Genomic DNA, 943,594 nt, shown 5'->3' on the forward strand with positions numbered 1-943,594 from the left:
TTGGATTTCCTTCAAGGGCCTCCGTAAGCTTTGTCCAATTTTCTCCATCTATGGCTTTCTCCGTTCGCTTCCTGATGACGCTTCTATATCTTTTATGCACATCTTCTCCTTCTTCCCCTTCGTTCCTTGCTTATAGTTGTCTTTGAAGTTTATCTTTTATCTGTGCTTGCTATATGCCCCGCCCATTTCCCTTCTGTTTTAGGGTATCATGCAAGCTGTAAATTTTTGTTTTTCGTGTTATTTTTTCGCTTTTCGTATTATACTTATATTCAAATTAAGCGCGTTTCATTCACGGCTGTGATATAATAGGTTTTCACAAATCAGAAAAAATATTCTAGAAAAGCGAACAGTCTCTACAGAACCATAGCAAATTGTAACATATGTTGGGAGGTAGTAAAAGATATTAAGGCGAAACGAAGTTGGTGGGAGCAGCTTATCTAAGTATATACAAATATATCTCTCGGTAGAATTATGTATGTCAATGAATGAAAACTTAATTGAGAACCGTTGTGAAGTTAAATAAACACATACTGCGGTAAGTGACTTTGTTTCACATGTAGACATTCATAGTTGCAAGATACACTGCATGAGACCCAAAACCATTTATCTTAGTTTAATTATCCTGCAGCTAATTACGAATCTAAACTTTACTATTAACTCAAGTGGTAGGGCCTCAAACCCGCGACCGCAAAAGGGATTGTCGATTGCGACACACATGCGGATAGTTCTGGGCACATATTGTGTTAGAATACCAATGCGCGACCTCGCGTTGTACACTTGTTCTCAGACCTAACCCGTCCTTTGGTTTTCGCGCCCGTTCAGTTGCGGGAAAATAAAAGATCAGAATTATGATTTATAGAAACTTAATTTACACTGATGTATCAGCGATTCATTATTATCTATCGTGAATTTTTAAATAAGTCTTGATTTTCTTTTCGAACATAGTTCACCACAGCTTTATAGTGATTAAACAACCAGAGACGAAACGTAGACTATTGATCTTAAGATCTTCAAGAGATTCTTTGTTCAAAGTCTTTTTCATAAGTTTACATGTAAGTTACCTAAACTCATCCTTAGCTACTTTTAAATAATATACGTGGGTAAAAGACATTATTGAATACGATTACACCAATACATTAATCCCCGCCAAACGCACTCCCCTGTCGGTATTCCGATAGCGAATTATATATTCTATCTTATTTTGGCCATAAAATGCGCAGAGGCAATGAGAACTTGGAGAAACTGCTTGTGGTTGGTAAAACAGAAGGTAAGGCGACCGATCAAGTCAATGACTTATCGTCGTCAAAATTATACACTGTTATAAGAGAGGCGCTGAACAGAAACCGGTGTAAACAAATTGTCCACTTCAGATGTTTCCTGGCTGACCACGACGTTCAGACATCAGCTGCTTAAAAGAGAGAGATAGCAGGATTCTAATGGTGATAGAACTATTGCAATCACTTCTGTAGTTTTGGAGCTAATTTAATGCAATCAAATACACAAAAAAGCTATTTTTTTCTCTTTATCATATTAGTGTATGTTTAAGAGTAAAAACTCTTTGTATTGACGAACGAGACGAGAGAGTGATTTATTTGGATATGTAAAGATAATGGAATACGGGGACGATGTCATTTATATTATTAGAATGGCCACCACGTAATACTATAGACATCTTACAGCTTATAAACTATCAGTGTCAATACGTCATCTGTCAGTGGTGCGTTGCAATGATCGTTGAGTATCAATTGCAATCAGCGACTTATTTTAAATCAACATAACGAACGACGCTGATAACCACTTGGCTAAGAAAAATTTCATTAGAATTTGCGACATATACAGGAGTAACTCCTGTGCGGTCTGTATCTCGCCAAACTTTCCAGCAGTATGTATAGTTCACAAAGAAATAATCGTATTAATGTAATTGCGATGCAAGGCGGAAAGTTTGTCCATTAGAGCATTATTGATGGGTTTTAAATTGCACCCGGCCCGTGGGACGTCATGTTGACATGGGGCGACCATCATTACTATCATATCGATTTTGAACAGGTACTGAGTATAGATTCTACATAAAATGAGTCCAATAGAACTCTAGCGACTTAGATCATATTGTGAAACGGTGAAAAGATATTTCTATGGTATTTTTTTAGTAAAGTAATTTATACGTAACACACGGGGTCAATTGTCTTACTGCTTAAACTTGCCCCGATGACCACTTGCAAGAAATTTGTCTAACGAATTATATCTTTTTTTATGTAATATGAGGAAAACGGGCACCAGGCTTATCTGATGTTAAGTGATACCAACGTTCAAAAATGGACTAATAGGATATCATACAAATAACACTTTATAAATTTAATTTTAAATTATAAGTAATGGTATTTAATACATTTCGTTAATGTTTCAGTCGGTTATATTTTTAGCTTTAGCTTCAGCGTGCGTCTCTAATCCTTCATGGGTTTTCTGTCTATGTATGAATTAAACAGATGTTTTCCATCTTGAGGAAACCGGCATACCTTAGAACTGAAAATTCGAAAAAGATTTTTCTTTATATCTAGAATATTTTGTCCCTGTCACACTCTTCAGTGTCAAGAAACGTGACAAATCGTTCTTCAACAATTTGCAATTTGGGGCTTACGTTCAATATAGAATTTAGTTATTAGCTTATAAAGAAAATGTCAAAAATATGTGGGAAATGAAATCAAAGTGGTGATCTATAACACAATCGACCAAATTCAAATCCTTCTGAAAAGATGACATGACAGGCCATGATTATTTATTTATTTAATTATTAGTAATCTTACAGCTAATATACATATTATACAACAAAACACTTAAACAATAGAGAAAGTCAAAACAGATTACATAGATTAATAATAAATATGTAATAGAAAACAAGTAAGTACATTTATGGACAAAATATATTAAAAAAAAATTAAAGACAAAAAGCAATTTAACATTTAAAACAACAAATAATAGTTAATGTTTTAACTAAAAATGAAGTCTTTCTAGTATAGTGGTATATAAAAGTAACCTTCAATATTTTAATGATTTATTGGTTTTTCTTAATTATTGTGTCGCATTGGTACCTAGCCGCAGCCTCTTGTCCTAGATTCCTGATTGTGGACCTTGGCAACGATTCAACTGATGATACGGCCTCACTATTCTGGGGTAATTTAATTTCAAATGCAAGTACAAAATATGTTTCAAACGGCCAAGGAAAGAGTCAGTATTCTATCAAAACACGCCTACTTAAATATTGGAAACACATAAACCTTGATAATATCTCAATCTTCCTCATTAATCATTTTAGATATTAGTGAAAACCGCAGTGATTTCCATGAAGTAGTTTTGAGTTTATCGCGAAATGTCAAACAGACTGGAGCGGCGGAGGACTTGTTTTTATATAACATACAAGTATATGCCATCTCAGACTAGCACGCATTATCAGGTTCTACAACTCTCTATATCTCTCATCGTTAAAGTAGCATTCGTTAGAAACGTTTTCGTTCGACCATTTCTTCCCCGATTTACTATGCAAATGTTCTATTTTTCGGAGTAGTAGGATATAACACTCACATAACGTTACATTAAACCATATTTATTGGTAAGAAAGAAAATCATTTCAGTAGATCCGGGGATTACTTCCAGCATCCTCACCAACTTTGCCTCTTTATTATATAAGTGTAAGCATGCAAGCATGAAATTTAAAAGAAAGTTTGACTTTTATTACGAGGCAAATCATACATCTAAAGAGTGAATGGATAATACTTTGGCGTTTATAATATCAGAGATAGTAAGGAAATAATATATCTATGACATATCTTAGTATTTTTAAAAGAGGAACACTTTGTGTTAATAACAACTTGAAATTAATATTGCAGTTTGCAAGTAGAAACATTTTTACGAATTTTTTCAGAAAAATACTTATACATAGAATCTTTTTTCTGTTATTAAAATTAAAATATAGAGAACTTAAGTACCTAAATACTTAACCTCCTTGTACCGACTATCAACCCATATATAACAATAAAAAACAACATACATACAATGAAACAATAGTAAATATTATATTTTTATTTTTTATTTTGTTTATTGAGAAAGATTTACAGCTTATTACTAACTTACTACATATAATGTTATTTTTACGCCATTAAATAAATCTTTTCATAATTAAGTACTAATAATAATTACTGGATTGGTAACAATGAAATGATTAAATTAAACTATATAAATATATATCAAAGAATGTGATAAACAAGGAAAAATTAATTAAGTAATTTAACAGATAACATACAAATCTGTAATGACTTTCCTATATTACCTAAAAATCCTGTGTCTAAGCATTTAGTGTCGAATAAAAATTACGATTCCGTACAGATTAATACCACACCAAAGAGCATATTAAAAAGGTGGAAACTGTGTGGTGTCACTTCTATTTTATTACGTAGAATTCTTGCTGGGGTGTGCCGAACGTGCAAAGAAGTTTTTTGTTAGATATTTGCCGACAGCCTGTCCCGCCGATCAAACAACATATCCGAGGGAATATTTGCTCGCCTCGACATTCTTGTTGTGGTCCAAAGAGATATTTTTATGTGTGAAAATTTATTCATATTAATACGATTAAAGGCGTAGGCGTAGAAAAATACTAAATCAATTTATGTCTTTAGCTTTTGTGTCTATATACACAATGATTATGACGCGTAAAATACTTAGTAGCCCACATATCTGTTTTCCCTACAAACACGCGGTTGATTTTTAGGTCTTAGGCAATAAGAAATTATTTTCTGTTGCAGGAAAGCGGATTCTTTTCGGTACCACCATCCAAACAGATGCAGCAATGTGTCTGCTCTAAACGTAGAGAATATCTATTTGTAATAAAACAATGTAACTTTTTTATTGAATAAAGAATAAATAAATAATTTAATATCTTAAAATAACTTTACACATATTTAAAAATGTTTTATGATTTCTTGAAAACAAACCTCCACACCACATCAAACACAACGCAAACCTATATACAAGCAACTCAAAAAACCTACTGTCTTTGTCCAACGCTTTTTCTCCTTCCGATGACATTTCATTTTTAACCACTTTTTGTACAAAATTAGTTTAATTATAAAATTTTGTTATGTAGAAATCATAAAGTACAGTTAACAAGTAAAGAGACTGCCCCCAACACAGGGAATCCTAGTGTAGTTTATTTTACCTAAATATCCTGTAATAACAATTTATATTATTGTCATTAATAAAGTGTTTTCTTTCTTTCATTTCATTAGTAGGAAATAGTAAGTATAGTTTAAACATAACGCTGATCGTTTACTCTTAAGACACTACCAAGATATAGCAGTAGACTGTTTTCACTTTTCTACATCGTTGAACCGAATACCATGAATACATACAGGAAACTTTAAAAATCACCTCGAAAGGTTGAAAATTTTAACATGTAAAATGATGTCTGCAAGTGTATGCAGCTTGTTTATTTTCATATTTCTAGCACAAGCGTATTTTATTTCGCCTTTTTATTAGAAAAACGCGCTCCATCTTTCTAAGTCTGGGCTTCAGATTTATGTATGTTTCGTGGTCAAAAATTTTCTTAATAGACGAGTGTGATCACCTAGATCAGTCTTTCTGTACCAGACACACCGTTGATGTTTTGAGTGTCTGGCATTCCGTTATACTCGCGATGTTTATCACTGTAAGAATTGAATACATAGAAAATCCACAGCCTCAGGGATGAGACTCGGCCACTAAAACCACTTAAGGGCCTATATGGTCGCCCAACTCCAAAAAAGTACATCGTTCTTTCCATTTTTTGTCATAGTTTCTTGAAGTATGGCAAATGGAAAAAAATGGTGGAGTTGAGTAGTTGATGTCTACATTTTGAAAGATCGATACACGATTTAAATAACTTCGCTCGATAGAAAAAAAATCCAAACATAGCCAAATTTTGAGACTTTGAATTCATTTTATGACGAATATATATAGAACATGATTTTGAAATTTAGACGATATATTTTATAGCAAGCCAAGTAATCCATTTCAGAAAAATAATTGTTAAGGTTACCTTAATTTAATGTTTTTACATAACTAATTGTTATTACGGGCCGGCGCGCCACAGCGCTCCAGCTCTCCATTGCGTACCGCAGTCCACCCCGAGACACTGACACAGCAATGCGTGCTGAGATAGGCCTTAAGCCTTCACTGCTCAAAAATTTATGTAAATGCCAAGTTCTTTTAAAAGAACTGTCAATTCATGAGTTATTAAGAGTCACTACCGCATATCACGTGACCCTAGTACGTTGTAATTCGAGAGAATGTTATTAGTGTGGGTATTAAAGGTTCATTTGCGCTAATTCCATGTTTTTAATAATATTTATTGAATAATAGAACTAAAGAAGAACTGACCGTCTCTTCTGTTTAGACCCAATAGGAGGGTATGTATCATGGAATACACTTATAACTTCCAACCAAAAAATTAAATTTGCGTAAAAATTGCGAAACCTGTCTGTTTACATTGGTAAGGCTTGAGTATTTAATTATTTAGGTACTCTCACTTATTAACATGGGTGATAAAATATTTTTTTTAATAATTATCATACTGAATCAGACAAAAATAATCTCTATAAGACTTGTATCAAATATTAATTCTCGCTTCAGGAAGTTTTAATAAAATTGGGCGAAGTGCAATAAATTCGAGTTCAAAGCTGGACAGTTCAGCCAATTCATTCAAAGGGACAAAAGGGTTTCTTGCCACATTAAAGAGGGCGACGCTTCATTCCAGGCACTTACATAGTTCACTTTGTTTCTGTCTTTTAAATTTCATTCAATTACACCGAACTGTAACAGACATGTATATATAAGAACAATTTCGTTTCATCCATGTTATTATTATATACTATTTAAAATATTAATTCATATAATTGTATTAATTATGTATGGGCCTCAGATTTCTGTATCCATTTCATGATTTGTTTTATACAATAGCAAAAATGCACCTTCTGTACAGGCCACCGTCATTTTGGGTTGAAGGCAAGCCTGTACCTTCAACGTACAAGCGAATTTAAATGCGTACATAGACAAAAAGTTCATTGGGGTCGGTCATATCAGTCGGGGTTCGTGGAAATCATTGGTCATTTGCGTTTAATAAAATATTTAGAGCTTTTTCATTTCTCTAACATGAAGAAATTATTCTACTTACGACGCAATTTCAGCGACAATTGTATATTCTGCTTATATAACAGTAACACCTCTGGTATATGATGTCAGTAACAATGCAATGTCATATTATTATTTATGCACGTTTCGTAAAATAATGTTTCAAAACAAAAATTGTAGATACTTTTAAAAACTTTCTTAAATGTTGAACAAAACACTTTTATGTAATAATAGTTTTTTTTATTATTACATTATTATGTAATAATAAAAACTTTATTCACGACAAAAGGCTTGTAACAAAATTGATCGGTGTTGTGGGTAAGACAACAATTATTACGTAGTATGTTTGATGCTTTGAAGCAGTTTTCACCGATTGTAGTTGTTTTTATACAAACTCGATTCTAAATAAAGTCTACAGTACTGTTTCTACTGTGTCATATTTATAATAAAATAACTATTATTTCTAATAGCGGCTTAATGTAGACATTAAAGTGTTATATGAGTTGAGTACCCAATAACAAAATGATTAGACTATTGTACAGTGTATGGCTACAGAATATTAGACATAAAGGACTTTATTATTTTATATGTGTAATATATTTCTATATTTCTAGTGTTTATTTTTTTATCTAAGCAAACTACTATTTAAAATATTAATTACTGAATGTAAAACAATAAAACATAAAATTTCAACTCGCTACTTTCTGAATAACCTATGTGAGTAGAAGTAATATAAGGTATAGTAAAAATTCTAATATTTTAATTTCGTATACAATTAATATTGTCATTAGCGAATAAAACTTTTGTTATTTCCAATTTTAATTGTTTGTAGTGGGCACTTTGCAGATACTGTTCCTAAAACATAAAAATTTATTTAAAAATCAACATTGTAAATATTTCAGGTTGGTTACAATCGTACTCGGTACTGTAACGATCTAGGGACAAAAAGACACGTATAGATTATATTCCTTTAAAAAATGCGAAGCGCATAATCTCCTGTTCAATACTGTTTCAATAAAGCAACAATGTGGTTGGAAACCGCAGCATTGCACCATATTGCTACGCCACTTACCGCTCGCGTAAATAACACAACTGACTTACATAACTGGCTAAACTTTTCAATTATGCTACAGATTACAAAATATTGTTAATATGATGTTTATTTATTATCATTTTACTTAAAATGATTTATGTTTAGTTGACAAACAACAAAAGACGCTTCAAAACAAACATTTATAAGCGTATTCATAAAAACTTAATCTTTTTTTTCTTCACATAATTGTAATTGTTACTACAATGCTGGGACTTTTATGTTCCCCGTACAGAATATTGAAATTAGTTATTTTAGTTCAGGATCAGATAAACTATTGTACAAAAAATACTATAGATTCGAAGTATGTCAACGTTGTGTTGAATAACACAGTGCCATAGCAAACAGCAAACCGACGTCAATTTCACGTGGGGTACAAAATTTACGATATAAATTTGTGAAAAAAAAACACACTATCTTTAATCAAATATTTATGATAGCCTCAAAAAGCCAAGTAACTGTGCTAAGGTAGTGCTCAGCTCCAAGAGACTCCTGCTTCGTTAAAACGTGTCGGGCCTTTTCTTTCGAGTAGGCGAAGTAAATGCGCCAATATGTATACTGATATAAGACCAATGGGTTGGGATGGTATTTAGCCTTATCGAAGTGGGGTGTAGACGCCAACTTCTTTCATTTTGCTATAGTAGGGAGCTCTAGGTTCTGGTAGAGTTCAACGTGCCTCACTTAGAAGAGAACTCTCGCTACTCTTGGTAATAGTAGTGTCATAGGAATAAAGGGGAGATCTCGGGATGTCGCCAATGATAAGCGTTACAAGGAGTGGTCCCCTTTGATTAGAGTAGTAGATGAGTCGAGGAGAGTGTGACATTTCCTCCACACAATAACCGATGGAGCGGTCGAACAAAAATACGTTGCCCATGAGTCTTATGTACCCTAGAATCCATGTTATGTTTATATTTGTATTCGAAGCCTCACGAAGTTGGACTTCCTTGATTTCCCATTTCTGGTTAAAAAAACTCCTTTTGAACTTGAAATTATTGCCCCTTATAGTTTTACATTCTCATATTGATGTTTCATGATGCATACAATAGTGTATACCTACAATGGAGAGTGTTCAGAGGAGTTGTTCCGATTAATACCTGCAGTTTCATCATCGTACATCGAGGCAGAATACGGCGATATAACTTAACATTAGGAGAGCCTCTAGCCCGTTTGCCCCTGTTCTATATAAAAAAAAAACTAATACGGAAGTGTACAGATCCAAGCGTGTTTGGACATTGTACTGTAAGAAAGTTTCTAACCTTGGGTAGGTTACCGAAACACTAAGGACTTGTTATGTATTACGAAAATCGTATTCGTTTTATAAATAAAGATAAAATGTATTAGAAGTATTCGGTGTGATAGATTTCAGCATTTCGTCTCGACAATTATTATAGTTTCGTCTTATTCAAAAAGTTAGTTTTCTTATCATTCAAGTTGCACCCTTCTTTAGTATAACTAGTGTATTGCCTTCGAATTGTGCATTTGTTTTATGTCTAACTTTCCTCACCTGAGAAATTGTACGAGAAGTTGTAGAACCTTTTACATATGATTTTTATTATGATAATAGAAGATCGGCGCTGCAACTTACATTGACTTTCAATGTTTACCATTTCATTTATATGTTTTAAGGACAAATAATTGGGGAGTAGGTCTAAGACAGGTCAGTTTCCTGAGCAGACTCTCACTCCTGTCGTAGGTTTGAACCAATGGACATTTATCTGTATTTGCATATTTAAACTCACTTATAGGACGAAACCCGAAATGTCTTAGATCCATAAAGACGAAGTGTTAGTTTGGGTTTGGGTCTATGTTTGTATAGTTCCCAGCACGACATGCTTGCATTGCATGGTAGCATTGGTGCAGACCCACCCTACCACATCCTTCTGATGAATAGGGAGGCGGGGTCTTGGGGGTAGCGCAAGTCACTGTGATCCTGTTTGTTGGACGTAACTAAAACCACCAAGCGAACTATTGCAGGGATGGAGAAGTCATGTACTTGCGAGTTCATCGTCCGAAATAGAAGGACGGTGGTAAGTGGATGACCGCCCGCGTATTTGTACCGTGCGCGGGGACCCGTACTGGGGGTTGAAGGAGTCCTGGTGGTTGAGTGGTGTAGCGCGCCGGTTTTAGTTGTGCGCTACACACAACACACTCGGGTCTTTGGTCTGGATTTCCACTCACGGGAGGCACAAAAGGCTGATCACCTACTTGCCTCATGGAAATAAGAAGACCATGAAACTGATACAGAAATATGAGACAAAAATCAAGAGTTGTAGCGCTACTAGGCGTTTTTTAGTTTCTTTACTATCGGCTATAATTGCGGATATTGAATGAAAAATCAATGTCAAGGTGACGGTGAAAGCAAGCCAAGTTCTTTAGTCTCTGTGGTGCAAATATCCTTTTTATGACACAGGGGGCAAAAAGGCAGGCTCACCTAATGTTAAGTGATGGACCCTTACATTGCCTGAAGGCTTCCAAGTGCTTTGCCTGTAATTAAATTAATACCAAAAGTTTTGTTACGTTACCTAAATATAAAAACACTTAATGCAAATATATTTGTCCAATTCACAAAAACGTCTCTATAAAGTGACGGTAAAGGCATAAAATAACGAGTTTATGTGTGAATAACATGCTAACTCGCTTATTTGCATGTCAGTACGCAATTTTGATGGACTTACGTTCCAAGTGAAACATGGTTTAGGCATTACTTACACCTGATACCAATGTTTACGGTTAAAATTAACAAAAGTTATTGCAGTCAAAATCGTTTACGATGACATCATTTAGGTACCTACTCAATAACAACATCATCGGATGTTACGACAAACGGGTTTTTATGACCAAATATGAGTAGTCTCTTCGATGTCGTTATAACAGAATTTGACTGTATATTAATTTCAAATTCCAGCGAATGTTAGGTTGAGCTCTTATGTAATTATACCACATTTAATTATAAATAAAGTACCAAGAAAGTGTTACTGGTTTCGGCGAGTCTCATTCCTTATGTCGTAGGTTCGAACCCCGTATGGGCTTTGTTGGTATTAGTGCGCAATTAAGACTCGTTCGAACTGTGTACGAATCTACTTGCCTATTTTTTTTATATACATGTGTCTTTACTACGACATCATGGAACATTACGATCTAGCCTAACTTAAGACTAATAAGTAATTTAAGTCTAACCTAATTTACTAAAAAGGATTGTTATCATAAGTAAGTGTCCAATAACGCTACTTATAGTCTCTATTAAAGGGAAGACACTCTGTTCTTGTGTTCAATATATTTTTCTTTTCATTCACTGTTTAGCACTTAATAATAAAGTTCACTAACACTAGTTCACTAGTTCAAATGGTTATATCCTTTTCAATCTTCTCACTAGGTCAGTGGTGTCAAGGAGTTGAATAGCCTCGACATTCACGTGATGGTGGAGCCTATGTTCGTGTGCTCCAGCAGTCTTTTTTATTAATGTGGTGACGTCCTCTACATTAAGGTCCCGATGGAGGTCGTAATTGCGAATGTACCAGGGAGCATTGACTATTCCCCTGAGCACTTTGTTTTGGAATCGTTGGATTACTTGGATATTACTATTACTGGTACAGCCCCACAGCTGGCAACCATAAGTCCATACAGGTGTCAGGACTTGTTTGTAGATCAATAATTTATTTAGTACTGATAACGTGGAATGCCTTCCGAGCAACCAGTACAATTTAGAGTAACGGAGATCCAACTCTTCACGTTTCTTTTTAACATGGACCTTGCATCGGAGTTTGGTGTCTAGCGTCATACCTAGGTACTTAGCTGAATTTTGGAACGGCACTTTGACGTTATCGATATATACTGGCAGGTAGTTTGATGTTTTGTTGGAAAAGTTTATGTGAACTGATTTAGTTTTATCCGCCATTTTTTGGTCCACAAGCCAACAATATTTATGGCTTTTTGTAATTTTACTACCGCTTCCTTTAGCCGCCGTAGACATGATAGCAGTATCATCGGCAAAGGTCGCGATAACGTTATCTTTTAGATCAGGAATATCGCATGTGTATAAGAGGTACAGGACCGGACCTAATACACTCCCTTGCGGCACCCCAGCTTTTATTTCTTTTAGTTCTGAATAATCATCTTCTTATCGTACCCTAAACATTCTTTGTGTTAAATATGACTCAAGGATATTTGCAAATTGACGAGGCAGTAATTTCCTTAACTTATGAACAAGTCCTCGAAGCCACACTTTATCAAATGCCTGAGCTACATCCAGAAAGACAGTGGAGCAGACTTTTTGTTCTTCTAGTGCATTTTCAATATTATTTGTGATTCTATGAACCTGCTCTATGGTAGAATGTTTTTCTCTAAAACCGAATTGGTAATCTGGTATGAGCTGCTTTTCGACAATAATAGGGTTAAGACGTTTGAGTAAGAGTTTCTCAAAAAGCTGTGCTATAACAGGTAACAGAGAGATTGGCCTGTAAGACGTGACTTCGTGTGGAGGTTTTCCTGGCTTGGGAATCATTATAACTTCCGCATCTTTCCACATATTGGGAACATATTGAAGTTGAAATGAGGCATTAATTAAGGCTTTAGGGGGGAGATGCTGCAGGACTTCACCCGTAATTAAATCAAAACCTGGAGCCTTCTTTTTAGTTAGACATTTAATTTCACTTAAAACTTCTTTTGGTGTGACTAGACGGATGTTTAGCTCTTCTGATGATATTTCTTCGAAGTCAAGTGAATCTTCTTCATCGATTTGAAATATATTTTCTAGATGATCAGCAAACCTCTTAACTTTTTGTATGTTACTTGCAGCCCAATTCCCATTAGACTCTCGTAAGGGAGGAATATGTGTTGTAGGTTTTTAAATATTTTTTATCGCTTTCCAGATGGAGTAGTCGGTGGAACCATCAGAAGTTAATTGGTTTAGGTATCTCTTTATTGAAGTATCTTTATGTATTTTAATCTCTCTCCTCAGTTGTTTAGTGAGGTTATTCAGATGTTTTTTGTCTTCTGGACATCTTGTGGAATGCCACCTTTTTCTTTGAGTTCGTTTTGTCATTATCAGATTTTTAATCTCTTCTGGGAAGTAGTTGTTTTGTACCTTTTTCTTAAATTTTGGAGTATTACTCCAAGCAGCTTGTTGGATGTTCTTTGTAAATTTATTGACTTCTAAATCTAATTGTTCCTCAGTCTTTAAAGGTATTCTAAGGTCTACCATATTGACAAGATAAATTATGAAGCTGTCCCAGTCCGTATGCGTGTTCACGAGAGATGGATTCAGTTTTCGCTTTATAGGGTCTTCGCCAATTGTGAGTAAGATTGGTGAGTGATCTGAGTTCATATTATAGGCTTCCTCTATTTGGAGAACATTTGGTGATACTTCTCTAAATATGAAGAAATCTATAAGATCTGGTATTTTATTCTTGTCTGTTGGCCAGTATGTGGGCCTTCCTGTCGAAATTGCATCACATCTCAAATCTTTCATAGCATTGAACAGTTCTCTTCCTTTGGTCGATATTAATCTTGATCCCCAGTAGGTATGTTTTGCATTGAAGTCGCCTCCCAACACAAATCTATTTCCAAGACTTTCTAGCAGGGTTTTGTACTGGTCGTACTTAAGTGCATGCCTTGGTGGGCAGTAAATAGATGATATTGTTAATGGATACCACTTCATTGATAGGCTCACAGCCACAGCCTGTATATGCTCTTTTTCATATTTTAAGACCTCATGGTGTTTTAAGCTATCCTTTATTATAACTGTACTTCCCCCACTGGATTTATTACTTGGGTGAAGAGCATGGTAGGCATTATATCCTTTAAATTGAATGTATGACTCCTTGGTAAAATAGGTTTCGGTTACTTGCCTATAAGAAAAAAAAACAATTGATCACGAAACAGACGCAAAAGTCGGCCAAGACCTAAAATATTGTATACAACAATTAAACATGAATAAAAACCTTCATAGAAAACATATATAATGTATATATGTTTTCTATGAAGGTGAACTTTGTGACAACAGACGGCTAATTAAAAAGATCCTATCTGAGGCAGCGGATCCTATCTGGAGCAACTGGAAATATCAAAGACAATAAGTTAAACAGTCATGATTTTTTATAGTGGGACACTCACTGCCAAAAGGCAGCTCGCCGTGCCGGCTCCTCAAGACTCCGTAAGCTGTTTTCTTTGAGGACTCCATTTTTGGCATAAGTATTCGTATCAAACAATTAACTTTTCAATGAAATAACATGTTTATAATGTTTATACTCCTGAGGCATATCTTAGATAATTAGCTTTTATATAAAATAATAGGAAAAACAGACGGCTTTCGTGAATCGTTTTTCGTAGAAAAGCTTATTGCTATTCTAGGAATGAAACTTTTGACATACTTATTTGGATTGTTTATACTTTTTAAAAGGAACTTATAAATTAATAAATATATTACGGAAAATGGAAACACAATGATACAAATCATGAATTTAGTTATCTTTAACTTTTGGATTTATTATGTTATATATATAATGTTATTAATGCTTTATAAATGATTCATTTATTTTGCGATGCTGTATTTTTTTAATACCGGTTTCATTTGTCTCTTTTCCACTCAGCATATTCGCAATTTGTAAAAATGAGTATTTTAGCATGCAATATGGTTCATTTAGTTTTTAAAAATAAGTTTTCCAATTTCTAAAATCCAATTGTTTTGTTATCTAACTAGGAGTTTTCTGGTGTACTAGCTGTGTTGCGGTTCCACCGGAATTAATTTGGTTTAAGCAGGCTTTTCTAAAGCCTAAAGCTTTCTTCGGTAAATAGACCTTTAAATGCAAAAGCAATATTCATTTGTTGGACTATTTAATAGATATTGATGTGTTCCATAAAACTGTAGTAAGTACATCCCTTTGCCCTATTGTCAAAGTAGCGAACGACCGCTCCACGTCCCCATAAATTATAATTAGCTGTAAATAGGTAATATAGAACAACATTATGAACTTATATAAATTTATTCTGTAACTACACACTAACAAGCTCACAGCACACACTACACGACACTTATACAGATCTCTCTAGGACAAACATAGGTAGTAACTGTAAGTAGCTTACACACCCACAGGCCGAATACACCATCGACCTGTGGATATAATGTAACATATAAACTAGGGAAATAGACATCTTTCTATACAATTCTATTGTCAAACTTTACGCAGCATACGCGATTTATGAATCCTTATTGGTCTTTTTCACACATACAAACATATTCTATAGCTTATAACGTACGGTTATAATGGTGAAAGTCTTAGGCGGTCTTAAAATCAATCTGTAGTTTTGGAAACAATAAAAAAATAGAATTTTCCTATTCATAAATTAATATGTTATGTCGTCCTCTTCATAAAATAAAAATGTTATAAATATGTGTAACGCAATTTTTTTGATAAATTAATTAATGATATTAATACTGTATAACTTATTCGTCGCTTATAATCAGTACGTTAACGCAAGTTTCAGCTTTACGACTCTGTAACGAGGCGCTAACTAGTGAATTATGTATGAGGGAATGTTACATTATTATTTATGACTTCAATTAATAGGTCATGTCTAGGTCACTAGGTATTTATTTTATTAAGTTTAAAAGCGCTAACAGGAATTATGTTTATGTTAAAAATATATTTGCGTAATTCATAACAAAAATATTTTAATTTAACTTAAAATAATTTGGGTTGGTTGTGACAGCAGTTATATACTAAAGCAAACTTAGTCTTATTACATTTGAATAAAGCTCTTTTTTTATTATACTAAAAGAGATGATTAGTAGAAAAAAACCCTAATTTTTAACCGAAACAGAATACTATATCCTGTTTTATATTATTTAGTATTTAAACTATTTAGTAACATTATTTCAACACATTAATTACCGCATGCAATATATTATGTTATCTATTAAGTACATTACACTGAACTGCACTTGACAGTGTAAAGCTGGTTCCACACGTACACTATAAAGGAAATAACGAGGAAAAGGTGCCCCGAGGAAAGTTTCAGCAAATTGAGCATTTCTTACTATCTCTATTATGTAAAGACATTTTAGGATTGTTACTGTAGTTTCAATAGTTATCTAAGGTTTTATTTATATAATAAAAATTCGTTAACATATATAATACAGAGGTTGGGGTAGATAATGCTCGGTTGACAGAGTGGTGGCAAAGGTGGCAAGGACACTTATTGGGTCGCAGAGTCAAGTAAGTGAGTAATATCTTTAAAAATAATAATTTAAAAAAAAAATGGCACTACAACCTTTTTATGTCTAGGCCTCAGATTTCTGTATCTATTTAATGATAATTTGTTAATCTAATAGGAAAGCAGCCTTCTGTGGCTGACGCAAGTCGTCGACTTTTTTGGTCAAAGGCAAGCCGGTTTCCTCACGATGTTTTCCTTCACCGTTCGAGCGAATGTTAAATGGGCACATAGATAGAGTCCATTGGTGCACAGCCGGGGATCGAACCTACGAACTCAGGGATCAGAGTCATACGTTGATGCCACTAGGCTAACACTGTTCAAAAGTAATAATTACCTTAAATTTTATTTAGTAGTTTTAGTATTTTTCAAAATTATTTACAGCATATGCTAAAACCCCTATATATCCTTAAGCAGGCGCTTGAATAAAACCTGGAGGAAAGCGAAAGTTATCTGCGCGTTATCTGTTTCATTTTGATGGAACTTGTACGTATAAATTGGGTTTATAATGATTGAAAGATCCAACGTAAGAAAATAGTAAAAAAAAATACGTTAATATTTTCATCTAGGATTTGTTAAATAATTTTGTTAATTGTTGCAAATAGCAAACTATGTAAATATAAGTGAAGTGAACATAACACCGGAGATCAACTGTACGTATACGGTCTTTAAAATCCTTTAAGCTGTGAATATATGGAAGAAAACGGATTAGCCCTTTAGGAATAGAACTTTAGGATTGCTAAATAGAGTTGTACGTTCATAGTAACATGATTGTGACACAGCTCAGAAGTCAAGTGGGACAAATTGAGTCGAGATTACCAGTTGGAAGGTTAGACTTGGAAACAATTATGGCTATATCAAGGTTATATTCAATTTGATGTATCGTAGGGCTTTTTAGACAAACCATAAGGATAGCACAGTAGAGGTCATGTTCGTTTTTCAATCGTTCAATAATGTGTGTAATAAATAAAACAAAGCAAAATAACACATTTGTATTCTGCAACTCAAATACAGCTTTTATATCGTTTGTTGTGTATTATTAATAAGATACAATCGAGACTTTAGCATTTGGTATAACGGGATGTCTTATTCTATATGTTCTTAGAATTAAATAGACACCAGCAATGCACACATGCAGAGCTTGCCCTACATTTAAAATAATAAATATAAAAACAGAATTGTACCCATCGTAATCGTTTATATCCTAGAATTATTGTAAGTTAAAGAGGCGAGTGACCTATACACTAGAAAGTTTTAGGGGGTACCCCGCCATAACGCCTTAAGCGTTTTAAAGTTCACCTCTCTGAGAAATATAATTTATCCTACTTTTTGTTTAATAACTATTGTTTGGTTGAAAATATCGGAAAGTCACCAATTAGGCAGGGTAGTTTAAAGAAAACACTTTTGTGTGAAACAAATATGTTCTTATATTTTTTTAAATTTATTTCTTACACGGTTTGGTAAAGATATCTGCGGAAGTTGGTTTCCATAGAGATTGTGTAAACCGCGCAACTTACTGTTCTAAAGTTCATGTATTATGGTTTCTTAAGATAGCAGCACTCTAAAGCTAGCAGAGAAAGTTTGTAAAATTCAATTAATTTATTTGTTCCATCACGAAGTATGTTTATATGAAAAATTTGTAACGATAATATTATGTTAATTGAAAATAGATTAGAATAAGAATAGAGAATAGAATATCTTTTATGGAAATAGGTATAGATTATATGGACAATTTAAAACCCTATTTAAAAAAAAATCAGCCATATCTTAACTAGGCGTTTGACTAATTGATACCAATATTATATATAATAATATTATATATAATATAATAATTATTTACCAAATGCTTTATCTAATTTATCTGCTATAATTGCTTTTAACAACCATTCATACTTAGGGTCTCTTTTAGTCGCTCTAAATTTACATTAAAACAAACCATTTATTAGTATTTTGAATCAGAAATTTCGCCTCAGAACTTTTTCTTCAAGATCATTAAAAATCTAGTACTCGTAAATTTACAGTCCCGATGTTATTTATGGTTGTTGACTTCGAAATTCAAAGTCTGATAGTCAGTTTATAACAAAACTACCAGACGCCCATAATCTATTAGCAATTTGAATCGGAACCAAATCAAGTGCCAGCGAACGGAACAAAATATAAGGAAATTGACGCCGCCGCGGTCTTCACTCGCAAGCGGTTTCCTAAATCAGATTGCATTTTGCGGTAAAGCACTGCTTAAACGGAATAGCAGATGAGTTTTATAATTTGCATCTAGTTAACTTTGTGGTCGAGTTGGATAACTTTTCAGTTTGTGGTTTTTCCGTTTCTTTTATAATGGAGTTTGAAAAAGGAATTCTTTATGTGATAAGCATATTTTACTAATAGTTAATAATAACGTGATGGAATTTCAGTAGTTACTGTGACTTAGTAAATTATAGTAATGAGATTTATTATTATATTAAATAAATATTTAAACGTAAAAATTCTGCATTGCCGCGTTTTTCATCGGAAAAAAATCTATTAACATTTGGTACGGATAACAGTATATACCCGGGTAACTCGAGTCGTAGCAAAGTATCCGGGTTACACGCGATTTGGGGCTTCGGCGGGCAATATTTGCCCGGTCGAAATATGAGATAATGTATTTGGTTAGCGATAAAATCCGGTATTATTTACTTTCAGTTATTATATGTGGGGTTATATGGTTTCTTTATTTTTGTCTGGTGAGTCCTTGAGAAAACGATGGAACATTTAGTGGATTGAATACAACATTCGATACTTATCATTATATTTATCGTTGATAAAAATACATAACTTAGAATGTACACAAAAATAAAGGGAAGAGAACGAACTAAAATTAGATATCTAAATAGTACTTGTTTTTCTATATATAGGTAATTGTTTCTAACTACAGGGACACATTATAAATTTTCATAAATTAATATTATTTATATTTAGTATTGTCTTTTGTTCACATAGCTATTACACATTTAAAAAAGACACTTTTTTACCGGATTGAAGCTATGTATTACTATAAACTTATAATTATTTTACATAATTTCACATTCAACACCTTTTGTCTTCAGTCATCGTGACCACGCACGCGAAACGTCGGGAGAAATTTATACATTAGAGAAGACATTATTATTATTAAAGCCTTAAATAAGAAAACAATACCGTTCCAACCAATAACAACATTATCGAAGAAGGTTATATCAATCACATTAATAGGCCTACAAAGGAAGCTCATTTGTTGATATTTTACTGAAATGCTCTAGTTACAGTTTCAATCCACATTAATCCAATATCCGTTCGAAAATCCATATTTCTGAGAGATTATCATAAAACAACCCATCCGGCACCGCGGCCATGTTTGTGTACTCAACAAACGTGCTCCTTAAGCAAAGCAAATAGATCGCAAAATGACGCCACTTCACTTAGTATTTATTGAGATAATGTTTTCAGGGAAAACGATCCCTGTTCTTTGTAAACTTACTTGTATAATCGCAAATTTATTCATTTATATATACGCTGATAACTTTAATGATTAAAACATTTTATTATAGTCATTCCTATACTTGAAATAACGAGACAGTAAAATTTAAATAAATTTAGAATAGTGAATATAAATACGGATGGTAGGACACACGATGTTTAATGTCAAATGATAATTGTCAATAAAAAATCAGATAGTTTACGGCCGTGATACTAACATTACTAATCCATTAATAATCAAATAATTATGTACTAAAAACATTCAAATTACGGTTTTTTTGTAGACAAATTGATCATTTCTTATTCAAAATTTCTTGGTAACTTTACTGAATTTTATAAGAAAATTAAAAGGTGTATAAAAGTTAGCGACGGGCGAATATATCCGCGCTTCGGTGAGTTTCTAGAATTTTCCGATAGACTGCACATTGAACGCTATATCGCGTATATTATAATTGTCAATAATATTTCTAAAGTTAGAAATCTTATTCATCTATACACTAGCTATCGTAGCATGATGTTCTATCGATTATCTCAGTAAAAAACTTTAAATATAAAGAATATATATATATTTTTAGACATATTATGGTATCGCCGCCTTTTTTGTCTTATATAAAACTGTAGTGCACGCAGCTTAGGAATCTTTATTGGTCTCCTTCACACCTTGGGTTACTCTATCGTAATTTTATATAGAACCCTTTCTATAACGCAGGGTTTTATTGGCGCAATTTTTTTTTCTAAATCAGTCCTTGGAGCCTATGCAATGCAAAGAAACAATCAAAACTTATCTCTTTACAATATTAGTTTAGAGTTAGGCTGTGTCACATCGAAATCGGATACTAAAACTTATTAACTTAAGTCGATATATTCTTAGCCAATTGCTTGCCAAAAATATGTAGTCAATTGTCACTTTATGGCTATTATTAAAACGTATTCGACTTTGACATATGGCAGTCACGAGCGCTACGTCTCGTCTGACCTTAATTTAAGTTTACAAAAAGTTTTTCCATTACACATACATAAACTAACATTAATTACATAAATAAAAATCCTCGTAACATAAGGTGTACTACATTAATAATAGTTGAAATAGATTGCAGTAAGCTTTGCGCTTATTAAGCAGGCTAATCCATCAGTGCCGCGATCCACTTGCGGCAATATTATTTATACATTCTTGTTAATCCAGTGTTACTCGGATCTTCTGAAACTTTTTGATTCATTGCGAATTTACATTGCAAATACAGTGTACTGATTTGTATTACAGAGCCATTGTGTATGCAAGTAAACAATATAGATAAAGCTCTTATATATTAAATGTACATCACCCACAAGTGGAACTCTCATTATGAAATGTCAATCTAGTATGGATATTGGAAGGCTTTTAATAAATAGTTATAAAAAAAATCAAATAAAAGTAAACTTAATGCTATTATAATATTTTAAAGGAATGTTCAAGCTTCTTTCTAAATACAAAGATTTTTTAAAAACTCATTATAATTATTTACGTGAAGGCCGCCGTTCCACAACTGAGCATTTTTTAAGGCAATTTTTGCCGCTGACCACTATGTGAAAACAGCTGCCCACAGAAGTATTTCCGAACCAATTCAACTTAGGGTCTTCAAAGAGCGTACCAATTCCTTTAAGCTGGCGACGCACTCGCGAGCCCTCTGCCATTAACAGTGTCCATGGGCACTCTCAATACTACTCAATACAAACGGGATGTCATCATATATAGATGAGCTTCCTGTTAAGTAATTAGGTGAGGTCATCAAAATCATCAAATAAAAAATATATTTTACACGACCGTTTTTTTATTCAACCTAACCAAGCGCAAATAAAAATCTGGGCTATATACACCGTTTTATAAATATTTTTCAACAGATATTGAGCCTCTATAAATGGAGTAATTTCATTAGTGCCATACGAACGGGCCTAATGCGCGGAAGCGACGCTCCCTCGAGATAAACTCAATTAATTCACTTTATAAGTCTTCGATGAAAGCCTTTCAATTTTTAACACATTTACAACGGAAGGGCAATTCAATGTATGCCTGATTCGAAATTCTATTACATCTTTAAGACGATAAATTTATGCAAAATGTTATAGAGGACTTTACTTGCTTGGACGAATAAAGATTGTTATTACATTATTTCTAGTAATTAAACTAAACATAACGAATTAACGCTTACGATATTACAAATTAAATATATTTTGTCAAGTATCATCATTGCCTTCCTTAACCGATAATGCCTTGCCAAGATCCTCCAAAGAACCACGTGCGTTACCAAAGACCAGGGAAATCTATTTTTGATTTACACAAGTTTAAACAATTATTTATAATTATAACTGCTTTAGATGTTAACTAAATAGAACATTAGTTTAACTAGTATTTTTGTTTGCTACATATTAATGTAGTTTGGAAATCTTACTACATCTGGGACATATATATTTTATTTCATGCATTGATTTTTCTATCATTGTAATATGATTAAATTATAATAGTTATATTGTGATAATTAAACGTTTATGAATACTTACTATTAATGATGTCACAGGTTGTAGCTATATAAAGCTTTTTAGAAGTTTATATGTTTAAAAACAATTTAAAAGTTGCAATATTTGCTATTGAACTTGCAGATTTGGCTGATAAAATCGTTCAAGGTGCTTTATAAAGCAAGTTCACACTATGCAAGTAAGTGCGCATGACAGCGTAACTTGTTGTCTCTACGAGGCGAACACGGCAGTGCGGCGTGATACCGCGTTTGGCACGCGTGGTGTTCACCTTCCGCGCCTGTTCGCCGCGTTCGAAATTCGAAAATTAAAAACGCGCGGGACTTCTGTCAAAAGTATTTATATTTTTTATTCTTTGAATAATTATTTGTATATAATTTAGTTTAAGATTAATATTTAACAATGTAAAATAATGCTTATATATTTGGCTTATAAAAGCAGCACATTAATAAGACGATTCTGTATAGTATTAGTAAAAAATAATCATTGCAGAGGTGATAGAACCTCTTTTCAGAAGGAAGAAACAATTGGGAGAAGTCGCGCGTTTTTTTGTTTTAAATGAAATGGATACGACGTAGAACTTTAAATGTGAACAGTGAAAATAAAAATGATAGAGCAGTGAGTTTTTAGTAATGGCGAGTAAAAGACTGATTTTCATTTGGGCGGTATGGCTCGCGTTGCCCCTGGCAACGGGCCATCTCAACGTGCTTATCAGCCAAGCAGAAGTAATGAAACTTTTGGGTGAGTAATCATAAAGTATAATTAATAATATTACGATTATCTTGGATTTAGTTTGAATTTTAGGAATTTTTGCGACCTCTTTAGCAAATTTCAATCTAAGTGTATCTCTTTATTGGTGATATTCAAACAAAAAATAATTTCGTCTGATTTTTAATTCACGTGACATATAGGACTTTTCGCGATATCAATACACTAAACATGACTGATGAGAATGAGATGAGATGAAAATCAGCCTTAGTATGTGATGAGCATTATATTTGTTTTACAATTTATTAATTCATAATATTCTCTTTGTTCGAGTAACATAGTCTCTTCTTGTTCTCTATAAAATCGCTTCTAAATAAAAAAAGAAATCATTATTCTGGCCTTAGGCCGTAAACACTCATTTTACGTAATAATAAATCTCCATCAATCTTTTACGGTATCTTAATCCTACAGGCAAGGTCGTTTAAGTAGTTCATCATTTAATAAAACATCCTTCTAACATTTATATTTATTTAATTGTAAATACTACAATCTATATAAATAGAAATGAATCGCAAAACCGGAAACATGAGAACATTGAGAGTGTCCATGGGCGGCGGTATCACTTAACATCAGGTGAGCCTCCTGCCCGTTTGCCCCCTATTTTATAAAAAAAAAAAAAAAAAAAACTTAGGAAGCGCAGTGCTAATCAGAACCATGCACACTCACTTCCTCACAATGGAGTAGCCCGCAATGTTGCAGTACACAACTCACGGAAGGACCCTTTGTATTGAAGAAGTCGCATGGGTCCACCAAGCATCCGCGAATATACACTGTAAATACGTAATTATGTAGGAATAAATACAATAATAATAATAGCAAATAATCAACACGGCAAGATGTCTAAAAAATAATTCGGCAAGTTGCTGCAAATGTACTGAGTAATTTTCGTGACAGTTTCACTGTAAATTCGAGAACACTTTATTTTCCTTGAACTAAAGTTCTCTCAGTAAAAATATTGGATTGGATGGATGATGCATTATTAATAAACTTTTAAGATGTCACGTGTAATGAACACGCCATATCCACCAACTATCATTACATATTTTCATGTTTCACTACTAAATAGCGTTGATTCATAAGGATGCCATGAGATTTCTCAATGTTTGGTGGTCTCAATTTTTAGTTAGTGTTAGAACGTGTCCGAACTCGTAGCGGATCGCTAGTTTCTCAACAACGGCCACAAATATCTAAAAATCTAAATTTGTATTGTAAAACTGTTTTTTTTTTGTAAAATCAATAAAACTAACTATATTTAATGTATTTTATTAATTTTAATTATCTTATTATCAAAAAACTAGTACTAAACATATAACCAGAGATGGACTTAATATATACAAAAAGATACAAACATTTACGAAAGTAAACAAATGTATCAAAATTATTAAATACATAATACCTAATTTAGCTGGGCTGTGAGATGGTGCGAAAGTGAGGGTATGCTCATGATGCAGGTCTTGTCACTCCTTATAAGCATATTCCGCGATAGCTTAAACAAGTCAAGGCTTAAATAGTGATCTTTGTTTTGTCCAGGCTGCATGATACAAAACTGTAATTATATATATTGTTGCACTGAGTATTATCTATCCAGTAAATACTCAATTGATTTTGGTACAATCTTGGTTTGTGTTTTTATGGCAGAAATTTTCCAATAAATCGCCGGGGTTGCTTGGTGCCTCAAGGGCAGTACCGTACTACAAATTCTTTGCGAAAATGTGTACATTTAAATTGGTCGACAGTTGTGATTCGAACCCAAGATATGATGTTTGAGAGAGACCACATAGTAATTATTACGAAGCAACTATAATTTCATTTACCTTTAAAAAATGCCACCGTATAGGAAAATTTAGAGGATTTTTCCATGCCCCAATTTTAGTTTCATAAATAATGTGGACTGCCGCCCAATGTCTTAGAGAATATAATCAATACATTATTTACCGAAGTTCAATATCAGTGACACTATCAAAACAACTATACAAAGACCTGTCGCTTCAGCATCGCCGTCCCCATTTCCGAAGATCAAAAAATGTAATTATCTACCCCTGATCTACCCTCAACCATTTATATTTGTTCTACAAATTCGACGTATTTCGTACGCAATTTGATGTGTTTCCGTTGCACAAACCTATAATACGACTGTGCAAAAAGGTATAATTTTAGGGTTACTTTTAATGTTTTAATTACGTCAGTATTGTGTGATTTGGATAAAGTTAACAATGCTAATCTCCGAAATGTCCGTGCCAATTTTTTGTATGAAAATAGAACTCCGTGCTACAGCTAGAGGCAATGTTAGATTTTTTTCATATGAAACCAATGACACTATTTTTTTCGTAATATATATTATTATGTATATTTTAATACGTAACTTGCTGACTTGAAAATCTGACGGCGAACTTCGTACCGCCTAACAGTTAATGAATGTCGTGTTACAGATACAGAACTTAATTAATAATTTTATGAAAGTACAAGATACAATACAAAATAAATATTAAGTTCCTTTTACTAAGATAAAACAAAAAATGTTGTATATAGTTGATATATAGTGTAGTAGTTGATATAGTTTCCTAGTTTACATACAATAAATTTCTGAAGTCACGCATGATTTTTTGACAGCATATATTATATAGAAATCCTTTTTTAATAATGGCATTATCATAAATTTTTAAATTATAAAATTCGTCAATGGTTCTCCGGTTATAAGTTTTCGAATAAACCCTACATTGTTTTATAAAAAGATATTTGATTGAGCATCTTTGATGACCAAAATTAAGTGAGATTATAACTTTTTAAGTATAAATCTTAAATAAACCTCATTGTATACTTGAAATGTAATTTTAAATACAGCAAATAATTTTAGTACTAGACAAGTATAACGTTAAAACGTGCCGTTACAAACTAAGGGAACAATGCTATCACACTAGGTTTATTACTTAAGGGTGCATTTCGGGATCTTATTAGAGATAAAAGAAAACTTGCCACTACGCTATGCATACAGAACTGGGACTCATAAACGACAAATGCATGGAAATAAAAGTAATGGCGCATACATGACGGTATGAAGTTATAAGTCACTGGGGTGTGTATAATTTGTTTGAAATGAATGAATCGTTTTGTTCTCATAAGGTTTTATTGCTGCTTGTTACTTACGCCCGACTTCTGTTCGAGTATATACGTATACATATTTATAGTATTTTGTATATATGTTTAATAATATTTCAATGGCATACGTAAATGTATTTCGTTATACACAGTTTTTCAAATTTAAAAAAATACATCATTGTTAAAATAAAATAATTTTCATTACGACATACATATTCTTAGGTCGGTTCATTACACACAACGGACCAAATGCGGAAACAAAGTCCACACAACGTCATAGGTCACATAACAATTCCATCAAGGTTTATCACCAAGTTTCCGTTACATTATTATCTATAGTCTTACTATTAAAAACTTATTCCCTTGTAAAAACTAAATCAGTATAAATCTGTTTAAATTAAGGTATTCATCTTTTTTTATCAAATTTTGTATACACTGTGGTGAAAAGAGACTAGTATTTCGGTTGCAATAAACCTGATTTATTATTATGAAGAAGAGTTTAACACAGTGCGAGAAAACCATAACATCCAATTAAAGTGTAAGCAAAATCTTATCTATAGTAAACGTTTTCTTCTTCTATCTAGTCTAGTATTTTGACGTGTGACATATGTATTGAATACCACTAGAGATAAAGCGTCAACTGTATATTGAGAATATTTAAATATCGAATTTTTACAGATGAAATTATATAATATAACAACAATTGACAATTGTATACGTCAAAAATAATAGTTAAAGTGACGCATGGCTGGGGAGGATTAATGAAAGTTCAAACATCAATTTGGTTGAGTCTTATCGCCTCGCAGCAGCTTGGGGTGCCCTACACCCTGCATATGGTAAGATAATTGTACTTTTTGTAGTACTATTGAGCACACCAGTTCTAGCGTGTTAAAGAGGGTTTCTATTTTGAAACCTTTTCCTTTATTCCCATGTATGTGATAACCGTTTAGGATTTTACGCAGATGCCAGTAAACATAATTATGCAGATCCTCTTTAATTCTGATGTCAATATACAAGAATAATAATAAGCCTTTATTTGCAATTTAAATAAAATTATCTATGGGAAACTAGTCAGTAAACTGAATTGCGTTTCCTCCCCTATCGCTTGTACGTGTCCTTAGTTCTACGTCCCTCCAGACCATGTTCTTTCTTCATTTATATATAATAAAAAGTTAAAGATGCTTCAAATAGTTTCCTTATGACATTGCTTTCTTTTCTAGTTTTATACCACTTAAATTTGACAGTTTTTTACAAATTCTTTATGTAATCGATTCGCATCATGCTTACATATCGCATTTGTACATATACATTTGTAGGGATGATTGAGTCGAGATTTTTTACGGGCAATCCCTTAGATTAAAGTGTTCAGTGCGTGCAGCATGTATTCGAACTTCGCTTATATATAAAGGATAAAATTTTGAGCGTTTAAAATGTTCTATATAATGTTATGTGTATTATTCGTAGCAATAGTCTGTACTAGCCACGTTCTTTATTGCTAAAAACCGTGGTGAAGGTCTCTATTTCTAAATTTTTTATAAGTATTTAAGAAAACGTCAATCCTGCTAAAACACTACATATACATGTGTATTTGTAAGGGTCGGTCAAATACTGGAATGTGTAACTAACTACAAATAACCATTATAGTTAAGACTGACTGAAATGACCCACTTGTTGCCGCCGCATGAACTAAACACATTACTGCCTCCTGCGGTGAAAACCTTATTGAGGGCAATATCAATAAAACTACGTACTTCATGCCTGCCTGGTCAAGTTAAAGTTATATAGATTGGTGTATTAGATATGATTCGTAGCTTTTTCCAAGATGCTGGATTTGGTAAAGTAAAAAGCAACAAAGGAAAAAGATTTATTATTATTTACGCGACTCCATATAACAAAATTTATTAAGATATTTTTTGAATCATTCTTTGTCCTTCGAAGAACTATACTGTTAATAATAACAGTGTTCCTTAAACTTTTATTTTTATTTTAGATTGTTTTAGTACTCATTAACCTTTTTTGCTAAGTCCCGTTTGTGCTGTCTAAAGGGACACGTTAAGAAGTAACACTAGACAATCATAATTCAAACTTAACGAAAATTCACACCATGATTAAAATAGTGGCTTAGTTTAATGTGTTCTTAGTTTGTTTTCATTACGTACTATTTAAATACCATTACATTTTTATATAATAATTAATTGCTTCAGAGTAAAAAATGCTTCAAAAAATACCGTTTGCAAGAGTGACGTAGCATTTTTTGACTGGCTAGCAGTTCCTCTCGTCCGTTCCATGCCCTTGATTGGCGTTGCAGAATTGGAATCTTTTAATTATTTTATTGATATGTATCGGTACAAATTGTTTTACCAATATGAATTTATAACGTTTTGATAACTGTAAATTTTGGATTATAGTGAAAAGTAATTGTTGACTGGAGAAATGTAATTCATATCAATATTTTAATTATTGGTTTAAATCTACTACGCAAATAACATTAATGACGTTATTAACTGTTTTATTTCGTTCTTGCAATTTTCATTGGTGCTCCGGTCCTGTCAGTTAAAATAATTTTTAGCCTTGAAAAATGGACTATCTAACACAAAAAGAGATTAGTAGGTCTGGGACTTGACTTCCCCGCTTTATTTATGTACAGCCTATGTATGTACAAATTTCACCTAAAAGTGGTTTAGGAATTCTTAAAATGGAACAAAAAACCTTGGTTCCAAACGTTAGTGACCAAAAAATGCATTAGCAACAGTATTTTCATAAAATTGAGAGAAAAATACTTTCTATATTTAAACCCTTCCGAGAATATAATCTGTCGTAAAGTCAGTAATGTTTTAAAAATGACAAACTGCGTTTACGGTTTCGTTTTAATTGGACATGGGTGTCCAAATTTTTCAAATGTCATAATATGTTGGGGTGATTTGTTCATACAAATCACTACCAAAGTTAATTATATCTAGCGATTAGTTGAGTTTCATGTTATGACAGTTATCATATTTTAACTGACTATTATGATATTAGTTCATTAAATAATTATATATAAAATATTCATGTTTATTTAATGTTTAAGTAGAAATATAACAATATTGTATTATAGCATCTAACTGTTGTATATTTTATTATTCTAAAACGAACGAACGTTATCTCTTAACACTCAAAACTCTGTTTTGTGTAATAAATTCAGGTTTGAACGAAAACCGAAAAAGTTTTGTTTTAATATATAGTCGACGTCTTCTACGACTTCGTATATAATGTCGTCTATGGTACATAGCCGTAACTGTTGATAAATTTACAGACAATTTACACGTACATTAATCAGTCGAATAACCGATAATATCTCCCAACGGTGGTTCGTTAGCGGAATGACTACATGATACACCATGCGTTTATCATTTTTGGCCCAATTTACCTTTATTTCGACCATTGGGAGCCATTTGATTCCACATTACGAGTTCCAGTAATTTATTATCGTTTACATTTATTGCATTTTTGTGTTCTCAATATTTTATTACCTGTCCCAGTGCTGAACAGTTTTTCAGAGGCAGTACTAATTTCTGTCTCTTATTTCTGAACCCGTCTCTTTCATCTTTAGGGAAGGTGATCAGGCTGACAGACATCGTTGATTTTTGGCCCTAGACGGTTTCTTACTTTCGAAGGTTTATATCGAACGATCGTTAATTGCACACATATAAAAGTCTACTAGATTATGACTGAATTTGTCATTAAGGCAGACCCTAATTATAAAAAAAACAATCTATAAATATAAATTACTTCTATCAGTCTTCGATGATTTAAAATAACATAAATAAATTATCTTGAAAAAGTTTTTAAAACGGATTGGTCTCGTTTATATTTAATTGTGTTTACATTGTATAATGATTCAAGCATTTTAAGAAAATTAGATAGATAGACTATCGTCATTCCCGAAGAATGTGGAACATTTAGAAATTCTCCTATATCATGATCATATTCCTTCCGTACGTGAAGCTATTTTTACGACATTCGTTTACGTCGTTATTCGCCACCTTGTCATAATATTTTCTAATACCTCGATAAGTGTTATTTTATGACCGTTCTGCTATTAACGAAGAAACGGCTTAGTACATTGTTTACTTTATGCCTCGAATCACGGCTCCTAAATTTTGTTGCATTATTTTTATGTGTATCTTTACGAAGTTATTTGATATTTATGAAGGGAATTGGGTTAAAACAACTTGTTTAGTGGTGTGTGCAATTAAGGAAGTAAATATATTGCACAATAGAAACAATTATTTAATCATAATAAAATAATAATGTCATAGAAATACTCATATTGCGTGTACACATTGTATGTTTATGTAGGATTGTATTAGTATATAAAAATCATGAACAAGCAACGGAACTTTCAATATAAACACTTAACTATTTGCCTAATTTTTTAATTTGGTGTATCAAACTCATGCCTATAGATGCTCATTTACAATATTGACCTAACCCTGAACTGTGGTTATTGATATCCCCAGAGCCATTTATGAAGATATTAATCTGAAATATACAAGAATAATAGTTCGCTGGTCCGATCAATACGAGGTCAAATATAAATGTTGCTATCTGGTAGTAAATGGCTTAATCCAGCATTATTTAGTTTACAAATTTCCGTTTTAGGTTAATTTCCACTCATAACCTCGGCTTTATTAGATTTCATTCCATGACTTCAATTAACACACGCTCAGACGAGAACTATTTGTTAAAATTTCGATATAAGTATCATAAATATAATATATGTATTGTAAGAATTTTGTTTGTGCGTTTTTCTTATGAATGGCGCAGCTAGAAATATACTGAAAGAAATACTCGGGATGAAACATAACTTATGTCAAATTTTTAAAACAATTTAGACGAAAAAAATCTAGATGTGTCTTGTCTTTAACACAGACAAAGAAAAACTAAAATCCATTAATATTGCGATACAGGGTTATTATTAAGTATTACCCAGAACATCGCTTCAATACGAGGTTAAATATACGAATATATTTCTGTATTGCCAGCAATATCTACGAGTGTTATTATGTATTTATCACAGATATTTGTAAGCAACTATTACATATTATATTTTATTATTTTCTTCCGGTCTTGCAGGGAAAATTCTTATTTGTTAAATATTACGATATAAACTTCGTGGATGATCATGACGTTTCATATTATTCACTACATTGTGTAATTTGCAGCGGACTAATTATGATTATATATCTAACTATTCTACAAAAATTAATTGAACTTGTAATTTGTTCAATAAATATTGTGGTAAATAAAATTATATAGCTTTTAAATGTTTACTTACTCTTTAATTTTAGGATATAAGAAGCCTAACCGGAAAATGGGGTTTATTAAAAAACACATTAAAGTTTGTAATAGTCTCCTGGACTTTTACAACAACTCTTTATTCATCAAAAAACATCGGTATAATTGCACTATTTTAAGAACTCATTTATTTCTTTTTACCACAGCGCAAATTACATTTTACAGGCAGACACCAAAGACTGACTCCAGTTAGAATAATGCCAGTAGCCTGAGTTAGTATAAATTATGTTATTTTTTATGATTTAAAATAGAGTAAAAAGTATTCTACGACGGTTTTCAAAAAATGTTGAACGTACGAATTACAGAAATGCAAAGAAACGACACGTTACTTACAAGATTTGACTAATAGCTATCGTGTCCCTAACACACGGAGGTTCCCACGGGCCTTCCCGACACCAATTTCGTGTGGTTTTGTCGCTCTCCAGTTCTAAGCTAAATTATACACTTAAAATTTTAAATCGATTCTATGTTTTAATGTTGTAGTTTCTTAATTAGTATTTCAAGATAAACCTGGTTTGAGATTATAATTGTTTGGAATGCTTCTAATGTTAGTTAGGAATATATTTTTTTATTAAAAAAATATTATACTAGATACTCTTTTGTGGTAGATATTTCAATGTGGTAAACAGTAAATGGTTTCATATATAATATTACACGTACCAATGTGTACATACAGAGCAGAGCAGTGCTTAGGCACGCGACGTTTGTAAGTTTGCTGTGTAATGGATTCTCTTTGTATTTGAATATACACTATTGTATTTTTTTGCTAATAAGACTTGCTCTACGGTAAAGGTAAATGTTGTGGGCAAACTGGCATATCTTAAACCTTAAAAAATTTAATGACCCATGTCACTGGCGATTTCTGAAAAGTGTGTATACATTTGTAAACTATATATAATTTTTTTTCATTGTTTCAAAATGGTTGGTCATTACGCTACATTAATTATAATTAAAACACGTAAACAAGAAATTGATGACTCACTGTTTGAAATGAAAGCTATTTTACAATGAAAATTCAAAAGACCCTATACAGCCATTCTTAATGTAAACTTTATACAACTTTTATGTATTATGAATAAATATATTATGTTTATTTATATTATACAATAACAAAACATTTTTTTATGTAATAGGAGGCTAACGGGCAAGAGGCTCAGCTGATGTTAAGCGATACCGCCGCCCATGGACACTCACATTGCCAGAAGGCCTTTTAAGAATTGGTACGCTCTTTTCTTGAAAGACCCTAGGTCGAATTGGTTCGGAAATACTTGTTCAGCTGTGGGCAGAAGTGGGCAGCTGGTTCCAATATGAATAATTATATCATCGAAAGTCTCAATATCTGTAGAATAAAAGCCTTCCAGGCTTAGTTGGTAATACATGCGCGTGATTTTAGATTAATTAATAAATTATTTTTGGTTGGTAGATCGGCAGTGCGTGTATAATCGTCGTTTCTGTCCAGCACCTCTCTTTTGTCAGATTTGAGAACAACAAGTCTCTCACTTGATCGGTCCATCTGGTTGGTGAACGGCCACGTGATCTTATGCTGTCTGTGTTACCACGATCAGTTTCTCAAAGTTCGAATCGCCTCTGCGCACTGTATGGCCGAAATTACATGCATACAAACGTGTGCATACAAGCAATTATAAAGATTATAATGACTCACGTATTTCAAATCTGAAACGTTTTTGAAATAAGGGGTCATACTTAGCACTGTCCCACCTATTTGAATCTTACCTTATGATAAAGAGTATATATACTTTACAGGACTACATAGCAATAAAAAAGCAACATAGAACACACTTTTTAAAAATTGGTTATGACAATACTTTAAGCAACATTAAAAGCCAAAATTAATATTTCGTTTAAAAGGGTTCTTCATTAAGTGAAAATTAAAAAGAAACCGAAAGGATATCAAGAGGATGAAGATGAAAATTATTATTAAAATGATTTTTGTTTAAACTTTAATTTAACTTGAAAAGTTACAAGTGTAATTTTAACAATACATATTGGTCGAATTGAAATTTTGGAAATGTTTGGGTTTTTATCTCCTCAACTTACACTTACCGCCTCCGTGTAACTTAATAATGTATAGAGCGTCGAGATCTTAGAGTTCCTAGCTTTAATTCCTGACATAACAATTGTATCGGAAATGTAATTTGCCCTCCGAACGAAACGCACCATAAGCCACGGGACTTAACAAATCACAATTGTATTTTAAGACAAATATTTGGCGTTTATCGCTAGGTTTCTAGATATATAACGTTTGCAATTTTATTTCGTACTTACAAACCTAATCATTGCCGGTGCCTTTTAGCAATTGTGCCACTTCCTAACACCAAGAGGTGGTAATCTTCTGTTACTCGATTGGAAAGAAAAGCGCTCAAAGTACTTTTTTTTTAATTTAAAACATTTATGGAAATTAACGTTGAATTATCGATCAAAGTGACAAATTTTGCTGGAAATCTCTTAATTATTAATAATTTTCTATTTGTCGTAACATAATAAGGTTTGGTGTATTTTTTAATAGAAACCTGTTGTCTTTGTCTAAAGAAATAAAACCTGCAAGAGAAACTTGTAATTTTCAATTACCATGAGGCATAACAAAACGAGGCTTTGAGAAATGAGGTCAACTCAAAATTAAAATTTATTGCTATCATAACAGAACTTTGGAGATGGTGTATTTTACACGTAACGAAATTTGTTTAGATTTATTATTTCGGGATCTCTAGATTTCTATGTTTTTGTTAACATATCAGAGCTTTTATGGCAGCCGAGGATTATGTTTGAGGAAAACGCTTTTATAGTATATTATTGTACATATATTGTTCGTGCAAAATTAGAATGATTTAAAAATATATATTTTAAAAGAATATATTATTTTTTAAATAGCAGTGTTGGCTTAGTAGCTTCATCGTGCGACTCTCATCCCAGAGTAGTAAGTTCGATCCCCGGTACACCAATGGACTTTCTGCCTATGTGCGCATTTAACATTCGCTCGAACTGTGAAGGAAAATATCGTGAGAAAACCGGCTTGCCTTAGACCCAAAAAGTCGATGCCGTGTGTCATGCACAGAAGGCTTATCGCCTACTTGCCTATTAGTTTGACAAATGTTCATGAAACAGATAAAGATATCTGAGGCCTATACATAAAAAGGTTGTAGCATCACTGTGTAAAATATGGAAGTAGGCACCGAAAGATGATCTGAGCTGATTGTTTTCGAGTACTTTCTTTTTATATAAAAATTATTAATTCCACTAACAATGAAATAAAATGAGGATTTGATAGGATATTTCTAAACTAAAGCAGAGATTTTTTTATTATTCCAGAATCAGATGCGTGTTCAGTTTTAATTCAATACTTGAACTTGAACCTATATTTATATATAATATATTTGCATATCTTCAACTCCTGAAGATAAAAATAAATGCATTTTCTGCTCCAATCTGAATCGTACACCAATGTACACGTATACACCAATATATTCTCGGGTCATACATTACCCCAAAGATAAGCGCAATTGACTTTCAAAACCAGTAGGCATTCGCGTGCAAACAAAGAGACAATAAATACACCTTTATCGCAATTTTAATAGATGGCCAGAGTTGGCTGGAATGAACTTGCTAAGTGTAAAATTCTAATAACTTTATAAGCGCAATTTAGCGCAAAGTTGGTAATGCGGGCTTTGTAACGACAATTTTTATTTTTAAAAGTGTAATAGCTTCATCAGCAGTGTTGCTTCAGCGTGCGTCTTCTCATCCCTGAGATTGTAAGTTCGATCTCCGGCTGTGCACCAATTTCTTTCTATGTGTGCATGTAACATTCGCTCGAACGGAAAAGGAAAACATCCGGAGGAAACCGGCTTGCCTTATTGAACAAAGTCAACAGCGTGTGTCAGGCACAGGAGGCTAATCACCTACTAGGAAAGATTCAGAGTCGAGATTCAGCTCTGGGTATTACTATGTTTTGGCATAAAGAAGTCCTCTTAATATAACTAAATAATAATATTATGAGACTAGTATACACAATTAAAAAAATTATAAATATATAATGTATTTGAATAACAATGTAAAATTTATATAATAAATTTAACGACAGATTTAAGTCAAAGTCAATCATTGATTCATATAGGTAACACAATGTACACTTATGAACGTAAAAAAAAAGAAATAAACATTAAATGATTCTAATTTTACATTTACTGCCAGTTCACCAGAGAACTGGCAATAAACTCTCCGCTCAACACTCTTTTTAATCGCCATGTTTTTGTTTTACACAACGTTTGTAAGGAGCTGCAACCATTACACCATGTTCCACATGACATCTTAAGTGATTATTTAAATTAAAAACAAAGATTTATCTCAGATTGTCAAAAATCCTATATAAGGAAGTATAGAACAGTAAAACATTAATAGACTCCAAATGAAAGTTTGCGGTTATTTTAAATATTTAAACCATACATTATTTAAGTCCACTTTAAAGCTAACTTTATAAAACTTACCCAAACGAACGTATAACGGTATATAACCCAGGTAACGTTACACGCTCCAGTTTCCATAATGGCCCATTTCAGTGTAATTACAAAATGATACCGCATTATGCCCGTCATTTACTTAATTCTAGACCACTGGCGAATTACTTTTGATGGCTACTAAACGAACTAGGCACCAGCTTGCATTGTTATTGCGTTCTGGTAATAAAACCAGGCAAAACGCTGCATAAACATTACAAACGTTACAACATTTATTACCAAATTGAAAGTCTGATAATATATCCTATTCGTAATCTTTATTATAATGCAAAAACTTTAACAACATTGGAAAAGCGGGCTATTGCCAATAATGATCTCTTCTGGGCCATCTTAGTGAGGAAAACATCAAAATTAGGTTTAGTAGAAAAAGCTCAACACATATATGTAATAATGTATTCGTATACATAAACATAAGCGTTCAATAAAATCTAAACGTTTACAATGTTATTTATTGTTTATGCATTTTTTTAAATATTTATACACTGTCTAGATACTAGTCTGGTTATAGCTAAATAGTAGTATAAAATATATAAAAGTATGGGTTATTGAAGATTTTAAAAACTAAACTGAAAAGTTCCCTAGTTACTGGTATTATATGGAAAAGCTGATTGTCAACGTAACAAAATAGTGAAGGTAGATTTTGTATGGAACTCTGTGTCGTATTTAGAACTAAAAGGAAATAACACGTACGAATGTAGTGTAATTCCAGAGAACACGTTCGAACTGAATATCCAATATTATCGTTAAAATACTTGTTAACGTTCTTCAGGTCTTTCAAAACAGCAGTGTCTGAAATATATTATATACGCAACAAAAACTCGTAAGCTCATTAACAGCTAGTTATTACTAACACTAAAGGAAATGTATAACAAGACGGGTTCATATTAGCACATCCGAATACAAAGCATAGCTGCGGGCGTCACGTACCTTCCCCTGTCATTAGTAAGTTTTAATAATGAGAAGCATTGTTACAAGAGACAAATTGTATTTGAAGCCTACATTAAGTAGGATATGTTACCTCTGACTGTGTTTCAGGAGGTTGTTTATTGTTTAATATGCATTGTTTCTTTTCCAACATAATACAATTTTGTCTTGCTATTAAACCTACTTATTAAAACGTGTTATAAGCCCGATCACAATGTAATAAAATCCTTTTGGAGCGCTATTTTATGTATGATATAGCAACATGTATTGACAACACATTTTTCATAGTCCAGACTGTCTTTCCAACAAATACATTATAAATAAATTTAAACATAATAGGCTTTCCATAGTTTTCCGTATTTTAACATAATTCAAAGTATAGAGGACACCGTGAGTCATTTCTGCAAAAACCCTTCATCTTTTAGTCGATATCAACACCCGATACCGGGGAAATAAATACAGATAATATAACATTCTCTACAGCTGTGATACTTTTTGACATTCAACACCTTTTGTCTTCAGTCACTGTGACCACGCACGCTGTAAAGCAGGCGAAACGTCGGGAAAAAATTTAAATTATGTAAAATAATTAGAAGTTTTTACATAGCTTCAATCCGCAAAAAAGTGTTTCCTTTAAATGTGTAAAAGTTATGTTAATAAAAGACAATACTATAATTCAAAGTATTCAAGACTCAACAATGGCAAGGTTTTTATTTGATTAATCAGGCTTTACTACTAACAAAAATTTAAATGTGAAATGAAAAATTTGTAACAATTAATCTTAATATATATAAATCTCCTGTCACGATGTTTGTCCACGATGGTCTCCTAAACTACTTAACCGATTTTAAATTAAATTAGCACACCGTAAGCAGTCTGGTCCAACTTAATAGATAGGATAGCTTAGATCTTTAATTATAGTCACAATTTTATTTTATTGCAAATTATTTGTCTATAATTAATTAACAGTCACAATTATCTGTTAACTCCAAAAGATTCTAACATAGGTCGATACTTTTCGACTGGATTGAGTACTCAATATATGGCACTGTTATGGTAAACCGACAAACGTGTCATTGAGGCTAAAGTATAAATTAAATTTATTTTGTAGTAAACGAAATACCGTGAAATTCATTTCATTCTATTTTTTAGTGTTAGCATAGCCAACCACGTGTTACTTAGACCGAATTGTAAATCAAATTAAAATTATAGTGACGATAATATAGTGAAATTATTCTTTCGTGTCACGGTATTAAGGCTAACTAAAACCACATTAAGGAGAAACGAAGTTCGCGGGGGCAGCTAGTAATATATATATATATATATATATATATTACTAAGAAAAGTCAAAACTCCAACACTGCAGAATCTTAGAAACTTGAAAGCTTACAATTTAAAATGTAGTCTTATTCCTCTATATAGACGAACTAAAAATACTAAATAAGGTGTCGAAGCGAGCGACAGTTTGCCTGAATATGAAGTACCACTTTACAATTGACGAATCACCCCTACGATCCCCTCGGACTCGTCAGACGCCCTTTTCTGTTACTGTTGTCACTTGAAGTGCTCTATGTTTACCTTACACTGTAGTTATGCAATCTGTTAAATCATAGTGGAAGTGAAATATGCTTAAAATTTAAATTATCTAAAAAAGGAATTCGTTTTTCATTTCAAACGGTAGTAATAAACAATTGTTTTAAAATAAAGATTTTGTCTAATTCATTATTTATGGAGAAAACCCCTGGAATTTACATACTAATAAAATTTATTTTAAAAAATAAACTGATTCTGAAATATATTTTATAAGTATCCTACGATAAATGAGATATGAAACCAAAAATTTGATTTTAACACATGGTTAAAATCAAAATTTTAACGTGCATATAGGTAAACTTTAATTAATTTACATTATTATTATACCTTGTAAAATTATATATCTCGATACGAGAACGAGTACTACAAAAATCGAACTTTCTATTCCTATTGAAAATGGAATTGGAAAATTTCATCTCCATTTGAACCATTTGAGAAAAAGCATCAAAACCGTTCTGTTGAATTGCACCTCTCCGTAAAAGCAAATAGAGTTAGTTGGATAATTTGACGCACTCACCCCCGCGGGAATCGAACTAACTCTGGGGACACACATTTGCCCAATGCATTTCTGTGTACCTAACTCTAAAGACATGCAATTTTGAAACTTATTCTTCGATGTATAAGGCTACATTTAGAGGAGGAGGTCCAAACGACATTTTAAAATTAGAATAATGAGATTTTTTGTTCGAATGAATTTGAAATATTGATGGAGTTAATGCATTTATAAAACAGCGGGAGTTTGAATTTTAAATCATGGAACTACTTCCTTTTATTTATTAAAACATGTTTTTTTTTATTTACAAAGTTTCAAAATATGTTTGTATTGATTGCCAATGCAGTGAGATTAACACGAATAGTCTGGTTTGGTTAAGCGAAGGACCAAAATAATTAAAAAAAAGTGCGTGCGTTCAAAGTACATATGTCAGAAGTAAAACGTCTTTGTAAATTAATTATTACTAAGGTAAAATCCCCAATAGATGTTCATGTACCAGTATGTGATTACTCCATGTATTTGTATATCTATATTTACACTGTTTACACACTGTATACGTGCTAATGATAATATATATATATATATATATTATCATTAGCATATATATATATATATATATATATATATATATAAATAATCTAAAACTTAAAAACTATAAAAGATCAATTGGAAATTATCCAATAGTGGACAAATGTGATCACTTAGAATTAAGTGCTCACTGCTGCCTTTGAACCTGCAACTTCAGGGCTTGTAAGTTCATTGCCTGACGCAAAGGGCTGTGGTATACTTTCTTTTGAAGGCTCTATAAATCGTCAGCAACCTGGTTGTTGGTTTCATAAAATGCTGGTGAGTAGCAGAAAATTACTTTAAAAGCGGAATAGTAGAGCTTAATGTGTTAATGAACTGCATCCTAATGGAAAATGTGGTCGTTTATGTCCCACGTGGATGTTAATCTTTACATGAATTGGAGATTAAAGTAGTTAATTTTTTCCTTTCAGGCCTGGATGCGGAACTATATTACGTAAGAGATGGCGTCGTGAACAACTATGCCACAGGGTTCGTTGTGCCTGTACCAGCACATATTGCAGACCTCGAGTTTATGTGGCAGGGATTGGGAAGAAAACCGGTAATTACCCATTTAGATTAAGCTTTAAATAACGTAACTTCAGCATGTAAGCTTCACTCCTAGTAATTTAATAGTTCGTTATCTGTTTAAAAATTATTGATGAGTAGGCTAGTTCGGGAAATAAAGAGACTTTATTTTTACGATCAAAACTTAACTAAATACTTATTAAGCTTTAATTTTAATTTAAAACTATTCTATAAATTCTGTATTTTAATTCAGTATTTGATTTCTGCATGTGGTATAATTATTATTTTTATCTCCCTCTTGGATTAAATATATTAAATATTGTCATTCAGTCATTGGGATCTCTACGACGTAGCTACGTGCTTCGTAGCAGTAAAAAATATGAATTATACAAATGTTATTGAATTTAAGAAAATATACTTATACTGGATAACAACACATGTTGTTGTTAAGGTAACTATATGTATGTAACAACAACCTATTGTATGTTCCAGAAACTTGACTGTGAGATTTCCGTTCAGTTTTGTAATTTAATACAAAAAAGCAGACCATATCTCCCTCTTTTCTGGTGTTTTCTAGTCATTTTGTATGATGATTTGATATTTTAAAAGAGTACCGAGAGTTTTTTACATTGGCTTTTTCTCTCGGTCTACATCCTCTGACCTCTTTGCGATAAGTAGGGATTTCTACCGATACAATTTTATTGACGTGATACAAGTGATACCTGTATCTTATATTGCATAATAGTTTTATTTTATGACATATCCGTACTTCATCCTATGATGCTCTGTCTAATTGTCTGTAGTCTAGAGAAATTCTTTTAAAGACAGTCAAGACCTATGGTTAACTGCCGTGTATTAAAAATATTTTATATTTGGCATACATATCAGCACTCCTCAAAAACAAAAGACCATATGTAGTCTGCCTGCGTGATGTAAGGATCATTGAATACCTACATAGTAGGGATCATGACTGTCAATAATTAATACATATACCTACTCTGTTCAAGTTTATTTAACCTATTATGAAAACTTAATTATTAAAGCACTCCGTGGGACTCCATAAATCTCACAGATTCGAGGAAAAACAGTTTCAAAACACAGTTTAAATTGTCTACGTTGTTCCCGCGCTTTTCAATTTAGCTTTTAAGAGATTTAATTTTCCGAAACAAAGGCGCGCGTTTAGCTGTCGTTTTTCAAAGGAATTCTCAGACGACACCTATTTTATACTTTTCTTTTAATAATTCAGTTTGAATTTACCAATAAAACGCACTATTTAACACAAAATATATAAGTTGAAAATAATTGTTTCGAAAGGCTCATTGTTGTTATTCATCATCATTGGAGGCAGTCATTATTCATCACTACTCACATATGCTGAGAGCATATATTAAAAGGCCGGTAACGCACTTGCGAGCCCTCTGTCATTGAGAGTGTCCATGGGCGGCGGTATCACTTCACATCAGGTGAGCCTTCTGCCCGTTTGCCTCCTGTTCTACAAAAAAACCCATGCACTCACATCATCAGTTAAAAGTATCATTTTACTTTTTACTCCTGCATGATAAGCCTTAATCTCCTCAAAATATTCGTAAAAGTTAATAAAGGATTTCAAACAAACGTGATTGTTGAAGGCAGGATAAAATTTGCTTGCAATTTGAATGCAATTTTTTTCATCCAAGAACGTAGTAATAATTAATCTACAATCTTTGGATATTAGTTTGGCGGATTTCAGTCCCGGAAAAGACTTAAAAAATTAATCAAAAAATTTATTAGACATACATTAATATAGGTTATATGAATCAAAGTTGTTTATAAATTTCTTGACACGGACATATACTTCGAAAAGGACTAATGGAAAATATGCTAATGTGTGTTGGTTTAACAGCTGCCGTATGTGATGGGTATAGACTATGACGTCAGAGCAGCGAGAACCGCCATGCTGCCGCCACAAGTTAATATATCCGAGAGAGGATTCGTACCTACAACTCAGCAAACATTTCGGTATGTTTCTATGATCTAATATTATTCTATAAAGATTGAAGTGTTCAAAGACTATCTACAAAAAATATATGTTTGGCATTAGATCTGTCTGTCTAATCACCAATCTTTCGTTAATACAGTCAAAATCTGTTATAACAACATCAAAGGGACTATTCATATTTGGTCGTAAAAACCGATAGTCGTAACAGCCGATGACTTTGTTATTAAGTACCTAATTATTATTGAATGTGTGCTTATGTATAAAATAAAAAATAATAAAAATCGATGGCGCTACAACTTTTTTAGCCCAGACCGGGCCTCCGATATCTTTGTCTGTTTCATGATCATTTGTAAATCAACTAGGCTTCGGATTCCTCACGATATTTTCCTTCACCGTTCGAGCCAATGTTTAATGTGCACATAGAAATAAAGTCCATTGGTGCACAGCCGGGGATCGAACGTACAACCTCATGAGAGTCGCACGCCGAAGCCACTAGCTCACCGTATAAAATAAAACTACACTTTATTTATTTCACATGAAAATTGTACTAAAAATATATTACGAACATATATATCAATTATTTACTTGGGCATAAACTTGGGTCATCAAAAGTATACTAAATTTTATTTATGTCAATGTAAATGTGATGAACTGTTGAATATTGTCATAACATACTGCCTACGGCTTAGCTTGTTAATCGATTTCATATTACTATCGTTGAAAAACTGTCATCACGGCGGCGCGGGACATATGTTTAATTTAGATTGTTGATATTAAACATAATTATTTGTTTTATAGAATACGCCTGCCATGTACTGGTGCTGTGAATCAAGAGATTTTAGTATTGATACAGTTAAATATATCATCAGCTGATCGCTCAAATAAGGATGTGCGCCTACTTTTCAAGAGGAACAAAATTTGTTTAGCTGGTGAGAATTGCTCGATTTATCTTCAGATATATGTATGTATTTTTAGCGGATCTTTCATTTGTTGTGAATACTACTTGAATGAATAAAATTCCTTTAAGAAAAGAGCGTACCAATTTTTGAAAGGCTGGCAACGTACCTGCGAGCTTTCTGGCAATGTGAGTGACCATGGGCGCTGGTATCAATTAACATTAGGTGAGCTTTCTGCCCGTTTGCCTCCTACTGCATAAAAAAATAATGTCATTAATTTACTTTTGCGATAAAAATCTAAGCCATAAAAAAATATTAGCCACGAACTCTTAGTAAGTACTCATTATTACACAATGTGTACACGTCACTATTACAGTACGTTTTTTCTTCAAAGGCGAGAAATAGATAATACAATTATGCAAACAGTATATAAAAATAATAAAAATGTAGCTAAAATGTTATCGTTCAGCGTAGGCCTTCATTGAACAACAAAACTTTGTAACTACATTTCCATAATAAAACTAATCACATAATGAAAACCAATGCTTTCACATTCAAATACTTTATACCCCTCCAATAAATTACTTTAACAACCGACTACTGTACTAAAAACACATAAAGCAATATAACTAAACTTTTCTCGAACACTTTGTCAATAAAGACTATTTTGAATAAGGGTTTTATAGGGCTTATTTATGGTTGTTTGTGGTATTATGATTAGGTTCTAATACTTATCTATAGCGCGGATTTTATCACAAAATTGCACTCCATCAAAATAAAGCTTTATAATATATAACAGGAGACAAACCCGTGAGAGTGTCCATGGGTGTTATCTCTTAACATCAGGTGAGCCTCCTGCCCGTTTACCACTGTTCTATAAAAAAGGCTCACCTAATGTTATAAATTAATACCACTGGCTATGGACATTACCAGAAGGCTCGCAAGTGCATTACTGGTATATTAAGAATTGGTTTGCGCTTTTCTTGAAGGACTCTAAGTGGAATTGGTTCGGAAATACTTCAGTAGGTAGCTGGTTCAACATAATGTGCGAGCGAAAACTGCCATAAGAATCGCTCAGTTGTGCGACGGAAATGGATATTAAATGTATTATTTATGTCAATTTATTGACTGCTTCTTTAACAAATGACAAAGAAAATGTCTTGTTAAAACAAGGTTGAACAGTAGAATTGTTATCAGTAGTAGAATTAAACATTTACGTACAATGGCAGTTTTATTTAGTTTGGCATTTTTAATTTACACATGAATATTTTTCAATTCAAACCAGTAGTTTCTGAGTAACAAATTCTCCAGTTTTATAATAATAGCATACATAAATATACTTCATGTTTCTACAGACAAAACCGTCTTCGTGAATTATCTGATAACATTTTGCCGATGTCAAACCATTGCTTCAACAGTTTCGTTCGTTCAGATCTTGATTACAGTGTCGCAGCAACAAAGGCGCTATTTTGTGGCAAGTTTATAATAATTTCATGCAAAATGTAGCCATTCTCATTTTCTCCAGCGTAATATTTAACACTATGAAATTTGATTTTGTTTTGTTCTGAGTTTTAAGGGTAAGAAAAATCTAGTTTTAAAATTGCTTTAAGAGCTCAATATATAATTAACGACCGGTTTCACACTGCTTCACATTGACTTATAGTATTTAAGTGAAATACTAAATATAAAACTAATTTGGAAATAAATAACTTATCTTAGTTGTTATAGCATTCTAATAATGAAAAAAATATTGTAATCGGTCCATTTTGGAGTTTATTTCCTACAAATATTTCTTCTTTTTAATATTAGTTGTATGGATAGTTTACTTGGTGCACCAACAAAGTACAAAGTAAGTAAGTTAAGTAAACTATTACAGCTGTGAAAAATTTGACATAATTTATAAATATTTGTTTTTTATCTGGATTAAATATTATTCCCAACTTATTTTATATTTTAAGTTATACTAAATAATTATATAGAATTTTTATATACAATTATATAACATATTCATCAACACAATTATTACCAAAAATATAAACAGAACTATTATCAATTCCAAATTCAAATTTTCTATTTTTATCCCTCGCTAATATTTTTCGCTCAACTGATACAAGTTTACTTTCCACAAATCACTCCCTTTATTAGCATGTAGACGCAACAGGATATTTTGGGGGATGAAGACGTTATGAAGAGCCCTCGCATCCCCATTTTAATGTGTTTACAAGGAAGTATCGATTGTTCTATTGTACGGTTATTTGACTTGTAAATTTCTTACCCCCCCGCCCCTACGCGTATTGTACTCAAACTTTTACGATTGCGAACGTCACAAAACTGTTTGCGCGTCTTAACATCGTTTTGCATGTTTAAATATTGTACGTCGATTGAACGATTATTTAATAAATGAATAGATTTTTAAATCTTCCGAAAGATTTTCATTCGATCTACACTTATATATTCGTTTACGCATGAATATTTATATACGTATTTTACTGTTATGAGTTCATTTTACCTAATGTAACACAAAAATAAAACAAAAGTAGAACGACACATATTTTTAATAAGTAATACAATTTTTTATTGAAAGCGTAATATGACCGTCAAATAATTGTATTTATAAGGATAAATCGTCACATATTTAAAGAGAACATAAGCTCTGATATTTTAATCCAGCAAACTAAAAATTCTCACATGCCTGAATAATAAATTATAGATTAGTCAGAGATACAAGAAAAAGCAGAGAATCTAATAAGTATCGTTGACTAAATGACACGCTATGATCATTTAGATATTTCATGATTACTTTATTTTTTTAATAGCCCTTTGTATCTGACTGACGCCATCAGTTTTTGGGTCTAAAGCAAGCCAGTTCCTTCACGATGTTTATCATTACTTTTTTACTACGTATTTTTTATTGCGTACCAATCTTAGATTATCTCCTAGGCCAAAATACAAATATTTTCCTATTAAATAAAGTAAAACAAATGTGTTCATTGAACGTAAAAAGCAAATCAAATCCTCGAGATTAACGACGCTCGACTCAACTACTTAATCCGGACAAATCCATCGATAATTCGTTCCAAAGTTAAAATGTCGAAACAACTGTTATGTTAGATATAAGTTTTAAGCAAACCAATAGCGATCCACTTCCTTTGTATTTATTTTTACCTACTGTATATAACTAAGGCATAAAAGAAAAAGAAAAAGTGAATACGTTATTTTGGCTGTACATTTCTGACAAAATTCAAATTAAGAATACATTACTTTAATAAAAATATTAGATTTTTGTTCGAATCTTTGGAAAAGATGTACCACGGCTGTACAGCTCTTTCCTAGCAACAATTATTGAATTTATTGCAATATGAAAATTTAATTAAATCCTAAATATCGGCGTCTTCCACGTGAAGTGATCGCAAAGTGAGGGACGGATTTAATAATTTCCATACCTGGTTTTATAAAACCTCCCTATTCGTTCCAAAGTTTTTCTATTATCCCTAATATTTCATTTAGTCGGCTTCACAGTAATACCATTATGGCGGCGAAAGTGCTTTTAAAGTGAATATAATTTGTTTTCGTAACATGATACGGTGTAAAGCTGTGTGAGTAATTGGCATTTTGATGTTCTTGTTTTCGACAAAGACAAAGAGAGTTCGGTAATCGATCGATGTCAAACATTTATTGCGGAAAGCACGAAGAGAAAAAGGATTCTACCAGTTTTGTCTGTTACCATTTCTGTCAATCTACACTATTTGCGATTATTCGTTACTTTTAGAATTGTATACATTATTTAGGATATGTATATATGTCAGAGATTACGTAGTAAAGGAACACGATGCCATTCGTTTTATTAGAATGGCAACATCAAGCAATACCATTCGTTTTAATAGATGGTTATGGTAACACCACGCAATCTTACAGGTTGTAAGTTGTCAATGCGTAATGCTCGGTTTATATTATTCCAGTCCAGTAATCCAGTCCATCCATAATCCTAAAAAGAAAAAAGCGGATTTGGGTGAGAAATTGGATAAACGAAAGAAGTGAAAAAGGAGGCGCATGCCTTTGTGTTTATAAAATTCCGAAGTGATATCCCACATGTTCTCTGTACAAAGAAACAAATTGAAGAGTTTGGTTTTCAGTTAACTTCATTGTTTGGAATTACCTATAAAATTCCATAAAATAACAACAATGTGTGTTCACTGTTAAACGTGTATTCAATCAAGCACTGGATTGGCCGTTCACATTATTCCAGTGGCGCTGGATTGGGTTAGCTGGAATGAAAAATAGACCGTCATTCCAGTCAACTGGACTGGATTGATCACTGGAATGGTACATTCCAGTCCAGTCTAGCGCTGGAATGCGACTGGAATAATATGAACCGGGCATTAAAGTCAATTTGTCAGTAGTGCGTAGAATCGATCATTGAGTTCAGACGGTAGTAGCTCTCTGATCGACGCCTGCGCCGGACGTGTGCACTGACTGTGTTTAAATATTAAGTTATAATGTCGGACGACGATAGTAACACTAATTTTTCAATTATTAATCGCGTTGAATCTGCGACATCAGAAGTAGGATCGATACAACAATCATCCTGTGTGCCTACCGCAATGCCTGCTACTGGAAATAGCGAATATTTTACACCTGGTTGTGAAAGAAATGGAGGGGCGAGCCCTCGACGGCAAAATTTCTTCAAAATATGATGGAGGGCTTCTAGTTTCGCTCTATTTCCGCGGATTAGAGGACACCGTGAGTAATGTCTGCAAAAACCCGTCATCTTTTAGTCGATATCAACTCCGGGGAAATACAGATAACACAACTTTTTGTTGACGATTGTCAATTTACGAGTTTGAATATCACATGAAGAACAATTCGTGGTCGGATAGCGAAGCTAGGAATGCTGCCTTGACTCACTTGGGACGTGATAAGAAGTGAGCAGCACGTACCCGTTGTGTAAAATCTGGAAAGAGTTTAAGGAGCGACTTACTCGTTTGTTTAAACTAGGAGGTTTCACGACTTGTTTCGTGATATGGTGGACTATACGAGTGACCATGCGGTGACCTACGTTGAACATACGTTGTACATCAACAAAATGGCGCTGATTGACCGGCTGGAGACGGGTTGGGGTGAGTCCAATAAAATTGAAGTCGTGATAGCTGCCATCACGGATGTTCAGGTACGCATAGACATTTAAATACGTACCCTAACACTAAAAACCTTAAGCAATATTCAGACAAGACTCGTGGTGAATATAAAGCTTCTAAGCGCCCTAAAATAAGCGAGTTAAATGCAGGTCGTCGTTGCCATTTTTGTAATAAGGTAGGACATTTAAAACGACACTGTTTATTGTTACTTAATAAAAATAAAAATGAGGGTACCCACCTTGGCATGTCTGTTGATAAATCTAGTGAACAGCCAATAGTTGCGCGATGTTCTTATTGCCATAAACTTGGACATTCGGAATCTACTTGTTTTACAAAGCAAGGAGAAGAAAAATTCTAAGCCACAACCAAAATTGGTCAATGTTTGTTTCGCGTGTGGTTGCATGCCGAACAAAAGTAGGACCCTGACGGTAATCGACTTAGGTCTTATACCTACGAAGTAGTAACACTAATTTTGCAATTATTAATCGCGTTGAATCTGCGACATATATATATATATATATATATTATCCTAAATGTGTATACAATTCTATAATTATACTGTACGTGTATACACACTCACTAAACTCCTCGTAAACCGCTCGACCGAATTGAATGATTATTTTTATATGCGGTTGGTGGCGCACTGGGTGGTTAGATTCACAAATCAGCCCGGCGGATGTCGCTGCTACCTAGGTTATTTATCTATACTGCAAACTAAATAGCTGTTTTTTTTTAGTATGAGTCTCGGATTGCTTAACTGGACCTCTTGGCACGTAACCAAACGAGCTGGGTTCGATTCCCAGTCTAAGCCGTCCGTTATTTATATCATTTATCCCTGTAAAGCCGGGAATGATATCTAGTATACATATATATACATTGTTTATAGCGTGCAATATTGTTTATTTATAAGAATTATTTATTAACTAGAGTGGTTTAAAGACAGTGCTTATATTAAGATTATCCAATTCTGAGACTATGTTGGACTATGCACAAGTGCGTGCAAATACACGCACACTCTCTTTCATAACTTTCATAGCATGTGTTCACTACGACTATACAGAGAATATCGTTACGACAATCACAGGACTGCCGTCTTTTCATAGGGTCTTGAAAGAAGGTAATGAATTTGAAGTACTACCAACTTCAGTAATGAGTAAAAGGTTTTTGATTAAAAAAAGTATTTCATTTTGTTTATCAGCCAGATCCTTAACTTATTAGTCTTAAGATAGGCCAGATCGTAATATTAGATGATATCTCAGTAAATATTGGAACATATTTGTTTCGGTAAGACATGGTGAAAGTTTATTGGATTTGTGCTTTCAAATTTTTTGTTTTTTTCAACAGGTGTATCAACAATAGTCACACGAAACGAAACGGCAAGATTAGCAGGAGACGCGGGACGTAATTCAGGGGGAGTGATATTTGCTGCTGGCGGTTGTGCCGCAGCAGCATTGCTGTTACTCGCTGGAGTAGCCGCCGCGGGGACGTTATATAAGCGCGGGAACAAAGCAAGACATCATGATTCCATACAGTAAGAGTTGCCGTTAAGATATTCGAAGTCACTTGTCCAGCAGTAAGGCTTATTTAGTACTAGTGGCATATTCCTTTAAATCAAGACTGTTTGTAAACCGAACGCTTTTCCAAGTTTTGTAAATGCTGCAAGTTTATAAATCATTAGTTGACAGTTGGTAATCTGGCTTAGTATAAGTATAGCTTTCTCTGTCATATTAATAATAGGTTGAGGAAAAAGTTTCTTCACATTTTTTAAAGAAAATTCACAACAATTTTTTATACAGTTTATTTACATTTAACTAAAGGTATACCTACATAGGTACCATTTTGTTCGATAACTTTTTGCCATCTTGTAGGTAGGAACATGATCTCATTGCTATAGAAATTTCGGGGCCTCTGCTCAAAATACCGCGACAATTGGTTTTGGCAGTCCTCTCGTGATGTTAACCTGACCCTGCCTAAAGAATTCTGAAGAGACTAAAACAGGATGAATACTGAAGGAGCAAAGTCAGGACTATACGGAGGATGGATTAACACCTCCCAGACAAGCTCTCTTAATTTTTGCTGAGTGGCTGAAGAAATGAGGTTTAGCGTTATCATGATGAAAAACCTCACCCCTGCTGCTGATTAATTCCGGCCGATTTATCTCAGCTTCCTTTAATCTCATCAGTTGTTCGCAGTAGAATTCAGAATCGATGGTCCTGCTTGGTAGTAACAGCTCAATGAAAAATGTCCTTCCAATCCCACCACACACACAGCATTATCTTGTTGCGAGTAAATCCGGGTTTCGCCAGTCTGTGAAGCCTGACCGACCATTGACCACGACCTTTTTTGCAGGGTCTTGTCGTACGTGACTTTTCATCAACCGTTATGAGCTTCTTCAAAAATGGTTCGGTTTCATTACGTTCTAATAAAGAATCACAAATGAGTGCATGGTTCATGTTTGTATGTTGACACCGAATACTTTCAATATGTGTGTATATTAATTGCACTACAAATTGACAGCTGATTGAGTGTTAATATTTTGAATATTCTGATATCGTATGTGTCTGGTGATTTCCAAATAAATATAATAATTTGTTTATGTATGTTTGTCATTAAAATTAAAAAGTTCAATAATCTTATAAAATAATAATATGTATAGTGGAAAATTATATGATAGAGAATAGTCGAGAGCATAACCTATTTTATTTTGTACACAATATAGGTTTAGATTGCCCCGGAAATTGAGGTGCAAGTTAAAAAGAATAAGCGGAAATTCTTTATGTGATCTGAGAACAGTTTTACAAAATTGGCTGATATTTTCTTAAACCCAACTAAATTATTGAAAAAAAAAATTTTTTTTTTTGGAAATTGCTCTCAAAGATCATCTGTTTGGTAAATCCATTTTTTTAATTTAAATACAAATATATATTTACTATGATAGCATAGCTTTTAGTAACAATTTGAAATGAGACTCATGCATTTTAAAATGATGTGTTTTAAATAACAAATATATTTGTTAAGATTGTGTTATTCGTGAAATAATAATAGTCACACATAGATTTGTGAAGTACTATAAACACTAATAATTAATCGACGAGCCAGTTAATTTCTATTTTACTGCTTGTCCTTGGACATAGGCATAGAAGTGTGGAGCTTCCACACGTCTCGATGTCCAGCTTTACGTTGTACAACTATTCTACTTATGTCATTTTCTCATCTTTTTATTTGTCTTCCTCGTTTTCTTTGGTCATAGCGAGGAAGCCATTCCATTTTTGTCCATTTATAATTGTCTTCTCTCATAATGTCTAATGTTAATTTCCATATCAGTCTTTTACTAGAATTAACAGCATTTCTAAACTTTGTCATGTCTTTTATTTTTCTAGTTTTACTCTTTCTTTCAATTTCAGATTCAGACAGTCCTTGCGATACTATTTTGACAGACTCTTTGTTTGTTTTCTTGTTTATCACTGACTGAACAGGTTTGACATGCGTACCTATGTCAGACACAGGAATATACAAGCAACAAAGACTTTTCTGTTGTAAAACATTTTTAACTCAATCGTGAAAATTTTCCATGTTATCGTTTGTAAAGATTTACAAGCAATATCCACCTGGGCAGCGTAAATCGCTATCGCTCATGAAATGTTATTATTTGTATAGTTCGGTAGAAGCCACCCTTGTCTCTGGCTTGATGGATGATAGCGGAGGCTTTATCGATACATAATAAATAACCCAGCGACGTTTAATTGCGACTCGCTTTATGCCCCACAATGAAAAATTGCCCCACAACGTTTGGTTTAGACAAACGCTTTTGTTTGAAAGAGCGTAGTCATTATTTTGTAGAATATCAAACATGGCTTCAAAAATATTTTATAAAGCGATATTTAGTTATCCACATTTATGATTTTATATAAAAACTAGCTGACACTGCAAACTCCGCATCGTTTGCCATGTATGTATATATTAGGTCATTATATATGAAATTGGCGTTTTGTATGGGAAGTCGAATATTTTTAATTATAATATATTTAATTAATCAAGGTATGAACCATTGTTTTCTATGCACTTTTACCATCTCATATGATGTTCATGTTCAAGTTCATTGATCCCTTTACTAAAAAAACCAGTCGGACGGGAATCAATAAAATCTGTGAAGGCGATTTGGACTGCCCTATCAGAGTTAAATTATTTCCCTTGCAAGATGTCCCAATTTCGAAAAAAATGGCAATCTGTTGGAGCAAGGTCCGGCGAGTACGGATCCTCGGATGTCTTAGACATTCCAATTGAAGCTCTTCTAATTTGGTAGCCGTCTGTTGTGCAGTGTGTGGTGTGGCTAGCTTTTCCATCATGGTTTGCAATTGCTGATAATAGACATCAGCCGTAATAGTCTGGCCAGATTTGAGAAAACTGCAATGAACAATACCGGCACTAGTCCACCAAACGCTTGGGGCAGGATTTGGCTGGCTGGCCAGGATCCAACCATTGCGCTGAGCGCTTCCGATTATCGTAAAGAATCCATTTTTCATCACAGTTAATGATTCGGTTTAAAATACCTTCATTATTGTGCCGGTTCAGTAATGTAACGCAGCAGTCGACGCGCGTTTGCCGGTTTGCTTCAGTCAATTCGTGAGGTACCCACCTTTCAAGCTTTTTAATCTTCCCAATTTGCTTCAAGTGAATTAAAACAGTTTTATCACTAACACCGCAGCCTGCAGCTAACTCGGACATGGTTTGCGATGGATCCGCTTCCACAATAGCCTTCAATACTTCATTATCAACTTGGGTCTCAGGCCGTCCACGGGGCTTGTTCTGCAGGTCGAAATTTCCAGAACGAAAACGTTGGAACAAAAAACGAACTGTGTTTTCTTTTGCAACATGACCACCATACACATCATTCACCCTTCGAGTCGTTTCCGCAGCACTAGTGCCACGGCGGAACTCGTACTCGTAAATAATGCGATACTTTAAGTTTTCCATTTTGTAAAATGAGTGACGCAAACAGAAAAAAACAGAAGATTTGAATGAATGACGGTCATCGAAGCACACATATATGAGTAAATAGCTGTACAAATTTAAATTTGAAATTCCTAACCAAAGAAGAGGTATTTTAGGTCAAAGTGGCCAGTACGACAAAACGCCAATTGCATATGTAAGGACCTAATATTAAGAATGTTTCCTATTCTTTTAGTTCAATAAAAATAACCTATGTTAAAAAATAGGGGTTGAACATAGAGGGGTGATAATTAAGGGTTGTATATATTTTTGTATGCTGTATAGCAAAAATAAAATTCTAAAAAATAAAAAATATTTTTTTGGGTTGGATACCCCTTATCACTCAGGGGTAGATAGATAGTAGCCGATTCTCAGACTTACTAAATTTGCATTAAAAAAATCATAAGCATCGGTCGAGCCGTTTCGGAGGAGTATGGGAACGAACATGTGACACGAGAATTTTATATATATATATAGAGATTATGTCTGTATGAACAGTTCTGTCTGAGTTTTACTAATTATTGCAAGCTTTTATTTATCTTGATAGATAAATAATTGATATGATTATCTTCTAAATCTTAGTTTTTAAAACACATTTTTTTTAATTTTTTGGCAATTTCTATATTCTCCTGATGGATACGATAATTTAAATTTTGCTATCAATCATAAAAGTCTTTGCGTAACTCACGCATATTATGAATCACTTTATTGAAACCATTCATTATAACAATTTTATTGTGTCTTTTGAAAAAATAATTGTAAATTATAGCTTTAGTTTGCTATATTTATTGATAAATACAATCACAAGTACTAAACTGAAAATTTATTACAGCACGTCATACACGACGGCAGCATATCAGTACGGTAGCCATCAAAACGTTCTTCTTCGATTGGACACACTCGGCCGCCCGCCAAGTTCTACGGGATCTTACGCGACTATAGCGAGTCTACATAAGTTTCCATTTGGTAAGCAACATTTAATACACCAGTCACTCAAAAAAATCAATTTAAACCAAAATATGTTTATTCAGTATATTCAGTGAATGTTAAAAAAGTTTACAAAATTCGCGAAAGAGCAAGATTTCGCCATCCGTTCACAAAGCTACCAGGAGGCCTTATTCTGAGAAGAACGGACAAGAAACTCGGCAAGTTTTACCGTCCCTCTTACTCTTATTCAAAGGAAAATGTCATAAACCACAACGTCATTAAAGTTACACTCATATTCACGAAACACAAAGCACCAGTTTAAAGAAGTAGTTATGTATATGTTAAGTATAATGCAATTATATGGAGAGTTTGTGAGGTTATAGGCGTAATCTCTGAACCTACTGGATCTGATGTGGAAAATTCTTTTACCGATACAAAGCTACGCCATTTGTGTTATAGGTTTATTAACTCCAAATTGATATGCAATATTAATTTATTTACAAAATACTTATATATCTAGATAGATCAATTATAAAAATCCGCGCAATCAGCCATATAAACATAAGTGTGCATATGTCATAATAGTTAAGAACGTCCACACAATGTCATAATAATAAGTTAAGCTATTTATAATTAATGGTTGTCAATCTTATGGCCCAAAAACCCCACGCTATAAAGGCATAAAAATTTAACTAATTTTAACTTAATCACATTGAAAGCATTACACAGCAATGATCTATAACTTCTAGGAAGGTGATTAAATAGTTTGATAGCCATAACGTAAAATGTTTTTGAATAAACAGTGGTGCAGCATGCAGAGACCCACAGCCGTGTTGGATCCCTCCCTGGATATGCTTAACTTTAAAAACAAGTCTGTCGCGTCTATCTGATCATGATAACGATACAGCGCTGCATAGAATATATTGAAGTTTTCACCAATATATAGAATGATTCATGAGGAGGGCTTATAATTCTTCAAGGTTTCCCGGGTAATCGTGACCCGAAATTACGATTGCCCGTGTGAAGCCTGAAATAACAACCGCTGCCTTTTTAAGACTGAAAGAAAGAAATGTTAGTCTATTTTATTTGGACAAAACTTATGTTATTTGAGCGCATAGGGTCGTACAATGTTTATAGTCATAGAAATAATATACATAAATTAATGGATAACAAAAAAATATATACTGAAAATATTATGATAATACAATAAACTCGTCTTCATCGGATACACCGATCGATCGAGATTTGTTTAGTCTGTAACATCCGTCAGCTGTTGCGTATAATGATACGTCAAATTGTTTTCCTTAGTTATATCACTTATTAGTTTATATAACATTATAACCTATATGTATAATGAATGACTTAAAAAACACAGTATGTTGTCCTGATATAATTTGCCCGCTTGAGAAGTCATTTTTTGTGGGAACAAAAGTACGCGTTTTTATGACTAACATGTCCTGTGAGTCACAGTCTTAGTACATAAAGGAGACATAACTGTCAAACGATCGGGCTTATTAAATTATCATAATGATTTTTTTTTGTAACTTAAAAATATATATTTTTAAATAATAAAATCTCTTTACTGACATCATTGGATATTACAATCTATCTTAACTTAAGACTAATAAGTAATTATATTTAATTTTAAATTTACTACTAAAGCTACTAACCTACAGTGTTTATAACTTAATACTAACATTACTAAGACTTATTCACGATTTCGTGGTGTCAAGAAGTTGACGCCTCGACCTAGACCTTTATAAAATATATTCATTAGGTATGTTTTAGAGGAATAGTTGGAATTTCGGTAATAATATTAGCTGCTTCGAAGCCACACGATGAATAGTTTAAGCTAAGTGCGCTTAATTAAGAGCACTAAGAAAGTTTAAGACTTCTCTGTTGTTTGCAACAATCTGATACAATTAGTATTTATAAAGCCGTATAAATGGATTCATAGAGCCATGTTACAAGCGGTTGGTTCTTAATACTGAAAAGGAAGATACTGTGAAGAAACCAATACGCTAAAGAATGAAGCAGGACGACCGTGATTACGATTACATTTTCTTTTTGTGAAAATATAAGTATGTCCTATAAATCGGTCCGAGTTTTTTAAATGCATTTAAAATCTAATTTTTCATTATTATCTAATAAGTTCTGTTATTTGACTCGAAAAAAGGTAGCCTAGGGAGAAAAAATGGTAGTTGTATGTAATTATCTAAACGAAACAAGGACATTGTTGATTGCGGTGAATAATCAAAAATACAAGAATTTGGAATAAAATAGTAGTTTTAATATATAAAAATATGTTATACTCTAAGCTACATTTTGTGGAAATAATTCACTTTAATAGCAGTTAAAAAATGAAATATCGCTCCTGCAGGCCTTGTGTGTCCAATAAATATTGCAGTGACCGTAAAACACGTAATGATTAAATTTTTAGTTTCATACGCCGTGGTTAAATTTTCAAGCGGATTTTCTTCGAAATTATTCAGTTTTAATTTTAAGGAAAATATTTATAATGACGATCATATCTATTCTATGCGTTGTTATGTATTGTAAAAAAATATTCTATTAAAGTGTTAGTGTCATTTGAATTACTCTATTACCAGAATTGTCAAGCTAAATTATTTAAGTTTTACAATTTCTAGCTAAGAAATATTTACTATATATATATATATATATATATATATATATATATATATATATATATATATATATATATATATATACATTTATCTGATATGGAATGTAATATAAAGTTTGGTACATTAAATTTAAACAATTGATTAAATAATGTTACCCAACCAATATCGGATATTAATTAAATTAAATTATTAGAATTTGTATTTTTTTTAACTTAGTGTCCTAAAGATTTTCCTTACAGTTCTCGTCCATAGACAACAGTTAGCACTTAAATTTAAGAGCCAGCTCCTTTACCCCTGTATAAAACGCGGAAGCGTTTAGATTATAAACATCACACAAAAAAACTTTACAATGTCACAAAACGCTTTATATCTGATTGTATTACGCATTTGCCAAAATTAACGAAAATGTAATTATACAATTCCGCGCTTTATTTCACTAATTTCGTAGTTATTAAAGCAATCGCAAAAGCGATTTAACTCGTACATAAAACGAAGTTGTTAATAATTTTGCATTTAAATCTGAAAGTTTTTGAAGCAAATTTCATGTATTGCGGTGTTTCACGCCTGCGGTAATGTAATTTAATACGTGTATCTGATTTCATAAGTAGTATCGTAAAAAATATTTTAAGGGATAATTTTCATTTTAACGTACGATACGGGTGGCAAGTCAATGTTCGTGTACTAATATTTTTGAAGTGAATTTTTTTTATCGGCGTTGTAAAAAATATTGCCGTCACATTTTCGGTTACGCGTCACATAATTCCGTTACGCGCCATCTATTTCTTGTCCCTACCGCGGTTGATTCGAAGAGATTCTAAGCCATTAATAATAAAAACATACAATAACAACCATAGTAATAATTCTATTACAATTAATGAAATTCTGTAATAATAGTAGCAATAAGGTAATTGTATTATTTACATATATTTATGATATGATATCTTATTTAACTTTAACCAATTTCTGTCAAGTTGCATATAGTAGATAAGTTTCGAAAAACTAAGGTCTTAAAAAGTTTCACTTACGTGTGTACATTTTTATGGTAATAGATTAAGGTTTTACCAATAATGGATGTTTTCAACATTAAGAGATTTACACATTGAGCCTTCCGAGCCGTATTATCTCTTTTTTTATAGAACAGGAGGCAAACCTAATAATAAGCCGCCGTTCATGGACTTTCTCAATGCCAGATAGCTCGGAAGTGCGTTGCGTGCCGGCCTTTTAAGATTTAGTACGCTCGCTTCTTCAAGGACCTTAAGTCGAATTTTTTCGCCAATACTTCAGTGAGCAGCTCGTTGGTAGTTGGTGGTGCGTGGCACTTAAAAACGCTCAGTTGTGGAACGACGGACGTCGAGCTGATACGAGTGGAATTTCGTGTTCTGCCTCGATGTCGATTTCTATAACCATTTGTTTTTTTACAGGGAGTCGAAGATCACCATCTCCATATGCAACCACACACATCAGTGATCACGTGTATGCGAAGCCGGAGTCACGTGTGTCCTACTACGCTGCCTCTAACTTAACCCACGTCTCGCAGGTATTTTGACCGCAATTTGTACTAACAATATACTTAATATTAGGTTATTTTAAAATACTATGTCATAGCTGCAGTTTTTATTAATGTTTCTCATCTGTGTCTGTCATATTGTGTTTGGTTGAAAATATAAATAGGTACTACATTCGTTAGAAAGATGAAATACGCTTTTAACGACTAAGGCAGTCTAGTTCTATACATCGGTATATACGTGTGTGTGTCTAGTGTCTGTGTATTCAGATAAAATAATTAGTAATGTCTTGAGCTTCGACTAAATAAGTTCAGCATAATGTCCATTCTGAATGTCGGTCGTCGATCTATCGTTTCTTCGACAACCAAAGGCAGGACTTTCGTGCCTAAGCATTTAACAAATTGTTCCAAATGTTAAACCTCTTCCAGCTAGTAATGAAGGATCCACACAGGAATGCACACTGGTACCTCCGACTTCCCGACTCAGTCTAGCCCCGCTTCGTTATTTTTCTCTTAACCAATTAACGGCCGAGTTACGCCGACATTTTACCGCGTCACTACTCGAGAAAAAACCAGCAATCGTGGGTCTTGTCAATAGAACTGTCATTTAATATACATCATTTTATCTATTTTAAGTACTAATAATTTAAGATATTAATAATACAAATCATCTATTTATTAAATTACAATACATATTTTTATTTATTGTAAAAATCACTGGATATTGTTGTATAAAGCATAAAGTGTCACAGACCAGGCAGTTTATATGATTGGCTAGCGTCCCCGCGGGAACTACTGAGGACAATTGTGAGGCATACAATAGAAGTGTTATTTATATTATAATTATTAAATACAATAAGTATAAATCAACTATTTCGATATAAACTAAACATAAATACAAATATTAATTATGGTAAATATAGCAACGTATTCATTATACAATTTTAGAAACCCTAACACAAAGTAATCAAAACAACAGGTGTGTTTTGATTACCTTCCTTCAAAAGTCACTTAACAATGTATAATTACATTTCATAAAAACAAGACAATAATCCATAATTAAACTCGAACTGAATATTGAATAAAACTAAGTTCATTACGACCTAAATACTCATTAAAATGTCAATAATTCATTTATGAACAAACTTTTGAGAATAATTAATAAATCTTTCTTCATTAATTTTGACTTTATACTTTTAAGTATCATCCGTAAAGTTAAACTTTTAAGTAACTCTAAATTGATTGACTAAAGAGTTTAGTCAATTAATAATATTTAAGTAAATTAAGACTAAAATTTTGTTTTATTCTAGAAATTTATAAAATTCTCTTATAAAAAGGACGCACTTGAAAGTAATAACGTAGACTAAAGATTTATTTTTAGCAGCAAACTAAATCTTTTACAATAATTATAATAAAAATAGAATTTGGTACAACAATAAGGCTACCGAATAATTAAAAATAAGGAAATTAGACAACCCAATTTCTATTGAATTATTTCTCCACAAAAACCTACATATTTCTAATTTTATTTCTGATTCAATCTACCTTACGTCTAATATAACTGTTATAACTAGTTTTACAGTTTCTTGTATAAACTAAAACGCTGCGTTAGACATCATAAACAGTTAAGGATAATGCAAATAAAAATATGTAAAAAATTCAAAGAGACACGATATAAATCATCCCGGCATATCAAAAAAGGCTCCATATCAAAAAAAGCTTTTAAACACAACATTTTTATCCATAATATATAAAAGACATTTTAAAAATTCCAAGGCAGACGTCGAATGCGCGTGAAATGAGCCCTTTACCTCATTAGAGATCCAATTTGAGCTGCAACACCCCTTCAGGTGATACAAACGTAATATAATTAGCAATATTCTTCGTTCAAGATCACAGAAAGTATCTAGAAGCGGCCTGGAGAAACTTTTAAGAAATCCTGATTAATTTCAGCGCTTATATTTAGTTTGCTGATTCTAGAGAACTATATATAAGAAAATCTATTCAGCGTTGCTTATCATATACGCTAATACAATCATGTTTTTGTACTTTTAAAGACATAGATTTTTCTTACAATTTCTGTTACAAAACTGTTTCAAACAGTTTTCAACCAAACTGTAGTTTTCCATGGAAATTTATTGATACTATTTATTTAGTTAAATCATGTACAGTATATAGTATAACTTGAAATGACAAATATAATTTTAAAATAAATTTAGCCGACAATGAACTATTGCACACGTGGCTTCACCCAAAGCTTGTAAATTCAAGCTGGATCATATCCAGTAATCTATGTTTATTATCACGCTTGGCACGAAGCAAAATTTTTAATTTGCAACCCTCTTTGTTCGTAAATTTAACGCTAGGTTGAAATTCTTGAAAGGAAATATGAATTAGTGCCCAGAGGAGACCATAATAAGAGTAAGAAACTGGCGTGTTTTTAAAACCAAGTACTAGAAGATTTATATGATGATTTATACGACACAGGAAATATAAGGATGAAAATTAGCAGGTTGTTTGCCTTAGGGTTGATTTCTAAAGATATTATCTTGCTTGTGTTGCTTCGTTTTCTTTACAAAATTACAAGGTATGTTTTATACTTACTTTAAAAGCATAAAACTACTATATTCTAAGTAAGCTAGTTAATGTGGTTTTATTCAAATATAATAAAAAAATAGTCATATATAAATGATAAATAGTTTTTAAAAAAACGTTCAATTCGGCGTATAAATCACATTGTCAAGATTTTGTTCACCAAAGTGTTACCTCAATAGTCGAAAATATCGGCAATTTAATGTTAAGGTTTGAATTAAAAGCCATCTTGCAGATCATTTTTCAAGGATTTGATCACGAAGTATCGGACAATGCAATGATGATAAGAAGTTATCTACGCTTTCAAGGATATCAATATATTTAAGTTATGCAAGCCGAGAATTGGTGTACATATGTTGGAAGTTAATGGGTATTGTTTACAAATTTTAAAACCACGCGAGACTTGAATTAGGGACTGGAAATGTCGTGAATGTTTTATGATTTAAATTCAAAATAATTTGTTAAGTTATACAATGGTATACAAAAAAATAGGATTATGAATGGCTATGTACTAACAATTCAATTTCTCAATGCTGTAGACACGTATTAACTGTTTTTAATAGTTTTTAATTTAGTATCTAATTGCTAATTAGGTTGTCGTCAAAGATTTTGACGTTATAAGGCAACTTTAAATAAATAAATTAAATTTAAAAAATCTAATATTTGTGATAATTTTTTTTAATTATATCATATATGTAAATTGAATTTATTCACATTAAAAGGGTTAGTGTGAATCGATCAGTGCCAGTAAACAGAAATTGAATTGGGCGGTATATCTAAAGCTTAGAAGATTTACGGACGCGTCTTCGAGGCGATTGCATGATGTCACACGGGATATTGCATAGACATGCTAGGCTTTGGCGTAAAGCTTTCCGTATCCTATTTTCATTACCATTTTATATTTCGAAATAACACGGAATATACGTCGATTGAATTTTTGAACCAGTCACCTCCGGTTTATTTGTGTAGAAAACTACGTTTTTTGTATTTTTATTTATTTTTTATAATCGTTTCCTGAACTTTCACCATTATTTTTAAACATTTTCGTGGTTTAGCGTAACATACAAACAAACAACTATTCTTTATTTTATATCACGCGACAGATTTATGAGTACGCCAATACGGATACTATTTAATTATTATGATCTGGTTCCATTTATAGTAAGCAGTAATTTGACATTCTGGTTACACTTAAAACTATTGTCTAGTTTTATTTATTGATATTTATTTACACTCAAGAAGACAATAATTATAAAGCACAATCGTTTCGAGGATAAGTAAATTACTATAATACACAAACGTCTGCCGTTAATAATTATAATAGCTGAGCTCAATCGTGATATATACAATATTAAAATAAAATATGGTATGACTTTGTTCATCCAAATACATTAAACTGAGCATGCAAAATCTATACTAATAAATATTGACAAATTCTAATGGTCTTATGTTTTACCATGAAAATGTTAGTAACGTGAGTTGTTTGAAACTATTCCATGCAAAATCAGAAAAGGCCGTTATTCTGTATTAAAAGATACGTTCTGATTAATAGGTATTTTTGCCATCTAGCACTACCTTGGTTAATCAAAAAACTGCCAGTCCAGAGCAATTTCTGAAGACAATCATTAATATTGCAATGTAATTGAAATGTCAGCGCGGCAACCGCAGCGATTCGGTAGAACGTCTGAAATCTAATCTTTTGAAAATTGAGATCTACTATACGCGTTGATTTGAAACTGAAAATAGAGTTAAATTGTTTACCAGTAAAGATCTTTGATTATATTATTAAAATAAAATTTCTGAACATAAATCATTGAATATTCATTTTGTAAACGTCAATCAACATAATATTTAAAACATGGATTTTTTACAGGATTTTACGGTAAAAATATTTACGGTGCGATGTTTCTTGGTTTTATGAAATCGTTTAAGAATTGCATTAGGTTTGTTGAATTTGAAATATTTTGGCTTTTTTAACTGCAGTACCTATTGGTAAGGAATTGTTTTCTAAAATATTAAAACATATTTTGTACACAGCAAACAATAACGAAAGATCGTGTTACGGATCCGGCGGAACAGCTTCGTTTACTAACCACGTCTCGATCAAACATTCGGCTCGAGATACTGGTTCAAGAAGGCACTTTTGGGCGAATTTATAAGGGCGTGTTCAAGAGAGGAGATACGTATGAAGAGGTGCTGGTAAAAACTGTGTCAGGTGGGTACAATATAACATAAAGGCATATGTTATTCTTTTTTTATAGTATACATGATTTAAAAAAAATAGTTTGACAACGAACGAACTTGAAACTTATATACTGAGACCAATGTATATATATATATATGTCGCAGTAAAGTAGTTAAATCAGAGAGTTAATTGAATCTCTAGACAGTTACTTAAAAAACAATTTTCAATCAAGTTTCGTCAGGCAAGTGAAGGAACGAAACGCTTAACGAGTTTCCTAAACGATGCTAGGCAACAAGACTAACATAACCTAACTTGACCTAACCATTTACAATAAAGCAAAACACGGAATTTCCAAGTTCTCAGTTCTTCACGAACACACCGAATTAACAATAAGAAATGAAATAATCATGGCGGAGTCATGTTTTACCATCTTGTTTAAATTTGTTAATCAACACGCTGGCTTTCGGTCAGACAGATAGTTAAACGTTTTCGACGCTGCACTATTTGAATCAAAATGCTAGCGGCTTTATTGAATATCGACATGTAATTAACTGTCAAGAGATTCAATTAACTCTATGATTTAACTACTTTACTGCGATATATATAAAGCATAACATTTTAATTATTATATTGCGCGTAATAATATTGTATATTATCACGACGCCCATAAAAATATTGAAGCGTAATTGTTAGCCAAAAGTCAAAAATTTATTCATATAGGTAACACAATGTACGCTTATGAACGTCAATTAAAAAGAAATATACATTAAATGCTTCTAATTTTACATTTACTGCCAGTTCTCAAATCAAGGGCGTAGAACGGAAGATAAGAACTGGCAATAAACTCTCAGCCACTCCTTTTAATCGGCAAGATTTTTTTGGGTTTCGTTTTCAACGTTTGTAAGGAGCCGATGCTAAAATGTGATGATAACTATTTTCCACGAGATTTTTGTTACATGTACGAAGCGACTAGGATTTAGACGACTTCTTAGAGTAATCATCATTGACGTTTGTAGATGCAGCGTCAGCCATGCAAGCGGCTTTATTAGTAGCTGAAGGGCTACGGTTCTTCGGTCTGGTGCATGCTAATGTGCTATCTCCAATGGCAGCCTGCGCAGAAGAAGCTAGAAAACCCCTCTTAGTATATTGTTGCGTATCACACTCTTCTAATCTTAAGAGGTGAGTCTGAGGTATTTCCTTGCATTTTTAGACCGACACATACTGAAAGACGTCAATCCTAAAATTATGTGTTTGATATACTGAAGAGTTTTGTAATTGTACATTAATATTATGATAGTGCATGCTAATTATATTTTATATATACTACAAAGTGTTAATAAATTGTATTATGATAAATGAGATAATAAGCGACCTAGTTTTAAATTAGTTAATTAAATTACGTTTATCATAACTGTACGATGTAATTACTGCTTTTGTACGTGTTGTTTTTGTATGCGTTGTCAGCTGTCATATGTTGACTTTATTTTGTTTAGTTTCTCCTGTTTATTGTAATTTTGCCAAGCCGCATTTTGTGAGTGTATCTATTGGTCTAAATTGTATCTTGACTTTCTTGACTTAATGTCTTATAGCCCCTAGTTGGCGCAAAGAGCCTCCAAAGTGAGCCTCCATCGCGTTCGTTCTTGAGCCTCGTATTTCACCTCGCTCTAAGTCTTTCCAGCTCTCTTTGCCTCATGCAACTGTACTACGCCAGGTTTCCCTGGAACGGCCACGCTCCCGGTGTTCTTGTGGTTTCAAATCAAGCGCTTGCTTGGTCTGCTGACTGATTGGGATTTTTGGGAGGGGAGAGGTGTATCTAATGTATAGTCTTAAAATTTATTCTTCTACTACAAGAGATAAATACAGGTAAACATAATTAAATCTATTTTGTGCTAGATATCTAACGTCGTGTCGGCTGGGACAACAAACTTCTCCAGCAACTCGAGAATTGGTGGATTTAGGAGCTCAGCTTGCATGTGGCCTCTCATTCTTACACGTGCAAAGAGTTGTCCATGCTGATATCGCATCCAGGAATTGCATGTGAGTTTAGACATTGACATTATGACAATAAAATAAAATAAATTTAAAATACGAGTACATTTATGATTATTGATTTAGAACAAATAGATTATATTTAATTTTATAGATGATAATCTTATAATGACAATTTATATTAACATATGAGAATAATGAAGATTAAATATCTAGGCTCCATTTGAGGAAATGGGACATTTTAAAATATCGCCAAATTGTCATAATTAATAAAAAAAAAGTTTTTTGGTAACGTTTACAGAAAATTGGGTTTATAAGTTTCCAACAAAATTCTACAGAAATTTATTATTAGTTTATTTTTCGAGAATTGACAATAAATAAGCAATTACAATAAAGGTCTATACATATAAATATTCAACGCATACGTGTTTACATACATACATACTTTTAATATTAATCAAAGTTTATTTGTTTGACTGAACGCGCTAAACGTGAATCCAATCTGTAATATTTTTGTTTTGGATAGTTTATTACTAATACCAACATACGCTTAATTAGGTAAATAGAAATCAATACAAGAAACATTTTCCATCTAGTTACTAACTGCTACTGCTACATTTTCTTCTAATTTAATTTTCAATGCAGAGTGGATGAGAAGTTAAGACTGAAGTTGACGGACACGGGTCTGTCTCGTGACCTCTTCCCTGATGACTACCACTGTCTGGGTGACAACGAAAACCGACCAGTGAAATGGATGGCACCCGAAGCACTTCTTCACAACCAGTACACTACAGCTGCTGATGTGGTAAGTTCTTTATTTTATCGTCGTCATAGAGATTTAATTTTATACCACACGAACATAATACTTGTGAATTTAAAGTAAGGAACAAAGTGAAAAGTATAAGTACTTAAGGATGTATATCGAATTATATAAAAAACCAGTCACCACTATGACATCCAGGTCTTGTCTGTAGATTTCTGTATCAGCTTCCTCATTTTTTTTTTCTTATTTGTAAAGTAAGTAATCGGTCTTCTGCACCTGACACACGCATTCGACCTTTTTGGTCTAAGGAATGTCGAGTGTTACTGTTTATTATATATAAATAACATGGCACAGAGGTGATTTAAACGCGTGACCTCTGTGTTGAGAGGCGCCAGCTCAACCCACTAGGCCTATGTAATAAGAAGTATTTAAAGATTACCTTATATATTGTGAAAATAAGAATGATCATCATAGGCGAAGATTTAAAAATTTAACCCACTTGCTTGAATTATCTATTGTGCGGATTAACGACTGTGTGACTAGATACCATATATTTTTTTAACATTAAAAAAAACCGGTGTTAGGTTTTTTTCTTTCTTAAGGTTTTAAGATATGCCAGTTTTCTCAAATGATTGTATTCACCATATCACGCGAATATCTATCCGCAGACACAAGGCGACCAATTACATATTTTAAATTTAATATGTCATTTTGCTTAATAGTGGTCATTAGGAGTAACGCTATGGGAGTTAGCGACCTTGGGGTCATCACCTTTGGCCGAGTTGGATCCAGCTGATGTTGGAGCTTTTCTTACTGGCGGGTACCGACCTGCCCAACCGCATAACTGTCCTGACGAATTGTAAGTTATATATTTTATAGATAATATACTTAAAATAATTTGCGTTATGTTTTATTATAAGAACTATAAAAACAATAAAGACTAAAGTTTTAAGTTGAAAATAATCAAACAAATCTAATACAGTAATTACAATTCGCGTACTTTAATCGAGTTATTTCCTAGAAGTCGATCACGAATAAGATAAGTTTTCGTAACACCTTTCTATAATAAAACTTTTCCTCATGTCTATTATGAATACAAACACAATATTTATTTCAAGGTACGGTCTAATGTGTTGGTGTTGGACGACATCTCCCGCCGCCCGCCCTACGGCGCCGCAATTACTCGCCGCCCTACACGACTTTCGGCAAGCTCTTAGCACTTATATCTAATTTTTTACTCTTAATAGTTTTTAATATAACCATTATTCAACCAAGGTCATTCCTTGTATCTTCATTATTAAAAGGTCCTTTATTTGTTCTTTACTCTCATGTCTTATGCCCGGGTTCTATATAAATCAGCCAGTGACTCATTTTATGTGCTTATAAATTAGTTTTGCAATGCATTATTTTGTTCAGAATGTGAATTTAGCAAAATCTAGCCTAGATGATGTTTTTTGTATAGTGTTCTAGAATTTGCGATACATTTAGCTACTGATTTTTGGCTCGTTGTTTTTCATTGTATTTTAAATATAGAACTCGGACTTTAGATACAATTTTGACTAATGTGGATTTTATATTTGATTCTCTCTATTCAGAATAATATAATACCAAAGTGCCTGTGTGCTCAGTTCCATTGTTTTTATTTACGTGCTGTGAGGGACCAATATCGAAGGTCACAGACAATTTTTATTATCTTAATGTATTTGTCTGAATTGATTTATCGGCAAAGTATAACACCGTACCAAAGAATTAATATTATCTGTAACTCATTAGTCAAAGTCATATTCATAGCGGTGGTTGGTTTCCAGGGAAATAAAAATTTGGTAGGAAGGCCTGAAAGGTTAACCTGAAGGAAAATATTTAATGGACTCCATTAGGAATTAATAAGTCAGAAGTTAGGTTATAGAGATTAGACTACTCAAACAACAACGCCAAAGTTTCGACCCAAATATTATTTGCAGTGGAAGTACCATGAGTTTGAATGGTATTTAAAAATGATCACGTGTAAGATTATCACAAAAATTTCTACGTCGAGTTCATGGTAATACTATACAGTGGCTAACTTTCTTTTAAGACTAGTTAACAAGCGAGACTGGAAAATTCACTAAATAAAGTGAAGTGTAAAGTGTAGAAGCCCTATGTGAATTCGTGGAATTCATTTTAATGTCTTACTGCATGAGATGTATATACAATTAAACGTTAATCAAATCTAAGTGTCTATTTTATAATGTAGATATTAAATTGTACAAAGAGAAGTCAATGCAAAAAGGAATTTAATTTTTGATGATCGTTAGGCTATGGCGTTTTGTTTCATGTATTTGATATACATATATATATATATATATATATATATAGTAGTATTTTCTAATGAATGATAATTCAATATATGACATAAGTCATTTTTAGCGACTAGAATCAATATCACCCTTAATGCGGCAACAACAATATCTTTAACCAACTTCAGAATATCGGACATTTAATTTGTATTACTTATAATACCCCTGTTTGCGAACTTTAATAAATGACTAGTCATCTGCTAACTATTAAAAACTGACTTCTAAATATTGCATAATATATAGTGACGAAGCAGTCACAAAGAATCACTTTGTATGTTAATAACCAACAATCAATTTGTAAATAATCAATAAGAATAAGTATTTACAATGCATTTTGGAGTCGGTTAATATAAATATGATTGTCACACATGAGTTTATACAAATTATCTATTGAAGCGTAAAAAACTGTCAATAAATTGCGTTAATCCAAAATGGTATACAACAGTTAAAAAATGTATGAAATGTATTGTCCATTACATGAAACAAAACGTATTTTAATATAAGATAGTTTAAGAGTTCCTGAGGACATCAGGTCCGTCCAGGCGCCGTAAGGATTAACACCAAAACAGTAGTTAGTCACGAATATAGCATTTGAACGATTATTTATACATATATAATTGTACATAGTCTTTTATTATATACTAAACTAAAATATATATGCTTTGAATGCGAAACGACAGGGCTGTTTTGTAAAATTTTATGATTGTATGGGACAAAAATCTTGTGTAGAGTCGGGAGAGAACCTATTCGATTTTAGATCGCTGCAGTGCTAAATTATGTTTTTTGTTATGCTCACTATGACATCATTGTAGTTCTACAGTAATTGTCTTATTAATATGAAGACATTTAAAGTGTATAATTTTGACGACTAACTGAAATGACATCTTTCCGCACAAACTATACACGAGCTTAATTTTGAGATTAAATTGGAACAAAATGTAGTTTTTTGACTGACTTGATTCTCAAAAGTCTTGGAAGCGTTGTATAGTATTCGGTTCAACTCAACCTTTTTAAACTTACACAAAAAAACTATAATTACCGTTTCAACAATTTTCTTCTAGCCAAGAAAAGTCAATCTGACAGTTGACAACATCTAATCTAATTAGACATTTAAAACAATTGCTTGAATTAATACAGATTGTAAGTCGGTATTTATTTGTAAATACTAAACATATAACATATATGGAGGTTGTAGTTTGTGGGAGTAAACAAACATTTGAATAATTTATTTTATATATACTTGTCATTAATTTGTCATGTCATGCATCTCATAATAATGTGTAGCTTATTAAATCAAGAAGCCTTATACCAGATTTAAACTTTACAATCGTACAGTTAATTAGTAAGTATAAACGTGCCCCGTCGTTTCGATCAAAGGTTTGTAATTAAACTGAAAAGTGGTTTAATCCGTATCCACATTACCTTAATATAACCTTGTAAAAATAATCTGTCAAAGTCGTATCGTGAGAATATTTGTCTATTATCAGATGTTAATATAGGAAAATATATACACTTTTAATATATTTATACCGTGTAGTGCAATACTGTAAATACGTCACTTGTTTCAACACTATTATGTTTATGCTGCGTTGAGTTTAATTGCTTGATATAGTATCTGTAACATCCAAAAGCGATTGCGATCGGGACGTCGACTTCAAAGATTCCTAAGGCCGTCTAAATTTTGTACTGCACTATCTAAAGATGTGACTCTGGATACAGAGGGAAATACATCGAAATTGCCGAGCAACGCTTTCGGAAATTACAGAGTACCGATTCTGATTTGTCTTACAGTTTCACCTTTGGTAGCTTTGTTAAAATAGATCAGTATAGTTTATATCTCTTTCAAATAACATTCAGTTATCACAGTTGAATTAAAATTGTGTATTACGTTTTTCACGGATGTTAAATTGTAACTATCGCGTTTAGTCCGATAAATGTCTGTTAAGGTTATAAATGTATTGCTGTTTTATCTTAGCGATAGGTCTTATATAATTGGTTTGTGAATTTCCTACTTTATACCTCAATATTTAATTTTTACTTAGCTTTACTTTAATATAACGATTTGTATAACGCGTTATGGAATATACAGGGTGTTTCAACTCTTAGACATTATGCTTATATCTCATTTGAGATGCGTATATGATAAGTCGTACCATTAACAATATTCGTACTTATAAAAATTTGATGAATATAACTAACACTGAAACTTTTTTCGCTCAACGAAATAGTATTACATACAGCGATGAAATGCTAGCAGTACTCTGCCACAAACTGCAAACGTTTATTTATTTTTAATTATATTTTCTTTCGGTTCACTTTTGGCTACTAATAAATTGGCAATAGTAAATTTTAACATCAACAGGCAAGCAAATACAAAAAAAGTGCGTGCAGCCAAAGTACACATGTCAGAAGTGAACACACGTCTTTGTAAATTAATTATTACTAAGGTAAAAGCCCCAATGATCATGTACCAGTATTTGTATATCTACCACTATCACTATCCACACTGTATACGTGCTAATGATAGTATAAATAAATAAAATCTGCGTTTACTGCACAAGATGACTGATGATGAGCGTTATGCGACAGAATTTCTATCTAAAGTTCTTTTTTGTGACTACTAAACTAATACATAAACCAATCGCAATATATCAATGCGTGTATTTTTTCTCGATCTCTCTTTCTATCGTTCTCAATCGCTATTTCCCTTTTCTTCGCTGCACATTTTCGTGACGTTTCATACGTAAAAAAATTGCCCTTATGCGCTTAAAGAAGTTTCACTTCAAAAAAATATAATTTAATTGTTATAAATTAAATGTAAACGTAACATATGAATTTAAACGTAAACATAGTTAGTTCACATTAAATTTATAAGAAATTTCAGTTTATATAATTTACAGAAGTTTTATTTAATATAGTAAATCATTACCATGGGAACTATTTTAAAATGGTAAGTAACGTAATGCCGTCTTTAGTCCACTTTTACGGCAATGGTTTTATTTTAATCTAACCATTGCTTGTATAATAATAATGGCCGGCATCGCTGGCTGGAATTGTAAGTTTGTATGGGCGATTATTACCAGGCTGTTGTGTATAAGAAAAATAGTAAGATATTTTAATTAGTACAAATATTGGAAATGGTCGCTATAATATCTTATTGTTTGCATGTTAGAATAAATCGTGAATCGGTGTCTAATGGGTGTGTTAATGATAGGTATAAAGACAAGCACAATCAATCAAACTCTTTAAAACACAATAATCAAAATAAATAAATTAACACTAATAATTATACTCATTATCGTTTAAAAAAAATGGAAAATTTCATTAATAGAATGGGCTCCTTATACTAATCTAGACAACATTTCTAGCTTTATGTGTGGACTTTCGTCCTCAAATCTTATAAATTGCTATCATATTCTGTTAGATATATTTAAACCGAGAAACCGATTCAATCGACACAATTCCCGCAAAGCCTTCTAAGAACTATTTCGTATCTCAATAGGCTTTATTGATCAACCCTTACATCTCTTTGACTAGATAAAATTACAGACGCTTGAGCACTAGATTTCCCGTTTAATTTACTTAGAGTGACAATTATTAACACTCTCATTCAATAAAGTAATTTATTTTTAACAAGTATACAAGACAAACACTAATAAATATATCCTAAAACGATCTTGAAAGTCAAATTATATCTTAGTAAATAACTTATATACAGATTCAAATGAAATCCTCCTTTTTTGAAGTCGTTTAGTAAATACTAAAGTGAGTGAAATGACGAGATAGAACTTTTTCTGTAAATTGAACTGTAATGCCAATTTGAATGAGATTTCTAGGTATTTGTGAAATCTGGTATAATCAACGGATGTTACAAGAAATGCATCGAAGATGGGTTCCGAATTTGCTAGATAGTGCTTACATCCAATTATTGAGTAATTGGAAATCAATATGTGTTTTGCAGCTCTGTTGTTTTCAGTTAACCGTAACTGATGTTGATTTTGTTAAGGGGTTATATAATTTTTACATTTTTGCAGTAATAAACGAGCTTGTGAGCCTTCTGGCAGTGTCCAGAGTGACCATGTTCTCACTTTACATCATCTGAGCCTCCTGGCCGTTTGCACCCTGTTAAATTGCATTCAAAATCGCCAAAATTATCCTACTGATACGTGTTTAATTAATTTAAAAAAAATATTGTTATTTTTGCAACGAATTATAAAAAAAAGCTAGTTTATTTTGCAGTTTTGCTTAGAAATAGAACCATTTTAATTAATTACGAATTTTTCCATAATTATTGCACTTAATCTATGTCTGTATCTTTTCTAACATTCATATAAATATTCTTTAAAGTACGATAATATTTTTCGCAAAAACTATAGAAACTACTCCTTTTTCAACTATTAACAATCTAATGCTATTTTCTCATGTATTTTATCACTTCATATATCAATAGTGTAATCAATATAAAATTTCTACAATTTGTATATTTTTGTCCATGAATTGTAAGATATTTGGGTAACTTTATGCAAACTATTCAATAAGTGTTTTCAAGAAATGAGAGTAAAAGTTATGTTTTACTAAAACAACTTAAGCGTACGGAAATTTTTATAATAATAACAAAGACAGATCTCTCTAAAATTAATCAAAATCTCTTAAATATAAATTTTGCTTATGACAGAGTAGCGGAGAGTTTTTTGTCTGTCTTCTCGCCCACTCCACACCTACACAATTTAGAACCTCTTTTAAAATTGACGTTCACAAGATATCAATTTAATTAAAAAATAATCTTTAATTATTTAATGTATTAGTGTTAATTATTATATATACTTAGGGTTCGATGGATGAGGTTAATTTAAAAATTAAGTCATACATCATCGTAAGATAAACAATTCAATAAGTACATATATATATGTAGTTTATAAAGTTACCCATGTTTAGTGTAAGTGAAAATGTATTTATGGATGGAAAATTGAGTGCCAGATGAATGTGATTGTATGTTAAATGTATTAGACAATGTCTTTAACTGTGTATCTCATCCAAAAAAGTTGAGGATTAAAAGATGTTATTTTACAATAATTTGTTGTTTTATTTATACTTCACTCCTAAACTATCAGAACCTTGCGTTTAAGAGTTTCTCATATCAATGCGGAATTCTAAGCTCCCGTTTTGATCCTGCTGTTTAGCAGCTCATAAAAATTATTACTTCTAAAACATATCTTTATATTGAAGAATTCGTTGAGGGAAATCAATACTCATTGGTCATACTTACTTCCAAATTTTTGCATTACCCTGAAGACAGACAGACATTATTTTTATATCAATAACCTTATTGATTTCTTTACCTACTTTACAGTTTTATCGAGTGTATTGTAAAGTACTATACCGCCTAACCGCAGACGACACCTGATATTGAATCAATTACGAAGGGTTTTTTCACTTATAGCAAAAATGTTGTCAAGTTCATTTACCTCGTAATAGTTAATATATACTATTATTGTAGATGTATGTAATATTATTTTGTTCAAAAACAACAGGAACAATAATCCCTTATTTCATAGTTACATAATCTGGACTTTCTATATACACCAAAACATAGATAGTCCAGCCTTGTTAAAGCCCGTTATAAAAAATATAAAAGGATTTGTTATTAAATTAACAAATTAATTAATTGTCAAAATTTAATTTAATTATACTTACTTCCTCTTATTGAAAAGACTCCATGGATATTCGCGAGCTCAAAGTGGCCTATAAGCAAACAGTATCGCGATAGTCGAAGGTAGGTTCTCCGATCAAAAACTGTCTAACGAGCTCACTTGCGCCAGCAGAGCACAAGTAATAAATAGTGACATCCACAAATTATCGTGAATAACGTTATGGTAAATAAAAGTGAAATATTTGATTATATTTTTATTAAAAAAACACGCTACACCCTTTTTAGATCTATAGCTCAGATTTCTGTATTCGTTTCATAATCAACTGTCAATGTACTAGGTAAGGTGATCGGCCTCCTGTGCCTGACACACGCCTTCGACTTTTTAAGTCTAAGGTATGCCGATATCTTCTGGATATTTCCTACTTCCTTCGCCGTATGAGCGAGTGTTAAATGTGCAAATAGAAAGTCCATTAGTGCACAGCAGGGGATCGAACCTACGACCTCAGGGATGAGAGTCGCCCGCAGAAGCCATTAGGCCAACACTCCTTTGCCGTTGAATTAATGCTTATTTATGTTTATATTATAATTAGTCAATACGTGATTAAATTTTAATGACAGCTAGTATATTTTATGGAAGTCTTTCAATTAAGTTTTATAGACCGTTTTTCATGTAAACAGAGTCTAATTGCATTATTTTAATTACATCTCTTCGTACACAGTATGCTCAATGACAACACAATTAAAAGTAATTTGTAAAACAATTTAAACACAATTGCAGTTTTAAAAATCAAGAGTGATATTTAAAATAGAGGAAACGTCGTAATATTCACACACTGTTAATTTTGTGGTTCACATAAAACCACTGAAAAACTTTCGGGTCTAGTCAGTACTTTTAGTGGTAATTGTTTTGGAATTTTGAAGTTAAAACCGTTGTATTTGAATTGTAATTTAAGTGTATTTATGCAACCATATATCACTGGATAACTTTTTGTCTTCACTCGGAATAAGTGACCACTATCAGTTGGACGAACTAAATCCAAACTACTGTACTACCACTATATGTATGAGTCGGAACTCGGTATTACGTACTATATTTTAATAGTTCCTATTAGTAGTATCCATTTTATAACAATCGTTCGCTAGAATTTCTACGAATCTGGATTTGTTAAGAAGTACACGGTAATCTTTGTTTGAATTAGAACAGTATTTTTATTTTGCATATACCATTTATCAAGGTAGGCTTTAGACCATAAGATATAATCAGGTACAAACGCTAATTTATTACATTAGACTTAAAACTTTTTTTTATTTGTCTGTATGAAATATTTCTTTATAAAAACATCAAACAGTTTTTCTCGATAAAAAGCAACATTGAACTTTGAAGCGTTAAAAAATATCAGACTGTCTAAGGTGATCAACTCAATTTGCGTTCAATGAAAAATACTCAATTTATATAGTTTTTATCTCGTCTTAAGAATCTGAGGTGAAATTAATCGCTGTATCAAAGCGAAATTTGTCAAAAACACGACTTCGTGCGAACTTCCGTCAATTCCCTCCAATTAATAACTTGAAGCTGTCCCTTTTTCATGAAAGGAGTTTTTATATTTCTATCTCTATCAAGTCCCCTTGTTTGGAAGCCCCGTTGAGAGGAAATATTGCCACTTTGTCGCGCCGCCACCCGCCGGCTGTTTGTATATTGAGGGATTGCAATTTTTCTAGACAGAGAATATCTATTGGAAATTTTGAAACTTGCCCAAAGTAATAGCCTCTGAAGTGAATCCTATAACTGTTGGCAAAAATTCAAGTTTTATTCTGTAAGTTGAGTAAGTACTCAGTCTCATATTCAATAGGCTTACATTTCTTTCATTCAATAAATATGAAATAAGTTTAATTTATAAACTTAAGTCATGCCAACAGTTCTCAGATCTGTGTGTCTAAAAATATGTATGCCGGGTATCAAACCTAGATAGGACTATGCCTGTAATTGAATCAAGAATTAACACTGTACGTAAAAGACAAAAAAGCGTCATCGTAGCTAAGTATGTTGATTATTTAAAAGGAAATCCTGATTCCAATTAAATATAAGTGTTCTAATCAAAAAGATCCAAACTAAAACGAAGCCATCTAAATCTCTACATATTATATATTCTCTGTAGATTATATAGCTAAGCCGTTACTAAGTTCTTGTTTTGATGTTGCCATACAAAGCTTTGTCCACTACAACTAATTAAAAGCTTTCAACCGAAAAAAGGATTTAGTCACATAACTGGTCGAATAGAGCAAAATTCATTCGTCACCCTTTGGTCCTCCGATCCGGATCGTAATTTAATTAAATTGATATAAACAAAGGCTTATTCGTACTGCGCGCGTAATCTGATTATTTTTATTGGTCCTAGCTTAATTTTTGTGGATCTTTTTACAGTTGGCATTTATTTAATTGGCTCGTATTGGATTTTGTGACAAATGAAATGCTGTGAAATGAATATTTGGATTTTACTTGGAGGAGAATATTACGAATTTCAAATATTAATTTTATCAATCCCAATACTTAATCAATCGATAAATTTTGTTTTTTTTTTATATTTTAGTTTGGATTTATGTTATTTTTCTATAACGTTTGATAGTGTTTGTAAAAAAACAGAGTATGAACACTATCTAAATAAACATATGAAAACGTCATCTAGCAAAAAGGCGAGTTTTATTTTTAGAATCTTATATATTTTTATTGGTATGGGTGAAGTCACAGTCTTCTCTTATATTGAAAGAAATTTCCTTAAATAACTTATTTTTAGGTAATTTGGGCTCGCCAGGCACCGTAAGCATGCCGCAATATTAACTGTTTCGCTTGACTTAACAGTTATTACATTAGTAGAAAATTCGAGATTCGAAACTCTTTAGTATCTAATTTTGCTAATCCTTGATTGATATTTAAACAACCTCTCAATTGTTCAGACACAAATTTGTGTCCGTCGAAAATTACAAAATGATTTCATTATTATAATTACAATAATTTTGATTATAGTAGTCATTGTCAATGCGGTTTTATTCATTTAATGTGTTGTAAAAATAACCTAATTTGTCCCTTTAATAAGAGAAATATTTGAGGAAGGTGAATATTTGAGAAACTTTCTCGTTTTGGAGGCCAGGACACATTTTGAATCGTAGAATACGATTTAGTAAGTGATAATTAAATATATATTACAACATAGTTATTTATATAAAATATGGCGTAAGAAACCACGATTATGTACTGTTAAAACGACATAATTATATTATTTAAAACTGTAAATTCAACTTGAATTCATACAAACCATTGGAAATGACTTTTCTTAATACTATAAAACCTCCATTTTACAGAAACCATAAACTGGACAAACCAAGTTCCACGACGGAATTGCTCTGTCATAAAATAGTGTTTATGACTCGAGTACTGCCTTTATGATCAAGTAAAGACTTCGGAATACCTAACCTACATTGTATTAACAATTTCTATTATCAAAAAAAATTATTATTTATTATTAAAAAGGAATATAAAAAAAAATTAATTTATTAATTCGCTATATTGTATATTTTAGAATAGTTGGTGGTAGGTGTGTGATTAGGATTTAGAGCTAGGTGATTCCAAAGAAAAAGTTTTGTAATCGGATGTATAGTTTTCGGGATTTTAACTGAATTTCTGAATGAAAAACCTTATTCCCGCGGCCGTGTCGTTTCGTTCAAAAGTTAATGGTTTATTAACCTAAATCGATAATGAAACGGTTGTAATTGTAAATTAATAGAGGCTTACTGATTTTATAGCATCAGGGATATAGAATTATACGTAGATCATCGAGCCCGCTACATGCGTTAAACAAATACACAGTGGCAGTTATACGATTGTGACTCCTACACTCATCTATATAATTACCTTTCAGCATAAAAGCGTATGTCAGAATGACATCTAGATTAAAGTCTATCAAACCACTTGTTCTATTAAGTTTTACATATTTATGCTACTCAAGGTAGTGATTTTAGTTCAATAGTTGTAATTTCTCTCATATTAGACAATTCATTTCACTTGACCAGCTACAATATTGTCTCACCTTTGCACCGGGTGCTCCTAATGTTACTGATGGTCCCTAGAAAGACTGTTTATAATTAAAATCAACTCTATTACATAGAAATAAAGTTCACATTGTAAAAATCCTAACTTTGTAATTTTGGGACTGTGTAGGAAGTTTTTGTTATATTGCACGGAAAATATATTTGCTGACTGATACGAGTTGACCTAATCTAATTATTTTATTAAAAAATTACTATGTATACAGATTTTTGTAAAGGCCTGCACATCATACGTTGGAGGATTGCCCGCAGTGGTCCCAGTTACGACATATTCTTCTGTCTTGTTCTGTCCTGTGGTAGGTATGGAATGCAGTGGTATTCTGTGAGCAAGTAAAGCTGAGGAAGGAGGCAGATAAACGAGAGAGGGAGCGCTTTAGGACGGATCCTAGGGATTGAGGACGCGCAGTAAATAGGAGAAGATATTCCCATCCTAGCCCCTACCTCCTATGTAGTGTGTTTGCACTGGAGGTTTTTGAGTGTAACAAGCCGTCGAAGTCCCGGTAGAAAGCTACAGCGACCGAAGCCTCTTTAAAGTGGCTTTGAAGGAACTACTCGAGTTAGTTTGAGAGCGTATTTCTCACCCAGTCTCTAGATATCAAAGATTCTGGTGTGATGGTGTGCTAACTAACATATTTTTGTCGTTAATAATAATAATATTTTTTTTATTTCCAAGAAAGCGTTTTTATTGATTTATTATAAACAATCAGCCATATAAAAATAGCCATGTCATTATAATACGTAAAGTTCAACGTAGTCTAGAGGCTTAGATGATTTTATATAATATGAAGAAAATGCTTGGTTTAAATATTTTATAAAGATACTACTAAAATATTAATAAAATCTATTTCAAGTTGAAAGCAACCGGAAATGGAAGAGTAGGGAGCACAGTATAAGTTTGTCTGCTACTGGCATTCAAACTTTGAGATCTCATATAGGAAAACAATTGTTCAAAGTCCATGTCTTTAACAATATAAAAAGCGGTCTCATTGCAAGTACCACAAGTAAGGTGACCACAGTGGCTGATTTACGCCGCCGATGTTTGGGCCATAAACGGCGTTCCTCATGATTGTTACCTTCACCGTTTGAACGAGCATTTATTTAAGTACACTAATAGTCCAATATTAATTGTTTACATATATACAAAAAAAGACACAGGAAAAGTTAAAAAAATATAGTGTCGTTTAAGACTATTAAAATAATATTATACAGTGGCGGATTTACACATTTTCAAGGTATGGGCTGTAAAGTTTTTGCCGCCCTTGCCTCTACAATTGTCATGACCTAGATTTTATTTAGAATCCAACAATTTCGATGTAAATAATTTTTGGGTTTGATTTTTGAGCACAATATAAACAAACCAGTTCCCAGCCTCCCACCACTAGTAGGACCTACATATAGGTTGATTGAGGGAAGAGGTAAATGTACTTTCTGCAATTTAGCGCTTTTCACTCATACAGTGTAAGCTGAGGGCGCAGAAGTCGATTACTGGTTGGGTAGTTGGGCAAAATGTTGCATACTTCTATCTGTAAAACATCAGAAAACCGTCATGTAGTAATCTTTTTGATTTAGCAAAAAAATACCTAGGCTCCAGCATACTCAGCCTGCTGATAAATCCGGCACTGTAAATCACTGTAAATTATCTTATATTAAGCATTTATTACTGCCCATTTTAATCACTGTGGAAAATTGTAACAATTTCCGGATGAGCGTTTTACCGTGAAAACGACGTACGTTGTACTTTAAAACATCGTGTTTGATTTTACGAAACGTTGTATATATGTTAGAAAGTGACCGCGTAGTGTGTATTACTTGTTCATTGTATCATGAATTATAACTTCTAATAATAATCCAGTGCCGCTTCAATTCATATAGGATTCAGGTTGCATCCGTTACTTTGACTGTATTTTTACAAAAGTAAGTGATCAGACTTCAGTGCCCGACATACGTATATTTTTAGGTTTATGCCATTAACAACATTGCAGTGGTGCAACGCCTTGATTCCAATGGTTGAGGTTTTCTCAGTTAAATCAAACTCGAGTGCTAAACACTAGTTATTTCATTATTTAGGAACCACCCAGACATCATCGTAAAATTTGTCGTCTGTGAATAGCTTCATCGCGTAAACATCAGCCATTATAATATTACGTTTCGTATCGCGTCTTCGTTTGAAATTCTCAACACCTCAATTCGTTAGATGTTATAGAACTACGTTTTGCCTTAATATGTTTTTACTTAGCCTACGTTTTTAGTACATACCAACTTTTGGAATTTTGCTATGCTACCCCATAAGTCCGCTTTTCCGGAACAAAAAGCTCTTTAGGATTTTACGTTTTTTTTTGGCATATTTAACAAATTCATCAGTAAGGATAAAATAAATAGGTATTAATATAGTTTTTGTATCTATACTTGTATCGATTTGATAAATACTTTAGAGGCGACGTTGGTTGAAACGACTTAGATGAGAAAGTCTAGATAATTTAGCCTTCGAGATCGAGGATATCTGTATTTTGTCAAAGTACTTTGAAAACCACAATTTCAGGAAGTCAATCTGATGATGAAGATAAAAAATTACTATTGACTTTTGTTATTCATTATAGGTTCTTTAATTTTACTATCTGTTACATTGTAATCGTAATACAAGAACTTAGTATGGCCTGGAATTATATAAAAAAAATAAGTTTCAATATGATACACTCGCCAAATATAAGGCATCACTTCATTAATAAATTTGTTTGGTGTCAAACGTACTTGTCTTGCAAAGGCAGAGGTCACAGGGGCTGCAAATAGTGAAATTTATGAGTGTCCTCCGTAACGCCATCTATTCCTGTTACCACCTAATAGCGCCATCTACATTTGTCATTGGTATTACAAAGATTGCCTGAGTTGTATACTCAATCTTCGTCGAGGGAGGGTTTTTTTATGCAATTTTTTCTTCAAAAATATCTGGCACAGATTTTTTACATTGCGTATGTCAGGCATAGCTCCTGCGTCCGTGGAATCATCAGTATCATCTAAGTGTATACCAAGAATTAGCATAATAGAATCTTTCTCTTAAATCAATAACTAAAAATAATAATCATGCTTTTTAAATATCGGTGGGTAATATATTTTTAAATATGCGCTACACGTTTTTTAAAATCAATAAAACAAAAATAATTATATCATTTTACTACTAAATCTAAAAAATAATGTGATTTTTATTAAAAAAATACATATTTTTAGGAGAAGATTCCCCTGCTTCGTGATATCTGAGTTATACATATATAGCACTGGCATTAACATTCTGAAAATTGCAACTCAATTGTTTTTGATCATATTAACTTAATGCTGAAAGACACCCAGTCTTAAACAAAGTCAGTGCGATAAAGGCCACTGCACACGCGTTGTTTACGAACAATTGTTTTTTCTGCTGGTTCATTGGTATCATAAATTCAGGTATCCGTACTGCGGGCTGGTATCGTAAAATGCACGTTGCACTTGATCGTAAATAACCCTGGATCTGTGTGTAGCTTAGGGCTTATTCACTATAATTTTGCTATGCATTGACGCTTCTATCTTAATATGGAAAACCATGTACAATTTGATATAATACGTTTTGTAATACATTATTCATTATTTTTTTAAGAAAGTTTTTAGCTAAACTTTATTAGTGAAGATATAAACATAGTACATTGTGTTTTCATGAAAATCAATAATTGCAAGCCTTGTCATGAACGCATGACATATACGAGTACAAGTAAGATTCTTTATGTAACAGGGGGCAAAGGGGCAGGAGACTCATTTGATGTTTAGTGAAACCGCCGCCCATAGAAACTTACATAGCCAGAGGGCTCGCAAGTGCGTTGCCGGCTTTTTAAGAATTGGTTCCATATTTTCTTGAAGCTGGTGGCGTAGTGGTAAAAACGCCTCAGTTGTAGAATGATTGACGTCGGGACACGGGTGGAATTTCTTTGCTCATATGCTATTCGCTATTTGCCTCGACATCCTGTGATGAAACTTAGCTGCAACCAACTCCTATAAACACGTCCTAGAGCGTGGATTTTCGTATTCTGCCTCGTAGTCCGATGAAGAAATTCAGCTGCTCAGTGAACAGATACACCTCAACCTATGTTTTTGTTATCTAATTGGATCGAGCTGAATCGTTTAGTGCGCTTGTATGTCAAATCCTATTTTTTTTACAATTCTCATCCATGAATCTTCTATAAACGACAGCTTTAAGTGCTTTAAGGGGAGCTCAAACACCAGGAACTTACAAGCAAATAATACATTTTTTGTTTAGAATACGGTATTTTGTATATTTAATCAGACCATGTCATGATATCAGTTTGTAGCGGGTATCGCATAACGGGCCGCGTTTTTAGCAAGATCAAACGTTGCTAAGACAACGTTTCAACAGCCTCTCAAACTTCTCCCATTTCCTAATGTCCCCTACAATATTAATTTATTGGATGCTCGTTTTTTGATTTTGTCTTTTAGAAGATATTGAAACAACCTACGTATCACACTGTAGTATAGTTTTAAAGTATTCTTGACAATAATGCAACAATACTTATAATAACCCTTTATTTATACCACAATAACACAAAATACAATATAAATGATTTTACTGCTAAAAGTAGTTTCTTGCAGACATCCTTAAACGTAAGTAGGTTATATATAATATAAAAGATTAAAAAATACAGAATTTACTAGACTAAAAATAGTGTAGTTTTTGGTTAACATAGCTTTTACACATTGAAAGAAAACAATTTTTTAACCGGATTAAAGCTATTTGTTTTATTATAAACTTATAATAATTTACATAATTTGAAATATTCCGACGTTTCGCGTGCTTTACAGCGTGGTCACGGTGACTGAAGTCGATGTATCAACTCCGGGGAAATAAATACAGATAACACAACTTTCTCTACAGCTGTGATACTTTTGACATTCAACAGCTTTTATTTTCAGTCACCGTGACCACTCACGCTGTAAAGCACGTGAAACGTCGGAAATTTTTTAATTTAAAATAATGTAAATAATTATAAGTTTATAATAATACAAATAGCTTTAATCCAATTAAAAAAATGTTTTCTTTCAATAGACTAAAAAACTTAAATTCTACAAGAGGTCAAAATATCAAAGTTTTATTGGTATGTTGTTAATTTTTTATAATTGTATGGTCTGGTTTATATTAAATGTAAATTTGGCATGCGAGGTCTACATTAGGAGTGTCGGTGAACCGGTAAGATGTTCATACAGATTTATTGCGCATACCTCAAACTTATTCTAGATTTAAATAGTTTATTGTTGTAAGAGAAAATGTACCTGTTATGAAGTCTGTTTCAGTATGATAAATGTTTTTGAAATACAGTTTTCTCTTTACCCTTTATATTTTAATTTATCTAGCAATTTGGTTCGGCAAACTCCAAGAATATTCCATTCAAAATCAAAACATTCGCTCACACTGCTCTTTGAGAAATAACAAGGTTATTATTGTAAGTTATACTTTGATAGACAATACAAGATCACTCAATAATTTCTCAAGTGTAATCGTATTCTGAACTTTATCACTAAACGGTAAGTTATAAATTAGTTTGTGTCCGGGACAATAGTTTTGTTTACAAGTACTTGGCTAAAGTTTAATTGAAACGGGTGATGGGCTGGGAATTGAGATTGAACTTGGAGCTAAGGGTGTTCGTCACTAGGGTTATGAAAAATACTTAATCATATTTTATTTTTAATCATGAAAATATAAAACATAAATTAAGGTAACTATGTGATCTTATTTTATATGTTTGAGGAATTAAAAATAATATAACCAATGGAAATAGTCTCTACTAGAGTGTTTACTAGTTGGTGTTTTATTAAAAAAATACATAACTGGTTTGACTTCGGTAAGTCAAATCTAATACGTTTCTGACATAAGAGTCATACTCGGCGCTGACTCTCAACCTAATTGAAAGCTAGAGCAAAGAACACTTGTGTCTCAATTGGCGTATGTGAATCTTGATATACGACTATTCTGGACTATTGGAAAATTATTGGAACATAGAGTCTATGCATTGTTTTTATTGTAAATTCGAAACGTCACTATTATACTTACTGTACCTAAATGTTATAGCAATATTAAACTAAGTGAAGAAACCGGGAAGACCATGACAACAGGGTCGCAAACGAACGATTATCACTTTCCCGCTTATCTCAGGGGAGAGGTTAGATTGTTATGATGTTGTTTTCACTATAAATTACTTGTCCCAAGAATTTTCAATGTACTTTATACGCCTCTGTAAATATTTTTAATTACTAAAGTAACTATTGACTTTCTCCTTTACATCGGCCATATATATTCGGGCCATTAATTAACAGTGCCGTTTCAAAGAGTATTGTTGAAGTTTATTATAAATTCATAAACAAGAGAATAATATGAAATTAACGTAACACGTCTGCTCTATAGACATAGACATAACATTTATTACTAACAAAACACACACACCGAAACACATAAAATAACAATAATGAAAAAATAAAAATAATGAAAAAAAAAATAATAGAGATATAACAATTTTTTTTTTCAAGAAAAAGGTTTAATTGTGTAATGCGTGTGTGCCATGGTTGTAATTGGCCCTGGCTCAGCATTATGCTAAGGAGCAGAGTTGTTCCACAGCGCTAGTCATTCTGCCAGAGACCACAGCAGGTAGTTTGCGCCTCAGTCGTAAAAAAACAATACATAGCATACTGTTAACCTACTACACACATTACGCACTTAAAAACCTTTTTATTATTATTATTATTTTGCATCTTTCTGTGTGTTTCGTTAGTTATCGATATTATGTTATGTTTAATATATACTTAATATGTCTTGTAAAGTGCATTTCATTCAATGAAATAGGTTATTTGAAGCTTAGCCTGCTGGTAGTTTTAAAAATACAATATCATTTATCTATGAATCAGGATGTAAATACTAAATTTTAAATAATTTAAACTATAATCTTCAAAGCATTGATTCATTCCTTAATGGTGGCGAAAAATTAAAACCCCTTCACTGAAATATAGTCTTGACTAAAATTAAATATATAATCATTACAGTTTTGATATGTCAACATAATATATTCCAAGCATGTAGGACTTAATCTCCTGTTCAATACAAAGCTGTATAAAGCCATTGGCTACCAATATTCAGGAAAACGGGAAACCCAGCTTACAAATATACATGAAAAGTTTTATGTTTAATATTTTAAACAATCGAATAGTAACATTTGTAATTTTTCACTGCAATTATTATATAAGAGACATGCCTCAGCTCCTTGACAGATTTTTCTTCATGTATAAATCATAAAGACACATGAAGATTTTTCATTTAAATATACCATCAGCTTCCTATATATAACGCCAGCAAGTGCGATCCCGATTTCAACATTGAGTTTAATGTACTGCACGATCAAAAGGTTGCGACATTCGCGGTATGGAAAAACTTTGGTGTTTGTATATGAGCATTAAGAGCGCTTATAGCATAATTTAGATGTAGTATTATTCAGTACAGTATGGGTAGAGGTACAGGAAGCCTCATCTGATGTTAGGTGATCCCACCAACATATTTGAAGTTCCAGAGACTATTTACTATTGTGATAATAATATAATATAACAATAATACAAGCCTTTATTGCTGTAATTACTTATCCTCGTACATAAAAAATGTGAAATTCTACAAAATTAACACTAAAAATAAATTCTAATAATTGATCGGCAAGCCGGTTGATTTCTGTTATACAGCTTGTCCTTGGATGTGTCCAAAGGCTTCCACTCTTCTCTGATTCTAGCTTTACGCATCCACACAGGGCCAGGTACTCTTCGCACATAATCTTACCATCTTTTTATTTGTCTTCCTCGTTTTCTTTTAGTTTCTTCATAGCTCAGTTTACAAAGGCATTTGTACTGAAGGTATGATTAGTATACTGAACGAATGAAATATTCGCCATTATATCCGACGAGTATGTTTTAATTGAAGTATAAATTTAACGTTACCTTCTTTATCGATGATAAACCTTTGCTGGACTCATTGCCAGAAGACTGGCAAGCGTCGCTAGCTCTTAAAGATTTGTTTATTTTGTAGAAATTCATTCAATATAAATATTCGAGTTATATCCCTTAACGATGTATTATTTAAATTATTTCGCAATCGTAAGCTATTAACGCCTTAGCATGCAAATTGTTACCGATCGAGAATCAAGTCTCTCAATGACGGATAAAACTGGATTAAGCTGGTTTAGACCGGATAACACCGCACCGGAGCGGCGCCGTTCATTTATTATGTAAATATCCGACAAATTAAATCCGAAGGGAATTTCGTTTGATAACGTAGGCTGTTGAATTATCGTGTTGCTTGTAATAGGATGTTGGTGGGACAAGGGTGAGTCGGTTTTAACTATTTGGGAAAGTCGAAACTTCGGCGTGCTTAATCATGCTTCTAAAAGTAGTTTTTTTAATCTAGAAACTGTGAGAGTAGGACCAATCGTATTTCTCTCTCTCTTTAAAGTAAATACTATTCATAAATATTGTGTTAGGGTTAGATTCAGAGTGGAAACTAAACCCTAGGATACTGTGATGTTACAGTGAAGTCTTTGGCTAAGTCTCTACTCTGCATAATCTTTGCGTAGATAGGAATATAAATTTATATATGTAAACATATTGATCTTATAATCAAAAGTTAAGTTCGGTGGCGGTTGTTGTAGATACGTTTGATATGTTAAAGGAAATTGTTTGTAAAGCTAGGTGTCAACTGGCTTTAATCGTTTAAGAGCTTGAGCTTATAACTAACATAACGTTAGGGGTACTGGGGTTACGATGCTGGATTAACAAAAAACTTAAAATTTAAGTGTGTGACATTTCTTGTTTTGTTTATTCTCCTTAACTTTAAGATGCTTCATTGACATTCGTAAAAAAACTAAATTTACAGATGCACTTGTACACGCTCTAAAGTTTAAATGGAAATGGGCAGGTCATAATGCTAGAGCGCGGGATAAAAGATGGAAACAAGAAATAATAAAATTGACTGGACCTACTGCAAAGAGATGTATAGGACGTCAAAAGAAAAGATGACATTAAAGAACTAGCGGGGGAAAACTGGATGAATGTTGCTCAATACAAAAAGAAATGGCATGCAATATGGTGGAGGCTTTAACCCTAAAAGCGGCGGAAAAAAACTTAAAACTTAAACTAACATAACTAATACTAAAAGCAAGAACCGTAAACTAACTAAATGTATAGATTAATTAATAAATAAAGCTTTAATAATGATAATAAGAAAATATGTAAGTGACACTTCAGTATGAATATCGAAATTTTTGACCCGAGAATCAACAATTTATGACTGTGTTAACAAGTAGAGAGCTGATTTTGGCTTCCACTGTTATTGCTAACATTTAGTTGACACTTCTAATTTTACTAAAATATATACAAGTTAAGTAATGTTAGGTTACAACTCCTGTTTTATTTTTTCAAGATGAAATAATAATGAAGTCGCAAGTTCTTTTCATATTTATTTGGGAACACAGGCAATCTGTTTACCAATTATTTATTTTTTCCGCAAAGTACTAAACGATACCGGTGTTTCAATTACGTGTGCCTGCCACGCCTCTACAGTCCTTCCTATCCAATTAGGATTACCATTGTGGGCCTAGTGAAAGCGACAAATCCAATTTTTATCTCGGGTATTCTGTATTTTAATAACATTAAAGTTTACTATATTTAATATATTTTTAAAAAAATTAAAAGAAATATTAACTAAACTAGTCGTGGAATTTTTATATGTAGACGTTATTGCTTTTTCTCATTAATTATATAAGTTAAGAAGATATTAACGTGTAGATGACATACATGCGACCGAATTTAGGCAGGTAGAAGCGAAGCTCGCGCCTGAAACTTAATGAAAACTGCATTAAAATGTTATTTAGTTTAAGAAACAAACGACGGGAAAAGACAATTTTATTTATATTTAGTATATATATATATATATATATATATATACATATACATATACGTTTAAATCAGGACGCTTGATTAAAAATTCGTAGGGATGGTTTTTTAGTCGTAACGGTACAACGTCTTTTTGAATTTAAACTTCTTTAGGCGCAAGAGTGTAAACGTCACGAAGATGTGCAGCGTTTTTGTCGAAGAAAAGGGAGAGAGCCATTGAGACCGATTAAGAAACAATGGGAAAGGGAGATCGAGAAAAAATACACGCAATTGGTTGATATATTCGTTAAGTAGTTACATATTAGAAGTTTATGCCAATTCTGTCGCATAACGTCTTGTGCAGTAAACGCAGATTTTTTATTTATTCATATTATCATTAGAACGTTATATTACATTTACTGCTACATGATTATTTATTGAGGCTTTTACCTTAGTAATAATTAATTTACAAATAAGTTTCACTTCTGACATAGTATGTACTTTGTACGCGCGCACTTTTTTAAAATACGCTTGCATTATGACAACACCTTCAATGAAACCTGATCAAGAGAATAATGGCCGTATTAGTCGGAGGCTTTTTGAAATGTGTACGTGATTGATTTTTAATTATTTATTATCTATTCACATAATCCTCACTGTTGCATTGTTGTCTGTTTCATTTATATTTTTATAGGCAACAATTATTGCTAGCTACCGAGCACACTTAAATGATGATAGAAAAGATATGCTGTTTTTTTTACTTACCATACAGCATACGCTATATACATAAACCATTATTATTAAACCGGGAAGTTTTTTACTTCTATTTATTTATTTGGTAACCTTACAAAAACATGCATAAAAAGCCGGTTACAAAAGTTAGGTTAGGTTAGGAAACGGGCGGCCTTATCTCTAACAATCGATTTCTACCAGGTAACCCTAGCATGTAAAAATAAAAGAAAATAAGTAAAAAGGATAAATGAAAAGAAGTGGATAAATAATTAATTACTATACTATGTTTATGACATCAAAAACAGGTTTCTTAAAGAATATAAAATCAGCTTACGACTTGTATTAAATAAATCAAATTCTTTCTACGAGGATTGACCCCGAGTGGTTTAAGGATTAGCAATTACGTTTGAGTTGGTAGAGATAAATAATAAAATAATAATATTCCTTAAGACTCAATACGGGAGATAAAAGAAGGATGCACCAAGGAGATTTTTCACGTTGAAAACTATTCCTAGTTTTAATGATATTATATATATACATAATTGTTATGTTAGTTAAGATTTAATCTTATATTTTTTTAAAATAAACATACAGACACAAAATGTCATTGCCCCAATTGATACTGTATACTAAGTGTGTAGTAAGTCACAATATAGGCAATTAAATAATTGAAAAACCATTTAAAATACCTACGAGTTGAATTGGTAAACATCTTAATAATTTATAAAACATTTGTAACAAGTTCATTTAAGAGCGAGAATTCACTTAAGTTCTCAAAGAAAAATAGACAAAAATTTAGTGAAAATTATTCAACCGCATAGTTTGACGTGAATCCGAACCACTCAAGTGCTCAATTCTCTAGTTTTATTCATTTGAGTAAATTTCACAAACGATCGCATCGCAAATTGCACCGCCACCGATCGATTGTGCTGCCATCTGTTGGCGAAATAATGACTATCGGCTATGCTAAGTCTTTATTGGTATAGTACAAGGATAAACATTATAAAACGTAATCGCGCATTTACGCAATAATCGTAATTTTATACTTTTCACTTAAATTCCTGGATTCCGTTGTATCGCCGGTAACGCGCGTCCATTGTGCGTTTGGTCTAATGTGGCAGCTATGGCTGCGTAGCCAGAAAATAAAAGGAGTATGTAGTCGATTTTAACCGCTTAAAGGATCCAGTGCTTTTATTATAATGACACGCGACAGCCGAACCAGCGCATAGTATTTTACTGAGGGAAGGGAGGATCCTCAATGTAGCTAAAGGATACCCAGGATACATTCGTTTTGGGCCTGCGAGTCCTTCGCCCGCCATGTCAAGCATAAAAGCGCCACGGCCGTGCCATCCTTTTCTCGAAGCAGTTGGGGCCATTTTCGACCCCCTGTACCATTGTTAACTATAACTATATATCTGTAGTTTAAGAATTATAACTAGTCAAATTTCTTAGGCAAACTTATAAATCAATGAAAGCCAATGTATTTGTTTAAATACAAATTTTTAATATTGATGTGCTAATTACGTAATAACCTAAGATAAAATTACATGAATAAATTAACCGACATGTATCTCACAACTTTTTACGGTGGATTCCCCTGCGAGACTTGTTTTTTTTATTGTTTAATAATATTTCAAGTCAATAATTTCGGTAAATCTTTGTCTACCGTCAAAGTTCACTCTGGTGTGAGCGAAATATTTGAAATAATGAATTACGGACACTACATATTTAAGACTACAATTAAATTATCCATACCTATAAAACTCTGGCTCTAATGTACGCATAGTAAAAGAAGTCCACTATATTACGTTACTCAAATTGAGTTTAATGAAGCGACGCCAGTGTGTCTTAATCACGCTGTTTGTGTCCCCAGCAGGCGACAATAGTCTGAACTTTTATATACCCTACATACAAGAAAATACTCACATGAATTTTATGTTGCAATAAAATCCTATATTGAGCTCAAATAACACTTGAAGAGCTACAAATTTATAAATTATATTATAAATGAACAATAACATTATACTGAAATATCAGTTCCAAAATTACATGTAAAATTAAGGAAATTTACCCACGCTTCGTCATCGGTGCTTGCATAGATATTATAAACATACTTCCTTAGCATGTAACAGGTTTTTTACTACTAAAGCGTGCAAATATAATGCATATCCTATAATCAAATATAAGTATGCTGTAGCAACAGTTGTTTAACAGCAATTAATAAAACGCTCCAGAATCACCAGTACTGACTAAAATCTTGAATTACCTATCTGTATTTCTTATAAGGCCTTTCTGGTCTTTGAGAAAGCTTTCTTGATCACTAAACCTCGCCGGTCTTGGACGTCAAACATTTCTTAAATTAATATCATTACTTGCTCTGTAATTATTATATAATATAAAATAATATATATTTATTAATTAATTATAACAATTAAAACTTGTATTGTAAAAATTTTAAGTTAAGAACGTCCGTGTGGGAAGAACGAAGAAGACGGAGAAGCTACAAAGATGCGAAATGAACGAAGAAGTTATCAAATATCAACTTTGGCTTATAAGCTTCTGCAAAACACAAACGCCACTTATAATTAAAAAATCAGGCTTAGTTAACTTAGTAAAAATAGTTTGTTATATATTTCTTATGAAATAAAAATAGTATTTACTATATAAATTAAACATTGTTTTTATCTGTTGAATTAGCGTATACTATAACCAAGCACGCGGAATCGGCCTGTAACTATTTATCTTCAAAGCAAAACAAAACAATCACTTGGATTGGGGATAGAGTAATTAATACGAACACATTAAATGTAATGACTCATTAATGTTTCGTTTAATTGAACATTATTTGCGAAGCTTCGAATAACTTTTTAATGTTCAATGTTTTATCTTGTCACATTAATTAATGATAATAAAGGAACGAGAGAAATATGTTTTCTTTTGTTTCTTTCGTTATCATTTCTAATAGGCAAGCATTACCCTCTGACAAAGACAAAGTCAAAAATCATTTATTCATATAGGTAACAACACAATGTACACTTATGAACGTCAAAAAAAGAAATATACATTAAATGCTTCTAATTTTACATTTACTGTCAGTTCTCAAATGAAGGGCGTAGAACGAAAAAAAACAGCTGGAAATAAACTCTCCGCCACTCTTTTTAATCGCCAAGTTTTTTTTTGTTTTATAACGTTTGTAAGCAACCATTACACCATGTTCCACATGACATGAAATTAAAAACAAAGATTTGTCTCAGATTGTCAAAGATCCTCTATCAGTAGGAGGCATGGTGAAATAGGAGCACGCACTTACATTCTCGTGGGAACAACACGCACATACATAATCGAAATAAGTAACATACACGAATTCAAGTACGACCAGTCACCACAAGTAGCACCCGTTCACGAGTATGATGCATGGCCAGCCATCGGCCCCCTATCCCCATAGTTTAGGGAGAGAGACAACCCGCCGCATGGACGCCTCCACAAGCAATGACATTTTATCGAGCATGACAGACAGACATATACAGTCGACTTTTTGGGTCTAAGGCATGTCAGTTTCCTCACGATGTATTCCTCTACCGTAAAAGCGAGTGTTAATTGCTCACATAGATTGGAAGTTCATTGGTACACAGCCGAGGATCGAACCAGCGACCCCAGCGATGAAAGTCGCACGTTGAAACTACTACCAATACTGCTCTATGATTTTTTTATTAAATTCATTAAAAAGAGAAGGATTATAATCTGCACTAAGGATTATTTATGAACGATTTTTATAATTTGTGTGTGATGTGTGGGTGTAAACACGAAAGAAAATTCACATTCACAATTACAGGTAATTTTCAAACCTATGTTATGACGAAAATGAAGATATTTGTTTCGTTTCCTTCTAAAAAAATTTAAACCACGGTTATATATTTTATACGTAGATATGAAAATGTTAAATATTTATGATGTTTTATAAATTATTTTTTCAGTAAGCCATCATTGAACATAATTATCTAGCCTAATTTTACAGTAATAAGTAATTTAGGTCTAACCTAATCGAATAACACAACTTAAATTCTATTAGAAAGAAGACACACTGTTCTATTTTACATATCACTGTTTAGCACTTAAGGCTATCGTGATGTAATTTTTAGGTTATTGTAAGAAATAAGAGAGTGTTAATATTTTGACTGGATTATAAAATTTCAAATTTATATGTAAAATAGTCCTACTTAATTTCGCGCTGTAAATGACGTCACATTCGGAAAACTGTCTTACCCCGAATTTCACCTTCGAGCGTTTGATCTCGACTCAAGCAATGAGTTAATTAAACATCGATTTGACGAGCTCCTAATATTTGAATATCTGATTATGTTCATGTGAAGTGGTGTGGATGAAGTTCAAAGGAAATTGAATTTGACTGAAACGTTTTATTTGTCAATATTTCATTTTTCCTGCAAAAAAATTATCGGAGATTCTTAAGAAATTATATGTATTTCAGATTTTTGCTCCTATTGGTTTAGTAAGTAGTAAGATCTAGTTATTGTATATATTTTAGCTTGGTTTGTAACACTGTCAAAGTAGGAAGGTTCTGTGTGAAATGTTCAATTCCTAGGGAAACAATGAGCTTATGCGACACACGATGTACACGTACTCCTATATCATGCAAAGTATTGTAGCTAAGGTTTATGAAAAAAAATCTCTGAAATTAAACCGACACTAGAAATTATTTTATTTGTAATTTAAAACTATGTTTCCAGTTTGCAGTCTAATTATATAATTACTATGTGTCATAATATATCTCATCTCTAAATATCCAGCTGCCGAGTGAGGTATTTCCGAAACAACTTATTGACTTAGGGTCCTTCACGAAAAGAGCGTACCAATTCTTAAAAGTCCAGCAACTCAATTGCGAGCCTTCTGGCAATGTTAGTGTCCATGGGTGGTCCACTTAACATCAGATGAGACCGTTTGCCTTCTTAAATAAAAATAAAAGACAACTGAATTTATAAAGATCATAACATCATTATACAATCATAGAGCTTGATCATTTCATTTAAAAAGCTATTAAGTACGGAGTAAACAATTACCTACCGTGATTTAAAAGAATATAAACACGATACATCTCAATCTAAGTCAGCCTTTGGGAGGTAATTAAATAATTCCTACGTTCCGTAAGCTTTTACTTAATGACAATTTAATGCCCGGTACCCAGCTTTACTGAGCTTAGGGTACTTCATGTTTGTGTACAGGTGAGCTTTATTTATTCATATTTTTAGTGAACACTATAATTATGTGATGTGTAATGTGAGCACTATAATTAATTAAGTCGATGTAAATAGTGCTTCTTATTATGGTCTAGGGTCTGTCACTGAGAGTTAATAAGAAATAATGCCGTCTTTATTTGCATAAATAGTTCAAGAAGGAAAACTTTTGTTTCATATTATGCATCTATATCCGTCGACCCTTCTTTTAGATTTATCAAGGATTCACTGTACATAAATAATTATTCATTATTCAGTTAAATGTGAATCATTTAGCATCTGAATCACCTGTCTAGTGCTCATCGTTCGGAAAATATGTTTAACAGTTCAAAAAATATTTTTACTTAGTAAGAAACCAACATTATTCTACCTAACTACTTCTTCCATCCACATTGCCTGTCTTTGAGGAAGAAAACCTACAAACTAAAATGGATATCCATGAACTGCGATGACTGCCCTTTTTTGGTGTCTGGTAGGCTCGTTTCCTACCCAATACTATCAAAAAATATGTTCTAAACAAAAAATATGTTTCGTTATAAAATCAACTATAGAGTTCTCGATTATATTAAATAATAAAGTAATGTTATAGAACACTTTATTATAAACATTGGTTAAATGAAACTGGGACCCGTATTCTAGACCGTCACTACCTCTTAAATCATCCCAGCTGTCTCAGTGAAGCTCACGAAATGTCCTCAGTCTGCAGTCACCAATTCCGTATGACTTTGCTACTTAATAGTTTAAACAATTTTTTTCGTTCTTTTCTGTAAGATATCGTGTTATCTTCCACTTTTCTATTTATGTACATTATAGTAATACTGTATAACCGTATAAGGCTGGAAACTTTCTGTTATAAATTGGTAATGTCGTTAATTTAATCAATTTTGCCAAGAAAAAGCCCGGTGCAGATTTAGAAAACGTTAGGTTACGTTAAGGTTCGAAATATTGAATGATAATATTAACGTTTTATTTTGCGTCTATCGTCTTACTCCTCAATAACAAAGGAACTGGGTTAGAAGATAATTTTAAATTGTACGTTTTAATGAATCAAACGAGACTCATAATCGTGTCGGCACCTAGAAAACGTACAGAAACTTTGTCTCGTTAAAATTGTGAAAAAAGCTGCAAAATTCTTTTTGATTATCACTAATTATAAGGGGTGGCCGTTTGGGAGAAATTCACTTCCGGGTCAATGACCTGAATTGGTCGTTTTTGAATTTGGAATATTTTAAGGGAATGACTGTCAAAATTTTATGAGTAATTTGAAGATTTCGTTTGTCAGTACGATGTTATTGTTTGTGTTTGTATATAATGTTCCAATAGGGTAAGAAGCTATTACATTTCTGCGTCTTTTTGTATAACTATGACGGTAAACTTTCCAGTTTCCAGTGGAATACATTTGGTTCTACGACATGCCGATCGTAATTGTTTTCATTCACAGTACAAGCAAATGTTAATAGGCACATAGAAATTCATTGTTACGTCGTTGCTTAAACCCTAAGCTCTAATTATATTATGTAAGCTTTAATTTAAAAAGCTCACAAGGCCTTGGAAAACCTCTAACATAATTCAATCCTGTATAGCTTTAAAATCTAATAAATGCGCCATTTTCTCGAGCATACGGTGAATAGTAAGTATATCAGGTCAAATAGTGTTTCGTGTGGAAATTCATATAAAAAGCCTTTGAACTTTTATCGCTAAAATATTTCCTAAGCCCGCCCGCCCTAATGGTTTAACTTATGAAGTTGTTTAAATTGAATGCGACCTAATTGCGAATACTTAAGTATGAAGTTATGAAGAAACGTTCAAAAATTAATTAATAACAGCTGGTATTAGTTATATTTAGTTAGCTTTTTCCATATAGTAACGAAGATATTGCAACAATATCTGTTGATTTAAAAAAACATTATTCATATTTTATAGAAACTGTGAAATAGGCCCGAAGCTCACATGATGTGGAATAATTATGCCCATGGACAGTTTTAAATAAGTCATGAAATAACAACGTCGAAATAAATGTGAAATATCGTATTGTGTGTCGACGCGCCATGAGGAAACTCAGCTGCAGGTATTAATCCTAACAATTTCTCGGTAGAAGATGTGGTGAGACCCCACATCTCTACGTAACGCTAAGGAATCAAGCCGGTCGGAAATGGATTGGTCGTCGACGATTCGAACCGCTCTTCCTTGAATACGGTCAAGTGCAAGGAGCTGGAAGCTCACGTCTGGGAGGTAAGAACAGTGGGTCCATGTGGGACTGAATTTGCGCTTTATAAAGTTGTAAGCAATGGATCGTATTTAAGGACCGTCTTGCTGAATTGAACCTCGTTCGATGTGTTAATGCCCAGTAATCCAACGTTTGTTGTGGCTTTATAAAGAGTGTCTTAAAATACAGTAGCCTGTCACACAAACCAATTTTTAAACAATTTATGTTGTATTTATTTAAACTAATTATATTCTTAGTTTTGATTTTTTTGATAGTAGTATTGACGTCTACTATCAAGGTGTTTTCCAAATTTCAGTGTTGCTAAAATAAAATCTCTAATCTGGAACTGTCAAAACTAAAAAAAACCTGCAAAATTTTCAGCAGCCTTAAACAGTTTCTGATATTTCGTGATGAGTATTTTTGCTGTATGTAGTGCAAATGAGTAGTTAAATCATTGATTAAAATTATTGCAATTTTATAACCGCTACAGTTCCTGAAAGAAACATATCGAAATTGCGGCTCAAATCGAAAGTTACAGAACACCGCAGTATTAATATCGTCAATAAAATATAATGATTTATAAATCACATTTATTCTGTGGATTCTAGTAATCAAACACATTAGCGTCATACGACAAAATTATCGCATGGCACAGACAAACAAATACAGTATGTGTAAATATTTTATACTGTTTGTGCTGTTAATTAAATGCTACAGAGGTTTATTGTAATTATTAAGTCACAGGTTACTGTGGAATGTTTTTCAATTTTAAATTTCAAATAGCTACAATTTTTATTTATATACTAGCGGACCCGACACACGTTGTCCTGTCTTAACTATGAATATTGATTTCTAATTGGTATAATTAACTTAAAATTCTTTATGATATACAACATTCTTTGTTTATTTTTCTGGCGCGTATATAAATAGTTTTGTTGGTATTCCGACACATAACTGGCCATGCCCAATGCCACTAACAATTAGCGACTGTAATTATTTTATCAATAAAATAACTCTGATCGAAGCATTTGTTTTAAACGATATTCATTTTTCTTAAATTCGCATTCTGTCAATGTTATGTCAAACAACATAAGGTTACTTGAAAAAGGTATGAATTGTAAAAGAGCTATGCGCTGAAAAAAAAATTGATATCGCAACAAAAGTCATGATTACTTAGTATAGTGGTTAAGAATTTATAATTTTCTGCGCAATTTTCTTATGTTTTTTCTTTTATAAGAACCTTCTCCTGATAATAACAAACACAATAAAAAAAGAATTAGCGAAATCGGTCCAGCCGTTCACGCATGATGCCGTGACTGTGATAGGGATTGTTATATATATAGATTACTTATACTTCGAGCAATCTCTTCCAGGTTACTACTGTGAAAAAATAAAAATACATTAAATTAGATAAGGCAAGCAGGAAGTGCAAAAATACATAATAAAGATTATTTAGCTAAATAATAACATTATTTAGCCAAAACTAAAATAGGATCAAAGAAAAAACTAAACTAAAGAGAAACAAAATGAAAAAGAAAACTTAGGATTGAGAAGTCGCTTAACACTCACAGTTAGTGATTAGTAAAGCTCATTTTTTATCACTTATCCCGGGTCATAGAAAGATACTAAATGATGGCAAAATATAATTATTAGCAAATAGAAGCATAGCCTGTTTTTAAATCTAGAATATTATTGATTTTCATCGCTATTATGGTTAATATGTAGTTGTAACGGAGTGTATATGTCGCAGATTTTTAGCAGATAGTTCAACGTTTTCAACGCTGCTTTATTTAAATCAAAATACTAGCGACTTGATTGTACATAGATATTTAATTAACTGTCTAGAGATTCAATTAACTCTCTGATTTAATTACTTGACTGCAAAATATATATGATTCATAACAATATAAGCGTCACCACCATTGTTAATGGAACCATATTTTTATCTGTGCATCATCAGCAACGGTGCGTTGTCAGCGTTAAGCGATAACCTAAGTTAAAATTACGTGTTAAACCGCGCAAGCTCTACCGAATAACAAACCGAACATAGGATGGGCTCTCAAGTCAATAATGACGTCATTAAGGGTGGCAATTGATGAATCACCGTAGACACCCTTAACCGCGGCGTGGGATGTTTGCAGACATCTGATACATGCCATAATGTATGTACTATATAGGGTGAAACAGATTCAATACAAATCTATTGACGATGCCTTTACAGAGTAAGGTGAGACATTATGTTTTGTTTTCTTAATGATACCGACAACATAACAATGACGTCTTGCGTCGTTGAGCTAAAATGTTTTTCAAAAATTTCTCATCCATAAGATCTTTATGCTTATGCTTATATATTATGCTTTATGCTTTGATATCTTTGTTGCTTGGTTTAATGCATTTTTATTAATAAGGTACTTATTTTAGAAGTCATAACACTGTCTAAAGGATAAAATCATCTATGACTCTGAATACGGTAATAACGACCACAGTGATTGGTCCCCCAAAATATTCTAACATGAACCATGTATGACACAAGAGAACATATCCCGATGGAATTGAAGATTAAATAGTAGGTAAAGAATTCGAGATTTGATACTTTTCCTTGTATTTTTTTATTGATACTTTTGACTTATATCAAGACAACGTAATGCTTCATAGGTATAATGCTTATTCAGAATGCGACAACTTATCAGTTAAACAACTATACATAAGAAATATAATTATCAATCAACACCAAAAAATTATTTATGATGAAGCCATTGCAAGTAGACGAAAACATAGAGTCTGTCCCATTATACAAACTAAAACAAGTTATATTTAATAATTTCATGTTACACAGGCCCCATGTTGTACATTAAGCTGAATAAAATTCTGAATATTTATCCTCTTAATACCTATGAATGTAAAATCAAACTAGTAGAATGGCTAAAACCTCAAAAATATAATGAAATTTTAAAACTTGTTTGGTGATATAAAATAATAAAATTTCGCTATTTAAAATTTCTAACTTCAGTCTGTTATATTGTTTAAAATTTAATTTAAGAAAATTTTGACAATAAATATTAGTTTTCATACTTACCCAAATAACCACACTACATCTCGTATTCAAATTTCTCATCCATAAGACTTCAAAATCTTTATCGAAGTTCACACTTACTACTGTCTAACCCATTGCAACAACTTAAACAGATTCCACCTTCATTTAGTTTAATAAACATCTAATGACATACTAAGGAACTAGTGTTTAAGATACAGGCTAGTCTAGTCCAGCCTAGTTTAAACGCTAGTGCTCATAGACGTACATTATGTATAAGGTTAACCAAAATGAATATTGTATCTCAACGTTACGTTGCCTATTGTATGTTTACAACCTTTAGAATGTTAGTACAAAATGTAATGTTTTTTGAAGTCAAATAAAGTAATTTATTTATTATTTTATACAATTTAAATTTATTATAATAATATTATTTTATTATTACTCGTTATTGTAACTTTCTTCATTACCATCGGAATCCCATCAAGGGTGTAGGCCCTGCTTTTTCTAGAACACTATTCAAGGCTATCTTTCTGTTCTTTAACTTACGCCCACCTTTTTCTAAGCCTTTTCATCGTCGTCATTAAAGTAACGCTTCATAGATAATACGACACTAAAAATAAATATATATAATAATATACATATAAATAATAAAAGAATTGTGAGGAACAGACTTAGATACATATTTTAATAGTTGGGACATAAGATATAAAAAAATATATAAAAATCAAGTGCACTACAACTATTGATTTTAGCCTTAGTATTTGTTTGATCTGTCTTTTCTACCATGCGAGTAGATGATCAGGTTTTTATAACACACCGTCAACTTTTTGGGTCATGCATGCCGAATTCCTTACTTTAATTATAATAATAATAATTTGTTGAGAAGAATATGGTAGAAAAATGTGTAAGGTGGTACAATAGTAAGTTCGCATATTCTACCACACACAATGGCGCACAAATTTGTTATTAAAGGAGTTTTACATTTTATATTATTAGCCGTATTAATTGGTTAATTCTTTTATTATTTGTATCGTTCATATCATACGTTATTAAATTTATATCAACAACAATGTCTCACGCAAAAAATCATTTATTGAATAATTCATTTTTTCCAAAATACATTTTTTAAAATAAAGGTACGCAACTATCACACAGGACAGTTTGCTCCACAAATTGTTCTAATACATTTATTTTGAGCCTTAAATATCGTATTAACTTCGACTGAATTTCCCCAATCAATATAGTTTTCCTTCATCGTTAAATAACGAGTGTTAAATGCGTGTCAGATAAGTCCATTGGTGCACAACCAGGACTGGAATCTATTGATGAGAAACCACTTCAATTTCACGGACAAACACACACGTATAGAAGTGGAGGTAAGATAATATATATATGTTTTTAGTCCCATTTCAAAATTATCGTCTACCTTAGAATTCTAGGAGTAGAAATATTAACATACGAGTTTGCAGCGAGCAGGTTGTCAAAAACGTGCACCAGCCTCAAGCTTGGGTAACTTTGTAATATTGTTAGGGATGGGAAATCCTAGTTTAGTAAGTGTCTTTATTAAAAAGAAGTTCGTGATAGTGCTTTCTGAATACATTATCAGTATACGGCGCATTTAGATCAAAAACTACTTTGAGCTTTAAAAAATCACTAATGTTACTTTAGCACCTTTACGAAATTAAAAAAAAAGGTAACATGTCCTTCTTAAGACTAACTGTTGATTCGTAAGTCAACGGCGTAGAATGGACGGAAGAAATGACACACATGTTGCATGAATGGAAATTTCATGAAATTAGTTATTTTTGAGAATGTCTTAATTTCGCGTATACCGATGATTCCAACAAATTTGAAACTCGATTTTAATCGTCTATTATTACCATTACGGTGTTTACGATGATCATAAATAAATCGCCAGGTCAGCGATAAGTTGCGTGTTCGCGAGACCACGTCTTTACATATTAACGCACCGTAAAAAAGACAAATAATATTGTTTGTGTGTGTGTGTGTGGATTTCGCCCGATTTCCGTGTAATTGTCTCGGGGTGGACTGCGGACCATTGCGTAAATGGCGACTGGAGCACTTAGACCCGCCGGCCCATAATAACAATTGGTCATATAAAACATTAAATTAGTATAATTTTATAATTCTTGCGATAAAATATATGGTGTAAATTTCAAAATCATGTTCTACATACATTTTCGTGAAAGTGTCAAAAATGGGCTATGTTTGTTTTTTTTTTCTATCGAGCGAATTTATTTAAATCGTGTATCGATCTATCAAAATGGATACATAAACTACTCAACTCCACCATATATTTTTTCATTCGCCATACTTAAAGAAACGATGACAAAAATGGAAAGAAACAATGTGCATTTAATGTAGATCAAATTTTTGTATTAAGTTTTGAAGACACAGATATATGTAGGTTATATGAATAACAATAATAAAACAATCAACAAGTATAGCGTAAAATCTTAGCTTAGATGAATGAAATGAGCAGAAACTCTGTGTAACTTATGAATCGCAAAGTATTGCTTACCATCTGTTTACGTTTAGACATCTTGAATGCATTATGATTCAATAAAAAAACATGTGTGTGTACTTATTTACACGCGTTAGAACTTCTACAAGCGTTCTTTGGCGTAACAATATAAAAATATTTTGATTTTTTTTACCTTTCACCTTATTCTACGTTTGTACAAAAAACTACACTAACATTTAGTTAAATAAAGTTTATTTACATATCACAAAAAAATATTTCTACATAATTAATGAGAACATTTTTTTATTTTAAAATGTTGACTATGCTAACTTCAGGGTGTTGGTTTTTGTGATGGTGTGCGCGCATCGTAATAACTTAATCTCATCATATTTTGTCCCTAACGCACCAAAAGAAGTATAACTTCAAAAATGAAATAATCGTGAACAAAGATTACATATTTATCCTTAGACAAGCTAAAACCATATAAAATTTCAATTTTAAAAACAAAATATTATGACACGTGTATGCTAAGTATTCACATGGCGCTCGCCTTTAATGTTTTCTTTTACAACTTTGCGAATACTAATGTCGGGATAAGCCTTTACGGACTTTTCAACTCGTTTTTGATACCGCAGACCCTAACATAATATTCTGAATAACATATATGTTACGCAAACAATATTCTGTATATCTTACATAATTTATAATACAAGGTGTATAAACCAAAAATCTATGCTTATTAACGTAAATAACGTACAGTAGTATATAGCGTAGAACTGAGCATAATGAGTAGTGTTGGCCTAGTGGCTTCATCCTTGAGGTCGCAGGTTCGATCCCTGGCTGTCCACGAATGGCAGAAATTCCATTGTTGGCTGGCCGACCCAAAGAATCGATGGCGTTTATCAAGCACAAGAGGCTGATCACCTACTTGCCTATTAGATTGGCAAATGATTATGAAACAGATCCAGAAGACTGAGGCCAGACCTAAAAAGGTTGTAGAACCACAAATTTCTAAAGTTATACTTCTTTTGGCGCATTAGGGAGAAATGATGAGAGTACATTTTTACGATGCGCGCGCTCACCGTCACATAAAATCGACACCCTGAAGCTATAGTCAACGTTTTAGTTTTTTTCTATAAACGTAGAAAAAAAAATCGAAAAGTTTTTTATCTTGTTACGCTAACGTTGTTTTTATAGCATAAAACAAAGTCGCTTCTCACAACCGCTTAGATATTCTTATGAAAATAATTTTATTGCATGTGTTATATTATGTAATATTGTATTCATTATATAAGTCATACTAATTTTACACTTGATTAACTATCAATAAAAATCAAAAACTACTGTAGCAAAACTGTTATAAACAACTTCACCCTGTTATAATTAACAATAGAAAATAACTCAAATCACTAAGCGTGTCATATAATTTAACAATCATACACAACATATTTTGAATGTGTAAAACGTCAAGTAGGAGCAGTGGTATGAAATACAACAAATAACTCTCCAAGCACAATTTGGTGAGGTATTTTTGCAAAATTGGGATCAAATAAAGATTCATAATACGATTTCGATGAACAGAAAATTATGCGGTCTCTTTAAAGCAATATTGAGTACAAGTGGGGTCGTTTGAAATTTTTTCGACTGTAAAATTCACGTTCATTCCATTTACTTTTCAGTTTAATGAAATTTTCGATACAGTTCGTTTGTACAATGAGCTATTGGGTCTGCGGGAATATTAAACATTTATTATAATTTATTCTGGTATATTCGCAATATTATTAAAATTTCTGAATTGCTTCGTGCTGTTGATTAAGGAAAGAATTCGACATTACGCACTACAAAATCAATTTAAGGTTGTATTTCCATTTTACATCCAGTGGCGATATTTTAATGGTCTTTTATCTGGTTTATGCATTTGTTTTTTACGGACTACAAAAACCAGTTATAATTTTGACCTAATAGACTTCCAAGAAGTTGCTTCGTAAGTGTATGTTAAGTATGTTTGTCTACAAAGGTTATCCTTTATTTAGGTCAGGTATTATTGATATTTGCGTAGGAAGTATGTTCCTGCTACCTTCCGTAAAGTTTCTTAAACCTACAAGAAAGATGCTCCATCATCTAACCAGTCTCACCACTCAGGAAGGCCTGAAGACTCCAGTGGCTTAGATAGAGAAGTGGCTTATACAGCGATCGGAAACAATTTGTTCCCGGGATTTTATGGTACAACGTCATGCAACTGATTTGTAGTCGAAGTTATTAGATGTCGCTACAAATTGTACTTGTCTTTCCTTTGAGTTCATTGTTTTAAATTACTTTTGTATAGTATTTTTTTCTTATAGACTCTAAGCTTGACACGCGTCGACGTATATGTCTAGGTTTCGGACGATTGCCTATCAATATTATTCTTCATACTTTTGGCTTGGATTACTTACTTATACATTGAATATAAGTTCTGCATGGGAATTCGAATTTCGAAAAAATCTGCTTTAACCCACGATTTGAATTTTGACTATCACTGGATAGAAGATAAACTTGAATATATTTTCAAATAACATTTCTTAGACACAACGTTTAACGCCATTTGAGAGTAATCAAGACGAGGTTGGGACATGAGAATTATAATACTGTAAGCTTCCCTGTAGTGTATTTTTAACAAAACTTCTAAGAATAGAAAACTATATTTATATTGCTTTTTACTATTTTTAGAAGTAGTTACTGCTCAGTTTCTGTTAGATTATTAGAAATCTAAGAGCTGAATATTTTATTTTACATTTTTAGATGACATATTGTTTTTGTGTAAAATTTTTATTATTATTCCTAAATTCTGAATGTGTGTGTTTATTTAATTTTATCTTATTTATATCTTCACGCATTTTTCCGGATGGGATTGGTAGAGACCACAGATCTACAATTGCTAAGGTCCTGACGTGCTTCTCTCTCTTCATCCACTCTCATGACATTCACCATGCATCCTCGTCGGGATACGAGTTTATTCAAACAAACGTAATTATATAAACCCTAAAAATACTGAAAATTTAAGTTAACATTACGTACAACTTCATTTCACGACACAGACTAAAGAACACTCATAAGTTTCAAAAATGGAAATTTATTTAAAATTCATTTTAAAAATGGAACTAAAATGGCCGATATAATTTCATCGAATCGAAATTGGAATATCATCAAAAATGCACATTTCTCTATTTCCTGATAAAGGCGATGCCTGGAGCCTTCGTATATTAAAAACGAGGGTATGTCCTAGCACCCCAGACCCTAGTAATCTTGACGAGCCCCCAGGCTATCGATTTCTGCTCAAGATTGAAATTGAAAACAATGATATTGGCAATTTCAACATTACTCCTGTTACATCTCGAAATGGGGATTACGATGTGAAATTTGGAATACTGTCCGGATTATATATATGATTGCTTTCTAATTGGACTTTGAAATTGGGAAGTAATTCTTAATCATCAACATAATTAATAAAGATTTAGATATCCTACGTCTTTTGCTCTAATTATTTAACATTTACTTAATAATTGGCTGTTTTGCTAACTTTAGGATCCACGTCGACTATTAACGTCGAAAGCCAAAGCCGATACAAGGTTGCCATTAAATTTTGCCAATAATAACATCATTGTTGGTTTTATTATTATTACAGATTACACGTAGTATTCTATTTATTCAAGTGGTATTCAACAATTATTTTTTCAAAAGATGTTTGGAAGGTTTTAAGTCCTTTAATCGAGCAAGTTAAATGAATACGGCATTATTTAATTAAGTAAGAAAGTTTCGTTATGAATTCAGTATTGTTTCAAACTATTTAACGACACGATTTTATACTACTCTTTGTAGTTATAGATTAAAATATATATAAACTATATGAGACTTGAGAACACCAAAATAACTATTTTAATTTATACGTGCGATAATATATAATTTTTAATAGGGTTTTTCTGGGTTGAAGAGAAGAAAACTTAGAACACGAAAAATTTAATTTAGAAAATACATGTCATTTGAATTGAAATAACGTTTTCACTAAATTGGCAGAGAATCTTAGTGATATATATATATATATATATATAATAATCTAGTAGCATATCTCTAGCCTTTATTACTGAAGATAACATTGCATTTTAACTATGAGAGAATTATTGATATCGGTTCAGTAGTTTTCCAATTATGTTGAGGAAGGGTAGTGTGGAGGAAGGGAGAATCCCTTTAAGCCGGAAGGACCAGTTTAACCACTTACTGGCATGAAGGCCCCTGTGGCCCCATGGTGATGTTTTATATATTACGTGTGGCGTAATAACTTAAGACTATCACTTGTATCACTATATCACGGTATCGCTTAACATCAGGTGACCCGCGTGCCCGTCTGCCTCCTGTAACATAAAAAAAAACTTTCTTAGCAGGATTCAGTAGCCCTAGAATGTAGGCGTCGCTACGATTAAATAGATACCAATCTTCCCCTTTAATAATGACATATATATCATTACCTACCACCAATAGATTTTTTTTAAATTTATAAATATACTCCGAGATATTAAGTTACAAATTAACTACGTCCCGTTGTAACAAATAAGCGAAGGGAAACAATCAGGAAACTAAACAGCGGAACCAATTCTGAGCTCATCCGTGTTTGTCAAAGTGGTTCCTTTGAGCATTACTACGAGTTCTCAATAGATTTATAATAAGAGTGGCATTTCACTTATATCGATTTTTAAATTAAGTATACTATACTACAAGTGCATATATAAGTACATACCACGTACAAATACTCAATATTTTGTTTATCATTCTTAAAATAAAATCCATAGGATAGTATATAAAAATATTTTAGTATATTTGTACAATTATAAATCTATATTTAAAACTCCCTTATTCATATCGTTTTAGCAACGGCTTTGTTAATGTGTTTGACAAACTGTTAGGACTGCAAAAAACTGGCGACTTTGTGAGGCTGGAGTTGGAGAAAATATTTAAGATATAATATTTTTTCTACGGAAAACCAAAATGCTACAACCACAGATATTTGGTTTCTTTAACTGCATTTTTAGTACTGGGTTTTTGTTCTTTTATTGTACCTTACAAGAGTCTGGTGACAGAAATGTCCTTATGTGGCGACAAGTAAAATAATGGACCAATATAATAAGGTTTAAGATATAGTATATGTAGTGACTTGACTGAAAGATTTTTTACGACCAATATTAAAGTGATGACCGTGAATATTTATTTGTGGTTATATTATGTGTCGAAAACATATAGTAGTAGGTAAAGAGCCCGGTGCGCCTTTGAAACTAAAAAGCGGAAATTGCGTCGCGTCGCGTTGTCTTCCTTCAATGCCTAGACATGCTCGGAACGTCTTCATTAGTGGTATAAATTAAAATGCTTTGGGAAACATAATAGGTTTCTGTTCGACATTAAACTGAAGAGAGCTTAACGAGGTTTAAAGTTAAAATAATGCCCTTTACAGAGGATTATGTATTCAAAGCTCAGTTTTTATAATAATTTTTGTCGTAACATAAGTTTAGCTGTTTATCTCTTGCGTTCTGAAAGCGAAAAGCATTCTTTTGTTTTAATGTATGACATTTTTTGTGTTTCTTAGGTTAGATTCCCGGCAACAAATATAATAATTATTTCGTATATTAGGTTGTATTTGGAGCTATACTATGTTTTAAACGACGTGAATTTATATATTGATGTTTTTACCAAAATAACTGATTTGTAGTAAATATTTATTTATTTATTAAAGTTTACCACATCATATATTGTACTTCATCTACTGCATATTTTACAAAATCTCTCATCTAAAATGTATGACAATTGAAGTAAACATCAAACATTCGATCGAACGGTTTAACGGAACTATTACAATCACTGTGATGATATCATATCCTGAATCATGCTAAGAAAGTTTTTTTATGATACAGGAGGCAGTCGGGCAGGAGGATCACCTGATGTTAAGCAATACCGAGATATAGTGATACAAGTGAAGGAAACCGTGCTTCAGGAACAAAATCTCGGCGACACGGAAGGCTGATCACCTACTTGCCTATTAGATTGTCAAATAATCATGAAGCAGAGAAATCTGAGGCTCCGAGCTAAAAACAATAGTATGTAGCGTCACTGATTTATTTATTTACTCATAAAAATCCTACCTATAATTTTGATTTTGTAAAGTCGGTGAAAAAAGTCGTGTATTCAAAGCACCTTAAGCAATAACAGTCTGGTAAAACATTTCCATAAGAATTTAACACTAATACCGAAAACTGTCGCTAAGAAACTCGTTAGTTCACTTCAGTGTAAAATAATACAGAAGAAACGCTCATAAAGACGGCTGGGAACAGACTAAATGAAACAGTGGAATGGTTTAACAACAAGCTAATTATGGTGGCATACGCATGATCTTCAAAAAAAATTACACTTATATTAAGCTTTTCTAACCATTAATAGATAACAACAGTTAACATTAAGGTTATTAATTAACACTTTAGTAAATACGAAAAGGACTCAACAGACTTACAAAACACAAATGTTTCCTCTTTACTAGTACAGATAACGTAGTACTAAATCTTAGGCATATTAGTTCATCGTCCATTATCATGCTTATTTAAACTTTTGTAATACATTAAGTCTACTCGCAGGTCTGAGGCGAATAATATTATATCTATCGTTATCCAACATTAGTCTTTTATTTTAAAACGAGTCGGTACGCACGTCCGGCACCGGCGCCGATCAGAGAGCAAGTGAACTCAACGATCGATTCATCGCACCACTGACAAATTGACTTTAACATATTGACAATGTATAACCTGTAACCTATCTATGATATTAAATATTGCATGGTGTGATTCTAATAAAATAAATTATATCGTGTTCTATTATTATCTCTGACATATATATTATAAATCCATGCATACTAAAGTATTTTTTTGTTATATTTCCAATACCACAATATGTTATCCAAATAGGATTATATAATTCAAAATTCAAAATCATTTACTTATTCATATAGGTAACACAATGTACACTTATGAACGTCAAAAACAGAAATTTATATGAAATGTTTCGAATTTTACATTTACCACCAGTTCTGAAATCAAGGGAGTAGAACGAAAGAGAAGAACTTAGTGTTCTTGCTACACTTTATTTTATCACCAAGCCACTGGTCTTTGTCCTAACATTAACCATGTATGTTAATCACACTCCTCAATTTCACTGTGGGCTAGAAGCTTCGTTTACTCTGTATTCTGATTTGTGGTAAATATTTCAGATTTTAAAACTAGTCACCCCACAAAAAATTACACATATAAAGCCTTTTCTGTCGACCAATATCGTCATATTACGAAGCGTTTCCCTGCTATTTGACACTGTTTTCAACTGTGCCGCCACTAAATCAACATGAATCGTAAAAACCAAGATTAGCATTTGCAGTGCAATCTGCATTAAAGAAGATTACCTCTTTATGAATCGTTGAATTGTACATTTTCATAGTAACTTTAATAAATTAACATCCTTTTAACCGACCATTTCGAGATATAGTCCGCCGTTCTTAAGTGAAATCCTCAGTCCTGGGTGGCTGTGAATTTAGCATACCATACAAAATAGGACATAATAGTTCTATAGATAAAATAAATTATATACTTTTTTCTGGCCTAAAGCATTGTAATTTGTTTCTTTTATTAGTATTTTTTTACGTTTTTATACCTAATTGGTATTTATGTAATTGTATATACGTGGATTCCTGGCGGACCCATGCTACTTCTTCAACATAAAGAGTTCTCTTGTGAGTTATACATGTACATTTTGGGCTACACCATTGCGAGAAAGTTGTTGTTTCTACACCTTCTTAATATCTCATATAAATTTTAACACTTGTATAGGATACATAATAATAACATATTTTCATAATTATTTGATTGTCATCATTTTAACATATGTGAGAGCATAAATAAAAAAGCTTTCTAAATGCAAGTAGAGCATCTTTTAATTTAAAAACCAAGGTTACTATACAATATTACACGATTTCTTTATTCAATATTCAAGCAAAAACTCAAAAATCCACGATATAATTAGCTTGTAGATTAAGCTATTGTGATTATCTAAGATATATAATTATATAATATAATATATAATTATATAATGCAGTCACATTAAGCATTATACACAATTGTGTATACTGCATTACTGGATATTTATCCTCTCTGTTACGCTCAACTGTATTCTTACAATTTAGTCTGTTATTGAGCCAGATATAACCTGGCCAAATACATTATCAGCAATTAATATTGTTTTTATTTACACGAATATCATTCTTCAGTCCATCTGATTAAAAGCCGATTAATTATCACAGTTATTTCAATTGAAAATTGGCATAAAAACGAGGTTCATAAGAACCCTCAAACAACCGCAGGTGAACTCCAGTAAAATCGATTGATTTTTTCATCTCTAAGATTTCTATCGGGCTAAGAAATATTTTATTGCCTTTGTGTACATAAAAAAACATAATACTTTAGTACTTTTTTAGGTCTGGGCCTCAGATTTCTGTATGTAATGATTATTTTGTCAATCTAATAGGCAAGTAGGTGAACAGCCCCTCCTGTACCTGACACACGATATTGACTTTTTGGGTCTAAGGCAACCCGGTTTAATCATGACGTTTTCCGTCACCGTTCGAGTGAAATGTGCACATGGAAAGAAATTCCTTTGGTGCACAGCTGGTCATGGAACCTACAACGTCAGGGATGAGAGTCGCACGCTGAAGCCACTACTTACTTACCGTATTGTATATGTACTGTATGTACGTAAAATACCATTTATTATATTGTGATATAGTTTTGATTAAAATGGTTTTAAAAAGTTATGATTTCAACTCGGAAGCCGATTAATTTCCGGAAGTCTGAATTGCAATGCGCGCTAAAATCACAGCTCTTGTTTTCTTAATGTAAGTAAACTGAACTGTTGAGCTTTCAATATAAATTTCATTTCCCTAAAATTTTATTAAGATTCTAGAAATTTTAGTTTTCGTTGAAACAATCGATCTTTGATATTTTACTTAACTTTTGGTTAATGATGTCATATATAGGCTCCGAATACCGTTGTGTAATCCAATCTACCCAGTGCCTTCCTTATAACAGTGTGTAGTTTTGAAGACGATGGGTTCTACAATGTTTACCAACCAGACGGACCGATCATGTAAAAGACTCATCGTCTTCAAAACTATACACTGTTATAAGGAAGGCGCTGGACAGTACCCGGTAAAAACAGATTGTCCATTTCAGAGCAAGGCTGGCCACGAAGCTCAGATATGATGATACCGACCGGGGAGAGAGAGAAAAGTGTTAAAAAGTACAATAAAATAATCGGTGGATTTTCACGTGTTGATACATTGGTATCAACAATTGTGTTAGGGCATTTAGATTTTTCTAGTTTTTTTCGGACTTTTATAACATTTTTAAAAATACTTATGAAGTTTTTCAATTATCTACTTTTCAGCTATAACAATAATTTGTATTTCTTTTCATATATTTTGTATTTGTGATTTGTCTGTAATGTTTCCATATTAAATAATTACATCTGAACCTTGTATGCTTGTAGCCCTCAACTATAAAAATAAACCCTAAATTAATATATATTTATATACAACAAATTTTACCGAATTTTTAATTATCATTCCTAAACCACAATATTTCAGTTAACGTCACATAAAAATATCATTTTTGTACCCATCAATATATAATAATAGTTTTATTTTTTAATACTATATTAATCTTCTATGTACGTCATTCTAGGTTACTTATGTAAAAAAATACTTTTTTTTATAATACTTATAAGTGGCGCGGGCAGAGATTAATTACTTCATCGATTAATATGTTTTTAAAATTGCCACAACAAATTATAATGAAAACTTCTTGTTACAAGCTTTTCGTAATTGAGAAAATTATTTCATAATTTGTATGGTTTATAGTTTATACGTTACAATGGAAGTCAAGTTAGCTTATTTACAACATATGTGAAATTAGCCGCTTTAAAGTAAAGTAAACAAGTAATGAAGTAATTCGATTTTTGATACGAGATAGGAGAAATTTAAAAATACAAAGTAATTTTAGGTTTTAGTCACGTCTAACTTTTATGAGTTTCCTTGACCGGGATAAAAAAATAAATCGAGTTTTCAGACTTTTTTCACGCTCTATAGGTATTACTTAACAACGTTTTTACGTGATGTTCGTGCTGAAAGTTTGCTTTAAGTTCTACCTGTGAAGTTTAAATGGCTAATTTTCAGTCACTACGGGATGAAGCTTAAGTGGAAAAGTGTCCTGGCAGCAAACTACGTCGTAATACATACGACGACCTTTTATTATATACCTATTACTATTTTGTTCTCATTCATTTATAGTATTTACAATATTAAATTGATAAATAGAAAATTAAAATAGATTGGTCATTGTGGGCCGTTCAAGTATTACGTAAGCAGATTTACTGCAATTTATCCCCCCCCCTTCTCTTGTCAGATAAAGTAAGCAAATTAAAAATCTTCTATTCTTCTTATTCTCAAAATTAATAGTACATAAATGTATTAATTTTTGTAGGAATTCTCGAAAATGCATTTCGTTTTCCAGCATAGACGATGTGTGGGTAATATGTGTAAAAAAGTAAAATACTGTCGACGAAAACACCAAATAAGAAAATCAAAGAACGGATTTTTTTTAAATACGACACGTAATTCGGCGGTGTTGTATGATTGTGTGAAAGAGAGGGTATGTACGTGAGATATGCTCATGATGCAGGTGATTTAGCGCTGTGGATAATCTTAATAATCCTTTTAAGCATATTCCGCGATACCAATACGTTTAAAGGATAATAATATCTTTAATAAATACGCTCCAATGTTTTAAATACACGAAATATTATCCTTAATTAATTACGACCTATATTAAACACTTAAGGTACTGAAAGTTGTCGCTTACCGCTTATTAACTATTAATGTGTTAATTAAATCGTTACCCGTATTCTAATTATACGGTGTAAACCAACATGACCCTTATAGGCAATTACCTTCATACATTTACATATAACATTTACAATCCAAATTACAACCGAGATAGCTAGCCATAATTAGAGACGTTGTAGATTACATTATTGTTACTACCAGGCTTGTATTTTATAGAACAACCAAGCAGGAAGCTCATATTACATGATAGCCACGACCACTCATTGATCACGGCCACGGCCTTTTGGATTTGGTACGATATTTTTTTATAGGCTCTAAGTCGATTGGTTTGAAAACTTCGTTAGGCAGTTGGTTCTGAATAGTGGTGACGGTGGCAATTTTTTTTTAAAATGGCTTAGTTTTTGAATGACGATTGTCATGTAATCGTTTAATATACATTTGAGATACATTAACAATTAACGGCGTAGTAAAAATTGTTACCAAACTTATACGGACTTAAAGTACAGCTGTACTCCTCGTTTAACAGCTTGATATATTCGGTAGTAAGCTGATCATTAAAAAATGGACCTAACGATTATATAAGATTATACGGATAATTACTAACTAAAAACTAATATTAGTAGGCAACAGTGTTTTCTCTATTTTGTTAGGATATTATTTTTATAATTTTGTAAAATGTATGTTCACCGTAACTGTCATGTATTTAAAAAAATACATATATATCGTACCTCATACTTCAGAAAATGTATCATACTTTAATAAATAAATAAGTTGTTAAAACAATATTATAGTTATATTATAATTAGATATATTAAGATTATTTTAACGGAACAAACTCAATAAATACGTGAAGTCGACTAATTTAGTTCAAAGACTGATTTCCAATAAACAGCATTTCACTTGAGCTTAAATAGAAGTTTTCTTAATTCAGTTTACTAGTTTCCGTTAGGTTAAATCCACAACTCAATTAAACTTTAGGACCTCTAGTTTACTAGTGGTTACAAAATTTCTACACTTATACGTAATATTTAGATTGAGTAAGTATTAATTTTAATGATTTAAAAAATTCTGCCTTGCAGACCTTATGTTTATGAAACAATTAACGATATTGTATCGATAAGCTTATTGTTTTATATTAAGTAATTATGTTAAAGTTCTATTCTTGGTTTAAGTTTAAATCTTTTATATGTACTTATTAGAATATTTATTTTTTACGCCTTTAAAACCATCCTTTTTACTACTGTAGCTTCTTACAGACAGAATTTACAGACTAACTTACCAAATTTCTCTTCAATTAATTTTTTTTCTGTTTTGTGTTCTATATATTATCTTGAATACATATATCAAGTAGATTTTTAGTACATATTTCAAGCGACTTAGTAGATAAGTCCCAACTTCAGAAACAAGTATTCCACACCAGCAAGTCCTCAGCAAGTCTCGGTGACCCCATCTTCTCCTGCCTTCTTCTTCCAACCATTACCAGATTGTCTATTCGGTTCTCTCCTGGCAATATAGCCCAAGTACCTTGTATTTTATTCTAACATAGCGCATTTTTGTTTACCTTACATGACTGCTACAAAACACGAAATTCGTACAAAAAGGCTGTATCTGCAGTGACGTCACTGAATAAAACGTTAGGTTATATCGCAAGCAGGAATACTTTTATTTGCGGTAAAGCAAAATTTGGGAGCCTTCCAAATTAACTCTTAGCGAAGCTTTGCAATTATGTGCGGGAAAACCATTACCGCAATTGAGAGAGTAAAAAAACGTTCAAAATTATTATAAGGATTTGGAGGTTTAACTTTATTCGCTTTGTATAGATTTAACTGGCTTATTAAGAGATTTAAGAGGAAACTGAATTAGGGCGTTTTTTGGCTATCACTTACATAGCATTGTACGTGCATGTTATGGGGTTTAACCTTATAAGGTTACATGCAATTACATGTTATTTGCATAATTATATAACACTATAGTGTTTGACATAACATTGACAGAATGCGTGTTGAAAATATGAAAAGAGAATGTATGAAAATTTAGTATCGCTTAAAACAAATGTCCGGTCCGCTAGTATTTTATAGTACTGAACAGATACGGCAATGTATCAATCGAAGGAAGGATAAGTATTTCTGGTAAGACACTTAATTGTTGCGAATACTGAGCCTTTAAACATGTTAAAATAAAAATATTGAACTTATTCTCGTTCTCAGGTTATTCTAGCAAAACTTGTTTCCATTGGACAAGTTGAATTGTATTCTTGGTATTACAACGTTACCCATTATACAATAATAAAGTAAATTATAAAAATATATTCACACTGTTACACACACAAGAATATTAACTGTACATTTATTTTTTATTTAATTTCATTGCGGTCCACATAGAACAGCCTAAAAACAGAAACACAAAAATTCGGTTTATGTGATGATTTATTTTAAAAATGTTTTCATTCAATCTACAATAGATATTTGATATTAAAATTTCTAAATAGTTTCACTGACATACTGTCGAACCAATTACAAAAAGCAAACTTATCTAAAATGAATTACTGCATTATAATATGCGAAAACCCATTGTTCCCAGTTTACACAATTGATGGACACAAACAGTAATAAATCAATCAAGCCGAACCGTATAAGTTGACGGAGCTCGCGTTTATATGAAAATTTAAAATTGTAATATACGCGAAGCAAAGTTTAGCAAACATTTTGCGCCAAGGAGCTGCAATCTTCCGTTAATCATTCTACAGATTTCTAAAAATGTCGTACTAATATTTAAAGGCCGATAACGCATTCGTAAGCCTTGTATGTCTATCTATGAACGCCATGCCTTGTTTTGGGTACATGTTATGTCAAATAAAAGTTATATGTCTTAATTTAACATTCCAGGGTACTGACCACGCACCAACACAATACCGACTGCGTCAACTGCGTCAGTGGATGTATTGACGACCTAACGTACGCCGAATACTGTAACAATGCTGGGTGCCAGCAGATATTAATTTATATCAGACGAGCCTGCTCTGCTCGTTTGCGTTCTCTGGAATGGAAAGTTATAAATCGACTTTAAAAGCGCCCATAAAAGGCCACCGATCTTTATGAGAAGTCGAACCATTCGGAAAATCTTAGACATCCAAATAAATCTAGAATTTTCAAGTACTTGTTTCGAATCGAACATTAAATTTGTATGACGTTATAAGAAAACTCTCATTTCAAATGTTTACTGTATTATTTGTTTGTGTTAAATTCTTATAACTTGCGTCAGGCTGTGACGTTTAGTTGTTGATAATCTCGGCATGGAGAGACAACCGACGCTCGGATTATACAGAGGATTCGATAGAGGTATTAGGAAGTAAATAAGGCGATTGTTTACTATGCAAATTAGATCCGATGTACGTGCTCAAGGCGAGTTAATTAAGTCAAAGGTGATATTACTATTTTTGAAAATAGAATTGTTTTTTTTTTTCAACTATGAATAAGAATTTGTGCTTTATGTTCGATGCTTATTCAGAGAGAAATCTATCAGAATAATTTTACAAAATCGTAAAAATACACGCCTAGGTAACACTGAAAATGTTTAGAAAATGAAAAACGGCTTAATGTAGAAATTTGCCAATACTTTTTTTTCGAAATAATCTTCGTAAACAACTAAGAAAACCAGTGGCCCATTCTTCCTTCTATGGCATTTTCGTAAGTTTCATCGCATCGTTCTTGGGAATAAATGAAAGTCGCAGGGCGCACAGGTCAGGACTGTATGGTGGATGACTCATTATCTCGACACCTGCCATAGTCAAATATTCAACTGTCCCTTTTGCGGAGTGCGCTGAAACATTGTCGTGGTGAAGGAGGATCCTGCTTTGAGGGCGCTGCTGTGGATTTCTTCTAAGACAACAGACAAACAGAGATTGACATACCAGTCTCCAGTAACTGTCCTTCCATCTTCTAGCGCAACTATGAATGCGATATACATAAGGTTACCAAAAAGTTCTAAGATTAAAATTCAAAGAAAGTTTTCATTAGCAATGTTTATAACTGGTCAGTTCTAAACATCTTCAGTTAAACTTAAACTTAACTTAAACTTAAAACATTTACTATTCGTTTAAAGGCCGGAAATGCACTTGCGAGCAATGTGCTGTCCATGGACGACCGTATCACTTAATATCCTGCACGTTTGCCTCCTATTACATAAAAAAATAAGTTACTAAATTAACTTATAAGATCTAATCTTCAACTTTTAGCTTGTTATTTGTTAAAAAACAATTTTGAATGTTTTCCTGATTTTCATATCTAAGCTACCTAAATACAAAGACTAAAGATTACAAACTTTTTTTAATTCAACCATACGGAAGCAATGATATTCGTATGTAACGTAATGTATGTAACATTATAAATAAGTAAACATTCTTTCAAATGTCTTCATTTTACAAAAGAAATATAAATTACCACAAATTGCTACAATCTGAAATGAATTTAAAACGTCTCGTTCCAATATTCTTTAAGCCGGTCTAAGCAGTAAGATATGACTTGAAAAGCTCCCAAAATGCTCACAAATCCGACCAGTCTGCCATTGGATTATGAGGAGGACAGAAAATACAGTATTTGTCCAGACGCACAGACTGGTAAGGTTTAATATATATAATTTTTTATAATAATAGCGTAATTCTAAAATTAGAATAATTTAAAATAAATAGGTTTTTATTTTAATTAATTGTGTATTATTTTATAACTTTTTTGCTGAGGCAATGGTGACAAGACGACACCATATGAATTGTATAAAAATAGTTGATCCCGAAATACGTAAATTTCTTATAATTATACAAAGCTTATACAATACAAAGAAGAAATATTATTATTTATACTTGCAGTTAAGCATTTTCAAGTACGTATTTTAAATGAATTTATTTACTAAATAATAATATAAGTTTTTAATTATTGATCAAGCCAGTGTACAAATTTAAAGATGAATGTTTTTTTATCCGTACATGGTTTTTATGAAAAAATTTTAGCCTTAATTAGCACAAATATTTTCAATAACAAAAATAAAAAAATACTATTGTTATTTGATTTTAAAATGATATTGAAATATAAAAGTCATAATTACTAATAACTATCAGGCCGTTTGTAATAAACCTTAACTAGTCACGTTGGGATGTTGATTAGATTCCTAGTGAAAATCTAGGAAGGCAAAACAATTATTGGCTATAAATATACCCCTATTGACGCTTTATGACTTTTCGGACTATATCTTTTTGTACTGTTTTTCTTCGTATGTCAAACGCTTAAATCCTGTAACGTAAAATTCCATGCCATCCTAAACACATTCTTAAAATCAAAAGAGGTTAATTTCGATGTAATTAACAAGACAATTTCTATCTTATGTAACAATAATAAGGTTTAAAATAGAATAATGAAGCTTTCCACGTCGGGAAGGCTTAATTTTGAAGGCGTGCCTAGTTGACCGGTCGGGGGATTTTGAGATTTGTCGTGGACTTTTTATTGCTATTGTGGAATTATTATCGCCGCAGGGTGACAAATAGATTTTCACCGTTTTTCAAGCAATTTGTCGATGTTTTATGCAATGTTATTTCGATAACTGATTTACGGTTAATAGTTTTTGGATACAAAAATATTTTGTTCCAGAAAATAATTTATTAAGATCCATGAGAGTGGTCTAGTCAATTGTCAAATTATGCTGACCTATGCAGATTAGCTCTATAATTTTAATAGCATATCGATTCTACAATGTATATTTCGCGTAACAGTAATTTTGTGACAGCACTCATCACATTGAACTTGGATTTTATTCGTTAGTGACATTATGGTTATTGGAAACCGCAGTTTGTTAGAAGTGATTTTTTCAATTCGAGCAGACTCTGTATTGCTTTTCAGAGTAGCCCTGAGTGTCATTGAAATGTTATCCTAAAGCCTCGTAAATGTTTCAATACACATAGAAAATGACGAAGAAATAATAATATTTTAGGAAAAATTAATCTTGTTTTATGTAGATTATGAAAACGTATCATTTATCACAGCCTGGCTTCTGAAAAGGCCGTCTTTTTCAATACATGCCACAAACAGCGTGTAAAAAGATAATCTAAACACTCCTGTGAATGCATAGAGTTCCATTATAGTCTCTAGTCGCACGAAATAAGGGTGATTGTATATTGTTAATGTTTGGCAACTAGCGCGTGGCACGCTTGGCCTAGCTTATACGCAGTTATTAGCACCAATTCGGTAGGGTGAATATATTTAAGGCTTGATTTGCTAACGCTTTAAAATATGTACATACGTTATGGATACATGAATAATGTGACGTTTTCTTTGTGGAAAAAAACAGCTTATTTTCACTTGCGTCATCTTTGATGTTGGCTTCAGTCTTATGAATTTTAATAATGTATTAATTTCTTAAATAATATTCGAAAATAAAGTTTTGATATAAAATGCCAACAAAGTTAACATGACATTTAAAAGATATCTTAAATAAATGAAGCTTATACTATAAAATGAGCATGAGTGGAAATTTAAAAACCTCGCTATAGAGGTAAATGCTCACCCAACAAAATTTAAATATATCCTAAATTAAGGAATAACAAAACAGCAACACAATCTAACATAAAAATATCACAATGGTGTCGGTATCAGCGTTCCACTAATGGCGCACAAGAGTGCCAAATCGCCAATGACTTCGCGTTAAGTGCCAAAATAACGCGACGCGGTGCCAAGTGCCAGCGCCAAATCGTGTACACGTCCCTTAATGAGTCCGTACGTGTGTTGGGATTTTGCTTAGTAAAATATATTATTGTTGTCTATTGTCTGATATTTCTTAATTCACTAAACGAAATTTGACAAATCATAGTAAAAGAAAAAGAACTAAGAGGACATAAAACAAGAGTAAAATCTATATAATATTTTGTAAGGGAAAACGCACTCCTTACACGTTGGAAGTAAACGGAAAAAAAATGTTTAAAATAAGAGCGTACCAATTCCTAAAAAGCCGGCAACGGACTTACCTTCTGTCAGTGTGAGTATCCATGGGCAGCATCTAAGCTCTGTACTACAAAAAATATAATTTTACGTCAAGATTAAACGTTTAAACGCTGACAAACTGTCTAAAACTGAAATAATCGGGTTTGACGTTGTCAAAGACAAGTACATATTTGTAATCTGACTGACGTTGATACTTTCAACGAATAATAATATTAAAACACCATTTAATTAAATTATTCGAGCTTATTAATTTAGTTTACAATGTGTTCACATTATGCAAAACAATCCGTTTCAAATGCAATTTGGTTTCGCGTGCATTGAACGCAACGATATTTATCGAATTGGATTTTATCTATAAAATTTTCATAGATATTTGTGTGAACGTGTAAACGTAACATTTCCGCATTCAGATAATTTTTCTTTATATGTAATACGATAGACGGTGAAGGAGAACTTCCGAAGCTGCCCTAGACCCAAAAAGTCAACGGCGAGTGTCTGACACCGAAGTCTGATCGCCTATTAGGAACGAAAATCACGAAACAGATACAGAAATGTGAGGTCATCACTAAAAGCTGTCATTGCACTTTTGGTCAGCCGTCTGTGGGACACATTGGTAATTTTTGAATACATTTATTATATCTACCTATATTCCTTTAAATATATGTGTATTCTATTCTTACAATAAAATTATGTGCGTATACAAAGAACGATCTAAGCTCAATGTTAATTTCAAAAATATTATTACAATAAAATAATTTTTTGTCACCAAAAATATACAAATGAACAATTAATACCGAATTCGATCTTTTATTAATACAATTATTCTAATGGCGAAGACAATTTTCATAAATTCATCTCCAAATTATCCATGTTGTCGCCTGCGCCAAGAATCAGTTCATTAAGTTTTTCGCATACCGCTTCAAAGTATGGTACAAATCATAAGCTTATTTATGTCTTAACAGTTTTTAATACCCCGAATACAAGTTGCGTTAACCAGGGACCAACAGATTATAAAATGCACACTGAAGCTTAGAGTAATAAAGGCCGTCAAATGTAAATATATATATAAAAATCCTTCTAGTATATCAGACGATTATTAGATTTCATAGTAATGTCCACCTTCGTAGTAAATTTACTATTCGTTTAAAGGCCGGAAACGCACTTGAGCTTGAGCAATGTGAGTGTCCATGAGCGACGGTATCACTTAACATCAGGTCATTCAGTTACTAAATTGAATTACAAGATCTAATCTCCAAATTTTAGCTTGTAATGGGTTATATGTTACAAAACAATTTTGAATGTTGTCCTGATTTTCATATCTAAGCTACCTACGTATTAATATATGTAGATTAATAATGACATTTGTTTTATTTAAAAATATTATTGAAGTTTGAACTCGTCTCCGTCATAGCATCTTTCTAATTCAATTTCAACAACAAAGTGCACTACTAAATCAAGTGTTTAATTGTTTTGAAGTTTCAGAAGCCTAAATCTATTAAATATTGTTAATCTTCAACGATTCGAAGGTTACCATTGTAAGTAGAAGCATTTTTTAAACGCTTTCATCTAGTTATTTAAACCACGTCAATATTTCGCGAAAAAATCTCTGCAATAAATCTTTATTGCGGTGTTGTTTGGCGCGAATTATTTGTGCTGTTTCGCAATCATTTCCCTTTGACAAGTTCATTTTCCCCCTTCTATATATGCTAACAGACGATATTTCTATTTATATTGTTTTTCTACGATAACACGTTATAAAATTATAAGTCACAAAATAACTGTTTGTTCTCGTTAAAGTATTAAATACTAGTAATTACTCAAACGATTACACAGCTTTAAATATAACTTTCAATAGAGCGTATAACGTTTGCAATAGGATATACCTTTAATAAAAATTACGACTTTATATGGAATACTGCTCACATTTCTGGGCCGTTGGTCTCAGATACTACTACTTCCTTTTCAACAAATTCAGCGAACAGCGAATATACTGATCGGCTTGATTTACTCTCTCTACGCAGAGACAATTCGTCTCTAGGCGTATTCTACAAAGTGTACTATGGAGAGTGATCTGAAGAGTTGTTTGCGTTGTTCCGGACCCCGTTTCATCACCATACGAGTATTACCGTATTAACTCAACATGTCGCATCACCTTGATGGCTGGAAGTATTCCACGGTCCGCTTCAGAAAACATTCGTTTGTGACCTAGTGAACTGTGGAATCCACTCCTGGTGGCTACCATACTTCCCTGGGAGATACTCCCATCGACTGTTTATAAAAGGAGCTCTCATCACTGAAAGTTTGTTTTTTTTTGTTATTAGTAATTTATTATTTACAATAAAATATGTATCCTGTATTTATTAGCTACATATTATCTGTAGAAAAAATACATCAAAGCTACACTGGGCATTTAACTGCCTTTGAAACTTCCGTGCGTAAAAGAAACAAAACTACGACTACGACTACTACCAATAGTTAATTTCAAAGCACCATTAAAGGTAAAAAATTTCGCGTATTTCAAAAGGAAGGGAAAATTAGCTGAAAGTGCGCTTCAGAAGGGGTTAATGACATTTATAATTAGAAAAGTTCTGTCGCTACGCCAGTGGTAAAAATGTCAGCTCGTAGCAAAGAGGATAAATTTTAATTGGATATACGAAGTCAATTTCGTGTTTAATAAACTTTGAAAAATCTATTCGATCGAGGTGATGGCTGAGTGCCTCGTTATTTAAAGTACTATTATTTTATGAATAAAAGTTGATTTTCATTAATATTTCCAGAATTGAGTGTTGGATTTTTTTCAATGGTTATGGAGAAGGTAGATGCAGCAGTTTTTTTCTTAAATTCAGGCCTTGAATACTGTGAATTTTTCGTGGTGGATGTATGTAAGTTTTTTAGTTTTGTTGTCATATAAATGTCGATATGTGTTTGTATACAGATTATTATAATAATCTACCAGTAAAAGATACATTTCTACGTCTCTGTCATTAATAAAAGGCCTTCTGCCTGCTGAAAATATTTTTCTCTAAGCATACGACTAAGACCTTTGAAATTAGCGGTGGTCTAGAGTTTTTAGAGTCCAGAACTACTTTATTGTTATACAAAATGTTACACTCTTGATTTATTATAATTGACAGTTGCATTCTCTACCTATAACAGGTTTACATAGTCAATTTCCCAAAATAAAAACACCTCATAGAAGATAACAAGTGGAATTTCCAAGTGCTAAAATCCGTTTAAATTGGATAGGTAACAAGTTGAGAGGAGTAGTAATGAACGGAATGCCTCGCATTCCGGCCAGCGAGACCACTCAGGTAACGTTTATTGGATTTCCTTGGCTCCAAGATTTTATTGAGTTTTTGACTTTTCAAGTTGAAACTCAACTATGCCTACATAGGTCTTATACACACTTGTAACTTGTCTTGTTGTTGTGTTTGTGCAAGTTTTTTTAAATATATTTTACAATAAAATGGTTTTTTATTAGAAACTCATGCTAAGGGGTTATACTTGATACTTTTGTATCAACTATAATAATCAGAGATCAGATCAGATCTCTATTATATTATATTATATTAAAAGAATTATATTGAAATTAATTATTAATTGAATTATGCAATAGTATGCACTAAAACGTTGAGTATGTATACAAGGATTGCAGTAAATATAGCATGGAGCGTATCCGCGCAAGTACCACTTATTTATCCATACGTCATTTGCTGCTTTTGTCATACTGAGTAATTATAAATAAGAATAAAAAAAATATATTTAAATTACTTAGATGGTACCGACGACCAATAAACTGGTGCTTTCGTGGATCAACGAATAAGTATCGCATAACAGCGAGGAACATATTATTATTTTACTTTTTTTTTTAATTATTATTATGTAGGTTAAGATTTTTAACAATTAAATTACATTATAAATGATTTTGCTCATTTCATTCCTCTCAATAGGTTTCTATATTTTAAAAAGTTTATTAGGTTTACTAAGTCGATATTTTACAAAGACATTTTGCAAGTTTGTAATTACATGATTATATATTTTTTTAAGTAATGTTAACAAAACAAAATATAATTTATCAATCTGTACTGGTAAACATCAGAAAATTAATTTATTATTTTAAATGTATGTAACACTCTCAGTTCTCAAATCAAAGGCGTTGAACGGACGAGAAGAACTGGCATTAAACTCTCCGGCACTCATTTAAATCGCCAAGTTCTTTTTAACAAAAAGACCCATGCAACTAGTTATCAGTCCACACCACCTATGCGTTGAGATATACAACGTATGTATTGTTGATGTTATGATATACATGAATCTAACACGTGATTCCTCCACCCAGTTTTTAAAATTAGTAAACACTCAATTATGAATTCGTAAATTAACGTAAACCAGCTTTTAAAATGCATAAAAAAAGCTTACGATTCAATGCAATTGTCCCAACACCCTCCTATTGACGCAGCGCACAATGAAACAGAATTTACATGCAAATATCACAGCCGAAATGAAATGAACAAACTTTCAATGGTTTTATTAAACAAAAAAAATTATAACTTTTACATGAAACAATTGCAAATTATCTTCTTCAAGAACTATCTATATCACGGTGTTTCATTGAATTAGCAGCTCATTATAGGCGTTAACTTTGTAACATGGTTGTCGGTTTAGTGATTGATTCATTTAAATTGAAAGTACAGACACATGAAATCTATATAAATATGAATCTCTAAAACTCGAGATTGGCTAGACTTTGCGAAAGTTCCGGGAAGGTTTAACCGGCGGGAAATATGTATAATACAATATAAATAAAATAAGCATTAACTCAATAACTTCCAGTAGCGTTATCGCCAGCAATCTCAATAATCAGTTTTATAAAATAATGTACCACAAAGAACGGTTAGGTGGTCGTCGATACACAATTTATATTAAAGTAATAAGTCGTTATACCTCATTACAATGTATCCTTACTAAGAAGAAAGGCACACAATTGTCAGTAAGGATATGGAGAAATTGTATTAGTTTGGGAACAATAAGAGAGGTTAGACTGATAGCCTACTGATACCTTGCATTACAATAGTTCACAAAACGCTCAAAACACTCACTACAATTTTATAAATTGAGGACGTAACTATAAACAAATATAAATAACAGAAAGAAAAATAAAAATGCGTCTAAATATAAGTAAAACAAAGCACTAAAATGTGACTTTCGGCCGAGTTCAAAAATTTTGGATCATCCTCATTAAAATTTACTAAACAAAAATTATGTAATTCGTACAGAGATATTGAGAAAGTTACTACAACTTGCATAAAAAACGTCGGGATCTGTATTACTGTCAATTTTAAAAGTTTCAGTATAAGGGTCTGGTCATAAAATATTTTAAATGCATGATGCAGCTACTCAGCTATATCTTGCTTTATTGCTCAAGTTAATGGTGGAAACATATTATTGAAATTACCGATTCTTTAAAAGGATTTTAGTATTCAGTAAATCATCATCAATAATCATTATTTTACTCCCAAAATTTATTAAATAATTTGCATGATTATAAATTCAAAAGTCGATCCCAAATTATAAATGAAACATGATTTTTTTTCATTTTGAACGCATTCTAGAAACAGGCCAATAATAAAATGTACAGTGAATTAAGTTATGAGTTTCGCTGAAGCGAGTTTAATATTTCACGTGAAGTTAGATGCAATTTTAAATGTGCATTTTAAATTGAGAACCACACAGGACGAATACGTTCACTTTTTATATTTTCATATTATCTTCCTACTTCCTACTACTTTTAACTTCATAGTTAATTAAGAGTAAAAAAAATATTTTTTCGAATTTGGAACTGCACAATTGCTCAATTTTTTTATTTCCATTTATATATTTATTATAATAATGACAATAGAAGGAAATTTTACTATTAACTTTCACTAACCAACAAATGTTTACAAAAATAATGTTGCGTCAGTGAGCCCTTTTTCTATTTAAACATGTCACCCAAAAAATCGAAGGTTATTATTTAACTGTGGTTCAACTGCTATTTTATATTAAATTATACACGTCCAAGTGCATAATTTTCGACTTTACGTTTCTTGAATATGTTCAAAAAGTGTTTCGTTATAAAGGAATTGCACTACTTTTTCAAACTGAATTCGATTCACACATATTAAAGTTCGTATCGGTTAATTCAATTTAATCGATACAATCAATTCCGGTATAAGCAACACTGATCACTGTGGAGCTAAACCTGACAGATGTCAAATCATAGAAAATATTGTCAACACTACCAATGGCTGGTGCAGACTAAAGACACACCTTAGGCAATAAAAGTGTTGCGATAATCTTAAATATCATAAACATTAATCTACCATAGATACTATCAACTCATAGCGTGCTATAAAAGTGGCAAATCATGATTTAAAACAGACATATTATGCTGTAAAACAGGTAGATAATAAGTTTAAAGAGGCAGATTGTCCTATAATGGAGGCAGGTTAGTCTATAAAGGGGCAGGCCCTAACCCGGATTCGCAGTCATGCTACAACGAAGCGGCCATTTTAATAGCAGCTATAAAATTAGAAAAGGTTAATTATAAATGTTAACTTCAGACCAACTAGCCCCATTACGCGCGCTCTATCATTGAAACTGTCTTTTAATTAACTCAAAATTACACATGAGCCGTGTGTACGAGGAGAGGCGTGTATAATTCGAAACAAATGGAAATGTTACCGGGATGAAATGCAAATTTATTCAATTAATCCACCAGCCAGCCTGTATTGGGTGTCGCAAAGCCGTGATTGGCGTTAAGTCGTTCAGCTGCGCGAAAGCGAACGACCGACATACTTGGCACGGGGTGGGATTTAGGGTTTTAAGGCAACAAGGGGCCCTAGGTCTTCACATAAAATCAAACAAAACCTTAATCCGTAAGAGGAATAAGAGACTTATTGTTAGAATATATGCAGAAGGAGAACCTGTATAACCCGAGAAATGCGATCTAATACACGAAATAATTATTAAGATTAACTTTAACTTTTTCATATTAAATATCAAAACGATGATCGAAGCGATATTCAATCTCACGTCTGTTCGACTAACTTGTCTTTATAGGCAAGTAATATTAATCATAATAATCCTTTATTTCGAATTGGTGTTATCAATTGGTGGTATCAATAATTATGCACGAATTATTATTATTATTTATTATGTTGTAGGTAGTATGATTTTGCTAACATATTCTGTTACTTACAGATATTATATCTAGAACGCTTTGTAGGGTACAACGAACGACAGTCGCTGAAAGGTGACCAATAGGTAAACACCAATTATATACATATATGGTTTTAATCTCATCGATTCTTAACAAACGTAAGTTGGTTTAGAAGTTTTGTTTTAGGAGCATGAAAAAAAGAGGCATACTCGTTTAGTGTGAAAAATAAGCAATGAAGTTGAAAATAACATCAGTGCATCATAGAATGCTATGTTTTTTATACCTTTTTTGTGTTATTTTATTAAATTAATTTTACTACAGTAACTACTATATTCATAACAACCAATTCAACTTACTGCCCTTCAAGAAACGAGCGTACCAATTCTCAAAAGGCCGGCAATACACTCGCGAGCATTCTGGCATTTAAAGTGTCCATGGGCGGCGGTATCACTTAACATCGGGTGAGCCTCCTGCCCATTTGACCCCTGTTCTATTAAAAAAAACATAAAAAGAATACAAAAAATCCGTCCCTGACACAGCCGCATAATGAAATGGGTGCATTTGAAATTTTGTTTGCTTATCGGTTTGAAAGTCGAAGGAATAGTTCGCAGTTTTGAATTGCTTAACAGTTGCAAGTGGAATTTATGATTTCATCACTTAGGTCGTAGTTACTTTATATATAGTACAAACATACACGAAGGAATAACCAATTTAATTATTCAATGTTCATGCGCCTACGTATTTTTATATGAGGCGCGCGTTGTCTTTGTTGCGCATCATCTGTCATATTTTTCCCTACGTTTTTATTTTGTTTTGACTTGTTCGCGTCTAGTATTACATGTATATAATACAAAATAACGAAATTCACGAAAAATAAACTGGGTAGTTTTATATATAATGTTATAAACAATAATATATGGATCAAGACCGTTATCATTTTGAATTTTGTGAGCCATGAACTTCATAGTTACAACGGGAAAAGTAACTCAAACAAGATTAAGTGTCTTCCCCGATCTAGCCTTTTTCCCTAGTCACGGGTTTCTAAAGATTTTTGGTTAAGTTAAAACTGTATAAAAATTGTATCTAATCTAAAGTATTAATATTAACAAGAATATTATAGGAATAGTTTATAAGAAGTAAATTATTTTTATACATTTATTGGTAACTTAAACAATACTGCTACTATTATTATGTTATACTTTTATACAGAAACCTCAAAATTGATGTTTTTTTATGTGGAAATTATTGCTTGTGTTATTTATTGTTTTAAAAACAATACGCTCACATTGCTGGGGGCTGATTGCAAGTACCCGCAGGAAAAATCCCTTATGTCGGCTATGCTTCATCGGATTCTACAAATCTTCTGTTTGCAAACGAAGATTATCAGTGATTTCGGAGAGAAACCTGTTATTCTATCGCATCAGAGCTTATTTCAATACAATATCGACCTGAGAAAACCTCTATACAAAATCAAAACACATAACGTGGAGAAAACAAGTGCTCAATGTACTCGTATTGTTGAAGAAGGGATGGGAAACCTTTTCTTATGTTCCCTTCTATAAAATATTTATTAAGAATGAAATGCGAATATTTTATTAAAATTTACAGTAATAAATACCTCTTCACTGGCCGATGGCTTGCCATGCGTCATACTCGTGAACGAGTGTTACATGTGGTGACTGGTCGGACTTGAATGTGTGTATGCGGTGATGTTAGTTATTTCGACTAAGTTTTTGCGTGTTGTTCCCACCAGAATGTAAGTGCATGGTCCTATTTCACCATGCCTCCTGCTGACAGAGGCAAATATTTGTTTTAAATTTATTTTATTATCATTAATCACTTAAGATGCTTAATACATGGTTTAATGGTAGCAGCTCCTTACAAACATTGTGTAAAACAAAAAACTTGGCGATTAAAAATAGTGGCGGAGACTTTATTGCCAGTTCTTCTCTTCCGTTCTATGCCTTTGATTTGAGAAGTAGGCAGTGAATGTAAAATTAGAAGCATTTAATATATTTTTTTTGACGGTATGAATATGTAGCGTCAGGCCCCGACATTGTTAAGATAACAAACACAAAATTTTCTCCCAATCACTTGATTTATTCCAATTCTAATTTCAGTCTCTTAATTCAATACGATTTCAATAAACAAATTCAATAGGTAAATATTTCGAAGTCTACTCGATAATTACGTAACGTGTGCACCGGGCAATGGTCGATGAACGACTGCCTGAGTTGTGCGCGCGCGCTGCTTTATATTGGTTCTGTAGTGGGGATCGAGTGACACATCGTACGATCGTTCGACTAATCGCCCGTTGCACGTTGTTTTACAAAACATTGATAGTGGCGCCATCAGTTTTACAAAACATTGATCAAAATACATAATTTTTTTTCAGATTTTTACTTAATGGCATCAAAGACTTTCTTTAAATCAGGACAAAAATAAAGTATTAGTTGGAGGTTTCCAACTTTGGGGAACTGAGCTCTAGAGGTGAGGAGCTATTTTAAAAACACTCTCTTCATATTTGATATACTATATGTATATATAAGTAACATTACACACTTTTACATATTCACAATAATTTAAGTTTAAAAATCACTGAGATGTTACATCGTCCGCGTCTAATAGAGAAGTACCAGCAAATAACAGAAAACAATCTCTTTATATAAATACTGTAATATCTGGGTAATTGACACAATATTCTAAACTAAAACTTTATCTTAACATGTGACAAGTGATGCCTGCCATAATTTACATATTCAAACTATAACAGTTGTTCGCGCTAAATCGGTGTCAATCAAAGAAGGATGACAATTGTCGATTTGACTTTGACACACGAACCGGAGATGGTGGTGTACCAGCGCAATGCAGTAAAATTTTAACCACTGTCGCGTGCGCACTAAATATATACCGCATACCGTATAGCATTTACTTTTTTTATTCATCATTGAAGGATCCAGTTTTTGGAGTGAGATACGCCACCGTTGATGGTAACTGCTAGTTTTAGTCTTATCGATTATTGGATTCCTTTTTTTATTATACTGACACGCGACAGCCAAACCAGCGCATATTATTTCAACGACGGAAGGGAGCATCCTGGATATAGATTGCGGATACCCATGCCCACACAACAGTATTAAAATGTAGTTGTCAAAAATAAAAGATTGAGATGGTGGTTACCATGGTTACCATTATTTTTACAAAAAAATCCATTATTATCGTGTAGAGAAACATAGTACTTTAGCCGAAAGCTTTCAGCTTGATTATTCATTTATAATTCTATAAATATGGCTATAACACATTTCTGGCCATTTAATGACATATGCGACGTCATAAAGTAGATACATTTGTGCTGGTGCCACGATATACGATATACGATACAATTAAGGCGACACCAGACACGAGAATTAAAGTGAATTTTTTTTTGCAAAAAACCAAAAGTTTTCTACACATGGCAATCCACTTCATGGAAATCTCATGTTATTTAAATACAATCAAAACAGGTCAATAGTCTCCTGTTTAGATTTCTTTACCAACGTGTTTTTGCTGCACTAATAATATAATACACTTCTAATCCTCAACAGAATTAACCTCAAAATAAAAATAGGGATAATTACGGGCCTCAACTCCGCTTTGTGCTTACTGCAATAGATAGTCCCTTGTGCAGAGGTTGTTTTAGCGCAGAGAACTCAGCCAGCCACGTAGTCCTGGAATGCCTAGCTGTGGCTTCCCAACGAGTGGAAGTCTTTGGAGCATTGTAGTAAATCCGTCAAGCCTGCCATGTGCCCAGGAAATTTCTGAGATTCTGGAATGATGGCCTAATTAGCCAGGACTTAAGGCACAATTACAAGATTGCGTCTAAGTATAGAAGCACTACACACACACTACAAGTATATTTAAATAAAAATAAAACTATTTGAGAATTTGATTGTTGTTGTTGGATAGCTGCAACATTGATGCTACCGTCATTATTTTAAGCCAAGAGTCGGGCATTTTTAGTACGACTGTCCACCAGTGAATATTTCTTAACATGTACACAATTTACGTACGTTGAAGTGAGTACACCGTGAGGTTTGGTATCTTCATATTTAAAACCCACTAAACATAGTGTGGATGAAAACTTCTTTTGTTTTTTAGAAATTACCAAGAAACATATTTTGTTTGATTTTTATTGGGTTGTCAAAAAAGGTAAGTGCTGAAGTGTAGAATCACGTAAAAAAATCTGTGCAAAGATCAAAAATATAAATGTAAAATTCAAGTTTACATAATTTGAGCATTAGTAATGTACATGTATAGTATAGTAATCCTTAAAAATTAAAAGATTAATAAATCATCGCGCGCCAATGCATCTTGATGAAATTAGAAAGAGTTAAAAAGAATCACTCTTCTGGTTCCATAACATCCTCGACGATTTGATTTAGGAATTATCGAACGTATAATCAGGTCATGCTCTTAGCTGTCCAGACAATCTCGTACAGGTAGGTATGGACCATTCAATTTGGCCTAAGCTTAATCCTCTTACCATCATGGAGAGCGGATTAATTCCATTAATGTAATAAAACACGCAAATTATTTAAAACCTTAACTGCATTTGTTATTATACAAAAATGACATTCTCTAAGGCATATTAATAAGGGTAAATTAAAATAAACTCGTGCGATTTATGTAATTATTCAGTATCTTAATGAATAAGCTTGTTGTAAATGAACGATTCCAACAAATCGCAGCACATTTGTTTACAAATGTTTTGTGCAGAAGTATAGCACAACGCGTACAAAGCTGTTATTGTGCTTAGCCTCTTTCACTTCTGGCAATGCCGTGTGTAGCTTTAAGCGCACAACAAGTGTGCAACACGCACACGTGCTCACTGAGCAAGATTTTCTTAGAGCTAATATGAATGGTCAGGAAAATGTAGTCCTTTGTTCTGCAGCCTGTGTGTTATCTGCGTAATAATAAACGAAGAAAGATATCGCGATGTTAGGTGTCGTCCTTCCAACAACGAAGCAATGAAGAAACGAAAAAGTTCGGTCTAAGTTCGTGGGGGTTGTTGTATGGACAAGTTTAGATATATGGTAAATGAAAGACTGTTTGAAGGTGGGTAACAACTGGATTTAATTGCTTAAAAAATTGCGACGCTGCATTAACAAAAAACAAACTTGACTTATTGAAGAGTTCGTAAAACTAAGTCACACTTATGATGGATATTATCGGAAACGAAAATGTTAAATTACAATTTATGAGTGTGGTAAAAACTAAAGGGCTCATATGGGCTTCAAGTATGAGATATTGTTTTCATTTTTTAAGCTTTGAAGGCTTAAATATTAGGTCCTTCCCTCATATGAAATTGGCGTTTTGTCGTACTTTGACTTCAAATACCTCCTCTTTGGTTGGGAATTTCAAATTCAAATTTGTACAGCTATTTACTCATGTATTTGTGCTTCGATGACCGTCATTCATTTGTTTTTTTCTTCTGTTTTTTCTGTTTGCGTAAACTTAAAGTATCGTATTATTTACGAGTACCAGTTCCGCCGTGGCACCTAGTGCTGCGGAAACGACTCGAAGGGTGAATGATGTGTATGGCGGTCATGTTGTAAAAGAAAACACAGTTCGTTTTTGGTTCCAACGTTTTCGTTCTGGAAATTTCGACCTGCAGAACAAGCCCCGTGGACGGCCTGAGACCTAAGTTGATAATGAAGTATTGAAGGCTAAAGTGGAAGCGGATCCATCGCAAACCATGTCCGAGTTAGCTGCAGGCTGCGGTGTTAGTAATAAAACTGTTTTAATTCACTTGAAGCAAATTGGGAAGATTAAAAAGCTTGAAAGGTAAACCCGCGTCGACTGCTGCGTTACATTACTGAACCGGCATAATAATGAAGGTATTTTAAACCGAATCATTACCTGTGATGAAAAATGGATTCTTTACAATAATTGGAAGCGCTCAGCGCAATGGTTGTATCCTGGCCAGCCAGCCAAATCCTGCCCCAAGCGAAAATTAACCCCAAAAAAGTTACTTGTAAGCGTTTGGTGGACTAGTGCCGGTATTGTTCATTGCAGTTTTCTCAAATCTGGCCAGACTATGACGGCTGATGGCTATTGTCAGCAATTGCAAACCATGATGGAAAAGCTAGCGGCCAAACAACCTAGGCTGGTCAATCGCTCCACGCCACTGCTACTTCACGACAACGCTAGACCACACACATCACAACAGACGGTTACCAAATAAGAAGAGCTTCAATTGGAATGTCTAAGACATCCTCCGTACTCCCCGGTCCTTGCTCCAACAGATTACCATTTTTTTCGAAATTTGGACAACTTCTTGCAAGGGAAAAAAATTAACTCTGATGGGGCAGTCCAAATCGCCTTCACTGATTATATTGATTCCCGTCCGACTGGTTTTTTTTAGTAAAGGGATCAATGAACTACCTATGAGATGGCAAAAGTGCATAGAAAACAATGGTTCATACTTTGATTAATTAAATATATTATATTTAAAAATATTCGACTTTTTCTTCCTCCCATACAAAACGCCAATTTCATTTCAAAGCGAAGCCACTAGGCAAACACTGCCTCCCTGATTCAATAAGGCTTGCAATTATCTTAAGATACGCGTATAGGTCAAAGCTCACCGATGTCCAGATTAAGCATTCTGATAAACAAGTTAGGTCTGGATATACATAGTTGCTCCCCTCATACTTTAAAATCGTTTATTTTTTTGTAATTAATTTTTTTTATTAGTAATTCTTTTGTTTCCTGTCTGTTTTGTTTAAAATGTGTATGATCTCTACGTATATTTCATGTTTGTATTTTGTGGTTATTTTACCAGTGTATCAGTATGCCGAGTGTTGGCAAGTAGCTGTGTGCCACACTGCTGGAATCGTACCATAATTGTATGCCTTTTAAGACTATAACTTCTCAATCCATTGTATCACATCTTTAATAATAGTAAAAAAGCAGTTTAAGACAATCCAGACGCAAATAATATAAATAATAAAAAAATATATTTTTATTAAGATTTGTATGTTATACATATAATATATTACTACAGCTCCGGTTAATATATGTTTTTATAACATTAATCCTTAAGATAAAAATAAAATAATACTGCAAACATAAATTAATAAAACAATTACTAACCTCTAAATATAACTAAAATATATTATTAAAAGGAGTCCCTTTAGGCAAGGTTCGTAAGATACTGGCAGCGTTCCCCCTTTGAATAGCTAGATTAATTCTTTATCCGAGGTCTTTTATGTTATTATATTGTATTTGCTGAGACCGTCCCATGATCTAGGCCATGTATTAGTTTAGTGTTCCTTAGAATTATTAGTTAGCCTAAGTTTTATGATTATTTGGTTGCAGATTTTTTTTAAAAGAAGAAATAATTTACGTAATATAAAACTTAAAATACACACAACTAATTATACTTATTGAATTTTTCGTTCAGCTTTTAATATAATAAATAATAAAATAGTAAAGAATCGTTTATAATCAAAAGTTGTTCAAACTGATCTCTAGATTCTCAAGCCGTACAATCTGAAAGGTACAATTTTGTGCAGACTGTCATAAGCCGATTAGTAGGCCCTCCAATTTGGTGGGAAATCTCCTCACACCTCCACAATGAGCTGCTTTGTGCAGGTACAAATTACACTACGGATTGACACTGGTAAGATTATCATTTCAGGGTTTTCTGTACATGCAATTTTATACAGCTGTTGTTGTTCATTGTACCTATTAACGACCAGTGTTCTTCACGATTGTATCCACGTTCGTTGTTTTAGATATTTTTGCTATTTCAGCTGCCACAATATCAAAGACCAGAAACCTATCAATGTTGGTTTTCCTCATGTACTATAACAATCCGAGCTGAACGTGGTAGAACTTTAAATTTATAATATTAAATTACAATATTATACCACAGATAAAAATAATATGAACGTGTTTAATAAATGATTTTTAAGATGCGTCATTCTGAACTATGGACAACATTTGTTAAAACAGAACAGAAGATATAGTACAATATTAAGTTATTAATGCCATATGAATATGTAGACAGCAAATTTCATAGTGTATAGTAATTGTTACCTCAACATAATTTACACCGACAGCCTGCTAGAACTTCCGAAGTTTCATTAACGAAACTTCTAGTATACTTGAAATATTAAATTCTTCGTTATAAATTAAATAATTTTTGAATTACGTTAGACTCGACGCCAGATTGTCGAATTCGAATTAAAAATCTCAAGTAGTGCCCGAGCAACGAATGACAAGTGAAAGCTCCAAGGTGATTGATTTACTACTAAAAGAAAAACCGTGGAGGTTGCATGGCTACGATGAAGTTGCCTTGAACTTGGGAACAAATTATTTGATCAAAATTTATCCTGGGAGCAGCATGTTAAAGAAGTTAGCCGAAAATTATACGGTACCTCCAGTATCCTTCGACGTCTTAGTAATTTTCTTCCCTTTAGTACCAAAACCTCACTGGCGCAATCTCTCCTCCTGCCTTTACTGGACTACGTCGATTCTTGCTCCTCCGATCTTAACGAGTAAATGCTAAATAGACTGGATCGTCTCCAAAATTTCTGTATCAGATTTATATTCGGTCTAAGAGAGTACGATCATATCTCTGCGTTCCGTAAGCGGCTAGGCTGGTTGCCAATTCGTCAGCGACGTGATGCTCATGTTCTTCATCTCCTATATTCCATCCTGTTCAACCCTAAAACTCCTTCCTATCTCAAAAATGATTTCAATTTTTTGGGAGCCCATAACTATAGCTTACGCTCTTCCGAAAACTATACCCTTGAAATCCCATCTCATAACTCCTCCTTTCTTGGCGATTCCTTTAAGGTCTCCGCAGTTAGGCTATGGAATTCACTTCCCGTCCCTATTCGCTTAGCTCCTTCTTTATCTTCCTTTAAATTTCTTCTGTACAAACATTACCTGTCCACATCGTATCCCTAACTTTCTTACTAACTACTAACTGACGTGAGACTTATCTTAAATTATCGTGATTTATGTGTATTTTTACTCTTTAATGTATCTTTCATATTTTATTCCTGTTTAGTTTTTGTTTTAATAACTGTGTATTACATGTATTTTGCACTACTTGCCTATCTTATTTAATACATTTCTTTTTCTTTACTCACAGTGGTTGCCTGGAAGAGATCGCTCGTAAGCGATAAGGCCGCCAGTTGCCCTCCTTTTGATTTAATTATGTTAATTTTTATTTTGTAGTGTAACGAAGTGTAAATAAATAAATAAAATAATAAATGCTTTGATATCATTTTTTTATCAGGTTGGAGGAAAGGTCTTTTCGCAAAAATAAATCAATGGTGCTACAACCTTTATAGGTCTGGGCCTCAGATTTCTGTATCTGTTTCATGATCGTTAATCGAATAGGCAAGTTGGTGATCAGCCTTCTGTGCCTGACGAACGCCGTCAACTTTTTGGGTCTGAGGCCAGCCGGTTTCCTCACGATGTTTTCCTTCACCGTTCGAGCTTCGTTTAAATTTTAATTAAGATAATTCTAATTAGGAAAATGTGCGATTTTTACTGATAGGACCCTATCAAAAAGAAACCACGGGGCCTAGATGGTATAGTTACGCCACTGCAGATGAGCGCTTTTACTGAGAAGACTTTTTTTTGATAGGGTCCTATTAGTAAAAATCGTCACTTTGTATTTAGTTTATTTTATATACAGATTTTCAGCGTACTCAGCGTACTACATGTTGTATATGTCCCACTAATACCATAAAAATAACTCCTCTCTTAGGCGAGAGGGAATGGTGTGTAGCCCCCACGCTAGCCCAATGCGTATTGCATTCATCTATAGGACATAACATCTCAATGCATTCATCGTCTCTTTGCTGGCTTTTCGGTGAAGGAAATGTGAGGAAACCTGCATATATTTACATAACAATGAAATAAAAATAAGTGAGTACGCTGAAAATCTCTAAGTTTATTAAAAATAAACTGAGTGACGACTTTTACTGAAAGGACCCAATCAAAAGAAATTGACACAGGCCCCAGATGGTATAGTTACACCATGTATGGCATGGCTGTATCATTAATATTTGAAGTATGAAATCAAAGGCAAACGTGATAAATTAACCAGTAGACAGCGTGGTGGAGGATCTGGCTGTAAATTAGAACCTTAATGAACCATTAGCTAGGAATTAGCGATATAACATGGCGGACTAATGCGCTTCACGATTTAGTGCATACATTTTGTACCTGCGTTGAACAAAAATTATTACACAATGTATTTGTAGAAGGTTAAACCACTCGAAACTAGACTTATAGTCTCATAAATTTATTAATGTACATGGCATCCATAACCTTTTCACTTCAAAGAAAATAGATAAACAACTGTAAATAGATAAGAAATCTATTCTAAAAGATCTATCTAGGTCTTGGGAAGGGTTGTAGCGCTCTTAGTTTTTTAGTATTGAATTTACTTTTTATATACGTAATACAATTCGAATTTCGAGTGCTTTTCGGCAATTATGATCAGCTATAAACATTAATAAGTTAAAGTCAAGTTAAATTAAAATCTTTCAATGTGGGCTTTTAAAAAGGAAATTTTGAAAGTTAAAAATATTAAAAAAAACTTGCCCCTTCCAAAACGCAGTTTTATATGAGAAGAATGGGAAAGAAACTCCATACTCTATCTTTTAAAATAATTTTTAATTCAATTTTAATATTATATATAATATTTGTTACTTGTTATTATTGAAGCAATATTCTCAAGTACATATATTCATCGATTATCACTCAACAGTTACACAGAATTTATAATGTATAATATTTCCGAAGTAGTTTACTCATTTGTCATTCCATTGTTTGTACTGTCAGTATAAACGTCGCAAATTACATTAATTTTACTATACCTGAGCTCTTATTACGTTAATGAAGGGAAATTTACTTCGTTTGAAACATGCAGTTTTACAACATATGTTATTTTCTCACAGAAGTTCTGTAGACAATAATGCTAGGTGATAATAATAGTTTTTCATTTAAACGCTTCTGTAATTCAGGTCACGAATTGAACTTAACTTACATTATACGTACATATTTATTTATACAAAAACAAATAACATAATACATAATGCTAACTAGCGATCTCTTCCAGGCAACCTAGTAAGGGAAAGAACTAAAAAAAATATGATACGAAAAGTTCATTACCAAATCTACTCTAATGCACGTTTGGACTACCCACGCTCAACTCATATCCGATTTACATACATATGCAGATCAGATATTGCATCAGTAGGTATGTTCAGCCAAAAGGAATTTCCTATCATCTCAACTTGTAACTTTAAATCTTGATAATTTATTAGACTAACATAAAATATACTGTAAAGGCCATAAAGTATACTTTAGTTCTACTTAGTCACCAACTTCTTCAAGTAAGATCAAAGTCAGTAATTCTACAGATACTAAATTATACGTTTATATTAGACAATAGGGAACCAGATGCCGCCATCCATAGATACTAACATTGCCAGAGGGCTCGCAAGTGCGTTGCGTGCCTTTCTAGAATTAGAACGGTGTTTTGTACCCTAAGTCGAATTAGTCCACATATTGGAGGTGCGTAGCAGAAACTGTCGTAAAAAATGCTCAGTTGTGGAACGACAGATATTCACAACTTTAAAATTAAGTGTAAAGTCAGTCACAAGACAAGCTTTAGGCTAATTTTAACATAGTTCCAATGACCACAAAACCGTGGTCAATCTTCGAATTTCACTATATAACCAAACACGAAATATTATAATTGATGAAAACTCAACGAGCAAAAATAAATTTAAAATTAAGGGAGAACGAGAAGCGCTCGCAATATCCTGATAGCTTTATTCTGCAAGTTTCCTGAATATTCATGTTGTTGTTTCATACAACGTATACCGTCTTTATCATAACACATCCATGAACTTCCATCGATCCATACAGACTAACATAACAAGCTTCTACTTGGTCGACGTTATAGAATATATTACGATGTCACGTGGCTTCTGTTACGGCTCAGTTTGAAATACAGAAATTTTAAATAAATTATAATTCAAATAAGGTAGTTTTTTTTTCATTATAAAATTATCTTGTGTGTACAATCGTCAATAGTCTTTTTTAAATCGAATGTGTATTTATACTAGTTGACAATATGGAATAATAAATGTAGACTGAGCAAAAAAGGACTTATTTTACCCACCATTTAAACTAAAGTTCTTTTTTCAATTTGAATAACCACTTTGAATTATTGTGGACAAGTTTTAGGAGTTTACTTGATTTTGAAATTATAATACATGTTAAAAAATCATTATTTTTATATTGTAATATTTAGAACGGATAATGGCACTTGAGTACAATTCTGTGACACCACAAAGCGTTGCACAAAACTGTGATAGCAACTAGTGAATAAACGTATTCATTTATTAGGAGGCATAAGAATTTTTGAGGCCCGAACAATTGGTGTGTTACGGAGTGAAGCGCGATTTTTCTATTTATAGAGTTTATGTTGCTAGTGAGCTTTTGATATCCATCTATAATATAATGAGGTTTTAGTTTAAAAAGAAACCAGTATATATACCCTAAATATTTAAAACATGGCATGTTTAGTAATCGTTCTATTAAATTTCAGTGAAACGCTACTCGCGTGGCTTGCCATCCAAAAAAACTAAATTATCGCAAAGCTTTTATCAAAACTTCTCAGTTTCAACTTTCATCAGATAAATTAATTTTACCTTATTTTAATTTTTAAGGCTAAAATTATGTATTAATATTTTTATTTTTTACAAAACACGGGCTGGATACTGATCTGATATTATAAGTGATAGCCCATGGACTCTCTCAATACCAGAGGAAAAAAAACACCTTACATCTGTAATATACTTAACGACAAACATATTTTCATATACACTGTAGTGTTTTTTGGGCCCCAGTATAGTAGCTATTAATATAAGTACGCCCCTGTAAACACCGGCAACAAGAGTCGGAAATATGCAGTGCACTTTACGATTATTGCTTCCTCAAAGCTCTGTGTGACACTAGTGGAGACTGAACGCTGGTTTTATTGTTTATTATACTTTCAAAGGGGCAAATAGAATCCACGCTTCAAACACAAATAAGGCAAGATTCTTTTGTGTAGCTACTCTAGACTTTTATGACAGCAACTATGAACTATGCTTGCAGAAAGTTTTCTTTAATAAAATAAATATTTTTATATTGGAACTGTTGTTTTATGAATAAGTATAAATTATTAAAAAAACGACATTTCATGGGTTTTTAACCAACTAGAAGAATTCTCGGCAATTCATGTTTTTTGTTCGCGGCGCAATTGTGAAATATTATTAACTGATTGACTCATGATCGGTACCGAGTTAGTGGACAAAGATAAGGCCGTACTTAAAAATTACATGTTTTTTGGCTTTGCGCGGCTGTCAGAATGTTCCCACAATAGCTGGACACAAAGTATTTACAATTCTGATAATGCGTGGGTACACCACACATATGTATGAAATATAAATCCGATATTATATCGGAATTTTTAACTAAGTAAGAATACTTTTGTTTTTGAGTATATTATTATGTCTACGATACTGTCGACAGATTTTTTTAAATATGTAAGTTAAATGGGGGTCATACTTAGCGTTAAGTCTATAATCTGATCCTAAGACGTTATATTCAATGAAGCCGTAAATAAAAGAACTTAAAGTTTAAAATGTAAAACAATTTTAGAGTGTTTTCAAAGACAGGCTGTCGCAGGCTTAAGTTTTCGTAACATGCGAGTATATCCTTTTGTAATCTGCATAATTCGCAGACGCGTCGCTATAAAAATGGTAATACGAACACGAGATTTGCTTTTCAGCGCTTTGTAATAAGTTGTTTGTGGCCTCGGGCCGAGTTTTGTACTTCATACGTTGTTTATTTTTATGGCGGGTGACATTTTATCTCATATTATAGATGGGCGAATATAAGTGCGTCGATTTAAACGACTTGTAATTTATGCGTTTTTAAAAAATCTCTTTAAAGCGAATTTACAACATAGCGACTTCGACAGCGTATACATGGGACGCACTTTTAAGGTAAAACCTAGGCTGTAGGCTAGTTGTTTATAGTTTAGTACGAAACATCCAATATAGAAAATTTATTTAAAAGGTTTTTTTGTACAAAACCAGTTATTTCTTATTTTTACTCCTCTTTGCAAAAACCAATCATCAGAAAGCAATTACTTCCAGCCAACCTGTCGTAAGTTATGTAGAGAAGAGAAAAAAAGAAACAAAACGAGAACATCTCGAAAATATAAATATGATTAAATCAATTCAAATATAAATTGTACTAATATTTATAATTTGCAGCAGAGTTGGTCTAGTCGCTTCAGCGTGCGACTCTTATCCCCGAGGTCGTAAATTCGTTCGTAAGAGATTTAACACTCGCTTGTCCGCTAAAGGAAAACACCATGAAGAAACCGAGCATATACGCAAAAAGTCGCCAATGTTATAAAAGGTTTATCATCCACTTGCATATTAGAAAAACAAATGATCACGATACAATAACAAATATCTGAGGCACAGACCTAAAAAGTTGTAGTGCCATTGGTATAATATTTACAGTTGTTGTTTAATTAATTTAATTACTAATTATTTCTTAAGGTACGCACTGAATATGAGTTTAAAACCAGGAAGTAATAAACTTGTAGCATCTAGACTTTGTTATGAAGAAGATTTTGTTATGCTTTCGCTAGATTACTTTTTAATTTAGAACTAGAATTAAGCTCGCGCCACTTTTTAATTAAAGTTATTTTATGATACTATTAGGTCCTTACATATGAAATTGGCGTTTTGTATGGAAGGAACAAAAAGTCGAATATTTTTAAATATAATATATTTAATTAATCAAAGTATGAACCATTGTTTTCTATGCACTTTTGCCATCTCATAGGTAGTTCATTGATCCCTTTACTACAAAAAACCAGTCGGACGGGAATCAATAAAATCTGTGAAGGCGATTTGGACTGCCCCATCAGAGTTAAATTTGGTCCCTTGCAAGAAGTTGTCCAAATTTCGAAAAAAATGGTAATCTGTTGGAGCATTGTCCGGGGAGTACGGAGGATGTCTTAGACATTCCAATTGAAGCTCTTCTAATTTCGTAGCCGTCTCTTGTGCAGTGTGTGGTCTAGCGTTGTCGTGAAGTAGCAGTGGCGTGGAGCGATTGACCAGCCTAGGTTGTTTAGCCGCTAGCTTTTCCATCATGGTTTGCAATTGCTGACAATAGACATAAGCCGTAATAGTCAGTTGAACAATACCGGCACTAGTCCACCAAACGCTTACAAGTAACTTTTTTGGGGTTAATTTTCGCTTGAGGCAGGATTTGGCTGGCTGGCCAGGATCCAGCCATTGCGCTGAGCGCTTCCTATTATCGTAAAGAAACCAATTTTTATCACAGGTAATGATTCGGTTTAAAATACCTTCATTATTGTGCCGGTTCAGTAATGTAACGCAGCAGTCGACGCGCGTTTGCCGGTTTGCTTCAGTCAATTCGTGAGGTACCCACCTTTCAAGCTTTTTAATCTTCCCAATTTGCTTCAAGTGAATTAAAACAGTTTTATCACTAACACCGCAGCCTGCAGCTAACTTGGACGTGGTTTGCGATGAATCCTCTTCCACAATAGCCTTCAATACTTCATTATTAACATGGGTCTCAGGCCGTCCACGGGGCTTGTTCTGCAGGTCGAAATTTCCAGAACGAAAACGTTGGAACCAAAAACGAACTGTGTTTTCTTTTGCAACATGACCGCCATACACATCATTCACCCTTCGAGTCGTTTCCGCAGCACTAGTGCCACGGCGGAACTCGTACTCGTAAATAATGCGATACTTTACGTTTTCCATTTTGTTAAATGAGTGGCGCAAACAGAAAAAAACAAAAAAAAACAAATGAATGACGGTCATCGAAGTACAAATACATGAGTAAATAGCTGTACCAATTTGAATTTGCAATTCCTTACCAAAGAGGAGAACATCGTGATTGAAGTGGCCAGTACGAAATACGTCAATTTCAAATGTAAGGACCTAATATATACTTATACGATAACATTAATATTACTTGTATATGTTTTAGAGACTTATTGTCCGTAACTTCAACGTTAATTAGAGGTAAAGTTTCCATACAATTCCAAGATTTGTTCAATTATTTATCCTTAAGTTTTATCATACCAGCCATACCCGGTTTTTATATCGAATTAACCAATTAAATATTGTTACTAGGAGTGCATTCCCCAGTGGTCTCAAAATCTTCTATCTGTAGCGACACTTACACCAGTACGATGGCCTCTCCTGAATCGGGCTTGCTAAGTGTTTCCGATTGCTGAGCATAAATCCAACATCTCGACTTCATCCATTGCTTTCGGGCACGTCTATCAGTATCCATTCCCTTTCTCCACGAATCCCTTATATTTAGGATTAGTATTATAAATACATATATGGATGCCGGTACTCTGAATCTTAAATAGTCATAACGAATATGACCCCAAAGTTGCGGCATCATTGCTTCGGATTTTGCGAGAAGAACATACCAATTGTACATCGATATGTCAAGTTCGGTAGCTATGAATGGTTACAGAGCACCAGGGCTGGTGTTATTCGATTCATTCGTGAGCGCCCGATAAAACTATTATTATTATTTTTCTCGTATTGAGCAAATGTCAATGTCAACTGCGTAAACAATCAACTACTTACATAAAATCAAGAAGTCGTGTAAATAAAGTAGAATCTCTCGCTGGACGCAATGTTCTTTATTTTTAATGTTTTCTCAAAAGAAATTCCCGTCTAAGATTAAGATAACATGACTAAGAAAGTATGCAAGTAATCACTTAAGCTAAATAGATCATCGATCAACGAAAAACTTCGCTCAGAAACATCAGCACTTTCATAAAATATAACGTCAGTCATTAATCATAAGTTTTTCACCTTTAAATATTTATATTATGAATACATTTAGTATTATATATTCCTTTACGCTGACCTAGTCACATATGATTTTCATTCCTGAAGTCGTGAACTTCAAATCCTAGCTGTGAAAAATGAATTAAATACTATTTGTGGTAAACAAGAGTGTTAGGTCTACTTAAAATCGACGATATATTTAAACAGTTCAGAAGCTTTGCCGATCTATAAAAAATGAACGCTAAAATATATGTAGCGACAACAAATGTATATGGAAATAATAATACTTCTACATAATGTAAAACCGTATTCCTAGCACGTTTTGAGAACAATATTAATTTCAAATCACTTTGATGTGGCAACTGGCAAGACATCTCAACAATAATTAATTTTAATTAAGGCAACATTGTATGAGCTAATAGATGGAGAAATCATTTAATTACTCTTTGGTAGTAATAAATAGTTATTGATTTTGTGAGGCTTCGAAACTGATTAATGGATAATAGAGTTTTAGAAGCATACATTTTTATTGGATTAATTAAGTTTACTTATATTATTTTCAGATGATTTATTGAAATTTCGAATTATCGAACAGTCCCAACCACAATGCCGGTGTTGTCGTTGAATTTTTACAATATGATATATACCTCCCCCAATTTTAACTTTGTTTCTTTCGGAATATAAAGTCGAAGTCAAAGTCAAAAATCATTTATTCATTCATTCAGTAAAAAATATATAATAACGATAACAATGATAGTAATAATTCTATTACAATTAATGAAATTCTGCAATAGTCTTTATAGTAATAAGGTGAAATGAAATAATTGTATTATTTGTATTCATATCTATGATAATAAAAGCCTTTTGTTAAACTTTATATAACCAATTTCTGTAAAGTTGCATATAGTAGATCATTTTTCGAAAAATAAGGTCATAAAGAAGTTTAATTTCTTACGTGTGTACACTAGTACACGCACACATGTTATTATTTCATTTTACCTTATTAGTACTAAGATTATAACAGAATTTCAATTTTTAAACAATATATAAATTTAATTATTTTCAAAGTAATACAAAAATGATTTACCAGGTACTGGTTTCATATCAAGTAATAGATGTATAATACCTTAAAATATCATTTAAATTAATTCCTGGTTCAGTTTTAAAATAAATTTAACAACATACTACATTTTAATGACAATTTATACAACTCTATTATGAATAAGCACTAAGTTTGAATAGTCCACAATCTATTCTAGGCTAAAAGCACCAACGCAGCATACAATAGTTCAAAATATTTTGAGCCCTACACAATCTAAATAAAGTTGATTTTAAATTGACAAATATATTAATAAGGGTGTCGCAGACACGATAATGATGTCGCTACATTAAATTATAAACTAAGTTATTTTATATCTTGTTATTGTTTATATTTCCTTTGTATAAAACTAATTATTACGACAATCTAAGAAAGTAAACGTGATATTTGACACATGTCATTAAGGAATCATGAAACGAGTCAAACGGGTAAGAAGCTCACCTAAGCAGTTTTACATTATCGTAGAGAATTCCTACCCCACCATCCTAATGTTGAGATATCAGGTATATGGTACGAGCTATATAGGACTAAGACAGAGTTTGTAAAGTAACAGAGTATAGGGGCTGAACACGTGCTTATGAATAAAATGTTCGAAATATGTGCAAACTTTTTATTACACACTTTAATAATAAGTTTGCACATATGGTCTATACATATGGATGTATAGATCGTGACAATAGAAACACAAAAAGCACAAAAATTACACGTTTCGTAGTTGGCAAAGCGATATTTGAGAGAAGACCAAAGGATTTTTTCATGAACTGATGATAAAAACAAGTTTTAATCATACACCACTCTAGCTAAACAATTTCACTAACGAAGGCGGCGTGTGTAAACTCGTTACTGAGAGCAAACAAAGCGCCGTGATACCTTGTTAACCCGTCTATGTGTCTAATTGTTTTCACACTCAAAACTATATTAATTTAACTTAACGTGGAGATAAAAACTTATTAGTGATTATCTTACAATTAAAGTCCAGTTTTTGTCTTTTTTGAAACTTTATTAGATTGTTGTAATTTGCGCAATTTCCTTACCTAGTACAACTGACGTTTTGTACGTTATTCCCACATTTTTTGAAAATTACTATATCTATAATGTATACGGCATACTATCTATATATAATATTTATTTGTTTGCTAATTAAAATGCTCAATTTATTAAGATTGTTTTCTTTAAAATACATTGGAATTTATTTTAAAGGAAATAAATAATCAAACCGCGTGGCTGCTAGATTTATATTTGTTTAAGAAGCGGACGATTCACGATTTTTTTCACTTTATTGTAGAGAGCCTGTGCGGATGAATTTAGAGGGGGCGATGGCAGCGAATTCCGCCAGCGGCTCATGCGTACAGGTGTCCGTTGTCCGTCTAAAGCCGAAGCACTCGGCAGGCCCGGATGGCATAACAGCATTTATTATGAGGGATTACCGATTTATAATGGTAAGCCCCTTGCCAATTTGATACAAGACTCAGAATCACTGGAAAATAACGAGAGTAATTCCGACACTAAAAACTGATAGAAGAAACTGTGTGAATGCGATCCCGCTAAAATATACAAAGTAGCTTTGCACCAAACAATTGTACATAAGAAGAACCGTAATTGTCAGATGGCCAGCATGGCTTTAGACCCTAACGTAGAACAAGCAGTCACTTACAAAACACAATTAACTATGTAATTCTGGATTGCAGGTAAATTCTTTAGACTTTGATTACAGGAAGGAAGGCGTATGACGTCGTGGACGACATACTGCTCTTACAGGTGACCAGTAATTTCACTCCAAATTCACTCCAAAACTATTATAAATGTTCAGCTGGTTATGTGAAATAACGCCAGCAGTGTGTACAGTACAAAGGGAGTCAGGAGAAACCATAGGACACTAGGTCAGGCGGGAGTCAGGGTAGCAATCTAAGGCCATTCCAGATTGCAATATTGGTGAATGAGAAACCAGAAATAAATACCATTAATTAGCAATGCTAGGTGACTTCTTTTTGCACACGATTCCAGATTACTCCTGTCAATGGAAGAGGTGGACGACTGTGAACGCTTTCAAGGGATTATAGTTCTCTCTAATTATCTTCCTTCAATAGGTCTGAGCATCGTGGCCAACAAGGAAGCACCTGGAAGCTCCAATTGAATATTGACAAATATGCCATGATGACATTTTTGGTGGTGATTTGTCGTGCCAAATTACGTCTTCAATAGAACTACAACGTGTCCAGGGTTATAGTGAAAGAAGAAACGTCATTAAGAGACCTGGAAGTACGAGTAGATGCCCAGCTAAATTATTGGGATCACATAGCGGCAATTTGAAATAAAGTATACATAAATAAATATTGGAATAAATATCGGATTTGTGCTTCAAGGGGATCATAGTTTAGTAACATAATAATCATAAGCTTCTATGACGCATTGGGTAGGAGTATGTTTGAGTGAAATACATCTATTTGGGCACCGCATGTCACTACTACCGAATAAGTTCGTTTTTATTACAGACTTTATGTCATATATCCCTACTAATACTTAATGTACCCAAAATATTGTATCTTAGGGATGATGGGGAATAATAAATTAGACAGAAGACAGGACTTACAGTTAGCCTACTATTAAAAAAAACAATGGCGCTATAACCTTTTTAGGTCTGGGCTTTAGATTTCTGTATCTGTTTCATGATCATTTGTTAATCGAATAGGCAAGTAGATCAGCCTTCTGTGCCTGAGGCACGTCGAGTTTTTGGCCCTAAAGCAAACCGGTTTCCTGACGATGTTTTCCTTCACCGTTCCAGCTAATGTTAAATGCGCACATAGAAAGAAAATCCATTGGTGCACAGCTGAGGATCGAACCTACGACCTCAGGGATGGGAGTCGCACGCCGAAGCCACTAACAACACTGCTCATACACAGTTAGCATACCTACCTACTTAAATTCTTGTGGGTGGTGAGCAACCCGAGTGTTCTTCAAGAACTCAGTTATTTTTTGCCAAGGGGATGAGTGTGAGATGATGGCCAAGGTTGTTTGCGATAACAAGGACCAGAACCAGTCTGTAGCACAGACCAAAACATCCGACATCTTTATATGTTCGCATCATGTATATATATATATATATATATATATATATATTGTAATAATAATGATGGTACTCGATAAGCCCTGTGATTTTATTATTTTTATATTCAAAAAACATTTGAAACAAGTCTCTACTCACAACAATCGAGCCATACAAATGTTTTTACTTTTTATTTTGAGAATTTACACTTTCAATTTTAGAATAACGCATAAAAATTGTATTCCATTGACAACAAAGAGTTCGCGATAAATCGAACCTTTCAACGGTTTCCCGGTTGATTTTATTGTGTTTCCACTGATATTGCCTCTCCGAAATTCAATTTTTCAAGAAATGAAATTTAAGACCTGACTTAGCCTACATTCGGATTATTTTATACACAATCCGATATCTCTTGTGACGCTCAGATACGGAATTGATTTTAATGAGTTTAGTATTTAAGATTTTTTACCCCTATTTAAATATATGCATATTACTTGAAAACAGACGCAGTAATGTGTTTGCCCTATACCTCGTTGAAGGGTTGTGAATATATATATATATATATATATATATATATATATATATATATATATAATACATATTATAAACTTTATCAACCTGAGGTATAAACTTGATTAAATTGAGATATAAACTTTAAATTGAGCAATAAATTTCCACGGCCTCAGATTTCTCTATCTATTTCATGAGCAGTGTTAGCCTAGTGGCTTCAGCGTGCGTGTTCTCATCCCGGAAGTCGTATGTTCGATCCCCGGCTGTGTAACAATGGATTTTATTTCTATGTGCGCATTTAACATCAACCCGAACGGTGAAGGAAAACGGCTTGCCTTAGACCCAAAACGTCGACGGCGTGCGTCAGGCACAGAAGGCTGATCACCTACTTGCCTATTCGATTAACAAATGATCATGAAACAGATATAGATATATATGCATATTTTTGAATATATTTTTGTTAGTTTTAGTCAAAATGTAAAATATGAAAAAAATTATAAACATTGTTACAAAGAAATGTTCACCGTAACACCATCACTTCATTAACGAAGCGATGAAGACCAATCAAACAGCGCATTCGACCAAACTCCTGGCAAATGCAGTGACCAGCATAACTTGACCCCTGCGTGTCACTCACTGTCTTACAATTCACCACGAAGTATCAATTTAAAAGGCGGTAGAGGAGTTCAATTTGTGGTGGTCGGCAGTCAATCACAATGTAATTGGCTATAGAAGCAAGATAGCCGTGAAATGACGACTGCCCTTTGACAAGGGTCCAGGCATATGCTCTCAGCTTACCCATCTGGCTTAACATCTTGCTGTAGGTTAATCTATCTAGTTATTTGAGAAAATTCTAGCTTTATTGTATACATTAAAGCATTGTATTTAAATATCACGACGTAAGCGCATACGTTGCAATTTCTTTAATCAATATAATTATTTATTAACACTGCGTTGCCTATACAGAAATATTTCAATTGATAAAATAAAATGAAAAGGAGGGCAACTGACCGCCTTATCGCTTTCGAGCGATCTCATTCAGGCAATGACTATTTACTACATATTTAATTGTACGCATTTTGATTAATATAATTAAAAAGTTGGTATTAATAGATTTTATAAATATGTCATGTTAAATACACTAAATTTGAAATATATTATAAATTAATAAAATATAAATAAAAAATATGGTTTTCTGTACAAGTAGAGAGGTAGGTAATAATTGTTAACGATTGTTTATGTTTGTGTATGTGTACTCCGTTTTTGGGTTTGTGTATGATGATATTTTATAATAAGAAAAATTAGAAATTGAACAAATCTATTTCTAGTCAACCTGAATCGCTTGTCTAGTTCCGTTTCACATTTAGTAAGCAAAAGTAATACGTTTAAAACAAATGAATATCGCGTCCAATATCGTCTTATTTTGATAGTTAAAGGCATATCGATTGTATTTTAACAATTACACGAAATACAGCATCGAATAACATTACTAATTGTCTACAATGTTTCGTATATAAGGAAAACCAACTTACGCTAACTCAAACAATATCAAACGCACGGCCACTTCATGCACATTAGCGACACCCTTTGAACACAGATGCATGCAAGGACGCCTTTCGTCGTATAGAATAAAAGCCTTTGTGTATTGCATCACCTTTAATGCGAGGAGCTAAGCTTGAAAGTCCTGTAGCGGAAATACTCCGAGAGGTCAAGCTATATTGGTCGGTCCGTATATGACCGCACGGTTCGTACGCTTATCCATTTAATATAGGTGCTGTCTGGGTAGCATTTGCCTGCGTTTTGAAGTTTCCACTATCTGAGAGATAATTTTAAAACTTATGCCAACTTTGTTATACCACGATAGTTGTTTTAGTATATATATTGTATTATATATTGCCAACTGCCCTACCTTTACGGTCTGGGCCTCAGATTTCTAAAACATTTCATACATTTCAACATTCCATGATCATTTTTAATAGTGAAGTAGGTGATCAACCTTGTATGCCTGACGCACACCGTTCGAAGTCAGAAAGAGATAGAAAGTTTATTGGTGCACTGCCGGGGTTCGAACCTACAACCCAGGGATGAGAGCCGCCCGCTGAAACCATTAGACAACCCAGCTCTATGAAAAAATCGTTATATTATGTAACCAATATAAAAGAAAATTTAAGGCTAGAACATTTTATTAAAGGAGTTACATTTCTGCTCTGCTTTCATTACGTCCAATATTCGTCAAATTTCGTGGGTCTCAAAAAAAATTTTTTTGCAGGGACCGAGCCCAAAACCTCCCAGTTACACGTCATATATACCATTTGCTGTTTTTTCTGTATCATACATAATACAATTTGAATGAAATAAAATTATTTGATTGTTTTTACAATTAAATTGTTGAACGTTCATAAAATACTGCGTTCTCTATTATAATTTTCTCACCATTATTATCAATGTTTAAAGATTTATGTACAAGCAGTAGTGTTCAAAACAACATCAAACTAAAATCGACGTAGTTAAAATGGTAATAGCTTTTGTTTTCTTCCCTATTTTACTTACTTTTCTTCCCCCAACAAGAAATCACCGATAAATGTACTCAAAATGCGTTATATCATAGAGCCGGCAGACGAGATAATAATGAAGTTATCCCCCGTCCTGTCTGTTTAGGAAACAATTAGGTATTAGGGTCCCTATTGGAGGGCGGGAATATACGGTAGCATGGGTCGCATTGTATGCATGGTGACGGAATTTGAATTTCATAAATTTTATGAGGTACTTTATGATGTTTTATTTATTTTAAAAACACTTTATCATTCACGCGATACAAAGTAGACTGGTCAGAATTGAGTCAGAAGTGGTTTGTCGTCGCTAGTAAGACTTCTGCTAGATGACCGAAGCATATTTGTAAATTTGTTTAGTTTAATTAGTATATACTATTTTTTTAAACACATTGAAACTCAAACATAAAAGACATTTACTGGTTGTTATAAAAGAACTAACAACTATTTTGTAGAAAGCATTAAACAAAGTTAGATATAAATATTTACTGATGAGTGTTATGTTACAACTGTGTCAGTTGTTTTTGTTTCAAATTTCTGCATATTTTTTACTATCTTATAAAGTAATATAAGTAAGGTAAGCATACGACAGAGGAGGCTACAGATAAACCACTCCTTATATGGAAATTGTTCGTTTCGTTTTTAAAACAAACTCCCGAGCGAAATTGCAGAATTATCACTATGTTTAATTTCCACATATTTTACAATTATTCTTTAATTTTGAATAAGACGCACGTACAAATCCAAATTGTGTATTCGGGCTGAATCCTCAATATTGCAAACATAATATAATTGAAAGATCCAGAGTCAGCAAAGTAAACAATGTGCCGGATGTAAGCTCAGGATGAGCAAGTTCGCTTTGTTTTACTTTCTACTGCATTTTTAATAAATGTCCCCCAAAAAAAGCTCTTTAAGTTTTAAGCAAACTTTCTTTTATTCATGAAAATTACAATGAGAGCTATATGATATCTGGAAGAATAAAACGATGTTTCACAACATTAGATTTACAAAATTCGAATTTTTGGAAGATGTATCGTCTTCATTTAGTAGAGTTAAAACAATATAACAATTTAAAATACGAAGGTTCGCCTTACGTCTTAAAGCGTAAATAAAATCAATGAAAAAGTGTTTTAAATTTAATATGCTTGGATTATATAAAACTCGTTAATTAGCAATTATCTAGCGTAATATGGAATAAATATACATTAATCCATACACTTGATAATGACAAGAGTTCCGAACATGTCATTCGGGAACATTTCAATTTAAACTTAGTTTAGTTTATAATTGAAATTCAAATTATAGGTTCAATTATAACTTGGTAATAAGCCCGTAGAGACAAAGGAAGTTTTGGAAAGCTATGATGACTATAATATTAAGTATAATTAAAATTTTGAGCATGACACAATGTTAGTACAATTACCAAGTGGGTAATCCAAAATCTACATACATGTCTGGTAAAACGTGTAATTTTAAGGCCCAAAATTATCATTGCCACTTATCTATAAGGGTATTTATCCTCCAATCCGATATCACTCCAATCGTAAAGAAATTAATATATGCATTACTTAGAAAGTCCAAAGAAACAACACGCTTACACTTCGGTATATCAAATGCTATACATTTTTACAGCGCTTTTTAAGTCTTGAGTCAACCCTAAAGCTATCTGATACAAGATATATTAGAGATAAATAAAAAGAGGTATGTAAATAGAATCGTATCTAATAAAATTTGGCCACTGTAGCCACTACGAACTGCTACGAGCAAAGACACTACGGCGTAGAGCTTACGTATTCTCAAAGGTAAGTGAATTGCAATAGAGTCTTTATTCCCTCAATGTTTGAATGTTGCAAGTTTTATAGGTTTAGTTTGTACATCAAATAGCACTATGTGTACGTAACCCATTTTGTTTTTAGCCTTAAAAGGTGTAAAGCCCACAGGCAATGCTTACAATACAATGACAGCTTTCGTTGTTTGTTACTAGGAAATAATTATTGATTTTTGTTCTGTTTCATTTATTTGCTAAAAACAATTTTAAGCGCAATCAAATTGTAATCGGTTAAGTGTACTTTTGGTGATCATAATTTTTTCAATTTGATGAATGTGGTGCGTTGAATCAATGAAAGATATCACTTAACAAAATATTAGAACCGACCAAATGTGTGAAAAAGATCTCAAAATAATTTAATATTTTAGTTATGGTGGAAGTACGAAGCAGATGTTTCGAGGTCTATTTCTGACCACTTCTTAGACAAGTCGATAAACCTTAGATTAGACTTTCTTTCTTTGACTAGATATCGAACCCATGGCCTCTAGTTATATGTGTAATTATAATAACTAATACTAATATCAATTAAGTAATACTAATAATTCTTGTGGTAAGTAACATAAAAATAATTGATTTCAAAGGATAAGGTCATTGAAATTGTATCTTAATTAATCCGTTCATCTTATACCTTTGAATGTCGCATGCGAATAAATCCATTGAAATCAAACGAGACACGTATCAAATTAAAAAAACCCAAGTAATCAAATAACAAAGGCAATATGCTTTTAAAATATACAATCTCACTTAAAAAATTCATATCAAATGTGATTATAGCTATTAATCTAGGCTCAGCACCTATCCCTAGTCGTTATTGTAAAATGGACCTTATTAATATATTTTTAAGTTGATATTGCAGTGTAGGATAATGTTATTAGCATTGCGTTTCACAATGCATCGGTACGCGAGGAATCCAATTATTTGGACACAATCAACAAGGGATCATTGGAGAGATGTTATTCGCAGGAGAGGATATCGTGCGCGTGTTCCCGCTATCAGGTAAGTGTGTGTATCGGGTAAGTGTATGAATTGGGTAAGTGTATGAATTCGATGGGATAATTGGGAGCTAATTGTGAGCCTTCGAATGTTTTACATACGTTTGATCGGCTCGTTTAGAGGAATGTTCGGGCTATGAAGTTCAGTATGCTACAATTTATTAATGTTAAAAAATCATTTATAATTTTTACTTTCATTGAAACCAAATTTTAGCTTAGCGTCGCCAAAAATCAGCAGAGTAATCATGCTCTTGTATAAAATAGTTAATATTGTATTTAAGCATTTTATATGTAACAGTAATATATGTATATATTTTTAGATTGATATATTAGGTCCTTACATATGAAATTGGCGTTTTGTATGGGATTAAGAAAAAGTCGAATATTTTTAAATATAATATATTTAATTAATCAAAGTATGAACCATTGTTTTCTATGCACTTTTGCCATCTCGTAGGTAGTTCATTGATCCCTTTACTACAAAAAACCAGTCGGATGGGAATCAATAAAATCTGTGAAGGCGATTTGGACTGCCCCATCAGAGTCAAATTTGGTCCCTTGCAAGAAGTTATCCAAATTTCGAAAAAAATGGTAATCTGTTGGAGCATTGTTCGGGGAGTACGGAGGATGTCTTAGACATTCCAATTGAAGCTCTTCTAATTTGGTAGCCGTCTGTTGTGCAGTGTGTGGTTTAGCGTTGTCGTGAAGTAGCAGTGGCGAGGAGCGATTGACCAGCCTAGGTTGTTTAGTCGCTAGCTTTTCCATCATGGTTTGCAATTGCTGATAATAGACATCAGTCGTAATAGTCTGGCCAGATTTGAGAAAACTGCAATGAACAATACCGGCACTAGTCCACCAAACGCTTACAAGTAACTTTTTTGGGGTTAATTTTCGCTTGGGGCAGGATTTCGCTGGCTAGCCAGGATCCAACTACTGCGCTGAGCGCTTCCTATTATCGTAAAGAATCCATTTTTCATCACAGGTAATGATTCAGATTAAAATACCTTCATTATTGTGCCGGTTCAGTAATGTAACGCAGCAGTCGACACGCGTTTGCCGGTTTGCTTCAGTCAATTCGTGAGGTACCCACCTTTCAAGCTTTTTAATCTTCCCAATTTGTTTCAAGTTAATTAAAACAGTTCTATCACTAACACCGCAGCCTGCAACTAACTCGGACGTGGTTTGCGATGAATCCTCTTCCACAATAGCCTTCAATACTTCATTATCAACTTGGGTCTCAGGCCGTCCACGGGGCTTGTTCTGCAGGTCGATTTTTTCCAGAACGAAAACGTTGGAACCAAAAACGAACTGTGTTTTCTTTTGCAACATGACCGCCATACACATCATTCACCCTTCTAGTCGTTTCCGCAGCACTAGTGCCACGGCGGAACTCGTACTCGTAAATAATGCGATACTTTAAGTTTTCCATTTTGTAAAATGAGTGACGCAAACAGAAAAAAACAAATGAATGACGGTCATCGAAGCACAAATACATGAGTAAATAGCTGTACAAATTTAAATTTGGAATTCCTTACCAAAGAGGAGAACATCGTGATTAAAGTGGCCAGTACGAAATATGCCAATTTCATATGTAAGGACCTAATATTATTGAGGCTTATGCGTCATCATTTTTTTTTTAAATAACACACGTTAAGTTAAGTGCCTATCTCGAATCTGTGATGCTGGTATTTTTTTTAATAAAAAACATTTTCATTGTTAACATTTTATACATTAAGAAAACACTTTTTAAACGGATTGATGCTATGTATTATAAACTTATAATTATTTACATAATTTTAAATTTTTTTTCTTGCGACGTTGCGCGTGCTTTACCACGCACGCTGTATAGTTTATAATAATAATACATAGCTTCAATCCGTTTAAAAAGTGTTTTCTTAAAAATATTTTCAACATATACACACGACACACGGTCTTAACATATACAGTAACGTTTAGTTCTATGTATGATGGTGTAAACTTTAATAAATAAATAAAAATTAACATACAATTATAGATTATTTACAATATTTAACCTAGCTGGTAATAATAAATAAAAATGTATTCCTAATTTAAAAAATGAAATTGCCAAAACCCTTTCTTTATTATAACTGGTATGTTGTTCTAAACGTCGTCGTAAACGGTTTTAACTGTATGTATATATATATATATATATATATATATATATATGTATATCAAAGTCAGATTGTAACATTTATTTACTTTTTATTTTATTTAGCCTCAACTGCTCGAATATTTGTACACTAAATTTATATAAAATCCCTCTCTAATTAATAGATTGGATTGGATTAGATCCGCTTGGAGATTAGTACATATCTGTTTCAGCAGTGAACAAGACTGGTTCTCTATAACTTTCAACACCCATACGGATATCGACTTGTTCGTAGCAGTTTCGATGTAGTTCCTGCAATATCTATAGCACTGTTATCGAAACCTTGGAATCTTGCGGTACAAAGCATCAAAACGAAGAATTTTTTATTTCCAATTAAATTTTTTGCACAACGTTGTATCAGAAATAAAATGTTAAAACGTCATAAAAAACGTTAATTTGTCAATATTTTTATACTTACCAGACTTTCATAACTAAACCTAATAAATATCCTATAATAGTAAGACGAAAATCTGTAAGTTTGCCAGAAATTAACAAAAGGATGACTTGTTTTTCGTCCCCGTTTAGATACTAAAAACTAACCCCCGCTTACATTACTGTACAAACTTGACTATTACGGCATAAGTTAGGAGATGTTAGCGAAAATAGTATAGGATTTATAGCATCTGTCTATCGGTTCTCGATAAATTCAATTAAAGATTAAGATGAAGGTTATATATGTAATCATTTATCAAAATATACCAGTCACTAGTATCCGTAATAGCAAAATAAAATTTGAATATGTCAAAAGAATTAGAAGAATTAGAATATACACAATTGTTTCTTTCAAAAGAGAAAAAAATTAAATAATAAAGGGATTTTATTTTTACTCGATATTAACAACTCGCGTACAACAATATAAGAAAAATAATGAAATGTCAATTGCTAACGAATTAATGCAAAATAACAGTTGAAAGAGTGCCTACATCTGGCTATAATTTCGAGGCGTAACTCCGACGATTTAGGAAATCGGCATGCTTATGAAACTAAGAAAGCCTGAGTATAACGTATAGGCCTGGCTCATACAGTAAGTAGTATTACTGGCGTATGATAAAAAGTTTTGTATTTGGACACATTATATTGCGGATATTAAAGTATTGTTTTATTAATGATCATTGAGAGAGATCTCACAAATAAGCTGAGAAATTATGGCCGGCTATTTTAAAACCTAAAACATGTTGAGTACGAATAGTAAGATAATTTACTTGCACCAAACGAAAACCCCTAAGTTTTCACAAAAGGCATCTACAAACCACGTCTGGGTACTTCGTAAGACCAATATTTTCTTCGTAAAGAGGGGTTGGTAGACGATAAATTCTACCCAGTCCCATTGATGTTTAGTAGAGCATTAGTTCTTCTTTGTAATTCTTAACTATTCAATTGAAAAAGTAGCTTATACGATGGCATTCAATGGGACTAAAGAAAATACAAGCGAAAAGTCTCTGAAAATGTTGTAATACAAAAAACGAGTCATCTTTTTTTATATTTAATAGCAGTTTTACCAAAGTTTACATTTAACAAGCTGAAAAAACTGGAATGGGCAAAATGTTCAAAGCTTCTATCAGGCACAGGATGCTGACACACGTGCCTATTATATAAAAAAGTGAACACGTGAGATACAGAAATCTGAGGCCTAAAATAGTGTAGCGTTATTGGGTTTTTTGTTACCCTTGAACTTGAGGCGCGACCCCATTATCATAACACTAAAAAACTTTTTTTTTATGTTATTGGAGTCTCACCTGGTGTTAAGTGATACCGCCGCCCATGTACACTTACATTGCCAGAAACATCTACGGCTTTATTTGTTATAAAATCCCTTCTTGTTTTGAAAACACAACTTATGAATATAACCGAATTTATTACACAATTTAATGAATTAAACTTTTCATTTTCAACAGTGTACTTAGTCCAGTATAAAGGCTACTATGTGTGCAATAGTAAACATTCATTATAGAATATAAACGAATAATGATTGATTAGAACAAATATAAATTGATAGCGCTAATTACTAGCTCTTAATTACCTCGTGTTCGCGTGGTCGGCGTGAATCAATCAAACTTAGATTAATAGTTAATACTGAGTGCAGTCCATCTAATGCATATACTCTCTATACGGCTTCGTAGAACGAAATATTCTAGATATTGTCAATAAGTATAAACAAATGTTTACGAATATACTAAGCAATATTTTTGATTTGAATATTATTTTTTAAAATTTATAAACATTATCAATTAATTAGTAAGGAATTTTATTAATTGTATAGTCTATCATAACTGGTATTAATTCTACTAATATAACAAGAAATAATATGAAATTTAAATTTAAAAAAATATTACATAAATCACATCATCTTCATTTAATTCTTGTTAGAATATAGGAGTACATCCTGTATTTGAATGAGAATTCTCGTTATGAACAGGTTTCTTGCATCGGCTATCTATAGAGCGTCAATGCTTCAATTAGTTTCTGAGGTTTGACGTGCAATTTTAATGGTTATAGTGTATATGCCACTGGGCTTAGTATATAAGTTAATTATTTAAATCAGTTCTTGTACTTCTTTCCTTTATCAGAATTTGTATACAATCAATATATAAAATAGCTTATCTTAGATTAAATCTTTGCAACGTAAATTGTTATTTTTATATTATTTAAGGCCGGCAACCTCACTTGCATTGCGTCTATTGGCAGCGGTAATATCAAGATTGTAGTGTGTTTATATAAGGTAATTTGTATCCTATGGTCGTTTAGATGCTTTGCACGAATGTCTTCTTTATAAGTACGACGATGATCCTATATTTAAAGAAAGATGAGGCAAGATGAGATCGGTAACATTATGTCAACAAAAACATGACTAAAAAAATATAAGTCTCGCAATGCGAACTGCATTCTATAGTAAAAAGTTGTAAGATGCAAATCCGTTAATTTATTCGGTCCCTATGTAAAATACCTTCTGTTTTGAGTTATTACGTAATTTGAAAAAAATCAATGGCGCTACAACCTTTTTTGTCAGGTCTGGGCCTCCGATTTCTGTATCGGTTTCATGATATTTTTTTTTAACCGAATAGGCAAGTAGGTGATCAGCCTTCTGTGCCTGACGCACGCCGTCCACTTTTTTGGTAAACTGCAAGCCGGTTTCCTCACGATGTTTTCCTTCACCGTTCGAGCTAATGTTAAATGCGCACAACTTACGACCTCAGGAATGAGAGTCGCACGCTGAAACCACGAGGCCAACACTTCTCTGCTATTACGTAATTAGCTAACCTTATAACATCTTATAGTGACCATATGTTACAAATCAGATCTTTTGTTTTAAATAAATACATTGACTTGGCAATTTTGCTTAACATTCTTAGTTAATATAACATGTATTAATTAATTCATTTCAAACACTAATTGTATTCTGAATTTTAATGTTTAAAGAACTTAATTTCTCATTACAAAACTGTATTTTATTTACATGAGAAACTTAGTATGTATATAAGAAAAAGATATGTCTCCATCAGCCGTCCCAACTTCAGTCTACTAAGCTCATTCTGATATGTTTCTTAATCGCGCTAATATCACGAATTTTAGGCGGTAATTGATTAAATAATTGCACACCCTCATGCTTAATAGACTTCTTCAAAATTTGTACGCGACTTCGGCAAGATAACCAAACTCGCTCGACGTGTATAACGTACCTAGTGTTTGTTTTTATCCCCAGTGAATTATATTCCCATATTTTAGAATGTATTCGTATTAATTATATATAATTTCACTACTGCAACATGTACTGGTAAGTACACTTGTTGAACAAGATCAAAGTAACGTAGCCATCATGCGTTTTTAATTGCCACTCTTCAGCTAGAGGGTTAAAAGATGGGAATAAAATGTTATAAGTGTCTTCTATGACAGAGGAAATCTTACTTTAAATTCTACGACATTAGGTACAATTTATTCTACTATGTGTGATGATATATTACAGAAGTTATACACGTTAATAGGTGTAAAATATAACGCATCGTATGTACTTATTGACTAATAGATAGGAAATAGAGTAGCGATGACAAGTATTTGCTAATTAAGCGGGGTTGTTAAATGTCGGGAGCAGGGGAAACGGGAAATGCATAAAAACATTAAAGGACCTTTCAAACGACTGTGTGATGTTAATTTTCCTCTATTTTAATTATTACTCTCTCTTTTATTGTTTGTTAGTAGTGGCCTAGTTGCTACAGCATGCGACTCTCACCCCTGAGGTCCTAGGTTCGATTTCCGGCTGTGTATCAATGGACTTTCTTTCTATGTGCGCATTTAACATTCACTCGAACGGTGAAGGAAAACATCGTGAGGAAACCGGCTTGCAGTTTACCAAAAAAGTGGACGGCGTGCGTCAGGCACAGAAGGCTGATCACCTACTTAGCTATTAGATTAACAAATGATCATGAAGCAGATCATACAGAAATCTGAGGCCCAGACCTAAAAATATTGTAGCGCCATTGATTTATTTTTGTTTGTTAGTATTGGCCTAGCCTAGCTTCAGCGTGTGTTTCTCATCCCTAAGCCCTGGCTAACCAAGAAGTATAATGGATTGGTAGGCACAGACTGTCTGCCTACGAGACATAAACTATCAATAAAGTAGAAGTTTTTGATTCTAGCTGAAACAGTTATGTATCATCGAACTAAATAATACGCTATAATATGACTTATTTTTTAAAAGTTATGTCTAAAACATATTTGGTACAAGATTTCGGCTTCATTAACTGTTGATATCTCAATTTAACAAGCAACAACGTCTGCTTCCGAGCTGTTTATACAAGATAAGGGCCCTTCATACACAATAATTATAAGATAATTGAAACACAATATGGATGATATAATTTATAGCCTACAATATAATAGCACATATCACTCGCTAGCCGTCTAACAGTGTGTATCCATAGCCATATCATACTGAGTTTTCTACTCTCTATACTATAAAAACAGTTACCAAAAAGTAAGCTTATAAAATAATACATCGTCATAATATTGTCATTAAATTTCAGATCCCTTACACCAGCATAATAAATATTTTGGCAAACACTTAATATTTATTTTTCGTAACCGCTTAGCTAAATAACCATTACATGAAATACCTACTTCACCCAATTTTTGAAGAACGTTATAAAAATACGAAAATCACAAGATCAAAGAACGATCATCTGCAGATGTTTAACAACATCTATACAGAAATATATCTTTTATTTTTAGAAGCGTAAGGTTTATTATATTTATGAATAATATATGAAGGCTTTTAAAGTTTCCACGCAACGAAAATTGAATTGTTTTCGCAATTTTCGGTAACAGCGCGCTAAAAGCGTTGCGGTTTGGGCTGTCATGGAAAGGTGTTATGACTTTGAATTTCGAATAGGAAATTCATTTTTCAATCACGAATTACACTTCGTTTATACCGTAAACTCACCAAAGCCTGTTTAGCTCATGATTTTTGTAGTGTCAAAATTTTCTAGCTTTTGAAATAAATATTTGTTCACCGGTTAAAATACATTTTTAAGCAAAATTTGGAATCCTGAAAGCTTTAAGAAAATTCTCATGTAAATAAAATACAGTTTTGTAATGAGAAATTAAGTTCTTTAAACATTAAAATTCAGAATACAATTAGTGTTTGAAATGAATTAATTAATACATGTTATATTAACTAAGAATGTTAAGCAAAATTGCCAAGTCAATGTATTTATTTAAAACAAAAGATCTGATTTGTAACATATGGTCACTATAAGATGTTATAAGGTTAGCTAATTACGTAATAGCAGAGAAGTGTTGGCCTCGTGGTTTCAGCGTGCGACTCTCATTCCTGAGGTCGTAAGTTGTGCGCATTTAACATTCACTCGAACGGTGAAGGAAAACATCGTGAGGAAACCGGCTTGCAGTTTACCAAAAAAGTGGACGGCGTGCGTCAGGCACAGAAGGCTGATCACCTACTTAGCTATTAGATTAACAAATGATCATGAAGCAGATCATACAGAAATCTGAGGCCCAGACCTAAAAATATTGTAGCGCCATTGATTTATTTTTGTTTGTTAGTATTGGCCTAGCCTAGCTTCAGCGTGTGTTTCTCATCCCTAAGCCCTGGCTAACCAAGAAGTATAATGGATTGGTAGGCACAGACTGTCTGCCTACGAGACATAAACTATCAATAAAGTAGAAGTTTTTGATTCTAGCTGAAACAGTTATGTATCATCGAACTAAATAATACGCTATAATATGACTTATTTTTTAAAAGTTATGTCTAAAACATATTTGGTACAAGATTTCGGCTTCATTAACTGTTGATATCTCAATTTAACAAGCAACAACGTCTGCTTCCGAGCTGTTTATACAAGATAAGGGCCCTTCATACACAATAATTATAAGATAATTGAAACACAATATGGATGATATAATTTATAGCCTACAATATAATAGCACATATCACTCGCTAGCCGTCTAACAGTGTGTATCCATAGCCATATCATACTGAGTTTTCTACTCTCTATACTATAAAAACAGTTACCAAAAAGTAAGCTTATAAAATAATACATCGTCATAATATTGTCATTAAATTTCAGATCCCTTACACCAGCATAATAAATATTTTGGCAAACACTTAATATTTATTTTTCGTAACCGCTTAGCTAAATAACCATTACATGAAATACCTACTTCACCCAATTTTTGAAGAACGTTATAAAAATACGAAAATCACAAGATCAAAGAACGATCATCTGCAGATGTTTAACAACATCTATACAGAAATATATCTTTTATTTTTAGAAGCGTAAGGTTTATTATATTTATGAATAATATATGAAGGCTTTTAAAGTTTCCACGCAACGAAAATTGAATTGTTTTCGCAATTTTCGGTAACAGCGCGCTAAAAGCGTTGCGGTTTGGGCTGTCATGGAAAGGTGTTATGACTTTGAATTTCGAATAGGAAATTCATTTTTCAATCACGAATTACACTTCGTTTATACCGTAAACTCACCAAAGCCTGTTTAGCTCATGATTTTTGTAGTGTCAAAATTTTCTAGCTTTTGAAATAAATATTTGTTCACCGGTTAAAATACATTTTTAAGCAAAATTTGGAATCCTGAAAGCTTTAAGAAAATTTCATATTATTTTATGTAGGAATGAATCTTTTTTAAATTTCTCATTTCCAAATTAACGCGTAGACGTAAATTACAAATATTTTGACGTAAGAAAATTAACGTAATAAACTGTGGCAAAGGGTAATTGAAGGTTATCTTTGTATGTAGACGAATTTAAAATTCACTTTGCTAACTATAATAGTTCTAATGGAAAAACAATTACGTTTTGTTGACAGGCATAACGAATATAATATATAATTAGTAGATAAAACTACACATCGAATAGGTGAACTTATTTTAATACGATTTTTATTGTTTGTTATGGAATTCAAAGAAAATGCATTAATTTATAAAAAAAACATGTAATTATCAAACAGGCTGGTCCGAGGCTTTGAGACAAAATATATTCTTTTAGTAAGACAGTAGACAATATTTGGTTTTCATGGTTTGAATATTTTTTTTTTTGGTATTACTTCGACGTCCGTATATCCACAACTAAGCGTTATTCAAGGCAATTTTACGCACCACGCACCACCACTGTATGGAACCAGCTACCTATTTCCGCACTGGCATCGACAGTGTCCATGAGCGCTGGTATCTCTTAACATCACAATTTTTGTTCTATATAAAAAAAAATACATTAAACCAAGCACATCAAACGCTTATCGATATTGTTTATTAAATTAAGAGATAAATATATATTTTAAAAAATCTCAATTATTGCCAGCCTCTAGAGGAAAAATTTGTAGACACACTTTGACAGAGAAGTGAGAAGATCAAGGCTTGAAGAGTAATAAAAGTAGGGGAACGGCCATCACACAAGTAAAATAAAAGTATAATACTATTAGATACTTAGCTGGACTCTTGCCATCATTTGGCATATACATGTTTCTAAATTTTACAATAATTATAGACCATGACTATACATGTGTAAACTGTTGTGTCCATCTCTAAAGCGGATGCATTGTAATGCAATAAATACAAATGTCTGAGAATGTTGGTGATAAATATTACCAGATATCGTAAGCTCCTGCCTCCTACACCCATATCGGTAAAGCCTACAGACTGCCTAGTGCTTGTTGGACATAGTTTGCGGCTTGGAATGATGCCAGCTTGTCTTTGAAGCTATTAGGAATTAACAGAGTGACGTTACTGCTGATAGCATTGTTTAGAAGAGGACTTTGCAATATGTAAGAAAACTGGGTTTAAATTCGAAATATAGGTTATAATGTAATGAAAGATATTTTTGTAACACAATCTTTTTATTTAAAATTTCAATTTCAATCATTCCACTCCCGTCTTACAATTATTTTAATTAACGCTTTTTCCTGTAACAGTGCCATCTATGCAACGGCTTAATAAAGTTATGGTGATCTTTAAAGAATGTTCTTATAATAATTTTACATATCGTTAGTAGGTGTCGCTGTTCGCCACTTCAGTTAAGACAGTTGTCTAATTCGTTCCATAGATGGCACTGACATTGGAACTTTATAAGTCATAAAATATCGGGTTTCTAAATATTTTTTAAGCCTAATTTATAATATATATAATATAATAGGAAAGATAGAATGAATAATTAACGTTTAAGTTATATGGCCCTAGATGGCAGCACCTACACATGTGGTCGTCATTTATATGATTTACAAATAAATTTATTGGTTTTATCAGTAAATATTAAAAATGTTAATATGCTTTTACTTTAATTTTCTTTGACTGACTTTTTCTTTAAGAATAATATCTATACCACGCGATCATAGTGCGCAATTGCTTTTAGTAGTTTTTTTTTAATTTAATATTCCCTACTCCACGATAGTATAGTCTATTTGGTCAACCAAAGAAATCAATTTTTTAAGACGGATTGATCCTGTTGCTTTTTGTCGACGGCTGAGCTTCGAACGGATAAACTCGGAGTTGTGTTACGCTTAAATACTAGATAAAAATGATTTATAATTAAATTTATTAAATCATGCTTATGTTATGAAGTGTTTTTTTTTTACTTTTATACTCTAACTTAACAAAAAAACCTTCTCTACTAAACATATCCTTCATTAAGTTTTTGTTCCCAAAATATTTTGAAAATGTTAAGCCGTGCAAAGTCTGTAATAGTTACGTAAGCCTCATAAAAATCTAATGAAGTTACGTTTATTTATACTCATTTCCGTACAATAAGGATTCCTTATGCGAAAAAATGTGAAGCATTAGATTATCCTCATTAAGAACATTCCGAAAATAACACGAGAAAAAAACATGAAATTATTTCCTTATTTTTTTGGCTGCACAAGGTTAACCACCGAATGGTTAGATTGAAATACATTCACTTTAACATCCTGGGAATCTTTTATACATTGTTTAAGATTATAGTAATAATTTTTAAATTGTTGACTGAAGCAATGTTTTTTTAAAAATATAAATGATTCCAAGAAAAATAAAGTTTGATTTGAATGGAACAAAACATTTTTCCCATGCACATATATGCAAAGGTCTAATTTTCTTCGAAAATTACACACTTACATATTTTTGATTTGATCTCAAATTAGGTTAACACTACTCTCATATTATCGATACTTTTGTAAAATCGCATTTTCAATAGTTATTAAACTAAAATAGAATATATTCAATCATTGTTTAGTAATAATATGATATTGTATTCTCGCGAATATTTACAATCGTAGTAAACTTTTATAAAATCCATATTTTCTAATAATATATTCAAAATAAAATTAATTTTTATTACGTACCAACATTTTTCTTTAACTACCGCATAGATTTGAACACGCAAAAAATTAACTTATGCAAAATTACTATCGACTATTACAGACTGTTTTGCATATCTATGATTGATATACAAAATGTCCGCCAAGATAATATCGTTATATGTCCGTCTGTCAACGCTAAATCCGGTAAGCACTATGTCAAGTTATTGTCTTTGTTATTAATTATCCATTTCGTGTTATCTGTTAACAGCTTTGAATGAGAAATGGTTTTGAAATTTTGAATTTGGAATTCGAAGCGCTTGCGAAACTTCTCTCCTCAGTAAAAACAATAGCTATGTACTATTGACTAACGTTTCGTAGTTAAAACGAATCGTAATTGCTACTAAACGTTTCGTGATAAAAGATCCATATATCCTTTGAATAGAACGGCTGTCACTCTCTATGGAAAAATGTAGGATTGAAAGACATAAATTAGTCATTGGCGTCACCTATCCTATATCGATGTAGTTCTTTCAATATACAATAAATATTTGTTTTAAATTGGAAGAATCAAGTGAATCAAGAATCAATCAATCATTTTTTGTATAGGTCTTACCTTTACAAAAAATCCCTTTCTTTTGAATAATAATTTTGTTTAAAAATTTCGGTAGTAATCGTAAAACATTTCGATTACGTATATATAATAAATAACCATCAAAACATCCAAACAATATGAAAATAATATTTAAAGTTACGTAAATATTTTAAATAGGGAATACGTTATTTATCACTTTTGCAAGTTGACATTGAACGAGTTGAGATGTAATCTGTTTTATTTAGTGTGACCTCACAGATTAAGCGTCCGCTTGTGAGCTCTTTCTCACGTTTAGCAGTAAAATAATAAATGTTTATCTATTTTTTTTAACATGGTTGCTGGCTTTTTCTTTTAATGAGAAATGGTATTTTTCTTGACTAGAATGAGTTGTGGCATTCATAAATATAAGTTAGCAATATTTAGTTAAAGTTAATGGCGAACATAAACTACATAAAGACTCTTGGGCCGAGGGGCTTAAATATTTAAGATGACGCCTGTTAGATAGTTCTGGTGACCCCAGAGCTGATGCTTCCCTCAACGAATAAGTAGCGAGGAAATGCTGGCAGCGTTAAAGGTACAACGCCATGGGAACCAAACTTTTTAAATTTGTTTAAATTTTCTTTTTTTTTAAGTTACAATTGTGTATTACGATTATTATACTATATACTACACTAAAAACTACATAATACTCGACCACCTAGGTTCACCTCCGAAGTCACCTTTACACCTAATTATTATTACCATTTTTTACTCTTTGTTTCATGCATTTGCAATGAAATAAAAACATCACGAACTTTATTCATTGCAAGAGCAATTTAAAATAAATTCGACTACACATTAGAGATCACAAAAAATACTGTGGGAAAGACCTTGCAGACAATCATTGATTCATTTTTTTTTATGTACGAAATAAGAAATTATCTAATTCAAACACTGTGCGACCTTAGCGTGACTTAAGTACCTAACACGTATTAAAAAACACTCGGACAGACATTCTTTGTGTCTCTAGTAGACGACCTTCGGTTTGATGAACAGCTTTTTAGTGAGAAAAAACCGCGTCCGGTGAGTTTACCTAAGTTTTTGCGATTTCTCAGAACCAGAACTTAGGTAATGCATTCCAAATTCGAATTATATTCGACTTATAGCCTTTTGATGTCATATTTTTGTTTGGATAGCAATCTAACCATCCCGATTACGCAACCTCGTTTGCCTACCGATGGTTAATTAATTTCGTGGAAGATTTAGTATTTGAAAGGTATTTTTGTATCAGGAATTTTATTTATTTTTTAACTTGAACTAAATCTATTGTAAAAAAAATAACAAATTAATGGCACTACAAGTTTTTTAGGTCTGGGCCTCAGCTTTCTTCATCTGTTTCATGATCATTTGTCAATCCAATAGTGATCAGCCTTCTGTGCCTGATAGACGCCGTCGACTTTATGGGTCTAAGCAAGGTTTCCTTACGAAGTTTTCCTGACCGAATGTTATGCATACAAGAAGAAAGTCCATTGATGCACAGCCGGGATCAAACCTGGAGTCACACGCTGAAACCACAAAGTTAACACTGTTCTTTTCTTGTAAATGCTTTACCTAATATTATTTAATACTAACCGTACAGTTCGTTTTATACATTTAAGTATAGAACACAAAAATCTTAAAATAAATAAACGTAATTTGCGTCTTAATTTAATTAACTTATGAATAATTATATTTCTTTATTGAATATGTTGTACAATTACCGACTGACGGTCCCGTAAAAGTACTTTTAATGCCTACAGTTTTGCTTAGTATCCGTGCCATCAGTGTTACAAAGCAAGGACAACGACAGCATAGTCCGTATTAATATATTCATAGCTAAGTCGTGAGGACTCGACAGTTTGAATTATCAAAGCGCATTAACAAAACATTTTGCATACGCTAATTATACACCTGCTTGAGAACATACTGAGATTGTGAGGATAATTGTAATTGAGTATTTGACCTCATCGCAGTCAAAACATATCTATGTCTAAAGTTTCGTGACTAAAATATCGCGTTTACTTCTTAATTATGTTAGGGATTTGTTGACAGACGTGTTTATAATATTGTATGTTTCGTTATTTATTTAAAATTATTAATAATAATCAATGTATGTTAATGTTGTAGCGCACAACCTTTTCGGTCTGGGCTTCAGATTTCTGTATCTGTTTCATGATCGTTTGTGAATTGAATAGGCGAGTAGGTGATTAGCCTTCTGTGCCTGACACACACCGTCGGCTTTTTGGGTCTAAGACAACCGGTTTCCTCACGATGTTTTCCTTGATCGTTCGAACTAATGTTAAATGCGCACATAGAAAGAAAATCTATTGGTGCACAGCCGGGGATCGAACCTACGACCTCAAGGATGAGAGTCGCACGCTGAAGCCACTAGGCCAACACTGCTCTATTTAAAATTATTATTCGTTTAATTATTAAATTATTATACGAAGCTCGATATGAATTGTTTAAGAAGTTGATTGGCTTCTTAAGCTTTGATAAGGTTCTGTGAATGAAGGTCTTATTTATGAGTGAAGGCGTCCAATCTCATTAAAGAAGCCGCGTCGTGTCGTAACTAAGTTTTCAATATATTTGAAACTTACATACAAATGAATATTACATTTTCAATGAATTCGTTAAAATCGAAAAATATATAACGTCTTCTTTACTTGAGATGAAGAGATGTTTAGTAGTTTTGGAACTACTACTGGAAGTGGAACTTTCCAAAACTACTAAACATTTCTTTACCACTTAGATTAAGTAGAAACAGTAGTATATAACCGTACAGACAACGGCAAGCGATTTATATTGTATTATGTAAAGATGTAATTAGAGCCAGCAGCAGCCCTGAAGCAAAACGCTAATGCGTCTTTATTAGGGTTGCCACCCACATAATTATGATAACCTAAGGCTGTAAATTTAATATTCAACAGTTGGTATTTGTCTATTACATCTTTAAGTAATTTAAATTACCTAATTATTATTTTAATTCGGTTGCAAAAATGGAAATCTAATCGACTTGTGCCAGGCACACATATCACCTAAAGAAATCTCCGGTTAATATGGCATTTTTTTTGATTATTAATTTATGATTTTCTGTTTCATATTATGTTTTATATTTATGACTATAAAATAATAAATATATATAGAATGCAATTAGCTATACATTCTCCAAGTTTACCCCCAAATTCCACCAACGATTTCATCTCCAATCTGATTTCAATAAAAAAATTTCTTACCAAATATTTCCAACATTTAAGTAACAATTTTATAATCGTTTGGATATTTGTACGGGTAATTCACGTCGCAAAGTTTTGTACCTACAATACAGTGCTTGCAATGAGTTCATACCAAGACCTTACTAACTAAAAGCATTCGGTAGTGATAATCACGATTTCCAATCGTGGGCGCTCCAGGAACAGTTTTCCGGCACCATTGAAGCAATACATGTACAACATAGAATGTTTTCACGACTCTAAATTGTAATAACATATGATATTCATCAAGCAAAGACGACTATACATTATAATCCGAGGTCACGAGTGAATATGCAATTTAGTTCATGGAGAGGTTTCGCTATTATGACCATGCCAGTGTTATGATAGTTCGCTTTGTAATTATTTAGTTAAATTAAGCGCTATTAATGTTATAAGCTGTTATGTTTTGTGACTTGTTTGCGCAGGGATAGGAATACATTAAGATTCAGAAATGAGACTCTTTTTTAGTTTTTTGTATATCATACATGTTACAAGGAAGGAAATCAGATACTTATGAATATATCTTTATATATGATTCTACTGTACGTGTGTACTGTGTATGTTACTTCTTTAAGAGGAGTTCAGTGACGCCCTGGATAGTTCAGATTAACAGATCAGCTCGCCAGAGGGCGCTGCATTCGGTATCTAGGTTATTTATCTTTACAGCATTTATATATATAAATCTTCTGTACATGTGTTCGTAATTGAAGTCTATAATAGCTGGACAGAATTTGATGAACTTTTTTGTGTATTCAAGTGGAGTCGACAATTATTTACATTATATGGATTTTTTTTGTGTGTAAGACGCGACGTAAATATACACGTGTGAAAATAATATGAAAACTTAAAGCACAGCGCTAACCAGATCCATCCAACTTCGTCACAATGGAGTTAACCGCAATATCTAAGCCCGCAACTCACCAGATGACTCTTTGTATTGAATGGGTTCGCTAAGCATCGACGAAAACACACAGTAAATATATAATTAAATACGAATAAAGAAAAATGACTTGGCGAAAGACCGGTCTCTAGATGTGGGATCTCTCTGCATCTTCTACCATGCAGAGTGTTCAGAGGGGTTGTTCGGACTAATACCTGCAGCTAAGTTTCGCTATCGGACGTCTTGGCAGAATACGAATTTCCACCCGTATCACCTCGCCGTTCGTCATTCCACAACTGAGCGTTGCCTAAGGCATTTGTTGCCGCGCACCACCACTATATGGAACCAGCTGCCCACTAAATATTTCCGAACCAATTCGACTTCAGGTACTACAAGAAAAGAGTGTACCAATTCTTAAAAGGCCGGAAACGCACTCACGATTCTTCTGCCATTGAGAGTGTCAATGGGCGGCTGTATCACTTAACATCAGATAAGCCTCCTAACAGCAACAAGTAACACCACAAAAAGCAAAGAAGTCTCCATGGAGTTGCTGAAAATGTCCACCTAGTCATTTTTCGTGGTGAGCACAAACGTCTGTGATATTTTTTTAGGTCACGATCATTATTAACTTTTTCCAAGATTTAAAAATTAAATTACGCTGCTATATAGAATTTACAAATCATTAGTTTCAAATCTTTCTTTACTCACATCTTGATTCCGAGAAATATATATATCCGTCATTAAGCGTTTATTAATCATAGTATTGTCAATATCTAGTAATTAAGTGCATGATCTAGAATTAGATCATCTGCATATTTCCTAGTATTTTAACATTTCTTATGAGAATCACGCGTAGGTTTTGCGATGCATCACAATGAACCTTATTCTCGATCATTTGTTTGTCAATGTAATAGGCAAGTTATCAGCCTCCTGTGCCTGATTCCCGCAGTCGACCTTTTGGGTCTAAAGTGAGCCGGTTTTCTCACAAAATTTTCTTCACCGTTCGAGCAAATATTAAATGCCTACATATAATAAAAGTCCATTGGTGCAAAGCCGGTGACCGAATTTACGTCCTCAGGGTTGAAGGTCGCACGCTTAAGGTACTACAAATGTAAAATATTATTATTTATTTAATTATTGTATCCCACTGTTACATGATTAAACATAAATACAAAACAGAAAGAGTAAAGCAAAGACAACAATTTCACTCGGACTATTGGTTATACTGTCTTTTTGGCAGACTAACTGGCCTAAGGCCTCAGTGATCGAGAAGTATATAGCGATCGGTTTAACTTGGTGAGTACGATTCAGGATATCATGGATTCGTTACAGATACAAGATATTCGCCATTAGAATCTACCAAAGACCAATGGAAATTTTGTAAGGAGAACGTCTTGTCTTGTTGCAAAATCGACATCACGATCTGGATGATCGTTCTCGCCAACGAAACAGACATTGAAAGCCAAGTTTTGCCAAGCCAGATTGCCATAGAATTTGACAACGAAAACGAGTTTAAATATCTTTAATTTAATTGACTTACAAATCCTTTAGTACCTTAATAAGAGTTATAGAGAGAAACGTTAATACATTAATAATTTTACACGTAGATGGAAAAGTATTTTATTAGTACATTATGCATTGTATTTCTTGCCCTGCGTGTCAGATAAACATTTCCGTAATTATCCTAGTAGCACTATTGTTCTAGCATAATTGCCTAATAGCGGACTTTTCTCGCCTTTACTTTCAATTGCAAGGAAGCGTGGCAGTCTCATTGTATACGCATTTGCATATCATTATATCCTAGCCTTTTTATACAGGGACGCAATCACAAGGAATAATTTTATGCAGTGTTTGGGGACTTAATAATACTTAATTCACATCTTACAAATATTCCCACAGCTAGTTAAGTTTACTTTTTAAGAAAACAAAAATTTGCTTTATCGGAAAGTGCTCAGTGAAGGATATGTATGTTGCTCCCAGGATTATTTCAAACATCGCCACGTTTTAATTTTATCGTATGCTTAAAATTCAAAAGATTATACGCAAACGCAAATGCAGTTTATGGAAAAAACATTAATCATTTATAATTTTTTTCATACTTCCTTAAGTTACTTAATAACTTAGAAAGCCTGGCATTTTTCTGAGACATTTGTCGGCTTGCGAGACACTAACGACGAAAGTCGTCTCAATTTTTTTTAAGGTAATATTAATTTTGTACTTAGTAACAAGGATTTTTGTAATCTAAAGTAAATAAAACCAAAAAGGAATTTATATTTATGTAAGAATAAAAATAATACTATCAAAAGATATTGATTTTGGGGCCTTCCACACTGGGGCCTTGTACGTCCACCCCGTAATACATATCTGTGTTAAGTTGTTACTTTGATAGAAATCGAGCTTGAAGGTCGACTCTGTAATAACATTAATTGTACTCGTATTACGTGTAATCTGTGTTCAGATTGACGATTAGGATAACTATTAAATTTTATATTAATATAAGTATTATTGCTCCAATAAAAGTGTATTTGTATTTTATAGATAAATCGTTGTAGACATGATACAATCTAAAAAATTGTGATCAATATTGTATTTTCTAAACTCTTCTGCACAGTCTTCTTAACTATATCCTGCTCAATCGTGACTTTTGTAATTAATTATTATCCTTTTGTATTGCATTGTAATTAAGAACCGTGAGATTAGCTTTAAGTTTATTTTGTTTATTTTTTGTATGATTTTAAATATAGACAATAGAAAAATATAGTAAATATTTTTAGTGTTACTTGTAATTGTAGTTTTGTTGATTTGGTTATGAACTTTACCCTTAATAATTCCTTTTTTAGGTTTTTCCTCACTAGGGTTGCCTGAAAGAGATCGCTTGTTAGCGAAAAGGCCACCCGTTTTCCAATACTTGATAAAGGTTGATGTTATTTGTTTTTTATTTTATGTAAATAAATTTAAATTAATTAATATTACAGCCAGAACAATATTGGTAATTCAATTAGAAAATTTATTTACGCGTAAAAAATTGTTGTCAATGCTTTTTTTGACACACAGTAATTCAATGAAATGCTGATCTTCAGTAGATAAAGAATATATTTAGCTATGTTTTCTTCAAAGATCAGTCATTTGTCTGTATCGTACCCATATATGTGACTTCAATTTAAAAAAAAATGCATCTTAGCCCAAAGGCTAAAACCTAGAATGGTCCTTTAATCATCTTAGTTTATCGAAGCTAAAAGAAATAGGGTTTCATTCAATTTACCGTAGAATCGACTATCCTGTTATCTCTAGCGAGTGAAAATCACGAAGGGATTGTGGTTTTTATTAAATCCATTATGATGATAACAATACTCGGGCTGCCAACTTTTACTAAAATCACGAGTAAATTTCAACAATAAAACAATTAAGACCTCACTCCTTCCTCTGATAGTATCGTTAAGAATAATTTAGCGATTAATTAAATTTAAACTACCTTAAAACGCGGAAGTTCGTTGTACCTTGAAGTGTCCTTCCTGACATTATCCTTTCATCCTAGAACATTAGTATCAAGTGTAAGTCGTCCGAGATGCATTTGTATTGAAGATTTTGGAACGACAATAACCTTCAAAATTAGACTTAGTAATAAACAATTGTACGCAACTACTTCACATTCTATATACACATTACAATTTAAATTAAATTTCTCGAATTATAAAGTAATGAATAAGTTTAATTAGTAACATCGAACTCTTCTCTTCTATTTAGCCCGTGGTGGGGGCTTCAGCGCTCGAGGAGACAAGGGCTCTACTCGCAGCACTCAGCCACGTCACGTAATTGTTGTAAGGACCGAGGAGCGACACACTGGGGTCGTGTCCGGGGGTGTCAAGTCCGGTGGTGGGGGCTAAGTAATTTCGACTTGATCCTGGTGTCGTGATCGGTGGGAGCAGGTAAACTCGCGGCTCGCGGTCAAGCTCCGCCAGATGAGACCCTCAGTTGACCCGGGGGAGGCCCAGCGAAGCGACTAGCAGCTTAAGCCATTGTTCCGTGGAGTGACGTGGTGTCGAGTCCGATGTTATTAGTGACCACGGAGAATAGCTCACGCGAGTACTGTGATCTGGAAGCATCGATTGCCTCATTGCGATGTTCTGGAGGTGGGGATGCTGAGAGGCGTCTGCTCGATAAAAAATCCCCTTCGCGAGCTGTTCGCCTTTCGTCTGACATTTCTGTCCCTTATTGAGGCAATGTGTTAGCGACAGGATAATTTTAAAGCTATTCAATCGACTGCATACATCCAGTTCAAAGCTGTTTTAATCACTGTAATTAAAAAGATTCCGTACAAACTATAAAAAGTTGCATAATCAAAACTAGAAATTCAAATGAATTGTTTTTATGCGAACAAGTTTGTATAAACGTATCATTGTTGAGCTTTAGCTATATGTCTATTACTATGCAAACAATTTGAAATATATTAATTTTTATGACCGTAAATTAGCTTGAATTAATTGTTTATAATGTATGTCGTGTTGACTGGTTTATGAACTGCATATAACATTAAATTTTCTGATTCAATTTCCGGTGTATAAATTATCAATCATATCATCATGGAGGATTGCGGCACTTGAATGCAGAACACGGTTTACACGGTTTCAAATGAGGGTTTCATTAAACAATTTATCAATTGTATTTTGCATACAAAGGAACTGGTATTATTAGAAATAAAAATTAAAAACACAAATGTTTTCATAGCAATAAAATCCAAAGTTTTTGTAGTTAAAACGATCCGTGGATATATTGTTTCTTAACAAATTTCTGTTAATCAAAATAACAATGTCACATTCGGAAATACGAGTCGTAAACTCAGGAAACTCTGGTTTTTGAATATCACCCACTATTGAGCAAGAAAGACAAAATTCTATTACATTAAAAAAAATCAATAAAACATAATTAAATCAAAGCATATTAATGTAAACGGTATATTAATCATGACACAAATTAAGACATTATAAAACCAGTTAGGTCCTTTGTTAGGCAATACGAGATATCAATCAAATATGTCCCTGCGCAGGCTGGAGACAAAACGTTGACAGATGTAATAAATCTTTATATATATAATTAGATAAAATTGGAACAATAAACTAGTAGAACACAATAATACAGAGATTTGTGTATTTGTTATATTGTTATTGACAATCTACACAGAAAAACAATCGTTAATTATTCCCGGTAGAAGGGACAATAGTCATCAGATACGCTGAAGTGTTTTGTTTTCCTACACGAACTGGTATAGTTGGGTTTATCAGGACAAGTTACGTGCTCTATGGTTTTTTGTCTTTTTTAAATACTACGAGATGTTGACAAAATACTTATTTAAATACCAGTTATAATTGTTGTTTTGTATGTACTATCTATATCCTTAGAGATATATATAAAGCTTGTATTTTTATATATGTATAATGGGTAAAACATTCCAGAATCGTAATGTAGTGAAAGTAAATTAAACGACAGTTATGGGCGCCTTCCACTACGAGCGGAACGGACCCATTACGGACTCCGCTATACTTGTAACGATAATTTTAAAACATGTGCTTCCACCAAAGCGGAGACGGCATGTATGAATGGGGATCAATCTTGAAGTCTCCGAATCCTAGCTATGCCCTTGTGGAGAAAGGACGGTTTCTCCAACCTGCAAGGAGGATTCTCCACTATTTTCTTTTTCTAAGCCGTGATTATAGATGTTGATACACCCTTATGGTTACTTTTATTATGAAGAATCCAAATAAATTCAAAAAACACAGAAACCTTTTGTATGAAAAAGCGCGATCATTTCCGATTTCCATAAATCTTTACGCATGAACAGTAAATTAGTTCACGTGGTTCGTGTTTATACTGTATTTATTTACGATTAATTTTAACTACTTTAATAAATGGCATAATAATATACGTTTACACATTTTTTAATAAAAGCAATTTGTTTGTAGAAAACATAAATTGTGGATACAAAAACATTACAATTTCTCCGGCTGTAATTTATGAGAAACGAACGTATCGTAAATTAGTAAGGAAAAAGTACTTCAATAATTGATGTATGGAATTAATAAAAATTTATTGTGTTGGCATGCGTTTTCATAGCAATTAAAACGTTAAGTAAGTATTGTTCACATAATTAGTTGTATTTGTGGAATACACGAGCCATTATTTAAAAAAACTGCTTAAAATCATAAAATGAGATGAAACGCTTAGATTCAAAAAACACCTGTCAACGTCGTAATTTTTAAAAATAGAATTGAATTATTAAATATAAATTTTAAAAACTAATGACTCTTTGTTGAACACGACTCAAAAAAATTTTTACACTTTCGTTGAGAATAAAACTATTGTATATAAAAAAAGAGATGTCTGCAAATCCTTGGAGGAGAGGTTCTAGGGTATAGATAAAAACAACAGATAAAAATAGTTAAAACTTTTATTATATTATTTATATAAAAGTTTACCGTTGGTAGTACTATACAAACATGGACATTATTATTACAGTGAAGAAGATTATAATTAAAAAGTTGCGCCTGCATCCGTTTTGATAGTGATCTGAAAATCATGTTTTGTAATCTCGATCGGCCGTAATCCGTATTTAAAGAACAACGGTTTTTATCTTTACTCTTTTAGAAAAGAGATTTATACTAAAAACGTTAGTTTATAAAGAACTACGTTAAAATTGGAATAAAATCAAGGATCTAGCATTCGCAGGGGTGGGTTAAGCAGTTAATTGTATGAAGACCACATACAATTATTTGTTTGTATAAAACAAATCTCTTAGTAGAAGTTAATCTTAAAGAAATTCCATTTTTAATAATCCGTTATACATATTATGATTTTGACAAATTGGACATTTTATTTCTTTCTTTATTGCAGAGGGCAAACGGGCAGGAGTCTCCTGATATAGACACGCAAGTTGCCAGACGGCTCGCAAGCATTGCCGGCCTTTTCTTGAAGGTTTCTAAGTCGACTTAGTTCCTTATGATTTCGTTTATTTTTTTTGGCCGTATAGAAAGCATATGAAAGTGAGGAAGTTCTATGATGTTTTAAAAATATGCATAAAATTCAGTTTCACATTTTTTAGAAAGGCTACTACAGCTCAATACACTTGTAAATTTGTATTTGTAACCCTTGTATGTAAATTTTACAGTGAGTAACCCTCTAGGTGACAAATTGTTCCTACACTCCGATACAGCAACACACTTTTTAAAGAACATATAATAAAATATTAATCGCAATCGGTCCTCAATTGGACCATTTCCTAATAGAGTGTTGGCTGAAGTACCGTTATAGACCAGCCATCCAGTCCTTTCATACTGTTCACATAATTGCAGTTAATTCCATTGCCGCTGAAGCTATGCGTTACTACCTTCGGCAGAATGTAGTGCAACTTATAATAAATTTCAACATATTTGAAGTGAAGCTTCTGTATCGGCATTGGAAAAAAAATACCGTCACATTTTTCGTTACGCGTCACATTTTTCCGTTACGCGCCATCTTTTTCTTGTCCCTATCACGGTTGATTCGAAGTGATTTGAAGCCATTTATAACAAAAATATATAATAACGAAAACAATGATAGTAATAATTCACAATTAATGGAATTATGTCATAATCTTAGTAGTAATAATGTAAAATGAAATAATTTTAGTATTTGTATTCATGTCTAAGATAATAAAAGCCTTTAAACTTTATGTTATTTAACCAATTTCTGTATAGTTGGATATAGGACATAATTTTTCGAAAAATAAGGTCAAATTTTTCGTGTGTAAACTAGTACCCGCACACATTTTTTTATATTCTTTATTTAAAAAATAATAATGTTAAACTTAATTCATGAACGATTAGATAAAGCCTTTTCAAAGCTTCCCTTCAAAAATCTAGTCAAATAGACAAATTGCTTACTTTTTATTAGGCTATACTGAAGTTGAAGTTATTTAAAAGAGACTAAAGACTTAAAAAGTCTTATCAAAAGTGATTTTTTTTTTCACGGTTTAATCTAAGTCTTAACGTAGTGGCAACCTCACAGCAGATCCAATTCCGTCTAGCCACAAATACTATTAACTTAAAGCCATTTTATCGTCATGATATTATCAACAGAAGCTCAATTAGTGATCTATTACGACACGGATTTTATGAAGCATCATAGAAATTCTTAAGAACATTACGTAAGTGTGTGAAGGTCTTTTATGATTTATGAGCAATGCCAAGGCATTTTATAGGTTCCTCTAAATCTAATAAAATATTCTTTTAATGTAATCAATCAAGTTGAAATCATGCTTAAAGCTATGAATATAATTAAATTGTACATTTAATTTCTTATTAAAACCCAATACATAACAAATAAATATAACAATCAAATAAACAGTTAGTTAACATTTTCTGAACCAACATAGTAATAATAAAAATAATTAAAAATTAATAAAAAGTAAATTGAAACAAAATTAAAAAGTTTGTTCCCTGTGGCAGTGTACCTTTAACACTGGCAGCATTTCCTTGCTACTTACTCATTTGTGCTTGGTGCTTCCCTGGCTCAACGAATAAATATCGCAATACAGGGAGAAAGTAATTCCAGCATTAACATTAACATACTGCCACAAGGGCCAACTTTTTTAATTTGTTTCAGTTTTGTCCATTTTAATTATATTGTATAATTTGTGTATTGGAAATTGAATGATATTTATTTGAATAGTTGCACATAGTTTAGTCGTATGAAGCAGTTTAGCCAGCTAGATCGCGACAGGACACAGGTGTCCCGGTCGTGGGAGCAGCCTTGATCTTGGACGAGTCTTTTTAATCCATTTTTCTCACTCATTTATGGGAGAGTCTTTCGTTTAAATTGCTTTACAAATAACTTTGTGGCCTTTTTATCATAACATGTTTTCGAATACCGATCCGGTGTAATAGCCACTTCCATAAAACGAAATTGCGTATTCGTTTTTGAATAATTAACATTTTTTCAATATCTGTTTGGAATTTATTAAAATATATTTCTTAATTATACTCCGATATAAAATTGATCGGAAATTACTTTAGTAAAGGTTGCAAACCTTACTTCCTTAACTAGTACGGTTTATTAACCAAATAACTGATAAGTTACTACTAGTATTGTCTTTTGTTAAAATAGCTTTTACACATTATGAAAAACACTTTTTGAACGAATTAAAGCTATGTATTATTATTAAAACTTATAGTTATTTACATTTAGAATTATGTTAATCCGTTCAAAAAGCGTTTTTCTTAAGTTACTACTATATTATAATAATAATAAAAAATCTTTATTTCTTCTTTCACATATACATACAAGGTTGTTATGATCAAAGGGTGTCCAAGAGTCAGAGGTCTTAAGGCATAAAACACTATAAAGCCTGATAGTATGACAGATAGATAAGTATCTAAACGAAATTGAAACATTTTTTTTTGTCACGAGATACGAAAATTAAAAGTAATAATGATTCAATGTATTATTAAGTTTCTTAAATCCTGGTGTATATTCCATGATTTGTTCTTTTTAATGTTATTTTACAGAATAATATAATACAATAATAATAATACCTTAGAAACTCGCTGTGGTTTGGTCAAATGCAACCATAGCAGTTTTGTTCAGGAGCGCAACAAATGCATATAAAAGTTGTTTTTAACTATGTTTTTATGTTAGTTAACGTTAGGCTATCTAATAACTGACTGGGTAGTCAACTTATTAGGCGCGGTAATAACTCAACGTTCTCTCGGCATATACGTGAAAATTGTTGGAAATCCTCTTTCTCTCATTTATCTATTTATTACACCTACATATTGCAATAACTTTTTTAGGTAAATTTCTCGAATCTCGGCTCCGTTTTAAAACAGCTCCAAATTTGTAATCCAAGTAATATAAAGGACACAAATGAGATAGTCTCAGATCCCAGTCCCATCCATCCCATTTCTAAATGAATAAAAACTAAATTAAGATCCAATTACCTACATTATTATTAAGTACATTATTTTTCTCATCCAAAGGTATCGCGTGTAAACGTAATGAATAGATACCTTCAAATGAAATTAACAACATCCTCCCATTAGCCACTCTCTTGCCTTAAGATAGTTAGATCATAAATTGCCAGAGTAATCACTAATCTTATCATTTATTATTTATTCACACGTAATCGTTTAGTTTTCTTGACTTTAAGTTTTTTTTTCATATAAATATTGTCTGTGGATGAAGCAAACCGCGGATTGAGAAATTATGATTCGTATATACTACGCGTTATTTATTTTTTTTTGTTTATATATTAAGTATTTAAGATTGACGGACTATATTGCTGAAACAATGTTTTTCAACATAACTAAAAGAGTTATTTAGCACTGGCAGCAACCTCAAAACCCACAGTTCTCTTTCCGCACAGACTATAGTAAAAACAGATCTAGACACATCTCTTTCTCTAGATTGTAATTTGTTAGTAATATTTTATGGTATTTCTCTTAGTAATTGTGATATAAAATATAGCATGGAAACCTCATATAGGAGGTTCTCAGTCCATAAATTAAATGGCGGATTATACTATAAAACCCTTGTCCCGTAAACTCCCTCCATTTAATATTCGAATTCGTTTGTTTACACGCGGTACTTAACTTGCGTTTCTACTCGCTGCTGCCGCGGAATGATAGAATTTTACTACAAAAGGGCATAGGTTTCTTTATAGCATTTTGTCTTAAAGATTTAATACATTTCTAGAAAATAAAGTCTTTTAGTAATGCGTGGCATCTTAAAGCCTTCACCCGAGAGCAAATAACCCTTTACTTTTATTTTACTTAACGATGTCGTAAACTTGTCACACATCCCGTTATAGCAAAAAAGTAAATACGAAACTTGTCCACAAAAGCTGTATAATTCTGTATTAAGATTATTTATTGTAATACATAACACGTACTAATAGTAGGTACGTTATACTATACAGTAAAATATTATTAATTCCATAATAAAACAAAAAATATATTCTTACGCCCTCCGCGTTCAGAATAAGAATTTATTCTTAAAAATAACAACTACAACTCTTAAAGGCTCAACACGGGCTACACTTTTTATGAAATAGGTGGCTACATTATTGCCAACTAAACCCCGAAAACACAAAAAACATTTTAATGCAGCATATGACTTAAAGATGTATATCTCGGCAATATTTCTGCAACAGTATATGGCTCATTATTTTGATCTACATATATGGCTTGGCTAATATCTACCTATGGCTGCAATGGCGGACGAACTCTACGCGTTGCAGCAACTCATATTGTTTTAAAAGCAAAGTCAAAACAAAAAAAAACTAAGATAACTGGCCGTAAAGCGAGACCATAATATTGCAGTATTTTCGGTTGCAAAGCGATCGTTCCGGCCATTCGGCTGGGACATTCGTCGGACATAGAAACAATATTTGGCAATATATCCCGGCTATACATAAATATTGCCGAGTATTGCATAGTCCAGCCGTAAATGCTGGCTGATGCTACCAGCCACACCCTTGACGCTATACATTTTCGTGAAGATCCCCTTTATACTAGGCCTATATATTGCAAATGGAGAAAACCGCCTTCTCTGAATATTAGACTGCAAATGAATAATTTTGTTTAAGGCTTATTAATTAATTCAAATGTAAGTCAAATTAATTCAATAAATGCTAGTCTAAATGACTTCCAGTAACTTTACTATAATCACACGGTGAACATAATTTTTTTGTAATCTATCATAAATTGGTGTTACTTTTAAAGACAAAGGAAGTTATAAATTGAATAAAATACTTCTTGAAATGAAAATTAGTCAACCAATGATCAAGAAAGCGATTTATGACTTTCGCTGTACTGCGATGTAGTACTCCAATGAAGGGCTGTAAATATATCCAATGGCCGAGGGATCAAGGATGGATACAGCAATCCCGCCAGGGATTACAAAATCAAATAAGATATTATCAGGACTTTCTTTAAAATATATTTTCTATTCATATTTATATGAATAACAAATAAGTGATATATTTATTTTTATTATAAGATACAGGTAGGTATAAAAACAATAACTAAACTTAAAATAAAATAACTAAAATATATTATTAAAAGGAGTCCCTTAAACAAATAAGGGAAACAAGCGCATCAATCCGCAAAAGCAGGGGCTTACATTTTCTCCGAATGGTAGGTTCTCGCGAACATCTCCTTGTCATGTTTTTTTTTACGAAACCTTCTTTTAGTAGCTTTATAGAACATTATGCTATGCTACCCTAGAGACTGTTCGCATTGACGGATTAAAAATGAAACCTTTCGATATTTTGAAATGTATTCTCCATAAAAACCTTCTGCCGAGTTCACACTACAAAACAACACAGAACAAAAAAAATACTCGAATTAATGCAGCGTACTTCGAGTTTTGTGAATTGTGATTCATTTTTATTTTTATCAATCATTTACTTTCACAATCCGGACTGAACATTTCCTATTCGCAACTATAGGCTGGTGACCTATGACCGTGTGGCGTTTTATGATCGACAGCATCCTTCCAAAGTACTAATTTAACAACATTATTAATTATAATCATTAATTATAATATTTACTCGTACAAATAACTTGTCCCCTTATCTCCACATCCATGCGTTCCTAATTAAAGCGATGTTTGTGATGAGGAGTACATTTGCACAAGAAATGCACAGCATCTGATGAGTCTTATCGTAATTATATTTTTGCCACCTGGCTTCGTTCGTGGGAAAAAACGCCTCCACCTGGTTATAAGACAATGTTGATAGTACAGTTTATTGCTGAAGGCTAGTTGGACAACGGTACAGTGTATCGTCTTGTTTTAGTCTCTATTTAGCAATGAACATAGTAAAAGATAGAAGAGAAGGGATTCTGTCTATATTTAGCAATGATTGCGAGTTTATATTGATTGAGTGATAGATAGAGACTTACATTTCAGATGGCTGCAAATTTCAATACCGGCCTTTTAGGTACTTGAGTCGAGAGAGATATAATAATAGTATTGGCAAGGGTCATATGATCTATTGAACAGTGTTGGCCTAGTGGCTTCTCTGTGCGACTCTCATCCGTGAAGTCGTAGCTTCGATCCCCGGCTGTGCTCTAATGGACTTTCTTTCTATGTGCGCATTTAACATTCGCTTGAACGGTGAAGAAAAACATCGTGAACTTAGACCCAAAAAGTTGACGGCGTGCGTCAGGCACAGAAGGCTGATCACCTACTTGCCTATTAGATTAACAACAGATCATGAAACAGATACAGTAATATGAGGCCCAGACCTAAAAAGTTGTAGCGCCATTGATTTATTTTTATGCACTATGGTTACTATATTAGCACCGATTTATTTATTATAAGCCTCAAATTGGACAGTTTTATCGAAACCATTTTTACAGTAGAGTTACCCACAACTGGGACTCGCTAGTTTTATTATATTGTATATAAGACAAATAGACGCCGAACATCATCCATGGACGAAAAATAAAAATTAGTCGTATTAAGTAATAAATAGACAAAAATAAATATACAGACGAAGAATATTATAATGCATGAAACTTTTATATAAATTTATAATCTTTTTAGTAGAGTTTCTGTTTTATTATCCTACAGATTTTCTTCTACTATGTTAAAAGCTTGTATTGTAACGGTACCTCGAATCGTTTTATTTCAGTAGCATTTAAGTATTACTCTGGAGTTGGTTTGACATTTTTTGAGTAAAAAAATATATGTCATTACTCAAACTAGTTGGTCACGAGGCGTGAAGATTTTAGTATTTGTATACACTTTTACTACGATTTTTTTATTATAAATTAAATCTAAGAAAAAGCGTTTATTACATTGAGATTTACTTATTTATTTACACTTCGTTACGGTATTCAAATAGAATATAAAAAAAGCAGATTACATAAGTTATTACGCAACATTTACATAAATAATATAAAAAAAAGAAAAATAAATAAGTAATTTGTATAAACAAAAATGTAAAAGTTAATCCAAAGGTTTATTTAGTAACAATTAATATATGTAAGTAGTAGCTAATTACGAGGCAGAAGAAAAATTATGAATAGAATTTACTGAATTTAATGGAAATTTTTTAACACACAAATATACATATAATGATAATTAAAAATGTATAAATAGAAAATTCTAACAAATTTAAAAAGTTTTGTCACTTTGGCATTATACGTTTAATTCTATCAAATTTAGTAGAAAACAGTTTATTTCGATTCTTTCATAGTTTGGATTTATATTAGGTCTTTACATTATATGAAATTGGAGACAAATGAAATTTTAAATATAACAAAAATTTGTATGTTTTTTATTTCAGCTAATTATACCTTAATTACTGACCCATATTATCTATACAAATATTCCATTTTGATGGCAGTTCCTTTATCCCTTTACTGTAGAAAAAAGACTGAATATTAAATTAAGTTACCGCGGCTATGGATTAAAATTTTAATGATTTTAAAGAAAAAATTGAACACAACAGCAGAGTATCTTCTATTTAATACAGACTGTAAGTAGTCTTATTGGACACTTCCTTATGATAACAATCCTTTTTAGTAAATTAGGTTAGACTTAAATTACTTATTAGTCTTAAGTTAGGCTAAATCGTAATGTTTCATGATGTCACAGTGACGATACGTGTATAACTTTTTAAAAAAGAAGTTCGTTAAACATCAATAAATTCGAACCCCTAAAATATCTCCAAAATTAAGAACAATCTCGTTTACACCAGCTTTCTAACACATAACTGCGTCTGCGTGTAGATATCCAGACAGATAGTCCACCACAAGTTTTTGCATCGGGGATTAAAGCACCTTATCAAACTGGCAGAGAATTATCTTTTATAATTAAAACCATTAATTCAGTCACCCGTTTAGCTAATTATCTTTCAGGCATATGTTCACTCTCAATATATACAGTATATTGTAAAGGTGTACTAAATTTGCTATTTATTTACCGTGCCATATTTCTAGTAGACCGGAACTGCAGATGGTGTATTGAACATCCGGTGTCATCGTGTAGACCCAGGTTCTGTGTCAAGCGGTAGCGAATACCACAATATTTTTTAAAGCATAAAGCTTATAAGAATAAAAACTTATTATACTAACGTATTTATAATTTCTAGTTTCTTTTTTTTGTTAACACTATGTAATATGTTGTTAACACACCGTGTTACAAAATGTATTTTTTATAATATATTTTATTATAAAAAAATGTCTGCGTGTATTAGTGTACACACGTAAGAAGTGAAACATCTTTATGACCTTATTTATCGAAAAATTATCTTCTGTTTGCAATTTCACAGAAATTGGTTATAAAGTTAAATTAGATAAAGTTTACCAAAAGGCTTTTATTATCATAGACATGAATATAAATAATACAATTATTTAATTTTACCTTATTACTACTAAGTCAATCACAGAATTTCATTAATTGCAATAGAATTATTACTATCATTGTTATTTTTACTATATATTTTTGTTATTAATGGCTTCAAATGTCTTCGAATCAACCGTGACAAGAAAAAGATGGCGCGTAACCGAAAAATGTGACGATTTTTTTTTTTCAAACGCCGATTTAGAAGTTTCACTTCAATAATTTGCCAGGCGTGTCTTGGCTTGTGCCAGATGCAGGCACTCTTCTACACTGATTCACGAAGAAATGGCTCATATAGGTTTTACCATCACACAGACGCTGAGGCTTGCGGAAGACAGGGAGAATGGAGGAAATTGTGTGGCGTCTCTGATACGACATTCAGAGACGAAGAGCGCGACTCTGGAAAAAATAATTGAAGTTATAGTCCTATTATAGTGCTTTCATATGACATGGTCATACTGCCACATTGTAAACCGAATATTCGATAACAAAATTTAAAATATGCATATAGTATTGAAAACACATCACCCACCGCTACTGCTTATCGCTATATTCACCCTTATTCAAGCTTACAGGATCAAATGCTACACTAATTATTGCAATTTCTAGTCTCCTACTAAGGCTTGCACCTGGCAATCATGCACTATTCATGTGATCTACGTACATTTATATAGTTGTAAGTTATACAATTATTTAGATTAAAATAGGTTAGAAAATTCAATTCAATTCAATATATTCAATTCAGGTTCAACGACGGTTAAGAAATTAATAACATCGGCCGAAATCATCTGTCTGTCATCTGTCAGTCTGACATTTCAAAAACTTTTTATTAAGGTCTAAGACGAATTCTAGCCCGCTCAAATTACCAAGGAGAAACCACGAGTTTGCACGTTTAACCACCATGCCAACTGAGCTCAAACCTGTTTAATCATAATCAATTATATTTCACGAAACTATTGAGACTGGCTGTCCCCCTGTGTTTAACATTAGTAGGTAGCGTTACCTATGCTAAGGACACCAGTATCAACAAAGCTGCGTTATGCTAAGCAATACTAACGATGCAATAAACAAATTATATTATATTATAAATGAAATAAATAAAATAAAAATTGACTTTATTCGAGTATTACAATACACTAAACTACACTAAGTCCATGTCATTATGTTTTACACTAGTGCTCGTAAAGGCTACCTTTTTTACACTATGGAACATTTTCCCGAAGGGGCAGACTGAGACCACGTATCTCCCTTGTCACTTTCATGACATTTACCATGCACCTTCATCGGCTATGGGTTCTATTAACTTAAGCATTCGATTTGGTTCAGGTATTTACGACATGACCTACCCAACCAGATTTCATAAACAAATTAGCTCTATAAAAAGTTAAATACGTTTGCTATTTGTGTGATTTAAAAAGGCTTTTGCCGAGTGAAAGATGGGAGTGACGACCGTGCGAGAAATGCGGCCTTGACGGGCCGACGAACTTACCGGATTCACTGTAAAATCTAGAACCAGTATAAAAACAGGAACGCAAAAAATAGGATAAAAGTCCCGCAAGTGTGAGTCTGTTTAAAGTATATACATGAGAATACTTTTCCTCAACGGCTTGTGACTAATTTTACGAAGCATTGTGACCAATACGCATATACGAGTCTGTGAAGCTAACAGAAGTGCTCTGTCTACCAGCTTAGCACAAAATTTGGAAATCCGCGGTTTTTATTAGATCAATCACATATCTTGATTAAACAATTAAGTTCTAGATCAGAACTGTTCTATGTTTTTAGCATAACATACCGATTATTGAAAACTAGCCACTTTTTAAAATTTACTTTCAAAACATAAAAAAATTGAATAACTTTTGAGTCTAGTAGGTACGTAATAACATCAACGCGGTTTCTATAAGTTCTGCTATATATCTGAACAAAACTATACAATTCTACACTAGAAGTGTTCTCTTTTTTTCACATACTTGTTTGATGGAAATTGGCAACTGTTTCATTTATGTTACTAACTTATGAGTCTAGAAATGGTAACTCCGCGGTTTATATAAGTTATATTACGTATCTTAGCATAACTATTAAAATCTTGACCAGAACTGTTCTCCTTTTTTCACATACTTGTTCGATTGCGCTTTCCATTAGATATATCTAAACAAAACAGTTAAAGCCTAAACCAGAAATGATCGCTTTCTTTCAGTGGAACATACGTGGATAACGCTGAAAATGTTTACAACTGGCCAGTTAGAAACATTGATAATGAAAACTTTTTTTTTATTTCAATTTAAGAACTCTTTGGTAACCTAATGTAATATATTGCATTCATTTGTCATTTGTTTTTGTGAATTTGTGGCAAATCTAAAACTCTTGTTACACGTGAAAATGAACCTAACGCGAGAAAATTTTCGTTTAATGATTTATCATGACTTTCGTTGTGGGCTTACTCAACAACAAAGCTTTTATATGGTGCGATTAGCATGTTTTAATGAAGCCCCATCTCGTGGCACTATTTACAATTGATTTAACGAGTTTAAGCATGGACGATCTCAATGATGATCCGCGTGACGGACGTTCTTTAACAGCGACTACTAAAGATAACATCAGTGCTGTGCCCGCATGATAGAGAAAGATAAGAGATTGACCTATCAGCAGAGACGGGCAAGCCAATGCATTGGTACGAGTCAAGTTCAAAATATATTACACGAACATTTAGGCGTCAGGAAGCTTTGTACCAGGTGGATTCCCCATACTTTAACCGAAGACCAGAAACACCTTCGCATTGACTGGTGAATATTTGACTATGGCAGGTGTCGAAATAATGAGTATACCATATATACCCATACACCCATATAGCCATACAGTCGTGACCTGGCGCCCTATGACTTTTATTTATACCCAAGAACTAAAGATAAAATTCGAGGTATTCGCTTTACGAGCCCTGAAGATACGGTGAAAGGTTACGAAAATCCCATAGAAGAGACCCTTAAGGAAGAAGTGTACCCACCACTGCTTTTCTCAGTGGTTTCATCGAATGCGACGATGTGTAGAACGGAACGGAGATTACTTCGAAAAACAATAAAAGTATTGGCAACTTTCCACATTTAGCCGTTTTTAATTTTCTAAACATTTTCAGTGTTACCTAGGTTCAATGAAAATTCGCAATATTTTTCCGAACAGCCTAAAAACTATACATAGTGATGATGTTTCACACACTTGTTTGAAGTTAATTTGCTTATAAATCCATGGGTTTCATTTATTAAAGAAGAAGTACATTAACTACTAATACTAGTATGCATTCTCAATTGAATTTTTGATATTTTAAATATCATACCCTGAATGCAGTTACACATTTAAAGCGGGTAATTATTGGGCAATTAATTTCTATACTCATGTATAGACCTCAAAAAAGTTATTTTCATATAATATATAATTGTAAACACCAAAAATGGTATTATAGCGATGGTTTACATTAAATTGACAACTAACGACACAGTATTACCGCTTATTATCTTATGAATAAATTACTCAAGATATATGACGACCTTTAGCGCCATCTGTCGACTATTTTTAGTTCTAACTCGTCTTAGACTTCAGCTGTGTATTAGACAGGTTTTCCCATAATGGTAATACATTGAATACCACTTTTCTATTTTCTTTTAATTAATATCGAACAATTGTCGTTTACAGCTGTTTACATACAGTTTATGTAATTTATAGTCGTGTAAGATATAATCTAAGTAGTGTTTTTTTTTGGATATTCAGTGATACGGCGCCCAAGGACAATTTCAATTCAGGAGGGTTCGTGAGTAGCCTAGTATATAATGGATAAGCCGCAAATTTATATAGCCGATAATTTATTTATTGAATCAGTCTTTGAATTACAACATGACAAAATATTAAGTTTAATCGCAGATTATTAATGTATGATTATTTGGTTAATTAGACTCTATAGAAGGCTATAGTCTTTACAAAAAAAAAGTTAATACATTTTATAAAAGAGTATAATTGCTACACATTAACAGCTAAAAATATTTAGTAAATGAAGCTTTCCGCGTCTACATACGTTTGTAAACTGTGGTATTACGTAGAATATTAATGAATTTCATCTACCTATTAAGATCATTAGAAGTGTAATTGAGAACAAAGTTTTTACTTCGCTTATAAAAATAGTGGAAGACTGTATTGTAAAATTTACACACTTTTTTATTATTGCAAATTACTAGATACTTCTAATCACAGGGGCAATAAAGAAGTAGAGGCCCCAAATGGTTTTAGTATATAACAAACATAAAATATATACAAAAGAAAAGTTGTTTACTCGTGTTCACTAGTCGGAATTTAAAACATTATTTTTCTCTCAGAAGTCCCTATTGTAGAGGCCCCGGGGCTAGCGCTCCCCTAAATCTGGCCCTGACAATTCCCAATATTTTTTTCAAATCTTTGTTTTTCTTTTACGCGCTGCACGGATTTTAATTAAATAATATAGCTTATATATCACAGAATAACAGAATTGGATTTTTTCTAAAACGAATACTTCAGTCATTTCATGTACATAAACATGGCCTTGGTATAAACATTTTCAAAGTTACGTCGAAATTTGAGGACGCGATATAAGAGCTGGAAAAATAATATAGTAGTTGTATACTTATATTTAAGAAAATATAACAGTGGCGCTATAACCTTTTAAGGTCTGGGTCTCAGATTTCAGTATCTGTTCCATAATTATTTGTAAATCTAATAGGCAAGTAGGTGATAAGACTCCTGTGCCTGACACACTGACTGCCGTCGAATTTAGTTTTCCTTCAGCGTTCGAGCGTTTGTTAAATGCGAACGTAGAAAGAAAGGCCATTGCTGCACAGCCGGGGATCGAACCTGCGACCTCAGCGATGAGAGTCGCACGCTGAAGCCCAGGCCAACACTGCTCTGCATATATTTTAGAAGGTTTTTTTAATATAATATATATATAATAGGGGGGGCAAACTAGTCTACGGGACGCTCCATGGACGCCTATTTTATTCGATGCATTGATGTGATGGCCTTTGGGAGTTCATTTCTTATTATTTGTCTATTTTTTTTTAATAAAGGCTTTGTTTAAAAATTTTAATGCATTACAAATACTCGTTATCTCGATGACGACATTTCTGAAAATTTAAAACTACTGACAAAGAATAAACGAATGGAAATTGGGACATCCTCAAAGAAATTAGGTCGAATTAGATTGGCCTATTAATGCTTTTACTCACGACAAAACATATGTTTTTAAATCGAGAGCAATCAACAAGAAACAGATTACCTCATCGTTTCTAATGACTGTGGTAAAAATTTCACAGAATATATTCTGTTATAATATATATAATACTAGCTGTTCTCTGCGGTTCCACCAGCGTTATTTCAGTCATAGCCTGTCATTCTAAAGACCTTTGAAATGCAAAAATATATTGATGTATTCTAGTTTTGGGTTACACTATCGTAATTTCATACATACTCTTTGATAATATTCCATTCGTCAGAGATAACGTACGGTTGTAATGGCGTGGGTCTGTCGCTTCCAGTCATAGTGAAAACTATGGTGAGAGCCCGTGGAATACTTTAAAAGCGTTTTATGAGGCCGTCGTAACAATCAAAGAGAATGACACTCATGACGAAGACACGGATTAAGGGAAACTGTTACCCTTGAGTATCGCTCCAAGTCTTTCAGATATTATAACTTATTTGGGACGTTCACACTTTGGATTTTTTAGATTTAATGCTTAGGATTTTTTGATACTTTTGAAGCTCGAAAACGTTTGAATAGAATCTCGCGGCGAACTCTAGAGCGTCGCATTGAGCAAGGAAACAGCTGGCTCGGACTGTTATCACCGGTTTCTGTCCAGCGCTTCTCTTATCTCAATATATAGTTTTGAGGACGATGAATCTTTCACTTAATCGGTTCATCTGGTCGGTGACGGGCACGAGATCTCTTGCCTTTGTTACAAACCACTATCAGTTCCTCTTCTCAACTATTTTGTGCATTATATGCATCGAATAGAATACGTGTAAACTGTTAAAATGTCCAACTTTCAAACTAAAATAATTGTAACCCAATTTATTGGTTGGACTTGAATTCTTGTATGCGGTGATGTTAGTTATTTCGACTATCATGTGCGTGCTACTATTTCAACAAGCCTACCTACTACTGATAGAGGACAAATCTTTGTTTTTTTTTATTATTATGATTAATTAACTATTAATTAGTTAAAGATATCAAGTGGAAAATGGTGGTTGCAGCTCCTGATTTGAGAACTACCAATGTAAAATTAGAAGCACTTAAAATTTATTTTTTTATCGACATTGTGTTACCGAAATAATAAATGATTTTCAATTTAAGTTGGAGTGTTTATGTTCGCCCCCGATTTTTGATATTATCAGAACAACCCTATATAACCAATAAAACAAAACACAGTGTTTAGCCTACCGTATCATACGGTCCATCTTTTTGTTTGATATATGTCACGGTTGAGTAAAGAGTGGAAAGAGTATATCTCTAGTACTGATAACGGGAGTTTGGGCCCTTGATTTTAGAATTCGAGAACTGGCACATTAAATTAAGTCTTTAATAACTTATCAATGTATATAAATGATACATAATAATGTTGCGCATTGTACAGTGCCAGAAGGTAACAGTACTGAATAACTGTGAATTAAAAATACACTCAATTAAATAAACGGATGTAAATGTATGTTTTTGTAGTGTTATGGATAAATTTTGTAACCTTTCCATCGATATTGTGTCGGTTTTTGTGAGATACATAAGGGCACCCATACATGAACTGTTAGGACTTATAAGATATCTTCGACATAGAAAGTACAATCTATAAATATAAAAAGTGAATTAAAGCATTCATTCCCTGAAAAAAATATTTATGTGTTGTTATTATTGCATAAGGTGTAGACAGAGATCACCAATCTCTTGCTATCATCCTGACATACCTACCTCTATAGCTTCATACACTTTTATGACGTTCACCATGATTGCTTGTCGCTTATGGGTACTTTACACCTTTGCCTAATCTAGTACCACCTGGATTTTTTATTTATATATTAGGAGGGAAACGGGCAGGGGGCTCTCCTAATGTTAAGTAATACCACCGCCCATGGACATTGCCAGAAGGCTCGCAAGTGCGTTTCCAGCGTTATAAGATTTGGTACGCTCTTTTCTTGAAGGAACCTAAGCCAAATTGGTTTGAAAATAATTCAGTGGACAGCTGGTTCCACATAGTGGTGGTGCGTGGAAAAAACTTCTTTAAGGAACGCTCAGTTGTGGAACGACGGACGTCGAGGTGATACGGATGGTATTTTGTATTATGCCTTGACGTCTGCACAAATGCAGAGACCCCGTATCTCCACACATCGCCAAGGGATCAAGCCAATTCCACCATCCACGGCTTTCTTGTATATCCTATTTGCTTATGGCGTTCATTCATTTTCACATGGCGAATCCCCCTAAGTATTCCCAGTCCTATTCATGTCCTAACGTCCTCTTTATACTCTAAAACCTAACAAATAATACTAAAAAATATTATTCAGACTAATAATTATAAAACTACTAATTTAAAGATGCATTCTCCATAAAAAATCGAATGAGACTATTTAATATATCCTATAGGACAAATAGGAACAAACATTCATATCCTATATATCCTAAATAAAAAGGAAGGAAACTAGCGGATTTTTTTTAAACATTTTTTTTTTTACAATAATAACAATAATTAATACAACCTACTAGGATTTTAAGTAAATACTCAAGTTTTTCTATGTTCAGTTTAAATACTTAAAATGTCCAAAATGTTCAACGATGGTGGAGAAAGTGACTAAAATCATAATCATAATTACAAAAAACGTTTTAACAAATACGTTCTCTAACACGGTAGATTGGTTCGACGTTATAGGAAACGCTTTATAGGAGAATTCTCGCATACTGCCCTTGTAAACTCCATATAACATGATGGTTAACTTTTAACTTTGCTTGTTAAAGGGGATTTGAATCGAATACTAAGAAAATAATATGTTATGATCAAGACATGTGCCTAGAAATCATTATAAATTTCACAGTACTCCTCGCGTTATATGGGCGTATACCCGTGTTATGCGAGGGACTGAAAATGTATTATGGGACTACCGTTTCATAATTGACATTACTGTATAGGTAAAATAAAAGTTCACTGTAAATAATACAACAGTAAAATAAAGAAAATAAAAGATATAATAAATAACCCAAGTCGTAGGTGAATACTCGGCCTAACACATCGTACAATATTCCACATAAAATGATCGATCTTATTGGAATTCGTAATGTGTTTTCAAATAAAACAAAATGTATAAATGTGAGTTATACAGTTCTTAATTACACGTGTATTGTTAATTACAACTTTTTACTTTTCGTTAAAATGTCAAGTACCAAACAAGGAACATTTAAAAAGTAAGATGAGTAGATATTATTATAAATATGTAGAAAAAGAAAACAATGTGTTTATGAATACGGTAATTCGGACATACAATTCAGCGTTAATTTTCATCTCTGATATCGTAGGTTCGAACCCCATTTAGACACTTCACTAAAGTTTTTAAACATGTTTTTTTTATTAAGGAGATACAGAAATCTGAGACCAGGGGGCTGTACATCCAGTACTTTTTTAAATAGACATAATATTTGTGCTAATTTTACGATAGTACCTTACTTTTAATAAATTGAAAATATTTTTCAATTTCTATTTAATCATGGTGACTGGCGGATCTGACAGATGTTGTCCTGTACTGCCCTGTTGAATCCACTTGAAGATTAAATCACGCACATTGAGAAGTTTATTTACAAATACACAGATCTGTTACAAAGATATTTACAAAGGAAACTTAACTACTATTTCCCCCCTAATATCAAAATAAAAATACGTTTTCGACATAAAGGAGTACAAGTGTCGTATTTTATATGTTTGTTATGGGCTTTTTATTCTTCTTTGATCATTTTTAAGTTTATAGTATGTGATCATTATCTGTGATCAGAGCAGGTTAATTGGCAAACAAAGCACCTCTGTAAATATCTACTTCAGTATATTTGTAATGTTCGGGGATCTGAAGGGGCTTTGAAATGAATACGATAGCAAGTCGAGTGTACATAATATATTTAGCGGTTTTATTCACAATAACATTATATGAATCACCCACAACTGGCACTACAGAGTGATCTGCCTTAACTACTGACTACAGAGATGGACCCTACAAGAAAGTAAATGATAAACTATCTATACAATTAAGATAATACCGTTAGTAAAAGAACCTACCCTAGTGTTATAAAAAAATAACTTAAAAATATGCTTATAACATATTCACAAATTGCTTTTGTTCAGTATGTTTGGAAAGTTTAAACCTCGCGTCTTCAATAAATGCAGGAACAATTAAAAAATATAGAAACTCAAACTTTTTGAAAAGTTATTAATAAGAGTAATAAAAAACTAATATTTATCCTTATAGAAAAAGTATACAATGAGAGTCTTTTAAAAAGAATTCTCGAATTTCAAGAGACATTTGAAAGTCAATACGGCCAAAGACCTACAAATAATTAGGAGGTCAAGAAAGGACGAATACCGCTCAGGTAATTGTTTTTATAGTTGTGATTCATTTCTTTGATTTGTTTCTGAATTGCGATTCATTGGCACAGACTACATGTGTATTATGAACTATACTATATATATCTAACGATCGTGTAAAATAGTTCATAATAGTAAAGTGACGTTAGGTGCCAATGTTAAGGGAAGGGAAAGCTCCCTCTAAAAGGGTTGTCTATGGGCTGCAATGCTCCCATATTGGATTGGATAGCATAAAAAAAAATTAATATATATATTTCAAAATCTTGTATGTTTTCCATTTATCGTCCCTTTCACTGTTTTCATGTTTTGTTCCATGATTTTCGTCTACGTAATTTTATGACATATGTTGCGCATTTTATAATTTTTTTTACTCACAGGAAGACTTGCCTCGAAAGCGATAAGGGCCCCCCTTTTAATTTAATTACTTTTCATTGTACCGTATTTATGTATTTTTGTAACGAAAACAATTTTTTAATTCATTTTATTTTTTTTTGTAAATAAATGACTCAAATTGATAAATAATTAAATAAATGAAGTGCTTCAAAAAACGTTGAATCGTTACGGCTTTGATTTTTTTTAAATAGACACAGAAAATTATTGTTTTAATCTTGAACTATTATTATTATTAGACCAATAAGGCCCTTATAAATAAACGTAATAGTAAAAAACATATTCTGTTCACGTCAATTTCAATCATTTTTTTAATGTATATTAATTTACTACAGTAGACCACATATTCAATACATTTTCTAAAGTATAACATAAGTTTCAAAAGAAATAAAAAAATACACTTTCAACTAGAAATTTTACAAGTAATTTCCTATTTCAATTTGCTATTGTGATTGATTAATTTATTATAAAAACCGACTATTATTTTTAAAACCGAAATAATGAATCTACCTAATGACACCAGCATTGTTGTTTTAACCGTAGCGCTGATGATGCAGCTTGAGATGCGGTTCAATAACTTGGTAATATGAATCGCAATCTTTAGGGAAGAAACCTAGGTCTGAAATAAGTTATCCAAGATTTACATTTCGAACGATTTGTACTATGCTAAATAATTCAGTTTATGTGACGATTTTTAATTTATATTTTACAGTGAGGTATACATAGACAAAATACGATTTGCTTTTGATAATGTATTAGATGCGTTGTGACCTAGAAGCTTCGTAGCGAACACGTGCGGACAGTGGGGCTTTGTTATAAATGGGTCAACTTCCCCTCCTAACATAGAATATATCGCTTTAAGGTCATCTAAGAAATGAGGTTACATGGATGTACTATTCCAAAGGAACGACTTAAAAATGTATCTGTGCATTCAAACACTACTTTTCACTCCGGACAAGGGAATTCATTTGTTTTTTTATTATTTTTATCTAAAAATTGTGCCAAACTGGACTTTATACAAATATAATACGTTTGTCTCTTGAATAATTGTTTACGTTGTAATAAAAAATGTTTTTTAAAACGTAGATTCGACGGTTTACATTCAAAAATGAGACGTAAATATTTAACAATTTCGACTTAATATCCACAATTTATTATATATATTTTTGATCCCGGAGACATACCGTACCTACTGTCTGAGAGGAGGTCACGAACTGTATTCTGTATTCCGCGTATCCCTGTTACACCGTTTTTCAGTTCTGCACCTCGGATACATTTTTGACAGTTTTGGGAACACTGAAATAAGTTGTTTTAAATTTTTATTTTGAAACATTTTAGTATTGTATGCTGTAATTAAATAAATAATTACTTTACAATTGATTAAATGTTATTATATTTCTGTTAATATATATATATAAAAATAATAGAAATAGCCAACTAACATAATTAGCCGTCCAATTAACAGCCTGCCCTTTTAATTAAACATCACCGTTTAACTAGAGGCCTGAAAGATATTCAGCCGTAGCATTGTAACATTAAATAAAATAGCTAGTGCTTAGTTCATTCGTACGATAGAGTGACCATGTGACAGAAATAAAAAGATAAAGCTTCTGACACATTTTTTAAATTTCCAAAGTCGTGGTTAAAGTTCTGATTTGCCGATGCTATATTGACAGTTTGAAGAGTTTTGACGCTAGCCGCTAGATTTAATACAGTAAATTAAAAACAAAATTAACAGTCAACAGGCTTAGATCCGTCATCTAGCGTAGCTGTTTGATCAACTGGCTAAATATGTTTCAGGCCGTTAGTTAAACGGTGCTGTTAAGTTAAGCGGCTAGTCCATTAATTATTAAATGAAATGTATTATAATAAATATGTTATAATATTATTAGTTAACAATGTTAAAGTCATTTATTTGTTTTGAAAATAAATGTTTAAAATCATCAATTTAGTAGTTGTAAGAGGCGAAAGTGCAACGCAAGGTCGTCGGAGTCATCTCTATGCACTTTAGACAATACATTGACCCCTTGTCCTTTGACGTTCTCCGCTTGCGACACAGTATCATCCTTGCAGAAATTATAATTATGTTTTAAAATGTTTGACCTAATAATGCAAATCTGGGGGTGAAAACTTCAAATGACCGATTCATAATGTTTTTTTTAAAAGGCATGCGACAGTCATTTGTTTTATGTGCCTACTTGAATCTTTTTAAAAGCTTTGTTTTGACATTTCAACTAGATGGCAGTGTGTTTAAACGTGCTATTTTTGACCTAGGGCGTATAAACGTGAGGAACGCTTGCTGATATGCTGAAAGAAAACGTCGAGTAAACCGGCTTAGCTTAGACGTTGACGCCATGTCAATGAAGGCTGATTACCTATTCATTTTTTTTATCACGGAACTGATTCGAAAGTCTGAGGCCAAGACCTGTAACGTCAATGGATATCGTACACTACTGAGCTGTTCATGCACTATGTAGTATTGTTCTAGTCGGATATTAAAAAGAAGCTATTTTTGAAGTTATACTTCTTTTGGCGCGTTAGGCGGAAATTATGATAGTAAATTTTTACGATGCGCGCGCACACTGGTACAAAAATTCGACATCCGCACACTGTCACAAAAAACCGATACCCTGAAATTAGCATAGTCAACATTAAAAAAAAAATTCAGTGTTTTATATACCTTTTTTCTATTGTTAGTCTGAATAAGGCGAAAGATAAAAAATTTAAAAAGATTTTTATCCTGTTACCCCAAAGAAGTATAACATCTAACGCGTGTACATAAGTACACACACATGTTTTTATTTTATCTTATGAACCCTGCTAGAGGATATTCTGTGCTTATCTTCTGTTCCTTCTAAAAACATAGGTAAAACTAATGATTGATAGATGGCGTTGGATGTATTTATAAACGTTTTGACATAAATTTTATGATATAGGACCATGTGAGTGAAGTTACGACTAATATCTAATTCTTTTGCCTCCTCAAATAAGTAAATTTACACTTGAGTTACTAGATGGCGTTGTATATGATATAAAACGCGCTATCGTTTCTATTGAGCATTGTTGGACTTTCCGGCCGAGGGAATTAATGAGCTGTTAAGGCCTTAAGGCCAACAGCGAGATTCGTGCGGGTCTCATCTTACTATGGGGCATATTTAACAGTATCTCATACTGCGAGGACTCGAAGTCGACGTTGTGTGTGCGACAGAAGGTTGATCACCTTTTAGAAATGATCACGGAACAGATAAAGGCATCTGAGACCCCCATTAAGGCTGTAGCGCCACTGGTTTTATTCTTAAATAAATATAAAAGTAAAACTTTTATTGACCCGTAATTAACTAGATGGCGTTGTAGGTCATTTAAGAAAACGTGCTTTCGACAAATGCAGCCATTCAAGGGTATTCCTGTGTTTAGTACAATACTATTGACGTGGAATTATAATTTTATATTACAAGCTTTAAAAGCCCTAATTGAACTGAATTACAACGTTTAACGTAGAATTTCGGTGAAAATCTTATTAGGTATTGTACATTAATGTATATCAAAATAAATAGATATTGTGTTAACGGCCTTAGCAAACACGTGTTGTGCAACTATTGTTCAACATCCACAAAAGGCCATGTTCGCTAAAACACGATAATACAAGAATGCTTTTACTTTCTTTGATATTTTTCGTGACATCATGGATTGGTGAAACGTTGCGGTTTAATGTTAACCGACTGTTGAAATGTGGGTAATGATTTTGTGCTGTTATATCTAAGTTATTTTTTTTCTAATACCAGCGATTAGAATTGATAGGTGACAATTAAATTTAATTTGATTAAATTTTAATAGAAAAACAGATTTTCAATGTTTAGAAATACAAAGCACACAGCATTATTATTTATATATTTTTTTGTTATTCATAAATGTATATATAAAGCGTAAACAACAATGTTGCTTGTTCGCACTTATTATCTGATTCTTTTGAGGGTTGGTACAAAAGCAAAGGATTGTTATGGGATTTAATTCAAAGGTAACAACCCAAACATAACTGTATTACTATACCTATACCAGTTAAACGTAAATGTATTACTCGTCTAGGTTAGGTTAGGTCTAGGAAGTCAAAAATAAATAACGAACGCAATCAAGCTCTCAATAACATATTGCTTGAACCGCAACAATGTTCCAATCTTAAATGAAAGTATCAACATCGTTACCTGCACAATTCTTGTTGTGCATTCCCACACTGTTGTGTTTTATCTCTTTCTATTGCATACTCATGACTTTCCTTCTCAGTTTATCCGATCCCATTTTGACGTCACTATTCACTCTCACTATCGATGATAGTATAGCGAAAATTAAGACAAAATATAAACTAAATCAATTTCGCGATCCTTAACGGTTGGGCGTTCGAACCCCGCATGGGTAGTAGAACCATTGACTAATAGATTGAAGAATATAATAATAGCGAATTACAACTCGGTTAGTATCACATTTCAAATATTTCTGGTGTGATAGTCAATACTAATACTTCGTTACGTATAACCTATAGCAAACCTATAGTTTATTGTTTTGTAATTTAAAATATGTAATATTACCTTCTATAAAAAACGCCACAAAACATCTTACTAAATGACATATTAAATACCGTTAAATTAATTAATTTAATTATCAGTCGCATCTCCTCCTTTCTATACTATCTCTGACGTAAGAGCTACGCATACTTTCTTCAGAGCGAGACCAAATATCTAACATTCCATGCGTCAGAGAGGGACAGCTATACAAAACAAATGTTCGTTTTTTTGCCGCAACTTTCTTTATTCTCGTGTGCATTGACTCCGATCGGTGAAAGATGTTTACGTCATTATGAAATCTTATTTACTTTCCAGCTTCATTAATTAATTTTTCTTTTAGTCACGCGAAAATTTTACTGTTAATTATATAGAAAACGGGAATTTTAGTCCCATTCATTTACACATACGACTTTAAAACCAACTAGCGAACAGTGGAATCGACTCCCGGGGTCTGCCCTGTTATTGCTGATCTCCAATTGTTAAAAACATACCTTATTACTTTATGGAGGTCCCGTAGGCTCGATGGTAACGTTTAAAATAACAAAGAAAGCTTTCAATTTGATGTATTTGTATTAAAAATAAACTTCAATATAAATTATACTTTTTAGGACATTTTGTAACAATAAGCGGCGGTAAATCACAATTGCATCTAAAATTACAAAAAAAAAGTTTCGTAAGCTTTACAACCATGTTCACAAGATAGATATAAAAGAAAGTGAGAGGGAGAGAGATATTGATAGTGATTTATTTCCGAACCAATTTGACTTAGGGTCCGTCAAGAAAAGAGCGTATCAATTCTCGAAAGGCCGGCAACGCACTTGCGAGCCTTCTAGCAATGTGAGTGTCCATGGCCTGCGGTATCCGCCGCCTATTACATAAAAAAAATAATTAAACTGATATCGAAATTCAATCATAAGTATTAAATGGCAATATGTTTTATTTACATCTTTTTGGGTTATACTTTATTTTCTATCCAACGATCCATATATCTATATATCTATCCATCTTAACCAATTTCTTAATGACACTGAAGGTACTAGCGATATAAGATACATAAGAAGATACAGGCTAAGCCTAGTATAAACGCTAGTGCTCATAGAAGTATATTATGTATAAGGTTAACCAAAATAAATATTGTATCTTAACTTTTCGTTGCCTATTGTATGTTTACATTCTTTAGAATGTAAGTACAAAATGTAATGTTTTTGAGTCAAATAAAGTAATTTTAGTTATTATTTTTTGTACCTACCCACCCATCCATCTATCTATATATTTATAGATATAGTTACCAAGACAATTAAAAGTATTAAACGTTTTTTTTCTAGAATATAAATATCTATAATCTTGAAATCGCTAAACTTGTATTCCAGAAGTATACATAAAAAAATAACGCCTTAGATACCAAAAAAGCTCTTTGTTACAGCGATGCAAGGAAAAAAGTTCGCGCAAATCCACGATTAATCCTAAAATTATATTCTAAAAATTTCTATACAGCGAACACAATATCAACGCAACCTGCAATTTATATTTTTTTTCATCCATTGTATTCAAAGGACGTGTGCCCACACAACTTTGATCTATTTTAAATGTTTACGCACTGTGCTTATTAAAAAAACCAAAGATTATGTAGATGGCGCTTTTACTGTGGTTTCTTCTTAATTATTTTTAAATCTTAAATCATGCCAATTATAATCGTAACTAATTATCTCAATTTGAAAAAAGTAGTAGCAAGGACGCAGGCGATAAGTACTGGCAAGAAACTCTCCGCCACTCTTTTTAATCGCCAAGTTTTGTAAGGAACTGCAGCTATTATGCTTAAATACCAGCCTTAAAAGGCCGGTAACACACTTTCGAGCCTCTGGCATACCAATTTTATATAAGGCCTGTAACGTACTTGCGAGCTTTCTCGAAATGTAAGTGTCATTGGTATCACTTTACATCATGTGGGCCTCCTGCCCGTTTGCAGTTACAGTTCTATGTAAGTCCGAGTATCCTAAGCTTTCGGGCAGATACATTTTTGTGTCTACTTCAGACAGAGAGACTTATCATAGAAGGCAAGTTGGTAATCATACTGATTCTAACACGCTTTTTTTCTTCCACCGATGTGGTAAAAGAAAAATTCTAATTGGGTCGCAAACCCACATACAAAGGTTGGCAAATACTCTTAAATATTTATATATATCTACCGTCCCACTGTATCTATCAGCTGAATTGTAGTTTCATAAATTTCATTTCTTTTTTAATAGCGCAGTGAGTACACTCATTTAACGTTAGGGAGAAATCATGTCTTTCACAAACTTTCCCCAAACATAATAGAGCCAGGTAGACGAGCACAAAAAATAGTCCTTCGATCCGTTTGATAGTGACATTTTATACACATGAGGTCACGGTATTTCAAGTTAATGAATTATAAAATCTCGCTGCGGTATATATTAAAAATTAAACTGAATTCTTGAACTGATAATTTCAACATAGTAAAAAAATTAGATAGTTTTATCTTGTTATTATACGAGACGGAACTTCACTCCGTGCCACCGCTTGCAACTCTATAAAGCGCAAATACGGCCCCACATGGAATACTGTTCTCACCTCTGGGCGGGGGCTCCCCAGTACCAGCTCCTTCCACTTGACCGTATTCAACGAAGAGCGATTCGAGTCGTCGACGACCAATCACTTTCCGTGCGGCACTATGTGGAACCAGCTGCCCACTGAAGTATTTCCGAACCAATTCGACTTAGGGTCCTTCAACAAAGGGGCGTACCAATTCTTGAAAGGCCGGCAACGCACTTACGAGCCTTCTGGCAATGTGAGTGTCCATGGGCGGCGGTATCACTTAACATCAGGTGAGCCTCCTGCCCGTTTGCCTCCTATAACATATAACAAAAATTAATAGACCACAAATGTTATACTTAAAACAATATCAATATCTTCAAAAATATCCATAATGTATGTCTAACAAAAAAAAAAAGTCAATAGTCTTTAGGCAATAGATCATAGTGCTCCCGAATAAATGCAAATGCAGATCACTGTTAGTTACAAATAATTTATTTGTTTATAATATTTAATTAATTTAACGGCTCAAGTATAAGAGTCTGTCTCCAACTTCGATTTTGTTCCCTTTGGAGTAGAGACTCTTAAGCCGTGGGGTGCACTAGGCACTAATTAAAGATTTAACTTGGGTCTGGTAAATAGTACCAAAGACCATGGAGCTAGTGCTTTTCTCGCTCACCGAATAAGTACCGCAATACAGCGAGTAAATGCTGCTAGAATTAAAGGTACACTACCACAGGGACCAAACTTTTAAATTTGTTTTGATATTATTCATTTTTTATTATTACTATCTAGGTTAAGAAAATTGGAATAACTGTACATGTGATTGTTACGATTATTAATAATAACAATTTTATTGATATAAAATCGCTGATTTTGCACCCTCTTTGCAAGTAAAGGTAAAAAATAAAATATACGCTGTTTATAGGTTCATTCGCAATTCACGCGGTTCCAAAGCAAAAAACTAAGAATGCTAGTTCACAAAAGGCCGACCTTATTCCCTTTAGAAAGTTCAATAGCACACGTGTGCTACCTGAGAGATTACGTAACTAACCCTACATTTCTACTCAGTTTTATTTGCAATAAACTATGTTCTATAAGGGTAAGAATTGGGACGAATTATATGTTCCGAAACAAACCATATGTATAGACACTTTGACAAATTTTATGTAAATCAAGTATTATAAAACAGTTTTTACCGTGACTACGAATCTGTGTTTTTTTTACGGAACTTGTTCAATACTTAATACTGTATAGTAAAAAATATATTTATGACAAGAAATCTTTACAATAAATAGATGGGATAGACCTTGTTGGGATACCTCACTCTTCTTACGTCGTTTTTTTTTTGTTGGGGTGTGTGGGTGCTAATAAAATTCCTAAACGATGGCAATTTAAAGATAAACGGTTCAAATGTGCATGTATTTTAAATTTATAACAACGGACATTCCGATCCTTCTATAAAATGGATTGGATAGTCAATCTAGCCTATCCATGGATAAATATATCCAGGCAAGCCATAATTTGTTACCTGACCTGAAGTGTATATATCTCGCATCGATTGGTATTTTTGTAACTAAATAGAAAAAAAAAATATTTCATATTATGTTTTGTTTATTTCGTTCCAGGTGGTGAATTGTTTAATAATCAATCAATCTTGCTTTATGATGAAACAGTACAGTATATTAAAAATCCAATAATTTACTTGCTATCACGTCATCATGCACACCTCAACCATAACCAATATTGCTTGGAGATACAGTATTTGAACACGACACGAACAGTACACAGACTGTATGAAATAATTACAATAATAAAATATATAGGCGCGAGTGCATTTTGTCATGAGGGTGAAAATGCATTTCACTCGTTATAATTGATAACAAATTAAATAGTTAGAGATATATATCCTTTTTTTATTATCATCACATCTTGTTTCAATACGTCAAGAGAAGCATGGTTGAGTCCCACAGAATTTCCCTGTACTTTACCCAGTTCTTCTTGCCCGCTCTACGACCTTGATTAACACTTCTAGAAAATCTTTAGGTTTAGAAGTCATCAGGTCCGTTGTGCTTAACAGATACGAGTGTTAAATGCACATATAGACAGAACGTTCGATGGTCCACAGCCGGAGTTAGAACCTACAGTCTCAGGGATGAGAGTCGCACGCTGAAACCACTAGGCCAACACCGCCTATGCCGTGAAGGTATCTTCCTTTTAAACATATTATAATAAGGAAAATTGGATGACGACAGCAAAAAATATAAAGAACAGGCCGTATCTTAAGTTCTGTTACAAATGAAAATGCATTTGTTTAATGAAGTAATGTAATATTATATAAATGTATACCTACGTGTAATTATATATACGTGTTCCAAATTCAAATAATTAAAAAAATTGAAAAAAGGTAAAGTTTTTATGTAACAGTATTTATGGCCAGACTCGTTATATATTATTTTTAGATAATGTATGTCAATAAGATGTGTATGAATAATTATTATATTATATAGATTAGTCAACACCGAATTAACACGTGGCAAAGCTAGATCAGGCTGGTAGAAACTCATGGAACATGGAACTTATATATAACGTATTAGCCAACAAAACCTTCACACTAAAACTAAAAGATATAACTATAGATCAAACAAGAAATCAAACATATCTTACATAAACCTCGTTATCATCGACCATGGGTGTGACCTTCACACATTCTCATATATTTGATAAATAAACAAACAGTAGACAAATGTAAAGAATAATACGTAATTGAAGAAATTCATATTTTATAACAAATACAAATATAAAATTTTGGGAGAGATAAAACTACAAATTGTTCGATTTTTTTATCCAAACAATTTAGACATACATAATATTTTTATTTTGTAAGCAAATGAGCCTGGGACAGCCATAAAAGGCAGCAATCGCAACGCCTGGACACCCATCATAGTTGGTGCGCTGCAGACCTTTAAGGGGGGTGGGTAAATGCACGTTTTTTATAACACTTTTTTCTTCGTATCTAGAAAGATCTCTACGCCAATTCCACGACGCGATAGTTTGATAAAGGATTGTCTATAATCATTGAAAAGCATGATTCTTGTATAGCTTTATAAATCTTCATATGAAAGATGAGCTATTTTTTCAACCCGAAATGATAACATGAATGACATTGATTAATCAATTAGTAAATCTATAATCTCAAAATTTAAAGTAGGCCTATCTTAAAATGTAAAAGGATGTACCGTTCACACGATCCTCGTAATCTTTATAATCAAAGTTTGACCCAAATCCCTGCAACTAGTACTTTTATTGTGAATGTTGCACGCACACAAACAGAGCTGCGTATTTACATCGCGAACACATTGTATTCACACAAAGGCGTACTGAACATAGAACGCTTGAACTCTGAAAACGAATGTGATTAATATTTATACGTTATTTAAATTAAATTATAACTTTTACAATTATTAAGAAAACACGGATGCAACTATCTTCGGTCTTATTGATATAAACTTTTCGATTTATAAGCTTAACAGTCAACGTCAGGATTCTATTTCTTTATATTATAGGCAAACGAGCCTACAGGACGACCAAAAAAGGAAGCCATCGCAGCCCATAGACGGCGATATTTAGTGGGTGCGTTGCCGGCCTTTAAGGGAGGAGTACACTCTAACTTATAAAAGTGTACCCCTAATTCAAATTATTATGTATAATCACATTTTAAGTTTAGTATTTTTATTTTAACAGATAAGTATCCGTTGAAAAAGTCGAAACTATTCACTAATCGGTAGCTAAAAACATATAATATGCTCCATTAAATCATTATTAATTTACAGACATTAAATTCTGAGTTCGTCGTTAAGACATTATTACAGCATTAGGGATTATCATAAAATCACATCACTTTGATACGGCTATAACATTTCTATCACTTAAACATTGGTTAGCAACAATCTTTTAGGGCACACATGTAAGCCGGTGAATGCCTGCACTGATAAACGCACACATTAATCTACTAGTGTGTGTAACAGTACAGTATTGTGCTGTGGCATTAGAGCGAAAAGAGATGGTTTAGGTCTTAATGAAATATCATTTAGAACTAGAACAAGACTTTATGCAAAACATTCATCGTAATTATTAATGCAGGTTTTCATCCAGATTGGAGTTTGAGGTCTAAACGTACGAAGAGTATAAATATATATTTATGAAAGATCCGTCCCAATTTTTGTTCTTGAATTTTCTAACAAATCTCGTTTACGCTGTCATGACAAAAGACAGAGTATTTAAACTTAAATAAGACTATATTTATTTTATAGATAATGGGGTAAAGGGCAAGAACAGTTTACAACTACTGTTGGCCTTTACCATGGAGAGTGTTCAGAGGAGTTGTTCGGACTAATACCTGCAACTGAGTTTCATCATCCGACGTCAAGGCAGAATACAAAATACCATCCGTATCACCTCGACGTCCGTCGCACAAGGCTAATTTTGCCGCGCACCACCACTATATGGAATCGGCAGGTATAGGCCCAGAAGTATTTATGAACCAATTCGACCATTTCCTAAAAGACCGGCAACAAACTTGCGTGCCTCTTGGCAATGTAAGTGTCCATGGGTGGCGGTATCACTTAACATTAGGTGAGACTCCTGCCCATTTGCCCCTGTTAAATAAAAAAAACTTTCACAAACTTAGCAAGTTCTAGACTAATTATTTTTTGTGTGTGATAAGATTCACAAACAAGACTTAGCACGAATTATGGCTCCCGAAAATCCGTTCTTTATTCTGTAATCCTGTATTCAGAAACGCTCTAAGTCGCACTTGGCCTTACTCTATTTTATGCCAAGTGATGCAAAACGAATCTTGAGCGGGACGAGGCTGCAAATCGGGTATCGGGACAATCATGTAAATTGTCAACTGACAGCTGACACGTTTACCGTTCATTACGATGATTAGACAAGGATATATTTATTTAGAACTAGTTGACCCAGCAAACGGCGTCCTATATTTATATCAACAATTTTTTAGCATAATAAAAATAGCGTATCTACTATAATAAAATATAGGGGTTGATCGTAGAGGGGTGACAATTAAGGGATATATGTATTTTTGTATGCTGTATCATAAAAAAATACATTGTCTAAAAAATAAAACCAATTTTGGGGTGGACACTCAGAGGACAATCACTTAGGGGTTTGTAAGATAGATAGTAGCCGATTCTCAGATTTACTAAATATGCATTAAAAAAAATAAGCATCGGTCGGGCCGTTTCGGAGGAGTACAGGAACGAACATGGTGACACGAGAATTTTATATCTATAGAGATTAATTAAAATTTTAAAGTTAACCTCTAAAAAGTGATGCATGCTACGGAGAATACTGCCTTACTCGGCTCCACGCTATAAAAATGTATTTAAAGGACCTATATTCAAGGTTCAATAAGGTTATCGTAAAAAGCCGTAGTGACTATTGTTCCTCTTTTACACAATTACCATTTATGTAAATCATTCCCAATAAAAAGATATCCGTTCTAGCAAGACTGCTTCCTCCTTTCATAAAGTTTTCTGAAAACTTAGACATGGCTTTAAGTTACCAAGCTATGCCTGGCAGCTGTTATCCAGGGCTTCAGCGCATTGGTGATATGTATTGCATACATATCTAAACAGCTAGAGACACTCTGACATTCGTAGAAATCGAACAACGAAACCCTTATAATTTTTATGTATTCTGTTATATATGTATAAATGTGAGTAAATAAACAAAAGAAACCAGCCTTAGCACAATCTGACTTAAATTTGTAATATACCTACAACAAGAACTAGGCTTGACCAAGTTAGTATCAGACTTATTCGTATTACTCCCGTATGTCAAAACATCGTCGTCATGTTTTAGATCCAAAAATCGACAACAGGGATCTATGTCAAAAATAAAGAGATCGAATAAGGACAAATTTTGAAGCCAAGACACATATAAGGCCATAACGTAATGACTATAATTTTCTACTCAGCTCCAGCTTTTCTTAGGCTACAGCGTACCAACGATATACAACGAGAGAAATTCTGCTAGCATTAAGATTTCGATTAACAAGCGGCCTATCTCACACTGCTTGATATGTATTTTTTGTACAATACATATATAGCTAGATCCAGTTCATTCGCTACAAACGAAACACAAATATTTTTTCTTTATGAAATTAATGTCACAAAGCATTAATTTCTAAACCAAACAAGGTATTCCAACGCTATCTAAAATCTCGTTGTGTAGTCAAAAGTGAGATAAAATTTTCATAGGATTGACCCAGTTTCGTAACTCAGATAATCTTTGCAAATAAAAGTGTACGAATTTGAAGAATGGCGAAAAAATGCCATGTAATTGTGACGTTTCATAATGTGGTCCATCAAAAGGCGATTAGACGAAATGAGCATGACACTTGTGCATTACCGTTGTTTCTTTATGCAATATTTTTAAACGTTCAACTCGGCTGTCAAAATACATAGACTAGAAACAAAATTTACCGCCAACTATGATTCCTGTGTGTCAACATATAATTTGTATATGTTGACACTGACTAATAAGCCAGACGTTTCTGAATCTTCTCCTTGGTGCCACATTCCTCTTATCACACATAAAATAACATATATATATATATATATAGATCCATAAGCCACACGATATCTTAAATCTTAAATAAGACGGGATCATTTTTGTCTTATTTCAAAAAACACGTGTCGTAAGTTTGGTAATGATTCATGCTATCGATTTTTGAATTACCCATGCCGTAACCTCACAATGATTTTCTTTAACGTTAGACGTCTGTTATCATCTGTCAACGTATAGAAGAAATTCATTACACATTTAAAATGCATTTTCGATTAGGCATTGGCGGAACCCGTTAAGTCATTTCCGTAGAATAACCAAGCATTCACATGATCGGTATCATTCAATTAATCGATATCGTCTTATCGGTCATCAAATTATTAAACGAGGCTTGACCATGTCCCGGAAACAGTTCAACTTGCCGTCAAATCAGTGTCGTTCAATTACATAAGCTGTGATGTAATCATAACGAGTTCAGCGAAAGTTACCACACCAATTTCACTCACCTATCTTTCTCTTTATTCCCTCCCTTTCACCCACATACGCATTTCGTGATGTCATCTCTTTTATTTCAGAGTAGTCTGTCTCTATCGATCGTGTTGTTTGTGGATATATCTATCTCTTGTAAGATCTTCACGCTTGGCTTGTTCCATTTTTCTGTGCGTGCGTTGGAGGCGTCACATGACGTAATCAATTGTTTCTCGCCTTTTAGGCTTAAGCCTTGAGAAAAATGATTGATTGGGACAATTTAACGCTAATTAAATAAGCTTCCATTACAATATGTTTAGCTTAGCATTTTCATAATAGCAACTTCCTTATGATGACTAAGATTTGATGTTTTATTTAACGCTGTCATGTTTTTCTATACTTTTCGGTTATAAGATAGACTCACCGATAACCAGATAAACGAGCTATGGATATCCAAAGTTGCTCCCCTCACACTTAGAAATGGATTTTCGTTTAGTTTTTATAAAAAAATCTGGTTTGCCACATTAAAAATTGTATTTTGTTTTTCTTATACCAATGTATCAGTGTGCCGAGCTCTGGCAAGTTTTTTATAAATATAAAAATAAGTATAGAGCTGTATTATACTTTATAGCTAATTTAAATTACGTCAATACCGTAAATAGTAAATACGCGTTTTCCTTTGGGCGGTTACCAATGGACTGTCTCAATGCGAGAAGGTTCGTGAGTGCGTTGCCGGCCTTTCATTATAATAAGAACTCAATACTTTGCCGAAGTCGATTTAACACAATTCAATATTCGTATGCTACCTGCTGCAAAAACCCAAACTTGATACCTCCCCATACTTGCTATAATAGTTCTACGGATTCTCTTTTCTCATATAATGATAGATGCGTCAAAATCCAAAGGATGCCAGTGATAAATTTCTTAACCGCACCGAATAGCCATTTGCACAAGTTTCGGGCGATCGGTGCCAAGCCAGTGTTGCTCAAGGTTGGCAGTAGAAAGTAAACCCGCGAACATTCCACTTACAGCCTACGACGAGCTTTCGTCCCGCAAGGCTATCCGCTGCAGTCTAGGGTTGCCTCTAGCTTGCCCTTTTAACTCGGAATGGGTGTATAAACGGTAGTAAACAATGCACAAATCAAAGAAGACAGCTATTCCCTTGAACGAGTGGAATTTTGAGATCCCTAATTTATTAGTTCGCTTTTAAAGTAAGTGTATATAGAATAATGGAGATGGAGATGTGGAGATGAATAGGATTCATAAAGACTTAACTCTCCAGTCTCACACTATCTCCTGGCAATTCCTCTGCTATCCAAAAAATCGTATGATTACTTACAATCACCTCGGGTGATAACTGCTGAAAGCATGATATTATTGAGTCGAGGTATTGTGTTGACGCTTGTTGGAAATTGATTTTGTCTAGGAAATTGTCTTTTGTCTTCATATAAAACATTATAAGGATTCAAGAGGCCTGTCCTAGACATCTTACGTTCGGATTTTTTTCATATTATTTGTTCATAAACATTTAATTAAACATTCTAAGAGTGAATTTATATTTGTTTTAAATATACAGAAAAAGACCTTCTCATAAATATATAAAAATATACTATATATATGTGTCGTTTGATATTCATACATCGCTAGATGTTCTAGTTGCTGTTCCAAAAGCTTTCTAATAGTGACACTGAGAGCGATTCCGATTTCATAAATGAGATGTTGTTCCGCGTAGAAGTACATCGAACTTGCATACAGATGCTCGCTTTATCGCTTTTAGAAGTTAAAAGTGCGCAGTTGTAATGTCGGCATTATTTAATTTAAAAATAAAACTCAATGGCAGTGTTGGCCTTAGCATGCGACTCTCATCTCTCTCTCGGCTGTGCACCAATGCACTTTCTTTCTATTGCATTTAACATTCGCTCGAACGGTGAATGAAAGCATGGTGAAACCGGCTTGCCTTAATCTCAAATTCGATAACATGCCTACAGGAGGCTGCAACTACTTGCCTATTAGATTTATTATACTCAATTATTTATAGTCATAGACCAAGCTAGTATTATTTTGAATGTGATAGCCCTACTTGCATCTATCCTTATCTCAACTATTCACCTTTAAATTCTCGTTTAGTTCTCGAAATACTTGAACACAATACCTACCTTGATTGCAGGTTACAAACTATAGTTATGAAAATAGCGTGTGACAATTTTTCTGTTTAGAGTTATTTTCATAAATACAGGATTAATTCAAAGGGACTTTGTTTTGCTATACCTTGGATAACGAGAAGATTATGCTAGATGCACGGTGTGGCGTTTGAAGCACCGGCTTATACAGAGGCATTTTTTAAAGAAACGTGATGAAAAAACTATATAAGAAGCAAATTTAAACCAAATATAGTTTAACATTTGGTTGATTCATCTCAAATGCCATGTTTCTATGACGTAGGATAGGGAAAAAAATCAAAGAAACAGAAGCATTTATTTATCAAAATTGACATTTATTTAAATAGTCCAAATAGTCATCAAGATTTTATTGTACACCTACATACAAATTATGTTTTTAATACGCTTTTTATATAAAATAAACTAGTAAACAATTTATACATCTAATTTACTTTGTAAAACAAGGCTAAAACAACTATAGAAATAAATATATTTCATTAAAAATAAATAAATAATGACATCTATATTTTTATCGTCTGTTATCTTTAGATATATGATAATTAACATTAAGGTGACTAATCACGAACCGGCGATTAGATTTTTCATGCGTTACAGCCAATAACTACCTTACAAAATCCAAATACCAGTTGACTGCATATACAAATCATTAGACTTCGATCCGTAACTCCTTCCTTCTCGTTCTTCCTTTTCTTTCACAATTTTTTGAAGTCATATAAAAATGGTTAAAGCAGTATTCGAGTAACAAAACCCATATTTACCTCGATAATGGTAAAAATAAGTTAATGACACCATCACTAGGAACGATAAATTAACCAACATAACTGCCAATCCTTTAAGGGCTGGCTTAATCAAGATTTGCCTTCCTAGGAAAACTGTGTCAAAGTCGGTACATCCGTTTAAGAGGATGTTAGTTATAGACATAATGTGCAAATATAAGTTCAAAGAAAGTATCAATTAGGCCACAAAATAAATAATGGTTATTTACTTAATATTTAGATAACTTGCATGTTTGAACCCCGGCTAAGCAAGAATAATAATATATTTATTAAACAAATTATCAGTCTCGTGCCTGTAAATTATAGTACATTCAAACAACAAAAACTATTTAACATAATAAAAACTCGGAACAGAGGGTAACATTTTCCTATTGGTTATGTGATACTTACAATATTTAAAATCAATAACTTGCCTTTAATAGTTTTAAAAGTAATAAAATACAATTACAAAGTGAAAAAGATTCAAATAATTTAAGTTTAATTAAAAATCAAACCTAGAGGTACTAATTGTTAGCGTCGTAAAATTATAATTAGTACTAGGGTCACCTTAAGGCTTGACTCATTCACGGGCCGGTCTGACCTTTCCTTTTTTACCTCCTAAATCGCCGGAAGTTCCTAATTTGGATTCCTGAACGACCTTTTAGTAAAGAAAAAAGAAATTGTCTGTGATTCCTTGAAGGCGTTTGTCTTTTTTAATGCCGGGAATTTTTTGATTTTCCTTAACAGTCGAAATAAGAAAACTATGATAAATTGTGTATAATAAATGTATCACAAATACTTTATATAATATGTGTTTAATTATAACAAGTATTATATAGTAATACTAAAATTAAAAATACAAATGAGCAAGTTTTTTACGCGTCTAAAGTTAGACTTTTCTATGTGTAAGGCAGTCAGGCGTTCACCGTACAAATGTAATTTGCGCAGATACATCGTATTTTATTTAGTTAACCACCGGAATTCTATTCCACGTAAAGTAATCAGTGGCGCTACGAACTTTCAGGTCTAGGTCTGTTACGTGTTTTATTTAATAAGTAGGTAATCAGCCTCCCGTGACTGATACGTCGACACTTTAGTGTCTAAGGCAGGCTTCCACGCAATAATTTCATCACTGATGCGAGTGTTTAATGAGCACATAGTTAGACAGTTCATTAGGGCAGAGTTAGAAATCGATGCTAGGTCATCAGCGATAAGAGTCTGTACTCTCCAATTATCAATTACGCGATTATTTATTTCCAATCAAAGATGTTAAAAGAATTGTTAAAATCCAAAAACATGATTGTAACATAAATTGATATATCTCATGTATTATATAATGTAGTTATATGTACATTATTCAAGTATATAAAATAATATTTACAATGAACTTTCATAAGTTGTTTCCTAATTTCCCGTAACCTATGCAAAGGGTAAAGGTACTAAAATAAAGATTAATATTCTATTACCATCATGTCGTGAGGAGTATGACAGGTCGTGTAGCTTCCATTCCATATTACAAAATATTGAGTTTTAATTAATATATTTGAACCCTGCACGACAACATACGTTAGAAAATTTTAATAGAATCCCATTGGCGTGAAGGATATCTACAGGTCAGTAGGTACTTATAATACGAACAATAAATAATATTCACTAGATTTTATGTAAAATTAAAGCAGAACTTCGTGGCCAATTTAGAACTACACAGCAGCACGTTGAAGATGGTGGAGAACGTTTATAAAAGTGGCAATCGGGCAGGAGGCACATCTGATGTTAAGTGAAGTACTACCTTCCATAGACACTCACATCGCCGGAGGGTTTTTTAAAAGACCCTAAGTCAAATTGGTTCGGATATACATCGCCGCCATCTGACGAACGTCAAGGTGCTACGGGTGGAATGTCTTAATCTGCCTCGACGTCCGATGGTTATACTCAGCTAAACGAACAACTCCTCTGAACACTCCGTGGTAAATGCGATAGAACACTACGCTCGGTCAAGTGAATGGAGCTGCTGCTCGGGTTGTACATATCATAGGACATCGTAACCAACAGTATAGATCCTTAAATAATTAGTTTTTATTTAAAGTTAAAGACTTCTAAAAAATATAATGAACTTTTAACTCGTTAAATATAATCACTTCCGTCTTCAGATGTAGACGTAAAAACAGAGGCTTTCCACGTATAAAATATATAAATATTGTATTTACAAATGCAAAGAAATATATCATAACCATAATTTATATCATCGATTCTTAATAGCTGTCAATATTATCTGTTTTTTTTAGAAAATTAATTGGTCAATAGAATTATTTGTATGCGCATGATTTTTCAATGCACAAAGTAGGTACTTATAATGAATAATTCAAAATATGTAATTTATTTACACGCTAATTTAACAAACTAGTCATTATATAGTTGATTGGTTATATGAAGGTTGTTGTAAACTTTGGTTTGCAATTATGTATATTCTTAAACATAGACACGGATATAACTGTTTCGTTCAGTCATCTTAGCCGAAAGACTACGGGCGCTAGACTAAATAGCAATTTAAACGAATATACTTTTTAGGGTTATCAATTTGGTATTGAAATTAATTCTCTTATTTGTAAACACTTGAAATATCTTAGCGATCCTTAGAATATATTATTACCATAATATTGATAAAATACCAGTAGCACTACAACCTTTTATATCGGAGCATCAGATTTCTGTATCGGTTTCGTTATCATAGGATTTTTGTCATAGGTTAGTCTTCTGTGTCTGTCTCACTGCGTTTGGGTCTAAGGCATGACAGTTCCCTCACAATATTTTCCTTTACAGTAGAAGCGATTTGCACATAAAAATAAAGTCTATGAATGCACAACCCGGGTTCGGACCTACGATTTCAGGAATGAGAATACCTGAATGCGTTATGCCTACACTGCTCTCAATAACTTACCATGAAAATTGCATGTTTGATAAAAATAGGCCTCAGTTAAAAAAAACCTGTCATTATTTGTCTGACAAAATGTGTTTACTTAAAAAAACGTTATGATCATTACAATTATTTAAAAAACAAGTGTGTGTACTAATGTACACGCGTTATAAGTGTTACTTCTTTGCGTAACAAGTAAATCCTTTAAAAAAATTCTACATTGGTAGTTTTATTATACCGTATTTTCTAGTTAAATAAATTTTATTTAAATATCACAAAAAAATATTTTTTATATAAATAAACAAATGTACATTTTTTATTTTAAAATGTTGACGGTGCTAACTTCAGGATGTCGGTTTTTTTGCAACGGTGTGCGCGCGCATAATAAAAATTTAATTTTAATTTTAAATCAACACGAGATTAACAATACTGCAAAAGTTTGTACTCGTATAAGAATTGGGACCGAAAAGTCAACTTTCCTTTAATAGAATGACGTTTGCTAATATGTTAGTTATATATGACAGCATTATTAAATTTGATAGATAGGTGAAATTTAAATAAGAAAGTTGCGGTTTTTGCGGCATCACGTACCAGGTTAATGATTATTATATATTCACCAACAGGTTAGTAATTTTAACAAGTTATACATATATTATGTTTTAGTTGCATGTGCCAAACTTAATGACACGATTCACGAGAGACTGGCCATCCTCCAGTAATGGAGAGGGAACAAAAGAAGAAGAATTTTGGTAAAAACTAGGAGCAGGTTTAGGTATCAAGAGCAGTGTTGGCTTGGTGCGGCACTCATCTCTGAAGATATAGATTTAACACTTGCATTGGATGGATGGAGAAATCGTAAGGAAACGGGCAAGTCTCATGTCACCTACTTGCCTTTTTGAAAAAGACAAATGATCACAAAACAGAAAGGGAAATCTGCGTCCCAGAGCTAGAAGGTTGTAGCGCCACTGATTTAAGGAATGAGATTCAGAAACAACAATTACCGGTAAAGCTGACCGTACGTCAGAAATTTATACATAATATATATAGTAGGTAGGTAGTTCGGGTAGACAAATCAAATCAAATCAAAATTCTTTATTTGTTTAGCTATAATATGTACAATAGAATTCAGATTGAGGCCTCCCTAGTAAGTCAGAGACCTGTGACAGGGAAGCTTCGCTCGTCTTTAAATTTACAAAGTTTCATCAAGGGTAACCAACACAATTGGTTTTAAAAAAAACGAGGGTACTATGAAAACCACACTGTAGACAAGCGCGTTCGTTTAGAACATTTTAAATCTCTTTAAAATCTGAAACGTTGGCCTTCCGTACTTCATTGAAGGGTAGCCATTTGCCCACTGTTATTCGGACTAAAATAAAAAAAATATATGTTATTATTATCGGAAAAAATTATAAGTCATTCTACGATAACCGTATTCTTTTATTTTATCACTCTCATTAACTAAGTAAGCTATGAATATTCAATGCAGGCTAATCAACATGGATTTTCTTTCTATGTGCGCATTTAACATTAGCTCGAACGGTGAAGGAAAACATCGTGAGGAAACCGACTTGCCTTAGACCCAAAAAGTCGACGGCGTGCGTCATGCACAGAAGGCTTATCACCTACTTGCCTATTCAATTTACAAATGATCATGAAACAGATACATAAATCTGAAGCCCAGGCCTAAAAAGGCTGTAGCGCCATTGTTTTTTTTAACTTTATCCCAACATAAGGAAATAAAGAAAAGCAAAGTTAATTAAGGTTTCTGTGGAAGGATTATTTAAATAAAGAGATATTTAACTATTTATTTCGCAGACAAGTATTGTGTTAGTAACAGTATATAACTTAACGTATGTTGGAACCTAGCATTGTGATTCATGACTATTAAAATTAACTTTAAGTTTTTTTAGTTTGTAATTCGTCTACATTTTTATCTGTAACCTTTCTTAGTTTAGTTCAAATTTGCACTGTACTTAGTAAAGCACTTTTCTTTCTTTGCTAGGGATAGAGATCGCTTGTTGTCAGAATGTAACCAAATATGTAATGCAACAAAGTGTTGATAAATTTAATGAATAAAATTAACTATAAAAAATTCTTGAATTTAAATACAAATATAACAACAATAAATACTCTTCTTTAATTAGTAAACAGTTTTGAAAGTGAAAACCAAATTAATCTATTTTAAAACAGCGATCAAAGCGAGTTTAATGAGGTTTTAATGCGGTCGTTCCGTGAAGTGAATTGACTATTTGATAAGAGTTTCTAAGTTATCTGTAATTTGTATTGAAAAAAAATATTATTAGAAGATACTAAACACTCGCGTATGTGGTAAAATGTTTTGAATTGGCCAGTTAGAAACATTGCTAATGAAAACTTTTTTGAATTTCAATGTTAGAACTCTTTGGTAACCTAATGTAGTATATTGCATTAATTTTTCGTTTGTTTCTGTGAATTGGCGGCAAATCTAAAACTTTTGTTGTACGTGAAAATGAACACAACGCAAGAAAATTTTCGGTCAATGATTTATTATGTGTTTCGTTGTGAACTTTACTCAAAAACAAAGCTATGATAGGCTGCGATTAGCATTTCCTAATGAAGCCCCATCTCGTGCCACTATTTACAATTGGTTTAACGAGTTTAAGCGTGGACGTAGCAATCTCAATGTTGATCCGCGTGAGGGACGTCATTTAACAGCGACTACTGAAGATAACATCAGTGTGTGCGACGCATGATAGAGGAAGATAAGCGAATGACCTATCAGCAGATACGGGCAAGCCTAGGCATTGGTATGAGTCAAGTTCAAAAAATATTGCACGAACATTTAGGCGTCAGAAAGCGTTGTACGAGATGGATTCCCCATACTTTAACTGAGTATCAGAAATGCGACGGTGCATGGACTGGTGTCGCTAAATGTTAAATAAGTTTATTACGGTTTTGACTAAAATTCTGAATTAGACATCGTCACAAGTGATGAAAGCTGGATATATTACTATGAACCCGAAACCAAAAGACAATCAGCTCAGTGGGTGTTTCCTTTCGAGGATCGGCCAACTAAGGTCAAGAAAGGAAGAAGTCAAGGAAAAAAGATGATTGCCTCATTCTTTGGTGGGAAAGGTCATTTTGCGACTGTTGTGCTAGAAGATGGAAGGACAGTTACTGCAGACTGGTATGTCAATCGCTATTTGCCTGTTGTCTAGGAAAAAATTCGACAGCAGCGCCCTCGAAGGATGATCCTCCTTCACCACGGCGATGCTTCAGCGCACTCCGTAAAACAGACTGTTGAATATTTGACTATGGCAGGTGTCGAGATAATGAGTCATCCGGCATACAGTCCTGACCTGGCGCCCTGCGACATTCATTAATTCCCAAGAACTAAAAATAAAATTCGAGGTATTCGCTTTACGAGCCCTGAAGATGCGGTGAAAGCGTACGAAAGACCCCGTAGAAGAAGAGACCCCTAAGGAAGAATGGGCCCACTGCTTTTCTCAGTGGTTCCATCGAATGCAACGATGTGCAGAGAGGAACGGAGATTACTCCGAAAATCAATAAAAGTATTGGCAACTTTCTACATTAAGCCGTTTTTCATTTTCAGTGTTACCTAGGTATTAATCATATAATTTTCAACTGTATTAAAAAAGGCCAAATAAACTTTACTTTTCCAATATATCCTTTTTAAACAGCAGACACATGTATGTATAACTTATTCATCGATATTTCTTTAATATCTCATCCATAAGGTGTCTGCCGTAAAATATTTTCGACATCTAACCCCATAGTTTAACCAAGCCGGTACTTGTCATGAAGTCATTAATTTATAATTTATTATGTACATAGTTATGAAAAATACAGTATAAAAAGCCTTGAATGTTACTAGGAAGAAGGAAGCTTCTAAAAATTCAAGCCGCACGATCCTGTCAGTAATTTTCGGTAGGCTACGTGTTGATGTATCTTCCTCGTAAAGGTTGTGATGTACTGGATGCACTTGGACTCTACGATGAGAATCGTCGTAGTTCCTACGAGCTAGTTAGAGACTAGAGCTACTAGTTTTTTTTTTTATATAATGCGCTGTTAATGTTTTAGTTAATGTTTAGAGTCAAATAAACAGAGCTTACCAATCCTTAAAAAGCCGGAAGCTTTTTGGCAGTTTGATTATTGATTATTATTGATTTCTGTTTCAGTTAATATCAGATGTGCCTCCTGCTCGTTTATTTATTTAGCGTCGCAAAGTGAGTGGTCATTCTTGAACCGTTTCATTTCATACGATCTGGTTTTGCACCCAGTGTATCAAAGAAGAAAAGCCTTGCGCATCACCCAAGTTATTAAACTGGCGCACGCGTCGATCGCAGACCGTATGAATGACAAATTTCATTAAGCCTTGGATATATTTTCCTAGTGCGCACGTGCCTTAAATACGAGAAAATGCCTTTTTGCGACCTGGATGCGGAAATTATAATAGATTTTTGGCAATATTGAGATCTCGCAAACGTAATAATTTCTGTTAAATTAGGCACCCATGGCAATTAGTTCAGTAAATATGTCTTGGTATTGCTTCTGTTATGAACCAATAAATACCGACGTATCAGCCATAGAAAGCTGATCAACGGTTTGTACACAGCGTATGGTAAGGTACCATAAAACGATATTAATTATTTGGAGATATTATAATAACCTTTAGCGCTGGCAGCATTTCCTCGCTGTATTGCGATACTTATTCGTTGAGCGAGGCAAGACCAGCTCTGGGTCACCAATACTATCCTACCTACCTACCTACCAGGCTCCAAATCTCTGTACTTGAATCCCACGGCGCAATTAATTAGTTAATTCTTTAAATAAAATTATTGTTATTGCGTGTATCTTCTGATATACAGACAAAAGATTGACTGCCGATGTTACGTTGGAAAAAGAAACCTTGGAAGACCACAAAAGCACTTAGATCATGATACGTAAAGCAAGAAATGGATGAAGAATACGAAGAATACAAATTGAAACTATAGGAGAACGCCTTTACTTAAAAGGTGTCCATAATGGAACACGAAGTAATGGAAATAACTATTTATAATTTCTATTGCATGCAATTAAAGTGGTAATAATATTGTTATGTTGCTTAACGGCTTACTTTAGCTTAGGATCGATTCATGACCCTGGTACATTGTAACCCTTTACAGTTTACATTACGTTACATTGTTGCCCAAAGAGTGCGCAGTTTTTTTATTTTTATAAATTGCTGTGTTAATGAAGTAAATTCTGGTTATATTATTATTATAACGTGTGTCTTCTTACCTGGCTTTCTATTTTGTATGGGTTTACACTTTATAAATGATCAAAGAATATGCAGTGTATAATATTTTTAATTTATATTTTAGAATATACGTTTGTGCTTACATGCAAATTAACTAGCCAATTAACTAGTACAAGTAATGTCTATTAATCATTACAAGCCCACGTTTCTCTCAACAATAGCCTATCGAACCGACAAACGATTGTGACAATGATTCGAGATACTATTAGGACAAGTTACAAATCAAAAACTATTCATTGGGACCAATTAAAAACTAAAAGTCAGACAGGTTCGAGCTTAAAATTTAATTGAAGTCCTTAGAACTAGCATTTGTTCTACATGAATGAGATGGCCTGGCTAGATTGGCAGATTTAGGTTGGAGCTTGGTAGATGACTTCAGAGCTGGTCCTTTCCTCGCTCAACGAATAAGTATCGCAATACAGCGAGGAAATGCCGCCAGCGCTAAAGGTACACGGCCACAGGGACCAAACTTTTTAAATTTGTTTTAGTTTTATATTTGTCAATTTTAAATTATTATTACTAAGTAGGTTAATAATATTGCAAATAATAATTACAGAAATTTATAATAAATTTCCCAAAGGTTGAAATAATGGTTAAATAATTAATTGGCTATAAATCCACATGTGGAAAGGAGTGGCATCAGTAGTGTCAGACGACCTTAGGTCATAGTTAGGCTAACACTACAATGTCTATAGAACCTTCAGCAACCTTGCAGTATGAGTTTGTTAATGGAATCTGTTATTTATTTTACCACAGATCCTTCAAAGAAATTTATAAATATTTAATTATAAATTTGCTTTAAGAAATGTTGTGAAAAAGACAGTGGTACATGAATTGATTAATTATAAAACACCTAATCCGTTATATAAAAAAGGGTTCATATTAATTATCATGATGTCATAATAATATCAGTAATGTTATTTATAATTGTTGTCAAAACTCATGCTTCAAACACTCCCACGCTATAAAGGCACCTTGTCTTTATAATTTAACCAACTTCCCCTTGAAAGCATTACGGCAGTGATCTTTAACTTCTAGTAAGGATTAAATAGTTTGTTAGCAATGGCGTAACAATTTTTTGAATACTTCATGGTGCAACATGTAGACACAGCCGTGTTGGATCGCTCCGTAGATACATGCAAGTTTTTAATAATATGTTGAATAATTTTTAATGGTTTTTTACAGTCATATGTATGATTAATAATCTCTATGAGAATGGTATGGTTACCCTACAAGGCAAGTTAGAAGAGTATTCGCGCATTGTTTTTGTAGCTAAACCATTAATTATCAGCTGGTAGGCACTCAGGTGGGCTTCGAACACTATAATTGTCCACCCACAACTTCTATTGACGGCTCAGCGCTGACTTTGATGTGACACTCACGGTAAAATTCTTCACGCCTAACATGACTTACTTATAAATCTATAGAGAATTACTATTATTATTACATACTTTATCTTTTTTGTGTCTGAAGCGCAAAACTAATTATTGTGGTCTCTGGCAGATGTCAGTGGAACCAGTTTTTTCCACAGCATAATGCTGAGCCAGGACCACAGTCATACACATTACACACTTAAAATGTACCTTATTCCTTTTTTTATTTCCATACGTTTTTGTATTTTTTTTATTATTATTTTTTTATTTGTTTCTGTGGCTGTGTTTCGTTAGTAATGAATGTTATGTCTACTACTACGTACAGTTATCCTTGTTTGGATAACTTTTTGGGATTTAATTTATTTCGGTTCTAAAGCACTGGAATTAGTTGTCTGGTGATTCTTTGATTTGTAACAAACGTTTAATGTTAATTTTGTAACTTAAGCCCTAACAATATCCTTAATCATCTTCTCAATGGACTGCATGTACCGACATGGTAACTATGTCTGTAGTTTTGTTGCGGCGACTGGGGATATATAGGGTTATAGCTAATCACCTACAATTATTTTCATAAAAAATAATGGTATTAGTATTATTAAACATGTTTTTAACATTAAAGTGGAGCGTTCAAATCCTGGGTGTGTAACAATAGATTATTGGTGTCCGGACTTGCTAGTGCAGTGTAAGGAAATATTGTCAGTAAACCTACTAAAATAATTCCGAACCACTGATCGACTACATTTGTCAGGTATAGGGGTTTATCCCTTACTTTTCCATTAAATAAGTAAAGGTGTAAGTATTGTAAGAATCATAGCTGATAGTGCTGGGAAACAAAAATTAGCACTAAATATGAGAAGAATTGCGCTTTGTTTCAACTGCTAATCATAGGTAATAATAACCCATGTAGCGTTGTAGCGTCACTGAATTATTACCTCAAAACCCATAAAGCCAGCAAGGATCTAATATAACGGTGATACAGAGCTGAAAACTCTGTCAACTAAAACCATTCTTCAAGGCAGCCATTCACTAGAGCCAATCTCGATGACACTTGAATACGAACAGCTAATTACCAAGATTTTATCAATATACACTTGCATTCACACCGCACTGGTGTTGTACGTAATTTATGTTGGAAGTGCAGTAGCGAGAAATACTCGTAAAGCCTTTACTCGTTCGTACTTATATTTATTCAATCCAGTATATGGCTAATGGTACAATTTTCAAATATTTAATATATGTTCACGTCCCATATGTTTCCCAGATGTATATTATAACGTATAGTTTTTGCTACTAAAAAAGCTAAGTCAAAGTCAAAAATCATTTATTCATGTAGGTAACACAATGTACACTTATGAATGTCAATAAAAAAGAAATATACATTAAATGCTTCTAATTTTACATTGATTGCCAGTTCTCAAATCAAGGGCGTAGAAATGAAGAGAAGAACTGGCAATAAACGCTCCGCCACTTTTTTGTATTACACAACGTTTGTAAGGAGCTGCATCCAATAACACGCAAATACTAGCTAGCAAGCAACACTCCCGACTTCTTCTGCACAATGAAACTATTAAGGTTTTAATAGATAAATCACAATATTTTTTCTTAACTAAAGATTTTTTTTATGTCATAGGAGGCAAATGGGCAGGAGGCTCACCTGATGTTAAGTGATACCGCCGCCGCCCATGGACACTCACATTGCCAGAACGCTCGCAAGTGAGTTGCCGGCCTTTCAAGAATTGCTACGCACTTTTTTGGAAGGACGAATTGGTTCGGAAATACTTTAGTGGGCAGCTGGTTCTACATGGTGGTGGCAAAAACTGCCTTAGAAAACGATCAGTTGTGGAACGACGGACGTCGAGGTGATACGGATGGTATATTGTATTTTGCCTTACGTCCAATAATGAAACTCGGCTGCAGGTTCTATAATAAACTCTAAACTTGTGAGAGCCCTAAGTCCTCTTTAATCCGGCGCCTGAAATGAGCCTTAAGGACGACCGGAGGATATATTTCCTGTTTTGTCAAGAGGGCAATGGTGTTCATCAGGGAGCTACTGTATGCTCACAGTAAGCTTTCTTGCTCTCTGCTGTGCTGGTAGCTTATTTATTTTGAAAGAATGATTCTTCAATTCAAGAATTCTTAGATTAATCTTTACTCCCAAGCCTTGTCCTAAAGATAATGTTATCGTGAACCAGGAATACCTTTATATAATTATAAAATATAATAATTACTGTAAATCAATAAGTGCGGATATGTAAATCAGACTTTTAAATAATTCAATATCCCGACTTAATTAAAAGTTATTGTTGACATTATTACTTTACAATTATTAAATAAAATTGTGATTATCGAAGCACAAATGTGATATGCAAATAGCCTATTAAAGTAATACAGTGCGGTTGTGGTCTAAGTTATACACTCTAGACTTTACCACAGACTATTTTTTACTGTAAAATATTCGTACATATTTCGTACCCCTAAAGTCAGATTTTGACATCACAATATGAATGTCCTATCTTACAAACAATTTATAAGTTTTTTTAATTATTAACTATATATAACTTTCGTGCTGTACTTCAAAGATTATTTGAAGCCCAAAAAGTTTTCGATAATATAACACTGTGAGTGACTATCTGCTATTATATATGAATAAAATATTTTTTTACTGTGTTCGATTGTTTTAATTTTCTCCTTTGTTAAATTACTTATGTTCTAATATAATTGATGTGTTTCTATGTGCATGTGTGTTAAATTTGTGTTGTCATATTTTCTTGTATTTTTTAGGCATAGACCTTGTTTTAGAACTAAAAAAACGAAACTATAGAAAATATACTATTTCATCATATCTATGATGTAACAGCGTTAGCCTAGTGGCTTTTGCATGCGACCCTTATCCCTGAGATCGTGCGTTTGAATCACGACTGTGCACCAATGGAGTTCTTTTTTTAATATTTATATGAAAAGCGGTAAAGGCAAAAACTGTGAGGAAAGAGCTAGTTTCAAACCAAAAAACCGATGACATATGTCAGATACAGAAAGCTAAATACCTACTTATCAACAAAATGAAGAAAATGGTTGCCCTCTGAGGCCAAAACCCATTTAGAGTTGTAGCGCCATTTATCTGTTGTATTTCTTATTATTCATATCGATGACGTGACATTTGAAAGAACTTTTAATCATATTTACCCTCTCTGTGCTTATAACACACACCTACATACGTATTGTAGTCGGTAGCAAGTAATCGTCGAGCAGAGACAATGCGGGACCTTGGAACAATTAATTAGATACAGCGCTGGTATGTCGTAGTGTCAATATTAATATGAAAAGATCGATACGGCAGAATGATTGACACTTACCACGCCTTCATATACGGTTAGGACTAAATGTAGAGTAATTAATTATGGGATTGAAGTATAATTTAGAAACAATAGTAAAAATTCAGTCAAAGGCTAATGAGCTCTCATTACATTCGCATGTAGCATAAAATTTCACCCTTGAAAATCAGGCTTAGCTTCGATGTTTAATTACAATACCACTCGTAATTTACACCTCGGTCTAGGACGTATAGATACATAAATGAACCACACAGTCTCCTTTCTAAAGTTCGAAACCTTCTGCATACTCTAGAAATTTCACCATGCCCTCCATGTATGGTTTAAGCAATCATCCCGTACAACCGAGAAATAATTTAAAGTTAAATAAACTTGAACTCGAACCGGGAATCGAACCCGATACCCCTCACCTAGCGGACACTAAATAAACCGCTAGGCTATGAGGGCCGTAGGTCTCAAGACGCCCGGAATCGCAGGTCTTGATTGAGCTTTATGTCAAATATAAGCCCTTGGGTTGAATGCCTTGGCGAACCCCGAGTGCACATCTTAAGGGCGCCTGGAAGGCTGATGTGTTTTTAGTGTAGGGTCTCGCTACTCCTCTGAATAGCAGAGGGATTTGAGTGTAGTCTCAGCCCCACAGTGCCCGCGTCAAGCTCGATATTCATGGCGCGGGCCTGTGTAATCGCATTTTCACCTAAATAAAAAAAGCACAGAGCAGTATGCAGCCCTTATATAGGGGAGGCAAATGTCAGAATACCTAATCTGCGAATCTTTAAGTAATTATTAGGTTACTAGTTAAATACGTAAAGTCTTCTTTCTTTTGTATATATATTGTAACTTTATTTGTTATTTAATGAATAAATGAAATATTAAGTTTTATGTTTTGATATAAGGCAAATTATATATGCAAATACGAACAGGTCTCAATAACTCAATAACTATGCTTTCTGACAGGAAATTATTATACACTTGTTAATTTAATGTTTTGCTGTCATATATTTATAGATAGAGGATTGATAAAGTAAATGTCGTTGAGGTTTTTATTGAATGATCTTTATCGTGTTTGTAATTCCTAAAAAAATTATGAAATTTTTTGTAGTTCCAGAATCGTTTAGATATGTTTTTTTTTAAATATTTAAAACGTGTAAACAGGACCTTTATCAGTATCTATTTGTCACTATTAAAGTTCATAGTTTTCTTTCACTTATGATATTATTATTTATTGAAGACGTTATCATCAACATGAACATGCGTACATACATACATACATGTTAGGATAATAAAAAAACATGTAATATATTTTTAAAGAATTATTTAAATATTTAAGCAGACGATCATAATCATATGTTAAGATTAGAATATTGTCCTAAATATTATATTAGTAGGTTAGGTTAGGTTAGGCAGGCAGTTTCATGTATGTTTTAAATTTGATTAAAATGATTAATATCACGCTGTACCTTTCTTTTTAAATACTATGTTACTTAAGAAAACTTATTAGTTTTAGGCCATTCTTTCGATTGCCATCATAACAGCAGGGGTATTTTTTTTACTTTTAAGTCGGTTCGATTCCCAGACGAGGCAAGTAATTTTTAGAAAGTCTTTGAATGCATTCAATTACTAACTTTAAAAATAACATAAAGTCTTATTTCAGTAAAATACTCTATCTACGATATTAAAGGTACCCTTCATGTCCAATAACTTTGGGACCTATATAGTACATTTAGTGCAATATATTTATAGTATAATCTACGTCACATCATATACGCAACATGAATTTCCTCAATACCAAAGAATTAAACTTATTTTTGTGATATTTCTATTAATTTTCCCATTACATCATAATACATAAGAACCGAAAGTTCACTAAATGTGTAAATACCAAACACATAAAGCGCTTTCTAATGCACCAATCAACTTGCATGCGGTTTTGTATGCACTTTTTTGCAAGAAAGGGTGGAGATAACGCTCGCAAAATGTAAAGGATTGAAGCGGTTATTACTAAAATATACTTTATTGTATTGTAATACGGAATATTACGGCATGAAATGTGAATTGATTTTATCGTGCTTGTTAAGGTCCGTGGAGCGAAAAGGAAGGGTTATAATTATAGTGAATACATAATGTATGAACTTGAATATAATGCGTAATATACATGTATTTTGAAATTCATATTGATTTATTATGTAGTCGTATAATTTCTAAATAAATTACTACTGTGATGACGATAATAAATAGTGTATTTGACTATAACATTCTTATTTATATAATTGTATATATACCGATGGCGCTACAACCGTTTAGGCCTCAGATTTCAGTTCAGATATGATCAACCTTCTAGGTCTGAGACACACCGTCCACTGATGTTTTCTATGACCGCGCGAATGTTGGACCGAAAGTCCATTTATGCACAGCCGGGGATCAAACCTACGACTATGAGAGTTGCACGTTAAAACCACTAGGCCAACATTGCTCAGTCATTTGTCTAATTATGTCACTTACACCTGGAGAAGCGATAGCTCCAGCGTGCCTGACTATTCTGATTATAGTACAGATACCGGCAAACTTCATGAGCATTAATCAATAGGAGTGGGCGAAAGTTTGCGCATCGTACACAGCGCGGGACACAAACTTTATACATTTATAGCGCTTATTTCCCTTAGTATACTGCGAGCCGTGTAGGCAGGTACCCACAAAACAAAATTTTCTTTATCTATAGCATATGCTAATCAAATGCACAGACGATTCATTTAAATGTTCTAGAATTGGTCTGAAGCAAAATTACAAAGACTGACCTTGGCTGTTCATCGATTCATCGCCGCGTGGCATACAAAATTTCCTCATGAACATGGCGTGTAACATTCTATATTAACATCGAAAGAGATTTACGATTCTATGAGTGTTTTGTTCTTGTGATCTGTATTTCATTGCATTTTTGTAACTAGTTTATATATTATCTATGAGATCATATAGTGAGGAGATTGAAAAGGACAAAACCATTTATTTGAATTAGTGCACGTTACGTAAATAGTAAGTTACAAAATAAAACACAAGAACATTGTCTTCCACTTAATAGACTTAAAGTAGTGTGTCTTTCTTACACTGACACTTTCTTATTTTAAATATCCTTTGTAGTAAAATTAAGAGTATTAAGTTCTTAAGTTGGCTAGACTGTAATGTTCGATCTCTCAGTGAAGAGACTTTGTATTAAAAAATATATTATCTGAACTTTTACAGTTTATTACAGTTTTGTAAATGTTTTTAATAATCACCATTGATCGGACTAGATTTTTAAAGGCTTAAATAATGCCTAAAAGAGGGAATTTGTATCTGTGTAACACTGATTTGGATAATAATTTGTTAAAACAATTTATTAATGCGAACAATTTCCATATCTTGATCGCAATTTTCATACGTTGAGTGCAATTGAAGGTCTTAATTGAGGAAGAAGCATATTTTCAAAGAAAACTAGAATGAACCAGTATTATTCATAGTAAATTTTGCTTTAAAATTATTTTAATGTAATATTTGCGTTACAGTCATAATATTATCAACTCATTCATTAACCACCAAGAAACCATTCTTAACAATTTAATTAGACATCATAGTTTATTGCAAGGCATATTAATATATTATAAAGTAACGATTATAGATACAAATTATTTTATTCTTAATTAAATTAATGTTTTTAATTACCCAAATACATCGGAATTGTTTCGTATATTTTGCATTAATTTCATTATTCCAGATACAATACAATGTCTTCACAACAAATTACGACGCGGAAACAAATAGAATTTTGACCAACAGATGTCACTTACAACTAATGACATGCACTGTATAATATATTCTAAATCCAACAGTTTAAGGTTGAAGGTGGTATTGTGTGCAAAAAGGATCGAATAGACGCGACCTTGGTTTGGAGGGAAGCGTGGCATATTAATAACGATTCACGTATGCAATCGCCGTCAAGAAGACATAAGCAAGGTGGAAGAAAGGGCAAGGAATGTCAATTGCGTCTAGGGTTGTCGGCTGCATCATAATAGTACAAGTACTTGGTACGCGAGAATTCATGTGTGCCTAATATTTTCCTTAAGATCCTTATATGAAGAATTATTAAAATTGGTCTACAGATGTTGGTGTAATTCAGTAATTGTGTTGGTTGGCCTAGTGTGATGTTCGAGATTTGTCCGTGTTTATTGAGAGGTTATTTGCAATTAACTGGTGTGTTAAAGGTCGCAATCATCGAAGTATGATGAAATGATAGCAATAAAAAAAAATTAAGTGCTTTGTTTTAGTGTTTCACTACCTAAAGGCTTCCTTCCTAAAGCCATTACAAGGATGCTAAGACGCGGGCAGTAATTATCTTAAAAATTGTGAATTACATTTATTCCCACGTATATTTAAATATTTACTCCTTTAAATTACTAATAAGTGTACTCATATCATGGTTTACACATACTCAATAATTTCAAAAATGCCGAGATAAAATCGACAACCCTAATTGCGTCCAAGGCCGACAACTAGATATAAGCCGACTGAATAGCAAAACGTGTAGGTTCCAATAATTTAGACTCCCCACACGTTCTTCTTCATTCACTCGCGTTTGCTCGTTAATTGCTCGGTGTAAATACGTCGATGACTTCTAAGATGGTAAAATATCTGTTTAGATACAAGCGAGGTCGAGATGCTTTTGTGAAATGTCAAGGGTTTTTTCTATCATTAGCTGATGGAGGTATGATTACTGGTATAATGTTTTGTTTTTGTTGTGTGTGAAAATGTTACGTCTATTTTGTCTTCAGGGCTATACGAATGTCCGGTCTTAGTATCTCACTTGGCTAATTTATTCGGCGATTGGACAAGTGTAAAATAACAATACCAATCTATACCCGATGTACGAGATCTTTAAACTAAAATAACCACTAAAAAGCTTTAAATTAATTATTTGTCATAGCTATAATCTATATAAATAAAAATGAATCGCGAAAATCGTTAAGTGAAAAACTTAAACGTTACAACTTACTTTTTTTTAATTTATTCTTTTAACTAAATAAGGAGGAAGAATATAAAAAGAAAAATAGTGGAACTAAATCAAAATGAAAAATGTATATGATGCTTAGGTTTTACTTCCGGAAAAGTGTTCAGTCCCTATCGGGTACCATAGCAAAATCTTCCATATGTTGGCATTACGAAACAAACTAAGACAGACAAAACATTTTAAGGCAAAACGAAGTTCGCAGCTCTCAATAAATTCCGTTTTAACAAAACATATATATAATAAATGTTTTGTTATAAAATACACTAAAAAGTAAATAGATTTTGGCCGTTGATTGGATCTTCAAATTTTAGTTTATAGACAAGTAAAGTCAACGTCAAAATCATTTATTCATATACGTACCACAATATACACTTATGAATGTCAAAAAAGAAATACAAATTACATTTACTGCCAGTTCTCAAATCAAGGGTGTAGAACGGAAGAGCAACTGGCAATATACTGTCAATATTTTTAATCGCCAAGTTTTATGTTTTACGCAATGTTAGTACCTCTATAGTAGATGATAATTCTGTGTCTGATATGATGATCACTTTGGGTTTAAAACGATGTTTTCCTTGACCGTAACCGCAAGCGCTAATTGCGCACATAGAAATAGGATTTCGAGATTCAAATGCGCGACCTCAGGGAATCGGGCCGCACCCTTAAGCCAGGCCAACACTGCTCTGAAGAGAGGAAACACAAACACTTATAAAAGTTATTACTACGTTTATATAATCATTCAGAATACTATCAAAAATAATGTAAAAGCCATAAAAAAATGATACAAAGGAAATAAACAGTCTCCTGTGCCTGAGATCGCCATCGATGTGGTTTCCTCACAATATTTTCCTACGCCGTTTGAGCGAATGTTAAATGCGCCCATAGAAAGAAGGTCCGTTTGTGCAAAGCTGCGAAACGAACCTACGACCTCAGGGATGAGAACGCTGAAGCCACTAGGTCAACACTGTAATAACTGTAATAAGTCGACTTAAATGTTGCCATAATTTATCTTTAAATTATTGCATGACTAATTTATTCTAAATATTTTCCATCCTTTCTCAGCGCATCCTTATCTTGTAAGAGGTAATACAACCTTCAAATGTCTTTACCAATTTAAGTATAAGTTAATGTTCACTTAATTTGCAAGCAGAAATCTAAACAATTCTTAATTACACTGTCGATCACTTGTAGGAAAAGAGAACTTGATTTGTACAATCGTGAACGACTCGTATTTAAGATTATTCAATAATTATTTTAAGATGTATTCGCTGAATATGTTTCGTTAATTTAGTTAATTTTCTTAATTTTCTTTCTTCTCTTCTTTTTTTCCGGCATTAAACCCGGAAGTTGAATAATCATTTAATATTTTTTTTTAATAAAAAAGTGATATTATATTAAGGGTATAAGATATTTTAATACAACATCATCATGAGGTAGTGAAATCAGAATTTCAGGAAGAAGTTATTACTTAATAAATACAATTGAATTGTATCTGATGCTTGTCAAACTTATGGAATGGCAAATATGTATACATAAGATACGTGAAGGTAACATTAAAAATTTATTTAAAATTACACTCAAATTTATTAATGGAATATTGCTATATCTAGATATAATTGGACAAATAATTAATTAGTAAAGGCCAACTGAATTTCATTGAACAATTCATGTTAGTGGGTAAAATATTTACGCAACTAGCTAAGTGTCAAGAGTTATTTTGCGCACATAATTACTAGCAAAGTCTCAAGAAGGTACTTCTACGCCTCACTCTCACTGGCAAGAGAGTTATTTATAGCACATAATTACTAGCAAAGTCTCAAGAAGGTACTTCTACGTCTCACTCTAACTGGCAAGAGAGTTATTTTGCGCACATAATTACAAGCAAAGTCTCAAGAAGGTACTTCTACGCCTCACTCTCACTGGCAAGAGAGTTATTTATAGCACATAATTACTTGCAAAGTACTTGGAACCTGTTTGGTCTGTTTTCATTTATATCCCAACAGGTTATCTAGAATATACTCGTATACGTATACCGTAAAGATATGATATATTTCCTAACGCGTATAAATATAAAATATAAAGATTTACTCCACCATACTATATACCTGTACACGATTGAGTACATTCCACCGTTCATTTTACAATTACGATCATTACGTGGCTCACACAAGGTCACCATCGTGTGAAGTCTTCGACGAGGAAACTTACTTGAGATGACCCTAAAACTTATTCACTTAAAACATTGAATGCCTTTTAATACGTATTTAGTTACATATAGAAGATTTAATGGATTTTGAGTTACCTACACCTATTCCAATAATATTAAAAATAACAAGATTCTCTTGGGTTTTGCAACTCCAGTTGTGTACGTTTTTTGCGCATACTGTGCTCGGACTATGGTAGGAATATATCGCATATAAATGAAGACACAATAGAAACATGAACGTAGTTTAGTCTTGGATTACAGTTATAAAAGTTTGATATTCAAAAATACTAATTGAATTTACTTGTTGTTTATTAATTGTTAAATATTTTGGCTTGAGCTTATTTAAAAATATATAATTGATAAAAAGACGTGTTCGTGAAATAAAGAATTCTTGTTCTAAAATTTTCCGTTTCCTTTTCACGTTTTAATTGTAGTTTTTTCTCATTTTTTCTACACATTTCGTATCCGCCCAGATCGTGAGAGGAAGGCCATACAGCCTTTTGTTACGACGCATCGCTAAATAACATAACCTTACTTTAACTACTTAATTCATACTTGTTCTATAAGAATAAAAATCAGATTTATTTATCACGGAAGAGTTTTTGTAGCCGACTTAAGCAACTTAGTTTGAGGTAAAAGATATTAAATAATGAATACACTTTGACACTTAAGTTTAAAAAGAACAGCTAGGGCTATAACCTTTTAGGTCTGGATCTCAGTTTTCTGTATTTGTGATCATTTGTTTTTTCGAATAGGCAAGAAGTGTGGCATTCTGTGTCTGGCACACGCCGTCAACCATTCAGGTCTAAGACATTGATTTCCTTCACCGTACGAGCGAATATTAAATGCACACATTGAAAGCCTATCACTCCCGAACTCAGGGATGAGAGTCGCTGGAAACACTAAGCCAAAACTACTCGAGACCTGAGAAATTGTAAAATAAATTCTGAAAAAATATCCTTATATTTTTGTCATAACTAAATCAGTTCAGACTTCGTACTTTTAGGTATACCACTATAGTATATCGTCATGATTGGATATATTCAGGAGAGAAAGAGATGAAAAGCCTTCCAGTGTGAAAAAGTATAAGGCAAGCTTCCCTCCACGCATTCTCATATAAGAATTATAACTCTTTAATGTTCTTGTAACTCGATATGATTTCAATACGTCTATACTACAAAGGGGCATCTTAGAAGACAATGCATTACGACCTACATGGATAAGACAAATTCTTCTGAACGTGGGCGACCGCAAAAACTGTCCTATGACATTGCCGCACCTTACATGATGCTATATGGTTTTCAAGGTTGATTTAGGTTTTTATTTTGTGTTTGAGATCGGACAATTGCTTCGGCCCACACAGAGTTGGTGGGAGTGATAGCGAAAAGCGTTTGTGGAACGCGTAGTTTTGTAAGTTATTCCGTTATTGTAACTAGTGCTATATAGTAAGTATGTAGGCAGTGGTATCTGAAAGAATACAGAATAATCATAATATTATTATAAACAATATTAATAAGGTTATTTATAACAATTATGAAACATATAAAAAATCTTCCCACAAATCGTACTACAACGTTTTTAATTACATCTACTTAAAATTTTGTGAGAACGCTGAATTATTTATTGGAATCAATAATGGTTCATAAAATCAAGAGCCTGAAAGCGATCGCTCCAAAGCGATAAAGCCGCCAGTCGCCCTCCATTTTTAAAATGATTTAATTTGTACTATATTTTTGGCAACGAAGTGTAAATAAATAATGAAAATTAGCAAAATCAAGTTAAATTTATTACGTAGTAATACATACTTTGAGTCACGCCAGCATTGGGGCTCCAAGCATGACTGCGTAGGCGAAGAAATTTCGGCAGGTAGCTTATGTTAATCGGAGACGGATCTTTTGTTTTGATAAGTTCAGGTCTGTTGCACTTAATCCAGCTCGTTTTATTCTAAAGATGCAGATATTGTTAAAGTTTTTTACACATTCACTTAACCTTGCTTTTTAAGGAAAAATTACTAAATGTAAAAATAAAATGTTCTCACTGCATTGTAAAAAATGAACAATACAATTTCATATAAGGTCTTTCTTATAAGGAACAAAAGTTATAAAATAAATATGTTTAAGTCCCCACTAGTCTCAGGATTCGGTCTAAGCTTGATACTTATCGTAATAGACTGTTGGATGAGATTTCAATAACTATTTTATATGAGAAGAACCACCACAAATTATTTTGAATTCTGTTAACTATTGGTTCTAATAATTCGCTTAAAAAAGTTACAAAACTTAGTTTTTTTTACGTGTTTATTGTTCTAAATGACACAAATACTAATATTTCTATTAAGAGACGACGAAAAACTCTAAGACAGTGTTTGGCTTAGACCGGAGAAGACATAATATATTATAAACAAGCATGCTACCGTCGTTTCGACAGTTCCGAGTCTCGTCACTGACGTATAAATTTTTAATTATGGGTTTTTTGATACATCAATAATTATTTACAACAGTGTTGGCCTAGTGGCTTCAGCGTGCGACTCTCATCCCTGAGGTCGTAGGTTCGAACCCCGGCTGTGTACCAATGGATTTTCTTTCTACGTGCGTATTTAACATAAGCTCGAACGGTGAAGGAAATCATCGTGAGGAAACCGGCTTGCCTTAGACCCAAAAAGTTGACGGTGTGTGTCAGGCACAGAAGGCTGCTCACCTACTTGCCTATTCAATTCACAAACGATCATGAAACAGATACAGAAATCTGAGGCCCAGACCTAAAAGGTGCTAATGCCATTGATTTATTTTTTATTGATTATTTACAAGTTATTTTACGCCATAACTCTTTTCTAAGTCATGTTTTGTAGAGAATTTCTACAGATACGGAAGCTGTATCCAGGATGCTCCCTTCCCTGTATATTAAAAGAAGGAATCCCTAAAAATCGGTCAGACTATTTGCCATCAACTGTGGTGTGTCCTATTCCACTGGATCCTTAATTATTGTAATGAGTAAATTCGTACGTACCATTACGTTGGAACACCATCTACCATTTTACCGGAAATGGTTTCCGGGTCGTTTGTCAAAGTCAAAAAAGACAATTGTCATCATTCTTTGACTGACACCGATTTTGCACAAACATTTCTTATACCTTCATAACCTAACCACTAAACTGATAAGATTATGTTATATGTTATGTTAGCCATAATAATGGTTTTTATATATTAAATATAAACTTACTATAGGCATGAGTGAAAGTGAAATCTCGAGTGAAAAATTGATAATGAGTAATTTTAGTACAAGTACGAGCGTAGTCCAAAGACTATATCATCACATGGTCTTGAAATAAATTTTATTAGCCGTTCCGATATATGTAAGCAGCCAGGGAATGTAAGTATACCAGATCGTCTAGACAAATAGGAGTTACGTGTCGGAGCATAAATGTTAATTTTTTACTGTAAGTCGATGTAAGGTTATCCGCAGTTTTTTGCTACCTTAGTGCTTTCGGTTATGAAATAGGTTTTTGTGCATTAGCTCAGAAATGTTTATAACGAACATAAAGGCTTTTTTGCAATCGTGTAAGTATTTTGTTATAAAAAGGAATTAAAAAAAAATATTAAAGGAAATTACCCCCGAATTTACTATGGTTACATATCTACAAACTACAGCGATTTTCGTAACATATTACGATTTTATTGTATTATTTTGTAATATAAACAAATAAGAAACAAATAAATTCTGTGTTTATTTGAAATTTGATGGAAAATTAAAATACAAGTATTCTTTGCATTAAACAAATATAATTATTGTTTTGTGATTTAACTCACGCACATCTTCAATAAGACTGCTATTTGTCGAAAGTGTATTGGATAAGAGATATGAGACTCATAAGGGTAACAATTCTGAATCCCTCTCTTTATGCCTTAATGGGGCCGTTCATGTATTACGTAAGCAGATTTACTGCAATTTATCCCCCCTTCCTCTAGCCACAAAGCTCTCAAAAAATGATAGTACATAAACGTTTTAATTTTTGTATATATTATATTTCGTTATAAAATATATTTCGTTTTTAAGCATAGACAATGTATGGGTAATATGTGTAAAAAGTAAATAAATACTGTTGACGTAATCACCAAATTAGAAAATCAAAGACCCCCCCCCCCCCCCCATAGTGCTTACGTAATACCCGAAGAAATCTACAAATATAAAAATTCATAAATGTAAATGTCATTTTGATCGTAACGCTAAATTTTACACGAAGGTTCGATGGAAACATTTGCGCCAAGAGACGCAGAACTGTGGGCAATTGGAAGGCCTAAAAACGATTAATATATTCATCTGATCATATATAATTGTTACATATTTCCCGCATTTTTGTACATACATAGTGTATATGTACATAGTGACATTTTTGTATAAATAATTCATATTTACCTTCATTTTACTTTGTAACAGTAATTACAAGACCTACTGTTCTGTAGTTAGGCTCTCTGTGGTAACTCGGTAACGTCCTACTTCAGTCAAGGTTCTCACACTAAAGCTTTATGACATCATGCCTTATATGTATAATATCTTCAAGGAGTTTTATACACTGTGCTCGTATCCTAAAGTATAGATTTGCGCAACAAAGAAAACACAATGATGCTTTTTCATTTCCCTACTAAGGTCCTAACGTGAGGCAGACCACAGGTTGCACGAAACGTAAGGCCTTAAATACGCTTTAAAAGTAATTTTAATTTAGACTTCAGTAACTAGACATAAGGTACAGTTTGTAATTAGGGTTTTTGTTTGAAATTTCGGCCTGAGTAATAAAAGAGTTAGTGTTACATGGCTTTTGCGAACGAATGTCACGTAGTTATCGCCATTTTAGTTTTGATTTTTTTGCAAAAGTCATGCGACATTGAACTTTGTAGCAATGGCGTATAGTTTAAATTAAATTGTTCATTTAACTACAATGATTTGTAGGGAGCCACAGGGCGATTTGATAACGTATCATTATGTAAGATAAATGTGTGACAAGCACAAATATTGCAGTATGGTAAAACGTGCTTTTGACCGGCTCAAATATAGAAATTAAGTATTTACTTTTTTAATTTTTAGTATATGCAGTTCTTTCGTATACAGTTTCATATCACCTCGACGATTGTCGTTGCACAACTGAGCGTTTCATAAGCCAATTTTTGCCGCGCACCACCACTATGTGGAACCAGCTGCCCACTGAAGTATTTCCGAAATCAATCCGACTTATGTCCTTCAAGAAAAGAGCGTACCAATTAAAGGCTGGCCGCGCACTTGCGAGCCTTCTGGCAGTATGAGTGTCCATTAGCGGCGGTATCACTTAACATCTGGTAAGCCCGTTTGTCCCCTGTAACATAACTCTACAACAAAATACCCCTTAACCAACCAGTCGTTTGCATGCACATGCATAAGCCGTTAAAACATATTTATATAAAAAGTCTACCTAATTCAAATGACACATTTTAAACAGGTACAGGTCTCCAGATTGCCAGTGCATTTTACAGCCGCCGTTATATCATTGAAAAGCGATGTAGTCCAATAAAATATGGCATTTTGAAATCTTACTCATAACTAAATATTGTTGTCCCTTACATCCTAGTACACATCATATAAAAATTAATAGGCATTATACAATACACATAAAATTACGCTAAAATATGAAAACACAGCGAATGAAATTATTAAGCGGATGCGTTCGAGGCTAATGTAAAAAAAGCTTGGCAGAAGTGAATGGAACAAAATTAAACGTCATATCTATTGTTCAATTACCTATGAGACGCAAAGGTCGAAGATGAAAAATCAAGCATTGTACCAGAAGTTCAATAGATATTAATGGTGGGAGGCGATTTTGCGTTAAGTATATTATTAGGTACATGCATAGAAAGTTTAAATTTATATTATTAAAAAGATAGGAAAATGTATCTGCCATTCACACAAAAATATTAACAACTAGCAATGCGCCGCGGTTTCACTCACGTAGATACCGACCTCGTGGTAGCAGTAGTTTACTAAAAGACTATAGATATACTTTTGTTATGATAAAAGTTTTATAAGTCTTTAATAAATTCTCTTCAAATTATGAGATACACACACTCATAGTCTAATCAATATACAGATTTTAATTTACAACAAATATAAATCTAATACATTTTTAATTCATTCCATCATTTACGTAGAATTTACGTTAGTAAATTTATTATACAGGTATTGATAAATTCTTGATTTCAAGTAGCTAATGAGAGAATTTATTTAATCAGTCCCGGATTTTTTGACTTATATTAAAATAAAAACAAAAATTCATAATGCAAAACTTACTTCTATAATATTAGATAAGAGAATTATTTGTAGAACTTCAGTGTTTACGCAACAATTGATGTAAGTAATTTTGTTTTGTAGCAGTAAAATAATTTCATACTTTGGTGTTCCGACTCGCGATACAATTGCCCATGGGTAAAACCTTATTTATGTAGATACATTCTATAATACGGTACAATATTTTTTTGTTCTATCATCAGTTACCACGGCGCACGCGATGACAGATATTTATGGTAAATTTTTTCACACCTCGGATTATTATTGCATTTTTATTAGGAATCCCTAATTTGTTTTAAATGTGATATACTTTGTTAGGCAGTGAAGATGCAGCTTTCTAATGGTGAAAGAGTTTTAAATCGATCTAGTAGTTTTTGTGTGAAAACACTACAAACATACATACAAAAACATTTTTTACTCTTCATAATATTAGTATAGATTCAGCAGCACTATAACCCTACATAGGTGTTAACCTCAGATTGTATCCTATTCTTTGATCATTTATTTCATAGACAAGTATCAGTATGACGAATGTTATCAATTATTGGATTTGAGACATGCCGGGTTCTTCACGATGGTTTCCTTCACCACACGCGAGTGTTTTAAATGCGCATATACAGAAAGTTTATTGGTGCTCAGCTGGGAACAAACCTACTACCTCAGGGATGTGCGTCGCAAGTCACTTACTGCAGTGTGCACATAAATATTATCTAATTATTATCTTACATGTATAACACGGTGATCTACAAAATTACCAAACAGATTGGCGGTTTACCTTTAGGTACTCATTAATTATAGTTTATGTACATTAACTGAAATATTGTTATTTTAACCGTCGCAAAAAGCTTGCCATCTCATGCCATGCCATGAATGTAGTAATGAAAAAAAATAAATGGACACACATTCTTATTCACAACACACTCCAGACGCGATTTTATCAATCAGTAAGCTAAGTAAGTAAATTTTTATAGTGTAGTATATTTTTGATTTTCTTAAGCTATATTTATTATATATTAATAAAAAGATTAAAACCTATACGGTGAAGAGCCGGTATATCGTCAGTGCCCTTTCTTCAGTACAAAAAACAGGCACTCACACATAAAATTGTTTATAATTAAAAATACAAAAATAATAATAATATATTATACTATCAATTACAATACTACTATAACTGGTATATATATTAAAGTAAACTAATAAAAAAGGGCCGTTAAATTTTAGTTAAGATTCATTATAAGATTAAAAAATTGTCTTAGTAATAATACAAACGTACCGAGTGTTAAGTTTTCTGATACGCCGAATTAAAAAAAAAGCCCATAAACATAAAAAAGATTGTCATCACCATCTCTGTTCGTCGAAATGGCAATAACAATAAATTATGCAAATTTTCTAAAAGCTAATCATCGCATTGTTTTGTAAAAACACATAAGCAAAAGTATTCGAAACCGAACTTCAAGGAAAACAAAAAAATCGATTTTTTACAATTAGATTTAACAATGTTCGAGACACATGCCGTCTACGTATTTACATACGAAAGAACTATAAAAATGGGTCCGACCATAAACGTTTGAACCAATAAAGTTACCATAGTTTGTTTTGATGATCTCAGTTACAATACCATTGTTTTGTATTGTCAATAAGCTTTACCTAAACTGCTAAAGGGTGCCGCAATGGTGTCAATTTTTTGCGATATAATTACGTCGTAAACGAGACAAAAAGTTTCAATACATGTCCAAAATTAAGTAAACTCGTAGTTCCCCGTAAGTTGGCAGGTTATTTAGCAACCAAAGTTGAAATATGAACTTTTCGCATCACCACATATGCCTTTTTAAACAAAATTATTAAGGTTGGTGACTCTCAGGGTCCGATATTCCAGGTTTGTGTTCGGTCGAGTCCTCGAAACCCACAAGAGGCAAAGAACAAATTACAAATAAACTCTTGCCAAGTTACTGGATTTATCGTTGATTTGAACGACGATAAATATAAAGTTTTAAATAAATGTAATTATTAAATTTAATAGACACCTGTAAGTTTACTGCGAGATGTTCAATTCATGTAACGAAAGGAACCCGGGTGTTGCAAGAGGCGCTGGTGGCTGTATTACCTCTTGCCTCTTGGTTGTATTATTTCAAGAATATTGTTGGTTAAGTGACGCGAACGGCACCTTGTGTATCTTTCAGCATGATATATACTGTATATATGTAGGCTTAAGTATTCCTGACATAGGGGAACAGTTTTGTAAACATAAAAAAGATATTAGACAAGGTGCACAGGGGCAGAAAATAGATTATCTTTCCCTGTACATTTCTCGAGAACTATGGAACGACATTTCGTGATTTTCACAAAAGTCGAATTATTCAAGTCACTGCTGAGATGCTGATTAAAAAAATCATAATAAGTAAGGATATTTCATAAATAATATTTGCCCTTGCTAAGTAAACAACAGTGTTTATTGTTTCTCCAAACAGTAGTAAAAGGTAGCATTTAGAAGGAATAACCATTGTTTTGTAATGCTTATGAAAGCGAAAGTTTTAAGAAGTGTATTGTTAATTTGGGATCAAAGAAAAAGTAGCAAAAACATTTTACGGCACGTTCACTTTCACTACAAGGTTCGGTAATTATGCAATTGGTTATAAAATACCTGCTTTAGGTAAGCGAAAAAATCTAGAAACAATAAAGCATTTTAAATTTTATTATTAACGCTTCAGAATAGAACTTCCTTGTTTAGTTCACGAATAATAAATCCTCAATTGAATTTTTAGATAAATAAACGTTTTTTTTAATGAAAATATGTGTGAATCTTTTACGTTTAAAATTATAGATACTGTATCACCCGTACAGAACATCGCCAAAGTAGGTGATACTAAACTAAATATATTTGACTTAATGATGACCCCTAGAGGGCGTCCACAGTGAGTCTCCATCGCGTTCGGTCTCTTTGGCGCTAGGTTTGTTTGGGACGGCCTCGCTTTCGCTTTCTTTGCGATTTTTTTTTATAGAACCGGGGGCAAACGGGCAGGAGGTTCACCTGATGTTAAGTGATACCGCCGCCAATGGACACGCTCAATGCCAGAGGGCTCGCTAGTGCGTTGCCGGCCTTTTAAGAATTGGTACGCTCTTTTCTTGAAGGACCCTAAGTCGAATTGGTTCGGATAAATATCCGAACCAATTCCGAAACCGAATTAATATTATTTTACATTGAGTTTTCCTTTCGTAAATGTTTTAACATCTTTTTATATATTAGATATGTATTCCATCTTTGGCTATAGCTTTAGTAAAATTGATTATTGTTATATATAATTTAAGTTAACTGCGTTAACGAGTTAAATACATAATATGTATTGATTCCGTGCATCTTTATACAAATCTATTATGCGTTATTTGTATTTAACTCCAGACCGACTGGACGGATTTATATGAAAATGTTTGTGTGTTCCAATAGTTTTGAGAATGGGTTACAAGTGTATCTTTTTTAAGATAGATTTTTGCTGACTGCAAGTTTGCTGCTAATATTTTAATTTAAGTTTAGTTTAATTTAATTATTAATGTTGCACAACCTCTGTAACTCATAATAGCGATAGCGATCCTTAAGTGAAGAATTTTATTTAAGGATTATAATTTAGGTAACTATCGGCTCTGATACCAAAATCGCTAAAGAACACAAATATTTGAAGCAATTACCTTATCACCTTAAACACATTTTCTAATTCACCTATTAAATAATCATTAGTATCACTGCGCACTTTCAAATTTTCCGGAATTTTCCAACAAATATTTTCATAAGACATTTATCAGGGATAAACAGCTAATCGCTCATAAACTTCGCTGACACCTTTCCATCACCTTAATCCAGGTGTATTCTGTGTTAAGCTCTACTTTTTTTAACAATATCCTTGTAACATCGGATGTGGAGTCTTTGTGCAAAGATTACGTGTACTTTTAAAATGACACGTAAATGTTAAGGTAAACTACTCCAAACTTAAACAAATTTTACTTAGGGTTCATCGAGAGAACAGCATTTTTAAAAGGCCGGCAACGCAATCGTAAGCCTTTTGGTATTATCAGTCCATGTGATGCGGCATTAATAACATCTTACGAGAGATGAGCCGTCTACCCGTTTGTTCTATAAAAAGAAATTGCTGTATTGGCTGACTCTCACTCTGTTGTAAGTTCAATGTATGTAGTCATAGAATACATCATGATGTATATTTAAGACCAAAAATGTGTCAGGTTCAAAAAGCTGAGCGACCTGTTAATAAAAATTACCGACGTATCAGGTAAAACTTAGACCATAATTGTATGTGTAGTAATTTAAAATAACCATGAAGTAGTATTATAACTGACCCAATTCTAAATGTAACTCTGAAGTAAACTCTTTGTAATCTTGTCTTCCTGTTGACGATGCGGGCAACGATGCGTCAGACGGCATAGTAAACATGTTTAAAGTATTTTAAATTTATTAGGCTGTTTTCGTATCAATATAAGGGATAATACATATGACAATTGGGCAAACGATACAAAGGCAGACCTTACGCTCGATGGTATGACATCATAATCCGCGGGTCCTTAATGGATCGAAGATGCCTAGCCTTGTACTCGTAGTAGACTAAAAATAATAAAACATATGACAATATCAATGTATATAATATGATACGACTGAATGTTTAGTTTATGGTGTGAAGCTATGAGAAATAGATTTAATGAAACCAATTTTTCTTTCACCCACGTAGTCCTGGAATGCGAGGCTGTGACTAAACAACGTGCAGAAATCCTCGGAACAGTGAGGTCGCTCCGTGAAGCCTGCGAAGTACCCAGGAGGCTTCTGTGCTTTTGGAAGCAGTTAGGCTGGCTTAGTTAGCCAGGACTTTACGCACAATGGACCTACTGAGAGTCTAAGTGCGGAAACTGAGTCCACACATACATACAAACAATTTTTTCTTGTGGGCAAATGAGCCTATAAAGAGCAGTCATCGCAGCCCATGCTTTCCCGGCTTTTGAGAGAGGATACCTCCAGAGCCTATTCCACAGTTCGCTCGTTAGAAACATAAAATGTCTTTAAATGTTTCTTTATAATGTTATGACTATCGTGGTTATTTACACCACAATTCGTTTTTGATCCAGTGAGTAAAGAATTGTATTTTAAAACAATATTTTAAATTAATAAATTTTCGTACCTAATAGTAGTCTAATATTGAAAATGAACATTAGGTAAGCTACACCTATAGCTTTTACTCTAGATGCGTCATAGAAACTCAATCTTCTGTAATATGACCTATTGTATGGTATAAAGTAAAAGCGACTTATACAGTTCACACTGAATAATGGGACATAGGGTTAACGCATTATCCTTCCAGCAGCATTACAGCTCTCCCGAAACACTTTTCTGCGGGGACAAATATTTAGGTTAAGGCAGCAATTCTTAAGAGCTTCAGTAAAAAGGTTGTGGCGATAAATTCGACAGTAATAGGCAAGTTTTAGACATAATAGTCGACTCCATTTGTCAAAATTTTATTAAAAGGCAACAATTTTTTAAACTTTTATTACTTACCGAATCATAATACAGTCATCATATTAATATGGGATCTTATTATATTTTTCACATGTTTATACACATATCAAAGAACGTCACATTTAGGAACACAGACAATATTTAAATGTCGCTAGCAATAACATTGTAGAACACGGCCTGAGTTGCTGAGGCAGTGTTGACCTACCCGTTACATTAGTTATATGTTTTATGGACTACCCTCTATTAATTCATAAAGTTTTATATGGATAGTAAGAACAAAACAATGAACGAAACGTGGATGCGATTATGTTCACAGATTAGCTCATTGAATACAAATAGTACGTCACAGATAATAAATTAAATTATGCAAACGTCAATAATCTATGTCACTTTCTAACAGCAAAGTTTGTAATTAGTCTCTGAAGAATAGTATGAAACGTCATAAGAAACAATAATACGTCACTTGACATTTTACGACTGACATATTGTAACGTAAATTACCATTGAATGACTGATAGAAAGGTAGACGTCATAAGTGACAGCCATATTTATCAATAAATTATGTTATGCTCGTTCATTCATTTTCTTAACTAATGAGCATAATATATATTTCAAAGGTTGTACATATATAATTTATATATCAATAAACTGCTATTACCTTTATTTATAAGTGAATGTTTTATGCATTGTTGTAAGTTAAACCTTTCGTCACGATTTTGACTTATGTGACAACTACTTGCTCTAGACTGGAGCGGTCCAATTATCTATATATAATATGTTTAGATAAATAGGATTTTAAGTCCTTTCATATGTAATAAAAGCTTTAAAGATGCTATTACTGGTTCATCGGCCTGCCCATGCCTTTCCCCCAGAGAAGTCGCAGCGCTAAGTATGACTGCTATGTCAAATGCACTACGTATTTTTACATACAGGAATTATACTTAGCACCGTACTTCCCGTAACCGCTTTTGCAACCTTATAGCAAAACCTTTATAAATAAAAACTATTTACCTATAAATATGCATACTATGTATGTATAAAACCACGTCTATCCGTTGAGCGATAACTTCTATAAAATAGGAACAAAATACAATAAAAACATAAATTAACAATTACAGTCAATTCAATTTATTGTAGCGTAATTCTTTATAAGTTTACGGAAAACTTACTATGAATAATTATGTGGACTAATAAATAACTGATGAGGAAATAAAGTTCCATAGTTCCTTTGGTACAACATCTAATGATTTACATTAAATCTATATATTATATGTTGAATTACTATTCATTATTTAAGGCTAGAGTTAGAATATAATTATTTTGTTAAGGCCAAAGTTTCTTGGTAACAGAAATTTACATTTGCCAAAAAGGAAATCTTCGCCGGAACAGGGCGTTTTTAAGTACTGACGTTGGACATGTCAGTGCTTTTGTGTTTACAAAGAACTATGTCTACACATGATATATAACCTACATGGGACTGTATTAATTCCATCTAATGCTGCAATCTTTAGTTTTTTTGCTGATGGCCAGTAAATAACTTCATATGCGGCGAATTTGTAGTCGGTTAAACTGTATAAACTTTAATGATCTTACTATATCGTAAACTAAAAGTTATAGCTATTATTGTCCCTTATAAAAAGTAACAATGTTTAATAAATTTTATATTCAAACATCTTGCAACACCTGTTGCTCTTTAAAATAATTATTTGAATACGGAATTTTATATGTAATATGATAATGTAAAATAGTTATTATTATAATTATTTCTTTGTTGACTTGTCGAACATTTACAAGGTAATTTATTCCTTTCAACCGTAATCTTAGACTTTATTTTACTTTTTAACTCGTTTAGGGTTCTACCGCATCTAACATGGAGAGTATTCAGAGGAGTTGCACTAATACCTGCAGCTGAGTTTCATCATCGGACGTCAAGGCATAATACAAAATACCATCCGCATCACCTTGGCATCCGTCGTTCCACAACTGAACGTTTCTTAAGGCAATTTCTGCCGCGCACTACCACATAGTGGTACCAGCTGCCCATTGAAGTATTTCTGAACCAATTTGACTTCGGGTCCTTCAAGAAAAGATCGTACAAATTCTTAAAAGGTCGACAGCGTGCTTGCGAGCCTTCTGACAATGTGAGTGTCCATGGGCGGCGGTATCTCTTAACATCGGATAAGCCTCCTGCCCGTAAAAAAATAAAATAAAACTTCTATGTAAAGGAACTGCCTCTTACCATACCTATAATAAATACTTATAAAACAGTTGTCACGAGCGTGGAATTCTGATCGCATCCGCGATTTAATTATGAATAGTATTTTCACGTCGCGGTAGCTTCATTTAATATTTACCTCTCAGTTCGCAGAGAGTTTCTTTGCCGGACTTGAGATAGTCATTTTGAATATAACTGTATAACATAATTTTATTTCTGTAAAAATCTTCTAGCTTAATTTATAAATATCATTAGACAATCTAATGAGACATTTTAAGAGAATTAAACTATTGTATTTCTAAAATATTCACAAGAACATATTGTAACGTGAAAAGTAAACAGCCTTCACCTTTTACGGGAGATTAAAGATATATAGCAAAAAGTTTTATATATAAAAAAAATATATACTTGAATGAAGTCAATTTCATTCCTTCCTTAAGCGGGAATGCGTGTTGTAGAAGAAAATATTATATGTAAAGTAATGATAATGGATTCCCAAATTGTATATGTCTGGTTAAGTTGCGTTTTTTTTAGTGTTGATTTCGAAAATGGACATACATTTTTCAGTGTGACCTTTTTCACCGTGAACAAATGTTACTGCCTCTAGTAGTTAAATATTTTTTTTATTTTTCATTATGTAATTTGTTTTTCCGTTTTTTTCTTTTTTTGGTTTTTATAAATAAATAAGCCGCTGCTGAGTAGAATCGGGCTTTATCACATACATATACTCGCTTTCATACTCAATTATTAAACTAATAATATGGGAGCTAGTATGTTTTGTGCCTTCCAAATATAGTTTATTTTTATGGTCTAGGAGGCAAATAGGCAAGACGCTCATCTGATGTTAAGTGATATCGTCGCCCATGGACACTCACATTGCCAGAAGGCCAATGCGTTGCCGGTCTTTTAAGAATTGGTACGCTCTTTTCTTGAATTACCCTAAATGAATTGGTTATATTGATACATTATTGCGTCATCAAACCTCATATAGTCATAGAATTCACAGAAGAAATTAATAACTCGTGTAATAAATACATAGTAATTTATTGTACCGAGATAATTATTATTCTTCAAAGTTTATTTTCTTACACTACGTAGATAGAAAACCCAACAATAACAATTTCTAATGAATATTTTTTTATTGATTATCAATATCACTTGCCTTTATATCGTAGTGTAGTAAACCTGTGTTGTTCATAGCAACTAGCAAAAGTAATGTTTTGTCACGTTTCAAACCAATACAAGATAGAGACAAAACATTCGAAGACGTTTTGATACTTTCAGTGTGCTATGTATATATTAAAACTTTGCGAGTAACCTCTCGAATTTTTAGTATTGTTTATTAAAACCTAACAATTAAATATACATAATTTACAATTTTCTTAACCAACCTAGTAATAATATAACTAATCAAAAATGAATTATAAAAAATTTAGATCTCCCTGTGCCAGTGTACCTTTAACTCTGGCAGCATTTCCTCGCTGTATTGCGATACTTCTTTAGAGAGGAAAGCACCAAGTTTAGGGTCATCCATACTGTCTACGAGGCGCTAACCTTAATCTTTAATTAGCGCCTGTGCATTTGAACCCCATGCGCAAGAGTCTGTAAACCCGCACTAGTTCACAAAAACGTCGACGGATAGGTTTACTAGCTGCGCACCCCTGCTTCACTCGCTTCCGTCGTGTCATTATATACGGTCTTCTTCAATACACTATCATACAAAATTACGTCAAATCATTTTACAAATAAAACAAAAGAAGATCTTTTTTGCAACTGGCGATAATCCGAAAAGCTTGATAAAAAACTTAATCTATTTAAATTCTAATAATTATCTTTAATATCGCATTATTTACTCAAAGAAACCAACAGGAGCGCTTCATGTACATTTAAACATGTTGAAATTATCAACGATGTTCGGAAATAAAGAAATTATTTTACATGGGTTTTCTCATTTAAAACATCATTACTCGCAACATAGAGTTTGACCGATATTTATGATATGATAAGGTTGGTTCATAGACAAAACTTATTTTTTAATACATTAATTTTATTTTATCACCCTTAATTTTCACCCTTCTACCACCAACCCCAACTATATTTTTTTAATAGTGATATTAGTACTTTAATCTACTACAACTACTTCAAACTATCCTATCACCTTATCATTTATATTAAAAAATCTCATTGCAGCGTACAATTCCGAAAAAATCTCCGAGGGAAAGTAATTGATCTTGAATTAATCAAATCTTGTTTTAATATACAATTAGCAGCATACGTTTAAGCCTATTATGGTTAATTTAAACATATAATTTATGATACCACAACATAAATTTTATTTATGGTAATTATTTTTTAAATATTTTAAGCCATTATTGCGAGTACTTTAAACAAGTTCAATGAAAACTTTATGTATATGTGTGGTTGTTTGTTACCACAATCCCCAATATGCCATGACATAACAGCAACTATTCTATATTTAACTAGCGGATCCGACAGACGTTGTCCTGCATGTTATTTCAAGCGATTAGGATATTAAACAAATTATGAAAGTACCGACATTATGCAGTGCCATCTGCGGGTCTGATTAGTGTATTTAAACTCATCTAGAGTGCCGACGAAACACATACCAAAATATCCATTCAAATCAGTCCAGCCGTTTAAGAGAGGTTCTGTGACATACACGCGCACAGTAGAATTATATATGTATAAAGATAATTATTTTCGAAACCGGATTTTCAGCCAACGTTAACAACAGGTTTATAATGACTTATTATGACTTACATGTTTTATACTAAAATTATTGAAATTTAGTATTGTAATGTCTGTAGAAAATTTTCACAATAGTTCCAGTTGCATGTTTGGTCTGGTGATAAACCTTAAGACACTTGTTAATGCCATTAAAAATAGAAAGCTTTTTAAACACAATATACACAAATTCTACGAATCAATAGGAAATCTTTATCCCCATATTTTATATCCTCGACATCGGAAAGTTTTACGCAACATCGGTGAATACGTCATGAATATTATGATTAATTTTCCCCTAGATAACGTCAAAAGTGACGTCTGACGTCATAATATTTTAACTCATAATAAAACAAAAGACGAATTGCCAATTTGAAAGAAGGTTTGTGATGCCCGTGATTGGTCTAGTGTTGGCCTATCACAATAAAAATGCTAATGTTTCGTCTTTTGTTTAATACATACCGACCAGGTGTATATATGCATTGTATTATTCGCTCTTCATGTCTAAAATGTCGGTAAGATATCTTAATTGTCAAAGCAATATAGAATGAAAAATGTGGACGCAGCCGCGGTGGGGTGTAAATCTATGACCACAAAGATTTTCACTCACTTCGTCAACGTTTTAACGTCAAAGTCAAAATAACTTTATTCATACAGGTATATTTGGTATAACTAATATGCTAATATTTAAAACGGAACATTTACTATTAAATCACGTTTATATGCACGGTTCTATATTAATTACCACGTGAGAGAATTGTTATGTAGGAAATCGTTAAAGGCACAATATGCAAATCGATTCTTGTAGTCACGGCGCGTTATATCTTGATCTAATACCTTCAGTATATCAGAGCGAGAGCCCCATATATTTGTAAGCCTGCATACTAATACTGCTTATCCATTTTTCATTCTATTCAATTTCTCAAGCTTGGAGCCATCTGGCTTTGTAATTGTTGAAATTTTATATATCCAGAACGTTTGGAAGAGCGTTTCAGAGTATGACGTCATTCCGGTGACTGTAAGAATCGCTACAAGCCTAAACGTTAGATGAAGAGCAATGGGGAATTTTTATATAGAACAAACGAGTAGGAGGTTCAACTGATGTTAAGTGATATACCCATTGATTCTTTCAATACCTGATGGCTCACGGCCCTGGTAAATTGGTACGCTCTTTTCTTGAATGAACCTATGTCGAATTGGCTCGGATATACTTCAGTGGGCTGGTGCTAATTTAATAGTTTTAGAAGGTTAATAAGCAAGAGTTGTCTTTGATACATTACAATTTATTGAAAAGGCGTAAAGTTGTATCTATCGTAGGCGTAAATCATAATACATGTTGGTATCGGAAACTTGCGGATCGCTCCGCTAGCGTAATCGGAACTAAAATTGAATCACAAATATTTATGATCGAACAGAAAAGTCTACATATTACTTGTAAACTATACAAGTTGTATGAAATCTTATAAACTGTCAATGTCTTGAATTTTATCGATGTATACTTCGTGCTCATTATGATAGGAATTCCAAATTTCCATATAGAAAATACTAATATACAACATTTTTATTTTTGCAGCCTGATACAAATTCAATACAAAATGTCTTACAAACATTTACTATTTAAAACATGCAGACACTTTTCCAACAACTAAAAGAAGAAAAAACTACAAATTAATTGGCCTTCGCCTTCTAAGATGGCTCCCTGCTGAGTCCACCGATATGAGAAATTCATATGCAAAATGATGTCATACATTTTCAAAGACCAAGACGCAGTTCGAGAAAAAATGTATCAATGTCTAAGTAGGTGTTGTAGCATTTTTATTAATAAGGCACGTTGCTCAAATTAGATGTCAAGACGCAAAAATATTTCTTGATATATGCGTAAAGTAAGCGTAAGCTCATATAAGATCCAGGAATTAACTGCGTTTTAATTACCCGTTTATAAATAATTAGCATAAATAGATAAAAGGAAAATCATAATAGGCTCATCATGAATTCTGTTTCTTAACAGTCTAAGCAAGTCGAAGTAGAGTCTATATTTAGCTAAATCCAAAGTTTAAGTAACTATATGTATATATATATATATATATATGTCGGAGAATGAATATTTTAAAATTCCCGCCACTATGAAGTTAGTCGTAGAATGCGGTGTGGTATGGTAAGGTAGACTGTCAACGTTACCAATTGACAATACCTAGTCTGTGTGATCTACCAAATGTCAGTGGCGCGACTGTTTCGTGGCAGTAAGTGAATTCTTTAGTCACTTGATTTCGAACGTCGCCTGCGCCGGACGTGCGCACTGACTGTGTTATAATGTCGGACGGTAGTAACACCAATTTTGCAATTATTAATCGCGTTGAATCTGCGACATATATATATTCTAAAACAAATGACAATTATGGTGAGCATAAATTTCCAAAAAAGTACACTTCCGACTACAACAACAAATTTAGGTTTTTATTAGTCATTTCCCATTTCAAAATATTTATTTACAACGCTTTTTAAATTAATCAGCCTACTATCGAATATTATAATTTATTTTACATAAATAAATTAATTTTAATGCCGATTTTAAAGAATGAATTGAAAGTGAATTATACTATCCGGTCTCATTTCCCGCTAGCAGCATTATTAACGAAAGCATTTTTAATTAATTCACCTTGACATTATAAAATGCTTTAAAATAAAAAGTTGAAAAAAAAGGAAAAACTTCTAGGTCATTTAGTAAGAGTATTGAGAAATCGTTTAGTCATACAAAAAATATGAACGAATTGTAAGGAAAAATCCTTTCTAACCTGATGCAATACGGTATTATATTACACAATATAACGTTTCATAATTACGAAATTGCTCATAAAAATATTTTTTTCGTAACTGCACACGTATCCGAGCGTGTCTACAGATATAAAAATGGGACTTCCCATTGCCCACCCTTTAGGTCTCTGAGATCTCATGTGGGAATCTGTTTGGTTTTCATTAATATGCAAGATGGTAGTGATCAGTTTTTTAGGCAGTTTTTAGGTCTGAGGCAACCCGACTTTTTCTCCTTAAAACTCTCTAGTTTTTGTTACCCACATAGAAGGAAAAATCCAATACGCCAAGTATACTTAAGATTATCGGGTAATTAAAAGCCTTGGGGTAAAGCCCGAGTCCTGATTTTTGCATTTCGTAGATCGGCTTTTTATAGGCCAGTAAGATAACAACATTGTGGCTGTATCAACAGGATTACAATGTACGGACTCATACAAAAATTATTTTTAAAGAAGCCAACTATAGTTGTATGCTTTAAAAACTATTTGTTATAATTTGTTTATGAAAATTTGACAGTTGACCATCTACAGATAAAATTACCTAAGACTAAGGACTAGGATGACATACTTAATTTAAATAAAACTTTCTCAGTTTAGGTTACTAATTTAATTATTTACAATTTTAAATACGATCTTTATCTAAGATCAAACATTTATTAAATTCGTTCAGTTTGCCACCACTTCTGTGTGGAATTAGCCGCCCACTAAAATAAATAAGAGTAAACGAAAGAAAAGAGCGTACCAAAGGCAGTGTTGCCGTTTAAGAATTGGTATTTGCGAACTTATTGTCAATGTGACTGTCTATAGGCGACGGTATAAAGCAACAGTTTTTTTTCCGGTTTTTAATATGTTTTAAATAAACATATAAACCGGTAATTTAAATGACATTCACTCAATTCAAAACTAATATATTTGACCTTGAGTAATTTTCACTTATACGCTAAGACGAATCCGGAAAATGAAGTCCACAGTGTAGAAAACTTTTAGTGGTAATTGAAATAAAAGATTTTATTTAAGAGAAGATTTTTTTTCATTATCACAGATGAAACTAAAAAAACATTTCATGTATCTATTTTTGTAATTATAAAGCTTTATCAATAAAAATTATGCAAGTCAGATAACATACTTTGATATTTTATAGTCACAGTCTTCATCTTCCTTCCTTATGGGAAACACAAAAGACTTGGAAACTCCTACAAATTTGACAGTTATTGTAGGAATATATCAAATATAATAAAGCGACGTCACCGTTACAATTAGATTAAGCCCAAGAAAGACATGAGGTCTTATAAATAGAAGTACAATTAAATTACAAGTGTCAATTGTCTTAAAATTATATCCCTCGTTTATTTATCTAAAAAGTATGAAATATCTATGGAGCATTGTACGTTTACAACAATCTATAAGCCAAAGATACATAAATTAATAATACATATAAAATTACTAAATCATGTTACAGCCAGGAAATACTGCCAGCATTAAAGGTACACTGACCAAACTTTGCAAATACAAAAGTATTATATTGAAGTGTGAATCTTTCAAGAAAAGAACGTATCAATTCTTTAAAGGCCAAATCACCGTGAGCCTTCCAGCATAGTAAATGTCCATTAACGGCGTTATCACTTAACATCAGATGAACCTCCTACCCGTTTCATACTTGCGTCTTTACACTATAACTTCCAATGGCGACAGCCATATGACCAATGTTTCGCTGTTGATATTGCTGATCTATAAAAAAAACAGTAGACACTCAGATGTTGTGATTAGAGTACTGATTCCTATTTAGAGAGCATTAAGGCACAAATGATGAAAAACAATATTTATTATTCTAATGCTTTATGATATACAATTTTCTTTTTTGTTTTTCTGGCGCATATATAAAGAGTTTTGTTGGTATTCCTTATTATAACTGGCCATGTGAAAAACATGGATTTTCAAGATTAACGCCACAAAAGATTAGTGACTGTAGTTATTGGATATGTATTTTATCAATATAATAACTCCGATAGAAGAATGAAAATCCTCTTTGACGATATTTGCTGCATGCATTCAATTTTATGTCAAACGCCATAAGGTTACATGAAAAAAGTTTAAATTGTAAAAGCGCTATGCATTAAAAAGAAATTGCTATCGTTACAAAAGTCATGATTACTTAATAGGGCGGTTAAGTATTCTTAAATTTTCTAATTTTCCGCGCAATTTTCTTAATTTTTTCTTTTATAAGAACCTTTTCTGTCAATAACAAACGAAACAAATAAAGAATTAGAAAAAGTTGATACATCCGATACATGATAACAGCTAACACGCATAAATAATATGTTATATATCTTTTAGAATTAAGCTTGGATATCTAAATCTATTATCACTGTTTGCGTATTATTTTTTTTTCTATATTACTGAAATATTTGACAGCTGTGGCAAAATGGCGTAATGCTAAGCGGTGACATTTGAAAAGTTTGTACCTAACGATGAACAGGAAATGAGTCACTTTTCGTCTTGTACGACTACGAAAAAACAGCGTGTCTATACAACTCCATTTCTGTAATTGATTCAAGCGGGTATGATCTCTATACAAATGTTATAAAGCATAAAATAGAATATACTCATTTGGTCAGTATATTAAATGAAGGACACAAGTTGTGCATTAGACGCTAAATTTGTTAGTTCTCACGGTTTAAGCTAATACATAAACACGTGTTATGTACACTATGTAATATTAAAAACAGCTACCATAACCCATAAAGGTCACCTCAGCGTAAAATGCACCTTAACACCAGAACATAAAAACGCAATTTCAGTTATGCATAAATCCTGGGCTGATTGAATTTCCATAGCTCCATAAAAAATCCTAGGTCTTTTATTCACCTTTATATTGAAACACGAAAAATACCGCATATTTTTGTTTTATCAGAAACAACCCGGGACCCAGTTAGGTCTTATGTATTAAAACTTCTCATAATAGGTAGAAATAAACTCCAGATTGATAAACAATACAAATGTAAAAATACGAAATATATTTAATAATTGAGAAATATAATTATATAACAATCACCATGTTGAGAAAATTTCAAGGGCTTAATTTTCACACGATTTATAATTTATTAGCACTTATTTACTTCAACAAAATTACCACATAATTACACGCATATATTGTTTATAATAATTATGGTGATGTATTTTGAAGGCTTAGATAACAACTTCATTTTACTTGGAACATAAACCTTCACCAAAGTCTTCTCTGCCTTGTCTCGTCTTAAACTCAAAAACTATTGCAGAGTTTTTCATGCGGTTTTCACAAATATATTCACGAAGTTGTTTAGTTATATAAACTGTCACAAACGTAATTTAAAACCTGAATAGTTAATAATATAATAATTTATGTCCTTAATTGGATAAAACAGAGATCCAGGCGTTATAACCTTTCATCAAAGTACAAGTAGGTATAGTCATGACCTTTTCCGCACGTTGTTTTTCTTCACCGAAAGAGTGTTCATCCACTACTAGATAACCGGGTTTTGAAAACTTCAGTATTGAAAATCGTACGTTCTACCTCTCAGCTAACATAATAAATACAAATTGTAAAATGTTAATCTGCATAATTGAAAACGTTCCTATATTATTATAGTTTTATTAAAATTAGCTATTTCCCGGGACCATGAACAATTTCCTGTTAAAACTCATTAAAACACCGAAGAAAAATGATTGTCACAAGATAAAACAAATCCTTTACATTTTTTGATCTTTAGAATACTTTCTGGACGTCGCAAAATTTTTAAATATTTGAAATGGTATTAATGTGTCCGTAAATAAGTAATATATTGCATAAAAACATATTCAAAAACTAATACTGATAAGCATTTCTAATAATAGTATGTTATTTAAGTTCTAACGTAATAATGCATGTACTTCATGTAAATAATAATATATATAATACTTTGAAGCTGAGGAATTTTCATAATTTGTGGGATCAGCTACAATGATGATGACGTCATACCCTGAAACGCGCAATCGAAGTAAATCAAATCGTTAAGGATATAACCTACTGGGGTTTCAGGCCAGTCAGTTTTAAGACTGGTCAAAATTTCTTCCTTTATGTCCTTTATGATTTTGTCGTTCAGTCTTGACGTCCGATGATGCAATGTATCTAAGATCTAGATCTAGGTAGATGCAGACAGCGCCTACATACCACTATGTTGTATAAGAAATTTCATTACAATTAAGAATATTTTTGTAAATAAATTCCATACAATACTCACACTCGTACATAAAATTCCAAAAAATTTAGGCCATTGAAAGACCACACAACTTTTTGATAAATAAATTCCTTCGACGAATAAGGTGAAAATACCAATTCTCAAAGTCTTACATCATAAAGGAAGGCTGCACATTTAAATACATATTTTGTTATTCGAAGGCTAAAGTTAAGTAAAGTTATTTCACTTTCATACTTACCTCATTGCTCATATTCATATCTGTGGATAAAATGTGTTTTTGGTTTTTAAGAAGAGTTTATTATTATAATTTTAGATATTGCCGCAACAAATCTACAGCATATCTGTAAAAAATATTTGGTCAAAGCGCAAAATCATTGTACAGAAGTACGGTATCCGATATCAAAGTAGCCATGATGATTGCCAACTATCGAAGGTATGGCACTATATGATCTGTATTGGGCTTTGTTTACTTAGGATTTTAATTACTGACTTATATAATTAATCTTTAAAACCACGATCTATTTCGGTAATGAAGAGCAATTATTTTTATAAATATGTTTTATATAATGAAATAATTTCTGACTTTATTCATTACAATCATATAAGTATGTATTTTAAATTATACATATAAGCAGTACTATTTTATAAAATTTTATAAATTGCTATATGTCTTGGCTTGTGGATAAACATGAAAGGCACACACACAACGAAACTCTCACATAAGTATGCGTAATGTCCGTATAAAAACATATTTTGTTTGATACTTTACATTACGTTCATTTTGCATATGCCAGCAAAGTGGAGACAAAACAATTCGTCAGAACACTTTCTCAGAAGTATATTTCTGAGATCTCGATATACGGTAATTTAAATCGCTTGTTATTTATTGAAAATTTCATAGATCGAAAGTAGAAATCGCGTTAGGTTGTATTAACACATTATTAATTTCACCAATCGTGAGCACTTAAAAACTCGTCCATGAAATGGCACAAATTTTCTTCATTTAACATCTGAATCATCCAATTAGTCTACTTAAGAACATTCTGCGCTTTATCTAAGAATATACTTTTTAGTACGTTTTAGTTTTTTACCTTTATTTAAGTGAATTTCCGTGACAAAAGTAGCAGGTTGAAATGGACAAAAATTATTAGGGAATGGCAACCACGAGATGGAAAAAGGAAGCAAGAGATGGGCATATGGTATATAGAGAATTGGAGGCTCAACTTGGTCAAAAAGAAACTGATATTACTTTGTCTGCCCTACTACCGTGTAAATACCTCTTGCGCTTGAGGGAAGATCCGGGAAGAAGTTATGACCCCGTGGGGACTGGAAAGGTTAGTGTCGCTTTATCAAAAAAAAAATTAACAAAATTTCGGAGGAACACGATTAAAGTCGCTAGCACATTTTAAACACACAATCAAATTGGTGGCGGTCCGTGTTTAAAATAACTGTAATCATTGTTCGTTAGTTATACATTATCTGTGGTTATACAAATTGTATGACTTCAGAAAGTTTTATAATAGTATGAAATAATTGAATAGAATTATGCCTCGATTCATATGATCCTTTGAGTTTTGTCACTTACACTACATGTATTTTATAAACTTTATTCACCCATATAATATGTATATGTAATAGCTAAACAGAAACAGAAACAGAACTAAACGAGCTTTTGTCCCTAAGATATATAAAAATAATAAACCACAACGTACAAAAATAAAACGCGATTACTTCATGTAAATAATTACGCGCCTAATTAGTATAATCAATACTGGAAAAAACAGTTAATTTCTAACGAAAACACTTTTGTTAAATTATTAATATAATTAATATTTACAAGTTATTTCATCGGTCCCTACCTCGCCTTTCAATTTCAGACTGCACTCCGGTGAAGGTTTCTTGGTACCATCATCCCCTTTCTCATTATGTTCGCTTAGGGCTGGCGTTTGATTCGTTGTTGCCATCCTCAAGCGCCGTATTGTTTGATCGTGTCGTAGATTTTTGTTAAACAGGGAACTATTTTCTCTCCTGATATCTCGGGTTCATTAAACATAAACTATCTGATAGTTTCCTCATTCGTCAATAAAAAAAATAGTGAATCAATGGCGCTACAACCTTTTTAGTTCTGGGCCTCGGATTTCTGTATCTGTTTAATGATCATTTGTATATTGAATAGGCAAGTAGGTGATCAGCCTTCTTTACCTGACACACGCCGTCGAATTTTTGGGTCTGAGGCAAGGCGGTTTTCTCACGATGTTTTCCTTCACCGTTCGAGCTAATGTTACACGCACATTAAAGAAAATAAATTGGTGCACAGCCGGGGATCGAACCTCAGGGATAGGCGTCGCACGCTAAAGCCACTAGCCCAATACTGCTCTTATTCGTCAATACAACTTTTTTATTTTAACAATATTCCAACTTCAGTGTGAATTTCCTAACAAATAACTATCCGTACTTTTCTATTACCCTATTCGGTTTCTATTTTCCACGTGCTCAGCTCTCCGGTGCCTCTCCATTTCTGGGGGTTGGCGAACCGTGTGGTTCGTTGCCACTCCCTACGTTTTTTTTTTGTTTGCTAGTGGGCCTACTTCCCCGGCAACTTACGTCCCGGAGCCGAGGAATCTAAGCTAAGAAAGTAGCATGTCGTTCTTTTTATTAGGTCTAAAAAGAATTTATACTTTGGACGTGGGTTAGGTGGTTGAGATGAGGTAGATACAATTCCTTTCCCTCAACTGCCTGGGCAGAGTCCTCGTCTTAAAACTTATATTATTTTTAATATTTTTTTTTTACATGTAATTTGTTCACAGTTACATTGTAGTTATGTCGAGTGATTGAATATAAAAGTTGAATATGAAACTAAATTATGCTAGAGTAAGCTATAATAATAATGGTAAACAAAGACAATTGAAATTATAGTAGAATAAGATATAATAAATTAATTATACATATACAAGCCTGACACCATAACGTTAGGTGGCCTTAAATTTGTTTCTTCTCCAACACGTCTTTTTCTTTTCATCATTATAAGCTGAAGTAGATGGTGGCTGACAGCTTGATTAATATTACGTATAGATTTGAATATAAAAACATACACCAGGAAGAAAAGAACCCACGAACCATTCGTACATTGAAGCTATCAAGCTATTAATTTAGCGTATGACCTTATGGCAAAAGTAACGTTCCCACATAGTTGTCAAGGCTACAACATGTGGCTACCATAACAAGGTTATTTCCTAAGTTTGATATAACTTTTTTAAATGAATACATTTGGTGTTTAATAGAAAATATTTATATATTATATGACATTTATGTAGATTTCACTTAACGTTTGCCTTGTGGGATATTTGTGATATTTTATGAAATTTTGGTAAATATTAATTTTCCTTAGTTTCAGTTGTTAATTGAGTTATTTACCGTAGAACAACATATTGGTTTTCTCAAACACTAATTAACATTTATAATTGGGTATTTCTGTATCAGCTGAAAGAGGAAGAAAATTATATATAAATTAATTCGGTATCAACTTGCGGTTATATAAGGAATATTTTATTTGAAACATTTGTCATTATTAAGTTTATTAGCAGGAAATTCCATTGTTTGGGTAAATGTAGTGGGTAATGATAATATAGGAAAACATTGTTACATGAGTAATACAGTCGAAAGAAATATGTTATAGCATAGTTTGTGAGCAAGTATTAAAAGATTCTCTAAAGTTTATTTTAAAGTATAAGAATTCGCTGAACTATAGATATAATACCATCGATTGACGGACATCTTAACATATAAGTGCTTATTCCTTTATAAAACGATAACATTTCCCATAATTCACAACACATTTATACCTTGAAAGACAAAAGGCAGTGGAATATGAATGCTGCTAAAATAAGCAGCAATATTTACTATAAGTAACATACGTCTTAATATTCAATAATAGGAATTATAAATAAAGATTTTTTATACTTTTAGCATTGCTTCGAAGTAGCATAGAATTTAGTCTTGTGACTTTTCACATTGTCAACAAGCCCTCGTCAGCCAGTCTCCCAAATCACGCGTTTGTTTGAGGAAGCGATGATTGTTTGAGTATTGTTATAAGATCTTGTTTACAGCATCCGAGTTCTATGCGCACCGTTCCCACAGAGCGTGCGATAAACTTTAACAAAATAAATATCCATTCGGGTAGGTATAAACATTCCTGTTCATGTAACGTTCGCAGAATAAATTAACCCAAAACATGTTATCCAAAAAGCTTTTTAAATAGTACAAAAATTATACGTAAAGGTGATTATATTCAACTTCAGAAATTTTACTATCATAAATTAAAAAATATAAAACTATTTCCTCATATTTTGCGCTTTACAAAGTCCTATTTTAATCCAGTAAAATTGAGATATTTTATACGTACATATATAATAAAAGTACAGATTCATCACAATATTATAATTATTTATTTTGAATATTAAAACTTTTGGCGACATTTTATATGAACGTTCTGACGGGTTGAAATCAACAACAGCAATTTGAATATAACGCTATAATATTTATTTATCTAAAGGGAAAACAATGTGTCTGGAACAAACAAGTAATGAAAATATAATGACTCCAGGAAATAGATAATATAATCCTGAAGGTTAATCAATTCTGTGGCTAATCTAACATTGAACCATGTCCGTTTTCAGTTATCTGCTTGATAAAATGGTCTGAAAAAAGTAATTAGTATTATAATGCGTATTATATACATATTTATATTTGTATTAGCCAGATGGCCATTACAATTTTAAAAATATTTGAAAAAATTAAGTATTTTTTTAAATTAAGTTTGTTTTTAAATTTAACTTTATGACAGACATATATATCTGCGTCTTGTTCGTAACTTTTATTAGCCATTTGAAACAAAGCACAAACCTTTTACCCTACCCTGCAATGATGTTTGTCATTTTTTAACGTTATTACTTACAAAGCAAAATGGAAAATAGCAACAAAATACACTTTATTTATTAATTATAAAGTGTTGACATAATAAAATTATCGATCACAGATTACAATTCTCATATTCCCATTTCTTTTGCAATCTGTACTTGTTAAAATATGATTATTATAGTTAGTACTAAAACTAGACGTCATCAATATAATCCGTAAAACACGTAAAACATCTGTGGCCGCGTATTTAGAATATAATAATTATAATTAATTCAGTAACTAATTTAATAGTTTCATTTTTAAGATAAAAGTCAGTGAAAACCGATGTAAACGAAACGACGAGGTTGGAAAATATAACGCAAATGACACGTTTCCTTGGACTGTGATCAAACGGAAGAAAGAATTGTGTTGCGTATTTGTTATTACTACGAGACTAGAAATACTCTTGACCGATCACAACCAAACGAAATGCATCGTCGTTTCATTAATCGTATACATTCTCATTTCTCGTGATGATCAACGGAATACTTGCCGCTTGATGCAGTTTTTGCTTTAGGTTTTTTCCGTCATAGCGTGCACGTGTGTATGTGATTTTTTCCCTACCAAAAATATAGCCAAGTTACGTACCGAGCCTACTTCAGCTACTCAAACAAAATTAAAAATTGATTATTTAAACAAAAACTTTACGGATAAACGTCAACGATATCAACAATTGATTAATACTTATCAGCAATGAACGTACAACTTTCACAACACGTTATCTTATCGCCACCGTAGTAAATATCGTAGTAAGCTGCTAAAAATACACCGTGTTATTGTCTTGATTACCCGTTTCTATTGAAAACCTTTATGGCTTCCAGTTTTACTCTGAGTTATTAAAATAAAATTAGTTTAGCATGTCATGGCCCCAAGGTCATTTCATTCAGTACCCTGACTTCAAAGACACTGGCTCGTACAAAATATCGTGAGGAGACCCAAAAGTTGAAGTTGTCAGAAAATCGATTTTGAAGAAATGTTTCAGCTCCATTTGTTTGATTATATCACAATTATTTTTTAAATCAGTTGTCAAAGAGAAACCGGTGGCGTGATGATACGGCGAACTTATGACTCCGTCTCGCCCGGCCTGCTAATATCGGGACGTCTATGTCTGAAATGAAAAAGTATTTATCTTAAAACAATTTAAAACTCAAGTCTTTGTCACGCGTGTACAATTTCATTTAGAATCATTATAGCGTAAAAATTGTGACATCACTCGGCCTTCGGAACTCGAAACTTGTCATTTCTTTCCTAGTATGCTGTCACCCATCCTGTCCTATATTGGCACGTTACAAAGTGCGACAAACAAAAGTTTAAGTTCGGCAAACGCTTCTTTTATTACATTGCGTGTACAAAACTCAATAAGTATATTATACTATATTTTGCTACCACAGCTCAGTTCAACACATTTATTTACGAAACAGAATATGTTTAGTGATCGTAAAGAGATTATTTTATGCCACAATTTACAAATATATATATAACTTAACACTAAAATTTAGCTTCATCAATATTTGCACAATAAATGGATTCTTGCTTTTCTTCACTTTTGAAAGTCTATTGATGTTGCATAGTTAACTGTTTCAAGCCTTAACACCCGTGTACTACTGTTCTAAATCTGGTTGGTAACTTTAATCTAGCCTGGACCGGCCACGTCCAGCGAATAGGAGATTTTCCTTGGGGTCTCGTGCCTCTTTGACTTTATGACTTTGTCCCTAGATGGGGCACACAGTGTCCACAGTGAATCTCCATCGCGTTCGGTATTGAGTCTCGTATTTCACCTCTCTCCAAGTCTTTCCGGCTCTCTTAGCCTCTGCAACTGTACAGCGCCAGGCTAGCCAAGGACCGCAACGCTTCCGATTCTTCGCTCGAATCAGCCGCCTGCTTGGGAATAAGATTGGGATCGCTACGAAGTGTATGGCCTATCCATTTCCATTTGCTTCTCTGGATCTGCTGGCTAATCGGGGTTTCGCGGCAGCATTCCCAATGTTGCTCGTTAGAGATCTTATCGGGATGCCCAGAATACAGCGAAGACAGCGATTGACGAAGACTTGGTGTCAGTGCGAGATGTCTTTGGCGATATTTCACATTTCACACCCGAATATTCGACACGTCAGCATCCAAAGTTGTGCTAGGATGCACATAGTTCTACCATAAGTTTCTTCAAGTTATCGGGACTTCCGCGTCCTATATATCTTATGAAGTGAAGCGAACAGAGTGTGTGAGAGAGAGGGCCTCCAAGAGCGAGAGAGCCATCTAAAGTTAACATTGACAATTATGTTATATTATGAAGACGGGAATTTTACATTTAATACTGTAGAAAGACACTCGACTTGCAGTTGATTAAATTGCTTATCAGGTATAATATTGTTATGTATACATTTATAAATAAGAATACTAATAACAACACTCTTGGCAACGTAATACTGCCGCATGCATGTGAGCCTGGTGGAAGGCAAACGTGAAAACGGTAGTTACGTTCTTTTTAATTGTATTATAGAAATATAATTTTAATATGTACATAGCTATAATAATATTATTAGCTTCAAAAGCACTAATCAAGCTATTAAATAAAACAGGACTGTTATATTTTTTTAAATACTCAAGGTTGGCATGTGTGTGAATTTATTGCTTAATAATTACCTACTGTGTAGGTACAATTACTTATTGCAACATTCTTTGAACTTGAATTTCATTAAGGTACAACCACATCGTTACTTAATTTTAACCGATTTTTCGATTTTTAAAAGATCAATTTCAAACATTTGTAATATTCCTATATTTGTAAGTTAATAAACTGATAAACCTTAGGGTTTCTCTCTCTGGACTCTCAATTACTAACGACTGTTTACCTTTAATTTACCTATACATGAACTCTACCCCTGTAGCAGTTCTAGCAGATCACTCTATTGTGGCTGATACATATATATCTGTTGTGTATAAGACCAATAAATATATTTAACCCTAGCCCTTCTGGACCCCCAACATTACACATTTAAGCGTACATCAAATATTTTTAAACATGAAACCAAATGGGGCATGTTAATCATATTTCCGAATCTGTTTTGTAGCTGACTCATTCCTACACTAGTTTTATGACCACGTCAGCAGCTTTTGGAAGACATGTCGTATCTTCAATATGCTTTAAATAAATATTAAATTTGTCTCATATATTGGTTTATAGGTAAGGCGCTGAAGGCCTAATTTTATGAAATTATAATTGTCTAAATGTGTTTAAGGTATTAAAAGTCCGAGGACACGATACTACGTTTAACATTTTATTCCTAATCCGAAATAAAGATATAGCCATCCGAGGAATATATCACTCAAATCGTGGACAATAGCTGGCTCGTAATATGTTAAAATAAATCTGGAAGAGATCGCTCGAAAGCGATGAGGCCGATATTTTTGGGTCATATAAATGTGAATTTAATAAATTCTTTAAAGAACTATTCTAGTGGACACTGAGGTATTAAAAAGTTACAGTTTAATTAAATTTATACTCGTAAATTTATGACCACTATATGGCCATAACACAACCAGCTACTGGGCTTCTGGCATTGTGAGTGTGTGAGTCCATGGGCTGTATTAGCTAACATCAGGTGAGCAGGATCATTTGACCTTTATATATTAAACAATATTATAGACACCGTACGGTGATGTGATCACACATAAAAGATACTCATCACGTGTGATCACATCTTTATAGATTTTTCACGAAACCAGTTCTCGGCGCTCATTTCCTTGAATAGAAACTTTATTTACTTAGATATATTATGTACTATGTTATTAGACGTAATAAACCTTCCATTAGGAGTTCAAACGTGAATAACATTACTGCGCAAGAATATCATTTTGCGACCTTTACATACGAGTACATACTTGTTTTTTACGAACACTTTTATTTTAAACAGCTTTACATTTTAAGTAGTGTAATGTATTCTAATTCTCTTCGTGTGTGGACCAAACTTTATTTGGGAATTTTTATTATGAGATAGTTATTATTCTTAATCAAAATCGACATCTAGTATGATACTCAATGATAGTGTTATTGTAATCAGAAGAATAGACTGGTTAGAGAAAACTGTCTTTAGAAAGGAAAAAAATCAAATTCTTATATTGGTCTTTAGTGATAGTTTCACTCGTTATTAGTCTCTAAAAAGCACAACACTATAAAAATGTATATTTTTAGTTTATGAATGCAAAACCATATAAATTATACAACCCAGGCGTCACGTTGCTGGACATTTTATCAAAACGTGAACTTGGTATGCGTAATTTTGTCATCATTGAAGAAATATTGTTTATATCATCATAAATCATATACCCGCAATAGAAAAGTCTAAGGTCATAAAACCAGTTGCAGAAGAATATGAGTAAAAAATTAAATTGGTAGCAAAATACGCTTCATCATAGTCCTCTGTAATTTAGTTTTTATTAATATTTTGTAGACCAAACTTATTATCAAAAAATGTATATTTATTTACAAATTCGAGTATAATTCCAATGAATCTCTGGATTAAAGGCCACTATTTAGTCAGAATTTAGTATATATTATTTGTTTGCTTCTGTAGTTTGGACACTGGTTAATCGTTTAATAATAATGTATTAGGAGTCAGATCTAAACCTCTTCCTTGTCCTTGTGTACAAGGCGTCATTTTTTACTTCAGGTAATATTCCATCCACTCAATAATGCATCGTCATTTTACCATTTTACGAAGGTCGTTTAGAATTTCAAATTTTGCGTAAGCAAGTACTTTTTTGCTTTGTAAAATTTTCACTTTTATTTAAAGACACCATACATTGGTAAACTTCGTTCACATAAAAAATGTCGTCTTCGCCTCTGCAACCAAACATAGCCTGAACCAACCTGAACCAAACCAAAATTGTTTCGGAAACCAAAGTCACTTCTTTCGTCTCAGCAATTCTTTCATCATCGAGTTAAGGCAGAATACAAAACACCATCAGTATCCACGACGTCTGTCGTTCTTCAATTGAGCGTTTCTTAAGGCAGTTTTTGCGCACACCACCACTATGTGGCTGCCAACTGAAGTATTTCCAAACCAATTCGACTTAGGGTCCTTCAAGAAAAGAGCGTACCAGCTCTTAAAAGGCCGGTATCGCGTTTGCGAGCCTTCTGGCTCCGGATGTGAGTGTCAATGAATACCACTTAACAATAGGTGAATATCTAATACCTACTACGCTTTTTCCCCTTACATAAAAGAAATCATCTGCCTGCCATGATCAGAATGTCTGGAGCGATCCCTCAGACCCTTTGTAAGGCGCTTCGGGTTAAAACATTTTTTTGCCTATATTATCCTTTGTTTAATAAATTTGTACTGTTTATGTATTGGAATTTTATTGGCTATCTATATTTTAGGGCTGTTGATATTTACCGATTGCGCAACACCGAAATCTCAAACGATAGCTCAAAGGGTTATCAATGTAACGCAATGGCATTGAAGGTTGTGACATAGTTTTCTTCGATTATCTCTAAAGTACTTTATGGGCGAGCCACTGTAAATCAATTTCTACAAAACCATATCTTACATTAATATTATAAATTTTATATTAGATTGTGACTACAACATATGGTTTGTCTGTTAAAACAGACATATTTTTTATGTTATTAACAGATGATGTCATTTAACATTACTGACTAGACAATTGACTTGGGATTAAGAAAAATAATATAACACATGTCAAGTATTTTAAACGTAATCATTGGACAGTATACTCTCTGACTTCGTTTATAGAGTACTCCTATCACCATAGTTTACCGATATTTTTATTCTATCTTCGAAATGCTGTTTCACTGGTATGCGGTCCCGTCCTTTAACGCTCTCGTCAAGACATCTTCCTCTTCCCAAGTTCATCTTCGTTAATTCAACCATAATGACACGATAGAAAATTCCATTTATAAACCCAAATTTTTTTTCCTTTTAAGACTCTAAAGCTTATTACTTACTAAACCCAGCTAATATTACTCAATGGTAATTGTAATACAAATCATCCTTTGTATTTAATTCATTCATTAAAGAGTGTTGATAAAATAATTCAAATACATCAATTAGAGTAACTTATCTCTTAGTTCTTTTTAAATTCCCCAAAGCAAGCTAAGTAAGGATTTCAATATTTTATGCATGCGAGTTAAAGCGTAATGTATCATTCAAAAACAGTTAAACGGATTGTAAATACGTAGTTTAATTTGGGTAACCTACATTAGAAAGAGTTAATAATGATAAGCTAAGGTTATCAATATTATGTATATCGTAATGAACACAATTTTGTTGCTCGTGAGTATAGATTAGACTGGCATTCAAAATTCTTATTCAGTTTTTGTACTATACTTGTCTCACTCTTGCTTTGACAATTGCTTATTGTTTCCTTTTAATAAGGTTATATGGAAGAGGTCGCTTATAAAGCCGTTGTGCTATGTTTCCTTTTCAATATATAAGTAGATGACCCGGTAAACTTCGTATCACCTACATATATTTGTCAAACTTAACATATTTTTTTTAAAACATACCACATAGATCGGACCTCATACTACAGCTATGAAACACAAATTTCTGAAGGCATCTATAAATATATGACAACATAGTTATATGAAAAAATAGTTTTTATTGGAAAGTTCAATTGTCGATTTTAGTACTTTATGTGTTCCGTTTAAACCTTCCCTGAACTTCCACAAAAATTTCAAGATCATAATTAACCAAATCGGCCTAGCCATTCTTCAGTTTTAGCTAATTATAACTGTGAATAAGTAAAGTATTATTATCAATTTTACATTTTTAAAAATGAATGGTGCTTACACATTTTTGTGTGTATCTCATTTTTATACACAAATGAGGTATGTGATATCTGACAAGCGATGTCGGGTTAAAGATATACCTCTCGTGTGGTCTTCCACAAGCAAGACAACGATTTTATTCGAGTATCGAACGGACGACTACGGACCATCTTTATAACTTGGCTTTAAAGGTGCCAAGGATTATTTCATTGCATTAACTTAATTAATTATAAAAAAAATTGAATAATTTTTGCGTATTGATAAACTACTTGTCACCTAAAACTGTAAAGTTATGGTTAATATGAAATCGTGTTTCTAAATGGACATGATGTAGACACATGTCGTCGACATACTTATACCTACTCGAATGTTTCGATGGCCATCGAACCCAGGTACTCCAGTTCTTGCGTCAAGTCCTTGCATCTATTGTAAGTCCTAAAGCCATATATTACTGAGGCAGCCGTGTATCTAATGGTCACGTGCCAATGTGACATGATACCCAATACATTTGCCCGATGTATAGCATTACGTAACTTGACGCCAACTTTCAATGTCGACCGCATGTATTTCATGATCCATCCTTATTGATAATAATAACACAGGACGAAACTTTATTTAGCTGGTCTGCCCACGGCTTTGTTTTACACGAGAGAATGTCTATGTTACCACCACGAGGTTATAAGGACTATGTGTGTCCCAAGTGCAATTTTTATATATTTACTTTATAGATTTTCGCTGTTTTTTTACAAATCATCACAGGTACTCTGTCACTGTTAAAATCAACACGGAATTCAGAGAACTATGTCGAAAGTGCTACCTGAAACGACTAGATATTGGAAGATACAGAGTACCAGCGCAAACTTAGGCTTAAGTGACGTTTATAAACGTATAATTCAATCTGTATAAATGAATACCTATTAACTTTAGACTGTCACTACTGTACGGTATAAAATTTGAATTATGTTATTTTAGTTTTTTTTTAATACAAACTAAATCAGTGGCGCTATAACCTTTTTTTAGGTCTGGGCCTCAGATTCTGTATCTGTTTTATGATCATTTGTCAAACTTACAGGTGTAGGTGGGTAGGTAGGTTTCAAGTAAGTGATCAGCCTCCTGTAAGAGACACACGTTGTCTTCTTTTTGAGTCTAAAGCAAGCCGGATTGCTAACGATGTTTTCCTTCACCTTTCGAGCGAATGTTAAATACGTACATCGATTCACAGCCGGGAATCGAACGTATGACCACGACGACGACTTCGACCTGGATGAGAGTCACACGCTGAAGCCACTAGGCCAATCCTGCTCTTCATTTTCATTTTAATTTTAGTTTTTTACTTTGCTATTTTCTCGAAGGGAGAATCTATTCTGTCAAGATTTTGGCACTAAGCACAACACACACATAAATAACACTTATCTCACGTCTTTTGTGTCTTGTGTATTAAAATAACCAAAATGTATAGTAAGAAATGTTAAGACGTGTTAAATGTTAAGACGTAATGTTACAGGAGCTGCAATGCAAGTCGCTCGATGTAAATAAATGTAATCGTAAAAGGCCTTACGGAGAAAGATAATTCTTAAGTCAAACGATCTAAGGCTATCTAAGAAAAAAATAATATGCACGTAACTAATAGGTACAAAACTGTCTTGTATACAAGTAAACAACTTTCGATAGTTTAAAAAAATATAAAAGCACTAAAACCCATAAGCGAAGCGCTTGTCTGGAGCGTGCGAATCACGGGCACCGCGCAACACTTGGACTTTTCTCTCTATGTGCGCAGTTAACACTCGGTTGTACAATGAAAACAAACATCGTGAGGAAACCATCTAAAACATAAAAAGCCTCAAACTCAGAAAGCTGACCTACTCGTTTATTAAGAAAATAATGATCACGTAACAGACAAAGACATTTGAAGCCAAGAAAGAGGTTGTTGCTGGTTTCTTTTATGCCCAATTTATTCAAGGGCTACAAGCGGGACAACACAATCTACCTAAATAAGTACCTACCTACCTAAATAAGTAACTACTGAATAAAAATCCAATCAATTCATCCTTATGCGCAGATCAAGAACAGATATAGTATAGATAAATAGATAATATTAACAATATATAAAATATTATATTTATATTACCCGAAGGGGTAGGTAACCATGAATCTCCACTAGCTTCCTGACATACCTCTCTCGCTCCATTCACTTTCATGACATTCACTATGCTCGTCGGTTATGGAAACTTGAATAGAATGTTACAAATTCTAAAAATGGATGTTGTAGTCTTCAAGATAGTGTAATTTACTTGAACAACTTTATATTTAAGAAACTGTATACACGATGAAAGTTTAATATGTATAAATGACAAATCGTTCGTGGAAAAAGATCTTGCATTAAAATCAAAGCAGCAAAACGTATAATTATAAATTACATAGTGGGTGTGTCCATAATATTGAATGATCTTTACTCTATATATTATGTATGATGTCAGTTGTGAATCACCAATATACACAAATATGAAGTAGAGACTACACTAGAAGAATATAATATATCTGAATGATTAGACATGTTTTTTACTGAGTTTAGAATGACCGACTGTGAGACACTGTATTTTTGTCTATGTCCGCCATAGATAACGATAGGTGAGACACCAAAGACAAATAACCTAGACTTGACAAACATTCTTAAATAGAATCTAGTTGCGGACTCGATACACCACCTTTATACTAGAAATTTAAGCTGCAATTAGTATTCCTTTATTCACATTAGACATATTTTATCTATGCAAAGAAGGAAAAACATATAGCCAACATATAAGCCAACAACATAGATATTATCAAATCATTGAAATTACGGTGTACATATAATATCTTAAAACTTATAATATTAGATTAAATTATTAAATAATTAAAAACAATATCTAATGATTAAAGCTAAACGTTGTTAGCGATGTCGTTAGTGATACCTTATGGTAACAGCTTCTGTAAATCTTTAATTTTTATTCGAAGAAACTGATAATTATGATTTTCATTATAAAAATAAACAGCACAAAACTATTTTTTTTCAAATTTATTGATTTACCACTTACTTTTTACACCATTGCATTCTGTTTAAGTCAAACGTCAAATGTCAACCTGACAATCGAGGAGCTTGGCGGGAAATTTTAAATTCAAATCACATGTGGCTGTGTAAGTTCTATATTTGAATGTAATATTCTACATTTAATAAGTACTTTATCATCACTCCATTAAGGATGAAGTTCTCTTATTCCAAAACTGTAGTAAGATGTTTGTGTAGCTGAGGTAAAATTTAAATTTAAATTTTACACGAGTCAAGAGAAAGTCGTACAAGATTTCTATTCGGAAATTTCAGCTCACTACAACATTGACAATATCGACAGGTAAATGTACAAAAACGTATGTAAAGCTCAGAGGTTCAGTTCCCGACCAAACCATTTATTTCTGGAGATGCACAAACGCCGACATGTGAATAAATATAAAAATAATTTACTAAACAGTTGAAAGTATATAGTTTATTATCTTTATTAATCTTGAATTTTTTATATTGTAAGTTTAGCTTGATCAGCTTTAAACTATTTAGTGAAAGCATAGTCCCGAAATTTTAAAATCTATTTTCTAAACTGAAACAATGTCCAATTAAAAGCCATTCATGTTATGTACTTTGATATTGTACTTCTGATACATTTAGTATTATAATTATGTTTCAGCTATGATATCACGGCTCTCATCCGTTCTCATTTTTTGATAACATTTAGATTAACAATACTAATTGTATTTAATCGGTTAACTTTTGAATTTCGAACTTAAATAAAAAAGACAGAATTTTCGTCACCTACATTTTATATCAATGCAGTAAAACCTATATGTAAATTAAAACTAATTAATTCAGTTTCAATGTCGCAAATAGTACGGGAGGCGCGGGAGTGGCTGGAGCAACCTTGGCTCGCGTGAATCACAGCGAAAGTAGGAGAAATGCCTCGCCCCGCGCCACTCACTTTTACTTTCCAGCGTGTCGTAACGACAGCGCCGAACGCCACTCGTCCGGCGCACGCGGCCCGCAGCGCCGTCGCGCCAATTCTCGCGGACACCCTTGTGAACTGTGCCCGGATTACAGTGTGTGATACCCTGGATTGAGTGAAAGTAACCGGGACAAGTATTGTGCAAGTGCCGAGCTGAAGTGCAACCTGGAGGTGACACAAAGTCGGATCTGTGCCGGCGACCTCCCGTCCCACATCGTTGCTTGGTAAGGCTTACTTTAGTGAAAGGAGTGCTGTGAGAAATAAAGAAATTAAATATCCAAGGACTATACAACTTTCAAGTGATTTCGCGCGCGGCCGACAATAAAAACTTCGTAACTCGCTGCGCAACCTCACGGTCTCACTTTCGACGTCTACGCGCCGAGCCTTGTTCTACGATCACTTTCCATTCTTGCAAAATCGCCTAGCATGTCGGATTTTCGTTAAAATTTATGATTGCCACTCATAATGATACCTACTTTATACTACCCTCATTTGTGGCATTGAAAACATGTCTGTTAAACGTTTTCTAGCCTTTCCACGTCCATAAAATCTATAACATGTTTCAAACCTCATCTGTAGAACTGAAAGGTACGCGTACCAAGGCCAATTGGATAACGAATTTTCGCTTAATATTAATAAATGGCAGCCACGGGCAATCGTGACGGATTCAGTGGATGCGGATACAATTCGATTATTGCAAAATACTTTCACGCCACTGCGTAATCGATATTCTCAATACCAATCGATTCTATCGTAAATTCGATTAATGCCTCATCGCTGAGTAAAATGGCACAGCCTTCCGAGCTATTTCAACAATATTTATGATCGAATATTTAGTTTTAACGTAATAAAACTAAATTGCGCAACGTACATAACTTTCCTTTTCAAATATCGTTAGTGGGCGTGTCGGTAATATCAAGATTAGATGTATGATAAAGATTTTGAACTGCTAGTGACAAAAGTACAATGTACAGTACTAGTAAACTTTCACTTGGAGAAATGCTGACGCGAAAGTTTCAACGTTTGAGCTAGTTTGGATGACTTCATCCTTTACAATAGGTGCTTAAAACCGAAATAACAATACGTTTATATTGGAAAATGTTAATACCATTGATAATTATATAGAAAACGTTAAGAATTTTTGGTATTTTACTTATACTTGTTATTGGAGTTTTTTTTTATTCTACTGCGATAAAAGTAACTAAAATATCGCGTTAATTTCATCTGCTAAGGCAATGAAGGGCTTTTGCCTAAGTGCTACGTTATAAACAATATTAGTACGGCAGTATTTATCATGTTATTTGCGACCTTTTCTATTCTCAAACAATAAGCTATTCATTGTTTTACAGATCTAAAACATCGTTCACAGCAAAATGTCGACAATTCAATTTGAATGTACTACTATTAGGCGTTCATCATTTTATATCAAATTTTCTCTTTAGTCTAAATTAATTTAACATTTGTGACTATAATTATGGGAGATGATAATGTTCGTAATTACTCAGCGCCTTCCTAGTGGTTTTTAGGATTTTTTTAGTTTTGAGTGGCATTTAGATCGTTGTAAAATCTTAAATCAGACTTTATTATTGTTTGATTAAAGAACGAAATACTGAATTGTGTGACTGTATGAAAGCAGCAAGTTATCGAAATTGGTTTAACTTGAATTAAAATTACTGTTGTTAGCTAGTAGCGCTGGTTTTAATATATGACTTACGAGCCGTTGTTTTGGTCTATGAAGAACGGCTATCGAATGCAACAGTCTGTATTTCAGATACCCAGTCATGAAGGGGTTGATTTTTACCTGTAATGCAAAATCCAGTACCATTTACATTATTAAACAAATTGTTAGAGTTGATTCGAATTTCAATACACCGGAACATTAGTTTTTGTCTATGCGGGCGAAACGAGAACCGAATACATTAATAAATCAGCATAATATTTACAAGTACATACTCTTTGTATTTGCGAATGTTCAAGGACGAAATTATCCAGTAGGTCATGCGTTCTGTATGGAAAGAGAAAATCATTATATGATTTTTTTGTACAATAACAATAACTTGAGTAATTAAATTTTTTTAATTTATTTTTATTGTTAGAAGTCATAAACTCGGCATATATATATTTTAGTCTTCGTTGTGAAAAATAATTGTACCGTGTATGAAACGTATAGGGATGTTATCTATAACTCGGGTAATTTAATATCTCCTAATTTTACAAAAGTATCAAGTATTTAATCCGTTTTCGTCCAGTTCTAACTAAGAATTGCTTTAATCTAAATATTTTAAGTGCTCTTAGTTATGTTTAGCCTTTTGCACACTATTATTTGTAATAAAAAAATAATATAAACAGTGTAGTTGAACATATATAGTTTTATCAAAAAGGATATTCTAATAATGAGCATCCGCGTCAAATTAAAGTAATAAAAACAAGAGCGGTTCAAACCAGGCCTCTCACTATTACAAAATTCAATACGAAATATATACTTGTAACCAAAGAGATAATAAAGACGATTCTCACACTACGTATCTACTTTATGTAATTTCTCGGTGATATTTTCCAAGTTATCCAATCTCCGCTCATTAAACAATGTGAATCTAAAACGAAAGCAAATTTAAGAACTAGTTTAAGGCGTCAAAATTATTTTAAATATTTTGACATGAGTTAGGAAATCACGTTTAGCCGTGACTCCAAGAGTCATGGCTTTTTTCGATAGCTCATTAAATCATAAAGCAATAAACAAATTTACTTATTGTTAGAAGTTTCACAATACCGATATACTATAAGGAAGCGACGAAAATGAAGTTAAAAACTAAACACGGTTTTTATCAATTTAATTAGCCTTTGTAGTCTGAAAGTGTTATCAGAAATTGGGCAATTTAATGATGTTAACTAGAGAAAGGATGTAAATACAACCTCGTGACCTATTTTACATAATTATCTGTAGCGCCGTTTACATCTTGTGCAATATTCTGACTTCCCACGCGGGGTACGTGTTTAGTTGCTAATATCACTATCAAAACTGGTTGCATCATCACCATTGATAATAACACTCTTTGTTCTAAACATTGCTGTTAAATTAATATTAAAATCTGTTACACGCGTTAACTCTCTAATACATCTGCAAATTGCGTTTGTAAACCTCGTTCGGTGGCCTATTTCAATTCTGTTGTCCGCTTCAGGGTCAACATCGCTAGTGTTTAACAAAATATTGCTAACAACTGTCATTTCATTACTTTTGACTTTGACCTGGATCTCCTAATAAAGCTTCTTTAGTGAAGAACTAACCGGTCATATACTATACCTATGTATAATATGAATAACAAAACAATTAAGGAAATCTCCTATATTAAGGAAATGAAAACAAATTACAAAAGTGATTTAGTAATGTGTCAATCAATAGAAGCTAGGATTAATCGATTGCGATGTTGCGTAGGATGGGACAAGTACACGCTATTTGCAATGACTATCTCGATTTGTTATTCAATGTGAGACTCAATATGCAGTGTGAAAATAAAGTGCAGCATAGAATCATCGTTTAATCTGTTGGTACCGTCAGCCGCAAGTAGGTAACCGCGGCGTAGGCGACTGGTATACATTGCAACGTGCCGATTCAAATCCAAGGTCTTTCCTAGTGGAAGAGAACGGAGTTTCCTGCGGCCGTCTATCTCTCCGCACACCAACACTTACACGTGAACGCACACGCGCCCACGTGTGTGTATTCTTTGTGATTCTTTCCTACCAACCGTTTAGAACTCATCTTCTTTTTATACCGTCAGTTGGCGTTTGAAGTTGGAACCTCTAAGCGTTTCGTTATATAGGCGACGGACGATGCGCGCGCGCCGCAGTTACTGTGTCACTGGAGCCCGCGCGAGAGGTGGCCTGCAAGGACTGTATCGCGCCGCCAGCCTTTTTTTCTGTGCGTGCGATGTTTTCACTTTCGTCATTTTGACCGGGCCAGTTTGATTTGACGCCGCTCGCGCACGGACGTGCTTGGGGCCGGACATTGTGATAATCCTGTGATCGGTGGTGCTTCGGATTGTTGTTGTTATTATTTCCATTTTTATGATTTATTTTGTGAAAGAATGGCTGTGATGCAGTGTTAATATGTTTGACAGTAATTTCCTTTTGAGTTTCTACAATGAGATTGCAAATAGAAGTGCATTACAATTGGCAAGGTGAGGCATTTGATTGTTTACCTTTAAGTTTAGCTAAGTTTTATGAGTAGGTACTTTAGATGAGTATGCAGTGGTGTCGTGCGGTGTGGCTGACACAACCTTGTGTCTAATGAACGCACTAGTCGTAGCTTCATCCGCCTCTTGCCTTCGCCTGTGCCTCGCTCGGAGAGGTTAATAGGTTCACATTAGATGGTGGTTTGCGAAATCAACTGAACACCGAGTCGAGGCATGAAATGCGCCCGCGCTGTTTTCGCGCGCACTCGAAGTAAGCGTAATTTGAACTTAGAATACTTTTATTACATTTAAATAATTGTTTAATGATTTAATTCACATTTAACATTAAAGATTAACACTTAACTATTGAATAAACATTTGAACTCTTTCGAAATAGTAGCTAATAGTTTGATCGGCTCTCGTTATAAAAATGCCGATTTCTTTCACCGTTCAATATTATAAAACCAGTTATATTAAGTAATGTGAGCGATTGGAATTAATTGACGATACAAATATTCGTTATACAGTGGTAAAATTTCACTTACATTTTGTATTGCGAAACAGTCAAAGTTAATTTAATAATGCGTTATTTTATTATCTAACACGAACTAATTACATTAAAACATTGCGTAAGATTTTTTATCCAAAATATTTATTTTCAGTTTAATATAAATTGTTATTTCCTTATTTTATTAGTATAATTTATATTAACAAGACCATAATTAATTTGTGTAATACTAACTAATAAAGCCGAACATTTAACGACTATTTAAATAATGTATAAGAAGGATGAAAACTCATTTTTCTATTTAGTTCTTTATAAATTTTCTTATTAGCATTTGGTAATCTAATGCACTTCTATAAAATATTTCTACGCCTGCGCACCACACATTTTCCATGTATGAAATTTAATGTAAAGGTATTTTTATACTTTATAAACACGTTACAGTTACTTAGTTAACTGATCATGCCTAATTTATACTAAATACCTGCCTGAATCAAAACGCTATGTTTTAATTAAATTTTAATGTATGACTCTGAGTACGACTATATGGTTAATTATTTGTTTTATCTCTATCACACACGCTACTCACCTTGAAGAGTAATCTTTTCGATAACTTTAACATCAATTTCGTAATCATTACAACCTCTGCTGATATTAGACTTAACTGTTACACGGATTTTTGTAGCAATTCATTTATTGAGACAATATCCTCTTTATATTTCTTATTAATAAATACTGATATATTTTTATTACGCTATCATTTCTATTTTTTTTTCTAACATTTCACTACATAAAAACATAACTGAAATTATTATATATTCTATTTATATACTTATTATATTAGTTGAAAATACTGACTGCCATGAATTTTTAAGGAATTATAGTAAATAATCTGAATAAAGTACCCAAAACTTTTATAATTCAAGAAATTGTTCACTGTTACTTTAAATAATGTGTTGTATTTTTAATAAAATATGTTTTTTTTTCTTTTTTTACATCTGTTTTTTTTTATTTTAATAAATGTCTTTTTATTCCTTAAATATCTACTAAATTATAACAGTTTGGTTTGTAATGGTTATAGTTTATTATAAACATTAATTGAACATGTATTACCATATATACAATTGCTACTGTCGCGACTTAAATGCCTAATATGTATACTTAACACAGAAAATGCTAATTAGAATCCGGACGAAAATAACTTATAAGAATAACAACACCTCGAAAGTTAATAATTTAAAATTAATTTACGCAACATTATATTATTAAATTACGCTAAGAATCTGTCTCATTACATCATACCGTAAAAATTATAACAAACAAATATGGACAAAAGTTAGAACTACGTTATTAATAAATATTTATAACTTCGTACAATGTATTAATATATCCTGTTCGTCGTCATTATTTTACCTATTCCTGTTAACAATATAGTAATTCCGCACTTAAAAAGCTTACTAAAAGCATTAGAAATGTTGATTATTCAAATATTGTGGCTTTCTAACCCGTTGAAGTAGTTTGTTTTAAATTTAAACCACTTATCAATATTTCCCTAAAATATAACATATTTTCCCATAATTATCACAACACGTGTATTCCACTTATATTTGTTCAAACTAATTAGGAGACTGTTTACTTAAAACTAATCTATTTGTGAACATTACAACCGCAAGTGTTTCCTTTAATTACTCAATCACTCAATTTATACGTAATTTTCCTGGAAACATTAAAAAAACAGCTCATTTGTGTTATTATAACTCTCTAATATAGGAAAACGATTCTTCAATTTCTTAGTTCTTTTGAGCAGCTTGTGCGTTCCAGTACGATTTAGTTGTCAGTCTATATGGAAATTTTCAAGGTATAATCTGTGAAGTTTTTACCGCCCTTACAGTTGTAATGTCCTAGATTATTTTTAGAATTCAACAATTTTGTTGAAATTGCACGTAAAATAGTTATTGGGTTTGATTCTTGAGCACATACACAGACCATCCAGTTCGCAGCTTTCCGCCAGTAGTAGGACTGACATGTATAGGTTGATTGGGGGAAGATAGATAGACACTTTCTGAAATTTCGCTCTTGTCAATCATACAAAATTGGTTGTAAAATCTGTAAAATATCAGAAAATCGTCATGCAGAAATCTTTATGCTTTCTATGAGGTAGCAAAAATTAGGCCTTCACAGCCTGCTGGTAACTCCGCCACATTATCCATGAGAAACATAGAAAGATAATGATCTTGTACGTTTCCTTTTATTCCAATAAGAATCCTTATTAAACTACACAGTAAGAACGTGAGTATTTCGTCCATACATAAACAGAATTATAACATAAGAGGTTAAGAAAAATTATATTTCTATATTAGACGATTTTGGCAATCTTTAACTCAAAGTGTTTTCTAAAGGCAGTACGTGCGCAACGAATTATATTCTCAAATTATTTACTAAATAGCCGAACACTCAACGACTACTCAATGTAAGTAGGTTTACAGCCCAACACAAACATTTCTGAAATCTTAGCGAGTGATTGCGACATCTCTACTCCTAAAGGCTTGTCTCTATTGGTACTTGCAAAAGTTTACCATACTATAAGATCGCTTAAGAATAACGAAAAAGGTTAAACATTTTAAAGGGGTTTCTGAATTATTTGTTTGTTACATTTTTGTATTTATATATCTTTTCTTAATAAATATATTGTTTTTGAATGCAAAATGGTTGTGCCAAAATACAGTGATATATAGTTTTTATCTCTCTCTTCAATCGGCAGCTCATGTCTCAGCGTCGTGGTCAGCATCGAAGCATCTAGAACGGACTATATGCTTCCATCGGTTTCTGTCTGTATAGCTTTTATACGTGTGGTCATATTACAAATATTATATAGATAAATTGTATGTAGATAGTATAACACTCGCCTAGAACTTAAATAAAAACTAAATTGCTTAACGCACATTTTAAATAAATTAAGTTTCCGTTAATTAATGTATTCCTTTAATTAAAAGTTGTATTACTATGTTGATATCGGTTCCTATTTTCCGGTAGTTTAAACGCTCGGTTGTACTGTTAATTGATAACCACGTCTAATTTATATTCACAGTTCTTTTGTGTATTGTAAAATCAATTATTAGTAAGAGTATGTTTTTATCGTTTAATATCTTATTTACTTGACAATATTACGCATAATACTTGCGACCCTAAATATTAGGAATCCTAGCCAATCTGTATCATATTTTAATTTTTATGGTAGGTATATTATAAAGTTTTATTTATCAGTTAGCATAATTAAACATCTTAACTACATTTGACCAACAACAACTAAATTTGACCTTAAGTTTAACCACGACTACATTAATAAATTTCTTTATTTGACATTGAGCTAAAAAAGTTATCAAATTGTGTATCCGTGAATAGGATTGTGAAACTATGTATGTTTTGTTTCATTAGTCGACTGGTCAAACACGAGTTTTATTCATATTCCAGCATTTTTAAATTTGCTTTACTGAGGGCGAAGGTACCACGGGGTCTCCAGTAAACTTACACTCGTAATACCTTAAGCTTTTGTGTTTTATTATTTTTGTATATTCGATATTATTTTAATAAGTTTAAAAAAGTTCGTGATCTTAAAGAAACACGGAAGCCATATTATGTACTTTGTATTGATTGACTTATTTGTATTTGGACGTCTTGTTATTAAAAGTACATATAAAATGTCTTAAGCAAAACATTAATTTATTTACTTGTCTCATTTATTATTACTTTAATAGTTAATCATTTTTTAACGAGTTGTCTATGACGGCCATCTATTAACATACATAATGCATTATAGCACATACATTATACTATGATTTATCATGTAATATACGTACAGTGACTGCTGTTTATATTAGCCGGTATTTTGTCGGTAAAACAAAACAGAAGCGATTTTAAGGCTTTATGACACCGCTCTAATTTAGTCGGCAAAAATAATTTCACCTTTTATGGCCCCGGAACCCTTTGATAATGATCTTAACCAGAAACAACATCCAATATTTTCAGTCGACAATGACCGCTCATCGGCGGAACTCAAAGAGTTGTTACGCCCAATAAAATTTAATAACGCTGTCAAAATTACTCCAGAGTTCCAGCCCTTTCTTGTTCCTGACGGCACAAATTGCTGAAGGACGCCCGAACTGGGTCACTTCGGAAATAGTTTATTGTTATCGGCTAGTAAGCGCGTACGCACAACGCAACACGCACACGACGACACTTCCCAAACGCTACACACACGACAGTTCCCGATTCAATTAGGGCTCGCACATCCTCTATTCACACCGGTTCACCTTCACGTCTCAATGGTACCTGCGGTATTTACCTAATGTCTTCCGCTTTCGGATCTCTGATTAACTTTCCTAAGGCCGACGGGTCAATAAAATTCAGAAGGCGTCAGATTTATGATCAAAAATACTATGTTATTAACACTATTTTCTAAAGGTCGAGAATTTGTGTGTTAATTAAATTAGTATGTTACCCTTGTATCGATGCATATATTAATATATATTATAAGCTTTCCTGTCAAAAACGAATGTAGTTCGTCTGAATTAAAATTTGAAATTATTGTCTTTACGTCAAGCTTATTAAAAATACGACCTTACGTTGTCAATACGGTATGTTATGGTGTTAAGAATTCCTTAGTGACACGTTTTATGATTGTTTACCCAATAGACATATACGATTAGATGATTTACTAATAAAGTGTTACTACGACAACCTCGGAAGCCTTGACCACGTCGATAAATTAATTATAGCCCAACGTTGTGAAGCGGTTAGACCACGATTGTTAAATTTTATAGTGAATTCGATTGTTTGTAACTGTTAAACTTAAGGATTCAAGGTTCCTAAACAATAAGGCGCACATGCGTAGAGTTGCACAAGTGTAGGTAACATAGAGCATTAATTTTGTCTAGTACATTCACAGGCTGAGCTGCGATCACATCCGGAGTAGGGCGACAGTGCGTGTGTGCTACACACACTAGCGCGTTCGATTCACAACGCACACATAGCCATTGTACTAAAATAATGACGAACCGCGAACGAATGCACATTTCTAATTACTAAGCGAATTATATATTTACGCCTGGTAATGAATTCAGTCTGAAAGTTAGCTCAGAATAATGTTCAGCGGTGGTAAGTCAATTTTGTCGTCAGCATTGTTTATGTACAGCAATTACTGTAAGTGGCTTAGTGCATTTATAATACCATGTAATGCATATGACGTTATTAATAAACATGTTTGTGCGTTATTTTTAATTTTAAATATAATTTTCTTCGACAATCTAAACGGGTTTTGTAATTGAGCCACTGAATTTTAAAAGAAATGATTCAACATTAAGCAAGATGATTGTATTTTGTTAGCAGTGTTGGACTAGTGGCTTCAGCGTGCGACTCTCATCCGTGGTCGTAAGTTCGATCCCCATGCATCAATGCTGTTTGTTTCTAAGTGCATATTTAATCTAACGGTAAAGGAAAACAACGTGAGGAAACTGGCTTGCCTTAGACCCAAGTCGACAGCGTGTATCAGGTGAGGCTGATCACCTACTTGCCTATTTTTATGAAATAGATACGAAAATCTGAGGCCCAGACCTAAAAAGGTTGTAGCGCCGCTGATTTATTTTTATTTTTGATGTATATTATGTACGCTTTTATTTTATGTATTTTTAGATTATACGCATCTCAATGAGAACGAATTTGGTAAAACGAATTTTTTTTACACATTTTGGGTGTATACAAAACGTATATTATGAAACCGATTTTCTATATTTTAATATCGTGAGAAAGGAAACAAATTTTATCGTATAAGCAATACAACATACCAGTATTCAGTTATTCATTAATTATAAGTAATACACGTATGATTGCGATAATACTTCAAGAATTTAATATTTAAAAAAGTAATGTTTAGAATAATTTAAATTCATGTTTCATAATGAATGGACATATGTGGCAAATATCTGTAACCAGTTAATATGGCTTTTCTCACACAGTTATTAACGCTATTTAATGAAATATCGATTCTTAGTTCTTGATTTACGGAACGTTTTTAATTTCTGTGTGACTGGTAGCATGTCTTGAGCGACTCCGAAAAGCCCTCATATACTTGTCTGTTTGGGAACCGGCTTGTATATATCAAGTGTGAGAACTAAACCATACATGTGAAATAAAATTATTGTTAATTAAGGAAATGAGAATAATATTTTTTTTACAATTCCTTTCAATTTCCTTATTTGTTATAATAATATCGTATAAAAAAGGCCACATAAGGTATCATGTTTATAGTATAATATTTAAATTTCAGTGCAACTTTACATATTAAAATACACGTTATTTTAATTAATTTATAACAGCACTCTTTACGTTTTTCAATTAAACCTGTATGTGTGTGTCAAGTGCAGTTTCCTCACTTAGACCCTCATTTGGTCTTGCGTTAAGTCCTGGCTAATTCAACCAGCCTGGCTCCTTCCTGAAACTCTTCACCTCACTGCTAATTAAAGCTTTTTCCAAACCCTTGCAAAAAACCGTCCAATTCCAATTAGCTATTCCTAGGATGTAAGGCAATAAATTTTCTTCTTTTATTGGCTTACTTACGTAATTCGCAGTCGCTGTTAATTTTTTTGCAAAAAAGTTTATATTTTCCTCCGTCCTTATATCTTTGTTATACACCATGTACTTACAAACATGCCTTCACACTTTATTTTAAATTTGTATATTTTTTTAAACTGTTTACTTTAATAATATATTTAAAAAGTTACGGAAGCAAAGAACTTACACTAAACGCTTATCATTAACACCCGCACACTTTTGATTTGAATATTTGACTTCGCTGATAAGACGAATTGGGACAGAGATTGTACTGTGACTTTCAACCCAGCGATTCATTTAATCTAGGGAAGAATATTAATATTGAATTATTCTATAATTTCATAGTAATTTCATGTGAAATGTACAGTTAACAATATGTCGCTATTGCTATATATACTCGCTATATATATAAAGAAACTAAGTAAAAATAAATAAATATATTCGAGTAATATAATAAGGATTACATTAAGCTATTACTAAACAATCTTTGACGGAGTCAATTCAGAGACTGAAATGGTAGTCTCTTATCTTCGCTACTATTTTCTAATATTTTCTTTCGTTTTTATTTATTTTTCTCAATATTGCCTATATAGGTACTGTTGAGTAATGACAATCAAGCGATGCGACTGTTTTTATATTAAAACCTTGAATAAAGTTTGTAATACATTTTTTTTAATACAAGCATTAATCTACGTCCATTTTAAAATTTTAGTACACTATTCTAACATGCGCATACAATTTGTAAATTTTACAATTTTCTTTGCATTATCATTCGTAAATATTTAATGCTGTCAAAGTCAGTCCATTGAAAAAGTCAAAGTCAAAGCCCATTTCAACTTGATATTACGAGGAAATAGAACATAGGACATGTGTTACATTATATATTCTCAGGCAACATTATTTTCTCGAGAAAAACTGTAGTGGAAAATTGCGTTGTTTGTTAGATTTCTCAAAAGTCACGTACTAAGAGTTAAATTGCCTTTTCAGTTACTCGGACGCCTCGTATCTATCTGGGTTAAAGTTAACGGACGAAACAAAACTTCATACGTTTGCCATTTCATAGTTAAGACGAAAATGTATATTCACAACCCTCTTGTTTGAAAATTCCATTAACTAAGCTAACAACAGTCGTAGATAACAAGAACAAATTTTGTAGTACTTTTTCATAATAGTGCATGCGCAAACTTCTCCACCATGCCGGCCGGGAACTGTTCTTAACGAAACGTGAAGTACGATTAGAGATTAATAAAATATAGATTATTTCCGTTTTCTTTGTTGTAATAATCATGTCAAAGATGTTAAGGCGTATATAAAAATAATACAAGTTTTATATTGACGCTCCATATGGAAGCAAAATTACCGTACCTAGTACAAAGTATACCACACTTGCTAAGTTTTTATCTACACACATTTATTAGCCGTCTTTTCAGTTTGAAAGTTAGTGAGCAACTAAGAATATGATAACGTATAGATAATCCATGACTCCTACTTATTAGTCATGGTCAACTACAGTCTACACGTGCTAGCAATCCCAATTGGTAAACAAAAGAAAGAATTTCTTATAAAGTTCGCATACATGATGCCGACTTTCCAGTTTATTGCGGGCTAGGATTATAAAGCGAAAGAACGTACACAGCTGCGCAGTTTTTACTAATTTTAGCAACTTAAAAAGTACTCGATTGTTGTCATTATTGAGAGTGGGTGTAATGCTATATAGAGTGAAGACAAGCTAAAACGACCAAAGCAATTTGCTTGATTTCGACGCTTTAGGGACTCCGTCGCTATATCGAGGCACGTTACATGGAGTTTACACTGCACTTGTAATGTTACACACATACATTAGTGGTACGAATAAAATATAGGCATGCGACATTCTTATGTTAGAAATGCTAAGAAATAACTTGGAAATAACATATTATTAAAAACCTTCATAGTTCTTGTCAATGTCATACAGTTAAAACGATTTCTAATACGTGATTACACATATTTTTTGTTCATTCATCTCAAATATATTGTTTTACTAAGTCTAGATTTTAATTATAATTCTCACCAAAACTCTTAAAAGCTAAGTATCATCAAGCAGATCCAATGTTGGTTTTGTAGATTCTAGACAGTGAACACGCAAATCTAACACGATAAAAATGTCTTCCAAAACTGACGTAACACCGTTCGTTAAAGCAAGGAAATCAAAACCGAGTAGCTACAAGTTACGTGTACATTACGTAAAACCTTTCGTATACTTTCTCTGGCAACAAAATTTAGCGTGAACGATTACGCAAGCCGAAATGGCAGCCGACGAAATTTCATCATTTCGACAGCGAGAAGTCGACGTATAAGGAGAGCGGAGATGTGAAATTCGAAGATGACTGCACGATTCCCGAATAGGTTGCGTGTTGAAACTATATTTGTATATACTCTACTTTCATACTGCTACTTAAACCATAATCATTCTAGACTTTCATCATTACCTTTCATTGTTTCCCCTGTGTTAATATCGAATGGACAATCTCATCAATTTATGCCCATAGTAAACATTAACCCCGAAAAAGCAAACAGTGGCAATAGCTATTATTATTAGCTAGTTAGGTTTTAGGTCACAATTCCAAGTATTCATTCACTGTAGAATAGTTTACGATTTAATAGCGAAAGTTGTGTTTTACGACGCAATAAGCCATTGTGTTCTGCGTAGTTCAATATTATTCATTTTCGGCTCTTTTGACACACAAATATTTGTGTTTTGACGCTTCATATTATCTCTTGTTAAACATAAAGGAATTGAATATTCATTTAATATTGTTAAATTTATATACCTTTATCCTCTATCTTCTTATTTTATCAACAGGTTTTAATGCTACATCTTATGTACATAATTTTTACCTAACACGTAGCACTATATAAAGTAACTTTCTAAAACCAGGCGGAGTGACCTTGAAATAAAGCGTTCTTACAAAACCGCGGAGCCGACTTGCGGACCCTGCCGCCCCCTCCAATGCAACAAACAGATCTACGCGCACTCTCGCGCAGGAACGCAAGTGTGTGTCACACACACAACCGCATTCAACACGTGTAACGTGGATGTGTGCAACCTGTTCAACATAAACTGAGTAGAAAGGAGTAGTGAAAAATCTAGTCCAGTCTCTGGCTTCCAGCAATTTGCCTCATTTGTCAAATGTTGAGCGTACCTATTTCTTTGCCCATAATAAACACTTAAAATTAGCACGTCGGGTACTAATATCTTCTTGGAATGCAGGATCGTCATAATGAATCATTTCAACGTGTCAGCCACAGTCGAACACTACGTAGGTAATCAAGTCGATATTGTGGTCACTATAATGCGCATTGAATTCAAGTAAAAGAATATTTGAATCCAATCGCCTTGACAACGCACACACTAACAAAACACACCTTAATAATTCTAGCAGTTTTGAAATCATGATCTTCCAAATATGTGAAATCCTTGAACATGCTATGTGGGTCATGATCAGGTTCCAATGTGTCTCGGACTCGGTTATTAGCATTAAGTACTGCGCTCGCGTCGATATATTGCGCAATATTGTTGACTTTCATCTCGAAGGTCAAGTGTCATCCTATTTCAAAATGGACCTTGGTCGTGTCTAGTTCACCTCGCCTCGTTAGTGAAGAATAGTCGGTATGCGAGTGATGCTGCTAATGGATTCATATATCTATATGTATGTATGAATTTTCTAACGCTTGTACTATTCGATTGATCGGTAAATATAGATAAGTGGGTTTAGCAAGTGGTTCAAGGTATCCACCGGTTTCAAGGTCAACTGAATTCACAGCGTGAGAACTGCCGCATATGACTTAATGTATCATAATTTGCCGTAATAACATAAGATATATTCAAATGACTGTCGACAATCAAATCCGACCTTTTCTAAGACACGCTCCTTATAAATAGTCATCTAACTGCCGCAGTGATCGCGAAATGTCGAACACGAACTCGATTTTGTTTCTAAACGAATGTTGCAAAATATAGAAATATGCTTAGGGCATTAAGCTGATGCCTATCTAGTAACCTTAGACTTAAAGCGGAGGATGTAACTGTTATTTATGTACTTGCCAAAGCTGGCTTAAAGTTTACGCTAATAAATGTAAAAGTATGGGGAATCGACAGCTATAATGTTTGTTGTCAGTGAGTGTATCTGGCACGTAGATCAATCGTCAATCAAACGCAAGGTAAGAGTGGTTGAATCTATTTTAGCATCGACGAAGGTAAGACTCATTCGCGCTTTCGGCCCAAGACACACAAGGGTACCGGAGCCATTTATAAATAATTTCATTTGTGAGTTGCCAACACAGTTAGGACATGGCCTCGCTGTCTCGGCAAATGGAAGTTTCACATTCACAAAATTTTTGACAATGCAAATAATTTGCGGCGTGTTCGCAGCAAGGCACAGTGTACAACAGCTGTGCAAAGTGTATATGAACACTTTTATGTTGTACAATTAGCGACACGCCCTTGCAATTCAATCTAATACAATGATGTACAAATCTCTACCGGTTTATAAGTAGCCCTGTTAAGTTATAGTTGAGCTTAAAAATGAAAATGTTAACTCAGAAATCGATAAACATTATTAAAACATGTAGTTATCTCATTGATTACGGTTTTTATTTAATTTGTTTCCTTGTTTTCGTAATTAAGAAATTATTTGATAACCTTTAGAGGTAAAAATGACGCCTACACAATGAAATGTTTTGAACCGCTTTTAGAATTTAGCGGTTCTAAACAGTGATGGACCGATGCTAAATAAGCAGTAGCTGTTATGAATGAACGGGCATTTGTTGTGAAGATTACATAATGGTTGTATGTGGTGCGATTCAGCATTCGATGCTGGCACTAAACATTTCGTCCGAAGGCCGCAGCTACAAAGCGTGTGCCGTGTGCGTTCGCAAACCACGCGTTGCGATTTCCTGTTTGACAACTATCGACCTGTATCTACTTACATCACTATCGTTTTCTGTCATAGCGTTAGACGCTGGAAAGGGGTCTGGCTCGTTGCTATGTACCGTGTTTATCATTAGCGGAATCACTTCAGACGCTCTCACGCCTCGCAACTTTTCCTTATTGAATAATTATGTTGTATTTTGACACCGATAACGAGCCTTATATGTCACGTTGCATGCGAACGAATGTTATTAATGAACAATTCAATTTATCCAATCATTTCAATCTTATAAATGGAGCATGAAATGTCATCGAGCCATGGGATTTTGTACGAGTGACGCCATACGGATGGCTTGTCAGAGTCTAGTCTGCAATCAAAATCCATCGGAGCATACTGAGATTTAACCTGGATTCTAGACAATATAATTGTTCTCTGCATTCCTTACGGTCAGATTTATTACTGCGCAGGCGATCGCTTTGTGCACCACCACTCAGACAACAAATACGATTCGACGGAAAGGCGATATCTTGATAGACATTTAATACTGTGGCAACTATGATATAACCTTTTTATAATAGATTCATCTTAAAATCCCTATATTCATTCATTAATTCCAATGCAAACTGGATAATATTTGGCTTCATTAATATATACTTCATTTTAAAGGAATTTTATGTAGAAAATCGTTCGAGCGTGATGATACCATTATATTGACACATATTGACGTAAATAGTTTGTCTTACGCGCGTTGGCTAATTTTATATGAAGACAAATGACAAATCATTGGTAGGTCATTTATAATTGTGTCTTGGGCAACTGGCTTTCGTCTTCGATTACGCTGACATTGCTATCAGATGTCGTGTTACTTGTAAGAAGCGTAATGCAATTGACCTCGTACCATTCGTCTTCTAAGTCTAAAGTAATCGTGTGAAGTGGTTCGGTGTTTTGTTTATAAGTTTATATACTAGAAGGTCTTGAGCTGGTTTGACAGCAAATACACACAATTATAGTTCAATTCATTACAACAGTGTTATATCAGCAAAGACAAATGAACAAAGCGACATTTAAGTGCTAATTGCAATTAAATAATTTCGACCTATTTTTAAACTGTCAAAAGATTTCTCCGAAAGTTGACCTTTTGTTTAAATTTTATTGAGCTCTTTCATACTTTTAAGCAATTGTAGGTATTATTTCCTTTGAAATACAATTCAAAATGGTAATGAATTTTAGCCGATTGTAACAATAGATCTTTTGTTATAGCACAATATTGGATTTGAAAAAAATTCGTTTGCGCTACTGCTTGATGTTTTATATCTTAAAGGAAATAAACAAAAGCAATTTTCAGTTATGCAAATTTAATCATTATCTCACCAGTATCTCACGTGTTAAGCTTCATGAGTTTGCAGGTATTTATGTGGGTACATACCTACTGCGAATTTCGTTATTTTCATTTGTCATTAATGTCGCATTGACAGCTGATGTCATAAAGAGCACAGCGACATTGCCTCTTAGTGCCTTTATGTATAAATGGTTAAACGTCGTATCAGTTTCCAATAATAATGTAACGTTTAGCAATAAAAGGAAAGTTCTTTTTCCCAATGCAACGCTTGACTAACTCGACACTAGCGAATTTCATAATTTGCAATCGAACCGGAGTTTCGCAAACAACGTTCAACTGTTTATCCTTAGTTATTGTTTCCTTTGATTAGCAATTATTAATTTCTTTCATCTAGAATACTACTTCCTAGTTACGTAATTGAGTTGTTTTAACAAAACTCTTCAATTAAAACGTTATGGCGATAACAGTTTTCCGAGTATAATTCTAAAAACGGTACTTTTTAATTAATTTAAAAAATAACGTTTTTAGAGGACAGGTCATTAACTCCATGAAAAATAAGCATAATTAAGTATATTTTTCAATAAATAACATTGACCAATCTAAACTATGTTTGGACTTATCTTGATAAGTAATAACTAATCTATAAAAAAATAATAACATGCATTGTCAAAATCTTAGATTTAAAAGATTAAGAAACTGTATTCAATAACATTTAAAAGCAATTGCTTCCCTGAATTAATGTAGGTTAAAGTGAGTCAAATGATATTAGGTTTCGATCACGTAGTAAATTAACATTTAAACAATCGATTTACAAAACATTCTTGTGCCTATGAGTTTCGTGCCAAATCAATATAGACTGCGAACAAATGCACCATTTCCCCACGGATTATTTATACCCAATTAAAAAATCACAAATGCAAACTAAATTATATTTTACTAGATTCTGTCCGCATATCATTCATTTCTTGTATTTTAGCGATCTTCACCAGTAATCGTGCTATTTCAGACAATTAGCAAAAAACATTTTATAGATGTACTTTCCCCTATGTATAGAAGTCGTACAAAATTCCGTGTAGTCTAAGAGGATACATATCGCATTCATACTAACAACGCAGCCATTCATTTTATGAAAAGATTTCGGAAATACACTTTTGCCTGTTTTGTAAAATTACCGAGATATTAGAATTTCCTTCATGTATGAACAAATGTGAATAAATAACAAATTATATTTTACACATGATATTAACTTATAAACCCATTGCATTATGGCCGCATTGAAGATTTTATGATACCGTTATAATTTTTAGGATTAGTTTTTGCTCTTACCGCGTTTCATTAAACATAAATGTTCTATATTCTCATGTCGTTGTTTCCACGTTTTCGGATTTTCAATAAATATCTTTATGTGGAGCCCATTGCGATGACCAAATCTGAGGTCCTTCAAGATAAACGCGTACCAATTATACTAACAACGCTCTACCGAGCCTCTCATTTATTAGTTAAAAAACTTCAATGATCATAATAAATAATTAATCGGCGCCACTTTCCATACTGTTACATTACCAATAATGGAACAATAATCTCAAACATGACCATTCTAGGCCAATGTTTAATTATTATATAACTAGTGTGCTAGCCTTGAGTCACACTTGATTCTTTACGATTGAGATATTTTTATTACTGTTTACATGCGTTAGGTACAATTCTTCCTGTTTATTATTATGATTATGCGTATTTGAATGCTTATAATGCCTTTTTTTTCGTTTAATAAAAAAATCCGTAATCCCCTGTGTCGTGCTTCTTTGAAAATAAATAAACTGTAAAGGTTTTTTTTTATTTTTCAATAATAAATTGTTGTATTTATCTTACATCTACATATTTATTGTTTTAATATATTCAAGTATACTTATAATGAATTACACGCCTATGAAAACAAGAAAAGTAAACAAAAACAGAACACGATATTTTTTGTAACTGTCGCCATTTAAATCAGTCAACAACTTTTCAATGACAAATTTGAGTTTAATACCTTTGTAAGTAATATATTCAGAGAAAGCTTGTAGCAACTATTTCATAATTAAATCAGTATAATTCTCTCATTCGGAAGGCCCAATTGCCTTTTTCTTTCCAACCAAAACAACAAGTGGGCGATGTAAAAGTGATTGTATTTGACGTGCTTCCGGAAATATGTTTACCCAACTGATAACTGGTGAAAGTATATTAAAATTGTAGCGAAGGTCAATTACGCGAGAAAACCCCACTGCGTAACTTGTCAACAGCGCCATCTGTTTAAGATATGAGAAATGCAATGAAGATAAAAGTTGAGAAGAAAGAGAGTTAGCTTATTTTTACTATTATCCGATAGATGGCGTGTTTATAAAAATATTATGAATTATTATCTATTCAAAATCTTGAAAACTACTTACGATTCTAAAGGCGTTCTACATTATTATTATTTACATTTAGGTATATGTACTGTATATTAGACTTGACAATATGGTGTCAACTCGGTGTCATAAACTGTACATATCAAAGTCATGTCGGTTTCGTTTGGTTTCACACGGACAATGGCAGGCGAGTCTTCTCAGGCAACTTGATACGCATGGCTGGAGGGAAGCACCTAGAAAGATCCGACTTTTGCATGACTTTTGAAATACATAATCTTTCAAATTAGATTTTCAGATCATAATAAGAATAGTTGTACCGCGTGTGTCGTAATAATTGAACCGACATTTATATCGGAATACTTCAATTATTGAAAGTATGTAACTAAAATTTTAAAATTAAATTGTATGAACGGTACGGTCAGATGTACGTCTTAGGGTCCTTCAAGAAAAGAGCGTACCAATTCATTTAAGCGACAATGCACTGCTTCTGGCAGTGTGTGTGTCCATGGTCGGCGATGACACTATACATCAGACTAACCTCATTCCCGTTTGTTTCCTGTTCTTTAAAAATAGTACATTTAATCTCGATTTTTGGGTGAATGTTGGACATCAGTCCCATTAGAGTACGAGTATAATAGAGTAGACTACATCGAACACAAAAGTACTTGCATATAATTTCGATAGTTGGTCTCTATTCAGTCTTTCTAGGCCTGGAGAACATTATTTCACTGTTCAAAATTTGTTTTATTATAAAATAAACTAGTGACCTTACATGAACATTTAGATTAGGCCCTAATCGGCCCACATTCGTTTATCAAGGAGACTGGTATCACGATCCACCGCAGGCTTACATTGTAACTATTTTTATGATTACTATAGGTATAGTCATTATACAAATAACATGTTCGCATAATGTTTTATGAACTTGCGTATCCCTCTAAAGGTCATGTTACTTTATTGTTAACGTTGTATTCGATGTAGAATATTCGAATTATGAGGGAGAATGTATTAATGGGCCATGTCAAACAAAAGCATAAACAATTACTCTTTTCATATGATCGTGAATTGTCAAACGAAGTCTCGCGTGAGCGTGAAATGGAAATGTAGACTAATCAGCAACGTGCCAACTGTTTTTTGTTTTACATTGTATCTACAGTTGAAAATGTTGAAAATATGACTTAACCGTACATTATCAAAATGATAGAATTTAAAAAAAAACAAGTCGCCTTGTCAACTGTCATTATCATCCGAAAAAAAAATGTCAATGACAACATTTCCGCAATCAAGAAAATGCCGTCTTTGTTCGAGTCATTTTTATTCATTTGCATACTCGTAATAAGAATTAATTATCTATGCTAATTACTTTTTTATTTACATACTCAATTGATGTTAAGTAACTAATCGAGTAATTACCACATTCATGAGAGAAATACGCGTCAAATATTGGACGAAACCGACTCGCCCTTCTTTTAAAGTTAATTGCTTTTTTAATTAATTTATTCCGGAACAAAAAGTAATTTTAATTAGGTAATTTTTAATTTAAAACTGCCTTTATGTTTTTAATAGCTTGATTACATACTCAATGAAACAAACGCCGAAATTTTCTGTGTGGTCATTGAAGGGGCATAAACCAATGCCAATATAACTTTTTGGATGTTTATGTCTATCGCGCAGTAAAGTAGTGAAATCAGAGAGTGAATTGAATCTCAAGACAGTTAATTAAATGTCGATATTCAACAAAGTCGCTGTCATTTTGATTTAAATAAAGCAGCGTCGAAAACGTTTCGCTATCTGTCTGACAGAATGCCAGCGTGTTGATTAACAATGTAAAACAAGATGGTAAAACAAGACTCCGCCCGGATTATTATTATTATTATTATTTCATTTGTTATTGTAATTTCGGTCTTGTTGTCTAGGTACGTTTAGGAAACTCATTAAACGTTTCGTTCACTCAGTTGTCTGACGGAACTGAATATCGATTTCTTTTATTAACTGTCTAGAGATTCTATTAACTTTCTGAGTTAGCTACTTTACTGCGACATCTATATGCCTTCGCACATCACACAATTGCGAGCGCGTTGTGTGTTTAACTATATGAATTAAATTAATAAATGAACTCTATTATAATCGATGCCTAAGTTCTTGTAATAAGGACTGTTTGTTACAAAATCGTGACTATTGTGCGATTATTATCGTTCAACGTGTGAGGGAACAAAGCTTTTAACCATAGCAATAATTTATAAAACTTATACTTAATGTTTTAAAAAGACTAAATTGTTTGTTATGTAATTCATATCACTTTTATGAGGCGCTTCACACCACGCCTTTTAATCATAACACTTGGCTTGTTGCCATCTGTGGAGGATCACAGGGAAGATCAGAGTCAAGACTAAACCCTAAGTACGTCTTCTGTGTTGTGACAATGTTTACATAGTCACACGCTTAATTTGATACATTTTCAAATATTACTATTAGATCACCAACTAAATACTTTACTGTTTCTACACGAACGGGTCAGTTTACATTGTATTTTTAGGTATCAACGCAATTGCTTAATATAAAGGTCATAAACTGTATGTGACTTTAAAACTGAACAATGCTTCTGAATCTCATCACTCTAATATTGCGTTTCTACAGTAACTCTAATAGCCGTTCCAATACAGGCCAAGGTTGGTTAGCTTTCCACTTCAAGAACATTAAAATTCATCTCACCTATTAACCTTTCATCAAATTGTGAAATGTATTGATAGCCATTAGAATAAAATATTTGTTCTTGAAATAAGATCTATAATTAATGGTAAAGCAATACCCAAATACTCGTAACACGTGCTGGCTATCAAGCTATCGTATAATAGCCCTAAAACCGTATAGGAAAGACCTTGCATTTGCAGTTATTTCTACAAATACATAGTTTAATTATTCTACGTATATAATTAATTGAATTTATAAATAAATACGCGATCTATAATACTTTTTATATGAGTCAGTTTCAGTTGCCGTTTTGCCGCTAGCGATGATATTGACGCTTCGTTACGGTTCACTTGTTACAACCTTGTCTTCCTTTACATCGGTTTTCAGTCTGACATAGATTGAGCCTAATGAACCGAAAACGTAATAGCCATTTCAGCATGATTTCACTTATCGCATAACAATGAATGCTCACGAAACTGTAATTTTACTGATTCCAATTAAATCTGAGAGGAACAGGCACGCCAAAGTTATAAAGTGAAACTAACGGTTTATCTACATACAATATATTAGGCAAAACAATGGTCGTATCATAGGTAAAATCTCTTTGTTAATATGCGAATCACACATAAAATAGCCTTCATAAGCGATTTTTAGATAAGTCGACTTTAAGTACTTAATACATGTACAGCACTACTTCTTAAATAGAATGGGATACGTTGTCATGAAAGAGATTTTAAGGTATTATAAGTTATAAGTATTGTATCATTCATTCATACCAGTGTACCTTGGGGTGATTTTAAAAAATGTATATATGTATTATAAAAATGTATTATAAAAAATGATTGTAAAAAAAATAGTTAACTACATGTAACCTAATATATACCTATTTCTAATCAAAGCCTATCTTTATTTCAGTGCTGGAATGATGGGCGAGGGCCTGCTGACTCTGACGTACGGCAAGCACCACGCCTGCATCCTAAACGAGGTAGGGGCGGCGTGGAGAGGCGCCAGGTACTCCGACCTGGTGCTGGTTTGTGACGACGCTGTGCCATTGGCCGCCCACCGCATCGTTATGGCAGCTGCTAGCCCACTCATCAGGTAAAATATTACATCTCTAAAAACATATTTAAAAGTAAAGTGAACCGTCAAAGGAATAGTCCCATCATGGATAAGAATAATAAATTGGAAATGAGTTATTTGAGGAAGAAATAGAACATTTGACTCAACGTTTTTGATTAAATATGTATCTAAATGTAATGAAGTAAGATATAAATATGATTATCACAAAATAAATATAGACATATTTATTATAGCACGAATACTATATCAATAATAGTATAAATAAATTGTATCTTGTGGTTTTCAGAAAAATCTTGGACGATACACCTTCCGTTGAAAATCCTGTTACCATCCACATGTCTGGCATAAACAGCACACTGATGAGACATCTTCTTGTTTTCCTATACAGCGGTCAAGCATACATTGAGGTGAGTATTTTGTATAAGAACCATTTGCTATGTCTTGCGTTCATCATAGTCAAAAGCTAACACAAGGCTAATATAATGGACAGCACCCAATATATTTTCTCTTATTTCCAGTCTGGAGAAATCGATGATATGCAAGAACTATTTGAGCTCCTAGAAATTAAATCAGATGTCTGGAAATCTACAAAAGAACGACAACAAGCAGAAGAACGGAACAGATCGTGTGATAGATTAAAAGCTAAAAGGACCGATATCAATAGCAACGAAAGTAGTAAGCATGATGCACCTTCAGGGTCTTCACATTCAGAGAGTGAGAGAATTACACCGGGTGCAGGTTATAGCAGAGATAAGGACAGAGGTGAATCGGAATCATTAAGTATAAAAAAAGAAAATATGTCAACAAGCAGTAATGATGAAAGGGATGAAGACGATGCAGATGGAGATGGAAAGGAGTGTGGTCGGCTGACATCGCGCCGACGGAGTTCATCCAATCCCGTCAATTTATCCGTTGCAAGAAACTCTGAAAACGCTGGCAGTGAACACGATGAGCAAGACTTGGATGTTGAAACAGTTGCGGCTAAGGTAAGTTTTGCAAACTTATAAATTAAAATAACTGCCATCCAGACTAAGATTAATTGTATTGACAGTTAACTTATAAATAATTTGCAAGTTCGATTTAGTAGCTAAAACAGGTAATTGTATTTTTCAGAATATCGAGCGCAGACGATCTACATCTTCAAGTCAAGAAGATCCGCCACCAGAACCAACATATCGAAGACAACTACTAAGTGACAGATTAGGGAGAGGCAGCGAACGAACAAAAAGAAAATCTCATTATTTAGAGCCACCAGAAATGGATTTACGTACCGTGAAATTGGAAGATTACGCTCACCTTAAACCTCCCGATCAAGATATAATGTCACTTGTCCAGACATCTCCAGAAAATTACGTTGTTACACCACATCGAAAACGTCGACCCGGTTTCCATAACTCACCATCGCAAAACCCCCCATTTGTTTCCTTCCCGCCAAGTTATTTGGAAGAAATGGCACATTTACGATATGCACAAGGACCTGTAGCCGCTGGAGTAGCGAGGCTGGGAGCTTTACACCCTTTGAGTGCGTCAGCACCTCCGTACCTTCCAGAAAGAAGCATTACACCGCCTGCTGCAGCTCATGACGATGCTCTCAGTAAATACCGACCACCAAGCGCCGGATCATGGGGACCGTGGCTGTGCCAGCCTCAGATGGGCGGAGATGATACACCGACAACAGAACATGAACAGGGTTCAAGTAAACAGGCTCCTGTCAGAGAATATAGGTGTGAATATTGCGGCAAGCAGTTTGGCATGTCGTGGAATCTCAAAACACATCTCAGAGTACACACTGGAGAAAAACCATTTGCATGCCGGCTCTGCGTCGCCATGTTTAAGCAGAAGGCTCATCTCTTAAAACATCTTTGCTCGGTTCATCGAAACGTGATATCATCAAGCGAAAATGACGGGAGAACAAATACGCCAGGAAGATTTAACTGCTGTTTCTGTCAATTAACTTTCGAGGCTTTACCAGAACTAATTCGACATCTTTCTGGACCGCACAATAGCCTTCTACTAAGCAAAAATCTACATGAATGACGCCCGTCATCATGACGCGGCAACACGCGTTTTGTTGGACTTTGAAACTGCTCTCGTGCTGAGAGATAAATTGTGATATGTGTTTAAAATGGTATATAATAAGTGTTAGTTCATAAGGTATGACATCGCAGAGCGATACTCATAGTTAAACATTCACAGATTGAGGTCATAGCGAATGTGTCGTTACTGACAAATATTTTAGGTTCATGTTTGCCGAATGGGTTCAAAATGTTATAATTTGTTTAAAAATTATAATTCGGGACCAATACCTTCCGAGATAGTATTTATTTGAAAATTGTATTTCATTAGCGTAAATATGATGTAAAGCCACCGACACATAATTCCTTAAGAATAGAAAATAGATGAAAACGTAGGAGAAAAGTTGCGATAACCTCGGGCCGTCACACAAGCTACCTCTTAATATAAATTATCATTTTGTGAAACGAGTGACGTTTTCATTACTAGCCTAGTTATAGACAAAGTATGACCAGTTGTGTTTGCATCATCAAAAGTTACCTTAAATAAAACACACATGCTATACATCCATAGCATATATTTGATTGCATTCTTCATACTATGTTCCAATTACATCTAAAAAGTATTTCGCAGCTTTTCAAAAAATACTTAAAATCTCAACATTAGTTTTATCATATATGTGAAATAAAAATGTGTTCGTATGTTTAAATTAATCTCAGCATTAGTGCCGGTTATGCAGTGTGGATGAGCACCAAAGATTTTTAAAGCATGGACGTTGTTTTGGTGTACAAGTTAAGAGAAATTTAGGGACCTGAATTGAAAAGCCTAATTTTAAAGTATGTAGGTATCAATTTAATAATCTCATGACTGTAAGGACTATTCTCTTATTTCTATAACTTCTATAATTCCACTATGCTGTATTAAAATTTATCCTTCTATTTTTGATAAATTTATTCTAGTATTAAATGTTAGTATTTAAGCTTATTCTAAATCTTTCGAAGCTTTTAAGTATTCTTTTACTGTGGCCAGTTATTTTTAAATGGTATCATGTAGTTACTCAGTTTATATTAATTACTTTATTTCGGAATGGTGTGTTTCTTTTGTCTGGCAAACGACAATGCAATGTTCAATATTCTAATACTCAAAAGTCGATTAAACATTTTGTCCATTCCCAAGGAGTTGTGCAATTCAAAAATCGAACCTTATTTTAGAGACATAAAGTTACCAACACGTTCAAAGTGTAGAATAATGACAAATTGTCGAATCGCTTTAATTTTGTCTTAATGTTACCTATCGTTATATACCTGACTTTGTTTTTTCGTGTTTTACGTCGTTATTGACGTTTATTTTTAATTGGGAACAACTTAATCATTGTGATTGAGGTTTTGTTAGATTAACATGTATGTGATAATCTGTTAGCTTAAGAAAGAGAACGCAGTCTTCCATCGCGTTTTCCAAATTTGAATAACGTAATTTGTAAATATAGTTTAGTGTTAAGAATTTACATGACAAATGTCGTCCATTACCGCTGCCGCAAATACGTAATCTGAACAAACATGATATTACATTTTAAGCACAATTAGTGATTATGGCGGGGGGGGGGGGGTCAAATTGGCCTAAAAACAATGCAATCTATGTTAAGTATTTCTGTTTTATACGAAATAGCATTACAGTGTAATCGCTAGAAATTCCTTTTTCAAAAATCGATACTAAATGTTATTGTATTAAGACAAAATTACAATAAATTAATAATTAATACAGGACGCCGACTAATGTAAATATAATGTTTAGTTTTAAGATTTATGAAAAAATAAGCTTAACTTAATACTTGTTGAACATGAATATTTTTCTGTTAATTGTAAATTAAAACGTATGGTATAAGATTTCATATAGTGTACAATTTTTTGTAGATATTATTTAGTACATTAACATTCTGTAAAAATGTGTTCTTACCGTAGTAAATTAAATAACGAGAATATTTTAGTTACACAGCCAGTGTTTTTCATTTACATTTTTTAATGCCATCAATTATTTTATAATAGGCAAGTAGATGATCAGACCTTTTTGCCTAAAACACTTTTTAAATCAAAGACCATTGCCTTTCTTTACGATGTTTTCCATCACAGTACGAGCGACAGTAAAATGCTCACCATCAAAGACCCTGGGTTCGTCGACGGGGTTCACACCTATGTCCCTGAGTGATGAGATTCCCAAGCTCAAGCCTCGGCCATCATTGCTGACATTTAAAAATAAGTTACAGCATTATTCACCACTAGATGGCACTATTAACAAATATGCAAATTTTTAACAGGGATATGTCTTTAATTAGATAACGGCGGGAATCCAAAAAACCTAATGATAGCAAAATCACTGGGTACAGTTTGGCGTTGTAGTTTCAAATCTATCCCTACATCAAAAATCTGAGAAGCAAATTCGTAATTTATTACAATAATTATTTGTTTAATTCCTAAATAAATAAAAATATGTTTATTTATGTACACACGGGCATATCTATGTCACAACCACACCCTATTTCATTAATTATTATTTCATATAATATTGACTGATACGTTTTAGGTGTCTGGTTGTGCCAGGGTCTGATCTTGTCACGGACCACAGTCCATGTTTAGAGAGCAAGGCTATTAACAGAAATTCTGTTCCGAGTTAAAAAATACACTATGGAACTTTGTATATAAGTAGTATAGTTATAACTTATAGTTTTTTTAATAGTATTCAATTAAAAAACAGATTTGAATTCCGGTATCTCGTTACTAGATGGCGCTGATGCCCACAAATTTACTTGAAATCGGGAAGGTGTTTCTCTAGGTTCCTATTTTTATATAAAAATACTAACTGCAAAGTAACGTCAAACGTCGCTTTACCATATATATTATTTCCAGGAAACATTATTTTTGGTTCAATAAAAATAACCTGTGTACAATAATAAAAATAGTTGTTGATCGTAGACGGGTGACAATTAGGGGTTATATATATTTTTGTATGCTGTATCATAAAAAAATAAAAACAAAAAATTCTAATAATAAAAATTTTGGGGCGGACACCCCTTAAAACTTAGGGGTTTGAACGATAGATAGTAGCCAATTATCAGAATTACTGAATATGATTATATTCATATGATATATTCATATCAAAGCCGTTTCGGAGGAGTATGGGAACAAACATTGTGACACAAGAATTTTATATATATATTTATATTTTACAATATCTTTAGTAAAAGGCTTAAAGTTTATAAATATATTAACAATGCGATTTATATAAGATATTAACTTTCATTCGTTGAATATAGTTATAATAAGGTAATGGATACATAGATATATTCGCAAGTCTTCGCACATATATGCATTATATCATAACCAAATTAATTTCATAACGTGATGTTAAACTTGTTTTTTTATACTCGATGTAATCGTGCATTTTCCAGAGGTTTGCATTTGCTGAACACCTATTATCTAAAATAATTCTAAATCTAAACGAAATATTTATTTTTATTTATTATTCAGTTGGTTTAAATTATTGGACAATAGATTTGGTAAGTATCAATTTTGTTTTATTTTTTCAAATACGTCTTTTTAATATATTCAAATCTACAATCCTTTGGTCAAATTGTGTTTATGAAAGTTGGAGTTTTTGTTTCCCCGTTTAATTCGCAATAAATAATGAACCAGATCTATGTGATTACTTATATAAATGAAAAATGGTTTGCCTGGTTTTAGTTTCAACCCCTAAGGGTATCAATGTAGCGTTACTTTCTTTAATCTAAGATAAAACACTAGTAACTAGCAATAGTATGGAAGTTTTTCCAATCTATGACAACAAAACCTAAATTTATTTTAAGACAAATTGCGCTATAGTCGGAGAAGGTTTAAAAAAACATAAACTTGCTGTTTTGAACTGGGGAAAAATACGAATATAAGTTATATGTAGAATTGATCACGTTAATATGGCCAGGCAGTTTTGGACTGTGACTGACTATTACAACTACAAACAACAAAAAAATTCATTAAGAAATAGGCTATAGCGTAAACATATTTTTAGGTACAACAAAAAAGGCAAGAGAATTTTGGTCGAATTAAATGGCTGACAGTAGAAAAACATAAGTTCTTCTGGGAATTTCTTAATTTCTTAAGCATAAATTCTATACTAAAATAATAAAGCTAATTTGTTTCTTTAAACGGGCTGATGTCAAGGTTCAAATTGGGTTGCGACAGTATACACAGCCATAGATATAGGCCTGTTTCGCTACAAGCGCATTATCGGAGAGGTCATCCATGCCCCACGATTTCATCTCCGTTACAATATATATCGATTCCGATCCAACTTTATATAAATACAGACTGGCTGTTAGAAAAACATATTCCTAAAGCGAATTGTATCTTATATCGGCCATACAATTCGCAGAGGCGATAAAAACTTGGAGAAACTGATCGTGGTTGTGAACACATAAGGCAACAGATCACGTGGTCGTTCACCAACCAGATGGACCATCATAAGAATAGTGCTGGATAGAAACCGGTGGATAGCCCGTTCCAGATGCTTCCTTTGTGACCACGACGCTCCGACATGAGCTGTCGATTAAAGAGAGAGACAATATGTAATACATACAGTAAATACAGGATAAAACTTTAAATATTCACAAACTAACAGTTGAAGTTGAAAAATACTATTCCAAGAATCGAAGACAAATATTTTCACTCATTACCGAGAAAGATTTTAAAGTGCCTTTACAATAATGTTAGCGAATAGTTAAGACCATAATTGAATACTCGTTTTAACAAAACAAATAGCAAAAACCAGTAATACGTACTTAGTCCAGTCGTGTTTAAAAATAGAAAACAAAAAAAAGATCGCAAACCGGTAAGGTTGCAGATGGTATGACTAGCAACTGCTAGTGTGTGGGAATATATTAATATCATTTTTTATTTTATCTTTGGCTATTTGTTTAATATTACTGTAAACTTCATAGACGAGATGTGTTCCAAATTCAAAAATCTTCGAAATTGGTTTAAATTCCTGAACTAAATTTACATTACCTGCGAAAGGAAGGGTTCATTGATTCAATCTGGAGAAGAACTTCAGGGTTAGACAAAGCTTGATTTTTTAAAATGAATTTCGTATAAACTTTCCTTTATAATAACCATCATTTACACTACTCATTGGGTGAAACCGTTTAAACTAAGCGCCTGGTCTAAGAAGTAACCAAGAAACTGAACTGTGTATTATTTTCCGTAATCAATGAATATTATGATTTCCAGTTGCTTCATACCGATAAATATACTAAGGACTACTTGCTGTCAATAATTATAAATATAAAACTTTAACTAATATAAACGCGATTTTATCCGTGTTGAGTACGCTTTTAAGAGAAAAATTCTTCGTTTCTCAATCAGGATACTGTTTCTCTAATATAAAAGTACATACAACACAAATATACTAGTGAATATATTATTTTAGCCCTAAAATGGCAAATGTGTGGCTGATGATAAACTTGAATATAAGATAAATGATCAGTTTGGTTCGTGATTCATAACTAACCAGAGATTCTGGGTTGGGTTGGTATAGGTTTGATTTCCAACGAATAATAAATAAAAAAATATTACATGAAGTATTGTATTATATTGTATATAATATAATAAATCGGAAGTTTTGAGCTCTGAGGGTCGTTAATATCATTTATTATGACATTACAAGTCATAGAGTAGAGATGCTGACAAATCACGATCAAACAGAGTGTACAATTGTTTTGTCTTTTGTTTTCTTCCATCCTCACTCCCTTGAACACAATGACCACTTCACTCTCGAAAATTTCTTATCTAAATCACTGCTGTATCGATTTATTTACGATTCGATTTTGTTATAATATAGGACTTTTTGATCCAAGTCCAATAAATAACTCTTTTATGCTTTTCATTTGTTTTTATTGTTTAACTATCGGCTTTTATTGCTCGGCGCTACGAAGTGTTCTCTTCTGGAAAAATAATGCAATAAATGCAAACGCATAATTAATTTTACAAAAATTTATGTCAAACAGCAACTTATTTTTTACTCCGTTTATCATTCTGATCCTATCTGTTTTATTGGTGATTTTTTAACACGAAACATTAATTAATTTCATAGTTTTTTCAACTAAGGCACCTCGAGTACGTTTTAAAAAATATGATAAAAGGGTGGATGCATTTACAAACGACGTTCCAGGCATATAAAAACTAGTTGTATATTACTTTGGATGAAAAAGAACAATGCAAACCTATTAACACATACTGCATAGACATTACCTAACAAGGCTTGTTGCGAAATTCATTACAGGGAGAATACACCTTGCCTGTGTTGCCTTTTAGAATTTTATACCCTCCCTATAATTTTTTTTTATTAAAAAATGTTAATCAATTTTACAAGCGAATGAACGAATTATTACAAGCACTGGAACACAATAGAGTTATGTTATAAAAGCTGTTGCATAAAATTATATATTTAAAATACGACGACGGTAAAAAAAATATTTTTAATATTTACAAACATAACCACAAGGACCAAAAAATATTATTATTCATATATATATTAATTTTCTTTTCTATTATCTATCTCTATATTTCTGTGTAATAAATAAATATTTATAAAGTAAACTTATAGTTACCTACGCATAATTATAATCAGGTATACCGGAGTTAAAATATTTATTATTATTAATAATAATTTTATTTAGTTATTAGTTACATTATTAACTTCCAAAATCTCCCAAAAAATCAGCAAAAAAATTTCAACTCAGGCAACACTATGAATACCATAAGGTCCCTATGGATGTACCGGTTTAACGTCCAGCGTTTAAATAGGCTCTATCAGGACCCTGGACATCATTCCCGACGCAACCTCTTCGTCATGTGGCAACTATCGGTTCTCTTGCTTGTGGCTACGGCTTCTGCCCAAATACCATCGCTGGGATGGTGCCCGGATTATCAGGTGAGAATTTCTAATTGTTATTATTAAACAAAATTTCAACATGTCGTTTAAATGTGTTGAATGGTAGTTTCAAGTTCGTTTTCGTTCGTTCGTTCGTTCAGCTTAAATTTAATATAATTTTAATAAAAATATATATATCGAAGTATACGTTACAATTTATATTTAAATGTCGAGATTTATCAAGGAGATAAGACCATATTTCAACAAACGAGTCTAAAAGATTTTTTCTGGACGGTGTTTTACCTCCCTATACAAATGGCCCTAAGGTCCTTTAGCAATTTTAATTGATCTCGTGTTCATAAAGATAAAAAAACCGTTTTCAACAACGTGATTCATTCTTCATTTTTTTCATTGTGCTTTCGATTTTATTAATGCATTTGATCTCAAAGATCAAAAATAGATTTTTATATGAGCTGAGCTGTTGTCAAGTTACGAGGCCAGTGACACTATAATATGTGCACTTTTATTCGAGTTTAACGTTATTAAAAGTAACGTTCCAATTTTTAAACTACTTAAAAGTTTACGTAAACGTAAAAAATCTTTTTTGACAAACATATTCGAACCGGACTTTCGACGTTCCGATTGAACTTTCTCTACGACCAATATCTATCCAAATTCCAAAAATATTCTTATACTTTGAAAAAGGTTACTTCATGGCTTAAGACTGATGCCATATTACTTTGAATTTATGCGTATTCTTAAATACATCTAAAAAGAATTACGTTTTTGTGTTTGGTGACCATAATTTATTCATAGCCGATGGCAAACTTCAACATCAACCGATTCCTGGGCAACTGGTTTGAAGAGGAGCGTTACTTCACGGTGTCGGAGCTGGGCACACGGTGTGTCAACACCAAGTACGAGTCAACACCAGAGGGCAGGATCGTTGTCTCCAACGAAATCACTAATTCATTGTACGTATTATTAACTTATTTGTGTGCATATCAATGCTATTTTTTCATAATTTCGATTATCTATCATCAGAATCGTTGCAGTTACCACTCGAGGTTATAAACTAGTCGATGCATTTTATCATATTAAGTTGAATTTCATTAGCATAGAAAATCTTATTTTTCTGATTTTACCGTGAGTAAAATAAGATTTTCCTATTGCTAAAAGCTTTTCTTATGGATAGCACAAGTATAAAGGTTGTTAACAGGTTAACAGTAGAATGGACTATAATGGATGTTATACTATTTGGTTTGGCGAGCTCTGTAAACTAAATAACATAGGTAACATCACATACTAGATAATAGTACAATACTATATACATCATCATTGTAGGATACAGCTGCTTTACTATTGTTCCTACAAAAAAACCTTTTGTATCAAACTGTGTGCAGTTGTTAAAGAATCAATAATTATTAACGTGAGATCAGTATACAGTCAAAACCGTTTACGACGATATCGTTTAGAACAACATACCGGTTATAGTGACCGAAATCATGTCCCGGCGGGTAAAAGTATTAGGTACTTAATAACAACGACTATCGGGTTTTTCGACCAAATATGAGTAGTCCCTTCGATGTCGTTATAACAGATATTTCCATAACGAAGTTAGGAAGTTAGCTAATATATTGAAATAATAATCAAGTACAACTAGTTTAACATTTTATTTACTTAATCAGAATAAAATCAAAAACTAGCTTTCCACACACATTTACATAAAAATAATCTATAGAAATAATTAGTATAGAATACCTAGTCATGGGTCAAGAAATAATTGTAATACTCAATAACCACTTGGAATGTTCGAGCTGTTTTTTCACTATTATATATACTAAATATATTATTATAATCCTAGAGTTATTACTTGTAATGATATCAAAACTAGTATACAATAAAAACTTAGAATATCAAAGCTATATAACGACGACCAGTCTCCTTCGAGCGGTTTGACCCTTAGCGTTGCGTAGATATATGGGGTCTCCCTGCATCTTCTACCGCATTTACAATTCAGAGGAGTTGTTTGGACTTATACCTACAGATGAGTTTCATTATCGCAAGTCAGGGCAGAATAAAAATACCATCCATATCACCTCAACGTCCGTCGTTCCACATCATCACTATGTGGAACTAGCTGCCGAATGAAGCATATCCAATTAGACTTAGGGTCCTTCAAGAAAAGAGCGTACCAATACTTAAAAGGCCAGCACCGCGATTGCGAGCCGTTTGGCAATGTGAGTGTCCATGGGTATCACTTAACAGTTGAGCCTGCCGTTTGCCTCCTATTACGTAAAAAATACCAGTAATAGAAAAATATATACTAAAATAAATCTTAATAGCTTGGTCATATGTTCACTAATATTTTTGTAGGACGGGAATGAAGCGGGTTCTTGAAGGAACTCTTCAGATGATTGGACGTGAAGGCGAAGGTCGTATGGTGATCAAGTATGCGTCTCTTCCTGTGCCATATGACAACGAATTCGTCATCCTGGATACAGATTATGACAACTACGCTGTCATGTGGGCTTGCAGTGGGGTCGGACCTGTGCATATACGTAAGAAATTTTATTAAATTTTTTAAATATTTTGATTACATTATCTATAGAAGTTGATATTGTTACTTAAAAAATGTGTTTGATTTTCATCTATCAACATTTCTTGAAAGTGCGTTTGATATACATATAAAAAAAGCAACAAAATTTATTGATTAAGTATGTTATCTATTACCATTAAGTAAATGTTTTCTTAAACATTTCCTTAATAAATAATGTGTAAAATAATCCAAATATACTACATGCCTACATCTTTTTACTATTTTTTACCATCTTTTACAGAAAACGCCTGGATTTTAACACGTGAACGCCTTCCAACTCTACAATTAATGCAAAATGCGTACGGAGTCCTTGACAGGTTCAAGATCTCCAGAACATTCTTCGTAAAGACCAACCAAGCTGACTGCAACATCCTACCTCAACCTGCAGCCGAGCCATTGGATTTGAAGAATGACGTCATCATCGATGCCAAGAACGCTGTTCCAGAGTTAAAAGCCGAGGCGGTAATACATTTTATTTCAGATAAATTTGTCTGTTAATTGTTTACAATACATGTACATTTTTATGTATAGTTTGTATATACAATTAGTAATTGTATGCTAGCAACCGATTTTAATATAAAGGGCCGTTTACGTATTAATACACGTAACACGTTCACGTGTTACTCACAATTTTTTGTAGGAATCCTCGAAAATGCATTTCGTTTTCAAGCATAGACAATGTGTGGCTAATATGTGAAAAAACAGTAAACAATTACTGTTGACGTAATCATCAAATAAGAAAATCAAAGATCCCCATCCCCCTATAGTGCTTACGTAATACTTGAACGACCCGTAAAGTTTGTATACTGTATGAAAACACAAAATTGGGTGGTTAAAAGACGTCTCAATGATGGGAAACCTTAGAGAGTGCCAATTCGGTATTTTTTTATATCCGTGTGTCAAGGGTAATAAAAGTAGTATTTACGCGGCGTATATGTGAGAGCAGTACTGGCCTAGTGGCTTCAGCGTGTGACTTTCATCCCTGAGGTTGTAGGTTCGATCTCCGGCCTTGCACTAAAGGACTTTCCTTCTATGTGCGTAGTCAACATTAGTTCAAACGGTGAAGGAAAACATCGTGAGGAAACCGGCTTGCCTTAGAAAGCAATCTGAGGTCGAGACCTAAAAAACGTTGTAGCGCCACTGATTCCTTTATTTATTGCATTTATGTTTCCGTATTCCGCCGAAAACGGCGGGATTGCACGTTCTGAAATAATTTTACTTTAGTATTGGATAATCAAAAAAGATTCCGGTTTTGTAATCAAATAAGGCTATCAATCTGTAAACTTAAATAGTTATTTAATTTATCAGGTGGGTTCAGTTAAGATTTTGGAACGATCAGCCATCCCAGAGGTGATGGAGCCAGCAAAACCCATGAATATGCCTGAGGCTGAAAAGAAAGACGAGAAAATGGAAAAACCTATGGAAATCAAAGAGGAGATAATCAAGAAGGAGGATATGCTGAAGAAAGATGACATGATGAAGGAAGAAATGATGATAAAAGAGGATATGAAAAAGGAAGAGATGATAAAAGAAGAGATGAAAAAAAAGGAAGAAATTAAGAAGGAAGTTATGGAAAAGAAAGAAAAAGCAAAAAGGCCTAGTTAATTAGGTAACGTGTGGAGAGGCTTATAAATACATGGGCTATTGAACCAAATAAGTCGTTTTACTAGTATAATGATGCTGTCATATTCTACAGTAAATAAAAGATTTCGTACATAGATATCGTTTCATTCAACTCTATTTATACTTATAGATACACAAGGTTTGTTTAGCTCAAAAATATTTGTAAAATATAATAAACTTCCAGTTTTTCATAATACTTTTAGAACCAGACGATACTGAGAAACAGATTCATAGAACGTCAAGGTACTCGTGCATCAGAGCCCTTACTCTGTAACTTTCAATAGATATACCGACAGTATCCTAATAATGAGTTTGTGTTCCGAATTTATCTATGGGTATTGAATGAAATTATTTACTGGTGATAAATTCTGTTAACGACACATTAGAACAATTGAAAATATTGCTAACATACATTAATATAACAAAAAACTATAAGTAACCTTAAAATATAAAAACTAAATATTATAATTTAATATTTTGTATATCGAAAGAACTACATCGAACTTGAATACAGAAACGTCGGGTTTGATTATATAATTCTATATAAATAAGGGCGCAGTCAGTTCAACGCTCCTTGCGTAAAACAAAGCTAATCTATATTGTTTGTTTATTATGTTACATTATCTCTCTAAAGAGCTATAAAATATAATTATTTAATTGAAATGATTTCAGTAATATTAGATCTTTGAAAAATAGTATTTGTATCTTCCCTTTCTAACTATGCATTCGTTGTTGATACGATTTTTGGTTTATTCATTGCCGAGGTAACGTTCGGAGATTGGAATACATAAAAAAAAGGTTTTGTTTAACTGGAGTCACGTTCAAAGGTTGTTTAAAGATTTTAACGTAGAGAATTATTTTTATATTCTGGCCATTTATTTAAATTAAAAGATAAAGCAAAATTCCTAAGAAAATAGTTCATTAATATACATTTAGAATAAAAGTCGGTAAAAGGAACGGGTCTGGTTGTATTGGTCGGGCTGATACTGAGCGCCCACTCCCGGCCGCTATCCCACTACTGCCTGATACGGGGACTTTTGGCTGCTGGGTTTCCCCCCTGGCCCGGTTCGCCCCTCATTATTTAACCTGCACCCCCCAGACTCCTCCGGGGGGTCCATATTAATACCAGGCTTAGTGTGGACGTCCAGTCAACATGGGCCACCCAGCACCAGGACTCCCGACCTCAAACCATCCTCCATACCAGACCTCCGAGTAGCCGGATTACAGGAGACGCCACGCTCCCAGTCGAAGAACATTGCGAAAACAAAGAACATATTATTTAATTTGAATGTAGGTTCAAATCATAGCATAAAATATAAAATTAGCTAGTTTAAATATTATTATATTTTTTATTTTTTTTCATCACTTGCATAAATTTAATACATTTTATAATTGTCACATAAACTATGAACATTGACTATTGTTTATAGGGCCATCTGTCTCAAAATATACTGAACAGTACACCTATCTGACGCTGACACAGTCTTCCTTCGGACTTTAACACATCAATCGACCAAACGCTACGATAGCAACGACACGATAAAAACATTGATCTAATTCGTATTTATTAAGAATATCCAACAGAATAATAAAACCTAAATCAATCAACTTATTAACGCCTTTTACCTTCCAGATGAGATGGCAATGATGATGATTATGTCCATCGAAGCACGGCTGAATAATGACGAAACATAACTATAGCAAAATTCCAATTCACGGAAATTCATACAGATTGTGATGATGGACTTGTAAAAAATAATATTAAAACGAAAATATCGTGTTGTTTGAAATACCTCCGTACTTCGTAACTTATTATTGTATCATAGATGGCGCTGTAGTAAAACGCCGGTAATCTATTATTTCCAACAGCGATAGCGAACCCGACATTCTTGTAGCGATGTCAACAGTTTTTCTTCAGATGTCGCAAACTGTAACAAAGCTATAATAATAAAGTATGTATGTATCAATATTGAGAGTAACAAAACCGGTATTGGTGTGTTTCTTTCTAATACATTGTGTAAAATATTTAAAAAAAGAAATTTAAGTACTTAACGAAGAGGTTAAAGGCATTTGGTTGTTTACTGTAAATAACGTACAACGTATGTTCTACGAAAAGTGGCACTCCTAAACTTAACATATGAATCATAAAACATAAAGAGATAAAAAAAGTATGTAAACAAACTTGGTGTATAAAATATTATGCAATGTTTCCTCCATCGCAGTCTGTGATTGACCATTTAAAAGGACACATCGGAGTTATTTTTTTAGAAATTCAACTGCAAGGTAAGCTAGATTTGAATACTAATTAAATTACATTTAACTTCAAATAGATATTTACTCATCATGTTATACAAAGAGGAAATATTGATAAGTAACGAATAAAATAAATAAAATATAGGTAGAAATTATTTTAAATTTGTTTTAACATTGTAAAAATATTTGAATATTAAGTGATATCGGGAATTAATGTTTAATGACTTAATTGCATTGTTAATATTTTACATAATTATACCTCTTACGAGAGGTCTTTATCGGAACGATCGCAAAATAGTATAAAATTAATATTGGTTAATGCGGTTTGATCCCATTAAAATTGTTTTATCACGTTTTCTGAATATTATTTTGAATAGATTTTTTTTCTAAGCAGTGAAATTTAATTTAAAAGAATTATCAAATTATATCTCACGGTCTGTTCGCATAATTTTGACATATTATTTTATAGTGTAGGAGTCTAATGAAGAATTTTTCAAATCGGTTTTCGGAAGAAAAATATTACTTATATTATATTAAAGGTCACCACATCAGATATAATATATTTTCTGTAGTTATAATGCATTTTGAAATATATATTTATTTATGTGATTTAAACGATGTATTTACATAGTTATGTATAATTATTAATTTGTGGCTTTGTTAATTGATAACCGAGAGGAGATTATATTTTTAACAAATAATTATAAGATTCTGAGGATATTAAAGGACGTTAAATAATTGTAATGTGTAACATAAAGAAAATTTAATCATTTATAACTACAAAAAAACAATTACTTATTGCCATAACCAAAAACTTAAAAATTACTTTCAATTCTATTCAAAAACGTCGTATTGATGCCCTTCTCCTTCAGTGTTTTTAAGCTATTCAAAAGGAAGGCCCTTATGATAGCCACCTATGCAAAAAGTATATGGTATGTATATAGTCGGAATATACTTAATGACACAGATATTTTCATAACTCCGGTTAAAGATTTTCGGAAATGGCATGCCTCATCCTTCTTATTTTCTTTGTAGTCTTTATTACTGAAGGATGTGCCTGTCTTAAAAAGCCCTCACCGTTACGACTTCTCCTTCCAACCCTCCTCCCTAGTCATTTCCATTGGTTCACTGGACTATCCGTAACTCCCCTAGCAATATGGCCAAAGTAACTAAGCGCCCTTTTGTAAATGACAGTCTTTTCTTGGTTGAGAAGGGATATGTTTGTAGTCCATGCTATTCGCAACATTCTCCCCCAACGCCACATCTCGATACGGAAAATACCAAATTTCTGACGACGCCGCCCTTATTGGTATTCAACACGTTTCTGTCTAACATATTCTGGACAGTTTGTTCATCGCTTGTACGTAAGTATAGTCACGGCCATCACCTTGTCTATTGTTATACAGTGACCGCAGACAAGGTAATATGGTATTAGTTCTAGGATTACATTTATATGAGAAATTTAAAATTATCTCAAAGTTAAAATGAAAAATAAAACTTACTATTATCTCAATAATGTATAATTAATATATGTAGTTTAATATGTGCGTGACACAACACTAACGTCGTGCCTTGAGTCCCCGGCTCCAGTAGATATTTCTATGTGTAATTTCAACGTACGCAGGAAGGTAGTAAATATGAAAAAGCTTAGGCCTAAAACTTACGACTTATCATATAAGGCTAAATAAATAAAAACATTAATATCTTGTTGTATAAAACAAGTAAGCGTAATTATAAAACATAACTGTGCTCTCAGTTGCGTGTGTCCAAATCCAAAACGTTTTTGAAATAAGGAAGTCAAATACATACTCAGCAGCGTTAAGCTTCGCTTTACCCTTTTTTAAACTACGATTTCCTGTTTTTATAAAGTCGCTTCGGCAATAGCTCAATAAAAAATATTCGCAAATCGTTAGTGTAAAATACGTATTTTTCGGTTGTTTTCCATTGGTAAAAAAACTCATTAATAATGTTTAATTATTATTATCTAAAAACACGCTGTTAATGCCAATATATTTCAAATATACTTTGATACTATCCTATTTCAGAGAGTTAACAATGAGTCATTTTTTATCGTTCAAGTCTAGCATAACAAAACACTCGAAATCGTTATCACTAAGCCAAATACAAAATTGTTATCATAGAACAATTTTTTGATGCTATGACATCATATAGAATGTAGCTGTGATGTGTGAAGGTCATCTCATTGTTCGGTTAGGGAATTTATTACTTGTTATTCACTTAAACCGTCGATTTGATGTTCCACGTAATGTTGAACACATTATTTATTTTAAAATCATTTATTGGTGTAAGTAGTTTTGCCGATTCTAAGTTCCATAAGTTAACTTTACGTTCGGATGTCAAGGCAGAAACGCGCAGTGCAACCACTATGTGGAACCACCTACCCACTGAAGTATTTCCGAACCTTCGAAAAAATTCGGGGCCTTTAAAAGAGCGTACCACTTTTTAAAGCGGCAAAGCACTTGCGAGCCTTCTGGCAAAGTGAGTTTCCATTATCACTTAACATCAACAACAACAACTTAACCTCCTGCCCGTTTGCCTCTTTTAATATTAAAAAGAACTTCTAATTGGTATTAACCTATATATACAGGAAAAGATTTACTTAATCTTTGACAATCTACGTATAATTTCAATGACCACTGGAAAGAATCGAGTAATTTAAAAAAAAAACTTGAACTTTGAGGAAGGTTTTTATGGAGAGAAAAAATAAATTAAAAAGATATTTCTTTATAATTCCGAAAAAGTTAACGGTCTCTATAACATAGCAAAATATTTCATATGTTGGTATGTAGCTACTAAAAGGTAGGCTAAGTAAAAAATAAATTGTACATATATATATATATATATATATAAACTCTATATATAACCGAAGGGATTGTGCATTTATGGCGCTATAGAGAGTTGTTAAATAGACAGAAGGAAACGCATAGATAATCCATGACTCCTAGTTATTAGTCATAGTCAACAACAGTCTACACGTGTAAGCAATCCCAATTTGTAAACAAAAGAACGAATTTCTTAGAAAGAACGTACAAAGCTGCGCAATTTTAACAAATTTTAGCAACTTAAAAAGTACTTAATTACTCAATTGTTGTCGTTATTGAGAGTGAATGAAAAGCTATGTACATACATAAATTTTATAAGCCTCAATTAGTAAAAAATTTTTTTGTCACGTTAGTTGGCTTATGTGACACGATATTGATAGGGACAATATACGTACATTCAATGGCTATTTGAAATTTACTAAGTTATATACAATATTCAAATATATACTTGGTAATATTTTATCCAAATTCTATACCAAGAATTTGATTACTCGTTGCCTATAAAAGTACATTACTTTATCATATAACAAAACCAAAAAATAGTTTTCTTAATATTACGATTAAATTCTTTTGTTGCAGATGTCGGTGTTACAGTCCATAGTTGTGTTTTTAGTGTCCATGATAGTGGTACAAACGAGTGCTCAGGTTATGTTCCCAGGGGGGTGTCCCAACATCGAAGCGATTACCAACTTTGAGCCAGCACGGGTAAGCATTTAGATCTGTGACTTGGAGACGATTATCGATCAATCAATGAGCTAAATAATATCGCAAGAAAACTTGTTTACTGACGATTAATTATACCGAGCTGATAATGAACAAAAATATTTGTTTAATTGTTATCTGTTGAATCACACCAAGTCAAAATACATCAATATAGTTGATTCACAAGGAACGCAAGCGCCAAAAAGAATACATTGCCCTAAGTTTGACTTCCGTACGTCAAAAACGAAATGGATTTCGATGGAGTTAGCTGAATCCAAGCTTTTAATATCCATCCAACCTTATCTACTCCGTGGATTTATAGCGAGCTCTCAAAATACATTTTTTATTGATTTTACGTAGTTCACATAGTGTTATAAACAATTTCAGTATCTGGGGACATGGTACGAAGCTGAAAAATACTTTGCGATATTCGAGTTGGGAGGCAAATGTATCTCGGCCAAATACACTGATAATGGGAACGGGGTTATCGGCGTCCACAATCAACAAGTTAACTCCAAGTGAGTATATTTTACTAAATTCTACCGGATATAATAATCGTCGAATTCAACGTTATATATTATGTGTTTAAATGCTCAGAAAATCACTGAACTTTTAACCTTATATTCAGTGACAAGACCGTATACACACAAATTTCTGTATTGATGTGTTCACAAACGCTATTTCGTACTGTATCATACATTTCAGATTCAGCAAAATCCTTGCTAGACACCAATAGATGATCATTCAAACTAACCCTGTCAATGATCAAACCCAGATTCATATCCAAGACTTAACGATATGTGTAATTCCCGTATATGAACGACAACATTTGACTTCTACTGCTTTATTTAAGAATAGGTTAAAACAACTATTCGAGTAGTAAACCTTGTATCTTTCTTCTTATTTTGGCTACTAGTATATCAGTCGTTCTACCGATCTAAAAACTTTGTATTGTCTACTGAAATATTTTGTTCTGCTGTCATGTCACGTTTTGTTTTGCTTTATATCCTTTTTTTATCAGTGAAACTTTTTGTGGATATATCCAATGCTTTAATTCTTATGTTTATATTTCTTTTCTGAATTCTACTTTTAGAGAAGTATCTGTTTGTTTCCCAAATGAATAAATAAATAAATAACATGGATCGTACTTCGCGCTATGCCCCGAAACTAATTCATTAAGATGTTCTTGTGGACTTTTGAATCTGATAATAGTCCTAAATTGAGCATGTAAGCAACCCTGAAGAGCTTGTTCAGTTGTCAATCTTGCGTAGGTACTGCGGTCACGTACTACTCCTATTAATATACTCGTAGGTTTTATACAATAGAGTGAGTTTGTCTACGAGCCTTGTCGGCCGTTCCAAAGAATTTGGACATCGAGGCCAAAGTAAAAAACTATTAATTTATATTATACTATTGAAGACAAACACCAGTAAAGTAATCAAAATATTTTTTCCTTATTAATCGAATCATTTAATAGTGTGGTGAGCACACATCTCGGAATAGTATTTGATTATATAATCGTGTTAGTAACAAAAAATATGTAAAGTAAAAAAGTCGCACGTCATGTGAATTACAAGATTAATACAGCGTAACAAGTGCCTACTAATCGGAGGTGAGGCAATTTTAGGGTGAAATATATTATAACCATCCGAAGGTCCACCAACCACGAATATTAGTGAAGTTAGCCTACATTTTATTAATGCAATAATAATCTATTGGCGCTAAAATCATTTACCGTTGTCCTTGGCCTTAGGTTACAGCTGTTTCTTGATATGTTTTCTACTATTTTGTATTATTTTAGATTAAGGTTGGTGACTCTAAATTTTTTATTTAAGATTTGGTTATGAACATCTTGCACTTTACCAATCAGTTCATATTTCCTTTTTTAGTTTTTTTCCTTACTAGCGTTGCCAAGAAGAGATCGCTTGTGAGCGATAAGGCCGCCCGTTGCATCCTTTATAATTATGTTATGTTGTTTGTTTTTATAAAAATGTAACCAAGTGTAAATCAAAAAAATAAAACAAAAGTCAACTAGAGATTTCACGTTCATGGATAGATAGGGTTTAATCTACAATTTTGGATTCCAATTGCAATTTTCATTCACTTTACTTGTTACTTTTTGGTGTTGAGGTTGTACCCACGAGAAATTAATGGTCTGAAAGATTTTTTAAACAATTCAGAGGTACCAAGTCCGGAATAGTTGGCGAGGCGAAGCTGACAGGACCAGCGAACATCGCCAAGCTCAGTGTGCGCTTCCCGTCTCTTCCTGTCGACATCCCGGCGCCATATTGGGTCATAGACACAGATTATGATAACTACGCTTTAGTATGGAGTTGTACAAACCTGGGTATCATGCATTCAGGTAAATTGAAATAAGGCTTTTAAGTTTAAGTTTATAATTTTTGCCGCGCACTGCTACCCACTGAAGTATTTCTAAACCAATTTGACTTAGGATCCTTCAAGAAAAGTGAGTACCAATTCTTACAAGGCCGGCGACGCACACGCGAGATTTCTTATGACAATGAGAGTGGCAATTAACGTGAGGTGGGCTTCTTGCCCGTTTGCCCGTTTCTCGGACAGGGAAACAAAACATTTAAGAAAAGTATTATACAAATAAATAATTAAAAAAAAAATTGATTACCTGAAGGTTTTTTAGGAAGAACAAACTACGTACCCATATTAACTTAATACTTCCTTTAAATTAATTAATTAATTACAGAAACCTCCTGGATCCTGACGAGGGAAAGGAATCCACCACAAAGTGTTTTAGACACAGTATACGCTGCCATCGAAAAGAACAAGATTGATAAAACCCACTACATAAAGACCGATCAAAGCAACTGTCCCAAGGACGCCTAATTATTTTACTATTAATTAAGACTAAGTTCCTTGGAGCTAATATAACGATTTGAAAGTTGAAAGTTGTTTACAAAGTAGCCTCTTAGACGTAGTACAACAAAAAGATTTATTATGAGTAATACAAGACGGCAATATGATTATTCATATTACCATTTCAAATTAGAACAATAATAAACCTAACATGGCACTATCTTTAGTCCACATTTTATAAGACTGTACATCATAAAACATATCACCATATAAAAATAAAAGTAATATTTTCAATTTCCTAACCCTAAATGTATTTATAATTTGCGTAAACCAATTTATTTAAATATAAAATAGTTATGTAGAAAATAGCGCTTGCTTCTCATGGTATAAACTACATATATTCGGTTTAACGGCTATCAGCTGACTTTAGAGCGACATTGTGATGCTTTTTTTATACAAAATTGTAATTTTTCTAAAATAAGAATAATAGTGAAACAGTTGTTTTATGCCTTATTGTACGATGTAGCAGCGTGCTCGTATAGATAAAAGACTTGGAGACTTAATAGCATATTAATTGTCCTTATATTCTGATGTATGTATTTGCCGATATTACAACTAAAAGGTTATTTCAATACAAATTATACAAATTGTTTTAATAAAAGCAACGATAAAAGACTTATTTATTAGTTCTTATTTATAAAGAGACTATACAAACAACCATTAGGTGCTTTTCTAGACTCGAAATTTAACATTGTGACGCTACTTGCCGACAGATGGCGCTTTACTCAATGTTCTAGTCACGTATAAAAATGTAAATTACGAACTTTTATACGACCAAAAGTTTTAGTTTAATGATGAGTCCGAAACACCTAAAATCGATATTTATGTGGGAGTACTATCGTCCGAGTGCCAACTTTTCCTTTTCTCACGGGTTGCCTCGTCGTAAGTGGGTGGAGGTGGGATGCTCTTAGTTTTACATTTCGCTGGTACCAGTTTGTCTTCATCAGCCTCCTCTGGTATGGAGTCTCTTCGACGGCTGTCAAACTCAACCAGTGCCGGCTGAGATATGTTTATGCGCTGTGTTAGTTTTGGAGCACTGTTTGCCAACTGCAAGAAAAAATTGCAAGTCGGTACAATTTTATGTTAAAATTTTGCTATATATGTTATATTAAATTAAGTTTGGAAATATCTTAAAATCATTGGTTTTTTCGAAAATTTTTCTTAAAATGAAGTGTTAAATTGGGCATATAGAAAACTGATTAGACTGACAGACTATGTTACTATTTGCAACTTTTTGATACAAAACAGCTCCTTTGGGATTTGTGTGTAATATAGCGGGCAACTCTATTGGGAGGATTTTGCATGGATTTGTAATTTTTAATTTTTTTTCTTATTTTCTTAGAAATTTCATAATTTTTTTCTCCTCTCCTCCTATCCTATCTCCTCGTTTTAACATATGTTTTGGAGCATAAATATAATAAAATAAAATTTAAATTCACAGTTGAGACTTCAAGTGACTCCCCTTATGTAAAAAAATCAGACTTCGTGATAAACTATAAATTGCAATAAACAACGACTATAATTACATACGCTAGATTAATTATTTTAAACAGGCGCGTTGCCTTTGACTCTTTGCTTCAGATTTTCGCGTTTCATTGATATTTGTGTTATAAGCATTTATTACGTTAAATGATTATGTATTACATCATAATACATTAAGTAGAATTTGTCTGAACATAATAATTTTCTTCAAATAGGCATATATATTAATTTTAAATAAATATTATTTACTGACGTAAAAAGATCAAATTGACATATTTTAAAATGAAATTGATAACACATAATCACAGCTATAAAGCGTTAAGTATAAGATAAAGTGTGCAAATGAAAATATTACAAAAATCACGGCGAAACCTCGACTGTTATATTTATACACGGATTTAAGATATTTTTACTTCAGCTACTGTTTATTACAATTAGATTGAACGAGATACTGTATTTTCTTTCTGTAACGAAATGTTTGATGAGTTTTTAATTTAATTCTGTTTTAATAGAATAAAAATAAAGATTTTTAAAGCAACTGCACACCACCACTTTTTGGAACCAGCTGCCCACCTATGTTTGAAGTAATTCGACTTACGGTCCTTCAAGATAAGTGCGGTCAATTTGAAAGGCCGACAATGCACTGGCGAGACCTCTAGCAATGTGAGTGTCTATGGTGACTTAACAGGGGAGCCTCCTGAATAGTTATATAAAAAAATGTAACTCAAAAGTATTACACCAGATTCAGATTTTTGTATCCATTAGAATCTATCATATGATACCGTTTTTGTAACACTACAAACTGGTATCGATTTTCAGCTGTCTAAAAAAAGTCTAATTGTTAGCTGTCTAATTAATATTTGTATAATGCAATAATAAACATAATATATATTTTATGATAAACTTAAGCACCACACATGAGTAACAACTCCTACTTATTGCTATACTTAGTTACTTTATCCTGATTCTGGACACGTTACACGCATAGGTCCAGAATGTTTAGAAAAACTGTTTCCAGTGTATGTCTGGTACCGGCAGAATAGACGGTACCAGACATAGAGGCAGATCAAGTAAAGTCTTGAAGACCTGTAAGGACTTGAGACCTTGAGGACCTCTCCCTTGTCAAGGGAGAGTCCACGGCCTTCAGAACTGAAGAGCGCGACTGAAGAAGAACAGGACTCACTCATTTGTAATTAAAATATGTAAATCCTAGTGAGGTATCGTATTTGCGTTAACCGTATAGAAACCTATCTGTTCCAGGCCTCATTCATCTTACCTTATAAGGATGGGCAGTAGTCCTATTAGACAAAACCGGGTTCGATATATGCCCCTTAGCCTGTTGATGAGAGACCTCAAGGGCTGAACGTAGAAGGTCAACCTTGGAAGCAGAGCTTTGGGATTTTGGAGATATTTCGATGTTGCTGCACCGCCGCTGGCTGTTACTCCCGCTTCTGCTGCGACATAGTTCGTTTATGTCGCCTTGGGATAGCTGGAAATGGATATTGCTCTCATAATTATAACTAGAATCAATGGCGCTACAAACTTTTTTAGGTCTGGGCCTCAGATTTCTGTATCTGTTTCATAATCATTTTTTAATCGAATAGGCAAGTAGGTTTTCAGTCTTCTGTGCCTGACGCACGCTGTCGACTATTTGGGTCTAAGACTAGCCGGTTTCCTCACGATATTTTCCTTCACCGTTCGAGCTAATCTTAAATGCGCACATAGAAAGAAAATCCATTGGTGCAGCCGGGGATCGACCTCAGGAATCAGAGTCGCACGCTGAAGCCACTAGTAAAATAAACATATATCGTATCACAGAGCAGGCGGAAATTAATAAACGGCTCAAATATCTAAGTACCGGTGACTCCAGAGCTGGTGCTTTCCTAGCTTAACGAATAAGTATCGCAATACAGCGAGGAAATGTTGCCAGCGTTAAAGGTACACTGCCACAGGGACCACACCTTTTAAATTTATTTCAATTTTCTAATTATATGTAGGCATTGAAAATTGTAAATATATACCGTAAATAGTTTAATTAAGTTCATTTAATATAAACCCTAATGAGTGTTTTATACAGATACGGAATAAAATCAAATCCATTCGAATCGGTTAGTTTTTAATCATAGCGAAGTAACAGTTTTATGTATGAACCTGGGGACCTATAGTGTAGGTAATATAAGCTTACTTACCCTGGCCCTAGATCCTCTGGATAATGAATGCAAAGATCCAAGAGGATTATATCTAGTAATCATATGTAGCCGTTCCAAAGAAATCATCGTCTCAGCATCCTTTCTAAGAGGCTCACCGTTCAGCTTATCGCCTTCGCCACTTTCTGGATATTTAAATTCCAATATGAGTTAGTTATTAAATAATTATTAGTAATTTATAAAAATGTATAAGAATATTGCTAATTGCACTTGCATCGAGAGCGCTTTATAGTTTTAATATTGACCTTTAATCAAACCACTCATAACACATAGTATGTCTGCAATTAATTTCCTTTTACCGTACAATGAATTTCATAGCTACGCCTAAAATGTGTTTCGGGAATTGTAGTAATGCAATTGAAATCGCACAGTACACACAATTAAATTCACGTTATTAAGTTAATCAATATATCTTACCTGTATCCGGCTCCGATATCTCTGGCATCGCTTTCATATTGATATTTCTTAACCAGAAATAGTGTAAAAGACCGTAAAGCACTCCACCCAAGAAAGCTATCAAACCCATGTATCTGAAGGCTTCTCGGGTACCCAGAGAGGCTATTAACAAACCTCCGCCAAAACTTCCACTTCCACGGCCTTAAAATATTACATTAAGTCTTAATAGCCTTCAGATTAATTATAATCCCAATTTTAATTATTAGTTTAGTCTTCGGTGACCCAACACGCGCTGTAGCTATGGACATTCCTAGATAGCTGATTCATATGATTTAATAATAATAATAACAGTAATAATCTATATAATTTTAGAATCACGCGCTTTAGTTGAGCGTTCGATCTCAGACAACAATGTATTGTTTTGTGTCCTCAATTATTACTTGCTTTTACGGAAATATCATGACGCAAACAACACGTGTCACGTCGTGTATCTGACTCAAATAACTTACTCATATAAGGAACTTATGGATTCATCCAATAGATCATGGTAAATTTCAATCAGAAAGCACAGTAGTTACTCTTGTAAGTAAACATTATGTAACAGTTGTAAAAAAGGATGTCTAGAACTTCATTGAGTTATCTGGCATAGAGTACAAATACTTACCAAGACTAAAATGAGCCATTCCCAATACGCCAATAAGAGTCGCGAGAAGACTCTTCGGTGCCAACATCGCGCAGTAGGTAGCTGCAGCAACCCACATTAGATGTACCGATAGTGACTCCATTGCCTCAAATGGAAAACACCACCATGAATCCCTGCAATACATATTATAGATAAATAATAAAAGCGAAAGCCATAAATAAGATTAGTGACGTATCAAATTTTGCGATATCGTAACGAACAGTAGTCTAAACTTGTAATTTGTATTGTTATTCTTTAATCCATTGCCTCTTCACTGAGACATCATGAAACATTAGGATCTAGTCTAACGTAAGACCAATAAGTAATTTAAGTCTAACCTTAGTTACTAAAAAGAAAATGTCCAATAACAATACATACATTCTCTATTAAGGGGAAGACACTGTTCTTGCGTGCTTGTTTTTCACTTACCACGGTTTAGTAATTTATTTTTTTATTAATATTATAATATTAATCCTTTTAGTCCAGTTTTATGATCATCAGAAAATGATTTTGGTTATTTCAAACTAAATACAAGACTAAAAGGACTATGTGTTTTCACCACAGAAATAAGTCAAAACATTTCTGTACAAATTAGGAAAAATCTTATCATTAATTCTATACTTTGTTCATTCAAAGTTCATACTTGACTATCTTGACATATCTTGGCACTTACTTATACTAAAACTCCCGATAATCGTAAATTAATGAATAAAACTTTTTATCTATTTACGATTATTTAAATGATCCTAATGGGATTGATTTGCTCCAGTTCAAACAATTTATATGACTTGGCGAATACAAAGAGTGGCGGAGAGTTTCTTGCCCGCTCTAAGCCCTTGACTTGTGAACTGGTAGTAAATGTGAATTTAGAATCAATTTAACATCTTTTCTGTTTACGTTCATAAGTGTACTTGGTTACTTATATGAATAAAGTTATTTTGAGTTTGAGTTAGTAAAATCGATATTACTAAGTACCTCTTAGGACCTTACTAGTTTAAGATATCCCTAACGTTTAATAAAACTTTAAAATAAACTTCATACATTAAATAGATATGAAATCGACCTTTTGCATTAAAATACCATTTGTCGAGGTAAACCATATATGACAGTCAAGTTTATGATCACAATGTCCACAAATGCGTAGGTGACAGTTATTATGTAATTCCGACCATTATGCATTGAATATAACCTTGGTTTAACCTACACAAGCTGTGTTGGCCTAGTGGCTTCAGCGGGCGAATCTCATTCCTGAGGTCGTAGATTCGATCCCCGACTTGCACCAATGGATCTTATTTCTATGTGCGCATTTAACATTAGCTCGAACGGTGAAGGAAAACAACGTGAGGAAACCGGCTTGCCTTAGACCCAAATAGTCGACAGCGTGCGTCAGGCACAGAAGGCTGATCCTTGCCTATTATGTTTACGAATGATCACTAAACAGATATCTGAGGCCCAGACCTAAAAAGTTGTAACGCCATTGATGTAATTATTTTATTTTTATCCTACACAAATCATATTTAATTTATTTTAAATTGAAAACTTCGTATTGTAATTGTAAGTCCCGTGTAAACGCGGTATGGGGTAAGTTAATACTTTTCTTTATTTTACTATTTTTCCGACCTTTTGCAGGTAGTGCCCGCATGTTGTCCGTAGACACGGCACCGGTTTTTCTATGTTTGTATTGACGCCGATTTGTTTTGTATGTATCGTGTGTTAGTCCTAATTTCGTGAAAAATAAATATATTGACTTTATAGGTTAACTAAATTGTTCATATTCATTAAAGATATTATGCATATGCCTAATATCTTCGAACAATCGACAGTCAACGCGCATAACGCAGAAGTCCGACCACATAACACAATTCACTTAATTATATGTATGTCTTCGCCTGTATAAATACTATATTGGAGTTTGTCGTGACAGTTTTTGATCGAAAATCTTATGTGTACTTGTGTAATTTAAGAATGATAATTACCTCGGAAAACTTGGCGTTTACTTGGAAAAACTTTTTTCTGGGGTTTTGAGTTTATAAATGTTTAATATGAATTATTAACGTAATATAAATAATAATGCTTTTAAACTCTTGTCAAATAGCTTATTGAAGCAATAGTATGTTATAAATACGAATTTTAACGTTGTTTGGAGGTTGAAAAGTTTTTAATAACTAAGTGCCTCCTAGCCTAGTGGTCCTATTAGGTGTTTGTTAGGTGAGGGGGATACGGGTTCGAATCCCCGTCGAAGCGCAAGTTTAGTTAGACACGCAAGCGCTAAACCATATATGGCGGCATGTTCGTATTTAGAGGGCATGTAATGAGAATCCAACCATAGAAAGAAGATTGTGGGGTTCTAGGCAATTCAACATTCGTCTTAAATAACTAGGCAATGCTTAACGATAAGGAGATTGATATATACGGCCCTTATTATAAAGTCAGTTGCATCTTCCATTGTCTCTATCGTGGCCATCAGTCAACATTGGTTTAATTGGTTAAACATCTCTTATCAGTTAAGAGACTATTGTTTTGTCATTAACTCGTAGGATCCTTAACTAATGTAAATAGCCCTAAAGTGTAATGAGTTAATGTAACTGCCTTTGTTGGATTACGTGGAATTTTGTCAAAATACATCACACCTCATTGAGGCTTAGTTAAGGGGTGAGATTGAGAACTAGACTTGGCGCATAGTATGACTCTCGTATATTACAATCAAATACATAGATACGTTTTAGACGTACGTTTTATAAACATTCTTCTTCAGGGCTACTCCGTAAAACATATTTTGCTTCGATATCTGCACTGTATCATAATTAGTTAGAATTTGATTAGATTTCAATAGGTATACCTACATCTTACGACAAAATCTAATTTCAATGCAATCCTTTTAATATTCACAAAGACATAGTCACAATTGGAACAAATGCTTCAGTGATTTCCTGTGTGTTAAAAAGGTATTGGATTTACGGGCCAAAATTATGTCTCTCAGATACCATTTAAGCTTTGTAAGGGATATGCAATAGTCATGGTAAATGTCATAAATAGCGCAATTGTCAAAAAAATTATAGTAAGGAAGCCCAAGCGGGGATTTCGGGATTTACTCAATCTCGATTTTTTTTTCTTTTCCAACTCTTACGTATAACAATAATACATTTGATCAGATGAACATTATTAAAAATATGTATGACATGGGTGCTATCAATATCTGACGCGTTCGGTTATGTCCATGCAATTTTGAAACCCTACCGTTGAAAAGATAAATATTATTTAACTTTTTTTTATTATTATCTAAGCTTTGCAACTCAATAGTTCTCTACGACGCTCGAGTATGTCCCCATTTAGCATCGTGGGCTCCCCTACTATTATAATGTATATTTGTTACATATGTAACTTCGATGAAGGACCCTGAAGGTAATTAAAAAAGGTTAACTTACTCAATGAATGAATAACCCACGAGTCGAGCAGCATGAGAGAAGAACGCGACAACGATGACGTTGACATGGCCTATTCTGGATGTTATTGCGTCTGCGCCATACAGGAAAGGGATACTACTTAAAGTGCCCACAGTCACAGTTATTCCTGGATTAAGTAGGATTAAATCTAATTAGTTAATACACATAAGTGTCCTTGTGAAACGCCAGGAAGTTGTTGAAATTCACTAATGATGTTATTCAGTCAAGTGCTGTATTCCTCAACTAGCTGAACGAAGTATTACACACACAGTTTGTCTTGTGTTGGATAAACAGATTCACAGATAATAGTTATCCATATGATCATATTTATAATATGTATTAAGAAAGACTTACATGTCCCAATATTTCATTTTTATTTTAGGTTTGTACGTATAGTAGGTTTTGTTGGAAGAGTACGATAAAAATAATTTAACATAAAACATAAACGTTAAAATAAATATTATTTTTTTTGGACTGGTTTGGACACAATAATTCAGCACAATATCTATTATTCTTTTTAGTTAGCAACATAAAAAACAAAGAATTAAAAATATTAAAATAGAACTTTAAAGTTAACTCACCTAATAGAAAATTCGGTGCACCTAACTCCTTCAAATATAAAAATAAATACGACTCAATAAATCCCCAGAAATTTCCCAAAGCAAATAAGAAGAATATGAATATTATAATATGCGGCATTTTGATAATATTAATTAGATCGTGCAACAAGTTATCCGCTGGTAATTTAGCTCCTAAAGGCATTACAGCAACTGTAATAGCTGATATTAAAAGTAACACGTCATATGTATAAAATGCAGCAGAATAATCCGTATATCCTGAAACAATATAAATAATAATTGTAGATAACAAGACAAGATTATATTACAATGTATATGTCGCAGCGAACTAGCTTAATTAGATGTTCAATTAAGAGCCTAGTCTCTGCACTAAACAGCGACATTAAACTAGTGGCCTGAGAGACATTTAGCTTAAACAACTAGGCAAATGACTTGAATCGATGACGTTTAATCACTTGCCTACCTATACTGTTTATTTAAATTTAGTTCCACTTTCTGGAAGATTGTATGTACTAATATTAGGCATTTGAACACGAATAAGTTACATTTTAAACATATTAAATAAAGAATTTCTTATGACAGATATTTCAGCTTTTTTATTTCTCTCACATGAGAGTACGCCTAAGCATTAGCCAGCCAGTTTATTAAGTGTTGTAACAAATGCCACGGCAAAAATAATTCAGGCCGCTAGTTAAACGGCTCTGTTTAGTAAAGAGGCTAAACGGCTATTTAAGCTAGTTGGCTACGACATCTGAATGAATTAAAATAACTTCTTATAATAAGTTTCGAAACCCGCGGCAACGACAAAATAGATTTCCCAAATTTTAATGAAATGTTCAGGTCGTATGTTGTAGCTTTCATCAAGACCTATTATTCAATATGTATAATTCTGATAATCAGCTTTATACATACCAACTTGTTTGCTCCTCATATCTATTAACATGCCAGTAATCGGTGAGAATATCGCCATTCCAATACTAGAGAACAGTCTCTCTCTACCAAAATCCCCTCCATACTTTTGAATCATTGTCAAGGCTATGGGATCCATGATTGTCACGCCAGCTGATAACATGATGGTGCCCATAAATCGTAAGAAGAAATAGATATAAAAAGTCTTATCGTCGCTTTCCTTATAGTCCGGTGGGCAAATATCCGGGCCACCTTTTCTGTAAATTTGTTTATTGATCAATAATGTTTTATCGGTCAATAATGTTTTCTACAAATATGTTTACGAATGTCATGTTTACAGTATTAACTAATCGTAATTTTATTTATTTCCCATTTAAAATATCATTTATAATTTAACGGGACTTGATTTGGCTATATAATATAAAGACTACAAATTCATTTGAATAATTTATGCTTAAGAGTTTAAGCCCTTTCATTTAAACCACCTCTAATTATTTTTACGTATTACAGTCGACCTAAAATAATGATGCCATAGTCGTAGGTTCTTACAAATACAGTGGAATCTCGATAACTCGAACCAAAACATTGAAATCCTCAGTAAGTCGAAAAATTGCCATTCCCTTTCGCTGTATCTCGAATTATTAGACTAGACTATTAAAAACTTTGTGACTCGAACAAAATGTTATTGCCCGAGTATTGATAATAGATAATTATACTCTATTACTCGAATTTAAAAACGGAGATTGCGTATGTCGGAATTAGTAAAATATACGAGTATTACGTCTTACTTGGAATTCTCCAAAATAATAGCAATAAAATCCAAAATGAACATTCGGGTTCGGGGCATCTAATATATTGTTTTTAACTTGCACACATGAATTGAATGAATACATGCATTTCTTTTTTTTGTGTTCAGTTTACTTAAGTAATTTGTAATCTAAAAATATATACTACATTGTTAATATATTATTTATTATTAAAATACACATAGAAATCATGCCTATCTGTAAGCCGTAATTTTAAAAGTTAAATCATATCAAAACGAAGTTATTGTTAAGTCGATTTTTTTGCATTTCCCTTGACATTCGAGTTATGAGATTCCACTGTTTATAGATTTAAAAAAGAGACGGAAAGTATATTTTCAGCTCTCCGAGGGGTAGAGGTACGATCTTGTACGAACCTAGGCTGCATTTTGTACACTCAGGTTTTCTTAGTTTAATAAGCGCGGCGGATGTCTAAACTGCCACTGTCTTAAGCATAGCAGATTCATAACACAGCGTTAAAAAAATATTTTTATCCTATGTTTAACGACTCAGATGATAATTGGAATATAATATATTTTTTTACATTACTTAAAACATCTCCTTAACATAGGAACCTTACAGCCCTTGATTATAGATCTGGCAGTAAATGTAAATTTAGAAGCATTAATTTTTCATGAATGTTCATACGGATACATAAATTATATTTTGATTTAATTTGAATAAAAAATGTAACTAAGACCATACCTAAAATCACATTTTTGCACCATACAGTCTGCAGATAGCGTTGCAAGGCGTAGTTGAGATAACTTAGTCATGTTATGTAACATAACGAGACCTCCGCATCTCAAATCTTCTTTATCGAGAGCAGTGATATTGACACCTTGGGCCAGCAGAAGTTTCTCACCAAATCGTGATCTAAAGTCCGTTACAGTGTCATTGTCGTCCTAAAATTTGATAATTAAATTTGCAACGTTTATTAGCAACTAAAAACTCAACTCTCAGTTGTAAAAGTTAGTATGACCGCCAAAACCCTTGAAAATTTGGGAAGAAAATAAAGACAAATCTGGATGACCTGTTGAGATATGTAATTTTCAAAATATCTTGTAATTCAACTATAATTGATTATAAACGATTGGCTTTTTCAGGAAAGTTCCTCTTACCCTTTCCATTTCTATACCAAGTTGTTCTTTTGGCTCGCCTAAGTCATCGTGAACTTCAATTAAAAAGAAGGCCGCGTCATTATAATCTTCTTCTTCGTAGGTCCCATTGACAAAGCTACAAATTATTATTATTTAGTTTATAATAGAAACATTATCGTTTATGACTCTTGACACTTGCAACACAATTTCGGCGTCTGTAATATTTTGAACTGTAGCAAATTGATTTATTGGACCTACTCCCTCTATGTAGTTATTATAACTATAACGTATGTAGTGCATTTTAATATTTCCTAAACCAGTCAACCCGTAGTAAGACTCTATCAACAAACAAAATGTTATTCATAACAACAAGAGAAAAACTTCGTAAGAAAAACATTATATATAACACCAAATAATGAGACTTTATATTATGAGATGGACTCTTAAATTAATATCGGAATTTACAAATAATTTATTTTCTATGGTTTTTGTCTTTACAAACTTTTATGAAATTGAACCTTTTTACCTGCTGTTGGATAAATTAGGTGGATAAATCTTTTGTACAATGTGAACATCGATGTCGTCCTTATCATCTGTCGGGTCACTGGTGGGGCTGGTCTCCGTAGGTCTGAATAACATGCAGTGGTCCACACAACGGTCGAGAACAAAATCTACCTGTTCGTCCTCATCGGGGCATTCTCTACTCGGGCACGGGCTCCACCATATCTATATATATTTTAAAAAGTTGAAAGACAAAACTACTTACCAAATCACTATAGAGAGAATATTCTATTGTGTAAATAGTTGAATTTTTCATTTGAATAAAATTATCTTGAGTAAGGAGTAAAACAAAGGAATATAAGAAATTAGTAAGTACTTAGGACCTACATTGCAAATGCATATTAATAGATAATTCTATTTCTATAATAAACTGATACAACAAACATATTGCATACAATACGACACTATTACAAATATAGCACTAAATACATTCCTTCATCAAATACTAAAATAAGTTATTGCGATAATTCTGAACAAAGCATTGGCTTTCACGTAACATTACAATGCACTTGAGATGGAATGTGTATCAATGTCATGCTTAAGAACATTATCATACGATGTGCATTTATATATTTAGCTCCATTCTCTTAACGATTCAGAAAGGCCCTCGGACACTAGTTAATTCTTGTGGCCGGATGACGTCGATTTGCTCAAATTCTTATTGGACAGGAGCTTGTAACTGTAACAACTGAGGAACAATATTTTTGATAGAAGCAATTTTAATACCTCAACGCTCTCCTTTATCGGATGTCTCATAACGTATGCGGATGGCATAACCCCTGGCGTTTCCTGATGTGGTATCAGGAGTAAGGAATGATGAAACGCTGCGTTTAATATCAAAGCCGTTATCACAACGGGCTTGTACTCGCCGAAACGATCCACCAGGAATCCTAAAATAAAATTACCGTAATATGAACAATTAGCAAAAATGAACAATTATCGTCCCAAATCTCACTTACCAGTTATCGGAGGACTTAAAAACGTTGTAAACGGTAAGGCTAAATATACAAAAGATATCTCTGGCACCGTTAAACCTATACTTTGCATGTGTATCGTTAGATATGGAAGTAGAGATGCGGTGGCGCCATACATTACAAAGAGAGTCACTTTTAACATAATAAGGTTCGGGTTTATCCGCAGCGATATAATGAACCTCCGGAAGCAACCGGGAGGGTCCTCCTCATCATCCATGTCCATGTCGTCTTCAATGTACTTTTTTGGTATATCATCACACGATTTGGCCATATTGAAAACTATTCACATTTTCATAAGTGTGTATACGCGAGCTATATCTTATCGACTGGCGCATGGATTGCCAGTGAGGTTGCCGGTGATGTGACGATTATTTACTTAAGGATTGGAGTCTGGCAGCAGGGAGCCAAGTGTATACCGCGATCCCGACTGTGCGCGACCCGAGCGGACGGAGCAAGACGCCAATTTACAAATAATAGCAAATTACCTTCGTTAAAGAAGTGTCATGGCGATTGGTGGGGATGCTGGCTAAATCGACTCGTGATTTAAAGACCTTGAGGATAATCGTCGAATTCAGGGCGCTTCTGGATATATAGCTTAGTTCCCGACTGACATACGTAGCGAACAGCAAACCCTCAGCAAATCGTAAGTAAGTATTTTTTTTATTTTAATATTTTATAAGCTAATCGTACGAAGCATAGCGCACGGTAAAATATTGCAAGGAAAAGTTTCAGCTAACGTAAACATTTCCTAACAATAATTATCGATAACAGTGTACACACGCGATTACAACTAATAAATAAACGAAAATATACTTCTCAAGTTAAATTGTAGTATTTCGTTTTATTTAATGCCAATAATATTTCACATATTAGATATAAAAGTGGTTTGGATTATGGCTGCTATTTAAACTAAACCTTGAAAAACTTTTTTACTGATAAATTGATTGTACTGTTGTTTACCACATTCAACTTAGAAAGTTTTCACGAAAAACATAATTTGAGCCTGAAACTGAGGCTAATATATACTTAATTTTGTCAGTAATTATTTAAACTAGCTTTATGTTATTTATGACAGCTTTCGATAAGAAATATAAATACGATATCATAACACCTACGGCTATACGGCCAACTACATTATACAAAGATAAACGTTTTTGGATTTAGGAGGATTTTTGCCATTTGAATAGTGTTAAGAATTATTTTGAGTATAAAAAGCCTTTTATTACATTTTATATTGGGTATATAGAATTCTCAATTTAATATTGTATCACCTACTAAATGTATTTTCAATGTATCTTTAAAATACTATAAATTCTGGCAGTTACAATAGTTTAATCAAATATTATTTACCAAATCTTAATGTTATTTGCATAGACATAATGGTTACTAATCGTATTATTGGTATCAGCACAGTCAATCATTTGCTTAATATAATTTCGCTATTGGCCGCTATGAGGCTGAAATTTTTTAAGGTATTCAAACAATTTAAAATATATAAATGAGATCTATGACAAAGGTAAATTATTTATAATAATCTAATTACAATTTATTTAAGAATTGGTTTGGAAAAGCGCCACCTAGAGAGAGTTCTTAAAATGTGACAATATAAAAATAATTAGCAAGAACAGCTACATTTTGATGTGTTTTTTGCTACTGACATCTCGCGGAAAATTATAAAACGTAATGAAACGAACTAATCAGATACTTCTTTTCCCACAGTATATGTAAATTAAATGTTAACAACAAAACGTACCTCAAATAAAATCTAAATAAATTCACTTTTCGATGGTATGGTATTTGATGAAATTAGGTAATGTTAATATAGCGAAAATGTTAATTAAAATATAACTGCCATACATATACGTGATCCCTCATTAAAATTGTAACTTATTTATTTTTATATTATTGTAAAAATGTATTTGTTAAATAAAAAGTAATATCGTATGGAAAAAATAATAGCTTATTGTGTGCTGCCATCTACGAACCATAGAGAATACTGCACCCAGTACCCACCCCAGGTCTCGGGTTTTGATATGAGTTATCTGTAGTTTACTGTAAATTGTCAAGCATAATGCATTGCGCATAAATGGCCGCCATGTTGCTGCCGTCTGAAAGATGTTCACATCTGTGTGTGTTTACTAATGAATTTTAAGAACTTTAATAGTTAAATTACCGTGTTCGTGAAATTGTGAGTGTACAATGGTTTTATTTTACATATGTTATTGTGTTTAAAAGTCTATCAAATGTCTCTGAGACCAACAAACAGTGAAATTTTCTTTAGGTAGTCATTCAAGTCGGACGGCATAATGGCTGACAATCTGATTCAAAAGTCACATAAAACTAGTGAAAAAAACAAGTATAACAACGTTGTTCATCGCACTACAAGTGAATCTCTTCGACTGAACGAGTCAGAGAAGGGAGTGACTCATCCAACAAGTCTTCAATCCGCTCATAACCCAAGGAAAATATCTTCCTTTCAGATCACCAGTGTGACTGTGGGCTCTCGGGTGAGCACTGATGCTGGAGAAGACTCTGCCGACGATCTAGACGAATCTCACACCGATGACATTTCAAGGGTGACCGACATAGAGAATGAAACACCGAGTTACTCGGAGGACACCTTTTCTAAAGACGATGTATTTTACAACGCATCGAGTGCATCGCTAGGTTGTGCGCCCGTCATTCCAACGAGTTCACAATACGGTCTCGCGATAGTGGGCCAGGACCCTAACACCGCCCAGACTGGAGGAGTAGTGCCAAATAGTAATAACACGGAAGTTAATGACATGCATGTCAGTGTAACTAACGCCGAAACCGGCAGCATTATTAACCTTATAGGTAATGCTGCAAAACCTCAAGAAGGTATGAAAGAGATACAGGAACATGTTAGAAATGAAAGATTCAAAGTCGTTAAAATAGAAAGTACGGAACCGTTTCGCCGTGGCAGGTGGATGTGTATGGATTACCTAGATCATACAACAACTCAACAAAATACTCCAATCACATTAAATAATAATATTGATATATCTGAAACAGCAAATTTGCAAGCTCCAGATAGTGGTGTTGTGATAAATGATAGTCAACATGATGATATGTGTAATGACTTATCTTGTAAAGGGCCCAAAGATCAAGTAAGTGTACCAGTGCAGCAAATAGATCATAGTGTTCAGAAACAGTTTCCTATGGCTTCCCCTGGTCAATCATTGACTCAGCCAATAAATATAGTTCAACAACAAATGCCAGTGAATCAATCAGTGTCTGTGCAATCACCACCTATGGAGATGCCACAACAGATGACTACTCAGAATATACAAACTAATCAGCAAGTGGCGCAGCAGCATCCCCAGAGTATGACCCATATCACCATGCAGAATACTGCGCAGGGCCATCCTCAGCCACCACAACAACAACAAGTCCAGCAAATTCCTCAGAGCTTCCCCCAGCACCAACTTCAGCAAGTTATTGCTCAATCTCAAAATATGGCTTTGCAACAAATCCCCATGCACCAACAGATGCCACAACAAATGCAACAAATTCCTAATCAACAAATGCAGCAAATCAGTCAACACATCCCACAAGCTCAGATTTCTAACATGCAACTTCAACAGCAAATACCACAGATGCAAGGTATTCCCAATCAAGGCCAAATGCCCCAAGTTGCTGCACAACAGCAACAAATGCAACAAATTCAAATGCAGCCTATGCAGGGCCAACCTAACCCACAAATGCACCAAATGCAACAAGCTCAGCTTTCTAATATGGGTCAGACTCACCATATGCAAGGACAACAGCCTATGGGTCCTCAACAAGCTCAGTTGCAGCATTTGTCTAATCAAGCCCAAATTCAAGCTTTACAGAATCAACAAATACCAAACCATATTCAGCAAATGCAAATTCCAACACAGCTTGCTGCACCAAACCAACAGATTTCTCAAATGCAACAACAAATGCATCAAATTTCATCACAGCCACAGCAATCGGTTGTCACGGGAATGCACCCGCAAATGCAACAACAAGGAATGACAGTGCCGCAACCACAATACAATCAAGTAAATCAACAACCAAATGCTCAGTCTATGATGAGTGCCAATATGCCATCATCACAACAAACTATGGTACAACCACAACATACCGTACCACAATATCACACTCAACAATCACAAATGAGTCAACAAGGGCAAACATTGCCCCAAGAGGTGCTGAATAACATTGTTACATCACAGCAAGGTGCCACTTTACCGTCTAATCTCCAACCAATGGTCACCCAACCACAAGGATCTACCCTACCTGCGAATCTCCAAAGCTTAGCTAGTCAGCAGCAAGCTCCAGTTCACACTATGGCCCAACAACAAAATGTGCCTCAAGGAAATATTCAAATGATGACTGGAGCCCCACAAAATATACAAATGACTCTAGAAAATCAACCTAACATGCAGATACCTGCTTCAGATACAATGTTTATGCAACAAGGTGTCGCTCAACAATTGCCCTCCCATATGACCCAACCACAGAATATAATGCAACAGCAAGTGCCTGGGCAGCAAATGGGAGGAGTACAGTATGTTCCTAACCAGCCAGTGTCTCAAGTATCTATGGGACACCAAAACATTCCAATGTCTATGCAGCAGAGCATGCCAGTTGGAATGGGTGGACCAGTCCACTCAAATGTAGTGCAGGCGCAGACTAGCATGGGGCTAACATATGGGGGTGTTGTGCCTGTGATGTCTCAGAGCAGTGTCGCGCCGGTCGAGACAGTGTCAGGAACTAATTCGCCAGTTGTGTCAATGCCCACGAGTTCTACAGCATATGTAGCTAGTGCTGCCCAACCGGGGCTTGATAGTCAGGGTTTCGGTAGCCCTGTGAGTGTAGTGTCGCATGCCGTGAGTGGTGCAGTAATGAGCAATGTTAATGTGTGTGAAAGTGGTGCTCCGGATGTTACCTCGGATGGTATGCAGGCAGCTGATGCAGGCGATGGTAAAGAGGATGCCCACACAGCTCCTGCTCCTGAAGATGAAAGGTAAGATTACCTGAATTATGTTTAAAAAAACATTATGAATCTCAATGATCTAAAATTACAGACTTTCTGCATTGAAGATCCTTACATTCAAATCTTATAGTAAACAATTTTATATTCAATTGTATAAATTATGTCTGTTATCAATGTAAGTTATATAATTGGTAGATATGAAAATAATTGGATATTGATTAATAAAAGAATGTCTCTACCAGTATGTCATAATATTGATGCTATATGATAATTATTCTAACAGTAATTAACAGTTTTTATGTATTATCTTAAAAAAATAACTTATACTATATTTAGCAGGATTTTCTAGGTTTATTAAAAAAAGATAGATTTCACACTGACCATTCTCAGCTGAAGACAAGTTTTTAACTAATTTTGTATTCATTTAATTTTTCTTTCTTTGGGTGGCCTAGAAGAGAGTTTTCAATAGTACATCCTCTTGTTTCACTATTATATTTTTCTATAATAAATCTGTTAAGTGCTACTTTGTTTATCATAAATAAAATTAAAATAAATAACTTATGATATATAGCAGTGAAGTCTTACATAAGTCGCAGCCCCATCAAAGAATTGGCCAATCCAAAGTAAGCTTTTCCTGATCTCCTAGATATCAAACCCCTGGGCTAAGAGTATTGAATAAACGAATTGGGATAGACTCAGTTAGGGAACAGAAATTTCAATCATTCAGACATCGCACCAGCTAGTCTCTAGGCAACAAACCTATTTGCGAAAATAACTCAACCGTAGACAATAGTGGTTGTTTTCTTTGCATTCGAATGTGGCTCATGCTGGCGAACGAAATCCGACAGCCCTTTGATGCTGTTTATTTGCGCCTCGTCCTGCAACATAAATAGGTGGTTGACACGCACAGTGCATGGTGCTTGGCGGTATGCGAGTGACTCACGCGCAACGCGTCCAATGCGAACAGACTAAAAAGATTCCATTTACTTTTTCGTCTACTAAGTACATGTCGGCTTTAATTAGTTGGACTGCCTCTTTAGTGCAATGCTATGTCTGGTTTAGATAACTTGCGACGACGGGATAGAGCGAAGATAAATCTACTACATAACTATCGTTTATAATGTGAAAAGTAATGGGAAAAAATCTAAACAAACGTGTGGGTGATACTGGCAAATATCGTTTTTGCATGTACACGTTTAGGCAAGGTATAGGGACGAACAGATGTTCTGTGAAAACGTTTATGCGTACTTAGAAGAGTAATGATCGCATAAACCACCCATTTCAAAGCACCATTATTGCAAGGGCGTGGGCCACTGCTTCATTAATAGCTTTTCTAAACTCGTACGCATCCTCGTGCTTACTCATCGGTTGTGTGAAACCTGGCCGTTTTAATATTCACGACACGCAGTCATTATATGAAAGAATCGAAAGAGGCGCCTGTGCAGCGTCACGGCGCGTCGTTGGTAATCGAGTCGAGGTCGGAAGGCCGCGAAATATGAGACAGCCCCCTATCGCTGTCGATCGAAACATTAGGATTACCAGTGGTTCTATCTATATTTTGATTCATTTCATGGCTCTCTTTTTAACGTTATGTAACCGAAATCAAGACACGAAATTGGGTCACTATTCCTACTCCTGTATGCAATATAAAATATGGGTAAATAAAATTCCATTAATATCTACCAGGAGAACGAACTTAAAAACTTGAACACAGCCTACATTTCCTTTAATTTATATATTTACGTAGTGCAAAATTGTTCTACTTAAAATTTAGTTTATTACGTTACTACAGAACTGTATGTGATTATTATGCGGCATGCAAACTCCTCCGACGCGAATTCTTTATGTGAATCTCCGCTGTTATTTTAGTATTAATCTGATTTATAACTTGTACATAATCTTGTAATATTCTAGTTTATTGGCTTTACATTCGAGTCTGTGTAAAAGTGATTCAAGTTAATCTCTAGGTTCAAGAATAACTTTCTGATTGGTACTGGCACACACACGTATATTTCGGTTTACTCAAATATGCGGTTTAATGCTGTTAAATAGACATATGTAATTTTTTTCTCTATAATATGTTTTCCTCTAGCTTCATTATCAGAGGTTCCGTTCCGTTGTATGAATAAAAAAAAAAAGAAATGTACAAAGTGGAATTTCACACTTATAATTCCTAGAGGTTTTTTATAGCCTATTGTAATCGTACTTTGAAGTACATTCGCAGAATCGTTACTTGTTTATGAATTGCGTTTGATGGAAATATTCGGTATGTCTTATTGACACCATTATAGTGTTAATTTAGGAAGAGGGTTCGATATTTTGTGTCGCTGATTTAAATAGTCAAGTACGCGTGAGTCTAATAAATAACGGGCACAATTTCATTACTGTGGGCTTAGTCATTTCTATATGTCATTAACTACTGGTTCAGTCCCATTATAGCTAGTCAATTTAGTGAAAATGTCTGAAAAACTAACGGAGAGAATCTACTGTTTAGCGTTTTTCACGCGAACTAAATTTTTCAACTGTTTTCACTACAATTCAGTCTGTTGTAATAACTTAACACACGTGATTCTTTTTTGTTATTACTGTAACAACAATTAATAATATCAGATATTGTTTAATAGTAATACATAATAATATAAACCTACTGGTGTTAGTTATTATTATTTTTAATATTGAATAGTCGATTCATATAGGCTACGACCGAATATACAAATTAAGTTTCTCATATAAATAAAATACATTTTTTGTAAAGAGAAATAAATTTCTTTAAACATTTCACCTCGCACAGAGATTAATATACAATGACCAGTTTCATATTCGGGTTATCTTATATCTATTTAAAGATTTATCTTATGAAAATAAGGGCGCTAACGTAATTTATGCCATATTAGTATAGTGATGTAAAGTTTGTTGTTAAACAAACTACTAACGATGCGTGACGCGGTGGCTAAGCAAGGACAACAGGCGAAAAAGTTAGATCTTGTCGCGTCTCGATAACTCATGTTTTATTGATTATGTCTGACTAGTTTATAATGAGACATGATCTGATAAACCGAGAGTTTTGTAATGAACAAAATTTTATATTTCGTTTGGTCTTACTTTCTCGATTCTAAAATAGCTTACAATTATAATCCAGTGTCGGCACTCTATATGGTTCTGGCTCTACTAGACTCTAGATGCGTAAGATTTTTGGGTTTTAGATGTTTAGATGTTTACATACGATGTTTACCTTCACCACCAGGGCTAATTGTAAGTGTAATTGAGCATAGATAGAAAATCTCATTGTGGACTGCGTAATTTAAAAAGTATTTTATATCAAAACAGTTCATTTATTGAAAAATATTTATAGAACGTAATTTCAGTCAGATTTCACGATAGGAATAGTGTTAATTTGGTGTTGCGATTTCTTGATATCTTAGTCAAATTAACTATTTTGGCCCTGCTCAAGCATAATTATCTGTAATCTTAAGAGATTTAGATAATTTAAAGTGTACGTGTTTAGAATTGGAGCTTTGTGTAAGTAGAATCATTGATAAGCAAAGAGGGAGGATGTGACGTAGAATCCGTAGGTTACACAGATGGCTACTACAACGATGACAAAATATACCAGAATATAGCATGTCGAATACTACCAAGAGCAGTCTTTAGAACGTTAGGTGTTGGAGGAGATTCTTGCGGATAACCACGACTGTAAAAATAAGAATCAGGTCTATTCTCAACATCCCGAATGCCCTAAGTCAAGCGGAGGATAGAAGAGTGTGGAGGCAGCAGGTCAACGTATCGATTAGGACATTTCAAGATGGATAAAACTATGAAGAAGATTATTTTAACATCCCTTTTTACTAATTGTATGACAAAGTATCCTCTTTCTGTTAGCCGCAAAACTTAGATATTTTAAAGTATTTACGCAAACTTCAGGCGTTTAATACTTGTCCAACTCGTAGAACCGCTGCAACCACGATAACAATCATCTAAAGCATTAAATTTATTTTAGCTGTATGTTTAGATTTCTAGACATTAAAGAACAAGACAGTTCCTCAATCCATTGTTCGGAGCCGATAACGACTACGTCCTGACTTTTAATACAAACGATAAACTTGAACTGTCAGTCATACTTATGCGTACAATTTATGAATTACAACCTAAATTACGACGCAATAGATAATCGTGCCCATTCTGCGTTGGTAAAATATTGATTCAAATTATCTTCGGATTTATTTGATTTCATTATTTTCAATAGCTTCTGTAATGGCTTTGCTAATTGCTATATTTATCGCACAGATGGCATTTTTTATTCTATCATTTAATTGATTAGACTGTGTGTGTCCCAACTCAGATATAGCGCTATGCCTCGTTTCTTAATTTAATTAGATCCAGAAACCTAGGTAGGTTTTGAACATTTTGTAAATTAAAGTTTTATAATACTTATTTTTGGCTCAAGTGACGATAGTAATTGCTATAAAAATAACCTTTGACGATAGTAATTGCTAAAAAAATATTTTCCAAATACATTTGGAAAATAATAAATATTATATTTGATTATAATCATCGAATAGTTCTAAGTGAACAATATACAGAAAGCAGTTGTTTAAAAAGAGTAAGGATTTGCCATAACTGCCTATTAAGCTTATAACGTTTGAAGTATACTAGTGAGACTTGTATTTAAATGCTAATTGGATAAAACCGTTATCGTATTCTAGACATTACTTATTCAAGAACAGTTTCGTGCAAATAATTATCTAGTTTAAACATCGATGAGCTGAAGGATCTCTCGCATTCCAAGAATGATGTTCCACGTTACTAATTACTTGGCCTTAAAATAAAATGCTTATTTTATATGGAAGTACTTAATGCAAAACATTATTAAGTTGATAATTATAGGCTAATTTTCTAAATTGGTTTTAAATTATTGTTTTTCATCTAATGTACGTGTGTGTGTCTTTTACTATTATTACGTGTAAACCGTAAAACGTCTTACGTTGTCGTATATATTATATTACTATGGCGCCTTTCTCACATAAGCTGGTTTTGAGTAGGTATGTAATGTATAATCGCTAAAAATAAATTGTAATTCGAAATAAACAAAGCAGTATTAATCTTACTTATGGTATATACCATAGTAAAATGAGAGTAGGATAAAAATAGTAATTAAAGAAAAATCTTTCGTAAAGTCGCAAAGAAGCTGACATTTTCATAGCTTGTCCTGGCTTTACGGCAACGGCCTAGGTCTTTAAGATATTCTGTGAGACTGTCCTATTCATTTGAGGTATATATGACGCGATCACCAATTTATTGTGTACACGCAATGTTTGATATAAGTAAATTATAATGTGTTAATGTTGAAGTTTCACACCAATCACATTATAAGGTGACAATAAATCAGTCTTGGCTGATAAACACTTAAACCATCAACAGTGTCTATAAATATATTTTTTAAATGAAATCATGCACATGATATTCAAGTAAAATTTTGAGTTTCTAAATGTTGTCGCGTACATAAACTTAGTTGTGTTTGAGAGTGAAACCTCTTTTTATAATCGATTGCTATTATCTTATTCCTTGTGACTCTAAAACTACAAGCGGTTGTGGTACACAACTCCATGCAACCTCTGCTACTCAGAGAGCCGGGTGAGTAGTATCTACTAATGACTATTCAGGTGTATGTGATACTATCGCGATATCCATTAATCTATACCGTAAAACAGTAGCCGGTAGGATTTGAGATCACTTTAGCCTTTACGGAGTAATTACGCCTTCTTCCGCATAGAGATGAAGACTACCGAATACTACCAAAACTCCTAAGATACGTTGCCGTCTTGTTACCTAGTAGTACCTTAGTACCTTATCCGCTGCCTAGAATCAACAAATTTTATGCTGATTTTGGTGAATGAAAAATATATCAAAGGTATAGAGGACAAAAATCCGTTCAAACAAATTTAAATTATTAATTTGCGGAGAGCACTTGTATAATATGTCGTTTTACATCCTACACTAAATGAAAGCAAGCGACGCACTACACGTTCACGATTTAAAATAATTTTTAATACACGTACTTAAATGGTCAATGGGGTTGATCAACGGTGCGGATTTTAGAGGCGAAATTTTATGTTATTAATTAATTAATTATAATTAGTGTGTTTGGTAGCAGCACTTCCCTTTTATTGTTAGATTTTGACTGGCATGTAAGTTATAACAATAATTTTATTATTATCTATATAAGTTTGTTGTTAATGTGTTCTGTTAACAAATTTGGTTTTAACAGTCTGATTTTAGATTTAATTTCACACACATGTCGTCTTAATTTATACTAATAGTTATACGGATTTATTAATAAATTTAATTAAAGCAAGTCTCTCAAAGCATAGAAGATAATAATATTACAGATATGTGTCTGTTATACATTTAATAGGAAACTTTTGGATACAAAATCCGCGCATTTAGCAGACAGCTAGTTGCTTCATTCGTTATCTTGTCTTCGGACAGAAGTATAAAGGTTCATTAATCCTATAGAGTCATAATAGCATAACAAAAGCTGCATTGGGCACAGTGCAACACGACCTCAGTATGAACGATATTTCTAATTATATCCTTTATCGCTCTTTGTTCCCAACTCGTTTGTACGCACTTAGTGATTGGAATCTCTTAGTAAACGTCTATTGGTAAGAATTAATATTGATCGAATGTTGTTTGATCATAATTCCTTAAGTCTCAATTTTTTTATGATTATCGGTGTTCGATACGTCAGCGGATTCGGTTCGTTGTTAATTATGGTAATATATTTATAGCAGGATTGATTAGTTAATGCCGGAAATAATACAGGAAAAGTTGCAACTTTTGGAACTCACTAAAAGTTTTATGTAAAGCAAAATAGTTTTAGCATATAACACAACACATTGTCCGATAGGCCTACAACATAATGTTGTTTAATAAAAAAGGCAGGTGAAAGAATCCTTTACTTAGATTTGATACTTTTGTATCGTTGATATTTTTATGATAAAATCGTTTATCGTAGTCGAACAGCATATGCTAAAGGCTATTAAGAAACGCAAAGTAAAAGTTTTAACACGTATTAAATGCAACCAAAGTTTGTAACACTAACTAGCTTTCACTTGACGATAATGTTAGCAATATTGAATGTATTAAATACACGTGAATGCAAAATAAATTATGTGAAATGGAAGCTTTAGTTTTAGTATATGTGAATTATATACACTTCTTAATCGTGTAATAAAATATTGACGCCACCAGCCTGCAATTCTGGTTTCCGCTCGTGGATAACGTATTATAGCGTTACATCAAGTAAAGTGGAAAGCGTAGGAGGCTGATAAGGTGCAGTACGAACGCCATTCATTTCTAGTTTACAACCGACATAGAAATTATGTATAACTTGAAATGTATGACGAAGTTCATTGAACTAAGGATGAAATTGATTCCGAATAGTTCTCTCGGTCTGTCCTATTGCATTTTTCCCCGTTTGGTAGGCTTTAAAATATAACTGTAGACTAATGTGTATATTCGTCGATGGAATGTTGAATTGCCGCGTGACGTTGAAGCCATAGGAACCGCCGTTGTATTATGTGACGCATGCTCCAGTCGCGTCCGCTTCGCCAACCGAATGCAATTATTGTAATTCAGGCGTCACCACATCGAATCGACTCTGGCGCTATTCGGTAACGTCTCCAGAATGGCACACTGCCAGTCCTAATGGACGCGCCTTTTCAACATTCAACTACACAATCGCTACGAAATTACGTATCAGTCCTTAATGGAGCAGAACTATTTAATATGCTAGAGTTATCACTGCGTCTATGCGATTAAAGCTAGATTAAACAGATTTTGCGGTACAGTAATGAGTGCCAATTGACGTGGCAATGTAAGGTATAATCCGTTTCTTGTAAATTAGCAATTCAAATGTTTATTAGAGGTTCGCACGCGGTCCAATGGAAAGCAATAAATTCAATAAGACGTTTAAATTGCACCGCGTGCATTGCTCTCGTGAGCTTTATGGTTTGCGCCGCCTCCGAGGCTGTTCAGACGGCGTTCGTTCCGCGACGTTACCTGCGTGACCCAGTAGCGAGTGAGCGAGGCTGTGATTGCTTTCCAGATGAGCCAAGTTCATTGGCACCGTCGCGATACCCCACCCGCCCGCCAGTCGAGCCTAAAAACTGACACGATATTCTGAGCAAATAGAAAGTAGTTAGTCTATTGAATGTTGCTATTTATAGCCGGACTTTGAGAGCGATTGTTATTAAGAACCACTTAAGGGAAGGTAAAAGTGACGCTGATATACTTTCATTGTATTCGTTATATTGAGTATGCAAAAAATTTACCAACTAAATTATAGCTCTTTCGCATATCTTTCTAGTATCGATTTTCACCCACACGTTCGTTTGCTTTATGATATTGCATAATGGATTCCGCTGCCAAAATATAAAGGTCTGATATGGATGTCGAGTCGATCAATCCTACCGTAATACTGGAGATTGCGCGCCCGTCAAAATTAATTTGATGGCCGAAAGCATCATTAATTGAAATGGAATATGTAAGGGAAAATACATGTTGTAGTACTATAAAAATAATGTTTATATAGTAACAGAAAAACCTCTTGTATAAATGATTTAATATATGAATCTATAATATATATGTATGTTATAATGAGTACTGTTACTAATGTCTAGTATTAGTAAGTCAAAGTACCAGAAATCGACATCACCAGCCTGATGACAGAATAATGATGAAAACCGACTTGCAGCGTCGTTGTGTTTTAGGTGTATTAAAGCTATAGCAATTGCTCCATCAATCCCACTGATAAATTGTCGTATCTTATTATCTGGTTGGTTGAGTATCTGAACTTATTTGCAATCAATGAAGATTTACATATACCGTGGTGCCATCTGATGTTGATCTGGCCTCGTGAATGCAAAATGTGCATTACAAATTCACATCTGACACGGTTTCATGCTCATTTTGTATGTTCAACTTTACATACATTCCTTACTTGGTAGTGGGAGAGGTTTCTTTGACAAAATTTACATTATTCGGTATCTATATTAGGTACCATTTATAGCGCATTGTCTAGTCAATGACTAAGAGAAATTACATTTGAGTGTAAAATATAGATTAAGAAAATAATATAAATATATAAACGTTTTTTTACAGTGTTTATTTATATTATAGCGTGACTCTTCGTTACAAAAATGTAATATATATAGAGTAATAACTAGGGATGCATCGATACGCCTTTTTGCCGATACCGATACCAATGCTTAGTGAATTAAAATTAAATTAAGGTAAAATATATCAAGTTTGGTTAAAGTTTTTAATTTTTATTAAAACATATAGACAGTCACAAACTTTAAATAAGATTTAAGGCTACGTTATTAAAATTAATAAATAATTAAAATCAACATTGATAAGATTTTTGTAATTCTGAATGTTATTTTATTTGGTATATAAAAAACATACTACGCGGGGACAAAGCGGGTGAGACAGCTTGAATACAACGCGGGGCTTCCCCGGGCATAGATAGTCCATGTCTCGTTTGCAACGAACTAGATTAAACAAGATGCGCGTTTACATTACTTTTTTAAGCGAAATTTGAAAAGTATCGTTGTATTGTTAATCAAAATATCGCCGATATATCGGTATCGGTATGGGATGCATAATAACCTAATATATTTCTTGGACCGATTAGTATTTTTTTTAAATAATAATGAAATTGTTAACATTATACAAATTAAATTTAAATTACTAGTTAACGTGAAAGAGCAGTCTTGGCCTAGTGGATTCAGCGTGCGACTCCCAACCCTGAGGTCGTAGGTTCGATTCCCAGCTGTGCGCCAATGGACTTTATTTCGATGTGCGCATTTACCTTTCGCTCGAACGGTGAATGAAAACTTTACAATTAGCCGTCTGTGCCTGACACGTCGTGGGCGTACGCGCCGTGGCTGTTCATCTACTTGTCTATTAGATTGACAAATTATCAATAAACATATAGAGAAATCTGAGGCCAATACCTAAAAAGGTTGCAGTGCCACTGATTTATAGTTAATGTAACTTTCTTTAAAAACAAACTCCACAGAACCCTTTATATTATATCCAAGGCTTTCGTTTTCCATTCGCTCCCTGCTAAAGCTTCCATATCTTCTTTCTACCTTTATTTTATCAAATAAAGATGATCAAATCTAAAGATTACGCTGTTTACGGACAAAAACGTGAGAAATTGTTTCTTTGAATGCCGTTTTATTGATCAATCAATATTCTATGTTAAAGTGAGCAAAATCCTGGTACTACCAGGTGCGGTATCGTGACCTTGGGCCTTGATTCTTAGAGGTAATCGCTGCAAGTATTGTCGATATAAATATACGAGTCGCGTGCTTGTTTATTTTGCTATTAATTGAGTTATACGCTTCTATACTTTCTAGGTAATCGTTCCAAGTTTAAATCGAGATGTTTCAAGCACATGTTAGAAAACGTTATTGAAATTATAACAATAATAATAAGTTTGTTCAAAAATTACTTGGCGCTTTTTTAAACTTTCACTTCTGCTCAATTCTTCCCTCATCCCACAATTTAAAAGATGTTATCAATATATTTATTTTCTCCCATATAACATTTACAACAATAAATAAGATTACAGTTGAGAAGGTATTGGGAGACTGGTTTCCAAACTAGGTAAGAACAAAAAAATATATTTATAATAACATATATTTTCTATTATCTTTACAAAAACTCTAACAGGTTTGCTTTTACATTATAATCTTTAAATGTCTACCAATAATTGCCGTAAAGTATAGGTACCAGCGACAAGTTCCATTAGTTTTTCCGATTTTGTTTAAAAAGCTATATATAAGTGAAAAGCTACTTTACTTTGTAGTTTCTTAGAAATGGTTATGGCCGATTTCACATTCCCATGAGCGATAATTCTTTTAACAATTTATTGACTGGCTTCGCAATTATGCAGTACACTGCTGTCCGATTGGTTGATTCTTAACAGAGACTGAGTCATTGCGTTATCTGTTGCTCAAATAAGAAAACTTGGACTTTACTAATCAGTTTTGTGATTAAAATCGTCTACATTGTTTTCATCTGACTCATAACGAGTTGCTTTAGTTTTTTGTGACGTAGAGAAACTATTAACTGGTCACACCATATTGTCAATATTTCCAACCCATAAATATTTGCTTTTATCTTTTGTAATGTATAAAAATGCATAAATTATCACGAAATTCATTCGAGGAGAATCAGACTCGATTTTAAACAGCTGTCTAATTATTCTTCAAAAGTTTTTGATAGTAGACAGAGGCGAGACTTGATAAGTTCGTGTTTAAAAAAAAAATACTCTTTGTTATATATTTTTTTGTATTTTATACATTTAAAGAAAACACTTTTTTATTTAACGTATTGAAGCTATGTATTATTATAAACTTATAATTATTTTCTTAAGTTTATAATACATAGCTTCAATCTGTTAAAGAAGTGTTTCTTTAATTCTTATTTTTTATTAATTCTAACATAAGAACCCCCAAGGCATTGTATTGTGTTTGTATATAAAAGTAATACATGATTGGCAAAGTTATCACTTAACTTTTTACAACGGGAACTTATTGGCAATTCGTTTTTATCGTATGCAAATAAACAACCTTTAATGAGGAATATGAAATTACATTTAACAGTTGCCATATTAGGGATCGCCATTGACTTTATCTTGACGCGAAATTTTTGTCCATATAATAACGACTTTATTATCTTTCCAAAGGTTTATTGAAAATTGCATTAGACAATGAGTGCAAGACATTCCCAGAAACTTCTCGCACGTGCTTCACGTGGTTAATATATTAACTATTTCTAAAAGAAGCTGTTCTCAACAAGAGCTATACGAAACGTTAAATTTTCCAACGCCACCTAGTGTAGCTACATGAAATTTTATATTATATCCATTGGACTGCTGCGATACTGATCAAATAACCATACATTTGAATCTATACTTTTAGTATGTATCGTAATCACAACCTATCGACGGTAACTACATATTATAGTACAGTGTTTGTATGTTATTAAAAAGGAGCATTTCATTCATTATATCGTACAGTTATGCCGTTGAACTTTTAAAGTGCCTTCAGAAAGGTCCTATTTATATACGAACATTCTACTAGAGTAATAGAGCAGAATTAGTTTCACTCTCTCCGGCCTCTTTGTCTAGCTTGCGCGAAGTCGACTGTAATTTCCTGGCCGAATTTTCATGCTGACACCTAACTGACGGGTCATTTATCTTGGATTAGAGTTTTTTGCTCTGTGGACTCGATACAAGATATGTCTTCTTTCCTTTCATAATTTCGTTTTGATTACTCACGTTTGACCCTAATAGTAAAGTTAAGTAGAGCTATCAAAAATCACTTACCTAAACACGAAATTCGTGTCAGATATTATGGATGTGTGGTGAAACTCTCCAGGTTTTTCTTGATATTTTTAATATAATATCATATTGCATAGGCAGAAAACTAGACGTATAAATAATGAAGCCTTTGAAGAAGAATTTGAAGCATGACACAAAAGTCTAATATATTATTAATATAAGAACTTTCATACTCAACCCGCCTTGTAGATAAATGGAACATTGAAGGGCATGCACGTGTCACCAGCCACTTGTCAATTCGTTTCCACATTAACCGGCGTTTAACACCGATTGATGTTATATGCAGTGTCCAATTATAATACGCGGTATAACACGTTCCGCAATTGCAGGGCGGTTCTCATGAACTGTGTCGGTCATCGACCCCGAAGTCGAATCTACGACTTTCTAATGGGATTAAAATTCTCGCTGAGATGAGGTGAGCCTGAAACTCAGCAATCGTTTGTTGGGAAACCTGGATTTTATCGAATTTAAAAAAGTGCTTAACTAAACATCCGATTCGGGCGTCATGTTACAATATTATTTTTACTATAATTTATGTTTCAATTATTAACAACTAGAAGATAAACATTTCTTCCTACCTACTTTATATTTTGGACGCTTCACAGAATATCTTTATAAATCGACGAAGCATATGTGTAATTCTGATGTATAAGCTATATCATTGTAAAATCCATTCAGTAGTTTTAACATTAGTAGGATTATTAAAAATAGGCGTATAAAATCGATTTTGCGTAATGTAATTTCGTAGAATTATTAAACTACGATATCATCGATTTCATAAAACAGTACAGTATTCAGCTTTGCCTCGTGAAATCCTCATTAGTCGCCCCATCGCTTGAATCGTTTAGTAGACGGTGGGTTTACAAGCCGGAGATCGCAAGGGCAGGCTTTCACTGGCACGTTGTTAACTGAAATTGCTTATACCGTCTTTTCAGTAAGGTCCAATTTCAGTTGACCTGTTGAGATAAGAAAGTTATTGAATATTGCTGTATTGTTTTATTTTAACATTAACATTACAAACCTCTGTGTAAAGCCTACGACCAATAGTATATATAATATGTATGAAACATTGTTTATATAAAAATTGGCTGTTAAGTGCGCCTATTACAGAAAAACTTGCGATTGTATAGCATTAGTACTATATTATATCCGCAACACACTTTTAGTCCGCTTTTTAATACTAATTCTTTTTAAATTCGAAGGAAACTCTCCAGCGACAAATTATAAAAACATCATTTATCTTTGTTGGGCTCGTCCTGGAATCACTGGATGTGTAACAAACCAATGGACTTTCTGTCAATTTCCGCATTTACCAATCGCACGTACGGTAAAGGAAATCATCGTGAGAAAATCGGAATGCCCAAATAGTCTACGTTATGTCAGCCATAGAAGGGGTCCCCCTACTTGGATAGAAAACAAATGATCACAGAATAAACACAGAAATCTGAAATTAATCTTTAAATTAGCTAAACGTATATTTGTTCACGTGATGTTTTCCGAACGTCTCAAGTTTATAATGAGAACTTTATATAAAGGTACAATCGTCATTTAAATTTTGTTTACGCTTTATTTTATATATTATTATCACAAATCAACAGCTCGTAAAGTTCCAGCGTTTTGATTAAAACTTCGAGATTGTCACACTTCCGGTGTCTTCAAAGCCGTAAATGTTAAACATTCGACGTATTTGTATTTATCGCAGGCTTAAAATAGCTTTTATCTCGTTCGCACTGAGGTCAGTGGGCGCTCACTAAAACACAGAGGCCGCACTGCGGAAAATCGCGGTTGTGAATCGTGAGAAAGTAAGGAGTCGGTCTGCTATCTCTTCATATAAAAGAAATAATAAATACGAGACAGTTTGTCGTCTTATCTCTAAATTAGTATACAAACTGATTGACAGAATCGTGGTTTTTCATTTTAGTGTATAGTGCCGACAGATGATTAACTAGTGTCATAAGATGGGCATTTTTTCTGTTAAACGTATAATAGTTTAATTAAAAGTATATATGCGAATAATCTGGCCAAGTTACGTGCGGAGACTAATATTAGCGGCGTCGTTCAAATCTGTAGTGTGGCCGCTTCTTTCACTGATTCCTTTATAGTCGCGTAGTAGTTTTTATTCTATAATATATGTTATCTATAGTGTCGTTAATTAGTTATCAATGAACTGCAAATGCGTTAATTAATGAGTACACTAATTACGGTTTAATTCCATGCTCATCGTAATGATATTTGGGCAACAGATAACGTTTAAACAAATAATTACTTTACAAAAAAATATTGTAAAAGTGTAATATCTGTACGCGTCATGGAATGGATTTCAATCGGTCTGTTGGAACTAGACCTGCAATTTTGCAGGTGTGAACTAGGCCTTTGAGTTGGTTATTTCAACTGGTCGCGCAAAATATTCGCCATATTCATCATCCAATTTCATCTCCTAAATATTGATTAACACAAATTGTAGTTTTTTTTATACTTTAGAATTAATGAAAAAACTACTCGTGACAATTACGCCTAGTAAATTAGCAGTGATTTAGGCAGCGTAAAATATTAACAATTGGGTAGATAATTCCTCTAATTACTATACGGAATCATTATAATTAAAAGGATCATAGTTTTATTTCAGTCGTAAAAGATCATCAAGTACTTGTAAGAGGGAATTTGAGTCGGTGAAATGCAATAAATAAATGACACGATTGCTGTCTTGAGTGACTTATTGCTGTCTGATCTTGCATTAATGAATAAGTGTGAGTGTGACTTGCTTACAGCCGATCCCTTTGTGCATAGCTTCCTTCTGCAGGATCGCAAAAAATATTCTTACAGTGGATTATTTTCGTAATTATTTATTAGGATGTCCTAACTCTGTCAATGTAAATCTAAAAAAATTTATGTATAATAATCAATTTATTTAACCTTACATACAATTTCACAATGATAATAATAAGCCAGCGGTTGGCCTTAACGCGAAGAAACGATGCGGCATCCCCAGTAAAAATATTACGAAGAGTTTTTTTATAAAACAATTATACAGTAGTTTAGTATTCCCATAATCCTTGAGTATCTTTATTTGCATGCGGTCTATATAAAATTATCAAAAAGTTACATGTAATAATAATAATAATGGGTGACTAAAAAGATATATTTATATCGAAAGCTTACTCTGTATTAAGAACAATAATGAAAAAGTATAACATTATTCTCACGGTTAGAATATGGTTAAACCTAGTATATATACGAGATATCGAGATCGAGATTAGCAAAATGATCCACAATACTTATTAAATAGCTATAAGTTTTATATAATTAAAGAGTGACGTATCGTCTCGATCGGGGGCTCAGAACAGGCAACGCTTTTGTTTCTTTAGAAATGTTCGTCTTGCACTCGCCAAATTGCTTGCTGTGTACATAAACATTTTTGATACGAAAATACTGATATAAAATGTATGTTTTATCGAGACAAATTTATTCATTTTAATCTTTATTGTTACATGTAGGTGACGTGAAACGTGTATTAAAAAAATATTGAGATTGACGGTATACTCGTACTTGACATCAGAATATTCAGAAGCTTTTTTATGCTCCTTTATATATCTTTTTAACTGTTTGTTAATTACCCAGCTTATTGAAAAGATAATTTTTACAATTTATAAAGAAAAGTGGTACATGTTTTGTTGTTACTGTACTGAACTTAAGACGAAAGTTGAAATAAGCAAAAGTTAAAAAAATCGAGTTTCTTAAAGCAACTTTAAAGAACTTTCATTATTATACATAAAATTCTATTGAATAACCCAGCATAACGGTTATTGATAAGCTTATATCAATTATATGAACAAATTTTTGGCAATTACTTTCTCCTTAATTTCGTCTGTATGCCCGCAGGTTTTGTTACATAACTGCTTGAGTAATGAATAACTGAAACACTAGTAAAGGTGTTTGATCTCAAGCAATTGTTTAGATTATATCATTTGTTAGATCATGATGTCGACATTCACTACGACACGATTTGCATAAAACAACACAGATCTGTTGGAAGGATATTTTCTAGTGGTTTTTATAGGAAAAAAACGCTAACATTTAACCTAGTACGAATACAGTCGAAATGAATGCACTTTAAAAACAAAAATGAATACTTATTGTGAGTCCCGTCGACCACAATTAAGTATTCATTATATTTTTATTTTTTCGATTTACAACCGTAGTTACAATTACAGTTATCAGACAAGAAGTTCCAGTAGTGTTTACATACATATTGTGCGGTATATTCTAACCCTTGGACCCTAAAGATACGTCGTACTGTCAAAGTAGAGCTTGTTGGCTAAATATATACGATAAATTTACAGAAATTTATCAATTCCTCACTTTAGTGTATAAAATATTGCATAGACAGGTGCATATTATAATCATTTTTGAATGAACTACTAAATTACTACCTTGAAATTAAAGTAAAAAATCCATGTTTAATCTTTGTTAGTGAACAAATACTAAACGGACTAACTGAAGGAAATGGAAGTTAAGTTTGGTAAATATACTTTAGTTTTGTTTCTACAAAGATTTCAGTTGTTCAATATGGGATTTACCTTTATTTTTCACAGACCAATTTGTTTTCAATAGTAAAGTCAAGTCTCGGATAAAGATTGTGGGGCAAGCACTTTCGAATTTATCTTTCCATTTCTTTGCTAATTTTAGTTAATAATAATTACCTTAATTTCATTTCCCAATGTTGAACAAAAACTGAATATTAATTAGTATTCTAAATATAAATTAGATGAAGAAAAGCGATAAAAGCCCAAATGTTTTGTAAAGCAACCCGTGACACGCAAAATATAACGATCGTCCGTATCGATGACCTTGTAGAGGTCGCGGATGTCTATCTTCACCCACTGTGCGAATAAAACAATTTCTCAATGAATAAGACCGATTAAAAATCACAGTTGGCCCGATGCCAGCCCACATTCGTATAAACATTAAGAATATAAAGTTAATGTGGTTACGTAAAATAAAGATTACGTCTAAAACACCAATGGAATGCGAGCCTTGAACGCCATGGCTGCAAGTTCATATCGTAAAAGGTGTTTGAACTGGAATTCTGCGGTGTTAGAGATCGGACTGGGATTATTTAGAGATTTAAATTTTATTCTCTGCTTCTAGCGCAGATAGATTTCTACATGATATCCTGGCATACATCTCACCACTCTATTTTTAAAACATTCTTTATGCTTGACATTTGATGTTCTGCCCTTTAAGAATTATATTAGACTAACAGGTATTATGCTAGATATATCATATAGGTTAATTTAGCTTCTAGGATCTATGGAATCCTTTATGAATTAACCCCTGTAAACGCATATCGATACAGTTTCCATAACTTAGTAGTACTTAAACGATTTTAGCACGATCACAGGAAAAACAAAATACAGTGTAACAGAGGCAGAAATATACCTGCCGGACAGCACGGAATTAACAAGCATATTTATTAGTAGAAGTGAAGTGAATATCAAATTATCACGCTGTACGGTAAACAGATTATTGAAAGCTTTAAAAGCAATCAATATATTTGTAAGAATTTAATCTTATTAAGATCTAAGACTATCTTGTAGAGAAGCTTAATTTTATTTCCAGTGGAGAGACTGTAAATGCCTAGAACTTTTCGCTCAGGGCGGCCGCAAAGATTTCGAACTAGCCGCAACACCTAATAAATCTATCTGTAATCGCTCGGTTTTACATAAATTACGAATTTCCTTTTTTTTTAATATATAATGTAAAAGCCATGTTGTATGCGACATATCTACACTATAAACTTATTCTTAACGCATGAAATACAATCCCATCTGATCCTGACCGTTATGATTATGGAGAAGAGTAAAACAAGGTTCTTACGAAAATAGATAAAAATTATTAGTCTACAAATGGTTTTCGATAACTTGACTATGTCATAATTTTATTAACTAAATTTTAATACAAAATTATTTCCATAAATAGAAACACACATCGTATTAATTAATATAATTTTAATTTACCGGGATAATGCATTTGACCTTTACATATTGTTTGTAGCTATGATTATATCCGTATTTAAATAAAATATGTAGTGGAATATAGTATGATATTACTACTTCCCATGAGAATTTTTGTCTTGGACGATTTTTTGGAACTCATTCGTGCCGGTACTTCTCGCTATGTCTTTTTTTAATATACCCTATATTATGGGTTGTGTCTTTTACGGATTGTTTAATATATAACTAATTTATCCATTACAAAGTCTTTATAATTTTGGCGTAAATGATTTAATGCGCGTATAAAGTATGCTGTCGGCTCACACAAAAGCTGTCATGATTTTATAAATAGTTTGAAATGAAGTTGTGTGGGTTCAGTTCTCGTGTACTTAGCGTTTGATATAAGATTTAAAGCTCCAGATTCCAGGAAGACTGAATTTCGTCTTTGAGCCACCTCTCTTGCATTTAATATTGAATTTCGACTTTGACGTGAAGTGTTATTTCGTGGTACTTTAAAATTTAATAGAACGACCTGATTCTCTATAATGAAATGCAAGTGAAGTTTGCGATTGCCGCATAGAGTTAGTATAAACTTTATTTATTTTATATAGATTTAAATTATTAATATCAGCTTCTACTAAATTTTATTGAAGGTTCTATTGGTTATTAATGTTCTTTATTTTACGTTTATACGGTTCTATGGGACACATACTAGAGAATAATTTAATTAAAAATTACGTTGCGCAACGGGACCTTTATCGCTAGTAATCTCTACCAGGTAACCGGATGATAAACTAATAAGTATTTCAAAAACATTTTTTTTACAATCTTTAATCAATAGTGTTTTTTTAACAAAAGCAAAAAAAATACAATTGTGAATTAAGTAACGCCGTTAGACCCATACTACAACTACATGCAATAGAAAGAGTATTATTGTCAATACATATTTATATATATTTATTGTTTATGCACAAGGCTTTGCGACCGGAGACAGGTGGCGTCCCGTGTTGTACGTTGACTCCTCGGCCTTGACGTCCTCTTGCTTTAATGGCATGCCATACCTGTATTATGGTTCTGTCGCATTTTTCCCCAAGGTCACTGAACTAATAAGCTCGTACGTACGCTTTTTTATGATGAAAATGTCTTAAGAGTTTTTTATACTTTCGCTGTTCTGGTATTATGTTAACGGGATTCCATTTATTAATTAATATTACAATAAACTTATTTAACGGATATAATTGCGAGTTAATAATTTTCATAAGGTGTCGAGTTCTTTTCAGATTTCTTAGAATAATAGATCAACAAACTATGTACACTTAGAGCAGGTGTTGGCACCATTACGCCATCAGCGTGCGACTCCATGAAGTCGTTGGTTCCACTCGCGCGTACGGCGAAGGAAAACATTGACATGAAGATACCGGCATACCTAGTCTCATGAGGTCGGTGTGTGTCAGGCACAAAAGGCTGATCACCTACTTGCTTATTAAAATAAACACGAAACATAAACAGAAATCTGAGGCCCAGGCCAGCACTGGTTTTTTTTACTACGTACACATGGTGATGTTGCCTATGTATGTATGTAACTTAGGGATTATGGGAAATATTCAGTGTAAACAGAGCGTTATGATTCCCGTAGGTTTGTCAAATCCAATACGTTTTTGGCATACGGAACCAGTCATACTTAGCTCCAAACCGCGGGTCTAAATCTTACTCTAGGTGAAGCTAATTAAAAAATGGGTAAAACAGACAGCGGACTCAAGTAATTTTCTCAAACAGCGTTTCGTTCATATGACATTGTATTATCGTTGCCCATTGCTTACGAGGATTGTAAATTGGAATTTTCGTTTTATTACACTATAGTAATAAGATTATAGATACACGTTCTTTTGTTATTACCATGTGGAGCTCAAAATACCATATAATTAGATAAGGATATAACTTCTACATTTGGGTTCATTTAATGACATTGCTTATTAATTTTAATTATTGTTACAATTACTAGACCCGATATATTCCATATTCTAGGCTAGGTCGTTATTATTAATGTTTTGTCTTAGCAAATCAATTTATGAAAAGAAAAAACTAATAAATCAACAAAATATATAAAGGCTTTACGCAAATAAACTTCATTTATAATACGTGAGTGAATGTATATCACATGAAATCAATTTTATTCTGTTGCCAAAGTCGGGGCAGGAATATCTAATTTCTGGAAACATATTGCTAAGCGAATGAACGTAAATTCATCAAATACGTCAAAATGGCGTCAGAAGATACTTTCAAATACACTAACAAGCTAAAGCTGCACTCCGTTATAATTGAGCGCGTATAATGAGTTTCTGCATCTTACATTTCTTAGGAATCAGTGAATCTTTAATTTATTTTTATTTTATGGTACTGCAGGACTTTCTTGTTATTAAAATTATTTTGGATTCGTTTTTTCTATCGTTTATATTTAGTTGCATATTTTGCCAGTTCTATATAAAGAAAAAATATTTAAATATAAACGCGAAGAGATCTTGCTGACCACGACTGAAGAGCACAACGTCGATTAATGTAAAAAATCGTGTTAATTAAATAAGTTTTATTGAATTTATTTTATCTGTAACAACTTGTATTAGTCTTACATTTCTCTGGAAATAATTCAAAAATGACGTTCTGTACACAGTTGTGTGCCAGTTTGTGGTTTGTTGTAATATATTACACCAAGATTGACGTACACACCTTAGCACCACTGTACTGGTTCCATTTTTCTATAAGTGAACGAACTGAAAGTGTCAGCCGCTGCCCCAATTGGCGGATCACCGTGTGACGTCATTCACGTCTGCGCCTTGTCTGCGGTCACTTCCCGGAACCGTAAGCCGCAGTGCCTTCCTGCTAAGCTATCGTTATCAATGCTACTGTAATATATACATAAATACAAATATTTTAAATAAAACGATTTCCTTGTATTTTAAGTACTTTAGTAATAACGAGTGTAATGCTCTTAAGTCTCCTCATGAAAGGTTATTTATAGATACATATTGAGTAATCTATTTAATTGGCCAATATATTTGGACTTTGGACACAAAACTTATGTAGGCCGTAAATTGTGATTAATTATACCATAAGAGAAAGTTAACTTGCTCGATGATTTCATTAATTGTGTCTGTAATGTAAATGTCATCAACCATTGTTACGAGTCAACTCGCATATTAGGAATCTAACTGTGATGAATGAGTTTCACTTGTGTCGTTGAACTTTGCTCCAGATTCACTGTGTGGGTGTCGAAAAGAATATACGGTACATGTGTTCATAATTATTTCAGTTGGTCACATTCTTTTTGAGCAGCGTATTAGATTACGTCTCAGAAATCAGAGCGACCTTCTATGGCACAAAAACGTTGAGAAACTTATTGATCTGAATGTTGACAGCGCTACAAAGTAGTACTGTATTGCCTGAAATAAACTTAGACTGATGAAATATTAACTCCATTTGAACATTAAACATATGTCATTTGAGGCCACGATGAGTATTAGCACTGTTCAGGAAATATGATTCCTTTTACCTCACATTATGTTTGCTGTTGTGTTAACGGCTTATTGTTCGGCAAAGCTTTGCATTCAAAATAGCATCTAATCGATGTACACTATTGTATACTCAACCTTCCATTAACACCTTACATTTACTGTTTATTAGAATTTTTAAATACTTTGAACCCGGGTCTCCAAAAGCTCCCTCTTAATTGCTACTAAATGTCAAACACGTAAACCGAATAAAAGTTGAAGGAAACGTGGAGAAGGCCTAGATTTCAGACATCTCAGAAATCGATGTAAGACGATGTCGCACTGCAGATATCTAAGTATAACGCGTTGGCTGTCGGAGAAAGTTCCTAGTTTTTTTTCTCATTGGAAATTAATCATTTCATACACTTTACTAGACAAGCGCTAATCGATTTAGCGAAGGTCTTAACTTTCTTTTATAAACATCCGAAACTATTTGAGTTTAATTGTATGCCTTACAGTGTCCGTTGCTTTAATATAAATTCTATGTTAAGATATGATCCGTGGCCAGCGGCGGTTGCCTTCAATTAACCCAGTTGTTGGTTCGGTCATTGTGTTCAGTCTGGTCGCTGTCTGCTTTCTTCCACCGTTCTATAATGAGTATAAGTAATGTTGGTGTTGGGTCTAAGACATTGATAAGGAGTTACGTGAGAGGCGAACACGTACGGTAAGTACAGTTACCTCATCAGCCGTGCCAAGCTTTTTTGAACTGCAAATAATGAAACATTTGTTTCAAGCATATAATAGCTCTTGGCAGCTTTTTAGTTTAAGAATTTAGTAAAGTTTATTCATATAAAGGCGACTCGTACGTAGTAGTGTAGTGCTCGTAGTGCTTAATATTTCGAATTTAAAACATCTTTAGCTAATCTTAGTAAGTAGCTAGCTCACTCAACGGTTGGCCGGTTAGCATGTTTAGATTGCTAATTATTTTTTTTACTTATGACAGACAAGTCCACTGACCTAATTGGCACTGTCTACTTTTCAGTGATACCACTTACTTTGAACTCTTCAAGCGCGGATAATTAGTTGTTTTGTGAATTTGAACTCTATAAAGCGTCATTAAAATAAAGGTATAGTCGGTCTTTAAATAACATTTCTGATGCCAAAATTCACGTTCGGTTCTGAATATTTTCGATATCGCAGCTGTAATGATCGAAATACGCTCTGACGAAGCGTCGAATTGAAAATGTATAATCCCTCTAGATTTGCATTTTCGTTGTAGATACTTTTTGACACACCATATATATTTAGGTCTTCCATAGGTCAATTTTATCGTTATTACTAGAATAATAAACAATGTCATGAGATACATTTATCGTTATAGCTTTCTAGTTTTGATTAAACTTAAAATTTACATTTATACCAGGAACAATTTTTAATACATACATGGAATAACAAATTTATGCTCGCTATATTTGCGTAGTTATAAATTCTATTACAAATCCATTCTTAAGAATAATGAATCCATCCATGAATGAGTAATATTGTAAATGCCAGAAATTAGCGGATAATTGACACAAATCTCATTCACACTGTCACGCACTGCTCACAAAATGTCAGTGCGTGATTCGTATCAGCACGCGCTGTCGAAATATTAAGTGATGAAATTATAACTACGCTTCGGTATTTAGAGTGCACTTGCGCGTAAGGATCTGTTTTGAATCTTGAGTCTAATTCTATTTTTAAACCCCGGTGTGAAGACCTGTGTTTTTTTTAATTTTAAATCTGTACATGGGTTGATTTTTGTTAGTGTCTATGGCATAGTAATTGATATTAACTGTATTTTTTTTAAACCGCATTATAAAGTAGGATTTTAAGTTGTGTGTTCGTTTAGTGAATAATTTCCTTGCTTAATTCATGTTGTAAGTAATTTATATATTTTAAAAATTTTGCTTAACTTTGATTACAAACAGTATCAGTCTACATCTCTGTGCGCTTAGTACATTCAGACGAAATTTTCACGGAAAGGGGGAAAGAATCTATATCCATTATATTTTTATTGTTAATTACAATTACTTATACCTCAGAAATCTTGGCAATGTTTACTACGACTGTTTTTGTCCAATGGCATTGAATGTGGCGTCTGTTACCGGCGCTTGCGCAGCGTGAGTCGTGACTGACATTCTTGTTTTGTTAATTTAGTAAACAAGTGACTAAATAGTTTGCATTTCAAGTGTTTATTTTTTTGCCAAAAGACGCACTTGTTGATACTGTTTTGCTTGTTTAGTTAATATAAGTTGTTATTACTTTGTCATTGAATTGGTAGAAGATTAAGTCAAATATTTTTAGTTTTGTTTAGACGGTTTTAATAAAAAAAACAACTATGTAGTATTGTACAAGTTGAGCAAAACATGTAAATGAACAAACACTCAATCAAAACAAATATTTATAGGGCAGAGTATAATAAAAAAATATCAGATACCGCGGCTTCTATAAACTATTGTTCGATGACATTTAGGTATTTATTTTTAAAGCTAGCTGCACATATTTTGTAAACCCGTTCAGGACACAATGAGTGCATTGTGTCATAGAATAAGACATGTACTTTTACGCTTTATTTATTATTCACTTGAACAAAAAAGTATCGGCATGTTAATGTAATGACTGCTGCCTATAAATTCATGATTAATAAAACATTTAGAAATTTAAAAGAAAACTTACTTTGACATGCTTGATTTTTTTGAAAGACGCCGACATGAGTTATTTTTCTATACCACGGTAAATCGTTGTACGGATGAAGGAATATGTGAAAAAAAATCTGTATTTGGGAGTTTTCATCTAGTGAAAGTGTCTTTGAAATATATATAGTAAGTATATAGAATTAACTATCCCTAACTGGCTCAAAAGCTTAAGAAAACAGTCAACCGATTAGTTGGCAGTTGAGGCTTTTACAATGTCTTATCATAAATCTCAACTGTAGTTAGTATTAACCTATGGAGGTTATCAAAACGTTGATGTAGGTTTTCTGAGGGTAAATATATAATAGTGGACAGCGGTGAATAGTGAACCGTTGTGATTTTTGGTTCTTAGGTGAAAGACCTAAACTCGTATTCGTTTCGCGTGTTTTAAGTGGTCAAACGGAACGAGAAGCCGTATCGCGTATTCGTGATCGGACTAGAGGCGGTCTTAACACCCTAAATACTGTTTATAAAAAAACTCTGATGAGTCTATTAAAATAAACAAATGATCACTGACAATGACAACAATGATACTGAATCTGTATACAGAAATCAGACCTAAAAGGTTGTAGCGCCACTAGTTTTTTTGTGCAAATCTGGAGGAGGCTGGTAGTATTTTATAAGAACAAAACGAAATACAATCCCAAATTATATCAGTTTTATTTTGGACCATTTGATATTTTGTTATTTATTTTTCCGGGAAATTCCGAGTAAAAGCGATTCATAATTTATTTTAGAGGTGCGTCATATAAATTTTTCGAATTGAATTTTCAAATATCAATTTGATAAACTTCAGTGATTATCGTTTCTCTTTTGTCTTTTTACTGTTTATCAAATTCTAAAGTAAGTGAAACTTTAGAATTCGATTGTCATAATTGGACATAGACGGTTGTAGTGCCACTGTTAATAATACCAGTTTCTTAAAATAAAGATTTTCTTTAAATTGGATGTTCAATTATTCAAATTATTAATTTGATAAACGCACTAACCTTCAATGTAATATATTAATGTATGTCAAGGTCAAAATAATTGAGAAATATTGATGCACTTTGCTGCAATCAGACATTGCACTTGAGTAATTAGACAGTCGAATTACTTTCGTATATATTTATAATTGTTTAGATTTAGCAATACTGAAGTAGTCATTATGATAATACATAATTGTAACATCGGTTAATCAATTAAATGGTAAATAAAATGTAAAAATCTTATAAAGATAAGATATAAAAAATTAATAAGAATGTATGTGTAATAATTATGTAAAGCAAATATTTATATACTAGTTATATATTTATAAATATAATGTATATAATACATACGTTTTTAAATTAAAAGTCTATGTAACTTTTTAGGCGCAAACACATTCTAGTGAATTATGACATGTTAAATTTCATATAAAAGTTCAAAAACTTTCATTCCCCTCTTTAAAAATGATTCCATTCCTAATGAAACATGTCTCAGTTGTATACAGCCAATTTAGCTATGTAAACGTAATTATATACAAGTGAATAATCCAGTTCTCCTTAAGGCTTGTAACAATAATGAATTCGGCACTGAAACTTGCAATAATTTATACTAGTTACAGATCTGTTACTCACCCTATAAGGCTCAGACCAATCTGAGTGGATGACGAAACCAGTGAATCACGCATTAAATTCGCTGAAGCAAAACGATAAAAAATCTTTTTCTTTGAATGTGAAGTAATTCTGTACTGTTGAATTCAAGTTTGACTTCAGTTAATCATGCTACATACGTATAATTTGTATACGACGACTTTTGTTTGTGTTTGTAGTTTTACTTTATATTTGCGTCTAATTCAACAATTATTTTTGTATACCAGGTTCAAATAATTACAGTTTTGCTGAAGAACAGAAGGAGTTAATATGATATATATGCGTTTTGTTATAGCATTTTTTTTTACGTTTTTTACTTCTTGTTTATTAGTGTGTTGTAGACATATATAGTATGTAGGATTCTATACAACATTTATATGGTAAGTTCTCGAAGATTCTTGCAAATGTCGAATTCGGTGTTTTTTTGCGAGGGCGCGTTGCATTACACACTTAGATAAATATAACTTTTATTATTAATGGGATACGTCAGAGGCAACAAAGTTGCAAATACTCCGAGCGTAACCCTAACCTTATAGCTATTAGTAAATTTATAAACCATTTATGCTACAAGTAATGACAATTACAACATAAAATAATCAAATAAGCGTATGCAATCTGAGGCCAAGACTCTTAGATGTAGGGTTGTGTCGTCACTGATTTTTAAAATTGATTTCAATAGAAGTAATAGACTCAATCGAAAGCTATACTAAAGGTCTCTTGCCCTATGCCCCTTAACTCAGCAATGCAGATTTTTAACACATGTAAACATTTATTTATGTATTCGAGCAAATATATCGTTATCATTCGTGTTTTCGTGAGCCCTAGTTTTCAGGTTTTTTCAAGATGACGCTTTGAAAGATCAACCAAGACGTTTCATTACCGGACGTTAAGGCAGAATACAAAATACCATCGGTATCACCTCGACGTCTGTCGTTCAACATCTGAGAGTTTGTTATGGCAATTTTTGCCGTGCACCACCACTATGTGGAACCAGCTGCCTACTGATTTCTGTACCAATTCGACTTAGGGTCCTTCAAGATAAGAGCTTAAAAGGCCGGCTACGCACTTGCGAGCCTTCTGGCAATGTGAGTATCCATGGGCGGTATCACTTAACATCAGGTGAGCATCCTGCCCATTTGCATTTATTATGAAAAAAATATATATATTGGTCAAGTTTCTTGAATATTAATTGATATAAGCTTTATAAACCTCAAAACATAATTTATACTTATTATAGAAGGAGTAAACTTTCTGAATCATTTAAATCTATGAAGCTCATAATGCTAATCAAAACTATTGGACCATTAAATAAATAGGCACAAGTCTTCTAGTTATAAGATTTATTCGCGAAACGAAGTTTGTCCATGTTTATCAGACGATAAACTATAAATTACGAACCAAAGTTTTCCTTTTTTCATATTATTGATATCTTGCTGCCCCGAGAACTTCTTTAGTTTCGCACCAGTATGTATACTTTTGTTCACGATATCGAAACTTTTAGAAAACACAAGTAATCCAGACCATTTTTTTTTTTTGCTTGACTTGCTCAGTGTGACCGCTTTTCCATCATTTCTATCACCGTGTCCTAATATAGTGGCATCTGAAATGAAACACCACCAAAGTAGAAACACTATTTTCTCTTTACGACTGTAAATTAATATTTTTACTGAATATTTATATATTTATTTATATTTATATTTTTTTATCTATTTCGCGTTCTGGTGACGGCCAACTTGGTTATAATGTTTTTTCCTGCATGTGTCATTTTGTTCTTATAAACGAATACAAAAGTTTCAATTCTCTGTTCGTGTATAGGCTGAGATACAATCTCGCGGCCTGAATGCTGTACTTTTAATGCCTTAGATAATATATTAGCTGAAGTGTTTCGTAAGCTTTATCGACGCCAATCAATCGTAATATCTTGCGTGACACTGGTTCCGACAAGCAACGCAACGGCTTCCCTCGTAAAAACTCTATTGCTCAATTATTAGTAAAATATGATTGACGATTCTATTTTTAAAAAGCTGGTTATGTTCAAATTCATTAAACTTTGTATTGCTTTAGAAAGCGAGTGAGTTTTTAACGTGTACGATGTATTTGCATGGTATACAAGTTGTATAGGACGGAAAACTTGTAGGCGCTAAATTCATTTTTATGCATTTTTGCATTTTATAAATGAGTTGCACTAGCAAGTAGTTTGTGAAAGTCGAGAAACACCGACTGAGTTTTTCGACAGTTTTAACCGATGTTATATTGACTTTGATAGAATAGTTTACATAATGAGGAAATATATACAGTCATTTTGTCGATGGTATAAAATATAAACAGTACTAAAAACAATGTAATATTAGGTCCTTACATATGAAATTGGCGTTTTGTATCGGAGGAACAAAAAGTCAAATATTTTTTAATATAATATATTTAATTAATTAAAGTATGAACCATTGTTTTCTATGCACTTTTGCCATCTCATAGTAGTTCATTGATCCCTTTACTAAAAAAACCAGTCGGACGAGAATCAATAAAATCTGTAAAGGCGATTTGGACTGCCCCACCAGAGTTAAATTTTTTCCCTTGCAAGAAGTTGTCCAAATTTCGAAAAAAATGGTAATCTGTTGGAGCAAGGTCCGGGGAGTACGGAGTATGTCTTAGACATTCCAATTGAAGCTCTTCTAATTTGGTAGCCGTCTGTTGTGCAGTGTGTGGTTTAGCGTTGTCGTGAAGTAGCAGTGGCGCGGAGCGATTGACCAGCCTAGGTTGTTTAGCCGCTAGCTTTTCCATCATGGTTTGCAATTGCTGACAATAGACATCAGCCGTAATAGTCTGGGCAGATTTTAGAAAAATGCAATGAACAATACCGGCACTAGTCCACCAAACGCTTACAAGTAACTTTTTTGGTGTTAATTTTCGCTTGGGGCAGGATCCAACCATTGCGCTAAGCGCTTCCGATTATCGTAAAGAATGCATTTTTCATCACAGGTAAAGATTCGGTTTAAAATGCCTTCATTATTGTGCCGGTTCAGTAATGTAACGCAGCAGTCGACGCGCGTTTGCCGGTTTGCTTCAGTCAATTCGTGAGGTACACCCACCGTTCAAGCTTTTCAATCTTCCCAATTTGCTTCAAGTGAATTAGAACAGTTTTATCACTAACACCGCAGCCTGCAGATAACTTGGGTCTCAGGCCGTCCACGGGGCTGCAGGTCGAAATTTCCAGATCGAAAACGTTGGAACCAAAAACGAACTGTGTTTTCTTTTGCAACATGACCACCATACACATCATTCACCCTTCGAGTCGTTTCCGCAGCACTAGTGCCTCCACGGAACTCGTACTCGTAAATAATGCGATACTTTAAGTTTTCCATTTTGTAAAATGAGTGACGCAAATAGAAAAAAACAGAAGAAAAAAACAAATGAATGTCGGTCATCGAAGCACAAATACATGAGTAAATAGCTGTACAAATTTTAATTTGGAATTCCTTACCAAAGAGGAGAACATCGTGATTAAAGTGGCCAGTACGAAATATGCCAATTTCATATGTAAGGACCTAATATATTATTGTTATAATTCAATGTTTTCCGAAATGTCAGTTAATTATAAACGTAGCTGAATATCGCATCGTTTCGCCCTTTAGAATTAACGGAACAAAAAAGCGTCGTCATTCCTAGACAAAGCCATTCATTTGCTGGGTGTTGTCTGGGTATTGGATTAGCAAAAAGCCAATAAGTAATTAGTGCGGCCTTGATCTCCATCGGTGACCTGTCATGTGTCCCACTTGCGATATTATAATTCAGGTTTGATTTAGCGTGATAAATGGAGCGTAATGGCGTGGGCGACGGCTGATTTTAATGTTTGAGAGATGTTTATGTACATTGATTAAACACCTTTACTAGATGACATTTCATTATATTATAATTCAATATAAATATTTGTTATACGTGTTTAGTCTGAATGATTGAATACAAAATACGAGTCGTAGGTGCTACGAGTAAAATAATTTAAATAGTTTGCATTTTCATTTCTTCACTATGTGCACCTTGTGGCCTTATTGGCATTTACGTTTAGCAAAAATTTTAGCTTATGTTCTTACACATAATTTAAACGAGCTATATAACCATGTGAATGCTGAGGCAATCCAACTTCTTGATACAATACGAAAATCGCCTAAAGAGAACTAAACCTTTTGAGTCAATAAACCTAGTGTAGTGAATATAATTGCAAATGCGGTATCTCGGACACACGAACATAGTGTCAAAACATTATAGAACACTAAGACCGTTATTGAACATTGCCTTAGTCAACATAATATTACTTATTAGCCATAATTATTGTATAGGCTAGATTATAATTCATTTAGGAAAACTCGTACTCTATTTTCTGAACTTTATTTAGTCCCTTATACGACTATTTAGTTATTGGACTTTTGTTAACTAAAAACGCCATTTTTATTTAATAATTTAACTATAATTTACATACTAGAAAAACTTTTAATGAATTTCCCACAAATTTTGCGAAAAATATGTAAAATTAGCAATTATTTTAATTACCTTATTGTTTGACTTGACTTTTTGAATCTAATGAAATGTGATTCATAGAAAATTTACTAAAGGAAATTCATTATTTCGAAATAACGCGAGAATAGAGAAGAAAAGGTTGCCCATTACGAAATATTTTTAAATGAAAGTTATTTCTCTATTGTGTATATATGTACTTTGAAATGTAAAGAGGACCTAATTGACTTATTGACTGGGCTGAAAAAATATCATGAGATATATACATAACTTAGTTAAGGTTGAAGCTTTTAAAATTATTAATAAAAGAAAGTTCGTTAAGTAACATTATTAAATTTTTACTTTAATATCAAAGTTTTCTTGAACAGTGAGCTTCAATCAATGAAAGAATACCTATTCGCCGACCAGATTTATCTAACTCAGGCGATCTAATCCAGGCATTCGTGGCAAACTATGGCTTTGTAGAAAAATATAGTGATAAATTTGTTAAATATAATATTTTTAACAAAGATGTGGCTGCAACTGCAATATCATGTATGTAGTTTAGACAACATTACTGCGTAGTACTGCATACGTATGACCACAGTCGGCCCTCAGAAAATAATTAGGAGCAACCGGCTCTTGATTTTAAATTTTATATACAGCCGGAATCTTAACCGCGTTCTATGACGCATTTATAAATATGTAATTGCTTGGAAGGTCATTATTACGCCAAGGCCGACACTCAGATATTAAACCAGTTTTGTGACCACTGGGGAAATTCCTTAGGGGGTCATACATTCTATATTTTGTATGAAATAAGCCGAAAAATAAAATAAATAATAAGTTTTTCTAACGTTTATTTCTATGAACTATGATCATTTTAAATCAATTATGTGTCTCAAAGATCACTAACTGCGTAATATCTCATGTATGTTCTAGTTTATCTCATGCTTTTAGCCAAATATTACAAACAAGCGGTTCGCGTTTCAGTTGGTTTGTATTGTTTGTAATTATCACTGTAAAATTCCTGTTCTTGTATTTTTTATACGTTTTCATGAACTGTATGCTTGTTTAACAGTACGTGACACATACGACCTATGATATTTTATTTTGTGTAGATTATGTAGATGCAAACAAGTCTAAGCGCTTAGTCTCACTCCCGTACGTCAAAAATATATGAATTGTATATTGATACACGGACGTATATATTTCGCGCTTAGTCTCGTTTTTGAATCACACCCTGCTTGGCCACTTGCACTTGGCTTGAAGTTAAATAAATACATAATGACTACATATACATACATACATCAATAAATTGACATTCCTAACACACCATTTGTGAAATAGTTTATAATTCATATATTGTATCATTTTAGTAAAAATTTGATAGATAGTAAAAGTTCCTGGACAAAATGGCAGTGGAATAGTGTATAATTAAAAAAAATATTCCTACGCAAAATTAATTTAACATTTCGAACGACTAATTCGCGAGAATAACGTATTAACAAAGAAACTCTTCAGCTTTATAATGTTAGTATAGATTTAGATGAATGAATAATACTATATTTTAGTTAGTAAATTATACTTTTAAGGTTTTAAGTATTAGGTTAATTGTTCTAGTATTTATTACATTGTAATTAACACAATAATACTTGAGGTAGTTTATATTAAAATATTTATTTTATATAATACTTTTTTAGTATAAATAGTAAACAATAAAATTAATTGACAAGTAAATATATAACACTATCCTAACTATAGTAGCTTTTTAACGTCAGAAATAAATCACTCGCTTTACGAGTTCCAACGAACCATTCACGACAATGTATATATGGTTTGTTTTGATATAACCAATTTTATACTTTTTTATGCATGATTTAGTCGTGATATTTGGGTGCTGCTAATATTTGTAAACGCTTAAAATTAATTTTAAAAAATGTGCTAAGGTATAGTCTTATTATCGTAATAATATTCATAATATGATTCAATTTTCAATTTTAAATGTAACAAAGAACACATTCTATATTTTTAATCGCTTAACAGTTTGTGTTTTAAGAACATAAAAAAATCAATGGCGTTACAACCTTTTTGGCTCTGGGCCTCAGATTTCAGTATCTGTTTCATGATCATTTGTTAATCTAATAGGCAAGTAGGTGATCAGCTTTCGGTGCCTGACCCACGCCGTCGACTTTTTGGGTCTAAGGTATTTTGATAATATAAATGATTTATATTATGTAGTATGTAAGTATTAGGTAGGTAATGTAGGCCTGTATACAGTATGTAATATTGTAATGTAATAATGTTATATTGGAAAAATTATTTTTAGATCATAAAAAAAAAACTTTATGTAGTAATAAATTATTTAATATTTTTATAAATTCTTAAAAAGCTGGCAAAGCCTGTGCGTTCTAACTGTTTTACAAAAAAACAAACACCAAAAGAAAAAGGGGTGTAGAAAAAACCAAATCTTCGCGTTTCATTTGTTAGATTATTTACTAAAAGTAAAAGTGTAATATGACTAAGTCACTGAGTATTTGGCAGTAATCATTAATCAACTTAGGCTCGGAAAAAGTGGCCTAGATTTAAAGCTGAGAGAAAGTTAAGATCAGTACTGATACATAAGTATAATACTAAATTATTAATATGTAATTTATTTAGAAGTGTTGTTCTAGGCCAGTGTAAAGCAGGCCGATTTACTTTTTATACGTGTTATACGCATGTATATAGTATATAGTTAAAAAACTTGAATCAGTTAAAGAAAATGTGTGTGTGAGAATGTGTTTTTAAAATATTATAGGTTTAATATAAAGCTTTATCAATTCGTAAATAAAGTTTGTTTTTATTTGACACTCGAAATCATAATATGAATTATTCCTGTAGGTTGTTAACTGTACACTTCAACACCGTTACTATATGAACGTATATGATATAATGAAGTACACAAATAAATTAATCTAAATTAACATTTACATTTAGTCCTTAAATCAAGGACGTAGAACGGATGAAAAGAATTGCCAATAAACTCATATAATTGTAAAAGCAAAAGGCAATTTTAACTAAAACTGAATTAAATTATCGTTAAAAACAAACATTTACGTGCAGCTTACATAACTTTCCAGAGTGGCCTATGTGTCAATTGAGTTCACACGCGTAAAGGCTGTTTTCACCTGGAATGTATCATGCATATTCGGTTAAATAGCAGGTCAAAATAAAAACAAATTACTTTTTTTAATGTGTTTACAATGTACGTATATACATTTTTTTTTATAAATTGTGTCTTAACTGAAACATCACACAACAATCTAACCTAAATTACTTACCAAATTATAATAAACTTTATACCTAACAAAATATGGTTGTAATAAAATTGATCTAACGCTAGTCGCAACACCTACAGCCCTAGTGTTTTGAGTGACTACAATTCTTCCAAACATGGTGCATGTTAAAACAAAACACATGAAAGTAATTTTGAAGAAAAATCAAACTTTAAATTGTGTAAAACCTTATGTATGCTTACTTACTCCGCTGGCACAGCGAACTCCGAAACTAAAGAACCTTCTCCATATCTAGGCCTGTCGGTATACCGAGACAATACCGGCTTCACCATAATGGGCCCCATTCCCAGGGCCTGTGCCCGAGGCCCCCTAAGAATGGGGGCCCTGGAATATTTATTCTCGAAATATTTTTGTCGGGCACATTACACTTTTTTCACAAATCAGTAATCTTATTAGAAGGTATTTACAAAGCATATACTACGCCATTATATCGATGGCTGCAATTATTCCTACTGTACTAATTAATAATATTTCCAAACGCAGAAATTGCTACAAGAATATTCCTTTGCCTAATGGTTACCAATTGTAGTGGAGAGCGGTCATTTACGCAGCTTAAGAGAATAAAAATGAATTGCGAACAAGAACGGCTGAGTAATTTGTCAATTATGTGCATTGAAAGTTTACTTTAAGGATATAATAGAAGATTTTGCTCAACAGAAATCCCGAAAGAAACCGTTATCGTAGTCGTAGCCAAAAAACCAGCAGCATTCTAATATAATGAATGATATATTATATCATACTTCATTTTGTTATATTTGATTACCTGTAACAAATGGCCATTCTTAGTAAAAAAAAATATTTTTTACTTTCCAAAAAGGTCCCAAATTCTTGTGTGCCCAAGGGGGGCCCTAGTTGAAGACAGCCCTGTACCGAGATACCCTTTTTTAATACTCTTATCTTTTCCTATTCTCTCTAGATCACTCGTCCAAATCCAAATTAAACAATTTAAATTCTTACCTATTTTCCAATATATTTAACATAAGAAAGTTTGCAATAACACTATTTATCATCTCCATTAAGGGCCAGAAATGTAAACTACAAATTTATTAATTCGTAACCAAAATATACCTAACTGGTACGAAATATTTCTGGTTATCAAAATAATTTAGTCGGAATGTCACCTCTATTAGAATATGTAATCAATTAATAATTCTACAAGTCGTATCGCGGAATTCCACGATATTAAATATTTGTCGTGGCTAAAGCATATTGATTAAGTAGACATATTTGTCTAGGTACCTGCCCCGCTGTCTGCCCGTGTCTAATTGGGCGTTGCCGGACGAGGTCCATTTTATCAATCACGCCATTTTCCTACGCGATCTATTGTGACTAGCAAGTTCGAGTTGAATATAGATTTGGTACAAGTTTAAACATTTTGGAATAAATAATTCTAGCTATGCACAAGAGTGTTCCAACATTTCATTGATAGTATATAGTATCACGTTCCCTGCTGTATACTTGCGGCATGCTTGCAGTGTCCACATCTCTTGCGTTCTTATTTATTCTGTGATCAGAACAATAATGTGTGTTGAAAATTTAATGACGATTGTTGTATTTTAATGCATGTATTAGTTGTATTTTGGCATTACTTCTATAAGTAATGCCAAAATAATTGACTTGTATAATATTTATTCTTAATCGTACGTTACGAATTAAATTTATCTAAAAACAAAATTAATGCGCCAAATTTTACGCAAATACTATTTTTTCTACTAATTATTATAGTATTTGCTAAACACATTGCTAAACGTATATTATGTTGTTATATCCTACTTATATAAGGCTCTTGAAATTGTTTGTGATTGTCTTAATCATTATTTCTATAAAATGTAAAAACTGTACACCACTGTAACAATGTCATACACAGGTAATAGTGTTGCGACTTTAGCCAATACACAAAATATATTTATATGAAATATTCTCAAATAGGTTATTTTATAATCCCAGTTAAATCTCTGTTCTGCGAATATAACTGTGGCCTGCGGGCATTACTTCGTTCATGCTGTGTTCATACTTTATAATATGAAACCTTCGTCGTGAAATAAAGTATACAACAGCAAGAAAATAGTTTCTGGTATTAAAATAATGTTAATAAAAGATTTCGACCCCAAAGAAATCGCTTGTACATATCGAAGCTTATCATAAGACAGAAATCTTTTCATAACAATTAATATCTAAAGTATTGACATTAACTGCAGGTCGTTGACATCGCCTTCGAGAGTCCGTACGCCATTCATAATGCAATAATTGCATTGATAACCGTTATTAAATGAAAGAACCATTCAGAGGTTATAGCATCCTTAAAATGAAGTAAAAAAAACTTTTGCGTAATTTTGACTTTGTACTATCGTTGTGTATGTAAATGTTTTGACTTATATTTATTAAATTTGTTTACGCTATAAGTACCAGAATGTTTACATGTATGTATGCATGGACGAAATAAAACTATTGACGAATTCTACTTTGCAAAAACATTGCCGATTGCTCGCTTGAATCTTTGAGAAGATATAATAAACTATATATATTTGATTTCATTTACATTTAAATAAATGTTTTAATTAAATTTAGCTGTAGATATTTATGTAATAGAGAAGTCTATACATTTGAATTAACAATATGATACTCTAATCTAAATAGGGTTATGGTAAATAGAATAAGTATTAATTTAGCGGCTTGATGTAAGCGAGACTATGCTATAATATCGTTGATCTGTATTATATTTAAAATCGAATATGATATTATTAAGAAATATTGGTGACGATGGAAAGCCCAGTTGGGGTACATCGATTCTTGGTAAAAGAATGCAGAATATTTGAAGGCTTCATCTGATCACCTGTCTATAAAGAGCTCAATAGACAGATTTTAACAAAAAGTAAAACACGAAATGTCCAATTATTGATGTGATCGAAATTGCGATTTAAAAGTTTTGTCGTATATAAATGATGTATACATTAATGGATCAAATATTTATTCTAAATTATTTTGTGTAATTGCAATTTACTGTAACATAGCGGTGAAATTGTATACTTACCTTTTACAATTTCCGTCGTTTTAATTGCCGATATTCAAATGTCTCAATTAACACTAGGATATAAAGCTCAGTGATTGGCAACTTTACTGGCCATTCGAAGATACTATTAAATTAGATGCACAATTTTATCGAAGCAATTTAAATGGTACAATTACTATTAGGTAGAATACATAAAAAAAATAGTTGTTTATTATTTTTTAGTCGTTGGTTTATCTTCAATGGTTTTTTTGTAGCAAAATTAATAATTTCTTACCAAACTATTTACTTTTTGCTTCTGAGACGCTTATCAGGCGATTGCGGTGTTGTGCAACCAACCAACTTCAAAAAAGTAGAAGTTGGTTGGTTAGGCACTTAAACTCGTTTTTTTTAAACGGCATATTAAAGATGTATTTGGTGTTTATTGGACCTGGATTTAGCTCACGTTGAAAAGCTTACATGAGGCCTGTGAAATTATTTTTTTGGAGTGCATGTAACGTTGTGGTTTGCCGAGAATTGACTGGTAAAAATCTGTCTGTGTATCTTAACGTCACAGACACGTGTATCTAGTTTTGATACAAGACTTGTTGCAAATTGTTTTAATTAAATTAAATTCTATACTCTGTTAGGGTTAATTAAGTTGTAAGGTTTCTATTTGACATAGATTATAGAAATGACAATATTTTTAAAAGTATGTTTGTCTAATCTTAATATGGTGATTTTATTATTTTCTTGAACTGAGTATCATACATTTTATAGTAGTTAATGACGGTCATGGATAAAAGGTTGCACGGTTTCCGTCTCCGACAAATAATGTTAAAAAAACAAATTAGTATGCAACAGTCTAGTATAAATACACTACAGTCTGACTAAATAATTATTACGATATATTATTCTTGAAATTTGGAGTATTTAACACATACGTTTGTTATTGATTAGTCTCAGGACGTGACCAAATTTTGCGTGGTGGGGGAAGATTCAAGCATTCTGATAGCTTTAGTAGTAATAACATTTGAAAACGAGCAGTGCTAATGACAGTGTGGTAGCAGTGCAGTGTCGGTTAATATAATCTCTATTAGCTGGAATAGGCTTAGAGTGAGAGATTCAGTGTGGATACCTACCGCTAGTATAATATATTGATGTATGTCTAGTGTGTGTTTTTTGACATTTAGTAATTAGTTCGCTTGACCGAATTTGAAAGGTCCCGGGGCTTAATCAAGATGCCTTAAGAAAAATTTGTCCTCACGAACTGTCATTTTCATACAAATTTAGTTTTCGACTTTCTACATACACAACTGTTAAGGCATCTTGACTAAACCCATTGTAAACAATAACTGAAGGCGCTTTTATTTTGAAATTAGAAAATGAACTCTATTATTATTGGTCTTACCTACGTCATCTTACCAATATATAGTTTTTATGTTCAAAACATAAAAAACAGTATTATCAAGTCATATGTTATTTTTACTACAATGAGATTAGCTAATAATAATAGTTTGAAGCCTCCTAATAATAACATTAAGTGATGTAATAATATGTTGGATATATAATAATAGAACTTGACTTTTGTTCCAGGTACTATGACAGTCTACACTGCACATTGTGAGTCGAATTTTCCAAAATGACGCCGTTTGATGAGAGTTATTCTCACAGATTATTACAGTACAAGTCAACGATACAATGACGTTAACCGCTTAATTTAAAGTAGCAATGATAAAAACCTTAATCGATTTTTCAATCCTATTCACTCGATCTGAATACAATCTATTTTTAGTACTTATTCATTTTTATTGCATACAGTGACTCGTCAATAAGCGTCATTTTATATCCAAATATTTTGACACAATTACGCTTTAGCTCACTTTATTAGGTTCTTTCCAGGATTTTGAATTAAGAATTCACTTTATCTAGCGTTAAATAAGTGTCGCCAGGCAATGCTCCCGCCAAGAAGCATAGCAGATCAAGCCTCAGGGTTTGAAGGTCTACATGATGCGACTAATGGCAAGGCTAGAAATTGTGTCTGTTAATTAACAGTTGTTATCTTATAGTTTGTAACGTTATTAATGTTAGAAGTAAAAATGGTAGCTACTTGGTTATTTACGATAGTAGCGCCATCTTGTGTTGAGTAGCCAAGTACAATATAGTCCTTCTAATCATAGATGGCGCTTAATGACATTTCTCATTTATTGTATTTTCTTATTTTAAGTTTTAATTCAATTAAAATTAAAACTAAAGAAACTTACAAACATGTCCAAATATATTTTATATTCTATAATAGAATTAGAAGAATTCTATTTTTTTTTTCTGTTTGATAAAAGGTATTTCGTTTTAACTTTAAAAAAAATATTTTACGATTTCACTAATTATTCATATTTAAATAATTACTGTAGATAGCTATGTGCTATATTTTACAAACATTTACTTATCGATATTTTCAGTTCTTTGCTTATCGGCCCGGATAGCTCAGTCGGTAGAGCATTGGACTTTTAATCCAAGGGTCCAGGGTTCAAGTCCCTGTTCGGGCGTTTCTTTTTATTTTTTTGACCCTTGTGATGAACATTTTTATAATTAAATTAAAAGCATCTTATAAAATTTTAATCCCAGTAACAACTTATTTAATCTTGAATAACATTTTCAATTACTGTGTGTAATCTTATTCCTACAGTTTTAAAAAGCCACATAATTTAATAAAACACTAAACTAACTAACATCATGATCTTCTGTAATTTTAGTTTATATGTTTTTACAACTCCTGAAAATTTCCATATTTGTTTCTTATTCCACTCTCAAGATTCCTTAATCAACAAAGTTTTTATTTATTTTATGAGTTTTTATTTATATATATATTCGGTAACATTTAAAACTAAACGACAATTTTAATAGAATTGTTTAACACCCGGTTTCCATTAAAAAGTTTAATGATTCGTAGTAATTTCGAATTGTTTTTGTATACAGTAACCAAGCCGAATTAAGTTGGTATTTAATATCGTATTAAGGTTTGTTTATCTTTTATGAAACATATACATTCTATATGATATTTTTATAAATAATCTTTAAAACATAATTTTTTCTGAAAATATCATTTTGTAATAGCGCCATCTACATCCTTTTATGAAGACTATTATGCCGAGTAAAGTTAAATATTTTAGTTTGCCGTGAGAGTTGATAGTGGTATTCGATAGGTGGCGCTTTGCTGTAACAGAATATTGCCTCAATATCATTAGGATGGCGCTGCCAGTACTCACAAGAAACTGTTTAACTTCACTAAACCTAATAAGTATTGGTTGGTCAGCATGTTTGACTGCAAGTCATGAGGTAACTACGATGTCTTAATGATGAAAAAAATTAAATACGTAATTTCGATGTTTCTAATAAAACCTTCAGTAGCTGAGTTTGACAGTTGGCCGCGTTGGAAGTTAAAAGCTTTGTACCTCGGATTTACGGTTTGGTAAGGCGGTCTGTGGTTAGTTCATAGTGGGTTAATACACGTTAGATCTTCATACAAAAATGTAGCCTAGTCGGACTACCAAATATATCAAGGAACAACTGTTATTCAAGTATTACTCCACTATTCAGTGCAATTGCACCGTTTTAACCAAAGTACACCAATCTCTTTTCGTCCTAGAGTAAACACAATTTGACAGAAAGAGACTTAATAATCAAATGTGCACTCTTTATTGTTTAATTGAATACAGGGATTAAACTATGAAGTTTTAATAACAGTTTATAAAAACTTACTTTACCGTATTATGCGTATCGGTATTGCAATTGCCTTTAATCATTATGGCATTAACAATTATTCAAATACTACGGAAGGCTTTATACCTTTGTTGTCTCGTACGCAATTGCGTGCGCTGACGCAACTAGATTACATATTTTATGTGTGTAATCTCTGTTACATGCTTTTATTTACACTAAGCGCATTTGCCTCAAGTTTAGATAAAGCGCTTTGTTTTTTAATATTATATTTCTGATATCATAGCGCAGCAGCTGAATGAATCAGATAGTTACAAGGGCCTAGTTTTAAAAATAAACAAATCAGTCAAAGTCAAAATAATTTATTCATTTAGGTAACATAATATACACTTATGAAATTTAATATAGAAATCAGGCGCTGCAGCCTTTTAAAAGTCTCAGATTTCTGTATCTCTTTCATGAACATTTGTAAATCTAAAGTAGGATATCGGCCTCCAGTGCCTGACATACGCCGTCGACTGTTTAGGTCTTTGGGTCTTGGCCAAGCCGGGTCACGATGTTTTCTTCACATTTCGAGCGAATGTTAAATTGGCACATAGAAAGAACGAACATCAGCATCGAATCTCAGGCATGTGAGTCGCACGCGAAAGCTACTAGGCCAAAACTGCAGTTTATTTATACTAGACTCATGGTATATGTGAAGTATCTTGTACATAGGGCTAAGGGCCCGTGGCAAGGAGAAAATATGGGTCTTAGTTGGGTTATACGCATGCGCTCCTCGGAGCTTCTATCCCACACTGATGCTGGCATTGCACAACACTAGCTCAGATGGCCTTTCCAGTTTAAAAAAAAAGGGTAAATGTTACTCTAGGCGGAAACTCAAAAAGAACTTACTTGAGGCTATTGTTAGCTCAATGCTTACAGAAATATATTTATTTCGTGAGTTTTAACATTATGTCGTAAAAAAGGCTAATCGTTCTAAAATTCTTGTTTCCTAGCGTGTCAAGATCTTATTTTGTTACCCGTAGAATAGTATTTGCTTTAATATGAACAGCGATAATTGAATTGTTATCAGTACTGAGGCACCGATGTACCAGCTGTTGTATGTAATCAAAACTTCATATCGAGAGCCCGCATGTTTTGTCATAGAGGTAGGTTATTGTCTCGCGGGTGGCAATATCATTTAAGTTGTTGTCACAAGAAAATTTTAAATTGATGTGCATGACATGAGTTGTTAAAAGAAATATCTTTGTGAGGTAGATCAGAGAGATCAGGGATACGAATTTGAAACATTGATTGTTATTATCTTATAATTTATTAAATTTTTAGGATCTTTATTTGTGTATAATATAGATTAATTATCAATTAATAGAGAATTTATTGTGTTATTGACGAATTAATTTCTTTAAAACGTCGGCTTCGCACTGGGAGACTTCTGGTATTGTATCCCATGGGGTATCATTTAACATCAGGTGACCTCTTGCCCGTTTGCCACTGTTCTATAAAAAAAATATTGGTTCTATAAAATAATATCTTCTCATAGGAAAAAATATTTTAATGAAATAAATTTCTTACATCATATTTACCAACATACACGTATCATCTGTAAGAGCTAATAGAATTTATTTAACTATAATAAATATTTTGTAAATGTAGGTTTTATTTAATTTTCTCGTGATACAAGTCTACTAAACTCTTGTATCTTTATATATTAATTTAAATACAAGCATTAAACTCAACTTTCTTCTCAATGAAGTACACGATAAGATTTTATGTGTGAATTATGCTCCTTTGAATTCGTTACGGCACTGTTATGGCCTTGTTCTTGTCTTGCGAACAATAGTCGACACTTAGATCATACAGATAATAACGATTTTAATATGTGGCCTGTAATTATTATGGCTATCGGCAAAGCGTGACCAATTTAATCGTATGAAAATTCATTTATTAATTCTTCGGGTTGGGTTTTTACAAAATGTAGTTCAGGAATATTAAATGCAAATATTATATGTATATACTGGTGGCCAAAAAGTCGTAGATCAAACGCAACTAGGGGATAAATGAGGTCATCAGCAGCAAAAAATTGTTCTACGGAAGGTCGCTTAACTCAACCCCTGCAGAGTTATAATTATAAAAGTTATTTTTTTACAAAATTCTTAATAAAATTCGAAAAATCTTCATCCTGTATATTTTTCATAATATCCACTAAATTGGTACTGATGTGTCCTTGCGTTAGACATGCTATTTATGGTTATTTATTGGGTGTATTGAAGATAATATTAAATTTGACGAAAAAAAATTACTCAAATCAGAACTTATTATTTACTTCAAACCCCACTGTAAAAAGAATACACTACCGAAAATTGACCGTGTATTACAACTTTTGGCGCATTTTTTAATGATTCTGAAAAGGTCATTCACATGGTCATGAGAGGGTCTAATATCTTTCAAGGACGAAAAAACAAAACAAGGATTCCGTTTCTGATCATGACCTCATCTTTTCCCTATTTGCGTTTGATCTACGACTTTTTGACCAATTTCTAATTCCTTAAAAGGCTCATTTAAAGTATATAATCTGTGCAGGCAGACAGATTTTTCACTAACAAAGGTGTTTTTTTAGACGTGTGTGTACTTTTGTACACGCGTTAGAAGTTACACTTCCTTGGCGTTACAAGATATATAAAGTTTATTTGAATATGACAAGAAAATATTTCTACATAATTAAAGAAATTGACATTTTTCATTTTAAAATGTTGACTATGCTAACTTCAGGGTGTCTGTTTTTGGTTACTAATAATTTACTCTCTAATTTTTCCCTAACGCGCCAGAGTGTAACTTGAGTGTAACTTCAATAAAATCAGACGCGGAATTAAAACAATATTTTTAATTAGACACAAATGCGCTTAAAATGTTTTGATTACTACAATAGAAGATATACCTACGACGGTGCAAATAGAGTAGGCATCGCGTTAAATATGTCAACACTTGCCTAATTGAAATATTTAAAACGTTTCATAGTAATTAATTCTTTTATATCTAAATGACTACCATTTTCGAATAATTTCCAGTGATTGATTTATTACATCCGAATCAGTTTGGATTAGAATAGACCTTGGAAGTCAGGACCAGACAATGGATTATGTAATTCCAATAACTCCTAAATCAGTCTTATCACATGCATTAATTTTGTTTGTCTCTTGTCACGATGATGCCCGATGACTTTAGTTTATTGTGCTATTTAGATTTTAATATATGAAAATATTTTACTTTAAAAGGCCAGGATTTACGACTTACTTAGTATTCCGAAAATAATAACTAATATTTTCCGCCAGTTCCTTTTCATTTAATTATGTCAATTGTATTATATTTCTGTATGCAACGATGTGCTAATTAATAAAAAATATTTAAATAATAAAATATGTACGTCTAACACATTAACATCTTCTTAACGTATATAATCAAACAGTATTTTTAAAAGTACATTATTGCAGCAGGTACCGAAAAGATCTCAGATTCATTTATATCTATAAATAAGTATAATATGCGTATTTCTCCAGTTCAGAACTATGAACTCAACAAATAACTTGATGTATACTTGACGCATGTCATAACCTATATAGTCTATCTATATATATAAAAATGAATCCCTATTTTCCTTGGTCACGGCATCACGCGTGTATGGCTGGACCGATTTCGCTAATTATTTTTTTGGTTGTATTTGTTATTGTCAGGTTCTTATGAAAGAAATTGAAAATTTTAGACTAGTTAACCACCATATTAAGTAATCGTGACCTTTGTTACGATAACTTTTTTTTTCAGTGCATAGCGCTTTTACAATTCAAACCTTTTTCATGTAACCATATGGTTTGACCTAATATTGATAGAACGCGTGCTGCTAATATCGTCAAAGAGGATGTAAGACATTTAAATTAATTACAGTCGCTAATTGTTTCTTTTTCACATGGACAGTTATATTTCGCCTGTTCCCGTGTCGGAATACCAGCAAAACTATTTATACACGCGTCAGACAAAAAAAACAAACAAAGAATATCATAAAGCATTTTAAGTTAATTATACCAATTCGAAATCAATATTCATACTTAAGACAGGACAACGTCCGTTGGATCCGCTAGTACCTACTAAATGTGCAAAATGCTGACGCAACTACTTATACTCGTTGACCTGTGGCATTGAATGCAAGCTACCTGCTCAGCTGTCAATCACCGCACAAAAGACGTAACCATAACTGAATATTAAGCAAGCTCGCAACTTTAAGTAGGCGTATAAAAAGTTTCTTATTATAATATATTATATTATATTGCAGCACTGGTGCAGCGACTCGAATGTGAGACTTTTTTTTAAAAGAGAACGCCACCGTTGTCGATCTACTTGCCAAAACCACAGTGCCTTTAGTCAATTCTCTACAACCAACGAACGCCTAACTTTGCGAAACGTCCACCACTTAGCCTCAACCGGGCCCGTTGCGTGTCAAATACGAATTACTGTTATTACATTGATTGATATGGAACGTAATCTACAATCATATTGTCCATACGAATAGAATTTACTTGCCCCTGCTGTTGTAATGCGCTTTAAATATTGCATGACCACAGTATTGTTTTGTTGTATTCATTATTTTCTCTGAGGTTGGATTGAAATTTATTTATTGATTTAATTATTTGTAATGTTCCAGCTAACTTACATATTATAAAATATAACACTTAGTCCATACCAAAACATATTACATAGATAAACAATATATGTTAAACAGAAAACAAGTATGTACATTAATAGACAAAAATATATTTAAAGAAAACTGAAATTTAACATACTTAGTATGTCAAATTACTGCTTAAACAAAATCAGTCTTCCCGCCTCTTCAAACACTTCCTCACATCGTCTATGGTGAGGTGGAAACTATCAATATCCTTATTGTTGGTGTCATAGTTGGATAAAACCCGAAATATTTTATTTATGTATCCGACTACATTGTTCTTTTGTTTGGAACGCAAAACATCAGGTGCGGCTCAGACAGCTTATTTGTTACCAATTATATTATAAATGGTATTTAAAAAATATTTTACATAAAATATAGTTCAAGATGATTATGATAAGCATACTAGTGCTACAGTTCTGCGCTTCGATCCAATCCAAAAAGTTCACGTGTAAAACATAAGCGAGCTTGTCTGTGAGCTTAAAACTTTGAGTGGATTGATTCGAGAACTTAAACAACACTCGAATAAACAGGAATTTATTACGATACATAACTTTGACGATAACTTTTAAGTAATCGTGATAAACAAGAGTTTAAATCATCCGTAAATCATATGTTTGATTGTTTCTTGTTATGTATTTGATTGATTTTAAGCAGCAGAGCATATATATATTTATATGCTTAACAATTGTTGTTTTGATACATAACCCGTACATTTGTACTTAGTCTAAATTTCTTCGTGAAGTACCTATATTTCAGCATTTTATTCATTGCAAGGTTTCTATCTTAGAATTACAAATGACAACCTGTTCTTTGAATGTCACAGCGATTTCAATGGAAACGTGTTTCGCATCTTAACAACGCGTCTTCGCTTTTCAGTGCCAACATAGAAAACAAGATCTATTTTAAGATTTAACGAAGCATATATTATGCTTTAAGCTAAATAAGATGCTTTATAAAGTATTATGATTTGTCTTTTTGATTGAACATTGATAGCTGTCAAACTATTGACGTCTATAATAATTGTTTGTATTAAAGCAAAAGTATCTTCTCCACTTTTACGGAACTCCTTCAAACAAAAATAACAATCAATATTTATTTTGTCTATTTTCTCGTTCCTTAAAAAGTATTCAATACATTTTCATTAGAAAATACGCGATTCAATTAACCTACTTTTATGAGTAAATTTATGTTTTAATAACACAAGTTTCTAAAGACGTTTCCGAAAAATAGAATTTTGTAATGCCTTTTATTGTAACGAGCAACATGCAATATTACATACCGTTGAATTGAATCCGCAAGTCACATTTCATATTATGTAAAACCTTTGTTATTATAATGCTAGCTTTTAGCCCCTGTTATGTTGTAGCGAATGTTCGTTTCTGAGATACATATAAAGATTAATACTATGCGGGTTAGTGTTAGATGGGCGGAAAATAAGGCTTATATGTATTTTAGTACCAAATCCGGCTTCCGAGTAGTTACAAACACTGTGACACGTTAAAATATATAGAGCCATTATACTAATATTTTAAGGCTTATATCTGTGTGCACACTTAGACCGTTTTTCCATAGTTAAGTTATATACTAAGACCTGTAAGGAAACAGTCTACCCTACAGTTACAGAAAATGAATCAAACGGAGTGCTTGGAAGATTGGGCCGATCTATTTGCACTAACTATTAACTTTATTTTTCTTCTACTTACTTACTTTATCCTATATGATTTATTTATTAATATTGACAATAATATAATGTTTATTGATAATTAGTTATTGTTAGTTAATTACCATTATTAACTTGTGTTATTTATTTATTTAACATAATAATAAAATCATGATATGTTACATTATAAAACTACTGTGTTTTGTATAAATGCAACAGTAGCAGTCCCGTTAGGAGCGTGTCAAATTCATATAAAAGTAGGTTTTTTAATTTATTTTTTATGTTGGTTAACGTTAGGCTATCTAATAACTGATTTGATTAACTACGCTAAAGTACGCTTTTGTTACTTTCTATTAAAGTGTTTGTGATGTGATTATATAATATAAATAGCACAAAAGTACGCATTTGTATGAAGGCGTTAGTAACGTTGGTCCGACTTTTGCGTTTTTTAATATTCCCGTAGAAAAGAAAAGTTTGCTTCTCACCCGACCCTAAAAATGTCCCTTGTATGGATGGCGTCAGCGATTATAAAGCCTTTGTACTTAAAATGATTTGTTACAAGTAATGCTGACTGCTATAATTGGTCACTGCGAATGTAGATCAAGAAATGAGTAATGTAGAAACTAAACAATGGCGTTGCGCAAAACTGGGCGTCCTTCCGTACACGATCGACCTTTTCTACTACACTATAGAAGGGCTTTTGCTTATACCGTATATTGGTTTGTAATTATAATAATCTTAATCATATTTTAGGACTTCTACGTAGACACACTCGTTCATCTACACGGTCTACCAAATCATTTAAGATTTTTTTTATATTGAGTGAGTGGAAATTGTTTTTTGTCTATTATATATATAATAATTAACTATACTGATAATTCTGTATTATGATAGAACCTTCGATTTGAGACATCTTGTTTGATAAAAAAATTTATTTTTTAACTAGATATTTAAAAATATTAATTATTTAATACATCCACATCGACAAAATTTTACTAAAAACATATATTCAATATAAATGTATATCTTTACTTATAAATAAATATTTGTATGTTACGAAACTCAAGAATTACTGGACCAAACAGAAAGTTCCACCTGTTTGAACTAGGTGGAACTTTACCACAAATTCAAATCTTATTTGAATTTGTTAACCACGTGAAATCAACACATGACAATTGGCTAATCACGTGTCTTGGATAAATTCAAGCTTTTTATGGTATTACCTACGTCATTTATTCTTCAGAGAGCCTATTTTTCTTGCCCGTTTGCCCCCTATTTTATTTTAAAAAAAATTGGTTAGTAGATAACGTATCGTTTGTATCCTACCTAGTCAAAAATATAATGTATATTTGATATTATATATTTAATGATTAATAATTGTATACGTAATGTATCGAGGGTCTATTTAGATTCAATTTGTTTGTATATGTAGGTATTAAATATTAATATTAATGTGATGACCTTGAATAATATTTATATTGAATATCATTCATTTTTGACACCTGATGACAACCAAACCTTTATATTATGTAGGTATTGCATAAGTACAACGTATTTACTCATCCCTCTCCGTCGGGACTTCGTCTCTGAGTATCGTGATTTAGAAGTAGAGGAGCAGGCGCAAATAATTTGCTTTCACCGGTTTCTGCAAGCGCTTTTTTTTATTACTGTCTATAATCTTTACATAAACTAAAACAAATCTTTTTTACTGATTTCTGAAATGAAAATAGGGATTAAATTCTGCTTTTATTTAGTACAAAAGTGTTAACCTGAGCTATTCAAAACCCTAAGGTCGTGTGTTCGTACCAATACAATTTTCTTTGTATCTGCAAAACATGCATTGGAAACCGTTATTGAAGTCTGAAAGCCACAATGAATAATACGTCATAAAAATTATCAACAAAATATTTAGAAATGTGGATGCAAAGAAAGATCAGTAGGTACGCCAATCCATATGGTTGACGTGCCATAGTTATTGATGACTTCCTAGCGAGCAACTTCCGAATAATATTTACGGCACTGAAGCGTTGCTAATATTTGAAATTCCCGACCTTAATCTACATGGTAATCTCGATCAAATATTTATAACAGTGATAGTGTGCTCTAATTAGACACTCTGTCCTAGATAACTCACCATCCGACGTGCAATGATTCTTCAATACTATGTATATGCTTAGTACAAGTAAATAATTTTCATGCAGTCACGTTATTAGTACATAAAAATTATAATACAGGAACATCGAATTCTGCTGCGGTAGTTAATTCCATCCTCTTTCTACAAGCTGATGATACTTCAATAGCGATGCCGAATTAGCGACAAATACTGAACACTATATCGAATTATTCAGGCATTAATATCATATCAATAATTATTTAAGTAACCGTGGTGAGTTTGGCGTTTTAGATATGTTTGTGGCGAATTTTATTTTATATTCTTTTTGTTATGTCGAATCGCCAACGATGTTGTGAATTCCAATATGTGAACTAGAATAATTATGTATTATGTATTTAATATTACATGCCATTGGCTACACAACATTCCGCAGTAACGTAATAAATGCATTATTTTTCCTACACACTTCGTACTTCTTACATTGTCTTGGTAGAGCGTGAAAGCAACTCCAAATGCCGTTTAGTGCAGTCGTGTTGGTCCATCGGTGCGTAGAATGAGTCGAGACCCATATACACGGAGGGGTATCCAGTTCTTTCGTAAGGTCTGTTAATCGAGACCTATTTTCAAAGAGGTCTTGGTCTGTTTCTGGTCCATATAGTTGTTTCGTGGTCCACATGGCCCCGGATGAAAGAATTTTCAATCCTCGAAACATGCCCTAAGAACTTCGATGTCCGTCTCTATAGAAGTGACCAAAGTCTTACCTAAGCTCAAATGGAAAAAAATTGGGCCATAATGTTGGATTTCTTTGTTATATTTATATCTCTAAGGTAACCTTTTTAAAAATACAATAAAACTGTATTTAGAATATTGCCTTATCATTAATGCCCTTTAAAGTTTATCTGTTTTAATATGCAGCTGTCGCGATATCGATGGGATATTCTCGAATATTCGTCTGGGGTCCTTGTACTGCAAGATAACATGCAATTTTTTTACCGCCCAAGTATTTTTATAACATGACCTCATCGCTCGCTTTGATGACGGTATACAATGTTGCTACTTAAACGAATATTTATATAAGTTTTTGTTGAGTTGAAGTTTAGTATATAAATATACATATTGTAATTTTATAATATACAGAAAAATACATAATAAGCGTACATTTTTTAAATGAAAGTCCATAAGGCTCTTGTTCGCTTTTAACGTTTTAATGTAAAGATTGCAGTTTAATGGAATAATATAAATGGTACGATATCTTTGCAGTGTAGTAAATAATTCTATCGACCGTTTTCACAGAATCCTTAATTTGCATATTTAAACTAAATAATAATTATTGAAATATCAGCATCATAAGTATTTGCTTGTTTTTAAAATTTTGAATAAAATGAGCTTAGGGTTCTATTATTAAGTTTTATACTAATATAATTATAGGTATTCTAAAAAAAATGTTTTCTTAATTCAAATTCGAACTAAATATACAATTTCTTATAATGAACCAGTGGCTCTATTACCCTTTTACAGACATACGACGTTTGTCTGTTACAAAGATTTTTATCTATAGACAAGTAGAAGATAAGACAATCCATTAGTGCTGACCGAGAGAGTTTGAACGCAAGATCTTTAGCAACTCACTGTTGCATAAAAGGGATACAAAAAGTTTTCTAACTTGTATTTATCTTTCAAAATGTCGTGAATATTAACATTATTTGATATCCTTACGTTTAGCAATGCATTACGTTTTTGCTTTGACATTACAATCAATAATTGTGCAAAGAAATAAAATATTATGTAGGTTTGATTTTTTGCGCTTACAGCTATTAGCGGCAAATGCATTTTTGATGCCATTATAATATGAGAACATATAGTATTTGAAATATCCTATAAATAATAATTACGTGTTCAAATGCCAAGTTATTTGCTATGGATGTTAATGCTAGGATACGTTTATCAAGGACTAGGCTTTCAAATAGATAATACACGTAGTAATAAGGATTGATAGTTCTTTGTCTGGTCCACACTTTCCTTACATAAACATAAAGGAAACGCAAAAACGTATCTTTATAAAGTACACATACAACTTTAGTTTGTATTGTATTTATTATGTAAAAAGGTAATAGTGAATAAACCACAAATACATTGTTGCATCGAACTGTTCTAGAAGTTTCGTTTGTTTCCAGCTCTGTAGCGTTTTGCATACGAGTGATTAATACGGATGTTGATACGTTAGTGGTAACGCGTTGATAAACATTAGCGGAAATTATCCGCTCGCTTATCACTGTGCGTGACCTTCTTAAACAAATGATCTTGAATAATACGTGCACTTTTTGTGTTTATGAAACAAAGCTTTTCTAAATTTGTGTACCGTTTGGGAAAACTTTGATGTCAAATGCGGGAAAGCAGTACCCATAACGGGTTTCATTTCAGTCTAACTTTGAGGATATTAATGTCTATTCTTCAGATGCCTTTTTAACTTAAGGTTGGCTGTTAACAACTTGAATTTCCAATTATCTTGCGCTAGTCTAAACAGTTCCTCGGCGGATGTGATGCTTGTCCACTTCCGTAGGTTCCACAATCATGACTTCTTCCTTCTACCAGCCCGTCTGTTCCCTTGAATTTTGTCCATCATTGTAAGCTGCAACAAGTCGTATCGGTGATGATGCAAAATGTGTCCCAAGATATGCGACTTATCGTATTTCAACAGTCTGTATAAACGTGTCGTCTCTATTCGCTAAAGAACTCTTTCATCCGTCACTCTCTGTATTCAGCTGATTCCAAACATGCGACAGTAACGCCAAATGTCAAAACCTTCGAGGTGCCTTCTTGAATCTTCTTTAGTAGTCCATGCCTCATCGCTGTATAGTGCTACTGGCCAGAGAAAGAGTCACTATTTACAATACAATTGTAATAATTTAATAGTAATTTCTCACAAAACCTTAAACTTGTGACAGTTATTCGCTTATAAATTCGCTTATTATTTATAACACAATATTTATCTATGTGTAAGTATATAGCATATCACCTCCGTGGCTTGGTTTATAGCTATAGCCGTATAAGCCGTAGATTGAAGTTGGCAGACACAATGACTACTTGACGTATCGACCAAACGGACACAGAAATGTGTGTGTCTCATTCTCTTTTGAGGCTTAAGAAGATATAATAACATAAGTAGTGTTTTGTAGTATTTATATATTCCATGAACATAAAGTAAGTACATACATTACCTTTAAAGTGAGTATTGCATTGAAAAGTGATTTATAAAGATTGTGGCAGTTTAAAATAAACTGACAAAAAGCATGTTGACGTCATTTATTTTTGCTTTAATATCTATTCTAATCCCTTATTCGCGGACATTGAACTGGGCTAATGGCGTGTCAACATGAGCATCAATCATCCCTTAGTCAACCCGGAAGGGAGGTCGAGGAACGAACGACCTTTCCCTCGCGACCTTGGTGTCAACTTACGGGGCCTTTGCTCTACTAGGATTTGTGTTTCACTGCCATACAACATTTAATAATCATTAACATAGCTATATTATAGTTGTATTAATCAATTACGTCTCTCAGTTTCAAATTATTATTTAATTAATAATAAAATGTAGGCTAAAATGCTATAACCATTTTGCTATAGAAATAACATTATCTTTTTCTTTTATGTATGAATCGTAAGACCTTCATACATAGTATATGTTTGTTAAAAACTCTTTAGTAATTACTTTAGTCTCCCTTTTTCCTACAACAGCATTTCCGTCTCAATAAGCAAATTGCTTTTCTAAAGTAATTGGGCTATTTTCGTATTGAATAAAAACGATTTGGCGATATACTCGGGAGCCGTTGACGTTATCGCTAATAATTTCCATGTTTTGCGTGTTTGGAATAATCTAGAAGGCTGCAATTGAATCTGACAGCCATTTGACAGAAGACAATTGGCACAACGATTGGGCGTGAGCTTGCGCCCTCGAGCGATATAAAATTACCTAGTTGAAATGTGTATTTAACGTAACCGCTTTGATGCTTTTAATATTTGTTTGTGTCATTTTGTTTACAAATCATATCTATTAAAAATTTGCACTGAGAAATATGCAGTGATACATTTTATAAGCTTACTACTGACATTTAGCCTGCATCAGGCTTTTACTCTTTATGCCACATACACTATGTAAAAAGTACAATTCCTATTGATTTTACACATTAAAGAAATATTCATTTGCAAACATGAAACATGTCATCCACACATTATTACTTCAGATTATTTTCGTAATACTTTGTAACTTTTAAATTATGTCACTAATTATAATGAATTAAAGATGATAATATCTGGCCTTGCTGTTCAATTGTCTTAGTGTAGCGCTAATAAAGGTATCAATTTTCGCACTTCAGTTGAACTAGGAAAGGGAAATAACAATGATAATACATCTGAAATACTTAAATTAAAGTGAAACAAGAATTTTATAGAAAACTAGCAATGTGACACAATCGCTTAGATACCGCTTAGATCTCGTGGTAGTGGAAAGTCTATTAAGTCGGACTATATATACATTTTTGGTATCATAAAAGTTTTATTTTATTTAGTTTTTAATTACTTCATTTCAGATTATTAGATTACAGACTTTGCAAGGAATATATATCTAATACATTTTAACTCGTAATATAATTTACTTATAATGTCCGACATTAGTAAATTTAAAAATACTTTACAAGGTTTTTTATTTTATTTCAAGTGGGTAATGAATTAATTTTTGAAATCGATCCAGTAGTTATTGTGTGAAAACATTTCAAAAATACATAGAAAACAACAAATGTTTCCTCTTTATATTATTAGTACCTACCTATTATTACCACCTAATCTAGGTGATCAGCCGTTGTTATTTGAGTTGTTTCTCCACAATGTTTTCCTTCGTACGAGCAATACGCGCAATTTATTTAAGTACAAAGAATAATCTATCAGTACCAACATGGCCAGTGCTTAAACGCATGGGTTAAGAGATCGCATGCTAAATTAGTAAAATAATACTTAAAAGTTTTTAACCACTGGAGTCAAATATTTAACCCTTTTAAGCTCTTACTTACTACCTTTTCTGTGTTAGCTAATCAATAACGTATTAAATATCATTTGTTTGGTAACCCTAGCGACACCCCTATAATCGATTGTTGCCGATCACTGGGCCGTCCTTGATGTGTCTAGGGTGTCATTTCTTTTCATTTCATTGAGTTCATATTCAATTTTCTTCATATATCTGAGATGAAAAGGTAGAGGAACTAAATAACAACGCTTGATAAGCTACATGATATATAAAATCTTTTTGATAAAAGATAAGACTAAAAATGTAAACAATAAGAATCTCTACTAAATTATTGTTACGAACCCGTTGGTTTGAACGAGTAAATCTCAAAACCTGTTTGGTTTGATTTTTTTTGTCGTAGAGCTCATTTCACTATTTGATTGAAAACGTGATTAAAGCTGCGAGATATCGTTAGTCTACAGTTCTATTTCAATAAACTCACTTATTACTTGACTGATTTTAAAATATTACCATTAGAATACTAAATTATCCCCGAGTTGATTATAAAGCTATATTTATTTTCAAAAATAAAAAAAATTCCAGCCGGGACAAACCTTACATCAAATGAAATATGATTTTCCACTGGAGTTAACAAGAAAATCAGATACAATAGTTATATGTGAAGTGTAAATATGAGGTGCGTCACGAATATAATTTGGTAACGAGTGGGCGACGCATTGCGTGTTTCAATAATTCACATCAGTCCACGGTCAACATTATTAATCGGGACTTTGTAGTATTTTTAATGACACAGAATACCGCGTACATGATTTATAAACTTACATCACATCACATCAAGTATAATTATTATAATCCAGTTCACCCAGTTTGTGTAACAATGATAAATTTAATAATATCTGTAAACATTACTAAGTGGGAAGGAAACATCTTGGGACAAGATATTATCATCTTTGACTGCACTGCCCAGGCTGAGTCTTTCTTGAGCCAATATTTTTCCCGGACTAATAAGGGTTCGAGTTAGATATTAAAGAGATTTTGAATTCTGCAAGGATGGCGGGTCTCTTTTTATATGAGTTTTGAACAGGTTCCAATATAAATAAAACAATGATAATAACTTTAACGGGTAAAACTATAAATAAAACTATAGGTAAAACTGCTTGAGATAAATTCATAAGCCCGAAAATTATGTACAAGAATGTGTCCTTGAATACAGGATTTATAGTCTATATTTAATCTTATTTAAACCCGTGTGCTATCTTAGATGTTATGGCAAAAAATTAAAACTATATTTAACTAAGCAATAAATCGCAAAAATGCCTGTGCCACGCATTATCCGCGTGCGCAGGCGCCGGTAGCAAGTTTGCCATGTTAATGTTTGCGATGTCTTGATGCGTGTAAATATATTGAGCTAAACGAATCTTGTTGTTTGCAGTTCTTATTATTGAATACTTTGTGTTTCTATATATTGTTTAGAATATTACGACTAGATTCCAAAGAGCAAGATTGCTAATTTCGCATAATTGAGTTTTAGTATTAATATACTGAATGAAAACCATCGGTTTCATTGTGTAATTTTCAGGAATTGCTACATTGATACGTATTGTATTTTGTATTCTACCTTGATGTTCGAATGAAGCTCATCTTCAGGTGCAGATGAGTTTCATTTAGTTTCATTCCGAACGGTAGAAGATGCAGAGAGACCCCACAGCTCTACTCAACGTCAAGGGATCAAGCCGCTCGGAAAGTGACTGATCGTTGACGATTCTAATCGCTCCTTAGTTATGGCACTTAATCACCTAGACTTGATTGGAAAAAAATCAAACGGAGAAACATACCTCGAGATCTCGCAGCCCCGGCTATTTGAAGAGTTATAATAAAAAAAATCCGTTACATTTTTGTACATTTCAATAAGGATAAGTGAAAATTTATTATTTCTACATTAGACAGACTACTGGTAAAGAGTCTGTATTGAATTATATACGAAGTCAACTATTTTGAATATATTTGAATGTTACGACCCCTATTTCATGTCTCCAAAGCCCGAAGCTAATAAATCGTTGTTTTTTGAATTAATTCAAACCACAGCGTGAGTGTGATAAGATTTTTTATGTTAAATCAACATACTGTTTAACCTAAAGCAAGTATAAACATGTGTGAAAATTTACCGTGTTTATTCAAATGTGAAATGGAATCATAAAGTCTATTTTAATACTGAAGCTGGCTACCTTATACCGGATAAGGTTAAACAGATTGCAGAAAATAATATAGGGCACTCGGCAGAATTCTGTTATAAACGACCGCATTTACCTCGTTTCAAATATAACGCATAATATAATCGCATTGTTGCGATTTTTCATCTTTATTGTCGTAAACGTAACGAAATAGATACATTTCTATCGAATATATTGTTCAAGAATTGAATCTTTCTAAATTTTGAAAAACATAGAGCCGGTCAAAGTAACATATGTAGGCGATTTGTTGGTGAAGAAAATATACTTAATTGAATATATTTTACGTAACAAAAAGTAAATTATTACGGGTTTATTAATGAAGCATTTTAAAAATCCTTGGTTTGCCATTGAATGAAATGGTTGCGTCAATGCCCCTCGAGAAACGCTTGAATTGAACCTTTAAAGAGTCGATAGGTCACAATTCATTCGTTGCCCTGACTGGGAAACGGTCAAGGTGAACACAACAGGCTGGGAGCCAATGCGAAAATAAACAATCTTCGTTAATTTGCAGCTCTGCTTTCTATTCAGGCGCCTCCGCAATTGAATGAGCAATTGTTTACTGTTTGGACGTTCATGTCTCTAGATTTATTACACACATACCATTTTAGTTGTTTATTGTTGGGTCTTGTCATAAATATGCATTTGCAAGGATCGCAACGTTTTACTAAAAGTTACTTAAAAAGCTGTACGAAGATCGAAGCATTTGAAAAATACCAACTGTGCTACAACCTTCTAGGTGTGGGCCTCGGTATCTGTTTCGTGATTACGTTTTTCTAATAGGCAAGTAGATGTGCCTGACACACGCCGCCCCTTCTACTTGGGTCTAACGCATGTCGGTTTTCTCACGAGTAAACAGGGAGTGTTGAATGTGCAAAGAAACAGAAACATTGGTGCTACCGGGCATTAAACCTACGACGTCGGGGATGAAAATCCTTTTCTTAATTTAAAACTTACTTCAGTACCAGTTCGGGGATTTACGGATTAACAAAAGACAAAGAAAATAAGCATTTAATTGTACCCGATGTCTATGGAGATGTCCTTCAAGAAAAGAGCGTACCTATTCTTAAAAGGCCGGCAACGCACTCTTCCATTGATTGTCTATGCGGCGGTGGTATCACTTACACCAGATAAGCCTCCTGTTCTATAAAAAATATATATATCCCTATATAGCAAAATTCGTAATTCAAATTATAACCAACATTTAATATTATGTTTGTGATTATTCTTAAAATAAGTTAAAGTTCACATGAAACATAACAAAAACAATATCGTTTAATTTTCAATACAAAATGATTGGCTATTGCGCAGAAAACACGGAAGCATTGAGTTAATTTATTCATTACTATTCCTTCGCAGCCATTTGCAATTCAAATGACGGATCATAAGTTTAGCAACAGGTTATTTTCAGTCATCGAGGACTGGTTTTTTCATATGGCTTTCTGTTTTTCGAATACTTTGTGTTTTGTCTTAATAGTTTTTTGTCGCTAATTCGTAGTATTTTCGTTTTCAGTCGACACGCCTTTGTTATTAATTATCTCTAAAAATCTTTTCCCTTTAGAAAATTGTAGAATGTCTTGCTTTTACCTGTTGGTATCCAAAATAAATGCGACATTTTATTTTTATAACCGAGTACAGTCTTGTGTCGTATATGTATTTGTATTTTTGTGGAATAAAAATAAACCTATACTATTATTATTTTCTGTAAGAATTATTATTGGATACAAAAATGTTTCATGTTCCCTTTCACTGGTTACAATGTAATTTCGATTAAAAATGAGATTTACAAAATAAAGACCAATTGTTCTCGTATTTACCACCACTCACAGTTTGCCACCTGAATAATACAAGTTCCGGAAAATAGTCTCTAATTATAGACATACAAGGTTGTTTTTCAACTAATATTCACATAACATTTGTATCGGCTGAGCACGCGCCACTAACGACCGTTTGTATGATTTACAACACTCCCTTGAAGGGTACCTTTGTTGCTTCCACGGCTCCGACCACGATCACAATTGTACCATTTGACGTTTGTCGAAGGTTATCGCTCTGTTTACATCACCGCGCCGACTTGACCGACTCTGATGTTTTGCGGTTTGTTTATGGCATTTCACGTTTTCGTTGTGTATCTTGTTTTGATTTGTTTCACAGGCTATTTTAGTTTCCTTTTATCTTTCGTATTTCTTATGACTTCACTCTGTGGAATGTCATTCGTAAGAGCATATTACTAAGCAATTTTACTCTGACCTTTAATGGAAGCTATTGAGAAAATTGAAACCAGGCATTTATGGCATCGGATCAGTCAGTGTGTCAGTAGCTTATGACTTAGGCTATTACCAGGATATAACGTTAATTAACTTACTTCTTGTGACCATAAAGCTTAGCTACACTTGGAGTCTAAAGTGGGTTATTTGATTTTGTTTTTACTGTCAGTGACACGGATAAGTTAGAAACTGAATGAAATTGTATGAATCCCTTTGCATTCTTGTATCACGATCTCTTTTCAATGGCTTCAGCCAAAGTTGATTCGCGATGCATTCTAATTTGAAACCATTTGGTTTGAATGACTTAAGAATGCGATTCAACAAATTGCATATTTGTCCCTTGCAATTCTATTTCGTTACTCTTTGCCATCTGACTTGATAATTTGCCAACTAACAAATTCCATTGAAGTCTGGAATTCTCAGTTTTATTAATAACAGCTTTCCGTAAATAATTTTTGGCGAACCCAATCTTAAACTAAGCATTCGATTATAATTAAATATCCTTGTTTTTTTTTTTTCAATTTTTTTTAAGAAACATACTTAGAATGATATCTGATTACTTTTTACTATTTCACCTTATTTTTGATGATAGGATCTCTCACAACGGTGCATAAAGGTTTCGCTATATATTTCCTAGAATAGGGTCGTTTGAAGTTTATGACTACATCGCATGTCGACATGGAATACAATCATTCTATTTTATATGACTCATTCCTATACATTTAGCACGTGTTTCATTACTGTAATAAAAGTAATGATTTTATCAGGACCTCAATCGAGAGCAGTGGAATTGCAGCTAGCGGCAATTCCCCGAAGCAAATATCCCTTACGATAGACAATTAGTGCAATGATAGGTAATGATATCATTATAATCTGAATAATTACATTATTTTTTAGTTATATTGTATATTGCGAATGTGTGAAAGAGTTAGTAGATGACACTACTGGAAAGGATTCTGATCTATATAATTAAAAATGATTGACAAAATATGTTGCTAAGCTCAAAATCCCAAGACGAATTGTAGTATTTTTTTTAATCATTAAAATTATGCCAGAAGGTTATAAACTTTGGATTATATATGTAATAAAAATGTTAAAACCTAGAAAGAGAAATACTGCAACAATATTTAAAAAAATATTGAATAAACTAGGTTTATTTAAAAGTTAGGTTTTCCGGAAAAGCGATTAGTCTCTATGGGAAGCCTAGCAAAATGTTCTATATGCTACTAAAAAGGCAGGTAAAGTAAAAAAATTATATTAAAGCAAATCGAAGTTTGTGGGGGTAACTAGTATATAATAAAAAAATGCTAAGTTACTATTATCTACAATCGATACAGAACCAGAACCTGTCCTGAGTTTTTTTAAGTGGTATAATTACTCTGGTTTAGTTAAAAAAGTTGGATGATTTTCTGCCAGTTGTAAGGTAGCGAATATTCGTAATAATCTTAGCAGCAAAAATAATTGGTTTTGTCTGTAGTGCCCAGCATTTTAATTATACAGTCACTGACATTCAGTAGGTAATTAAATGTTTGATTATAGATTTTAACGTTTCACTTTCCTAACCTTCGAGGATGACCTTGTCCCCACCGGAAATGATCTAAATACAGCTATTGGTGTGATGCAATTAGTACCTATCAGAGATTCTCTGCCACTCAAGCATTGGCAGGGATTTCAACTGTTTATTTTCTAAGCACCTCATTTCGGTCTCGCACATTTAAATCTCATTAAACGCTTCTGGAAAGTTTTGGCCAGATGACGCAAGTTATACAGGAAAGTCTTTGTCGGGTTACTCTTCAAAACGTTTGTAATTATCAGCTGTAAAATTTATGTTCGTATCAAAACGAATGGATTTTATTTAAACTTTAAAATTTTTATACTTTCAAGTTCACAATACTGTACAATTCCCTGATGAAGTATGTTTGTTTTAATATATAGAATTTCGGTATAAATTGCAATTTTGTATTTTAACTGCTTAACATATTTTTATTTCTATAGATACATATTAAAGGAGCAATAAAATGTCCTTTGTTTCGAATTCACAACTTCCGCCCGAATGCGACCTCATACTGACGTCACCTGAACTGCACTATAGGAGTTAACGAGTCGCGGAAATTAGTTTAATTCCGGGATATTTTAATTTTATTGCATCGTATAAAGATAATCTTGGATATACTCGAAGGAAGTCAAATAAGTTATATATATTTGACTTTAATTGTGCAAGATACATTGCATTAAGTTTTTATTGCAGTTTTTACTAACAGTCGTACGAATTACGAAAGAAGCACAAAAAACATTGTCGATATATGTTTTTCAATTGCGTCTATTATTAATAAATAATTTTATTTAATAATACTAATCATCTCACAATCGCAAGTCATAGCTAAGCTCTAAAATGGAATGGAATGGAAAATCACATTCTTGTTAATTAGCATAATAATATTGTATCGATATGAATTTATTATGGCGACATACTGGCTGTGGCAGTCGGCTATTTGGCTCATTACCACACTGATTCTTTCGTGACATATTTCTAGTTCATTGACGTGGACTTGCTAGCTAATTACGTCTCATCGCCCACTCTTAATGCGTGACTGATTCCTCGCTTCCTCTTCACCTCGGACTATTTCACCGTGTGATTGGCATTTCTATAAGTCCTTAACTCTATTGCGAGAGGCATCGTCATTTGTTGTCGTGGACTGATTTATATCCCGCAATAAGTGCGCAGGAATTCCTTACAATGTTAAGGTTAATTTCAGAGAAAATGTACTTCAAATAGTTGAACTACGAATACATCCTGCATGGTAGGATATACTAAAGAATTATAAATAAACAACTAATATGCTTGCTTGTTTACCTGATAACTGACACCCACGTTGCCTTGCCACTAACTGAACATCACCGCTTATGTATATCTTCACCCTGCTGAGTATGCTCTGCTTCGCTCGGCTGTTTTAGTACTAAGCCGGAATATTGCCCAAAAATTGAAAAAAAACTTGGCGGGATATCAGCGTGTATTAAAATTTAGAAGGTTCAAAGTGATAGCGATAAAAGGTTGTGTAATTTTGACTTGACCATTGATAGCGTATCGAATAGATCCATTACTAGAGGACTTAGCTGCTCCAATGGCAGATCCGTGAAGTTGGAGCAGGTAGGTTTTGTTGCTCGACGCTAGGGCTGTGGTGACGTAGTGATGTGTCGGCAGCATCAGCGGGCTGGCGTTGGCGCTCGGTGGCAGCGGTACCGGAAGTCCTTCAACGGCGATGGAGACCCGAGATTCGACGGCGACTTCACGTGCACCCTCGCCTCCGCCATCGGATAGGCAGCAACACACCAGGTAGAGCCTCGATGAGAACGTTTGGCTTATGGTTACGGTTGTTTTTTTTTTGTTTCGTACGCTGACTTGTGTTTATATGAACTATTGTAGTTGATTTTTACTACAAATCCTTACTATGTTTGCAAAATCATATTCCTCATTTGAAATAAGTATTTTCTGTTATGTCTTAAAATGGCCTAAACGCTTATGTTTTGTTAAAGTTCATATAAATGTAACGTCAACATATTTTTGTACAGGGTGGTTGGAGATGCTTTTTATCACTAGTTTCACGTGGGAGTTTGTTTTGTTTTTGTTTCTTCGCATTTTTTATTTGTTTTGTACAAACGTTCTTCGTCACTTTGCATGTTTGCTTTGTGTGTCTTGAGGTAGAAATGTTTGTTCTTGTTTTTTTTGTAATTTTAGTAAGTCGTTGAGTTTTAGTTGTCAATCTATAGTTAAAAATGTCGGCGAACCATAAAGGAGATGTTTGGCGAAAATTATCCCTGTAATTATTCAGTGTCAATGTTTTTTGGGTAACAAATAGCTACCAGTCCTCAAATAAAACTCTAATTACACTGGTTATTATCTATTTAAAGACCGAATGATGGGTTTAAAGGCCGCTAAAATTGCGCCGTAGGATATAACGCAAAACATACATGCATTCTTACACCTTAATAAAAAGGCCATGTTGCTGACGTTGTAATGACATTTTATCAGTCAACAAATTGAAGACACTTTTACTAGAAAGTGACGAGTGATACTATCAGCGATGCCAACAAAATAAACAGGCTTATTTTTAATGAACACAGAATGGTGACATATGTTTGTGACACTTCCCAATTAAATACAACCTAGAAAAATACCTGTATTCATCAAAGAACGATATATGTTATTTAACTAGTTGGCATATTGTAATTAGGATTTGATAAGAAATCTTTAAAAAAAGCACGATAAACATAGAAAATATTGCAAATAGTCGCCGCGAAACTACAGCGATTTTAATATATAAATCTGTAAATAACAAATTCAGAAATCTTATATGCAAAAATACCTACGTGTAATTTAAAAGCACACTTTTAGGACCGTATAGTTCGCTGATCTCATAAGCATAATTCGTACAGCTTAAGCCTGCGAAGCTTACGTCATGCTCGAGAAATAGCCGCCGGCTGTCAATGCAAAGTTATTGTAGTTTTTGTTTCAGCGCGGGTTGTTGACTCCAGTTTAGATGTCACGCCAAGGATGTAATGCGAGTGGGCAGCTTTAGTGGTGCGCGAATTGCGATGACAGTTTCTTTTTGATATCAATCGTGTAGTTAGATGATCCTGCGCATGATACAGCGGTGATATATGCATACTTTTGAACTAATATCAGTTTTTTTTTGAACACGTTTTAGTAATTTTACTTAACTTTACAAAGCGTTGTAGTGTACCTACTACTACTACTGTTATAACTATTTTAATATTTGGTCAATAGCGTTTCGTTGCAATACACTAAGTGATGAATTTGAATTAATATCCGGCAATACTGAAATAGAATTAATAAGTCGTACTTTTTTTTAGTTAGTAGACCACAATTACAAATGGCAATAATTAGCCAATTCAATTAAAAGTATTGCGAAGATGTGTTTTCAAGGAGAATGCTGAAAGCATCCTAAAACTTTCTATGCAGTGGTATAAGTGAAATTTTGTATCTTATCATACCGTCTTGTTTATAACTTCCGTCTACTTTCTTATTTCCGGCCGATTTTGATATATCCATCATTTAACAACCTCATAAAATGGTCATAGAAACGTAAAATGCTATATTTTATAGGTAAGCGGAAAAATACTGCGCATCTAAGGCCGTCTCTATTAGTTTATCGGTCGACATGTTTTGTATTAATTAAAAATGTTTATATAGAATTGTCGTTGTTATTATATAAAATTAATTATCTATATATTGATTTGAAATTATTAATTATAAAATTTTTTTTTGGGAAATAATTACAAAAATGACGCCACGTACGTTATTAAGTGGAAATAGGTACGAAACTGTATAATTTTAATACGTCCTTATGACCATACGCTACTTCGATTACATTTGGTCTTTATGGACGCCCGTACGTAGGTACGTGGCGTCATCTTTTGTAAGTGTTTCCAAAAAAAAATGTTTTTATTTAAAACTCCAATAATTTCTAATCAATATAAATATAGTTAATTAATTTACTAAAATAAGAAAGACCTACTTATAATATAAAATGTTATATTTCATGATTTAAATTAAATTTTTGTTCGCATAAAACACGTGTATAAAAATTTGCTCATTTGAAATTAAGTACCACTTTATCATGAGCTTTGAAAGTGTAGTATTTCTATTCGACGGCATATCTATATCATGGTTCTTGTAAGGTAAGTGTGCCAAGGGTTATTAAGTCCGAGCCACGTGCACCAATTAGCCATCGATGGAGCCTCGAGGCTATGTGAACGTTAATTAATATTAGGGTTAAAACACGTGTCTCGACTAACATTAATAAATGCTTACGAGCTGATAATAATTAGATGTGATCTAAAAATCCTAAAAATCTCGTGCTCGCGACTGTCTCAGGAATTAAAACGGTTTAAGGAATATACAGGAAGCTGCTTGTTCCAAAACATTAATGAATACTCAAAACACGGCAGCCCTAATCAATAATTGAGACACGGCCTATCGGAGGGCACGCCTGTCCAGGTGATATATTTAGCCCCAGCTTGTATTCAGATTAATTAAATTTTAAGTTAAATAATTACACGCTGCAAGTGATATACAATTATAATGTAGGCGTTACTAAAACATTTGACAGTGTAATTGTAAATAATACACAAGCGTAAGCGGTTAGAAAAGCCTTCACAAAATGGAATATAGCGTTTATTTAAAGCAAAAGATTTCGAAGTTCGAGCGTTCAAATCACGGCACTAAGCACTTGGTCGTACGGTGAAAACTTCGAGACGAAACTGACATGCCTAAGACCTAATCGACGGTGTGTGTCAAGTAGAAAAATCTGATCACCTACTTAATATGTGTCACGAAAGAATGAAATGACCACGAAACAGATATAGAAATCTGAGGCCTAGATTGTCGAGCCACTGGTTTTTTTAGAGTGTAAAATCCTATGGCCTGGGATTCATACATGTTGTGTTCAACTGAAGCCGGTTTATAAAAAAAAATTGAAATCGAAAAGCAAGGTTATTATGAAAAATGAGCTTTTCCCCATTGCACATGGATGCTAAAAAGACTTGTTAGTAAGTTAGACAATGTATATGTTGCTTTGATATTTAGCACGCACCACTTGAGACCCCTTCGGGGGATAAACAATATAGAGAACAGGCGAGCTTAAAATGGTTTATAGTAGGGTCTGAGCAGTGAGTATCCTTTCCATACAAAAAATACTTCAAACAAAACGTTTTGTAACCCTTATATACATTCAAGAAATATAACGAAACAAGGAATGATTATTAAGTGTAAGTTGTCTAAAAGATAACATGAGTGCAACTAATTCATTGGCATTTAACCTCTTCAAGAAAACATCTCTGCATAGATAAGAGTCAGATAGATCAACTCTTTAGTAGATACTATTTAGAATATACATCTATGTACTTCTAAGAAATAATAAATATATTATATTCAGGGTCTAACGATTGACTTCGAAGCACTAAGATAATTTTTATTAACTTGCTGAAACCATTGTCACGGAGTTGAATAGTTTTGATTAAAAGATTTTTATAATATGTAGGTGCCATAGTTACGGACAAAGCAATGACCCCTCACCTTAAAATACTTATGTTAAGACTCGATTTACTGTTGTAAGAAGATACTTCAATGTGATCCGTTATAATCTGCCTAGCGACGGGTTCGATGCCCGGCGAAAGGCATGGTATACATTCGCAATTCGCGATTCATCATGTTAATGTCAATCAATGTAATTTTTTGCTGAGTCGACTAGAGGTTGTCCCACTTTTGGGCCTACATCTCGTGTAGCCGTAATGCGGCCAAAGCGATATTTTAATCTCGTTAATGATCTACAGTAATAGTAGTGACTTGATTTAATGATTTAATTTTTGTCTCGCTACACCTAGTTTTTAATATTAATACAATACGTAATAGCCAAAAACGGATTACACTTTTAAACATAGAAATGAAACTGAGTTTACAATTATTACGAAAATGATATTTTGTTTAAATGAAAAGATTTGTTGTTTTAGTATTTTACTATGAATGTCAAAAAAATACAAAATTTATTTAAAACAGTAATCTGATATACATCTATTAATGCGCTTTAAATGCGAATAATTATATTGTAGTCTTTTGGTTAGGTGCGTGTAAAAAAAATTCTACCAAGATCTCTGAATATAGTAAGACACAGAAAGCTTAGCAAATAAATCAAGCTATCTAAAATCATTTTTTTATCATCATAAGTTTCATGACCAATGATTGAGGTGGACTTAGTGTCCAAGTGTTTTTTTCTTTAAATATAATTCTAGATAATTCCCCTGTGTAGTCGTCGGAGGCATTAAACAGCTTACATAATCATTTATTGGTAACCCAGATGATAAAACACCACTATCTATTTCTTTTAACAACTTTTTGTATAACGAATACTTAATCTAATGTTGAACATTATTCCCTTAAATTCGACTTTGTTAATTTTATGCCCATAGCTTGTTCAGTGTTATACCTGTCGTATCCATACATTGGACAATCAGTGAGAACATGTAACACCGTCTCTTCAGCTGTATTGCTACAAGGACAGGCAGCACTTTGTCTAACCCTGAACCTGTTGTGTCCAAGTGTTGCAATGTCTAAAGTTTCAATGTGTTGATATTTAAATTTTAACACAAAACTTGTAAAATACATTTGCGTCGTCTGTCGCGATAGTAGGAATTACTTTTTCACTCAAATTTCACGGTATAAGCATTTGTAATGTGAGTTTAATGTTAGCTAAAACAATACATGTAACATTTTAAACGAAGCGTAATTGTAGTATAATATTACGAGAACAATGAAATATCCTTGGCCCTAGCGTTGTCAAGGACGGTGGCTTTGAATCCCCGAGGATGTAACATTAGCCTTCAGGCATCCGAGTGGACAAGGACGCAAACTTTATTGCTGGATTAAGAAAATTCTTCAGTTTTGTGGATACACGGACGGAGTTTAGAATGTTTTGTTAAGAAATGGATTTATGTATAGGGTTTTGATATATTATTTATTGTAATTAAGTCACTGAGGGATGTTTCAAGAGAATATTTGAAAGATTGAAGATTACTCTAACGAAACGTTTGCCGAATCAAATATTATCTGATAAATTGAAATTAAATATGTTTATTATATATATTTTACTTGTACCGCATAGGTACTTTTTTCTATTTATTTATAATTTACGGGGTTGTCCTTAATAATGTTACCATCACGAGGTGTAAAACAAGGAACATAAAAATAATTAGTGACTTACAAGTACACAAAGCAATTCTAAAAAAAATACTTCCAACATTTGTTTTTGATTTGGTTAAAAATACAAAACTACATTAAACAATTAATAGCAAGTGTTAATTTTATTTTATATGCCAGCCTTCATTATCGTAAATAAATAATGTAACGTAAAAAGTCGTTAGCAACGATTGGCTGTTATATAGTCTGAGTAGTTCACATAAATGATTTATGACAAATCTCTAGAGCGCATACGTCGTAAATTTTAAACCTATATCAAGATGAAATGAGCCTCAATCAACTCTCTATTATCGTGTTTACGGGTTAACACGTAAGAAACCGCAGCCCTAAATCCGGGCATTACCGCATATGTTAACCAGATTAAATAGCATTTTTTATGCCAAGAAGCGTTGTTGCGCTGCTTTCGCTATATGTGAAACATGCCAGCGTTGCGATAGCGCTCGTTTTTACAGTGTGTTTTTTTTATTATCATAGTATAAAATCTCCTGATGAGATTTTTTTTCTTGATGTGATTTTTTTTGAATATTTGTGTATTGTAACGGGAATGGTGAATATTTCTCTTGTTCATATAAATTTTCTATAAAAATGCACTGGCATTTTTACCAATATATTGCTAAAACTTGCATGGCACTAAAACCTTTAATATCCAAAACCATGCTGATTCTCTGTGTATAACGTATATTTTTACAAGTTCAATAAATAATGCGAAAACATTGGTATTTTATAATATTGAACAGAATTTATATGCGATAATTATTATTGAAATAATTGCGGTTATACGTATTAGACAGACAATATCGATAAACACAGACAATATATCACATTACATTAAAAAGTTTAAGAATACTTAAATGAAATTGTAAACATACCGAGTAATTAACACAGCCAACGTTATTCAGGTGTTCAGCAAAAATAGCATCATAAATAACGATTTGATATATCGATTATATAGGGTTTGGCTGCCAGAGGTATAAAATAAAGTGTGGTCTGCCGTTTTCAATTTGTAGCCAGTTCTCGTCCCTTCTACTAGGCCTTTGGTTAAGAACTGGCAATAATTTCATTACATTACATTGTGTTGACTATACGAATTAATTAATATGCCTCATTACAGAAATTGTTCTACTTTGGAATCTGCCACTAATATCGACCTTTAGTCGCTCTCCTCTAATGCTTCAGAGACAACAATAAACAACTATTATTGTCCTAATCCTTGGGATTGATTTGCTCAAGTTCAAACAATTTGTATGACTGAAACTTTGCGATTTAAAAGAGTGGCGGAAAGTCTCTTCCAGTTCTTCTTGCCTGCTCTACGCCCTTGACTTGCGAACTGGTAGTAAATGTAAATTTACAATTTATTAACTTATTTTCTGACCTTCATAAGTGTACTTGTTTACCTTTATGAATAAAGTTATTTTGAATTTGAGTAGTACGTTTGTCGACCTGATTTATAAATCTTGTGTTATATTGTCTAGTTAATTAACGTTCTGCTGTCATGTTTTGCTTTGTATCTTACTTTTTATCATTAAACTCTTCGTGGATATATCGAATTTATTTAAAATATATAAAAAAATATGGCAATATATGTGGAAATAGTTTGCACTATATATGGTCATTTACATATAAATAAATTAAATAACTTACAGGAGGTATATTATTATAGGAATATAAATACAAAATAACTTGACACTACAGTAATATTATTTATGTAACGTCTTTATCTGCACTTTACAAAGTAACAGTTCCTGTTTTTAAATTACAGTTTGATTTTGATAGACGTTATAATGTTTCTAGGCCAGTGCTAAAATTCCCTTGTAATATGCACAGGAGTGCACAGGTGTGTGCGCAGACACAAATGCACTCTATGCCATATGTCAGATACTATGGAGTGGTTGTCGAACAGAACAGCTGTATGACGAGGAGAGAATGACAACCTTTAGTGCTCTCTAGGAGTGTTCGTTTTTTGCGAATGGAATCTCGCGGTTGACCTCAAGGGCCTTAAGGCTCAGCTCCGCCGGGATGGGTGTTCTTCCCGCGACTACTCCGAACACCCAGCCTCTTAATCAATGGCTACAATTCACTTTTCTCTTGTGATCTTTAGTTGAACTTAACTAGGTAAATGAGCTTGTACCAATTTTGGTCAGTTAAACAATAAATTAGGCAGTTCACACCGGTTGACCTTGTACCAGTTTTGCTTGGTAACTAACGATGTTTTGATCGTATCTAGTCGAACTTGACTGTTTTTGCCTGTGATTTTGCAATATTTCATTGCAGCAACCTGATATCCAACGCCATCTTTACGTAAAGCTTAGATTTCTGATAGGCCAATGATTAATGGATGGAGATAACGCCAAATGTCAAAGTAAGCTTATTACAGTTATGAAAGGACGATCGCAAATATACCAAATAAACGTTCAATAATAAATTCAACATTATGGGTGTGCTCTAAAGTGAGAAATAGTCATATTTCAATTTTATCTAAACTGGCGAACAAAGTTACCCGAATGAGAAATAATTCGAGATTGTTTTCATATGTGGGACTTGACTCACTCCAAACTAAATGCTCCTCTGAGGTCGATAAAGCTTTAGAAACCCCGTGCTGTAAGTACCTAAACCATACCGTCTCTCTTTCTTACACTGAAATTGTACGACCCGGTAGCAATTGCTTCATTGTAATAGCTCTATCGGTTTGTCTCGTTGACTAATATTTGCTTTTCATAACTGTCAGACGTGAATGTGATCTATAGTTCATTCTTAATATTTCCCTAATATTGCGCATTAACCTACCTTATTTATTTTGCGAATGTTATTTCCAATACGTTCCACCAAGACGTAAACAAGACGATAAATTTAAGCGTGCGATGCTTTTTATGAATCAATTATACATAATTTCTTTGCCTGACAATACAAGTCTTCGTTTAGACTCAATTTAGACTGATGCCAGCTTACTCTATGCCAAGAACTTTCAATGCTAAATTATTGTACTTCATACATTTAAATAATATAAAACACAAAGAGAAACTAATTATATCTTGGTAAATCCTGTTGTCACGATTTTGGATGTTAATTAACACAGATTTGTTTAATTGTCCATGTCTTTTAACACATCGATTTAGATGCTTGAACGAAAACCTAACGTAACCATTACTTAAAAAGAAGTTAGTAGTTAGTCCGAAAGAATTTTTGAAACTAAACAAATTTAACCCCCTCTGAGGTTGTAGGTTCGACTCCGGACTGTGCACAAATGGCATTCCTGTCTGTGTGCAATTAAATTCACTCGTACGGTGAAGAAAACATTGTAAGGAAACCGGAATGCTTTAACTACAAAAAATCGGCGTCTGTCAGGCACAGAAGGCCTACGTACTTGCGTATTAAGAAAAATAAATGATCACGAAACATACACAGAAACCTAAGGCCCGGACCTAAGAGGTTGTAGCGCCAATTGCTAGTTTTAAAACATAATATGTTGTATTAGTAACATATTACTGTACTTACATGATGATAACGCTGAATGCTCTTATGGTGTCTTAGATAAGACAAACCTGTCAACTGATGTTTATAATCAAGTTAGACAAAGTAATGAGGAAAATTAAACAGATACCTAACTGTCCACTCATGTAAAGTCACAAACAATGAGTAGGTTGTTTTTTTGCTAAAACCAACTGAAATGAAATGGGAAAACCACTGACGTACGTCTTACGTATACAGGTAGGTGAAGAGGCTAAAATAATATTTGTTAATAATGTAATAATTAGTCTTGTCACTATTCCGTTATCTAAGAGAGACTTGGATTTATTTATTAAAGAGTTAATATCTTACATCCGCAAAATTTAATTTAGACTTGCATGAGGGAACTACGGTGTGATTATGATTTCACAAATGTTTATTAATATTTTCGATGTGTATTATATGTTTACGCATCAATGCTTGTTATAAAAAGTCGTATATGCTCAACTTATCTTTGTGCTGCAAAAGCCTAATTAATGAATGACCTGTGTGTTAGTAAATTCAATCGATGAGTTGAAGAAATTGACTTTCTTAAGGCTGTATCGTATCGTGATGAAGAGCACAATACATACCCGCTGTTTTAAATATTAAATTTGAGTGGAGATGAATAAGGCCAATCGAAGTTATTCATGATTAGGATCACAGTGTAAAAATAGTCGAATACCTTGATACCTTCACAACTCTAGGTGGATAAGTCTGTCTCTAAATCATAAATAGTCCTTTTTAGGTTTATAAGAGGGCTATAGATATTACCAGTGAGTGCTGCAATCCCGAAGTTATTTCAGATTATAGTTTACTAACAAATACAAATTGATTAGTATAATAGAATATTTTTATTTAGATTCCCGATAGTTAAGACTATAGACTACCGCTAAGACCCGGAACTATTTGAACAGGGTCGCAGCCCTCAGCCTACGCAATTCACAATTGTGACCATGCCGTTGTTATATTAAATAATATTTTGCACGGATTGAGATCGACAGCAGAGGACAAGTTTAATTATAGTACCTACATGCTGACATTGACTTATAAAAGGTCCAAATGAAAACGGAGATAATGCTTTTCAAGAACATTATTACTTTGCGCACTTTTAACACTTTCCCTATAGAATTTATTTCTTCCTTACTATGGTTAACTGGAAGGGAACGCTTATTAACCATAAGGTTGCGCGGTGACTTTTCAAAACATTTATGTTACCGGATTTATTTTTAATACCCTCGATACGAAATTTTGATATATAAAGAAATATGCTTTGTTGATTTACAAATCTTTTTTTTTTCATATCTTTTTTTTAGGCTGGTTCCAATACAGCTAATGTTATTCTTGGTTCACAAGACAGTGTTTTTTATTCAATACACGGGCATTAACGTATTTCCATGATTTTGATAGTCTTATTACAACGCAATTCACGTGAAACTTGAAATTGATAACCCGTATCAATTGAATGAGCCATTCTAAGGTTCCATAGAACGTGTCAGTTACCGTTACTATCTGACGGAGGCTCTATCTGATGGACTGGGCCTTAACGGTCCGCGGAACACAATGAGCAATGTACCCCAAGGCGTACAGTTAGAGCGAAACTGGGCGGGCAGATTCATGCCACCAATATTTGATTTGCATAGTGCCTTAGAAGCTTATTTTGATACAGCTTTTCGTGTCACGAATAACGAACGGCATTATTTGTAAGGTATTTTTATTACCTTACATAGATCGAAAATAAGGAGACTTTTAAAGATTATATAAAAATAGTTATCTCTTACTATTCCCACCATTTGTTTTTTACTGTTTCAAAGTTTTTATTTTAGTACGATGTCAGTGGGTAACATTGTGTACGTAAGATACCGTTTTACGCGTATGTAGACATTTGTGCAAATAAGATTTGTTATTCATATTTTAAATTACCAACATGATTAAGAAATATTAGAGGGAAACATAAGAAGAATCTTGAGTACATTATTACAGTTAATTTCTTAAACTAGACTGTTATTTACTTAAACCATTTGTACATAACATAATAATTTAGATGTTGCATTGCAATGATCACTGGTTACGGAATATCTCCGCATTTCTAATCGCGCTCCTCTCATATGAAACATTTATTTCATCTATCGTAATAAAGTTATGTATAAGGTTTTCTTAATTACGCGTTTTACATGATAAAAGCCAGTTTGTGCTTCCTGTAATTAAAGTACATATTTTATCATTAACACGCAATGCAACATTATACATAAGTAAAAGGAACAATTACATTTTTTGCGTCAATTTGCTTAAAGTCAAAGCTTAAGAGTCTAAGGCTAAGCGCGATAAGTCTGTTTAAGAAAAAATCTTATTGAAGGGGGACCTCCACTTCGAAAGGGGGTTCCCTTCTAACATAATTAGGAAGATATACTCACAAATTGTAATTATTTTTAAGAGAAATAAAAACAAAGACAATTATATAATATCAGTTTAATATTATTGTGATAATTGCATGTTTCTATGCACAATAGATAAATCATTGCCACGTGTAACTATAGCGATAGTATAATGCCCTTGATTCCTGTGGCAATTGTGGAAAGTTTTGTTTGTAATGTTTTGTTGCTATTTTGCTTAAAAACTATTTTATTCTTTTACAGGTAAGGCAATGTCTTCCAAACGGGTGACACATTTTCGCAGGAGGTATGTACGTTAGCAATCCATCAAATCTTGCTTGAGTGACTTAAGGCGGGCGAGAGGCCAACGTTCTAAATAACGACACTGTTAAAATCTTGACTATTTTGAAACATTTGTATGTTTTGAGAAGTGGACATTGGGCAAACATGCCGGTCATCCACCTTAGCTTTAAGCGTTGAATTAGTCATAAACTAATATTTGACGTCTTGAGTGTGCAGTGTGATGCGGTCGTATGATTTATAAAAACCGCAAACTGATAAAATTTTGACTATCATTACATATTACTCATCTGTTAGTTTACCTACTGGATTACATATTTGTCATACAAGATTTATTTAGGCTTTGCTTTTGCTTATTAAAATTTCCTATGAATCAACCTGTCGACTGTTCTTAAGTTTTTTCCGCGCGCCACAACCATATGGAACCAGCTATACACTTCTTAAAACGGCAATGCACTTGCGAGCATTCTGGCTATGTCAGTGTCCATAGGCGGTGATATCACTTGAGCCGCCTGCCTGTTTGATGCCTGTTATATAAAAAAAAAACAACAGATTATATACATCTAATACTCTATCTTTGGTGGTTAATGAAAGACGACATGCCCTGAAATAAGTAGTCACATTGATCTCATAATCAAACATCTAAAATCAGTATGTGGTATTTTAATAATGGCAGCATAATTTTTTCTTCGGAACGTCGATAACCTGCTGTAATTGGTAAAGAGGTCACGTAACATACGATAAACTCGCGCCGGCAGCCATTTTTGTGGAACCACTTATCTTCGTTTGTTTACATGTGAACGGGTGGTATTGGCTAGCCCTGATAACGATGTTTTGCAGAACACATAATAATAAACCTTTTATTATATACATTAAGCGCTGGGTTTAATCATATTCGTGTAATTTTTTACAATACAAACACCTCATGCGAATAAAAAACTAACGTCAACGCGTAGAATGTGCGATAGTTGTTATAATCGCGGATCAAAATGCCATATAAGGTCTAAGGGTCACCTGCTGTATGAGGATTGACGTCAATGAAGTAATCATTCCATCAACATTACTAGATTATTATTTATAGTTAACTTATTGCGTACATGATCTGGGCCTCAGATTCCTGTATCTGTTTCATGATCATTTGTTAATCTAATAGACAAGTAGAAGATCGGCCTCCTGTGCCTGACAGACGCCGTCGACTTTTTGGGTCTAAGGCAAGCCGGTTTCCTCGCGATGTTTTCCTTCACCGTTCGAGCGAATGTTAAATGCTCACATAGAAAGAAATGCATTGGAGCACAGCCGGGGATCGAACCTAAGAGATTAAGATTAATAAACAGAGATTCCAAAAAAAACAATAAATTAGTATTGTACAAAAGACATAGCTTTTACACATTAAGAAAAACACTTTTTGAACGGATTGAAGCTATGTATTATTATTAAAAACTTACATAAGTTTAAATTTTAAAAAAATCCGACGTTTCGCGTGCTTTTCAGCGTGCGTGGTCACGGTGACCACGGTACCTATTGTTACCTCTAAAACTATTGAAACATTTTTGTAAACCGACGCATTGACCTCCGTTAAATGGTTATCACCAGGAGAAGAGCACGTGCCGATAACCTACATCTCTCACTGTTTACATCATTGCCGCCCAAATAGTTACGTAAAGATTACTATTTGTCTGTGCATTACTTATGTTCATTCACAACCGTGCCACTTTAGCTTATCAGTTCAAGGATTGTTAAATTCCGCGCTGTGTCCTCGATTCAGTACTGATAATGGTTACTGACGTGTTATACCTCATTTGGATGATTATAGACTATAATTGTTTTGGCCCTTTATTAATTGCCATCAATTAATTTTATCGACGGCTACAATTTACATTCACTTTTGTTTCGTATAGTCTTAAAAGATTATCTGGACACAAAGATTTAAAAATTCTTTTTATATGCGTCGTAAAGAGCATCTATTCGATTTATGTAAGTGATCTAAAAACGAGGCGCGTGGGTTTTTCTCGTTCTAAACAGCCAGTTCCAACTTTATTTTGAGTTTAGCAATATTTTATTATGCGATACAATGTTTGAATTCGTAAAGATTTAACACATTTGAATTTATGTCAAATTCTGCAAGTATTACAACACCAATGATTTAATTCGTTACGTTATTTTTATATCCTCGTTGCTTCAACGAACTAGGTTTCTAAATACGTTTACAGCAAGGTAATCCAATTATGTTTTGATTCCGATTAAGCAAGGTACTAAGGATTATGTGTACCTAACCTACTTAAGTAAGCCAAAGCATAATAAGTTTAACCCGCCGTCGGAACATTATGTCTGTGTCAATTTTCCTTTTAATTATCTTTATAAGTAATTACGTTGTGTTACTAAACAAAATTTATTATGTTTACACGTTGAAATTAATCATCTGTGCGATTTCTGTAGGTATTAATATTAATGTTTGTATATTTGTCATTCGAGCTCTGATGCAATATTTTTACTGATCTGAACTGGACTTTTAAATATTTTAATGCTTCTATATTATTTTTGTTATGTTATGTTTAAAATAAGCTATTGCATCATAACACTGCAGCTCACACCCAATGTGTAAACCGCAACCTTCTATGATGTCATACATAACGTCACCTATACAAAATAAGGATATCTTCATTATTATTAGTTTCCTTTTGGAGATTTAGTATTCGGCTCACTGTATTTGGCTTTGTAAAAGTTCTGATTTACTGTATTTGAGTCGCTCTATCAAGGCGATCAACTTGTATGCAGTTTAAAAGTTGCCGGCTGTGTGGTTTCTTATTGCGAGGTCATATTTTATTTCATGTAATAACTTTAGTTAATCAAAAATAACTAACGTTGATGAATTAAATTTTTATATTAGATTAAATCGTATAGATAAATGTCGACCGAGTCTAATTAAGAAGAACGTGATAATTTTAGTCGCACTGATCATCAGTTTTACTTGTAGTGAGGAATTACGTCATCAATCACGGCTAAGTCGCTTTTTATATAACGTGCTATAGCATATCTTCCGTCTCGTTTCCTCGCGTGAATTGTCCCTTTGCTTATCTCTTTTTCCTCGCCGCGGCGACAGGCTGTCTGGTGGCTCGCGGGCGGCCATCGCGTCGTAAACAAAGCACCACTTCACAAACGCTGGCCATATTTTCACTCGTGGTTTGTACAGTTACCCTTATTGTTTAGCAATTTGAGCCGTGTGAGACCGTCAATTTGTCGTAAATATCATGGCTCACACGGAATTCCGGTTCCGGGAGCAAACTAATTTCAATGCCCTTATTATCATTTAGGGAAATAAGTAATTTTGAACTTAAAGACATTTAAGTGCTTAAACGTTATTTCCCTTTCCAATAATAAGCATTTCATAATTTCTTTGTGACTGTTAGGTTTTTATTCACAACAACAAAACCTGATAGACGTGACAGGAGAAAATCTTTCTCGGTTGTGTTCGTGGCAACAGTGACAGATTCCATTTAATAATTTTAAGATTGTAAAACGTAATCCTCTTGCAATAGGCCTCTAGTTCTTAAAGCAATTGATGGGCTTCTAGAAGATTTATAATAACCTTTTTACAAGGCGTCGTAAACACGTGTAGGTCAGTTAAAATTGTTATACATATTTTTAAAGTTAACCAAATTTATTTTGGTAGCTCTCGGACACCGCGTTGTCGGTAATATGAATACAATGCGTTGGTCCTGTCTTAAGTTTGCACAAACTAAAATACGTCAACAGTTTACGAGCGAGTTTATGCCTATTTTGTTTTCACCGTGGCATCAATTAAATAATTCACGTTAAATCTATGTAGGCACCTCTGCTAGGCTGGCACGTAATTGTTTATTTATTGGAATCTGCTCTGCTGATAATAATATCATAAGGAGCGATAAAAGCCCTTTACACTGAACACAAATGACTAATGACTCGATATTATAATAAGGATTCTCGCCATCGTTAGCCAAAAACAATCACTACATAATTGTATCCAAAAATATAGTTTTATTTTAAACCTTATTATTTGCAAACTAAGTACAATATATGTTTGCTGTGACTTCACGGTCTGAATTGATTTGGTAGCAAACAAGAAAAGCAGTCGCCAAGTCCTAAAATATCGAGTTTACTTACAGTTAGGTACTTGTGTTAAATTAGAACATTCAAATTCGTTTCTTGCGGTCTTGAATATAATTATATGGTTATTATACCGTAATGTTTTATTTTAGATATTTTATCAGTTATATCTTACTAATTTAGCCGGCTAGCCGCAACTATAAATAGCATAAGCTACTATATCAATAAGTTAAGATGCTTCACGACGGAGCGTATAGGATAGTGGGGGCAAACGAGCCTACTGAACGTCCGAAATGGGCAGTCATCGCAGTCCAATGGATACCCATTTTAGTGGTTGCATTTCCGGCTTCTGAGGGAAAAGTTATGCTCTTTTTCTAAACAATTGACGGTTGTGTCTCGTCTCTATAAGTGTGAAATATTACCTAACATTTGCATTAAAAAGTATTATACCTACTTGCCTTTGTTAAGAGTAAAGCAACGTATTTGTATAGTAGGCAACAGCCAAACGGGCAGGCACGACCGGGGTAGTACCACTGTCTTTCAGAAAACCGGCGTAAAGTGATAGAAAAGGTTCGCCTTCTTGTACTTGCGTTTCGTGCGGTGAGAAAGGTGGACTTCACAAATATTAGGGGGCTCAACTCCAACATCCACGCTGTCCACTATCATTTAGAGACTGCGAAGCCGGCCTTGCTCTTTCTTACCGAGACTCAGATTTCCTCCCCGGCTGATACAAGAAGTATCAGACCTCTCCTACCCGGGGTACAAATTGGAACATTCATTTGTGCCGCGGGCTGGAGTTTGCGTGTACGTCAGAGAGGATATCTGTTCTCGTCGCCTCGGGACGCTTGAAGGATGGGACCTATCTAACCTCTGGCTGCGCGTAGACTGCGATGACCATCCGCGATTCTACGCATGCCTGTATAGGTCCCATAGCGGAAATACCGAAACTGACCGACTCATTGAGCACATCCAAATGGCTACAGATTCCCTGCTCCAAAGGATTCCTGCCGCTGAAATCGTGATACTTGGCGATTTTAACGCCCACCATGCCGATTGGCTCGGCTCTGAAACCACCGATCACGCGGGAAGATCCTTTCACGACTTTGCTTTAGCCTACGACTGGACGCAAATGGTCCCTGCGATTACGCGAATACCAGATGTGGATGGTCATAAACCTTCTTTCTTGGACCTTCTGCTGACTTCACATCCGGAGACCTACCAAGTCTCTGTTGACCCGCCATTGGGTTCATCAGATCATTGTGTAGTACGGAGCATTGTGCCGCTCACGCGCCCTTTACGGCCTAGCTTTGCGGGCTGTCGCCGTGTGTGGCACTATAAGTCAGCAGATTGGGACGGGATGCGGTCTTTTTTTGCGTCCTACCCTTGGGGGCCCATTTGCTTTTCGTTGAGTACTCCGGATGCCGTCGCTGACTCTGTCGCTGATGTGGTCCTGCAGGGCCATGGAACTTTTTATTCCATTCTCTGCGGTGCCGGTCGGTGGCAAGTCCCCAGCCTTGGTTTAGGCGTTCGTGCAAAGAGGCTTTGCGCCGTAAGCGTGAATGCTTTAAAGCCTGGGCAGAAGCGGTGACATCCTGTGATGCGGCTATCGGCGCACATAAAAAAGCATACAATTCAGCCTCTAGGTCCTTCAAACGGGAAATCGCTAAGGCAAAGTCAGAGCATATTGCCAGGTTTGGTGAGAAATTGGCCCACCTTCCTTCGGGAACTCGAGCCTTCTGGTACCTTGCCAAAGCTGTCCAAGGGAATTTCTGTCAGCCCTCTATTCCACCACTGCATAGAGAGGATGACTCACTGGCCCATACTGCAAAAGAGAAGGCCGATCTTCTAGGCTGTCTCTTTGCGTCGAACTCAACTTTGGATGATCAGGGGAAGGAACCACCGACATTATTGCGGTGTGATACTACGATGCCTGAAGTTACATTTCGGCAACGTGCTATCCGTACATATACATTTATTTTCCCTGGACATCCATAAGTCGAGCGGGCCTGATGGCATCCCCCCAATTGTGCTGCGTACTTGTGCTCCTGAGTTGGCTCCGGTCCTAACGCGCCTTTTCCGGTACTTGTACTCCCTCAACACTGTTCCGAAGTGCTGGAAGACAGCTTTGATACATCCGATCCCTAAAAAAGGCGATCGCTCTGATCCGTCCAACTATCGCCCAATCGCAATAACCTCCTTGTTCTCCAAAATAATGGAAACCATTATTAACGGCCAGTTCTTGAGGTATCTAGAGGACAGCCAGCTGATTAACGATTCTCAGTACGGCTTTCGTCGTACCTCCTTGTATACCTTACACATAGGTGGGCAGAGGCAATTGAGTCCAAGGGGGGAGGCGCTGGCGGTAAGTTTGGACATAGCGAAAGCCTTCGATCGAATGTGGCACAGAGCACTGCTCTCGAAGCTTCCAGCCTATGGGCTCCCCGAGAAATTATGCAACTGGATTTCCAGCTTTCTCGCTGATCGGAGCATTAAGGTCGTCATCGACCGAGCATGCTCCGACCTTAAACCCGTCAATGCTGGTGTCCCACAAGGCTGTGTCCTATCCCCGACCCTGTTTATGCTGCATATTAATGATATGTTGCAACTTAGCAACCTTCATTGCTATGCGGACGACAGCACTGGGGATACTTTTTACACAGGCCGGGCAGGTATTTCTCGGGCTGTTGTTGATGAGTGCCGGAACAAACTTGTGTCTGAAATCGAAACTCTTTTACGTGGAGTCTCGGGCTGGGGTAGACTAAATCTAGTCTAATTTAACCCCAAGAAGACACAAGTCTGCGCGTTTTCCGCTAAAAAAACTCCCTTTGTCGCTACTACCCTCTTTGAAGGCACTCTCCTTAAAGCCTCAGCTAACATCGGAATATTGGGCGTTGACATATCGAATAACGTCCAGTTTCGCGGTCATTTGGAAGGGAAGGTTAAATTAGCCTCCAAAAAGCTTGGTGTGCTCAGCAAGGCGAGACGGTACTTCATTCCGGGCCACCGCTTGCAGCTCTATAAAGCGCAAATTCGGCCCACATGGAATACTGTTCTCACCTCTGGGCGGGAGCTCCCCAGTACCAGCGCCTTCCACTTGACCGTATTCAACGAAGAGCGGTTCGAATCGTCGACGACCAATCACTTTCCGTGCGGCTTGATCCCTTGGCGTTGCGTAGAGATGTTGGGTCCCTCTGCATCTTCTACCCCATTTACCATGGGGAGTGTTCAGAAGAGTTGTTCGGTCTGACCCGCAGCTGAGTTTCATTATCGGACGTCAAGGCAAAATACAAAATACCATCCGTATCACCTCGACGTCCGTCGTTCCACAACTGAGCGTTTTCTAAGGCAGTTTTTGCCGCGCACCACCACTATGGGGGACCAGCTACCCACTGAAGTATTTCCGAACCAATTCGACTTAGGGTCCTTCAAGAAAAGAGCGTACCAATTCTTGAAAGGCCGGCAACGCACTTGCGAGCCTTCTGGCAATGTGAGTGTCCATGGGCGGCGGTATCGCTTCACATCAGGTGAGCCTCTTGCCCGTTTGCCTGCTATTACATTAAAAAAAAAACAATAGTAGGTACATGCCAAACGCGAACAAAAACCAATTCATCTTAATATTATCATTAGCGAGGTAGCGAGTAAAAAACGATGACATCACGATTATTTTAGCCTAAGTGGTGGATTCGTTTTGTAACCAGTTCTCGTACGCTGAAGAATTGAGAACATTTAATCGTCTCATAATACAGTTAACTCTACAAAATCCGACCTACATTTCTCAGGCCACACAGCAGATACTGTGATTTTAAATCGAACTATAACAAGTCCGCGATAAATGAAACGCGAAATCAATAGAACAATTTCTTTTCTAGTTTAAACGAATTATAACGGTTCGAATTGTTGATATCTGTTTGTTCCGCATTGGAATCAATGTAGTTGATGATCTAGGCAGCTTTAAAGTTTTTAAACAGGACAGGATATTCGTATCAGAGATTAAAATACTCTAATCAAAGTACAAGTACAGATTCAGTATTATGCCGATGAGTGTAAATAAATGTTTATTATTTCATTGTTAATGAAAATGTTTAAAGTATTTTCATCCATGGACACAAAGAACGGAAGCATTTTAGGTATGACATATGTGCTATTCGACAATGTTTCAATTTTGGACGACGTTAGACAATGGGCAATTTGCGTTACTATTACAATTCACCGTGTAAACATTAATTACATCTGAATACACATTATTCTTCCACGCCAGTAAATATATCGTAATTCCTGATATTACAGCGATTTTGTTAACAAAATACAACTATTTTTAGATAACAAGACATGTATATGCTGTAAATACATTTCGATGTTAATAGACGATAAATTAAAAATATAATCGCTTTATTCAAAAGCTTTAAATGTACACGGTTTCTTGATATTTATTAATTACATGTTATAATCGATGCAGCTTTGGTAAAAGTTGGTTCAACTCTTGGGGCCCGTTATGGTTCAACGTTGTCATGTCAAATTTCACATAATTCATCATCGTGAACTGCGCAAATTCATTGGTAAATTTTTTGTTTGACTTTTTTAGCAGCCATACAACGAAACGAAAGTTGCCGAACCAAACTGGTCGGTTTTTATGAACCTTTTTTGCATGGGAGCTATACAATGTAAAAATGTTTACCATGAGCTGCGCTGTTCGCCATGAGTTTGTTTTTGATTGGTCTGAGTATGATTGATTGAAGTGTTTGATGTTTTGTTTAATTAAATAAGTTTTTTTCGTGTATAACTGAACTGGAGTGAATAAAAATGTAGTCGTATATACGCGACGTTAACGTCACATTTTTCTGGAAGAAAGTTCTAGTACACTTAATTCATAAACACAATGATTCTGATGTTCAAGTGAAGTGAACCACCGCTTCGTTAAATACGATGACTGATTTGTTTATTTTAAATTAATGAACGGGCTATATGTTGCATGACACCAACAAAGTGGCAATGAACTTCGAAATTTGTTCTCGAGTTCCTATTGCAATGTTTAATATTCTTTTGTAGTGTTCCTTAAGCGATAACCAATCTTGTTTCTTTCGTTCTGCGTTACGAATAATAACAATAGGTGTAAGTTTGGACGATGATGTCAGGCCTGCTATAAGTCCGGAGCCGTTCTCTAACCTTTCACAGTTCACATGTTTGTTTAACAAGTTTTTATAAGGATTAACAGTTGCAAGACTAGTGCGTCTAGTGCTTAATTTACGTATCCGTTAGTTATTTTCTTTAAGAAAGCACACTATGCTTTAAATTTTCTTATTTATATAGAAAAGTTACTTAGTTTGTTTGCGGGAGGTAGTACAGCACAGGGAGACTGATCATGACTGTCATGCGCTACTGTGGTTTGAAATTTTTTGTAGGTGACGTCCACGAATCTGCATATAGTATATATTATTCCGTAGTGAATTAAATTGTTCGTTATGTTAAAGGATAGTCTACTAAAATACATCTGATAAATAATTTTGCCTAATGCGGTATTCATGCTCTTTAAATCGAAATTTCTCATATGAAACAGCTCGATGGCTGTTTAGTAATTTGGCACGAAACGCATTTACTCTTGCAGACGAGCGTTCAGACCTTGAAATTACGACGATTTATTATTGTAATATCCCGCCATGAGAATTATTTGGAGAACTGAATCCATTACGAAAATGATTGAAATTACTCAGACATTGCCCTTACACGTTTAAGGTTTTTTTCCGTTCCCGAAATTATTTTGCACACTTTTATTTTTTATACATTATCTTCGGCCATAAACTCAAGATGGCTGAACTCATCCAGTGCAATGTCCTGTAAGGCTGTCCGTAAATAATAACCCCCAATCTATATAAAATTGTGCGTTTGGTAATGTATGCTTTCTTCACGATTTTTAGTATCACTGTACCTGGTTTATACTGGCAGTTGAGTATTGTAATAAAAAGTTTTATTGCTTCCTATAGTTGACCCGAATTTTCTAATAATTTCACAACCTGACCAACCTCAGGAGACTTGTGTAATTTTTATATCCTCGTTCGTAGGGCCAGACCTGTCTTTATACCTGGTCTTATCTACATACTTTATTGTCTCTTCGCCGATTATCTTAATGCTACGCTCAAAATTTTACACAAACACATTGTACAACAAAAATCAAGTCAAACATTTGCGTAAATACTTAGCATATTACGTAATCTTTACATAAGGAAAATTATATTGTTGTAGATGATAAATGTTTTTACAAGTTGTGCATTTGTATGTATTCTTGCGCATAGTTAACATTAACGTGCAATCGTCAAGCATTATACTAAGCCAAGGTGTGAAGGTAGCGCGTGGGTGAATGCACGTGGCAAGTTGCTACTGCATTTCAATATTTACGCTTTTACATGGATTATAACTCAGTCTTAAAGAATGGTTTGTATAAATATAGCTGTTTTTTGTAAATGTTGTAAATTTAAGAATTTTCGCACATATAAACGATTGAGATGCAACAACATTTTACCATTTGTAAAGTTCTAGAACAAGATTATTAGAAGCGATCACATCTCCGTTGACGTCTTACTCCATCCCAGATTCATGTCATTTGAGATGTTTTGTTAATTTGATGAATTCATTAGCGGCGGCTCTATTTATTTTAAACACGGCTTCCTCACAGTGTACTGTTACGGGCCTGAAACATTTTGACGTGTTCTCATCAGCGTTGTGTTCTTAGAAGACACTTTCGTGTTAATAACCTCTCGATATAAATAAAATATTACTTCGAGTCCTCTTTTAGTTTCGTTGATCAAAGAGCTCGCTACGGTGACTTTCAAAGTGACGCTCGTCCTAATTGATCGACTTGCTTTCGCCCTTGTCTGACCGATGATTAGTTTGGTGTTGCTATGGCAACAATATACAATGACTAGGGTTACTTGACCTTCATGTAAAAACAAAAGTACAAGTTTTTGCTGTCAAGACTAGTTTATGGTCTTTTCACAACATTACATCACAAAGCCATATAAGGTTTTCGTGAAATGTAGAATACCGTTTCTTGATATTTCCGACTTTGCAAAATAATTGCATCAAATCACTTTGAAACCTATATAAAATCTTAACATTTTAACACACATAAGAAGTCATCCTTTGTCTCGTAAGACAATGAATTTGATTGCTTATAAAATGAAAAAAGCATACGTTAAACATACAGGAAAATTAAAGTTCATAAAATCTTTGTGTCGCTTTAAAATGCGACCATTTTAACGATAATCAGCTTTTGTTTCAATTTTAATTGATGTCGTCTCATGTCACATGTCAGTTCTGAGAATATTTCAGCGTGAAGGTTTTCCCTTTGGCAAGAGAACTGGTTAGTCATAGAAGATTAAACAAGATTTCTTGATATAATATGACTGGGCGGAAAAATAGATTGTGTTTAATTTGACTTGGTTTTAATTAGCGGACGCTGTGAAAGAAATTTAAAGCAAAGGCTAAGTGTGAACCGACTCCTTTATGTATCAAAATTATATTTAGTTAAATATATTATTATAATTAACAAGTACGTAAACTCAAGTTGTCTTTATATAGTTGAACTCAGGTTGTATACCTATACCAAGTCGAGTTGTTTCGCGTTCTAAAAGTTGCATACATCAAATTCCAAGTATCAGTTTAATTAATTGAAGTCGACAAAACATAACAACTTCTATTATCTCTGCATCTGGCTCTAAATATCATCATCATCATCATCAATGGCTATACAGCCCTGTGGTTGTGAGTTCAGTAAATACCTTGGGGTTCTGTCGGCCGCCATTGCCTGTTGCGCTTTATGAATTGGACGATGTTGGCGTCGCCAAGGATGTTATAAAGTTCTTCATTGTTGCAAATACGCCAAACACCGTCGTTGCAAACTCAGTCAAGATATTATAGAAATTACAAAAAAGAGATTTTAGGTTAAGTTTCAGAAAAGAAACTAGTAAAAGGAATATAATATAGTTTTTTTTATATACGGGAGCCACCCTTTTTACGTCTAAATAGTCTAAATAATTGTTTATCGTCGCTTAAATGTCTGCAAAACCTACTCAATCATTCTGAATATAGCGAGGTTAATATCTGTCACGGTATTAACAAATGGACTCGCTAAGCGCGATTAGCGATCTACCGCTATTTGATTAATCATGAATGAATTAACTATCTCTGAACGTTGCTGAAGCATATGTTATGCCAACGAATGCCACAAATGCCTGATTAGTAGTTCCCATCTGCGGCCTCTGTAATGTAATTGAAGTATGGTGATTTCTGGCTTGTCTGTGATTTCATTCAGTATTTTTCTATTGTTGTTTTTACTATGATGGGAACCCTATTTAATTTACAGAGACAATGAAGCCTATAATTCTTATTGTAAATATTATGTATTAGTGTAGATTTAAATCAAGATGATTCTTTGTTTTGTTTTTTTTTTAATTTTTGTATCTAAGCCCTTTAAAGGACAATGTCTGTCGGGTCTGCTGGCTAAATACATAATAACCATTTCTTGAAAATATATATTTTTTAAAAACGTAAATAGGCTCTATTTTCGAAGAAATATCGCATTTATTCTGTTGCAACTCTAACCCGTACCGTGAAGTGGAACAGGAAAGAATTGCCTGTTTGCAAAAATTTAAAAATCAAATGCTTATTTGAATTTTATATTTTCAAACCACAAAGGATCTCTATTGACCTCATTGATTTTTCAAACATAAAAGGATAAGACGCCATTTGTGAATTGTTATGCTTCGACTGTTTTTAAGATTTTTATAAACAACGATCATTTAATATTCGCTTATTATTCGAATTGGGTGGATTCAATTTATTATTTAAATATACCTACCAGTACCTACGTATTTTCCGTAGCGCGTACATACTATATATTAAGCGGATCCATCGCAAACCTCGTCCGAGTTAGCTGCAGGCTGCGGTGTTAGTGATAAAACTGTTTTAATTCACTTGAAGCAAATTGGGAAGATTAAAAAGCTTGAACGGCGGGTACCTCACGAATTGACTGTAGCAAACCGGCAAACGCGCGTCGACTGCTGCGTTACATTACTGAACCGGCACAATAATGAAGGTATTTTAAACCGAAACCTGTGATGAAAAATGATTCTTTACGATAATCGGAAGCGCTCAGCGCAATGGTTGGATCCTGGCCAGCCAGCCAAATGCTGCCCCAAGCGAAAATTAACCCCAAAAAACTTACTTGTAAGCGTTTGGTGGACTAGTGCCGGTATTGTTCATTGCAGTTTTCTCAAATCTGGCCAGACTATTACGGCTGAGGTCTATTGTCAGCAATTGCAAACCATGATGGAAAAGCTAGCGGCTAAACAACCTAGGCTGGTCAATTGCTCCACGCCACTGCTACTTCACAACAACGCTAGACCACACACTGCACAACAGACGGCTACCAAATTAGAAGAGCTTCAATTGCAATGTCTAAGACATCCTCCGTACTCCCCGGACCTTGCTCCAACTGATTACCATTTTTTTCGAAATTTGGACAACTTCTTGCAAGGGAAAAAATTTAACTCTGATTGGGCAATCCAAATCGCCTTCACAGATTTTATTGATTCCCGTCCGACTGGTTTTTTTAGTAAAGGGATCAATGAACTACCTATGAGATGGCAAAAGTGCATAGAAAACAATGGTTCATACTTTGATTAATTAAATATATTATATTTTAAAATATTCGACTTTTTGTTCCTCCCATACAAAACGCCAATTTCATATGTAAGGACCTAATATATATAAAGGTAACAAAAGCTATTAAAAGCTCTTAAATTTGAATACAATTTGTGATTTGAATAATTTTCTATCTACAATGTATTCACAAAACCGACAATCAACGCGATAGTATGCCCAACCAGACAACATTGCTGATTCTAATTAATAATGTTTATTATATGTATTAGATTTGATTGTTTTAGCTAATCTAATAATTGTATGAAAACACGACTAAAATTTGTATTTCACTTGTATTGCAGTTATTAAGCTATGTTGTAGCCAGATAGCATTCCAATCTGCAACATAGCTTATTTACCTGTATCAAAAGTTTTATGCGGCTGTAATTAAAACTATTTTAATTCTTAGTAACGCTTCATATATTATCTACGGAGACTACTGAGAACCCCGATTCATCGTCTCGGTTTAATTGTAAACGCATGATAAACAAACGTGAGAAATAACTTCGCATTCTAATTCTCACAAACATTCCGCTTAAACTTGTAATAGTACCTAGCCTTGAAAGTCTGCGGCAGTTTTGGTTTTGTCGTAGGTCATGGATTATTTGACCAATAATCGGCACTGTTGCTAATGTTGAAATCAACCTCTACGGCCTTGTTTATCAGTGTTGGACCAGTGGTTTTCCTGAGGTCGTAGTTTCCATCTCTGGCGTCCAATATTTTGTGCGTATTTGCTCGAACGATAAGGAATGACGTCGTGAACCGGCATGTATCAAATCCAAAACCCGTTGCGTTTATCAAATAAAATATCACAGATACAGATGCAATGCGAGTCCAAGACCCATATTGGCGCTACTGGATTATTGTTATTGTAATCTGTGAATCACACTCATACCGAAACAATTTGATTAAAAAACCAGGCTGGTTTGGCTGCGAGCCGAATTTAATTATATTTTTTAGCGCTGAAACGTAGATTCTAATGTCATGTCTTCGCCAATAAAGAATTTAGTCAAACAAACACAGAAAATTGTATACAATCTACTCTAAATTATATATATAAACTATAGTTGGATGTTATGACTATAATTTTTTTGACCTATTCAAATTCTTTGTTAAACTTGTGACTTAAAAATATTTGGATTTTAGTAGAAAAGTGTGTTAGAAAAAGGAAATTCGCCTTAGCTCTAAGTAACAGCCAGTGGCAACTACTACACAGTTGTCATTTACTGAAATAGGTACAGTGTAAACCACAACAATGTTGTAGAGTTCTCATAAAGAGATGTTTACTTAGCTACGCTGACACTTCACGTCTTAAACTAGGCACACAAACAAACTCTGTTCTCGCTTGAACTGTTGTTTCAAGGGTCAGCTAACAAGTCAACATTGGACTTAAGGACTTTTAAGATTTTACTTATTGTTAATTGTGTACACTTTAATTAACTAATTTTAAATCACAAAAGTTAGATAACCCTTTGTTAAGGAACATTAGCAGACATGGTCACGAAATTTCTTAGGAGTTTTTGTTTAGAAAAATATCCACCGTATCTGTCCACATGGGACGATTCTGTGATACGCTGACTCTCATATCAATTATTATTGGTATCTTATCTTCGAGTGCTATGACCAAAACATTATACTTTATATAATGTGTATCGTGATCGCATTGATAGACTTCTATAATTCTAGGTTTGTAGTATGGTCGTTGAGGATATTAGGACTTCAACGATATTGGGTTTTGTTTGACTACGTCATTATTAATGTGTATAGGTTTTATAGCGATAACATCAAATTACGCTTAAATTTAGTTTATAGAAAGTGCAATCGCTTAGGTTCAACTCAATGAATCTATGAACCGTTGTCGAACCCGTCGCATCTCTAGACTTATCCATTTAGGATAGGATAAGTCCATGTATAGAAAGGGAAAATTGAGGAAAGATCAAGAAAAGCCATATTCGATACGGATACACGGACGGAAACTTAAGACTTAGACTTCAGTCGTGCTGTACATTTCTGTCGGTCGTGTTAGTGGCGCCGCACAACTTCCTCCATTCCCTGGATGATGGTACGATCTATAAGGACCTTTGCTTGATCCGTCCATCGGGTAGAGGATGGGCACAAGGTCTAGTGTCCTCCACTATGCCAGTCAGGAAATGTTTTTCTAAACATTCGGTATCTCTGCGTGTTACATGTCCAAAAAAACTCAGGATGCGTTTATAACTAAGTGTCGAAAGATGGTTTTTCAATTGTAACCGTCTTAATATAGATACGTTTGTTTGTTTTGCTATCCAGGGAATCCTATGCATGCTCCTCCAATACCAGACCATTTATTTTTCTCCTTTCAGATGTTCGTATTGTCCAGTATAAATCGTAACTTATATTTGCCGAAATTATTATTTCAAAATGTAGCTAAACATGATCAGGCTACCGTGGCACACGCAGTAATCAGATTGCTGATAAAGTACACTACATGCTTTCCGAAATTCGTGTAGAATTTCAATTACTGGAAACATTCTATCCGATGATACTTGGCCTTATAAATCGTGGAGTTAAGTCGATTTGTTGCCATAGTTACAATGCTTTTTACATATAAAAACGTAGTACTCATGGCTAGTGGGTACATGGTTTCTTTGTTTCATAATAAGGTCAAGTGAGTTAACATGGATATAGATTTTAGTAAATATAAGATTGTCATCAATCATTGGAGATGATAAAAATTTCCTTAACCCATGCATGCATGGAAAATACCATGTACGTGGAAGCAGCAAGAGACGAGTCAGGACTGTAGCATATGGTAACCCGTGTCAAAAGATTTTAATGGTTTCTTCGTTTAAAATCGTTCCCTGTAACGTTGTTCGGCATACAAATTTAACTAGCCTGTTGTCAGATTACATATACAACCGCAAATAGCAATCACAAGCTATTGATAATTCATGAAATTCTCTCAATTTCTTTTTGAAATAATTTTGGAGGTCCCAAAGGTAATTCTAAAAGTTGACAGAATCCCTGATGTCAAATGCAAAGCTACGGCTCAATTTAATTTATTATAGACAACGAAATTTCAGTAGGACAACAAAGGCAAAGGCGTCTGAATAATTTCGATTGATCCAAAGGGCCGTTAAACTTTGGATCGTTGCACTTCGTCTGGGATTTATGTACCTATTTAAGAAGTTATTTTATTATCGTAAAAGTATGACTATTACGAATTTTAAGATTCAATCTAACACAAAGAATTAAAAACTAAACGGCACATGTCTAACAAAACTATAAAAGGATTTACTAAACTATACATTAATGAGTTTGGCGTTTGTTTGTAGCGAAACGCTTTAGTTTGAATTCACAATTAAAGATTATATTACAGGAAAGCTTTACTCCGAGCTAAGTACTAAACGGATAAAAGACCTGATAGTCTAATAATTCGTCTGTATCTATGCGAAATTGCCCTTAATGTGACAAATAGCACATTGAGACAGGAGTGGTGCTATTGCACACTACTCGTAATGAGAATAATGATGAAAGCTTGCGTCATAGATCAGCGCGTGCTTGCCGATAGCGGGAAATTGGACTTGCGTAAGTACAGTAGCCGAGACGAGGTAAACACCAGAGCCATTGAGATAAACAGATTGCACCGTCGTGGTGATATTATCGTCGTAGGTCCCTTGTCACAGTTTCTCATGTAAATGGTTATTTCTTGATTTGTGCTGACCTTAAGTATGCGGAATATTGTAAATGCATTTTTTTAACTATTCAGTTAATGCAGTATGGGGTAAGGTCATAAAAAAATATTTAAATACCACGTGGGGCCGTATATAACGTGTTTTATTTTTAAAAAAAGTCAATAGCGCTACAACGATTTTAGGCCTGGGCCTCAGATTCCTGTATCTGTTTCATGATCATTTTTTAATAGAATAGGAAAGTAGGGGATCAGCCTTCTGTGTGTCACGCACGCCGTCGACTTTTTGGGTCTAAGGCAAGCCGGTTTCCTCACGATGTTTTCCTTCACCGATCGAGCTAATATTAAATACGCACATAGAAAGAAAATACATTGGTGCACAACCGGGGGTCGAACCTACGACCTCAGGGATGAGAGTCGCACGCTGAAGCCACTTGGTCAACACTGCTCAGCCAGTGTCGATAGTGTTTTAATTAAATAAATCTTAAAAGCGGACAGTGGCTCAGATGAGCATATTTATTAGTGTTGCGGTTATCTAGATATGATATGAAACTTACAGTAAATAGCCAGTCTTGATAGTGATCCACAGAAAAAGTACCTCCTTAACCTAACTTTTAGATAACCTTTTAAGCATTTTAAATCGCAAATCACATACGTGCGGCTGTGAGAATTAAATTTTATTTCCTTTAGTCGATTCAAGAATCACGTTATTCAAAGTTACGATTCACGCAAACTTTGAGACTCCATAGCGCTGATTACAAATGCAACTAATTTTGTCGAATCACGAATGCGACCAATGATCATATAAGGTGTATTTGTGCTGCCAGTGGTGTAGGAAAAGCGTAAAGTTGTAAAGGGTTTTGGGCCCAAAACTGCTATTATGCCTCTCAAAGCCAGTTAACAACATCGATAATTTCATTCGTAATCACAATCAATTTTCAAATTTAAGTAGTAGAGTGGTCGTGATGACAAAACCTTCGCCACGCTTTTTAATTAGAGCCTTCCTGGCCGTCCTAGTTGTATTGCTTATAATCAGTAATTCTTTTAAACAAACTAATAAAAAATACCACAACAAAACCATATTAAACGTATTTGTTGCCTCATATACTTGGGGCCCTTGCAAGCCCTCGGATGAAATGTTTAGTTACGCCTCTGTTTATGCTGCTGCACGAAGCTCATTATTACCATTATCTGTCTATTCGCTATTCAGAATATGTAAATGTTTTTCTGGGTTAACGATAAGTGTAAATTGTTGCTAATAGAATATTATTAGTTTGTTATTTTTGTGTTCTACTTGTTGCAATATACAAAAATATTAATATAAAATCCGTATGAATATTCTTTTGTTTATAGCGCAGTATTCAATTTACATACAATTTACATTATTTCTATGTGTGCTACTCTGATTGCCGTGTCTATGCTGCCATTATTTGTGTGTTTTAATAATTTAAGCGTATATAATTTACCTGACTACATTGTATGTTATGTGCTTAAATATTATATGACTAATGTAATTTCCTCCTCAATAAATAAAATCTGCTGTTAAAGATACGTTGTGTCTGTGGTAATTATTTTATACCGTGTCGTGATAAATTCACGATTTGTGTTTACAATTATTATTGCTTTGCACTTAGCAAAGGTCTTGGCTTCTGATCATAATATTTTGACGATACTGTGTTGTATTTTATCTACGCCTGAATGTATTCTGTAAATAAACAGTGATTTTTGTTATCAAACTGCGATTCGATTTTTGAAAACCTTTTTAATAAACATGATCTCAAATTTAAAGGAACCGTATTTATTACCAGACTAGACTTCACTAAAACCAATACAACTATAACTGTTATATGCAGTACGTATTTATTTATTTTAAACTATATTAGTATCTCGATCTTTTATGCTTACGAAACTTTTAAGCTGATGAAAATGTTTTAGGAATGAGTTCATAGCGATATTTATATAACACAAAAGGGACTGAAAACTTTCCCTTTTAAGAACGTTTTGTAACGTAATTAATTTGAATTAAAATTTTCTTTATACGTAACCCAAAAAATCGTGACATTTACGATGCATACGCTTACCCGGTATCCTCAATACTTATCAAGACAGATGTTCCAATTAATTTTCTCAGTGTTTGCCTCTGAGATTGGTCAGGATTTTCCTTATCTTTTTTTTTACAGTGTAATTCCTGACTCACTTATATTCCCAGTAATCGAGTAGGACGTTATCATCAGGGTTAAATTGTCTTCTTAGAAGTTGACTGCCCTGTTTTCTATTACAATACAGCTTTGTAAGCTGTCAATGTGTATGTGTACTTATTGTAGCTTTTTTTTAGTTTTTAATTATTAACAAAGATTGATTTAACGTTGTTTTTACTAAATTAATTTCTATATATTTATATTCTTTAGGTTTTTTTGACATATTCATTGAGATATTAATTTAATGATTTACAATAGATATGATCGCAATGTAAAACAGACTTGAGTTTTGGTGCCCAAAATCAGTATTTACTCTAATCGAGCATTAAATTTTGTAGTGCTGGTATACTTATAATCTTAATATTAAAAACGATTCGTCCAGATTTTAAATTATCTACTTATTTCTTCGAATATCGTTCGGCTTAAAGGTACATGATGTTTTTCTAGCATCAATTATGAACCGAAAAAACCTATTTGAATGATTTCACCGCAATGAAAAGTATTTTTTTAATGATCGAACGAAGTTCGCGTGGGGACATTGACCGTGGATCTACTATTTAGGGTTTCGTATTTCATGTGCGTTGCTCATGATTATTAATAGTCAACTTTTTTATTATATTATAATTTGTATTGTCTGTAATAAAGATTTATATTTATGCAATTTATATTTCAACATTTAACAATGATATTATCACTTCAATCGTGACTTTTATCGATAAAACGATAGTGTACACTTTGTAATAATCAGGACTTCAGTCATTATTACAAAGAAAACGAACGACTTTTGTTCAAAATTCGATTTATTTTAGTAATCAGCTCCACTGTTACTGTTTTCGACATTTTAATGTCGACGTCAATAAAGAAGAAATATCCGCATAGATTCGTGGCTTGCGTTCCTTTTAATAGTTCAAATTTACTGCATTAAGGTACAACTAAACTTTTGGATTTACATACAAACGTTACAGAAGTTATCAATATTGATTTTAAAGAATTTACGGTATCCTTATGTGGCTTTATGGCTATCGCATCTTCAGCATGTAAATCAAGGTGTTGACGGTGCGTACGAGCGGAACGTATAGATAGTGTGTTGGGAGCGGATATCGGGCAGAGCGCGAGCACGCTACAGGCACGTCCAGTCAGAGTGCCGCCGCGCCGACAGACGCACGCGCCGCACGTGCATCCCATACACTCCCATAAAATTCCCAAAGACATTTTTATAACTTAAAGACACTTTAAAAAGCTAACAATGTCGGTTTGCATGTACTTGTTCTGCCCGTGGTTCTTTCTCGTTATCTACCTCGCGTTCCTCATGCTGGACGTGTAACGCGCGAACGAGCGTCGCGAACACAGCGCAGGCGCGAGGAACGCGATCGATATCGTATTGTGGCTGGCGTCCGCCCGGCTCTCGCTCGAGCAGCTTGCGGAGACGCGGTGTGCCGCCAGGCGCCGCTGGTGCCGGCCGGTGGTTGAGCGTGAAGGCTTCTGAGCAGGCCTCACGATCGCTCCTCACTCGGCAGGCGAGCGGCCGCGGACCGCCATGAGCGCGGCTACGCCGGAGGTGCGCGGCCCGCCGCCGGACTCGGCGTCACCATCCATAGCTCTGCCCAGGATCAAGCCGGAACTAGGCCTCAACGATGCGACCCTATTTGCCGTGTATTGTTTCATTAAAAACTTTATCGGGTAAGTCAAGATTTCGTCCTTTCAAATAGAAACGCCCTGTCAGCGTGGTAGCCATTGATGGTCACTAGTTATTGCACGGCATGGTGCAGATATTGTACTACTGTAAACTTTCAATTTTCCAAACTTAAACTGTAGACTCCCGTTTGGTCCGAGAAGCTGCATTTAATCCACTGTTTCTTACGATACTGTTATTTAGATAAAGTAAGTCAGTCTTATGTATACGCTCATAAAAACAAACTGTTTTACCTCTTGTTACTTGGTGTGTAACGAATATTGATTATTCATTATCATTGTGTAGCAAATGTCAAGTTTAGACCTTCGGTGCTACCAACATTTCTAATTAACCCTGATTCTAATGTATCTCTGATAGTTGATACCTAGAATATATGCATAAATATTGATGTTATTAAGAATTGTAGCTTGGTTTATTTGCAACAAAAGCGCAATACTATCTATTTGGTCTTTGATTTTTGTTACTTTGTCTTTACACAGACCGAAGTATTTGATACTGACTCAAATGGAAATTGTCGCGATGTCTCTGGATTATTTGATAGTTATTTACTATTAGACACTCAAAACTAAGTGAACCGATTATAATATATACTTCTGGCATTGTTTCTTCTAATAAATATTGTTATATATAAACTACCAAGTTGTAATAATTTTAAGGTGAATAAAAAATCAAGATGTACAGAAGGGTATGGGTACAAAGAGGGTACAGTATCTTATATTATAGACTGTTTTTATTCCAATGAATACTTAAGCAATTTCTTTAAATGGTATTAAATAAGAAAAAATATGTAGATTAACTAAATATGATACTTATATATAAGGGCATATACGTCTAGTTGTAAAACTCCCTCGTTATTTTTCGTCGCAAACTTCTCTGTAAAAACATAGTTACACTAAATCAAAAATATGTAAGTATTAAGTTACTTTTAAATACCAACATATTGTTTCACCTACTTTTTTAAAGATTTACTGTTATTATATGTTACGAGTTTCATAGTAAAATGTTCTTACACTCATTAAATAATCCTAATTTTATTAATTGCTTAAAAATTATTATTAACCACTAGGTAATGAATTTTGTTTCTGATTCGACAATTTCTGCGTAACACGTCGTATGTATAAACTGATATAATCAGGTCATCACATATTATTAACGATAGAATAAAATTTCACACGAAAATCTAACAAAGGTTCCTCTGTTCGTATTTTAAAATCGAGAACGTAAACAAGATTTAACTTTCAAATAGCTGAGTGAAAATGTTCTTTGTTTGAGATTTTCATTCACAAGAAATGTAAAGGCTGGTTTTCATCAAATTGTATCGGGCGAAATAAACTGTGTAATTCAAGGTGAAACAACCGGTATATTTAGCTAGCACTGTGAACTTTTAACAAGTATTAATGCAAGGCTATCGTATGATTTATGAATGTTCTTATTAAATTGTACAAAAATAGGCAGTTGTGAAATTTTAATTGAGTTTGGTCAACGGTTTCGTAATTGATTATGGGTAGGATTCAGCGTTAAGACTTAGCGCGAACTATGACATTCGTGTGTTAAAATCAAATACGTTTGTGATATCCCATATATTACAAATTAAAAGCAAATCAAATCCTAGTAAATCCTCCTAAAGGTAATGTACTGTTTTCCTCGTTACTAGGACCAAGTAATAATTGTACAAAAGTACATCCAGGCTCGGTACGCATGACGCAACACCGGGCTAAGGGCTAGTCTCTTAAAACAAAAATATTCAGCGCAACGTCTATACTACAAAGTGCTGAAGTATTCAATTAAAGATTCTTCTAATAGTCGTAACGAATTTTGTTAAACTAGTTACAAATATTACGTTTGCTATTTTTGTTTATTTTTTATGCAAATGATTCGAGCGACCTTGAATTAGTCGGTCATCCATTTTTATGACTCAATTAGCATCTGTTTAACAATGCTAACTAAAATTTAAACCGTTGTATAAATTACATACTAATTTCAATTCAACCCCATTTTATTTTAACATGTCATGCTATTTATAAACACTACACCTGTATGAGTTAGACTAAAATAACACAGACTTAACATTGTGACGGGTATGCCGTACCTACCGTGCCTTCGAGTCCGCTTGTGAAGCAATGGACTATATGTGCGTAAAGGAAGATTGAGGAATTGATAGTCTTATAAACTTCTAAAAACGACAGCGTGGACCGAAGTTATTGTATACAAGTTCGATGCAGTTCTCTCAATATATGTTGCGCTTTTGTTGCAAAAAACTCATTATTGGGTTGGGCTTGGGCCTGCTGACGCTATGAAATGTTACAGAGTAAAGAGCTGTGGTCTGTCTTAATAGTGTTGTCGTGTCGCTGGATTTCTTTTTTTCATGAGTAGGCAAACCTTTGAAACACCTTACTTACAATGAATTTTTCATCAGTTTAGATAACGTTGTCGCTAACATGAGCCTTGAGTGTTTGAATGTTAAGTAAACTCCACGCCCATGATTGCTCACCTTCTAGGGAGCGTTTTTCTCATACACACAGAGAATATTTGCTGAAAACATGTACATTTAAATTTATCATTATTCGCAACCTACGCTAATATCTAATCGTAACATATAATATATAACGTACTTTTTTTTTGGACAGTTAAAATGTTGATATGTCTTATAATCTAATTGTTTAACAATTTTCTCTTTGTCATTGTAATGTTTCCCTTTAAATGTTCTGCACACTTGTCATTGCTGCATGTATCGTGTTGTTGTTGGTCATGTGTTTTCTGTAAGTGTTTGTGTGTATTTCGTTACTATGCCTTTTAAAATAAAATAAAACATTGAACTATTGACAACCAACTCTACATAGTACCACTTGTAGTACCTTCATGAACTTTCTTATTATGTTACAGTTAATAATCTGTTACAGGAAGCCAATGCATCGCGTGATAACGTTTCTAATCTGTAGATAATTTGTGGTTAATAAAGGGCAGTTAATATCTACGTGCCGAACTTAGGAGAAAGTCATCGTTTAGAAAGCTTGCTTTTGTTTTCATGTTTAGCAGTTATTCGATCATGTAACAAGAAGAGAATACACTGAGACAAATTAAAATACTCCACAACCACTCCTTATCGATTGCATTGACCGACTTGGCAACGCGTAGGTCTCTGTTCATCGTACACGTAATTAATCCAACTTAGCACTGATATACATGTACTACTAGAGATAATTATGCACACTTTAGCAACATGCTTTACTAATCCGTCACACCTATGCACAAACAAGTTAAAACCTCAGCAGTTAACTGAATTAGAGATAATTACTTTGAAAGTTTCATGCTCTATCTTCGTGTAAATGTTGACGCACAGTAAATTCTCAATAGATGAGTTTAGGATGCAAGATATTGCTTTGTTGCATTCGCAATCATCACTTTCACAACAAAGAAAGCGAAAGTCGCTGGCGCCGTTCCCTTGCGGTCAGATTAACTCGGACCGACGCTAATTCCTCTTGTTTATCAATTCATACAAATGGCTGCCCACTAATCTGTTGATTTCTCTCGACCTTCGTAGTTTTCATTTGTAACTTGAATGTGTTTTGCAAAAAGGACATAAAATTATTACATAAGGTACGTTATAAAACGTGTCACGAGTTGCATAATAATAACATCCACATTATGCAGCGATTTTATCATACCATATATCAATCTTGTCCATAGCTCTTAGTGTATCTAACTATACTATTTTGATGTTTGTTTATATATCTACTCGGACCATTTCTGTCACGTCACCGGCATGTACTTGTGTAATACAATCGTTGTAATGAAATTCTATTTAGATTACAATGATTTTACCAAAATTCTTCTATAATTTTCCACTAACGTTTATTATTTGTGCTTGTTTATTTTTTTCCTTGCTAGTTAAAAAAATGTTATGATGTGTGTGTGTGTGTGTAAAATTTGTGAAGTTATATATTTCTTGTATATTTTAAGCATACATCTTGTTTTAGGACTAATAAATAATAATGCTTTATTCTTAATTGAGCGAAAAAAGCACGACTCAAGTTATATTAATGTAGACTTGCGGTATATATCTTAATAAAGTAACTTGTTATTAAAGTAACTTGAAAATATACCGTACGTAAAGAACAGGCCGAAAATGAATCGTCGAACAAAATACAATAAACAATTTTAAAAATTACATTCGACTTTGTGTTCTATAAATTTTTCGTCAAGTCTATATATTTATTTCATAGTCTACTTAAATTCTTTATAGTCAATGCGTTTCACAATTATTAATGTATCCGGTTCTACTTTGGACATATATTTTTATAAATAGCCAACGCTTTATGAACAACGCACATTACGTGATATATTATTATAAAATATTACATATTGAAATAACAAGATTCGAGTTTTTGTTGATTGGCTTTACCGACTTTTCCACTAATTAACTGAGGCTATTTTTGTAATAGTTTAATTTCCTTCACGTGGAACTACTCAAAAAATATTTAGTTACTAATCTTAAATTTTTTGCAGAGACGGGTGATCACGAACGTTTAGCTCTTAATTATTATTTATATTAATAACAGTAATCCAGTGGCGCTACAACCCTATATACGACTAGGCCGCAGCTTGCATCCGTTTCGTTGAAAATATTATTTTTATTCTGGGCTTGACACATGTCGTAAATTTTTCATATGCCAGTTGCCTCACGATGTTTAGTTTCCCAGTAAAAGCAAGTGTTAGAAGCGCACATAAAACAGATCCATTCGCGCTCAGCAGCGATTCAAACACACGACCAGCCAGCCACATCACTGCTCATATTTTTTTATATTAGATGAAAGTTATTCTTCATACATCACATTTAGCATAGCGACGGGTGAAATAAAGACAAAACTAAACGAGTCGTATCATATGAATATTTAAATGCCAGTAACGCTTACACATAACCGGTAAAGTGCATAACTTAGGTAATTAATACGATGCACCGATAACAGCACGTTAGACGAATCGTTTGCTGTCGGTTCTCGCAACGATGCGTTTCGATAGCAGAGATAGTGCGTGTCATTACACCGCACGTAACAGCGTTGCGTAACTTGCGTTGTTATATCACATCGTCAGTATCATTTTGTTCCCTATCGCCCTGATTTCGTTGATTGCATTTGAAAATGATAAACAATGTACCTTTTTAGATAAATAATACGTGTTTGTTACTATGGTCACCATTTAATATGGAATTGACTAAACTATGGTTACAAACACTTTATTTTTATATTTTAAAAAATAGCAGATAATGATAATTGATATTTTTAACACGGATTAAATAAACATGGTAATGTTGCCATTTATATTATCTTGTGGTTTGTATTCTATGTAAGATTTCGTATAAAATCTGAATGTCACGCAAAATTTGGTGGCACTGAGCGAAATGTATGCAATCAGCGTTGCACTCGAACCTTGCACCGCTTTGCATACAAAAAACCTGTTTCGTACCTTTAGTATATCGGCTTTTGTTCATTTTTTTAAAAAAATCATCGATTTTAAATTACTTTACTCAACTATAGTGGATATTTTTGATTCATAGACTTCTTCTTTTACTTATTATTATATATTATTTTAACTTCTCACACTCATGTCAAGGTTGAAACTGAAACTAATTACCTAAGTTCACTTTGATTATATAAATCGTAATCCTGAACTACATATCCGCAACTCGCTTCACTTGAACGAATATTCAGCTCACGATACACAAAACGTCGATTTCAAGTCCAAGTGTATTAAATATTTAATTTGAAATATTCTTATTCGCTTTCACTACGGACTGAATAATTTTGTTGTTAATATATTTTATTCAAAAATTATTTGCTTTTTATTGATGTTGTATGTTTGAATATTGATTACACAGCAACAACTTGTCGATTAGCCTGTCTTCTCATCTCGCATATTGATTGACGCGTAGCCACAAGGCACCAGCTATGGCGCCACCCTTCCCAACCCTCATTCACTGTACGGGAAGAGGGACGCGCGCACTCAGTTTGTACACCGCGCTGGTTCATAGTGAACGTTTGTTTTACAATTTTTAAGTGATTGTTAAGTGCTGTAACTTCTATAACAGAAAACTATACTCAGATAACCTGGAGGACCATCTGAAGTACCACCTGTAAGTGTTGCATTAGGTTTATCTGAATTAGGTCAATCTTTAATCGCGTCCTTAACCTAATAATTCTTTAACAGGACGGTATACTATGTTGTATGTCGAATAAGGTGCTAATTAATATTACTTACAGTGTTGTTACGACCTGTGTGGTAAGAATGTTGTCCGAATTAATTGACACCAAAATATAGGTCAGGGATGACGAGGCTATTGTTAACTTGCAGTTTTTCACGTCAAGTGAAACCAATCAATTGCCTTAAAATGGTACGTCGAGAATGACAATTATCAATTATTGAAGAAGTATCTTACTTACTTGCGTGTTTACTCTCAACAGAACTTTGAACGATGTCGTATAAGTGTCGATAATTAGTGTACATGAAATCATTCCGTCATCGTTCAACGATTCGCCACGATCAGTCATTCCTATATGATCCAGGAAATTGCGGATACTTCCTTTATACATTGTGCTAACGTCGGAAGCATAAGCGTCTACGCTTGTCGATTACACTTTAGTACTGATCTAATATTGTCAATTCACGACAGTGGGGAAAGTTTGGTACTAGAACGGCCTAGTCGATCAAGAAACAATGTGTCAGGATTTTGTTTGAGTTCCGATTTGCTCAAGCCTGACAGGGTTTGTACTACCTTTGTTTATAGAACGTTCTCACAAACGTTTTACTATATTCACTATTGAATTTAACTAATCAAGAACGAGCGTGATTACTATTAAATATTTTTTGATATTCTGAACTTATAATAGACGCGTACGACGCTCGCCCAGCCACACTTCCGGTGTCGGTTGTGTCAGGTGTTTCTATTTCTACCTCTCCCTGAACCGCACGTACAATTCATGTTCAAAGTCGGTTATTTTAAATGCTATGATATCTTTCCTGATTGTATAATAGACCTTAAATAATACAGTGACGCTACATTTATGTATCTGTTTCATGATCATATGTCAATCTAATAGGCGAGTATGTGATGAACCACCTGAGCCTGACACACGCCGTCGACTTTTTGTATCTAATGCAAGCAGGTTTCCTCACGATGCTTTCCTTCACCGTTAGAGCGAATGTTCGCCGGGGATCGAATGTACGAGCTCATGGATGAGCGTCTAGGCTCTAGGCCACTAAGCCACTAGACCAACGTTATATGCTCGTAGTGCATATAACGAGCAGTAAACCTAGCTTAGTAATTTCTTTAACTATTTCGGTGCAGGTGATTTACTGTCTGCATTCATCACCAGGTAGAGGCGTCTGAGTAATCGTTATTTGACTTGTTTGCATCGTCCTTGGTCTTATTCCACGTCGGAAGAGTGCTCCATTTAGCTCTCAATTCGTGAACCCAACAACACTCGTCTGACCTTATTTCCTCGCGCAGCCTTTGTTCCGCTGCAGCTGACCTACATTTTCATTGTTTATTGGTAATTAATGAATTAGAAGTATGCGTGCGGGGTCTTTCACCCTTCACCATAGTGACCCTTGAATGAAATAAAAATCCAACCCTCCACACTTGTACCGAAATTCCTGCCTAAATATAATACTGTGAATTATTTAGTCGAGAGCACCTTGCGGACTTATAAAAAGCGACGAGGTCAATTGCGAACGAGATCCGACAGTGTACAATTCGCACGCGCTAGGCGAAGACGCTCGCATTGATATTGATGATAGTGTTTATCACGTGGAGCTGTGACAATTGGACGATGCACCGGTCGAGCCAATGGGTTTTGGCAAGCTGATTGATTAAGGCTCAAATAAAAACATAAGCTGAAGTGACGCAGTGGTGATAAGTCGTGTTCCGCATGGTGCAGACGCTGATGGCCGAGTTGCGGGTGCTGATAGGGAAGCGGGCCCCCTCTGGGACCCCGCCTCCCTCGCCCCAGACCCCGCAAGCACCGTATACTCGGCGAGACCTGAAAGCTAATTTGCATAGGCATATGAGTATCGTACTGGACAGGTCAGTGATTTTGCCGGCAGGAATTTATTTTTAAACAGTCTGAAACGTTAGTCAGCAAGGCTAAAAATACAAGATTAATACTAATTCAAATGTGTTTTTCTTATAAAAGCGTCGACCTTCAGAACTTTTAAATGCGTTGAATAAATTGTTATTGATATGTAGGTTTATAGTTAGTTAACGACGCGAGAGTACAATGTTACACAACAACTTGCTCAATGTATTCTATTGGCGTCTTTGTTATAAACACGGACGTAATTTCTATATTTGTTATATAGAAATGTATTACAAGTAAATGAATTCCGATTAAATAACATTATTTATTAATATAAAATAAAATTTTATTACTCTTAGAATCAAGTCCAGTAAAGATAGATTCTACTCGAGCAAGTTTTCCAATCTGTGTAATAAAGATAAAAGACACATTAAAGCATAATAAAATTAAAAATATGGTCGGTTTTTTATGTGTGTTGAAACAGCTTAAGGAAATATAGTTGTATCGGTTTTCATATAAACACTAAAAGTGGGGTTATGTTTGCTACAGGGGCTATATCATGTCCATGTTTTCTTAAATAATTTTATACTAAAAAATGCGTATCAAATCTTGAAGTATATATAGTCATCGTAGTTTAAACAGATAGTTTTTGTAACTGCTAAGCGATTGAAGAAAGGGTTGCTTCCGGTACCTTAGCAAAGGTAAAACCTTGACGCGGTATGGCCAATATATTAATGCACGAAAGAAGCGTCAAGTGAGACAAAAGCTGAACTTAAATTAAAATAACACACTAACGCTTGTTTTTCTTTTATATTTTACATTTAAGAATAATAAAGATTCAAACTGTAATAGATATTTTCTCTTTAAACAAATAGTCATTTACTTCAGTCAAGATTAGAATCCTCAAAATGAAAGCTTAATGTTATATTAATTCCAATGTCAAGTCATTGTTTGATAACAGGTTTCTTATCTCCTCTTACTAACAGATTAAAACTCTTATAGTATTACTGCAAATGCAATTTATTACTTAGATTAATTGTTTTCAAACCTGTTATCAATTTTGAAAACAATTTTTTTTTAACCTTCTATGTTTACGTCTGAAGTATATCTTACATATGAAAGATATTTGTGTTTTATTAGTATGAATCGACTTATTTCCAAACTCATAGATATTTAGTTTTATTTATTTAATTACTAGTAGTCTTACAGCAAACATACACATTATAAAACAAAACACTCAGTCAATACAAAAAGCCAAAACAGATTACATAGATAAACTATATATATGTAACAGAAAACAAGTAAGTACATTTACAGACAAAATATATAAAAAAAAACTAAAGAAAACCGAAATTTAACATTTGAAACAGAAAATAATAATTAATATTTTAAATTACTGCTTAAACAAAATCAAAGTCTTCCCGCCTCTTCAAAAAACTTCCTCACATCTTCTATGGTGACGTGGAAATTTTGAAGATTTTGTCATATCTTTTGGTTAACACATCAACACGGTTCGGTGGTTGAAATTACTGAAAATAGTGTAGTTGTTATTTTCAGTATAATCTTCATCATAATATAAGATAAAAATGATCTATCTGCATCAAAACTACTAGTTGGTTGTAGTTTTGATGCCTACACCAAGCCTAGAGGCCGAGAAATTTCTTGATGATCTTCTTACCGATTTGGAACTGGCTTCTGATTCGCGAACTCAACAACTAATATTCTATCCGCAATGTATCTACAGTCATTATGAAAACCAATGCCTGAGTCACTGTTATTTAATGTAGTTGTGATTTCACTGCGATAATAACTATGGAATTTTTTTTATGTACGTTTTAAAATGTGCAGTAGAGTGTAACTAAATAAATATATACATTCCTAATCGTTATCAAAAATGTTATTGTACTGTACAATATTTTTGTAAGAATAGGGCGTGTCTCCTATTAGCAAAGTGCCAATAAAAAGCAACATTGACGATATCAATCGACGTCGAAGGTGCAAAGTCTTGGCATTCATCTTTTTTGTCTACCTCTACTCGAGAGGGTCACAGCGTATGACATTGTGTCATTGTCGTTTGACATGTGCCTTTACAACTAGTTAATCAAATTCAATATTGCTATCCAGAATTCCTTCTCTTGATCTTCCTAACTTATAGGCTTATTGTATCGTTCAATAAATCCTTAAAACATCCAGTTAAAAAATATTTTCTAGAAAATAATTTAATTACATTATTTACTGACGCGTTATTATTTGATTTAATTTACTGTTATAATATAAAACGACTTATTAAGCAATCTAAAACTGTAAAATATCATTTTGTTTTAATCTCTTTAATCAAATACGATTAGAATCATATTTATAATTGAATTACGTCAATGTAAAACAATTGTTATGTAATATTATATACGTCTTTTAAAGCTTCATATTTTTAAGTAAATAAATTCGTCTCATTCGTTTGGACTGTGTAATTATGCTATACTTATATTAAACGTTATTACATGAATTCATCTAATTCCATAGAGAATGATTGATGGGCAATTTAATCATCTCTATAATGAGCACCTGGATAGTATCCAGAATGTACGTATGTCATCTAAAACTTCGTAATTTTATGACGTAAGAATTATTGTCATTCGATGCATGTTCACGCATTATTCACCACAATCATTGATATCTTTATGAATGTTCATATTACAAAGGGGGTGTGCTTCTCCAATTGACCGCAGTCGCTTGCGCCGCGAAGCTAGAGCGCGCCGCTCTTCGAGGTCGCCGCGAAGCCGTGTATGCCTCGATATGTCGAATCGCTTATTCACGTGTACCTAAACCTTATCGCCTCTCTATTATCGCATTAAGCTTATTTCGGCCAAATATCGATTTCTCGCCCAGACAAGTAGTGTAAGATTTTTATAAGCGGCAGTGCGCGTGTCGCTCGTTGTATGACATCAGTTAAACTACCACACTAGAAACAATAGACGCTCAGTGCATATAACGTGGTCGGGTCGAACGCACGAGGACCCTAATGGATGACGGACGGTGCGCGACTTGCGAAGCCCTTGGGCGACGAAGTCTGTCCAGCAAACTTCTACAGGTGGCTACAGCGCAGGCGCACATGAAAGTGTGTTCACATGCCACACCAGCCGAGCAACTTCAAGGTTCGGATCTGGCCTCACGTGCCCTTGCCGCCAAAAGACGCAAATCTATTGCCGGCTTCAAATTAAACTTACCTGAGGCAACTCCGAAAACACCTATACAGCCTCGACAGAATTCTGGTCGTCGCAATACGTGGTGCTCGTAAGTGTTTAATTCATTTTGTTTTGTGTGATATATGAGTTCATTATATCGATGATATTGAAATAAACTATTACTTTATCTACTTTAAAAGGTTATTGTTAACTTAGGAGATACCTTGTCAGTGCTATCGTTTTCGGTCTTATCTTCCTTGACGCCTGAAATCGGTGCTCACGTTGTATCCCTTGCTTTCAACGAACATTAAAATCTGATTTTGTTTAATCTTGCATCTGGTATGATTATATTCTTGCAGGTTATGCTGACTGAATTTGTATATTGTATTGTATACAGCAACAGAAATCTCGTGAGGTTTCTGTTGCTGTCACTGTGAATAGTGATCAATAAAAGCCTTGGAATTATTGACTTGTCATTCATTCTTGTCAGTATCTACGTATTGTTTTTACTTAATGCAATTAACAATAGTGAACAATACGTTTGAAATAAAATTATTGCCTTTCATAAAACGTAATTATTTTCACAATATCTGAATCAATTTTGTATGGATTTCAAGTGCTTTCGTATTTCATATCAATATGTGATGGATTTTTTTATGTTTTCTTTCATATCTTTGGTATTGTTTTTGCTTTAATCACATCTGTAATCAGTGTCTACTGTTGGCATTACCGCCGTTACCAGCTATGCAGCGGAAACATCCATTTATCCAACTTAGTCCTATTGAAGCAATAAGGATGCAGACGAGATCACTCACTTTACGTTTTGTTTTACCAAACTAAATGGGATTTGTGTGGGTCTCTACTTCTTGATTCTTTTCGTTTCGTCTTCGTTATTCAATTCTGGTATCAATGTTTTTTCTGATCTGGTAGGTCCACCAGTACCACTTCACCACTTCTTACGACAGTAATAGTTTGACAGTTAAAAATATCTATTTCGATTTTCTCCATTATGTAAATGAATGTGACTTAGATGGCACTATAGGTATGGCTTGAGTGGTGCCAAATTGATCTTGTCATTAGTGTTGAGGGATATATAGAATGCTTTGTCTTTTAACTATCAAATGAGGTTATATTGGGCACTTAGTTTACTTCATTGATTTCTATAATATTATCTCGCGGTCGCTAGGAGATTGCTTGATTGGTGATCGATTCATTTTAGTAATTGGTTCAAAGTGATACGATGATATTGATTTGAATTAATTTTGTTATAAAACTGTTGTCTTTTCAACTGGGACCAAACTTTGACCAGGGTACAACCTATTTTGTAAATATTATGGTAAAACTATGGAATTTGTTACTGATCGTGTCCTGTTTACATTTAATTTATTACGTTTTCAGTCTTATTCTTACTTACAGGTGGTTTAATAGTTACCTATTCTGTGATGTGTTTATAATAATTAGAGTCATTATTTTCAAATTATGCATATGGCAAAAAATACATTGTTTTGTGCCAGTCAAAGTGAATCAATTGTTTACAGATTACATCTCCTACCGTGTAAGGTCAAACGCTAGTATAATGCCTCATAATATGCATCTAACATGTGCTTACATGATACTTATGTTTAAATAAATATTTTTTTATGTTTAATTTAGTATATTAACATTTTCCCGTTATTTGGGCTTAACGAGCTCAGCTGGAGCAGGGCGTTTGAGTGGCGCACTAAAGAGACAGTAAATAACCCTCTAAAACCTCCTAAAAGATCGGTAAAGGTTTCGGTGTTGCTCTCGCATTCTATCGTGGCTATGTGAATATGGCTAAAACATACACACTTTGATGTTTATATATTCTATAAATAACTAGTATGTTATTGTATATATTAATGTGTTAATGCAAAGTGAAGATGTATGAGCTTACTTGTATTCAACTAATCCTCTAGTTAAGTCAAAGCTAAGTCCAATAAATTGTGCTCGGTATCTGTGTCACTTTAAACATTAACAGCTGGTACGAACGTGTCATTATGTTATGTTACTTAGTAATTATGTTTTTCTACGTGCGAGGTTCTATATAAAATGTTATTTAGAATAAATGCCTATATCGCGATTTAAGTGGTTTTTTTTTGTTTAACATTAAGGCTAGCATTTATGTGATACCAGGGATTGTATATGAAATAAAAATAAAATATGTTTATGATGGAACATAAGATACAAAGCAAAAGCAAAGAAGACAGAGGATGTAGGCCGAGAGAAAAAGCCGGCATAAAAAACTCTTGGTACCCTTTTAACATAGCAAATCATCAAACAACACTTGGTTTAAAAGAAATTAATTAAAACTAGCCTGTCTAGTACTAGTCCCAGGCCCTGTTGTCAACTTGATACTCGATAAATTTGTAGTAAGCCTTTTTACACAGCTTTTCTTTAATACATTCCCAAAAAATAATTACTAACTTTACATAGTCTAGTACGGGGAAATTGCAGCCTGCGTTTGTTCTGAGTATTAAAATTGTGCGTATGTTCTAATCTAGTAAACTTATCATACATAATATTTTCATAAATATATTATGAGGTAAAGGTAAGTATAAGTAACTTGAATTTCTCTTGAACTCTCAGAGATTCCCTACATTTTAAACTATATATTGCAAGAATAGCCCTCTTCTGCAGGATGAAAATAGATATGGAACTGCCTTGTGTAGTGGCTCTAAATGGTTGATGAAAACCATGTTTGTTGATTTGTTTACAACAAACCATTATAATATTATTAGTCTAACTCCTTAAGGCCCTGTTTGTATATGCAAAACACGAGTTATTGATACAGTTGTTTACATTGAAAGACAATACAACTCGTAAGCCGTTAATATATAACAAAGCTTAATTAATTACTTTAACCTTTTTAAAATGTTTTAAGGGCTAAAGTTAATTTTAATACTTAAAAAATATACAAGCATAAATATATTCCAGTTTTTTTTATTATAAAATTAAGATAATAAGGAAGCTGCTCTCGACGTCATCAAGATGAATCAGTTGTAAGCTTACACCAAAACCGCAAACCTTGGCATGGAACGTTATGTAATCAAAGAAAATAAGCTAATTACAGTGGGGTTTTTACTTACGGAAAGTTAAATATTTTTAATGTTTGTTTGCGGTTTTGTCAAAACTGGTAACATTTAACACTTTTATGGCTTTTTACTATTTATATTTTTAAATAATTTCAGGTTAACTATAGATTTTATGAAATATCTCAGATATTGGAAAATTAAAAATCGTGTCAATAAATAAATTGCAAGCGTTGCACTGTCCGCTATTTCTTACTATGCGCACAAGGGTAGTTAGTAGTTTATTATTATCATATATAATTTCTTACCATCATAACTAATTATTCTTAATATCATACTTCATAATATTTACATATTGTTTATTTATGTAGCAGTATAAAGAGTGGCGGAGAGTTTCTTGCCCGCTCTACGCCATTGAATTGCGTACTTGTACGAACGAATTGTAGTAAATGTAAATTTAGAATTAATTTAACTTCTTTTCTAAAATTCATAAGTGTACCTATATGAAGAAAGTTATTTTTACTTGACTTGACGTATATTTGATTAATAAAATATGCAATATGAATTTTAAAATACTATTCTTCCTATAGACAATTAAAATAATTTGCAATAAATTTATATTTTGCTAACTTTTTAACTAGAATTAAAAATAAATTAAGACTAATTTTTAATGTCAGTCGAACACATAAATCTCTACTTTAAAAATAGTGATTATAGTCAAATCTTAAATGCAGAAATTATATATTTAAATTGATCTATTAATATTGAGTATTCGCAGATAAAATATTAATATCTATTCTATAATTTTATTCCTTGTTCGGGTAAAAATGATTAACTACAGTCATTATAATAATCATCTTATGTACAGTATATATACAGTAGGTATGCAATAATCGGCAATTAATATTAGATTTTTGCGATGAGGTCACGTTATGAGATCATCGTTATAATGTAACGTTTGAAATTATTCCAGAAATAATTGTTTCCTTAATCTGCATGCAGTTTAATAGAATTTTACTAATATAGTTTTTTAAGAAGTGAAGTGTAAGCGAAGAATAGCTGTATTTTTTATACCATCTTTATTGTTCATTTGGCTAGGGTTTGTATCTTTGGAAATCTTTGTTGTCGATAACGGTCTTAGGTTAATGTGATTGTCAAGAGTTTCGTTGTGCAGTTTTTATTCAAGAAAAGCCTTTTTTTCTAAGCGGGTATGAACCTGCATAAAATTCACCATATTAAGTATTTTGTAACGGTTAATACTTACCTATTATTCTAAAATGTATGTAGGTTACAGAGTTTAATTAAGATTAATAATAACGTACCCACATAAAATATTTAAGATTATTTTTATGAAGGTACCGTGTGACCTTGAACGTTGTTATACACAACCAATCGATGCATAAGTATCGCATAACATCGTAATGAATACAAAACGCTTATTACGTTAACATCTCATGTACTTGATAAAGCAATACATATTCATGAGTGTTGCTTACAATTTGCAATCACTATTTTACGGTCAATTGTTGTAGATTCAGCTTTGTCGACTCGACATATTTGAAACAGTTACTTGTGTAATTTTGTCGTCATCAAAGCCAAGATCCTTGATCGAGTATTTTTGATATATATTTTATGACTTGTTTAGTCTTGGGCATCTAAATGTGACGAAAGGCGAATCTTATTAATTCATAAGATGGCGGCAACGCACTCGCGTGTCCATGTCATTTAATATCAGCTGGCTGGCTCCTGCCCGTTTCCCCCCTATTCTATAAAAAACACTCGATTATCTAAATATGTATTTATGTGAAAATAGCTGTCCCCGCGGACTTCGTTTCTTCTTAATATGATTTTTTTACTTAGTTACTTTTTACTTACCTAGGTATTTTCTTTTGTTAACATAGCTGTTACACATTTAAAGAAAACACTTAATTACCGGATTGAAGCTATGTATTACTATAAACTTATACATAATTTTGAATTTTTTCGACGTTTCGCGTGCGTGGTCACGGTGACCACAATTGTAAAATATTTATAAGTTTATAATAATACATACCTTCAATCCGGTAAAAAAGTGTTTTCTTTTAGCCTACCTTTTTATGGAAGATTTTGCTATGCTACCCTTATAGACACTGTTCGCTTTTTCGGAATAAATTCCGCTAATTTACTTACGGAATATAATTATTTTTTCTTATCTCTTATATATTTTATATTTATAATTTTTGTCTCCATAAAAACCTTCCTCAAAGTTCAAGGAATATAAAAAAAACACTGGAATTTGTCCAGCCGCCTAGAGATTTAGCTCAGCAACAAATTTTGCGATCTATTTTTAATAAAAATACAATTTGTTATCCAATACAGATCAAAGCGTAACGTTATGGTAGCACGAATAATATCCGTGAAAATTATGCACTTAACATTTCTTTGCTTTGTGAAATGTATACCTAACTAACTTAACAACAACTTAAAAAAAACAGGTGGGCAGCGGCCGGCTTTTCCAGATAACCAGTTCTTTATTTACGTTTCCAGTTATTGAAAAAAACAAAGAGAAATAAATATATATAACGAATGTATAAATATATAATAAAGAAATAACAAATTAATTAATCTTTCAAAATAATAATTATTATTATTTATTTGCAAGAATATGGTACCAATATGTTATGGTGGTATAATATAGAGTTCGCATATTCTGCCACACATAATGGCGTGCAAATTTGTCTTAAAAGGCATTTTCAATAGAAGTTATATACATAATGAGTCATATCAATTTGTCAATTCTTATATTAATTGTAATGTTTAAAATATCACATTATTAAAATATATTATTACGTTATCAAATTAATGTTAATTATAATGTTTCACACAAATAATCATTAATAGAATACTACATTTTTACCAAACGTAGAACATTGACTTGATTTTAAAAACCCTAGAAGGAAGACCTTATAATTTGTTTGGTATATTATTATAAACCTTGATTTCCATACAAATACATTGTTCCTTTTACGCAGTTCGCGGTTGTTAATGTAAATTTGAAGTGAGAATATAAATAGTTGGTTTGATCCATTCATTAGTCTAGTTCATTAACAAAGGCAATATCATGTATCATTCATGAATTATGGCTCAGGTGGCTGCCAGAGCCATGTAATGGCCGCGGAAATAAACGCAAATTATTTATTATCTTAACTGCGTCAGATGCAAAAATAGATTGGTTAACTTGATGTAGATATTTTGTTTTGACTACTATAAGCATGCTTTGGTTAAAGGGTAATGTAAACTAAAACAAAATTCGTAGGATCCATTTAATATTTCTGTTCTATTGCCAAACGTCACTCGAAATAAGTGACGGCAATATAAAACTCCTGTAAAAATTCCTACTTAGAAGTAGTAGTGTTCGATAAAGTTGAGTTTAGAGTTTAAGCTTTCATAATAAACAATCTGAGTAAATAATGAAGTATTTTAACATATTGAATAGGTATGTTTTATTCTGTAATTGGCTACCAAGTCCGTAATAAGCCGTAACATCATACCCATAATAAGTGCCAACAAGTCAAAGAAAAAGAATCTGTAATCACTGATCTTTAACACTGATGAAACTGCGGAAGTAATATGACTTTTATGACGTCCTCAATGCTTCTCATTTTTTCTTTCTTCCTTTAATACATTGTATACACTTTTTAGTACCTTCTTTCTTCATTTAATTGTACTATGTTTACACCTTGAATTATTTAACCAAACAAAACCATATCAGATGCTCGTGTTAAATATTCCAAAAGCGTTCTCTTCCATTCCAAAATACCGGTTCGAGCACCTCTATGTTTTATGTGTTTTAATAAAAAGGAAAAAAGTTGCTAACCTTGAACTATACCGTAGCCATACAATTTGTCGTAAATGGTTTGCTGGATTTTGTTTTCAAAACGTAAAGACAGCTTCATGTCTCGAACCACGGTAAGAAACATTGACTGAATGTTTGGAGGCGCCACACCGCGTTGAAGAGCCCTGTAGTAGGTATAGCCGTGCGCGCGCCACTTGCTCCGGCCGGCCCCCTCCCCGCCCCCGAAGCAGGCCCCGCTCCCAGTTCGCTGCAACGCGTTGGTCCGGTCGCTCGCGTGTCGATGTAACCGTTACAAAAACAGCTCTACCTCAACACGCACAAGACAATTTGCAAAAACGGCTCCGCTACAGCCCAAAGCTGGGACACGCTCGTCCCACAAGCTACGGATTTTGGAAGACGAAACCATGCAGGCTAAACTTATAAATACGAGCTACTCGTCGATCATGAACAAACAGGATCTGCTACGAGAAGTCGTCGTTAAGTACATCGACTACTTCTACCCTGTGTGAGTAATTTTTTTCTAAGCAAGCTTTGCGACGTGGCGCACTGCGGCTTTTTGTGGCCACCTTATGTCTCTCAAGTTAGCTTTAAGGTCATCTAATATTGAAGAGGTAAGTCGGTGAAGGTTCTACTATAGTGTCCGGCAGGGCAACACTGATTGGCTGACGTCAGCACCGCCTATTGAATTTTAAAGTCTAGTCTGCTCTTATATCGATTAGCTGCAGCGAAGTTAAAGCTGATATATGTAATTCAATATGTTACTCCTATATTGCCATATTGATGACATTATAATGTGTCGTTCAGTGATTTATTAAAACTGTGTTATTACAAAAAACACGTTTTAATTTCTCGTAATGATGTCATTTATAATTTAGAACAAATATTTTTAAACAATAGTCGACAAAATTGCGTGACAGATTTTGACTACTCCCTCATGCCCTTTGTTGTAGAAACGCCATTTCGTAATCGGTCCTTTGTTTTTTGAAATGTCTTTCGTTGCAATTTCTTATCGCAGGATGGCCTTTATCTACTTCAATGGCTGATGAAGTCGAGACGAATTCCTAATAATCATTGCCAGTCTGTTTCCTCACTTAATTAAGTAATGATCGATACGAGTGAGTGTTGTGAAACGATGCAGCGAGATGTAACGGTCGTGAGGAACTTGGGCCGTGTCGACATCGGCTACACCCGACGATTTCCCTTCATCGACCTTGGCTCTACACCGCGCAACTGACGGTAACGATGTACTACTGCAATGCACCACGATGCCGCGATCATATCAATCTGTTGCCATGTGGATAGTGTGATCTATTGTTTTTAATACCAAACATTTACCCACTCACTTACTTGATACAAATACCTGTTTCGCGTTATAAAAACATTGCCGAAATGCCAATGGACTTGGCTTAAGGTTAAATACTCAATAATTTTATAAAGTCGATAAAATTTTAAAAACAAAGTTAAATACAATTGTCGATGTATTTTGCGCATTATCTTGAAATGTTAGCAATGAAATCGTGTGAGTCACGTAGGATATTGCATTTTCATGAATATTTTACGTATTGTTATTCCTGATCTTTGCTTTCCTGGCTTAATTATACCAAAGTTACTTTTGTGTATACATGACTCACGGAAATTAATTTATAACGAAACTATTTCTAATTATGCAGCCATTGTATTTTACTTTGCGTTAAATAATATTGTAATTTACAAATAGCACAGGATTAACTTTAATATACCTATATAATTTAACATATAGGTATATTAAAGTTAAAGTCATATATTGTTATCTCGAAAACATCTTTATTGATGAAAAATCAACTAAAAACTAATTTGAACATAAAGACAGTGTTTATACAAATCCTACCCTAATGGGTAATTCCTTTGGCTCATGGTATAGCTTTACTATGTTGAAACGTTTAAAGTTACGTCGAGCAAATGAGCACATTTTATGAATATGAAAATTCTATTTTCAAACATGTTTTGAAATAATTTTTCAGGTGTACATTCCGTTAACTGACACTGATGAACCATACGCTAGGAAATTATTTGGCAACACCTTTGTGCTCGCAAATTAACTGAAGTCACGTTTTACTTTAGTTTCATAAGATAATGAATCGTGTTGCATAATTCTCTTTAATTAATCATTAATTAATTAAACGAAACTAGAAATTGATACTCTTTTTAATTATTGTACGTTAAATTATGGATGACATGTGGTTAGAGACTTTCTACCGACCACGTGCCAAGTTACACTTTGAAGCACTATCCTATGTGCAAATTTGTCAACGACGTCCTTGCGTAATCAAGAAAGAATCGAAACTTGTTTTGTTGAGGTTCCTTCAGAGAAAGCAACGTTTACTTGACAGGAGTATGCTTTCTAAAAACTTTGATTAAAAAAGTTGTGCATTTTGCAATAGTTATTTAGCTCACCCATTTCCGTGATATGTTCAAGCGTCAGTCGGTGGTCGTGAAATTCACGGTGGTCATTCAATACGTCTCTAGACAGTAATGAACTGGTCGAAATTGATACGTGGCCGCGGTTCTCAACGCTTGAATGCACGTCAACTTCGACGTCGCTGCTCACCTCGATGACGGCTTACCGGCACGGATCTGACTGGAGAAAGTCAAGAACGTACTCATATTGTGCTACATTGCTGAATTCAATAGAGTATAAGGTCATAAATTCTATACAAAATTGTAAAATAGCTGTGTTTTGATTTTATAGCTGTTTTGGTTTTGTTACCTAAAATTCGATATTTGATCGAAGAAAAATTCGTAGATGAGATACCATCTCTCGACTACGCTCCTGAGAAGCACTGTTACCAATGTTAAAATATTTTCTATACACAGTCGCAAAATAATCTTAAGTGCAAAAATGTAGAACGATTAAGGTTACACTTATAGATCTGTTGATAAGTGAAGGTCTTGTAGGTGATTGTAGGTGAACAGGTTGTTACTACAACTAACACAGTTTATATGTATGACTTAAACGTTATACCGCCGACACAAGACGAGCCTATTGTTCCAATGTGTTGTCCAAATATCTTCTAATAACGTTGTAGGTCATTTAAATATTTACCCCAGTACAATCTATGTTAGTATAAGCATCCGGACTTGCCAATTTTCTCACATTTGTACATTAACTATGTTTTCTATGAAACGGATGTCCTTGTCATCTTCTATATATTTATCGCGGATGCTTTACCAGTTAACAATGAGATATTTATAACTGATTTCTACAATTTACTACAATAATATAATCAATATTTCAATTTAAATATTTCCTTTAGTATTTAAATTCATGTAGGCCGTTAATTGCAGACTTGCAAATTAGCGATACTCGTGATTTGTTGATTAATAATGTGAGAATAAAATTATAGATCCCGTCAGCAATACAATAAATCTGATGAGGTATGCTAATGTGGTTAAATAATCCATTTAATATTACCATTTTTTGTCCATAAACGAGGAAAAGATGATACTCTGACCTAAGGTAGAAAAAGATGATACAACTCTGATCAAAATTAATTTTATTTACCACAAGTTGATGTTTCAATGTCGTCTATAATAATACAACTATAACGTAGTTCTATCAAGTGGAACTTTATAGTTTTTTTTTACAAATTAACCGCGGTAGTCCTTTGTTTTGAGGCGTGCCAATGTGAAAGTGACCGATAAGCGATATGCACGCATTCTTAAGTTTATGATAAACAATGAATTAAATTCTTGTTTGTTGCTAGTTATTTCATTACTATTTAAATTGACGGAATTATAATCGATTACATCGTTGTTTGTAATTTCTTTGTATACAAAAGAATGTCCATCTGGTATTAAATCTTTGGGAAGTCATGAACATTGTAAAGATCATCTTGAGATTTCATTACTATACTATATATTTATATTACTGGTTACAATGTGTGTACTAGCATTATAATAATGGCTTATTTTTTTGTTTCAGCGCATCAGGCACAAGCGCCGTGGCAATCGACAATAAGATCGAGCAAGCTATGGTAAGATTTTATACATTTTAATAAAATTTATACAATCGGAGCAAATAGCTATTTAGATATCTCCAAACAATATTTAACAAAGTCGGCATTTTGCATAAAATTATTCCATACCATTGCGGAATATATTTTATTTGTTATAATATAACAATTTTCTCATTGATATTTTACAGTTTTCTCTTAACATTACTTGTAGGGTGGGTATTTGTACCTGTATATAAAATCTTATACAGGTGACATCCTAACGTTTCTTTGGTTGTAGTATAAAATGTAGGTAAAAGAGTAAATCTATATATATAATTATATCAAAAAATAACAGCTTAACCCATTAATTAGTAAAATCACTTCTTCCAACCTTTTAACCTAGTACTCACCAGTCTCTTGTTTTAACACAACTTGACGAAAAAGAACTTTAGGTATTGAGAAATTAAGTTTAGGCGTTAATAACATCGATTCTTAAACAGTAGAATAAATTTTTACGTTGGACTATGTTTCCAGTAGCCATGCCATAAAGGTTAGCTTGCAATAATGGATAGAACTAAAAATCATTTGTTATTGAAAGTTTTTACAATAGTGTCAAATGCAAGTAGCATTCTCTTTGCATTCCTAGACAGAAAGCATGCGTTCGGTGTTCTATTAAGTCTCGTGTCTATGCAAAAAATGTCGACACCGCATTAACAGTGGTAAAAGTTAACCATCACCATAATCACATAAGTCAAGTAAACTTGACTAGATTTTATACCACTACAGTTGGTAGGGTATAAAATCTACTATATATAAATATATAATATAAAATCTAGGGTTTGGTTTCCTTCGGATGTGATTTGATTAACTTTTGATAGTTCAAAAATCCTTCAACTTTTGTTTGTGTAGAAAGATGATGTATTATGTCTTCTTATTGACAGTATTTTTATAAGTCTTGTGTTTAATTAATTTCTTGACTCATTTCTACGTTGATACATAATTGTGCATAAATGAAACCCTTCTAGAAACATGCCATATAAACACAGTGTAGATTTCTAGATAGTAAAATGCTGAACTAATGTTTGTTTTTACTATCTTTGTTATTTGAAGATTTACGTATATCAACTTTCCTATGCAGTTTGTACGGAGATCACGTAAACATATTTCATAGTCTAGGTCTGATAGTTTGTTACAATAGCACGATTTGAGGGATATTTATCACTATAGATCATTTAGTAGTCCAATAAGGTTATTGTTTGATTTCTAGTGATATAGATTTGCTTTGAATAATGTATGGTCTACAATGACTACAGCTTAGTTCATATATAATAGGTTGTTATAACACTTACATTAGTCCGTTAGACGAGGACAAGTAATGTTAAATTACATCGAAGAATGCTGGCGAGTGCGTCCCGCATGGCCAGTCCTTTAGGAATTGGTACGCTCCTCATAAGTAATATAAATGCATAAATCTTTGTGCCCTTTGCTCCGTATGTTACTACGGAGCTTCATAGACTAGTATATACTTGCTTTGAAGTTCTAGAAGAAAATAAATTACTTTGTTTGAATAAGACTGGACTAATTAATTTATGCGTTTCTTGCCCAGTTACGCAAGTGTCAGTCATATAATCAGTCGAGCAACATCAACATTATTACTGGATATTATTAATATAGAGATCCTGTTGGATGTATCGTGATTTGACCGTCGAATCAGTCACTTCAAAATTTTATATTTTCATGTATTTATGATATTATTATGTTAAACTTTATAACCATTTTCATCATTCCTCATTCTCATTGTTCTAGAACTTCAAGCCTTTTACAGTTCTTGTTCACAATCTAGTGTAATTAATGTGTCACGTCGCATCTGTTTGATGTGTGTGTTTGTTTTTTTAACTAAAACTAAAAATGAACACCTAATACAACACTTTTTCGTCATGATTTTAATTGTTTGCCGTCTCTTATCTATTTCGACCATGAAGAGTTTAAACGTCCCACGCAAATTACACATGAATATGTGGAACTTGACGACGACGTGAACGAGATATCTAAAACCGCTTTGAATTAACATACGAACGCCGATGCAAACTATTTTTTATTATTGTACTCGAGAACTACTCATCTAAATAAAAACAATTGGGTTGTCAAATACATTTTCTTGGTAGTATTTTTTTTTTTGAGACTAGCTGCCTACAGATGTATCTGGCTTAAATAATTGCCATTCTGCCTCGAATACGATCAGATTCCTAGTTCTTGATTGGTTGAAGGCTCATTATCGAAAAATATATACGGAAGAATGGGGTTAACCTCTTGGGTATTTAGTAAAATTATAAATAGTAACATACTTTGTATTTCAAGAGCCTGCGAAATTTCACAATTCTGTTTGTGAAAAAAATGAAGTTGTAATTTTATTTCTCACGATTAGACGACTTATTTATTGTTGCAAAACAGTACAGTAATTCTTTTCATTTGATTATCAATTAATGGCCTACTTAAATCCAAACGCATAAATGCATGTATATTTTTGTAAAGATTAAAATTGTTAGAATTGAATTCCTAATACCTTCGATAAGGTCAGTATGGGGATTTGATAAATTTCATATACCATGCGCGCCACTACCTTTATGACGTCAGACGTAGACTTTAAAATTGAAGTTATTTAAAACTGTATAATTACCAATAAAACTAAGTAACCGAAGGTAGGGAAGCCAAATTCTATCAGATGAGCTATTTGCTTCTTATTGTAATGTTGATTTACCCCTGTTACAAACGTTAAAGATTTAATAGGTGGGCTTGAGAAGCTGCACTTGCTTTGAAATAATCTGCTCATTGTTCTATTTTTATACGACAATACCATAAGTTCATTAGAATACGTATGATTTGACATCGTTTACGTAACTGTTACATGGTGTTATTTGAATACAGTGAAACTCTATCTAACGACCCTCGACTTAACAAGGAACTCCCTAGAGCATCGAAATCAATTGGCTTTGGTTGTTTTAGTTTGTCTTCCGTACAATAATACACATTTTGCTAAAATTTGTAAAAAAATGCGCAGTTGTGTACGATCTTATGTCGCTTTATTATTCTATACTATCCTGTGCAGTCATGTCGAGTTTGACTGTCGGCATCATGCATACGAACTTTCTAAGAAATTCGTTCTTTTGTTTACAAATTGGGATTGCTTGTAGTTGTTGACCACAAGTCGTGGACTATCTATACGTTTTTCGTCTCTCCATTTAACGCCATAAAATACAGTCCCTTCAGTGTTCAGACTTTACACTGTATAACAATTGATATTTAACTCACGCGATTAGAACGTGGGTATTCTGAACTGTGTCTTCGAAGCTTAGGGGATGCGTCAAATGGTATTGCTGGAGATATATAGATTCTGGTGATTTTCATCATTGAAAATAATAAATATTTATTAATATTATAAATATTAATTAAATAATGTTCATTAATTAATTTTTTTTTTCTGTAATATAATTTTAGTGACTTAGTTGGCTTGACTAGTGTAACGAACACGGGTTGCTGCAACTCTAAAGTTAAATTACGAAATCGATCCGGTCAGGAGTCGAACCTGTTTAAATAAAAAATACACAGATTATACACCTATACGGCATTCAGGCCAGTAGTCTACGTCAATCAAAGTTTAATCTAGTTTCAAGAGCTTTCAAAACATTTTATATTGATATATTTATTAGTAATTTATTTAAAACTTCCATTGCATGTGGACAGTGTTACTGTACCAGTAGTGATTTAATAGAAGATCGAGAAGGAGCTTAACGGAAAGGGACAGGAAGTGTCACAATCCCAGCCTCACTGCGGAGACCATGAATCGAACATTTTAAGACAAAATTGTGTCGAATAACATCGATATAGAGAACTAGCTGACCCGGCAAATGTCGTTTTGCCAAGTACTATTTCTAGGTTTTTTTTTAGTTCAATAAAGGGGTGGAAGGGTGATAATTAAGGGTAATATTGTATCATAAAAAAAATAGTAACAAAAAAATAATAAAAAATGTTTGGGGTGGACAACCCCTAAGGGGTTTGAAAGATAGATAGTAGCCGATTCCCAGACTTACTGAATATACATAAAAAAATCATCGGTCGAGCCGTTTCGGGGAGTATGGAAATGAACATTGTGACACGAGAATTTTATATATATAGAGATTAACATATAATATGTAAGTGTAGGATAACTATGCCCTCAATTTTAAACATATTACGGTATTCATCCGCTGAGACCACAAGCAAACAAGCACAAACACTGCACGCAATAATTATCTTATCACAACAAGAATCTCAATCATCATCCATCACACAAAAGCGTGTTGCACATACGCTGTGCGTACATCACGTTAGGGCTACCAAACAAAAACCTTACTATGAACAAAACCCTGACTTGTATAAGCAGTATATAAATATGTTTAAGACCGTTGTGTAACGTCATGTACCAAAAGGGCACATTATCATATTTCCTTCTTCGCCAACCAACTGCGATACAAATTAATCTATTTATCGTGTTCGTACGCCCATTTACAATGGATATATTTTTGTGTTGGCAACCCTGTGTAACGCATGACAGGTGCGGGTGTCAGTCGGCCGTGCGACTGCAGTTCCGTCTGTGCTCCTTACCGCTTCTAAGAACATACAGCTGGTGTACAAGCATTCTATTTCACTGTGCAATTGGATTGAACAAAAACCCTTATTAAAGACGCTTTGAACATGTGATGTAATCAATGTGAAATCGTGATGTACAAAAAAGTTTTGACTCTAGAATCGAAACTGGTTTTTAAATTGAAATCTTCCTATATATATAAACCTAGTAATCATTTTAAGATTAATAAAGATATGGAGAATTTTTTGGACTTTGAGTCATTGATTTGATATAATTTTTCATATCTTATATCTCAAAGAAAAAAACATTAAAAACAGTTAGTATATCTCATATTAAATTTATAAATGCTTTTTACAGTCAAGTCCAAACACATTTTTAGGTTTTTATCAACGATATTCACTTCAAACACCATATAAAATAATCCATACCTTAAGCGGTTGAGCTGAGTATGTATGTGATGGTTTCAAAAACACGTCACGTATCTAAAATGTAATCAAACGTTATGAATGAATAAGTAAAAGGGAAACTAGTTTTCATAATATGTATTTATAGTGCCTCACAAAATACAATTTACATATTGCGTGGTCGGCAGAAAAACATCGTAAATACGAGGTTTTATGGAAACCAGTTTTAAACGATACAATAGCCATATAAGCACTGAGCCAAACACTCAGTCGTGACTTAGCTCACAATATCTCCGGTATTGACATACCGGCAATACTTGCAATACTGTGTACTATAATATCCCTGTCCTCAATAAATAAACCAGTGGCGCTACAACATTTTTAGGTCTGGGCCTCAGAATTGTAACCTTTTCATGGTCGTTTGTCAATGCTATTAGGCAAGTAGGTGATCAGTCTCCTGTGCGCCTAGCAGCAAGCCGGTTTCCTTCATTTGTTAAATGCGCACATAGACAGAATGTCTATTGCACAGTCGGGGATCGAACCTACAATTGCAGGGATGAGAGGTGCTCGCTGAAGCAGCTAGGTCGACACTGAGGTTGGACCTCAGGCCAACAGTCCTCAATAAAGTCTGTTGTGTCGTTTTCAATGGTCCTAAGATGATATAAACGCAACGATGTTTTAAAAAAAACCTATGTTGACGGAATTTCGTAATTGCCGTTTTGCTATAGTCCAATTTATAAACAATATGAACAATGAATGTTTGTCCGGTTTTTACGTTGCACCCAATCAAACGATTAACTTAACTATGAACATAACATCTTCATTCTTCTTCATACAATAGAAATTGTATGGTGTTGCAAAATTATTACATATTAAACATGTTGTGAAATTATTTATCAAACTACCAGGAAGGTTAAATCTCAAGATGGAAACTGCTATAGGCAATCCTGCTCGAACGAGTTCGAAAACACCTTTTCCGGTCACTACTTGTTTCGTAAAGGCTTTTTTAGCTGCGCTCTGTCCACACGGCGTATTCGTGATTTCAATTGAGCCTCATAGATGTGCGCTTGCACATCGTTTCGTCTATAATTAGCAATAGTAGCAGATGGCCTCCAACGATTGACCCCAATCCAGCCCTAATGCCCATCGCTCCATAGTATTTTTATCACTCGGTCCTGGTTTTTCTTAATGACTTTACTGGTGCGGAGCAGAAAAATGATAAAATCTTGAGTTTCTTTTAAATCCCTTACTGGGCAATACAATGGAATGTATTTGTTAGCTTTAATAATGCGGTTTTAATATAATAATTTTCAAGCCAAGCAAAAATAATATTTGTATTGCCCAAATTCGTATTAAATTTATTTAAGTAAGAATACACCAACCAAAGCGGTATAATGACAATGATGTTATACTAAACGTCCGATATCGGCTTAGCCTTATCTTTCCCTAATTATATTATTTTTTATCAAACAAATATATTTTGAATTCGAGTGTTGATAAATATATCTGCTATATCTTTATCTGCGGACTTGTATATAAAAATTATTTATAGAACACGTGACACACATTTGGTCCGTTGCGTAATTTTATCACTATCTGTTTCGATTTACATATTTTGAATAAAACTATTCCATCGCACATGTTCGTTTTACAATAAGGGAGGGAATGTATAATCAGATAACAGGAGAAAAATAAGCAATAGATATGTGCTCTCCGATTGTATGTGTGCAGTCTGTGATAAAATTGTGAAATATGTTGTGTATGTTTTGCAACAGCCCCGCTTCTGAATTCAGTACGCGGTTACATCAGCTATGTTATGTTTATTCGGGATTTTCACATTTAGTTTGCGGCCATAGCTCACACACTATTGACCCGATTTCCGACAGCTCAACCGCGAAAGACCGTTTTATTTTTCCTTTGATCGTTAACTTCGGTACATTGTGTCGTATTTGTTTTTAAACCGCTCGGTCGTTTCACTCTTTTATCTTTTATTTCCAGTTGGTTTGATCTTAGGCCAAGTAAAAACATGATCCTGTACAGATGTATTTATGGAATATCCTAAAAGTTAATTTTATCGTTATTATAATCCGATGGTCATACAAGTCAAAATATATTTAAACACGATATGCCTTTTATTGTGAGAGAGCCCAGATGTGTAGAAATTTTTATTAACATTAACACTATGCTAATATGTTCATTGTACGTGATTTGCATGAGTCGAGCGTGACCTGCCGCCACTAAGAATAGACTACGGAAGGAAAGCTGGCCCCAATGCGCCACTGGAGTGGACACGTGCTCAGCAGATTACTGATTGCTGTAATGCATTGGGATAAGCGATAGTCTGAGCATGAGGTTTCTTGCGTGCCGTGACTGGCTAACCTTGATTGTGTTACGATGCTTGGAGAAACCATATGAAGTCTGGTTAGAATATCGCTGTGTACATACATTTGTTAATAATTCTTGTTTAGAACACTCGCTTTTCGTATAAATGTCGAGACTTTAATGGCAAGAAAGGCTTAATTAATAGAACAGTGAACGCCAAATTTACAACAAAAACGTGTTTTTTTATGAAATAAAAGCCGATTTAATATTAAAAAGTCTAGTCCTTGAGTTTTCAGTATGGCTTGTAGCAGATTGTGGGTACAAGCGCTCGACCGCCTAAAAACTCGTTACAGAGGCTTGTTTATATGGTTTCATTTCAGGTCTACGTTAGCATCTTTCACTCTTGTCCTAAATAAAAATAAGTATTATATTAATATTCTTGTTAAACCTGTTTTTGATTGTGTCGTAAACGCCTAACTCCAGGAACTTTAGCCAATATCAACACTAACTTCGTCTATTTTACAGTCTATTTATTAGTTGAAAACTATCTTCATAATTTTAAGGTAGCGTTACAATTGGCGCTAATACTTTATATAATTTATACGCAAATAGCCACGTTACCTGTTACGTTTGAATATATATTCCTATTATACAAATAAATAGTGGAAAATTTCAATGTTTGGACGGAATTGTACTCGATATCTTGATATTTGTATCGGCTATCTAGCGATTATGTGAATAGGCTTCAAATCCTCAAACGATATTAACATGTTTTGCCTCAACCGCTCGACCTTCACTTTCAGATATTATTTAAATCACGATAACAAGCTATGGCGTCTTATATTTAGACATTTTAAACCTCTCCGAATCGTATCGTTTATTGCTTCATCCTTCGCTAAATATAAAAAAACAAGTTTCGTCTTAATAATTGGACGATCACTTTACATATTGCTTGATCGTTGCTTCTGTTCTGTTAGGGTTCAATGATGTTCAATGCTCTGGGTTTACAGGTTCATTTGTCACATGAGCCGGCCTGAGTCAGACTTCAAGTTTAAGTCGCCATTTAACCTTTCTCTGTTTTCACTGCGCCTTGCGGTCATCGCTTTTGATAACTAACTTTACGTCAATGTTATGTTTACATTTGTGATATTTATTAAATTTTTATGTGCCAATTAATTGTTTTAATGAGGATGATAAGTTTCCTTTTCATTCTTGGGTCACGGACTGTTTTGGCTTGGCCATATGCAATGTGTAATTTACGTTCAACATTTAAACTTATTATTTTTTGTATTCAATATTGATATAAATTTATTGCTATAAAAGTGAAGAATCGTCACAACAAACCCATTAAAGTGTGTCATGAATTACTCATGAATATTTATAGATTTAAGTATTCAGCTGCGCAAATATTGTAGAAAATAGTAATTTGTTACACAACCTTGCCATATGTATATATATCGAGATACATGGTAATTAATTTATTATTTTCTATAAATAATACACAAGTTTGGTAACTTTGTATATTTGGATATTAATTTCATTTTGCAACAACAGCCGACGACTTCGGTTAAAAACAAGCATCAAGGCTAGTTTTGTATTGTAGTAGCGTTTAATTTAAATTCATGGGCGGTAGGCAACGTGTTTGTAAACAAAACATTTTAGAACGTATTACGTGCGTTCTAAAATGTTGTATTTTTATAGAGAATTAAATTTGTCGTCGCATCGTCCAAATATCATGATGATATCATCACCTCAGTCAATCGACGGGAATCGTACGAGCTTGTTTACATTACTGCTTATCCATTTTAAGCACCGTATTTGAAATTCAAATGAAGTTTCAGAACGATCACGCGTCGAACTGATTTTTCGTTTATTAAATAAATTGCGTGTGTGTACCAATCGAAATTGTATGTATGTCACCGTACCGTTATTGGTTTTCAGAGGGTTGTTAGTTATCATTATCATTGTTAGCGCCGTACAAACATGTTTGTGTCTAATAGTAATTTTTATGAATTTAAAATTATTAATTCCGAACCAAAGTTACTGTTCCTGTCAGTTTAAAACCAACCCAACAGGTCCGCCCTTGGACCCATTACATCATCGCCTGCTGTATTTGGTACGTGACTGCGAAAAAGTTCACTGTACTCTTCCTTGAGGGCATTGCACTTTGATTTTCTTTCACATGCTAATTTGTGCATTTGATGCAATAATTAAAAATATCTTCTGGTCTTGGTGACCTCGTGGCATACTTATATTGTATTTATCAATATCTTATTTACTTTTTAATGCACGAGGGTTGACAATATCAATGTATCATGTATTCCTAATAACTCTTTTTAAAAAAATTATCCTGTTGTTATTGCGGTTTCAATGACAATTTAAGCATTCAAACTGTCATGATGTAAATAATGACGACTCGGCTGTAAATAATATGCATAAGTGTCTGTCTAATAAAAGACGGTTGATGTCCAGCAACTCTTAAATCCTTAATTGAAGGTCATACAACCCGCGCGAATACATAGTCTATATTTAACTGTGTCAAATATAAATTGAGAAAACATTCTCTCGCCACTTATAGAGAGGGACACGAAACACTTTGAGTCACTTGCGAATAGTGTTTGTGTGGGTGGAAAATGTTTTTCATGCCGTTATTACAGGCGACACATGTTTTCACATTGCAAAACGTATCGGTCTCATGGCGTCAGCCTTGAGCTTCTAGTATTGATGTCGATTTTTTATGCACATTATTACATGCTTTCCGCATTCTAGTCTTAAACTGCGATAATTCTTCACAGTGGTTTTCCTATTGCTTGATGTATAAATCAATCTGTAAGATATGTCACCGTTAGCTATCTTTATTTGTAAGGTATGCAACAATTTTTTTGTTATTTTAGCGTGAGAAACCATTTTTAGAGCGATGATGTTATCGATTCAATATTTACTTCTGCTAACTGAAATGTAATCAAGACTAGTATTGACTCTACCAATAAGCACACTTCAAATATTTATTATAATATTTTTAAGTTCTCGACGTATCCTATCTTTTCAAATAATCTGTTCGCGTGACACTTCACGTTCCTGTTTTGTTGTACCATTGTGCAAGCTTTAGCTTCACAATGGTCGCCATTTCAGTAATGCATAATGTAAAAGGGTTCTAGAACAGGAGTTTATATCGATGCGGGATCGTTGAGTTCAGAGTGCACACACGGACCGCGTGGTCGATGACGTGTACACCTCCATTTTAAATAGGACAGCCGCGCGCGCAGACCACCAGTCGCCCGGTAGAACTCATACGCACAACTCGTATGAATTATCTCCTTAGCCACACGGTTATCAGTAGTCAATAGTGCAAACATAACGTTGTTTTTACACGTTTCGTGTCGTGAATTTTTTAAGCTTTACAATGATTGATATCGTTCAACCCCGCGATGGATGCCTTTATGAGATCAGACAGAAGGGACACAAGGATCCCTGTTATGTGGTCGTGCCTAATACAAAAGTTCGTTTTCATGTAAATTGTTTTTGTTTCTATTCAGACTTTTTATTTTATTTGTTTTAGATATAAATTATTTAAATTCTATTACATATGAATTCAGAAATATTATTTATAAGATTACGTCATACATTTTATCAGTTTTTATCCTACTTAGGTATTCGTTATCATTTGTTTGTGTACTGTTTAGCAATATGTTTTTTTAACAACAAAGTCATATTTGTGTATTAATGAATAATTCCAAGGACTCCATCAATTTACAAATACTTTTGTGTTGTTTCAGGATCTGGTTAAGAGCCACTTGATGTTCGCGGTGCGCGAAGAAGTGGAAGTACTCAAAGAGCGCATCGCCGAACTAATGGAGAGGATCAATCAGCTGGAGGTGGAGAATAGTTATCTGCGCGCGCACGCCAGCCAAGACACGCTGGCGCAGCTACCGGTGGTGGGCAGCAAGCCCCCGCCGCAGGCGCAGGGCCCGCAGCCGCCCGTGTCATAAGCTCAGCGGTCTCTCGACCGCCGCCGGTGATGCCGGCTCGGCTCTTACGGCCTCCCCCTCGGCGCGCGACATGCGGGACCGGGAAGTCACAATGGCTGTGCTATGTTAATTCGTAGGTTAACAGATGGACGCAGCGCCGAGGGAAGGAGTGGGCACGCAACGTGCATAGCATATCGGAGTTCACTTTAACGTGGCTAGTTTAAAGCCCAAAGCGGCCTGATTAGCCTTCGATTATTATGCTTCAATACATAGATATATTTTTCTGTTATTTAATCTTTAGGGTGCAGAATTTCGTGCTAACTGCCATGCTTTTGCTACGCGTCTCGACTGAGACTTTTTAGTGTTTCGACTGTATGATCTTTATTTTAGGCATCGCTATCCATATAACGTATTCCATATAAGTAAATTTAGTCGTGTGTTTATGATAAAATAGTCGGATATATCTACGCATTGAACAATTGACTGTTAATTTATTTTGTACTTTTTGTATGTATTTAAGTTATTTATCTTGTTACATTGAAATCGCAAGTGTCGGGCGGTTGTGTGAACAATGCTCTGTCGATAGATGTACTGATTGTGTTGTGTGCTTTATCATTTAGTTGTATTTTAATTAATACATTTTATATAGTGTTCGGACATCAACGAGTGATGTTTGTTTAGCGTTATACTAAAGAGTCTGTAGATGTAGTCGATGTGAGAGTATGGCCTCGTGCAAGCGCTGGCTTTAGAAAATTTTGCACGCTGAAACTGAAAAAAAAATCTATTTTTATTCCAAACCTATATCGATAATAGAGTTTACACATAGCAATTTAACATTGTATTTTTTTAAATATTATAAATTGTTTGTATATAGTACAAGTTGTAATAGAATTGTGAGTCGGAGTGATGTATATAGGAGTCGTAGTACGTCCGATGCCATCAAAGAATGGCTTAAATGAAGTAATGAAATATGTACGCTGTAAATCGCTTTATTGTTTATCGTAAACAAAAGAACAAAGTGGCTGGAGACTGTTTGTATGGAAAGATTGTAAATGTAATTAATGGGTCAGTGAATGTGAGCTTTGGTCTCGAAGTCCCAGCGAAGGAACGTACTAGAGTAGAGTTTTATACAAGACTACTACATATATGTGTATAGATGATCTATTTAGTCCTCTTAATTATTGTGAATATGCCGTAATTTTACTTCATTGCTAGATATGATAATATAATTCTGAAAATTGTAAATATATTGTAAACAGAATGTCCATTGTAGCTTATGTTGACCAGAAAGGTTCCTCATACCCAATAAATGCAGAACTACTGAAAATGTTTTTTTGTTTAATTTTACCCTCAAAAATTTAGTTTAATGTCAAGAACTAGCTTCAAGAGCTACGAATGAGAGTAACATAACATAATAGAACTGTGGAATCGACTTCCAGTGAGGGTCTTATCTGAGAGTTACGACCTCCAACTGTTCCAAATTAGAGTAACGAATCCTTCCTCACTGGCAATGTACCACTAAAAATGGGTGTCCATGGGCTGCGATGACTACACTTAATGAGCTTCGCGTAGGCTCGTTTGCCCCCCTATTATACAAACAAATAAAATATTGATGTAGAGCTTAAAAAAATATTATATTACATTACTTTTAAAATGTTGTAAGCAGATCTCTGGTCAATCTCATTATAGAGTCATAGTGCGCACCGTATCGTTACGATTGTTCTTTGGAAAGCATGGAACACAGTTGTTGTGAGATACCAAAGGTAATTTAGGTACTCACAATAAATACATAATGAACAATCAAGTAGTAGCCCCAAGTACCTAAATACTTTAAAATCTAGAAGCGTAAGATAAAGTGTCTGAATTTCCTGAGCGTTTAGTTGCAAAAATCGCTCTGAAACTAAAAACATACCGCGTGAAATATAAGGTGCTGCCATCTTGTGACCCAATTAAAACTTAAAAATCTCTAAACATAATCCAATAATTTATTCATATTATCTAAGATTGTTATAAAGTATACATTGTACTGTATTTATAAAAAAAATTAGCTTATACAAGTTACTGTTCGAATACATTATACTAGTAGTGAGACTATATTAATTTCGGTAACGATAGATGGAAGTATTTTACAGTTCATTGATCTAAGGCGAAACTTTATTGTGTGCGACCCCAAAATAGTAATATGCTAGTGCTAGTGCACGCAAAAACATAGCTTATATACTAAAAATTATTTTATGATCTACTTTGTTGTGGTTGTGACACTTCTGCAATGAAGAACGACGCTTCACTAATTTAAAGCACTTCTTAGTTTTGATTTCTTTAAATATACTTTATGATAACGTGCATTATTAATCATAATAAGTGTCAGATAAGGACACGAGGAACAAAATATGATGGTTATCAAATGATAATAGGTATCTGAGGTATAGATAAAACTTAAAAACAACTTTTTTTTTCAAATACAAAGAATAAAGTTCTAAGCTGCTTAGTTTCAATATCGAATAGTATGTTTTAAGGAATTAGTTGCTAAAGGAGCAAAATATAAATATAAAACTTCATTAAAAAAATTCAGGCTAATGACATCGTTTTACCTAAAGTACTCATCTGTCTCTATTATTCAGAAAGTTAACACGAATTGATTTGGTGTTTATCTATTACTACTTAAAGGGTAAATAACTTAATAATAAGTATACAAATTATAGAAATTTAAGAAGATTAAACTAACTTAAAATACATGACCCTCCAAAAATGCTGGCATACCCATATTGTGACTTGGTTTCGAACAACACATACATTTACGATCATGGATTTTAAAGCCTTTATAGATTAACATACTCAAATATTATCCAATCCCGAAGCCCATTTAAAAAATCTTGTCTTATTTGCAAACGGGTATTACATATTAGAAATTATTGAGAATTTGTTGTTGAATTAAATTAGTAACTACCATGGCAGTCTTTAGAATATATTTTACAAATATTTTAAGTTTTAGGTTATTGTTGTATTTATAGAATTATTTAAATGCTTTTTTGTTGTTATGTGGATGTTAAATAAAGGCATGTTAAAAAAGCTACCATTATTGTCATTAGCTGCAGTAGCACGCGAGATTTTTTATAATACGACGACTTTGGTTACCCTAACAAGACTCTTACATAGCCTGTGATCCTAACCATACCAGTTCATTTTCTTATGTCTGCAACTGTCAGCTGTCAACGTTAAATCCTGTTTTACGTTTTACGTTATACGTCAAACGGCGAAATTGATAAATACTATAACTGCAACTTTATTTAGACTTACAAACTAATCTGTAAATAACAAAACAAATATTGTCATAACAGAGTTTTTTAATGAAGCTCAAGACTGACTTTCAACAATGAATACAATGACATTAAAAGAAATACAAAGCAAGTTATTATTATGGGAGGCTGCAGATAATCCTCTGGCGCCGTTAACTAGCTCTCAAAGGGAAGCAATTTTAGATTTAGAGACTTTGTTACACGATGATGAAGAATTGGAAGTACGTTTGTCTAAAATAGATATTCAGTGGAAACCTTAATCTTAATTTTTTAATTGTTATCGTTTTCGCACTGTGGCGTTTTATATTTTAATTTACTCACTACATATACAAAGGTTATAAAAACTAAAACTCGAAAGTGACTTTCTGACACTGATACTTTTTATTACTTAGTTATTTCAAGAAGTTTAAGTTTGTCTCCAATATTACCAATAAGGATTTCTAACCTACTGTAGTAGTAGTAATAACTAATTCAGCAACAACCAAAACAAAAAAATAATATTACAAATCTGTATTATTAACAAGCATTAGAGTTGTGTCCACATAATATAAATCATTTAAATACATTCATCATTTTAAAAAAAACTTAAATATTTCAGGATAAAGCACTGGAAGCAAATAATTCAAAATCTGATGTACCAGAGTTGAATACAGTGTATGATTTTCTTGACTTTTACAATAGCTTAAGTGAAGAAAATGCTAAGGCAAATGATGGTCCTTATGAGGCATATTATAAGCAACTAGAAGATAGACGTAATGAGTGTGTTTCATTAACAGATGAGGTAAAGTATATTTATAGATGCCTCAAAAATATATAATAAATGAAATACAAAGTGTCATCATATAAATGTCAATCTTATTTTAACATATAATATTTTTACTTTTTAAATCAGTAGCTTTGAAAATGTGTTTCAGATTGCAGCAACATTGTCAAACCTCAATAAACTAACACAAGAATATTATTTAGTGTCAGATAAAACAAATGCCTTACATACCATGAGTGAACAACTTTTAGCGGATCAGACAAAGTTATCGAGTATTGGTATAAATTTCTTTATCATTTCACTTAATTAGTAATACTAGTGGTGTTTACAGGCAGCAGCAGCAGCTCCAACTGTTTTATTTGTAATTTTATAGGCTAGGTTTAATCAGGCTTTTGTGGCAAATATACTATACACTTTATCTTTTCTAAAGATGTTCATATGTATACTGGTTTACCTATAGAAACATAGTATCTTGAGTTTTGAGTTTCATAAAGAGTTGAAGTACCACTAAATCTATGCATTTGTAAATTTAAAAAAAAGAGAGTACTGCAAAATAAACTATTTGGGCCAACAAAAAGATAAAATAAGATGATAAAACATTGAAATAATGTGTTCATTACAAATTTAATATTTTTATTGAAAAAATCACCTGTTGTGTGTATATAAAAATGTTTCTTAAGAACTTCATAACTTGATTTTTCCAAACTTATTAGTCTAATTTGACATTCTCTATTATCATAGAAACTTGCTAATATATATTTGAGGAGGTGAGACTTTATTTTTTATTTTACAACAATAATTATTTGAATGCCAATTTTAAAGAAACAATATAAAAAATCAGTTTTCTTTCTATATTTCTTTTTATATTTGCTACTGCTGCTAATGAATTCAATATTTAAATGTTTTGCTATTAATACAAGAAATACAATTTTAGCTTAATTGTTTCCAGGTGATGAGGTTAAGCAGAGATTACATTACTTCACACAAGTAGAACATCTCTCCCAAAGGCTTAACAGTCCAACAATGTCCGTTAACAGTGACACATTTTTCAATGTACTGTCAAAAATAGATGAATGTCTGAGCTATATGAGGGCTAATGTAAGTATGTACTTCATCAATATATTGTGGCTCCATCTATTAAGTCAAATGGTGAATTTAAACTACATATTTAGACTCCAACAAAACAATACATCAAACTTGCTCATTAGAATTATGATATGATGAATTATGAATAGTATATTTGCAAAATATCAACATTTGTTAATCAAAACAGAGGATTCAATATTTTAACTTGTTTTTATAATTCACGAAATATTTTTTTATCTTAGATAGATTGTATATACATTAGATAAAATAGATTATGCAACAAATAATCATGATTCAGAGTTCACTGACTAATCTTTTTATGACAGTAATACTCACTACCTTCCGAGACCGAAAAATAATATTGCTCAATTCCCAAAATATTTTTTCTTACATCTATATATCTATCTTACATATATATATCTATATAGGTATAATTACCTCGCTAATTTTAACCTCTATTTGGCGCCATATACCATAATCCAATGTCACCAATTTCTACATGCTTTCCATTTTTAATGGATCGTTCCTATAATCACTTACCAAGGAAGCATAATAATTAGAATAAAAACAATCAATATTACAGAGCAACTTCAAAGAAGCCCACACATATACAGTAAAATATCGGCATCTTCAAAGTAGAGCGATGTCTCTTATTCGTAGTTATGTGAACCATATTTTAAACCAAGCAACGGAGCAAGTTTTGTCACCAGAGGAACCAGACGGCGAAACAGTGGATATGGCATATGCCGTATATTTCGGGAAGTTTCAAGCGGTAGGACCTAAACTACGCATGGTGATTAGTGAGGTTGAGAAACGAGCGGAAAGCAATGAAGAGTGAGTATTTCCTGCTTATTTTTAATGTTAGAAAATTTACTGTGTTATATTTACATTCACCTTTAAAGATGTCAGTAAAATGATAGTGAAAAGTTTGTCCCGTGATCTAATGGATGATGACCAAACACATACTTGAAATAAGCACGAAACCTTTCCACGTATCTAGTTCCATAGACACTCGGTAGATGGCGTTCATAAGCTATTGATAACTTTCGAACAAATAATTTTATTAAATACGAAGAATAAATCTATACTATGTAAAATAATTTTTAGAATCAAATTTATAAAAAATAAAAAAACCTATTAAAAACTTATTTCACTTAAATTTAAATTATATTTAAAAACTTGGTTTTGAACCGACGTTCGATCTTTGAGTATGTAGAGGTTTTTCAACATATATCTCGACTGGGAGCGTGGCGTCTCCTGTAATCCGGCTACTCGGAGGTATGGTATGGAGGATGGTTTGAGGTCGGGAGTCCTGGTGCTGGGTGGTCCATGTTGACTGGACGTCCACACTAAGCCTGGTATTAATATGGACCCCCCGGAGGAGTCTGGGGTGTGCAGGTTAATTAATGAGGGGCGAACCGGGCCAGGGGGGAAACCCAGCAGCCAAAAGTCCCCGTATCGGGCAGTAGTGGGATAGCGGCCGGGAGTGGGCGCTCAGTTTCAGCCCGACCAATACAACCAGACCCGTTCCTTTTGCCGACTTTTAAATGTTATATTTTTAGCAAAATTACTTACTTATTACGTACGCCTAATATAATACAACATTGAAACCAAATCAAAAAATATTATCATATCAATTAAGTGAGGGCCAGCGGTGAATCCTATAGAAAAACACAATATATTTTAATAAAACTATAATAATTATTGAACTTAATTGAATATGACAATTGAATCTGCCCAAGCAAAGCTATCGATGTCTGTTTTCCGCTTACTTTTATAATGCTGTTGCGTCAGAGGGATGCGGGTCAAAGGGGATGCAATGGATATGTAACATATTATGTTATGTTTGAAAACAATCTTCTCATTTGCTGACCATCTGTGTGATTGTATACGTAAGCTAACTGATATGATGTCTTTCGAAACCAACTGGTAATTTCTTTATAGGATTTTATAAAAATATTTCATCAAAAACAATTGCTGTACACAATCTTGGCGCTATATCCAAAGTCGCTATTAATATCACTATGATATTTGTACTTAAGTATGCTTGTACGGTTCCTGTGTCATCGGAGTGCTTTAAATAATAGAGGTTTTTTTTATGGAGGACTGTATAAACATTCGCGTATAATAATGAATATAAGCGAAATAATGTAATCTTAATTTGCTATGTGCCGAATTAATGCAATTTAACAGTCAAATCACGCTTATAAAACTAAGAAAGCCTGAGTGAGCAAAATGTACAGCCTTGGCTCGTGCAATGCTTTCAATTCAAGGGTTTAATCTTAACGTCGCTGTAGCTAAATGGTATTTACAACCAAAGTCGTATTAAAAGAATTCTCTATTTGAAAAAAAAACAATCGTTGAAAATTGTATTGTCTTTTGTTGACATAGCTTTTACAGATTAAGAAAACACTTTTTAAACTCAATGAAGCTATGTATTATTATTATAAACTTATAATTATTTACATAATTTTAAACTTAACATTTTTTCCGACGTTTCGCGTGCTTTACAGCGTGCGTGGTGACGGTGACTGAAGATAAAAGGTGTTGAATGTCTGTTAATAATTATAAGTTTATAATAATAATACATAGCTTCAATCCCTTTAAAAAGTGTTTTCTTAATCCTTGAAAATTTTCTTTTTATTTGTAAGTCTTGCATTATTGTATGTGTGAACTTGTTATTCTGTTTCCAGCTACGCCCATCTCCTATCAGATATACAGCGTGAATACGCTTCACGCCGTCAAAAGGTAGCGGGTGGTCCGACAGCGGGAGCGTTAGCGGTGGCGGGGGAACAAGCTCGCGATCATTGCGCTATGTTACGCTCGGCTTGCTCGTTGCTCGCGCTCGCTTTGAGGGACGAGTGTGCCTTGTACGAGCATTTCTTTTCTAGTACTTCACAGGCGCTGGAGTAAGTGTTTATTAAAATTGTTAATATTTATTTATTTTATAGAATAATTGATAGTAAAACTAGCTTCTAGACAGACTGAAACTATACCTTATTTTATTGGTAACATACATACCATTGCGCTATAACTTTATGGGTCCTTAGTTAACTTCAGTTTTGCTAGTTATTTCGACTGTGTATTTGCGTGTTGTTCCCACGAGAATGTATTTAACCATGCCTCCTGCTGATAGAGTTGCTGCTGCTGACAACTCTTTGTATTTTTTTATTTTATATATTTTTTATTGTTATAGTTAATTACTTAAGGACGACATGTGGAACATGGTGTAATGGTTACAGCTCTTTACGTTATAAAAAAAAAACTAGGCTAGTAAAAAGAGTGGCGAAATGTTTATTGCCAGTTCTTCTCTTCCGTTCTACGCGTTTGATTTGAGAACTGGCAGTAAATGTAAAATTAGTAGCATTTAATATATTTTTCTTTATTTACGCTCATATGATTTGAATTTGCATCAAAAGCGATGCTTTGATGCCTAATTTTTTTTAAGAGATGATGTATCCATGCATAAACGCAAAAATATGCCTGCATGAGAAACTTACGTGTTTATACAGATAATTTAGCTTCTTACAATTTATGAAATTCAAAAGATATATTATTCCTCATATTTATTAGTAAACTAGATGGCTGGAAATTAATTTCAAAATATTTTTGGGAATAAATTTTGTTGATCCCCCCATTTTTGGAGATATTTTTTTCGTTTTTTTAAACGCTTATTTGTGTTAAATTTTATGTATTCATTGTTTCATTTTTATGACATGCTAAATAAGGCTCATCTGTAACGTGATATCCATTAACTGTTAGGCGGTAAGAAGTTCCGGTTGGATTCCGTCGGGTGAAATAGTTTATTCTCGTTTAACTGTTAAATTTTTAACTACTGTTTTAAACATTAACTCAAAACGATTTTAAAACTATGTATTTTTTTCCAGAGATTATCTACAATCTCTAAGCACGGGACTATACGAGTCCTTGAGACCTCATATCATCCACATCAACCATTTGGAGACTCTCGCCGAACTCTGTGTCATCCTTAAAGTGGAAGTTATCGAGGAACAAGTTAATACTGATCGTAAGTTGTTTTAACTATTAAAATATATATTTATTTATAAGTTCTGAAACAACATACATAAAATTATACATGAAAATAAGACAAAACAAATTTTACACACATACATCAATTGTATCAGAACATAAGCAAGGGTTGTTTCCCTTGCTTAAGGTCTTATCCCAGCACGAATTGCTGTGTCAGTGTCTCGGGGTGGATTGCGGTGCGCAATGGAGTGCTGTAGCGCTGAAGCGCGCCCGCCCTGAAGCGCGCCCGCCCTGTAATAACAATTAGTTATGTAAATTGTTAAATTAATGTAATTTTATCAATTTTTTCGGTAATGGATTACTTGGCTTGCGATAAAATACAGCGTGTAAATTTCAAAATGAATTGTCAAGTGTCAAAAATTGTCTATGTTTGGATTGTTTTTTCTATCGAGCGAAGTTATTTAAATCGTGTATCGATCTTTTAAAATGGATACATAAACTACTCAACTCCACCATATATTTTTTCTATTCGTCATACAAAATAATAACAAAAAAAAACTAAATATAAACTTAAACCTCATTAAGAGGATGATAAACAAAGTTACGGTAAGTTGGAAGACTGTTGTAAAATATATCAATATTTTCATGGATGTTAGTAATCAAGTTGTAAGAGCGAGATAGCCTATTCACTGGACCAGTCAAAGTAGCAGATAAGCGAGTCGTAGGTACGTATTAGGAGATCTTTGGTTCTAGTAACTCTAGGATTACAAAGAAAGTAAAATTTTGCAAGAAGTATGGGAATTAAACTTAAATATTTTATACAAATAAACTAGGTCAATAAAAGTGTACAATAATATAATTATAAAGTCTTGGGAAAACTTATATATCTTTACAAATAGCAAGGCGTCGGGGGTAAGCGTGTTTCTGTATATTTTATTATAATATTAATATATTAAAGTTGTAATTGTCTGTTTGTAAAATAAATTTATCAGTTTTTAGTTTTGAATCGTCTGCTTATATGGATTTTAAAAATTATAACATTCTTACTTAAGTTGTACTTTAGTTTAACTTATGTTAATTATAGCAGTTATTACGTAATTTTGCTTTTTTTACTCAATAGAATGTGCTTGCACTGTTTGGTCCCCTATATCAATAATTTCCGAAAGTATAGTGGCTACATAAAGTCCTGGAATATAGACGTACACAATACGACCTGATATTTTTACACGATATTTGCAACTTTTTAATTTACTGCCTTGACTTATTGTCGCTTTAACTATTTAAGGCAACCTCATCTACAGTGTAAACTGTGTACTGTGATGTAACGTCCCCCGATTCAACGACGTACTCCCTAAAGAGGCGAAATCAATTGGCTTTGGTTGTTTTAGCTTGTCTTCCGTACAATGATACACTCTACATAGCATTACACCTACTCTAAATAACGACAATTAAATAATAAAAAGTACTTTTTTAAGTTGGTGTAATTAGTTATAACTGCGGAACTGTTTACGTTCTTTTACGTTTTACGAATTCAAATAATAATTGTTTTTAATGAAATTACTAACAACACTAGTCTGAAAATTTTGTTTGATTTTTCTTATACAGATTTTTCTTCATTCCATTTAACGAGAACTCTTTGAAACGTCAAAATATGCACTGTCCCATGTGGTTATATAGAGTTTACACTGTATATTATAATGATCAATGCATCTTACGATTAGATAGATATATATTTGTATCAGTAGGTATGAATTGTTAACTTCGTTTTATATTTATGTTTGAATGTGTTTCCATGCTTTTATGTATAATGAAATTTTGATTATTGATAAACAAATAAATAATAAAAATACACAAAATTAAAGGAACATACTTACTGACATTATTGCGGCTTGCTATTTGTAAAAAAATTCAATTTTAATTGAAAAACATTATTTTTGGATTCGGTTAATCCAAGTTCATAATAGATCATTATTATTCCAGCGGCCCTTCAAGCGTTAGCGACTGTAGCCCGAGCGTTATTACAAGACACACAGGAAAGACTCGTGTTCAGAGCTCACGTGCATTTGCGAGCCGATGTCTTGCACTATAAGCCTGCACCTGGAGACCTGGCTTATCCGGATAAGCTGGAAATGATGGAGGTCAGTCCTCAAATATACACCATACGATTTTATGTGTTATTTATTTTCTATAGTTTTAGTTAGAAATTTATATTTTTGTAAGTATTCGTATTAATTATTTTTTAATGTAATAGGAAGCAAACGGGCAGGAGGCTCAGCTGACCCATGGACACTCACATTGCCAGAAGGCTCGCAAGTGCGTTGCCGGCCTTTAAAGAATTGGTAGATCTTTTCATGAAGGACTCTAAGTACAATTGGTTCGGAAATACTTCAGTGGTCAGCTGGTTCCACATAGTGGTGGCTCGGTAAAAAGCTGCCTTAAGAAACGCTCAGTTGTGGAAGGACTTCTCCAAAATAATGGACTTCATTATTAAAGGCCAGCTCCTATGGTATCTAGAGGGCCACCAGCTGATAAGCGATTATCAGTACGGCTTTCGTCGTGGTGACCTTATATAATCAGCTGCTCACTGAAATATTTCCGAACCAATTCGATTTAGGGTACTTCCAGAAAAGGGCCTCCAGCATTGAGAATGTCCATGAGCTCATTAACACTTAATATATATATAATAGGTGAGCATCCTGCCCGTTTTCTTCCCGTACTATAAAAAATAAGAATAATTCATGTATACCTTAGAACATTTATCAGAAGATACACAAACTTAAAATTTTATACAGATTTTTTTCTTATAGAGTATAGGCCTCCAACTAACTCCATCTCTCTCTATCTTAGCATTTTCTCCCAATCTGCCTCACCAACTTCTTACAATAAATAAAAAATTGTATTTAGTAAATTACATTTAATACAAAAAAATACTACTTCACATCTTTCAAAATGTTAACTAATTTTATCTAAAGACCAACCTTTTTCTCAAGTCAAGGTACCAAGTCTTAGGGCCTTTTAAGAAAAGCATTCCTAAAAGGCGTACACTTACTTTTTCTTAATCAAATAAAAAGTATTGTTTTTTGTACTTGACTCTATTATTTTCTGTGAGTCAGCATTTCCAATTCGACGAGATTCTGATAAAGCTTTGCTCGATTTGCTTTAAGTATCATTTTTATAATATTTTGTTAGTCTTTATTTATATTTATCACGTATGCCAGTACACCACATTCAAGAGACTGTAATATTGGGTTTGAGGTCTTCCTATGTAGTCCCAAAGAATAACTAAGTGTCCTTATATAAATAAAATTAGCGACGCTACAACCTTTTTAAGGCTGGGCTAGATTTCTATATATGTCTCATGATCATTTGTTAATCTAATAGGCAAGGTGATCAGCCTGCTCTGCAGACACATATCGTCAACTTGTTGAGTCTAAGGTAAGCCGGCTTCCTCGCGATTTTTCCTTCACCTTTGGAGCGAATGTTAAATGCGCACATAGAAAGTCTATTGGTGCACAGCCAGGGATAGAACCTACGATATCAGGGATGAGGCCACTAGGCCAATACAGCTCTTATATTTATTTGTTACTTTTTACCTTTTACCGCTGTAATCAGCGTTTTATGACTTTTTTGCGAAGAAATAACAAATTCTTTTTTCCAGCAAATAGCGCAATCACTCCAGGACCAGACCCTCAGGCGCAGCGATTCCCGTAATTCCGTAACATCAGATATGTCCAGTGTATCCGAGGCTATCGAAAGGCGGCCTCAGGCGTCCCCGGCGGACCTTCACGGCATGTGGTACCCCGGGGTCAGGCGGACCCTAGCTGCGTTGTCAAGGCTGTATCGGTGCTTGGAAAAACGTGTGTTCCAAGGTATGTCAATATATATACATATATGTATATTTAAAGAAAACAGTTATTTACCGGATTGAAGGCAAACTTATAATTATTTTTAGAAGATATATATATTAATAAATACTGTATCACAATTATTTCAATAAATTAGCTTAAATATATATAAAAAATTCCTGACAAAAAAAACACAGCAGCAATAAAATTTGTATGTAAACAATTATGTCATTTTATTGTTAACCGCTATATGTCTTTGTATTTAATATAAACTTTTAAACGTATAAACACACTGTATTCTAAACCACACGTACTAAACTATTTCCAGGATTAGCCCAAGAAGCGATATCCCTGTGCGTCCAAAGCGTGTCAAACGCTGCCAACCAAATATCAGCCTTAAAAACAAGTATCGACGGTCAACTGTTCCAAATCAAACATCTTCTCATATTACGCGAACAAATCGCCCCATTCCAAGTCGATTTCGTCATAAAGGAGACCTCTTTGGACTTTAGCAATATGAAAAATGCGGCCTATGGATTAATTCAAAGGCCGCGACAGATATTCTCAATGAACGCCAATAACACACTGTTGGAGTTTCTGTTGGAGGGAACGCCGATGGTTAAGGAACATTTACTCGATTCGAGAAAAGAGGTCGATCGACAGTTGAAGAATTGCTGTGAAATGTTCATTAAAGATGCCACGGAGGTCATGGCCGGACCTCTTATTGTGTTTATTGAGAAGGTAGGTTATATTTTATTAAAAACTATGTTTGGTTCTAATCGATTTTGAACGTAGATTATATTTTTAATCAGCTGGGTAAAAATTATTCAATCACGTGGATAAAAATACTTCAATCGGGTGTGTAAAAATACGTTAATCAGGTGGGTAAAAATACTTCAATCGGGTGATAAAAATACTTCAATCAGATGTGTTAAAATACTTTAATCGGGTGGGTAAAAATACTTCAATCGGGTGGGTAAAAATACTTCAATAGGGTGGGTAAAAAAAACTTCAATCGGGTGATAAAAATACTTCAATCAGATGTATTAAAATACTTTAATCGGGTGTGTAAAAATACTTCAATCGGGTGGGTAAAATACTTCAATCGGGTGGGTAAAAATACTTCAATCAGTTGGTTAAAGTTGGTTGAGATTTTTGATGATTCTTTTAAATTGAAAATTATGATACCCGCCGAAGGTTCTGATCTAATGAGAAAGTAGTTTCTATTTTATGATTGCTTTCATTTTTTTTCTCCCCATTAGTCGCAGCATCCGTCAATTATTTAATGCGCATAGCGTACATGCCAGATATTCTAGATTCGATTTCCGGCAAAACCATTATAGCTTTATATTGGTAAGCAAATTTTTTCCCTAAAAATAGGACCATATTTTTGACAATGATATTTTTTTACAGGTTCAATCGTTTCCATTAGCAGATCAGCTGAAGTCCCAGCCTTGGGCGTCTCCTTCCCAGATAGCTGTTGCAGTACAAGAAGCACAAAAACGTATTAAGTCAACTCTAGCGCCATTACAAAGATCAATGCAACTGTATCTCGCTAACAAAGAAACGGAGTTTATTCTTTTTAGACCTATCCGGGTGAGTACAGCTTATGTTAGCATTGATCATATTCGACATCTTTGATCACATTTGACATCTGTCAGTTTTGACACCACAGTGAGGTGGTCTTAAAATATCAATTATATGAATGCATCGATACGAATCAAACATGTAAAAAGAATGCAGTTATACCAGTAAACCAACTGCCTCCGCGAACTTCGTTTCGCTTTGATATGTTTTTTTACTTATCCTTTGTAAGTGTAGGTGATACATACCAACATATTGAACATTTTGCTATAATGAAATAAATCACCTTTTTAGGTCTGGGTCTCCGGTTTATCTATCTGTTTCATGATGATTTGTTAATCTAATAGGCAAGTAGGTGATCAGCCTTCTGTGCCTGACGCACGCCGTCGTATTTTTGGGTCTAATGTAATCCGGGTTCCTCACAATGTTTTCCTTCACCGTTCGAGCGAATGTTAAATGTGCAAATAGAAAGAACGTCCATTGGTGCACAGCCGGGGATCGAACCTGCGATATCAGGGATGAGAGTCACATGCTGAAACCATTTATTTATACATATAAGATTATAAGAATAATGTAACATTAATAATAATTGTTATTGTCACAATGTTATTATTAATTTATCATGAAATATTCCTTCATGCATCAGTGTATTTGATTTTACTTGTTTAGCTTATTAATATTAATTAATAATGACTTTTTATTCGTTTATTAAACAAATACAAAATATAAACACATACCTAACGACCAAAACGATCAATTTTTTTCAAGGTCATCTTAAAGGGTAAAAGCGGCTCCATTGTTTTTAATATTGTGTTTTTTTTTATTAAAACGTATTTAAAAAAATTATTAGGAATTGTGAAGTTCGAACTTTAAATATATAGTATATTAATGCAAAGATCTTATTTGCCTTTACAAGGTTATCTTTTTCAATTTTGATAAGGTCGCAAATGTGATCTATAGAATTAGCCTCACAATAGACCTAAATTTCCATGAATAATTAGTACTAAATTCTTCTGGATTCTTTTATGAAGGAAAACAACAAAAATTTAGTAACATACTAAATGACAAGTATATGTATTTACTAAAATTTTAGAGCTGTGTCAAACTTAAATAAAGGTATTAAAAATAGCGATAAACGTTCATACTAGTAGTGCTTAAACCCACCACTCTGTTAGCGAAGTGGAAGTATCACTCTTTTCTATTACAGATCTAAAACGTGTATTACATATTTATAATGGCAGCTGTAATGAGTCATCTATTGAAATATCTATGGAATACTCATTTACTTAAATAACCGATAATAATCAATCAACGATATTGAGTACCTTAAAGGGAAACTTTCGTTATTGCACTATTAATCAAATATTTGTAATAGCTTTTTGGTGTCTATCATATCCCGTAAATAGTACTACCTGTATATTATTTAGCTTATTCTTGTACTTAGCGACATCTCCACATCATAAGTAGGTGCAAATAACAAGTTTATTAACATCATCTAAATTCGTTTACCAATAGATGGCGTTAAATAGTTTAGCAATATTTTCAAGGTAATAGGGAAAACATTGATTTAAAACTGTTAAGCCTTTATTACATATCATTAAAATGTACAAGCATTCTAATTTAAAAATAACTATTTGCAACATTTTTCAAGTCTTTAAATTATAACTGGTTTCATGAATTGCATAATACTTATGAAATTAATATGAATTGTTTATTTTCAGAACAATGTGGTTGGGTATTTTGTACAATTAGAACAAATACTTACCAACTCGGGATACACCTATGATGATATTGTAATTGTTGCATGTCCAACCCCTGAGCAAGTATCAGTTTTCATTTCTTCTGCTAGTTTAATCAGTAATAATGAGCCTGTGTTGCCATATGGGAAAAAGAAGCCAACTAGTATGATACGAAAACCTAGTGTTACAAGAATTCCAGAAAAAGCTGATAAACCAGCAGATATTACTAATCAAGATCAGTAAATCTTAAATCATCAAATAATTATACATATATGTTATTAAAAGTAGTAGGGTAATATTATTAAAGTTTTATTTAGCTTATTAATACAGTGAAACATGTATGTGTAATCTTTAGGCATTAAGTATTATACTTCACAATATATTTTTATTGGGGTGACATCTAAATAATACCAACAATTTTATGTGATTTATTTATTTACACTTATTTAACTTATTTATCAATAAATACAACACCAAACATAATGTGTTTTAATTAATAAAACAACAGACATTTGGGTGAGAGGTTTAATTTTTCATAACTGTTTTGTAGATTGAAACTAAGATACACTAATATGAGGTTTAAACTCTGAGCCAGTACATGCCAGATCGGATTCTGTTGTAGTCTGGTAGAGCTTCTGTAGGTCCCACTGCAGCTACAGCTGGGCATTTGTCAAATAAATATTTGTAGCAGACTTCACGGATGTTCTGTACAGAAACTGCTTCAATACGGGCATCAAGCTCATGAATTGGGATACGCCTGTTGTAGCATAGGATTTGACGGCCAATATCTTCACAGACTGGTGTAGTGCCATCAAGCTGCAGTAACATATTGGTCTTTAATAAGTTTTTAGCCCTCTCAACCTCACCTTCTGTCACTGAGTTACAGAGCTTCATCCATTCCGATTGAATGTTGTAAAGCATGTCTTCAATTTGCATAGGTTCTGATACAAAGTAGATACCCCACAGTCCAGTGTCTTTGTAACAAGTGTTAAAAGATTGGAAGCTGTGGCACAAGTTTCCAAGTGAAGCAGCTCTAGCAAGGTATGAGGCATTGTTTGCTCCACCACCTTGGGAGCGATCCCATGCTCCAATAAGAGTGTTTGCCACCATTAAAGGAATGTTGTCTGCATCTGTCCATCCAGCACCTTCCACAGCAACAGCAATATGAGCCAATGGCATGGAGTCATCTCTTACTCTAATTTCAGAGCCAGTGTAACGGCATGGAGTGATATCTGGTACATCTAAAGCAGTGTTTTTCAGCCCACCTAAATGTTTCTTTGCTAGGTCTACTAATTTTCCATGTTCTACTCCTCCAGCACCAGACAGGACAATTCTAGAAGGCTGGTAGTGAGTTTTGATGTATTGTTGAAGATCTGATTTCGAAATCTTCTTAATGTTTTTGGTTGGGCCTAAGATAGTCTGTCCCAGGGGTGTACCTTGGAATGCTGTGGCATGCAGATGGTCAAATACAACTTCTTGCAAGTTGCTCTCAACATCTTGCATTTCACGGAGGATAACACCGCGCTCTCGTTCGATTTCGGGTTCGGCAAGGGAAGAGTTTTGAATGATATCAGCAAGGATCTCTATGGCACTAGAAACGTCATTAGCAAGACATTTTGCATAGAATACGGTCTGCTCGCGGGATGTGTAAGCATTTAAATGTGCTCCCATGTTTTCTACGTGTAATTCTAAATCAGTTTGAGACCTCTTGCTAGTTCCCTTGAATGCCATGTGTTCAAGGAAATGAGCAACACCATTGTTCTTAGAGTTTTCATACCTTGAGCCAGCGTCTATCCATAAGCCTACTGTTGCAGTTGCTGAGCCAGAGTCTTCAGTGGCTACACGGATCCCATTGTCAAGCACTGTAAGCTTAGTTGGTGGAACGTTTACTAAAGCTTCATGTTGATTTGCAGCGGTAGCAAATAATCTTTGCTGCTTTGATAAAAGCCTTAACGTGGTCGCTACTTTCAACATTTTTCTTTGGAACTGTGGTGGCTGAAGATTTTGCTCGCTGATTTACGTAATGGTGTAAAACGCTGCTGAAAGATGAAATTTGAAACGTCAAATTAGATCTCTAGATCCTTGACACTTTAGAAATGTCATGTTGACTGAACACAACTTGAGGCAACACCTCACTACAGGTAATAATTATCATCATCATTTCATTTCATCATTTAGATTCATCGCTTAGTTAATTGTAATACTTAAAATTGTCAATAGATATAAATCCTGTACCATATCATACAAATACAAATGCGTTTAATTTGTTATGTGGACCCTTGCTAACTCTCTGCATATCGCAATTATATATTTTAATTTTATAATCTTTTGCACTTCAAGTTTGATCAATATACGTAATATTTGACAATTTCTAATCATTGGTTTTATTTTTATTAAGAGCAGAAGGTTGATTTCAGGCCATTTAGCAACAGCTATCAGTCCTCATTTCGTGGTGTTTTTGATATCAGTCTTAGTACTACGATGATTACAGCTACATAGGAAATTTCGTAATATTAGCGTGGTTAACGACATTAAGGGACACAGCAGAATCAGCCTAGTAGACTAAAATTACGATGGCTTAAATAAATACATCACATACACATATTTTCATCCAAACCGACTTCGTTACAATATGATAATTCTTTGTCTATTCCTTATACTCAATATGGAAATATTGTTGGAAATAATCTTTATAAAGTCTCATAAGATTAAGTGTTCTTTTAAAACGTTAACCATTTTTGCATCATGACACTATCCCTCGTATATCTATGTATAAACTAAACATTTCATTATGTTCTAATTTTTATGGAAGACAACCCTTATTAGTATATATTATATGCTATAGATAAAGATAAAGTATTTGATGATTTTTTTTTAAATTTTGTATATAAATAGCCGATGTACATTTTAAATTATTACTTATTAAAAGTTAGTTTAAGCAGCGTTTTGCTTTTTCTGGCACCACATGTCACAATACAACTTTTAATAAATTTAATAACCAGTTTTCTTAATAAATCATGAATTTTTAAACTTATTATCACCTATTTTGTTGCAGTACCAAGTACTATTTTTGGATATAATTCTTTTATTCCGATAATTTTGAAGTATCAATACTTCTTAAATGTTTAATTTCCCGATATATAATTTATATAATATATTGACAAGGCTCCTCCATAATTCTACAGTATTCCTTCCTCCCGGGTTTTAGTGTTAAGTGTCAATCTATCAAATGACAATTTTAGGTTATTGGTATTTGACACTTTAGACATATTGATAACTTCTGACAATTAGTGCAAATGAAAAAAGACTGACGAATCGGGTTGAAATTTGAAAGAAATCATGTGGAAATCATTTACCTCACGCCTATTTCATTTCGACGAAATATTAGGAAAGCAATGATGTGCAGTGACAATAGTACTTTAATTAATTTCGCTAAAGATACTTGGAAAAGTTTGCGGCAAGTGTAAATATCTATTCGGTCAATACAAAATGTTTCGGCTGTGATTTAATCAATCATGACCACAATGAAGAATCCTAATACGTCGTCTTCTAAACTCGCTCTTCTTAGTCATATCAAATATGAACATTTGGTAGCTGGAATATCTGGTGGCGTAACGTCGACTCTGATCTTACATCCTCTAGATTTGATCAAAATTAGATTCGCTGGTAAGTTTTGATCATGTATAGAAATTACCATGCCTTAGTCTACAGCGCAACCTTTGATACTAAGGTTATATCTACATTGTTTTGAAATAGGGCCAAAGTGTAATTGTCGTTTAATAGCGAAACTTTTAGTAAATGTTGTGACCTTGAACTTATGCTAGTAGATTGCATATAACCTAAGATTACAAACAGGTGATGCAATATTCACTTGCACCACAATTCAACTTAACATATTTGGATCTTATTTGATTTAATATTATCATCATATTATGTTAGTGTAACTGTATTATATATTAAAGTAAAATATTATACATTAGCTTTGAACACAAACCAAGATACATTTTGATATATGTGTCTTTGTTCATAACAAAGGAAGGTAGGTTAATAATATTGGTGCAGTAGTTAAAGTAAGCTTAACTTTAAAAAAACAATTCTTGTATAGCTTTAAGGACTGTGTGGCAGATATAGTTTGTACTAAAGTATAAAACTATTTTGTGTATGATGCTAAATAGGCTGTTTTGATTTCTGGCATAATTATTGATTGAGGGTCACAGCTGATAAACTTACTTTTATTTGTTGTACATGTTTGTTTATTCTATATTTAGTTGTTGTTATATTAGGATTTTTTTTATTAAAAGATATTGTAATATTAAAAACTTTACAGTATCATACATGTATTACATTAATTTATTTATAAACAATTAACATTAATATAACATTACCACTATACCTACTTCTGTACAAATTCATAATGCATTAGAAGTAATATAAAATTTTAGGAATTAAACTCTTATGTAAGACATTTTGTGGTGATGCTTCATATATTGTAACTATTGAATAAAATCATATTCTGTACCAAAATCCTCTAAAATCTATTTAGTTTTAAGCAGTCATAACAGAAAAACCTTTATAATTTTTTTATAGAATACTAGACAAGTTATATAACAATAGGAAGTAAATATCTATGTACTTAAGTGCATCTATGTATAGGTGTGATGTTGTTTTACATTATAATTGTTTACAATTCACTTCACATTTTACAAATATATAGAGACAGCATGATCATGTATTTATCTTGGATATTTGTGCAAGTGCAAGGAAATTAATTTTCTAAGGAACTTGCTTTTAACCTTGCGGCTGTGTAAGGAAATGCTTTTTTCTAGTAAATGACGGCCGGACAGCGACAGTTCCGCGATACGATGGCCTCGGCAGTGCTTTCGTGACAATTGTCAAGAAGGAAGGTGTTCGGGGTCTGTATAGAGGAGTCACTCCTAATGTCTGGGGCTCTGGTTCAGCTTGGGGCTTCTATTTCTTATTGTAAGTGAATTTTTTTATTATTATTCAATCTAGTTTGTGTTAGCCTTGCAAATTATTTTCAGCTATAATAATAGTGAATCTTTTTACTTTCCAGGCCCAACAAATCAAATGTAAAACTTATTTGAATGTTCACTGATAAATTGTTAGATATTTCTCTGATAGAGTCATATTTGCAATAATATGACAACATTCCAGTATTGTCATTACCTATTTTCTGATAATTGAATCCAAATCAATGTCACTTATCATAACTTAAATTGGATTGAAAGTTCAATACCTTGGATATTTGATCCTCAAATTATCTCGTTCCATTGGCTGATTGAACACAATGTATACATGCCAAACAATAGTATTACGAGAATACATAATAATCCAAAAACAAGTAAACATCACATACTTTTTAATCTGTATTGTCAATTTACGAACTTATTAAAACGCATAACACATTTTTCTTTACAAAACAACCTGTTGATGTTTTGGCCTCAGATTTCGGATTTCTAATCGGCAAGCAAGTGATTGGCCTTCTGTACTAGAACTCGCCACCGACATTTCTCATTGCACTAGTTATATTAATAAATCTATACAGAATACATGATTGATACAATTGAACACGCTTTTATTTATATATAATATCGCATTATTTTATATAACTCGTTCAACTTCAAAGAGTTACAGTAAATAGTTTATAAAATAGGAGTTTATAGTATGGCGGAAACACAAACATAATTTATCTGTCCACCAGAATGTCGAACAAATTTATAACTTGTTTACTTATTACTATTATTATAGGTACGCAACACAACAAAATAAAAAATAAAATATTGATGCAAAAACCTGTTATCGATGCCTAAACAACTTAATTAATGGCATCATTAAAGCAGTTTAGTCTTATAAATTGAGATTGCACCTAATAAAACATGAATATACATAACTTTAATATGCCTAAGTCGATATATTTATGGTATAAAGTGTATATTATGGTTACAATTTGTATGTTCCAACTGATAATAAGCCTACTACTATTATGTACCCCTGACATGTGTTTTAGATTTATTTAAACATACCGTTTGTTTGTTCGTCACCGTACAAATATATATTTCACTACACTGCCGAGATTCGAACTCAGGAGTTGCTCAAGTTTCAAATCATACGCCTAACCTACTAGAGCAACACTCATGTTTCTCTATACTATGTTTATGTTTCAGCTATAATGCAATAAAAACATGGATCCAAGGCGGCAATGCCAGGACGCCCCTAGGTCCCGGCCTCCATATGCTAGCCGCGGCAGAAGCCGGTATCCTCTCTCTGCTGATGACAAACCCCATTTGGGTGGTTAAAACTAGGCTCTGTCTGCAATACAGCGAGGAGCATCTAGCTGATAACAAGAGATATAAAGGGATGGTTGATGGCCTAACCAAGATTTATCGGACGGAAGGCATACGAGGTCTATATAGGGTGAGTCACAATATTGTCTAGCGTTTTTATTTTATAGAACAGGGGTAAACGGGCAGGACGCTCACCTGATGTTAAGTGATAGTGCTATACTAAATTGACTATGTGAATTGCAAGAAACTCGCGAGTGCCTTGCCGGCTTTTTAGCGTACGCGGTATTGCACGTACGTATAAATAGACGTCTATAACGCTTATTACTACTACTTTAACATAACTCGGCGTTTTAAGTATTTTTCAGTAAAGTCCTGTGTAAATATTATAAACGTATTGTATATATAGTTTTATTTAAAGGGTGAATATCATTTTTCTATATTCAAATTGTAACTATATAAATTATTTAAAAGTAGCTATAGGTGACAAATTACATAGTATACAATGTCGCTATATAATCTTAACTTAACTTAGCTTAACTTGACTTACCAAAATGTATAAAGTAATGGTATAAAATTTTCATCAATATATTTATTTATTTTATTTGAAAATTACAAAATATTTTAACTTTAGAACAAAGGTATATACAATTTCTACCCAATTTCCATGATAATAAAGTCATTCATAGTTCATTATTAGCATACAATCAACTCAATTTAGTGTTATTTTTTTATTGGCTCTTATGAGAAAAGGAAAAAACTTAGTATTTTTTCGACGTTCAATTCGAAGTCGAACCTAACGCAATTTTTGTGACTAAATATAGAACTTAGTTAAATATATGATTCTACATCACGAGTATATATATATATATATATATATATGTATATATATATATATATATATATATATACACAGTCAAAACAGAACAGAACAGTTAGAACAACATACTGGGTAAAAGTATTAGGTACTTAATAACAACGCCATCAGTTGTTACGACTATCGGGTTTTACGACCTAATATGAGTAGTCCCGTCAATGTCCTTATAATATTGGCTAGTGTTTTTTCGTTTTGTATTCATTAACTATATGACATGTTATGTAATGATTTCATGATATATCCATATCTTTACCGCGTTATTCCCAATCAATCACAGAATTCGCTGATATCAGCATGCGTTTTATCGTCGATTCGTAAAATATGTTAAAAATTATTCAAATATATCACAAATATGTATAGCCATAATATATATTTTTATTATTTAGCACGTTAGATAAGGCGTTTGTGACCTGCAATGAAATTTGTTTTAATGTACTTATTATTAAATGCTATGTTTAATATGACAAGGTTCCAGCGCTTTAGCAATTTGTTTCTTATAAGGCATATTTATCAAGCATCTCCATATCATTAGTGTCTTTTTGCCACATATGCTAGCCCTATGGAGGAAGGAAGACTCCTACGTAATCTTCATTCTTAGTACTGAAATCTAAAACATAATAGAAACAAAAACGTCTGAAATATATTTTGGTGTTTTGCCAAGAACGACCTTATTAACGTTTAAACGTAAAACACCGTAAATGCCAAAAGCATTTCACGTTTATTTTCAGTACAGTCCATTGAATACTCATCTTTTTGAATGACATCATACATATTCATAAAATTTGTTGTAATTGTGCTTCGATAGATTTCTGCGCAATTACGTGTACAATGAAGGCAAATATCGTGAAGTATGTTTATGGTTTCATGATGAGATTCAGAAACGTGATTTAGTGCGGACTGTAAACCCATATGGCAAAATTCAATAATTTTTTCTCATACGGAAGTGTTACTTAGTGCTAGGCACAGAGACCAAGCCTTGGTCACCATCTGGTGCCAAAATCTATGAAGGGGCATAAAATTATGAATAATATATGTCGCAGCCAACTAAATCAATTAGCCGTTTAATTAACAGCCTGGCCTTTTAACTAAACAGCGCCATTTGACTAGCGGCCTGAAAGATATTCAGCTTCAAAGCCGTATTGTTTGTTACAACATTTAATAAACTGGCTGGCTGGCCCTTCGTACGATAGAGTAATCATGTGGTAGAAATAAAAGAGTTGATATATCTGTCATAAAACATATTTCTTTAAATATTAAATTGCTTGAGTCAGTCACAGCTAAATTCATACTATAATTGTTACTGCACTCTTCCATTGTACTTGTTGTTTTTCATTTAAATTTGGAAAACACCATAAAAGTTTGATGACACCATATTGATAGTTTGAAGAGTTTCGTTTCGAGTTTGAGAGTGGCAGAAAGTGGAATTAAATTCAAATTAACAGTCAACAGGCTAAGCAGTAATGAAACGTCATCGATCCAAGTAATTATCCTAGCTGTTTGATCAACTGGATATCTTTCAGGCCGCTATTTAAACGGTGCTGTTTGGTTAAGAGGCTAGGCTGTTAATTGAACAGCTAATTAAGCTAGTTTGTTGCGACATTTACGTTCTGTCAAAATGTATTTTCGTTTCCAACTGTTTGGCATTTTTTCTTAAATCTGTGTTATAAGATTAAGGTATTATCAGGGCTTTATTTAGTAAGATTAATTTGATAAAACATGTTAGTCATTTACTTTATAAATGTACACTAGAATTGTAAGGAGGAAAGATTTGTTCTGTGTGGTTGTAACGAAAAAACCTAAATATTACTGGATGTCAAAAATTCTTTAATTAAAATTAAATAATAACAAATCCACATCTACGTTATTACGATTTTAATGAAAAAAACAAGGTTTTCACGTATTTTACTCTTTTAAATTAGATTAATTACGCTTAAAGATTGTCCTATACATATAGTTATTAAATATACTTCGATTATTAAATTAGCTTTTAGCTGTTGCAATTTATCGCGTATTTATGAGTTTCGTTCATTGTTGAGGTTTTATTTAAATCGCTTTAAGTAGTTTCGATAAGCCAGACGTCGGAATGCCAGTAATGCAACGGTTGAATTAATATTTAATTAAAAAAATATTTACGAGACATTTCTTTTGTAGTAGGAAGCAAACTGGTAGGATGCTCATCTGATGTTAAGTGATATCGCTGCCCATAGACTAAATTGACTATTTGCCCATAGACTATATTGCAAGAAGTTGAAGTCGCAAGTGCGTTTCCGGTTAAATTTATTATAGATATTATTTTTAAATAAAACTTTGTATCACAAATAAGATAATATTTTTATTAATAATGGACTTTGGTAATATTTACGACTTCGGTTTGAAATTAACGAGGTTTAGTGTGTGTGTGAGCGTAATTTCTCTATGTCAGGTTTGTATATTTTAGCGGTCTGACTAAAAAGTATTAGAACATTAGTATGTTTAAAAATATCGCAGTGCAGCCATAAATATTAATACCAACTAATTATCTCACGTATTTTTATCACCGAGTCATAGACATAATATTATTGTGACATATGATTATGAAGGTTAATATCTTATCTGTGTATAGTTGAGGTTACTCTAAACTACCTATTTTCAAATTTGGAACTCTAATGATAATTCCGGTCTAATGACATAATATGGGCGAAATTTTTGTCTATTAGCAGTTTGAAATTTGAATTGTATAAACTGTATGGTTCGAATTCAATAGTAACACACACACACTACTATAGTTAACTTTGAATGAGCAATCATGTCTTAAAATGGAATTACCTGCAGTTAATCTAGCTAGCTAGCCTGGCTCAATTCATAATATTCCGAATGGAGCGGTTTTTGTGTTATTGATGATAATTGTATCAAAATTTTCCGCTCAGCACAATTGGGACATCGTTCTTTAAGTGTATAGTGTGTTATCAATTCCAAAGATAAACAGCTGTACTCAGAGTCGTTCATAACATGTTAACGGTTATTTAGTACGTATATAGATAACCATAGATCGACCGGAAACTGAAAAATATTTGATTATAAACGCGGAACTGATTGGAAGGACTGAATTGTTGAATAAAAAGTAATTTACCACGGGCGCTTGTTCCACTGCCTAGGACAAAAGACCGAAGGATAAAATAATAATTTCTCTAGTTAATCCAGAAATATTTGATTTCAGGGTTTCGTTCCCGGCATGTTTGGAGTATCACACGGCGCTCTACAATTTATGACATATGAAGAAATGAAAAATAGATACAATCAATATAGAAATCTGCCCATCGACATCAAATTGGTGAGACTTGAAACAATTAATAATTAATATGAGATTGGAGGTCCGATTCTCGATGAAAAAAAATCTTTCGACCTTAAAGAATTATTGAAAAGTACAGCTTCGAACGATTTTTTCTGTAAAAATTTAAATAATATATAATGTTTAAAAACGAATTAGCGATGGTGCTTCAGTCAATATACAATAGAAATGTATGAACAATGAATAATTTATTGTTATGTAAAATATATATACAAAAGCAGTGTTGGCCTAGTGGTTTCAGCGTGCGACTCTCATCCCTGAGGTCGTAGGTTCGATCCCCGGCTGTGCACCGATGGACTCTCTATGTGCGCATTTAACATTCGCTCGAACGGTGAAGGAAAACATCATGAGGAAACCGGCTTGTCTTAAACCCAAAAAGTTGACGGTGTATGTCAGGCACACAAGGCTGATCACCTACTTGCCTATTTGATTAACAAATGATCGGGAAACAGATACAGAAATCTGAGGCCTAGACCTAAAAAGCTTGTAGCGCACTTTGATTTTTATTTTAGTCAATATATGGTTTGTAGTATCTCTATTTTATTATTGGCATACATTCCTTATGTATTTTATGTTTATTTATTAATTTATTTAATTTAAAGAATACCTCTACAATTGTTTACATAAAGGTACAGTTATTGGCAAACAGAACATTCATAAAATTACTAACATAATATTCAAAAAAAATGGTGTAGTGTATAGTATAGTAAGGGTATAGTGTGATCAATCAATCCCTTCGCAGGATATTTATCTACGTTATAAAATAATTCTATTGATACATTAATAAGGGAGCGTTCAAGTATTACGTCACGCAATTTTTTAATATTCTTGACCCCCCCCCCCATGAAACGCGCCGTAACGTTTCTGTATCCAATAGTAAAACGTTTCGTGGCCAACGCCAGTAATTTTTATACCTAAAACTTACAATTATGTGGTGTAAAGTACTGGAAAGTGGGAGATAACGTTTTACAATAAGACCCCCCCCCCAAATTTGTTACGTAAGCCGTAGCAGTAGAAAAATATCTTAATATGACATTACAGACATCGCAAAATACCCAACTCACTATTTAATTTAACGTTACAGACGTCGGTAGAATACCTGACGTTCGCGGCAGTGTCGAAGCTGCTAGCCGCGGGTGCAACGTACCCGTATCAAGTGATTCGCGCCCGTCTGCAGGATCAGCACAGGGTGTACCGTGGAGCGTGGCACTGCGTCACTGAAACTTGGAGGTACGAGCGAATTCGCGGCTTCTACAAAGGACTCACGCCGTATCTCCTACATGTAACGCCTAACATATGCCTCGTCATGTTGATATGGGAGAAATTCACTAATAACGATTGATTCACTCTATCTGATGGGAAAAACGTACACTTGTGATTTTTTATCTGTATTTAAGCTTGGAATGATGATCTGTGCAAAGTTTCAAAATGTGTCTCAAATTATAACTGACACTGCATCATATCATTTTACTCGTTTGTTGTAACGTGCTTAAATACAAGTCGTCATTTCAAGCAAGACTAGCTAATTTGGTAGAAATTGATAATCTGTGCTTAGTTTTGACAGCTGTCACTGTCAACGAAAGACATGGCGGCGATTAAGGTAAGCTTAGCGGTAAGCGGTATTTAAGAGTTAAAAGTGCATTTTGTCAGTCCCATCCCATCTTGAATTGTATTAGTTGTGACAGGTTTTGTTTTAGACGAATTTAATTGTTGTACGATTATATTATTGTAGCCGTTCAGAGCCTACACCATGACTGACAGCAAGATTTATTACAATAAATTCTTCTTTATTGCTTTGTTTTTTTACATTAGATTGACATTCAGTCTTTAATCTTTGAAATCCTGTGAATCTTAATAGTCACTACTGCTTCGTCTTAAGGTACAATGAATTTCCAGTATCTTGCTTACGGTCATGGTAACTCCAGGGCTGCCTATTCAGGAAGATAATGAAAAATGAAATAGGCAACCCTGAACTGAAATTATGTAAAGCCTGTCTCACGACATGTGTTTGTATTAGTGGTAATCTGTGTAATGTAATTCCCATCAGATCGGTTAATTATTAGTTTAGAATTAAATTGATTTTTGTGATAATAGTACTTAGAAATCAGTTGTAAAAGACATTTAAACGTTACATGTGTGGTGAGACGACGTTAGGATCTTTGTTTAGAATAATTTTTTAATAACTGTCATTAAAAACTCCCCATCTTCATTGTCAGTGTCATTTTAAAATAAATCATTTAAATTCCCGCGTTTTTAAAAGTGTCACCATTTTGATAAATTTTAATTTTAGAATAGATTTAAAATGTGTATCTGTGTCATGCATTTCAGTAAGACTTAAAAACAAAAACAGAGTATATCTAATTTTTATTTGTCTAGCCACTTAAGGAGGCTTACCAATAAATAGACTATGACGTAATATTGTCTTTAGTGTGTATACATTTAAATAAATTTTGAACGGATATAAACGTAATTTATTTTAACTATAATGTTTGGTACAATTGTGGTCAGCGAGAGGCTCTCTTAACTCCGTTATATTTTTATTTAAATGTCCTTAACATTTCACACTGCGATTATAGCAGTTTTAACTGCTATTTTTTGTATCTGACTAGTCTCCTTAACTTGTTTTTTTTTTGTATTATACTCTTACTGAACTGCGTGAAACGGAAAATAATACATCAAATGACGTGATTGACATCTATCATTCGTTCGCTATTAATTTATTTCGGTGGCTGGCCACAATTATTTACTTTTATATATTGATCGCTAATTTTCAATGTTTCTAACTCGCCTTTTCAATTTGTGTAATCAATAAAAGATAGCAAATTGATATTGTGCCAGTTGTTTTTTATTCACCTAGTTTTAATGTCGCCTAGATGGCGCTTTACCAAATTATTAATATTGAATTTTTTATCTACGCTTTCAATGCTTTGTCCTAGTTTCAAACGTCAGATAAAAATATTTTGATACCCAAACACAACGTTCTTGGTGAGTATATGAATTTTTTACCCCATTTTCATACTTTAGAATATATAACTGATTTAACTTTACAGGCACGAGGGATGGCGTGGTTTCTACAAGGGACTGAAACCGAATTTGATACGCGTTATCCCGGCAACAATGATCACTTTCCTAACATACGAAAACGTATCGCATTTTATGCTTAATCGAGGAAAAGAAATAAAGATGTCCTCCTAAATTTCATAATGTTGCCTTTGTATAGTTTTTATTATTTATAAATAATTCAAGATTTTAATAGTGTGACTACATTTCCATATACGTTAAACGCGATTTATCGCAATTCGGGTTTCTCAGTATTTAAAGATGGTCTAATTATAATATCAAACCATTGCGTTAACAGTGACCAAAGTGAAAAACTGAAATCGCCATTTGAAGCATTTTATTCTTGTAAATTTTTTGTTATGCATAATACTTGGAAGGCCGGCAACGCACTCGCGAGCCCTCTGGCATTGAGTGTCCTGCCTGTTTTCCCTGTTCTATAATATATCTGAAAATACACTTTAAAATATTAACCTGTTTCTATTTCCGAAATACCAGTCGTTATTCATAATTTATCTAAAGCTCAATCGTTTGTTGCTACCCGGGACCTGTAATAATATGTTTCGTAATAATTACGATTAGTTTTTCGGATAAAATATGTTTTGTTTCAACTGCGAATTAAAGCGAGGTTGGCTGTGTTCGAGTGATGTGTATTAAGTTCTTCTTATTATTATTATTTTAAGTATGTATGAGATTTTTGTATAAACAGAAGGTTAGGTAGAATAGTTTTTGCTTTTAATAAATTGAGTATGAATAAAGTGTTTTTAATTTCCCAACCAAAACCTAGTATGTAATTAACAGTCGTTCTAACGCTTTAAGTAAAGATTGTGATTTTTTTAAAGTTAAAAAGGTTAATTACTGCCTTATCTCTTATTAAGGCTTAAACTAATCCAGCTGAAAATATTTTTTAGATATGTAATTTATACAATTGAGATAAGGATATTCGGCTAAAACTTTAAAAATATTAAATTGCCATTAACCAATATGTTGCTGATTTCTGTTTTTGATATGGCCTAAAATTTAATTTCGTGTTACAAATTACATTTATAAAATATATTTTTTTCGTAAATTATTTGAAGGAAAAACGCCCTTCTCCAAAATCTCCAGGTCCACTAAAATGTACTTGTCATTCGTTTTTTACGTTTTCTAAAGAATCTTGTACATGGCGAACGTGTTACATTTAAAATATATATATTTTTTTAAATAAAATATGCTATGTACAGAAATAGGATGCCTAAACACTTGTTGCCTACATATCACAAGAAGAAAGCGATTGGCGTCATTAGATATTTAGAAACATAACATTTTGATTTGGATGAAAATTTGATTGATAAAAAATTTAATCTGATAAAGCAAGCGTTACTGCCATTGACATTTTTATGAATAAGATCCTATCTACGATAAAACCCGCACAAGGTTATAATGTGATAAAGTGAGGCATGCAGTGCAGGTATGGGCATGCCGTCCGATCTTGGCCTTGACCTTTGACCCCCATGACTCATCCTCAGCGAGTGGTTAGTAAAAAAAGTGGCCTAGATAGGTTAGCATTATATTCACTATAATATTTTTGTTTCCACTCAGATATGCTAGTACGTTTATATATAGAATATATCGGAATAGAGATGTCCACAACTTAACACCCAATAAATAACAATTGTTTGCAATTGGTTGACTACTAATTGTTATTGGTACTCGCTACAATGTATAAATAAAACAAGTAGAAATATGACATTTTCATGCTTTATGCGGCGACTTACAATTCAAGGTTTATTCGCAACGTTTTAAATCGAATCGGCAGTTTATCTTGATGAGACATTATAAATGTAATTTAAGTAGGATTAACGAAGAAAATTCTCACGCACTTAGCGATTTGGGGGCTTAAGAACGTCCAACAGCTTAAACTAAGGGATCATTCACACTAATCAACTAACCTATATAATGTAGTGACAGGAAATAATTATTGTATCTAATTTATATTTCATTTCCTTTGAAAATAAATAATCGTGATAATTTTATGTAATTTATGCTTTGTTGACATTTATGCATGGTTATGAAAAATTAGCATTATTAATACTAGCTACTTCGTCTTAACAGCTCGATTTTGATCAATTTTGTTCGCTATTGAAAATATTAATTTCAATAAAATTTGAATACGCATTTAATGGTCAAAGCTGAATATTTTAGGCAACTAAATTAGCAAAATAATTTATACTGATACGGAAACCAAGGTATTTTTTTTAAGTAAGCTAGTATCAAGAGACAATATGATACAGTTATTTTATAAAATAACTTACAAGTGAGGGAAGATGTAAACACATGAAATACAATACTTTTATATAACCGATAAGATCCGATATATAACCGACAAAAAATATTCCTTATTGAATTCTCGTTGAACATGCGCCAATTGCGCAAATAAATGGTAAGTACGCGGTGACACTACACGGTGGGTTAATACAAAATTCTTCTTAAATTTCTACCACACACAACCATCAGACACTATCGGACATAATTAATACTTTAAAGTAATTGTTAACCTTTGCGATTTAGTATTATGGTTTCAATTTACGCGTATTAACATTGACACGCAACCTGCTGCCATTTAAAATTACTATAGAACATTGTCTATATATTAATATGCATTTCAAAGTAATATATATATATATATATATATATATATATATATATATATATATATATATATAATATCTAATCAAGTATACATTATAATTCCGCGCAAAGGCGATAAGAACTTGGAGAAACTGATCGTGGTGGGTAAGATAGAGAGCAAGAGATCACGTGGCCGTTTACCAATTAGATGGACCGATCAAGTGAAAGTCATCCCCAAAACTATACTGTCATAAGAAAGGCGCTGGACAGAAACCAGTGGAAAAAGATAGTTCACTCCACATGTTTTCTTTCTAACCACGACGCTGAGACATTAGAGTATAAACTGGTTGGTTTTGATCCACAAGATTTTTGCGGTACTAATAATACAAAATAAATGTAAATTGATAAAAATATATATTTTGTTAAATAAATCATACTAAGTGCCTCATCAGGTTAATGAATTTATAGAGCATAGTAGCGGAAATTACCACTTAATACATTTTAATAGTATGTATTTGAATTTGGTTAATATCTAAGTAGGATACATATGAATAGAAACCTCTAGGTCGTACAAATCAAGTTTTGTAAGGATCCATTAACAAAAACGTGTTTGTAGACGCGTCCTTATCGTATTGAGTCCAGTCACCGGCCGTGGCTCACCGCAGTTTAACCGCGACTTTCGTAGACATGTCACTGAAATACTAGTGTTGTGTTGTGTGTGTGAATAAATCTACTTAAAATGGTAAGGATGTGTGTATGAATGCATAGATGGCGCTTTACGTAATTTTTTAACGTAAGCTTAGTTATGCGTTAATGTAGTTTGTTAGGTTACGCGAGTATTTACATTTAGCCGAATAAACAATTTTTTTTACACCACTCGATGTGTGTTTTTCTAAAGTTTTGGTTAGCAAGCGGCTTGTCGCGACTTCCCAGAGCTGGATAATCTATTATAATATTATAAACAGCATCATTTTGATTATTTGCATTGAATAGGCTCCAAAACTACTGGACCGATTTGAACAATTCTTCACTATTAGAACCCTACGTTATCCCTGATGAACACAGACTGTAAAATATTTAAAAAATAGGGTTCTATGTGAAATCACAATGGGGTTATGTTTGCCATAGTCATTTTGTGTGATGATTTGCTATTTTAAAAGAGTTTTTTACTCACACCCTCTGTCTTCTTTGCCGATGAGCAGGGATGTCTACCGATTCAAATTTAATAACGTGGAATAAGTGATACCTGTATCTTTTATTCCATATTTAACATATTTTATTTGTTTTTTGTGTAACTCAAGGTGTGAAAAAAAAAATTAATAAATCGCTCCGGGAATTATTTACAATAGAGCAAAGTAATGTACTACAGTTTTACAGAAGACTAAATCTAAAAAAAAGTCCGCGATACCATTAAAAATTCCATTTACTGAGAAAACCTTTAGGCTATAGAACATCGTGATACGACCGAATTAATGCGGTCGGAACCGCAGAGCACAGCTCGTTATTTATATATATTTTTGGAGAAAATTTTGCATTCAAATGTTGAAATTTTCAAATCGATTTTTGAGTTTTTTCTTTTCCCATTGTACTGTCAGTATACATAGTTTTACAGTTGTACTCAGATTCCTCCATATAGCTAAACGACGAATTTATAAATACAAAGGCCAGTGATCTTGCCTTCCAATTAAATAAACTTGCTGGCTTATTATAATTATATTATAGATTACTTACGAACCCAGTATGAGTTTTATGGTAAAATAATTGTAAGAAAAATCATATAGCAAAAACTTCTGAAGTCAAAATGTGTTTAAGCGATACAGATTGACAATGTTTAGAAAACCCTTTTAGTCAGTGTCTTAAGCATGTTTTTAGGTTACTAGGTGGCCAAATTGCCCTTAGATATTTAACCTATAAATGCTGAGCGGGGAGGAGAATAATAATATTTTACACACTGTGGTATTTCCGAAACAGTTCAACTTAGGATCCTACAAGAAAACGGCGTACCAATTCTTAAAAGTCCGACAGCGCACTCGCGAGCCCAATTACATTAATTTCAGGCGAGCTCCTGCCGGTTGGGCATCTGTTCTTTAAAAAGAAGCGTTCTCCGCATTTCGATTTAAAAGATTATATATTTATACAAAAATATAAATGTATAGACGCACTTTAAAGCATAATTAGTTACATTGTAAGTTCTATGAAAACAAAAGTAATTTAGAAAATTAAAACCAAGATCGAATACCTGTTATTATATATTTACCTGTTATACGTCAATGCGTGCCTTGCCTTAAAACTACTTAACCGGCTTTGATGAGAGTTACCATTCCCTAAGTTGGGATACACCTACCTGAGTTATAACATATCGATACGACATTTAATTCCCATCACAATTTGTGAATAAACGTGCAGACTAAGTCACTACAGTATATTCTAATATCAACAATATTAGTTAAAATATGTCATCTATTTAAGAATATTTGGAGTCGTAGAAGTATACAGCCTTTTATTAAGATATTTAGGTCATAACTTGATAGCCTAATGAAGGTTTACTAACCACAGTGAGAAGAAAAAGTCGAGTGATTAACTTGGTGACCATGAATATGAATACGGTTTCGATTCAAGGAATTAATATTTTTAAATATATTTCCCGTCCTAGGCACACATATAACTTTTATCGAAATAAATATTTGAACATTAAACTTGCGATGCTGTTGATTTATACGTGTTTCTCATTTATCACTTTATTTTATCTCAAATTTATTCGAACAAGTTCTCAACTGATGCGAATTTTATATTATGTCACATGTTTATTGAAATTTGCGCTGGTCTGAATGTAGCCATTTTTATGGTTATATGTGTATATATGGTTCTTATTGTATCTCTATGTATTTATATGGTTCTTGTATGTGTTTGGTGGATAAATTGTAATTTTCGAATAAAGATAACTTAAACTTTAAAAGTGGTTTTGTTCAAGTATCGGACATTGTATCATGTAAAATTAGGACCTAGACCGACCTAGACATGTCCAATAGAACTAATCTTGTCTCCGTATTAACTGAAGTTAATTGAAACGATTAGTACAATCAACTAACAATGCAGTCTCAAGTGCAACGCAAAAGTCGATTTTAGGTACCTAGTTACGTCCTTATTCACGTGTTTCAACGTTACTAACTGACAACTCATTATTCATTAATACCATAATTTACTATGGTTACCATGGTAACAAAATGATCTACGATTGAACAACAAGGCCGTAGAGGTCCAATTAAAATAACTTTTGTAACGAATTGGGCTCGTCTTGTCGAGCATAGCGTTTGATAACTTAAGACTTCCAATTATCAATATTTTATGTTAATTTAAATATTATGTGAAGATATTTTTGATGAAATTCTTCATAAAATTTCTGTATCTGAGAGGGCTTATGTTAACATTTCAAGAATAGAAATAAATATACAGATATATCTCTCACTATCGGTTACTGCACCAATGACGCTAAAACATTTTTGGTCTGAGCCTCAGTACCTGTTGCGTGATCATTTATTAAAGGCAAGTTGGCGATCCACCTTCTATGGCTGACATACTCCCGACTGTTTCGATGCTGATTTCTTCACGATGTTTTCCTACACCGTATCAGCGAGTGTTAAAAACGCACGCATATAGAAAGTCCATTGGTACACAGGCAGGATCGTGCCTACGTGTGGTCGTCGGATAAAAGTCGCACGCTCAAGCCACTAGGCGAACACTGCAAATTTATTCAATCTATTGAAGAGTCATCTTATATGTTGTTTAGATGTTGAAAACTTCTGTTGCGATTGAAAATGACTATATAAAGACACATCTTAAAAACAAATTTTCAAAGATAAAAAAAACAAACAAAACATATCTTATTGTAAATGAACTGAACTGTTCTCGAATCCACTTAAACACACATCAAAATCGGCCCACCCATTTATTGCATAACAATTTCGTCGGTAAAGATTCGTTTGTCTTGGTCGTGGAATTGTTAATTATAATATCGGCATGATAAACTAATAGAAACTCGAAATAATCACATCAACCGATCATCTTCGAAACTTCTGTCAAATTTTCAACCATACTTAACCATTACATATGGCTATCAGTTACTTCAGTTGTTTCGACTGATATTTTTTTAGTTTTTCTGTTTGTTGCGTTACGTCACGTCCCGTCATGTCGGAAGATAAAAAGCATTCTGGTTCTAAATAATTTTATAATAAGAGACAAATCTTAAAGATGTAAAATTATAAACAATCTAACACATTGCAGGTGTAATCATATATCAATTTGTTTATTCTAGATGACCATGACACGCTACTTAGTTGTCAGTTATCAACAGAATATGTGGAAAATCACTGCGAAGGCGTGGCTTTCAAGTTACATTGATTGGCTTCTTACTTTACATATTCTGTACATTCTTTAAATTCTGAGATTTAAGCGTGGGAAAACTTTGGTAATTTAAATGTGTCGTAATTAGTCGTTTTAGTTGTTTTAAATGGGCTACTTAACTCTGATGCTGTATTTAAATCAAGTTTATCATTATATCGGAAATTTATATATATTATACACACAAAATATAGTATGTCAATTGGCGTTTCCAGTACAAAAGTTGATATAACTACTATATAGTTATTATTAGACAGAAAATAAAATAAAAATTAAGATTAAATTACAACATTTTCTTATTGAAACTATAATACGACAGGTGAGTAGTTCACCCACTTAAACTATAATTATAGTATTACGTTCATTATATACTAAAGATGTATGTAAATAAACCTTCGTTATTAAGGCATTCTGAATAATTTGATGTAATTAATGTGAATATATAAAAAGTACTCATAAGTATTATAAACAGGAGTTTCAAATCTCCTTATTCTTATAAAAAAGGCATGAAACGAATGAGTAATTTAGTTGAAGTATTTTAATATATAGATTACAAACCCTTTACTCACTAAGACCTCATAATACCCAACTGATTCCACCTACATCCAGACTGAAATCAATCAGGGCTATTAACCTCCTCAAAAATACATAATAAATTAGGGGAAAATTTGAAGATCGAACAAATAACTTGAGGTGTACCAAGTTAAAGGAATATAACAAATGTTATTACACCGTTACAGAGTATCTAGATAGACTTTAATTTCTTTATAAAAGTTAAGTTTATTAATAATGTTAAGTACATTCTTCTTTTCGCGACGTGAAGCCAAAGAAAATTTAATAACTAAACAATGTATTTAATTATAAGGTTAAAATATATAAGAATAGAATTCACTATAATAAAGTATGCCCTCTCAAAAAGGTACCGGAACGCGTTCCAGTACCTTTTTAGTAGAATTTTTGTAATTTCAAATGAAAATTATATTTTAAATTGACGAATGTGTCATCACTGATGACGATATTTATTACAGTTTTAAAACGAAGTTCGCTTAGTTCTCAACCTTTAATCTAACTAAGATTTTCATTCTATTAGGATCCTTTATGAGAGCAAGAGAAGAAAAAGGAAACATTGAGAAAGTAACTTTTTGTGTTCTGATATAACCCTTTCTTTATCTGATCTAGATAACGTTCGTAGTAAGATAGAAATACTGCCTTAAAAGTAATGTAAGGTATTCTTATAAGCTCATAAAAAAGCTTACCTGTTTGTGTTTAAACAGTTATAAAATAATTGGGTAACCAATTATGTTGACGAGCATCGACCCTAAAATTCCTGATTAACCGGTTGTTCTGACACAATTTACAGAGATTTAAGGGTCAAAAAGTACCGTCTGGGATATTTTCTTCGCGTTTAAATAATTTAACATAAATGTTGCCAAGTAGGATAAAAAACAGAAATAATTTCGATGTCTACTAAAATCCACTTTGTTTAATCTTATCGCTAGGGTAAGATTTAGAGATACTTATGTGATAATCAGAGACGATACTCAAAAAGCATAATGATATTTAATTTAAGACAATATAAACGACATAAAAATCATCAAATAATAATAATAATATTAGAACCTTGAAAAGTCGTGCTTCCTTAATGCCTATTGTTAATTAATCTTTATCTTCAATAAAATTTGGGGGTGAGAGTTTTGTTTTTTTAATTAAACAAATAGTTGGACAGTACCTCCTCTTCTTGTTTTAGTCGATTCAGATCGACATTTCGCAAGCGATATGTCAGAATTGTAAATCTTTTAGTACATTTCGTGTTCAATAGATAAGAAACATTGACTAGAGCGTTAACCCTAAAAGAATTGTTAGTTAATTTTCGCATTTAAGTTGAAACGAACGTGCTGTTAAAAAGATTAATTACACATAAGATTTATTATTGGTATTATTATCAGGGTTCAAATAATGCTCTTCGCTACTCGTTGATAAGCGTTGCCAGTTTGTTTCTTGGTTGGACTGGAATAACAATTTGGTTGTGCAATCTTAGTGAAAAGTGATTAAAATAAGCATGTCAAGCTCTAGGAATGGGAAGAGATCATTACAGGTACATCGTCCTTTATAAATTTGTATATTTACGGATAAAATAGATATTTGCCTGTCACGATATCAGTTCAGAGTTTATACGTAGTAATGATAAAGAATTTTTGAGTTTATACGTTGCGATCATTCTTTCTTACCAAGACTCAGTAGGTCTTATAATCACTTGTCGTCCAGGGCTCGAAATATCCCATGTCCTTGTGCCGCATCCGGTCCAAATTGAGGCTGTACCCATGTTGTTTTGATATTCTTATCTTTTAATTGTATTTTTTATATACCGTATGCGTTGTTTTACAATTTTTTTGTAAATCATAGTTTTAAGTCTAGTCTATTTGTGAATGATGTTTGTCTGTAACTGGTGGCACTTTTATTAATATTTTTGTACACGAGTTTCTGAACCTCCATACCATAGCTCTTGACTTTCTTTTTTAAAAATAAGAATACTCAAAAATACAAATCTTTTCTCTTTATAAATATTAGTATAGAATTGATTACTTATAACTTATCAGATTAGTTATTTGCTAATGTAAAACCCAGCACTGTTTCGATGTTTTTGTTTAATCCTTTTTTCTTTTGTTTCTATAATTTTGTATACATTTTAAGTAACTACTTAAAGTAGTACTTTTTTGCTTCTATCAGTAGACTCAATTTCAAATGTTTATTCAAGCCTTTAAAAGTGCTAAGAACCGTATTTCGACTGGAATTGCTGAAAAATACCAATTCATAGAAACATAAAGATTTTTTAATAAATCATATTATTATTCAGTCCTATTTACTTGGCCTTGATTTTATTAGGTTTAAATGATTATGAATCCGGTCTAGGCTATATCGCCTCTGCGCACTGTCCCATGTTAAGAAAGATAATCTGTGAAATGGACGTCTACGAGATCCACTTTCATAACAAATCGGAATATCTCAAGAGTAGCCATTTCGCGTTTTTCACTTGATACGCTATTAAGGTTTTCAGAAATGAACTAACTTTGACTATGTCAAAAATACATCAGATTTTGATGATAGTCCTAAATGCGTACATATTATGTCCAGATATTTTATACACATATTTGAAACACCGATGTTGATTAATGTTCGTCCACTGTCCGTTTTACAAGGCACTTTCTTTTGCGAACTGTGAATCGAGAGATACTTCCAATTATTCAAAGGCCGCAACGCACACACTTGGGGCCCCCCTATTATATAAGAAAAAAAACACAATATCACAAACAAACCGGTCCACATGATAATCTTCTTGATTGTAGGCGGTTATAAATGACAAAACATAGTACATTTACAAAGAATAATAATAGTTTTCCAATAGTTAGAAGACATACCCGGAACTATAAAAAACTTGCCCTTTTGACCTTATCATTCATATTAATGACTGGTATATTAATGATACAAATATTGTACTGAACGAGTAATATAATATGTTCACTAAATAAAATTAAGTAACAAAAAAATTGGTAATTAATTAACAACCGACTTTTAAATTTTTAGTAATAAGTGTTATTTTCAGTAATACTCATATGTTTAGGTTGTTTTAAATTCCAAACTCCTTAATAAACAGCAGATCAGTAAGTCACATGTAGCTATAGTCACATATAACTAACTATATCTGTGTAGTGTTCAACGCTTGTTCGTATCTCATGACCATTTTTACTTGGCTATTTCATCAGGTTTTAGTATCGGGCCCAAGATAGTTTAGCTATGATATTATGAGAGATAGATATTGTACATATTTTAAAGTATGTACGTCGAAACATTCGAAGACGCCTGCGATGACAATGATAATATTGAAACGGCAAAAAGCAATAAATATGATAAAATGAAAGGGACGAAACATCTTTTCGGATATGCGTAAAAGGGATAGGTAATTTCTTATCAGTTCAGTCAGTGATAAGGGATACCTACTGTAGACCTGATAATGTAAACGTATTTTATGAGTCCAGTGGTCATTGTGAAATATGGTTAATAAATATATTCAAAGGTGAAAATTGTGATTAGTGGCATTGGATGAAAGTATGTTGGCTGAAGACGCCCTTGAGGCACAGGTCAATGGCCGTTTGACAGTGAGTTAATTATTAACACTATTTGGGGTTGGTTTAACCTTACGTCACTTTTAATGTAATTTTCGTCTTTTATTCTGTTTAATATTGATGCAGTTTGCAGTGGTTTTTTCAAAAGTTCCTCTGTCTCTTTCCATAACAGCCTAAATACAATTTGAGAGAAACAGACAAAGTGAAGGAAAGAATGGGTCAGTAATGAAACTATGCTATCGGTCTGCTCGCGTCTTTTGTTTGTTGTATGGTCATAAAAATAGCTCGTAAACGACTCAAGTTTGTTTTTAACGGATCGCTTAGGGCTTATTGCGTTTCGAATATTTTAAATGTATCCAAAGATTGAGGCAATTTTTAAAGTTGTTTGTTATATGTTGCTGAAAAATAGAATTATTTGGTAATACCAGCGTGATTAATGTTTTGTAGGGTAATATGAATTATTGACAAAAACGTATTATCCATTAATTATGTACACTTATGTCGTCATACTCTGTCCAAATGTGTTAATGCTATGACAAAAAGAGACAGACTTCTGTTACTCCACACATTGTTTATTTACTGAGTGAACGTGACTACAATCGCGTATAGAAACCGAAATTAGATATATATATAGATTATTTATTATACGATAACTATATTTACGCTCAGATAACACCCAATTGAGCAGCAATAACTTAACTTTTATGGATTTAATGTGACTCAGTTTGAGGTAAACAATAACATTAAATTTCCATCTTTAGTTAAAGCGCGGAAAATTACGGCGGGATACTTATGTGTGAAGTATGTATAATCAGACTTTGTGCTTGCAGTACGATTGCAATCCCACCCATAGTTTTACTTAAATATACACTGTTGATTGTTTACACAGCAATTACCGTACACCACCTCTATATGGGACCAGCAGCATATTTATATATATAGTTATAACCGAAACAATACTTCAGGTGGTTCTGGTTCCTGGAAGTTTGTACCTTAACAACGCTGGGCCTATTGTGCCTATGCTATTAAAACCTAAACCCAAAGAAAATATATTATTCTACCGGCTTCATGTCTCATTGAAGTTGAACATATACCCTTTTTCAGTCTATTAAAAAAGAGTAGTAACATGAGAGACGTAAGGATTTTTTTGGCAGTAATGTCATATGAAAACAGTACAATACACATTGAACTGAGTACTTAAGAGGGAGATTTATATAAAAATTTCGTTTTCGACTAATGGACAGCTTTTTATAATATATAAACATTCATTAATGTTATTTAGTTCAATTAATATGTAAACAAAGGCTTTTTATGCAGTTAAACCAAGAAACAATGACTTCGGTAGTCAAGAAACGAACAACCCTGACTTTATAGACGTGCAATTTTTGTTGAATAAACAACAATTATAACGATTATTGTTATTCAAGGCTTTTTCAGACTTATTTTTTTATAATTATACAAATATGTAATAAATATATTTTTAACAAAAGCCAATTTTTGGAAGTCGGTGCCTAGTCATAATCCCTGTGCTCCGGAATGGTCATCAAGCCTGTATTACGTAAAGATGGCGACAATTATAATCGTTAATCATTTTGACACCGATATCCGAAACACTTAAGACCGCGGATTTCAGAGCCTTCTGAGACGTTAAATATATCTCAGAATCTTCTAGAAAATTATATTTGTTAGAGCAGATAAATATAGTTTAATTGTAAAATTTCATTATGACGGATATATTTTTCAAAAATATTTACAAGATAAAATAAAAATACCAACAATTAATTTTATTACATTAACTTATTTAACTACAACGGTTAACCTCTAAACGACTATTAAAACATTTTTAATGATAAACACCACCTTGCGTGTCTTATTAAATGAATACCAGTTATTTTTATTTATATCTTTATCCTACCACAAACGATTTTAAACTAAATCAAAGTATGATTCTATTGCTGAGTTAACGTTGCTGAATAGGACTTGCTTGATATCATAAAGAATAACAGTAACAAAACATAAAAGTAACTATGTATTTGAAAAAAATACTCCGTCAGGCGAAGTTTAGTAAACGCGAGGCCGACAAAGGTCTGGCAATATCCAAAATAGTCTTAAACGAACTTTAATGGGCCGATATTGATATTTCCTGTAATTCTATCTCAATGTTACAGCGAATTATGTGTGAACTATTTGTGCCTATTATAGACTAAATTTATGTTAATTTAAATTAATTCATGACGCACAAGCAGTTTTTTGATACAGAATAACTTAATATCTTGTTTCCAAAAACAAATCAGCATTTTATGTGACTAGTAGCCCCCGGTCCTATTGAATATGTTAATGATAAAAAGTGTCGTTATTACCAAATGACAGGTTCGCTAATGTTATCATTAAATATTCTAAATGAGTATTTCACAATATTATATTATAGATTGTAATATAGTATTTAAATTTATAATTTAAGTGCGTTCTAGGTACAAACTTTACGATATTTTAATATGTTTCTAATTGAAGTTTAAAATTCCTTAAACTGGTTTTAGATGCCTACACCTACTTGCTTCCTAATTACCTGAATTATAGTGGATTGTAATTGCAGTTTTATTCCTTAATTTTACGGTATATTTTACAATGTACAAAATGTAAAATTTGTGAATCTTGCTTTGATGGTTTCGGTCTAGTGTTATTAAAGATACTATTAATATATTCAAGAAATCTAGAAGATTCTCTTTGAATTCAATATATGTATAATTCTTTATAGTTTCACAAATACCGGAATGTCTACTTGTCTCATACTTATCTATTGTATAGAAAGCGAACCGGGGTCGATATCAAATCTACACAGTTTGTATGGTTTCTTTACCCGGAGTCCATACAAATGCCACCACGTAACCGAGAATGGTTCATCAACTCATAATCATAGGTCAACAGGCAATAAGGAAGACGGCTAATTAGTAATTAGTTAGTGGATTTTAGTGATAGTTATTCGGGCGCGAAGAGATTTCGTTGGCTTCGGATTATGTTTAGTGGAATACCTATTAGAGTATTTATAGTTGATTCTATTAGCTTTCAAAGCATTGTTAGGTTTTGCGCTCTAGATAGCTGTACTGTTAAAATTGCAAAACCCTAATGTGTGAAGTGTCCGAGCTCAGTTTAAAGTTTTTGCGATTAATAGAAACACATGTAAAGTTGAAAATAACAATAAGCCTTACACAGCCATAACAATAACTCTAAAGAGATTTAATGCATTTTCTAATGCTGTCGACTTATCCCCGTACTTAGCTATAACTAATCACTTATTTAATTATAAACGTAAACATACAGTAATCTAATTGAAGGTCGGTTTAATTGCGATATCGGCATTTGTGACAATTGAACTAAGGGCCTTGGGGTAAGTTTATGCGAGGCTCGCGATCGGGACAAGGGCGCAAGTACCGGCCAGAGCGGAGTGCGATCAGCTTGCGGAAGGTCCGGCAGTAGTTCCGCCGCGCTCAGGCAGGCGCCATGCGGGAAGACGAGCCTCTCCTCTGCCCCGCGCCAAGCACACCCCGCAAGCCGTCCCGCCTCAAACGCACGCTACGTACGCTCAGCTCGCCGTTCCGCAGCGGCTCGCCCTTCCACATCGGGTCGCTCAAGCGAACTGGTTCGGCTAAATCTTCAGTGTCCGACGGCGAGATCGCACGCGACGAACGCACTATGCGTAAGAAAAACAAGAAACCACGCTCCGACGTGCCCGCGTCTACTTCGCGCAGTAGTGACAGTTCGCCGGTTGTCAAAAAAAAGGAAAGTAAGAAATTGATCAAGATAGACTCGACCCGCTCGGAGAGCACCGATCTATCACGGTCGGAAACGGAGCCTGAACCACAAACCTCAAATGTCGCGCAAATTACAGCAAATTATGAACAACTACCTGAAACTCCAATGGAGCCAATATTGCCCAACGATGAGCAATCATTTGAAACGTTATTGGAGCAGATAACACAAAGTAATGAGCAGTCTTCAGGCGCTCCGACGGAAAAGTCCTCGCATAACAATGATGAATCATTCGAAAATTTAATGAAAGAAATTACGCAAAGTAATGACAAATTTCCTGAAACTCGATTTGAACCTGTAACGCCACTTGTTGAGCCAGCATCTTCAACTGAAATGGAGCCAGCATCGCCTAAAAATATCCGATCGTCCAACACAGAGTTGGAAGTGGAGTTGCCTGAAAGTGTGACGCCAGAGCAGATTTTCAGTCCAATTGTGGTGGAGCATCCGGTGGCTACCAGAGCGTTTACTAAAGCAGCGTGGCAGAAGCGTGCGCCAATAACTGAAATTCAAAAGCCTATCGAGGAGCCAAGTCCTGAGGGGACTATGAAGCGGCGAATCGCTTTTGTGTCACAATTCTCGATGTATCAGACGGAGGACCATGACGATGATGACGACGAGGAAGAGGGGAAGACGGGCGAGGTGGGGTCGCTGGAGGAAGCGGTGGCGCTAGCTCGCTCGCGGCTCGCTGCCGGCGCGTCGCAGCCGCATTCGCACGACAACGTCGACGCCGAAGAGAAGGGATACGCGGAGGCGAACATGCCGGCCTACGGAGACCTCATCGAACCGGAGAACAAGGCTGGGAGCGACGGACCGGTGAGTGTTTACGCTCGATTCGCGCGTCAGTGGGTGAAGGCGTATCGTGGGATGCGCGCGCGCCATGACCTTCGAGGAGACAGCTGACGAGTGCTACCTCACAGTGTGCGAGTGCTGCGGTTTCAGCGCTGAGACGTCGCTATTGTACCCCGTACGTTTCATTTCACGGTAGTTTACAGCGGGGGACACCGCAATGCCCTTCGTGAGTACGCAAGCCTCTATGCCCGTGTGCTAACAGCTTTAATGTATTTGTTTGAGTCTATAATTGCTATTCACTTAAATTTTATTTATTAAGTGTCTCTTAACTGACCAAAGTTCCATTAATAGTTTCTTTCAAGTTTTAATTCGCGCTGATTCATAATATCACTTTACAACGTATAATTAATCATAATGATAACCAACAGGTGATAAATACCTAATTTTTTTTGCACATTTATTACCTGTATTTCTTATCTTATAAAACATAGAATTTAAGTTACTTTACGTACTTTATATAGTTGAGTTTTGTACCCGCCAATTAACGCGCAACAGGTTTTGTATAAAAATTGGCTGTCATGTGTTTGTAAACAAGTTGAAATTTTTCATACTTACGTTTTATTTACGTATCTTTAAATATAAAGATAAAATGTATAAAGATAAAAGGCTTATATATTAAATCTTATTTAATCTAATTAAAATACAATAATATTCTACATTTCCAACGAGAACGACGCACTTCTATAAATAAGCGCTCGCTATTTGCCGCGGATGGCTAATCACGATGAATCTAAATGAACAATTCATAAGCGTTTATTAAACTTATTTAAAACAAGGATTTTAAATAGAACAGCTTTAAGTTATGTGGCTATATAACTGCCAAATATTTGTTTATATTTTGTCGTAATGTTCGACTATTTTCTAACATCAATCAAATCTAGCTTCAACAGCTGTCATGTCTGTGGCGTGTGTGTTTACTGTATAAATTTTGGCATTTTATAATACTGTAGACAAGATTGTGACTAAAGATACTTGTATTTTGATCATTTAGTCACCTTGTATTGAAACAGTTTTTTTAAATTTAATCACATCAGTACTACAATAACATTCCACACACACTTTGTTGAATGGGGTATAAAATGTTCAGTATTTTCGATTATTGTATATAGACTTGATATAGACACTACACAATCGGCTATTACGACACATAAAGAAATCTTCTATAATTATTGTACTATCTGCGCCCGCGACTCGTTAAACCATATAAAATTCCACCTCATTGCATTGCATATAGCATAAATGCAACACGAACATACATTGTAGTTGAATTTAGTACAAAAATAACACAGCATAATATAAATAGCAATATCATTATCTAACGCAAACGTTACAGTCTTTACGTATGTAAAACCATTTAAAACCTTCTATTTTTTCTATTTTTCTATATCAATAACAGGCCTTAAGCAGTCGAGCGTGCAGGTAACTCTATCCTGAAGCTCGAATTACACTCTAACCACATTGGTTTTGCAATTACATTAAGATTATTAGAAGCCTTCAATGATATCGTGTCTTTCCCTTCGTAGCTAAGCGCGTAGCGTGACGTAGGGTACAAATGAACGTTGACAATAATAATTTTTCAAGCGGCTTATACCATTTGAAACTTGGTGTTGTTCATTTGCAAGGATATTTGGAAAGGGTGAGTTTTGTGTGATATTTTGGTTCTGATTGAATACTTAAATTCAGTTCACTTACTAGTCGATTGAACATCAAAGTAGAAACGGAATATATCGTTTGAATTGTGGTTTTTAAGTAATACGTTTTTAATTTATATATCTATTTGTATTGCATTACATAGTTTTCGATTCTTTTGGCCCTTGATTTAACCGGTAATTCTTTCCGCATTATCAAAACCGGTTATTAATAATCTTGCAGTTTTTGTATTACCAATAAAATTAGTGAAATACATGAAAAGTAAATGTTAAGCGTGGAAACGTGTTTATCAACTTTTACAAATATCTGTACTATAATACACAGAAGAAAGATTTGCCAATTGTAAGGAATATCATTTATATTCAGCTTACTGCATTATCTTTGAGGCTATATTTATATATATTGCAAAAAATCTGTCCAGCAGTGCAAAGCGGGTCGCTAATTGTTAAAATGATTCGATATTGCATTTACGGGAAAACAACTGCCTGAGAGTTTTATAATATTAAATGCAGTGTAAAAATACAGCGATGCTTAAGGTACGCATTCTGGTTTGAATAAACGTTACATTGTACTTCCAAGGAACTAAAAAGAGTAGAGTAATTTCTTAAGGTTTAGGTGCTTTCTCGTAAATATTTTAATGGAGTTTACACTGTAGTTGGAAAAATATGGAATCTGTCATATGGAATGAACGCTATGATAAAAAGAGACACAAGAGCACCAGACCAATGTAGTTTTTATGATTAACTAGCTGATACAGGTCTTAAACAAAATATTTATCTAATTGTAATTCTAAGCAATTCTCGCATCCGCTTGAACACACAAAAAAGAATCGTGAAAAATCGGTTTATGATTTTAATAACTTATTAAAGATATAATCATAGCTTCTTAAAGTTAGTCTCTTGAGTTTTAGGGAGACGATCAGCAATACATTTTTATATACTTTTATAGAACACAGTTAAGTAAATAAATATAAAGAGCAACACGTTTCAAAAAAATACGCAATCATAACTGGCCATACGTAGACCGCAAAAATATTCCCACAGTTATCTTAATACATTTGATAATTAATTATTTTTATCGACTTGTATTAAACTAAGTTTACCAACATATGTTACCGGAAAGTAATTCTGAATAAATAAGATACCAGGTTACACTGAGTGCAGACAAATACTCGACGTTATCAGTGTCCGATAAGACGTTTCATTTCCAGACTTAAATAGGGAGTTATCGGCGAAAACCAATAGTTATTCACTGTACTACGAAACTGTTAAGACCTGTGTGTTTTCATACAAAAATAATGACAAAATCGTGAAATATGCTTTGCGTTTAAGAAATTTAAAATTTTGCTTTTTTGGTTATATTTTTGTGTTTCTTGACGAAGGACGCCATGTCGCCAAAACAGCACAGATGCGTAAGTATATGCTATAACTTTTACCGTGAATATTACAAGGTACATAATTTGATTCACCATTATATATTTATTACTGTAATCGTGCAGTTACTATATTCTCGGGGAGTGATTATATAAGAATAACAAGCCTTCATTGAAAACAAAAATAAAGGTAATACAATTTGATTATTCTAAAATGCGGCCCCTGGTCGGGAGAAGTTCTAAGTTTTTTTGACGGATACCCCTCATCAGCCCATCGCTCTGTTGGTTGTTCCTGGTTTTTTATTCTTTTAGATTCTGTTACCGTTGTTGACCATCGGCCATCTGTAAAATATTATACATATTATAAAACTTCCCCGGATTACTATATCTACAGAGATAGGTCTCAATATATAATAAAAAATCTCATTCAAATTCGTTGCGTGGCTTAAAAGATGCAGGTCGACGGAATCGACACGACACGACATTTACGCATATGATTACGAAGTTGTTGTTTTAAATGCCAACCTATCTCAAGTAATCATTCGTCCCTTTCTGTCAAATTGTGTTAACGGTGTGATGAAAAGAGACAGATGAGAACTTAACTGTCCACTGGACTTATGTAGTTTTTATTAATAAATAGTCCAAATACAAAGATTCATCGTCGTGTTTTCGTGTGAATACTTCCTGGTTTTGGTACAGAATTGGTTCATTGTGCCCAATATTGGCTTTCCATTTAAAACGTCGAAAAATATGTTCTGCTTAAACACAGATTTTTTCACAATACTCGTGTTCGACACTAAAACATAATTCTTATCAGCTTACGTAATTCTATAGTTTATATAAATCTATAATATATTAGGACCTTAATATGAAACCATCACTGAAGACAGATAGTGCTCACGTTGCACTCTGTCGACTTATTGGAAAGTTTCCTTAGAGCTTTGAGCATAAATACCGTCATATTGTTTGTTAAAAAATAATCCAATGTTAAAACAAATCTCATCCGTAAATAAAAAATTATGTCAATATTAAAAGTTTATCTATACCAAGTTAAAAAAAAAAATCTTTCAAATTGAGGTCTTGTGCAGCTTTTTTGTCTTTACTCCAGGTCTTTCTAGCTTTTCTCGCCTCTGCAATTCCGCCCAAACATGGCCACCATTTCTTTGCCCTCGGTGATATCAGTCAAGAGCTTACTTTGCATTGTTAAATCCCTCCGGATTGTTCCACCTCCATTTTCTGTGTTTTATATAAATAAAAAGTACATAATAAAGTTGTTTTTACCTACAATTTTCAAATTTACCTCCTAATAAGCTACGCTATTTTATCAGATAGAATTATTAATTTCTTTTGCAAATTTATTTGAAATTTGTCTCCGTCATCTGTCACTAATCATTGAAAAACACGATTTTAATTCGGCTAATTATTTAATTCATTGTTGGTTTCATTGATATAAGTGACACATATTACAGGTTAAAAAAGCAAACACGTTTAATACTAAGGAAATACTTTTGAAATGATTATAAATTAATCTTTTAATACTTCTTTAATAGTTATAAACGCGAATTAATGAGATACCTAACTCGATTTTTAAGTGGATTTCAGCGATCGTAGTAGACTGTAATCATAGTATTTAATTTTTTCACTAAAGATTGCTAAAAACGCCATGGATTACAGGGAAGTTGCAATAATGTCAGTTGGTAATGTAATTAGCATTAATCTCCATTAAAACGTTTTTATTAATATGCCTTAAAGACACTATTATTTGTTGTACGTTGTATATGTTTTTCTTATACGAAACTCGTGAAGATATAAAAATATGCAAAGTAGAATTTAATTCGTTTTTGTCATTATACTAAATCACTCATTAACTGTCACTATAGAATCTACTATGAGTATAAATACAGCAATATATTTAAATAGACTTGTCTTTAATATTGTTCTCTTTTTCTAAAACACATTGTTAACATAATGGAGAGGTACTTTTCTGAACCCTCACCGCTGTGTACTATGTAAGCCTACAGCCAGTTGTCTATTTTATAATTAACGGAATATGCATTTTCTAAGTCCCTAGCTCAAGTGACAACGTCCTAGTTGCTGTTGGGCAAATAATGTCTTAAGGGAAAGCGACGATTTTAGTTCGTACTACTGTTTGGTTACTTTGTTCCCTTGGAATTCAATTAATCGCAAAACTATATAGACCCAATGCATCAAAATGGCCCTCATTATATAATATCTTTGAAAAAATAAACAAAGTTAAACAATGTAGCTTTAAAATAAATATGACGTTACCCCAAGTTCTCATGAATGCTTATATTCAATGCTTGATAATAGGTCAGAATATCGTTAAAAGAGTTTTCTTGTGTTCATACAATGCTAGTTTGTTTTCAGTAATATATACCCATCATTATAACAACTATGTTTTTGTGAAGTTGAAAAACGATACAATATTGTGAACAGTAATTAGTTTCTTGGAAAAATACATTGATAAATTCATCAATCACATACAGTGATAAATTTGTCTCGATACATTTTAAAAATCGAACGTTCAACCTTCAAGCAAATTTCGACATAGATTTATATGATTTCAAAAATACAAGAATATCAAATCTAAAGACATTACATACTATTTGCTTTCTACATCAAATTTATTTATATATAAAATGCCTTTAGCGACCTCCTATTTTAGTCTCCATAGACCGTACAATTGCGCCACAACTTTATTTTATAAAAACTTGTTGACTTTTTGATTTTGACACTTTCACAGGTTTTGATTTCCGGTGTAATATTAATCGTTTTATTTTAGATTGTCTTCGGTTAACATAGCTCCGGGGAAATAAATACAGATAACACAACTTTCTCTACAGCTGTGATACTTTTGACATTCAACACCTTTTGTCTTCAGTCACCGTGACCACGCACCCTGTAAAGCACGCGAAACGTCGGAAAAATTTAAATTTAAATAATTATAAGTTTATAATAATACAAATAGCTTTAATCCGGTTAAAAAATTGTTAGTTTTATTTTGTTTTACAACTTTGTTCCTCAACTTCCATTACCGATAGACGATTACGTCTTTTATTATAGTACTGTGTTTAATAGTCAAATATAATTTTTATACATTAATATTGGCCTATCTCGTTACAGTCTCACGCCACATCGAGTACGGAGCGGCGGGAGCATCTATACAAAATCCTGGTTATTGGTGAACTAGGTACAGGCAAAACCTCTATAATAAAACGATATGTGCACCAGTTCTTCAGCCAGCACTACAGAGCAACAATTGGCGTGGACTTTGCATTGAAAGTGCTTAACTGGGACGCGAATACGATTATACGACTTCAATTATGGGATATTGCAGGTAATATAAATATATAATACGATTTATTTCTAGCTTTAATGTTTGTATAGGTTTCCTTAACAAAAAACCCGATTAATTTAGCTGTTAGTACTCTTTTCTACGACTTCTCTTTTTCGAAAATATTACTTCGTTTTCAATTGAAGATATTTTTAAATATTTCCGTTACACTTTAGTCGTCAGTTGTATAACGTTATTTATAATTTTTAATAAATTGCAAAATATAAATCGAGTATTTCTATATAAATAACCTAGTAAAAAAAATACCGGCTTTGCCCCGAATTTCCTTATGTTTGGTATTTTGTAACAGGAAATTGTGGCCAAAAATAGACACGTTTTTCCCCTTTCAATTGTGTTAAAGTTAGTGGGATTCACTTAGATAGTTATATTATATGACTGTTTTCACGCTCAACTACCACTTACAACACATCTTATGCAATAGTTAAGCTAACATAAGTTAAAACATAAGCTATTTATTTATTTACCTATACAGATAATTCTAGAACTAAAGTTGTAAAGTGTACTTACAACTTAAATCATTAAAGAGATCAAAGATTTTTAAATACAGAACACAACACGAGAAATTACGATTTTTTTTCCTGGAAATTATTATTTTGTGTAAACTATTATTGCAACTTGAATAAATATTACAAATAACAGATCAACTAATACAAAATAATAATTGGACATGTGAAATTTCTAATGCTTTTGAATAAGCGATTTAGATATTTTATGACATCTATATCTGATTACTACTATTGTATTAAGATCGAAAATCAGCGTATATATTAAACAATGGCTGTCATCAAATATTATTATCGAAGTTACCTTTTTAAAAAACACTATATTTATTGCAAGAATATGGTACAATTGAATTTTACATTCTGAGTCATATCAATTAGTCAATTCTTAAATTATTTGTATCATACGTATTCCTTATTATACGTTATCAAATATTAATCGTAATGTTTCACGCAAATAATCATTTACTGAGTAATAATTTTTTTTCAAAAGTAGTACCTTAAGTCGCTTTTTAAATAACTGAAGAAGAAGATCTTTAAACGATTTAGGTAAATTATTGTAAACCTTGATTGCCATACAAAAGATGGTTTTCCTATGCCAGATAAATTTATGGCACAGCCAATTTCTCCCCATGTCTTCGACAGATGTTAATTCCCGTCGACTTTAAAATATGTACATTTTTATGAATGAATAAGCACATTTCTAAAATATACATAGAGGGAAGCATATCCAAACTATTGCGTGCATAAATAGATCCCGCCGAGTTTCTTTTTAGATTTTTTTGATTTAGCTTTTAGATTTCTAGATTAAAAATAAACAAATACTTTTTTACCATAGACAATCTGTCAAACATAGGTAATAAAAAAGCTATCACGTGATGTCACTGTCAAAGTTAAATATATAGTCAAGATTTTCGTAGGCTAAGAGAACTTGTAAAATATTAAGTTATCATGGATGATATGGGATTAGTTTTCTCTTGGATGTTCATGATTCTTATAATTTTATTTTCGTTGTTGTTTCTATCACTAGCTATGATGGTTCCATATTAAGTGGTAAGTAGATGTAATAAAAAATATGAATTTGTTTGTAATCTTATTCAATAGTTATCTCGCCTTTGATCTTAAAGTTTTTCATATTATAAAATGACCTGTTGAGGGATGAAAGGATTTAAATACCCAAAACTTGTTTGTATTGGTTTTTGACTCTTAATGACCTTTCGTGTCATGAGTTAACATACTTTGGACTAAAGACACTGTATCGTCTTCATTTTTAGTTCTCACTATCGTGAAAGCTCAGTAAATAATGAAAACCATATCATAAAACTATCATCCGAATATCTTTATATATTGGAAGATATTTTACCGTATAAATCTCTAAAGTAATTCATTAAATGTAAATGCATTCAACGCTGCCATGTCATCAACATCCCCTTTTTTTGGTTCGTTTCTGGAGGTCAACCTCATTCAACTTTGTATTCATTACAATATTGTTTACTAAACCTTTCTGATCTTCTATTTGTTACTTACAAGTTCTCTCACATGTGTTGTCTGGGATAGTTAATTTGTAATTAATTATACTTTACACTTCAATGTGAGTAAAAAGATTGCGTGCTCACGTGTTCTATCCTTGAGTGATAGTTTATAAGCACGTTTTCTTAATTGATTTCTACACATAATATCACGCTATTTGTAGCACGAAGCCAGTCAATTGCAATTATTTGTGGAAAATTACGAGGTGTCTTTGAAAAACCGAAAAGACTTACCGTTATATTCCATAGAAATATCTAGAGTTATGTATAAAATGACATGTGTAAAATTGGATCAAAGGAAACCTGACACGTTGTCACGTGTTGCGATACCCAAATTCTAGCCGTGTCTTCTAGATTCCGGACGTATCTATAACTTCGATCAACAAGCTATGATTTTGTGTTGGGATCGCGTAGTAAAAAAGACTAAATTTTAAGGTCGTGATGTAGGACAACAAATGAAAAAACCTTTTAGGTTATCAGGCACGTTCTGTACTGTACGACTTTCTCGTGCACACCTTACTTTACTTCAAAAATAAATTGACTGAGCCGTTTTGGCACGCGTAGTAAACACCGTGATACAAGACTTTTATAAATATAAGTATATTTATTACGTACTCCTCCTTAGAATATACATAACAAAAATATATTGTACTAAAAGATTAAAAAATTTTAGTTTGTATGGAATACCCATTCCATACAAACAATGAAACAAATCTAAATGCTTATTGGAAAAACATGTTTCCTTAATTGTCAGGATATGTACTTGTCAGGGCAGGTTATTTATCCCTATGGATATTTATAATACATTTTTTAAGCGTATTCTCTTTGTTTTAGGGCAAGAGAGGTTTGGCAATATGACCCGTGTCTATTACAAAGAGGCTGTTGGTGCGTTCATAGTGTTCGACGTATCGAGAGTTGCGACCTTTGACGCGGTGGTGAAGTGGAAGAACGACCTGGATACAAAGGTTCAGTTACCGGATGGATCACCCATACCCTGCATATTACTGGCGAATAAGGTACAACCATTTGTATTTTATAAATATTTCTCAAAAATGTTAGCTCCACATACATTATTAACTAAGTCAATCTTCGACACCAGGAGTACAAACTAAGTCATACAGTGATCGCTACTATACAAAAGAGGTTGCGGCTTTGTTATTAACTTATGCTAATGGTAGTTTATAGTTCTTGGTACCTCATTACCTAGTCACCGTCCTACCAACATTCCTGGTTGAATGTCATTGATTGTCCATCTTATGTCAAAATGCAAAATGGTCATCAAGCATCTATAAATATGTAGTATCAGTAGTAGTATAATAGTTATAATGTAGGGTTGCCTAAACTTAACATAATATCATGTTACTATAGATAATATGGGATTAGAATGGAATTGGATATTCATGATTTAATGATTTTATCTTTATTTAAGGTGTAAAGTCGTGAATAATCATATTTTGTATCTATCAGTTATAATCTTGCCATGGCCATCAGATATGTCAAATTAAATAAAAAAATATTAGACAGTTTTTATTTTATTTAAAATAAAATCAACCCGGTGACGTGTTTCTAGTATACTAATTGGTATACTAGAAACGTGTCACTGTGCAAAGTTAATAACAGAGCCGCAAACTCTTTAGTATTGTTACGATCACCGTATGACTTAGTTTGTACTCCTGGTGTCGAAGCTTGACTTAGTTAAGAATGTATGTGGAGCTAAGATTTTTGAGAAAAATTTATATAAGTTTGCTATGAATCACTTATCTAAATATCAAGTTTCCATTTAGTATTTCCTTATTAATAAAAAATGTCGATTAAAATGAATTGATATGCTACGATATAATAATATATTGCATAATATACGTTATCTGATCACATATCAACATCATACATTAACTAGTTGAATGCAATTATAATTTGTTAATTGTAATTAACTCGTTTTCTTGTTCATATAGGAAAGTGTTTTAATATTATGAAGGCATCATAATTTTTTGTTCTTACGTATGTCGTATATTTGAAAATATATAATCAGGAATAAATAGAAGAGAAGAAACCTAATCTTTTTTATTTTATTTAGTGTGACCAACAAAAAGAAGGAATAGTGAATTCACCGACTAAAATGGACGAATATTGTCGGGAAAAAGGCTTCGCGGGATGGTTTGAGACGTCGGCCAAAGAAAATATTAACATTGAAGAAGCAGCCAGATCTTTAGTTAATAAGGTAATGTTTAAGTATTTTTTTATCCTAATTATCTGGATTCTATTATTCTCAAATAACTGTCTCACTTATAGCTAAATCTAGTTAACATTTAAAATAAATTAGTGGCGCTACAACCTTTTTAGGTCTAGGCCTCAGATTACATTACCTGTTTCATGATCGTTTGTCAATCTAATATTCAAGTAGGTGATACTGCCTTACACACGACGTCGAATTTTGAAGCCGATTTCCTGAACATATTTTAATACACCATTCGAGCAAATGTTAACTGGGGTTATAGAAAGGAAGTCCATTGGTGCACAGCAGGGGATCGAACCTGTGACTTCAGGGATGACAGTTGCACGCTGGAGCCACTTGGCCAACACAGCTCAGTTATATCTTAGCTAAATGTTAAATGTTATTGCAAATAAATAAACGAGACCAGTAATTAAAACTAGATTAAGTAATTAAAGGTTATATATAAATAATATCATCGAGAACGATCATTCAACGTGCTTCCTGTTACTCACTTCGCAAGGGGTGTGCGCTCGTTCAGGGCGGATTCCCTTTGGGTCGTGTAATAGTCCGCGCGCTGTTGATACGGTTCCCGGGCGGGCTTATAGCCCTCGGGGGAGTTGCAGCTTTGGGGAGACAAGAATACCGATGATTTGTAATCTAAGTTTGGCCAGGTTTGCTGCAAAAAGAAGCATGACGCACATATATTTCATCCGTTTGATCAGTATAGGAATCGTTTCACCGGGTATCAAACCTGCCAACTAAATGCATCTGATAAACACGTCAACTAAGACTAATATTCAAATTAAAATGTATTATTTTTAAAGAAACGAACACAAACGAAACTGTAATTTATGAATAAAGTCGAATTATTAAAAAATGACAATGTCAAGCTATGACCTTAAAAAGACAAATAGATTCTATTCTAACTTTTATGTTTTTTTTCTACTGCATTTTAATATAGTTGAAATAAATTATAGTGTATGCATAATACAATTATTATTAAAGTGATTTGAATTATTCATATTTCGTATCGATTTTATAGTCTGTAAAATTAGCATCTGTCAGATCAATTTCTCATCTATAAATGGTAAAATTTGTCTGGCCTTGTTGCTTCGTTCTGAAGGAATAAAGATTAAACATTGTTAAACAGCTCCTTAAACAGAATGTACAGAAACAATATAACTTGCTTCTGCACTTACTGATTTGTAAGTTCCTGATTTAAACCTAGAACATATTCACTTTTTAACATTGATGTTTTACGTTGAAAAACACAAAGTAGAAAATGTTATTTGTCATTTTTAACTTTCGTCTCTTTCTGCCCAATGTGTGTACGCTGTGAGGAAAAGGGACAAACTTATTGAAATGAAAGTGAGGATGCTTTAAACGTAAATTTATTAATTGAATTTTAAAATTCATATAGATTAGAAGGTCGTTAAGTACGTTAAGCTACACGGTTGCCTTAACTATGGTGTTTCACAATATTGTGCAATAGGTTGAAACAAACAAGAGAATTTTTTGGTTGCTGGTTACGGTGTAGGCGATAAAAACCATAATCCGGTTTTTTCATCGAGAAATTCTGGCGTAGGAGCTAGCGGTCAATGTTCTTATTTTTTTTGCTATTGCACAATGTGATATAGGCTTATAAAATAGACAGTAAAGTGTAAATTAGATTGGGGAATTATGCGGTTTCTTGCAACACTTAACCGATACCATTTTTTGGACATGACAGAACGTTAGATTCTTATTTCAAATTAAGATTAGACTTGACATTTGACGAGGTTATAAGAGAATTTACGGATATGTGATCGTCATTTTTATTGAAGATGATTGGAAACTTGTTTAAGTATTAAAAATATGTATCCATATAATAATGGTAGTGGCAGACTAAACTTAAATTACAATATGCTTTAGCTCTTACGCTTAGTTTGTTGGTGAGCATTAACAAATAATTTATGGACACTTTTTACATAAAGAGCTTATTAATGTCACTTTATCTCTTCATCTTGCGTGAAAGCCGATCGTTACATAATTTATAATCTTAGGTTTTCTTTGAAGTAATCTATAGCGTTAACGAATTCGAGTAGAGTTCTTTTTATGGCGCGTATAATAGAGTATTTTATTTTTACTCTATAATAACCACTTGCGTACAACAATAGAATATAAGCAAAATAATAAAATGTTTTTTTGCTATGTAACGAATGAATTAAATGTGTGTGAGAGAATGCCTACGTCTGGCTATACTTTTGGGGCGTAACTCCGACGATTTAGAAAATCATCGCGTTATAAAACTAAGAAAGCCCGTTTGAGCAAAATATACAGCCTTAGCTTGTACATAGCGTATTTTAAAATATCACACGGTGTGGTATCGATAACTACCGAAAGGATTTTGAATGGTTATCACTTATGATAGTGTATTTAGTTTATGTTGTTACAAGAGAAGCTTAGTTGTATAATTCAATGTGGTTTTATGTAATATTACTGAAATATAATCTACTGTAATAAAGGAACATTAATCCATTTAGGAAAATAATAAAAATACACTTTAAAAGTTTATGTTGTTACTTTATTTGTTCGAGGTTCATGTTTAATTTAAAATTATGCCAGAATGGTGACATGCATATAAAATACCAAAATATATCGTCAAATGCTATGGAAAATTAATTTACTATATATACATAACACATTAATATTATTTCCAGATTCTTCTTAACGACAAACTGCTTCAGAACAACGACAAGGACGGCGAAAGGATCGCACTGGACCACAAGATCGCAAATGGCGAGAACAGTCGAGACCTCGGAGGGAATAAAAGTTGCGCCTGCTGACCATTTGCAAACAGACAAAATTCACCCTTATTGTGCAACTATGAAGATCAAGAAAATTACAGAATAAATTGAAGTGTCAAATGAATTTTGACGGATAATTAATCGGATAAAATTGACGCATAAAATGTAATTTGTCAAGAAGACAAATTACATTACCTATCTGAGGTTTTAGATTCGATGGGTAATTTATCAGTCGTGACAAATTATATTATCTGTGGAACAAGATGGCCGCTATTTATTGTCTACGTCTTATAGAATTGTTTTTAACATTACCTTTTTTGAATATTTTTGGAAAAATAAGGGACCAATAATTGCGTAGTTTTTATATTGAAATTGATGACGAAATGATTTTCGTTTCACAATAAGGATGTCTTATTCTTGCACTGATTAAACCTCGCTTTAAAATGAACAATTTTTTAAATGATAGGATTTATGAAATTATATTCCATAATTCTCAATAATGTTATTTAAAGTTTGAGCCAAATATTTTATAACTACTTCGATTACAATAAATATGAATATTATTAGAAGTACCCTGTTGATTGGAATCTTTAATTCATAGGAGTTTTAAAAATGTTAATTTGACTTTTACTTTGACAAGTTTTTGTTTACATATATTGTTTCAGATGGAGGTGAAATAAAAGTAATAATAGTTCCATATAAGCCTCCTTGTAAAATATTATTTTATTGCTTTCTATCAATTATAATATTTAATCTATGATTCATTCGAATCGATATTTGCGTTAAATAATTTCATTGAAGTGTAAAAAGCTTTTTTGACGGCATTTCTTGTTTTATCATAAGTCATAGCTATTTTAATACGGAAACGAAATTTTAGATACATTAAGAATCTAGTTTGATGTAAAGTAACGAAACTTTATGTATATATGACATTAAAAGTAGTTGTAGTAGTTGTCGTTACCCACGTTTGGAGCTCAAGAAAATAATATTGAGCAACACGCGAATTCCAGTACATATGACGTAATCAAGGACCAAGTGTGAGATAAGTAGCCTAACGCCTTGTCTAAATCTACGCCTTCAGAAATTGTATTCTAACCCAATCTTGAATTGAGCATTGTCAATTGTCAATCTCATATAGTAAATGGTTTCGTCATTGTGCCTCATGTAAACAAATAACATATTTTATTGTCATATATATAATGTTAAATTAAGGTTGAAAGTGCCTCTATGCATCGAATTTAATCCATGTAACGAAATTATATTTAAGATTTTATTCTGTACACTAATTGGGTTTCGCAAATTTCAAATTTTATTAAGTGCCATGTTGGGCTTGAGTCAGTAATTAGTTATTAAATGAGTTAATATTGTAATAAGTATTACTTATTGTATGTGAGCGTGTGGATTTATTACAGAATAAATTGTTTTAGAAAATCGATATTTTATTTATAACTCACCTTTATCTATAAACGAACTATCTAACTCAATAATTTTTAACTTCAGAATCCAATCTTATGATCTATACAAGACTAATAAACCAATGTAGAAAAGTGTTTTAGTGCAATGCATGCAAAGTAAATATAAGAAATTCTTTGACACCATGATCATGGGCAGTTGTGTCAAATACTAAGGAAGGAATCATGAAACCTATTTCTTATGATTTGGATTTAAATCATAAAAAATACTGAATAAATTTAAAACGTAATAAGAAAAAGTTTTGGGAAATGAAACCACTTTGCTGAAATGAACTCCATTTCAGCTTTTAACATTTGAAAGGCTTTGAAAAGATTTACAGTACTAATTTCGCTATTCATAGCCGCATCAAAAACAAGTGATGGTAAATTATGGCACCGGGCGATGCTTGATTCCATATATTTATATTTCTAATAGTTTAAAAGATCGAATATTAGAAAAAATATTATAATACTTCAGAGTAGTGTTGCCCTAGTGGCTTCAGAGTGCGACTCTCACCTCTGAGGTCGTAGATTCGATCCCCGTCTGTTTACTAATAGACTTTCTTTCTAAATGAACATTTAATATTCGTTTGAACGGTGAAGGAAAACATCGTGAGGAAACCGACATGCCTTAGACCCAAAAGTGTGTCAGGCAAAGGAGGCTGCTTAGATTAGATTAGATTGAAAAATTATTATGAAATCATGATCAGCAGTTAACCCGCTAATGACAAAGCAACTGCTAAGCCTTAACAGAACTAATCTCAAAATAATGATAGGGACAATTACGGGCCATTGTCTCCTTAATAAATATCTTTTTCTCCTAAGCGCGACTGACATATGCAGAGGCTGTTTCAACGCAGAAGAATCAGTCACCCACGTAGTGCTGGAATGCGAGGCTGTGGCTAAACAACGTTCAGAAATCCTCGGAGCGACCTCACTGCTCCGAGAAGCCTGGGAAGTGCCCAGGAACTTCTGTGACTTCTGTGCCTCTGGAAGGAGCTAAGCTGGCTTAATTAGCTAGGACTTTACGCATAACTGGCCTAGTGAGAGTCCTAAGTGCTAAATCTGGGTCCTCCAACCAAACCATACCATAGGGTTCCAAATAAAATATTGGCGTATCTATAATATAATCTTATTTGATAAAATTTGTTTTTTACGTTATATTGCGCAATGCCGTTCCGAAAAATTTATTTAACGAGCCTTTATGTTTGGACCATAAACATAGGCTACGGAATTTTAATAGCTCTCAAGTCGGTTGAGGCACGTTATTTCGAATATCGAACCAAGGAAAGAGGGCTTTGTGGGTATGATCTTAAAATACAAAACTTTTCTTGCGCAACTAAATCAAATGCTTGTCTTTGATTTGAATCTTTTGTATTAATGACAACTAAGTAATAAAAAATAGACCAATGGTATCCTAAATGTATTGACCACAAAGACGACATATCTTAACGTTGGACTTTAAGATTAACTTATCATCACTGTAGGAGTTTTTTTTTTGTATTGTTTGCTGAATTTTACAAAACAAAGCAACTATGGCTGAATAGTTTTAGTAACTAGCTACGTTAAGTTAAGTAATCGGCCTTTTATGCCTGACACATGCTTTCGACGACCGTTTAGTTGCGATGTATTGCAAATATTATTACTTTTTCTAGACCAAGGCAAGGTACCTGATGTTAAGTTTTACCGCCACTCATGGACACTTTCAATCCCAGAGGGCTCGAGAGGCTATGTAATCTTGAAGGACTCTAACTGACCTCAAATTTGTTCGGAAATACTTCTAAAATACTTCAGTGGAGAGCTGGTGCCAAAACTGCCTTACTACTGTCTTCTGCGGAATTTCGTATTCTGCCTCGAAGTCCGATGATGAAACTTAACTCCTCTGATCACTCTCCATGATAAATGCGGTAGAAGATAAGGAGTGACCCCACATCTCCACGCAACGCTAAGGAATTAAGCCGCTCGGAAAGTCGTCGACGATTCGAATCGCTCTTCGTTAAATAGGATCAAGTGGAAGGCTGGTACTGGAGAAATAGTGCAGATAGACAGTAAGTCCAGCGTATAGCTGGGATTAAATTGAATAATCAGGCTTAGAGTTACTTAAAGTACATATAACATAATTATTTATTTGGGATTTCACACACATTCAAGGCCCCAGATTTTTGATATATGTATGTGTCACCGTTTATAATGTAATGGGGTTCAAATGGGAAAAACTACAAGATTGGTTCATTTATTGTAGTTATGTAAAACATCCATTATATAGATAAACATATAAAAATAATAATAAACTAATAAATAGATGCAATCTGATCCATATAGCGTTGTGGCCAATAGTGTATGATGTAGTGATGTTCCTTTAAATGTATGATAAAAATTCCCTGGACACTATGGCAGGGAAATAGAGTGTTATAAAAAAGAAGATGTTCCTAATAAAATTAATGATACAAAAATGTTTCTGTGAACTTTAACACCAATGCCGTACTATAAGTAGATTGTTTTAATTTGACGTGACCGCTAATGTACTTTCGCAGACTTTAGCGCTTATACAAAGTGGATCGTCTAGACTATTTATATAAAATCATCACTATTTTAACCTAAGTATATATATAACGGTTGAACGGAACTCGTAGGAGTTCGTAATTGCATTTTACATACCTTTAAGTTGAGAAGTATTACATTGAAGTACTCATCAGATCTCAGAGAAGTACTCTCATCAGAAGTGATACCCATAGTCACACATTACCAGAGGATTCGCAAGTGCGTAGCCTTTACAATTAAATTATATATCAACGTCCCTCGGTTTTATCGAAATGAGTTAAAATAAACTCAATATATTTTCCACACGAAAAAATTTCATCGTTAAACCGTGTCGGTATTTAAGTTATTTTTAAACAACTTTCGTTAGATAGCGGTTGTGAATAGGTCTTATTAAATTGTTAATGGTCTGTTGAATTTTCTTGTATGAATTTGTTGCTAAGCTAATTTTGTTACTAAGCTAGCTAAGCTATTTCACAGTTGAGTGAGCATAACCTTTACGTTACGTTGATGACTACTTAGTGAAATTTTACCAAACAATAGTGATAATAATAATCCAAAGTTAGAGTTAAAGTTATTTGGTCAATATTGTCAACAGACAAAACGGACAATGATGGACAATAATTGTATCCATTAGCAAAAGCATGCATGCTTGATCGGCATCGTGAGTTTTTTCCTGATTAAGTGATAAAGTTATAATAACAATAATAAAGCGTTTATTTGCCAAGATAGTGGTATAATTAGATCGATCAATTATAAATATTCGCACCATCAGCCATATATAAATAGGCTTACAAATTTCATATCAATGTCATATAATAACATTATTTTGATGTCAAAGTTAGTTAAGCAATTGGTGTCAATGGTCTAAATACTCGCCTACGCTATAAAGGCACCTTGCTTTTAAAAAAATACGTCTAGAATTTAAATAAAATGGTGTTAAATGATTATGAAAAGGGTGACGTAAGTTTTAAATTTCTAAACGATGTCTAGGACAGTTCTAGACTGCAGAAACTATTATTTTAAAATGTGTTTTTGAAAATTATTGAAATATAATATTCACAGTAACAATTCAGCTGCTTGCTTTCAGCGTTTCATAACCATAATTAAAAACCCATCGATAATAACATGGGGGGAAAATCTTTAGATTTAATTGAATACAACAGTTACACGTTGGTTAGCGATATCTTTTAATGTAGTTGAACTCATTTGACTCCATGCAAATAAAAGATAAAGATAACAATGTGAATTTAATCTGATTTAAGACAACAATAGAAGTTCACACAAAGGGCTTATTATGTGATATAAGAACATTAACAGTTCATTACGAACTATTTAATCAACTGGTCTTGTTATTAATTCCAATGGGAAAGAGATAACTTCAAAATGTAAATAATGTGTATAAATGAGCGATAGCAAATTCAAATTATAATCGAAGAATGGGACTTAAGGACCTAAAAGTAACAGCAACTTCTCAAAGTATTGATTGTGGCACTAAAAATCTCTTTATAACGTCCATTCTCTTAGGAATAAAACAAAGTGAAGATATTTTAAAAATCTTATCAACAAAAGAAGGTCCTGCAAGGAAAGAGCGTACCTATTCATAAAAGGCCAGCAACGCGCTGCAATCCTCCTGGCAATATGAGTTTTCAAAGGCTAGGTATCACTTGATTTCAGGAGAGCCTCCGGCCTGTATGTCCCCTTTTATATATATGAAAAAAAAAACTAAAATATTCCCAACTCCAAGTAGCTGTCACCAGCAACATGGATGATTTATTACGATCTATCATTAGTTGGCCAAAAAATTACAGCACTAAAGAAATTATAATAAAATTCTAATGGATCAATTATCTTATCAATGCGACCATTAAGAAAAAATATCAAAGACCACGATGGAGTAGAAGTATCATTATGAGTCTGTCATTATTTCCAAATGTAGATAAACATGATAAAGTCATGTCTCAACAAATAATTTATAACCTAGAAATGTTAGGAATATAACAGCATGACATGTGGCATATTATCAAAGACAATTAAAATAAAATTGTATGTGATATGAATTTCGACAATGAGGAACTACTGAGAAGTCCTTCTGAAGAAAAAAAACATAAATCAAAATGCATGTAGGTGCCAGATTTTGCGTCAGGAGACAAAGCTAGTTAGACAATAATGCGAAAACTACACGTTACTATAATTGTGATTATAAAAAACTCAAATGTTTATCTGATGTTATCCAAAATATTGTGGACACCTGGCAATTCTACTAATCCCTGCATTCAATAGGTTTTTTTTAATATTATTATTATTTATTTAGTAGTAACCAGCGAGAAATTATATTTTTATCTCAATAATAAAACTTATCTAGACTGACATACGAGATGTTTACCATTAGTAAACAATTATCTGTTTATAAAGCAGTCTCCTGCACATTCAGCTAAATACAACTTGTCTTAATATATTTTATGTGTTCATAGTTGGTGTTGTTATGGAACATTCAAAGGTAATTATTTATCACAAGTACTTATTTTAGGTGAATTATATAAGTATATAGAAATAGGAACATTTATGATATCAGTATAGATATAGTAGCCAATGTAAAAGTTTTTACACGTTTATTTAAAGTTCAATATTTTAAAACCAAAATAACTGAGTAGAACCTACTCTTTAATCTATTGGAACACGAAATGTTAAAAATTAGGATATGATTTAATAGTCGCTAGTTACATTCGCATTACAATAATAATTAGAATATTTGAAAAATAAGCTTTATGTATCATTTTTCTAAGACGACGAGGGCGACTCATTTGTTTAGTGATTATACGATCATATGAAAGGTTATGTGGCTGCACATTCATTTTAGAAAATAATTTATTTGAGGCGTGTTAATGTAGTATTCTAACGGTGAAAGTGTTTTTTTTTTTAAATCTGGTAGATAAAATTTTACCAACATTGAAATATTTAGACAAATTTTTTATCGTAAAAAGTCTTTAATGTTATTAGGCGAGTACCAACTAAACAAATAATTATAAAGTATCATGTATTTTCATTGGTACGTGTCAAAATCAGTTATTTAAGGCTCTTTATACATGTTATTATTATTTTAATAATTGTTTGGGTTAGAATTAGTGATCTATTTTACTAGTAAGTAAGATTATGATCTGTGAACCTAAAGTTTTTAGGGAAAAGTGTAGTAAGTTTATATGCCATATTATTCAAAACATAAGACGAAAGCCGCGAACTTTTTTTGAGTCAAAGATTTAAGATTTATCTTCTTCCGAAGAGCTAAGGATATAGAAACACCGATGTTAATGTTAAACCTTCAAAATAATAGCTAAAGTATTTCTTACTTATTCACAATCTTATACATCATTATCGCAGAAACGGAAATCGCCATAAACAGTTGCAATCAATTAAAATAATATTTTTTTATCTTGACACCTTATAAGTACTGTAGTTCAATATCATCGTTTCTACTGCAGTACTAGTTAAGAATAGTCTCAACATAATACTCTCTTTACGTCAAATTGTGTTCTAACTGTGATGATAAGGGACCTCACTTACAGCGGTGTAGTAAGACTGTTTTTGTTTTATGAATTGAATGTTTTTTTATTTGAAAATTCGTAAAAGGTGTGCAACTTATTATATACAAACAACCACTAACAATTATCTTAATACATCCAAAATTGTTCAAAACATTCAAAGAAACTTGCCTTTATATACCGAGGGACCGAGGGTCCCTACGTGCTCCACCACGATATATACAAAAAAAATATTATGCCATGGTTATAAAACTGTATAATCACCTTCCATGAAGTTATAGATGACTGCCATGTAATTCATTCAAGTGCAAGGTGATTAAATTTTTAAAGGCAAAGTGCCTTTATAGCGTAGGCGAGTATATGGACGATAGATTTGACATCGATTTTAAATAATTTTATCTTTGACATTATTTTAATAAGACATTGTTAAAATGTATATGACATTGGCATGCCTATTTATATATGGCTGATTGTGCGGATATTTTTAATTGATCTAACCACTGTATCATCTTGGCAAATAAACGATTATTATTCAATTTAGATGTTATGTTCTAAGACGCTTCATGTATAAGATACTTTATAATAAAGTTGTTAAGTAGGTCTATAAAAAGTCTAATAAAAAAGTTCAATGGAAAATAACCAACATCATTTGATACCAATTTACTATTGTTATGGTAACGCCTCGGTATGTTTGTTTTTAATCGAATTTTATTGCCCACAATGAATGATTTGAAGATGTTTGATTTTTAAACCACTTTTATTTGATGAAAGTTCTAAGTTGGTTCGTTTTTAATTAAATATAGGTTCAGTTAGTCAGTTAGGTAAATACCTGTGAAAACTTGTTTAAATTCTTTAATTTTTTTTGAAGTGAAACTTCTTTATCGGCGTTAGAAAAAAAAATACCGTTCTATTTTTCAGTTATGAGCCATCTTTTACTTGACCCTACTACATTTGATTCGAAGAGATTCAAAGCCAATAATAACACAAATATATAATTACGATAACAATGACAGTAATAATTCTAATAAAATCAATGAAATTCTGTATTGATCTTAATAGTAATAAGGTAAAATGAAATAATTGTATTATTTGTATCCATGTCTATGATAATAAAAGCCTTTTGTTAAACTTTATGTTATTTAACTTTATTTAACCAACTTCTGTAAAGTTGCATATAGTAGAAATCAAGAATAGAGACGTTTTTCGAAAAATAAAGTCATAAAGAAGTTTCACTTCTTACGTGTGTACACTAGTGAACACATCTTTATTTTCATATTTTTTTTGGAAACGAACTAGATTTTTGAAATAGATTCTGCAGTTTTATTTCAAAACAAGCTTACTTATATAATCCGCCTTATTTAACGGCGTAGGCTAAACAGCATATTATTGGTTACCATGGTTACAAAGTGTTTATTGTAAGAGTGGTAACAAATATGTAATTATCCGCGTTATAATAAAGAATTTTAAACTCATTTAATCACAGGCTGATGCTCATTCCTAAGCGGAATTGTATGTTTATTGTTTATATTACAGCTTAAAGAGGAAGAAAATGAAATAGTGATAAGAGTCAACAATCTTACCGTTTCAACAAGAGACCAAAAGTCTTGGTGGAGAAGAAAGGGAACTAGATCTAAAACAATTATTTTAAATAATGGTTAGTAATTCATTATATCGTAACAATATCAAAATTGACTATTTACCTATGTATTAGCGTAACTATATCTATATATTAGGTCCTTACATATGAAATTGGCGTACTTCGTACTGGCCACTTTAATCACGATGTTCTCCTCTTTGGTAAGGAATTCCAAATTCAAATTTGTACAGCTATTTACTCATGTATTTGTGCTTCAATCTTTGTGACCGTGATTCATTTGTTTTTTTCTGTTTGCGTCACTCATTTTACAAAATAGAAAACTTAAAGTATCGCATTATTTACGAGTACGAGTTCCGCCGTGGCACTAGTGCTGCGGAAACGACTCGAAGGGTGAATGATGTGTATGGCGGTCATGTTGCAAAAGAAAACACAGTTCGTTTTTGGTTCCAACGTTTTCGTTCTGGAAATTTCGACCTGCAGAACGAGCCCCGTGGACGGCCTGAGACCCAAGTTGATAATGAAGTATTGAAGGCTATTGTGGAAGCGGAGCCATCGGAAACCACGTCCGAGTTAGCTGCAGGTTGCGGTGTTAGTGATAAAACTGTTTTAATTCACTTGAAGCAAATTGGGAAGATTAAAAAGCTTGAAAAGTGTACAAAAGGGTAAAGGTACCCACCACCTCACGAATTGACGGAAGCAAACCGGCAAACGCGCGTCGACTGCTGCGTTACATTACTGAACCGGCACAATAATGAACTTATTTTAAACCGAATCATTACCTGTGATGAAAAATGGATTCTTTACGATAATTGGAAGCGCTCAGCGCAATGGTTGGATCCTGGCCAGCCAGCCAAATCCTACCCCAAGCGAATATTAACACCAAAAAAGTTACTTGTAAGCGTTTGGTGGACTAGTGCCGGTATTGTTCATTGCAGTTTTCTCAAATCTGGCCAGACTATTACGGCTGATGTCTATTGTCAGCAATTGCAAAACATGATGGAAAAGCTAGCGGCTAAACAACCTAGGCTGGTCAATCGCTCCACGCCACTGCTACTTCACGACAACGCTAGACCACACACTGCACAACAGACGGCTACCAAATTAGAAGAGCTTCAATTGGAATGTCTAAGACATCCTCCGTACTCCCCGGACCTTGCTCCAACAGATTACCATTTTTTTTCGAAATTTGGACAACTTCTTGCAAGGGAAAAAGTTATTAGTAAAGGGATCAATGAACTGCCTATGAGACGGCAAAAGTGCATAGAAAACAATGGTTCATACTTTGATTAATTAAATATATTATATTTAAAAATATTCGACTTTTTGTTCTCCCTACCTCCCATACAAAACGCCAATTTCATATATAAGGACCTAATATATAAGTTGTACTACTGGAAGAATCAATAATATTTGTTCTTAAATAAATAAATTTAAGAACCTTTTGTTCATCGTATTAGTGTAATTCAGGGAAGAGAAAATCGCTTGGTGCTCATTACGTCACGGGACTTTGTTAGACGAAGTTTATGAACAGTTCGACAGGCTCGACAAGCTTTTGTATGGGAAAAGTTCGCGTTTTTCGTATATTAACAAAGCTCTCAGCGACTACAACTAATTAATTTATTGGCGGGAGTAATAGCATGAATTTTTAGTTTCAGCATGTTTGAAAACTGGAGACTTAGTCGCAGTTATCGGCCCAAGGTAAGAATCTTATTTTAAATTTGCCTGACTATAACAATAATATAAAAATTCACGTGCACGTGTGTTAATAAAATTATAGTATGTGTTTCTAAATGTGACCTACGGCTTTTACGGCAGTGCCTATTATTAATTCAGAGCTTATCACTAAAGCCTTGAGTTATTTTTCTTTTTTGCAAAATATTAAATTATATTAATGAATGATAAAATATATAAAAAGAAGAAAATGTTTGAAATGTTTCTTTAATTTTTTTCCATTATCATAGTTATTATTGTAGTTTCGTATCAAACATCTGATAAGCCACATATAGTTTAATTCTGTGGAATAACCCATAATAATGATAACATCAGTATTTGATTGATGGGTCACTCGGTGACCTGACTTTTAAAACAAAACCTAAAATAATAAAAACAAATTGTTGTTTGTATTATATTATAGAATAATAATTAATGTTCATAACATTAAAAAAAAACCGTTAGTAACATATATTTTTAATCGTCATATTTAGATCTAAAAACTTCAAATATTTGGAACATTTTCTTACGATAAGCTCGTTTCACAAATACACTTATTAGTATAAATTTTATTTACTAATTAACAAATTGAACATAAATAATAAATATGGTGATTCCAGTGGCGCAGGAAAGACCACATTCCTTACATCTCTGGCTGGCAAATGTAACTTGATCTCTTCAGGCTCAATAGCAGTAAACAATACGGAGATCGTGAATATTCAGACAGGGTTGATCGAGTTGGTACCTCAATTCGATGTTTTCATGGATCACCTGACCGTGTCGGAACATTTGATTTTTATGGTGAGCTTTTACAAAAATATAGTATTACCTTAGCTTATTTAATATAAGTATATTATTTCATTAGCGTGCGACTCCCATCCCTGAGGTCGCTTCGAACCCTGTTTGTTCTATTATTTCTATGGGCGCATTTAAAGAAGCATCCTGATTCGAGAAACTCATGTCTTAGACCCAAAAAGTCGATGGCAGGCACAAAAGGCTGATCAACTACTTACCTATTAAGAAGTGGTCACGAGAAGGGTTATAATTTCTATGCTTATGTTTCAGACAGAAATGAAACTCGGGAGCGTGAAAGATGAAGAAAACAGAAATCATTTAACATTTCTAATTCATGAACTCAAATTAAAGGCACTAAAAAATAATACTATTCGTAGTCTATCAGGTGGTGAAAAGAGGTTATTATCCCTGGCAACATCCGTAAGTGTTGTTTTTCTATCAATTTAATAAACTTTATTACAAACCACATTCGATAACCCGTAACGGCATAATATATGATTTATTTATTAGAAGTTAGAATTACACCTACAATTCCGATTTCAATATACTAAATTACATTCATTACTATGTACGACTATACAATATCTATTCCCGGAATTACCTACTGGTTCCTAGATTAGCAAAGCCTCCAGGCAACCCCCGAAAGTTTGAAAAGCTTGTATTTTCAGTCAAATCTAGACCTTCTAACTTTTCAGTCACTCATTGAGAGTAAAATGATATGTTAGGGATTCGCCTAGTCGATCCTAGAAAAGACTGTCAGACTAGGTCAAACGTCCATATACATACATAATAAAGAATATACGTCGCAACATTACATCAGTGAATCCTCTATAAAGCTAAAACTGAGAGATTATGAATAGGAAAATATGTATGTAATAATACAATACAATCATTCACTTGGATGAAATTTGTTACAGTTAATATTAAGCCCGATAATTTTAATCTGCGACGAACCAACCACTGGTCTGGACAGCTACAACGCGTCCCTCGTAATCGGTGTTTTAAAAAAGCTTTCCCAAGGCAAAATAGTTATTTGTTCAGTCCACCAACCGTCTTCAGAACTCTTCAACGAGTTCAACTCAGTCTGTTTGATGTCTGAAGGAAATCTCGTCTTTTGTGGATGTCAGGTTGAATGCAAAAAACAATTTGAGAGGTAAGAAATCTTAATAAACATTCCATGCTTATTTATGTATAGTAGAGTTTTGTGCCTCGTTAAAAAATATATTACTGAACCGGATAACTTTAAGGTTACGTTCTTAATAAAATAAATTCTGTTTAAAATAATTATATATATTTCGGGGCTACCCTTACCACTTTACGAAATAAGTTTACGACTACAGACTCAAAATAATTACGTTGTGAAAAAATATTATTTTTAGATCTAAGGCTATCTATAAATAACACCTGTTATAAATCGATAATGGATGACGATGGTTTTAATTTGTCATTTTAACTTTGTGTTACATAGTTTAATCATTACTTAATTTTACATTGTACCGGTTCTACTCCTAATAAATCGTCAATTCGACGGATAAAGACAAATTATTTAAATTATCATATTTATTTAATATGCGACATAATTGACACGCGACCGGATACTGGGCGAGTTCCTAACGCTTCCTTGATGGTTTCTACATGATTTTTTATAATATCGTATAATAGAACCATCTGTTATCATTATGTACTTTGAATGTGATTTAGTTTTGTATTTTATTATAGAACAAATTTATTTAATTAGTTAACGCCCCATACGTTGTTCTATTCTTAATATGTGTCAAGTAGTCTTTACTTACTACCCAAAGCAGCGTTTTGTTTTGCTGGAAATCATCTGTATTAAAATCTGTTAAATTATAGGTTTAGTTGTCAATTAATATGCCGATTTCTTTAGATAAATTATAATTACCAAGATAGGTAAGTGATTAACGTACATACATTTTAACTGGATCATGGAATCGAGAAATATAAACATTATACCTAGTCTAGCCATAAATACTAAAAGGAAGTGAAATAAAAAAAAACCTTTTGAAAATAACATTTATTACTTTTACAGTGTATTACTTTAATACATAAATGTAAAACAATTTAAAATTTAAAACGCTTATTCGAAGTGGTCTCCATTGGCTGCAATACAGTCCTTTTAACATTGAGGAACATCAATAGAAGGACACACTCTCTTTCCATGGGAATATTCTTCACTGCCATTCCTACGGACTGTGTTAGGGACCCTTAATTGTCATGGCGTTTAGAGATTTGAGCATAAACACGGTCATATTGTTTGTTAGAATGTTGCTAATTGTAAAAAAATCTCATCCGTGAACAAAATTTTCTATGGGATTCTAGGATGCTATCTTCATCTCCGGAGATAAAATCATTTGCTTACGCACGGACTCTCTTCGAATTCTTTCCCTTACTACTTTGGCCACCTTTTTCGTACAAAAATTACGTGGACGGCTAGATATTTTCTGTCACAAACAGAGGAGGATTCGTTGTACCAATTAATAGCCCGGTTCACAAACATTTTACTAATATCAAGCGTATGGAGAGTTTTAAAAATGGCATTTTGCTCCATACCCACTTTGTGTAATGCAATCACAGCGATTTGGTTCTCTTTATCACCATACTCCATTTTAATATTGCAAAATATTATATATTTGTTTGTTATAGTTGATATGATGTTGGCGCCAAAATGAGAAAATCCAATGAACAATTATATAAAAATGACAGATTCTAAATTCAAATGTAATATTTTCAATGGTAACAGTATTTATGGCCAGACTAAGGGTCTGTTTCACAATGTACGGATAAGTTCTACATAAGTTCCAAATAAGCTATTTATTACTTGAATATTAATAATATTATTCACAAAACTATTGTTGCGTTTCACGACTGTCAGTTACCGCTATTCGTTACATAAAGACCGTCATAAGTCATGAGTCCGATGAAACGCGAAGTTTCTTATTCGGAACTTTTATCTTCCAAATAATTTATGTGTTGCATAGTTATTTGGTACTTTCCCCATTGTGAAACAAAAGCTAAATATATTAAATTGAACATATGTTCAATGGAGCATGCCGTAATCTAACTCCATGGGGCATAACATATACAGAGCCTACGAATCTTTAAATAATAATTAATAAGAATTTAACTAACTACAAAATGTGCTTTTAGGTTAAAACTTTACTGCCCAGTTAATTTTAACCCGGCCGAGTTTTACATACGTGCTATATCAAATGGTTCTGTTGAGTTCTTGGAAAATAACCAACAACCTTGTTTTAGAACCGGTTCATCACTGACATTGCCACAGATTAAAACGTAAGTCACTTTTATGGACATCGATTAAATAAACATTTTTTTATCCAACGGCACAAAACGAGCAGTGTTATTCTAGTATCAGTTTGATAGTCTCAGCCATCAGGTTGAAGGTTCGAATCCCGGCTGTCTACCAATGGACGTTCTGTCTATTGGTGCACTCACTCGTGCGGTGAAGAAATCATTGTGAGGAAAAAGCATGTCTTAGATACAAAAATCGTCGGCCTGTGTCAGGGGCAGATGGCTGACCTCCTTACTGATTAGAAGAAAAAATGATCACGAAACAGAAATTTGAGGTCCAGACCAAAAAGGTTCTACCACCACCTTTATTGGCACAAAACGATAGTAATGGTATGTCTTGGACTAGTTGCTATTTCATATGTTTATTAGCAAGGTGATCAGCTCCACTGTGCCAGCATTAGATCGTAACATTTGTGTCTAAGACATTCTGGTACTTTTTATATAGAACAGGAGGCAAACGGGCACGAGGCTGACCTGATGATAAGTGATACCACCGCCTATGGACACTCACATTGCCAGAAGGCTCGCAAGTGCGTTGCTGGCCTTTGAAGTCTTGATAGGCTCTTTTCTTGAAGGACCCTAGTCGAATTGGTTCGGAAATACTTAAGTGGGCAGCTGTTTCTCTGGTGGTGCTCGACAAAAACTGCCTTAAAAAACGCTTAGTTTTGGAACGACGGACATCGAGATATATGCTGCATAATCATGTGGTTCCTAATCCCGGAGGGAACTAAATGAATTAATGCAATTGAAAGAAATTCATCTCATGAGGCTTCTAGCATCAAGCCACAAATCGTGGACTTTACTAATACTGATTGCTTAAAGAAAATAAATGCATATACCCCAAGGCCATTTAGGAGATTACGTATGTGTTATACAGATAAATTATATTGTATCTCTCATTGAATAATATCCTAATTTCATTGAAATGCCATTGAAAACATTTGTATCATTCTTAAAAATCTTTGCTTTTTTGTAGATATCAAAGAAATTGGTTTAAACAGATACAGCTGTTGATTTGGAGGTCTTCTCTATCAATAAAGAGAGACCTTAAAGCTTATTTATTACAGTTATTTGTAAGTACGGTAAGTGCGTAAATTTTTATTAATTATTATTGGAAAACTTTAATGTTTGCTTGGCTGTGTTGTCTTTCATGGACGAATCGTAAGGGAACATGTTTAATCGTCCATAATATTGATTGAGGGAAAAAAATAAAAACAAACCCGACAACAAAAACATCAATTATTCAAATAATTAGCTTAGACTAAATTAAGCAGTCGACCGGAAATACGTAACCATTATGGCAGCAATAGCGTATACTTTATGTTCGCGAGTGTTTAACACAAAGGGCGAGATCAAATAAAAATAAAACATAAACATTTTATTAATTGGACGTTGGAGCGAGACTGGTCATAGATAAACTTTGTGTTGTTTTAGAGCCAGATAATAAGTGTATTTTAGGAAATACATGAATAATAATTTAAAAGAACGTGAGAGCCTCAACGCTAACCCAGATTTATGTGGTCAAAGTTTTTTTTGCTCACAGGGCAAGTACTAGCTGCCCCCGCGAACTTCGTTTCTCCTTAATGTGGTTTTAGTTAGCCTTAATACCGTGACACGAAAGAATAATTTCACTGTATTATCGCCACTATAATTTGAATCAGATTTACACTTCGGTCTAAGTAACACGTTGTTGGCTATGCTAACACCAAAAATTAAAAAAGTAGAAAATTGAATTTCACGATATTTCGTTTACTACAAAATAAATTTAATTTATGCTTTAGCCTCAATAACACGTGGTAATAATGATATTGAATTGTAGCTTATTCTAAAATTCTTCAGCTCCACCCCTGCAGCTCCCCCTTCGTTTTTTTGGCTTAGAAAGATATTAGAGCCACTCATTGCCATGTGTACGTTTTTTTCAGCTCATTTCCTCTATGATCATTGGAACCTGTTACGTCGGTATATCTGGAAGGACACAGCGAGGTGTTCAAGACTTAAAAGGCTTTCTATGGCTCATGGTCTCGGAAGTGTCATTTAGCCTATCCTATGTAGCGTTGTACGCATTCGAAGGGGACCTGAATCTATTTAAGCGGGAAGTGGGCGTGTATAGAACTTCAGCTTTCTATGTATGCAGGTTTTTGTGTTTGGTAAGTAATATTCAGGCCAGTGTTGGACTAGAGGATTTAACGTGTGACTCTCATCACGTGTGTGTGTGAAGGTCGTAGGTTCGATCCCCGGCAGTGCACCAATGGACTTTCTTTCTATGTGCGTATTTAACATTCGCTCGAACGGTGAAGGAAAACATCGTGAGGAAACCGGCTTGCCTTAGACCCAAAAGGTCGACGGCGTGCGCAGGCACAGAAGGCTGATCGCCTACTTGCCTATTAGATTAACAAATGATCAAGTAATAGGTATAGAAATCTCAGGCCCAGACCTCAGAAGGTTGTAACGCCATTGATTTATTTTATAAGTAATATTTGGAAAGAAAGAATAGGCATTAGAAAACAGCGTTTAATCAAGTCGCATCAATTTCCGATAAAACATTTCGTTGCGTCGGTGTTGATCGTTAATATTTAAACATATCTATGGTATTAATCTTAAAAAGGTGATTAATAACTGTGACTTAAGGACAAGACAACTAATTGATACCTATATAAACGTCAAATTTTTGACAAGCTTTAATCTAAATATAAAGTACAGATCATATTCATATTATAAATAGAATATCCCCCGACGAAGGGTATGAATAAAAAACACATTAAGCCGACCCATTTTTATCTCTCCAGTGAAGTTGATGCCTCAAGGGACAGTAGAGTGGTCATGCGAGAAAAAGATAAACTGATAAAGTGACCGAAAGAGGTTGTATTAAGTTAGACGTAGACGACAGTAAGACGAACAAATCAGCAAAAAATTGGTTTCAAACATATTTTTTCCGGCGAAGACCTTGCATATTTTTAACTAATGTAAAACATCTTTAGTTTTAGACAGATCGTAGACATCTGATAAGCGTTATTTAGACCTGTCAAAGTTTTCTCGATTATCATAATCTTGTGTAATAAAGAGACCCGTTTGGGAATTCGTACTTTCATAATTTTATGAATTAATTCAGAGTTTAAATAATGAATTAAATATATGGGAAGTACTAAAACGTCGCAAAATAAACTACGCTAATTAACGATTAAAATTATCTTAAATGGTTATAAGTTTTTGTAAAGATAGCTAGCAAATCTTAATTTGTATAATAAAATACATTTTAATATAAACACGCTAATACTTGCGAATGAACAGTAAACGATACAATCTTAAGATCGCGTAATGGTAGGAAGTCGTAGATGAAAATTGTTCTATATTATGTAAAGCAATAAAAAGTATAATCATCAAAAACATTTTCGGTAGTTATTTTTTTATTCCAATGTGAATTTAAAATTGTATTTATCTTATTTTTAACTTACCGACATACATATACTCAACGCTGAAGACACACTTGTGACACCTCTGGCTACACAGCCAAATTATCACGATTTCTCTGCCTATTTGTATTATGAGTCTCAATAATCTTTCTAACAAAATAACGTCTAATATTCAGTCAACATACTTGTAAATAACAATTACATGTATCCATCAAATCATAATTAAACACTACCTTGACATCCAATGATGATACTCAGCTACATGTATTAGTCCGGACAAATCCTCTGAACACTCTCTATCGTGAATGTGGTAGAAGATGCTTAGAGACCCCTCATATCTACGCAGCATCAAGGGATTAAGCCGGAAAGTGATTGGTCGTCGACGATTCGAATCGCTTTGCGTTGGATACGGTCAAGCGGAAGGAGCTAGTACTGGAGCTCACGCCCAGAGGTGACAACATCTATGTGTGGCTGAATTTGCTCTTTATGGAGTTTCGCCTTACTGAACACACCAAGCTTTCTAGAGGCCAATTTAGCCTTCCCTTCCAATTGACCACCCAGTATTCCGATGCTAGCTGAGGCTTTATGGAGAGTGTTTTCAAAGAGAGGGTTTACAAAGGGAGTTTTTTTAGCGTGTATTACGCAAGTCGATTTATTTATGCAGTCCCTACTTGAAGGATCTTATGTTATTACGTAGTTAGCTATCCTTTATAAGCTTCGAGATAAACTTATGGTACGCCGCATTTTTCCATGACTTGGCGGGGACAACGCCGTACTCTCCGTTGTCAATTAAACCGCGACAACCTTCGAGATCCATCATTCAAGCGTATCTGACAGAACATACAGAATTAAGAGATGTCAAATTTATAACAACCCTCATTGTGAGTTAGTTAAAAATAGGGGTTCTATTTACATATTTCATATTAACATCATAATATGAATCTTATAAAAATATATAATTCTAAAAACTAAACGCGTAATTAATTTCTCTAAAAAATCGCTAACACTATATATTAAAAGAATGTAGTTAATCTCTGTATTCAGGAAACGAACTTGGTGTCTGCTTATGAATTATGTGCCTAAATAATTATACCATAAACATTTAATATGTTTTGTTTCTGTCACATACGTACTTAGTTATATGTGTGTAAAATATCGTCTGTATTGCTCTTATTTTCAATGCATGAGAGTTTTCTACTGGAGTACCTGGACCGGTTTGCATGAATTTTTTGTATGAGTTGGGATGGCGTCCTGGATGGTTTAATTCACAAATCCGCCCGGAAGGAGTGGCTGCTGTTTATACTTTCATACCATGTTAAATATCCTAATCACTTGAAATATTATGCAGGACGTCTGTCGGGTCCGCTAGTACTAACATAATTTTAGAATTACGAATTCGCAGTAACTGTGAATCGCAATTTCAAATCAATTTTATTTAAGTATACTAAGTATAATAAAGACCACCAAACACTTAAGTTTCAATTTCTACAAGAACTCTAATCTTTATACTCATTAGAACCATTAAATACATAGTTATTAACTGACTAATAAATAACAATATTATGAAATATCTACACACAATCGTTCCTTAGTTATTCCAAGAAATTGTCTATGGTTTATTAATATGTCAGACATAATTAATTTTATAGACAAGTAATTGACATTTCTACACATGTTTCATTATTGTTATGCCTAGAATCAGTCAGGTAAAGGTGCTTGCTTATCTCCCTAGATCTGTAATATGGTTTAGTTTGTGCGATTTTCGAAAAATAAATAATTAATAATGTTACATTCACTAAATAACTTTAATAATAACGTTAGACTGCTGAGACTCTTAATGAGAATGAATAAGATCTTTGGTATTAACGAAATCTTTACTGGTTTGATACAGAATCAAAACTTCAATGTATTAGGGATTATGTCGCGTTATGTCTCGTTTCTTAACCTCGTCCTACGTCTAAGCTTTTTTTTAACATCTTGCTTGGGGCTAAAGAAATGTTTAACATCTAAATATATTTAAGTAATAATTAAATTTTCTTTATTGATTTATTTTTTTAAACTTCCTATTTATAGTATAATGGTATGACGTGGTTTTCTTTCAGTTGCCTAAGTGCCTAATATGGCCAATCGCGTATGTGTTGATAGTGACTTTGGCGGTTGAGTTACCGAACCATATTTTCACTGCCTTCAAGTTCTCCATTGCCCTCATCATCACAGCCATTGCGTCATCTGCCTATGGTTAGTTCTATTTTACATTATTTTTGACTGACATTTCTTGGGATTCTCTACCCTATGCCTTGGCACGAAGCATTAGTCCCGTATGATAAATACAATAAGACATACGGGAAAATGACTTCACACAATTTAACTTAAATTATTATTGTTGTTATATTTATAATAATGATAAAGAGGTAACGAGAATGAGGATCTTTTGTTACTTTTTAAAAGTAGTAGTTAGTAGAGTTAGTAATTAGCTTTAAGTATACATACGAGTACAAAATCTTTAAATAATCTCTTATTACCACAAATTATGCTTATTATGTAGTAAATACATGTAAAATTATTGTTTAAGAGTATTTTAAAAGTAAAATACTTTTTTGTAGGTCTCGGTATGGGTGCCCTCTTCACATCTACTGGTGTAATGGGTGACGTTATGCCCTGCGCTGATCTTCCACTCTTCATCATGTCGGGAGCCTTTATCCGTCTGTCGTCACTCCCAATATGGCTTCTGCCCTTGAAGTACATATCCCACTTTTATTATGGCATGGATGCTGTCAGCAATATTTATTGGAGACAGATTGATGCGATCGGTAAGTAACTCCAATTGAATTTTTAATTTTTATCAGCTGAGAAGTATTCGACTAAATGTATTTAATAAGAGTCTTTCTGAATCCAAAGTCGTATCGAAATAATTTGGACTACCGTCTAGAATACAAATTGAGGAACGTATTCTTTAAACAGAGAACAAATATAAATAAACAAATAAGAAACTCATCAAGGCTATTCATAATTAATTGTATATATTTATGTTATCACACAAAAGATCATACATTATTAATAATAAACGCATCTTCTAAGCATAATATATTTATTTATGTTAATAGATTTCCACACCTCGATACCTCTGATTTTTTATACGTCCTAGTAGAAAACGAGGTTTTAAGAATTATTTAGACGAATTCGTGAAGCATTTCGAATGACATATGTCCTTTAGCAGGCCATGTCCTCTGAAACTGACCATAATTTGAAGTCTGAAGGGTTGAGGTCTGGGCTATATGAGGGCCAGCGTTCAGCCCTTATAAAGTCCGGAACGTTGGTTTCAAGCCAGCCTTGGATAGTTCGTGCTTTGTGATCTCGTGGAGAATCCTGCTGGAAAGTCCACGGTATATTTTTAAAAAGTGTATAGGTTTCACAACATCTAAAAAAAATTGGTGTGGTGGTCTAAAAATAATTAAAAAGTTGAAAAAAAAGAAAAAGTTTTTATGTAACAGTATTTATGGCTAGACTAGTTAGTTTCGTCAATACTCACAAACGTCAATACTTTATTTTGAAGCTGTAGCTGTTAGCTTGAAGTATGTACTTTCTGTACACTTTTAATAGTAAACCAGCAGTTTTACATATATAAATCTATCGTTTACGATTAACCTTAAATCTAAACCTATGAAGCGGCTCTCACGATCATAACTTGTTAACTTTTTACAGTCAATTGGTTTTTTTTATTCCATAGTAAATTTACTTTAGTACATTTATTTGTGTAACAATAATTAGAGTTAATAATTAGGCTTACGTCAATTAGTAAAAAGCTGGAACCATACAAAACATTTCCTGTTTTTTGGGCGTTAAGATAATTATAATTTGTTGCAGATAAAAATTATGTACAAGATTAAATTTTGTTGGTTCTAATTATTTAAGACTAACCGGATGTAGCTATGTATAATGTAATGGCCAAGTTTATTGACTTTTCAAACGTATCAAATTAATATATAATTTGTGAGCTTTCTGTTTCGTATTTATATAATAAGTAGTCTGCCAAATGATAAAAAACATAACCATGGTGCTACAACCTCATAAGTCTGGGCCTCAAATGTATGTATCTGTTCCGTGATCATTTGTTTTTTTTAAAAGGCACGTAGTATATCAGCCTTCTGTGCCTAACACACGCCGTCGACTTTTTGAGTCTAATGTTGGTTATGTCACGATGTTTTCTTTCACCGTTGGAGCGATTGAACATCAGTGACAGAAAGTCCATTGTTGCCGGGGATTGAACCAAAGATGAGAGTTGCACGCTACTAGACCAACACCATGACATGTCATGATAAAACAATCATACTTTATTTCATTGAGAGTCGAACCGGCGACAGTGAGTAGAGAATTAAATATGGGATTTTTAAACTACAAACAATTAGTTTAATTAATTGATACACTCGAACTAATATTTAGTGTAAAAGTGTCGTAATTATACTTATTTTCTCGGCATACTGTTTATAAGAATATTATATACCTAATCTCATAGTTATTTACTCTTTTAATATTATGCCAACTGCCTGTGTAGCGTGGCTTATATAGCGTAGGTGGTACGTACTTAGCAAAAAATATTAAACTACCGTTAAAAAAAGACTGGATGAATAACTTTAGATATTTAAAATAATCATTTAATCGTGAATGGTCATCATTTTTCATCAAACACAGATTTATAAGAGATTTACTTTTATCACGAAGTCCCGAAAATATGCGATAAATAAGAAATAAAATGGCCCAGATAATTATAGTACACCAATTTCTTTGAGATAATAGGCAATATACACAAGGCTGAATAGAAAATTATTCTCTTAATACATAAGCAGTGCCCGCATCATTCATTAACTCTTGCGCAATGTTTGTATCATTTTGAAATGTAATAATTTATGTTGTCAACTAAGAGATACTTACAAAATATGGTAGGAAAAAAGGAATAGGTTTATATACTTGAAATATAAACATGTCTACACTTGTTAAGACTTTAGGAACTTGCTAATTGGCTGTTGTTTCTAATCTTTTGCAATAGTAATAATAATAAAAGCGCTACAATTCTATATGGGCCTGAGATTGGATCATTTTTTTATAGGCAAGTTGGTGATCAGTATTCGATACCCTGAAGCATGTCGTTTGGTTCATTACTTGATGATATCCTCACAATATTTGCCTTAACCATAAGAACATGCGTTAGTTGTGAAAATAAAAATCCACCAGCTTCACAGCCTTGATTTTTATGCACGGCATCAGGGGTAAAAACCCGCAAACTAAACCACTATGCCGAACTCCACTAATTTCGTGTAAACTAAATCTTTTGTTACTGTTATTTTTATTAAGGTTAAATAATAATTATGATTCAAGGCACGTAATAAATTGACGAAAAATTTGGGTCAGAAATAACTACGTAAACAAATAAATTAATTAATATGTAAATTATGTTCTGTAATAAAATTATATTTAAATTACATGATGTAACATTACATTTTTTATCAAATTCTTTGACACATTGAATAATTAATGACTATTTTTTAACTTACACATCACGCGCTTGGTTTTTTATACAGAACTAGACAGACGTTTGGCCAGTAACCCATTATGTTAAGTGACATGTGGCCTATTGGATGGCACGCCTATCCAGAAGATTGCTATTTAATTGCCGCTTAAATTAAACCATATTTCAGAAGGAAGATAGATGGAAGGGGGCAAGGACCTCCACTTCTTTGCTGTTTTTAAAAGAAACGACAAACCAAATCATGTAGTACGGCATGCTGTTATATGTTACGTTAGCGTTCCAAGTTCAAAAAAATATTTGTTTATGCATGCTTAAAATATCTATGAAAAAGTGTTATTGAAATTTAGAAACTTGATTGATAAATCGGATTTTTATTTACAGATTGTCCCACCAACTCCACATCAATTTGCCACAATGACGGTAATTCAGTACTAACAGAAAGTGGCTATTCAAACGACGAGAACTATTTAGGCTTCACATTCGTTACTGTGTTATGGAACCTTTTAGGTTACTACGGACTGAAAAGAGAAGAAAATAAAGGGTATATTTATTAAAAAGTATTTTATTTATAAAAGTATCGCAAAATGGGTTAACTAATGTAACACAGGTATAAAAAATTTGTACAATTGTTCTTCTTAAGACCCGACATTACTTAGCTAGATGTATGAAAATGAATACTTCTGGAGACCCCATTACCTAATCAAACGCGCGAAAATAAATACTTTGCGCAATTTCTTTAAAAATTCTTTACTAAACCTACTAATTACTTCCTAATGTACGTGATACACGAATCTATGTTTGAATAATTTTATGAATAAACATTAAATTTTAGAGAATTCGTCCCACACAATTAGCTCCAAAAGAGTAGCGATATTGTATATACACAAAAACTGGTATATTGTTCGCTTTTTACTTACCCTATCTGTCAAATTGTGTTTTGTATTGAAGAGACAGAAGTGGACTTTAATTAGAACGGTACAATAGAGTTGATTTATATTTCAAAATATATACCACTTCAGAAATGTACAACAAACTTCATACAACAACAAACTACATGAAACATGTAACAAACTTCGAATCGAATTTAGCTTGAATTATCCTTACTTAGCTTTGAAATTAAAAGACGTGTAATCGGAATCGTGAAACAATGAACATAGAATAAAGTCGGATATAGATACCGGCAACTGATTTACCAATCACGCGATCGACATGTCGCTCTCACGCCGCCGCCCCCGACCCAGTGATACCTAAAAATCGCTTCTGCGCAAACAAGGACATTTGTCCAACATGTTTGCCGGTATCTGAATAATACAGATAAAACATCATATTCCTTTAGTTTTAAAATAACTTTACGGCGTATGTTTCTATTATTTTCCATTTTTTGGTGGGAAAGACTGATGTTATTACAATATAATCATGAACATAAGCTATTGCATAGTCACTTTAACCAAAAGATTTGAGTGCAATTTAGTAAATTATTCAATTACGGCGCAACGAAGCTTCACAAAAACTTAATGACATTTCAACATGTAGCCCGTTCGTTCAACTATAGTTAAAATGTTCGTATAAAATTGGTATTTGTAGTTTGAACAATTTTATCGCTTTGTTTTGGGTATATTAATATTAAACATTGAATGATGACAATCATTAAAAGAAAAGAAAAATGCACAACTTTAAATTACAAAACTCAAAATTACTTGAACAATAAGTGTATTTGTCATTGCCTACTTATCTTTTTTAATAAGCTAATAATATGTAACTATACCCGAGAGTGGTGGAATCCCAGGAAAAATGCGTGTACCTCAACATTCCATGGACATATGAAATGTTAAGTATAAAAATTTATCTATTTGTATACATTACGACTAAAATTATTTTGGGTTAAAAATTTTGGCGTTTTAAAATAAGAACAGAAATGATATTAACCATAAAAGTGAGATTCGCCTCTCAGTACAGCGTAATCTCCTTGTGTAACAAGGCTTAGTAGACGGGGGTACCTCTACTTCTTCTTATAACCATAGTAAATGCTATAAAGTGATATGTCAGGTACATAGCAGCCAATCCTACACAATTCCTCCAAAAATGTTCTTCCGCGTAGCCGTATCTTCTTAACACGTCTGTACCAGTCTTGATGCAGGGGATGCCTGGAGCGGTAACGCACTTGATTTCAGTTATAGAGTCCCATTGCAGAATTGATACGCTCTCGGTGCCATAGTAAAAGGAAGAAATGTAGTGGACCCAAGCAAAATACTTGCTAACACTATTCAAGTTGAGGTAGATGCCAGAAAACATGATGCCGATCAGGTCAAATGGTACAGAGAAGAGTGCAGCGGTCTCTAGTTTATCGAAGGTTGCGGATAGAAATGAGCCTGAAAAGATTGAAAGATCTTATAAAAAGTGTTGATTTAGATATTGCTTTGAGGATTTTCCGTTGTTAAGAGGGATTTATTATCCAATTCTAGACAGTATAAGTGGTTTGTAGAAGTGGTTACATATTGTCCAAGATAAATTCATGTTGTATACTAATACTTTTTGCCTTTTCTTGGTATTTGTACACATATTAAGTACGCGAAGCTACCAATATAGACATAGTTTTAGTTACTAATTATATAAAAATGTGGACAATATGTAACCATCTTCATCTTCTTGTAATAATAAAAGACTTTCATAATGGCCATGTCTATAATCGTGTCACTTTTCATCATAAAGACCTATTTGTTTTTCGACAGTTTGTTTATTCTAAGATTTCTTAGTCATTAACTTTAGTGTAATAATATACTTTGGTACGTGTAATGGTCCTGAGAAATGGCATTTATATCTTCTAGAAATAGTGTCTAAGTATTTCACAAGAGGTTGCGTGCAGTTTCCGAGTTAAACCTTTAGTTTCGTGTTATTTGCAGCTGTTATTATCTTCCTACTATCATTAAGAGGACAAACATTTATATTTACTTTGCAAATAAATGGCACATGTTTATTTTTAGAATTTAAGCCTCCTAGCTGGCCTGTTGTATGAATATCATAATTATAAAGATTAACAAGATTTCAAGTCAAAAATAATATATTATTACTATATATTATTTTACGAGATTTAGGACTTTAAATAAAATACAATGCTTGCTAATGCAATGACTTGCTAAGAGGCGGTAAGCGGTTTTTCAAATAAGCTAGAAATGGGTTGTGTAAAACTAAAATTTATACTGAAAAAGAAGACAAAGAACGTAACGTACTTTAATTTCTACCCCTAATAAATAGAAAAATAGATACTCAGTTTATATAATATTATATCGAATTCAATTAATTTTTCTTTTGAATTTCATCTTATGACAACCTAGCAAGTTAGTAAATGCAGGTAGGATGAATAATGTATTTTACAATAAACTCCTAAGCATATTTAAATTAAACACCTAATATTATTTGTTTAACTATTAATTGTTAAGATACGGACATGAACTCAATTTCGTAACTTATTTTAGATCTATTAATCTGTTCCACGAAAGACAAAACAGTGATGCCCATCGATTGTGATTGGTCGAAGCGGATTGTATCGCGTTTCCGTGATTGGTCTAGAAATTGTTGACCAATCGTATTCAATCGATATGCACCATCGCTTTTCGTTATACTTTCCCTTAGTACATTTGGTAGGTATCTAAACTGATGCTCTTATGACGTCATATGATATATATGATATGATAAATATGATATGATAAATATGATATTATATTACATAGAACACCTAATAATTTTAAACAGGTCTAATAGATAATCTCCAAATTAATTTAAAGAACTGACGTTCCGACAATAATAAATGGCTCGGAATGTACTGGTATTTGGAAGGGCCGAGTTTGGACCGGTTTGTGTAATTTTGGGAATAGATTTCGCTCTTATGTAAGCTTCTGTGGGATTTGGATTTTGTTTGTCTTTTCGGAGACCTTGGTCCTGGAGATTTGTTCGTAGTTCAAAATTAACTGAAAGTTATGTTTCTATTTATTTGATAGGTTTACGTTCACTGTATTTATGTTCCTCATATTATATTATAATGTCAAACATCTTAGAAGTTGAAGCAAAAATTTAATTCAACTACATCTTAAACTCACACTTATTAAAACTTAATTAGTGTGAGTTTAAGATGTAGTTGAGTCATACTTTACTTAAAAAAAACACTTTTATTTAACCTTATTTAAATTAGTTTAAAATTATTCGCAATTATTTATTATGAAAGTGTTTTTAAATCTACGCTACCACTCTGCGTAAAAGCTAACACACGTGGGATAGAATCAAACAACGACACGAAAAAATACTTTATTAGTAAATAATATAACTGTATAAAATCTAAATTTTTATTCCTTAATTTAATGCTGGCCATTAATCGTACTAAGTGTTAAGGATAATCTAATAAACGGGCGTGCCTCGGCTTCTCTTGACGACCATAATAAATGCTATCGTATGAGCAATACAGTACATAGCTGCCAAGCACGTGCAATTCCTCCAAAAATGCGATTCGGAGTAGCCAAATCTACTCAACACATCCGGGCCCGTCTTGATGCAGGGAACGCCTTTCACACTAACACAGTTGATCGTTTCTATAGAATCCCATTGTATGATTGAAATCGACTCGACGCCGTAGTAAAATCCAGACACGTACTTCAGCCAGGAGAAATAGGGCGAGGCACTGGCTAAATTCATATAGAGACCAGAGAACATTGTCCCAATTAAATCGAACGGGACGCACACAAGCGCAGCTGTTTCCATTTTATTGAATACGGAGGATAGAAAGGAACCTGTGGATTATGAATGTGTTAGTCTCGCGTGCAACTACTGGGCTGACGTGCGGAAATCGTGACATTGTCTATTAGCAATTATAATGTGAACGTTTTTAACTCTAGCATGAAAGTGAATGATACATGGTAAATCAATGTGTTTACTTTCTAATTACTCAGTGTCATTAATAGAAAACTAAAGCTCGTACAATCCTTACAAAAAATATTTACGAAGAACGAAATACCGCGTCTTGATTACCTCCAAATGCTAAAAGGTATTTCTTGCACAACCTGTGTGATTGCTTGGCTAAAACATATGATGTATCGATGTCATAAATATGGTTAGTTTTTGATTTTATTTATGGTATCAATTCATTTTAAGTCTGCAGTGTGCTACTTCTGGCATTACGGTTATATTCCCACATTTTGGATCCAGTATCACGTATTTATTATTTTAATAAAATAAAAATGTAATGATTAAGGTTCACTGTATAGATAACCAGAATCCTAAAACATGCATTCCAATCCTCCTCAAGTCAGTAGTAGTTGTAGTCACCGTTGCACCGTTAATGAACCAATCAACTGTTATTTTTAATTAGATAATTTTTATTCGACTAACTTGTATGGTTAAATGAGTAATAAATGTTTACTAACCCATTATTGCTTTGTAGATAACTTTAAATTAACACAATTCTTATTATATAATAACTGTTTGTACTGAAAGAAAAGTATTTCATAATTGACTATTGTTCTATTTAATTTACGATAACTAATAAAAAATACAATGAAAACTTATAACGGAATAAGACATAAGCCTATAGAGGTAACATTTGATCTCAACTTGTACAATTAAAGTCGAAGAATTTTTCATCCTAGTGTAAGTGTCCATGGACCACATTAAGGCATTGTTTTTACTACTTACTTTTTACACATCTTCCGTATTAAGTCACCTAATCAGTATAAGAACACAACTATTTCTTTTCATCATAGCTGAACATAATGACAGAAAGAGACGAATGAGCAGCTAAGTAATAAGTGCAATAGAACTGATTTAGTTTTAATAAATAAGAGAATATAAATCGTTAAATAATTTAAAGGGCGCCAACGACCAAACCAACCATTATACAGTTACGATAGGGTTGTACTTTACCTTTAACTTTATGGTCGTATATAAAGTACTTAATCATACTAGTTACAAAGGCTTTTATGCTAATGATAATAATATACGCATACGTTACTTACGTTATTTTATAATAATAATAAAATAGCAATAGCCAAAAAATAAATATTTTTATATGTATTTCTTTAAATCTTATCCACCTGCAATCAGCCTCTGGGCTTTTATCGGATTTTATAACAATAATGAGGCAATTCCAAATCCAATAATTTTTTCCTCCTTTTAGTTTTATGGCTTTCGCTAAACTCTTTGTTAAATCATTTTTTATAATTGTAGGATCACATTCATTGGTTTGTAACACAAAATTTAAATATGCCTGAATAACAGTCGAACAGTTCGTTCTTGTAACGAAGTTTAGGGCTACGCTATATGTTTCCGTTTTTAAATTTCTACATCTAGAAAACTTATTTTATCACTTATAACAGTTTTCATAGAGATTGCTACGATTTTGTGTTAAATTAGTTAGTGATTCCAGATTTCTGCTACACTACTTATGACAAACATCTTTTTGGTTTCTTACAGCTATCATCTAACTACAGACCAAAAATCATAATTGTTTTTTTTTATGTTAAGGTATTACTATGGGACGAAATGGTCGTGAGTCCTCATATTATTCCACTAAAGCATAAAAAGAACAGTGTAAACTCTATATAAGGATACTGAAGGGACTGTGCATTGTAGGGTGTTATAGAGAATTTTCGTTAAATGGAGAAAAGAAAAACGTATATATAATCCATGACTCCTACTTATTAGTCATGGTCAACAACAGTCTACACGTGTAAGCAATTCCAATTTGTAAACAAAAGAACAAAAATATTAGAAAGTTCGTATGCATGATGCCGACAGTCGAGTTTATTGCGGGCTAGGATAATAAAGCGACTGAAGAACGTACACAGCTGCGCAGTTTTTACTAATTTTAGCAACTTAAAAACATCACATGACTTAAGGACATGACATGGAGTTTACACTGTACATTGTTAAATTATTTCGTGTTACATATACACTAATATCCGAAACTACGTCCTTCCTTTGAATCGACTAACGTATTTTATAGCTACGTAGAGGGTAAGGGCAAGTCTTCCTATATGTATAATCGTTGCACTACACGGGCTGCGTAAAATATTATATATACAGTGCCTAGTGTATGAAGAAAAAAAAAATAAGGGTTATGTTACCATAAGCGTTTGCGTAGTTCGCGCAGAGGATGCAAACAAAACAGAAGCCGATCCAGTTCGTAAAACCACCTTGAAGGCCAGCGACGAGAAATACCAACGTCACGAAACATATGGGCTCTATGACTGCGCGTGGTATCTGAAAGACATAGCTTGTGAATAACCAATTGCAAATATATGCTTTAACCTTACTAGTTAAGTCAGATAAACGTATCGAACTAACGTATCTGAACAAAACCGTTTAAATCATCTAAAAATAAATATTTTAAAACCGTGGGCCTCATTTTATCCGTTTTTATACATCTTTTATACCCGTATAATAAATAGATTGTAAATTTTGACGCATTTTAAATCAGATCTATTAACAACATTATCGAAGTAAGCAACGGGTGTGTAGATTTTAGAGGATGGTGATTAGTCGCAGGACTACTGCTGTATTGACTTCTATATTATCTGCTATAATATCATCACCTAAGAATGTTTGAAGACATATAAACGAACCTGCATTATTTAGGAACCAATTATTATTCACATTACTAGACGTTTCGAGTTTCACTCGTGATATCCCTTCAATTTTGTTATACAAAAAAGCGGTATGTCATAGATATTAATGTGAGTAGATATAAATGTACAATCCATATATCAAACATCTTATCCTACCACAGGTTTTTCACCTGTTGCAATCCAAACCCATGTAGCCCCACCGTATTATTATAAAGACAAATATTTAAGATTCCATAGAACACACATTTTTACCACTGTTTTAGTATTTTGTATATTGTATGTTTTGGTTACTTTCAAAAACCGCTTTACAAGCTGAGCCATGTACATGTTATTACCACCAATATCTTATAAGCATCATACACAATGATCAGTGCTTGCCTAGTGGCTTCAGCGTGCGACTTCCATCCCTGAGGTTGCTGGTTCAATCCGCGGCTGTGCACCAATGGACTTTCTTTCTATTTGCGCATTTAACGCATTTCGCTCGAACGGTGAAGGAATACATCGTGAGGAACCCGGATTACCTTAGACCCAAAAAGTCGACGGCGTGCGTCAGGCACAGGTGGCTGATCATCTACTTGTCTATTAGATTAACAAGTGATTATGAAACAGATACAGAAATCTGAGGCCCAGACCTAAGAAGGTTGTAACGCCATTGATTTATTTATTTTAATATCTTATAAGCATTGTAACACATTTAACACCTAAATTCTAAAATCTCGTTTGAATTGATTTTTAACACACCTTTACCTCAGGCTTTTATGGTCGTTTAAAAATATTACCATGGAAAAAGATTATAAAAGAAGTTCCGCATTTTTTCTAATGATTTCACAATCTTATACAACATTCTGTTTTAATTATGTTGATTTATTCAATTCAACCTACGTATAAAATTACTATGCCCACCGACTATAACGGCTGTAGTTTGCTTCTATTTATATGCTACTAAAAACGACGATAAAGGCAATTAAATATCATTTACAAGTTATATTTATAACGTAGAACTACATTTCGTTTTAAAGATTGTTCTAGGGACTGAACATCTCTGATTTCTATGTAATAAGAATGACACGACATCATCTCAAATAAAATAAATTGCAGGTCACTTTTCATACAACGACCACTATTTAAGCCTTGACTTGTTTAGGCTATGGCGGTATATACTTAGTAACCTGAATTATAAGCACACCTCACATACACACCATCACGTACATACCCTCGCTTTCACACCATCGCACAACACAGACGAATTATTATTTTTTATTAGAAGGTATTACGTATATAATAATTTTCATAGATTTTTTTCTTGCATTCCATCCATTTTTAATTAACATTTGTTTTTATCTACCATGGCAAGATCAGCTTTATCGTTTGCATACGTAAATCAAGAACATCCCTCATACATAATGTGTATCTCAATCAATTTATAAATATTCAACGATATAAAGGAATGAATGAACATGATACTCAACTAACGTAACCCAAGGTATTCAAATGAACTTAACAAGACTTTACATATTTAATTAAGCATAAAACTTATTGATCCAGTATTTATCACAAGATATTATTGATACAATGTTGCATTTATGACTGAATTAACTATATTAATTTATTACGCAAGTGATTGCATCAGACCTGTTACACTGTTAAATTAATATGAACGAAATTTGTATAGTCTATGGAGAATTCAAATAATTCTCCGCAAATCGGTCTGCAAATTGTCCTACAGAGAAGTTTCTGTAACGAATAGGTGATGGTGACAAATGATGTCGATTGTTTGTCATTAGTCAACTTCTTTAATCCAACTCCTGTTTCCACGCCTCCTAATACGTTATCTTTTACTTCCGTTTGTCCATTCTCAATCAAATGCACGGATCGACGGCAACGAGCCCACTGTCGTTTCCGGCGGATAGTTTGACGTTTCCGGTGGATACTTTTGTGTAAATTTAAGTGTCTTGTTAATGATCTCCCGCTGTGCCACATTATTCACTATGAATTTATCACCCTTTATGAATGAATTACTTATTTTTAAGTGTGTTAATAGATTTTAGTTTTTCTAAGGTAATTGGTTGTATGTAATGTGATTATCACATTTGGAAATATCCACCTCACTCAAAGGTGCGAAAAAATCTGACTGTTAAAAATTATTTGGAAAACTAAATTTGTTTCTACACCACTTAAATCTATAAACTTGCTACTTGTGTCAACACGTTTGCCCCGTCTCAACTCCCTCAGACATGCAAAAAAGCTGGGACGGCCGCAGAGCAGGCCGAAAATATTAAACAGCTAAAGTATCAAAGACTCTTGGACCATGTGGTTGACACAGGCGCTAATTAAAGATTTAAGTTTGGCGCCTGGTTTATAGGAACGGTGACCCCAGAGCCGGTGCTTTCCTCGCTCAATGAATAAGTATTGCAATGTATAGCGAGTAAATGCCAGCGTTAAAGGTACACTGTCACAGGGACTAAATTTCGTATTAGAATCCACAAGCTGTACCATTATTAAAGTTTGGTCCAGATCTATGTAAAATTGTAGAAATAAGATTTGGTACTTTTTTTTATAGAACAGGGGGAAAACGGGCAGGAGGCTTATCTGATGTTAAGTGATTTCGCCGCCCATGGACACTCTCGATGCCAGAAAGGTCGCGAGTGCGTTGCCGGCCTTTTAATTTTATTGATATGTTCTTTTCTTAAAGGACCCTACGTCGACTTGACTCGGAAATACTTCAGTGGGCAGCTGGTTTAACATAGTGGTGGTGTGGATAAACTGCCTTAAAAATGTTCAGTTGTGGAACGAGGGACGTCGAGGTGATACGGGTGGAACAACATAATTTTAACATTTCCAGAAGAGACACTTAGTTTCAGCGTACGACACTCATACCTATGGTCGTTGGTTCGATCCCCGTATGAGCACCAATTAACTTTCTGTCTATTTTTCTTTTTGCGAATTTAACAATCGTTCGTACACCGAAGACGGACTTAGACACTGAAGACTAATACTTGTCTATTAGAAAAACAAGTGATCACGAAACAGATACAGAAATCTGAGGCCCAGACTTTAATCCTGACTTTTATCATTCTAATACCCCTAGTTCACCACAGGTTTTCTCTAGATCTCATAGGCACTTGAAATCTTGATATTTTGTCGCATTTTAATTGTCTTAGTACAAATAAGATGTTATTTACAGAGGGCTTATCACCAACCTGCCGTTAAAGATAGCGATGAAACAAAAAAACTGAGCAACTGTAGTGATGTATGTGTTGGCATATACCTGCATATGTATTTGCTTCACGTATGAAGATTAAAATAGATACTAAATAATGACGTATGTTTATCGTCTCAATATTTTTCACAACATACTGCATATGCCCTTATCAGTTACTTACCCAAAATATCATCTTTGACAAATAATACGGTAGCGGAGAATATAATCCACTTGCTGTTTCCCGCAATAGTATAGGAACCTCCTGTGGAAAGGTGATGAAGACCGCATATATGAAGAGAAATATTGTCTCTGTTATCGTGAGGTAGAGGAGACCCTCGGCATTCTGAATGTCCCTCTGATCCAACTCCTCGAAGTGGCCCATGTATGGTATTGATATTATGAGGCCAACAAACTGTATAAAAAGTGTAAGTGTTTTATTATTAAAAAAAGGTTTATTTTATTATATTTTGCTCATATTGCGGATAAATAAAATCTATTTTATCCTTATAGTATTAATCATATCGGTCTTATTAAATCTAGGCTATCGATTCATTCAAACCCATCAGTGATGGATTCGAGAAGAAAAGCAGATACAGATACTTTAACAAAATTGTAATATAATCGTTTTAGGTTCGAGGTTTATGTTTACATGTTTAAAAAAATGTTTTAAATTAATTAGTTTTTCTCCTATAAATACAGATTATGAGTAAGGAAATCTTTCATAGCTCATAATCTGTGTAGCGGTTTTATCGAAACGTGATTATCAATTGATCGTTTTTTACTATGTACATGTTTCTGGTGGAAAAAATGTGACAAACAACCTCCTCAGTTGCCTTAAGTATCTGTTGTATATCCGGCGGAAACAGTAATTATTTCCTGTTAAAACGGACACTTGTCTTTTATGATACCATTGTAACCATGACATACATTATTACGGTGAAACTATAGAATGTACTCTGCCACATAGTGCGAGCTTGTTTAACTGAACGTCGTTCTTAATCTACATCTCGAATTGGACAAAAATATACATATTGCTTTTGTAAGAATAATTTTAGTCAGCCCTATTTAAGAAGTTAACAGACATTGGATACCAGACTGTAGTTTTTGCACATACTTGCAACATACCAGGCCAACCGAAATTAAAAACATTTGTAATACACCCATATTTTAGAATTAACTAAAACTATGAAAATATAAATCTTAATATTTATACAAATTATAAGTGTACTTGAATATTAATGAAGCATACTTTGTAATAACTTAACTGTCGATATAAATAGAACCGGTCATTATGTCCAGACAAGACTGTGTAATAATTGTCCAATGTAAAACCAGGCCCTTATAATGATAATTATAATAATGATACAATATTCATACGTATTGCAGTCCCGTAACAGAAACATTTTTGCGGCTGCTTAATTATTATGTATCTGAAGCAAGTTGCAGCTACTAATCGAAAACACTTTTATATTGCTGAGAACTAAACCCACGAATGCAACGCACATATTAATAATATGTTATGCACCTACAATAATATAATTTTAATTGTTATTACAGTTGATTTTTTTTTAATGGACACGTACATTTGACTCCGTATATTTGACTGAAAGATCTGCGGACCAAAATTGTAACTTCACAAGGCTATGAAAGAGATTCTATTGTTATTTATCATAAGCAAGGAAAGGTTTAAGAGTGCAATACTTATAAACAAAGAAGTTCTAAATATAATAAATTTGTTTTCTATAGTTCCTACAGTATCTGTTATAAGCTATACGTACTGTGATTTTAATAATATTCATATTAAATTGAAGTATTAACTTACCATTAGGAGACAAAATTCAGCTATCCATATAGATTTGTTGTGCTTTATAGATAATATATTTCTCCATAGTAGCCAATAAAACTGGACGAAGTAGTTCACTTTGACTCTGCAATAGACAAATAACTTTAGTTTTCTCCTTACTGTAATCTATACTGACAGTAAATGAGGAAAGGTTTTTGTCAAGTAATGTACACTACAATACAAAAATTGAACGTAATTAAATTAAAAAATTTAAAGGAGGGCGGCCTTATCGCTTTGGAGCGATCTCTTACAGGCAACCACTGTGAGAAAAAATGTATTTAATTAGATAAAGTAGGCAAGAAGTCCAAAAATACAGTTATTGAGACAAAACTAAACAGAAACATAAAACTAAACTAAAATAAGGAATCACGATACTTTAAGATCAGCAAAATGTTATTTATAAAATATACTTAATATTTCTCCTTAAAATGATTAAACCAGCAACATAAGAGTATCAAATAGAATACAGATAATAATAAATAATACGAATTTTTAATAAAAAAATCTACTTACAGAGTTAAGTATCTCTCGAAGTATAAATTCTGAAAGAAAGCAAATTAAAAATTACAACTTAAAATTTGAGGGCTGGGAATAAGTAGGTTTATTATTATTTTATGACTTCAACGTATTCTAAGCACTTAGCCTCACAGCATGGGGTCATCGTTATGTATTAAAATTATTTTAAAGATTGTGATACCCAAACGCCGTTATAAATAAGTGCTTAATTGTTATCCACCGTGGTAAGTTCAAATAATATCTATCAACGTGTTTCTCTCTCTATAGATTATATTTATAATTTTTTAAAGGCAAAACAACATAACAAAAAGCGTTACCACTTTAAAAAAATATTAATAGACTAACTTCAATTAATAAACTAGATCATTGCATCCTTTAACTAGGCACTGCCTATTTTATCACAGCTTAGAACTTGATAGAAAGAAACGAATAACAACTTAATGAAACTGATTTAACTTTTATGAAAATGTGGGCTGTTCACGCTATTTTAATCAGTCGTAGCATTATTAAATATATCCTATAGCTTTCTTGTGTATACCTAAAAGTCGTAATAGTTTTGTCTGAGTCCACTGTTTGCGTTCATCTCTTTTAAACGTAGCCTAAAAACAATTTTACAGAAAGAGACAAAAAAGTTGTTCTATGACTCACATACCTTCTCATCTACAGTGCCATTAAAATATTCTAACTCGTCCTTGACGTCTCCCACGCGGTTCTCAATAGCGACCGCTATATCAGAACGCTGGTACTCGTTGCAAATACGCCGGATTCGCTCCTGGCTCTCCAGCTCTTTGTCTGTCTGAACGCCTAATAGAGATACGTAATACTCCGCTGCATTGAATCCTACTGGACATTTGTAGTTGAGTCTGCAACAATATTAAAAATACTATTTACAACCTTCGAGATTTAAAAATTTCTTTATCTCGCTATTTAGTCTTAAATTGTTTCTATCATATCAAAACTATTGCATTTATATAAAAAAAAAACAAATACAACCTAAATTAAAAACTGCACTCATTAAATGTTCTAAAATTAACAAATGCTTAAATCCAATCAACCTTTGCAAAAACGAAGTTTAACATGTAAACCATTCATTATTCCTAAAGAAGTAACCTAACCTTATAGGTGATGTTATAAATAACCTAATGGAATGCAAGATAAAACGTCCGTGTGTGTGTATAACTCGTTAGCGAAAAATAAAAGTGTCTTTTAGGCGAGAGCCTGTTCTATTTATCTTCACCGCCAAATATATCAGTTCTACCTTCCTAATCATCACTGAATTTAACCTTTATTTGTTATTAATGAAATCATGACGTAAACATTTACATTACCAAACACTTTAACAAAAGTCTTTATTTACACAGAATAAATTTACATGATATATTTATAGAAGATTGTATAGTGTCTATCTCTACTATTCTTTAATGTATCCAACATTATTTTTCTTAGATTTGGTAGGGTAGAATGTATTGGAAACTAGACGGGAACTACAGTTGGCCTACTATGTACTGAAAGTCTTAGTGTGCAACCCAAGTGTACTCCAAGAACTAGGTTTCTTTGTACCTATGGGATATGTGTGACACGGCAAGAGCCAGAACCAGCCAGTTGCATAGATCCACGTTATCAAAGACATTGCGGCTAAATGTTGTCTCCAACACTATCGACATAGTTTGCGTAGTAAATTCACAGTAGCGATATTGTTTATATTATGATATTATATATTTTATTTTATTATTAATACTATTTCTGTAATAAATAAATATGCAATGTAAAAATTAATTTACTCACGATTTTTGTCAATTACGTGTATTAGTTACATCTAACGCCTAAACTAATGACTTGTGCGAATAATCAGCCCTTGAATTATATTCTAGTGGTGTCACATCCCATCCAAAAATCTAGATGGTTTTATCGTCCAAATAACTATATTAAACAAACGCATAATATCGTTTTGGCAATCACATAAGTACGTGGTTATGTACGTAAGCTGTGATTCAAAATAAATTACAAATAACTTTTGGCTATTTTGGTAAAAAAAAACTTAAAAAAATAAAGGCCAAAGTTTAATGAACACCTGCTGTGTTTAGCTAGTTCTTACGACTTTTAATTACAACAAATAACTCATTAGTATCGGACAATATTAAAATGATATTAAATATTATTTTGTAAGAATAAATTTACTGCTTTAGAGAAAATTAAAATTATCTGCGTTTTTTGCCTGTCGATTGTAACTATATAGTATTTAACATTTTAAAAACGATTCTAAATAACTTTCAGGTACGTCATAATCGAGAAACAGTAGATTGAGTTACTTGAAGTGTAATGATAATTACCAGATGATACGAATAATACAAGTATTGATGAGTTACTTTCCTAGTATCGGTTAATGCAAGTTACACGTGATAGTTGGTTAATGATAAGCGCGTCTTGAAAGCTGTAAAGGACAATTTAAGCTACTTACGATATTGTCAATGTCTAGTTGACAGTTAACAGTTGAAGAGTGCCTTAGTCTGGCTATACTCTCGGGTGTAACTACGATGATTTAGGAAATCGCCACGCTTATAAAACTAAAAAGCGTGAGTGAGCAAAATGTACAACCTTGGTCCTTGATAAAAATGCACTTTAAAAACAATTAATCATCGTTACTTGAAAACATCGACATTTTGTGACCGGATTCTATATGTATTAATTACCATTTCATAAAAGAATCAAGCAGATGTTAACAGGTAAATGCATGGCCACTTTATTTATCAATATAAAGGCAATTATTAGTAATCAAATCTTAAAGTATTTACATAATTGATTGTGACTAGCGTTGGTGTAGGTTTGGTTTTGTTCATGCGTGACGGCATAGATTTCGTAGACACCAGAAATTAATAGCTAACAGGCTAGAAAAAGAAAAAGGTAAGTCATTTCATGCGGACAATTTACGACTATACGATGGGGCCAAATGTTGATGGAAATATCGTAAAATTTTGAAAATAATTTTACGATTGTTTCATGAAATAATAAATGTTCTGATCCGACTACGGCAAATATACCGCCAATTATAACATTAAAAATATTTAATTTCTTCTGGCTTCTAAAATTGTAGAAAAAATTACTTTTAATAATTTCAATTCAGGTTCAATATACTTTCACTGGCTACTTTCACTTACTTGTCACCATACTTTTGTTAAGCCAGGATAGTTATAAATTTGGTATAACTTTAAGCGGTATTTTTACGTGAAATGTTTTGATAGGCATACAACAAGACACGAAGCCTTAAATAGCTTTAAATAAACTCTAAAAGTATAGTTTATAGAACATCAAAACACGCAAAACAGCATCGTGTTGCATTATAGAATGTAATAAAATTAAAATACCTTAACAGAAATAGAAATGTTAGTGTTATTTGCTATTAAACGCATATTTAATTGATAATATCTTTTATATATAGCCGATGTGTGCAAAATTCTGATAATATGAGGAATAAATGTGCTATTATTTAAAATTATTTTTAAACTTATACACATACACATATTTGTGTATCTGTTTCCATTCGGACACCAATGAATCTGATATTCACGGATGTTTTGATGTTACTTATAGTAAAATAGTATCATTGATTCAAACTCTTATCTATCATATATATTATATTCTAATCACTTAAAGACTCGAGTGCAATTTTAACATTGCCGTCTGAAATTATAATAACTTACTTAAAAACTTTCCATAAGCTTTAGAAATACATACATTCCCTACCCTCGAAAGTAGCAGGGGAATGTTCTCTGCTTATCAAAAACTGTGTGAGCAATACACACATCTGTAGTAGTTACTACTAGGCCGCGTTTCGGAGGTTCCTGGCTTTCCGTCGCACTCTACTGAGGAATAGAGTAAAGAGTGATACTTTTTTATTACTAAAGAAAATATGGAATATAAATACACAATGAATAAAAGGGAACTGAAAAAGCTTCTACAATATCATTTGGTATCGATTATATTAATAAATGATTTATGTTTGAAATTTAAATGATATGCTTATATATCAATAAAACAATCAGATAAGACTAACGATGACTCCCGTACGTCAAATACTTAAAGAATTTTGTGATTACTCAGAACATTATAATTCGATAGATTGAATTTTTTTTTTTAAATATTTCCATATCATTATAAAGTCAATATTTTTTATATGTTCTCATAAATACTAGACTCATTTAAATAAGAATCACTTAATGCCTCAACGTCTGGTTTATGTTTTTTGAAAGTTGGTTTAAAGTGCAAATATTGAAATCCGCATTCTGTTTTTGTAGCACGACTCGTCATCGTCAGGGGCAGAGCAAGTATCTCATTAGATTAAAAATGCTGTCTGGTTATCTCTATGTAGATACATACCAGATAGATATCTGGTTCCATGTGTGTAACAAAAATACTTCATTGTATAAGCTAATTGCGCACATAGAATAATTGGGGCACAGCCCTGATGGAAACGATCGACCTGAAGGTAGAGAATCGCACTTTCAAGTCAATAGTTTCTTTTGCATTGTATAGGATCTCTGTATACCTTGCATTATATAAACTTCTCAGCCGATTATAACTATTGTAACCGAGTCTTTGAAAGCTAAACCATTGTTGAAAAGAGTGTCCATGGAGTTTCTTGCCGGTTCTTCTCCATGAGACCCACTTTTTGGAACCGTGCAACTAGACGTTTCATAAGAGCCTGCAAAGGCCTATTTGAAATAAAAACTTTTGATTTTGATTTTGAATAGGCCAACACTGATCTCGATCATAATAATGAACGAAGGTAACACATAAAATATGTTTAATGCTACTAGACTTCGGTTAGCAAAAATATTTAATTATATTACTAGGTATCGTAGGCGGGTGAAGAATGCTCGGCCGAGGTGTGAACGCGTGTTGGCAATTGCACACGTTAGGAGACTACTGCTTGCTATCTATAACTGGTTATGTTTTTTTAAGGATTGGTTTTCTGTATGTAGACTCCGCCTTCATCTACGCCCGCGAAGAGTTCGCGAGTTTTGGCAAGATTTTACCAACCCAATTGTTATATTTCAGATAACTTATATAAATTAACACACTGAATATTTCTCGTACATGTTATGGTGTTGAGAGAAGAGTTGGCATAGTGGCTTCAGCGCGACTTCTAACCCTGTTCTAGGTTCGATTCTATGTGAGTATCATCGTGAGAACACCGACTTGCCTTAGACCCGAAAAGTCGACAGCGTGTGTCAGGCACAGGAGCCTGATCACCGACTTGCCTATTAGTTTAAATCATGTAACAGATACAGAAATCTGAGGCCCAGACTCATAATGATCTGATTTATTTTTAGCAAACTGTACCTGAATCAGATCTGTTCTTTAGTTTGTAATATCGCGCTAATACAAAGACTCGCGACCGGGCGACTTTATAATTTATAAGGATTTATGACATATTAATACAGTTTAACGTAAAATTATAACCAAAAACAACATAATACATGATGATAACGTGCTTTGACCCTATTTATTATAAAACATTAACATAACCATCTAGAAAATCGATTTAAATTTTAATAATTATATGAATGCGAGTTCAAGTTTAAGTCAGATGATTCGATAAACAGCGACAAAAATTACAGCTGAGATAATAACAAATGAAATTGAAAATCACGTCATTTAAGACTAAATAGTACTTTACTGTACCTATTAATCAATCAATCGTTTTGAGGACAGGCGAGTTGTCTAGTCTGTCTGCATCGATGTGAAAATGTAACTACGAAACTATGGTTAAAATAATAGCATAGTATCCAAGTATAGTGTTCACTTGCACACAGCACTGACTCGAAGGTTTACAGAATATACTACTTTCAACAGTAGCAATTGATCTCTAATCCAATCATTGACAGCAAAATTCGATTCTTTCTTCGTTTGTTTTTCCCAGACTAATATGACTTAATCGACCAATTATGCCTAACTACTACTAGAACTAACCTAACCTATATTATCATTATTAAATTAGAATCACTTAAAAAAAATAGTACCTTTTGTACGATTTTATAACGAATAAGAAACTAATACGAATACATTATACTAAGACTACTTTAATCATGTTATGCATAAAAAGTCATGTCTAGGTTCGTTCCTTAGTAACAGATACCGGCAAACTTCTTGAGCCTTAAACAAGGGAGTGGGGAAAGTTGGCGCATCGTACACCGCGCGGGACAAAAACGTCAACTTATTTACCAATCACGCGATTGACACGCCTGTCCCACCCCGTCCCAGTGATGCAATGATTTTCATGCAAGCGTTTATAAAGATATAAATGGCCCTAATTAAATATAACTCTTCAGAAAACAAGTTATTCCTTTCAAGGTCTTATAAGTCTCAAATAACCAAACAAAAGTTTATCGTACATTAACTTGCCAGCGTATGAATCACGGTTAAAGGACAATCCCATTTTGGCTGGTTTAGTAACTTATGACGTGGGTTATAGTATAGCTTTGAATTACTTTGAAATAGATGGCTGGTTCTGTATAAGTTTAATATAACTCCTGTTACATTAAAAAACCATGCGTACATATGTCAGAAGTGAAACTTCTTAGTAAATTAAGTATTACTAAGATTAAAGCCCCAATAGATGATCATGTACCAGTATATGATCACTCCATGTATTTGTATATTCACACTATTTTCACACTGTATATGTGCTAATGATAATATAAATAAATATAATCTGCGTTTACTGCACAAAGCGTTATGCGACAATTGCCATCTAAAGTTCTAATATGTAAACTACTACACGAATACATTAACCAATAGCGTATATGTCTCGATCTTCCTTTCACACTCTCTCTGAAACGGTCTCAATCGCTCTCTCCCTTTTCCTCGACAAAAACTCTGCACATCTCCGTTACGTTTCCGTAAAAATGTTACCCAAATGCGCCTAAAGAAGTTTCACTTCCAAAATGATTGAAAAATAATTTATTATGGTTTAATTCGAATTTCGCTAATATTAATGCATTTTTCTGTAATTAAACAAGAATTAAACTAAACTGTCTATTTGTTTGTCACGTGATTCGGCGTGAAAAGTAGAAATTCAGAAAAAAAGTGACACTAAGATGAATGTAATTCCTGATGTACAGATTTTGGGTGAATATTACATATAATTATCCTTGTGATACCTTCAGGAAAGGAATGTTTTATCTTTGTCTTTCTAGTGGATATTGAAATGTTCTATTCCAGTCAAGAATTTTAGGGCTATATTAACAAGTATACTTTATATAAACTAGAAATAATGTAATACGTAATGATTATAATACAGATGTAAATTATTGTCAAACGATACATATTAAAAAGAACTTAAAACTTGATTTGTTATTTAATTAATGTAACGATAATCAAAAATTCATCAGAACGAGCTAATTTGTAACGCGTTAAGATATTTTTGGTCTGAATATTTATATTATACATTTATTGTTAATTATAAGAATAAATAATTATTATATATTAGCTGGATAAATTTGTTTTCCCCGCATTTATCTACATATATTATTAAAACACGAAAAATTATTTTGAAACATCTAAGCTTAAATGCTATCAATTTTTATTACGTTTTAAATGTTCAAATTCTAGTTCTGAAAATATTGGCTGCAAAAGATTGGTGTATTATCAAAGTCAAAATCATTTATTCATATAGGTAACACAATGTACACTTATGAACGTCAATTAAAAAGAAATATACATTAAATGTTTCTAATTTTATATTTACTGCCAGTTCTCAAATCAAGGGCGTAGAACGGAAGAGAAGAACTGGCAACTCTCTGCCACTCTTATTAAGTTTTTTTTGTATTACATTACAACGTTTGTAAGGAGCTGCATCCATCACACCATTTTCCACATGACATCAGCAGGAAGCATTGTGAAATAGGAGCACGCACTTACAATCTCGTGGGAACAACACGCAAATACATAGTCAAAAATAACGAATATCACTGCATACATGAATTCAAGTACAACCAGTCACCAGTATGTCCCTGATCCTACTTCCAAAACTGAGACGTCGGGCAATAACTGTCACTGACAGTAGGAATGTGCACGCAATGCAACCCGTTATCGATACGATTAGCTACTTGCGCATCTGGGCACCTTGGCACATGTGACATAACCTTCGTTAGCACTCTGACTCCTGTTTGATTTGCCGGTACAAGTAAGGGTTCTTGCTTCTTCTATAAATATAAGCTTTTTCGTTATGACACTTATTACATTACTTACGATTCGTTACGCAATACGCACAATAGAGAACTGATTTACTAACGTGGTTTTGCAGAAATTAAATGGTTATATCAACGCTCAATCTCAATTTTAAGCACATCACTACACCTAACATAAGACATGAAAGTTCGAGCGAGACAGACAGATAGAATTGATTTATAACACGAAGACTAATTTCATAATGCGTCGACTAAAGTTGCTGTCGAGAAATGCCGAGTCCAAAGTTGCACTTGTATGCAAGTGCGATGCAGTTCTCTGGTGATATTGCAACCTTCGCTGTCGGTATCGCAAGCGCTCTTGCAAGTGTTCTACTTGACGGTTAAAAATAATATTATGAAAGAATGCTTTCAAGTTCCTTTCAACCTCAGCGCATCCCCAGTTAAACATATACTCCGCTATTAACAATATTACTATGAAATAAAGTTCTTTAGAGCGGAAGTTATTCGACCCTTGGCCAGTTTAGCCATCTTCACATAGATATACAGCCAAATCAAGATCACTATTAAATTCTCTCAGCCGTTAATCCTCTGTATGGGGTACAGAGAGTATAAATATCGTTAACTTCCTAACACCGCAAAAAATTATTAATCATAATACATAAATACTCAATATTTGACCTTTGTAAACCTACGGGTAATGAACAGTTTATTGTAAATAGATTCGGAAATAAAAGAAATATTGCATTTTTCGCCGACCATATATGAAAATACTTGATTTTTTATATAAACGTAAAATAAGTTTTATATAAATATAACATTAAATATTTGACAGCCTTGAAAAATCAATTTAATTATCCAACTCTTTTGGATAATCTAATAAAAATAAAGGTAAGATAAACCTACGCGCCGAAATCCGTATATTAAAAGGTGTAAAATGTCACTAGTAATGCTTTTCGTTGCCCAGATTATTTGTTTTAGATTTATTGTTCACGTCAACATTTTCATTGTTTTGTTAGGTACTAATTACAAACAAACTTGAAATATAAATAATTAACAGAAAAACTTATTCCATTTACAAAGACAAATGTAGTAAGGTAACAGCTTGTCTATTAAATATATATGTTGATATTCTATCCGAGTAAAAAAGTATGGTAAACAGGCGTTTGTTTGCATACGTACTTAATAGAAGATATCTGGATCATATCTGCTTAAAAATAACAATTGCTTTACAAGAGATTCAGCGAGGCGGTTTCATTCCTCAACAGTGAACAAGAAAGAAACAAGCGATGGCGCGTTCAATAGCATCTCTAGTCCAACACAGTGGTAGACTCGACATGAAATTATATGTCTATTATCTGTCATTATCTATTGTCAGTGCACAGGTCGTTCAGGCCACCAAATATTTGATGTAAATGATTGAAGTGAAACTTCTTTATTGTCATTGGAAAAAGTTACCGTCACATTTTTCGGTTATGCGTCACATTTTTCTGTTACGCGCCATCTTTTTCTTGTCCCTATCACGGTTGATTCTAAGAGATTCGAAGCCATTAATAATGATAGTAATCATTCTATTACAATTAATGAAATTCTGTTATAATCTTAGTAGTAATAAGGTACAATGAAATAATTGTATTTTTTGTATTCATGTCTATGATAGTAAAAGCCTTTTGTTAAACTTTATCTTATTTTACAAATTTCCGTAAAGTTGCATATATTTGATCATTTTTCGAAAAATAAGGTCATAAAGAAGTTTCACTTCTTACGTCACATCGTTTTTTTTTACAGTAAATCACGCTGTTGATATAATATATATATACTCTTTATACCCTTTTTAGTCTAGATTCAAAAACAAGAAAAAAAGCAAAAAATCTTTTGTTGCCATTTGTTGTTTTATCGCCTAAATCCTGCATGGATAATAAAACTGTACATAAATGTATTTTATATCGGCTACTATAAAGTTAAAGTGTTTTATAGATGACTTCATAATAATAAAATCACCGTAAATTGAGGCAACTTAAGCATTTTAGTCAAATTTATGTAATTTGTCTGTGTTATTATAACACTGAAATAAATATCTAAATATATATTTATCTTGAAGGTCAGTCTATAATTTACTAGTCAAATATTTGTTGTAGGAAAATAGATTATCATAATAGATATTGAAAGTGATGATCTTTTTTGGTATGAAGTATATTTATTACTTTAAATCTCATATGAATTATGGGTGAAAATTTTAATAACAGGTTAGAATTATAAACTTAAATCTTTCAATTTAGTTTTTGATTTTGACAATTGACTATCTGATTCCTATTTTGAGCCTTTCTTTTGACTTAAGTTTGTTACAAAAAAATTGCCAGAGTTAGCATTTCCTTTCATTCCAATTATTTTAATAAAATTTATGCGTGATTGGTTACCAATCCAAATGTATGTTAATATGTTTTTTGATTAATTTATTACTTAAAATTTATAGACATTGAAACTACTAATTATGATTTGGATTTTAAGGATAAATAAAATAGTATTTTTAATGCATGCACATATTATGTACTAATTAATCATATGATATACTTGTTTAAAATATATTATTCGTTTTGGAAATAAAGAGGCTATAATAATAATAATGTTTTGAACAGTACAGAAGCAAAAATTTAAATGAATTTGATTAAAGCCGCGGTCTTGTACTTTAGTTTTTGTTTGTGGTTAAATTAGAAATTTAATCTTAAATCGGTGAAGGTGAATTCAGTATAATCTAATCTGATTGACATGGATTAAATCAAAGTAACATCCTATTTAAAAATTTAACGCAATTTTAAATATTTGTTGTGGAAAAAAGTTTTGTATGACATTGAGAATTGAATGGATTTGTTAAGCCCCGAAGATGGTTGGATAGTTTGGTCACGTATTCGACTGGTTAATCTTACAGCTAGAACGAGTAGATTATCTAAACCAGTTTCATAATATATGACATTGTGTATGTGTGTATGTCAGAGCGCTCAAATTTACGTGAGCTATTTGAATTGATGTTTTAATCTTGCTAGGAGTAACGACACAATATCCCACGATAAATGACATTTTGTACAACGCTGGCTAACTATATGTTAAGGAAATGTTAGCGGAACAGTACTCATATCACCAACGATTTATGAAAGCCAACATATATCTGTTAAACGTATGACTATACAGTATTTTTTAATTCCGATTTTAATAACATTAATTAACGTCGTCCTCGTTCGGCGTCAGAAATTATTTTTAATAACGATATCTTTGAGCAAAGCTATAATCTCATTTTGTAATATAATAAAAAAAACTTACGAAGCGAAGAACTGGTCAGCCTGTTCTATTGTTCCATGGAATGCAATTCTTCCATTCGCCAACAGCACCACCTGATGGAACAGCTCAAATACTCCAGATGCTGGTTGATGCACGGAGCATATCACCAGCTTGCCACCAATTGCGAGACGTCTCAGCCGTGATACCACTGAGTTAGCGGCCGAACTATCGAGACCTGTAGTCGGCTCGTCACAGAATAGAATTGGAGGGTCATTGAGCAACTGAGAAAGAGAAAGGTTTGTTATAGCGTGGAAGAATGCTGTGAAACAGTGGACCTACATTGTGGTGGTTATTGGTTGGTACCAGATTTAGCTTTTACCATACATTTTTGCAGGCTGTCGTTGTTTTCCTTTTCTAACAAGTGTTGTTAAGTTATAAGGAAAAATTGGTGCAGATTAAACGCACGATCAAAGGATTGAGTTGCACTTCTAGCCATCAGTTCTAACCGAACATGACACCAATTTCTTTATCATGAGACTAATTTGTATTACTGCACTATTCTGTTATTATATTTCATTATTGACATGAAACTCATACTAGCAATAAGTCACGAACAAAACACAAATCCACTTTCAATATCCGTCAAACAAATTTTTCAGAACTTTTAATGGTGTTGATTACAATACGAGTAAACCTTCAAAGGATGTACTAATAATTATAATATATTTTAGTTCCAGAATGACATATTTCAGCTAATATACTAAAGACCAACGGATTAACCGTGTTTTTGTTTAAACTTGTTTACTAGTTGCTGTTAGATATCACATTCTTGACATTTAATTAACGATTAATTTATTCGTCTTATATTGCTCTAAGATGTACCGTATTCGATACAAATTCTCAACAGTATGTTAATATTAAAATGGAAGATTTTGGTGGCAATTGACTGGATTTATTGCGTTGCGTTTATTGTATTTTTATAACCATTAATTAAATATTTATAGGTTATAGAAACTGTAAAATAAATAGATCAAAAAATGTTGATGATTATAAGTTTTAAATTCAATAATTGTATTTTATAATGAGAGTAGCGTAGCGTGGTCGTAAGATTCGATTACCAAGTTCATTTTATCTCATATTGTGCTACACATGGTGGTGACTATTTTGTCTGTTATTTGGAACTGTTAAAAAGTAATAAACAAGAGTAGTTTTTTAAAGTAAAATTTAAAATAAAAATTACTACACTTTTGCGTTTAATTTCTTCTTCAACTATGTGTTTAAATTTTAAGTACAAGAAATTCTTACTTGGACAGCCAAAGCGACTCTCTTCCTCTCGCCACCAGACAAAGCCTTCAGCTTTGTGCTCGTGCAAGTGGAAATTCCCAGTTCTCCAAGAAGTTGCTGCACTCGGCGAGATCTGGTGCTAGTGGTCGATCGTTTATCCATCATGAGGCGTGCCTGGAAATATTATTGTATGTAGTCTTGTACTTTTATCAACTACTAGTTTTCTTTTAATATATAGGAACGTATTGTACGTTTAAACATTTTTAATTTTAAACATAACATAAATAGTTTACTGGTATACTTTAAGGCCGGCCGACTTGCGAGCCTTCTGGCAATGTGAAGGCGGCGGTATCACTTAACATGAGGTGAGCCTCCTGCCCGTTTGCCTCCAATTACGTTAAAAAATAATAATAATAATTTAGGCCCACTGTGCACCACACCGGTCGCACGTAAGTTCATTATAATTGGATAAAGAGCTTACGGGAAACTTTATTGGATTCTCTATCGGATAGCTTATAAGTACACGGTGCGGAGGTTAAAAGAAGTTTTACAAAGGACATGTAAATACAGACCGTTGTTTAACAAATATTTAAATAATTATGTTGATTTTATGTACAATATTATGATGTTAGTAAATACGAGGTCATACGAGGAACTCCTTCGACTTTGAGATTACTGGCCACGGATTACCTGAGTTCAAGACCCAAATTAAATAATAGTATCAATCAAATCAGTTATACTATCCTTGGTGATTTAGATATAAAATGAAACAAATTAATATCCATTTAAGCGCACATGGATTGCGTGTATTTCGGAGCAGTTTTGAGAGCTCTTTAACAATAATCGTTATGTTTCAATAATTTTATATGAAACCATTATAAATTACACCCAAACTTCAGTAATAATACTGTCTATCTATTGGTGAAACCAAGAATGCGTATTTTTAGTTTGACGTGTTCAGCAGGCGCTGCCGCCGACTTCACTTTATAATGTATTCAATAATTAAATATTTTGAAAGAAAAAAAGCTACACGGTCACAAAAAGTGTACAAAGAAAGATTTATATTATTTATTCTTTGTTTTACAAAGTGTTCCTTTGAGACCAAAGTACGATCGCTGTGGACAAGGTCAAGTTATCCCTGATTTTAATAGCCTCACTTAATAGCCTCAGTTATATAGATAGAAACGTTTAAATAGAGAGATAAAATAATATAAATATTTTTAATAAAAACCAACAACTCCAGGTGGCATTAAAAATTTAGCAATTTTTTTACGTCAACATTATTCTAGCTTTAAAAACTCGTCCACTTATCTAGAGATATCGTATGTCTCACTATCGCTTAAATCTAGTTTCCTATTGCCTAGGAATTGGATGTTAATATCAGATATTTACATCAGATAACAAAAAATAAATCGAATGAAATAAAACGAGATAAAATCGATGGAACGAATAAATTTAATTAACATAACCAACCGCTTCACTTAGCCGTGTAGGAATCCTCTAAAATCGTTTATAAATAAAGGTTATATACGTTTAAGAAATCGGTCAGAGATAGAACTAATTTTACGATACTTTTGTCAAGTATTCGTCAAGAGTGTCTATGTCAAGAAGGCAGCGGCAGTTGCCTCCCGTAAAGAATCAATTAAAGGACAACTTTATAATGTTTTATTGCTTAATATATCTTAATTATTGTACCAACACCAACTTAAATTTTCAAGTTGCTTTATACAACTCTTCCTATCCTCTGCACTCACTTCTAGAGGTGCCCTTAACGATTTGCTCGAGACGCCCTTGGTATTCTAATACAATCTAAAACTAATCAATGCGATAATTTAAGCTTTTGACGGCTAAAACACGTCGATCTTTATACAATAAGTACACGTGCACTATGCTGTGTATGCGAGTTCGTGTCTGTTTAGCTTCACTACACCTACGATACTCGTCAATCTTTTTTCTTCGATAGCTATTTAATTTAATGTGTTTGTGTAAGGGATCTCGTGCTTGTTCTTTATTGATTGCGTAAAACCTGCACGGCATGCAGCTGGTAAATTATAAGTAAGAAAGACTAACGTCCCCATTGTATTGTTTTTATTGTGGTCTGTAGTGATGTTGATTTATTTAGAAAGACATTTCTGGCCCATTGAAAACCAGTATTGCTGGTAACTCAAATCGGAGATGGGCCCGATTTTGGTTAAGATTGTGTTTTTATATTCCATTGACTTATAAAAGCAACGCGTAACGAATAAATGATTTAGTGTTTCTATAGCTCTCAGTACATAATAGACAATGATTGAGTTGATGGCTGCCTGTTTTTGGAGAAAGATGATGGTAATTTATCAGTATTATAATTAATTTATATCAATAAACTACTGTTATTTTTGGAATTGACCATTTTTTTCATATATACCGAATATAGCCTCTGGACGTCCTCTGTATCACTTTTAAATATAATTCTATAAATAAAATGTAAATTAATCATTAAATTAAATCATAAATCGAATAGCAACACATAATAACCTATCTATGATCAAAAAACATGATATTTTGAATAATCAAAACTGGAAACTGATCTAGCTATTATCAGTTTCAATCTGTTGGATCAAAGGAATCGTTGGAATATATAATTTATCTATATTTTTTTATCTAAAGATATACAGCTGTGGCGACAATTATATTCTTAAACATAAGCGAGACAAAAACCTGCAAGAAATATTTCTATATTCAGTAGTTTTAGTAGATAGCCTCTAAAATCTACACATAGTGGCGTGCGATGGGTTAAATCTTTCATTATATAATCTCTTTATTTACAAGTCATCCGCGTAATGTCCGCCATCAATTTTTGCGATAGCTCGCCGGTTTCATAAGGACGTTTTCTTACAGCCGTTTTCTATATTCAATCCCCATCCCATTTTTACTACGATTGATATATTTTAATTCATTTTTTACAAAATACTTTTCAATAACCGATTCATGGATCAATAGTCAATCTGCTTTCCAAAACTTGCATTGCTAATTTTAGTCTAGAACTATATCAAACCTCTGTTGTTAATTTTTTCATTTTTCTAGTCCAAATTTCTGTCTTCGAGCAGTAATAAAGTTCCTGGCAAATAAAGGCAACACGTGAAACGAAACAAAGTGAGGAACCAATGTTTTTTTAGTAGGATTTCAAAACAGGGATTGTCATATAGATAATTCTCGATCAATTGCAATAAATCAGGATTGGAAATAATTTTCGATTATGCATCAAGTATAGAAAGCGGCTGCAATAGATTTTTCTTACTAAGTGCGCAGCCGTGATTCGAACGCATAACCACAGTGTAACAGGAGCACGCTCAAGGCACTGCTGTGAGAATCGCGGATATGCTTAATATATTATTATTATTTATCTATATTACGAAGTCGATAAAAATTGATCTTATCGTGGTCTCAAAAAGTTATTTAAAAGCACCTCGACATGATAACTTTACCTTTTAAAATTACTAAAGAACTTTGATGAAAAAAACGAAAAATGTGAGTCCCCAATGAAATTTAAGTTCTGAAACGATGTACAACTAAACCATTATTAGACAGATTGAACAGTCTGCCGATGTGTTTCTACGTTTTGCCCCTGTACAACAACAGCAACATTTGATTAGACGAAGAAACCTTTAAGATAATATTTAAAAAATACAGATGCGTTCGGTACTTTGAACGCTTTTTGATGTGGTTGTGTTGGAGGTTTGGGTATGGCTCAATCTGTTCTCCGAGTAGCATGGAGTCGAGTCCCTCATACTCTATCGCTTTTGAGATTCGTATTTGTTTAAAAACAAAATTTGCATTTGCAAAATTCTGAAGAAACACTATATATACTTTAATTTAAACAGTTTAAGTTGTATAAGAAAATTTAATTCGTTAACATTATTAGCTCGGACTACAGTTATAGGCTTTTTATATCTGCGTTTTATTTAAATTGATTTTATCTCTATTATCAGATTGAGATACAGATCTCACCTTAATATTCATACACATTCACATTTATTCTTCAAGGCGTTTTGTGGGCTATTAAAGAGAATGCATTCAAAAGCCATTAGCAAAAAGCTTTGTTAAAAATCGGACTAAAACTTGCATACTAATTTAATTAATATTTATTGTCTAAGTGTGTAATTAATATTTATGTTCGCACTACGAAAGGAAAACGCAATCTTCTTTGATCATTTTTTTATAGACAAGTGATGTGGGTGACGCCGGTGTCCTCCCGATATTTATCATCACCGTAGGAGCAAGAGTTAGGTGATGAATTCTATGTAATTCCCATATTTACTTTATAAGCTAACAATGTATCAAATCCATTTAAAATTGTACAATTGTATAACCCTTCTACAATGAAGCCATTGTAAGCTTTTGTAAACAAAGAGGATTACCACGACAGGTTATGGATAAATACTTTATATAGGACTTGCTGACACTGGGAAATTATGGAGACCTCGTTTTTATTCAATACCTTTTGGACTGTATATTATACGATAAATAAGACGATGCAATGAGATGAATCGACTGTATCCACAGATTTTTAAATCATTAATTAACGAATACATAAATCACGCTTCAAAGGCTAATGTGGTCAGAGACGAAGATAAGCACTGCTATAAGACGTAAAATAAAATATCTATCAGTCCCCTAATCTATAAAATAGAAACCCATTGTCGGTATATACGTATAGGTTCATAATAATTTTTACGTATCCTCTTTCAGTTTAGTTTTATGTTCCTGTTTAGTTTTGTCTTAATGTAACTATTTGTAATATATATTTTTGCACTTCTTGCCTACTTTATCTAATTTAGTGCATTTTTTCTCACAGTGGTTGCCTGGAAGACATCGCTCGAAAGCGAGAAGGCCGTCAGTTGCCCTCCTGATCATTTAATTATGTTCAATTTTTATATTGTAATGCAACGAAGTGATAATAAATAAATAATACGTTTTGTTAACGCAAACTATTTGTTTTATTTATAAACTTAATTCAACGACACCACAAGCTCTTATTAATTAAAATTTGGTTTAGCTAAAGTTTTTAAATAAAACTATAATTTATATATAAAAGCTTTATTTCTAGTAGAATATATCATTTTTCATAAAAAAATGATTACCTACAAAGGGTTTTAGCGCCATTCGATTATTTTTCTATTGTGTGACATAGGTACTAAATTACAGCTATCGAACCGTACACACGTAATCTAGGCATGTCATTCGATATTAATAAATATTAATATCACATATATTTCCCATCGAAATGTACTCCTCTGTAGAAAGCAGGTGGACTGACCAACAGACCATTCAAGCGAGCGACATATCACCTTACATATAGGGTTTTTATTAGTTACAAATAAGAGAACACTTACGTAGATTTGAGGTTAAATTATTTAGGAATGATCTTTTGTAGATTACGATGTTTTAATTACAAGTACTTTTATACTAGTTGTCCTATAAATCTTGGGCTCATCTATACGCAGGTATGAATCTAACGCGCGTACGGTGAAGGAAACGTAGGTTTTAGACACTAAAATCGTTGGTAAGCTAAATAAGACGGTATATTTTAAAACTGCTTGCTCGACTTGGGTTCTATAGGATACAAGTTCTGCTCCAAAAGTATATCATATAACATCAGTTAACAACGAATAAGTATCGAAATGCTTCGAGTAAATGCTGCCAGCATTAAAGGTACATTGCCCTAGGGACCAAAAAAAAATCAATTATTATAGCTTAAGAATATTGTAACCCCTATATATTTGTGTGTTGAAAATAAATATCAATATAAACGTTAATTTAAAATATTCCGTTTTTGTTAAAATGAACACGTACGTTTCATGTAATAACTCAATCGTTTCATTAACAATGGTCTAATAGGATAAACGGCGTTATGCGTGTGACTTCTGAAAGTGAATATGGAATTCTCTCACGCACATTCACTCTTCAAATGGCCCAATTATATACAGAACTTGAACTTCAATGCCCTTGTATTGAATACTAATTATTTACTTAGTATTATTAAAAAAAAATTTTTGTTACGGTATATTTCACCATTATAATTCTGCGTTATCCCTGAGTATATTTTTCAAAATATTTTAATATGAAGCCGAGACAAGGCCCTGGTTTCTCATTAAATTGGCCCCAAGTCAAAGTACACTGTAATAATGAGAAACAGTATTGTCGTTGTTTGGATGTCAGGCATGTGTAACTGTTTTTTAACGAACAATATTTGATTGTCTGACGATCCATAAATTTATATAAAAATCCGTGTTTTAAAAATTTAGCTTTATTTACTGTGTTTTATGGTATTATAGAGAACATGCCAAAGAGGAATGGAAAGAAGCATGGTGAGTGTAACACTGAGACATTGAAAAAGAGCAGAAGAGATAAGATCAGCGACCAAAGTAGAGGACATCATATGGCAGGTTGAAATGGACAAAAATAAAATAATAACAATTACAGAATGGCAACCACGCGATGGAAAGAGGAAGACAGAGCAATATATGGACAGACGATATAAAGAGACTAGGAGGCACAACTTGGACAAGAATAGCTAACATTAGAAAAGAATGTAAGCAGCTGGAAGAGGCCTATGTGTCACAGAACACGCAAAACGGGTCAAGTGCTGTATTAGATTAAGTATTATTTATATATTAGAATTAAGTCTTTATGTAACTTAAATAAGTGTTAATGTATTATACTCGGTCTCAGCAATAAAGGCTTAATAATAATAATGGCATTATAGAAGTATCGATCTTTATAAAATTTGTCCGTCTCCGTGAAATTTGAATTGGAAAAAATTTGACCGTCTCGAGGTCGATCATATCACGATGTGTTCTCATGAAATCATTAGATTTTGATCTATTATATACACAATAATTAATCACCAGAAACAAATATCACACACAAAACATTACTTTTAAAATGTATTATTATTACACAAAATACTTTTCATAGAATATAAACATACTCGATAATACTGTAAGAAAAAGGCTAAGCTTGATGCTACGCAGTCGTTGGCTTTTTTTTGTCGTCGTTTGAATTTCTGCAGTTCATTTATATATATCTCATTTATATATACTCGTACTGATGTTGCAATGTAGTGATTTTAATTCATAAAAATACCCTAAAAACTTACCATAAACTCCATATGTTCTGCAACAGTCAAGTCTTCAATGGACAAATCCTCTTGAGGAACAAAGCCAGATATCCTGGCGATCAGATCAGCACCAGCCAGGCGCCCGTTAAGCATGAGGTATCCCGTGGTAGCACTTTTGTCTCGACGACTTATAGCAGCAAGAAGCGTGGTCTTACCAGCACCACTGATAACAAAATGTGGTTAATTATAAATTTAAATGAATGTTTAAATATTTATTAATGAAAATGCACCACATACATATATATATATGTATGTATTTCAAAATAAATGACGATTATGGCGAAAATAAATTTTACAAAAAATTCAATATAAATACACTTCCAATTTTAGTTGAGAGGTGTATCTTCTAGGTTGGTTACACAGACGAAATATGGAAAACTCTACTAATTTAAAACCTTGGGAATGTATAAGACAATGTGGCAAATGTGACAATTAATGTTCTGCTTACAGAACATTGGTCAAATACAGAACGCTAACTTTAAGAAGTTAGCTTTTCTTAAAGTTAGCGTTTTCTGTATTTGACCATTTAACAATCTGTAATTTAACTACCGTTGTTTTTAACCCCTAACTAGTAAGCTTGTTTTGAAAATTCTCCCCAAATGACTGTTTAAAAAAATACAGAAAATGATTAATGATGTACGACTTAATACAACAAATACGCCATCGTGTTTGCATAAATGAACAAACCAATTTCATTCAACTTTTCGCTAATCCGCGTTCATAATGTAAGATGTATAATTTATTGTATTTTGTCACTACATGCGGTATACCAGCCGGAGGTGAATAGAATTGTTTTGTATTCACATTATATATTTTATTGTAAAAAATTATGCAAATTTTATTAGGTATTATGATTTTATAAGTAGGCTAGTAAATCATAGCAGTAGTGGAGCTATGAGTCTGCGATATCAATGAACAATTATTATCTATTATTCGATTATCCTATTTCTGTAAACATACTTCATTATTTTCTACTGTCTGTATATCTATCGACGTCGTTACCTATAAGGCCGCCGCCCGCAGAATTATTTTCGTTGAACTTCTCTGTTTGTCAATTATTTTATTCGGATTTTCAAATAAATAATTGACAGTAACGTCGTTCATTTATGTTTAGTTATTTTTTGAAACTATTGTTTTCACCGTAACTGTTCATACTTTTGGACGTCTTATTTTGTGTAAAAAATTTAATAAATCCATATCAATAGACACACTTAACGCGTCTCGTACTGGAGTATTTTCTTGTAAAATATCATATCAAAGACCCTTTGTAAAAATTAAGAATAACGTCATACATATACTAACTATCGATGTAAATTCATAAAAGGCCTTTATATCTGATTTGTGAGATTCCTTTGTACTATTGCGTGCTTGAATTATGCTTCATTAGTGCATTCCTAGCAATAAACTAATAAATAAATCGGTTAAATTCTTAGATAAATAATTCCGAGCAGCTTACTTTTATAAAATCTAAAGTCCTCAAACTTATATTATATTTAAAGTAGGATCTTGTTCTGTCAACCAAAAAAAACAAAGACGAACCGCACCATTTAGTCATTTGTTTAACTTTCTCGTTGGTTTTTTCTCTTTGTACATACATGTTAATATATAGTCTAGTACTTTAGTATTTAATTAACTTTTTGAACTAGTTTTCTTTTTAAATTTATAAACAAGCAAAGTGAGTTAAAGCGATTGTGTCATGCGACGAAACATAAACTTTAACAGAACTTATACAGAAAACTCACCTCGATCCCATTAAAGCTATTAAGTTGCCAGAAGATACGATGCCGCTCACTAAAACAAAGTTTAACACATTAAGAAGGATTATTTGTTTTTGCTATTTATATTTATTAACTAATAATAATTCTGCAACGAGATGAAGTCATAAAATAACTGCTCAAATATAAGTCTTTCTTCCAGTTTTGGTTTTGTTCCCTTTGGAGTAGAAACCTTTAGGGCGTGGGATTTAAGTTAACAGGCACTTAGTAAAGTTGTTCTGGTGACTCCAGAGCTGGTGTCTTCCTCGCTCAACGAATAAGAATCGCAATACAGCGAGGAAATGCTGCCATCATAACGTTACACTGCACTGCCACAGGGATCAAACTTTTTAAATTTGTTGTAATTTTCTATTAAATTTTTGCCAAACACACAAATATATAGTATTGTATATTTGTGTGTTTGGTAAAGACATGTAGATTTAGAGTCTTATTATTTTAGTCATACGTTACTGTTATTTTATTTCAACTTAATTAGATTTAGTTCAGTTTGCTATTTCTAAATACGTAACGTAAAGAAATAGTCAGTAAAAGTATAAAGTTCTAATGCACTATCTATAGAGGCCTTAGCGACGGCTCAATGCATTCTACTTGATTACCATTCATGATCTTAAATTGGATCATCGCACGATGAGGGGAGTGATCATACTGCTAGGTACTTAACACAGAGGCGGAGATTTAGGGACTTTTCTTTTTATTAAATACTACATACAAATACATTTACATTAAAAAACCAGAAAATTAACACAAAGATCCTACAAGATTAATATTAGATTATCTTCTTAATTAAAATTAATATATTATGTACGCCTGACAGTCGTATGTCACATTTTACTGTTAATACCATCGTAAATATTTTTTAAACAATTTATTACAAAATGTGTGTGATTATCACTTATATATGGGTTATATCATTCAAGGTCGTACAAATCTAGCAAGCATTAGCATAATTAAATTTATTAAAAAACTTGTCATGTCATTATCATTTTCCAGTTCGACTGCATAATTTTGGAGACGTAGTAAACAGTTGTATCTTTCGGGTAGCAACAAACTAATCAAATACCACGAATTATATATTATTTTATTATCCGTATTTACTCTGTTTTACACAGTGAACTATTTGAATTTTATCTGAGCATAAAGTAAGGAGTTGGATGTCCGATGTGTTTCTTTGAAATATTCTTGGAAAGTCATGTTACTTCAACAACTGTAACGAAATCTAAATTTACAAACTACAATACTTATGTCATACTTAAATATATGTGATTAGAGGACCTAATTATCTTTATTGTACTCTATTGAAATAATGTATATGCAATAATGCGTACGATTTTGTTTTTTAAGATCAACGTTCTATAAAATATCGTGAAGGAATCTAATGTAACTAATATAACAAGTGTCAAACTAAATTTGACATTTCACAACAACTGTGGTTTGTGGACTCCGATGGAACAGTCCGGTGAAATCTGATACTATGGGTGAATTAGGAGCAAAATAAACAACATTTAAGTTTTTAATTAACATATATACTTGTTATATGTGTAAATATATATAAGAAAATAATTTAATAAAATCTTTATTACTGTTTCTTACGATAATGGTGTGAATGTGTGGTGTAGGTGTGACCCCTACAGCGCTATTTGACTCTCAGGCAACGTGTTGGTATCACTCACAAGCTTTCAATATTAACCATTTTATTCAATAAAATACCGCCCGCAGCGAAATTTCATAAATAATAGTATTAGGAAAAATCTCAGACCTATCATATACCTTGGAGTATCTATAATGTAATTAAAGCCATTTCGGAGAAGTTTTACCACAATGCGTGTTGCGGCAATTATATATTCGCACTTTAAATGCTTAAAATGATTTATATAATTTACTTTAATTGTAATGTTGTATATAGATTAAGGTATACGAATTTTTGTTAAACATTTCACAGAGCTGTGGAGCGATGTAACGTCCACTCGCTGTGATGTTTAAAAAGTTCCTAATTAACTTTTTTAATTAACAAAATTACCGTTCGGGTTTAACGTATTCGTGCCATATGTATTATCGCTATCGAAACTACTTAAACGAATACATCATTCATTAGATCAACGATAGTTTTCTCTGGCAGATATCTCACAATTATGTGGCAAAAACGTGATGTTTTTGCGTAATTAATCACTAATCAACGTCGCTAAGCGATTTGTATGAAATCGCTTTCTGTGGGACATTACGTTGGCGTTTTTGAGATTATTATTGGGTGATACCAAAGCTATTAAAACATTCACAATTAAATCTCTTGTTTAAACAAATTTGGATGATCAATATATTTTCAAATTTCAATTCCCTAGGATCATATTCAAGATTATGTTTTCTTTTTTAAATAATGTATATTGACGACACATTATGAGCACTTGCGTTGAGCTAATAATTAAATTTGTCATTTCTTCGTAAGAATACACTTATTACTTGGCTATACGCTCAACTTGTTATGATAATGATACCCTACGTATGAGAGACAATTCACTTTGGTCTGGTATATATTTAATGACATTTAAAATCGTACTAAGTGGTCCTGTCTAGTGGACAGTTTTTATAATACTTTAGTTTAAAATATATATAATGATCTTACCTCCATGCAACACTTTAACTTCCTCATACGTTGCAGACCGCCAGATGCTAGTCTGTGTCTTCCTCTTCCTATATACAGAGAGGTCTTTCCAAGCCAGAGTGAGGTTCTCTGGCGTGTCACCGAGGCCAGCCATCTCGTCATCGTCCCAGTTGACCACGGCTCCGGTGAGGACATTACGTGTGGGCAGTTTGGGTATCATTAGTGCGAGGTCCTTCATTTTTCGGCTACGTCATTTGGTTCTGTGGAATAACAAATATGTTTGGATTCGTTTTACTTTTAAATCACATATTGCTGTACAAGTATAGAATTTTGAAATTTACAAATATGCTATTGATTTTTGATATCTAGTCGTCACAAACACAGAAAGCGGTTTCCCACTGGGTTCTTATACAATTTTATTGTTCTATTAGGTAATGATATTTTTTAGACAAGGATTATTTTTCTAAATCCCTGGCCTACCTCAGGGATATTTTAAGTTTATAATATTTGATGGTGCGCCGAGATACACGGGAAACCGACTGCGCCACTTATCCGAGAATATTCATTAAACATGTATAGGCAGACGTGTCGCGGCTCTTAAAATGCTTCACGAATTAAATTTTTTTTGCGGAAAACTTCCAGAATCTGAAGGTCTTTAAATATATGCTAACAGCTCTAGAATTAAACTTGTGTTAATTTGTTGCTTCAGGTCATACCTGGCAGCTGGGAACACTGGACATTCTAGAATAAGAAGTAATACGTTTTTAAATAAAAACCATGTAGATGTCCGGTCAGAGTTTGTTGCAGGGTAGAAACAATCTTCTTCGAGATTTAGGTTTTAAAAACGAATTGGAGTCCGTACTCAATCTCGTCTTAAGCTGAGAATTAATATAACTTCCAGACCAAAATTTAATAAATTACATGTCGAATTATTAGCGTCCACCTTCATACTTTTGTGGTTATTAAAAGTTGACAACTAGATTTGAGTTTTATAAACAAGTGTTACCGTAAATCAAAGTTATTAAGTACAGCTATAAAATGTTATATAAACCTGAGGATTCCTGTGCTTGGTTATTTATAATTATGTTTGTAAATCAAAAAGCTTTATAAATTATAAGTATATCCTGATCAGAAAAATTAAGCTAAATTTATGTAAATAAAAACTTATAAATTATAATAAAAATATAAATAATACAATTTATGTAAATAAAAACTTATCCTCCAAGCGCATTTATATCATAGGTGCAATTAAGCCACGCCTTTATACTAACGCCCATAATTTGAATACTAATTATAGTGTGAATGGCTAATTTCAGTGCAAAATATGAGAAATATCAATATGTAAAAAAGTTTTTTGTGTAACATAGCATATTCTTTTTAATTAACATTTAAAACATGACATTCAAATATTGTATAACTGTCATTAACAGGGTAACAATATACAAACAAAAGACGATGGTGACTGCTTGTTTTCTATGATTGTCAAACGATGAAATTTACGAACGCGTGTCTGTGATTAGACTAAAAACAAAATTAAAGTATGAAAACCGAAATCAAGTTACATACACTTAAGTTGGCCTTTGAAAATGACGATCAGCTATACCAGAGATAGTGACCAGAAACAAGCGAAACGATTTCGTTTTTCATTTTACATTCTCAACTCCATTCGCAAGTCTTATGGCAACTCCGTGATGATGTGGTATTAATTAATACTAAAATAAGAACCAATGGCGCAGAACATAAGACTGTGTTTATCTGATTTGCTAAATATTTAAATAAAACTTCGTTACTATGAATTCATGTTTATTTCAGTTAAGATCTACTTTAAAGAATATAAACCTATGTTTTTAGATATTATATTGTTGTTTTCTAAATCTCATAGGCTTGCACCGGAATCTCCTTTTCGCGTTAGAGACAAGAGAAGAGTATTTAGTGATAAGGTGTCGTGATGGTTCGTTTGCAATGAGGGAGAAAATATACTAATTACAAGGCGAGTTAAGATGATGAGAACGGGGCTGGTAATCTTGACCGTACGTGAATAACATTTAAAATTATATTTGAAAATGGGCTGGTTAAATTAAGGGCTTAACCTTTAACCGGCGAGCATCTTTGTGATATTAGCAACATATACGGTCAAGGAGTAGACTCCTTTGGGTGATGTTGTTTAATTATATATATAGATGCTTTCGTACTACGTTATTCCAAGTTTGCGTAAATGTCGTAGTAAAAATTAGAATAATAGTCGGTTTTATGGTAAGGGCCTGATTATAAATCTGCTGAGGTGCGAATAACGGTTTCTCTATGTAATCATTTATGAGCATGAGGACGGAATATATAAACGTTTACGTATTTAAATATTAGTTAAATAAAATAATATATTTAGCAAAAATAATATGGGGAATAATACGGCCGCGTATTGGTAATAAGCGATGCTTTAGACAAAACAGAAAAATAATAGGTGCAAGAATTGGGTTAACTATTTTAACAAAAATTGCAAATAATTTATATCTACGTACTAAATTATTTGAATAAAATATTAATATAATATATACACGGTTTATTTGCAAACTTTTTCAAAAAATCTTCGGGAATATCTAAAATAGAATTTCCAATGGCGACTTGTGAAAAAATTACTGTGACAATAAAATAGTGACACTATTTGATAATAAAATTATTTAAAATGTAATTAATTCTTGCTTCACGATACATTTTAAGAATCCTTGTGTTCTTTTCTCAATCAATTATTAATTTACGAAAAATCCTCAAGTTACTTAACCCGTGCACTATGTAACAGAGGTGTTAAATACATATAAATAAAAAGAAAGATGTGACACCACACCACAGTTATTACAGAACATAAAACGATCTTCTAAGTTATCACATCCTGACATCTACAATGATCTCAATTGGGGAGTAATTTCGACAGTTATTTTGTCATTGCTTCGTTTTAAAGTACCTACAGTAACACCGAATTTACTAAATTAATTTATAATAATAAAGATTTTAGTAAAGAATTCTACTAAGAAAAATATCGATAAATATTAATAAAAAATAACTTTATTATATTTTGCGGTTTAAAACACAATTTTAAAAATATGTACAAAATTTGAAATAAAATTTATCAAATATAAAAGTCTAACTTATAAAAAAATTAACACAAATTAATGTAAGCAAAACTACATTATCTTAAAATATCGCGTAGATTTTTATTATAATACTGACCTGACTAGGAATAAATAACTTATTTGAGCACCATTTGGCTATAAATATTAAAATATATTTTTGGGTAGAGCCGTCCACTTTGTGCTTTAACGACACCAATAATGGCAAAGGTACAGTCAAGCCTCGACTATAGTGAGATGTTGACGAAACCACCTTTAGCGATATAACTAGATATTTTTGCAAATATATTTGTAGATAAACACTTCTAAATATACAGTCATATCAACCATTAATTTATTTACAATTAATATAATATTATTAAAAAAAAAAATAAGAAGCGGAGGCGAGCGTACACGCCTAAAATACAAAAAAAGAACATTGAATTGTTAATCTAAACCATTTCGAGAATCCACTTGAACATATACGAAAGGTTTCATCAAAATCGGTCCAGGTGCAGGTGAAAAGTCAAGAAACTTATGTCCTATATCAAGTGGCGAATTGAGGCTTTTAGTGATTTTAATCGGTAAGTACTTATTATTATTAGTTATTTAACAGTTAATTTTGTGTTATGCATTTTTTGTAGCTGAAGTTTAAACAATTCGAGATACTATTATAATTTGATAATCTTGTTCGTATTGTTTCGAATTAATTTCATTTTCTGACACGACAATTTACAAATACAACACAATTTTTATCTGTTGGAAATAAATAAATGGATCTAATATAAGGTCATAACTCATTCTGCTTTTAAAATTATATTAAAACTATCGTTTCTATGTTAATGTTGTAGTCAAATTTAATAAGAATTTATCGAGTGTCAACGCTACGAACAGCTACGCAGCTAATTTGGTTTGCAAATAGAACTAAATGGTTTTATTCTTACCGTGTTGCGAAACATGCCAAAGATTTTGTAATAACTATGAAAAAATTAATTCAAGTCGAACGACATAAAAATGTTTAACAAAGTTATATGCCTGAATTGATTATAATTGAATCAACGTGAAGCTAATACTCGGCTAGACGACACTACATAATGGGCATTACACCTTTTATTTAATTATAGGGGGATAAACGAGTCTACGGAAGCGCCATAAAAGGATATAACAAATGCACAACATTGGTGTGTTGCCGGCCTTCATATATGTATATTGTATATTAGCAGACTCGAGAGACGTTGTTCCGTCATAACAGCATTCTAAACTGTCTATAACACACCCTTCGTGATCCTGGCCTTCCGTTTCAAAAACAGTCGGGAGAAAATAAACAAAATAAACGCGTTTCTATACACATAAACTTAAGTTCGAGTGTCTACAGCGATCATATTGAGGCCAGATTAACACTATATTTAGTTTTATGTTACAATGTTGTGATGTTAATAAATGTTTCTTTCTCTATCCAATCACAGATACACGATACGATTCCTCGTTACGTTCGATCAATAAAAACGAACGTATGTATGTAACCTGACATGATTTAAGTTACATTTAGATATATACATATATATATGTGTTATTTAATATTTAAACGGTAAACATCGCACACTTGAAACCAAAATGAGTCCTTTAATTTTTCCACACTCATAAATTGTAATTTAACATTCTCGTTTCCAATGTCCAAAAAGGTCGACTACGCATAGTGAAGTGTTAGATTTAAGAACCGTTAAAGTTAGTTTTTCGTCAGCGTTGCAAACCCCACTACCCCTAATTGTATGTTTGTTATAAGCTTATTTTTAAAACAATTAAACCCAGCTTCAAACAAAGTGTTTCGTTCAATATATATTTCAACATATGTTGCGCAACAAGCGCCACTAAACCTGAGGTGAGGTTGAATAGTTTTTTGTTTTTATTTTATGCCAACATACAATTTATACTTCAAGATAGCCACGTGCCACGTGTTCCATGTTAATTCGGTACATATAAATATTTATGTATCTATCGTTCTAAATGTATATTCATGAGAATTTCGAAGGTTTATTTTACATTTGTTTCTAGATCAATTTTTTATCTCAATTATTCAGATTATAAAAGCTTTTATCGGAATATAAATTGTTAATGCTTGATTACCTGTTTTTATTTGAATATAAATCTTCATCTGCACATACTTAAATTCAGCACTTTAAGCGGGATACGTTGGATACGAAATAATGTTACAGTTTTTTTATTTACCGCCTCCGTGGGTTAATTTTACCTGGGTTTGATTTCCAGTGTGGTTTCAAAGTCAACGTCAAAGTCAAAAATCATTTATTCATATAGGTACACTTATGAATGTCAATAAAAAAGAAATATACATTAAATGCTTCTAATTTTACATTCACAGTTCTCTCTTTAATCGGCGTTTTTTTGTATTACACAACGTTTGTAAGGAGCTGCAACCATCACACCATGTTCCACATGACATCAGCAGGAGGCATGGAGAAATAGGAGCACGCACTTACATTCTAGTGGAAACAACACGCAAATACATAGTCAAAAATAACTAACATCACCGCATACACGAATTCAAGTACGACCAGTCACCACAAGTAGCACCCGTTCACGAGTATCACGCCAGCCAGCCAGCCATCGGCCCCCTTGACATATTGTAGGGAGAGAGACAACTCGACGCATGGACGCCGCCACATAGGATTTTCGGTTTCGCATCGGTAACCGCAAGAGGCCGATATAACGTAGAATATACTTCTCCACCAATGTGGTATTATATTAATACCAATTCGTTTAACCAAAAATAATGTGAAATGGATGATGGAATTGCCAACTTCTTTCATACAGGGAAATAAAGATATCAATAGCTACTAAATAACTTTCCTAATTTCCACCGTACTCGTTGTGTAATAAATAAACCTTTTAATCCACTTTAAATTTTCAAACGTAAAAATTTAAATCTGTTATTCGATGTCTGATATTTATTTAGTACTAACTTTCTTTTAAACTAATTTTTATTATGTCTCTTAAACTTGACACAACACTCGATTCACAACGAATCAACCTAATTTCACTGTTTTAATTAAAGTACTCACCTTTCTCTCTTTATCTCAGCTTAACCCAATTTAGCACAAACATACGAAAGAGTACTTAAGTTTAGATTTTACACATAGACTGATTTAGTCTATGAACAATAAATTGACCAAAACAATTTTTCGTTCCTCATTATAATTTGCAGGCGTTATCTTTTATAAACGGTGTGACGGCAAATATCACAGTAATATTAATATTAAAATATTTAAAAATTAATGACAAAAATCTGATAAGATTATGTAATTAACTTTCCAGTTTTATAACGTAAAATTATACTTCATTAATTGCCCATTTGTGTATAATAAGGCTTCATTATATAGAAATATGTATATAGTCTTCGAACTAATGAAATACTTGTATATAATCTTTTATTTTTTTCTTTCATTAAAAGAAGAAACATGCAATTTGAGACCAAGACGTAAACATCTCTGTAAGTTAGGCGTGAAATAGATGTTACATATTTAATTAATTGCTACAGGTGAAGTTGACTGTTCTTAGTTACTAATTAAGGCGTGTCTCCGTTTGTATAATAGGTCGCTAAAAATTATACATCTATTGTATATACCTGAAGCCAGCACCAAATACAGAGGGAACAACAATGATTAGGACGGCGTGTACGTTTAACAATTTAACTCGTGATATTGTTGTGTTCGCCTCAAGTGTGGTGTCGGCTCGAGCTCGAACCTCTGAGTTCCTCAATAGAATAAATAGTGTAACGTAAGTTTTTATAACTGTATAAGTTATACTACCCTAAGCGTTCCTCAATTTTTAGTTAGCTTAATCCTTTCTTTGATTAATAGATAGTTGGATTAAAATGATTTTATCATACCAATCCATGTAATTATTTAGATCTTTATTATATATAAAGACTTGTTTAATGGCGTGAAAATAATAAATAAATTTGTTGCTTTAACCGTAAAATAGATGTAGTATTAATTATTAGTATTATTTTTATATGTAAACGTAATTTTATAAACAGTTTCTCTCTACCTTGTAATTGAAGTTTCAAGTACCTTAATTAAGATAAACATATTGGTTTGGAAATAAAATGTATGATTTATTTTTATACAAGTTTCGTATCTAGGTCTCAGACCAAGGTTGATAAGTGTAAACAATTCAGTGTTTTGCGGTTATAATCGAACACTTGAAGCATAGAGCCTTTAACATTTTGATATTGTGTTCATTAGAAGAGTTACCGGACTTAAATGATTTTCTATTATTCTAGATATCATTTTAACGTTATATCAAAAAAAACAATTCCGAAACTTTTTGCTGGGGCTAAGATATTTTTTATCGTACAAATTTGGTAACCATGGCAACAAAACCGAACTTTTAAAGCCCGTAAATGTTTCGGTAAACGATGGTACGTACGATTTCCAATGATGCATTATAAGACTTTTAAATTTTGTAATTAAAGTGTCCGAAGCCAATTACGGTCATGTATCCGTGATCATATTATATGATTGACGTAAGATAAATGTGTAGATTATTTAATTACAGTAATTATTTCGTAAGAAATAACATAATGTAAAAATTTCCTTGGAAAAGGTTTTTTGTCGGCTTTTGACGGTACGCATAAATATTGCATTGAAGCATTAATAAAAACGCCAGTCGTACTCAAACTCGTAAACGAGGTGAATTGGAAGTAAATTAAGACGACAACAAAAATATAACTACAAAAATTAAGTCTCGCTACTCCTCCCATCTTCTATAAAGTCAATTAATTTATTCAGTCCCTCCTTATGGGATCTTCTATCTTAAGTTATTATGTAATTAGCTATCCGAAAACCATCTTATACTGACCATATCAATATTAAAATATCTTTTTGTTTTAAATAGTAACATTGACTAGATGATAGGTAATTTTAAAATTTGGTAAAAATTTAATAAAATTTGAAACATACCTGCCTAATATATATAATCAACACCTACTTGGTAACTAAAACGATTCTAATTTTAACGCAGTTGAAAATGGTCTGAACTGCTTCGAGAGAATGATGGTATACGGAGTTGCTATTTTTTCTTGACTTGGCAGGCGCACTGTTGTAACCCCAGATATCATTTCATATAGTATAAAATCTATAAAAAATAGTAGATTATGATATATTATTTACATTACACCTTGTACATAAAATACACCTCGTGGTATATAGATTATAATATTTATAGAGCAGTTATTGCAGTCAACAACTTGGTAATGACGCAGATCTAAATACTTATATTACGCCAAATAAGAATTTCCTTCACATCCCAACTGCAAGAATCCTGGGTTCGATTCTAAGCGAGATAAATCAATACATATCATTATCGGATACCTAAATGTGACTGCCCTTTAACGGGTCCTTGTGAAAGTCGTATATTAAATGATATATTACATAATATAAGTTTAAAACTTTCAAAACATATTTAGACACCTATCATTTAGTAAATACGGCACACAGTTAACCGTAATGGTTCTAGTTTAATTTGTACTTGAATTTCGTCTTGAACATTCCTTAGAATCTTAACTTGATTCGCATCTTCAATAAACAAGTTTAACCTTAAACGAATACGCGATTCCGTTTTGTTCTCACTATAATGTGTTATTCCATTATGCCTGCTGATGCTAAGCGTTTGTTACATTATTATTCTGGTACATTGTTTCAATGAAAAGCGAATCACGGTGGTTGCATTTCCTTACAATTTCCTTGTAGAACAAAAATGTGGCGATTAAAGAGTCTGTTACATGCCAGTTTTTATCTCCCGTTCTATGATATTGATTTGGTAACTGGTGGTGAGTGTACATAATACCTATATAAATTAATTAATTTTGATTTGTTTTGATCGTAAAGGAAAGCCCAGGGTCTCACCATAGCGTTTACAATCTCGTCGTTTTCTGTATTTCGTTGTTCTCTCAACATCCGGAGCGCTGATGTCGCAACCTTGACATGAGTGGTACTAAAACTTAACTTTGGATTTGATTACATGGGAGGTAATTGAATTGGGAGTTACAGATTATGAAACACTATAAAAACACGTACCATACCTAGATTTTTCTTAGGCCATATATAAACTTTTTCAATACGAAAAGTAAAATAACATTCAAAACCAGTTTAAGTTTTAAATTTTAGGTTAAACTATCAAATTTTATCTGACTTTTCATAAAAGTACAGTTTTCTTATCATCTGTGGCCATTAACGGTATTAATCACTCTATAATCATTATTTTTATCTCAATAAAACGAGATGTTTCAAAAGAAAGGTGCTAAAGTTTAAAATGTTGTCTTGTTGATAACCAACCCGACTTTTTGTTTCATTAATTAAATTGAAAGCTATTTATGTTATGAAATAGGCAATACATCGATCAAAGACAGCTACCGCAGTCCATGAACCAATGTTATTGGGTGTTGCCACTCTTGCATGGGTACGGACTTGGAGGTCGCCTCCTAGGAACGACCTCCTAAGGCGTAACTCCTGCTAGTTCGCAAATTAAAATACCTAGTATCCGTGAAAAAATACAGCCATCAAGGTGTTGGGGATTATAATGGGAATTATCTCAGTCCGTGTAGTGGCACCAGAGATCAATACAATTCTATATGATTAATGACTACGGAGATTAGCATTAAGTTGGTAGTTATTTAAAGTAAGATGAGCTATATTTAGTCAAGACACAAGGTAGCTAACGCTACTTATTAATCAGAGGTGAACTTTACTAAAGCATTATTTGCCAATGACAAATTCTTAATGAAAAGATCGCGAAAGAAAGTAAACAAATCGCTGTACCACTGTTTACAGTTTTATTTGTTTAGTTAAATAAACGTTCAATATGAAATCTCCGCAACGAATTTAAATTATTTCAATAATGCGACTTAACTTGTCAACCATAGTCGGCCTCATCGAATTGACAGTAAACAATTACATAGATTAAAGAATATTCTAATGTTACCATTAACGCCATCTGTTGACGTGAGTTATTAGTTCCTTTGAATACAAAAACTAAATAAGTTTTACTAAAAGATGGCAAAACATTAAAGAGTTCTATATCACAAAATTATTGAGACAAGAGATACTAGAAAATTTCATTTTAGAAAAGCCTTTTGTACCACATATTAAATCTCTTAATTCGACACACACATCACAAACACAAAATCAATGCATAATTGAAAATCATAAACCGCTACAGTTAATAAGCTTTTCCGAAGAATTTTAACTATTTAATTCGAATTAAGATTTCTTCTAGAAGTTCTTTACACCTAATCGATTCGATCTATAAGTAGTCCACTTAATTATGAGGCGAGACTTAGTACTAAGTGTGTCTTCCGTCATAACCGTTGTCTGAAAAATGATTGGATAAATGGAAGTGATTGCGCGGTCCTATTACCGAATCACCCAAGTTCAAGTACAGATGAATATTTCTATGAGAAAAGTTGATTTTACCTATTATTTGCGTTTGGCCCTGATAACGTTCCGCCCTACCCATTATAAAATTAACTCTCCCGGCAACATATGTTTGCTTGAACGTGATAAACGCAAAAAAACTACCTAATGCATTTGAACGGTCCAATAGGGAACGTGGTTCCTAAGAAAGGTTTTAATATAACTTATCTTATCGCAAATCTTGCTTAAATACACAAACGATGGAGCTGTGGACACTTGTTGTATCTAAACGAAACAGCCGTTTTTGAAGTCGGTTAAAGAGGTGCGTGACTAAACTACGGAGGCTCATAAGCAACATATTAACACGATCATGTAAATAAATAAAACATTAATCGTTTTTAACTAGAAAATTGATGCTACATGCCATATATACATAAATATTCATATAGGTATATGTCGCAGCCAACTAGCTTAATAAGCCTTTCCATTAACAGCCTAGCCTTTTAACTAGCGCCGTGAAATATATTCAGCCGTAGCATTTGTAAGGACATTTAATAAAGTGGCTGGATAATGCTTAGGCCATTTGTACGATAGAGTGTTCATGTGGCAGAAATAAAAGAGATGAAACATAAAAATTAAATTGCTAGAGTCAGTCACAGCTAAATTCACATTATTATTGTCACTACACTCTTTCACTTTACTTGTTCTTTTTTATTAAACTTTGGAAATTTGTGGTTTATCGACGCTGTATTGATAGTGTAAAGAGTTTCGTTTCGAGTTTGAGCGTGTCAGAATATGGAACATCATCGATCCAAGTCATTTATTTATTTATTAACACTGTATGTAACGGACATTACAACTTAAATTTTTTTTGAACATAATTAAATTAAAAGCAGGGCAACTGGCGGCCTTATCGCTTTCGAGCGATCTCTTCCAGGCAACCACTGTGAGTAAAGCAAAAAAAGTATTAAATTTCATAAGATAGGCAAACTAAAACAACTAAACCAAACTAAAAAGATACATACAATAAAAAACAAATTAAAGAGATACATAAATCACATAATTTGCCTAGCTGTTAGATCAACTGGCTTAATATCTTTCAGGCCGCGCTTCTTTTAAACGGCGCTGTTTGGTTAAGAGGCTAGGCTGTTGATTGAACGGTTAATTGAGTGATTTAGCTGCGACATATGTATCAGAAAAGAAGACATTTGATACTAACATTTAGGAATAAAAGTTACTCTGGGATAATATAGCGATTGTGAGATGATTTTTACACAGTAGTTTCTGCATATCAATACAAATCTTTCATGTTATTATTCAGATATTAAATATATTGACACATGTGGTCTCTTTTATTTCTTTTATAAATAATTCATTGCCAGTCCGTCCGTCCTATGTAGTTAATTTTAGGTGGTAAATGTAGATGAATAATCAACTATATTTTGATTTTTCATGCGGTATTCTTTATAAAAATTTGATAATTACTTGAAACGTCTGTAATTGTCCGCTGACACTGGTTAGTTCAATATCGATTTGAATTAATGAATTATATGTAATAGATATACATGTAGATTGGAAAATTGGCTTATCTAGATTTTCGTTATGATCGCGAATGATGTTATATTAAAACATGTCTTTTAACCGATACAAACGCGTTTTATTTAAAGAATAGATGGGACTCCCATAGAGGACAGTCATCGCAGCCCAGCCCATGGGCACCCTTTTTTAGTGCGCTTTCGGCTTTTGAGGAAGGATTATACTCTTACTTTATGATTATATCTCAGGGAAGACCCCCACCAGGATTTAATGAATCAGTTCACTAGTTCGCAAAAGAAAGTGTGTTGTGAAGTGAACTGTGGAAGACTTCGACATCAAGGTGATGCTGATGAAATTTTGGATTGATACGGCTCATATGTTGAAACGAGGCAAGAAGGATCAACACAAACAACGCTACAGAACACTCACCATAGTACACTTAGTAGGTCAATCAGTAATCAGTTTCAAATTGTCAACCTTCAATGTAGGTACATTGAAGGTTGACAATTTGACACACACAGGCTTCACAGGATCGCTACCACACAGAAACTTTCTCCAGTATCGTTTCAATTTCTGAAGCAGTTTTTTTACGGTCCCATCGACTTTTGTCACAAATTTATGGTTGTAATTTTACTTTAAAAATCACTGTACAACTCTTAACATTTCAACCCATGACGATGCATGTTATAAAGCATGCGTGACGTTGAGTTTGCATTGACTTTGAGTTAAATTTCATTTAGTCAAGTAATCCAGTAAAACTGTATCTACTTTAACATGCCTAATACTAAAATATATTGCTATACCCTTATAATTAAAAAGAGCAGTATTATAGCACTACTCAATTATTCCGAAACCACATTATATTAATTCCTCGACAATTTATACACTCTATTCTAAATATATTTCATAATATACACACGATAAAAAAATCATTAATGTTAAAAAGATGGAGATAGGCTTCAGAAGTGACCTTTTATTTTTATTATACGAAGACTTGGGATAGTTTTTTTTGTGTTATTCCCAAACCTGTTAAAATAATTATCCTTAGGGCGTAAACCAGCTAAGCGTCACACAATTAAACCAAAACCATATTAAAATTAAACCAAATTAGACAATTCCAACTCATTATATATAAATTATTATATTAAGTAGAATTTAAAATAGAAAAGCCGGCAGTAATAATTACATATTTGTCTTTGGCCTTGTAGTTTTTTTATGGTAATATAATTATAAAGTTATATTTTATTTTTATTAAGAGAAGTCTGTAATTGTTAATGTTATAATTATTAATTTACATATACTAACCGAATTAGACACGTGCTTGATGTCTCTTGATAGGTTTTTATTGTAAATAAATAGTTTAAATTTACATAAAATATCAAACACGTTTACGCTATTCGCTTCAGCATAAATTATTCTTAGACAATACTTTTTTGCTACAGCTTGGTTAAGATTGCGCAACTTTTATCAATAGGAATCTTCCAGAATAAATCTAATACCTAGCTCAAATTGTTCAAAAAAAATTCGTCAAATTTGTAGATTAACATTTATTTACTTACATTAAAATTCGTGAAAACTCGGTGTTTATACCACAAATATTATAATTAACGTAATCAAAAAATCACTATTAATCACTTAATGACAACTGCACAAATTATTCTACTAAAATAAATTATTTTAAGTCAAAAATAATGAATTTTATAGTTCATGTCACGTGTGTGACTGACGCGCTCAGCCCGCGAGTTGCAACGCTCGACTGACTTAAATGGAAAGTGTATTATTCGATTCCTTTAAAAAAAACTGCTTTCTTCAATAATAATACAAATTATCAAATGTAAAAAATTTCCTGTACTAAAAACTTAGAGTTCAATGCGTGTGTTACAGTTTGATAATTTTTATTAAGGGCCGAATTGCACAACAAATATAATGTTTGGAGGTTTTGTAACACTGTGGTCGGACAGGTAATTACCTAGGTCGATTAATGACCTTATCTATGGGCTGTTACCGCAACCATCGGCATACCAAATTATTGAGTTATTGAAGCTAAAAAAATATCACAGTTATAACAGATTAATATAATAAAAGAGTCGGATCCCTAGTAAGTAAACTTAACGGAAAATTAGATTATTTATTTATTAACACTTCGTTGCAGAATCATAATACAATTGACATAATTAAATAAAAAAGCAGGGCAACTGGCGGTCTTATCGCTTTCGAGCAAACTCTTCCACGCAACCACTATTAGCATCATTAGATGTCGATAAGCATACTCTTTGTGCTTTCTTATTTTCTTTTTATTCAAATCTTCACGCCTCTTTCAGGCAGAGACGGCGAATCTCCAATTGGTACGGTCCTGATATCTCGAGTCTCGCTTCATTCACTTTCATGATATTGACACTGCATGCTCATGCCTTCACTAGTATTTGGTCCAGGTATTTACGACAACCAGATTTCACCATCCATTGGTTGTTATTGTATATTGTTAGCCGCATTTTTAAAGTTAATCTAAAATATAACAATTAAAGAATCGTTGTAAATGCTCTCCGTTAGTCACAGTATCTTAGCCTTATACTTATTTTGTGACAACAGGATTCCTTCACAAAAACACTGCGCGTGCTTAAAATTGTTGTCGAAGTAATTGACACATGTTCGCATAGCGAAAACACGAAAGCGACATAATGTTAAATGATTTATAAATTATGTACTGTGGCAAAGTTTAACTTATAAATAGTTAGTATTGCGCAGTTTAACGATTTACTTCATTAATCTTTAAATAGATTTTATCTTGTTAAGTTCATAAACTATCGTTTAGTCATATTTGTGAATAATCAATAAATAATTGTCTATTGTCATTAACTTATCTGAATCTGTAACAACTAAATGTAACATAAACTTATAAATGTATAAAGCTATTAATCAGTTTCCTAACTCGAATCAAAAATATCGACTACATGTGTCATCTAGACGGCTGATCACCTACTTGTCTTTGAAATAAAAATAATCCAAGAAACTCATACTATCTGAGGCCAACACCTATGTAATATTGTAATGCCACTAGATTAATATTATGAATAAACAGGTACATACACAGAACATTTAAAAAATGTGTGCGTTGTCTCAAAATTTACTAAAGTAATTAAATCCAGCCATATAATTATTCCTTCAATTATTTACTATTAGTACATATAACTGACATGCATGGCAATACTTACATTCGTATTATTACTTTTGAAAATATTAAAATAAAAACATCCTTTTGATAACTTTCCGTTCTCAGGATCTCTCTTCACTTACCTATAAGAGATCGAGGCACCTATCAGACTCTGATGATTGAGATATAGTTTTTCCTCCACAACGTGTTCAGCCATTACGCACAGACGGCAGCGACTTGATTATACAACCTTAGCAGGCTAAAATAACATTTTTCAATCACTTCTTTGACATTATTATTATTATTACATTAGATGATGAACATATATTCTAGTGTACTTACTACAAGCATAATATAAGCGACGACGTTTGTAACACGCATGGTCTCTTATTTTATTTATTAATTAGGAGCCGAATCGGCCGAAAAGAAATCTCTTCTGTGGACATAAAATAATATTTTTTTTTAAACTAGAGGGTTTATTTATTTATGTCGTTTTTATGTATGGTACAAGCATATTGTTTGATTCTAGGAAAAACAATATGTTTTAGTTTAGTTTTATTTATCCAAAGTACACATTTTATATTTTCTGTGGATTTTGTAATCTTTTCTGTGGACAGTTAATAATTAAAATATCTAGTTATCAGTACAAATTAAGGCTTTGATCTCTGATACTATTTTTGCCATGATTATTTTATTTATATTTAAAAAAAACGACTTTTTATTTTTTTCATACTGGATACATTATACGACTATAATGACAGGCTGTATAATTAAATACTAGATTTTAAGATTCAAGGCTCATTGCAGATTTTCTTGCTTGTTTGAAAAATGCTTTCATTCACAAACTACGATTCCTACTTGCGAAAGATATGTGGAAATAATAAATAACTTTCATATGGGCATCTAACGCATAAGAGCATAAGGGAAAGAGATTCGGATCGTAATAATATCCTAATTCACGTATGTATCTATTCCCGTGCATAATTTTCTTGTGTACCAGAAGTATGATTATTGAAGAAATTTCGATACATTATGTAAGAAGGAAAAAGTCAGACTTAAAGTGCTTTACTCATAATAACTATGTATTTATTTACAGCAAATGCCAAAACAAAAATACATACAAACTTAAACTAACGTCCTGATAATTATTCGAAAGACAAAAAATATATTTTTAGAATAGTGCCTTATTTTTATAGGACTGATGAAATGTATTATATCCCGTTATCATATAGAAATATAAATGTATTTAATAGATTAACTTAGAAATTACTTTACTTAATAAATTTAAAAGAACTTTAAAATCATACATTATGGGCCTTAAAGACAAATTACAAAATTGAAACAACGGCATAATAACGTAGGTTCCCATAAAAATATTATTGTCATTAAAAAGAAGTTCGTTAAACATCAGAAATGTATTTCTTAAAAAAAAATTAAGAAAGATAACAATGCACCTCGTTAAACATTTCACCATGATTAAAATAAACTGGATAAACAGGTTTAAAATTGTGAAAGTAACTTATTTACCGATACAGAGGTTAAAATAAAATGTCCTACATTCAAGACATATGAAAAGCATTAACATCGGAAACCCTTTTCGATTTTACATACGATAATCGATAATAATTAATTGCAAGTTTTTTTTGGACCTTTCATTAAAGGCAATGAGGTAATGAGACCTCTGTCTGTCACACCGCCGATTTCGTGTCCTTAAAAGTTAATCCTGCTTCGTACTAGCAAGTGTTTCCCGTTTGAAAGGCGGACCACGGTGATCATTACATAGTTAACGAGACTTGTTTTCAATAAAATAATATCATCCTCAAAACGATTGAAAGAAAGATAACAGATTCGTAAATCGGGTGCGTAAGCCTGGAATGATTAGGGCGGAATGATTTACTAGGGCTACTAGATCTTAAACTTGGCCCTCAATTCCGCTGTAGGAGAATGCGAAGCCCCCCGAATAAGCAGAAGCTTATTAATCCCGGTTCAAGCATCTGATTGTTATTACGATCAAAGCTCGTGGTGTATATGTACAAATTCAAATAATATATCACAAAGTAGTGTAGTGTAAGTACGCGTTTGTGTATTCATAAATTGATCTTCCTGACATGCGAAGCCATTTTGTAACGATTGAGTGGATTCCCTGCTGCATTCTTGATGCTATTAATTATTCAATGAGTCAACAAAAACGTTGTAGTGTACACTTCAGGTCTAAACTAAAATATATAGTTAAAAACAATGCCACTTTTAAATAATTTTCACCTGTCACCTGTCACTACAGTGAGTGACAGTAGTCGCTGGAAAATCTTGAAGGACATTAATGCCACGGCACGCTGAACTACATATAATTTATTTACTTACAGAATAGATGAACAATAATTATAATATATAGTACCTGAGACTACTATCAAAATGTATTACTCGTTAAAAATTAAAAATATCTTACATTCGTCCGTCAGACCTCCCGAAACTATCACCGAGTTCAGGAGCAGAACTGAGGGAAAGGTTAAGTAGCGAAATCATATGCGGAATTGGGGACTGCTAGCGGAGGACAGTACGTCAGATACTGAGCGGAGCTCACGCATTCCTCCTGGATTAGAAATACTTTTCAGGCGCATATAGTTTAAGCAATGCTAGAAGCAGACTCATGCAGTCTGTTTTACCTCAAAATATTATGTGCAAAGTAGACTTGTGATTGCTGTCTCCGTAGTTCCAGTGATTCATGCTCAACGTGCCTAGCAAAACCGCAGATGGGCACAAGGAGTAATAGTAATAATGACACCGGAAAAGTCTAAGATTTAGTATAACGTTCAATAGGGTTCATCATTAACTGTAACTAGGATTCTTTCAATTTTTTTTTGGACCACATAATTGTGACAAATACATCGATGTGTGTAATGTATTTATATGTGATTATAAACTATTAAAATGGTGCCATCCCTTAAATATGTGCAGATGACAAGCGTAAAGGAATAATAATATAAAAAAATATTTTTTATTAATTAACAAAAATAACAGAAATGAACTATTCAATGGTCTGTGGACTTCAAACGCCATGCCAATCAATTTAGATAATATGTTGTAATATGTTATATCAAAGACTAATAGTTAAATATAAAGAAATTTCAGTATAAGAAATCTTGCTTGCATGCAAGATTTTATCAGCTAAAACTTACACATATCATTTTTGTAAATACAATATTGCGTCTAATTGTCTGTATTTTTATATTTATGTTTCACGATCTTAAATTAACATTAATAAAATACATAAAAATCCATCGCCAACTCGATAATGTCACATCTCCAAAATAAACCTCATTGATTTATACTTTATAAAATAATAAACACAATTAGCTAGCAAACGTCGTTGTCAAAATAAGTTCAATCGTCGTTAGTCAGTTGTTTTAAATGTGGGAGTCTTTTCAACTGGACATTGAGTGCATCGTTTGTAACAAAACGTTGCAAAAGATTAAGCACAAACTACCCAGAGATTATAAGATGAGAAAAATAAGCCGACGCTCAAGGACACCAAATTGGTCACCAGAAGAAAAACAGTATCTACTCGACTTAATCAAAGAGCGAAAAGAAATTGTCATCAATAAACCCAATGCACCAATCAATTACGAAGAAAAAGATGTCGCGTGGAACGAGATACTACAGGAATTAACCTCTAAATTCGGTCCTAAATTTACCGAATTCTCGATAAAAAAATTGAAAACTCAATGGCAGAATATGAAACGTATCGCTCGGGAGGAAATTTCTTTAAATGGCCCAACAGTAAATAACTATACAAGACAATCATTTGAAGTATGTAACATCCTTGATTTAGTTAAAAATGGTGAAATAAAACAAGAAGAGAAAGCACAGTCCATTGAAACAATTTTAAAAACTGATATTGAAATTAAAACGGAATGCATTGATGAGTAAGTAATTAATTTACTAATAATATAATGCTTTAAATTATTGTTGATTAATCATTAAAATAATTAAAGTAAATAAATTTTATAAGTTGACTGTTTAATAAGCTTAAAAATAAAACTTCAATAAAGCTATTAAATACAGTCGAAACTTGAATAAAGAATTAAATAATTAATTTAAGAAATTATTTTTTCATATAATTATGAGCAAAGTTAACGTTACTAATAATAATGAAATATTGCAGAAAAAACTCACAGGCGTTATAAAATCTTCATTATAATAAAATTTCAGTGATCTGAATGCACAAAGCTGTAAAACGCAGCCTAAAGTTGACACTATAATTATGGACTCATCATCATCATCCTTCTCAGAACCAATGGATTTGAGTGAGCCTACAAATGTCGTAGACTCTGGAAATCATAAGACTGCTGAAACTATGACAGAAGCTTTCGTAGATATAAACTTGTTCCCACGAGTACCAAATGACTTTTTGAGGTATTTTATTAAAACTTCGTATAATGAAAACATACATAAAATTAGATAATGTTCCATTTTATTATTTTAAGCAGTTTTAAATATAAACTTTAATATTAAAGACAGTATTTCTTGCTATAATTAATGGTAATTAATGCTAAAGTTCATCGCAGTTTTTTTATAAAACGGGCAGGAGTGTCATGATTTCTCACCTGATATTTAGTGTTAATGCCGCATATGGCCATTCGCTCTGCCAGAAGACTTGGCGAGTTAATTGCATACTTATTGTTCTAATTACGCCACAGGTTTTCCACAACTGAAAAAGAAATGAAAATGGAAGCTCTTAAAGAAGAAATGCAAATAATACGATCAATGAGAGAAACGGCCGAGTTGAATAAAATCATAGCTGAACAAAAACTGAAACATGTCATTTGGGTAAAGAAACAAGAGATGGCGTAAGTGTTTGTTTTTTATTATAAAATGTAAATAACAACAACGACATTTTGATGATATTCATAGCATTTTTATACAACATGGTGTTAAACCAAATAATTATTTATTAAATAGAAACTCTGGTTAAAATTAAACAGGAAAAGAGTTAACTTGATGTGATAAACGTAAATGTTTGAGATACATTTGTTTGTAAAGATATGACCAAGCATACGTATATATTCAATTGCTTAATATTGATTATGTTCTTATAATCTGTGATCGAAACTTAACAATTATTGTCTCCATAGCCTAACAATATAAATTGACAGAATTGCACAATGACATTGAAATCTATGATCATGATGTCATTTTACAACCCTTTGAGTCGACGTTCAACGACGATCTTAGCAATTATTTTGAGATTTCAAGGTTTATTATTAAATCGATTATGAATTCAATAATACGGAGAAGAGTGCTCTCCCTACGTGAACTTGCGAGTATAAGGTATAAAAATAATTTTGTCGTATTACGCAATCGTTCTAGATAATGCGTCGCAAAAATGGTTTTCTATTTTTAAACTTACTTATCAGGCCTACCTGATTTTATATTAATAATATTAATCTGATAAATAATTTCATTTCAGTCCAATCTTAATCAATTACTCCAATTTAAAGTTTAATTTTGAACTACAATTACATTTTTTTATGATTTCTAATAAATCTAACACCAGTTTTGAGAAATACCCAGTGAATGTTTAATAATCCATATCTGTATATTTATAATTAGCAGACTTAAAATTATAATCCTCAAGAGAGCACATATTTCCATGTCATTGTAACATTGAGCCCATGACTCATGGTAACACGGTTATATCTTGCTTCTAAACATTTTTAAATATTTCTTCTCATAAGTTTGCAAATGATATTAATACTTATAAATATAGTCATTATTATTGTTGAAATTAAGATTTTAATAAAATCACTTTATTTACAGGCTTTACCATTAGTTTATAAACATATTATGCTAATGCTCTGTCCATTCCAACACATGAAATTAATACAGATCAATAATATTTTACTTCTAAATTAATTTGAATGATATTTCAGAATGTATTCTGGTGAACCTGGATCAGGTGCTGGAAAAGGTGGCGGTGCTGGTGGATCCATCCGTGAAGCTGGTGGTTCCTTTGGCAAGATGGAAGCTGTCAGGGAAGATGAATATTTTTATAAAAAGGTTTATATTTAACTTTATCATTTGATTCCTGGCCTCTTTTTTTATAGTATAGGGAGCCAACAAGCCTAGGGGACACCCAGTCTCAGTTAATACCTCCCACCGGAAATCTATTCCACAGTTCGCTAGTTTGTGAAACAAAGTGTTTTGTGAAGCAGACAGTGGATGACTTCCAGGCAGCAAGGTGATGCTGATGAAATTTCGAATTAACATACATGAAAGGAGGCAAGAGGGATCAACCTAAAAAACTTTTCAGAACACTTTCATAGTACACATTGTAGAATATGTATAGAGAGAGTAAATCAAGCTGATCTTTAATACTTTGTGCCCATGAATTTGGTTAAAAGGAAGAATTTGGGAGCACCGGCACAGAGATGTGAGCAATATTCCATATGAGGTTGTACTTGATCCTTAACTGAATATGTTGTACCTTAGCAAAATATTGCTTAGTTCTACCTAAAACACCCAGCTTGTCAGCAAGCCAGTTTGGCTTTATCTTCCAGATAGCTGTGAAATTGGACTAAAATTTAATTTGAATTAAAATTTAGGAGAAAACAAAAAAAACTTGATTATTTGTATAATATGTGTGTTTATAATTTTTTTTAATATCCTGTAAGACGGCGGTTTTCTAAAATCATCTCGAGTTGGCGGTTTGTGTAAGCAAAAAAAGCCTCAAGTGAAAAGGGTTAACAAAGACTTACCTTTAAAGTTTGCACACGCTGTAACTTGTTTTTTATAAATAAAATTTACAAACATTAAACATTTTATACTGAATTATGTATTATTGCGATACAGGATTTGGCCTGATTTTTTATTAACTCGAAGTTTACTTTTTTCAGCAAAAAGAACAACTATCAAACTTAAAAGGCCACATGGAAAAGGAGATTGCATTCCATCAAGAGCAAATCAAGCGCCATGAAGATGCTATCAGACGCCACAAGCAAACTCTATCAACTGTTGGGGACCAGAACTGAATTTCATTTAAATGTCATACTTAGTCCTGTTCAGCGTATAAGTAAAGTTTTAATTGCTTAAAAGGTATTATAACTAGAAAGAAATTTCTGTTACAATACTGGTTTTTGGCTTTTATTTTAATTAGTTTGTTGAAAGATACAAATATATAGTTTAATGTACAGGCACTTGAATTTGTTTTATTTTAATCCGAGAAAAAAACAAGAAACATCACATTAAAAAAGCAATTTTTATAGGTGGCTCATTGAGTCTGATCCAGATTTAAATGTTTTTAATCTGATGTAATTTCAAGTTCAATCTCCAATTTATATAATGAATTACGTGAAGTGGCATTTGCGCCATCTACTGGCTATACTATGAACGTGGGTGACCTTAGGCTTCGCAAATGAACGACATAATTCTAAAAGATTGCACAGATGGCGTTATTAAATTAATAAAGTTTTTTAAATTTGTACCTCTGCTTCTAATAATAGTAAAATGTATTAAGATTTCTGTTAATTTACCGTCGATCACATATAGATGCAAACCATGTCTTCATTATATAAATAAAAGTTTGTAAAATAAGTTCGGAAGATTTAAAAACTTACCGGTGTCTTTAGAGCTGAATATATATAGATAACTAATTTAAATTAGGTTTTAGGAGACAATAATTCTTATTGCTCCTAAAATTAAGTCCGTCTGCCCTTTAGGACGGTCGACGCCCTTTCCAATGATATCTTCTGTTGAGAATTATTTCTGTACCGCCCTGTTCAAATTTAGATTAAGTTCATTCCTATGTAGCACTACGCAAGAAACATTGTAAATTAGTTTCATAACGCTCATGTAAAAGATCTTTTTTTCAGACGTGCGAAGTAATTCGATTACCGCAGTGAGAGTGAATGTAATAAATTGGAATGCGTGACGCAAAATAGAGCTTCATCGACCATCGGGCGACGACCGAGCAAAGGGAAGGCCCATATCAATGAAGTTAGTCGTGAGTCCAATACGCTACGTCGCGAAGCCAGCGCCAAGCGGGCCTCAGTTTACGACAGACTTTTAACGGAGGTGCATGCCGCTTTTCGCCTTGTTGTGACCGTATGCATGGTGTTGTGGGATAACATAACTAATAATTGTTTAGTGCCGTGTTTGTGTAGTGTAACGTTGGTGTAACCGGGGTTCCAAAAGTTATTGTGATGCAGTGGAGAATATACGCATGGCTATCTTGTGTAGCCCTGGTAGGATATGTTCGAGCGACAGAGGTAAGGGGATCGTCTTTAAACACGGCATTCCGGGTTTTTGTTGGTATGGCGAGGACCGGTATTGTCATTATTCTATGTAGAATCACGAGCCATTCAACATACATAATTGTCTTGCATAACTTTCAATGTCAACGTGTGTGAACTCACGAGTTGAATGCGTATTTTGATTTATAAATATTGCACCTATGTTATCGTCTATATGTAAAAACATTTTGTTAGTCGGCCAACGAGTATTATCATTACCTTGAACGTCTAATCGTCAGGTAAACAATCGTTATCTGGCCGTGTTTCCATCGATTCCTAGTTAATTTGTGGAACCTTCACTACTTGTACGTTTTATCGTAGTATAAACAGGGTTATAGATGAATGAGAGCATAGAACGAGCCGTCTCGCCCACGTTTGAGAGAAAGCGTTCTTACTATCCTACCTACTCATATAAAGTACCTATAGGGCGTCAACTAACGGTCGCTTAATTAAGCCACCCTAGTGAAATAAAATGAAACTAGGATGAAGGGATTTTTAGAGACATTTTCTGAATGGAATAAATACTTTCTTTATTTATATATTCCGAGAACTATTCGATCACTTCTAAATTGTACTATAGAAGGATACAATACTGCGATAATGTCGAAGTCACTTGAACAAGCCTGTTAATAGATTCTTCAAAAACGTGTAACCCATGCCCCATGGCGGGACGTCGCTACTCACTAATATAGAATAGCTGTAGTAATTTTATTAAACTAATTGCATAAGTGTCAAACCGTTGTTATCTGAACAATCATTTCAAAGACTACAATGATTGATTTACATATTTCCAGTCTATATTGCTTTCGTCTGAATTAAAGTAAATACAATCAGGACAGTACAACTACTTCCAAAAAGGATTTTTGGTCTGTATAACCTCTGCATAAAAGTTATTGTAGTTATAATGTATTTAAACTTAGAACTAGTAGTAGTGGTGCGAGAAAGCGAACCAGACTCAGTTTTCATTATCTTAACCCTAATAAGTATAGTGGTAAAAGACCCCAAAGAGGATTTATGTAATAAAATCTATATTCAAAATGAAACAACCATCTTCAAAGACATTTCCTTTAAATAGAAAAATAAATTGCATTCTTATTTTAAATTGTATTACCTATAGTCTGTGGTCCTCTATTGTCTCTCAACTGCATATTACGTAATCTAGTGGGCTATTTACTTGCGTCGCCACCCGTGTGCATACGTTTAAGATGTTGTCTTGATTTATAGCGGTGATTCCTACTATTATAGTGTCGCAATTTATTATAGCTGTTGTTGAATATTATTACTGTAAAGAAACTGTGTCAATACGTAATTTAAAATTCTTTAATCGACTTATACTATTAGTAAATATTTGTTGTTTAAGAGATCTAATTAGGATAAATAGGGTAGGATTATATAAGATAGGAACGTTAAGTCTGCCTCCCATACGTCATGTCTATTAGACAGTATTAACACGTTTTAACTTAATATTATGATTATAATAATGCGCAAGCTATTTTGTATAATGTAGAACAAACATTTGAAAGAGGAGCCAAAATATAATTGTTGTAGGCTCGTAAAATGACCCAGATAGTGGAATAATTTAATACAAACCAACATCTCGTGCGATAACAAAATCCGTCTAGCCGAGGAAAAAAAGCTACGTGAATGAGAATAAAAGCTAGGAGTGCTGGATGCAATGGGGTTTTTTCGAGCAGGATGCGTAGTGGTATGTAGCTGGCTTAGTTTCTCCTTTGCTTAAATATAATCAAACCTATACATTGAGACAGAACCGGCCAGCCCATTGAAGTATTTCCGATTAAATAAGATTTTGTTTCTTCAAGAAAAAGCTTACCGATTATTAAATGGCCGTCAACTGAGACCATTCTGAGTGTCCATGGGCTGTGGTATCGGTGTCAGTTAACATTATAGCCCTTCTGTAACTTCAAACAACAGTATGATCCCGACGTAGTGCTGATGTCGCAGTCTTGGGTTTCCACAGCACACCTCATTGAGATTGGGGCGTCGTTGGTATCGCATTTGGATGTTACAGAGCCTCCTTCTTATTTGCCTAAATACAAGCAAATATTGTCTTTTGTTTACGCAACTACTATACATTTAATAAAAAAAATTGACACGCTCGTCACGATTGATTTATTTGAAAACAAACAGAAAGTTAAAAAAACAAATATAAAGTTGAAACTTTGTATCCTAAACAGTTAATACGTTTACAGAAGCAAAAAGTTAATACGAAACAACATAATGCTAAAAAGTAATCGAAACGTCGAGTTAAAGACTTTATTTTAAAATATATGTATTTCTGTTACAGCTCGGAATATAAAGATTTATCCTTTCGCTAGGTAACATTGAGAGCTTCTTACAGCGATGCCTCCCTCAGGGGCGTCGTGTGAAAATAGGCAAGTTCTATTGTTACCACGCTTTTGTTTACTCTCTTGACCAGAGGAAGCAGGGACAAGCATGTCTAATTCTTTATTCACAATAAAACCCATTTTTAAATGTAAAATGGCACGTTTGACCTAGTGGATGGCTGAAGTTTTCAGTTATTTCTATACGAACAATACTGTTTTCTGTATTTCAAGTTTATACCTATATAATGCTTTTTTTATGGGCCAGGAGGTAAATTAGGGAGCACCTTCAACGCTGGGGGCGTGTCTGGTAATTGTACAGTTTTTCCCGAAGGCGGTTCGTATCGGTTCGGATAAATATTGGAACTGGTTATTTTATTTTTATAGAACAGGAGGCAGGAAGCTCACCTGATGTTAAGTGATACCGCCGCCCATGGACAATGCCAGAGGGCTCGTGAGTGCGTTCCGGCGGTTTAAGAATTGGTACGCTCTTTTCTTGAATTAAAGTCAACCCTGAGTTGAATTGGTTGGTGATTCCACAAAGGTGGTGCAACAGAACAAGTTGTGGTGGAAAGTATGTTATTTGGTATTCTACCCCTAAATCCGATAGGTAAGACTGTCCTGCTTTATATAGTATCTTAACAAAGATTGCGATTATGCCAAGAAAAGCTTCCCTTTAACATAACAATGAATACTATAAAACGTATGTTCTATAAAAAAAACCAAATTCAATAATTAAAAATATTTATATTGTAATACTGACCAACATTAACAAGCATTTAAAATTATTTAAATTAACAATGTAATCAATTCACGTATAATCGGTTCAAAATTAGGTATACATTTCTTTTAAAATAATCAGCGTGGAATATTGAGTAGCTATGTTAAGCATTATTGGAAAACTAGCGTTCATTCAGTTCAGATATTAATTTGATTCATTATAATTGTGGATATTGATGGTAATTTTTTTTAAAGTCGTGGAGTACTTTGCTCTATTGTCAATAGTTTTGGCAGTGTATGCTATATATTTTATTAGTTTCTTTTTTACACATCCGGTAACATTATCGAACACACACATACTATATAAATTACATAGCTTCAATCCGTTTAAAAAGTGTTTTCTTAATGTTTAAAAGCTTTGTTAACAAAAGACATGTGCAACATTATCGAAGTTAATTTAATTTTCTCTTATATCTTTATCAGATATTCTGTATATAGAGAAATAATGATTCAAATTCCAGTAGTGGAGCCTATTCCGTGTAACAAAGTATGTAGTGTAGGTGAAATAAACAATTATTTTTAAACGAAAAACCTTACACATTGTAAGTAGGTAATTAATGTCATAACGCGACGCGGCAAGGGAGAGTCGTAAAATGGAATGCTTATTGCCATTCGTAATATTGCACGTAATTCCGTACATTTCTTTCAGCTAAACGACAATTTCTCCGGTTGATATTTCTCTAATAAAGTCAAACGAACCGTGATGGGGCTTTATGAGAAAGGTTTTTTTTGAATTCATGTTAAATCCTGTGAATAACTAAGAAAATTTGTGGAGCATAGCTGTCTTGAATGTGGCTTTTAACAGACTTCTTCTTCAGTTCTCTAACAGCCGCACTTACAGTGAAAAAACCTTAGGGGCTTAGATCTAAATCGGCGTGTATCAGGTACAAGGCTGATCACCTACTAGCTTGATAAAAATAATCAGGAAACAGATAAAGAGGTCTAGACTTAGAGGTTGTAGTAACTGGTAACTCTTAAGCCAGAAGATAGTTATGGATAGTTCATAGTTTAAAGCACATAGTGACAATTCGAAAATTTTAAGGCCGGCAACGCACACGCCTTCTGGCCATGTGAGTGTCCATGGGCGATATCATTTAACATAACATGAGCTTCCAGTCCGTCTTTCTCGAGTTAAAAAAATGTGTTTAAAAAAGTATGTATTAACACAAATCCTAGCATTTATAAAAGAGTCACGAAAAATTTGAGCCCCTACTTATAAAAACAGCTGTTAAACAGATGCAGAATTGTATAAGTTGTATGGCATTGTTATGTTTGTCCCATAAATGCATTGCCAGTCCATTGTCGCGTTGTCTGCTTGTTATATTGTACTTAATATATTTTTACATATGTTTTAAGGTAATTAAAGATAAACACAATTAAAACGTTGACAAGTGTGGAATTAAAAATAGTACCGTGTCATCACTCATCTCTCTCCTTTCATCACACGTAACACATTTGACTAAAAGAGATGCAAGTGTACGTTAGTTAAACGAAGGCAATTAGCTAATTTATTCTTTATACATATATATTTTGTGTGTCACCAACATAATGACTTTACTAATCTTTATGCTGTTATGGTATGTTAATTTCAAGTAATTCACGCCAATGTACACACGACAAAACCACACGGAAGTTACGAAAAAAAATTGCATTAAATAGAACAGATGCGCATATATTTTCCTGTTATTTACATATTTTTGTACATAAAGTTTTTTATTTGGACTTACAATTTAAACTTTATATTATATTTAACGAAGATAAGAATAATTGAAAGGAAACACCACAAAATAGACCTCCGCTAAATATTTGAGGACATTGATGAAAAATAAATACACTCGGACCCGCCAAGGAAGTCAAACGTTTAAATATAGAACAGTTTCAAATAATACTGTCTAGTGTTGGGAACTGCAATAAGATTTAGTATTGCGCCTAACTTCAGACTTAATTAAAATATAGAAAGTAGAAGGTTCAACAAAAAGATTCGAAAATCAAATTATTATATTTCAACCATTCATTGCATCTTTGAATTGCCTTGGGATTCGCAATGATACAGGTTCTTGAATTTATGGAATCTTAAATAATAATTATCTTGTTAATTAAGATATTAATAATTAAAATAATATAATTTTAGTCTGCTGATGACACACCGGAACCTATACCGTTGACAACATAGTAGCATTTAAGTTGTCGGTTTCTTTGCATTTTTCGTACGAGCTTTTTAATTATCTATACATTGCAATAAAAATGTATAAATAAATCCTTTGAGAAATATAATAACGTAGAAAACTTCATAAATCATAATTATGACATAACCATCGCGTCGTCTGAGTTGCCAGACAAAGGATGAAATGAAATTTGCTTTGATAACAGCAGCAGAGATCTCAGAAATTCATCTCATAGGTAAATTAACTCTTTGACAATATGAACTTGGAATACTGTTTAATTTCTGATTAAATATACATTATTACTTGATCTTTCCAGTTAAGGCTAGACGAAGTTCTTTCTAGTTTCGTTTAGTTGGCAGAAAAGTTTATTGGCAATGGATGGAATATAATAAAAATGCGATTTTTGTGTCTTTATCCTAAGGCATGAAAAATTATCTCACAAGACACGACTTCTTCAACTCACGGTTGTTGGGGGTGCGTTTGGATTTGTACAAATACTTCTGGATTGACACTTATTCATAGTCATTTGGGAAACAAACAGATACATCTCTAAAAGTAGAAGTCAGAAAAGAAATATAAACATAAGAATTAAAGCATTGGATATATCCACAAAAAGTTTCACTGATAAACTTGTATATGTAAGAATGGATCGTGACACGTGTGCATCCTAAACCCTATACAAAAGGCACAGAAGTCTGGTGGTATTTACCAAAGAGATTCTAAGACTAAGAGGAGGCTGGATAAATGTCTATTTCACCTAATAAGTAATGGACGAGGTTTAACGAATATATACGCGAAATAATCATATTACATAAAGGTTTCGAGTGCTTTTCAGCCATCCTGGACACGATGATAGCGGATATATCATAAAATTTTGTAATAATTGTATGTTATAATATTTGCCGATGGCTCTATAACAATGTTTAGTTGGTGTTGAAATCCGTTTGATTTATGGGCATTGCGTAGGAGACAAAGAACCGTTGTTAAACTAATCGGTTAGACGCCTTCAATGAGTAGGCCCTGCTATGAATCATTGTAATTGACTGGTTTTTGCTATATTAGTTTATGAAAGGGAAAATGTTATAATTAAATTAGACTACATAAAATATATTGCTACAAGTACTTCTTCAGTTGCTTACCGTGCAATACACATTTGTGGGTAATAAAACTCTGTCGTTCAGGTGTAAATTGAGTTGCTCTAATTTGATAACCACCAACATAATCTATTGAGTTTTTACATTTATTTAATACTAGGAATTTCGACCTTTGAATGGTTTTACGGTGAAAATGGTACATTTATAAGTTAAATAAAACGTTCCAGTGACTCGAATCAATTTGACACCTAACTGTTACTTGATTACAATATTGAGAGTCCACTAGATTTGCGATTGTCTTGGCAATTTTCTGTCTTGTTTCCTCAATATTTCTTTTATAGACTGCAACCCCGTTTAGTTTAATACATGATTCAAAGTTGAGACTAATGAAAAAATGACGAATTAGGTTTTTGCATACTGAGTCAGGTCGAGCTAAATTTTCAACTCTTCTGGTCTAGTTTTCTACGGTCTAGGTTTAGACGCGATAGTTACCTCACGACGTATACCTTCCCCGTATAAGCTATTATTGCCAACATAGGCACGTGAAGAGTTCTTCAGCTTCGGATTGGTCTTTGGTCCGAAACTTAACCATTGTCTTTACCGTTAATGTTTTCTAAGTTATTTTATTTCGTGACTATTTTTTTCTTAAGAGACTTTATCAATACATTATACTGAAACTAGCCGATCCGGGAAACGTTGTCTTGCTATGTAAAGATTGAAGTATCGCTATAAAAAAATCATAATTTATTTAAAATACGGGGGTTTGTGGTTGAATGGTGAAATTTAAGAATATATAATGAAAAACGACAGAAAAAAATTACCAAAGATACATTTTTGTATTGTTACCACCTCTATAAAAATATGGAGCCGTCAAGACTTGGAGCGAGGTGAAACACGAGGCTCAAGACTCTTTTAGACCTGGCCAATATTAAAAAAAAAACTGCCAACCCGTATCCAAGCAGTTGGTAAAGAATATTATATTTATAGATTTTAGAGACTCGGATGATATTGGTTTAGTTGTGATAAAAATAATTGTTTAGTGATAACCACTTGCTAAAAATGTATGAAACGAGATTAGATATAATTTTAACTAGGTTTTTAACTTATAATTAATCCAGATTCAACAAACACCTATGATAAGAAGTCCGTTTTATAATTAGCTTTTAATTGTATAAATTAATTAATCAGTTTTTGTGACTAGCACGGTATGAATCCGGTCGCGTAGCAAAGCATTTTCGTTCTTGTAATGCATTGTTCTAAAACAAATGACAATAAAATCTGCACGATAATATGTATTACGATAATTTCATTTTTATTAAGTACACCACGTTATATATAGTCATCTATTATAAAATACATGTCAATCATAGTGTAAATATTAAATTTACAGAAAAAAACCTACAAGATACCTACACTAGAAGCTTTAGAATCATATTAAAAATATCGTCTGGGCATTTCAAAACAGACCCGCACCGTTTCATTTCCCAATAACATATCCGGAAAAGCAATTACTGTCTCAGGTTCAATTATAGTATGAAGTCCTTGTAAATGATCACGGATGCGACTAGTTAGGAGACGAATCAGCTTTATGGAACAATTTGCATCGACAACAGCACGACGTGATAAATAGATCGGGGTCCTGCGGTAGCATGCTCTAGGTATTAATACAAACATATATCAGCAAGCTTCTCTACAATCAGATTGTTGATCTCGTGGATTGAACGTCCTTAGGAAACCGGAATGCCTTACGTCTCTAAAATCGACGGCGTCAGCCAAAGAAGGCTGGCTAACTTCTCGCTGATAACTCTTTCGTTATCATTTATTTTTCTTAACAGGCCAGAAGTAGAAATCTGAGGCCTTAGACTTAGATATTGAAGGAATTTCCCGAATTTAATCATAGTGACAAGAGATTTTTATTTATATAAAATGTAATTTTATCCTGTGGCATCCTCGTATTTGTCAATGTCGAACTGATGTAATGGAAATGTAGTGTCAACTGGGCGAATTTGCCTTAATTGTTGTCCGTTTTCATTAATTATTCTGAAAATATCCGATTTACTACACGTTAATCGGTTACGGACGGATTAATCGTGTTGAAAAGTCAAATATTACAAATTATTTAACTTTATTACAAATTATTTTGCTAAAATAGTTTCGTTAAACATTCATTGTACAAAACAAGATGGCGCTGGTGTCCTTCATAGAATATTAATTCTTGCTTATTAACGGCCACGACATATTCTCGGAAACTGAAAATTGAGTATTTGAAGACGGAGAAAATTTTGTTAATTAAAATAATAGCAACAAATGTATGCTTTCGCATAATAAAGGCCATAATGTGAATTAACTACGCGTAAAATATAAGATGACGTCTGGAATGTCTGATAACGTTAATTTATTGCCAGCGATGGGTAATTAAATCCGTGCACATAGTTCAAAATGCCCGCGTCACGGTGGTAATTATACGAGGGTTGCTATTAAATGGAAAACATCTGGTTTTACTCTACAATCTATAGGATAACTACCTAATCTATACTAACTACATAATCCAATTTTAAAAATCATTCTTATTGAGGAACCTATGTTTAATGGTGATGTTAGTTATTTTTGACTATGTATTTGCGTGTTGTTCCCACGAGAATGTAAGTGCGTACTCCTATTTCACCAAGCCTCCTGCTAATGTCATGTGGAATATGGTGTGAGAGTTGCAGCTCCTTACAAACGTTGTGTAATACAAAAAACTTGGCGATCAAAAAGAGTGGCGGAGAGTTTATTGCCAGTTCTTCTCTTCCGTTCTACGCCCTTGATTTGAGAACTGGCAGTAAATATAAAATTATAAGCATTTAATGTATATTTCTTTTTTATAGACGTTCATAAGTGTACATTGTCTTACCTACATGAATAAATGATTTTTGCCTTTGACTTTAAGGAAGACGAGGACTCTTAAGTCTTATACTCTGTAATTGGAAAACTATTTCGTATATGTTATGTTTATCTTTGTGGTTTTATTATGGAATATGTAGGTTCTTATGTAGTATCTACTTCATGTAGACATCACTCATTATTATTTAATAAGGAAGTTTTCAGGGCGTAGTATGCATTGCTCCCAAGCTCGTGAAACTGTGTATACTTATAAAATATATTTTTATTAAACATAGTATTTAACACCGACATAGTTTGCCAAATAATAGCGCTGATGTTGCAATCATAAGTGGGGTACATAAACGTAAGATGGAAGTCGGGATATGTAAAGATTTTTTTTCGCAAAATCAACAAGCAACCGCGTAACACATGTAGTTTATACATACTGTATTCAATCAAGTGGAGAGGAGAACGATTAATATTTTAGATTTCCGATCGATTCCGTCTGCTGGCTAAATTAATTATATAACCCCTGGACTTCATTTCCGTACCCTTACGGGAGTAAGTTACTGGCAACCCTTTTGTATATTTCCATAGTTCAATTGAACTTTCCTATACATTGTAAAGATTCGCCGCAAGTTGGTTTCATAATAAAAACGTTTTTCTAATTAATTTAGGGTTATCACTCTTTTGTTTTATTTTTGTCATACGTTTCCTTGCCTGGTTATAAGCAAAGGAACTACTACCCTACTTACCTACTACTTTTAATGCAATTAAAAAAAAAAATTGATTTGATGAGCTTACTGTGTATATTTTTTTTAATGATAAAAGCTTGTTAACGCTCGGCACACTGATACAATGGTTGAACCGCAAAATACAATTTTTAATTTGACGAGCACTTATAATCAAACATGACATATACGAAGAGATCATATAAATATTACATAAAACAGTTACTAATAAATACAGAATTCAGAAGTACAAAATTCAGAAATACACAAATTAGAAACTTATGCATATATAACAAGTATATAAACTTCTACATAAAAAGATTTTGCATAAAGCCCAATTGTGGTGAATATGACTTGGCACTGATTTCACAGACTAATATAATCTTTATACCCTGTATATAAATAATTTATCGTTTCTTTTTCTTTAGATGCCACTTTATTACTAAAGGATGTTAATAACTTAAACTGCCGGTTATCTTGCGCTAGTCTAAAAAGCTCTTCCGCGGATCGGAACCACGACGTCTTCCTTCTCTTGCCTTGAATTTTGCCCATCTTAAGCTGCAACAAGCCGTATTGACAATGACGGAAAACGTGTCCGAGACATAATATTACGACTTTCCGTATTTTAACAGTCTGTATAAAATTTAGTGTTTTATACATTTAATTGTGTTGACCAAACTAGAAAAAATATTGTTTTCGATTATTTCTTTTGCTTTTTAGAGTTTTATTTTATTAATTTCTAATATAGATAAACAATACTTTCTAACTTCGACATATTCATGTTCGCACAAGATTTTTCGCTTTTACCGGAATGGAATTCAATTAATGCTATTGACAGGGCACGAAAATAAATTGATGTACGAACAATTTGTTGGCGAGTCACGATCGACACGCGAACTAATGCTTCCTTGTTTTTGCTGTGCATTAAAAATATGCATAAAGTGTATAAATTTCGCCTTCATACCAACAGAATGGCCGTCCCAAGACCAGCGCTCGTATTCTATAACTTTCAATATCAACTCCGATGTTGTTTCCTGAATTTTTGGCGCTGATGTTGCAACGTAAGGATCAAGAACGCAACATCAAATTTGGGATCGAAATTGCTAACACCTGGTCTTGTATGTAAATCGATCTCGGTATTGCACGGTAGTATTAGGTTTTACAGAGTACTCTTTGAATTCCAATAGCAACTCCGATGTTGTTTCATAAATATTCGTACCGCTGATGTTGCAACCTAAGGATCAAGAACGCAACATCAAATTTGGGATCGCAATTGCTAACACCTGGTCTTGTATGTAAATCGATCTCGGTATTGCACGGTGGTATTAGGTGTTACAGAGTACTCTTTGAATTCCAATAGCAACTCCGAAGTTGTTTCATGAATATTCGTACCGCTGATGTTGCATCCTAAGGATCAAGAACGCAACATCAAATTTGGGATCGCAATTGCTAACACCTGGTCTTGTATGTAAATCGATCTCGGTATTGCACGGTGGTATTAGGTGTTACAGAGTACTCTTTGAATTCCAATAGCAACTCCGAAGTTGTTTCATGAATATTCGTACCGCTGATGTTGCATCCTAAGGATCAAGAACGCAACATCAAATTTGGGATCGCAATTGCTAACACCTGGTCTTGTATGTAAATCGATCTCGGTATTGCACGGTGGTATTAGGTGTTACAGAGTACTCTTTGAATTCCAATAGCAACTCCGAAGTTGTTTCATGAATATTCGTACCGCTGATGTTGCATCCTAAGGATCAAGAACGCAACATCAAATTTGGGATCGCAATTGCTAACACCTGGTCTTGTATGTAAATCGATCTCGGTATTGCACGGTAGTATTAGGTGTTAATCGATCATGATCATGATTGCAATCATGGATTGTTCCTCGGTATTCTAATATTGCGACATCAGAGCTGCTACTACAAAACTGAGGGAACTACATCGAAGTCGCCATTGCAAATTACAGAGTACGGGCGTAGGTATAAGAAGAAAGTTTGTTTTACTACTACGTAAATTACTGATTTGTTCATGGAATTTTCCTTTGACCATGACAAATAAAATATAGTTAAATAATACGTAAATCAATGCGCGTAAACACTACATAATTTATTAGGAATCACAACGGCATTAATTACATTTAATGAACATTGGTGTATGTGTCGCGAATTGAAATTAGCAAATAGCTACATAATGCAAACTCGTAATAATTATAAGCGGTGTCCTTTCAAGCAATTAATTGTTAAGAAATGATATGTTTGACATTTTTGAATTTAATTAATTTAAAAGAAAGACCAATGTATATTATTAATACGGTTGGTTTTTTTTTGTTTATAGGTTTGATTTCTGGTTAGGTTAAAGAAAGTAAGCAGTATAGCAGAATCGAACGCAAGACTCCTTATTTTTACAGTATGGATCAGATCTATAACTTGCGGTTTTGAAAGAATTACCTGTAAAATACAAACCTTTGTGTAACTAATCTTTTTATTAAAATAATTTATTTTTTATAATACAAAAATGATTGAGGCTCGCATAAACAATGGCAGATAACCACCAGGGTAAGAAAGACCCTTGATAGAAGTTAGTGGGGAAAATTAGGAAACAATACTCAAGATAGAGAGCCAGTAAGAGCCTTGAAAAAAATGACTTGAGTGACTTTTGTAAAGATTAATGTTTCAAGAAATAAATGTTATTGTTATGTTCGATAACAGTTAACTTCAGCTCAGGGTAATACTTCTACACTGAAACATACGAGCCTAATCCAAGTGGATTTCGAGCCCATTTTATGGCTAGTAGACATTTACGGGTTATTCTTGGAGTATTTAATATAAGGGTTTTTTGAATGATGACAAATGAATTACAGGATGTCTAACAATTTGTTAGTGCTTTATTATTAATATTACACCATTAAGGTTTGTTATACTGTCTACACTTTATTCAGTTCTTCTTTTATTAAACATAATTTACGTCTACAACCACTTTATACAAGACAGACACAGCAACTTATACAAGAGTTTGGTGAACTAATTGAACTCTATCAAAGTTGCAAACGACCGCTAAACGATTTATTGCCAACTAGGACAAACTAAATTAACAATTCCGACCACGATCTTCCATAATTTGTCAATTGAATACACCTGACAAGGCATTTGTTGAGACGTTCCTTTATTATTTCTATAGAACTGTAATTAATCTATGAACATTCAAATTTTTCTCTAATTGTATCCCAACTCCTAGCTTTTATGAAATAATTTATCAGTTCATGTTAATGTTCAAATACAACCTTTTAAAGGCCGACAACACAGTCTCCCGCGCGATTGCCCCCTGTTATATAAATAAGGAAAAAAAAAATTAATTGCACCTAAAGTGTCCTCATCTAAAGTTTAAATATAATTAAACAAGAGATACGAAATTGTACTTTTGTTAATATACCCAGAGGAGCCAGTCTCCTTGGTTTTACTTAATAAAAACAATACATGAAAATTATTTCTATTACCACGACTGAATTCTTTCACTCCTCTTTACTGTGCAAATCCTGCTATGGAATTCCTTACCTACTGATATCAGACGAGCTCAGTCTTTAAATTTATTTAAAAATCTTTTTGATCATATTTCTTTTGCCTCGTAATTAGCTACTACTTATATATATATTGATTGTTACTCAATTAACCTTTAGATTAGCTTTTACATTTTTGTTTATATTTTTGTTTAAATTTTACTTTATTTAACTTTAATTATATTTACATGTTATTATAAGTTTTTTCTGTTAATTAATTAGTTACCCTCCTTTTGATAATTTTGTGTACCATTTTTTTTTATTTTCTGTAGTGTAACGAAGTGTTAATAAATAAATAAATAAAATAAATAATTATGCACTTCTTGTACTTTACCCTCTGTAGGTGTTTCTTTTTTTATTGTTACATACTAGGCTTGCCTGGAAGAAATCGCTGGTTAGCGATAAGGCCGCCCGTTGCTTAAGAACTTATGTAACCTGCTTTTTTGTTTTTTTTTCATATGTATAATTTTGTATATTATAGTAACGAAGTGTATACATAAAATAAATAAGATGGGTAAAAATACATAAGACACACATACGGATAATTCCATAGCCTAACTGCAGATACCTTAAAGGATTCGCCAAGGAAGAAAGAGTTATGAGATGGGATTTCAAGGATATAGTTTTCGGAAGAGCGTAAGCTATAGCTATGGGCCCCCAAAAATGTGTAATTGTTTTAGAGATAGTAAGGAACGTTTAGTATTGAACAGACTTTATTGCTTAGTCATTCAAAAGAACACAACAACTAAACATATAAATAGTAGTAAGTTAACCGTTTTCTCTCTCTTAAAAAACTGTGTTACGCTAGGAAGGTCTGTCTGGTTTCTCCAACAAGCCAACAAAAATATTTAACAATAGATACAGAACTTAAGCAACATATGTATGAAGACAGACAGGGCAGACATATGTATGTGTCATAAATGCACTCACTAATCTAAGCCCAATAAAACAGAATTTAATTAAAAATACAAAATCCTTTTTTCAAGTCCTGTCAAGTAGTATATAGGTTTAGGTACTGCAATTTATCCCCCGCTCCTCTTGTAAGCAAAAGTAATCAAAGCCCTGAAAAATAATATTAATTATATATTATATAAACGTATTTTGTAGGCATCCTCTAAAATTCCTTTTGCGAACTAGCGAACTGCAGAATCGACTCCCGGTGGGGGTCTTTCCTGAGAGATACGACCTCCAACTGTTCAAAATTCGAGCGTACTCTACCATCAATGACCGGCAACGCTGGGTGCGTTAAAAATGGGTGTCTATGGGCTGCGATGACTGCCCTTTTCGGCGTTCTGCAGCCTCGTTTGCCCCTCTATTATATAAAAAAATGCATTTCATTTTCAAGCATAGACAATGTGTAGGTAATATGTGTAAAAAAGTAAATAATTACTGTTGACATAATCACCAAATACAACTTCTATGGTGGTTAAACCTTTTAAGGACCGGGGAGACGATAACAAAAAGACATCATGGTTATAATATTTTCAATAGTTATAACAGGCTCCAGACCTTTTAGGTTTGGGCCTCAGTCACTGTATCTGTTTCGTGAGCATTTTTTTCCCTAATAGTTACCTATCAGGTGATCAGCCAACAGCCTTAAGATGTTTTCCTTCACCGAGAAAATGTTAAATGCGTAGACAGAAACTACATTTGAGTGTTGGCTTAACCAACGGCATAACAGTGACATCCTGAAGCCGGCACAGCTCATTTCAATTATCTCGATAAATAAAATAAATATAAACATTACGTTATTCAGATACTACGCTGTCTCGCGTTTATAATTGGATTTTTATAGATGTTAATCATTAAGTTCTTTACGGAATAAGCTTACCGGAATGGTACAATACGAATTATACGAAAAACACAACAACTATTTATGGATCTGTCAATGTCATTGCAAGGCAGACAATGACGTGTGCTCACTTGTTGGTCAAGGTTAAATTGCAGTTTATTTTTGTCATCATTTCAGTGTCCTCTTTTGCCTTCCAAAATTTTTTTATTTATTTACTTTTCGTTACCTTATAAAAACAAACATAAAAATCAGGTTACATAAGTTAATAAGCAACTGGCTGCCTTATCGCTAACAAGCGATTTCTTTCAGGCAACCCTAGAATGGAACAATATAAACAAATATGTAATGAGTCACAATTAATATATAAAAGTAGCTGGCAGAACGAGGCAGAAGATAAATGATCAAAAATAAGATAATTATTCTTAAGGATTCTTCGCTATCCTATTAAACCTTTTGGCATCGGCTTTTGTATAACCGCCCTTACGTTTCGCAAAGCTATCTTTTCCTAAAACTTATAATTTATATCTCTAATTTAAAAATAAATCAATGGCGTTACAACCATTTTATGTTTGGGCCTCAGATTTCTGTATCCGTTTCATGATTATTTGTTAATCGAATAGGCAAGGCCTTCTGTGTCTGACGCACGCCGTGGACGTTTTAGGTCTAAGGCAAGCCTCACGAGGTTTTCCTTCACCGTTCGAGCTAATGTTGTGCGCACATAGAAAGAAAATCCACAGCATTGGTGCAAATCCGGGGATTGAACCTACGACCTCAGGGATGTGAGTCGTACGATGAAGCCACAAAGTCAACACTGCTTGGTAGATAGATATAAAGAATACTCAGTTAGATTTTATTTTTACTTTTCGTGATCCTAGAAGTAAGCTTTTATTGTAATACGCATTTGAAAACATTTTTTTCAGTAATGTAATACATCTTTATTCTAGACTGTCTTAATTTGTAGTTTATCTTAATACAAATTAATACACTCCAGATCCTTATGAAAACTTTAAGATTTTTCCTGTGTGATATCACTGCGGGTGTGCTCAGACTGACCACATGATTTGATTTTAATATTAATATTATTTTCACAGAATTGTCCATATTTCTTCTAATGCACAATATGAAAGATTTCACATTATTGAATAATTTATTCAGAGACGCGTCCAAACGAATATCTATAAAATGTTGATATGTAGTATTTTTGCATTAGTTTTGTCTGACAGTGCCTTTGAGGCAATTACTGCATTTTGTATATATATTGATATAAATGTATACGTATGTTGTACATAATTTATTATAAAAACTTCAAACCAATTGTATTACAAAATTACAATATATGTCAAAGGTCAAAATTGAGTATTTAAAATATTTATTTTCAGCACAAGCTAAAAACATATTATTAACACTAAAGTAGCTATATTTTTACGATAAACATGTGCCGATATGTTGTTTAATTCTATCTCTACTCCTACACCACATATGATAATTAATGTAAAATAAAAAAGGCAAGATACAAACAATCAAGTTTGACAGCTGTCATAAAAATGACAGATGACCAAAGAGTATTTGTGTGCATTATTTATTCTCAAATCTTTCGTTGCCAATGACATTTCTAAAGTGCAAATTTACATTAGTTCGCACTAGGCACTAGCCGTTTGTCTAAAGTCTAGACCAAAAAGGAAATTTTGGAACTATTCCAGCTTCATGGTATTTTAGGTTTACTAAAATGTCGGCAGAGCTTAGTGTAAAATTATGTATGTGGTTTTGTTGCCTAACTATGATAGCTATATAATATTTAATTGTAACTTCAAAAGTTATCTTTGGCAATTAACTTGAATAATATTTGAGTATTGATAGATTTAGTAAAGTTATATTGGTTCTCAAATTACTCGGAAACTTTACCTCATTGAGACGAACCTTATTTTAAATAATAGATATTACTTCGAGAACAGTGTTGGCCTAGTGGCTTAAGCGCGCGATTTACGTTATGCATTATTGGAATTATCCTTTTTCCTCAAAAAAGTGGATAGAAGAAAAAAAAGCGGTAACAGGAAGCGAATGGAGAACCATGGATAGTCAGTTGGCAAAAGCTGGAGGTGACCTTTACCCGCGATAGGGTTTCGATCGACGGTACTGAATTTAGCTAAGATATAGGATAACAAGATAAATAAAGTAATGTATACAATGTAAAAAATCTAAGCTGTATATCACCTTTTTTGTCATGATTGGAAATTAAAATTATTATTATTAGTGGAATATTGTTACTATGTGTGCAGAACTTGTGTAGGCAAATAGTGAGGAAACCGGCACGTTTCTAATTAAAAAAAAGCGATGATATATGTCAGACTCAGAAGGCATTCTATTCCATATATCTTTTAAATAAAAATAATCGAAGAAACATATGCAATCAAAGGCTCAATCCCATTTAGTGTCCAAATTGTGTCATAGTCCATTTCTTTTTTTATAAGCATCCTATTATTCTGGGATTCAGAACCGACTCGCTAGTCGGCATAGGCAAAGAACTCCAACTTAAAATCGTTAATTATAAAAATAGCATTATTTTAATTGTCCCTAAATGGAACTGGACTTAAAATAAATGTTCTAAATGATATTTTCCTCATAATGAATGACCCGTAATCTATATTATAATATTTAATTGCTCAATTAAACTATTATAAATATACATTATATCTCAATTAATTACTTTGTTTTCGGGAAATTGATTGAGACTTTATTAAGTAAATAATATGACAATAATACGTATTCCGACTTTAATTAATGATAATCCAATTAGTATAAGTTTGTACTACAAGTAAAGTACGTTTAAGTCTCTTTATTCCAAATTGTGTTTGTGCTGTGATGGAAAGAGACCGATGAATTCTTCAGTAGTGCAAATGAAGTGATTTCTTACGACTAAGTGCTTATATTGTTCTTCCTAATAAGGTTTAGAGATTTGGCTTAGGTGTCCGAACTTTTTGAGACTAGGAAAAGAATGACTAGAGACTAGAGACTATTAAAGAATGTACAGATACAAGTACTTACTCCATTACTGTAATAAAACATATGGGATATTGCGTCGGACACGTTCCAACTAAATATGTACTATGCGTAACACGAGAAAACTTTCCATACAACAGAAAATTTTTCCATCGAGAAAAATTTAATTTATGAGTGACCATACAAAAAATCTTGCTTTCACTAGCCGAGACTAACATGTTCCTTAACTTATTTAATTAGACGACAATCGGAAATTTACAAAAACAATTCACAAAACATTCATTCATTACGGCCCTACGGTGTACTTAACAATTAGTTTAATAATGATAAAATATTTAAATAATATTTCTATTATCTCATTCATTCCTAGATACCCGGGGCGCTTTGACAAAGGCCTTAACTAAATGTCGCCATTTTTGTCTGCACTGTGGCAATCTCGTTTATCAGCCTTTTATATTGTCTAGGACCTTGGGCCACCTTGGGGATCTTTAATGTTTTACAAATAAAGTTACGACAATTAATATCCGATTTGTTAACTTTTGATTTAATAACCATCATATTTTAGGTGAATTTATTTATTTTTTACTAAATGTTTTAAGTACCCGTTACATCTTAGCTATCTACTGAGAGCTGTTGACAAATTAAATTCTGATATAAAAATGATTCTGTGTGAAGAGATGAACGGACGCTAATAAGTAAAAAGAAATCAAAGTTTTTGCTGGGTAAAGTGATTCCTTTTTTAAACTTTAAATTTTTTTTGTCAGGCAAAGAGAATTTACTAATATAAAAAGCAATCCGAAGTCGATCATAGATAACACTGACTTGAATAATTAACAGAAGATCTTTATATACACATGTTGTATAGATCAGATTTCGTGATTGTGTATGTGTGTATCATTCTCTTATTTCACCCATGCAATGCGCAGAGGCCATAAGAAATTGGAGAAACTAATCGTGGTTGGTAACACTGAATACAAAAGATCATGTGACCGTCTACCAACCAGGTGGAACGATAAAGTGCAAATCTCATCGTCCTCAAAACTGTACATCGTCACAAGAGAGGGCTGTACACGAAACCGGTGGAAACAGATAGTCCAGATGCTTCCTTGCTATTACGGTCAGACATGAGCTGCCGATTGAAAAGAGAGTGTCATTAAGAGTATTGTTTCACACATTCTCTGTTTTATAATATCCAATTTAAAGATATTTACATACGTACGTCCAAATATGGCACATTTTTCCACTGTACACTGTCACGCGATCGGTAAACAGATAAATACTGGTTTTATTATAGTAACATTACATACATTATGATTGTGATTTTAATTATTCGTGTAACAATGCGATTATGCTATTGAGTTACACGACTCCAGAGTTATGTGAGACTGGTACTAAGCAGATGCCACAACCTTTTAAGTGTGGGCCTAATGTTCTGTATCTGTTTTGTAATGTAAAATTGTTTTTCCTTCCTCGCCTTTTGTGCCTGACAATTGCCGTCGACTTTTTGGGTTTGAGACATGTCGATTTTATCACGATACTTTTGATGAGCGTGTGTCGCTTGTATGGTTAAGGAAAGTGCTCATAGATAAACTATTTATTCTATACATAATCTTAAATGGAAAAGAAGTTGTTGTGGTGGAAACCCAAACTGGACACCGGCTTTCTGTCCAGCAGGACGACGAACATATTAAATAATTAACTTATATACTAAGGCCAGTAACATATACAGTATAACATTATAACCAATACAAATTGCACGTAAAACGTCACAAACCAATTGACACAAAGACCAATTGATAGAAAGTTCATTAGAGCATAGTGTGGCTTCGATGAGATGCATGCTGAAGCCACTAGGGGAACATTGCCTACGGAATTTTTACTAAAAAAGTAAACTTTAATTATATAAATGTTAAGATGCATTTAAACGTGAATTTTGTGGCTTTCGTTGTTTCTAAGAGTGCGTCTCATCTCTAGGTTCGAACCTTTTTGTATTCTTGTGTATGCCTCCCGCTATGTTTTTTACAATAATCGTTGTTTGTATTTATAATTTCAGTTATGAATATAATATCACGTCTATTATATTATCAATATGGTACTCTTAAACATTCTCAATAGTTTCAAATCAACAGGTTTAAATCTTATTAATATGCGTAAATAAAGCAAAAAATAATTTATTGACGTTAAGAAACATGACTAGCATAACTTGTTCATTGTAAAACGAAATTAAATGAACCGTAAGGTTAAATGTATAAAAAGCCATTCATTAATGAATCTTACAGGTCCTAGTTTGTCTGACAAATTTCTCAATGTATTTTGTAAGAAAACTATATATTCCATACAATTTTACATAATCGATTTCTATCACGCATCAATACCTATAGGCAGTAGCTTCCTTGTAACAGGAAGTGTTTGTGTTTCCGCTTTATATCGTGCCTTGTTAACATCTCATTAACATAACATTCGGCAATAAAAATCATGGCGAATTAATCAAATATGTACTAAGAAAAACACTTTTTAACCGGATTAAAGCTATGTATTATTATTAAAACTTATAGTTATTTACATAATTCTAAATTTTAATTTTTTCCGACATTTCGCGTGGTTTTCATCGTGTCCCCGTGACCACGCACGAAATGTGTAAAAGCAAATTTTAACAAAAGACAATAAAAATATGTACTACTAACTACTTAAATACTTCTAAAAGTTATATGTTGATAGATTAAGTTTTATGTAGTTTTAAGCTTAAATCTATTTATTCGTTACATATTACGCAAAAAATTTACCTGCGCACTGATCAAAGAAATCGAAATTCCTGTTGCCAGCGATATCAGCTGATTAAATATTTACGTAATTCGATTTCTGGCGTGTTTATATATAAAAATTAAAGTATGTTTTATTAATTAAAAACAAGTTTTAAAACTTTTCCGATGATTAGGTGCTGCTTAATATTATCCAGGAACACTAAGTTCTTCCAGAGCAAGGACTACACTATCTTCTAGATCTAAATCAATATACCGTATTTGCTGTGTTTTTCTTTATCGTCATGGTTTTAAGCTCATACAAAACTATAAAAAATCTTTCGTTGAACTTTAGAAGAACACAGAGATTTCGGAAAATAATACAAAATAGTCGAGTTAATTCCATTACCAGAGCACTGTTTAAACTGTTTAACTTTTCTGCAGAGTTTGAAAAGTTGCGGTGTGCATTTACACTCCCGTAAGTTGCAATAAATGATCGATTTGCCCTCCCACAATGACTTGTGAATGAGGGCTTTATTGCAGTAACATGCGTTAAGCGCGCTCCAGCTGTCATAACTTGACGCCGCGGCTCTTTGTGTCATGTTTGACAATGGGATTGCAAAGTGGATTGCTACTGTCTGGTCCCCGTTCTGAATTTGAATATTTGAAATAAGAATCGCAAAAATGGTGGACTAGTTCTGGATTACGAGATTATTATCACGTTTCGTTTCACGCTTTGTTAGTGAGTAGTCATTTATTATGTAGGTATAGATATAGTAGATTTGTATATGTACTGATACGCTGGTTCGTAGGTAATGCGCATGATTCTCATTCGTAGCGTTCTCTTTCAACAGTAATCCGTGAATTATTTGCCAAGTCCCCACTTGAACTGGTGGATTACGCTACATAGAAGTATGAATTTGGTCTTCTTCAAATAGATTCTGTATTCACAATGGAACGATCCCATCTGTACTGTATCGGATCCACATTTACGGGTAAACCCCTTTGAATTATTTTCGACTTAAAATGCTTATTATTAAGATATAAGCAGCCCCACCGGGGCTTGCATGGCTAAACATTTATTTTATTAAATAATTTAGAAAGAAATATAGACTATTGTAAATATATATTCTTCACGTATCTTTTTTATTAGTTTACAGTAGATTTTTGTTTACTCAATTACAAACATACCAAAATACAACTCTTTTCCCTATGTCATATTAGTAAAGTTAATATATATAGTACGCACGGTGATATGTTTATGAACAACGAGTTTGCTTAGGTTGTTCTAAACTTATACGAACAATATTACGACAATACCCTTATTAAGACAAGGCAAATACTTAAGACAATTGCGCCCAACTTTAATATAAAAGATATTTTGGCGCCAGATGTTACGAACGTCAGCGTCTTCAGAATTTACATTTGTAATACGTAATGTATAGATTTAATAATCCAGTGGCGCTACAACCCTTTATGGGCCTTATATATATCCACAAAAAGTTTCACTGATAAAGTGAAATTGTCGTGTTATAATGTACCAAACTCATTCGAAACGACTTGACCGAGTTTTATGATATTTTGTCTGAGTTCTTAAACTAGTTTTATCACTTCGGGATATAAAAACCCCAAGTGATAAAGCCAAATTTGAACGTATTTTTTCACCACTAACCTGTATTTTAGTAGTGATATTAGTGTAATCTATATATGCGTTTTATTGTTGTTTAAGAAAGTTATATAACATAAGACGAAAATCGAACATAAGAAATATAAAATATTATATAAGTAATATATTTATAAACAATAATTAAAATATTAGTAATTTATTTGCAAGACTATGGCAAAAGACATTGGTATGTAGAAACTTCGTATATTCTGCCACACATAATGAAATTATGAAAATTTGTCTACCATAAATAAAAGGTAGAATTTTACATACATTACAATTATAAATCATATCATCATAGTCAATTCATATATTATTTTATACTACATTATCACTTTATTAAAAATTATTATTACATTAATCAAATTTATATTAATTTTTAGCTGACCCGGCAAACGTGGTTTTGCCAAGTAAATAATTTCTAGTGTAGAAAAAAAATTGTGATAGAAGAGTGAAAATTCAGGGAAAAAAAAACGTAAAAAAAATTATCCAAAAACTAAAATAAGACTGGGGGTGGACCTTAGTGATTAAGGGGTTTGAGAGATATATAGTAGCATAAAAAAATCATAAGAATCGGTCGTGCCGTTTCGGAAGGAGTATGGGAACGAACATTGTGATACGAGGATTATTATATATAGAGATTATAATGGTCCGTTGGGACAAAGGGCTAAGAAACACATACAAATACGATCTATACGTACGTATAAGTTATACCAACGAAAAAATTTCGTAACAAACTATACGCAAGTCGAATCAGCAGTCTCCTACTTGCCGACTCTTGCTATTTGAGTAAATCATACATTCGGATTTACAATAAAAAATATTCGTGTTTAATAAAAGCTTGCCAAAGCAAAATATAGCGATGCTGGTGCCATTTTTATTGACACTTGTCGTCGAGGGGCAGCTCGGCTTGCCTCATTAATTTAAATGGGCTCCGTAAACATGACGCTCGTATATTGACTATTCATTAGTGATTTTCACTCGGTCAATCTGAAAATAATAAAGCAGTGGCGCTACAACACTATACTTGGCCTGAAATTGCATTCGTTATGGAGGAAGTCAGAAGACGTGCCCTATATCATTGCGAGAGAACCGACATGTCTAAAACCCTAGTGAAAGTTACAGATCACATCATCTATATAAATAAAAATGAATCCCAAAATTTTTTAAGCGCAGAAGTCGAAGACGGCTGGACCAATTAGAGGTTTTTTTAATATTTTTGCCTTGAACTCTGAGGAAGATTTGTAAAAAGAAAATAAGCTAATAAATAATCCGAGATTAATGGGGTTGTAGTACTTTGTAATTCATCCATTGTAGTCAATGTCAAGGTCAATAATCATTTATTCATATAGGTAACACAATGTAAACTTATGAATGTCAAAAAAAGAAATAAACATTAAATGCTTCTAATTTTACATTTACTGCCAGTTCTCAAATCAAGGGTGTAGAACGGAAGAGAAGAACTGGCAATAAACTCTCCGCCACTATTTTTTTAATCGTTTAGTTCTTTTTTTGTATTACACAACGTTTGTAAGGAGCTGACACCATTACACCATGTTCCACATGACATCTTGACTAATAAAATAATTTAAAAACAAAGATTTGTCTCAGATTGTCAAAGATCCTCTATCAGCAGGAGGCATGGTGAAATAGGAGCACGCACTTACATTCTCATGGGAACAACACGCAAATACATAGTCGAAATAACTAACATCATACACGAATTCAAGTAGGACCAGTCACCACAAGTAGCACCCGTTCACGAGTATCACGCATAGCCAGCCATCGGCCCCCTCGCCACATTTTAGGGAGAGAGACAACCCGACGCATGGACGCGGCGTCCATGTCCACCAGCAATGACATTGACAATAAATAAAAACCTTAATGGCATATAAATAATTTATTATTAATAAGTATTTGAATTACATCACATAATTTAATATAGAATAAGTTCTGTTTTATTTTCATTTATGTGTTATACATATACGAGTAGATATATAAGATGTAAATTTAAATATATCTGAAGTGACAAGGACGACGAATGAGGCCGCGTTGAATAATATACAATTTGCCTAGATAACAACCAACAAGGCTAAACTATTTGTAAAATACTCACATACAATAAATTAGAATTAGCCATTATTAAGTCACTTAGTAAAGAAATTGAGGGTAACAATTTGGGGCTGTTTAATCCATTATCATTTCCATTTTTTATGGAAATCAGACCTCAATCAACCATGACTTAAAGAAATAGAAACGTTCATAGAATAGAGAGTTCAAAGGCTTAGTTTTATGTGGTTAGACATTTGCTGGGCTTCCATTTGCGTTACAGCCTTCTAAAGTACACTTTTTTCTTAGACGTAGGTTTCTGTAATTATTTGTACTAAGATTGAATTTAGCACTAAATTGTATTAATCTTTTCTTTTATTTTCAGGTAAGATTCATCAAGTTCGAGAGAGGATAGTGGTAAATCTTATATATCTATATATCGTATTTTTAAACTCAAAACTCGATTTAAAAAGCTACTTTTGAAAAAAATATATATTCATTATAATTTGAGGGAAATATTTTAATTAAAAATTTATATTGTTATATTTTAATAAAGTAGTAATAAAAAAGAATTGACTAAAATCTAAAATTCTACCTTTTAAGTATGTAAGAATAAGCGCAGTTTAGATTGTACCACAACTTATTTTTTGTTTTTGTAATTGTAGCTTTATACCATATTCTTGTAACTAAATAATAATTATTATTCATTATAGAAAAATAATCATAGCTTTCAAAACGTTCGTAACTTATTAATTAGTGTCAAGTTTATAAAAATATAATAAATAATGTCATTGTTGTAACTATAATTGTCGCATAAGATAAAACATTTGTTTCCGTAACTTGAACTATATGTAAATGCAACTGTGTTAGCTAAAGAACTAATCTATCAACAAAAACAGTGAAATTAGACTGATTCGGTTATAGGAAATAAGTTTTCCGTCCTGTTTTATGCAATTCGCTTAAACTCTATAAACAAGCACTTTCTATGAAAATGGGTTTTCTTAACGGAAGTCACTCGCAATGCCGTTGAGGACACGACAAAGTGACGATTAATCACTCTACCTCTTAAGATCGTAAAACATTGCCTCTCAGCGATTGAAAATATACGGAAGTTTATTTTTATAATACACGCTACTTTCCAGCTGATGTAAATATTTTTAAGCCTCGCAGCGGCTTTCGTAGAGGGTCTGGCAGTATGTGTCTATGAGCCGTGCTTGTAACATCAGAGATCTCTTTTTTTCAACAATGGACTATTACCAACATATTTTTTAAAACAATAGTATTCATAGAGGTCCCAATCCCATTTGACATTTTAATGAAGGCATTCCATAGACACTCTGTGGAGTGTCTATGGAATGCCTTCAGTGGAGCCGAGGACGTTTCTTTGATTATGATGAAGCTGGTTACTAAGTATTAACAGAATTTCTCTAAGTAAAAAAAGTATCAAAATCAAAAGTTTTTATTTCAAATAGGCCTTTGCAGGCTCTTATGAAACGTCTAGTTGCACGGTTCCAAAAAGTGGGTCTCATGGAGAAGAACCGGCAAGAAACTCCATGGACTCTCTTTTCAACAATGGTTTAGCTTACAAAGACTCGGTTACAATAGTAATAATCGGCTGAGCAGTTTATATAATGCAAGGTATACAGAGATTCTATACAATGCAAAAGAAAATTGAGTTTTTACTATTAGTGTAAAATGAGATACACACACTTGCACAGCGCAAGTTGCCAGGGAAGCCGCACATGCAAAGATGAATTAGCGCCATACATCTTTATCGTCAACATAGTCTTGGATTTTATAATACGCTTTTTTAATTAGGATTCCTTTGATGACGTTTTTGAACTTTTTAGTCGTAAGATCAGTTACACACTTCGGTAGCCTGTTGTAGAATCTGACACAATTCCCAAGAAACGATTTAATCGATTTTGTTAATCTGTATTTTGGGACTACTATTTTATGCTTATTCCTGGTATTTATAGAATGAATAACACTTTTGACAGTGAATTGATGCAAATTTTTACGAACAAACATGATATTCTCTAGAATGTAAAGGGAAGGCAACGTGAGTATATTAATTTCTTTAAATAATTCTCTCAGAGACTCGCGGGGGCCAAGATTGTAAATTGCACGAATTGCCCTTTTCTGGAGAATGAATATGGCATCTACGTCAGCCGCTGCGCCCCACAGTAGAATACCATAGGACATTATGCTATGAAAGTAAGGAAAATATACAAGCCTAGCTGTAGCAACGTCAGTAAGCTGTCTTATTTTTCTGACTGCATAAGCTGCAGAACTTAGTCTACCTGATAATGCTGCGATGTGAGCTCCCCATTGTAATTTACTGTCAATGGTTATGCCCAGGAAAACGGTTTCAGTGATGACTTCAAGTTTGTCGCCATCGAGAGTTAGGTTAAGCCCTACTGGGGTGACATTAGGCAGTGAGAATTTGATACATTTAGTTTTATCAGAATTGAGGAGTAAATTATTCGCGGCAAACCATTTCGATAGAGTTACTAAGCTATCATTGACGTTTACTGGACTGGAATCTTTCCTATTGATTTTAAAAACGAGGGAAGTGTCATCAGCAAATAAGATAATTTCCGATATCTCAGACATCATATGCGGGAGATCATTATTATAAACAAGGAACAAAAAGGGACCCAATATGGAACTGTTACAACTCCTCTATGCATCTTATATTGCTGACATACCCTGTGCTATATCCTCGTCATCATTTCTTCCCATGCATCAACAACCTTACATTCCCATCAAATCAGTCTTTCTCCTAACTCTAATACGAGCGGACGTGCTAATATTCTATATTCTATTTTCTTTGTAAATTGTATTCTGTGTTAATATACTTATGTGGAAATTATTATGATCTTTTTTTTAAAAAGATCCCAAGCGATTTCTGCGTAACAAATTGGTGGCAGCGGTGGGATTTTTATAAATCTCGCGTACCCTCCGAGTGGAAGTATCCGCGAAAAGCCAAATTTCTGAGATTTGAGTTCGAAAGTGTAGGGTTCACTGTGACGGGTCTTGTAGTGCTGTACCCAAAAGTGCGGAAGTGAAAGTGTTTTCAAGTGCAGTGCTTTGTGAAAAACGGCTAATTGCCAAAATATGTTTAGAATTGTAACATACTATATCACTGTGTTCCTGAGCCTGTAAGTGATTTAATTATAATAAAATAAACTATATTACTGCTATCTGTCTCGAGTCGCGTCGAAAGGAAGTTCCAGTCTCGCCATTGTTTATAATAAGATAAAACTGTATTAGTTACATCAAAACAACGGACTCTAATTCGAGAATTTAATTTTTTCTTAAATACTGTTACTTATCTTATTGCATACTATTTAAATTTCGTTAAAATGTCCACAAAAAAAGATGTCGAATTAAGGTCTGAAAGTAGTATGTCTGAAAAACTAGAGACAAGTGTGTTATTGAAGTTTATAAAACCTTTTGATGGATCCCGTGACAAGTTATGTTCATTTATAAACAACTGCGATAATGCTTTTAAGTTAGCTTCGCAAAGTCAAAAGCCTCTTTTATTAAATTATATACTATGCCAACTCGAAAACAAAGCCGAAACCGCCGCATCCATTAAAGACTTTGAAAGCTGGGAACAACTGAGTCAATTCCTACAATCCCAGTTTGGAGAGCGCAAACATTACGCACATTTATTGTTAGATCTACAAGAGAGCCAACAACTTCCTAACGAATCTGTTAGCCAGTACTCCTTGAGAGTAGAATCTAGCCTCTATAAATTATTAACTGAAATCACGCTAGCTAATAAGAAAAAAGTGGAACTGTCTGGTAAAATATCCGCTATGGAAGAATTGGCGTTACACTGTTTCATAATGGGCCTTACCCCTAGAATCTCTAACTTTGTTAGGATGAAAAACCCACAAAGCCTTAATGAGGCCACTAACCAGGCAATTTCAGAGGAAAAGATGCAAATGTTACTAGAAACCAAAGCCTCTCAGACCAATAAACAAAATCCTAAACCCTATCCTGTGCGGGAAGGACGCCCTATACATAATTTGAACAAACAGCCGGCTCCCATATGTCGGTACTGTAAGTTTCCGGGACACGTAATCGAAAATTGCAAAAAACGCGAATATAATAACAATCGCAGTCGTAATAACTTCAACCGTGCTAGCGCCAGTAGTAGCAACAACAACTTCCAACGCCCCGCAACAAGTCGTACAACTCAATATCCTCACCAGAATAGGGTTCATCACCTGGCAGATGATGAACGCGGGCAAGACGAGACAGACGGTCATTTAAACGAATAAGGGACTCACAGCGGTGCCCTGTGAGACCCAAAGTCTTAAAACAAAATCGGTCTTGGCATAATCACGGCACCCACCATTCCTCTGTATCCACTGCATCTAGAGCCAAGTCCTATGCACTTGTTGTATCCTCCGTATCCCCTCGCGGAACGGGAACCACTGAATCGTTTCTAAATAAGAAACCCACTGTATCCACTGTATCCTCTGTATCCACAGTATCCTCTGTATCCCCTCACGGAAAGGGAACCACCGAATCGTTTCTAAGTAAGAAACCCGCTGTATCCTCTGTATCCTCTGCAACGAATTCTTCCACTGTGTCTAATGAATCTCGAACTAGTAAAGTTCCAAAGCCAAAAGGAAAAAATCCTTCTGTGTCCTCCGCGTCCAACATGTCTGCTAAACATGTTACTAATATTCTGAAACCTACTAAATCCTCATGTGCAAAACCTGTTGGCCAAATCCAAAATAAGAAACATACTCCGAGTCCTTGTCCTACTCCAATAATACCTTCAAAAGTAGGGTCACCTATAACGGAAAGAGATTATCCAGTCTATGAGGTAACCACAAATTCACAGAAAAGATACCTACCTCATGTTAGTCTCAATACCCAAGTCAATCCACAACCGCTTATATTTCTCGTCGATACAGGTTCTTGCGTAAGTTTGATAAAAAAAAACTCGATCACGTCCATGCCAATTCTTGTAGATGATTTAATCCAACTCAAGGGAATAAATTCTAACAACGAAACCGTACCTACTTTAGGCCATTTTCAACTTCAATTATTTGGAGGCATTGACACAAACATCGCTTATCGATTTCATGTTGTAGAAGAAATAGATTTAGGTTATGACGGGATAATAGGTACCGATTTTCTCAATGACTTAGACGGCATTATAGATTACAATTCTGATATCCTAAAAGTCCGGAACTTCACTATCAAAATTGATTACAGTCGTCCTGTGTATAAGATATTTCCCCGTAGTGAGACAATAATCGAATGCACTGTCTCTAACCCGGAACAGAAAGTTGGAATAATCCTAGATCAACACCTTTCAGATTCTCTTTTAATAGCCAATTGCATTGTTTCTGTAAAGAATAATAATCGAGTTAATATATCTGTGGTAAATACATCAGAAGAGCTAATAACGTTAGATTCTGACATCAAAGTTAGAATTCAACCCCTCCATGCCAGTTCCTTCCAGGTAGATCCTAATATTACCTCTGCTAAATCATCAATTTCCCGTAGGAAAGAAGTACTGAACCGATTAAGAACTGACCATTTAAATGATGAAGAGAAAAACTACTTAACCGATATTTGTTCACAATACTTCGACATCTTTCATTTACCAGGTGACAAATTGACAACCACTGACCTCCTTAAGCACGAAATCAATACACACCCCGCTGAGCCAATAAATGTGAAATCTTACCGCTTCCCGGAGATCCATAAAAAAGAAGTGGACAAACAGATTTCTAAGATGCTCTCTCAAGACATCATCAAACCGTCAACTTCACCCTGGTCATTCCCAATTTGGATCGTACCCAAGAAATTAGACTCTTCAGGGGAGACAAAATGGCGCATTGTAATAGACTATCGCAAACTCAATGACATAACGGTAGGTGAAAGTTACCCAATCCCACAAATAAATGAGATCTTAGATCAGCTAGGACAGAGTAAATACTTCACTACCCTTGATCTTTGTTCTGGTTTTCACCAAATATCCATTACAGAAAAAGATACTCCTAAAACAGCTTTCACTGTCCCTCAGGGCCACTTTGAATTCAAACGTATGCCATTCGGGCTAAAAAACGCCCCTGCAACATTCCAACGGCTTATGAATACTGCGTTAGCAGGATTACAGGGTATTCATTGCTATGTCTATTTAGACGATATCGTTATTTATTCCCACGACCTCAATTCCCACTGTGATAAACTGTCTAAGATCTTTCATAAATTACGTGAACATAATTTGAAACTACAACCGGATAAGTGTGAATTTCTACGTAGGGAGGTCGGATATTTGGGCCATGTAATCAGTGAAAACGGGGTTAGTCCTAACCCTGAAAAGGTAAAAGCTGTTTCCAAATTCCCGATACCGAAGTGTCCTAAGGATGTGAAATCATTTCTAGGACTTGTCTCATATTATCGCCGATTCATTCCAAATTTCTCAAAAATTGCTAAACCATTAACTACTCTGCTGAAGAAAGATGTTTTATTCTATTGGTCAATAGAACAACAAACAGCCTTTGATGATTTAAAAAACAAATTAATTTCCGCTCCTATCCTGATTTACCCAGACTTCACGAACCCATTTGTACTAACATGTGATGCGTCGAATTATGCTATATCAGCAATACTATCCCAAGGCGAAATAGGTAAAGATCAACCTATTGCCTTTTCCTCTAGAACATTGAATAAAGCAGAGGTAAATTATTCAACAACAGAAAAGGAATGCCTTGCTATAGTATTCGGAACAAAAACTTTTAGACCATATTTATACGGACACAGATTTACTATCGTCACCGACCATAGACCTCTGAAATGGCTTTTTAATTGCAAAGACCCTGGCTCCCGGTTAGTCAGATGGCGACTGAAGTTAGAAGAATTTGATTATAAAATCGAGTACAAGAAGGGTAAAATAAATAGCAACGCCGACGCACTCTCTCGATTTCCAGTAAACCCGATACAAAGTCCTAATCATGACCACATTCCTTCCACTACAGGACAAAGTCAGCCTTCCAGTCCAATTACCCTTGAGGATCTTGGCGAAATACCTCTAATACCCATTGACTCTGACAGCTTACCATCCGTGGACCTTCTTGATAATGAAGACCCATTAACTGACTTCTTGAACCCTGAAAATTCACCTCAAAATGACGATCCCCTAAATCCACAAACTACTCAGAATCCCGAAGAAATCCCAAATCCATCTTCACCCATTCCTGCGTCATTCGCTCTCAATAACGAAAGTTATTCCAACTTTTTGAAAACAATATCTAATAAATCGTTTAGTAGTAATGCTAAAATACAAGAATATAACGACAACATTCTCAAAACTAGTTGTAAACATATTATTATACCCACCTCAATAGACCTCGATGAATCGAATCCATATATTGAACAAATTTTGAGTGAAATCCAAGATCCCTCTGAAATTCTACAAAGGGAGAGAACACTATATACTTGTCTTTCTTTTGAACTTAACGGAAAATATATCTACTTTCTTTTCACTAAAGTCTACCATTTTGATAGCTGTACTTACGAGGAAATCTTTAAAAGCCTTCTATATACTAGGTTTATACTATCCCTTTCAACTACATCTTCCACAGATCACGACATTCAAGTAGCCTATACTGACTTTCGTAATAGCTTTGATAAACACACCTGGTCCAGAATTTACAATATGTTCTCCTATATTTTTACAAATACCAACATAGAAATTAAGATATACCACGACCGCCTCATATATCCTTCACCTTCGGAAATTCGTAAAGTATTACACGACAACCATGATATACCCATAGCGGGTCATCTTGGTACTGCACGCATGTTGAATAGAATAAAAGAAAAATATTATTGGAAAAACATGCGTTCAGATGTGGAAACCTATATAAAGAATTGTTCACTGTGTCAAAGTAATAAAGCCCTTAGACAGACGAATCGAGCACCCATGCAAATAACGACTACTTCTACAAGACCTTTTGAGCGTATTGGTATGGATCTAGTTGGCCCTCTGCCCGAGGCCGGTCTCCAATCTCTTAAATACATCCTTACCATGCAGGACGACCTTACTAAATTCTCTTTCGCGTATCCCATTGCTAACGCCACTTCTGAAGACACATTCGAATGCCTTGTCCATTTTATATCACTATTCGGTATACCCAGGATGATTTTGACGGATCAAGGCACCAACTTCACTGCGGAATTATTTAAGAAAACATGCGAATTCCTTAAAATAAAACAAATTTGGTCTTCACCTTATCACCCACAAACTCAAGGTGCTCTAGAAAGGAGTCATTCAACGCTCAAAGAATATTTGAAATCCTATGTAAATGATAATCACACAAATTGGCATAAATATGTTTTTACTGCCATGCTATCATATAACACGTCTGTCCACGCATCTACTAACTTTACTCCCTATGAACTCCTCTTTGGCCATAAGGCTTATATCCCTGACTCCGTCTATGAACAACCACCCGATGTAACTTACCCTGAATATATAAAATTCCTTCATCATAGACTTAAATTATCTAGGGAAAGGGCAACCGAAAACATCATTAGATCTAAGGAAAGGTCTAAAGGTTATTACGATAACCATTCACGGCCAGTTAGATATCAAGTAGGCGACTACGTTTACCTTAAAAACCACGTGCGCCTACGAAAGGCTCTGTCACCCTTATGGAAGGGACCATACAAAGTAGTAAAGATTAATGGACGAAATAGTCTCACCTTGCTTATAAACCGACGCCATGTTACTCATCATTACGACGAGGTTAAGCTCGCATCTAGGTCCAGTTCACCAGACCAGTAAACACTAAATCTAATTATTAACTCCTTAAATTATTATAAGCCCTTAACTCAATAAGCCTCTGATAAGTTAGTCTAATATCTTCTATTCCTCTTTCAGCAATTCCTCCATGGCTCAACAATTCATCGAACAGATGGTTAATAGCCCCGGAATTTACTTCGATCCTATAGGCTCCCTGAATCAAATTGATAGTTATTTAAGTGTCGTAGTCCCTATAGATGTCTCATATATAAAACCTCACTTAATAAATTTACAACGTAGTATAAGTTATTCTAAATTAATTTGTGAAGAGAGTTTAGTGTTTAATCCTTTAGAATGTAAAAATCTATTTCAGCCTGTAATAATTCAATATGAGGATATGACTCGCTATAGCGAAGCTATACCAAATCTGGCCTCACATCACTCAACGAAAAGGAGTGCCTTAGTAGGTGTCATAGGTACTATCTCTAAGAAGTTATTTGGCACTATGGACGAAGAAGATGCCATACGCTATGATGGCGCAGTTAGAGAAATTCAATCAGATGAAAAGAAAATAGCTTCGTTTGTAAAAGAAAATATTATAGTTACGACATCAGCCTTAAAGACATTCAATAAATCGATTAATATCGTAGAATCAAATCAACGCGAAATTTCAGACGCACTAAGTGCTCTCCGTACGGCCGTTGAAAACATTACGATTGAATCTCGTGAATTAAAAATTCACTCTCGTGTCCTAGAACTGGTATCAATGATAGGAAATAATCTCTTGACTATATCTTTCAAAATACAAGATCTGGTGGAATCAATTATGTTTAGTAAATCCAACGCACTACATCCCGGAATATTAACTCCTAAAGAACTCTATACAGAGTTGATCAATAATTATCGTTTTATTCCACCAACTAAAAAACTTCCAACCCTACTCAGTCTTGAAAATATTCATACTATCTTAAATATCTCTACAATATCGGGATACATGACAAAGAACGAGTTAGTTTTTGTCCTTCATATTCCATTACTGAATCCCATCGATTTCCTACTATATCATAACTTACCATATCCAACACCGCATAATGTGGAAAACCCTACCTCTTATTCTACTATTATACCATCCTCTGAGTACATTGGCCTGAGTAATGATAAATCTCTTTATTGTAGAGTAGATGAACTCCAAAAATGTAAAATAATCAATAGAAATACTTATATCTGCGATGACGTCATATCACGCTCTTCTTCCGTAACTCCTATCTGCGAAACAGATATAATTACTAAAGCACTTACCTCTATTCCCGAAACGTGTAAAACGAAATTCTTCCATGGTCATTTTGAAATTTGGCAACCCTTACAACAGAATAGATGGTTATTTGTATTGTCTGAAAAAGCTAAATTAAGCGTAATATACAATTTCACACAAACTGTAGAATTAGAAATAAGTGGAAGTGGAATTTTACACTTACCTGCTGGTAGTGTTGCATACTGTAAAGACTCCAAACTCATAGCAAAGGATTATCCAGTTATTATACTTAAGCCCTTAGAAAAAAGACTAGCCATACTAAATGACTCTTGTTGTAATATAGATAGTTATTCAAATATAAGTACTCAATTACCCACTGTTCATCTAAAGAATATAGATCTAGATTCAATTATCTATGGAAAACAAAATGTCTTCAAAGATTTAGATAAGTTAGTAAATAAGCCAAATATTGTCCTATATGAAAACTCTTATAATATAATTTTAATTGTTGTAGTAATCTTAATTTTAAGTTACATTATATTTAAAATATGCAAATGTACTAGTGTTTACAGGAGATTCCCATTTAAGCAAAAGAATGCATCCGCTCTAGATCCTGTCTCTAATTCCGTTCCAGATGATGTTGAAAGACGAAGTCCTGCTCCCCCATCACTTCGCATAAGAAAAAATTAAATACCTTTTCCTAACTCTCGTAAACTATCCCCTTCAGGGTATAAGTTTACTCTTAGTCGGGGGGTTGTTACAACTCCTCTATGCATCTTATATTGCTGACATACCCTGTGCTATATCCTCGTCATCATTTCTTCCCATGCATCAACAACCTTACATTCCCATCAAATCAGTCTTTCTCCTAACTCTAATACGAGCGGACGTGCTAATATTCTATATTCTATTTTCTTTGTAAATTGTATTCTGTGTTAATATACTTATGTGGAAATTATTATGATCTTTTTTTTAAAAAGATCCCAAGCGATTTCTGCGTAACAGAACCCTGCGGCACGCCCATTTTCACTATTGATCCAGATGATCTCGAACCACTAATTTCTACTTTTTGCTGTCTGTTTGAAAGATAGGAAAGGACAAGCGCGAGAGCTTTACCACGAATACCATAGTGGCTCAACTTACAAATGAGAGTATCGTGGTCAACGCAGTCAAATGCCTTGGATAGGTCGCAGAAAATGCCTACGGCATCCCGCGAGTCCTCCCAGGCGTCTAAGATTTGGGTAATCAATCTTGCACTTGCGTCAGTAGTAGACCTACCCTTTGTAAAGCCGAACTGACGGTCATGTAATATGTTGTTCGTATTAAAGTGTCTTAGCATCTGATCTAGGATGATGTCAATATCAATCCACGGATATTAAGAAAACTATATACTTGCATATAAAAACGTAAGCATCGTTATCGCTGCTGCTATTGGAAGTTCATAGTATGGGCTGTTCTAAGTTGAGAAGTGATATTATGTAGTATCTAAAAGATATCGACTTAAGAAAACCTTTAAGAAAAGACCGTACCAATTCTTAAAAGGCTGGCAACGCACTCGCGAGCCCTCTGGCATTGAGAGTGTCCATGGGCGGTGATATCATTTAACATCAGGTGAGCCTCCTGCCAGTTTGCCCCCTGTTCTATAAAAAAAAAACATAGATTTGAATTTCGAGCTGAAAATTATACTTGTAATAATTGGGTGTTTAGAAAATATTTATAGATATCAGTTCTAAAATATCGTGTTTTCACATTGAACAATCTCCTGGTTCTGAACTATGTAAAAGTTAAGAAGCGAGTTCTGTTTTATTACCTACCCACATACTAAAAAAGTTTTTGATGTACCGTCAAAGTGCTTACCCATATGTTTTCGTAGGGACACACGTCTAATCGATTATAGTACATCTCTCTTACTCTTCAGTAAAGCAATTGAGACAATACATCGCTATCGCTGCAATGGAAATGTCTCGAACACAAAATACCTAAGGGATCTTAGAACTGTTAAAGATAAGGTATCATGTTACATATACTAGATCATGTGAAAGGGGAAAGTTTTGAATTAAAACCATTGTGGTTTTCCCATATCAAAAAGAAAGATTTAATGGCATGGCATGGCTTTGTTAATTTTATAGGAGCATTAAGAGGCTTTCAGTATACATTACATTATAGAACATACTACAGCTGTGTGATAATGAATTTTAGTTTTTCGAGCTCTTTTGGTTGGGTCGAGGCTTTTCCATTTGGTTTCAATTACTTGTTCAAAATTAGTTTCCCAACCTTGTGTTTGTTTACTTAGCAAGAGAAAATGTCCCTAGGCGTATTAGTATATTACGTACTTTTTATATATAATTAATAATAACAAATAACATTTTTATAAAACTTTTAAACTTGATGATTTAAATTGAAACGAATTGATATTATTTTATAGCTGATCTGTTATTAAAACTAATATAAAATGACACTTCAATTTAACTGAATTTTGAATGTATTTTTTAATAAATAAATCACTCAAAGACCTAAAGTGAATTCAGTGAACACTGTTTTGTGTAGTATTCATAAAACAGTCAATTGCACTGTTTCAACTAATGTACTTGTCTGTTTTCTTTTCACCACAGCGTCAACATAATGACAGATAGAGACTTATTCATTCTAGTTCTGTATTTATTTTTATGTTATGACATAGTACGTATAAAGAAACAGATTTCGATATCACATATAACAATTTGAGCACAAATCTCACAAGTTTGTGAGCGAATATTTGGTATAATTTCCAGAATTCTACTAACACGAGCTTCGCTCAATTTATTTGGCCTATAAGATGAAATTGATTAGCGAACTTAATGAAAATCCAAACACATAAGCACATTCTTCAACTTTAAGGATCATTGTTCGAGCTTTTTATTCCCTAATTTCAACAATGAAAGCTTCCGAAGCTTCCCCAACGCGAAGAACTTCGCAATAACAAACTCCACCTGTGTCGGGCCCAATTTCTAACGAACCCAAAGTTTTCCTTTGAAATCTAACGCTGGCCCTTAAACCCGTTTTCCAATTACATTATTCTGGGTAATTTCATTTGTTATAATTAGTACGTTAGTATTTACGATCATTTATACAAATAGCCCAAGTAAAATGAAAGAGTATGTGGTTCCCATAGAGCTGCGTTGGCCTAGTGGGTTCAGCGTGCAACTCTCATCCCTGAGGTCGTAGGTTCGATCCCCGGATGTGCACCAATGGATTTTCTTTCTATATGCGCATTAAACATAAGCTCGAACGGTGACGGAAAACATCTTGAGGAAACCGGCTTGCCTTAGACCCAAAAATTCGACGGCGTGCGTAAGGCACAGAAGGCTGATCACCAACTTACGTATATTCGATTAACAAATGATCATGAAACAGATGAGGCCCAGACCTAAAAAGGTTGTAGCGCCATTGATTTATTTTTTATGTGGTTCCCGTATCTCTAAGTGTGACTGCCGTATGTCAGAAATGTATGTGCGTGTATGTATTTTGCCATACGAGGGCGCGCGTTAAAAGTTTCTAAGGCATTTTCCTTCTCAGTCCTATTCTTCGTCGCTGTAAGGTTCCTGCTGCCCAGCCAGTACGATCTCTCCACTATGTTCGGTCTGTAGCTTCCCATAGCGCAGCTGTTACCGACGACAACCATCTCGTCCAGGGTATCTGGTCCGTTGCGAACCAGATGATATGACCAAAGTTAGTTAGAACTCTTCAACAGCATATTGTTGAGAGTTTCGTACGAACTCTAAGGCAATAGATTTTAATTAAACCGTTTGTACGATATTAATAACATTGACCTTATTTATATTAGGTCCTTACATATGAAATTGTCGTTTTGTATGGGAGGAACAAAAAGTCGAATATTTGAAATATAATATATTTAATTAATCAAAGTATGAACCATTGTTTTCTATGCACTTTTGCCATCTCATAGGTACTTCATTGATCCTTTTACTAAAAAAACAGTTGGACGGGAATCAATAAAATCTGTGAGTGCGATTTGGACTGCCCCATCAGAGTTAAATTTTTTCCCTTGCAAGAAGTTGTCTAAATTTCGAAAAAAAATGGTAATCTGCTGGAGCAAAGTCTGGGCAGTACGGAGGATGTCTTAGACATTCCAATTAAAGCTCTTCTAATTTGGTAGCCGTCTGTTGTGCAGTGTGTGGTCTAGCGTTGTCGTAAAGTAGCAGTGGCGTCGAGCGATTGACCAGCCTAGGTTGTTTAGCCGCTAGCTTTCCATCATGGTTTGTAAATGCTGACAATAGACATCAGCCGTAATAGTCTTTAGCCAGATTTGAGAAAACTGCAATGAACAATACCGGCACTAGTCCACCAAATGCTTGCAAGTAACTTTGTTTGGGGTTATTTTCGCTTGGGGCAGGATTTGGCTGGCTGGCCAGGATTGCGCGGATTGACCATTACGCTGAGCGCTTCCGATTATCGTAAAGAATCCATTTTTCATCACAGGTAATGATTCGGTTTAAAATACCTTCATTATTGTGCCGGTTCAGTAATGTAACGCAGCAGTCGACGCGCGTTTGCCGGTTTGCTTCAGTCAATTCGTGAGATACGCACCTTTCAAGCTTTTTAATCTTCCAAATTTGCTTCAAGTGAATTAAAACAGTTTTATCACTTACACCGCAGCCTGCAGCTAACTCGGACGTGGTTTGCGATGGATCCGCTTCCACAATAGCCTTCAATACTTCATTATCAACTTGGGTCTCAGGCCGTCCACGTAGCTTGTTCTGCAGGTTGAAATTTCCAGAACGAAAACGTTGGAACCATAAACGAACTGTGTTTTCTTTTGCAACATGACCGCCATACACATCATTCACCCTTCGAGTCGTTTCCGCAGCACTAGTGCCACCGCGGACCTCGTACTCGTAAATAATGCGATACTTTAAGTTTTCCATTTTGTAAAATGAGTGACGCATCAGAAAAACACAGAAGAAAAAACAAATGAATTGCGGTCATCGAAGCACAAATGCATGAGTAAATATCTGTACAAATTTGAATTTAGAATTCCAGAGAGGAGAACATCGTGATTAAAGTGGCCAGTACGAGATACGCCAATTTCATATGTAAGGACTATAAGTAGTTACTTACGTTTTTAATTTAGATGACAATATACCTGCTAATTTATATTATATATAAAATTTCGTGAAATAGTGTTATCATACAATGCTTAAGTTTGAGTTTTTTTAAATGTAATAGGAGCCAAACGGGTAAGAGGCTCACCTGATGTCAATTTATAGACTTACATTCCCAGAAGGCTCGCAAGTGCATTGCTGGCATTTTAAGAACTGGAACGATCTTTTCTTGAAGGGCCCTAAGTCCAATTGGTTCGAAAATACTTCAGTGCACCGCTGGGTTCACATCGTGGTGGTGCGCGGCCAAAATACTGCCTTAAGAAACGCTCAATTGCGGAACGACGAACGTATGACCATAGATTTCTAAATGTTATTTACAATTAGAACACTCTTTACAGTTTACAACAATGCACAAAGACCTGGTACGCCTTTGTGACTTGGTACATAATATAAAAAGTTATTCCCAAGAAGAAACTTTTAGTTCTTCTGAGAGTTAATTCTAATCCGCTACCGCGTATTACCTTATTACTCGGAGATTCAATTCCTGGCAAACTTATTTTATTTTAAGGCTGGCAACTCAGAAATGTCTGCACATTAAGTAAATGTAGTAATGTAAGTAAATACCAGCATGCAACCAATTTAACGATGGCAATTTTGAGGCAACTCGCGTGACGATAAATTTTAAAATTCACTGATTTTACATTGATTCAATAGCTAATTATACTGTTTAGTTACACGTGAAAGTGCGAATTATATGCGTCGTTGGCTTATGTAAGGACAGTATTATGGATTATGTATTTAATTTTTTTACACGAAACAATATTTATTGTATGAATTACGTATAACAAATACTACCAATTTTTTTTTAATTTCAAGGATCTGAATGAATAATGTTAAAAATTAAGAATCCTTGAAACGGTAATATTCTCAACGTATGTAGGTTAAGAATATTGTAAATACTATTTTAGTAATTATAATTAAAAAAAGATAAATAGAAAAATTTAAAATAAAAAGTTTGGTCCATAGAGCAGTGTACCTTTAATGCTGGCAGCATTTCTTCGCTGTTTGTGCAATACTTATTTGTTGAGCGAGGAAAGCAGTAGCTCTGGGGTCACCGTACTATCTACCAGGCTCCAACTTTAATCTTTAGTTAGCGCTTGTGCACTTTAAGCCAACGATCCAATAGTATCTACTCCAAAGGGAACAAAGTTAAAGGTTAAAGAGAAGGAATAATTTTTCCTTTTATTGTTTTCTTCCTGCTCTGCGGCCAGTGTTTGTGCTTGCCGAGGGAGGTGAGACTGGGCTAACATCCACAAGTAGTGTCCCATACCAAAACCCGTCCCAAACTCCAAGGGATATAGACATCCCATCACACCGCTTCCCATCATCTCTAGTCTCTCAACTCCGAAATAGCTGGAATATCGACGGAGTTAAGATCGGCGTATGATGTCGTGGTAAGAAAAATGATGGATTCACTGATTACTTTATATTTTCTTTGCTTCACGAGAGGATACCGTGCATACGTTATGCATTTATTCAAATAAAAATTATTTACCACTTTAGCGGCAACTGTAAAACGAGGTTAAAATTAACTTTTGCTGCCATAACGTGGGCACTTCCACCGTAAATAACTTAGGTATTCGTCCGAAGTAGGTATTCGTCTTCCAAACCGTATTTCAAGTCTGTGTTGAGAACTGACTAACTACGTACATATTTTGAAACATAATTTTATCTCGATCCATATGTAAAATTACTTTTCTGCCCAAAAATTTATTTTATCAACCAAAGCTATGTTAAGCTATTCAATAATGAATAAGATTAATGTAATTTTAAATTAATTAGCCTAATTTGTGGTCAGCAACGCGTTGGACGCTGTATACATTTAATTGTTTAGTGGTTTTACTGGACTGGAATCTGTGGTGTCGCTTTGGGATTAGTATAATCTGTGGAATACAAAAAAAAGTATTTTCCTACATTAAAGCATAGATGTGAATCGAACTTCCCCTGCCTGACTGAGAGTTGAGTATTTAGCAATATTTAGGTAGTGGCAGGAACAGGACTATTTAAATGTAGTATTTAACTATTATTTCATTTCCCGAGAGACATTTCTTGTAATTAAGACGTATAATTCACTCCGCTGGCTCTGCGGCCCAAAACTGTCTTGGCCAAATGGAAATCTTCCAACACGGGCTCCTGTACCACCTTTCGCCAATTACTGGCTTTCAGGTGCAGCAGGTCCTTCTCCACATTGTCGATCCAGCAGTACTTAACAAGACCATTACGTATTGTCCATCTAATTACACTATGTCGTCGACTATAGTATTATAAATAATATACGTGAAAAACAGAGATATTTTTGCTTGCAATCTTTTCTAATACTATATTCTAGCATTTAGGGCTGTATATAATTAAATGGAGAAATAACCCCTTTCTATAGGACTCAAAACAAAAGGTATTTCTAAAGTATTTCATTCTGCATGTCTTACTAATGGAGCCAAACTATAGCCGTTACAAGGCATGACTGAAAGAAATCCTGAGAGTCGCGCATCGGGCGATGGAGCGTGAGATGCTTGGCATCTCCCTTCGCGATCGCGTAAAAAATAACGCCATCCGTGAAACCGGTGACGAACGTCGGCTGTCGCAACATCTAAGTGGCGGTAGGCAGGCCATATAGGCGCAAGAACCGATGGAGCTGCAGGCTCCTTGAATGAAGACCTCGGCAGAACAACAAATCGCGCGGCTGCTCACCGACGAGGTGAACTGACGACATCGTCAAGGAGGAAGATTGAGGAGACCGATCTCCAGAATGGACTAAAAAGAGGCTGATGATGATGATAATAAAATAATATATATTTAGTACACAGTAAAACGAGATTTTATTGTTAAATATAATCCACGAACGGAATCTACTTCAATAGACACAGTTGGAGATTTGTGTTAAATGAGACGTGAAACGTTCGGGCAAATAAGGCTTTGTTGATTTCTCTCACATTTCACATTTGACTTATTGACTTATTTGGGACTAGACACATGTTATAAGCTAAATTCTAGACTGGTATTATTCCGTCGCCCATGAACACTTTCGGTTGATAAACCGCCTATTTGACAAAATCCATCACCATCAAACATTTTTTTGACCTACGGGAGACCTATAGTCACGTAATCTTACCTTTACGGGTACCTCTATCTCTATCTATCCAACTCCACAGTTAGATTCATATTCGATACTTACGAAACTACGATTTTAGTACGCCAAAATCGTAAACCCTAATTCCAGAAAGGCGAACAAAACTTCCTTGACGAAAATTGATGTGTTTGGAAAAAGATACATATTACTAAAGAGACATCCTTTTTTTAGAGGAATTGCACACTTTTGTCCCTTTCTGTTAAATTGTGTCTACGCTGTGATCAAACGAGACATATACTTTAGTTACGGTAACTGGTAAATTTGGTTAAACTACTTAAATTAAGTTGGATTTGTCTGCAAATTATTTCAAACGTCGATTCAACCTTAACTACGCTGTATTTATCGATCGAGTTACTTCCGTGTGTTCCTTCGTAATTAACTTCCAATGTACCGAGCGCCCGTGGCTTAAGAAATAAGCGACAACAATTTTTCTTCTTAATTACACCGAAGACCATTTTAATGGAGGCCAGAGTTCAAGCAATTATCGCCCTTCTTGTTTGCCGACTATCATTATTTTACGTAATTTCTTCTTTAACGAGTTACGTAATTTGTTTAAACGATAGCTCATTTGGGTTACGGAGGTGATAAGAATTTATATGATATTTATAATTTTAACAATACACGTGTTTACATTTATAGTAAACGGTATACGTAGAACTTATTTTTCTTGCATTCTTCTGTAATAACCAGCGGAACACAAGCAAGCATCTAAGGCCAAATCCCATAATAGGGTGTAGCGTTATTGAACGAATGTAAGAACCTGATGTGCAACTTAATCATTGATATACATTTTCATTCAGATTTAATGGTATAGAGTATTTTTGAAACAGGCTGCAAGTGTCGCGGGCTCTGAGACAGAAAATATGTCTTGGCCTCCGAAAACAAGATTCCGTTGCACAAATCTCTCAAATGTATAATTACGAATATTAAGAATTAATGTACGTACAGCGTCCACCACGGTTTCGTACCGATTACCAAAAACTATATTGAAAGATCTTAAAGATTTGGTCATTCTTAACTGTGGAAACCCAATAGCCTAAATTATTTTAAGGCGCTTGCGAATTCAAAATTACGCAAAAGATTAAGCCGATTTTGGTTAAGCACCGAATTAGGCCCTCCAACTATTCTCCTGTATATTATACGTTTGTAAATATTGTATTTGTTTTTTCCATCACATTCGAGGAGATTAATAATTTATACTGACATGATAGGAGTCAAAGTGCGCATAAAGCCTGTCCACTGAAGCTTTTGATATCGTATGCATTTTGTGTTCGAGTGATGTTAAAAGGCAACTTTATCAGTCAACTTAGTTTTTATATTTTATGGTAAGCAAAACTAGGTGCTAATTATAAATCCTGTTGCTTTCATTATGTGTTTATGTAAAGCCATTTTCGCAGCACAATCTTTTATCAATTGCATACAGTATTTATTTACACTTCGTTACACTGCAATAAAAAAATTGATTATAATTAAATCAAAAGGAGGATAACTGGCGGCCTTATCGCTTAAGAGCGATCTCTTCCAGGCAACCACTGTGAGTAAAGAAAAAATAAATATGTATTAAATTACATAAGATAGGCAAGTAGTGCAAAAATACATGTTATACACATTTATTAAGACAAAACTAAACAAGAACAAAAAAAACTAAACTAAAAAGATGATACATTAAAAATAGAAAGTAAAAAGACACAGAAATCACGATAATTTAAGATAAGCCTCACGTCAGTTAGTAGTTAGTAAGTATTTAGTCATATCTAAAATTGACTTGATCTTGCAAGTTCCATACCCAGTCGGAGCCTAAATAAATATTATAAGTAATTTTAAGTTACGAGATTTTGTTTCCCATCTGTAAGTGTTGTTATATATACAATGGCATGAATAAATCCTATCACCTATTTACCCTTTTAGAAGATCACGTTTTATCAAAACTCACCTATGTCTTCATTGAGCATTCTGATAAGCGAGGTCTGGATATCCATAGTTGATTCCCTCACACTTTTAAATCGATAAATAAAAAGCATTAGGCTAATTTTTCTATTGCGGGTTGCAGCTCCTTGCAAACGTTGTGTAATACAAAATAAACTTGTCGAATTAAAAGAGTGGCGGAGAGTTTATTGCCAGTTCTTCTCTTCCGTTCTACGCCCTTGATTTCAGAACTGGCAGTAAATGTAAAATTAGAAGTATTTAATGTATGTTTATTTTTTATTGACGTTCATACAATGTACACTACATTGTGTTAGCTATATGAATAAATGATTTTTGACTTTGACTTTTAAAAATCATAAGTTTAAACCAGTCCTTTGAACATTTATTTCTAGCGAATCAGTTTCACCCATCAAGTGAAAAAATCATTGCAAAACAAAACGCATAAATTGCCAGAGGCTGATCACTGGAAATTAACATAAAAAAGGATGGCTGTAAATACATTCGTACTCAAATTTCAAATAAATTTTTCCCGAAAAATATTCGTCAAACAAACAATAAATTTAAATAGGTCAGCATAAATCCGTGCATTGTCGGGACGCTATTAACTGAATGGAAAATGACGGTATTTTCATTTTCCTACGATTTATATAGGGATGGGCCGCTTTTCATCCGCAGGAAAATTTTAAAACTATGAGCCAGGTATGCTTTGTTGTATTTGTGTGTCGATGTGAAAAACGCTTAAGGTCTGATTTATTGGATGATTCTATTTCGATAAAGAATTAGCAATATTTTCAACCGGATTATCTTAGACAACCCATACATAATAATATGCCACTAGAAAATATCTCGTTCTCAGTGATTTTCAGCAAACGTGGTCAAGCCACTACCACGTAAATTTATTATTTTAAGTTTTGTGGTAGCTAAAGGATACTGACGCTGGTGATGCAGGGTCGTCCCTGTGATGTGTGTGACCAGATACTCTTCCGAGGTTCATAAATACATGGATCATTCCATGGAGATCCATTTAATGACTAAATAATATTTTTATATAAACAAAAATAAAATATAATAAATATGTTATATGAGTCCTTAAAATAAAATAATGTATGTGTGTGTGATTTTGTTTTTTTTGTAAGGTGTGTGGTTTTCATATTATTTGATACTGTTTAATGATTATACTCGTAGGCTAGATAAAATGTTATTATAGTAACATCTATTACTGCGTAATTATTTTCAATATTGTACTCATATATTCTGTCCCCTTTTTAATGTTTCTACTAAGATAAAACTTATATTTAAAGGCCGACAACTTACGGCACTTGCACGTTTGCCCCATGTTGCATAACTAATACCACGTAGAGAACGAATAAAATTGGAATAATTTCGATACAGCCTACAGCCCAATCAAACCATGGGGCTAGTGACGAAAAAAAAATGTTTTGTGTGTACCACTAGTACACTCAAACATTTTACACACACGTAAGAAGTGAAATTTCTTTATGACCTTATTTTTCGAAAAATGATCTACTACATGCAACTTTTATTATCATAGACATGAATACAAATAATACAATTATTTCATTTTACCTTATTACTACTAAGATTATTACAGAGTTTGATTAATGTAATATAATGATTACTATCATTGTTATCGTTATTATATATTGTGTTATTAAGGGCTTCGAATCGAATCAACCGTGGTAGGGACAAATAAATGATGGCTCGAAACGGAAAAATGAAACGGTAATTTTTTTACAACGCCGACAAAAGAAGTTTCACTTCAAAAATCAAAATTAATTTTATTAATTACCAAGAAACACAGAAACTACATTGGTGCAGTGTAGTATACGAAAATTACTTACAAATAAACGTACTGTTTTACCTTTGGTAAAATTAAATCACTAGCCATCATTCTGAGCCGTCTAAAGCGGCTTTTGCTCTCACCTCTTCTCTTTGTTCATACAGTTATCTCCTTATAAGGGTTTCCTTTTGGTTAATACGTTTTAATATGTTAATCCTTATTGTTTTTGAAGTTTGTCAAAGTATTCCAATTCCAGTATGAATGACTTCCAGAAGTGAGAGTTATCATTTAATATTTAAAATCAACATTTTAAAATTGATGTTCTTGAATATATCTTTATTATTTAGTATTTTAAATAGGTAAAAACCAGGGCTCGAATACGCGGATTTAGATTCAGGATGCGGTTAATTACTTAAGTAACACTGCTTTTAAAATATTAATTGTTAGATTATCTTTATGGAATTAAGAAGTTTAAAGTATGGCCGTAAACATTTTGTGTTATTCCCGGAGTTATAAAATTTTCATGAAAATTAGCATTTTACAAATTGAGCCCGTATTATGAAATAAAAGCGTAATTTGTTAAGTACATTAATGAGTACGAAGAATAAAGCCACACTGATAATAACGACGTATAAAATTCAACGGGTTTAGTAATACTAAACCCCTTGAGTAAGCTCACCTAAAAACTTCTATTATTTAGTCCTTTATATTAATAACATTGTAAATAAAATATATTTGTTACGTAATATTAAAGAAGTAAAATTGTGATGTTGTAGACAGTAATCTGTGTATGTACTTTGAAAATTCTTTTACCAATAGAAAGACATGTTAAAAAAAATCCGTGGTAGTAGGATTTGCAAAGTTAGTCGTAGGAAAACGGTCAACCGAAAACCTTAAAAGGTCTTACGAACGCTGCCTTAACGACGAGAGACGTGTGTAATTTTTGTAATATATATAAAAACCAGTCCTCTGCCTTGACTTTCTGTCTGTTCGAGACACAAAAACTACTGTACAAAATATGTTGCGTTTTTCATCAATATCTAGAATGATTCATTACGAAGGTTCCAGTATTTTAAGGTTTACGGGTCAATTGCCGGTGCAAATAAAATATGATAAAATCTAAAAAAAAACGTACTTGACTTGGTGTTTGTGGATAACGTCGGGAAATTGAATATATCCCAATAGTATTTGTATATGTAATCGATTATTATTTGCTCGTACGGTGAAGCATACGTCTAAAAAGGTTGAAGTCATAAAATAAAATTCTAATTTTAAAAACGTCAACTTTCGTGCTTCTAAATTTGACTTTTAATCTATGGAAATAATTCCGTTCTCGCCATTCAAATTCCTCGGCTGGACGTCACTAAGCAGGTCTAATTAAATTAATATAAAACTTTGGCGTTCCTACGAAGTCTTTTAAAGTAGCTGCAGATCGGATGAAACTCTAGGCTGCCTTTTGGAATTAAAATTATTAAGGTACTTCTTAGTCCTACTTGTTGATACTGAGCTTTAAAGCAGCGTATGTAATGTTTTGAGTGTCATCATCATCTGAAGGGGCTGTTGGACTTAGACTTCGCAAGTACATTTCGCCATCCCAATCTATCTCATGCTTCTTATCCAACTTCGAACACCTATTATTTTAAGGGACTTCACCACTCCATTCCACCAACGCAGCCTCGGCCTACCGGGTATCTCTTGCCGCCAGGTGAAAGGTAGGAGCACCTTGGGGTTCTGTTCATAATTCGGTGCACGTGTCCCAACCATTTAAGCCTGTGACATTTTATTTATTTATCAGAACTTCGTTACACTACAGAAAATAAAAAATTGTACATAATTAAATCAAAAAGAGGGCAACTGGCGGCCTAATCGCTGTCGAGCAATGTCTTCCAGGCAACCACTGTGAGTGAAGAAAAAAAAATGTATTAAATTACATAAGATATGATTTGGACGATGTTGGCGTCAAGGATGCCACAAAGTTCGTCATTTAAGCTAATATGCGAAACAGGGTCAAAAATCTTTCGCTCGAAAATATGGAGAGAAAGCTTTTTACCAGCCCAGGTTTCAAAATCATAAGTGAGCACTGGTTGCAGGAAAGTTACAGAACAAGCTTGGTATTCTTTCTGAGAAGTCGCGATCGGAAATATTCACTTTGGCCCAAAATAGCAGCGATTTGCTATTATAATGGTCCACTGATCTCTGGGATTATTATCCCTAGTTACCATTAAGCCCAAATAAACAAACTCTTCACATACACTTTGTTTTTTCAACAATGTTTTGGGGTTTGCAAAATTTATTAAAATAATCAATGGTTAAAGTGATTACAGAAATGTCCCAGAAGAGGCCCAGACCTAACAGGTTGTCGCGAATTTTTTTCCGTTCAATGATGAAAACAACTTCAAATGTTCTGCTTAGCGTTTAATTAGAGAAACATAAGGGATACGTTAAAGGCGATTTTCACTAGGGCACATGAATAATGTGAAAATATAGTAAAAGGAATTATTACATATGTTACCGAACTATGAGCCTTTATAATTAAGATGCAATGGACAATGTTTTGACCCTTTCGTCGCAACACTTTTTCTGACTCAATGCAACGCACTCTTAGAGGTTGTAACAGGGACTGGTGGACTGGTGACTGGTCGTACTTGAATTCGTGTATGCGGTGATTTTTAGTTATTTCGACTATGTATTTGCGTGTTGTTCTCACGAGAATGTAAGTGCGTGCTCGTATATCACCATGCCTCCTGCTGATAGAGGATCTTTGTCAATCTGAGACAATTCTTTGTTTTTAATTTATTTTATTATTATTTAAGATGTCATATATGGAACATGGTGTTATTGTTGCAGCTCCTTACATTGTGTTACCTATATAAATAAATGATTTTTGATTTTGACTAGGAACGTGATTCGCCCCTTTCTGAGATTATATATGAAAATCACAATTTACATTATACTACATTACATTATTATTACTAAATTATATTATAAGTTTACATAATACTTGAAGCAATTATGTACGTTTCTCGACATGCGAATTCCGTAACTAATTCCGAATAGATTTTCGATTTTTTTAGTTCGCACATAAACTTTATTGACGCTTAACGAATAGGGAAACAGATCGAGGACGCACTTCTGCCTTTTGAAATCTGAGAATAACATTAATTTCTTACAAAGTTCTGTAAGATGCCTTTGAATCAAAAAACTCGAAAAGACACTTAAAACTAATTAAACGCGACGCGAAGAAAAATTAAATCGGAAAGAACTTTCCAATTGCGCATAATTTCTGCGACTTGCAATAATTGCTATTCACTAATAGAATCTTCGTTTAAGAGGTTGAATGATAATTCGATTGACTTCGTGGTTAGTTCTGGTATTGGTTATTTAAAGATTTAAATAAGGACTTATTTCCGATGACAACTCCCACATTCAAGGACGAAATTAGTATATATCTCTCCTCCGACGCGACCGATTCTTATGAATTTTTTTATGCATGTTCAGCAAGGCTGAGAATCAGCTACTATCTATATTTCAAACCCCTAAGTTTTAAGGGCGGTCCACCGTAAATTTTATGTTTTTATTTTTTATACAAAATTTTTGTTTTTACTTTTTATGATACAACATCCAAAAATTCATACAACCCCTTATTGTCACCCTTCTACGATCAACCCCTATTTTTATTATAGTCGATAGTTATTTTTATAGAACTAAAATAATGTTTCCTATAAATAATATACATGGTTAAACGACGTTTGCCGAGTCAGCTAGTAATGTCTATGAAATTGTGTTTACGCTATCAAGAAAAAGGAGAGAAGTAAAGCTTTCCATGGCTTTCTTCATTCGTTTCCTGCTATTGCTTCTATAGCTTCAATCCACCTTTATGGAGTTAGCAGAAAAAGTTCTGGGGTCTTTTATCTGTGTTTCTTGCTATATAGCCCGCCCACTGCCAAAATAAAAGATAAACATAATTAAGTACAATGCCAAGGATTGTAGAGCTACCGTTAATATCTTAATTTATATAAATTACACGTCACGTTATTTGTCCGCTATGAACTCCTAAACTATTTAACCGATTTCAATCAAATTTGCACACCGTGTGCAGTTTGATCTACCTTAAAAGATAGAACAGCTTATAAATATATAATTCTACTGTACGTGTGTCACTCACCTCCTCTTAAACGGCTGGACCGATTTGAATCTTTTTGTATGCGTTTGGGTTTAGCCCAAGATGGTTTAGTTTCACAAATCAACCCGGCAGATGGCGCTATAGTCGGTATTTTCATACTTTGATATATCCTAATTGTTAAAAATATAATGCAGGATAACGTCAGTCCGGTCCGCAAGTTTATTATAAAATCAAGATATAAGATAGAGTAGATATGGTTTGATTGTAGTGTAATAATAAATGGACATGTCCTCACCCAAGGTCCGATCTATTTATAATGGATAATTCATCAAAATCACTTTAGATTCATGGAACAAGTCCACGTCATCGACATAGCGGAGTAAGGACGAATACCCTAGGTAACGTACTATATATTTTTTCATACAAGTAATTTTAACAAAAAATATTATTTTTAGAGTTTTATGGAACATGTTTAGAAACCTCCACAACAAATATTGACGAAACTTGGCATGTTCGCTAAGTTCGCTAAATTAAATCAAGAATAATCTTAAAATTACTTTTTGGTTATACTCACGAAACACGTATGCCTAAATGTTATTCACTTCCAACCATATACACAAGTGTAATATTTTGGAAGCCGGTTATAAAAACTTTCCAAATAAAAATCATGTCTTATTAAAAGCGCTGTTTAGTAATAGGTGTTTTTGGTGATTTCTACGATTAAAGCTTTTTTCCAATGAAGGTTGTTCTATGCAATACATTTACGGTACAATCGCGAGATAACTGGGAGGGAGATAAATCAAAAAGTATATCATTCGCCTTTGAACTTGACATGACGAATAATATTATGAACCTTTCCATAACCGTAAAATCCCTACTTTACACCTAAGTCTTTATCAAATACCTCATCATCAATCAATACAGGGCTGTAACGATACTGATTTTTTGCTTTTTTTACAGGTAAGCCGCAAATTTTAAGAAATGTCCCATCATTTTAAGTTAAGTACTATTTGACCCATAAGCAATGTCAGGAATAACTTGTTCACGACATCCTATAAGGCCTGGTCCAGTCGCTATCTCCATACTCAAGTAAAAGAGGAGGGGACCATACTTCACATCCCCCTGCGCAGAACTGAAGACTTGCAAACGGCGCGAGGTCATGCTGCTTGTTGCCTTTACGCTTCTGTATTTCTTTTGTTTTGTAGTCTACACGGAGACAAGGTATGAAACGTAGAACTAATGGTGGTGTTTTTTGATATTTTTCGTCGAATTCAACTTGCTACTTTTCTGCTCTCGCCGCTGCATGCATCAACTTTTAAAGTCGAAGAACTTAAACTGAGTTTTAAATGACTGATCGGATTTAAAGAATTATTAGCTTTCATTCCCATCAACATTTTAATAAATACAATGCCATCAAAACAAATTTAGCAAAACCCCAATTATCAAACCAAACCTTCGCCATATAATGCGCAAGATTAATGAATGAGCGATCCGTTTTAAAGAATCATTAGCTCATGATTCTCGTTCAATGACCTACATTTTAGTGATTACATGGAACTGTTACAAAAAAAGTCGGGCTTCCTTGATAAGGACGTCTTTAAAAGGCGTAAAAAATAACATTGGTGAAGCCAGGAAAAATTCAAACAAAAATAATGTAAAATGTATTTTAATAACTCGCGATAAGGTTTAAAATGGCTTCATAATTTTTCCCTCGCTCCGGGCTCAATGCCAAGTGAACGCCGGGGACGCACATTTTCGTCTGTTTTTCACAGAAATGCACATTTCAATGGGCCGAGATTTTCCTTCTCGTTATACCTTGAAAGCCTTTTGCTGGTAATTGTTCTAAATATCTCTTATAATAAATTGGCTTGTTTGATGTAATGACGTCAATTTTTATAACATTGTATGGACCATAAAGTAAGTGGAATGAGAATACCTTAGGACCGTTTTCTTGAGATGAAATTTATCTCGAAGTACCATTTGTAACGACTATAAGGAGATTCTACTAATATGTAACATTATTATAATAATTATTATAGGAATCGCCGATGGAAACTTTATATACCACAAACTTTATAGCTTACCGTTTAAGCGCAACTTCATACGTAACGTCTCTTATACGTAATAAACTTAAAGTTCAATAATTTAAATAGTTAAATTAGTAAACCTCAGCGATTTTCAATACTGAGTTATGTACTATGCGATTTGTTTCGACATAATTACGAGTGGTTTTCAAATAACAACATCCAGTAATAAATATACTTTATATAAAGATCGCTTTTACTATTGTCGTTAGTACTCGCCAGATAGTGTTCTAGTGAATAATAATAATTGATTAGGTGCCAAGTATTTGATAAATATGTATTTGTTATTATTATCACTTTGCGAAATACAGTGATACAGATTAAAAATTAAGGAAGTCCACGAGCGGCGTTTTACTTTCGAGCGATCTTTACCAGACTCACTAATAGATAAAAATATTAATAACCTTATTATATGACTTTCATAGCCTACCTATGACGGTAACTAACGAAACCGACTTGCCAAATTTGCAATCGTGTACAAAGTGACATAGATATATTAAATGTAGAGAATTATGAAACTAATTTTAACAGGCTAAACTAACGATCTAGAAAACGACCGCTAATTATGGATATTTGGCCTCGTTCCAAACCAAATCATTTCACACCTAATATTTATTAATATTCGCTTGACGACGTGTTGTTTGTATTCGAATAAACTGTTAGAAATGTGGTATTTATAATGGGCTAATATTGAATGAAACGAAATAGAATATGTATATTATAGAATAATGGTTAGCGTGCGTTCAAGTATTACGTAACGCAATTTTTTGGTGATTTCGACACCATGTGTCACATATAATTAAGGGCAAAGCGCCCTTTATAGATATCTGCAACAAAGGCGTACAACTTGATGCAGTCTGATTTCTTTAGAATTTTTATGTTGTGTAAAGTTTTTAGTACGTAGGATTTTTACTATTTTCCAAACGGAAAGTCGTTAAAAAAGTAGCAATGCTATTTTGCGAAGTGGGCTGGACTTGCCGGTCACGAACATTCGTCATTACCTGAAAAACCTTAGCGATACGTTGGAAATATTCCGTCCATTATCTAATAAATTCAAGAACACATCAATTGTCTGACGTCTAAGGTATCATGAGGTATCATATTAGGTTATTTAACAATGATTTTGCGTGACCTCCGCAACTATAAAAACTAAATCATTATAATTACTTTATATTAAGCAGCAATGGTCTAATGGTGTACGCGACACATAACCTGAGGTGTTTTTGTTCGAATCCTTGGGCACCAACGGATGTTTTGCGAATTTAATACTAACTTATTTACCAACGAATTTAATATGGCTTATCTTAGACCAAAAATGTGAAATAAGCTTTTAGAAACGTAATCTAAAAAACAGATGCATTGTCATATGTGAAATGCTTTATGGTATTGATTTTAGCTATTATCGGTCAAAATATTGTTTATTTTGTTGCTGAAATGGACTTATTGATCCATACATTTTAGTGTTATCGGTTAATTGAAATGTGGTTTGCGATGGCGTTGAATTGTTCATATTGAAACATTCGGCTAAACATACATTTCAATTTATATTATTTCTAATGGAAATTTTCACATTTGATAGGGTGAAGTTTTAATCGAAGGACTACGTTTTCCGTGACAATTTGAACTTATATATGAAACAAGTAAATACGTTTGAAAAGTTTAAATTACCTTTATACATAGTAATTTCCAAACGCACGCTGGAGTTTCACACTATCGTTCATGATTCCCCAGTCGCACTGCATCATTTGGATCAACGTTTCATCCCTAAAGGATATATAGTATATCTTTATAAAAACATCTATTAACATCCCTGGACAGGCGTGTTTTCAATAAGCTCCATCTCACTAAACATCAGAGGCGATTGTTTATTTATTTAAAATACTATACTCACATATCTAAACATAGGTTCTTTGCACTATAAGTTATTATATATAGAGAGATAGATATATGCAGACCGAATTAAAGGGTGACACAGCTTACGCTTAATAATCCCAATTATGTCCGCAGACCTCAGCACTCAAGAAATTGTTCAGTATCATTAACTAACTTATATCAATTTCTTTAAATTCTCTTTAATACAAATTTTAAACAACGAACACAAAAAAAATTGTCCAATCAATTATTCGAATGCGATGCTCGTACATTACGGGTATTGACTTTTGTTTATATACGTCAGAGCAATGGCGTTACTGTCAGCTGTCATTGTCATTATGTCACAGAGCTCATAAATAAACATCAGTCAAATTAGTACAAAACAGTTACAATTTACAGTACATACTAGTGGTTTATTTTATTTACCAATATTGCTAGATCTATAAACAAAACTACTAATTTATGGTCGATAGTAATAGTGATGTTATAGTCATTACTAGCTGCCCCGCGAACTTCGTTTCTTCTTAATGTAATTTTACTTAGCCTACCTTTTTATACCAACATGGAACATTTTTCTATTCTACCCCAGGACCGTTCGATTTTCAGGAATGAAAACTTTTTAGGTTGTTCTGTGAATTTTTCTCTTAAAGCTGAGGGCTCAAGTCATGTTTTTAATGAACAAATAAAAAATACGGGTTGATCTTAGAGGGGTGAAAATTAAGGGTTGTATGTATTTTTGCTATATCATAAAAAACTAAGAACAAAAAAAATTGTCTAAAAAAGTAACATTTAAGAACGAACGAAGATCGTTTAACTCACAAAATTTCACGAAATACGGTCCAACCATTTCGGAGGAGTTTAATTACAAACACAGTGACATAAGAATTTTGTTATCATCAAAAATTATATTAAACCTTTGAAACATAAACACAATAAACATTTAAGTAATCATTTGACACTTTGACACTCGTTGCTGTTCGACTCTATATAATAGTTGGTTATGGGTGGGGTGGTGTGATGGTGCGCTCCTGAGTTCGACTAAGCGGTCAAAATTTATCTGCAGATCGTGTTATTATTAATATTCAAGTTGTGCATTCTAGTCATTGTTCAGGTTCAACTGTCAACGATCGGTTCCTGTCTCTGCCTTCCTCTCATTACACGACACTTATAACCATTAACCAATGTGCCTCTCGTTTCCCGTATCTACGCCTCCTTGTCTTTAATTTATTTCTCCTGTCTCCACGTCATATATATAATGATAAGCCGTAGTCCTTTAAATGAATAAATTTTCCACCCTCGATTCAACTGTGAACTGGATAACCCTAAAGTGCTCAGTATAAAGTCACAGCATAAAGTTTATCGTCAGTGCAGATATAAACAGAAACTCGGTTATTGCCTATAAAAGTGGAGTTAACCAGAACTAGTTAACGAAGTTAAACGGGTTACCTACTTCCATTCAACCTTAACCAATAGACATGATATTGTTTCTTTTAAGCTTTTGAGGTTAAAATAGCAATTTTTATTTTGGTTTGCTTTTTGATAGAATGTTAATTGAATTAATTAGATTAAGTACATATATAAATAAATATTTAATTTGTACAATATAGCTATATATATATATCCCCGATGGTATTGGTACCCCATATACCAAACAACGATGAAATAAAAAGAAAAAGTATTGACTGGAATACCAAAGCAAAAGACATCTACACATGGACAGCAAAATGTAGGAGGACTTTACCCGTAGGGGTCTAAAATAGTATTTTTTTAATGCATGCACATATTATGTAATTATTAATCACAGGATATACTTGTTTAAAACATATTATTAATTATGAAAATAAGGAGGCTATAATAATAATACCAAATAACACTTTCACACTGTAACAGTTTTGATCACTGTATATAGAGTTGTATAATATCTTCGTATAAAACACTTCGATTTCTCAGTATAGATATGTTTGAATTCTTTTAGACCTTTCTTCCTTGTACATGGGAAATCATACTTGGCGTGTCATTCAACATTTTTAATTAATCACAGTGTAAGTGCAGTAAAATATAACGCGTTGATCGCACATACTAATCTAATTAATAGTTTTGACTCATACTTTCGTAGTTGGATCAAAGTTTAATATATAGTGTAAACACGTAGCGTTCGGTACACATGCCCGTAGGTTCTGAATTAATTAGCTGTACTGTTTGCTAGCCGCCTTGAACCTATGAATATTGTTTAGGCACTACAACGAACCATGCGTCCGGCTGTTAATATATATAGACAGTATTATTATAGCGGTTCTGAATTGGCTTTATGTCGGATGCCTTGAGTTGCCTTGGCAAAGCTCAAAGGACCATATTTGGGATGTGAAGGCTGAGGTTTTTCTAGTGGGTAGGGCCTCACTACCTATCTTACTGGCAGAAAACTCAATATATAGGTCCTTCAAGTCCGGAAGAACGGGCCTGCTTCAGTATGATAAAGAATTGTTAATCATATCACGTACATCGTGAACAACCCAGCATATTTTCTGTATTAAAAAAATCTTGGTGATTAAACAGAGAACGATTAGTTTCTTTTTATATTTTTTTATAGAAGAGGGGGCAAACGGGCAGGAGGCTCATCTGATGTTAAGTGATACCTTTTCTTGAAGGACTCTAAGTCGAATTGGTTCGGAAATTTTCAGGTTTCAGTGGGCAGCTGGTTCCACATAGCGGTGGTGCGCGGCAAAAATTGCATTGAAAAACTCAGTCGTGGAACGGCGGACGTCGAGGTGATACGGGTGGAATTTTGTATTCTGCCTCGACGTCCGGTGATGAAACTCGTTATCGTGAACATTGTTTTACCCATATGTATGAATGTTATTTTTATTATTATGGAACAAATAAGTTATTAACACTGCGTCTTGAAAAATCATGTATAGTACGAAGCCGATCCTATGAACCTATATAGAAACATAGTTGATCCATGTTAAGTACGAATACGACATATAGTCATATTATCTGATTAAATAAAAATGAAACGCAAAATATGCTAAACGTAACACTCGGAGATGGCTACACCAATATTTTTTTTTATTTATACCCTGGAAGGTTTTATGGAGAGAAAAATTGAAAAAATTTCACGGAGAAACCTAAAAACCAGTTGTCTTTTTGTGTAACTGTGAACGCGGTTGACTGTGCAAAACCGTGGCTTGTTTATTGTTTAATGATTACTTTATAATTAAATACTAATCGACCAAAATTTATATGTACATTTCGGTAACGGATATTTGTTAACGAGTGACCTTTTTATGGCAACCATAGAGTTATGTAAAGTTAGTAATGTTAATATTTAATAAACAATTCGTACATTTCCCTCTATTTATACAATTGTACCTACGTAATCTATCTCGGTACAAAATGTCACTCATGCAATCTAACCTTGTTTGGCCCATCATTAGTCTAAAACCCCGCTATGCGTTAACCGATAAACATTAGCCGGAAATGCGCGTTTAACTTGCGCGGTATTTCCTCTTCATTTGGCTTTTAATTCGGCTATTTTGAATTTCAAATGGCGTTCAGACAGATCTAAAATTACGCACGTTATGGGTTGACAACACGTTGAACAGTTTTTAATCTTATATTCGGCTTAGTGTTTGGACTTAATATTTCTATGTAATAATAATGTAGATGTGTGTCAGGCAAAAGTTTTGTTACCATCGTTTCCGTTATTTAGTGAATTCTAACCTACTTCACAGGAGTAGTGTTATCCTAGTAGGTACCTACCTTGCTTAGATACGGCTGTGGATGCACTTTTTGTCCATGGTGGCAATCAACAATCGCTCGTACCCTAAAGGTTAATATCATGAGAAACTGGCATGTCTTAGAACCAAAAAGTCGCCGGCGTGTTTTAGACACAGAAGGTTTGCTTATTAGATAAGTCCCAGACCTAAAAGGTTGTACCGCCACTGGTATATAAATCTACTTAACCGTGTCCGTATTATATAAAAAACAATTAATAGATGTGGGTAGCTTAATACACTGGAAGACGCTCCAACTTTTAGTAGTAGTATTGAAATCCACCGTGTTTGCAATTATTCTTAAATAGAGAAGTTTTACTATTGCCATTGATTTAAATGACTACTTGCATACAAAATAATTCACCCTTATACCTTATATATATATATACCATACAGTCAAAATCGTTTACGAAGATATCGTTTAGAACATGTATATTGACGGTTATATTGATCCAAATCAGAGGTCCCGGCTGAATTCTATGTATTATGTACTTAATAACAACGTCAGCTGTTACGACTAACGGTTTTTACGACCAAATATGAGTAGTCCCTTCGATGTCGTTATAGCAGATTTTGACTGCAATATTTTTTAGGTAATAGGCCGCCCATGGACACTTAAATTGCTAGAAGACTTGCAAGTGCGTTGCCGGCCTTTTAAGAATTGGTACGCTCTTATCTTAAAGGACCCTAAATGGTATTGGTTCGGAAATACTTCAGTGGGCAGCAGGAAACGACGGACGTCGTGGTGACACGGATGGTATTTTGTATACTGCATTTACGTCCGATAATAAAACTCATCTGCAGGTATTAATCCAAACAACTCCTCTGAAAATGGTAAATGCGGTAAAAGATGCAAAGAGACCTCACATCTTTACGCAAGGCCAAGGGCTTTACTACTTTTTAGGGCGTTTACTGTCCACTATTAACATAATAGTTGTAATAATTGTTACTTTATTATATTTTCCGTCCGTCTTACGCACAACGGACCTAATGAGCGTCTAAATGCGGAATCTCCACCAACCCGGCTTCACACAGACCACGCAAAAAAAAAGAGTTTGAAACAACACAAATTAGACAATAGTTGTCCATATATTTGAACAAAATCAAGCTCTTTTCTCCTTTCAAACGTTACTCTAGAACTCAATTATATATCTCATCGCAGTTTTCGGAAGAAACCTTTTCTCCGACTTACTTGGCTAATCCGACTACCACAAAATATATAATTACCAATAAACAATAATTTTCGAAATAGTTGATTACAGAAATTACTCCCTCACAAACCTACCTTTTTATAATATTAGTATACATAATTGTTCCACCTGTTCCGCACCCTTTAAAATTAACTAAGCAAGTCACTATAAAAAGAAACGTATACTTTTGCTATTCAATTTCATATATTTACGCCGCATTTGTCTTAAATACTACTGGAGGGTACTTATGCACGGCCACGCATTTCGCCACAAAACACGCCACCTGCTTGACCTGATTCCAGGATTATTTAGCATGTAGTTTGGTTATGATGAGCCTGACGTCATCTGAGTTTAACTCATTTTAGTAGATGATCGATAGACATAAAAAACATTTCTGCTCTTTAACATTACTATATATTAATGATACTGATTTCATAAGTAAAAAGAAGAAAGAAAGAAAAACTTTATTATAAACAATAAACAGGATATTTACGTAATATATTTAGGTAAAGTGAAGTGCAATCCCAGTCCCTGTATTGTGGGCAGCCAGTCTCTAATTTAGAAATCTGTATATCAAAATCTACCGATTTGGATAAAACATGGAATATTGATATTGCTTATTGGTAGTATATTTAGCACTTATTGGAAGGACAACATACTCAAAAATTAGCTTCTATTTAGCTATTATTCTAATTACGTACCGTAACGAACGCCTTCCTCTGTCTTAAGATTTATTTAAATATATCTTTAATGAAGATAATTGCTAATATTTTTCGAAAAACAAATTTTCAGTACTGTCTTTTTAAAACAGTACTAAAAACAGTGCCTGCTCTTGAGACAACACCGCTGCCCATGGGCACTGTGTGTGTGACGGCTCTCTTCATGGTCCTAAGTGTAATAATACTAATTCGCGTTAATTTCCGTAAAAAAATGTTTTATTTATAAATTTATATGTCCCATATACGGTCGCCATTGGATATATATTATTTTTTAAATATATATATATATGGAATTATTTTTTCTGACGCACGCACAATCAAGAATAAAATAACATGTTTTGTCAGAATGCCTTAAAAAGTTTACTTTGGAATGTAAATATTTACATATTTACCGTACGGAGTTGGGTTATATTGAGATAGATAATTTTTTTTAGTCATCTGTCAAAGTCAACAGTTTTTCATTAACTCATCGCTCTTACGAGAACTAAGCTAGGTTTTTCCTATTCGAAGTAAATAATTAACGGGTTCATGACTAGTTCCTATTTTAGCCTTTTTCGTTTATTGCTAAGTTTTAAAATAACCATGTATTCGTCGGAATTTCAAACCACATCGCATGCATTCATCAATAAATTTCTCTAAGCACTGATTTAGAATTGAATTTTCAGTATAAATACGAAATTACTAATTGGGTCGGCCAATAAATCCAAGGAGGCTTGAAGTGGATTGTCAAAACGTCAATATCAAAGGAGTTGCGCCGAATTGAACGAATCGGCTACAGAATAATGATAACAGTGTTATATTCTTAATTATTTCAAAAACTCTACTCTCACTCATTCAGGTTAGAGTGATAAAAATTCCAGTATAGAAACATGAAAATGACAAAAAGCAACATTGTCTTTGCCAAATTTTTGCTTGTTTATAACTGTGACACGGCCCACAGAAGGTAGAATATCGCCTCCGTGTATGAATATATTTAGACGGAGGAGCTCTGCTTGTAAACAAAGAATCTAATCTCTTTCAGATATTTTAAATTTTATTTAGGAGTTCAAATATAATGATATCAAACAATGTTTGATTAGTAATAATAGAGGGTACTCTGCCACATGGACCAAGATTGTAAGTTATCATATGTACATGAAACAAATATATTGTTAAATAGTTATTAGGCAAACTTTATCTAAACTCCATGTAAATATAGACATAGTACACGTAGTACAGTGTTTAGATTGATCAACTACAAATATCCGCACAGCTATATATAAACTGGCGTGCAAATGTCATATAAATTTTTACAATGTCTTATTAAATACATAAAATAATGTTAAGGTTAAAATATTTACAATCGGTGTCAAATGTATGGTCCAAATATTCGCCAACGCTGTAAAGGCACTTTGGCTTTAAAAAATTTAATTTGAAGAAATTTAGATACATAGAACTTAATAAAGCCTGAACAATAGTTGCTATTTTTAAAATAACGGATACATAAACTGTTTAAGATATTCTGTGTCAGGTAACAAGACTTTTATGGGTTCCATTACCATTTACGTTCAGTACTTCGAACTTTCCACATTCCTTAAAAACAAGAAATATTCAACAGTCATATATTACCTGTATATAGTATTATATTAGGTCCTTACATATGAAATTGGCGTCTCTCGTACTGGCCACTTTAATCACGATGTTCTCATCTTTGGTAAGGAATTCCAAATTCAAATTTGTACAGCTATTTACTCATGTATTTGTGCTTCGATGGCCGTCATTCATTTGATTTTTTCTTCTGGTTTTTTCTGTTTGCGTCACTCATTTTACAAAATGGAAAACATAAAGTATCACATTATTTACGAGTACGAGTTCCGTCGTGGCACTAGTGCTGCGGAAACGACTCGAAGGGTGAATGATGTGTATGGTGGTCATGTTGCAAAAGAAAACACAGTTCGTTTTTGGTTCCAACGTTTTCGTTCTGGAAATTTCGACCTGCAGAACAAGCCCCGTGGACGGCCTGAGAACCAAGTTGATAATGAAGTATTGAAGGCTATTGTGGAAGCGGATCCATCGCAAACCACGTCCGAGTTGGCTGCAGGCTGCGGCGGTAGTGATAAAACTGTTTTAATTCACTTGAAGCAAATTGGGAAGATTAAAAAGCTTGAAAGGTGGGTACCTCACGAATTGACTGAAGCAAACCGGCAAACGCGCGTCGACTGCTGCGTTACATTACTGAACCGGCACAATAATAAAGGTATTTTAAACCGAATCATTACCTGTGATGAAAAATGGATTCTTTACAATAATCGGAAGCGCTCAGCGCAATGGTTGGATCCTAGCCAGCCAGCCAAATCCTGCCCCAAGCGAAAATTAACCCCAAAAATGTTACTTGTAAGCGTTTGATGGACTAGTGCCGGTATTTTTCATTGCAGTTTTCTCAAATCTGGCCAGACTATTACGGCTGATGTCTATTGTCAGCAATTGCAAACCATGATGGAAAAGCTAGCGGCTAAACAACCTAGGCAGTCAATCGCTCCACGCCACTGCTACTTCACGACAACGCTAGACCACACACTGCACAACGGACGGCTACCAAATTAGAAGAGCTTCAATTGGAATGTCTAAGACATCCTCCGTACTCCCCGGACCTTGCTTCAACAGATTACCATTTTTTCGAAATTTGGACAACTTCTTGCAAGGGAAAAAAATTAACTCTGATGGGGCAGTCCAAATCGCCTTCACAGATTTTATTGATTCCCGTCCGACTGGTTTTTTTTAGTAAAGGGATCAATGAACTATCTATAAGATGGCAAAAGTGCATAGAAAACAATGGTTCATACTTTGATTAATTAAATATATTATATTTAAAAATATTCGACTTTTTGTTCCTCCCATACAAAACGCCAATTTCATATGTAAGGACCTAATATATAAACATTAGATGTCTGAAATAATAATAGTCGTGTATACACAAAATACATATGGACATATGATACAGATGTGTTTAGTTTAGTCATGGGTTAAGGCAAATATTGTTGGTTGTGCCGTGGGTGTGCACTAACTTGCTGAGAGATTCACCACATCATGAACGTAGCGCACATCTAAAAATGTTATAAAGACTGATATAATCAGCTTAACACGAGAGTGGCATTGTCCTTTGTTTGTTATGGGAAGATTTTTTTTCTATCGAATTAGTGTTTAGCCAAGTCAAAAATCATTTATTCATATAGGTACACTTATGAACGTCAATAAAAAATAAATATACATTAAATGCTTCTAATTTTACATTTACTGCCAGTTCTCAAATCAAGGGCGTAGAACGGAAGAGAAGAACTGGCAATAAACTCTCCGCAACCTCTTTGCATTTCCTTGCTTGCTTTTTGTCTTTTTAAGTGAATTGAAACTGAAATGGCATTGGGCTGGCCATGTAGCGAAAATGTCTAACAACAAGTGGACCAAACGAGTTACCCAATGGAAAGGACCACCAGGCAAGAGGCGGGAGGGGAGACCCTTAGACCGCTGGAAAGATGATCTGAAAAGATTAGCTGACATAAACTGGCTCTCCATAACACAAAACCGAAAAATATGGGCATCTTTGGAGGTTTGGCCTTTACGTAAGCCGGGGTTCCTGTTAATTCATAAATAATGTATATATGTTACTAACATAATCTAAGCTAACATACTAACGATAATCAATATTTTTGTTTACTATAATATAGCAACTACCAACTTTTGTAAAACAGGAAATAAAAAGGCTTATTATTAATTTTCTTATTAAGTAAATTAATGCTTTTCTGGTTTTAATTTTATCATTATATATTTAGGCTTATTTTATACATTATTATTCATTTATTGTCATTAGTGTAACAGGGTAAAGCAGGTATCTATTTATTTATACCTGCTACGGTCCTTATGTACACTTCGCTTTCATGACATTAACCACTGTAAAAAAAGAACTTAATAAAACTCGCCTATGCGTTATTATGCGTTGAAAATAAAACCGATTATCCTTGTATGACGAATAGCGTGTGCGCAAGTGAAATTGGAAATCTTGTGTCACGAAAATCAATTACGACGATTTAGGGAGAAATGTCGTCTGTTTTACTCAAGATTTTCGGAGCTGTTTTATACAAAAACACCTTTTAAACTTTGAGTTTTAGATTTTTATTTCTTTCGTAATCATGAAAGTATTACAAAAACTCTTTCGACATTTAAATGCTATTTTCCCTGTGTGAAGCCATTACAGGCGGTTAGTATATCGTACTGTTATTACTAAATGATTTTAATAGAGTTTTTTTTTGTTTTCATTACCTAATTCGACGGTATAACTGCAATTTCGCAATATTCAGTCCAAAATATCTTTACTTGAGAGCGGAATTCACGATCTATCTGATAATTTGCGGTTGTGGTATGGATAGAATTCAATATTGGTTATTCAAAACATCACAGGTATTTTGTATAGAGATATATCTGGTACGTTATATTCAAATTGTAACTAATTTATTTTAAGGTATATACCAAAAAATTACATACATTTAGCAGGCTTATTTTCTGTTTTGTTCTATTTATTTTAAAAGCTTTGAGGTAACATTTACTGTTTGACCTGAATCGATCCACAGGCCTTCGGGTTGGTTATACGTAATGTTTATAACTAATTCAGACGACTTGACTCACTGGAAATTGACCTATGTTGGATCCGCTGTATACAATAACAGTTTTGATTTGGATAACCTAAAATAAAAAAGCACAATTTCTTGATTCACAGGAGATATGTCCCTCCACAGTTTCAAATATAGCCAATGGAACCTAAAGTTACACAGTGTATCGTTTGAAGCGATCTCTTCCAAGCTACCCTAATAAAAAACACAATAAGACTTATCGAATACGATACGGAAATGGGTAAGATTTTAGAAGCCTTCAGAGAACGTTAAATACGGATTAAAAATAAATTAAAATTGTACGAAAAATTATAAAGCAATCTTACAGTAAAATAAAACTTTAAACACAGACATTACATTTATAAAATGAGGCATAATAAGACAAAGAACAACATTTCGTCCTCGCCCGAAACTATTAAACAAATAAGCCGAGGCCACATTTTGACTACAAAGGATGCGTTAATATTAATTCTCTTTGTGGGACATAAAACTGTGTCTGTTGACATAGGACAATGCCCTCAGGTCAGGGGCTCAATGTCACATTAAAGTTCATTATGGTTCCTACATTCCGCTAGTGATTTTTTTTTAATGACGTACTTGTATTGTACTAAGTACTTCCTAGTAAAATTCTAAGTTAGGTTAGCACTTTAAGATGTTGTCAATGTAGAATAGTAGAAAATTTATTAAAAAAATGGTAATTTTAAAGAGAATTAATTAATATATTTTAAAGTGTTTGCGAATAAGGTTGTTTGTCCGTTGGGGTTTGTGTTTAATTAATTTTAAATTACGTCTGTTATACACAAGGCAGCCCGTCATCATCCCGTCCCGTTTGTCCCTTCTGTCAAAAGAGCTCGCTTTGGTCAAAACTCACTATGAGTGAGAGCATTGTGATTCACGAGCTAGGTATGTAGATCCATGTTCTAATGCGGCCTTGTGCTCTGAATAGCAGAGATTCTGGTTTAGGTGGTGTCCCACAACTGCAACTTTTGGGCGCATGGGATTGCAAATGCATTTTGTAACCTCGAATATAAAAAAAAGGTTTGAATACCCACACATTGATATCAATGTTTCTTTTGTTAATGTTTGAAATGATGTTTTCTCTCCTTAGTAATTATAATGTTTTCCTATAAGTGCTGGTCACGTTAAAACTGGTATTTTCTGTTTATGTACAAATGTTTAAGTGTGCTAAACGTTAGGTTATGTAAATAAATAAATAATACCTGTATATTGATCAAATGTCATTAGACAAGTTTAATAAAAAATGCTTATCAACGTAAATGTTAAAGGACTATAATTGCGAGTTTTGTATAATTGTGATTGGTCAATATCTAGTTACAGACATGCAACACAATCAGTCTTTCCGTTTAACCATTCTAAGGAAACTCAGTATTTTAATATAATAGATTTGTTTGTATAATACAGTGATAAAACAGTAGCGTTTCAACCCATCTTGGCCTCAGATTTGTGAACAGTTTGCTGATTGAATATTGAAGATTTTGTGACTAGAAAGTATCACTCCCGTGTGGCAAGAGATTGAATGTTTTGCCCACGAAAGACGTTCTTTTTGTAAGACTATTAAGCTGTAATCTTTGCTTTTTTGCTTTCGTCCCTGTTCACGTCGTTGACCATTCACCTTCGAATATCGCGTGCTATTGTCAATGCCACTGAAAAAAAAGTGCATAATCGATTGTTATTAGTGATGCGCACACGCAGTTACATAATGTGACTCGCGACGGAATATTTTATACAATTTCATTTTTAACATTAAACAACGAGAGTAGGGAAAACAAATATTTTATAATTTGAACTACAACACTATAAAGCTTATTTTATAGTTGTCAAAATATTTATTTATTTGAATCGATTGATATATGTATTTGTTAAATATGAAGAGATGTGATATGCCAATACCGGTCAAAATTCTCTTTCCCGGGCACTCGCTATCATAATCATGAGACATCTTAGCGGTTTGAAACTCTGAACTCGCTTCCCGGCCGTCTACCAGTAGATTTCACTATGTGCGCAATACTTATCCCGTGACGATATACAGTGACAGAATATCACCCAAAAATGTATGGCGTATGAATTTTTTTTTTATAACCGAAACATATTCCAAGATATTTATCGCGTTTGAATGATTGAAGTTGTTATAACGTAATAAATGATGTAGATTGACTAGTGCGTATCTGCAAAAGCAAAATGTTATTCCTGTTAAACATATACAAAACCAAAACAAATGAACAACAAAGTTTAAAAAAGCCATCGTAGCATTTTATATATATATATATATAATAGTAGCGATAGCATATTTTAATGTCATTAAAATGCATTAATAATTGTTTTAGTATAAACATTTTATATAGTCTTCGTGAATAAATTACCAAGTCATAAGCCCAAGCCTTACTTAATTATCCAAAACATCTCTGGGGAGGTCGTTAAAATTATGGCATTATATACATAAATAAACTGCGAACCTAACCTTTTAAATCGTAATTTCATTACAACATTTAGAGAGCAATTTAGAGACATGTTTTATTAACATACATTTTCTCTATTATCACTTTTCCGAGAATAATCTCTCTCATTACAATTTTTTGTAGTGTACCGACAGTATATAACAATTGTTTTATAACGGCGGTTCGAATTTCAAACGAAATACGATGGCCCGTTTCTTTTGATTTTGATTTATCAAGTACTTAGTAGTTCTAGTCCTATCACAGACACGCGACACAATCCATAGTTCCGTTTGACCAATCAAAGAATGCCTCAACAATCTTCTTTCGTTACATTACTTTCCAGACATTTTTTGGAAATTTAAAAACCGGTTCAAGAACTGGCTTCTGAACACTCCCAGTACCCAGTAGTATCTTACTGAGACCTAATGTTACATAACATTAGTTTTACGTTAACCTGAATATACAGTATAATGACAAATAACTTAACCAATTTGCTAATGACACTGAAAGGAACTAGCGTTTAAGATACAGGCTAGGCCTAGTTTAAACGCTAGGCTCATAGAATATAATGTACCTACAAGGTTTACCAATAATAGTGTATCTCAACGATTCGTTGCCTATTGTATCTATACAAATTTGAGAATGTAACTAAGTACAAAATGTAATTGTTTTTTGTATTATTTATTTCACATTCATACACATTATACTCACGCGTGTTAGATGTCGCGTAATGCATTTTGTTAAAAAAACTGGGTGAAGACATTGTTGTTAACAGATTTAAATAAGTCTAAGTGTAATGGACAATATTAACTTTGTTAAAATGGTTTAACTATTTAGTTTGTTATGGAAGAGTTGGGAACACTGACAGCTATTTTTCACTTAAAAAGGATCCTAAACCTTATATTGTAATGTATTGTTATAGTTAATAAACATTATTATTATTATTATTTAAAATAAATTATTAAGTTTCTTTATTTCACGAAAAGAAAGCGAAATTAAGTTTTATAAACAACTAATGTCCCTATATGGGACTGAGTGACGGGAAGAAACATCTTTATATTTTAACATAACATTTGACTCAAGCAGGTCGTCGATTTTTTTTGGCTTAGATAGACTTTTACATGATTCTTTGTATACAATTAGTAGCGATTATAAAAAATAGTCTTTAATTGGCGGTGAATTCAGTTGGAAGTCGCACGATCATCTTATTCTGTTACGTTACAAATAGGTCCCGTAGCTATTGAATATAAATCTACAAATCTTAATTGTATATAAATTTCCCAGATTAATTTTTCAAAATTCTTTGTCTATTTCCCAAAGAACTATTCTTAATATTAAAATTCTCTTTTAGATAAAAAGCTATTCCTGACTCAGCCTAACCTTCCTCACTTATTCATAAACGCGAGAGATCCTCCACGCTCGGTATAATACGATTTATTTGAGTAGGCCCCATAGACCCTATGCATGTTTCATGGAAATTGCTACAGCACACATCCACTCCCCGAGGATTTTTCACTCACAATGAAAAAAACATTGGCAAATTTTATCTACCTGATTATAGTGATTTTTGTAATAATAGAACAGGTCTTAAATAGTCAGAAGGCACACCTGAAGTTAAGTGTCGTTAATGGATAATAACAACGCAGGAAAGCTCGCCAGTTGCTGGCCTTTCAAGAATTAGTACGCTCAAGAACGAAGTTCAGTTGTTTGAGAATAAACTTTATTAAGTTGTACCGTGTGACCACGATTGCCTAGTAAAATTTCCTCCGGCGGAAATATTGCCCTAAATGCTTTTTCCTTTAACACCGTCAATACGTTTTCATACTCAGTATCACTCTTGGCCGACTTACTCAAACCCTGTAAGTGTGTGTATGTATTAAGTGTAAATGCCTATTAAGGCCTCTTATATGTATTTTAATGCACAGTTAATAAAAAAGAATGAAGCACAAGCGAAATAATGTCCGAATGGTTTAAGTACTCGCATAGGCCGATGGACGACCGTATTTTAACACGGGGACGCGTAGGACTATTACATCAGTCAGGTTAACAAAACGAATAATTATTAATCCGTTGTACCCATAAAACATTTAAGTCAAAATTATTTAGTGAAAGGGTAGACACTGTGTTTATTTCGACCCAAATTTCACGCACGTCAGCGCTAAATTCATTGTAATATGTCCGAATCATTCTCTTCCGCGAAGGGTTTACTTAGAACTATTTCTAGCGATTGCCGTAATTAACAAGAGTTGTTACTTGAAATGACTGGGCCGTAGTTCCCCGGACAATGGAATTTGTTTATATATTATGTAGACTATAAATTAAACTTTATAAAAAAATGAAAAATTTAATGTGCGTGTTGTTGTTTGGTCTTTGATCAAGCAAAGGGAAGTAAATTTTATTCTAAATTTGAATTAAATTTTGAATTATCGTTTTGTTCTTATTTCCCTACAAACCTCTTTTGTTACTATTCTATTATTATTCGATTTTGTTTATGCGTAGCCATATTTTTGCCATACTAAGGCATACTCAATTTACAAGAGAAACTTTACAAAAATATATATGTATATAAGAGAGTTCTTTAAGAAGGTTTTGTTGCACAGCTGTCCTCTTGTACAGCTTGCCTTTGTGGCACAAATACCCCCTCCAGCTGCTTCCAGGGCTTCCTATCCTTGGTAAGTCTTTGTAAGTCACAGTTGACCAGTAGCTTTTTGAAAGTCATCAGAACACCGAGCGGATGGTCTACTTTTCCTCCGCTTGGTTGTGTAGTGTGTCCATGTCCACATACAAGGAAATCCTCTTAACTGTTCGAAATTTTATAGTTCGTTTTACTTTCGATAAACATACGCAATTATGCGATAGAAATTGTAGATTACTGACATACACAAATAATACCAAGTAGCCCTACATACCCCATATATGTTTTATCCCTTAGATTGCGTATGTTTCTTCGATCTTTTTCTTAGACAAATATGATCAGCCTTCTGTGTCAGACACATTGCGTCTCATAGTATGTCTTTTGTTAACATAGCTTTTACACATTAAGAAAAACACTTTTTGAACGGATTGAGGCTATGTATTATTATTAAAAATTGCGTCTCACTATGTTTGAATGACCATAATAATTATTTATTGGGATCATAAAGAAGATTCTATCGGTGCATAGGGATTTGAACCTTAGGGTTGAGAGATGCACACTTAAGCCACTTAGCCAATACTGCTCATCAGCAGATTTTAAATATGATGAAGAGGGTCCGTCATAAATATGTTCTCTACGTGTTATTGTGTCATGTACAAGTAATATCATTATGGTCAGCAGTATCAGCTTAGCCAGCGACATCTTTGCTGGCATCGAGCCAAATTGAAATTAGGCTTGCGTCGTAAAAACATGTAATAAGCTGGAACGCCCTAAGTGTGCTTTAAGCTCACGCGACTGTAACTGCGTAGAACTGAAATTAAACAAAGTTTAATCGAAATTTTCTTTTATCGACTTAAGGAGCCTACGAGGCCTCTTGTTAAGTGATACTGCCCCGCCCATACACTCTCAATTCCAGATATATCGCGAGTGCGTTGCCGGCCTCCTAAGAAACCCCTCTTAAGAGCGTACCCCTTGTATGTCTCTTATGTCAGTCTCTCAATAATATTTGTTTTTATTGGCTCAAGTCATATTGAACTTGTGAATTTAATAGACTAAATTTTTGACGTGACAACGTCTTATAATTCGAAGGAGGCCTCATGCGGCGTTACCTTGATCTGAGGCGTTCCATTTAAGGCTTGAAGTACAATTGACATAATTGTATTTATGCGTACAAATAAATGTTACTTGATCAATTCAATTGTGATTTCCATTTACCTACTCCTTTATATCCATACAAAATATCTATCAAACAAATAAAATTAAAATTTTCTTTTGAAAAATACAACCATTCCATCAGTATTTTCTTATGACGTTGTCACGTTCAACTATCGTCAGTAAACCGACTTTACAGACAACCGATTTATTTTTATTGGTTTGAATCAAAATATTGGTATATAATTTCCACTGAGTAATAAAATGTTTTATTTTACAAAAAAATCCCTAGATTTTCAGTTTGTCATATTTTGTAAACATGTTTTTTAATCATGTGCCTAGATAGCCCAGCGTGGCCCATTTACTATCTGTATGTCAAAGTCACTTGATAAAGTTGTATGTCGTATCCTATTATTATCTTAAATAAATTGTGCTAACGGTTTTTGAATCAAATCTTGACATAGATATATACATAGCATTCATATTCAATATTCGATTTTGACCCTCAAAAAAATACCTAAACGTCGCTAAAAACAACATCAAAGTTGAAAAGTAATTCTACGATGTTACATTTAGCCAAATATAAAGAGAATCCAGGAAACAATTTACAGATATTAAAAAAGGTCGAATTAAAGGAAGATCAAGTAACATTCGAAATAAAATATTTTGGCCAAAGCTAAGCTTTTACAAAGTATCCGATATTTGAAAGGTTCCTCTAAATTTATATGAACCCTCCAGATGTCGCCTTCCCTTAGAAATGGCGTTTTTTGATATTCACGGCCCGTGAAATTGGTATAAATATTTAAGAGCTTTGTACTTTGATCGGATAGTGTTTGCAATAATCACAAGTCATTGCAAAAAATTGCTTATCTTTATGGGTTTTAGATTTATCCTAAATAGCCTTTGAAGTGAACGAGCCTTACAATAACCGTATCTCTATATATAAACCTTCTCTGTCTGTGTGTCCGTAATTCGTACCCGATATCTTTGTATAGTCAAAGGACATCTAAAATGTATTACCACAATCGGGAAAGTAATAAGGTTTATGTTTAATTAGATTCTTTTCAACCGGTTAGATATTTTTAGAAATAAAGTATTAGAAGCTTTTTCTAAAACCCATCTCGACTGCATCTATTTGAATTCGTTAAGATGTGGCCATACAACATCTGTGTCCATTCAGTCCAATCTTTCAGCGTATAATGGGGCTTTAATTTCGCGTACTCTCACGTTCTCCGTAGGGAAGAAAGAGATAAACGATTGGTATGTCGGCAAGCTAGCTTTTCTCACGTATCATAGGAGATCAAAATATGCTTCCTTATAAATTTATTCAAAGGATAATGCTTGCATATGTGAAAACGATGCTTGTTTGAAAACAAAGGAAATAAGAAAAGTTATTCCGCGCCCCATCCGAGTATAAAATGGTTTACATACGCGGTGTGCATACTTTACGGGTTTTACGGGATAGTGTCATAAAGTTTCCAGAGCGAGCTTAGCAAAACAGTTGGATATTTCGTATAAAATCGGAAAAGCGCGGTATTGCTTCTGTTTTGTTTTACGTCTGGCTATGTTTGGTTAAACTAGGTAACGACAGCTGTTTTAACAGCTACGTGTAACACATTCAATTGTGAGTTTTTTTGTGTGCATAGTAAAATAGTTTTTTAAAATGTACAAACAATTTTAATACATTTATTTTTATTTTTCAAAAAGCATACTAATCTATCAACGCACGGAGTTACATGGACTGGATTTTAAGTATTTCTATCCATTAATAATTTTGAGGTATTTTAATAATTCCATGCAATACATCACTCAATCTAAATTGAATTAATTTATTATTTGTTGTTCATTTATTCATAAAAACACTTCTGCCATAACAGGTGACCCTAAATTGACAAGAGTGAACAATTAGTGAATAAAATGTACAAACGAAATATTACATAAACAAAAGAAATTAACTAATTACTATAGGCACTAACAAATAATAGAGCTTTTGCCAGTTCACTCAATGGACAATGAAAAAGGTAAACCTTTGTATTTCGTTAATAGTTTATACTAACTTGGACTTTTTCTGTTCCGTAAACACAAATTTATTGTCCCTCTACAGTGGTAAGATGCAGCTGAGATAGTGTATGTACACTAGAGAAATGCCTGGCTTTCATCACGTAAATGGATATGAGCATACTTTCTCATTATTATATACGATTCTCTAGAGGTGTCCAGGAAATTACCAAAATTTTACTGGAGTTTATAACGTTGAACTTTATAGGAATTCTAAAGAAATGTTTTTATCATACAAATAAGATTTATTTTAATGATTCTTTATTAAATTTTTATTTAAATAATAATAATAAAGACTTCAATGAATAAAACCTATTTATTATATTATATTATATTTATTATTACTATGTAGATAATCAATATTGTAATCTAAATAATAAAAAAATAGAAAAAATGTTGGTCCCTGTGCCAGTGTCCCTGGTCCCAGTGTAACTTTGTTGGCATTTCCCCGTCCTATTGCAATACTTTTCGTTAAACATAAAAGTAATAGTGAATTATTATGTCGTTCACCCTGAAATGTGACAATCTAATTTAGAAATTACGTATGAAAATACGTACCATAAACGTAATATAACAGGTAAGTATGAACAGAAATGTTCATATCCAACAGTATAAAGTCGTTTCACATGGCTTTGTTCGTTATAGTTAAGCGCAATAGGGGTAAAGTTGGGACATAGTGAAATTAGTAACGACTCCAAACTTCACCGATCTCATGTTATGTACTCCTGGTAACTCGGAATCTACTTTGAATAATCTTTTATTGAATCAGACGTTACTGGTTGGTTGGTACACGTTTACCAATATAAAACGTGTATTTTTATGGCAACACTCATTTTAAAATTATAGATCTTATTAAATAGTGGCTAGCCAGTAAGAATTCACGCGAAGGATCATAACAGTTTATGATTTATTATGACAGATCATAAGGATCATAATATAAAAAATAAATTGTTTATTATGGATATGTTCCAAGTATCACTTATTATACGTCATTAAATTGGAATAGGTAGACACCCCTACTCATCGGCAAAGAAGACAGAGGATGTAGGCCGACAGAAAACGCCGGAGTAAAAAACTCTCGGTACTCTTTTAAAATAGCAAAGCGTCAAACACCACTTATATTAAAAACGAATATCGCAAATGAATTAGAAGTATCCTGTCTAGCACTAGTCCCAGGCCCTTTTATCAACTAGATTTAGATGAACGTTAACTATGTATTAAGCCACTTTACACAGCGTTTCTTTAATAAATTTCTTAAATTTATTAAAAGGCAGAAATAAATACTTGCCAAATTCACTTTAATAAAAAATAAAATACCTCTTAAAACTCTGCTACTATTATACAAAGCACTAGCCGAATCCATTATAACATATGGACTTACAAGCTATGGGAGAACATGCAAAACTTATCTAAATCAAATATTTGCAATACAAATACGTATTTTAAAAACAATTGCTCCCATAAAATTAAAATCACAATATAAAGCGGACTACAGAAAGCTATTTGCATTTTTCAAAATTATACCTATACACGAGAAAGTGCAACTAGGATTACTAAATGAAAACTACTTTACAGAAAATTACCTCAAAACAATTAAAACTCACTATCACTACTCAACACGTAGAAAATTAAAAAACGAATTTCTATTACCCAAATACAATAATTTATATGGGAAAAAAACATTAGATTACATTATTCCAAATTTAATAAACTCGATACCAGCTACACTTCTTACTAATATAACAAGAAACAATATTAAATTTAAATTAAAAAAATACTACATAAGTCAAACAATTATAAATTATGCATAACATAAATTAGGCTATATACGTCATTAAAAAAAAATCGAATATAGGAACTCACCTGTATGTGAATGAGAATTCTCGACAGGAACATGTTTCTTGCATCGGCTATCTATGGCGCGTCAGTGTTTAGATTTGTTTATGACGTTTTACGTGCAATTTTAAATCGTTTGAATGGTTGATTGTTATAAATTTACAGTTTATATGTCACTGGCCTTAGTATATATATATATGTGTGTTAATGATTTAATTATGTTCGACGTCCTGGTGGATAGAAAAACTGTGCACAGTTTGTGTTTCCACCACATCAACTTCCTTTATATTAAGAACACTTATACAATAAATAAATAAAAGAGCCTCTGGATTTTTTTAAGTAGGAGTATCCACTTTCCCAAAAAAGAATTACTTACTTTAGATAGTGTAGTACAGGGAAATGACTTATGTAACCTCCTTTTTTTGTTTTTTTATGTTTATAGTTTTGCTAAAATATTAATAAATTTATAAATAATATTTTATTCACATTTTTTTTCGTCCACTTCTTTTTCTTTTTAAGCAAAATTAACGACCTGAATTAATTACTAATTTCTTTAAATTAAATAAAAAATAGACAGTTCAAACAAAGCATATATTTTGGTGGATAATTGGTTTACAATTTTAAAGTGTTAGATACAAAGTGCGGCAGTTGCAACTGTTAGTACCGGTGCCAAGTATCGAGCTACAACGTATCTTTAAAAGTTGACTTTATGTTTGTAGTAGTAGTTGTATAAAGTATACACTATACTATTACAGAACACGTAAGTTAAGGAAATACGTACTAGAAACTTCTGTAAGTAATTTTTGCTTAACTAAGTTGTTACGTGATAAAACAAGTTAGTAGTTAGCTTAGTAAATAGCAAATTATGGGGGCGATTAACGTATTCCTCAAATATCAGTATTCACATTAAGTGAGAAGTTGTAAAACTGAGAACTTTTGCTTCAACTTCACGCGTTTCGCGCTTTGATTGTAAGTTATTTAAACAGAAGCTAATAGAACTTTTCTACTTCTTAGGGCCAACAAATTCGAGACTGCGCTACTCCTAAGACTCAGATTTAATTCGTAATATATTCGTATTGCATTATTGGGAAATATTTACGTTTTAAATATAATGTTCTACATCTAAATAAACTCGTAGGTAAAGCAATATCCTGCAACATTTAATATTGGGTTTTTACGACTAACATAAAAGCTTTACTGACAATATTTACATTCCGTTCTGTTTTTATGGGCCAAGGTCTCATTCTCTAACCTGCATATAAAAACTAAAAGAGATTTAACTAAAATACTTCTTTGTCCTTTTCTGACAAATTGTATTTAAGTCGTGGTAGAAAAAGACTGATTTGTTTGCCTAAACATTGTTAATCTGACTAAGTTTTTTAACTGGAAACGCCTAGTTTCAAATCAAACTGTAAGTGATTAGTACCGTACCGTACACAATTATTGTTTTGGCGGGATCCATTCAATGAGGCAATCACTAAATATGATCAGAAAATTATGTTTAACTATTACGGAATTATAGTATATGGTTGAAAATCTTTGCTTGAAAAATTACTTATTAATTTCTCTTTGTTCGCTCCATTTTATTTTCATAAACGACCATATTATCATACTCGCAAAATAAAAATATCCAACGATGTCTTTGTGAAGGAAACTTTGCGCTTTATGAACGACGGGATGCTTATACGTTTAATTTTTATATCTATTACGAAGAATATTAAGAACATTTGCATACATAAAAATACGGGGCATCGGTCAAGAAAAGCTACTGAAGTTCCACGAGAAGACGACCCGGAAAGCATTCGTACTCGCAGACATCTAGCTAGCGAATCGACAAGTTTGAAGGGACTTCGCATTATATAGAAGCCACACGCTTCTATGTAATGCGTGTACGCGTCTTGGCCATAATGTGACATTGTTTACGCCAACCCGAGTCTGTCGCGTTACAAATTTAATTAAAGAGTACAAACAAATAATACGATAGTTACATTGTCACACTATACCGGAACGCACAGTAAGTGTTAATGCAACTGCTATACAAAAAGCTTTGTTTCTATTATTTTATCACATACGGTGTTTACATTAAGGATGTAATGAATATGAAGGGGAGTCTAACATCGACCACTTTGTCAAAAACACTTGTATTTTAATTAATTAATAAAATTTCTTATATATATTTTAAAAAAAATCATACCGTCGCGATTTGATTGGATTCGAAATAATAATAAACGATTTTATTGTCAAACATTTACACCCCAATTGACTGAAAGATTTTTATGCTTTTGTTCGGTTTCACTGTGATGGAAATTAATAGCTAAACTTTACCCATTCTAAAGTAGGCAGCTTAGCAGTTTGGGAGGTGTTAAGCTCCGATGAAAATTAGCGCACTGTGCTGAATAAATAATTCAAATCACGTGTAGCGAAATAGAATTTGTATTTATAGTATCTACGAACGCTCAATCTGTCTGGCAACTGAAATTTCGAAAATTAAATTTCTTAAGCGAAAGTTAAAGATAGAGAAGAAAGTTATTGAAGGAGACTTTTGTCACCGATTTGAGCGTTTTATTCAGAGTCAAGTACTGTGTATTACTTCCATATACATTTTATATTGGATTTTTCTTTCTATGTGCGCAATTAACACCCATACAGCAAAGGTAACCCCTTCGTCGAATTTTTTACTGAAAACATCTGCCAACTTGTTTTCCCATTTATGACATTTGAAGACTTAAATACCATATCTGAGAATGATCAATAAATTTCTACAAATATATATATTAGTGTAGTTTAGGTATATAAAATGATAATATTTATTTCTGTTAAATCGACTTAATGCGGCTTTCAATGTTTTGATATTTGATAGTTTTCTACTGATTAGAAAATATACCCATTTATAATTTTAAATTATGTTCAACTATGCATATTAATGTTAATGTGTGCTACAGACGTAGCATACCTCAAGTTTAGTTTACATAATTCTGAAAATTCGTAGCGACTCCGTAGACGGTCGTAGCAGTTAAGCTTAGCCACGCGTAATAAATTCTATATAACGCGTAGCTTTCTGAAACTTTAATGCCTTATGGAAGCTATATAGTTGCAATTTTCATACAACCATAAAAAAAAAAACTTTGAATACTATTTTAAAATTAGAATTTTGTAGTAGGTATGATATAAACAATTCCAAGAAATTTGTTAGCCGATTTATTTATTTACTAAAATTTCCTTGAATATTATAATTTTAATGGAAGGACGACATAAAGGATTTATAAAACTAAAATATATATGTAACTTTAAGAAAACACTTTTTAAACGGATTGAAGCTATGTATTATTATTATAAATTTATAATTATTAACATAATTTTAAATTTCGACAAGAGTGGACACGGTGACACCGACCACGCAAGCTGTAAAGCTCGCGAAACGACAGAAAAAAAAATTCAATTCAAAATAATGTAAATAATTATAGGTTTATATTAATAATACATAGCTTCAATCCGTTTAAAAAGTGTTGTCTTAATGTGTTAAAGCTATGTTAACAAAATACAATACTATATATGTAACTTAATTAACATTATATTACAATATTGAAGTAATATTCGTACTATAACTAGAAATTAAAGTAAAAGCATACTTCTAAAACTCCCATTTTAAAATGTTGATTTATCGACTAGTCACTTATAAATATTTAACTTCATGTAAATATTAATAATACAAAGTTGAACAAAGACAGACATTAATTTTAAAATTTAAACAGTCTCGCCGTCTAGATAGGGTCCTAGGTCATGACCCTCTATGCAAATCATAGACTTTTACCCATAGTTGTGTGCACGTCTGCATTCTTTGTTTTAAATACTAAGAGTTCGGTAGTACCGAAGACAACATTCAGTAGACGAAAATTATCGCATTTACCATTTTTTTAGCACAAACCTTTTCTAATTAAATTATCCTTAATTTGATTAAAATTTAAAATTCCTTGTTTAACATTTGTTAGTAGTAATAGTAATAGTAAGAATAATTTATGCTTCATGCAACGTCACTATATTTAATGAAAATATCATGAAACCTGGAACTTTGGTTGGTTTGCTTTTAGCGTAACAATATAATGTTTTTTTTCCATATAATAACATTCCTAAAAGTGTTCCTTCAGCGTCGTTATATAGAGTTTACATTGTTTACATGTATTTTATATAAATGTTGCATTTCGTTGCCTATATAACTCCTAAAAGTTGTAACCAAAATAGATAGATTATAACTGGAGCAATTTGATTCTAAACCTTAAAATTTGACGGGCTTCAAAACATGGAGTAATCACAGTGTGATCTGTTTTTATGTGATGTCGGAATTTTCTAAAATATTTGAGTAAATGTTTTTGTTTGTGTGTCCACAAATTTCACGGAAATTAAGTAGCTCCTTAGTTTCAGAAATATCGATATATTCATCCTATCATTCTTGTACCTCTGCATTTTTTTATTTTTTAGTTCAGTAATTTAAAATTGATTTTTATTTACTTTTATATGCTTCTTTAAATTAAATTAATTTGAATAAAAATAGTAAAAATAAATGTTGCTGGCATCCGTAAATGTCTGAATGTAAACAGTATCCCATTTCAGAGATTAATTAAAGTAAATTCGTAAAGTAAATAGATATTGAATACTTGATTTGTATGAATAAATTTACATTTCATGATTCCTGAAGTTTTGATATTTAAATAAATACGGAATTTAATTATCCCAGATATATATTTTAGATGTTTAGATAATTTTAAATCCTCCAAAATTAAGCAATTTTTTTTACAGGTAATTACCATTTCTTTAGTACGAAAAAGATTTTCAAGTAAGTGTATTCATATATCATATACCTTTACTTGGCCATTAAGGTCATGTGGATTATTTGATATATACAAAGACAATTGTGGCTTCACAAAGAAACTTCCGCTGAGTTCTTTTGTCTTCATTGATTTGTATTTTTGTATGCTAATTCATGTTTGTCTCGTCAATTAAAACGTTCATAAGTTCGTGAAATGAAAACAAGACCGATTTAGAGAAGATTAAATAATATAGATGATTTTTATTTCTACTTTCTTATAAACGAAATTACACTTCATTAAAAACAAAGCTGTGAAGCCTCTACGGCGTAGGTATTTCAACTGTTTAGACTGGAAGGAAGTTAATTATAATTGAGGCTAATTCGTTATAAATAGTTTGTACTCGTATAAACTTATCTGACCTAGACCTCGTGAGGTTCCGATAATGCTTTATCAACCCATGTCAAGACTACTATGAAGTTATCTTTGTTTTTCTTATATTAAATGTATTATTCAAGCGAAACTTAAATCTTATTTGTACTATATCTGGAATTCGATCAGTAAACATAAAAAAATGGAATAACTTATAAAAACTGTGACAGATACATTGGATTAGACTAGAAGATAAATCAGGATCTGATAATGGAATCTCAGAGAAATCTAAGGGAACCTTCGATAATCTGTGTTAAATCAAAAATTAAGAAATGAATCCATCGAATTTTGGTATAATTTGTAAGTAATGTGCTGGCCCTAATTTAGTAGGAAAATATATCACGTAATGATTAGGACATTTATAATTGGATGATTTAGCGTCGTCGTCAATAAATAATGACTATTGTCATCCCCAATAGTCTGAGATTAAGCAATCAAAGACACCCATTAGAATAACATTTATTATCTCATTATATCAGAATATCAAAAATTCAGCGAAATATTGGCAATAGACAATAATAAGGCTTATAATTTTAAATATTTATATGTCAATGTGATAACACGCTGACCCTCAAACATCATGTGAATACGACCAACCAGGCTCCAGAAGATAAACCACTCCTTCTATGGAAATTATATTCATTTTGTAAGCTCCCAAGCGAACTTAGAGAATTATCACTGAATGAATTCAAAACTCGTTAAACAAAAATTCTGAAATAAAGCTTTTTATAAATTTGTCGATTATTTAAATGATCTTAATTCTTGGGATTGATTTGCTCCAGTTCAAACAATTTGTGTGACTCAAAACATGGCGATTAAAGCAAAGAGTTTCTTGCCAGTTCTAGCCCGCTGTACGCCCATGACTTGGGTAGTAAACGTAAATTTAGAATCAATTTAATATCATTTCTGTTGACGTTCATAAGTGTACTTGTTGTTCATTAAGTTATTTTGAGTTTGAGTTTCAATAATGAAATTAAAAAAATAACACTTACCATGAGAGGTTCTTAACAAGTTCAAGCTTTGTATACCGGAACCAGTTAATTTTTTGATCTAATTATATGATTGCGAACTTTTGCAACACTTAAATATTAACGCATCAAAGTTTGAACCTCAAAACGTTTCGCCATTGTTGAGAACGGGTCTAAAAGGGATCGGTAAGTTTTAGGACGTGTGCCCAGTTGTGGTCCGCAACCAAAGTTTGGCAACCACTAGGAACATTTTTGGCAAATCATCAAATGTTATAAAACTACAATACCGAAAATTGTAAGCGAAGTTTATTATCGGTATCTGATTTTATATATTTTGTTACTGTTATTGATGAAAAGATATCTAGGCGTGTAAGTTGACAATTATAGGCCTTTGAAACAGGTCAATATCATGTTGAGGCAATCTATAAAATCAGCCTTTTTTTTAAAGACACAAATGAGCAGGCTCTAAAATGAAAGAAACGCCTATGGACATTTGCGACGCCAAAAGGATTACGCATGTGTTGCCGCCCTTTTCCGGTATGGTACGCTCTTTTATTAAAGGCCCTTTAGTCATATCGGTTCGTAAATATCTCTATTGGCAACGGCTTCTATAAAGATGTGGTGCGCGACTGAAAGAATATTAGAGGCGCTTTGTTGGACGTGTTAAGGTTGTAGGACGGTGATTCGGTTTCATTGCTTTAACATCATACTAATGATGTATCATATCTTTTCTATCGAAAAGTGTTTAATGGTATCCAGAATCATTTATTAAGAGTTAACGGTGACTTAAATACTACTAAATTTTCAGCATTAGAAAGCTAAAAATATTTACAGCCTAAAGTCACTTTAAATAAGACTTATAATCTACAATTTGAGATATTTTAATCGAACGACTTTGAGATGGTAATTAAACGCCTTGTATTTTTTTAAGACTTATAATCATATGAAAATTGCGATAGCTCTAAACTTTCTGAGATGTTTATTTTAGTCATTCACGACTTGCGCAAGAGATTTATTACGAGAAATATCTGTACTACCATATTCTCTTCAGTATTAATTAAAATCTTAATGTGACTTTTGCCCACGCGAAATATAATTTGTATGACATTTGAATATACGAGTATCGCTTTTGACACGGAATTTCTAATTCCCTTTTCATATAGACACTAGCGGGCCCGACAGACGTTGTCCTGTCTTAAATATAAATATTAATTTCGACTTGGTATAATTAACTAAAAATATTTAAGAAATAAAGCGTTTATTATTCTAATGCTTTATGATAAACAACATTCTTTGTTTGTTTTTCTGGCGCGTATATAAATAGTTTTGTTGGTATTCCGACACGGGAACAGACGACATATAACTGTCCATGTGAAAAACTTCGAATTTCAAGATTAATGCCACAAAAATTAGCGACTGTAATTATTTTATATGTATTTATCAATGTAATAACTCCGATCGAAGCATTTAGTATAAACGATAATTTTCTACGTTCTCTGCAACGATATTTGCAGACCGCATTCTGTCAATGTTATGCCAAACGCCATAAGTTTACATGAAAAAAGTTTGAATTGTAAAGGCGTTATGTACTGAATAAAAATTTTGCCATCGTAACAAAAGTATTCTTAAATTTTCCGCGCAAACTTGTTAATTTTTGAAAGAATTAGCGAAATCAGTCCAGCCGGTTACGCGTGACCAAGGGAAATAGAGATTCATTTTTATAATATTGATTTTTAGTCATATCTACATTCTTGCATCAATAGTTAACTAAGATCGAATTCACAATGGGGTGAAAGTTAAAAAAAAGAAGATAAAGACTTTACTTAATACCAAACGTTCCGTTGATTAAAACTAGTTGTATACTCAATATTATGATGTATGTAATGTAGCAATTCGACAATATTTCGACAACATGTTTTTAAATTTCCTTTATTAGTTCAATTTCTACGTCATTTGTTATTCATGCTCATTATTAACGGAAATTCGGGTCGTGGTATCCGGAATTATTTACATATTCATGCCAAGAATTACCGAATTGGGTCCATGCGTCTAAATTAACTTATTATTTTTTTACTAACGAAATTTAGGTGATTTGTACATCTTGTATATTATAAAAACTCAGCATATTTTATCGCAAATAATCAAAGCTAAATTGATGAATCGTTTTATAATTTTAATTTTGAATTATACGACATCTTGTTTTTGTCTATCAAGATTTATATTTTGCCTGTCTTTAGTAGTGTACATTTATATGTGTGTATCCCAGTGTAAAAGCTTGATCAACGACTCACTCGTACTCAACCCAAACTCGTAATAACTTTATTAATATAGGTAAACAAGTGTACTTATGAACGTTAACAGAAAATATGTTAAATTGATTCTAAATTTACATTTACTACCAGTTTGCAAGTCAAGGGCGTAGAGCGGGCAAGAAGAACTGAACCACTCTTAATGTCTAAGTTTTGAGTCATACAAATTGATAGAGCAGGAGCAAATCAATCTCTAGGATTAGAATCTTTTAAATATTCGTCAAATTTATGAAAATAGCTTTATTGATTGAATCACTTTTAACGAGAGCTTTAAATTTATTCAGTGATAATTATCTTATTGCAAATGTTGTAAAAACGACACGGAAATAGAATTTGATGATGAATATTAGATCTTAATTCGTATTATTCAATGTCGTCTGAAACTTTTTCCTCTATCAAGTATATTAGTTGCGAGGGTGGACATCGAATTTCACTCAAAACGTCATCAGCTGCCGAACGGACGTCCGTGATTGATGCACAGTAAAATCTGTAACAGATGCTTTGTTCGTTTTATTATCTATATTTAGTTATTTGTTAAAGGATTTCTCCGTGTTTATATTTTACTCGTTCTGTTAAATTCTGTTTTTACTGGGATGAAAAGATATAGATAAGTCTCTTTACAATTAGGGTGATATTTACGAAAAAGGTAGCTTTTATATCGCGGATATAGTTTAAAACTTAATAAATGACAGATTAATTCACGTTGATTTTAATTTAAATAACTTATATTTGCTAGAGGCTATAATTTCAAGGTTGTCAACTCAACGGATGTGCATTTTTGTGTACTTGTTCATATCGTGTAGTAAACTTACGCGGATACATTATCAAAATCGACGGCTGCACACTCACAAAGAAACAACACAAACTCAACATTGACATTTGGATCTCCATTGCGATACCAGATTAGAGTTGTATAGTTGGCTTTTCTATGAACTTTTATTTTTACATCTTATAGTAGCATATAGTATCCTGTATATGGCTGTTGTGTGTCTCCAATTGTGATGAAATATCCCACAGCAATATGTACCTATATCTACGGTATAAAATGATTAAGTGCGACGCGAGTGCATCAAACGAATCCCGACGGCTTCCTGAACTTATTTTTGTTTTGCTATAGGATATACTACAAGTATTTATAACAAGATGCATGTCCCGATTCGCACGACATTTGTTCATATATTTTTAAAATAAGTATCGTCGTTAATCAGGAATACTTTTTGTAATCGATCCATTTTGAGTAGATTGAGTTAAATGACCCAACTTTACGTTAAGGCAGCATAATGCTAAATCAAATTTTGTAACATAACCCATTTTAAACAAATTAAATATGTATTTTTTATTTTTACAAAGTACCATAAGATGTCTCAATACTATACGTAGTAATGACATAACATAAAATAAACTTTAGGGTACTTATTAACTCGGTTTTAGATACATCTATTTATATAAATAAATAATTAATTTGGTGATCGTTTATCTCGCTAAAACTCGAGAATGTCTAGACCGATTTGGCTAATTATGAAATATTTGTGGATGTTCCGGAAAGGCTTAAACAGTGGAATTATAAATATTAAGTAAATATTTACAAAAAACACAATTGAATTAAAAAGCTGGGTATCACTTTATGTATTTTTAGAAATAAAAACATCTCACTTGGTTGTGATATAGTTATTAAGCTATGAAACACAATTTCTGAAAGCCTACTACTAATGCAGTATGAGGTCCGATATCTTTGTTCTGTTTGAAATAAACTGTAGTAATTAGATATAGGAATCATATTTCGCCTCAGGTTTCTTACAAAAATATTTTATAAGACATTACATCAATGTTAAAAATTAATTTAGCAGATGTTATTTCAGCACAGTCGATGAAACTTCGCGAATATTTAACTTGGAATATGAAAACGATTTCAACATCAACTTTTAGTGAGGCTTCACAAGTATTTGTGGAAACTTTACGCTTATTTATTGTGTCTCGTTTGTTATTATAACTGAAGAATATAATAATGAAAGTACTATTATTGACGCTAATAAGGTTATTTAATTTACAAAACAAATCAAAGATGATCACATGCGTTGTGTCCAAGTACCCGAAAGGAAAAAAGATGATGTAGTCAGCACCCAATGTCCTCTATTTTATATAAATGTTATGTTTAAAAAGATTCAGGTAGCGTAGTTCTTTATTTTGTAATGTCCAAACATGTTACGTCACGTTAAAACCGATGTTTAGTATCTCGTAATTTCTCTGTAAGCTACATTTTATATGTGTTTCATTCAAGTCAAAGTCAAAAAACTAAGAAAGAAACAGAAAAGAAGTTAAATTAATTCTAAATTTATATTGATTTAAAGTGTTCAACGTTTATTTTTCTGTTTCTGCTGTACTGTAAAGCCTAAATACAAGCCTATCAACCCAAATCAAATACAGTTCCTTTATTAATTTTATTGTTAATTAAACTAAATCAGGGTAGAATCTATTTAAGTTGTGTGAATTCTAAACATTTCTACTGTCATAAAAGCCAAATTTTATTCGTAAAATGTAGTTATATTCCCGATCAAGTTTCTACTCTATTTCCCGGCAATATAGGCAGCTGCGGTTGAAAAATGCCTCGTCCAAAATTCACGCGACCGTGCCATTGGACTGGATAGTAAATAATATATTTTGATCCTTTAAAAGGCTGAAAACCGATGCCACACTTTCCGATGTATTTTTTAAGTGGCGGTGGTTTTGTTTTTTTTAAATAGTGCTAGGGACCCCACCAACTTCGTTTCGCCTTACATATGGAACATTTTGTTATACTTCCCCATAGAGTTTGTTCGCTTGTTCGGAATAATACGCAAGTACTAAAACATATTTTTGTTGTTTCTTCAAGCTTTTCATCGTCTTAAGCTAATTTTGATTTACATAAATTTCATTAAAAAATAACCAGCGCTACAGCCCTCAAATTTCAATATCTGTTTCGTGATCATATGTTTCTCTAATAGGCAAGTAGGTGATCGTCCTTCTGTTCCTAAAGTTACTTAATACTTTATAGATATAGTTAATAAAGATTTGCCTAATTAGTTTCATATCTAGTATGGTCAATTGCAAAGTATGAGGTTTTGAGTTCCAAAGGTAAACCTCCTAATTTTGGTTACCGGTGCTTACATCTAATACGATGCTAAGGAACTGTAATCATATCACATTATTCCGATCGTGTCTATTTACTTAAGAAAATAATGCCTACCGTTTTCGTAGTGGATGAACACAAAATGTCCAATTGTACTTTTTAAATCCTTGTTTTATTTAAAAATTGTGTCCATAATTATTTTACCAAAAATCCGTGATGCCAAAGCGTTATTACAGCGTGAATTCCATTTTACTCTGCATTGACAAACTTTACAATAGACTAGTTTTCACAAAAACCTTCCGCAACAGCTCTAGTTGTAAAGCAACTGCCCCTTGACACGGAACTGTTGGTGACTTCAATTCAATGCTTTTACGCTTGTCGGCCGAGCTTCTTGTCCACATCGCATTCAACGAATAGAATATTTTTCAGATATTGAAGTTTTAAAATATACACATATGGATGACTAGAATAGGGAAATACTGTTAAAGTTCTGAGTCCTTACTCTAACTAACAATAGTGATACCGAAAAAAAATCCAGGAATAAATTTCTATAATGCATGATATCAACATTGCGACAACTCTACAGATATTGAGAGTACTACATAGAACTTGAATTATTACAGAGTTCTATTACCCAAATACAATAATTTATATAGAACAAAAGCATTAAACCAGATTATTCCAAATTTAATAAACTTGCTACCATCTACACTAAGTTATGCTAATCAGACATTATGGTCATTTAATACATATTCCAATATAAGAACACATCCTGTATTCGAATGAGAATTCTCGTCAAGAACAGGTTTCTTGCATTGGCTATCTATGGAGCGTCAATTTTTTAATGGTTTGATTGTTATAATGTTATAGTTTATATGCCACTATATGGCCATATATCTTAATTATTTAAATATGTTCGACGTCCTGGTGGACAGAAAAACTGTGTACAGTTTGTGTTTCCACCACACCAACTTCCTTTCTATTAAGATCATTTATACAATAAAGAAATGAATAAATAACTATATATTTTTGTCATTAGAGCACTAAGATAATTTTAATTTTGCCATATATTGTCAAATTCCATAATTTTTCTTCTTTACCCGAAACACGTATGACGGTTTTATAAGATGGTGATGATCAATTACTTGATTACTAAGTTTTTTATCGCTCATAGTAATTACATACGAATTGTATTATATAGAAAGTTGCAAAGTGCATTTTGAACGTAAATATGGAAAATGTTAGGGCATTTTCCATATTTACGTTCAAAATGCAAAGCTTGTAAGTAAGAGACTATGAGTTTTAATAATGGCAATGTTTCGTATAAAACACCGTGTTCTAAGGTACTGTTCATAATTTAATTTTTTAGGCAAAATGCATATGGTTTCACAAAGCCAGCAGAATTTGGACATTTTCGAGCAATGACAAGGTCCTGTTGTCCCATGTTCCACAAAAGAATCATATATTTATTTCATTAATTCATATTATTTAATAAAATAAATAAATCAATGGCGCTACATTACCTTTTTAAGTCTTGGCCTCAGATTTCTGTATCTGTTACACGATCGTTTGTTAATCGAATAGGCAAGTTGGTGATCAACCTTCTGTCCCTGACGCACGCCGACTTTTTTCTTGGGTCTAAGGCAAGCCAGTTTCCTCACGATGTTTTCCTTCACCGTTCGAGCTAACGATAAATGCGCACATAGAAAATCCATTGGTTCACAGATGGGGATCGAACCTACGACCTTAGGGATGAGAGTCACACGCTGGAGCCACTAAGCCAACTCTGCCAATTCATATTATTTAACGATAAATATAACATGCAATGGCTTATGGAGTAAGTATCTTCCTGAACCTAAACATGGAGGAATGTTAAGAAATAGATATTATTTTAGTTGAAGTTATAATGAATATGAATAATTGAAAAAAAATTGATTGTCGACACCGTCATAATATGCCCATGCTAGTACAGTGTTGGAACTTTTTTTGTCTTCGTATTCGAGATGAGATTCCTGTTACCAAGTGAGCAGACTTCTTAACTACTTATATGTCTGATAGGTTTGATAGTGGCCCAAAGAAAGCATACGGTCATAAAAGACAGCTACTACAGCCAATGGACAAAAAATTTGGGGAATGTACAAATCGAACAGATAATCGAAACCGCGGTACAGGCATTGTGATAATATATGAAAAAATAAATATATTATAGACATATGTATACATTTCTAAAACAGTTAAAACCGTACTATTTAAAGCAAAAGAATTGTTCAGTCTCAGAGGCTTTTACAGTTACCAAAATTTGGTATTACAGCCAAGCTAAGCTGAAGTACCAACGCTCATACATAATTTAACATTACTAATATGGTGTTTTAGCATTTATTTAGTTGAAAAGTTAAATTTTGTTTCTATGAGCAGCGGTAATGTTTGCAATATGCGACCCACTTGAGGTCGTAGATTTGAATCCCGATTGAGCAAGTCTATTATGTGTATAAAGGACTCGCTTGTAAAGTGGTGAAAAACGTGAGGAAACCGGCATGCTTTAGACCCAAGAAGTCGACAGAGTGTGTCAGGCATAGACGGCTAATCATCTTGCCTATTAGAAAAAAAGATCCCGAAGCAGATACATCTGAGGCAAGACCTAAAGAGGTTTTAGTGCCACTGGTTTTTTTCTAGTTTTGAATAGAATTTTAATCTCGGTTTTATACTGGATTTTTCAAACCACAATTAGCACTTACTACAGTGAATTGAAACATCGTGTAGTAACCGGCATGACTTATTGTGATTAAATATAGTCATATATAGGGTTACATCTAAAACAAATTGAACTTAATTATTAATAAAATTGTATATAAACATGTTTACACTGCGCCCCATTTTTTATTCTTAAAAGAAGAATAATGCAAATAGAAATTAGGATAATCATACCTTAAACAATTATAAGATTTTATAAAGTGCTTAGAATTTCAATCTAATTCTATACCTATTTTCGATAAATGCAATATCAACTCATGGTTCAGTGATTTATAGCGAGAACGTGACGTAAACTATAAACCAGAACAATCTTTGTCAGGGTTTTGTAAACTATATTTTGAGAATAACTTTATTTCAACGCATTATGTCTCGGTTTTTTTGATGTAATAGCAGGCAAACGGGCAAGAGGCTCACCTGGTGTGAAGCGATACCGCCGCCCATGGACACTCACATGGCCAGAAGGCTCGCAAGTGCGTTGCCGGCCTTAAAATCAATACATATCGAGAAAAAAATTAACTGTACAATTAATATTGGTTTAAATAAACGACAAAGTGCGGATAACATGGAGGTTTAAATGAATAATAAATAGAATTCACTTACGGACAGTCAATTATGCATAGTGTATAAACTATTTATTATTCATATAAATAAGTAATAATAACAACATTTGTCATGAATTCGCAGTTTTTAGCTTGTCATTGATTATACATTGTAGTTATAAAGTATAAATAATTCTAATTATCGCGTATTTAGGGGTTTAGCAGAAGGGAATTTTTTTTCGACTTACTGAGGATTTCGACTCAATGTGGTTCGAGTTATCGAGATCCGACTGTATTACGAAATATACAAATTTTGCTATTTATTTTATTGCAGGCGCTATTAATTAAAACAATTTTAATAATTATGTAAAATAATTATAAGTTTAAAATGATACAAATAGCTTTAATACGGTTAAAGAATTTTCTTCTTTCAATGTGTAAAAGCTATGTTAACCAAAGACAATACTATAAAACAATTTTCTGAACTTATTTTTCCGTATTCGCTACGTTTCTAAATAATTACAGTAAGCATGAACACGAGTAATATTTGGAAAATAATATTGTCTATACGTTTTTTCACGTATTAGACTATTTTGCCAATGATCAACGACCTTCATACAAATCCCCTTAAGGTAAAAGGCTTCTGAGCCGATTATGACATTTGATACTTCCGCTTTGAATACTATAACGTATAATTTGCTTTGATCTTGACTTTTGTAATTTAATTAGTTCTCGTAGGTTTTCGGACATGATGCCTTTTAATTGTAATTAAAACAGCATTGATTTCAAAAGTAACTTACAATACACAATGCCGCAATCTCTTAAAAACCTCATGTGGTTGGTGGTTAATTTGTATTTAACTATGCAAATGCCATTCGTTTGTGTGGAAATATGAATGCGTGCATTAACATATAGAAGTGAGCATAAAAGTCCGTTCCCAAAAGATTTAAAAAACGGATGGTGGGGACTGTTACGCTATCAAGATAAGTAAAACTTTTAATTAATATTAAACAAAACTTAATTCCCAAAGCACTTTAAACTTCCTATATACAAAATCAATTAAAAACTTATTGTAAACATAAAATTATTAGAACACTTTTGTTTTTCTTCGCTACTACAAAGTAAAGTTTCGCGTGAGTAGTTCGTAAGTCTGCTAACTCACTTACAGCACGGGTTGATACTTTGTAAGCTAAGAAATGCCTTAACTGTGTTTTTATTATAATACATTTTCTTCAGTACGTTGCCAAATCTTTTGTTTAAACAAAACTTTTTTAACGCGATTCTGTTAGTTGAAGTTTCAAGTGCTTTTCAACAATTGTGGCCAGTGTGAAAATGCCACATCATGTTGATAGATAACTTATACATCAAAAGGATCTCGTTTATCGCTAAAATAATGTTTTGTTAAGCTATTATTTGAATTGATACAAAGCTGTATTGGTTATACTTTAAATCATAGAGTATGTATGCGTATATATTAGGTCCTTACATATGAAATTGGCGTTTTGTATGGGAGGAACAAAAGTCGAATATTTTTAAATATAATATATTTAATTAATCAAAGTATGAACTATTGTTTTCTATGCACTTTTGCCATCTCATAGGTAGTTCATTGATCCCTTTACTAAAAAAACAGTCGGACGGGAATCAATAAAATCTGTGAAGGCGATTTGGACTGCCACATCAGAGTTAATTTTTTTCCCTTGCAAGAAGTTGTCCAAATTTCGAAAAAAATGGTTATCTGTTGGAGCAAGGTCCGGGGAGTACGGAGGATGTCTTAGACATTCCAATTGAAGCTCTTCTAATTTGGTAGCCGTCTATTGTGCAGTGTGTCGTCTAGCGCTGTCGTGAAGTAGCAGTTGTTTAGCCGCTAGCTTTTCCATCATGGTTTGCAATTGCTGACAATAGACATCAGCCGTTATAGTCTGGCCAGATTTGAGAAAACGGCAATGAACAATACCGGCACTAGTTCACCAAACGCTTACAAGTAACTTTTTTGGGGTTAATTTTCGCTTGGGGCAGGATTTGGCTGGCTGGCTAGGATCCAACCATTGCGCTGAGCGCTTCCAATTATCGTAAAGAATCCATTTTTCATCACAGGTAATGATTCGGTTTAAAATATCTTCATTATTGTGCCGATTCAGTAATGTAATGCAGCAGTCGACGCGCGTTTGCCGGTTTGCTTCGTACCCACCTTTTTTAAGCATTTTAATGTTGGGAACATTTGCTTCAAGTGAATTAAAACAGTTTTATCACTAACACCGCAGCCTGCAGCTAACTCGAACGTGGTTTGCGATGGATCCGCTTCCACAATAGCCTTCAATACTTAATGAAGTTCATGAGTTGATAATGATCAACTTGGGTCTCAGGCCGTCCACGGGGCTTGTTCTGCAGGTCGAAATTTCCAGAATGAAAACGTTGGAACCAAAAACTAACTGTGTTTTCTTTTGCAACATGACCGCCATACACATCATTCACCCTTCGAGTCGTTTCCGCAGCACTAGTGCCACGGCGGATCTCGTATTCGTAAATAATGCGATACTTTAAGTTTTCCATTTTGTAAAATGAGTGAAGCAAACAGAAAAAAACAAATGAATGACGGTCATCGAAGCACAAATACATGAGTAAATAGCTGTACAAATTTGAATTTGAAATTCCTAACCAAAGAGGAGGTATTTGAGGTCAAAGTGGCCAGTACGACAAAACGCCAATTTCATATGTAAGGACCCAATATATGTATATACGTATAAGAGGTCGTTTGAACCCCTATGCCAATGGAGTTTTATATGACCGCAAATAACACATGCTTGTACTATGAAAGCACAAAGCACGGACCAAAATAACAACATTGCCAATGCAACAATCTAAATTAACAACAATCTTTTAAATCTGTCTGTAAAACTATATATACGTAAGATTTTGTTAAATTATAAGAGTTTTTTAAATTGTAATTCCAAATTAAAAATACAGAAATAGGCCTTTAATGCGAGAAATTGTAACGGAAAAAGGAACAGCTTCCGCCCCTTCCCTGCCAGGATACTATAAATAGGAAGGAGTTTGGCCGTTAACCTCTTGAAAGGGCTTATTATAAGTAAAGGTTAGATAGGTCTTAATCATAAGGCTGTGATCTGTAACCCGTATATAGGGAATGCGACTGCGGCTGTTTCATAGATAATTTTTGTTTATTGGCATATAAACACCGATATAGCATTGAAAGATTTTCTGCTAATTATAAGTCGGGAATTATTCGTCTATGACTCTTGCCCGTTTACTGGCTGTAAACTGGGCTTCTGTCTTCTCTGTTCCTTTATGTTCTCTCAGATAAAGGAACCTATTCTATAAATGAAAAAAAAAATGGCACACTCCTGTCAAGACGAATGTTATTTAGTATGTATTATTACTACAAACCACAGTACTTTTCAAGTGTAATATTTTATGTCTATTGTAAGTGTATTCTATGGAATAAATAAATGCAAATACCAATTTTGGAGGGGGGGTTATACAGACGTTTGAGTTGTTATAGCAACCATTTGTAGAGATCAGGTCCGCTAAGTGTTACATGCTAAAAGTTTAGCAGCGTTTTCGAAAAAAGCTCCATGAACTTAACTGAAGTCTAACTAAATTCTGACATCTTTAAAATTGCAAATGCTTTTATTATAATATCGAACTTTAAAAAAGCTACTCGCTATTTCTACGTTTTTCGAATCAGTAACTTATGAATTAACAATTTATAAACGAATATTTGAATATTTAAAATCTGGTGTTTAAAATATTCTCGGCTTAACCTCGTCTAAACTTTAATATGAAAAGCTCGCTTTGAATTATCAAAAGGCGCTTAGCACCGTGATTGATTTTCAGTTAATTTCAAATTTACGGCAGAGCGAGTCTCGCTAAAATTTAAATTACAGCTTCAGAGTCCATCATTAATGCATATTTATGAGTGGGGAAAAATCTCGACATACAGTCATTAGTAAGGCATTACTTGTTGTTTGGTGTAAGTCAGAGGACAACCATAAACTTTGTCATAACTTAACAGGTCCACTTTAAGTGATTTTCGCTGACCGGCGATAGACTGGTCTATTTGGTAACGTTCATATCGTGCAGATAATTTACTAATGTTTGCTTATTACTAACTAAATTTGACTCAGAGAAATAACTGAATAGTAACAATATGGCGTGTCTGAACAGCTTTAAAGGATATGTGCGACACCAGTGATATCTCTGAAGTTACTTATTGTTGGTTATTAAGTTGGTTATTCGTTAACTTCTAGAAATAAACAAATCGAATGGATTTTGACAATCATAACCGCACACAAGTCACACATCAACAATCAAATGATTAGTAAATTACCTTTGTAAGTACATGTTTTTCGTATATATGGTGTAAGCCAATCGGCTAAACTTTTAACTTGAAGTTGGAAATATTAATTTATCTTAAAAAATAAAATAAGTTTTTTTCATTTATTGAGAAAGATTAACAGCTTACCAAATTTAAAGCCCTTTTTATGCAATGAAACAAATATATACATACAATTAAGTACTTTATAATTAACTAGGTTGGTAAGAATTAAATCATTTTAATCCAACTATCTATTTATACAATGATAGCAATAAACTAACTAACAATTTATTGAGACTGTTTTATTAATTTCACTGAGGAACTTAAATGTCAGAGCTCTCCTTGCAGACAATCAATACAGATTATTACTGTTAAAATAAAAATTAAATACACAATTTATAGTAAACATACCCATCCATAAACAAAACCGTAACGTAACCGCCTATACGTCTAACCCCTTTGACCTGTCTTAAAAAACAAAGGTAATTTATATACCATAAGCGCCACAAAGCTATTAGCTCGCACCACAATCTTGGAGTAATAGCTGCTTCTGACGGCCGCTCCCCGCTTCGTAAATGTATTGGATATTGTATTAAGTGTGTCTGAGTCATTTGTCGATCGTTTAATGGTGCTTCCTAATTAGGGTATAGTGTTTTGTTTTGTTTTAAAGTCCAATTGATGCAATTACCAGTGAAACGAATTCGCTTTTGTATTCCATCTGGGACTCGACTTGGACATTTATTATAAATACATAGATGTCAGGCAGAGATGGCAAGTCATCTACTTAAAGAAATATCAATGAAATGGTCAGGTATTTTTTTATGCCGAGATCGAAGCTTTTAGGTACAAATAATCGACGTTAAGACTTTGAAAGATTTATGTCGTAAAAGAGTTTCAGTTTATTACAAAAAGTATACCAATGTTACAATCTGTATTAGCCAAGTGAATGTGTACTTTATTGTAAAATTATAAACTTTCTATAATTAATTATGATACTTGTGTTATTTTTTATAATAAGCGGTAATTGTATTACTAATAAACTTTTTAAATTTTATTACAATTTTAGCTCTAATGGTTGCAGTTCCTTAAAATTTCCTTGTAAATAGTGAATTAGCAAGTATGAAAGTTTTTTACGAGGATAGGTCATGGAAGTTTGAATTCATTGGTATATTGTGGATTTTATTGTTAGTATTGGTATACAAACTTAGTGAAGAAATTTTCTTGTGTACCTTAATTATGAACTTTTTTAGTACTCTATAATTACCTTCACCAATATTCCGCAGATTTATATTTTTTTGGAATAGTAATATTATTTTTTCTCTACAGGTATGTTCCAGTTTCAATTATCTGTGTGTATCATTATCGTAAGTACTATGAAGCTACATTTACAATTAAGCCAACAAGGAAAACTTACAATGTTCCTGGAACCACAGAAAAGTTTTTTTTATGTAATAGGACGTATACGGAGGAGACTCACCTGATGTTAAGTGATATTCACATTGCGAGAAGGCTCGCAAGTGCGTTGCCGGCCTTTCAAGAATTGGTACGCTTTTAAGTAGTGATTGAAAGTACGATTTTACAAATAAGCAATCTTTTTTTATTATCGATGAGATTTGACATCACTCTTGACATTATGACTTTTGATAGATAATCACTACGGAAACCCTTTCTTATGTTCTGTGGACATATTCATAAACCTTCCTTTGTTTTATATATGGAAATTAAGTCACTGTATAGAAAAGCTAAGGAATAAGGCTGTATATAATAGTGTTGGCTATAAGCGTCGATGAGCCGTCTTTATCGTAATTCCGTTTCGGCGCACCTACCAAACACTTTGCACAGGTGATTAGGGTTGCCAACAAGAATTTTATTTTTTCTGTGCCTATATGAACATTTCACATTTTTACATCGAAGCTGCTATATTCTATAGCAGTTTGTTAAATTGAAAGATGACATCTGTATCCGTACCTTTACTACTGTATACGTAAGTTTAAATAAATGATAACGAATAATTTTTTTTCGGGATCACTACGTTATAAGTTAAATCATTTAATACATCCGTATTACGTATAGAGTGGAAAGGTTTTTGACTTATATACATTCATGAAATACAGAGGTTGAATTTTATAATATTGTTGGCAACCCTATGTTATATTTCAGTTAAGGTACGAGTATATACCGTCGCTCCGAGGGTTGTACTTTGAGGAAATTCGACTATTACTTGGCAACTTCGATTTGTCATCCGCCGCCATGAACCTAAGCACTTAGTATCTCAATATATCGTTATACGGAAATAATGTTATATTCCACGGGTTTTGTTAAGTTATTTCGCATTTCTTACTGTAGGTTTATTACTACTACATCATAACATGTATACAGTATATATTTGTCTATTTGTTGAGATAAACAGCTAAATGTTTTTCTATGTAAGCCGATTTTGTAAATGGTATGGTTTTTATGTAACATGAATATCTTAACTATTCGTCCCCATGAAACATGCAGGGTCAATAACGTCTATATTAAAAGGAGACACTTGCCACATTTCGCTGAGAACGAAGCCAATTTATACGTATCGCTTTCATACAGTATTTATTGCGATCTGATACGCACCTCACGTTCTGCCATCGACATTGCGGTATCAAAAAATGTGAGATCTATTTACAGGTTATGCTCGCCTGGTAGTTGAGTTTTTAGATATGAAAGGCATTTTCCGGCCCTTCTTATATTATTTGCTACGCGTACTTTTATTTATTCACAAACATCTCACTATGAGGTTGTTTTCAAGATAATTACTATTCTTCTAGGTGGTTCTCTTTCAGCATATAATATGCGTGTATGAATAAGCTTGAAGATTTCGGAAACCGTGTAGTATCTATTCGCCTCACGTAGTGGCATCGATATTGAGGTCTGGATCCGAATATATGGCGTTATAGTAAGCGTAGATAACATCTTCTGCGATGTCGTGTTATCCTGGTACATTTATATCACTCAGGGATATAAGATACTCTACACCACAACTGTTATTTAGAGTGATGATTATATATATATATATTTATTTCAAAATAACTACTATAATTCTGTACTAGTTAACAATGGGATATTTTAACTGTATGATATTTAGTGTTATTGAAAGTAATTTGTTTAAAAAATTACTTTATAGTAGTAGTCTTGTATATTGATCGACTATATATTTGCATAGCAAAATATGGTTCAGGTTTTTAGATATAAAAAGTAGAAACATTACTTGAAAAATCCTAAAAACCAGGTTTCTTGTTTTTCGAGTGCGCTTGTATTGTATTAATAAAATCGATATTTAAGATTTTTGTACGTGAGGCACAAGACACAAAACGGCCTAATCCTATTAGGATTCCAGGATAGGAGGACAATCCAGAAGTTTTATTACGTCGAGACTGTTTTTGATGTAAGTAAGTATATGTGTATTCGAGTATTTCAAAATTGATTCCTGAAAATGTTGTATACGTTAGGCGGGTTTTGAAATTATTAATAATTTTTTAATTTTTAATAAATTAAAATTAAAAAAGTCTGTAAGTACTATAGTTATAAATAAATTGAGTTCTTCTTTAAATCTTGTCAAATAGCCCTTTGTCAAAAATACAATTTACCTAAAGAAATTTACGTTTTAAGATCGATTGTTAGATAATTAAATGATATTTAACTGTCCGATGTAGTATATATACATATAGTGGTGTAAATTAATACGCGTGAAATGAATTCTGGCACTTTTTGATGAATTCTTTAAAACCGATGTATATAGCTAAATAATAATAAGTAGTCAGCAATAAAGAGAAGAAGATTTTTCCTTTTTTTGTTAAATAAAGTTACAAATGTTACAAACCTTAATAAGTGTGTGTGACCACCCCATGCCAAAATCTTGACTTCGTTTGATCATACTTTCCATAATGTTTTTAGTGCATAAAAGTTTATAAATAGGTGAATTTTCAATGCGGTAGGCGTAAAAAATTCCAATCAAGTTTTTAATATGACCACAAAAGTTTGAAGTTACCAACGTAACAATATTTTAACGAAACTGCAGGTAATTTTTAACAGTATAGTGTATTCTTAAAAATCAGATCTGAACTGTCCGTATTGTCAGACGAAACGGACGCGCGTGCCTAGTATACTGACTAGAACTACAGTTTATAGAACATAAATTAAATTGCTGAAAGTTAAATTCAATCTGCTATGAAACATGCTTGGTACCTTCGTCAGAGAAAACGTAATGGTTTTAGTTGCTTTATAAGTATTTAAACAGGTATATGTTTATCACAATACAATTGAAATAAAATGCTATTTCACGACCATAAACTATCAAGTTAGCAAAAAATATGTTACGAAAATCAACTAGTATCACTTCGACGTCCGTCGTTCCGCAACTGTGTGTTTTTAAGGCAACTTTTGCTGCGCCACCACTATATGAAACCAGCTGACAACTGAAGAATTTCCGAACCAATTCGACTTTCGACTAGGTTCCTTCAAGAAGAGAGCGTACCAATTCGTAAAAGGCAACGCACTCGCTAGACCTCTGGTATTGAGAGTATTTGGCGGCGGTATTACTTAACCAGAGGAGAGCTTAGTGAGTCCGCTTCGCCCTGTTATTAAAAAAATCATGCTGTATTACCCAAAATGTTTCGATATTTACAGAATACTATTTCTTTCCGTGATTCAATTGAATAACCAATAATCACGTTTTACAGTCTGAGAGTTCATCCACTGTGGTACCCATCGTGACTAGAATACCGGACGATAGCTTGGACAATTTGTTAAATAAATGAATTTGCCACTTTATTCTAAATACGAATATTCGTTTACTGAATTTATCGAGTTGGTTACTGCCACAGTTTAATAATTTGCTCAACATTTACATTTTATTTATTTAAAACAGCTTGCCATCGCTCGGCACTCTGTTATTGGTACAAGAAAAGTAAAATAAAATTTATAATGTGAGAAGCACTGTGTTCGAAATACATAATTTCAATTTAATAATTTTTGATGAGGGAAAAAATATCACCAAATATTTTTTCTCGGCCGATCGTTACATTGATTAGTTGAGTCATTGTTGAGATTTACCCCGAGTAAGTTAGACACATTTTTATTTTGATATATACTTTTTGTTAATTATAATTGACAATAGACGTGGACGTAAGTCCACTATTTAGAATATTATAGTGAGTGTTTAGTGCGTTTTTGAGAACTATCGTGAGGCAAGATGAGGAACAAAGAGAGGTTTGATGGCATCAGTCTAACCTCTCTTTGTTCCAAAACTAATAGAATTTCTCCAAATCCTTAGGGCTGATAATATTGTGTGCCTTTCTTCCTGGTAAGAAGATATTGTAACGAGGTATGCACTCAGGACTTATTATTCTAGTATAAGATTGTGTATCGACGGCCACCGAACCGTTAGCACAAAACAATTCACTTATAAAAACTAAACGATAATCGATTTCATCGAGTGAGAGGCAGCAATCTGATGAACAGAGACAGAAAGTAATATACTAATTATTTATTAATTTTAACATAATATTTCAATCAATCAATCAATGGCGCTACAACCTTTTTAGGTCAGATTTCTGTATCTGTTTCATGATCATTTGCTAATCTGATAGGCAAGTAGGTGATCACGCCGTGGACGTTTGGGTCTAAGGCAAGCCGGTTTCCTCACGATGTTTTCCTTTACAGTTTCAGCGAATGTTTGCGCACATAAACAGAAAGTCTATTAGTGCACAGCCGGGGATCGAAATTACGACCTCAGAAATGAGAGTCGCACGCTGAAGCCACTAGGCCAACACTGCTCTGTATACAATATTAATTTTCTTAAAATAAACATTCTCAAATTTATCAGTGGCGCTACAACCATTTATTAGGTATGGGCCTCAGATTTCTGTATCGGTTTCACGATCATTTGTCAATCTTATAGGCGAGTAGGCGTCGTGGTTAAATTGCGATAGAAAGAAAGTCCATTAGGACACAGCTGGAAATCGAACGCTGGAGGCAACACTGCTCCATATTCTTATATTTTTAATTTAATTTTACTATAAAAATATCGATACTCGCAATCAAACTGATCCTGCCCGTTCCACGTATGGGTGCGTGCACGTAGTTAACCTGGAAGTAGTGCGTGCGGCAGTACGCTTTGCGACTTATTGTGGGTGGCCCTGCCCGTATGCCTCTGTATATATTTTGTAATCGTTAAAACATTAATAATTTAATTATTATCAAAATTGTGGTTAATTAATCCCCCATCAGTATGTTAGTTAAGAGGCAATAATAGTCTTATTGCCTCTTAAGTTTTGTTTGTTTAATTTTTAAAATCTAAATATGTTTATCTAGTTTAGTAGTTTATCTCTGTAAAACTGTGATTGAGCGAGACAATGAATCGAATTTACTGATTAATTTTAAATACGACGGCTATAAAAAGGATAACATGGCGGCATTTGCTTTTGTTTGATGGCGATTTGTCAAACGAAAAGAAAGATCTATAAGGATCGTCTGTGATTTGATTGGAGACGCTATTGTCCAATCAGTGAAAACAAAAGAAGCCGTCGGTCAGTCTTTTGTTTTACACACTTAATTTTATTTTAACTCTTTTTTTTTCAAGTTATATATATGATTCTAGTATTAGATATTTGTTGAATACATAAGATGTTTATTTAGTTGATAAAAATGGATCGCAAAATATATTGCTTAGCTCAAAAGTCGGAGACGGCCGGACCAATTTTTTAAATTCATTTCTTCAATTCTGTGAAAGAAAAAGAAATCGTTTTAAGTACTTAGTTTTATATTATATATACGAAAAATATCTATGATAATTCGAATTCCTATCGTGCAGTCATTACCGGATCCTTAGAAAACGAAACAGAAAGAAGTCCTTTAATAAAATCAGTGTCAAATGTACCAGGCATAAGCCTGTGAGAGATTTTCATAATAAGCCCGTATTGACAACTATGCATTGAGAGTAACCGGATAGATCCTCATACATTCGGAATAAGCGTGCGAAATTTCCATTTGAAAGAGGCTACTTTACTTCGGAGATTTAATGCCTCACACTGAATGCAGGATTGATTTTTTAGTTCCCAGGAAAGAGTTGAATTTTTACTATTCTTTTATCAGTATATTTCTAAAATTTTATTGACACTTTTAAAGTGTAGGTTTTGGAATATACGAGAGCAGTATTGACCTAATCCTCTAGTGGCTCTAGCCTGCGACTCTCATCTTTAAGGACATTGCTTCGAAGACGTCTTCGCGCCGTTGGACTTTCTTCTGTCTATGTATTTAACACTCGTACGTTGAAGGAAAGTCGTCGGTGTGTATCAACCGTAGAACTTAGCGTCACATCATAATATATTTTAAACAGCGCCGTTAACAAATAATACACGTACGTTATCAAAATATATTAAATCTATTAACACTTGCAGCGACATTGCCGCGCAGCACCAATATGTGGAACTAGGTGCCCACTGAAGTTTTTCCGAACCAATTCGATTTAGGGTTCTTCATGAATAGAGCGTACCAATTCTTAAAAGGATGGCAACTCCCTCATGAGCCATCTAGCATTGAGAGTGTCCATGGGGGAGAAGGTATCTCTTTACATCGCGTGAGCCTCCTGCCAGCTAGTCATTTGTTCTATAATAAAGGGAGGACTATAAAATTTTTATGTTCAATACATTTAACATCGTTCAGCCTAACCAGGTTCCGACTTTTAAATTCGAAATTCAAAAGGCCACCCAATTCACACATTTAAATATAGAAAAGGAACTTTCGAATAAATCATGTTTCAAATAAATCACAGGTTTTGTCAAGCGTACAACTGTCAAATTGAATTAACGAATTGACACGAATTTGATCAATGGCCAAGTAGATTTAGTTTATGGCATACATGTTTAATTATGTTAATTTAAATTGTAGGTATTCTATGTGTTATTTTCTTTTTTCAAAAACAAGTAGAATTATGAGTCCAAGTAGTGATAATACTTATAGTATATTAGTAAATGAAACTATTACATATTATATTAAGTTTATTCACAACAATAAAACTAAACATACAGTAATCTAAATATAACTAATTTAATGAACAATTATAAAATTATTAAAATTCATTAATTAAAATTATTACTTTTAAGCCTACCTATACCTATATATATATGATTGATTTTCTATTTTTTATAGCAGTGTAATACAACATAGTATGAATCATAATGTGTTAATAATAAGCGAGAATCGTGAGAGGTAGTTTTTTTTTCCCGCAAAACCTTGCCAAGTTACCTAAATGACGCCAACAAATATTACTAAACTAAATAGATTGAAGCAGCAAGTCTATTCTGCAACATCAACAGCACATCAATATTTGTCCCAATTGGTTAATTAGAGCCAGACATTTGTATTTAAAGCCTATGACCTATTTTACCTAAGTTGAAATCGTACGAAATCACTATTGAAGTTACTTAACCTTACTTGAGCGGATGCTCGCATTTTAGAGACGCAATCTGATCCCAAAAATATTTAAAGAACTGTTATTAACATATATTTTGCCTTTATCGACTTTTCAAGTCGCTTATAATATAATCTGTGACCAACGGTTTGACAAATGACGATTGAACAAAGTCATAATGCGAAAAGTTGTCTTTGGGTATTTTACGCGCTTTGGCATTCGGAAGGTCATTAACCATAGCTAAAACATCCCTTTCGTCTAACAACGAATCAGCGATCGTGTAATGCATCGTAATATCTACGTTCACTCTTCTCAAATTGTATTCAGGTGGAGATGGTGAGCCGTAGTGAAAAAAGTTCTCTAGTAAAGAATAATCCCATCTTCTAAAGGTTTTGTCTCTTACGTTCTGCCCGAAGTGTGATAGTTGCTTTAGTGATGCTGACGTTCCCAAGTCTCGCAATGATACTTTGTACTCCTGAAAATATGAAACAGTTAAAATAGCTTAGTTAAAATGTGTTTACGAATTTATTTCAAATTTTAAATTGTCGTCGAATTTGTCGAAAGGTATAATAAACTATATATATTAACAAATTAAATATATTCTAAAATGTTCTGTTTTCTAAACAGAAAAATATTTTGACAACAATTCATACATAACTAAAATTAACAATATAGTGGGGAAAACAACTGCCAGCATTAAATATAGGTTAAATAATTAATAATATACTTTATGAACTAAACTTATAATTTAACGAAATATCACGTTTATCAAGAAACGCGCTGTTTACCGATATAATGAAGAAGGCAGAGTAGAAAACAAGCTATAGCTTCCAATGAGTCTTTTAGATTTAGAACTAATTAAAATATGTAAAACTTACTCCAATTTCTGCTGGTTTCTCGTTATCGGATGCTATCCATTCATATTTGAGCTCATGAAGACCTAAAGTTCTTACAAAGTCCTGAAATTATATAACTAGTGTGGTTTACCAGTTGGGGTAACATAAACTGAAGGGAAATAGCTAAAGCGTATTTAATAATCTAAATGTTCAGATTTTGACCAGTGTTAGTCTAGTGGCTTCAGCGTGCGACTCATTCCTGAGGTCGTTGGATTTAGATCCAGCTGTGCACCAATGGATTTTCATTATATATGCGCATTTAACATTAGTTCGAATAGTGAAGGAAAACATCGCCTGATCGCCTACTTGACTATTCGATTAACAAATAATCATGAAAGGGATACAGAAATCTGAGGCCCAGACCTTAAAAGGAAGTAGCGCCATTTTTATTTTTTATTTAAATATTCAGATTTGTTGGTACTCCTTAGAGCTTGTACTCGTTTTAAAAAAAAACCGGCAAGAACAAAATATTTAAAAATTTACTTACATACAACACACTGGTGTAAGTAGCAAAACTACTTAATAGAAGATTTGGAAAGTTGCGTTTATATCCGACGCCAGCTATCAAATGAGCTGATTCGATTTTCTCATTATATTCACGCCTCATAGAGTTCAGGACCAGAAAAGTGGCTCCACCCTGAGAATGACCAATGTAGTGAAGCTTTTCCTGTCCAGATGTTTTCAAAGCGAAATCGAGTAGAAGTGGGAGGTCGTATAGAGCGATTTCTTCCCAGGAAAATTTGAAGAATTCAGCCTTTTGGTTGTTGTCATCAGGGTCCAGGGTGATGTGACGTCTGGAGTTGCAAACGCCACGTGCGTTCCCTAACCATATGTCGAAGCCGGCATCAGCTAAGTTATATGCTTAAAATATGGAAAGTACAAATTAAAAAACTTCGATTTGGGCAAATGAAACTTTACATCATATACTTGTTTATCTTATCTAATAAATTTATATAAAAGTTATTGGCACTAACGCGCAATAGAAGGTCAATGTTACAAAATGTAATAATGGCGCCAAACCCGCAACGCTTTGCCATAGATAAGTGAATTTTTAATATGCCATAGACTAATGTTTCCGAACGTGGGCCCACGCTCCATAGTTGCAGTTTCATTTTTTTTTCCTACTGTGAATTGACAAGTTCCTAGTAATTTCTACCTAAAATAAAAATATGATAGGTACCATTTATGTTTCTTTAATTTATCGATAATTTTTTTAACTAAAAGTTTTGTATGTTTAATATGCTTGGTACAAAAAGGGTTGGGATACATTGCTTTAGACTAAAGAATCTAGCAAAGACTATTATACAACTTGGAATAAAGCTGTACTTGCTTTACGGCTTATGTGGTCGTGCATAGTTTTAGTGTACCTAAGTAGCTTTTATGAAACATAATATGATTTTAATTTTGTATGCTATCAAATCCTCCTTTGCGATTGCGTACGAAATGAAGTGAAAAACACCGGAGTAAGCGACGTAGAAAGGGCTGTCGCAACATCTAAGCGGCGGTGGGCAGGCCACAGTGCACATGGACAAGAACCGATGAACCCACAGGCTCTTTGAATGGAGACCTCGGCAGAACAAAAGACTGATGACATTGTCAAGGATGGCTCGGTGGTTTGGCCCCCAGTGGTTACAGAGGACCCAGTATAGGGCGCGCTGGAGGAAAATGTATAAGGTCTAGAAATGGACCAAATAAAGAGCCTGATGGTGATGATGATGATGCCAAGAAATTTTCAGGTTTGTATTTCAGATGCTTCAAACTTCGCTTTCTGTAATCACGTGACATTAAAAATAATTGTATTTTATTTCTCACCCATAGCATAGTTAGGTCCTAATTCAACAAACGAACTAGCAGAAGAAAGTAGTCCATGCATCATAAATACCACTGGTCTGTGCCCCTGAGTTTCATTTTTACCATATGGTATTCTGTAAACCTCCAAAATATACCCATCCTCAGTAACCAAGTCATATTTCTCAAATGGATATCCAGCTTTTAAGACCTTAGAGTTCTGGAAAAAACGGTAAATAGTTAAAAGATACCGCGTAACACTGGAATTTCGCAATTTTATTGCAATTGAAAAAAACAACTGCAACACTATTCCATTATTTCTGTGTGTTATGTTCATATAGGATGAAAGGGTTGTTGGACTGTTGCTACTTAAGTTGGAACTACATAAGAAAACGAATACGAAAGAACCAAATTATAAACTAAGTTAAAAAAAATCAGTCCGTAGGATGAAGGCTTTCTTTTTTATGTAATAGAAAGTGGGCAGGAGCCCCACCTGATATTAAGTGATAAGTCACGCACGTGCGTTTTTAAGAATTGGTGCGCTCTTTACTTGAAGGTTTTATAAAATAAGAAATTTCAAAATGAATTTAACTCGTTTACAAAACACTTTTTTTTTTCTTTTCTTTTTTTGTAGCTTTGACATACTATTGCAACTAACTATGAAGCTGTTAAAATAATACTTACAATGTCACAAACATTATTCGCTTCAACGGAAATTAGCACTACGATAGTAAGAAATGTCTTTAACCACATTTTTGCTATTTAAACAATTATCTATAATTTCAAAATAGTCCATATATTTACAAAGCAAATAAACTTATATATGCGATAATCTGTCATTTTTAGTAGATTTAGATAATTGTGGAATACGCATGTAGATAATAAATTTACTAATCTTATTATATAATCATTTTATTATCAAGCACAGCTATATTGTCGGCTTTGCTTGTTAAGAACTTTTTAGAACGGACAAATGGTTCGATGTTAAGCAATGCAGCCGCTCATGGCCACTTATGCCAGCCTTTTAAGAACTTTCTTACCTCTAAGTCGAAATGGTTTGGAAATACTTCGATACGGTGCTCCACATAGTTATGCGCGGCAATAAGATAAGTTGTAGAACGACGGACATCGAGGTGTTACGGGTGGAAATTTATGTTCGGCTCGGCATCCGAAAATAAAAATCAACAGAAGGAATCTAATCAACTCCTTCGTTTAATAAAGTCTAGTAGGCTTTGGTTATTTTTTTAAAGGTTTTTTTTGTAGTTTAAACTAATATTCAATAATTCAATTTGTCATAGCGAATTGTTTCTAATTTCCGTGTAAACCAAAAATAGTTATCTATATAACAAAATTTGATTTGATTTACTAAAATACTTCAAAAGGTAAATCTTCGTTTATTAAAAAGGCAAGAATCTGCATTAAAATAACTAAAACATTATTATATTTTATTTTCATAATATTTCTGTTGGTTACTTCATTTTTTTATAATATAAAATAATACGTCTTGACAAAAATTTATCGTCTCTTTCTGACAAATTGTATTTACATTTTTATTATCTGTAAAATATTATTGTTTTATCACTACAATTTTATTAGCGTCCCGGGTAGACACCACACACAAAGAGACACAAAAGTTTCTCTTGCCTACCATATAGGACATGCTTTGATCATAGAATATCCATCTTTTAGAACATCAATATATATAGTATACATTTTATTATTTAGCGTCTCCTTAAATCAGCTATAATGTAATCAGTGACCAATTGTTTAACTAAGGAAGAAGCAACAAAGTCCACGTGACTAAAGTCAGCCTTCGCAACCTTCCGTGCTTTGGCTCTCGGCAAATCCGCAACCATAGACAAAACATCTCTCTCATCAAGTATTTCATCCCCAAGAGCGTAATGCATGGTAATATCGACGTCCACCTTCTTGAGGTCATATTTGGGCGGGTTTAACGACCCATACACTAAAAGATTGATAGAAGGAGTGTGATAAAATCTCCTAAAAACTTTGTCGTTTATGTTTTGACCGAAGTGAGCGAACTGCTTGACAGATGAACCAGCCATCAGGTCAGCGCCGTCTACTATCTCTTCCTGAAATGAGAATATTTCGTATGTTAACATTTTAAACTTAGTTATTTTTGAAGAAGATTTTTTCCTAGTCTCAAAGCAAGTTTTACACGTGTTAAGTACCTTATCATATTAAAATTCCATATCTACAGATAAGAGGAATAACTACAATAATGAGTAGAAAGGAGTAAGCCAATTCTAATACTTTTTAATTTCGTCTTTACGAAATGTGTATTTTATATTATTATTTTTTTTACAAATAACATAATACATAAAAGTTATAAGGTATGAAACGGGTGGCCTTGTCGCTAACAAGCGATCTCTTCCAGGCATCCCTAGTATGGAACGATACTTAAAAAATAAATATGATGGGGATATTTCACAAGTGTTTTTTGTCTTCGTATTTTCCTATGTAAATAATGTGCGATGTTTCCTGTATTTTTAAATACATATGTTGTTTTAGGACTTATAAATTAATACATTTTTATATCAGTGCAGTGCAGTGTTGGCCTAGTGGCTTCAGGCTACGGCCTCAGCGAATCTAATCCCTGAGGTCGTAGTTTCGATCCCCAGCTTTGCTCCAATGGACTTTCTGTCTGTGCGCATTTAACATTCACTCGAACAGTAAAGGAAAACGGCGTAAACACACCGACTTCCCTTAGACTTAGAAAGTACCGCTGGTAATTTTTATCATTAAATAACTTACAATAATCTCCTCTACTTCGGATGATCTGGAGCATGCTCCATTAGCACATCCACTTTTGGCATTTGCATTTTTAGAGTTCCAGTCAGGGCCCAATATTTCATATATCCCACTAGTTTTAGCTAGATTCTGAAATATATTCAAGAATATTTAAATTAATATATTATTAATAAAAAGTCTTTCTAAGTTTAGTGACGATATGTCACTATTTATTTATAACGGCTTTTCGCTTGCTCGTTTATAAATTAGTCCTTTTATTGTCAACAATTTTCTAAATTAAAAATTGTACTGTGCGTAGGCTGGAGACTACTTAAGTACCGTGTGTAACTTACATGAATGGTAGTCGTAAACCTCGCTGCAGTCTTCAACTGGCTGTGTGGGAAGTTCTTTTGGTATCCAACACCCGCCAAAAGATGAGCTGATATGAACTTTTTGTTGTATTCCGTTTTCATCGAGTTCAAAACTAAAAACACAGTTCCACCCTGCGAGTGGCCAACGTAGTGTAGTTTGTCTTGGCCAGTTATTTTAAGAGCAAAATCTATCATAGCTGGTAGGTCGTACAGAGCAATTTCTTCCCAAGAAAAATCGAAGAATTTAGACTTTTGGCGATTATTGTCAGGATTTAGAGTTTTGTGGCGACGCGAGTTACCCACTCCTCTAGCGTTGCCCAACCATACGTCGAAACCGGAATCAGCCAAGTTGAAACCTGAAGAGAAGATTAAGTCAGGAGTCAAGACACTAAATCATTCCTCTGTCATAAGGTAGAAAAATCTGAGGCATATTCGCCAGTCCATTTTTAAATTAGTATAACCCATAAGGGCCTTAAGGCCAGTCTTCGCAAGAAGTATATTATTATCATTCGGGATTCTAAGACTTGCAACATAGTACTTGAAGAATTAAATAACGTACAAAGGAGGGAAGTAACCACAACTAATTAGGTCTTGAATCGTTATACCCATAGCATACTGTGATCCCAATTCCACGTAGCAGTTAGAGCAGCCAGTGAGACCGTGCATCATGAAAACCACGGGTCGTTTCGAAGACCAGGACGAGCCTTTGCCGCGAGGAATCCTGTTCACCTCCAGAATGTAGCCATCTTCCGTCACCACGTCGTATCTTTCAGCCGTATATCCAGCTTTTACGATTTTGTCATGCTAAAAAATATTTAACTAAATTACTGTTTAATAAATTTTCATGCGCAAGTTTAGTTCATATATTTCACAACTTTAAAGGGATTGCTTTAGTATAATTTAAATAATTAAATTTATGATGTATAAACATGTATATTCAAAATAAGTAATGCAATGGACTTATTAAGTTTTTACTAAATAAGTCCATCCAGTCCATCGACGGCATGCCTTTTTAGTATTTGTTGAATTATCAAAATAATTTGTTTTACTATTTACTTCATACATACGAAACTATCTTTTATACTATAAATGTTTTCACAGTTCCATAGTGAATTTACTTACAGTTTGGCATGTGTCTTGGTTCCCATAACTGGGTATTACTATGCACAGTACAAGTATTGATGTAAACCACATTTTGATATGTGACAACGTTGATATGAAAAAGCTTTCTTTATATATATGACACTACTATCTTAATCCATTTATTGACTTAAATGGCTTAATGTATAAAAATATCGTACGACACAGGTCATTAACAATAGTTAGGGATGTACTAAAATTACTCCATTATAATTAAACATATAACTCATAAATTAATAAAACATATGAAGTGCCTACATGAACTTAGACTTGAAACTGTCCTATCAAACGAAATCTGTATTTGTATACATCTTATATTTATGTCGTTAGATTAAATTAAATAAAAATACCAGTTTTATTACTGGCGTAGATTTAAAAGATGTGATGGTAAAAAAATATACTAGTTACTAATTCTGTTTTTGAGTAGAAAAAGTCTTATTGGTAACAGCGTTATACAATAGAAGAAATAAAATTACTTGATTACTATGTGAGCAACCACAGTCAAAACCGTTTACGACGACGTCGTTTAGAACAAAATACGGGGTATGTTGACCAAAATCAAAGGTCCCGGGGGGTAAAAGTACTTGATAACAACGCCATCGGCTGTAACGAAAAAATATGAGTAGTCCTTTCGATGTCGTTATTAAAGATTTTGACTGTATTTATAATACCTTCGACCTGACTGAGAACAGGCCACCGTGACCCATACACCTTGTAAAGTTATATACCTAAATCTTGCTTATGAATCATTCTAGATATTGATGAACCGCAATAAATTCCGTGCAATCGAAACGGACATACACAACGGAAGACTTGTTTTTATATAATATAAAAGTTAGAAGTATGCTGTCGATAACCTTTTTGTAAGCATTATCAAGCTTTACAACTTTTTTCTCAACTCAATTATATATCTCTCATCCTTAAGGCAGTGTTCGTAAGAACCGTTTTCGTTCGACCGCCTTTTCTCTGACTTTGCAAATCTCCCGAAAATCGAAAAATCCTTTTCATTTTTTGGGGTAATATATACTCACAAATAACGAGCAGTGTAGCCAAGATAAGTGAAAACATTATGAGGTAACTGCTTTTATACCCAAAAAGACGACGGCCTGGGTCAGGCACAGAAGACTGATCGCCTACTGGCCTATGTATAAATTATCGCAAATAGTTAAAGAAATCTGAGGCCAAGCCCATGAGCTGTAGCATCACCGGTTTTCTTCAACAATTCATACTATCACCTGTTTTTTTAATATGATTAGGTTAAACGGTTTTCATTTTATTCAACCGGTGGATTAAGGAAGTTCGATTGCTCAACATATTTATAGCAGATAATGAATGGTTTAAGATATGCTTGTTGCTTGCAGGTGATCGGTATCCTTATCTGTTTTTCACACTATTTTATAGTGCTAATAAACGTTTATGAGTGAACTATGGTTATCTGTTGTAACTCAGATGGTTACACATTTGTATGAGACAAATAATTTATTTTAATTTAATATTATCATTAATTATAATCTATTGAGTAATTCGCTACCAGTTGTCATGTGGGTACTTTCTCATACTGCTGGTCTTTTTTAAAATAATAGTCTGTTGTCATTAGTAAATAAATATTATCCAGCTTTTTTTGTTTATAGGTAGGTAATAAAGAAACATGCATTTTAATTCTACAGTATAGTGTTTTTTGTTTATACATTTAAAATATAAATTACATTATTCTTAGAAGTCTTTTACAAATCTGCATCTTAATTCATCGTAATTTTCACTTTTTAATTAATGTTTTAACGATTACCTAGGAATATATTAAATGTTCATAGTGTTTCTTTAATCTAATATAATCGTTAAGTTCATAAATTTTGATAATATGAAATTAGATTCCCTTTATTCGGCAATAATTTATATATTATCTTGATTAGAGATTTATACGTGCAAAACGGTGTTACAAAAAATATGGTTCGATGTTTGATGATATTTGCGGAAAAACAACAGGATTAGAGTTCACTGATAAACATATTAGAATAATCTAATTTATTCAAATTATAAAAAATAATAACAGTAACTTAGTTATGTAACTTACTGTATCGATTATAGTGATTTGAGCATGCGCCAATGCACAAATGATACTTGCTCGTACGGCGAAGGAAGCGTGCGAATCACAACACACTTTTACTTGTCTTCTGATAGAAAATGATCTACACCAAACGTTACAAGTTGAGACGTGGGTTTTGGACATAATGCATATATTACTACTAACATTACATATAAACAAAATATTTTTATATGACTCACTTTTAAATCACTGCAGCCATTGATTAAAATACATCACTGATTCTAAAAAAACATGTATTAGCGTCTTCGTATCATTGAAAATATTATCCAATCCAATATCCAATCTAAAAACTTGTCTTTAACCCGTTTTGTGTCTACCTTCCTATATTACTTTTTTATACAAGTTTCCCACTATCCAAATAGCATAATTTCCACGGGCTCCGTCAATCTGCCTTAAGTGAGCAGTTTTATTTATTCCTGACGCTCACTCAGTCAGCTCGCTGGAAAGAAACTTCCACCGCTTCCCGTAAGGGCTTCTCCATTCTGTTGATACAGCGGTATCTTGCTTATATAGGTTACTTTCGTCAACCCCAGGTAATTATGTTATTTATAGCCCATCAGCTATGTTGCATGCGCCTTTAACGCATGGGCCATGGGCAGTGAAGGAAAGATATAAGATCCTCTGGTAACTTGAAATTCATAATTACACCTTTACGTACACTTTTAAAACTTCAAAAGATGTAATCTCTTTACAGCCGTAAAACGAGTGATTTTCGACTTATTTTTTGTTATATGAGTATATATGTTTATGAATTGTATATTTCATTAAGTAATACGAACAAATGACGCAAATCCCATTCCAAGGCTGTACTTATAATTTTTCCCCAGAATTTTATTGCACTCTATGCAGTAAAATTAACATACAAACAAAATTAGATCTTATTTTGTTACTATCAAATAGCGTATTGCATTACGTACTTTCAAGTTTACGATACTTCTTTTATAACGTAAAATAATGGTTTATTATAACCTATTTAGATTTGATAAAATAATATATTAATCGGCACGCAATTTTATTATATTCTTACGCATTTAATACACTTGTATCATTACCAAATGTCGTCACATAACTTCCTCAATAATTAGACATTATAGCGGTTTGCTAAGTAGGAAATATTCCAGCTTCAATCAGAAGCCATAAAATATTTATTACTGCCTTATTGCATATTAGTAAGTCATTTCCTTATAGTACTTTCTTTGTATATAATATTATTATAATTTTAAAGATTTAACTAGAATGAGAGTACAGCTACTGAGTTTTAGGAAGATTGTAGACCTAATGCTACGTCTGTGTAGCTCTGCGAAAACCTGCTACGTAAGCTCTACGCGTAAAGCAATAATCATATTTTAATTATCCTTTACAATAGCAATTTTTGGCTTATCCTCATTAATTAGTATAAATTCAAATTTGTATAATTTCAACGATAAATGATACGGGAAAACTTAACCTTAACCTATATTTCAGTGCTAATGCAACTTGCGTTGTACAATTAAGTGTGACGCAAGTAGGCCGATGGAATCCAACCAGCAACATTTTGATTCTAAATAAATTTGACTTACGAGAAAGTTAAAATAAAGGGATGGAACACCCTCGTGTACTGAAGTTTCATACCAAATTTGTTTGTTCTCGTTACACTCAAAGTTTTGGATAGCTATTAAAAGTTTAACGTTTAAACATGCCAAGTATAAGTAACATATTTTTTTCTATTAAATTGTCAGAATAAATGTTATAAAATCATTAATAAAATAGTCATTGATATTGATGTTAGAGTGAATAAACACAGGATTTAAAACAAAATTATTTAATTAGGAGGTTTACAAGGCTGAACCATTTCTGCTAGTCACTTTAGATGCAATATAGTAATGGGCCACATACTTCTCTTCACAGCCTTGAGTGTCGCTGTCATGCATTAGTATTGCCAGTAATTAACGATTATAAAGTCATGCAGGCTAACTTAATTATTTATTAAAATGTCTTGATAAAACAAAGTAGACTAGTATCAAGAAAATACAGTTCTAGGCTTAAATAAATATGAGACAAAACTTAGAAATAACTGATATGATAGGTTTTGCTACCTGTACTATCAATATAATCTTTTAAGATATCAAGCCATAAGAATCGTCCGTGATTGAAATTTGCTTTAGTAATTAATAATGCAAGGAATAACTACACTTAGTTGGATATTGGATGTTGGTAGTTAGTAAAATTATTTATTGTACTCGCTGACCAAGAAAAGTGTGTGGCACTGTAAACTTTTTGACATATTAATGTCGCAGCCAACTAGCTTATTTAGGCGTTCAATTAACAGTCTAGTTTCTTTACTAAACATCGTCGTTCAACTAGCGGCCTAAATAATTGATATTTAGCCTTTTGATCAAACATCTAGGCGAATAAATGGCTTGAATCGATGACGTTACATTACTTGCCTATCCTGTTCATTTCAATTTAGTTCCACTACCTACTTCAGACTGATTTTTCATGAAAAATAGTATGAAACAGTATAGCGACATTAAGCAAGCGTAAACACACTAATCAGTTTCGTTTTAAATTATATCAAATAAAAAAATATATGATATTTGAACTGTTCGAAGTGAAACTTTAGGCGCATGAGGGTAATTTTTTTACAGATGAAACGTCACGAATATGAGCAGCCTTTTTGTCGAAGAAAAGGGAGAGAGAGCGATTTAGACCGATTGAGAGAGAGTGAGAAAGGGAAATCGTGGAAAAATACACGCTATTGGTTCATTTATTCGTTTAGTAGTTAAATATTAGAACTTTACATGGCAATTCAGTCGCATAACGTCTTGTGCAGTAAACGTAGATCTTTTTATTTATTTTTATTATCATTGGCACGTATACATTGTGTAAACAGTTTATATATAGAGATATAATAACAATACATGGAGTATCATCAATATTGGTACATGATCATCTATTGGGGCTTTTACCTTAGAAAAATTAATTTACAAAGAAGATTTTTCACTTCACTTTCGACGCGTGTACTTTGTTCGCACGCACTTATCTATAATATTTTAATCCATCTAAGTTATTAGTTGTACGTCGAGGAAATAAAGTACGTTAATTTTTTTACAGATTAAAAAATACTTAAGAATACTTTCTAGATTTTATGACTCAATAAACTTCTAATTACCCAAATTTGTACATAGTAGAAATCGCGTGTTTTTAAGACAAATAAATTATCATAATTAAAGATTGTGTTAACTAAAGGATGATATAAATAAAGATTAAAGGGTTTTTTTAGGTACCACAAGTGTTATGGGATGACACAATAGTATTTACATATAAATTCTTTGTTACCATATAAGGAATATCAATCGTAAAAATATTACTATATTGTAGATGGAATAGTACGAGTATAAGGTTCCATTTGCTAGGCTTCAACCAATATATAACTAAGCCTATTCACTCGTAAGAGCCACGAGTCAGGCTTCGATTGAATGTCTTGTGCAATATTTCTGTTTCCATCTCACTAGAGGCTTATTTCTATTTCATCTTCCACAATACTATTTTCAATTTTTCAGAAATAATATTGTCTTTGTATTGTGTATGGCACTAGGTGCGTTATTTATTTTCTATAATATTTTGCGAGCAAACCCTTTTATTTAAATAAACGTAAAGCATTTATTAATATATATTTTTCTATTATAGGTAATGGAGTATCCAACTGGAAGAAAGCATTAGTTAAACAGATAAGTGAAGTACATAACGACGATTTATGTACAAATTCCTTTGGACTGGTTGCTTTAACATGTAGATGGCAAATTTGGAACTAAATATAATTATGTTCCGCCCGAACTAAGGACCTTACGACTTGTCAGCTAATCTATAGAGATATTTGAATTTTGTGTTTTAAAAAACCCGATTTTTTTCCCAATATTTTTGCTTTAGACAAATAAAGTTTAGTATATTCTAACCGGCGTCGGTTTTTATAGAATGTGCAATTAACCGTATAGTAAAACTATATTTCTCAAAGAATTACATTCACTTAGCAAGGAAATTTAGAGTATGTTAGTTATGTACATCGTATGAAATAATTGAAAATAAGCTAAGGCTGCTAAATGCAGGTAGGTCACATATAAATAAATGCTAGAATGTTTTTGATGTTTGGTAAATACACATTTATTCATATTCCTTATTATACATAGAATTATATGTGTATTTTTATATTTGTTATTTTATTGGTATGTTGTTAATTATATGTACTTTTAAAAGTTTTTTTTTAAAATTTGTAAGAAGGTTTTATTTCTTTTATACTGGATGGCAATATATTAAACATTTGTGCGCCTTGATACATATTATTTAGTTTTCCGTAATTAGTTCTTGGTTGTATTAAACATAATTTATCAAATATTTCTTAATGAATATTTTGTATCTGATTTCTGTCTAAAGTATAGATATGAATCAATTTATACTCATAAATTTGGTAACTCTGTATAGTTTTTCAAATTTTGTAATATTTTTTATGAACATTTAATAGTGATTTATTGCTAAAACTATTTTATTTCCTAATAAAAATAATCACAATAACCATTTTCTATCAAACTTACCGATAAAGATCACAAATCAAGTGCTAACGAATTGCTTGTCCGATACTACGAGTTTATTGTAACTCGTATCACGTTTAATTCGGTCCAAAGTACTCCAAAGGGAATCTTGAGTTAACGCTTTCCTCAAAGTAACCAATATTTCACTGGTCGTTGCGTGAGAGGCCTATATATTGCCTCCAATGGTATTGATTGCAACTTCGTACTGCGTAAGCTTTATTAATCTAATGTAACGGCATATATGTTTTCTCATATAAATCGCCTATTTATATATACGTGTTACTGATGTTTAGATTGTGTATTTTTTGCACTTTGGTAAATTAGTTCGTAAGTAATTATAGTAGGAAGTATATTTTATATCAGTTGCGTTAATAAATTTTATTTATAATTTTCATACGCCATGACTGAACTCTCTCTGTCTATTTGTTTTTCGGTTTTTATAGGGAAGTATTAGATTATGTGCTATATTAGACGATATAAGCATTTTTCTGAAATAATAATAATGAAAAATATATTCGGTGCTGGGTTTCGAACGCATTACCTCGGGGTTACCAACCGCACATGTAACTAAGGTAACACTGCTGTAATATGGATAATCGATGTACATATACTTTTGCAACATAACTTAATCACGCATTATATTTTTTTTTCTATATTTAGTCAATTAAGTAGCGTTTATTTTTTCTAGAGTTCACTGTTTTATGTGACTTCAAATTTAGATTTTGCACTTACGATATCTCTATCTTCCTATAAAGCTCTACTGTACAAGCATTACCTGTCCACATCCTATCCCTAACTTTCATACTAACTGATCTGAAATTATCGTGATTCATTTGCTGTTTTTTTTTTATTGTCCCATTCACTGTTTACATATACTTTAATTGCTTGGCTTTGCCATAAATTTTGTCTCCGTAATTTGTATGTCTTATGTAGTTTTGCACTTCTTGTGATCACCTTATCTATTTTTTTTCACAGTAGTTGCCTTCGAGAGATCGCTGGAAAGCCATAGATAGCGCCAGTTGCCTTTGAGCTTGTAATGTTACTGTATTACAGCAATGAAGTAGTAATAAATAAATAACGATATGAATCGTTATAAATATGGCAATATTCTAAAGTTAGGAATTATTCAAATAATATTTAACGACATCTCATATTAAACGAGTTACGAGCGTAAACAGTCGCACGTGTGAGTCGTATGCAGGAGTGAGTTGCACAAATTTCACCAGCCACTGCTTTCAATTAATTAAAATAGTTTGCGCTGCGAATGTTCAGTTTGCAATTTGATAACTCAACTGGCAATACTGGTATGATTTATGACGCCCATCATGATTTTTCGTGCGTAAATTTCTTGTAAAATAAAAAATAAATCAATAGCGCTACAACCTTTTTAGGTCTGGGCCTCAGATATCTCTATCTGTTTCATGATCATTTGTAAATCGAATAGGCAAGTAGGTGATCTGCCTTCTGTGCTTCACACAGGCCTTACCGACTTTTTTGGGCTATGGCAAGCTGATTTCCTCACGATGTTTTCCTTCACCGTTTGAGCCAATGTTAAATGCGCACATAGAAAGAAAATCCATTGGTGCACAGCCGGGGATCGAACCTACGACCTCAGAGATAAGAGTCGCATGCTGTAGCCTCTAGGCCAACACTGCTCAAATTTCTTGTATAGTTAGATAAAAATAGTTATCTGTTTAATATTAAAAACAGCAATTTTTTCTGTATATAATATGTTTAACCGGAGTTTAAACTGTAAAGTTTGTAAAAATAGTTAACCCTAAGAGCAGTGGTTACCTATTAAGTATTTTTTAAGGTCCGTGATTAGGGTCTCAAGAAAAATATACTTTGCGACAGGTGTCACCCACTAACGCCAAACAAATTTGTATAGAAATGGTCACGATACGAAGCGTGAGCCAATATTCCAAACAAATTCGTTAGGATTTAAAAGAGATGTTGTATATGTAAAATGTGGATAAAAGCGCCCATAGCATCTCAGACACTCGATAATTCGTCTACGTTTCCAATCAAAGTCAATCGAAACACACCGTTTCGTCTTCGACGTTCTCAGACGCTGTTTAACTTGCAAAACGTAGAGACAGCTTTTATTTAATTTAAAAAATAAACAGTTCTAAGTTGTTAAAACATAGAAACACTTGTATTTTAAAGATAGAGCTAGTCATTCTAAACGACTTTCGACATTAAGCTTCGTATGCTCCACTATTAATCCCTTTAATGGCCAAGATAACTACTAGTAAGGATAAGACACTTAAACACACGAGAATAAACGTTGCTTTTAGTTTATAATGGCAGCAGTGTCACAGGTTCGATTCACGGCTGTGCAACAATGGACTATCTTTTCATGTGCACATTTTAAAATTAGTTCGAACGGTGAAGGAAAACGGCTTGCCTTAGACCCAAAATGTCAGGCACAGGAGGCCGATCACCTACTTGCCTATAAGACAAATAATACTGTATCATAGTTAGAAATCTGAAGCACAGGCCAAAAAGGTTGTAGCGCCACTGCTTTATTTATTTTATTTTTTCTAGTTTATCTGTTGATATACAAGTTTGTTTTTACATTTTCAAGTTTGCTGGGGAGAATACTGCCACCTCCAGAAAAGTAAATTGACATACATCCCGTAAACAACGTAAGCTGGCTTGATGTTATCTCCAAGAAAAAAGATAGTTCTTGTTAACAAATATAATTTTCCTAGCTACCGCGGTACCTTACCGGTAGGTTCCAACAAGTGCGACGACTAAGATCGTAAATTAAATAATAAGAGGTATAAGAACGAAGGCTTAGTCTGTGCTTTTTGTGAACTAAGTATAATAACGTTGGAAGAAATTATTTTTTAATTAAAGTATGTAATAAAATGAAATACATTTGTTATTTTAAACATACCTGATACAACAAGTCTAACTGCAATACTTTATGAATTATTTATTTATTTATATTGTAAAATTATCCCTTTAAATAAATTGAGAGTAATAAAACAAAAACTTTATCAAAATTAATATTTATTAGAAGCCGGAAATTTGTTTCACAATAAAATCTACTACCAATTCTTTAGCATCATCTGCGCTCACAAAATCTGTGTGTGTGAAGGTATCCCTGGGAATTTTTCTCACAGTCACATTGGGCATAACTTTGGCCATATTTAAGACATCTTGTTCACTCAGCAGATTGTCATTGACAGTGTAGTGCATAGTCACATCAGCAGTAATCTTTCTAAGGTCATATTCTGGCGGAGACAGTTGTCCATACTTACGCAAATTCTGAAGTCCATAGTTCCATTGTCTGAATTTCTTATCACGGATATTTTGGCCATAATGGGCATATTGTTTTAAGGAGGCACCGGGCAATAGTTTATTGGGGTTTATAATGTCATCCTGAAATTCATAATTGAATAAAAACATTTGTGGGTACTTTCTCTCGCTTTAAATCATGATCACTTACCAGAATATCCCCAACAGACGATCTCGAATCAACACCTAAGCTCAAAGTCTGTTGATTTTCAATTTCAGCAATTTGGTCTCCCCAGTTTGGTCCTATCAGCTCGATAAGCCCGCTTCTAATAGCGAAGTTCTGAAAATACGCTTTACGTTTATACACTTAACTTTCTCTGAGGATATTATTAAGCTTATTTGCCATCACGTTCATTTAGCTTTACGTATATATTGAGATATTTATGTCTATTTGCAAACCAGCTTTGCCTATAATAATTAACAGTGTGTTCCATAAATAAACGTTAAGCCGAAATCGGGTGAAAGAGCGGGTGGCCTAGGAGGTTAAAAAAATCTGTCAGTTATTTTTCAGCTTGACGTTGATTTATAGGATTTTCACTATGTGTAATATGTATGTTTATTAATATTAGAAGCATATTTAATACTAACGTAGATCATGTCAACGCTCAAAGCTGTTGCACGCAGAGCTGAATTAGGGAAATTGTTCTGGTAACCAACTCCTGCCAGTAGATGAGCTGATATGATCTTATCATTGTACTCGGGTTTCATAGAGTTGAGAACCAGGAAAACGGTACCACCCTGAGAATGTCCAACGTAGTGAAGCTTCTTTTGACCGGTTTCTTTTAATACGTAGTCTATGAGTGCTGGAAGATCGATTGTTCCAATTTCGTGGAAGGTAAAATCAAAGAAATCCTTCTTCTGTTTATCGTTATCTGGGTCCAAGGTAATGTGACGACGAGAGTTGGCAACGCCCCTCGCGTTTGCTAACCAGACATCAGCACCTTCGTCGACTAAATTGTAAGCTGTAAAAATAATTACATTAACTTTTGTCCATAATAAGTGCTAAGCGTGCTACACTTAGCACTTGTTATTTTAACTATTTAGAAAAAAATTGACCATATCTGACATAAAAAAATAATCTTGAATTTGACCACTTTTCGACTAACCAGTTAGGGACATAAAAATAATTGATATTTTCCTAATTTTTACATTATATCTGAGAGGAGATCACTGAACATAAATTTTGTAATCAACACAACAAAGTAAGGTAAAATGAATCTGTAAAAACACATTTTGTTTCCAAAACGTCACATTTAAAACTATATAAGAATAAGTTAAGGAACTAGGAAAACAACTCAAATCTTGGTATAAGTATCAACACTTACCAAGACTTTGTTTCGGACCCAGAGCAATATAGGTGCCACCGTAGTCCGATAGACCGTGCATCATGAGAACTGGTGGTCTGACTTTGCCATCATCATTTTTACCACGAGGTATCCTTACCAACTCCAGGATGTAACCATCTTGAGTCACAACATCGTGCGTTTCTACAGGATATCCAGCTTCGGCAATAGTTTCATGCTAAAACATTTATTTCCTTATAAAAATAAAGAGCATTTATTCCACAACTGAGCGGCATCTCCGCTGAATGATACCAGCTGCCCGTCGATATATTTCCCAATCAATTCAACTAAGAGTCCTTCAAGAAAAGAGCGTAACAATTCTTAAAATGCCAATAGTACATTTGCGAGCCTTCTGGCAGTATGTATACACCATGGGCGGTGGTATCACTTAACATCACATGGGTATCATGCCCGTGTTCAATAAAAAAATGTGATCATCATACACATATATTTATACATTTTATTCTGTTATGCCATATAGGAAGCCACTCTGTTAATGCAGAGGACAGAGGAGAAATGATGACTATTTTTTCTGTCTTTTAAATCTGGCTTAAGTTTACCAAAACAAACTAAATTAACGAAAATAATTGTTCCGCTTATTTAAAAAAACTCCAGCTTTTCCATGATTTTTTTATATTCCTTTAAGCGTAACAAACTTGTAAAATACATGGATAGTTAAAGCCTCTTATCAAAAATCACTGAATGTACCATCCTAGTTACTTGGCCTTAGATTCGTATATATGTTTCTCGAAGATTTCTATCTTAATAGGGAATAACGTCTAAGCCGTAAGTTTCTCGACGATTATTCCTATATAGTGCAAGAAAGAAAACTCAATTGGCGCCAAGAAACGTAAGCCTGTTAAATATTTTAACATCACAATTACATCTTTGAAAGTTACTTACAGTTTTGTAGTATTTTTTATGGGCTGAACCAACGTTCGGCGACGCTAAGCTGCCAGCCACGAAAATCACCAATGAAATTACCATCAACATTGTTATTTCTTGAATGGTACTTGTGTATTGTCTTAAATCCTTTTTATAATATTTACCCGTATTCATTTCCTGATAATGGTCTAATCTAAATTATGGGTGCTTAGTAATGGTTCTGTATTTAATTTTAACGGAAATCTCACACTTATCTCTATAAAACAAGTTCTTGAGAAATACTTATTTATCTTATATATAAATAAAAATGAATCGGAAAATGCTAAGCGCAAAACTTGAAGACTGGACCAATTCAAGTATTTTCGAAGATTTTTATGAAGATAAAAATTGCACGAAAATACCTAAACAGTTTTTATTCCGAAAAAGCGAAAAGGCTTCAGAGGATAATAAGGTAGGCTAAGTAATCTATTTAAGGCGAAACTAAATTTGCGGGGACAATAAGTCCTTAATAATTATAACGAAATAGTATACAAAACGTCAGAATATCATTCCTATTGGTAGTTATCGGCACAGAACTGAAGGAGTCCATGAAGTACCTAAATTTTACTGCTTCTACGAAAAAAACTACGTACTACGATCCGTAACAGTAACGTTGAGTTTATCTATCTAGAAACCTAATATAAGGTAACGGTCACACAGTGTAAAGTTACAAACCACTCTTTGTCCACCACACCACATATAAACGTTACAATTACGTTGTATATTCGATATAGGAACTGGTTTTATCCCGATATAGGATTTAGTTTAGTTAATGAAATCAAACGTACATATTTACTGTGTATATATATTTTTTTACGAAGAATAAAGAAAATTATTTTTTAATTTAGTTTTTTTTATCAGTGTGGCACTACAACCTTTTTAGGTCTGGGCCTTAGATTTCTGTATCTGTTTCAGGATAATTTGTTAATCAAATAGGCAAGTACGTGATCAGCCTTCTGTGCCTGACGCACGCCGTTGACTTTTTGGGTCTAAAGCAAGCCAGTTTCCTCACGATGTTTTCCTTCACCATTCGAGCGAATGTTAAATGCGAACATAGAAAGTAAGTCCATTGGTGCACAGCCGAGGATCGAACCTACGACTTCTGGGATGTGAACCACACGCTGAAGCCACTTGGCCAACACTGCTCGTTGTAATTTCGTATTATTATAATGTCATTGCATTTAAGAGAGATAATTTCGTAAATAATATAAATACTAGCGTCCAGACCCGGCTAAGTATTTATTTCATTAAACGTACTTGTTAGCATTGGTCTTTAAAACTTTCGTACGACACTTCGCTCTATTGTCAAAAAATTTCAATTTCGCATGTATCTACGTCAAAAATATCAACAAAAGTCCCCAGTTTTATTTGTATTTTATTCCACATCTTGAGTTACATTATCAAACTTCACATTTCCCTAAGCTTATTGAAAACATATTCACATCAGGTATAATGTAAGATTCTAATGGTAAAAGATTCTCCAAATCCGTTCTGTGGTTTTGGAGCCACATATTATAGTTCCTAGTATATACGTTCTATATACTCTTTCCTCCTTTGACATTGTTTATTTTGAAGATATTCGGGGATAACGAAGTAATTGTTAAAGATTATTGAAATGCAGCAGTACCTTTTGAGTTTTCTTCATACAAAATTTCCTTTTTATAATATTTTTATACGTAGTTTCATTGTTATTCTTATAGTATTTTATTTATCTTATCCCTGAGAGTGATTTTGATGTAAACAAGTATAAAGGTAACGAAATTTTAAAAGCTTTCACTGCGGGCTATTGAAAGGTTGCTGATATTATATCATATAAGGCAACAATCCGCTGAGATCTTTGAAATTACGAAGAGATATATATATGCCGGCATGGCTTAGACAAAAAAAATTGGCAGTGTGTGTCAGGCACAGAAGGCCTACTTGCCTATTGGAAAAGCAAATGATCACGACACGGATTCAGAAATCTGAGGCCCACTCCTAAAACGGTTGTAGCGTCACTCTTTTTTTAACATCTATTATCCAGACGTACGTAGACATAACGTGTCCTTTTTAACTAAAGTCAACATCATCTTTCTCTTACATCTTACACAATTTAAAAGAGACGAAAGATAAGGGAAAAGAGTGTAAGTTGACTGACTTATTTTTATGAATGTGTCTGTCTATGTGCTAATGCAAGCAAATTAATATTGAATGGTCAATTATCAATATCGGTCCCCGGTCGGCAAAATAATCCGTGGATATACATGAAAACATATGAATTTGACTCGTCATCCGTCAGGTATTTTAAGGCGGTTTATTAAGCAGTCGTTTTATACAATCATGTGCCCTTAGATTGTTTACGGGCCTGACACCTGGAGAATGTAAGATTCAATGTCTGCTTAGTGACAGTTGGTTTTATACTGAGTGAGAGCAGAGCTGGCCTAGTGGCTTGAGCGTGCGACTCACATCCCTGTCCTAGGTTCGACCAATGTACTTTCTGCGCATTTAACAATCGCTCTTACGGTAAGGAAACTCGCGACACATTATATTAGCCACAATCAAAGTGTTCGATAACCAAAACAACAAGTCATTGTTAATGTGAACTATAATATTAAATACATACCCTATAGTAATAAAGATGATCGTAAAATTAAATTTGCATGTCATAAATTGTTAAATAAAAACAGTACGTAAGCAAGATTAATGTATATTAGTTTAGATATAGGTTGTTGGCTACTGTTTGCGCAATTTCTAATCTAGATAAAAATTGTTGGCGACTATATTGATTAGTTTTATGTCGCAAGTATTTGCAAAAAATGTTATGATCATAAATCGGTCACAAACTTCGTATTATCTTCTCTAATCTATGTTATGTTTTCTTATAATAAAAAAGTTAGCGTTTTATGTTGGCGTTGTAAAGCAATTGACTTTATAATCTTTTTTATACAGTGTAATACATATCTCTCCTTCCCTCTCTGGGTCGATCGTATCTGAGTATCGTGATCAGCCCTAGAGTAGGATCTGGCGCCAATGCATTGCTTCTACCGATTTTTTTACGATCTATAAGTTTGTTAATCTACGTCTTGATCCACGTGATCTTCTGTTACCCCGATGAACTTCTCTAGGTACTCGCCGCCCGTACGCACGTTGTAATGTAATGTGGTATAGCAAATTAAAAAAATATATATAAATCGTTAATGTCCATTTAAATGTTAATTGATGTGAAATAATAGAATAAGTCTTTTCTTTATTTTTTTATAGCAAGTGGTCATCAGCTTTCTTCTTTCTGACACAGCATTCTCGCCCAGAGGTAAGAACAGTATTCTACGTGGGGCCAAATTTGCGCAAGTGATGGCCCGGAGTACCGTCTTGCCTTGCTGAGTACACCAAGCATTTTGGAGGCTAATTTACTCTAATTACCTCTCCCGTGAAACCGAGCGTTTTTTGATATGTCAACACCAAGTATTCCGATGCGATGGCTTTAAGGAGTGTATTCAATAACAAGAGGAGTCTCAAAAACACAATGTATTTATTATATTATAATTAGCTATACGAGTGGGATTCAGTAACGTGAAATAGTAATTCTAATTTAGTCTACCCCAGTCCGAGACTTCACGTAGCAGGGTTTAGACTTCAGACACAAGTATGTTTACCGAAAGCTGCCCGAAAAAATATATGCTATATTATAACCTACCTACTTGTTAAATAAATTTTAACTAACATATAACTATAGTATAGTGAATGTCAAGAGTAAGGAACTTATAATAGTAGGTGGTTCTTAGCCAACCCAGCCAGCCAAACAGCCTTCGGTTCCCGGTAAATGTGTAGTGTTTTTGGCTTGGAAGATTGAAGCCCTACTTCCATATAAATATGGACTACTAAAAGAGTATAACATGTTACGCCAACTTGTTTGTGTTAGACTATTGTCTTTATAACAGTTTACTCATGTCAACTGTCAATCGCTGACCACGATTAGTGAAAAGCTCACGCCGAGTTAAATCCATTCATACTATAAAATTACGTCCTCTGGCCGTAGCCATTAGAAATTCCTGAGGAAATAGATGTGTCATTTATAATTGTTTATTGTTAATTTACGGAAGTGTAATAATTATGATTGAAGAGGTCACAAAAATCACCCACGTGTGAAGCTGTGGGTTAGTACTTAAATAAATTCGCGTTTGTTTAAGATTTTATTTTAATGATACAAAGTTAACATTGAATTTTGGTGTATAGGAAGCAAAGTCTTCACCATTCCATTAGTCAAGCTAAAATGTAGGCGCTTTAAATAAATAATAAAACTGATTATAAATTATTACATAAAACCCTTTAATAACATCACAACAAATACCAGATCCAACTAAGACAAAAGTTATACTTATGATGATTTATTCAATTCATACAATTATTTTCGCCGTTTCAAATCGTCGATGACGTACTCATAGACCAATTCCTTCGAGTCTCTAGCCCTAACGAAATCTGTGTGTGAAAAATCTTCACGGGCGACCCTTCGGACTTTGCAGTTTGGTATAGTCTCTGCCATCGCTAAGACGTCTTGCTCATCAAGAAGAATATCTCCAATTGTGTAATGCATTGTCATATCAACTGTGATCTTACTTAGGTCGTACTCTGGGGGTGTGATACTGCCGTATCGGAAAAGGTTTTGCAAAATGCCGTGGTCATAACTTCTGAACGATTTGTCGCGAATGTTCTGTCCATAGTGGGCGTATTGCTTCACGGCAGCTCCGTTAATACCGGCCTTTGCGCGAGACATCTCATCCTGTAAGAATATTATACTTTATACATTAGGTATTCTTTTAAGAGTAATGTTAAAGTTTGGCGTTCCATCTGTTGTTTTTCTCTTTGTATATGCACAATTATAGTGAGGAAACCCGGACACTGCAAACATATGTCAAACACGGAAGACTAATCACATACTTACATATATCAAAGATATTATTTCTCTCATATTATATGTCTCGTTTCGTTATTTATTTGTAATGAGCGTAGTATTGAGGCAACTAGAAAATCATTAAAAGTTCTGATAAGGACCTTTAATGACCTTTGCGGCCTTACGTGACTTCCTTTACTATGGTAAATGTTTTGTTTTTATTTGAACGGCTTTGCTACGCACACTATTCGAACCTTTAACTGATTTGTACAGGCGTTCTTTTGATTCGCTAATTGATTGATTGATTGAAATATAACCATAGAAAACGTACCATAGCTTGTTTGATTATTGATATTAAGTCCCACAAATCATTTTTGGGCAGAATGTCACTGGTAGCCGCCGCGTTGACCAAATCATCAAGATTTGATTTCCCATCGTCAGACGGACCTAAGATTTCCACGTAGCCTAACCAATAAGTTAGAGCCTGAAAGAAAATAATAATGTTTTAAAAACGTTATCCTAATAAACCAATTTTAACACCTAATTATTATATGAATCCTATGTCGCCATTGGATAGTTTGATTTCGTCTTTTGGAATCTATATATGTCGCAGTAAAGTAGTTAAATCAAAGAGCTAATTGAATCTCTAGACAGTTAATTAAAAATCGATATTCAATCAAGTCGCCAAAGTTCCGTCAGACAAGTGACTGAATGAAACGTTTAACGAGTTTCCAACAAGACTAACCTAACCAAACCATTTACAATAAAGCAAAAGCAGTCAGACAGATAGTTAAACATTTTCGACACTGCTTTATTTAAATCAAAATGCTAGCGACTTGATTGAATATCGATAATTTTATTAACTGTTTAGAGATTTCTTAACTCTTTACTGCGATATACATACTGATTTCTACAATCGCCTCTCAAACCTTCAAATAATAGGAATTTCGATTTACACATAACGCCCATTTAACATTCCCGTCCATGCGGGATAATGTTAATGTCCATTCCAACTTGCGTTCATACACAACACTAGTAGTGTTGTCGTAACTTACGAAACATGAGCAGCCTCCTCAGAAGGTGGAAGATGTGGAGGAAGATGATACATTCATTAGAAAGACCATACATTCATTAGAAAGACCATACATTAACTTACTCTAATCACATCAGTCCTGGCGGCAGCTTGAGCAATTAACCAGCTCGGGAAATGATCCTGATATCCAACTCCAGCGAGTAAGTGTGCCGATATAATTTTTTTATTATATTCCGGTTTCCTTGAGTTCAAAATTAAGAAGGTAGTACCTCCTTGCGAATGGCCAACATAGTGGAGTTTATCCTGTCCGGTATGTGATAGAGCAAAGTCTATCATACGTGGAAGATCAATTAGGGCAATTTCTTCGAATGTATAATCCCAGAATTGGCGTTTTGTTGAATCGCTATCAGGGTCCAAAAAGAGATGGCGGCGCGAGTTCTCTACACCTCTGGAATTTCCCAACCAGACATCGAAACCACGGTCGGCGAGGTTGTAAGCTGGAATAGATATGGCATTTGTTAATCGTCATTAAGTGTCTCGGATATGTTTAATAACATTTTTATTTGGTGCACTCATTATTTTGACACTTAATAATATACAGTTGCTGTATATTATAATACTTTTATCACACCAAGAAATTCTTTCATAAAATATTTTTGTTGTAAATAGAAATAAGTCAGTAACCATAATAATAATTTAATTTTATATTTTATCTATTAATATCAACACGCGTTTTTGCCAAAAAGGTAGACAGAGATGACGGATCGATAGTTGCTATACTCCTGTCATACCTCTCTCTTTTCGTCCACTTTCATGAAATTTACCATGCATGTTTGTCGGTTTTAGGTACTTTTAACATGGCCCTTCTTTAGTACCTCCTGGATTTGGTCCAGGTATGTACGGCAAGGCCTAACCAACGCGACTTCACCATCCACGGTCTAATTTATCCGTTCTACATGGCTATAACAAGTTCTTTTATTGAAAGACTAAAAGTTTTTTTTTTAAATATTGCTACCATATAGTCTTAGACGTAATTGACTAAGTGAGAGGTTCTGCCAGCTCTCTCTATGAAGGTGTCGGTAATATTGATACATACCAAGACTGTTATCAACATCAATTCCAAGGAAGGCGTTTGCAGAACTTTGCAATCCATGCTGGAGGAAGACTATGGGACGACGACGGAAGTCAAAGAAATCTTTTCTGCCGCGAGGAATTCTGTTCACTTGAAGAACGTAACCATCTGATGTGATCAAATCAAAGTATTGTGATGGGTATCCATCCGCGCGTATTCTTTCATGCTGAAATTATTATTATATTAGTAACAATGTTTTAGTACGCACAATATTTAGAATAATAGTCTAAATAATTTGTAAACTTATTCCCTGATACACATCTGACAATGTCGAATTTGTTACCATAACCATATAATAAATAAAACAAATGTTATATTTTCTTTCCTTAATATCATGATGTTCAAACATAGTGTCATATTAGTAATCTTATTCAAATTACATACTTACAGTTGAAAGTTTTCTCCTATCTTCAACCAACGTTGAACAAGTGTGTACACACACTAGAAAAATAACCAAAGACAGTTCCCGTATCATTGTGTAAACAATTTTAAAGTGAACTCCTAGTTCGACGTATTTTTATAAAATTTCTTATCATAATTAATTTAATTTATCTATTTTTAACTAATCCGCAGTTGGCGTCAGTCATGATCAGTACTTCTACTAAATCAAATCGCTTTTCGAGATTTTCACTGATAATACTTTTCATGTTGTTTTATTGAAATAATATGATTAATTACTGTTTAAATAGAATTTGTTTTCTTCTTTAGTCGCGTTATTTATTAATAAAGGTTGTGTTGGTGTTGCATCTTAGATTAGAAGAGTGAAATGCATCTTACTTTGTTTCCCCTGTCTTTGAAAAGCCTCATTACATGTGTGTTACCAAGACCTGTCAGAACCTTAACTTGGTTGATCTACTGATGAGGGGATCGGCCTCGGGGTCTTGTTATATAACTTATGGTATTTCAAATCAATCGGAAAAACATAGTTTATGTACGACAGCATGTTAACGAAATATTTGTCAAAACGAGGAGTTCGTTAAGGTGAAATAACTTTACCCGACTTGTTTAATTTGTAGATGAGTTGCTTTCGAGAGCATATACATCCATGAGAGTTTTGTCTCTCTGTACCGTATTTGTTATATATACCAGCATCATTGTACGCAGAATACGAAATTCCACCCGTACCAATTCGACATCTGTCATTCCACAACTGAGCGTTTTAAGGCATTTTGCCGCGCACCACCTGTGGAACCAGCTGCCCACGGTATAACCAATTCGATTAAGGGTCCTTCAGGAAAAGAGCGTACAAATTCTTAAAAGGCCGGCAACACTTGCAACACTTCTGGCAATGTGAGTGTCTATGGGTTGTGGTATTAATCGTGTCCCTTTGCTTCCTGTTACATAAAAAAATCATTTAAAGCCTGGATCGCTCGCTTTATCACAAATTTCATCTTTAAAACTCCATCCAAATCCGTCCTCTGTGTTGTATTATTCATAAAAATTTAACCTTAAACAGTGTGACTTCTGACACGAATGCTAGATTCGCCTGTGCCTAATAGATTAGTAGTTTTATAGAGGAATTAGAAATGGCTATAGTCGGTTGCTCTGTCGGTTAACCATCTAAGTTAAGCAAAGACATGGAGTATATATCAATAGTCTTAGATATGGTAAAACTATATTGGGAAACGTGGCCTCATATATCGGAACAAGTCAAAAAATGTGATGTCGAGATCTATATTAGAAGAGTGAAATGGATCAAATATTAGAGTATAAAAATGTACGGCGGGCTAGTTTTTAGACACGATATAAAACATGCGCCGGCGCATTAATTTTAATTCAAGCGAAGCCTTCTATGCATTTGAATTTTTGAGTATACAAAGAAATTATACATACATATATAAATAGTCAAAACCATTTACGACGACTATGTTTAGAACAACATACCGTTTATATTGACCAAAGTTAAAGGTCCCGGTGGGTAAAACCGTCATCGGCTGTTACGACTATCGGTTTTTACGACCAAATATGAGTAGTCCCTTCGATATCGTAATAATAATAGATTTTGTCTGTATATGTATAGTAGATTTCGTTTATAAGGACAATGAAGGGACCACTTTAATTTTGTCGTTACATCCGTACGTCGTTACAAGCAAAGATATAGACACCTACTATGGGTAGAAACACAGTTGATAACCAGAACCAATTTGTAACTGAACCATAAATTTAACTTGGAAAAGTACACCCTTATCTAGCTTAACCAATATCTATTAACAACAGGTAAAGGTCTTCACATTTACTGATTATCTGTGTAATTGTTTTTCATCTTTGTAATCGAAACAGAACTAATTTGAGTGTACGACCAGTCAGGCTCCAGAAGATAACACACTCCATATATGGAAATTGTATTGGTTTTTGCAACAAACTCCCTAGCAAAATTAGAGAATATTCACTAAATAAATTTGAAGCCCTCGTTAAATGTAAATTAATCAATAAAGCTTTTTATAAATTTGACTAATATTATAATGATTATAATCCTTGGGATTGATATGCTCCAGTTCAAACAATTTGTATGACTGAAAACTTAGCGATTAAAACTGAATTAACTTAATTTTCTGACGTATAAATAAAGTTATTTTCAGTTTGAGTTTAAGTTTAAATTGTAAACACAAGATAATACTGTATCTTTATCGACCGACTCCGGTCGCAATATCTAGATTTATAGGAACTTGTTACAAATGAAATGTTAAAAACAGTCGCTATACCCGAACTATTTTACCCGTTTTACCCGTTTTAACCGTTAGAATTAACGTATAAATGATCTCTAGAACAAAGGTTGTAAATTAAATATCTAATTTACCAAAAATCAAACGTGTATATTTTGACGTTACTACTACTACTTACCCCTACTTTATAAATATAATCGGTCTAATTGCTTTGTTTTAATAGAAGTACTCAACACAATTTGACAGGTCAGACTTTTTGTTTTTTTATATGGAGGTTCTTATTACACTGTCTGGGACTGGTATATATAAAAACACATTATATAAAACTATTTATTATAAAATCCGTTATTGTCATAACGTACAACAGATCTGGTTTTCAAACATTGCAACGGGTTTATTCATTTATCTTCGCCGTTTTAAATCATCAATCAGGTAATCGAAAACTAATTCTCTCGTGTCTTTGGCTAGGAGGAAATCGGTGTGGGAGAAATCTTTACGGGCGACCCTCCTAACTTTGCAGTTAGGTATTGCCTCGGACATCGCTAAGACGTCTCGTTCATGAAGGAGGATGTCTCCGAGAGTGTAATGCATTGTCATGTTAACTTTAATATTCTTTAAGTCGTATTCCGGAGGTGTGTATCTTCCATACTTCAACAGGTTACCAAGGAGGCCATGGTCGAAACTCCTGAACGATTTATCTCGAATATTTTGTCCATAATGGGCGTATTGCTTGACTGCCGCTCCACTTAAACTTTCCTTTGCACGGGAAATCTCTTCCTGCAATGCGTTTAGTACAATTAAATAAGAATTTACTTGTGTTTTTATCATAAACGTTAATGGCCCATTTCAGAATATAGTTATAAAACAAACTTATTCATGTACGATTAGTAGACAACCAGTAACTATACTTGATGTAAATTTTTATAACAACGTGTTATCAACGAATGATGTAACCATTTTTTTTATATTATTTTGACGTTTACATTAATATTTATAACGTCAAAGGCAGTTTAAATTTTATTGGTAAAATACGTAAGTCAAACTTACCATAGTCTTCATTATTAAATAAATTAACTCCATAAGGTCATTATTATTCTCAGATATTTCCATACTATTTAGTGATTCAATTAATTCACTAAGATTTGGCCTTTCATTTTTTGGTGGTGCTAAGATTTCTACGATGCCAAAGAAAGTTGTCAGAGCCTGAAAAATGGGTATATGTGATTATAGTAACAGTCATAAAACATTGAAAAAAGCAAAAAATGTAACACATTACGTACGCAAGAATAACGTAGGTTACGTTGAAGACATTATAAATTTAAGTTTTTACATTTGAGCCCCAAATAAATTATAGAATTGAATAACTTTTTCTTGTGTTTTGCGCCTATTTTAAAGTTTTCAGGAGAAGGATCAGCCCTTTTATATCCACCAATCCGAAACAATCCATACGACAGGTTAGAAATTTCTCGCTTATACTTTTTCGACATGATATTTTATATCGACTTTTCGCTCGTATAATTCATCTAAACATGGATAACTATATATTCTATGTTTACTTCTTTAACTTTTACATAATTAAATAATTGAATATATTAATTTAAAACATACTAGAATATCATCTGTCCTGGCCGCAGCTTGAGAAAGAACCCAGTTAGGAAAGTTGTTCTGGTATCCAACTCCAGCTAGCAAGTGTGCAGATGCAATCTTGTTATTGTATTCGGGTTTCCTTGAGTTTAAGATCAAAAAGGCAGTGCCTCCCTGCGAATGACCGACATAATGGAGATTCTTCTGACGTGTGCGAGACAGTGCAAAGTCTATCATATGGGGCAGATCAATTAAGGCTATTTCTTCGAAAGAGAAATCCCAAAACCGGCGTTTGGTGTCGTCGTTGTCAGGGCTCAGGAAGAGATGACGACGGGAGTTTTTCACACCTCGTGCATTTCCTAACCAGACATCGAAGCCACTATCAGCAAGGTAATACGCTGAAAAGATCAAATGATGTTACTTTATCAACAAATACCACATGGTCTGTAAATATATGTATTGTAAACAATTTTATTTTTTAATAAATAAAATGTTTGACATTGTTTCCCGATTTCGTTGTCCATTACGGAGAATAAGCGGCGAACAGACGGCTCCCTGTTAAAACAACTGTTACAATTGCTAGAAGATTATGAAGGAATTCAGTAAATTATAGTGACTTAACTGGAACAGGCTAAAATATTTATATAAAAAAATGCCAAATGTACTATCTATCTTATAAATATTCTTGCTCCCTTTCTTTCTTACCTAGACTGGAGTTAACGTCGATCCCCAGGAATGAGGTAGCAGAGCTTTGCAGTCCATGTTGGAGGAACACAACTGGACGTTGGCGAAAGAAATCTAAGTAATCATTCTTGCCCCGAGGAATTCTGTTGAGTTGGAGAATATATCCATCTGATGTTATCAGATCATATTTCTCTGATGGGTATCCATCTTTTCGGATTCTGTCATACTGGAATTGATTAATTTAAACTGTTATTAAATATTGATATCAGATCGTTTGAGACTAAATTACAGTTTTAAACGCCTTTAAATCAATAATTTCTTTATTAATATTTCAATAAAACTGTTAAGGAAATAGTTATCGACTGTCGATTATTATTATCCTTATAGATTGCGATATAACGATAATATGTATATCAAATACTTTATATTATATACCTCCTGCTGCGAGTTAAATTAAAAGTATTTAAATAAATACGCCGAATATCTCCATTCGAAAAAATCTAAACATCGCCATTTCTAAAGTGTTACAAACTCACTTAATGTTCAGTCTTAGTAACAGGAATATTAATTAAATCACGTCATCTAAGCCTGTTGTCAGTTGCCAGGAAAAATATGTCAGTCAGTATTTGCTTGTCATCTGTTAAATATCTTATTTGCCTTACTTGTTAAAAAAATACATCAATTCACTATAATATCTATAAAATTTTATTTAGACGTCACTTTTTTATATACATAGTCTTTGGATTTAAGTAGCAACATGTTTTACCTTTTGTAACTATTCCGATTAGATTGATAAATCTACGGAAATGGTAATCAAATTATCGCGGTTTAGAATTTAGTGTGATCACATAATATATCGTAAAACTTTTATCTGTAATAGATAATAGTATATGGGAAATGACACGATATATGGCGCGATTATTCTAATCAATACAATCAAGTGTTTGTTGTTTTAAATTGAATATGAAAGACGAATTTTATTTTGGCTAAATAAATATATAAGCGTGTGGTTTCTTTGAAAATATGAGTCCTGTTTATTAGTTTCGCAGTTACTGAATTCAAAATCTTAGACTTTATGTATTGAATTACCAAGTACCAAATGAGTTATGGTGTGGGTATATTTATATATATGTGTTTTACGTTAGTCTTGTCAAACTCACGTATAACTACTTGATCAAGTTCTACGTACAGCATGATATTGCTACGGCATATCGTAGCAAGTTTAGTCGTAGCACCATATAAACTGTTTATAGATATATATTTATATTTATATATATACTTCAACCTATGTAGCAAGATCTTTATTTTTTTAAATATATATATTATGTTTTTCTCTCTACCCTATTATGAAAAGTAATATGTTACCTATGTAATTGGAAATTGTAATACTAGCATTTAAAGATTAAAATATCTCTAGATTGGCGTAAAATCCAAATAAATTTTATTCGAAAGCCGTGTTAATTAAAAATCAAATTTAGTCATTTGTTTCTAGATAGTTTTTTGTTTTTGCGATATGTTGGCGCCATGAATAAACTGAAAATTCGTACATATTTCGAATTTGCGTTCGTCTACGTGGAAATACCGCTGTGCAAACCTAACACGGTTCTTTATTGGTCGAATCGTTTTAAATTGGGTAATTTTGAGTTGAACAACGAGCCTCGCCGTTAACCATTGTCGACAACAAAGAATTCAACGTGATTGCTGCATTCCTTAGAGTTAAAACAACATTGAAGCACTTGCGTCAAATCGGAAAGATAAAAAAGCTAGATTAGTGGGTAACACAGGAACTAAGAGACCAACACGTCAAAGCATGCGTAGCACTACTGAATCGGCATAGGACCAGACTTGCACATCACAGCTTCATACAAAATGGTACGACGGAGCTGGTAGATATGTAGAAGTTAGACAACTCACCAACCAAGACGCGCTAGACGCTCTTTCCCATTGTTTCTACGACAACGCGCGAGCTCACACTTCACGACAAATTATCGCAAAGCTACAACACTTTTAGCTAGAAGCTCTCCGTCACCCGCCGTACTGTATTTCACTTTTTATATTTAGATTTTTTTAACTGCGAATTATTTCAACACCCTATATGCAGACTTCTACAGTAAAGTGATGAATAGACTTCTCATACAAATTTCCAATAAAGACGTGTTGTTGTAAGGATTTGCATTTACGTTCTTAGGATTTATTAATTTTAAACATCTACCTATGTTACTTAATCTATTTCAGATACCTTAGAACAATTTTATACTTACAGTTGACAGTTTACTCCTAGTGTCACCAATAGAGGAGCATATGTTAATACAGATAATAAAAATTACAAATGACAGAACACGTGCCATTGTTAACTCAATTTTGATGATTTCTTTCTCCGTCATACCTTTATAAAATCCTTATCATAATCCTATGTAGATAAATCAAAAGATACTATCTATTGACGATAAGTCTTACTGCGACTTAATCCATGTGAATCCGGTGCATTTAATAACTGTAAAGACAACTTTACAGTTTAGTCAGATATTTGCAAAATATGTATATAAATACGTGATAAAGTCAAGCAATTATTTGATTATCATTAGATAATATACAATTGAAATGATTATGCTATTGAGTGTTTTATATAATCTGCGAAGTCTCTGTGAAATCGTTTTGTTTTATGACGATACCTCATTTACGGCTTACGTAATAAGTTCGTAGTGTTAGTTCCTACATCAGATCTTCAGAACCTCAAAACCCCGAACTCCCTAATGTCCTTTAATTATTTACCTAACATTCTCCTTATAGCATCAACTCACATTAAAATTTCCTCCGATTTAATTTCTTTGTTTTTATTGAGGTATTAGAATACATATTAAATAGTTATTTAGTTAGTTTTGTCTAAATATCTTTCATATGTTCACTTTTCATTTTACCTGTACCTTACAGGTAATAAAAACCCTTTTTGTTATATCATCGCCATGCTTCATTATAATCCGATTTTATGGTTAAGATATATTGATTAATGTTTGCGTTTGATACGCCCACGTTTATCCAAGTCTCGGCCATGGGCAATGATTAATGGTCGTACCTGTTAGGTATGACCGTATGTTGAGTACATAGATACTAGATGGTTGCAAGCCTTCCACGGTCCGCTTCACAAGACACTCTTTTGCGAACTAGCGACCTGTGGAATTGACTCCCGGTCTTCCCTGGGAGATACCCATGTACAATCATTTTTCGTGGGTGCGTTGCCGGCCTTTGACGGAGGAGAACAAATTTGAATAGTTGCAGGTCGTATCTCTCAGGGAAGACATGAATCCACAGTTCGCTAGTTCGCAAAAGAAAAGCCTTGTGAAGCCTATGGAAGACTTTTAACCTGTCAGGCCAAGACTTGTTGTTTTACCTCGAATTCTTAAACCAATAGAAAAGTATGTTCTTCCTAAGTTATGACATATTTTATTGTGAGGTGCGCAACTGTTTGTAAATATTTGTAATTAGTTCGTCATTGCTTTATTTTAGTGTTTTCGTAAATAAAGGCATTGGATGTTTTTACTAATGTGTTGGCAACGTTATTGATTTTTAAATGATATCGCTATCGTGTCTTTGTGATATTGAAGTGCAAAGCCAAGGCCAACGACCGGGTATATCTTAATTACATACTTGTCGACAATATATATAAATAGCTCTTTCTCTACTTATTAGGGTTTAAAATTATTTCTATTAATTATTAAATAAGACGTTAGACGTTTAGTGTAGTAGTTATAACCGTTTGCCTTGTTTGCAATGTTTGCATGTCATGGCTCGTAATAAATAATATATATATTTATTCACAGAATTTTTATTAAAGTAAGACCAAGGTAGGACATAACTAATATTGACTTCAACCGTCTTTCAATAATTATACTCTTAAAGGCATATTGCTGTAAAATATCTTTAAATTTTTTAGTTTATTTTATTAACACATTTCTTGAATTGTTTTTGATTGAGGTTGATGATTCTATATTTTTTTTTTCTTCATCATATTTCTTTTTTAGTTTTTTCTTAGCTAGAGTTGTCTGGATGGATAGAGAATTTAGATGTTTTTCTTTAAGTAAGTGTAAAATAATAAATATATCGGCCACTCGCTTAGTTATTGATAGTTTTATTATAATTCAATGATTAATTAAATAATTTTAGTCACAGAGTAAGACATAGAGCCGAGATGGCTCCCCTATGTGAAATCTAATATGATTTTGTCAATTTTTTAAATCATAAAATAAAAAAAAACTAATACATCAATTACGACTTGGGACTAGTGCGTAGTGGTTAGTGGTAGTATACTACAAATATCACTTTAAAATAAAAAATATTAACTGATAAAAACGCCATCATTTTCATATATCAACGTTTCAAGTGCTTTTACAATCGTGGTCAAACATATTAATTCTTAAAAATTCACATAATAATTGTCATTAAGTCGAAGTTTTCTACTACGACGTATAAAATGTTTTAATTAAATAAAGCCAGGACCCGCGTCCTATATCTCAAAATACTCTCGAAGCGAACTCAAAACTGTGTCACGCACTCATTTCAATAATGTAGGCTTTGTCACAATTCTCGTTACGGTAGTGATTTACTCAACACGTAAAGTTACATTGAAAATAATCTGGGTATTCTCATTACAATAAGGAACGAGCAAGAATTTAACCGGCCTTTTCTTTTTTCAATTTCAGTCGGAATCAATGGTAGACAATCTGCTATCCAGGATCTTGCAAAGAAATTACGCACTTTATCATCTCAGCTAATTACTTACCGTTAGGAAGCTGTATGTCCTGAATCTAATTTTAAAATCACACAGAGCGCTTCCATTTGATAGTAGGCTGTTCTTAAAAATATAGGGATGTTGTCGTCGGTCAGACTGTAAGGACTGACTTCCCCAGACGCAATATGCAAGCAGACTACATCTATAATAAATAGGCTGCTTAATATCTACCCGCTCACCGTCTAAAATCTAAAAATACGACTTAAGGACTGGCTTATGAACATACCCTACGCAGAGTTAGAGCTTCTTCTGAGGCCTAGTATGTAGTTACAGACTTTATTCATTCACTCATTGACTCACTCACACACTCAGGCGTGTTGGTAACAGTTAAAAATCAATAAATAAAATAAGAGATGTAACTAAATTATATATAAGTTAAATATTTTAAGGAATGTATAATTAAGTTAGTTATGAAAGAGATGGAAACCCTGACACAGGTATTTTTTACTTAAAGGGGTTCCCAAATCTTCAACATTGTAATGCAATTGTACTTAAAATGAATAAACACATATTTTATTTTTGTATTATCTCATCCCAGTATGCCGACTCCACACTTTCATCCGACCCTTGATTGTATGTCAGGCGGGAATACGAAGACACAGATTTCACCAGACAGTGATCAGTTGTTTCAAGTGGGCAGAAACCTCCCACCGTGAGACTTTCCTCTTCTATTGTTATAATGAGATTACATAAATGTAAATTATGGTATTAAATATTGAAGTTACACTTTTGGCGCGTTAGGGAAAAATTATGAGAGTAAACTTTTACGATGCGTGCGCACACCGTCATAAAAATCCAACACCCTGAAGTTAGCTATAGTCAACATCTTAGTTTTTTCTTGAAAATATTGTATCTTGTTACGTCAAAGAAGTGCCCGTATAACTGAAAACGCGTGTACATAAGTACATACACTTTATATTTAAAGTATTTACATCAATTTAAATTAATAATAATGAAATAAAATAATATTAAATAAATAAAACTTAAACTAACTTAAAAAGTAAGTTTTGTCTCTAACAATGGACGATATTTAAAAAAACGCCAGTATTACAGATGTTATACAAATTATACATATCAACATCTATCTCAGTTGACTCTAGCGGATTTGCCAGAAAGAGACGAAAATGTACTTTAGCTAAAATAATGCAGTGATGTCGTTTTTATGAAAATGGAGATGTTTTAATATGGCAAACACTGAGTTTGGCAAGGCGGTATGTCATTGTTAAATTAAACCAGGCGAGTGCTTTCATTCTGCTTGTTAGAAGGTATGCCTGGTAACAATCTGGTAGCTTTAAGTAGATAACATCTATTTTAATGTTGGTGTATTGTGAATTCCATTTGAAAACGTATATTAAATGAGTGGTAGAGTTTCTTGCGAGCTCTTCTCGTTCGACGGCCTCGATTTGTGAACTGGCAGCTACTTTTTGGTAACACACAAAATGCCTTAGGTCCACTTGAATATTATTATATTTTTTTTACTTCAGAGCGTAGACAACAGTTTCTCGCGAATAAGATACGTGCATGTGTATCACGCAATACAAAATCACGTTTTTTCAAATACTTACCAGCTGAAAGATAAGTAAAAATGCTTATCTTCAAAATTAAAATTAAAGGATTACCTATATAGTTATTATAATTATAAAACTATTATATTATCTGTTTAATACATAAGCCCATATGCAAAATTTTATTTCTATTTGATTTTTAGAAGTCTTGTAAAACAAAATTGTTTGCAAATTACAGATTATATACTTAAATTATATAATTAAATTGGTGCATTTCGAAGCTATAAAAAAACGTTCTATAACTATTTGTGCCTTAAAAATTCAATATTTTTTAATTACAATCACTTACAATCACCCAATGTCACTTACGTTTACCAAATTTAAAAATATAAATTTACGTCTCAAACGGGATTAATTAAAGAACAAGTTATTAATTAATTTAAGACTTTAAAGCGTTCCATTATGTGTACCTTAAGTATTTTTGTCTTAGTTTTTATTTGCATTTGTCCATAGGAAGACCCAAAGTCAGCGCGACATTCGTCAACTTTCGTTATTAAGTAAAAAAATCGCATTAAATGCAACCCAAGTTTCAACGTATCCTCACATCGTCTTTAGCAAGGTGTTTGCTTAAACGAGCTGTGACCACATTATCAAATGAACGCATAATATGACATAAATTGGAGCGGAGACAGGTTAATGTATATCTTGATAAATGTCCCGTCAACTCAGTAAAATACTTCGCAATGCTGACAGATTAAGTATCTCATAACCATAGAGTGGGAACACGTTGAAGCGATATGTATAAATTTTCTTTAAAAAAATCACATCGTTTGTAGGTTGGCCCCACTCTTCACTATTTAAAGGTTTTTCTACTATATTGTGCAAGCACACAAAAGTATTTGTAAGTATTAAATGTAATTATAAAAAATATAGTTGAACTGTCTATGTTTATAAAAAGGTATTCATTTACAAATACAATTATAACGTGAATGTGTTTTTATTTACCGTAAAGCAAAGCAATAATTTAATAACTTTAAATTCAAAATTGTATAAAATAAACAGATTATGCATAATTTGTGTTAAGCTTCATATCTTACTTTAAAACGTTTGGCTTTAAGTTCTAATAGTAAATTAATTACTCACAACAAGTAAACCTGTTCATTTCTTCTGGAATTAATAAATAATAAATTAAATTTGAATTTAAATGGAAATTAATTGGTAAAACTGTAACTACTCAAAGAGTTTTCTTTTTTAAACTTTTTTTATGGTAGCAACCCCGAACTATTCCGTCAAACGCTACGTCAAGCTAATACAAAACGAAATTATTTATAAAATGTCTATAATAATTGAAGAGTCCGAGGAAATACCATGCTACAGTTGTGTGCAAATGCGTAAAATATTTTTGCTGGTGGCCGTATCATCTTTGCTACCAATGATTTTGTTTATGGCTTTGCTGCTACTTCTATCAGCAAGGAAGGCACAGTTAGAAGACTCTACGAGTACCATTGTAGAATTTGTGTTTCTGTTGTTGTATTTACATCTGTTTGTAGCAACATTCATGATGCTGGCGAGTTATTTGAAGCGGCGTAGTCCAGTGAGATACCAATGCCTTTACCTTCTCTTCCACGCTGTGTGTATGCTTTTATTCTTTATATCCTCTTTATTATTAACTATTATTAATCAGTCATATGCTCTTGCTATGTGTTTGGTAGCTCTATGTGCTTTATACGTTTGTTTCTTATGTTATTTTTTGAAAATTAATAACATTGCTTTGTTTGCTATCAGCAGAGCGTTTTGATATTAAATTCGTTATTGTAAAGTAAGTAAACTGAAATTTATTTATGGGTTTTATTCATTATCCTGGAGCTTTCCTAGAATAACGCGGTTGAAGCAATGATTTTCTAACAATGGTCTCAATGCCTGCTTAAAAATATACTTTCAGACGCATGATTTAATAAGTTTCTCGGCTATTTGACAATTCAGAAGTATTATTATACAGAACTGATACAAATTATTATATGTGATTTTGTTAAGTATAAAAGTAAAACTTAACTTAAACATTCATTATTTCTTAAACGCTTCCCAAGGCACGGTACAGCATGCCAGTTAACATACTAAGTTTTTTATGTGTCCATTATAATTATTAAATTACATACATTTCGTTCAAATTCAGTCTCCGACGCAATTAAACTCCAAATAAGACATTTATAACCATGATCTGTAAGCGTTGTTTTGTGACTGATGTATGAAAATTATTTATTATAAACTGGTTATTTTCAATTTAACACATTTTTGACACGGATTGCTCTCAATAACAACTTTTCATTCCGTCAATAGCCTAGTGTATTTTTTTATGTAATAAGAGGCTCACAGTACATTGCCGGCCTTTAAAGAATTGGTACGCTCTTTTCTTGAAGGACCCAAATCGAATTGGTTCGGAAATACTTTAGTGGGCAGCTGGTTCCACATAGTAGTGGCGCGCGCCAAGAACCATTTCGGTCCAGTTCTTCCTTCTCCTAGCGTTTTATAAATTCTGTATGATCCTCAAAAGTACCCTTGAAATCGTCGTTAAGGTTTATTATTCAGTTTTTAACCCGTCTTAAAATAACTCCAATTACTGAGATCTAAAACCGATTAAACAATTGCAATTACTATGTAAATATTTTAATTAAATTTTCATCGTGATAAAGTTTGGGTCCAATTTCGTAGGTGAGCGAAGGCAGGTCTAATCGTCTTACGGCGAAACTTTCTGAATACCTGTAACGGGAAATTCTTGAAGTATATTTGAATTCTTTTATGAAATGATGAAGAACTTCAGAAGAAGATAGAGTATTTATGAACTTTGTAACACATTCAGCAGACTCATGCATATGCTGGCTGTATGCGATACTTATATAGAGACGCTATCAGAGATGGAAAAAATATTATTTGAATTAAACACACCATTACTTGAGTCACTATAAAAGTTGAAGATGAATGCCCATGCGCATATTCAATGTTATATATTCTATTCCGTACTCCGACTTGACCATCCCTCTTCGAGGGGCTAATTCGTAACCGTAAATTCCTTAACTTAACTTAGTCAAATGAGCAATGCGCGCTTATGATATTGATAGCTAATAGTAACCATGTTATGACGATATTTAGGATTCTATTCATAAATAAGTGTAACTTTCGCATGTCAAAAATGTATTCGCTTTTGACATACGGGAGTTAATAACTGCCGTGATGTCGCGATTCTAAATATTGGATGTAAGTATGTTCAAAAAAGGTAAATTAAATCAAGATAAGTCGAAACTGGTTCACCAAATCTTTCAGATTTGATCAGTTTCGCTCACTTCGCTAGCTTTGCAACCCAAAAGTGTTCTGGGATATAAGAAACTTCAAGCGCTGCCTTGCTCGTACCACTTCCCGCCAATTGTTGGCTTTCAGCTGCAGCAAGACTCTGTCGGTCCTGCGGAACCTAAACCTATCGAGAGTCAAATTTGTGATATGTATTCTATATTTATATAAGATCATATAAAATATCGAATTATTGTGTATTTACGTACATAATTACACATGAAATCTGTCGTATCTCGCTATAAATAGTATATCTGATAATCCGCTTTGACGTATTCTTGATACCAGTAAAAATGGGACAATAATTTTCAATTGTATTAAATTCCCGTGACACGAGCCAACCGACCGTTATAACAAGTATACCTTGTTAAAGCAATTATTGCGAACAAAAATGTACGCGATACACTACGTACACGTATAACAGAGTTTTTACTCGTAATAGCTAGTATGTTTGACGTTTGTAACTGGTTTATGCCATATAAAGTAAATTAGCCTTATTACAAATAAAGTACCTGAAATTTGTACCTAATTCGAGTTCTTTTGTAGTTTGAATAAGAATTATCAATGGCGTGATGAAATCTTTTACCAAATCTTATACATTATGAATTTGATTCCAGAATTAATCGAATAAAAAAACATTCAGTTGATTTATAATAGATTGAACCAGTAACAATTTAGTACTGTACACACCAGATACGCTGCAATTTTAGAAATTATGGGTTTGCGTTATTACCCTGTCGAATATAAATACAAAGTGTTTATTCCATATACCAATGCATTACAATGTGTAAGATTTGGGAAACCTTTTAAGCAAATAACACATGTGTCATGGTTCCCAGCTTTTCCATAACACATTTAATAGTTAATTCCATATAAATTTTTTTCTTATTTCGTTAACTGGTAACATCATCTCCCAATTTTTTTTAAGCGACGTACGTGACGTCACACTCGTGAGTACATGTGACCTAATGAGCAAGTGTAATTTGTACTACAAGTCGGTGATGGTATTTGTAATTTAGTACGTATGTAACAGGTATTGGTAATACTTGTACGCTGTTACTGTTCACAGATACTCCTGTGACTGGTGCAAGGTGAAAAATTCGAAGCATGAATATTCAATATCATTGATTTTCATCGGCATGTAAAAGTGATTACATTGTAGCTGCGACCTCGGATTTCGCTTGTCTCGTATGGGTATTATAATAACTTGATATACTGTTCAACAAAATATAATGAAATATTTATGATTTTATTGTGCTTTTAAAGCGTTTAATGGTGTCCAAGAAACATTTGAAAGCGTACTTTTTAGTACTTCTGCAAGAGCCGGCTAGGCATACCCCTGCATCTCAGGGATTTCTCTCTCTCTAAGGGATTTTTCTATCATTATTTTCGTCTGTATTTATCTTGAAGTATGAGTATTATCAATATATATGTAATATTTAATCTTTATAAATACGATAAAATTGTAATTATTTAATATTAAAATACAAATGTCAAGATTAAGGTTAGATATACCACATGTATACGATTTTTGATTTTGATAGATATTCTTTGTTCATTTATATGAAAATTAAAGTTATTTTCTTAATTTTAAAATCGTATTAACAAATACAATAACAATCAGTTAATCTAGTTATTACTTTGCGCTTATGAATCTTGAGATCTCTGTAACTCTCAAACTCTTGGAAGTGATTTGTCAAGTTAGCTAATACATTACTGTCGATGGTGCAATTTGCATGAAGTATTTTTTTATATAAATTATTCACTCTGCTACCCAAAAAATTTCTTGGTCTCCGAAACGAGAAACTTCCAGCGTTCCCTGTCCTCTACCACTTCCCGCCGCCAATTGCAGGAATACTTCTCTTCTGCTTCAGCATTTTTTCCTCTCTCCTTGGCGATCTCATTATTTCACGCAATATCTTGCGTAAGATAACTCAAACTGAGTGACTTTGAAATACAATATGTTATTTATGGACAATGAGTATTATCGATTATTATCCATTTCAACGTCTTTATTCTAATTTTACATTTCCTTAAAGTTATGAAGATCTATGCTTAGCAATAGTTAACTTAACGCAAATCCGCGTCTTTATTCAAATTGTTAAAACCTCAGACCGAAACAAGGTTGGTGATATCGAATATTGCCAAATTAAGTTCATTGTTTATTTCTTTGTGAGTCGGCTGAAATGTTGAGGAAAATCTGGGATTCAATCACTTAAGGGGTGGCAAGTAGTGTGACACTCGATCATGTATAACCTTGTTTAGTTTGTTTATTAAAGTGAAAAAACATAGTCCATGTAGTTCCTGAGATGTGAATAAAATAGGGATGTTGTCGTCTTCTGACTGACTTCCCCAGACTATATTTATAATATCCTATTTACAATCTAAAAATAAGATTAAACTTTTCTCCGCTTCATATGTTCTGAGACGTCTTTCTAATTTCCTTCCTATCCTACAACCATGTTAGCGCAATCTCTTGTGCTTCTCATTATCGAGTATGCGGACTCATGCGCCTCTGATATGAATGAAGAGCTACTTGATAAGATGGATTGCCTGCAGAATTGCTGGATATCGGAAATATGACCATGTGTCTAAATTCCGTAGGCAGCTGGGGTGGCTACCTTTTCGACTCAGACGTGACGCTCATCTTCTTTACTCAATTCTTTTCAATCCCAAAACCCCTTCCTATCTCAAAAATTACTTAAAATTCTTAGGTCCTTCTAACTATATGTTACGCTCTTCCAATAGATGCTTATTGGAAATTCCATCTCACAGCTCATCCTTCCAAAACCAAAAATAATCTAAAAAAGATGTAATTAAATTATACATTTTTAAGGAATTTACTATTAAGTGTGTTATGGGAGAACTGCGAAGTATTTTTTTACTTAAAAGCGGAACCCTTTGTCTATCTATCTATCTATTAGAATCTAACGAACTATATAGAAAATATATCCTATATAACCAAACATAGTATGAATATAGCCAGTAGGTTTAAACAATTATGACATGGCCTACATTCAGGAAGATGACCGCAAGCAACAGTATTGCGTACATAGTAGCGCACATATCTAATCCGTTAAGCTGGTTACGCGTTAACTGAATTAACAATGGAATAACTAAATGGAATTTTTAGGTGAATAATTTAATTTAACAGATACACTAAGCTTGGTCGATGGCGATTCATTTAGAAAGAGAGATATTAATAGGAATTCGGTAGATATATAAAAATTTATTACAATATTAACTTGCTATTATTAATAATGTTTTTCATGTGGTCTGCAAGATCCTGGTGATAGTGTGAGGTACTTAGTAGCTATTGGCACTAATATATAATTTTATATTTTAAACCTTGAAGAAAAAACCTAACATTAGTTAAGTTACATATAAGCATAAATCAAGTCGCAACGCCACTACCACTAATTATAAGCCCTTGTTGCCATCGATTTAAGTCAGTTGACACCTCGCTTCAAACAAAGTGTTTCATTTATTTAAACATTCCTCCAACAAACGCTACCGCACTTAACTCTTGTCAAAACAAATTAAAATGTAATTATTCATATTGGTAACTATATACACTTATGACAAAAGGAAGATCAAAATCATGTATATAGACGGCTCATTTGCCTCCTGTTACATAAAAAAAGTCCTTGTTATTATATACTCTAGTCTTTTGATGCGCCAAACTATTTTTAAAAGTGCATAGCTAAGTAGTAGGATCAGTATCCAATATCTAATTAACTCATTCAAAATTCAAATTCATTCTAGGAGTCAAACGAATACGAAACAACTTGAAACTTCTAACAAGCCTGTGCGATCAAAACGCGTTATTGCCTCGAAACTTGACCTATATCGTGTGAATATAACTGTTTTCGAAGCTATCGAAGCTATTGAATTGTCCGGTCAAAGTCAAAGGCTGTTTTGTTTCCGAAATCTCGTTACATAACTGAATCCGGAAACGTGGTTTTCTCGCAAACCGCAGTACCGTGGAAAACCAATACTTTCATTCGATTTACCACGATTTTTCACTATTAAAGCCACCGAGTTTTTCATCCCGAACACATACAATATTCTCATGATTCCTTCATATTGTTTGGGTAGGTGTCGGGTGTCTTGATACGCGGTAAAAGTTAAATGAACCTCAAGTCGTAAATTTAGTTCGGTACCCAGAATTCCGCCCCAAGCTATTCATGCCGTGTCTACAAAGAAGACGAAGTCTTGTCGTCTATTTAAGATCTTTATCATAGGAATGAGGCTAACTTGTTTGTGTTCCTTAAAATCATTTAATAAGGTCCACAAGCGTAAGCCTTAAAGATACACAAAAAGTACACGATTTACATTTACTTATACTGAAATCTTAATATATTATTTGTTATAGTTTTATGTTAAGATACTGCTATTTGTATTTAACTAAAAATCACACATTTTCTCATAATCTGTTATCACTTTAGAAACCTTTTAAACTCACGCAAAAATGCGGGTAGAATGTTTACCGCTACGCGAAGTACCCAACATACTAAAGAAAATAACATTTAATTCAAAGGAGAATTTATTTGTTTAAAAATCCATTCTATAGTGATACAATTACGGCCAATATCAGTGATGCTGAAACCCTTGGGATGCCCACTTGATTGCAATTGGAAACTTAATTCGCGCCACAATCCCGCATTGGTCAACGAATGTAATTGTGGTAATCCTAATGGGCTTCCGTTGTTGAACGCAGCTCAATTGTTTGTGATCTCGGCTATGTCTCGTATTTATGGTTGAATAAAAAGCTATTGTTCAAAAGTACAAGAGAAAAAGACTGTGTCAGTTTTCTGTTTCTCTATTTCCGCTAAAACCATCGAAGTTAGTTGCAATTACGGATTCTTAGTGTCGCTTTTGAATTATTTCAAGGCCAAGTGGAAGGTGGGCTTTAAAAGCCTTAAGGAAAAAAATACTGCGACAACAGCTCCACCACCAAATAAAAGAAGTCCCATCCCTCTGTATATATATATTCCATATGACATGATTTTTTTAATTGCGTAAGTCTACGATTCCAAAACAGATTTTATTTATTTGTATTATATTATACACATATAAACGTAAATATTAAAATCGTGTTTTACCAGGAACTGGAGTTGACTTATTTTTTAACATTGTTATTTTTTTTTATTTTTGTATAGATAATAGAACCTACCAATACTCAGTTCTGTAAGATTGTTGAAATTAACTTGTAAGTCAAATTTATATAATGTACATAAAACGCTCGCTCAGTATTCGTATAATCAGGATAATCAAGATTTAATTATCTTGAAAAAGAAAGAACTATGGGAATTAAGGTCAGTATTGGGTCAGAGATTAGTCCCTTCTTATCGCATTACGAAAAAATTTGTACATTTTCTTTTATCGTTTCTGTAAGAAAAAGAGTTTTATTGTTTTTTTTATCCTAATCTGATTTTTGTTTTGCTTTGCGAGCGGCTTTAATTGGCTCTGTTTTTTTAGTTAAAAACCTCTCTCATTCCTACGCATGACTTGAGATTTTTCAGCTTATTATAATTTGGTACGGAAACAAAGTAAAATACGGGCTAATTGAAGAACTATTTAATGTGTAGACATCGAACACGTTCACATTAATAAATGAATTGAGCATGACGTACATACCCGAGCTGTAACGTAAGTTCGGCTCTTTACTTCGAGAGCAAACAACGTCTATGGTTAGAAAACGTTGAGTGTGGCTAATAGATGGACTGCCCAGTCGGAATTATTAAACATTTCAAAGAAATCTTTTTACTTGCATATCGCGCTTCTGACAAGACTAATATTTTATGAATGTTTTGCGTATAATGTAAAAGTACTAAAAGATATATGTTATATTATTTTTTTATTCTTTCTCGTGTAGTTGTAAATATATTTTCCAATGTAGAATAATAATCAAAATCAATGGTGCTACAACCTTTTTAGGTCGGGGCCTCAGATTTCGGTATCTGTTTCATGATCATTTGTAAATCGAATAGGCAAGTAGGTGATCAGCTTTCGGTGCCTGACACAGGCCTTACCGACTTTTTTGGGCTAAGGCAAGCTGGTTTCCTCACGATGTTTTCCTTCACCGTTTGAGCCAATGTTAAATGCGCACATAGAAAGAAAATCCATTGGTGCACAGCGGGGGATCGAACCTACGACCTCAGACATGCCTTCTATGCCTTAATAATAATAATTAAGACACAATTATTCATTGAAACAACACTATTTACAAAACACATACACACTTAAATACTATAAATTACAACAATACAAGTTTTTTACAAAAACCTTTATTTGAGTGAAGGCGTCCTCAAACCGGCTCATTCTCTCTTAAGCAATTTTCTGCTAGCTTTATCCACTAACTTCTTTAAGCTCGTGAAAGAAGACGATTTCTTTTCCGTTGTAGGTTTTTCCTCCTTCTTACTCTATTCATCCATATACAGTCGCTCATGCGGCGTGACCCGCCCGCTTCAATTATTTGAAGAAAAAAAACTTAGTCTTATAGTTCTAAGGTATTCCGGTTTTCCAACCGTTTTTTCATTCTTCATATGAAAAAGTAAAATACGCAGATAGAAAGTCTATTGCTTTGCCGGAATTCTTTTACTACCTCAGCTAAGAGAGTCGCAAACTGAAGGCAACACTGGTCAATTGCATACAACATAATTTTTCGTTTTCTTTAATAGTTTAGTTCGCTTTAAATACAATGTCGGAAGCAACGGTAGTCCAATGAACAGAGAGTTACAGTTAATAGTTAATTTGTGAAATCAACACATAATATAATGTGTGACTACTAATCCGTTCACAAATTGCAATTTTGATTAAATCTTTGATTTGATGATTTGTGTTGGGGAATTGTTACACGAGTGAACTAAGCTTTCCTAATTACAAAGGTTTTGTTGATATTATTGTAAGGAAATATTTAGTACACACGCCCCTTGTGATAGAACAATCTTTATTCTAAAATATATAAAAGTATGGGTGTATTGTTTTTTAACATAATCATGTATTACTATCGCTTTTAGATAAGATTTATGCTCAGTAGGTTTCCATTAGAATTTCCATTCCATAATCTAATTATTTAGTATACATGGGTTTTAGACTGTTTTAATTTGTTTTACGGAGTTTTATCTTTGGTGATTTCTGTGATTTTTGTACTCTTTCTCTCATATTGTAAGATGATATATCCTATTGTCTTTTGTTAACATAGCTTTTACACATTGAAAGAAAACACTTTTTTACCAGATTGAAGCTGTGTAAAATAATTATAATTATTTTAAATTTTTCCGACGTTTCTCGTGCTTTACAACGTGCGTGGTCACGGTGACATAATATAAGTTTATAATAATACATAGCTTCAATCCGGTAAAAAAGTAGTAAGTGTTTTCTTTCAATGATATATCCTGTTTTTGCGAACATAACGAACATATCAAAAAAGTTGTAATCCTTTAATAATATTAAAAATAGATTTAACTGCGATGATTTGTTAGCAATCCTTGACTCTGTAAGATTAACTGGTATCGGCGAATCCATTAGACCATTAAAATTCCCCAAAATTGCGGAGGTGAATTTACATGGATGTAAATCGAATGGCAATCAAAATGTTTTTGCATCGATTCCGGCAAGAACCCTCCTAATTCAAATATTTTTTGTGAGCGACGCTTAATCGAAGTTAAATTGTTGGGGAATTGATATCGATAACCCAACTGAGCGAGAAGTTAAATTAAATCTACTTATTATGGAAATGTTGCTGCATATTGACAACCATGAAGTTTTTATAACAAACGGGTAGGAGGCATCTGATGTATAGTGATAGCGCCGTTGACACTCTCATTGCCCGAAGGCAAAAGCGTTACCGTGATAAAATGAATAGTTTTGGTTGTATTTTTACGATTACTAGCTTTCACACAATATCTCCCTATGTATTGAAGAAGACTAAACTTAATGACATGTAAACAATCAAGAGAATAAATTGGAATGGATTGGCCATATTGAGGAACGGACAAAATATGTATTGTAGGTATCAAAGAGAAGGCAAAAAGGAAGAGGGAACGTCAAGTAAAAAGATAGGCAGATGGTCTGGCGTAGATATAGAGCAGGCTAGCCCAGGATAGAGTAGAGTGGTCTTAATTTGGCCCGGATATCGGATATAAGGGACGGGGTGCCTGGCGAACCCCGAGGCCCATCTTAAGGGCTGAGGTGTTTCTAGTATGGGGTCTCGATACCCCTCTGAATATCAGTGTCAGGTGTTGAGTGGTAGACCCAGCCCTACAGGCTCTTACGCCATCCCACGCCAAGGATTTTCACTTTAGTAAAAATATTAAGAATAGAATGGTCATAATTAGGCCTATGTCAAAGTTAATTAATTATTATTTTGTTTGTAACTAACGCTCGGAAAATAAATGCTTTATTATTGAAAGAAAAAACATTTCATCGGATTAAAGCTATTTGTATTATTATAAACTTATAATTATTTACATAATTTTAAATTTTCCGACGTTTCGCGTGCGTGGTCACGGTGACGTCGGAACAATGACAAATACTATGTGTTTTATTATTTATAGATATTTACTACATGATAACTAAAAAATTCTTCTTCAAAGTGCATATTCGCGTTTATATCCGAATCATTTGATATATTTTTCTCATGTAAATCAAACATATATTATAATATGATTGATCATACTACTATGAGGCAAACGGCCGCACCGCTGTACCCGGCACGGAACAATTTAGTATTGCTTTTTGCTTTGGATCGATTCCCTACGTTTTTCGAGTTAATTGCTCGAAGTCTCGCCGTCAATGCGACAGTTACGTGTGTGGGATACTAATAGTTAGGCATTTATTGCATCCGGGATATGGGAAAAATATTTAAACTATTCGATAAAGTACGCGTGTAGAAATTTCTATATCAGTCACTAAAATAGTTCGGATATTTTCCAAAGTATTTTCGCAAAAAGTTTAATGAAATTACATTCTTTACTTACATCAAAAAGTACTCTATATATATAGAGATCCTGCATCCATTACTTCGGAGGCTTTGTAGGCTTTGTAGGGTCCAAGAATAGGGACCAATTTTCTATTTAGGTCTGCCGAACGTCGTTTTATCTTTTCTTTAGGGACGAGGTATCACAATCTAATCTCTAATTTCGACCAAATCCAGGCTAGCTTTAGTTTTGGCTTTTAAGGAAGAGTAAATGTATTTTTTTATAGAATAGCAGGCATCATCTGATGTTAAGTGATACCGCTCATTGATTCTTGCACTGCCAAAAGGCTCGCGATCGCCGGCCGTTTAAGCTCGAGCTTTTGTCAATTCCAAGATATTGTACCATTTATTTAAAAATAGGTTGTTGCGTTATTTTATACCATATATAATCTTAACATTACATTATGAATATTTTTGTAGTCTGAGAATACCTGTAAAAGTCGCACAGCTATTAAAGTATAAGATAACAAGGTCATGCCTTCCCAAGCGAGACATTTTCGTTCCTCGGTATTAATAAACATTCATTCAAAATTAACTTGAAACGATTTTATGAAAAGTAAAGTCAACCTACGATGCAAATCCCAATTCAATATTTTCTTCATCTGCCGCTGACAAGTCATTCAACACGACATTCTCTTCAGTGGACTATAAATTCTCGCAGTCCGTAATAAAGCTGGTAGCAATTCAATTTTTGTGCAATAAATCGAGTTGAGTCGAGACAGTGTAACCGCGGTCGATGTATCGATTCTCATTTGATTCAGCTATTTTTATTTTAGACTTTATTACGTAAACGTCACTTATAGAATTAGCTATTGTTGATTAATAATAAAGAATATATATATATATATATATATATATATATTGATATGATGATCGCAGATTACTGGAAGCTCAAAATAAAGAGTTATGTGAATAATGGAATTAATTATATGTATTATATCGTATTTAAGTGTCATTGAATTTACGTAATAAAATGAAGTTAAACCACTTAACGAACAATTTTCCTTTCGAAACAGCTTTGTGAAATTCGTGGAAAGTGTAATACAGGTTTTAGTACTGAAGTTCTCACATTAACACCATCCCTTCCTGTAATTGTTCCTGACGTGTGTACGATAAATGGTTTGTGTGCGACAGCTGTATAAAGGTATATACTAAAATTAATTACCTTTGTTAATATAAAATATTACATTAGGATCAAAAAATATCAGGAATTTCAAAAATACACGTTACTGTCCATTTATTAAAATCTTTACGGATGAATCGTTATCTCTTAATGTACGAGTTTACGTACGCTATTAAAAGTAATGTATTTTCACACGCAAACATTCCTTTTAAATCCGACTTAAATAACTAATAGTATTTTCATTAAATATTATTAGTAAATTTTGGAGTTGTTTTTGTTGGAACTTTCTAAGGCACTTTTTGCCCCCTATATTATTTCCCCACTTCCAGATCTTTCAAGGACCGAATACCACTTAGTTCCTAAAAGGCCGGCGACGCACGCGTGTAACTTTTGACAGTGTGATTGTCTATGGGCGGTGGTCACTTGTCATCAAATAAGCCTCCTGTCTATTTGACTCCAGTCTCTAAATTATTTGAACTAAATTTTAAGATTCTAGTTCCTGTCAACTGATGAATATGTAAAATATGTTAGAATATTTATTTTCCCGTTTGAAAAACTCGTGAAAATATATTCCCTCTACAAAACTAAATGGACCAGTGCGGGAAAACTATTTTATTCAAATTAAGTGCAGTTGAATGTTAGTTGACATTTTTTTATGAAATCCAAGCAACAATTACAATTCTGTTCAAGAATATTCGTGGTACAATCAAATATCAACTACTAAATCATTATTTTTATTTATAAATTGTTGTATTGTTACAGGTATGTACGGGAAATAACACGAAGCAATCAAGACAACGATATAATAAGCTTATTAATTACTTAAATTAAAGAAAATACGCGCTTTATCCTAGCTTCAGATTTATTTATCTGTTTCCTTAGCAAGCTTTTTGGTAAGTATTTTAGCCGGACACGGTTGTGGATCTTAAACGTTCTGATTTTCCACTATGTTTTACTTCATAGTGTAGTAAGGCTTAGGATACGTCATTCTTATTTCAAAACCTTATTCCTCTCAATTGGTTTGTTGTACCACAGCGATATAAGGAAAATACTGGGATTATTTTGAATATATTTATATTTTAATGGAGTTGTAATGATAAAAATATTTGCGTTTGTAGTTACCCTTAGTACAGTGTTAACGTTCGAGATTTGAAAATCGAATTTCAAATTCTAAAATCAAATATCAGCGAGGCAATCTTCCGATAAGGTGTGAGAGTCCTGGATCCCATACAACTGATTCCTTTAGCAATTTCATTAATGGACTTTTATCAGGTCGAATCGGCGCGAGCTGATTAGGCACGTCTGCCAACATTAACGAAAAGCACTTAGGTGAGGCGTCTTGGAAAAATATTTTCCAACAAAATTTTCCCAGATAGCTTTTAACTTAATTTCTTATGTAACGTATATGTTTATCAATTATCATTCTATTTACTTATAAGCTGTAATTTGTTGCTCCTACATATTAATTTGTAGAACAATGCGAAAAAGAGGCGCACTCTTTAATTTGAAAATTATAATTATTTTTGTATATAGCTTAAAAGAAAACTTACGTTTTTAAATTACCAAATTACTGATGTTGTTGCTGAGAAGTGTTTGACCACCCTGTAGTATTGGTCCTTGCTTGATGTTCGTTTAACTTTTTAAAATAAGAACAAAATAATTGTGAATGGGACACAAAAAAAAAATTCCAGTTGGAACCAGTTAAAATAGAATACGTTAAAACAAACAAAATCTTCTGCCTTATAAAGTATGTATTAATTTTAAATAATCGGGAACATTTCTTAATATTCAGAATTGTAAACTACAATTGCTTGTCAAATCATAAGCTTATTTTGGTATTTTCTAGTTAGGTTACTTTTCTTTCTTGTAACTTCCAATAACAAGTTTAAAAAACGTATAAATAAAGCAAAATTATTAAATTTTTTGTTTTAATTATATCAATTACCTACAATTGCCGCTTAAACTTCCGGTTTATACAGATTTATTATTTATAAATCACAGATAAAACGAGCAAAAAGCCTATATGATATCGCAGCCCAAGAACACACAGTTCGCGAGTGCGTTGCCGGCCTTTTAACACTTTCTACGCTCTTTACTTAAAGGATCCGATAAGTTGGTTCGGAAATACTTCCATAGGTAGCTGGTTCCACTTGGTGTGCTATTTTCTGTTTAAAATACAGTTAAGCCGATTCCGTTGGACAAAGTTAATCTCGAGGCTTTTACGAACGTGCCACAGAGTTGGCACAACGGATGTACAACTTTCGTTCCTCGTTTGCATAGTCGCTGGTTGTTTAAGTCTTTTGGCTGGTTTTACTTTCTATAAGCTTTCTCCGTTTTATATATTCATGGGCACAAATTTAAATAATATATGTTAAATATTTCAAAAAATAAAGCAAAGGCTAAAAGTATAAAAAATAAAATATTTTTATTGTGGAACATAACATACAAGTATCACTTATTTCACGTCATTAAATTTAAATAAGTAGACATCCCTACTCATCGGCAAAGAAGACAGAGGATGTAGGCCGACAGAAAAAGCCGGTGTAAAAAACTCTCGGTAGTCTTTGAAGAATAGCAAATCATCAAACAACACTTATTTTAAAACAAATATCGCAAATTAATTATTGTGTGTTAATGACGTTAGGAAGTCAATAGATGCTGAAATTGTTTTGTTTTTGAAACTTGATTTTCGTACATTATTGCGTAGCAATGAAATTACAGATTTAAAGTCCCAGTTATAAATAAGGGAGTTCATTTTTCATATCTCTATGTAAATTATAAAAACTTCTAATTTCCAACTTTCAGCATAACCATCACTCACAAATCAAAATTGCATTGGAAAACTAATTATCGTACGATACGTTTGTAATCAAATAGAATTCAATTCAAACTTGAATTAGATTCGCTTGTGATAAGTTTAATTGGATTGAAAGTACAATTTATCATTTGGTTCCTTTGTAATTGTATTTTGTGAACTTCGTGTGCTGAAGTTAATATTCCCATTGTTCGTAGGTTTAGAAGCATTTTCTATTTGTTCTGTCTTCACGTTATTTATTATTAGCGCTTCAAAGAGTTTCATAATTTGGCCATTAATTCAAATGATTGTTTAAATTAATAGCAAGGCGTCATTATTGCCATTTCGAATGATGTATCTCTAGTCTAGTAAGTAAACTTTTAATACATGAAATCTTCTCCTATACGGGCTGACATTTTTATAGACGTAATGTAAAGGTTTTGAATTTGTTTCTTTTAAATATAAAACAAATATCTACTACATGGATTTATACAGTATTAACATTATTCTTCACTTACATGGTAATACCAATTGATAAATAGATACTTAAAAGATATTTTAAAGTATGTTCCTTGTGGCAAGTAAAACGAAAATAAAGCGATTGTTTCCCAAATTCACTTGTCAAGATAATAATAATAACTCTTTATTTTCTCCCATATAACATTTGCAACAAACAATAAGATTACAGTTAAGAAGGTATTGGGAGACTGGTTTCAAAACTAGGTATGAACCTGTGATATGGATATCATTCCACAGCAAAGTCATATTGAGTGATAACAAAAAAAAATATATATATATATATGTGGGTAGGCAAACAAATTTAACTTTTTGAAAATAAGGAAAGAAACAGAAAACAGTCAACCAGTTAGAAGTGAGTAGAAAGAAAGTTGTTTGTGTGTTTGAGTGTGACATAGAGAGAAGGGGTGTGTGTGTGAGTGTTAGTACATCCTGTACGTACCCACCTACTAATCCTGTACTAACATGTATCAGACGCACATGACATAGTGGTCTTTTTGAAAATCCGGTATTACCATATTCTTATATACAGTTTTAGGAATAAAAGACAGATTTTTTAATACATTTAAAAGTTATTTTAATATGAAAATTATTGGTAGCTGTCATTAAACGACTATACTTTAACAGGCAAAGAGCGCTCGAACATTTCAACAGTACTCACTGAGCGCCGAGTATTGTCGACTAGTTGTCATGGCAGTTGAATTTATCCGTAGCTAAAATTATCGTTTAACATGAATAGTTATTTAACATAAATTATTCGTGAGGCTTTTAAAGCTGGCAAAATTTACTTGACGACAGCAAGGGAATGTGCCAAATGTTGGACGAGGCCTCCCGCATATTTTTCTATACTGTTATGTATATAAGATCTGAATAATGGATATTTATAATATTTTTGTGTTCAGTTAATTATTTTATATACTAAATGTGGTTTGTATACATAAAGACGAAGCAGACAAATTACACAAAAACTCAATACTACATATTTTTTCAATTTTTTTTTATACTTTCGAAGTAATTCTAGTACCCTAAAATAACGTCTTTTAATCATTTATATTAAATATATGCTGTGATTTCTCACCAAACTATTATCGGTTAATTGCTTCAAAATGCCGACATTAGATAAGATGTAACGATATTTGACACAGTCATGTCGGTACTGCAGGCTATAAAGGCTTTAGGGGTACAAGCTTTCAATATTATGCACACAAAAATATCTTGTCACTTCTCCGACTTATGAGACGAGTCTACTATACCCTCTTACTCCGCTATTATATATAATTAAATAGGTTTTGGGTAAATAATTGTCTCTATTTTATACTTCGGTTGTTTATTATATATGCAGATTGTATAAAAAGATGTACTACGGAAGCGCTAGAATCGGGCAAGAGGTTAATGATATTATTATTTTGTGAATTTATTTATTAGCTTATTGTTTGATATTCATTGTTGGGATAATAGCCTAGCTAGCTAGCAGCAAGCAACTGTCAGCAATCCCTGAGTTCGTAGAACCCTAGCTATGCACCAATGGGCCTTCTTTTGCATTTAACATTCACTCGAATGGTGAAGGAATACATCGTGTAACAAACAAAAAGTCGCCGATCTTCAAGCTCATTAGACTAAACAAATGAGGACGAAACAGATACAGTTATCGGAGCCTAAACCTAACACGTACCGTCACTGTTTTTTTGTATTGTGTTTTAAACTAATTCACGTTGCTACTTAGCGTTTCAAACGTATAATAAATTGCTATTTAATTATTTTAATTGTACCATATATCTTGGAACGATATATTTATTTATACTTCGTTACCATAATATACTTAATTATACAAATAATAAAACAAAAAGTAAGTAAGTTACATAAGTTATTAGGGAACAGACGGTCTTATAGCTAACAAGCATTTCTTCCAGGCAACTCTAATATGGAATAATAAAAAGAAAGAAAGGGTAAATAACAATTACATAATTAATTAAGAATAAAAAAGCTCAAAATAACATGCAACTATAACTAAAATAAAGTCCTATGAAAAAATATAATTAATAATATGTATAAACAGACAAGTAAAAGTTCTGCCAAAGGTTAATTGACTCACAATTAATAAATAAAAGTAGTAGCTAATTACGAGGCAGAAGAAAAAGAAGATTTTTAAATAAATTTAAAGACTAAGATCTCTGACGTCGACGATCTCTGACGACAAGACTCGTCTGATATCAATTGGCAAGGGATTCCATAACAGGATACTTTGTACTGTGAAGGAGGAGCGATAGAATTCTGTTTTATATATTATATATATGTATGATATAGTCATTTAACAAAAAATAACTGTCCCCTAACAGATATGTATTACAGAGTCAGTTTTATATTTATTTATTCTAAGTTACGTTTGCATGCTGACACAGGGAATTTTTGAATATGAATAGTGCAATTACTGTTGACGCGTTCATTACAACACTTTCATAACTTTCTGAACTCCTGGTAATGCATCTCGACATTCTAGCAATTTCGTTCCTATTTCCGGATGTATGTAAAGAAATTATTTATAAATTAATAATAATTAATTATAGTAATTATAAATTAAACCTGTAAACAAATAGAACTGACTTCGTTGTAAAAGTGGACGTCTTTAAAAATAAAAATTCATTGGATTAATTATTTTAAATTACAGTTTTATTTTTTTTCAATAACCAAAAAGTATAGCGAAGATAGTGAAGAATAAGAAAACATCAACATTTGGATCATCGTATTATAAAGTCCATATTACCGTACAAACTAATAAAATCTACCAAGAAACGATGACGATTAAGCAACTGCTATAGGTAGCGTCTTAATTGAAAAAAAATTAAATAACTCTCTCTATAGTAGCTTATCATTTAAAAAAAAACAAACACATATTTACACGCAATACTCGTCGAGCGAGTTTGCTTATCTTGCCGAAGCCGCCTACAAATTATTTGAAGAAATCTATTAGGTGTGAGGGTGTGCAATAATTTTATCAATTACCGTCTAAAATTCTTATATTAGTGCGTTTAACCAATTCAAAAGAGCATTAAAGAAACAAATCAGAATGAGTCTAGTAGACTTAAGTTGGAACTAGCTGATGGCGATTGGTGTATTTCGTTCGTATATACATATTAAGTTTCTCATGTAAATAGAATACATTTTTTGTAATGAGAAATAAAGTTCTTTAAACATTCATATTTAAAAAATCCAGAATCGACTATTATTTTTTATTTATTTATTAACATAATTAAATCAAAAGGAGGGCAACTGGCGTTCTTATCGCTTTCGAGCGATCTCTTCCAGGCAATCACTATGAGTAAAGAAAAAAAAATGTATTAAATTATATAAGATAAGATATAGATATAAGATAAGAGGCAAGTAGTTAAAAAATACATGTTATACACATTTATAAAGACAAAACTGTATTGAATTGATTAGAAACAAAATAAACATGTTTTCTTTCTAGTGTTTTCTCTACAATAGATAAGGGACTTGTAAAAAAAACTAATCAGCAACCATAAAACATCAACCTAGAACGCGACAGACTCGCGTTGGCGTAAACAATATCACACTACGCTCAAGACGCGTACACGCAACGCACACGTAGAAGTGCGTGGCTTCTATACATGTCAAATCACCAAGCTCGTGGCATGTCTAATACGGTAGCCCTCCGGGTAGTTCGCTTGTGGATCTTCAGAAGCTTTTCTTGACCGATGCCTCGTGTCCTCCCGTTGAATACATAACAGTAGATACTAGGTACATATTGTGTCAAGGAGAAAAATAAATTACTTTCTTAAGTACAATTGAGTTTGATTCTCAAACCCACCTTTTTTGAAATAAATCTCTTTAATACATAATTATGCAACTTGCGATTTTTTAGAAGGAATAAGACCCTAATACTTTCATTAAATCAGACTTAAACTATAACCAATGTACACAATTAAATAATATACATAATATGTGCATACTTGCATTTCTAATTAATTTTCTTTAATTAAAAATAAAAAGTGAGATATCGCGTAGTAATTCTACCCGGTGCACCAAAAAAATGTTATGAATATTATTATTCTATGAGTGTAAATAAAAATGAATTATACCTAAATATAAGCTGTTAATCTTCCTTTACGCTTTGTTCAATAACCATTAACTGATATTCAAGAAACGCTTGCAAGATAAGCCTTTGAAAACGCGCGATTGCAAATGGCAAAAGTTTTAAGCAAGTTATTGTTGCTTACGAGAGTAGTAACCTTTACTAGTAATACTTTGCTAGCTGATGTTTGTTTCTTATTATTTACTACAACTACAATTTAAATTGAGGATTTTCGGCTAGTAATAAGTATTCTACAGTCACTTTAGAAATAATTTAACACTTACGCACATATGACAATGTTCATTTGACAATCAGTTAGATGAATTAGTGTTAGTGTACGTAAGTCTTAAATGCTTCACAGTGGTAAGTGACAAATCTAACACAGGAACAGATTGTCTTCCACTTAATTGTGACTAACTAGTGTTATGGGACACTTTCTTATATTAAATATCCTTTTTAGTAAATTATTATTATTATTACCCACCCAGTAAAATATATTAACACTTATTTACGATACATAATATGACCCGTCTTAATCAGTGTGTCCTGTAATACATAGGCCCCTTTCAGCTTCCATTATTTTCTGATGTTAACTGTTCTTGTCCAAGTTGCCTCTTATTCTCTTTATATCGTCTGCCCATCTCTTGTTCTGTCTTCCTCTTTTCCTTCTCCCATCGCGTGGTTGCCATTCTGTAATTATTTTGGTCCATTTCAACCTGCTATCTCTTGTCATGTGTCGGGTCCAGAGCCATTCCAATTGCCTTATTTTATTTATAATGTCCTCTACTTTGGTCATTGAACTTATCTTACTTAATTAGGTTAGACTTAAGGTAGACTAGATGTTCCGTTAAGTCTCAGTGAAGACAGAATTTATAAAAGAAACAAATTACAATCTCTTGACTAGGTCGGGTCAGGGAATGGTTTTACAAAGGGTCAGGAAACTTATTTGTTTATAATTTACAACAGCCAAGAGCTTTTTAACTCAAACATTATTGTAACAGGCTTTGTACCATAATGAACAACTACAAGCTAATATAGCTTGCGCTTAATCAAGTCAAAGAAAACATTTTCTCGGGATGCAGCTGTTGGTTAGTACGGCTCAGTTCGATTGAGCGGCCTGTAAAAAGTAGGGCAAGAAGAAGTCGTAAGTAAATTTGTGTTAATGTACCATTGACGACCTTAGATAATAATTTTACAGGTCTAGGGTTGACTTTTTAAAGGGTGTAAAGGATTTAATTTTCTTATTCAGTTTTTTACCGTAATATTGTAATTATTTATTATGTGTAGATTATGTGTGGACTATCCACTTACTGCGTTGGCGCAGTGTCCCAAAGTGAGGTCCGAAACTAAAGAACCTTTGTCGTTGCGTGCTACTGCTTGACAATTAGCCACTTGCATCTCGCTCCAAATTACTATACCAGTGAATAACTTATTTCTAATTTATATAGAATTAAAAGTACGAGGTGTTTTTTTTATTAAAAACAACATTAAGTAAGAGTGTGAATGTGCGCGTAAGGTTGTATTAGTGCCTGGTATTCGAATGTAAAATTTATTTCAAGATATTAAACTTTAAACGAACGCAACCACACCATCCATTACAAGTTGTATTTGAAAATCTACAAAAGGTATTCTAATGTAAACCCGTTTAACGCAATAGCATGATACGCTGTGTTATGTCAGACCCTGAAGAGTAAATATCATAACAAGCTTTACGGATTTCCGTGTAAAATTAGTCAAATCTTCTCATAGTGATTATAGTGTAACGCACAATCACTTGGAATCTAAACATATATTTTAATTTGTGTTAGTTTAAGATTTTATTTCTAAAATAACTGGATACATACACTATAATATAATGCTATTTTTGCTTTAATACCAATACACTTCTACCAATTCTACTACATACAATACAATACTATAAACTTGTTATACTTTTTATGTGACCTGGACGTCTAAAATGTGCAGTAGCATACGCAGTTTTTTTGAAGATTTCTTAATGTGATAGTCAGAGTCGGGACTTAAGCTAACATCCTATATACGAAATCAATATGTTTTTGAAAAACGTTAGTATGGTTTTTAAATACATCACAGTACCTGGTTCCACAAAGTGGTCATCGTTAGACCTCGAGGTAGAATACGAAATATGTATATATATGAATATGGATGTACCATATCATCTTGACGTCCGTCGTTCCACAACTGAGCGTTTTGTAACGAATTTTTCGCCGCGCCCCACCGTTTGTACCAGCTGCCCATAGAAATATTTTCGAACCCATTCGACTAAGGGGCTTCAAGAAAAGAACGCACCAATTCTTAAGAGACCGTCAACGTAAGCTATAAAGAGTGGGCAGCGGAATCACTTAACATTCGGTTAGCCTGTTGCCCGTTTGCCCCCTGTTATATAAAAGAAAAATACACATATTAACACACAAGCACATCTTGTTTCGAATAACGGCTTAAAGTTGCGTCTTTTCTGAGCATCAATTGTATGTATTGTACACTCGCTTGTACGGTGAAGGAAATCGTATTACATACGAAGGAGATACAAAAATCTTAGGCCAAAAATTTTGACGGCAACTATTTTTAACCAACTACTAAAACACCGAAGAAGGAAGCTATCAAATGTATTATTTTCTGTGCTGCTTTGCACACAAGAAAATAATAAACATTTAATCTCGATAATAATCTTAATGATAGATGCAACAACAGGCTTGTGGCACATAAACGATCTCTTCAAACCTTAAAAAGATCTAACATTAATACAGAGAAGTAAAAAAAAAGAAACAAAACCTAAACATATGTTGTGTTCCTTCTTTAAACAAAGCTATATGAATTCGTCCAATTAAAACTGTGCCAGATAACGCTTAAATGTCATTAGGTAAATAATAATAAAAAACATCATAAACTATCCATATTTTGTCAGAGTGTCAGATAGTTGAAAGATTTATAACGGCATTAAAAAAATAAATCTTTCCCTGCGTCATTTAACATTAAAAAGTTTTATATTTTTACCGGGTTCTTGTTGATTTTTTTGCGCATTGTATTTGTAAAAAGAAATCACTTGTACTTTCTATAAAAGTCGTCGTAGTAGAATAGAGTGTATATACTTGGATAATTATCTAATCTCTTTTTCTCTTCTCTTCAAAATCTCTTTTGATCAATTGAATTGATTTTATTGGATTTTAAAATGCAACTCCTTTATCGGCGTTGTAAAAAAATTACCGTCACAATTTTCGGTTACGAGCCATCTTTTTCTTGACCCTACCACGGTAGATTCGAAGCCATTTATAACAAATATATACAATAACGATAACAATCATAGTAATGATTCTATTAAGGTAAAATGAAATAATTGTATTCATGTTTATGATAATAAAAGCCTTTTGTTAAACATTATCTTATTTAACCAATTTCTGTAAATTTGCATATAGTAGATAATTTTTCGAAAATAAGGTCATAAAGAAGTTTCACTTCTTACTTGCTACGATCACCAATGATATTTTTTTGGTAAGCTGCTAAAGTGTTGTTTGTTGCAGGAATTAGTTAATGACTACGGTTATTCTCTTTAGTAACATACTTTTTTACACAAACAATATCTTTATTATTAATAATAACTATACTGTTATTGCTTCGAAGATAACAGATATATAATAATTTATAACGATACAATATCAAATGTCAATCTCACAAAGTTTTATTTGTTTTTTGCTAGTAAAAAATCTTTCTATCCATACTGTTGTATATCTGGTTGTTTTTATTACAGCCTCCACACATATTGAGAAAAAGAGACGCAAGAGTACTTGAAGTAAAAGATACGACAAGATTAGTCAATTTTGTTTCTGTGAATAATGTGTGTTACTAGTTTGGTAAAAATACTATTACCATCACATATCCCTCAAGGTAGAAAAGATACCTCCGGAAAAGAGAAATGTGTATAAAACTTTCTGGGGACATATGGTTGGTAAAAACAAAAAACAGATCCACGTGAAAAGTTCACAAGTCGTTTAAACAAAAAAGGTCCATACTACATACTGATTTGCTAATTTTATTGTAATGGAATTAATATGAGTTTATTATTATATTATTTATAACTCAAAGTATGACAGACTAATAGAAAATTTATACGGAGGTGAATTAAAATATGGAAATATGTCGTCAATTAAAGTAAAAAGTCTTAATTGATTCCCTTGAAACTGGATTAAATCAAAGAAAAGTCCACTCGGCATCTGAATATCAATTACCATAAATTTAAGTTTTCCTATTAAAAGCTGTTGCACGTGGAAAATATTTGGCTCAAAAGCCTCTGTAAGACTGTAAGGAGATACGATATTAATTGTGTTCTGTGAATAATTTCAAAATAAAAAAATATTTTATTTTTTCTTTGTTATATTAAATTATTGTTTATCCATCGATATGGTTCGATATATGTAATGGTTTAATAGACTATAATTACGAAAATTTAGTTATACTATTATCTCAAGATGCGTCTCGTTTATTTTTAAGTGACACGACAGAGAAACCAAAGTATTTAATAGTTTAGATGTTTATATTAGGTTTATAATTAGATATGACAGCAGTAGTCACAACCCTAAGCCAAAACAAATAAAGGAATACTGTTCCTAAGTGAAGAATCGCAAAATAAATGAACATTTTTTATTGCATACTTTTGTTTTTGTTTCTCGAACTGAGATCCAAAGTGTTTGGAAAGACGTCGTAAAACAATGTTGAATTCGGTAAATACATTCAAAAATAGACTGTTTTGTGAACATTATTTATTTAATGTCAATTTTTGAGAATATGAAATTCTACAAATGCATTTATGCTATCTGTTGAGATTATGAAATGTGTGTGTTTAATTCAATTTTTAAACACAGATAAAGCTAAACTTGGATTGAGCTAACTGGTCACTGACGTGAAAGATTTGTTAATGAAGTAGTTTATACCAATAAAATACGATTAAAGGGCCGGCCGACAACACAAGGTGTGTTCATAACTCAGTGTTGGAGATGCTTCTGAGACCTATATGTAGTTACACATGTCACTAACCACACACTCACTCAACTGTTTTCAACACTTAAAACATTTTAAAAAACAAAATAATATTTATTTAAATATGTTATATCTATTTATATAAAATTCTCGTGTCACAATGTTTGTTCCCATACTCATCCGAAACGGCTCGACTGATTCTTATTATTCTGAATCTTTTGTACATATTTAGTAAGTCTGAGAATTGGCTACTACTTTATTTCAAACCCGTAAGTGATGATGGACCCCCACCCCAAATTTTATTTTTTAGACTATTTGTTTATGATACAGCAATCAACCCTTAATTGTGACCCCACTACGATCAACCCCTTATTTTTACTATAGTAGATTAATAGGTTATTATTATTGAACTAAAAAAAAATCCCTGGAAATAATATACATGGCAAAACGACGTTTGCCGGGTTAGCTAGTATATAATCTACTATAAATTTGTTATGGATGAGCTGGGTATTTTTTTATTATATTTTTATTTTCACACAGGTATTTTTTACTAAAAAGGGGTTCCGAAATTTTACACATTATAATAAATCGTAGTCAAATAAACACTTCAACTTAGATTCTTAAAGTGGCATAAGGAAACAAACAAGCCGGCATAGATAGTGTTTACTCGCTAATTCTTAAACACTATCGAACTACAGCATTGCAAATACTACACGAAAAGGGATTAGCCTTCAGCATCAGCAGACGAGCTGATCTGCCATAACCAAACAAAAATTAAAATAAACTTATTACAATTTAGTATTACATGCATGAAATAGTTGCTGATTAAGGATCAAAGTCCTCGAATGTCGAAAGTCCTTAAATTAAACAGTGCTTGAGTCTCCAATCGCGTCGAGGTCATTAAAACTTAGTGCACTCTGACCACAACCCTAATTGGTTCAAGGTTTTAGCAATATAACCCTACAATATACAGCAACTGAATTTTACACTATGAATAATAACGTTATTCTTATGTTTGATCACAATCAGATTTTTAGATGTACAGTGTAAACTCTATATAACGACACTGAAGAGACTGTGCATTTTATGGCGTTACAGAGATTTCGTTAAATGGACGGAAGAAAAACGTATAGATAATCTATGATAATATGTGTGACTCCCACACAGTCACAGTCAACAACAGTCTACACGTGCAAGCAATCTCAATTTGTAAACAAAAGAAGGAATTGATTAGAAAGTTCGTATGCAATGATGCCGACAGTCGAGTTTATTGCGGGCTAGGATAGTAAAGCGACGAAAGCACGTACACAGCTGCGCAGCTTTAACTAATTATAGCTGCTCAAAAAGTACTTTATTACTCAATTGTTGTCGTTATTCAGAGTGGGTGTAATTCTATGTAGGGTGTATCATTGTCGAAGACAAGCTGAACCAACCAAAGCCAATTCATTTCGACTCTTTAGGAAGTTTGTCGTTACATGGAGTTGGACTTATTTTTCTTTTAATGTAACGAAGTATAAATAAATAAATATAATCGAAGTGATTTCGGTCTACGACGTAGCATATTGCTACAAACTCGCGCCTACAAAGTGCCACGACCGTTGGTTGTTATCGGAACAAGGAGCTTTATGAAACTTTGCAAGTTTTAATTGCTGCCTGACTTAAACAATAAATAAACATTAAATATCAAACTCAAAATATCTTTATTCATATAGGTAAACAAGTACACTTATGAACGTCAAAAAGATGTTAAAATAATTGTAAATTTATATTGACTACCAGTTCGCAAGTCAAGGGCGTAAATCGGGCAAGAAGCACGAATTGGTTAACCTCAAAATCATTATGTGGATCCAGCTGCCCACTGCAGTTTTTCCGAACCAATCCGACTTTGAGTCCTTCAAGAAAAGAGTGTATCAATTCTTAAAAGGCTGGAAACGGTATCGAGTGCCCATGGGTGGTATCACTTAACATCAGGCGAACCTCCCCGTTTGCTCCTGTTCTTAAAAAAACTTTTAACCCAACCTGTAAAGAGGAATAGTGATCGTGTTTAAGCTGTATATAAATAGAGTTTAAGTTATAACCACGAAAAGTAAAGTAATTTTTAAATGTATAACTAAAACAATGTTGCAGACGTGCTGATAAAATCGATGCAGGGTTGTCACGTTCGCGAGATAATAAAAAGATAGTCAAGATGTTTTTTTTTGCCTATTCGTTACCATGTCGCCTCGATACTGGAAAAATAGATATTCCTTTGACCTTTTATTTATTGCATGAAACCGTTCTTTAAGTCGTATTTGAAAAATTGTAGACGCTGTTGTATCTCTCGCATAATTTAGAACATATTAAAGAATTCGTTAATTGAATTTTTTTTTTTTTTAAACTAGGTACGCTCACTTTTTTTTTTCAATAAAACCAGTTTTATGAAATAACACTTCAGGGTTAAAATATCTATATGAATATTGTATTCGTATGACGTATAATCGGACGTACAAATACCTCGTCTATAAAATGCTAAAACCAAACAAAGCCGTTTATGTCAGGTACCTTTATTATTCTATTATCCTTGTATCCGTGTGCCCTATAGCAAAAGTCTCGTCTAAATCCCTAAATTTCTATCTACACTGTGCCACTATGTGCCTCCCGTGGTCCATTTACCTTGTCCATCCACGTTCTAAATTATCATCCTCTCTTAATTATATTTGAACCTTTGACACCAGCGTAATACTGTGTTTATCCACTTTTCTTTTTTTAATATTAGATAAAATAAAGAATGAAAAATAAGAATAACTGAAGTAAAAATAAAAAATAAACTTATTATGTTAGGTTCAAAGATGCAATAAGATTTCTTAGAAAGAAAACATCACTGGGCATAATTAAATCTTGCAAACAATTAAGGCGACGGAGTCAACTCAAAACAAAGAGTTGCAAGTGATACTTGTATGTTTAATTTATTCGAGAGACACGTCACTCGAGTCGGAGAAATTGCATTTCTGACTTGCCTTCTGACTTTTTGTGTATGGCGTTACAATATAAATGTATTGTAACAATGTCATATGTGTGTTATAAAATTATATATATTCATAGTTGGTCGTAAAAACTGATAGTCGTAAAAGCGTAACGTTGTTATGAAGTGCCTAATACTTTTACCCGCCGGGACCTTTGATTTTGGGCAATATAACCGTTATGTTATTCTAAACGATGTAGTCGTTAACGGTTTCGACTGTATAGGCATTGGGTATATTGTTTACGGGCTATTAGGTATAAAAGCGGCACTCAGTCTGTAGAATAAACTCCTCATTTACATATCTGTCATAAAACCTATATGGTCCTATGGGATACAGCTCTGGGGCTCAGCAAGAGGCTCTAATATCGAAATCCTACAGAGGCTACAAAACAAAACACTGCGAAATATGATCGCCGTAGTTGATACGAAATACTGAAATCCATAAATATTTGGGAATTACCACTGTCGATGAATTGAAAAACCAAACGAAGAATACAAAAGGAGACATCAGCAACACGTCAACCCTCTAGCTTCGGGCCTCTTGGAAACGGGGGTCTGCGTGTTTGGGCTGAGAAGGGCTAGACTTGCCGTAATTAGAGTTTGCGAGTTACGGAGGGAAAACAAATTATTGGATTTGCATCCCCTAAAGGCCTCATCGTTGTCATAAATTCTGATAAGCTAAAAGGCTGATTGCAGATGGTTAAATTTTTTATTGATTTTGTTTATTGATTAAATTGATTTAATTAACCGATGGGACAGATATTGCTCCGAGTCGATGTCATAATTAATTTCGTGTCATATTTAAGTTTTACAAGGAAAGTAATCAAATCTTATTAGTTATAGTTACAACATATTTACCAAACCATTATTATTTTTAAGGTGGTAAGAAGGGCTTTTCAGACATAAGAAAACCATCTTAAAATGACATATTCCGATTAAGGCTGCTTGTACCCCGTGAGCCTAATCATTAATATTTATTGTAGCGTTATTAAACGTCCCAAGACAGTTCTCAATCATACTTGACTTTTATTATCAAAACCACTCAGGATCAGGTGATCTTAGCAAACCTTTAAGTTATTTATGAAGCCACACCCGCCTGTCCAAACTTCGCTGTGTTAAAATTTTCAATTGCCATCAATTTAATAATTTTGAAAGCGTTGTCTGCTTCCATCTATCGAAAGATAAATAAGATGCCAGCGTTTCATATTTCTGAAACTTTATGTACTTAAATTTGGTGTTAAGAAATTTAATAAAATATAATAAGTTTTACAATTTTATAAAGAAATAGCATATATTTTGACACTAAGGTAGAGCGTGTTGCGCTTCACTTATTTTGTCTAACACAGGAAGAAGTGTGAACAGGAAGGTCTCAGATCACAGCTCTGCGTCAGTGCCGCTTTTAGAAGTTACAGGGTAAAGAATCTGTAAGAAAATACTCAACTTGATATATTGTCTGGTGTCTGGTGATACAGGGCCATATGTATTATAATACGTACTGTATTTCGACATGACTTTCAATAAAACCTGAAAAATTTAACTCGGTTATTCTAAATAAAATTTATGACGCGTGCGGATTGCGATTCGAAATAATATCAATAAATATGTTACATATATCCAATAATAGTATTTAGACCAAACGAACTCAATAAATTTATATGTACTGCTATAATTTTTTTATTGATTGCCCATATTGTTTTAAATTGTTTTATCGATAACCGACTGCATACTATGAATTAATAATTTTTGTTTTCGGTGTGATATAAGCGCTAGTAGTTAAACTAGGCGGGCTTGGCGTCTCCCGCCAGGTCGAGGCCAAAAAAATAAATCAATTTACCATCTTTTTTAGGTCTGAACCTCAGATTTCTGCATCTGTTTCATGATCATTTTTGAATCTAATTGGCAAGTAGGTGAACAGCCTTCTATGCCTGATACACACTGTCAACTATTTGGGTCGTTCGAGCGAATGAAAATGCGCAGATAGTAAGAAAGTACGACTTCAGGGATGAAAGTCGCACGCTGAAGCCTCTAAGCTCAAAGCTGAAGGTCAACACTGCTTGTTGGGTCCGGGCGACAACTACTCCGGAAATGTTCTTATGATATTTATTCTCTTTTGGGCAATTCATCTTACTAAGATATTTGACTCTGGCAGAATTTTTACAGCTGCGATCTTAGCTCGAGGAGTATTCTAGAAGGACGATGTTGCGCTAAGGGAGGATACTCGAATGGTCTAACCACTCACTGGCCCTAGTGGCTAGAACGACAAGTTGTATCAGCGGTTGGAATCATGTTTAAGCCTAAGACGTGAGGTCGCGCTACAATATGTATATTGTTAATAATATTGATTTTTTTATTATAAAAACGTTCCTTACTATTGAATAAAAATAATAACGTGTTAATCTGTAATATGTCTATTCCTATAGAATGTTTGGGAAAACCAAACTGTGTATAAACATAGTCCATAAAATGAATAGCTGAAGTTTTTCAGCTATACTTTTCAGACCAGCGCAGCAATCTCCGATCTCCTTCCAATCTCGATAGGAATCGGTTTTTACACTCAATATTGATTAAGTTATCTTCATAGTGCGTAAACTTGTACGTGGTAATAAAAGCTCGTAGATCGTTATTGAGAGTTACCGAATAACGACGCTGTTCTCGTTCAGAATATGGTTTTTACGTGAAAACGAAAATGAATAATATAGGTTACGTGGAATCAGCACTCAATTAGGGAACGCCAATTATTGAGTCCGTCGATATCGTTAAACAGAATAAAATTTTAATTTTATTCATTCCAATTTTAGAATCCATCCATTCAGCTTTTTAGCGCATACCTCTTACCTATACTATGATAATCGTGAATCAACAAGCATGGTTTTTTTTTTAATTCAGGATATCAGTGATGGCCAAGTGGCTTCAGCATTCAGCTCTCATCCCTAATATCGTCGTAGGTTCGATCCCCGCCTGTGCTCCAATGGATTTTCTTTCTATGTGCGCATTTAACATTAGCTCGAACGGTGAAGGAAAACACCGTGAGGACTACTTGCCTATGAGATGGATAAATGATCATAAAACAGATAGAGAAATCTGAGGTCCAAGCCTTAAAAGACCTATTTAATAATTTTAGTTATAGGCTGACACTAATGGCTATTATTTCTACATGCGCAATATAACTTGCTCGTACGGTGTGAACTAAACAATAACAACGGGTGTCAGGCACATGAGACGGCCTACAAACACTTCAAAGAAAGGAGAAATCTGAGGCCAAGGTCCAGTGGATTATTGTTTCTAAAAATATAGATGATTCCAATTAGTAACGAAGTTTCTGTTTCTAGCCCAACAATTTAACGAATGCTGAATATCGGAAACAGTTAAAAATAAAAATATTTAAGCTTGTTTCAATTTCCGTTCGGAATTAGTTGTTCTGTATGAAATGGATTCGAGGGATTAATTAATGTGAATGTGATCTGATAGTGAAGGTTTCATTTTTAAAACGATATTCATTCAACAGATATTAAATAGTTTTTAATCTAGCTTTGGTTAAAAGAAGGCCTTATGCAAGGGAGTAATTATCGGCGGTAGTCTTTACCTGGAAAAGGGTTTCTCATACTAACAATTGAATATAATATATAAACTTTTTTATTAAAATTTTATGATTTCATAGTCTGTGCACATAACATAGACTATCGTATTTAAAAAACACATTACAATTTTTCTGTGCCATAATATTACCATTATTGTTTCGTAATTATGAATCCCCTTTATATAAGATTTATTTAAACATAATATTAGAATATCGAAACAAGCTAGACATTTTTTAATTTATTCGTAATGGTAGTGTAAAACTGGCATAAAGTTAAAACTATTGCCATTATATAAAAAATAGTAGTGTAAAAAATAGAATAAACTCAAACATTTGATCTTCAAGACATGTATTGGATACCTGCTTTAATTTAAAGTTCATAGAAAATTCTGCCAACTGCAGAAAGTTACCGTAGAACAGTTTTTATTCCCCACAACCTTTTAATTAAATTAATGAGAAATCCCGAATTCACAGATTTATGTCAAATACGCTGCCCTCAAAAAGTGGCCTACATTTTTAATTAGCTGACTACAAAACATTTTAATTATTTAATTAAACGCAAACAAGAGATATAAATTATAAACAATTGTGACAGCACTCGCAAGTTAATAAAATATTATTTTAATACATTTCATTATTTTTGTTTATATGGTTACGTCACGTTATGTTTTTAGTGTTATCTTTACACATCGTGTGTGGCTGTGGAGCTTGGTGGCTTTTGATGAAATTTTTGTCTGTGTTCAAGTGAATTCGAGAATGGTTTAGATTTACAATTAGATGGTTTTTTTTATTAAAATGTGTGTACAATGCGTTATAATATTTTTATAGAGCAGGGGATGAACGGGCAGGAGGCCGAGGCACTCTCAACGCAGAGAACTCAGGAGTGCGTTGCCGGCCTTATATTACACTATTTCAACCAAAGTCCTCAAGCTTAAAAATGATTTGTTCAAGCTGTTAAACCGAGACATTCAAAAAAGTTTCACGATAGTAACTAGCGTTTGGCCCCGGCTTAAAAATTATTTTATTAAATATGTTAAAGGTATATAGTTATAGTATCTATGACTATTAAACATATTGATGTTGTAAATAGTTCCACGATATTGGGTCTAATATATATACTTGATAATGGTTTAAAGCTACTAATGCCGAAATAATTTCTAAAATCGGTCCATTAGTTTTGAAGCCAATGTAAATAAGGAAATAATCAAACTCATTATGATATGAGTATATATTATATATAAAATTCTCGAGTCGCAATGTTCGTTCCCATACTCCTCCGAACCTGCTGGACCAATTCTTATGAAATTTTTATGCATATTCAGTAAGTTTGGGAATTGGCTACTATATATATCTCAAACCAAGTGATAAGGGGTGTCAACCCCAAAAAAAAATTTATATTTTTTGGACAACATTTTTTATTTTTATTTTTTCTAAAACAACATACAAAAATAAATACTACCCTTAATTTTCACCCCTCTAAGATCAACCCCTATATTTTATATGTTAATTAGAAAATGATGACTTGAACTCTGAGGTTTATATAGATAAATATTCACAGAAAAACCTAATAAATTTTTATTCCGGAAAACCGAACAGTCTTTGGGGTAGCATAGCAAAATGATCCATGTTGGTATGTACTAAAAAGATAGGCTAAGTAAAATCACAGGAGAAACAAAGTTCGCGGGGGCAGCTAGTATTTCTATACTGTTGACTACTAAACACCCAAACATACTTAATACTACCGTTAAAATGTAGTTAAAATTATTTGATGACACATTAACTAGCAAAATATTTTTTGAATATTAAAATTACCAAAACAATTCATACATATATTATGAATAATTTCAAAAGCGCAATTAACGGAAACTACGTCAACAGTAATCTGATTGAAACGAAATAACGAGTCAATAAACACAAACATTAATGAGTTTAATTATTCTTACAGCGGCTTCCGCTCTCCATGAGTGAATTTCCATTTTTTAAAATGTTCATGTTTTTATAAACAACACAATTCGCAATTGTTATATAACCAAAAACAAGCAGGTTTTGTGCCTATATAAAGAGTAATTGCCACTCATGGACACATGCAACGCTAAAAGACTTGCCGTGTTACGGCAAAATACCAAACAACTCGACTTGGTTAGTCTTGATAGATTAAATTAAAATTTTTTGGGTCTGTAAATACATTTTAGCCAAAGGGATAATTAATTAAATCGTTGGAAATGGCAGCCGTTGTTATTATGGGCAAAGTTACGGAATTTACAATTCCTTATTAAAATCTATTATTTTCAGCTATACGCCCGATTCAATTTAGTATTCATTTTCGTATAATGCTTATGTATTTTTATCACAGAAATATTAAAAAAGGAATGTTTCCGCCCGGGATCGAACCGGGGGCCTTCTGCGTGTTAGGCAGATGTGATAACCGCTACACCACGGAAACTTTTCTCTATTGTATAAAATAACACTATGTATCTTCGAGGTGTTCAGTTTAAACTCACTTGTCAATTTTCAGGTCTTACTCGGGCCGAAGTCTTAATTTTACAAATACATTTACAGTTATTATAATAAAACCAAAATATTCTTCCACGTAGATAAAAGACAGCTTGTTTAGGACGGGAGATATTTAAATTTAAAAAATCTTTCAAAAATGTAACCCTAGACTCGACCAATCTTTTAAACATCAATATTTTATAATTAGGTCTTAATGGTAGGTGTATATATTTTAAGTATAAAGTGTATTGAATATCAAAAACAAAATCTGAAATCGACAAATTATTAATTATTTAATTAAAAGTAATTTAACAATAAAATTGTTATCATAGAATCATCTGTCGAAACAATTACATAATTCAGTAAAAATGCAGCAAATGACAATGACAAATGCAATGTTTCATTAAATTAGTTTAAAATGCCTTTTCTTGCATTAAAACGACCGAAGTTCCTTCAAGAAAAGAGCGTACCAATTCTTAAGAGGCCGGCAACGCACTCTTGAGCCCTCTGGCATTGAGAGTGTCCATGGGCGGCGGTATCACTTAAGATCAGGTGAGCCCCCTGCCCGTTCGATAAAAATATAATGGCTTATTTATAAGCTCATGTTTTAAACAATTAAAGCCAATTGTTACAAAGTGTTGCATTTATCTAAAGTGTTTACATATCTGAACATGCATACAAAAAACCGCCGCCACCAAACTTAATTCAGTTATATAATACAATTCCACTATTTAATTACAATTTTTACGATGAAAAGCTTTTATCCAAGTTTAAAATTTGTTCGGTTTTCAAATAATGTTATCGGAAATATACGGATGTCATTCAAATCATTAGTTTGCAATTTCTTCATACATATGGTTTGGAAACTAAATCCATCCGAACTATTCGGATCCGAAGTGCTTTGGCATTAGGCTTTAATACGAAGTTCGTATTTCTTTCGTTTCGGTCCGAAACTTCGGCGTTCGATTTTCGTAATTTACGTTTGTATTTACCTATTTATGTTTTGTTTTTATGTAACGGGAGCTAAACGTGGAGGACGCTTACATGATGTTAAGTGATACCCATGGACACTCATGGTAAGAAAGGCTCGAAAGTGCGTTGCCGACCTTTTAAGAATTGGTACACTCTTATTTCGAAGGACCCAAAGTCAAATTGATTCAGAAATACTTCAGTGGGATCCACATAGTGGTGGTACCCGGCAAAAACTATCTTTTAAGAAACGGAACGGAACGACGGACAGCGAAGTGTTTGCGGTTAGTCTACGATACATAGATTTATTATAAATACTAATAAGTTAACTTGTAAGTATTATTACGCAAAACATTTTTTTTGTATTTACATATAAACCACATTCAATTGTAGAATTGGACCGTACCGAAATTTAGTACTATTATGATCTACGTGTAATCCATATCTTAACATGTTTTGATATTTCAATCAAAATTATTGAGAACGAATGCTATTTATATTACCAATTTATACCGAGCATAAAATCTTTCCTAATCTCCTCAAATTACTTTCCCGAATTCTTAGCATCTGCAAGACGCCATAAATTTTTAATTTTCCCCTTCAGTGATTTTTATCGAAGTATCCTTCGGATCCTTTAAGATTACATTTATATATTTAAATGATTATATGGTTGGGGGTGTAGGAGTATTATGTATATTTATGGGCTGGTCTTAATATTGGTACCGTGATGTTACGTAGATTAATCAAGTGTCCAACAGATTTTTTTTATAATTTCAATCATATCACAATTTAAGTTTACAAATAGTTTAAATAATTAGTCAATTTAATAAAAATATATATATGTGGAAAAGATACTGAATAGTGAATATAGTCACGTATCAAGTTTATATTTGAAAAGAGCACCCATCTTCATCAGTTTAAATGATAATATTTAACGTACGACCTCCGGTAAACCAAATTCATTATTATGTATTGCGCCAAACCCTGGGCCTTCACATTTACCTACGGGAACTTAAGGATTTAATATAATGGTAATCAAACAGCAATTGGCACTTAAAACTATAAGCTATTAAAAAGCTTTACCTTACTTACTTAGACTGAATTAGATGTTTACATTATTCGCATTTCCAACCTCTTAGGCAGCTATAGAGGTTTTCTTTAGCTTTACTGTTAGCCCTGGGGGTCGATTACTATCATTATATTTTTTATCTGCTGTTGTACAATATATGGACCGCACATCTATAGCTTGACCATCTGCTTAGAATACCCTCAATATTTGATCTTACTTCTTCATGTGTTGTTTTATGTTTGAATAAGATGACTGTACTGGTCACCAATTATGTTTTATGTATTCAGTATAAATACAATAAAATAGGTGGTTTATATAAATGAAAATCTAGACCGTTTGTGAGCATTCCATATTGTCAATCAGCTGGTTTATTGGTTTATCTTTTTTATACGTAGATTTGTTTATATTATTGTATAATTAAATAATCTTCATTAAAATGTATATTATCTTTTTGGACATAGTAAATTCTGCGTTCTTTGTATCCCTTTTTTAACAAACGCCTTTCTCGGATCCTTCAATTTCTCTTTTATATGTCGCTGTTTCCTTGATTTCATCTATCTTTCTAAATTCGTTTGTTTTTGATTCTTGGATACTACTTTAATAATACTTAGATGTTCAAATTTTTTATTTACTACCGCGACTACCATCCCTGTTTACATACATCAGAGACATCATACAGTTTGCAGACATCTGTACTACTGTAGTTATATGTTCTGGTTCATGTTTAAGCGTACTCAAGTTTAAGATATATACTAGTAAAAAGTCCTCACTTGGGATGATAATAGCATCAGAATTCCCATACAGTTTAAACGGTTATCTGCAATCCTGAAATTAAATTAAGTGAGCTCGCCAGTGTCTCGGTGGACCGGCGTTTGTTTCAAATGCGATTTAAACACCAGTTTGAGACGTGCACTTATTCACTAATTCAATTGATTTATTTAATTCATTTAAGGTTTTTTATATAATAATTCAGTCTCATTCAACATAAAGTTGTTTGAGACACGGCTGTCTCATCCTTGGGATTGATTTGCTCCAGTTCAAACAATTTGTATGACGCAATACTTGGAGATTAAAAAGAGAGGCGGAGAGTTTCTTGCCAGTTCTTCTTACTCGCTCTACGCCCTTGACTGCGAACCGGTAGTAAATGTAAATTTACAATTAGATTAACTTCTTTTTGACGTTAATAAGTGTCCTTGTTTACCTATATGAATAAAGATATTTTGAGTTTGAGTTCATCTGTCTCTTTTCATCACAATAGATACAATTTGGGAGCAAGAGACAAAAGAATTTAGTTAAAATTCATCATCGCTACAACCCATCAAACCTTGACCTAGTTGAGCAAGAACTTCTAGCCGGTACTGTTGTGTGTGCGTTTTTTGCTTCTTTAGTCGAAACTGTTTGCTTTAGCAATCAGTTACCCGGCTTCAATCCTAACTCAGGGTTAGGTACATACTTGACTTTTTATTAGAAATTCCTAATACATATTTTCCCCTGGAATTTAAATCCGACGCCTCGTGATCTGCAGCCAAAAATCAGTCGATACAATTGGCGGAACTGACAGTTGCAAGGTTATTGTAATCCTTGTTTTAATTTTCTAATTACTATATCTAAGCGGCTTGATCCCTTGGCGTTGCGAAGAGATGTTCTCTGCAACTTCTACCGCATTTACCACGGAGTTGTTAAGAATGCAGACCTGCAGCTGAGTTTCATCATGGATCTAATAAATACCGCCCGTATCATATTGACGGCCGTCGTTCCACTGGGCATTTCTTAAGGCAATTTTTGTCGGCCACCACTGTGAAACCACTAAAATATTTCCGAACCCATTCGATCCTTAAAGCGTACCAATTCCTAAAAGGTCGGCAATGCACTCGCGAGTCCATAGGCGGCTTTATCTCTTAACATCAGATGAGCCTCCTGCCCGTTTCCCTCCGTTAAATATATAATTATATATCGAGATAGAATTTACAAACAAGGGAGGTCGAAAGCTAGTTAGGTGTAAAGTAATTTCGTGTTGCGCTTTTGAACGACTATGTAAACTTCTGAGCGACAATTAACCAGTATAAGTTTTAACTATGCCACCCAGTTTGCGTTTGATATTTATGGCATTTTAATTAACTTGTCATTCCACGGATTTAGAATGAAATTTTATTAGCATAAGAGGACATTTTTTTATTAAAAATAAATAATAATCATTTATTTATGACAAATAGTTTGTGACAAAATTCTAGTATAGTCTATCGCTAGCCCCCACACTAGGGAAGTGTGTGTGACTACATAACAATTATACCGTCGTATATGGTAACAATGTTCTAAACAGTAGTTTTTCAACTGATCAATCACAAGTCTTATAAGACATTAAAAATGTGTGAATATGTGAGTGGTGAATGGGTATACCCATAGGTATATAGGTACATATGGGTATATATATATATACGTATATGAGCATTTATTTGAGAGTGTCGCTGAAAGTTGTTATAATTGTGCGTTGTATATGTGCCTTATATGTGCCTATGTTATAATAATAATAGCCTTTTAATAGGATACTTTTACACTTAAACACATATATAATTATTATCGCATTATTTTTAGGTATCTGTGTGCCCTTTTTTAGCAAAGGCCTCCCCTCCTGTGTGCTGTTTCCATCATCCAGACTGGATCTAACTTCTAAGTTGTCTTCCTCTTTTTAAGAGAGAAAGAGGTTTAGTACTTTTTGATTCCAATTTTCTGTTCCTCTTGTCATGTGCCTCGCTTATTTTCACTTAGATTTATTTATTTTTGTATTGTTAGCCCACGTTGCTTTGTAAGAATTCAATGGCAAGTAGTTGTTGAGTTTATTCGTTACAAATACATAAAATTCCTCTTTATAAGTTTAGATATGTGATTTTATAACATCTCCAAATAGCTATTTGTTTTTAATTTAAGCGTCAGATATGTTTATAATCATATAAAGAAGAATATGGTGGTTTCTATACCCTGCTTTTTATTATTTAAGAACTAATTTTATCGTAGGATTAGTTTGTCTATAATTAAGGATATCTTAGTACAAACTGCACGTAAATAGTGTGATTTGCCGGTAACGATTAATGGTGTGTGTTTTAAGTTAAGACACGTATTCGTAAAAATGTTTTTTTTTTATATCTATTTGTGTAATAAACTTCCTGGCCCTATGATGACATCTCTGACAAAATATATAAAAACAGAAATGGTATAAAACTGAATAAATGACATCCAAAATATATTTTCACCTCCGCAACCACTACAATAACGAGCCTGCAATAAAACTTCATGCAAAGCAATATTTTGTTTGAGTGGCAACATCACAAATGAAATGGAATAAACAAAATAAATAATAAGAGTTTAATATTTCATCGCAATTGGAAAATGGCGCCGACTGTTTTATGAAAAGATAAAACTTTTGCTATCGACTGTATAAACAGATGGCGGTAAATGTCGATAAAGCGGTACCACAGAACGGTCGGCAAAGTGATCTTAGGAGGGGCAATCTTAAGTTGTCTTTAGACGTGAGCTGTTAAACATTGAAATAAACCTAGTGAAGTTATTTATATATATATATATATATATATATATATGTATCCGCTGGGATTCAGAGAAAACAATTTAAGTAATACTTTACTTGCTTACAAATTCTTTAAAGAAAACAACTACTGTACGGATGAATTTCGAAATTAATAAATATTTATACGCTATAAATTCTATTTGCTAGCTTTGTTGGTGATTCTACATTTTAAACTTTAGTTCAGGTCTTCAACACGAAACAGGGTATGAAGCTTGCAGCTTGATTGTGTGAAATATCACTTTTTGCGAGTTCAAATTACAATTTCCTTCTACCACGTTGGATGCACACAAAGGGCCGGCCATAACAAGCTTAATTGCTCTGAGGCCCCGACTTTTATTATCAAGAATAAACTCGATAAATATATTTTCGAATCATATTATCATCTTGTCTGAAATGTATGTCCTATATGAAAAAAAGTAGGAACGAGATGCACGTCGCATGTTTCTTTACTGCCATTTTATGGTAATTAATTGAATAATTGCACACCCTTATGCTTAATAGACTTCAAATAATTTGTACGCGGCTTCGGCAAGGTAAGCAAACTCGCTCGACGAGTATTGCGTGTAGTGGTGTGTTTGATTTTTTTTTATAATAAAACAAATATATAAATGTGCAGCCATCTTGGGTTTATGTAACCCAAGTTCCTAATTACTTTATATAACACATCTACACGATTTTAAGTGTTTTTGTTTCTCTCAATTTATGCGGATTAAATTACGGGGTACAAGAATTATAAAGGATTATGGTTCCAATAAACGCCAGCAAAGGAGCCTCTGATGTCTGAATCTAGCCCTGTCTCTGGCGCATTCTAGCGGAGCTGAGTAATTGAATCAGCGTACATGCTAGTTGGTGAGCGTTGAAATACTAAATTTTTGCCTTGAGATTTTTGACTCAATTCACACTTTAAATTTTTATCTAGACTCACTTCTGGTTCAGCGTTTTTTTAAATTATAACACGTTTTTAATCTATGATTTTATTTGTTTATACCATTTAAGGTTATGCCTGTTGCTTTACATCCTTAATTGGAGACATATATTAGCTGTACTACTGCATATGTATATGTCTCCAATTAAGGATATCATGTCTCTATATAGAGTTAACATGAAGAAAGTGTTTTTAGAAAGTTGTCATAAAAAAATCAATAAATAAACAACTGTGAAACGGTTGAAAAAAATCTAAACAAAATATTAACCTTTTTAAAAATTTCTTTATCCTTGCTAGTGTCGGAATAACTTAAAAATATTTTAAAAGCAAACAGTGTCAGCTTGGGCGTAGTTTTAATATAAAAATGAATACGTAGTAAAAAGCGAGCTTTGTCTTGAAGCTTTCATAGTTTACGCTAGTCGCGACCATCAAAAACTCATTAAGAATAAAAACTTTGGAGAAGCCAGCCAGTAAACTCACTTGTTTGCTTTGATTTATTAATATGATATTACTTTATATACCTTTGCCAAGTAGTATTATTTACTTTGACTTCTTAACCGCTAAAGTATATAGCACATAATGTTTGGTAACAAGATAACTTTTATCGTTAAATGCCTATGTGCACTGACAACTTTTGTACATTAGTAGTGAAATCAATATACTGTTCAAAGCTTTAATCCACAAGAACATTGTATAAATATTGTCCGGTTAAAAATGAAGCGTAAAATTCTGCAAATCACTGATGACTTAAATAAGGACACATACGTTTACAAAGGGAATACTTCGTATCCAATATAGAGGAAAGGCAACAAAGAGTATTTTATCAAGAAAAGTCCTTGCGACGCGGTCTAGCCGTTCCCCGTAACGTGATTAGCGGCGATCGCCTGCGCCAATGGGCCGTGAAATCCGATAGAGCGCCCCGCAAAATATTTGTTTCAGTAGAAAACCTGCACTTTTCAAATATATTGGAAACTACGAACTTAAATTGTTAGTGACAATAGTCTATTCTTTGTGGCGTGTACTATAGTGAATCATTTAACAAATGCTGCCAAACAACTACTTTTCTTAAGTTATTGCAACTTTTTCTAGTAATGTATAATTATATTAATATATTATTTTTTGTTACAGGTATGTATTTGTTATAAATTAGCTGTTATAAATTAAATGTGGTATGCTGTAAGTACTCAACCTAATAATGTTATAAGTGTAAGTTCCTTGAGCTAATAAATTAATGGATTTTTTTTTGTAAAATTACTACATTTTAAATAACATTTAACTATGGTCGTAAGTGTCGAGTCATTTAAAAAATGAGTGGGATTACTCTTTACTTGTACGTCTGTACGTAGAACCACATACATAACTTCTTTCGTTTTACACTGTAACTATATCTTCTCTTTCATTCTTCCGAATGTCGTCGAGAAAACGACGACGCGTAGCAATTACTTTCGTAAAGTTAAAACTATTGCCATAATATTAAAAAAAATATTATATATATAACGGAACTTAGGAAATCAGCAAATCGATATATATATAATTTATATATAATCTATGATAAATAGCTGTCCTTCAAATAACATTTATAAACACTTGGGTCAGATAAGATACAATACACTGTATACTTTGTGTATTTAGACGGCCAACCTCTAAATTAAATTCACTTAACCTAAAGACAAATGGGTACGTCAGAGACAAACAAGCAGTATTGTTGACAATAAACCCGCATATAATCGCTTCCTTGGCAAACTGTTGAGACTATACCACATCTATGAATAAGCTGTCCTTTGTTTATAAACGTTTTCAAAGTGGTTTCATAAGTCTGCCAAAGAGTTGATTTACTAGGTCAAAATATTATAAAGACTATTAACTTTTCGAAAGATTTAATAATCTCTTACTTTAATTAATATTTCGCCAACACCAATATTAACTTACTAATTTTGGCAAATTAAACAATAAACCATCATGAGCTTAAGAGTGTTATTACATTTGGGTACGAAAAAAATTAAGTATAGGCTTTTAATTTTCCATCGTTTTCTTCTTCTTTTTTGACCAAAACCCCGTGTGTTAAGTGAGATGCGGCCTATTTGAAAGTACGCCTAGGAGGTGTTCGAAAGAGTTAAATTCCCTGGAGGAAATCGGTTTTGAGGTTGAAGTTTCATTTTTTGCTGTTTTATCAAGCTATATCACAAGTGTAGAGTATATGAAGCATAAAAACCTTCCTTCTTGATTATGTATTGATAATCCGCTTTAAATCCGTATAACACATGATTCAATTTTTGATTTCATACAGCTCAATCAAGATATTTTATATAAATATTTAGTTTTTACAATATTGTCTAATACAATGTCGACTTATAACAAGAAGATTGTAAGCAGACCTAAACAAAGATGGCTTAATGAGATACCACACAGAAAAAAATAAAAATAAATCAATGGCGCTACAACCTTTTAGGACTGTGCCTCAGATTTCTGTATCTGTTTCATGATCGTTTGTGAATTGAATAGGCAAGTAGGTGATCAGCCTTCTGTGCCTGACACACACAGTCGACTTTTTGGATCTAAGGCAAGCCCGTTTCCTCACGATGTTTTCCTTCACTGTTCGAGCTTATGTTAAATGCGCACTTAGAAAGAAATTCCATTGGTGCACAGCCGGGGATCGAACCTACGACCTCAGGGATGATAGTCGCACGCCACTAGGCCAATATTGCTCATGATACCACACAGACCTAACCAATAACGAAGAATTGAAGTCATGCGTTCGAATCACAGCATTACAAAAACAGATACAGAAATTTGAGGTCCAGTGTAAGGGCTTTATCTGTAACAATATATATCTATCTATATCTCTCTGGGTCGGTTACTCATATCTGAGTATCGTGGTCAGCTTAGATCTGGCGCGAATAATTTCCTGTACACATTTCCGTCCTGTGCTTCTTTTATAACGGTGTAGAATTTTGAGAATGCCGTCCATCTCGTTGGCGAACGTTTACACGGTTTTGCCTTCGACGTTGCCAATCAAAATGAGCTTCTCTAGGTTCTAGTCGCCCCTACGCATTGTGTGACTAAAACACCAAATGATAACGTAAAAATATATATATATTAATTGTTGAAATAAACCCATTGTTATTATTTTAGCTGACTCGCGGCAGAAGAATCCGTATATACCTCCTACGTACTCTATGTGATAAATTGGATAGCTAGAATACATTGATATATTTGTTACATCAATACATTCGGTATAGTTCATTCAATACACGATTAATATTTGAACAATGTACGTGCTTTCGGTTAATTCCATACGACCAGAGCTTTAGTTTTTTATACAAAAATATTATCATTAACTATTTGTTGTGGATATTCGTATGAAGGTTTAATATAAGGACGCTTTTAATGTACTTATGCCGTTTACTTATTAATAATGAATTGTATAGTATTTACAATATTCTTAACCTACATAGTAATAATAAAAATTCATAATGGATACATAGAAAACTAAATCAAAAAGTTTGGTCCCTTTGGCAGTGTACCTTTAACGCTGGAAGCATTTCCTTGCTGTATTGCGCTACTTATTCTTTGAGCGAGGAAAGCACCAGCTCTGGGGTCACCTGTACTATCTACCAGGCGCCAACTTAAATCTTTATTTAACACTTGAACCCCACAGTCCAAGAGTCTACTCCAATGGGAAGAAAATCGAAGAAATAACAATAATAACTCTTGTAATTCAATCTCCATTAGGTACATAAAATCAATAACCATTGAACTTGTATTCTTGGTTTGTAACATGACGGTCCTAAGTTCGATAGCGTAATAATAAAATAGTTCGGCTTCGATTACGGAAGGCATCAATAAACAAATATGGATATTAAAATTGACGAACGTCTGTTGAAAGCTTTGAAGTCCAGGAAATAAATGTGATAATCAATTTTGATATTACCCTGACAGTGAATTAGGAAAGAATAATAACCATACGTCTTCGTGATTTATCGTAACCGTTGAAATAGCTTTTCTTTCATTTTCCTTCGCTTTTTTAATCTTGCAGCTGTTTCCATGAATTTAGGGGAGTATTGTATTGAAAGAACTCTTGTTATATGTAACAAAAGGTTTTGTTAGGATATTAATCACAACGGAAATACGATCATTACCGTTATTTCATCATACTGCAATTTCATCTTTAATATAATTTTGATGAAATTCATACATAGCAAAAAATATATGAAAATGGTTGATTTGTGTAAGGAACGACTTAAATAAATGCATAAATTCGACGTGTAATTTATGAAGAGTTAAGGACAATACCTAGTCCAGCCATAAGTTTTGTTACAATTGAAAATGATTTTTTTAAAATTAAGTAATGTATTATTATTAAAAGTTATTAAAAAATCAATGGCGCTACAACTTTTTGAGGCCTGGGCCGCAGATGTCTGTATCTGTTTCATGATCATTTGTAAATCTAACAGGCAGTAGGTGATTAGCTTTCTGTGGCTAACCGGTTTCCTCACCATGTTTTCCTTCACCGTTCGAGCGAATGTTAAATATAATACTCACTCAATACAAGACAATCAAAAGAAATAAGAAATATTGTTAATTAATACCTTTTTGGATTAAGTTAATGAATTATTTTTTTGTTATCAACCGTGTCGGCCGAGTGGCTTCAGCTCGCCACTCTCATCCCTGTCGTAGGTTCGAACTCTGGCCGTGCACCAATTTACTGTGCACTCATTTAACCCGCCAGCCAGGTGTGTAACCTGTAACTTGTAACCCATAGGTTCGAAAGTCAGAGTCAACACAATAACTGCCAGTAATAAAATTAACTAAAAACTTAATGCAACGTTAGAAATGAACAATTTTCATATTATCTTTCCATACGGATATTTCTGTAATCTGGTTAAAGCGCCTCGAAAGTCCGAGTATCCAAGTAGAGGATAAAAGCACAAAGGCGATTGTCGAGCACGTTTTGTGCTAGAACAATGATCGGTTCTGTGTCGACTTTAATTCCTATTGGAAAAATCTCAAAGTCGTATCGCTATATACAGCTATCTTGAATATATAAGCCCCTTCAACAGCCACCTGTAGCGGATAACCCTTGAATATAACTTGACTACAGATATTAACTCAAATTTATTTTATTACCAAATGTCCCGTATCATATAATATCAGTAGCTAGAACCTTTTAGGTCTGGGCCTCACATTTCTGTATATGTTATATGATCATTTGTCAGTGTATTTATTGCAAGAATATGGTACAAAAATAATATGGTGGTACAAATGTTGTTTTTGGTAAATTAGGCAAGTAGGTGATCAGCCTCCTGTGCCTGACACGCCGTCGAATTTTTAATAATAAGAATAAGCAAGTCGGTGTCCTTACGATGTTTTTCTTCACCGTTCGAGCGAATGTTGAATACGTACATATAAAGAAATTCTTCTGGTGATCGAATCTACGACCACAGGGATAAGAGTTACACGATGAAATCACTAAGCCACTATTGCACCATATCTATCTCTATTCGTTTCAATTTTTTTAAAATCGATCAAAATCAATATCGGAATTTTTACTACGGCTAAGAAACAAATTTGTGAACGCTGAAGAACCAAGTAAAAATTATTTATTTCCAAAAATATCCTCTAGTTAGTTATTTAGTAAAAAAAACAGATATACAATTATTGCGTAAAACTTAAAACCTATATTGCAATAACAGCTGGGCGTATTTTGATGTTTCCCAACAAATTGTTATTTTTATAGCCGCAATAAGGACTCTCAGCAAATATTAATAAGGCGTAACGGACTTCAGCAGTTTATTAAGAGACCTTATGACAGAGAACTTCTTACTCAAAGTAGAACTTCCATTCAAATAAAAGTTACAAACTACTGCTTTTATTAAGTTATTTACTTTGTATTTTAAATTTGGAATTGGCTTTTTACTAAGATAATGTGGCAATTTAATAGTTTATTTTTCAAAGCCCTTCAATAGGTTTCGAGTTTATTCTCTACTAAATGATAAATTCTCTTCCTAATAGTATATATTTAGTTTGGCTTAACAGTCAGAAGAGGTATTGCAATTAGTATTGTCTTTTATTAACATAACTTTTACACATTTAAAGAAAACACTTTTTTAACAGATTGAAGCTATGTATTATTTTACATCATTTTGAATTTTTCCCGACGTTTCGCGTGCCTTACAGCGTGCGTGGTCACGGTGACTGAAGTCAAAAGGTGGTGAATATCAAAATGTATCACAGCTGTAGAGAAAGTTATATTATCTGTATTTATTTCCCCGGAGTTGGGAAAAATTCAAAATTATGTAAAATAATTATTAGTTTATAATGATACATAGCTTCAATCCTTTAAAAAAGTGTTTTCTTTAAAGATATAGCAATTGTTTTATATTTCCTGCTTTCATTTAATTAATGAATTACGCATTCTCTCTGTGATCATATGTTTAATTTTATTACGATGAATTCTTAATACTCCTTTCAAGTGCTTAATAAAGTGTTTTCCATTTTCAATTTTCATGTTGTTGTTTCCTTGGAACCAATTCATATACACTTATACTTTTATAGTGTTTATTACTCATTTTTTAGAACAGTGTTAGCATGCGACTCTCATCCCTGAGGACGTAGGTTCAGTCCCCGACTGTGCACCAATAGATTTTCTTTCTAAGTGCGCATTTAACATTATGTGAAGGAAAACATCGTGAGAAAACCGGCTTGCCGTAGACCAAAAAATAAGTCGACGGCGTGTGTCAGGTACAGGAGGCTGATCACCTACTTGCCTATTCGATTAGCAAATGATCATAAAACGGATACGGAAATCCCAGGCCCAGACCTAAAAAAGGTTATAGCGCCATTGATGTTTTTTTTATTACTTATTTTTAGATTAGTTTTCTACTCTTTCATATCTGTGAAGCACACCAAGGACAGTTCTCTAATTATAACTTATATCTATTTGATATGTATGTTTTGATAGAGTTAGGTAGAATATAATGCGGAAATGTTGGAGAGACTGGGGCTGCGTGCGTCAAATAATCAACTCGTCGTGGTAAGCGGACGCAATTGCTTGCAGCGTGTACAAATTTACTCAGAGAAGCGCCCTTAACACGTGTCTTGCGCACCTTGAATATAGCACGTGAGACGTATATATTCAGTTGCACACTGGCTAAATTCACTAGAATTGCATTGTTACAATTTAGATATTATTTTTAGTTTGAATTTTATATGATTAAGTTTTCTATTGTATAGGAAATAATAAATACATAATTAATTGTTTTCTAATTGAATAAAAGAATTAACCTCTTTCGGAAAGGTTACACTTTATACAATGTTACAAGTACGGATCGTGGAAAATATTTGTATGTTATCCAGTTGTATACAACATAACAATGTTCGCTATTTTTTAATTTTCCCCCAACCGTTGCCCTTCGTGACAAAAGCTATTTTTGAAAGAGGTAAAGGTAAGGTTCAACTCGACAAGACGTCTCGAGAGGCAAACACTGTCTTGTCAAGTGTCGGTGAACACTTTAGAGAATATGGCTCGATTCGAAATACGTATTTAATAAAATTACGTTTACATAAATAATTAAAAATAAAAATATTCATGAAACTGTCACTGGTCGTACCAGGACTTTCCCGTGTTTTATGAGACTGTGTAGGTACAAATAAAAAAAATGTTAGTACGCAAAAATATATAGAAATAAATATTGAATATCTTTTTATTAAGACAAATTTGCTTGTATTACTAGAGTTTGGTGTTAATAGGGTGAAAATTAAAGGTAATACGTATTTGTAATGCCATGTCATAGACAAAATATTGTTAAAAAATTTGGTCACACTTGTCACTTAGGTTCATAAAAATACTTTACTATTCTCAGACACTAGACTTTATTTATATAGATAGTTAAATATATAAGGCTTATTTGGATTACTTATCGTATCTAGCTTTGATACCTGCCAAAATAATTATAACATTTAAAGAAAACCTCTTTAAATTTCTCCCGAGGTTTCGCGTGCTTTACAGCGTGCGTGGTCAAAATTATGTAAAAGAATTATAAGTTTATAATAATACATAGCTTCAATCCGGTAAAAAGTGTTTTCTTTAAATGTGTAGAAGCTATGTTAACAAAAGACAATAATTATAACCAAAAAAACGATTTCCAAAACGATTTCTTTAAAACTTTTAAAATGCCTTGAGTAACCGTCAATTCTTAATGCACATTCAACAGTACGGCTGTGAACTAAATATAATTAAGAAATTGTTCTCTCGTAGCAGTTAAGTAAAGAGAGAAACAAAATTAAATATTAATTAGCGTAGTTCTTTAGGCGGCGTCTCTTTAAAAATGCAATTAATTAAATATTCCATTACCGCCAGGCATTCTAAAGGACCTAGTGCCTAAAGTAGTACCTACTGTAGTTTAGTACTAGTCAAGCTATATATAACTATATGTTATACAACAGTATATTTAGTTAATTATTGTTTAAAAAAAATCAATGGCGCTACAACCTCTTTAGGTCTCGGCCTCAGATTTATGTATATGTTTCATGATCAGGTGATCAGCCTTCTGTGCCTGACGCACGCCGTCGACTTTTTGGGTCTAAGGCAAGCCGGTTTCCTCACGATGTTTTCCTTCACCGTTCGAGCTAATGTTAAATGCGCACATAAAAAGTCCATTGGTGCACAACCGGGGATCGAACCTACGACCTCAGGGATAACAGTCGTACGCTGAAGCCACTAGGCCAACACTGCTCTAATTTGGCTAGAAGAGGTATATTATTGTTTAATGTTAATAAATTAATTTCAGTACTAATAAGTTTTTCTTATTTGCTGGAAAAATGAAGTTTGCTTGTATGTTTGTTACATAAACTAGCGGACACGACAAACGTTGTCCTGCATGATATTTCAAGCAATTAGGATATTAAACAATGTATGAAAGTACCGACTGCAGCGCCATTTGACGAGCTGATTTGTGAATCTAAACTATCCAGGATGCCGCCAAAATTCATTTAAATCGGTCCAGCCATTTAATACCATTTTACAGTAGAATTATATATATTAATAGATTTAGAATTAGATAATATTTGAATATGATTTTCGTTTTTACTTTGTCCTCACAATTTATTCCATATGATTCTGATTGAAATCAACATATTCTATGTTTTATTTTAAACGGTTAGATATATAGGGTACGTTTATTTAATTATGTTAAGTATCTGTTATATATATAATTTGTGTTTTTGTACTAAATAAACTGAGAAACTTCTGGACCTATTTGTAGCTGAAAGAAAGAAACTAATAGTTGACTACAAATTCGTCGCGGACACTAGCATACATTACTACTAACGTAAGAATAATGATAATTAAAAAATTGTTTAATTAGGTCAATTCCGTATTTATAATAAATGAGACTTTCATTTCGAAATTTTAAGAGGTGTATTGTAACTTCCGGGCCGAGAGTTCCTTCTCAGACAAAAGCTGCTTCCGACGATATTGTAACAGCTTTAAAAGCTGTTTTGTTATTGCTTTAAGTAAACCTTCTTGAATATAGGTATTTATTTTTCCTGGACTGGTTTGAAAGACACAACAAATTTCTTATATCCGAATGCAAACTATGATACAATCTGAAAATATGCTGAAGAGTTTAACCACGTTTCGCTTAACAAGCCATTTTCTTTTGCGAACTAGCGAACTGTAGAATCGACTTCTCTTAGGTTTTTCCTCAACTGATTAAATCGAGAGCATATTCCTCCCGCCTAAGGCAGAAATGGATGTCTATGGGCTGCTATTTTTGGGCATCCCAACACGCCGGGTGTTTGCTGAAAAAAATAATTACATATTATACTCTATTTTAAGGTGTAGCCATAATGCAATGTATACTGTCATTTGCGACCATTCGCCAGTATTCTAACTTTTCTTGCATCTGTACCAAAAGTTTAGATGAAAAGCTTCAGTTTTTTAATTATCTATATCGGCGTAGATACACGCACACACACACGCTGATGTGCCAACTGTCACTAAAATGTCAGGCCAAAATTGGCGTTTATTTAAATTTAAAACGAAGCAATCAATTAATATTGCTTATACTTTTAACTTTTGCGTTAAAGCACCCCACTTACAAAACTTGAACCTGTAATATTGACAAAGCTCTTCCAAATACAACATTGTTAATGTATAATATCCAATGTCTATAAAAATCAATTGTGTAGAAACTGGAAACGGTAATTCCTTTGACTATAACTGGTAATAATAATTATAGTATATACAAAGAATTTTCAATTATGTCAAGAACAAAACTTTTAAAACTCCTAATACTTAAAATAAGAATTAGGTCTAAATTAATTCACAAGGAAAGTGCTATGAGAATTACAACACACAGTACATTTTCTTTTTGATAGCAATCAAATATTTACTTGTACATGTAAATAGAATTTTTTATTATCTTTCCGTGTTATTGAAAGTAGATTTTTATTTTGCTAGTTCATTTGTACTGAGTATTGAACAATTCGCAATATTCCTGAAATTGGGTGCATCTACAGTTCCGCTTAAGCTCAAAGCTTTCGTATAAACGTATTGTGAGCTTTGAAATTAATTTCATCGAAAATATAAGAAGCACTAAGAAACTCTCGAAGAAAGTAAATTGTAAAAATGACCTTATATTTTTAAATCGTGAAATATAAAATGATACATTATTTATTATAGTCGTCTTACATATAGTTTTCTAATATATAATTACGTGCTTACATAAAAGGGACACTAGTGCAAGTGGTATAGAAATGTTTTATTGCTTCATATATCTCTATATACATAATTCTACTGTGTGTATGCACTGAACTCCTCTTAAACGGCTGGACTGATTTGAATATTTTTTTTGGTATGCTTTGAATGGAGCCCTGGATGGTTTCGATTCACGAAGCAGCCCGGCAGATGGTTGCAGCACTCCAGTCGGTTCTTTCATAATTTGTTTAATATCCTAATCGCTTGAAATATCATTCAGGACAACGTCTGTCGGGTCCGCTATTATATAACAGAAGGAAACTACGTCAGTAAGGATTTTCTATGACATCCACTATTTTGCATATCATTGTAATAAATATAAAATAATGAACCGAACCTATTAATAGTCAGTGAAGCAATGTGGAAATTCAATCATTAGTATTGAGAATTGTACGGGAAGAGTTTAATTGCATCGTGTATTTTAAATAGTATATTTTTTATTTCGAATTCACTATAAGGTATAGTTATAAACATTTTCAAAATAATATTTATATTTAAATACTGAAATATATTCAGACTGACGTAATAACATATTTAAAAAATTTAAAGTGGTACGGTCATATGGACCGAGTTTGTGATGTCAGATGTGTCAAAAATAGTTACATTTTAAACATTACATGGAATGGGAAGAAAAAATGCATGTGAAAATATTTGAAGGCCTCCGTCGGAGGTCGTGTACTATATTAAACATAAACTTAATGTTATCTTGTTTATGAAGTACTTCGAATACAGGTTATTTTTATTACTGGAATATTTTACGATACAATATGTACAGAGAGTCGAGAAATCTAATACATTTATTTTCAAATGAGACGCTTTTCATCGACTCTGATCGTTAAATTCGAAAATCTTACCGCTTTTAGCTAACGCACTTGTATCGCCGCGTTCTGAGTTGCAATCAAATATAATAAAAGGCCTTTATTTTCCAATTAGGTAATTTTTATTCTATACTATATCTTACTGTATACTTAATGAAGGACTATGGACCACCGTAAGTGCGTAGAGAAATTTATAGAAGCTAATTTATTTACACTGAGTTTCTCAGGAAAGCTCAGAATTAATAATAACTTTAAATACTAAATCTTTTAAAGAAAATATTTCGCTAGAATAACTGAGCAATTTTCCTTTTATTTCACTTGTTTTTCTTCGAGTTAATTATCTCAGCCTTTTAATATAATTTAAATTCTTTAAATAGGTCAGACGTGTTTTTCCAGTGGACTGTGGAATTTCGAGAAAAACGGAAGTTTCCTGAATTATATTGAAAAAATATTAAAAACAGACTCATATATTATAAAGAATATTATTTAAAGTTAATTTTACCGATTAAAAAAACAAATATTATTCATCAGATTATAATCCTAAAAATATGTTCCTACTTTATCGTTGTTCCTTTTTTATATAATATCACCAGAACATTTTATACACATCAACAATATCGAAACGTTACTGTATTTGAATAACTATGAAATAATATTTTTCACATTCCAATCAATCTACAATAGACAGCTGACTGACATGGCATGACAACTGGCAGAGTGGTATGCTCTGTGCTCAATGCACAGAGCATGATTAAAACTATTATATATAGTAACCTGTGTAGTCTTAAAAACTTAGATTTTCGCATTATTATAATTTTAAGTAGGATATTTTTGTTGCATGCAGAATCTTACGAATAAATTGTAGAATTACTATTATTTACAAAATATATTTCTTTTCGAATCTAGAATGCCATTATTTCATACCATTTACTTAGTTGATTCGATTCCCAGCAAATTCTTTCGTGTTGGTTGAAAAGTTAAACAGACGAAATTCAAACATGGGATTAAGTTCTTAGAAAGTGTTTAAACAAAATTCTCGAATACATAACATGAGTTTTTATAATACCATCGCAACAATAACTTAATTAATAAATACACGGTCTCGTTATCATGACCATGAAAGAAATTGACGTCGGACAAATTGTAGATATTAATTTTCATGCAGCGTGGTACAAGTTATTTAGTTATTTATACTTAACCTATTTAACTTTACCTGATATGTATTCTGAGTAACAACTAAGATGTGTAACGCTCAAGCTCAGGAAGACAATTAACATTTAGCCTCCGATGTATTTATTTTCACTAAACCCACCATATGAACGCAGTAACAAATCGAACGGATCCTCACAATTCACTAGAGGCGGAGAACGAAAGACACTTATTAATTATGATTCATGCTTCGGAGAATCTAACCGGTATAATCAAAAAGTCTACGAGGTCCCATATTGGACATTGGTGTATCTAATGTACATTAGTAATTTTAAAATAGCATTTCAATAGTATTTGATTGACTTACGCACACTTGCACACATTCCAAAAACTCAGAAAATCTTGGACCACAAGTTAAAGGCGCTAGACTGTAATTAGTGGCAGCGATGCGCACCTGTGAACAAATAGACAGGGAGCACCGATAATTAATTACACAGAGATCGCAAATTACTGACAAATTTTAAATAAGTGATCAATCTTTCAAAATGATATGATATATAGCCTTTACGCTTATATACACAACTCCATAAGGAATTTAAGTAAACAAGGAATAGGTCTCGTCTCCTGCTAGGAAAATTTAGAAAGTGACCCCAAAGATCCTTTGTGATCAGCCCTGATAATTTCAAATGGGCTAGCAATGGAGTACATGATACTAACTTTAGTGATACGGTTGGAAAATCCACATCGGATATGTAATATTAGGAGACTTCAGTACGGAATCAAATCCGCCTATTAAGACGAAAAATCTGCTAAAGTGGCATTAAAATAGATAATACAAACAGTACAACATTTGTTGAGATCAGTCTTTTGTGCCTAACACTGACACACGTGGAGTTTTTATTTCTAAGGCTTGATGTTTCTCGATGGTATTAAACCAGCGACTGTTAAATGCACATACCAGAAAATACATTGCTGCTGGGGTGCGAACCAGGATGAAAGTCGTTCGCTGAAGCCATTAGGCCAACACTGCCTTACAGTTGTCTTGTAGAACAATTTTCCTTCATTATTTACTATGATTAACAACAATTAAGCGTGTCGATTTCATTCATCTCAATTTCTTATACCTATTCCTAGAAGCTACTTTCTAAACCATTTAAAATTACATTTAATTCCCATTAGTGCGCTAACTCATAAAACTTTATACTCCAAGCACGCAAATGTAAACATATGTCCAAATTTTAATAAGGATTCTATTAAGATTTACATATAAGCCTTTAGACCCACGTATTCGATTTGAATAATACAAATAGTTCCCGAATCTGAACGGCGTGAAGTGAATGCTAAAGGGACCCCTTCACCCTTTACATTATCGCATTCGATTCATTCTCTTTCATAACATGAAACTAATGTCGTTATAACATACTGGATTTATTGACTTGCTCTGTTGAGTGATAGGCAGACTTTTCGAGTACAAATAAATATAACTAAATTTTAATTATTTTGTTAAAACAGTGGAGTCTCTATAACTCGAACCTCGATAAGTCGTAATCGTCAGTAGGTCGAAAAAAATTGCCATGCCCTTGCGCATACCTGAACTACGCGGTATCTCGAATTATTTAGACTTTGTAACTCGAACAAAATGTAAATATGAATTCATAGGAACAAATAAATATATAAATTTATTCGACGAGCCTGTATAGTGATGGACATGAAAGTGAATTAAGAGGTACAATGTCAGGGCCGTAGCAAGTGTCCGTGGATAATGGTAGGTGTATAGATCCGTTAACATATATTCTGACTACCAAACATATCTGACTTCTCATATTTTCCAAAAACCCTTTGAAACCTTCAAAAGGTATTAAAAATAATAAATAACAAAAAAATATTATAAACTTATAATTAATTTACTTTTTTTTTTCCGACGTTTCGCGTGTTTTACAGCGTGCGTGGTCACGGTGTTGAATGTCAAAAATTATCACAGCTGTCGAGAAAGTTGTATTATCTGTATTTATTTCCCCGGAGTGTATATCGATGACGGGTTTTTGCAGAAATGACCTACGGTGTTCTCTATTTTCGCGGATCGTCTGTCGCGAAACATCGGAAAAAAATATGTAAAATAAGTTTATAAAAATACATAACTTCAAACCGTTGAAAAAGTGTTTTCATTAAATGTGTAAAAGATATTTTAATAAAAGACAAATACTATGAACAAAAAAATATCTAACTTATGTCATAGCAATTTGTAAAACGAACCAACATTAGTTCAAACTTAACTCGAACACTAAGGTAACATAACCGTTTAAAGCTACAATTACTGTGCAATATATCAAGTGGGTCTAAATTAAAATCTAGAGATATGGTTGCAGTTTGTCGCGCACGTGAGCCCAGGTTATTTAAGCCGTTACGTGACTTGTGTAGCGATCTTTAGAAGTTCCACTAGTTATATTGGTTTACTATTGAAAGAATTTTGCGGATCGGTTGCTGTTTGAAGTCGCAAGATTTAAGTTTAACTTAGGTACATATCGTTTTATTTACTTCGTAATTTCAACACGTAGTTCGTAGGTCATTTCATTTTGTTTGAGTCCTCAATTCTCCAACAGAATTAGATGTATTTGCGACAGGTCTGCTAAGACTGGTACTGATTGTAAGTTGTTTTTGTGAATCTGTTAGGTATTGGCTTTAAAATTTGAAAATATACATTAATTATTCAAAACACTATGCAAGGTGGCGTTGGACCATGTTGGACCTGAGCCAATCCCTAGAACGTCCGTCATTGCGTAGGCGGGAAGGGGACAAGTGTTCTGCCTCGGATGATTACTGGTGGCGCTGTGGGGTTTTAATGGCACAGCATATGCACAGTTTTACATAACCCTCCACAACAATGCAGTCGTGCCGAGTGAGGGTGATCATAACGCGAAGACGGAAAACAAAAAGTATACATACATTTAGAACAAACATATTCTCCGAAGAATTTAAACTTCAAGATAGTATTAGGATTCGACAGATGTAGAGAAGATCACATTTAAATGCTATTACACTGATTCCGTCATTGTGTCGAAATCAGGATGTTTACTCAATAACGCTTTTTAAAGCTGTGTTTCAATACTTTAATGTCATGCATGAAACACGTTATGAATAAGATGTGAACTTTACGATATTTTGCTTCGCCGCCAAAACACAAATTAAATTAAAATCTATTGGTGCTCAGACGAGCTTTGAAAGCACGACCTTGAGGTTGAGTTTCTCACGATGAATCACCGATCAACTGACTCTACTCTTTCCTGAGTAAATCAGAATTTTCCACAGTTTAGGTGACTTCACATTTCATGTGGAACTTTTACTTAAACTTCTGTATAAAATTTTCTAGAATTTTCACTCTCTATTATTGAATTTTCAAGTTTTCGTTTCCTGATACATATTAAGTGTTGAAGTATATCTTTATTTGTTTCCTTGTAGAACCAAATAGAAAATATTGTATTTCCATTTTACTGTTCATAGCGTAAGGTAGGTAGCATTAAAATATAACTAATTAGTATACCAAATGGTGGAGTGGCAAAGCCATGAACGTGCCCTAGTAATATAGAATACACGTGTTGGTGTGTGTAAGAGAGAATGTGTGACTACTTACATAATATATATATATGCAGAAGAGATGAACTGGGAGGAAACTCCACGCCACTCTTTTGAATCGCCAATTAAGCCAATCGACGTTTATTACGGATCACGGCGTGAGTGCCAGGTCCTGGGTTGTAAGAGCCGATATTGTCTTTACCCACTTAAAGCCTAAGGAGCAACCAACGCTGGCTCTAGGTGGGATGCAGTAACAGCGGAGTCCTGCGTTATATTTCTGAACCGGCACAATTATGAAGGGATTTTAAATCCTTTACGATTATCGGAAGCGCTCATAGCAATAGCTGAACCCAGGTGAACCACCCAAATCGTGCCCAAGCGCAAATTGCGCAAGCGAAAAAGTTTCTTTTTTGGTGCAAAGTTCAATTATAACTTTTGTCAACGATTTTAAAAATTATTCATAGAAGAATTTCATGAAAATAGCTCTGATTTACACAAGTTACAGGTTTTAATTAATGTTAAGTCTAAAAAGCGGTCCGTGGCACCGAAATTATCACATCAAAGCCTGTTTTTAGGGCCATGATTTACATTTCAAAAAGAGCCTAAAGCGCCACATCGCCGAATGCGGAGCTTACTTCGTCTTTCAGAATTATTTAATCTATTATTTAAATTATATAATTCGCAACATGGCGTCACACATTTCGTACAAAAGGTATCAAAGTTTAACTTATATAAAATTAATTTGTGTAAATAAATAAAAAACATATCACCTGCTCGGCCCGAACTTAACTCTTAACACAGAGCTAACACATAACTAACCAATAATGTGACGGTTCCAATACGATGCACAGTACAAGTTTTTTATAAAAATTAAATGTGTGACTTTAACTCCATCTAGTGACAGCTGATAGAATTAATACTTCAAGCATATTCTGTAATCTAAAACCATTTTCTGTTTTTTTAATCCATAAATACATGGAAAGGCTTTCAACTTCCTTTAATTTTGTGGTTTTGCTACGGCAGGCGTTTTGTTGCAATTTAAAACTTGATTATCAAAATAGCCTAGGACCGTACAACAGAAAATTACTTTATCTAGATTATTCAAGTTGACTTTTCACTTATTATTGCTACTTCTAGCTCGGAGACAAGACATTTTCTGTATGCGTTTTATTCATGTCTATGTTGTACTAATGAAAACCTAAACCTACTAAAAATAAATTATTAAATAAAATAATAAAAAATAAATTTAAATAAATTATTATAAAATAAAAATAAAGGATTATCCCATAAGAATGTTTCAATGCGACTATAGTCCCTTCGCCTTTGTCTCGTTATGGGTCCCGAAACTATTATTTTATTCAAATTCTATTTTATCCTGAAAGGGAAGACTGACAAGGAGAAACCCATTTACCTCACTCCCTACGATAATACATTTTAGGACCATAGATAAAAGTGATGATAATACAATTCCATCCGAAAACCTATTGTTTTATTAAAGTTAAAGTGGTTATTATTAAACTCTATCAAAAGACCCTTAAATGTCATAGAGACTAAATGAGTCTATTTACACGTATATCTGTCTCTTTCTTTCAACATTAATACGCTGTGATGAAGAGAACGAGTACTTTAGTAAAAACTGTGCGTTTACACTAGTTTAGATGTTATTAAACAGTCCGTAATTACATTGATTCAATACTTAAAATGCTACGCTCAAGGGACCGCCAAAAATTTGATTGTTTGCTTAAATATGTTCATTGCACTTTCCGATAACTTTCTTTGGTAAAGGACAATTATTACCCGCTCTATGGGTATAATTTTTAGCGTGGCAGTTTCTCTTCGTAAATACTAAAACTCATTAGAATTATAGCTAAGTATTTGTTCGATCCCTAACCGTTACAATCATGATCCATGTGACGTCAGCATTCAATTATAAATGAATATCCCCGAAAATAAAGTTAAAATATTAAAACAAGTTAAAAATATATTGTGGTATCAAGTTTACACATTGCAATGTTGACAATTGTTAACTGCAAGCGAATGTTCAGATATAAATTCATCGAAATATTGGCTTAAACATTCAAAAATGTTATAAAACAGTTTTGACAGCGATAGCACAGTATATATAGTTCCGCGGAAAAGCGACGCAAACAATAAAGATCTGTCAAAACTTTCAGAGACAATCCCGAAGCGAATATATCTGAAAAGTTTTATAGTCTGTAGAGTAAACACTTTTATTAGGTCGTCGTTAAAAGTTAATCTTTTTGTTTAAATACTTTTACTTTTATTATTATATATGTATTTTTGAAGTCTCGTCCCTAATTGCCCATTCCACTCCTATCATCTGTCTGTCGTACCAAAACTAAGCGTTTTTCCGAAATATTTCCGAAAGGCCGGCAACGCACTTACGAGCCTTCTGGTATTATGAGTATCCATGGACAGCGCTATCATTGAAGATCAGCTGAGCCACCTCAACGTTGGCCTATAAAACTTGGACATATAGATTTTTGCGTCGTGTTTGTTATTGGTTGACGTGGCTTGAAATTAAGTGATAGAACCCAAGATAGAACGCGATGGCGCCCTCTGCCCCACTAGGACCATAAGTAACACAGATTAGACAATAATGAACTGAATTTTATTTAACTACAACTATTTATAGCAAAACTTAGCTAGATCATAGTTTAGCAAATATCCAGCCTTCAATTAAGCCTAGCTCAAATTATCTAGAAGCCGATACAGCATATAATTCATACAGAACTATGTGTTACGTGCATTAAGCTGATGCCTTAAACCTGGACTAAATATATATATTAAGGTAATCAACTTTAATACATATATTTAGCATAACTCCAATTTTAAATTACCTGTGCTGTTAGCCTAACTTAAAAAATTTATAACAACGTTAAAAATAAATGAATTCTTTTCCTATCCATTATTGAGATTCCAATGTGAGGAATTTATGCCAGTAGGTCAACCACGTAATAATATGTAGGTTGTGTATTGTATGCAGTCGCATTTTTTGTACTCAGTCCACTGCTCACGTATATAGGAATATTGTCAAACTAACTTGAATCCTGCTGGAAAAAATAACACTGATACAAATAATATCGCTGCGTGGAATTCGTTGTAATATTTCAGATATATCAACTTGCCAAATTGATCCAAATTACATGTTAGACTGCAGGCCCTTAGGTCTTGGATTCAAACCGCGTGAAAATGTAATTTCAGATAGTCTTAGCTGGCAACGTAATTTCCGTGCTCGAAGCTCTTATAGAGGCATGAGTACATAAGTTAAAACGGTGGAATTTTGCTTACTGAAATCTTAATGGATAACTTTTATACTACTGAGAAAAGTCATGGTAAAGAACAGAAAATTGTTCCAAAGACAACTAGAGTCAATAGAGTATTGAATATTATAGAATATAAGCATATATAGAGGTATAAGTGTGAATCTTTCTACTGTTAGCGATACCAATAGATTTATGTGCTAATTTAATACAGATAAGGCAAATATCTTGATCCGCTGTTTTAAAACTAACGTCGACGATATCAACCACAGGACTATAAATACCGAGGGCTTCTTCGATACCGTCATATTGGATTTACCCGAGTTGTCACCGAGTGTAACTTCCACTTAGTATTGCTTCTTACTTTAATTTAAAATAAATTTATCAAAGCTGCAATTTGAGCTGCTGGTTCATCATCGGACGTCGAATACGAAATTCCTCTTGTATCACGTCGATGTCCGTCGTTCCACAACTAAGTATTATTTTAGGCAATTTTTTCCGCGGGCCACCACTATTTGGAACCAGCTACCCACTGAAGTATTTTTAGAAATCCAAAAAAAGTACTAATTCCATTTCCGGTACTCGCGAACTCTGGCATTGTCCGTGATCGGTATCACGTAAGTTCATGTGGGCCTCCTGCCCGTTTGCCCCTGGTCTCTGTAGGGCTGCAGAGCCACTGATAGTTGTTTTTCATGTGGCAAATTACCAAACCGCTGCTACCATCTCTGATGATTTCCAGCTCGCTGAATGGTGTCAAAGTGCCTCTCTCTGTATATTTCTGTGTTACAGTGTGCATCTTGTGATGCGTTGGTCTCCTTCTATTTTCCCGGTCATGATGATTATATATTAATAATATTTGATTTTGTCAGTTTATCTCGCTTTCCGTTGTTTGATGAAGGTTTGACTGACAGTCCCCAGCGATGACCGCCGGTTATCGAATTTTTGATGAAAATATTTTGGAAACAAACAAAGGCTTGATAGTTTGTCAGTTTGGATTTATTATGAAAATCATTTGTTTTGGTAATAATATAAATAAGGAATAATAAGATTAATTTAATATTTAATTTGTTCGTTATCTTAATTATGGTATCCTACTCTTATATAGTAATTAAAAATGTATTATAAAATTAAATGCAGTGTTTGCGTAATGGATTCCGTGTGCGACCGATCATTCCTGAACTCGTCATTCGAACCCGGGCTATGCACTTATGAAATCTCTATTAGCGTACGAAACACTCGCTCGTACGGTGAATCCAAAAATATTACATGTAATTTTATATTTATTTGTTAATTATTCATGCACGTCTTGTACTTAACCTTCAGCTGGTGTATCTTTTGTTATTTTTTCATAGACCTTTCCATATCTGGAAGAATTGTAAGCGATAAGGTCGAGCGTTGCCTTATAACTGATGTATTATAAATTTATGTTTAAGGTAACGACACCTTCCCGATGAGTCACGCCATCTATTTCTGTGAACTGTAAACGACGTGCGAAGCTGTTTAAAATATTAGTTGACAGAACTTCTAGATTTTGTACGAACCAGTACAATACCTTATTAACTCGCTTTGATTCATAAGATAATATAAATCACTAAGGATTAATTTAAGATAAATTAAAGGACTAATAATGAAGCTTTATCCCATTAGTAAGACCATTAGTGATCGTGCGCCTCCTTCTTTGGCTTAAGCCAGTGCTTAGGGCTTTAAATTGTCCTTAGCCAATTTTTCTACATGACAATTAAAGGGAAATCTATGTGATTAATTGTTGTGTGACATATTAACGAGGCTTCTACCCTAATACAAAAACAAGACCACTAAAAAAGAATTGTAACTTAAAAAATTTAAAACTTATACTAACACAACTAATACTAAGATTAAGGAATGTAAACTAACCACTTGTTGTACGGATATTTATAATAATAAAGCTTTAATAATAATAATAAAAATAGTAAACGACTAAAGTAACGGTTAGCGGTTACGGAATAACTCTCATCACCCATTTAGTTTCTTAGTTTTAAAATTACTTAATAAATATATGTGTAATTGAATATAATGTAACGATTTTTGCTCTATTTAACGATAAACCCCAATACTGTACCCAATTAATTACAATAATTAATAATTATCGGCTCTCCATTCACCTGCCATGTTCGCAGTTTTCAATTAACAACAGCTATATACTTTAAACATTTTCATACGATAATTTTTGCCAATGGCTAATGTTGTTAAAATTATAGCACACACACACACAAATCATTAATGAGAAAACAAAATTCCATTTTTAAATAACTCAAAACTGTCATATACAACGAGATATATATGTTATGACATTTGGTAAACTTAAACCTACTGGTTGACAGAGAATGCCTTGACAAATCTAATAACTTTATAACTTATTATTAATGGAATATTTAGCTCCAAGCTGTAAGAATTTAAAAAAAGGTTGTACAGCTTGCTAGCCAGAGAACTGTGATATGTGTCTTTAAATTTATATGTATTGAACGTCAGGAGTATCTGTATAGTATATATAATGCATGTATGTGCAAGCAGCACAAGACAACTATGAGAGGGTGTATTGTAAGAACCTAACAACCCTATGGATCCCTACGCCCTACAGATGTACACTAAGACATAAATAGTGAATATATAAATTAGTACGGGATGTCTGCACCAAGAGACCTAAGCTAACAGACGGAGCCCTACAGGTAGGACCAAAGGTTCGAGGTGGTGGGATTTTCTCAAAGCTATCGGGCTGGCTCACCACGATAATTAAGGGCTTGAAGAAGTCTTCTGTAGCTGATAAGATTTGGAACACACGTGAGCCTTGTCAGCAGGTGATTATGAACATTTATAATGAAATTTGAAGAAAGATAATACATATATTATTGGATATAGGCCATACAAATGGCGTTTGACGTTTATATGAACCTGATAAATCTTTGGGTTTAAACAATGACACAAAATGTAACTTAATATATGGTCATTGTAAGAAGCACAGTTACCCAAGAAGCCTTAGTGTAGGCCTCGGATTTCTATATCTTCAATGAGATTCCACCCAATCTTCAAATTTCCCAGGGATTCTGCCGGTTTCCTCACGATTTACCATTTATAAGTAAATTTTAATTGTGTGGTACCTGAACTAACCTAGGGTTTGAGAGTTGCAGAATGAACAAGTCAACACACCTTTCAAAAGCGATCTCGTGTAATTATTTTTGGTTAACAAGCTACATACAGAATTTTACGAAGCTCGCATTCGAAATTTGAATAAAAGATAAAAATTGCGAGATTAAACAAATTTCCCAGGACGGAAAAACAGGAACAATAATGGTGTCGGATTTTGTGAGAATCTGTAGCACTTGTGCTGTCTGTGATAAATTTCACTTTTTTGTTAATGGATCTCTTAAATCTCTTTGTGAGATTAAAACGCTCCACGATTGTTGTGACGAAGCATTTTTACCGTGAAATACATTGAATTGTAACCGCGATTAGATTCGTTTGAAGGCAAGATTTTGTTGACAAAAATACAATAAAAATTATCATGAAATAAATAAATTATTCATTTTTATTCAAATTATATTGTAAACTGTGGGTGTGATTCTGAAACGAGATTAAACATTAGATTGACTCCTGTACGTCATATGTATTGGTTTTTTAAATACGGCATAAGTCTTGTTATGTATCAACCCTAAGAAACGTGTCTTAGGGAATTAAACTTGTGATCAGTGATATGATATATAAACATAGTGTACTAGCTACTCCTAGTACAATATACTGAAATAATATGTGACAAAATACTCTAGAAATAACTTTATATTAAATTTTTCAAGTAGTTTCCCTTTTTAGGAGAATAACTATTTTAGTAGTTTGTCTGCTACTTATTGAGAGCATGATATATTCGGTAGTGGGGCGATCAATACTAAAAGTAGATAAGTAATTGCTAAGTAAAATAAAATAAAAATGTACTTACATCTTTTTTCTTTTATTTTACTATCACCGTAATTGTAATTTATTTTAGAATATGATTGATAGATAGAAATTTATATTTATACAAATAAATAAATTACTTAAATATTTAGTAGACAATGAATATTTATGATTATTTACGAATATTTGTAGTAGTTATTTTTATTACAAAATCTTACAAGAAAATATTTAGTATTGAATGTCGTTAGTGAAACGTACACTTTCCCCATATCGTTTTCCATAACAAAAAGGCATTTCACGTATTTGTCCAAACAGGAAAATTCCTTATAAGCCTAGTAAGAACATAACATTATGAATGCGAGCATCACAGCGGAAATGTATAGCTATCCGGAAATAAGTAAAAGCCTTTTTTTCGCGTCATGTCAATAAAGTATTTTATGTATAAGGAAAAAAATTCTATACTAATGAGGTTTTCTGTGAAATACTAATATTAAATAAGTGCCAAAGCGTAACAGAACAGAGACATTTATATATATATAAATATATATAAATGTCTCCACAATAATCCACAATAATATATATATGATTGTGTATGAAAGATGAGTTGAGTTCTTGGAACGGTGCAAAAAGAATTATTTTTAATTGATAAGTTTTACAGACACGGCCTTGCTGCATGAAATAGAGAAACGTGTCTGCTCCGTGTTTTGTTCCCCAATATTTAATTATTCTGGAACGAACTTGTACGCAACGGGAAGGGACATAAGCAAAAATTAAAAACTTCTTAAATTAACTATTTTCGTCTTATGTAATAAATTAATTATTATTCTCTTTTTGTTTCAGGTAATACTTATGTTGACGACAGTAGAATCTTTGAAGGAAATTTGGTATCGTAACCAATGTTTTAAAGTCTGATTATACAATCTTTATACATCTTCAATGCTTTATTAAATTAGTGTATCTAATGAAGAAAGCATAATCTATGAATAAAGTATATATCTTCCATAATTGGTAACATTGGTATAAACAAAAACGTAGCGGCAACGCTCTTGCGAGCCCCCTAACAATGTCTATCTGCGGCTGTACGAGATCAATTAACATCAGGTGAGCCTCCTGTCCGTCTGCACATGAAAAAGAAACTTTAACAACTGATTGACAGTCATCTCCCATAGAGTATCACTTATATAGAAGGTTAGTATCGCGGCGAAACAATATTTTTTTATTAATTCCTATTTCCAACAATACTGGCTTAGCTAACAAAGAAAAAACTAACATACTTGGCCAAATAATTAAACAATACGTGGTTTCAAATAAACAGTATTAAAATGCTTCAATCCTTATATTATTATTTTGGAGAACTCCCAGAATTTTTCTTACGAAAACATTACTCATAGTTCGTAGAGCACGCGAACACGGAATCACTAATGATGCCTTGCTGAATTAGGTCAATAGTTATCTAAGTAAATCGATAGCATTGGAATGATCGATCATGATTGATGCAGACCCAACTAATTGTATTGCGTTAATTACATGAGGGCATTAAAATATTCGTAGCTTAAACCTTCAAACCAAACATTTCATAGGGCACCTTCGAGAAGATTCTTCTTGGAGGGTATTCAGTAAACCCATGACCTTCTAGAGCAGTGTTTCCAAAACAGCCTGTCTAAAATGTCTTTTGATATGTAACATACACAACTTTTAATATTTGTGCATTGTTCACTTAAATAACTTAGATTTTCGGTTTTAGGCAAAATTCACTAGGAAGTAGTAAACGAAACACACTAGGTACGTAAATTTTCAAAATATAATAAAAAACTTCGAATCCATAGGACATAGCATAGGACCAACGTTGAGAAACGTTCTAAGAGTATTTTCTAGGGGTGTATTCAGTGAAACCCCTTTCATAAGAGAACCTTCTAGAAGTATCTCTACGGTATTCGGTCAATACAATTTCATAGGTCATTCAAACGATACCTACCTACTCAAAGAATTACAAATTTCAAACTATTTTCAAGAATTGTATAAAACCTATGATTATTAATACAAACAAGCTGAAAATTTTAATTTAAAATGAAGAACGTTTTCAATACAGTATTTATAAATGGGTCATTTTCAAGGGGAACATAAAATAATAACCCTTGGGACGTCACAGTGATAGATTTGCCAGTTTAAATCGGTTTAAGAAACGCCTAACACTACGCTTACTTTTCATAACTGTGATTTGTGAAATGAACATGTTAAGGTATAAGAAAATCTTTAGCAGTGGCAGTATGGAATAAACCATAATGGGACGATCTCGTTATAAAAATATTATCATCCTCAGATTTATTAATCGGCAAATCAGTTACTTGGGGAACACCCTTAGAAAATTTGAAAATAGAACAATAATTATTACTAATAGAACATACAGCGCATCCAATATAGGTTTGCAATTATAATATAGCTCTCTCAATACATCTAGTATCTATCTAATAACGAACTTCTCTCTGTCTTCATTCAGTAGCTAATGTCTGAGCGGCGTGGTCAGTAAGGAAACATCTGGTTCGCACAATCTGTTTCCACCGGTTTCTGACTCCCTGAAGGAAGGCTGCCTTATTGCTGTGCACAGTTTTGAGGACGATGGGTCTTTCACTTGATCAGTCCACGCGTTTTGCCCTCTGTGTTAGCATAAGTTTCTCCGAGTTCTCATCGCCTTTGCGCCTAACTAATATATATATAACGAATAAGACAAGATCTCTAATTAACCACGTATGTCTAAAGAAAACACTTTTTAACGGATTCAAACTATGTATTAATAAAAGTAAACTTATAATTAATTTACATAATTTGTCCCGACGTTTCGCGTGCTTTACAGCGTATTTATTTCCCCGGAGTTGAATACAGATACTACAACTTTCTCTACAGCTTTGATACTTTTTGACATTCAACACCTTTTGTCTTCAGTCACCGTGACCACGCACGCTGACTAATACATAGCTTCAATCCGTTATAAAAGTGTTTTCTTTAAATGTGTAAAGTTATGTTAATAAAAGACAATAGTACACGTAAATCTATCTCTCATCGAAATCGTTTGTTTCACTACATTATTAAATATAATTGCGAATTTATTAATACTAACGTTTTTAATACTGTGCCAGGGAAAATAATTTATTCCGGTCTCTGAAGACTAGGGAAATTAAAACCAAGATCCTCCTGTTATCATTGCAATGATAACGTTCAACCTACTTTCTAAATTGCTTTTATTTCAATTCTCATTCAATAAACTCAATTGTTGGGGGAAAAAAATATATATTTGATAATATCGTTTATAAAACTTTGTTAAAATATTTGATCTATATCAGCATATATCGTTATCTTAAATATTGTGTTAACTAATCGGGTATTATATGTCGTAGCCGCTTAGCTATTTATTTACACTTCGTTGCAGTAATACTGAAAATAGTAGAATTAAAATAGTTAAACACTGGCGGACTTATCACTTTCGAGCGATCTCGTCCAGGCAACCACTGTGAAAAAGAAAAACTTATAGACATATAGAACTGCAACACTACATATGATATAAAATTAGTTGGACAAAACTAATGAAACAAATCAGAGCAATCATGTAAACAGTTAAAGAGACAATAAAAAAGTACACATGAAAATAGTTATTATTTTTTTTGCTACGCATAGCCCGTGACTCTGTACATTGAAATGAGAAACCTTAATTATATACCTAAACCTTCTAGATGAATAATCCTAGATAATGGTTAACCACAATAAATTGTTCAGTTTTAAGTTATATAATATAAAAGTTAGACATTTGCTATCACTGACTTTTTTGACGAAAAAGTTATTCAATATCGGGTTAATATATAACCTTTGACTCACATATAAGGTGGCTTACTATTGGTAAAGGAATTTTCAAAATCGACTCAGTAGATCCAGAGATTAACGTGATGCACATTTCAAACTGCTCTCTCAATTTCGTAGAAAATTCTTCAACAAACAAAGTAAATTCGAACCTACATGAATTCGTCGAACCAAATAAACAACCGTTAAAATATTAAAACATTTTATAAACACAGCTCAATTATTTAAAAGTTCATCCATATTCGTAATAAATACTTAGCTTACTAAAAAAACTAATTGATGTATAGGCCTCTTATTCATGAAAAATGTGTGCGTGTACTAGTGTTAATGCGTAAGTGAAACTTCTTTATGACCTTATTTAAAAAATGATCTACTATATGCAACTTTACAGAAATTGGTTAAGTAAAGTTACATTAGATAAAGTTTAACAAAAGGCTTTTATTATCGTAGACATTAATACAAATAATACAATTATTTCATTTTACCTTATTATTACAGAAATTCATGAATTGTAATAGAATTATTACTATCATTGTTATCGTTATGGCTAACGTGAAACAGATGGTACGTAACGGAAAAATGTGACGCTTAACCCTAAAATGTGACGGTAATTTTTTTTCCAACGAAGTTTCACTTCAAAAATAAATTTGTCTAATTGTCTTTTTTCCTCACATTGTAATAAAATTCGAATGAAACAGACGATTGACTGTAGTTAAAAACAGGTTTTTAAATTTTAAGAATTACGGAATTTTACCAACGATTTATCTTTAAATTAGGTCAGAGATCTAATCAAAATAGATGACAACACAAAACTATTTTCAGAAATAAAATGACTACGAAAGCTTTTTGTAAGGGAATTCAATGAATTCGTCCAATATTATTGACTGATTAAATTCTTCCGAGCAGTTTTCGTAATACCAGCGACTCATCGTGAGGAAACCGACATGCATTTGACCCAAAAACTCGACGGCGTGTGTCAGGCACAGAAGTTTAATCACCTACTTGCCTATTAGAAAAAACAAATGATTAGGAAAGAGATGCAGAAATCTGAAACTATTGTAGTATTTTTGGTGCAAGTGTATTTAGTAATTCGGAACTCTATATAGGTGAGCTCAGATTGCAGGTATTTCTTTGATCATATAGACTGGTAGGTCATCTGTGCCTGGACTTGGATTTACGGAATGCCAGGGCTGAAAAGTTCGTAGGTTCTATACCTATAAATTTATTTTATAGAATTTTATTTTTCAATATACATAGATGAATTCGAGAGAGATACAACGGTTATAGCGGTTATACCATTTTTCGGTGCCATATTTATAGTACGATTTATCTTTACCCATAAAAGGCGCTTCAGTTGGAGTGAACCATCACCTCTCCATCAGTTTCATCAACTTGCTCTCCAGCGAGCATTCTCTTGAGGACTGCACCATATGAAGAATTTGTAAATTTGATTGACTACTCAATCTTGGAAACCGAAATAATTTTGTTTCCATTCATGCCAAGCCTTGTGAATTGTTCGCAAAACAAACGAAAATCTCTTCATTTTTCTCAAATTTTAGGAACATTAGGGGCGGGGTTGTGATTTATGACTTCATCTTTAAATCATAAATCAAGTACAGCGAGCCTATAAAACATTACGTCAGCAGCAATCGTATTTCATACTGTTCCATATCTGGTGTTATTAAGCCTTTATCTGGTGTTTAAAAGGATATTTTGCATATTTTTTAAATAAAGAATAAAACTTCAAAATGCGTCAACATGCATATAGAAACTCCGCAAAGCCATTTATTAAAAACAAAATCAAAGAGTTCCTATGGGGCCATCTTATGAGAAACTGGCATGAATTCAAGATTTGTATTAAGTGTTGATTAATTTATTTACTCCGTGTACAAGGAACATGAAGATAGTAGTCGGAAAACGGATGCAACATTTGGCCTACTTAGTTTTACTTCCTTTAATAATTTAGTCTGAGTTTTATTTGACTGACTTAAAATATAAGTAAAAGTATTGGTCGTAGTATTTTGTTCCGTGAATAGAGACTGTTGGGCCGTGTGGTTTTTCAAATGCACAGGCGCTCATTATACATTGGAGTTGGCTTGTGCTTTCCTCGCTCAACGAATAAGTATCGCAATACAGTGCGGAAATGCTGCCAGCGTTAAAGATACAGCACATAGACCAAACTTTAAAAGATTGTTTTAATTTTCAAATCATACTTTTTTAATTATTACTATGTAGGTTAAGAATATTGTAAATACTGTATATATGTATGTTGGAAAAAAATATTATATGATTTAGTAAAATAAAAGTTTCAGGCGTTAAAATAACTTATAGTAAAACCCAAAATGTATATCTTAATTTAGCGCCATCTATGTGACTTAACTAGTACTAATATAGCAAAAATATTTTAATGGGTGATTTCAGATGTGCACTGACTTGGAAGAATCTCTTAATTCTGAATTGAAATAACAGAGAAAGCCTTTAGGAATAATACTTCGATTCAAACAAAACACATTACAACAAAATATCTCTTTTTAACTCTTAAACGACTTTTTACAAATCTTCCTTATAAAGTAAGTAGCCATTTTACATAAACGTGAACAATTCTTTTGGCTCGAAATACATAAACCACAGCGAAAACTTTCTGCATACTGCCTTGAGTTCACACAGGGACGAATTTATTACATTTATAATTCTCCAGTTAATTGATTGTCATTAAAAATTCTCTGTATTCCTTATCGAGGAATATAATACCATGAACAAAAAATGTCTACAATAACAGCTATAGTCTAAATTTATGTTATTCTTAATTACTTTGATTGATTTCTTTATACCCTCACAAGTTTTTTTCTATGGTATCTTTACAATTTAATAGTTTCAAAATAAAATTATACAAAAAACATTGTAAAGTTTTATCACTTATTAAACGGTTAAATTCAACTACTTGCAACTGCATTGCCAAATTAATTAAATATAATCTGTTCCATCATTTCCGGGATTTCAATAAATCTTATGTAGTACATTATGATGATAAAAATGTGTGCGTGTACATTAACACACGTAAGAAGTGAAACTTCTTTATAGCCTTATTATCATATAATGATGATATGAATACAAATAATATAATTATCTCATAGATATGAATATAGATACTACTAAGATGATTACAAAATTTCTATAATTGAACAGTAACTAGTTAGTTACTGTTCAATTATAGAAATTTTGTAATAAAAATAATAATTGTAATAAATAAACTTATTGGCGTTGGAAAAAAAGTACCGTCACATTTTTCGGTTACGCGCTATCTTTTTGTTTTCATGAATACAAATAATACAATTATTTAATTTTACCTTTTTACTGCTAAGATTATTACAGAATTTCATTAATTTGAATAGATTTATTACTATCATTGTTATTATATATTTTTGTTATTAATGGCTTTGAATCTCTTCGAATCAACCATGCTAGGGACAAGAAAAAGATGGCGCGAAACCGAAAAATGTGAAGGCACTTTTTTTTCCTACGCCGATAAAAAACATACAAACATTATTACAAAAAGGAATGTGTGATAATAAAAGTTTACTACTACCTAACCCATAAAAAAGAATCTTGAATAGCAAAAACATCGTTCTCTATTGGGTTTCCGTTTCATTCAAATTAATTAATATAAAAATATTTTTGCTATTTAATATAAAGTTACAAAATCCGGTCCTGGCTCGAACGATTGCCGCCAACAAATCAGAAGAGTTAACTTCCATGATTTAAAAGAAAACGATTTCGTGCATAGCTTTACGATCGTAATAAATATGCTTTGAATTTCTTTAACTTTGATACGGTAATTCAAAACAGGACAACAATAAAGTTAGGAATCAAAAGAAAGACTTTTGAAAGGTAAATCAACAGTAACTATGCAAAAAACTCAGTTTTAATCGCATAGCCCAGTCATAAAACGACTAATATTTAAGCCTTGACTTGTTTAAGCCATTGCGGAATATCGTTAAAATATCCATAGCGCAAAATTCCTGCATCATTAGCATATCCCACATACAAACCTTCACGTACATAACCTCACTTTTAAAAGATCACATAACGAAGCCGAATTAGATATTACTAAATAAACCTTTATTCAAATATACAGTATTTACAATCTTTTAACCTTCAAAGTAATAATAAAAGTAAATAAAAAGAGAATTAAAACAAATTCAAAGGTTTGGGCCCAGTTAACTTAAACGCTGGCAGCATTTCTTCGCTGTATAGATATTCGTTGAGCATTGCATCAGCTCTGGGTTTACTAAAATTGAACTTGTAGGAAAGATTGTCATATTGGAGCCGTTTCGGTAGGTAGGTAGGTTGGACTCATTTTCCGCACTTAGATTCGTAATTGGTCCGTTGTGCGTTAAGTCTTTATTTAGCCTTCCTTCCAGAAGCACAGAAGTCTTCCGGGCACTTCACAGGCTTCGCGGAGCTACCTCACTGTTCCGAGGATTTTTGAGCGTGATTTGTGTGTGATTAGCCACAGCCTCGCATTCCAGGACTACGTGGGTGACTGATTCCTCTGCGCTGAAACAGCCTCTGCACAAGGGGCTGTCTGTCGCGCCTAGGACAAAAAGATATTAAGGAGACATTGGCCCGTAATTGTCCCTATTTATTGTTTTGAGATTGGTTCTATTTAGGCTTAGAAGTTGCGGCTTCACAGCTGGCAGAGCTGATTGGGTATATCTTAGGTATTGATTTTTTTCCTATTTTGTTAATGTTTGAACCTTTTTGTAAATTGTAAATATGTATGTATTTCATCTTTGGCTATATGTTTAGTGCTATTATTGGTTTTTGTACATATTTTTTTTACCAAATAAACCTTTACTATCACCTAATATATCTAAATGTTCGCACAGAACAATAAAAATACCCTTCAGCGGGCAAACAAAATTAGTGGCTCTACAATTTAGGGCTGGGCCTCAAATTTCTATATGTATAGCTGTTCAGATATATACATAGATATTCTGTGATCATCGTATTCACGAGCTAGTGGCAGGCACAATACAGCCGGTGTTTAAACCTTCGACCTCAGTGATGGGAGTTGAAATCACTAGGCCAACACTCAATATAACTTTATTCATATAGGTAAACAAGTACACTTATTCACTACTATTTACTACCAGTTCGTCAAGTCAAGGGCGTAGAGCGGGCAAGAAACTCTCCGCCACTCTATTTAATCTCACTGCTTTTGCTCTTACAGGTCCAAGCCAACAGCTCGCCTATAATTTCACGTTCGGCCGTCCAACCCTCCATTATTTGAGACACCTATCAATAATATACGATATATTTCTCCAGCTCGTCATGGAATATGTAAAATATACCTTACAAGCTTATTAAAAGAAATCCTAAAATTTAGGCGGCGACGGATAAGTCGAATATATATTATTTCTGTCTTAGTTTAGTTATCATATTTCTTACATTTCCTACCTTATTTACAATGTACTATGTGTATTGAAAGGCTAATTTACAAGTATTTCCTCTGTTCCATAAATTATATATTTTTTTACAATGGCAACATCATTCGCTCTCATGTGGATTGAGCGCGAATAGGGTAGAACCTTTTATTATAAAAGCCATCGTATCTACCTTCCAGCGGCCCCCTTTCCGACAGGGGCCATTGGAGACACTGCACACATTTTAACGAATCCCATCACGTTAGCTAATGACGAAAAGGTGCGGCAAAGTCAAGTCACACTCAAGTTAAAAACCGCGTTCATACCAGTGAGCTTCCGTTTAGCCAAGTCTAAGTCCGAGCTACGCAGGAGACGCCCTTGCAATAGTCGTGGGAAAATGCCAATTTCCGGCAGCGCTTGCCAAAACATCCCGAGCTGATCTGTGAAGGCCGACAGCGAGATTTCATAGAAATAGATACAAAGAAATGTTCTAGCAGCTAATGCTGGGTAATCCTCACAAACATGTTTTAAGTGCTGCTTGCTGGACGTGCCGTTAGAGTTTTCTTACACTATTGTTTTATGTTTACTTTGAAGACATGTAGGCCTAACCAGTGTAGCTATTCTCTTAATATCCAACAACAGAATTCCATTAAATTTTGCGTTTTAAACAGCCTTGAACCCTCTTAAATTCATCGCATATTTAAAGATTTCAAAGAGCTTTGTTCAAGTTTTGGTCTCTTCCTCAACACTGTCTATCGTTACTCAAAATTTATAAGTGTGTAATGTGTCAAGTATGTAATATTTTATAAGTATAGCCTTATATGTAAACTGTAGTAATGTTTCTTGTCTTTCTGTCAAATTGTGTTTATGCTGTGATGAAAAGACAGATGAGTATTTTACTAACGGCGCAATTAAACTAAATTAGTTTTTACATGTAACAACTTTTAAATTACACTCGGTAAAACACATATGCCATGGCGATCATAAATATGTATTTATGTAGATCTACGTAGATGGAAGTTTATAATAATAATTAACTATCGCCCTTAGTGATTCGGTTTTTATCAATAAAGGGTTTTCGCGGCCGACTTAAAAAGTATATTATTATTATATTATTTTATCTGTATAAAACATTTTAAAAAGCATTATTCAGTAAAATAATTCATCATTAACTTATCAAAAACTCCGTTATACGTCAGTTACATAACACGACGATAACGTAGCATGCTAGTAAATAATACGTCTGAAATGATAATTAACTTAACGTTTGTTTACATTATAAGGACTTATGCAGCGCCATTTTGACTTCATTTTGGCGGGTTATAAAAACTTAGAATTTTTAAATCCAAATAATTAACTGAATTAAAAACTATTGCATTATTATTAAAACAAATTATCTAGATTCTAATTATCTACTAGAAAAATCGTTGTTAAATTTATACCTGTCTAACATCTTACACAATAATAATAATACATTTAAACATAATGATCGAAACATTCTTTATAGTTTTATCGTCAACAAAACTTTAATATCAACGTGCTTAATCTCAATGTGGGAAAACGCTTGCTCCTATATATTTTACAATGTAAAACATGATTTAATAAGCGAACGTTTGCGCGCATAAATCCACTGCAGGTGGCCATTGTTAGCTACTTACAGAAGCTTATACTAATACTTTATAAAAGGTATGTTGGACTTATGTAATGAGAATTACTATGGTCCGAATTAAATATTATTTATAATCTTAGCTAAAGTAATAAAATAGATGAGAACGCAATAGATTCAACAAAGGAAATAGACAGAAGAATTGGAAATGCATGGAAGAGATATTGGTCCCTAAAAGATATTATGAAAAATAGTCAAACGCATCCTTACAATTCTTACATACGGCTTCCAAACACGGGCACTAACCAAAGCAGAATGTAAAAGATTAAGCATAATCCAGAGAGCCATGGAAAGAAGATAATAAACAAAATAAGAATTAACAAAACAAGTAAAAAGAATTTAATATATAAAACAGGGTTTGATGACGTTACATATAAAACAAAGCAACTAAAATGGAAATGGGCTGGACATACCATAAGAGGAGCAGAATTGTAACACTATGGCAATCACGAGGCTATAAAATAAACAGATAAGCTATTTAAAAGGTAAGCCAATAGATTATGGATATGTCTGGAAAGACCAGGACGAGATTGGTAAGGTTTAAAGAAAAATGGACGACAATAAGGGATACCTTTTCCCGTAAGCACACAGAATTGTTTATCGTAGATTAAGAAAAACAATAACCATAAATGTATATATGTACTTTGTATTTCTGATATAAGGCTAAATATAAATAAAAAAATGGTCTAAGCTCATCTGTTGCCTAATAAACCAGCACAGACCTCCCATAAACGGGTCTCGGTTATTGCATAGTTTAATTTAACAGACTAGGTGATCAACCTTCTGTGCCAGACTCTCGTCGAATTTTGGTTCAAACCTCAGGCTCCATCGTACGAGCACGTGTGATATTTTTCGTGAGAAAAAAACCAGTGGCGCTTTAACCTTTTATCTCTACTCATATTTCTGTATCTGTTTCGTGTTCATTTGTTTTTCTAACACGGCATGTCAGTTTATCATGTTATCCTTTACCTTACAAGAGAGTGTTACGCACATAGACTGAAATATAAATCGGTGCCCAACCGGGGTTTGAGTCTATGATCTAAGGATCCTCAGGTATGAGAGTTTCAAGCCACTAAGCGAACAATGCTTATTAAGTAACTTTTTTACAGTTTAAATTATCCTAACTCTGAACCGTAAAGCGAAGGGGTTAAAAGTGACACAGGTAACGCGTTAATAAACCCACCCTCATTTCCGGTGCGTTCTAGTGACGGGCTTAACATGTCGATATAAAAATATCATTCTCTACTCATAATCACCCAGAAATATACAGTGTCCTAAACAAAAACTTTTAATGTATTTTCGTCAGGTCTATTCGATTTTGATACTTTCATTAATTAATTTTCTATAAAATTTGTGTAATTTCTACAGGACATAAATTTTAACGATCTTGTGTTGCTCCAAATATACTTGAACAGCGCAGCTCTATTATAACATATTACATATTACAATACAGCGAGGTAGGGCGACTTCTGTGTAGCTTGAACCCCGGCTTAGCTCAGACTAGAAAACCAGCGAGTACTTTAGTGAGGGAATCGTGTAATGAAGTGCTTGTTATCATGTGTTCAATACTCAACTGCATTCAACTCCTTGACACCACGAACTTAGTGAGAAGACTGAAAAGCACAAAATTATTTGAACTAGTGAATAGTAAGTGCACGTTAGTATTAAGTGCTAAACAGTGAGTGAAAAAATAGAACACAAGAACAGAGTGTTTTTCCTTTAACAGAGACTGTAAGTAGTATTATTGGACATTTCCTTGTAAAAAATCCTTTTTAGTAAATTACGTTAGACTTAAATTACTTATTTGTCTTAAGTTGGGCTAGATCGTAATGTTCCATGGTGTCTTAGTAAAGACACGTGTATAAAAAAATGTGTTCAATACCTCTTTTGGCTACGTTCTTTAGCGTGAAAGTTATTTGACTGTGGTATATTAGAACTAGAGTTCTAGGTTTAGGTTAGAACCTAACCTATGCCAAAACCTAAAAATATATTAGGTTTTTGACACACGGGAGGCATTTGCGCTAATTTCTTATTCTCATAGGCTAAAAAGAATGGCGGAGAGTTTATTATCAGTTCTTCTCTTCCGTTCTACGCCCTCGATTTCAGAACTGGCAGTAAATATAAAATTAGGTACATTTAATTATTATATTATATTTCTTATTTTTTTACTTTCATAAGTACAGTGTGTTACCTATATGAATAAACGATTTTTGACTTAACTTATCTTAGCATATCGTTTATGTTAAAATCCACAAGGATACGAGAGTCATTGTTAGCGCTAAATCTTTCGCAATCTTTATCGTAAAATCGTTTTGTTAAAACAATATTTTTATTTCCGGTCGATAAATTATATTTTCTCATTACCAAGCGCTGTGCGTTGCAATAAATTTCAGTAATCACAGTTAAACCGAGCTTAACTAAGATTAAATGATGTTCTGTTAGTTTTACCTGTTAACAAATATTTCAATGACTTTAAGTATTATAATTATAATGCTTCGTTGCAGTTATAATTATATTTCTAGGACTAAAGCATGCCGATTTCTTCACGTTTTCCTTCACCGTATGAGCATATGTTAAAATATGCACACAGAAAAACTATTGGTCACGGAGTTCCAACCTACAACCTTGGATATGCACTTGGAGTGGCACGTTAAAAGTACTCTGCCAATACAGTCTGAGATTATATAAAGTATAATGAATATTTTATAAAATAATAGAAATCAGTTGGGTTTTGGAAATCCATCACTTCATGTTTTTGGGTAAACGGACTGAACTTTCCATTTTGATCTGATCCATCCATTTCTCCCCAGAAACCTTTACGATGTCGTCAGCCGATCGATGTTTTTTTCCTCGAGGTTCGATGAAAATTGGTGATATAGATAGATCAATTTCTTTTAAATAAACAATAACTTGATAAATTTCAACCAGCGCCCTCCTACGACGACTCTTTGAAACTTGCTCCTATGAAGCCTCTATCCCGGCATCTATGGACAGCCTTCGGGATCTCTCCCCCTCCCCTCACCACACCCACAACTATCGATCTTTCGCCCTCACTGTACAACTTGGCTAACCAAATGAAGCACTGCCCGAGTTTGGTAACAAACAATCAGGCCTAATATTCATACAATTTATATTATTAGTGCGTAAGTACAGGTGAGTACAGTGTTTTAATATAAATTTGAAAATTGTATACGCTGTTATTCATTGTACCCAAACATTGTTTGTTTGCCTGTTTTGTGGTCACCACGTCATTAGTCATAGATATAATAACATATTATAACATTATTCATAGTTTTTAATATATATGCGAAGATTTGTGAACATTCAGGAAGTAGGTCGCGTCTATAGATTGTGTGCATTTGTACGCATCCTGCTGCAATTAAGATTCATGGCTGCGGCGTAATGAGGTTCTAGTAGTTCTTTTTACTGCGCTATTTTCCGAGTTTTTCTTTCTTATACTTAAGTCTAAATCAATACTGTATGACCTATTAAAATTATTTCAACTTGCTCATAAGCGATATTAGATTGTTTGTCTTTGTTGTTCAACATTATGTTAGGTAATAGCTAATTAATTCACGTATCATAAAAGCCTACAAGATTGTACAACATCGTAATCGAATTCTTTTATAGAATTTACAGGTAAATATAATCAGGGTTAGTAGGTACGTTTTATCACTTAAAACCTTCTAGAACCTTCTAGGCTACAAATGAAAACGATTTCATTGTTTATTATACTAATTAATAACTATTTATTCTTAATAAGCGTTTAATGTTTAATAAAACCATTGTATTCTATTAGCCAATAACACGCATGTCTCAATTCCAGGACGGTGCCGCCGGTGTCCAGCCGACGGAGACACTCCACATACAGCACGACGGTCCTCTCGCCTCCGACAAGGATCTCTTCATTGACGATGACGGCTCGGGCGTAGAGATCGACGAGAGCTCTGGATCCGGTTACGGGCCCGGCCCTGGCCCCGACGACGAAGACAGCCGCGGCTCAGGTGACGTCCCAGACGCGCCTGAGGATGACGAAGACTACACACGAACCACGGAGGCTCCGATACCCACTATATTCCATACGAATCCGTCCAGTCCGGACGAATCAGAGCCTCTAACCCCACCTGTAGTGCAGCCCATCGATGTATTTAGTCGTGAGTAGAGGCCGTGCATGCCGGTTCTGTTGCGTTTTTCTATTATTTGGCGGATCTTGAGCGTTGGGACCTCTTTTGTTCACTCATAAATAATATAGAATAGGAATTATAGTATTGTCTCTTGTTAACATAGCTGTTACACATTAAGAAATAAACTTTTTGAACGGCTTGAATCGATGTATTATTATTAAAAACTTGTAATTATTTACATAATTCTACATTTTACATTTTTTCCGACGTTTCGCGTGCTTTTCAGCGTGCGTCATCGTGACCACGCTTCAATCTGGTCAAAAAGTGTTTTTCTTAGAACAGGAATTATTATAGATAAGATATAGTCCTTACTTCAACCAAACACTTCCTAGTAAGTGGAGATAATAAAAACATTCTGGATTAATGAGAACTATCTGATCCCAGGATCAGATTAATATTATACTAGTTCAGTTGATGGCATATTTTTCTGAATAATATTAATACCGCTAAGACTTGACAAAAAATGGATACAATTCAATATATTTTTTATCTAATGCAAATATATGAATGCTATCAACGCTTAGGATTCGTGCTAATGTGATATCATCTTTGTGGTCACTGGAATTGAACTAATTAGTTTGAATAATTTCAAGTAGTAACTTCTAAATATGAATAAAAGTAAAGATATTACAAATAATAAAAGGTACTACTTTATTATTTGAACTAAAACCTAACTTGATAGAAGACCGCCTTGACCACACGATGTAACTTTGCAATAAAACTTTAAGATGATTTCACGTTACCTAGTTTATCATAGATTAGTAGATAAGTATATCCATATAAGCCTGTATATGTCAAGAGTTTTTGCATTTATAAATTAATTAATTTTAATTACCCTTGTGATTCAGCTTTGAGTCGTAGTTTTCATAAGTCCCTTATTATCACGGATAAAACCCGTCAGTTTCCTCTTGACTGTTGACCTTGCAGGACGTATTTGTTGTACCTATAAAATCTTTTTATCCATACCCTGTACTTTCTTAAGGATTTTGGTAAGTTTCGATCATTCGAGCATGTATTCACTCGTTTTTAAAAATCAATCATAACATTAAAATTTCGCATGTTTATCTTCACCTTCTTAGATCCATCTGTTGCTTTAATTGGCATAATCTTCGAGTCTTCGTCATCGAACGCTTTTAATGTTTACATAATGAATCCCCTTCAAACATATTTTTAAATATTTCAATCGTATGCTCTTTAATTTTGGTTCAACGGATATGGATCTGGATAGCGTAGGGCTGTGACAAATAATAATTAATACGATTTCAGCGAGGATATTGTCAAGTAACCCGAGCGAACAAGAACCGCGCGGCGCGGGGGAGGATCAGCCCTCGCGCCCGGATATCTCTGGAGACATCAACTTGTCTGGAGAAACCGTAAGTGGATTAGTTATAGTCTCTAAGTGAATGTTTAATGACATAACTTAATTATCCTGTTTATCGGGGATCATTTGTATGGATGAGGTGGAAATTGGGTTTTGAACATTATTCAAACTGAAATTGTGGTGTGGTTAATATACAAACAAAGGAACACCGAAAATATTATTTAAGAATGTATAATAACTTTTCTTGAGTACATTATTGTGTTATGAGAACACATTGAACTACACAAAATATAAATTAAATTTGTTTGTGCCTGAATTTGGTTGTACAGTTCCGATTGTCCTCATTGTTAAATCTGCAGATTTTCAAGAATATTGTAATTCTTAAAATCGCGGTCCCAGTACCGTAACCCAGGTTTTTATTCTAAAGTTCTGTATCTAATTTTATTCTCACTAAATTTCAGGATATAATAAGTCAAGCGGGATCAAACCTAGAGCCAGAGACGCGGCCGGCGGACAACGGTGTGGTGATCATGGACACGCCCCACGAGGACCGCGCAACCAGCTTCTTCGCACAACCGGGCATACTAGCTGGTGAGTATAGTATTTATATGGTTCGTGTGGGACAATATCAAGACAACTATGTTGTTGACTTGAAGAGATTACAATTACTTGAAACAATTCCATACGTGTACTAACCAAGGCTGTAAATTTCTCACTCAGGCTTTTTTAGTTTTATAAGCGTGGCGATTTCCTAAATCATCAGAGTTACGCCCCGACGTAGGCACTCTCTTTAAGTTTTCCATTACTTAGGAATTAGCATTTCATTCTTTCGCTTATATACTATTATTTAAAGCACACCAATGACCAGTGGCATAACTATACCACCCGAGACCGTGGCAATTTCTTTTGATTTGTACTCAGTGTCATTTGAATAAATTTGGAGATTTTCAGCGTACACGTTGTATATGTCCCACTAATACCACAATAATAACTCCTGTCTTAGGCGAAAGGAAATGGTTTGTAGACCCCACGCTAGACCAATGCGTATTGCATTCATCAATAGATCATAACATCTCAATGCATTCATCATCTAATCGCTAGCTTTTCGGTGAAGGAAACGTGAGGAAACCTGGATATATTTGACAATGAAATAAAAGTTTAAAGTTTTTGAGCTCGCGGCCTCATGGGCCCTCTTGGACCTGGGCCCTATTGTTACGCCACTCCTGATGACCCAGGAATCGTACCGTATTAGCAATATTCTGCCCACGCCTAAACAATTTTTCAAATTATTTTTGGTACCTTTTAGATACTTTATTCTATTAACAAAATACTCGCTAATTAATGTTAGAAGATTTTAAAATTTATCTTTGTGTGGTGAGAACTTTACCTTTACTTATAACTAATCAAATTCTATTAAATTTCAGCCGTAATCGGTGGAGCCGTAGTAGGACTTCTATGCGCGATTCTAGTAGTAATGTTCATAGTATATAGAATGAGAAAGAAGGATGAAGGTTCATATGCTTTGGACGAGCCTAAGAGAAGCCCGGCAGCAGCATCGTATGGAAAAGGTCACAACAATCGAGAATTTTATGCGTGAGACGATACAGAACATCCTATGCCACCAATTTTTTAACTAACAGATAACAAGATGGCCGCACGTTGTTTTAACGTTTTTAAATTTTGACATGACTGATAATTTTCCTTACACATTATCCTGTGGCTAAATATGTTCTGTGGTCGGTGTTCTTACTAAAAATTTCAACATCTGTACTGATTGTACATCTCTGTACAAATCATGTACATTTAAAATGTTGTTTAAATATCGAATTATGCAAATTGCATACAAATTATATCAATTAAGACCAAATATTAAACTATCGTGAAGATAGTCTCGATATTACAATGTCTTCATATTTCGAGACCAATAAGTGTTTGGAGTGTAACTAATTTTGTATTTGAATGGAGATCTTGTAAGTTTCTGTATAAAATGAATGTGCCATTCGCTTCTTTTTAATTGTACATTTGCCAATATTGTGTCGTAGTGTTTTTCATAGACTATAGTCTATGGTATCGTCCATATCTTGTTTGTTCTATAATCTATAATGAATCTAATATCCTGTATTTAGGGCTAATTGATTTATATTAAAGCTATCTCAAAATCTTATGAATTGTCTTTTGTATTAAATTACAAACTTATCAAATATTAAATATAAGGGCTTTTGATAAATGGCTACCTATTTATTATTTTCAATGGTACATATAAACGTAATAATAGTAATTGTAAATTCTTTTTAATATTAAAAATTATATATTATAACACTTTTAATATATACGATTTTGATATATGCTTGTATCATGTTTTGCCGTAAAATAAAATACTTTTACTCTTTTTTATATGTTCCTTTAGATAAGTAAAATAAATTACTAAACTATACCTATGTAAAAATAGGACCATTCTGATTTTATTTTGTCAATTCTTATTTTCTACATTGAATCTGTATGTTGAATAATTTTTAAACCAGGTTGTGCAAGCCAGTCTACTTTTTATAATATTTTTGTGACTTGTGCCATTTTTATTCTATTAACTATGTTATTACTCTGTAATCGTTTTACATAATTGTTCATCTCAGTCATAGATATACAAAATATCACACATTTTTACAAACATTAACGCGATGTTTTTTAATTAAATAAATAAAAGAGCCACATCATCAGGTGTCAGTAATTGATCATAAATTAAGCCATAGAGATTAGGGAAATAACAATTAACATTTATATATTCTATGGAAAGCAAACCGACCTGATTGCTTTCAATAGTCTATGTTATGTCTATGACTTAGATAACTACGATAAACATAAATTAAAGTATGATAACCGTATTTTAATTTTGTCGTATATTGTATTTGGAAAAAAATCTACCTTTTTAATTTACTTCCAGTCCTTTATTTTACTTTAGTTTCTGGCAATTAATTTATTATTTTACTATAAGAGGCATTGTTAAGCGATTGCTAATATTAAACTGTAATATATTAATAATTGATATTAAGCACTAACACACTGTAATGAACAAAAATTAGAATTGGTCGCAAGTAAAAGCTTACATTCCCACAATAGCATGGATTACGCTCACATAGTGTAAATGTAAATTGTATATTGTTATAGGGATAATATAAGTTATAAATAGTTGAAATCAGTCACCAAATAACTCTTGTTTACAACTTGACATTTACGATAATATAATAAACTGGGACTATTTTCTCCACGTGCAAGCGTCGCTTAAAAAGTCTTACAAATTTATATGGAAGTAAACTCAGATCGGCAAAGTATGAATGGAAACAGAACATTATATATTCACAAAAATTGTCATATTAGTCATCAAGATGATGTTTGTCGTAACAGAGTTGTCAATATGACAAAAAGTATACTGTAGCAAATCCAAATCATCAATCAAATAAACGTTCTCTTTAGGCACATGTGACAGTAAAAGACTTTTGCGACACGGACTTGAATACCACTAATTTGTCTGACCTATTATATAAATTATAATTATTTCCTAAATCATATAAGATATACAAACCTACGTAGAACTGTAATTTCCTAAAAAAACTGTATTTCTATTTTGACATGATAATTTAATAAAAAAAAATTGTAATTGTTAATGTTAGGTTCACCTTTCAATGAAGTTGAACTAAAATTTATATTACATTTTCTTTAGAGTTAACAAAGCTATCGGCTCATGCTAAATTGTTTAATATCTTAAGATTTGACAGCTGTCAAGTACTGGCAAGAGATAGCACCTGGATAGCAAGAGATAGCAAATTTGAACAAAAAAAAACAAAACAAATTCGAATAAATGTAGGTCTGACAAAATAGTGGCAATAATAGGCCTTCCATGCTATATAATGTTTAATATATTGCATAAGAAATTAAACTTCATCACATTTATATCACCTATAATCAAGGCCTATACAAAATATTTGATCTATATTGTATTCCTAGAAAATATTAGAAGCTTTGATGTGAATACCTTTAGTAATAATCTAATTATAATTGGCAGCTGTTTGATTTCATATTGTAATTATTTCAATGCCTTTTTATTTAATATCAGAGTCTAGGTACAGTTGACAAAAAAGTTTTAATATTATAATCACATTGAATCTTTAGTGTAAAAGTACCTATTCTCATATATTAATTGATACAAGTGATCTGTATCACCTGGAAAAATTGTTGTGTGCGAAATTTTAGTGGTTTTGCTTATGGCTTCAATCACAACTTTATATGGTTGATGTATGTATATGATATGTATCCTTACATATGATTTTAAACTAATTAAATAGTTTGTGTACTGTATCCTATATCAAATATGACTTTTTTGTACTATACAATTCTGTCTTTAATGGATTTGATAATATATTAACAATAATTTGTTACTAAAAGGGCAATGGAATGAAAAGAAGCAATTTTATCTTTAAACTAATGTCTAAGTTAAGGTAGGGTAAACACGGATGTCCACCTTGTAAATACACTCCTTTACACTTAGGTAAATATACAGGTCAATAAGAAAGGCTTTGTTTAATTTATACCTTGGCAAAACATACAGCAGTTCATAAATTATAATACAAGACAACACCCACAAATAAAAAATGCTATAATTATAGTACATAATGAATATGCAGAAAGCAGATTAGTGAAAGTTTGTGATTTTCAATCAAGTGGGCATGGCTTTGATTCTTGGATATTAACTAGGCACTAATGTATTTGTCTATTATATCTGAAGTGCGGAAATTTGAGTGTAAGAATTGAATACAGTGTAAACTTAATATAGCGATACCAATGGGACATAAATAACTACTAAACTATATTAAGTTAACTGCTAAACTGCATTTAGTCATAAATAACTCTTTTTCTGCCCTAAGAAATATTATGTATATCCGAAAACTGAGTCCTGCTGATAATAATTTTTACTTATGTACTAAAATACTCCTCTATGTACTGGTTTCTGTGTATCTCATTCACATCATCAACAAATAAATTTGGTTCTTCAACCATAGCAAACTCACTTTCCATTAGACCTGCAAAATAAATTTTAGAATAAGTTAAAAAATTCTATGACCACAATTTTGAGACACAAACTCAAGTCCAACCCAGCCAATTGTACAATGATTATTTACGTTAATATGAGTATTAAAATAAATGAAACAACTGCAAACCTGTATCTTCAAGAATAGGTTCATTTAATTGCATTGCTATATTATGTAGTACTGCACAAGCAACTACAGTTGTTTTGGCTGTGTTTAATGAGCCTCTAATGACATCTTGTAAAATTCGGAATCTTTCCTTCCAAACATTCATGCATTGTTGAACAACATTATGAGTTTCAAAGAAACTTTGATTATATCTTTCTTCTGCTTCAGTTATAGGTCTCAGAACTGGTGTGAGTAGATGAAAAGAACAGGGATATGCACAATCACCCATTAGTTTTCCAAAAAATTCATTTTCTTCAAAACGCCTCTTTATTGAGCTTTCATTATATATCCTTGCATCGTCAGTACTTCCTCGCCAGCGACATACAATATCTCGTATTCTGAGAGTGGCATCACAGATAACCTAGAAATAGAAACTATTTGCTTTTAGAAATGGTAAATAAAAGTTTAACATGACGTAAGAAGTTTTGTACATACTTGTGTATTAATTGAGTACTGTCCCTGACTGTTAATAAAAGATTGACCATTATTGTCACTTATTTTTTGTATCTTTATATGGGTACAATCTAAGACACCAGTTATGTTTTTCATGCCACTTATTTCCTCAAATTGATGCATAATGGTTGATTCCTCAGTAGAATTTTCTGGCATTTTAATATACTGAGAACTTTTACAACATAATGCAATAGAAACTTTTTGAGCTAAGCGCGACAACGTTTGCTGACTTATTCCATGGACGTCAGCACAGTTCTCTTGGATCTGCAATAAATGGAATTTGTTACTGTCTTTATTAGATAGCAATATATTCCTTCTCGTTTAACGAATAATGTTTATTCACTCGTTTAACGAACCCCATGCCGAGCCCAATATCTAATAACTGCCATCACTTGCAGTTCAACTGGAACTCCACCCCCACGCAAATCCACTTCTAGATCATTTCGCAGTAAATCAACAATTTTTAGCATGTTCTGCTTAGTAAATCTGTAGTATTGTCTGAAAGTATCGTCTGGCATGTTTAGAGGATTGAACCTCATTTTATATTTTTTTCTTGCTCGCAGTGTCTTTCTTCTACACTCTCTTATTTCTTGAATATCGCGTTTGAAGTCTGTGAAAAACTCATCAATACTCATTTCAGCAAGGTAAAGGACCTTTACCAGATTTAGTATTTAGCAATAATGAAAAAAGGTAAACAAACAAGTGTTACCAAATGTCAGGAGTCGCAATGACTGGCAGTATTGTCAAATTTATTGTCAAATTATGACATTTGATAACGTTGTATAAAAGATTATGTTTAAAATATTTGTGAATCAACTTCGACTAGTTTTAATAAATTTCTTTATTTAAAGACAAAATATGTTCAAATAATTCTACATCAAAAATCAGAATATATAGAAAGAAAAATTATATATGACGTTGTTACATACACAAAAGAAGCCCGAAATCTCTGGGTAGACTAATTGATATTTTTTGCTGTTAAAACAATTTTTAATTATCTTTTATATCACCGATTATTGATTGACAGTAACTGTCAATCTGTTATAAAAACCATCAATGAACCATATCCAACAATTTGTGGATAAAATATATAACATAAAGAACTTTTTCGCTTATAAATTTATTACTATATAAAAGTAATTGAATAATATGTGGTGCTTCGTGGAATTTTTTCATTATTCATTTTACGTTTTGATAAATTAAAAAAAATAATACAAAACAGTTTGACAGCGGTGGGATTCGAACCCACGCCCTTTCGGACTGGTGCCTAAAACCAGCGCCTTAGACCACTCGGCCACGCTGCCTACGATGTTGGTCGCTAAATAGTGCAACATGTATACTTTTAAATTCTAGCAATTCAAGTATACTCGAAGAGTCAAAATGGCGATATTGTGTCTTGTTTATAAATGGAATGATTAAAAAAGGACACAACTAGATTAGTTCCAACAGTTTAAAGAGAACGTAACACACGTTTATAGTTTGAAATTGAATACACTCCAGTCAGTATAGTCTCAGTAGACTAAACATTATTAGCTTTCAGTTTCTTTTACTTGAGTGAAGTCCTATTGCTGCTGAATTACGAAATTCACATGACATTTATTATTTTTTTGTGAAATGCCTCTTTATAACTGCGTCTTACTTGTCTTTAGAGCTACTGTAATACCATAAACAATTGAAGTCACTTTGTTGAGTTTAATTCTCTGCTTCCAATGTTTTTTTTATACTTTCTTCTTATTTAATGAGATGGCGTAGTCTTTTTATTTCACGAATGTTTTTGACATTCATAAGCAAGCGCTAAGACGCATCTAAATTGAATAAAAGTATTTTGATTTATTGATAAATATATATATATACGCGAGTAAACGAAGAATACTTATTTTTAATTCAAACATAAAACAGTACATGTTCATGTGAGAGACCAAATATGAGAAGGCGCGATGTAGTTATAAAACTTCGGTACGATTTCGGAATTTGTCCGCAGTATGAGTTTGTTGTTACTTACTTAAATTTAGTGTTAGGGGGTTGGTCGCCCACAACACAGGTATATTCTGGGGCCTGAAACTAGCGTCAACATAACAAGGCAACAATTTAATATGTTTAATTACGATATCTTGTATATATTGTATTATTTACGAGAGACCCACTTAGTCCCTTAAATATGAATAATCCAGAGTTGATGTTTCCAAGTATCGTTGAGCAGTTTGACTTTCCGGTGAACCCCTGTTTTGCCCGGTCGTTTGCGCCACACTAACGTCACACGAACTGTGACTCCCATATTTCAAAATTCAATACGTTAAGTCACACTTTTCATGGGAATAGCCCTCTTGACTATTTCCTTGAAAAGTGTGACTTTTATCTACTTGATTTTTTACTATCTATGTAATTGTCTACACCGTATTTGCATAACTCTAACCCTAATAAAGTTATAAAACCACTTTCGAAAAAGAAAATAAAGAATAACAGGTAAGTAGGCAAATCTAGTTTCGCATTACGCTCATCGATCAACCGCGTGTATAATTAATAGTTGCCATCGCAAATAAATTGCAAACGGTTTTGACAATTTGCATATTTTATAGATTACAACAGTTCAGAGATCACTTTGCGATTAAATACCATACTTTCGATTTGGTAGATTATTATTGATAACAGTATAAAAAGTTACTTTACGTTACCTATTTTACTCAGGGATAATATTGCAGCATAGAACTCTTTAAATCGGGCTACTACCACACTTTTTTGTTTATTCGTTATAAATAGGAATATATAAAAATTCCCTTTTACTAATACTAAATACTATTATATTACAGTGGGTTCATTTATAATTATTTATTTTAAATCTAAAGTTATGATATAAAGAACAATTTCCATTCGTACGTATTCCGTTATTTATTAAGCCTATCACAAATTGAACTATAAAGTAATAACGATGCTGTCTTGGTACTTTTGTATGAAACTTTAGCTCATGAACACCACCAGGAAATACTGCCAGCAATAATGGTACTCTGCCACATGAAGCAAATATATTAAATTAGATTTAATATTCATTACCTTCATGCCGTTAGTTAGTTACGTTACTACAAATAAAATTAGTTCAAAAGGAAGATAAGAAATATCGAACACGCGGAGCTACATATTCGAACTTTCTATTGTTCATTACTCTATGTAATTGTACATACATTTTGAAGTACTTAGATTGGCTTCGTACATTGTAAAATGTCAATGTCAACTATATTTACAATATGATGATAGTGAAAGTTGAATGAAATTGAAACTTTATTGTAATATTAAAAGCAGCTATGGAACAAAAATGCTAGTCTAAATATTTGTTGAACTGTTTCCAAGCGATGTAATTTATTCCGTTAAATTTTAGTTCCATTCCCGGATAAATTAATTGTAATATTAGTTTCGCAGAGAAATGAATCCATCGAAGAAATGATAACAAAGAATTGCCCTATGTCCCATGTAACACAGCTGTAATATGTAGTAGGAACTTCATTAATATTAATGATGATTTCATATATACATAACATTATAGTACGTTTTGCTGTTATCAATATATCTAAAAAGAAATGGCTATTGGCTTGTTATTCAACTTATTTCAAGTGAGAGTCGATGCTAAAAATATTTAAAACTACGCCTACGTATCGTTCGTTGAAAAATTGAGCCATCATCAACCCAAAAGAATCTTTCCTTCACCGGAACACCTATACACACGGTTAATAACTAAGAAATATTTGCAATAACGCTCAGTTAAGCATTTACCAAATATTCGTTGTGCTTTGACGCAAAGATTTGGTATCTTTTCTTGCTACTATTGAAATTAACAATTAAAGTGATGGTGTCAAACCCTTTGTGGTTTGAGGTCTAGTTTACGTTCAGACACCAACACCCTTAAAGGGTAACAATAATATTAATGTATGTTTGTACAAGTAATTGTGTAATGATTGTGGTTTATTTTACTCTAAATATTTGTATATAGTACAAGAGACACAGAGACGGGCTCACCGGCTATGTAAATTTATACAGCTCAATAACATACTAACATACCCAGCTATTTAAATCCACTGCCTGGAGGCCCGAGAGTGTGTTGCCAACCCTTTAACATAAATGTGTTATAATGTAAACAAGTTGCTTTTATAGAGACTGGTATTCAATATAAAACGTATAAACCAAAAAACTCACACACGATCACAAACATAATTAATTAGAAATAACAAGTTTAAAAACATTTATAGTATAAATTAAACTATTTTTATAAAAGATCGTAATAAAAACTTATGAAATAATTAAATATTGACAAAGTGGATTTTTTTTTGTAACAGGGCAAGATGCTCACTTGGCGTTAAGTGATAATGCCCATGGACACTCTCAATGCCAGTGGGGTAGTGAGTGCGTTGCCGGCCTATTAAGAATGGGTAATCTTTAGCGTAGTAGACGTTTTCAGTCTTCATTAAAAAATTATAATATGAACCTCTTTAAAATTAATTTTTAGGTTTGTTCTGAAAAAGGTATACTGAATTAATTAGGTATATTCTAGTCTATTTTATTCGCAATATGCGGTCATTGCACCGCGTCCTCGATCTTGCATTTAAACGTCAACCTGTCATAATCATTGGCTAAAATCTCGATTGAACTAGCTCATTAATCTACCGTAACATATAGCCGAAATTTACGATCAAGGAAACATTTCTAGGTGAAGTTCGAGTTCAGTTGTTAGGCGAATGCGCGAGAGTGGTGGATGCTTTCTTAGTATATAAACGCGGAGAAATGCTCTCTCTACATCCACTCGACATCTGCTTCCGATCAAGTACACCATGGCAGCAAAGTTCCTCCTAGCTCTGGCTTGTGTCACTTTGGCTCAATGTAGCCCTGCCCTTATAAACGGTGAGTTTAATATATTTACGATTTTTTTATAGTTTTAAAATTTGTAATGTCTATTGATTCCTAATAAAATATTGGCTTACGTCTCTCAACTCTGAGGATGTGTGTATCAACACTGTAGATCAGCTAATTACTTATGAACAATTTTTCATATAAATTGATATTTGGTACAGGTTACTTATACCGTGATGGACGAGGGTTCTCAGTGGGACAAGCCTTTGCGAACGGCTATGGTGGGCGTGCAACGGGGTCAGCTACCTCTGATGGCGGCGTGCTCCAGGCCTATGGTACTGCTTCATCGGCTGACACTCAATTTGCAAGAAATGGCTTTGGTGAAGCTACTCCTGGACAGGCTGTAGCAAATGCTGAGGTTTTTGACGGTCCAGAGGCTCCTCAATATGGAGTAGCCAAAGCTGTCGCTGAAGCTCAAAACGCACCGAAATTTTATTACGAAATCCCTCAACCAGCTGCCATTATGTATGAACAAAACTTTGAACTGCCAGCACAGATGAGATATCAATTACCTGCAGGACAAATTAAAGCTGAATCTTCTGCTATCGTCAACGGAGATTCAGAATCTTCAATCTCAACAGTGAGTAATGACGGTGCCGGTTCAGCTCAGTCTTCCGCCCAAACCCGTGGAGCAGGTAGTTATGGCGTAACAACCTCAAATGCAAACATTTACGGAGGACAAGGATCAGCATCCGCAAATGCTAACAACGGCCTTAGCAACACTATCACCTCTGCCAGAACTCAGGGATTCGGTGCCGCAAACACAAGGTCTCAGGGAGGACTCGGTTTGACCTCTGCTCAATCACAGACCAACGGCGGATATGGCTCAGCTTCTTCTACTGTTAACAATGCCTATGAATCAGCTGTTGCCACCGCAAATAGTCAAGGCTTCGGTTCAGCAAACTCAAACGCAGATATCAACAACGCCATTGCTTCTGCAAAAGCCGCTGAGCATAGAGGCATCTCGTGGCGTTTTGGAACCCTCTATAGTACCCCCTCGATGGTCGCTCCCTCTGTCCTCGGCCAAGCCCAAGCTTCAAGCCAAGCAAACGGCGGCCTAGCTAAATCTACCGCACAGACAAACACTGCTGGTTATGGAAATGCTCAATCATCCGCTGACGCTCTTGGTCAGGGCTCTGCCAACGCAAATGCTAACATTAACGGTGGTTACGTCAACTCTGCAGCGAAGACATACGGTTATGATGCAGGTGTAGCTAAAACCGTAGCTAACACTCAGGGCTTTGGAACTGCCAACTCTGAAGCGAACACTGGTCTTGGATCCGTCAAATCTGCCGCCAACACCAAAGGATTCGGTTATGGTAACGCAAACGCTAATGCCGATATCAGCGGAACAGGCCTAAAGTCAACAGCCAACACAAACGGATTCGGATCTGCTTCTTCTTCTGCCAACAATGGAGCCAACTTGGGTTCATGGAGAACAAACGTTTACAACCCTTACGGTGGGTCTCGCACTGTAGCTAACGCTCAAACATCTGGCCAGGGTTCCGCCACCTCATCAGCTAACACCCAAGGTGTATACGCTGGATACAGAGTAGTGAACTCTTCAGCAAACACATCAGGACATGGCTCAGCTCAAGCTAATGCCCAATCCATTTAAGCTAGTAAATTAAAGCAACGACATTAAGACGACTTACAAAACTTGTCTTCGTGTATTTGCAATGTCAACATTCTATTTATTAATTTATATAACTTATTAATTTAATATTTATTTAGAATAAATGGTTTCTTACTAAAATATTTCTTTTACTTATATTTGTCTATTTTAAGAACAGGATATCCTGTATATTCTCTGCTATCATATCACGAAACGTAGCTATTTAAATTGTATGAATAGAAATAAAAAAATTGGTCATACTTGCTTACCAAGATTGCAATTTAACAACAGATAATATTATTAAATATTATATTAATGTAAATTCATCTCATTTTTAACCACACATTAGTTCCGGCATAAAAAATAGTAGTAGCAGTAAAAAATAACACATGATATCCAAAAAAATCAAGGTTAACCACAATGTCGTGATTTCAATGGTAAAAAACGCTCTTACAATTTTCAATTTATAGTTGTGGCGATCAAACTTCTTAATAAACCGTTCAATTAACAGTCTAGCCTTTTAACTTATCAGCGCCGTTTACTTATTTACTAGCAGCCGTACGACACTGCTTAATTCACATTATTATTGCCAATACATTCTTCCATTGTTCATGTTGCTTTTCATTAAAAAAAAAAACTTTTTACCGCTGCACTCTTCACAAAGGAATTATGGGACCCTTAGAATGCTCGCTGATATAAATGAACAAAAGTTAAAAAAAGGGTTTTGAGGATGCGCCTAATTATTAGTAGTGGCGGATTCAAATGGTGGCAAATGTGAGAACCGATATTTTTCTTGCTACCTCAGAACTCAAAAATATTTCTTCATGACGGCTTCCTAATGGTTTAAAAATAAAATAAATTAATTAATGGCGCTACAACATTTTTAGGTCTGGGCCTCAGATTCTGTATCTGTTTCATGATCATTTGTTAATTAAATAGGCAAGTAGGTGATCAGCCTTCTGTGCCTGACGCACGCCGTCGACTTTTTGGGTCTAAGGCAAGCCGGTTTGCTCACGATGTTTTCCTTCACCGTTCGAGCTAATGTTATGCGCACATAGAAAGTCCATTGGTGCACAGCCGGGGATCGAACCTACGACCTCAGGGATGAGATTTGCTTGCTGAAGCCAACACTGCTTCCTAATGCTTTACAGATGCAATTAATTTTGCCGATGACTTCCTCTCTCACCAGTCGTAGTAAATTTCCATATTCTAGAGTAAAACAACTACATAGTTCGCCGCCACAACCAGCCGTACAACCAGTGAACGACCTTCGCGCCCTCAGCTCATAAAATTGTTGGAGTAAAAATAGCGCAATTTCAGAAATTGAATTTCTACCCTGTTCCCCATCAACACATACATGTCAGTCCTACTACTAGTACTAGAATGTTCTAAATCAAACCCAAAAATTATTTGATGTGCATTTTCAACGAAACTGTTGGATTGAAAAATATTCTAGGACATGCCAATTGTAGAAGCAAGGCCGGCAAAACTTCACAGCCTATAAAAAAATATTATATATATATATATTTATTTCATATTTGGTTTTGTAGCAATGGCGAGTTCTCGAAGAATTCAATACGGGCACACGGATTTCTGACCATTGCTATTATTCGTCACGCCTTGCTCGTTACTAGCTAATGTTTGGCGTTTCATTATTATTTCAAAACATATGCAGTTGTACAAATAGAATTTGATAAAAAAATATAAATAATACAATTATTTATTCAACTAATGAGGCACAGGTACACCTTAGTTCTTAACTACTTTTTGAACATTCAGAAACGTCACCATATCCGTTTAATAACCAATAAATTTTATCAGCTGTTAGATCTGTTTATGACCGAATATTGACCCGGTCAACAGCTAACTGTACCGACACCTTATCTTTAGGTCAATGTGATATCCGTTCATTAGATGCCGCTTTGTTCGCGTCTCTAGTGAGCGATGCCAAAATTGACTACTAACTTAATACATATAACATATATATAATGTACGATATAGTGGCTGTTTCCCTACTGATCTTGAAGATAAAATAACTGTACAAACTAAAAGGTTCCAAAACATAAGTTCTTTATGGGAAATTGTTATTTTATGAGAAGATCCAACCAAACCAGTCAATTATAAAATTTAAAAAATTAATAAAGCTGCTTCCCAGGCCTCGTTAAAACGTTAATAATATTTAATGACAGTCGAGCTTATAGCACTAATTAGCACCAATTCTTAGATGATAAAAAATTTAATTACACAACGAAAAATTATAGACCTGGCAGATTTTTGGGGTCGTACTTTATGGGCGCAGGAACTGTCAAAAATGTATTTGATTTTGACATACAGTATATTATATTACGTGCTCAGTCTCAACTCTGAATATATATATATATATAGTTGACGAACTTAAAAGATTATTAAATCGAATAAATCATGTTTTTTTTTAACTTGAATCGTGAATCGTAATAAAAAAATCAGGAGACAAGGCATATCGGGTTTATTAGGACTTCATTTATTTCTTGTATTTCATAAGTGTTTTATTAGTAACCATAAGAATCAAACATACAGTATTTATATTTTGTAATAATAAAAATCATTAAAAATTAAAACCAATTTAAAAAAAGTTTGGTCCCTGTGTCTGAAAACGTTGTTTATAAAAAAATTAATTGAACTATTATATTGGTTCTTTCTTTTAATAAAAAAAGTATAATGTTGAACTATTTGACATATGCCAAAATAATTTAAAAAGACAGCGTATTAGCATATTTAGAAACGTTTTTTAAAAAAGTGATATTTATCGTGTAGCTTAATTAATCTACAGTAATTTAGGTGGTGTTAAAAAATTACTTTACAAGACGTATAGAACCTAAATAAAAATGTAAAACTGTTTTATCGTTTTAAAAGTGAAAATACATTATAGTAATATGAACTGATGACTCATTAAAAGAAATAATAATCTGCTTAAAATGAATTTAATTAATATTAGACAATTTCATAGCTATAACATGCTGTTTCAAAATAATGCTTATGAACTATGTAACGATTTGTATTTTTAGGTACAATTTTACACCTTTTACCGTGAGTTGCAAAAATGACCTTTATCCAAGATACCGTTCGGAATCGTGCAGATTGAAAAGATAAATATTTAGGTTAATTATAACAATACTCGATAATGTATAGTTAGATATTCAGCTGCGTCGTGTTGGCCTAGTGGCTGCAGCGTAAGACTATCATACACCGAAGTCGTAGGTTCGATCCCCGTGCACCAATGGACTATCTATGTGCGCATTTAACATTCACACGAACGGCAAAGGAAAACATTGTGAGGTAACCGGCTTGCCTTAGGCTAAAAAGTCGACGGCGTGTCTCAGGCACTGATCACCTACTCATTAGACAAATAATCTTAAAACAGACACAAAAATCTGAGGCCCAGACTAGCGCCACTGTTTTTTTTTTAGGTATGCAGCCGAAATATTCATTTTTAGAATTAAGACTGTATTTGCTGTGACTGTATTGTGTTCAAGTCCCGTGTAAGGATTTAAAAGTACCGTTTCAATTTTAATCAAGAATAATTTAAATTGGAGTTTGTAAGTCTAAATTAGTAAGCGGTGCTTAAACATTTTCGACAAACTCACGATATTCCCGTAAGGAGATGTTGCCTACGTATTATAGTATTGTTTTCCCAGAATGGAACTTAGATCCATAAAAACATTTAAAGTCAGCATAGTATATTCATAATAATTATTGAAGTGAAACTTCTTTATCGGCGTTGTAAAAAAAATACCGTCACATTTTTCCGGTAAGCGCCATCTTTTTCTAGTTGATCCTACCACGGTTGATTCGAAGAAATTTGAAGCCATTAATAACAAAAATATATTATAACGATTATATTATAAATTAATGAAATTGTGTAATAATCTTAGTAGCGATAAGATAAAATGAATTTTTTTTCTTCAAAGTAACTATCTATCCAATTAATGAAACGAAATAAAATTTCGAAAAATTTGTATGTAACATGTTTGTGATCATAAATACAATCTCTCAGAAAAAGACGAAATTTATTTAAAAGGTGTTTTTTTTATTTAGTACGTTTTTTATTTCGAAAGACGCTTGCCGTTGAAGGGCAACCGTCTAATAAGAACAATCGATGTTATTCAGTCCAGTTTAATATCACAGATCGATACAATTATTATTAGTGCAATTTTTGGCAAGGAGTTTTGACTTAAATTTATGAATTGGTATTACGAATACATATTTTTATCGAAGTAATACTACTATAATTTCACTATGGTATATATATATGTATATGGTTTATGGTTTTGAGCGTGGTAATTAATTGTCCTATAACAAATACAGATATGTGAGGCCCATACCTAAAAAGGTTATGCGACACAAATTTTTGATCAACTCTAATTATTTTCGACTTTGCCGATTTTTTTCTAACGTATACTTTAGTTACTATCAAATAGTAGTATAATAAGTAATAAATGTTCCGTCTCTAATTGGGAAAGACCAAAGAAGTTTCTTGAACAGCTTATATATAGGACTTAACTATTTTTAAAATTGAATTTTTATTTAATTCATTTGCATGATATAAATAATCTATGTCAAACAAAATTGCTAATTTATACCATAATATCACCATGTGGGCGGAAGTAGACGAAATTAATGATTTTATTAGAAAAATGGTATCCAATTTCTTTTAATTTTATTCTCTAATTTTAGCAACACAACGCTATAATAAATTATAACCAGATAAAGAAAGTATCCGATTAAATTGTGAGTTGAATTACTAAAATAAATGAGCCTACTTCGAGTTTTCTCTTATTACTGAAGACGCGTAATCAATCGCAAGATCCAAAGAGAATTTCAAGTAATTACTTTGTCTTTGCTAGATCAATGAAAGTTCTCAAATGATGTTGATAATTGACATTAACAGAATATTGTCAAGTAAACGTCGTCAAAATAATGACACTTCAAATGTATCTAGAATGTGTCATATTATGATTAATAAACAATAGCTACTCAAGTTTTGCAAAAAAAATTTATGATCGTTATAATTTGTAAAATGAATTTTGCTAAACGAAATGTTTTTTAAAAATGCGATTCAAACGTTGAATGTTATCAGATGCCATCGATTAAAATGACTCGAATAACAACTCCTTAAATAAATAAATATATTTGAAAACAGTAGACTCAAATTTCTTGTATTTTATTACCGCAATTATTAAGAAATAAAAAGTTTATTTTCTCTACAAATGTTTTCTAATCAATTTATACGAGAGCTCATAAATTATCAACTTTATTTTAGCTCATTCGTTAGAAGATCGACACATAAATAAGGATTACGCTAATAAAAATACTTGTTTGTGAATCAAGTTTATTTATTTCGTATGTAGTATACATATGGACTAATATTGTATAGATACCACACGTCATCAGAAACTAAGTCTCACGATACGGTTAGGGTCCTTCAACGAACGTTCTCGTACGTTCTACGTTCTTGATTTCAGAATTGGCAGTAAGTAATTGTAAAATCATAACTTTTACCATTATGTTTTACCTTTAGAATATACGGCAAAAACCATGACCACACCCTGAATCAGGCTTACAAAGTTATACGTTACCCAATGGCGTCTTCGGTCCGACCTGACGAGGATGCTTTCTTATGGTCGGTGTAAACGGACATTTTTTTTTCCTCCTTGGCCGTCGAGCCACAGTAACAGCAAAGAAGGCTACATTACTTATCAATGAAGCCTCTTTGAACTGACATAATACAGGCGACATAATTTCGTTTAAAAACGAGCTATTTATAAAATTCAATAGTATATTAAACGTTGTTAAAGTATATAACTAGTTATTAAATTGAAAGTAAAATATAAAACTTACAATAATATCTCATAACGAATCAAAGGAAGAAATATCAGAAATCTGCTCCAAATGACCAATAAATTAAACGGACTTAAAATTTATAGGATGAATAATGAACTTGGAGCAATAAAATATCATGTTTTATTGATTAATTTAAACTGGATCAATTGAACGGTTTATTTTTATGTTATTTATAATCGAATCTATGTAACTAATGAAATTTACTATGTACTATAATTATTATATTATATATATATATTAGGTACTAATGAAAACTAATTAGTACAACAAAAGTTCCCGTCTCTTATTTCAGAAAGGAGATTAAATAGCTTTTTTCTACCTTCTGGGTCTTTTAATTTCAATTCCGATTTCACTTGAATATTGACCAACTGCTGACCCGGCTAACGTGCTTGTTCCAAATTTTAACAACTGAAGATTCGATACACCGACAGCTGACAAGAATTATATTATTTATGTGTGAATAGGTGTAGTAATTAAGATATTGTTTTATAAGAATAAATCATCAAGTATCGTGGTGAGCCTGTCCGATAGCTTTAAGATAATCCCCCCACCTATGATCCTACCCGTAGTAGGGCTCTGACTGTTACTTTAGGTCTCATGGTGCCGATATACCGTACTTATTTAAATATTTACTATTCACGTGTGTACATCTGTAGGGTTTAGGGATTCGTAGGTTTGTTAGGTTCTTATGTCTCATCCTGTCATATATTTGGTGCAGTTTGCTACATACACAAACTAGTCTGGCCATAAATGCTGTTACATAAAAACTTTTCCTTTTTTTGCAACTTTTTAATTATTTTGAATTTGGAACCCGAAAGTATATTATTTTAAAAAATTCTTTTGATTTTGCGTCATTTCACATATTTTTTCGTGTTCATTATCAAATGACAATATAGAATGGGGTGTTAAAGAAATTAGGACTGTTAGCTTTGTTCAAAGTGGGTATGGAAGCTTGACATCAGCCGTATGTTCGTACATCGTACTATCAATAGATGCAACAACACTTCGTCTTTCAAATCTTTGGAGCAAGCAGTGGCTAAATTTCCCCTGGAAATAGTGCGTAAATCCATAGATTCGTGGCATCCATAGAATCTCTTTGATTAAATAGCTTTAGAAAAGCCAAAAGTGGCCATTTCGAATATAATATTTTGTTTGCTTGGACTTTAATAAATATGTAGGTATAAATTTTAATTATATTACATTATTTCATTAAATAAAATCAATTGTCATTTGTAGCAGAACCTATGACTGGTCGTTGTCCTGTCTTAGCTATGAATATTGATTTTGAATTGGTATAATTAACTAAAAAATATTTCAGAAACAAAGCGTTTATTATTCTAATGCTTAGTTATACACAACATTCTTTGTTTGTTCTGGCGCGTATATAAATAGTTTGTTGGTATTCCGACACGGGAACAGGCGACATATACCTGGCCATGCGAAAAACATTGATTTTCGAGATTAATGCCACAGTCAATTAGCAACTGTAATTATTTTATATATATTTTATCAATATAATAACTCCGATTCATTTATTTTAAACGATATTCATTTCTTTGACGATATTTACAAGACGCATTCTGTCAATTTTACGTCAAACGCCATAACGTTACATAAAAAAAGTTTGAATGAAATGAAAAAAAAGTTGTTATCGTAACAAAAGTATGCTTAAATTTTTCCGCGCAATTTTCTTAATTAAAGTCTTTTATCACCTTCTCCTGACAATCCACTGGCTGGCAAGCTGTTTCAATAATAAGATACAATATAAAATAAATTTATTTATTAAAGTATAAGAAAAACACAATATAAAAATATATTATTTAGTACAATTTGTACATATTTATGAGTAATTTCCGATTTAAATATTTTAGCAACTTTTCCAACGTTCCAACTTAAGTTTTATTGTGTATCCATATATGTTCACTATATCTTTCCTTTCATCAATGGTTTCACATATTTATGGAAACTTTGATTCACAGGTTCACCGTTAAGTGGACTCTTCATTGCTTCTTCCATCAAATGCTCGTAGGCAAAGCCGTCATATGAGCCGAGAGTTGAATGTAGTACCTGTTTAAAAATAAAGTTATTATTTATTTTTTGTAATAATTTAATGGGTTTTACATTCTCACTTCTTGAGGTATTTTGAGGTCTAGATTCTAATAGTTGCTATAAGTAAAATACAAACTTCATCTCTGTAGTCGAATGCGTCAACCAATCCGACGGCATTTGGGCGGATCTTCTCCAGTAAGTCTTCATATCTTCTTTGAAGAGCCTTTACTTCTTTCTCCGATAGCTGAGTGTACTGAAAACATATATATGACAATATATGTCATTAAAATAATGGATATAAGCTTATAATAACAATTTATGTAAAACTCGCCAAACTCTGGTTCTAAAATCGTTTGTTAAACACTAAAGATTTGTAATACATAGAAATTTGTATTTTATTTATTCGAATGTTTCCTACATTTATTTCATGTCCATCATGACCTTGAATATATATATAGATGTATACGGTTAATAGAGTCAAAATGATAATAATAATTTTTTGAGATAACTTATATATGCTATTACTGTCCGTTGTTTGTTTATATGAGTTAATTTAAGTATAGTTTAATTTTTGTATATTGTATTTTATGTGCTTTTGGTTTTTTGCTTTTCTAATAGAATCTCAATGTAGAAACATATACAATGTATGGTATTGATATTAGATATTCTTACATAAGAACTAGGTACATTATTTGACGCCTTCTTAAAAAATCACGCAAACAGCTGACTTGAAACATAGGAGTATTATTTGCATTGCTTCACATATTTTATCAGGCGAATATATATACGTTTTTAGCATACTTAATAGTAATATATTAACTGAGTATTATTAAATATAAACTGAGTAAATATATTAATTGCGGCAATTATTCTAAACTTAAAATCTGTTATAACGACATTGAAGGGAATACTCATATCGTCGTATAAACCGATATTCGTAACAGCCGATGACGTTGTTATCAAGTACCTAATAGATATGTCATATTATGTTCTTTTACTCGCCGGGACTTTTGATTTTGGTCAATGTAATCGTTTAGTAACGTACCGGACGTTACTAAACGATGTCGTCGTAAACGGTTTTACTGATAAACGTTTTTATTTTGTGCCGAAACAAAAATATGTAGCGCATATTTTTAATAATTAGAATAAGAATATTTATATATATATGTATGAGATGAATATTTTTCATAAAGAGTTGTCTGATGTATGGTGAAATAAAAACCAGTTTTACTAATTTTAAGATAAAAAAAACATACCAGAAGTAAATCTCCCGTCGTCTCCAACGCCATATAAATGATGTACATTTCCAAGAGATCGGAAAGAACAGTTTGCAGCGACGATGACACAATCTTCGAATATCTTTCAACCTCTGCTTTGTATACTGATAGTACGACTGCACGACCGTAAGCCTAGTTACATTAAACAATTTTATTAAAAAGTAAAAAGGTAAAGGAGGTTGAGGCTTTAACATAATTTAAAAAGTCACCTCAGCAGCGCCAATCAATTGGACGGAGGCTTTATTCCATGCATCTTCCATAGACAAGCCGCTTTTTGCATATTCGTGGAAACTTGACACACTCGATGATAATTTCCTGTGGATCAAAAAGTTTACGTTTTTGTCTATGAAACTTGTATCTATGATAGAGCTCGTTTATGTGAATCTTAGCGAAGCAATAGATCATATATTAAATAAGAAACAAATAGAGGCAAATTGAATAGTAGATTTCATTGTGGTTACAATATAATGGGATTTGTATGTTTTGAGCTCTTGTGTTGATTTTTTGATCGCGCAAATAGTTTAAACAAATAGTTTTAACTTTATGCCAGGCAATAAAACTTTATAAACATTTAGTACATCTGCCTCTTCTCACTATAGCGTAAACACAAGTCGACGGAAAGAGACGAAAATACTATTTCGTCTTTCGTCGTTTTGTGAGCAAAGGGCAAATTTTAGGTACAAACCCTTTAATACTAGCTAAATATTTTGTCCTGTCCGGCATATAAACGTATGTAACAAAATATTATAAATTTGGGTAAGTAAGAACATTTATATTTATTGCCTAGAAGAAATCGTTCGTCCGTATTATTTAATTATTATAATTAATTTTTGCAACAAAGTGTTGAATAAATAAAATAAAACTACCATAGTTAAGCGTAATTAAGTCTTATCGTAAATTAAGTAATTAATGAATGAAATACACAATAAATATACACAAATACAGTAACTTACCCAACGGAAACTTTCTGGAATGCTTTAATAATACCATCTAAGCTACTGTTCCATGGCCCAGCTGGAGTCCTGTCTGCCAGATACGCCATGGTTGGATTAAGAGCAATTCCTTGCGATGCTTGGTCCCACGCTTTGACTAATGCTCTGAAATACGGAGTACGTACGTACAATTAGACGGATTTTTTAATGAATGACGGTGAATTTATAAACGAGTAGAAAATGTATTTTTTATAGCACTTAAGATAAAGACTTTTTTTTAATATCAAAAAAGACTGGATTTTGACAGTAAATTTCAATCGACTGCTGAAAAACTTGAAAAAATATTATTTAGTTATCGATGGCATGGTTTGTCTAGGTCATGGAGGCCTAGGAGGATGGAATATGTAGATATTATATTTAATAAAGGATTTTTTTTATATAATAAATATACTAAAATAATTTAATTCGTTCACCATATAAAGCTACATAACAGCGAATACAATTGGCTTTATAATATTATGCTACGAGGAATAGCAACAGATCACGAATGAATAATGTTCGTAAAATGAGTACAATAATTTTCTTATGAGGGCTTAGGCTTTATTTATCTATATATCTGTCAGTTTGCTTTATCTTAGGAATATTGAGTTTAATAAATATTTTTGTACTAATTAAGAATTTATTTCGGAGGGCTATTGTTAGGTTCGTCATTACAGAATGTATCACTCTATAGTTGTCTAGTCACGTCAGATCACAATGATTACTCTGTGTACATACTACTTTTTCCGCCATTGTCTGGTTTACAATAAATAATTAACAGTTAGATTACTTTAAAAGACTCGTATCATTTAACAGCTATAATGAAAATACCAACCTGGCGGTTTGCAGAAGTAACACAGTATTTTCGCCTTCATAGGTGCACGCAGCCGTGGACAAACCATACAACTGTGGCAGGTTTGATGAGAGCATGAACCCGTGACCACCACATGACAATCGACATCTCTCAACAAGAGCTGTGCAGTCCTTGGAACTAATTACCTTTAGGACACACGTTAGAGCGTGGAGCTGAAACAATAAACTAATATGAGAAACTCAAGTAGTTCAAACAATTCTTGGGCCGTGGTGTTCAAGAAAGATTTAAGATGGCGCCAGGCAGACAGTACCGGTGATCCTAGAGCTGGTGCTTTTCTCGCTCAACGAATAAGTATCGCAATACAGCGAGAAATGAGGAATGCGGCCAGCGTTAAAGGTGCACTGCCACGGGGACCAAACATTATTCTTATTGTAGGTTAAGAAAAATATAAATACTGTATATTTCATTGTAATAAACGATATACTTCATATGAGCTAGGAGGACTGACATTAATCCTGGGTTGTATCATTTGTAATGTTTTTAATAGATACTTTCTTGTTTATTATGTTGAGGATATTGAATTGATGGTTTTTGGCACGTTTGATTTCCGTTTGACTTGAAAAATCGAAGGATATCAATTTTATGCTCTAATCTTTAATATGTTCAAACATAGCTCAACTTTCCGTAGACCTATCTGGATTATCTGGTTCTTAAATAGATTGTAATCAGGATGATAGATTTTATATTAATTGAAATGTCTAAGGAAAAATCTGAAATTCGCTGCGGCCTGATTGGTAGCTTATACGTCAATGGAATTAAATATTTTTTAGTGACTATTGGATTGAGTTTATTTATATTTTAAAGATATTAATTGCATCATCGTATCGCTTTAGATATTTAACTATTTTATTATTCATTGCGCCCTCATCAATTTAGTTATGAGCCTAAAAGCTAACATATTATTATCCATCTAATATATATATTTTTTAAACACTCTTGTTTATTTTAATTGTCATACCTTTTAGATGGTAGATTTTGTAAAATATGCAGTAGATTTAGTACTATGTATAATGTGGTAAATTTTAATAAATAAATAACCTTCCACTACACATTTATGTATAACCAGTACCTCAGGCAATCTTCCAAAGTTGCCATCATTTTGTTCGTTGCGATAGTTTGTGAACAGGTCCCATAACCAGTAGGAGCAGAACATGTAGGCGTGGCTTGTTGCAATACTGATGAACAGTTTATGTTGCTGGGTTACGTAATCTAGAATCTGTGGTTCTGGTTTACTGAAAAAAAATGATATATCAATACAGGTTTCACATTTTAGTGGGTCTTGGTTTTGGAGTACGCGGAAAAATTTTCAAGTTTTCCTTTCTGTTGTGAACAGACAATAGAAGCACGCAACATGTTTGAAGACATTATTAAATTTATAAACTTAGAGATTCATAAAATCCAAACAACAACATTTTAATAATAACGCATCGCCTAAAAGAAACACATGGTGAACATTTACAAGAATTTAGACAAGTATTAGTAACAATTTATTTACTACGTCTAAGAGTTGAAAATAGTCTCTAATTTTAAGTCTTCGGGATGTAGGTAAAATGTCAGACGAGAGTTTTTGAATCAATAGTAAAGTTTTAAAAGGATTCTTACTTGGGTTTGAGCTGTGACTGGTGTCTCACAGCGGAATATCGTATAGCGATAGTTGCAGCTTTTGACAACAGGGTACACGCAGTATTAACTATGGTTACACGTACCATTACCATTGTTCCATACGCGAGTTTTGGATTAGATGACGATTTAAATGTCCCATCCTGAAAGGTACATAAAACAAAAGATTAACATACCTTAGATATTTAAACAAATTTACGGATTTTGGCCTTGCACTTTTGATACGTTGTGTGCTGGCTTGTCGCAAGGCTGGCATTTTTATAATTTATATTTTAGGAATAGCTCAGATGCTAGCATTCAATTGGGCAATAATTTGAAATCGATTTAGTAGTTACTGAGTTTATTGGTAATAACAAATATATGAAAATTTCCTCTTTAAAAAGAATATATTAAAAATCAGCATAGGTCACACCACCACACCACTGATCGCACTTCTGTACGTGATACGTCACCACTTTTCATCCCTGCACGAGCAAGCTAAACGCCCCTATAGATTAATCCTGAGGTATGGCCGGGATTCGAAAGTTCGAACACCTTAAGGATGAGAATCGATTTACTAAAGGGTAACGCTTCTAATACAGTAATAGCTAACAAGAATCAAGATAAATGATATGTACCTTCAATACTTGAGAAAATCTCATTAGCATGTGTCGCCTGGGAATCCTAACATTATCAAAGCCAAGGAAACCATTGTTAACAGTGTTAAACGCTAATTTTGCCCCAATTTCACCAACTTTCACCCCCGGCATGGGCATATGTGTCTCTTCATCGCGTATCTGTACTACAAATGGCTTCATTCCGTGTGATTTTCCCTTTATTTTCAGTTGTGCCATCACTATACAATAGTTACTCGAGTGTCCCACTGAAACAGTCATTTGGTATCGGCAATTCGAAAATAGAACTAAAAAAATGATGTACTGTTCGATGTCGAGTGACATATATAATATAATGTGGATAAGGTTTGGGCTATTGTTCTCAACACAGACGTTACTTTTAATTCGATTTGCAGTTACCACTTATCTACGAATCGTACTCAATATAAGTCAGAATGTGTATATGAATTGAATATAGATTTTATATTATTTTATGGGAATAATAATCAATGGCGCTACAACCTCTTTGGGTCTGGGCCTGAGATTTCTGTATCTGTTTCATGATCATTTGCAAATTGAATAGGCAAGTAGGGAATCAGCCTTCTGTGCCTGACGCACGCCGTCGACTTTTTGGGTCTCAGACAAGCCGGTTTCCTCACGATGTTTTCCTTCACCATTCGAGCTAATGTTAAATGCGCACATAGAAAGAAAATCCATTGGTGCACAGCCGGGGATTGAACCTTCGACCGCAGGGATGAGCGTCGCACGCTGAAGCCACTAGGCCAACACTGCTCTATTTCATGGAAATACTTCATCAAAAATTAAACCACTATACAAACATGGTTCTAATTAATTATTAACTAAATTTCGCTCAACGAATATGGAACGTAATACAGCGAAGAAATGCCAGCATTAAACTTAAGAAGTGTTATAATTATCAAATTTTTCATTATAATTAAATGATTTGCGTATTCCATAAAATGTGTTTGAAATAAATGTCAGTTAAAGTTGAAAGTGAACGTTACTTTAATTCATATTTTTGTAATTTTTAATAATTGCCACAGATATGTAAATAAAATTATAATAGAGTGATGTTGATGTATATTTTTCATACCGAAATTTCTTTCCACCTGTCTAACAAACTCTAAATCGAAGTATTCGTATCGTTTTGACACGATTATCACAGCACGAACCTATATTGGCTACATTAGTATTGTACAAATTAAAACTAGATTTTTAATTTAATTTGAAATAGAATTTTTGAAGAATCTTTGAAAATTAATGAAATGTTACAATTTTATACAGTACATAAAAAAGCCAGTATTTTTAAGTTACGTTAGTAATTTTGCCATCTTACGCTGGTGTTAAAATCTCGTTTTTTAATGGAATAAATACGACTAGTAACACTTATAATTTTATATCTAGAACTGGGGTACAAAACTCTATTAATTAATTAAAATATTTTCACTCACATCCACCAGGCCACCATTTATATGACGTAGGAGTAGGACTATTAATAATAAATTCTTCTGTATTCTCATCATACGTTGCTTCGGTCTCCAAGCCCCTAATAAAAGTCCCATGCCCAAGTTCTGTCTGAAAAGAGCTTTACTAATGTCATTTTTTCAGTCTTACTATGGTATTCATAAAAACTATTAATAACATTATTATAAAATTACACTATTTCGTCTCATTCATAAAATTGTGTTTATGCTGTGATGAAAAGAGATAGATGTGTAATTGAATTTAAACTAGTAGTTTTTAGTTAAGTAAATAAATAAATAAAAAAACCAGTAGCTATGATACTCTTGATAATTTTTAATGTTTAGCCGGTTTCCTCACGATGTTTTCCTGTGATTCCTTTATCCCGTGATTTGAACACACGATCTCAAGGTTAAGGATTAACGCTTAAATCACTAACGCTGTTAAAATCTATCGTAATAATTTTAAATAAAACCTCTTTAGTACAAACGGAATTTATTACATTAATTTCCGCAACGTACAGTAATTTCCTCAACGAATAAGCATCGCAATACAGCGAGGAAGTTTTGCCAGCATTAAAAGTACACTGCCACAGGAACAAAACATTTTACATTTTATTTAAGTTATAATTATGTTTACGTTACACTATTATAATATATTTATTAAGAAATTCACGTTTATAACCATAAAAGATATTTTTAATAAATATGCAGTACGTACGTAAATAATAATAAACTATTTCGGGTATTTATTAGATGTTGTATAGTTAAAGCAAAATAGGGATTGGCAGAAAACACCTTAGACTTTACCTTAGAGGAAAGGACCAGCTCTGAGGTCAGCGGTACTATCTACAAGGCGCAAATTTACATATTTAATGAGCGCCTGTGCACTTGAACGGTGCCCACGAGTCTCTAGAGTAGTCTTCAGGAGTCTCTTCTCCAAAGGGAATAAAATCAAAGTTGCAGGAAAGACTTTTATATTTTTGCCGTTTACCGCCTGTTCTGTGTTTATCCTAGACATGTGCGACGGCGCTGATTCACCTTGTCACCTTCATCTTCAAAAGCTCCGTCGCACCTCCCTCGTAAGAAGAAGCAACCCGTACCATACCCCATCCCATGCCTCGTCTCCAAGAGTAAAGACATCCAATCCGGCCGCATGCCGCAAAAAAATGCATCCCTTAGATTTGTAGCTTACCTGAGCATATGTACCGATGATTTCCATTTTTAAAGCCTTTTCCAACCAGTAATTCTTCTGCTCGTCATCACCCTGCCCCACAATTGTAGGCACGAACATAGAAAAATGTAAGAGAAAGGGCGAGCCATCTTTAAAAATCGAATGTGAAGTGCTTCGAAAGTTCGATCTATAAGAAAGTATGGTATATATGTACTACATTATAAGTAGGAATCGTGGCAGCCGGTAATATATTTCCAATACCGATACAGATACCGGAATATCGGTAGCGGAGATTTCGCTTATGACATCGCGCGGTATAAAAACTCAACATTGACAGCATCGCTATTATTGGCAGCCTTAACCTTTTAATTAGTTGTAGGGGAGTGCAATGAGCGCGTGAGCTACGCGCCCATTTTGAAACCAAGCTTAGGTGCTTGAGAGACTAGACCGCTGTCCGTTGTTGTCGTTCGTTCGAATCACGGCTGTGCATGAGTTTTTCTTTCTATACTTTTAATACTCGCTTACAGTGACGTAAAACATGCTGAGGACTTGCATGCAGACCCAAAAATCGACGGCATGACTTAGACACAGAAAACTGATCACCAATTGGCCAACTAAGATAAATAATCACGAAACAGATACAGAAATCTGAGACTAAGACCGCTAAGTATTTTCGTTGGGGTCCATGGACCTGGTACTTTCAGATCAGAAACTTTACATCAGCAAACAAACTGGTTGGTGCCTTATTAGGTTCCAGCAAAACGAGCTCACAAAATACCTAGTACTTCATTCCTTTATTTAGTATTTATTAAGCATTTTATCTAACCTCTTTACCGATAAGTTTGCGCAGATAAAGGCTTGATAATGTTATTTGTTTTTTAAGATATCTAATCATGTAATTTACCTTCATAAACCTTGCTATTTTGTGCAGTTGAATGTGTTTTTTTATTTGATTAAACCGATTTTAAGAAAAGGAAGCCATTACCTACTGTGACAATTTTATTATTTTGTGTTTCTATTTGTCCACAATTTTCTCGGAAAGTACAGTTTTATATATCAATCTGGTATATTTCAACTTAATATTATCCAACGTTGCCTTTTAAGAAATGGAACGCTTTGTTTTTAAGGACCATAAGTCGAATTGGTATGAAAACACGAAAGAAGTAGAAGATACAGAACGATTTAAAATAAAATAAAAAACTTACTTGTCAAGATTGTCTGAAATGTTTTTTATAGAACCATTGCTCTGCAAAATGGTATGCAGTATAACTGCCTTGCGTATCGCGTTCTCATATTTGTCTTTGTGACTTAAGAATTCTTCAGGAACGACGTCTTTCAATTCCTTTAAGTTGAATATTTTGTCCTCTAAAATTATCTAATTATTTAGTTAATGCACAATAAACATGGAAACTAGTAAAAATCAACTAACATTATTTTAAAGTTTAACATACGTCTCTATCTGTAAAATTGTGTTTACCCTGTGATGAAAAGAGATTGATGGGTTGATTTAAACTGGACTAATTTATTTTATATTTAAGTATCTTGCATCTCTGAATGATGTTTTTCAAACACCGTTGGCACTATTTATAAAACGCGGACTAGTTAGTACGATATTTGTTACATTGGATACCGTACCCTTCGTATGAAAATTACATCAAAACGTTGTATATATCACGGTACTAACTTCGATCCACGTTTTATTATTAGGCCGCGTATGTGTTGAATATTTATTGTAATTTTTTTCTTCGAAAAATCTTACGGTAACTGTCTAACATTAAAAAAGTTGCAAACAACAGGAAAACAACTTTGCTAAGCTAAAAATATCAGGCGTTTTAAATACTTTCCAAGTTAATGCCATTGCGCGATTTCCGCTAGATTACTCAACAGTGAAACTTGTTTTTGCGTTAAAAATATTTGTTTTACATACCTAAAGCCCGTCTTTTCGCCGTGTGTTCCACTCCTGTATCCAATAAATTAGTAAGTTCTTCTATATTGAATGTACAAGTTGATCTTTCTTTCTGTAAATCGGGGTTAACCTCTATCGACGTCATTTCGGCGTCGATGCTTTACAATACTGACTCTCATAATTACCAAACAACCAATTTTATCATTTAAATAAAGATACGTTTACCCCCTATGTACAAGCAGTTGTTTTTTATGATCCAATAGAATTTGGATGTGATTTAATGTTTTTATTCATCGTGACGTAATCGCAAAGTGCTTTGTTCATTGTTAGGTCATCACACGAGCGGGAATATATCATATCTGTCACTCGAGAAATGTATTTACATATTCTAATTTAACATAGATAATATTTGTGTAATCACTCACGTAATATTTACTTTGGTTTAATAACATTCTGGAACTTGGCGTATTTTGCCATAGATCGCTGTAGTTTTACCTATTCATTACAATTTTTAAATATATATGTGCATGTATTTTAAAAGTTGAAATATGTGAACGAGTAGGTACTTTTTATTATTCATGATTGTACAAAATTGAATTTATAACTAAAATTAGAAACATATGTCATATAATGTCAAGATTAAATAATAAGTTCAACTAGTTTAGTTCGCTTTTATCTATTGGCTTAATTTTTTTTAAGATAATTGAGGAAATTTGCAAATAATACGTCAGCTAACAAAGATATCAAGTTTAGATGAACCCTTTATTTATTTTAGTTATTTAAACAAACAATGACAATTATGACAATATTATCATCATGATATCAAATGGCAATTTTATTTACTATGATTTCTTATCTCAAAAGTCGAAGATTAAACTCATTACAGCGTTATTATTATCATATTAAATCGCAATATACCTAGTACTATGTTCGGACGAGTAGATAATACAAGTTTTTACTGCATACTTCGTTTGAAATTCACACGTAATCCAGACGAACTGTATTATGTTATAAGTGGTATGAGCGCCAGTGTGAGTTGAGATTAAGTATCTATAGACGGATCCAAGCGTGGCTGCAATAGAAATACGTTTTCTATCGTATTGCGACCGCTTTAGTTCTCTCAGTAGCGCTGATGTCGCAACCATAGGGTCACATGGAACAAGAACAAGCGTTCACTATTGAAAGACTCTTCACCGTGGTACCCGCGGGTGCGTGTTTGAATCTGCCTGGAGAACATTAAATCTTACTGTTTACAAAACAAAACGTATACGGCGTACTTCGCTAGTGTATAAAATTTATCACAACCGGTTTGCACTCTAAGTAAGATTGTAATTAAGTAATCATTTGCATTTAATATCTTCACAATGATTAGTGTTATCATGTTAAAAAAATAATTGACGCAAAGAAAATCACATATTATGAAGGTCAATTGTTGATTTAAAATAATGATTAAAAGCTGTAGGGCAAGAACTATGGACTTCGTTCGAGTGGTGGCAGTTCAATTATAGTTATTTACAGACTAGGGGGACTGGCTTGAAGTTTAGACGCTAAAGAATAAAGTCAAACTCAAAAATTATTTATTCATGTAGGTAACACTATGTACACTTATGAACTTCAAAAGAAAGGAAATGTACAGTAAATGCTTCTAATTTTACATTTACTGCCAATTTTTAAATCAAGGGCGTAGAACGGAAGAGAAGAACTGGCAATAAACTCTCCGCCACTCTTATTAATCGTGAAAACTTCACAACGTTTGTACCATGCAACCATTACACCACGTTCCACATGACATCAGCATATCTGGTGAAATAGGAACACGCACTTACATTCTCGTGGGAACAACACGCAAATACATAGTCGAAATAACTAACATCACCGCATACATGAATTCCAGTACGAGCAGTCACCACAAGTAGTACCCGTTCACGAGTATCACGCATAGCCATCGGCCCCCTCGCCATATTTTAGGGAGAGAAGCAACACGACGCATGGACGCCGCCACAAGCAATGTATATGTAATGTAGTCTATATTAACCACTCGCATTCAACCATATATAAGCGAAATAATTTATTTGTTTTATTATTAGTAATCTTACAGCTAAAATACATATTATGATCTCAAAAATGATTTCAAATTTTTGGGAGCCCATAACTATAGCTTACGCTCTTCCGAAAACTATACCCTTGAAATCTCATAACTCCTCCTTTCTTGGCGATTCCTTTAAGATCTCTGCAGTTCGGCTATGGTATTCACTTCCCGTACCTGTTCGCTTAGCTCCTCCTCTATCTTCCTTTAAATTTCTTCTGTACAAACATTACCTGTTCACATCGTATCCCTAGCTTTCTTACCAACTACTTACTAACGTGAGACTTATCTTAAATTATCGTGATTTATGTGTCTTTTTACTTTTTATTTTTAATGTATCATCTTTTTAGTTTAGTTTTTTTTGTTTCCTGTTTAGTTTTGTCTTAATAACTGTGTATAATAAATCTTATGTAATTTAATAATTTTTTTTCTCTTTATTCACACTGGTTGCCTGGAAGAGATCGCTCGAAAGCGACAAGGCCGCCAGTTGCCCTCCTTTTGATTAAATTGTGTTAATTTTATTTTATATTCTAATGTAATGATGTGTTAATAAATAAATAAAATTATGAAACAAAACACTTAGATAATACAGAAATCCAAAACAGATTACATAGATAAACAATATATATAAAAATATAAAACAAGTAACTATAATAGACAAAAATATATTCCATAAACAAGCAACGTGAACCGGCTTGTCTTAGACCCAAAAAGTCGACGGCGTGCGTGCAGGAGGCTGATCACCAACTTGTCTATTAGATTAACAAATGATCATGAAACAGATACAGAAATCTGAAGCCCAGACCTGTCACAAATGGTCCCTGCGGTTACGCGAATACCAGATGTGGATGGTCATAAACCCTCTTTGTTGGACCTTCTGCTGACCTCACATCCGGAGACCTATCAAGTCTCTGTTGACACGCCATTGGGTTCATCGGATCATTGTGTGGTCCGGAGTACTGTGCCTACTACGCGCCCTCTTCGGCCCCGTTTTTCGGGTTGTCGCCGTATTTGGCACTATCGGTCAAAAGATTGGGATGGGATGCGGTCTTTCTTTGCGTCCTACCCTTGGGGGCCTATGTCCTTTTCGTCGGAAGCTCCAGATTCCGTCGCTGCCTCTGTCGCCGAAGTGGTTCTGCAGGGCATGGAACTCTTTATTCCATTTTCTGCGGTGCCGAGCGGTGGCAAGTCACAGCCCTGGTTTAAGCGTTCTTGCAAGGCAGCATCGCGTCGAAAGCGAGAATGCTTTAATGCATGGGCGGAAGCAGCGATATCTCGTGATGCCAATACCAGCGAACATAAAAAAGCATATAACTCAGCCTCCAGGTCCTTCAAACGGGAAATCGCTAAGGCAAAGTCAGAGCACATCGCCAGATTTGGCGAGAGATTGGCCCAACTCCCTTCAGGGACTCGAGCCTTACGAGCTGTACAAGGGAATTTTTGTCAGCCATCTATTCCACCGCTGCACAGGGATCATGATTTGCTCGCACACACTGCGAAGGAAAAGGCCGACCTCTTGGGCTGTCTCTTCGCGTCCAACTCGACTTTGGATGACCGAGGGGGATCACCACCGACGATTTCGCGGTGTGATTATTCAATGCCGGAAATCACATTCCGCCAACGTGCTGTTCGCAAGGCACTATCTTCCTTGGACATTCATAAGTCAAGCGGGCCGGATGGTATCCCTCCAATTGTGCTGCGTACTTGTGCTTCGAGTTGGCTCCGGTCCTGACGCGCCTATTGCGGTACCTGTACTCGCTCGGCACTGTCCCGAAGTCCTGGACCTTCCTGGAGTCTGGTGACCTTCTAGTATACCTTACACATAGATGGGCAGAGGCTATTGAGTCCAAGGGGGAAGCGCTAGTGGTTAGTTTGGACATAGCGAAAGCCTTCGATCGGGTGTGGCACAAAGCACTGCTCTCGAAGCTTCCAGCCTACGGTCTTCCCAATAAATTATGCGACTGGATCTCCAGCTTTCTGGCCGATCGGAGCATCAAGGTCGTCGTCGACGGAGCACGACCTTACACCCGTGAATGCTGGGGTCCCACAAGGCTGTGTTCTATCCCCGTCCCTGTTTCTTCTGCATATCAATGACATGTTGCAACTTAGCAACATTCATTGCTATGTGGACGACAGCACTGGGGATACTCTTTACACTGGCCGGGCAGGTATTTCTCGGGCAGTTGTCGATGAGTACCGGAACAAACTTGTGTCTGAAGTCGAAACTCTACTACGTGGAGTCTCGGACTGGGGTAGACTAAACCTAGTCCAATTTAACCCTAAGAAGACACAAGTTTGCGCGTTTTCCGCGAAAAAGATACCCTTTGTTACTCCTCTTTTCTAAAACACTCTTCTTGAAGCCACAGCCAGCATCGGAATACTTGGCGTTGACATATCGAACGACGTTCAGTTTCGCGGTCATTTGGAGGGAAAGGCTATATAGCCTCCAAAAAGCTTAGTGTGCTCAGCAAGGCGAGACGGTACTTCACTCCGGGCCACCGCTTGCAACTCTATAAAGCGCAAATACGGCCCCACATGGAATACTGTTCTCACCTCTGGGCGGGGGCTCCCCAGTACCAGCTCCTTCCACTTGACCGTATCCAACGAAGAGCGGTTCGAATCGTCGATGACCAATCCCTCTCCGAGCGGCTTGATCCTTTGGCGTTGCGTAGAGATTTGGGGTCACTCTGCATCTTCTACCGCATTTACCATGGAGAGTGTTCAAAGGAGTTGTTCGGATTAATACCTGCAGCTGAGTTTCATCATCGGACGTCGAGGCAGAATACAAAATTCCACCCGTATCACCTCGACGTCCACCGTTCCACGACTGAGCGTTTTTCAAGGCAATTTTTGCCGCGCACCACCGCTATGTGAAGCCCACTGAAGTATTTCCGAACCAATTCGACTTAGGGTCCTTCAAGAAAAGAGCGTACAAGCTGGCATTGAGAGTGTCCACGGGCGGCGGTATCACTTAACATCAGGTGAGCCTCCTGCCCGTTTGCCCCCTATTTTATAAAAAAAAAATATGATTTCACGCTTTAATGACAAACGCAAGCACTGCGGCCATAGTACAAACTAGAGGGCATTTTAAACGGTGCGTTGTTAATGATTAGATAAAATTAATATGTGATTTACTTAACGAGTGTCAGACTGATCACGTGGAGAGAGTAGCTCCAAAGGAAGCACTGCGTACTATGTACCTGGCCTACTCGTAAGTGTATTTATTTTTATTTATCAAAGCCGAACATTATCTATACAAATATTATAAAAACTTACAAGATATTATATTTTATAGTTTGTTCATCATATTAATTAATCACTATAACTACTAAGCCGATTCTAAAAATGATTTCGATAATGATGACACTGTCTGTGTGTTATTTAATATATACTAGCAAAAGTTATAAGAACGAGTTTTTCGTCTATTATTTTTGACCATTCGTTGATTTGTTTCGTCTATTTATTGACACGTAACAGCGGGAAATAAAATTATATGCTTCAATTGAAATAAAATCAGTACAATTACAAGTAGCGGGACGAAACTCTAGCGCTGACCGTTATTGCGCAGAAGTAAAAAATAAGGTACCTGGGATGGGAATGAAGAGCGGGCGCGCGTAGCGTCGATTGGCTCTCCAGTTGCATTCCGTCCCCCGCACCGACACGACGCTCCGCGCACATCCCATGTACAGTCGCGTCATTAATATTATTGTTACTGTTGTTACGTTTTGTTGTTTTTTGTTACGTTTGAATTTGTTAGTGTTTTGTTGTTTGTTATTTGTTGTTAAGTTTGTTTGTGACTTTAAAGTGAATATGCCTAGAACAAATACTGTTTTGAAGAGACAAGCCAGGAAAATGGTTTATGACGTGAATTGTTTTTTAAAAAGGGAATCTAACGAATTAATTGATTCTTTGAAACAAATCCAAAGTGAGATTGACGAAGCTACAAATACTTTGTTCAGTCATTCGGACAGCAACATTGTAAATTTGAGCCAGATAAAACAAACTGCCGAAATCATTAAGGCAGGAAACATAAAATTTAATAGTATAATCAGCGAATTAGGTGAAATCCAAAAAAGGACAGCAGAGTCAACAAAAACGTCAATTGCAACGGTAAGAAACATCTCCAATCAAGCCAAAAGTTCTGATTTGATCACAGTGTTCAGAACACCTGGCAAATCCAGAACAAAACCGGTCACAAATATCGATAACTTCGACCAAGGAGTAATAAAGAGAACCATTCATAACTTTCACAAGACAAATAATGAACTTCCTACCATCGGAAAGCTTAAAAAGCAGCTAGAAGATGACATAAATTTCAAAGGTTCAGAACGAAGTCTTCGGCGAATAGTTATATAGAGTTTGGGATTTCGATGGAAAAACACCGAAAACAACCGGAAAGTGCTGATTGAGACTTCTAATATACGTTTGCAACGTATCGAATATTCAAGGAAAATAAAGCAATATCGCCAAGAGGGAAAGCCTATTGTTTATACAGACGAATCTTACGTAGATTCATCGCACTCTTCTTCAAAAGCCTGGACCGATGGTACAACTAAGGGGCTTAAGAAACCTATTTCGAAAGGACAGCGAGTTGTCATTGTCAACGCAGGGTTTGATACTGGGTTTATACCTAATGCGTTGCTGACTTTTAAAGCTGGTACCAAATCAACAAACGAAGCAGTCCTGAGCCCGGGCCCTCAGTAAGCAAAAGGCCTTGTCGCGAGACCATTGAAGGCGTGATACCGTTCTCTGATTCAGATTAATAAAAGATTACAAATTAAAAGATAATGTTTTTATTTTTCGACATCCCATAAACTTGTTAAAATATCTTAGGTCTTTTTTGGAAATACGTTCTATGTACAGACACTTTTTTACTGTCTTATTATATCTTATAGATAGGTAATATTACTTACATGCGCGACAGTAATCATGCGCAGCAGCTATCCTTCACATTTTGTTCAGCTTAATATCGTTATTTAGTGTATTGCGTATTAAGTGGCATATAATGTATTGCGTGCGCGACAGAACACATGCGCAGTAATCCCCTCCACGTATCGGCCAGCGCTAGACTTACGTGCCGCTGCCTATAACGTCTGTTTGTTTATATATACTACGCGGTTTAATGTGAAATTTCATGAAATCTTTTTTTTAATCGAATAATTATGTATTATACATTCTTACTAATATTATCAATGCACTTTTGTGTTCAGTTTAGCTTTTTAAAATGGTTTTATTTAACTCGCGGCAATTATAATATTATATAGAGCGCTGGCGTTAAGAAGCATAATGTACTCGTGTCAATGGAGCGAGGCCGACTGCCTAGTTACTAGTGAAACTATGCTCGAAGTTCGTGTAAGATGAGACGGACAGTGTTTCGGGGTACAAAAATAACGCCAAATGCTTTTTATTTAAATAACTCGTAAAATATACAATATTTAATTAAATCGCTAGTAATTGCTCTCTGCCAAACTATTAATTAATAAATTCGTCGTAATAAAAAAATCGAATATTAATTTTTGACTCCATAATACTCGCCATGATTGTATAAACACGAAATTAGACAAAATTTAGAGGTGACATTGTTTATTTTTTTATATCAAGGAATTCACATTCTCATGTTTTTAATTACAGTTAACCGTTGATTGAATTATAGTGAAGGATGAATACATATTTATTGTTTTTAATTGAAACATCACATACTTACATCAAATCAAATCTACGATGAGAGATTTTGGTTAAAGCTTGCTCTTAAGTCCCTATCCCAGCACGAATTTCTGTGTCAGTGTCTCGGGGTGGACTGCGGTACGCAATGGAGAGCTGGAGCACTGACGCGCGCCGGTCCGTAATAACCATTAGTTATGTAAAACATTCAATTAATTTCATTTTCTACAATGGATTACTTGGCTTGCGAAAAAATATATGGTGTAAATTTCAAAATCATATCCCATATACATTATCGTCATAAAATGAAGTCAAAGTATCAAAAATTGCCTATGTTTGGATTTTTTTCTATCGAGCGAAGTTATTTAAATCGTGTATCGATCTTTCAAAATGGATACATAAACTACTCAACTCCACCATATATTTTTTCTATTTACCATACTTCAAGAAACGATGACAAAAAATGGAAAGAAACAATGTGCTTTTTTGCAGGTTGGCGACCGGATAGGCCTTAAGATTTATAAGTAATAATTATACATTCGTAAAGGCAAAAAATATATTACAATAAATATTTAATGAAATTACAATTTATCTATAATTTAGATTCACGCTTCATGTATTTATGGAAAGATGAGTTGACCGACTCAGCGTTAAGTGGAGTTTTTAAAGCCTCTTCCATGAGTCGTTCGTAGACTCTGCCGTCGTAAGCTCCAAGAGTTGATTGCAGGATCTGAAGATAAGTGTGTGAATGTTAAAGATAATGACAACACTTTGCTGCGTGTAATATTAATTATCACTAAGGCTGAAAAAGCTGCAGAATAGTCTTTCCTCCAACTTCGATTTTGGTGAACCCAGAGCTGGTGCTTCATCAACTGTTTTATTATTATTATTCCTATATAGGTAAATAAATACAAAGATTGTCACTAAGCATTACAAAACGCTGATTTGTTTCAAGGCATATCTATTATACGGTCTATTAAAGATTTTGAAGCACGATATTTATAAAATCTAATTTTTTTTATTAAAGATATGATAAACGTGGCAAGACTCACCTCATCACGAATGTCAAAAGCATCGACCAGTCCTACAGCATTAGGTCGTATTGAGGCTAATAAATCTTCGTATCGGTTTTGCAACTCATCTATGTCCTTTTCCGATATCGAAGTATACTGAAAATGGACGCCATGGTAACTCGTATAGGTCTATTAATTTAAATATAATATTATATCTTAACTTCAAGCTAAATATGTTTAATATTTTCTGGTTGCTTATCGACTGATTGAATACACTGCCTGTAATAGATGTACCTTCTGATTGGATTTATAAACTTCAAGAAAAGAGCTTACTAAATCTTAAAAGGCGTGGCCAACGCACTCGTGAGAACTCTCACATTAAGAATATCGATGAGAGTCGGCATCACTTAACATCAGAAGCCGTTCTATAAAAAAAGGTTTGTTGAATCTTTGCTAAATGCCCCAACCATTAACTACTAATTACCATTCTGAGAATAGTTTCTTGCATGAGACTTTTATAAAAAAACGTCGGTTTAAAAAAACTTTAAAGTTTTCAATCAAATACATACTCTTAATAAATCCCCGGTTTTTTCAAGGCTCCAAAATATTATATACAGTTGAACCAATTGGTCGATAACTTTCTGTAAATTTAGGCTCGAGTCAGCCGTTAACCGTTTTGATTCTTGATGATACACTTTCATAAGAACCGCTCTACAGTGTGCCTAAAAGATACCAAGGATATATTTATGTCTCGCCGCTAATCTGTGCTCCATAACAGTAGTTCACTAATAAACAAAAGCCAGCTTCGACCTCGGATTTCTGTATGCTACTGCTACGTGTTCATTTCTAGAAACAAAATAGTGACAAAAGCCAGCCATAGTAAAGACGTAAAACAATATTACAAATAACATTATTAAAAACATTTCCTTACTAAACAGGTTTTCTTTCTCATTATTTTCAAAGTCAAAATTATGTTCCCATTAGTTATGTCTATGGAATTATCGGACATGTGTTTTAATTTATATATGAAGCAACAAAGTGTCTGATATGTCATGCATAATGTGGTACTCAATGATCTAATCAGGCTGCAGAAGATAAACCACTCTTTATATGGAAATTGTATTCGTTTAAACTTCCAAGCGAAATTAGAGAATTATCACTGAATAAATTCAAAACTCTCGTTAAACGTAAATTAATCATAAAGCTTTTTTTTATAAATTTGAGGATTATTTAAATGATCCTAATCCTTGGGATTGATTTGCACCAGTTAAAACAATTTGTATGACTCAAAACTTGGCGATTAAAATGAGTGGCGGAGAGCTTCTTGCCAGTTCGTCTTGTCTGCAATACGCCCATACCTTGCGAACTGTAATTTAACATCTTTTCTGTTGACGTTCATAAGTGTACTTGGTTACCTATATGAATAAAGGTGTTTTGAGTTTGAGATTTGCTACGTAAAACAAACAATAGCTAAACCAGGCTACTTGTACGTCCATTAGTAATGTTTAAAAGAACACATACAATTATTATTTAAAAAAATTAATACCTCAGCTGCGGGTACCAGTTGATTTGTTGTTAGAAGCCAGGCGTCGTCATAAGACATTCCAGTTTTCATCTTCTCTCGGATATTTTTAACACAATGAGATATTTTCCTGAAGAAGAAACTTTGTTTGGGTACAAATTATATTTATTTATAAAATCCTGCAAACGCTCGGCACACTGATACATTGGTGAAGTGAAACTCTTTATCGGCGTTGGAAAAAAATTAACCGTTACATTTTTGGGTGACGCGTCCCATTTTTCCGTTACGTGCCATCGTTTCTTGTCCCTACCACGGTTGATTCGAATCCTTTTACAACTAGGTAAAATGAAATTGTATTATTTGTATCATGTCTATAATAAAAAATCCTAAAAATCTAATTTAACTTTATTCTGTAAAATTGCATATAGTACATAATTTTTGGAAAAATAAGGTCATAAAGAAGATTCACTTCTTACGTGTGTTCACTAGTACACGCACACATTTTTTTGTACTCGTGACAGTATTTTTATTTCGCAAATAACTGACTACCAGTGGATTTTAACAAGAAGTCAGTATCTGTATTAACAACACAAATTATGATATTAAAGTGTGTTATTATTGTTTTTTGTGTCCAGCTTAAGCTTTAAGGTTGTTTATTTGAATGCTCTAAAAATCTTGTGGTGTGCGATTGTTCCCTTATCAGATTTCAGATCAGATTAGGCTATATCAAAAACGACATCACAGATTAGCAGAGACAATGTCAGTTAGTCATGTTGTCGGTGGAGATTTTCATACTATAAGACCCCCATAATTAGCCTAGTTAAGTAAGAATGTATTTTCATGAATTGATGAATGAATTTGCTCATTCGATTTTTATTTACTAATATAGTTTAATTTTATATATATAATTTAGAAATGATAACATAATGGTTCTGGGTTTGCTAAGATTTAAGATGTAAGTTTTTAATTCTATGTCAAAAGAGTACCCTTCGGCTACGACTTCTAAGTATCGTATGAGTCCTTCCATACTGTTATCCCAGACTAATTCCTTGTGTTTGTTAACCCTGTTTAGGTATGACACAGTTGGAGACACATCCACTCCTGATTCAGCAACTTCCCAAGCTTTTACTAGAAATCTGGAATAAAGAAATACTTTGACTGGTTTATCTCATTAATTATTTTCCCTATTCCTGTCGCGGAAATGTTTCATTCAATTGCGACTTGCTCGTAGTTGAAGGCAAATATCGGAACAGGTATAGTGCCAAATATGACTTCCGTATGTCAAATTCAATAAGTTTTTCACATATCATTATCACACTTAGCGCTCGTTTTTGTCTCAATTGTGAATGTGAGGTAACCTTCTCTCTCATAGAGCTAGAAAAATTGGAATTACATTGATAGTTTAGAGAACTTGCTGCGTCGTAGATAGAGAAGATACGTCGTAGCTGTCTTCGTTACCTGGCAGTTTGTAGCAAGAGTACTGTATAATCTCCTTCATAAGTCCGAGTTGCAACCACAAAAGCATATATATGAGGTAGTCTTGATGACGTCATATACCCATGACCTCCACACGCAAATCTGCATTGTTCTATCAAAAATGATGCATCCGATGTACTCACTGATTTTAGACAACTTGAAAGTGCATGGAGCTGGAATTGTAAATTCATGTTAAAATGAACATTTACCCAATTAATGCATAAAAATACAGTTATTTTTTTTAGTTTGTTTAAAAATCTTCGTTTTTTTTTAAATATCCGTCATACGCATGGTCACTAAAGTAAATGTCTCTAAAGCAGGCGAAACGACGTCAGCAGTCCTTTATTTTTGATTCCAAATAAATTATGCTATCATTTAAAGATTAACAAACCGATAAAATGTAAATTCTAGTGCGTACGAGGTTCATAAATAAAACACAACGTACGTGGCTAATATTTGATTAAGATTAATCAAATATTAGCCACGTACAGAATATTTGAGTTGAAATATATGTTCCTTCGAAGTTCCAATTAAAAATATTTCATTTATTTTCATGCAAATCGAGTCCAGGCTTTACACAAAGGCGGAAAATATATTAAAGAAAAATCATTGGCGTGGCAACCGTTTTAAATCTGGGCGTCCGATTTCTGTATCTGTTTCATGATCATTAATCTTATAGGCAAGTAGGTGATCAGCTTTCTGTGCCTGGCGCACGCACCCGACTTTTTGGGTCTCACGATGTTTCCCTTCACCGTTCGTGCGTATGTTAAATTCGCACATAGAAGCAAATTCTGAAAAATATATTAATCTAAGACTACCTCAGGTAAATTATCGACATTTCCCTTCCTCATTTCATTCAGGTACTTAGAAAAGGTCGCCCATAGCCAGTTAGCTGTCAATTGCATCGCTAGGGCAGATGAGATACAGATAAAGAGTTTATGCTGCTGTGTGGGATAGTCCAATATCTGAGGTTCCGGGGCACTAGAAAAAAATACTGTGATATTGGGATAAAAAATAGTGTAATCTCAATACATACTAAAAGAGAGGTTTAGACTTAAATATTTACAAAATTAGATAGTCTGCAATCCCTTGGTCAGGACCACAGATTTGTGTATCTCCTTGTTGATTTTTTATTAGGGATCAGCCTTTTGTGACTGACACAGGCCGTCGACTTTGGAGTCATGCATGTTCCATTCACCGTATGACCCAAACAAAAGTCTGGTGCTCTGCTGTGATTACAACTCAGGGTTGAAAGACATAATCAAGCCACTAGGTCAACATTGCTCAATGACCCAATTGTGGAAAAAAAAACTATTACAATTTAAAAGGATGTATAGTTAATATTTAACTATGCAGTTTTCAGTACCGACTTTGAACCTGTGTCGAAAATGTGTCGTTCCATATTGGTATTTCCAGAAGGAAATGACTTTTCGTTTTACTATTTAATTATTTATTAACCGCATTATGACAAAAGAGGATACACATTTTGTTTGACGTGTTCTAACAATAACAATGTTGTTTTAATGTAAATTGTTTACTGATAAGGATTTGGGGGAAAGATGGTGAGATTCCCCCAACCTAAAGGGATGATCTTCGAACAGTCAGACCACTAACTGGCCGGCCCGATGGCCCTATAAGGTCGGAAAGCTTCAGAGCAGGAGGTCATGGCAGTGTTTTGTAGGCGCTGATTATTGGTGTCGCTACTTATTAAAACAAAATAAATCGCGCTACAACTTTTTTAGATCTGGGCCTCAGATTTCTGTATCTGTTTCATGGTCATATGTTATTCGAATAGTATGTGATCAGCCTTGTGTGCCTGACGCACGCCCTCAACATTTGGGTCTAAGGCACGTTTCCTCACGATGTTTTCCTTCAATGTTCGAGCGAATGATAATGCGGACATAAAGTCCATTGGTGCCGGGGATCGAACCTATGATTTCAGGGATGAGAGTCGCACGCTGAAGCCACTAGGCCAACACTGCTCTAATAATATAAATGATTTTACCCGGGTTTAGCCTCCGACTGCCGTCTCACAGCTGAATAGCGAACAGCAATTGTAGCCGCTTTGGCCAAGTTAAAGGCGGAGTCTGATACGAGTGTCACTCGAACGAATACCATTGTACCATACGTCAACTTTGCATTCGCCAGCTTTTTATATGTCCCGTCCTGAAAATTGGTGAATAGAATATTATTTGGTGATTGAAAGTGAGGGTCGAAAAATAGTAATTACCAACTAAATAAAACCAATAAAACTTTTAAGGAGTTTTGAAAATTTGTAGTTTTATAGATTTTCTCTACTACTAATTAGCTAAAACGATTTCTAATAATTAGGACACTTTATTAATAATTTAAGTGTATCTAATTCAGAAATAAAGTCCCTAAAGAGCTTGATTCAGTGTTTACCAAACTTTCTTGTACCATGCCCCACCTAAGCCTTACAAAAATTCTTATGAGTTCAACATACATAACTTTTAATTTAAAACAAAAATTGTGGTTAAGAAACATAAATGATACTGATGATATCATATTTTTCCGTTTTAGGAAGAAATTACTAGGAAATTATTAATACAGTAAGTAAAACATAATGAAAAACAAATTCTAATTCCAAATAATGTTAATTAATTTGTGTATAGCCCCCCTTAACAATAAAATTACCCTAACAATATAAATAAACACTGACATAATCAATCCTTGACTTTGAATGTATGAAACTCAATTTGGAAATGGAAATTGATATGAAATTGCGGTGTAAGCATGAGTAAGTGATCACCTTCAATACTTGAGCGTTTTTCATCAGCATATGATCTCTTGGAATACGATAATTGTCGAACCCAAGGAACCCATTATCAGCCGTGTTGAAACCGAGTTTAGGACCTACTTCGCCAACTTTGACCCCGCGAAGTGGCTCATGCGTTTCCAGATCACGAATTTGAACTATAAATGTATGGACGCCGTAACATTTTCCCTGTGTGTACAATTGGGCAACTACAATGCAATGATTTGCGGTTTTTCCCACTGAAAATAGAAATAGGTAATGAATATAAAATTATGTGACGTCAAACTGTTACATTGTTAACCTATGTACGTAAGTTATACCAATTTTGATGAAATTTGGACCCTAAGACCAGGGCCGCGCCGCCCTTATGTGCAAAGTGTACGGTGCACGCAGGCGCCAAGACAATGAGGGCGTCTCCACCGAAATTATTTATGTTACACTTACAAAACAGCATAATATTCTTTGTTGTAAAGTTAAAAGGCCGGCAACGCACTCGTGAGCCCTCTGGCATTGAGTGTCCATGGGCGGCGGTATCACTTAATATCAGGTGAGCCTCCTATCCGTTTGCCCCCCTAAAAAAAAAGAGTATCCATAAGAAAGTAGGTGCAATATATGCCTTGTAAATAACGCTAAATTCCTTGATTTTACGCTTTGTGTTTCAGTTTACATTAATTACTCAATGTAGCGAATCAAAAGAACGGCCGCCGCGCTGGGCCGTTAGGTGTTTTGAGTGTGTTTATACTTTCTCATATGATTTTCAATAATATACCTTGATATAATTCAAATTTAATTCATTTTCATACTCGGTAATCAAATTCAACATAATTTAAATTTATTTCGAATTAATAAGTGTTTTTCAATAATACTGGATTGTACTCCTGGCGTTTCACACGTAGAGCAAATTAGTATGATAATAAAAAACTGTAAAGTTGGAAATATGAGAGGATTTCCTAGCTTTCTGTCTAATTATACCCATTTACAACTGGCGCGCAATTACAAAAAAAATAGGAGGCGCTTCATGGGTTTTGCACACAGGTGCCGGGGGTCGGCCCTGCCTAAGACACTAAGAACTAAAAGTATTTTATACGCCTATCTGCTACTTTGACTGGTCCAGTGAATAGGCTATCTCGCTCTTACAACTGGATTACTAACATCGATGAAAATATTGATATATTTTACAACAGTCTGCCAAGTTACCGTAACCTTGTTATTCATGCTTTTAATGAGGTTTAAGTTTTCATTTGGTTTAGGTTATTATTGTTATTGTTATTTTATTTTTTATCTTCTTTTTGTTATTAATTTTAGATTTTGACTTTTTTTTCTTGTGTTTGTTTTAATTTTCTTTTGATAGATAACTTATGTTCTAATTTAATTGATGTGTATGTGTGTTAAATTTGTGATGTCTAATTTCTTGTATTTTTTTAGGCATAAATAAATTAATAATTAAATAAAGTTATGAACTTAATACTACCTTTAATTTCCGGCATTTGCTAAACATATGTGGACTCATACATACAGTCTATACATTTTAAATTGTCTTTTATTAACGTAAGTATACTCAATTAAGACTAAATGCAAATCTATTCGAATTTGTATGGCTCTTTCATTAATAAAATAAGGAGGAAAGGAGTACCGTAAGTTTATTTATGTGTTAAAGCCATGAAAATACATTTTTATCTTTGACAAATACTACTTTTAATGCACGCTGTATAGTGACTACAATAATCATATCTCAAAGGCAAAATATTATTAATATGTAAATAATAAATGAATTCTTAGCGATTCCTCAAGTACACACTACAAAAAACGTTTCAACCGCCGAGTATATAGGCAACATTTTTACAGAACGGGGGGCAAACGGGCAGGAATCTCACTTGATGTGATAACGCCGCCCATGGACAATCTCAATGCCAGAGGGCTCAAGAGTACGTTATCGACCTTTCAAGAATTGGTACGCTCTTTTCTTGAACGACCCTAAGACAAAGGACATCTTAAGCTACTGGGTTCTTCGAGCCAGCCAGATCCTTATCCTTCCCTGAAGTTAGAGGAACAGTTTCATGTATTGAACACGTTCTAATTTGGTATCTGGTTTTATTAATACTTACATCCTCCTCCCCACCATTTGTACGCAGTAAGTGTGGGTGAATGCAAAATGAATTCTTCAGTCGACGGATCGTAGGTGGCAGTTGTTTCCAACCCTCGTATAAAGGTTCCGTGTCCCAGCTCCGTCTGAAATATTGATTATCTCTACAAACATACCTTTGAGTGGGCAACTCTCGACCTTAATTATATATATATATATAAAATTCTAGGAATTCGCTTTACTACCCCTGAACATGCGGTGATAGCGAACGAAAATGCCATAGAAGAGACCCCTAAGGAAGGAAGGAAGGAAGGTTCCATCGAATGCGACGATGTGTAGAGATAAGAGAGGAACGGAGATTACTTCGAAAAACAAAAGATGTATTGGCAGCTATACTAATAACTACATTAAGCCGTTTTTCATTTTCTAAACATTTTCAGTGTTACCTAGGTATATGTTGTTTGGTTAGTTGCTACAGTTCTAACCTCTCTAACACATTATGTTGAGTTTTTGGTGGGTTTGTATATTTCTATTTACACTTTAATTTTAATATTAATATGTGAAATAAGGCACATTCCCTTACCTGGGCATAAGTCCCGAAAATTTCAAGGTTCAAAGCCGGCGGTAACCATTTCGCTTGTTGCTCTGGTGTGCATTGTCCCATAATGGTTGGTACGAACATACCTAAGTGTAGCAAGAAAGGTGATATTTCCTTGAAAAATGCGTCAGCCAGACGCCGAAGGATGGGTGTGCTAGAAACATAAATCACTTTAGTTTGGTTAAGTTTCAGAAAATAAATGGATAATTTGTAGAATGGTGGCCCTAGTACCAACTATATAGTCTAATTTTTTTAAGTTACAACATGACCACTAGGGATAAATTTCAAGTATCCTTACATATAAAATTGGCGTTTTGTCGTATTGGCCACTTTGACCTCAAATACCTCCTCTTTGGTTAGGAATTTCAAATTCAAATTTGTACAGCTATTTACTCATGTAGTTGTGCTTCGATGACCGCCATTCATTTGTTTTTTTCTGTTTGCGTCACTTATTTGACAAAATGGAAAACTTAAAGTTAATGTAAGTACCTAATTTACGATTTATGAGTGAAATGTAATTCAAAATTGATCGTCAACACGATTAAACACGTTGATACATGCCTTTTTTACTTGGCTGGATACGCTACCGCAAGAATAGACACGCTTCAAATGGAGCTGAAGAAGAAAATGCTTCCTTACCCAAAATTTTCAAGTCCCGTAAAAGCGAGAAGTTCATTTTTAACTAAATCGGAGTACATCTGAGATTTCTTAACCGCATTCTCATAACGCTCCTTCAAACTTAAACATTCGTCAGGTACCAAGTCCTCGTGCGCGCCAGTTTTAAGGACCTTCTCCTCTGAAACCAACTCGTGAAACAATAAGACGTAATATATGGAATTGCCCGAGTAAAGCTATCAAAAGCTATTAAGAACTGCAACTGCATGAAACCAAAACTTAAATTCCTAATGTATTTTTAAGACTAATTAACTTTGCTTCTTTCGGATATGAGAACTTGATTTGCGAACTGGCAGTGAGCTGCAGAACAAATGTAAAATTATAAGCATTTAATGTATATTTCTTTTTTTGACGTTCATAAGTGTACATTCTGTTACCTATATGAATAAAAGATCTTTGACTTTTGACTTATCAAGACCGTTTACCAAGTACACATTGTATGTTTCATGCGGTTGAGCTGATTATAATTATGTTTTTCTTTGACTAATGACTTTTATAATAGATCTAACGACTGACTGATTTGTTATAGATATAGAAACACAAAGACATCTGTTATATATTTTTAAAACATTCTTCGATCATATAATATTAATAGGGATCTTTTTATCATCTATTCACTGGAGACATCATGGAACAATCCGATCTAGTACAGCTTAAGTAATACTTAATTCAAGTCTCCCCTTTAACTAATAAGGATATTAAACATAAGAAAGTATCCAAAACACTGCTCTTTATTAAGGGGAACACACTCTGTTCTTGTGTTCTACCAATGTCTAACACTTAAGACTAACGTGCACTGCAATATTTATAAATAGACATCTATTGGTATCGACCCGTGGGATATCTTGAACGCCGCTATAGCTTTCTTGAATATCTTTATAACCAGCAAATAATTTGAGTCTCATTAGATGTTTAGAAGCTAAAGATTTTTAATGTATATTCGAGAACTTTCCACGTAAAATCTGGCTAAATTACGATAAACCATTGCTTACCAATGAATCTCCTCTGCTCTGTCTTATGTTTTCCTCCATCTATTATATGTGTTAGTTCCTGAATGTCAAAATTACACTTTTGTCTCTCTTTAGCGAGATCTTCATTTATTTTATATACGGACATTTTAAAATCGTATAACGGACACCGAGCAACTCGATCGACTGCAAGACATTATAATATTAAAATTTTACGTCGCAGGTCAAAAAGATCAATCAGTGTTGAAACACACAAAAAACTTGAACCTTTTATTTCGAGGTAGATTACTGTTTTATTTTCCTGAAGATGTGTGGGTTTATGACATTTTCCTTTGAATAATAAAACTTGCTGAGTTTCTTGTCCATTCTTCTCAAAACAAGGCCTCCTGGTAGTTTTGCGAACAGATGGCGTAGTCTTGCTCTTTCGCGAATTTTGTAAACGTTTTTGACCGTCATAAGCAAGCGCTAAGACGTAGATGTAGGTGAAGTAAATTGTAAATACTGTATATTTAAAAATATATATGTTAGTTATGATTACTAATAAATTAATATATAAATTACTTAATTTTTTCATACGAAACACTCGAAGCGAACACTCTATGGGGTAGCATAGCAAAATGTTCCATATATTGGTATATAGTAACTACAAACGTAGATTCAGTAAAACAATCATATTAATACGAAATGAAGTTCGCGGGGTACAACTATAATAGTGAATTTACATTTTTTTATACGTAATAGGAGGCAAACGGTCAGGACCAGATGTTAAGTGATACCATGACACTCACATTGCCAGATGGCTCGCAAGTGCGTTACTGGTCTTTTAAGACTTGGTACGTTATTTTCCAGATGGATCCTATATCGAATTGGTCTGGGGTGCTCCCGCCAAGAGGTGAGATCAGTACTCCATATGTGGCCGAATTTACGCTTTATACCTCGAAGAGCACACCAAGCTTTAGCGACAGCGAAACTGACTTCAGTTAAATACTTATTTAAAAGCTTTAAAAAAAGATCCAGGCTTTAACAAGAGTCGCATCGAAAAGTGGAGTAGCGACGAAGGGTGTTTAGATACAAGACATTACTTACAAGCATGCTACATTAAGACTAATCTAAACGTGACTGGAAGATAAAAATCGTTTTTAATAATTATAGATTTTTTGATAAATTAACCATTATTTAGTTTAGTCGATACGAACTCCGGGGAAATAAATACAGATAACACAACTTTCTATACAGCTGTGATACTTTTGACATTCAACACCTTTTGTCTTCAGTCACCGTGACCACGCACGCTGTAAAGAACGTGAAACGTCGGAAAAATTTAAATTTTAAATTATGTAAATAATTACAAGTTTATAATAATACAAATAGCTTTAATCCGGTTAAAAAATTGTTTTCTTTCATTATTTTATTGATAATATATTTATTTATTTCCTATTTTTACAGTAACTTAATACTAATGCAAACTAAAAACATAATATAAACATAACAAGTAAAAACTTAAAATCTAAACCATTTTATAACTAATTATAAATAATGCAATTCTTGTGAATTCAGCCAGTGTGCAAATAAAAACATCTGTCTCACAAGCAATAACATAGCGATCGCTTACCACGCCGAGAGTGATTATTTGGCACACGCAGCTTCAGTATCTCCATTAATAACATTTCCGCATTATATATTTTGCCTCTAAGGACCTTAAAAAAATACAAAGTGATAGTTAGGTCAATCCTTACTTCTAACTTGTTGTATCCCACCATACCCAAGACAAACAAAGTTGGATACATTACTGGGTAATGTGGGTACACTCCATACAACCTCATGTAAATGTATCTCGTAAATTTATTTTGAATACGCTCCAACATTAGAGAATATTTCTTTTCTTATGGGGCCCAAATCATAGAGTTACATAACGTTATTAAAAACCAAAATACATTTGAAAGCCATAATTTATGTGGATTCTATCAATGATAAACATAATATAAACATAACAAGTTTTTTTTTCATTTAATCATAATTTTTCATACTGTCATTTCCTGCTCACAAATACATATACACAATATTCTTAATCTACATAGTAATAATAATAATAATATAAAATTTAAACAAATATAAAAAGTTTGTCCCGGTGACAGTGTGCCTTTAATGCTGGCAACATTTTCTCGCTGTATTGCAATACTTACTTGCCATTAATAGCCTATTTAAATAATGTTCTCTAAAGTATAAGAACTCTAAAATCTCCAATAGAGTTCTCGATCGACGAAACTTCTCGAGCTGAGCTGTTATAAAAAGGCCCTTCAGACCAAGAACGATATTTAATTCAAACGATAAAAAAACCGTTGTAATAGCGTGCCAGCCTTACCGTAGGTCAGCAACCCGTCCATCGGTGATTCGTTAAATACAATAAAGGTTAAAGTTTAATGTTCGAACTCCAACATGTATCTAATTAAACGGTGTATGTTTAATTAATATTGGATTTTGTTCAAGACAATATCAGAAACTCGATCAGAATAAAAAGCTATGAGACACGAATAGAAATTTCGCTTAATGAAAATATTTATTGGCTTCCGTTGCGTGTAATCGTTACCCAATACACAGCAGCAACACATAGGTACAAGGTATTAGGTTTACGATTTACATGTTATTTTAGAGAAAGAATAAAATGTTTATTTATTTTCCTTATTTCCTATTTTTACAGTAACTTAGTACTAATAGAAAAATATTAATGTAAAAAATTAAAGTACACACAATATAAACAAAACAAATAAATTTTAAAACCTAAACCTTTTTATAACTATGTAATTATAAAGAATGTGAGCAGTGTTGGCCTAGTGGCTCCAGCGTGCGAGTCTCATCTCTGAGGTCGTAGGTTCGATCCCCGGCTGTGCACTGATGTACTTTCTGTCTATGTCCGTATTTAACACACGCACGTGCGATAAAGGAAACCATGATGAGGAAACCGGCATGCAAGAAATAATATACAGAGTCGTATATTATTTCTTTGGATACAAATATTTATCGCATCACACGCCATATAAAATCCAACAAAACAAATTTCCATTTTCCATTAAAAACAGTTTAATATACATTATGCTAATATATTAATTTATATGCATTTATTATTAATTTACAAGTACGTAACTAACAAAACTTCCTCTATAACTTTCCCTGCATAAATGGTTTAAGGTATTTGTGAAAACTCTGATTAACAGGCTCAGCGTTGAGCGGTGACTTGAGAGCTTCTTCCATGAGTCGTTCATACACTCTCCCGTCGTAGGCTCCAAGGGTTGAGTGTAGTATCTATAATAAATATTTATAAAACTATGAATACAAGCGATGTCTATTATCTCTTAACAATTGACAGTCTCAATCAAAGATGTATTGGCGAGAAGACTTTACACGGTTCTCACACTAATGTCGATCGGTAAAACTTATTAATATATTATTATAAACTCATTTAATATTATAAGTTAAAATATTTATAATATCTTGGTATAATTGGCTATTTGACAAGATATTAAAATCTCTATAGAACCTATACAAATTGTTATTTTTGATACTGTTAAGTATTGGTGTGCGTCGCTACACTGTACACTGTACACACGTAAACAGTTTTTTACGTGTTCATTATAACTCTACAATTCTACAAATACTTACTTCTTTGTTGTTTCAAATGTTAAATTTGAGTGTTTTTTTTTAAATATTGTGGCAATAGTTTTAACTTTATGCCACATAAATGTACTAGTTTACTTGGTTTGTTTTTCATATATATTGTTTATCTATGTAATCTGTTTTGGCTTTCCGTATTGTCTAAGTGTTTTGTTTTATAATATGTATATTAGTTGTAAGATTACTAATTATTAAATAAATTTTTCGATAAATTAATAATTATATAGAATTTATTAATGCGCTTTAAGTTTTAAAGCCAGGTTTTATATGTATTGCTCGGTAATTGAAGTGTCAAAGACATTACTTATCAGAATTAAAAATAATAATTTGCATATTTTGTCACCCATTAATCAAATAGCCCATTGCCGCTTTAAATTACGATCCAATTATTTATTTATTGCAAAGTCATAAGATACGTTACGGCTATACATACCGTATATTTCAAATTCTTATAAATAATTACTACCAAACATAGTTTAGCTCTTTTAATCTGTAGCATGAATAAAGATCACGTGTAGTCTAGAAGTATGACAGCTTAGTACTTACACCATCCCGTATGTCGAATGCATCTACAAGGCCTACGACGTTTGGTCGAAGTTCTACCAAAATGTCTTCATACCAGCTTTTCATTTCTCGTATGTCGCTCTGAGCAATTGGAGCATACTGCGAGCATATTTGCGATTGAGTTAATTTTTACGTCGGTTAAAAGCAAATATAATCTATGGGTATAGAATCTTTATTTCCGTTACGACTTTCAAAAATATTTACACCGACTACTAACAATTACACAACTCAATGAAAAAAGTAATAATTAATACGCAAATCTTTAATTGATGTCAATCATAATGCACGTCAAACGTCATTTAAAGGCGCCAACTGAGTTGGTACCGGTAATCGACGTAGCCAGGCTATTAAACGGTTGCCATAATTTGTAAGAATTTTTGGCAAGAAAAGATTTTTTTTTAATATTTTGGGTATGATTAGATTAGTGTGGATATGTTCGTGCAGGACTTAAACACAGACTTCATATTTGAACAGATTCTGTTTGTCAAGTGCATCACTGTCACAAAATATGTTTGCTGTTTATGTTCTATGGTGAAAGCGGAATATTAATAATATGTTTAAGAAACTTATATAATTATATTTTGTAATTGTTTCTTAAAGTGTTCTTAAGTGATTTTTTTTTAACTTAGTCTATCTTTTGCCCGCGTGTATTATATTTCGTGTATTCTAGCTTTTACGACCTCTTCGACAATATCGTTTTATTTCAGTCATATAAAACCATAACTTATTAATTATACATCCAAACATTCCTCATCACACTATTTATGATAATTATTCCCACATGATAATGATTTTTCACACTTTATACAAAGATTATTATAAATAGATACCTGTAACAAATCCCCAACTTTCTCCAGAGCCCAATAAACACAGTAAAGTTCAACTAATTTCTGCAAAACTCTACGCAGCTCTGGGGACACGGTAGCCATTGCTTTATTCATCACTTCGTAAAATATTGACAGGATGATAACACGACAATGAGCCTGAAGATGAAAAAAAGCTCTGTTATTTCAGAAATATATATTTATTCTAAGTTTCTTGCCAGTTTTTAGAATCTTTTAAACAAATCTACTCTTTACGCGTACTTTTTTAACACACCTTACGTTTTTTACAGCACTTTAAGTTTAATTATATATTACGACAAGCATATAAAATATCTTAGCAGTCTTATTTGTTATGTAATGTTAACCCTTGAAGTTTTATAGTCAACCCTCCTTCGGACAAGCACAAAACCCGGTGAGGCCGCAGAGCAGGCGGGAAACAATAACCAGCAAAAATATAGGAGTATTTCGTCCCTTTGTTTTGGACTCCATGGTCGTGGAGTTCAAGGGCCCAGGCGTAAATCCAATATTGAAATTGGCACCTGGTAGATGGTAGCGGTGACTCCTGAGCTGGTGCTTTTCTCGCTCAACGAATAAGTATCGCAATACAGTGAAAAAAGTATTTACAATATTGTTAACCTACATAGCAATAAAAAGTAATAATGGATAAATAGAAAACTAAATTAAAAGTTTGGTCCCTGTGGCAGTGTACCATTAACGCTGGCAGCATTTCGTCACTGTATTGCTAAACTTACCAATTCGTTGAGTAACCAGGCGCCAACTTAAATCTTTAATTAGCGCCTGTGCTCTTGAACCCCACGGCCCAAGATCCTCTACTCCAAAGGGAACAAAATTTGGTAGCGAAGTTGGTGGAAAGACTTATATTTGAGCCTTTTAAGAGTAAAATATAGTTCTAAATATACTACCTCAGCGGCAGATACGAGTTGAACAGACGTCATGTTCCAAGCATTTTCAAGAGCCATCCCATTAGATATTCTTTGCTGCATGTGATCCACACTTGATGATATTTTGCTAGAAAAGTACAGATGGTGTAGAAAAAAGCCATTATATGAAGTGAACTAGGCATATCGAACTATTAACACGGATTCATTAAGATCTTACGGACTTGCTACTTATTATAGACATATACAGACGTAATATTTATTACTAATAAAACACACAGGGAAACACAAAAATAATAATAAAAAATAAGAGAAATAATTATTTTTCTTTTAAAGAACAAAGTACGTTCAGGTCCTCTGACTCCGTCAAAATCCTCTTAATTTTAAAGTCAACCTTTAACCAGCCTAGAAAATTACACCCATGAGGGCATAATTTAAAAAACATATTAAAAACAAACCCCACAGCAACGATTTGAAATCCTTTAATGATGCATTCAGTGGAATTCTGCCATTTCTCAATAAAACCTTTCGATCTTGTGTTCTTTAGATACTCCACAGTTGGCGTTAATTTCGCTGTGTCAACATTCTGCCACGTCTTCACCAAAAACCTAAAAAAAACATCGCTTATTTCTCACGTCACGTCCTCGTGGGCCTCCTGGTGATCCTACCTAGGCCCATACTCTGTAACTAGCAATAGCGATAAACAGCGATAAGTTTTTATTCCTCGACTTCACAAGGTAAGTGACATGAGACGGATATTAAGAGAAATTGTCTATGACTTTTAAAATGTAAAACAAGCTCTATAGTCTATCGCAGTGTTTCCTTACGTGGGGGGGGCACAGAGGGTGATCCCACAATTGGATCATGTTGGGCAGTTTTACATTATGTTTTGAAAATAAACTTACTATTTTCCACAAACCGTTTCATTAACGTTTCTTAAGTGAAATGTTTTTTATTGTCATAACATATGTGAATGGCTTAGATATTTGGTATTTGAAGCATGGCACTAAAAAACTTGGGAAACACTGCTCTATCGTCTTTCGAGTCGCAATAAAGTCGCAAGAAAAAAAATTATTACGGAACATATTTGTCGGTGCAATGGGGCTGGTATCGGCAGCCATTTTCTATTTAATAACATCAAAGGCCGTTTTTGCCACTCAGCACCACTATGTGGAACCAGCTGCCCACTGAAGTATTTCCGAACCAATTCGACCTTCAAGAAAAGAGTGTACCAATTCTTGATAGGCCGGCAACGCACTTGCAAGCCTTCTGGCAATGTGAATGTCAATGGGCGGCGGTATCGCTTAACATCAGGTGAGCCTCTTGCCCCTTTGCCTCCTATTACATAATAAAAAAGTCAAATTCCCTCAAATCAGTTACAATATTGTTTATGAATATTGACAAATCTAATGATGTCATTAAATAATTAAAATGACAGCCGATACCAGCGCGATTGCTCCGACATATCTTATCAATTAATATGTTAAAATGTTTTATTATGCTAAGTATCTACTTGTACTGACTCAAAAAAACAATCTTATATAGTATTGCCTTTTGTTAACATAGCTTTTACACATTAAGAAAAACACTTTTTGAACGGATTGAAGCTATGTATTAGTATTAAAAACATACAATTATTTACATAATTTTATCCTATTCTTTTAGGTCACGGTGACCACGCACGCTGAAGAGCACGCGAAACGTCGGACAAAAAATTAAATTATGTAAATAATTGTAAGTTTTTAATAATAATACATAGCTTCAATCCTTTAAAAAGTGTATTTTGTTAACAATCTTATAATAAAATACCTAGCAGTCTGTAGTAACAGAACCGTATTCTCCCCTTCATATGTGCAAGCGGCAGTGACCAGGCCATACGTCAGAGGCAGATTTGATGAGTGCATATACCCATGTCCGCCGCACGCTAAACGGCAACGTTCTACGCAATTCGCGGTATCTGCTGTACTCACAGCTTTTAGACAACAGGCCAAGGCATGCAGCTGAAATTATTATTAAATTGTCCGATAACAATTTTAGTTATAAAAATATAAAATAAATTATAATTGTATCACTAGCTTAGTTAACTATATACAGCTGTCTATGTTAAAATTATTTTCATAAAAATATCATCATGAAATCCCTGCTCAAAGCTTTCACCATTATTTTCGTACTTTTGTCTTGGAATTTTCGATGTATTTACTTGCAAGTTTTTTAGTTGTAAAAATATAAAATAAATTATAATTGTATCACTAGCTTAGTTAACTTTATACAGCTGTCTATGTTAAAATTATGTTCATGAAAATATCATCATGAAATCCCTGCTCAAAGCTTTCACCATTATTTTCGTACTTTTGTCTTGGAATTTTCGAAGTATTTACTTGCAAGTTTTTTAGTTGTAAAAATATAAAATAAATTATAATTGTATCACTAGCTTAGTTAACTATATACAGCTGTCTATGTTAAAATTATTTTCATAAAAATATCATCATGAAATCCCTGCTCAAAGCTTTCACCATTATTTTCGTACTTTTGTCTTGGAATTTTCGAAGTATTTACTTGCAAGTTTTTTAGTTGTAAAAATATAAAATAAATTATAATTGTATCACTAGCTTAGTTAACTTTATACAGCTGTCTATGTTAAAATTATGTTCATGAAAATATCATCATGAAATCCCTGCTCAAAGCTTTCACCATTATTTTCGTACTTTTGTCTTGGAATTTTCCAATTATTTACTTGCAAGAAAGTTTTATAGTATTATTTTACTTATGATCAAATTAAATCAAAATATAATTATCTACTAGCTGCCCCCGCGAACTTCGTTTCTCCTTAATGTGGTTTTAGTTAGCCTTAATACCGTGACACGAAAGAATAATTTCACTGTTTTATCGTCACTATAATTTGAATTAGATTTACACTTCGGTTTAAGTAACACGTGGTTGGCTATGCTAACACCAAAAATTTAAAAAGTAGAAATAATTGAATTCCACGGTATTTCGTTTACTACAAAATAAATTTAATTTATACTTTAATAAATTCAATCAATCACACATGGTAATCATGATATTGAATTGTAGCTTATATGACACGTTTGTCGGTTTACCATAGCAGTGCCATCTATTGATTATTCACTCAATCCAATCGACATCTGTTAGAATCTTTTGGAGTTAACAGATAATTGTGACTGTCAATTAATTATAGACAAATAATTTGCAATAAAATAAAATTGCGACTATAATTAAAGACCTAAGCTATCCTATCTCTTAGGTTGGACTAGACTGCTCACGGTGTGCCAATTTAATTGAAAATCGGTTAAGTGGTTAAGGAGTCCATCGCGGACAAACATCGTGACAGGAGATTTATATATATTAAGATATATAGGCGTCAAAATTAAAAAAAAATGTTTATAAATTTGCACTTTAAGTTTAAGTAATATTCATTAAAATATATATCGAAACGCCGATAGTAAAATAACAGGGGACGTTTAAGGTTAGCAAAAGTCGGAACAGAATGTCGGCGTTTTAGATGCTCAAATTTATTCAAAGTATTAAATTTAAGTTTTAATATCAATTTAAAAATTCCTAGACATTTTTTTCTACGTCATACATCTTGATGATATAGGAAAATTAATTATATGATACCTATTATATAAAACTAAAATTGTTTGTGCCTTTATCGAACCACAGTTGCTTAACACATCAAGTAACCAAACGAATCTAATAGTAAAACGCAAAATTGGTTAGTAAACTATAAACTGACCATTGCAGTGATATTTGGAATTACATTCTAGACTTCCTATAAAACTACTGCTATACTAAAATGAATAGATAATTATACAGATGTGATACATACTTCCGGTAGTCTGTTAAGATTTCCTCCACCCAGCTCTTCAGTCACAGTATTAAACGTGTCCCATAATTTGTTAGCTGTCACTCGCAAAGCGTGGGCAGTCGCAATAGAAATGAAGACCTTGTGTTGTTGTGTTATATAGTCTAGAATCTGTGTCTCAGGCTCCCTAAAAATATGTTAATTGTCAACTGTGAATGTCAGACCCAGAAATAATTAAAAAGGTTATACTGCATTTAACACAATTGTACAACGGTATTTATTCAAGTTAATTGTATGATTTTTTTTAAAGCGCGCTTTTTTGTTGCGCCATTGATTTTTTTTTAATGTATGATTTAGTTTTATTTTGATTCCCTACAAATTGTTAACGATATCTGGGAACATATATAGTATATGTGATGAAATTCGTAGGGTTCTTGAATGTCAAGCTTGAAAATCAGCAATTTACAAATACTCACCCTTCCTTCGTGTGACACTGCCGCCTAACCGCCGAATATCTAACAGCAATCGTCGAAGCCTTTGATAGGTAATTGACCATATCGAATACTATAACAACTCTTACAAACACCATCGCTCCATAAATAAGCTTACTATTCTTCGACTTCACATACGTTCCATCTTCCAAAACCTGGGCATGCTTCATCAACATTTGATTTCTAGGTATCCTTACATTATCTAAGCCTACGAAGCCATTATTAACCGAATTCAATCCTAGCTTGGCACCGATGTCTCCTACTTTGATACCAGGCAAAGGTTCGTGAGTTTCTTCGTCTCGTACTTGAAGAATAAATGAATGTATTCCGTGGCATTGTCCTTTTGTATATAACTGTGCTACCACGATGCAGTAGTTAACCGTATGACCCACTGAAAATGTATATAATAAATTCGAAAGGAAGTTTTTGTCTAAGGATATTTGGGAACATCGTAAGTTCACGTAATAATACCAGACTGGATGTTTCTTTGTCGTTTCAACCAATCGCAATCAAACGAAACGCGCCGTTCTTTCACCTTTCATTATCGGTGAAGTCAAATATAATTTGCTAGCATGGAAGACATAACTGAGCTTCAAGGAATTTATACTCGGTGCATTTTATATTTTAATTATATCCAAATTTTTACTATCATACTCACATCCTCCAGGCCACCACTTGTACGAGGTGAGAGTGGGTGAGTTTAGAACAAACTCTTTGGTGGATGGATCATACGTAGCTGTCGTTTCCAGTCCGCGGACGAATGTTCCGTGGCCCAATTCCGTCTATAATATATGAAATGTAATAAGATATTTGCGACCAACTCGTGTCCATCGACATAATGCCACAATGCTAGTTGGGGTTCGCACACCTATCTAGAAAAACAATTGCAAAACCTGCAAAATAAGTATCATCTACTGTATAAGGCGTTATAAGGAGCACGATAATGTTTCAATAATGAAGATTATTTTAGCGAATCACATTACTAAGTTTTACAAATAAATATTAGAAAACAGAATGGAGAAGTCCTTAGCAACGTACAACAACAAATTGATGGCCAAGATTTCTGGAAAACTTCGTACGTTTTTAACCATAAATTAAATTGGTTGAGGGAATAATAAGTAATTTTGGAGCTGTTGTTAATTCGACATATATGTATTTCTATTAAAATAGTAAAAAAATGTGTATCTACACTTTTGGAAAATATACTTATCTTAGAGGAGTTTTGTGCTTACATGATCATCATCATCATCATCAATTATAGCATCACCCTTTTCACCAAAAATAATATCAGGTGAAGCTATGCTGGCGTGCACATCGCATGATATCATTTTTTCGCGACGAGATATCTACCTCAGCTGCTTTCTTTTTGATTCAGGTGCTTGAACTCAACGGATGTATAATGGTTGATGTTCAATTGATTTGTTTTCTAAATTAAATATCCTTCTGACTGTCAATACTTATTTTTAAATACCTGAGCGTATGTTCCAATTATGCTGGAGTTCCACGCTCGAGGCATCCATTGGGCTTGCTGTTCTTCCGTTCCTTGGTTGAGAATAGCTGGCATGAACATGATGTAGTGGACACCCAGGGGTGAACCATCGCGGGTCTGCGCTGATGCCAATAGTGCAGTTATCACGTCTCTGGAAATAATTTAATTTATTAAATCAAAGAGATAGTACTAGCTTACACAATGTTAGCTTTAATTATATGAAATGATATAATAATTGATGTAAATATATATTTTAATCAAATATTATAATATTATCACGCTGAAGAGATGGGTTAGTGTATAACAAGGACCGGATCAAACAGAAGAAGAGTTATACCATCAGAAGTTTATTTCTGATTTCTTCTTAAGATTTGACTTGGCGCCGTCTTCGATGACGTGCTATTAATTCCAAGTTATAGCAAGTACTATGCATGTTACTAGTTATACTAGGTAATAGGTATATATTACTAGTTATACTATGTAATAATACTAGGTCTACTAGGTACTGGGTATATTCATAGTTATACTATGTAATAGGTATATTTCTAGTAAACTTAACAAGTAAAGAATTCAAATGTGGAATTTAAAACACGATGATTGTTGCATGCTAAAGAAATCGCAAGGATCCCCTAAAGTGTGAAAATCGATTAATAGGCATTAATGTTACGATTTATTTAATAACAGTTAACAATAAAACTATACGCAAAAACAATATTTAATAAAAATAATTAGAAATTTAAAAAACTTTAAAAAACGTTAACAAAACCTTGTTATTAAAGAATTTACTATTAATGTATCTATTTCGTGGAAACCCGTTTTCTAATAACTAAAGATATATAATTCAGTCAGAACAAACTCCGAAAGTGTAAGCACATTTTTATTTGACTTTTTTGACCTTGGTATAAAATTGACAAAAAATAACACACGCAATTATGTTAATTGCTGGAAAACAATCTGATGAAACAATGGTTTTATTTTAAAGACAATATTTAAATAAAATTACAGCGCTTACGCTACGCTTACGCGCCACGATTCAGGCACGGAGAAAATGCATTACGATATTGATATTTTTAAAACAATTTATAAATCTTCTGTGTTCGGAAACAATTATTGAGTAATCTACAAAAAATACTAAAAACGTAATTTATTATTAAATATTATCAATTCGCTATGTAGTCCATCGCCAGCAGAAACTATTGAATTCATACACGCATAGGTACTCTGTAGTCTTCAACAGTGGTACCGACTCTGACGTTTTTGTATGCAAGGTATATCTAGATCAAGATATATGTCTCAATATTCGTAGCGCTAAATAGCAACCTTGAAATCGCGCGGTACTAAGTCATTGACTCTTTGAGTATGTTTTTTATAATATAACATGGGACAAACTTGCAGGACGCTCACCTGATGTTAAGTGATGACCCCGCCTGTAGACACTCAAGGCCAAAGGGCTCCCGAGTGCGTTGCGGGCCTTTTACGAATTGGTACCTACGCTCTTTTCTTGAAAAACGTTATGTCAATTTGGCTCTGAAATACTTCAGTATCGCTGTCGGTATTGCTATGGGAAGTTACACAGAGTAAGGAGCCAAAACCTACTGAGAGTGGCGGTTATAACCAAGCTCTCCAGCAATATAATAAAAAATTCTGCGGAAGATTGTCAAACATGTCACTGAAATTAATAGCACGAAAGGTAACGCGGGTGGTGCCGGTCAGCGGCCTCCGTCTCGCCCATAAATATCATGACGATATTTCCGGAGTAGTTAATAATGTCCCTTTTTAAGAAAGGGGAGACTTCGACACTCCCCTGCTACTTAGCTACTCGGTCACATATCTGACTGCGTGCCCGATAGGCTAGTACGTAGGGGTCCTCATAAAAAAGAATATATAATAAAAAAACAAGTATTACGATCCTTATTAACAATTCAAAATCAATTACCTGTAATCTGTAACTGATGTTTTCCCTTCTTCTTGCATTTGCCGAACTAAACCGAATAGTATCACAGAATTTTTAACAGCCCTCTCATACTTCTCTTTGTGACTCAAATATTCTTCCGGTACACCGTCGAGGTCTTTAGTCCTACTCAGTAAAACTTTTTCTGGAAAATATACGTGAGGCATGTTTTATGTTAGGTAATCCACTTTGGAGATTAAAATAATTCAGAAACGAGACTTCGAGCGAACTTTAACTCCGGTAATTAACTTCACCTTTGACTTTCACTTTTGTGGTAGTGCGCACACTCTCGGAAATGAATATAATATTTATAATTTTCTTAACCTACATAATATTAATAAAAAGAAAATTTAAACAAATTTAAAAAGTTTAGTCCCTGTAGCCTTGTACCTTTAACGCTGGCAGCATTTCGTCACTGTATTGCTATACTTATTGGCGGAGCGAGGAAAGCACTAGCGCTGAGGTCGCCAAAACTATCAACCAGAAGCCAATTGAAATCCTTAATTAGCGCCTGTGCACTTAAACCCAAGAGTCTCTACTCCAAAGGGAATAAAAACAAGGAGGAAAGACTCTTATCTTTGAGCCGATATTATTTATTAGGTAGATATACGAATGGGTTCTATAGTATATTTCATAGGTGTTGAGGGGGCCCTAGCCTATTAAGGCAGGACTCAGCTATTACAAAAATGCGATTATTTAAATAACACTTTATAAAAGATATAAAACATATCTGGTTTATACATTACAACTTAATGCGTTATAGTACTCAACATATTAACATAGAGCGCTCCATATATCTTGCTACGAGAACTAAAAATGGTAATTAGTGTCAGTCACCTCTTTCCCTTCTAGCGTCAGTTCTATCCCTTCCACCATCGATTAAAGTTGTCAATTCAGCAATTTTAAATGTACACTTATCTCGTTCTCTTTGCAAATCTTCATTAATTTTTACCATTTTGACACACGACTACCCAACACTCGAGCCCGGCGCACAACTGGACACTGAGAAGCACATAAAATATACACTCATATTACAATACGTCGAAGCTTATTTATCATTTTTAACTAACATAATATGTAAATGTACTGATTTAATTATTTATTGAACGCATTACCAACATAAAACCTAATTCGTTTAGAAGTCAAAACATAAAAGACAAGTTATATATATTTTTAAATAAACGTACATATATGTATTTGTAGATGCCGTGGTGAGGAATATTTATATTGAGGCGCGCACACTGCTCCAGTGGATTCTTTGACACTGATGAAATTTATCGTTACTTGGCTGAACCGGATCATTTTGCATTTTTTTAACTACATTTAATTACTTTGAATTTTGAAAACAATTGAAGAACACTGCAATAAGCAAAATGATGAAGTGTACGCTCACAGTTCTAAAGAAGCTGATCAAGTGGGCGTAAAGGTACATCGTGGTCATCATCCTGCGTCAGTGATGGTTTGGTGGGGCGAGTCAAGAAGTCACAAGAACTACATTTTTGGGAAAAAGGAGTAAAAACTTCAGCCAAAGTATACCACTTGACACTCTTTTTTGGGACACCCTGCATATACTTATATATTATGTCTTTAATGTTTTTGTTTGTGTGTGATTTATTAGAAATAAAAACATTTTAAGAGTTTGAAGTCGTTTTATTTGGGAATTTGGAAAATAAATAATATCTCCTACCTTCGTAGGTAAAATATTTTTTCAAAAATTTAAATTCAACCACCCCTAGTTTCTGAACAGTTTCCATCCCCACATCGATATTTCACCTATCACCGTTTCCGACGAATTTCAAGATTAGTTGATTATTAAGAATAGAAAATGGAACACTAATTCGATCCAGCTAAAAGACACCGCACGCGTTGGTGATTTGTTATGAATAGGCGACGGCAGCACCTGACCTCTGGTAGATAACGGACAAGGCTCGGGTGACCGAGTAATGGCCGTAAAAAAAATGTTTATTATGGAACATAAGATACAGGAATCACTTATTCCACGTCACGTATTAAATTTGAATAGGTAGAAATCTACTCATCGGCAAAGAAGAAAGGGGGTGTGGGCCGAGAAAAAAAGCCAGCGAAAAAACTCTCGATACTCTTTTAAAATAGAAAATCATCAAACAACACTTATATTAAAACCAACATCGCAAATTAATTAGAAGCCTGTCTAGCATTAGTCCCAGGCACTTTTATCAACTAGATACTCGTTAACTCTATAGTAAGCTTTTTTACGCAGATTTTCTTTAATACATGTCTTAAATTTATTAAAAGGCAGAGATAAAAGAGCCTCTGGGATTTTATTACAGAAGAGTATCCCTTTTCCCAAAAAATAATTACTAACTTTAGATGGTCTAGTACGGGGAAATTGCAGCCTGCGTTTGTTCCGAGTATTAACATTGTGCGTATGTTCTATTCTAGTAAACTTATCACTATTTTTGTATACATAAGTACATAATATTTCCATAAATATATTGCGAGGGGAAGGTTTATTAACACAGTAAAAACTAAACTAACTAATGTTAGGTGATCGAACCAGAAATCCTCCGTGTATAACTTGCAACATTCCTGGCATCAGACCACTTTATATATTTCGGATCCCAAATCTCTAACAACGGCAGCTCTCGGAGACACCGAGAGAAAAAAGCGAGTCGGCATGGCTAATGCCATGACACGTTTAGGCAACATCTGGGAGAATTGGTGTCAAAACCAAAAAAGGCCGATACGGGCTAGTTCCTATCTTCCTGTATCGAGTAGATACGTGGACGATCTTCGATGCCTTTGACATGTGCTGGCGGGGAATGCTCAGAATACCGTGAATTGCGAAGCGCACCAATTAAACACCGATTAAAGAGATTTGAAAACACGCACAAAGAAATGATCCAGTAATCTAACATAATGGTGTCCATCTTACGGAGAGTGTAGTAGAAGATACCACATAAGTGATAGAACAACATATTGATAATTATGGGTACTTAGTGGCGGCGCGTGCCGCGCAACGAAAGCGACAGTGGTGGACGACTATGCCACTTGGCAAGCGGTTCAGCTGATGCTAGACCTTTAGAATAACAGCTAATATTGTAAATACTTTATTACAGAAAGGCTTTATTACATTACAAAAACACCCCCTCAACCCCAATAAAGGCGATGGAAGCATCGAAGTAGTTAAGCTTTATACAATGTATATATATATATATAGATGATGTGTGTTTTATCCGAATAAGAGGTTACAAAAAATTTCCATTGCAATTTTGCCCTTTCGTGTCAATTTCACAAAAATAGGATTAAAAAAACAACAATTTGGATCCAATATTTAATTGGTTATATTACAAATTACTTCTTAGCAGTAACGGCGGCCTCGTCTTCCCTCGCGAAGGTTTGCAGGAGCTCCTCCTTCTTAGCGGCAATACGTTCTTCGCGCCGCTTGCGCGCTTCCTTGACCTTGTTACGACGGGCTTCAGCCTGGTCACTGTAGACAATGGGGAAAATTTTAAACATACTAACGAAGATTTGTCCTGGCTTGTTATTTGTGTATGTGTACCAATCTTCAGTGGTGGGGCGTGCAAGTAATTTAGTATTTATAAATGACTACTGAAAATTTTTATCACACTAAACTAAAGAAAATATCAACCAAAACTAAAAAAATTTACACTGTACACTAAAAATTATAATATCAACAAGTGGTGAATGAGTAATGTAAATGCACTGAAAAGCTTGTACTGAACTTTATAGTTCTAATACAGTAAATAAATAAATAGGTACTTAATATTTTATAAGAATATTGTTATATGCTGTTTAATAATCACATGTTTATAATGTATATGAATGACAGTTATAATAAAGCTTATTATTATATTATGTTTAAACTATAATTGACCAGATTTTCTTCAACACTAGTGCAATTTAAAAGCTAAGTCACAATATACCATAATAGCCACAGATAAGAATATTGTAAATTTCCCTAATCCTGTACAACTCATTATCAGCATGACATTTCAATAGCAATCAGTTTACCTCAACATCTTAGTCCTAGCCTTTTCAGCCTTCTTCCTGTGGATGTACTCCATCAGTACACGTTTGTTCTTGAAAACATTACCCTTCGCCTTCATGTACAAGGCATGGTACAGATGCCTGTCAATCTTCTTGGCTGTTCTGTATTTGAGCAACAACTTACGGAGCACCCTTTGTCTTTGTACCCACAGTTCCTAAAATGGCACAATTTTTATCAATAATTATAAAATACTCAGAAACCGTTTGTAGGATAATAATACCATTAATTGGCTTAGTAAACTTTTAGTGTCTTTCAAATCATATTTATACCAGATGTTTTAATTTCTTAAAGCTTAAGTCACAAAAGTAATGCAAAAATTATAGTTACTTGTTCCCTATGACTTTTATCTAAGATTTAAATCGTGAAAATGAACAATCAATCATAAATACAAGAGACTTTAATACTTACTTTCTGTGGCATCCGGGCATTGGCTGTACCTCTTCTTTTACCAAATCCACAATGACGACCTTTCCTACGGGCCTCGGTGTTCTTACGGACACGGGCACGGGAATGAACTGCTACAGGCTTCTTGATGACCAGACCATCCTTGATCATCTTACGGATGTTCTGTCCTATAATATAAAGTTTGAAGATAAGCATAAGAGTAGTGAAATGTTAATCACACAAATAGGCCTCCTAAGTATAATTTTACGTTAGTTGTGCATAATATAACAGAAGGTTGTCATGAAATTAATATTCACAAATACTTACTGGAATTAGTGTTGGCGATTTCATTGATTTCATTTGGATCTAACCACACTTTCTTTTTACCACATCGCATAACAGAGGCTGCAAGCCTCTTCTGTAATTTGAGGGAACTGAAAAAGAAAAATTTGTGTGTGAGAACCACATGGCTTCTCGGACCGACGTTGTTGACAACGTGAACACTATTTAAAGTAATAAACAAATGATGCAAAAATTAATCCAACGTAACATTTGCACGATTTTCTGTTCGATTTTATTGTAAAACAGCCGAAAAACCTTTAAAATTAAATAAATACAATTAATCTAACCTCATCCTAATTCGGTGAGATCCAACGCACACAAGAAAGAAATATGGCGTCTTTTAGATTTGGCAACTGCGCATGAAAGTTACCATTATCAAAAATTTTAAGTTTACGGAAATGACAGAAAGTAATCTGTGGAGACAAGATGTACTTTAAACCTAGTTGTCATTGTCAACTTTGAACCATTTGATAATTTACTGTTTGACGTTGAATGTCAATTGATGAATGAATGAAAAGTGTAAACAGTAAACTCTTTGTCTCACAAATTGTTAAGATCATAAATAACGTGTGATTAAATAAAAATGTTGTAAATAAACTCTTTTATTAATTATTGTTACCGCATTAAATTAAATATTTTAAATTATTTTCTAGGTCATTTATACCAATTATGCAAAAATGCAATTATGTGAAAGTTATACAAATGTAATAATATATCATTAAAAAAAAATATTTTGTCTATAAATAATAGAATTGCAACTTTACGTTATAATAATCTAGGTCGAAACATTATGTGCGAGAATTATTTCACATTTTACGTCACAAGTCATCAGATAAGACTTTACTATTGCCAATTACTTATATACTTATAAGTTATAACCAGTTTCGACTTGGTAGTCTTCGCGTGTGGATCGTGGCTTTACGTTGTAACGTGAATTTCATAACTTTTTTACGATTACGCAGTTATTGCGAAGTACGTAAGCATTAATACGTTTTAACAAGTTGTACCTTCGTCAATTCGCCAAAATGACAAAAGTAAATACAGATTTGCAAAGAGAAAGAGATAATTGCACGTTCAATATAACGGAGTTAACAAACATTTTGGATGGAGGTGTTCAAAAGACTGCCGAGAGAAAATTGCGAGGTAATTAAGTTTTTTACTGAATATTTTATTCGTGAAAAGATATTTGTGTGCATATATATTTGTGACTGAAACTCTTCATTTTTATTTTGTATAAGAATGTCACAAACTTTTGAGTATTAGGTACAGAGATCATTATGTTATCAGTTTAAAGTGCAATCACTCCTTAATGTCTGCTTTAAATAAATAGATGAAATAGTAACAATTAAATTAATAATAATAATTTAACTAATAATAAAGCTACCTTTTTTCTGTACATTTTATTATTTAAAAATATTAAGAAAATACTTTTTAAACGGATTGAAGCTATTATTAAAAATTTATAATTATTTACGTAATTTTAATTTTTTTTTCCGGCGTTTCGCGTGCATTACAGCGTGCGTGGTCACGGTGACCACAATTTAAAATTATGTAAATAATTATAAGTTTTTAAAAATAATACATAGCTTCAATCCGTTTAAAAATAGTTCTTAAAAGGACAAGTTTGTAATTTGTGATAGATTTATAAGAATAGTTTAGAATGAAAAATCTTATAAATTAAAATCTACTGACAGAGATATTTTTATTATCATTATTATAATTTTAAGAGGACACAGTACTAAAACAGTTGTACAACACAACTGATGTACCAGCCATATACTTGAGTCACAAAGAGAAATATGAAGCTGCTGTCAAGAAAGCATGTGCAATGTTTCAAATGATAAGAAAGTTGCAGGAAGAGGAAAATACAGGAATGGAAAATTATCAGTGAGTTATATGAATAATGTAAATACCATTATGCCTATTTTGAGCCTACTTGTCTCCATAGCTTAATTAGATACTTTTGTGACAAGTAAACAATAAGTATCCAAGATTTGTTAACTTTGTAAAAATGAACAGCCTGTTACAACTTTGCCAAGCCCAACATAATAGTTGATTATGCAGATATATTAGGTCTATTAATGTTTTAAATTAAAAAGTCCTGATAACTAAACATAAATTTTTCAAGTTAAATTAACATAACAATTATTTATATGATAAGAAAATTTATAAATAATACAGTTAATTTGTTTAATATAAAATCTTTACATAATTATTTATGACGCCACTTACATACAGTTTGATTCTGTTGTAATATTCTATAATTTCAATATTCATTTTTAGTTAAGATTAATAGGTGTTTTAAAGATAAAAATGACTTTAACATGTACGTTTGCTTTTTGACAATAGAGCATACTCCAAGTAAGAATAGTTTTCTAATTTAAAATTAGTCCAAAATGATGTTTATTTTTAAATTAATTTTTTTATCCTTTTTAAAGTTTATATATGTTTCGTAGGGCTCTTCTGGGTGGGTCTCTAGGTTCAGCTATCCTGGGCGATGGCAACCCTATCACATTGCATTATGTTATGTTTATACCCACCATTATGGGTCAAGGAACAGTGGAACAGCAAGCTTATTGGATTGGAAGGGCTTTCAACCTCAGCATTATTGGAACCTATGCCCAGGTACTTTGATTTGTAGTTACTTGTATCGGTTTCGTAGACATTTATTCTGTAACTATCAATATGGCTAGATGATTTGATTTGTGAAAATAAAACTTAGGAATCCAGTTTAAACAGAAGCCAGGCAGAAATTATAATAACACTATAACAACTTGTTACAATATTCACTTCCTTCTGTTAAATACATATTGTTACGAGCTTGGATTGGATAGAAAACGCCGTAGATATCTTCAAGGGTTTATTTTTGAATAAATCAGCAAGGAATTTGTATACTTAAAGCCGGAAATTACTTCAACTCTACACAGAACTTTACGTACTCTTTATCTCCTATCTCCTCTCGCACATTTCTCCGTCCTTGTCGTACGGCTCTCTAGAGTGTTCAGTGTGGCTTTGACAAGGTTCCGATCGTCCCTCTCTCTCGCGTATCATTCCATCCTTGTACCAACCCTAGAAAATTCATTCTAGAATATTCCTCCCTCAAAGGGGTATATCTGGTCCTCAAAACTGTAGCAGTCGACTACACATTTTCTGAAACTGCCTGTTGTTCAGCCTCCAACATGTTTCAGCCTCCTGAAAACGAGGGTAACATTATGCGAATTACAGCTTTCTAATATGTGATAGGACCTCTCCTGAAACGGCCATAAATCACATTTCAGCTTACTGAAAACGTCTCTAACTTGTGTAAAAATCGAGAAACATTTCAGTCAACCCGTCTTCGTAACAATATGACATTATTAGTTCATATGTTTCTCATAATCATTTTCACTATTAATTTTGTATTATTTAGTCAGTACTGTCTGCGCAAATTAATTTTACACAGCGGAAAATCAGTATTAATTATGTCACTCAGGAAACTTTGAACTGTTCAGTTATTGAGTGACTACACACTTTATATCTATTGTAAAGCGTAAACTTATTACAGACCGAGTTGGGCCATGGAACATTCATCCGCGGACTGGAAACGACAGCTACGTACGATCCATCCACCAAAGAGTTTGTTCTCAACTCACCCACTCTCACCTCGTACAAGTGGTGGCCTGGAGGATGTGAGTATTTTTGCTGGTTCCTATTTTGAAACTATAACCGGATTCTTTTCTAAACAAATTTATACTAAAGTTAGTTACAAACATACGTAAAATAATTTTTAATAGACTTATAATGTTAGCTTATAAACGTGTGTATTTTTGTCGATTGCCCTTTACGATTTCTATTGAAGCTATCTGCATCTGTTTATCCGAAAATACAACTCTAAAGATTATAATTTATATAGGACAATAAATCTTAGTAAAGAATCTTCTAATAAATATCAAATCTAATCAATTTAATCAAATCTTTCTATAGTTCTTAGTGTATTTAACTTGAAATAATAATATTTTACGTTCCGAAAAATAGACCGCTTAGCTGAATTTTAGTTTAACGTCCAAGCTTCGATATGTAACGCTAGCTTTCGTAGTTAAAAATATATTTCTTATACTCGAGTTTAATTCGTCTGCCTACGTTTTACACGCATTGTCTCATATAGGGTATATTCAGAATTTACACTATAGCAACGGCTTTACCTAACTTTGTTTGTGCTAGTGGTTGAATGCAACAAGCTAGAAACCAGACCGGATTTGCTACAACGTTGTTAAAGTAGGGAAATTCCTAGGATCAGAACAAATTTTTGGTACCCTTTTGTTGTGTCGTAACCTAGTTGTTAATATACTCTATAATAATTATGATGTATTAATTATGTATGACTCAATTATATTTATACCTATTTAGTTGTTATATGTTTAATTAGTTTGTAAATATTTAGTATTGATATTGTAAGTATAACTTTTACATATTTATGTTTTATTTTTCAAATTTAATTGTATCGTATTAAGAGTATAAGAGAATATTTTAACAACTATCGTTTTGGTAATAGGTCAACCTTTTTAGGTCTGGGCCTAAGATTCCTGTATATAAACATATATCAGATGAGAGTCCCACGCTGAAGCTACTTGGCCTACACTACACAAGTTAATCTTCATTATTAAAGACCATAACAGACATGTTACGGAATTACGACGACTTGCTGCTTCCACACTGCTGTATCCTCCGCTTGTCACAAGGCATTCGGAAGGTTGTGTTTAGAGAGAGAGATAGAGAGTTGGCATAATTTATTTATAAATCAATATTTTTAAATGGTACTTAGGTACATAACTGATGGGAAAATAATACTTGATTATAAAAATGTGTATGTGTACTAGTGTACACACGTCAGAAGTGAAACTTCTTTATGACCTTGTTTTTAGAAAAAGGATCTGTTGTGTGCAACTTTACAGAAATTGGTTAAATAAAGTTAAATACAATTATTTCATTTTACCTTATTACTACTAAAATTATTACAGAATTTCATGAATTGTAATAAAATTATAACTATCATTGTTATCGTTTTTATATATTTTTGTTATTCGAATCTCTTCGAATCAACCGTGGACAACCGTAGGGACAAGAAAAAGATGGCGCGTAACCGAAAATTTTTTTTCCAACGCCGATAAAGAAGTTTTACCTCAACAAGTTGAGAGCATATAAAAATTGTTTTATACGCAAATAGGTGAGCCGCCTGACTAATTCTTCTCAATTGGAGACATGTCATCTTCATAACAATTGGACGGAAAAGTGTTAATTAGACTAGTTAACTTGTAGAAAATAATCATTAAAGAAACGCATGCTTAACCTTATAATTGCCATAACGTCCTCTGAGAAAAATACAGAAAGTAGGTTACGAAACAATACGTGTATCAGCTAATACATATTAGATGTATTTGTAAGTGTGAACTGTCCAATGTCGAAAACCCGTATGTAAAGGATTAGCTTAGCAGTTTGATCGCATTATTATTTAGTAATAGTTGTGGCAAATTAGGGTCTGAAGAGTCCGAAAGTATGATCGCAGAAAAGCACTGGGCTTGCTTTGCTGTTTGGCACAGAGGGGTTGTAATTCGGATATGGCCATCCGTTTCTCGGAACCACAGCCCCACAATCCCTCCACCATTTCACAGCCCCGGAAATATAACCCATACAGGATTTCCCATCTTTAAAAAGGGAACTGTAATTATAAGGATTAAGGCCTATTTAAATGGAGAAAGTTTCTCGTCTTGAAGGTACGATTATGAGATTTCCCCGTACTAGGCTATCTAAAGTTAGTAATTATGTTTTCGGAAAAGGAATACTCTTCTTTAATAAAATCCCAGAGACTCTTTTCTATCTGCCTTTTATTAAATTTAAGAAATGTATTAAAGAAAAGCTGTGTAAAAAGGCTTACTATAGAGTTACCGATAACGATTATCTAGTTGATAAAAGGGCCTGGGACTAGTACTAGACATGCTACTTCTAATTAATTTGCGATATCTGTTTAAAATAAGTGTGGTTTGATAATTTGCTATTTTAAAAGAGTACCGAGAATTTTTTACGCCGACTTTTTCTCGGCCTAAATCCTATGCTTCTTTGCCGATGAGTAGGGATGTCTACTTATTCAAATTTAATGACGTGGACTAAGTGATACGTGTATCTTATGATCCATAATAAACATTTTTTTTGATCGAAAGAATATAAAAAAGTTTCCTCGTCTAAACATTCACACCTCTCGCTCTTACACTTTGGAGACAATTGCCTCGCTATGGAAAATATAGTGTCAAAATTCAATACGTTTTGACATACGGGATTCATGACATAGGGAATATCACCCTAAATTCCTACTAGTCTTAATGTGATGCACGTAAACAACATTTAAAGATTTATGTTTAAAATAAATTAAAAATATACTTTTACATTATTTTGTGTGATTGATAAATTGATAATTTTATTATTATTAAATATATCTTGGCCGGAACCGTGATAACTTATCAAAGTTAATGCCCTTGTTGTTCAATTGGTATTTTATTGTGGTTTTTGGATTTATGACCTTAGTTTTAATCAAATTAGCTACCGTCCATTTGGCATTTGGGATGTGATTCTAAAACGATACTTCAAGCAACTCCCGTACGTCAAAATCCAGCGGGTCGAGTTTGTTGTAAAAAGGGTCGCAGTCTGTTGATGAATAATAAATACAAACTACTTATAGATTAGTTTAATAAAGGAATTAATAATTAATAAAACTAAATTATAATTTTACAGTGACGGGGTCGCAAGTCTGTTACTTTTTGGCCTTGGCGGGCATTGTGGCCCGCGATGGTCCTAGTAGCTTATGAATAGCTTTTTCTTTACACCGTTGCCTACGGTTCCTGATCAGTTTTAATATTTATATAATAAAACTCATACAGACAACTTTATTCAAGATTTCTTTGTTCGCACGATTCTATACAATTTATATTAAGCCATCCCAAACAATAAATTAAGCGAGATATGAACTCCAAGCGTGGCTATAAATCAAATTTCAAAAACCTGTAGTCCAAGATTGAAATAACAGCTATTTTATTACTATTTGAATGTATTTTTAATGCATATTTTAAATTACCTCTAACCAAGTGTACAACAAAAACTTTATGGGTTTGTAATCTATACATTAGGCCATTTGTTTTATGGGAGTTTGCAACACTGCATAAAAGTTTTTTTTTATAGAACAGGGGGCAGGAGGTTCAACTGATGTGAAGTATCCGCCGCCCATGGACACTGTCATTGCCAGAGGGCTTTTAAGAATTGGTATGCTCTTTTCTTGAAGGACCCTAAGTCGAATTGGTTCGGAAATAGTTCAGCAGCCAGCTGCTTCCACATAGCGGTGGTGCGCGCCAAAAATGGCTTAAAAACGCTCAGTCGTGGATCGGAACGTCGTACAAAGAATATTTTACGTTTGCGAGTGCTAAGTTCAAGGTCTATGTGGACACAGTCCCGATATTTTTTGTTACGAGTTGAGATGGTTGATTGCATGCAATAAATGACATGGCTTAATCATATACATAATTAGTTTACATTGTTTGATTTTTACTTAATTTTCGATTTTCTGTCTCCATATGTTTTCGTTCACAAAATTTATTTTATTAACAACATAATTAATTTATTTCAAAATAATTTTATCAATTTAAAATTGAATATTAATATTATTATTATCTAACCTTGCATAACAGATTAATCACAAACGATTAGTAATTACATTTAAAGCTAACATAATATATTATTAGAAATAGACAAAGTCTATGGAGATAAAACGCTTGAAATAATCGAATTAATTTTATCTGTGATTATTATTTTTTTTAATTATATTTTAGATGTTTTCTGTTACCTAATTACGCTGGCGACTATAGACAGGTAGAAAAACAACAGGTCCTATAAAAATCTCTTACGGTTAAAGCAAACATAAAATCCAAAATATAACGAGATGTCTTCTAACAAGTGATCAAAAGGGAAATGAAATCTAAGGCAAAATCCAGTTGCCACTAGATTATAAAATTATCTTCTCATTTGTAAAAAAAATTCTGACTATCTTTAAGGTTCTACTTCAACTCTTTCTGTCAAAATGTATTTATACTGTAATGAAAAGAGACAGATGAGTACTTCAGTTAAATCATTTAAGAGATAATATTTAAATATTATGTATATTCTAGGAAGTCGATGTGCGAAAACCAGTTTGTTACAAAAAATTATAAACTTAAGATAATTCAACTTGTTAACATACATTTATTGAAGGTTGAATAATAAATGGTCAACTATTGTATTTATGTTGATTTTTGGCATATAGATTATATTTAAAGAGTTTGATAACCCTTTCTTATAATTATCGAATCTGTTAGTCAAAGATTTGTTAGGTTAGGATTTGGTATGGACTTAGTCTATGTCTATTAGTCTATGGATGCGTAAAGTTAGAATCAGAGAAGAGTGGAAGCCCTTAGAGGAGGCCTATATTCAAGGACAAGCTGTGTAACAAAAATCAACCGGCTTGCCGATTAATTATTAGTATTTATTTTTTTACCTTTAGTGTAAATTTTTTAGTATATCTCATTTTGTATGTACTAGTATAAATAATTACAGCAATAAAGGGTTTTTATTATTATTACTCTATGTACGTATCTAACACACAACTGTACGGTGACGTAAACCGTTGTGAGGAAATTCCGGTTTCTTTCTCGGTCTTAGGCTCGAAAAGTCGACAGTGTGTGTCAAGCGTAGAAGCGTGCTCATGCTACTATTACAAAAATAAATAATAAGAAATCTGATGACACTACCTAAAAAATTGTAGCGCCACTGGTTTTTCGACACGAAGGCTTATAAAGATAGTCACGACAAATACCTCGGTTATAAGTACAAAGTATCAAATGGATCCGATGACAATTACACTGTTTTTAATATGTACATAGCTTATCACATTCTTAACTAAATTATTTCATCGAAATAAATATATATATATTGTACACATTAATTGCATAAACGTGACAATAACATTTCTCGTCCTATTTCATTATAAAAAACCGAACAATATACAACTTTTCCTGTCGTTACAGTCTGACAAACTACGTACTAAGTAATTCCCACAGAATAACCTTAATTTGATAACCGATATTAGTAGATGGTACTAGATACTATAATGTGAAACGATATTTTATATTCCACTTATTACCTCTTTATATTTGAAGAGGAAATGTTCTTTTAAGGCCTAGTTTATATATCATAATATCCTAGGGGCCGTTCATGTATTACGTAAGCACTACAATTAATCTTTGATTTTATATTTATTACATTACTAACTAAACAAATAAATATATGTATTCCACACAAATGCATTTCATTTTCAAGCATAGACAATGTGTTGGTAATATGTGTAAAAAAGTAAATAACTGTTGACGTAATCACAAAATAAGAAAATCAAAGATATAGTGGTTACGTAATACTTAATACTTGCTCCCTAGAGGCAGTTATGACTTTATAAAGGTATCCAAAATTATTCAAACTAATTTTTTAATGTTTCGCCATGGCTATCAAACTACTTATTCGCCTCCCAGAAGTTATAGATTAAAGCGTTACAACGTGACGCTTTCACGTTGAATATGATTAGATTTGAAAAGCCAAGGTGCTTGTATGTGGAAGAGCTTTTACTTTTAAGATCATATGTTTTGACAACAATTATAAATGTCTTAACTGTTCTTATTATTACAACATTATTGTTATTAATATGTATTTGCAAACCATTTAGCTTGTCTCGACCTCGGACCTCCTCTAGTTCTTATTAAACTTTATCAAATATTTACTTAGGGGCCTATCCGGTCGCCAAACTCCAAAAAGTACTTTGTTTCTTTTCGTTTCTTGTCATCGTTTCTTGAAGTAGGGCGAATGGAAAAAATATATGGTGGAGTTTATATATATTTTAAAAGATCGATACACGATTAAAATAATTTCGCTCGATAGAAAAAAAAGTCCAAACATAGCCACTTTTTGACACTTTGAATTCATTTTATGACGAAAATGTATATAGAACATGATTTTGAAATTTACATGATCTAATTTATCGCAAGACAAGTAATCCATTTCAGAAAAAAAATTAGATAAAATTACATTAATTTAATGTTTTATATAACTAATTGTTATTACTGGACGGCGCGCCTCAGTGCTCCTGCTCTCCACTGCGCACCGCAGTCCACCCCGAAACACTGACACTGCAATTCGTGCTAGGATAGGGCCTTAAGTCATTGTAATTTAAATTTTTGTTTAAATTTTCCAGTGGCCCATACGGCAAATTACTGCATCGTAATGGCGCAGTTATACACACAGGGCAAATGTCATGGCATTCATCCGTTCATAGTACAACTGAGAGATGAAGAAACGCACATGCCTCTACCTGGTATAAAGGTCGGGGAGATTGGTGCAAAACTTGGCATGAACGGCACGAATAACGGGTTTTTGGGGTTGGAACATGTCAGGATACCAAGAGATTATATGTTGATGAAGAACTCAAAGGTTTTAGAGGTAGGATTTATATTCTAAATTATATTATTAATTACATTCACATTCAAGAATTAGCGAGATATAAGACTCGCGTCTGTGCGAAAAATGGCGTCGCTTGTGGGATTTTAGGTGCAGTGCTAAATTAACTTTTGTGTTGTTGTCAAAACTTTTACATCATTATTGTATGACAGTAATCATCTTGATACTTAACAAAAAAGTATATAATTTTTGTCAATAAATGAAATTACGTGTAGTAAAGTTGGGCGAATTGACCGTATGAAAAATAAAGTGTTAATCTATAATTCAAAATATTAATTTTATACGTCAATCACGTGACACAAAATGGTCACAGATTTATGACCAACCATGCCTTTGTCGTCGCCATTTGTCTTCGCCAGTCTAATCCTAATTTTGGATTTTAATTACATCGAATAATATATTATACGTATTATATAATTAAAATTAACACATAAAACTTGACGTTTGTTTACGTGTTTTCAGGCCTAATACGCCATAATGCGACTCTATCTACTTCTTGACTTATCTACTTCTTAACTTGACTAGGAGTTTTTATCGCTATTTTTTGCTGGTTTTATCTGGTTGTCGAAATTATAAATTATTGAATGATTCTTTTAATACTAAAAAGAAAATAACAGTGTTCTATATGTTAGGTTCTATAAAATAAACATAAATGTTTTTTTTTAAATCTCGTCGAATGGCCCATTATATGTAGTTCACAGAATAGCCACGCCAGTACTCTTTCCACGTCGTCTCCGCATTTTGCTCTAAAAAAATTATGATGTCAGAATGGCTGCCAACGTTTACAATTTCATAATTACTATGAGAATACAATTTTTTTAAGGACGGCACGTACGTGAATGCACCCAGTTCGAAATTAACTTACGGTACAATGATGTTCGTACGAGTGATGTTGGTGAATGACATGTGCAATTATATAGCCAAGGCGGTTACCATAGCAACCAGGTACTCGGCTATTAGGAGACAGTCGCAGCCTAAACCAAAGTGAGTCAAATAATTTTATATATAAAAAAATATAAACAGTCACAAATTTTGATTAAGATTAAAGGTTTAGTTATGAAAATTAAGCATTAAGAGTAATAATTAAATTAAAATACAATAAATAACTGTTAAAAATTAGAATTAACATTGATAATATTTTTGTAATTCTGTATTTTATTTAGTTGTTAGTTATAATCTGTGCCATACGTAAGGATCCTGCAATTCTCTTTACAATTGTTTTCGGATGAAGCGAACAAGGCCATAAAATTAATATTAAAAATCTATGACGCGACATAAGTTCCTAGAAGAGGGTCGTAATTAACTTGTAATTCCCGAAATATTACGACGCTTGATATTGTTTTTGATGAGACCAATGGGTAGGCAAACCGACCGTTTTAATTGTCACAATGTAAATGTTTTCAGTGAACCCGAACCACAGATCCTAGACTACCTAACACAGCAGCATAAGTTGTTCGTTGGTATTGCGTCTGTACACGCTTTTAAGACGAACGCCGACTGGATATGGAATATGTATAATAATGTCACTGCTGAGATGGAGAGTGGAGATATGGAAAGATTGCCAGAGGTAAATATTGAAATAACTTTAAGGATACAGATATATTATTTTTAGGGTTACCATATAACCAGTATTTCAATTAAGATATTCTACATCTAAAAAGTAGCAAACACATCTTGCTTTGTACTTAGTAACTATTACTGACTAACAATATACATAAAATCTTAAAATATAAAACAATACAATGTCCGTGCAATAAGATGTTTGTCAAAAATAAGATGTTAAAACGTCACCAATCTAGTGACAGAGACCTATGTTTTATCTTTCCTTCTCTTTAATATTAACGTAAGTCTGTAACGAGTGTATAATGTATATTCTATGCGAGCACGCAGCAAGCACCTTGAATCAGATCTGACATCACCGGCATGTGACCAATCGATGACAAGTGTCAACAGACTCTTTGATAGTCGATATAAAAACTTAGTTCTCATTATATTTGTTCTAGCTACATGCTCTATCCTGCTGTCTTAAAGCAATTGTGACAGCAGATGCGGCGGAATGCGTAGAGCGATGCCGTTTAGCGTGTGGCGGACACGGATATATGCTGGCCTCGAATCTGCCGCTTATGTATGGCCTGGTCACTGCTGCTTGCACTTATGAGGGAGAGAATACCGTGCTGTTACTGCAAACTGCTAGGTAAATATTATTTCGTATATATGTTATAAGGTAAATCTATAGAAGTAGTTGTTAAAAGTTAGTTATATTTTTAAATGTCTTTTTTGGCATTTTCTGTAATAATAAAAAAGGTAACTGGCAATTATGAAAAAAGAAAAATGTAAATTTTATTCAGATATGTATATGGTTTTAATTTTTATCTGTTAACTGTGACAAAACATACGTTATCTGTGGTCACTGTCCTGACATTTACATTGGTAGTGATCGTAATATTCCTTTATGTTGACAATTAAAATTAATATTTAATAAAGATATAGACATGATTGTATAGCGGAAATGTTGATATTTTAGAGACAAAAATAAGCCATAGACCAAAATTACCACTGAGTTAATCTTAAAATAAAATATATTCCCTATTTCGTGACCAGGTACCTAGTAAAGTCGTGGCAACAAGCGTCTTCAGGCAACACCTTGACCCCGACCGTGTCTTACATCTCCCGAGTGGGTAACGGACGTCGTTCTCCACCCTGGGACAACACTATCGAAGGAATCGTCGAGGGTTTCTATAATGTGTCTGCGGGGTGAGTACTTTGATTAAAATTGTATGTTTAATTTAAAATTACATTAATCTAGTTTTTTATGGCAATAGTTAACTTTATGCCAATAATCTAGTTGTCTATGACTTGTGTAATAGAAAAAAAATACGTTCAAGTTGTAGACAAAGCTTTGTTATGGAACACTACTACAGGTGTGTTAATTACGAATTTTGACGTTAGATGTCAGACTGTTTAAAAACAGTTTTTTAAAGACACACAAGTCTTTGCGCTAAGTCTGATTTTCGTATTATACAATAATTCATACATTTCGCCGAGTTTTCTTAATATTATTTAAATTTACAGAAAAATCGGTTTGTGCGTCGCGCAGATAGAGAAACGTCAGAAGAGTGGTATGTCGTATGAAGACGCGTGGAATATGACTTCTGTTCAGCTTATATCGGCTTCTGAGGTGATTACTCATTGTTGTTTTGTATTAATTATTATACGAAACGCCTGATCGGACAAGTGAGTTAAGCCAATAAGTATTTCTCGAAGAAACTACAATAAATAAATAAAACGGCCAACTGCGGCCGCATACTGGGTAATATAAATATACCCAAGTTCTAGTATTATTCGTAGTAGATTCTATATGTAAGTATGAACCAGGTGTCAAATCGCAACCAAAACCACTTTAAAGGTTATAAACAATGCACATGGTTTCAAGATGCTCCGCTCCCGTCATCCATCTGGAATTATGGAATAGAGTCCATTTCTCTCCTGCGTGAACTGTCTCAATAGAGAACCTTTAGATATACATTTACGTTTTAGGCGCACTGCCGAGCAATAATCTTGTCCACATACTACAAGGAGACGCAAGAATTAGTGAAGACAGTGTCGGCTGAGTTAAAAACAGTGCTTTTGCAGCTAGTTGACTTGTACGTTGTGTACTGGGCGATTGCCAGATTGGGAGATTTACTTAGGGTAAGTTTTTAAGACAAAATTTTAACTTTTAAACTTTCAATCTGTAAACACTAAAGCTACTTAAAAGTTAAGACCAAAGAGGAAACGTTGCGGTCGATTCTCATTTGTCAACGTCAAACGGACACATGACACATGTCAATGCCTAATGGACTAGAAATTCCATTGACCAATAGCTATCGAACGTCAACAATAGTTTGTATTTCGTTTTACATTCCCAATCCCAGCTCTTATTGAATAGATGTTATAAAAAAATAATGCCCGTTTGCATTGTATTTTAGTTCACATCGATATCGGAGCGCGATATCGAACAATTGCAGAACTGGTACGAAAATACAATAAGCAAATTGCGTACAAATGCCGTTGGACTGGTCGACGCTTTCGATATTAGGGATGAGGTAATATACTTATTTTCTTATATTAAATTATTTAAAAAGCAATTGCTTATGAATCCAAAATTTTCCATAGATTTTAAATTCAACACTTGGATCGTACGATGGTAGAGCGTACGAGCGACTTATGGAAGAAGCGATGAAGAGTCCACTAAATGCTCAACCTGTTAATGAAAGTTTTCATAAATATCTAAAACCATTGATGCAAGGAAAACTGTGATTGCACCAGATATAATCAGACCAAATATATAGATTTAATACTTTTTACTTGATAAAATATTAATTGTGTTCAAGTACTTACAAATCTTAAAATTTTATTGTACTTTTAACTATTTACAGCCCTTTCAATAAAACTTAGCTAACAGTTATCATAGAATATTGAATAGTTACTATTTCTACCTGTTTCCCGCGCTTTTATTGAACTATTGACAGGAGTAGTAAGTGTAAAGTATAGTGATATAACACCCAAACATATATTATCCGATTTCCCGTCAAAAATTATGCTTTACACTTTTACATAGACAAGCAATAACCAACTTTCCTTGAAAATAAAACAAACACAAAAAAGACATTGATAGCAATTCAATATATATAAGCCGAATTGGAGTACAACAAAACCATCAAAGAAGACAGTTATAGTAATTTTAGTAGAAATGTCCTATAAAACGTTAAACGTTTTACAAAATCTACTGTACTGTAATCTTTAAAAGCAAGTTGATTACTTTAATTTTATTATAAGCACCATGATGATATTTTTCAAACAGATTATTTTTATATTTATTGTGTTATATACTAGACTATATGGAGTTTAAGAATTTTGGAAGGCTGTTAACATTTTATATGGTGCAGAGAATTATATTGCAGTTAAATTAGATTTAATTCTACTTTTTATCTAGGGTTACCGGGATGAATTTTTTTTTTATAAAGTTATAAGTTTGTTATGATTTTGCATTCCATCCATTAAGATCGCTTTGCATATTGTATACTACATCGCTTTTTTGGATAGTATAATATTAATTATTGCCATTAGGTGGTGGTTATTACATTGAGATGTATTTTATTGTTACTAAGCATGGAGATCTAAAACATGAGATTTTAATTTTTACAATAAATTTTATATTTCGTTAATAGTTATTTTATTATTGTGCCTACTAAAATAAATATATACAGGGTGTCCCGAAAGTCGACGTCAAGTCGAAATTTTCTCATAGGTAATGCCACACCAGTTATCAGAAAAATTAAAAAAAAACGTCATGTATTTTTGAAGTTATGGATATTTTTTTGTTATTCCAGAAAATGCACACCATGTGACAGTCTTTTCATTCCTGTTGTTACAAATATTTACTTTTTGCCAATTTTTTTTCTCTTACGTCATCCCGAATAGTGTTTTATGTAACCTATGATCCTAAACTCTGTGCTGATCACTCCAACTTTTAGGAAAATGTCATTTTATACCGTACCAAGTTTTCAAAATTAATTTTCGCACTAATTCAACTAATCGTCCTGAAAAAAAAATGTATTACTCCAGTTTGGCAAGTAGCTTTAAAAGTTAGCGCATTTAATAAGGATTCTACAGTGGTATAACACTGAGTCCATTATTTCTTAGATCGGCCATAAGAATTTTTTTTTGTTAAAAAAAATTATTGTGGTGCAAATTAATGGTGTGTGGTGGTGGTTGCGCAGTGGGCAACACTGAAAACACTGCAACACTCATGCACTTGTCAAGTATGAGTGGTAAATTCTTGTTATGTTTACCTTTTAATGTCAAATTTACAAATTCTCAAAACAAAAAGTAAACATTAGTGATAGCTACAGAATTTCAAGTTGCAATAAGCTATTAGGAATGAAATGGATTTTAATGAATTATGTCGTGCATGCCTAATAACAATTAATGGCTCAAATAAAATTATCTTGTTTAAAGATGTTTCAGCTTACACTTATTGGTTTTGCACTTCAATACAGGTAAAATTAATAATAAACAAACGTTTTAGCGTATTCCCACTATATAAAATATTGTGTTTAGATTTTAGAAACTGAAGATTTACCAAAAATCTTATGCTCTTCATGCTACGATTTGTTATCAAAATTTGCTGCATTTAAACAAAAATGTATTGATGCACAACAATATTTATTAAATTTAAAGCGTAATATTAAGAAAGAAACCGAATGTTCAGTATTTTACGAAACCAGAGCGAAAAAGAATTCAGATGATATTTTAACATTGAATTTTGGTAGACCAAAGCATCCAATTCAAAGCGAGATAAAGCTTGAACCCAGTTATGAAGAAGTTGGTAAGTGGATTATTCTGAGCAATTATTTGTGTCAAACTATGTTATAAAACAATTCATAATTATCCATAGTAATTCATTTCTAAATTTAATTCTTAATGTTTTAATTTGTGAAAAGAATATGGATTATGTTAATAGGAATTCTTTTTTACAAAAACCAGTCTATGAGAGCATACTTAAAATATGTTTAAGTCATTAAGGTAGTCTAATATTAGAACTCTTAAAGAAAATATTCCACTACCTTATTAAATCTTTAACTGACAATAAATGTTTTGTCTTTTGACAATTATGTAAAATTTTAAGGAGGAACTTATAGTAATGATGTTATGGAAAAGCAAAATTTTAAAAATGACATGCCACACACAAAGTAAGTATTACATTGTAAATCATTGATATCTTTACACATAAGTATTATAAAAAAGTAATATACTTTTTAATTTTTTATTTTGGAATTGACAGTACAAAGAAAATTGATTTTTTCTGTGATGTGTGTAAAATGGTTTATATGAACAGGAAGACCTTCAATAATCACAAAAAGATTCATGTAAGTAATAAATATTTGAACCACTCTTTTAGTCCAGAACATACAAGACTCAATGTCTATTTAATGTTTTGTCTGTCAGTAAACACTATTACTACTACACTAAACAGTGACAGTTTTAATAAATAAATGAAATATAGATAAACATAGAAGTTTTCAATATTTTTTTAAGATGACAAATCTTAAATTTAAAATGTGTGACCAAAACTGAGGTCTAATGTAATCCAGATTTACTTACAAGAAGAACTTCAAAAAAGCAGACCACATTAGTGTTAATTCAACTTTTATTAAAAACGCTTAGTCTGCAGATTTTCATAGTATATGAAGAATTATACTGAGTATTTACAAGAAATATTTTTAAATTTCAATAGCATAGTGTTAAATAAAGGTTATAAAAGAAATTAAATATTATTTCAGGAGAACAGATTATGCATACCCTGTAATAAATTATTTAAATCAAATCCTGCATTTTATCAACATAATAAACTGAAGCACTCACAGTGGTCTTTCAAAGACACAAAGTGTAAGAAATGTGGGAAAGTGTGCAAAACTGTTAAAACGCTTCACTTACACATGAAGACAAAGCATACTGAAACCAAGAAGTACATTTGTGATGTCTGTGGTAAAATAAGCAATTCCAGAGGAAATTTAAAGGTATATTAATAAAAGCAAATTTAAAGTTATACATACGATCTGGCCCTAATACTTAAAAATTAGTTTTTTTAATAAAATAAATAAAAGATATATTAAAAAAAATAATAAAAAAGCAATTATTTGTTTTAGCTTCACATTGACCGACATATTGATAATAAAGATTACACTTATAACTGTGAACAATGTAACAAACAGTTTAAATCTAAAGTAGCACTACAAGGCCATTTCTATCGATCACACACTGGCAAACAATACATTTGTCATTATTGCAATTTCTCCTACAAATACAGAGATAACTTAATCAAACATTTACTAACCCACGAAGGAAAGAAATTACACAAATGTACTCTTTGTAATAAGTCATTTTCAACGCGTTCTTATTATATAGAACATCAGAGATTGCACTCTGGAGAGAGACCATTCAACTGTTTGTACTGCTCAAAGAGTTTTGTATCTAAACGTCGTTTGAATGACCATCACATGATACATACAGGGGAGAGAAAACATAAATGTACGATTTGTGAACAGAGCTTTACACAAAAGGGTAGTGTAAAGAGGCATATGAAGATACATAATAAAGTACAGCCTGTTTGAAAAGATGGCCTGCCATCTGGCTAATGAAGTTCCTTTATGGTTTATATTTTTGTGCTATTTAATAATAATGCATTTTATTCATAAATAAATGAAGATCTTTAACCAGAGACCAAGAGTACTATACCCAGAACAATAATAAGGGCAGTAGAGGATAGATAACGTTTCTGTATCCAATAGTAAAACGTTTCGTGACCAACCCGAGTGACTCTTTATACCTAACACTTACCATTATGTGGTGTAAAGTACTGGAAAGTGGAAAAGAATATTAACAATAACGCGTAATTCAATCACCGCCCCGCATTGTAACTTTTTACAAGAGGACGTCCCCGGCCCAAAATTCATTACGTAATACTTGAACGCTCCCAAGCCCTGGTTTAGCACTTACCTATATCATCAAATATAGGAAATACTAGAACTTAGACAGTCGAAATGAAGAGTTGAAATATTTATTGTATAAAGACAAGCATAGCAACATTGTGTAAAATGTTTTCGTTTTTTTATATAAATTTAAATACATACACATATTTTCATTGTCCGAATATTTTTTTTTTAAATCAATAAATCACTATTCTATCATTTATTATGATACCCTGTGCAGAATAGCGAGCGACTCAACCCCGAGGTACGTTATATGGACGCAATTTTAAAACTTGTACGTCGAAGGAAAACATCGTAAGGAAATGTCTTAGCGCTAAGCGTGACGAGAGTTATGCCGGTCATAAGGGTACTTAGACCCAAGAAAGCGTTCTATATCTGCTACAGAACATAAATCAAGGTAAAAAATCTAAATATTTTTTTACAATGATACCTTACAAATGTTTTGTCTCGTTTATAATAATAATCAATGGCGCTACAACCTTTTTAGGTCTGGGCCTCAGATTTCTGTATCTATTTCATGATCGTTTGTGAATTGAATAGGCAAGTAGGCGATCAGCCTTCTGTGTCTGACACACACTGTCGACTTTTTGGATCTAAGGCAAGTCAGTTTCCTCACGATGTTTTCCTTCACCGTTCGAGCTAATGTTAAATGCGCACATAGAAAGAAAATCCATTGGTGCACAGCCGGGGATCGAACCTACGACCTCAGGGATGACAGTCGCACGCTGAAGCCACTAGGCCAACACTGCTCTCTCGTTTATACATTAGGAAAATATATGTTATTTATTAAGACCATATATGTAAGCAGTTGTTAGTGAAGGTTGTTGGTTGGTGGACTCAGTTTCCGCACTTCGTCTCATTAGGTCCGTTGGTCGTATAGTGAAATAAGGGAGTAAAATAATTAACAACAAGTTAATTTGACTCATTTAATCATATTATTTACAAAATTTACACCTTAAACCATAACGCTTCATATATTTTTTATAAATCATATACAAAGAAAAAATATTTTACAAAGATTTTTGTCACTTGAATAAATATCCGATACGATTTAAAACATCAGAAAGTCAATAACATGCAAATATTGCATGTTTGCTGATTTGCTTTACACCATCGCGGAATAGAAAAAGGAAAAATCGATTAGTATTGATTGGTTGAATATTGAAAAAGGAACGCAATCATTTAATTTTTTTATTCAAAGGTGGCCATTATCATACTGAGAACATAAAACCTTTTTAACATGACAACAATCTCTTCCTTAACCGCGCTCTTCGTTTCTGTAGGTCGTGTTAGTCGCACAACTTTCTCCACTCTCCTCTGACTTTGGCAAGCGTGCGCATGCGCGATAGTAAAACCTGTAAGGCTCTTTACTTGATCGGTCCAGCGAATAGTGGATGGACCCCGAGATCTGCTATATCCACTCCGCCAGTCACGATAAGGTTTTCTATATTTTCTGGATCTGTGTTGCATGTCGAAAAAAAGGTATCGAATGTTTTTTTTCTGTAACCGTCTTAATATGGACATGTTTGTTTCTTTAGTTGTCCCCTCTACCACACCACACATTCCAGAGAATCAATTTTCCTTATGTCAGATGTCCGTATTGTCCAGGATTCAGCGTTCCAACCAATTTATTTTTTGTGTTTAAAGAAACCAAGAAATCGACTTTTAACTTTCGTTTTATCACACAAATTGAAAACTGAGGGTATTAGGTGTTTTTGTCGGAGAAATGATAATACTTTTCGGTTTAATACAAACAATATAGAAAAGTTTTTTAAATCAGTCACAAATATGGATAACCAATTTGCGGTGTATTGTCGATCGGCATCTCCCTGATCAAATCTGGTTTACCATGTCCCTTCATATGTCGGTTTAACGCACATTTTTGTATGAACGCCTGATTGCATAGTTGACATTTGTGGGGTTTCTCGCCAGTGTGGATCATTCTGTGGTTGCGTAAGTCTTTTCGTGCCATGAACTTTTTTGGACATATGTCACAGGCGTATGGACGTTCACCTAAAATTTTAATATTCAAAAATTGTCATTAGATGTAATGAATCTGTCCACATATATATAGCAACGGCGCTACAACCTTTTAGATCTGGGCCTCAGATTTCTGTATTCGTGATCATTTCTAATAGGCATGTACGTGATCAACCTTCTGTACCTCAAACAAACCATGGGTGTACAGCCGGGGTTCGAACCTACAACCCCAGGGATGAGAGTCGCACAGAGAAGGTACAAAACCAACACTGCTGAATATTTTCCTGTAAATTCCTGCCACCTTTTTGTACGTTAATCTCAAAAACTACTAAACGACTTTGATAAAACATTAAACTATTTCATACGTTAATGTTCTTAAGTTGTACTCATTTAAAAATAATACTCTCAACATATCTTCGAACAATTTCATATTGGGATTGAACCTAATAATTAGTCAAAGGTAATAAAAGTGTACGAATGTTAACAAAAGCGAAGGTGGCCACAGATAAGAACAAAACAAATATACCATAGACTATAGAAATTTCGTTGCGCTCGGTGGCAGAAATTTCAAAAAACCTAAAGAAGTGTATATCAAGTCGCGGGTTATTTTTAAAAATAAATATTAAAACAGAATAAAAATCCATTTGAATGTCAAAACATTCTGTGACATTATGACATTCCTAATTCAAATAATACAAAAATATACCTGTATGAGTCCTCATATGTATTGACAGAAAACTTCTACTTTTAAAAGTCTTATCGCACATATGACAAGAGAACGGCTTCTCAGCGGAATGTGACCGCATGTGTTTAACTAAATCTGCCTGAAATTGAATATACTGTTAATATATATTAGAAATAAGAGATTTAAAACGTAAGAATAAATTATTACCTTAATATAAAATCTCATATCACAAGCGGAACAGGCATAATTCTTGATCCCGGAATGTCTCACAAGGTGGGTCTTAAGGTTCCCCGGCTGAGCAAACTGCTTGCCACATTCACCACAACTGTACTTTTTCTCGTTGGTATGTGTGTCTATGTGCATCTATATATGGAAATATATGTAAATATAAATAGGGTTAAAATTTCGGTAGGTAGCCTTGTCGCTTTCTGTCAAATTTTGTTTGCGCTGTGATGAAAAGAGACAAGTGAGTAAAACTTTTGTTACTTTTTAAAATAAGGCAAAATCTTTTAGAATTTATTTTAGAAAAGAAAAAACATTTTTTTTTTACTTAACCTAAATGTCAATTAATAGCAAACAGTTTTAATATATTTGATTAAAGTACCTTTAAATTATACGCCTGCACAAACTTAGCGTCGCACATATGGCACTCATGTTTCTTAACACCGGCATGTATTAGTTCGTGGTTCTTCAAAACGTTGAGATATGCAAAACTCTTGCCGCAAGATAGGCATTGGTATTTTCGAACCGCGCTGTGAATGCGAATATGGCTACTCAGACTTCGAAGTGAGAGAAACGTCTTGTCACAATGCTTGCATTTTATATCTGGCTGGAAGATGAAAAGTCTTTATTGTTATTCCCTTTCTAGTCGTTTAAAAGTATTTATTCTATAGATCTCGAGTAAGTTCCTCAATGTCGTGGGATATAAAGGCAATAGACAAAAGACTCAGACCGCACTTTCTTTCACTAAAAAGAGTTATGTGCTTTCTATATAAATGTCTAGTTGTGTGCCTAATTTTTAATTTTTCTAGATAAAAAATGTCCACAATATGATCATGATCTACAGTTAAGCCTGGCCGAATGACGAATAATAAAATTAAAATAATAGCGCGAAATATATATGTCACGGTTGTAGCATATAGAAATTATGATATAGTAATTATGTTAAAAAGAATATAGAAGGAAATGCAGAGTCCATTACAACAACAAAAAATTATCCTGCTTAAGTGTCTAAGAGCCCTCTGGTGTCTGGAAGTCCGGAGATCCTAGATACAGTGCCACCTAATAAATATGTTGTGTTTATAAAAAAAATATACACATACAGATCAATCATATTCAAATACAAAATATCTATTCCCATTGTTACTACACACAGTCCACAGGTACTAAAACAACTGAAAAATGTTATACCTGTTTTCCAAAATGTCCTCTCATGTGGGCCTCAAAGTTCTCATACTTTTGGAAACTTTTGCCACACTTGACACATTTCATACGCTCGGAGCGGCGTTGGGCCCCACCTGGTTCTTTTGGGGGTCGCCCTGGACCCCTTCGCCTACGACGGGCGAGTATTTGACTGTAAAATTAGGTTCTTTTATTTTATAAACAGTTATTTGACCAAAATAATAAAATAAGCCATAGGCAACAAACAGTCAACCAATTAATTTACATTGCAAACAGTTAATGAAATAAGTAGCAAAATCTGTAAAATTAAAATTTACGAAAGTGAATTAAAATGTGTATAAGTTACTTTTATATTTTTAGAGACTGTGCAGACAGAGTATAATGCCTATCATAAATTTATTAAAAAAAACAATATACTTGACTTTTCCTTATTAAGTATGAAGACAAGTGTCAATTTGTGACTATAACAAAAAAAGATAATTGAGTACTGCAGTGACCTCAAATGCCATGATGGTTCTCTTTCTGCACAGACTACTAATTATTTTTGTAAGGAGGTAAGAGTTGTAAGAGCTGCAAATTACAACAAATTTAAACCACCATCTCATGAGATAATATGCTGAAATCTATCCCCTAAAACAATTTGTATCAGATTCATCCATAGGAGTTATGATAGAAATTAAAAACAAAAGTTACATTTGGAATTGTTCACCTTCATTAAATTTGAGTAAAAGTGAATCTTTATACTTAATAATTTAAATGTGAACTACTACATATATAATCAGAAGGTAGTATACCTTATTAAACTAGCTGTGTCATATGGTTTGTCACTACTATTTTGTGTCACATTTTCTGTTGTATTTTCTAACACATCATCATTTGTTTCTGTAATATGCACATCAAGTAAACTGCTTTCATTGTTCTCGGTGAGATGAGATTCAGGTTTAACCTGAAATTAACAAGATTCAATATATGTTTAAGAATTCGTAATATTTAATAATTTATTTAATTACATTAGCACAAGTAAATGTTTTTCAATACTATCTAGACTCATATTTAAATATTTTAACAGGGATAACAAACACAAGACGCCCTTAGTAAGTCTTGAGTAAGTCAAATAAATGTAATAAATTCTTGTTTATATCAAATAAAAAGTTTTTCATACACTTTATAATTTAGTGTATCAAATAAGAATAATAATTAATATCCCAATATTGTAAAGGTGACTTTTATAGATTTATTGGTATCTGATTTTAAATAACTCTTTTACCTGTAACTTCCATTGTTGTTTTAATATAACATTAGATCTCACAACTACTTGCTTGAAGTTATAAAGCTTGTTTAGAAGATCTAGACACTTTTGACAAATTAACTTAGGCATAGAATCACTATCAGAAATCTGAAACCAAACAAAAATAATTTACTCAATAGTTATTAATAAGACCTAGAACTAATCTAAGCTAATTTTTTATACAAAAATCTTAATCATTCTAGAAATCTTTTTACATTTACCTCAACAGACGTGCAATATTTAAATATTCCCGAAGTGGAAACAGTAAATAAATCGCTTAATGGACCAGCGTCAGATAAACAAGCCCGACATATTTTCTTAAAATCTAGCATATGCGACATTTTTCTAAAAAGTTTCAAAACATTATAACAATTATTAATAATAAGTATTAAGTCTTTAGAAAGTCCCAAAAAGAATTGTAATTGTTGTTGTTTTCCTTGATTTGTTTTTTTACTTTTCTTCTATTCCCTTTCGACATTGACACTTGGCATATTATCAAATATCGAGAGATGAAACGTTAAACAGAATAACCCCATGAACTACGTTTCACAGAGTACCTATAAAACTACAAATAAATTTGAATTGAAGAATCAAATAAATGTTCTAATTTATAGCAATGATTGAACATTCACAAAACTCATTTTCAGTTCGGTTCACATTGATTTGTTAAGGTTTTAAAAAGTAATAACTATTTCATAAATACGCATAAGTTCAAATAAAATGTACGATTAGGACTGATATATGTATAAAAATACGACTATGAACTATGATTTTAATTCTCAAAATTTAAATTTAAAAATATTGTTCTATTGATGTAACTAAGGTTAACAACAACAATCTTTTAGTAACAATAAACTGCAATTGAGTGATAAGATATTAATAATAAAGGTCAATGGGCATGTAGGTGATTAGTACGTGTCGTCATGAAACAATAATTCGTTCTGAAAAGAACAGTTAATTGCGTTACCGTTAGGACAACTTTTTGCCGCGCCTCAATTTTATTGTCTACGCACCCTTCGCATCTTGGTACCACATGTTTACCACTAGTGGCCAGGTAGGATAATTTTTGTATATAAATCTACAGTTTTTAAAAATTAAACACATTCCACATTCCATCTTCACCTCTTCTCAACGAATTATTAGGAAGTTTTATTTTAACCAAATAAGGACCAAAACAACCTAAAGTAAAAACTACCCTAAAGTGGTGACCCCGAGAAGAACACCAAGAAAATTGAAGATGTCGAACACAGAAAATTCCGGTGCAGAGCGTCAAGTTTCATCACATCCGTCGAGCCAAGAAGTCTCCGGTATCTCACTGTCACTCCGTGTGCCATTTCCAGAACAACCAACCATCGACACCCTCATCGGTGAAATAAGAAGGTTGTCTTTGGAAGTTGCCGAGCTACGAGTACAACCACGCGACAACTACCGCAACAGTCGTTCTCGCTACCATTCACAATCACGCTCGCGGAATGCATCAACAAAGCGCAACGAAAACCGACGAGAGTCGCAGATGGAAGATCGAAGCCGGAAAAAATCTCCAATGCCGTACTGCTATTACCATCATCGCTACGGTATGGACGCGAAGAAATGCACACCACCATGCCCATGTTTCAAGCCCATAAACCAGTCGGAAAACTAATAGTAACGCTGGCCGCGGCGGGAACCGGCGTTACCGAATCATCACACCGCCTTTTCGTTACCGACAGGGTAACGAAACTTACCTTTTTGGTCGACACAGGAGCCAATATCTCCGTGCTACCAAAGACAAAAGGCTCACGTGAAAAACCACTGCCATTTCAACTCTACGCCGCCAACAACACGGTCATTCCAACATACGGAGAGAAGTCACTCCAACTCGATCTTAACCTCCGAAGACCATACACATGGAAATTCGTCGTAGCAGATGTGTCTAAGGCAATCCTGGGAGCAGATTTCTTGCAGCACCACCACCTCATTGTCGACGTAAAAAACAGAAGACTGATCGACGGGAAAACAAAACTGGTAACAAACGCTCAGCTCAGTACTGCAGACATACCTACAGTTCGTAGTATAGACATTGAGCAAAATTACCACAGCATACTAGCAGATTTCCCAGGCACAACCAGAATCACTTCAATGAAGCTTAGTCCCAAACATTCCGTTGAACACTTCATTGAAACAAATGGACCGCCCCTTCACTGCAAGCCACGCCCCATTGCACCGCATCGTTACGAAATGGTCAGGAAGGAATTCCAAAACATGATCGATCAAGGGTTATGCAGACCAAGCAAAAGCCCTTGGGCATCACCTCTTCACGTCGTGCCAAAGAAGAATGGAGACCTACGCGTGTGTGGCGATTACCGAAGGCTCAACGCCATAACCAAGCCCGATCGGTATCCCATACCACGTATACGTGACTTCACATACCAACTCGCAGGGAAGAAAATTTTCTCCACACTCGACCTCAATCGCGCGTACCAACAACTGCCAGTCAGCGAGCAAGATGTGGAGAAAACCGCCATCATCACACCTTTTGGTCTTTTCGAGTTTCCGCGCATGTGTCCTGGTCTAAAGAACGCCGGACAGACTTTCCAACGCTTTATTCACGAAGTACTGCGCGAACTCGACTTCGTATTCCCTTTCGTTGATGATCTACTCATAGCATCAATCGACGAGGAAGAGCACCGAAAACATCTACGCATCGTATTACAGCGACTAGAAGAATACGGCATCACCATCAACCCATCAAAATGTGTTTTCGGCCAGCCAACTGTGAAATTCCTCGGTCACCAAGTCACAGCGGAAGGAATACAGCCACCCCAAGAGAAGGTGCAAGCTATTACAGATTTTCCAAAACCACAAACCGTAGAAGAACTACGACGTTTTCTCGGTATGATAAACTTTTACCGTGAAAATATCAAAGATGCCGCCACCATTCAAGCGCCTTTAAATACCTACCTGCACAACGTCAAGAAGCGTGACAAAACTAAGATCGACTGGACCACTGAATCAACGCAAGCTTATGAAGCATGTAAAGAGAGCATAAAAAACGCCGCTTTACTTGCTCATCCGTCTCACCAGGCGACACTTGCTATATTCAGCGACGCTAGCGATAAAACAGCTGGTGCCGCACTCAATCAATTTATCAACAACTCATGGCAACCACTCGGCTATTTCTCGAAGAAATTCACCGACGCACAGACTCGCTACAGTACTTACGATCGAGAGCTACTCGCTATCTACATGGCTGTTAAACATTTCCGCAAAATGTTCGAGGGACGAGAAATAATAATATTCACCGACCACAAGCCGCTAACTTTCGCTTACACAAAAACAAATACAAACAGCGAATCACCGAGACGCACCCGACAGCTACTTTATATCAGCGAATTTACCACTGATATACGACACATCAGTGGATCTCAAAATGCAGCCGCAGATGCATTATCACGTGTCGAAGCAATCACCTGTCCATCGCCGATCGACTACAATCTACTTGCAGAAGCTCAAGAGCGCGATAGCGATACCATTAAAGCACTCAGTCTACAGAGCAACTTATGTTTCAAGAAAGTCAACCTGCCCGTCTCAAATATCAAATTACACTGCGAAACTTCAACCTCACAGTTACGTCCGTACCTACCAGAAGAATACCGACGTACCGCATTCAACGCAGTACATAACGTTAGCCACCCTGGAATCAAGACTACGAGAAAATTAATTACGCAACGTTACTTTTGGCCCTCAATGAACGCAGACGTCGGCAAGTGGGCAAAAGTATGCCTACAGTGTCAGCGCGCCAAAATACAACGCCACACATCAAGTCGATTATCAATTTTTTCACCAACCGAACGATTCGAACACGTTCACATTGATATCGTTGGTCCGCTACCTACCGCGGCCAGCGGTCATCGATACCTCGTGACAATGATCGACAGAGCAACAAGATGGCCCGAAGCATACCCATTATGCGAAATATCAGCTGAAGACGTCGCCAAAGCGGTATACGAAGGTTGGATTTCCCGTTTCGGTTGTCCTGTAACAATAACAACGGACCAAGGACGCCAATTTGAAAGCAGAGTATTTGCATCTCTTTCTCGCTTACTAGGAATCGAAAAAACGCGTACAACTTCATACCACGCACAGTGTAACGGTATCATCGAACGATGGCACCGTGTCCTTAAAGCCGCATTAAAGGCAAGACTACAGACCGCAAGAAGCTGGATCAACGAGCTACCAACCGTCCTACTCGGATTACGCGCCGCTATGCGAAGTGACACCGGCGTAAGCGCCGCTCAGCTTACCTACGGTTGTAACATACGCTTACCCGGTGATTTCTTATCAACGACCCGCAATGACGTCATCATGGACTCTGGCTACATCGATCAGCTGCGCGACGCAATACATAACCTGCAACCAATGCCGAGTCAACCACACAGCAACACAAAACCCATATTTGTACACCGCGACCTGCAAACATGTGAATACGTATTTGTACGCATAGACGCCGTAAAGAAGCCATTACAAGCACCTTACGACGGACCCTATCGCGTGCTGAAACGAGACAGCAAGATATTCACGCTGCAGTTACCTAACCGTGAAATGAATATCTCTATCGACAGACTCAAACCTGCCTACACTATCACCGAGCAAGATGTGCCTACTGATACAACAACGAGTACCTGCAACAAGCAAAACACATCAAGTGCGAGCGAACTACATGAACCATCAAATAGCCTGAAACATCAAAATGACAACAACCTGAAACAACAAGACACTGGGAACACCTCAATACCTACAAGAACAACTCGCCGAGGCCGCGTTATACGCCTGCCGGTACGCTTCGCTAGAGGGGGAATCCTGTAGGTGATTAGTACGTGTCGTCATGAAACAATAATTCGTTCTGAAAAGAACAGTTAATTGCGTTACCGTTAGGACAACTTTTTGCCGCGCCTCAATTTTATTGTCTACGCACCCTTCGCATCTTGGTACCACATGTTTACCACTAGTGGCCAGGTAGGATAATTTTTGTATATAAATCTACAGTTTTTAAAAATTAAACACATTCCACATTCCATCTTCACCTCTTCTCAACGAATTATTAGGAAGTTTTATTTTAACCAAATAAGGACCAAAACAACCTAAACCAAACTCCCTAAAGGCATATTAGGGCTAAGGATAAGTGGCTATGGGATAGTTGATATATTTTAAATTAATATAATATTATGTAGGCTTGTTAGTTTATAGACCAAGACTTTTAATCTTACTAATAAAGCGCCTGGTTTACATTTTAGCAAAAAAACTTGTTAGGCCAGTTTAAAAATGCGCCACCTACCTATATTTATTATGAACTTAGCATAGAACTTAGATTCACGTGTATGCTTCGTCTGCTAATAACTGTTATATATTTCTGACATATAATTATAACTCTTAGTTTGTTAATAATAAGGATTACATTGATAAAACGCTACTTCCCCATAACATTGGCCGTATGCGTCATTTCAGTGCTTCACAATTCATATCAGTCGCGGTGGCATTATTATTCATGCACGACGTTCCTCTACATAGTTTTTATTTTAAACTTTAAGGTACGAAGACCTTCCGAAGCTTTTTAAGCTGAATACAAGTGCTAAATATATATATATATATAATCCACTATAATTGAGTTATACGTTACAACAGTGAAATTTTATTAAGACACCGGAGAGAACCGAACGATGGAGTGTTTGTAAATATTAACTATTTTATTAAAGTTGATAACAATCCATTCTGATAACAACTGAATACGTGGGACGTACATTATCCTGCCAGTGGTTACAAAGTTACGCTCGTAATTATCGTGTTTTGAGAATTATTTACAAGATGACAACAACAAATGGAAATAGTGACACGGTACCAATAAAAGGCGTCCCGTGTAATAACAGAATTGAAGCTCTCACTAAACATTTTTATGATGAATTTGGATGCAAACCTACATATTTTGTTCGAATACCAGGTCGAGTTAATATTATTGGTGAACATATTGATTACTGCGGCTATCCGGTGTTGCCCATGGCATTGGAACAAGATATTTTAGTAGCTGCCGATCTTACAAAAGATTCAAAACTGTATCTACGAAACATAAATAGCAAATATGAAAAGTTTGACCTCAAAATAAACCCGTTTGAAGACATCGACATTAAGCCCGATTCTAATGGAAAACCATTTTGGTATAATTATGTGCTATGTGGTATAAAAGGAGGTTTGGAGTTCATAAATAATGAAATTATTCACGGAATACGTTTATTTGTTGATGGAATAATTCCTCCAGCATCAGGACTCTCCAGCTCTTCAGCTTTAGTCAGTGCAGCTTGTTTAGCCTTTTTGTACGCGCAAGGAGCGAGTTTAAATAAAATAGAAATAGCAACTCTATGCGCAAAGAGTGAACGATATATTGGAACACAAGGAGGCGGTATGGACCAAGCTATAGCATTTCTAGCAGAAAAATATAGTGCTCAGTATATTACATGGCAGCCTTTGAAAGCTACACCCGTTGCTTTACCAGAAGAAGCATCCTTCGTCGTTGCACATAGCTTAGCTGAAGCCAATAAAGCAGCTACTAACGACTATAATCGGAGAGTTATAGAGTGTAGATTAGCTGCTCGAATCCTTGTAACTTCCTCTGGTGCCACTGCAAATAAAAAGGTCATAACTCTATGTCAAGCGCAGAACATTTTGGGCAAAACATTAACCGAAATGGTAGATTTAGTGCACGACTTTTTACCCAAAGAAATTTACACTAAGACTGAAGTGTGTAGTATTTTAAGTATAGATGAAAAAACAATGAATAATTTATATTTAACACCGAATACTAGCCATTTAAACGAATTTAAATTAAAACAAAGGGCTCTTCACGTCTTCGAAGAAGCCTTGAGAGTTGAAGATTTTCGCAAGACGTGTACGCAATCTACTGTTAATGGAAAAACTGCTCATACTAATGGATCAAATGGCGTAACCAAAGATGTCTCTGAGAGTACCATAGTCAAGCTTGGCGAGCTTATGTGCAGTAGTCATGATAGTCTGAAAAATCTTTACGAATGCTCACATGAAAATTTAGATCGACTTGTAGACATATCACGTAAAATGAATGTACATTGCAGACTAACAGGAGCAGGGTGGGGAGGCTGTGTTGTCGCTTTATGTCCTAATGACAGGGTCAATGAATACATTGAAATGCTAAAAGATGAGTTTTACGTAAAACATTGCGATATTGAAAAAAGCAAGGCCAATGCCTACGTTTTCGCAACGACACCAAATTACGGAGCTATCATTTACGATATTAGATATTAAGAAATTTTTATTTTATTATTTATGAATTTGTAATTAATAAGGTGCCGTTATTTGCGTGTTTTTGTTTATAAATTATGTAACGCAGGCTTAGTAAATAACCGATACTGTAGTCATGAATTTGCATTTGAATTAAAAGTTAAAGATTTAATATTGTGGTTTAATTTGAAATTAAGCGCTAAGTAACTTCCAATAGCGACCTAGATAACAATATCCACTCACTACCTACACTTAAGAATAGTAGTTACCTCCTATTATGATAATGATATATGTGCCAAATATTATTAGGTTGACAATTTAAACAAAATATACTTTATGATATATAAACGAAATAAAAATGTTAACAGGCACACATAATATAAACAATCACACTTATATTTTATTATTAATTTATTTCGATATATATATTGGTCGATAGTTGTCAAACCATGAATATGTCAACTGTCAGATAGGAATAAAAAAACATTAGTACTAGAAAACAGAACTATAGCAAGAAATAAAAATTAATATCCCTCTTTCAACCTTTACTTTTTTCTTGCCGTTTATAAACGTCTTTTAATTTACCTAATACACCCACATTAGGTAAATTATTAACATTTACATTATACATATAATTGCATCAAACCTGTGTACATTTGGATAGGTATTAAAAGGTTTAATTGCCAACTCAGTAAGTACTATTTTATTCCCATTTACTATTTATGACATACAATGCGCTTAAATTATTTAAAGCAGATTTTTTCATTTATTAGTATGCGATGGATACAATGGAGGTATGTTTATCCGTACCTTTTTTCTATTTAAGGTTACAATATTGCATCATTATTTTCATAACTAACCTGTTGATTTGGTCCTCTCAGGTTCAACAATAATTAACTATTCAAAAATATAAGGAAATTTCAGTTAGGTTTATTAACGACAAACAACCGTATTTGCTTTTAGCTATTATTATTTTTACAGGTTCATTCAGATAGACTGACAACGTCGCAAAGAAGAAGGTTACGTCGAAAAACATTAAAAAGCATAAAAAATCAAACTAAAGCAGAGCCATATATTGAGAAGGCAAATTTTACAGAGACTTATGCACAGAGGTGTACTATTAATAAACCATCCTTTAATTTCAAAAATCCTAGTGGTAAAGGTGCCACTGTATTTGAAAAGCTAAATAATTCCGTGCAATCCTGTAACGAGTATAGAAATAACATAAAAATGGAGACTAAATCTGATGTTGATGCAATTCAAAAGGCTCGTGATGGAGTAAAAGCAGCAAGGGAAGCTAAAAAACTTGCTAAGCAAGCCAAAAAGAAAGTCTGTCTTTCTGATACTAAAACTACAGAGGTACTTGTAGATAGCAAAGTGTCAAATAAAACTATAGAAAATAGTACAGAACATAAAAAAAAAGTTGGCAACTGTAGCATTGATGAAGTTGACCGTGCTGAAATAGGGAGTATGCAAGATACTCTTCAATTGTTAAATTTATTAAAAACAAAGTTAAAGAGTGCCTCACCAAATGATCAAGACATAGGAAATGTACCAGTTGGTGAGAATTTGACAGTCAATGATGTTGTAAATACATTAAAGGATATTGTCAATGTTGCAAAGGATGTAGAGAATGTCACTGCTATTGTCCAATCAATGAATGTTCAAAAGGTAATTCTCAATTAAAAGAATACAATTTTAAATTGCTTCATTTGCATATTAATAAAGTTATAAAATTTGCTCAGTATCTAAAATTAGCCCTTATCTCAAAATTTAAACTGTTATAACAGATTATCTCATTTATCTATAGTAAACATACATTGTATTCTACATATATTCTTGATTATTTGTTTATAAGACAAGTATTGCCACAAAACAATATTAATTAATTATATTATTGTTTTTCTATCATTTCAACTACAGTCTGGAAATGAGAAAGTTGAAAGTATCATTAACACACCAGTACAAAAAGAAAAGAATCCTCAAATAGAAGTGAAACCTGACATCAAAGGAGTGGATGACAAAAAAGGTGAAGCAGAGGGCAAAAGTAAGGCTGAATTAAAGGCGGAGAGGAGGGCCAAACAAGAGGCCCAAAGGGCAGCCAAATTAGCACAAACACAGGAAAAAGAACAGAAACCAATTACTAAACCTAAAACAGCACCAGAGGAAGCTAAAGAGGTTGTTATTAAAAAGGTATTTTTTTACGTTTAATAACAAACTTTCCTCCTTGAAAATATTTTTATATAACAATTTATGTATAAGAATATTAAATGTTATTGAAAAATAAAAATATTGGCGCTTCAACCATTTTAGGTCTGGGGCTCAGATTTCTGTATCTGGTTCTGTGTTTGTTAATCGAATAGGTGATCAGCCTTCTGTGCCTGACGCACGCCGTCGACTTTTTGGGTCTAAGGATCGCCGGTTTCCTTGCGATGTTTACCTTCACCGTGCGAGCCAATGTTAAATGCGCATATAGAAAGAAAATCCATTTTGCACAGCCTACGAGCAAACCGACGAGAGTCGCACGCTGAAGCCACTAGGCCAATACTGCTCAAAAGTTATTTAAATCATACTAAATCAAAGACATATCTTAGTGAAAACTTATTTTGTAAAACTTTGCAACTTCTTTATTATTATAAAGTGTAATATGGTTTATTAAAATTTAAATCTTATTTAAAGATTTATTACAGATATAAAAAAAACATCTTATTGCCCTGTTTTAAAGTCCTCAACTGTCTCTTTTTATAACAGTGTTAACACAATTTGACAGGAGACAAAAAGTTCTTTAGATGAAACACTGACAATGAGCTTATACATAAATGAAGAAAATAAATTTAAATATAAATTTGTTAATTTACAGGAAAAGTCACCAAAACCGAAAACATTGGAGAAGCCGAAGAAGTCACAAACAACACAGAAATGTAACTGGTTTCAACATCTTCACACTGAACATGACAAGGAGGCTCTCAAACAAGTCGCTATCAATTCTAAGTATGTATTAGTTTAGGATTATAAAGAAAATATTTATTACATGTGTATCTCGCAACCAATTAGCTTAATAAACCATTCAAATGCTTAAGCCATTAGTTCAACTCAACAAAATACCGCACGAAATATAGTTTTTAATCCGCCCAAAAGTATTTATATTTAATTTTATTCAATTTACATTTTTTTCTTCATTACTTACACCACTAACTTTTACTACTATTATTATTATTTGTTTTTACTAAGTATTAGTAATATTAGATTGTTATTCTTTTTTGCGACTGAGGTGCAAACTAGCTGCTGTGGTCTCTGGCAGAATAACCAGCGCTGTAAAACAACTCTGGTCCTCATAATAAACTCACATAATGCTGAGCCAGGGCCAATTACAACCACAGCATACACGCATCACATACTTGAAACGTACCTTGTTCTTTAAAAAAGAAAAAAATATCTCTCATTCTTTTTTATTTATTTATTTTGATTATTGTTATTTTGTGTTTCTGTGTGTGTGTTTTGTTAGTAATAAATTTTTTGTCTATGTCTAGTTAGTTAGCTATGCTATGCATCAATAGACTTTTCTTACGTAAATAACACTTGCTTGTTAAATGAACATATCGCAAAGGCCTTTGACCTATAAATTGACGACCGACCGCCTTATGACCCGGTGTTAGTATTTGCAAGTGACAAATGTGTGACCATTTTAGATATTTAGAATAAACCAACTTAGGGCCGTTTAAGTATTACGTACTATAGGGGCGAGGGGCTATGCTTGAAAACGAAAAGCATTTTCGACGATTCCTACAAAAAGTCAAAACGTTTATGTACTATTATTTTTGAGAGCTTTGCTTACTTTGCGGACAAGAGGAGTGGGGGGGGGGGGGAAATTGCAGTAAATATGCTTATTGGCGATTATTATTGAAGGGTTTATCATTTTGTAGTTTACACTCGGCAGTGATAAAATTGGGAGTTCAGCTCGCATCGCGTGTTGTGACCGGATCCAATGCAAGGTGTATAGCACTGTTGGACGCACTTAAAAAGGTAGGGTTTGGGTTAAATTTAAACTTTTTTAGAAAACATAGCTATACTTTTTTTTATTTTAGTAGTTTTGCATCGGTTTTTAAGTTAATTAAAAACATATAATATTAGAGAGCGTTCAAGTATTACGTCATGCAATTTTGGGAGATTCTTGACCCCCCCCCCCATGAAACGCGCCGTAGCGTTTTCTGTATAACGTTTCGTGATCACCCAGTGACTCTTTTTACCTAAAACTTACCAATATGTGGAAGTACTGGACAGTGGAAAATAATTTCCACTTCGTTACGTAAGACTTGAACGCTCCTTATGACAAGTTATTTTTTTTGATAAATTTCATTAGATGCTCTTATATGTCTATTTTATTTCCTACTATCTGTCCACGCGAACTTCGTTTCTCCTTAAGGTTATTCTTCTCTACATAAAAAGAGTACAAGCAGTCTATTTTTTACCAATTTCAATTCCAATTACCCATTGGAACGATATTGTATCATAGGACAAGATTCAAAAACAACATTGATGACTCCCGTTTCAAAATTCAATCCATTTTCGATGTACGGTCGACGTGAGTCTCGTTTCTAAATTTCAGCCATAGATTGTGACAAATACTAGAGCCTGTATTCTTATTTATTGCGAGTCATATAATTTATTCACAAAAATGTTAACGTTTCATATCCAGTATCAATATGATTGTGACTGTCTTACTAAAATTACGTAATAATTGTCCAAACAAATAGGCATTTGAGCTTTACTGCGATTTCAAATCCTAGGACGGATTCCACACAGACCATTACTCACATCATTAAAACTGTCGTAATAATTTAGATTTTGTTTCTATAAACAGATGGTCCGTGACTACATACTTCCAGCCAAGACAGAGTTCGCTCGTGGGTTGGAAGCTCAATTGGCGGCGAGTTTAGCCTTTCTATGGAAGATGAGAGCTCCTTCGGCCTCTCAAGTTAACGCCATTAAGCACTTTAGACACCAACTCACCCAATTACCGAACAATGTTGATGAGTTTGACGTAAGTAGATAATGTGTAAAAAGTATTTTATATCTGTGGTCATAGATCTGACAATGATATATCATATTCTAACCTATGGCCACAGATTATTTATTTAATTTCATTAAGAAAACACTTTTTAAACGGATTGAAGCTATGTATTATTATTTTATCCGTTTAAAAATTGTTTTCTTAATGTGTGAAAGCTATGTTAACAAAAGACAATACTATTTAATTTCAATTGAATTACAAAAGTATTGTTACGAAGGCGGGTCGACTGCATGTTTCTAGATTTTTCCACTAGTTAGAGAACTTTTCAGCAGGCTGTAATATGATTTCTGACCGTTTCAGGAGAGGGTCAATCACATATTAGAAAATTGTAATTTTCATAATGTTACCCTAGTTTTCAGGAAGCTGAAACCTTTTTTCAGTCGGTTTCAGAACATGTGTAGTCGAGTGGTGCAGTTTTCAGGAGACCCGTTTTCAGGCGTTTTCAGGCCTAGTTATACCCCTTTGATGAAGGAATATTCTAGACCGAACTTTCTAGGTGTGAGACAAGGACAAAATGATACGAGAGAGAGAGAGAAGATCAGAACTTTCTCGAAACTAGACGAGCACTCTAGAACGCCGTACGACAAGGACGGAGCAACGTGCGAAAGAGACAAAGAGTGCGAACGTTCTAGAATTGTGCAATCGCTACTCAGTAGCAAGCCCGCCTAGAAAGTTCTCGAATATTGTTTAGAATTATTCCCAGGGATATATAAGCGAGCCGAAACGCGACTAGTCACTTAGTTTTGAATGCGATAACAAGAGCGAAACACCGAAGCGATAAAGTGCGAATAAAGTGAATACAAGTGATAAAGTACTGTGTGAAGTGTGCATAAGTGAAGAAATTAGTGACTGTGTTTTTGCGTGCAATTAGTGCATCTCTGCAATTAATTTGTGGCCATAAATTCCTCATTGATTTTTCAAGAGATAAACCCTTGAATAAATCTACGGCATTTTCTATCCGATCCCCTAGCTCGTAACAGTATAATACTTTTACTTGACACTGGCATAGAGTTAAAACTATTGGCATTATATAAAAAGTATAATACTTAAATAATTAGGAAGGTAATTTACGGCGGAGCTCCCGTACCACTGTAAGGAAAAATAAAACATGGTAAACAAAACAAGGGCAACATTACATATTATATTGTTTTTTTTTTTAAATAATGAAGTCGATTTCAATATATTAAAACAAGTTGAGATATAAGTAGTTGCAAAGTTAATTATTAGTTTTATATCCTGTAGATCTTTGCAACTTAAAATTGATCGAATGTCGAATCGAAAATCGTGTTTAATGATTATCCACAAATTTTGAACGTAAACGGGAAATTAAAGTAGTGATCATAGACAATGTTGTAGAGAGAGGAGTTAAGATCTAAATAGATGTCAAATTCTTTAAAAAAATTGTTGTAAAAAAAATTGTATGAAGAGTCCTTTTCTCAAAGTGTAAAAAGGTAAAAACTATTAACACATTGTAAAGTTACGTTACAACCCGTAATTTTTCTGTATCTGTTTGATCACTTACTTTAAGGCGCTTACTAAGGTCAATTGACTATAATATGTAAGATTCAGAAATGAGGCTTAGCATCTAAGACTCTTGTACGTCATACGTGTATTTTACTTTGACATACAGGAGTCAAGTTTCTGAATCTCATATGTTTCTTCATTAAATTTCCCTTCACCATTGAAGCAAAACATTTTGAAAAAATGTATAAGTGCAAATACATATATTTGTACAAATATTGGTTATAACGTTGCGGTCTGAAAATATAAATTTTAGGCAAAGAAGAAACTCCAAGAGGAAATAGACAGATACATTCGTGAACAAATTGATATGGCGGGTGAAGCTATCAGTATTGCTGTAAGGAATAAAATATCGAACGGTGATAATATCCTCACATATGGGTGGTAAGTTAATATTGCGACTATATTTTTATGATTTTATGTCGAAATAATAAAATAGTCGTATTCTGAATCTGTTTGACAATAGTTCTCCGTACAAATATAATTAACTAAATTATTTAAATCAATTTTACTTTATTTTACACATATAAGAATATGTTAACCGCCCTGCATATGCAACGCATAATGCGTATAACCCAATGGTCGTCTCGATTCCCGGCGAAATATTCGACAGCCAAATTCCATAATATTATTAACGACAGTATGTGTCAGAAACACTTATGTCGCATTAAAAAAATCCAATGACGCTATAACCCTATACGGTCTTGACAAGTTTCTTTGATCATTTGTACTTTAGTAAGACTTGTGATCAGCATTCTGTGCTTGGCACGTGTCATAGGTCTTTTGGTTTTAAGACATTTTTCCTCACAGTGTTTGCTTTCACCGTTGAAGCAAATGTTAATGCATATAGAAAGAATTCAAACTTAGGCTTTGGAATCACTAGATCGACACTGCGTCAATTATACTCTTAACATATTTTAGTTCATCGTTAATCGAACGAATCCTAAAAGAAAGTCACGAAGCGGGGGTTCAATATCGCGCGGTCATCGTTGGGAATAGAGTGAGTCATTCAGCGCGAGAAATGCTTCGACGACTTGTATCAGCGGGTGTGGCCTGTACTTATGTCGATATCTCGGCGCTTAGCTATGTTATGAAATCGGTATGTGGGATTTTTTAAACAAAATTGTGTGAAAGTTTATAATTTTGCATTGTATTTGCTTGACTCAACGGACCATATACCATAAATTACAAATTACCAAGAGTTAACTTAACTAAATAAGAGGAGTGATCAAAATTCCTGATTTATTATTTCTATATATACAATTATTCACAAATGTTTATTTCGAAAAGAAGTCCATAATCGTTTTTTTAAGTAAACGACTTCATTCTACCGTTTTCATGATGTTAAACATAAGTCATGATAGTGTTCAATGTTTAACATCATGAAATACGCTTATAAACGCTTGAAAGAAGACTGGGATACCAACCAAAAGTCTGTCTGCATGATAAAGACTTCAAATTATCGAAGCCCGGACTTGAAATTTATCCCATTTTGAAGTTGAAAATAGTATCTATTCCTTCAACTTCAAATTACCGACGTACAAATTAACATTGATGGTATTCAATTTATCGAGTGGCAATTAAAATGTCTGTACACATGATTAAACTATTGTGGGGTGTGTTTATTTTCTTATTAAAGGCAAAGTGTTAGATCTGACTGATAATGAAGTCATAACTTAAAATTTCAGATTAACAAAGTCCTTTTAGGAGCCAACGCATTGCTGGTAAACGGTTCAGTCCTGGGTGCAGTGGGCACGCTACAGGTGGCGTTAGTTGCGCGTGCGCACAACGTTCCCGTTTTGGTGGCATGTGAGACGCACAAATTCTCGGATCGCGTGCAAACTGACGCATTTGTCTATAATGAAATTGGTAAGTTGGTATATTTTTTATATTTATAAATTAGTTATAATGAAAATGAATTTGATTTTGTGCTGAAATTTTTTTTTAATAACCACAGGTGACGCCGATGCACTAATTGACAAGTCTGACGAGAACTCCCCCCTAAAGGACTGGCGTTCAAATCCCAACTTAAATCTTCTGAACTTGACGTATGACGTCACACCAGCTAGCCTGGTTACTGCAGTGGTCACTGAATTGGCAATATTACCTTGTACAAGTGCACCAGTCGTTCTTAGATTTAAAACTTCTGAATATGGAATGTAATTTTATGCTATGTTAATAAATTTAATGAAATCTCTAATAAATGTATATACTATAATTTGAAGTTTACTTATTTCACTGTAATATCTAGGATAGCCTTAATAATAAAAACACTGAAATGTGATTAAAACACTCTTACTTTTCTCTATTTATTTTATAATAAAAAAATTATTATGGTTTTGTATTAGAATTGATAATACCCAGTTGAACAAAATTATATTTCAATAAATTATGATATCAGACTAATAAAAGCAGTATATTAGATATAATCAATTCAAAATACAGAATTTAGTCCTTATGGGCATGTTCTGGCTTATGAATAGAAAAGTCTAATCTTACATAAATAATAACACAAAGGAATAGTGCATATAGTGAACCAACTACTATTAATGGTTCCCTCAACATAATGATTGTTGGGAATGTGTACCGTAGTTGAAAATCTTGAATATGGTTTTCTACAATATTTTTCTTGGTAAAAGAAATCACTGGACGTCCTTGAGTATCCAAATAAGTGTAGTGTAAAGTATCAGGCAGTCTTGTTATTGAATAGGGAAAGTTAATTTTGATATTATGAACTCCTTCTGGTAAAATCACTTTGGTAACCAATTCATCTACTTGCATGTCATCTACAATGTGATCAATTACACGCATCTTTAAAAGATATTCATTTCCAGAGTGGTAAACATACTCATAGCTTGGGACATTGTATCCTAGAGTGTAGTGAGTCTTCCATCCTCCGAAGAGAGGGTATCGAGGTCTTAAATCCAATTCTACTGAATCCTTTTTCACCTTCATGTTGGATGTAGAGATGTTGCCATTAGTGTCCCTATAATAAACATCAGCAGCAGAAGCAGGCAATAATGTTTTATATGAGCGGACACTAGCAGGGCCACTGTGGTGGTCTTGTTGATAGTGGTAGCGAGAGAATGGTCCACTTAACTTAGCTCCTGTATGCTCAATTTCAATCTTTTCTTCGACTGCTATATTACCCCAGTGTGATACTTCAATAAGACGCTCAATGCGAGTAACAGTTAAGAATGGAGAGTTGTTCTTAAAATGTACACTCAATTCCTTTTCAGTGAATGGTCCAATATTGGAATAAGACCCAAATATTAGTGTACCATCTAGCTGGCTGAATGGTTTTACTTTCGTAAAAGATTCAACACTCTTTGTATTCAAAATTACATTTGTTTTCTGTGAGATGACATAGTAGGGAGAAAAGAAGTATAGGTTACCATTAAACTTAACCAATTGGTCTTCCTGTTGAGTGATGGCGGTAGGGTATGGTTGTAGGGCTTTAGTGAAAACTGATTCCGCAGTAAAGATAGATGAAGAACCTGCATTAATTGCATCTTTTAGCTCTACACGATAAAACTTGATATAGTCATAACCCTTTACTGTTGTTTCAATTAAGCGTAGATCTTTGTTGTGGCTGTCCTTAACTCCGAGGAATGATATGTGGTCTTTTAGAACATTTTCTATAGCCAATAAGAAACTTTTTATTGGTGCTTTGCCCGAGTTTTCCAAAGTTATTTTAGATGTTGTTTTTACGAGTTGAGAAGAACAATCGATTATTCTATCCACATTCTTAATTTTAATGTCACTTGATACTGTGTCTACATTGATAGAGCCACATATTGTGAAAATAAATAGTAGAAATACAACACAAATCCGCATTTTGTTCCTCGCCGGTAATTCACTTGACATTTTAACAATCATCGACGCAGCCGGATGTACACGCCATCAATTTATCGTTCCTAAAACTTACCGGAAGTTCTTAGTCTGTAGTAACAAAATTGTCTATATTTTAGCAATAACTTAATTTTGATAAACGCACATATTTTCCTCGCTTTTGTCCATTAAAATTCCTGTTCCTACTTCAATCTCAATCATTCTATCTAATATAAATATTGATGCATATAGAATTTTAGCAAGTTTTATTTTTTTCATAACAATATAAAATTATAATCATTTATGTACTTATTATATACCTAATTTATTTGATCCTTTTCCAAATTCCGATCCAATTTCCAATCCAATAAAATATATCTAATAACACACTTTCTAAATTTTTTGCATGGCTGACGCACAAACCGTGCAGGCCAAGAAAGGAAAAAAACGCACATATTATATAGTAGGTCATTTTACTATATATATATGCTGAGGACCTAATACGTTTTTACGTTTATTTATACTTTTTTTTCACCAAAATCCCTAGTGAGATACAAGTGTTGTCAATGAATAAATTCAAATCGTAAGTTAAAGTAAGCTACTTGCTAAGGCCAATTTTAATATAAATGAATATTTCAACGATCCTAATGCTTGGATATGATTTGGTCCAGTATACAAAGGTTACGCGAATAAATCTCTCGGATTTCCAGACTCGGGGGCGATCGTTAACATCCACGACAGTTTTTATGTAAAATGGAAACCGTAAACTATATCCAGCTCCCTACATACATTTTACAAATTAAAAAAACTTGGCGGTTATAGAATGGCGGAGAGTTTATTGCCAGTTCTTGTCGTCGATTCTACGCCCTGAATTTGAGTACTGGCAGTAAATGTAAAATTAAACGCATGTATTTCCTTATTGACGGGCATAAGTGTACATTGTGTTAGCTAAATGTACTAATTATTTTGAATTTTAATAAGGGTCCTAAGGTAAAAAACATAATGTTCCATTAATAAAGGTAACTGTAACTATACAGTTTTAAATTAATGCTTTTGTGTCTGTCGACGTGTGAAAATTACGAGTCGCGAGTCAGTTGTCTCCGGGCCCCGTTGCGCTTAGACGAGTGTTAAGCAATAAATATCAGTCACGTAATTACTCGTTTAATTTAATCCTGGCCCATAAGGAGATAACTCAACACTTTCAAACATCACACATGTCATTCGATTCGCTAGAACTCCCTGAATACAAAAAAATTGGCACGTTTTACTTACTGACTTTAAACATTACAGTTCGTGGAAGTCCGCGAATCTGAGGAAAAGTATTGCTAATTAATGCGATTATTCGTAGTAAGACTATTTTTTCGTTTTGAAATTGTTATTGACCTGCAAACATAACATAAATTCCGATTCGAAAAAAAGAATGAGAAAGGTAAAAAATCATATAAATAACAATAAAAATGTCAAATGGCCCGCTTTCGTATTATCAGTGGCCTGGGTGTCTGCCTCATTTACGGTTTTTTTTTCAAGCAATATAAAGAACAGTCAACAGCTAGCGATATAGTACTTTTTTTTCGACACTTTTGAATCGCTCTTCTTAGAACGCAAGGCTTGGATGGTGTCAAACTATTTTTCTGCAGTCTGGCAGACCTGCATTTCATATATTTATTTTAAATTATAAAAAAAAAAACTTGAAAAGCAAGAGTCCTAGATGTCTGTCTTATTTACTTTTAATTTCATTATGACAAGGTTTCTAAACATCAGCCATAGAGGCACGCAAATGACAACATACATACTGCTTTTTTTACATTTTTAAGTGGCTGTCAATTGATAACGCAGTGTTACAATGGTGGCAGACATGGTCCTTATTATTTTTTGGTTACGCTAGAATTCATCACTCCTGTCACAATTCTCAAAGGTTTTGCTGAATGACATAATGTTTTTTAGCATTGTCTTTTATTAAAATAGCCTTTACACATTAAGAAAAACACTTTTTGAACGGATTAAAGCTCTGTATTATTATTAAAAACTTATAATAATAATACATATTTTTCTTAATAAAGTTTTTTACTTCAAAGACGAAGTGTCATCTAATAGAAATGTGCCATAATCTAGAACAGATCTTACAAGAGCGTTATACACAAGATTCATAGAAAACGGATGAGCAACAATACTGAGAGGCATTTCATGATATTAAGCAGCTGTGCAAATTTTATAACATCATAATGGGCAAGTCTAGACAATTTTGAATCTAATATAACTCCCAAAATTTTTAGGTTGAAGGTCACATTTATGACAGGCTTTGTACGTTTTTTGGAAACTGATAGATCTAATACATTTTTAACCAACCAGATATTAAGACAATTAAGTGAACTAGATATGGAATTGATTTTAATTAATTTCACTTTTTTGTGTTGTTTACGTTACTTGTAAGTTTGAACTTTGAACTTATTTTTAGTCTGTTTATTATTGTCATCTGAGTTGTCAATTGTCTTCAATGCTTGTGCTTGAAGTCATGGTAGTTTTGTATTTCTAAAATTTCAAAAGTTTAAACTTGTGTTATAAAGTATTAACTCAAATTGGTTCTTTTACAGTATCCGTTACATACTCAAAAGGAAAAGTAACATAATTTCATTATCGGTGGCTTTTGTATTCAAATAGAGTAAAACTACAGAATTAGATTACTAAACGTTTTAATAAAACAGGAAAAAATATTTAAGTTTGAGTGCACTAGTTCGGCAATTACTTTTAAATCATGTACAGCTTTGCAATTAGATTCTTTTTCATTTGTTTTGGTGAGTGTTTGTTTATATGTTATATTCTCTATTGTCTACGAAAACTATATATTTATAGTTCACTAGATAATTCTATACCAAATACTATAATTTTTCATATACATTAAATCTATAATAACCTCTTCCATACTTTAATTTTATTTAAATATTTCAGTTGTGAACCTCATGGTATCATCTAGTTATGGTTTCCGGAACAGAGGTTATGGAAATAAACACAGTAAGGATGTCCTAGTTAAGCAGGCTGCATCTATGGACACAGGAAAAGATGTATTTCCATCTAGTCCCACTACAACTAGAAGAGGTCTTGGAATCTCTGCTTGGGGTTTAATAACACTTATTATTTCTATTATATTAGCAATGGCTGGAATGTATTATTTTTCAATTTGTTACCCTGTACTTTGTAAGAAGCCTAGAAAGTATGATATAATTGGATCACCAACTATAGCCTAACATTTAGAATAACTATTAGTTATAACTTAAGAGGTATTGTGTGACGTGACAGCCACACCTAGAATATTCTAGTTTAGAGATAACTCCCTATTGGTATAAGTATTTTAAGATTGGTCCAGCCTCATGCCTCATTATAATAGCTTTAAACAAGGCAGTAAAAACCTATTATAGCACTAAATTCCAATTCAATCTATGGTGAGTTTAATTAAATCTGTCATAAGTAACTATTTACAATAATATAA

The 943,594-nt window shown here is 33.3% G+C and overlaps 30 protein-coding genes and 3 non-coding genes across 52 annotated transcripts; 17 read left to right on the top strand and 16 right to left on the bottom strand.

Moving 5' to 3' along the window:
* The first annotated feature begins 22,960 nt into the window (after window positions 1–22,960).
* On the top strand, window positions 22,961–67,124 carry LOC123714360 (tyrosine-protein kinase Drl). Its single transcript, XM_045668590.1, has 13 exons — window positions 22,961–23,197; window positions 40,198–40,325; window positions 42,174–42,289; window positions 43,068–43,198; window positions 49,645–49,831; window positions 54,122–54,255; window positions 58,283–58,398; window positions 62,995–63,172; window positions 64,159–64,321; window positions 65,036–65,179; window positions 65,777–65,936; window positions 66,617–66,753; window positions 67,013–67,124. The coding sequence occupies exons 1-13, from the start codon at window positions 23,089–23,091 to the stop codon at window positions 67,122–67,124; spliced, it is 1,815 nt and encodes a 604-aa protein (XP_045524546.1). The 5' UTR covers window positions 22,961–23,088.
* Window positions 67,125–272,621: 205,497 nt separating this feature from the next.
* On the top strand, window positions 272,622–300,225 carry LOC123714169 (transcription factor Ken). 2 transcript variants are annotated; one of them, XM_045668342.1, is made up of 5 exons: window positions 272,622–272,861; window positions 296,160–296,342; window positions 296,611–296,731; window positions 296,843–297,310; window positions 297,438–300,225. In XM_045668342.1, the coding sequence occupies exons 2-5, from the start codon at window positions 296,167–296,169 to the stop codon at window positions 298,359–298,361; spliced, it is 1,689 nt and encodes a 562-aa protein (XP_045524298.1). In that variant the 5' UTR covers window positions 272,622–272,861; window positions 296,160–296,166; the 3' UTR covers window positions 298,362–300,225. The 2 variants fall into 2 exon arrangements, with proteins under 2 accessions (XP_045524298.1, XP_045524297.1); XM_045668341.1 differs by lacking the exon at window positions 272,622–272,861 and adding an exon at window positions 276,334–276,812.
* A 5,006-nt stretch (window positions 300,226–305,231) lies between these two features.
* LOC123714406 (apolipoprotein D-like) lies at window positions 305,232–309,456 on the top strand. The gene is made up of 5 exons (XM_045668646.1): window positions 305,232–305,312; window positions 306,069–306,226; window positions 307,629–307,813; window positions 308,093–308,313; window positions 309,160–309,456. The coding sequence occupies exons 1-5, from the start codon at window positions 305,232–305,234 to the stop codon at window positions 309,454–309,456; spliced, it is 942 nt and encodes a 313-aa protein (XP_045524602.1).
* Window positions 309,457–311,630: 2,174 nt separating this feature from the next.
* Window positions 311,631–318,780, top strand: LOC123713990 (apolipoprotein D-like). Of its 2 annotated transcripts, none has more exons than XM_045667944.1 (5): window positions 311,631–311,757; window positions 315,150–315,275; window positions 315,660–315,790; window positions 317,435–317,634; window positions 317,992–318,780. In XM_045667944.1, the coding sequence occupies exons 2-5, from the start codon at window positions 315,150–315,152 to the stop codon at window positions 318,129–318,131; spliced, it is 597 nt and encodes a 198-aa protein (XP_045523900.1). In that variant the 5' UTR covers window positions 311,631–311,757; the 3' UTR covers window positions 318,132–318,780. The 2 variants fall into 2 exon arrangements, with proteins under 2 accessions (XP_045523900.1, XP_045523901.1); XM_045667945.1 differs by having other exon boundaries at window positions 317,453–317,634.
* A 90-nt stretch (window positions 318,781–318,870) lies between these two features.
* On the bottom strand, window positions 318,871–331,765 carry LOC123713988. The gene is made up of 13 exons (XM_045667943.1): window positions 331,282–331,765; window positions 331,049–331,212; window positions 330,288–330,487; window positions 329,783–329,897; window positions 329,367–329,566; window positions 327,862–328,115; window positions 326,953–327,207; window positions 326,354–326,498; window positions 322,911–323,062; window positions 322,268–322,447; window positions 321,833–321,975; window positions 320,920–321,132; window positions 318,871–319,208 (listed from the first exon to the last, which is right to left on the bottom strand). The coding sequence occupies exons 1-13, from the start codon at window positions 331,565–331,567 to the stop codon at window positions 318,984–318,986; spliced, it is 2,532 nt and encodes an 843-aa protein (XP_045523899.1). The 5' UTR covers window positions 331,568–331,765; the 3' UTR covers window positions 318,871–318,983.
* Window positions 331,766–333,389: 1,624 nt separating this feature from the next.
* On the top strand, window positions 333,390–466,085 carry LOC123713986 (protein bunched, class 1/class 3/D/E isoforms). Of its 5 annotated transcripts, XM_045667938.1 has the most exons (4): window positions 333,390–336,313; window positions 398,261–398,392; window positions 453,426–453,477; window positions 464,565–466,085. In XM_045667938.1, exons 1-4 carry the CDS (start codon window positions 333,603–333,605, stop codon window positions 464,775–464,777), a joined length of 3,108 nt encoding a protein of 1,035 aa, XP_045523894.1. In that variant the 5' UTR covers window positions 333,390–333,602; the 3' UTR covers window positions 464,778–466,085. The 5 variants fall into 5 exon arrangements, with proteins under 5 accessions (XP_045523894.1, XP_045523895.1, XP_045523898.1 ...); XM_045667939.1 differs by lacking the exon at window positions 398,261–398,392; XM_045667942.1 differs by lacking the exons at window positions 333,390–336,313; window positions 398,261–398,392 and adding an exon at window positions 430,759–431,312.
* Window positions 375,813–375,885, top strand: Trnak-uuu. Its single transcript has one exon. It is a non-coding gene; the product is annotated as a tRNA-Lys (tRNA).
* A 1,931-nt stretch (window positions 466,086–468,016) lies between the features above and the next one.
* On the top strand, window positions 468,017–481,533 carry LOC123714051 (conserved oligomeric Golgi complex subunit 3). The gene is made up of 12 exons (XM_045668113.1): window positions 468,017–468,273; window positions 468,651–468,833; window positions 468,967–469,093; window positions 469,765–469,913; window positions 470,485–470,735; window positions 472,595–472,810; window positions 473,789–473,928; window positions 475,872–476,029; window positions 477,550–477,760; window positions 478,065–478,477; window positions 479,150–479,332; window positions 481,042–481,533. Exons 1-12 carry the CDS (start codon window positions 468,130–468,132, stop codon window positions 481,300–481,302), a joined length of 2,436 nt encoding a protein of 811 aa, XP_045524069.1. The 5' UTR covers window positions 468,017–468,129; the 3' UTR covers window positions 481,303–481,533.
* A 37-nt stretch (window positions 481,534–481,570) lies between these two features.
* LOC123714052 (mitochondrial-processing peptidase subunit beta) lies at window positions 481,571–483,133 on the bottom strand. Its single transcript, XM_045668115.1, has one exon. It carries the CDS (start codon window positions 483,031–483,033, stop codon window positions 481,639–481,641), a length of 1,395 nt encoding a protein of 464 aa, XP_045524071.1. The 5' UTR covers window positions 483,034–483,133; the 3' UTR covers window positions 481,571–481,638.
* Window positions 483,134–484,343: 1,210 nt separating this feature from the next.
* On the top strand, window positions 484,344–495,381 carry LOC123714077 (mitochondrial folate transporter/carrier). The gene is made up of 6 exons (XM_045668172.1): window positions 484,344–484,725; window positions 485,886–486,039; window positions 487,245–487,494; window positions 491,435–491,548; window positions 492,651–492,796; window positions 494,617–495,381. The coding sequence occupies exons 1-6, from the start codon at window positions 484,575–484,577 to the stop codon at window positions 494,759–494,761; spliced, it is 960 nt and encodes a 319-aa protein (XP_045524128.1). The 5' UTR covers window positions 484,344–484,574; the 3' UTR covers window positions 494,762–495,381.
* A 2,504-nt stretch (window positions 495,382–497,885) lies between these two features.
* Window positions 497,886–524,826, top strand: LOC123714090 (ras-related protein Rab-32). 8 transcript variants are annotated; one of them, XM_045668217.1, is made up of 5 exons: window positions 497,886–497,975; window positions 516,575–516,788; window positions 519,670–519,851; window positions 520,910–521,053; window positions 523,747–524,826. In XM_045668217.1, exons 1-5 carry the CDS (start codon window positions 497,973–497,975, stop codon window positions 523,870–523,872), a joined length of 669 nt encoding a protein of 222 aa, XP_045524173.1. In that variant the 5' UTR covers window positions 497,886–497,972; the 3' UTR covers window positions 523,873–524,826. The 8 variants fall into 8 exon arrangements, with proteins under 8 accessions (XP_045524173.1, XP_045524170.1, XP_045524167.1 ...); XM_045668214.1 differs by lacking the exon at window positions 497,886–497,975 and adding an exon at window positions 503,449–503,726; XM_045668211.1 differs by lacking the exon at window positions 497,886–497,975 and adding an exon at window positions 505,646–505,785.
* A 5,423-nt stretch (window positions 524,827–530,249) lies between these two features.
* On the top strand, window positions 530,250–548,281 carry LOC123714118 (protein brown-like). Its single transcript, XM_045668261.1, has 12 exons — window positions 530,250–530,322; window positions 532,895–533,015; window positions 534,608–534,656; window positions 535,289–535,469; window positions 535,734–535,883; window positions 536,381–536,616; window positions 538,632–538,775; window positions 539,770–539,875; window positions 540,716–540,940; window positions 544,306–544,441; window positions 544,807–545,013; window positions 548,109–548,281. The coding sequence occupies exons 1-12, from the start codon at window positions 530,308–530,310 to the stop codon at window positions 548,279–548,281; spliced, it is 1,743 nt and encodes a 580-aa protein (XP_045524217.1). The 5' UTR covers window positions 530,250–530,307.
* LOC123714117 (protein scarlet-like) lies at window positions 548,280–598,978 on the bottom strand. Of its 3 annotated transcripts, none has more exons than XM_045668258.1 (12): window positions 588,397–588,516; window positions 585,196–585,434; window positions 582,546–582,594; window positions 580,783–580,966; window positions 573,663–573,815; window positions 572,400–572,638; window positions 561,551–561,761; window positions 560,896–560,924; window positions 560,362–560,467; window positions 558,721–558,951; window positions 554,837–554,972; window positions 548,280–550,096 (listed from the first exon to the last, which is right to left on the bottom strand). In XM_045668258.1, exons 2-12 carry the CDS (start codon window positions 585,410–585,412, stop codon window positions 549,708–549,710), a joined length of 1,944 nt encoding a protein of 647 aa, XP_045524214.1. In that variant the 5' UTR covers window positions 585,413–585,434; window positions 588,397–588,516; the 3' UTR covers window positions 548,280–549,707. The 3 variants fall into 3 exon arrangements, with proteins under 3 accessions (XP_045524214.1, XP_045524216.1, XP_045524213.1); XM_045668260.1 differs by lacking the exons at window positions 548,280–550,096; window positions 588,397–588,516 and adding exons at window positions 552,014–552,505; window positions 598,801–598,978; XM_045668257.1 differs by lacking the exon at window positions 548,280–550,096 and adding an exon at window positions 552,014–552,505 and having other exon boundaries at window positions 588,397–588,515.
* Window positions 598,979–603,864: 4,886 nt separating this feature from the next.
* Window positions 603,865–607,585, top strand: LOC123714631. The gene is made up of 5 exons (XM_045668984.1): window positions 603,865–604,315; window positions 604,602–604,805; window positions 605,090–605,239; window positions 606,323–606,449; window positions 607,286–607,585. The coding sequence occupies exons 1-5, from the start codon at window positions 603,891–603,893 to the stop codon at window positions 607,418–607,420; spliced, it is 1,041 nt and encodes a 346-aa protein (XP_045524940.1). The 5' UTR covers window positions 603,865–603,890; the 3' UTR covers window positions 607,421–607,585.
* Window positions 607,586–608,428: 843 nt separating this feature from the next.
* LOC123714103 (syndecan) lies at window positions 608,429–835,142 on the top strand. Of its 3 annotated transcripts, none has more exons than XM_045668231.1 (5): window positions 608,429–608,656; window positions 828,900–829,227; window positions 830,524–830,630; window positions 831,040–831,169; window positions 832,003–835,142. In XM_045668231.1, the coding sequence occupies exons 1-5, from the start codon at window positions 608,591–608,593 to the stop codon at window positions 832,173–832,175; spliced, it is 804 nt and encodes a 267-aa protein (XP_045524187.1). In that variant the 5' UTR covers window positions 608,429–608,590; the 3' UTR covers window positions 832,176–835,142. The 3 variants fall into 3 exon arrangements, with proteins under 3 accessions (XP_045524187.1, XP_045524188.1, XP_045524189.1); XM_045668232.1 differs by having other exon boundaries at window positions 828,900–829,077; XM_045668233.1 differs by lacking the exons at window positions 608,429–608,656; window positions 828,900–829,227 and adding an exon at window positions 829,884–830,246.
* LOC123714101 (lipase 3-like) lies at window positions 711,433–715,231 on the bottom strand. The gene is made up of 5 exons (XM_045668229.1): window positions 715,104–715,231; window positions 714,444–714,639; window positions 713,119–713,492; window positions 712,614–712,694; window positions 711,433–712,210 (listed from the first exon to the last, which is right to left on the bottom strand). The coding sequence occupies exons 1-5, from the start codon at window positions 715,170–715,172 to the stop codon at window positions 711,839–711,841; spliced, it is 1,092 nt and encodes a 363-aa protein (XP_045524185.1). The 5' UTR covers window positions 715,173–715,231; the 3' UTR covers window positions 711,433–711,838.
* LOC123714100 (lipase 3-like) lies at window positions 715,970–718,763 on the bottom strand. The gene is made up of 5 exons (XM_045668228.1): window positions 718,664–718,763; window positions 718,147–718,345; window positions 717,524–717,897; window positions 717,195–717,320; window positions 715,970–716,512 (listed from the first exon to the last, which is right to left on the bottom strand). The coding sequence occupies exons 1-5, from the start codon at window positions 718,733–718,735 to the stop codon at window positions 716,141–716,143; spliced, it is 1,143 nt and encodes a 380-aa protein (XP_045524184.1). The 5' UTR covers window positions 718,736–718,763; the 3' UTR covers window positions 715,970–716,140.
* LOC123714099 (lipase 3-like) lies at window positions 728,357–730,996 on the bottom strand. The gene is made up of 5 exons (XM_045668227.1): window positions 730,903–730,996; window positions 729,982–730,177; window positions 729,245–729,618; window positions 728,808–728,936; window positions 728,357–728,740 (listed from the first exon to the last, which is right to left on the bottom strand). The coding sequence occupies exons 1-5, from the start codon at window positions 730,990–730,992 to the stop codon at window positions 728,372–728,374; spliced, it is 1,158 nt and encodes a 385-aa protein (XP_045524183.1). The 5' UTR covers window positions 730,993–730,996; the 3' UTR covers window positions 728,357–728,371.
* Window positions 735,125–738,458, bottom strand: LOC123714098 (lipase 3-like). Its single transcript, XM_045668226.1, has 5 exons — window positions 738,344–738,458; window positions 737,920–738,121; window positions 736,947–737,320; window positions 736,122–736,274; window positions 735,125–735,679 (listed from the first exon to the last, which is right to left on the bottom strand). Exons 1-5 carry the CDS (start codon window positions 738,428–738,430, stop codon window positions 735,305–735,307), a joined length of 1,191 nt encoding a protein of 396 aa, XP_045524182.1. The 5' UTR covers window positions 738,431–738,458; the 3' UTR covers window positions 735,125–735,304.
* Window positions 783,963–784,035, bottom strand: Trnav-aac. The gene has a single exon. It is a non-coding gene; the product is annotated as a tRNA-Val (tRNA).
* Window positions 835,136–836,981, bottom strand: LOC123714102 (putative nuclease HARBI1). Its single transcript, XM_045668230.1, has 4 exons — window positions 836,634–836,981; window positions 836,260–836,541; window positions 835,789–836,185; window positions 835,136–835,650 (listed from the first exon to the last, which is right to left on the bottom strand). The coding sequence occupies exons 1-4, from the start codon at window positions 836,910–836,912 to the stop codon at window positions 835,544–835,546; spliced, it is 1,065 nt and encodes a 354-aa protein (XP_045524186.1). The 5' UTR covers window positions 836,913–836,981; the 3' UTR covers window positions 835,136–835,543.
* Window positions 836,982–837,501: 520 nt separating this feature from the next.
* Trnal-uag lies at window positions 837,502–837,581 on the bottom strand. Its single transcript has one exon. It is a non-coding gene; the product is annotated as a tRNA-Leu (tRNA).
* Window positions 837,582–841,075: 3,494 nt separating this feature from the next.
* LOC123714335 (pneumococcal serine-rich repeat protein-like) lies at window positions 841,076–842,788 on the top strand. Its single transcript, XM_045668556.1, has 2 exons — window positions 841,076–841,161; window positions 841,332–842,788. The coding sequence occupies exons 1-2, from the start codon at window positions 841,092–841,094 to the stop codon at window positions 842,786–842,788; spliced, it is 1,527 nt and encodes a 508-aa protein (XP_045524512.1). The 5' UTR covers window positions 841,076–841,091.
* Window positions 842,789–850,430: 7,642 nt separating this feature from the next.
* Window positions 850,431–860,804, bottom strand: LOC123714374 (probable peroxisomal acyl-coenzyme A oxidase 1). Its single transcript, XM_045668608.1, has 13 exons — window positions 860,632–860,804; window positions 859,910–860,069; window positions 858,726–858,891; window positions 857,522–857,645; window positions 856,074–856,318; window positions 855,439–855,599; window positions 854,906–855,068; window positions 853,798–853,988; window positions 852,945–853,088; window positions 852,201–852,306; window positions 851,971–852,123; window positions 850,851–850,967; window positions 850,431–850,732 (listed from the first exon to the last, which is right to left on the bottom strand). Exons 1-13 carry the CDS (start codon window positions 860,753–860,755, stop codon window positions 850,589–850,591), a joined length of 1,998 nt encoding a protein of 665 aa, XP_045524564.1. The 5' UTR covers window positions 860,756–860,804; the 3' UTR covers window positions 850,431–850,588.
* An 8,095-nt stretch (window positions 860,805–868,899) lies between these two features.
* On the bottom strand, window positions 868,900–879,647 carry LOC123714331 (probable peroxisomal acyl-coenzyme A oxidase 1). The gene is made up of 13 exons (XM_045668553.1): window positions 879,493–879,647; window positions 878,465–878,621; window positions 877,811–877,979; window positions 877,250–877,373; window positions 875,139–875,383; window positions 874,374–874,534; window positions 873,187–873,349; window positions 872,351–872,541; window positions 871,879–872,028; window positions 870,917–871,022; window positions 869,940–870,092; window positions 869,410–869,526; window positions 868,900–869,087 (listed from the first exon to the last, which is right to left on the bottom strand). Exons 1-13 carry the CDS (start codon window positions 879,614–879,616, stop codon window positions 868,950–868,952), a joined length of 1,998 nt encoding a protein of 665 aa, XP_045524509.1. The 5' UTR covers window positions 879,617–879,647; the 3' UTR covers window positions 868,900–868,949.
* Window positions 879,648–882,305: 2,658 nt separating this feature from the next.
* Window positions 882,306–894,219, bottom strand: LOC123714602 (probable peroxisomal acyl-coenzyme A oxidase 1). The gene is made up of 12 exons (XM_045668944.1): window positions 894,019–894,219; window positions 893,167–893,326; window positions 891,213–891,381; window positions 890,400–890,523; window positions 889,727–890,132; window positions 889,275–889,437; window positions 887,234–887,424; window positions 885,883–886,032; window positions 885,449–885,554; window positions 884,532–884,684; window positions 883,684–883,800; window positions 882,306–882,768 (listed from the first exon to the last, which is right to left on the bottom strand). The coding sequence occupies exons 1-12, from the start codon at window positions 894,134–894,136 to the stop codon at window positions 882,625–882,627; spliced, it is 2,001 nt and encodes a 666-aa protein (XP_045524900.1). The 5' UTR covers window positions 894,137–894,219; the 3' UTR covers window positions 882,306–882,624.
* Window positions 894,220–896,480: 2,261 nt separating this feature from the next.
* Window positions 896,481–898,345, bottom strand: LOC123714624 (60S ribosomal protein L19). The gene is made up of 5 exons (XM_045668977.1): window positions 898,246–898,345; window positions 897,944–898,050; window positions 897,641–897,804; window positions 897,196–897,386; window positions 896,481–896,650 (listed from the first exon to the last, which is right to left on the bottom strand). The coding sequence occupies exons 1-5, from the start codon at window positions 898,248–898,250 to the stop codon at window positions 896,515–896,517; spliced, it is 603 nt and encodes a 200-aa protein (XP_045524933.1). The 5' UTR covers window positions 898,251–898,345; the 3' UTR covers window positions 896,481–896,514.
* A 352-nt stretch (window positions 898,346–898,697) lies between these two features.
* Window positions 898,698–913,722, top strand: LOC123714067 (probable peroxisomal acyl-coenzyme A oxidase 1). Its single transcript, XM_045668159.1, has 13 exons — window positions 898,698–899,101; window positions 899,686–899,845; window positions 900,415–900,583; window positions 901,503–901,626; window positions 908,253–908,497; window positions 909,339–909,499; window positions 909,920–910,082; window positions 910,519–910,709; window positions 911,117–911,269; window positions 911,588–911,693; window positions 912,053–912,205; window positions 912,484–912,600; window positions 912,671–913,722. Exons 1-13 carry the CDS (start codon window positions 898,984–898,986, stop codon window positions 912,812–912,814), a joined length of 2,004 nt encoding a protein of 667 aa, XP_045524115.1. The 5' UTR covers window positions 898,698–898,983; the 3' UTR covers window positions 912,815–913,722.
* A 628-nt stretch (window positions 913,723–914,350) lies between these two features.
* Window positions 914,351–917,163, top strand: LOC123714680 (gastrula zinc finger protein XlCGF26.1-like). Its single transcript, XM_045669046.1, has 6 exons — window positions 914,351–914,556; window positions 914,618–914,885; window positions 915,186–915,249; window positions 915,342–915,426; window positions 915,841–916,077; window positions 916,207–917,163. The coding sequence occupies exons 1-6, from the start codon at window positions 914,443–914,445 to the stop codon at window positions 916,669–916,671; spliced, it is 1,233 nt and encodes a 410-aa protein (XP_045525002.1). The 5' UTR covers window positions 914,351–914,442; the 3' UTR covers window positions 916,672–917,163.
* Window positions 917,164–917,967: 804 nt separating this feature from the next.
* Window positions 917,968–922,932, bottom strand: LOC123714620 (oocyte zinc finger protein XlCOF6.1-like). Its single transcript, XM_045668970.1, has 8 exons — window positions 922,625–922,932; window positions 922,383–922,511; window positions 921,910–922,061; window positions 921,125–921,287; window positions 920,319–920,543; window positions 919,922–920,077; window positions 919,736–919,853; window positions 917,968–919,062 (listed from the first exon to the last, which is right to left on the bottom strand). The coding sequence occupies exons 1-8, from the start codon at window positions 922,742–922,744 to the stop codon at window positions 918,830–918,832; spliced, it is 1,296 nt and encodes a 431-aa protein (XP_045524926.1). The 5' UTR covers window positions 922,745–922,932; the 3' UTR covers window positions 917,968–918,829.
* Window positions 922,933–927,908: 4,976 nt separating this feature from the next.
* Window positions 927,909–929,853, top strand: LOC123714578 (N-acetylgalactosamine kinase). Its single transcript, XM_045668896.1, has one exon. The coding sequence runs from the start codon at window positions 928,245–928,247 to the stop codon at window positions 929,709–929,711; it is 1,467 nt and encodes a 488-aa protein (XP_045524852.1). The 5' UTR covers window positions 927,909–928,244; the 3' UTR covers window positions 929,712–929,853.
* Window positions 929,854–930,172: 319 nt separating this feature from the next.
* LOC123714325 (translation initiation factor eIF-2B subunit delta) lies at window positions 930,173–938,497 on the top strand. 3 transcript variants are annotated; one of them, XM_045668544.1, is made up of 10 exons: window positions 930,173–930,481; window positions 930,669–931,358; window positions 931,611–931,880; window positions 932,548–932,678; window positions 933,611–933,710; window positions 934,549–934,728; window positions 936,536–936,663; window positions 937,201–937,378; window positions 937,968–938,148; window positions 938,237–938,497. In XM_045668544.1, exons 1-10 carry the CDS (start codon window positions 930,467–930,469, stop codon window positions 938,440–938,442), a joined length of 2,079 nt encoding a protein of 692 aa, XP_045524500.1. In that variant the 5' UTR covers window positions 930,173–930,466; the 3' UTR covers window positions 938,443–938,497. The 3 variants fall into 3 exon arrangements, with proteins under 3 accessions (XP_045524500.1, XP_045524501.1, XP_045524502.1); XM_045668545.1 differs by having other exon boundaries at window positions 931,611–931,865; XM_045668546.1 differs by having other exon boundaries at window positions 930,173–930,378.
* A 61-nt stretch (window positions 938,498–938,558) lies between these two features.
* On the bottom strand, window positions 938,559–940,173 carry LOC123714583 (dolichyl-diphosphooligosaccharide--protein glycosyltransferase subunit 1). The gene has a single exon (XM_045668902.1). It carries the CDS (start codon window positions 940,156–940,158, stop codon window positions 938,728–938,730), a length of 1,431 nt encoding a protein of 476 aa, XP_045524858.1. The 5' UTR covers window positions 940,159–940,173; the 3' UTR covers window positions 938,559–938,727.
* Window positions 940,174–943,594: the final 3,421 nt, after the last annotated feature.

This window comes from Pieris brassicae, chromosome 9 (genome assembly GCF_905147105.1).
Source record: "Pieris brassicae chromosome 9, ilPieBrab1.1, whole genome shotgun sequence".
NCBI classification, from domain to species: Eukaryota; Metazoa; Arthropoda; class Insecta; order Lepidoptera; family Pieridae; genus Pieris; species Pieris brassicae.

Bases quoted from the DNA above. Each gene is read 5' to 3' on its own strand.
- LOC123714360 (XM_045668590.1), top strand. From the start codon at position 23,089: ATGGCGAGTAAAAGACTGATTTTCATTTGGGCGGTATGGCTCGCGTTG. The intron at 54,256-58,282 runs GTAAGCAACATT...GTTTTTTTACAG, and splicing joins TCTACATAAGTTTCCATTTG to GGAGTCGAAGATCACCATCT. The intron at 66,754-67,012 runs GTAAGTTATATA...ATTTATTTCAAG, and splicing joins CATAACTGTCCTGACGAATT to GTACGGTCTAATGTGTTGGT.
- LOC123714169 (XM_045668341.1), top strand. From the start codon at position 276,742: ATGTTTGACAGTAATTTCCTTTTGAGTTTCTACAATGAGATTGCAAAT. The intron at 296,732-296,842 runs GTGAGTATTTTG...TCTTATTTCCAG, and splicing joins GCGGTCAAGCATACATTGAG to TCTGGAGAAATCGATGATAT. The intron at 297,311-297,437 runs GTAAGTTTTGCA...TGTATTTTTCAG, and splicing joins TTGAAACAGTTGCGGCTAAG to AATATCGAGCGCAGACGATC.
- LOC123714406 (XM_045668646.1), top strand. From the start codon at position 305,232: ATGTGGCAACTATCGGTTCTCTTGCTTGTGGCTACGGCTTCTGCCCAA. The intron at 305,313-306,068 runs GTGAGAATTTCT...ATTTATTCATAG, and splicing joins GATGGTGCCCGGATTATCAG to CCGATGGCAAACTTCAACAT. The intron at 308,314-309,159 runs GTAATACATTTT...TTAATTTATCAG, and splicing joins CAGAGTTAAAAGCCGAGGCG to GTGGGTTCAGTTAAGATTTT.
- LOC123713990 (XM_045667944.1), top strand. From the start codon at position 315,150: ATGTCGGTGTTACAGTCCATAGTTGTGTTTTTAGTGTCCATGATAGTG. The intron at 315,276-315,659 runs GTAAGCATTTAG...AAACAATTTCAG, and splicing joins CCAACTTTGAGCCAGCACGG to TATCTGGGGACATGGTACGA. The intron at 315,791-317,434 runs GTGAGTATATTT...ATGGTCTGAAAG, and splicing joins AATCAACAAGTTAACTCCAA to ATTTTTTAAACAATTCAGAG.
- LOC123713988 (XM_045667943.1), bottom strand. From the start codon at position 331,567: ATGGCCAAATCGTGTGATGATATACCAAAAAAGTACATTGAAGACGAC. The intron at 322,448-322,910 runs GTAAGTATTTGT...TAATATTTTAAG, and splicing joins AATGGCTCATTTTAGTCTTG to GCCGTGGAAGTGGAAGTTTT. The intron at 319,209-320,919 runs GTAAGATGAATG...TTTTTCTTGCAG, and splicing joins CTACTGCCCATCCTTATAAG to TTGGCAAACAGTGCTCCAAA.
- LOC123713986 (XM_045667938.1), top strand. From the start codon at position 333,603: ATGGCTGACAATCTGATTCAAAAGTCACATAAAACTAGTGAAAAAAAC. The intron at 336,314-398,260 runs GTAAGATTACCT...ATGTGTCGGCAG, and splicing joins CCTGCTCCTGAAGATGAAAG to CATCAGCGGGCTGGCGTTGG. The intron at 398,393-453,425 runs GTAGAGCCTCGA...TTTTTGTTTCAG, and splicing joins GATAGGCAGCAACACACCAG to CGCATCAGGCACAAGCGCCG.
- LOC123714051 (XM_045668113.1), top strand. From the start codon at position 468,130: ATGAATACAATGACATTAAAAGAAATACAAAGCAAGTTATTATTATGG. The intron at 472,811-473,788 runs GTAAGTGTTTAT...ATTTTTTTCCAG, and splicing joins AGTACTTCACAGGCGCTGGA to AGATTATCTACAATCTCTAA. The intron at 479,333-481,041 runs GTGAGTACAGCT...GTTTATTTTCAG, and splicing joins TTCTTTTTAGACCTATCCGG to AACAATGTGGTTGGGTATTT.
- LOC123714052 (XM_045668115.1), bottom strand. From the start codon at position 483,033: ATGTTGAAAGTAGCGACCACGTTAAGGCTTTTATCAAAGCAGCAAAGA.
- LOC123714077 (XM_045668172.1), top strand. From the start codon at position 484,575: ATGACCACAATGAAGAATCCTAATACGTCGTCTTCTAAACTCGCTCTT. The intron at 484,726-485,885 runs GTAAGTTTTGAT...GCTTTTTTCTAG, and splicing joins GATCAAAATTAGATTCGCTG to TAAATGACGGCCGGACAGCG. The intron at 486,040-487,244 runs GTAAGTGAATTT...TTTATGTTTCAG, and splicing joins TGGGGCTTCTATTTCTTATT to CTATAATGCAATAAAAACAT.
- LOC123714090 (XM_045668208.1), top strand. From the start codon at position 509,251: ATGCGGGAAGACGAGCCTCTCCTCTGCCCCGCGCCAAGCACACCCCGC. The intron at 516,789-519,669 runs GTAATATAAATA...TCTTTGTTTTAG, and splicing joins TCAATTATGGGATATTGCAG to GGCAAGAGAGGTTTGGCAAT. The intron at 521,054-523,746 runs GTAATGTTTAAG...TATTATTTCCAG, and splicing joins CCAGATCTTTAGTTAATAAG to ATTCTTCTTAACGACAAACT.
- LOC123714118 (XM_045668261.1), top strand. The intron at 539,876-540,715 runs GTAAGTGCGTAA...CGTTTTTTTCAG, and splicing joins TACAGTTATTTGTAAGTACG to CTCATTTCCTCTATGATCAT. The intron at 540,941-544,305 runs GTAAGTAATATT...GTTTTCTTTCAG, and splicing joins TATGCAGGTTTTTGTGTTTG to TTGCCTAAGTGCCTAATATG.
- LOC123714117 (XM_045668258.1), bottom strand. From the start codon at position 585,412: ATGAAGGACCTCGCACTAATGATACCCAAACTGCCCACACGTAATGTC. The intron at 572,639-573,662 runs GTAAGAATTTCT...TCTCTTTCTCAG, and splicing joins GAGTCGCTTTGGCTGTCCAA to TTGCTCAATGACCCTCCAAT. The intron at 560,468-560,895 runs GTAAGTAGATTT...TGTCTATTGCAG, and splicing joins TTCGAGAGATACTTAACTCT to AGTCAAAGTGAACTACTTCG.
- LOC123714631 (XM_045668984.1), top strand. From the start codon at position 603,891: ATGAGAAAAATAAGCCGACGCTCAAGGACACCAAATTGGTCACCAGAA. The intron at 604,316-604,601 runs GTAAGTAATTAA...ATAAAATTTCAG, and splicing joins AAAACGGAATGCATTGATGA to TGATCTGAATGCACAAAGCT. The intron at 604,806-605,089 runs GTATTTTATTAA...ATTACGCCACAG, and splicing joins GTACCAAATGACTTTTTGAG to GTTTTCCACAACTGAAAAAG.
- LOC123714103 (XM_045668231.1), top strand. From the start codon at position 608,591: ATGCAGTGGAGAATATACGCATGGCTATCTTGTGTAGCCCTGGTAGGA. The intron at 829,228-830,523 runs GTGAGTAGAGGC...ATACGATTTCAG, and splicing joins GCCCATCGATGTATTTAGTC to CGAGGATATTGTCAAGTAAC. The intron at 831,170-832,002 runs GTGAGTATAGTA...ATTAAATTTCAG, and splicing joins ACAACCGGGCATACTAGCTG to CCGTAATCGGTGGAGCCGTA.
- LOC123714101 (XM_045668229.1), bottom strand. From the start codon at position 715,172: ATGTGGTTAAAGACATTTCTTACTATCGTAGTGCTAATTTCCGTTGAA. The intron at 714,640-715,103 runs GTAAGTATTATT...CGTTTTTTCCAG, and splicing joins CGAATAATGTTTGTGACATT to AACTCTAAGGTCTTAAAAGC. The intron at 712,695-713,118 runs GTAAGTAAATTT...ATATAATTTCAG, and splicing joins CTTACACCAGTGTGTTGTAT to GACTTTGTAAGAACTTTAGG.
- LOC123714100 (XM_045668228.1), bottom strand. From the start codon at position 718,735: ATGTGGTTTACATCAATACTTGTACTGTGCATAGTAATACCCAGTTAT. The intron at 718,346-718,663 runs GTAAGTAAATTC...AATATTTTTTAG, and splicing joins ACCAAGACACATGCCAAACT to CATGACAAAATCGTAAAAGC. The intron at 717,898-718,146 runs GTATAACGATTC...TCTTCTCTTCAG, and splicing joins GGGATCACAGTATGCTATGG to GTTTCAACTTGGCTGATTCC.
- LOC123714099 (XM_045668227.1), bottom strand. From the start codon at position 730,992: ATGTTGATGGTAATTTCATTGGTGATTTTCGTGGCTGGCAGCTTAGCG. The intron at 728,937-729,244 runs GTTAGTATTAAA...GCGTATTTTCAG, and splicing joins TGAGCGTTGACATGATCTAC to AACTTCGCTATTAGAAGCGG. The intron at 728,741-728,807 runs GTAAGTGATCAT...TATGAATTTCAG, and splicing joins CGTCTGTTGGGGATATTCTG to GATGACATTATAAACCCCAA.
- LOC123714098 (XM_045668226.1), bottom strand. From the start codon at position 738,430: ATGATACGGGAACTGTCTTTGGTTATTTTTCTAGTGTGTGTACACACT. The intron at 736,275-736,946 runs GTAAGTTAATGT...ATTTTCTTTCAG, and splicing joins CCAGGACTGATGTGATTAGA to GCTCTAACTTATTGGTTAGG. The intron at 735,680-736,121 runs GTACGTTTTCTA...ATATTCTTACAG, and splicing joins CAATAATCAAACAAGCTATG to GATGAGATGTCTCGCGCAAA.
- LOC123714102 (XM_045668230.1), bottom strand. From the start codon at position 836,912: ATGAGTATTGATGAGTTTTTCACAGACTTCAAACGCGATATTCAAGAA. The intron at 836,542-836,633 runs GTTCGTTAAACG...CATTTATTGCAG, and splicing joins GATATTGGGCTCGGCATGGG to ATCCAAGAGAACTGTGCTGA. The intron at 835,651-835,788 runs GTTTGCAGTTGT...TTTATTTTGCAG, and splicing joins ACCTATTCTTGAAGATACAG to GTCTAATGGAAAGTGAGTTT.
- LOC123714335 (XM_045668556.1), top strand. From the start codon at position 841,092: ATGGCAGCAAAGTTCCTCCTAGCTCTGGCTTGTGTCACTTTGGCTCAA. The intron at 841,162-841,331 runs GTGAGTTTAATA...TATTTGGTACAG, and splicing joins TAGCCCTGCCCTTATAAACG to GTTACTTATACCGTGATGGA.
- LOC123714374 (XM_045668608.1), bottom strand. From the start codon at position 860,755: ATGACGTCGATAGAGGTTAACCCCGATTTACAGAAAGAAAGATCAACT. The intron at 855,069-855,438 runs GTAAGAATCCTT...ATTTTTTTTCAG, and splicing joins CAGTCACAGCTCAAACCCAA to TAAACCAGAACCACAGATTC. The intron at 850,733-850,850 runs GTTTGTATTTTA...ATTTTTAAACAG, and splicing joins CATTCGACTACAGAGATGAA to GTACTACATTCAACTCTCGG.
- LOC123714331 (XM_045668553.1), bottom strand. From the start codon at position 879,616: ATGTCCGTATATAAAATAAATGAAGATCTCGCTAAAGAGAGACAAAAG. The intron at 878,622-879,492 runs GTAAGCAATGGT...AGTTGGTTTCAG, and splicing joins AGAGCAGAGGAGATTCATTG to AGGAGAAGGTCCTTAAAACT. The intron at 877,980-878,464 runs GTAAGGAAGCAT...TTATGTTTCTAG, and splicing joins ACGGGACTTGAAAATTTTGG to CACACCCATCCTTCGGCGTC.
- LOC123714602 (XM_045668944.1), bottom strand. From the start codon at position 894,136: ATGGTAAAAATTAATGAAGATTTGCAAAGAGAACGAGATAAGTGTACA. The intron at 886,033-887,233 runs GTATTTTATTAT...TGTTTTTTTTAG, and splicing joins CTGTTACTACAGACTGCTAG to GTTTTTGGTGAAGACGTGGC. The intron at 882,769-883,683 runs GTAAGTACTAAG...TATTTATTATAG, and splicing joins CATTCGACATACGGGATGGT to ATACTACACTCAACCCTTGG.
- LOC123714624 (XM_045668977.1), bottom strand. The intron at 897,805-897,943 runs GTAAGTATTTGT...TTTATATTATAG, and splicing joins AATCGCCAACACTAATTCCA to GACAGAACATCCGTAAGATG. The intron at 897,387-897,640 runs GTAAGTATTAAA...GTGCCATTTTAG, and splicing joins ATGCCCGGATGCCACAGAAA to GAACTGTGGGTACAAAGACA.
- LOC123714067 (XM_045668159.1), top strand. From the start codon at position 898,984: ATGACAAAAGTAAATACAGATTTGCAAAGAGAAAGAGATAATTGCACG. The intron at 899,846-900,414 runs GTGAGTTATATG...TATGTTTCGTAG, and splicing joins ACAGGAATGGAAAATTATCA to GGCTCTTCTGGGTGGGTCTC. The intron at 900,584-901,502 runs GTACTTTGATTT...AACTTATTACAG, and splicing joins TTATTGGAACCTATGCCCAG to ACCGAGTTGGGCCATGGAAC.
- LOC123714680 (XM_045669046.1), top strand. From the start codon at position 914,443: ATGGATTTTAATGAATTATGTCGTGCATGCCTAATAACAATTAATGGC. The intron at 914,886-915,185 runs GTAAGTGGATTA...TAAAATTTTAAG, and splicing joins ACCCAGTTATGAAGAAGTTG to GAGGAACTTATAGTAATGAT. The intron at 915,250-915,341 runs GTAAGTATTACA...TGGAATTGACAG, and splicing joins AATGACATGCCACACACAAA to TACAAAGAAAATTGATTTTT.
- LOC123714620 (XM_045668970.1), bottom strand. From the start codon at position 922,744: ATGTCGCATATGCTAGATTTTAAGAAAATATGTCGGGCTTGTTTATCT. The intron at 922,512-922,624 runs GTAAATGTAAAA...GTTTGGTTTCAG, and splicing joins AATATTGCACGTCTGTTGAG to ATTTCTGATAGTGATTCTAT. The intron at 919,854-919,921 runs GTAATAATTTAT...ATTCAATTTCAG, and splicing joins ATATGAGATTTTATATTAAG to GCAGATTTAGTTAAACACAT.
- LOC123714578 (XM_045668896.1), top strand. From the start codon at position 928,245: ATGACAACAACAAATGGAAATAGTGACACGGTACCAATAAAAGGCGTC.
- LOC123714325 (XM_045668544.1), top strand. The intron at 936,664-937,200 runs GTAAGTTAATAT...AACATATTTTAG, and splicing joins AATATCCTCACATATGGGTG to TTCATCGTTAATCGAACGAA. The intron at 938,149-938,236 runs GTAAGTTGGTAT...TAATAACCACAG, and splicing joins ATTTGTCTATAATGAAATTG to GTGACGCCGATGCACTAATT.
- LOC123714583 (XM_045668902.1), bottom strand. From the start codon at position 940,158: ATGATTGTTAAAATGTCAAGTGAATTACCGGCGAGGAACAAAATGCGG.